The sequence below is a fragment of the Psittacula echo genome (genome assembly GCF_963264785.1).
Source record: "Psittacula echo genome assembly, chromosome: 4".
NCBI lineage: Eukaryota > Metazoa > Chordata > Aves > Psittaciformes > Psittacidae > Psittacula > Psittacula echo.
Window position 1 is genome coordinate 23,850,973 of NC_137738.1, and position 1,123,111 is coordinate 24,974,083.

The 1,123,111-nt window shown below is 39.9% G+C and overlaps 12 protein-coding genes across 33 annotated transcripts; 7 read left to right on the forward strand and 5 right to left on the reverse strand.

The window, feature by feature from the left end:
• Window positions 1-676: 676 nt before the first annotated feature.
• Window positions 677-17,525, reverse strand: SLC30A6 (solute carrier family 30 member 6). Of its 7 annotated transcripts, none has more exons than XM_080616499.1 (14): window positions 17,482-17,525; window positions 15,321-15,407; window positions 14,690-14,774; window positions 13,643-13,685; window positions 11,269-11,334; window positions 10,771-10,851; window positions 9,991-10,026; window positions 9,076-9,170; window positions 8,359-8,407; window positions 6,278-6,397; window positions 5,886-5,988; window positions 5,526-5,573; window positions 4,874-4,942; window positions 677-3,530 (listed from the first exon to the last, which is right to left on the reverse strand). In XM_080616499.1, exons 1-14 carry the CDS (start codon window positions 17,482-17,484, stop codon window positions 3,033-3,035), a joined length of 1,383 nt encoding a protein of 460 aa, XP_080472625.1. In that variant the 5' UTR covers window positions 17,485-17,525; the 3' UTR covers window positions 677-3,032. The 7 variants fall into 7 exon arrangements, with proteins under 7 accessions (XP_080472625.1, XP_080472629.1, XP_080472631.1 ...); XM_080616503.1 differs by lacking the exon at window positions 17,482-17,525 and adding an exon at window positions 16,864-17,046; XM_080616505.1 differs by lacking the exon at window positions 17,482-17,525 and adding an exon at window positions 16,735-16,760.
• Window positions 17,526-23,333: 5,808 nt separating this feature from the next.
• SPAST (spastin) lies at window positions 23,334-61,324 on the reverse strand. Of its 5 annotated transcripts, none has more exons than XM_080616742.1 (19): window positions 61,224-61,324; window positions 60,022-60,316; window positions 59,209-59,926; window positions 55,274-55,357; window positions 53,940-54,023; window positions 47,980-48,075; window positions 41,224-41,411; window positions 40,119-40,252; window positions 39,705-39,798; window positions 36,855-36,929; window positions 35,514-35,585; window positions 34,764-34,839; window positions 34,161-34,252; window positions 33,052-33,131; window positions 32,192-32,234; window positions 31,493-31,572; window positions 28,798-28,868; window positions 27,300-27,340; window positions 23,334-25,698 (listed from the first exon to the last, which is right to left on the reverse strand). In XM_080616742.1, the coding sequence occupies exons 3-19, from the start codon at window positions 59,615-59,617 to the stop codon at window positions 25,576-25,578; spliced, it is 1,842 nt and encodes a 613-aa protein (XP_080472868.1). In that variant the 5' UTR covers window positions 59,618-59,926; window positions 60,022-60,316; window positions 61,224-61,324; the 3' UTR covers window positions 23,334-25,575. The 5 variants fall into 5 exon arrangements, with proteins under 5 accessions (XP_080472868.1, XP_080472866.1, XP_080472870.1 ...); XM_080616740.1 differs by having other exon boundaries at window positions 55,274-55,360; XM_080616744.1 differs by lacking the exon at window positions 47,980-48,075.
• Window positions 61,325-61,443: 119 nt separating this feature from the next.
• On the forward strand, window positions 61,444-71,845 carry DPY30 (dpy-30 histone methyltransferase complex regulatory subunit). Of its 4 annotated transcripts, none has more exons than XM_080614668.1 (5): window positions 61,444-61,561; window positions 62,027-62,098; window positions 62,183-62,230; window positions 63,548-63,690; window positions 69,397-71,845. In XM_080614668.1, exons 2-5 carry the CDS (start codon window positions 62,063-62,065, stop codon window positions 69,434-69,436), a joined length of 267 nt encoding a protein of 88 aa, XP_080470794.1. In that variant the 5' UTR covers window positions 61,444-61,561; window positions 62,027-62,062; the 3' UTR covers window positions 69,437-71,845. The 4 variants fall into 4 exon arrangements, with proteins under 4 accessions (XP_080470794.1, XP_080470791.1, XP_080470793.1 ...); XM_080614665.1 differs by lacking the exon at window positions 69,397-71,845 and adding an exon at window positions 66,965-67,259; XM_080614667.1 differs by lacking the exons at window positions 61,444-61,561; window positions 69,397-71,845 and adding exons at window positions 61,581-61,829; window positions 66,965-67,259.
• A 1,127-nt stretch (window positions 71,846-72,972) lies between these two features.
• MEMO1 (mediator of cell motility 1) lies at window positions 72,973-102,588 on the forward strand. Of its 3 annotated transcripts, XM_080614970.1 has the most exons (9): window positions 72,973-73,409; window positions 87,103-87,184; window positions 89,548-89,616; window positions 91,566-91,678; window positions 93,067-93,178; window positions 94,141-94,283; window positions 95,424-95,500; window positions 100,469-100,573; window positions 101,889-102,588. In XM_080614970.1, the coding sequence occupies exons 1-9, from the start codon at window positions 73,349-73,351 to the stop codon at window positions 102,018-102,020; spliced, it is 894 nt and encodes a 297-aa protein (XP_080471096.1). In that variant the 5' UTR covers window positions 72,973-73,348; the 3' UTR covers window positions 102,021-102,588. The 3 variants fall into 3 exon arrangements, with proteins under 3 accessions (XP_080471096.1, XP_080471094.1, XP_080471095.1); XM_080614968.1 differs by lacking the exons at window positions 72,973-73,409; window positions 87,103-87,184 and adding an exon at window positions 90,900-91,016; XM_080614969.1 differs by lacking the exons at window positions 72,973-73,409; window positions 87,103-87,184 and adding an exon at window positions 90,878-91,016 and having other exon boundaries at window positions 89,571-89,616.
• A 41,430-nt stretch (window positions 102,589-144,018) lies between these two features.
• Window positions 144,019-170,537, forward strand: SRD5A2 (steroid 5 alpha-reductase 2; the record flags this gene model as incomplete). Its single annotated transcript, XM_080615296.1, is given in 6 exon segments — window positions 144,019-144,110; window positions 144,112-144,408; window positions 166,226-166,389; window positions 168,790-168,891; window positions 169,734-169,884; window positions 170,471-170,537. Coding segments are annotated over 6 exon segments (873 nt in total).
• A 21,156-nt stretch (window positions 170,538-191,693) lies between these two features.
• On the forward strand, window positions 191,694-243,292 carry LOC308219512 (protein ELYS-like). Of its 6 annotated transcripts, none has more exons than XM_080614601.1 (38): window positions 191,694-191,844; window positions 193,634-193,721; window positions 196,861-196,919; window positions 197,976-198,102; window positions 198,747-199,000; window positions 206,349-206,529; window positions 206,810-207,017; window positions 209,036-209,152; window positions 209,773-209,857; window positions 213,556-213,706; window positions 214,634-214,766; window positions 214,854-215,035; window positions 215,516-215,577; window positions 216,463-216,591; window positions 217,651-217,741; window positions 217,827-217,916; window positions 218,016-218,156; window positions 218,890-218,994; window positions 219,639-219,732; window positions 221,149-221,272; window positions 221,387-221,443; window positions 222,025-222,171; window positions 222,755-222,942; window positions 223,147-223,291; window positions 223,377-223,508; window positions 224,564-224,711; window positions 224,797-224,947; window positions 225,144-225,245; window positions 226,955-227,150; window positions 228,439-228,636; window positions 229,867-230,296; window positions 231,690-231,792; window positions 232,629-232,738; window positions 233,356-233,540; window positions 235,335-237,171; window positions 237,909-238,042; window positions 238,511-238,620; window positions 239,286-243,292. In XM_080614601.1, the coding sequence occupies exons 4-38, from the start codon at window positions 197,982-197,984 to the stop codon at window positions 239,476-239,478; spliced, it is 6,834 nt and encodes a 2,277-aa protein (XP_080470727.1). In that variant the 5' UTR covers window positions 191,694-191,844; window positions 193,634-193,721; window positions 196,861-196,919; window positions 197,976-197,981; the 3' UTR covers window positions 239,479-243,292. The 6 variants fall into 6 exon arrangements, with proteins under 6 accessions (XP_080470727.1, XP_080470729.1, XP_080470725.1 ...); XM_080614603.1 differs by lacking the exon at window positions 196,861-196,919 and having other exon boundaries at window positions 235,335-236,355; window positions 236,668-237,171; XM_080614599.1 differs by lacking the exon at window positions 196,861-196,919.
• Window positions 243,293-246,866: 3,574 nt separating this feature from the next.
• Window positions 246,867-267,121, forward strand: LOC308220074 (protein ELYS-like; the record flags this gene model as incomplete). The annotated part of the gene is given in 29 exon segments (XM_080615863.1): window positions 246,867-246,987; window positions 248,195-248,448; window positions 249,944-250,124; window positions 250,901-251,108; window positions 251,888-252,004; window positions 252,982-253,066; window positions 254,164-254,314; window positions 255,521-255,653; window positions 255,741-255,922; window positions 256,403-256,464; window positions 257,347-257,475; window positions 258,535-258,625; window positions 258,711-258,800; window positions 258,900-259,040; window positions 259,713-259,817; window positions 260,064-260,157; window positions 260,757-260,880; window positions 260,995-261,051; window positions 261,633-261,779; window positions 262,363-262,550; window positions 262,755-262,899; window positions 262,985-263,116; window positions 263,506-263,653; window positions 263,739-263,889; window positions 264,442-264,543; window positions 264,972-265,167; window positions 266,782-266,797; window positions 266,947-267,023; window positions 267,026-267,121. Coding segments are annotated over 29 exon segments (3,723 nt in total).
• A 691-nt stretch (window positions 267,122-267,812) lies between these two features.
• Window positions 267,813-277,227, reverse strand: SCCPDH (saccharopine dehydrogenase (putative)). Its single transcript, XM_080616248.1, has 12 exons — window positions 276,628-277,227; window positions 276,275-276,387; window positions 276,000-276,080; window positions 275,473-275,602; window positions 273,881-273,930; window positions 272,489-272,619; window positions 271,840-271,957; window positions 270,316-270,435; window positions 270,146-270,202; window positions 269,286-269,397; window positions 268,405-268,486; window positions 267,813-268,004 (listed from the first exon to the last, which is right to left on the reverse strand). The coding sequence occupies exons 1-12, from the start codon at window positions 276,845-276,847 to the stop codon at window positions 267,899-267,901; spliced, it is 1,320 nt and encodes a 439-aa protein (XP_080472374.1). The 5' UTR covers window positions 276,848-277,227; the 3' UTR covers window positions 267,813-267,898.
• A 22,194-nt stretch (window positions 277,228-299,421) lies between these two features.
• CNST (consortin, connexin sorting protein) lies at window positions 299,422-351,077 on the reverse strand. 2 transcript variants are annotated; one of them, XM_080614878.1, is made up of 12 exons: window positions 350,939-351,077; window positions 349,056-349,152; window positions 336,254-336,688; window positions 329,871-330,076; window positions 325,330-325,360; window positions 322,734-322,820; window positions 322,164-322,278; window positions 319,643-319,664; window positions 319,367-319,463; window positions 313,502-314,373; window positions 305,821-305,956; window positions 299,422-304,208 (listed from the first exon to the last, which is right to left on the reverse strand). In XM_080614878.1, exons 3-12 carry the CDS (start codon window positions 336,636-336,638, stop codon window positions 304,003-304,005), a joined length of 2,157 nt encoding a protein of 718 aa, XP_080471004.1. In that variant the 5' UTR covers window positions 336,639-336,688; window positions 349,056-349,152; window positions 350,939-351,077; the 3' UTR covers window positions 299,422-304,002. The 2 variants fall into 2 exon arrangements, with proteins under 2 accessions (XP_080471004.1, XP_080471005.1); XM_080614879.1 differs by lacking the exon at window positions 350,939-351,077 and adding an exon at window positions 350,155-350,206.
• A 50-nt stretch (window positions 351,078-351,127) lies between these two features.
• TFB2M (transcription factor B2, mitochondrial) lies at window positions 351,128-359,954 on the forward strand. Its single transcript, XM_080614880.1, has 8 exons — window positions 351,128-351,531; window positions 352,496-352,584; window positions 353,436-353,589; window positions 353,984-354,132; window positions 355,281-355,370; window positions 356,568-356,630; window positions 357,445-357,596; window positions 358,976-359,954. Exons 1-8 carry the CDS (start codon window positions 351,207-351,209, stop codon window positions 359,160-359,162), a joined length of 1,209 nt encoding a protein of 402 aa, XP_080471006.1. The 5' UTR covers window positions 351,128-351,206; the 3' UTR covers window positions 359,163-359,954.
• A 6,268-nt stretch (window positions 359,955-366,222) lies between these two features.
• SMYD3 (SET and MYND domain containing 3) lies at window positions 366,223-789,500 on the forward strand (the record flags this gene model as incomplete). The annotated part of the gene is made up of 12 exons (XM_080614921.1): window positions 366,223-366,386; window positions 417,274-417,337; window positions 424,337-424,444; window positions 425,551-425,608; window positions 428,977-429,113; window positions 697,214-697,281; window positions 699,725-699,827; window positions 709,358-709,468; window positions 731,806-731,893; window positions 734,967-735,141; window positions 782,663-782,771; window positions 789,399-789,500. The coding sequence occupies 12 exons, from the start codon at window positions 366,223-366,225 to the stop codon at window positions 789,498-789,500; spliced, it is 1,287 nt and encodes a 428-aa protein (XP_080471047.1).
• A 19,831-nt stretch (window positions 789,501-809,331) lies between these two features.
• On the reverse strand, window positions 809,332-1,102,161 carry KIF26B (kinesin family member 26B; the record flags this gene model as incomplete). The annotated part of the gene is made up of 15 exons (XM_080616449.1): window positions 809,332-809,480; window positions 811,064-811,214; window positions 812,424-812,626; window positions 825,529-828,961; window positions 830,076-830,238; window positions 860,772-860,931; window positions 866,490-866,673; window positions 869,526-869,788; window positions 872,653-872,746; window positions 874,166-874,372; window positions 921,272-921,455; window positions 984,571-984,737; window positions 1,011,474-1,012,007; window positions 1,101,450-1,101,851; window positions 1,102,099-1,102,161. 15 exons carry the CDS (start codon window positions 1,102,159-1,102,161, stop codon window positions 809,332-809,334), a joined length of 6,357 nt encoding a protein of 2,118 aa, XP_080472575.1.
• Window positions 1,102,162-1,123,111: the final 20,950 nt, after the last annotated feature.

Sequence of the window (1,123,111 nt, forward strand, 5' to 3'; positions counted from 1 at the left end):
AGCTCCTTTTGTATCAGGGCAGTGAGGTTTTTCACAAGAATCTTATGCCAGGTAATGGTACACGCCCCTCAGATTCTCTAAAGCTTGACGTGTTTACCTACAAGTGTAGTGATCCTGTGGAATCACAGTTGGAATAAGTTAAAGTAACAATGCCAAATCCTCTGGTAGACAGAAATGACAGCGAGTATCAGTCCTCTTTTATGCTCTAGCTGGGGCAGCATTTCTATCACTAGGAATGAAGATAATATAAATCAGCAATTCTTATTCACCACATTTCAGATAAACATTTAGATTGTGACCACCTAACAGCAAAATACAATTAGAAAAGACAAAATGCAGTAAAAATGCTTTCTGTAGCATTATTACAAGGACCCAAGTCTACCTTGGCAGCAGACCCAGAAAAACAGTTCTGAAGTTTCACACATGTGCTCATTGAGATTGAAGTATCACCCGAGAGCATCACTTAAACAATCATATATAAAAATATAACTATAAAATCTCGTACACAAATTGTCACTTTTTCCTTGTCATTTAAAGATGACACTGATTTTATTTTCCTCGTATAAAAGGAGACATTTTACTCTGTGTTAATTTAACAAATATTCTTAATATATTCATAACAATAAAGCAGCTAAAAAGCTGTTCTAATCTCTAAAAGAATCTTTATCATCTGCACATATGATATATACTGTAAACAATCACTCCAAAAAATAGTTTTGTTAAAGTGATTATATTGCACTCAGAATTCTGGAATTCTCATTCTCCCTTCTCATCTTAAATCAAGGATCAGCTTCATTTTTTCATAAAATGGAGCTTTAATTTTCTACTAAAAACAAGTAGGCATGCAATCAGTATAATACAATGTACTTAAAACGTCAGAAAAAGGGTGTTTGGTTATGAAACTGGAGTAAGGAACAATTCTCAAATAGGCCACATGAGAGTAGTATATTGTAAACATTCTGCTGGCTCTAAGGTGTCACAGATGCTGTATGTAGAATGCAGTCTAGTTCAGCACCCAAGAGGTACAGAGAATCTGTTCAAGTGTTCTGTACTTCAGCGGAAATTTCCATGCAGCAATGGCATGTGGAATAGGCTACACACACATAAAGACAGAGCAATGAAACAAAGGTGATTATTGAGCTAATATTGACCTTATAGAAACAGGACCAACTATTGTAAGTTCACTGTAATCTTTAAATGCAAGTTTTCCAGGTCATTACATTTTCTAACACAGTAATGAAACTGTTGCTCCTGCTGCAAATGAAGTACAGAACTAGATTCCCTACTCGTAGCTTACACGGACTGTATACCAGTGGCAGCCTGGACACTACCCTCAGCCTCAAACATCCCAGCAAGATACCATCATGCAGAATGTCACCTTGCTTTGCTTGCGAAAGTGACGCCCTCCTCTGTGCACTGGAGCGAGAAACACAGGTAGTGGAGGGGAAAAAAAAGAAAAAAGGGAAAAAAAGAAAGAGGAAAACAACGTCCTCATGCAGGAAAATAAAACCTCAGCCAGTGTGAAGAGGCCACAGATCTTTAAAATTCAAATGAAGGCTGTTTTCTCAACTCAGTTCTACGAGAGAAAGATTTCTGTACCAAACCCATTATCTTCAGGTAACGTAACTTCTTTGGAGTCCCTGAGATACTACAGCTCTCGGACAAATGGAGAGACTGACTTATTATACAGATTAACAAGGTGGAAGCCAATATATAGCACCCTGAGTTGCAGATGAAACAACAGGAATGGGTAAACCACTCCTCAACAGCCAAGAGATGCTGAAGAAAGTGCAGAAGAGGAATTGGCTAGGGAATTATATGATACTTACTGCACAAGAGAACAGGGGAAAAAAAAAATTGAAGTATTTCTAAAAGGCCTTTCCCTGTTATCAGAGCAGTGAAGAAAAAGACAGTAGTCAGAGGGAAGAGCTTCTGAGAGAGGCCCTGAAGAAATATGGCCTTCTAGATGTACAGCAAAACAATAATGTGAAAGCAGAGACAAGTTTGGCAGTCTTGTTCCAAGTGTGCCCCGAAGGTTAAGCACTCTAGCAATCACTCAGAACTGTCAGCAATCACTGACCAGTACTCTGGATATAAACCAGGAATAGAAATAGATACTTTTCCCCCTGAAACTACAGAAAAAATACAAAGAGGAAAAATACAAAGTCCTAATCAAATCAGAGAATACTTTCCATAGTCAGAAATGAAATACTGGCTTCAGAAACAATACAGCCATTTGCTCTGTATCTTAAATAGGGTTAATTGTAAAAAAGAAGTGCTTGTAAAATCTAAGTTTGACATATTTTATTTCCCAGGATATTGCTAAGTAATTTTGCAGCTAAACCAAAAAGGAAGAGATATCAGAGATGAATATGGAATACTTACAACTAGAAAATGGTTGCTGAACCATCTGAATTTCTATAAAAGCAACAATAAAAATGTAAAAACACAGTCCCAAAACCTAACTGGAATCTGAAATACCAGATTGTCTTCACAATGGCCACAATATGAATATTGATGGAGTTTTGCAACCAAAACTAATTGTGACTTTTCCAAAAGATGGCTTAATACAGCAATCAAAACATCTAAGAACTGGGACTTGTATTTCTGCAATTTCCTATTCTCTCAGCTTTTCAGCGTTCAGCGAATTTAATGCTGAATTGCATTAATAGTTTCTATTAAGCAATTCTGATTTGAAAAAAAATGCTGCCTGGTCACAATTTTACTCTCTATGGAGTTGTGCTGTATCTCAATCCATTCTTGGGAAAATAAAGAAAAGTGAATAAAAAGTTAACAGAAATTGCCACACTATAAAAGCTACCTGTAAAGTATCCTAAGTCTGGAAAATATTTGTGACATTACACAGGCTACTGCTGATGCAAAGAAAAAATTGCAGTTTAACCATTTCATGAATATGAACAATGCACTTGTTCCCAGCCATTTAGAATGATCTGACATTCCAAATGTTTATAAAAATTGGGTAATAAAAGAATTAAGTCAATACCCTTAAGTATAATAAATAATGGTGTTTATTATGGTCGGGGTTGACCACGAGCGTTGATTCCATATCTGCTTGGGACATTTGTAAAACCAGTTCTGAATCCTTGAGTTGCTCCCATTCCTGGTATTCCAAGTCCTTGGCTGAGTACACTGCTGTAGGGTGTGGATCCATGATTCAAGCCCAATCCATAGGGCTTTGTCTGAGTGTTCAAAAGGATGACTGGACTCACATTTTTGCCTGGTGTATTAAAAGCAAATTCTGGCGGTGGGCTGCCAGGCTTAGCTGGAGTGGATGTAACAGGGTTCAAATTATCAGCAGCTTTCAAAGATGGCATTGGAATAATATGATGATCCGAAATGTTCAGAATATTGTTTGCAATAGGCACAGATGATAAGGTAGGTCTGATCCAGTCATCTTTGAAAATCTGAACAGTCAAGGTAGAGACCAATGCGTATAATCTGTTAGTGACATGGGCAAGTACCATTTGTTCATTTGCATCTCTCCGAATTCGGACATGAACTGATCCAGCCTAGAAAGTGATAAAAACAAGCTGGCTGTTAACTGTTATTTCAGCAAAGATTCTTCACATAAATTCAAGATAAGTTATCCTGCAGAGAATGACACAAAAACCTTTCACAGTGGAGACTACTAAGCTGTGAAACATATTTACTAATTCCATAATTAGGATACATTTTGATCTTTCCTAATGTGTTGATCTTTTATGAACATATCAAGATCACCATTCAGGAAAAGTGAGTCTTAAAAGCAAATTATAAAATACAACATGTGATGTCAGGAAAAGAAAGGCAACAGATGGGAAAAACACATGTCCCAAGAGAAGAACAAAGTGCAGACAAACTCTGTATGCCAAATTTAGGAAAGAGTGTCATCCCTGTGCTGTTGGAGCAGGCAAGAGGACAACACACACACCTCAGATCAGGCCCATAAGCAAGAATAGAGGCAATGCCTGCTGTGGAACTCAGACTAAGAGTTTCTCTTGGACTGTACGCTGCCCCTGCCTTCTTCCCAGTTGATACTACCCCATTCACCCTGTACTACTGCTGCAGAAGAGAACAGGATGCAAACCAAAACCTCTCATGTGCTTTTTCAGTTCATATTTAATACAGAACATGGTTCCCGGCTTGTGCTATGTAAGCCATTTCTACTTCAGACAGTACAGCTGAAAACATATCCAGATCTCAGGAAGTTTCTACTGCAAGCTCGAAGATGTCAATAGGTAAATAAGCATACAAAGGTTTTATAATCATCTGATCAATCCAGCAATGCTGTGATCCAGTATTTTGGGTGACAGAACAGTAAACAAAGTTATTTTCACATCAGCCAGTCAGACCTGCTACCTTTTTTGTTTTCCTAAGTGTGACTATTCTGGACCACAAAAAAAAAAAGCCCCTTAATTTCTTTCAGCTTTCAGAATATCGGTATACAACTGTAGGTGCTTTTTTCGTCCCCTTCCCCCAAAAATGCTGAAAACATGATTCTACTGTAGAGCTCTGGTACCTGAAGGTTTACAGTTTTCCTCTTCTCCCCTCTGAGACAATTTACGCTAACATACCATTTGAAAAGTCACTATTGTTTAAGATTTTCTTTACTGCCAAAATACAAAAGAAATCCTACAGTTGCAAAATGCATGCTTTAATCCAGAGCTGCAATATACATAAATAATATTAAACAATAACAAAGCTTTAAAAAAACAGAAAGGACAAGGGAAGAGAAGTTTTGCAATAAATCACAGGGACTGAGTATTAACTTCATTTTCTTTCAGATTTCAGAAGAAATACTTCATTTAAATAACAAATTAATAACTCTCAACTTTTTTAAAAAGGCTAAAAAGACAATAAAGACATAACTTACCAATGTGCCAAAACCCAATGTCCAGAAATGCTCATTTCGAACTTCCAAGACGCCATCCAAAGTTGAAACCTGATTTTACATGAACATCCAGAAATATGAAAATAAATTAGAAAGAATGTTTCAAGTCCTTTTGGAAATGTACTTTTACACATCTCTGAATAACACAGCATTTTCAGTAGCGAAATAAAAGCTTCCATACACAGAACAGATGATGTCTGTTAATGATGCCGCTAATGCTTATCTACTGTATTTTTGCTACCCTTGAACATCCGAATCCATCCAAAAAGCGGTTTAAGTAACTCATTTCAAGTAACTCTTGCTGCCAAATTGCAGTATTTTCCCAACGTGACATGCTATAAGTCCTCTGCTGCCTCAACTCCTTTTCCTCCCTGCACTCACATCTGCAAACCATTCAATGGTAACTCAAGTTTAGTTTATAAAAAGAACAGCCTGTTCTACTTTAACAGATTTGTTACAGATACCTGAATGACACTATTCATCTTAGAGAGCAAGATCCATATTTGCTACATGCAGCTAAAACATAAAAAAAGAGTAATTCTTTTGCAATCTTCTCACAAAACCCCTTCATATTCCTAAATGCTTATTTAATGTTAGCTGTGCGCACTGTGTTATGTATTATACACTGACTTACCTCTCTAAGAAGTTTATCTAACTGGCCAATCACATGAGGTGGGGTTGTCTTTAAGAAAAAGAAGGGAAAAAAGGAGGAAAAAAAGTTAAAATAAAGATTAACTGGCCTTGTTTAAGTAAGAAAACCTTTAAGTCTGATCTACCCACACAGGAAACCAATGGCATTAAACAAATTCATGATGCATGCTTCTACTGCCCTTGAAATTCTTCCAGCATGTCACAAATTCCCCTGGGAACACTTCCCATTCAAATGCTTAAACATATTTCATGTTGGGTTGTTTTTTATTTGTTTTACTTTTTAAAATAAGACATTAAACAACATCGAAACCACAAAATCCCTTGTTTCGTGACACTGCCTTACCTGGAGTAGTACTTTCCCACTGTAGACACTCATGGGATACATGGTACCAAATGTCATCAAAGCAATTGCTATAGCAGAGGCCGTGTCTACAGCAAAATAGTTGCTAGAAAGAACGAACGATGTTAAAGGAAAAGAGCTATTTACATTTTTTAAAAGCATAAAAATTTTCTTTTGATTATTTTTCATTCTTTTCAATTATATACCCTTACAGAACATTACACATACTGATGTCACCTGAACTATACCTCTTTGAAAAAAGACAAACATATTCACGGAGTTGCAAAGCCATTCATACAAAATACACCTTTGATGAGATCATTCCTTCCATGTAAAAAATGCAATTTCTCATAGACTGGATACAAAAGTTTCTTTTTTTAAACAACTGTACGTACTTGATTTCAATGAGCATATATGTAATGCAAAGAGCTAGAGCTCCAGCAATATCAATCAAGACAAAAGGGTTCATTCGTGGCAGAAAGATGCTACTTAATCCTGGGATGATTCCACAAATACTGTAACAAAACAGAAAAAGCAGCTGTCAGCTAGCTGTTCAGCATTACTTCAAAACCCAAAAGTTACATACCCACTATTTCAGCATTTGACTTCAAATACACTTTGCAGTCATAGCAAATTGTGTCTATGAGAACTGTGAAGGCCCTTGTAATTCTGCTCAGTTTTGTAATAGCCTGATGTCAGCAAAAATTAATCAAGTTTAGAACCATTTCATATTCTCTCTCATATCTGAAACTAATACCTCTTGCATCTTAAATGTGCTTCAAGTCTATCTTCCCATCTGCAAAATGTTATGTTACACTAATCTTTACATGGGTTTTTTACGTGTTAAAATATGTATCTTGTGCTACTTTCTTTTTTCTAGTAACACAGCTAACTGTGTCGGCTGTATGAAACACAAGTGCTTTACAGGTTGAGATATTGCTACTACATATACATCAGTCTTGGGGCAGGGGAGAGTGTGTTTCCATATCACTAGTCCTCAATCCATCTGCCACCTTCTGTGTTTGAAAGCCAAAGCTAACTAACTGATGGGAGTCTGAAAAGAGGGAAAAGACCAGCTGCTTCAGTAAGAGACAAAAAAAACCCCGTGAGGGAACACTGGGAAAAAAATATTTATTTATAGTTATCTCCTGTCAGTGAGAGCATGAAGAGAGAAAAGGGTTTCTGTACTTCCCAGTGAATCTAAGTGCATGTCACGTACTGGAAAATTTAAAGGAAAAACAGCATTAAACATTTTGTTGCTTTGTTTAGAACCAACCTATGTTTAGACATCACATGCTGGTCTGTTCCTGTAAGAATTTTCATCAACATAATTATATACAGGTGCAGCTGACTTGTAATCAACAGTGCTTCACAGAACACATCCGAAATAGCTGTAAATATACTAACAAAATTTACATTTTCTTTACCTGTAGACAATTATGTCAACAATTTTTATCTCACAACCCAAAAGCCATTCTAGATTCTTGATCTGGGAGCCCTTCAAGTTACCTGTGTCCTTCCCTGAAACACAGTGTTAAAGAAAAACTCTGCTAGAGTCTATGATTGTTATCCACTTGTTTTTTTACACTGAAACTCCAGGTACATGGACAACCCTATTCTTAGTTTTACAGAGCTGTTTCACACAGTTTGGGTGTGATGATATAATACTTCATACCCATATAAAGTTAATTCTTCTGTTTAACAAGCTAGTGTTCTCTGTTTTCCTCAACTGTATACAAAAATCACAACATGCAGGAACAGACGGGCTTTGCAGCATACTTAACTTGTTATACAATATGGTTTAACATTTTGATACTGACAGCATAAATACTTGGAAGAACACGTATGGCTCAAAATAACTGTTTCTGACATCTGATAAAATTATTTGCAAACAATGTTATCTCACATTTAGATATTCAGTACTAGCAAGAGAGTTAATAGACAAGATGAATGAGCCACACTGCTTCAGCCCCTGGAAGACACATACATTCAAGTTTCCTGCTGGACAGGTGAGGAGTTTCCATAGCTATGTTTCAATGAGTAAGCTGTTTCATGTATCACATTTAAACTACAACCATCCTAGTCACTTGCCCACCTCACAGAATAAACAAACATAAATTAGTACAAATATATCACTCAGGTAATAAATGTTGAGAGGTATGGTCCAAGTCTGTGCAGGACAAAGCTAGTTTACCTCACTTCAGCCAAGCAGAATTACATACAATCTACTGAACGCATTCAGAGCAAAAGTTATGCAGAAAGATGTATTTTGATTAGATTGATGTATCCGGGAAATATGAGAGACAATGTTTGCTCTAGAGTTCCTACACTAGAGCTACAGAAGTTAAAGCGATTTTAAAAGCTCTAATGTACAACAGTTTACACCTCAATACCCATCCAAATCGTTATTATACACAAAACCCCCAACGCTACCTTCCAGAAAGTAACAATTTGGAAAAACATTTTAAAGCTTTACCTTCTACTAAGATCTGCAACATGTTCCTGAAGCCAACTTGTGCTGGCAGCTGCAAAAGGAAAAAAGGTAATGAGTAAAAGCATACATTTTAAAGTACACATAAAATTTTAAGAGAAGAAACCAATACATTGTGAATGAATAAATGTATCTTAACAGATTCACTGTCACTTAAAAAAGTTCTACTTTTCCAGGCAGTAAAATGTTTATCTCTCATTATCATCTGAGCTGATTAAGTACAAATATAATTCCAGATTATAACCATCAAAATTACCTTTTATATAACATGAATTATAATATACAACTGTAAACAATTTACAGTTAGTGGGAATGACTGCAAGCCTACTTCACACAGGAAAAGTCCCAGGTAAAAGAGCTATTATGAGGAATGATCACATTAATTTATTTTTAATCCATTAATATATCCATAAAACGTCTTTAAAGTTCTCATATCTGACAGATGATCTTCACTAGCTAAATCCAAAAGACTGAAACTAAAGGGTACTTCAGCATTAAAATGCTACTCAGTTTATCATATTAATGACTACATGCTAGTCTAATAACTAATGGCAACTCTAAATTGCATGAAGTTATATTTATGGAGGTAACAGTAATATATACCCACAGGTTAAGAAAGTTGCCAGGCAAGTTATACCTTGATAAAAATAAGAACATTAGTATCCTTTCCCAATTCTTGTTGTAGATTAATTTATCACATACCTTCAGAGACATAAGCAAAAGGCTTATTCCTAACGGAAAGCATTGTAAATAAGTTGAAAAAGAGAGCCACGAAAGTACCAACCAGCAGTCGCCCCCTAGGGAGGGGAAAAAAAAAGGTACCTTAATCTCACATCATCACAAAACGTGAAGTCAAGCTGTAATTACTAGTCAGAATCTTTCACGAAGGCTGAAAACAAGAGTAAGATAAACTAACGTAATACTTAATAACTGGCAGCGTATTATCATTTCAAAGGTTGTATGAGATCACTCAACTTCATATGCTAGTGTTATCACATTAGGCTGTGCGTAGTGTTCAGAACATTGAGTAACAGTTCTTAACTAACTGTACACATGCACACACATATGTTTTTCCTTTGAAGATATAAATGCATTGTCCCTTCAGCAGTAGAGCTAAAAAAGGCTGTTTCTATGCAATTATGCCCTGTGCCCCTACCCCTTCCTAGAACTACAACTTAACCATACAACACATGGCCCAGTCTTTTGCCCCATAACACCTTCTTTTATGTGTATTCACACAAAAGAAAACACACTCTCTGTGCTATCCACAGTCTTCATCATCTTCGCAACACCTCCAGTTCGCTAATCATCACAGCATTCTCCCCCCCATATACCAAGCCTCCTAAGATGCCTCCATAAGAACTGTGACTAAACTAGCAAACCCAGCAACATATAGTTAAATCATTATTTAGGAGAGCATGTGCATTACATTTCAACTGTACCTTGAAAAAACTGATTGCAATACACCTTGCACATAGTTTGAAACAAATGTCGAAGTACCAAAACCCAGTCTGGTGTTGAATATACTTGCATAATCAATACATGCTAGATTAAGTATTAGAAACACAAAGGGACACAGAAAAATACATCATTTTACATGCCAAAATAACTTCTTACGTGTGTATCTCCGGCTGTTCCAGGAACCGCTCTGCGCTACAAAAATAATTGAAAATCTGAGTCATATTCATACAGTAAAACATCTTTGTTTTGATACCTGAAGTATATTTTTTCAGTTCTGAAGAGTTAACTGCCATTCATAAACAAAACCTGACAGATACAGTATTGCAAAGAAAACAAATAAATTAATTGCTTAAACAAGCACAGCAGATTTCATAAGTTGATCAGTACAACAGATCAACCTGTAGTACAGAATCGCTAAGTTGTTAATACAGCTCTCCATGGAGAGAGCCTTTGAACAGAAAAATGAAAGGCATACTGCCCCAGTTTTAAGTACCAGATGTTGAAAAGATAAGAGGTTTTGTTAAAACTAAAATATTTTTTTAGGCTAAGCACCTGAAACACGAATGCTTCCAAGTGCAGCTGGTATGTCAAATTCATATTCGAACAAATTCTAAGGGACTGATGGAAGTCAATAAACATTCAGATCCTTAATAAACTATGAAATTGCTTTACAAAGTAACTGAAGTAAAAAAAAATTATTAATGAACTTAAAATTCAAGACGCACAGGGAAATTCATCAATTCCTATCACCACAGCTAAAGGCTATGTATAGGGCAATCAATGTCAGTAGCAAGGTTTAGCATTGTATTTTAAGATCTGAAGGTTCTTCTATAGTAGCTCTCTACACATTGCATCTATAGAATGCATACGCTTTTGCTCAACCTCGAATATCTCCGTACATCACAAGAAGTTGAAGAAAGTGGTACATATCCCTACCTTTCTTTCAGTATAAAAAGAGCACCAAGCTGTGCCAGAACCGTAGATGCAAATACTGCTAGAACTTCAAACCTTTCAAACCTGAAATTTGAGAAGGAAGTTTAGAAACACTGGACACTGAACAGTGCATCAAATGCATTATGGTCCTTGGAAGGAACCAGCAGGACAGACATACTATTTCTGATTCTTTCAAGAGCAGATAGGTGGGAACAAACTGAAAGTTTTATGGAACAGGCATTATTTTCAATGTCTTCTAAGCCAAAACTCCACATACCACAAACAGCTGAAAATCAGTATTTCCTCATTCTTTTTGCTGCCCCTCCCCTTCCTGCTCCTCCCCTGTTCTATACAGCATCAGTCTTGGTCCTCCTTATTTTTAGGCTCTTTCACACACAAATCATGCCACAAGTCATGACTGTTAGCGGATACAGGCAATGAAAGTCAGCAATGTATCACATGGTGTGTTATTAAACACTAGATCCTGTTATTAGTACTTACCCAAATGAATACACGGGGCTGGGTTTCTTCATCATTACCCAGTAGCTTATTAGACATGTTATCAAACTGAAAAAAAGTGGGAGAATTACACTATGATAAGTAACTGCAGCCTTTATAAACTGGATAATCTACAAATATACACTTCAGCCATCAGATCTGAACAAATGAATATTACCATGTCTTACCACAAACTCAACACCTCCATCACTGTCACTGTCAGTGATGGTTCCAGTGAATCCAGAAAGGTTGTGTTTGGGAATAAAACTGAGATTGCATGAGGATGTTTCAGCTGTTCCCATAAAAAGGGCAGCAAGTAATTTTAGCAAAATGATAGTTGCTCAAATTCCTTACATCAGGAGAAGTTGAACGCTGTACTTACAGCATGCTGTGCTTACAAAGGCTACTGCCAACCTTCTTCAATATAGAACATCCGTCAGCCTAAACGAGCCATAACTCCAAATGCAACGCACTTTAACAGAGGCCCTGACACAAATAAGCACAACCAGTGTTCAGACTATAGCTACTCCATGAGTTTTTCCGAAAAGGACCTGGAGAACATGACAGCAGGTACCCCAGAATCTGACTAACAGGCAGCAAGGGTGGTTTGAGAAAATCCTTGTAACACTGTCTGGTATCACACAGTAATGTCATACATAGTAATGGAAAGTATAAAGCAAAAGTCTATGAAAATAGCAAATTAGACACTAAGCAAATGCTCTTCTACATGTGCTTTATAAACTTGCTGTCTTGGTTTCAGCTGCGATGGAGTCAATCTTCTTCCTAGTAGCTGGTGCAGTGCTGTGTACACCGATATTTTAGTTGTTGCTAAGCAGCACCTACCCCAATCAAAGACTTTTCAGCCTCTCATGCTCTGCCACTGAGAAGGGGCACAGGAAGCCAGGAGGTAGCAGAGACAGGACACCTGACCCAAACTAGCCAAAGGAGTATTCCATACCACAGCATGTCATGCCCAGTATACCTAGGTAGGGTGAGTTGGCCAGGAACCACTGATAACTGGTTGGGAATGGGCTGGGCATCTGCCAGCAGGCGGTGAGCAAGTGTATTGACCATCACTACTGTTTGCTGGGGTTTTTGCTTTTATCTCTGTTACCCCTTTTTCCTTCTATCTTATTGTTACTATGTTGTACTTCATTTTAATTATTAAACAGTTCTCTCAACCCACAGGCTTTACTCGTTCTCCTATTCTCCTCCCCATGGTGCCTGGGGCTAGGCAGGGGGAGTGAGCAAGCGGCTACATAGTATCGAGGTGCTAACTGGGCCCTGATACTTGCCTAGAAATACTGCAACCGGAGAAAGGCTATTTAAATGAGAATGAACATGACAAGCAAGATGACAGGACTGACACATTTGTGTCACTTCCTTTGTATCCCAGTAAAAAGTGAAGAAAGCTCTCCATTAAACTCTTCTTTTAGAGATATACCATAAGCTAGATAAACAAATGCAAATTCAACATCAGAACTTTCCCAAGATGAAAAAGGCTGTGGAGCCAAGATGACAAAACTCAGTGGATATAGAATTCTAAGTTATATCACAATTCTAATGCAGCCACAGATCAAGTTAAGCATTTTTGTGCCTTTATCAACCATTCATTTTCCTTTCTGCATGTTTGCTGCTATTATTTATGAATGTTTTACTGTCAGTCAGATCAGCTATAGTATGTAGTGGACAAAACAGACTGATCAGCCATACCTTTTATAAGGTAGCAAGCCAGCAATGAAGATAATGTCAGTTAATAATTAAAAATTACATGTATTTTATGCAGTTTATTTCACAATCACTTCTGCCAACCTGCATCTCAGATAACTGAATTTATTTCATGTCTGCAATATCAGTATTAGCAAAAGTGCTCAGAACTTTCATACTTAAGGTAGTTTTAATACCATTTCATTAGAAAACAGGAAAATACTTAAAATATCTAATGACCTTATTGGAAGACTGCATGGGATACAGCTCTTCAAATATTTTGAAATAGAAACAGGATTACATACTCCTTGTTTCCTGATGCTAAAACTGAGGGATACTTCAGAACCAACAACTGTGGCATTAGGAAAACATTCCAAGTGATGAACCAGATGACAGTTTGATGATAGATTCTGTTTTATGTTGTTACACATCTGCACAGATGATAGAACTGATTTGTTACTAGTCATTCGCAATACAGCTGCGGTGTTTCTCATTATGTATTTATCGAGATGTACAATTTTACACTCATTTACACTATATTTAAAGCAGTTAGTGTTTCCATACTGATGACTAAATAATGTGTTTGTATCTGTAAATAAATTTTATATGTATAGAAATACACAAAGATAGGCATAAATGAACAGTTAAGACTAAACGGAAAAAACCTCACCTGAAAAGGTCAAAGATTGTCAAATACGTGTAAGCCGTTAAAGCTGTAAAAAAAGCAAATATTAAAACTTCATATAATTTTTCAGTGCAGACATACTTGTATTCTTCTAAGTCCCTCCTGTGTAGCTCTTTTACATTTATCATCTATATGAACTGTTGATGTTGATAGAGAAGTCCCTGTCTTTTGTATGCATACATAATACGAATGTCCTAAACACACCAATATATTGAACCTCATAAACAAGTTGATTATGGCAATCCTAATTCTGATAAAGCCTGTAATAATGCCCAGATATAAAAGGTATTAAGCTTGTGACTAAGTTGTGGCTATGAATTTAAATACAGAGAAGTCAGGAGATGTTCCAGTAACACATCATCTACCAAAGCAAGAGATCCCTAATACGCATTACTGCAGCAAAAAGTAGGTTCAACAGAACCTTTTACTTGTTTTGCTTCTCTGACCCATCTTGAAACAGCAAGAAAATTTATGTCACAAGCTAAAAAAAGGCATTCTATTTTTAGTAGAGGTGATGGGAAGCATCTTGGAGCCCCTGTACAAAATAATGAAAAGAGGCATTTAGAGGTGATGGGAAGTATCTTGGAGCCCCTGTACAAAATAATGAAAAGAGGCATTGCTGGAATCAGAGAAGCATTTTGTCACACTATAAACATCTTGATTCAACTGCAAGTCAGGGTCTCTATATCACTGGCACTAACTATTTATATAAGGAACAGGTTTGAGGACGAGCTTAAAAGTCTACTTTTTTGCAATCCTAAAGCTAAAATAGGTACTGCAGGAAGAAAATAACCAGCAGGTCTGGAAACCCTTGCAACCTTTGGATGACTTTCACGATCCACACTTGCCTTGAGAGATGACTCTTGAGAAATGACTCTGACTTTGGCAGATCAAAAAGCAGCACTTTCCAAACTTGGCTTTGTAGCCACCTAACTCCATTATGTGCTGAACTTTGCTTTTACAGTATGTTGGAACTTCATAACCTAAGAACACGATAGTTGGTTGCAGTTTCAGTACAAGAGAGCCACCTACCTATGCTGTTTGTAGAGCTGCACCACATTAGCAGGAAGCCAATACATACTAAATTTATAGCACCAAACAACAAGATCTTCCAGGACTGTTGATGAGAATAAAGATATATTTTACACCTTCCAAAATTCAGCAGAAATGGTTTCTCCTCCCTCCCAAATATTTACAACTCATTTCAGAACAAGCATACTTTATTTTAACTTTACAGATTGTCTCAAAACTCATTTATCAACAGCGCTTGTGCACTATGCTTTCTGGTCTAAAAAAAAAAATCACCCCTGTATAATATTTGCATTTTATTACAGCACACACCATCTGACTTTTGAAGACAGACTTACAGAACTTATATCAGAGGGTTCCCTGCTTTGTGCTGGAATTCAGGTACCAAAATCATCTGTGTACATTCACTTTACAGTTGTACTGAACACATCAAATGTAAGTACAACTCTGGAGAGCACTGACTGTCTGGGACAAAACTCAGCAAGGAATTCAGCCTCAGAGCTGGATTTTAGTTTTTAAGCACAGCTTGAAAATTTCAAAGAAAAAAATCTCAAAATACACTCATGTTAGTAAGGTAGTTTAACTTATCACAGCTAATACCTTTTTATTATCATTCGCTTTTTAAAAGACTTACCCTCCTATCTGCTGCAACCAGCCTAAACTCATGTGTTAACTTTCCAACCAATGATCTCTGTGATTTGCGGAACAGATGTATTGTCCCCTTAAAAAAAATAACAGTTTAATTAATAATGTTACTCAACCATAGTCTAAATTAGCAAAAAGGAAATCTTCACAATGAACAGCAAACTCTATTTTTTACACAATTATATCAAAGACTCGGAATAAGTTTTTTGTTCACTAGAGATAGCCATTAACATTAAATACAATGATATTTTTCAAACAGCTTTACATGGTTATTATATTAGAAAATGATGAATGCTTTAGAATTAAGCTTCATTCAGATATAATTCAAGTTTACTGGAAACATACCAAAATACCATTTCAAGAGTGGTTTATTTGCTTTTATTTAAATAAAGCTACTACAGATGTTCTGAAAACACAAATATTTTTCTTTATCAAAGCACACTTCCCACCCAAGGCCAGCTGGTTTATTAAACAGGAAAATATTGTTTATATACATATACATAAATGAAAACCCCTCAGAGAAATAAAAACAAGGCTGCTATCATCTGTAACATGATGGATACAAGGCCAGTAACATGATGATAGACACAAACAATCTCAGTTACGGCTTAAGCTAAATACACACAGTAGATGTGGCCACTGTAGGAGCTCCCTCTTCCAAATCCCAGTTCTGTGCACATAAGTTCTTCACTGAGGTGGAGAGAACATACACACATGTAGGAGATGGGAGTGAGGGGTGCTATGTGGTTCTCCTGCAAGTGTGACAGGGAGCAGACTACTAGAAAAACTCATCAACTGTACTGTTTGCTCCCCTTTCTCAGAGGACTCAGGCTTCTAGTTAGCTGTCCTCCACTCTACCCTCCTCACAAAGTAAGCTTTCCACATGAAAAGCCCCTTTGATTTGCAACAGAAATGTGTGGACTTGCCTGCCACCTTGCAACGATTTGGGGCTGGATAAAATAAGGTTTGACTGTGAGCTACCGCACCTGTGACTGCCAGCAAAGACAAAAAGAATGACAGAACACTATGGAAAGCTTTCCTAATAGGCAGGGGACTGCTGCTCTACCACCTCACCACCCACCGCTGTGTGCTGCTAACACCGCATCACAGCTCCCCGCTCACTGCAGGACGCAGCACACTGAAGTTGCGTATTCTGTACCACAGAGGAGAACCCCGTGCAACGCCAAGCTAGCCACAGCTCACCCCAGAGGCAAGCTCCAACTCGGCACATGTTGCACTTTGGTATTAAAGCTTCCCTAAATGCCAGTCAACACAACAGAGAGAAAACTCCACCGAGGGTCCCCGTGCGGTGCTGCATCAGCTGTATGGGAATTGTACAGTTGATGTACGGTCTACAGGACTGCGAGCGTCTGCTCCAACAACGCCAACAGGTGACACAGTACCTGGTACTGGCGTCGACTTATCCGTGCTCAGCATAACAAAGTAAAGTTTAAGCACCCGGCTCAACAAGCACACACAGCGGTCGTCCCCTGGGAGACAAGCCATAACGGCAAGCAGCAGCAGCCCCGTACTTTCACGGACACGCGGGAGCAGTGACAACAGCCGTTTGTCCCGATGTGAATTTCCCTTCTCTGACTGATGCAGCGTTCAGTGAAAACCCCGAGGCCGAGGCCGGGGCTCAACCCGCAGCCCAGCGCACACCACCCGTTCGGGGCACTCCTCCAGCGGTACCCCCCACCCCGGCGTCCGGCGCGGGGATCACGCTTCCACGGCGGCCGCGAGGACCACCGGGGAGCCGCACACGGGGGTGGGGGCGCGAGGACGCAGCGCTATACGGAAAGCCGCACCGCGCGCTCCCCGCTGCCCCGGAGCCGCCAACGGCCGCAGGTGCCCGCCCCGCGGCTGACGGTACCGGGTGACCCCGCCTGCGGCGGAGCCCCGGCCGGGAGGGGCGGGACCCCGCGCGCAGCCACGTCACCGCCGCCCCGGCGGGGCTCGCGCCAGGCGCAAGACGGCGACGCGGCACAGTCGAGGCCTAAACCGGCACCGAGCGCTCTGCCCTACCCAGCCCTGGCCACCTCACGTAGCGGCGGAACCCCCCCACCCGAGAGCGGCAGCCTCAGCAGCCTCCTCACCGTGCTCTCACATGCACCTTCCCTACTACCCCCTCCCCTAGCGGGGCCGCTCACCATATTATCCCCCGCACCGGAAAAGACGGCGCCATGCGAAGCCGGAAGAGGCGGAGAAAGCTCCCGTCGCTACGGCAACGAGAGGACCACCCCCCCCCCGTTGGGTCACGCGGGGTAGCGGACCTGACGTATGGCGGAAGCGGGCCGTACTCCAGGGCACCCGCCGCCGGGTCGGTGTGTGCCAGCGCGGGAGAGGGGGGCCGGGCAGGCAATGGGTACACGGCGGCTGTTTCCTGTGGGGGACGCTGCGTGTTGTCTGCCCGTTATCTGCAAGGAGTCAAGGAGGGAACGCTGGCGTGGGGGTCATGGTACGGTACTGTAGCTTCCCCCAGGACACTTTGGTTTGACTACGCTCTAGCATGATTAATCCTCCACACATAAGTACGCCTACAGTCACGTTCGCAGCGGTACAGCCAGCCCCCTCTCTGCTGCTGTATGCTGTAGTCGCTTCGTTGTGTGCTGAAATTCCGAGAACTGCGCCCGTTGCTCTGGGTGTATTACATCAGTAGGAGCATTACAGTTTACGGGAGCGATCTGCAGTCAAAGCATCCCAACGGCTGGTGCAGTGCAAAGCAGACTGAGGGAGGTAACAGTTGTATTTAGATCACTGCTGTGACTACTGCTGCTGAGGCCCTGGAACAGGGGAACATAACGCGCTGCAAGGTGACAACCCTCCCCTTATGTAGGCTGGCTAGCAGACCACTGAACTGTGCCCCGTAGTTTGTCGGAACACAGACACAGTGCTCACCAGGAACAAAATACAGGACTGAAGTCTTCTTCAAAGTTAGGATAGCTTTGTTAACGAAAATTGTGTTACAAAACACCTGCATGGAATTTAATGAATGGAAAGGTTTAGTTGCAAGACAGCAGGGAAGTAAATGGAAAAGAGCGAGGGACAGATATTGCTGCTAGGTATTTTATTAAGACTGATTATTGTGCCTAGGAAGATAGCCAAAACAGCATTTTATAACACTGTCCTGTCTTTCATCTTTTAATGGGCTTTTCAGTTGTCCAGCACCCAAGCTAAAGTTGTTACAAGTGTTGTTTGCATCTAGGCTGTTCTGTGAAGCACACCACAAGACCTGAGTGTGGCTGAGAGGGAGGCCTGTACATCAACTGAAACCAGAAACAAGCCAAGATCTTTTCAATTAATCCGCTTCCCAGCCACTCTGGGCTGTTGTGTCCAATTCTGGTGCATGTGCAGAGCATGCAACTTTGTTATTGACAACAAAGTTGTTCTTATTTTCCAGGTTTTGAGTATACCTGCTCTTTGCAGGACACAGTATCATTAATACAGAAGTAGTATGAGATTATTTCATGTCTTGGGACATTTCTTGCCAGAAGAGGCATACAGTTAGTTATAAGAAACTGCACTTCTACAACTCACAGAGGATAAATACTGCAGCTAATAGCACAGCTGATAACTGCATTCTGCATGTAACAAAGAACAGTCTTCAAGGATGTCTTAAAATGGAGGGGAGTTTGAGATCTTTCAGAAATTACAGATTTGAAAAATAATAGGAGTTGCAATATTAGAAAAAATACATGGCACTTACAGTGTCTATTTGCCAAAAAAAGTAGAATGTTCAAAGCATTTGGTAAAAACAACAGATTTTACTCATTAGGTGGCTTGTAGGCTTCCGATATTCCCACTTTTTTTTTCCCCTAGCTATCCCACAGCATGCGGAATAAATCACTCACATGCGTTGAGGGATGGATTTTAATTAAATTCTGTCTTTCTGCCTTCACCACCACATAGTATTTTCTGTATTATCATTACACATAATTAAAAAAATGACTTGGAGAAGATTGCATAACTCTTTTGTCTGCTCCAGAGCCATATGCGCCCTTGTAAGCAATGGGCTGGATTACACAAGTCCACAAACTATTTGGAAATCTGCAGAAAGAGGCTTCAGTGAAAAACAAAAGAGGAAAAAAAAACCCAAGTTTAAACTCACTTTTCTTTGTTAAAACATTAAAATACAGAAATAAACAGATTTTCATCTGACATAAGCCTGCATCTGACATAAGGCATGCAGCCTTGTCTCACACAGTCTTGGCTGGAATGAAAAAAGATTTATCTTTTAATGAGTCTAACATACCTCAGAGCATGCTGCCAAATCCATAAGCTCTGTAGATTTCAACATAGCAAGCTCTGGGATGTCATTTTCAGGCTTTTGCTGCTTCACTAAATTTATCTCAGCTTCTCTACAAAAACAGAAGTCTATTTGAATATCTGTAACCCATACACAGGATTGCTAATTGAAATCAGTTCAGTGGTTCACAATCTACCTCCAAGCAGTAGTATTTCAGCCAAAGAGAGGCCCTGGAGAGTTATATTGCACAGACAACAATAATACCTTTCTAACCTAAGGAATTAATGCTTGACAGAAGCAATAACAGCTCTTATGCTTCAGTCCAAAACATTATTTTGGGGTTGTTGGTTTATTTTTTTCCCCGATTTCTGGATTGGTTTTATTTGGTTTCCTTAGAATTTAGATTGTTACCTTGAAAATAATAGCAGCACTCTTCCCCCAGCAAAAGAAAAGCTGCCATTTTGAATCTAAGTAAACTGGCTTCAAATAGCTATTTTCAGATCTTCACTATGACTGCCAGAATGAAACCTCCTGGTTTTCACTGTCATTCAGTAGGACTAGGATAAGCAGACCTTCAGCACATTTATTTAGGAAGTAGCACTACCGTTTACATTAATTTTAAGAACTTGAGTTATGTCCATTAGAAACTAAATGAGGTATTTACATATTTATTGTTCCATCATCTGGTATACAACACCTGGGTTATTTTTATTATTTTCAGTATAGGCTTCAGGTTTAATGGAAAGGCTTTTAGTCTGGACATTTTATCTGATAGAGAAGAAAACAGTAAGAACAGGACAAATGAAATATTTTATTGTGAAGCTAAAGCTATGTGACTGCTCATCATGCTTTTTTACATTGCTTATTAAGAAAATGGTGTTTAACATTTCAGAAAACATTATTAAAAAAACATGAAACAAAAGTGCTTCAAAACAACAAAATACAAGAATTAACCCCATCCCAGACTGGAGTCATCCAACATATTTAATGGGGGTGGGGTTTAGTGGTTTGTCTCCACCTTTGGTCTTTGTCACTTTAATCCAGATTTCTGAAAGGGCTAGCCCTTCACATGAATAAAAATTAGAATCATGAGGCAAAAAACTGTTTCTGTATTTCCAGTCCCTTTGATAGGTGTGCAACTATTAGATAAAGTACTTACTTCCCCAATCCTAATGATAAAGAACCCGCAGAACTGGGAGTCTACACGCCTAGCCTCTAGAATACACCTCTATGAACCAACTACAAAGAATGCTGACCTTTTTCCTGAAATCCACTTCTCTGAAACAGGATTAAGAAGTGAATCTTATGAAGGAGAGTCTTACAGCAAAACAAGGTTGATCACTGTAGTTTACAGGCATCATGTCAAGAATCTGCAAATTGAAAGATCCAACTCTGCAGGATCTAGTGTTTAGCTGATATATTTAATCCACTGGAGTGTGTAACTTGCCAATTATTGCCAAACTCAGGAGGTAGTTCTTGACAAAGTAAACAATTTCCACTCTAAGACAGTTAACGATTTACATGAGAAGCAGGAAAAACACAATACATATTTCCCCATACTTCAGAAGATGATTTTGTATTTGCAGGAAGCAACAGTTCAACTTCCTCATCCTGTGGGATTATAGTTACAATATTTGAAAGAAAAAAATATTGGAAAGAATATGTAAAGAAAAAATTCTAAAAGAACGTAACTGATCCTTTGGTCATCTCTTGGGATGACCAGCAGATCATGAAAATTCACACAGGTGAGCAAAACTACATCCTTCAACACTAAAAAGCAGCTCCAGAGAACCTAACAATGAAACCAGCAACTGCCTCTAATTAGCACTACAACTGAGATAACTAGTTGCATTCACTACCTGCTTGATACTTTTAATTCTATTTTGTATTATCAGGTAGAAGTCCCCAAAAACACCACAAAAGATTGAGACCGCCATAGACAATGAATGAAAACCTGTAACCTACCATAGCGCCTGCCACCTCCCAAAGCTGCCACACACAGAAGCATCACTGAAGCAGTGGAGTAGTCAGATAAGCACATCTTAAGCACAACAATACACTATCCATCTCTTGGGTAGGAAAGCACTGTAAGAACCTAGGGCACAAAATTTCACATGGGTGGTTAAGGAAGCACCAAGTAGAATACTGCTTTCCATATTGGTTGTAGAACAGACATCACAGTTAAATTTGCCAGCATATCCCATGTGAGTATTCCCAGTGCAAAATACTTCAATTTCACAACATGAACATGGCAGCAGTGCCAAAACGTGCTAAAAAATGCTTGATTAGAAGAGAAAAGCTATTTATTCCACACCAGAAAGTAAGGTTAATTCTATAAGTATAAAATCTGTCATTTTAAAACATGTGAGAGCATCTTAACAGTGAAATCTGCAATAGCCTCTAATTAGCGCAGTGACAACAAATTCTTCCTCTGTTGAGACATCCCATTCTTCTCAATATTGAAGTGTTACTATCACATTTATTATCTACATAAAGTAAGTTGCAGGACCATATTAAACAAAACTGTATTAGCGACTGACTTTCTGAAGTAGTAAGACACCTCAGGACAGAATGCCTTATTCCTAATACACTGAACTCTCTAAAATCTAAGAAACTAACAGGACACAGACTTACATGTGCATAAATGTCCTAGTTTAAGGCTTATGTTCAATATTCAGTGTTGGTTTTAGTGTTTACTGACAAGTGTTTACTTCTCTTAGCTACAAGTAGGGAACCTGTACAGGTTTGGTGTATGCTACAGAAAAGTTAACATTAGGTAAGGGGAGCATCATAACACAACAACAAATTCTCATTTTAAGGAGAAAGAGGATCACACAGTGCTTAAGTTTTTCCTTCCTGTTATGCCACCAAAAGCAGTAACACAGCCCAAGAAGCATTCTGCATGTTCTTCCAACACACAAAAAGACAAAAGATATGTTTCCTGCTTAATAAAAAGGGGCCAAGATGTATGAAGAAGGTAGTTAAAAAAACCAGGAGGCTTGGGTTGGTTTTTATCCCTCCCTCCAGTAACCGCTACATTGCCAGTAAAACACAGTAGAGGACTGCCAGACAAGCTGCTTCCTGATCATTGCAAAGAAGTGGGTCAAGTCACTCATTAATAATGGGCAGACTCACAAAAAAACGAGGCAGTTTAGATAACAAATGCAATGCCATGCTTTACAAAGGTTAAAAGCATCCAAGCCGCTGTCCTGCTTATCCTAATTCAAGATACTGCATTTGAAACAATCTGATTTTATGGTAACTATAGTTGCAAACCTTTATATAAAATATAAAATACAGGTAAATTGGGGGTTTTCCAAGGAGGGGTGTGGTGGTGTGTATTTTTGGATTGGTTCCTTTTTTCAGATCTGCCTTTATACACAGTTAATCCAACACCTAGATAAAAATTACTGAGCTGGTAGTTAGTCAGTACATGTAAATCAAGAAACCAGATGACACGATGCAATGTATTCAGTGGAACAGAATTATTCTTCAAAGACACTATTCAGAAAATAGCATAAGACAGATATTTAAAGGTGATCTGTGAGCAAAACACCACTTGGTCATGGGCTAAAAATCCATTCATCCATTATGTAGCAAATAATCAGGGTAGAACAGAATCAAAAAGCCATTGATGGTACCAGCCACATAGATTCTTTTGATCAGAAGTAGATGTACAAACAAGTGCCAGGGCTAGTCCTTTTCTTTCTGAAGTAGCAGCTCAGACTTATGAGCCTTTGTGCTGCATACTGGTGGTCTTCTAGCAGATGGGAACTCTACCTCAACATTACAGGTACCTACTGAATGCTGACAGGTATGTATTTGAAATAAATACCAGTATATTCCTCAGAATTAGGTAAACAGAATTTGATAACAAATATGTAGGAACACTCAAACCCATAAGAGTTCAAATTTCAAAATTCTCATGCATACAGATCCTTTGCAAATAAGACCACCAAGGGCCTTTCCTAGCTGTTTATTTGGCAGATGCTAATAAAACAGTAATATTCATGTGCAGCACTATGAAATCTGTGACAAACATGGGTCAAGTCAACCATGAACCTCCAACAATGGAGCTGGTCTACTGGAGGCAGAACTAAGGTAAAGCAAGCAAGACGAAGATTTCAGTCTTAAATCTTCTAGCATTTTTCACTTCTCCAGGAAAAGCGTATCAGGGGAACAGAAGTCACATGTTTCATTTATGTAAGACATACATCTGAGGGAGTCATATGCTTGGAAGGCTAGACGGGGTTTGGTTAGACTATTTCAAAAGGCATACTAGAGTAACACCATCTTATTTAATAGCTTTTAATCTTAAGATCAGTCAAAAGCACCTCTGGTTCAAAAGAAGAGAATCCCAAACTTTGCATCTGTGGACCTCAAAAGTTCAACAGTTTCTGCTATTTAATACTCAATACTATGCAGTGAGCAAAGTCCTGTCTAGGTATTACTACACTTATACTGCATCTATCAGCTAGGGATTTGTTTTCACATATATATATATATTATTTATAGTCAACTTTCAGGTGAGTAGTCCCAGAAACATTTGACTTACTCTTACCAATAAAAAATAAGTTAAATGATGAATTAAGACAAAATTTTCTGTTAAAAACAAAAGCAAACAAAGCTTATAACTCAGATTAGGTAAAACTCCAAACGATATGCATTTCTGTAATATCACTACATTGGGAGAGTTGTCCTTTAAAAAAAGTTAATAAAGTAAACCCAAAAAAACCCCACAGACCTGTTCTAACAAGGAACTGGTGTTCTGCTTTGCCAACATCTGCGTTTAATCCATGTAGAATTTGTAAACAAGTTGTCAGGCCTTTAGAAGTAAAGGCAAAGATGTCTTCCTTTATTACAGTATTTAAAGGCTATTACTTGTGTTTTTTAATAGCTTGTCATTTATATAATAAAAACAAGTATTTGTACAAAGATTCAGTTTCTTTTTAAAAAAGCAGATCAGTTGAGTGTTTCATACTTTAATATATAAACCAAAACATAGGAAAGCTATAAAAACATTAATGTGTGCCATGTATTAAACATGTAGCCTCATATTTTAATGCTTACATGTGGAGATTAAAAAATTATCACAATGGAAATTTTACTTTCAATTATCATAAACAGACCAAAATACAGAGTAGACACACGTCATTTCTGACACTTGACAATTAGCATCACTTACTCTCAAACATCAGCTGGGCTTCAAGCTGTACACCGTAAGCATAAGCTAACATTCTACCAATGGAAGCATTACAAAATGCATTAAGAGAAAATATTGCCAGTAAATGAATGTCTTAGTCTTTTTTTTATTTAGTAATTATTTTTTAAAAGAGTCTGAATTGGTTTGATAGGGTTGGGTTTTTTGCTGTTCTGCTATCAAAGGTCTTCTTCAAAAGTGTTCTGTGAACAATACAGCCACATTTCAACTAAAAAAAAGACAAATAATAACAGACCAGCTGCTTTTTACATTTTAATAATCATAATTCCCCAATGCTATTCTTCCTTTCTGCAAAGGGAAATAGGTTTATTTGGCACATTAAGGAGAAAAAAAAAAAAAAAAAAGAAGTCAAAAAACGAACCGAAGTTTACAAACTTCCAATTGTAAGTTAGTAGTTAGAAGGAAGAAAGCCAGACAGATGTCATGGCAAAATTAAAAACAAACACACACAAACAACATAAGGAAAAGGTCTTCCACTGATCAATATCATCAGTGCCTTCTAGCTGAAACAAAATACATATTATTGTTCAAACCATAACTGGATTGCTAGGGACCTTATCTCACATCCTATTGTGCTCTTACTTACAGTGTGTAAATCCTCACTAAATGGCAAGGAGACTTTGATGAACACATTTCACATTGTATAATTTTTTCCTTAATCTCAAGTTTTAATGCAGATACTTAAAGATCTGTAAAGTCCTGTAAACTCTGGCTGCCTTCCAGTAGTCTGTAGCAATTGCTCCTTAGGCAGCACTTTGTTTCATTTCAAGTAGGGTTTCACACTGTGGTATCTCCAAAGTCCTTGTTCCAGCGAATATATGCTTCCAGGGTCTGAGGGCTCAAACTGCGCTTTATCTTCTTCAAAGACTCAGTGAAATCTGATAGCTTGATATTCCTCATCTAAACAAGAAGTGGAAAACATCAGGATCACAGGTGATTCCAGAAGTACTTCAGTATTCACTTCTAACAAAGCAGATTCTACAAGTGCTCTATCTTGATTTACGAAAGACATTTTTGCACAGCGAGAACACTCATTCACTGGAACAACCTCCCAGGGATGTGGTAGAGTCCCCATCACTACAGGTTTTCAAGATGCAATTGGGCAGGGTGATAAATCATTTCATCCATGTTCCCCTTCCCACAGAAGGTTGGACCAGGTGATCTTTCAATGTCCTTACCAGTCTGGGCTGATCTATGATTCTATGACCTGATGCAAGACTCTTGTAATTTATCAGTATTTACTGCTTTTAATAAACTGACTCTTGGTAATCATGTCTGCCTTGTTATTTAATAGCCCATGAGCCTGTGTTATTACTTCTTATCTCACTAGTGGTGCAAGCTGGTGCCTATGAGGGCACAGAAGCAAGTGATGAATAGGACATAGGATTTTTTTAACCACATTTATGCCATACCTCTGCAAATCAGGAGAAGGCACTGAAAGCTCCTACCCTTACCACAGCTGTTTTCATACCATAGTATGCTGTCAGCCAAGTAATGCTGATTATCTAACCTCTCTGCTTCAACACATGCCTTTCAGTTTGCTGAGGACATGATTATAAGCAGACATTTCCCATATAAATATGATGTGAGACAACTAAAGTGTATGGAACAAGTAGTCTCATTACTAAAACATGAAAATTGGAGAAAATTGCCCATGTTTCCTTGGGACTAGTGTTAATAGGCTACTGGAGGTAAACCCGCGTTCACAACAAATTATCCCAGATGTTCTCATCTTCCTGCAACAAATCCTTTCAGCTTATCACAGCTTCAGCCATGACCTTAGGCTAAACACAGAAATCAACAGGGGAATTAAGTTTTGCTTCATTTCCCCCTACATAACAGTGGTTTGTTATGTGTTTGTACTCATTTGAACAGAAACCTTTGTACACAGGTTCAATCTCTTACTTTTGTTTTGAGGTTTACAGACGCAGTTGGTGGTGGTGATGACCTTTTTTTTTTTGCTTTATGATGATCCATGTGAATGAATGTATTGCACATATACACAAACAAATCTCTGTTAAAACACTTCAGAGGTTCCCCCCCTAAGATGACTTGCTTTATGTAAAGACTGAGCTGGTGGCAGAAATAAACCTTTTGACATAATACTTCTGGGAATGTTTTTGGGGAGTAGCACTGTGAGAAAATAAAAGCCAGGCCTCTAACATCATCTGACAGGTAACAGAGCAAGTTGCAGTTCAGCATGAATAAAAACAGTCAGCTAAAACCAAGAACTTACTATCAGAAAAAGAGGTGGTGTTCTTACACCTGATTACCAACAAGCTACACAAAGAACCTCAGACATCTGAGAACATGTTCTCTTCTCAATGACTATTCGCAAAGAATTTTCTCCAGTGAATAAGAAATCAAAAAGGGTAATACCCCCCAAAAATTATGCCAGGTATTTTGTATGATGCTATGTATAAATAAAGGGACCTTTATAAAGTTTCTGGTGAGCATGCATTCTATTCAAAGGGGAAAATACAAATGCTAAAGGAGCATACCTCACTGGCAGACATGTTCTTCACCTGTTCTGGTTTTAGTTCTGGAAAAATAAAGGAAGATCAGTGAGTTCCATGAGGAATTTTTCATCACTTCTGACAACTAAAACATGTTAAAGTTGCTTTTATTCTGAAAAAAAAAAAACTCCACAGCTAAAAAGTGTACCTTTTTGCCTCAATATAACGTCCTGCACAGAAAGGTACATGGTATTTTTATCTCCTCCATCTCCATTTATCACTTCCCTAACAAGGCTCCTCCCACACATCACTGCAGATACAGTACAAAGTGGTAGTAGAACTACTTGCTTCTTCTTAAAAGTATGGGGAACAGCATGCAGTGCTGCCTTCCCCCATATTACTCCTGGTACAACCCCCCTTACTGCTCAAGCATGCACAATTTGCGGACAACAGAAAGGTTCTGGCAGCCAAGAACACAGAAATAAAATCGGGCAGGGCACACAGGAGCGCATCCTGCCCTACGTGGTAGTGGTGGGATCTAATAGACAGCACGACATTTCACACTTTGTCCTCAAAACAGACTTGCACATGAAGTGATCTGTCAGCAAAGTCAAGCCTGCATACCTATATGCACACGCTATTAATTCAACCACTCTAAATATATTCAAAATCTTTGGAGACATGATGTCTCTAGTAAGAGCTATTTAATGCAATTCTGTTTCCCAGTTATGATGCCGAAATTTGAAAGATACACCTTATAATCTCAGCAACTGAAAGTAAGCGAGTTAAAAAAAAAAAAAAGAACATTACTTTCCAGCAACTGCTTTTAAAGAGATACTGCACTGGCAATATTGCACGCTGTAGGACTTTAGACTCAAAAAAATAGTAAAAGAAGCATGCCCATAAAACATGCATAGGCCTCTCCACTCCACAAGCTATTTAAGAGAGTTGCAACAACTTTTGTTTACACATAATAGACTGGTATTACAGAACACGTCTGCTCTGGCTGCTTTTAGTACCTCTCTGTCAGGCAGGACAATATATCTACCTGCGAACAGAAAACTAACATCAAACCTTCACAAACTTTTCTTCTCAAAATCCCACTACTGAGTTCCACTAAACAAAATCAGCCCTTTCAGATGTGGCTACTGGACACATAATACCTAGCTAATAAAACAGAACAAGGAGATCTGCCCACCTTATATAAAGACAAGTAATGCAGTCAGAGACTACTATTCAAGTAATAATTTAGATACAACAGAACTGACACCAGCCTAGGAAAGATGCACTAGTTAAACCCCCACAAACCTGTGAATAACACTTCACCCTGCTTTCCTCTTAAGACACAAAAATTCTCTGTTTCACACAGTGAGGTACTAAAGGGTTTTGGGTAAGGTAAGTCTTATACTATTATGCGGAACAAAAATCCCATCTAAAAAGTTTAATTTCAGGTGCTTAAGAATTATAAAGATGCATTAAGAATACAGCATCTCTAACATCACTGAGTTTTTTCAAAACCTGAATAAAAAGCTGTGCAGCTTACCTCGAATAGGGCCCAGCGCTGCATCCTTTGCTAATGCAGTTAGATCACTTCCAGAGTATCCATCTGTCATTCTTTGTCAAAGGAAAAAGTGGGGGAAAGGAGGAAAGAAAAAAAAAAAACCAAAATAAAACCAAATCCCACTTAGATCATATCAATTTAATTGCAGATGATTAAAACATAGCTTAATCAGAAGTAGCTTTATTCTGGTGTTTCACAGGTTTCATAATCAAAGTGTAGTCAGCATAAGTGACCTATATTTCTTTCCCAGGTTAAATTTAAAGTACAGATATTCAAATTTCAAATTACATTCTAAGAAAAGCAAAAAGATAGCAACCAACTTGGATTTGTAGATGAAAACTAAATCTCAAGCACATTTACTATTCTCCGTTAAAAGGATGTTCTACCACTAGTTTGTCATAAATTACTATGAAACCAAAGCCTCCTCTGTACTCTTTCAACCCGCACAACGCAGTGAGAACCCAATACCACACACTCATTATGATGTGATCACACAACTGGTTTTCTGAATAAAATTATGTACATTTTTAGTTGACCTCCGAGGCAAACAAAGGGCAAAAGCACACCTTGCTAAAAAACTAACAACAGTGTTTGGTTTTGAAAGTAAGTGACAGTTTTGCAGCATGCCATTAGTGGAAAGCCCTGGTAACAGCTGACTAGTGAACTCCAGAGAGTGAAAAATTCTAATTCAGAAGAATGAATACAAGTCTGAAAAGCAGCACCACTTCACTTAGCAAGTTACAGCACAGACAGCGTTACTTCTGGTAGAAGACCTTTCAGTGTTAAGGTTTGGCAACAGATAAGACTATACTCTTGCAGTACTTGGCAAGCTCCTCAACAATCTGAATTTACAGTCTGCTTCGCATCTTAGCACAACACTGAAACAGCCCCCCATAGCTTATACATGGAAAATTATCTCTAGCACAGATAAGTCTGGCTCACCAACTGATTCCAATGTTAAAGCCTAAACCTGGAACTGCTAATGAACGAGAACCAACTGAGAGACTTGAGATGGCTGCAACAGCCTGAGCCACAGTCTTAGTGATTATCTGCAGAAGCCTGAACACTTCACACATTTAACTTCAATTAAGAACTGTAATTCAGCCTATAAGTGAAATACAGCAAACAGGTCCTTATTCAGAAAGAAACAGGTTCTACAAGTTTGATTTGCACACACTTCCCATTGATTTGGGAAATACAGTGTAAATGTGCAGGTATTCTGTGTGAGCTGAAAGGAACATAAATTGTGTTATCTACTGGGGTTTGTTTATTTGTTGTTGTAAGACTAGCAGACATACATATCATCCAGATGCTCAGAATCAGAAGTGGGGAGGGAAATCAAACCAAGGACCCAATCTCTGTGGGAGCTTTTCCAGAATTACTTAATTTCCAAGTTAAGCAATTAAATACTTTGCAGATTAAAGATCTCCACTGAACCAGAAAGCCAGTAATACATACTGAAACACAGGTGAAAAGAAGTAGTAAGGGTTACCCAAATTAAAACTTAAAACCAAAACACCCCCACTCAGCTTGTAGAGCTCTGGCCAGCTGCAGCAACAAGAACTCTATAGCCCAGTCTTCTGGAGAGCATTAATTCTGTTACAGTTTCTAGAAAACACTGCCAAGGAGTGAAAGAACATAAAGTTATGAAGTACGTTAAATACCCACCTCTTTTGAAACTAAGGACAGTGGCAGGCGAAGTAGGCAAAAAACTCAAATTTTGTTTTCTTTAAACCCTTTAAAAAAACCTGTACTTAGGTTCCATTTGTAATTTTGTTCATAAATTTGCAGTCAGAGTTCAAGACACACTCTTTTTCCTCCAGTTAGCTACTACTGCAGCCTAAATATGGCCTGAACTAGCCTCCTTCAAGAACTTACTCTGTTGGATTATACATCATATTTCTGTAACATTACTAAGAGACTGAAAAATGCTACATCTAAGACTCTACTCATCTCCCGTGTACTACTAACTGACAGCAACAGACTGAAGTACATCCACTTGCATATTTTTGACATCTAACAGAATTTTCATTCCTTTCTGCCCTAGATGCTTTACCTGCTTTTAGTCTAACTTCCTACACATCCTTTACATTTAATTTTTGAGGGTGACAAACAGGAGTACTGTGTCAATCTTAATGATGGAAAACAAACTAACTTGGTTTACAATAAGAAGGGCATTTAACCCACATATTCCCAATCAATTATGAAATTGAAAAGAACCCAGAATTATCCACTCCTTGCTCTGTGTTTTTTAATACCTTCAACAAACCTAGCAATGGGCCAGCAAAGAAAAGGTGCTTTTGATTTGAAATGCACACCAAGTGCAAAACTGGCACTGCCTTTTTTCATCAGGAAGGAGAGCTGAACTGCCTGGGGGATGGGTGGAGAGAAGCATTCCCCTCCCTCCTCGTCAGAGAGAAAAGCACTGATGAGCATGTTTTAACAACACAAACCCAGCAGGTGGAGTAGGATAAAAACAATGATGTGTATGTATATATAAAAAAACCCCACTTTCACAGAGCCTGACAGGAGACCATCTTCCCAAAATATGTCCAATTCATTCACAGCAAGTGTTGTCACTATCTGATGATTCACATTAGTTACATTTTGAATGTATAAAAGTTTGAATGATGCAGTAAATGAATATATTTATTTACTACAGTTACAAGTTGCTTACCTAGCTAGTTGTGCCAACTCTTTTTGGGTCAATGGACTTCCTTGCTTGCTTAGAAGATTTTTTAGCAAAATCAATCTTGTCTGAAAAGAAGATACATTTATCAGAGGGAAAACTAATTTTCACAATGCACTTAAAATTCTGTTGCAACAACAAAACTACACGTTTATCAGGTTAGCTTCCACGCTTCACCAGTTTAAACCTGCCTACAGTACTTTCCTGATTGTATTGTACACTGTAATCTCTTCAGGGGAAGGGATAGGGACTGGTTAATAAGGAGATCAAGGGTCAAGCTACTTCAAGAATAATACATTAGAATCCTCATCAAAAGCCCTAATCTGCTGTTGATGAAAATCTTCAAGAAAGCTCCTTTCATCTTTTGCAACGAGTAGTCTTCTCCAGCCAACCAAACGTACTTTTGCAAGCCCTGCTTCAGACTTGTCTGTGCCTGCCAGTATGTAAGCAGCATCTTGCTAGCCAAGAAATACTGAGTACCTACTACCAAATACGCTACTGGCACATGTAACAAAAGGCAAAAATTTAATATAGCCACCAAAATTAAAACACCATGTATATGGCCAAGTTGGACCAGAAGTTAATTCACAGAACTGTAATCAAGAATAGCCTATGAAATATATTTTATACTCTTTTTTAATTAAATTGATCTTAAAATTAAGAAAATGCATGGAAAATAATACTTACTTCCTCATTTGGTAAAGACACATATACCCGTTTGGTGAATCGTCTAGGAAAAAAACAACATATCCATGTATACACACACACTCATACAGATCTAATATTTGGTTTGATGTCAAAATTTCACTTACATCATCAAATTCTAGGGAGTAAAGCTACAAATTGAAAAAACCAGACAAACTAACCTAAACCAACACCAAACAAACAATATGCACTAGCCACTGGTGTCACTTTACTCTTACTTAAAGTTACAAGACCCGTCCCAGAGAGAAAACACTCTAAAAGGTAGAAATACCACTGACTACCAGCAACAAAATTCAGCATCTCTTCATTGTACACAAAAAGCCTTTGGAATCATTAAGGATATGTTTTGTTTGTTCAGACAATGCTGACATGTCTATTTTCCTCAATCAAGAATGAAGAGAAGAAAGCATGAGAACCTGTAGCAAGAAAGTCCTCAGGCAAATCTACAGCAAGATCTGTAATTGCATGGGACATCAGAAGTCCAATATTCACAGAGAAGAAATGCTGGATTTCACTGATCAAGTTTCTTTCTTCTTCCTGCCATTGAAATCCAAATAATAAAGCAGCAATATGTAAGATGGAAGAGGTTTATAAAATGCTGCCTTGGTATCAACGGGTACTGCTGGTCTGGACAACTCCAAAGCCATCGTGCTTCTGCAGATGTATCCCAGAAGAGGAGAGACAGGCACCTTTTTGGTAAGGTTAAATAATTCAACCATCCTGAACAGCTTTTGCTGCTTATTCCAAAACTTACAGTAACCAAGACACTAAGTAGTAAAACCTGTTCTTTGTAATGAACTTCATATTATTGTATTCCATTAAAGGAAGAGACATTTTGATACCTGAGAACAGCATCATCAAGCTCCTGTGGCCTGTTTGTTGCTCCCATCACAAGTATTCTGTCCTCTCCAGAAGACTGTACCTATATAACACAGGAAAGCAAGACAGCTTTCAGTTTACATCAAGCAGTAACACAACAAAACCAGTTAAGGACTTGCAGTGTAGTCAGCACACTTATGGGGTCTTACTGTATATGCACTTATTTTTCCCCCCATACAGTTAGCTTTAAAACATCCTTTAGATAAATGTATATTCAAACCAGAAATAAGCAAAAAGAAAAATAAAAAAGGAAGGAATATAAATTCTCCTGTACCTCACTACTATTGCCTCACCAAAGTAGCAATATTCCATATGCTAATCAAATACAAAGACTGATCAATAAAAACCACAGTGCTGCGTGACAAAAACATTCTGATATTCGTGTGTGTGCATCCCCACTATGAAATCCAGTTCCCTTTCCTATTACACATGTGCTATTAAATATATTCTTAACTGTATGCTGTCATGTCTAGGTCACGATGCCAAGAAAAAAATCTTACAGCTCAAGAAAAAGCATACTAACACAGAAATTAATCCTTCTGACATGTCAGAGCTATGTATACCCATGATCTGAACTAGTCTGAAATCCTTAGCTTTCAAGTCTCACCTTGACAGTGCATGCTTTTGTGACATGTATTGCTTAAAAACTAAAGAGACACTACTTGAAAGCTATTTAACTTCCTTTTACTTTGCCCAAATGAAGATATGTGCTTTACTAAAATATTCAATTGCAAACAAGGATTCAATTCTGCCTAACCCTCAAGTGTCCCTCTTGCCCTGTAAGAACGCTGGTTCTCACAACTCTTATTATTTGTTAACCTTTCAATCCATTATTTCAGCTTGCCTCCAGATTACTACCTTCCACCCCAGATTGAATCTTCCAGATTACTACAGTATGCAGATGAAAAATAAACAGATATAGGTAAAATCTGTTTGCCAGTCAAGGTGGGGAGGAGGGGTACGGAGCTAAGCCCCAGTAGCCAAATCCTCTTTGTGCTTCATCTGTAGCATGCACTGGCACTACATTAGCTGATTCAGATAAATCAAACCATACCTAAGACTTGATACTTACACCATCAAATTCTATTAGAAATTCTGTTTTTAGACGCCTACTAGCATCATGTTCACCTTCTCGTCTCTCACACAAAAGGCTATCAACTTCATCTACAAAACAAAAAAAAGCCATCTTAATTAAGCATACAACATCAGAACATCTTTATATTTGCCCGAGTTCTTTTGCTAATACAGGGCTCCAGTAAGAGAAATCAGATCTTTATTATGCAGGAGACAGACAGATTTTAGTAAAATTTAAAAGCTGGTATAACGTGTTGTCCTTTGAATATGTAACACCAAGCACAGACAAGAGGGGGGAAAAAACCATGCTGATAATAAAATGCAACTCAGGACAAGCAAAATCCATATTCACATTTGAAGTATAATCATAAAAGGCACAGCATTTGTATTTTTGAGGGCATTTCTTCTCCCTCTTAACACCGATTAAGTAACTTAACAGTAACCTAACATGCTTTATATGGAACTACTGATTAGACAGCTGGTCATAGGTGAGACACTCTCCACTGTAGAACTACACAAAGAAGTTTACACAATTATTCTAATTTAATAAACCAAACTATTTAAGAAAATACATAGAAGTCAACAATATTTAAGGTCTTACCAATAAATATTATAGAGGGCTGAAGTTCTCTGGCTACTGCAAATAGAGCACGCACCAGTTTCTCCCCTTCACCCACCTAGAACAACAATAAACTGTTTTTGCAGGAGGTTTAGAAAGTGTTTATTACAAGACAGCTAACATAAGGACCTACAGGAAATCTTGCTGATAACCAACCACAGTCAGTGCATTCATATACACTCAGATTATCAGTAGTTCAGTATTACATATGACAGTATTGTTTATGTCTTAAAAGAAAGATTACAACTTTACTTATGATCGTGAATGAGTTGTGAAGAGATTCTGGTGCCTAAGTTATCAGAGTGAAAGGGAGCTGGCACCCATTCATTTACTTTTACATTTACTTTTACATTACATTTATTTCATTTACTTTTTAAAGAATTAAAACCCCACCACCAATCACTGATACAGCAGCCGGGGTCATACTGAACTGCAAAAGCCTTTGACACTGAGTTATCACAAACACAAACCAAATATTTTTACTTCACAAGTCACTTTAAAGCTTTACTTTCACTATAGGCTAACAGTTCACCAAGGACTCATGAGAAGTCTCTGGCCTTCTTAAGCCTCAATTACAGCATGTGTGCTTCCAGATCACAGTATCACAGTATGTTAGAGATTGGAAGGGACCTCAAAAGATCATCTAGTCCAATCCTCCTGCCAGAGCAGGAACACCTAGATAAGGTTACAAATATCATTATCATATCAATATCATTTACAGCTGCTACTTACATATTTTGAAGTTAGGCTTGCTGCACTTATATTAAAGAAAGTAGCATTGGATTCTGCAGCAACTGCTTTGGCCTAGGAGACCGGGGGAAAGAAAGAAAAAAAAAAAAAAAGGTACTTTTAAAAACATCACACTGAAGATACCTCTCTGCTTCTGCAGCTAGGATTTATGTCCTGACTGATGATTTTGAAAACCTCTATTCCTTCAAAGGGAACACTTTGTAGATAATACAGAAAACTTCCATACAGGCCACTTACAAATAAGAACAGGTAAGCAGCCAAACCACTAAAGAAACTTCCAGACTCTCTTAGACTTCTCTAATCACATCATCTCCATAGCTAACTACAACTTGCTTACTGAAGAATACAAGTCTCCAGCTCCTTTCAATGTATCCTAAGTAGACATGAGAGGCAGTTTTAACTAATTTAGGGTGGTAGTATAGGGCAGCAGTTGGATCAAATCACATTAAAAATTATGGTGGTTATTTTTTTTCTCCTTACTCTATCTACACAAACACTGTTTTCAGAGAAGAGCTAGGAAAAAATTAGATCAGTCATAATGCTCACACACAGTACCCTCAGCAGTTTCACTATATTCAAGAAATTACAATTCCCTGGTTATTCAGTTTAATTTCAGTGATTAGCAATTATGTCCCAGTAAATAAACCACAACTGCTAAGCCCAAGCAAGCTGCTCAACATTCACACCCCTGTGCTTCAGAGCTGATCCAGCTTCCATATTAGCAAAGGCAGCGTGCAGCTGCACCACACCATGTGATGCAGGATGATGTGCCCAGCTCAGCTGCATCAGTACACACGATGCTCCCTGGTTGATGCACAGCCTTTTCCTTCCACTTCCCCGAATCTAGCATATCAGGCTGAGGGAACAAGCAGTAGCCAGACAGTTCCACAACACTTACGCTCTTTGTATGGTAGCATGGAAGTGAGAAAACCCCCTTTCTTGCTACTGTGCTTCCTCTCCATTTCCAAAATGCACTTCCAGTACATTTAGTGCAGAGCAAACCATTTGTGATTAATCACTGCTGTACACAAACAATTAACTGTGTTACTTTTACTATTTCTGAAAATTAAACTTGGACTTGCTGGTTTAAGTTTTAAGATATTACTTGTGATAGTGAACTATTAGTTAAACAGAGAACAGTTTACCAATTGCCTCTCATGTAAAATCCACAGTCAAGAACAATTTTGCATTTTTGTATTAAATTGACACTGTAACACTTATCCAGGAAGAATACACAGTTTATTACTACAACACCCAAACTGAGAGCCATCCTCATGGTTACATTATAAGCCCACCAACTCATGCATGAAGTAGTTTTCTCACCAACATTGTCTTCCCATTTCCTGGTGGGCCGAACAGCAATAAACCACGTGCAGGAGCTCTAAGTCCTGTAAATAACTGAAAAGTACATCCTCATAAGTTACCTCCAAACACTTAGAAAAAGCGTTAACTTACGTTTGTAAGGAAATGGTTTTACACTGAGGTACGGCTGACTGGCTACCTGTGGTAGCAACAGTAGCAGTGCTACAACAATACAGGGTTTTAAAGAACCACATACTGTTACTAACCTGACCTAATCCACATCACTATGGTTTCCCACACAACAGTTAAATTACATTACGATTGTTCTGTGCATAGACATACTATGAAAGCAGCATAAAAGGCTTGAATATTTCCCACAACACAGACCAGCCCAACAAGTTTAAAGCATCAATTTGATTTAAAAAGGAGGGGAACGCAGGTGTGCAGTTAAAGAGTAAAAGCAGTGTTCTTAGTAACTCCATATGGAAGAACTCTATCTTTTTCTTATGAAATGAAACTTGAGAAAAGAAGCTTTGACTGAAACTATTTAAAATATTACTTAACAACCACCTACTCTCTCTAAATGCTGATGATAATAATCACCTCCCTCTCATTTTATATTGGATTCATCTTTCCCACTCTGTAAAATTGCACCCATCACGTGTAGCATCACAGCAAGCAAGTCTACAAATTCACTCAGAGTACACATATTTTAATTATTCCTGTAGCCCGTTTTCCACAGCACTTTGTCTTTACTACTTTCTTCAAGAGTTCTGGAGTTCCTTCTTTGGTCTCACACTCTCCCTTCCATTCCAGCTTCCAACAATTCCCACAACCAACCAAAAGGAACAGTAGGGCATTTCAGATATGCACATCACTGTCAGCAGGCATTCTTTTCCACAATGTCCATGACAACAAGTGGCTCTGTTACCAGTGTAGTATTTCTGAGACAACCAACCAACATGCATGCTTTTATCATTTCATCATTCACAGCATTTTGTTTGTGCTTGACTCTGATTGCTAAAAATAGTTATCCAGCCTGATTGTATTCACTAATACATACCATCTATGTTCAAACATATTGCAGCATTTTAACTTGGATAACTACATTCTGCAGCATTTCTGCTTTCTGTGCTGCACACCACCACATGCATCTCCTGCCTGACCCCTTTTGTTTGGAATCATTCTTTGGGAGTTCCAGTATTTACAGATACTTCAGACTGAATCTATAACCCTCCCTCACCTTGATCATCACCTACATGGTTCAGTTGCAACTGCCATTTATCACTGAGACACACTGAGCTTCTAACATTTTTGTTAATAGACTAATCATACTAAATGTGGTCTGAATTAATTGCTACTGTTCCATGGCAGGGGGGTTGGAACTAGATGATCTTAAGGTCCTTTCCAACCCCAACTATTCTATGATTAGCATCCTACTGCTGAAATGGTTGCAGCCACTGTTTTCTGTTTATTCACCTCAACTCTTGCTCTCCTACAAAAATACCATTAATTGGCTTGTTTAAAAGTGAATTTGAGTTCAAAACTCATGAAGGCTAAAACTGAATTAGTATTTAATTTATTAAATATTCCCTTATAGTTGCCACATCTACTACACTCATTTACAAGGATTAAAACCAACCTCTTTTCTTCCAAAGAACATTTAAAAAATTCACAGAATTTTCTGTCCTTGTTATATATCAACACCAAGGTCAGGCCTATTGCTAACTACAGTAATACGAAGATGACCTTATTGAAAACATGGACTACTACTGGAAGAGAGTCATAACTATTCCAAGCATCACCCAAATTACTTCCCACCCAGCTCATTGTATTAGTGTTACTGAACAACAAACTTGACATACTAAAGTGCTGTAATAACAGACTGTACAATGACATTTTCCTTCTGCATTAGAATACCAGAGCTTGCATATTTAATATCAAAGCTTTGTTTTGCTCAGGCCTGGTATTCCTGTGATGCTATGCCAGGTTTAGGGTTTCTTCCTCATGACATTTCAAAACCAGAAACTGTATTAAAGAGGAAGAACACAGAGCAACTCTGGTCATCAGTCAACGTGACAAGTGAGACTCACAAACAAAGAGCAAACAACGACTTCGTTTGAATCATGAGCACTGCAGTAAATCATTGCATGCAGTATCTGCAAGAGCCCTGAAACTTTTCCTTTTTTTCCCTGAAGTGGCTCTGAAAACTCCAGTAGCCCATAGATGAGACCTGGGCCTAGGTAGGCACAGGAGTTGAGGCACCACCCACGACAAATAAAACTAAGCCTAAGTGACCAATTTCCACACAACCAAGTAAAGAGGCAATCTGCCCTCAGCGTATTTGCTTGTTCACTACATTTCTTTGCATCCTCCCCTGCTGTGAATAGACTTCTGGAACATCTAACCAACATCTACACAGAGAACATGACCACAGTATCAATTTAACACTTTTCAAATCAGATAGTGGCACGACTTAATTTACCTGTACAATCTCATCTGTTTCACTCTTCTGATTCTGTGCTTTGTCTTTTACATGTCCGTACAGGGTTGGACACACAGCTACACCTATCTGGAACAGTCAGCCATACAAGTTTTCAGGAACTTTTTGGTTTTGTTTGGTGTTTCAGGACTTTGTGGTTTGCTGGTTTGTTTTGGGCTTGTGTTTGGTTTTGACCATTGAATAATCAGAAGATGAGGAAATTCACAGTAGAATTTTAATACATGCATTCTTAACTCTCTTTTTCCAAGACAGTGATCAATAGCAATCACAACCAGTAAAGACAGGATTCAAGAATCACCATTTCACGTATGAAGCACAATGCATTTTTTCATTCTGTCACAAGCTGATAATGATACCCAGTTGCTTACCTCAGGTCTAAGAGAAGGAAGGATAACAATCTCTTGCAAAGCTTGTTTAGCCAGTTCCTGCCCTGCAATATCATCAAATTTGACAGCTGGCCCACTAACAAAGAAATGGAATACTAATTAGTCTAACAATGAGATAGTCTTTTTCAGCTGCAGCTGACTGATTTAATGCATTTGACTATTTATACAGAACCCTTCTGAGGAAATCTACAACTTACATTGCTAAGCTCTTAAGATAAGCATTTAAATTGTCATCCTTTTGCTAAAGTAACAGCAGAAAAATCCTACCCAAAACAATCCCCCCCCCAAAATCCACAACAAACTAGAAGTATTGATTTAATTCCACATGGATCAAAACTGTACTGAATAAAAGCCCGGTTTTCTGCATTGAAAAACCTACTTTTTCTTCAGACTTACCTATCAACAATTTCATTCAGGATAAGATTAGCAAGATTACTGTCCACATTTCTAAATATCTTCAAGTCTTTCTTTTTTCGAGGAGCAGTGGTAGGAGTAGAAGGCTTATTTGTTCTACTGTTTTTAGGAGCAACCTGGAGAGGGAGCAGAAAACACAAAACAAAAACAGCTTGATATTTTTAAAGCATACTGTTAACAAAATTACTTCTTCATTTCATTTGCTCCAGTAAAACCTAATAGGTTAACCAGTACTAGATATTCTGATGCCCTATTTTGCTACAAATCATACTATCATATTCAACCGCAGGTGAATCTTAGGCTCCAGAGGTGACAGAATTTTTGTTTTGGTGTTTTGTTTGGTTTGGTTGTTTGTAAGATAATTCTTGATATTTAACAACAATATCTTCCCCCAGCATATTCAAGAAATAGAGCATCACAGTTTCAGATTCTTAGTATCTATAAGCAAGAACTTCTACTGCTGTCCTACACTTTGATAACTGGCCACTTAAAAGCCTTCATATTATAGGAACAATAATGTTTAACCGCATTTATGTTCTGTCCATTCCAATTTTCTTATCACTTCCACTTTACTGTGGAGTAGCAGGGGGGACGTAAGGAGGGAACGGAAAAAGATAGGTCAAAAGAAATGCAGTGGTTTTCCGTCTTATTACTATAGTTTTGTATTTCAGTCACAACCTAACCATAACTTGCTTTTCAATGTGGTTGCAACACAACCTCTGCATGTATGCTTTGAAAGAGAAGGAACATGAGGAGAAAATCTGTAGTTCTGTTTCTTCATCTTTTATGTACTCAGAGCAACATTTATTTTTCTCCTAGATAAGCTTCCCTCAGTTTTCCATGCAAGTTTCAAAACAAGTATAATTTATTACTGCAATGCCACTTGGAAGTCCACTTGCCCATGCAGCCATCCTAAGCCCCGTGATTTCAAAAATCCACTCGGCAGCCCAGATCAAGAGGCTTTTAGATTTTCTTCTAAAAACTTTCTTCTATTACAATACTGCAATAAAGGCACTAAACCTAAAGTTTGTACTGGAATTTACATTGAGTTTCCAAGTGTATACTGCTATATTTATCTTCACCATACCTTGTGAGCTGAAGCTGTAGGGTTAGGTGCTGATCTAGAGACAGAAGATGATGATATCCCGCTGTAGCTAGGTGTTCTATGGTGACCTGAAAGGCCTGTGGATCCAGTTTTTGCAACAGTTTTTGAACGAGGAAGGGAATTACTCGTGTGTGTTAAGGGATCCTTCTTTTTTGGAACCGCTCCACTTTCTATAAAGAAAATCAATGCCATGAGACCATCTTCAGCAGTCATGCTTTTACCATCGATTCTAACTTGCAGATAGTATTGTTGACATGTATTATAGCAGAATAACACTAGTTTTTGAAGAGATTTAGTACTTTCAAGGGGATATTAACGGCAGCTTTCTCGTAAACTAAGTTTTTAATTTTTAGGGGCTCTTAAAACCAGCTCTAGTTAACCATCTTAGAAAAGCTGGAGATAGACAGGTCCTGTAACAAGGGAAGAACACCATCTACTCCTTAAGACAGAACATAAGCCCAAAGATTTTCCTTCCCAAGACCTCCTAAAAACACCATTATAATGATCACCAAATTTGAAGCCATTAGATTCAGAGCATTCATTCCTTAGTGATGATAGCAGGTTAGTTACTTTGGATGCTAGCTAACACTACCTAGCACCTTCCACATAGATGCTTCACCAAGGAACTTTGAATTGGGAATATTAAAATAGTTATACCTGCAAGCAACTGCCAGGAGGTTTTTCTTACACCTTTGTTTCACTTCAGGAATCTCAAGTGATAAGTAAATAAATTCTGAAGTAAGCTCTGAAGTGGCTTATCTTCCTACATTTAAAATTAAGTCTTAAAATATTGCATTATACCACTGAATTCAGCCACCACCACACATTCTGTTCACACTTACTCTAATTCACTTCTGTGACAGAGCAGGAAGTTCTGAAAATAGATGACAGATAAAAGCTAGTATATGCCGCAGGCAATTAAAGTACAAAAGGCTATTTTGGTCCAGAGTAAGTGAAATAGCACTTGATTTCTACAGTCTTCATATAGGATAAAGTTCCTTGGCACAGAAATAGCAAGTGTAAAACATTGACTAAGAGAGAAGAACATGCTACAGTGAGCAGGCAGGTTGGTCAAGCTGGTTAATGATTAGAGCATAGCATCAGACTGGGTTTTTTTTGTGGAGGGAACACAGTACTGGAAGCTGTCTAGTACAGTACCGTTATCTGCAATGGAAACTATAAATACTGCCTTATATCCTTTTAAAAGGATTAAGAAGCCTTTTGATTAGGTAAGGGAAATACGGCATAAGAGTTAAGGAAGATCAAGATGGATTTTGGCTACAAGTTTCTTTGCTAAGATTTTAGAAATCTGCTACTCAGTTTGACTTGTTAGTCTTAAGATACAGGCCAAAGAACCCTGCCTTTTTGAGGAAGTTAATGACTATGAAAAGTTTTTAACTTACAATATTGCAGCTCAGTGAAAAATACTTGAAGCAGGAAGCCTCAATTTTAAATGACATGCTTAAAATACTCAAATAAGAATTCTTCAGTGAGACAGTATCATGGGAGGATCAATTAATTACTACTATGTTCACAGCCTCTTGCATACTACCAGGAGCAAATCTTTATATAGCCTGCAGTTATCCATGTGTTGAACTACTTGGCTAACAAGCTTCTAAAGCCTTTCTTGAGTCACTAATCTATCCCTTTTAAGAGTTACAGAAGGTCTGCAGGTGTCATCATAATGCAGATGTATCAACATGCTAAAAAACAAGGGAACATGAAGAACATAATTAACTACATTCACCTGTAAGATATTTCTTGAAAAACAAAACCAAAACTGGCTAGTGACTAAATCACTCACAGAGCCAGAGCAAGTTAAATTTAGTCATTCCTGCACAGGAATTTCTAAGTCAAAAAACTCTTAAAAATTAGGCATACGTAGTAACTTTCAAGTTCCAAATGCAGTCTATGAATCTATTAATAAAGTTCTAGTTACTCAGGACTTTGACGGTCCAATCTAATCAAAGGTGGCACTCTGGTTTATTTGCAGGGTTTTTTTTTGTTTTATTTTCTTTCAGTCTCATTTGCACATCTGGCTTAAAGTCGAGACAGGAAGGCATCAAAAAGCTAAAGTAGCATTTCTCCATCTCCTTCACCCTAACACATTGCTCAAGTATCACACTTTCCCAGAACTACTCCCATCCATTGAGAACAACGCACACACACACACACACACACACAGAGCAATTCTGAGTATCATAAAATTGCACAGGTAAGGAGTATTTCAAGAAGCTGGAAATAAGGTGCCAGGGAGGAGAGGGGAAGCTTTAAATACAAATTAGAGTTGACTCTAACTGTACCTCCAGGAATCAAGACCACTAAGTTTACACATGTTCTGTGGTCAGTCTCACCAGGTAGCACAGAAAGAAGCACTGATTAACTACTCTTGAACATAGTCGTTCTGTGTCAACTCCAGAAGGAAACATAATTTTATATAAATATTTTCATTGAAGCGGCAAATAAAAATGCAACCAAACTTTTCCGAACTACAGTTTATCTAAAGTTTACCTATTTCTAAAGCGTTAAGTGCTTAAGTGCATATACATGGCACTTTTCAGAGTTACAGCCCATTTCACTACATAAGATATACATTTTGCTGCAACAAATGCAGAACCCCCCAAACACATTTCTTAACCATTTGTATCTGTTATCTACTAAAAGACTGAAAATAGGTTCTAAGTGACCTTAAAACCTCTGTAATATCTCCAGCAGCCTTTTTCCAAATGTTTCTCCACTATGGGGTTTTTTTAAAGTATATTCAAAACACTGAATTGTCTACTTTATATATACTTACAGAATAGCAATAGAGGCTTGATCACTTTGATTCTGCTCTCCAATTCTTGACTGGACAGAATCATGTACATTAAACTCCAAGCTGACACCACTGGATTATACAGACATAATAACTATCTGGCCTTGAAAGCATCCTTGCAGTTTTTAACTTAAACAAGCAGTAGCAATTCTAGTCTTTCAAAACTGTTTCCAGCCTTCAGCTGTGACACCTTAAAAACCCATCAGGGAACATTTCTCAGAAATTCCTTACGCATGCCTATTGAGATTTGATGTAAAGTGGCTAAGACAAGTTATTCTATGTGGTCTGTGGGCCCCAAGCTGGGAAAAATAATTCAGTGCTGTAGAATTATCTATAACTTTACATACATAATTTTATTAAAAAAAAAAAATCTTTAAACTTCTTCACTATAATTTTTTCTGCATTTCAGCATTCACAACAGCCCCCAAAATAGCAATTCCTTCAAAGATAATATTCATATAATTAAAAATTCCTTCAAATATTGCATTATATTTTCAGATAGGTAGATTCAAGTAATAAAATGTACCTAACACAAAGCTTCAGTAAATAATAAGGACATGTCCCATATTTCAAATGACAGCATAGCTATGTAGATCAGGGAGTTCTATGTAGTAGCTATGTAGTCACATAGCCAACAGACATGTCAAAGACCTACTGTTGCCAAATTATGGTGCTAAAAACCATCTTACTGCTACCTGTTCTTTTATTTTGGAAGCTCCTTAAAAAACTTGGGTATCAACAGAATTTTTGTGACTTGAAAAATATTGCCAACATATGCCTACCATTAAAGACATGTTAGCAACTCCTTCCAAGTGAAAACTGAGAATATTAGCTACTTCCACAGTGTTAATGCTGTGGTAAGAAAAAATGTAATGCTTTGTCTGATCATCTACCACACCAAGATTTACACGTTAAATGTAAAAGAGTACATTGGAATTACTTTATTACTGTCAGTATTGTATGCCCAGTAATTAAGTTCACAAAACTCAAACACTGCTTGGCAAGACTGGCATAATCTCCTTCCCAAGCTATTTTAAAAACAAAAAACCAACAACCCATAATGCAAAGAAAAACATGCATGTCTGGAAAAAAGCAAACATCTAAAATGTTTCACATCTAATTTCAGACTGCTATGACAACAAGAGTGATGGATATTAAACAATAAATATGTATTTAAAAGTAAAGTTTTGGGTCAAGGGTACTTGTTATTACTGTTAAGACAAGTTACTGCATAGCCTTCTGCAACTGAAAGTTAGGCGATACTGCTGTAATGATGTTTCATAAAACCTCATTATAAATCTATCAATCAGATAAATTCTCAAGGAAAATCACTAGCTATTCAGGTAAGTTAACTACGAATGAGGAAGACAGGGATACATAGTCATTTGTGCTAGAATCAAGTAAATTGGCCTGAAAAGCTGATAAAGAGTACCTTGAGAAAAGGGAAAAAAAAATAAATCTCAAATCAGTAACACTTAGTAAATACAAAAAACATGTGGTATAGCCATAAGAATTGAATATCCTACAGAATTAAGAAGCAAACACATCTGTAAAGGTTTTGGCTTTTAAAGGCATATGAAAAAGCAAAGCACTTTCTGACCAAAGAACACACTATAAAGCATTTTCTTCATGTTAAAACTGCACCACGTTTCATACTTCATAACATCTTGGACTTTAAAAATGCCAAACCTGACAGAAAAATGAAGCTTACACCAGAGCCCTGTGGCTCAGTACCTCTACAGTATACCTGTACTTTCCCAGTGACACCAGTATTCTTCTTATCTCAAATAGCTTCTCCCAGTAACAGCAGTTGTCTTATCTCAAACAGCCTCCAAGCTGATTTTGTAGTTTTCTAAGAATTTGTGGTCTACTTTGTATTTTTAAATGACTGCAGCTCTCCATGTGAAAATACCACCTTTATTACAACATGTATAAAGAAATAATACTAGCAAGATTGGCGGATTGAAGCAAAACTTATGCAGTACTTCTAAGAAGCGTAGAAGGAACATGTTCTTACAAACAAAACTCCCTCTTCCTACACCCTTCCACAAAAAAAAGAGATAGAGAGTCTAAGCATGGGAATGTGGGCACCAACCAGTTAGGAAATTCAGATGACTTAACAGGTTGACTTCCCTGGTACTATCAGGGATCCCATAACTGCAGAAGTTCAGTACTTAGGTTAAACTTCTGACTTTCATAAGTTGTGAATCTCAAGTTTACCTCTGGCAACGTAAATGCAAATAGAAATGGAACAAGCCTCTTGTGAAGTCTCATCCAAAGTAACTGGTGGACGCCTGGTACCTAAGCTCTTTTTTATGACCAACTCATTAGTCCTTCCTTCTCTCCTCAGATCCCCCTAAGTCTGGTAAATAAAAGCTCCCCTGTTAGCCTGCACTCCTTTTCAGAAAATGGGAAGACTCTCAGAAAAAAAAAAATCCCCATAAGACCATAGCCCTTCACTGTTGTTTCGCTACCCTTTCCTCCATGGTCTGGCAGAAGTGGTTCAGTGATTCCTCTTCTATAAACCACCAGAAGTATGACTCCAAATGGGTAAATTGACTAATACTACTTTCTATGTTTATCAACAGTGACCATCTCCTGCTACAGGAACTTTTGTGAAAAACAGCTGCCAAAGAACTGGCAGAAATGTCTCTTCATTTCCAGTAGATGCCAATGGATACTCTATGCTTTGTTACTAACAGATTTAATTAATAGTTTAATAAACAGAGTGAAAGTTCAGTCCAAGCTTCTGTAGCATCCAATTTTGAAATATGTTGAGAAAAATGTACAAAAAATATCAAGGAAAGAGTTTGAGGAAAAACTTATTCATATTTAATCAAACAGAGCATGTTATAAACTTTTGTGTGTACATGTGTGTATTTGTTCATTCAATCTCCAGCCAATCAGGTAAAAAGACAGGAGTTGTACTTGGTCATTTCAGGTAAAGGGTTCTCAAGGTCAATCTACATAGGAACTTGTCCTGAAAAGCCATTTTAACTACATCTTTTTGACAAATGCAGTTAAAAATACCACACATGCAGTAATATACAGGTGACTAACATTACATAGTTACTTTAACTTCTCATACATTATAAAGAATAAAACCAAGCAGTAGGATGAATTCAGAACTAGAAATGGAGCTACAAAAGGCATGTTGTTTAGCTGCTTTACAAACTGCATACTGCTCTTGACTCAGTAGACAAGATTTATAAATTCCATTGCCTGTTTGCTCCATTTTATTTCACATTATAGTCTACTGTACAAAATATCAGTTGAGATCTCAGTTGTGACAAAGCTTACTGCTGGCTTAAAACATTCCCTGAAGACAATTCACAAACCTCCCAGCAACTTCACTCCTTGTGTATGGATAAACAAGTTTACTTCTGTTATTTTAGCATCCCTGGTGCAGTCCTCTGGGAAAGGATAAAAACAACCTTCTTTTACAAAAAAAAAGAGCTGTTTCCCCCACCTTATTTTAATTGTGCATCTGTTTCTCAGAGTAAAAACCCCTGAAATTTAAAGCAGCACATTCACTCTCACAGTACCATAAAGAAGAACTACTTCTGTAGGCACAATATAACCTACATACAGTACACTGACTTTGACACTTTCTGAAACAGGTTTAATTTAATTCCTTTAAGAATATAACATGAAAAATATTTACTAAAATGTTTTCTTAGTAAGTAGTCTTGGATTCTAGGACAGTTATGGTAAGAAAACTGAATATTATAAAACAGTGTTGTCAAAGCCACAGAAAGGAATGTATTTTATATAAAGCCTCTAAAAATGGAAATATAAAACAAATACTTATTTATTTATTTTTAAGTTGGTGGGGCCAGAACATAGCATTACATATTTTTCCCTGCAATACATCAGAAACTGCGAGACATCCCCTTAATAGGCGCTGGTAAAACCAAACCCACCTGACTGGAGATGTCCATTTCGGCATGCCAGGTTAGTACTGTCATTATAGACCTCCATTTGCGGCTTGGAAATTTGCAAAACTGCCTGCAGCTTCTCTACATAGTAGACAGAGGGGAAGGGAGGAAAAAAGGACAAAATAAACAAAAAACCAAAAATGAACCAAGAAAATTTATGTATGTTGAACACACAAATGTCAAGTTTGGCTTTGTTACACTTGATACAGGGTTAAAGATAAAAGGAGTATTTCTAGCTATTCTACACGTTTAGCAAATTCGTAAGAAAATTCTGTTAGTATGAGCATGACTGAAAACAGCTTTACAACTAGCCATTTGTAGCTGAGTTATTTACAACAGTCTTTCCAGTCTAGTGACTGCGGTTACTTCCCAAAATTGTCAGGATCAATTCAACTTCAACTAAATATTAGTGTTGATAACCCATTTCTGAAAGTCCTCCCCAAGGCATTACTTTTGACCAACTGCAAGGAGCCATCCCTTTCCTGCGTATTAAGCAGTAACAGCCAGTCAGCATTATACAGAAACCTCAACTGTTCAAGTAAAACACCATAGATACATTAAGATAATGTCTTTCAAGATCTCTATTTAGAAATATAATTGCCTTGAAATTAAGTCAATAAAATTATCATGCAAGCTGTATTATTTAAGAGCTTAAGAAACATCTGAATATAAGATTTATAAGGTTAAAGATTAAGGAGAAAGAAATTAACTCTAGGAAGTCATGATAAACTAGCCAAAGCATATGTCAAGGTATGAGGCTGCAACTAACACACAGTAAGTCAGTCTCAGCCTTGTTTGTTCTCTATAGCTCACCTACCACTCCTGCTTTTTCTACTGCAGTTAAAAATCTCTAAGCCTTACTACTTTTGGAGGAAGAATTGCCATTCAGAGCTTCCGTATCATACATCCAACAAGCATAAACACCTCCTTGCTCCACTTCTTTGCCTATTACTGGTATTTTTCCTGCCTTTCTGCTTCATTCCTTTCTTTTGCCTGCTCCTGATCACTCAGCTGCTCAGCTTCCCTGAAAAGTATCTTTAGGCCCAATAGTTTAAGTGATGGTATAACAATATCCAGATTGAACAAGATGTGATTTAGAGTGAAAACTTAATAGCCACAGGCAAATACAAAAAGCTACAGTTCAGTTAGTATGTGCACCCAAAGTTTACTTTGCTTTACATTGAAAGCACTGGAGTCAGGTACAGTAAAACAAAAAAAAATGTTAAGTCACACAAGAACACTCTACAAACAACCACAAGCTTCGTAACTTATAAGAAGTTAACCTAAGAAACCTCCTTCTAAAGAAGCCTAAGAAAATTCCTTCTAGTATGACTGACTGACAGCATACTATTTCAGCAGGTGCAGCACTACTGAAAAAAACAGCAGAATAGTCTCCTCCCTGCCCAGTCCATGCAGTCTGAACAGAAAGTACAGAGAAAAAGCTTAGGAAACAAAATTATTATTAACAGACTTGGTAAAATATTGGACAATCAGTTAAGTTGTGGACAACATTTCTGAACTTAAAAAACCAAAACAAAACTTTCTAGTGAGTGACCATCAATTAGCTTGGGCAGGGATTCAGGAAATGCTATTTGCTTCAGCACTACAGTTTGAGACTGGGGTTTTACCACAATTATCAATGGCTTAGAATTAATCCAACTGTTGCCCAGTTTCAATTCACACACTGTCTTCCCATCACATTACATATTAACAAGTAACTTTAACACTGCACAGAAAATTACTTAAAGCAAACAGATAACTTTGCATAAGAGACAGTGTAGCTCTAGAATCCTCTGAAGCAACAAAATTAAATTGAGCTATTAAATATTATTCCATGGAATTCGGAGGACACTATCACCTTCCACTTACATGCTTTCTCTCTATGACTCCAGACATTGAAAAAAAAAAAAAATATATATATATATTTACAGAATCTTACTCATTATTTCTCCTTGATAGAATCACAGAATAGTTAGGGTTGGAAAGGACCTCAAGATGGGCAGGGACACCTCACACTAAATCATGTCACCCAAGGCTCCGTCCAACTTGGCACTGAACACCACCACGGATGGAGCATTCACAACTTCCCTGGGCAACCCATTCTCACCACCCTTACGCTAAAGAACTTCCTCCTTATATCCAGTCTGAACTTCCCCTGTTTAAGTTGTAACCTGTTACCCCTTGTCCTGTCACTACAGTCCCTGATGAATAGTCCCTCCCTAGCATCCTTATAAGGCCCCCTTCAAATACTGGAAGGCTGCTATGAGGTCTCCACGCAGTCTTCACTTCTCCAGGCTGAACAGCTCCTACTTTCTCAGAATATCTTCATATGGGAGGTGCCCTCATCAGTCCCCTAATCATCGTTGTGGCCCTCCTCTGGACTTGCTCTAACAGTTCCATGTTCTTTTTATGTTGAGAACACCAGAATTGTACACAATACTCCAAGTGAGGTCTCACGAGAGCAGAGTAGAGGGGCAGGATCACCTCCTTTGATCTGCTGGTTACGCTCCTTTTGATGCAGCCCAGGATACGGCTGGCTTTCTGGGCTGACAGCGCATGCTGCCATAAACCTACCAAATAAACACCATTGCAGCCATTGTCTTATTTAGGCAACACTAGACCTTGAATTCAAGGTAACATTCCTGATTTGAAAAAAGGAAAAAAAAAATTTAAAAAATCTAGCCTATAATACAAGTCTGAAGCAAAACCACCATCACATCTAAGAAAGCAAAGAAATCCAGAAAGATGTCCATGGAAGTCCATATCTATACATTAGCAGAACTATTACCAAAGAAGATACTGATGATACTTGTATGATGTGCCATGTGCATCCTTCAACCAAAATACTGAAGCTAACTGTAGCATACAGAAAGGTACTTGTGCTGTGGGAAATCTGTCCCCCTACAGAAAGGGCCTCAAAATGGGAGACCACGGACTGGTAAAGCACATGTATAGCATTCAAAGTGAACAGTGTTGCACTGGATATTATGTTTACCTATCTTTAGGAACAGCAAACTGCTGAGCTGCCCAGTTTTATGTATCAATTATAGAAAGCAAATATCCCTCTGTGATTCTAAATATATCAAATATAATGATTCTACTGTGGGTGATCAGTCATCCAGGAGAGATCAGGTCTACAAACACCAACAGAGCAAGACTTATCCATAATCTAAATAACTGCACAGCTATCATACCCTAAACCATGTCAAAAACACGGACCGCCACTAATTCAAATGTTAGAACTTTGAAGTCCCGACAGCCAGCACAACCCAATATTCTCACTGGACTGCCAAAGTGGTCAGGTCACCTTGAGGTGCCCTGAAACATACCTGGAGTAATTGCAACTGTCATAGTACAGCTTTAAAGAGACTATGATACAATAATTTAGGTTCAAGATGAAAACAGGCCTAAAAGTAGTAAAGCCATCATCCAAGATAAGTAGCTACATCTTCTTGGATAAACACCAGTGGTGTGATGACACATGGTGATAATACATGGGTGTGATCAGACATCATGCTCCCATCACTGGTGTCAAACAGCCCCATTAGCAGTGTCACACAACTTAAACTTACATTGATGATCCAACACACTTCAAAATAAATCAAAGCTCTGAGCACTTCTAAGGGACAGTTATAATCCGTATAATTTAATGTTCACTTTCTATGTATTACCAATGTAAATTGCTTGACTGGGTGGCATTTTAGTCTGCAATCACGTCTCTGCCTAGCAAGCAGGACGAAATATTTGATATTATTGTTTAGTCTAAATCTGTTCTATTCTGCAAGATAACACGATAAAGGAACCACTTATTCTCCCTTAATAAATTGAGAAATTCCACAGGGAAATTACTTGTTGATCTTAAGAGTTAGATTCATAGGAAAAATCACTTTATCGAATCTTTAGAACTTCAAGAGCTTCAGGTTTAGTTCAGCTACAAAATCATCTCTACACCACTTAAAAACTTCCAAGTATCTGTTACTCTAAGCAACAAGCTAAAAGATACGCTTAGAACTGCACATGCAATTCAACTTTACATTACATTTCTGCAAAATCCACATAACATCACACAATAAAAACAGATGCTGTCAATACCTGAAAGTTGGTTAGATGGTATAACAAATATTACTCAAACAGATCCATAATGATCAAGTTTGCAGAGATTTAAATCCATTGGAATCTCTCTCCAAACATCATCTTTTTCTTTCCTGAAGGGCAGATGGCTTCACATGCTCCTGTCTATACAAATTTTGCTCTCAGGTACATTGTTTGACACAAACCCTTAGTGCAAACTGAGCAAGAGCTTATGTAGAACAAAGTACTAAACTTTTGATAATTTCGAAGTAAAAATAAATAATATTTGACATTAACTTATGCAATAAACACTATTCTGTCCATTCACCTTTCAATCTCCACAAGCAATACAAAGAGCATGTCATGACACATTCAAGTAGTAGAGATTAATGTGCCAGCTTGACTTCAACTTCAGGTTTTTCTGTTACGCTAATCATTGTTATCTTGTCCAGCACAGCAAGTGAGCAACCTTGCAAGTGCTACTACAGTAACACCAACAAGAATGAAGCACTACCTACAAAACACAGACATTGCTATTTCAGGGTTCAAAGAACAGCAGATTTTTGTAAGAAATCCTAGTTATTTGCAATTAGAATGTCAGCACAAGACATACCTTAACAATATAGCATATAATCACTTTCACTCTTTTGTTCCCTAGTTTATATTTTCTCTAGAAATCAGCCTTTAACTTTAATGAGTAAAAATCTTTTCTGCATATACTAAAATTCTACTGACAAACACCTGTAATAAAGCATAGAAGCCAGAAGCCCATTTCACCCATTTTTTAAAACCCAAAGTTTTACCTTCACTTTTTTTCTAAAAGAACTAAGGACACCAGGAACTCAAAAGAAACAAAAGGAATTCACTTTCTTGTGGTTGTCACAACTTCCCTGTCAATTACCAGTTAGGACCACAGAATCACAAAGTATAAGTAAGAGGAGGAAAGGACAAAGGTTTTCCTGTCTGCTCTGTATGGTCCTAGAAGAGGCAGTTAGAAGAACTCAACACAATTCAAGATTAAGGCTGCAGATACACAAATTAAACTCAAGTATAATTGTTAGGTTTTCCTTAAAGAGCAATTAAAAAGCAATCTTTCTTTTCATTCTACTATCTAAACTGAAAGCATTTCCAAAGTTCTCAATTTAGAGGATGCACTATACAAAAGTGTGGGTTTGTTGCCTTATCGGGGGGGGGGGGGTGTCTTTATCATGCACAGTACAATGCTATTTCCAATCCTGCCTGGTTTACTCTGTCCATTAAGAGCTTATATATAATACAACTTTGATAAAGCCATACAACACTACACTTCTGAAGTGATCCTACCTATTAGTCTTAAAATAGACCAGTACGAGATAAAAACTAAAGCATTAGGATTTCATAACCCTGTGGACTACATGATGTTAAAGAATTAGTATTACTGCACATACCGATGATTAGGAAAAATGTTACATAAGTGACAGTAGCACTAACAGAACATGAGATAGTTACACGTACAGAAGGCACACTTAGTACTAATGATCAGCAGTATGTCCTAAGCTTTACTACAGTTCTAACACAGAAATCCAAAACTAGCTCCAACAAGTTAGTCAAGACTTCTGCAGTTTATGAGTCAAGCATGCTATGATATAAAGACTTCTCAGTTACTTTTACACCTATATATTAAGGCATAGGGAAGCGGGTCATGAGATTCCAATTTCAAAATCCATCAACAGCATTAAAAAAATATTACCCTCAACTAAAAACCAAACTTAAGAGAGCCTACAAAGATAATGACTCTTTCACTTTAAAATCAGAGTAATGTATTTGAAGAACGCATATGGGGAAGTCTGGAAATTTTGTCATTATTTGCACAAGTCATGAATTGTAAGTGGTACCTAAGAGCTGCAAGCGATCCTTGGCCATTGCCAAATTTGTCATCATTTTAGACTGCAGACGTCGAGCTCGTTCACACTGATCACCTTAAAAAGAAAAATCAAAGTTAAAACACAATTTGGCAAATTAATTTTTTAAAGTACTAAAATATTGATACCCCGGCTTCCCTCTTCTTTCTCCTACCCCTTACCTACCCTCTCCACTAAGAAACATCATTGCAAAACTAATGAAAAAAATCCTAAAGCTTTCTATTTATTCAAGAATTTGAAGTTAGTTGACACTACCTGCTTTACGATACTGCTCATAAAGCAGTGAGAACCCAAGCATTGCTTTGCATAATCTTTTAATATTTAACACTGACCTAATATGCACCCCCAGTTACTGCATTTTCCTCAACAGAAACTGAATAAAAACGATTTTTTAGAAAGCTTGAAAAGTGACCAAGGGGCAAGTACAATTTGAAGTAACTCAGCTCAAAATGAACAGATTTAAATTCAGTTGACTGTGTTCCTTTACATTTCAAAACACAGAATTACAGACATTAATATCACCACTTCCTAAAGAATAACATTTGTTCAAGTCAAACTTTTTCTTTTTTCCCCTTTTTTAATGTGCAATTTAGATGGGTTGTATCAAATGCTACCAGCATTGCTGCATAAGTAACATGTCACAATATACTGTTCACAAACATTTCTAAACATAGCTGAGGAACAAAACAGCAGTCTGCAAAAGCAGTTACAGGTTTTGGTGGGGGGGTGTGTTTATTATTACTGTTATATTTTCAGGAGATAAATACTTAGGATATCTGTCACTACACCTATTTCTCCATGGTACATATCTGCTTCTACACTACAGATTAAAATGTTTCCATACACACAGATGGCTTTCTTCCTTTGTTGGAAATGTTCAGCTATTTTGGCATAAGCTATTCAGAAGCACAACACCAGACCATACTGAATTGGGGTGGGTTTTTTTAGTCATACTGAAGGGAATATGAAATTCTGCATGAGAACATGAACTGTCAACTCTGACAAATCAAAACAGCACTCAATATTTTGACATTTCCATTATGTGTTTTGCTTTACAATTTTCATGAACGGCTTACAATTTTGGATAGCATGAAAATATTTGGAGCAAGATTTGCATGTATTAATAGACCAGAACATTAACGTAAAACAGAGAAATGGACCAGTGCTCCCCTAGAGCTAAAACACTCTAATGAACAAATTCATACAGCACACCATTCCTAGCATCTACTATATTTAGCAATATTGATTTCTTGCTCTGAAGAAGTCATAAACCAGAATCTTTTCCACAAAATTCAAAACTGGCTTACCTTGACCAATTACTAAGACAGCTATTCCTTTTTCCAGCTCTTCAATTCCTTTCTTATACCATTCAACAGCTTGTTCCTTTTGTCCTGCTTAAAAAGGAAGTGAACCCATTATTTTCTGTAATGAATTAAAGCTTAGTAACGGTTCCATATAATGCTATGTAAAACAAGTAAGAGGAAGGAGATATTTTAACAAAATTCTGTATTTTACAGAAAAACTTAAAAGGACACTGTGAACTTGATATCTACTTAAGCTTCAAATAAGCTTTTCTATTAAAAACAGGTACTACACCCGCTGGTGTATCACAGTACCAAATCACTTTTAGGAATATTTCTACATCCACCTTAACAGGATGAGTCACCCTCCGCCACCCACACCCCCAAGATCTCACACACACACACAAACCCCCAAACAAACAATACCCCAAATAAAAGGCAAAAAGGTTAGCCTACACATATTTGTTTACAACAGAAATGGTGAAATTAATTACTTTTCTTTCTGGAACATCAAACTGAGACAAGATACTACTCAAATGAGACAAGAGACATTTTTCCTCTGGTTAAATTTTGTATAGAGCAGCTTATTAGTCATGGAGGTATTTCTTTGTTCATCCTATCATGAAACTGCTTTATCACAGGTGTATATCAACCTTCACATGAAGTACAAAACATGTAGAATTGGAAGGGACCTTTGTACCAACAACATCCTACATGGATTCTACAGCAGATACAACAATGAATACGGCTATGCCTATCCTATACTGTCTAATGCCATGACAGCAAATGACCCACTGGGGAGATATCAATACCTACTTCATATTGCTCCCCTTCTATAAGCGCTCGGCATTAATAAGATACTTGCCTGCATATGGAAACATACTTTTACAAGGTAGCTATGTCATACTAAGCATGCCTTTTCACACAAGAATACAGCACATTAGGTATTTCAATTTAAACCTGATTAGCATTAGTTGCTGCTAGTGCCAGGGGGAAAAAACACCTAGAACAAAACCTTCAGATACCATTATCCTAGTTTCACAAGAGATGATGTTTCACCGAACTATTCCTAAGTGTCAGTTATCAGTGATATGTTGCTTCTGCAATCAAATCTTTTTGATAATTTCAGTCCCAAATCTATTTTCTAGTAAACTGCAGCACCAGTAAAAAATATTTCAACACACTTCTAGAACTCACTTAAGGGTGTTTCCTTGCTCCTCTCCAGATGCAAAATCTTTTAATAACATTTGGCAAGTTACCCTGCACAGGTAATTCCCACGCTTTGCTCTTCTTACCAATGCAAATCACAGGAGCAGCACCCTCCTGCACTTGTGTACATCACACACCTTGGGAATAATCTTATTACCACCCTTTCTCCACAAGTCTCATATATCCTGACTGTTAAGGACAAAGACAGATACATTAAATCAAAGCTGAGTGCCTTTCATCTTATGTGTGGCCTTTTTTCTTTAAGCTTCTCCCCATCACCTACAGAAACTGTTTCAACTGCAATGCAACTCTAATGCTGAATCTGGCTATTAGAAATCAAATTTGAGATGATTCCAGCCACCTCTGCTATTGCCTGAATTGCTTTGTTATTCTGCAGAGCACTTGCAAACATGCCAAGGTCATCATTAAAATCTCACTTCCACATTTTAACTTGAGAAGTCTTAAAAGCACTCTACCAAAGTGCACTGTTTGCAAAAGTACCATTCTGAGTCCATGCAGGATGGTTTACTAGTTCTCAGTGATTAATACATTCAATGTCACATTCCTTGGAAGCTGTTGATTTGCTGTACTGGGTCTGGCTGGAATGGAGTTAATTTTCTTCACAGCAGCCCCTATGGCACTGTGTTTCTTATTTGCAACTAAAAGTGTTGATAAGACACCAAAGGCTGGACTATTGCTGAACAGCACAGTTAAGATTTTGTTTTCCCCTACTCTATATCCCCAGTGAATAGGCTGGGGGTGCACAAGAAGTTGGGAGGTGGCACTGGCAGGCTGAGTGACCCAAACTGGCCAAAGGGGTATTTCATATCACAATACATAATTCTCAGCAATAAAAACTTGGGTAGAGGAATAACTGGGTAAGCAATGCCTTTATATCATGTGTTTCTGATTCACCTCTTCCCTTCACTTATTGTCTTTCTGCTAAAGCACAAGTTTTCTCACTTTTGCTCTTCCTATTCTCTCCCCTGCCTCACTGAGGGGCACAAACAAGCAGCTGTGTGGGTGCTGAGCTACTGGCTAAGGTCAACCCAACACATGTGCCTTCTCACTCCCAGGAAAAGATGTTAAGCCTGATTTTGAATATACCAAATCAAGAATATTCATTTCACAAATAATTCAGAGGCAGAAAACTTACCAGAAGTGCTACCATAATTACCGAAGTACACATAGCTTCCAGAATAGCAAAACCACCACATAATTAACAGGATATTAGATGATCCAGAAACTCCAAACATCTTGCATGCTATGCCTAATATACTGTCTTCTGTTGGAAGCTATCCAAAGCTTTCTTACATATCAAATATATTCAAAGCTATGCAAGTATTCTAGCAAAAACAAATAAGCAAATAACAAATCAAGGAATTAAAGCAAGGTGAGTTCTTTCTCAGTGCAATGAATACTGCAGTTGCAGGGTTGTAACAGCTTTGCAACTGCTTGTTCTAGCAGCAAAGATATTCTTAGTAAACATATGACCTGTGCAGCTAATTCATATATGATAATTCTAAGAGTATCTACAAAGGAAGTCCATGATTAAAATCAGTATTTGAAAGCTTACCCTTCAAACCACAAAAGTGGAATGGGCACCTAATAATTTAAGACTTTGGTACTCTTCAGAGAGCAATCAACACCACAGAAGTTTTAAGCTACCTCACCTTTGTTCATGCTTTGCTCCTGCAGCCCTCAATGCTCTCACACTTTATGTCAGTTCTGAACTAACCCTGCTGCACTTGGTGAGGTTTTTCCACCCAGAGCTTATCCCTGCTACTCTCCAACAGTGCACAGCAAGACACATCCCTCACTTTTATGATGCTCTCAGCATGTAGCCCCTATTGAAGGTCTATACCTACTTTTTTAACATCCTCTTCTATAACAGCAGTTGCACTACAGCTCAACTGAAATGGTATAAAGTATTCTGATTTTTCCAGAGAATTTTAAAACACAGCATAGCATGTGCCTAAGGACTATCTTTTGGAGGTTGACAGAGTTGTGCTGCTGCATTTAGAATAAATGGCCACATCAAATGCAGTAGCAATTGCCCTGTTTGTTTGGGGTTTTGTTTGTTTTCTTTTATCCTCTAGGAAAAAAATAAACCCCTTACTCTCGTGTTTCATTTAATCAAACCCTATGAATCCTTCTTAAGGTCTTCTACTCACATCGTGGTAGTTTTCTTAAGAGCAAGCATGTCAAGCAGTTTTAGAAAAATAATTTCTCAAAACTGCCAGAATACGAATATTCCTTAAAACTCAGACGACTTCAAATGAGCAGTTTGGGGGCCGAATTTCCTTCAGACTTACCTCAACACTTTCATCATTTGTAATGACAGTACACTAAAGATGCAGCCTTATTATTCTCCCTGATGCCTTTGTTGTCCGGCTGGCTCGGTTACACTGAGAGCTAGTTACAGTCACAGCCAGGCCTCCGCACTAAAAGCTTTAAAGCTATTACAGCGAGATAGAGACCTGCGTCGCATGCGGGACACCAGCCTGCACCCCCCGGATGCGGCCGGACCCGGCTCAGGCGGCAGGGAGTGAAGCACCGTACCGCGCACAGGCGGCCGCACGGCGTTCGCCTCCGGCACAGATCCTTCGTGACCCATATTTCTTACACAAGCAGGTTTTGTTGCTCTCAACTCAAAGCGGCAACTCTGGCCCTGCCCGCCCTCCCGACACCGGCCTATCCGGCCCGCCTCCCACCGCAGCCCGCTCCCCTACCTCTCTCGTCCTCGTCGATGCGCAGCGCCATGGAGATGCACTCAAAGGCCCGCTTGTGGCAGGCCCGCACCGTCTCGGGCGCCCCGCCGGGCTCCGGCGCGTCGCTGGCTCCGGCCCTGCTGCCCTTGGCGGCCATGAGGGCGCCGCAGGAGAAGCGCTCGCAGAGCCAGGCGAAGAGCAGCCCGAGCTGGAAGGCGACGAAGCGGAGCAGGGCGAAAGCAGCGAAGAGCGGGTACGAGAAATAGTACAGGTTCCGCTTGTGGGGGGACGCCGCTGCCGCCGCCGCCCCCGCCGGCGGCACGGGGGGGGCCGGCCCGGGCGGCGAGGAAGGCGAGGGCCCGGCGGCCGGAGGCGCGGAACTGGAGCCGGCTGAGCCCTTCTTTTTCCCTCGGCCGCCCGGAGAATTCATTCACCGCCGTCGCCATAACCCGCTGCCAGGGACTGACAACAACCGGCCATGGCGGCAGTGGCGGCGACGCCCCTTTAGTTCGGCCCCAGGGGGAGGAGTGCGCAGGACGCTTCTCAGACACCGCCTGCCGTCGCCCCCAGTGCTTTTGCCGGCTCGCCGCAGCCACAATAGGAGGCGGAGACGGCGCCGCGGGGCGCCTACAACTCCCGGCGTGCCCCGCGGGCCGGGGCGGGGACCCCGGCGGGACGTAGCACCGTGTCTGTCAGCGCTGTGCCTATGCTCACGCCAAGCCCGGGGGATATCAGCACACTGAAACACAGTGGGTGGGAAGAGGATGAGCCTAATTAATTTAATAACATCAATCATTCCGACTGGCTCTGTGAGCCGTCACGCACTGCGGGTACCTGGCGTCGCTGCGGGTGTGCAGCATTGTGGGAGGCAGGTGAGCAGCGCTGGGGGGGATTTCCTCCCTCCCAGAGTCGTTCGGGGTGCGCAGCAGCCGATGCCCATCCTGCCGCCCTGTCGGATCGCCCTCGGGACCATGGCAGTGGGTTCTCCGGTGCTTTGACCGCTCCACGTCTGCATAGCTGCAGTGACAGACTGCCCACGACCTGCGCCTGGGGCCGCACTGAACCCTCCCTCCGCACTGCGATCTTCCTCTCCTTTCATTTTCGGTTGTTTTGTCACACACCCGCCGCTCTGCAAATAAAATACTCAGAGCTACTGTTAACGTCATGACAGATCACTCTCTTCTACACCCCAGGAGGGCCAACAGAAGCCAGACTGACCCAGAGTATGAGTTCATAACTCGGTGCACCAGCGAGCTGCTTTCCCGTTTATAGCAGGAAATTGGGGCTGCTGGGGGTATTAAAAGGATAGACCAAATTGAAATCACTACCGTCCCCGATGTGTTACTGTTTTCCCCTAAGTTACTATAAAAACACTGTTCGATTACTTTTCTTGTTTGTGCCACACAGCTGCTTCTAGTTCAGAAAGTTCCTCCAGTAATGGGTATTATCTCTATTTAAACTGAGAGTTACTTTAACAGAACCAAGTATTAGTTTTCTTAGTCCTTATTGTATAAAATACATAATTTTATTAATACATAAAAACCATAAACATACAACTATTCATGACCTAGACTCAGTAAACTTACCAGTGGAAAAAAAAAAATTAAAAAGGCAAGAAGTTTCATTATTTTTCATCTGGAAATGACTGGAAAATAATGCAGCACCTAGTTTTTTTTTGTTTGGTTTTTTTTCTTTTTTTTTAGTTTGTTTTTAATATATCTAAGTGCCCTTTAAAAAAAAACAAAAGTTATCTCTCCTGATATAAAAATGCAGCAAATTTTGGAATAAAGAGAATTCTAGAAAGTTCAGTGTTAAAACAATGTAGCACTCAAAGATGTCTAGAAAAATAAGCTCCCTGTCAACAGACAACCTATAGCCACTATTAGCCATCTGCCAACTCTAACATCACCCCATTCCTGAGCAAAATAGAAAAGCTGGTGAAGGAGAAGGTAGTTAATAAATTAAAGGACAGACCGAATGACAACAAGAAAACAGTGACTTTCAAATAAGCCTGATTAGTTAGTCTATGCAGTTACCTTTAGATTCTAAAGGCAGAAAAATGGCTGTGTAAGCCGTGTGCCCGCAGCCGCTGCATACAATAGGAACAATACCATGACTACCTCACGCTCCCCTCAGCCCCGCTCCGGCGGCTTAAGAACCGCCGCCCGGCCGGCACCGCCCAGCTTCCCGCTTCCGCGTGCCCGCCCGCCAATGGGGAGAGCGGCTTGAGGGGCGCAGGCGCAGTGTGTAGGGGGTCTGCGCCAGCGGCGCGACTTCTTCGCTTACGTCAAAACACTTTACGACGCCGTGCGTGGTGGCGGTGGTTGCTGCGGGAAGGCTCTTGCTGCCCACCGAGCCCCGGGCCCACAAGCGGGTGAGAGCGGGGCGGTTGGGCATTTCTGAGGCCGCGCTGTCCTCGGTGGCGCTCGCGCTGCGGCGGGGGCCAGGCCCGGCCTTGTCGGCGGCGGGTCCCGGAGCACTGACGCTCTGTGCGGCGTGCGGAGCAGGGAGGGAAGGAAGAGGGAAGAAGGCTAGGAAGAGGGAGGAAGGGTGTTCACCTTCCTGCGGACGCCCCCGACTGGGAGCTGGTCATTTCGGGGGACTCCTGTTTTAAGTGAGGAATACCGTGTTTTGTAGTCCTGGTACCGTCTTCTTCAGCCCGTGTCGCGGTTCTGTGGGTGGGAAAAACGCGTACAAGTTTGGTGGGGGGAAGGAAGCACGGAGCCACTCCGTTTGCTGTCTAGTAATTGTGCCTTAATTGCCAGCAAGCGATGCGGTATTAGTCCGCTAACACTGATCTTCATCTCAGCCTGCTGACCGGTATTTTATGGCTTTCCAGATTTCTGTGTGTCCAGCAAACTCCACTTTTCAAATCATGGAGGCAGAGCAGATCATGGAGGGACAGCCTCAGGTACTGCAGGGAATGCTTTATGTGCATAATGCTACATGTGTGAAAGGAGCTTTTCCATTTTGCTGACCTTGTGTTATTTTTCAGGTTCCAGAAAATCCCCATTCTGAATATGGCCTCACTGAAAATGTAGAGGTAACAAAGATTTTGTTGTTGTGAAGTACAGGGGAAGTCATATTCCTGATCAAGGGGAAAAATGTTGAGTCTTGAGTCTAACTTCAGCAAATATAATGTTTCCAAGAAAGTCAGATGGAAATTGAGACTACAGAGCAACATTTCTTTGCTCAACTGGCTGTTAATATGTGTTCTGTTGTGTTGCTTCCATGATACTAAATGGTACTGGCGTAAATAATGAAACCTTTAATGAGGTGGGAGTTTTTGGAAGTATCCTAGGATCATTATCTATTCCATCACTATCTATTTTATATATATATATGATTTATTGTGCCACAAAAAGCCAGGCAGACAAATTACAGGGAAGCGAATAGGAGGAGCTGATGGAATTTCTATAGAAGTATCAAAGGGAGGGATTCTTTTCATATTCACAGATTAATCCAAGCTATCTTTAATTACTTATGCTGAGAAAGAGTAAACACAATCCATTCTCTCTGTTGTTGGTAACAGAGTGGATTACAGTAATAACCCTACAATACTTCCTTAATATTTCTTATTAAAGAAGAGCCTTCAGTCTCCCTCCATTATCAGCTTTTTGCTAAGCTTTTGCAGAAACCTTCTCTTAAACATCCTTTGTGACTCATCCCCCTGCTTGTTTGTTGGCTTCAACTTCTGCTACAGAACTTTAACACATTGGATATGTTGGTCCCATATTGGTAGATATGCTTATGCTCCCTTGAATACATTTGGTTTACTAGCAGTAGTAGGGTACCCTTTTTTAACTGCAGTTAATGGTGTAAGATGATTCGGCACTTTTTGACCAAAAGCATTTTCGAAGCATTTTGCATACGTTTTCTTCAAAGGGTCCATCTATACTTTTAATAAAGCACGGTCTTGAAACGCTTGACTTTAATAGAGTCCCCTTGGTCAGGCTCCACCTGAATTTCTCATGCTCTTAGTGTTTTGTGTTTGCAGTGCATGCACACAGGAGCCATGCAATTAAGACTGCTCTTGTTACCAGTCATTCCAGTCATTCTCGGGTGTAGAATTTAAATCTCTGAATGCAAAAACAGAAATAGAAATTATAGAGGTTGGGTATCTTCTGATTTAGAAAACTCATGACTTCCTAATGTTGTTTCATCAAAAAGTAAGAATTGAACAGAAGGCTCCTCTGGGTTAGGTTTTTACGCAAGGAAAAATATGCACTTAAATTTTCTTTAATCTTGCCAGTAACTTGCAGGAAGATGCGTACTTTGCACTCACACTTCAAAGCAGATGTGGCTGTGAACATTGCCAGTGTTCATTTCCCATCCAACTTTTTTTTTTTTTCCACTTCAGAGGATAGTAGAAAATGAGAAAATAAATGCAGAGAAAACATCGAAGCAGAAGGTGGATCTTCAGTCGTTGCCCACACGTGCCTACTTGGATCAGACAGTTGTACCTATCTTACTACAGGGACTCGCTGTGCTTGCAAAGGAGAGGTAAGATGCTTCAATGTCCCTTCTGTTGTTGGGGAAAAAAGTAGGTCTCAAACATGGGTGCTATGTCATGTTTTCAGATCTCGCACACCAGATGTGGCTTTGCTAGTTGTGAGAGTCGTTACAACAGGTTTGTGAACCTGTGAATTACTCTGACCATGCAGGATGTGTTCCTCACTTAGGTGCATATGGCATGAGAGGTTATTATTTGAATTTGTGATCTCCCAGTGAGCAATACTACTGCAAAGGTTTTGGGAGTGGGGAGGAATGTATTTTTTTAATTAATTTTATCACATAATTCACCTAATAGAAAGAAGGCAAGAAGTTGTTCTAGTTTGAGCAAGACTTTTGTAGTGTGGAATTATTAAGAGTTCTGCTTGCCTTTTAAGAGACAGACAAATTTGGCCTGATATGCATCTGTTGAAGATGAAAATGTTTTCTAAAGGATGAGGCTGGCTCTGTACTGTCAACACAGTAAGAAGCAAACTGATAATTTGTCCTCTGAGTAAAAGTTATGCTGCTGAGGTGCTCCAGATTTCTTGTCAGTAAATGTAGAAGGGTATATTTCCAAACAGCAAACAGTTTTTCATCTTACCCAAATTAATTTCAGCCTTTTGGTGTATCTAAACTACTGGCGAGTCGTACTATGTGTAGTTTCTCAGCGGTGCCGAAATAACACGATCGGAACCTGATACGGGTGACCCTAATAGCATCGTGATACCTACAGGCAGGACAACCACAGGGTCTTCACCTCAAAAAGAGTTGTGACTTTGAACTGTGTTGTACAGACAGCTAGTTAGGCAAAAGATCACCTCGGAAGGTACACCCATGTGTCCACCTGGACAGCGTGCAGATCTTCAGCTGACATCTACGGGAGCTCTGCTGCAGACTGAATGTAAAATAAAGCTTGAGGTAGATCCCACACACAGTGACAGTTTTGGATACTTGTGCTACAGGCAAACCTGGTTTTTATTTATCTTTACAGAAGGAGCTGTTCTTTATGGGGATCAATACAGGAGTGAAATTGGAATATTGATAGAAGAGTTTGGGCAGCATAGAGGAAAAAACCATAACAACATAAGTACCAAACTGTCACGGTCAAATTGGCTATTCAGTTGAGCATATGAAAAATTTCAGTGGTGAAAAAGCTAAACTACCAGCTCTGCTGTATAATCTTCTGCTTAAAATTTGACTGGAAAATAACTAATGAATGCTAAATATGTTTTCCTAAGAAATATAGATATGTTTAGGGAACAGCCCAGTACATCTGATGACTGTCTAGAATTCAGTAGAAATTACCATCCAGGATAATGAGCATATGGATAAATGACATATTTGGGAGAAGTCAAAAAAACTTCTGTCAAGTCTTGTAAGTCTCTTGAAGGAGTGAACGATCTCCTTCATTCACTCTTGCATTGAACTTCTTCATTCACTCCTTCATTGAACTCCTTCAATGAACTCCTCTATTGAAGGAGTCAGCGAGCACATGTAAACAGGAATCCAGGTGGTAAGACTGTTCAAGTTTCCAAAAGGTTTTTGACACAGTCATTCACTAAAAGCTTTTAAAGGGAATTAGTTGCTGTGGGATTAACGGAAAAACCTTTATATGGATGAGGAACTGATTGGAAGATATGAGAGAGAGTAGACAGAAATGGTGAATTTTCATGGTGGAATTGAGCTCAACACTAGAATCCTTGAAACAGTCATTTAAAGCAATTTGAAGAAGTGGCTGACAAAATTTGTTAGATACTAAGTTTTCCAGAACAGGTTTGGTTTCCTGTAGTTTTTGTTTCTTTGGGTGGTTTTGTTGTTATTTGTGGTGTTTGGAGTTTTGGTAGTTTGGTTTGGGTTTTGTTTCTTGAAGTCTGTTGATTGTAAATAATTGCAGAGGAACTTCATAAACTCAGTGTGAAACTATGGAAGACTGCTATGAAATTGAAACTATGAAATGACAAAAAGTGAAAGATTTAATACAAATAAACACAAAGTGATGCACCTAGGAGGGTAATGCTAGTGACAAAATTATTCTTCCTTCTTGTGAAAAAATAGCTTTAAACTGTCAAATATATGTATTGCTCAGTCAAAAATAAATACCAAATGGTAGGACTTAGAAATTGAATGGATAAGAACAAGCAGAATGTCACTATTTAAATTTATAATGTTCTCATATTTTTAATATTGTGTCTAAGTTACATTCCCTTGTATTCTGGTAGAATGTGAAAAAGTAAGAATGACACGGTTGTCAGAAGTATGGAATGCTGTCTGTACAGAGTGACTGAATAGATACCTAGAAAAGACACTTCTGAGAGAATATAATGGGGATCTGTTGAATCATGAATAGCACAGACATGAGTTGGGATGGATTGTTTATTATCTCTTCTGATAGAGCAATCCAATTAAGTGAAGCAGGTAGCAAATTCATAATGAACAAGGAGGTGATCCTTCACAGCTCACATAATTAAGCTATACAATTTTTTGCCTTAGGTTGAGGACATTAACATTTTATTTGGGGTCAGGGGCTAACTAGACAAAGTTGTAGAGGAATCCACCTGGACTATTACAGGTGCTAACCCAGAACTTGGTACATGGTTGGAGGCCAAAAGGATGATATGCAGAAATATCTTTGTGCAGTTCTGCATGCCCTCGCCCCCTTTTTTAATGCTCTTTACAGGCTATTTGCTCACTGCCAGGCCTTTGGCCTGACTCAGTGTGGAATAAGTAAATTTATTCTGTGGACAGGATCCAGATTATCAGGATTCATGCACTGTAGCTGGAAGAACTTTTTAAAAAAAACCTTGCAGGTGAAGGCCAGTGATCAAAACTGTTTGATATCCACCTCTTGCAAGTTACAGCACCGAGAAAACAGCTCTAATGCACAAAGCTATGCAATAACCATTTGATGAAAATGAAGCCAGAAATCACTGACATATTTTCACTTTATGCAGCACAAATTACAGAAATAGGCAAATGTGTGTAACTTCCAATGGTGTACATGCAGTATTTACACTTACAGATTGTACCGTAGTTCTAGGTATGTGGCTGTTCTAGCAAGTCAGTAACACTGAACCAGCAGTGATTAAGACTTCTGATTAAAATCTTCATCCTCAGACATAAACTGGAAGTTTACAGGGTAACTCTAGGGAGTTGGTCATCCCTACGTCAGTGTTTGTGTCTGGGAGGAGTTACGTTGCTTTTAAAGGGAAGGTAATTAGTTCTTCAGCTATTTAATTTAATCTAACAAAAAATAGTAACATTTTATTTATTTTCTTCTTTGCAGACCACCAAATCCCATTGAATTTCTAGCAGCATATCTTTTAAAAAACAAGTCACAATTTGAGGACCGAAATTAACTCCATAAAAATGAGGACAGTTTGGCTGCTAGACTGAAATGTTCATTTGCCACAGTTTGTTTTCTGCTGTAAAAATCCTTTGGAAGTTTGATGTTGTCTTTCTTAATCACACAGTTTGCTTTACCTTTTGAGTTATTTAATAAAGAACACTTTACTTTTAACTTGTTCACTTGTTTTAAACTAGTTATTAAGAGACTTTCAAAATAAAGTACAGAAACTGCACCACTGGATGAAAGTCTGAATAATTCCATAGGGCTACATCACCTGACGGTATGACACAAAGGGGAAAAATTCCTTATGGGAATCACATGGGTGGTAATGTATGTAACTTAATTTGATTTTATATAGCACTGTCTACATGCAACATGCCTAAACAGAAAGCAAACAAAAGCAGTTGAAATTTATTTTGAGGAAGTATTGATTAAGCAGAGGGGAGAGAAGTTGCTTCAGAAGACCACAAAATGGGTTTAGTTAAACTATTAGACTCAGCAGCTGAACAGCTCACCTGCAGTGTCCAATGCGGATGTGTACATTCATGAGGTGTGCTGTTCAGCATTTGTCATTGGTCTCCTGTGACTGCTGTGCTGAATTTAATTGGCAGAATAAAGTTTGAAGGGACTTACAAAGGTTCTGTAATTCAGTTCTCTCTATTGCTACCCTAGTTAGAATGTTATTTCTCTGTCCAAGATAGAATCATAGAATATCTCAAGTTGGAAGGGACATGTAAGGACATCAGGTCCTCAGGGACTACCGAAGACTAAACTGCATGACTGAGAGTGTCATAAAGACACTGCTTGAACCTTGACAGGCTTGGTGCTGTGACTAGCAAAGCTCTGAAATACGAAAGTTGTAGCTGAAGAACTGGCTAGCCCATGTTACTGGCAATGGAACAACCTAAACACAGCCCTCAGAAGCCCCATTTTTGTTTTCTGAAACTTGTAACAAGGAGCATGATTAATGTTGTTCTCTAGCGCTGAATACGGAAATCCAGATTAAGCACAGCCCAGTTTTTAACAGACTGGGAGAATAACAGTAATTTGTTTTGACGGTCACCGAAATGGTAAATTTGGCTTCTAAGAGTTGCTCAAATAATCAAAATCCTAAATTTTTATTCAGATAAACTTCAATATTGCCATTTTACCGTTCCCATCTCCATTCTGTGCTTCTTACCTAATTGCTTTAACAAAGCAGGCAGTTAAAACCTAGAAAATTAAATTCTTTGCTGCAAGGGCTGGAGATTTTTTCTCTGGGATGTTGAAGGCTGCTTGCTTTTTTTTTTTTTTTCTTTCCCAATTATGCATGAATTCACAGAGATATTAACTCTCTCATTCGACTTGTTCCTACAATGACTAAAAAATACATGCTATATTGGCTGTATATTACATGGCCCACTGCACAAGTAGTATTTTCCCTCTGTTCTCTGACATCTAGATGAATTTCCTATGGTAACATGAAGACTTTTTTGTTTTAACATGATTTTTCTCCTTTAAAAGCTTAGATATATGTATGTAAGAGTGGCCAGAAGATAGATCCTTCAGAGGAAAATATTTTTCAACTGTGCTAGGGGCTGGGATGAGATCTGGCTGTTACTCCTAGTAGGAAGGCTCTCAGTATATTAAGATGCTATGAGGGAAACATTGAATTAGTGCAGTCCAAGAACAGTAAGACTGCGGAACAAAAAAAATTTGAAGAGACCTGCAAACCCAAAACCAAGTCTAAAAAGTTCTATTTTGGAAAAGTTCCAGAAATTGCAGAATGCGATTACTAATTCTATTGCATTGTGGTGAACACATTCACCATCAAACACTGACACTTCAAAAAGACACTGAAATGATTTTAACAGTGTTTTGACTTTCTGGAATGAGTAACAACATTTCAGTGAAGACAAGGAGATACCATAAAGACTTGGTAGTGATGTTTTTATTGCTGAAGCAGCATTCCAAGGTTTCATCCATAGGTGGCAACATTGCAAGACTGTAAGAACTGTTAAATAGGTGAGGAAAAAAAGCCCAACTATCTCTGCTGCTCCTCAATTTTCATGTTGAAAATTCGTGCAAGACCATACAAAAATCCAGCAGTTCAACTATCACTCTTCTCCAGACAGAGCAGTTTCCTTACACTGCATCATCTTACCTGAATTCAGCATACAATCAGATTTCTCATCTTACAGTAACACCTGTTACAAGCTGCACAATGCTTGTAACTCCAGCTTTCTGGAGAGCTCTTGCACCAACCTAGAATCTCAAAGCATTGGTACCAGTCTTACGGTGAACTGTCCCTGCCAGCAGCAACCCACCTACTCAGCTGCTGGTGCCACTGTTTGGTACCTGGTGTCACCTGCTGTTGTCTTCCCATCTAGGCTAGTTGGAGAGAATGGAAAAGCCATGTTCACACAGTGATGACGTTAGATGTACTACAGCAGCTTTTCTGGACAGCTTCCTGCAAGAAAGTAAGTTGAAATATTACTAGCAGCAGTGAACTCACGAGCTCTAAGAAATTAATCTTTGTGATTCTTGCAAAGGCATGACAAGTCAACAAAAAAAGTGCAACCATACTCCTTTACCTGTTACATTGGCTTCACCAATTGGGATCTGCTACATAGAGAATACTCTGGAACAGGACGAAGATGGTAAGGTACTATCTGAATAATCAGATCATATCTGAATAATCCAGTTGTCCAAGTTAGGAAAGTAATGATAAAGTCCAAATTTTCAAAGTATTTAAACATTCTCCACTACAAAACAGTGAAAATTCCGTGAAAAGACTTGACAGATGCTTGCTATCCCCATTTAATCCAGAAAGAAGTACTTCTTTTCCTTAGCAAACACCAGTTCTGAGGGCTTCAAGAGAAATGTATTTCATTTTGAAGTACAAATTAAAACCCAAGTGATTTCACATTTATAAAAATGAGGAACTCATCAGTAAAATGAACAGATGGAAGGGGCTACAAATTATTAATAGATGTAGAATAAAAGCTTGAAGAAATAATTGAAAATGGCAATTCAGATGTATGACAGGCCACTGCTAAGTAGCTGAAAGCCATTATCTCTTGATTCTTTAACAATTAATTTTCAGTTTCCTCCACACTACCCTAGGTAACTGAGTCAGTATATGCTCTAAAGGGCAGTAAAATTAAGCAGAAAATAAAACAGAAAACCTGGTCAACACCACAGCACACCTTCCAAAACAAGCATTTTAGATCCAATAACCAGACACTACTATTCATTAACTGTGAAAGAATTACATATGACTCAGGCAGTATTTTGAAGTCTGCCTTTTTAAATGATTCCACAGAGAACATTATCCTTTACCTTGAAGGGGACAGTAAGAGAAGACAGTAAAAGCAATTCTGATCAAAGGGTCTTCTATCTTCATACTCTGAAGCCTGTTACCACCCAAAAAATACTGTTTGACTTGCCAAATTTATTTATTTACTTATTTTTTTTAATCTCTGATTTATCAAGGACATTCTCCAAAATCAGTACAGCTTTTGAGCTATCGATTTTCTTTTCTGAAGTGCTTTCAACTGTTGTAAACGTGGTCTGAGCTGAAGAACTTCACTCTCCTCATCAGACTTTCTAAAAATGAAGCAGCTGCTTTCTAACAAATGAAAAACGTGAAAAATTCTGACAGATATAAGCAGTTGAAACCAGTAGGCTGGAAAGGAAACACATGAGAAGAACCCCTATGCTTACCATGCTTCATAGAGTTCAGGTCTGATTTACTCTTACCACTGTACTAATTATGTAACACAATATTCTTAGCCAAGCCTTAGCTTGAGTTCCCTGCCTCCCTTGTACATCAGAGAAAAAAACAGACTGAAATAGGAGGTCTGAACAGGCAAGTGCTCCTCTTACTTCTTCTTCTACAGACAATGCAGGAGGATCTCCCAACATATCCCATGCTTCACAGCATTCAACTGAAAGCTCAGCCTAGTTTTTCAGCCTGTGGCTAGAATATTCCACATCCTGAGCACAAAGAAGCCCAGCACCAAGCACCACCATCTTCTATTTAACTAAGAGCAGCCTGCTATTCTGTTTCTGCTGCCTTGATTTTTATTATGTGAAAGCTCTTCCTCTAAATGGTAGAGAGGAATACCAGATAACTAAAAGCTATTTTAACCTCTAGTTCCCCTAAGATGTTTTCTCTAGCAGCCTCCTCTAACTCTTCCCGGTGGATTGTGGGACAATGGTGCATCAGAAACTTGAGCTGTATGTTGCGTGACCTTTCTGTAAGTATATAATCACAACGTTTATTTTTCTCCATGGAGTAAAATTTATCATCTGCTGCATTTAGTTAACTTTGTTGAGGGGTGAGCAGTAATTTTCGAAGTACCGAAGATTTTTACTGTAAAAGACTTGAGAGTTACAAATGGGTATCGCAACTGCCAATATAGTTTTATGTTAAAGCAGTAAGGCTTTATTGACAAATAGTTCTTCCAGTCAAGGCAGAGTTATAATCCATGTTAACCTTTTTCAACACACTATTTGTAAAAGAACAATGGAATAATATGAGGATAGATAGAACAGTGAAGGCTATGTTAGGCATTTTCTGGGATAGTCAGGCTCCATTTCCTCATGGCAACCCATTACAAACATTATTACTTGGAGATCCCAGTCCTTATTGCCCCTCAGCTGCACTGGGAGGCCAGTGTCATGGGTGCAGAGGAGGGGCCTCACTGATAAAAGTGACATCAGCCGCACCTCTACAGCACGAGCCTTTTTGATCTTCAAGACATACTGCAAACAATGCCTTTGTCCCTCGCATCTCCTTTGCTTAAAAAAACCCAACAAAACCACACAACTAAACTAAACCACTCTCACACACAAGCTCTGTATTTTGCGTGCATTTATAACTGGCTGAAGGGCTTTATGAAGAATTAAATCACTAAGGGGGATAAGCAGAATGTGTTTCCTGGCCTGGTCCTAATATCTTCCAGCTCACAAAGCATCATTCTGTCTTAATACTTCCATGGCTGCAACCTCCCATTGCTCCTGTTGAGGCCTCTCTCCTGGGTGGATCTCATACATGGGTGGCTAAAATTGCCCTTTCCCTTTGCCCGTTTTGTACTGGTTATGCTCTCCTTCCCAGTTCTGCTTTATTAGCTATTTTGAGCTGTGCTTGATTTCTCCATGGCAGCACCATGGAGAAATTCACCAAGCTGATTAAAAAAATAAAGAGGTGATAGGAATTAAGAGACTTCCACACAAAGGCAGCCCCCGCTGCTGGACACGGTACCGACGACATACATGAGGCACCGGAAAGGAATGTGCTAGCTGGAAAACAAGCACCTTCCACCCAGCGCGGTTCTCTCTGCCTTTGGGAAACGTACTCTGTCCCTCGAAATCCCGACCTGATCCTACAGCCCCCGCCGAGACTGGGGGAAGCCGAGGAGGCTGCACCGTACTCTCCTCACAGCAAGGGGGAAACCCCTGGCACCAGAGAGCGCCCTTTCCCTCTCGACAAAACCGACCTCCTCACCTCCTGCCACGGATGGAGAGCGGGGCAGCGACACTCCGCGCCCAGCCACGCCAGTGGGGGGCTCCCGCGGGCCTCGGGCGCTCCCTGAACCGCCACCGCCACCGCCCCCTTCACCATGCCGGGGCTGGGGTACACGGGGCCGGGGAGGAGCTTTCCCCCCCCGCCCTGCCTCCCCTTGTCTGACCTGCGCTCGTAATCTTCCCTTCCACCACGGAGACACAGCCCCGCCAATCAGCGCGGCCAGAAGCGATCGCCACGGCAACGCAGCCAGCCAATCGGAGCAGGATTCCCTCTCCGAACCCCGCCTTCTGCTCCCCCGTCCCCCACGAGGCGGTGCCGCTCCATTTCGGGCTTGTCAAAGAGGTGGGCGGGATCAGCGAGGAGGGTGGCCAATGGCGGAGAGGCTTTTCCTTTCGTGCCCAATGGGGGAGAGGCTCCTGTGCGGCCTCTAGTCCACGGGAGCCGAGCCGGGCCAAACCCAGCTGCTGCCGCGGCCTCGTCTCTTCGCGTCCCCCCCACCAGCCAGCGCGGAGTTGGCGGCGGCCTCAGGCTTTGTCCCCGCGCCCTCGGCCCGCGCCGCCCCCCGCGGGGCGACCGCCTGCGGACGAGCTCGGCACCGCGGTCCCGGCCAGCGCCGCTCCGCACGCCGCCTCTGCGCGCCCCCCTCCCGCTCGCCGTCAGCCCGCCCGCCCGGAGGCGCCGCCGGCAGCGCCGCCTCCGCCCGCGGGGCCCGGGCCGTGCCGGGGGAGGAGGGGGAGCAGCGCCGCCGCCGCGGCCGGGCCCGTCCCCCACCGCCTCCCCCGAACACCATAGGCGGCTCCGGCACCAAGATGTCCAACCGGGTGCTCTGCCGGGAGGCCAGCCACGCCGGCAGCTGGTACACAGCCTCAGGTACCGGCGCCGCGGCCCGCAGCGCCGCCGGGGGTGGGGGGCGGGGGCTGAATCAGCACTTTCCGCCGCCGGGGCCGCGGCCGGGGCCGCTACCGGGTGCGGGGAGGGGCCGCGGGCCCCGCCCCCGCCTGCGCAGCCGGTACATGGCGGGCGAGGGGGCGTCGTGGCTCTCCGAGACCCGGCGAGCGAGTAGGGGTCTGAGCGGCTGCCGGGTCCGGCTAGCGGCGGAGACTGGCCCGGGGAGGGGGAGCCGGCTTGCACGCGGTGGCTGTAGCGTGCGGTTCGGGCAGCCGAGCGCGCCTGCGTGCCGTCCTTGGTCCTCCGGTCCGGCCTGGCTGCCTGCACCGTGGCAGCGGCACCTCTCTCCGGCAAACTGGTGTTGTAAGCTTGGCTGGGGCTGGATCGGTCCCCCGGGTGTTCCCTTGTGTGACCGTCCCGCTTTAGAGACGCGCATCGCTGCGCGCAGCAGCGGCAGTAGAGCCAGCCTCTGTGCTTTGCCTCGCACCAGGCACTGCGCCTCGTCGACTTGAGAGCACATGAATAGATGCCGGTCTCTTGGAGTGCTCTTGTGGTGGTTTTTGTTCCGGAATTTTTAATTTCCCTGAGAGAACACAGGATGTCTGGGGCATTTTGCGGGCTTAGAAGGCAGGCAATGGGGTGTGGGTGTAGAAATAAAGAGGTTTGTTTCATTTCTTGTAGACCAAGGTGAGCTACTGTATTTTCTTCAAAAGCCCTTTCTCTAGTAGTAGTGAGAAGTCATAAGGCAGTAGTATGGGATGGGCTCTGTCTATTTAAAGCTGTAGTATTTGCAGAGAAAGAATAGAAGAAAGACACAGTGCATTGGAGGGAGGGCTAGTGCTCCCCTTACCCTCCCGAGAAAAGACAGACGCTTGTAATAATGGCTTGATAGCACATATATTTGGAAATAAGTTTTGTTGGGTTTTGGCAGAACTCTGCTGGTGTAGACAGGGTGCAGTTTGTATTTTCTGAGCTGTTAATAAGGAATGGTCTTTTACCAGCCTTGAGAGTAAAGATCATTAGAAAAGTGCAGGTGAACAAGGGGGTGTTGTAGAGGATAGTTCAGAGGGAAGGAAAGGATACTACTAAAACAAATAGCAAAGCATTCAGGTTCCTAAAATGATATTAAGAAGAAGTAGATTACATTTGGGTATAATAGGTGCAGTTTCCCTCTTCTCTACAAATTAATGAACAAGGTACGAGGCAAAAATTGAAAGGGAAGAGGGTAACACAGGAAGAGGCAGAGGCAGATTGTGAGATAAGTAGCTGGGCTTCAAATGGTGGATAGGCAGTTTCAAGACAACAATAGATGATGATTTGTTTTCTTTCCAAGTTTAATATTGCGAACATAACTGTTGTATCCATTACAAAAGTGGTCTCAAATCTTCATCCAGTGTCAATAGCTTGCAGTTTTAGTTTTTTTCCAATTGTCTGGAAAGGTAAGTAGTGCTATGTTTACAGAAAGCAGACAAAATCATATCAAAGGTATAGATGTAAACATGTGCAGAGACATCAAAATGCTGAAGCTTTGTGGTAACACTTCCCAACTTGCTTGAGCTGGAATTATTTTAACTTTTTTCATCGTTAAAGAGGCATAGATGCTGTGTTTGGCTGTGGGTTGTTTTTTTTGTTTGTTTGTTTTTTTCATATAAAAATTCAGTGCATAATTTTGTTAGACTACACCCTGGTAAGTCTGTGTGACTAGTTCAGCCAGTACTACTTGTCTGTCCAAAAGCATGTTGCTTCAGTTGCTTTTGGGCAGCCCTTTGGGTATTGCTTATTGAGGAGGTGTGGGATGGTTGCTCAGGCACTTATGCTGCATGAAAAAAACCAAACTGAATCATGTTGTAAGGAGTTATGTTGACGGTACTTCTGACAAGTTAAATTGCAACTGTTACCCCGTGTGTGTCATGGGGGGAAGTGGTTGTTGCTGCATAGGCTGGAGTTTTAGGAAGTGTGTTTTGTTTTCCTTAAACAAGAAAAGAATGTTACGTCTCTTCATATAGAACTATCTTGTGCTGTTTACTTAGGGCATTTGAGAGTGGGAATTCTCCCTGCTCAGCAAGACTTGCCATCGGGGAGCTGTTATTTGTTGCTTGGCAGCTAATTTTTCTGTGCCATGTAGAAGGTTCCACAAAAACTCAGGAGGAAACAAATGGGGACCAAGAGTGTATGTGTATAGACTTATGTGTATATAGGTATAGAATTAAAATCTTCCTGTATTTTAGGCCGAACTTGCATGTCAGCTGCTATTTCAAACTTGTAACATAGGCTTGTTTCCTCAATCATACTACTTGAACCAAGTCTGAATTTTACCATGTAGTTTTAACCTGCATAGCTTCAAGGATGGAGCTGGGCCAGGGATTAGAGTTTGAACTGCAATAGTTCTTTGTTGTGTTCCTGCGGTTCTCCAGGGATTGTGTTGTCAAGTCCTCCTACCTGCTTTCTTTGTGCTTACCTTCTTGGTCCAAAAAAGATTTGCTGGGTTATATATAAACTGTTTAGCATTTAAGCTTCCCATTTCCTGAAAACTGCTCTCTTTCTACAGAGCTGAGTTTGATTACACAGGACATGCAGATGCCCTGGAAATCCTCATCCTGCTCTGTAGTTAAGATGACCCTGTCTGAAAGGGTAACGAGAAATGTGATTTTTTGAAGGATGTGTTCAAAATCATTACATCTGAAAGCATTTGAAAGAGGCTGCATGAGGATGAGGTTATTAAGTGGGAGTTTATCCTGAAGTGCCTGGTACCTGGGGGCAGAACATCAACAAAACATCCAGTATGGTGCATGGTGTCCTGGATCGGGGTGGGGGGATTGACTGCAAAAGTAGAGCCCCCATTGCTATGATTAACGAATGTGTATCCATGAGATCTGGCTATGGAAGTCAGCCGTGGGAAAGAAAGGCTGAAGCCAGCTGAGGGGGATCCAGAATGCAAACCAGCTTTTGTGGTCAGAGGATATCCTTGAACAGGATTAGCTGGCTCCTCTGTGGGCAGGAGTGAAGGCAGTATCAGCTGCAGCCCCAACTGAGAAAGAGGGAGCTACTATTCTTTGTGTAGAGTTAATGTAATGTATATGAAGAGGGTGTAGAAGAAGTAATGCTTTCTTGGCTTTAGAGACTGCTCATTTCTATGAAGCAGCAATTGTTTCAGCTGAAATCAATCACTCCATTTTCTTCAGCTATGGGATACGTACTGCTTAGGTTCTGCTTTGGAAAATTTTCCTGATTTCAGCTGTAACAGGTTTGTTTTTTTGTGGGGATTTTTTGTTTGTTTTTTTGGGGGGTGGTTTTTTTTTTTGGGGGGGGGTGTTTGGGTTTTTTTGTTTTTTCTTCCTAGTACCTGGTGCAGAGCTGTGCTTTGCCTTTAGTCTGGGAACAACGCTAATAGCACACCAATGTTTTAGTTGTTCCTCAGTAGCACTTACCCTGATCAAGGACTTTTCAGTCTCATGCTCTCATGCCAGTGAGGAGGGGCATAAAAAGCTGGGAGGCAGCAGAGACAGGAGCACCTGACCCAAACTAGCCAAAAGGGTATTCTATACCACAACGTGTCATGCCCAGCGTATAAACTGGGGGAAGTCACCTGGAAGGGACTGATCACTGCTCTGGTTGGGTTGGGTATCATTCAGAGGGTGGTAAGCAATTGTACTGTGCATCACTTAGGGTTTATTGTTTTCTTTTTTTTCTTTCTCATTTAGTTTTATATTCTCTCCCCTTGTTATTTCCCTTGTCATTATTATTGGTGGTATTATATTGTACTTTATTAAACTGTTCTTATCTCAGCCTGTAAGGTTTTACTTTCTTCTGATTCTTCTCTCCCATCCCACCTGGGAGGAAAAGGGTAGGGGGGTGAGTGAGTGACTGTGTGGTACTGAGTTGCCATCTGGGTTTAAACCATGACAAAACTGCACTACAACAGGCAGTACATTCATGCATGTAGAATTTGCAAAATTCTATTGCAAATATATCACCTAATTATATGATGCTAATTAGCATTTTGGAGCAAGTGAGACTGGCTATGCAGTTCTGCATATCCACATGTGTTCATATCTTAGAATGCCACATCTAACTATAAGAAAACAACTTTGTTATGGGAGGGAAAGTGAGGTCCCAGCAGAAAGCTCACTGCTTCCTACTCACTTGACGAAGCTGAGAAAAGGGGTGAGAAGGAGAGGGTAAGATGAGCTTTACGGTGGTGGTAGTGTTTAACTTGCCATGTGTTCTTCATCCATAATGTGCAGTTCTAAATAAAAACTTAAAAAGCAAGTTCCTTAAGCAGTTTCTGCAGCTGAGTTCAGTATGAAAAACTTGCACAAAGTTATCATCATACCTTCTCCTCTAGAATTCTTGGTGTGGGGAAGTTCATGTTCATGCTGCATCAATCTGTGTAGCATCTTAATAGACTTTAGATGTGGACCTGTGGAGCATCTGTCTGACAGCAAACTAACAATGAAATCTGTTTGCTCACTTGTTTCTCCCCATACTTAGCAGCAGTGCTGAATATGGAAAGCTTTACGGCAGAGCTTCCAAACTGAAATAGTGCTATGATCATTGCTGGTAGTAGGCCACAGGTTTAAATAACCAAATTTTTTACTTGCTGACCTTGATCTATACGTATGCTTTCGAAAAAAGTTACAAATGGTATGTTGCATGCCATTGCTTCTGTGGACTAACAGCCTCGTGTGTGGTGGCTACTGAAAACAGTTACAAAAATGAGATGAATGCATACTGTGTAAATAAAAAGTATCACCCTCTTGCACTGCTGTTGTAGATTGGTTTGGGGTTTTTTTGTTTATTTTGTTTTGTTGGGTTTTCTTGGTTTTGTTTTTGTTTTGTTTTGTTTTTTCCTTAAAGTATATCTGTTGTATTGTGAAAAATACTACACTGATTTCTTTTTGGAAGAAAGTCTCCCTCCTGCTGGGTTAATTCAACCACGTAGCTTCCCGACCTCTTGAGAAATTGATTTTGGCCAGCAGGGGGAAGAGGAAGATTAAGGACAACTTGAAAGAAAAATGGCATAATTTTCCATGACTTTGAATGTAGGACAGATAGATTCCTAGATACAAAAGGAGCAGCTGAAATATAACGAGAATAACATGCTATTGTGAGCATGGACTATTTGCAGGTCAAGGTGTGGATCCGCTCTCTTATTTTACTCCTACTTGTGAGTGAATTCTGAAAGTGCTGGGCAGTTCTGTGGGGAATCAATCCATACGTTCCTGGAATGAAAATAAACAGAAGTGTATGTGTATCTTTCTTCTTGCATAGCATACCAAGTGAGATGTCACACATTAGGGTGCTTAACATTGGCTCATCATTGACAGCTGACCTGCATTTCCTGGCTCCTAGAAGTGCTAATTAGATACAGTCCCACTCTTTATTAAGGCATTTGATAAGTCAAATCTCTGGTCAGTGGCATGCTGATACAGACAAAACACAAAAATTTTCAGCAGGCTATTCCAAATCACAGAAGTAAAATCAAATTGAGAGTGTCTGTGTGAATAACAGTACTACATGACCTTAAACATGCCCTGCAAAACAAGTTTGTCATTATATTAGGTATGGCTTATTTCTCTATTTTCCTTGACCAGGCCATACTGGTTAGAAGTGTGCTTTCTGGTAGCCTATGCCAAACTAAACTAGGAAAACCTTAGTTTCCATGCACTTGCTGATGCAAACATGAATTGGCAGAGTAAGCACTGTGCTGACTTGAAAGGCCATTGTGCTTACTGTCTTCGAAGTTGTTTGCTGGGGTTTTTTTATGATGAGTCAAGTAAATGGTCTATTTCAACATAAATGTTTGAAGAGAGTTTAAACTTCATGGTACTTCTGCGTTCAGAGTTGGTTTTCTGTTGCCTTAGCTTGTAAGTAAAAGAACCCCAAAGGAGTTCAAGTCAGCAGGCACTGACATCTTGTTGCTAGCATTCATAAGGATTAAGTTTTTAGTTTGTTTGGACAAGTGTCTTGAGTTCATCTCTAACAGTTTCGGTTTTTTTCCTTTCTAGTAGCTGGTGCAATTCTGTGCTTTGACTTTAGTCGGAGAGCAACACTGATACTACACCGATGTTTTAGTTGTTGCTCAATAGCGCTTATCCTAATCAAGGACTTTTCAGTCTCTCGTGCTCTGCCAGTGAGGAGGGGCACAGAAAGTCAAGGCGGAACAGAGACAGGAGCACCTGACCTGAACTAGCCAAAGGGGTATTCCATACCACAGCACGTCATGCCTAGTATATAAACTGGGGGGAGTCACCTGGAAGGTCCAGATCACTGCTCAGGTTGGGTTGGGTATCTGCCAGCAGGTGGTGAGCAATTGTATTGGGCATCACTTAGGGTTTATTGTTCTGGGTTTTTTTTCCTTTTCCCCCTTTAGTTTTATATTTTCTCTCCTTGTTATTTCCCTTACTATTATTAGTTTTATATTATACTTCAGTTATTGGACTGTTCTTATCTCAACCCGTGGTGTTTACATTCTTTTGATTCTCCTCCCCATCTTGCCTGGAGGACGAGAGGAGAGGGATGAGTGAACAGCTGTGTGGTTCCGAGTTACTGGCTGAGCTTAAACCACAACAACAAGGAATGTCAGAACTTTGAATAACTGGCTGTCACGCAGACAGGGATGTTCAGACCTTGTCTTTTAGGTTAAGGTCTGCATGATGATGCCTAGGTCAGTTGGAAAGGATAATACTTTGAGGAACTTTTGCAGACCAGGAAATAGATAAAAAGGCAATTGTGTGATATGAGTTATGTGTTTAGAAATGATGTTTCCTTCAAAGTTGGCCACTGTTTTAGTGTGTTTACAGTCTCTTCTACTCTTGTGTAATCCCCAATAAGATCTACATAAATTTTTTTTTCTTACTGCCTTTTTACCCAGTACTGAATTTTTTGATTCCAAAGCACACTATCTGTTGATAGTTCTTTGAGGTAGCCAGCTTCAACATGCAATAGCAGTATGATTCTGAGATAGTACAGCTTTTCTAACTTGCATCTTCTGGGTGAAGTGTCCATTTTAATGAATAGTGATGTAATCCCAGGATTTGTATGCTTGTTAGCATGAGCTGGAACTTCTCATCAGCATCAGAAAAAGTGTGTACATTGGTCACAAAGCAGAGCAGTTTCTGCTCTGCTATAATGTTGCTGTATGTGTGTAATCTGTTGACCAGGCCTGCTGCCCATGATTTCTGAGGGCAGATGCTGCTGCTGTGATGTCTTTCACTGACCCTCAGAGTGGCTGAATCTAACCTTAATTTAGAGCAGTGACCCTTCTCTGTAGTGTGTTGGATCTAAGTCTCTGTAGCAGCTGAAGTGGCTAGAAGGAAATCATGTGCAATCTGGTCTGTTGTTAGACTATGAATGCAGACAAGGATTGAAGGAGGTGATCACTACTTCTAAGAGTCTTTTTCTGAAAGTGCTTAACTGTGGTGTGCCAAGAGCCCTGGCATGTCCCCCAAAATTGGAATAACTCATCACAGCTCATTCATAAATATAATGTACAAATAACAAATCACTGTGTTTGTAGAAGGGCAAATGGATCCAAGAAAAATGTAAAAAGCATGTGAGGGTCACTGGAAGGAGAGATGGGTTAGTGATGGACTAAACCACAGTTAGTGGTTTAGTGTTTACAGTTGGACTTTATGCTAATGGTCTTTTCCAACTTAAAAGATTCTGTGATGTCTGTTGTAGTGAAAGGAGCTTTCTGCAGTAACAGGATAATTAATGTACTGATCATGAAATCTTAATGTTGTGACATTAGCTGGGGCATTGCAAATACAGCTGTTAAATTAAGTTCTTACCTTGCAGTGTGTAAACAACTAATCATAGTGTCTTGCAAATGTATTTGCTTTGCAATGTTAGATATACTACATGTAATGTTTCTCTCCCTTTGGTTTTCTATCTTTTTTAGACATTTTATGGGGAAAGTAGATGTGTCATTGCTGATTCTTTTATGAATAAATCATGGAACAAAGTATTAATATGCAGACTGTATTATTTAACATTGTATACTGCAAAAGTATAGTGGAATAATTTAAAATACGGTTTCCAGGCTTTTGTTTCTACTGAAGCGCTGTCAGAATCAAGATATTCCAAATAAAGAATGTAGATTCAACTTCTACAGTACAACTGGAATTGAAAAAGTGCTCTGCATTTGGTGCAGTCCTGGTATTATTAAAATAGGCCTGCAAGTATCACTTTGTTGATTCACAAATTCAGGTTACATTTAGCATGTATGAGAGCTATAAAACAGAAGGTTACTTGTTTGGATCTCCGAATGACTTAACTGCTAAGGTATTTTGTGGAGCTAGGTAGGTGCATGTTTTTTGATATTCTTAATGAGTGGCATTACGGTTTGATTATTTATTTCTTAAAAACTTTCAATAAAGGAAATGAAAAAGCTACTGGAATACTGGAAAACAGCAACAAGCAAGTGAGAAAGCAGATTTCAACCTTTCTGTCGTGGCTTCAGTTTTATTTTCCCCAGTTCAAGCATTACCTGCTGTCTTATGTTTGTCTTGCAATGCATATAATTGGAGTTTATGTAGCATTGGTGTAATCTTTATTTGTATCTTACTTTCCCCCAGTCCAATAGATTATATAAGTAAATTTCTGCCTTGCTTATAGTCCAATTTCATCAGTCTTATTTCATCTGTATTCAGTATTGGAAGAGAGAATATGCAACATGAGTTGTTGGAAATCACCTTCTATTCCTGACAACTGCTAGTCTTTGCATAGATAAAACGTGTTCTTGATTTGAGGATTTAGCTTTTGTGCAGTGAGAAACAGATTTTTGTTAATTTTTTCTTTCTTTTTTTTTTTTTTCCCCCAAGTTGGTCTGTGTTCATTAAAACAATCCTTATGCTTTCTGCAGTTTTAACTGAGAAACCAGGTAGTTCACTGTCATGTTTCAGATTGGAATTTGCCTCACGACTGATTTAAATGTTTTGGATTCACCTTTGAAGAGGTGTGGAGAGAGGAGTTTCCTTAGTTCCAGTTATTGAACTAAGGCCACCAAGGTTTCACTGTTACTTACCTTGATTTTTTTTCTAACACCTTACAAGAATAAAGACTTATTTACTTCTTAATACATACACTGTAATATTTTCAGAAGTATTTTTCAGATGTAGACCCTTTCATCAATAGCTAAAGGTAGTTAAAAGGAGTAAGAGACTCGGGGGGAGGGAGGAATGTTGACTCCTGTAGGGTGGGAGGCACAATTAGACACATAAAAGCTGTCAAGTAGAAGTGTAAAATCTGGGGACTGCAGTGTTGCTGTCATTGTGCTCCAGCACTACTTGCATTACTGCAAGTGCTATACACATACAACCAAGGGTGACCTGAGCAGTTTTCCTTGGTGCTGCTCTGAATTTTGCTTGAGGCTTATGTTCTACCAGTAAAAAAAGGACTTGCCAAGACTGAGGATTCAGAGTAAGCACTGTCTTCCCTACCAGTCTGAAGAGGTAGGTTTTGCAGTAGTAATGATGGCTGTTGGAATGAGAGCAAGTTCCCATTATATTGTGTTGATATTTGTCATACATAGAACCACTTCAGCCTCATGTGACTAGGTGAGCTTGACTGTGGAAAGAATGTGCTGGTTTGGCTTAACCCACAAAGCCTGGACTATGAAAGCTATAAATTGAAGTGATGGACCTAAGCATGTGACTCCCAGATGGCTTTCTGTTATTATTCATTGGTAACACTGGCATGCATTTAATGTGGAAGGATTCCTTCTTACTTACTCCAGTGCTTTGTGAGAGGATAATGTTGATTGTAAAAATAATTTATCCTCTTAGGCAAGATATTTGAATAAATGCTGCTTGTAGCTATATCCATAAATTTTTCTGGTGGAGACTTGGTCTATGCTTGCAATTATTTTTAATTTGGCATAACTTCTGCCAATTTCTGAAACAAAACAGGATGTGAAATATCTACAGATAATGTCAGCATCTTTAGTTACATGACTATATTCATACTTTCATTGGCTTGAAATGCAGATCTTCATGTTATGTGCTTCAGGGAAGCTGATGTTTTCACAGTATCACAGTATGTTAGAGATTGGAAGGGACCTCAAAAGATCATCTAGTCCAATCCCCCTGCCGGAGCAGGAACACCTAGATAAGGTTACATAGGAATGTGTCCAGGCGGGTTTTGAATGTCTCCAGAGAAGGAGACTCCACAACCCCCCTGGGCAGCCTGTTCCAGTGTTCCATCACCCTCACTGAGAAGAAGTTTCTTCTCAAGTTTAAGTGGAACCTCTTGTGTGCCAGTTTGTACCCATTACCCCTTGTCCTATCATTGTTTGCCACTGAGAAGAGCCTGGCTCCATCCTCATGACACTCCCCCTTTATATATTTATATACACTAATAAGGTCACCCCTCAGTCTCCTCTTCTCCAAACTATAGAGACCCAGCTCCCTCAGCCTTTCCTCATAAGGGAGATGCTCCACTCCCTTAATCATCTTAGCTGCCCTGTTTTGCTGCCTAATCTTCATTTAATCAATAAGAGGCCTAATCTTACAGTATAAATGCTGAAGTGTGTTGCTTATTGCATCCGGAAGGCTTTCTGTCATTCTGTTTGGGTTAGCCTTAAAATCCCCATTGTGCTCATCCTGCCAGGTTTCTCAAGCAGGGCTTTCCATTTGCAGCTGGAGGAGCAGGGACCTCTCCTGCTTCCCACCACTGTGGCAGAGGGATACATAGGCAGCAGCGCTCTTCCTCACCCATGCTTGTCAGCTTAGGAGATGGATATTTACTGCAATTATCTCTGTGACTATTTGCAAAGACTTTTTTTCCAGTTTAACTTAATTTACATATGAACAAAACTCACTTATAGAGCTCTTCATGAAGAAGCCACTCATCTCCTATAATACAATTCCATATGGCAGAGCATATCTGCTGTAATAATGTTGGTTTATTTATATTTTGTATATCCAATTCAAATATTTTGACTTTAGCCTCAAGCATTGTCATATTTGAGAAATGGAAGAAAAACTTCTCAGAACACTTCAAAAAGTTGACGTTAATTTTGCAGAAAGAAAACTGCAGCTTTCAGAATATCCCTCAGAGTATTTGTAAGCATAGAAAGGTGCAGGTAGGCTACACATGCAGGTGCTGTCTTGATTTTAATTGTGTTTTCTTTAAGTAAAAAGTCAGGTGGTTATGTTGTACTCTCCATTCTCTCTTAGTCCTTTGCCGAGAGAGATTTGATTACATGTTTTACTAAAATAGGGTAAAAAAGTGTCAGTTGAAATGGAAACTTAACGTTAGGTCAGAGTTAATGATTTAGAAAGGCAGCTTGTAGTTTCATTAAAGGGAAAAAATGTGAAAGCAGATGTGTTACTTGGTTCTTGAGTAAACACTGTCAGAGTTTTCATCCCTTGGGTCAGACAGATCTGTTACTTTACTGCCTCTAGGAAGAAAATCTTCATTACTTTCTCAGAGATGTGTCTGTAATAAGAGATTAAGCAAACCTGGGTATTTTACTTTGCCACTACACTGTAAGATCAGAAGTTTTGGCCAGATTTAAACAATCGTATGGAATTTTAGGAAATTACCAGAGATTCTGAACTTTGTCTTTAAACTGTTCACCAGGTTACCTTATTTGTCTTAACTAAAGACAAATTGTCCTAACCAGAAATCCTTGCTAAAGAAGGGATGGTGGAAGGCCAAGCACTGTGCCTTGTTGTGAAAGACAGTATCAAGGCCATATTGCTTTACTTGGGAGGTTCTAGCCCTTCTGTTGTTGTGCAGCCTGTGGATCATCTTTGAGGACTGCTCAGTTGTTGAAGTCACTGGGTAGAAGGTGTTGAGGGGGAAAAAATAATTGTGTTCTCCTAAAGATCTTCATTCAGAAAGTACTTTGTCCTTTAGTAAGTGATTTATGTCTTCACTCTTAAAAAGTGGTAAGACTATAATAGTGCTGTTTTGTTAGTCTCCTAGTATCTTAGAAAGAGGGTGCAAATAGAAATACATTTATTTTTACTTAGTTTCCCCAACAGCCTCCATTTTCCAGGATGTCATTATCCTTATCTTTATTTGCATGTCTCTGCTGCTTGTTTCCCCAAGCAGCAGAAGCAGCAGAACAAAACTGGTGTTTGGTTTGTTTGTTTTTGACAATTTCATCATTTCACAAAGTTGCTGTATTACAGGAGCGATAGTAGCTAATAAATGTCACTCTTTTGCCTCCTTTGTTAGAGGTGTAGACAGCAACTAAGGCATTCAAGGTTATGGTAGCCTTAGGGAAATGGCATTGCCCTAGTTCACCTCCTTTATGTAAGGTTCTTTGCAACCACAGAAATTGTCAGGGTTTTTTTTTGTTTCATGAAGCAGTTCTGTGTAAAACCCAGTGGTTTTGACACCCCCTCTCCTCAGGCTTTCTAGAGAAAGCATTTTGACTGTCACTGGTGAGTGACTTCTCAGTCCTGATTGGATTCTGTAGAAGTTGACATCTTTGCTCTGGTTCTCTGTAGTTCTTGTCAGCTTTTTGGAGACCTGTCAGCTTGACATCTGGGCTGTTTGGAACATAGCTGTGAAATAGTTTTAGGTATTTAATTTGGTGGTTTTACACCTGCATCAGGAAGATACAAAAATCTACAGCATGCGTGGTGGAAGGAAAGTTGCTTACTGCACCGTACTTGACAGATAAACTCTGCTGACATACAGGTCTGTCAAAAGCATAGGGCCAACTGAAACAGTGCATCTGTTTTTCTTTTTGTTAAGGATATGTTACTTGTAACAATAGCAGCTGAATGAGTTTTACTTCAAAGTTTGTTTTGTGTTTTTAATATAAAGAATATAGCACTCTACTTGCCAGACTTGCTTCTTCAGGAATATATTTACATCAAAATGTTCTCTTTGTGATGGAAAATAATCAAAATATTGTGGGGGTTTGGGGTTTTTCTGGGTAGGATTTTTATTTTGTTATATTTCTAGAAGGTATTTTTATTACCTGTCAGCTGATTGAATTGGGAATATTTGCCACTTGCTGAGGTACAGAATTTAGGAAAAACCCAAGAAAAGCTAAATATTGGATTGACCAGTTACCAAACTTAATGTTGCCAAGAAGTTTATGTACTTATAGTATATGTTGATTCATGAGAAGTTGTAAGGCATTAGTATAAGCACGGTGTCTTCTCACTTTTAGTGTCTTCCCATGTATTTACAGATTTTTTTTCAGGTTAGAGTGTGCTTTGTGTTCTGCTCTTATTCTTGCTGGATTATAACAAAGGACTAAATACCATAGCCATTGTCTATCATGTCACTATGTAAGGGTTTTGTGTTGCATGACCTTCTTGTGTTGGGCTCTCCGGTATACGTTGTCTGAATTCTGCAAATACAGTTACCAGAGGAATGATCCGTTAGCCTCTTTTAAGACTGGCAGCCATTCTTTCTAATGATGAAATGGTATGTGCATCAGTCCACAGAGCAAGAACCAGTAAATGTATGTTTGGATGTGCAATAAATGGACTTCTGGGCTAGGAGGTTGAAACTTTCCTACTGCAACCCTTAGTGTTACAGACATGCTGGGTTTACTTGTGGGATTTTTTGAGATTTAAACACAGGCTTTGATATTTAAGATGATTTTACATCTGTTGGACTTTTGGATATTATTTGTTAATTCTTGAGGTATTTTAGGTGTTCATTTATTTTATGGCCTTAGTATTTTCTTGTCTGTTCATAGGACCCCAGCTGAATGCACAACTAGAAGGCTGGCTTTCTCAAGTACAGTCCACAAAAAGACCTGCTAGAGCCATTATTGCACCGTAAGTTTGAAATCTGCTTTTAGTCTATATAATACTTAATTTGTTAAATGCTACTTTATTTTGAGTGATTTTTTTGAAAACTGCTAAAAGCTAGTATTTAGCTGAAAGGAATGTTGAATGGTTTCTAAACAAGTATTTTGGATATGGCATAGAATGAAAGAAATCTGTGCGCATTTTGGTACAGGATTAGTTTCCTTTTGCTGATGGACTGCAGACAATAATGTTTATTTGTGATCCAGAAAGACAGATAAGAGGCGTATTAGTGGAGTGGTAGTCTAAGGGAACAGCTCTTTTAATGCACTTCTAGTGCAGAACAGCTACATTTATTAAAAAAACCCCAAACCTACACAAAAATAAAACTCCAGCATCCCATTCCCCTCACACCCCCCCATATCAAAACTTAACAGAGCTTAAACTGAAAAAGTAGTGAAACATTATTCAGTTATCTGGAATGGTTTACTTTTGTCATTTTAGTTTGGGATTTTTTGCTTTTGCTGGGTTTGTTTGGTTTTGGTTTGGTTTGGTTCGAGTGTTTTTTGTCCACAGCAGAAATAGGGATCATCTAAACTACTTAAGTAGAGTTCAATTTCCTGAAGATAGCTGAGGCATACAATAGGAAAAGTATGTTTGTTATTCCAGTTATTAAGAGTTGAAAGGAAACACTAGAAGCACCACCTTGAATATAATGTTTTTCCTGTACTAACATCATGTTTGAAGTATTCCATAATTGTGTTAAATGTGCAGAAGAAATTGCCCCAAATCTGCCTTACTCTTTCTTGCAGAAATGTCAGGAAAGAGCCCTTTTAGCTGCAGATCAGGTAACCTGGGTTCTTTTTCCAGAATTGCCGGAGGTCTTCCAGTGGTCTCACAAAATTATTCCATTAACCGTGCCTTTGTTTTCCCACCTGTAAAGTGGCATATGGCCAATATTTTTGTGAAAGACTGAAGAAACCTGAAGCAGAGGAAACCTTTCAGGGGCTCTTCTGACATTGTCGGATAACATACCTTGCCAGCTCACAAATCTCAGTGTCCTGTTTAACCTGTGTTAGTGCCTTTCTGAGTGCTTTAGAATGAGTGAGGAAAGTGACACTGATGTAGAAAAAAAAAAAAAAATACAAACCCAGGGTGATTTTGAGGATAATTTGTTCCAGGTATCACTCTGTGGATGAATATACATGCATGTGAGCATACATACATAAAAGTAAATATGAAATCCTCCAGTGGTGGGGAACTTGTATCTTCAACATCCTGTATGTCCCAGGACTTGCAGCATGTATAATTCTCAGTATTATTGTGTAAAATTATTGTGTAATTCTCAGCATTATTTGAGAGTAATATAAATACACTCTAATACAATAGAATAATAAGTATAAATATATAGTATAAATGTAATAATAATATTTTTTATTATTGTATAATATCTCAGTATTATTGTGCAAGTATTACTGTGAAAAACTGTAGTTGTGTTGTTGCACATACTTGACTCAAACGATAACTATTGAGCTAGAGGCACAAGTGCTCCAGAGGTGATGTGGCCCAAATGCTGTGCAATGTGGGCCTGGCATTCTGTTGGAACCATGCTGCTGACTGTGTGTTGTTCATCACTTGGCCTGGGACGCTGGGGAATCAACATTGTCTGGACTGAATGCTTTTAGCATTGTAAATGGAATCTTCACCTTCAAGTCTTGAAGGGAATGGGTCTTAAGATTTAGATGTGATATTTGAAACAAGCAGTCAGAATAATTATGAGTGTTTTCGTAGTGCACACAGGAACACAAGTTAAGAGAGGCTTCAGGCCAGAGTGATAGGAAATGATGCAGCATGTATTGCATTCTCTGTGGTAAAAGCTATCTTGCTGCATTCCACTCTTTTCCTTGTGTCCATTCATTCTATTGCTGAGAGCGTTTTTATTCTCTGTTTATCTGCTGTAATGTAGTTCTGTCTTTGCCACACCCCCGTACTGTCATTATACTCAGTTACTGGTGTGTGGCTAGAAGAGCTTTCTTCAGCAGCTTGCTATTCCCTCGTCCTCTGGCTGCACTCTTAGCGTTATCATGAGCTTTTGATAATACGCAGTTGTGTAGTCTGCCTAGCAGTATCTTTTACAAGGAACAAAAGGTGCTTTGATCTGGAGACTTACTAACTTTCAAGTAAATGTTCTTCAGTGCATACCTCTTGTACATTCAGTATTGAAACAGTGCTCTCCCATCTCTTTCAGGAGTTGATTTTTTGATCACTCTTGCTATTTCTAGTTCCTTGGGGACAAATACTATTTAAGATATTAAAATTTAATAGCAATATCAACATATTAAGATGTTAAACAGAATTCAACACATTAACATTTTGTACACCTTGATTTGCAGCCATGCAGGGTATACTTATTGTGGATCTTGTGCTGCCCATGCTTACAAACAAGTGGATCCTAATATTACGTAAGTATTGAAGTTTTTCTTTACAAAGTGTAAGCCAATGCCATTGCCATTCTCTGAGAAACTGAATGTGCTTTTTACATTCTTACACCACAAATTTTACAAATTTTAATTTTGTACCCTTTTTAGTCTTTTATGCATCCCTTTTGTTGTAACATCATAAATGTTCAAATTGTTTGGATGTTACAGTAGAAAAAAATAATGCATTGTTGTTGAAATTGAACACGTAAAGCACTATTTTCAAAAATTACTGAAGTTTTGGTTGCTAACTTTTTAGAAGGGAGGGGTTAACCCTGTTCTTTTTGCAGGTAATAACTGTCAATTTACTTTAGTGTTCGATGTTTACTGTTTTTATAAAAGCCTAAGATGTTTTGTTTTTTAACTTGTCACAGGGTGTCTTTGTTTCTTTTCCTTTTTTTCCGTGTTCTTTTTTTGTTTTGTTTTTTGTTGTGAGGTTTTGTTTAAGTATATTAAGAATCTTGATTATGAGTCTGCAATGGTTTTTCAGTGCAGGATTATAGGCTGAATGCTACCAGGATTCTGTTCTGCTGTGGAGAAAGTGACCAGTGTGTGTATATAATATTTGAAGACAGTGACAATTAGTTGTAATGATTTTAAGTGGACTTGTGTTTCTAACAGCACAACTGTTTAAAAGAGGAGAAAAACCCCAACACACTACTGTAGTCTGTGCCTGCCTCTGAAAATATGAATCCAGTTATTCTGTGTTAAAATAATATAATTTTTATGTGTTCTGCTGAGTGCAACAGTTTTTTAAAGGGCAAAAATTTCAAACATCTCCAGTATTTACTTAAAGTATGTATTTTGAACTGTTAATATAAGAACTGGCTATGTCTGTCAGTTGCTTATGTGATAACATAATGAAGAAAATGGTTTTGATTCTTGCTAAACTGTTGTAATCAAGGTGAAGGTAGCTTTATGGTGTAACAGATAACTAGCTTCTCTAAAATTTCTAGAACAAGTTGCATTCCCCAGGTTCACTGACGTGGAGTTGATTGAGCTTTCTGGATCATTTGCTGTTTCAGCACAAGGGATGTTTACAATTCATCTTTCAGCTGAACTATTCCATGTTTGGATATTTTGTTTTTATGAGCTCTGTAAAAAGTTTTAGTATTTTACTATACCTTGCTACAGCACTCCACATGTAAACTTGGGGGGAAAACCTTTACTTGTCTCCCACCCCTTTAGTTCAGTGCCAGGAACAGAATGATATGACCCTGAATCTGAAAAGCTGAATTTCCTATAGGTTGTTTTGTTTTTTCTTTAAGTCCTGTGGCAGGAGACCCTTAACATCTAATCAAGAGCCAGAAACTGAGGAGTTGATGAAATAACATCATGGTGACGTGTGAAAGCTTGCAGTGTCGGCTAAAGCTACGAATGTGCAGGTCCAAGTCCCTGTTGTTGATGCAACAGCTGGATAAAAATAGCATTTGGGAATTACTTAAATTTGAATGTAGTGAAATCTGAAGTAAAGTTAATCAAGTAAATAAGCAAAAAGCTCTGAATAGCTGATAAATCCGTAATCCTCATTTGAGGGTACGTACCTGTAATTGTTGAAGGTGTTCTGTAACTGAAGGTTGTGTTATTCCAAGGAGAGAATCCAAAAATCTTCTAAGGGACTATAACACATCATTTAGCCTTCAAATGAGTCCAATTGGACAGATTATCTAGCTGATGTGTGCCCTCTGATATACAACCTGCTTAAGAGGTTTAAGGCTATCAAAGCATTACTGAACAGATGCCATGATTAATTTCTGAGATATCGAACAAGACCATGGGCTGATTTGTGGTCTTTACAGACAGCAGAGTAAAACTCTACAGGTAACCATTAGAAAGTATCGCTTTGTACATTCTTATTGAACTTGTTACTCTAAACCAAGTGTCTGTACAATTGCAGTTGTCTGAACTGTGGGCTTTTGTGTTAACTGTTGTAGCCGAAAAATTTTCATTCTTGGGCCTTCCCACCACGTGCCCCTTTCCCGATGTGCACTTTCCAGCGTGGACATTTATAGAACACCTCTGTATGATCTCCGAATTGACCAAAAGAGTAAGTGCATGATAAAGCTTGCATCTTGAAGATTGCTGTAGCTTGAGTATTAACTGGTACTGCAGTGCTGAGTACTCTTGTTGCTGGGAACTTGATTGCTTTTATACGTATGCAAGTACAAACCTGTTTTACTGCAATGAAAGCTAACTTCTGACAGATTCTGATGGTTGCAGGGACTGCTGTATTATAACCTTAATGTGTCTCTTGCTCCTGCAAGTAAAGAACTCTCAATCTTTGCTTATCTTTTCCATTCTGAATGTGTGCCTCTTGACAAGTGGCCTTTAAAGGGGATCTTAAAATTAAAATGTGTTGCATTTGAATAATAGCCCGCTACACACCTACTTCATTATTCCATGAGGGATTCTGTCTGCAAAGAAAGATACTGCTATTGTTGGTTTGAGTTTATTTCTGATAGAGGAGTAACAGAGGAACAAAAAACTGCTTTTATTTGATGCATTATAGCATGTGACTTTTTTAACTGGCAGAGAACCTACAGAACTTAAAAACTGTTAGTTAGCCCATGAAATACCAGTCTTTTAAACTAAGCTTAAAGGTGCAAGGAAGAGAAATTTGATGTTTTGCCTTTCACGCGTTTTGAGGTATACCTAAATAATACAGTATCTTTTTCAGAAGGACTGAGTAGCATAGATGTGGTGTTATTTCATCATGACTTTGATGAAGCAAGCTAGTTCAGGCTTTCTACATAGCACTTGCAGAAATTTTCCTAGGTAACAAATGTTTTGGTTTCTGTAGAACTCCTTTATGGAGTGGAGAAGGAGGCACAGTTCCACATCAAATTCTTCATCTAGTGGAGGGTTTTCAGAATGTAGAGATGACTCTGCATACCACCAGGTGCACTTGAGAGTAGAAACGATAACTTATAAATGTGACTTACTTAATTTTTTGCTGTCTCTAGATTTCATGAGTCAATTAATAATGAATTGTATTAAATAGTAATACATCCAGGGCTTGCTCAGCTGATCAGCACTTTATTATTTTTTTTTTCTGTATGTATTTAAACATATGATGGTGTAGTTTGTGAAGATAAGGATTCAGTGACTGGAAAATGGCATGCATATTTTCAAATGTGGTTTTCTTGTGTTACTTAAATTTTGTACCATGACTGAAAATCTTTTCTCAACATAGTAACATTATTATTTTGTACATAATTATTTTGTAAAGTGAATCAATTATGTTTATCTTTGACTTGAACATAATTTTAATCCTAATCTTAAAAACAAGCGGTTTATGATGACAGCCCTTATAGGCAAGTAACTTTTTATATCAGGCTTGTTCAGGTGAAGATGCGCTGTTGCTTGCTTTACAGTGTTTTGTTGTTTGGCTGGGGTTTTTTTAAGTAGTAAAAATTAATCTTTAATTCATTTCAGTTTATGGAGAATTGTGGAAGACTGGAATGTTTGAGCGTATGTCCCTACAGACAGATGAAGATGAACACAGTATTGAAATGCATTTGCCTTACACTGCTAAAGCCATGGAAAGGTACTAGGGCTAAGTACTACTTCTACAAGAATGAGCATTATGTGCATCAAATATCTGAACTACATGTGAAGTATGAAGTAATAATACCCTTTATGTTATATAATACACTCCACACCCACCAATAAAACTTGTGGGGAGGATCAGGACAGAGACTAGGATTAGATGCCGTAATAGAAATTGAGAGGAGCAAACACCTGCATGATGAAATTTGGACACCCCTTATAAACAAGTTGGTATGTTTATATTGACTGAATATAGTTAAAATTAGACATGCCTTCATGAGTCTTTCTCAATAGTTGTGGTTTTTTGGTTTTATTTGGGGGGGTTGTTTTGTTGTTTAGTTTGGTTTTTTTCTTTTGCAATGCATCTCTGAAAGAAGTTCAGATACTAATAGGTGTTTTCTGTGGAGTTTTAAATTTGTTCGGAGCATTAATATTTAATACTGATTTTTAAATTAGGGTTCTGTCTACGTTTGCTATTTCAGATGAGTACTTTGAATAATTTTAAAGGCAGTAATATTTATCAATTTGTGGTGGTTATTTACCACACACATGCTTTTTTAATTCTATAGTACTTGTAATTTTTTGAATATCAATATACAGTCTGGGTGCTGTCTTGAGCATTTTCATATATGTTGAAAAAATTACCCAACATTTGTGCAGCATCTATACAGGAAGAATTTCATTCTTACTGTAATTGCTGGTTTCCTTGTGTCTTGTCTTTCTGTTTGCGTGGTGTTTTCACATTGCAGCAAAGATAAATACTGTTTGGGGGGTGGTGGGTGTTTTCTGAAACTGAAGTACTTTCAGGTTCTAAAGCAACTTTCTAGTATGACCTTATTAAATTAACTCCATTTTCAACTCAGTAGTGCCCTTGTAAAACATTCTGCAATTTCAGTTAGCAAGCCCTGTAAAAACTTCAGCTGTTACTTGAATTACAACCTCTTTTCTTTTGCTTATAAGCCATAAGGATGAGTTTACTATTATTCCTGTGTTGGTCGGAGCACTGAGTGAGTCAAAAGAGCAGGAATTTGGAAAACTCTTCAGTAAATACCTAGCTGATCCTAGTAACCTCTTTGTGGTTTCTTCTGACTTTTGCCATTGGGGTAAGTTTCACATCTCTTCATTATAAGATGAATATCCATAGTGATTTTCAGATAATGTGTTTTATTAAACATTGAACATTTTAACTTCTGGTAAATGCATCTTTGAAACTTAAGTGCCTTCTGTAAAGTAAAAAGGGTTTTTCTTTTAATCTAGAACAATAGATGAAAAATATTAATGTGGTAATGTGTTTTCAGTGTAGTGGAGGCAATAAATGGTGAAGGTGTATGGGTTTATATGCCTCTCTTTATCGTTTCAATAAAATAATTGTTTGAAGTTTCTTGCTCTTTTTACTCTTCTTCTAAGCACCTCAAAGCAACTTGCAAAACTAATTAGCTAAAAATTCACTGGACATGACAACATCCCTCTGATGGAAGTAAGCTTTGTATGTTTTACTGCTGGGTAAGGTAGCAGATGGAGTATTTATGCCAGTTGACCAGAGCTTCATCTTGGTGACAGAACTATAAAGATTCCAGAAGCTTTGACTTCTGTCCTGCTTTAACGCTTTATTTTTCTTTCAAGTGTAATAATAGCTGGAAAAGAGATTTCTTCAGAATGATACATTTTGTGTTACACAACAGACCTTCTTTCCTTTTTTCATTGTCATCTTTGGACAGCTTATATAATTAAGTGCATATTTTAATCATCTTTGAATTGTGAAATAGGTGGAGGTATATAAGAATGACATGGGTTCTGTTATAGATAATGAATCATTTAGAGCTGTTCATTAAATTATCACAAACTTCTTTTAGCATTAGTTTACTGTGGTTATTGTTGTCCAAGAGAAGTAGTCTGGCTCCAGGGTTGACTATCAAGAGGGATAGTGAAACAAATGTTGTTTTACTTTTTAATTTATAGATTTGGATTCCAAGGCAATAACAGGCAATTAATAAGTGATACTGCAGTGTCAGTTCTACGTAGGTTTTCCTTTAGGAATATAGCTGCCCATCATGTATTTTTTTTCTTCATTTTTGGGCTGCTACTTTGATGATTGCCCTAGAAGTTCTTCAGTGGGGCTAAAAAGTATAAAATAATGAAGATTACTACTTTAAAAATATTATTGAAATTATTTAGTAAGTACTAGGGAGTGTTTTAGCTACGATTTTTCCCTTTTTTATTTTATACATGGTTTTTGTTTCAAGGTCAGAGGTTCCGTTACAGTTACTATGATGAATCCCAAGGAGAAATTTATAGATCCATTGAGCACCTAGATAAAATGGTAAGTTTCCAGATTTGGTGGAACTAACTAACAAATTTCTCCTGTACCTTACATTTCTTTGAACACTTCAGAAATTTCTCTAACAAAATCTCATAGATTAGCTATTTTATTGAATGCTTTTCCTATGTTTACCATAGTAAGATTTTAGCTGTTGTTTTTAGCTAGTGTCCTCCATTTTACTGACTGAGCACAATATATTGTGGGTATAATCTAGTGAGCATAATTTATGAGAATAAATGCATGTTTGCCTACCTAAAGTGCCCTAGTGTAATGTAATTCCTGTCCAAATACCCTCCTATGTTTTTGGGAAGCAATAACAATTATGAATGGAGTATTGTGGTAGTTCAGGCTTAATAGCTGTGATACCTGCTTATCAAAACAGCATTGTGATTATGCTGATGGTTTCGGCAACATCCATTTTGAGGAGGAAATGCTGTACAGTATTGTGCTGCTGAGGAAAACAAAAGTCATCATTTCCTCAGGAGTATTCTTTCCCCCTGCCCCTTACTCTGTAGTAGGTGGTGGGGAAAAGCAGCAGACCATACTTCATTTTGGGTTTGGCAAACAGCTAAAGGAATGCTAGATATATAAAGACCGTGATGCCAGTTACGTGGCATTTTCTTTGCAGCCACAGCAGCCAAGGATTTCTTTGTAAATGGGAAAAAATTGTGTTAATGTTCAAGACTATACTTATGGCACAGAATAGAAGTAATTCTTCTGGAAATACGTAACCTTAAAATTTATTTTAAAACTGTTCGGATCATTCATGTAACTTCTGTAAAATCTGTTACAAGAAACAACTGTTGTTATTTAGGGCATGTTAACTTTTTCCTTGTCTTGAAAGAATAAATCTTGTCTGCTGGAGATCCCTGGAGTTTTTTGCTTTCTGTATTAACCTCTTTGTTTTTCCACTATTCATCACTGGAATGGAAACAGTACATTTAAACAGCAAATTTGCCTTCATTCTATTTATACCAGTTCTTGTTGTAGGTTGAGAGGTTTCTCTATAAAGACAAGTGTGTTTCTACAGAGTCCCAGAATTTGAAGCTCTGAGTGTTTTTGCAAGAGCAGATTAAGGTGCATTAGCATACATTAGTTTCCCCTTGTTAATTTCTGTGGTGAAAGCTTGTAGGAAGACTGGACTTTGACATTTAATTACTTTTAGTGAAAATGTTGAAAATCATGTCTACTGTTTAATACCTATGAAAATAATGCTTCAATCTTAACTGGAAAACTAAACATGCTACATGGCAATATACTGTTATTACTTTATTGTCTATTTTATGCCATATATGAACACATTTCTCTGTATTCAAACTCTACAGAGTGGGTTTTGCTATTCCTGGCTTGATAATTTTATTGGACTGAACTAGTGAAGCAGTCAGCTGAGTGCTTTGTGAGCAGGAAGGTATTCTGGGTTAAGATGAAATTACTTTTCCTTAGAAATGCCCTTGTGGGAGGACAGTGGTCTCTTCCTCATTTAGACTGGACCTTAAGTATGGATGCGTGGTGATTTTCCTGGCTAGTGCATAAACAACGCTAAATGCTTTGGGCATTGAAGATTTACTAACCTGGTAGCTGCTCTGAGAAATTTTATTTGCTGTAATGTTAAGTTAGCACCCTTAGACTCCAGCATAAAAAATAGAGAGTAGTAAATATCGCTGAGCTGATGCTGGTTTCTCCATGGTAACTCTTAATGTGACTGCTGTTACTCTGGGGGCACCACAGTGCACCTTGTAAAGTGATGACGATGAAAGGAGTAATAATAGGGGTGCATTAAGGAACAATCCTCAGATGAAGAATTATAATTGAGCAGCTGATGTGCAACAATTTGTTTGTATATCACAACCTGAGATATATATATATATTTTTTTATACAAAAGTGGGGAAGTATTCTGTAAGATGTCACAGAACCACAGAATGGTTTGGGTTGGAAGGGACCTTAAAGACATCTAATTCCAACCCCCTGTCATTGAAGTGTAATCATTTTTTTATTAAGGCTAGCCAGAAAATGCAGACTGCTCACTTCAATCTTCACTGCCAGGTTGCTCATTTTACATCTACTTGTGAAACCTTATGCCTCTCTTGAGTCAATAGGAGGATTCTGTTACCCTGGATGTTGAAGGGGGAGGATAATGCAGGTGCTGAAGAGAGCAGCCAGAAGTTGTTGTGCAGGAGCCATGCACAGCATGGGTGGCTTCTCAGGTGGCTCTAATGAACTGCTGAGTTCTCGGTGGTTTCTGTAGTGCTGCTGTGGTGTGCCAGCACCTTTCACAGTGCCCCAGCCTGGGAAGGCTTCTTAGCTTGAGCATAACGCATAAGTGTGAAGAAGCAACTGAAATAACTGTTTGTAAACTTCAGCTTGACCAGCCAAAGGATTACTGGAGCATAGTATAAAATAAGCCTGTGGGTTGGTTGAGTTTGTTTTGGTTCTGGGTTTTTCTGTAAACTTATAGAAACTTGATCCTATAGGGGGATGATATTTAAGAATGTAACTGCTTTTAATCATATTAAGGACACTTGCTGTAAGATATTGCAGATTCCATTTGCAGTGTCTGGTTAACTGCGATATGCAATTTCTATGTGGTGCCGTAATAACCATGTGATAAACTGCAGAACTGTGTGATGCATTTTTATCATGTGGATTTTGTTGTGTATTTTAACTCTGTTCTAAACCATGCCTGGCTGAGTTAATTTGAATACTGAAAATTATGAGCTTCATACTTCTGATTGTTAGAGAAATAAAACACAATCTGACAAAAAGGTCTCCGTTGTTCCTCAAAACCATTTATACTGAGAAACAAGCTTGGTAGCCTCTGCCACAATGATTTTTAAATCCAGAAGACTGAAAAGTTTAGTACAGCTGAATGCTTATAGGATATGTGTTAATACCCGTTTCCTATGGGTTTTCTCCAATCTGTGATGTACAGAGCTCTGTTAGCATTTTCTGGGATGAACTGCATAGCTCTAAACGTTTTGCAGTGCTGAACTGTTCATTGAAATAAGCTTACTAGGCATTCTGATAAATCCATGTCCATTTGAGACACATGCTCAAATGCCTCTGCCCAGTATGTTCCAGTGACTTATAGCTACAAAATGAGTCTCTCAATTGAGAAGCCATTTTCATTTTTTTTAAAGTCGTGGAAAGGTTTGCAATTGATAAAACATATTCTTACAAGCTTTTCAACGTTTAGTTTTGCTTGAGTGTTTTGTTAAGTTTGGCTCTGCTTTCTGCTGCTATGTATTGACATATACATTTTACAAGCAAATGGATGGTTCAAAGACATGCTGCTTAAACTTCAGAAATGCAACGGTAACTATGTAATCGCTGCTAGTTAGAGAACAGCTGCCTTTATGGTTTTTTTGGCACTCATTTAAATTCTGTAGATCTGGAGTAACAGCTGTAATTACTGGCCAGGGGTCCAAACACCCTCTCCATGACTGTGGAAGAACAGCTCTTAGCAGCAATTGATCAGCATAATTTGGTTTTAATTTCCATAGAATTTCTCTCTTTATGAATTAATTTTATGTCTCTTTTTAATTAAAAGTACACAAAGGTGCTGGTTATGGTTCCTGTTTGCTAATCCTCCCTGAGTCTCCTGGGAATCTCTAGCTGCTCAGTTGCAGGCTGTGATCCAGTCTGAATAATTGGTGTATCTGCCAGATCAGCCAGCCCCCTTGCAAAGTAGTCGAGATACCATATTCCACTCTTGAGGTGGAGACTTCAGACAGACGGACTGCTTCCTGCATCGTGATTTCTCCTTGCATCACCCACGCTTCCCAAAAGCAGGGGAAGGGGCTGGGAAAGTAGCAGAAACCTTAAGAGAAATTCCCTCCCTTTCTGATATCAACCTTGTTCCCATGCAAAGTATATGTTTTTTTCTAACCTCTAAGGAAAACCTTCCTGTTTCATCAGCTACATCTAAGCAGCACAGCTATATGTCTTACTGAATTAGTGAGTTTCTGGAGCTCATTTACCTGGTGAAGGGAATTAATCCATTTCACAGGAAGGAAATACACAACAGGATAGAGTCTACTAATACAGACAAAATAGCAAAACCGTGATAAAACCCAGACAATAATTGATTTAGACTTGTTTTAAATTACTTTCATTGTATTTGATCTGCTCTGTGGCATGGGGTAAGAGTAGGCTGCATCTGGAGTTGTAGGATTCTTTTTGCTTTTAGGAACGCAAATGTTTGTATATGGGGAAGGTTTTGTTTCCATGCATATGCTAGTTTGCATAGCATGACTCTGTGGGATCTTGGGTCTCATGGAGTGTGGATGGAGAAAAGGATGTATATATGTGACTGCCTTATGTAAAGTGGAAGTATCATCTTCTGGCTCTTAAGTTGTGCACCAACTTTATAGTGCTTCAGAGATGTTCTGGATTTGCTTTTTATGCACTGAGCAGATGGCCAGCCTGTGCCCAGATCAACTGCCTTGCATGTGTGATGTGTCCAGGATACATTACACTTGCTACATGCTTGAATTGCATGTTTGTGTATATTGATGATTTGTCTAGGGTTTTTGGGCATCCAGAAGTCCTAGGCAGATGTTCAGCTCTGACCTTTGTTATGGGGAGAGGAGACAGAAGCAAAAAATATTTGTTTTGCCCTTTTAGTCAATTTGTCTGGTTACTGCTATACAAAATCCTGTGGAAGTAGGGCACCATTGGAGGTGGGGATCAGCTAGTCTGCAAGAGGAGCTTTTTTAACATGAGCTTCACTGGTATCTGCCGAGATAGCTTCACAGATATGTAGATCATTGACAGCTTTGGAAGAGCTCCTGCACTTTCAGTTTGGCAAGGAATAGCAACAAGATGACTACAAGCTACTGCCTTGATATCCTCGATACAAAGTAGAGGTTTTTTTCCTCTTGAAGTATTCTGTGTTGTCATAAATAGGTGATGTATAAACACCTGCTTATGAATGTGTGAAGTAATCATTGCCATTGATTCTTTTTCAGGGTATGAGCATTATAGAGCAGCTAGATCCTGTATCTTTTAGCAATTACTTGAAGAAATACCATAATACAATATGTGGAAGACATCCTATTGGCGTATTATTAAATGTAAGTAATGTTTGATTTGTTGAAAAATGTAACTTTTAGCAAGATGCTTACATTAATTTTAAACACAACATTGCCGGAGTAATCCTTAGTTCTAAAATGGCAAGTTTTGAATTTATTTTTCCAAGTGTTCTCAGTTTCGTCTCCAATTTCCATGTCTTGCTTATAGACAACTGTAAGCTCTTCCAAGGGCTGAGGGTTTTCAGTTCCCTAAGGGAGATGAGAGACCAGATTCCTTTTGAATTTCAATGAAATGCAATTATTGCTTTCTCTTGGCCCTAAATAAATGAATAAATCCATCTCCCTGAAGAAGTACATACTTAATCTTTTGAATCAGTACTTACAAACCTGTATATATCTTTTCTGTATTGCTATTAGCTAGCTATTGTGAGTGCCTTATGATGTCTGGCAGCGTTTTTGGGTTTTGCAAACATGATGAGAGATTGCTTCTGTAAGTATTAGTGCAGTGCACTGTTAACTCATAAATTGACGGCAATTAGAATTCAGATTAACTGGTATTTTCTAGTTACTGTATTCTGCTTTGATGATCCAGTGCAGGCATAAACCTGGCTTACCTTAGTTATCTTTACAGCACTGCTGGAATGCTGCAGATTTGTCATATTGCTTGGGTGAATCTTGCTCTATTATTACTGTACTTCAAATCTGAAACAGGTAGCTTGTTAACCTTTTAAAAAGGGAAAATTTAGCTCACTGGAAATGTAATCTATATGAAGAACATATAGAGGGACCTTTTAAAGTGAAGTCTACAAAAGTTTGTATGAGCAATGTCAATATTGAGGATGCATGTAGCAAAATTCAGTACTACGACAACTCTGCAAAAATATCCAACTCTTAACCTCAGATAATGGTTAGTTTTGCAGTGAATCTGAGCTAAATTCTATTGATTCACTTTTGCCAATTGTCACACTTTAATAAATTATCTTGGTATGTTCTTTTTCCTTACTGGAAGAAATATTATTTTAAAAGTGTTAATAGTGTTGGGTTTTTTACTGTAACATCTGCCTCACTGTATGAATTCCCATGGAACTGAAAGCATTGTTTCTAAAGGATCTATTTTGAAAGTTTTTTTAGTATTGCTTTGTAGAACTGCATGGATGTCCATAGCGCAGCAGGGGCAGTGTTAGTGAATGAAATGGCACAGAAATTAGTTAGGTCCACAAACTACTCAGAGATGCTTATATTGTTATGAGAAGTGGTGCAAAGACCCATGGAGGGAGGGGTAAGGACATGACTGAGAGCTAGAAAATGTCCTAATTTCACTGATACCTTTTTTAAACACCTTTTTTTGTCTTTTCAGGCTATCAACGAGCTCCAGAAGAATGGGATGAATATGAGCTTTTCATTTTTGAATTATGCGCAGTCAAGCCAGTGTCGAAACTGGCAAGACAGCTCAGTGAGTTATGCAGCTGGAGCACTTATGGTCCACTGAACCACTGAATGCTCAGGGATGGCACCTGCACACACCCTGTATACAGGGTCTCAGCCTAGCCCTTACAAAGATACAGTCCCTGGTCTTTGGGTATACTGAAACCTCAAACTAATAGAACTCTTCTTTTCTAGTAGGTGTAGTCCTTCCTTAGTTTCAAGTCATTTTAAAATGCTTTCTTGTTTAGGACAGTGGAAGGAAGGCTGGTATCAAAACAACTTGTGATTTTTATTTTTTATTTTTTTGGGGGGGAAAAGATAACAGCTATAAAGGCATGGTGGCAGGCAGTCCTTACAAATACATGTAAAGCATTTACCATATCCTAAATTTGCACTCTTTGCAGACCTGTGCACATATACTCAGCTTTCAGAATAGTTTTGCAAGTTGTAAACAGAAAAAGGGTGGAAGCTCTTGAATGAAAGGAAAAGGAAAAAAAAAAAAAGAAAACAATGCATTTATAAATGATCCTGTATTAGAATATAATAAAACTCCAGTATAGTCAGTTACTACCCGTGATGTACAACAGATATCTTCTATTTTAGTTGCTAATAAAGGGCTACACAAACCAAAATAGTCTGATTTAAACTTATTGCTTTGTGTTCTGTATGTGGCTGCTTGTTATTAACATTCTTTATCCTCAGTTCATATGCTTGATAATTCAGCCATTCTGTAAAATACTTCAGAATGTATTTTATATTCAACATTTGTTATGACTACTTCATTTAGAGATTTTTTTATCTTGAACCTGCACTATGAGTTCAGCTGTGCAAGAGAACTTAAAAAACCTTTTGTATATCCTAATTCTTTTTGGTTTACAACTATCTATAAAATAGTATCTTTTAGTATGTGATACAAATTTGTATCAAAAATACACTTTTAATGATTTTATGCTGTTTGATTATTAAAGTGAAATAGATGCAGTATTTTTATTTGAAATGACAAACAGTAGCTTGAAAAAGATAATTCTTAAGAGTATCTATCAAGCATTCATAGGCCACAAAAGCCATACAGTGCTAAGCTCAAGCAGTTACTCTTCAGAGATTTAATTGGGAGGGGAAGGTAAGGCCTTTTATTTATTTTTTAGTCTTTATTCTTTGACTGTAGGTAGAATTGTTTCATGCTCTTCAAATATCATCACATCTTAAGAGTTCCTGAATTTTCTTCCAGCCAAAATAATGGTGTGATTATTTGAGTTATCATTCCTGAAGATTTCCTTTTGTTCTAATAAATGCAAAGTAGGAAGACAGTTCTGATTCATTGTCTAAATGGAGATTTCATTCCCTGGTATTTCACCTGCTGTCAAGCAAACCTCTTGGTATATTCAGCTTTTCTGAGTGGCAGAGGGGAATTTCGGAATTCAATTTAGATTATCTTTGAAGTTCTGAATTGCCGCATACAGACTCGTCACCTGAAAGCATACTAGACGTGTTGTAATCTTATCAAAATACCCTTTTTCAAAACAAGACACTTCAAACAAGACACCACTTCTATTTTCCTTATCATAGTTGGCCACCATTTTAGTAGTAACAGGTGAATGCTCCATTTACAAAATGAACTACTTTGCAGATGTTCAGAGTCCATTCCAAATGCCAAACTCCTTTACATGTTTGTTGTTTCAGTTGCCTTATTGCTCAGCCTTGTTCTTGGGAAGTCTCAGCAGCAGATAGGTAAAAGAACTTTCAAACTACTTTCGACGAACCAGCAGCAGGAAGGTTGTGCTGGCAGAACTGAATTGGAAGCCAGTCTTTATAAATACTTGTCTGACTGTGCCTTATTAAAAAAAGTAGTTTTATCATGAAGGTTTTTCTTTTTTTTTTTTAATCTTCAGTGAATACAAGTTTAATTAGGACTCAGGTTTCTTTTAGTCTTATGCCAAATGCTTAATGCTGTTCTTGAAACACATAGTTAATTGGAATAGTGAAGTATATACCTTCTCCCTAAGGTAAACATAGTAATTAGCTCCTGAATACAAACACCTGAGTTGCATCTCAGTTCTGTAAGATAGTTTTAATAAAAACAAAACTGGAAGAGCTTCTAGGATATTGGTCAGCCATTTTGCTCAGCACAATGTCACGAAATATCGTACAGTGGAAGCACTTCACATGTAAACTGTGTAATGTATTTCAGAATAAAGTTTCTAATTAAAATGGGAATTTCTGTGCCTACTAATAATAACCAGCAATGACAGTTCAGAAACCCATCCAGAGAGAAATTTAAAGCTTTGTGAAATTTGCTCTAACTTAGAAGGCTTTTTTGTAAAAACCCTGTTTTGATTGAAAGTACAAAATACCTTTTGGTGGGGGTGGAGGGAGCCGACTTTCAGTGCTCCGTTTCCTGGTGTGTCGTTTGAAATGTGCCGAAGGAAAAGCAAATCGTGTCCTGGAAAGATCTTCACTCCAGACTATAGTTTCATTATTTTAGCTTTATCACACACTTTATTCTCACTTAAATGTACACTTGAATATAGCATTTTGGAACAGGGGGTTTCTTGTTTAAGACACTATGGAATGTTCCCAGTCCTGTTCACTTTTGTGGAGGTTTCTTCTAAGCACAGGCTGAGCTCTAACCACTTTTATGGTGCAGTAAGTCCAGCCAGGGACATGATTCTCAGTCTGAAATAATTTTGGCATTTTAGAGAAATGTTCAATGCATAAAAATCTTGATTAAAATACTTCTTTGTTGTGTTTTTTTTTTTTTTTTTTTTGCGTTCTTGCATTGTTCACAAAAGGCCTTTATGATTTTTTTTTATTATTTTTTGTTAGTACTGTCTTTAAAAAGTGCTTTTAAAGTACTGTCTTCTTAATCCTTCAGCTTAAAGATTTTGACACCTAAATAGAGCAGTAGGTCATCCACTGCTCTGGGTTTAGACTGGCAGAAGCAGAAGGTGGTGAATGCCTCCGTGGGCATCAGCAGCTGCCTCTCGTTTTTAACCAAGTGTGCCAAGGCCTGCCCCTCTCAGCGTGGTGCAAGGGAGGGGTGTCTACCTCAGCTTTAAGCCTTTGTCAGTTTGTAATGGCTTTTGGGCTTTATTTACTCTAAAAATCATGGCTCAAGTGGCTTTGATCCAGTGTTACTGTTCTAACTGAACCCTTACTCCAGTGCAGTCTCCCTTCTGACAGCCTTTGGAAATGTGAAGTTCACTCAGGCATTTTCAGGCCTAGCTCTTGCTCTTGGTGTTTCCCAGTCAGGGGCTCTTTGTGTCTCAGGGTTCTGGATATTGCTGTAGGGTTTACTAAGGAATTTCAAATTGACATTGCAAACACTGAAATGGGAGGTTGCTGTTCGACGCCTGCACACAAGGTCTAACGGTACTTTGGCATGTTCTTTCAGTGGTTGATGTACAGTTTCACCATTTCATGTTTTTTCCCCTTATTCCCTCAGGAAACATTGCTCTCCTGTGCCTCAAAGGAAGCTTTGCTTTCAAATGACATGACTCACCATGATTTGCAGTTGTTGTCTCCTTGGGCTGAGTTCAGTGTGCTAACTACCACCTGATCCACTCTCAGAAATTACCCAAACTATTAGATCCGTAAGTCCCTCTGTAGGTGACCTTCTGCTTTCCTACTTTTGTTAGAAACTTCCTGAAATTTACCCTTGACGCCACCTATGAAAAATCTTCAGTATGAAGAAAATCTGGATTTCAGGATCCAGTTTAGTGCAGGGCTCACAGTGTAGCCAGATGGCCTTTTCAATAGATGGTTGCAAAACATGATCTGGAATTTGTGTGGGGATGAACTGACTGTTCTTTCAGTAATGCAAAATCTATTGCACCTATTCTAATTGTTTCTAGAGCTATTTTATTTTTTTAATTACTGTTTTGTTTAATTCTGAAAACAATTTGTCCATGCATACTGCAGACAACTTCCAGATGGCTGGTGTCATTTGGGGGTTCTCTTATCCTGCATTAGCTGAAAACTCAGCATTGGTTTCTTTCTGTCTTGTCTGATACCTGTTTAGTATTTACATTCCCTAATGCCAAGGTTTGAGACGTCTTTCCCAGTGCTTACACCCCAGAAATGAAAATGCCATGGTAGTGATATCTCTAAATTAAGAAAGAAATTGTCAAGTTTGTTTGCTTGCTTGTGTTTTGGGGTTTTGGGGGGAGGGGGCAACGGTGTTGATGGAGGCTTAGATCTTTTTGGAAAGGGCATAGAAATGAGGAGAATGGGCACAGATGTGTAAGAATATGGTTGCTTTTCCAATTTAATGTCAGCAACTGCTGTACTACCCTGTTTGGGAGCTGGCATGCTGCAAAATACTGCCCAGTGCAGCTGTGGGCTGGATGCCATTGTGGGCAGCCTGTTAGTGCTACTTCAAAGAGAAGAAATGTTGGAGGTATTTTGTCAGGTGTAGCTCAACTGGTTGAAGCTTAAGGGTGAGAATCCTGTGCTGATACCTTTACGTTACAGGTAAATAAGGTGTCTTGTCCTTTACGTAAAGGTGACGGACCCCCACACTCTCCAGTTTTCTAAGGTGATGTGTTTGGTTCTTCATGGGTTTAAGAGAAGTAAATAATTTTCTCAGCCCTGTGACCTCCATTGACACTTATGTAAATATGTATTCCCTACAAACAGTTTGTATACTATTTTCAAAGCTTGTGAAACCAAAGTTACATAATTACTGTTTTCTAACAGAATAGTTTTATTTAAATCCCATCAAGAAATTACCCGGGGCCTCAAATCTGCTGAGAGTGAAGCTGGTAATGAAACTTCAGATGTCAGTGCTCTAGTATCTGCTCTGTGTATGACAAAGCCCTAACTGGCAAGAAGAATAAAACATTGTATTAAGCATTAAACTAGGAACTATCTCAACCTAAACTTCTCAGATTTCTTTTTCTTTTTTCCTCTAGTGCATTTTAAACCAGCCTGTGGCTGCAGCTTCACAAGGCTGAGAACAGCGGTGCGCTTACTTCAACTCCCTTCCTCCTAAAATTTTATCTGTTGTATTTTTCTGCTGACCTCTTGCAGCACAAAGTACAGTATTAGCATCACTTAAAAGAAACCCCATACTCCAGTAAACCAAACAGTCCTCCCAGCCACAAAAATACTATAAGCATATCCCTACAAAAAGTAGGGGGTGCTTTAACCAGAAAGTAAACCTTATGAAGGCTGGGACAAACGTAGGTGGGGGAAGCTTCCTAATCCACATCTGCAGCAGGAGCCCTCGAAGAGGTGGGTGCTGTAGCTTTGCAGGCAGTTGTCGGTGTCGGCGCAGACTCCTGGCCCAGAGGGGAGGGCCTGTTCCGCTAAACACGGGTGAAGTCTTCTGATCATCAGGACTTTTGAAAAAGTGCCCCTGCTCGTGCTAGAGAATGAACTCTGACAAGGGTCTCTTCAACAGTCTGCTTTCCTGCAGGCAGTCTTGTACGATATGCCCCATCCCTGGCAGTGTTCAAGGCCAGGTTGGATGGGACTTTGAGCAATCTGGTCTAGCGGAAGGTGTCCCTGCCTGTGACAGGGGACCTTCAAACAGATGATTTTTAAGGTCCCTTCCAACACAAACCATTCTATGAGATTGAGTGAAAGTGTTAGGGTCAGGGATATGTTCCCATCATTGTACAACAGCTGGCTGGAAAATGGGAGTTTCCTGCTGCCACTACCTCTTCTTGCTCTATTGACTACAGGCTTTCCAGCTGGCAGTGCCCCTCAAATTGAGACAGGGCACTTCCACAGTCGCTGCTACCGTCATCCAGGTACGGCTGCAGCCACCGCCAGCAGCAACCAGCATAGTCCTACTGAGCGCGGGGCAGCCCGGCGCTGTACCGTCCCGCTTTAGCAATGCCCATCGCAGACTGTTCTGGAAGGAAGGCTTTTCCTCAGGGATAGCTCGTGAAGCGGGATATTTTGGGGAGGGGGAGGGCTGGCCGACACTAGGTGTCAGTGTCGTGCTTCCCTCCGCTCCTGCCTGCCTTTACTTTTAAAATACCCGTTAGCGCCTCTCTTTTTCCAGTTTGTCCTGAGCTGCGTGCCTGTATCCAACAGCCCCTTTTCCAACCAACAGTCTCTTTACACTAATGTGCTTAAAAAATTAAAAAATCCTTAAAAATAATTACACTGAATCATAGAATCATAGAATAGTTAGGGTTGGAAAGGACCTGAAGATCATCTAGTTCCAACCCCCCTGCCATGGGCAGTGTGAAGATCATCATTTACTGAGTTATCTGTAAAAAATGGCAACAGCATCTATTATATACAAACAGTTTTGTTGACAAAGCTCATAAGCAAACATTCAACCTAAAGTGATACTGTGTCTCCAGCTCTTGCTCTCAGTGTTTCCCGGGTCCTGGGTTCAGTTGTAACAGGTATTTTTCTCCTTTCTAGTAGCTGGTGCAATTCTGTGCTTTGACTTTAGTCGGAGAGCAACACTGATACTACACCGATGTTTTAGTTGTTGCTCAGTAGCGCTTTTCCTAATCAAGGACTTTTCAGTCTCTCGTGCTCTGCCAGTGAGGAGGGGCACAGAAAGCCAAGAGGGAACAGAGACAGGACGCCTGACCTGAACTAGCCAAAGGGGTATTCCATACCACAGCACGTCATGCCCAGTATATAAACTGGGGGGAGTCACCTGGAAGGTCCAGATCACTGCTCAGGTTGGGTTGGGTATCTGCCAGCAGGTGGTGAGCAATTGTATCGAGCATCGCTGCTGTTTGTTTTCTTTTTTTTCCCTTCCCTTTTTAGTTTTATATATTCTCCCCTTGCTCTTTCCCTTATCATTATTATTGTTGATGGTAGCAGTAGTAGTTTTGTATTATGCTTTAGTTATTGGAGTGTTCTTATCTCAACCCAAGATTCTTTTGATTCTCCTTCCCATCCTGCTGGGATGGGAAGAAGGGAAGAAGTGAGTGAGTGGCTGCGTGGTTCTCAGGTAGCGGCTGGGCTTAAACCATGACACCAACTCATGCAAAATCACTTTAGTTGGTTTGTTTGGTGTTTCAAGAAGGCTGTTCTTCAGTTAGGGACAAGGTGGGAGCTTGAGCTATGAATTGTGTAAGGAAAGGAAAAGCTTTCTGCAAAGCTCCACTGCAAGTGGCATTGCAGGTAAATTGTTCTCCTGTTTGTGTAAAAAGTGGTGGCAAGATGGGTTCATCAGGGTGGGCACAAGACAGCAGCTGGGGCAGCAGGATGGATGTGAGCATCCTCCATGTCATCTCCCACCTCTGCACTCTGAGGCAGGACTTTGGTCTGTGTGCTTTGGTTTGGCCTGGCAGGCGGAGGGCAACCCCCTGGGGGGCACCCATCGGGGTTGAAAAAATACCTCTGCATCTGACCAAGCTCTCACTGGAGTCAACAGGAGAGGGATTAAACTACACATTCATAAGGAGATACAGAGCCACTCAAGAAGGTGGGGAGGAGCCAGATCTCAGCACTTATAACCTGGGGAGAGGCTGTGGAAGGATGTGGCTGGCGGTTTGTGCAGTGAAACAAAACCAGAGATGAAGAAGATGCACTCACATTGTATCTGGAGATAAATCTCTCCAGATCCAATTCTAACCCCATGCTTTCTAACCTCAAGCAGAAGTTTCATTTATCTGATCTGCCAGTTGATTTTACAACATTTTGTTCATTAAAAAAAGGGAATAGGAGCCAAGCTGAGGCCTTTTTTAATTTTCTCCCCCCTCCCTCTTTCTTTAAAGTACTGCTAGGTTCCATTTTCTTGATGTATGAGCTTTTCCATAACCAGAATTTCCTTTAGCTGAACTCATCTTATCTGAGAAATCTCAGGCTTGCTCCAGCTTACTTTATAACTAAGCACTGTTCCAATATGAAGTCAGAAGGTGAGGGACCAAAAAGTTGGACTGGAAAAGACAAAAACCCCGAAAGACAACGTGCACTCCTTTTCAACTGACTCCAGCTGGAACAGAGTTGGGGCAGTGAGGCCATCTTGAAATTTATATTCTTCACTTTCCACTGCAGAGTTGCTTTTGCCACTGGTGAGCATCCAGCATCTAGGCCCTGGCACCTCATATGGCTGGAGTGTGCCACCAGTAGCTGTTTCTGAGAACACACCACCACAGACCTAGCACTGGTGTAGCTCTTCCTCCAATAGCAAGGAGATGGTAAAATGGGCAGTGTAGCTGCTGTATCTGTGTTTATCCGGTTACTCTGCATGGGTGTAGCTCATGAGATGCTAAAGATGACCTTTTCCTTCTTGCTGTTGCTTCTGTGGAGCTGTATCTCTGTGGGAGGAAAGATAAAGCAGGGGTAAGAGACAGTCTGGTGAAGATGCTGCCTCTTTGATTCTCCCACTGTTATCTGTACTCAGAGAGAGCAGCTGGGCCAATGCACCTTGGGCTGGGTGATCCAGAGCATTGCTAAGTCCTGCATGTTTCCATCTAGGGAAATTTTGCCATACCTCCAGGCAGCCTATCCCAGCCTTTAGCTGGTCTCACAGTGGAGAAGCTTTTCTGGTGTCTGGAGACAAAATTTGGCCTGAAATAACTTGCCTGTCCATCAGTCACGGGTGCTCTCAAGAAAAGAGTGCCTTCATGTTCTCTACATTTCCAGCACTGAAAGACTCGGATGAAATCCCTCTGGGCCCTTGCTTCTCTAGGCTGAATAAATGAAATCCCGTCAGCCTTTCTTTAAGTGCCAAGGTCTGCAACCCCATAACCATCTTGGTGTGCCTACCCCTGACCCTGCAGATAGCAGTGTGACATGGTATGACGCTTAGGAGGTCCATCATGCCATCTCTCATTCAGAGTGTGCACACTTTAATTGCTCTTGGCAGGTGTTTCTTCAGTGTGTCCATGAAAGCCTGTGGTGTGGTGACCCAGAGCCCCCCCAGCATGGTCCCATCAGGGCTTTGCTGCCTTTCGGAGCAGGGGGGGCGCTTGAGTTGTAATCTTCTCTGTGCAATTTAATCCCATCTGTTCTACCCCAGCAGATTTGTTAAACTCTGACTTCTCCTTTACAGCTACTGGTTTTGATTGTGAAAACCTTGTTGCATTTCTTTTCAGTTTTCTCTTCCCTGGCAAGAACAGCCCTAATTCTTTCCGTCCTTGCCTATACCACAACTAGTTGCTCTTGCTGCTTTCCTCCAGGCTGCTGGTCAATGCTTCCTTTCCTCAAAGTGTAGCATCCCAAATGACTCACGCCTGCTGAGGCCAGACTGGTGCCAAAGGGGGGAAGTATCACTTTCTGTTTTATCACATCTTACCCATGTGAGATGTGTCTGGGTCATGATGTCACCCAGTTTGATGCTTACTCTTCCCTGCAATAGGCAAGGCACTGTGACACATGCTAGCACCTAAATTCAGCAGAACAGCTGTGAGCCAGGTTTTGCCTAGTCATGCATCTGCTCATCCAGAAACCCATGCCAGGTTTGTACTTTCTCTTGTCCTTATCAAACTGAATTCTGGTTTTTAGACAGTTTCTCCACTTTGGCTAGATCATTTTTAGTTCCCAAGCTGTCTCCCATCTACTGGAAGTCCTTCCACCCTAGCTGTCATCTACAGATTTTAATAATTGTACTCCAGGTTCTCAGTATCCAAAACATTAACGAAGATACAGTGTAATACCATAGCCTGGCTTCAGTGAAGTCCATGCTTGGTGCACCCTTCCATGCTGACCAGGGATTTACTGACAATGACTCTGAAACAAGTTTTCTAACCAATTCTGAACTTCCCTTACAACAGTGTCGTGTTGACTGAAGTCACCTCCCCTATAAGCATGCCATGTGAGAAAATGCCAAAGCACATCTGTTGCTTACGTAGAATTGCAGTTTCCACTTTTATCCTCTCGCAAGAGGAACCTGAGATGGCTTTCATATTAGTTTCTCATTAATCTGCCTTTGCCATCACTCATGTGCTTGGCATCTTTCACGTATTTGCAAGTAGCCTGGTTTGTTCTTACAGTGTTTTTCTGAGCACTGACATTGAGCCGACTGTTCTCCAGTTGTCTTGCTCATCTGTCCCCACTTTATAAAGCTAGGTACTCTGTTTGCCCTTGGTCAGTCCTCTGAGACCTTGGGCACCTTCCCCAAATTCTCAGGTAACCTCAACCAGCTCTGAGATAGCTTCTGCCAGTGGTGGAAATACCTATGGGGAATTTCATTAGGCAAAACCAGTCTGAAAACATGTAATTTATCTAAATGGTCTTTTTAGATAAATTTAGATGCTTTTTCTTTTTTTAGTATTCTGAAATCTCAGTCTTTTGCTGGCACTTTTGCCCGCTGTCACAGTCTCACTTGACCCTTTCAGTGCAAACAGGAAAAAAACGCCAAACCAAAATAGTGTCGTTGTTGGCACTGATAGATTTAAGTGACAGAAATGTGGGAAGGGAAAGGACTACCTGGTAAAGTAAGTCCTGTCTCCAGTGGCCATAAAGTATAACACAGAGACTATGTAAATCTCTGCACCTAATAGGCCAGAACCGCTTTAAAAAGTGCCTGCCAGGAAGCTATTACCCTGCAATGCTAACTGCTAATGCTGAAAAGTCAGGCTGAGGTTTTGGAGACCGGGAGGTTTACCTTTTGACTTTCCTTACTGTGGTGGCAAGATGGTCTGTGGCTGGAAAGAAAATCCAGGGGAACGGTCCTCAAGGCAGGAGGTGGCTGTGGTGGCCTGAGGAGTGCGGTCCCAGCATGGACTGTCATGGCCAAAGGGCCTCCCCCTCAGCCCTTCGTGCAAAGTGGGAGAGGTGCAAGGCTTGGGCTTGGGCTCCCTTTGTGCAAGAGCTGGTGACGGGACAGTGAGGAGGGAAAATACAAATGAAATCTTCAGAGGGAGCCTGCAGGGTAAAAGCAGTGGTCATCAGCCTAACAGTGTTATTGCCAGCTTTTATACAGGTTCTTGTTCTCAGTTCAAAGGGAAAGACGCTTTATTCAGAGCTTCATCCTTTCCTGCAACAGTGCCCAATCTGCCTGTGACTTGCCCATGGCTGTGTGATGGCTGTGCTTTCCCTCACGCTCCAATCTTTTTTTGCAGCGTTTGCAGCATCATCCCAGATCAGAGACCCTCAGGAATGTCCCCGAGCTGTAAAGACGGGTTAATCATCCAGTGATCTCTTGTTTCTGATTCAGTAAAGTATTATACAAGAAGCCATAAATGCTGATCTTTGAAAAGAAGAGGAGTTTCACATGCAATTGTTCAGTTCAACCAACGTACAAAGCAAAAATTTTCTTGGAATGCTACATTATTGTTATTTTTTTAATACTAAGTGGTCCTTTAATGTGTGTTAATCTCTGACAGATGGCTCTCTCCATCTGGCACTAATGAAGAGTGTAAAAGTCTAATTTATGTGGAAAACTTATTTAAAATTGTATATTCATTAGAAACAACTAAAACAACTGATCTTTTCATCCTGGGAGCACATGATGCTGCCAAAGCACCACTAGTAAATTCCTCTGCCAAGAAGTGGGAGAGAGTTTGCAGACAGAACTTATGGTGTGAGCCATTTTTCTTCTTTCACAGTTATGAAATATTTCTAAGGAAAAAAGAGTCCCATGAACAAAGTGCAGTGTCCCTCACGGACAGATTCACACAGGCCCTGGCTCGTGCTGAGGCAATGAACCGTATCAGTGCCTGCCTCGGTCTCTGGTGAAATTCAGAGTTAGAGATCCTGGATCAGAATGTGCCTGGCTCAGTGCAACACCTAATGATGACAGACCACTACCATAGAATCACAGAATGGTTTGGGTTGGAAGGGACTTTAAAGATCATATAGCTCCAACTCCCCTGCCACGGGCAGGGACACCTTCCACTTAAGCAGGTTTCTCCAAGCCCCATCCAACCTGGCCTTGAACACTGTCAGGGATGGGGCATCCACAACTTCTCTGGGCAACCTGGGCCAGTGTCTCACCAACCTCACAGGGAGGAATTTTTTTCCTAATGTCTAATTTAATCCCCCCAAAGTTGGTTTAAAGCCATTCCCCCCTGTCTTGTCACTAGCTGCCCTTGAAGGAAGTCCCTGTCTAGATTTCTTTTAGGCCCCCTTCAGGTACTGGAAGGCTGCTATCACTGCTTCTCCCACTACACCAGTAACCTCACACACATCCAGCCCGCTGCAAAGGGCTGAAGGTCTCTTCAGCTGCCACAGTGGCTTTGGGTGCCCAAGGCATTGCCTGGAGAAGACAACTAGGAGGAAGAGATGGGGACCCTACAGAAAGTCTGCAGAAGGGCTCAAGTAGAGAGGGGAATCCACATGAAACCAGGCAATGTCATTCATCCAGGCATCAGCGTCACAAAAGCTGAGAAGGCAGTAGAGGCCCTGCATAAACCAGTTGCGTGGGATTTCTTTAATAAAACACTGAATTTGCCATTTTCAGAGCATGGTCCCACTCCTGTAGCAGCCTGGGTGGCGAATCCCCTTGGAGTTTTGCAGAGCTTGACTGGGTTGTTATGTTGCTCTGGGAATCTGAAATACTTGGGTGTGATGTCATGCTCAGGGAATAAAGCCACACTTTGCCTGTGACAAAGCAAACATTTAGCGGTTTATTTTTTCTTCTTTTAGCATCATCAAGTTCTCAAGCTGAGAAAGAATAGAATTTTTGTATTTGTCCTGTAATAAGCAAACCTTATTCTGTCAGTTCAGGAAGAGTTCTTTCCATCCACAGGATGCAAGATGATTGTCTTACCTTGAACCATGAAAGGGTTGAAGTGTGAGTACTGTTTCATGCTGAAGTAAAACCACTCTTTTGTCCTGAAGATCGGAGCACAGTACTCAGTATTTCTCCAGCAAGTGGATTGAGATTTAGAGTGACATTACGCGAGATTTTCTTAGAAATTATCCATTTTTTTTTCTACAAAAACTGTGTCCTCCCATTAAGTCCATAGACAAGATGCTTTACATTTAAAAAGTGCTTTCTCTTTTCTTAATAGGTTCAGGCTGCCCTGTTCAAAGCCAAGCCTCACTTGGTGGTGGGTGCTGAAGGAAAGTTGTCAGGGTGCTGGCCTGTGAACTGAAGGAGCTGAAAGTGGATCTGTGGTGCATTGCAGTCTGCCTGCGCGACTGTCTCGAAACTCCTCAGTGTGTTCTGGGACCACAAGGCTGCAGCTGATGCCGTGTCAGTCACGGCTACTGACATGAAAGGACCTCCACCGGCTCATACTTTTGATATAGGACACAGGGGAAGTTTGGTACCCTTTGAAAAGGGTTGGAAACCAGGCATACTATGGGGTCAGGGAGCCTCTACAGTTTGCCACCAGGTGATGTATTGGGAAAAGACCGGAGTTAGTGCACTTCCCCAGACCTTGGGCACCCAAACCTGGGCTCTGTCATGAGGGCTGGTAGTAACATCTTGCCATTTCAGAATGAAACAAGGCTCTTTGCATCCTTTAAAAGCACAAAAGAAAGGCATTGCTGGTAGTGCCTGAATTTTAAATTGGAAGTCTGGACACATGCTTAGGAAATGAGACACATGCATTTTAAGCCTTTCTCAGCTGGAGGAGGTTCAAACCCACATCAGAGAGAATCAGCAAGGAAGAGTCTGTAGCTGGGGAATGAGAGAGTGCACTGAGGGCACAGAAAGCAGGTCTGCTTATATACTGCATTCTGCTCTTTGGATGAAAAGTGAAAATAACTTTGGGAGCACAGATTGGAGCCTCGCTGGCCTTAGTCATATTTCCTCCTGCCTGGTCTCTTCTTCTGTGCTTTGGAGAGCTGCATTTGTACTGTCTCTGCCTAAGGGAGCTGGCTCCTGACCCTGTGGCAGATGCTTAAAATTATTACATTGGACTAAAATTGCCCCGATAGAAACTTCACACAGGCAAGGCACAGGTGCTTGATAACTGAGTATGAGTTACTGAGGTTGGCCATGTGCTCACAGCCTTCATTTTACCTTCATCTATCACCATTATGGTAAAAATTACTGTCATTTCGCCTCCACTGAAATCAATGTCCTGAGCTCAGTGTCTCACAATGTAAAAACACAAGTGGTGGTCACAACATCAGCAGGCTTTCATTCCCCACATACTGATTCAAAAGCTGACTTGCAGTTCTTCTCTCTGGAAATACCAGCTCAAAAGGGTTGCAGAACACTCAGATACTTTAAAAGTGAGTGTCCCCATTGGAAAAGGTCCTGCATGTCAGCTGTTTATGCCTCCCTGAGTGCAAAGACAGCAGAAATCTTGTGTTGTGGTAGGGACAAACATGGATAATAGTTTTCTGTGACCCTAGCTGGTCAGGCCGAAAGCAGGACTGTCTGCTGGTGTGGGAGACCTAAGCCCATTCCTGGAGAGGCACACAGTTTCCTAAACTTAAATAACTGAAGGAGAAGAGAATTTACTCCGGTACCTATTTAGATTGAAATTCATAAGCAGATATGCATGCCCTTTTGTTGGCAAAGGTGTGCTCTGTGGACCTGAAGCATTTAATTGCAACTTTCATGCTACCAGAAGGTCTCTTAGAGCCCTGACTTCTGCAGTCCAGGGAGCACAGGACAATCCCAGAATTGATTTAAAGTATTAGTTCAGTTTCTAGCTGTCATGAGCTATAGAGAAGATGGAAATTTTTGCTTGGTTCTGATTAAAAAGTTTAAACAAGCAGAAAGTCATGGGTATTTTCTTTCTCAGTACCGTTATTTTAAAATAGCCCCTTTATATAAAGGAAGAGACTGATTTGTTGGACATACATTTGTTTGGACATACATGGTCGGCAATTCTGTGACTAGGACTACCCTGCATGTGCTAGGTCAGTATGCTTCACCATATGCATGTTTTAGAAATTAGACCCCAATGTCCATTTGTCAGTTAAACCTTCCCATATCTGGCCGCATTGGATCTGTCCCAGAGATGTTACCAAGCATTAGTTAGTATTTGCATCGCAGCATCTGGTGCTACCTGTGGTGCCTCTAGCTGTAGAAAGAAACACTTTTCCAGGGGTAGCATTCACAGTCAGGCTTGTCAATAGAGGGGCTTGACATTCGTATCACCAGAGTATTTTTAAGCTCACTCATTCCTGTAGATGAAGCCTTCTGAAATCTTTGGAACAACTGCCCAGAACATAGTACAGGTAAAGGCTGCCCAAGTAACAGCTGAACTTCTGTCCTAATAGTTCCCTTATGACAGGAATTATTTCAGATAGGCTATGAGTTGCACTTCATAGAAATAACATTTTTTCCATGACAGTATGTTTTTGAACCTTCATTAAGTTTTGAAAGACTTCACATTCAGAAAGCAACAGGAAAGTAACAGAGCAACCAGAGCTCTCTGTACATAATCCACTCATTCTTCTTACTCTTAATTGTAAAAGGAATAGGCAAGACTTGTTTTCTCTTCCCTTCCCATTTCTTCCTTTGCGTAGAGAAAGTGAGTTGGCTGTGCCAGTCTGATCGTGGCATGACCAGTTGGGAAAAAAAGAGAAAGTTAATAAAAATGGAATGCATGCTTCCTTCACTTCAAGAAAATAAATGGCTTTGGAAAGTTTTTCATTTATGATCCTAAATCTGAGAAAACCAGTTTTCTGACATGGGAAGCTCATTCTCTCACCACCAACACTTAAGCCAGGCAGGCAGGTCTCAGACCTTGCTGTTGGCTGTTATGTGAATGTTTCTTAGCTGAAAGGCTTGTGACTTATGTTGTGACTATGAGAGAGTGCAAGCTTTCAGCCACAGAAACAAATTCTGAGGCTTGAACACAAGCTCAGCTATTGTCAGTACAAAGTAACATTTAATTAACCTAGAAACTGTTACTGAGGAGTTTGCCTGAGCAATAAATGATCAAAGAAGTCTCTCCTCCATCTCATGGTCTGGTTTAACTCCCTACAAAGGGATGTTTTGCACTCTGAGCATGGGGAGAGGGGGGTCCTTCTTTGAAGTTGTTTGCAAGCGCTTTTGGCAAAGCTGGTAAGAAGTGTGATGCTTTCTGTCTCCTTCTCTTTGCAATAAAATTACCAGCTACAGAGGCCAAAGCCTTTCCCTGGGAACTTTGGAAGCGTGCAGAAGGCTGCTCCTCCAGCAGGTGCTGAACCTCTTGCTGATAAACCTTCTCTTCTTTTATAATGGCCTTTGTAGAAGCCAGTTCCAGGCCCTCTTGCTCAAGCACTGCAAGTGGCAGAGGGAAGAACATGTTGCCCAAGGGTTTGCAGTAAGCTGGGACCAGGAACCTGGACCAGAGCTGAGCCCAAGCCATGTTTTTAAAGTTTTGCTGTTCACAGCACTTTCAGCTCCAGCCAAACCTGAAAGGGAGCTGAGCTGGAGCTTTTGACAGCTCAACACCCTGCTTTGCACGCCATTCCCAAAGTGAAAGACAGCGGGTTTTAAATGGTGCTGTTAAGTGTCACATAGTTTTACCGAGTTAGTTCTCTGTTTCCTGATCCAGAGGAAAAGAGCAGCAGCAGGGAGAAAAGGCAAGACTACCCTCTTCAGTGGTGGCACAAACTAAATAAAGTGACTAAAGTCATGCTGTAGCCATGACCTTAGAGGATCCGCAGGAAAGGCACAGCTCCTGATTCAGTCCTGAGCAGTGCACGTGGTTCAATAGGTAACTAAGTAGCACTCCATGCAAGGGATCATAATGCAATAAATCCAGGAACAAAAAAGATGAACACATACGCAAAGTCCACAATAGTGACTTACATTTTTTTAACAGAAAGGTATTAATGGAAAAAGGAAGAAGCTGTTTGTTAAGAAATTAAAAGAAAACTGAATATAATATGCTTATAGGCATTACAGAGATTGCTTTAGAACACCCGTTTGGAAGCTGAGAATAAATGTGCCTCTCTAATGAATCAAAACTCTGAAGACATCTGATAAGCCTAAGAAGTCAGTGTGGCTAAACAGCAGAAGCTAACCAAAGCTTGGGTGGAGGAGGGGAGGGAGAGATAGGTTATTTTAAACAAGGAATAGACGGGAAGCCTGATGTCTGTCAAGTTAAATGTGAAAATAATAAAAAAAAAAAGAGCTGGACCAGATAAAAGATTTTAAAGAGCAAGTCACTAAATGCAAAAGCTCATGTTAAATGTTTTTAAACACATCAAAAGCAGGAAATTGATAGTTTGCATAACAAAACTTATCTGCACGCTCATGAAGGAGCACAGAGGGACTGGGAGGCATAAACTACTCTGCTTGAGTTCTCCCAGGCCCATCAGCCACCAAAGGCCCATCCGCACATGCCAGGGGAGCACAGAGGCACAAGGAAAGGTGGGGAACCTAAATTAACTACTCCAAGGAAAGGAGACTCTGCCCAGGCCCCTCCTAGGGCTGTCCCAGGGGGACCTCAGCCCAAGGGTCCAGCCTGAAACCCATCACAAGGTGACATTGGGAGCATCTCTCCAGATCTCCTTTTTGACTGTGGGGGTCACTGCCTGGGGCTGAAGGACACATTGTGGTGTGCTAGGGAAGAACAGTTTGGGTTAGTATGAGATGTTTAGAGGAGGAACTAAAGGTGGGAAAAAGCAGGGATTTAGGTGACTTGGGGAGCTCTGTGTGCCTTTGCCTACCAGGAATATATTTTCAGCCTCGCTATTGGTTTGACCCTAGGCATGGAGCTGTGGCAGCCTCACCTCTCTTGAGCTGTCAGATCCAGCGCAATGTAGTTTTCTCTTTGAGAAACCAGCCAAAAGTCTGCTGCACTGATATGATATCAAGGAATAAAAGGAGCAAGACAGGTAACAGGTCATGGCAATAAGGTTAGCAGAAAAGCTTCGATGTTCGTTGTGTTGGACTTTAGCCTTTATGTCAAAGAAGCTTCCTAAAACTGAAGAATAAATAAATGACTTCAGAGATGGTAACACGAATAGCGACTGGTTGGCAGGGCCAGAAGGTATTCACACCAGAATTCTGAATATAGCTAGAACTCAGATATAGAGCCATGAAACTACTACTTGGATATATAATCCATCAAGATGTAAGACCTCAGGTGTGGTACCACAGGAATGGAAGACAGATGTGACGCTAATTTTTAATCCAAGAAACACATCAACAATCCTGACTTCCACTCAAGGGTATGGCAGAGTCTAAGACTAGAGGTAGTCATATAGATAAACGTGTGATGTTGAGAAAGGTCCCATACTGTGTAGAGAAAGGTCATGATGTGTGCTACATTGCTTTAAAGCTTTTAAAAAAGAATTAATTTGACAGGGGGTTAGAATTTATCTACTAATGACTGGTTGAATAATAGAAAACAGTGTCCTTTCTCAGTGGAGAAAGGACATCAGTCCACAATCTCTCAGGAGTCAGTGGTTGGGCCTGTGCTCTTCAGCATAAGCAAGCAGTCAGAAGCTTGTGAACAGTGAGGCAACAAAGTTTGTGGATTACAAAAGCTGTTCATATGCACTATGCCCATCTGAGTTCAGTCAAGGTTTTCAAGGCACGTAATGATTTACAAGCAGATCCTTAACAGTAAAAATGCACAAAGTCAGAAAAAGTTCAAGATGTAACCAAAACAACCCAAGTGCAAAACACATAGCAGCTACAATCTGGATTTATAAATAGTCTCATCTGTGCTATTTTCAAGTAAAATCATATACAAACCTGATTGTAGTACTATAAATCAGTATTATAAAGAACTGCCTATTGTAAATTATCCTGTCTCTTTATACTGGAGACTATTGCCATGTGGGCTGGCTGAAAACCACTATCAGATGTTATCTTAGCTTAAATTGGACAACTTCACAGGCTTCTAGAAATAAAGGCTGTAAAGGGACTTCTGAGACCAGTCAGTTCATTGCCTTAAGGCTGCATCATGTGTACTTGAACCTTTCCTGACAATCTTATGTTTCAAAGACCTGCAGCACTGGGTAACCCAAAGGCTCCACTTTGTAACCCTTAATATTGTAATGTTTTCCTTAAGGTCTATCTTGAATATCCTTTGCAGTAACTAAAGCCTATTATTTTTCATTGTGAATATGGGAAACAGATTATTCCTTTCCTTTATTCAAACTTATATGTATTTTCTTAAGAAACCTTGCATGTCTTTAAGTATATAATCAATCTTCCTGACTTCTTCCGTCTTCTTTTCCTTTTTCCTTTCAGAACCCAGTTCATTCAGTCGTTCTCCTTAGGTTGTATTTTCAAGATCAGTAGTCTTTCATGCTGCTCTTCTCTTGACTTTCTCCATCTGCAGGGATGTAAGCCAGACCAGCACAGGCAATATTCCAGCTGAGTTGTTACCAAAAACTAAGTATAGCAATATGGTCATTTCTTATGTCTTGCAGTCTATAGTCTTGCTTTTACAAGAACAGCATTTGCTTTATTGCCACCAGAACAACACTGTTGATACAAGTTCAGCTTCTTCAATTGCCTTATTAATCCTCTCAGACTGCTTTCTGAAGAATGCTTCCTAGTATTGCTAGCTATGATTTCTGACTCTAGAGACCTATGTACTTTTGGCTCATTACCTAGTGACAGAGCAAACCTGGAAGAGCTTCCAAAGAAACTGTCTCTGTACAATTTGCATTTTAATGTTTTGTACTGGCCTCATGGTGGTTTTGTGTAAACTACCATTTAGAAATTATCACCTTTAGGCTTTGATATGGGATACCTTTGAGGGATTTCTGAAATATAGCAAAGAGAAGTAGGTATTCTTTCAGTAATTAAAATTTACTGTGGAGGACTGTGAGCTTTCTCATGGATCTACATGGATCTATGTTAGAAAAGAATGAAAACCACTCATTTAAACCCTGCTTCCCTAAGCTATAAAGAGAATATCAAAAGGAACAGCACTAAGGAAGGCCTGGCTAGAATCGTGGAATGTGGAAACTCCTGCTTTTGCCTTTTTCACATGATGTTATCCTTATTGCAGAAGGAAAGTAAACTGGTTTAACATTATTTATACTTCACAAACCTATCTTAGCTGATACTCATCTTCTTTGTCACCCAGATACAGTTTGTTCAATGTTTTCCATCAAGATTTTTCCGGTGAAAATTTCCTTTGTTTATTGATATTTTCTCATCTCCATTTTACTCTTTTTAAAGTTATCCACTGCATTTTCACTTTTTCATCTTCAGGCCACCTTGATTGCCCACTGTGGGTTTGCAGAGGTTGCATCATTCTGAGGTTACTTCCAGCAGGTCTTCAGGCTGCAGTTTATCAGTCCTAGTCCACTTGAAAACGCCTACATTTTCTGAATAATTTCCAACTCATTCTTTGCCTATTTTAGATTGAAAACTTCTTCCTTTGCAGCTGGCACTGATCTTTCCATATACCTGCTTCAGATGCAGCCTAAACTGAGCAAAATGAAAAGGCCAGAAAGGCAATTTCACAATATTCCTAACCGAAACTCAGTTAAAACCAGACTGTGATAGTTCAGTGAGATCCAAGCTCTGTCTCATTTCCTAGACATTATACAATAACTGAACACGGCAGATACATGTAGGCTTTACTCCAGAAGCACCTGGAATACAGACCAAGAACACTCAATCTCTATAATCAAAACAGCCGCCATCAACGGAAGTGAACCTGGTAGAAGAAATGGATTTGTTTTAAGCAAAAGCTTCTCTCTTTCTCCGGAGAGAAAACCCAGCTAAGAACAAAGGAGGAATGATGAGTGTTCATAGCCAAGCCATGCACAGTTTGCAGTCTATTTGTCAAATTCTTTGCCTAAAGACGACAGCCAGAGAAGAAACAAAACCCTTCACTGCTTCATTCCCTAGAGGTTCCTCTATCTCTCCCTAAGCCCCAGGATAAAGGCCTGGTGATAACCAAGTGGCAAAACTTTTTCCCAAGCCGCTTTCAAATGGCCTGAAAAAAGAGACTAACAGATCTTGTGAAACTCAAGTGGCAAATCACTAGTGCTGGGTGCCATCCTGGGAACACAGCTGCTTGAGTCAAGGGTCAGTGTGGAGAGAATCAGCTGCTGTCCGATCCTCACAGGTCCAAAGCTGAGATAGTGTGAGGATCTTGATGAGACCTGGTGAATCACCAGCAGGCACACACTCTGCAAAATGCAGGCCCAAGAAGAGCTGATCCCCCCAGTGCCCTTGACACTGTCATTTGCCCTCTGTGTCCCACACTTTAGCCCATAGCAAGGCAGTGAGGGCTGATGTGGAAATCTGGGGGGCTCAGGAGCCAATCGCAGACCACTTAGCCCAAAATTCGTCATCCCACACCTCCTAAAGGATTGGTTTTTTGCTATTTTGTACTCTTGGTAGTGCCTAAGTTTGCATTAAAAGGGTTTTTTGTTAGCTCTGTGGATCCCAGAACAACTCCACGCGGTGGCAATGAGCCAGGGCTATCTAGTCCATGTGTTGCTTATAGAAAATTAATATGCACTTCCCTGCTTCCCAGCATTGCTTAAATAGAGGGAAAGCCATCCCTCGAAGCAAACCCATCTGTTCAGGAGAAATCCCAACAGCACCACAGTTACATGTTTTATATAAGGTGAGTCTTAGAAAGTCATGGGAGGAAAAGGTTTGAAAGAAAGCATGAGCTATGAAGTACCAGTTCAAACTCTAATCTACAACTCTGTTGTAGACCCTGTGACAATAAAGATAGAAAACAAGTTATCCATGATTGCATCAAAACCTGTCCAACGGGCCACAAAGAGTATGGCACTGAAATGCTGTGAGCTGTATTGTCTTTATTTGGGGTGGAAATGTCACCAAACATCAGCCAAGACTAAATCACTGGGCAGAGAGGATGCAGTTCCAATTGTTTCCTGTGTAATGGCTGTTAAGATTGTTTCAGATCACTCCCCCAGAATAAAAGGTCAGTCACTAAACAATTTGCCAAAAGAACAAATTATCCCTATGGAAGAAACATAAACATTGATTAAGGAAAAGATTATGTTGATCAAATGAGGAACTCAAAACACCAATAAATAACCTGGAATAACTTCCTGGACAGAAATCAAATCAAGCCAGAGCTGCAAGCTCTACATCATAACAGAGAAAAAAAATTCTTCCCTTCTTCAGTCAGTGTAATTGTCTTTGCCCAAGTGCACCTCTGGCACAAAACATAAATCTATCATCTCTTGGAGCATGCACTATGAAGAGTCTCTGTAAAGAGACACATCTGCGAAGACCCACACTTTGAATTGTTCACAGACATTTTTACAGAGACTAAAAATGTGTCAACTGCCAACCCTCAGACAAATTACTGAAACTAAAAGGGGTGATAGTCACTTATTCCCAGCTTCATCACTGGCCCAACACACACAGCAGCTATCATTCTGTTTAGCCTGTATCATTTTCAGTTGCCAGGATTTAGGGATAGAGACATGCCCCGCAATACATCGATTAGTCAAGTAAAAGAAGACAAAATCCAGAAACAAATACCACCCCTATCCCATCTTCAGATCCATCCAAAAAATTCAACTGAGCATATCCTCCTCAGGGCATGGTGAGACCAAAAGCACTGACAATTCCCTGCTCCCAAGCTCGGAGCTGTAACCCTCTGCCAAGATGGTTGTCACTCAGACCAACAACTCACAGCTCATACAGAAATTAGGCACTGAATGAACACATGTGGAGAATACTTCAATTAACATTAATCACAAGAGAAGTTTCTCAAGCAGCATTCTTGGGCCTTGCGATTGAAATCAGACCTCCTGCATCTCCCTGCGGAGTGGGAGGGAGGAGTGCCAGTTGCAGGGTTTCTGTGATGCACCCAACACCAGCTGCTGTTGAAAGCCAAGGAAGTCTGGACCTTCTTCCCTGTGGCAATTTCTTCACTCCTAAGTAAAGTACTGAAGATCTGCTGTGGAGATCTAGATAAGACATGGCACTAGTTGTTGGCTAAAACACAAAGCTGCCATGTTGGTACAAGGATTTGCTTGATCAAATTAATTCTATACACTGTCATTGCAGCAACAAGTAAATTAACAGCTCTTAAATCCATGCTCAGAGTAACTGTTTTTCTGAAATGGGTTTGAGAATGATCACGTGCTTCAAGGTAGTCACTCAGAAACACTGAAGTGAGCCAGAAAGGGGGAAGTGCAGGTGCTGTCACTAAATGCTATTCCTCCTGCCAGCCATGACCTGTTTGTTGTTTGGATTATGATACTTGGCAGATAAACCTGATGTGGAAAGGTAGTATCACATACACGCAGGGAGAGTATTGATGAGCTCCTGATCTGGCACCACGAGGCCATTATCACTGGTGGAGGACTCACACTATGAAAGCGTGAGGATTGGTATATGGCTAGAGTTTGGTGCATATGGATAAAAGCCAAATGGGACCGACAGGCACGCTAGAGAGGGAGGGAGACATTTAAAACCTATGTCTATTTGCTGTGCACAAGCCCATGAAGGTGCTATGTGTAAAATGGCAGGAGATGCCTATGTTTAAGGACCTGCATCCCAGCCTTCCTGGACTTCCCAGTTTCCTTTAACCTCAGGTGATATCCTGAGGTTATCCTGTTACCCCATTTCTGGGCATGGGTGTCCCTCTCAAAAACCCTCTCTCACTCTGGCTGCACACTGTTTACATTAGTATTTTGGCAGTGGATCAAGTCTCTTCTAAGGCTACAGCTGTCAGGGCAGCTATTGGGGTGCCTCTGACAGTATTGCTTTCAGAAAACTTCACAAGGTGCTGTTACGAGCAGTTTGCTGTCACAAAGCACAACATTTCAGCAAGACATGAACTCTTCTGTGGAAACCTGGGATGAATTATTGAGACACAGAGATGCCAATGCGAAAGACATGCAGGACACAGTCAAAACCTGAGGGTCTGAACAGTCCCTGCAGAACTGTGTTTACTTTTCAGTGAGCCTGTGTGTATCCACAGGGTATGTAAGTGGAGCTTTACAATACAGTGAGGTCTCCGTCACAGCTCTTGCTGTGTCTCCTGTCTCAGACTTACAGAGAGGGATGAGACCTGCTGTGGGGACATCACAGCTCAGGATAGTTTTGTGTATAATGTCCTAGGATATTACACTGGCTAAGGCATCCTTTGTTACACTTGCCTTGCATCCATTTTTACTCTGTTATAGAGGAAATAAGTCATGGGATAGGTTGCCATGTATAGATGGATCTCCAAGAAATGAAAGTAGGCAAGAAAGTCACTGTGCGACCTGTGCTGGTAGTTTCAGTACCTGGGAGAGCTTGAATATGGGGTTACAAATCCTAAGGAAAGGCTGGCAGAAGGTGCACTAGAACTGAAATTAGGGATGAGCTATAACTGCCTTCCTTCTGCCTAGGGGCACATGGGCCCTCACGAAAAGCTCCTCAGTGCAGCAGATGGGTATTAACCCAAGTTCAAGCAGCCAGAGATGAAGATAGTGCATCTGTCTGGAGATGGAGATGAACTGCAGTCAGTTCTTTGGAATCTGATGTGTGATACAAGACCTGCTACTGTGATGATTCAGCTGTGATCAAATTCTGAGCTTATGAAAGGAAGTAATTCAACCCCAAGACAAATTCTTGCATTTAGAATCTTGTTTTCACTCTAATTTAGGATGAAAAAATCAAAATCTGAATGAATAAACAAAAGCTAGAATAAACGTTCAGAGAGAAAGAGAAAAATGTACCCAAAGAAATAGAAACCACCTTATAACAGCATTTCTGACATAAAAAATGCCTGCAATGTAACAATGAAAGGGAAATGAGAAGGCTGAAAATAAATTGAGAGTTAGACTGCAATCTCCCTTTTTGATTTTAAGTCATTCCAATATCATTCTTCTGAAATTTTGCATCAGAATTGATACATTCCCATTAAAATATGAAACTTCAGGGAAATTAATTTGTCATCTGTTTTGAAAATAGTGGAGAAAATCACAGTCTTTAGTTGGTAATAAGTGATAACAAAGAGTTCTCACCAATCTAGTCTTCAAACTTGCATTTAAAAATACTGCATGGATGAAACAAACTCCTTGGGAGGAACTGATTTGCATTGAGCAAATTACTGCTCTTGCCAGCTGAAGCCATAATTTGGGTCAGATGTCTGGGCAATTCACAGCTGGGAATAGATGAAGAATTGTTGAGATTTGCTTTGAAACACATGATGGGGTGAATTTCAATTGTCAGATTCTTGTAAAGCTGAAGCAGGGTAGGTTCCTGCTGACTAGATATTCATGACAAATAGCTAGCAGCAGAAGAATGGAAAAAATGAGTGGCAAAATGCAAACCAAGGAATAAAGGAAAAGCTTGAACAGGAAGCTCAGTCCTTGAGAAACATTTTGATACCCAGAGTATGAGCCTATCTTCGGAAGGATCTGTTGTCCCTGCATTGTAGGCCCTGGGCACTTTTGGAGCAGCAAGGGTTTTACTTTGTAATGAGTGAGGAACATGCTGTTATTCCTTGAGGCAGCACTGTTCCCATGCTAAAAAGAGAGACACAAATTATTAGAGACAGTCTGGAGCCTGCAAATGAGAGATGGACAGCCTTTGCCGGAATGTGTGGTGACAGCTGAGTGTTTCTTGATTTTGTAATTGTCTGTGATTTTCCAAGGCACCTCAAGTGGTTAGGTAACCCGCTTCTCACTGGCATCCACTGGGACTATGACATGTTGCTTTCCTGTGCTCAACATTGTTAATAGTGATGATCAGGAAGAGGCAATTCATTTTCTGAGGAGGGGAGAACTGTTTTTCTTCAGACATGGGAAGGAACATTGACTCGAAAATATTCTCATCAAAGAGGGGTAAAAACACACGGGTCTAGACCAGCTCGGCTCCCAGCATGCCCCTGATCCAGGAGTCCTCAGTGTCCACTGGCCAGAACGGAAGGCTGTGGTCACTGCATTATCCCACATCTGTCCCTGCACCTCAGACCTGGGCAGCCCTGCGACCCCACAACTCCCTGGAAAGATCACCCACTGAGAGGTTCGCAGGGAAGGAGTCCACAGGGCTGCCACCAGAGCCAGCATGTTGGAGGTACATGTGAGTCAATGTGCCAAGTAACAGGAATATGAAGCTGAAGCACATCAACACCTCATCCCACACAGGTATCTCTGCTGGACTCAGGTCAGACAACCTCAGAGTTTGCTAAGAATCCAAAAGGAAATATTTTGGAAAGCACTGTGATTCCAGAAACAAACATAAGCTGTACAGTCATGCTGTGTTTAACATCTGCCAGAGCTAGGAAGTCTTGTCAAGCCTTACTTCAGCTTCCTACTGTACACATCACAGCAACTACTGCAATTAGAAAAATTAAGCTTCTGTGTGAGGAAGAGCTTGTTTAACATTTGACTTGTAACAGTGACTGTTAGGTGCCAGTTTCTCAAAAAAGGATAATTTCTTTGACACTTTTCAAATGAGCAAAGAGCATGGAAAAATACAAAAGGAAAGCCTATTCGGTCCATACTGGCAGTGCTATGGTAAGAAAAGAGTCTACACAAACCCAGAGTAAACCCAAGTTTATTTTCCAAAGACCCATTATTACTAGCCACTGTTACATAAAACAAAGAAATTCTTCCCTGAAATTGCAGTTAAATTTAGAACACATTTGAAACCTGAACTAAAAACAATTTAATTGCTTCTTTGGCACAACAGTCCTGGTTTTCATCCAGCTCTTATTATCTTGTGAACCTTTCTGCTGCACCAATCCTTTACTGCCAAATCTGCTTTTCTTTCTTCCACAAATTAAAATGCAGGAATGGGGTGATGTTTCAACTGCTTGCTTGTATTACTGACAGAAATGGAAATTCAGTGACACTACAGCTGAATGTATGTAGAATTTGGCCTTTAGGAAATGAAGAGAAAGCTTTGAACTTAACTGTGCTACAGCAGGTGCTTAGGCCTGCTATGGTTTGTTCTTACTAAGTTTTGCACCTAGAAAGAGAAAATGATTATTTGCCAACTGATCCACATTTTAAAATTAATATATCAATGGTAATGTATTTATCTTGAATGTTTTTGGTATACTTTTGTGCTGTCTCAAAAGCTAATAACATAAAATCAGCAGCCCACACTGGCTGAAGTTACTCAAAACAATAACATATTATAGAATTGGCTGCTGTGTTTTTAAAACCTTATTTTGGTAATGTAGAATTATTTTTCAATGCCAACATCTATGTTGCTTTTTTACACAGAATCCTGGTAAGGAGTTGTTGTTAAAGAACATAGCTGAGAATAGCTGCTGTCCAAGCAAACAAACACGTCTATATAAAATATCTTCTTCGCATCTTCCACCTTACATCTTTTCATCTAGATTCAAAACAAGTGAAAGTATCTCTTTTTTTATCTAAAAGGAGAGGTGCAGAACGAGATGAAGATGATAAGATGGAGTGTGTGAAAGTACAAAATAAGGTGTTAAAACTGAAACAAACTAAACAGGAAATGTCATACAGCAGCCAGAGACAGAGCTGTACAAATAATTCATTAGCGGCTTTTCTTCTTCAACAGAACAAAACCTGGGCAGAATAGGATTAATTTTTTTTAAGTTTGAGTGTTATATTATCTTATACTTTGTAGATTTCAGCAGGTTTAGTATTAATACTATTTTTTTCATATTTTAAATGAAAACGTTCTTTTGAAAAGCATGATTGGCTCATATTGACTGATTTTTTCACTTCATTCGCTTCTCTGATGTTGAAATGTTGAACTGAACCTGAAAACATGTTTGCAGATTCCTCTCCCTGAGTTGCTTTAAGCTACATGGTCTACGAAGTACTGGAACAGCCTTTGATGCCAAGATGTGTCGAAACTTGTTTGGTTGCATAAATTTTGCATCCCCCGCTAGCACACCTTTCCACAGCCCCATCTTGTAGACATTAAATGGTATGTTAATAGTACTGTTATTTTGAGAGCTCTGATTTTATGTGCTCTCAGGGTGATAGGCTTTTCAGTAAGTGGAAATCTGAGAAAAACATCTTCTGAGCTACAGTACCAACCCTGAAGAATGACCATGACTTCTGGAAATGGGAAAGAAAAATGGAAACGTGTTAGGGCATGGATTGAAGCATTCGAGAAACTTCTGCCTTGTGTTACCAACACATATTGTGGTTTAGAAGTTTCTAAAGGCAAATGCCTGCTCACTGGGTGGCAGAATAGCAGAAAGCAGTTCCTAGCAAAGTACAGGACAGGAGGAGATGGGACTGCTCAGTGCCTCCGTCAGCTGGGCAAGTGTGTGGAGACACTTTTATCTTCAAAATCAGGGTGCAGGGACATTAAATCTGGCCAATACCTCTCCATGCATCAATTAATAAAAAGCCTCCAACCCTTTTAATGAACTTTAATAGATTGTTGTGGCATATTATTGATTTTGAAGCTGCTGTACATGTGTTGTTAATATGCTACGGTATTTGGAATTGAATATGACTTCCTGTGACATTGAAAATTTGCCTGTCCATCCCAAAAGACATCCACATGTTTTATGAAGGACGAGTGCACTTCAATAAAACTTTTAACCAAGAACATATGCTCAATAAACAAAAAGCTTTTGTTGATTTCATAAATAGCAAGACAATGTCAACCCTGAGCCAAGCAAACTATTGCACAGCTTACTAAAGTACTATGGTACGTGTGTAATGGAGAACGGTAGTTATACGACAGGGAGACCATTACTGGTCTCCTTGTCTTGGGGCTGAACCAGTGTGACAGCTGTCTCTGCCCTCAGCTCTACAGGAATTGCAAAGGATTCCCTGCACAGGAGCAACAGCTATGGAGAAACGGGAACAAAAGGGTGCTGTGATCATGTTCTGCATCTTTCCTTCATGTCCTTTTCCTTGCATAGTCACTGCATAGATATTCTCTTGACAGCTTTTCAATCATCCTGCTGTTCTTATGGTTCTCATCCTTCAGCGTGTCTTGTCTTCCAGTCTTTTAGTCATGTTTGCCATCTCCTGGGAATGACTCATGAGATCAACAAGTATTTCTCTATAGGCCATGCCCAGGCAGGGGTTACCAGAACAGAGAAACCACATAGTTACATAGCAAAGCAATGTTAGCCAATTTCCAGCATAGAGAAAATGTTATTTTCCCTTAATTTTTCTCAGTTTGGGAATTTAATTTCTTTTTGCTTTTTGCCATTGTGGGGAGTGCCTGAAAATGGGAAGGCATTTTTCCAGTTAAATCTCCTGGCAAACTTCTTGTACCATTGTTATGTGTCCTAATTTACACTCCTTTGTCAGATGGGTTCTACCAGAGATGTTCTGATGATGATGATTTGGTGGCATTATCCTTATTTTTCTGTACAGACCTAATGCAGTTCACTGGTTTTGTCACAGCACTCGGTGCCTTTCAGGAGTGGGTATTTTCCCACATACAGTTTACTACTCTTGATATATTTTAGTGTTCTGTGATTGCTGTGAAAAGGATAATGCGGAGGCACGTTTCCATGGAAAGACCCTTCAAGAAATTGTTATGAAAGAGTCTTATCCTCCATAAGTTCCTTCATGAGCTCTTTGGCATATGTCAGTAACATTCAAAGAAAAGTGGGACATTCAGCCCAGGCTGTGCCAGAACAATGGGATTAGGCAGGCCAAGTCTAGTACAAGCTAAGGCCTTGTGAAATGGCAGAGGCAGGAATAATTGCAGTAGCAATTGCTCAAGCTTGGATATACATCAGCATGACATTTTTACGTATTTTGCTTTCATCTCCTAATAAAGGATCAAGGTTTTTTCCAACTATTTTGAGGAAAATAATGATTAAATTGGTAAAACAAAAGGGACAATATCGATGAAAATATTTTTTTTCTTACAGAAATAAACAATCCACCGTTACTACGGTGTTCCTTTTTCATCGCCTGTAACGCTTCAGCAGTATCTCTTCTCCATTCAAATATTTGTATTATAACACAGATGAAGAAAAACAGTTTGCCTAAGTAAAATAAAATAAGCATAGTGAAAAAGGGGATAAACAGACTCAGCTTGTTTCCACTATTCCAGAAGCCATTATAAGCAGTACTGATAATAGTGCCTCTGCTTAAAGCTGCTGACACTTCTGTATTTTCTTTCTTCCTGTATTTTCCCTGCTTAGTATCTGCCTAAGAGTGATTAAAAGAATAAATGAAATGTTCATCCCTTTTGGGGACATCACTCATATGGGAAAAACAATACGTTTTCATCCACTTTTAGGAAAACCAAAATATTTTACTTAAAATATAGTAACTTAAAGTAACTTAAAGTAAAATAATTTTAAAAATCGTTTAAAGAAAGATACGAGCCTTTCTGAAGGGAAAATTAATGTTGTCCCTCACAGAAAATTCTTAAAACTTGTTCATTAAGTAGAGAAAAAAAGCTCTATGTTTTAGAGTTGGAAGTTTTCACTTGGCAGTGATTTAACCGGGTACCAATCCCCACTGAAATATAGTGAAATGTGCCCCAATCTCACATTTTAGATGACCTAAAGTCATCTATAAGACAACTCAAAGACTTTAGATGACTAATAGTTTCTATGGTCTTTAGAAACTTCTTAAATTTGCTGGCTAATTCTCCAAACGCCTTTCTGTAATGAGTATGGCCTAGTCGCTCCCAACAGGCTGAATGCACTTGATCTCCATCCACCAAATAGCTGAACAGCCTCCATTCCATGCCTGAAATTAAGTAGGATCTCTTTCATGGAGTTTCCCAAACTTCTGTGGTTTGTGACAGCAGCGTGGGTGCCTCCATCCCTCCTCAGCAGGCAGCAGGTCAGCACTGAAAGCAACCTACTACTAGTAACACTAGTTCCACCAATTCAAGCAACAAAGGCATGTTCAGTTACTGCGACTCTTTAGATCCTAATTGTGCTGAATGCCTTTGCAGCAGCTCAGATAGCTACATATGGAAACATTTGTCTTTTTCAGTGTTCAAGATAGAATGTGAGGTTTAAATCACATTTTTTTACTGAAGGCTTCCAATCGTAGTCTTTTAATTCCAGAGTAATGAACTGATTACAGTTCATATTCTATACTGTGTGCAGATCAGTTCTCATTCAGTTCCTAATGTAACCAGAGCTATCTATTAGCTATGTGCATTAACTGAACTACAGCTGACATATTTAGTCAGACAGCTGACTAGTGACTTAAAAGCCCTGCTGTGCCTGTCCAAGAAAAGTAGGTGTTTCTGTATCCAGTTCTGTCTTATAGCAAGGAAAAGGCATGGTTTCACACCAAGTCAGTACAGCAAGTCCACTGGTCAGTCAGCCACTGATCTGATAACAGTAAACAGATAAATTCAACGGGACTAACGGGATTTATATTAAAAGCATCACATAGAAACACACATTTACAATTTCATGTATGTTGAATTACCTGTGTATTTGTAAAAATATGTGCTACTTTCATATATAATATGGAAATACAAGATGTTTTCCTACAAGAAACTAAAATTTGTCCCAAATTGTTCCTGGGTGTGTGCTAGTTTAAGTGTTTATTCTAGTTTCAGAAATACAATTTTAGTCCATTTGAATTCATATTCCACTTGTTATGGCAATTAGATATTTTGTAGAGTTTCTATTAAGCTGTAAGTAAACATTTGCTAAGTTTTCAAAGTGTAGGAGTTCTATATGCTTACTAATATATAGAACTAAATTATGGGACTTGGCATATAGCTTAATGCAGGCAAGGTTGCTTCTCTCCTGTCACTCACACCAAATGTTCTCAGTTTTTTCTTTTTCTTTATGTAGGTCAGCACTTCAGCTATAGCTGTCCTTTAATTCTGCAGGAATCATGTTGATCTTATTCTAATTCTCTTAATAAAAGCCATAGATTTTGATTTTAGCTCTAGCTAATTATAGCAATACTTCTAACTTGAACAAATACATGTGGATCTTCAAGAGAATGGCAAATGCCACATTTCTGAAACAGAGCCTAAATTCAAGTATTCCTAAATAGCAAGTCCCTGTCTCCATCCATGGAGGAGATACAACTTAAAGCAGATGTTGCCAGAATACTCCTAAGAAGAGGTCACAACCTCTTCTTTTTCCCCTGGCCCATGCCTAGTCTCAGAGTGCTGTTGAGCTGTGTTGGGTTTGGACCAACAGTAGCTCACAGATTTTAGTTTTCAAGAAACCCATTGTCCTTGAAGATAGAACACACCAGCCTTCTTATGAACCAGGGAATCATGACTTAATTAAGTCCTATAATTGCCATTTCACAAACCACAGACTGAGGGAAAAACTGACTGAAAAACTTGCTCAAAACTACCTGGGGAATTTCTGGCAGATCCAAGAAGTGAACGCAGATCCCCCAAGTGCTGAGTAAAATAATGAACCATTCTTTCTCTTGCTAAACTTCTATTGTCTGCTCAAGCATATACTTAGGGCAACAGCAAAATCTGAAGAAACAGTATGAGAAAACGCATGTGCCCAGGGTCTCCTTAGAATGGTACTGATTGAATCTCACACAAAATGGTAGCCAATGACTAGTGTAATATTCCCTTGATATCTAAGAACAGACTTATATATATCCAACTTTTCTGAAGTCAAGATGAGTCTTTCCAAATAATCTCAATGAATTTTCGATGAGTTTGTGGCCATCAGATACATCATGTCACCTGGTAACCCTGTACCAAGCACTTCATACCGGGTACTTCAAACGTTCTGCTTGAATCCATAAACGCATTTAATCCTGTGTTCAGCACACAGATGCTCTGGCCCCACACCACACACCTTTTCTTCCTCACATTTAACCTTCACAGATCTCACAGCCACTGCTGTCCGCTCAATCCATGATCAATACTCCTCATGTCTCCCTTCCAGTTCCTGTTGGCACTTCAGATGCTGGACTGTAGATCTTTAGTTGAAATGACAGAAATCTAATTGCATTTTCTGGATTTTTCTATAAAGGTAACACAAGGATCTGGGTGCCTTTTATCATCCAGATGGTGTGTTACCCAGATTCTTACTGTGACTGCCAGACACAATTGATTCTTATTCTGCACGATACTTTCCTAAGGGTCTATCCCCTGCCTATTATATTGACAGAAATGAAAGTGAGTAGAAATTGGCAAATAGTGATTCTCCAGTCAGGGTTTCAGAAGTCACAACACAGCAACATGTGGTGTTCTGTTACTAGATCAGTGCCAAATAGGAAATGAATGAAAATTAAAACAAACTGTGAGGATAAGAAATTACACCAAGAAACAATTAGAGGTACAATCAAGGTTATCAGCTTCTAGCAGACTAAATCAAACAAGGCTCTTCCCAGCTTCCACATGGCACAATCTTTATTGTCACCACTGCCCTATTTAAATTAAATACAAATTATTTACAAGTAGGTATATAAGTGTAAGCATGCAACAATCCACTTGGGTACTTGATCACAAAAACTTCCTTAAATAATCTAATATCGTATTATCTTTACTGTTGCTGCAAATCTAATTGAACCATTCAATGGAGTATATGAAAATGGGAGCTCTAGAGGCTGGGCTGGTATGTTTATGTTTTGGTCATTCCATTGGTGGCTCTGTGACTTTATTTGCTTTCTCTGGCTTCTGCTAGAGAATCTCATCCATGATCTGTATGGCAGGTGGAGGTGGCTGCATGTCATTAACGTGTCATACTGTTCTGGAGAGCACTTTATTTCTAGGCTGTATCCTGACTTCTGGAATAGCCAAGGAAGAGAACAATGCTTCTGGTATGAGCAGTACAGCTTCAGAAGCTCATGTTCCTAACCAGAACAGAAGTGGATTTAGTAGATCCAGCAATGGCTTCTTCTTGCTTCTCTTAGATTAATTCATTTCAATTCACCTAATTCACCTTATCTGAGTACCTAACAGAGGCTACTTCATTTTATCCAACTACTCATGTATTGAACACGGTAATTAAACTCACATGAAGTAAAATTCCTGGAAATAGAGCCAATTTTACCTGAAAAGCATTGAGCAATGGAGAAACAACTGCTTCTCTCTGAAAGTTTATTCTATGATAATTACCTTCAGCTTTAAAAATATATGACTTTTTAATTGAGGTTGGCTTGCTTTTAATTCCAGATACTGGATCTTGTCACACGTATTTCTCATAAGTTAAAAAGTCATTTAGCACCAAATATTTTACCCCTCTGAAGGTACTTTTACATGTATAAAGTCACTTCTCAATCTTAAAAACCAAGTAATCTTAAAATACAGCTATATTATTTTTTTCTTTTTCAGTCTTAGAGTAATTTTATAGCTCATTTCAGCACTTCTGGGAATATTCTTTATAATAATGTTAATGGCAAATTCGAAACAGAATTCCCCTGTAACTGGCACCATCACTTGTAAATGCCATATGGATTCAAAAGTACCCAGAATAACTCAGAGGAGGGTGGAAAGAGTTGAGAAGGTGAAAACAGAACTCTGCTCTGTTTTAAGTGAGGTCAGGAAACGAAGGTCCTCATCTTACAAGGCATCCCACTAGGTCTCACCAAGAGAAAGCAAATTCATTTGAAGCAGTTGTTTACATTTGCTGTAGAGAAACAAGTGAGGTGCTGATCTCACATAGTTTGTGAAGACCAAACTTGCAAAAGATGGTAAGAAGCCAAAAATCAGCAAGGAGCTATCTTGCCACGTAGGAGGGAGGATACCCAGGTTCCAAGAGTCAACTTAACTGATGGAGCCTCAGTGGCTCTGCAGAAGCTGCGGCTGGGATGACAGGCACCCATAGTTACTCTTCTTGCTCAGACACATGGCTCAAGGAGAAATTTCTCTTTCACTATTTGCACTCTGCTGATTTGACTTATGAACCTGTGGCTTGTCCTGCCTCTTTAAAAACATAACAAGCAATAGCATATTGATTTTGTGACTATCCAATTTGTTTTAGAAACTGTTAATGGCTTCAGACTGTTATGGAGAAGCCTACTCTTTTATTAAAAATAAATACATTCTGGCAACCTTTGGCTGCATGTACTCTGCGGAATTGGGCGATGCCATGAATGGCACTATCGGGCAACTGTTTAATTGCTAGAATGACCCTTGGCACAGTTTTGGCCTAAGCTAAATAGCTCTCAGCTGGGTTTATAATGCGTCCTTTGGCAGTTAGTGTTGGCAAGGTCTGTTCCCTATGGACAGTTTGCATGCAAAATAGGTGCAGGAAGCTGCAAACTGCCTGGAGTATCAACACTTAAAGATACAACCTGTTCCATTCCTCTCAGTGGGACAGGTTAGACTCCAAACTATACTTTGAGACTGCAATTCACAAGCCGATATTCTCAGCTGCTTTGCTGATGGTTGTTTGGTCCTGATTTAGATGACCAAATTGTACTTGCCCAAACTTACATCAGCGATACAGCATTTTCACCTCAGTTTTATTGCAACTTTTACTTTAATTGAGGTTTGTCATAATTCCCTAAATATCAGGATCAAGAGATTACACGAATATGCTAGCTTCATTCAAGTCTTGGAATTCTGGCAGAGTAAACAACTGAAAATCGAAACCAAAATAACGTGAAAAACAAGCAACTTTTATGTATAAATGTGATTAGATATACTGTGATTATAATCACAAAATGAAAATGCATTGAAAGCACAAGTAAACCTGTCCAGTTACTGAAATAAATGAAATAAAATACAACATTCAAATAGTAAATGGTTCTCTTGGTAACTTCCTCACCTCAGTTTAAAAGAAATTGCCACAGATTTTAACAGAATCACAAAAGAACTGAGGCTGGAATTGACTTCTGGGGATCATCTTGTTCAATCCCTTGCTTAAGTAGGGTCACCTAAAGCAAGCTGCCCACGAGTGTATCCAGACAGCTTTTGACTCTCTACCTCTAAGAAGAGATATCTCTACAACCTTTCTGGGCAACCTGAGCCAGTGCTCAGTCACCCTCGTAGTTCTTGATGTTCAGATGGAGCCTCCTGTGTTCCAGTGTGTGCCCATTTCTTCTGGTCCTGTCACTGGGCACCACTGGAAAGTGCCTGACTCTGTCTTCTTTGCATCCTCCCTTAGCTATTACACACATTGATGAGATTACCTTGAGACTTCTTGGGGCTGAAGAGTCCCATCTCTCTTGTCCCTTTCTCATAGGACAAGTGCTGCAGTCCCATCTTAGTGGCCCTTTGCTGGGCTCTGCCCAGTAACTTCATTTCCCTTTGACACTGGGGAGCTCAGAACACAGCCCCTGAATACAGCTCAGATATGGCCTCACCAGTGCTGAGCAGAGGGGAAAGACCACCTCCCTCCACCTGCTGGCAACACTCCTCCTAATGCAGCCTGGGATACACAACATCAGCTTGCTTTGTTGCAAGGGTCCGATTGAGGGTTGACTTGCCATAAAATACTGACAGGCAGAACACCAATATGGTTGAGCTATTATGGTTCTGAGAGTTCAGGATACTCTATAATAGAAACAGATGATCATATAGAGGTATTAATGACAATGGTCTTGTGCATCGCACTGAGTTACCACAAGCAGCCCATCCTGTCTTTCTGCGAGCAATGGCTCAGGTTTGTCTCAGGCTTTCTGTGCTCTCTATGGTTCTCTAGCATCTGAGGGTTGCTGCAGTTCAGACTCCATCTGTGGAGTGTCCTTAGATATGGGGAGCCTTCAGGAGGTAATTTGGACACTGAAGTGGCTCAGAGAAGCCCAAGTGGGACTGCTGCCTCAGTGCAGTGCAAACAGGCTGAATGAAACAACACAGCCAGCTAGGAAGGTGAATGCTTGTTGGTGAGAAAGGAAAACTTTCCATGCCTCCCAGTTATACAAAACAATTGTTAGACATTTAGCAATCCACAGACCTAAAGTATTCATCAGATTTCCTGTTTCTCAACTTGCCAACCATCCTAAGAGCTCAAAACTCAAAGTCTTCCTAATTTATGTGGTTGGAAACAAACGCTAAACAGACAAGTGAGGTATAAATATCTATCTACAGGACCTGGGTACTCAGAATTTACTACCCAGGCCACTCTATATGAGGATGACAGCCCTGTTATGCCGATGTCCTGTCCCCTTCCTGGACTATTCATTTCTGTGGAAGAGAAACCCAGTTCCATCAGCTGGAAGCTGCGGTACGCCCGAGGCAGGCCCTTGATTTTTACAGGAAAGGGCCTAAGAGCTCCAGGGAAGGAATCTGCCCTGCAAGCCGGCATAGCTGGAGTTCCTAGAGCTCAGACCACCCATGACACTGAGTCATGGGCTGGGCAGGCATCAACAGTGGTACAGCGGCAACCCCTGCTGTTCAGATACAGGCAGGGAAAGGCAGGAGCGCAGGGGCTGCTCTACCTCGTTTGTTACTTCCATACATGGCAGGTAGGGGGAAAAAGTACCAAAAATCATTAGCGATGCCTGGCATCTCCTATTGTTAGGCCCCATCTTACATTGTTTATGGCTTCGCCAGCTCTAACCATAGAGTCTGCAGCTCTCCAGTTTGGTGTCTGCTCAAATGTTTTTGCGAAAGGTCAGCCAACAATTCAACTGTTTCTGAAAAGAAAGTGACTAACTACGTTAAAATAATAGTGATATTTGCTTTAGCTGCTGTAGCATCCCCAAACTTTGGAGCATTCACACGAAATTTGTCAGGAGGTGGCCTTCCCATCTGCAACATGCTAAGCGAGAAGTCTTTGGAAATATGTGGTTTACAATGACTTTGAGAAACATGTTACATTTATAGCTAATTTCCCAGGAGAAACTGTCTGCAACGACTATGTCCCAGCTTCTGGTGAGCAGAGAAACTGCAGTTCTGTGCTGCGAGGACTCAGTGCTTTACACCAGGCACCAGATGAGGAAGATTCTCTTGTGCTCCTCAAGCTCCCCCTGCTTTTCATTCTGGGACTCTCTGGCTGAGCTTCAATGCGCCAGTTAACTTGAGTGCGGTTTCTCATCTTGTAACGTTCAGTGGCAAAGGTGTTTTAATGTTAACAAATGGAGTGGGAGCAGTGTGGGTGTAAAGGTATCTTCTCTGCTGAAAGAACTGTGTTCTCGGGGATCAGATATGGAAAACTGACAACACAGCAACAACGTCACTAGATAAAATAAGATTAATTAAAGGAGAGAATTGATTCCAATCTCGTGGCTGATTTATGTAAATGTTGTTCAAGGAAATCTGAAGTGAAAGGAAAGCCAGCCTTAAAACATTAAGTCTCTATTGTTCTGGGGCTTTTGTTTGTCATAATTTTATATTCATCCTAGTAATGATGAAACTCACTATTAAAAATAACTTGCTGCAAAACTCTGTGCGCGCTAGGTTAAAGTTAATCCTGCAAGAGATTTGTTCCTCCTTCTTTACACACGCTAGAGCACTCTGCCCTGCCTTCCTCAAAACCTACTCTCACACTTCCATCAGTGCTAGGAGTACAAGCAACAGCAGCAGCTTATTTGTTAATTAAATTTCACGAGTCAAATTAACGCACATTTCTGCAGTTCTAATTGCTTTTTACAGTTTCTTGCACACGGCACAGAACAAGCCTTTAAAATGCAGTTGTACCAACCACATGTTTGGTTCCTACCCTTTGTAATGCAACAGTATCTTTGACTGAAAGAAAATGAAATGATTTTTCTCCTTTTTTAAATGTTTTAAATTTCACCTGCTGGATCTAACATGTGATGCAAAGTGACAGTCATGCAGCTTCTTACGTCAGTAGATGACATTTCCTACTCAGTAGTAAAAGACTGCTGTGACTGAGAGGAAAATATCTATATCAGATTATTAACTCTGTGCCCTTGTGGCATTAAAAATTATATGAGGATAGATAGCACAATAGGAAATGAAACATGAGGAAATGAACTGATTTTTATTCAGCACTGGATACATATGATGTAAAACAAAGTGTCAACAGCAGCTGACGGCTCCATGACTAGAGATGGACTAGATGACTTCAGTCTAGCTACATTCATTGTGAGCACTGGAAAAAGATTTGCTCAAAATGGCAGCAGTGCACATATAACTTCTGGGAGATCTAAGGAGCTATCTTACACAACTGTTCATCTTCTTGAGTGTTCTCATTCCAAACTTACTCCTGCAGCCCTTCCTAAAGGTTATAGATGTGCAACTGCACGGACTGTACTTCTACTGATACTCTCGACACCCAAGATCCAGGTCCTCTTGGTAAGAGTGGCAAACCTCTTTTTCCACTGTGCTCTGATTCTGGTTTAGGGGAGCTCTCTCAGATAAGAAGTTTCTCTGGACAGCAGAAAGTCAACCAAACAGAGCCATGCTATTCTCACCCAGAGCAGAGACATACACTGTGGGGTCAGGGGAGGCACAGGCATGACAGATGGCAGCAGGCTGTGCTTTCGGAATGCTATGCTCCAGCCATTCTGGGGTTCTGCACTGGACCATGCTGATTCTTGGCTGCCTCCTGAACTCAGGGAAGAGACCTGCAGCAGTACAAAACCATGATTTCCACCTATAACTTTCTTCTGAAAAACCTCTTAAATCCACAGACCTCTAGACTTATAGATGACCCACAGTTTTTCTGCAGATGATTCCTATTTATAGATTTATGCCTCTGACATGCCTCATTTTGTACTTCCTGTGCATTTTGTACAATTCAATTTGTCAGAAGAGTTGGATTTTTCTCTTCAAAGATGAAAAAAAGCCACGAGTTCTGAAGTCTTATCAGATAAGCAAACAGGGCTTAGACTGTACATTTCCCCCCTCTCCCTTCAAACTCATCAGGCCTGCAAGCAAGGTATTTTTTTCCAACAAATACTCCCACTGAATTACTTACTTTTGAGACCTAAAAAAGCATTTGGAGTATCTGTAATTTACTGGAGCCTGATCTTGATGGCTCAAGATAATTTCAGGGCAAGATTTATTACTGTCTGGTGTTCCTTTGCTTATGAAACAAACATCCACATGGGCACCCATGGGAAAAAGTCAAGTTTGGTTTAAAATAAAGCTTTGGTGATCCTATACAACTGACACATTTTCAGCACTGCACCTTGCCACTTTCTCAAAACCCACTGAGGTATACTGCTTTCACCTTTCTCATCATGATCTCTGATGTGGTACTTAGGCAAGAAGAAAGAATCATCAGGGGAAGATTGGTCCGGTGGTTGAATGCAGTGAATAAACATGCAGTGTTTGTTTTCAGCATGAAATGAATAAATGAATATCTGTGCTGTAGTACTTAGAGGAGTGCCTGTCCACATAAATTACTTCAGAGCTCTAACGTACAGAGCTGACCAGACTCAGTTCTCCTTACACATTTGTCTAGATGTCTTTTGGAGTCAAAGGAGAGAAACAGCCTTTTCTGAGTAATTTATCCGTTTTATTATCTCTTTGGATGAGATGAATCTCACCTTAAAAGTGTCTCCTTCTCCCCATGGACTGGAAATGGTTTCTATGGGAGAAGCTCAGTGTTTAAACATTAGAATTCCCACCCCATTTGTCTTCCTCTGTAAATAAATAGAGCTAGCCCACTTTGGCTTGAATCCAACCAACCAGGATGATAAGGATGACGACTACTTCAAGCTACCAGTGCTGTGTTCTGGATCACAGCCCCCTGTAGTTCTCATGCTGTGCCTCCTTTAGAGTTTTGGTTTGAATCCAAAGCATACTCCTGAAGTGATACCCACAATTGTCCCCAGCTAGCTACCAAGCTTTGATTTGCTTCATGAAACAGTCTGAGTCCATCACTGATTTTCCTTCAGATCAAACTAAGTCAGGAGATGCACTCCATGAATGCCTCTAATGTGCTTCTAACTGCTAATGTGTGTTCAGTTCATTGTGTCACACTAGAGGTAGTTTGAAGTAATTCCCAACAAATTATTATGGATACTGGGTCCTCATATCCAGCTGTTTCACTACAGAGCTATTTCTTTTGGACTGCACTTCTTCCTAATCAGATACAGCCTTAGATTTCTAAATCTTTTCTGCAGGCACCTTCCTCCACTGATGGTTCACAGCCAGGAACTGTTGCTTGACTACAGGTGCCAATGCCACTATCCTGCTATCATCTCTACTGTTTCATGGCCAGCATACCTGGCACAGTTCTGGTGCAGCCCAGCTAGCCCTCTTTTACATGCAGCTGGGAAATGGTGTGCGTCAGAGACTGTCTCCAGCAGGCAGCTTGAAGGCAAACGGGCACCTTCTGTGGGGGAAGAGTGCTCCAGCACGTGTCTGATAGCCGTAATATGCCACACATCTCTGAGGCCATAACAGCCTTGACCTGTTTTATGTACTGCAACAAACACAACCTTAACAACTACAGCACTCTACAGAGGATAAAGGAGAAGCTGTCCATAGGTGAAAGAACTCAGCTCCTCTGTTTTAAGGAACTGCCCCATAGAATAGCCAATGTAAGAGAACAGGCACTCCTGGGCTATGGATAGTGTGTAGCCTAGTGGTTTGGTCAGCCTCTGCAGAAAGAGAATACCCTTAAACAGAGGACGAAGCTGAACCCAAGTCTCCCACATCCTAGATCAGCACATTCACCACTCAGACCTTCAATAAAAAACCCCAGCAATTCCCATCTCTGCTTCACAACAGCATCTTGCGTGGCATTCAGTCCTTTGCAGAGCTGAATCGACTGCTTTCTCAGTGATGCTGCAAAATGACACAGATGCAACAGTAATTCATGGCCTTGAAGTGGTATGCTGTAATGGCCCATAACAATACAGAGTGTATTCTGTGAATGAAGATCCCTGAGGAAACAGACAAGGAAAGCCTAATTCCTGGAATATAGCTGTAGGTATACTTTTGTTAAAACCACTTCATGTGGCTGAGACAGAAGCTTTTCTGAGCAAACCCCAAAGTCAGCACTCACATCAGGACCATCTTAACTGAAACGAGGCACTTGAAAAGATTAAGCATAGTCTGGCTATGCCAAATAGGAGCAGGAGTTGTCAGGCTTATAGATGTTGGACTGGGTTTCTCTAGTCCTACCGCGGCCATCTGCATTTGTTAATTCTCACCCGACCTTTAGCACCTCTCTGCCTTCACTCTCCACCTGCACGCAAGCAGCTCGGCGCTCCCTGCTAGCAGCGGGCAGCTCCGCCAGTGCTTCACACATCCCCGGGCAAGCTGCGGCGAGGCGTGTGCAGTGTCAGAAACACTGCGGGCTGTCACCGTTCCAGCCGCCGGGCCTGCCAGCGCCACACCTGCCGGGGCAGAGGGAAGGAAACGCCTCCGCTCCCACCTCACCGGCAGCAAGCGCCTCCTGCCGGGGACCACCCCCCCCGCACCGCCGGGATGCGCCCTCGCCCCCGAGCCGCTCCCTCGGTGGGTGCTGCCACCTCACCAACAGCCGCCGTCACCGCGGGCGCGGGCTGCGCGGCCGAACCGGGCCGGCAGAGGGAGGGCCCGGGTGCGGAGCGGGCGCTGTGGGGGCAGCTCCCCTCGGGGCGGGCTGGGGCGCCCCCGCCGCGCCGGCAAGAGGGGCTGCGCCCTCTGACGGACCCGGGCGATGGGAGGCAGCGCTGCGGGGCGGGGTGACCGCCGCGGCTCTAATAAGGCCGGGGCTGGCGCTGGCCAAGGGCTGTTCGCCTCGGTGCCCCCGCCAGCCCCCGAGCATGCAGTGCTTCCCCAGCCTGGTGCTGGCGCTCAGCTCGCTGCTGGGCGCCCTGGCGCTGCTGCAGCTCTCGCTGTACCTTCGGGTACCGTCCCGCTACGGGAAGCACGAGGAGCGGCTGTGCCGGCCGCGGGGCCGTGTACCGGCGCGCTGCGCCTGGTTCCTGCAGGAGCTGCCCTCCTTCCTGGTACCCGCGCTGCTGCTGGCGCTGCGCAGCCCGCCCCGCCTCGAGCCGCTCGGCTGCCGCCTCCTGTGCTGCCTCTTCTGCTGGCACTACTTCTACAGGTACCGCCGCCGGGCATCGCTTCCGATCCCCCCTCCCCGGCTCCCCCCGCCAGCGGCGCCGCCCGGAGCCGCCCCGCCACCGGCTCGCAGCGCTCCCGGGGCGGGCGAGCGGCGGACGCGAAGCGCTGCGGCCTCCCCTCAGGAAACAGGGGAAATAAAGATGCAAGGGGAGCTGCGGGAACGGGCGCAGCCGGGCCGGGTGGGCGGTGGGATCGGCGCAGGTCTTGGTTGCAGCATCGCTCGCTCCCTTCTCTGTGCCAGATGCGGGAGGTCGCCCGAGTGATCTCCAGAGGGAGGGCGCGGGAGCAGCTAATCAGCGCCCCCGGGCTTCGATCGAAACGTAGGGGCCGGCCGGATGGGCATCTCTTCCCGTCCTGGCCGCCGAGAGAAAGAGCAGGTGGTACTCGGATGCTGGAAGCAGGGGAAGGGATGTATGCTTTGGGGTTTTATCTTGCGACAAGCAAACAAACAAAGAAAACAAATAGAATGAGGTTTCGCTAAGCTGAAGCAAAGTTTTGGATGAAGCTAATTCAAGTGTTATGTAAAGGAACACGCAAAGTGCTTATTGCGGCAGGAGGAGCGCAGCGCAGGTAGCGCCGGGAGCAGCTCCGGCCGCCAAAGCAAGCCTTGGGAACACGCGTGAGGATGGCCCGAACGCGAAATCACGACAGCAGTGAGAAAGCAAGCATCGAGAGAGCCGTATTGCTGTGCACTGAGCACAGGAAAAAGCAAAGTCAATGCAGGCTGTCTGTTCCACAACACGAAAGTTGGTTCTTTATGCTCAATTCATCATTCTCACTTCACTCCAAAGTACCGATTTATCTTTTTTTTATTATTATTCTTTTTTAGAAACTTTGCCGTATCAGATATCCATGAACGCTGTAACTCTAATCAGTTCTGTGTTCACTAATCAGGACCTCAAAGAAAAAGTAATTTTGACCCACTGATGGTGATAGCTTTGAAGTGACATAGCTCTGCAATTTTTCACCTGGTTCTGCACTCAGTGGGACTTGGTTCTGGAGTACATCACCAGAGTGTACCTTCTGACATATTTAACTGAGTGTATTTTGTCTTCCGCTCCAATCCAATTTTCTATTGAGTTCTTTCATAAGGAATTTGACTTTTGGTTTCCTGTTCATGGGAAAAAATGGCTTTTCATAAATGGCAAGTGCATGTGACTACTTTATGCCACTATGTATTAAAGAGTTATGTAACTTTTGAGGCAAACCTTTTTCTAACTTAGTTGGCCAATTTTTATCCCTAATTCTATTTTTAAATAGAATCCCTAATTCTATTTTAATACTATTTTTCCTTTCTATAATTTTTTTATATAAATATAAATATAAATATTTTCGCTTCCTAGAAAACATTCATGTAATAATTAATCAGAAATTGTTATTTGCCACTCAACCAAAATCAATATGTGAAAATCCATCTGCAGGGTTTCTGCATAGAGCTTAGGGATAGAAACTGTAGGCTATTGTAGATAAATTTAAAACAGAGAGTGGATTGAAGTGCTAAACCACTGTGTTAGGGATATATTCGTTATCACTAACATTATCTTTTCTTCGCTGCACTAAGGTAGGTGGAGGATACCACCTACAACAAATTTGGCTCACAGAAAGCTGGAGGCATTGATTACATGTAGTTATACTAAACTGAATTTAATGCATTCTGCTGTTATCAAGAATTTCTGATCAGAACTCAATGAGCATCACTGAATGACTGAAATAAATGTTACCCTGTTGGTATGCATACATCTTTTGAGTCAGTGGCTTCTTTTTCAACATTACTACTCAACTTAGGCAGAAGCAGTGTGTTTTCATACACTTTGTTTCTCAGATAATTTGGGGGGTCTTCTCATCTGTGGCTGGAGTATACTCCTTCCCTTGCAAAAACAAAAGCCTTCGTTGTAACAAAGTCTGTATAGCAAACAAGTTTGTTTCTAATACTACATGTTGCTCCTGTATTATTATTGCAGCATGCAGCCTCACCTTTTGAAGCCATTCTGAGATTCTATTGAATCAGTTAATATTTGAAATGTTGTATTAATTATTAGTACTCTATTTTTACATGAAAGAGCAACAAAAACCACACATTAGGAGTTTTTCTGGGTGTCACCTGAGGCTGCAGGGACAGGGAGGTTCTTTGAGGGATCCTTGGTAGACTGACCAAAGGGTTGTGTTATAATTGGAGCTTTGTTATTACATAAAAATTTTAACAATTAGCACGGCTTATCGGTATCTACAATGTCTAGTGTTAACATAGCTCATTTTTACACAAAATATTTAGCAATTAGCATAGCTTGAAGTTTAACAGAATTTCTTATAATTTGCATGGCTTTCTTATTAACTAGAATTTTTATTTATCTGGAGTTTTCAGTTACCTAAACCCTCTGCGGAATAATAACAAGTGCACGACATAATAATTGTAATCTAAACTCAGACTTTACTTAAAAGAACATGAGTTCCTCACTTGGTCCTTGGAGGAAGAAGATGATGGTGGAGGCATTCCTGACCACCAGTGGATGACAGGGTTTGCTGTCCAGGAGCAGAAGTCCACTCGTAGCTGTTGGATTTTACAGGCAGTCTCTCATGTGCTGTTATGCTTCCCTTTTCCATAATGGGTGCCACCACATCCTGGCAACAATACTAGTGGGCAAATAGTCCTATTGCAGTTTGGAACGGTAGCAGAAAGAAGGGGGGTGTGATACATTATCATAACCTGCTTATGTATTATGGCTGTTTGCCTTATAAAATGGCATTGGTTATGCCAGGGGTTAGGAGCAGAGGTACTGGTCATGCTGATTTAGGATGTTTGGTCAGCATATCGTTTTTGAAAAGAGGTTTGGTACTTTCATAGAACAGCCAGACTTTATTTTGATATTTATTCAACCTATTGTCTGTACTAGAAATAATCCAACAACAGTTTAAAATGTGTTCATGATTAAACTTGACTGCAAGTATAATGAGTAAAACATACAATGATCAATAATAAAATTACATTTACTTGACGGATGTCGCCTACTGCAGTTTTTCTGACTTAAAAATTTTGAAGTGAATAAAGCCGTTCTGCTTTTCATTATAAATGTTGTGTTAATCTACTCCAACTTTTACTACTGATGATCTGCCATCTGTATTGCAGCATTCTTTTATGTTTGTGTGAAGCAGAGAAAAGTTTATTCATATATTGTTGCATAATTAGTGACTTCTTTCTCTCCACAGGGAAGATTTTATCATTCCTAATTTTGTCTCACCTATTATACCAACCATGCATGTGGAAGGGAAGTTTTGATTAGAGGTATGCTAAGAAGGACAAGGTAGTCCATAATGGAGAAACATAGATTTTTAAAGGACTGCTATGATAGCTGTTCTGCCTTCCTATGTGTTATGACCAGCTGTGCTGCCCCAGTAGCTTGTGCTTGACTGAAGCATGTATTTCAGAGTAATTTCGAGTCTTGATCTGAACACCCCAGAAGATGAAGAATCCATCATTTTCTATGGTGAATCCACTGTTTTATTTGGCAGTGTAGTCTTCAGAACTCCTTTACTATCACTTAAACAACGTGTTTGAAGCGTCTTACTTGAATTTGACTAGCCTTGATTTTTCTCACAGTGATGCTTGCTGTTTCTCATTCTGTGTTAACTTAAGCACTCCTTAGTATCCTTTAGTACTTTCTTACTATAATATCACTTATATAGTAATCAGATCATCTTTCAATTTGCTTATTACAGAAATGTCAGGCCCTCCATCTGCACTAGTGTGATCCAGATAATATAGGAGCAAGTGATCATATTTCTGATGCATTAGCTACTGCACGTGATACTGTGTTCATGCTGAATTTATAGTTTTTATGGTGGATTTACGCCAGCTACAGGGGAACAGACATTACCAGATCTGGCGTAGAGCTAGAGTGATGCAGACACATGATACTTCATCCAGGATGATGTTGGTCAGGATAAAATTACCTCTTCATCATTCTAGGAACAGGTTTAAACTAGTACAATTAATTTGTACTGCTTTTGGACATGTGTCAAGTAGCTGCAACACTTCTTATTTGATCTGACATATCTTAAACCAGATTTTAATGTCACTGAACCACAGCTGAAGGCCCTCAATGCAAGATATTTTTTTCTCTCAGCCCTCTAATTTATGTGGGGTTTTTTCTCTCCTCTTTTCCTATGTCAATTTTAAATTTAAGACATCAGTGCTGGATGTAGAATACAATACCAGAATTGTAGCATATCTAGAGACAACATCACCTTCCTGTTCCCATATGCTGCTCCCATGCTTATGCAGACTGGAAGAGTGCTTTTTGCTTTGGAGTCACTCTTGGAAGCCCTGTGTTTCCAGGCTACTTTGAGCACCTGGAGCTGGTGTAACCATGATTGTAACCAAGGTTACAATCTACCACTGCTTAGCAATGGTTTGTGTTTGTATGGCTGTATTTCTTAGATTTTAAAGTAATGCTTTCATATGTGCTTAGTAATACTGTCCTACCCACACTAATAGTCACCAGTTGTCTACAATTTGTGCCATGTGCCAGCTTTTAATAATAATAATTTATTGTGACATCACTGAGGAATACGATGGAGTGTTGTAAGAACCACTCTAATCCTCTTCTGGAAACTCCCTGCGTTAGTGCTGATGACTCCTCATTGACAAGGACTTTGTGGGACCTCTCTGCTTGCCAAATGGAGCCTCATGAGCCAGGTCTGGCAGGTGGTGCGCTCCCAGCCAGCCCACTGCTGAAAGACAAACCAGATGGTCATCTGGGTACCAACCCTCCCCTAGCGCAGTTCAGTACAGAGGTTTGCTGCCCGAGAGGAGGATGCAAGGCGAAGGCGAATGGAGCCAGGAGACCTTCCCCCCTCCCCGCCTTGGCCCAGGAGCAGAAAAGTCCAGCGGCCCATGGTGGTGCATGACAGCAGTTCGCTCTCCGTCTTTCATTGCCACCACTAGGCAGCAGCCTTTCTCTCTCGATTTGTGGCAGGCACAAGATGGTGCCTTCCCTGAGGCTTTCATGAAGGGCTGAAGGCAGGCTGCTGCTGAGGGGAGGAAAGGGAAGGGAAGGGTGGAATCGCCAGTTCCAACCCCTGCCTCTTTGCTATCCTTAGTTAGCCACTCTTCATATGTCAGTGTGCAGTGTATTATCGCAGCATGGTGCGAATTTAATCAAATCCAAATGCTCTATGGTGCTAAGGGAAACATCCTATATAATCTGCATTTATAACACCTGTTTTAAGTAAGCTCATAGCTGTATTGCTTTCATAAAGTAGGGTCTGTGATGTCAGGACCTCCAAAACTAATGGGGTGGGAAGGCAGGAAAAGGAGGAAGAAAGTAAGGAAAGCACTGAATTCCAAACCTGCCATCTGTATATGCAACCTCTGTGAAAAGCTGGGCATGAGCTGGAAATTATAAGTAACATAAGATGTAGGTACAGGAACACTTCTTGTGATAAATAACTTCAGTAGCATTTTGGTTTGAAATGTAGTTTGTAATATAGCCTTTCCTGCTAGAGGGGCTGTGCTGGTTAAGGAGTACAGTGAGAATGCCGGCTGAAGCTCTCAGGTGGTGAGGAGAAGCCTGTTTGCTGCATTTCCATTTTGCAGTCCAGCTTCGAAAACCGAAGGTGAGAAACAAAATATGAGGTGATGAGAGGAAGGTGTTGTAATCAAATTCCATATAAACCTTAATGCTGTATTCCCCTCAGAAGTGAGAAAGACAGAGTGGCAAGGGAGCAGAAGAGACACCACCATGCATAGGGGCAGGGGGGAAGGGCTTGTCTCCTTGAGCTACAGAGCTAATCCTGAAGATACTGGTCTAGAAGACAGGGTGCTGCATTCCACCCCCCATGCTGCTGTCGGTAATAACTAAGGCACCAGCAATTTAAAGAGGCATTTCAGTTCAAGATACCACCTACTGCCATTACATTTAGTTATTTATTTACTTCTCTTGCAACTTTGTTTCCAATCAAACCCCTAATCTTTTACTCTGTTAAGAGTATATTAAAAACCCCTGCTATCTTCATTCCTGACATGCACTCAGGTGAATCTGACAGACACTAAGTAGGCTGCTTTTTCAGACACAGCTGGATTCCCAAACCCCTTTGGTTGCAGGTGGCCCATTTGATGTACCTGTACTTGGTTTTCTACAAATTGGCATCTTTCCAAAAAGCAGACTTTTACTGCAAAAGAATGGGAAGCCAGGAACATTTTAAAACAAAATCCCTGTGTGAGTGTTTTACACTTCTTTTGGGCAGTTCCCCTCTCTGTGAAACTATGTCGGGGGAAGAAAGAAGACGACTCTGCATCTCCCCAGGCTCTGCAGAATGTGGTTCATGCAGTCCCTTTTTAAGCCTACCTGTGCTGCCTGGTTAGTCAGGCAGGTGCAGCATTTACCTGGACATGCTGGTCATGCTTTCGGGCAGGTAATGTAAGCCTACTTGTATGAAAATTAAGTAGGTTGGTTGGTTTGTTCGCTTTCTTACATCAGTGAGAAAAGGAGCTCAAGCCCTCAGGGAAATGCAGAGGATGCAGGCCCCAAATGAGTAATTTGTTCAAAAATTTTAGAGGTGCTTTGTATTAGTTCATAAGAATTGTTAGTTATGTTCTTAAAAAAAAAACATAGTTATGTTTTTTGAACCATAAAGTGAATAAACAGAGAGATCAGGTTAAGTTTGAAGTATATCTATGTATTTCTGAGTGGTACTCTCCTTGCTAATGATGAATATAATCAGATCCTATAATAACCACCAGATTCAACCTAGAGATGATTTTTTTCCCCTACAGAAATAGTTATTATATTCGTTTGTCATAGAAGGCCACCATCATTAAGTGTCAGTAACTGAAGACACTTGTATTACTGGCCTCATGAAACCTCTATTATTAATCTCCCAGTATATAACATGCAGGTACTTGACAAGCAACAAATCCTATTTTCTGTTTTAATTCACCTTAGTGCCTTGCAATAGACCCTAACCAGATTCCTCCATGTACCCTGTGCTGGTATGGAGTTTGCTTCTTTGAGGCCCCCTAGCATTATTAAATATCTTGCTAATTATGCTCTCAAAATAGAATACTACCTGTTTACCTTCCTATTAGCACAAATAATCCTGTCTATGCATTCTTTTCCCATTGGAAAGTGGGCGAAAATTACAGAAACCTATGGGTTTTGCCCAGCCCAAAGTGTACCCACAACATTTTTCCTTTTATCTGACAATACACGGTGGCTTGGTGAGTGCTCAGTCACAGCTGCTCTGTAGAAAGGGGTTCAAATGGCAGTCCAAGGGCAGAGATCTGAAGTCCCAGCCACAGGGCTGTCACAAGTAGGCCACTTTGATCTCACCTATGTGAGGTTTGGGCCCAAAGAGAAGTTACAATCCTTGATATCCTGGGAGTTTAAAGCCTTATTGGAAGATACATTCTAAGCACTGAGCTCTACAGACCTTTGATAAGAGTGATGAGGACATAAAGATCTAGAATTGCATTACTAGATTCCTGCTGTTGATATTGGAAATAAAGGGTTATAAAGGACTGTACTGAGAGAAGAATAAGATAAAATTATATACTGGAGTTTCAGTAAGTGTTTTTACTTAAAAATAGTAATGCTTTTACCAAACAAGGAAATTACTTATTTTAATTAGGGGATGTTCTTCCTTATTGGGGCTGCTCATTTAAGTGGGAAATAGAAAGCAAGGAAAAAGTGTTAAGGTTCATTCCATATGCACAATGTGAAATTTATTATGTACTCTTTTATTATGTGCTCTTTCAAGGTCCACAAATCTATTTCTTTTGATTTCTTTCCAAACAAGAGGCTGTCACTATGGGGGAGGCAGCACTATTTTAATGAGCCAATCAATACGGTTTGACAAAAGGATAAATCTCCACAAGCCCCTTTGTGTACTCAAAGCTTACACAATCAGGTAATTTCCCAGTTTTGGGGAGCTCAGTTAAGAGTGAAAATTTGTGAAATGACCTCCTAGTAGTATGATTATAAACAAATGCCCACCGCAGGCACTGTACCTATTTCCCTTGGTTTATTTTATATTCTTGCTATCTCCTTCAAAAAGTCATTTTGGTCAAGAAGAATTATGATAAGGAAGAATTATGCTAAAGTAATACTTTCGAACTATAACTGGAGAACACACCTTGAAATGTCCTTCTCTCTATCTAGATGTTGATTTAAATGTGCAGGTGAATTAATCAGTAGGGTGATTCTTGCTGAATTTGGTCAGGCAAATTAAGGTGCATCTAAACCCATTTCAACATAAGAACTGTGTTAATCTTTGCTGACCACTCAATGACATTGTAATTAGTTTTTGGACATCTCATAGACACAATAGCAATGAAATTATTTGGGAAAAAAAAAACAAACCAAATATTAAAAGTGGATTAAACCATTCCGTGCAGAAAGATGAGAAAAGTCAACTGATTAGTAGAAAAATATACATATTTTTCTGTAGAGCCAAATTAATTTTAAGACTCAGCTAAATCCTATCTAGCTATGAACTTTTGAAACATCAATTACTACTCTATTAATACTTACGGAGGCAGAAAGTTTCACCATTCCTAGAAAGGTGAGTCAAAATGCAAACTGCAATAGCAATGAAAAAAGGTCATATTTGAAGGAAATTGTTTTTGAAGCCCTCTTTCTTAATTACTCTTTATAAAAATGCGATTACTCTTTATGAACAGTTAACAGAGTAGCAACGCCCACAGTCAGCTCTTGCTGTATGTAATATAACATTTTGCTTATGACTGTGCTGGAGTTCACCAACTTAATCTGTCACTTCCCATTCTGGCAGACTGCCTTGCAGAACCATCTTGGGAAAATGTCACTGTATCGAGGATGTCTGCAAAAAGATTTGTTGTCTACTACAGAAAGAGGGTTTGCCTATCAGAGATGTTAAGGCACATATCAATTCCCAGGCACAACTATGGTGAAGCAGATCCCAGGGCAGAGTGATGACCTGTAGCACTTTGACATACTGGTAAAGATCGGCTGGGTGGCTTTCCCAGGATCCCCTTGATTTAGGCCTTCCTCTCATCATTTGGAATGGGGCAGGAAGGCTAAAGAGGAGTCTGAATAAGCTAGCTGGGCTACTCAAGCAGTCTAGTCACATTAGCGTGGTCTCGTGCTAGGGATGCACATGAAAATACCTCTGAACTGTATGGTCCTAAGCAAAACTTCCAGTCACTCCTGCCACATGTCTGGGCAGGACATGCATGTGCATCTGTAAAACTTTCACTGCTCCTGAGAACAATGAAGGTGAGGAAAAGCCCCTTGTATTTACAGCATGTTATTGAGTTCTTTGTGTTTCTTTGCTTCTCTTTTAAACCTTTTCTTAAGAAAAGAACCATTAAAGCGTTTATGTTTTCAAACTTGGCCTGTGTTAGGGTTACTAAAGTGTAGACACGAGTCTCTGGCTGTTCCCAGCAAAACCAATTTAAACTTGGCACAGTTGTTTCTAAGAAATGTGTCTGTATCTGTTCAAACATCAAGTTTGTCAATTAACATTTTTAGAGTCTGCCTGTGCAGAACAGATCTTTTGGTTCATCTGAGGGTATAAGAAGAACCACAATGTGTAAGCCTGCAACCCAGCCAAATATTGTCTAGGCCAGCATTATAGGAGCAGAGCAGGACTTTTCATGCATTTCTGGCTGGCAGGGTACTCAAGAGGGAAGAAGTGGTCTCCTAGTTGGAGTCCTGGCAGTGTGGATTAGGAAATATAAGTTGTCTCTAATGCACAGAAATGAAAGAAACCCTGTCAGGCTTACAGTTAGGGCTGGAAGGTGGGAAGACATAGAAAGATCAGGTGAAAATAGCACAGAACACAAGAGCACAAGTGGCACAAGAGAATTAGGCACTTGAGCACAATAGCACAGGAGAACTGTTAAAAAACAGCTAGGGCAGAATTGAAAAGAAATGGAAGGGAAAAGGAGATGATGTGAGATGGCAGTATCCGGGTATCAAGAGACACTTTAATACTGACACTTTTAATACTGACACAGCAAGAAGGACAACTCCTAATTGGAAAAAAAGCCACATGAAGAGGTGTTGAATGAGGAGCCGTGAAAGAGGTAAGAATCTGATGAAGGACAAAAAAAGGACAAAGTCAGGAAGGCTGTAAGAGCAAAATGGAGACAGAGCAAGAGTTTTGGCGTAAAAGAGGGAAAGAAGGACTCACTAGAGTGGAAAAAGCCAGTTAAGAGTATTTTAAAGACTTCTAGCAATGTATCTTGCAACACTAGTTGCAACTCTGGAGTCTAGTGCATGTGGTTGGATACAGACTGAGCAAGGTTTAGTTTTAGAGAGGTACAGCTTACCAAATGTCTGGCTTCCTTTGGTCATTTTCTCGGCTCCATGTGGACCACTTATGGAAAATAATTACTCTTTCTCTTGTAAGTGCAGTTGTAACAGCACAGATTTTCATCTGTAGATTTTGTACCATTTTTCATGTAGATGTGTCCTTTTGTTCTGCTCACACTCTCAGCCTCTGTGAACTCTTTGAACTCTCTGCTCCAGTGGAGCAATGAGCTTTTTGAAGTGCATAGCACAGTGTCTGTTTAAGTTACTCTGGCACACATTTCATGCTTTTGGCAGACACCCACAGTTTAGCAATAGGAACAAAGTGATCTGTCTTCATAAATATCAAGTAGTTATTTCTGGAGAAGAAAAGAGTGAGATACCTTGCTAAAATATATGCTTTGGCTGGATGAGCCTTTGACACGCCATTGCTTAGATTAAACAACAAGCATAATCTCTAAGTACTACTGACCTTTAGATGCTATCAAGTAGTAGAGGTAATCATGAAGTACTGTGAGATCTGCATGTTTGTCATCATCATAGTCCATCTACTCATGTTGACCTTTGTCCAGCCTTCTAATCCTCATACAAATATAAATCTGAACCAAGTTTAGTTAGGGTTTCGACTGCCATAGCTGGCCTGCCATTGAGTTCAGTCTGCAACCTGAGTGAAAGGTTTTGCTTGTGCTAGTTTTCTTGCTCAGCTAATTCTAGAACTCATTCCTGCACTCCAGCTTCTTTTCAGAGCCCCTCTTTCACCATGATTGCTCCAAGTTCCCATTCTCAGACAGTTCCTGGCCACATACAGTCCTCAAAGTTTCTTCTCATTCTTGATGGACGTTTGTCTGGCCTGTCCTTAATGACTGACATTGATGGAGAATCCTCCAGCCCTTCAGTTAGTATGTTCCTGTGCTTCTCTGTCCTTCCCTAATTTCTATACATCCTATATATATGCATTTTCTATACAGCTGTTTAGGCCTGTTACTTCTTATTGTGTTCCTGGTAGACAAGAAGAATGTTTTACTCCTTTCTTCTTTGCAGCAACAGTTGTACATTGTCATAATGTCTTCCTCTGGTTTCTTCTTATTTTAAACAACCCTGACTGTTTCTACATGTCACATTTCCTAGACAACAATTGTTTTTTTCTGGGCTGCTTCCACTTTTTCCTTGTCCTTTTGTAGAGTGCAGAGTTCAGCTGGACAAAGTATGATCCAGGTTCCTACTAACTCCATGCAAAGGGAAAGACTACTTCAGGTGTCTCTGCCAGCACTCCTGTTCTCACATTACATTTTAACATTTGCCTTTTCCATAACAGCCTGACATCATTAGCTCATGCTCAGTTTACCAGCTATCAGCACTCCCATCTGCTGTCCAGCCTGTTCTTCAGCTTGTCTTTCACATTTAGTCAGTCTTACCCAAGTGTAGTATTTTGCCATTGTCTTTATTGAATTAAATATACTGTTTTAAAACTATGAAACCACTACTTTGAGATTATTGTAAACTCTAGCCTTCATTCTTGGTGTGTTCAGCATCTTCCAGAGCTATGCCAGCCACAAACATTAAGAATATTTTTTTTTTCCCCAAGAGGTATAGAATTTATGAAATCCCCCCTGAGTAGTACCAGAGAAGTCTTTTGCAGAACCTCTCTCAAAGTATCCTTCTCATTTAATAGTGAAAAAATGTTAACTATCCCTTGATATAATTTATCAGTCGATTTTGCAGCCACTAAAAATAACATTCTCTAAACCAGGAAACCCCAAGTTACTTTGAAAATTGACACGTGAGACAGTGTAAAGAATCTACTAAGGTCAAGACATGGGACACCTGCTACTGCTACCATCCCTCTCCTATAATCTATCCAATTTATGTCAATTCCTTCAGTCAACAAAACTATTTTGAGATAATAGAATTATCTAAGTTAAATATAGAAATGAGTCCTGCCTCCTGCTATTGTACATACATAGGACACCCAGCCAACTGGGCATTACAATGCGTTACAACTGTTAGCATTTGGCTTTTTGGACAAAAAGTCCATCGTGCCATACACCCTGAACTCTGGTATTTGACTGCTGAGTGTCTGAGGACAAACTGTGGGTCTGTATGGGATGGTACTGATTTCAGCAGGAATTGGCACAGAGGACACATTTCCTTTGCTCTATTAGCTTCACTTTATCTTCTTCGGCTATCAAAGAGGAACACATTTTAAAAACAAAACCCCAACTTTCAAACAAATTTGCTCAGTTTGGCAGGTGATGATGAGAAAGATATTAACAGCTGGTTCTAGGCTTTTGTTTCACTTGCATTGGGCATTCAATCAATTTTTCCTAATGTTTATTTCATCTCTCATTCAGATCTTCTTTCTATATTGCAAACAAAAGGGAAGAAACAAGTGATTAGCTAATAGCAAATATAAATAAAATAACATTTCATAATTAAGGGTATCTAAAACCTATTTGGTATTTGTACACCAAAATGGAAATGTTTGAGAAACAAATTACCAATATAAATATATGCTGAGCATAACTTGCTGATGGATTGTGACTTGCTGATGCATCAAACCCACCAATTCTGGTCTTGCTTTCCCTTTAAAAAAACCATAATAATATAAGTATAGGGTTTTGTTCCTATACCTGATAAGCCGTAGAACAAAGAATTTCACAACTCAATGCTTTTTTACCAGTGATGAGGAAGAATTCTCCTTTGTTGTTTCTAACCAGATGCTGGTAATCACTGGGAGATACCAGATTTTTCCAGTGACATTTTCAGAAATAATGGAAGAAAACCAAGAGAATTAAGGAAATAATTTATAAACAAACTTGCAGAACACTTTTGAAAACTGGCTGCTGTTGTATTGAATTTAGAAGAGCAAAACTTTTTGTCCTGGAGTCAAGCCTACACAGTTCTTTACTAATTAAAACCAAATACCCATTCTTAGGTCCTGTTTCTTTTCTTCTCCTTCTCTTTTTTCAACCACTTGTATTTTAGTGAGCGGAGCATATCTAGTTTTAGTAAGCAGAGCATATCTAATAATTTCTGTATTCGATGTGAAAAGGATTTGGTTTCATCCCTAAACTGTATTTGCCTTTCTTAATTTGCTAACTGCATTGCACGCCTAAAATTTATAGCAATCAGTGAGGCACTACTGACTAGTGCTATGTGGTCGAATGACTGATTTTAGGTGTTTATAGAGTTGGAACTGAGCATTACATAGCTCAAATTCCTTAAATTTATCCAAGGTTAAATGCACCTTGATTTTTTTCAGCAATGATCAACAGTAATATAGAAGCAGCATTTTGTGTTTAGCCATTCACATCAGATATACATGCTTTTACAAATATTTGTAATTTTTTTCCTATAATGCCACTTAATTCAAATGTAGTTGTAAGCCACTGAGCTTTTCTGACCTGGCACCAAGGATTCAACCTGAAGTTTGTATTTAAGTGTGTGGCCAGAAGTCAAGTGCAATTGCTGATTCCCTTTGACTGTCAGTCTTTGATGAAGTTGGCTTCTTCAAGTGCTGTCATCCATGGTGTCAGCCTTCCTGGGATAGTGAGTATCACTCTGGAACTTCACTCGTAAATGCTGGTGTTAAGTAATTGCTTATCTACTCTAGAGAGTGTATCACTTTATCTCTAATATGTCTGTTCTTATTAACTTCCAGTCCAAATTCAGCAGCCCAAATGGTTCAGTATGGCAGTCTCTTCCATACTTCTTATTTTGCCACTGAATCTTACTGCATTTCTGCTATCTTTGCCTTAAATCAGTGCTGCCCAGACTTTCTGCTTTCTATTGCCCTTCTTCTCAAGAACTCCCCAAACCCAAGTGTGGTGCCATCTGTCTTATGGTTTTCTCACTCCTTCTCCCATCCCTTGATCTGATGTGTACCTGCATCTCTTGTCCACATAAGACGAGTCTGCTCTTGCCAAAAGTCTTCATCCAACCCCAGACCTGAGGAGCCATAAAGAAAGTGTGTCCCTGTGAACAGGCTTCAGGTTGGATGAGTTTCATAAGTGAGCCACAAACAGCCCAACCACAGTAGGCTGAGCAATCTGTAAATTGTAGATTGATTAGACAGAATACTCAGAAATGGACCTAACATGACAGGTTTACTATTGTTTTATACAGCGGAATTATAAGCTTTTAAGTAACATGAAGTAACATGTCTATCTTTCTTGCTCCTTAAATTGTAGTCATCAAAAGTTTGTCCAAAGATCCCTGGAGGAACATGGAGTAGGATGGTTTGCATGTGGCTTGGAAAGGAAAGCTATTTTCAACTCTGTGTTAGTCATAAATGAATACATAAATCTGCATGATTAACATCAAAAGGGAGTTCTTTTGTTCCCATCACAGCCACTGGACAACAATTTAAGATGAGTTTACAATCTGGGCTGTGGACCAGCAAGTGGTTACATTATCTTTTGGTTTCACACAGTCCCAGTGATGCAGGACTGAGGCACAGGGCAGCCCCTGCCCTGGCAAGGAAGACTTGCCCACTGCTGGCAGTCACCTGCTGGCACGCACAGCCGCTGCACACCCTCTGCACTCGTGGGCTCCACAGGCAGCTATGCATCAGCTCCAGAAAACAATCCCAGCTCCTAAACTTACAGCCCTCCTTACATCAAGAGATGGCGTATAACTGCAATACTGCAGTCAGGAGATCTGCCGTCTGTCCTGCAGCTGCAGTGGGCATTGCCAGGGGCATAACTGCCAGTCCAACAATCCTGCCTGCCAGCATTGCTGGAATGTGTGTGACCTGGGTTGTGGCTCAGATTTTGTTCATAAGTCTATGCCAGAGTATGTCTTTCTATGCACACCTTTTTAGCAAAAGGGACATGATCCATCCAGCTAATACAAATGGCTGCTAATAACCTACTTGCTTTCCATTAAATATTCCTAGCTTGTTGACCTTTTGGGATTACTGGAGAGTCCACAAGAGTAAGTGGGGAAGGGCAAAGCATCTCAGCATAGGATGTTTAAGGAAAGGAATATGAGGGTTAAGGAGGCCCTACCATGGTTTGTGATGCTGGGGCGTATATAGAAGTCATTACGAGGGAGGTTTTAAAATGCTTTGTTTCGCTTTTGAAAGTATTTTGGGGCATTTTGTATTACTTTCCCTTTGAAATGATAGCAGATTTGCCTGCTGCTTGGAACTGACATTTTAAATGTTATATTTGTTTAAACCCAATCTGGGATAACTGAAAAAAATTGAATTTGGCACAGGAAAATTAGGAGCCAGATTGTGCCCTGATGTTGACTATACGTGGAGAATGTACTTTGACAGTCCTCTTCTATAAGCATTCAATGAGAATCAGTGTAACACAACTCAAAAATAGTATAAGTTAAAAATTACCTCAGAGTGCAATCCACAAATAACTGACAGGATTTGGCTCAAAAAGAGAAAGTATGTGCAGGATTTAGTGTGGATTCTTCAGCAACAGATATTTTTGGGACACGTCATTTGACATTCATAAGTCTCCAGAATAATTAGGGGCTTGCTGCAGCAGATCACAGATACTGCAGGTAGAAGTCCATCTTGTCTGTGAACATCTTGAGCCTTCATCCAAGTGGTCAGGTATGCCAGCAGTGCCAGCAGCTCCCCAGCAATGTGATTTCAATAACCTATGGCAAAGACTCCTATGCTGTTAATTGTAGGTCCAATTAAAACTGGTGTGAGGTTGGTGCAGTATCCCCAGGTTTGGACACCAGCCTTCAACCTGTGCACAAGACAGACCGAAAGGAACTCCACTGTCCGTATCAGGGAAGTCCTTTCAGGTCTGACTGGTCTGTAGTCAGTGTAACACAAATCACATTGTTTTGCTTATTACCTGGGGTACAGATATTTGTACAAACCAAGAACACTGAAAGCATCCCCCTAAGAAGGGAGCTGCAGCAAAGAGTCTAGAGAGGTGTCCTCTGACTTAGAGAGGACCTTGGTTGCGAAAGTACTAATAAAGCAATGAGAATTGAAGACAGCACCTCAGCAAGGGGTTTTCAGGGAGGGATTAAAGGGATTGCAACATATGCTCTTGATGTAGCAGGGTATCTCTGCTGTTGGAGGGACACAGCCTCCTCCCCTGTGTGACCCTTGCAACAATTGTGCCCATACCCACCACTTAGGGCAGTGCTTTCCAATGCATGGCCCTAGCTGGCTGTGGAGAGACCTCACTGTATGTGTGAGCTGCGACAGCCCTGAGGGTATCACCCTCACGGTGACCTGGCTGGCTGGTCTCACTTGGACCATCAGCTTTTCTCACCTTTGGTATGTCTGGTGGGACAAGCAAGGAACTGGAACATGTGGAGTCCAGATCATGTGGAAATGGTTCTCGGGAACCACTCATCTTGCCCCCTGACTCCCATCCTCCAAGGAGAGCCAGAAAATCTCTGCAGGGACTCTGAGAAGTCCTGGTCAGGAGAAGTCCATAATTCTCTTCTGGGAGCTGACAAGGGTCCCGGGATGGGCCAGGGCATTCAGATAGTGCCCGGCATGGATAGGACAAGCTGGGTTATGGCCAGCACCTGCCTTCAAAGGGAAAGGCACCACATCAGCCTTGCCCACCTTTGCAATATATCTGATTTCTGGACCCTAGTTCATCCTAGTTGGACTCAGGAGAGGACCTGATGGCAGAGGGCTAGATGGGCAGATACAGCAGCAGATACAGGCTGTGAACGCACAGGGCAGAGGGAGTCAGGTGGCCCCCATTCCTAGCTGCCAGCCCTGAACCCTTGACCCAATTGCCCCAAGTGTAAATTGTGGGTAGCCAGGGTCTGATGGTCGGAAGATATCGCGCTGTACGGAAAGATAGGGCCCCTCTCCTAATAGCCAATAACACTTAGTTTATGAGGTAAGCAGACGGATGTGACGTTGTAAACCAAAGCTATATAACACCGTGCCATTAAGCAATAAATCGCCATTTGCCATCCACCACATTGGTGTCAGTGAGCTGATGGCCCGAGCGGCCTGGGGTTGGTCGCCGTGCCGTTCCTGAACCAGGTCGCTACGCCTACTCGAAGGCAACAAGTGGTGCCGAAACCCAGGATCGAACCAGGGACCTTTAGATCCCTTAGTAAATTACCTTAGTAAATCACCTCATGAGTACTGGAAACACCTTGAGTTTCCAGATGAGAAACCATGAGCTGCTACTGCATCTGGACCCAGGAGAGGAAAAGACATGGCAGCACATAAACAACTCCATTTAACAAGCTGTTGGAGGAGGACTGAGAGCCCACTCCTAGTGGATTATGGAAACATTCGTGGAAAGATTTCCACCTTCTGTGGAAAGAAGGGCAAACCTATCATTTCCCCCATTTCGGAGAGGGTCTCTGGAGTTTTCAAAGAGCTGGACTAATTCCTTTAAGATGAAGTTTAATGCAATGTCAAGGTGAAGCTCCTGACGACTGGGAAAATGGAAATATAACCCCCATTTTCAAGAAGGGGAAAATGGATGACCCGGGGAATTACAGACCAGTCAGTCTCACCTCTGTGCCTGCCAAAATCTTGGAGCAGATTCTCCTGGAAGGCATGCTAAGGCACATGAAAAACAAGGAGGTGGTTGGTGACAGCCAGCATGGCTTCACTAAGGGGAAAACCTGCCTGACCAATTTGGTGGCCTTCTATGATGGGGCTACGGAACTGATGGAGAGGGGTGGAGCAGCTGATGTCATCACCTGGACTTGTGCAAAGCATTTGACACTGTCCCACATGACATCCTTGTCTCTAAATTGGAGAGACATCAATTTGATGGGTGGACCACTCGGTGGATAAAGAACTGGCTGGATGGCCACACGCAAAGAGTTGTGGTCAATGGCTCAATGTCCAGCTGGAGACCGGTAACGAGTGGGGTCCCTCAGGGATGGGTGTTGGGACCGATCTTGTTCAACATCTTTGTCGGTGACATGGACAGTGGGATTGAGTGCGCCCTCAGCAAGTTTGCCGATGACACCAAGCTGTGTGCTGCGGTTGATACGCCAGAGGGAAGGGATGCCATCCAGAGGGACCTTGACACGCTTGTGAGGTGGGCTGATGCCAACCTTATGAAGTTTAACCATGCCAAGTGCAAGGTCCTACACCTGGGTCGGAGCAATCCCAGGCACAGCTACAGGTTGGGCAGAGAAGAGATTCAGAGCAGCCCTGCAGAGAACGACCTGGGGGTGTTGGTCGATGAGAAAATGAACATGAGCCGGCTTCAGTGTGCGCTCGCAGCCCAGAAAGCCAACCGTATCCTGGGCTGCATCAAAAGGAGCGTGACCAGCAGGTCGAAGGAGGTGATCCTGCCCCTCTGCTCTCGTGAGACCTCACTTGGAGTATTGTGTGCAGTTCTGGTGTCCTCAACATAAAAAGGACATGGAACTGTTGGAACAAGTCCAGAGGAGGGTCACGAGGATGATCAGGGGACTGGAGCACCTCCTGTATGAAGACAGGTTGAGGAAGTTGGGGCTGTTCAGCCTGGAGAAGAGAAGGCTGTGTGGAGACCTCATAGCAGCCTTCCAGTATCTGAAGGGGGCCTATAAAGATGCTGGGGATGGACTATTCATGAGGGACTGTAGTGACAGGACAAGGGGTAACAGGTTCAAACTTAAACAGGGGAAGTTTAGATTGGATTTAAGGAAGAAATTCTTTGCCGTTAGGGTGGTGAGGCACTGGAATGGGCTGCCCAGAGAAGTTGTGAATGCTCCATCGCTGGCGGTGTTCAAGGCCAGGCTGGATGAGGCCTTGGGTGGCATGGTTTAGTGTGGGGTGTCCCTGCCCATGGCAGGGGGGTTGGAACTAGATGATCTTAAGGTCCTTTCCAACCCTAACTATTCTATGACTCTGTGATTTTCTCTTCAAAACCTGTTCTTCTGGAAAATAAATGATGGAGAAGAAAATGAATAATTTATTATTCACCCATTTAAAAAGAAACTGTTGCCAATGTTTTAGTCAGATGCAGTGCCTTTGGCCAGTAAAGATAATAAAGGAATAAAGGATTAGTCATCAATAGTGCACTGAAAGAAAAAGGTCAAATTTTTCGTTGGTCTAAATCCAAAAGGCCAGGTTTTGTTCTGTTACTCTAAAATATCGGCTGTTAGCTCCCCTTTGATTTTCACACTGCAAAATAATTCCAGCAGAGATGCAGACTCTTCCATGGAACCTCTTATATGTCCCCACTCTACCTCTGCTGCTTTTTCAAGACCCATCAGGAATAGTTTGTGCACCCTCAAGTACCTACGCAGTACAAGCTGACAAGTGCTGTATTAAAGGCTTAGGGCATTGTTCAGATACAGAGAACTGAATCTGGCCTCTTGAATTACAGACCCAAGGAGATTTCCTTGGAGGAGCTGCTCCCCAACAAAGATTCTTGGATGAAATCCTGACTTGGATTTTCAAACTGCTGTGAGCGGGATTTCAGTGATACCAGGATTTCACTCCCTCCACAACAACAAAAAAGCTGATGTCTCCTGACTCCCGGCGACTGTACTTGCAATTTGCATGCAGGTTCTTTCTGTTCTGCATCCACTGCACCCACAGTAGATAGATAAGTCTATGGCTGATTTTTGCCCTCCTTTTACTGCAGGGTAAATCACCTTTCAAGGGCTTATAACCTTTCTCCTGCAACAACAGCATCGAGAAGCACCATGGCAACAATCAACTTTGCTGGGAGCTGAGAAATACCAGCTCATGCTAGAAGCTTCTGTTTGCATCAGCTGTAAAAACTAAGAGACTCTCAAATATGGCTGGTTTTGACAAAGGATAAAGCAGTGCAAGTCCCACTCTAATCTGTTGTATAAATTCCCCTACTAAACTCACTTTGTGTGGGTTGATATCATCCTCTCTTCTATACACTTTGCTTCCCCTGAGTTTCCATTTGCAAGTTTCCCACTTTTTCTCATCGCTGTTCAAGACCAATTTGTCAATATTACTTCAGCAGGCAGGTCAGATTGCTAAACATGCTACTTTTACCTCCAGCATCCCATTCCCAAAGGGCAAACCAACGATTAATGGTAACATTATTCCGAAGAGCATTGCTTTCCACACTGTCATAAATATGACAAACGTGATACCACTGCCTGAAAAATATTTTCCATACCACTTAGATTTCACAATATTTAGAAACATTCAGCACTTCTATACCACAACTGTCTTAATTGCAGGAAATCTGTTTTACCTTCCTTTGGAAGGCAGGGAATACAATACACCAACACGTTGGTGCTTGTACTCTGCATACTCACTTTTAGACATGCTTAGTATGATTTAATCTAAATTTATAGTGCTATGACATTTTATGCCTCAGCTTGCTTAAGTTGGTATTGGCAACCCGGGATGTGGATTACGTACCAACAATACCTACATACTGGTATCATGGGCACCATCCAAAGCCCAAGAGGGCAAAAGAAAGAGATTAAGAGTGTAGATTTTACCACATACAGAACCTAATTGGACAGGTAAGAAAATACCTAACACATATGAATATAACTCTCCATTTCACTCTCCTAAGGATGATATGGGTTGTCCAAAGTGTCCAAAGCATCCAAAGTATCAAGGGGGATACACCCCCTTGAACCAAAGATACATGGAAATTAAGACTATACAAGCACAAATTATTTGCTCCTACACACGTTAATGCCAGTGTTAGCACTGCTTTTGTGCAAGGAAGTCTTAGGTGCTGGAGCTGCATGGAAATCTCAGTGTTTTGTATATTAAACTTAGGGCTTTAGCTCTTCTTACTTTAAATAAAAGTTTGAAAGCATAGAGGAGAGGCAGGGACTGGAGGCAAAGCAGCTCCTCCAAGCTGCCAACAACATTGCTCTGCCTCTGCATCAAAATGTCTCAGCAAAGCTGCTATGTTTTGGAGACGTGCAGAAGTCTCTGAGAGGAGCAGAAGATGCTGGGAAAACGGATTACAGCTTAGGCACTATCCTTCAGGGAATGAGAGAACAAGAGGGGTCTCAACACTGCCTTCAACTCCATCTGCTATCATGGCTTAAAGCCCTAAGGAACTGGTCCTTGTAGTGGGATCAAGAATGTTTTCTCCATAACAAAGTTCCTCCACAGTGCTTGTGGCATAGTGACGCTCATTTGAGGAATCAATATTGCAACTGGTACTGCCTCTCACTACTTTAGTTTGAACATTAGTGTGCCTATGTGCCTCCACAACATCCTTTGCTCAGTCTGGCACATTACAGCAAGGTCTTCAAAAGAAAATGCTGCTTGTGGGCACAAGTTCCTCAATTTACCAATAAGAGAAAAGAAAAGCAGAGAGACATTCCTCAGGTGGTAGTGAATCTGGAGGAGACTTCTAGCCTACCACCTTGTGCGCAGTCCTGAAGGACCAGAAAAACATTGTATCTGCAGTATTTCTTGTTCCCACTAGTTGCTGATCTTACTTCGTTGCAGTTGCTCCATTTTTTTATCTTTATTAAGCTTTTTCATATTTTGTGTTTTGTTAATAGGTTTTTTACTTACAGCAGATAAATTGCAAATGCAATGTTATGATAAGTAACATGCTGACTTTGTTTTCTTATCTACCTTAGGACATTTATTTACCCCTTCTTCACTAGAGGCAGACCTTTCCCACTGCAATTGCTTTTCTTTGGCACGTTATTCTGTATCTATAATGGCTTCCTCCAGGGGTACTACCTGATTTACTGCGCTGAATATCCAAATGACTGGTGCACTGACATCAGATTTACATCAGGTAATTACAGCTGCAGGATTCCCAGTATCTAATCTCCAAGCAATTTGTAAACATTTTGAATTATGTCCTAATCTTCATTGCACATGTGAGTCAAATCAGTCGTGATGGAAATCAGCATAACACCAGCCTGCTGGCCCAGGCAGAACAAATAAATGTGCAATTCTTTCTTTTTCTGCTAGGCGGTCACCTCTGAATGGGTACAATGTTATGTGTTAGTCTCAAATCACCAGCCTTGTTTTACTGACACCAGAGCCTCCCATTGCTACAGGCTGTGGAGATGCAATCTCAGGCCTCAGCCGCATGGGGATGTGCACTTGCTCAGCCAGAAGTGTTCACCCAGCAGCGGCTGTGTGCAAGCACAAACTGCCTTTCTCTTCCCCAACAGCGAGAGAGCTTTGCACTTTATGCAGCAACTCTGACTAAGAGAGGAAAGAAGGGCAAAACCCCAGCATAAATGAGGCTTTAGAGACAAAGAGCTCTTTTTTCTCATGTAAGCCATATGGGAAGATTAGAGATCATGCACAGTCTCTGTGTTAATATGGTTCCTTTCCATTCTGTAACTTAATAGCCTAGCTGAATTTCACCCTGTAAAATCCCTGAAGGAATAACTGAGCAAAAGCAGCTAGGTGGTATTGTACCCTAGGTGCTACACAGAGGATGGTTTTTAAATCCACACATAGAAATGAAGGTTAGCATGGAGGTCTGAGGAAATGTTTTGGATATGAGAAGTACAAAATAACTAAGGTAATTTTTGCACCCTGTTTCAGACTGTCGATGCAAGTTCAGTCTTTTCAGACAGCATCACATATAAAAAATCGTGGACATTGATTAGTAACAGCTCTAACATCCACATCACATAATTTGCATGATAAATAAGACATTTATTTAATGAGAAAAAAAATCAACATTATCAGTACTTGAAATAAAAAATAAAAACCAAACTATGTTCTTCCTCTGCAGACTCTTACCAACTTTCTGTTGCTACCTGAAGTGTTGAGGTTTTATCAGCACTTAGTCTTTTTTCTATACTTTGTAGCTCACAATGCATCTATTTCTTTCCTTGTTTCCCAATCACCATCAGAGGGGTTTTCCCAGTGTCTAATGTGGCATGAAATGTAGGGCATGTCACCTGCAGAGTTTCTCAATCAAATACCTCTAGGTTCTCAGCTGAACTGGCCATACTGACAGCTTTCTGGCCAGAACCTGTCAGCATCCTTCAGTAACTGCTCCATGTGCATGTCCATCGCTCTGTCCAAGCAGCCTCACTGTCAGTGGATTGGGCTGCACTCAGATACAGGCTGCCTCCCTGGCTCTGGTGATGTGCTGCATAAGTTTGTGTTCTCTGTGCTCCTCTTTCCTCAGCTATAAAATGAGAGGTATGGTACTTGCCTACAGCTCAGTCATCACTCTGCAGTAACGGCCACAGCCCTGGCTGGCTGCCGTCAGCCATCAGTGACACTTGGGTACTTTGTGCCCTAGCTTGATGTTCAATAAAGGGTGGCAACGGCCAACTGGGAAGTTCAGCTTTTTCTCACACCACATGAAAGTGCTCTGGTCTGATACTGAGTTCAGCTCTGAGGCCCCCAACATAAGAAGGATGTGGACTTGTTGGAGCAAGTCCAGGGGGCCATGAAGGTGACCAGAGGGCTGGAGCACCTCTCCTATGAAGAAAGGCTGAGAGAGCTGGGGTTGTTCAGCCTGGAGAAGAGAAGGCTCAGGGTGATCTTATTGCAGCCTTCCAGTACCTGAAGGAGGCCTAAAAGAATGCTGGAGAGGGACTTTTTATAAGAGCAAGTAGTGACAGAACAAGGGGATATGGCTTTAAACTGAAAGAGGGTAGGTTTAGATTAGACGTTAGGAAAAAGTTCTTCATCATGAGGGTGGTGAGACACTGGCACAGATTGCCCAGAGAAGCTGTGGCTGCCCCATCCCTGGCAGTGTTCAAGGCCAGGTTGGATGGGGCTTTGAGCAACCTGGTCTAGTGGAAGCTGTTCCTGCCCATGGCATTGGGACTGGAGCCAGATAATCTTTAAGGTCTGTTCTAACCCAAACCATTCTGTGATTCTGTGGTCTCACCAACAGAACAGTGTGCTCAGGATGGTCATCGTTTTGCCCAGAGCTGCTCTCTACACTGAAGCTATCCAATGCAGGTGATTTCAGAGGACTGTGATCCCACAACTGACACAGTGATATAGGGTTATTTGTCACCAGTCACCTATGCTTCTCCTGTTCAGTAGCAGCCTTCTCAGTAGCAAAGCATCTTTAGATTTGAGAAAGTATCCACCCACCTCATATTAGGTCTCCTATCTGCCTTCTCCAAAGATAAACCTCATGTATATGCTTGAGTAGGAATAACTAGGCAGAGCTGTCTTTCTAATCCATTTCTTGTTTGTTTCTTAGGGCTCCTCTTATTTCTGCTGGGAATGGGAATCAACATTCACAGTGATCTCCTGCTGCGCCAGCTGAGGAAACCCGGGGAAGTCATTTACAAGATTCCTCAAGGTATATTCTCACCCACCACCCCCTTGGAGAAAGTAGAGCAGCAGGACAGATAATGTTTTCTGACTGAACTCACAGCAAAGTGACAATATCAGAGATGCCAGTATCGCATAAATACTTGCTTCAGGTGCCCCTCTGAGCTGCAGGGACTAGAATGAGCTGCCGGGACTAGCATGAGCTGCCTGCAGACAGTCCGCAAGAAGCAAACAAGAGTATGTGGAACACACAAGCTGTTTGGAGAGGTTTTAGAAAATGGGCTGAGTAATTTAAAGAAGATTTAAGTGGGACATAGAAAGAGGATTTTAGCCTTGTAAAAGGAGACTGCACAGAAGGAAATATTCTTCTCCGTGCCCAGGAAGAAGAAGCAGTGGACTTCTTACATTGCAAAAGAGAGATTCAAAGTGTAATCATTAGGGGAAAAAAACCAACACTGAGGGTGCAAGGGGCAGAATTTCCTTTCCATCTCCTTCAAAGTGGGGCTTGGTGAGGAAGAGTGGCTGTGGGCCAGGTCAGTGAACCAGGGCCTGAAGAGAGCTGACTAATGTTACTAATTTAAATTCAAATGTAATCATGGGCTTTCCTAAGTCCTTTCTTTCAAACGAAAATAGATGATTGTGAAAGTGCTGGAAGCCTTTGGGTTAGAATCACCTTTGATTCTGGTACGAGAGTCTTGTACAAGACCCTCCTTTGGCATGATTCCACTAATTTCAGAGCAGTGGGTTCAGGTTGCTGTTATGGGCTCTGCATATAGAAAGGCAGCATATTCTGCTGCTGGCTTTACGGGAAAGAGCTTTCCATGTGCATGAGATGACTGTAAAAATTGCATCTTTTGTCTGTTGATGCAGGGGGACTGTTCACCTACGTTTCTGGAGCCAACTACTTTGGAGAAATTGTGGAATGGTTTGGTTTTGCCATTGCAACCTGGTCCTTACCAGCCTTTGCCTTTGCTTTTTTTACTCTTTGTTGCATCGGGCCACGTGCTTATCACCATCACAGGTATCAAATTTTTCCTGCCATATACTGCTGCTTGCTCTTGGGGTTCAGATTGCAAAATTCCAGGGAGGAGAAGAGGAGCAGGGCCAGTGTTCAAGATAGATAAAAATGAAATTTAATAGTATGTACAAGAAGTATATTTGCTTGTTTGTGACTGAGTGAAAGTAAGGCAGTGGGCTGGAGCTTCTGTTGAGTCAAGCAGGCCTGATAGTCATTTAATCTGACATGTTACATCACCACTGAAGCCCCATGTTGAAGCCCCTTTTTATTGAGCCTTGTAAATGTGAACCTTTTCTGAGGGTTTCCTTGCAACCCTTGCAGTCTTTTGGAGTAGATATGGTTCTCTGCTTTGAATTCCTAAAGTTTCTACTTTAGGTCTGATAATAGAACATTAACAGTATTATCAGCTTCCACTCAGTTAAATAACCTGGTGTAAATACTTTTGGAACCCTCTTTTGCAGAGTAACACACAGAGATTTCAAAGCAAGGCAGTTTGGAGGAGTTTTAAGGTTCCTCAGCTGAGCTGTATTGAAACTGTGCAGTTTCCTTGTATGTATGCAGGTTCACTCTATTGCTTATTTTCTTTCAGGTACTATCTCAAGACGTTTACGGACTATCCAAAATCAAGGAAAGCCTTGATTCCATTTGTTTTTTAATGATGAAAATATGGACTCTGTGTTCTGTTTTTATAGGGCTTTTTTCAATTCCTAGTTTTGATGTTAGGTCTGATTATAATTAATTGTACAAATGATAACCTGGGTTTGTAACAGACAAGAAGGTAATTTGGAACTGAAGTGTATGTTTTTAGTGACAGGGGAAATTGCAAATAGTTGTGAGCAAAGGGACTCCCCAAACAACATGTTTGTTTTCAGTGGAGTTCTGCCTGCAGAAAATGGATATATAACTGCACTGACATCAGACAAAAAGCATTTGTTAGAAACTCATGCAGAAAAGTATAAAGCAAGCCCATGACTTCAGAGAAAGTCTTCAGCAGCCACTCCAATGTATAGCACTTCTGCAGCTGCTTCTTCCTGCCTCTATGCCACAGTACATGTGCTCTTCCCCTGTCAGCACTGCCCTAGGTGTTGCCACACTTTAAACCAGAGTAGGGGTCTCCTTTGCCAGGAAAATAACTCAGAAGTTAATTTTCATCCAAAAGCCAGCTTAGCTGTCGAAACTATAATGCAACAGGAGGATACCTGTGCCAGCACAACGCTGCAAGCAGTGTGCCATGGCAAAGAGGTGATGCAAAGTACACCTAGATGAAAGTATCTTAAGCTGGCACTCACAAGCACAATGTCTGTGTTCCTTCCTTAAGCAATACTCTCTTCACTGTCAGATGATTGATCTTCAGCCATCAGGTTTGGTTGTTTAAACGTACTTTGTTAAAGCAATTGCAGCTCCATTAGGATCTTTTTCTTTTACAAATCCAGAGCTCTTTTCAGAGTAAAAATCTGTCCACTCAAATCCACCTGATTGTTATTCATAAGAAGACTTGAGATGGTGTCATAGGACAAAAATTGCAACAAACGAAAAGCTCTGTGTTGAAGAAAATGTTCTCCAACACTGGCAGTACATTTTGTCTACGGAGAACATTTTCAGATACTCACATTAGGAAATGATACAGAGATAATACTGAATTTTCAGAAAAAAACCCGCAACAAAACCCAAACGGGTTGTTTCTTCTTAATTTCAGAATATAGTTGGGAGTTTTCCCGAAAATGTCATTAAGCCTAATGGGAAGAGATATTCCCACAGATGCTGATAGTTTTAGTTACCTTTTAGAGCATAAAATCCTGCTGAAAATTATGCTGAGTAGCTGGAAAGAAAAAGACCAGACCACACATACTAAACATACAACACATACTGCCTGCTGCTGGAGTAAGCTGACTGACTGTACACAGTTTTCTACAAAATACAATAAAATTTATGTAAATCATGAAGCTGTGCTAGCCTGTATCTTACTGTTTGCAGAAACAAATCTCTGTGATATTGCTTACCAAGGCCTGCCCATGCTGGCTTCTTCCTTCTGGGCAAACCCTCCCTTGCTCGTATTATTGATTGACTTCATTACCATAGAGCAGAGCAGCCAGCTGAGGCTGGGTCCCAATGCACTAATCCCTGTACAGTGCACACAAGAGCCGGCCCCTTTGCCACGTGTAGGCAAAGGTGAGGAAGGGATGAAATGAGATGCAACCAGAATTGTCATTGCACAGGTCATGAGTTTCACATCAGCACCACAAACATATTTTCCTTTTGCTTCCTTATCTAAACCACCCATGTGGAAACACACTGGGAAGGGGGCTGCTGGGTGTGAAGTCAGGGACAGAAAGGTTGGAGGTGCCAAGGATACTGGGTGGGAGGGTATGGCCTCTTCCCCAGGGAGCGGATGCTGAGTATGAGCAGCAGCCATGCTTCCCATAGCTCTCCAACTCAGCAGAAGTCCTTGACAATTCCTCCTTGTGGTTTTCTCCCCTCAAAGCCTAGCAAGTGATGAGAAAGCAAACAGCCCATGGGTGCCAGTGTTCCTAGCTGCTGTCTCCTCCATCTATTTCTGAGTCAGATGGAGAGCAGGGACCAAGCTCTGCCTTATCCTTTGGACCTGCACAAGGCTTGTGCAGACTTCTCTATCCCTCCTACCTACCTCTACCATCAGAACAGGATTATTCCCTGCATTTATTTTATCTTGCTTAATATTCACACCAGATGGATCACTACTGCCAGTGTCAGTCCCATGCCTGGATATCCACTGCAAGGAGCTGGTGGGAGCACTGATGCTGGCCTAAGGTAGGAGATAGACTGTCTGCAGGCTGGGGGCCCCACAGCCTGGCACCCCTGCAGTGGCTGAGCACAGGATGTCCAACGTGCTGGATGCCTTGCAGGAGCAGCTCCACTGTCCCTGTCATATGCCTTGGACATACCATGTGGAAAAGGGCTGCAGGCAGGAAAGGAGCACATCTTCCTTCTGCCCCCTCCTGTGGCATTTTTGGAGAGCAGGAGCAGCACACGTGCTCTTTAAACCCCTTACAAGCAAAAAATGCAGTTAATTGTGGTGGAGAAGAGACACAGACTCTCCCCATGTTGAGTTCTCCTGTGGGGCTGGTGGCTGCTGCCCTCCCAGCCTGCCCCACTGTGCACAGGAATGCTCAGGGCAGCACACCAGGGGCCACAATGCTCCTAAGAAATTCCTTTCACCATCCCTTAGTTTTGTAAGGAAAAATGCATTCCACTTGTCTCTGGAAGAAAAAACACAGAGGACATTTTCCACTCAAGCCTCTGGAGGCTATGTATCTGTGTGGTACCGGTACTGGCTCTAAAGTGATGCAAAAAGCAGCACTTTCCTGACTTTTTTTGCAGCGTCCTTTTGTTCTGCCAAAAGAGAAGTGTCCTCCTCTGGTAAGCTTTTAAAATAATAGCTCATTCCTTTTTTTCCCCCCTTTTGCAATATTGTTTTTCTGTTTGGTTTCCCCCCATCATTCACATTTTAGTCTTCATTTATCTCTGAGGAACATTAATGTCTAGGTGCTGTTCCCCTGGACAGAGCCTTCCTCAGGACAGCTCTGAGTGTTGCTGCTCTGCTAGAAAGACCTCTCTTACAAGGAGCTGATAACCCAGCCCTCATCCCCACTGGCAGCCTGCTGGGAAAATTAATCCTTTATATCCAGGATTCTTGTAATTTAATTATTTTTGTATTGTTCAAGCGCTTTCTCCGCAAGCTGACTTCCCGTAAACATGCACTATACCACTGTGGTAATACACAAATGGCTTAATCAAGCATCTGACAGTTTCTTCTGTGAAACACATTTTCTGAACCTAAATTGTCAGACAGGCCACTTACTGGCACCAGAATTTAGATATCTAATCTCTTCTGACAACCTAAACCAGAACTAAACGTTGTTCACTGGGAGGCGAACTGGAGAACAATGGCACTTGCCAGCCCTCATTCCCATCTTTGTGTGCCACACACACTTCAGCCTTTGCCTGGCTTTAGTCCATGCTTCAGATGAGAGGTCACTCAAGGCAATAGAAAACAGGCTCCAGGCAACATAGGACATTTGTTGCTATTGTTTTAAAGTGCATGTTTTACATAATGTATTTACAAAAAAGGCAAAAAGACCCCAATTTTGTCCCCTGAGCGGCTGTCTTTAGCAAAAGCACTCATCTGGCAGCTGCACTCCTGCTCCCATTAGACTCCCGGAACACAAAGCCTCTTCTGCTTGGCCAGAAGCTCTGACTGTTTCTGCAGAAATACCAAACCACAGTGTGTCCTGGAACCACAAATACCGAGGAACTCTCTCCAGGTAGGTAGAGCGCTTGGGCTCAAGAATATCTGGTTTGTACTCTTGATGGTGTCACTGACTGACTGATGAACTTCAGCAAGTTGCCATTCTTGAGGTTGTTTTCCTTTCTATTTCTTGTCTCTGGAAATGGTCCTGAAGGATAGGATTTGTTTTCATAGTACTTGGCAAAACTGTCCCCAAACCCAGCCTGTTGCATATTCTAGGGAGACAGAGTTATTCTAGTACTGCAGAATATTGTAAAGACATGTAAGATATCCAAATGCGCTGAAATGGATCTTATGAAGATACCACTCTGATATTTCATCACAGAAAAAGGCTAATACATGTCACCCATTGAACCTTAAGATCATTTGCTGACAGGAGAGGGATTGCCTGCTTGTATTGGATTCACTTGTCAAATTAACAAAATCCTTTTAAATGCAAATCACCAGAGGGTCTCATTTAAACCTAAGCACAGTTCATAAAGCCTCATATCCTCTCTTCTGCCACCTCTTGGGTCCACCTGAACTGGTCTAATTTCTCAGGGCATGCTTTTCTAGAGAATTCTCCTCTCAAACCGAACACTGCTGTCCCTGCATGAGTAATGTGATGTAGGAAGCACAAACATCTACTGCTTATTCAGGCCCAGGGCCTGGTGGTTCCTCATAAGTAGTACCATACTCTCTGAGTAAATGCATCAAGGACCTCTGAGCTGGTCAAGAGTACGCCATTATTCACTACAAACAGAGGTAGCAAGTTTGATCACTGTGGGAGCAAAATCAGTGGGCAGACATCAAGAAGTGCCTAGCGCTTACACCTGGAAAAGTAAAGGAAGACATTCAGGTCTGGTTCTGGTTACCACAAGTTATAAATCCCTTTCCAATGAACTTGGTTTTAAAGCTGTAAGTGCAAAATGTAAAAGAAAAAGACACAGTTTTAAGAAGTTCATTAAATTAGCTCCTTTGTATACTCAAGAAAGAACAGACTGAACTTAACTGATACAATGTTTGGAATATTCCCACCACCATGGCGTTCAGCTAGGTGCTGAGCCTCCCCCCCCAGCAGAGTCAGTGGAGACATGAGCTCCTCCAGTCAGTGATTCAGTGATTCACAGCACCCAAGCTGGAAGCCTACAATTCCACATAGGAGGTAGGAATGCTAGAAAGTACACCCTAGTAAGCCCACATCCATCCGTTAATGGCATATGCATTGTTTATGGCCAGGTGGGATACAGCTGGTTTTGTGCACTTTCACCTGCAGTATCATTCCCAGAACCTGAGTTATCCTCCTTGAGTACTTCTCCTATCAGCTTCAGCATCACAGGCACCTGCCAAGTTGCTTTCCAGTCTACTTGCCTATTTTTCCCAAATGACTCCCACTTCCCTGGCAAGAGACCAGCTTGCAAATGATTTGGAAATCTGCCTCTGGCAAAATAGTATCTCTGCTATTTGACCAGAAAATCTCTGTTTCAGATGTCTGCAGGAACAGAAAACCTGTCCTTTCACCAATTACAAACTTGAAAGGCGTTAAAGTAGAGGAAACCAAGAGTACGTTGTTCACAGTGGATTTCTAGAGATGTGGGAAGCTGGCTCTGGCAGGCCTCCAGACAATTTTAAAATACCAGCGGATACCACTCGTGGGATAAAAGCTGGTTTGGAGGCATTGAAATACATTTGCACCAATGGTCCTGCTGATCTAAATCCTCTCTTTTCTGTGCTGGGAACTTGTAACTGGCACTCTGGTAGTAAACAGGAAAATGTGTATTTCAGCACTGAACACACTAATCCTGCCTTTCGCGCGGAGGGTGAAACTTTAGCCTCGCATGCCCTGGCATCCTTGCACACTGAGCAATGTTTCTGGGGGTCTTAGCTGAGCTATGTTGAGCACCCCTCTTACATGTATAATAGAACTGCAGCTTCACAGCCAGTGAGCTGGAGTCCGAGCCGAAGTGGCTGTTAGCGTATCTGTAGAGAAAGTCATTAATAGCAAAATGTGGTGACTGTCCCAAAACTGAGATGGATGCCCTGGAGCTGAATCCAGGCTTGGCAGCTGGTGAATTGCAGCACATCAAGTGGGGAAATTCTCCCTGATCTCAGTAAGGCTCTGGTTTCAGCCACATTTTCTCTGTTCAGATATATTAGTGGCCTGTAGACAGTGATTTTCAGCACCGTTCCTAACCAGCATCCAACCATGTGCTAGCCATAGCAACTTAGGCAAGCTTCTTTTCATAAAGCAATATTCTGACTGAATATTCTGTCTAAGCCCATTTCTGACCAAGATGCTGTTTCGCGGGTATTTCAGAATTTCTCCTCTCCCTACTCTTGGGCTCTTAATGCATTACCTACAAGGGGGGGTAGAACAGACTGACTTTGTACCTTTATGTCTTTCTCTTTTTATTTGTTATCAGAGTAATGCTTTCGAGTTTGGTTTAGCTCAAGTAAGGACTTGACACTCCTGCAGTCCAGCTGATAGTATCTGCCCTTCTGGCAGGATGGAGGACAAACCACACAGCTCTTCTTCCCTCAGCATCCCAAGACAGCAAAACCTTGCACCATTTGGTCCCGTTTGATTAACTTACAGCTTGCATTGGTTTTCTCCTGTTCATGTGCCAAGAAAAACCTCTGAAGAGTTTCCTGATGCCTTGAAAATGGGTATCAGCATTTGCTCTCCACTTGAAGGATTTGAGCTTCAGGCTGTCCGGGATGCAGCAGTTGGTATTTTCCCACCCTGGGGGGTGCAAGCCTGTACCCTACTTACTTCTGTTATGCACCTACCCAGCATGCAGCTTACAATCTCAGGTGGCAAATATAAGACAGTGGAGGAAATAAAACTAACAGTTTCATGCTTTTTAAAGCAGGTGAAGTCAGAAGAAATCATAAGAGAGCTAATTTCCATGCTTCAGCAGGTCATGGAGGAGGCAAATACATGGGTGACTTCCTTGTACCCCCTAGAAGAGAAGAAATGGCCAGCTCCTGCACTAGGTCTGCAGCAGGATTGCCTTGCTGGAAGGTCAGCCCAGGTCAGATAAGGAGCTCCAATGAGAGTAGGTAACAGTGGACAACTCTGTATGTTCAAGGTATCATCCTTGCTGTGAGCATGGTGCTATATTCCATGAAGCAGGGTAATGATAGCGGTTGATGAGCTGTGAGTCCCCTGGGACTCTGTTGGCCAGGGATCTGTTTAGACCCAGTCTGTCCCTGACTTATCCCAGGCTGGATGAATGACTCCTGCCCAGAAAGGTTACCAAGAAAATATTTACTTACTTGGCTTCCTTTATGAGATAAGGTGGGTTCTGATGCTGCCCCAAACTTACCCAATTGTCTAAGTTTCTTCTGTTCTTGTAATCCAGACATTGTCTGGTTATATCCCACTAATCATTATCATTAATTTGTAACCAATGTTCAGTGAAACCAATCCACACCGCCAAGCCCTGGCTTTATGGCAGCTGGTGCCATAGTACCATGTTGCCACAGTTTCTCTAGCTGTGAGCACAGCTTGTCTGGGGTCTACCGACACTGTGTCTCTGCTGCTGCTCAGGGGACATGACAAGCTTTTTGCCAGTCCCAGCCACCCCCGCTCCCCTGAGTGAACCAGTGACTGGGAACTGTGTAAAATGGAATTTGAATAAATGAAAGGAATAGTCTTGATTATGCCAGGTGCCCTGGGCAATTAGTGGGTGACAGAGAGGGAAAGATCTTCACCACTGCAGCAGGACTGGCATCCCTCAGAAAGGCAGTGAGTGTGTGATGGTTCCTGATTAAAGCACCATGCTTCCTCTACTGAACACACTTTTGTCTGGGGTTTTCTGCTGTGCTTAGGCTTTGAGAGGAGGAACAGCCACAAGGGATGACTCAGACTGGGCAATGGCTCACAGTGGAGTTGGCTCACAGGCCAGCTGCAGCCTGACAGCACAGGGCTGGCGGGTGGATGCAGGCAGCGGCAAGGCTGGAGGGCTCTCAGCATGCTCTTCTCACTAGCAATCCCAACAAAGGATGCAGTGACTTCTTCTTGGCAGCTTTTAACACATTCTCTGCCAAAAAATGTCCGAAGTGTTTACCTGCTTCCATCTGACTTATTCTTCCCTCTACATGAGTGATCAGGCTTAGTCTTGGAATTGCAGGTAAGGGCTCAATCCCTGCCTTTATGTGATAGCATCAAAGCCTACTGCAAATGCCTGTCCTAACACATCTGACACTGTATTTACCTTGTTTCATGTATGTATCACACTGGGGATTCATCAGTCCTGAGGCTGATTAATGCACCAAGGTGACCACCCCATGACACCTGATCAAGGGATCTCTGTGGGACTTGGAAGGAACTCCTGTGGAGGCTTCCTTCAGCGTGGAGAACTGCTTTGCTTTAGCAGCTGATCCTTGCAAGAAGCAGTTCTTGGTACCACCCTCCAGCCAGAGCTATGGTAGGGAAGCTGTTGTGAGATCCATGCAACACTCACTCTACTGAAGTGGATGCAATGCCCTCCCTGTCCTGCTGGAGACAGTCCTTCTGTATGAAAACATGTTGCCCAGCTGCTACAATGGGAAATGGCAAGAAGAGCTAAGAAACATATTCAGAGGAGCTCAAAGAGTAAAGCAAACTCCTTCACCTGGGGAAAAAAAAAAAATGCACTCAAGATAGAACACAGATTTATTTCCCTCCCTCTTTCCTGAGTTGAGGAAGATAACAGAAGCAAAGATACATTATCCTGAGTGGAAATGTTGGAAGCAAAGTTATTTTGGACTTGTTCCTTTCTGAGGAGCAAGAAGGTGAGAGGGCAGGTGGCTGGAAGAACAGCTCATCAATAGCACACTGCCTGAGTCAGGCTAGCTCTTGATGCTGAGTCTGAAACCCTTTGGTATTGTCTTTTATTTCTCCTCATCGGAAAGATTTCTCAATTGCAGCAATGTGTGTTTGGTCATGTCTTTGTCTCTCACTCTGAGAAGATGCTGACAGTCTCATTTCCTACCAACTGCAATGCTGCAGTTGCTTAATGTAGAGTGTTGTTATGTCACGATTTTTCAGAAAGAGTATTACCTCCCATTCAAAAGACTTTATGAAAATATTATGTTTTATTGCTATAGCCATAAACATCAGGCGCTGCACAAGTCCAAACAGCCTAAAACTTATTTACTTCAATAAAATTGCAATGTCTAATTTGTATCTTTCCATTTGAGAATGTGTTCACACCTGAAGGAAATTACCTGTTTTCAGATAAAATTACTTATTACCAGTAAATGAGTATTATTTTGACTTACACTAACAGTTGCTAACAATGCAGGATGGGGAGGGAGAGGAACACGTGTCTGTACCAGCTGTTGTTTCACTCCTATCTAAACAGCATGAAGAAGTTACTGGCAGTCATTGCAAAAAGATTTCCTTTCTTCCTCTTTGAGTACAACAGCTGCTGCCTCCGGCAAGTATAACTTTTGCCCTATTGATGCTCATCCCATACAGAATTTTATAACAGACCAAACATACAACCTGCTAACAACAAAATGGTAAAAGCTGTGCAATGAATCAAACTAATTTCTCATGTTTGGCACCCAAGTGAGAAAAAGGAACAATCTGGCCACATGAAGATGTAATGGCCCTGAAACCAGACCTGTCCCTTTCACTAATGTAGGAAAAAGGGCAGCAGCAGAAGAAATTATCACCACTTGTCACTCAGCGGGGAGCTGCCTCAGATTTGCTACAAGTCCTTTACTGTTGCTCTATCAACAACTGTGCTCCTTCTACCTCTGGGCAGCAAATCACTTTCTTGATAGAAACTAATTTTTTGTCCTACATTGAGACACGAGAAAATGCCTTACCTTGGGACAGTTAAATGGCATGTTGGGGTTCCTGTGCTTGGGGCTGCTTGCCTGCTCTGCTCTCTGCAGACACTTCTGTCTGGTTCAGAAATACAACTTCTCCTTATCTGAGCTGATGAAGTAGATGGAAGCACATCATTTTGGTGGTGCACACAGCTTTTTCTCGTAATTATTCAGTGTCACGGCCACAAGGAGAGTTTACGTAGGTGAAGCTCTGTCAAGGCAGCCTGGATAGTGCGGCAAACAATAACCCACGTTGCACTACTCCTAGAGGGCAGCTAAACCTTTGCTGAGCAAACCCAATCCCTATTACTATGAATAACAGAAAAAAAACACCTTCTTAGTGCAAGCAACCCCTGAGTCTTGAGGTTTCTTCTTTTTTTCTCATCCAAGCTGCTCAGTTACTGTCTTAGCATCACTTCCGATTATCCCCAGTCTGTGGGGTAAAAACCTGTGGGGTTTAAGACCATATGTAACCTTCGCAGCATAATTCTTTGTTTCTCTCCTCTTCATTCTAAGGACCTTACCTTTGACCCTCTGTCTGTCTTACTGGCACATTGCACTATATCCTCGTACTGTCCAAAAAGGCTTCAGGCTGAGGTGAAACCATTTGGATCAGCTCGCTGCAAAATAGTCTTGAAAGAGATAGACTAGTATTAAGGACTTTGAATTCCCTCATTAAAAAATCCAGTGGGTTAACCACAACAGAACTCCCAAGTACATAATTCTAAGTGCTTGCCCAGAGATGCAGTATATCAGTCTCCAGGGTTAAGCTTCTTGAGTTACAGCAGCACTTTTTTTCTGGCAGACCTAACGGACAACACAGTCAAAGCAAATTCTAGACCTAATCCTCCTTCACAGGGAGCTGATTTTGATTAATAAAGTGGAAGGTGCAGAGCAGCCAGAATCTATCACATATGCAAGAAGCTAAAATAACTGTGATACTTTTGGACAAACCACATTCACTCAGAAGGGCAAGGGGCTGGAAAGGAGGATTCCCATGGTTTAACTCCAGCTGAAGTGAGAGGCAGTCAGCTAGCATGCATACTATAGCAGCATAATTCATCATTTGACCAAAAGTCAAGATCTTGATGTGGAAATGACTAGGTAAAATCCAGTGATATGTTCTCAGGCAGAAAAGAGGGATTAGGATATTGGATTAACCTCTTATAGTTTGAAAAATACACGCATCTTTAATCTCCAAAGCCAGAGTCAAATCACAGCGATTACTTTTAGGCATAATTCTCTGTTGAAATCAAGGGCAAATGTGGACTAGAAGTCAATGGTGCCATCTGACCCTTCAGTACGTCCTCACATGCTCTCAGCTTTACAGAATGTAAGGAAGATGATGTTAACATCAGCATGAGCAGCTGCTGCTGGAGCTGTTCCATGGCTGAAGTGCTGCTCAGCCAGGGGCCAGCAATTCCTCCAAAGTATATTTAATTTAGTAGTGTAATTTTGTGAGCATATGTCTTGAGAAGCAGCAGCCACTGGTATGAATAAATACACCTGCTACCCAGTTTGAAGCAGGTCTACTTGAACAAGTGATGGCAAGAACTGGGATACCTGCCTAGCATTCCTGGCTCAGTATTTGATCTGTTGCACGAATTTTAGCAAGACATTTCTCATTCCAGCCGTTTTCCTTTCAGTTTGTCAAGTTGGAAGCACTGTCTAAGACAGGCTGAATATAATCCTGTCTTTATGAAGCCTAAATGAAACAGGTCTCTGATCTCAGCCTGTGCATCCAGACCAAAACTGTTGAACTTACTTTTAAAAAAGAAGGGCTCAGCAGCATGTTTGCCAGAAGCAGCAGAGCTGAGGGCACACTGAAGTGACTTGGAGGCTGCAAAAAGTCTGAGTCCTCCCCTACGACTGCGAGGCAACTCACATAGCGAAACCAGGCAAAACTTGCTTTCAGTTAGATCCTTAACCACAACCCACTCACTGACTGGTGCTGGTTTAGACACTCCTGTAACACAAATGATCTTAAGTGAAATCATATAGCTTGCTCACAACCAGTTGTGGATCACACAACTGGTGATGTGTCTAACAGGACACAGGTACTGGCTTTTCTTCCTTGTTCTGGAAATCCCTTCCAGCCTTTAACTATTCAGTCCTTTTCCAAATCCTATGAAATTCTGCATGGCAATGACCCTCCACAAGAAGAAGCTAAATACCATATAGTTACCTGGCACAAAGGTGCCAGCCACAGTGCTGCAGTATGGCCAATTCCATGCAGATGTGCTGCATGTGGTGGCACCCAGGAGGAGGAATTGGCTTTGCTGGAGGTGCTGGTGGCAGGGTGACAGCATCCAGTCCTGTGTCCCTCTTGAGCTATTAAAATGATTCCTACATTCATCCACTGTTTGAAGCTTAGAGTGCAAGGAGAGGGCAAAGAAACAGGAAAATAAACTACTTTGTCAGCATTTTATTCAGGGAACCCTGTGTTTTTCCCATTGGATGATCCTAAAAGCTGTACAACCTCTGGAAGAAATGTTTGCTAAAAGAAGGAAAAAATTAGTAAATATACCTGTTTGTTTTCTCACTTAAAAGAAATATTTCCCTACAAACAGCAAAGGAACAGAAATATCCAGGGTTTTTTTTTTTTCCTGAAAGCTGCACTGACTTGTTTAATAAGCATGACACAAGCTGCTGGTATAGTTTCTAATGGAGATGGGGAGACAAACCAGTTGATTCCTGCCTCAGGTGATGTGTTTCAACAGACTCGGTGCCACATAGAAGCTGGGGCTCTCAGGCAGGGAAAAGACCCCTCCCCAGAAATCCCCTGGGAGCTCCAGGAAAAGAAGCAAAGTCTGATGCAGGTCAGGTAGTGCCAGCACTGGGAGCTGCCCCAGCTATGCCAGGGCCATGATCCCAGCACAAACCTATGCATGCAGGTAGGATCAGCCAGGCAGGAGGGCAAAGTGTGGAGGCTAACCTCCACAGCCTTGGAGCACAGGTGGCACTCAGTTCATTTCCGTTACACCACTTCCAGAAAAATATTTTCTAGCTTTGAAATGGTGGCGTAGGAGAAGCTAAAAAGCTAAAAGGACTATTTATTTACAGTGAATCTTTGCTCCGGCAGCTAATGAGCAGAGTCAGCAGACTGAGTGATGTCTCCCCTAGATTGTTCACACCAGAAGTCAAACAGTAGCTCTTTCAGGGGCTTTGTGTTAGCTGTCTCTGTATGCAAGAGGATGGATAACCTTTATTTTTCAGTACTCATGGGCTGACCCCCTCAAGGTGCTGATCACTTTCTGAATGGCATCAAGCATCCAGTGCCAGTGACAAATCAGATGTCTCAGCACCTCTTAAGAGGTGATCAGCATCTGGCAGAATAAAAGGCTGCAGGGCTGAACTGCCCAGACAGCCCATGCAGCAATAAATTAGACATTGCAGTTCCAGTCCTGGCAAATGTATTAGTCACACTCAGCAGTGCTTCGCACACAGCTGGGCACATTGACATTAAACCTTACTTGCATGGGGAAATGTCTCTTTCTTTCAAATATTTTCAAAAGCCAGTCTGATTAATTTTCCTTTTTCAGGTTGCATTTTCCATCATTCAGGTTTTTGTTAGAGAAGTTTGCATTTGTTTGCTTCCTAGTTTTCTAGTTCACACCTTTTGGTATTTTGACCTAAGGTCACACGCGGAGACTATGATCGTCAAAGAAAATGCCTAATATCAACAATCTCAAATTGACCCCTTCTCAGCTCGAGTTGTGTTAAATTAGGGCACTCCAGATTTGAACACGGTATAAACCACCTTACACATGCAGTATTTGAATTGCAGTCAGAAGGGTGATTTTGGTGCCAATGAAACAACCACCCTCAATTATCGGACTGCTTTTTGTTTTAGACCTCAGAAAGCATTTGCAGGCTAGTCTGCAGCACCTCAGCATGGCAAACCGCTGCTCAGTTCCAGTGTACTGCCTGTTGCTATTGTGCTGCCCATACTGAATTAAAAAATGCCTCTGCACCAGAAATCATGGGAAAACTGTATTTCAAAGTTGGATTTTAAGGCCTTACACTTTGGGATTAATTTCTTCTTTTTTCCAAACGTGCAAACTCATTATTTCATTGTTTAAATATGAAAGGTGATGGGGGTTTGTCAGAGCCATCAAAGGGACCAGAAACACAACCTCAGATCTGAATAAATTATCTTTTTTATTTCAGGGGAAAAACTTGATTTTGTGCTAATGACCATTGAGATTTATCAGCAAAATCGTAGGCATAAAACCCACTGCACTTGAACAGGACCATTAATTCAGCCACACTGCACACATGCTATGCAGGAACTTCTATCCCTTCCCTATGTAAGGAAGTATCTATTGCTTACACCATTCACTATAAACACCAATTTTCTCAAGATGTGCAATGCAGACCAAGTGCTACTGCCAGAATGTGAATATCCCACTTTGCTGACTTGTGGGTACTTTTGTTGTGACCTTCATGTTGCACAATAAGGGTCATCAGTTACCAAAAGGGCAAGTGAAATGCTGCTGAAGAACTTAGGCAATTCTTGTGCGCTTGGTTAATGAAAAAAAAGAAAAGAAACAAACTGCCTGCTCTGAATTAACTGGTGTAAGGTATATCCACCTTACCACAGCTTAGCCTTAGTTTGCTTTGATATGTTGGTCATTTTAGGCTCATTGAAGCAACCACCTACCTTTACCTGAAAGAACCTAAAAAGGGTAAACAAATGTGGGCCGTGAGCTTCCCTACAAAGAACTGTGATATATAATTATATGAGACTCCTGCATGTGGGATGAGTTATTTTGCCTTTCATTCCATGACCAGTATGGATAATTAGAAGGTCTTGGAGTAGTCTAACAAGTACAACTTATGAGCAAAGCTTGCTTTAAGGCGATTTAATTGTCTGTCCACTGAACGAGGTGTAGAAGCAGCAACTTCCCAACCCTTGATGAACAGAGCAATTCTTCCCAGCTATAAGTAGCTATCTAAAAGTGAAGCACCCTTCCCTGCAATTTGACTAGGTTCCCTCTAATGTTAGAGGGAGACCCAGGCACCCCAGAGGGATATTCATGCTGACCCACCTAAGTGCCTCTCCTGCAATGAAGGTCTTCTGAAGTGCATACTCTTTCCTCCAGTTACAGAGGGAGCACACTTGTCTTCTTTAATTTATTGGCAGTGGTGCTGTAGTTCGGAGAATGTAAGGTCCAGGGCACTGCAGGATTCTAAGTGAAGGAAATCTGACTTACGGATCAGTCAGCGTAGCTGAAAAAAAAAACCTCTTTTGGGCAAACTTAAACCAGATTCTCATCTTTCACACAGCTAAAGTTAGACGAAATAAATCTTGTCATTAATGACCAGTTAGTTTGTTAGAAGCAATCATCTCCCTTGAAAGTAAATCTGCATTCCTTCTCAGCCTTGCTATTGGCAGAATATTTATTTTGGGTTTACATGAAGGTTATTGCACTCTAAGGAAATGTGTATACTTGAGGAGAATAAACCTGTTTATGGGGCCAATGTAAAATATTTTAAATCCCTCCTTTCCTCACTTCTAAGTGACTGCTTTTGCAGATCTTAAGTAGATGACGTGGTACCCCTAAATTATGAAATTAAAAGATTGAATGGCATTCGTCAAGCTACTAATATTCTACAGAGGTTCCCACCTCCCTAAAGCCAGACTTTACAGTGTTTGTCTTCTTTCTCCTGCTCAGGAACACAGGTGTGCAAACTAAGTGTTAGAGCAAAGAGATCTTTTTGGCGCCACAGCTCACATCAAACCTGCTAATGACAGCACTTCCCCAACTGCCACCACAGAGGCAGAGGAGTGACAGATGATCATTCCCAGAAACCACCTTCCTATCCCAAGCTGATTTACAGGAAGAAAAGTCACATTTAAAATCAGTAAGAGAAAGATGTCTATGCTTCAAACGATTACCCCAATGAGGAAAACCATCACCACCGCAAAAAACTTCCAAAACTTTGTAATATATAACTTTGAAATGCATAAAATGCACCCAGCGTAGCTCTGAACTCAAGATGTAACATTTTCTATAGGTGAAGCTGAGATGTGACCAATACAGCCTGCTGCTAAAGAAAGCAGTTTTCAAGGTCTCTTACAGTCACTTTTTCTGCTGGAACTGAAATGCAGACACTTCTCTCCTTTTTTTTCCCTTTTATTTTTATGGTTGCATGACTCTTCAGCAGTTGCAGATCCAACCACTATTTAACCTTCTCTTTCTCTTGGAAATTCTAGAGTGCCCCTCTATATTAAATTATTGATGCTCTAGTGGAGAATGGAAGAGATCCCATTATACTATTTTTCGTTCATTAAGTTTCTAATTACTTCGGTTTTGATATTGAAAAGCACTAATTAATGCTTTTAATGTGTAGTGTTAGTAACACCCTTCAATAGAATTTATACAATTTAAAGGAAAAAATGAAATATATAGCAGAATTAAAGGCTGAGAAAATGTATTAATTATGTAAGTGTAAAAAATGCATAGAACTAATTGCTAGTATCTCATAACCAGGCATTCTGAATCCAGGAAACTAAATTTGAGTGTTTTTAAAAACACAAAACAGTCTAAATACAAAAAATCTCAGTTGAAACAACTCACAGTGAAACCTCTCAAAGAGCCCACGCTCCTGTCGGTTGTGTTTGAAGATTTCTAATATTTGGCTTTAAAGCTACGGGTTATGTTTTCCAAATAGATTCCTCCTATGTAATTACTGAAAGGCAGTATTTAATTCTTTTTTTTTAAACTTGTATACTTATAATTACATATTTAACTAAGTGTAACCACATCTCTGAGCATCCTGTGTTTATAAACAATCATGTGCTTGAATATAATTATTACACCACTGCAGTATTTTCTTTTTTGTGCCACCTTTATCTCGCTGATGTACGCTTACAGTCTGAACTTCATTTTAACACAGAGATTTCTTCACTTGAGGATTTGCTTAATTTTGGTACAGCTTACCAAAAATTTCAGGCTGTGAGCACCAACTGAGAAGTGCTTGTACAGGATGTTACTGTAAGCTCTTCACAATGATTTGGAAAAAATCTTAGCAAAAATGCATCACTTCCATTTTAGCTTGTTGAGGCAGATTCACACATACTCAAATGTAACACAAAGGCAAAAATGGATGCTGACTGGATATAAGGGAGCGACAGCCAGACCGCAGTGCCTGGTGTTGCACGAAGCAGCAGACCATGCTAGCAAGTCTCACCCATAATTAGATACTGACTTACTGACTTGGAAGGAAGCTTGTGATGACCAGGACATCACAGGAAAGCTTGAACCTCACCTCCAACTCCATGCAATTCACAAACTGGTTTTGGGCTCTTCCCGCAGCTCTCCCAAAGGAGAAGGTCAGCCTCAGTTCAGAAGGCAGGGGTGATGGAGCCCTTCCCCAAACCCAGCACTGTGCTCCAGATTTCCCCAGGGAGGGGGTATCACTGGGGCTGGGTACCCCCATAAGGTATTGATGCATAAGGTGCATCAGCACCCTGCGCCCAGGCACTGGCAGAGTTAGTGCCTAGGTCTCAGGGGCCCCATTTCAGAGCTGCTGTGCTGCTGCAGCAGTGACTTCACTTGCTCCTTACCCAGCCCTAACAATTACATTTGGCTATCATTAACTTGGCTAAATAAGAACATTAGCTTTCAAATATAGCTTGTCCACATCTTGTAGCAGGATGTTTTTTCCAGTTTAGCTGAACATTTTCAATTTGTATGCAATTTGCGTACAATTTCAGTTGCAGCATCTTCCTCCCTTCCTTCCTTCCTAATCTCAACCACAAACATAAACTCAGCTGCTGAGCAACTTAAAGACCCAGTGCCCTCTTCAGATTATTCTCTCAAGGTGAGATCAACCTGACCAAAAATAAAAGGGTACAGTGTAGGTGTGTCCATCTGCAACATCGTCTAGACTCCTTTTACAGCTAATCCTATAGGATGTATCTAAAGCAGGTCAGATGAATGGCACCCAGGAGAAACCTGTTTCCCTCCTCTACCTCACCAGGCTTTGATGCTGGTGACTGCACTGCAGACACTTAAAACTGGGTAAGATGAATAGCAGACCTTCTTTCCAAACACAGGCTTGCCCACCTCTCTGATGCCTGCTCAGATAAGCCTTGCTGTCAGTTCAAGCTCAAGCTCGGCTAAACCAGACCACTTCATCATGCAGCTCTTCAGTTTCTGTTTAGGCCAGTGTTCACTTATGCCTACAACTGGGGGCACATCTTTGGTCCAGACTTCTCTCTGTGTCCTTATTCAGGTTATGTCTGAGCCTTGCAAGGTTTGCTCTATAAATAATTCCTGACACAAAGCCTTTCTGCCTCTATCCGTACAGCTAAGGCTCTCTTCCAAGCTGTTGCTACTCTGAATCATGCTTATTGCTTGTCCTGCCCTTAATAAACGCAGCCCTGTCCTGCAGATAATCACTCAAAATGCCACAGCAAAGGATATGACTCTAGCTGGTCCTCTGGTGCTGTCATGCCTATTTTTGCATTTCTTCCCTAGCTTGCTACTCTGTCACATCAGATGAGACACTTGTCCTCACTTTCAAGTCCTTCCATAGCCTACCCCAGCTCTGCCTGTCTCGGGCACAGCCTCTTACACATGACAGAGCCAACCCTGCCATCACCCACCAGTGGGTGGTATCACCCACTTGGTATGTTCTCATACACAGTCCTGAGGGTGTCATGCTGCCCAGCTTGTCTGGGAGGAGCGGCTGCACACAGCTGCAAAAGTAATGCACCTTAAAAATTCCCCTTTTCCTTGCTAGAAACACTTGAGAAGTCAGGCTTCCTTTTGCGAAGCCAAATACTGTCTCACTGATGCCTTGTGACTGCGCGCACAACCTCCCCCATTAGGTCAGGAACCATCCCATGCAACTTCATTGCCTTGCATGTTGGGCTTCTTGTCCACAACCGGTGCTCTCATATGCTACAAATTAATAGATCTAAAGTGGCAACAGCAGTCACCAAGTCACAATCAACATTTGCATAATAATTTAAAGAATGGTTGACTTACTAAGAGGCACATCTGTAATTTAGAGGTAATGCATGCTGCTAGTAGTGCTGGGAGAAATTGAATGTGTTTGCCAGTCCTTTGATGATCCTTCCACTTAGAAGCATTGCAGGTTTGTTTATTGATATCTGAAAATGTCTACTATAAAGACAAAGACTTTAAAAATCCAGAGGGACTGGGGAGTGGGGGGGCAAGCAGGAGGTGAAGAAACAGGTGGGTGCTTGCTGGTCATCTTTGAATCACGTGCCTTAGACCATTTGTGTAGACTATATTCTAGAATGTTCAATGGAAATGTTTTATATTGATGGTTTTTTCTTCTGAATTTTGTGTTAAATACATTCGTGTCCTTAAAAAAACTCTGAGTCTTACATGGGAGTCCTCGCTGTGATGGGAAACAAATTAGTCCTTGCTTACAAGAAGCTATTGTTCTGAAAGAGTATATAGAAATCTCAAGTAGGATCATTTAGTGTTACTACCCAGGTTGGTTTTTTGTTTGGTTTTGGTTTTTTCTTTCCAGTAAAGCTTTTTGAGCATATATTACTGTGTTGCAGGTTTAAACATACATCTCAAAATTTAGCTGCTTTGCTCAAAAATCAATTAAATTCATTATGAATGTGCTGGACAGGTCTGGAATGCAAGAACTGGCTTGTTCTCTGATTTTCATGCTTATCATTTGTGGGGTATTTTAGGACATACATGTGGGAGTGTGAGAGAGAAGGTATATATTAAACTTCTGGAGTGACACTTAATAGCTCTGGTATTTTCTGGACAATTTGTAAATTCTAATGAAAACTATCTTGGATCTGATGTGCAATGAACCTCTTTGTGAAGGACACTATGTAGGTTGGAGAAAAAAACAGCAGGAAAGTGTAAATTCTGCTAAAATGTCAAAGACCAAATTTTATCCTTTTGCTTTTAAAGATAAAAGCAGAAGACAGTTCCTTAAACTGAAGGATGAGAAGAAATTATGCTGCAGGCATACTGTAAATTCAGTTGAGCTTTACTTAACTTGTGATAACAGCGAAACACATAAAAGAAAATATGTGGATGCCATTTAAGTATGTTAGTGACTGTGTTACGCTCTGTTGAAGCTGGGGTGGTTAATGGATTTCTTTTATTGAAGATAAGTATAAAAGAAATTAAGCTCTTTTGGTATCTGAAATAAAAGGGGTACCATATTCTAACAGGCACGGCCAGATGAACTAAAAACTGTCTTCTGCAATGTTGATGGAGATTTGATCACACAACAAAATGAAAATGAAAAAGAACAAAATGGCTAGTACTTGGATAACTGGAGAAAAAGATGGGCTCCTAGTGGCAACTGTTAGTTAGAAAGAGGGTGGAAAATATCTTTTGTCATCTAATTCTTGCTCGCTAAAAGAAAGTAGGATTTTGCTCATTCTTTGCACATAAACAACATTGCACATGAGATACATCAGTCTGTTATCACCATCACATCCTAACTGAAACAACATCCAGAACATCAAAAGTCACAAACTAGGATTCGGCGAAGAGTAATTCACAAGTACAGTGGTACTTCTCTCTCCTAACTTTGCTGATGTTCAAGAGGCAAAACCTGAAAGGATGCGTGCCTTGCCAAGGTGATGGTGACGTACTTTATGTTGTAAAGTAAATGGGAAGAAGATCATAAATCAGCTTAGCAAATCAATAAAAAGAACTATCATCATGCTGGTCGTAAATAATCATTTTGTATAGGTAAGTACTTCCAGCTGCCCAGTGGTGAATGCATACAATAATCATGATTTCTATTTGTAAAGAAATGCTTATTTATGCTGTCATATGGGTATTTTTTAGGCTATAATTTTTAAGTATTTTTAATTGCCAGTATAATTTTATTAAAGTCTAGCTACATTTCTGCTTCATTGCTATTCAGACCTTTGCAGTCAAGTAGGAAAAAATGCAATAAGCCAGGCACTGGGAACCAAGCATACCTGGAAACCTGTATATTTACAAAATGTACAAAGTCGTCTTCTCATTGGCACTTATTTCATGAGCAAATACTCCTGACATATACCCAATATGGACTGCTGACGGATGTTGACACAGAGCCACTGCCTTTTCAGACATTTCACATGCTGTTACCAGGCTCACTGAAATACGATTGCATCTCCTCATGATACTTCACTGACACCGCCAATATTGCAGTTGTTGCTGGAACAGCTGTGCTGGCAAGAATCTGTACTGAGGCGTAAGAAAAGACAAACAAAGCCGGCAACCTACTACTGAGGGGTTCCATTTCCAGGCTGAGCTTGCTGAGAGGGGACCCCAGTGGCGAGGGGCGCTTACTCTGCCAGCGGCGCCTCCTGCCTTGGGAGGGCTGAGCCCCTTTGAAACACATTTTCAGCATCCATCGAGAGCCCCAAGCAGGGCAGGCGGCCCCTGCGGCCAGAGGGGCACGCAGGCTGGGTGAACACACCATTTGCCTGCCATAGTGCGTTCCCCCTTCACGAGCCAGGAGGGCAGGCCCGGCCCCTCAGTATGAGGTGCTGTGGGCCAAGAGTGGGCTCTGCAGAGCGCGTGGTTTTGACGTGATGGGATGTGCTTCCTGAGGGCTCTAAGATCGCCTCCTTCTAGACTCCCGACGGCAAAACGGTGCTTCTCCTACACCTTGCCGAGAGCACGGCTGATGGGGTAGCCCACGAACTACAGTTCCCGGCATGCGCCGCGCGAAGCCGGCCCGCACCAGAAGCGGAAGCGGCAGGCGGCGCGGTACGCTGGGACACGCAGTCCGACGCAGGCCACCGCCCAAGGGCTCGTATGCCGCGACTTTGAAAACTCCCGCGGCGGCAGTCGCAGCTCTCGCGAGAACTCTGTCCCCAGCCGCGCCCCCCGCGCGGCGGGTGAGCGATCGAGGTGGGTGCCGCGCGCGGGGGGAGGGGCGCGGTGCGGCCCGGCACCGGACAGGGGCGCGCAGCCCACCGGGCGCGTTCGGTGACATAGGAAGCGACTGTGGTGCGGCCGGGCAGGCGTGCGACGGGCCGAGGCCTTTGTACCCGCCGCAGCCGCTGCGGGAGATGCCGCCGCCCTCTTCTGCACGTACGGGGGACAAGCGGCCTGGGGTGGGCGGCAAGGGGGGGAGCGGCGCGGGGAGCATAAGGCGGGGACGACCGAGGGGGCGGAGGCCACCCCCGGCTGCCCGCCTTGCTTCCTTCCCCCGTGCCGGTAGGTGCCGGGCGCTCCTGAGGCGGCTAGGCCGCCGCCGCCGCTGGCGCAGCGCGGGCCGGCGGTGCCCCTGGGCGGGCCCGGCTGCCGCCGCCCGTCCACTTACGTAAGTGACCCCAGGGGCCGCGTCGCTGTGCCCCGCCACACGTGGCCCCGCCGCGGAGGGAGAGGCCGGGGAGGCCAGCAGCACGGCCTGGGCAGCGCACATGGGAGGCGGCGGCGTGCGAGGCTCCGAAGGCGGGAGGCAGCCGGCAGAGGCTGGGGGGCGTGCGAGATGCAGCGATTGCCGGCGGGAGTGTTCCCTCCGCCCGGCCACCTCCTGCAGGGCCTTCGATCACTTTTTAGAGGGTTTTTCTTTCCTTTCTAATAATATTCTCCTTTTAGTCCCTCCTGTCGGTGTTCTTTGGAGGAGGAGGCGGGAAATTCACTGTCTGCGGCGATCGCGGGAAGAGGATTGGGTTTAATGGGGAGAGCATAGCTTTACAGTAATGCAGCGCAATTTGCTGGGGTCTCTTGATCTTTGCTTGCATTGTGCAGCAAAGTTGCCGACAGAAGCAAAAGCTATTTTTTCCTTGATAACCCGTGACTTAAGGTGTGGAACTTCTGCCAAAGGAAAGCAGTGTGATGTGAGTCTTTCAGGTCTAATAATTGCTTCCTGATTGTGTTTGGTAAAATGATGAGCAGTGTAGGAACTTAATTCGGTTGGGAATGCTGAACCCTGCTTGGGGTGTGTGGTCAGGTGTGGTAGTTCAGGTGCCTTGTTCAACCTGGATCAGTCTTGGCTGGCAGCTGTCACGTGTGTTCGGGCACACAGTACTGTCTCCGTTCTGCTGAGGACAGCTCCTACTTCACTTAGTGCAGTGTCTTCCTGCATTGACTTGATTGAAGTTTGCATTTTTAAGACATTGTAATGAACTTACTCAGACTTTTCTTAGGTTTATTTCTTCTCCCTAGTAAGCTGATGTATATAGTTTTAGAGAAATAATGGTGATAAGCCTTTTCTGGTGTAGAACTGTTTTACTTATGTGGTGGAGACAAATCCCGAAGGCAAGTATAGTAATGTTAGAGAATAACCATTCCAGGTAGCTGGGTGAACTGGCTCTTGTGTCAAATTCTAGTCTGTGTGGGATTTGACTGATTTTTCAGTTAAAGAAAAATCAAACCTATGATCTGCATCTTATATGGGATCTTAGCTGTTGGGTAGAGAGCTGAAATTCTCATCCTCTGCTGTAGATTAATGCTTCTTGGAGAGCTTGTGGAACTTCCGCACACACTCTGCAAGAGCTGCACTTGAGTGAAATAAGCCTGGTTTTAGAATTCCAATACAGTCTCTTCTCTGCAAGTGGCTTCTTAGACTAAAATCTAGGTTTTAGACTTAGGTTTTTGCTTAACACACTGGGGGGAAATTTTTTGCCTAAGGTGGAACAGTGGTACTCACTAAATCACCTGCTGACTTACTCACTAAATCCTCTTTCTGCAGGAGTGAAATAAGGCAAAGCACAAATTCACTGGCCCTGACTACTGATGTGCAGGAAGTGTCTTTTCCGTCTACTGCTCTTCCAATGCTTGTGAGTTGTTTCCTGCTTTCCTGGTGAAAATGTCATTGAACTGGTCATGAATGGGTATTCAGAAAATTCTGTGGTGCTTTTACCATCCTTTGGCTGTTTATTCAACACAGTGGATGCTGTTTTTCCCAGAACTTTGTTTTTCTTCTTCTTGTGCAAGAAGGAGTTAGAAATTGACTGTGTTTTGGGTGGTGTCCTTTCTTAAAAGTGAAGGGGTCCTTAGCTCTCCTTGTAAACTAAATATATAGTTTCCCATGTGTATCAGCTAGCACAGCAGCTTAACTGCCACAGAATGGTGCTAGACATTCCTCCTTCTTCTTCCCAATGCATTGTTCTGCCTCCTTCTTTGTGCCAACTGTTATGCTTGCTAGTTCTCTCTGCAAGCCAGTTTAACTCTTCAACCTGGTGGAAAACTGTCTGCTTCTCTGGATTAGTTTCCTCTCTGCTTTGTGGGTTAACTTTGCTTATAAAGAGCTCTAAAAAGTGTTCAAGTCAGTGCAAGGTTAGCCACAAGAGCACAATAGTAGAACAGAGGAGCAGATGGAGAAGAGAGGTAGGCAACAAGGCCTCTCGTAGTGACAGTGAAGTCAATATGTTTTGTGAAGTCTTGTCTTCAGCTGTGATTGACAGTGTTTTTAGCTTTTCCTTCAGTAAGCCCATAAAGTTGTTGGCCTTTGAAACTGGTTTTCATGCACTACTGTCAGTCAGAACTGACATCCCAGAACTCTTAACTTGGCTGTGTGTGGTTCTGCTTGAAAGTGTAGCTTCTCCCTTTATTTTGTTTTTTTTTTTTTTTTACCCTAGAGCTGTTTCACACAAAAATCTATCACCACTGTCATCAGTCTATGACTTGTGGCATATTCCTTTCTTTGAAAATAGTTCATGATGCTTGGAAGTCATACGTATCAAGGCTGAAGAATGGCCATTTTGGCAACTTTTGCACAGAGCAGTTTCATTTAGGACACAGGTGAGAGATTTAAAATGGGATTCTTGTTTACTCCTGGACGTGGAGTAAGCCTGTGCTGTATTTGCATTAATTGGTTTCTAACAGATAGAATTAGGGATGTGATTGTTGTCACTATTGCTGTTTTCAAAGAGGACAGTAATGCACTTAGTGTTGGATATATCTCTTAAAACAGAAACTTCATGCCTTTATACTCTAGCTCTGTTTTCCTGCTGTCAGATTTCTCAGTAGTCCTTGGTTTAACTTAGTAGAATGATGCAAGTAAAACATCCAAATAACTAAATCACTGTATGTTGTTCATAATTTATTATGAAGTTTATTGCCCTTGTTCCACACAGTCAAGCCAGGTGCCTAGAAAAAAATGCCCATTGACTTGCTAGAAGAAACCTGGGCATGCCTGATGATCTGTAGCATTTTCATATGCTTTCATATGCAGATAACAACTGTTGCATGAATGCTCCAGGTGTTGGAGTGTTATTTATTTGATGGTACTTACTCGTGGTACTGGATTGATAAGCACACTTGATGTGTGCTGTAGACAGGACTACACTGTGTCAAGGTGTGAGCTTTCCCCTAGAGAAGAAGAATCTGATTTGGTGGGGTGTTTGTGGTGGTGATTGATTTGTTTTCAGATTCAGATCTCCCTAGTAGAGTAGGTTAAAATTTTATTTCCAGTTTGGCGACACAAAGTTGTGTGTTCTTGGCTTGTGCAGGTATTTAGTGGCGAAGGCAGGGTGACTCATGGAGAGCATGCAGTTGAGAAGCTTTCTTGAATGCTATTTCCTGCTATACTGGAAGATACTTGTTCCCTCTTTAGTATACTCTGGGGACTACGCAGCTGGAAAGCATCTTGACAAAAAAGACCCTGGGTGTCCTGGTAGACCCTGAATTGACTGTGAGCCAGCAACGTGCCCCTGTAGCCAAAAGGCTTTGCGGTATCCTGGGCTGCATTAGGAGGAGTGTTGTCCGACATTTTAATTAGAGAGCTGGGTGATGGGGCAGTGCACCCTCAGTAAGAAATGTGACCCTGAAGCAAACAAGGCTTACAATACTCTGGGCTGCACGAGGAGGAGGCACAGCTGGTGAGGTCACACCAGCTGTGTCCAGGTCTGGGCCCCCCAGAGATAGGGAGAGATACATGAGAGATAGGGAGGCACTGGAGGCAGTGCAGCAAAGGGCCACGGTGGTGGTTGGAGGGATTGGAGCACTTCTTTTGTGAGGCAAGGCTGGGACAGCTGGCAGTGTTCAGCCTGCAGAAGAGAAGGCTCAAGGTGGATCTCACCAATGCATATCAATACCTGAAAGGAGAGGGTTTAGAAGGCGGTGCCAGAAACTTTGCAGTGGTGCCCAGTGGCAGGACCAGAGGCACTGGGCACAAACTTGTTCACCAGCTCAGTATACAATCGTATTTGGTATTACAGGTTACTCATAAAACATGTTCATTAAATCATTACAATTAAACTAAGATGGAACACTAGTCAAATTGTGGTTCTTTTTACTCACTGGAGCCCCTTTATGCTGTGCAAAAATTCACCCTGCTGTCACTTTGAAATGATGACAAGTATCAAAACAGCAATCCCAACAAAGCTAGTTGTGAGCCCTGACAGAGTGGTCAGGTGGGCTGGCCTGAGCAGCATCCTGCAGTGCTGGCTTTGCCATTGGCAACGTTCTTTTTCCAAATGTTGACTTGTGCTTAGTATGGGACCTCAACTTACGCTTCCCAAGCTTTACATGCTTGTTGTTTTCATGCTTGCAGAAGATGCTGGAATGTACTTTTAAATAGAGTGCTTGTGGCTTGAAACGTATAGTAGATTCCAATAACCAGACTTTAGAGCATAATCATAGAATGATTTGAGTTGGAAAGGACCTTAAGATCATCTAGTTTGAATCCCTCTGCTATGGGCAGGGATGCCTCACAACTGGACCATGTCACCCAAGGCTCTGTCCAGCTTGGCCTTGAACACCACCAAGGATGAAGCATTCACAACCTCCCTGGGCAACGTGTTCAGTGCCTCTCCACCCTCACAGTAAAGAGCTGCTGCCTAATATCTAAGCTAAACTTCACCTGTTTAAGTTTAAACTCATTACCCCTTGTCCTTGATAATATATGTCGTATATTGTCATATGATGTCATAACCCTTGTCCCTGATGAAGAGTCCTTCTCCACCACCCTTTTAGGCCCCTTCAGATACCGGAAGGCTCTTACGAGGTCTTCACGCAGCCTTCTCTTCTGCAGGGTAAGCAGCCCCAACTTCTTCTTCAGCTTGTCTTCATATGGAAGGTATAAGGCCCCCTTATTATCCTCATGGCCCTCCTCTGGACTTGCTCCAGCAGTTCCATGTCCTTCTTATGTTGAGGACATAATCTCATAACAATTAATATAAACAGTGTTTCTTTATAAACGGTTCTCTAAAGTAATTGTATGTTGCCCTCAGAGTCTAGTCTTCAAAATTAGCTATAAGGGAAACAGGTTATTAGTGTGTGCTGGAAGAAACAGTCATAAAACTTCATTTGCAGGAGAACAGGTATGGTACAGTTGATGCAGCAGGCTTTGTGTGTACGTTTAAGTGGTTGGTTGTACTGGCTAGTAGCGTTGGATAAGGGCTCTGTTTGATGCTTGAGTTGGTCAGCATGTGTGTAATGGATTTGTCTAGAAAAATATCAGTATTTTAAAGTACTTTACGATGTTCCCATCGTAAGTAATGGGAGCTTTTTAATTGATGAGCTGTGAATGCTTGTGTATTGCTTGTAATGTGAAAATACAAACGAGGCATTTTCCAGGGAATTTTGGGGAATGGAGGTAGTGAAGAACTTAGTATTCCTTAGTGGTCAAACTGAACATGAAAAAATAGCCAAGACATAAATGATAGATGAAATCTACTGGAAGACAATTGACAAGAAACAATAAAGCATAAAATCAAGGAAAAGGACAAATGGAAACTTACATCTCTTTCTGAGAAGCTTTTTAAAAGACAGTTCTTGTCAGGTTGCCCCTCACAAACCCATGTGAGCAGATTTGAACTTGAACTCCATGTATTGGGTTTTTTTCTGTTACCTGTCAAGACTTGCGCATCACTATTTGTTGGTGATCTCACAGGTGTCAGAAAAGCAAAGGATTCTGCTTGTGCTCTGTTGAGAGATCAAAAGCTGTCCTGATTGCTATTTTTCTAAGGAGAAGAGCTTCAGGCAACTCATAAAAGATTTTTCCCTGCATGCTGATGAAACTTTTGTTAATCTCAAAAATATTGATTGCTGACACGAGTGTGGTTTTGCATGTTTTTCTTTATTTACAGTGAAGAATGCGAGACCTAAGGGCTCGGGCAACGAGCAGTCTGCTGCGGTTTCCAGAGGTGACTATTCAGGCACTTGGGGAAGATGAGATAAGCCTGGACTCTGTGCTGTGTGGGAAGTTTTCTGGAGGTGAGCGTTTTCCTTTAGATTTGATCTTGTAGAAATTGATTCTTGTCTGGAGGTTGCCTGAAAGCATAGGGTCGTAGCATCAACTGTGTCTAGTTGGTGCTGTTATGATGCATCAGGTTCCAAGAGGACAAAAAGGATGTTTCAGGTGTTAGAAATGCTAATGTTAAATCATTAGTATAGTTAAACTTTAAAATGGCGACAGCCTGCAGTGCCTGTTTTAAGCTCCAGATCGCTGCCCAGAGCAGCATGTATCAATGAAATTAATAAAGTAGAAATGAATTTATTTAGATTTGTTATATTTGAAATAGGCATTAAGACTTGAATTCGTGTGTGTGTTTAGATGATTTCTAGCAAGGCCAAGATGAATATGGTACAAAGACTATAGATCAATATGTCACTATATCCCGAACAACCAGAATTCTTCATTGCAACAATGACAAATGCAAATAATAGGGTTGTTTATTCTAGAGATGTATTGCTTGAGGATTTCAGTGGGTGATTTTAAATACTTGATGAGAATTAGGTAAATTGGTTTTCCTTTGTTAGATCCATGTCTTGAAGGACAGGGGCAGTGACAGTGACTTATCAGCTGTTCCAGTCTTCTGTTGAAGATTTGCTTTCATCAGCTTTCTTTCCTCTTCCAGGCAGAAATGTCCTGGCCTGGTTGGCGTGTGGTCCTCAGCTTGAGGTAGTGAACTCTGTGACAGGAGAGCGCCTCTCTGCTTATCGTTTTGGTGGAGTAAATGAACAGCCCCCCACTGTTCGTGTGGTAAAGGAGTTTTCCTGGCAGAAGAGAACTGGACTGCTGGTCGGGTTGGAAGAAGCAGAGGGAAGTGTGCTCTGTCTGTACGACCTTGCGATATCAAGAGTGGTTAAAGCAGTTGTTCTTCCAGGAAGGGTGCGTACTTTTTAATCAGAAAACCAAAGCTTTTAAGTTGTTAGATACTGCATAACCATGTTTTAAGAAAAGATATGGAGTGTCTCTTTGTAGGTGGTGTTTTTACTGTATTGCATTAACATATTGTCACTTCAGAGTATCCAGTCAAACAGAGCCTTAATGTAAGATCTTAGTCTTAACAGTAGCATTATCTTTTGAGTTTAGTGTTACTAAGACAAGTTTTCTTGCTTTATTGTAGACCACACAGTTGCCTAATTCTCCACTTCCACAAAAGGGCATTTTCTTAAACAAAAATCAGCATAAGTTAAGATTAAGATTCACCATAGTTTCTGATCTTAGAATCTCAACAAAGAAATACTCTTACTCAGCTTTCTGTAACGTGATTTGAGTTAACTTGCTGGAATCCAGGTGGAGTTTTATTTGTAATGCTGCAGAGTGATTACTAGTAGGAAGCATGGTGTCCCTCAGGGATCGGTGTTGGGACCGGTCTTGTTCAACATCTTTGTTGGTGACATGGAATCATAGAATCATAGAATAGTTAGGGTTGGAAAGGACCTTAAGATCATCTAGTTCCAACCCCCCTGCCATGGGCAGGGACATCTCACACTAAACCATGCCACCCAAGGCCTCATCCAACCTGGCCTTGAACACCACCAAGGATGGAGCATTCACAGCCTCCCTGGGCAACCCATTCCAGTGCCTCACCACCCTAACGGCAAAGAATTTCTTCCTTATATCCAATCTAAACTTCCCCTGTTTAAGTTTGAACCTGTTACCCCTTGTCCTGTCACTACAGTCCCTCATGAATAGTCCATCTCCAGCATCCTTGTAGGCCCCCTTCAGATACTGGAAGACTGCTATGAGATCTCCACACAGCCTTCTCTTCTCCAGGCTGAACAGCCCCAACTTTCTCAGCCTGTCTCCATACGGGAGGTGCTCCAGTCCCCTGATCATCCTCGTGGCCCTCCTCTGGACTTGTTCCAACAGTTCCATGTCCTTTTTATGTTGAGGACACCAGAACTGCACACAGTACTCCCAAGTGAGGTCTCACGAGAGCAGAGTAGAGGGGCAGGATCACCTCCTTCGACCTGCTGGTCATGCTCCTTTTGATGCAGCCCAGGATACAGTTGGCTTTCTGGGCTGTGAGCGCACACTGAAGCTGGCTCATGTTCATTTTTTCATCGACCAATACCCCGAAGTCCTTCTCTGCAGGGCTGCTCTGAATCTCTTCTCTGCCCAATCTGTAGCTGTGCCTGGGATTGCTCCGACCCAGGTGTAGGACCTTGCACTTGGCATGGTTAAACTTCATCAGGTTGACATCAGCCCACCTCACAAGCGTGTCAAGGTCCTTCTGGACGGCATCCCTTCCTTCCAGCGTATCAACCAAACCACACAGCTTGGTGTCCTCGGCAAACTTGCTGAGGGCGTACTCAATCCCACTGTCCATGTCACCGACAAAGATGTTGAACAAGATCGGTCCCAACACCCATCCCTGGGGGACACCACTCATTACTGGTCTCCAGCTGGACATCGAGCCATTGACCACAACTCTTTGCATGCAGCCATGCAGCCAGTTCTTTATCCACCGAGTGGTCCACCCATCAAATTGATGTCTCTCCAATTTAGAGACAAGGATGTCATGTGGGACAGTGTCAAATGCTTTGCACAAGTCCAGGTAGATGACGTCAACTGCTCTGCCCCTGTCCATCAGTTTCGTAGCCCCATGCTAGAAGGCCACCAAATTGGTCAGGCAGGTTTTCCCCTTAGTGAAGCCATGCTGGCTGTCACCAAGCACCTCCTTGTTTTTCATGTGCCTTAGCATGCCTGCCAGGAGAATCTGCTCCAAGATTTTGCCAGGCACAGAGGTGAGACTGACTGGTCTGTAATTCCCCGGGTCATCCATTTTCCCCTTCTTGAAAATGGGAGTTATATTTCCAATTTTCCAGTTGTTGGGAACTTCACCTGACTGCCATGATTTTTCAAATATGATGGCCAGTGGCTTAGCTATTTCATTCGCCAGCTCCTTCAGGACCCGCGGATGGATTTCGTCAGGTCCCATGGACTTGTGTACATTCAGGTTTTTAAGATGGTCTTGAACAAGATCGTCTCCTGCACTAGTCCTAAGGTCTTCATTCTTACGGTCCCTGCATCTGCCTTCCAAGACTTCGGTGGTGTGTTCAGAGCATTTGCCAGTGAAGACTGAGGCAAAGAGCACTGTGAAGGAAATTGGTGAAAAATATTACTTTATCGAGTACACGTACATCAAATTATTTCACTTTCAGCTCAAACATTTTTCAGTCTCTCAAAATGTTTAAGAAGTGATTTAAGCAGGTTCACAAAATATTTGAGGAGTAAGTCAGTGTCTTTTATATGAATTAAAGTAATTTGAAAAATGTTTAACTTTTTCAATACCAAAATCAACCTTCTGATGGAGATTGGGATTGAGTGCACCCTCAGCAAGTTTGCCGATGATACCAAGCTGTGTGGTTCGGTTGATACGCTGGAGGGAAGGGATGCCATCCAGAGGGACCTTGACACGCTTGTGAGGTGGGCTGATGCCAATCTTATGAAGTTTAACCATGCCAAGTGCAAGGTCCTGCACCTGGATTGGAGTGGTCCCAGGCACAGCTACAGGTTGGGCAGAGAATAGATTCAGAGCAGCCCTGTGGAGAAGGACTTGAGGTTGTTGGTTGGTGAAGAACTTAACATGAGCCAGCTCCAGCATGTGCTCGCAGCCCAGAAAGCCAACTGCATCCTGGGCTGCATCAAACGGAGCATGACAGCAGGTCAAAGGAGGTGATCCTGCCCCTCTACTCTGCTCTTGGGAGACCTCACTTGGAGTATTGTGTGCAGTTCTGGTGTCCTCAACATAAAAAGGACATGGAACTGTTGGAACAAGTCCAGAGGAGGGCCATGAGGTTGATCAGGGAACTGTAGCACTTCCTGTATGAAGATAGGCTGAGAAAGTTGGGGCTGTTCAGCCTGGAGAAGAGAAGGCTGTGTGGAGACCTCATAGCAGCCTTCCAGTATCTGAAGGGGGCCTACAAGGATACTGGGGGAGGGACTGTAGTGACAGGACAAGGGGTAATGGGTTCAAACTTAAACAGGGGAAGTTTAGATTGGATTTAAGGAAGAAATTCTTTACCGTTAGGGTGGTGAGGCACTGGAATGGGTTGCCCAGGGAAGTTGTGAATGCTCCATCCCTGGCAGTGTTCAAGGCCAGGTTGGATGAGGCCTTGGGTGACATGGTTTAGTGTGAGGTGTCCCTGGCCTTGTCAGGGGGATTGGAACTAGATGATCTTAAGGTCCTTTCCAACCCTAACTATTCTGTTTTTCTAAGTTTTATTTCTGAAATCTAAGTAAGCTGGGAATTGGAAAAGGAAAGGTTTAGAAGGACCATGTCACATACCGAATCTTCTATGGAAGTGGTTCAAAACAGAATGTAGTGACTTCTATACCATAAGAAATGAGAATATATGAAACAGCCATGGGGGGAAATGTTGGCTGATGTCTGATGAAGGTTATGAGTTTTGAAATAAAGACAAAGCTTATTTGAAGTTTTGCTCTTATGCCCTGAATGCTCTTGACTACAAGTACATTTGGTGTGTTGCTTTCAATTTGATTCCTATCTTTTTCCTGTTAGATTAGTTAGATCAGCTTTGCCAGGACACAGGTGTTGCTAGTTGAACTGTTAACTTCCAAGTTGTGGATGCGAATAAGGGTAAGGGAAACCAAGGAGATAAAACTTGTGCTTGGCCATTGTCCGTGTGGTTTGAATTTATTCTGTAATTCATACTTCCAAATTATACATTATATAATATGTGTTTTTAATCTGCTTGAGCGTTTCTGTGATCTCCAGACATATTATTTGTAAAGATAAAATGCAAATTTGTTATTAACATCGCTTTCTACAGTTTATATCATTACTGGTTTAAGGCTTTAATGAGTACCTTAGTTTCTAGACTGTTTGCTGTGTTGGTTTATCTCGGTGGATATTAAGTTGTACAGGTCAATGCTAACTCTAGAGCAACTCTTGTCCAAGGTGTGAAGCCATTAGTGTGTTAATACAGCATTTTTATAGTGTCTGTATGACTGCCGTTTAATGTAACAGTATATGTGTAGTCATTCAGAGAGTAAGGGCATGGGTTAAGAAAACCAAACTCGCAAGCTTAGAATGAATTTTGGCATAATCTTTTTTTGGCGGGAGCAACTCTCATTGCCCCCTAGATATCCATGTGAAATGCATCAGAAAAGGGAAAGTATTAGTGGAGTATTCTTTGAATTAGATTCTAGTGAAGGCAAATATGGGTAAAAAACATGAGTTATATTAAGTAAGTTTATAGTGGTTGTATGCTTCACAACCATTGAATAGTATTTTCATGAGTTATCCTGGTTTGTGTGAGGCATAAGAGTAGCATTCAGATTCGGTGAGTTGAGAAAAGTTTTCTTTGTTAATGAGAACATGAGAATGAATTGGCAGTAGTGTAGGAGAATATGGAAAGGCAGTGCATAGCACAGTAGAAAAATATACAGTTTCAGGAGCTTCTGTGTAGAAACTGAAGTGTTAAAACCGGGAAACGTGCAAAAATGGAAAAGATTTATTTGGAGCCAGTTGTACAATGAAAAAATCAAAAAAGAAGTAACACTTGAACTTGGCTAATTCTGTAGCAAGGTGTAGGTATACCGTATTTCTGCTTTCCTCACAACTCACAGTATCACAGTATGTTAGAGATTGGAAGGGACCTCAAAAGATCATCTAGTCCAATCCCCCTGCCAGAGCAGGAACACCTAGATAAGGTTACACAGGAATGTGTCCAGGCGGGTTTTGAATGTCTCCAGAGAAGGAGACTCCACAACCTCCCTGGGCAGCCTGTTCCAGTGTTCTGTCACCCTCACTGAGAAGAAGTTTCTTCTCAAGTTTAAGTGGAACCTCTTGTGTTCCAGTTTATACCCATTACCCCTTGTCCTATCATTGTTTGCCACTGAGAAGAGCCTGGCTCCATCCTCGTGACACTCCCCCTTTATATATTTATATACACTAATAAGGTCCCCCTGCAGTCTCCTCTTCTCCAAACTATAGAGACCCAGCTCCCTCAGCCTTTCCTCATAAGGGAGATGCTCCACTCCCTTAATCATCTTAGTTGCCCTGCACTGGACTCTCTGCAGCAGGTCCCTGTCCTTCTTGAACTGAGGGGCCCAGAACTGGACACAATATTCCAGATGCGGTCTCACCAGGGCAGAGTAGAGGGGAAGGAGGACCTCTCTCGACCTGCTGACCACCCCCCTTCTAATACACCCTAGGATGCCATTGGCCTTCTTGGCCACAAGGGCACAGTGTTGGCTCATGGTCATCCTGCCATCCACTAGGACCCCCAGGTCCCTCTCCCCTACACTACTCTCTAACAGGTTGTTCCCCAACCTATATTGGAACCTGGGGTTGGTCCTGCCCAGATGCAGGACTCTACACTTTCCCTTGTTATATTTCATCAAGTTTCTCCCTGCCCAACTCTCCAGCCTGTCCAGGTCTCGCTGGATGGCAGCACAGCCTTCTGGCATGTCAGCCACTCCTCCCAGCTTAGTGTCATCAGCAAACTTGCTGACAGTACACTCAATTCCCTCATCTAAATCATTGATGAATATATTAAATAATACTGGTCCCAGTACTGACCCTTGAGGCACTCCACTAGGTACAGGCCTCCAACTAGACTCCGCCCCATAGACTACAACTCTCTGGCTTCTGTCCTTCAGCCAGTTCGCGGTCCACCTCACTACCTGATCATCCAGACCACACTTCCTCAATTTAGCTATGAGGATGCTGTGGGAGACTGTGTCAAATGCTTTGCTGAAGTCAAGGTAGACCACGTCCACCGCTCTGCCATCATCCATCCACCGTGTTATTTCCTCATAAAAGGCTATGAGGTTGGTCAAGCATGACTTCCCCTTGGTAAAGCCATGTTGACTGCCCCTCATAACCCTCTTATCCTTGACATGCCTTAAGATGGCATCAAGGATAAGGTGTTCCATCACTTTCCCAGGGATGGAGGTGAGGCTGACCGGTCTATAGTTACCCGGGTCCTCCTTCTTGCCCTTTTTGAAGACTGGAGTGACATTTGCTTTCCTGTCATCAAGACTTGGAGCAGCAAGAATTTCAATAATCGGAACACTTTTAGTAGCAGGGAAGATTGGAAATTGAGTTTGATTTATAGTAAATATGAAACTAAAAGTTGTTTAAATTTCTGTAGGTACTTCTAAGATAGAATTGTTGTAACCATGATGAAAGGCAAATTCTGTAGTAGATTGCAGGGCAGTGTAGTCATAACAAGTGCTTGATAAGGGAGAGGAGAAAACATTGGGGCTTAGGGGTTTAGTTATTTTTCCCCAGCTCTGCAAGTAAAAAAACTTGGACTCCCTTGTGCTGCTCAGTTCTTTGTTTTATTTTCATATGAAACTCTGTTGTTGTATAGCTTCTGGTTTTCATTATGCTGCATTTGTAAGCAGGCTAAATGATAGTCTGTGTTCTTTTGTTGTGTAGCTTTGACCACAGGAATCTTTATGTGCTTGTATCTCTGCTGTAGCAGTCCGTATTTTCCCTGGGGTGGGTTTCAAGCGTTGAAAGGTCTGTCTTCACCTTGTAATAAAGTTGCTCACAGACTGGTTCATATGTTCAAGAGAACTGTGCTGTTCTTCAGTTGGAGTTCTGTCTGTATCTATCAAGCTGCTGTTCTTTTTGCCACTGTTCTCAAATTTTGGTTAATATTCCTTAAAGTGCTGGTGTGGATTTAAAACTTCTTTTACTGTATCTGGATTATATTATAACTATATTACTTATTATATTATATTATATATATATACTTATTATATTATAACTATATTACTTGACTGCTGCCTGATCAGACTGACAGCTGTGATTTATCCTAGTAGCTATTGGCAGAGGTGGCATCAATTGTGTCGTAGTGCTGATGGGCCGTGAGCAATGGGAGAACTCAATTTAGCTTTAAGTCCCTTACATATGATAAAGTTTCTTGCACATAACTGTTTTTCTGTGTTTTCTTAATTATTTCTGAGTAGGAAATGGAAATTGGTAAGCTGTAGTAATAGAATGCACCAGTTAAGTGGAAATTGATTCAGTTAAATAAGTAGTCTAGTAAATGGAAGGCAGGAGCGCATTTTTGTACAGGGTTGGTTTTTTTTGTTTGTTTTTTTCTTTCTTCTTTTTTCATGATATAATTGGAAACAAAGCTTTGTCTTTAAGTTGTTGCTTCTGATGTGCTAATTCTGGCTTTACTTGGAAGTGATTTCTCTGTAGCTTGTCAAATGGCTTACATGTTCCCTTGTTGTTTTCCTGTAGGTAACGGCTATAGAACCCATAACTAATGACGGAGGAGCCAGTGTGAGCACTCGGCACCTGCATCAGAGTCTGCGATGGCTCTTTGGAGTGGCAGTGGTAGCTACAGATGTTGGACATCTGCTTCTGGTTGACCTTTGTCTGGATGATTTATCTTGCAGTCAGACTGAAATAGAAGCATCAGGTAAGCTTGCAGTTGTATAAATTGAAATAGCTTCTTCAAGAGGCCCAGACTCCTGATTTAGAGAGTCCAAGAAAAATCTGTCTGGGAGGGATACCCTTTTACTGGGTTTGAAATATGAGTAAGAATCCCTGTAGGGTCAGGGAGTTTTTATGTTATTTGAAGTTACCAACATGGAAATAGCAACAGTAAAATTAGATTACATGTGCTGTCACATCGGTGTTTAAAATGCTAATGCAGTGGCTTAACACACTCGTTTATTTTGTGGTTTTTGTGTGTGTAGATCTAGAAGTTGTCACCAGAATTCCTGCTGAAGTTCCACAAAGAAGAGAAACTGTGACCAGGGAAGGGAGACATCTCTGTTTTGAATTACAAAATCCATCAGGAACATCAATATCAACGCTGTGCTACATAAGCAGAAGCAATCAGCTCGCTGTGGGTTTTTCTGATGGCTACCTGTCGCTATGGAATATGAAAACTTTGAAGAGGGAGTAAGTAGGCCTTTACACTCTGCCATGCCTGGAGGTGCAGGAATCTCATTTTTTTGCTTCAGGAAGTATGTTAGTGTAAAGAGAACTTTTTGATGAACTAAAATGTTGAATATCATCTTGGAATGTTTAGAAATCCTCTTCTGAAACAACTACGAAGTCATATGTGGATTAAATGGACCACCTTCTCCCCAGTGGGCTAGGGTTGAAGTTTAACCATGCCAAGTGCGAGGTCCTACACCTGCGTTGGAGTAATCCCAGGCACAGCTACAGGTTAGGCAGAGAAGAGATTCAGAGCAGCCCTGCAGAGAAGGACTTGGGGGTATTGGTCGATGAAAAAATGAACATGAGCCGGCTTCAGTGTGCGCTCGCAGCCCAGAAAGCCAACTGTATCCTGGGCTGCATCAAAAGGAGCATGACAGCAGGTCGAAGGAGGTGATCCTGCCCCTCTACTCTGCTCTCGTGAGACCTCACTTGGAGTATTGTGTGCAGTTCTGGTGTCCTCAACATAAAAAGGACATGGAACTGTTGGAACAAGTCCAGAGGAGGGCCACGAGGATGATCAGGGGACTGGAGCACCTCCCGTATGGAGACAGGCTGAGAAAGTTGGGGCTGTTCAGCCTGGAGAAGAGAAGGCTGCGTGGAGACCTCATAGCAGCCTTCCAGTATCTGAAGGGGGCCTACAAGGATGCTGGGGATGGACTATTCATGAGGGACTGTAGTGACAGGACAAGGGGTAACGGGTTCAAACTTAAAACGGGACAAGTTTAGATTGGATATAAAGAAGAAATTCTTAGAGGGTGGTGAGGCACTGGAATGGGTTGCCCAGGGAAGTTGTGAATGCTCCATCGCTGGCGGTGTTCCAGGCCAGGTTGGATGAGGCCTTGGGTGGCATGGTTTAGTGTGAGGTGTCTCTGCCCATGGCGGGGGGGTTGGAACTAGATGATCTTAAGGTCCTTTCCAACCCTAACGATTCTATGATTCTACTTATTCTGCCTGTTGATGGAAGATTTGTGGGAAGCATATTCCTTTGGGTTATGTCAAGCAGTTTGGATGTGATAGCTGAGCTGATTTTTTTTAAGTCAATCTGTTCTATCAGTAATATTCAGTGAAACCAGGAAATGTGTGTATTTTGAAGAAACAGATTTTGGAAATTATTTTTGAGAACCAGTTTCTGAAATTGGAGCATATGTTGAAAGGCTTAAGTACACAATGTGATTTTGGAGACAGAATTCTTTAAAGGAGGAAACTAGTGAGACATGAAAAATCAGCAGCTGATCGGTGCATAACATTAAATTCTCTCCTACATTTCAACCTGGACTGAAACAGGGGATTGAGCCATTCCAGTGCAGCAATGCCTGTTCATGACAGTTTGCTTGGAACACTTGGAAATGAGAATAAGGGACATGTGAATTCATAAGCAATAGAAGAATTAAGAGATGATCTTAAATCTACCAATGAGCAGCCTCACTTGAAATCTCATTTATCCACTTTAGCAAATCTGCAGTGACTCACCGGAAACTCTTGGATGCATTAATAGACAGTGGAGGAATAAATAGGTGGCAAGCATAGATTGTGAAGGTGCAAACAAGGTTCAGAAGTCTGCATGAAAGGTGCTTTCCACAGTCCAAGTAAAGTAAAGAGAAACTATTTCTGTTTGGTGCTGTTCTAAATAGGTTTAGAAGCTGTGCTGCATTTTTAGTTCAATACTGAAGTAGGCTACACCAGCAGGAAGAGTCTTTTCCTGGCAGCTGAAGTAATCGTTTATGTTCCTGCTCCTCAGGTAGAGGAGGACATAAACCAAGGTTCTTGCATGGGATGGACAGCAATTTCCTCACCTCTTGACTGTTGCATACAAAGTAGTGCGCTTCCTTGTCTCACTAGATTGAGCTGGAGGTGTGCCCTTCTGTCCTTTGGGGATAAGGACGCAAGGTGCTCTGCTCAGAAAACCCTTCTACCCTTCTACAAAAACTAGGGCCAGTAGGCTCACCTTTTCTCTTTTTCTTTTTTGAAACCTGCAGGCACCACTCTCAGCTTGAAGGAGGAAGGATTCCTGTCTATGCTGTTACTTTTCAAGAGCCCGAGAATGACCCTCGCAATTGTTGCTACTTGTGGGCTGTCCAGTCTACACAAGAAAGGTGAATAAAACCTTACTATAAGCCACTGAATTATTACCGGTTTATATATTTGTTAACATACAGTTGCTACACGTAAATCTGTTAGAACTTCCTTAGCTGTGTGGGAGATACACTCAGGTATGAGAGGTGTTAAGCTTGCAATGCAGTTTTCACAGGGTTTAGCAGACGTGAACAGTTCCTAGTTCTTACCTTCAGAAAAGAAGGCAGAACAACAGTGGCTGTATTTTTGTGCTTGCATTCTTAAATGATTTCCTTTGTTTCTTGATGACAGCTTCGCAATTTGTTTGTATTTCCCCCCATGGTATCGAAACACCAATAAAAGTAGTTGAAGCTGCAGATCTGGAAGACTAAACATGCTGATATAGCAGCCTTCTGCCTCTGAAGGAGGAGGTGACAGTATTGCTGATTTCCTTGACCCTGCTTCAGCATTCTTTGGAGCCCTTGTGAGCTGGTTCAGCTCATGTGGCAGAAACCGATCCCTGTTCAGGAGTGAAGTCAGTGTTTTCCTGCTGGGCTGGTGAATCCAATCAGGGTGTGGAAGATGCAGCGTATGCAGGAGAGGGACTGGGGCTTTGGTGGGAAGGAAGAGGGAGAAAGCTCATCATTTATTTCTTTTTCAGTGAAGGTGATGTTGTGAGTTTACATCTGTTGCAGTTAGCATTTGGTGACAGAAAACGCTTGGCTTCAGGACAAGTCATGTATGAGGTAAGACATGTATGTGTGTGAAAAGCTGAAGATAGTAATTTTCTCTGAATGAGAATTAGTGAAGTTGGAGGGGCTGATGTTAAACCATTAGAACTCAGGGCAGACAAAAAAAGGAATCATTTTCTGAGTTTTCTCGGGCCTGGCCTTAGTGCTTTTTGACAAGTGACAGCAATTTTATACTACAGCGTCATGTGTTCCAACTAGAGTCATCTGCGAAGAGCCCAAAGGAATACAATTGTGCAGGAGGAAACAGCCTTTAGAAATAAAATTGTTCTTAATTTAAACAGCAAATTAATGACGTGTAGCTGAAGAAGACAGGGCTTTGAATACCTTTGTGTAAGCAAACTTTAGACCCAGAGAAGCTTCTTTCTGTCAGCCTTTCCTAAAATATGGTTTTGCCTTTCTCTCTCTCTCTGTCTCTCTGTGTCTTTATTCACTTCTGCTCCTCATCTTATATTGTTTTTCTTTTGAGCTCTGCCAGGCGGACTTCAAGTGAAATGTACCTCGAGTGTCTCTTAAGTGTTGATGCTGAAGCTTAGTAGCTGGAAAGAGAACTTCTATTTGTTGGCTGGGTTACTCTTAAAGCCAGCAAAATATGGAAATGCAGTAAAAAGAATGGCATGATTTTGTGAGAAGGGTATACCATACATTTTTTAGAACTGACTTCAGAGATTTTATGTTAAAAATATAGATGGGATATCATTATATCTGACATATCTTAACAGCTAATGTGTCTGTATACTGTGTAAGTCTATTCCATAGTATGCTTCAAATTCCGCGAAACTCTTTTTGAGGGGAAAGTAATCTTAATCCAGAGCAAATGTGTCCTCCTATTTTGATACTTTCTTTTGCATATTCTCTGTAGTTATGGAATCAAATAGGAATGATTCTTGTTTCATTGTACTCTGTTTTATAGGGATTGTGTGTTTTTTCTTTTTTTGCCTGAGTTTTGATTTTGATCTTTTATTTTTTCCTTAAAGATAGGAAAGCTTCTTCCTCATTTGTAATTATAGCTTTTGAATAGATGCAATCTTGGTGCTTGGAAATGGTGATGTTTCTTTAAAAGGCATTCTATATCATGGGGACAGAGTAGACAACTGATAGTATGTTCTAAATATGGATGTCATGTCTTTATCTTTGTTGTTGTGCAGCTTTTTAATGACATAAATAGATTTCTTTAGGGCAACAGAGCACCCTGATTAGGAATTTTAATTTTTAAACATTTTCATTACGGTTATCTGCTGCAAGTCTTTCTCATGCTCTAAGCACTTTGGCAGGTTGGTAGGAGAAACTGTCCTTAATCTTCCTCTCATTTTACTGTTGAACTCCTTTGTTCTATCTTTTAGAAGTTCTTTTTTAGCTACAGTCTTTGCAGTGGCTAAGACAATACCTTGTGCTATATGCTGCTTTGGAAAAAAAAGCAGTTGTCTATATCCATTCTTCTCATGGCTACTTTGTTTTGTCTCAACCCTTGAAAGTTTTAATGTGGGACCTTTAACTCTTTGGCAATTCTTTGTCTTGGTCTCCTTATTTTCCTGAAGCAGATAAAGTGAATGTCAGTTTTTATCTCTGTGGGTTATATGTTTCATCAGCCTTTGAAAACAAGTCTTCTAGAAATTCCAGCAGACAGGCTATAAAAAGCACCCAATGTGATTAAGTAATATTACGGTGTTTGTGGCTTGAGAAAACCATGGTGTAGTTAACGGAAGACTTTAATCCTCTACAGACTGTGCAACCAGTAACACGTTTACAGGCTTATCAGAGGTGTCAAAACACCGGAGTCTGGATTAGAGTTGTTTTTCTCCCCTGCTGCTTCTGCTTCCCTGTGATGGAATGTGGTGGAAGATTGAAACAGGAGCCAATCTGTCAAGGACCCAGGACATAGTCAAAGAACGAACTAAATAGCTGGACCATCTGGGGAGAAAAGACAGGTTCTTCAACTAGGTTTCAGATGAGCCACTTACACATATAGCTTCATACCAAGACCTGGTAACACCTACTGCCAAAGAAAGCCATCAAAACCAACCTCCGTGCCTTCCCCCCCACCAAAGATGCATTAAAGCAGGGTCTGTGTTTTACAGTGGTCACTGTTAGTCTCAGAATATTTCCTTGTAGTCGCAAATTGGTCAGTACTACATGACTGACTGTCTACATGGCAGTCTGAGTCAAGTTTCTTGTCCATCTTCAGTGGCAGAAAATTTGAGAGTAGTCCCTTTACCAGGCCAAGTTCGAGTACATGAGGAGTAAACTGTTGATCCTTGTCCATTGAATAGAATTCCTAAGAGCTTGAAAGACTTTTCTACTACGGCAGTGCTTTGTGTTCCAGGAATCAGAGTTGAGGCTATGCAACAGTGCATCTTGGACTTTGTATCATGGTAAAAAGACACTAAGAGGACTTTTGGAAAATGTGACACTGTGTTTTTGTAAATGTGTGTCGAGCTTGTGTCTCGATTGCCTTCAAGGCTGGTGCAAGTCTGCTCAAGTAATTAAACATAAAGGTATGCTTTCAAAGATCTTTTTTATACCGTCTCAGCAGTTGCTAAATCTGGTGCATCAAATCACCTTATTAGTGTATATAAATATATAAAGGGGGAGTGTCATGAGGATGGAGCCAGGCTCTTCTCAATGGCAAACAATGATAGGAGAAGGGGTAATGGGTATAAACTGGAACACAAGAGGTTCCACTTAAACTTGAGAAGAAACTTCTTCTCAGTGAGGGTGACAGAACACTGGAACAGGCTGCCCAGGGAGGTTGTGGAGTCTCCTTCTCTGGAGACATTCAAAACCTGCCTGGACACATTCCTATGTAACCTTATTTAGGTGTTCCTGCTCTGGCAGGGGGATTGGACTAGATGATCTTTTGAGGTCCCTTCCAATCTCTAACATACTGTGATACTGTGAAATCATGGAGCACATCTTTACCTTGGTCCTACACAATGCTTGTGGATTGGCAGAGCGTACCGTCTTTACTTTCATACCAGAGTATGACCAGTGCATCTCATTTGGAAACTGTCTTCATATTTTCCTGGTTGATAGTCATTCCCTTATATCTTCCATACAGTGGAGTTGCCATAACTTAGATAAGTTAAGATTAAACTTAATTTAGATTAAAAAATTAGATTTGTTTGCCATGGAGTGGATACTGGTTTGTTTCTGGAGTTGTCTTAGGCAGGATTGTGTGCTATTATTTTTCCCTTCTCCTCTGCACCAACTTTGTGGGGGACTGATTCTTCCTATATGAATCAAAGTTGAAATTTCTAGCTGTTAAAATGAATCTCTGATAGATTTATGGAGTTCTGTTACTTTATCTGATGAAACTGGTTTTAGTGATTATTCATTCCACAATAAAAAATGAGAATCTCTGCTTAGGCTTTACGGTAATTTTTCAAATAGGTGGTTTTGATTTTTGTTATCTACTCTGCACATGCTGTCTGCTTCCAAAGTTTGAATGGAATGTACATGCTTCAGAGCAAAGTGTAGTTTGGGAAATGCTAAATTATGAAAATGTAAAAAGCCTTTACAGCCAATCATGCCCATTACACTTAATTCTTGTGCGCTTCAGATGTAGTTTCTGTTATCAGAATTAAGCTCAATATAATATACATACTGTATTAGAAATACACATTTTTCCTACTTAAGTATAACATACGGATTTTTTTATCTCAAAACGACCATTTCTTTATTCTGCTTTTCCCCAGGGTTTGGAGTACTGTGATGAAAGGTACAGTTTAGAGCTCACGAGTGGAGTCTTTCCCTTGAGAGGGCAGACCAGCAATACTAAGTTACTCAGCTGTCAGACCGTGGAAAAATTTCGCAACCACGTTGACAGAGAGGATAGTGTTAATGAAGGTTTGTTCTGATGTCTGTGTTTGCTTACTGTAAAGGAAACGGTTTGGGAATCCAGGCAGTGAACGCTGTTCTGTACTCCTAGTGTGCAAGTCTTGAGTATCCATATTGACTAGCTTCTTAGGCTTTTTGAGAAAGAAAACTTGTCACATGAGACTTTGCTCAGGGAAAAAAAACGGGGTTTTTTTAATGCTTGCTCATATGCTATAACAGTGTGTGATGGGGTCATCTGTGTAATGCTGATTAGTTTTTTTATTCTTCCAGCTGTTGTCTTTGAACAGTAAGATGGTTCAACAAACAACACCCCTGTGAACCCTCCCCCCCCCCCCAAAAAAAAAAAAAAAAGAAACCCAAACCAACCTAAAATGCAACAAATGAAAACAACAATAAAAAGTGATGTGAGGCATGGAGAAATACCTGTAATTTTTCTGGTCGTTTCTAATTAGCTTTTATTTAGAGCCTGCACAATTTAAATTGTAGGTTCTGTTGTGTGTTGGTTGAAGCCAGCAGTGAAGCTGTCCTCTGAGTCAAGAAAAGAATTGATAACTTCAAAGGCAGTTTCAGCAGCTGACAAAACTGAAACAGCAAAGAAGTGCACAATGGAACACAGTAAAGTGTTTGAGGATCCCTGAACAGTAATGATGATGAATTTAATAGAGAGCAGAGAAATGTTTTCCCAAACAGTTGGGATCTTTTCTCTGTTAGTGTAAATAATATACACATGCTTTGCTTCCATCTGGAGAATGCATTGTCCCTTGAGAAGACAGACTATGCACTTGTTGGGAAAACTAGAGTGTAACACTGTCTATGTTTGAAATTAAAGTCTTTATTCCAATTTCCTTTTTCTTGAGTTTTGTTCTTTTATTTATTTCCTTGTTTGATAATTTTGTTCTTTGATTCTGAATATGCTCAATTTCTTGTCTTTTACAGTAGTGTCTCCTGACACCAGTGTATCAGTCTTCAGCTGGCAAGTGAATACCTATGGTCAGGCAAAACCATCTACCTATTTGGGTGTATTTGACATTAATCGCTGGTACCATGCTCAAATGCCAGATTCACTAAGGTAGATTTTTATGTAGTGCTTTCCAGAATCTCAACAAATAATTCATTGGAAAGTCAGTGTTTCACTTACACACTTGTTTTCTTTAAGACCAGAAGAATTCCTTCACGATTGCCCCTACTTTGCCTTGTGGTCACTGGATTCTGTAATAACCATGACTTCTCCAAACCTCATTTTGGATATTGTGGTACATGAGCGGAGTCTGAGTCGGGGAGTTCCTCCTTCTTATCCACCACCTGAGCAGTATTTTAATCCAAGCACCTATAATTTTGGTAGGTATTTCCTTGCTTTTGATAGTGATAAGCTAAAATAGAGGTCAGATGCCGCTTACTGGTTCTTTTGTTTGTTGTTGGTGGCTCAAAAAGCAAAACAAACCAGAGAACACCAAACCCCCACCAACCCAATAACTGGCAGTACTCGATACCTTGAGAGTTACGTTGTCCTAACAAGATATTGAATACTGTGAAACATTTCTGGCAGTCTGCTGAGTTTTGGGGTTTGTTGCTTTCGTAATGTAGTCTGGGAAGTGGTGATGGTCACCAAATGAAATGACTTTGAACTGAAGCTTGAAGCACAGCACCTTAATAGCACCAGAGATAAAATTACTACAGGCAGTAATTACATAGTAGAAAAAACTTGTAAGTGATCTGATGAAGAAAATGGGTGCTCAGTTGTGTCTTTCCAGGTACTGCTATTTAAAACATGTAAACTGCTCATAACAGCAGGCTATCAAACTTTCCTTGTTTCCGCAGATGGTACGTGCTTGCTGAAGTCTGGAGTTGTTCATATGACTTGCACCGGCTTCCAGAAGGAGGTGATCTTTTCCTATATCTTTATTGAGATGTACCTTTCCTAGGTTTTCCAGTGCACTGCTTTCAGTGCCAGAGACTACGCTCATCCTGCCCACCCACATGCATCACTGCAAGTGTATTGTGCCATGGCAATGTTTCTGGTCCCCTCTTGGGAATGTAAAACTGCAGTCGCCTCCTGTTGAGGCGCGAGCAGGGATTGAATGTCTGGAAAGGAGCACAGCATTGCTTCAGAAGCAGGAACGAAAATGTTGTGGAAGTCAGGGCACGTGGGTTACCTTTTTGTTACCCAGCTGCCAAAGTGCCTGTATAGTCTTGAGGTTGGGTTTTGATGCCTGAGTAGCTTGAAGAAGGAGGACAGAATGGAGAAAATGAAAAATGATTTAACTCCTTAAGAGGAAATCAATGTTCTGTCTCTCTGACTTGGCCAAATTATAGCTTCTGAGACACTGTACAGATTGTGACCAAGAATGGAATTAAAGGTCTGAATTAAGTTTGAGCTCACTACGTATTTCTAGCATAAATCAGTTTCTGCACAAATAAGCAAAGGGAGTGTGATTTCAAGTTGCGTGCTAGTTTTAGCTAGCAATGAACATTGTGTCAGTGTTTGGGGAAAAGGGAAGCCCTGTGTCTTGACAGGCAAGCTAGGAAATAATACAGCATTGCAAGGGCTGATGTTTTGTATTACAGGATTTCTTTGTATAAAACGGAACTCTTGGTTTCCTGCTGTCTTTTAAGACTAGAGAGGAATGCATGCTCTTTGAGACTGGCAACCTAAAGCATGTTAGTGGGACAGGCTTTCTGGCAGCTGCAGGGAACATTTGCATTGCTTCTCCTAGCGGTCATCCTTAGTGACTGAATAATAATGCTGTCTTAACCTGGCTTTCCAGACCTTGAATTTTTTGAAGAAATCTGGCCCTTCAGTAAGTGAAGCCATTCACGATAGCTACAATAGGTGTCTTGCTGCTGGCCTGCTGTCTCCAAGACTTGCGGATGTCCAGCCCTCCAGTTTGAGTCAGGTGAGTGCATACGAGGGAGTCAAGGGCGAAATACGTCTGTTTTGTCTGGTAGGGCTGTAGGGGCTGCAAGACATTATAATCTGATTTTTGTGTTATGTGCAAGTTGCATTGAAATGTGAGTGTTACCTTGGTTAGCCAGCTAGTATTCTTGGTTACGAGCTGGTATTAACTTAGTACTGGTATTCTCATATCTAGGTGACTGAGTTTGACTGAGAACAGCCCCCTTACACCTGTCTTTAGCGGCCCGTCTATTAATTCTGTGTGACAGAAATGCAGCAGGAAGTATGAAGCCGAAGTTGGTCATGTGCAACATGGAGCATCTTTCTCTTAGAAGAAGTTTTTAATGTGTTTATAAAACCCCAAACTAACAAAAAGTAAAATTTTATGAAGGATCATTTCACCATGAAGGAGTATCAAAACAGCAGCTGAAAAAAGCTACTGCTTAATCTTGCAAGTCTATGCATACCTGTGCATAGACGTCCTCGGAACGGATTCCTTCTCGAGGATCACCGCTACATGATTATACTGTGTTTCAACTGCCTAAAATTTAAACATGTTAGAATTTAAATGGTTCATTTCTGTCATTTTAGAAAGTTACAACTTAATGGTTTAGAACTGCTTCATGTCTTCGTAGTGTGGAAAGCTGCTTAACCATCGCTCGACTGTTTCTGCACAACCAACCTTTCCTGGTTGTATTTGTTCGGTCCCCTTTATGCTTTCCTGAAGGCAAACTTACTACGCAATACGTGTAAAGGGTATTAGCAGAGGATATTACTGAGAAGAGTTAATTGCATCTCAGTGCGTTAAGACTGGGATGCAGAGGCATGCAAAAATATTAGAATTAGCATCAGTTGGAATGTGAGGGAAACTGCGATGTGCTCCTCAGGTCAAGAAGCAGTCCTGCTTGTGGCTGGAATTAAGCAAAACAATGTGGCATTATTAACACGTGTACTGATAGACCTTGTGATGTGTAAATGAGTGTAGCGGTGGAAATGCTCTTGATGGTTCAGGTACTGAAAGCGCATAAGATTCTCATTTTGTGTTGTCTGTTACGTTTAGGAGGAGCAGTTACAAGCGGTATTGTCAGCTGCTGTCCACACAGGTTCTTTAGAGCTTCTGACTGGATGCATTAAACACTGGACATCTGAAGGTAATACTTCCTAGGTTGCCTTTATGATAGATTTTCTTTTTTGGCCTGAGATTGCGGATGAATTTCTGGTTTTCTTTTTTTACAGAGCAGCTAAATTCTGCTGCTAATTTACGGTTTGTTCTTGAGTGGACGTGGAACAAAGTGATCTATGCAAAACATGAATTTGACCAAATCGGTGAGTACCAGTGTAGTCATTGTGCACACAGAAAGTCATTGTTTCTACTTGAGCTTCTTCAGTCAATGTAATGGTTTGACATTTCTTCTTCTTGAAAAGGTGTTCCGCTGTTTGATGGCTCTTGCAACTTCATTGACCCGCAGACATTACAGTCTCTTCAGCACTGCCAGTTGCTTCTGAGCAACCTTAGCACAATCTTAAATTGTTTTCTAAGAGAGGCACAGGAGCTTACAGAAAAAGGTTTGTAAGAGTCTTACAAAATCTTTTGGTATGTTTTACTACGATTTGGAATTAGGCTTGCGTTGTAATTGTGGAAACATGAGCTTTTATTGCTTTTGATGATTAGAAGACTGTCCAAGTCAGCTGGCACGAGAGCCTTAAATCTGAGAAATGTGGACTACCTCTTACTATACATTAATGCAAGGGAAATAATTTGTTGTTGGACTTCAGGCAAGGGATGTAGGAGGCTGTATTCAGCAAGAAGCTTTGTAAGCAGCAGGCTTGAATTTACAGTAGTTGAATGCTGAAAATTTCCTTAATTCTTAGCTACCAATTGATAATTGCATGCAAATTACTAAAATCCATGATGGAAGCATAATTGAGTAACTTGTAATGTAGGTGACTTGAGTTTCTATTGCTTTTTATGTTACAAATTCTTGGCAGGGTGAGGAAAAATAAAACATCCCTTTGCTGTCATAGAAGTCTGTGCTACGTGAAAAACAGATGCCTCATTCATGAATGTATTTAATAGCTCAGGCTTTATTATTATCATTACTTTTTGTTTTATCTTTAGTGAATCTGCTTCTTTGTTGGAGTTGCTTTTTGCTTTAGTGTTTTTTGTGGGGTTTTCTTCAGTGTGAAACAGAGTGAAAAATGCCAACACATTTTTGTACTTTCTATTGGTCTGATGAAGGGGGTTTTGTCAAAATGAAAGGAATTCCATAGCAAAAATCATGTCATGCCTTTTTTTCAGGTTGTGCAGACTTGAGAAATAAGCAGGTGGTAACCAGCCTCATTTCTTTGTATGCACAAGTTGTTATCTGGTTCTGTCGATCCGGTCTCCTCCCAGAGGGTTTAGGTAAGTATCAAGTGTAGTAATGCGTGTAACAAAGAGAGTGTGTGCTAAGTAATTCTATCACCGTATTCTTAGCCGTGCTCGTGTGAATGTTTCACTATTCCCAAGTTGTGCTGGTTCAGGGTCTGTGTGTGCTGAGGTTTTGTGGGTGAAACGGAGGTTTTACTGGGTTTTCAAATGCGTAGTTTAGGATAATGCAAGCAGTTTTTTCCTGGATGTTTTTATGTAGAGAGCAGTAAGCCTCTGACTTCATGGAGCCGCTTGTGTCCACAGCTTAAAATACGTGGGGTTTTAATCCAATTACTATTAAACAGCAAATTCTGGAATGCGTTTTTTACTGTAATAGCATCACTTGAAAAAAATGGTTGGTTTTTATTTTTTTGGTATACTGAACTAGAGCTTACACTTCATGTTCTGACGTCCACGTTCACTGTAAGCCTGAAATGCACTTGAGACAAGAAGGAACTGAGTCTTGTGCCTTACATCTCTTAGCAAAGATAGAAGCAGGATTGGCTTCTTTCAGAGTTGGAAGCTTCCCTGTGCTTCTTGATGCTTAGTTTGTATCATCTTCTGTCTTTCGAGTCAAAAATTTTAGTTTAAAAATGTGATACTATTTCTTTAACTTGCTTTTACTTTTTTGCCTGTAGATGATGCTATGCATTTGTCTAGACCTTTCTACAATTATCCTCTGATTCAGAGATACTATACTGGCCATCGACAGAAACTTGAACGTTTATCAGGGTAAGGCTTATGGGAAATCTCTAGTACACTTCCACTGGAAATTCAGAAGTGGAAGTGAATGGCTTTTTGTAGCAACAGCTTTATTTGCTAAGCTCAGTGCATTGGCCAGCAATGCTCTGGACTTGAGTGATGTTTGTGTTTTGTTGGTCACAGAGGTTACTTTCTTGTGTTAAATGTTTATGTATAGTTCCGCTTAGTACCATTTGTTGGTATTGTCTGTTCTTGTAGTGTACTTATTGCATTGGCTAATCTGTACAACTTGTTACTGCTGAAAAGGGTCACGTGTTTAGGATAGGATCAGTCAGCTCCAGTTGAGAAAAGTGCAGCTTTTGCAGAGCAGCTGGACACAGAAGAAAGCATGGTTCTGGTTTTGGTTTTAAATAAATAAGAAGATCTTTTCTCTTGTTGACTAGTAATAGAAGGTAATAATTGTTCTGGCCTAAGCTCTCTACTCACAAGGGCATTTGCGTAATTTAGTAAGATTGTGTCAGTTACGCGTAGCTGGCACATCTATCACTCTACTGGCTGTTGAATAAAATTCACTTCCTCATGTAAACTCTCTTTTATGGACTGGCTTACTAGGCCACAGGTAATATCCTATAGATTAGGTCACAGGAGGTTCTTCTTTGGAAATTGTACTGAAAACTGACTAAAGACCCAAAGAAGCTTAGTCCACGGTGTGGTGAACAAAATGCTGCAAGATGAGTTAAGGTGGAAGCTGCAGGGTGTTAGGTATTGGAAGTTCATCTCACTTGGCTTACTTGTCAGGTAACTTACAGACAACACGTGTTCCTTACAAGAATACAACCTACAGTGTGCTCTTGCTGCTTTTTATCATCAGGAAATTACAGGGTAAGTCGCAGTCAGCAGAAGACTGGGATGGACTTTTGAGGAACGTTCAGCCATCCGTAATTGCAGTGGTGTGTGTAGAGAAACATAAAAGATGCTGTTTAGATGCTGCTAAAATTTTGTGTTTGCTCAGCTTTGTGACAGTCACTTTTATTTCAGTAACCAAAGTAAGATGCTGAGAAACAAATCTGAAACTTCCTTTATGTTGTCTCCCACCTGTGTGTTGGAACAGTTCAATTTAAAGCATTGGATTTGGCATAAGGAGCAGTCGTGGTACTTAGGTACTGTTATGTTTCCTCTGTTAGACAGGATGAGTGTGGTTATTTCTGGCACTTTAAAAACTTAGTTTTCCTTGGGTAATACAAGTAATACAACGAATGTTTTTCATCTGAGTTGGAAATATCTTTCCTGTGCCTCTCAAGCCATGCTCAGGCCTCTGTGTGTTTGTTACTTTCTTTGAGTTATGGGAGCTTTTGCTTTGTGTTGACAGAAGGAAATTCTTACTTACATTGAGTGGCTGGACTTAGTCTTTGGCTCTGTCCAAATCCTTGCTACCTTTTTTTTCAGAGGAAAATGGGATTCTGACTGCTTGATGATTGATGGAATGGTTTCCCAGTTAGGAGACCAAGTTGAGAAGCTGTGGCAGAGAGATGAAGGAGGAACTGGGAAATACCCACCCGCTAGTTTACACGTAGGTGTTATGTTCACTGAAAACAGCAGCAACAACAACAACCAACCCCCACCCAAAAGCCAGTGATTTCTGACAGACAGGAGCTTTTTGACAACTTGTAACTTCCCCTTTCAGGCCCTGCTGGATCTCTATTTGCTAGAAAGCATTGAAGAGAGCTACAAACACGCAATTGTATCCTTTCTAGTAATTCTCCTTGCACCTTCAGTATATGCACCTTCGTATCTTTTCCGCTGTGGGAAAGCAGGTTTACTAAGAAATGTTAAAGACAAAACCGTCCCTTAGTTTTTCTCAAAATGGAACCCAGTTTTTGATTTGCTGAAGCAGCTTTGTTGCTGGCAAATGGCTCCTTACTGGAATGATGCACAAACCTGTGCTGCTTCAGAGCAGAAGTTTTGCTACCAGTGGTTTACCAGTACCTGAATTTTGCCCAAACCGTCCCTTTTCCAGGCTGAGCTGACAACTGAAGTTTTAAATATCTGAAGTGATTCTTTTCGAATACCTTGTGGAAATCCAAGAGTGTTTCTTTTGGGCTGTTCATTTAGAATGTAATTTTGTGATTACAACCAGAGTATCTTCAGGTGATAGTGGCTTAAAAGTGGCGAAACTCCACCGTTTGTATTTTCTGCTTCCCACCACTTCCGAGGTCTTAATTTATTTTAGTTTGTTTGGTTTTTTTTGTTATTTTTTTTTTCCTAAATGCAGTGTGTTGGGTCTGACAAATTCATTTGCCTTAATTAGATACTTGATGTCAGGCAATTTACTTGCTGCTAGATATCATGCATTCCTTTCCGAATAAAACAGAGACTTCAATTGACTCCTTCCCAACGGCCTTTGGTATCCCTTGGGGTCTTGTGAAGCTTATTCAAGGTTACTGGCTTCTAGATCACAACGATTATGAAGTAAGTATGGTAGAGATTTGATCCTAAAACGTTAGAAGTCATTTTGTAATACTGCTGCGACATCTTCAGCAGTAAATTGTGACTTGAAATTCAGTTTTAACTACTTTATTGGGAAATGGATTAACACAAAGAAGACATCAGGTTTCATAATGCTTGATGATGGTATTTGAATTTTCAAAGCCGCTGTTTTGGTCATTCTCAGTAGACCAGTTGAGCACTTCCTCAGAAACAATGGTTTAGGTACTCTAGATAGGAGCACTGTGATTCTAGCAGCAAGCTTTGAGACATAAGGATGCAAAAGTGACTTTTCAGCCTAATTCATGTTCTTTCTGATGCTTAAGATTGTTCTTTATGATGTTAATCAAATCTGTTAGTCTAACAATAATATATTATTTAGTAATGTGTTTATAAGTAGTCCTGTTTGTATGCTGATGGGTGATTAACCTAGACAAGTGTGAATTACTTCTCTTACAGCACTCGCTTTGTTCTGTGTGACTTAATGATTTTGTCAGAAACTTTTGAATATCTTTGTTGCACGTGTGGCTGTATGTATCGTAATAAACCTGATCTCTACCATCTACAGAATTCCTTGTCCCTGCTGTTTCATCCAGCTACAATGAAAAGTGTGTCCTGGCAACATAGGAGGATTATTCAAGCCCTCATGTGCCAAGGAGAGCACAGACGAGCCCTCAGATACTTACAGATGATGAAGCCATCAATGTCAAGCAGTAGTGAAGTTCGGCTTTTCCTCACCGTGTTGTTGTCCAATAGGTAAAGGAACCTGTCCCTCCATTCTGGCACTCCAGTGTTGTGAAAGGTGCAGAACAAGCGGCACAAATCACCAACCCCTGCATTTCCTTTAAGCTTTGAATACAGTAGTTTGGGGCATTTTTTGGTTATGCTGCTAGTATTCCATTGCAACTCCGCAAAATGAATTACTGGTATTCCTTTATATCTCAACAAAATGAACTGCAGGTGCATGGTGGAGGCCTGGGGTCTGTTGCACCAACACACGACTAAGTTAAATACGGAAGAGCTGTTAAAGCACATGTATGAGCTCTGCCAGGAGATGGGACTAATGGAAGACTTGCTGAAGCTGCCTTTCACAGACTCTGAACAAGTAAGTGTGGACAAGAAAAAAATCTTAATTGGAAAGAGAAGAGGCAGAAGCACAGTAGATTTTTCCAATGTGTTCTTTCCCACAGGAGTGTCTGAAGAAGTTTCTGCAGACCAGTGCTGGTGTTCAGAATCATGAATTTCTTCTAGTCCACCATCTGCAGCGTTCCAATTATATTCCAGCACTGCAGTTGAATCAGTCAATGAAGGTTAATCTTACGGTAAGTGTAATATTTGTGTTGGATGTGCAAGTATCTGTTAGGAGTTACTCACTAGTTGTTTGTTTTTTCGTGTTTTTTTTTTACTTACAAAACAAAGCAGGATTTTTATTAAACCATTTTTTGAAATATTAGGAATACATGATATCTGAACAGAATATTTCTCCGAAGGTGCTCTGTGAATATCTGTGTTAAATAATGCGCACCATTGTTGCCTCTGCATAGATTAGTTTGTTTGCATCTGTGGACTAAACATCTCTGTCTTTTCTGTCAGTCAGCTGTATCACTTGATGGCAGATGTGCTCAGATGTGTATGTTTTGTATGGTTTAGATAATTGCAAGTTTGTTGTGTCACTCGTTTCTGTGGAATAAAGGGTATGTTGTATTTCACCTCATTTCTGGGCAATATATGTCATCTCTTGTGTCTTGCGCGCAACTTCATTTTTCTATCTGTGGACATTCTTGATGTTAGTCCGGATGTCAGTTCAGAGGTAAAATCAGTGTGGGTTTTTTTGGTTTTTGAATTCCACACACTTCACTTTCTTGACAGAAATTCTCATCTAACTTTTGTCTGTCAAAACTGCCAGTTTCAATTTTGTGAACTTCTGTTATGAATCCATGATACATTTGCTTTTCCCTGGAATGAGAGTTTTCCAGTGAATCCTAGTTATAAGGTAGTCTTGGAAGCTTTAGGTTCTCCAACTGAAGTTTTTCATCCAGCTAGAATATGTTGCCCTGTAGGGAAAGCCTGGTATTTTGTAAGCTGTTCGAAAATTGCAGGTTATAACAAATGTATCTGAAAAAGGTTCTATGGACTGCCAGAATTATTTTAACTTGGAGTTGTCATCTCTCTTGTGATTTAGTCCTCCTTCCTCTTTGCAACAAACACCAGATGAAATAGGTGTGTGCTGCTGGGTAAGAATTTGATGCTCTTCTGTGCTGTGGATGTATTTTACCCTATCTGTAGAGAAAATTTATTCAGGGATGAGAGTGCATGTGGTGCTGTGCAGTGAACTTGTAATTAGTTAATGTTCTGCTTTATGCTTTTCATTCGTCAGGGTGATCGTGATCCTCGCTTGAGAGAGAGAGCAGTTGCCAGAAATTCTATATTAGAACAGTATGGCAAGATCCTTCCTAGAGTTCAAAGGAAGCTGGCTGTAGAGAGAGCCAAGCCTTACCATCTGCCTTCATCAGTCTTAAGAGAAGGTAATTTTTAGGGGGCAGATATACTGGACAAGTAACCATCACTTTGATTCCACAAGGAGGATCTTCTTTCCCTCTTGCTTTACAGTTGCAAGACCAAAGCCGTTATCAACAGTAGCAAGACAACCTAATGCAGGACATGTGCATACAAGAGCAACTTTCATCAGTAACGTGTTGTCCAAAATTGGAGAAGTGTGGGTAGGAAATGAGCAGAAAACCAGTTTCTCACAATATGACAGGTAAGCAGCCTTTTAATAACATTTCATCTTGAGCTGCGTATTTGGAAAGAGAGAGAGGGAGAAAGCCATGTCAATTATGTCAGTGTTTTGGAGGGAAGGTGACCTGAAGAAAGCTTTGTCTGGGTTTTTTGCAAATACAGTATATAGCTTTTAAGAATTGATACCATCATCAGTTACATTTTCCTTTCAATTCTAGCCCTAGAGCTACAGAACCACCAGCACATCCTGTCCCTGCTGCAGAGCTGCCCGATGCATTTGTTGGGACACCAGTTACAAAATTCTCACAGAAACGTTCCAGGTATAGTAGATCTACAGAATGGATATTTCAAGAAGGGGTTCCTACTCGTAAATATACATGCGTGTGGGTGTATGTAAGCGTGTGTATTCTTTCTGTCTTTGCAAAGTGTTCTGTTTGCATTGAGTTTTGTACCTGTTAAAAGAAAAGGTCAGCTGAGGGGAACACATTGAGAAGCGGAGAATTTGAAGTGGTCCCAGCATTGACAGGCAGATGAATTTCCTTCTGACATGAGCATTACGTCACTTGTGCAACTTAAAATTGGGTTATTCTTGCCTCAGAGGCAGAGATTTAGGACATTAAGTACAAATGGTGAACAAGTGATTTCTCGTTCTGTGAGTGTTTTTGTTAGGTAGTATCTCAGAAAAACAAGGAGGTGGTTGGTGACAGCCAGCATGGCTTCACTAAGGGGAAAACCTGCCTGACCAATTTGGTGGCCTTCTAGCATGGGGCTACGAAACTGATGGACAGGGGCAGAGCAGTTGACGTCATCTACCTGGACTTGTGCAAAGCATTTGACACTGTCCCACATGACATCCTTGTCTCTAAATTGGAGAGACATCAATTTGATGGGTGGACCACTCGGTGGATAAAGAACTGGCTGGATGGCCGCACGCAAAGGGTTGTGGTCAATGGCTCAATGTCCGGCTGGAGACCGGTAACGAGTGGTGTCCCTCAGGGATGGGTGTTGGGACCGATCTTGTTCAACATCTTTGTCGGTGACATGGACAGTGGGATTGAGTGCGCCCTCAGCAAGTTTGCCGATGACACCAAGCTGTGTGGTTTGGTTGATACGCTGGAAGGAAGGGATGCCATCCAGAGGGACCTTGACACACTTGTGAGGTGGGCTGATGCCAACCTGATGAAGTTTAACCATGCCAAGTGCAAGGTCCTACACCTGGGTCGGAGCAATCCCAGGCACAGCTACAGGTTGGGCAGAGAAGAGATTCAGAGCAGCCCTGCAGAGAAGGACTTGGGGGTGTTGGTCGATGAAAAAATGAACATGAGCCGGCTTCAGTGTGCGCTCGCAGCCCAGAAAGCCAACTGTATCCTGGGCTGCGTCAAGAGGAGCATGACAGCAGGTCGAAGGAGGTGATCCTGCCCCTCTACTCTGCTCTCGTGAGACCTCACTTGGGAGTATTGTGTGCAGTTCTGGTGTCCTCAACTTAAAAAGGACATGGAACTGTTGGAACAAGTCCAGAGGAGGGCCACGAGGATGATCAGGGAACTGGAGCACCTCCCGTATGGAGACAGGCTGAGAAAGTTGGGGCTGTTCAGCCTGGAGAAGAGAAGGCTGCGTGGAGACCTCATAGCAGCCTTCCAGTATCTGAAGGGGGCCTACAAGGATGCTGGGGATGGACTATTCATGAGGGACTGTAGTGACAGGACAAGGGGTAACGGGTTAAAACTTAAACAGGGGAAGTTTAGATTGTATCTAAGGAAGAAATTCTTAGAGGGTGGTGAGGCACTGGAATGGGTTGCCCAGGGAGGTCGTGAATGCTCCATCGCTGGCGATGTTCAAGGCCAGGTTGGATGAGGCCTTGGGTGGCATGGTTTAGTGTGAGGTGTCCCTGGCCTTGTCAGGGGGGTTGGAACTAGATGATCTTAAGGTCCTTTCCAACCCTAACTATTCTATGATTCTGTGATTTGTTGAACGCTATCTTTTTCATGCATTTGTTTATGTTCCTGTTTGAAATTGTGCCTCTTAATAGATTGCTGGATTCGGTGGTTCGTCCTGTTCCTTCATGTTCTGCAGAGCAGGGTGGTGGCTGGCAGTCACCATGCAGAGATTCTACTTCATTCATGGCGCCCAGCCCAGTGAATTCAAATCTGCATGGTTCCGCCTCACAGAAGAAGTTTTTAAGAGCATCAGAGCTGAATTTGCTAGAGACTCCTCTGGTGGTTAAGGTTTGTGTTCTAAAAAAACAGTTACTACCAACCAAGACAAAAGCCTGTAAACTGTGTTCAAAATGAACCCACCAAAGTATTAACGCAAACACTGTTGGATTCAAATTATGGAATCTTTTCAGCATGCATGTGGTTATTGTACATACAGTCCTTTCGGATGCAGTATGTTTTGAACAGTCTTGAATGGGGAAAGCTTTAGTTCCAAGTTAGTTGCAGTATGCACGATGTCCCGTAGGTTTGTGAAATCCACGTGCTTTCATTGCACGCATCCAAGTTAAAATTGGACTTTTCAGTATACTTAGATCCTTAAAGGTGCCATTTCTGGCTTAACCATCTCATCATTTAAGTGTTTGATAGCTCTGTATAGTTTGACCTACAAGCAAGAAGCACACACTTCAGTTTCCTAATCCAGTTCAGTGAATGACAGCTGAGTGATTGTAGGTTAAGTGATGTTAGCCTATGTGAAATTCAGTGATGGCTTTTTGCTGTAATTTTATCCATTAGCTGTTTGAGTTAAACAGTGTTCCCGTTTACAGCCATCATGACGTTACAATAAAAGAAGTAACATTTGACCTGTCATCTTGGTGCTGATCTTTTTGCCTTTGCCTGCTTGAACAAAGCAGTTGTGATCTCTCAGAGTTCTGTTTTCTTCTCCTTATATATTGTCCGTACTATTAAACTAGTTTCATTATCCTCCTTTTAACCCCCTGTAAAACCTTTACTGAGCTAAGCTAAGAAGACGTGAATGCTTTTAAATGAAGAGGTGGAGGTATTTTTACAGCAGTGTCATTTGACTTAGTCTGGTGCACGGATTCATTAATAAGTATCAAAAATCAGCTGTTGCTTTGCTGATTGCCATTGTACATGGCAGTGTGCCCAGTCACTGTATCTGGGCTGAAGTTTGAAGTTATTGTATGCTTTGGGAAGAGCATTGTAGAAATTGCAAAAATCACTGGGGTGGGAGAGAAGATGCCAGACAACAAAATGCCATATCCCTGTTCTTCAGGAATTTTAAAAATAGCATTTTATGCTGGCATTTAAAAACAAAATTTAAAAAAAACCAAAAGTGGAAAGCCGAAAGAATCATAAAAAGCCTGTGTTTTTATCAGTAAGGGTTTTGTACCTTTGGAAAAAGAGCAGTGCAGGAGTAAGAATTTGTGTTCTCTGCTGGTACAAACTCAGGTTGTAATTTAAACGTGAACACTAGTTTAAATAAAACTGATTTGACAAGTGCAGTCCTCTGTTTTGAAATTGAACTGAGTTTAAATGTTTCTATTTCTTTTCATAGAGAGCTAAAGATTTGGCCATGTCTGCTTCTGGTTTTCCTGGGTTTACTCCTCAATCTATCCTCAGATCCAGCCTTCGCACCACACCCTTAGCAACTCCCTCTGCATCTCCGGGACGATCAGTTACTCCTCCTCTGCGAGCTAAGGAACCTAGAATATCCTTCAGGGAAGAGGGCTCGAGTGCAAAATGGACTGTTGGGGTAAGCTGGGCTGTAGTTAGTGATTTCTGCAGTTAAAGGCTTTCTAGACTCTGATTTACTTTAGCTGCTCTTGAAGCTTGCCAAAACTCCTTAGATTGAGAATTGAAATAGCAGATCAGAGCAGCAGACTTGAATTTGGTCAGAAAAAGTTATGTTAGATCGTCTATAGCATCACGTGCCTGCAGGAACACATTGATAGTAAATGTCAGTGACCTTGGTGGTTTTTATTCAAGACCTGTTAGGAGCTGTATTTTTTCTAGTTTTCCGCTGTACCTTCTCAGGTGGTGGTACAGCAGGAAGGTGAGGAACAGATTGAGCCAGTTTTTCGGGTTTGTCAAGCTTCGGCAGTTAAACATCTTGGAAAGCAGCGGAACTCATGAGCTGTGTTTACTTTCAGTCTCTCTTTTTGTCAGGCTGAGTTTACTTGAACTGTGATAAGAATAGACTCTTGATGAAGAGAGCTGTCCTGTTGGCTGTTCCCTAGCCTTAAAATTCTCAGATTTGCCTCTCGCCTTACACCATGGACAGCATTTGTAGTGTTGTCCTTCTGGGAGCTGTCCACTTCTCCTTTTTTTGTTCTGCCAGTTGGATTCACTGATCCAGCTCATCATGCAGTTCGTGAAGGAACTTAACCAAAACTGGGGCTGAACAGGGGCATGTTACTAGTATGAGCTTTCCATACATATAATAAGAAGTTGTCATCGTCTAGTTCTTTTATACTTTTTTTTGCCTGTTACTCAGTTGTAATAAGAGGCTGTCTTATATATGAAGTTCTTACTAATAATGCAGTGTGGCCAGGTTAGTTTACTTCTAATGTGCTATCAGCGTAGGGATTACTAAAAAGTTGTAGTGATGCATGCAAGCTGAAAAGGTGAGCAGACAAAAAGGAGAAATTATGAGTTATGATTTTACTATACAAAGGTTCCTCTTTTTGAAAACATAATAGTGAACCCAGTGAACAGGCTTGATATAACAGTAGAAGGAAGTACTTTAGAGACCACTTCATCTTAATTCTCCAAGGTTGTGGAAGGCAGTCAAAAGTGTGATTATTTTATACACTGTGCTTTAAAAGCTAAATTAGTGTTAGAATGAGATTTAGTTTTTTAGCTCCTTGCTTAAGGTGCCACTTTTAAAACTTGCAAGTATTAGTATATGCTTGGGTGGGTTTTTTTTTTCTTCATTGACAAAAGAATATGCATGTTATTTATCAATTTATTATTTATTTTTAAGGTAACTGTAGAAGATAAAATGCTGTCTGAAGCTTCATCTGAGCATCATCGTGGAGTGGTGGAGGATGCTTGGTCTGAAAGTAGAGTTAAAACAACTCTCTTTGCTCTGAGCAATCCTGAGAAAGATGGTGCTGGAATGGAAGAGTCTTTAGAAAGCATACCTGGAGATGGTTTGGAGAATATGGATGTCAGCAAAGAAAATAGTGACGTTTCTGCCAGGTCAGACCAAACTACTTTGGAGTATCATGATGCAAAATCACCTGGCGATTTTGAAGATGATGTAATCTTTATAGCTGCTAAGCCAGCTAGTTCTTCCTTTGAAGAGACTGCTGATTTTCAAGAGTCGGAGAAGGAAGAAGACAGTGAAATGGTTGAAGATAAACCTTTCCAGATGGAAGAACCAGGCTCATCAGAGCCAAGGGAAGAAGCTGGTGCGTTTTATACTGTGATAACCTAAGTTTCTGAATTAATTCAAATGTCTTCAAAAAATTAAATTTCTGATGAGTGCAGCAGGTAACAATGCGTGCTCACAGGTATCCTAGACACTTCCTTGTCCTGGGCTTTAAAATTGCCACTGTTTTGAGTCCTTTTTTTAGCTATCCTGGATATTATGAATAAACACTACTTTGGGTTGGCATCTCTTGTGTGTAGTTGTAGCTGAGAGGCAGCAGTGATTTGTGGAGAGTTTTGAGAGGGAAGCAAGCTGACAACTGAAGCTTTTGGTTATGTTTTAGGGATACTTCTGTAGGCTGCAGGGTTTTTTCAGCAAGTTGAGTGTATGGTGTGCTTTGACTGGATAGTTTTCTTTCTACTTTTATAAACCACCTTGTTAGTGCTCAGTTAAAAAGTTTTCTTCTAGAAGTAAGTCTGTTTTCTGTGTCTGCTGCTTAATACAGCTGTGCTTGCTCATTTTGCTAGCTCAAAAGCTTATGCAGCTTTTTCCAAATGTGTTTCACTTGTGTTTGGAAATTTAGCTCAATTGAACTCTTTCAAGGCACTTCGGTTGCTGAGGATGTGTTCATATGCTTAGTTCTGCTGGCGGATTAGAAGAATTATGGCTCACTAGCTGTTGAGGAATGATGAAGAGCTGGGAAGGAAAGTAGTGCAGGAAGAAGGAGATGTGGAAACACGGCTACAGTCAGTGACAAACAGAGCTGAGTCCGTTCAACTCCTTACAAAAAGAAGTTTGTTATTCCTGAGATTATGTCTGCAAGTGTCAAAGAGTTGTGTGTCTGAGGTTTTGAAGCAGTTTGTCTGCAAGGTAGTTGCTGGGTCTGGAGGAAGCAGACAGTAGAAACGAAGAAAAGGAGGATGTTTCTAAAATTGACCCTGTTGAAATAAGAACAGGTTAGAAGGCGGTTGGGTTTTGATGACACCAGTCAATCATCAGAAAAAAAGAACAACAAAAGACCTCAGATGCATTCTTGTAGAAGGGGAGAAATGGAGTCAGGAAAGGAAAGAAGCATTGCTGGAATGGGGTGAGTTATCCAAAGAGAAATAAAAAAAATTCCTGCCCAATTTTAAGAAGGAAGGAAGGAAGGATGTTTTCTGAAGTTCGTACTTATTAGGTCAGTAACGTACCAAGTTTAGTTCGTAAACAGTGTATCAAGTCGTTTTGTTTTCTGAACTGAAATGATGCATCATGCTGCTTCTTTTACTGGAAAGAATTCAAGTCTTCTGTACGGTTGAAGTGTGGGTAGCATTATTTTGTTAAATAACTCTCCTATGTGAAGTGCATAAAGGCTCACTTTACAATCATTTGTACTTTTAAAAACAATTATGTTAAATGTAATGGGGAAGTAATCCAACTGCCTGGTTTTGTAGGATTTGTGGAAGAATCAAATGCTGAATGTCTTACCCTTCCTGACAATGGTAAACTGGTGTTTAAAGCTGCTGAGGCTGCTGCTTTGGGGACTGCAAGTGAAGGGTAAGTTCATAAAATAGATACCTATTTGGGTTTGCACAACATGTAACTGCTGGCTTCCCTGGCTTTGAAAACTATGATTTTCAGCTGCTGTTGGTTCTTTCCTGTGTTCTTATAGATAACGGCTTTTCTGTTCCTGTCTGTGAACAGAACTAATTTGGCATGAATATAAGTCAGAGTGACCAGCTGTCAATTTGAGCCTTTTTTTCTCAAATGATTGCAGACCCCAAAGTATGGTGATAAAGACTTCATTCATCAGGCTAGATAAACCTTTTTACAGTTTGGGGGTTACTAAGTAGGTACTGTGAACAGAAGCCCGGCTTTTGTCTGAGAATTTTGTAGCTAAAAATTACATCTGAGATTACTTCAACTTTTGTAGGTTCATTTTGGGGTTTGAGTTTCTGGCAGTATCTTATAATTTCTATTTCCTGTGTGTGCTCAATTAGCAAATGCTTAGTGATGAAGACAGAATATTAACAATGAAAGAACCCTTAATTTCATGTGGTAACTTGCTGAACAAGAGTTTGTACCAATATTTGTTCTAAACCTCCGATACAGCAATTGCATTCTTTCTAGAGAAGGCAATATATTATTCTTTAGTACAACTCTGTTGTTATTCTCTAGTGTTAGATAGCTGGGAAGAATATTTAATACTTGGTTCATTGCATACAATGAGTCATGAATTGAATGGAGGTCTGTTGGTAAAAGAATATCTGGGTTGGGTTTTTTTTTTCCTTCTTCTCTTTTGCAACTTGAAGATTTTGCAGTGAGAAAGTAATATATAAAGCTCTTCAAGGTTTGTTTTGGAACTTTATGATTTTCTCTTTCTTTTCATGAAGTGAAACAAACCACCAGGAGTCCAAGATGCCTTCCTCTTCATCAGAAGAAAAAGTCATGCCAGTTGCAACAAACCCACAGCTTTCTGAATCCCCAGAAGCAGACAGTGAATGTATGTACAGTATATTGGAGATGTGATGTGAGTTGAGGTAGCTGAACTCCTGAAGTAAAATGTGTGCTTTGCAATACCATTATAGGTGTCTCAGACTGAAGCAGTACTAGCGTGTTACTGCTAACTTCCATTAAACTGTAGAGAGACCACCTTCCTCAAAGAAAGTGCTTCTAGAAAATGCATAGTGAATGTTCCTGTTCTTGATAAAGATACTGAGAAAATTGGTAGGATTAAGAATTTTAGAAGGGGAAGTCGTTTCTCTACTTTGCTGTTGTACACCATTGCTAATGTGCATACTAAGGGATCTGCTGCTTTAGTTATTATTTTAAAAGATGATGCATCCTGGCTGTGAAAAATAACTAGCCTTTCCAGCCACCATTTTTTCTGTTGTTCTTTTTCTCTATGGACTTACCAGTTGATTTTGCCCCTTCCTCTTTTAAATTAATTGTGAGGTTGCCTCCTTTACCAGATGGATAGTTCTGGCTTCTAGTTTGTGGAGGAAGGCCAATATACGTGGCAGGATGGAAAACTTGTTTGTTCCTGCTCCCTCTGTTACTTCCTGTTGCTTAAACCTGTGTCATTTATATAGCAGTTAAAATTATATAAATCTCTTCCAGCTGTGGTAAGTGTCCTTGACAGTGAGGATGTGGTCAGTGCTTATTCAGAGAGACACTGTGAGGAGAAGTATGTGGATTTGCCTAAAGAGCCTAACCTAGAAGCAGCTGAAGTTGAAGCTGAAGTTCCTTCTTCACAGGAAGAAATAACTGTTTCTAACATTCTTCCTAAAACTGAGGAAATTAACGTAAGTAAACTGTTTTCCCCTTTTCTTTAAAATAGAAAACTCTTTGCAAATGGAGGGCAGTTCTTTCTTCCTGACAATGAGAAGGCACACAAAACCATCTGTTTCTTTAGCTGGTTAATACAAGTTGAAACCTCATTATGTAAGTGCAGATACGTTTTTCTGTACCTGTAACACAGAATGGAATCTGTCAAGATTTGGGACTTTGAGAGCCGTAGTAGCAAACAATTCCTTATTGATACAAACAGTTCCCTGTAATGAGTTAATTTCAGTGTCGAGGTATTTCCAACTACTTTATCTTTTATTATTATTTTTTTTTACCACACCTTTTAACATCTAAACTTTTGTGAATTGTGAATTTTAAAAGGTTGTTCATATGGACTGAAAGTCAGAACTGGAGATTCTCCAGCTGTCTCAGGTTTTCCTCTGTTATTCTACTGGGGCTGATGAGTGATCTGAATTCATTGTGGATGTCCTCTAAGTACCATATTGAAAGAAATTGTCAATTTCGGATAGGATTATAATCACAGGAATTAGTAGTATTGATTGGTCTTAAGTAACAGAAGATGTTTTTCAGTGTCCTAGATTTAAGATAAAGTCAAATGGGTAGTCACTTACTTAACTTGTCATGGCTTTCCAATTCAGGACAGTGCTGTAGAGAAGATTATTATAGACTTTGGAATACATAAATCACTTATGGGGAGAAATGAAAAATTTGTGATGGGAAGAAGGGAGTAGGGACACGAGATGGTCACAAAGCTTCTGGGGTCATTCATGTAGCAGTTACAGTGAAGGTTTTTCTGCTTTCGTTGTAACTGGTGCTTACTGATTTATATATGCACATTGAGTTTTGGCTTGTCTGCCTTCACTGAATTTAGGACAAACTACTTGCAGCTTTCTTGTTTATAGATACGTAAGCATGAAAGGAAAGTTTTTAAAGACAGGTCTTTCCTGAATTGAGTTTTGAAGGATGGCGTGTTGCTGTTATGTGACACTTTAGCAACTTTTGGCAAGGCAGGAAGCAAGGAAAAAAAACAGATTCCATGGAGACTTCTGTGGAGTGGCTTCTTCCTTCTGCCACTGTGGGCAAGCACTATGACTTAGAGGCTTAGGCAAAGGTGTTTACACATTGACTCAATTCTCTTGACCATTTGAGTCACTTGAAATATGTAACAGGTATTTTTGTTTTCAATATACAAGCTCGAGTATCTCAGGTGGATCTGGAAGGAAATTGCTCAGTACAGGGAACTACAAAACATGAGATGGAGCTATTTAGAATATATGTGTTCCCTCTTGCAATTCAGGTGACTCCTTAAAATGCAGTGCTGAGTTGTCACGTGATACTTGGCCATCTTGGCTGAGTGTTGTGGTGACAACTATCATGACTGAAACTTGGGGAACATAATTCTACTTGAACATGGGTAGATGCAGAGATGGTCCCTCTGTCGATTTGTAGTCAGTCCAGAAAGTACTGCAATGTGACGATTACTGCCAGTTGTGTATGCAGTTTGTATTGTAAAACTGCTTGCTTTGTTTTGTTCACGGGTGGTGGCAAACTGTTAGTCAGGAGCAGAAATACCAGCAGTAGAGCATGTGGCTGCATACACTGAGTATTCTGTTCTTTGACCCTTAAATGCATAAACTTGTGTTTGTAGTGGAGAGTACTTGTATGTTGCTAACTTTACATTAGAGGGTGATCAGAAAGAAGTAGCAGCATTTCACTGTCCTCAGTTTTATCTAGCTCAGTTTGAAATTAGTCTGTTTGATAATGTAGTAACAGCCATTTTTTAATTTCAGGTTATTGAATATAGTGTGGTTAAGGCACAAACCTCAGAAGAAGCACCTGAAACATCACTGTACAGTGAACTACATCCATCAGGCAACCTTCAACACAGCTGTGATACTATAGAGCAACAGTTCGCTTGTGATTTGCCTGATAATGAAGGTGATGAATGTGATGCAGCTGAGGGAGATGGAGAGCTTTTTATACCTCAGAGTAATTTTACTTTAGTCTTAGAAGGAGATGAAGGTGAAGCAGAGATGGGAGACCCTACATTAGTAGATGATTCTAAAGTGACTGGAACAACAACAGAGGCAAAACCTGTGAGCTATTTAGGAAATACTGAAAACCAAGAACAGGTTACAAACTCAGTGTCTACTGTAACTAGTGATCAGGAATCTCAGAATACCACAGAGTCACTCCCATATGTGCCTGAACCCATTAAAGTAGCCATTGCTGAGAACTTACTTGATGTAATCAAAGACACAAGAAGTAAAGAATTTACATCTGAAGCTGTGGAACAGTCTATTCATGAGACGATAGGTAAAAAGGTAACTCGATTCCAGAAGGCAAAAGCTCCCTTAACAGCTGTGCCAGAAGGAGTGGAAGATGAAACCAGCAGGCATCAAGTAGATTATGTCATCACGCCGAGAACACGTGCCAGGGGACAGCTGAGAAGTCTGAATATTCCATCTGCAGGTGATGCTCAGCTACGGAACCCACAGAAACCAGTTCTGTTTGGACTATCTCCCAGGAGAAGTACCAGGCGAACAAAAGAAGCATCTGAGACTTCCAGCCTGCGAACAGAAGAAAATGCTCAAGAAGAGCAAATACCTGTGACGCCTGTTACTCCGAGGAGAGGTCGGAAGCCTAAACAAGCTAATATAGAAAAAGTAGAAAGTGGCCATTCTGATGATCAAACACTGTTCGTCAGTACGCAGGCCACAGCTGTTACTCCAAGAAGAGGTTTAAGGAGAGCAAAGGAAGCTGCATCTGCACTCTTGGAAGAGGCAAATGAGGAAACATCTCTTGCCAAAGGTAGTATTACTGCTTCTGCTACTCCCAAAAGGACTAGAGGAGGGAAAAGTTCAGTGGGAGATCCAGAAACTGGTCAGACTGACGCTGATAGTAAGATAAAAACAGCAGTCAGTCCCAGTAGAAGTGCAAGAAAACTGAAAAGCATTAGTTTACAGTTTCCTGAAAATACTGTCAAGGATCAGGAGGTGCAGCCCAGTCACCAACTCCTTTTACCTGTGCCAACTAAAAGAGGCAGAAGAAGAAAGATAAGTTCATCAGAAGTGTCAGAAAATTCTGACCTTAATCTGTCTAAATCATTGCTTCCTCAAACAGAATTTAAACTTCCTGTCACTCCTAGAAGAAGTGCTAGGAAAGGGGCACAGAATCTCCTGGCAGACACAGAATCTATCTCCACTCAGGAAGACACACCTTCAGGTGGGAAAGTGGAAGTCCTTGATACTCCTAGGAGGAGAGCAAGAAGAACTCCACAGGCTAAACCAGAAAAAACAGATACTCATGAGCAGGCACCTGCCCAGCCAAATGAGGAATCGGCCACACCCAGGACTCCCGTTAGGACAGGGCGACGGGGCAGAAAGAGACGATCAGTACAGGAGGAGAGCACAGGGGAGGAGGCCTTCCCCCAAGGGCCTGATGGCAGTCCTTTGCTGCCTGAAGACACAAACCCATCAGGATATAGTGAAATATCAAGAGCTTCAACAGATCGTATTACAAGAACCAGATCCCACAAAACTGCCATGCATCAGAAACTGTCAGTTGAGGAAAATGAGTCTTTCCTTTTCTCTCCTCCTCTCACAAAGCTGACAAAGAAATTTAAAGGTAGGTGCACTATGTTTATACATGAAATAGGGCATGTTGCTGTCTTGAGGATGGCTTTAAATACTGTAAAGAATGTAAGCATGCAGACTAAAAAAATTGAAAAGAGTTAATTAAATCTTTCTGAACTCTACATGACTGGATGGCTCCTTGTGGTAGAAGTAGACAAGGAAGCTGGTCTGAGTAGAGTGAAATGAAATTTAAGCTGAATTTTTGTCATGAGCTTAATTTCTATCAGTTTTGAAAACTGGAGGTTATATGTCAATATGTGATTGCTCTCCCTTCCCTCCAACAGTGAAATAAAGATGATGTGCTTCCAAATTCTGTTCAGTTTTTAACTTAAAATGAGCTGCATCTTGCAACAAACTCTGTAGCCATTTACTTATGTGATTTTTTTTTTTTTTCTTGAGCATAAACTTTGTTAGTGAAGTTACTGTGCAAAGGGTTCCTTTTATTAGAGTACCTAATAAGAATTTTATTTTGAAATATATAAGGACTATTGATATCTCTTGAGCATATATCTTTGATATTTACGTAGTATCTTTGATTATATAAGTGCAGGCAAAATCACTACACTGGCTTATTTTTGTTTATGAGTTACTGTGGACGAGTGAATTTATAAGCCTGATTAGACCTTTTATTTCAGAAAGCTGTTGTGCTCTTGATTGTCAGCTGTAATTTAATGTCACTCTCCTTTACATATAATGTACATACATGTTAACAATGCATTGTCATTTTAGCTGAGAAAGCAGATCATCCTGTGCAGCTGAAGGATTTAGACCCAGACTTGTCTTCCCAGTTTGTCTTTTCACCCCCTCTTTTGAGGTCAAGAAGCAAAAATGTATCTAGCATTTCCCGAATTGTGACAGAATCAGTAAGTAAAAACTCTGGTTGTCTCAGGTTCTTGATTTTTTGCTCTGTATCGCTTTTCCAAATCATGCTTTGCATTGCTTTGCCTTTTTCCTTCAAAGATTATCTAAAAAGAGAGCTTTAAATACATGAGGTAAACAGGGTTTTTTTGCTTTATGGAAACTAGCTTCAAAAATAAACATTGAATCTTTGTAAATCAAGAATTAATAAGTATTGCTTTGCGTTTAACAAAAGGCACAGTGGACTTCCTTAAAACTTACTTCATGTGATACTTGTTAATTTCAGAATTTTGACCTTTATTTATTGACCAAATTCAGTAACTTGAGATGGAATGTTTGTTTTTGCAGAGAGAAACTGTAATGCTTTTGGAAATAACTTTGGCGTGACTTCTTCATAAAAGGAAGCATTCATATATATTCTGCAAAAGTGAAAGAACTTGTGCGTGACTAATGTTTTTGTTGTCTTAACATAGGAACTTCCAACTAAAGAGGAAGAGGAGGATACCAAATCCGTAGAGTCTGTGGGAAAGCAAAAATTGAAGAGAGGTAGAACTTCAAAATCAAGAGTAAAGAAAACAAGCAAGTATGAAATTCTTCTTAAACACTTACTTTATTTATTCCCTTTTTTTATTTATTTTATTTATTTATTCCCTTATTGTGGTAGTGATTCAGCTGTTAGCCCCTAACAACTTGTTCCTCACTTGGCTGAGTAATTCTGCTCTGACTTTACCATCCTGCCCATCTTGCTGGTCTAATTGACCAGCTGGTCAATCTTGCTGGTCTTTTTCTCTGCTTAATGGTTTAGTTTATTAATGGAAACAGAAGAGGGAGGTGATAAAAAAGGGTGAGTGGATCTTTGCAATGATAGCATGCAATGATTCCTCATTGTCTTACTCCACTGTATGAAAACCAGGAAGGCAGGAAGAGGTCAAACAATGAGTAAAGGGAACTTCTTGTTTCTGGTTCTTTCTGGAAAACTGTTTGAGGGTATTCGCCTTTTAAAAGCTGTGATGAGGTGTTCTGAAGGCTGGTATGACTAGCTACTGAGAATGTTTGGGACAGTCTGGTAAGGAATGAAAGCAAAAGGAAGCTTATTTATGTAGCTTTTCTACCTTGATACCATCTCCGAAGAAACCCATAAAAAATTCCTTTTGCATTGATTTGTGTAAGTCCATTTTGTTTGTTTTTTCCTCTGCTAAATACTGTTGGTGATAAGAAATCAGTCTGATACCTCTCTCTTTTTTTCAGAACCACAAGAAAAGAAGGTTCTTGGTCACCTCCACCAGTGGAAATAAAATTCATCTCTCCATTTGGAAGTCCAGTGGATGGAACAAAAAGCAAACAGAAAGAAACCACAGACATGGCCGAGAAGACTCTACGAAAGAGCAAAAAAAGACTGTCTAATTTTCCAAAGCCAGTTGTGCGCCGGAGGATGCTGTAACTGTTTTTTAAGTTTATATTGTACACCACTGTTTGTAAAGTCATCAAAATTGTGTGGATTAGTAAAAAGAAAAAAAATCATCTAATTTGGAAGAGATAATTTATATAAATTATTGTAAAATTTCATAAACAAATGGTCTTCAATAGTAACTCCATATGGAGTGTTGATTTCCTCAGCCAATGCAGTTTTCTATTTTATATTAAGACTTCATACATTTATATAATATGTAAATACAGCTTATTTTAGGAATGTTAATAAAAATGTATACTTCAAATATGCTTACTGTCTTACAGCTTTTTGAGGGAATAGTGGTTGAGTGATCTGTATCGCTCAGAAGTTTTACTGCTGGTTTGCAAGAGTTGCTGACCCTCAAAAGTGAGGCCAGAAGCTTTTTAAGCCTTTCAAAAGTTTGCTTAGAATTCCTTTAACAAGTCAAGATTTGAAACATAGCAGTTTAAATTTTAAAAGTTTTGTTTGACCTTCTGGCACAAAGAATTGGGTTCACAATGCAGAGGGGTAATTGCTTACATTCGCGGTTGAGTTGTACTGTATTGAAGTCAGAATGTAAACAATTGTATTTTAAGCTGTGCAATATTTTTTTGTATTTGTCTTAAAACTTTGGGAAAGCTGCTCTTTAATTCATAAAACGAGATCACACCTCGGATGTTTCACTATTTTTTACGATTTGTTGTCAGCAAAAAATTAACTACAGAGGGTGTGATGCTTACAGTAGCATAGCACAATTAAGGGAGTATTACCCACATACTTTGACATTTCAGCCAAAATTATTTTCATAAAGCTAATAGAAATGCTACTGTCATTGAAATAATTGCTTTCTGTGAACACAGTTTGCAGTATTTGAAGCCTGAATATCACAGCACTGAAAACCTGAGGGTAAAGCTAAAATAATAGTCTTTCCAGACTAAAGGTACAAAAATGTACAGAAATCTTAGTTAGAAACCGTATTAATGAAACAACTATTCAAAAATAATCTTGGGTAATAGAGTAAATGTCCCTATAAAGGTTCAATTTGTAAAATTAAATTCAGAAAACCTATTCTTTTAAAAGCGGACATGGAAGTACTATTTTGGTGTGCAGTCTTTTAGACAACGGATTATTTTTATGTATGTTAATTTATATATGGATGCAACTTTGAAGACTACAGAATTGGTGGAACCTGACATTAAACTTTTCATTTAGTAAAAACTACTACAGTTACTCTAAGAAATAATTTATTGGATAACTAATACCTTGTATGTAGTGGATGAATGTATTAATAACAGACTAAGCTTGGAAAAAAACCTCCTCCTGGGGCTATGATTTTTGTATCTCAGAACAGGTCATTCTAGAGAAGTAGTTGCATGCACTTGGATTTTTTTTCTCCTTGGGATTATTCATAACTGAGAGAGATTTAAAAAAGCCAAATGTTGACTCTGAAAGTGGCACCTCAGGTGAGACCTTTCAGTCAGGTCAGTGATTATTTACTCTGAATATTTTGTACTTGAACTCTACAGTATAAATATGGTCAAAGAGGAAGGGTGGGGGGAGTTCTAGTTATACTTTTTTTAAATTCACATAGTACAGGAATGCAGTGAATAGCTCAGAAAATGGGATAAAAGATCAAACTTTCAAAACTAGAATAGAAAGTGGGTGTCAATCTGAATATGTTTTGTGTAGTTCACAAGATTATTTATTCAATACTCCAATTCTTGATCAGACAAAATTGACTGATGAAAGGCTAGTGAAGAGATTGCTTCACAGGGGTTTCATATGTTTCTCTCACAGTATATTTTTAATATGAAAATCAGTTGGAACCAAAGAAAATATTAGCTAATTTTATGATTAATTTTTAGCAATTTTTAGCCTTCTTATTTTATAACCAGCTCAGCTGAATTATCCTCATTTGGCAGTGCTTTGGAGGGAAAAAAGAAAGCAATAGTCATAACAAGAAGATTGGCATGAGGTTTAGTAACTTCCTATAAAGGTTTGTAGTAGTCTAGTCATGTTTTATCTTAAAGGAATTTTAGTACAATTATATGGCCTCTGGGGCTTGGGGGCGTGTGTGTGTGGATTGGTTTTGGGTTGGTTTTTGTTGTTTTTTTTTTTCCAGTTACTTAATGCACCTTTCTTGGGTGCTGACCAGTTTCCCCAGGGACCAGTTTAAAAAGACTGTAAGCATCATGTGTCACAAGGAATGGGATTTCAGAAAGCTGAAAGGACAGAAGGAAATGGAACTAAAATCAGGCACTTGGCATTCTTCAGAGCCCAGGTGAAGGAAAAGTAGCTAGTTAATAATGACAAGATGGCAACTCAAAGATGGGTTTGTAACGAAATGGAGAAAATTGATTTAACTTGGCTGGTTTTTGTGTAGGCTTGCGACAAATACATGAAGGGTAGAGTGGAACAAATCATTTCAACAAGGGTGAGAAAGCCTGAGTGCATGGGCAGTGCTTCTTAACAGGATGGGGAAGGAAATTGTCTTTTAAAAGATTAAAATGGCTTGGGGTTGAGTGACTGAGCAGGTTAGGAGTCTTCATAGAGAATTGCAGGTGTTTGCACTTGTACCTGAGAGGAAGATAATATTCAAGGTGCCAGAGAAGGGCATGAGGGGTCTGTGAAGGCAAGAGAGGTTGATGCATCCTTGTGGATACATGTGAAAGACTATAGGGGCAGAGAGCAGCAATTCTCTTGTGAGCAAAATGAGAATTTCCCATGAGCTACTCAGTGCAGTTAGTCACAAAATAGAGCAATTCTGAAGTTTTTCCATAGGAAATTAAATTACTTGAGGGGTGTGGGTTTTCTCCCTCTAAAGAAAAAGTGTGAATTTCTCACAGTGTTTTGATGAATCTGCTTTGATCTAATGTTAGTTGGTTGAAAGCTGAAGCTAAACTGTGCATCTGTACCTTTGGGGTTCTAACACCAGAGGAGATTCCACTGGAAGGTTGTCTGCCTTGGAGAGCAGACTCTCACCTTCTGGAAAGAATAGAAATAGGTGTAATGACCGACTTTATTTCCAGGAAACACATAGTAGGAGGTATTAGTGAAGGGATAATTAATATTAATAAGGTTAAGGGATGGTGTTAAAAGGGGATTTGTCAGGAAATGTGACATTAGAAATGGTTCTCTGGGTTACCGCAGAGAGTTAACACAAATATTCCCCAAGACCGTTTTCTTCAAATGTTTGGAAGCCAAGGCTGATGAAAATACTCATTCTAGGTTGTAACATGAAAGAGAATTAAACCAAATTTGGTTTACTTTTGATAGCCACTTAGTGCTTAAAGTGTTAACTGATTCACGTCGACTTAGTTTATTTGCCTTAATATTGTATATAGCCAGCATGCAAATAAGGCTGCAGATAACTGATTTAATCCCCCCAGCAAAACTTCCTCTCATGGAAGACTACTCTCAGGGTTGTCAGTGCAATATATTTCTTTACTGCAATTTCATCAGTTCCCACATAACTAATCAGGAAGTGCTTAGCTGATGCTTTCTGGTGGGGAGAAAAAAAAAGCTACAGGCAGAAGCCAATACATAGTTTCTCATGAGCTGTCAGGCAGTATTTGTAACCCGTTAGTTTAGGGCAATCTGAAAATATTATGAAACACTAGAATTTCAAGTAATAAGATAGCATTTGTTTCCTCTTTTGTTTGTACTTTTGCTTTCCATGCAAAAATTCCTTGTTTTCATTCCAGGAATGCTTTTTTTCAGGAGTCAAGATAATGAGTCTCTTTGATGTGCTTGCAGATCAATGTACTGTGGTTCCTTTTGAATTAAAGTAAAGCTGTTCCTAAAATAAAATGCATTTTGCAATGCACTCTGCTGTGTGGATGACCAATATGTGAGGTAGAGAATAAAAATGGAAGTTATGGTTACTGGTATGTCCATTTGTTCAGGTCACTTATTCCTTGGCTGTGTTTATCCCACAGCAGTCATTAGTGGGGTGTGCAGTGCTGCTGAACTTCAGTCCAAGCTAAAACGTGAGTTATTAGTGGATGACTGATTGCTTTTGTTTTGATACTACAATCGTAGTTTTAATACATGAAGACAGAAGGATGCAGGAAGAAGGTGTGTGATTTTTTGTGAACACCAACAGCACAAGCATGTATGACCCTGGGAATCCAGGACACAGGAAAACATTTACTTTTCATCTGGCCTATTGGTCTCATAGTGGCTTCTTAAAGGACAAGTAATTGTACACTTATCTTGGCAGGATCCAACACTTACACAGGCCAGGCAAGAAAGAACCAAGTAAAAGCAGTTTTAGCTAATACACAGTTGTAGAGTGGTCAGTTTGTTTATTTCCTGTTATTAACATTCATGTAAGCGTAATACAAGAGATTGGCATTTACAAGTTTACTGGTTTGAAGCATTATCTGGATTTTATCTGCATTTCTGTCATCTTGTAACTCAGTATTACTTTCAAGTGTGTTTGCAAATCTTGGTTCCCAATTAAACTCTTAGTGGGGGCAATCCTAGCAAACAGCAGTGCTTGTGTGGGCGTGTGCTTGCTCACCTATGAAGATGTGTTTGGTAGTTTTTTAGAGACAGGTCTTTAGTGGCTGGGGTCAAGGAGTGCTGGAGAGTGCCTGGCAAGGTTATAGCGCTGCTATGCTGGTGCGCAGTCAGACTGGCTCAGGGCAGAGCCATGTGATGATCGAGGCCTGATGCCCGTTGTGTGAATACAGAATTCCAAATGTTCGGCCCGTCGGTCTGGATGACTGGAGGTAAGAATTGCCTCTGTACAATGCCTCTAGATGCAGAGGTGTAAGGGTCAAGGCCCAGGTGAGTGTGGTGCGAGGCTGGACAATGCCCTGAGGGAAGGTGCCAGCAATCCAACAGGGGAGTCACAGGGAGGGGCCTGGTGTCGATCTCGGCTGACTGGTGTCTCAGCCACTCCTGGAACTGAGGGGAGAGAAGGTTCCAGAAGTCCAGGACCTGGAGCCACTACATAGGAGCACCTGTGCGCCTCTGTGAGAGTGTCCACACAGAGCACTGGCACTGGCAGGTCCAGCACTGTAACCAAGACGGGTGATTTCCCAACATGTCCCCTCCTCCCCCCTTCTCCCTCCTGTTCTTTTCTCTTAAAGCTGTTAAGCTACAAAAGCCCTACCTTGACTTCTCACAAAGCTGCATAGCTCAGGTGCAGGATAACTGTGAGAGGGTTGAGATTTACAGAATATTAGTTCCTTTAAAGTTGGTTACTATGTACAGAACATGAGTGTTATCTCACCTTCATCCACACTGAGGGGATTTGCAAATCGTGGTCATTTTCCTCTTCTCACAGGTGGGATGTGACAGGAGGCAGAGGTATTTTTACAGCAGTGTCACTTGATTTAGTCCAGTGCAGAGTGCTGTGAGTGGCTTTTTAGACTAAAACTTAGCTTTTGAACTAATTGTAGGGTTTTGCCTGACACACTGCGGGGAAGTCTTCTGCCTAAGGTGGAAAGAAATGACTCAATGGTACTCACTAAATCACCTGCTGACTTACTCACTAAATCCTCTTTCTGCAGGAGTGAAATAAGGCAAAGCACAAATTCACTGGCCCTGACTACTGATGTGCAGGAAGTGTCTTTTCCATCTACTGCTGTTCCAATGCTTGTGAGTTGTTTCCTGCTTTCCTGGTGAAAATGTCATTGAACTGGTCATGAATGGGAATTCAGAAAACTCTGTGGTGCTTTTACCATCCCTTGGCTGTTTATTCAACAAAGTGGATGCTGTTTTTCTCAGAAGAACTTCATTTTTCTTGTGCAAGAGGGAGTTAAAAATTGACTGTGTTTTGGGTAGTGTCTTTCCTAAAAGTGAAGGGTTTTTTAGCTCTCCTTGCAACAGTGTGTAGTTTCCCATGTGTATCAGCTAGCATAGCAGCTTAACTGCCACAAATTGGAGGTTGACATTCCTTCTCCTTCTTCCCAATGCATTGTTCTGTGTCCTTCCTTGTGCCAGCTTTTATGCTTGCTAGCTCTCTCTGTAAGCCAGTTTAACTCGCTAACCTAGCTACTGTGGGCAGGGGTGTGTGTGTTGTCTGTTTGACATTTTAATTAGAGAGCTGGGTGATGGGGCAGTGCACCCTCAGTAAGAAATGTGACCCTGAAGCAAACAAGGCTTACAATACCCTGGGCCGCATGAGGAGGAGGCACAGCTGGTGAGGCTGCACCTGAAGTGTTGTGTCCAGGTCTGGGCTCCCCAGTATCACATTAGACATAGGGAGGCACTGGAGGCAGTGCAGCAAAGGGCCACAGTGGTGGCTGGAGGGATTGGAACACCTCCTTTGTGAGGCAAGGCTGGGACAGCTGGCAGTGTTCAGCCTGCAGAAGAGAAGGCTCAGGGTGGATCTCACCAATGCATATCAATACCTGAAAGGAGAGGGTTTAGAAGATGGTGGCAGGCACTTTGCAATGGTGACCAGTGGCAGGCACTTTGCAATGGTGACCAATGGCAGGACCAGAGGTGCTGGGCACACACTAGAAGGTGGGAGGCTCTGTCTGAACATCAGAAAAAACTTGACAATGACTGAGCACTGACACAAGTTGCCCAGACAGGTTGTGTAGTCTCCATACTTGGAGATGGATGTTCAAAAGCCATTTAGATGTGGTCCTGAACAGCCTGCTCCAGGTGATCCTGCCTGAACAGGGTGTTATACCACATGACCTCTGGAGGTCTCTTCCAACCTCAGCCATCCTGTGCTGCTGGAAGGCCTCTCTCTTCTTTGAATGCGAATACAAGAGAAACTTGAAATTGTCTCTGGTACCTTCCACTGCTTATCTCTGCATGACCTCATTGTTCTGAAGTCTGTATAGCTTATGATGTGGAAATATCAACAGCACATTTTCCAGAAGAGTTTTGGGGAATGGAGGTAATGAAGAACTTAGTGTTCCTTAATGGTCAAACTGAACATGCCAAAGTGATTAAGACATAAATGATAACATGAAATCTACTACAAGACAAATGACAAGAAACAATAAAGCATAAAAGGACAATAAAGAAAAAAGACAATAAAGAAAAGGACAATAAAGAAAAGGACAAATGGAAACTTACATCTCTTTCTGAGAAGCTTTTTAAAAGACAGTTCTTGTCAGGTTGCCCCTCACAAACCCATGTGAGCAGATTTGAACTTGAACTCCATGTACTGGGTTCTTTTCTGTTACTTGTCAAGACTTGCGCATCACTATTTGTTGGTGATCTCACAGGTGTCAGAAAAGCAAAGGATTCTGCTTGTGCTCTGTTGAGAGATCAAAAGCTGTCCTGATTGCCATTTTTCTAAGGAGAAGAGCTTCAGGCGACTCATAAGAGATTTTTCCTGTGTGCTGATGAAACTTTTGTTAATCTCAAAAATACTGATTGCTGACACGAGTGTGGTTTTGCATGTTTTTCTTTACTTACAGTGAAGAATGCGAGACCTAAGGGCTCGGGCAACGAGCAGTCTGCTGCGGTTTCCAGAGGTGACTATTCAGGCACTTGGGGAAGATGAGATAAGCCTGGACTCTGTGCTGTGTGGGAAGTTTTCTGGAGGTGAGCGTTTTCCTTTAGATTTGATCTTGTAGAAATTGATTCTTGTCTGGAGGTTGCCTGAAAGCATAGGGTCGTAGCATCAACTGTGTCTAGTTGGTGCTGTTAAGATGCATCAGGTTCCAAGAGGACGAAAAGGGTATTTTAGCCATTAAAAATGCTAATGTTAAATCATTAGTATAGTTAAACTTTGAAATGACAACATCCTGCACCAATCTTGTGCTATTAAAATAATTACCTTCAACATACTGAGTCAGTTAGCCCTCCCCAGTTCTTAATTAAAGAAAAAGTGGTTTTCGAAAAAATGGTTTTCAAAAAAGTCAGAGTGATCTTCTGGGCCATATTGATTTGTACCAGCTCAAGCTTCAGGACCATCATAACATCACATGCAGCAATAGTTCCTCTACAGTGTTAGAGAGGCAAAAGCCCCTGCTTTCTGTTCAGAATAAAATCAGAAGGGAGAGGGTAGCACTGCGTATCGCTGCAGCCGTATTTCCAAAGTATTAATGGGACACAGATGGGTACCCAGTGAGAGTTGCTGAAAGTGCGTAAGAAGAGTAAGTAGATGACTTCCTAGGTGATCTGAAGGTAAAGTTGGGTGCCTATGCATATGTATAGGCTCCTTTTAGACCAGGTAGAATTTATCTAACTGAGTGTAGGAGCAGTAATTGGATTAATACTTCTTTGAGCTTGAAGTAGTTCAGTGAAACAACATACATTAAGTTCTTTCTGTGATCAGCACATGTAAAAGTTTCCATTTACTCATGCAGTGTTGTTTTAGGCTCATTTCTTGTTGAAGTCCAAGTTCCTGCCCAATGCAGTGAATTTAATAAAGTAGCAATGAAGTGGTTTAGGTTTGTTACATTTGAAGTAGGCTTTAAGACTTATAATCCTGTGTGTGTTCAGATGATTTCTAGCAAGGCCAAGATGAATATGGTACAAAGACTATAGATCAATATATCTCTATATCCCGAACAACCAGAATTCTTCTTTGCAGGAATGACAAATGCAAATAATAGGGTTGTTTATTCTAGAGATGTATTGCTTGAGGATTACAGTGGGTGATTTTAAATACTTGATGAGAATTAGGTAAATTGGTTTTCCTTTGTTAGGTCCATGTCTTGAAGGACAGGGGCAGTGACAGTGACTTATCAGCTGTTCCAGTCTTCTGTTGAAGATTTGCTTTCATCAGCTTTCTTTTCTCTTCCAGGGAGAAATGTCCTGGCCTGGTTGGCGTGTGGTCCTCAGCTTGAGGTAGTGAACTCTGTGACAGGAGAGCGGCTCTCTGCTTATCGTTTTGGTGGAGTAAATGAACAGCCCCCCACTGTTCGTGTGGTAAAGGAGTTTTCCTGGCAGAAGAGAACTGGACTGCTGGTCGGGTTGGAAGAAGCAGAGGGAAGTGTGCTCTGTCTGTACGACCTTGCAATATCAAGAGTGGTTAAAGCAGTTGTTCTTCCAGGAAGGGTACGTACTTTTTAATCAGAAAAACAAAGCTTTTAAGCTGTTAGGTGCTGCCTAGCCATGTTTCAAGAAAAGCTTTGGAGGTGTTTTTCCTACCTTGCATCAACCATTATCTTTTGAGTTTACTAAAAGTAAAAAAAGTTTTCTTGTTTTATTGTAGAGCACATACCTACCTCATTTTCCACTTCCACCAAAAAGGCATAGAAAACAATCTTCTTTTTTAATTTTTTGCTAGAGTGATAAATGAAAAACCACCACTCTTGAAAGTGTCTGCAACATACATTTCTTAATGGTTAATTTCTCTCAGAAATGCCGTCTTTAAAATATCTCAAACTTCCATAGTTGTGCTGTAAAGGACTTAGGCACATTCCCATGAATCTCGAACTAGCAAGCAGGTGACTTTAGAGCAGAATATATTTTTATGCTGACTTAGGATAGGAAAACAGAGCCTTTAGTGCATTACCTGACAGATTGTTGAGAGATTGTCTTTCAATCTGCAGTCCTTGAATCTCTGCTTATTGAATACTCTGTGTAGATAGGATACACTGCTGTAATGTTACTAATTTGATCTATTTGCTGTACCACATAAGCTCAAATATCATAATAAGCTCAAATATCATAATAATATCATAATAAGCTCAAATGATTTAATCTCCTCTGGTCTCATTGTCTAATGTAAACAAGGTCAGCATTAAGAGAATATGAAGGTTCACTATATTTTTATCATCTTAGAATCTGCAACAAAGAAAATACTCACTTCCTACTCAGCTTTCTGTAACATGATTTGGATTGACTTTCTAGAATCCAGGTGGAGTTTTGTTTGTAATGCTACAGAGTGATTACTGGTAGGAAGCATTTGTATTGTGGTAATTCCTACAGGTATGAGTTTGGTTAGTACTCCACTGTGTTAGTTTGCCTATCACCTTCATAAACCGTAGAGTTTAGAGGAAAAGGCAAGCTATGTGCTCACATAAGCAAATAATCAACTAGTAAATTTTGTGAAAGACGACATAGCTTTGCTAGGTTTCATTTCTTAAATCTAATTAGGCTGGGTATTGGGAAAGGATAGCAAGAACCATGTCACATACTGACCTATGAGCAGTGGGAGAACTAGATTTAGTTTTAAGTCCCTTACATATGATAAAGTTTTTTGTATATAACTGTTTTTCTGTGGGTTTTTTGAGTTAATTACTTCGAAGTAGGAAATGGAAATTGGTAAGCTGCAGTAATAGAATGCACCAGTTAAGTGGAAATTAATTCAGTTAAATAAGAAGTCTAGTAAATAGAAGGCAGGGGCATATTTTTGTACAGGATGTTTGGTTGTTTTGGTAGTGGTTTTTTTGGGTTTTTTTCTCTTCTTCTTTTTTCATGATATAATTGGAAAAAATGCTTTGTCTTTGAGACCTTGTGTCTGATGTGCTAATTCTGGCTTCACTTGGGAGTGATTTCTCTGCAGCTTGTCACACAGCTTAAATGTTCCCTTGTTGTTTTCCTGTAGGTAACGGCTATAGAACCCATAACTAACGACGGAGGAGCCAATGTGAGCACTTGGCACCTGCATCAGAGTCTGCGATGGCTCTTTGGAGTGGCAGTGGTAGCTACAGATGTTGGACATCTGCTTCTGGTTGACCTTTGTCTGGATGATTTGTCTTGCAGTCAGACTGAAATAGAAGCATCAGGTAAGCTTGAATTTTTTAAACTTGAATTTAAAAGTAAGGAAATTTTTATCTTTTAAATATCCCACTTGGAGGATTTTAGCGTGTGGACATTTATGGCTGGTGATTACAGGTGGTGGTTTAACATGGTATAGTCCTGAACCGATTAAAAGTGGTAGGGAGTGGCTTAATACTCCTTCTAATGTTATAAATACCCTCCATCTAGCCTGTATGTCCCTATGATTCTTGCCTGTGAGATGCAGGAATTTTGCCATGAGAGTCAGTTCTGACTGATAGGAATGCCTGATAGGAAGTTGTATCAGAGGTCCTCTCTTTCTAGGGAATGTTCTCCTGCTCCTGTTAAATGACTTGAGACAAATCTGGGGCTCATTTTTGAAAATAAGTCTGACTTAGAATAATCATGCATTTGGATGAATGAAATCTCCAGTTTGTGTACTCGGAGTGCATACATTGTTGTGACTGCTATAGGAGTGGCTTCAGGAGTTGACATCCCTTCAAATCACTCTTCAGGAGGCCGAGACTCCTGGTTTACAGAGTCAAGAAGAATCTGTCTGTGAGGGGCTTACTAGGTTTTGAAATGCATGTGAGAATTCCTGTCTGGTCAGGGAATTCTTCTGTTATTTGAAGATACCCACATAGAAATAGCAAAAGAAGTGTTGCATGAATGGGTAATAAGCAGGAAATAGTAGAGTTACATCACATGTGCAGTCATGTCAGTGTTTAAAATGCAATTGCAATAGCATACCACATCCATTTATTGTGTGGTTTTGTGTGTGTAGATCTAGAAGTTGTCACCAGAATTCCTGCTCAAATTTTACGAAGAAGAGAAATTGTGACTGGAGAAGGGAGACAGCTCTGTTTTGAATTACAAAATCCATCAGGAACATCAATATCAACATTGTGCTACATAAGCAGAAGCAATCAGCTTGCCGTGGGTTTTTCTGATGGCAGCCTATCGCTATGGAATATGAAAACTTTGAAGAGGGAGTAAGTAGGCCTTTACACTCTGCCATGCCTGGAGGTGCAAGAATCTCTAGTTTTTTGCTTCATGGAAGTATGTTAGTATAAAGAGAACTTTGTCAGAGACTGAAATGGCAAAGATGCCTGTTCATGACAGTTTGCTTGGAACACTTGGAAATGAGAATAAGGGACATGTGAATTCATAAGCAATAGAAGAATTAAGAGATGATCTTAAATCTACCAATGAGCAGCCTCACTTGAAATCTCATTTATCCACTTTAGCAAATCTGCAGTGACTCACCGGAAACTCTTGGATGCATTAATAGACAGTGGAGGAATAAATAGGTGGCAAGCATAGATTGTGAAGGTGCAAACAAGGTTCAGAAGTCTGCATGAAAGGTGCTTTCCACAGTCCAAGTAAAGTAAAGAGAAACTATTTCTGTTTGGTGCTGTTCTAAATAGGTTTAGAAGCTGTGCTGCATTTTTAGTTCAATACTGAAGTAGGCTACACCAGCAGGAAGAGTCTTTTCCTGGCAGCTGAAGTAATCGTTTATGTTCCTGCTCCTCAGGTAGAGGAGGACATAAACCAAGGTTCTTGCATGGGATGGACAGCAATTTCCTCACCTCTTGACTGTTGCATACAAAGTAGTGCGCTTCCTTGTCTCACTAGATTGAGCTGGAGGTGTGCCCTTCTGTCCTTTGGGGATAAGGACGCAAAGTGCTCTGCTCAGAAAATGCTTCTACCCTTTACAAAAACTAGGGCCAGTAGGCTCACCTTTTCTCTTTTTCTTTTTTGAAACCTGCAGGCACCACTCTCAGCTTGAAGGAGGAAGGATTCCTGTCTATGCTGTTACTTTTCAAGAGCCCGAGAATGACCCTCGCAATTGTTGCTACTTGTGGGCTGTCCAGTCTACACAAGAAAGGTGAATAAAACCTTACTATAAGCCACTGAATTATTACCGGTTTATATATTTGTTAACATACAGTTGCTACACGTAAATCTGTTAGAACTTCCTTAGCTGTGTGGGAGATACACTCAGGTATGAGAGGTGTTAAGCTTGCAATGCAGTTTTCACAGGGTTTAGCAGACGTGAACAGTTCCTAGTTCTTACCTTCAGAAAAGAAGGCAGAACAACAGTGGCTGTATTTTTGTGCTTGCATTCTTAAATGATTTCCTTTGTTTCTTGATGACAGCTTCGCAATTTGTTTGTATTTCCCCCCATGGTATCAAAACACCAATAAAAGTAGTTGAAGCTGCAGATCTGGAAGACTAAACATGCTGATATAGCAGCCTTCTGCCTCTGAAGGAGGAGGTGACAGTATTGCTGATTTCCTTGACCCTGCTTCAGCATTCTTTGGAGCCCTTGTGAGCTGGTTCAGCTCATGTGGCAGAAAACGATCCCTGTTCAGGAGTGAAGTCAGTGTTTTCCTGCTGGGCTGGTGAATCCAATCAGGGTGTGGAAGATGCAGCGTATGCAGGAGAGGGACTGGGGCTTTGGTGGGAAGGAAGAGGGAGAAAGCTCTTTCTCTCAGCATCACCAAGCTATGTGATCAGCTCAGCTGTTCACAGAGTTGCAGTCTTGTAAAGTTTGACTTTAAAGCAGTTCTGATCACAGACTCTTCACTGTGAAGAACTGTTTCCAAGACATTTTGATCCGTGCAACGTCTTAGAGCTTTCACATGGTATGGCTGGCATTTGCCACTGAAGCTGTTAGTGTCCGCATTTTCTCCTCTCTGTTTTAGTGGCTAAATGTGACCCATTGTCATGTTTTGGGAAGTGGTGTTTTTCTTTTTGACAAGAGCATGCTATTAAGATAACTTCAGTCTAGGTCTTATGAAATAATAATGAGAACTATAGAGCAGCTTTGTAATCAAATTTCATCATTTATTTCTTTTTCAGTGAAGGTGATGTTGTGAGTTTACATCTGTTGCAGTTAGCATTTGGTGACAGAAAACGCTTGGCTTCAGGACAAGTCATGTATGAGGTAAGACATGCATGTGTGTGAAAAGCTGAAGATAGTAATTTTCTCTGAATGACAATTAGTGAAGTTGGAGGGGCTGATGTTAAACCATTAGAACTCAGGGCAGACAAAAAAAGAAATCGTTTTCTGAGTCTTCTTGGGCCTGGCCTTTGTGCTTTTTGGCAAGCCACAACAATTTTATACTACAGCGTCATGTGTTCCAACTAGAGTCATCTGCGAAGAGCCCAAAGGAATACAATTGTGCAGGAGGAAACAGCCTTTAGAAATAAAATTGTTCTTAATTTAAACAGCAAATTAATGACGTGTAGCTGAAGAAGACAGGGCTTTGAATACCTTTGTGTAAGCAAACTTTAGACCCAGAGAAGCTTCTTTCTGTCAGCCTTTCTTAAATTAAGGTCTTGCCTCTCCCTTGCAGTCTCTTTATTAATTTCTGATCCTTGTTTAATATTCTTGTTTTTCTTTTGAGCTCTGCCAGGCGGACTTCAAGTGAAATGTACCTCGAGTGTCTCTTAAGTGTTGATGCTGAAGCTTAGTAGCTGGAAAGAGAACTTCTATTTGTTGGCTGGGTTACTCTTAAAGCCAGCAAAATATGGAAATGCAGTAAAAAGTGGCGTGATTTGGTCAGAAGTGTATACATACATTTTTTAGAACTGGTTCTGAAGATGATGTGTTAAAAATATGAGATATTATGTCTCAGATCTCTTAACAAATAACGTGTTTGTATACTGTATAAGTCTATTCTGTAGTATGTATAAAACTCTTCCAAACTCTTTGAGGAGAAAGTAATCTTAATCCAGAGCAAATCTTTCCTCTTATTTTGATACTTTCTCTTGCATATTCTCAATAGTTATGGAATGAAATAGAAATTATTTTTTTATCACAGTGCTCTTTTCTATAGGGACTATGTGTTAAAATTTGAGCCCCAATTCTCATGCATGTCAAATGTAGTTTCTATTTGCTATCAGAAATAAGATCATGGGAAATATACACTATAATATGCATATTATATTACATAGAGATAAATAGATAATATTTCCTATTAAGATATAATGTATGGTTTTATCTCAAAATTACTTTCTGTCTCTTCTATTTTACCCCAGTGTTTGGAATACTGTGATGAAAGGTACAGTTTAGAGCTCACGAGTGGAGTCTTTCCCTTGAGAGGGCAGACCAGCAATACTAAGTTACTCAGCTGTCAGACCATGGAAAAATTTCGCAACCACGTTGACAGAGAGGATAGAGTTAATGGAGGTTTGTTCTGATGCCTGTGTTTGCTTACTGTAAAGGAAATGGTTTGGGAATCTAAGCAGTGAATGATGTTCTGTACCCCTAGTGTGCAAGTCTTGAGTATCTGTATGGACTAGCTTCTTTGGCTCATTGAAAAGGAAAACTTGGGTGGTAAAGCCACATGAGACTTCGATCAGGGAAAAAATGTTTTATTTTATGCTTGCTGACATGCTATAGCAATGTGTGTTAGGACCATCAAACAACCAAAAATTATGTGAGATGTGCCTGTGATTTTTCTGATCGTTTCTAATTAGCTTTTATTCAGAACCTGCTCAATTTAAGTTGTAGCAAACATGAGCTTGTGTTGGGTGTGGGTTGAAGCCAGCAGTTAAGCTATCCTCTGAATCATGAAAAGAAGTCATAACTTGAAAGCCAGTTTCAGCAGCTGACAAAACTGAAACAGCAAAGAAGTGCACAATGGAACACAGTAAAGTGTGTGAGGATCCCTGAACAGTAATGATGATGAATTCAACAGAGAGCAGAGAAACATTTTGCCAGACAAACTGCCTTCTGGTTCCTTAGTCTGTGTGTGCATATCATATACACATTCTTTGTTTACATCTGGAGAATGCATTCTCCCCTGAGCAGACAGACCATGTTGCTTGTTGAGAGAAGTGGAGAGTAATATTGTGAATGTTTGAGGTTAAAATCTTTATTGCAATTTCCTCTTTATTGGGTTTTGTTCTTTTATTTATTTCTTTTGTGGCTAATTGTGTTCTTTGATTCTGAATATGCTGTAAAGAAGTGATTCTTAAAACTTGTAATTTAGTCAAATCTGAAAATTCAGAATGCCAAATGAGTTCTGCAAGTGCATAAATTAGTTATTTGTATGCTTTCTGAAAGTAGCAATGTACATGTTCCTAGCAAATTATTTTGCTAAACTATTCATCCAGCCTTGATCGTCTCTTAATCCATGGAAAATGGAATTATCTAAAAAGTGTTTATTTGGCTTAGAACTATACCACTTGAAGAAGAAAAAGGGATAGTATGACTGAAACCTATCACAGAGGTGTTTGCTATTCCATACTTCTTTTATTATTATTATTCTTACGAAGGATCATGTTTCATGAGTGATATAACAGAATTAAGCCCAAATAGAAAGTGGTGTGTTAAAAATATCAGCTATATCATCAATTCTACAAATAAGAAACAACGTCTTGTCTTTTACAGTAATATCTCCTGACACCAGTGTATCAATCTTCAGCTGGCAAGTGAATACCTATGGTCAGGCAAACCCATCTACCTATTTGGGTGTATTTGACATTAATCGCTGGTACCATGCTCAAATGCCAGATTCACTAAGGTAGATTTTTATGTAGTACTTTCCAGAATCTTAACAAATAATTCATTGGAAAGTCAGTGTTTCACTTACACACTTGTTTTCTTTAAGGCCAGAAGAATTCCTTCACGATTGCCCCTACTTTGCCTTGTGGTCACTGGATTCTGTAATAACCATGACTTCTTCAAATCTCATTTTGGATATTGTGGTACATGAGCGGAGTCTGAGTCGGGGAGTTCCTCCTTCTTATCCACCACCTGAGCAATTTTTTCATCCAGGCAACTATAATTTTGGTAGGTATTTCCCTGCTTTTGATAGTGATAAGCTAAAATAGAGGTCAGATGCCGCTTACTGGTTCTTTTGTTTGTTGTTGGTGGCTCAAAAAGCAAAACAAACCAGAGAACACCAAACCCCCACCAACCCAATAACTGGCAGTACTCGATACCTTGAGAGTTACGTTGTCCTAACAAGATATTGAATACTGTGAAACATTTCTGGCAGTCTGCTGAGTTTTGGGGTTTGTTGCTTTTGTAATGTAGTCTGGGAAGTGGTGATGGTCACCAAATGAAATGACTTTGAACTGAAGCTTGAAGCACAGCACCTTAATAGCACCAGAGATAAAATTACTACAGGCAGTAATTACATAGTAGAAAAAACTTGTAAGTGATCTGATGAAGAAAATGGGTGCTCAGTTGTGTCTTTCCAGGTACTGCTATTTAAAACATGTAAACTGCTCATAACAGCAGGCTATCAAACTTTCCTTGTTTCCGCAGATGGTACGTGCTTGCTGAAGTCTGGAGTTGTTCATATGACTTGCACCGGCTTCCAGAAGGAGGTGATCTTTTCCTGTATCTTTATTGAGATGTACCTTTCCTAGGTTTTCCAGTGCACTGCTTTCAGTGCCAGAGACTACGCTCATCCTGCCCACCCACATGCATCACTGCAAGTGTCTTGTGCCATGGCAATGTCCCTCTTGGGAATGTAAAACTGCGGTTGCCTCCTATTGAGGCACGAGCAGGGATTGAATGTCTGGAAAGGAGCACAGCATTGCTTGAGAAGCAGGAACGAAAATGTTGTGGAAATCAGGGCACGTGGTTACCTTTTTTGTTACCCAGCTGCCAAAGTGCCTGTATAGTCTTGAGGTTGGGTTTTGATGCCTGAGTAGCTTGAAGAAGGAGGACAGAATGGAGAAAATGAAAAATGATTTAACTCCTTAAGAAGAAATCAGTGTTTTGTCTCTCTGACTTGGCCAAATTATAGCTTCTGAGACACTGTACAGATTGTGACCAAGAATGGAATTGAAGTTCTGAATTAAGTTTCTGAAACTGAATTAAGTTTGAGCTCACTATGTATTTCCAACCTAAGGCAGATTTTCCTAGAGTGTGATTTCAAGTTGCGTGCTAGTTTTAGCTAGCAATGAACATTGTGTCAGTGTTTGGGGAATGGGAAGCCCTGTGTCTTGACAGGCAAGCTAGGAAATAATACAGCATTGCAAGGGCTGATGTTTTATATTACAGGATTTCTTTGTATAAAACGGAACTCTTGGTTTCCTGCTGTCTTTTAAGGCTAGATATGAATGCATGCTCTTTGAGACTGGCAACCTAAAGCATGTTAGTGGGACAGGCTTTCTGGCAGCTGCAGGGAACATTTGCATTGCTTCTCTTAGCGGTCATCCTTAGTGACTGAATAATAATGCTGTCTTAACCTGGCTTTCCAGACCTTGAATTTTTTGAAGAAATCTGGCCCTTCAGTAAGTGAAGCCATTCAGGATAGCTACAATAGGTGTCTTGCTGCTGGCCTGCTGTCTCCAAGACTTGCGGATGTCCAGCCCTCCAATTTGAGTCAGGTGAGTGCATACGAGGGAGTCAAGGGGGAAATACATCCATTTTGTCTGGTGGGGCTGTGGGGGCTGCAAGACATTATAATCTGATTTTTGTGTTATGTGCAAGTTGCATTGAAATGCGAGTGTTAACTTAGTCAGCCAGCTAGTATTCTTGGTTACGAGCTGGTATTAACTTAGTACTGGTATTCTCATATCTAGGTGACTGAGTTTGACTGAGAACAGCCCCCTTACACCTGTCTTTAGCGGCCCGTCTATTAATTCTGTGTGACAGAAATGCAGCAGGAAGTATGAAGCCGAAGTTGGTCATGTGCAACATGGAGCATCTTTCTCTTAGAAGAAGTTTTTAATGTGTTTATAAAACCCCAAACTAACAAAAAGTAAAATTTTATGAAGGATCATTTCACCATGAAGGAGTATCAAAACAGCAGCTGAAAAAAGCTGCTGTTTAATCTTGCAAGTCTATGCATACCTGTGCATAGACGTCCTCGGAACGGATTCCTTCTCGAGGATCACCGCTACATGATTATACTGTGTTTCAACTGCCTAAAATTTAAACATGTTAGAATTTAAATGGTTCATTTCTGTCATTTTAGAAAGTTACAACTTAATGGTTTAGAACTGCTTCATGTCTTCGTAGTGTGGAAAGCTGCTTAACCATCGCTCGACTGTTTCTGCACAACCAATCTTTCCTGGTTGTATTTGTTTGGTCCCCTTCATGCTTTCCTGAAGGCAAACTTACTACGCAATACGTGTAAAGGGTATTAGCAGAGGATATTACTGAGAAGAGTTAATTGCATCTCAGTGCGTTAAGACTGGGATGCAGAGGCATACAAAAATATTAGAATTAGCATCAATTGGAATGTGAGGGAAACTGCGATGTGCTCCTCAGGTCAAGAAGCAGTCCTGCTTGTGGCTGGAATTAAGCAAAACAATGTGGCATTATTAACACGTGTACTGATAGACCTTGTGATGTGTAAATGAGTGTAGCGGTGGAAATGCTCTTGATGGTTCAGGTACTGAAAGCGCATAAGATTCTCATTTTGTGTTGTCTGTTACGTTTAGGAGGAGCAGTTACAAGCGGTATTGTCAGCTGCTGTCCACACAGGTTCTTTAGAGCTTCTGACTGGATGCATTAAACACTGGACATCTGAAGGTAATACTTCCTAGGTTGCCTTTATGATAGATTTTCTTTTTTGGCCTGAGATTGCGGATGAATTTCTGGTTTTCTTTTTTTACAGAGCAGCCAAATTCTGCTGCTAATTTACGGTTTGTTCTTGAGTGGACGTGGAACAAAGTGATCTATGCAAAACATGAATTTGACCAAATCGGTGAGTACCAGTGTAGTCATTGTGCACACAGAAAGTCATTGTTTCTACTTGAGCTTCTTCAGTCAATGTAATGGTTTGACATTTCTTCTTCTTGAAAAGGTGTTCCGCTGTTTGATGGCTCTTGCAACTTCATTGACCCGCAGACATTACAGTCTCTTCAGCACTGCCAGTTGCTTCTGAGCAACCTTAGCACAATCTTAAATTGTTTTCTAAGAGAGGCACAGGAGCTTACAGAAAAAGGTTTGTAAGAGTCTTACAAAATCTTTTGGTATGTTTTACTACGATTTGGAATTAGGCTTGCGTTGTAATTGTGGAAACATGAGCTTTTATTGCTTTTGATGATTAGAAGACTGTCCAAGTCAGCTGGCACGAGAGCCTTAAATCTGAGAAATGTGGACTACCTCTTACTATGCATTAATGCAAGGGAAATAATTTGTTGTTGGACTTCAGGCAAGGGATGTAGGAGGCTGTACTCAGTAAGAAGCCGAATTGCATGCAAATTACTAAAAACCATGATGGAAGCATAAATAAGTAACTGGTAATGTAGGTGACTTGAGTTTCTATTGCTTTTTATATTAGGAATTCTTCTTGGGAGAGTGAGGAAAAATAAAACATCCCTTTGCTGTCATAGAAGTCTGTGCTACGTGAAAAACAGATGCCTCATTCATGAATGTATTTAATAGCTCAGGCTTTATTATTATCATTACTTTTTGTTTTATCTTTAGTGAATCTGCTTCTTCATTGGAGTTGCTTTTTGCTTTGGTGGTTTTTGTGGGGTTTTCTTCAAATATCAATGTGAAACAGATTGAAAAATGCCAACACATTTTTGTATTTTCTATTGGTCTGATGAAGGGGGTTTTGTCAGAATGAAAGGAATTCCATAGCAAAAATCATGTCATGCCTTTTTTTCAGGTTGTGCAGACTTGAGAAATAAGCAGGTGGTAACCAGCCTCATTTCTTTGTATGCACAAGTGGTTATCTGGTTCTGTCGATCCGATCTCCTCCCAGAGGGTTTAGGTAAGTATCAAGTGTAGTAATGCATGTAACAAAGAGAGTGTCCACTAAGTAATTCCTGTCGCAACATTCTTAGTCATGCTTGAGCTTTTATCTCTTAGCAAAGGCAGAAGAAGGATTGGCGACTTTCAGAGTTGTAGGCTGCTTCTTGATGCTTCGTTTATATCATCTTGTGTATTTCGAGTCAAAAATTTTACTTTAAAAATGTGATACTATTTCTTTAACTTGCTTTTACTTTATTGCCTGTAGATGATGCTATGCATTTGTCTAGACCTTCCTACAATTATCCTCTGATTCAGAGATACTATACTGGCCATCGACAGAAACTTGGACGTTTATCAGGGTAAGGCTAGTACTAGTAATCTCTAGTACACTGCAAATTCAGTGACAAGGTAAATCGCAGTCAGCAGAAGACTTTTGAAGAACGTTCAGCCATCCGTAATTGCAGTGGTGTGTGTAGAGAAACATAAAAGATGCTGTTAAGATGCTGCTAAAATTTTGTGTTTGCTCGGCTTTGTGACAGTCACTTTTATTTCAGTAACCAAAGTAAGATGCTGAGAAACAAATCTGAAACTTCCTTTATGTTGTCTCCCACCTGTGTGTTGGAACAGTTCAATTTAAAGCATTGGATTTGGCATAAGGAACAGTCGTGGTACTTAGGTACTGTTATGTTTCCTCTGTTAGACAGGATGAGCGTGGTTATTTCTGGCACTTTAAAAACTTAGTTTTCCTTGGGTAATACAAGTAATACAACAAATGTTTTTCATCTGAGTTGGAAATATCTTTCCTGTGCCTCTCAAGCCATGCTCAGGCCTCTGTGTGTTTGTTACTTTCTTTGAGTTATGGGAGCTTTTGCTTTGTGTTGACAGAAGGAAATTCTTACACTGAGTGGCTGGACTTAGTCTTTGGCTCTGTCCAAATCCTTGCTACCTTTTTTTTCAGAGGAAAATGGGATTCTGACTGCTTGATGATTGATGGAATGGTTTCCCAGTTAGGAGACCAAGTTGAGAAGCTGTGGCAGAGAGATGAAGGAGGAACTGGGAAATACCCACCCGCTAGTTTACACGTAGGTGTTATGTTCACTGAAAACAGCAGCAACAACAACAACCAACCCCCACCCAAAAGCCAGTGATTTCTGACAGACAGGAGCTTTTTGACAACTTGTAACTTCCCCTTTCAGGCCCTGCTGGATCTCTATTTGCTAGAAAGCATTGAAGAGAGCTACAAACACGCAATTGTATCCTTTCTAGTAATTCTCCTTGCACCTTCAGTATATGCACCTTCGTATCTTTTCCGCTGTGGGAAAGCAGGTTTACTAAGAAATGTTAAAGACAAAACCGTCCCTTAGTTTTTCTCAAAATGGAACCCAGTTTTTGATTTGCTGAAGCAGCTTTGTTGCTGGCAAATGGCTCCTTACTGGAATGATGCACAAACCTGTGCTGCTTCAGAGCAGAAGTTTTGCTACCAGTGGTTTACCAGTACCTGAATTTTGCCCAAACCGTCCCTTTTCCAGGCTGAGCTGACAACTGAAGTTTTAAATATCTGAAGTGATTCTTTTCGAATACCTTGTGGAAATCCAAGAGTGTTTCTTTTGGGCTGTTCATTTAGAATGTAATTTTGTGATTACAACCAGAGTATCTTCAGGTGATAGTGGCTTAAAAGTGGCGAAACTCCACCGTTTGTATTTTCTGCTTCCCACCACTTCCGAGGTCTTAATTTATTTTAGTTTGTTTGGTTTTTTTTGTTATTTTTTTTTTCCTAAATGCAGTGTGTTGGGTCTGACAAATTCATTTGCCTTAATTAGATACTTGATGTCAGGCAATTTACTTGCTGCTAGATATCATGCATTCCTTTCCGAATAAAACAGAGACTTCAATTGACTCCTTCCCAACGGCCTTTGGTATCCCTTGGGGTCTTGTGAAGCTTATTCAAGGTTACTGGCTTCTAGATCACAACGATTATGAAGTAAGTATGGTAGAGATTTGATCCTAAAACGTTAGAAGTCATTTTGTAATACTGCTGCGACATCTTCAGCAGTAAATTGTGACTTGAAATTCAGTTTTAACTACCTTATTGGGAAATGGATTAACACAAAGAAGACATCAGGTTTCATAATGCTTGATGATGGTATTTGAATTTTCAAAGCCGCTGTTTTGGTCATTCTCAGTAGACCAGTTGAGCACTTCCTCAGAAACAATGGTTTAGGTACTCTAGATAGGAGCACTGTGATTCTAGCAGCAAGCTTTGAGACATAAGGATGCAAAAGTGACTTTTCAGCCTAATTCATGTTCTTTCTGATGCTTAAGATTGTTCTTTATGATGTTAATCAAATCTGTTAGTCTAACAATAATATATTATTTAGTAATGTGTTTATAAGTAGTCCTGTTTGTATGCTGATGGGTGATTAACCTAGACAAGTGTGAATTACTTCTCTTACAGCACTCGCTTTGTTCTGTGTGACTTAATGATTTTGTCAGAAACTTTTGAATATCTTTGTTGCACGTGTGGCTGTATGTATCGTAATAAACCTGATCTCTACCATCTACAGAATTCCTTGTCCCTGCTGTTTCATCCAGCTACAATGAAAAGTGTGTCCTGGCAACATAGGAGGATTATTCAAGCCCTCATGTGCCAAGGAGAGCACAGACGAGCCCTCAGATACTTACAGATGATGAAGCCATCAATGTCAAGCAGTAGTGAAGTTCGGCTTTTCCTCACCGTGTTGTTGTCCAATAGGTAAAGGAACCTGTCCCTCCATTCTGGCACTCCAGTGTTGTGAAAGGTGCAGAACAAGCGGCACAAATCACCAACCCCTGCATTTCCTTTAAGCTTTGAATACAGTAGTTTGGGGCATTTTTTGGTTATGCTGCTAGTATTCCATTGCAACTCCGCAAAATGAATTACTGGTATTCCTTTATATCTCAACAAAATGAACTGCAGGTGCATGGTGGAGGCCTGGGGTCTGTTGCACCAACACACGACTAAGTTAAATACGGAAGAGCTGTTAAAGCACATGTATGAGCTCTGCCAGGAGATGGGACTAATGGAAGACTTGCTGAAGCTGCCTTTCACAGACTCTGAACAAGTAAGTGTGGACAAGAAAAAAATCTTAATTGGAAAGAGAAGAGGCAGAAGCACAGTAGATTTTTCCAATGTGTTCTTTCCCACAGGAGTGTCTGAAGAAGTTTCTGCAGACCAGTGCTGGTGTTCAGAATCATGAATTTCTTCTAGTCCACCATCTGCAGCGTTCCAATTATATTCCAGCACTGCAGTTGAATCAGTTGATGAAGGTAAGCGTAAGAGTTGTGTGGGGTGTGCACGTTTCTGTTAGGAGTTACTCACTGGTCCTGATTGTACTCAATAAAAATCCTGCTTTGTTTTTATCAATCAGTTGTGTAGGTACATGTATTTTGTATGGTTCAGATTATTGAAAGTTTGTTGTGACACTCATTTCTGTGGAATAAAGCACATGTTGTGTGTCATTTCTTGTACCTTTCATACAACTTTGATTTTCTAGCTGAAAGCAGTCTGGATGCCAATCTACAGGTAAAATTGGCGTGGTGTTTTTATTTCCTTAAGTTATACCGTATCTGTAGAGGAAATTTATTCAGTAATAAATATCACAGATAATGCTGTACAATGAACTGCTTCTAATTAGTTAACATTTTGCTTTATGCTTTTCATTTGTCAGGGTGATTGTGATCCTTGCTTGAGAAAGACAGCAGTTGCCAGAAATTCTATGTTAGACCAGTATGGCAAGATCCTTCCTAGAGTTCAAAGGAAGCTGGCTGTAGAGACAGCCAAGCCTCACCATGTGCCTTTATCAGTCTTAAGAGAAGGTAATTTTTGCAGGGCAAATATACTGGACAAGTAACCATCTCTTTGATTCCACAAGGGTGATCTTCTTTCCCTCTTGCTTTACAGTTGCAAGACCAAAGCCGTTATCAACAGTAGCAAGACAACCTAATGCAGGACGTGTGCATACAAGAGCAACTTTCATCAGTAACGTGTTGTCCAAAATTGGAGAAGTGTGGGTAGGAAATGAGCAGAAAACCAGTTTCTCACAATATGACAGGTAAGCAGCCTTTTAATAACATTTCATCTTGAGCTGCGTATTTGGAAAGAGAGAGAGGGAGAAAGCCATGTCAATTATGTCAGTGTTTTGGAGGGAAGGTGACCTGAAGAAAACTTTGTCTGGGTTTTTTGCACATATAGTATATAGCATTTAAGAAATCAGTACCATCATCAGTAATATTTGGAGGGAGAGACTTTCTGCTATAATCCAATATATGCAAATACATATATTTTATATATATTTTACATCTATTTTATATATCGATGTGTTTATAGAATTTAGGAGAGCTGAAACCGAAACTATGATTGCCCTTAAGCTGTTGGTGTACGGCTCTTGATAGAGTGGATTGTGTGATCAAATAGTAATCTTTGACCATTTCCAGCCCAGTTTTTGCCGTGCTTACTTAAAAATAGGCAGAATGCCAAAGAGCAGAAAGAGGCTGGTAGTTGCCTGTTCATGACCCTACAGAACGTATGTTCAAATAAACCTGAATTCTGGTATGTTTGCACTTCAGGGGAATGAAAGTCAGTTACATTTTCCTTTCAATTCTAGCCCTAGAGCTACAGAACCACCAGCACATCCTGTCCCTGCTGCAAAGCTGCCCGATGCATTTGTTGGGACACCAGTTACAAAATTCTCACAGAAACGTTCCAGGTATAGTAGATCTACAGAATGGGTATTTCAAGAAGGGGTTCCTACTCGTAAATATACATGCGTGTGGGTGTATGTAAGCGTGTGTATTCTTTCTGTCTTTGCAAAGTGTTCTGTTTGCATTGAGTTTTGTACCTGTTAAAAGAAAAGGTCAGCTGAGGGGAACACATTGAGAAGCGGAGAATTTGAAGTGGTCCCAGCATTGACAGGCAGATGAATTTCCTTCTGACATGAGCATTACGTCACTTGTGCAACTTAAAATTGGGTTATTCTTGCCTCAGAGGCAGAGATTTAGGACATTAAGTACAAATGGTGAAGAAGTGGTTTCTCGTTCTGTGAGTGTTTTTGTTAGGTAGTATCTCAGATTTCTTGAACGCAATCTTTTTCATGCATTTGTTTATGTTCCTGTTTGAAATTGTGCCTCTTAATAGATTGCTGGATTCGGTGGTTCGTCCTGTTCCTTCATGTTCTGCAGAGCAGGGTGGTGGCTGGCAGTCACCACGCAGAGATTCTACTTCATTCATGGCGTCCAGCCCAGTGAATTCAAATCTGCATGGTTCCGCCTCACAGAAGAAGTTTTTAAGAGCATCAGAGCTGAATTTGCTAGAGACTCCTCTGGTGGTTAAGGTTTGTGTTCTAAAAAACCAGTTACTACCAACCAGGACAAAAGCCTGTAAACTGTGTTCAAAATGAACCCACCAAAGTATTAACGCAAACACTGTTGGATTCAAATTATGGAATCTTTTCAGCATGCATGTGGTTATTGTACATACAGTCCTTTCGGATGCAGTATGTTTTGAACAGTCTTGAATGGGGAAAGCTTTAGTTCCAAGTTAGTTGCAGTATGCACGATGTTCCGTAGGTTTGTGAAATCCACGTGCTTTCATTGCACGCATCCAAGTTAAAATTGGACTTTTCAGTATACTTAGATCCTTAAAGGTGCCATTTCTGGCTTAACCATCTCATCATTTAAGTGTTTGATAGCTCTGTATAGTTTGACCTACCAGCAAGAAGCACACACTTCAGTTTCCTAATTCAGTTCAGTGAATGACAGCTGAGTGATGTAGGTTAAGTGATGTTAGCCTATGTGAAATTCAGTGATGGCTTTTTGCTGTAATTTTATCCATTAGCTGTTTGAGTTAAACAGTGTTCCCGTTCACAGCCATCATGGCGTTACAATAAAAGAAGTAACATTTGACCTGTCATCTTGGTGCTGATCTTTTTGCCTTTGCCTGCTTGAACAAAGCAGTTGTGATCTCTCAGAGTTCTATTTTCTTCTTCTTAAATATTGTCCGTTTCATGAAGCTAGTTTCATTATCCTCCTTTTAACCCCCTGTAAAGCCATTACTGAGCTAAGCTAAGAAGACCTGAATGCTTCTAAATGAAGAGGTGGAGGTATTTTTACAGCAGTGTCTTCTGCTGAAGAAGCTCTTGGATTAGCCTGTCACCTTGCACAATGGACAGCATTTGTAGAGTTCTCCCTCTGGAAGCTGTCCACATCTTACTCCTCCTTTTGTTCTGCCAGTTGGATTCCCTGATTCAGCTCATTATGCAGTTGTTGAAGGAACTTACCAAATCAGGGGCTGAAAAGGGGCATGTGGTAGTATGTACATATATAAGCTTTCCATACATGTACTAATAAATTGTCATGCTCTAGTTTTGTTAGACATTTTCTTGCCTGTTACAAAGAGCTATTCACTTCTAACAAGAGGCTCACTTATTTAGGTTGTCATAGCTTTGGGCTGTCGGACAATACTGTAGCGAAGATGATTACAGCCTGGGGAATAGATATATCACTTAGCGGAGTGCAGTCACAAAGCTTCTGGGGTCATTCAGGTAGCAGTACCGCGAAGGTTTTTCTGCTTTTGTTCTAACTGGTGCTTACTGATTTATACATGCACATTGGGTTTTCGCTTGTCCACCTTCACTGAATTTAGGACAAACTACTTGCAGCCTTCTTGTTCACAGACACATAAGCATGAAAGGAAGTTTTTTCCTAAACTGGGTTCTGAAGGATGGCATGTTGCTATTTTGTGATAGTTCAGCAACTTTTGGCAAGGCAGGAGGCAAGAAAAGCAGATTCTTGGGAGACTCCTGCGGAGTGGCTTCCTCCTTCCTGCCATCGATGGCTAGCACTGTGACTTAGAGGCTTGGGCAAAGGTCTTTACACACTGATTCAATTCTCTTGACCATATTTCTTTTCATAGCTAAAGTTTTTTAAAAACTTTTTCATATTCGCAGATTTATTTAAGTGTAGGTACAAAAGTTATAATCACCTGTTTTATATAAAACCCATGCTCTCTCCATAATACTGCCTGGTTTTAAAAAACAGCTCCTTGAGCCCTGTTTGAAGTTAGTCTGCTTGGTATTTAATAATGCATTAACAGATATTTTTTTAACTTTAAGTTATTGAAGACAGTGCGGTCAAGGCTCAAAGCTCAGAAGACATACCTGAAACATCACCATACAATGAACTACATCCACAGGGCAAGGTAATCTTCAGTACAGCTATCATACTAGAGAGCAACAATTTGCATGTGATTTGCCTGATAATAAAGATGCTGAATGTCATTCACCTTAGGAAGATGGACAGCTTTTTGTATCTCAAAATAAGTTTCAGAGCTTTCAGAAGCTTTACTGGTACAAAAAAACCCCAAGGGCCTCTGCACAGGAACAGAATTTAATGCAGTCATGGTCATACTGACATCCTCTACTCTTTCGGCTTTCTCTTCTCTCCTTTTTTAGCACAGCTCACTACAGGTAAGCTAGTAAGGATGAAAGTCAGCACACCTTAAGACAACAGCACAGAGGCAGCTCATCTTTATTATAACCCAGGAGAAGATGACAAAACTATTCCTCTAAACTCCAAGAAACCACCACTCCTCATTTCACCATGGCCATGAACACATTATAAGGAAGAACACCACGAAGTCATAGGAACCATCCCAAACAAGCAAGAGGACCAACTAGTGGTTTCATCTGCTAAGGCACTTGTTAGCTGGGGCCTGCCTGCTTTTAGTAGTGGTGGAATGGGGTGAAGGAAGAAGGCTGTGTTTAATGGTGAAGCAGATGCTACAGCAGTTCCATTATATAGTAACTTAAAACTCAGATGGGAAGAGATCAAACGAAATTTTAGAACTAGCACCCAGTAATAGGCTTGCAAATTAAAACTCAATAGCCTCTATGGGTTTGTTCACTATAGCAAATAGTATTATAACTTTACACTAATTTTTAATTCTGTTTCTGCTGTAAACAAAAGCACAGTGTAACTATTTAATGATTAGGCTTTTGCAGCCAAATGAGTTTTATTGGAGCTAGACTCAGGAAAGGTGTTAGTTCATACAGTTATGTTTTGAGTTCAGACTTCAGGCGTGCTAATAACAGAGAACTCAATACCACGTTTGTTAAGGCGATCAATCAGCTTTGTTTTGTAGAAAGCAGCTCCTGGAGAATACACACCACCCCTGTTAATGAAAATAAAAACATTAGTGGTAAAATGAAATTGAGTGACACTTTTTTTAGAAGTCAAATGTATGCTCCTTGCCAAAAAAAAGCCACTCTGTCCCACATGAAAGCCTGTGAAGAACTGGCCAAGCTGGTCATATTCATAAGTTCGTTTCTGGATCCAGCAATGGATATACATGATGCAAAAGCACTACTAAAAAACCTACGAATTACATCCTTTCAAATTGAAATAAGAAGTGGCTTTAAAGCAGCTCATGGTGAAATATCTCCCTTGCACAGCCATTTGAGCGAGGTAACACAGAAATCCACAGGGTTGTGAGATCTGTATTTTCAAAGAGAAACAAGTGCACACAGTAGCTTTAAGGGAGATCAAGCTGCTCTGCATGGGAAAGTACTTACTGTTTAGGCAGACAAGTTGCATCTTCTAGAAGAGACACAGCTGCTTGAACCATTGCAATTGGTGTAGCAATGTAGCCAGGCTCTGACAAAAACAAAACAAAACCCAACCACCAACTATGTACAGTGTGTTGAAATGTAAAATTTAATCTTGCTTTTACCTACAGCCTGCTGAAGAATAATCTCTTTGGCAAAGACACAGCCTTCTGCATTTAAGATCAGCTTTTCTACATGGTCATCTTCCCAAGTAGCTGGTGAAATCCTTAAGATCTAAGCTGGACAAATATGTTTCACCTACAGGCCTATAATGACAACCACAAGCCATCGCCTCACAGTGACAGAGGGCTCTCCATTACAGCTGGAATTCGGACCTTTGCTGCGGCTACATCACTAGTTATTTAAAGAAGCTATGCTTTATTAACTCCTTTCTGAGTGTTTTTCTTGCCATCTCCAAACTTTACTTCAGGTGTCATCTCCCCTCAAGGGAATGATCTGAGCACAAGTATGTTATAATTAGAAATGATACCACACTACCTCTAAGTTCACTTACAGGGGACTAGAAACAAACTAGTACTAAGTCCAGGTTGTAACAACTGGAAACTATCGTTAAAGCACTCTCCCTCTAACTGCTCTACTCTGCAAAAATGAAAATTTGATTGGGAAAGTCAGAAGAAAAGAGAATGAGAAGAACACAAATTAACTGGTTGTTTCAAAAAACAGGTCTCAGTGAGTGCTAGTATCCAAAGTAATCCTCTGTAAAGGCTGTTAACTTTGTCCACATTGCAAGTGCTCCTCAAGGGTGAAAAAAGAGCAGTGGAACCATCAACCTACTTTAAAGTAGGGAATATGAGGCAAAAGCAGTTAGTTTCTACTAACTTACATACCTGGTCCTTTCACTTCAGTGCAGATCTTTACATTTGGTTTGCCACTCTGGGGATCTTGCCCTTCACTGTAACCCTCACCAAAAAAAGTAATTGTAAAAGAGGTTCCATCCATCTGTAGTAGACAAGACAAGTGTGGTCACCAAAAGAGTAACTCACTCCCAGCAAACACAGGTAGAAAATACAAGGATCTATTACGCCAAATTCTGTGAACCATGTAGATATGAGAGTAGTTACTTTGAGACATTGCTTAAAAGGCATAATCTCATCTACGTTTTTAATCACTTCCACTGTGTTCGAACTGTTACTGTTCTAAAGTCCATTTATTCTCTCAGTGCTTTCAGTCCTCTGTTTTTGCTGCTCAGTCTCCCTCTGTCATCATCATTGACAGACTGGGTGCTGTAAGCCATCCATGTAAATCATCATAGAATAGTTTGGGTCGGAAAGGACCTTAAAGCTCATCCAGTTCCATCACTCCTGCCATGGGCAGGGCCACCCTCCACTAGAGCAGGTTGCTCAAAGCCCTGTCCAACCTGGCCTTGAACACTGCCAGGGACGGAGCACTCACAACTCTTCTGGGCAACCTGAGCCAGTGTCTCACCCCTCACAGTAAAGAATTTTTCCTAATACCTAAATCTACGCATCACATAAATACATCAGACCCATCCTAATACGAGTTCTACATACTTTGATGTTTAGTAACAGAAGATGCATTTAAATATTCAAAGCTATCTGAACAGATATTGCATGAATATACATAGTGTATATTCAGACACTATTTCTATGCAGTTGACTCTAAATTACTATTTCACCATTACCGTGACACATTTATTCAATAAATGTGATGGGAAACAGCCAGTTACCTGTTTCTGGGTTGGTCCTTTCTTTGTGAAGTGTCCAGCAGAGAAAAATTCTGGGTACTGCATAATAAAGCAGGGGAGAAAAACAAAACAAAAAGATGACCAACAGTAAACTAGATAGGAAAAAAAGAAAAACTCCAAACATTTTAATTTTTTGTGTTTTGAACACTTACTTTTGTCAGAAGTTTTCTTCCAAAGCTAAACTTCACAAGAAGAAGAAATAAAATGCCAGCAAACATCAGCTTCATAACAGAACCAAGACCACCTATGTTCACATAAGCACCATACTGCACCTGAGGCAGAAACGTGTTTTCAGAGGCAGAACTGACATTAAAATTTTTGCATCAATTCATTTGTAAAAATAAATCTACCCCCAGTTTAGGATGCAAGTGTTTGATACAACAGATAGCTGCTTAAATAGGGCCTTAAACGACTGCCTTAGTACCAAACAACTCTTCAAATAATGCTTCACTTCATAATGCGTTATGAGAACTGAATATAACTACAGAATGGTGAGGAAATGAGCACGGTAAACAAGAGTGGAAAACTCTAAAGAAAGCTGTGTTTTGGTATCTGATTTAAAGCTTCTTCTCCAAGATCTTTGTGCTTTAGCTTGAGAAACTGAGGCCTTGCCTTACTTTTCAAATCTGAAATAACAGTAGCAAGCCTTTCTCATTTGTGCTTTCCATGTGTATTTTTAGAGTGCTATTTCACCTTCATCTCTAGCTGCTGCCTGTGATTCTGCACAGCTGTTATACAGACTGTTGGTGCTAGTCGCCTCTCATGAAACCATGAGGAAAACAAAAAACCTAGCATCTTTTCCATCACCACTTCATCCTGCCTTTACTTTCCAGATACAAATGAGCAGCCTTATGAATTCTTTATCAGAATGTTTACTACACCAGACTGATCTAACTACAGCTACATTTTAGAACATCTCAAGTTGGAAGGGCCCCATACAGATTGAGTCCAACTCCCTGCTCCTTGCAGGACTACCCATAACTAAACCATATGACTAAAAGCATCGTCCAGAGATGCTCCTTGAACCCCGAAGGGCTTGGTGCTGTGACCACTTCCCTGGGAAGCCTGTTCCAGTGACAGACCACCTTTCACAGAAAAGCCTTCTCTATTGTCCAACCTGAACTTTCCCTGACATACTGCAATAAAAGAGGAGGCCATGAATAAAATCAAGATGCTTATTTTATTGTTTCACCCTTTCAGAAGCTTTACTGATACAACAAAAAAAAGCCTCTCTGCAAGAAGAGAATTTAATGCATTTATCACTCCTGAAAATCAGGAAGCCTGACTTTCAAATATTTCTGTGACTTAGGGCTCCTATTCCCTACAAATACATACCTAGAAATCAGACAGCTCAAGAACCCTAAAAGATAATCTTGTAACTATTATGCTAGCAGCAATAAGCAAACTCATCAAGCAGAGGATCAAGTAGAATGAAGTAAGCCAGTGCATCCAGAAGAGCCCAGACCACATCAAGTCAAGCAGCTTCCAAAGGTGATAAAGAGAACAAGCCTCCTTCTTCACAGAAGCAAAAGCACATTCCTGTTCATTACTGTTTACCTAACTACAGCAGCCCTACTATGCAGATCTGCACTACTACTACTAACTGAACAGTTATTACATAAAGGAAATTAATTGAAAACGGTAATAAAGACAGTATATTAATAACAGCAACTTACAGGTGTTTCCTTCAACTCTGTGTGCAAATAACGCTGAGACCGTCTCACAACAGAAGCATCAGATCCCATGAACGGAATGGAGTACTCTTTGAATTCCTGACTGTAGAACACAAGCCCTCTGTAAAAGGACAAAAAAAAAAAAAAACCAAACAAAACAAGGTCAGAAAAAATGTTCAAATGTTCACACAAACTGAAGAAACTTCTCAGTGTAACTGCCCTACCAATACTGGCCTTTCTCAAGCATTTTTATGACATTATCTCTTTTCACCAAAAGCAAACCGTCCATGGCTCAACTCAAGATGCCATGCACTGTAGCAAGGAAGAATTTGATAACCAAAATAATATTCTCCTCACATTTCTTTCTTCCATTTTATTGATCACTTCTGAAGTTCAAAACTATACCATGACACTAAAAGCCCCTTAGAACAATTTAACTTTGAGACCCAGTAAATGCTGGGTCAAGTTCTGTTTTCAGTAAATATAAGCAAATCTGTAAAACTGAACTTCAATTCTGCTAGACAAGCATCTCTGTTCCTATTATACTGAAGTCCTAAATGCATCTTTTTAGTATTTAATAGAATGTTAAAAATCTATACAGCAAATACTGGAACTGTTAGAAGACAGCATGTTTCCCATCTCAGACTTATACCTCCTTTTAAGCTTTGCACCAACTACTGGAACAGGGGCATATCCTATCTTTTTTCGAAGCTTCTTCAGGTTGTCTTGATCCGCAAGACCATAAACAGCTGACTTCCAGGTCCCATCATGTACACAAGTTCCCTAGTGATATACCACGAAACAGTAATTAACTCCATATCTAAAGGTTTCATGTATTATTTTAATAATGACCTTAGAATTATTACATGTTCTTAGTTATTACATATGTGTGTTATGATTACATGCACTGAACTACATTGAAATGTCATGGGTTGGCCTTGGCTGGACACCATGTGGCCACCAAGACTCTTCCTCTGCTGGACAGGGAGGGGAGCAAATAAGACAGGGGGAAAAAACCCCAAAACCCCTAAACAACCAACTCCTGGGTCAACTTGTGGGGGGAATGTTGGAGAGACAACCTTGATGCCATGCCAGCACTGCTCAGTACTCGCTGAAACACTGGTGTCTTACCAACACCTTTCTAGCTACCAATACAAAGCACAGCACTATGAGGGCTACTATGAAGAAAATTAACTCCAGCTCAGCCAGACCCACTGCAATCTCCACATCTTACTCCATATGATTTGTGTCCTCCTCAGGTCCCACATAATTGGATACAAGTTTATACACATACACACACGTATCTTCTAACCATCCTATTACATTTAATTCTCATTACTGAAATACCTCCTCACCAACACTTACAACTTATGCTACATACTTAAGCCATCTTTATGCCAAACATATTCTCATTAACAACTACTTCCTGTCCTTTAAAAGATAGATATTACTGTCCCATTCCATGGGCTGCTTCTACTCCAAGTGTTCGTAAAAACAAGCGATGATTTGGCCCCATCTCTCAAGATTAGTGATCAAGACAGGAGAAGCAGTATGTTTGATTGTTGGGCACCAATTCAGCCTAGTTTGGGCCAACCCTGCATTATTTTAATAATTATCTTAGAATTATTACATATATTAGAAATTATTGTTATGTACAATACATGTATTATGATTACATGAAGTATACTGAAATAACTCCTCCAAACAGACAAATACACACTAGAATTACTGGCAACACACCATGTATCCGTTATAGTTGACTTCTGTATGAATCCTCCCCACATCTCCACCAAAACTATTTCTTGAAACAGCTTAATGCAACAGATTTCTGGCCTTCGTTGTAAGGATGTCTGCCTAACTAACCTTACAAAAGGGTGTTTGCTCGGGATACTTTTATTAGCCCCTAAAAAATAAAGCTCTTGGACTCATCATCAAGGAAATACCAGCTTGTTCCTTGGTCTGAATTAATGTAATAAGTTAATTCTGATGGGCTGTGGGAATACAAATAACCTCTGATTTTCCAAGAAGGTATAAACTAACTAACCTCCGGCCCAGATTTCACCTTCAGGAAACTTTCGACAGCAGTTAAGGTACCTTTCGGGGAAGAGAAAACATTACTTGGCATATACAATTACTAGCTCACAAAGCCACAGTATACACTCTGGTAACCTCAAATAGCAGACCACTGACATTATTACTTGAAAAGGCAGAGACACATCTTTGTTTCAAATTGAAGTAAACTAAGATTAAGTTCCACAGCTATTTCAGTTAGCAAGTATCAAATTTCTTATGTGAAGTACTTCAGCAAAGGTCACCAATGCTAGCTTTACTCATTACCTTTTTCATGTCTTATTGACTTAATGACATAATGTAAACAATCAATAAAAAAAGGAAAATAATATTAAGAGCCATATTTAGCTTTCCTCCAAGCTTCAAAATAAAGGATGATGTAGGCTATGAAAACCAGGATGGAGTTAAGGATTTGGGGTGGACCTTAAGGGCAAACGCCCCACACCCCAACCCCCTGAACCCACAAAGCACCAACCACAAACCCACAGAGGACCCTAAATTCATAAGATATCCTAAACCATGCAATATTATCTTGTGTTTTGCAAAGAATGCTTAGTTGTGATGAACAGCAAAACAAAACAGTTCCTCAAAATTCTGATTTGTTTTGCTTTGCACAGTTCCTTCCCAGATTATAAAACTGTACTTGTATGAGCAAATTTCAATATAGCAAGCAACTGGATAGACAGGTGACAAAACCATAAAGTCAAAACAGGAAGAGGTAAGAGACATCTTTATTCAGACATCAAATTATAACCCCACGAAAAAACAAATGCTCATTTACAGGCCTCTCCTCTCCCTCCAATCACATTCAGATTGTTTTCTTAAACTGAAAGCAGATGATACACTTCAATGCAAAGCAAACCCACTTAAGAGCAATTTTAATAGTCCATAAAAGCAAAACATTTGGATACTCACTGTCCTTTTCAATTGAAAGTCAGTCCTGATGAACAAAGCATCCTCATTTGAGATTAGGATTAAATGCAAATTTGATCCTGATTTATGCATCCAGGATCCTAATTTGATCCAGAATTTATGCAAACATCTCACATCTTTTCTCAAATGTATTTATGCTCTTTCGGTTACTGTTTACCTGTTCCTAAAGTAAAAAGTATCGTATGGCACTGTCCACCTACACTCATACACCAGCTTCTCAGTGCTTGTGGTAGAAAAACAAAACTTAGGAAACCCAATTACCCACCAACCTGCAAACCCTTTCCCAATGCCTCTTCCCTACAAAGATTCTCACTGCACAAGAGAGGCTTGCCAAAGGACAACCACACACTGGCTCAACAGCCCACTCCTGACAACTGCAGGTTCTGTTGTCTTTGTAAGCAATGTTTCCTTGAATCCTTCTTCTACCTAGCAACCAATGTTCCTCAATGTAATAGGAATTATGATTTACTTTAAAATTTCTATCTACCAGATCTGGTTGAAACTGATCAGCTGCTAAAGGCAGGCAAAAAGAGAGACTGAAAGACTTCCCATGTAAGTAATGCTGCTTTAGGAAACCAAATGTAAACATAATCTGCATTTCTTTTTCAGCGTAAAGTCACACTTAAAAGTCACCTTTCAACTTGTCTCTGGTGTACAGTACTCCCATATCAGCTGGTATAGAGTCAAAGCCACAACTTCCAACGACATATACTCCCTTTTCTGCAGCTTTTTCATTGTATTTCAGGTACATTCCTTCCAGAAACTAAAACACAGAACAAATACTTTAAGCAGAACTGTCTATTTGGACATACCCAATAATTAGCCACCCATGCTTTACTGTGTCGTATCATAGCACCCCACATACTTCAACCCACTTACACACATCTTTGAGACAGACAAAGAAATGTGACCTGCACAAATTCCCTACATAGGATCACAACTGAGCTTTTAATCAGAACTCAAAAATTTGGGATTTCCGGAAAGAACCTTAGAGGCTCTCACCTAACAGCTAACACATTGTACTTTAAATTACTTAACACATCTTAAAATTGTAGATCACAAAGAAGAATTTGCCTTCCTGTTCATAAACATTAACAGGAACGTGAAACGTACTAAATAAACACATTGCCATAAGGTAGCATTTTTCTACTGTCACATACCTGTGGCTCTCCACTGATGTCAATGTGGCTTGCACCATTTTCAACACAAGCTTCTATCACAGGTTCTCCAAAGAATCTATACTATAGAAGGAAAGAATACCACACGTAACGAAAGCTCCACAGCACAACTCACCCAGCATGCTTTATCTTACATATGTTCACCGAAACTTCGCCACGCCAACCTACTGCACCGTCGCCTGCCCTGAGGAGCGAGGAGCCCAGAAGCAAGTAGCCGAGGGGCGGCCCCAGGCTCTGTCCCGCATCGCCGCACTCACCGGGCCCACGCAGTTGAGCACCAGCCGGGTCTGCCTCGCCATGGCGGCCAGCGAGGCCGCGTCGTCCACATCGCACAGCAGCACGCCGACCTCCGGCCCCACCGCCTCCTTCCCTGCGCACCGGAGATTGCCGTCACCGACGCGTCCCGCCGCCACCCGGCAGCATCTCTTCCTACCCTGAGACAAGCCACCGCCTCCCCAGCACCAAGGGGCTTGCCCCGGCTCTCCCCGCGGCCCTTCCTCTCACACCCGCTCGAGGGTGGCTCCTAAAGGACAGAGCCGCGACACTGGGGCCGCGCGGGCCCCTCCGGCCCCGGACGCCGCCGCTGCGCCACACGACCCGCGATCCGTACCCAACTTCTCGGCTGCACGCTCTAGCACAGCCTGCAGCTTCTGCCGGCTCCGTCCGGCCACGGCCCAGCGCAGGGCGCCCCGCAGTTCCCCGCTGGCGGCCGCCCGCGCCACCTCCTCCACTACGAACTGGCCGGTGAATCCCGAGGCACCGAACACCACCAGCTCGTAGGGCCGCTCGGGCGCCCCGGCGCCGCCGCCTCCACCGCCACCGGCCGCCATGGCTAGAGACACTGCCGCACTGCCGGACGCCGCCAGGAACCCCCGCTACCAAGCGACCCCGCCCCGCACTGGGCGGCCGTTACGGCAGTTGCAGCGGCTGAGGGGTGGTGGTGTCGTGCCTCGCTCCGCCCCGAGCGGAGAGCCTCAGCTGCTGCCGCGGACCCGCAGTGCCGGCCTTGGCCCGGCCCTCTGCTCCTGCCTGGGGAGAAGTAACCTTTGATCTCATTCCAGCAGGTAGGAGAGAGGGAGAGGTGCTATCTCTGGGCATGTTTGACACACACAGTGAACAAATAAAAACATACCAAGACACTGCCAGCGGGTCGTGAAGCCAGGGCGTTTAAGCAACAACGTTTGGGGAGGAACGCCATCGTGCCTGGTCCCACAGCAGACATTCTCCTGCTGAGCACGGCCCACTGCTGAGTTACTGCCTTAAGCGTTTCAGCACAGGTAATATAAGATTAATAGGGTACCATCAGTAACCCAAAAAGAAAATTGTAATCACTTAGAAGTCAAATGAAATGCTTTTGTTTGTCTCACAACTACAGCAGATGTTTATGTCAGGCTCAACAGGAAAGGAGAACAAATGCAAAATCTACAGTTGCTGTTGTGGTGGGGAGAGGCCATGGCCCTGCAGAGCCATGCTGGTATGGAGCATCCGTGACTGTATCACACGGTGAAACACGGTTATTTTCTGTGCTTTTCAAGGCCAGGTTGCTCACTTGGATTCCAGAGGCTCGCAGCAAGTCGTGTGAGAGGCAACCTCGTGCATCCCTTTCTGCCAGGGAGCTTCTGCCCTATCTTAACCATTCCAAAAAGACGCCTGTCTAATTTCCAGTGACTGATGCTTTCATACTGTTCTCCAAGCAATCTCGTTCTGCACAGTGTTATGCATATGGCTGAAGACAAGAAACTAGATCTGTACATCCTGAAGTTTTGCCCCCATGCCATTCTGTTTCTAGAGGACATTAGTAAAAGATTTAATCCCTGAGGAGTGTATAAAAAGATGCTGCAAAGCTGGAAACTTCCATGCATCTCCTTAATCATCCTTAGTTTTTAAATCAATAACTCTTTTGAGCTTTCCTCACAGGCTATTTCACACATACATTTTTACTATTCTTTCCAGCTGGTTTACATTTGTACTGAAGATTAATGTCCTTTCTGAACACACTCTAAACATCTTGTCTCCGAGGCAACAAGAGATCCTCACCTCTAAAAGCATCAGCATCAACTCCCTAAGTACTGCTGATGCAGCTGTTTGTAGGCCTACATGATCAGCTGTACCAGTGAAACAACACAGCCTAACAAAGAACAAAGAGTGGGGGAGGGAAGGACAAAGATGGCTCTTGTAGGTTTTTTTAATCCAGATCATTTTGCTGATCTGATTTACAGAGCAAACCTGCAAAACCAGTTTCTTGTGTTTGAGGTTGCTGAACATCTCGTTAGTCAAGCTTGTCTCTTACTATCTTCCTCCGATAATTTCCAGCTGTTTTCAAAGTAAAGGCTGTTTTCTCCGAGGCCACTATCTTTGGTATTCCACTCTCCTTTCTCCTTTGAAAAAGCTTTGGAAAAAAAAAAAAATTACAACTATAAGCAGTAGATATTTGCCTTCCCCCCCCCCAATTTGAAGTTAACGAAAGTTGTTTTTCCTTCAGACTTTGCATTAACATTTAAAATTAACATTTAAAAATGAGGCTGTAAGGAGCCTTCAAATTGCAGAGGGACTCTGACATAGCTCACAGGGCTGTCTGATTTCTTTATCCCTTTGCTCCAGAAGCTTGCTTCTCTTGCCTTCTCTCCCTCTTCCATATTATCACTTTATCACATCTAATCCCTTGTCCCTCTCAGAATACAAGGCAATTTATAAAGCTATGACTCTGACTCAACTATTTGTAAAGAACCAAGACTGCATAATCTTTCTTGAGCCATATGTGTTTGATAAGAGCTGCATCTTTGTGTTAGGCAGTGGCTTTGCAAGCACAAACTTGTATGCAGTGCTGAGTAACCTGCCTCCTCAGTGACTGAAATTTTACACCAAAAGGGGCAGACTTACCCTGCTTATCAATCCACAACTCTCAATATTCCATCTACTCATACAGTGTCAGCTGCATTTCTTTAAAACACACCAGTTGGAGCAAGATAATTCATGTAAATTGCAGCTTACACAGGCAAGAAATCAGGCTTTCAGAACTGCAGAGGGACACCTGAAAACCAACTAGGGGGGCATCAAAACAGGAGGTGTACCTGAGGATTTTTACCTACATAAAACATCATTATGGTAGCTCCAACTCATTTTTTCTTGAGAGAGACCTGTGGTTGGCAACTGGGAGAGTTCTGTTTGCAGGCATCTCCAGTTTCACGTCAGCTCACTGGGTAAGAAAAGAACAAAAATCAGTCTCTAAACCAGATTACATTCCTGCCCTTGAAACTAACAAGTTGATGGGTAGGTTTCAGAATAGCAAACATCAAGGCGATGATTTTAAATGGAGAGCTAACAGCAGTCTTGACTAAAGGCAAAGGTTAACCTCTCTCCCTAGTTAGTGTCCTCAGTGCAGGATTACAAAAATTACTCTGTGGGAAAGGAGTAGGACGATTTACAGTTTTCCCTTGTCCAATAGGAAGACGAGAAATGCCAGATCTGCTGCCAAGTGCAGTTCCACAAAGGAGGTTCCCACTTCAATCAGTTTTAGAAGCTCACAAAAAAGATACTGCTGTTTCTTTTAAAATCTTGCGTTCCAGATTTGAAGGTGCTTATTTTTTCACACGTGTATCAGCATGCAAAGCCTCTTAGCCAGACTGCCTCAGCCTAAAGCTCCTTGCCAATTTCTGTGGGACAGAGAAGTACAAAAGCGAGTGTGCAGACAAACACACACAAGCCATATCTTTTCAAAGTCATCCAATAAAAAGGGGCACGCCTCCCTGTGCTAGTTTCTCCTGTTCTACTTGGAGCCTCTGGCAGGATGTGAGGAATCTGTGTAATCGTTTGTAAGAGCACTTGTATGTCCCTTCCTTTCATACAGTAGGTGTCCTGATAAAATCATTCCTATAATATTACAGATTTCTTGGACACCAGTCTTTGTGGTAAAGTTTTTTGTACTCATTTATAATTTGAGGGTGCTTTTTATTAGGAGTGGAAACGAAGATGTTGTTCTATGACCACTTTTTAATTAAAATAATAATAAGGTAGCAGACAGAGTGCAATATGATTTCAATTGCATAATGCTGTATGAAGGCAACTTTTTTAAACCCAGCATGGTAATTGTCTTGAACCCCAAAGGATGAAATAAGATCAGTGGCTTGCATCATTTCAAAAGTTACAACAGAACACAAGAAAAATAGATCATACGAGCAGGCAGAGAACCTGCGAAACAAGGTTGATTAACAATGCATGGATAATTCACTGCAGGGTATGAAGAGTTATGTGGGTGAGTATATAAGTGATTTAAAAAGAAAAGGCATCTGTGTACCTGTTACAGTGACTCAGTACTGTAAGACTGTGAGAACAAATATTTCTGGAACAAAGCCTACAGTTCTTAGTGTCGTGGTGCATCTTATCCTGAATTTATGCAGAATATTACTTTATAATCAAGAGGCAATTGGCTTTAAAAAGCTACTCAATACATAACTTTAGAATTTGTAATAAACAAAACTATTTAGACTGGGATAAAAAAAGAAGATCTTGAAATTAAAACCTGCAGAGAATCCAACAAAGTTGCTTCTTTTCTCCAGGCTAAGCAACCTCAGTTGCCTCAGCTGTTCTTCACCAGGCTTGTGCTGTAGGCCCCTCACCAGCTTTTGCCTCCCTTTGGACCTGCTCCAGCACCTCAGTGTCTCTCTTGTAGTGAGGGGCCCAGAACTGAACACAGGATTCGAGGTGCAGCCTCACCAGTGCTGACCACAGGGGGATGATCACTGCCCTGGGCCTGCTGGCCACACTATTTCTGATACAGGCCAGGATGCCATTGTCCTACTTGGCTGTCTGGGCACACACACTGGCTCATGTTCAGCCGTCAATCAGCAAGCACCTCCAGGTCCTTTTCCTCCAGGCAGCTTTCCAGTCACTCTTCCCCAAGCCTGTAGCGTTGCATGGGGTTGTTGTGCCCCAAATGCAGGACCGTTTTAATATATATGTATACATACACATATGTAATATGTGTATTGTATACATATGTATATATATTCAACCTAATGTATATTCAGCCAAATAAAATAATAAATGAACAAGGTTGTTTTTACTTATTTTGCTTATTTCTAACTTGGGAGAATACAAAACAACAGATGGCAGTCCATGATACCTGCAGATCCCGCTCTTCTCGTTTTTAATAAGTTGCATACACATTCCCATTCATGCACAAATCTAAACAAGCTCTGAAAAGAAAAAATAAAGGCACTGTTAACCCATAGAAGGACAGCAGAAGTCAAAGCTTTTGACTGCCACTGGAGGCCAGGCTTCTCATTCAATATTAACTGCAGCCATGACTTCTCACACTGAACTTAAAACATTTAGAGGTATGAAAAGGCTGATAAATATACAGATTTTTCAGTAGATGGACACAGAGCAAGAAAGTGTAGGGGAAGAGCACCTTTTTATGATGACACTAAATAATAAGTAATGTTGCAGTAGAATGCTCTGTAACAAAAGTGGCTGCACAGTAAATTAAGACATAAAGAGTTACATGCCAGAGTGCTCTTGCTGGGTACTGCAGGGTTCTGCCCTACCTCACAGCTTAGTACTCATTTTGATGACAATAGTTAAAGATTTGAAACTTTCTCTCATAGTTGCAGAGAAATGATTTAATGGCAGCTAAAAAAATTAAAAGTGAAAGGATTCAGAAAACACACACTAATCCGTACTGGAGAAGTTAAAACCTGGAATACAGCTACCTAAAAGAAATGGGGATATATGTTTTGTCAGTGGATGGCAAATGGGAGATATTTGCAATGTAGAAGCATCAGATTGCATAGAACGAAATAAAAATCTGTCTCCATTTTAAAGTCTTATCTAAAGCATTGCATTCCATTTCAACCACTTCACTACTGTGGGCCCCTACTACAAGGAATAGATTGACAAATTGCAGACAATTCCAAGAAAATCTTCCAGGAAATAATGAATTATCCAGGAGTAGGAATGGAGACGCTTTACAGGGCAAATCCGAAGTTCAAGGTGTGTATTCACTACAGAGGCACAATAGTGCTTTGCAAATATCTGAAGGTGGAGGGTGAAGGACTTGGAATACAAAAAGAGGTGTACACCTGAGCAGACATGGCTGAGAGAGTGATCAGCACAGCCCCTGCCTCTCAGCAAGGGAGAGGTCAGTAAGAGAATGAGACCAATGATTTGGTGAGTGCCAATGGACAGGACATCTGAAACCAAGCACCAGACTGTTACCTGTGAGGAAGTTATGCAATGCCACAAGCATAAGTGGATGGCTAGATAGGTCATCTGTTCTTTACTGGCTGCAGTCATCAGTATTAGACTGAACTGTAAAATTCTCTAGCTATCTTTCCTTTAATTACGTTGTGAGTATAACAACAGTCTGATAGTTCTTAAAATATTCCTTGTATCTTATTTATCCAAGGTCATTAGAGGGGGAAAAAAAGGGGTAAACATCCCTATGCTCTAATTAGCATTGTGCTTGCAGGCAAAAACATACAGTTCCTGAGTGTTACTCTCTACCAACTTCAGTTGCCTGCAGAACTTCTTGGGGGCCAGTTAAGGCCTGGCGCTATGCCCAGGTGCCTCTGTTCAGTGCATTTGAATGCTCTGTGAGTGTTCATGCAGAATACCCACAAGAACTTTTCTTCTTTCAGGTTGTATACTGCTTGTTCACATGCAGAGAAACTTAGATTGTCCAGTTTTACACACTGGCAAAACCACAACCACTGATTTTTATCATATTTATAAACCACAGCTAAGCTACACAGGTATTACTGCCCTCAAAAGCCTTGTAGCTGTCTTCAAATTGGCAACATATTTCATCTTTTGACCTCCAAAGGCTTCTTTTTCCTAGTACTATCTTGTGCAACTCCTGTGTGAGGCCACCTCTGCGCTGCACCTGTTTTCTTTACATAAGGAGTTAGTAAAGATGGTTGTCATAGGAAGAAAATTAATGATATCCCAGACAAAACCAGGGCAATGGTTCCTTCACAAAACTCAAGATTTTCATCCCAGAAACCATAGCAGCTCAGTGCAAATCTGTGTATGTGTGTACAGGCAGAGCACATTGCTACACATAGCTATTCCTTCTAACCCTGTATCATTTTTAACACATTTGCACCATCAAACTTCCCTTGAAGCTATGCTTTCTCACTAATGTGACATCCTCATAAACTGTCAGAGACTGAAGGGAAGAGAATTCCTGATAAGGGGAGAAGAAATGGTGCAGTGGTAGAGCTTTTCCCCTCTTGCTCCTGCAAAAGAAAGTGGGAGAAGAAAGCACACCCTTTAGTTTTGTGCAGCTGCTTTTGCTCTGTGTGGATGTTTTGTGCAGGAGAATTGCTGCAGAGCTTTGGGAGTGAGAGCAGAATGTCAAATATCCTGTGCTGTCAGCCACCATACCCTGCAGAGGTATTTCTGTGCTGAAATATGGGTGACAAGCAACACTTCAAAGCTGCTTCTTCTGTGTCTCCGATGTAGCTATGTGCTGGTTTTGGCTGGGAAAGAGTTAATTTTATTCATAGTAGCTAGTATGAGTAGATGTTTTGTTACAACACTGAAAGCAGTGTTGATAATAAAACAATGTTTTAGTTATTGCTGAGCAGTGTTCACACAGAGTCAAGGCCTTTTCTGCTTCTCACACCACCCCACCAGTGAGTAGGCTGGGGGTGCAGAAGGAGTTGGGAGGGGAAACAGATGGGACAGATGACCCCAACTGACTAAAGGGATAATTCCATGCCATATGATGTCATGTTCAGCAATAAAAGCTGGGCAAAAGAAGAAGGGAGGGATGTTCAAAGTTATGTTTTTTCTTCCCCAGTACCTGTTATGTGTGATGGAGCCCTGCTTTCCTGGAAATGGCCCAACACTTGTCTGCTGCTAAGTAATGAATGAATTCCTTGGTTTGCTTTGCCTGTGTGCAAGGCTTCTGCTTTAACTGCAAACTGTGTTAACCAGGAAAAAAAAAAAAAAGATAAAACTGAAAAACCCCAGCAAACACAAGTAATGCACAATACAATTGCTCACCACCTGCTGACTGATACCCAGCCCGACCCAGCAGTCGTCAGCCCCTCGCGGCCAACTCCCCCTTATATATACTGAGCATGATGTTCTATGGTATGGAATATCCCTTTGGCTAGTTTGGGTCAGGTGTCCTGTCTCTGCTTCCTCCAAGCTTCCTCTGCCTGTCCACACTGGCAGGGCGTGAGAGACTGAAAGTCCTTGATCAGGGTAAGCGCTACAGAGCAACAACTAAAACATCAGTGTGTTGTCAGCACTGTTCCCAGACTAAAGCCAAAACACAGCTCTGCACCAGCTACTAGGAAGAAAACTGATTCTATTCCAACCAAAACCAGGACAAACTACTATTCAATAGCCCCTAACTGAACTTATCACAGTATTGTTTCATTTGAATTTAGATTTGTCTGTAACATGGACAAGGCACGATGTCTTCTATCTTCCTTCACATGAAAGATCCTAGCAGATCTCTAGCTTCTGTAATGTTGGAATGGGGCACATTTTCCATAAACTGCGGTTCATAACTACATCTCATCAAGAAGGTTTGTGGAGAATTGCCAAAAGGCTGATCAACTATATCCTTTTGTTCATTCTGTAGAAAGCAGAAGTTTAGCTTTCAAACCAGTGTCTTGCATCAGGACTGAGTTTAGAGCTGAGCAGTCGGCACAGGTAGCACTTACTGTGAGGATGGAAAGAGCAAAACCACAGAATGTAATGCAGAGATAGCAAATTCCCTTTATTTCATAGAGCTGGCTTGTTCGCCAGTGTGTGGGGCTAGTGACTGAACCTTGAGAAGTACTAAAGAATCAAATGGTATTACAATGTGGGAAGTATTTGCAGTACATTTTGCCATGTTCTTGATATAACTCCAACACCCCAGGTGACTCTTTGCAAGGCCTGTGTAGAGCCCTGCATTGGTTTGTGTCAGGACAGAGCCTCACTTACCAACTTGGAGACAATTCTCTCCCACTTTTCTGAATTTCTGGGATAGCATCAAGGTGTCTAACCTGGACTGAGAATCAGTTATTTAAGGCATTACTTTCGTAAAGCAGTCTTAGCTATCACATAACAAAGCTTAATCAATTGATACAAAATAATGAATTGACTTTATTAACCTTTTTCACTATGTCAGTAAACATGTGGTGGGTGATAAGGGTAAAGGGCCTCAACCGGTCTCCTTCTGTAGCAGCTTCTCTTTATCAGAGTGCCTGAACTGTCCTAAGTGGTTTGGATGATTTTTGTAACTCATACTACTATTTTAGCGTTCTCTAGCAAAAAGGCTCCAAGGTGTGGCATATAGATTTTTTTACAAGTATTTTTTAAAGAAAAAATGAGCTTACATGGCAACAACAGCAGATTCCAAATCTGCTTTGTGCCAGCTCTTGTCTGAACAACAACAAATACCTCCATGTGAACAGTGGCTGCCTGATGGCAGATAATTACCTGACCACGAGGCAAAGGTCTTTACTCCTTAAACTCTTCCTGAACATTAGATAAACACTTGGACAACAGCGATTACAGCTAGTCAATAGAACCTCACTGTTGTACATAGCGTGTTCAACTGGTCCTCTCAGAATGTCCTCAGCAGCAGCCCAGGTGGTGGTCAAACCTGCACTTGCAGCTCTGGATGTTAAGGCAAAGGAAGATCAGGAGAAAGAATGAGATAAAGCACAGGGTATTGTTGAAACCTAATGTGTTTTAGGTAGGTGAGTGGGTGAGGTTGGGGTCGTGCAGTAGGTGGGCAGAGGTGAAAGATTGGGATCTGAGTGAGGTACATTACTCAGACGGGAAAGTTGAGTGTGGTTTTTAGGAGTAGGACATGCAGTGGAAGCATGTCAGTGCATGGACCTGAGAATTTAATGAAGGGGAAGGAATGCACTAGGAGGGAAGAGGCAGGCAGGAGGAGAAACAAACCTCTTCTGACACATTCTTATGGTCTGGAAAAAAGTATTCAGGTACTATCTACAGTGCTGGCAAACAAAGTTTGAGAAGTGCCTGCCCCAGTTCAGTACTGATTTGCAAGTTATCTGCAATTGAAAGTGTACTTTTCATAATGCAGGCTATGTACCTGCCCGCACAGAAACAGTGAGTTAATCACGGGGAGAGAGTTACCGACCAAACAGGGCAAGTAAGAGAGTGAGGTATAGTAGCTCCTTGCTAGGCTCAGAAACTGTGTCTGAGCTCCCTCTAGTGAGTTGTGTGCGTTTTCTACGCTCAAAGATCACTGCTCAAAGCTCACATACCTCGACTGAATCGCTAAATTCAAACCCAAATACTTCTAAAACAAACAGGCAAACGATCTTTGTACCTGTCCTATAAGAGTTCACATCAATTCTGCTTCACAAAGCTAAGTTCTTATTTTCAGAAGTTTCCAGAAAAGTAAAGAGAGCAAATGTAGTTTTAATGGTGTTAGAGACAAATGGAAAACTAGACTGCAAAGCACTTGCAAAACAGAAGCAGCAGGCTTGTATAACTTCCTACTGCAGGTAACATAAGTATCTTCTAAAAAACAGAAGGGACTGTGGTAGAGGGTTTTTACCATCATGAATGCAAAACAATTGTTCAGAAGTAAGGCTGGAGTATAGATCAGTTCACTTGATACCTGATAGAATAAGCAAAGGGGTGAATCACTGTTTTAAAAAATCAGACTGCTCAATTTTCTACATGACAAATGAACTCTCTGACAGTTTATTTATTTCCTCCTGGAATGATGAATGGATGGGACCTTTTTTTGTGCAATGAGCTTAAGCTACAGAGGCCAAGAAGCACTACCCCACTTCCTGCAGGCACACACATCTACCTATGTTTTTCCCCACAGTGGGAGGAGAAAAGGAATACTTGTGTTAAAACAACACTCAGTTATCTTGTGGTGAGTGTGTGTCCTTCACTCTACTGGTGATTTGCTGTGAGTTTACTTCATGTGTCTGTAGCATACAGGTCCCCTTGTCTTGGTTGTTGCCTCTTGTCTGGGCACTACTGGTACTGCAAGCTGTGGACATCACCATTACTGTTTCCTGCTGCTGCTGTTTCCTGGCTTGCTGTCATTTTTGCTATGCTCACGGAACTGCATTTTATTGTATTATTCAGCCACAACCACAAATTAACTCCTGTTCATATATTCATCCTTTTTCAAGATGCCTGTGCCATCAAAAAATAAACTCTCTCTCCTAGATGTGTACCACTAACAACCTTTTACAGTCCTACCTCTTCTGGGTACAGCAGAGAAGTAGTTCCATTAAAGTCCCTGTCCTCACACTGCCCTACCTCACTGAGAACTCATTTCTGGAGTTCTCAGATCCAAGTACATGTTAAGGAGTGGGCATGACAGCAGCCATAAAGTTAATCGAAGCAGGGTGAAAAGTTGTTATGCCATCAGCCAAGGATGTAAGGGAAGTTAATTTACCCAAATAAGGAAGAAAATGAAGAACTGAAGCTTTGCATTTGACATTACTAAACAGCAATATTTCCCTGCCCACCATATCAGACTTGCCATAGGTTTACCCACAGGAGATTTGTAGGTTTGTCCACCTGATTGTACAAAAGATCTCAAAAGGAGAGGAAGCAACAAAAAGCTGTGGTAGTAGAAACCACTGCATTGTCTCTTCACCTCCCAGGCTAGTTCACGATTTGATCATGCGCTAAGCATTTCAATGGAATTTTCCAAAGCAGTTGCTCTATCCTGTCCTACAAATCCAGTGGTAATTGTAGACTTCCAAGGAAAGTAACAGCCCCACTGACATCTGTCCTCAGTCACCAGCTCTCCATGCTGCCTACAATATGCAAAAGTTTCTAGGTTTGATTTTAGCTAAAATGACTAATGCTGAATGAGCTGTGATGTATAACGACAAAAAAAGCATGTGGAATGAAAAGTACCTTAAAAATAATTTGGAGCAATGTGGTCAGATTCCGTATCAGAGAAAGCAATATAATGCTGGAACCACCTAGCCTGCGGCTGTGAAAACACAAAAGAGGCATAAACCCAAGTTAATGGCAGCATGCCAGAGCCTTGTTAAAAAAATGACACATCACTGAAATCAAGTGCTGATGTGGCACCACCAAGGGCTCCTTTATGGGCCTGGAGACAAGAGTGCCCTTACATTTCATTATATACCTAACAGCAAAACAGCAGAAGGAAGGGTATTTCTAATGATCACTCTGTTATATCTGATAATGGTTCCATACCCCAGTAAATATTAACAGCTTTGGTTGTCCTCACCCTTTTATTTTATTATAGAACACACTGGAATTTTACTTTTTATGAAAAATCACCTAACTTCCTTATAGGAATAAATAACAAGATTTAGTAGGTGAAGCTGAAACTGAAACTAGGACATCTGAGTGTAAAAGAAGGCCTTATTAGGATTTAAGCATGTAAGTGTCCTAAAAAAAGGCTCAACAGTTTAAACAAAAGTTTAAACAATTAAGAACAGATGCTAAATGTGCATGTCTGGTTCAGAGAACATTACAAATAACCTGAAATGTACTCCCAAGCATTGAGAGGTAAATGGAGAATCACATGGTTAAGCACTGAAATCAGCTGCAGCAGAGAAATCACCAAGCATTGCTTAGACCTGGGGAATAGACTCGTGCTCTTTAGCAGCTATTACGGTCATGCAATGTGGACTTATTTTCCTCTCATTAACACATTAACATGCAGCACCACTGAATACAAGGCATCTCTTCGACTTCTCTTCATGGCCCCTGTGTTGCAATCCTGGGGGACAGACAGGGTCTCCTGCTCCAGAACTGAGCCCAGCTGCCACAAAGCTGGCAGGTGGCACCGCTTGCTTGTGCTGCCTCTGGTTTTCAATGGTTTAACCTTTATATATCCCACTGATGTTGGTGCATGGACTGCACAGATGTGCTCTGTACTATCTAGGACTGTTTTTCCTCATTAAGGCCAGGACTGCAGAGCTGTTGTTATTTCTCTTGGTGTAAGTAGGGAGGGAATAGGAAAAATCCAAAGAAGGGTAAAGTGTGTAAAAGGTTCTATTTTTTAAGCTGCAGCCTGGAAAGTACTTGCTGCACAGAGGTCAACATTTGTTTTGAAATAAAAATCCGGATGCCTTTTGGGGTTTGAGGTGTGTGCATTCTCAGGGACTGTAGTTAAACATTTTGTAGGAGTTCTCAGTAACCTCTGCTCTCAAATATCAGCCCATGCACATGCCCTATTTTCTCCCTCTTGAAGGGACAGCAGAGAAGAGGGAAGGAAATAAAGTGAAAATGATAATTTCTGCTAAATACAAGACTGAGAATGTGCACAGAGCTAAACTAAACACACAAAGAAGATACTGTTATATCTGGCCTCTTGCTCAAACAAAATTGTCTCTAGCTTTTCCCTCTGTCTTCCTCCAGCTCCTGGAAGCCGTCAAGCTATGCCCTCTGTCTCCAAACTCCACTTGTGTCCTCTTCTAATTTGCTTCTGTTTTGCATTTTCTCTGGTGCACCTGGAATTGCCACATTTGCAGAAAGAACATGGACCACATGACTGCACACAGTTACCCATATTTTACTGCTGGGCAAGGGAAGAGAGGAAACCTCCTTGGTTTGATGTGGCAACGTAGTGCCAAGAATTCATTTTCATTCTTCACAAGTGTCTTTCAAAAATTGGAAGCACAAGTTTTTGCTTGCAAAGAGCTAAAAAGTCCTCCTGTGTGTATGTGTATGACATTTATCTTCCTCAGATAACACTTGGAGGATCTCCAAAGGACTTTGGTTAGGGTTTGATGCAAGACATGTTAATAACCTCTTAATCTTTGCAATACCTGTTTTGCTGGCTAAGTAATTGATTTAACACTATTTTATGGTTATAAACTATATCTGTGCACACTGTAATGGACAATAAATACTGATTCTGAAATATTCAAATACAGTAAGTAGGTAGTCAAAACAACCAAACAAAATCCAGTGAAGATGTGGCTTTTTATATTTAACCTGTAGTTTCTCAAGCTTCTTAAAATAGTTGTTTCTTCATAGCCACAAGGGACAGAAATTTTTATATTAAAACCATCAGAATCTAGTAAAACTATGCACCCATTAGTTGAGACTACAAAAATGGGGTAAACCATGAGAAGTTGGAAATAAAACACACAGAAGAGACCTTCAGCTCTGATTATCAGTCTTCTGGAAGCAACAGATTGCATAAAACGTCTGAAATCTCAACTAACATATTGTGTAATCACTTAGTGGCAGATAAGGATTCTGGACTGCAAGAAAGATATCCCTAAACGACCCTTACAAATAAGGCCAACAAGGAGTTTCTCTCTCATTCAATTCCAAAAGCCATAGCTGCAATGTTTTCAGTTTTATTCCCTCCCATTCCCCTGGGCCCTTTTGCTTTCTCCCAGGCTGAGCTAGCTTCATTATTAAATACAGCTGCCTCTCTCCTACACTCACATTGTTCCCTGTGGCAGCCAAACAAAATGGCAAAGGACTGTGGTGAATATGGATGGCACAAAGGTCTCATTGGAGTGTTTATAAATACACTCGTGGAAGGGAAAACAGCAGAAAAAATTATAGTGAACACGTTATGACAGACTAAGCAGCTTCAGGAATGTTGCTCTGTGGATCTTGCCACCCTAGAAACTTCCTGAGGCACTTTGGAAATTTTCCAAGATTCCAGCAGACTTCTGGCCAAGCAGCAATGCCTTGGGCCTACATCCAGACCTCAAGTGTAGTCAAGAAAAGCTGAACTTACCTTAAGTCCAGTGGAATTTACAACTAGTGGTAATTTTGTTTTCCTCACCTACATCAGACGTTTATGCCGGCTCAGATGTCCAGGAAATTAGTCACTCATTGATGGAAGCAGGGCAAATTCCCATTATGGGTGGAACCAGAAAAGTCACAGCCAACACCTTCCCAGCTGCAACCTTATGTCCAAGGTCAGTTGGATCCAGCTCCTCCCCAAAACCTGTTACAAGTCAGACAAATTGCCAAGAAGCTTTGAGAGACCTGATTGCTCCTCCCATGACTGCCAAAGTGAGAGTGAGCAAGCAAGAATCAGTCACCTAGAGGGGCTGGCAGAACAGGCAGGGAGCCGGCAAGGATCATTCAGATTACCTGCTTTACTCTCTTCTTCCACTTTTTAAAGGAGACGCTCATTCTGCGCAGTGTAGCAGAACCAATTACACAACACAGGTTTCAAACTGCTAATTACAGTGGATGCTTCTGACTCAATATTGCTGGAGGGAAACATTCATGCAATGCAGCCATGGTATCTGTGACAACAGCATCATGTGCCATGCTGATCAAAACTAGTTCATGGCTAAATTTTAGTGTCACCCTTCCTGGTGGCAATTACACCTTACAATTAAAAAGGAGTCATCATCCAGGCTGTGTGCAAACACCATGTTCCTATGAAACAAGGAACTCAATAAGCAAAATAGTGTAACATTTACTAATAATCTACACCATATGTTTTAAAAAAGTCTCATTAGTTTAAGGGCCAAAGGATGGAACTTCTGTGATAATGAATAGTCTCATCTTTCATAACTGGAACGAGGTCAACAACAAATTAAATTACCCAGCCAGCATAAAAAAGATGAATTGCAGGAAAAGGAAAACCTGCTATTAAAATAGATTTCCAGCCTCTCTTTCTAACCCACCTGGAAGGGAAAATGCGGTAATATCAGGATGCCAGTGTCATGAAAAGGAATTAGGCAAGGTCATGCTGATTTCAGGTTTCTGAATTGCAGTGTTATAAGAATCAAAGAGATAAAATCTACACTAGGACAGTAAGATACAGAAACAACAGGGAAGTTAGAGCAGCCAGTTGTGGGATTCTTTCAGTATGGCTTTCATTGAGAAAATATGAGATAGCTTGAACTCAATTCATGTTGGTGTCAAATCACAACAGTAAGATGTTTTCCTCTTCTTAGTACTTTTTTTAAGTCAAGAATGTCTCAAAGCATTTCACTATTTTCAGGTAGGTGTCAAAAGCAGTGGAAATTAAATTCCTGTACAGGGCTGCACTACAAATGTGGGAGGAAATTAAGCACCCTTAGACCCCAGCCATGTCCTGTCAAAGTATGGGTCAGGACTGCAGCACCTGGGGAGCAGGGCTGTTCTTACCCTGCTATTCCCTGTACAATGTACGTGGGAATTGGAAGAACGGGGAGCAAGGTCTGCCTGTGTACTCAGTGTCTCTGGTTTACAGAGATGCAGACAGATGCTAGGAATAAAGCATATACAGAAACCTCATGGTATCATGACCTTGCACCACAAGCAGTATGTGCTTTAAACACTAATTATAAACATCTGTTTTAAACATTAATTATAATAGTAATAAAATGCATATCTCCAAGATTAGAAGATCAAACATACCCATACAAGAATTTCTGTGCCAGAGTAGTTGTGAGAATATAAAAATCTGGCTTTGCAGTAGCTAGAGATGATGTCGCAAGACTATCAAAAGGCTTTTTCCCATTTTGCTGTGATTTTATTTTGGAAGAAAACAGACTAATACTTGACATGTTCTGATTTTGATGCAGCTGCATATTTTAAAGTAAGGTAGCTCTGTTGCTGCTTCTCTGAAGAGCACTATGCCTCAAACCCCAGCAATAAAGCTGCTCATACTTTGTGATTCGGGCTTTTGATACCTATGTATTATGATGTTGTCTTCAATTACATTAACATATCCTGTTGTCTCCAAGGATTCTGGATCATGAAGTCACTGGGAAGCTACTCAGTATTCTTTTTGCCCTCCTTACTCAACGAGTGGATTCAGGTCTTAGTTAAAATGCCTCCTCCACATCAGATTCTGCTTATGAAACTATTCACTTGAAGTTATGGATTAGCACTAATTTAACTACAGTGTTTGAAGTCTTTCCTGTAAATGTTGAGGTATTGCCTTAAAAAGATAGAAGACTTGATCTCTGCCAACAGGTTTGCACAGTTTGAGAGAAGGATGCTCTATTATGTACATGAAGCTTGTGCAGGTTGGGCCAAGTACATATATCATGCATGAGCCATTTCTTGTTTTGAAATGATTTTAAAATTCAGATGTAGTTAAACTGGAAATCTGCAGTAAATCTAAATAAAATTCCCTTCCTAAGGAGGAAAACTCAAAAGGAAACAAACAATGCCTCTTAATGATAATATGCATTCCTGGTGACATTTCAAGTCTAGTCTATCAGTAGTGTGCTTTAAGAAAGCAATGCTTCTCACAGTAACAGAAGCAGCAGCAGCAGGAGTCTGACTTTTTTTTAGAATGAGATATTTGAGGTCAAGAGGCAATAAGAAACAAGAAATAGCCTGAAGAAGGGACAACGCAGTCACATCCCTTCCTCCTCTCTCCCTCCTCAGTTAGAATAAACCTGCAGCAAAGAGTATTTCATCACAAGGAAAATCCCAGTCATATGACCTGTTTTCATCTAATTACATGACCTACCTTTCCCTTTCCCCTACTTAAGGGTTTTTTTTACCATTTACTCAACATGTGCCTTGGAAATCGTGACACGTGCTGAAAAGCAGGTACCTCAGTGAGATGTGCTGAGTACCTCAGCTCTTGAAGGTCTCACAGTGAACTTTAATAGGGCCTTATAGGGTTATTAATTTAATGTCCATTTCTGGTTTTCCTATGTGACATAGGGATAGGGACCATTAAATGGTGCCCCCTATGTACTTAGTACTCCCAGCATCAACTGGAAACAATACAACATGCATGGGTCCAAAAAATGGGTGCACAGAAGTGTAATGACAGCACCAAAAATGGGTGCTTCCTGCTGTGGCTGTATTCTTTTTTTCTATGCCAGTAAGAGATTATGATGACGTCACTGCTCTCTGCCACCACCTGGCTATGTATTTGGAAGGAAAAGGACAAAAGCTATAACCTCTACCTTCTATAAGCATTCACTTATAAAAAGGAAAAAGCCAGAACTAGCTGGCAAGATGCCTGAATCTTTCTGCAGATAAGGAGAATTTCCACAGCTTGTATCTATGACAGAAAGGTGCTTCTGGAGGTGGAGGCACTGGGGAATTTCTAGGTTTTGTTTGGTCCGGAAGCTGTACCTCAATTTGGCTCATTTTTTCCTTTATGTCATCCTCCAGACATTGTTTTCAAGATTTCCAGTGAATAGCTTGTGATGGGCAATTTCTCAGTGAGTCTAAGAATCTGAATCACTAAATATGTCTAAATCAGTAAATACATCTAAATCAATAAATCCCCACTAATCCTGTCACTACACCGAGTCACACAGTCGCAAAAAGCTTAATTGCTACAAATGCTAATAGTATGGGGAGAGACTTTCAGATTGTCTCTGAAAGCTTCTAGTAGAAACACTTTAGAAACCAATCTGGTCATATTTTCCACAGTCTATTCCTGTCCATCCATCCCTCCCTCTGCCTTAGGTAGCTACTGGTAATATTAGGACCACTAAAAGCTCTGCTTCACTGCAGATAGTATAAAGTGGGAAGGACTAACAACAAGCCTATGTACTGCAGATACCAGACACTGAAATCCATCAAGCAACTGGTTTTACACTTCATTCTCGTAAGGAAAAGCTCAGATGCAAAAGCAGTCTACAGCTCTACAGGTAGCTTAAAAGAGCTGTAAAACCTCGCAGTACAGTCATCATGATACTAAAAAAAACTCACAAAAAATAAAATCAGATGCAATTTCTTTACCTGATAGCACAGCACAAAACCTGACAGGAATACTAAAGTGTATCTTCCTATTTTTCAGTGCTTCTTTCCTGCAGCCCCCCTGAAACAGCTATCGTATTAATAGAAAACTCAAAAAAAGGTGAAGAACAAGGACGGTTTTCTTCCCTTCCTTTTTCAGATGCAAGGTTCATTGCAGTTAGTTGTGGCAATGCAGGTTAACCATTTCAAAGTGTGACTAGCAAGTTGCTGTTATTGCTTAAAATGTTCTACTTCTGTTATTCCCATGACCACACTCTAAGGAACATTAGAATGTGTACTGCTGCATCACCACAGGGATCATCAGGGGAGGATTGTTCCTGTTACACAGACGAGGTACTGAAACACAGGAGAATTAAGTGATGTGCTTAAGACCACACAGGAAATTTGTGGGGGAGCAGGCAATTAAATCAAACCCTCCTAAGTTCCAGTTTTGTGTTCTATCACTTAATCAACTCTCCCACCTACTTCAAACCAGAGCACAGCACAGCTGTTTTCAGCCATAGCCAGCCTTTTTTAATCTTGCCCCATCAAAAAAATCCTGAGCCAGTTGGTTAAAGGGGTTGTCATTGAGAGATAAGAATGGAGAGTTAGGAAAATAAAATAGAAAAGATCATAAGGACAGAACTGAAAAGCGAATGGTCTGCTATTTAACAGTGCAGTTGAGAATAACAGCTGGGAAAAAAGTGACATTAAACTTGCTTCTGTCCTAGCATAACCTGTTAAACCATATTTCAATTCATCATTGTCATACTAAGTGCTCTGTGACGGCAAGTGCCACAGAGCATAGCCTTTTTTTCCTCAAGAAACTATTTGAAGTCTGCCCTTCTTGTTCATATTTGAATAAACTTGAAATCCTGAGGCAGTCTCAGCAGCACTGCTTCCACTCAAAACTGTCCGCATTTTTATGGTTTCCACAGTGCCTTTGTTGTAAGATCCTAAAGCTTTCTGTTCCTTCTACATATTTCTACTTAAGAGGAATCAACAGGTTTAGATTCTTAAATTCATTTTTGGGTGTGCTCGGGATAGAAATTACTTTGAAATACTTCTGGAAGGATCACAGGACATACTGTGTAGTCTCTTCTGTGCTGGACTTCAGGCAATACAATCTCAGGCTCAGTCCTGAAGGACACTGCTTGATCTCCTGCCAGCACTACATTTGACTTGCTGTTCTGGAGTTTTATGACTGAAACTCTAGACTTCTTTAGACAGCTTATGGCTGTTCTGTTTGGTTTTAGAGACATACAGCTGCTAGCCATCTCTGTGGTCAAATGAGCAAAGGGAAGAGTACTTGCCTCCCTGTCTGCTCTGCACTGGGAAATTGTAGCTGTGAAAGGCCCCAGCACAAAGATGAGCAGATTGAGCTGGTGGTGAGGGTGGGCTCTGCAAGGCTTATGCTGCATTGCAAAATTCAGCCAGTTCACTGAAAATAACTGTTTTATCATCCTACTGCATGAGTCGATAGTGATGGCTCTTTCTAATGGGCCTGTTTTATAATACATGAGTCACTTATTGCTAATTGGCATCTATTTTGCTTTTGTAGGTAAACCATGGGCTATTACCCAGCAGTGAATTGGCTCACAAAAGCAATGCCTTATTTATAGAAAAACATGAGAGACAGTATGTGCCAAACAAAAGCAAACAAAACACACAAAAAATTACCATTGCTTAATCTTCCTCTTTGCCTTCAACTAAGGGAAAACTTTCAATAATACAAAAATTGAAAGGAAGAAAAGGTTATTAAAAGCATTTTGAGAGATGCCAAGAGCATTTGAAATTATTTTCATCTTTCATATTTGCAGACAGTGATGACAACATCCACTTTATGGGCAAAACACTTATGTGTCTCTCAAGAACTTGGTTTTTGCTGGGAGACAGAATCTGGTGACTGCTACTTCTTTCCACATCGCTTTGTTTCCTCACTCTTGGCACAGTGATGGGTATTGTGTGCAGCCCAGCAGAGCTGCAGGATTGTGGCTTGGCTTTTTTAATAGGATTCTCAATAGGGCCGACTCTGGTAAACGTTGTTACTTTCCTGGTAGTTAACAGAGCATGAGTAGTAAGGGTTAGATGGTGAAACACAGTGACTACAGACAGCTTGAGCCTCATTTTCTGATGATAGAAGCTGCCATTATACTGTGCGTTCCCATGCAGTCTGTTGATACAACTTGCCTTAGTACACATAAATAGCAACCAGCTACCATGGGTATGATGATATCAAGTACTAAAAATATGCTAAAATGGCATTTGGACTTAGTGTTGCATACTAGGAAGAAAATTAATCTCTTAAATCACTTTTATTCCATAAAGATCACTATAAAATTTATGAGAATACAAAAAATAAATACCTTTAAAGAAAGTCTTTAAAGCTGTGTGAAGTCAAAGATAATGTGAACAACTGGGTACTCATTTACCTTCTCTAATCTGTGTTGTCTTAGTGGGAACCAGGACCAGACAAAAGATCAGAAGATAGGATTTACAAGCTCTGGTCTTCTTTGCTTCTTCATCCTCTGTGACCTTGTGCAAACCACTTAAATTATTCCACAGGAGTCCTAACAAGGAATATTTTAACTGTCAGTCCCTCTCCTCCCTGAGGTCATTAAACTCGTGCATTTTTTTTCTGTTTCTAGAAAATCTGATTGGGAAAAAAACCCCAACATAACTGATAGATATAATTATCAGAAATATTTTTCATCCTTTACCAATAATATTTAATATTACATTATTATTTATAATAAATATTTATAATATTTTGTAATATTGTTTAATATTACCTTACTATTATTACATTTATTACATTCTTTCTGCAGCCCTTTTGCCCATAATAAACACAGTCTTCACCTTTGTACAACCTTGAGAAGATGTTTCCCCTTGTTCCATTTACTGACTTGCATATGAAACCTCAGATCTTTGAATAGGCACTAAGAAATCTCAGTATGTATTTTTTATCTTGTAGCTCTTTTCAAATATATCTTGTCTATTAATTATGGTGGGCCTTTGTGGAGCAACATTGCTAGTTTCTGTAGATACTGACATTTTGACTTGCTGAAACTAACTGTTATAGATCCTCAGTGATTCAAAACTTTCACTTACTTTCTGCGTGTTCTTTCTATAGTGCACTAAATTCGGGTAGCTCAGTCAATGTAATGTGCAAATATTCTTACTACTTTAATAGCCTTAGAGACTATCTGCCAATTTCATTAGAAATTCTGGCACAAAAGCTAGAAGTATTAAGCTGTACAAGCATGAAGATTCTCAGCATCACATACAAGTTGCGAGATTCATATTATCTGTGGCAAAACCCATCAGTTCCAGAGCCTAGAGAAGCAGCAGAAGAATTGGCTTAATGCTATCTTGTTCTTAATAAAAAGATGTCAAGGAAAACTGGTGAATGGTTCGTATATGAAAAGTGAAAAAAGTGTAAATTTTTAGGTGTAAGGTTTATGTGGAAGTAACAATATCTTCATGTTTCTCAACTTCTAGTTCATGTATGTTTCACCATCATGGAACCATCACCCCCTTGTGCCAGGCTGCCAATTCAGTTCAGGAGAACAGAACGAAAACCAACCAGCTGAAGGGGTACGCTATAGGAAACACTGGACTGGCACCAATTCCATGCACTGCAAGCAGCAACTGTGGAAAAATCTGGTTATGTACCGGTGAAGTTTTCTCATTGCAGTACTCAGCACATGGCACTTTCTGGGGAAAAAAGAAGCAAAAACCAACCTCCAAACATCTAACCCCAATGAACCAGCCAACAAAAAAGCAGACTGCAGCTCGCACTCTGAAAGCTGTTTTTTTGCAACAACTTTAAAGTTGATCAGTCTTTGAAAGCACAAAAGTGGGGCTTAAACTCATTTTCAATGCCAAGCAATGAAATGAAATGCAATCATTAACTGTCATTTGACAGAAGTGTTACTGGAAACTTCCCCAAAAGCCTAACAAATGAGTCCTACATCAGGGGCCCGTCTTGGCTAAAAGATGACATTTTGCCAGACAGTTTCTTGGCAAAAAGCAAAAGGAGAGAGCTGACAGATCTATTGTCATGTGAAGCTGGGTTCAAACTTGTTTTCAATAAAGGGCAGCTCAACAGTTTTAGGTTAACGGAGGACTTGTGTCTAATGGTAGACATGCCTTGGAAATTTTGGATGTGCTTCAGTGCTGTCTCTAATTTTATTTATTTAATTTTAGTCTGTTTGCCATTAAAAACAAGCTCAAGTGCAGAATCGACCTTTGGTTGAAATCTACTGATATAAATTCTGTAGCATCTTAGATGTCACAGAGCAAATCTGTAAAACACCATGCATCTACTCCCCATCATTGTTTTCTTCAAGAGATGACCACAAGTTTTGGACATTACTGAATGCAGTAAACCTTAGGCTCATTTTATGTGAACGAAGAATCACCACAACATTTAATTCAAAGTAATACAAATCACAAATGATATAAAGGAGCCTTAAAGAAGCAATGTCTAAAAAAAATCATTTTTCTACAAAAGGACTCTATAGTTAAATACTTTGGGCTTCCTTGGGTAACTGTTTTAGAGAATTAGATTATTTCATGAAGGCATGTGGAAGTCAGCACGTGATCCTTCAGACACCAGCTGCTAAAGAGTAGTACAAGAATCAGCATAAGTTTTGGAATCACTAAGGAATCAGTGAGTCATGGGTAGTTTTTAATGGAATAGTAGTTGTCACTGCTATTTCAGTTTTGTTGTGGCCTCATTACTGATTTTAAAATCTTGATTTTGAGAGTGTATGTTGGAAGAGGACACAGAGAAGCATACAGGATCCCTGTTCTAACAGGAGAATGTTGGATCCCTATCAGGAGGGAAGATGCTGTGGACAAGGAAGTAAGAAGGATGAGAAGGACACTGCTAGAAAACAGAGTATTTAGCCTGGAGAGGAGATGGCTTTGGGGGACCTAGTGGCAGCCTTCCAGTAACTATGAGAAAGTTAGTAAGCTCTTCAGAGCAGTGCACATCAGGAGGATGAGAGACAGCAAACTGAACCAGAGGTTCAGACTGGATATGAAGAATAACTTTTTCACCCTGAGGACAGCCAAGCAGTGGAATATGCCCAGTGAGGTTGTGCATTCTCCGTCCTTGGAGGGTTTCAAGAGCTGACTGGACAAATCCCTGAGCAATTAGGTCTGATCTCAGTTGACCCTGCCTTGAACAGAAGGTTCGGGACTTTCTGAGGTCCACTCCTAACTGAATGACCTCATTAAAAACCAAAGACACACTACACCCCTCCCTCAGAAAAACTGCATTATGCCAAAAACCAAACCAAACCTTACGCATTTTGTCTTCATTTTCCATTCTGGCTTGGGTTTGACCATGAAATTCTTATTGGCGGTACTGCTCATTTACTTGAATTTCACAGAAAATTTCTCAGTCTTTTTATACGTTTAGGAATCACAGTACCCAAAAAGGTTCATGTATTTTCTTTGGGACAGTTTTTATTATTTTTGCTACAGTATTTAAATTACAAGCTTGGGTGATAGTTTCAAACACAATTATTTACTCCTTTTGTTAAAGGAAGCTGAATTTGTTACAGTTAGTCCTTTCAGATGGTCTTGGTTTTTATATTACAGCAGGCAAACATGTTTTCTTAGGAGAGTAACATCCATTTAGGTTACTGAGTGGAACAGTCCCCTGTCACACAAGAATCTAGACTTCCAACCTACTCTGCTTGTTTGATAGTTCAAGCTTGTCCTCTACTCTTAAAAACCCTAAAAAGAGTTTCCCTTTTTGTCAGACTACTTCCTACTGCTTGTCACCAGGGCTATGCATTTTTCAGGTACGAAAGCACAGACATTGGGAAAATTTTAAAACATGGGCTGTCTAGATCACAAACTTCCGCTGGCATATTTGGGCTGTAGAATACCTGCTTCCTTACCGGCACTGTTCAGAAAACAAGCCTGTAGTATAGTATGACTATGCTACAGTACAGTGCTTTTCTTGGTGTAGTCCAGGCTATTTGGGGTAAGGGTGTTAATCATGTCATCAGGAAGCTCTTTTTGGCAGCATATGCTGAATCTCGGTTTTCATCAGAATCTCTTCAAAATAATTATGCTCAAGGAATAAACTGGAGGTTTCTAGTGGAGTGCGGCATGTGATTAAGTGGACACAACTTCTTTGAAGGTACAGTATGAGGCTGAAATCCAGTCATATTTTAAGACATGACTTTTAACTATTGTCAAGTACTGAAGCATTCCCTGAATTTGCCTACCAACTATAAACTGTTGTACGCCAGCATAGTGTATCTCCCCTACTGCTAAGCAGAACACTCCTAAAGACAGTGGCAGTGAAGGAAGAAGAATAAATACTTATATGCAAAAGGCTTTAAAATGGATGGGGTGCGTAGGAAGCCTTTTCCCTCTGTTTTCTTTCTCCTTATAACAATCTTAGCCGTTGCTCAGGATTATTTTACCTCAAAATACTCAGACAAGAGAAGTAGATTCAGCTATTTCTTTTAGCTTGAATTTACCTGACTGTAAGATCCTAACCCCTCAGGTAACTCGGGCAGAAGCAATGTCACCAGCAATCCAAGAGCACTGTCACACGAAGCAAGAGTTAGTACCATCAGCTTTTTATAAAGTAATGCCAACAGAAATTAGGTCCAGATTCAACCACTTGGTTGCAACTGAGGAGTGAGCAGCTCAGATCAGGAGACAGGCAGCCTGTGCATATGTGCCCCTTCTGCTCCCTCAAATCCTGAGAGACTTTGCATGTGTGGTACCTTGGCATAGTTGGGAAGGCTGGAAAGATGCTCCAAGCTACAACACAAGTGTAAGGTAGCTGAGTTACACAGACACCTGGCTGTTCATTCTTCGTCAGGTACATGTAAGTAATGTGGTGTCCAGCCTCATCGTGATCTTCTTGTAGGCAGTTCTGATGATACTAGTGAGTCTTTGCACTGGGAATATAGCACAAAGCGGACATACCAGGATTTGGGCCACTGATTTTAAACCGAACTGCTTATTAAAAATTACTTTTAACAGATTTACAATTTTAAATAAAATAATTATTTTTAAATAGTCTTAATGAAATGAACCTAGAAGTAGAGCATCTTTGACCTCCATATCTGATATACTTTTGAATAAATATTCTATATATACCTCTTGATCTTTTTGGTGATGAAGTGCACAAAAGCTTAAAATTTTTATGTAAGCTGATATCAACAGTTGTCTTTTTAGGAATAAACTTAATATCCCGAAACACTCAACGCAAAGTTACAGAAACCAAAATATATTCTAACGACACAGTCTCTATAAATACATATTTTAACTGAATGCATGCTTTAATTACTCTGTGAGTAAATAACCAAAAAAGAAAAATAAGATTCTCTATAAAAGAAAAACTAAATAAATAAACAAATACAGACTTCAAATAATAAACTGAACCAGCCAGTAACACTTTAAAATACAAAAGTGTCTTTCTCCTTTAGATCAGCCCAGCATTATAATACTCTGAGGACAACAAACAAAAAATATACCAAACTACTGTTCTTAAGTTTCATTCTGAAATCAAAAGTTTCATTCATTTGGGCATTTAAAATTTGCTAGTTTAATATAAAGCTGCACAGGAGGCTCCCTAAGGTACAGATAAACTAAGCCTCCGCAGCGAAAACAAGAAGACAAATCATACATGCAATTTATTCTAGAAAAAAAAGGTTATTTTTACTTTCACTTTAAAAACTCGTGAAGTATAACAGTGCGTTAGGAACAATGAAGCTCACTAGCGGGACAGTCTGCTTGCATATGCCAGAAAGCATGATCATTTAATGTCATAATTCTGAGCCATATCTTGAAAATTTCATTTCATAGTATTTTACAAAATAATATTCTAAACCTGAACACACTGCATCATACCATGTTAGTAAGCAGGGAATCGCAGAGTGGAGTGAAGTGGACCCCTCAAAAATGCTGTTTCCTGAGGTGTAAAGGAATCGTTTCACACTAACGCCCTCAGCAGGGCTGGGGCACTGTGCTCTGTACCAGAACAGTTGCCATATTTTGACCAGAGTGTGGGCCAAAACTCTGTGTATCTAATTCTCACCTTCACAGTCATGTCAGTGTTCCCCTCACATACCACACAAGAAGGACTAAGCACCAAGTGATAGTAATACCCATTTAAAATGACTCTTTGTACTCATTCAAATCTGTATAGGTGATAGAAAAAGAACAGATTTTACAACACAGGTCTCAGAACTGCAGGGCAAATAGATGTAAATGTGTTTTATCTGCTGGACTGAGTGCCCTGGACTACTACCATGCTGCGGATCTGCAGTGAGCCCCTGAATCTCTTCTGTTGGTTAAGTTCCACTTTACATCAGCATTCACCCACTGAGAGAGGCCGCAGCCACAGAGTTCGGTGATCCTGTGCACTCATCTGGGATGAATCAGATGTGAGCCCTAATTGCAATAAAAATTCACAAAGGCAAGGATCATTATTCTCCATTTACGGAGGAGAAACTGAGGCACAAAGTGATTACTCCAAGTCAGTGACATACCTGGACAGAAAACCCAGTTAGCCCCACACCTGCTACCAGGTGCTTTAAAATCGGCCAAAGCCACTTTAACATGAATAATTTAGTAAACATCTTACTTTTGTTTCTGTGTTTAGTGAGACCAATGATTTATTTTTAACCTTCCATTTCTCAAACAGCCCCCACAATACTGGGAGTATTTAGTGAAGTCTGCCAGCAGATTTGTCGCACTCATGATATTCACTATAACCTTTAATATACAGGGTCAGTCTGTTAATCACCAAATGAGGGCTCTGTGAATGCTGCTGCACTTTTCTCACTCCACCCAAATAATAACATGGCTCACCAGGAGAATTAAAATGGAGAAAAACAATGTAGAAGAATAGTAAGACTTAGAATAAAAACAATGTTTCCATAAAACACAGACTTATTGCATGATAGCTGGAGGCAACACCTTTGCACAAACAGCTGTAAATTAAAGCTGTCTTTTACTAAGCTTCCAGAGATTGCTTACACAATGCGTGGCAATGGGAGAGCAGAAGACAGTTGGTTTTCTTCTTTCTTCTTCACTTGCTCAAGTTGTTGAAAAGCTACTTGCCTACTCTCAAAAGGGTGATGACAATAACTTCTTATTCTCCCACACCACACTGCTACAGTTAAGAACAGATGTGAACATTTTGCCACCTGATTGCTAAACTAGAATTTTCTTGATTTCTAAGTAGAAGTGTAAGTAAATCATCAAATACACATCACCTGCAGGCAGCAAATGTTAGAGAACTTGAAATCATATTTTTTTTCTACCATCTCCAATAACCACTGGTGATCTCTTACTGTGCTGTCTCTGCTCATTTCAGCTATGAGAAGACTATCCAGTGTTTAAGTTCTTCCATACGCTGCAATATTTGGGTATAATAGAAGTCCATGTTGGTTGCAAAATCAGTACACACAGGGGATTCCATGTCACCAAAGGTGCAGTACAACGCAGTTCCTCCAATGCTAAGGAAAACAGTTGCTATGCACAGCAGGATCAGCAAAATACAGGAGCCACCAGCTACTTCTTCTGTAAATGTAAAAGAAGAAAAAGTGAAAAAGGATGATATACAAAGAATTCATGTGAGAAAATCTGAGATTGGTTTTACCATTAATGGGTCAGGAGGTAAACAAATTTAATAATGTTCACCGCGTCAAAGTGACCATAATACATACCAGGAACTGTATCTTTCTCTACCCGGTCTTTTCAGAAACCTAAATAATAATATAGCTGAATTTCTGCAACCTATGTACCTGTCCCTGCTGATATTGCTTGCGGGATCATACCACACTGACGCAAATACACTTAACTTTGAGAATGCTGTTCAACCAAAGCCTTCCTTCATGGAAATGCTTAGAATGAAATGAAAGCTTTGAAACTAAAATGGAAACAATCTTCATTCGTACTGACACTGACTGCACTACCATGAGCAATTTGTATTTGCTTTCAAATTTTGACTGTAATGATAGAGACAAAACCTTCAGGGTAGGCTAACATGAAGGGTTAGCTTACATCTCTGTAGTAACTCTTGGCACAAATGCTTATTCCAGAGTAAGAACAATAAAGAGGTTGCAGGGGTTCTGCTGCATCCTCACAACCTCACTTGTCCTTGGTAACTTGTATGCATGAATAATATCTGCATTTTCTGTCAGATTGGAGGCTCTAAGAAAATTTCTGAACTCTCTTCACTCTACAGCAGGAAGAAGAAACAGGGGAAAAGAAGAAAAAAAGGAGGAAACATTCAAGCATTTTTCTGTGGTTTTGAAATCAGATTTAAAATAATAATAACTTTCCTTTGAATCATTAAATTCCTGGGGCAAGTAAAAAAAAAAAATCAGAGAAGAAACTCTAATTGAAATTTCATTTAAAACCTAAACTGTTCAAAATAATTTCAAGAAAAATATGGGGTAAGCTCTCTTTTGGTCAGTGAATAGATTTTATTTTCCTCCATTTAGTGGCTGGCACACACAGTAGGATATAGAAAGTACTATCATTAGTAACCAAAAGTATTTTTCTTAACGTCTGTTTGGTTTGAATAATAGAGATGTTAAACTCCAAGAAAACCATAACAAACTAATATATTACATTTCTTATAAGGCAATTTAGCCCATTATAAAGGCAGTAAGGTGTTTAGCCAAAATTAGCGCCAGCTAGCAAATATATGTGGATGTTTAATTACAAAGCAAGGTTAAAATCTGATACCCTCTAATCCCACGGTCTACTAGAAAAGCTTGGGAAGCTACCTGTGGACAAAGCACAACAGACTTCTTTCTTCTACATTCCTCTTTACCTACATGGATTAGATTTAGGGAGAAAGCCTACACTTCCCACCTCTACACTCTGAACATCAATGAAAAAATGTCCATTAGATGTTGCTTGCAAATCATTCGGCTGGGTGAAAAAAACCTGTGGCACCAGTCTCAACCAAGCTTTAAAACAGAAGTGTACTTATTTTATCCTTCTGTAGTCTTGCACCTGGTATAGAATAATCTTTGATCGATCACCTGCATTTATTACTTGGTTAAGTTTAAAAAAACCAGGACAGTGTGTACAATGAACGCCCATTTTGCTCTTATGAACAAAAAGATCAACATCGTTTGCACCCTGAGAGTGCAACCGTGAATTAACAGCTTTAAATTACCTTGATCCAATGTGTCTTCCATTTCTTGAAATCTCACTCTTCTCTTTGTTTGCCTTTGGTGGACTTGAGCAATTGTTTTTCCATCCCTGTCATCTCTCTTCTTTAGTATAGACACCAATCCTTCTGCAGGAGCAATCTATCAGGAAAGACAGTGAGTGGCACAAGAGATGTGAGAAATCCAAGTGTGGGATCTATTAAATGATAACTTTAAGGAGGAGATGAGTTAAAACAATAAAAAGATCTTAAAAACTCTTCTTAAAATTGCAGCACTTGTGACACCTTCTTGAATACATCAATTCCTTAACATGCAGGACAGCCACATTATCAGTCTGCTGACTGCTGACACTGCTTGCCCTTAATTGGTATCAAAATTAAATACACATACATTTACTTTTGGATCAGACTTTGTATTCACTGCAACAGTAACCTTTGTAAGCTCACATTAAATCAAATGGGTTGGGGCAGGAGTGAGGAGGGTTCATGTCAAAAATGCTATCATTAGAGGGCAATAAGAAGCCCCATGACACACTGCTGTTGCCTCTCCAAAGATAAAATCCTGCAAAGGCTATCAAATACTTACTGCGAGATTAATTTTCCAGCACTGCAATTGGTTCCCCAGGGTGAACAAGCAGTTACAGTAGGGTCACAAAACCAAAAAGAGATAACACCAGGGAAAAAAAGAAAGCTTCACCACTTTGAATAGATTCCAGCTCCATGTTGTCATAAGCTTTCTGGATACAGCAGCAGTTCAAAAATCCTTCCCACAGGCTGCTCACCCAAACAGCTTGCACAAACAGCAATACAGTCAACAAGTCAATAACTCATAACTTCTCTTTCATTTGCTACAGCATTTGGCTTAGCTGCAAGGGTATATACTAAGCCATTCTAGGATGTTACACGAGACTGAGCAGTCTATAATTTCCCAGTTATTAGATAAATGAAAGTAGGGGAAGTATCAGGAGAAAAACACCTTCCTAGCAAGCAGTTCCCAGTGTGCTAGAAACAAACAAATTAAAATAGGAGGCATATTTACACATGTCCTCATTAATCTTGAGATCTTTACCTGAAGAAGGTATTATTCATCTCTTTGTAAATCCAAGTAGCACTTACTCTACAGATCACCAATGACATTGGTTAAACTGAAAAGTAATCTGTATATATTTGTGCTACAGCTAAGAAAACACATCACATTTGCAACAGAGTTTGCAACTCATCTATGTAGGAGATAACCCCAAACGCCTGTAATTTTCACATAAACTCAAAGTGGAAAATAAGCAGCTTTCCAGATAACACTGTAGTTGCAGAACACTGTTTAACATGCCCCATAACCGAATCAACTTAGAAGACCACGCATAAAAACTTGTTTGCTTGGCAATTGTAAGAGCTGTAGAAAAACAGAAAACAAGTCACTTTGTGACTTATTCCCCTAAACTTGCTTCATGCTACAAACTTATGCAATGCAGCAATTCATGCTGTAACCAGAGAGATGGTGCACTGAACACAGTGAAACGCAGAGCACAATCCAATAGGCATGGTACCAACTACAGCATTTGGTGTTTGCAACAGTTTAACTGGCAAATGTGGCAATTACACTTGCAGGTCTCTAGTCTGGCAGCATTTTATAGCCCTGAACGGGACAAATAATGTTGCCCTGAAAAACTCAAGAGTTGGTCATTGTGGGTATATGCCTACAGTCCAACAATTTTTCTCACAAGCACAACTGAGAGGATAAAATCAACCTCTGCCACACTTCCCCTTTTCATATGCACTTTCACTTCTGATCATCTGCTCAAGAGCTTGAATGGATCATCTAATGAAACAATTCAACGAAACAGTTAAAGTAGTGAAACTGTGGAAAGAAATTGTTTACGTCAGCATATGGAGGACCACTATTTGGCACAACTGAACCAAAAATAATAGCCTGCAAGTATCTCATCACAACAGACAAGTGCACTGGGGTGAGCTTTGACTAGTAATGTTAAGTTAGCCCTGCAGAACTACCATGAAAACTCATCAGACCAGCCAGAAAACTAACAGTTATGCCTTCCTTGCTGTGACAAGCAAGGGGGATCATGCAGGAGTGTATTAATTTGATTCATTTACTTGGGAGGGCAGAGATGAAATAATGTCCTTTAAAAGAGCAGATTATTTTAATCTTTTGCGTATGGCATTGCTTTCATAAAGAGGATCAATGCTCCTCCCATAATACCCCAGCAGCGGGCTTGCTGCTGCCTGGCACACGCGTCTGCAGGTGGCTTGGACTGCAACGGCAGCAATGTCACCTGGGGCAGCAGGGCGGTTGTACCACTCTGCCCTAACATTAGTATATGGTGATCTGTTCTGCCAGCAGTCATTTCAAACTGAGACTCTTCGTTTGTCTGTTGGCTCCTGGTAGTTTTTGAATGACTGTCACAAGCTCTGTCTTCTCCAAGCTTAAAACCAGAGGGCTGTCTTTGACAGGATTATGTGGAAACATGTGTTTCCCTGATTACAGTTACATAAGGAAAGTATTGCTATAAGGAGGTTCACTGACTTTCCCTGTCAGCCTACATGGCTCTGTTTCAGGATTTGCTTCTAAATGTATAAAGAACTAATTGACACAGCATCGGTTTCTCTATTCTGAACATCTTTTGCTTGAAAAGAGGGTAGCTTTTGATTTCACAATAGAATGAGTGTGCTGCTGTTACTCTCCTGTCCCGACAAAAGCTATAGACGATATTTTTAAGAATGTCCCTTTTACATGATATATAATTCACACTACAATATTTCATCTGCCTTTGAATTTCACAAGTCATATAATTAAGATTTTTGTTTTGTTCTGTAAAGGACCCACAATGCTATTGCCTCCTAATCACATTAGAGTTTATTGCTAAAAGTGCAAATACAAACATCTGGAATTTTGTATAAAGCAATGTTTACATCTTTTTTACCATATTCTCAACTGCAGCTCAAAAATATTTAATGCAAGCATCACCACATTTAATTGTTCTTATTTTCTGTCACAAAAATGTTATTGCTGTGAGGAAGACTGTCAGGTAAAGTAAAATCTCATGCAATTAAAACAACCATAAAATGTATTTTTCTACTATATCTTTTATTGAGAAAGACTTCAAAGCAATAAATGAACTGATTGTATTAGATCCATCTCCAATTAATTAAACATCCAAGGAGAGGGACTTAGCTGCCATGCAAGACTTGAAGTTTTCCATTCCAGTCTTTAGGAGGCAAGAGGAATTTAAAAAGGCAGATTACATTATTTAACTTGGAAGTTAACGAGGGAGCTGTGGTTAATACAGCTGACCACAAGCCTCTGCTTGACTTGAGCCACAGAAGCAAAAATGTAGGCTTGCATCAGGCCACACCTCACACAGCTCTGTTACAAAAGAGAGCTGCATAAAACACCCTGTAGAAACATTGAACATTTTCTTAAGTCCAAGTTACAAAGTTAACAAAGATGCTCTTGGAACATGAGTGTAACTGAGCTTACTCACCCGGCTCTGGTGGCCTTCACAGAAGTCCTTTAACCAGAGCTCTTACAAGTACTGTACAGGAACTGAAAATGGCATACAGATACGTGGTGGCATTTTGAGCAGTGAAAAAGGAAACCAGCAATGATTGTTGGTTAATTGAAACTCTGTTAATATCTTAGCTTGTCTCTTCTTACCACTATTAATACAAAGTGATTCTGCTACACAGAAAAGTTCTAAACTTCTTTAGATAAAGTTTAATATCCTGGCTGTAAATAAAGAAAAACATAAGCTCTAAATAAACCTCCTGTCTTTTCTCTGTTTCAAACAGAATCTGCCAATAGAAAAAAAACCCAAAACCTTCTTACATTATACACATTTTTGTCAAATATGGTGTGTGAATGTATGTATTTATAAACATATTAGACAAAACTATGAAAATAAGGTCCTGTACTTCAAACTCCTAGAGAGAACTGATCAGACTTGACTACTGGAATCATTTGTAGCATACAGAAATAAGTAAAAATCCCAAAAACTGGAGGCACTGCAAACTGGGATTCAGGAAGAGAAGTTCACTGTATGATGCATTTTGGCCTGAATGCAGAGAACCACTCAAGGAGTTTTGTTTGTGTATTCTTCTGTGGACAGTATTCCTTATTCAGATATTGGCAAAGGCCTACAGTTTCATTCCTAGCAATATCAGATTTTTTTTTTAAGTGGGAATCCATAACTGTACAACAAACTGACAAAAAGCAAGACTGCCCTGGGTTAAGCTATAAGCAACAGACAAACCACTAATAAAATATATTAGGCGCATAAGTACTTAACAGATTCAGTATTCATACCACAGCATCTGACTCTAACCATTTTTCTGCTCATATGCTTGCCATCCAAGTACCAGGACTCCTTTCTACAGCAATAAATAGCTCAGATACCATGCAAGCATTTCATACAGAAGCATAATTCTTGCAAACTCGAAAGTACAAGACCCCAGCCATACAAGAGAACAGGGAATCTCACCAAGGCATTGTCTCCAGACCTAGTACAGATAGGTGAAGACTTAATTTCTGCAATCAAATCTGCTGCTAGTCAGTACATACCCAGTACTTTTAAATAGTCTTTGTGTAAAAACAGTGCCAACCAAAAGCTACTACCTTATGTTGTGGAAGAGAGTCTCATTATCTTTGCTTTCTGAAATGATAATTTTTCAAATGATAATTTTTCAAGCAGGAAAAAACATTAAGATCTTACTTGTTGCCGTGATGTTCACTCAGACAAAAAGCTTGTGTTATGAACTTCCAATTTGTAGGGCAAAATACAACTTACATAATCTAGGTTACCATTTGTTTGACTTCTGGTGTATCATTTCATTCTCACAGAAACAACAGCAAAGATATCTAAGAAAAAGTTATACACTTCCGGTATCTGTTGCTGCCAACTGCTGACTGCTTCAAAGCTCTTTGTTAGCTGTAGGAATCTAGTTTCTATAAAATGACAGTGATCTTCCATCATGTGCACGTTGTGCTACACTGTTTCTATGAGAGAAGAAACACCCAATATAAAGGAGTGCACCGTATATAAAGTACCATTTTAGCTTTGCAATTATTTAAAGCTAGAGTCAGAATTTGTAGATTTTCAGTCTCATAATTAGTTACTGTAAATGGTAGACTAGAAGCAAATGACATAAAGGATCTAAATTAGAGAACTACGTAAGATAATTCTTTCATCTCAATATGGGGTCAAACAAAGCTTGTCCTAACTATAAATACATACACAAGTATTTACTCTTCCCCATTTTCAAGAAGTCAACATCACACCTCCATTGAAGAATATTAATGACATTTTGTCCTACCATATGATCTTTGTACCTAGGGTATTTCATAATAATCTTAACTTCTGCCTTCCTTCTAACTTATTTGTGGCAATATGCCCTCCATGACAAGTTTTATCATAGCCAAATTGATTCATGTTTCAAGTTGTTTCAGTATGGGTTTTTTTGGTGTGGTTTCTTTCACAACTACTGTATGAAATTAAAACATTGTTATCTTATAAGATGGCCACAGCCTGAACAATGAAAATACAAAGCCTTCAGGTGTACGAGAAAGGAAGAAGTGTTACTGCTGGGTGCAAAGATCTGTCTGCTTATCTAAACATCACTGGAATCTTATTTTAGCACTGAGCCCTCCCATCTGCCCAGACAACACAACAGTGAAAGCAAGTTAACAGTGCTGCTTCCTCAGGGGTGCCAAACTCTCTCAGTTCCTGGTGTCTTCCAGGAAAGCTGTAGGTGCTCATGCTCACCACTTCGGAAAAACAATGCCTAGGGTAATGAGAGGTGATAAGATAAACTGGGAAACCAAAATGTAAGTGTTTAATGAAACACCACAAGCTGCTGTGCTGCCCTTAACTCATTCTGCTGCACCCAGAAATTTCAAATATTGCAAAACAGCACCAGATGCTGCATATTACAAATGTTAATCGGTATTGAGATTAATCCTTCTCCCTCATGCACAACTCCCAGAGCGCCAGCCAAGATTGTGCCTTGTATGGCCAGAAAAAGTACTATGGAAGAACTCAAGGTACTTTTTCCTCTCCAGAGACTCAACTCTGCCATCAGAGTACTGGCAGTCCTTGTATCGGGACAGCAAATAAGAAATAAAACTAGATTCCCTGTAAAGTATCATCACTGGTTGCCAGGCCAATCAATACAAGCATATTTTTTCTAACAGTACTGACATGCTGCTTCCTATCACATCCTCTAAAATGCAAATAGTACAAACATAGCAATTTAAAAATACTTGTTATAGGATTAACTTAGGATTTTTCCTACATGAAGCACAACAGTCGTCTCCTGCTAAAATACGGAACTTCCAGAGGGCACAAAAGAAATCTAATCCTGAGGGATGATACTTAGATTATTCTTCTGTTATACATGTAAATAAGCTTAGCACAGATTGTCAAGAAAATGCTCTTTTTCAAGACCATTCTCTAAGCAAACAGAAGCCAATGGAGTTAGGGCAAAAGTCTGATAACATGTCTGAACATGTATGTGGTTTTCCACATCTGCACGTTGTCAAGAGCTCGTGTACAGTTTTGTGCACATGGCCCTGGTATGTGGCATGCTTCCTGACATCTCACAGAAAGACAAGGTGTTGTAGGGACAGGACAGGATGAATGATCTTGGAAAGGAGTTAAGAAGCTGTTTAGGTGGGGAGAAAAAGAAAATGCTCTGTTTACAGCTCTAGAGATTTTGCCAAATACGTAATAACATCAGTACGGATCCCTGGTATTTAGTTCCATGCTCGGCTACTGTCCCTGAGTGATCATGGTGGTTCTTGGTCTCTGTGTATTAGCTTCTGATCTATACAAAAGCAGTCACTTTATTGCCAAGGGATATTGTATTGTTAAATGCATTAAAAAAAAAATAGACATGAACCAGGAAGATACATTTTCACAAGTCTTCCCCCTCCAGCACCTGTAATCACATCATTGCACAGTAATCTCATTTTTTCATTTAAAGAAAAAGCTTTTAAGGTCCCATGGTTGCAAACGCACCAAAGCCAGAAGACAAATAAAGCACAGATGTCATCATACACTCTCCAAAAAAATCCCAAATAAATCTATATTTTCAGAGAGCGATTCAGCTTACGAAGCACTTATCTTTGTTGTGGCCATTAGCAGTGCTTCAGAAAGGTGGGTTCAGGCTGAGAAGTTTTTTCTTAGTTTGGTTGAGCAACAAACCTGTCTAAACTTGGCAAAATGAGAAGCCCACACACTACATAGAGTTTATTACATATGTAGCTTTCACCTATGTAGAACAGGCACAGGAAAGCAAATTTTGTTCTATGAATACAAATGAAGCACATGCTACATCATAAACATTATGTAGATCTCGGACATGAAGTTGTGATTTAACAGGAATTGCCAGCTCACCTTCTAACAGTCTCTGTCAGAATTAAAAAAAAAAAAAAAAAAAAAAGGTGTTCACACTCATATGTAGAAATGAATCTTATTTTTAGAAGCAGAGCTCTGCTGGTTAAGGAGGCAAACCAACTTTTTTTCTGAATTAGAACAGTTAAATAAGTATAGATTTCTTTTCAGATTAAAGAAAAATTGTATATAAAGGCATAGTTAACACATTTTGAAGTTGGCAATACCTAAAATACTTTAATTAAGATAAACATGGAAGATTTTATAGGATCCACAGTATTTACCTCAGCAATCTCTATCCTTCTTGCAAGTTCATCAAGAGAAGAAAAGCTGTCATCTAGTGATAAAGCTTCCAATGAGTTGTAAGATGCTCGTTCAGGTGAAATGTCTGGAACAGTATCAAAGTCCTCTTGGTTTTCTAAGTTTGCAAATGATTCTTCAGTGTCTATTATGTTACCATTTAAAAATCTGAGAAATAAGTCTTCTTGTTCTTCATTATTTACCTTCTCCTCCTCTCCTGCTGTTCTCTGTATTTCCTTGCATACTTGTGAATTGGCAGTACTCTCAGTCTCAGACACTTTACTGCACCCAGAGAGTACATTTGACGCAATTCTGTTCTGTGAAGATTTTTCATCATCAGGCTGTTGCTGTTGCTGCTTTAAATCACTATTTCCAAGCTGTCCACTAGTAATTTCTGAAGAGCCAGCAGCATGTTTTGATCCAAGCAGATTTCTATCAGCTTGCACATCTTTATCAGTAGCAACTAAATCAGTAGGCATATAATCAGCATCTGTTAAAACCAAAGCATCTACCATTGGCTCAAAAGGGAGTTTCACTCCAGGCTCCTCAGCTGTGCCTTCTATTTCTTCCACATCCTTAAAGAGCGGTCTTTCTCTCAGCTGCAAACTGTTATCTTTACTGGCATCCCCAGATGATAAACAGCCTGAAGAAAGCCTGCCCACTGTCCCTATGGACTGGGTGTGTGGCTCTGATGTTGATTCAGCACTGCAGTGCTGCTCCTCCATGTGGTCCTTTCCTGCAGCTACCCGAAGACTTGCTGCCTCCATCTGTCTCTCAGTTTCATTTTCACCTGGAGAACTAGTGCTCAGCTGTTGATCTTCTTTCTTTGGTACAATGCCAGGACAAGTTTCAGGACCTAAGTTCAACAGGAAAAACAATTCCAGTGTTTTAAAACGATTCAAAACATCAGCCCAGGGGAAAGAGTATACTGTGATTTGATAATGCTGCAACCTACTGCTTTAAAATGCATTCCCATAAAGGGCAAGTATTTTAAGCTCTAGACAGTATAAAAGTTTCGTTAGTAGTCCGAAAAGCTGACTCCCAATTCAGAAAAGTATTCACACACATTTTTGCAGGCAAAGCATGTGCTTTAGTGCCTTCCTGGAAAGAGTTACTCCCATATTTCAAGCACAATATGTATGTGTATTTCTGAATAGCCAGTTTTCTTCTAGGGCATATTTTATGTGAGCGCATCTCAGGGAGACCTGGAGACAAATTTACTTAACGGAAAATTGCATTTTGATGCTAGTGTATATATCACACAGGGAGATACCTGTACTTGCTTAAAGAAGCTGAACTCATACTAATATAATGAATTTTAAATTCAATTTCTTTGAAGTGGGTAACTAGCTCCTCTGGTTAATGCTATATTAAATAGCCACTATTTTACACAACAAGTTGCTTAAAAAGCTGTTACTTTTGGATACATATGTTAGTTTACATATTAAAAAATGCAACTGGATGCAGGTTATTTCCGTATTCACATTTACAATACAAATAAAAACTGACTTTTCTTATCTGAATTGTCAGTAAGAAACCAGGGGAATTCTACATAGCTTGTGAAATCACCTACTATTAGCATTATCAGCTCATGAAGTAGATGGTTAGCCCAAGTTGTTTAGGCTTATGAAGAGTAAAAGGGGACATTCAAAATTAGAACACTGAAGCAAGCTATGACATGAACTGTCTTTTATTCCATACTTTAACAAAAATGAAGCTAAGGCTATGTTATAATAGGACTACTGTTACAGTAAATGTAACAACCTCAAACAGCAAATGAACGTTTCTAGAAAACATTCATTTGCATTTTTTGGTCATAGCAAAAAGCAGAAAAGTCTTATGAATAGACTAATGACAAGATGAAGCAATGCCCTTAGTAACTGTATACATTCTCACAAGGATGACTAGAGATCTCTATGCCAATCTTGTCCTTCATCAGTTAAACCTCACTTAAAATCTGAGCAACTTCCTGAACTTGTTATTTGAAACAGCGTCATATTTGTTAGTCCTTAAAGAAATGTTTGCATTCATTCATTGTATTGAACAATGTTATTAAATTATAAACTATCCCCATTTTAAAGGATAATGAAATACAAGGTAGCACAGAAAAGACTGGCTTGAAAATTGAAAAAAGGAATATCCAGCCATCTCAAAATGCAGAAAAAAAACCAACCCAGAACAACATCAACAAATATAAAGAGTACAGGGAATCTAACTTCTGTAAAACACTGAAAGAGGAAATGGGTAGGAGACAGGGACATTTTGAAAATAAGACACAGATGAGTAGACAGCTCAAGGGATTTGTAATGGGATACCGAGTCCTTCACATACAGGTCATGAGTTCAAACACAGTGTGGATTACTGGTGCAAGATTTTGTTACCATCTGTCAATTTTTCCTTAGTGGATACATCCACATTACAACAGACATCGCTGTTGGCAGCTCCCACTGCAACAAAGATTAAATGGAATTTACCATGAAAGGTGACCCTTGAGCTCAGGACTCTGTTCCTAAGACAGTAATAAATGCTCCTAGCATCCTTATCTAACTACAGACATACAACAGCTTTCAGTATTTTCTTTACACCTACTTCAAAACACCTGCATTAGACAAGCCATGCCCGCTATAGACTCTAGGCAAGTTAAGACAAATACTTTTTTCCTACTAAGTTAATAAAGATGTACCCACCAACATGGCAGTAATTTTTATCTGACTGTCAGAGATACAGTTAAGTGCCTACTGGAAATCTTCTAGCACAAAAGCACTTAAGGTAATTTAATATATGTTCCCCTCCTTCCCCCAGGTTATTTCCACCTTGATACTTTGTTCATCACAGTAACCTGTAGCCACCACTTTTTTATCCTATTAGTCCAAGACAGCCTAGCAGAGAGAGCACTGACCTATGACATTCTATCACTGGAGAACTCACACTTCTCCATCTTTGTCCTTCTTTCCATTTAAAAACAAATATCATATGATCTAAAAGTAAACAGGGTATAAGCAGTTTCTCCCCATCTTGGACACGGGTCTATATGTACACACTGCAAAATTATGCTAAGGGTTTTATTAAATTAATAATTTCATTAGAAAGAGTTTCATGAAACACATGGATTTCATTATCTTTAGTTAACTCTATTAAGGCTTTCAGTGAGAACCTGAAGAAATTAATGGACATAAATGAGGCCTTGGGTGACATTGTTTAGTGTGGGGTGTCCCTGCCCATGGCAGGGGGGTTGGAACTAGATGATCTCAAGGTCCTTTCCAACCCTAACTATTCTATGATTCTATAAATCTCATCTTTTAATATACACACATAACTTTAAAGGCCCAGGTCTTTCTGTTGGTAGATTCAAAGAGAAAATTTGCCAGAAAGAAGTATATAACAGAACAGACCATTCACAACACTTGCTCAGAAGGGCAAAAAACTACTTCAGCTACTGTCCCAGGAATCTTGACTAGCCAGCTTCTTATCTTGATCACTTTATCCCCAGAAGAAATCGTAAAATCTTAGGATCAACTGCCTGCAGAGACTCCAACTATGTTCCCAAATGCCTGCAATAAGTCAATAATTTTTGTTTTAGATCAGTAAGGCAACTGTGATTTTACTTTGAAGGTGCTACCTTAGTACAGTGCAACAATCTCTACAACATAATATATCTCTCTCTCTGTATAAGCTAATACTTCTTATTCATAATTGCTATATAAATTCTTATTTTGGGCATACGAATTCATACGAAGGACAGTCCTCAAACCACTTGGGAATTTCCCTTTTCTGACTTAGTGTCAGACTAACTCTACCAGCAAAGTGAATTAAGTAGTTCTCCTGAAGATTGGCAGACACATTTCTGACAGAAGCTTACACATTTACTTCTCATTTTTCTTGATGTAGAGGAAAAAACACACCCAAAAGAGCAGAAGACAAGCATTCTAAGTTTTCAATTAGAAGGCTCATGCATTTAGGGTAATGCTGAACAGGTTTAAATATTAGGAACTGGACGGTTTTTCTAGTACAGGATTCTGCTGGGGTTCAGGCAAAATCAAGAACAAGCCCCAGGAGCCCCTATTCTTTCTAGTGCTGAGCTGGATCACTCAGCCACAGCTCAGATATTTTTTGTGCAGCCCATTGAGTGGTGTACACAAATTCAGACTGATGGATCAACTTGTCCTTCTAACTGCAACAAAAACATTCAGCCCCCTGCTGCCAACGCGCTGACTCAGTGAGGGGCAGCAGTAGTTAATCTACCACGCACTGACTTAACAGATGAAGAGACCTGTCAGGGTGACAACTCATTGTTTCCTCAAGAACATGCTGATCTTGTGAAAGGCATCTTTTGCAAATTTTAACCATTTAAATTTGAGTTAGGCTTGAATTATTCCTATCATTGTACTGAAAAATTGCTTAGTGCTGCTGCAAAATTCTCTGTGTCATTTTATTGGATGGCATAGTTTTATTAATTTACAGGCATCTCACAGGAAAGCAAAGATTTTGATGACATTTTGAGAAGAGTTACATTAAGAGAAAGGCACAAAAAAAATCCATTTATACCATTAATACCTTCCACATTAAGCCTGCACTACTGTATTTAAACATTGGCACAAAATGCTCTTTAATTCAGCAGTTTCAAATTTTCAGAGATTCTGCTCTCCAGAAAGCTCTTATTCCCACTTAGAATAAAATAAAAGTGTCTAATTTTTTTCCATGGGAATTTCCAACCATCCAAAAATAAAAAAGCATTGGGTTCTTTCTTTTTATCTGCTTTCTCAGCTACAGAACGTTTGTTTCGTATTTTCAGTGTTTTGTGTTTAGTTAGAACAAAGACAGGGAAAAGGCAGCATAGGGTTCAAGAGGATGAAGATGAGGAGGATCCACAGATGTAGAGAACTGTGACACTGTATCTTTGTTAGTTCCTGATTCTCTTGAATACCCCAGCTGACACCTGCTTGTAGGATTCTTTAGGTTGAAAGGGACCTCCTCAGGTCACTTAAGCCAACCTTGGGTTTTTTTTCTGGTGAGAAATTCTGCTGCTTTTGAGGAAAGGTACAGAGTTTAGGCCAATTTTGGAAAATGGAATGTGGCAAAAAAACCCCAGAAACCTCTTGCTTAAAAGAGAAAACAGGTAAAGCACAGCCTGGTAGCCTACCAATGCTCCCCCCGTCTCCATTTTAACAAAGAACTCTGTCTCTATTTTAACAATTGATTAATTTTTAAATGTTTCATAAGAACCCAATGACTTTTAACAGATTACTCAAACAAAGCAGCCAAGGCAGGAGGAAGAAAATGAAGCAGACATAAAAGTGTGTACTGACAAAAAATAACTGAAGAATATTTTTCTCTTCAAGACCTGCAAAAAGCTTCCTAATTTTCTGTGCTGCTACAATAAAAATGTGTTTCAAAATCAGTCTATTGAATATAATTTACACTAGTTACTAAAACAGTTACTACTGAATTTTTATCTGTACTATATTGCCACAACTCAGAATATTTGTCATCCGATTGTTTCCCTTATGTTTTATACATCCACATTATGTATCTTATCTCTAGTTCTACACAGTTTCGTAGTTTATGTAGGCTGCTATAAATGTATGCACATTTAAAAGACCTTTTTTTGATGGAGGCTAAAATTACTTAAATTACAATTCTGAATATCAACATCTGATTACAATTGCAGTATATATCCATCGTGCAGTTGTGAAAAAAAAAATATATATTAGCATAAATAGATGAATCTGTGGGAATCCAACAAATGCTTTAGCCTCAAATGAAATAGTTTCATAGTATTTATAGGAATATGTCAGTACAGTGTAGTATTTAAAGCAAACGTATGCACATGCACATACACACACAAATACCTGATTTAAAAGCAGCAGCTTCTCTTTCCTTTAAACGTTTTGATTCTGTTAACTGAAGCAAACAACTGCTCTCCCATGTATTTCCCGCAGCTAGTAGCTGTAAAATATGACAGCATTTCCCGTAAGTTTTGGAATTAAACAGGAACACTGTGACTTTTTGAAACATCCAAACTTCAAATAGTTTCTGTACTAAACTGGAAATATTTTATCTAATCATATTTAATATATATTTATAGCAGTCTTCGACTAAGCAGATTCAATTAAACAGCTGCTTACCTTAGTTTTGGATGCCTGTGGCCTGCAGCAACAAAGAAAAAAAGAATAAATTAAACAACTTAGTAGGAACATTCTTCATAGCAAATATAACTGAAATCTTATAAACCTTTGCTCTCTTCTATCATTAGCACAGAACTTTTCTTACACTGAAACAGCATCAGCATGCTAGCATACTTTCAAGCACAGATATGTACTACATGTGAATATCATCAGAAGACTAATTAGCCCAAACACTGCTCCACCTAATTAAGAAAACAGTCAAAAGAAAACTTACTGCAAAATATCACAGGATTTAACTTCCTGTAAAACATTATGGTCAAACAGAATTCCACCAACTTAAAAAAAAAAATCATGTAAGGACTCAGTATTCACTAGTATTACAACTAATGATCATTCTAACAGAAACTGAAGAATGGAAAAATCCCCACAAAACATATTTCCCTCTCCACAGACTGTTTACATGGGACACGTTTCTGGGTACTTAAGACACAGCAGCTTACACTGGGGTTGACTGGTGAGTCAGCACTGCTAACAATGTGTGGACTTTGCAAACTGTGTAGAGATTCATGCACAATGTGTTTTACCATGCAGTGTCTGCCTCGCAGCCTTTCATACAGCAATGAAGACAAAACGTTCAGCAATCTGTAAACTACTGAAAAAAGTAGGAAAGGCAAGAGGCAAAAGTACCGATGCTCACACTCTGTAAAAAGAACATTTAAAAGTTCCATTGACTTTTAAATTTTACCATTTAAACTTCAAATAAGGGACACTCAAAACTATCTTTAAAGAACAAACATGTTCAGTATGTAGCTGTAGACCTTGAGTATCAGAAAGAGCTACATTACTTTCAACTACAAAAGCAAAATGGTCAGATTTTCTGAGACCTGCATGCCATTCATTAAAAATTAAAGTATAATTTTAATTACAAAATAAATGGAGATTAAAGTTTGGGAAAAAAAATGAAAGAATAAATAAATCTTTTGCCTAGAGAGTTTGGAAGGGTAATACTACTAAATATACAGAACTAATCATGGCAAATGAACACAAGCCTTAGTTTTTATCAAACTGCAGTGTTTCTCAGAACCAGGAATGACGTTACATAACTGAAATTTTGTATTTTGAAGTGAGGCTGCACAGAAGAATTAGGAGAAAGCAGAGTTATTCTCAACATAGTGACAATCGAGGTGACAAGAGAGGTGCTGCTAGATGCAGTATATAAATTACAATAGATTTGGATCTCAAGCTTTTTGTGGGCTTGCAAGGTTGCGTGCAAGGAAATTTAGGCTGAGGAACCCTGCAGGCACTGGGAGGCAATCTCTCAGTAGCAGCGGGCTGTGGGTGTAAACACGCAGCCACAGGGCTAGGGCTGCTCTCTCCTCCTAAGGAAATGCAGTACACTTTCCAGGTATTCCCACCCAAACAAACAATCCCTGCTGGGTTCTGGCAATCAGCCTGGTTATTCTAAAACTTCTCTGTGGTCATCCTGAAGAAACAAAATAATCATATTCTCTATGAACAAAAGAAGCATCTTGGCTTTTATTACATCCAGACTAAGCCAATGCAAATGCATTTGAAAAAGTTATCTCTCCCCATCTGACTGGGAGCATCTCCCTCATCACAGGTTGGTCTTTTCACAGCATCTGAATGTGGTTAGTTTCCTTATTATTGTTACCTGATCATTTTCTATTGATTGGTACCTGGTATATCTATATTTATTTATTTATTCATTTTTCCCATCTGTCCCTTAAACTTAATGCCTAGTAGGAAGGTAGGTAGGACATTCAACCATGAAATAACAGACCTTCTTCTGATGGATAAAATCCCGTATGTGTTACTACCCAGAAGAGCACCCTAGGCACTGTCCAAAAGTTTGTGATAATGTGATATACTGATTCAGGAAGCTGACGGATCAGGCAAAGCATGTATGAACTAAGATTTCACATCTTTTCAGAGTACTGCCACACTATGGAACTACAGAATCATGACTTCATAATATTTATGTAATCTATATGAAATGAAAAGAAGATAACTAGAATGACTTAAAGCATTGGGAAATGTCCTAAAACATGGGAAATTTGTGAATTAAATCCTTTAGGGTAGATGCTGGAGTCTGAGATGCTGGACAACTGAATTTAAAAACAACAATTAAATCAATAGGTATTGGACACAAGCACCATCATCAGTTCCATAGCCTCTCTCTTCCTAAATTAACACTACTCAGTTTTTGACTGAAAATACAAAACCTCAAAACTCCATTCCTGCCAAACTAATGACTTGCTGATACCAGATCTAGTCCCTAGGCATTTCTTAAACCGTATTAAAACATTGTGAAAATTCATGGTAATGGACAAATTTTAGTTATATATCCAAAAGAACCATCACTTTATAACCAAATTCACTGCAGTCAATGGGTGTAACTTTTATTTTGACACTGACTATTTTAAAAGACTTGCACTGGCAAGGAGACAAAAGCTATGCTAAGGTAAGTACTGGAAAAGTAAAAATATTGTCTTATACGTACTGTTGATGTGAAGAGCAAACTCTGGTAAGCTTTTCCAGCTCTTCACCGCTCAGGTCTTTAGCTGAATTCCTCAGTGTTGTAACTGGACTAGGAACTGCTGTTTTCCATTTTCTTTCTAAATCAAACCAAAATCAATTTTAACCAAAGTACTTTATAAAAGTATTATTTCCTTAACATATACATGAAACTAATGGAGAAATACTGACAATTCTTCTGTGTGCTCTACAGTCTCATTTCAGACTGTGCAAAAAAGCACTATATTTTTTTCCCAACACACTTTATTTTCATTGCATCAGATTCACCAACCCTAAACCAAAAATAAGCTCACAACAACTGTATCAAAGTCTTAATTAATGAAGAATGACAAACTATTTGCATCTTTTTCATGAAATGTGTGAGAAGGAATCTAAAGCAGGAATACTTTTTTCATAACAAGCTCTGAGAAATTCTGATATAAATGCTGCTTTTGCTATGTAACATTTCTAAGCTGGCAAAAAGTATACTCCATTATTCAGAAATACGAACCAAATTAGCTTTTTCTTCTGCCATATCAGTTTAGCCTGTACTCACCCCACTGCTCCTGTATAGAAGAAAGATTAGCCAGCAGCTGTTCGTGATACAGTCGTTCAAGCTGAATAAACTTCATTGCCTTCTCATCTGAATGGAAGGTTAAAGAAAAATGCACACATATATGGACATGTTATGAGTTACTTATATTCAGCAGCATATTTGAAAGGGCAATCATTATGTACCTGAAATTTTAGATAACTGGACCAGAACGAAAAATGGCTAGCATCCAGATTTCTGTTCAAGGAAGAACATAATAGAGGCATGAAAGCAACAAGTAAAAAGTAAAGTTGAGAAAAGCTCCAAAAATGAAAATCCTGTTCTCTTCAGCAGTTACCTCTTCCCACCTGCCTTAAGCCCGACAAGTTTTTCTAGAAAAGAAACAAGCAGAATGTTCTTATGCCAACAACTCTGATCAGAAAATGAAAAGCAAAACAATCAAATACCAGCACGTATCTCTCAAGAAATACAATTATACACCAATAACCATAACTGCCTGAAAATATGGTTCCTTTCTACTGACCAGCTGGAGGCAATGTTTGAAAAAGTTCCTCCAACTCAAACTTTCAAGAAATACCCATCCTCCCCCTTTTCAACCATTGTATAGAACACTGTTGGACACCTGAGTTCATCTGGTCTTCTTTCTGAAGATTCTGCTTACTCCTATATGAAGAACTCTATCCCTTCCCTTAGGGTTATCAACATATTCACAAAGGTATACTGGTTACATATTTTCAAAATATTCAGTATAATTCCAGTTCCATCATACTGGAGTTTCTGGTTCTTCTGTTTAAAGCCATGTTTTGCCAGCTATTTAGAATTTAATTCTACAGTAGAATGAGAATAGAAGTACAGTGAATGATGTTCTCAGTAATCTAGAGAAAAATAATTTCCATTATTCATGCTCATTAAAACACTGGAGTAGTTATTATAAAAACACAACCAGTACTTGTTATTCTTGTTAGCCTCATACATACCATGGCTTATGAACAACAATATTAATGCAAAGAATATTCTTTGCCTTCAAGAAATCTGGTATTAGAAACAGAATTACAGATCAGAGAGATAGCCTTAAAGGATCAGAGCAACAAACCCAGAATTATTGTTAAGTTCTACACTAGATGAATGAAAATGTCTGTCATGGATAATTAATACAGTGCAACATGACCAAGTTCTTTGTTAACCTCAGGAAACTGATGGTTGCAAGTACAGAGGAGAGATCCTTCATAAATATGTATTATATAGTGGTGTTGAATTCCACACAGCAGGTGTACATTGCATTAAAAATATTCCCTTTGATCAGCTTTAAGTAGTGCCCTTCGATTAAAGCAATGTCTATGAAAGAGAAACTGTCTTTCTATCATACTGCTGAATGCATTTTAAATTTACTGTATTTCCACATGCAGAGCCATAATTTACTACAGATTTTTCCATGCCTTTAATTAGTGCTGTGTATTTTGCATTCTCTGTTGGACGCTTTTGAATTAGGATGACCATGACAGAAGTACAGTCTTTCAAGACGGTGAAGGGTATTTTACTTTACATATGCTTTTATACTACCACCAGAGTTATTTCTCTGGTTTTGCACTCCAGGCTAACAGAATTTGTCTATGTTTTGAGAATACCTTTCCAGGTTTCGTAAACTTTGTTATTTAACCTTTACAATTGCCTATTTGCTGTATTTTGCTTGTAACAAATTACATAATAATCTGTACGCACAAATTCTGTAATTTACGACGGATCTTAGTGAATCACATATACCTTAAGGGCTTACCACTCTCACCTCTTCTTTTCATAGTCCAGTCACCTTCCCTTCAAAGCAAACAGAGGTAAACTCACTCCACCTTTTCTAAAAATGTAATTTCACTTTATGGTTTAATATGATTAATCTCTCCCACAACTACTGAAAAAAATCCAGTGTTCAGCAGCAGTTCAGCTGTTATAACTTCTTGACCAAACTTGATTTTATTATCTGGGAACAAATCAAAATAAACTGGACCATTGAACTGGCTGTTCCCAGAAGCTATTACCCATATTTTCCTGCACCAGTTTCTCAAAATACCTTGATATGATTTTGACTAATTTTCTGCCAAATAACATGTTGCTATTTTTTCAGGTTGCTGATCTTCCTTAGCTCGGTGTGTTTGGTACTTTTATTCTAATTTAGATACTTGTAGTACATACTCTAGTAAACTGTTGTGATAATTTTGTTCTTACTATAACTATGCCCTATTTGATACAACAGAATACATACCCTATTTAGATTGGACATATTCCCAGTTACTAATGCTTAGAACAGAACGTCTATAAAAACAGAAGTTCTTTGAAAATATTCTCTTACTTCCTTGTTTGTGCACAACTACTAATGATTGTATCAGTACAGCTTTTGGAAGTGGATTTATTACTTAGTTCATATTCCAGTCTGATTAAGAAGGACTTGCTACCATATTGTATATTCACTCAGGGGTAAATTATGACTGTTCACTTCTTATTAACCCTGACCCACAACCTGTGAGTCAATGACAAAGCATTTGTCTTTTATGTTTTATCATGCCAGATTATTTTAATTAGGTAACAATTTCAACAAATAAAAGGATACATTCCTCCTCTTGAAAATAGGTCTCAGCTATCTGCAAAAGTAAAAAAAAAAAAATAACAAAAAAGTCAGAATTATCATTTTTGTGAGAGTGATAACGATGTAATATGAACTTTTCATTATAGTTTTAAACATCTGTTTTGCAGGTTCATATTTAGTTTGGATAAAATACTAACGTTCAGAGTAAATACATGTGTTCTTATTCTAGAAAGATGTTTAGAAAAAAGTATCAAACAACAAAGAAATACTAAGTGTTATCACACAAGTGGATTTGCTCATATGTTAGTTGGGTCTAATGTTACAACAACAAAAAAACTATTTCAGAAACTTTTTAAGTTACTGTATTAGAAAGTTTTAAAATTACCTAGAAGTACTGTGTTTACTGATATGATTTGAAGAATTTGAATTCTGTTACTGACCTTTCCTTATGTTTGACCAAATTGAGATCAATATCAAGTTCTCCTGAACATTGTGATAAAACAGAGAAATTGAGGTTTCCTGACTGATGAGGAAAAGAACAATCTTTGGATAAGAGACTCTAAAATACTGCCTATCACTGCATCAGAGACATACCAGTGACCTTCCTGCTTATATTTTATTTACTATAAATGATTACAACAGATATTTAAAGTACATAAAATTTGAAAAATTTACAGTATAAATATTTGAAATTCATGAGATAAACACAAACAGACTCAAGTTCTTTATTTCTTTCTGTACTGCTCCTGGACCACCCACAGAAGCCAGACAATAGCACTGCAGCAGCCTTCTGCCACTTCCTTTCCTGAAGCTCCTCTGCTGTGTTAAAAAGATTTAAAGATCCTCTACCTCATGTGTCAGTTCACTAAGCCTAACATTTTGATATCTGAAGCTCTTCAACAATACAGTAAGTCACGCAGTTAAGCCAGATGGCAGTTCTTTGATTTGCGCTGTAGCTGTTATGACATGGAACAAAACTGTGGCTCTTCCTCCTTTAGACTGACATTTCTATAACAGAACAATTAAAATTGGATTTGTAACAAGACAGCTCTGCCAAGGAGGACCACTGGATAAAAACCAAACAAACCTAAAAATCACAACAGCTCTTCAAGACTTGTTCTCTTAGATGGATGTTAATACAGATATGTCAAAACAAAGAAATACCAGAGAACTGACACAAGAAATAAGCAAACTTTTGCCACTGCATTTAAAGCTCAAAGTGCTAAGGAGGTTTAATATAGAGAAAAAAATTATTAGCTACTAAGGAGAGGGAAAATCAAACCTAAGACAGGCTACATAAAACTACTACCTTCTAGCTTTACAAAATGTGTAAGCTCACATTAAATACTGCTATAGCAGCTGCTATGTTAGCCAACGGCTAGGAATTGATCAAGGAATCTCTGCCCAAGCATTCAAGATGTCTAGCTGCAACATCTTAAAAACAACCTCACCCTGGCAGAGTAATTTTATTATACCTAACTTTAACAGATCACTGCAAAAAGGAACAGTAAATATATGATGACCAAGGGTTTATACAATGAAAGGCTGTGTATAGACCAAGAACAGAGTCATGGAAACGTAAGAGAAAATTATGTTCCAGTATACCAAGTTACGGCTATATCAGAGCTAGATATTTTAACTGCAGACTACAGAAATAGCTTTCCTATCCTCTTCCTAGTGATGACTTGGCTTTCAACCAGCTATGTCAAAGCCAAAATTAAAAGCATGGAAGTGGTAGAACTTTCAGAAGTATCAAGATGCCAGTTAGAAGAAGTACTTTTCCTCTTCATCAAGTAAAGGTCTCAGGATTCGGGGAGGGGGCGGGGGGCAGGTGTTTGTTTGGTTCGCTCCCCCGGCCCAACTCACATAAAGGATTATTTCTTGGACTAAAAGGCTAAAGACACCATTGTACTACAGTCCATAAAACCAACTCAGAGAAAGCAAGTATTCAAAGAGAGTCAGAAAATGAGTGTCTTTCTAATCAGAAAAAGAATTTCACTTTGACACCGAGTTGGTGGCGGTGAGTATAACAGAAAAGACAGAGCTGATGCCTGCAAAGGAGAAGGCGTAACTCTGTATAGAAAAGCTAACGTGGTAACCTAAACGTTTTCTTCCAATTCCTTCCTGTATACAAATAATCTTTGAGATTTGCAACAACGGCTTATTTGTGCTTGCTAAAAAACTGGGCAAGCTTTCCTAGAAAACTGAAGAATACAGATGGATTTGTTTGTAAATACAATAAAATATATAAACTTCAGAAGTAAAAATATTTTGCTTCACAGACCTCTACAACATCGGTGACCTTTACAAGCACTAACTAATCAATCTTGAGGGACAGCAAATGCTGGCAGTCTTCCTATTTGCCATGCATGGTGTGGCAAGGGCCATGCTTGCAAAATGTGACCAATAATTGTAGGTACCCTGATAAATGAACATTCAGGTTGAGACACCTCATAGCTGATATGCCAATGACTTCCATGACAGCACACAAACATTCAGTCTCAAAATCTTTGGGCCATATCAATTTAGGGCCTTGTAGCTTGAAGGGCTTGACAAGTGGGCACTTTTGTCAAAGTCTAAGCATGATTGCTCAAAAAAGACGGCAACTTGATAGGGGATTCTAGATTACAAGTTGTGAATTCCTGGCTCTCAGCCTTATCAGTAACCGCTAGAGCATTCTGAGTTCAGTACCTCCAAAACAGAATTTGTAAGTGACTTCTAGGGTTCTTTATTAAGAAGTTTTGCATTTCACTGTCTTTTATTGTCTTAAAACATTTCTGTGCCTTTTCTCCGCTACCCACAGTAGCCTTCTAAGTATTTCAGGATCTGCTAAAGCTCTGCATCTGTGTTTTAAATATAAGTACTTCTGTAACAAATGCTAAACAAATCACATGAATCCCATCCAAGACAGGAAATAGTACCTTATTTCAATTAAAAGTTAACCCTTAGAACAGCCTCTAATATCCCGCAGCCTTTAAATATTCCATACAGGCTTCTCACTAACAACATGGATTGTTAACACCCCAGAACATTTGACAAAGCTCTTTAAAATAATGTAGAAGAGTAGAAGAGTATTTGTTAGACTTGGCATAAAAGAAAGTTAATGCCAGGCTGTATTAACGATCTGAAAAAAAAGACTAAAGATGTCAGGTTAATTCGCTGGAAAAGGGAAAAACACATTTTTAATAGACTCACTTTACATGAAAACATGAATCCCATCTTTAAATCCTTTATATTTTTTCCCAGATTAAAAAGTGTGTTATGATCCTTCTAAGTTCTGTTTCTTTCAAACACTCCATTCAAATGCTTGATATCTCTTAGGAAAAAAGAGATGGTGATTCATTACATGTTTGAATCTGGAAATGTAGATTCTATTCTCAGTTCTGTCACAGTTCCTGTATGACTTTCAAGAGGTTATTACCCTTAGGGTTTGGCTTCCTCACCCAAAAAGCTGGACAGATTTCACCTCCATCATGTTTGATGGCGCTCACTCCTTAACGTCTGTAAAGCATTTTGAAGTTTTTGCCTTAATTGTCTTTTTTTCAAAACTGACCTTTGTACTAACTAATGAACAACCACCAAATTTGGTGTGGCTAAAGGTATAAATGATTAACCTTAATGATCAGTTTCAAATAAATGAAGGAACGGTATTAAACATCTTCACTCAAACACAGATTAAAAGAATAATTTAAAATTCTAGGTCAGATGTAAATTATCTGTAATTTGCAATACTAAAGAGAAACCTCTTTTGCAAATATAACCACTTACTTTTACCAAAGATAATAAAAATGTAGGAGTGTCATTGCAATTTAGGAGTTTAAAATATCACAATCATCTAATTTTCTACAATAAAGATAATGCAACTAAGTCAACTCAGACATTGTATAGTATCTATTTATATAGCCCACATTAGACAACAAAATGTCTTCTAGTCCCCTGTTAGTGTGACACAACTAAATACAAATTAATATTGCATCAAGTCCTATCAACATACTCATCTTGCATCATAATCTCCAGAAAGAAAACCATACTGACCAGTTAGTAAAAAAGATTGCTTTCCAAATCACACAGTATTTCCTTTGGTCTTGCTAAAGGAAAGTGAGTGGCAACTATGCTATGAAAAAAAAGGTATACACTAAGAAACCATGAATCTTAGCATTCATGAAAGAAATTCATGTGAGAAAAGTCTGTAACAGCAACAACAATTTGAGATTTAAAATGCTAGTTAGATATTAGCTGTCCATTGTCTTACAAACCATATTTAAGTTATAATGAAGAGTGATTTTCCTAATCTTTCAGCCAAACTAGAATTTCATCCTTATGGAATTGGAAAACCCATCTTTTAAGAGTTTCCTTTAACTGAAGAAGATACTTTCAAGACAATTTATAATTTACCATATATTAGAAGATCTTAGAGGAGATACTTGCTGTGATCACCTGTTATACAATCAAAATACACTGTCCAGATAAGAATATTGGCATATACTGAATTAATGCATTTCTTCCTAGTGAATAAAGGTCTCAAATAAAAACAGTGTGCAACACCTCAGAATCACAGGAAGTACCTGATGGAGACATAGAGGCAGTATCTTTGAATCCATCTGCTCAACCTCTTCACGGAGCAAAAAGAAAAGAGACTGCAACGTGTGTTTTTGTTCTTTCTGGTGAAAGTTTTCATTTGCTTCAACAGCACCTTCAGCATGCACGGAATCTGTATCTGTAATAACAGTATTTTCCTCCTTGATTGCTGTGGTTCCCACTGTAGGAACTCCTTGAAAAAGAACAAGTACTTCAGTTAGGATTCAGGATAGCAGGAAGCAGATGATGACAGAAGGATTCTACTGGGGAGCACAAATGTCCAAGGGGACTGTCCCAGACAAGGTGAAAAGGGAGATCCCATAGCTAATTGGATAGTTTATTTGAAAGTCCAGGGAACTGAGCCAGTAGCAGTGATCTACATTGGTAACAGCAACACAAGGATGTGTAAACTGAATTTAGCATCCAGAACTTCATGCTAGGCAAAAAACCTAGGCTCTCCATGGTACATTCCCTGGCAGTCCAACATTGCCAGTCTTCAATTTTACGGAAGTCAAAACAAAAGTCAGACATGCAGGGGGAGGGCTGGCAAGGTATTTGAAGGACAACATAAAGCATAACAGTATAAAAATGTTACAGGAAAAAATTCCTGGGGGCAAATCCCACTTTTTTTTTTGTTAGAAATGCAATATTTGTAGTATACTGCTGATCATCAATATGATAGTTATCAGGAAATATTAAATGAGATAAAGGAAGAAGTGTAGGGCAGGCAGTAGTAGCAAGAAATATCAACTACCCATACACAGACTGGATCAGTTTCTCACAGAGAATAAAAGCAATAAATGATGCCTTCCTACAACACAGTCTTAGGAGTAACCAGAAACCTACAGGTTATTCCTCCAATTAATGAACTTTGGTTTTTTCCATAAAAAATATTGAATTTGATACATTTACATAGGACTGAACTTTTTAAAAAGTTCTCATATTTAAAAAAAACAATTTAGAGAAATTTGACCACCAAAATGTGCACCATAAACTTGTTCATAAACCGAAGTTATGATGAGTATGTCATTCTCCCCCAGCTGTACCCATTTGCTGAATATCATGTTATCATTTAAAAGCAGGACAGGTGGGGGCACTTTCAAGTAACCATCATGCTTCGACTGTTTCTGCAGCTTGGGCACTCAGCATATTTCAGACCTCCTTGTGTTCATTGCAACTGAAACCCTATATGAAGATTTAGGGCTTAAGTAAGGTATTAGCTGGTCCACTGAAGGCTTCACCATTCTATTTTTGGTCATTTTAAACTCTTTATTAAGTAAACTATCCGGGTCAGGAGTACTAATAATCTCCATGGGTGGCTATTTCCACAAGGCTTACTGCCAAACAAAATATGGCTGTAACTTAACATTGATTTTTCAATATTAATGAATGTTTCTGCTTTTCCACTATTTATTTGGGCTTCCTGTGGGCCAAAAGCAACAACAGACATAACTGGATGCAAAACACAAACCAGGAAGTACTTTTAGAGATGAAATTAAGGTTGTTTTTAAAAATACAGCTTTCTGTTCAGCACAAACTAGAAAAGGAGACCACATGTCCTGGAAAACCTTTTCTCTTGGGGGAGGGGGACACATGACACATGGACACAAACAAATAAACAAAAGCCCTTCAAACTGCACTTTATTAAGCAGTTAATAATCACCCATCCTAATAAAGCACGAACCTTGACTGAAACATGCTCAATAGCAACTACCATGCAAAATCTTCATTGTAATGTTGTTATGGCTCTGTTGCTAACACATAAACTGCACATTATTCCTACATATAGTTGAGCTATCCCTCACTTGGAATCAAATTCTGCCCTCAAACTACTCCTGTGACTCTGAAGCAAGGCCTTTATAACCATTCGGGTTAATTTTACCTTCTTCTATTTTGAACACAAAACAGCATCTGTGCCTTAGCACTAACTAAAAACTTTCCTTGAGGCAGTAACACTTAGTAATGCTATTTCATCATAGAGGTGTTATGGGTTAAGATCCCTATATATTTTCCTCCGTGTTCTTGAAAGCAGCACACAACATGACTTTTTCCTGGAATTATTCAATCTTACTGTCTGAAGCAGATTACTTTTTTTGGTAAAGATGATACATTTTTCAGTAGAGACATATTTCTGATATCTTTAAGAGGCCAGGATTGACCTTTTTCACTTTGCAAACCATTGATATTTACTCTATACATTGATATTCGGTTCCATACTAGAATGGAACCAAAACCTTTATGAAAATAAATGTGAAAGAAACACAGAAGATATCAATTCTCCAAAGAGTGCTCAGTAGAAATGTGGCAGGATCAAGTTTCTGCCAGACTCACAGAAGTTTCAGCTGACATCTTCTATGCTCAGTTAGGTGAGCCAATGTTTTTCACAAGACAAGAAAAGATGCAAACTTCCTCAAAATTTACCTAAGAGTTCACAGAAGTGGCCTCATGTTTGCAAAAAAACCCCAATTTTGAAAGACCTTGTGAATAAAAATGACAAATACATTTTTTCAATATGTATTTTTTGTTCTGTCAGTACTGCAAGCACATGAAATTAAGATGCTTTTGCCACCTGCCTAAGAAGTCAGCGGTACATGTATGAGGCATTTGCTATCAAAATAAAATTATGGATATTGTCCTCTGGTTTTTAACTGAATTTTAATTTTCACATTCAGTAGCATTTGCTCAAGTCACCAGTAATGTTAGTTTCTAGTACAGAAAACATATGGCAATCTCTCTTTTTAAACATTCTTTGGTACTCAATACCAGAAAGTGGGCTCAGACTGATTCATTCAAGAACTGTTTAAAAAAAGGAAAAAAAAAAAAAAAAGACCAGGAAGTATTTTTTTTTTATATATATATATATATATATATATATAAATATTGCTTTTAAGAGAAGATATTTCAGACAGGAGTGTTGGTGGAAAAGATGCTCTAACTGAGCAAGCTCCAAATCTTTAGTGCAGCACATGAATAAATAATAAATAATACTGCCTGATTTTTAATAGAATTTGATTAATTTACATTCATATATTTCATTTGCTGCAACACCAAATTCATACCAACCATTCCACTTTCTTCCCCCACCTTCAAGCTGCTTCAAGAGATAAGTTGAATAATTTAGAGGAAAAGCCTATGTTGCCAAATTTAACTTGGGGAAAATCTATTAAATGTAAGTTACAGTGCTATGCTACCTTAAGCAATTACACACTGTGATTTTACAATATTAAGTTACTAGTTATGCTGGGACTGATCGTTTGGTAAAAGCTGAAATTATTTTCAGTGAACAGGGATAATTTGAAGTCCACATTTACAAAAATGCACTGAAGCAGCTGACACTTTATGAATCACTACATGAATCTATAGCACTAAAGTTAATACGACTCATTACAAGGAATCCAAGTATGAATAATCACCAAAGCTTAAATCTGTCAATTTAAATTTACACCACTTCTTTGATCACCAGTGTCCTCCTTAAACAGATATAATCAAGAGTCTTTTCAAACCTATAATTAGCATACAAAACGAATGTGAGAGAAATTTGGGATCTGGCATCTACAGACCTGTCATTTCACTCTGCTGCAGCATCAAGACAGCTAAAAGGAGGTGCTTCATCAAACAATGCTTGGGTGACACTCTGGTGCTACTTACTTCAGGATAAGGAAATGGGCTCAAAAACCCAACTGCCAGTCAGGTGACAAATTTACTGTAAGTTATTACAGTCTATCAATTTCCATCTGGGGAAACCTGAATGGATCATTGTTGATGGCAAGAAGAAGACATGAAAAAAATCACTACCTCTTTGCCTTGTCCTTATAATCTTACCTACCCATCCTTTATTGGCCAGTGTCTAGGGAAGGATATTGAACTAGGCGAATCTTCAACCAGACATAGTGATTCTTAATCTTGCATTCCAGTTTACTCATTGTAGGAGCTAGAATAATTATAGCTTCAACAGATTCTAAGCATCTACAAACACATAATAATCAGACTTACAACTGTTTATGCTTTATAAGGAAATACTTAAACAATGTCAAACCCATTGGAAGTGTGAGTACTTGCTCTTTCTTAAGTTAAAAGCATGTCCACAGCAGAAGACTGACTCCTCCAATGATCACCAATCTTCTGCTGAGCAAAGTCCCAAATAAAAACATGTAGAATGTAGTCTTACATATTCCAGTTTCATTGCTTTAGTCACTAGCAGAAGAAGGAATATGAACAACATGCCTCCTAAGTAAAATGTCATCTTTTCCAGAATGGCAACACTTAAACAGCAACCCTAACAGGTTTGCTTACAGGAAAACAGAAGACTCATAAAATTCTTCTTTAGCTATAAGTCAAAGTGACTCAGCCACGATTTCTCAATACTTAAAAATAATAATAATAAAAAAATCACCATTACATGCCACACAAGTATTTAGGTTGTAATTCCAGATTGCTTGTGTTGCACTCACCCACTCAGGGGTTTTCCACTCTGGTTTGATTATTCTCTCCTTTATCTCTGAGTTGGTATAAAGACTAGAAAGAGGGCTACTCAGGAATTGCTTAAAATAGCTAGTGTTAAAAATTAAACGGAAGATTCTCAGTAAAATAGATTTGTAACATCAAGAAATTGTGACACAGTCACTACATTGCATGAAAACAGGAGAACCATCATGCGAGAACACCTAAAAAGCTAAATTAGCCTGTAATCAATGGGAAATAAAATGTAATTTTGTATTTTGATCTTCCCTCTATAATAGTCAAGGGTCTTCATTAGCAAAGTAGTAACAGTTTGTTCATAGGAATTAAAACTCTTAAGACTTTTGCAGGCAGGATGTTCTCTGTGCTGGCATTTCACATTTCCAGATTTTCCCATGAAATTTTCTATTATTTCATGTTTCTGCTTTTTGCCTTAAAGCTGACATCTACTGTGTACAGCTCGTTCTGTGGTATTTATGCATCAGTAGATTGCATTTCTCAATAACACCACTAACAGAGAGAGCATGCAAACAGAAGTTTGTATTAACTTTCAGTGTTTGGGCAAATTTCTCCTTTTCCTCTGTTTCCTTCTGTTCCTCTTATCATGCTTCAGGTATCTCTCTCCACACATCTGTATCACATTTCCTCAACTTGTTTTATGTTATTCCTGTCATACAGATGACTGGTTCTCAATTACTTCTGCCAATCTCTTATTTTAAATAAGTATTTTCTTCTCTTTTTAAACATTAAATCTACAGTTTAAATATATACTGAATGACTTTCTGTATCATTTAATAAGAACTCATTCTCCTATAATGACAAATATCAGGATCCTCTTTACTAGAAGATACAATTCTTCTAGATTTTGCCTATATGTGCAAGATATGAAACACAAAGGCTCCTTCCTTTCTCTTCTTTGCTTATTTTACAATCCTTTAAGATCATCATCAGTTTTCAAATCAGGCCACGGCAGACTTGCCATTTATCAAGAAAATTGTATTTTAAAATTATCTATTTTAAGTAGCCAAATTCCCCATCTTCTCAATCTTTAGACGGAGGGGAAAAAAGAAAAAGACGGGAAAAAAAAACCACCCAGGCATGATTCAGTTGTTCCAAGTAACTTTCAAAAGATACCTATGCAATGAAACACACTCTGATTTTAATGAATATATTTGCAGCACTACAGACATAAGCTTTATGATGAAAAGCCAATATAATAATAGAGTTGATGCAGACAAATCCTACTTATTCAAAAAAGGGAAGGAGCATCTCACATAAGAGCATGTAATAAACATTTACGTTTTCCTTATCCAGTTCATATAGAAGAGATCTAACTGAGAAATAACATAAAAAATTGGTAGAAACACATTTCTGAACAGCTCATTTACCCAAAATGCACTTTCTGGGAGTATCTGTTAAGTTTTGAAAAATCAATGTAAACTTTGACAACAACAGGCCAAGATCAAACTATTTGGTAGTTTGAAATCTTGGTGACCAAGATTTCAAATCTTGACATTGGATCTTGATGTTCAAATTAACAGAACCATATTTCCTGAAATTCTGGCAATCCTGATTTAGAAGTCAGCCCAATTTCCATACTGGAACTCCACAGTTCCCTGCACTCATGCTTCCTTGATATGTTCCATTTGGTACATAACCAGTGTTTTAATACAGAAGGATCTAGAGTTGTATCTGATTTAGGACTATTAGCAATTCTGAGAAAAAAACCCAAATAAGCAACCAAACCAAATGAAACAACAACTACACACCCCAAAACTCCTAAACATTTAGTGACATTTTAAAAATAATTAGTATGACAACTAAAATACATCTTGTTTATTAGTTCACAGAATTAGAACTGCAGTATTGTTATTTTAAGCAAACAGAACAATTACACTTTTGTATCAAGTACCTTTAGATTTTTTACTGGAGCTTCTTTTGCTTCTTGGACTTCTTTTTCCACCTGGCTGTTTTTCTGCAATTGGCTTTTCCTCCAGCTGAGGGTCCATATGGACATTCACAGACCTCCTCTCAGTCTCCTCCTTACAGCTTGGGGTACAGTCTCGAGTGTCTACATTCTCATTATTATTGATGCTGTCCTGCTCACCTTTCTCCTGTTGTCCCATAGCAATGCTACTACTGGTCAGAACCTCATTGCCATCATTGTCAAGTTGATTTTCATTTTCATCAGCTGAACAAACCAAATGTGATGCCAAACTTTCCACCCTATACTCAGCAGGAAGACTGTTCTTTGAGTCTATTTGTAGATTATTTGGTGGAAATTTTCTTTCATCCATGAGAGCGTTACTTGTTGAACCACTTAATGTCTCTTCAGATAATTTTAGACCTAAAATATAAAACCAGAAGAAGCATTTATAATATATATATTATAATGGATACATAACCTTGTACTTAATGCCAGCCAATAAAGAATCAAATCAGCCAAGTGATACAGTTTAAAAGTATGGGGAAATTCTTTCAATCAGTAATCCTTTACCCCATTGTAAGTCTTAAAGCAAAACATAATTACATACCAAAAAATATCTACAAACTGACATTTTTATCCAATTATAATAGGTTCCAGCTACCTGCCCAATAGCACAGCTGATCTTTACAGCAGCGCTTACAGCGCTACAGCTGAAGTAATGAGAAAAACAAAAAGATAAACAGAAACCACCCCCACCACCCCCCTTAACCCATGGCTAAAACAAAAGCATTCTTAACACATAAGATCATAGCTAGACTAAAATAAAAATAAACCACAGAGGAATAAAAGCAGAACAACTTTTAATTCTGCCAGTGATGGTATCACATCAAACATGCAGACAAATTATCTCTGTTCCAAGAATCAGATGAAAGTAGAACCTGTTTATTGACTCAGATTGTCACTTTATCTTCAAGAAAACATTCAACGTGTCTTCAGGATACACAGAAGCAGATGGTTTGTTAGTAAAAAAACCCCTAATCTCCCACTTACTCTCAGCAGAGGTCAATTTTCCCTTTTTGTGAACATGCAACTCTAATCAATGCTGCAGTTAGATGCATATTCAGAGGAAAAAAGGGTAACTTAGCAGAGTTACATGGTACTTAGGCAGGACCGTTACTGTATCAGTTCCTATCTTTAGTTTAAGAAGCATGGCAATACTGATGGTTTAACTTAGCAACTATATAGATGAAATATGGCTCCATTACGCACATCTCATTAGATTTAACTCACATACTTTAAATAGTGAAGCCAAAAATCAGCAAGCACTCCTGTATTACAGAAGAGATTAGACAAGCCTCCTACAGCAGCTTCCAATCCTTTCCTTTTAATGAAAAGGCTTTTTAGGAATCCTGTCTTCACCAGGCTTTCTTCAGTCTTACCAACTGAAGTAACTGAAATGCACACTTACTAAACATGCAAGATAATGTCTCATTTTTTTCATGCATTGCTAGAGGAATTCAAGTTGCAGAAAAATGGAAAAAAAAATGCTTAGAAAGTAGATTTTCCTTTACCTAAAGAAACATATTTCTGTTAAAGATAAGTAGAAAGGTTTTTCCCAAAATTATTCCTCCACAGCCTCTGTAAAAGGCTGGAAAAAAGAAAACATCACTCCTATCTTAGAGAAGGACAAGGAGGAGGATTCAGGGAGCTACAGGCTGCTCAGCCTCGCCTCAATCCCTAGAAGGTGATGTAGTAAGTAATCCTGGAAACCATTTTCACACATGGAATTGACAAGAAGGTCACCAAGAGTAGACAGCGTGGATTTATGACGGGTAAATAGTGCTTAACCAACTTGATACGTTTCTACAAAGAGGTGACTAGCTCAGCAGAGGAGAGAACACCACATGCTGTTCACCCTGACTTTGGTAAGGTTTTTGACACTGTCTCAAATAACACTGTCACGACAAGCATACAAAGTACAGGCTAGATAAACAGGCAGTGAGGAGTTCCAGGGAAGCATGCAGAGAGCAACAAGCCACCATTGGCTGAGCAACACACAAGCAAAATTCACCACCAACCAGAGCAACTCTATCTTCACTTTCAGCCTGAAGAACTTGTGAACCATTTCCAGCCGTACCAGTCTTAACAAAAATTACTGCCTATCCTATAAAATACAACGTGCACCAGGAGAGGTTTAGACTGGACATTTAGAAGCATGTCTTACCAAGAGGGTGGTCAAGCACTGGAACAGGCTTCCTAGAGAGGCGATAGATGCCCCAAGCCTTACAGTGTTTAAGAGGCATTTGGACAATGCCCTTAACAACATGCTTTAACTTGTGGTCACCCCTGAGTTGCTCAGGCATTTGGACTAGATGATCATTGTAGATCCCTTCCAACTGAAATACTCTATTCTATAAGAATAATTAATTGTACACTAGAGACATAAGCCAGTTTCCTTTGGCAATCAAATAAGAAAATTGGCTTTCCTTGAGCACCAGGAAGACAAAGAAGGGAACTCAGGAGAAGACACGTATCTGGAGAATGCATCTGTTCATTAGAAGGATGCTCTTTAATCAAGCCCTTTTCTCTCAGAGTTAAACATGAAATTAAACGTTAAAAGGAGGACAGAACTTTAATTAGAACAGAAAGAATAAGAATTGGAAGATATCCTGTTCGGACACCCACATGTTATAGGTACATTGACTTATTGATGGTAACTATTCTAAAGCAGTAAAAAAAAAAAATCCCAAACACCATGTTAAACTTGAAAGGTTCACTTCTTATTCCTCCTAGTATATGAAATAGTAACTACGGCTGCCCTCCCCAGCTCACAGATTAAATTATACATTGAGCAAAAAAGGTTGAAGTAAAATGCTCAAAGCCAATGAGGAATTAGGTTTAACTGCAAGAATTAAAAATCATTATGTCCTACCGCCACTCTCTTGCTTCTATCTGTAGACAATAGTTTATCCTTTCAACATTTAACACAGGGAAACACAAGCATGAATGCATTTGAACAAGGTGTTTCCTATTAGATTGTGCAAAATGAGGAAAAGATGCTTTTGACAGGTGACATTTTCCATAGAGGAAGCTAACATTTTGACAGAAAATATTAACTCATTTCCTTTTAACATGTGGCGAAAATGATAGCCCCTCTGGAGAGTAGAGATCAACCTTTTGTGGTTCGCTGTTTGAAACTCAGTATTTCTCCAAATAAAAGTAGCCCTGAAAATCTATTCATTTCTGCAACCCTTATGACTCCTTACAGAAAGAAAATCCAGAAAGAATTTAGAATGGTTGTAGCCTTGATCTTTTAAAGGATTCCCTCTATCCCAACCCCCCCAGATGAGACTTTTTTTTTCCTTCCTGCTTTTCAGTGCTGCGACCTGCAATTCCTTTTGAGTTTACCGAGACACCAGGCAGGTACCAAAGTGAAGCTAATTCCTGTGAGAACGAACTTTAGCTGTTTAAAAACACAAGTAGAAACCCATATTTATGAACAAAAATGGAATTAGAATCACTAGTTATTTGAACTATATTTAACAGACCATTAATATGCAGTTACTGTATTTACTGTTTTGCCATTGAAATGAATTGTATACACAAACAACATGCTAAGAAGAAAACATTTGTTTCTTCCTAGGCACATCCTTTCTCCCTTCACTGGTTGCCCAAAATTGAAATAAAAGCTAAGACTGGGAAGAACTCTGCTGACCTCTGTTAAAAGATGGTGATGAATGGAAGTGCTCAGTTCAGCTGCCACACAGATTCACAAATCATAGTGATTATAGCACAAATCAAACATGAGATGGAAAGTATTTGCCAAGTGGCTGAAAGACAAAGTCTGTAGTAAAAAAATTAGTTGTAGGTTTGCTTGCTTTTGTACAAAGAGTATGTATATTATAGAAATGTCTTTCAGGTCAATTTCAACTTAAAAAAAGCCCATGCTCTTCAGTGGTCTCTTTCATGTATTTCATAGAACTTCGACAACTTTTGCAGTTGCTCATTTCTGTGTGTGTACAGAGCCTTTCTTCCATCTGTCCTTACTAAGGAAACACAACCTCAAATACAGTTGGTTGGATTGTATTCTTAAGAAAAGGTTAGAACTGCGATCCTTCCTAACCTGGCACAGCCAAAATTTGAAGAGAGCATTAAAAAAACCCAAACCAAAGCCACAAATAAACAACACCCCACCCCAAACCCTCATACTAACACAGCTCCTCTATCCTAGAAAGCTGGTGGGGTTTGTAAATGTTTACTGAGTATATAGCTTAGTATTTAACTTACTGATCTCAGAAGTATCTTACGGAATAGATCAAGATCATAACACCGTATCTGCTGGCAAAAGGCTAAAAAGGTTCTAACATTTGAAAAGTTTATGGCAAATAATTTTTCATTTGACTGTCTTCATATAGCTCCTCTTCCAAAGACACTGTTTTCCCTCTCTTAGTCTCATGCCACTTAATTATTCTATGTTAATTACGCAGATTTAAGTCTTAATTCTTCAAAAGTCAGTTTCCCCATTACATCACCTGTATTGCTCTATTCCAATTGAACGGACATTTCCGACGGGTTCCTGGTGTTACTTCTACTCAATCTTTTCATTAACTTCAGTGATAAAACACAACAGCTATATAAAATCTGCAGACACATTATTTTTGAAGATTTAATTCAAAATTAATTGTGGCAATAAGTGCTCCAAAAGGCATAACATAAAATTCACTAAGACAAACAGAACACATTGTATCTTTCAGAATAAATGAGGCACATCTATATGAAATACAAATGAACAAGTCATTCTGTTCTGATGAAAAGCATCTCAAAGAGATACCAAACATAAAACTAACTTTGAGTCCAAGGGTTTTTTTTCTCCTGAGATATAATACAGCAAGTGTTACAGGCACAAGAGAATTCATTATGTCCTAGCAGACACTAATCAATTACAGCCATCTATTTCTGTTTGTGCACAATATACACAAACCAAGATGTACACAAATAAGAAAACCTAGATCACAGTGAGGCAAGAGTTTTGGAAAGAAAAGGGACAGCACTACCTGTGGTAACAGTCATTCAGCTTAGAAAAGGCTGTCATATGAACAATCAAACAGATGTGTAGAGATATAGAATCCTCATCCCTTCAAAGGACAAATTAAGAAAGTTTCAGGTTTAAGAACAGGGAAAATAGACAGTATCTAGGATTAAGGAAGATTCATTTTATTCATTGTTGCAGGGCTTTGTTTGTTTGCTTAAATTACAAGCAGCTTCAGAAGTCCTAGTGTAAAGAGAAATTCAACCTCATTCTGTGAAAAGGAAACAGGACTTTTTTAAACCCGTATCTTTACAGAGCTGGTGCTTCTACCACTAGAACAAAAAAGGAAAACTGTAGAAACACTGAAATTTAAAGAATGGCTGAATGGCCATATATTTCTTAAACAGAATAAAACTGTTGATCTTTCTGATAGCTGGTGTAAAGATATATTCCAAGACTACATTTAAATGTTAGTATCTCATTTAATACTGATAAATAATCTTGCACAAATTAATACAATGTGACATCCATCATGGCCATACAAAATCAAAACATGTACTGCAAATTCTTATTATTGCACACTAATTTCTGCATACAAGGAAGAACGTTGATCTCACTGTATGAATAATTACATTTACTACTAAAATCATAGAATCATAGAATCATAGAATAGTTAGGGTTGGAAAGGACCTTGAGATCATCTAGTTCCAACCCCCCTGCCATGGGCAGGGACACCTCACACTAAACCATGTCACCCAAGGCCTCATCCAACCTGGCCTTGAACACCGCCAAGGATGGAGCATCCACAACCTCCCTGGGCAACCCATTCCAGTGCCTCACCACCCTCTCAGTAAAGAATTTCTTCCTTATATCCAATCTAAACTTCCCCTGTTTAAGTTTGAACCCGTTACCCCTTGTCCTGTCACTACAGTCCCTGATGAATAGTCCCTCCCCAGCATCCTAGATGATTGAGTAGCTATATCTAAAAACTACATACAACATACTATTACATTTCATTAGCTTGCAAGCAAAAGGGCAATGCCTACTATGCTGTTATAGGAGCTAATAAACAAAAAGCCTATATGTTCTTTTGAGAAAGTGCAAGTGCAATTTCTCTGCAACTGCTTGCTGCTTCTGCTGAGGTGGAAGCCAAGATGCACCTAAACCAACCTGGAATATTATCACCAGATTGCTTCAGAGCACCCTTGCCTCACCACAGCCAAGAAAAAAAACCAACATACTAGTTGTTGAAGACATACTTAACCATCACACAATTTGCTGCAGAAGGAACAAGACAGTAGGTAAAGAATGTAGGCAATTCATTTAGCTATAATAATCTTACAAAGTCAGACCACTTCCAGCTAGCAGAATTCTGCTCTGCATTGTGTTTTATGTGCAACACTTAATGGCTGGAATGCTGCTGTTTCTAAGTAGAAGGAAATACAAGTATTTATGTGTATATTTCCAACGTCACATCTCTGCAGAAAAAAATTACCATGCTGTTGTGCTATCTTAGAGCATGGACTCATTAGTATTTATCATTTCACAAGATAGTCTTACATACAATCCCCTTACTAGATGGCCTCGTGATGGAAGAATCTCATTAACATCCTCCTGACTGTTCCATTTGCCCTATGTTTGGCTTTGAAATAAGGTACCAGGGGTAAAAATAACTTTGTATGTCTTCTCTGCTTCTGTGACATATACATTGTTTAGGAGGTCTGTCTCTCCAAACATGTTCAGTCTGCTGTTCTCCAAGAAGTATTCAGATGCAGAAGCAGTTTATCTAATTTCATTGAATGTACAAAAATGTCTGAGCATGCATACTTTGGTGGTTTGGCACTTTCTGACATTGAAGTGACATTTCTCAAGTGGCAGTGGTATAACGATCTTTACATCTGTAAACAGCAGGAATAGTGAGGTTTTGAGAGGAAATGCCACACGCTATTTTCAACCTCTAAGCTTCCTAGTCATACTGCTTATTCTTACAGCCTTAACAAGCAATGATAAACATATACTGCCAGGCATAATCTACTCTTCCACATTTAACATTACTATAAAAATATGTTTCAGCCAGCAGACAAATACAAGAGGTTTGTCTGGGAACAAACAGAATCTTTCATTGGAACATATGACAGAATTCTGATGAAAATTTCACACAAGCTCTTTTGCAGCAGTTAAAATACACAATGATCAGTTGCTCAAGTGTCTGGAAAGTTTTGAGTTTCAAGTTTCACTAGTATACATTTCACTGAATAGTGTAAGAATTAAAGGGGACCTCACCATTTGGGGTATTCATTTTTTGTTCTTGTCTGCAGCAAAACACCAGATGATAGAGGTAGAAAGGCAGTAGAACAGACTGGTTTAGGAGGATGGATAACTCCCATCACTGCAGTACTTTTATAAACAGTCCTGAGAAACACTGGTCAGGAATAACCTATGAGTAAGTGGTCCTGTTTTGAGATGGTTCAATCTCCTTTTAAGTCTTACAAGAAGTAATTTGCCTTTTTTGATTTTTACATTTTCCTTTTAATTGAACAACTTCTAGATTGTTATTACAGTTCAGAACATGTGCACAAGTTTGATTACAAAAACATATATGTTAAAACTTCCTAATAGATAAATTTATGTTTCTTTTCTAGGATGGGTACTTTTTTCTTATGAACCCCACCCCCCAAAAAAAAAAAAACCCAAACCAAACAAAAAAACCTCAATAACCCCCAAACCAAAACCCCCAAGCCAATCAAACTAAAAAGCCCAGCAAATCAGTATAGACTATTTTTATGAGAACTGATCAGTTCAGCTCACTTTTATCCAAATCTTTACTTTTACTGGGACCTGAGAAAGCTGATACATCCTACTACCTCATGAGAAGTAACTAAAAAAAAAGGACAACAATCTGAAATTCCTCATGATCTCAGGTAGCAACTTGAAACACATATGAAAAGGCAGAAATTACAGAATACAGTCCCTTGAAACAAGATGTGAGGGACATCTTCAATTATCTAATGTCTAAAAAGGCAAAAGTCTAAAAATTGCCCACTTGAAGAAACAAGAGTGTTCAAGACTTTCTGACAGATGAATTTCACAGTGAGATTGAATTCCATAATTTACACCTGAGGGATAAGCAAGTTTTATAGCCCTCATCAATACAAATAAAATTAGCATCGCTGAACTATTCAGTTAGGTCCTAAATCATATCAAGGCCAGAAGCAACCACAAACAGAATGGAAAGCTATCCATAAAATTTATGGAATAATTATTGTATGCAAGTATTACATATTTGTGGTCCCTTTGTTATCAAACCTGCAGGTCCAACCAGAAGGTTAATTAAGAACACAGCTAATGGTTAGAGCTTCAATAATTGCCATCATTATAAAACCCAGCAGCTCTATGAAAATATTGCATAAGTTGGTTTTCCGTTTCACAAGGGAAGAACGGTCTAGTTTTGACATTATCCAGTGTCAGATACAAATATGACTGCAATTAAATCCTTTCTTTGCTCTGAATCTCCTGTGTGAAGTCTGTCAAACTGATACATCATCTTTAACACATTTCTCAACTACAAAATACTGCTTTGTTTCATGAGAATGTAATAAGAATACATTTAAAAGACTGTGAAATTGATATTTGGGCAAGATGGACCACACAAGAACTTTAAAGAGGTACAAAACAGACACTCAAATTTGATCAAGCTTTTTGCCCTTAAATGCATGACTGACAACTCAAGCATGTATAAACTGGAAGGGACCTATGTTAAATGAATCACAGTCCCTGCGAAATTTACCAATGCTATAACTTGACTTAAGTTAATGAAGCTGTGACTACTTAAACCCAGTGGTGTGTTTAGCCTTGAGTGCTGTTTCAACTCTCCTCTTTCCAACAGGAAGTGAAGGTAATTAATTTCTGCTCTAACTGTGTAAGTAGATGCTGGCTATATATTAGCCATCTCTAATAATTTACACATTTGATGAACAGACTTTGGAGAAGTTTTCTGAAGCACACAGTTACCAGGTTTTGTACTAGAATTTGAATGTATGTTTGTAATACCTGAGCCCATAAACTGAAAATTTATTATCAAGGCTACCTTAAGTTGCAGTTTCTATTAAAAAAGCACCTTCCCATTAGAAAATCTCAAATAATACAAACACTAATAACAGCTAGCATCAGTACTGCAAGAAGGTCAAAACTCATTTCACTTAGCACCCAAACTAAGATAGTTCAAATGATACCAAGACATGGGGAAATTTACAGCCTATAGAGACGCTGAATGATTACTCGTTCTCCTTTACTAATGGTGCCATATTTCAGTGCTAAAATAGTAGACTTTAATAGTCTTCCATGAGAAAAAGAGAAATCCAGATAAGAAACTAGGCAGCTATCAAACCAACATTGAATAAATGGTAATTTTATATGCCACCTGTCATAAAATCTCCCTGGGATCAAACGTGTAAGCTTTCCACTGTGAACGTCACTTTATTTTATAAAGACATGAAGACGACAAAGTATTACTGAACAACTTACAAACCTGTATGTTTCAGCACAGATGCTCCCCCATTTGTTTATTTTGCCATTACTCAACTGTAACACTGTAACAACAGAACCAACACCACTTGAACTGTGATGTGGGTTCAGCTGAAATATTGTTTCTTAAGGGGCAAGGTCATCATGCCCTCACTTTGAGGCTAAAACCACACAAAATTCCAAGTTCTAACCACTAGGAAAGAACCTCCAAATGTACACTGCAAATTTCTGTATTATTTCAATTACATATTCATCAAATGAACCTAAAAATCCTCCTAACATGCTCATATTACAAGATAAAACAAATACCAGGATTAAGGGTTTGTTTGGGTTTTTTTGGTTGGCTGGTTTTGTTTGTTTGTTTTTAATCCTGAAGTTATTTTGAAGTAATCTCAATTTGCCATGCAGTGTAATATTATTTTTTTTGCAAATAAAATAAACCAGGAAAAATAAGTGAATCCCATGGACAGAGAAGTGTTAAAGCTCACATTTATAAGGCCACATGTTAGCAATTCAGTTTGGACAGATGGAGTGGTGTATTGGAACAACAGCAGAAAAAAGTTCATGCTCCTAAGGAGCAAGCATGAAACACATCAAAATTTGCCTACAGAAATATTTGACACAAAGCAGTTCTTGCCCTATACTTTCCTTATGAGTTAGCAATACAGGTTTTGCCTCATACTTTCCTTATGAATTAGCAATACAGTTTCGAACACATCACAGTTTTACAGTAAGCAGATAAATAAGTAAAAAAGTAAGGAAAAAAAAAATAAACCGTTAGCATGACAAGCTCTTGAGCAAGGTAACATTGTCAAAATAAACTTATGACTTAATACAAACACGAGCTGAGTGAATTTGAGTCAGCTGAATGTAGTCATCAGAATTAAATGGAGAAGTTCTGAGAGAAGTAAACAGAAGACGCACCTATTTTAATGTTGTTTACTCCTGTCCACAAAGGTCTAATAGCACTTTTTTTTTTTTTTTTTTTTACATACACACAAATAATACCTGCAGTAAGGTTAGCGCTGATGTAAGACACCAGATTGATAGCCCTAGGGATTGAGTTTCTCTTTATACAGAGAACAGATATAGCACAGAGTGAGCAAGTTTGTACCCCTGCCAAAATGCCTCACAATACACAGCTTATGAAACAGTCTTCACACCATCGAACCCTTTGCCTCTCCACTGAAAATGTTAAAAATATTTTCCCTTATAATGAACACTAAGCAGCAATAAGACACGGACACTGTTATTAGCAGCAGTAGAGACAGGATTCAAGCCACCAGCTCATTTGAAAATGTGTATTTTTCTGCTGAAAGGCCCTTTTGTCACTTGTGAACTTTGCTGCGATGTTTGTAAGGCTGCAAAATCAACCCTTTTGTATTAAACAGCATGTTATTATATCAGAAAAACAGCAAAGGAGGAATGGTTTAACTTTTTTTTTTTTTTTAAATAAGCTCATATTAACAAACATGACCATACACCTGGTGCTCAGAAACTAGCTCAAAGGAGAACTTAATAGTTGTACTTAAATGGCATCTGAGCACCAACTCTCCAGTCATCTGCTCACTTCTACTGGACAGTAATTCTCTATTAATCAGGTTTTCAGCACTAGGCTGGAAGCTACACTATCACATGGCGCAGGCTGGATTCCAAGGAACCTTCCCTTACTACTAATAGCTTGGCAAAACAGCAAAAAAACCTCTCCCGCCACCATCCCCAAATCAAAGGTCCAGTCATTTTTCATCAACAGATCACACAGAGAAAAGCACTAAGTTAAGGTTTGCAGAGCATAGCGGCTCTAAATGCAAAATTGCTGACTTCATTATATTTCACTTTGAAGGGAGATGTCCAATAAAACCCACAGGTTACAAACTTACTGGATCTCAAACCAGATTGTGGCATAGCATTAAATGTTACTTCAGTCCTTGGGACATTTCTTTTGTGGATGTATGGCCTTGGAGTGGGGGGCAGTGATGACAAGGGATTAGGACAAAAGAATGAAGCAATTCTCAGACCGATTTTTAAAATACAGTTCTGCCTAGAGATGGTTTTCCTGACTGCACAGCACTTAGAGCACTTTTGAAGAAAACTCTTACAACTCCTACTATTTGCTTGTTCACCCTCCAAAGTATTACAAGATTATTGAAGTATGTTGAATAAAATTAGTGAAAACAACAATTCTGTGACATTCTGCATCTCCACAAAGAGATGCTTCTGTCAATTCAAGCACATAGTAGGTTGTTTTATTTTCACAGTGATGAAGCTAATACGCAGAAATGATACTTTCAGCTCTTTTTCTGAACATCAGTTCTGTTGTAAGCTTTTTAAACAATTCACATTAGAGGTAGTATTTAATAACAGGTACGGCTTTCGATATATGCATAACTAAAAAAAAAAGATCAATATTAAGAGCAAATCATAAATTTTACAATAGGTCAATGATAAAATGGGATATGGTGAATAAAATAGAAAGATAACGAGTTTCTGAAGCAATTATACACTAATGAACTTAATCTATATTCTGAGCCAAATAGGACACTCTAATGACAAATATCACTACCAGGACAAGAAAAATTACGGTCCTGCAAATTTCCATTTACATACCTCTTGGAGTTCTTTTATGCAAGATGGGAATTCTACTGAATTTGTACATAAAACAAAATGTGGGCATAAGAGTTTCAAAAACTGAGATCAAGATTAATGTACTATTGCAATTTTCCCCCTTAGAAATGCTTCTCAGCATTAACTAGGGATAAGTGCTTAATACATATCAAAATAATACTAATGCTTTCATATTAACCTGAAAAAAATGAACTTTCAATAGAGCCAAATAAAAGCACAAGACATTTAGAACCAGCGAGAAGAAAAATTTCTCTTTGCTGACCTTTTTGATCTATACAACTAATAAGCTGTTCTGGTTCAAGCATAGGCTGGAATCTAATCAAACAGGTAAACCTTTTGATTCTTTCTCTGATCTAGTTCAAAAATAATAATTAGGAGGAAACAATAATTTCAGAGCAATCAACAATGCACTTAAATTACAAGGACATAGGCTCTATGAGGTAAGACTGTAAATTCAAATATTTGCATGTGGCAATAGCTAAAGTAGAAAATATATGCTACAATCAGCCATTAACTTAAAAATAACTGTTCAGAAGTCCTTGGGATATGCTTTAATGTATTAAGTTGTCTGCATTGCAATTTCTGAACAAAAAAAAGTACAAAACTTACCATTTTCCTAAGGTTTCAACAGTTTCTCAACGATAATGACCAGGTCAGAAGGAGGTAGTCCTTTATGCATGCAGGATTCAGTATATATCTGGCAGTTCTAGAGGGAAGAAGGAAGGGAATAAAGGATCATAAATTTATCCTATAGAGACCTATGGTTCAATGCAGTCAAGTGCTAAGCTGAAGTAAATAAAAATACGAAGAAAACTGTATCACTTCTAAGTGTACAAAGAATTGTCAGGGCACTTTGTCTCTACTTAGCAAACACTCCTTTGAGCAACCTCAGTTAGGCTCAACAGCCCATTCACACAACACAACACTCCTAAGCTCTCTGACTGGCAACAAAAAGTTCCAAAATTCTTTAATTAACCTAAAAATACATTGAATGCTACATGGTAATACAGCAACTGTACCTAACCTTTCTGTGGCCATAGCTATCAACAAAACTTGACAAGGACTGCTGAACTGGGACATTACTAAACACTTGCTCTACGAAAATCAAGTTCTGCTCAATGTTCTAAAAGTCCTACGAATTACTGAATTACCAGACTACTTACTAAGAGAGGAGAAAAGCTATTAAAAACAACGTCCAGTTTAAAAATGGACTGAGGTGTATCGCATCACAACAGTCTGTCCATTTCCCTTAAGCCATAGGGTAGACTATTACAGCACTCAGTGTAAACGATCCAAGTATTTAAAAAAAAATTGCAGATATGAAGAACTGCTGCACTCAACATTTGCAATCTTTCTTAAATTCAGCCCAGCACCTCTTCATGCCACACTCAGATCTGCCAAACAGAGAATAGCAAAGACCCAGTTTTCTGATTAATAAAGATATGTCAAACGAAATGACTTTGTTTAGTATGTAGGCACATATCACTTTCTCACTTTACAAATAGAGAACAGAGATATAAGAAATTAAGCTATTTGCACAAAATCATACAGAAAGCCTATTTTTGAGCCGTTAATTTGAAGACCAGTATCCTCTGTGATTGTCAGGTCACTCCTGCCTCCTGCACAAGCTAGGCAGGAAGCAGAGAAACACCTTTGGGGAGTCTCTCTCCCCCCGTCCCCAGAACTCCATCACACCGCAGCCACTCACCTGCCACAGACAGGCTTTAGCACAGCATCCCTGAAGGACGAGCTGTAGCTCTGCAGAACATGAAAACGCTTTGAAGACAGTCCTGAACTTATTTCTCGTTAAGGCATTAGGGAGATTGTTGAAAGGACAACGTCGCTGCTATAGAATTACCGGGTTTACCTAAACCGCAACTGCAAGGCGGTATGGGGCAGAAGTAAGCCGATAAAGATGATGTCGGAGATGCGCCGCAGCAGGATTCTGTACCTGCTGAGGCGGCCGGGCGATACAAAGAACCGAGTCCCGAAGTGACTATTTAGCTGCTGACGGATCAAACACGCCCGTGAACACCCAGGCAAACCTCAAACTAAATACGTAGCTCCTGGGACTTCCACCAACCGGCCGAGCAGACATCGCTCCATCGCCGCCCAGCCGAAGCCTCCAGCTCCGGAGAGTCCAATCACGGTCACACGTCTGACCTCCCCGGCCTGCCCCAGGGCACCGCACCAGGTGGAGGAGCTGCAGCGCCAGCACCTGACATCCCGGCTGAGGCGGGCAGCGAGCTCGGCTCACCTCAGCCCGCCCGCGCCGGCCTCCCCCTGCCTCCCGCGCTTGCTCAACGTCGGAGCTTCGCCGCCGCCGGCGGGAAGGTGCCGACCTCGCTGTGTCTCCTGGCGACACGACGAGCTCGGCACCTTCCCACCGCCCGCCCAGCGGCCCTCACCCGCCGGTACTCTCCGGAAGGCGGTAGCGGGGTAAACATCTTTCCATCCCCTCCTCCAGCGCGGCTCAGACCCTGCCAGCTCACCTCAGCCCCGTCGCGGCTCGGAAGTCCGGGACCCGCCGCTCGGCATGGCGTGGAGATGAGGGAACGGTCCCGCCACGCCACGCCGCCGCCGCTGCCGCAAGCTCCTGGCTGTGCAGGGCTGGCACCATAGAGAGGGCGGCTGGACAAGAGACCTCCGACGATAGAGCGGAAGCGCGCTAGAGAGGCCGGGGAGAGGCGGAAGTGACGCTCCCGTTGCCGCGGCAATTGTGCTCCCGGTACTCGCTAGCGTGGGGTGGGCAGCGTGGCGATGCTGGCAGGCCCGGTGCCGCCGCGCGCCGCGGGCTGTTGCCGCCGCCTCCTGACAGCGGCTCTGGCGGCAGGGCTGCGGCCGCTGCTGCGCGGGTTGTCGCCGTGCTGGGTGACTGCGAGGCGGGCGGCAGGGCAGTGGCCGAGCCCGGGCCTGCGGGTGCCGGATGCGGCGGAGGCAGAACGGCTGGTGCAGCAGGTGCAGCATACCGGTGTTGCAGTCCGCCGCTTCATCGCCTGCCCGCGGCTGGCGCGCACGGTTCAGCGCTGCCTGCAGAGCGGAGCCAGCCCCGACTCCCAGCCTGTCCTGCTCGAGTGCGGGCCCGGTAAGCCGCCCCGAGGCTGCGGCCGCGCTCTTCCCGCCGCCCTCCGGTGGTGAGCCGCTCTGGGGCCGCCGGGACGAGGCGCTGCTCGGCGTGTCCCGGTGACCTTGCGGGGTCAGTGTGAGCTGCCGCTATTGCCACCGGCGGTAACGGGCCCCATGGCTGTTGTCCCGGGGTCGCGAGGAGCGAGGGTTCTGAGGGAACGGGGCTCTCCTGCTCCCGGGACTTCCGGAGGCTCCGTTGCGTAAGGGCGCTGCTCGGGCTCTCCAGGACTGGATCCGTGCTAGGGCTGCCCCCGCCGCCGGGTGTAGGCGACCGGCAGGACCGTCTGAGTGTCGCGAAACTGCTCTGTGCCTGGGGCGGGTGGTGTGGGTGTGCGTGCGTGTATGGCCATTTATACAGAGCTTTGGGGCAATGAGAGTGCGCTCAGTCTGGAGACCTGAATCACTGGTGTTAAAGCTTTGCTGTGGAGTAAGCGGAGATGTAAATTTCTGTCCGGGTACTGTTTTAGGGTTTGTAGGTGAACTTTGTCAGTAAAAGCACGCCCTAAGACTGGGGCCATCACGCACCTAGCCCTCTGCAGGTACTTAATATTGGGGTTTTTTTTACAGTTCTGCAGAGGGTATTTTACTTGTAGAATAAGTATGGGTACAGTTTGTATGGGTAAGGTTTCAAAGTGTATTTGTTGGCAGAAGAAATAATAGAAATCTTTGAAACATTGAATCTGATGTTCTTCAGCATCTAATTGTAGTGCTGTGCTTGATGTAATGCACTGGGTGATCTCTGGCACACTGTTTATAAATCTTTCTCTAACTCCTGTTTTGAAGTGTGTTTAAACAAACACAAGTTGTCACCTGCTGAAGGTGGTGTGGCCCAAGTGTTGTGTTGGGAAAATCACTAAAGGAAAGCTCTTAGAAAAAAATGCACTTCAAATGGGTTTATATATTTATTTTATTCCCCCACTTAGGTCCTGGAGTCTTGACCCGAACTCTGCTCAATGCAGGTGTTAGAGTGGTAGCTCTAGAAAGTAACCCAGCTTTTCTTCCAAACTTACAGGTACGCTTTTGATTTGGTAGCACGTTATTATTATTTAAAGGGAAATAAGAAATTAACTTACAGTTGTGTAATAACTGTTGGATCAAAAAAGACTTAGCTGTTGATTGTTACTTGTAACATCTGAAATAACTATTTTGTAATCGGTTTGACATTGGGTATGTGGGAATTCAAGTTCACAGTCGCTAGTCAAGTTCCTGTTGCTAGTTTCATGCATATATTTGAGGCTAATACTAGTTAGAGTCATTGTAGCTGTGTTTAAGCAAGTTTGTAGCTTTAAGAAATCTGTAAAAATACTCTTGGTTATTCTGACTATCACACAGTATTATTTAATCTGTTGTCTCACAGTTGACTGATAACATTAAGACACTTACGCGTGATGTCCTGTCCTGTTACTTTGGCTTTGCGTGGATTCACAGGTGGTCAGACACAGCTGCAGAAGTTGCACTTAGAAGGATTGTGTTACGGTGCTGTAATGTAAAAGTTTGGAACCAAAGACTCTCACCTGATTTAAAACGTGTATAGAAGGCAGAATTCCAGTTGTAAATCATGAAATACAATGGTTTGCGTAGCTGAGTGTAGCCTTTTTTTTGCAACACATTGCAGAACATATTACTAATTTAAGAATGTGCTTTAAAGCTGCAGTTGAAGAGCATGAAAATATAAAAATGCCCTGTGTAATGAAGGAAGCTAATTTTTTATCAGCTGTAAGAAGCAGCTTTGAGATTTAACTGTTGTTGACTGAGTAACAACTTTAGGTAGCGCTTGAACATTTTTTTTGGTGTTTGGGTTGTGTGTTTTGGAAGACATGTTACTGCATCCAGATTTCTTCAACTGAAGCTAATTTTATTCAGTCCCTAGAGAACAGCCTGGATGGACAATTAAAGGTAATTTATGCTGACTTCTGCAGACTGGATCCTTTGGTGACTGGAGCAGTGAAACCACCTGCAATATGTTCTGAGAAACTTTTTGAAACTGTGGGTGTAGCAGCAGTTCCTTGGAGGGCAGGTACATGTATATGATCACACAAGTTACAAATACATTTGAAGGGTGCCTAGGCAATTTGGCAAAATGTTTGGAATTTGCTCAAGGTATATGTTTGATATATATGCTGGATTATTGGATACTATTTCTTACATTTCAGCTTTATTTACGTTCTTGATAGCTTCAAAAAACCCTTATGGGAATATGAAATTGCCAGTATATGCTTCTCTTTATTATTTATTTTAGTCTAATGCAAACTGGCCTTAACTTTGACTACAGCTTGAATTGTATTTGTTCTTGGACAACATGAGCTGACAGACCTTTTTCATAATTGTTTGTGGCTTACGCATTAGAATTAATGACATTGTCTAGTCAATATTGCAAAATTTTAAAGATACTTTTACACATTATTATACAGACACACCTGTGAAAATTTTTGGAATCTTACCACAAAGCAAGGAAAGGCTCATACTTTGGAGGCATCTTTTCGCCCTGTATGAATGCAATTCCATATACAGATATGGAAGAGCAGAACTCAACATCTTTATAAGTGAAAAAGAGTACAAGGTATGTGTAAGATTTCACAGGTAGTAAAGAGTAAGTAGTGCTTCACGGAAGTTACTGGTTTTGCTAGAAAATTTCTTTTCCTGCAGAGCAGCTTTCTGTGTTATGTGTTCTTAATTTATGCTGTCCCAAACCATTAGAACTGTACTCACAGTTCTGTGAAATGGGAAGTTCATACAGCACCACAGACCTTTAATTACTTGAAATAAGCAAAGACTTCCCATCGTGCTTACACAACTTGTATTATATCTAACACCCTACTGAAAAAGTTTGAAAGTCCTAAGTATGTTCTTCTGCAAAATGACAGGTTGGACACCGCCAAAATATCCACTTACATGGTATGTTTTTAATGGCTAGATTCTTGAGCAAACTGGGCAGCCTATTCATTTAATTAATTCACTGTGGTTTTTATTAAGTTTTCTGGTTTTATTGTGTGCCTAAGTAAAAGCAATCAGAACCTTCTTTTAGTGGGGATTGTTCGTTCCTTTTTGTTTGAGGTTTGGTTTTGGTTGGTTGGTTGGTTTGGGGTTTTTTTAGTTGATCATATGATGAGACTGTCTAAATCTATTACAAGAAATAAAATCTTCCTGCTAATTACTGCTCTCTTTGCCCTGTTTGAGAATAACCACGAGTTTTTCTTTTTTTCTTGCGCTAAGAGTTATCTGATCTGTAATATTGATCAGGGTGGTGACTGTGCTGGCTGCTTATTCAGCGAGGTCACCTAATGTTTGGCTTACTTCACTTGTGTGTCTTACTGGGAATATTGCTTTATCAGTGCGAGCTGATAACTCTGCCCATGTTAGGGTTTTTATGCAAAACATAATCCCCGTTTCTTTTCCCTGTGAAACTTCTCTGCCTTAAAAGGGACCAGAAAGTATAAGCTGGAAATTCCTACACAGTTATCCAAATAATTGCTGTGGAAAAATACTTAGACTGCCATAATGTCTTCTAACCGTGTGTTCTGAAAGATGTACTAAAACAGCACAAAGATGTATTTGAGGCCTAATGGAACTTTACCTTGGAATTTTAGACTTAACTCTGAATTTTTAGCACTTGTTTTTTATATATGTTTATATATAAGGATTTTGCTTAGATAAAGAATCAGTCTTAGTTTATGCAACAAAAATGCTCTTTCTTTACCATTTTGTTAGGTATTAACAGGAAAGCCTGGAAATGCGGGGGCTTACCAAGCAATTAGTGTACTTTGTCAATTAGGATATGAAATTCAGCTACTGCACATGGTAAGTTTTTTGTACCAGCTGACACAGTCTAATGCTATGGACTTGTTTTTAGCAAACGGTTTATAGTGTTTTACTATAGTGAACTAATTGGAAGCTAATTTTACATTTAAATTAGTTGGAAAGCTGTCAAAAACATTTGGATGTAAAACCTGAAACAGTCATGTTTTGTGTAAGCAGCATCATTAACTATGATGTCAGTATTTTCATTAGAAGCCACTGTACTACAAAACATTTATTCTCAGGAGCTAGCAGGTAAGAGATGTTTGCAGAACAGATGAGTCTTTTCTGTCTTACTAAGGGTTGTGTGATACTGGAAGATTCCTATTCCAACCTGTCACAGCCTGCTCTTTATGTCCTCTGCATTTTACTGTCATGTATGCTTTCAACTTCCTGAGCTGCATTCAGCATACTTTTTTGAGTCTTGGTGCTTTATGTTCCAAGCAGGCCTGCTTCTCCTGCTAGCGAATAACTATCTTACCTTGTCAAACATGCTATGATTTAGTTTTAAAAAGTTTGTTGTCTTATGGTGAAGAACTGACTGAAGGGCAGAGCTCAGAGGGTTGTAGGGAATACATCTTCTGGCAGCCAGTCACCAGTGCTATTCCTCAGGGTTCAATCCTAGGGCTAGTCCAGTTCAATATCCTGTTCAGTATCAATGACCTGGATGCAGGATTTGAATGCACCATTAGCAGGTTTGCTGATGATAGCAAACTGGGAGGTGCTGTTGACTCTCTTGAGGAACAAGAGGCCTTGCAGAGGGATCTATATAGATTGAAGCATCAAGCTGTGATTAAGGTGATGAAATTAAACACGCTGGTGACCTCCTTGCTCTCCACAACTTCCTGAGGAGGGGAAGGGGAGAGGAAGGTGCTGATCTCCCTGGTATCCAGTGATAGCATGCATGGATATTGTTTGAAGCTGTGCCAGGGGAAGTTTAGGCTGGACGTTAGGAAGCATTTCCTTACCAAGAGGGTAGTCAGACACTGGAACAGGCTTCCTAGAGAGGCAATTGATCTCCAAGCCTGACAGTGTTTAAGAGGCATTTGGACAATGCCCGTAACAAAATGCTTTAACTTCTGTTTAGCACTGAATTGCTCAGGCAGTTCAACTAGATGATCATTGTAGGTCCCTTTGAATTGAAATAGTCTATTGTAACAAAGCACTTCAATTTTGTGACATACCTGCTCCTTCCCATAGGAACCTTGGTCATCATTCTTCACTAATTTGAAAAATGGGGGACTGGCAATACCGAAAAGTGTGGTAAGATCATTGTGTGTACGTCTCTCCTTTTGGAGATGCAGCTAAACCACTTTAATTGTTTATATTTAATATAAATATATTTAATAACTTTATAACAGCACTTACACATACGTTTTAAAGATGTGTTTTTCTAATTAAACCTTAAGGACAGCATGTAGATGCATCAGAAGTGAGGTGAAGAATTGCTATTGGCTTAGAAACTAAAATAAACCAGTATATTATATATATATTATATATATAAACAAAGGAAAAAATACAGTGAGTAAACAGCATAAAGGACGTGAACAGGTAAAATCTTTTTCAAAAGAAATGACTGACAGGGTCACATCTACCTGCTTGAACAAAACAAGAGTTACCACAAGTAATAGCACAATTAGTAAGCTGTTGGTTTTGATAAAAATGGTTATTTGAATGTCCAGTGTAGATCCCACACATTAGGTAATTGCTGAAAAGTATGAGTCTGAAAGCTAAATTTGAGGAGTGGAAAGTAAGCCACATCATATCTTCAAAATTCACATCAAGCCTATGTTATCTATTTCAACAAAGAAATGTAAATCTTTAAAACCCAAGTGATACTATGTCTGTTTTGTTTCCTGTTTCCTTTATTGTTTATGGGTTAGGGGAGTTAAAGCATCTTCATTCTAGAACAAAATTTGAAGGCCTGTTTCCAATGACATCATGTTGTTAAGACTTCTAAAACTAAGAAATGTTGCTGCTAGCACAGATGAAACTCTGAGCTAAAGACAAACTTGTCTTGAAGATGACTTTTCAGTGACTTATTTTGGTTTTTGTCTTTTTTTTTTTTTTTTCCCAGCGGCTGCCAAATGACCATTTATGTTTGGTACGACTGACTCCTCAGCAAAATCTGTTTACAGGAGGTTTGAACTCCAAAAATTCACCCATCTTTGTTTTCATGGTGAAACAGTGTCTTGCTAAACCTAAGTCTAGACTTATTGATAGGTTAAAGTAAGTAAGAAAGAATTACAGTTTTTATACTTTTTCTTCAGAGAAATATAGGAAAATATTAAAATAATGTTCTCAAAGCAGTAGTTATTTGCAGTTGAAATACACCTTTTTTTCTTTTTTTAAGTAACTGTCTACATGTAGAATAGAAGATTGTGGTTTTGCTATACCATATCTGGGGACTTTTCCTGGCCTCTATTCACAGATGATAAAAATTTGAGGTTTGACAGGAAGGTTGACAGGTATTTAGAATCTAAATGTGCAGTAATTGTACCTCCAATGGAAGTGAGGTCATGTATCTGCAAGAAGAAAGTCACAAAGAGTTTTGCATATGCAGAAATTAAAAGCTGAGAGTTTCAGTTTATAACAAACATCAAAGTAATACTAATGAAAACAGCTGAAGGTTATTGGAGGTGGAGTGTGGATGTTCTCAAATGGCTTTCTGTTATCTAATTAAAAAATTAGGCTTTAGACTTGTTTACCAATTATGCAACTCTTTAATTATTCTTTTTGCTATTATATTGGAGCTATTCACTTTGCTTCATGATGAGTAGATTTCTGTTTCCCATAAACAGGAAGTGTTTGCAGTCTGGAAAGCATTGATTTGAACTTGCTAATGAAAATAATGAATATATTTCTAATTTCTGGTAATAGTTTATGGAAGTTAATTTCCAGAAAGGGAAGGAAAAAAAAAAAAAAGCGCTAATAAATTCCAGTAACTCATTTAGCAAAGACAAGTGCAATGAGCCATAATGGATTTCTTTCTTAAAGCTCAGTGGTATACCTGATCGCCACTCAGATCCTTAAGCCGGGAAGGGGACCTAACCTTGAAGGCTTCTAATGTGCATCTTCTGTGTATTTATACACCCTTTTCTTGTCTGGGAAATAGCTTATGTATATTCACATTTATAAAAGGTCTAGTTTTCATAGCAATGATGTAGGTGATGGAGGTGGAGAGACAGTGCATGCATGTATTTATAGAAGAAAATACCTGGGAAGTGTAAGTCACACTAATTCATGCTATACTGAATCATCTTGAGGATGACCTTGGCTTTAACTTCCTAGGTATTGTAAAATATCCCTTTTTATTCTGTAATGCCTGTTACTTACTTAAGCTGTTGGGGCAGAGGAGGGAGAGCACCCACCCTCTAATAAGGAGCTTATGTAGTTTGGTACTGTCTGCTGAAGACTTTGGTATTGATATGTCTTATTAGCAGAGGTTTCTTCCTATTTGCAGTAGAGATTGAAAATAACTTGTGTTGTAGGAAGATGTTAACTTCTAGAAGCTGCAAAGAGTGAAATGGCCCTTCAGGTTCTGTTTCTTGTTCTTTAATTTTTCACAGAGAGAAATGCTCCATTATGATTTTGTTTGTTTGTTTCAGTTCATGGAGCTTGGACAATGGTAGCGAATTACTGAGAGAACTAGAAATTCCAGAAAATGCTCAAACACGTAACGTGTACCCAGAAGACTATAAGCGTCTTTTTGAGGCTTTGCAAAGCTCTAATATATTTACTGAAACCTGGTGGCATGATGAAGTGTTTGAAAATACAAGGAACATAAACTTCTAAATCTAAAGCTGCTGTCTTTTGGAAGATAATGTTTGCTTCTGGAAGATTACTTTGATAAGAAACAATTTAAATAAAATCAGAAATACTGTCACCTACACGATTTCCTGTCCAAACAGGAAAATAAACTTAGCAAGTAACTAGAGCCCTTCTACAAAGAATGAAAGTAATGCATTCACAGTTGCTTGATCACAATCCTACCTAGAACAGACAAACTCTGCATCTTTTCCAGGAGCATATTAATGACCTGCTGCTTTTGGATGTACCACTCAAACAGAACTTTTTGTTTCACTGCTGTATATTTACAACATTTGAAAAAAAACCAAAACAGACCAAATATTGTTATTTGTGCCGTTGTACTTTAGTGCTTCGTAATTGTTAATGCCCTTTCAGAGATTCTCCAAATACATAGGTCTTTACAATGACTGAATCTGTTATGTTGTCTCCTGATCTAAAAACTTTGCAGTCCAAAGTCAATATTAATAAATGAATAGCGGTGGGTTAATAGAAGACAAGGTAATGACAGCATGGTGAAACACCAACTGAGAGTTGTTTGGGGTTTGGTTGTTTTGTTTGTTAGTTTTTTTTAACTAAAAATTGTAAACTCTCTTGGAGAGAAAGTCGTAACAGTTCATTCTTTTGAAAATTTGAGAACGCTGGGTAGCCTGTTCTGCTTCACAGTACAATCTGCGAACACCTGTATGTGTTTAGGCTTTATCTTTGTTTTTAAACTTAAAATAAGTCACCAGAACATTCTGTTCTTTATAAACAGTTTGGAAAAATAAAATAAAATCATCTTACCTGCAACCTTTGTCAATGTGTTTGTTTAATGTGTAATACATATACAAAACCACTTCAAAACCATATGCTACTAAAATTCTCTCTTTAGCCATATTATTCCACAATGCAACTGTTCTATTGTTATCTGATAGTGCTAGCAGGCTGTCCTTATTCTGTGTTCTATACTGTCTCCTCTGGGAAGAGCTGTGGTGCCCACAATTCACTTTTTTTAGCAGAGCACTAGTTAACAAAATACCTTTTTGGTAAAGGCTGAGCTATTTTCAGGCTTTGGGAAACAGCAGTGGCCCAAACAATGCCCACACAGAATTGTATTTCTTAAGTGTAGTGTGAGCTATAGATGTGACATGCATTCATCTCTGTCTTCCTCTTGTGGTTCCTGCTGCAGGAGAAAAATAGACTTCAAGCAGCCTCAGTTCACCCTGCTAGGTAGGCTGCAGCTATTTGTTTAAGCCGCTGAAAAGCCCTTGTAATGTTGCTATGATGAAACTACTGGAAAGGCTGAGGTTTAATTTTCAGTCTGTCCCTGAGGGTTGCTGGTGTTCTGGTACAGAACATCGTGAAGATTTGGGGCTTGCTTTCTATTTACGTCTCTTCCTATTTCAGATAACGTGGGTTATAAATTGACTGTAACTTGCATTAACAGAAGCGATTCCACCTTTTTTCAATCTCAGTAGATGGTAACTGTTATCTACTGGTCTACAAGAATGCAGTGTCTCTTGGGCTAATTTCTCCCTCCACTGTGAATCAAATACCTTGCTCTTGTTGCAGCAAGATGTGTTACATTGATGTATCAGAAGTATTCAGTGCATAAAATACAGAACCACCGCTGTCTATAAACTTTAACTGTGGTTCTGATAACATTTCAAACATGAACTGAAAAAAAAAATAAATTAGCTGTTATTTTTTTTTTTACTGTTGGAAAACAGTATTTACAGAGCCAATGCAGAGACTCCAAAGGTAATAGCAGGAGTCTGTAAATGGAAGGCAGATTGTGTAACTGGGGACTTGAAATGAGAAGGTTTAATGCTAATGAGAACTGCCATTAAGGCTTAAATGTAAGCAATATATGTGGCCCTGATCACAAATGTGAAATGAGAACAATATCTGGCATTATAAAAATGGTTTTGGTATTGATGGAAGAGATGGGAAAAAAAGAAAACTAGTCATGTATGCAAACAAATACAGGGGAATGAAAATGAGGTAGGTCTATGGATTTGATTAATTGAGGTTATCTGCTCAGTACTTTCCACTGATGCAGGTTTACAGCTTCTGTAGGATAATGCGGAATGCAAATTTTCACTGAAATTTTAAATTCTATATAAAAGCTTCTCATATATTTTTGTTATGGTTTTTAAGCAACCTTGTACTACTTGTGTCCCTTTCGTTTTTACAGCTGCCTTTGCCATATTCTTCAATATGTTGTTGGAAAATTGAGCCAACATATTTTCACTTTGATTTATGTAAGTGCAAAGACACAACTTGCAACTAGGAAAACAGTATATAAATTCAGGTTAATATTAACAGTTTAGTAAACCTCAAAAATGCTACTCAAAGAGAAAACCCTCCAAATTCACTCAAAATTTAAAATGCTAGACCTCTCAGAAGAGAAAATGTTAATGCTAACTTTGAGACCAAAGGGTTTACAGAAACTACTTTTCTGTCATGGGGGTATAGCAGTTTCCCATTTCTGAAAGTGCATTAATTTGTGAGTGACTGTGTGAGATACAGTAATAAAAAGTATTTTGAAATTAGCACCAACATTTGAAATTGTTGCACAATTCAGTTGTTTTCACATAGTTTTCTGTTATGGCACTATTAATATATAAGGTATAAATTACATATAATTTATAAGATATAAAACAGCTGCAAGCTTTTGGACAGGTTTGTTTCTTCCTGTGTTTTCCTGTCTAATCTGTGCTCTTGGATGAAACGAAGATTACAGTGTTCATACAACAAACTTAACAGAAGGTCCACAGCATAGCATATTCCTTTTGATTATTTCCAGTCTGGGTTTTTTTTTCCTCAATTTTTACCTTTTTTTCCCTTTCACGAACGATTTGATTCATAAACCTCTAAAACATGAACACTTGTGCTACATCTATCAAGTAGAACTCAAGTATTGTTCCCACTCTTCAAACACTGTTTCTTAGAGGAGCTGTATGAAAATGGCTTTTGGTATGCATATTAAAGCACCCATATGTGACAGGCTGTGTATTGATTGTAACTTCAGAGGTGCTAAGTCTTTTTGAATGACCCTCATAATGTGCCATCCATCTGCCTGTAAAAGAAAATTATACGGCTGTGATGGCAATTGCCTAAGGTTTTGCTACTTGACTGTGTGAAATTATAGCAAACACAAATACAAACAGAAAAAAACCTTGGTCCTTATAATGCCCAATTAATGAGAAATTTTGCCACTTGGAATTAGAAGATCAGTCAAATTGGATTCCATACTTAGCAGTTCTCTTTTGATCCAGAAGAAGGGTTTGTGATCTTGTACTAATCAACACAGTAGATGATGTGACAAGGGGTTGTTAAGGTGGAATGTGTATATACTGGCTACTAGGCTTGTTCAGCATTGGACATTTCAATAATCACAGCTTAGCCTTGCAGATAATGATAATGTTGATAGAAATATCCACAGAAAACTTGAGAAACTGATTGTGTGGTGTAGTTTAAGATATGTAAGTGTGATAGGGAGAACCTGAGGCTTCCTCAGAAATGTGTTGAATTAATTGTTCTGGCAGGCTAAATGCAATCTATGGGGATGTAGACTGAAAACTTCAATCTAAGCTTTGAAAGCCTTTAATTAGCAAAGCTGTACCTTTCTTCTGCAAACACTGAGAAAATGGAAATAACATGTAACTTTTCCAGAAGGGACAACAAGTCAGTGGGAGATGTTTATTCACTCATGTTGTATGCTTGCTCAACAGGTATTGCATCTTTGGGTGTGCTGTTTAACATGTCACTGCTAGAAACAGACACACTGGCTGTCCCCAGCTGATAGAACACTACAGGAAGCAAGCATACAAAGCCCAAGGGAAATGAGAGGTACTTAAGATACACCAAATGTAACAGTCAGTTACTCATAATGTAAGCAAGACTTTATCACTTGATGTACTTGATACTATTAATAAGACATCAAATAGATAAATAGCTAAGAAATTACACTGATGAACTTCAGAAGCTTCTTTCTGCCATTTGAAAGGAAGTAATGTGTTTGAGGCAGGGAAGACTCAAAGTAGAAAGTTTTTGTAAAGTTTGTAGTAAAAAATCAGTGAGTAAAATCTATGTAACTTTGAGTGAAATTCATTGTGAATTTTTGCTTAAAATGCTTCTGCAGTGAGGTGTTTTTTTTTTTTTTATTTGGGAGTGGGGTTTTTTGTTAATTTCTGGTTTGGTTTTTTTTTTTTTTACATTCTAGATACAATTTTTAACTTTTTTTTTTTTTTAATTTTAATGCACACCAGCACTAAAAGTGAAGAAACAATATCAAGAACTTCCTATGTGTTCATAAAAGATCTGTATGTGCTTACAAGCTTTCAACTAGTTATTTGATCGCTCTTCTGTGCCATTAGCAATACAGATTTTGTACTAATCCAAAATTTAACATTTTGTGTTTTGAGCAACAATTTTCTTCCAGAAAAATTTGGTTTTATGCTGTGTTGGCTGGAATGGGTATTACATTTTTATGACTAAAAAGCAGAATTTTGATTATTTCATTTCTGCAATTCTTTCTATAAACTCATGTTGTAAAACACGCTGTTTTGAGATAGAAGAGCTAAACTTCCACTAAGGTGTCTCATCTACCGGCAGTAAGGAAGTATGACTAATTCAGCAGCATCAGTCACAATTAAGTGCTATTTCCCACTGTTACATGCCTTGACAGCTGTTTCTGTCCAGAATGTGTCATGCATTTCAAATAGCTGTTGGGGAGTCTAATCTGTCTAGGTCGGTGGATGACTTGGTCATATAAAAACCCCATACTGATAACAAGGATTATTAATTCAACTAAATAAAGTTAAGGGATAAATGATGACTTATTTGTATATATATAGCCATAACGTCATTATTCTTTTCAGAAAAATGAGACTGACATTTCCAAACATCTGAGTTGAGTGTTCTGTTGATTGCCACTGCTCGAAGACTGTGTTGAATGGTCCTTCTAGGCAGACCAGTCTATAAACTGCAGATATACAGAATTTGCTTTCTAGGCTCTTCTTACAGCTGTTGAAATGTCCAACACAGCACCAACGAAAATGTCTACGCTGCGTTTAAAAGCTTATCTGTACTTGAAAAGCCTCTACTATTACAATTATGTTGTCATATCAATTGTAATGCAATGTCAACCAAAACTTGTTCTTAGGCCTCCATGGCTTATTTATCTGTACAACTTATGCCAAGCTGATGAAAGCCCCTTTCTTCAGGTACTCATACTTGGGGTTTTGCTAGAGTAGCTGTGCTCTCTAAGGTTGTGGTTTTGTGTGTGTGTGAATTTGACTGTTGTTCCCTCAGAAAAGTCTTTGTGAGATTTTGTTGTGTTGTGGGAAATGTGAGTGAGAAAATCTGACCTGAATAACTGAGAAAAGAATGAAAGCATCAACTGATATTGTATATTGATATTAGCTCTTCCCTGAGTGCCCTTTTTGTAGTTCATGTGTAAGACTTCTAACTTCATGCCTTTTGTGTATGGTTTGACCATTCATCTCTTAAGCTTATTCACTCGAGACAGACATTAACTTCCATTATTACTGGGTTTCTTTCTGCTACAGGTTTTGGGCAATGCCTTTTTAGAAACTCAATAAAACAGCATAGACAGGGAAACAGAGAAAATTAAAAAAGGTGAAGGAGTAAAGCATACAAGCCAAATACAGAAGTTGTTTACTGTTTTAATAACAGTTAAGGATGATTCTTGAGTATCTCACAATATATCTGTAACTGAACGCCTTTTAAAAAATTGTTAGGAGAACTAAAGGTAAGCATATGTGTGTGCATGATTTAACTGCCAGTCAGATTGCTGCTAGTTCTTTTGAAAATTAATTACATCACTGCAGCTTTTAAGTGAATGTCAAAATACACGTTTCGGTGGGAATCCTGTGGCTTGATGTACCTTGGTTCTTCCCAACAGCAGTATTTTGGATATGCATATTGCCGTTTCTGGTTACCCTGTTGCAACTTGGATGGAAACAGTTGCAGACTGAAATAATCATTACTGAGGCAACAAAACCGAGTATGTTTTAGAAATGAAAAGCTGTTTTGCAGAACTGTTAAGCCTGTCTCTCAAGTCTTTGACAGGACTACTCAATGCTCATTTCCGAAAGACAAGCCCTAACTCCCTCTGTAGGCGTAATAAGGAAAACCGGGCTAAGTCTATCTACATTTCAGCGTATTTAGCCTGCACCATGCCTGTCATCTCATAAATGAATGAAAACTACACAGACCCATACTGCAAGCACTTTTCTCGTGGGCTTTGAGCATCACCATTTCAGAGGGGTTCTCTTAGTTAATCAGGGGCTCTCTGGTATCCTGAAGCCCCTTGGAGGACATGGCACTGGTCTAGGACTAAAGAGGGCCATCCATCTCTGCGAACTGCAGGCCCTAGGAAGTTCACTTCATTGCATAGAGCTGTGGGTATGCAACCTTCAGTTATTCTCATGCCACTTTATTTTCATATGTAGTTTTTATTTCTCACTTTGGCGTCAGTGTTGAGTCTGTATTGATAAGTAACTGAAGCAGTAATGGTGCTGGACAGGGCTGATATGGCACCTGCTTCAAGTGTCTCCTGAGGCTCAAGTGGGGTGGCTGTGCAGCCCAGGAGGTTGCCACAGTGAGGTGCCAGGAGGGTTCCAATCTCACCTTCAAGATTTCTGTTAGGTATTTCTCACTGCCTAATTTCCTCTAAAAACAAACAAATCAACACAAAAAGTTACAAAGTAACTGAAAAACTCCAACATACTCCCTATTTGTAACTTGCCTTAGAAACATTAATACTTTGCTTAGCATCACAGGCGGATGTGTTAACGAAGGGCATTATTAACCCGGCTTCAAGCAAAGCGCTGCTCTCTGCGCCGCGGCCTTCTCCGTGCATGCGGGAAACCAGGTCCCAGAGCACGGAAACCGCCGCCCGACCCCCAACAAGAAGGGCAGCCGCCACCAGCCCGCGCCCGCAGTTAAGATGGCGGCGGCTGCGTCACGTCACGGGGGAAGCGGCGGGCGGGGCGGCTGCACGCGTCTTTCTGCCTGTGGCCGCGCGGGCGGGAGGATGGAGCCGGCGGTGCTGGAGCGGTTCCCCAGCCCTGGCAAGGGCAGTGGCCTCCGCGCCCGGCGGCGGGTGCGCCCCGGCGAGCTGCTCTACCGCGCCGAGCCCTTCGCCTATGTCGTCACTAAGGAACAGCTGGGCAGCGTGTGTGAGCACTGCCTCCGCAGGTACCGGCGTGCGCGGGAACGCAGCAGCCGCCTCTCCCGACGGCCCCTCCTGGCCAGCACCTCCTCTTCCGCTGAGGCGGGGCAGCGCCGAGGCGCCTGCATGGGGTCGCACAGGGGCGGGGAGCAGCTTTGGAAGTGGCGCGGTGACGGGTTGGTGGGTGCCTCTCCCTGCCGCGCTTTCCAGCCAGGACTCTTTTACAGGGTTTTCCAACGGGGAGTTTTTCCCGGGCGCGGGAAGTTGGGCGGAAGTTGCCTGGAATAGCTGCGTCCTGTGGGCGGGAGGGCGGTCCGAGTCGTTAGGGCAGGAGGTGGCTCGGTGGCACTTTCTCGCGTCGCCAGCCTCCACTAGGAGCCCTTCCTCAGTCCGGCGGGGCTGGGAGCGGCAGAACGCTGCTATGAGCTTGTCGCTTCGGGAGGCCAAAGGCCGGCGGCGGGGTTCGCTGAGGAGCCGTGGTGAGCGCTGTGCGACAGTCGCCGCCCGGCTCAGAACCACCGATGGTGGTGAGGGTGACGTTCTCGTGCGCTGTAGCCCTGCAAGGAAGCCATCACAGTATGTTAGAGATTGGAAGAGACCTCAAAAGATCATCTAGTCCAATCCCCCTGCCGGAGCAGGAACACCTAAATAAGGTTACACAGGAATGTGTCCAGGTGGGTTTTGAATGTCTCCAGAGAAGGAGACTCCACAACCTCCCTGGGCAGCCTGTTCTAGTGTTCTGTCACCCTCACTGAGAAGAAGTTTCTTCTCAAGTTTAAGTCGAACCTCTTGTGTTCCAGTTTGTGCCCATTACCCCGTGTCCTATCACTGTTTGCCACTGAGAAGAGCCTGGCTCCATCCTCGTGACACTCCCCCTTTATATATTTATATACACTAATAAGGTCACCCCTGCAGTCTCCTCCAAACTATAGAGACCCAGCTCCCTCAGCCTTTCCTCATAAGGGAGATGCTCCACTCCCTTAATCATCTTAGATGCCCTGCGCTGGACTCTCCAGCAGGTCCCTGTCCTTCTTGAACTGAGGGGCCCAGAACTGGACACAATATTCCAGATGCGGTCTCACCAGGGCAGAGTAGAGGGGAAGGAGAACCTCTCTTGACCTACTGACCATCCCCCTTCTAATACACCCCAGGATGCCATTGGCCTTCTTGGCCACAAGGGCACAGTGTTGGCTCATGGTCATCCTGCCATCCACTAGGACCCCCAGGTCCCTCTCCCCTACACTACTCTCTAACAGGTCGTTCCCCAACCTATCCTGGAACCTGGGGTTGTTCCTACCCAGATGTAACACTCTACACTTTCCCTTGTTATATTTCATCAAGTTTCTCCCTGCCCAACTCTCCAGCCTGTCCAGGTCTCGCTGGATGGCAGCACAGCCTTCTGGCGTGTCAGCCATTCCTCCCAGCTTAGTGTCATCAGCAAACTTGCTGACAGTACACTCAATTCCCTCATCTAAATCATTGATGAATATATTAAATAATACTGGTCCCAGTACTGACCCTTGAGGCACCCCACTAGATACAGGCCTCCAACTAGACTCCGCCCCATAGACTACAACTCTCTGGCTTCTGTCCTTCAGCCAGTTCGCGGTCCACCTCACTACCTGATCATTCAGACCACACTTCCTCAGTTTAGCTATGAGGATGCTGTGGGAGACTGTGTCAAATGCTTTGCTGAAGTCAAGGTAGACCACATCCACCGCTCTGCCATCATCCATCCACAATGTTATTTCCTCATAAAAGGCTATGAGGTTGGTCAAGCATGACTTCCCCTTGGTAAAGCCATGTTGACTGCCCCTCATAACCCTCTTATCCTTGACATGCCTTGAGATGGCATCAAGGATAAGGTGTTCCATCACTTTCCCAGGGATGGAGGTGAGGCTGACCAGTCTATAGTTACCCGGGTCCTCCTTCTTGCCCTTTTTGAAGACTGGAGTGACATTTGCTTTCCTCCAGTCCTCAGGCACCTCTCCCGTTTCCCAAGACTTGGCAAAGATGATGGAGAGCGGTCTAGCAATGACTTCTGCCAGTTCCCTCAGCACCCGCGGGTGCATCCCATCTGGACCCATGGATTTATGGATGTCCAGATTGCTCAGCTGGTCCCTAACCCATTCCTCATCGACTAAGGCAAACTGCTCCAGTGACCTGACTTCATCTGAGGTCTCAGGAGTACAGGGCTCTTCAGGACTGCCTCCGGCAGAGTAGACTGAGACAAAGAAGGCATTCAATAACTCTGCCATCTCAATATCTTCTGTCACCAGGGCACCCATCCCGTTCACCAGTGGGCCTACCTTGCCTCTGGTGTTAGTTTTATCAGCTATGTATTTGAAAAAGCTCTTTCTGCTGTCCTTGACCCCTCTTGCCAGATTTAATTCTAAGGAGGCCTTAGCCATCCTAGCTGCCTTCCTACATCCTCTAGCAGCAGCCTTATATTCCTCCCAAGTGGCCAGCCCCTCCTTCCATGACCTGTAAACTCTCCTCTTCCACTTGAGCATACCCAGCAGTTCCTTATTTAGCCACCCAGGTCTCTCGGCCCTCTTCCTTGACTTCCTACGTGTCGGGATGCTCTGCTCTTGACCTCGGAATAAGCAATTCTTGAATGCCAACCAACTATCTTGGGCCCCTTTACCTTCAAGCAGCCTTGTCCATGGGATTTCCCCTAGCAATTGCTTGAAAAGGCCAAAGTTTGCCCTGCTGAAGTCCAGGGTTGCAATTCTACTTGCTATTCTACTGGTCCTACCATACAAGATCCTGAATTCCACCATCTCGTGGTCGCTGCAACCAAGGCAGCCCTCAACCTTTACTGCTTCAACTAGACCCTCCTTGTTAGTGAGGATGAGATCCAGCAGCGCTCCTCTCCTGGTTGGCTCATCCACCATTTGCATGAGGAAGTTATCATCCATACAGTGGAGGAACCTCCTGGACTGTGGCTGGGTTGCTGAGTAGTCCTTCCAGCAAACATCAGGGAAGTTAAAATCCCCCACGACGACCAGGGCCTGTGACTGTGAGGCCGCTCTCAGGTGCCTGTAGAAGGCCTCGTCAACTTCCTCACCCTGATCTGGTGGCCTGTAACAGACACCCACAACAGTATCACCCCCTGCCAGCCTGCCCCTTAATTCTCACCCATAGACTCTCAACTCGCTCGTCCCCTGTCCCTGGACAGAACTCAGTACATTGCAGCTGCTCTCGCACATAAAGAGCAACCCCACCACCCCGCCTGGCTGGCCTGTCTTTCCTGAAAAGGACATAGCCCTCCATGAGTATATTCCAGTCATGTGAGCTGTCCCACCACGTCTCTGTAATTGCCACCAGATCATAATCTCCTGATTTAACACAGGTCTCCAACTCCTCCTGCTTATTTCCCATGCTGCACGCATTGGTGTATAGGCATTTCAAGGAGGGAGCTGAGCTCACCGATTCCACCCTAGGATTACAGGAGGCCTCCTCGTCTTCATCAATCCTAGAGTGCTGCCCCACTGGGGCAAGCCCAGTTACAACCCCATCCCCCTTCAAATCTAGTTTAAAGCTCTCCAAATGAGCCCTGCTAATTCATGCCCCAGCATCCTTTTGCCTCTGTGAGATAAACCTTTCTCATGTGCCATTGTCCGGACTGGAGCCTTAAAAAAACAGCTATTATCAAAGAACCCAAAGCCCTGCCTGAAGCACCAGTCTCGTAGCCAATTGTTTATGGACTGAATTTTCCCATTCAGTCCCACATCATCACCGGAAGATGGAAGAACTGAGGAGAAGATCACTTGAGCCCCAGACTCTTTCACCATCCGCCCCAAGGCCCTGTAGTCTTTCTTCATCCCCCTCAGACTGCAGGAAGCAGCTTCCCCCCCACCTGTCTGGAAGACCAGCAGCAGGTAGTAGTCTGTCGGGCGCACCAGGCTGGGGAGCACCTTGGTGATATCCCTGATCCGGGCTCCAGGCAGACTATACACTTCCCTATGATGAGGGTGAACTCTGCATATCGGGCCCTCTGTTCCTCTCAGAAGGGAATCGCCTACAACAAGGACCTTTCTTTCTTTCTTATCAGAGGCAGTCTTGAGGTGCGAAGTCGACCGCCTTTTCCTATGTGACCTTGTAGTCTGGCCTTGCATCACATCCTCACCTACCTCTCCATCAAGATCCAGGGCCTCAAACCTATTACGGAGGGGCACCTGGGGAAGCAGGGCAGGAAGGGAGGAGGGTTGCCCACGACTCCAAACTGGAACTTGTTTCCAGCCCTCATCGTCTTTTTGGTCCCTTACCTCTGCGCGACAGCTACAGGGCAGGGGCTGTCTCAGGCCATCCCCCTCTGTCTGAGAGGGCAGGGGGTCCATCCCCTTTTGGGGGGTATCTCCCTGGAACCGTTCCTGCTGGCATGCCAGGGAGTTACTCCACCAGTCGATCTCCCCTTCACACTCCCTGATGGTCCTCAGCGTCTCGACCTCCTCCTTAAGTTCTGCCACCAAGCTAAGCAGATCTTCTACCTGCTCACACCTCACACAGGTGGAATGCTGGCCTCCCTCCCTCGGCAGCAGCAGGCTCTGGCACTCCCTGCAGCCAGAGACCTGGACAGCCACAGTTTGGGACGGGATCTCTGTCTGAGTTGCTACAGTCTCCTTACTGCAAGCTCTCCTTCTGGAGGCGACCATATTGGTCAGCAGTCTGGGACACCAGCAACAGGGTTCGCAACACGACCTGCTTGTTCCTCCCTGCGCCCGGTGGCCAGGGACCGCTGCCCTCCCAAAGGCTCTTTCAAGGCAAGGGGCAGGGGTGCGGTCGCCGTTACCGCGGGAACGCCCCCTGCCACGTCAGCCGCTCTCTCGCAAGGGCTGCTGGGGCTTCGGGGATCGGGAGACGTCGGGAATCGCGATGTCTCTGTGCTATCCCCTCTGATTTTCCTGATCTCTGCTGAACCTCGTGGTCGCTGAAGCGTGCCGGCTCCGGCTCTAGCTGTGCTAGCTCCGATCAGCTGACTGACTGCTGGGATCGAGTTTCAGCCGCTTTTAAATCCATCTGACTAGAGTGTGATGCCGTACCATGGGCAGCCACCGAGGCGACGACAGGACAGGCGTTCGGCACCAGTCGTCATGGAACAGTGTGAGGTGATTCAGTTTCCTGTCACCTGCGCCAGTTTATGCAGTGCAAGGAGGGCGTGGCTTGGAGACATGCGTGGAGTGTATGCGGCCGGCCTTGCCGCAGGTCTTGACAAGTGGAAACTGACTGACCCACAGTACCTGTCTGTGTTTGCTTAAACCGAAGCTGGTTTATACCAGTTTTTCATTGAGACAGATTATGATAAACCTGTAAGAGATCTATATATTAATACCTGAAACATATTGGTAGGTGATCCAAAACCATATATAATTACTAAGACACAGACCTAGAAAACAGAGACAATTCAATACAGCTAGCCTTTATTTACTGTTTTTGAAAGTATTTGATACTTTGTTTTATTAAAACTTTATTTTTTTCCCTTGATTTCCTCACTGGGCATCTCAGCTTCTGTTTAAATAAATGATAGTATGAGCCTCATTTTCCCAGAGAAAAGTATGACTGTTGCATATTACCTCAGCATACAAAAACCTCAAATAAAACCCAACAAACCCCACACAACACCACCCCCCCACCCCCAAAAACATAGGCAAAAAAAAAAAAGCCAAACCGACCGCAAAACAAAACCAAAAAAGATTTTTAGGTAATACATCTGAAGTGTTGCTTGTGACATAAGAGTCCTTCAGAGTGGTAACTGCCCGTAACTTTTTAACTTCAAGGTGTGAGATGCTGCAGGCTTCAGAAGGCAGCCTGTGTGCAACAGGTGGAATGAAAATGAATTGTGTCTGGATGTAGGAGTGTAACCAGGGCAGTGTTTGCTGGGAGAAATAGTGGTGTTACCAACTGATGTATCATGAAAGGCTGTGCCTGTGTGAAAGTGTCTTTGTTACTAAATAGTGATATATATTAAATAAAAAAAAGTTACATAAGGAAGTTAAAAATAATTTTCCACCAATCGGGCTTCCACTGCGAGATGTACTGTGGCTAGACAGAGTTTATAGATGAAAACTGTGCAAGCTGACTTTTCCCTTACTCAGTTAGTTAAAGGCAGTGGCCTCTTACTCAATGGACTTTGTTAAATTACCAAATGGTACATATATATTAGTAAATGATACATAGGTCACTCTTAATGCATGGAAATTAGAAAAATGGTGAAGTATGCTGAAATGGGATGTGGAATCAAACTGTTTCAGGAATCTGGTTTTCATTTAATACGCAGTGTGATCTTTGTTCAAAGCCAGGCATCAGCAAAACCATTAATTCTCATTTCCAGGACTACAGATAGCAGTCATGTTGTCTACTACTGTTCCTGTTTTTTACTCTGATCTTTAGGTGGCAGTACAGTAACACACAAAAAAAGGTCTTGTGCTTGACATTGATTTAGTGTTTTAACAATCTTCTTATATATAACATCAATGCTTGAGGCTTTGTACTGTGAAGTGTAATTTTATACTTACTTTTGTCTCCCAGTGTTGTTGGATGCAGCTTTTGGCTGGGTGAGAAGTGCTGGGTGAGCCAGAAGATGCGTAATGATGTGCAGAATATGAGATCATTTCTGGACTGCCTGCTGAGAGGCAGCATGGTATCACCAGGAGTTGGGTTCACAGATTTGCTAAAGTGCTGCCTTACTCTATGATCTTGGATGAGTCCTTGCAGTGAGGGTCTGAGGCACCCAAGCAGGGTAGGGATGGCTGTTGGGGGCAGAGTTTGCTGCTCTGATTCAGAGAGGAAAGCTCAGCTAGTGCAGTAGTTCTGCTTAGTCTTATCTCAGTTGAAGTGAATAGTATTGCAGTTTTCAAATACTGAAAAGTTTAGATATACATAATACATATATGTAATCCTGTATTTTCTAAAGAATATGTTCATATGATTTTTTTATAGAAGATGGGGCTAAAATATTCTGCTGTAACTGGTTTAATACAATGCCATAGCTGTTTTGAATTATATTCCATTAGCAATTAAAAAAACACCAAACAACTGGCCTGAGATAGGATACCTAGTAAAGATTTGCTTTGAAATAGAAATTTTGGTAAAGAAGAAAAGTGTTTGTGGACCGTGTTTGTTTCTATGGAAGCTGTGTCTTAAGAGAACGTGACATTGTGTTGCATGATGGTATGTTCTCTGCAACAAGGTACCCAGTCTGCTATAGAATAGGAGTCAAAATGAGGGTGAAAATCAGTCACACCTTTGGTGTTTGTTTGATTTTCACAAAACATTTATGTGATGAGTTGTATTTACAAGAATTCACTGCAAGAAAACTTAAGCCCTGGTTGATGCTTGGAAACAAGCAAAACAAACTTTATAGAGTCTGTGTCACAGAGAGAGAAGGAAGAAGAGGCAATGCTAGCCTATTTCCAAATGCCTTTAAAGAAGAGACACTTAAGAAAAGTAAATATTTGAAGGTAGGTAATTTTATAGAAATCTGTAACATTTCTATACAGACTATGAAATAGAAGACATGTTATTTGTTTCAGTTAGGTCAGAGGTTCAGACTTGGGTAATGGGATAACAGGAAGTATGAATGTGTTTTTCTGTGACTCCAAGTTTTGTGAACATACCTTAGAGAGAGGGAAAGCATCTAAGTTAGCACTCTTGGAAAGGTAGCCATGGCAGCAGACACTACTGCAGTATCACAGTATCACAGTATCACAGTATGTTAGAGATTGGAAGGGACCTCAAAAGATCATCTAGTCCAATCCCCCTGCCAGAGCAGGAACACCTAGATAAGGTTACACAGGAATGTGTCCAGGCGGGTTTTGAATGTCTCCAGAGAAGGAGACTCCACAACCCCCCTGGGCAGCCTGTTCCAGTGTTCTGTCACCCTCACTGAGAAGAAGTTTCTTCTCAAGTTTAAGTGGAACCTCTTGTGTTCCAGTTTATACCCATTACCCCGTGTCCTATCATTGTTTGCCATTGAGAAGAGCCTGGCTCCATCCTCATGACACTCCCCCTTTATATATTTATATACACTAATAAGGTCCCCCTGCAGTCTCCTCTTCTCCAAACTATAGAGACCCAGCTCCCTCAGCCTTTCCTCATAAGGGAGATGCTCCACTCCCTTAATCATCTTAGTTGCCCTGCGCTGGACTCTCTCCAGCAGGTCCCTGTCCTTCTTGAACTGAGGGGCCCAGAACTGGACACAATATTCCAGGTGCGGTCTCACCAGGGCAGAGTAGAGGGGAAGGAGAACCTCTCTTGACCTACTGACCACCCCCCTTCTAATACACCCCAGGATGCCATTGGCCTTCTTGGCCACAAGGGCACAGTGTTGGCTCATGGTCATCCTGCCATCCACTAGGACCCTCAGGTCCCTCTCCCCTACACTACTCTCTAACAGGTCGTTCCCCAACCTATCCTGGAACCTGGGGTTGTTCCTGCCCAGATGCAGGACTCTACACTTTCCCTTGTTATATTTCATCAAGTTTCTCCCTGCCCAACTCTCCAGCCTGTCCAGGTCCCGCTGGATGGCAGCACAGCCTTCTGGCGTGTCAGCCACTCCTCCCAGCTTAGTGTCATCAGCAAACTTGCTGACAGTACACTCAATTCCCTCATCTAAATCATTGATGAATATATTAAATAATACTGGTCCCAATACTGACCCTTGAGGCACTCCACTAGATACAGGCCTCCAACTGGACTCCGCCCCATAGACTACAACTCTCTGGCTTCTGTCCTTCAGCCAGTTCACAGTCCACCTCACTACCTGATCATCCAGACCACACTTCCTCAATTTAGCTATGAGGATGCTGTGGGAGACTGTGTCAAATGCTTTGCTGAAGTCAAGGTAGACCACGTCCACCGCTCTGCCATCATCCATCCACAATGTTATTTCCTCATAAAAGGCTATGAGGAAAAAATAAAAATGGTGCCCCGTGTGAGGAACGAACTCACGATCTTCAGATTATGAGACTGAAAATACTGGGAAATATAACCAAGAATTTGGTAGATAGTTGGGTAGTTACAGAGTGCTAAACACAGGCCAGCAAGAGTATGATCTTTGCTCTACCTCACTTGGCTTAATAATAGCCAAATGGACACACCTTTATGTTCAGTACTGTATCTTCAGCATAGACTCTTAAATTAGCTGCTGGTTTATATTGCTGTTATTAATAATAACAGTAATTTATTGTCATAATCATGAAGGTTGGCATATCATTGTTAGAGTATGGAGTGTCTAGGTTAATGGTATTCTGACGGTACAAAAATACCACTAAGTTAAAACCAGGGTGTGGAATATTTTGAGTAGAGAGAAGCACAGGGTGTGATTCAGAAAGCAAGTAATGAAGGGGGTGGTTGTGATTGCATGATCGTTTGTAGCACTGTGACCCTGGCTTGGACTAGTGCAGCTCTGCCTGACCACAGCTAGCTCTCAACCCTCCAAATGTACCTCTTTCACGCTGTAATTGGGAAGTCAAGAGACGAGAGGAGCTCATTATTTTGGCTCTGTAGCAGTGGGGATTTCTCCATGAAGGCTCGATTATTTGCCAACAAACCTATGATGCTTCCTTAAGGTCCAAAGAGTCTCTGCTAGCACAGTGCCTGAATTCAGCTGCTTCCAGCTGTGCTGGGTGATTAGGTGGTGGTTGCTAATGGATGCTCGCCCTTTATGTGGATAGAAGTTTAACATATATGAGACTTCCAGTAATGCATGGGGCTATAAAATCCACACTGTCTCCTCATTTCTCTCTGAAAAATACTTCTGTTGCTGATTAATATAGACAAAGCTTTAAAACTGTGCTAGTTCTTGAAAACATACTGTTTTTTTGCTCTAGGTGTTCCTGATATACTTGTATTTTAATATAATGGTTTGGGTTGGAAGGGGCCTTAAAGATCATCTGGTTCCAACCCCCCTGCCATGGGCAGGGATACCTTCCACTAGACCAGGTTGCTTGAGACCCATCCAGTCTGGCCTTGAACAGTTCCAGGGATGAAGCAGCCACAGCTTCTCTGGGCAACCTGTGCCAGTGCTTCACCAACCTCACAATAAAGAATTTCTTCCTAATGTCTATTCTAAATCTACCCTCTGTGGGCCTAAAGCCATTTTGTTCTACATTTATACTGAAATGTGGAAAACTATGATACCTTCTTTGATGGTTAACTTCCATCAGTTCTTATCAAATGAAGATTGAGATGGATTATAGTTATAATTTTTAGATATAAAATGATATGAACATTTTATAGTTTGTTTATATAAAAAGTGCTTGCTTTTTATTTGCTTGTTTGGTAGACTATTGTATTTTCATGCTTGTTAATAGACTGGAATAACAAGGTTTTTAAAACTCCTTAGACTTCTACAAAAAAATAATTCTGAAACTTTCCACATAAATAAAGTTGGTCCTTATGACATTGGAGACTGTGTCGATAAGGAACAGGTAAATTTCTGTGCTTCCCAGGAAGGATAATCCTGGAAATTATATGCTATAATTTGATGTAGCATTTCTGACTAATCAGCAGTGCTATTGCAGGTGCTGTGGTCTCTTGATGTATCTGATTTTGTGTGAGGTAAGGGCAAAGCATGTGAAAAAAACTGTACATGAGAATGAACTATACAAAGTATAAGACTTTCAGGTTCCAAGTAGATGTGTGAGAATGCTTCCTAACTGCACACCACCACCACCACCAGAAATGTTTCTGTACCTGAATGACTAATAGCCTAAAAAACCTAGCTTTATCCCAAGAAGATACTCTCCCTCCCCCCATCTTTTTGCTGTGATAGTGAAGGTTGAAGCAACCTTACAAAGAGCAGGATAGAAATACTTTTTTCTGTCTTTGTGCCAGCTGGAGTCCTAGTTGAAGTGACTTCCAGGCTGCTGTCCTATGCTGCCAGGGGAATCTTATGCAAGAAAGAGTGAAGAGAATAGTTCATTGGCTGTGCTTTCCTGCAATATCTCCTCAAGTGAAGGCCTTGAACATTCTTGTCTGGAGAAGTAAAGCCTGTATTAGAAGTTGGAGTCCATCTCCTTTTTGCTCAGGGTCAAATTGAAGGTGGGAAAGGAGGAAGCTCTGGTATTCAGAATGGCATTCATAAGTTGTTCTGGCCTGCCCATTGATCTGGTTTGCCTTCCTCACAGCACCCGTTAGATTGGTCATGAGTTTCCTGTGTTGCTGTTAGGAATATCTCTTGGTAGGTGTTTTCCTGCAATATTTCTTTCTCTTTGTTTTGTAATGTAATTCAGGTTCTATTTGCTGAAAACTTTCTCTCTTCTTTCCATTGCACAGTATTTTGGTCCTTGCTCCATGCCTTCTTACTGCCTTGGATGCTCTGGGCTTGCTTTAGGCAAGGTGTGGGTCCTTTCCCATCTCCTTCTTCCCTTCCTCCCCTGCCTTGCAGTCTCGAGGCTGCTGCTAATGCTTTGTGCTGCCAACTTGGATTTGCCCCTGTTAAAACCAGAAGAAATAGAAAAGGGAGAGGCATGTTAAAAATAGATTCTCCCAGGTGAAGTGTTTATTGCTGTGCTGTCATTTATGGAAAATGAAAATTTAAGTTTAGTCTCTACGGTCTCACCATGTTGTGATTTTTGTGTTTACAATTTTCATGCTTATACTGCTCTGTATCTTGAAAGGTATTAGATAAAAATTGTTGTCAAGCTGTGACTGACAATGTCAGTTGCAGGCATCTTGTAAATTCTTCTGAATTTAGGCTTTACTGTATCTGCAGTCCACACCTGATATTATATTTGTCTTCTGCATTGTGCGGTCCATAATATTAATGCTTTAAAATATTAATATGTTCTGCATGAATGTTCTTTGCTTGTGGTAAATGATACAGCCATGAAAATAAGTCTGTGAATTGGATTATCTTTAGTATGCATTTTCTTAGGGTGAATTGTAATTGTGTAAGCCCAAATTAAAATTAGCGCTAGAAGGGAAAACATAAGTTATTAAAATATGGGTAACTTCTAGCTAATGTAATATGTAACGGCATAATTAGTTTCAGATATTTCTAAAAAAAGTTTTTAATCTTGTGCAAGTTGCTGAAAGTTTTACACAGGGTTAGGGAATTTATTGTTTAAATTCTTTAAGAACTATTAATGGTACCTTGTCGATAGGCATTGGAATTCATTAATTGTTAGTGGTTGCTTCCAGCATGGCTGTACTTCAAAGGCACTATATGCTTTGGCTGTATCGCGTATAGGATGATGGTGTTTTCCTGTGGAGAATCTAGTTTTCTTCAGAACTAGTTACAACAGCTGTTTTGAATGATTCAAAATTATATAGATAAGGCTTATACAATTTTTAGCATGCCTCTTCACCTCACTTATTTGTGTTTTGAGGTGGGGGGTATGGATATGCATGACAACCTCCCTGATCTGCTGGCTAGGAGCTGCTGAAAGGGCAGGTATTCTTACTGCCCCTCAGAGTCCTTGCTCTCCTTCCTGCATGCTCCTTCTGCTTCTCATTTGCAGCTTTGCTGCTTATCTGACGTATGATATACTAAATCAGTTTGTATGATAAGTGTATCAGAGAGATAAACTGGCAAAACCCATCCTTTACCAGTATATAAAAATCTTTAAGTGCTCTTGAATCAAATTACTGCTGGGGTGAGAAAGGAGCTGAAGTTGCCATTGAAGGGCTGTCAAGGTCAGACAATCAGGGTTATGCCTTCTGCTAGTAGCTAGCTTTTAGTCTGCTGTAGCTAAAAATGCAACCTTAAAAAGAGCAGTTGTGGGGAACTGAAAAAGGGTAGATTTAGATTAGATGTTAGGAAGTAATGCATTACCTTATGGGTGATGAGACACTGAACAGGTTGCCCAAAGCTGTGGATGCCCCATCCCTGGAATTGTTTAAAACCAGGTTGGATGGGGCTATCAGCAGCCTGGTGTAGTGGAATACTGCTCCTTCATTGGGGAAGGCTTGCCCAGGCATTCATGTAGGGTTTGTGTGCTGCCTGCACAATCAGGTTTCTTCATTCGAAAGAAAAAAGCCAGCAAGTGTATTGAGGACTTGTTAGACAGCTGTGATTAGGAGTAGTTGTGATATAGAAGTGCAGAACAACAGATCATCATTGAGAAAGAAGAGGGGGTAAAACCACTCATCAACTATAAGCCCTTCCTTACAATTTAAATGAATATGGCTCATTATTACACTGTAATTCAAATGGCTCATTCAACCTCTAAGAGAGTGTGCTTGTGAGCTAAAAAGGCGATTTTTGTGGTGGTGGCAATTCTTGGTAGTGGGAAGGGTCATGGTAGAATAGGGGGAGAGAAATTGCCTTCAAAGAGGAGAGATTCATCTCAGGAAATATTGAGCATGAAATAAACTGTATGTTTCCTGTGTAAAATCTTGGTTCGGTATATTTCATGCTTTTCAAAGGCCAGAAACTTGGTTTTGTTTGTCAAGAAAAGCTTGGAGGGAGCTTCCCTTAAATAAGGGTTCAAGCTGGAGTGCTGTCCTGTTTGGTTTGGTTTTGTTTGTAGTACTACTTTTTCCCTGATTAGAAAAACTATAGCTCTTTGTCTTGCTATGGCCTGGCTGCTATTTTCCATCATAGAAATAGAGCTTGCATCTCCTTCTGAGGTAGGTGCTGTACTGAAGAACACTTGCACATGTATAAAAGTATATATCACAAATTTTACCTCTTCCATTTCTATGCAACTTTTCCATATGTAAAGAGTAAATTCAAGTACTACTTTGCAAATGATTGTGCTAGGAATCTTTACTGAATATTGTATGGGTTGAGAAAGGGTTGTGCAAGTGCTCTACAGTTCAATTTCCTCTGAAAAAAATGTTTTTTTTTGTTGGTTTTTTTTTTTTTTTTTGATCAGTCTTTGGATCCAGATATTCAGAGCATTATGGGAGTATTGATGTGGGTCTTTACTGTGTGTAGCTCACTTTGATTTCTATGATGCATTGACTGCAAGCCCTCTAGCTGTTGAAAGTATCTTGGTCCAGATTTCTGAGGAAGCAAAACTAGACTAAAGATTAAAAAGAAAAGTTGAAGTGGCACAGAAAGCCACTTCAGAGCTTTAGGTTCATAAGTGTCTATGTTTTAGCAAATGAGACTGGCTCCTCAGCTATTTACATATTTTATCCACTTGTCATATTAAAACTGTCTTACTAGTTGTACTGCGGTGCAGCAGATGGAGTAGCTGTGAAAACAATTTCTTAAAATACTATATGAAACTCAACATGTGATGATAGATTTATCTGAAGTTTTTGCCCCAGGACAAAGAGAAGCTATGCAGTAATCCACACAAGATATATATGGCATCAAGTGTAGAACAGTCATAGCAATTAAATGTATTTTATCTTTACTAAAATCTATTACAGAATTATGTAATTTTTTTGTAAAGACTGGTTGGTTGTTTTGGTGTGGGGTTTTTTGGGGGGGGGTTGGGTGAGTGTTTTTTTGTTTTTTTTTTTTTTCAAAATAAGCACAGAATAGTATCTCTTACTCTAAGAATGTCCCTTTCTGTGTCTGAGACAGGAAATGAATTATGTTGAGGAGCACTAAGAGTGACAGGTCAGGCATAATAATAGCAGGAGAGTTATAAAGGCTCTTGGTTAGCAATCCAGTTATTGAAACAAGTTCATCTTTACACTTCTAATAGATACCTTGTATTTTATTAGACACACATTCGGTCTGTATATTGCTCATATATGGGTTTTGCTGCAACTTTCTTGCTTTGGCAGTCTTTTTGATTGAATTATACTGTTTTATGTGGTTAGTGCCTTATTGTGTGTTCTGTTAAGGCAAAGCTACTTAAAATGGATTTTTAATGAAACTCTGTAAAGAGTGTAGACATGCTGAGCACTGTAAAACATTGCACAACGATCATACCCCTCTAAGGACTTGTGGAAATTTGGAGTGGCATTGTTTTGATGGACTCACCTGTCTGCTGAAAAGTGTGCTGACTGGAGAATCCTATTTTTATGGCCCATGCAATTTGCCAGATCAGAATATTATGGTGCTAAACCATTCAGTGGTTCCTTCTAGCTTCAAAAGTGGTGAAACTTGCTTGTCCTTAGGCCAAGAAAAATGGGTTTGTGTGTTAAAAAAGCAGCTTAACTATTATCATACAAGAACAGAAAATGGGCCAGTGGAATCTGAATTGCAACAGACTAAAGAAAACACTGGTGTGAAAAATTGTTTACCTGAGGTGGGCTGAGGAGACGTAACCTGGAGAGCTGCTCTAAGCAGAAGGGATATTAAATATATTCTGGCAAAAGGTGATTGTAAACAAAAGAATATCTCAGTTTTTTAATGTACTGGTCTTCTATGGGTGATACTGTGATATAATTCCTTACCAAATCAGAGAGAGGTTTTAGCAGATGGAAGCTAATATAATGACATATATATGGTATGAAGGGTTATGAGACATACTTTCTGATTTTTGCATGTATTTATAAAAAAAATCTCAGATTTTGAGAGGTGAGACCTACAGTCCTTATTTCACCACAAGGCTGTGGTCCCTCTGTGTGACTCACGTAAAGAGTTGAAAAGAAGGAAGAGCAAGTGGAAAATACAGGTCTGGGAAGAGATTTGTAATTTCTGCACAAGATTTGAATTTCCTGAGTTTAAAAAGCCTCTCAAGGAGAGGATAAAAGTGTTAAATGAACAGTATTTCTTAATAGAAAAGCTCTCTAAGAACTTGTATGCAAATGGACATGGAGGGAACTGCATTTTTGGCTGGGCAGTGGAGAGTTGTGTCTTTGTATTTGGCCATGAGAGCTGTGGGACAGAAACACCAAAACTAGACATGGAGCTGGGGAGCCTGTGGCTGTTTGCAAGGTGGCATCGGGGTGGTTACACTGCCTGATGGTGGAAGAGCACATAGGTATCATTGTCTGTTCCAATGTACATCAGTATTGCCTGCAACTCTTAATATCCTGTTTCAAAGCTGTTTCTAGCCTTTTACAGTGTTCTTGAGTCTCGGAAGGAAATGAATTATTAAAGGACACATTCTGCCTTTGAACAGGTAGCTCTCATCAATGTTGGTGTTTCGTGTACACAGCCTACAGTGGTGTTTGGCTTTCGGGCGTGGGGGACCTGATGTAGGACTCTGGTCTCTTTGGCTGCATTCTGTGTCTTATTAATCTGCTTTGAGGCAGATGAAATAATTTACAGAATTCCCAAGTGCTTCAGAAAGAGCTATGGACCCCAAATCCTTGTCCATAGAGATTGCCTTGGGAGTTGTGACTTTTGGAGTATGTCTGCTCAGAACAGCTGTAGTTTTGTAGTGTAGACTTACTAATTTTTAATTTTCGTATCTTCTTTTTAACGTCACCCGATGGAGTTTTATAAGCTGTAACTATCTGTGCATGTACTATTTTATGACCCTTCTAGTTAGGACTGCTTGTGAAGCACATATTTGGTACTTATTATCATATGTTCATACAGGCTTTAATTATAGAATTAATTTATACTAAAAAGGACTTTATTAATAGCTGTTTGTTATTAATGGAAAGATTATGCTTACTTTTCTGCTCGACAGCACCTAAGCATTCAGTATCAGTTTTTAAAACTGCCTTTGTTGGGACATCTCAATGTCGATCTATTTTATAGCTGGAAGGTAACAATATTTTTAAATATTCATTTTATTTTCCAGATACAAAGTCACCTGCACTGCATGTTTACCTCTCTCCTTTTTGCTGTAAATTCTTCGAGGCATGAGATAGCTTGCCAGTTGTCTCTTATGCTCAGAAGTTAATAAATGGTTATCAGTTTATCGCAGATAATAATTTAGCTGCATCTGTAAGGCATGCGTAAGCTCATTGTGTAGAATTTTTGCCTTAAGACAATGTTTAATCAGTGGTTGTAGTTTTAATAATGTCATACCAGGCTGTGCTTTACCGCAGCTGTCTGTAACAGAAACCTCCTCCTCCCCTGCCATCCTGCCCCTTTCTGCAAGCAGACGAGGTTAGAAATTTTTCTCAGGTTTGAAATGCTTCCAATTTTGCCACAAACTTTTAGTAGCTGTTAGTAGAGCAGGTGTTTTAGCTTTATCTTCTTATGAGTCATTTGTATTTATTCCGTCTGGAGGAAATAAATGACCTCTAGTTTTTCCCAAGCTTATACCTATGAAGTAAAGTATGTCCTTGACGTGTGTATGTCTGGTGTACTGCTGCTGGGGAGATGAGTTCACAACTGGGAACAGCAAAATCTCTGAGGACTCACTGCTGCAATTATCTCCTATCAGAGTTTCTAATAAAGAGAGAATAAGGTTTTATTTTTTTAACTCATATGTCTCCTAGAATTAGTAATTTCCAAAAATGCAAAAGAAATCTCACCACATGAAATATGTGTGTGCTGATTAGTTAGTACGTACGTTAGTACATGCTGGTATGAGGAGTCATGCTTTTACTTCAAGATTTGCTTTTCTGTATGATTGTTTTACGACACTTAAGTGTTTTATATGTAAGGAGAAGTTGTTTTGTGGGTTTTGTTGTTGTTTGATTGTTTTTTTGTTTTTAAACCTGGGAATATAGTTAACAAAAACATAATGTGACTAAAATAAGAAAAATGCAAAGAATGGGGAAAAATGTTTTTAAAACTGGAAATGAAATTTAAAAACAAAAAAGAAGAAAAAAGAGAAGCCTTAATAAAGGGCATTGTTGCATACTTATTGTGTTTGTTGCTTTTTTTTTTAAGTCTGGATACTTCAAAGTTTTTTTGTAAGACTTTTTTTTTTTTGTTTGTTTGGAAACTTAAAAAATATGGCTGGGGAAAGCCTGACTTAGAACAACTTTTTCTTGTTTCTGGAATTAGCACTTTGGTTTGTTTCTAGAATGAGCTTCACGCAAAAAATATCCAGGAAAAAAATGACTTATCTATGTCAGACATAAACACTATTCTGTTTGCCTTTTTTTTTTTTCCCCCCTTAAACAAAATTTTTAATTGCATTTGTCTTTTCCCCTAAACTTGCCTGAAATACTCAGCACTGAAAAAGTTAATAGGACTAAAAAGATTTAGTAGTGTGCTCAGGTTTTATAATTGCGTGCTCAGTTTCACCATAAAGATGCTCACTGGAAAGATTAATGCCAAGCACAGAAACAGTATTTAGGTAGCTGGTAACAACATGTTGTAAACGTACGTAATGAATTAGAAACTAACTTTAAAGGTTATGAATGGAAAATTCATCCAAAACACTCTTAAGCAGTTCTCAGTTTTTGGCTGTCTTATATGGAAGCCACCAGTTTAGTTTTGCTTAACTTGTAGTTTAAAAGTGTACGTGAGTCTGATCTGTAGGAATTAGTGATTGGGAAATCGCCCTTTTACTTTTGTGTGGGGAAGACTGAATATTTACGTATGGTACTCACACTTGTGGTTTTGAGCTATTGGAGTGTTTTTAATCACATCAGAAGTGTGGACTGCAAATGGACTGTGTTTGGGAAGAGAAAAGCATTCCACAAACATCAGTATGTTGTTACCACGTATTGGATATGATGAAGATATTGTGTGTATAGTAAAGGGACCTGTCCCATTAGCAGATAGATAATTTGTTTGGTGGTGGTTTTTTTTTTTTTTTAATTATTTAAAAAAAGGCAAAATATTAAATGAAGTCTATCTACCCACTTGTAAAATGGCCAGCAGCAAGAAAAGCAAGTGAAAACCACCAAAGTAAAATTAACAACAGCTTGATCATGTTTTAGTCTTATTTTCTAGGCAGCCAAACTGCAGTTGTGTATCTCTTTCCAAGACAATAGGAGCTGGTGCTCTGGAACAGTAATTTTGATTGATGCCTTCCACATGCCTCAGCGAACCTGAAATTTGAAGTTATCCTCTATTTTGGAGATATTTTTGCAGTTGCAAACAGATTTTTTAGTGGGTGCTAGGTTTGTAGCTCTCTCTTCTTTCCCTCCCTGTGAATGCAAGGTCTGACCTTAGGAGGTATGGAGGTGTATCCACTCCAGTTGAAGTGAACAGACATCGAATATAAGGTGCAGGATATGCATCATCATGTAGGAATAAGCTGTTTTACTTCATTTGTGACCTAATCAGGATTTGAACTCAAGTTTCAGGACATGAATGCTTACTCTTGCTGTTTCATTCCATAAAATGCTGCGGTGAATTAGAAAATTATACTTCAAGAGTACATGGGAACTCAGAACATCTGTTGTAGCACTAGTGAAATGTGCATTTCACATGCCTGGCACAAGCAGAATAAATCTTTAGATCTTCATATATTTTGGTACTGCATTTTTGTTTAGCTGCTTTAACTTTTTGCTTTTCCTTCTCATATTTTTCCTCAGTTATTTGCAGAAGACCTGAAAAAGTAAGCTTGCAGCACTTTTTAGGACCATAGGATTATTAAACAACTAATTTTCTGAAGTTACTTCTGGTTAAAACTTAGACTATGGATTTGGATTTTGATGCTTAGAAAATTGAGATTTAATTTTAAAACCTGACTTAAATATGATGCATATTCAAGGAAGGTCTGCTTGGTTTTTTTCCTGATCTTTTGAACTATTCTGTATAACATTGTGATGCAAGATGTTTGTCACCCTTGATATCCAAAGACATTAGTTTGTTTCTCTGAATGTTTTTATATTAAATAACTGAATACTAAGATGTTTTCATAATGGAAGAGCTTATCTGTTTATAGCTTAAGATCCCCCTCCTTTTTTTTTTTTTTGTTTTTGTTTTCTAACAGCAAGTGAAGGTTTTGATAAGTTGTATTTTTTAATGTTGATGCAGTTGTATTTAAATCTCTTTGTTCCTTCCTCATGGTCGATCCCATCCTATGACACTAGGTGGCTGACTTTTTCTGGAGATTAGCTCTGCAAGATTACGCAAAACCACCCAGCCCAGTTTGGGAAAGAACAGAAATTTCAAACCAGAAAGGTGAGGAGGGAGTCCAGTCATGTTCATTTTGTAAGCCAGGATTGGTTCCTTGTAGAATTACGGAATCAGCTAGGTTGGAAAGGACTTTTGATATCATCAAGGCCAACTGTTACCCCAGGACTGACAAGTCCACCACTAAATCATGTCACTAAGGGCCTCATCTACACAATTTTTGAACGTTTCCAGGGATGATGATTCCACCACTTCTCTCGGCAGCCTGTTCCAGTGCCTGACAAATCTTTTGGTGGAGAGATTTTTCCTAATATCCAGTCTAAACCTTCCCTGATGCAGCTTGAGGCTGTTTCCTCTTGTTCTATCACTTGTTACCTGGGAGAAGAGATCAGCCACCAGATGAGCCACAAGAGATCAGTGTATGATCTTGTGTTCAGACACTCATTGGCTTTAATCTTCAGGTTCTCCCCTAGATGTATGCACACCCTCAGTGCTTGTGGTTATCTTTCTGGCAGATGAGGAAGCATATTCAACACTGAAATGCAAAGTTATCTTCAAATGATAGATCTGTTTTATTGGAAATTATGTAGTTTAGTGTGAGCAATGAATATGGGCCACTATGAGGCTAGGAGAGGCTCAGTTTTAGAGGTCTAAAATTGGGAACCAGTCTTTTATTTCTAGTGCTGGCGTGTTTAAAACTACTTTTGTCGAGTAGTTGTACTAGCTGTAATCTAAAGCTGTGAACGTGTCTAAAATAATTACTTGCTTGGTCTGGCTATTGATGCTTGATGCATTTGATGTTACTCTGTCAGCCAAGAAATGAAATTGCTAATGAGAAACAAAATGACTGTGAAGAACTGAGAGCATGAAGGTTGAGTCAGGCTCTGAAAAAACTGTGCACATTCTGCTTAAAAAACCCACAGCAATACAGTACTCCATTTAAATATATGACATAGAATAGAAAATGTACCTATGCTGTTATTATATGGAAGGAATAACAGGTGTATCTGTGACCTGGAAAAAAATAATCCAGGTTGTGTATTTTATTAAGAAAATATTGTGTGGTATCTCCGCCTTCCACGTTCAGCTGTAACAGGCTGTGCACAGAACTATATATATCAGCTGCAGTTGCTATGAATAACTGAGTATGTTTTACATCATCCGTCTCTATGTGCTCATTTCTGCGATCATAGAATTTTCTGTGAAATGGTTTTGTTGGCTCAGAATTAATTTAAAGCATGCAGAGTGTAGTGGAACAGTTATCTGGTCATGTGACGCACACTTGCAGAAGGGAAGATTTGATGAAAAAAAGACTTCGCCAGCTGTTTTTCTTTCTGCTGTCAGCTTTCTTTCATATGTGTATGAATTTTAAGGGAGTTGAACTTTACAAAAGTTCTGTGCTCAACTTCTGCCATAGTCAGTTCAGTGTCATATCTGGTTAAAGATGTTCTTTCTTCATGGTTGTCTTACGTACCAGATGAAAAAAAAACATAATAAATTGCTAGTGTGCCATAGAGAAGGACAGAGCTTTTACTTGAGTTTAGTTTTGCAATTCAGGGCCATTTTCAGTCCTGCAGCAGTATTTTCCTCAGATTAGTTTGCATCATGAAACAAAAGATGACTTGACATCACGTATTCTTCAGCTGTTCTGTGGTAACAAGAAACATCCTATTCTGCTGAAAAAAGACGTGACAAAAACCCAGTAGCAATTTGGGTGAGGGACGCGTGTAGTAAGTTGCAAGCAGGAAGAGTACTGCTCAGCTGTTAATGCATTCTGTAAGTGTAGGAGAAACTAGATGAAAATAATGCAAAAGCAATCTTGTTTGTAAACAAAAAGAGATATTTTTAAAAGGGAATGTGCCTGGCTTCTTAAGGAAATTATTTTTTGTGAGCCAGGGGTCTGCAGAAGGGAGAGCTCAGGAACTGAAAGTTAAGGACACCTTGTGATGGGTATCGGTGTCGCCATTTGCCTCCACAGAGGGCAGGTGAGCTTGTCTGCTGATTAGCAGGAGAATGGACTGATTTTAGTAAGCAATGGGGCACTATCCCATGTAGAGCTATGAGAATGTCTCTTCTAACATGCTGCCTAATGGCACCCTGATCATATTCTGTTTAAAAATCCTCAACCAAACAATAAACCAAACCCCAAAAGGCGGTATATATTACTGACCTCCTTCTATACTATGCATCCTTCTGCTTCCTGTGTTCTGTAAAAGTGTGCCTTAAAGATACACAAACCTTTCTTCCCTATCCCACTCATGTCTTAATTGAAAATTACAGGACTGCAGTGTACACTTCACCTGTGTGCCATTTCACTGTGCTGTGCTATTTCAAGATTGGGTAACTTGACAGGGGAAGGCTAATTCTGCTACTTGTCTTTTAGAACAGTGTGAACGTTGGATCTGTCTTGGCTGACTGCATTGATTTCCAATTGCCTGTAATTGCATCTGGAAATGTTTGGGAACCAGGGCAGTCAATGAAGTGAAGGTAGGTTGTGCATACCAACCCATTCCCCTGAGCAGCCTGACTGCAGTATCCTGAAATAACAGGAAGTTTTGGCTGGCCTTCAGTAATAATGCTGTGAAAAAATACACTGCAATAGATTAATGCAGGAATGACACAAAGGGAATGGTTGCGAGAGTCTAAGATGACCTTTCTTGTTGTTTGGGCTGTAACCAGCTAGAACTAAAGAACGAGGGTATAGATCATGGCTGTGACTTTGCAGCCCTACAGCAGCAGCTAGTGACCCAAAGGCAAGATTGATGGCTTTGTTCTGCTCATTCAACTCCTGCTCCTATCAGTTGCAGTATGGTTAAAAGCCCAAAAGTTTCCCATTTTATCTCTAAACTGTGTGTACAGGTAATAGTAAAGAAGAAACAAGGCAAACCCTGCTTTGTTAATTAATCGGGGTGTAAACTTTGGAGTTTACTTCAGTCAGATGTTGGACGTGGGCTTTATGCTATGCAAACTGTCCTGGGTTTTTTTGTTAATTTGTGTTTATTTTACAAATCCGTAGCTGTAGCTGATGTTGCATGGATCCTTTTTTCCCCAAGAGTCAGTTACGAATTTTTATGGTATTTTTTTTATATGATTTTTTGCTAGTAGTTAATATGTCTCGTATTTTAAACCTAGTAGAATTATTATTCGGGATGCTGCTATGATTATCATGGCCTATAGAACAATCCAAGTAATTGAGATTATATGTAAATTTTCTCAAAGATTATTGAGAAATAATAATATTGAGATTAGAGCGAGCCCTCCCAGACATGTATATAGTTGCAGTTCATCTGCATTCATAGTCCATCACATGTGGTGATTTTACTGGTCTGAATGATGGGCACTGTCCCACTAGAGGAGACAATTTTGATTTCTTCAAAACCACATGAGGAGTGACCTCCTTTTTTTGTTCTTCTGTCCCTGTTACGAATAAATGTGCTTCATCAGAGGAAACCAGCGGGGTATTGTTTTGGTAAGGGCTCAATGATGGAGCTGCACTGTTCACTGTGTGCCTGTACCCACTGCACACACCAGTGAACACAGTGGTGTTCACTAGTGACAAATAGCTGGACTATGGTTTCCAATTACTCTTTTGTATTGTGTTTATGTAGCAAACACAATAAAAGATAAAGATTACGTTTATGTTTGTTAGCTTATAAATTTGAGTTATATATTTATAAGTCTACGCCTGAGCATAAACAATGACTTTTAAATGCATACCAATATGTGTGCATTTTAAAGTTTGCTCAAAATTCAGCATTTTTGGAAACTGAAGAGAAGAATAACTGGTAGAAATAAACTTAAGGCCTATTAGTATTACTTTAGGTATGCATCTTGACTCAGCAACTGGATTGGTTTCATAGAATCATTGAACAGAATCATAGAATAGTTAGGGTTGGAAAGGACCTTAACATCCTCTATTTCCAACCCACCTGCCATGGGCAGGGACACCTCACACTAAACCATGTCACCCAAGGCTCTGTCCAACCTGGACTTGAACACTGCCAGGGATGGAGCATTCACAGCTTCCCTGGGCAACCCATTCCAGTGCCTCACCACCCTTACAGTAAAGAATTTCTTCCTTATATCCAATCTAAACTTCCCCTGTTTAAGTTTTAACCCATTACCCCTTGTCCTGTCACTACAGTCCCTAATGAATAGTCTCTCCCCAGCATCCCTATAGCCCCCCTTCAGATACTGGAAGGCTGCTATGAGGGCTCCATGCAGCCTTCTCTTCTCCAGGCTGAACAGCCCCAATTTTCTCAGCCTATCTTCATACGGGAGGTGCTCCAGTCCCCTGATCATCCTCGTGGCCCTCCTCTGGACTTGTTCCAGCAGTTCCATGTCCTTTTTATGTTGAGGACACCAGAACTGCACACAATACTCTAAGTGAGGTCTCCCGAGATCAGAGTAGAGGGGCAGGATCACCTCCTTCGACCTGCTGGTCACACTCCTCTTGATGCAGCCCAGGATGCGGTTGGCTTTCTGGGCTGCGAGCGCACACTGAAGCCAGCTCATGTTCATTTTCTCATCGACCAACACCCCCAAGTCCTTCTCTGCAGGGCTGCTCTGAATCTCTTCTCTGCCCAACCTGTGGCTGTGCCTGGGATTGCTCTGACCCAGGAGCTGGTTCGAGGAGGAGCAGAAGACAAAGGTTAAAGTAGCTTTGGTAGAATTAGTTTAAATTTCAAATAGTGTAGACTGACCAAAATTGTGTACTATGATAAGAATAGCATTTCTTTTAAAGTTGCAGTTAATCTTTTGGTGCTGTTAGGAGATTCACTTCTAACTATTAAATTGTGGGGTTTTCATCACTCAGCTCCCAAGCTGTTTGTCAGGTATTCGCACAATGATACAGCCTTTATGGTGTTAGCACTGGCTTTGGTATGTGTAGCCCTCATACCATTGGGTGATGGCTGACGAGGTTTGGAGTCCCATGAGTATTTTTTGCTAGAGAAAGTATGGCTTTACTTTGCAAGAGCAAACTTTGCTATCCAAAGACAAGAATTTCTTTTGCTATGCAACTGTTATTTCAAATATAGCTCTGCATGAAAAAACAGACTTGAGACTGTTTGTGGTTTGTGATGAAAAGCCGTCTGTTACTACAAATGGAGACATTTTCAAGGCTGTACTTATAATAGTAGGAAAGAAAAGACAATTCTGCTCCAAGTTAAGTGCATTAATCCTGGGTAATTAGTGCTGGGCAATAAATTTATTCAGATTGATTATACCTTTAGTTTCTTTCACTTAAAAAACTGTGTTTGAGAACATAATGATTGACTTTCTAATGGAGGTGAAATATCTAGAGTTCTTACACTGAAGCAGGATTTTTTTCCCTGAAAGGGAGGTTTAAACTTGTGACCACTCTTTAGAGTATTTAAAACAGAGTAGTGACTATAAGAGAGAAATTTTGACAGACTCATTCTAGGCATCCAACAACTGCTACCATCATTGTGTTAAGGTCTCCCAAGTAAATGGATGCAATTCCAAGATTCATAGGCAGTCTAAAATATTTCCATATAATTTTAAAGATTGTAATGACATGTGTAATGTAATGGTGTAATGACAGTCATATGTAGACACTGGGTAGTTTTTCCTGCCATATGGTCTTAGCTTATTTTCAGGAGACTTATTTTTTATTTTGAGCAAAGTAAGTTTTGCATATGTATTAAATATTTTGTGTGCCACAAGCTTGGTAACAGTTCATTTTATAAGTGCAATTAATGAGCCCACATAAGTATTCTCTGCAAGGCAGATTTAAAATAAAAATCCAAGGTGGTGTTTTGTTTGTTTGTCTTCCGTGTATGGCAGATGTCTGTTGCAGGTATTCTTTGAGAATGGTCTATCCGTGATACTTAAAGCAATTTGAAAATTCCAAATATGCAAGTTTCGTCTTGTTTTCATGTTCTAATCTCACTCTCAGTTGGTCTCAATAACTGTATCTTACATGGTTTGAAATTCATGCCAGCATAGGGTTTTTCTTAAATCCTTCCCTACTTTAGGGCCATTATGCTTTTATTTAGATTTTGTAATGAGTTTTTTTTCTAGGTATTTTTCTTAGAATATGGCTTGCATTTTGGAACACATACATCTGCTTTGTTAACTAAGTTTGCAGAAGGAAATACAGTGCTACCATGTGAAGGCATATCCTGCCAGGCTCAGGGCGTGCTAAGCCCCTCTGTGTCCTGCAGAGCTGTTAGAATGCACAATTTAAAATTGCTGAGATGAAGCATTAGGTGGAGAAATTTGCCTGGAGGCATGTGTGTTGTTTACCTTGAGTGGGGTGGCACAGTATGCTGGCCAACTGTCTAATTGACCATGTGTGCTGCAGCTTTGCTGTGATGGATGGTGCATGTAGCTTGGACAGGTGAGCTGCTAGTGCCTGTACAGGTTGCTTATTGTTAGAGAGAGAGCAGGGGAAGAGAAGATTGTTGTCCAATAAAGTATTTCAAGACCAGCACTTTCTATGCAGGTAGCCAAAGAACGGTAACTAGCTGATCTGGTCAGAATTTCCAAGATCTTATTTGCAGTTAAGCATCTGTGCACTGAGGGAAGGCTAAATGTTGAATTCTTGGAGGGGGGGGGTGGGCTTATGTTCATATAGTTACTGCAAATTTTGGCTATAAACCCATAAGGTTTCTTCTTAAAGAAGAACTGGCAGTGAATACGTGCCTTTCTGGCAACCAGTGTGTGTTTTTAACTTTTGCTGTCTTCAGTCCAAGTTTTAGATTGATTTGGAGAGATGAATTTTGAATTCATAAAGCTACAGTGAGGCAAGCCGGATTGAGGGATGCATCCCGACTTCTAGTGGTCAGGATGATGGCAGTAAAGATTGTTAATGAACCGTATGGACTTTTCTATAACCTTCCTCTCTGGTTGCTCTCTGGTTACAATTATGTTTGAATTTAACATCATAAATTAGTAGATGCTAATGTATTTACTGGAAAGATTTATCCATTTAAAACAAACCAGCAGAGGGGTTTTGGTGTCAGGATCGTAAAGTCGGGAAGCCTCTGCTCTTAATGTCAATTCAGTTATGTCAGTTGTGCTGCAGTTTTTCTAACTTGTGCATTGCAGGTACATTGTTCCTGTGATTGGTACTATATTGGCTACTTAATGCCTCCAGAGCTTCTGGGTTTGCATCTAGTTCAAGTGTTTAAAGTATTTTACTGTTTGAAATCCGATTATCTTTGCATGGCTTCAAATAGTTTCCGAAGTGCACTTAAGCTCTCAAAGATTAAATGTTTTTATGTTTTGATGTAGTCTGCTTATCTCTTGCGCTTTGAGTTGTCTTGCCCTTCTGTTTTCCGTAAGTGTAAACATTCCTGAGAATGAGATGTAAGACTTCTTTTTATTTTTTATTTGTGGTATAGAATGGGATGCAGTTGACTTTTTTTTCTTTTAAACAGCCATCCCAACCTCATCTATTTTACATTCTGTTGAGTTAGACTAAAACAAAATGCTTATACTTAGATCAAACACTCTGCTCTTGATTATTGTGGGCAGTGATGCAGGGACCAATTCTAATAGAATTTGCAGGGAAGAAGTCAATTGAGTTTTGACGGGGTCATGTAGGATCCATAAACTCCCATGGGGCAGTTATCAAAGATGTAACTGTGTGCAATGGAGCATAACAGAGCTAATGCCTTTTACTTACTGATTCTTGATTGAACAATTAATTCAACAGTGGTCACCATGCACTTTGCCCTTATTAGATAGGTTTTATAGTACAAACAATCCTACATGACATTTATAAGCTTCAAGGTGATTTTAAGTTCACAGGTAATTCTTCCAAAAAGTGAATTAGGTGTTGATTACCAGAGACTTTATTTTTGCTTTCAAGGGTGTAGTTCATAGTCGATGTGTTTGTACTTAATATTATCACTATTTTATAAAACCCAAAAATCATGTGTTTGCCCAATGCCATTTTAAACCTTTAATTTGTTGGCTGGGCTGCTGCCACATGGCACCTAGAAAGAGGACAAAAAATCCCTGAGAAGAAATAGAACATACATATTCATGTCTATTCATGGCTAGAAAATTATTGTAGTAACAATCCTTATGGCAAAAATAGAAAAAAAAAACGTATAGCTTTTACTCTCTACACTATAACTCATGTTGAACCCATTCACTCTAAATTTACAAGTGTGATGATAATGTGTCTTATTTAGTGTTTGTGTTTTGAGCCAATGTTATTTCGTCGGTCTTGTGTTTAGATGGGTAGATAGGCAGGAAAACTAGGGATTGTGCGCGATTTTTAATGGAAACTTTAACAGATTGCCTTTTAAATTGTTTTTATAGCTTTTATATATATAGTATTTCTAGCCAAGAATGGTTGGATGGTAAATATTTGAGAGATTCTGGTATGTGTATACATTAAAATACTGAATATTAAAAAATACTCGAAGACATAAAGTAACTTCTGTCACTTTTGCATCTGGATGTATGTTCAAGCAATCATTTTCTGTGCTTTTTGGAGTAGGAATATAATTATTCTGAGACAGGTTTTATATAGCAGCTGGGTACTTAATTTAGTTGCATTCAGAGCTCAGTTTAGTTGCAAATCATTCCTGTCCTCTACAAGATAGTCATCAACATTTATTTTCCTGACAGAAGTTTGGGCTTTATCACCTGCAGTTGTTGTCTCTTCATCAGCTTCTGTGAAATCCAAATCTACACATACGTTTGAACGAAACTGGACAGGAAAAAACAACAACAAAACTAAAATAATCAAAGATGATCAAAGCAAAACCAAACCTCTGCAGATTAAAAATAGTATGCCAGGACAACCTGTTTCATAGTTAAAGCAGCTGAACCATCCCTGTCCCACCTGGGAGTAGTACTTCTGAATCCTGGCCCTGAGGAGGACCTTGCCAGCAAATGCTGAGGTGTGCGTGAGTACATAGACAGACAGATGGGAAAGTTGTCTGAATTGTGTGCACAATGAAAACCTGGGCACCCTTTCAAAACCACACTGGTGGTGTTCACTGCTTCTGCCTGAGACCAGTCTCTGCTTATTCATTGAGTGGACACAGAAGGGCTGGTGGTATTTTTGCTACACCAGAATGGTAGTTTCTCTTTTGTTTCTGCATGACTGTCCCCTTCTTTAGGGAGATGCCTGTAGCTCTGAGCCGTGATGCCTATGCAAGCTGATGCCCCTTCACATGGGTCTCTTTTGTGGCAACTTGCTGTGGCCTGAGGGCCAGGTCTGAGCCTTGCCTTAAAGCTTCTTGATACCCAGTACTACTTAAATGGTGTTGCCAGACATGGTAACACAGAGCATTGAAATGAGCAGTGCAGGAAACAATGAAAGTCGTATTTGTATTTACCAGGTTTGTTTGAAGACACTCTTTATTTCTTCACCTCCCCTCCAATTTTAAGACAAATGAGTGGCAGACCATCTGAGAAATTGATGAGGTGTAGTGTAACATTGTGTGACATTCACAGTATAATCTTTCTTGTTGCTCTTTGAAGCAAATTTGTATGGTTTAGAGGCTTAAAAATCTGTTCTTGACCTTGCATTAAGATTTGTAGCTCTTAAAGCACAATGACATGTGAGGTCCAGGCTTCCAGACCTGAGGGCACAGGACATGGGAGTTACTGCTAGCAGTAACTCCCAAGAATTGTCACCTATCAAGTGCAGTGACAGGGAACATGAGGAAGGGACTGAACCCATGGAGCCCTGCCTGTCCAAGCCCCTTCCCCATGGAGCAAAGCCAATGAATGCCCCTGGTATTGCTAGTGCTCAGGCTTTCCTGGCAAGTCAGTGTCCCTGGGGCAGCCAAGCTGTTGATAAAGCACATCACCCTGGGCTGGAGTACTTGTTGCAGCAATGCTCGTCCTGTTACTTGGGCAAATCCTGTTAAAACTGGTATTCAGCATATGGGATTAGACCTTTTTATTGACTTTCAGTAGCCGTTCTCATGTTGTAAGCTGTCCAGTCGCTGTAACATTGCATCTGCATTTGGCACTCACAGCTCACAGTCAACATTACAATTTAGTGGACGTATAGCATGGGCAGCTATGACCAGAATGACCAGAAGCAACTGAAATGCCATGTTATCCTTTGTACTGTTTTCTCCTTTTGCAGTGATTATACTCACCAAATTTTGCTTGTTCCAGGCTGAATGACCTAATAATTATTAAAGCATCAACAACATTTTTTTTGTTCTGCTGTTCATCATTAACTAAATGATGAAATATTCTGAAAAAGTTTCATTTTGGACAGATTTTTGTTTTCAGAAACTCCTGAGTGTATGAAGCTCTGAGAGTTATAATGAAGACTTCAAAAAAGCCAAGAAGCAAACCAGGAAAGACTATTCAATAATGTGAGTGTAGTCATAAGACTGAATTCTGCCACAATAAATACTGTTTCCCATCTTCACAATACACCATAAAACATCTCTAGCATTTTCCAGCAGTACTGTATTTTAAAAGAGCTTTTTAATTTTAAATTTTCCTTTTTCTTCCAGTAAAACTGTACCAAATTTTTCTCTGATGCTTCTGGCATATTTTTAACAGCTTTTATGATTTTCAGACTAAGCAAAAAGGTTCTTTAAAAACCAAAGTATTAAATACTTGCCTAGACATGGTCAGTACTATGGTTCGCTGTAACATTCTTCTGTATTGTTGCAGCTTTGTGTGTGTCAGGTGACATTTTTGGCTTCTGGATTATGGGAAAGCATTGTATGCAAAAGAAACAGCGTTGCAATATGGGCAACAATTCACTGCCCCAGTGACCTTAAATTTTAAATTGTCTTTTTATTGTTTATGATCATTAGTCATCTGGCCATGAGATCAAGGTTGTCTTCGACAACTCTTGCATTCAACCTTGTATGCATAAGGAGTAAATGTCCAGTTCTCTCTTCTATCTGACTAGAGAGAGCAAAGAAATTTTACTGTGGATTAATTCTTGCTATCTTTGATAGCAAATACTTGAATACAGGCCCAGAATCTATGAAAATAAGGTAATATGTTTCCATTTGCAGTAGGCTTTTATTATTCATTCTTTGTAAACCATTTAGCAAGGAATACGGGCTAACATTGATTACTCTGTAATTAGTGCTCATAGGCAGTATGCTTGGAGCCACGGTGGAAGGGAAAATTTATCAGTTGTTAAAAGCCACATGACTTGTGTAGAAGAACCAAAGTGCAAGCTCTAAAGTGCATTAAATTGCCATGTTTATCATCTACCTAAATGCTACTGTCAGTTCTCCAACTGCTTTATGTGCGACTGTTCCTCAACTTGAGGCAGGAGTATCATGCATTTTATTCATAACAGATTGAACATGAGGCAATTATCAGTAAGCCATTTGATGATGAAGCTTATTCCCAAGTCAGGAAACTAGAAACAGGTATTCTGTAACAGATTGGGAAAGGGCTTTTCAAAATGACCACATCATCACTGCAGATGCATAGCGGAGCATCTGTGAAACCTTCAGGCAGTCATTTATATACATTAGTAAGAGCATCGGTCTTTGTGTGACTCCTGCGGGGCATGGAAACACAGCTCAACTGTTATTTTGCTGGAAGATTTTCTTGCCAAATTTGATTAAAGTACATCATGGGATAACATGCAAATGAGATGAGATAAAATGCCTAAAAAGAGTGTGCCTGCTTTACTACTGTCACTTGGGAGTGTCTCTTTTAGAGTTTACCTTCCATTAAGTTTCAAACCTTCACTGGTTAGCTACGCTTGTCTTCCTTTAAAGCAATTCCCTGTGTAGCACTAGATACTTTCTGGCCCTCTCCTGTGTAATGCCAGTGCCACTGGCAGGGCTTGGTGGTACTGTTGGTGTTTGAGCTCACTGAAGCCTTGAGCCCATAAAAGGATTATGTGGCATCAGTGGTTGCAAGAGAAATACAGGAGGGCACTGAATTGCTCCTGTGGAGATGGGAGAGGCAGCATGGCCTCGGTGAGCAGGGTGCGTGCTTTCACGTGTGCTGCCGTGTGCATTTCTTCTGGTATTTTCACACTAAACAGTGGTGAAAGGCAGAGGGCTGCAGGTGCCCTTGCTCCGGGGCTGTTCTGGTCTGCTGCCAGGGTGGGCAATGGATGGCTGTGGCTTTTCCCCAAAATCACTGCCACCAGGCTTTTTTGAGCTTGGATTTTCAAAGGTTGCATGGCTTGCCTGTCCCCTTTGCCTCATTTCTTGCTGTCTGCTTAGCATTTTTACCTGGTTTCTTGTCTCATCCTCTGTTTTGTTGCTGTCCAAACAAGTAAAAGATGAACCCTTACTGTTAATGTGAGTTCAGAGTTGGTACCAATGCCACAGGACTTAAAAAATTTAAAGAATTCAAGACACTGATCCATTGCCTCTTCCAGTTTGTGGAAGATAACCAGTTGCAAAGAACTCAGAACAATGAAGTGAGTGAAATTCATTTATACCTGTTTGCTCTGTGCATGGAAACCCTGACCTATAGAAGAATCAAACCTGTAAGAGATCAGCTGCAGGAGGGAAAATAAAGAATTCCTCATACCTCTCTCCTCTAGGTTCTGTCCCCCCCACCAAAGTGAGGTGGGCAGGAGAGTCTGGGCAGAAAGCTGTCTTGCATAATTACAAATATTGTACCAGAAAATATTCCTTTTAATATGAGAATGTAAGTTTTGAGGTTACATCTTTTATTTGAGCTGTCACTGACATTTGAGCCTCCATAGTTAAGGCTATGCTTGCTCTCTGCTTGTTATAGTAAACAGATACTGTCATAGCATTATGTACTCTAGCAAGGATTTGTATAATTATAATTTGTCTTCATAGTTTTCAATCTTGAACGTGAAGGAAGTATTGATTCATACAAACTTTCCAACAGCTCGGTGATTATCTGAGGATACTCTGTGTGTAGTGAAATACAGAAGTCAATCATGGATATTTTGTATCTATTAACCTGTATAACCTTTCCTTTCCTCTGGGTATGATAGATGGAGGAGTCTCTGCCACAAGCTCACAAGGTTATAATATATAGATGTCCCATCCTCTTTCAGATGGACCTGCTAAATCATTTCAGCAGATAAAGAACTGCTTTATTTTTCAGCAGGGTTTTTGTAGTTATTGAATGCTGGGTAATGGATCTGTTGTTAACATTTATTAAGTTTTGTACCTCGTGGGTTATTGAATGCATTTTGGGTGTGTGTTCTAAATGTAGTAAGCTTCCTGTCTATAGAATAAAAAAATTTCATAGTCACTGCTATATATAAGTACCAGATTATTTTTTGAGTAAATATGTTCATTGATTTTTCTATTTTTATTTTTTATAACAAGGGCTGTATGTGCTGCCTGTTACCACTTTTTCTATCTGCTCCTCCCTGACAATAAAGTTCTTGAATATGTGGGTACATAAAGGGCTTTTTTCTTCTGCTGCCTTTTTTTTTTTTCCCCAAAAGATTTTTTCTTTTGTTGTGTGGAAGGAGACTGTGAAAATATCTGGTATATGCTTGATACAGTGTTCTTTTATTGAGTCTTCAGACAGATTGAGAGAACTGGACTTTCAGATAACATATATGATCTGTGCTTATGGGTGCTAAATAATGACCTCTTCCAGTAGCTGTAATGAGAGATCTGTTCCTCTATACTCACTCTTGATTCTCTATACTTGTTGCTGGATGATGTGATGGCAATTTGAATGTCAGCTTCTGGATGTCACCAAAAGGAATCAGTGGCCCTGCTCATGTTGGTAGCTGCTCACCGGTACAAATCACACAGAAGCACAGAATCACAGAACATCAGGAACTGGAAGGGACCTCAAAAGATCATCTAGTCCAATCCCCCTGCTGGAGCAGGAACACCTAGATGATGTTACACAGGAATGTGTCCAGGCGGGTTTTGAATGTCTCCAGAGAAGGAGACTCCACAACCCCCCTGGGCAGCCTGTTCCAGTGTTCCATCACCCTCACTGAGAAGAAGTTTCTTCTCAAGTTTAAGTGGAACCTCTTGTGTTCCAGTTTGAGCCCATTACCCTTCGTCTTACCATCGGTTGTCACCGAGAAGAGCCTGGCTCCATCCTCATGACACTCCCCCTTTATATATTTATAAACATTAATGAGGTCACCCCTCAGTCTCCTCTTTTCCAAACTAAAGAGACCCAGCTCCCTCAGCCTTTCCTCATAAGGGAGATGCTCCACTTCCTTAATCATCTTAATTGCCCTGCGCTGGACTCTCTCCAGCAGGTCCCTATCCTTCTTGAACTGAGGGGCCCAGAACTGGACACAATATTCCAGATGCGGTCTCACCAGGGCAGAGTAGAGGGGAAGGAGAGGCTCTCTTGACCTACTGACCACCCCCCTTCTAATACACCCCAGGATGCCATTGGCCTTCCTGGCCACAAGGGCGCAGTGTTGGCTCATGGTCATCCTCCTATCCACCAGGACCCCCAGGTCCCTCTCCCCTACACTGCTCTCTAATAGGTTATTCCCCGACCTGCACTGGAACCTGGGGTTATTCCTACCCAGATGTAACACTCTACACTTCTCCTTGTTATATTTCATCCCATTTTTCACAGCCCAACTCTCCAGCCTGTCCAGGTCCCGCTGGATGGCAGCACAGCCTTCTGGCGTGTCAGCCACTCCTCCCAGCTTAGTGTCATCAGCAAACTTGCTGATTGTACACTCAATTCCCTCATCCAGGTCATTGATGAAGATATTGAATAATACTGGCCCCAGCACTGACCCCTGAGGCACCCCACTAGATACAGGCCTCCAACTAGACTCCACCCCATTGACCACAACTCTCTGGCTTCTGTCCTTCAGCCAGTTCGCAGTCCACCTCACTACCTGATCATCCAGGCCACACTTCCTCAATTTAGCTATGAGGATGCTGTGGGAGACTGTGTCAAATGCTTTGCTGAAGTCAAGGTAGACCACATCCACTGCTCTGCCATCATCCAACCACCTTGTTATGTCTTCATAAAAGGCTATGAGGTTGGTCAAGCATGACTTCCCCTTGGTGAAGCCATACTGACTGCCCCTAATGACCCTCTTATCCTTGATATGCCTTGAGATGACACCAAGGATAAGGTGTTCCACCAGTTTTCCAGGGATGGAGGTGAGGCTGACCGGTCTATAGTTACCCGGGTCCTCCTTCTTGCCCTTTTTGAAGACTGGAGTGACATTTGCTTTCCTGCAGTCCTCAGGCACCTCTCCCGTTTCCCAAGACTTGGCAAAGATGATGGAGAGTGGTCCAGCAATGACTTCCGCCAGTTCCCTCAGCACCCGCGGGTGCATCCCATCTGGACCCATGGATTTATGGATGTCCAGATTGCTTAATTGCTCCCTAACCCAGTCCTCATCAAGTAAGGCAAACTCCTCCAATTTCCCGACTTCCTCTGGGTCCTCAGGGTTACGGGGCTCCTCAGGACAGCCTCCAGCAGAGTAGACAGAGACAAAGAAGGCATTCAGCAACTCTGCCTTCTCTGTATCTTCTGTCACCAGGGCACCCACCCCGTTCATCAGTGGGCCTACATTACCTCTGGTGTTGGTTTTATCTGCCATATATTTGAAAAAGCTCTTTCTGTTGTCCTTGACCCCTCTCGCCAGGTTTAATTCTAAGGAGGCCTTAGCTTTCCTAGTTGCCTCCCTACATCCTCTGGCAACAGCCTTATATTCCTCCCGAGTGGCCAGCCCCTCCTTCCATGACCTGTAAACTCTCCTCTTCCACTTGAGCATACCCAGCAGTTCCTTATTTAGCCACGCAGGTCTCCTGGCCCTCATCCTTGACTTCCTATATGTCGGGATGCTCTGCTCTTGAGCTTGGAATAAGCAATTCTTGAATGTCAACCAACTATCTTGGGCCCCTTTACCTTCAAGCAGCCTTGCCCATGGGATTTCCCCCAGCAATTGTTTGAAAAGGCCAAAGTTTGCCCTGCTGAAGTCCAGGGTTGCAATTCTACTTGCTATTCTGTTCCTGCCGCACGAGATCCTAAACTCCACCATTTCATGGTCACTACAACCGAGGCAGCCCTCAACCTTTACTGCTTCAACTAGACCCTCCTTGTTAGTGAGGATGAGATCCAGCAGCGCTCCTCTCCTGGTTGGCTCATCCACCATTTGCATGAGGAAGTTATCATCCATACACTGGAGGAACCTCCTGGACTGTGGCTGGGTTGCTGAGTAGTCCTTCCAGCAAACATCAGGGAAGTTAAAATCCCCCACGACGACCAGGGCCTGTGACTGTGAGGCTGCTTTCAGCTGCCTGTAGAAGGCCTCATCAACTTCCTCACCCTGATCTGGTGGCCTGTAACAGACACCCACAACAGTATCAGCCCTGCCAGCCTGCCCCTTAATTCTCACCCATAGACTCTCAACCTGCTCCTCATCTGTGCCAGGACAGTACTCAGTACATTGTAGATGCTCTCTATGATACATAGTTTGGATCATTGGAGAGGGATGGATGTATACATGTACAAGACCGGCAAGTTGATGATTGTAGGATTTGCAGTGGCGCTTACATTTCAGCAGAACATCTGACGTGTTACACCTGATCAGCCTCTGAAGTTAGCCCTGCTTTGGACAGGAGATGGGATGCAGTGGTTTCCAGGGGTTTACACACAAATGCTAGTGTGTAAATGTTTTTGATTTGTGTAGCCTAAGTATGCTCTCATCAATAGAATATTTGTCATCTTAGAAAAGGTGCTTGAACGGTTTTAATCTTAAATAAATATTTAGAAACTTAATTGGTTTCTTCAAGTCATAGCTATGAGAGTTGTTCTATTTCTTAATACCCAGAAAGAGCAAATTGTGAGCAGAAGAGATCCAGGAATGAGCAACTCCTTTTGAAAAACACACAAATCCAGTGCAAAAATGGACTTAAGCTGCTTTTCGGTTTATGTCTTTGTGAGAATTCCAGTTAAACATTATAAGATGTTTATGTTTATGATAAGATGTTTAAAACATTATGGGATGGTAGGAAGCTTTATCCTGCCAATTTGTCAGTTTGCAATTAGCTTAGGCTACACTGAATATGTTGTTTTAATACTTCAAAAATTAAATGTAATGACGTACTGCATTTAGGATTTCTCTTCCCAGCATTCTAAAATATTTGCACTTCCTCCTATTTTTTAAAAACCTCATTGTCTTTTCAAAGTCAGTGTCCCTGTGAATATAAAAGCACCTTCTAAAGCCCTGTAAAAGTGTGAATAAATTGGTAATCTTTATCTGTTTTTATTCTTAGCTAAGGCTCTGATTTTGAGAGTAATTTCTAAGTATTTCACAGAGTCCAAGTCTCAGTGGTTCTTCCTTTTCCCCAAGTGTATTATTTTTAATATGTGATGGTACTATTAAGTATATTGTATTTTTACTCTGAAAGAGAATTTTAACATATTTTTTTAGTGTCCTAAAACAATTGTCTTGGCATTGCCTAGCTTATTAATCTGTTTGGTATTTTCATAGGCTATATACTTTGTTTTGGGGCTATGTGTTTATATACATTTAGTTTTAGCAGATGACTGCATATTTATTTATTTTGGCAATATCATTAATCGTTCAGAAGACTTTTATCCTCAAATCCCTTCATTTTTCAGACAGACCTAGAACATCTGTTTGTAATTCTGTCTTGATCATTGCCAACACAAATTAGTCTTGGAAGCTCAGTCCATATTTTATCTTAAAATGTTCACAGACATTTTCAAGGTTCATAAGTTTTACAAGAAAGATTAATACCAAACATGCACTAATCTGGTTTTCCACTCAAGGCTTTTAAAAGTCTTTACAAATTCAAACTTTGCAGTTTCCCAGTCAGGTAGGTTAAGAAATTTCTGCTTTCTCTTACGGGGTGAAACACTGCTGCTGTTCACATAACCTATAGTTTAGAATGAGAAATGCAGAAAAATAATTTCCAAAGATTGTGTTTGTGTGTGTATATCCATCAGTTCTTGGCCTATCATGTCAAGGGTTTTTTGGTTTGTTTTCTTGGTTGGTTTTGGCCAATAAAACCCAAACAAAAGCCTGAACTTGTAGAGACTTTTTTTTTTTTCGTTCTTTTCTTTTTTTTTTTTTTTTTTTTTTTTTTTTAATCAAAGCAGTGGTCAGAGCCTTGGGTTTTTTGCTCCCTCAGAAGGGTTCATCTTCAGCAGCGCAATGACCTAGTATCATGCTGGGAACTTTTTATCAAATTGAATGAAAAAGCAGCTTTATATGAAGTGCAAACATATGGTCCTGAATCTGCAAATTATTCTGTGTCAGTGTTTTACGTATATTCTCCAATTTTAAATTGTCTTAGTTCAGAAACATCTGGTGCATACGCACACACACAGATACACACACATAACATAAATGCAGACTTTTCAGGTTTTGTGAAGTTTCTCTCTGTTGGGAAGAATTTCTATAAAATCCTGGGGTTACTGATGTGAAGATAACCAAATTTTGGTTAATTTACATGTAACCTGCATGTATGTAGCCTGAGTTCAGTAACATTCATGTACAGCAGAGGGGATGCTACTACTCAGCCCCCTGAGTGAGGTTGTTTTAGAACAACTGAAATGCCTAGGTAACAGATTGTAAATTCAATGTGCTTTTAAGAGGAGAACAAGAATAATTTCTAAGTAAGATCACAGCTTAACTGAAGAACATAATTTTTCTAATTGACAGCTCTGAACAAACGAATATTATATATGACCTGTTCAGTGTGGAAGCCATCATACCAGTACCAAATGCACTTCACATGCATTTACGTGAATACACGTTAATTACGTTTTAATAACCCCAGACAGTATGGATCATCTAGAGGTTAGGTTTTGAATTCAAAATCTGAGTGGTTCCTTGGCTGATAGGAATCTCTTCTCCTCCAAAATGGAATTTTGCACGATAAAAAGTTGCTGCGTGGTGGTGGGTTAAAGGTATTCTTCACATTTTTGTCATTATTTTTTGTCTTCCTATGTCAGAATGTTTTCATCACTTTTATTTTGTATTAGCAGAGGTGATTTCCGCAAACAGCAGCATAAATGCAAAAGAGTTGGTTTTCTTCAGACAGGTATTTTAGTAGTATGACTAGTTTTTGTAGATGACAGAGCATTGTTGCCTTAGCTGTGTTCACTGAGAAGTAGTGGATCTCTTCTTCAGATGGTGTATTCAGGTTTTGAGGAGTCCCACCAAAAGGAGATGGAATCTTTTTATGCTTAGTTCTTACATTCAGCTGAAATTGTAGGTGTGATTTGGATTCTTTTAGCAGTTTTAATGATTTATGTAAAATTAATCAGAGGCTGGAATCCACATGTGAGAATAACCCCAATTTAAGCAGAGGCGCCAGCCTCTTAGTTTACTGAAACTGAACAAAAATCCCCAAACCCAAAACTAAATATGCATCTTGTACTGTTTATACTGGCAATTCAACTTTGTTTTTTATGTTCAGACCTTAAAAAATACCTACTTCAGCAAGTATTTCCTGCAGAGCCTAAGCAACCAGAATGACAGAGGTCAGGTGTTTGCCTTGTGATCTTCAAGGTGCTTGTTCTTTCAGCTGGCAGAGGAATACTTTCTTTGCACCTCTCATTTATGGCTGATGCGTGTGTTGTTTTCATAAGAAATGCTCAGTTCAGCATTAAGTACCTACTGCAGTTGTGCAACAACAGTGGGGACTTAATGTGGGCTACTAAAAGTTTGTGTGCTGTAATGTTTTTCAGTGAAGCCTGCACAGCAGAATACTTTTCTCTCCCTCCATTTATAATGGCAGTCTCTGATTTGGATGTAAAGTTTGAATAGAAACCGTCATTCAGGCAGTAAAATAAATGTAGGATTTATGCAGATCATTCTGATACTGTACCAGCATTTCAACATGAATGAGCCGCTTGTGTGTGTGCCAGCAGAGCTGTCAAAGGGGGCAGGTGCCTGAGCTGTGAGGGACCTCTTCTGAGTTTCATTGTGTTACTGCAGGGGTGGTGGTAGATACACAGAAAAAGGGACGAATTAATAATGTTTTCATGAGACGTAGGAGGAAGTAGGAAATATGAGATGAAGAGTTCAGAACAAGAATAAGAAAACCAAAGAGGCTGTATGTATGGATAAAAATATATACATGTATATGCACACACTTGAAAAAACCTTTTTATTTTGCAGTCTTAATGAGTGTGAAGTTTCTACAAAATGGTAAATTGCTCACAGGCATTTTCAGTTCATTGATTTGGGGCATGGTTGACTTTAGAAATTACCAGAGGCTCATGTTTTTCAAACATGTACTGCTAGCATTTCTTTTATTCTGCAAAGCAGAGCATTGCCGTTGATTATTTAACTTCTACTGATACCTATAAGCCATATCAGGACTGGCATACATTAACAAAAGCTCATGCTTTCTCCCAGTGTTTGTCCATCACAATAAACCACTTTCTTCCTTTGCAAATAAAGAATAACGTATTTCTCATTTTCTTGTTCTGTGCTCCTCAAAGTCTCATTCCATGGTTGTTGAACTGAAACAAATAATCTGATTTCAGTTATGACCCATCACTGAAGCTACAGTATGATGATTAAAGGCCCATGTTTCTTGGCCATGGAGAAAATGAGATTTAACTGAAGACTTATAGTGATGTGAAAGTAGTATTTTCTGGAACATAAAAAACAATTTTAACTGGATAATTGTACAAAATCCATGGCCAATCCATATCAATTTGTGATTCTCCATATTATTTCAAACCTTCTTACAGTGTCTGTGCCTCTTTGAAGTTTCTTCAATATGGGGGGCAATTTTTGAAATGGAATTGTATGCACCGATGTGACTGGGACAAGTCAGCAGGAAGGTAGAGACAATCTCTCACCTTATGACAGATATTATGGCTTAGCAGCTCCTCCTTCTTTCAATATTTGCTATGGAACGTTGTTGGAAGAAAAAAATGAGAACCAGTAGCTAAGTGTAAGGAAGCACGTTGTATGTTGGAATTCCCATTACTTAAGAAATTGATTCCATGAATGAAAATAATAACTTCAGATTTTTAAAAAGCACTTGGTTGTTTCTCATGTTAATGCAACATTGTTATAGTAATATGTGATAAACTGAGGTAGGAATGGAGAAGGCTTCATTTAAAAATACATGAGATTTTTTATTAAAAATTTAAGATTGAACAGAATTAGTTCAAGAACTATTTGAATTCTGAAAGTTGCCCATGTTTTGTCTCCATTTTTAGATTTCCAAAAGAATTTTTTTTTTTTTTTTTTTTTTTTTTTTAACAAGTATTTTCTGATTATCTGTGTTCCATCTCTAAAATAAGAAGTAGTTTCTGGGAAACACTAAATTATTCAGAACCTTCCTATCTTTTGTGAAGGTATGGACTACAGTTAGAAATGTAGCAGTACTAACAGCAGAACCAGTTTGTGAGAGAGGACTGCCATTTGCAGGTACGTCTAAGCATGTGCATATCTTCAAGCATGTCAGTGATACTAAGATTTTCAGGGTTATTCCCAGGCTTAGATGCCTTCCTAGTCAAAATTCTTCAGGTGGCAAGCTTGCTCTGAAGGTAGTGATGACAGAGTTCTAAAATGCATTTCTGAATTAAGCCATTTTCTTTTTAAAGACCTTTCTGTTGGAAATCGACAAATTTGGAAACTGTGAAGGGCGTACAGGTTTTGCTTACTAATTGATACATAGAATTGGTGAGAAGTGAACTGAGGCAAATTAACACTCGTGTTCTCGGCTCTCAAATTACAGCCATTTTTTTGAAAAATACATAGGTGTCACTGTAGGTATAGAGACATTTCTTTTGACTTGTCTTGCTTCTTTACTTAATTGTAAACCGTCTATGAAATAGAAGAAACATGGATTACGCTTTTAGCCATCGGATGTCACCAGAGTACAGAGAGTAAGTATTAGGTGATGTGGAACTGATTTATGGCTTTCCTTAGCTATTTGGGAGTGGAAAGGCTCCAGTCCTTCAGAAGCTTTCAAAGATCAATAGTGGCAGCTTCTTGGCCAGCTTCACAGTGCCTGTAACTCTTAAATTTAGAATACTGAGCAAGAAATGGGTTCAGGACCTTGTCCTGTTTTAGTAGGGGCATTGACACCAAATGAAGGGGGTGCAGAAGCAAGCAAGAGGTGAGCACATACCACCACACAGCTCAGCCTTGGTGTTTTAGTGCTCATTACAGTGGAATACTTAGCAAAGCCCTTGAAAGCAATCTGTCTTCACTGCATGTGTACTATGGGAGTGCTTATTGTTTTTCATACCCTCATTACTTTCTGCAGTTTGGGTGGTGATCTGCAAGCCAAGCAGCAGCGTGGACCTTTGCTCTGTTAGATGCCCAGCTGCTTACTTCTTTCTTGGGCAGCAGTGTGCACTGCCCGTGCTTTCCCAATGGCACTCTGCCTGCAGTGGTTGAGGCTGAGTTTGGGGACATTTGAAGGAGTTTTTTACAAAGTTCTTTGAGAAGAAGATGGAGGCTCCAATAAATCTTTAAGCTCAAGGACTTCACGGTTTGAGATGTGAAAATTTTAGTGACTACATTTTTATTGTAAGATTTCTTTCAATTAATCTGGCATTATAAATGGACTTTAGGGCAGCTTTAAGGCTTAACTTTAACTTTGAGCTATTATATGTTAAGTCCTGCTTGAAGATCTTGCTTTCCGTCACTAATGGTGCAAAGCAGCTGTAATGAAAAAAACGATTTGGCTTTAACTGCCATATAGAGGTCAATAATAAATGTTTATATTCTGCATTTTTCTGAGTAATTTCTATGTAGCATTGCTGTCCCAGTGCTAATATGAAATACCTTCATTCTTATTGGTGAACATCTCCAAAATTAAGCTTTGGAGTGGGACCCACAAAATCCACCTTTCAGTGATGCATAACGGATGGAGACTGAAGGGAAGAAGTCATCCCTTCTGTATTGACTTCCAGAATTTGTTGGAGAGAGAAGTGAGAGAAGTGACATAACAGATTTTATTTAAACACTTGATAGAAAGAAAATTTGTAAAATGTTCTCAGATCAAGTTCCTTGAATGTGATCACGTTGATATGAAATGAAAATTGCTGCAAAGAGTGTAAGATGAAAAATCATCATTCAGTAAGGGTATTTGGCACTGTGCTTTATATATAAATATCTGCTATTTTTAGCTATTTCCAAACCATATTTTGTTTTGCTCTTGGCCAGGAATTACTGGGAGCTAAAAACCTTTTGGAGCTGATGGGGAACAAAGTGAGACTTTTTCTCTGCAAAAAACCAAGGCCTTTATAAACTAGAAAAGGGGAAAGAGAGTCTCAAACAGGAAAGGTGTTAAAACACAGAGAAAATTAGGGAAAAAATATGAACAGTGGCAAGAAACTAAAATGCCTGCAAGGCTGGAGATAAGAAAATGGCAGAAAAAGAACTGATGAAATATAGAAGATTTGAAGGAAAATATGTTTAAACTAAGGTTTGAAGGTATCTGTTAATGGTAATTTAAAAGGCTCTCCATCCAGCTAGACTGAGAGAGAACTGGTTAGGCAGGTATTTGTAAATTTATTACAGGTGTTTGTAGGTCTGCTAAAACAGATCTTCAGGTTTCCTCGGCGTTTCACAATTGTGTAGAATAATTTAGGAAAGTGAACAGTGGTATAGTCAGAAATAGCCTGCATTTCTAAGGGGTGAAGCTTAGACTTGGTATCAAAAATGCTGAGGGAAACTTCTATGAATTTAAAGTGTACCCCAAGAGGAGCAAGTACAGCAGAAAGCTGCCCACATCTGGATAGATGGCTGGAAGTGGGAAGTAGAGTTACTGATGTCAAGAATATTTTCACATTCTTCTAATGCAGAAGTCTTCAGTTGGATTTTATGAGCATCTAGTTAATGACAAGAATGCTTCGGATATCTTGCGAGACCTCTCAATATCAGATTACACCTGAGCAATGTGGAAACAAGCTGTTTCTCTGGGCTGTGTACCAGTGTATGTGTGAATCTGTTTCTCTGTGTCTTCAGCGCTCTCTGCTATTTGATATACACTTTTTCCTGCGTTTCTCTCCTGTTTTCTAGCTTTGTGGGTTCTTCAGCTTATATGTAAGCAGAATTGACTATGCTGTTCCAGTCATCTTAACTCAGGTGTGATCTGAACACAAGGCCTAAGCAGGTGAAATTGAAGGGTTAACTTGATTTACACCCTTACCCAATTCTAAATCTATGAGTCAAAATGCACCACGATATATTCTAAGCCCAGCTCTATTCTTATGTCTCTCCAGCTTTGTTGCCTGAAATATTTTAATCTTTGTTCACCACTTTCCAAATGTATTCCATAGGGAATGAAAGGACTTTTGGGTTTAACTCTTCGTGTTTGGAAGCATATAAGCAAGTAAACAAACATTGTAGGATCTCTAAAAACTGAGTATCCTAAAAAATGGTCAAGAAGGGAAAGGAGCTAAAAAGAAAAAAGCTGATGAAGATATTCCTCTCTGAGAGGGTCAGAGGGATTTATATTTCACTGAAAGTCATAGATCCATATGATCCAGGAAGTAATACTAGCAGGATGTAAATATTTACGGCAGCAGCATGATATTTTAGAATAATAACTTTCTTTTTGTGGAATGTTGACTTATGGGTTAAAGAAAAAAAAAAGGCTTGGACATACAGCAAATTAATGAACAATGCATTTATCATTTTTATAGGGAAAAATGAAGGATGGGATGCTTTGTTATACTTGGCTTCATTGGATTGTAACCACATGTTGTGGAAATGAATGTTTAGAAATATTGCATGTAGCTTTTTTACATGTTTCTAATTTACAGATATGACCTTTTCCTGTTGTGAAATATAATCTTAGTCTTCCTCAGTATTTGGCTTTCTTCTTTGATTAAAATCCCAAGGTGGAATGAATATAGTGGGACCAAAATTAATCTGTTTAAGCCTGAAATTGCTAAAGGCTTGTTGGCATACCCACTGTGAGCAAACACCGGAGATGACCTTGATTTGAGGGAAAGTGTGTCAAAGCAGCTTTGCAGGGCAAGTAGGTGTAGGAAAAAATTTGTAGTAGTTACCTTGTGCTCTGGGAGCCAACTTTTGCTGTGTTTCTGCTTCAGTGCTCTCAGTGGCAGATAGCTAGGACTTTTGCTAGGAGGATAATTACAGTACTTTCACACAACTGTTGGTTTCGGTTGTGGTGGCATTTGTTTTATTTGTTGTGCATGTTGATTGTGTGTGTGCCATGTATATACATTTTGTATGTGTACATATATATGCATACATAAATGTAAAAGGTATTTTATTCTAAAGCTAGTCTGTCTTCTAGAACAAAGGTACTGTTTTGGGAGATGCTCAGTGCTTCTTCTGGACAACATTTTCAGTTAAAGTACCTTGCACTACTGAAATTACTTCTGAAGTCTTTTTTGGTTTTCGGTAGGGAGATACTCTTGTATTTCCTTGCATAGGTTAAGGTCAGAAGTAACTGTTGTACAGAGAAGTACAATTCAAATGTAAGTTAAATTTCTTGCCTGTTTGAGAGCCATATTTTAGGTGTTTTTTCTTATTCATTCACTGATTTTTTTGGAAACTACTGCATCTGAAGCTTTGGATGAGTTGTCAGCTTAATAGAAAGATGTATAACCTTGTTCTTGGCTGTATCAGAATAAATGCTGCATATCTAGTGGGTTTAGTTTCAGAAAATTGATGTTGGGTTGGTTTTTTTACAGTTTAACCGAAGGAGAACTATCTCTTTGTGGCTCTAGATAGCTCTTCAGTTTCAGTGAAGAATATTGCACCATATGTGAGTGATGGAAATTTTTTGAAACCCAGTCTTTTTCTAAATAGTGCAAAGAATTTAGCAATGCTACTATATCTGCATGAACATGAAGACAAGTGTCTACATAGGAGTAAATAAAAATCTACCCGTTGTATGTCTTTTTATTGTTTTTCCAGCCTTGATTTTGGCTCATGTGACCTCCAATAGAAGAAAAAAGCTAAAAATCCAACATACATTGTTAGAATATGTTTTTCACAATTTTCAGACCAGGTATTCTTCAGATTCTCAATAAGTTTTTTTTCTGCATCTTTATTTTTCTTCTACTTCAGGGTGTTAAATACATGGTTGGGTGTTACAAGAACTACAGAGAACAGCAGCAAATGTGGTTATTCATTAGTGGCTAGCTGCAGTTAATGTCTTTTAACTCTCAATATTTGTCATTCTTGCTACCTCTCAGAAAGCTACTTCTCCCCAGTGCTGCTGTTTAAAAAAGATTAATTCGTATACTTAATACAATGAAGTGTGCAAGTGGAAAACATGGGAGATTTTGGCCTCACTTTTAGGGACATAGATGTCAAAGGCATCTTACCTGTTGTAGTCTCGTTTGTCCAGACCTAGGGGGTCCCAGTGGGATGCGAGAGCAGTGTACAGAATAACCTTAGGGCAGAAAAACCTGGAAGCTTTTATTCAGAGGATGTGGGTCATGGGATGCATGGAGGATGGTTTCTTCTCTGCCAGTTGATCCACAGTTGCAGAATGGGTCCAGGGCCCTGGCAGGGGAAAAGAGGGGAAGCCCTGGGCCTACAATTCTGCCCCAAGTCAGCATGCAGGGCACCAGAGGCATGGCTCGCTGGGTGCGGAGGCTTGTTGCTTTAGAAGGGATTTGGGATGTTGCATAGGCATACACCCTGGGGTTGTTGCTGCCTGACCCCAGCACCCTTCATCCTTGTCTCCCAAGCTTTGCTGTGACTTTTGGTATGCTGGAGATGCCCCTGCACCCACAGTGCCTGGTGCTCATTTGGGTCAGCATCAGGGTAACAGCTGAGACCAGCTGTGTCACTAGACTGTTATTCTGCTGGGAGAGAGGTGAGGAAAGAAAGTTGTAATTGCATTTAATGGATGCTCTCAAATCTACCAAATGCTAAATGGGTGTTTGTTATTCACATCTTTATTAATAGAAAACAGAAGCATATTATTAAAACAATGAATGACATGTTTGCTTATTGAAGGTATTGGTTGCTTTCAGTTTGTGACAGGTGTGAAATTCACACACTTGAGAAAATCCAAGCAGACTTTATGCACTTGACATGTTCACCTGAATTGCAAAGGTCTAAGAATTTGTTTAGGAAATTAGTTCAACATGACATGTGTGTGAAAGAGACACTCTTCTGTTACATGCGCTATAGGGCTGGGTTATTAACTGAAAATATCAACAACAAAAATGCATTAGGGGATTCATGTGAGATTGCCCTTTTTCCCTGCAAGCTGTGGCAGAAGCAGAAGTGTGAATAAACTGCATAGAAAGGAGTGTTGAGCACAGTCTGGTAATCAAATGTTCTAATCTTGTGAGTAAGGCAGAAGGTCAAGTGCCTGCAATCAGCAGAGAAGTGTAGATGCATTTTCATTATAAATTAAGTAATCTAATTGTATTGGTTGGATTTTGTTGTGGTTTTTCAAATTACATTAGGCACTTTCAAGGCAAACAGAAGTATTTTGTGTTTTTAAAAGGGTGTGTGTTTTCTATGTTGTCAGGGTGCAGGTGTGGCTCTGATAGGACCTGGCAGTACAGGCAAACCCTTATCAACCTCTTCACTCTGTGATTCAGACTTTGCATGTTCTTAGGATTTTAGCCAAGTGTTTTCAGGCTGTCTCCTGCGCTGCCAGTCATACTTGCAAGCAGCTTCCCCTAGACCTTTTTGCCTCACTGCTCATCATCAGCACCTCCATACGGTACTCTGGTCTCCTCATACCTTTAAGAAAAAGGAATTTAAACAAAACCAACAGAAAAAAAGCTGTCTTGCTGGGAGGGTGTGTGTGCTACTTCCAGTTGAACTGTCTTACTAGTTTTTTCGCTGACTCTTAGGTTTTCCTTTGTATTCCATCTATAACAAAACCTTGGGACATCCTCCACCCATCTGTATGTTCAGTTTTTTTCCTTCTTAGCGCACTTTGAGAGAGCTTAATCTATGAATGGTGTTTGTAAACAGTAATGATGAAAAGATGTAGTACGTAGATGAGGCTAAGATCCTCACTTGTGCTTGGTCTTTCATAAGAGATTTGGGTCGTTTGGAAAATCTTGCCGAAGCCATATTGGAAAATTAATAATTTATTTTCAATTGCTGCATATTTTGTTCCTTTTCTATTGCATCATTTTTTTTCCCCTCAGATGTAACTATTACCGAATGCATTAGTGGAATTCTGTGCAATTTCTCACTCATGAAATTAGTCATGTTAGGCGAGATGCAGTAAATTACTTGTGAGAAAGCTAATACCATGTCCAGGTGATGTTTGCAGGTAATGAGAAAGACATAGGAGTATTTGACAGTGACCCTAAAATTTTTCAATAATATCAATAACATTAATAAAATATTGAGAAGCAAAGGAATAAACTAAGCAACTGTCTCACTTTTTAAAATGTTCTAAAATACATGAATTCTGCATATATGAATAGATGAATTTTATTCTTAAATTCTTTATATTCATATGAAGTGTTTTAGATCATGCTCTTTTACATTTAAAATGTCATGTAGCAAGATTCATAGATGCTGTAAATCTAAAGGAATTTTTTAGCCTGAGAGGCAGGATAGGATTGAAAGAAAAAGTAACAATTTAATCAGTAGCTTTACTTTACTGTTTAGCTCTGTAACAAGCATTCTACATCTGCTTGTCATTCAAAGAAACCTCAAAAGATGAATGGATAGTTAATTCATTATACACTGCCAGCCGGGAGTCACCTTATTCAAGCAGTCTGACTGGTAGTGTCAGTTTGGCAAAAATCCAGGTTTTGTGTGATGGTTCTTAGATTTTTGTGTGTGTGTATGCCTTTGTTGCTGCAGCATCATTAACCCTTAGGGACAAAGGAGGCAAAAGCAATAATCCTGCAATTTATTGAGACTTTGGTATGTGCTGGAGGAGTGGTGCTTTGTGGCAACAGGTCCGCTAATTGTTTTACGAAGGGAAGAATGAATACATCTGGGTAACACCACTGATTTCAGTAAATCCTGGCATCTCTTTGAAAAATACTAAAAGGTAGACATGGCAAGGTATGTTTGCAGTATATTAAAATTATCAGATCTAGCCTTCTGATGAAAGAGTGTGAAATCTGTAGGAGAGACTTCTCTAATAGATATGGGTATTCATTTGTTTAAATTCTGGCTCCAGAAAGTTATAATTAGTCTGCTTTGGGAATTTGTGTTTTACTTGTTGCTGTTGAAACTTTTTGGTACTTTAATGTGAATGTGAATAAAGTTGGAAGGGCTCCATTATCAAAGTCATAACTCACTACTGTGTTTTGATGAATAGCATTTGGATCAAAAAAGATCTGCCTTCAAAATGGTTTTGCTCAGTGATTCTGCAGTAGGGTGAACAATTCAAGTGAGTGTTGTTGCTGAACCTTGGAAATGAAGCAGCTCTCCTCAGCTGAAGATTTCACACTTGTTTCCAACTCTGAATCATCCTCGGGCATTGCACCTTAAAATAAAAACCCTATTGTGCATGTACAAGATTTTAGATTCTGCTTACAGGAATCCAACAGTTGCTAGTTTCTTCAGTCCCCAGGGCTGGCTTTGCAAGTAAGAAGGGACAGAAGGCATGAGCAAAACATGTGCTTATATCTGAAATATTGCTAAGTTATTTTTCTCCTGGTAGTTAGTAGGAATGTCAAAAAAATATTGTGCAGCAAACCAGAGATTTTTATGCCGTAGAAGTGAAAAAACTGTTACTTGCTTGTAATGATCCGTAAATAGTGCTTCTCTTTAATGTTTGACCAATGCAGCTATCGAAATTCTCTGAATGCTTATAAGAATCCCAAGAGAGTGCATAAGCAGTTATTTTTAAAAAATCTAATTTTAATAATTACTAACAATTATTTTACTACTTAAAACCTATTTTTTAATTTTAATAATTCATATATTGAAGCAGTACTTTGATATATCAGCAAAATACCTTTTCCACTTGTGAGACTTTAGGGAAAGGAGAGTTTGGTTTGTAGTAGAGGATGCTTCATGGTATTTCTGGTGTTCTGCCCCTACTTCTGGTAGTTTTGGTGTCACGGCTGAAATCAGTGGGATAAATTCATCATCCAGAATTTGTAGATTGAAGTTTGTGGGCACATTGGTGCTGTCTTTTTTAGATCTGGCCTGTGGAGAATGTTCTACCATTTTGAAGTCATCCATAGAAATTAAAATTTGGGGGCAACTGGGTGGCGTAAGTGAAAGAAAAAAGAGAGGTCGTATCATAAAGCAGTTTTGCTGGGACTCGGAGTTTGCAGCCTCTACATTACTGATGGCAGAGGAGGAGTTTTCTTTTGGTGCCAGCAGAGATGGAGAGTTAAACCGTATTTTAGTTGTGTCAGTTGGGAGTGCGAGTGGAAAGAGTACACCTACTACTGATGTGCAGACACCAGGTATCTTGCAGAGAAAGGTCCTTCATCTGATCACTTAAACTTGCAGTTTCAGTTCCAAATGGGCTGTGTTAGACACTTATTTATCTCCCAATTAAACTTGTGTATTTGAGATGTAAAATTTGCTCTGTGTGTGCTTTCCATTTAATATTTTCTTGGTGTCTAAAAATTTACAGAACTTCAGTGCTATTTTCTTAGCTAGTCTAGTATAACTGTAAGCTATGACAGTGTCAGAAAATGGTGCTAGAGTCAGAAAGCACTTTTAACCTTTAGATTGTGATGTATATCTCTGGTAGTTATCCTTTTGGCTTTCACTGGAGTTTTATTCCTTCTCCCTCCTCCCCTTCCCCCCCAGTGAATTTTTATTTTGGTCTCACTTCCCACCAATCAGAAGTATTTTCTTAGAAGAGAAATTTCTGCTGACGTGCTCGGTGTCAGACTCTGTTATGAAGTTAGATCTTCTTGTCACAACTGGGGGTCTACAGCAAGGTCTTGCTTAAAGTGCTGCTTGCTTAAGACAAGACTCAAGGTAGGTAACAGATTAACTAGCTGTATTGCACATCTCTAATTATGATGTTGTCTACAAAATCAAACTCCTCAGGGTTATAGCTATGTGAAATACAAAAAAAAAGCACATTTGACACCTTGACTATTGATCAAACTGGCCCCAAAAGTGCTGAGTCACATGAATAAAGGATTGTGAATCTATCTTTGAACATAACCATGCACACTTTCTTCTTGTGTAACAGCATTGTAGACTACTCTTGTTTTTCAGGTATTTTTTTGCCTTGGAATATTTGAAAATTGCTAGCTATGAAAAAGCGAAAATTATGAATGTCTATTTGTACTTGTAACCAATTTTCTTTTCTTTTTTTTCTAAACAGGAATGAACATCTGCACAGATGCTCTCAGTGCAAAGTTGCTAAATACTGTGGTAAATCTTGTCAGGTAAGATGAAAAACAACAGCTTTAAAGGGTTGAGGAAAACAGGCATTTGAATATTTTATTTACAGGGTCTCCATGCATTGTCATACCTCCACACTGCAATTTCTCATTTTTTAGTTATGCACAGAGTGTGTAAATATGCTGCCTTGGTTTATTTGAGTATTTTATTACTTTTGGCTGTGCATGGTTAGAGGGGGAGGAATAATTCTTCAGCTTTGCTGGCTGTAGACTGAAGGCTCTAAGTCAATTTTGCAGTAAAAAAAAATAATTTGTATTTCAAGAGTTATTTTTGTCATAGCAAAGTATATATTCCATTCTTTTAAGGGGAAAAAGGGTCAAGAATGTGTAGAGAAGAGAAACCTTGGGCAAAACTGCATGGCTGAGGAGGTTTTCAAGAAGATGGGGTCAGGCCTTACACAGTGGTGTATGGCAGAAGGACAAAGGACAACAGGCTTGAGAAGAAAGAAAAGAGCTTTGCATGGTATATAAGGAGAAGTTATTTCACCCTGAGGACAACCAAGAGGTGGAACAGGGTGGACACAGTGTTGGGTGATCTACATGCTTTGAGAGTTTCAAGACCCTACTGAGTAAAGCTCTTAAGTTGGGTCTGACCCCAGAGCTGACCCTGCTTTGCAACTAGAGATCTCCGTAGATCACTTCCAACTTGAGTTATCTGATTCTATTGTACGAAACAGTTTTTAAAGCTAAAGGTGTTCAGACCTAAAATCTTAGCTTTTATATTTGGCTTGTATTGTCACTTAAACATGTATGCAGATGTTGACAGGACTTGGTACTGTGTGGACGCGCAACGCTAAATGACTGTTTAAGGCCTAACACAGCAGAGAATCAGGCACCTGAGATTTGAAACATGAGAGCCATGTTAGAGACTCTTGAGTTCTTCAGTTATTCCGCTTATCTTTGCATTGTGATTTCTCTATGTTTGTTTGGTTTTCTTCATCTAAATAGAGAAAAAGGAAGAAAACCAACTAATGGTCAAAACAGACTAGCAGCGATACTCTATTAAATGTATATGAATGTAGCTTTTTAAGTTAAGTCCTTGACATTCAAATGATCTTTTCACATATCATGTGCTTCGATAAACAATTATGCTTTATTATAATCTGCAGTGTTCTCAACGTGCCAGAAAGCTGTCCTTTTGGGGATTAAAACATATGGACAGCAAAGAAAGGAAGATAAATCATTTTGATTCATTGTACTGCAAATATGTGCAATGTACATTAGGTGCTTATTGTAGCATCAATAATAATGCCATAGATTTATTAAGGGAGGTCAGAAGAAAAATACAACTGTGAAGAATATAAAGGATCAGAGTATTTGCAAGGTAAGTTAAAAACAAACATCTACCAGGAAAGTAATTGCTAAAGCTTCTATTGGCAAGTTTCTAATGTGAGATGAGACTCTGTTGGCACTGAGCTGCACAAGCAAATCTGCAAAGGGTAATACAATACCATGTTTCAGCTTAAGTGTAGTTGCAATGAAGGTAGGTGTCGTGGTTTAAGCCCAGCCAGCAACACAGAACCACTCGCTCACTCCCTCCCTTCCCCTTCCTCCCCCCGCTCCCGGAGGTATGGGGAGGAGAATTGAAAGAATGTAACTCCCACGGATTGAGATAAGAACAGTCCAGTAACTCAGGTATAACACAAACCACTATGGCTACCGCTAATAACAATAATGATAAGGGAAATAACAAGGGAAGAGAATACAACCGCTCATAACCCGCTGACCGATACCCAGCCCGACCCGAGCAGGGCTCTAACCCTTCCGGGTAACTGCCCCCAGTTTACATCCTGGGCATGACGTGCTGTGGTATGGAATACCTCTTTGGCTAGTTTGGGTCAGGTGTCCTGTCTCTGCTTCCTCCCGGCTTCCCCTCCTCCCTGGCAGAGCATGAGACTCACAAAGTCCTTGGTCAGAGTAAACATTACTGAGCAACAACTAAAAACATCGGTGTTATCAGTGCTGTTCCCAGGCTGAAAGTCAAAACCACAGCACTGCACCAGCTACTAAGACGGAGAAAAATGACTGCTACTGCTGAACCCAGGACAGTAGGAAATGGGGCTTTGTCCTTGGGGAAAACAAATATGTGAAAGTGCTTCAAGGATTCACAGTGGCTTCAGGCTACCTACTTCATGCTTCCAGCCCTAGGGTTCGTATGGTTGAAGCCATCCACAGTTGTAGGCATTGACTTCAGTGAGATAGGCTACTGCTTTTAAATGTTATCTGAACTTGAGATGCTGTGTATTTACTGTTAAATAACATCTTGAACTGTTTGTAACAATAAATTAATTTTTAATTAATATTATGTAATACCCTGTGATATTAAGTAGCAGTTGAAGACAATAAAAAAAATTTAATTCTCTAGTTGAAACAGTGAACTTATTGGGATTGATGACTCAGGGCAGATGGTTCAGAAAAAACCGAGACCAGTCAGACCTGTTTGCTTTTGAGGACTGTCCTCTAATTGGTTTTTTGGCTAGATAAACTACCGTGCAGCTCTGGTTTTATAGCAGCTGTGAGCAAAGCTCTCCTTCAGCCAAAGGTTCTGTGCTCTATTTCGTCTCTGTAGCTTTAGTGTAATTCATTATCATGTGCACTTTTAATTGAAGTAGTTGCTCAACAAAATAAACAGCACAGTACTGAACAAAATTGCAGTTTGGACGTTTAAAAAAGTGAATATTGGCAGAACACGACTATTTTTGGTTTATAAATACAGATAACTTTTTGAAATGCTAATTGTGCAGTTGCATTTACGATTTACACATAGTTGCAGAACAATTTGATGTTTTTGATGTGTGTTAAAAGAATCATACAACTCAAACCACTTATTTTAGGCTTAAAAACTGTCAGTTTTCTGGAGTTTTATGGTCAGTACATTTTTTTCAGTTGGACCTCATTGACTTTTGCCCCTCTGACACTCCTCTGTTGTAGCCCCTTTTGCACTTGTTGCTTAATTTCTTGGAGCTGCCTTCTAGCAGTGTTGTGTTGGCTGGGTATCCCTGCAAACATAGAGTTACCACATCTGCTGCTCCTCATAATCTCTGCTGTGATCTGCCCTGGCAATGTTTATTAATTTGGTGCATAGATCGGAAACCAGTGATATAGGTGATAATCCCTGACAAATGAGAGAGTGATTTCAGACAGAATCAGAGAATGTGCCATTGTCAAACATTGAAATTATTTTTTTAAAAAAACCACACAACCAATCAAAAAGACATTCAATAAAAATCTGAACATTCCGTTGGAAATTGTAAATTGTATTTTTAACAAATCAAAACCTTCTGATGAAAAAATTATCCCACTTTGAAACTTTTTAATGAGTTCTAGCCTTTAACTGCTTTTTGTTAGCACGTTAGTCTGCAGGAAGCATTCATTTTTTTTGATCCTGCGTAGGATACCAGGGAAACCTTTGTTTCACAAACATTGGTTTAGGATCTGTCATAGGGCTAGGGACCATTGGGAGACAGGGATAGTAAATGTCTGCTCAAGAAAGGATGCACGTTGTCAAAACAGCTGAGCTAAAAATATGCAAGACCTTGCATACAGATGCGAGGGATCTTTTCCTGTGCCCTGAACCAGCAGGATGTGATCCTGGGCCTGAGTTGTCCAGTGAAACCCAGTGATGTGCTGTTGTTTATGTGGTGCTGGTTTTGGGGGGCATACTCAGAGTCTGCCGCCAGTAAACATCTGTATGCTGTACCGTATTTTAAGCCGTGTGGGCGCTGACCCTTTTCACATAGGTAAAACCTGAGGATTTGCACTTGGGATACATTGAGCTTGAATGAGAGACAATGATTTGGGAGGAGAAAAAAGGAAGGATATTCTTTGAGTTACTAAGCTTAGTGAAGCCTAGAGGATGAGGGCTGGGTACTGCCCTGCACTTGTTGACTTGTCTTTCTTTGTCTCCTCCTTATAGTGTTCATTTCTGATGGAGGAAAAAACCCCTGTCTGAAGTCAAATTGGAAGACGTTCTCTGGTGGGGAAGGAGAAGGGTTGTACCAGGTGGCTGCACCTCTGTGCTGTAGTATTTGTACTCATGCTGGATATAGGATATAAAAACCTTGACTGGAAGCCAGGGTACGCAGTTAAGAAAACCTCTCACTGAGAACTGTGAGACTAGTATAAGCCCACCACTAAGTATTGTTAGATTCCGACTTTAAAAGTAGGTTTCTCCAGGGTCACAATTCTTCATGGTTTCATATTGTCCTGTAATTTGTATCCTTGTTGTATTGGTAGTGAGATGAAATATTGCTGAATTTTGTTATCCTAAATGCATTTGGAGGCTTCCCCCCTTTCCTCAGCCAGCTAGGACGAAGTGAATGGCAGTCCCCATTCCAGTGCTCCTTCTGCAGACTAATTCCTTTTTGGCATTAGTTTCAGCAAAGCACTCTTTTGCAGAAGGCGTGTGTTTGAACTGTACTTCTCATGTGGGAATGCATCTCAAAGAAATGTGGCATATGATGCTGTGTAGTACTGCATATTCCATCTCATTAGGGCTTTATTGGCTGGGAAAGCTATTAATCATTTTGATGTCATCTCTACCATTTTTAAAATACTGTGCAACATATAAGTAGGGAAAAAATCTGACAGATTAAGGCTTACTCCAAAGAACAATTTTAGTTTAAGTGGGATAAAAATGCCATTATAATTATATTACACAGAATGATGCCTGGACATTTACAAGCATGACCTTGTTTCTTCTAGACAAGAATAATTCTATTCAGCACTAAATACTTAACTTTTATTTGTCAGGCTGCATGTGACACTAACTGTATTTGGATTAATGCCTTCTTGGTGTCATTTTTTCCCCTTGTAGAGTTACAGGTAAAGAAAATGAAATCACAAATCTCTTGTGTATCTGAAAGAAATAAAAGGTCCGATTTATTTATTATGTCTAAGTCAAGGGCGGGGATGGTGGTAAGGGGGAAACCCGAATGAAATAGAATAAATACTGCTGGTGCTAGTTACCTGAAACAATTCCCCCACTTAAATGCAGCTTAAGAAAAAATTGTATGATAGCCTCTGTAATCTTTATAGCTAGCATGTCAAAGTCTACAGGTGTGATGTGCACTTGCCCGTATCACTGTCATTCCCTCTTTCTTTCTTATTGCTGAACACGTAATTTCTTTATATTAGACAATTTATCATTTTGTGTGTGGCAGTTACCTAACAGAAGCTGGTTTTCTGATTTTATTTGTTTATTTTTTTCTTACTGCATATCTCTGAGAAAATGTCACCTTCAGAAGCCCTTGGTTATTCTGAGTTCTTGTCATTGTAGCAATTTGCTGTTGTGCCATGTTTTTTCAATTTGCTTTTTAAGTGTTTGAAACATCTGGGTGGCTTCAAACATGCGCGGTGAATATGGAAATAAAATGTGTAAATATGTGCTATGTTGATAAGATGGGCTTGGAGTTTTTGTAAATTGTGAACAGAATTTTCAGCTTGTAAAAACAGTAAACAAAAAATCATGTGATCAGAAATTGGCTGTCTCTTCCAACATGTTGGAAGCTGAAGACTCATTCTTGTTTCTCTTCCACACTGATTTGGGGAGACAAGGAAGAGGAAAAAAATAAGACCAGCATATTTCAATACAGAGCAGCTTTCCCTCACTTTGTTATCCTGTCTCTTCTCTGATATAGAAGTGTTAGTCTTTGCCTGCTACTCTAATAGAAGTGACCCATGAAACAGAAATTTCAGGTTCAGGTAGTACATGCACCTGAGGTATTTTTGGTTCCATCTTCTGTTTTGGCAAATTTTGATTACATTCCTGTTCTGAACTGTGAAGGTATCGTGACCAGTCCTCCCAGCCGTGGGCATTAATGCCTCATCAGCTCAGGGAGCTTTGGGGACAGTTTTTGCACTGTGGAAAAGTTGACCATTGCTTTGGAGCAGCTGTATTTTGATGAAGTGGATAGATTCTGAAGGCCTCTGTGGCATTGATTGAACACTTCCTTAGAGCATTGTGTATGTTGGTGGAATTAAGATAGTAGAAGAAATTTTAGCATCCTTTCTAGTTCTCTCCAATGTTGTGAAGTATGTTGCTCCATCTCTTGCCACAGGGAAATGAGAATCAGAGTGCATTTATTTATCTAATAAAAAATTCAGCTAGTTGAAACGGTGATATCAGTTTGAACTAAGCTGATGATGCTATATATATATAACGTTGCAGAAAAGTAAAGAAAATTATTTGTATAGCAGACACAGGGGACAAAAACCAAGGTATTTCTTCTAAGCTGCTGTGTAGTTTTCATTCTATCTTTATTCCTTTTTGCCTTAAAGGCATCAGATAGAATGTTTTGAAAAAATATGGTATGAACTGGCAAAGGAAAAATATGGCAAGGAACTGGACTGGGAATCTGACCATACAGTTTTTTGTTTGTGTTTATTTTAGGCTTTCTTAAAGGTAAAATTAAATTCTGAGGTATCATGCTGGTGATACTGTTGTGTCCTGAACCTGCACTCCTGTAGCTCTGTAGTAGTGTAGTGTCCATAGTATCAGTTACACAATTAATTACGTTAGAGGAGGGAATGGTGCAATGGGTTGGTTTGAGTAAATAATGCAGCCTGTGTCTTTCCACATCGCTCATGTTATAGCTGCAACTTTAGACTATGCTGGTAAAGCTGCTGTTTCTTTGGTAGTTGACATCCAAGGTTGTCTGTGTTGAGGGCTGCCAGAGTCGCCAGACATCAGTACCTGAGGAAGGGTCCCCCTTTCTGATCCTGTGGACCTGACTTGTGGCTGTGGAGCTGTTCCTCCCAGCCTGGCTCAATGGCTGTGGATGTGTTGTGGTTCTGGATCCCCAGGTCCAGCCCCTTGCAAGGCTTAGCATATTTGTTTGCGTGCATATATATATATATATAAAAAAAATAACTATATATATTAAAAATATATGTGTGTATATATATATATAAAAAATAGGATACATGCTATGTAAAATAACATGCATTTTTTTCTTTCTCTTCCTTTTCAAAAAATCTTAATAGAAAGAAGCTTGGCTGGACCACAAGCAGGAATGCAGGTGTCTTAAGAGCACTGAGCCTAATTTTCCTCCAGACTCTGTCAGACTTGCTGGAAGGATCGTTTTTAAACTAGTAAGTGACATTCTTTTAGATTTATTCAGTGTAGCAGATTCAGATAAATACGTTTTTCACTCTACATTTTTAATGTAATTAGGAGCTAGAAAGCTGAAGTTACTGGGATTGCTGAACAAAATTGGACTGCATATTGCATTATAAGATTACTGATTAATTTGCAAAAATACTGAAAAGATTAAGAAATATTAAAATGGTCATAATTAAGCTCAAGGGACCTATATATTGACTTTCTCTTCCTATGACTGTGTGGTAGCGTTCTAATATTATTTTTGCCTAGAAGGAAAGCACAGAGGGACACTTTTCTTTGATACTACTGAAGTTATAGATGCTTTTCCATTAACTTCACTGGGAACTTCATTCAGCCTTATTTGGCTGAGTGGTAAGGACAGAAGCACTGTAAGCTAGTCCTGCTGTGCTTTCTGTATTAGGTTCTGTTAATCTCAGTTGCTTTTTTTTTTTTTTCCTTTTAATAAACTTTCTTGGAAGTCCTGGGTGTTTGACATTCCCACGGTTTGGTTAGTTTATGTGAACTAAATGTTCTGTTAGGTTAAGCAGCTATGACTGTGTGAGATTGTAAATCAAAAAGGATTTGCCTGCTTTTTTAACTGACCCTGCCATGATGCTGTCAGTCTTGGATAAAAATGTTTGCCTGCATTTGTTGTAGTCTGGGGTGATAAAAATATCATTTCACATCTTAATTTATACATTGCTGAGAAGAGTGTGTGTATGATTGTTTTTAAAGTGCAAATATGCACCTAGTATCCTGTGCATTAGTTATAGTCACATGAAATCTGAGACTGCTCACTTTATAAAGGGCTTTTAATTACAGTATGAAGGGCCCAAGTAAATTGCTAAGGGTAAGGTGTCTCAGTAAAAAAAAAAAAAAAAAATTAGTAGAATGTGTTTTAACACCAAGAAAATTTTTTTTATTTTTTTTTTTTTTCCCTTTTGGATAGTTTACACAAAGTATAGAATGACCAGATTTATGTTGATGCTGTTAGCCTTACCTAATTATCTTACAGGCATAGCACATGGAATGATCAATCTTCTAGAGTTTTCAAGATAAAGTGTGCTATGTGTTAATTATCTGTTTTTCTTTATAGCTTAGGCAATCAGTATGCCATTCTGAGAGACTCTACTCTTTTTCCGATCTTCAGTCAAGTAAGTAATTGCCAGCCATATTGCAGGAAATGCTTCCAAGTTCTGCTTTACAGAACAGCCATCCGATTTTCTTGCAGCTTGTGTTATGAAGGTCTGCTCTGTAGAATAACAGAATCAAGGACAAAACCTACTAAAACCTCCATGGGGAAAAAATGTGTGTCTTTTTCAAGCAAAACTCCCAACTGACTTTTTGGCTTTAATATTTTTCCTTATTTTGCAGTGTACGTCTTACCTGTTTGGAGTTTAGTTTACCCAGTCTGTCTTACCAAAACAGTGCCAATATTTTTACTTGCGTATACAAAAATACATATATTTGTACACTGAGTTTTTACTTTTTTAGTAGCTATATCCTATTGCAGAAAGCTTCAAAATAACTTCCAGGGAAAGGAAAGAAATGCAAAATTTACGGGAGTTATGTGTATTTCTCCATTCAGTGGAGAAAAAAAGATAGAATTGCACAGATGTTATTTTTATGGTTTCACAAGTTTCAACTGCTTGGGTAGGAAAGGATGCTCATTATAATCTCTTAACAGAGCTAATGTTGAAATAGAAAACATTTTTTTTCCAGATTTTGCAGAAGCTTAAAGGTTAAAGACTTGTAAGGGAAGAAATACATACTCAGTTCATTCTTGCATCTTGCTTAAAGGGATTTTCTGGAGAGTAATGTGAATATTCTGATTACCTCAACATTTTTTAGTGTTATTAATGGCTTTGGCTATAAACCAGCTTGATCTATTGATACAGTTAGATAGAAATAAAAACCACATAAACCTTAAAAAACTGCAGTAACTAGTATTCTGTTTTACTTCTGTACATTCTGGCATTCTGCCACCTTGTCCCAAACTGAAAGGGCAAAAGACCTTAAAAAGGCAACAATTAAAAAGGATAAAAGGAATGCACTTCAATAATTTAAAACATCAGGATTTTCTGCCATGGATATTCTCGAATCGTGTAACAAAGGTTTGTGGGGAATTACATAAGTAGCTGAATTAAGAGCAGCATTTCCAGATGCTTCAAATGAAGTTAGAATTATGAAAAACTTTCATGCCTCATGGCACTGCTGGGATCCAGGGAAGAAAATTCTTTATGGTGCTTTATTGTACCAGTGGCTGGCTGAACAGTGGCACATGAGGAACTCTAGGGACAAGTTTCCCTTTAAGTACTGATTGCTTATACTGCAGTTTTCTTTAATGTAGGTAAAGATTTTTTGTGTAGCTGATAAATCCATATATACTGAGGTTTTTCAGCAAACTCTCCGTTGGTGAGCCTGAGGTCAAGCATGGCACCTCTCCTTGTCGGCTCCTCTATTACTTGCAGAAGGAAGTTGTCTTCCACACAATCAAGGAACCTCCTGGATTGCTTGTGCTGGGCTGTACCATCCCTCCAACAGATATCAGGGTGTTTGAAGTCCCCCGTGAGTACAAGGGCCTGCGAGCGTGAGGCTGTTCCTATCTGCCTATAGAGTGCTTCATCCCCAGGGTCCTCCTGATCAGGTGGCTTGTAGCAGACTCCCACAATAACATTCCTCATCACAGTTCTCCCTTTGACCCTAAGCCACAAGCTCTCAGTTGGCCCATCACCCCTCCCCAGGCAAAGTTCCAGACTCTCCAGCCTGTCGTTGACGTAGATAGCTACACCCCCTCCCCATCTACCTCGCCTGTCTTTCCTAAAGAGCCTTTTACAGCAGCAGTTTGTCTCCCAAACCAGGGTTCTTACACAAATCAAAAAGGTTTCTTAAAAACACAAAATGAAAACATTCACAAATTACATTCCATTTTACTTTTGGCCGTGTTGTCTTGATATGCTGTGAAACCCAGGTCTTGATCACTTGCCATTAAAGATCCCATGAGACTTTTTGCAGGGGTCATTAGCTCTCATGTCCTGGACAAATTCCAGTATGGATAATTGCATTCTGCTCCCAACTCTGCCAATTCTGTCTGAAGTTCCAGTTGGATTTGGTATTCTTGTTCAAATCTGTTCTAAGCTGCAGTGGCCCTTTATACCATGCTGCCTACATGATTCCCCTTCTCCATTCTTAGAGGTGTTTTATTTGCTAACAGTGAAGCAACTCATGTCTTCCTTTCTTTGTCATAATACGTTTTGCCATGTATGTCAGGTGGTTCAAGATGAATGACATGATGTGGAGGAAAAATACATTTGAAGGAAAAAGCATCTTTATTTTCAAAAGAATAATATATAAGAAGTACAAGTGTATGTTTATGGTGGCTTTTTTAAATCTTTTAAACTTGAGTTTTACAGTCATTTAAAAGTTTGCTGCTTTGCTTGAAGACAGTCCTTATAGATATGATACTTTATATAAAAGACAAAAAAACTCAGTAACATTTGCTTTAATTGCATCCTCTCTTTAAGTGAGTGACCAGGAATTAGCTTCAAAGAGGAACACAGATCTTGAATTGTCCTTCCAGGAGGCTAACAAGCTTGGATACAAAAGTAGAGGAAAAAAATCTTTCTTCGTAAAAGGTTATTTCCCTTCCCATTAAAGGTAGATGTTTAGAATAAAATAACAATTGACCATTATGCAGAGATGAAATTGATTCACAGTGTATGATAATATTCTTTCCCTTTTGTTATAGACTGATGCTTGAATCTTTTCACCTTCTCCATTTAGGCCTTATTCATTTTGTGCTAAGTGTCAGGAAAAAGAAATGTGGAGTAGGTAATCAGGCACTGAACTTACTAGGGCAGTCATGTTTTGATTTCCATTTTATCAGACCTGATGCATGAATGATCACTTCATTAGAAACTAAGGCACTATGCTTCTTTCTGCTTCAGAATTTCTATCCATAAAGCATGAATAATGGTGCTTTAGTATTTAATAAAGTGATATTTGCCTAATAGTCTTCTATATTCATTCAGTTTATCAGCTGCTGTGTATGAAACTACCTTTGTCTCCAAATTACTTTCCCTTTTCATCTGCTATCATAAAGTGTTTCTGACTCATCTATGGAGAATACAGTATAAAAATCTGCACTGCTGAAAGGACAAAGGTACTGCTGCAAAAAAATTCAAGCACATTTTAAATTTTACAAACTCAGATGACTAATTTTTGTGTGTAATGTCTTACATCTGCTTACACATCTGTTTTATCTGTTGGCTTTTGATCTTTAACACACCATTCTATTCTTACGATTTGGCAGTAGTAACTTGATAAATTCTTCTGTGTGTTGATAGGTAGCCGTCACAAAAAATGACAAATGTCCACCCTATGTCAAAATTGCCCTCTGTAAGGATTAATTCTGGGCCTGGAAATGTCTAGACTGTATGGCTGCCATTGGGCATTCTCAACATATTGGTGAAAGGTTCTGTTTATGATCTGGTATACTTTTTTTCCCGCCCTTCCCCTTAAGATATTGAACAGCTAAGTGAAGAAATGAAGGACGGCCTCAGGCACCTTGCACATACCTTGCAACTGTATTTGAAAGCAGAGATCCAGGATGCATCTCACTTGCCACCTGCAATTGACTTTTTCCAGATCTTCACAAAAGTAAGTGTTAAAATGTGATTGCTTGACAACTCATAAATTATCCTTTCCTTGCGTTCTTGATTTATTTTTGAGTGGGAGTTCAGTAGATAGATCCAGAATGTGATATATGACAAGGTGAAATCTAACTTTGTTTTCTGTTCAGTCAGTATTTAAGTGAAGTATAGCTTTTATATAATTGTAACACTTAAAGCAGCAGACAGAGGAATTTTTTTTTTCTTTTCCCTTTTAAAATTATCGTATTTAAGCTCGGGGGGTTGGGGGTGGGGGAGTTGCATTAAAACCCAAACAAATTCAAAACCAATTGAGTCAATCAAACCAAGTTTTCCACAGTGATAGAGCAAATAACATCACTTTGCAGCCTAGACTTTTTCTGCAGAGTGCAATCTTATATTTGCAGATATACTCCCATCCTGTTTTATATGCTGGTATTTGGTACAGTACTACATGTAAAGCACTTGAAATTAATTTCCACAATATAGAAAATGTTTGTTAAGTTACTAACGAAATATTGTTGGCTTTTGCTGTATGTATTTTATTGCTTTCAATTTAGAAAGCTTCATTTGAACAATGCTAGCAGAAATACTTCATATAGAAAATACTCATAGTTTTAACTTGATTTAATTTTTTTGATTTCTAACTGATGAATAAATTCTACTGTAAGTTTTATCTTAACTCATGCATGTTTTAGTTGTTTTAATAAGTATTTTTTTATGAGTAAGTAGAACTTTTAGATGTTTTTCTTCTGATATAAATGGAAGGAGATTCTCTTTAAAAGAAATGAAATAAAAATGCAATATATGATTTTTTTTTTTTTTTCCTTTAATCTGTTTGCACAATTGTGGAATCTTTTGCTATGGATGGAAATTAATAGGAATTAATATAATCAACTGTAGTATCTTTCTGGTTTTTTTAATTGGTGATGAGACTGCTGTGATGTTAACTTTTTCTCTGAAAAACCACACTGGCTGAAATATACTCAGTCAAAAGAACTCATAGATAAAAACCTTATTCACTACCTAGTCTCCACTAGTCTCCACTCAAACTGTTTTACTTTCTTGTGTTGGCCTGCTGATTTGGTCTGAACTTCGTCAAATACATTTCACATGAAATATGGATACTGTCTTACTTGGTTTAGAGAATTTGTACAGCTGAAGATAAAGCTGTAGTGTGAGAAGCTGAATTGCCGAACCAGTCTGAACTGAGTCACAGACTGTAAGAAATTCTTTACGAGTGCTGTTGCCTTCTGTATAGTAAGAAGCTTATGATGGCCATGGTGGCTTTACAGGAGCAGTGTGATGGTTCCTCAATATATTGGAGCACTGGTGAAGAAAACAAGGAAGCTTTTCACATTTTTTTATGTGCACACATGCACAAACTTCTGCACATTTTTGCGCCTCCTCTTCCGTCCAATATATTTTGCCTAGGTGATGCAAGTGTGCATCAGGAGAGAGTGAAAGGCAAGACTTCCCAGCTCCACATCCTGGTAGCTGGAGAACAAGGAATGCTCCTGTTAATGACATTTGTCGCACTACAGCTTTGCTAGCACAAAGATATTTTTAACTCAATATATTCCTTGTGATTCCTTGTGTTGACTATGAATTTGTTCCTGTGGAATGTATCACAAAGTACTGAGTTTTTAAGTTGTTGCCTTATTATTATTATTTTTTTTCTTCTGGAAATTCAGAGGCTCTCAGACCGTTAAAGTAGGTCTCATTTCCTTCTTTTGCTCATTTTGCTGAGCCTGTGTGATAGTCTGCCCTAGGCAGATGGAGAGTAAATGACATAGAGCTATCATGGGCACAGGTACTTCATATAGTTAGTAATAAAATGAATGGACAGAAGGCAGAAAAATCTGATTGAACAGGTGAGCTGGTTGGGAGAAAGGAGCTGTTGACTAAATATACCCATATGCTTTATTTGTGAGTAAAATTGGTTTGGAGTTCTGTCAAGCACAGTGCCTTTTGGAAAGCTTTATTGTTACTCCATATTTTTGCATGTGATAGCTAACAGCCTTCCCAGTTTGGTTGTTTGTGTGTTATGAAATATGGCATTATATTAAAATATGATTTTAATATGCCCCCATCCTTTGTGGGGTAATAACAGACATTTTCTGCCACTGCCATAAAATGTTTTTTTGGGAGATAAGAGAAATGTCAATGTGAAAAATACTGCGGGTTCTGCTTGTTTTACTGTTGTTTTTTGATTTTTGTTTTGGTTTTCTTTCACCTTCAGCTGTAGGGATGCTTATTCCCAGCAGGTAAATTTAAGGCTTTGGAACTGTAAAGTCCCTGATAAAAGACTTATGCAGTCTCTTCTCTAAAAAAGAACTCTAAAAAACAACAGCTGTGATGACTTCTCTGTGTGGTCATAGAATAAAGAAATACTACAGATACATGACTTCAAGATGTAATCTTGTTTTCCCAACCTCTTCCAACATTCCTTTCAAGTTCAGTAGGTGCTTATTTTAACATTGAACTTTTTTGGATCAGTTTTTTCATTGCATGCCACGAAAAGATCCAGTCAAAGGTCATTTTTTATTCTGTTTGATGCTGGATCCTCAAGAAGGAAAATAAGCAGGCAGAAAGACAGACAGAACAACAGTCCTGAAGTGAGCTAACCAGAGCCAGATAGTTGTTGGAAAATCTCCAACCTGATTTAGGTCAAAAGAGCTTCACAGAAGCTCTTTTAAACAGTCCTCCTTTTGTGCTGGCCACTGCTTTTGTCTTTATGAAAATTCATTATAGTTTCATTCACTGACTTGTGACACTTAATGAGCAGAGTCCCCTTGAATACAAACTTGTAGAAACTTCCCACTGGAATTCAAAGAAAGTTTTGACATTTCTTTCCATGGGAACAGAATTTCACTCCAATGTATCTTTGCATAAGACCTGTGGAAAATATCAGCTGTACTGAAAGGGATGTATCCTTTCAGAAGGGTAAAGTACCTACCTTCCCTTTTGACAATGTTGCTCTGTCCTTATTAGGCAGTTTGCTTTTGCATCAGCTGTTCTTTGAGCTGGAGTTGGATATTTTTCCTTCTTGCTATCTGATCACTCTTCAGAAGCTGCAGTTTATTTAACATCATTTACCGAGGTTGTGACTGTTTTTAAATTCTGATCCTCTGTGTTAAGCAGAATTATCTGCAGTTAATTATGTGTTAAGGATTTAACTCCACTGAGACATTTTCTAATGTCAAGATAAATTTTTGACAATATGGTTTTATGGTTTAATGATGTTTCCATAACCTTGAGATAAAATCAGTCCTTGCTTTTTATTCTTCAGCTTTTACTTACATGTGTGAGAAGGTGGCCTGGAATCCTGTGAGACAATGAGTGTGGGATACAAATTGAAATTTCTTGTACACATTTATGGTTCTTCTCATAATAGCAGACAGAGCTACAGAGACTACTTGAGGAATTGAATGAAATCTGTATCTACCATGTTGGCTCTAAAACTGTGAGTGACTCCACTGACTGTAAAGTCCAGGATAGGATGAAAAAGAAAGTCAGTATCCATATACATTAGAAACATATTCATCAGTCTGATTTTTGTTTTTCTGCCTCAATTTTCTTTGAGGTTTATGAAGTTGAAATTGAAGAAGAATGCAAGTTTGATGCTGTGTGCTAGTCTCTGTATACCCACAGACAGTTTTAACCAAAGGATGAGTTGTCCATTTAGGCTCTTGGTATAATTAATTTTATTCTTAAGAAGTAAGAAAGCTACCGTAAAGTGCAAAGGTACATCCCTTGAGACACCAAATGCCCTGGTCTCTTTAAAATCCTTTGTTTATTCCTCCTATCAAAGTTTAAATATATTTTACTTATTCTTCTGAGTTTTCAGTACTTGCTTTTTATTCTGCTCAATGCTTTGAAAGAGTTTCTTTTCAACATAAATGGCACTAGTATCAATAAAAAAAGAAATCTTCTTTTTAAAGGGGTTTTGGTATGTATCTGCATAGGCAGAAGAGAACTGGGAATTGGGCAGTGTCACCTGGACTTTGTAAAGTCTGAATGCTAAATTGTGGTAATCTATTTAGGTATCTTTTCAAGTACAAGTTGAAGGAAATAGTCTCACTTACTGATGTGACTGGAAAAAGTATGTTTGATCTTCACGTTGCTCTCTCTGATCTTACAGGCATCAGGTAGCTTATGTTTTCTGAGAAGATCTTTGAAGACATGTCTGCCTGGTCAACATATTCTTTAGCAGCACTTAGATTACTCTTACTAATTAATTTAGTAATCCATGTTAGCAGGGAAATTACAGTGATTTGTATCAAGAAAGTGAAAGGAAATATTAGGATAAAGTTGAGAGTATGTTAAAGTAATATCAAATTAAAGGCATACAGGTGAAGGCTGCTTTCTGATGCCAAGGTTGCTTTCTGATGCCAGGTTTGTTATTCTATTTAATGCTGGATGCCCTTATTTAGTTTCCGTATGATTAAGAGGCTGTGAAGTTCTTTTTCTGAAGATAATAAAAGCAATGTTCATCAATCATTGCTCTTTGTATAATTCAAACCTAATATACATTACTATCCTGTCTCATGCAAACTTCTGTGTCCATGGTAAATTGAAGACCAGACCGGTACTGACAAATTTGGTTTTAGTCATAGCTCAGGAAACTATTTTGCAAAAACCTTTTCATTTTTATATTTCTTTTTTCTTATAATACCCAAAGTCTTATAATTTCCAGAAATCATTATACCTGAAGCCAACTGTTGTTAAGCCTAGGTGCTCAACATACAGCTGTGTTTCTATCAATGTTCTTGACTCTTTTATTTTTATTTTAGAGCTGGAGGAGTATGTTCTTGCTCATCAAACTATGTCAGTACCTTTTTCTCTGACCGTTGCCGTCATTAAGTCTATTACATGAGATTTGTTGATTATCTTTTAATATAAAGTGCTACTGGTTTAGTAGTTCTGTTGAAAAAAGATTTGTTTGCTGGGCATGTGGACACGGTGTGTCTTCTCTCCTGTTCCCTCTGGGTGTAGTTTTAAAAAGCTTCACAGTGGCTTGTGATCATCAGAAATACTGTGTTCAGATACTGCCTAAACAATTTAGGGGAATTTTTCTGTACTCTCTTTTGAGTGTATTCCACAAAAGCATAACAGAACTAATTCTGGTAGACCTTCATGTTTGTCAGAGGACATGCATGATCACTTTGCTAGCATTTGTTGTTGATTCCGAGGAGCTGTCTTACTTAGGGGACTAAAATAAGCTCAGCCTCTGCTTTTGCAGTATATAAAACCAAAGGAAATAGGGAAAAATTAAATATATTAGGAGAAAACTAAGCACTGATTCTTGCAGCATAGCAAACCAAGTTTTATGTGAATATTGGATTTTGTTGTTTACATGCTTTCACTTCAGCATTTTACTTTTTCCTGATACAGTAGCTGAGACATTAGAAAGATTCAGCTTGGTACAGTGAAAGTAAAACTATAGGACTACAATACTTTAAACTTAACTTATGGTATAGTTCAGGTCTCTTCATTTAGTTGCTGTGTGCACCATCTGTTTACAAATTGCCTATACTGTAACAAGCACCAGGTATAGAAAACAAGGTAGAAGAATTTTAAAACAAGGAATGGTTGCGTAGAATTTGTAATAATTTGGTTGTGTGTAATAGGAAAGAAAGCTTTGTTCTTGGAGGGCAGGGGTTAGAGAAAAGACAGTTTTTAAAGGAGATTAATTCATAGAATCATAGAATCATAGAATAGTTAGGGTTGGATAGGACCTTGAGATCATCTAGTTCCAACCCCCCTGCCGTGGGCAGAGACATCTCACACTAAACCATGCCACCCAAGGCCTCATCCAACCTGGCCTTGAACACCGCCAAGGATGGAGCATTCACAGCCTCCCTGGGCAACCCATTCCAGTGCCTCACTATCCTCTCAGTAAAGAATTTCTTCCTTATATCCAATCTAAACTTCCCCTGTTTAAGTTTGAACCCGTTACCCCTTGTCCTGTCACTACAATCCCTGATGAATAGTCCATCCCCAGCATCCTTGTAGGCCCCCTTCAGATACTGGAAGGCTGCTATGAGGTCTCCACGCAGCCTTCTCTTCTCCGGGCTGAACAGCCCCAACTTTCTCAGCCTGTCTCCATACGGGAGGTGCTCCAGTCCCCTGATCATCCTCGTGGCCCTCCTCTGGACTTGTTCCAACAGTTCCATGTCCTTTTTATGTTGAGGACACCAGAAATAAGCTTTCTAGAAGAGTTATTTAAACCTTGGGTGTGCGCAGGTAGGGAAGGTGTGGTGGTGGTGGAGGAAAGTGTATATGCTTGTTCAGTTGACCCTTTTTCTGTCATGCTAAGTTGGAAGTTATAAGAAGGCAGAAGAGGGTCTGGGGAAATAAACGGCAGAGCAGTCCAGGCTATTTTGCAGCTCTCACTTTTTTTTTCTATTTAGTACAGAATTGAAAAGGATCCAGGTGGCCAGAGAGTTAATTGCCATTACATTGCTTAATGCTGCTCACAGCATATCCACAAAACACAGTGCTTAAAAAGCTAATGGTTTCTGACATGTGATATACATCAGTTGCTTTTCTGGCACCCTTATGGAAGTGAACTGGAAACAGTAATGATAAAAAGCTTTAGCATTTTGTGGCGACTGGAGTACATGCACAAAAATATGTGGGGTGAGGCGCCTTCTGTGTTTAGGAAAAGCCAGCATGAAACAAGGTCATGAAGATGTTTAGTAAAGGTCTGGGTAGTAAATGAGAAACACTTACATCTTCTATCGGCAATTTTAAAAGCCTCTAATTGAGGAGGGTAAGCCTGGTAACTGCTTGTAATGCTGTTAGCAGCAAACTGTTCTATCCTTGTCTTTAGCATGACCTGCAGTGAGGTTGCTTGAAGCGGTTTTGCTTGTTTGTTTTGGCTCTGAGCAGAGCTAGAATTCTGTGTGGCAAGATTATTAATCAGCTCTGAGACTTGTTTAACATGTTTAATAGATGAAAAGGCTAAAAATTGTTTTCCTTCCAGAATGGCATTGGAGTAGATTGATTGTTGAAAAATACCGTGCTCTTTGAATACAGGATGGGGAGCTGCGTATTTGTGGTGTTACTGTTGATTTGCTTTTATCTCAGTTTCTTCGGAGCCTCTCTGAAAATGAGGGTAACTTTCTCTGTCTAAGGTGTTCTATAGGATACCTCTGAGGATGTCATAGAATCATAGAATAGTTAGGGTTGGTAAGGACCTTAAGATCATCTAGTTCCAACCCCCTGCCATGGGCAGGGTCACCCCACACTAAACCATGCCACCCAAGGCCTCATCCAACCTGGCCTTGAACACTGCCAGAGACGGAGCATTCACAGCTTCCCTGGGCAACCCATTCCAGTTGCCTCACCACCCTCTCAGTAAAGAATTTCTTCCTTATATCCAATCTAAACTTCTCCTGTTTAAGTTTTAACCCGTTACCCCTTGTCCTGTCACTACAGTCCCTGATGAAGAGTCCATCCCCAGCATCCTTGTAGGCCCCCTTCAGATACTGGAAGGCTGCTATGAGGTCTCCATGCAGCCTTCTCTTCTCCAGGCTGAACAGCCCCAACTTTCTCAGCCTGTCTTCATACGGGAGGTGCTCCAGTCCCCTGATCATCCTCATGGCCCTCCTCTGGACATCAAATTGATGTCTCTCCAATTTAGAGACAAGGATGTCATGTGGGACAATGTCGAAGGCTTTGCACAAGTCCAGGTAGATGACATCAACTGCTCTGCCCCTGTCCATCAGTTCCGTAGCCCCATCATAGAAGGCCACCAAATCGGTCAGTCAGCATTTCCCCTTAGTGAAGCCATGCTGGCTGTCACCAACCACCTCCTTGTTTTTCATGTGCCTTAGCATGCCTGCCAGGAGAATCTGCTCCAAGATTTTGCCAGGCACAGAGGTGAGACTGACCAGTCTGTAATTCCCTGGGTCATCCATTTTCCCCTTCTTGAAAATGGGGGTTATATTTCCCTTTTTCCAGTCGTCGGGAACTTCACCTGACTGCCATGATTTTTCAAATATGATGGCCAGTGGCTTAGCAACTTCATTTGCCAGCTCCTTCAGGACCCGTGGATGGATTTCGTCAGGTCCCATGGACTTGTGTACGTTTAGGTTTTTAACTAGCTGTTGCAATTGAAGTATCAACAGAAGGTGAGACAATTTCTGTCACATGTAGGCATTTCAATGAGTATCAGATAAATGATATGTACCTACATGAAGTTTAGTCCTTAAAAGTGTGTTCTCTCCCTATTCCCCAGTATATGGGTGTATAGATATATTTGTTAACACTGTAGTTGTGATGTTAGAATTTTTTTGGCGTGTCCATTTCATTCAAACTACACCTGAGTTCGTTGTGGAAATAAGATGGATAAAGAAACAATAGTCATACTGGGTCAGGATTGCAGTTGAGTTGATCCGTTATCACCATTTAAAATAGGTGAGCAGCAGTCACAAAGTGTTTGTAGCACTAGTACACTATGAGCTGGCTTGAGATCGCTCAGCTTGTGCCACAGCAACCTGAAGGTGACAAAGTTTAAATTAGGTAGTTTCTTGGCACAGCAGTGGGTGTAGCTATTTTGTAGTAGTGGCTGGCAGCAGATACTGTGGAGCAGGGTGAAACAACTCTGTGACTGACAGTCACGACAATTTGCAATAGCTTCTTTGCTTGCATCTCCCTACACCCCTGCCCTGGAAGTTCCCATGCTCTCCTCAGGTAGTGTTGATTGTTGACTGACTGGCAGAGTCAGATCTAGGAATGTTTCTTTTAGGAGCTCATCCAAATTTTTCTTTCTTTTCTCCTCTGTACCCACTCCTTTCCTTGGTTGTGTAAATATTGACTAGATTTTCATACCTATAGCCGTCAATAATTGCATTTCTTCTTACAGATCCTTTGAAACTTCCTGTGCTGGCTGTGGGCTTTTTTTAACTTTTGAATGTGTGCTCTCAGATGTGTCCCTAATGTCACAGATCTGCAGATGATGGATTTGAACATGTCTCCCTTCAGAATTTAAAGTAATTGTGGATTGTTAAATCTTTTATAATCACTTTTGGAAATTTGGGTGTATTTTTCTAGTTTAAAATAGAAAACCTTAGGAATTAAAGCTTCCTTCCATCTCCCATTCCACAAGAACATTTTTCAATCTGTCAATGAACTTGTGCTTTGCCTATACAAAATTAATCTTCTTTCTTCTTCCATTACCATCAAGGCCAAGGTTTCACTCAGCTTTCAGAGGAAATTGGATTGGATGCCCACTCATTGATGGATATTTCTATGCATCACAAGATCACTGAAATCAGAGTTGTCTACACTTATCATGTAAATAGACAGGATGTGATTATGTGTTGCTACTGGTTTAGGTAGGAACAGTGAAGTGTCAGCCTACCGGTTTGTCAGCATTCATTCAGTATTGTGGGTGAAAAATACTTTACCTTTTTGGGCCTCTAGCCTGGGAAGATAGTAAGAAGAGAGGGAGGTGCACAAGTTTCTTGCTGTCTGTAACATCAATCTCCTCTGCTATGCAGAAATTATATAGACTAAGCAATGCTGATATGTTTCCCATTCTGTAGTCATTTCAGCCTTACTGAATCAGCTTGTACTCAAATTAATAAATAGGCATTTAAAACAGCAATTTACACTGTGTGTATTTGTGCTGTCTTATCTTTTGGAGAGTCACGTTTGTTTTTATGCTTTATAGAGTAAAAGGTAAAGTTCTCTAAACTGGCTGCTTAGTGAGAAATTATCAGCGTAGAATCACTTATTTTGTTTTTAAACTTCCAACTTTTAAAAATGTTTTTATGCGTTTGGTTTTTTTTGACTTGATGAATATCCATCATCCTGGTGATACTTTAAATGGCATGAACCTGAAATAAGCATCTCTTTAAATGAGAGATTTCACTTCCCTAGATTTCTTTTTTTTTTTTTTTTTTCATTAAACTAACATTTTAGACATTTCAGACAGTCAGGTAGTAATTTGTGATGCAAGTTCCAGTTCATTTGACTGAAAAGACACAATTCTGAAAACAAGCTCCAGGGGTAAAGCTTAGTTTGGCACTTCACCAGTTTGCCCCCATTCTGTCAGTTTTCCAGCAATGACACTCAGGACCAAAATTTGTACCATTACCTGGGTAATGTAACTGGGCTGACTCCACAGGTGACTGATGGCAGGAATGACCAAGACAAGAATTCAGCTTGTTGTCTAAATATCCTTGTACCTATAGTTAAAAGAGGAATAAGTGTATTTAACCATCTCCTGTAAAAAGAATGTACTTCAGATGATTTAACAGTGGCTGCTGAGAATTACAGCAAGATTTGAACCATCATCTTCAGTACATATGAAGTATGAGGTATAAAGGATAGAGGCAATTTGGGGCAATTGTGTTAACTGTAATTTTGAAAAATGTGTTTTCCTGGTTAACTCTAACTTTATACAGCTCTCTAAAAAGACTTCTTGACATAATGAAGATGTTAATGGATATGTTTCCTATCTTATTTATTTAACTGTTCTTGTAATATTTTGTCATGGCACAAAATTAAGGAATATAAGAACCTGGAAACAAAGAGTACTCTGTAACAGCAGGATCTTGTACTGTGTTCATGGCTCTTACTTGCAGTAAGTTGTGTCTTCTTGAAAGCAGCTGAATTTTGGTAGATTTCCTGATGTCTCACAATGGCCCTTACTGCTGCAGGTGGTAACAGTAGATAATGAATCATAATGCATGTTGTGTCAGAAAGACAAAAGCAAATATGTACGTGGCTATGAGATCAGAGAGATAATATATCTCTATAACCACACAAATTATATAAATATAGAGAAACCCTGCCAAGTAAAGAGAGATGTGTCTGCTAGCTTGTGTATTCCGGAAGAAACTGTAGTCCATTGTTACATCTCTGGTGGGAGAGAGCTGGGTGTCCAGAGCTGTGAACAGTGTATTTTCAATGAGAGATTTTTGACTGTGAAGTACACTACTGTTTGGGAGAAGAATAAGCATGTACACATCTGCTGTCCAAGCATGTTGCTGCCAGGTATCTTTCTTTGAAAGTTTGTATCTGCTAATCAGGAATTGCACCTCTAACAACAAAATTAGTATAAATTATACTGGCAAACCTGCCCGTGATATAAACAAACCAACCAACCCACGCAGTTCAGTAGGTCCATAGTTGTATGATTTCTAGCAACTATTTTTTACTTTTTACTACTATCTAAATGTTGTAGATTCACAAGAAATTAAATTTGCAAATTCAGTTTTCTGCTCTAGATGAAGGAAGTGTGGATTCTCATGAGAAAGGCACAGAAAGAGAAATACAGCACATAATAATATAATAATAAATATATTTTATTTATTTTTATATATTATTCAAAAATATATATTATATATTATGAATATATAAATATATATAAATATATATTATAAATATAAATTAAAAAAAAATAAAATAAAAGGCACAGAAAGAGAAAACCTGGTTAGCAGGGAACTTCGTGTTTTCCAGTTAACTTTGATACATTTGAGCACCATTGTTTGTTGCCCGAACATCTCTTGATTTTTTGGGGATGGGAATACAGATATTTGTAGAAGTTCAAGTGAATGTCTGTAAGCATAGGAAGCGGAACTGACAAGGGGAGAGTGGGCTCATGGGTTTCCTACTCATTTGTGTAGTTCATCATATTTTATAATAGTTATTCTATTAGTGTTAACATGTGTGCATAAGGGGAAGAGGGAGGTTGTGAATATATGTCACAATATGCTTTTAATCACTTTGTCATGCTCATACATGCTCGACTGGAGTTTTATCGTCAGTGTGTGGAGGAGGATTTCCTGGGACTGCATTTTTGCATTGCTGGGGTGGAAGGGAGAGCTGGTGCATAGGGAGAAATATGGTGAAGCTTGTTGCACCAAGCTTGTTGGATCAAGCAAACGTATAATAGTAATTTGCATTTATATGAAAACTGTATAACTCCACAGTTGTCTGTCAGCTTTCCAAAGTGTGAAGGAGTGTGTCACATTCTGTCTTTCTATGGCAATTGATATTTAGTTCAGCTAAGATTAAGTGGGTAATGCTCAATTGTCTGACGATAATTCTATAATTATTATTGTTAGTGATTAGGAATCTCCTTGGTTCTCATTTAATGTTTTATTTTCATGCAGTAATATGAAGAAAGGTATGCAGCTGCATTTTGGCAGGTTTTCTCCTGGTGTCTAGACTTTTCAGTGGGTATTTGTTGCACATCTGCCATTTCAGTGGAGAGATGTTAATTGTCTTAGTTCTTTACAGCAGAAAAGCGAAAAACTACTTTAGACCGCTAAAATTTTCTCCATCCACCTTAACCTGTCATTACAGTGCTACTAGCAAAAGTTCTCATCACTTAGCAGATGAGAAGCCCTGAGTATATGAATGATCTTGCCACTCTTCAGAATCAAAATTGCACAGAGAATTTGGAGGATATTTGAGAGGGAGGGCAGGTGGCTGTTCTATCTCATGCAAGCAAATGACATTGATTAAATTCATGTAATGGTAAATGGTGGAATTTAGAATAATGAGGCACAGTGGCTTTATTTATTGTTCCAAGTAAAGCTGAGTACTCAAAACAAAAAAGAAAAAAACCCAAGCCAAAACAGAAACAAAACAAAAAACACCACAGTAAAAGATCTGACCATGGGATTTTATAAAGTTCATCTGGTGTTTTTAAAAGCTGTAACTAGCTTTGTTTACATAGTCAACTTTGCTCTTCTCCCAGTAACACTGATTTTATTACTAATGGAAAGAAAACCAGTGTGTTTTTATATCCAGAATGCCTGAAAGATTTTTAAAACTGAAAGATAATTTTGCATAGTGATGTTCATCTACGATTTCTGGCCCAGGCTGCAGATTAGCTTGCTATTCCACTTGACTTACTCTCTGTGAATTTTGAGATGGAGGGGTAATTTCGGCAACTTCTGGTTTTGTCTGTGCATTCAACACTTCTGTTCTAGGAAGACTGGCCTTGCGAGACTGGATTATGCCTTTATAGGCTTTCTCCTCCTCAGGACCTTGTAGCCTTTTCTTGACAAAAGGCAAGCAACAGAGGCTACCACCAATGGTAACGCACTTTGTGAATCTTCAGGAGGTCTCCAGACCCCCTAAACTAGAGTTCAGAATCTGACCTCCCTGGGGTGGACTCACAGTCTCATGTTCCAGGGCATGCTGTTCTGCTCCATGCTTCACCACTGAGGCTTATTAATTTACTGCATTTATGGTGTAGTATTCATTTTCTCATACCCCTTGTCCTAGATACAGACATGGTTAGGGAGTCTACTGATGCCTCCTGCATGGGGTTCTGAAGGAGGTTGTGCTGTTGTGCAGCTGGAGGGCTATCCCATTGGAAGGCACAACTTCCAGCTGCGTGTGGGCTTCAGGGACCTTGCCCTGCTGTGTATTCCCATATGCCAAGGCACAATCCTGTCCTGTACCAGGCTTGTATGTTCGTGTGCTCAGGCATGTACATCTGTTTGACTTGAGTATCCATTCTCTCCATGTGGCCTTCTGTTGAACCTTGTGTGTTGAGATTCAATCAGTGGGAGTGCCATCATTGATTCCATGGGATCAGGGACAAGATCTGAATATACTCATTGCTGCTTAGGGACAAATGGGGAACGAAATTTGAATTTTTCCACACTGTTTTCTTGACAGAAGCTGCCTGCATCCTCTTACATGTCATTCTGTCTTGGTAAGTCAATCTACCTCCACCTCAGCTCTTCTGTGTTCTGGGAGATGTTCTATTTGGATTATGTTGAGCATAATGCGAGTATATTCAGTGAGAGATGTATACAGTGGAATAATTGTTAATGCTAGCAGTGTTGTGCATGCTGTTAGGCTACAGGTTGGGATGAATTAATTAGCACTGCTATTATTGTAGTGTTACTAGTTAATCTTACACTCTAGCCTTATGCTATAAAAAGCTTTCAGTGATGACTGTTTTACATATGTAACTGGAATGTGTTGTTATGCAAAAAAAAGGTAATTTAAATTGTGTTTGCTTAGGATTTTTACTTTATGTAGGATGAATTTTCTAGGTAGAATGAAACTGGTATCTTGAAGATCACACAAGACTTCTGTATGTGTGTGTTATACAGAAGAGAATATGTGAACCTGTGAACTTTGAATCCCTGAGAGATGTTTTTAATTGTCATGAAGCTTGCTTTCATGCTAGAGCACTCAAAAATCACTTTGAAAATATTATTGATGTGTTTGTTATAAGGCAGCCAGCATCTTCCAGAAGTGCTAGTGTACTTTGGAAGTTAGGATGAAAACTACTTCAAAAGTATCTCCCACAAAACCACTCGTGCTCTCTGATGCTTCCATATGGCTGAGAAAATTGCTTGTGCTCCTTTTTTTCCAAACTGTGAGGGAACCTGTAATTAAAATATAGAAGGATGCACAAACTGCACAAAAACAAATTGCATCTTTACTTTCAGAATGCAATGGATTTCCTAGCGATGGGGATATTTTTATCTGTAGAAAAGTAAGATGTACTTGAAAATGCAGAAGGCTGCTCTGGTATTCTCTTGAGACATCTGCCCTCAATTAGCTGTTTGAATCAGTGATGTTATTTGTTTGTGTCTTGTTGCCTCAGAACCTCTCATTGGTAGCTTCTTTTGAGAAAGAAGCAGCAGCAGAAGAAAATGTGCTCATTTACTGCTTCATTCTGATGTTGAATCATTGCCCAAATTAAATTACATATTTCATTTGTGTGCTTTGTGATTCTCTGATCGAGTAGTTGGGAAATAAGTTTAAAGACTTTTAAAGAAAAGCATAAAGGATAAAAAATACACTATTTAAAAAAGTTGAACTAGAGTACCCCCATTTATAACTATCATGTGGACTAAAAGACACCCTGTCAACTGAATTTGGTTATGCAATTATTTGTATTAATGGAATTTATCCACAAAAAATTAGTTCAGATGTATTTCTAGTGGTTGGTAAGTTTAAAGAAGCAATTATATTTCATATCTTCTAATGTGAGGCAAACACCTTGCCTGATATCTTGTGTTTTACGCTTCAACAGTTGTTGCCAACAGCTTACTTGTTCAAGCTAAATAGCTTTTGGGTATCATCAATATACTTCAAATAAATTTTTTTTTTTTTAAATAAATGAGTACTTTTGGGGATTTCTGGAACTCACATGAATGTAAGGCAGTGCCTAAGCACTGGCAGTGTCTAAGCTGAAAAGGTTGTTGGAATAAGATAGAAAAAGTATTTTTGTACTTATTTCTAGGCAAATGGAGAGTTGAAATTTTAATAGGTCAATGAGAATGAAATAATTTTTTTTTAAAGCAATTTTTATAATTTTGCAGTGGTTCTGGAAAATTATACACGTGTAGACTCAAAGCTAGGATAAAATGATGCTGATATTCTTTGAGCGGTGGGTTCATTACAGAAGAATTTCCAAGGACTTTAAATGGGTTGTTGGTTTTTTTTTACAGCTGAAATGCACCATCTTCTTCACAGAAGAGGGCCATTGTGATACCTAAAACATTGTAAACAACTTGAATATTGCTGCTTTGTAGGAAAGATAAGTCTCTTTAGATTGAAATGACTTTCTTGTGGGTCTGTCTGAATGAATAATCCTGGTAATACTATGCCTGCATCCAGTGAAGACAGTCTTAGCGGCTAACTCCAGACAGGACATGATTCAGCAAAATCCCTCATGAATTTTATGGGCACAGTGGAGTTATTCCTGCCCTTTAAAAAGTACATTGTCACAGAAGTGACATAAAACTTAATGAGTCTCTTTTTTTGTACCATTTAAAATGTATCATTGACTTTGAGTGGAAGCTGAGCTAGAAAATGGGAAATGTTGATCATGTGCGACGTGATAGAGGATTGTATTGTTTGTATTTTTATACCTTTTGGCATTCTGTATTTCTCTGAAATTTGCTTGTTTTAGGGTTAGAAAACAATTTTTATACAAAATTATTCTTGGTATTTCTGTGTAGGCTTGGCTTTGTCAAGGAAACGGGTTGTAACTACTGCATAAGTACAGGGCTGGGGTTGCTCTTGGAAATTTGAATGCAGGAGATTACTGTTCATGAGTTAAAAGCTGGTGGACTTTTTGGCATTCTTTAAAGGGACGTTGTTGTTGATAGCAGTTTTTTGTTACTTGATTAAGCACAATCCATTTTGATAATTAGTTTTGAAGCTCATTTGTCTTTATTAAAAAGGGACTGTATCAACTTCTTGCAGGCCAATTTTGGATTTGTTTGAATAACATGACTGGTGTATAAATGCTGCCTCCAGAAACTGATTTTTTAAGGGATGTTCTATTTGTTCTTTTACTGTTACTAAACAATTTGGAAGGGGTAAGACTAGTTCATATCAAAGCTCTGGAGTGTCTAATGGCCTGTATGTTCCAGAATATAATACAATTCTTTTAGTAAATGAGTCCTTTTGGGGATTCTAACACTTCTTTTCTGTTTCAATTAGAAAAATGCTAACTGTTCTTAAGGTGAGAGTAGAAACCCAAGAAACCATTTGACATGCTTGGGGAAAAGGAGCAAGAAAGGCAGAACTAAGGGGTAGGTGGCCTTTGCCTATTCTCCAATTAGCTTCAGGTGGAGAGGTACCAGATAAATGAGAAAAAGGCTGGAGTTCCAGTCGCAGTTGCATTTTATCTAGCATTTCACAGTAAACAAGCTTTGGGTCTTATGACAATGGTTTTAACAAAGTCCTTTGAAAAAGGAATAAAATTTTGCACTTTAGTGTTTTGAATGGGGAGATCTTCCCTGGCTGGGTTACTATACCAAACAGACCAAGACATTTAAGATTCTGAAATACTATAGAATATTTTAAATTATTTTTACTTATAATTTTTTTGGATGGCATGAAACAGAATAAATCTAGTAAAATCTGATTCTCTCCTTTCTGTGTTCCTGTAACAGTGGAACTGTTAGATCTGCGATAATTTGCATTGGTTAAACTATGGAAGAAAAACCCATTGATTATATAAAGGTACCACCTTTGGCTTGCAACATCCTTAAGAAGCAAATCAGCAAAGCCTTAGAGATCGTATAAATGAAGTTTTGCCAAAATAACACTTGCCTTATTCATGTATTCTTCCCTTGACTCCTGCTGCTGGCTACTTTTGGAGCTGAAAGGCTTGATGGACTTTGAGTCTGTACTGGTAACATGGGTTGTTCTGAAGGTATCTCAGGCTACTTAACAGCTCCTGTTGGGTGAAGGGTAGCCCTGCTGCCTGGCTCTGAGTTCAGGGTAAGAGTGCAGGCACCTAAGTTTTCAGGTGTGGGGCAGGTGGTGATGATGCACTGCAGCTTCTGCAAGTACTCCATGGAAGAGCATTAAGCAGCTCTGTTTCACCTGGCCTCTTGAGGGTGGGGTTGAACAGAGCTGTTGTGCTGAAGCATAGCAACTCCTTCTTATGTCCTGATCCTTGCTTTCTCTGCTGTAGGGTAAAAGAGACAGAAAATGGAGGGAGAGGGGCTATATGAGGATGAGTAAAGGTTTTAATTTTATAATTTTTCATTTATTTATTTTTGGTCTATATGCACAGCATCCAAGATACCAGCTAGATACAAACAAGGGCTGTCAGGTCTGCCCTTGGACTTTGGAATATTTTCCCTCATTGGAGGTACCATCTGGCTGGTCTGGTCTGGTATCTACTTCATCAGTCTTTGGTAAGTTGGATGGAGCTATGGGAGCCATTTAATCCTGTGTTTCTAATGCTGTGTTGTGTTGTACTGTTAGTAGTGTGTAAGAAGTTGGGATATAGAAAGGTAGGGTGTGAGAGAAGAAGATAACATCAGATTTGTCATGTCTTAGACTGGTGTGACTGCTGATTCGAAGAAGAAATTGCTGCCATTTTTAAGATGAATACAGCCTTTAGCTCAGGAAATTCCTATGGCAGATATTGGTGGGTAGTGGGATGTACATAGTAGTGTAGAGATCTCTTTATGTCTATGTTGTTGCTATGTCTTTTCACAAGGAGCCTGGTGTGGGCCAGTCAGAAACATGATACTGTGCTGCACATTGACCTTTGGATGTAGCCACCATTAAATGATGATTTGCTAATCCTGCTCTATAAAAATAAAACCCTGATGATCTGTCTGCCTACTTCTGGCATTCGTCATGTCTTTTCAAACACCCTTTAACATAAGTGTAGATGATTTTTCTCCATATTGTTGAGCAAAGCAATGTGATCTGATGTGAAATAGTTATTTTATTCCACCAATTCCTGATGTAAATCCTGCTTTACTTACTAGATATAACCTTAATGCTGTCTCTTGACTATGTTGGCATACCTATTTTGGGCTGCTCTCTTCTTTCTCCCTTTTATACCTCTTCCATCAGTGTCTTGTGGTGCAGAAAGTTAAATATAATATATATTTTTTAATCTTGATTTGAAATCAGAATTGATCGAAACCTACTGAGTCTCATTACAAAAATGCCTGCAAGTAAAGCAGCCAGTAGTTCTCCTTACTCTCAGTGTCAGGGCTTTTCACAAATCTTTTTTATTTTAAAAGATCATTTCTGTATAAGATTCCTAAAGCTATGTTTTATTATTGTGCTGGAAAAAGGTGAACCACGCTGCAATGGTTAACCTTTGGCACTGGATTTTTTTTGAAAATTAACTAAAGGTGAGAATTCTGATATCCCTACTTATATTGGAACTCACATTCATAGGAATAAGAATTAAATTTCCCTGACAGAGTGAAATTAAATTTTATGCATTTCAAATGCTTTAAAAAAATCTTTCAAATAGGTCACATTATTAAACAGGTTGGATATTTAACAGAGGGATAAAATTATAGTGATTACTGTAAATCTTTATCCTTATAACATGCACTGGTCATTTTTGTATTCTAATATGCTCTCTGCAGACCATGTGAAAAATATTTAACTTTGCTGATTTCAGTGGATAGCTGTAATAATTTGCGTCAGGAACTGCAGTTGTGCACTTTTTTTCACAAACAAAGTATAATGGTTTCTAGCAAGGGTGCAGCTGATAAATAACATGGATTTTATGGTCAGTGAGTGGAAATGGTCTGCATTTGATTTTTATGGAGGAAAGGGACCACATAAATTACTTTTGTTCTTTCGCAGGAATCACATACCTGCCTGCTACAGTTAGCTGGTATCTGGATGAGAATATAGAGCTGTTGGCTAAAATATTAGCAGTTATTGTTATATTTATAAACAAGGGAATATTACATAAAAACAGTCCTATTTTTTATTTTTTCATGTGTATGTGACCTTATAAAAAACCCCAACAAACCACATTTTCTGTATTTGCTTTATTTCAATGTCACACAATCTTTTTATCACCTTAACCTGACAACCTGGATTTAACAGGACAAAACAATGTCAGGAATATTAATGCTGGTTGCCAGGTCTTTGAGTGCTGAATTTTTTTGAAAACTGGGCAAAAAATGACATTCAGTCAATATTTAAAATGTTCAACATGCATCACTTTTTTTTTCCTATTTGTCCTGTTAATAATGTCACTGTGAAATACAAAATACTCTCAATAAAGACAACATACAGATAAAGTTGAAATCTTACCAAATCAGTCTTGACTGATCTAGTCTGGAGAAAAGGATGCGCAGGGGAGACTTTAATGCTTTCTATAACTACGTGAAAGGAGGTTATAGTGAGGTAGGTGTTGGTCCCTTTTCCCAAGTAACAAGTGATAGAATTGAGAGGAAAAGGCCTCAAGTTGCACCAGGAAACGTTTAGATTGGATATTAGGAAAAAATTTCTTCCCTGAAAGGGTTGTCAAGCATTGGATCAGGCTTCCTAGGGCTGTGGTGGAGTCACCATTCCTAGAGGAATTTAAAACGTATGTAGATGTGGCACTTCAGGGACATGATTTAGTGGTGGACTTGGCAGTGCTGGGTTAACAGTTGGACTCAATGATCTTAAGGGTCTTTTCCAATCTAAATCATTTTATGACCTTATGAAAAACAGATTCTTGTTAAACTAGTGATATGGGTTTTCTGATGACTTTACATGTTTGGTGGAGAAATAAAATATTGAGCAATTTTTTTTTTTTGGTCATCTAAATTAAAAAAAAAAAATTAATTGCATTCCAGCTCAAAAATAGCTGGTATGGCAGATAGTGTTTCCTCCCTTCAGCTAACAGATGCAATATTGCATCTTACTACAGCTGAGTGTTTTCATAATGCTTGGAAGACATTTCGTGCTACTGTCTTTATTTGAGTTTGACAATGTTACTTTTCCTTAACAAGGACATGGAGGTCAGAAGCTCTATGGTACTCGCTTTGAAGCTAAAATTTTAACTTTATAGTTTCTTGAGAAAGAATCATCTTTCAATGATTCTTCACCAAAATGTTATGTGTTGAAAAAATGTTATGTGTTGATGAATAGCAGAAGTAATGTGCGTGTACTTGTGTCCAGCTTTTTTCATGCCATGGTATGTGCACTTGGGGGCAGAGCAGGAAGATGAGGGTGTCTTACAGTGCAAACCAATGTTGCTGTGGGGATTGCAGTCACAGAAATACTACAGATGGTCTTGATCTAGATATTGTTCTTTAAAATTACATCAACATTTTAATAATAAGATTTTTCCAGGTAAATAATTTCTTGGTAACTCTTCAGATAAGACTAGCTTGCTATTTACTTACATAACTAGATATTGTCTACAATGTTTTATCTGGAACAAAGTCAACTGTTCGCTTCTGGTAAATGAAAACAGCTAAGACACTCCAAAATATTTAAGTAACTTCCTTTGCAGTTATTGTGATAGCAAATCATGGAGTTGTGCAAATGTAAGCCTTTTCTATTAGGAAGTCACAAACCTGTTTAATCATAGAATCATAGAATAGTTAAGGTTGGAAAGGGCCTTAAGATCATCTAGTTCCAACCCCCCTGCCATGGGCAGGGACACCCCACACTAAACCATGCCACTCAAGGCCTCATCCAACCTGGCCTTGAACACCGCCAAGGATGGAGCACTCACAACCTCCCTGGGCAACCCATTCCAGTGCCTCATCACCCTCTCAGTAAAGAATTTCTTCCTTATATCTAATCTAAACTTCCCCCGTTTAAGCTTGAACCCGTTACCCCTTGTCCTGTCACTACAGTCCCTCATGAAGAGTCCATCCCCAGCATCCTTGTAGGCCCCCTTCAGATACTGGAAGGCTGCTATGAGGTCTCCACGCAGCCTTCTCTTCTCCAGGCTGAACAGCCCCAACTTTCTCAGCCTGTCTTCATACGGGAGGTGCTCCAGTCCCCTGATCATCCTTGTGGCCCTCCTCTGGACTTGTTCCAGCAGTTCCATGTCCTTTTTATGTTGAGGACACCAGAACTGCACACAATACTCCAAGTGAGGTCTCCCGAGAGCAGAGTAGAGGGGAAGGATCACCTCCTTCGACCTGCTGGTCACGCTCCTTTTGATGCAGCCCAGGATGCGGTTGGCTTTCTGGGCTGCGAGCGCACACTGAAGCCAGCTCATGTTCATTTTCTTATCGACCAACACCCCCAAGTCCTTCTCTGCAGGGCTGCTCTGAATCTCTTCTCTGCCCAACCTGTAGCTGTGCCTGGGATTGCTCCGACCCAGGTGTAGGACCTTGCACTTGGCATGGTTAAACTTCATAAGGTTGGCATCAGCCCACCTCACAAGTGTGTCAAGGTCTCTCTGGATGGCATCCCTTCCCTCCGGCGTATCAACTGAACCACACAGCTTGGTGTCATTGGCAAACTTGCTGAGGGCGCACTCAATCCCACTGTCCATGTCACCGACAAAGATGTTGAACAAGACCGGTCCCAACACCAATCCCTGAGGGACACCACTTGTTACCGGTCTCCAGCTGGACATTGAGCCATTGACCACAACTCTTTGCGTGCGGCCATCCAGCCAGTTCTTTATCCACCGAGTGGTCCACCCATCAAATTGATGTCTCTCCAATTTAGAGACAAGGATTAATAAGAGGGTGTTTTATAATAATATGTTTAATAATTATATAAAGGCTTATTCTAAACTTGCACATTTTGGCTTCATAGAAGGGATTAAATATGAAGAAGTTGCGTAAGTTCTTGGTAGGCTCGAGACTCAGAAGGATATAGAACAAGTTCAAAATATACAGTATCCTCATTTCCTGTGGCTGACTAAATTTATGCTGAGGTCATATTTGGAGATAAGTAATCTTTTGATGTTCTGATAATCAAATTGTCTCAAAAAATTCTCTATGTTATAAATCTGTGTCTGTACAGTTATTTTATGCAGGAGATTTTTAAAAAATAGCTTTTTGACCTGATAGAAATGGCAATATTTTTTAGGAGTGAGAAAAGACCATCAGTGAGGAATATATGTTTGAGATTATTCCTCTTTAAAACCTAACAAGTAAAAATTGTAGATACTTTTTGAAAAATACACTACATCTTCGTATTGCATCCCAAGGAAAACCTTGACAGTCTCATGCTTAACTGATTTCCATAATAAGCCCTGTGTCCACCATTCCCTCCCATGTAGGGAGAAAAAAATGTGTATTTGCTGCTAGTAAAGTTAGCAAGTTCTGCCTTCTGCTGACATAGGAGCTGTAAGAGGCAAGGGTATTTCATGAAAACACCTGATCATTAATGCTTTTCCTTTAAAGCGGGGTGATTTTAGCTAGAGTGTTAGATGGATGTTTGCTGGTAAACAAATGGCAGCCTCCATAGAGTTTTAAACAGTAAATGCCATCTGAAAAGCAATATATAGCTAGAGGCCAATCTATAAAGAATTTCTGTTGTGTTGCCAGCATATAGCAAAATTAAGCAGCTGTTTTCTGCCCTGGCTTCAGCTTTTAGCTGGCCTCATATGGTCTGGCTGGATTATGTTACAGTAATCTGTTCCTCATGTGACAGTCTTGGGTAAATGTAGCAATGAATGTAGCTGGAATTGTGTTGTCTTACAGATTTCTTTGTAGGAATTGAAGAGACAAAAAATAGTTCTTGCAACTTATGGCTATCCACTTGAATATGGGTGTCTCAAGAATTAATGAAACCCTTAGGTGTGATTCTGTATGAAAAGAAATGGAATTTAGTTCTTCCCCAGAAGAGCCACATGCACGTGTTAGGGATTTTTCCTTAACGTTTACTTATGAGTTGTTTTAAAAGACCAGTTGTGTGCACTCCAGGTAGAGGAAGGTTTCCTTCTGTCGTGTTAGGAATCTGCTATACCAGCTCAGTAACAGGGACAATATTCTCTGCATTGTTTTCACCTGACCACTGCCTCTATTAGGTTTGCCTTGGTAGAAGCCATAGCACTGTGGCTTAATGGCTGTACCTCAGAGCAAGGCTCTGTACTCTTATTGCATTTTGTTAGTACTGACGAACAAAAGCACTGAAATGATCTCCCACTGTTCTGATTGATTTTCACAGTTTTCTGGTGGTATTTCAGTTTTGCCTCAGCAGCCTTAGCCAGCTGCATCTGGTCCAGCTTCTGGCTGTATTCATGCATGGGGTGAGTAGCTCCAGTAAAAGATGTAGGTCTGATTCATGTGCTTCAAGCCCAAAAAAATGATTGCAACCCTTTGTTTTTCCACAGGACAGTCTGACAGAACAAAGGATTGTATGATATCAGCATAGTAAAGCTGTGCCTGACTTTGATCCCTTTAAAACATACTGGTTATGTCTTTTTACTGAACTGAAGAGTGGCGTAAAATCCTCGCACTGTCCAGTTGAGGAGGAAGGGCTGCAATTTTTCTGTAGCTAGCTCATGGGAATTGCCAAAAGCGAATACATTCATCATATGCTGGGAACTGTTTATATGTGAACAATTCTTTTATGGTTGTCACTAATTAATGCTTCTTTTAAAGTGTTGGTGCATTATATGGGTGCATATAATTTGTCCTTCTGAGCAAGTGATTGCAAATGCCCCAGTACTGATATTCTGTCTTAAGTCCATCAGGTCCCTATAAGATGCAACCGGTTTAATGTGTGTTATGAATGTGTGTTTGGTGCATTTAATGGTGACATATTACAGTTTTGCTTTTTTTTTTTTTTTTGAACTACAGAGGTGAGCTACTCCCTGCCTCAGATTTTCTGGTGGAAAAAGTGCTCTAATAAATTATGTTTTAGGAAGTAGGGTGTGAAGACTGGTGGATGCTTAAAATAGGGTCAGAAGTCACAGAAAATTGGACAAAGCAGGGAGAACCAAAAGGCTTAGTGTGCCAGTTCATACTTTCTGTGGGGTTTGGCTAAGTATTTCAAGTTTTGAGTTCTGATGGGGTTCTACTGTGCTGATCACATGTTTACTAATGGATTTTCATGCACTGCTTGATTATAGATTATCAAGATGAGACTTGGTGCCTGAAAGTGGAAAATATTGGATTAGCCTTACTCATCAGTGGTACTATTCCTTTAGGCCAATGTAGAGTGCTGGCAGACATTGGGTGTAGTCCCAGGTATCTTGGACATTTTATGAAATAGTAATTCCAGCTGTTTCCTACGCTATATTATCAGTTTCAACACTAATTTGTAGCAAGTGAGGAAGTAAACAGTTTTCTACTTATAGTAACAGAAAGGGAACTTGTGAACTTCTTTAATGAAGTATGGATATATTTAATTAAAAAAAAGCCCTAACCAAATTATAATATTGTGGCTGTTGGAAGCGTATTCCTGCAGTTATGGATTTACAACTTGTCTAAACCATGACATTTCTGCTTACTCGATCTTGTCATGCAGGATTGCTAACTTTGAAAAATTATTTTGAATTTAAATTTTGAGGGAAATCCTATATAAACGCTTTATTATAAAGCATATGAGGTAATAGCTTTATAACCTTATTGTGACCCCTTTACATTTGTAAAGGTAGTGCTTGTTAAGAAGACAGATTTTTATCTTTTTTCCCCAAATACAGCATGTATATATAGTATATGTACCTCTCTTCACCAAACACTTGCAAACAGGGGAAACAAAATGCAAAATTAAATATTTAGTGTGAATACAATGATAAAATGACATTTCTTAACTTTTATGGAAAAGATTATTTACCTTTGGGAACTTGTACCATAGTATAAACAATTTTTCCCTTCCCTAGAAAATCTGAAAGTGGTACAAATGTGACCATGAAAAAAAATTTAAAAAACCCCCAAAGACACCTCTCCCCCCCAGATGTTTGTATTTCTCATTAAACTTTGCCTGATTAAATCCTTTCAACTTCATTCCTTTAATCCTTTGTGTATACTTGCTTATGAAGTATGGCAATATGTATTTAACCACAGATAACATCGTATCAAACGTTTTATCTGATGATTTTAGTCATAAATAAAATTGCAGGACTGTCTGTTAGGACTACTGTGTGTTATTAGTCAATGTCACTTAGTAAGATCTGAATGTTTTCCCCTTCTTAATGTATGGTACAATGTTAAATGCATTTTATGAGAAGGCACATAGGAAAAATGTGATATAGTTGAGAAGAATATGCAATTTCTGTAAAGCAAAAAGAATTGCATTTATATAACAGCTTGAATTTTGTATTACCTAAATGCTTTGAGTTTTCAGTAACATAAGTTAGTTCTGTAACTGTCTGAGTTGATTGGGTGGCATATCTGAATTAAATAACTGAAGCAGGAAAAGGAAATTTGAAAGTCAAGTACATGCCACTGTGTTTGAATTCCTTACTGATTTCTTATGGGAAATTGTATTTTTGGTCAGGATGGGTGAGGTTTTTTGGTTAAAAAAGCTAAAACTGGAAGTTTTGTGTAATTTCCAAAGCATTCAAAACTCGCTTAAAGAGCTGAAATAACTTCCGTATTTTTAGCACCTTATCCCTCTGGATATAGACCTCTTTCATCTCCATTTGACTTCATAAAGAGAGGGCAAGTCAAAATAAGACTCTTTCCCCCCAGTTGTTGCTTTAGTCTTCCTTTGTTGTCACCTTATCTTCTAGCTTTTTTATTCCATTCTCCTTAGGAAGCTCTGGAATTTGCCCATGCCAGCTTCTTCACAGATCTGACTATTTCATTTCCAGTTATTTATCTTCCCATACTCTAATTCCGTCTCTTGTTGGTGCTTCGGAAAATGTGTTGTTAAACTTGAATATTCTGAAGCATGCAATGCAGCCTGTCATACCAAATCACAAGATTTGTAAGAGGAAAATAGACTATTGAAATCAGTCCTTGGTAGACAATTGAAGGAGTGTGTTCCACCTGCCATTAGCATTCTTTCTAATAAACAAAAAAAAAGTAATTCTTGATCTACCTGAATTAGCTTTATTTCCTGTTATGGATAAAAGTATACTTCAATATTTCTAGTCCATTGCAATGTGTACATGTTGCATTGATTTGTGTTTCTAGCAAATGCAATCAATGATTTTGATAGAGAGAAAATTCTAGTCTGCATTCACAATCTTATTTCTAAATCTCAAAAACCAAAGTGAAACTGTTGAAAAGTACATCTTTCTGTTAGATTTCTTATGCATTCACTATAATGAAAGAATCTCAAGAGATTTCAGGTGAAGGCAGATGTTATAAAAAGTGCCAATCAGCTACCAAATGAATATTATGTTTGGGTACTGATCTAATGTTTTATTATGTCAGAGTGGAATTGACAATTTTCAATTATCTTGTTATAGGACTAAAACAACTTTTGCTCACAAGGGATTAATTTTCAGCATATGTTTCCAGATGAGCCTGTACTCAAATTACCATCGTTGTGGTATCATTTCAAGGCTTTGGTTTTAAGTCTGGTTTTTTTTCATAGGTGACTGTAAAATCGGGAAGTGCTGAAAGATTGATGAAGTCTGTAATGGAAAAACTACTTAATCTTTTTTCTGCTGGTAAACTTGAAACTGTGTTTCTATTGTCAGTCAGTGTAAATGTCTCATCCCACACTTACGGGACTGGGAGATCCTAGAGAGAGAGTAAAGGGGAGCCAGGAACACAGCCAAGACTGGGCTGGAGGACTGAGCAGGAGGCATTCACCTCTTCTGGTGATAAAGCTTGTATGTAGGGGCAAACCATACCTGTGAGCATGACTCCGTGACTAGGTCAAACCAAAGTGGGGAAACTTGTAGTTTCCCTTTCTTGCCATATTTAACCACATGGTTACATGTTCTTTGCTGCAATATTGAAGCATTGGTGCTCAGCTGACAGACAGCAGAAGTCTGGTTCAGGCTCTGGAACAGCTGAAACCAGTTGAGAGAAAGCAAGACTTGTCTGTGTGAGGTGCAAAAGCAGGTCCTAGAATTTAGCAGTCTCAAAGGCATGAAGGTGGCATCATAATTGTAAGTTCAGGTGTGGCTGTATCTTGATGATTCAGAATTACAGTTGCATCTGGTTGTAGCACATTTGGTTTTCAGTGCTTTCTGCTATAATCAGTTTGTGGGTGACCTTTCAGAAAGTTAACTGTTCTCATACTTTGAGAACAGGTCGTATAATAAAGCATTCTTCTTGTTTTTTAAATTATTCATCAGGAATCCTACATTATGAAAAAGAAACCGATTATGAAATGTTTCTTGGAAAAAGTCTATTTGACCATACTGATATGGTCAGCAATTGTGAAGTGGTATAAAAAACCTGATGCTTGCTATAGAGGGACTAGGATTTGCAATGGTGTTTGGCTAGAGAAAGCCAAGGGAGTTACTGAAAGTAAAGGGAAAAATGGTAAGTTTATAGTGGTTTATTGAGAGTAATATTCATGGAGCTATTTAAGGTGGGACTGATGAAGTAGAAGAGTTTTTAGGCAAGAATTTGGTCCTATCCTGAATTTGCTTTAGGGAGAATTTGAACTGCAGATACTTTGATTTAGAAAGAGAAATTAAATTGAGATTAGTCATGCTAAAATTAGTAGTACATATTCTTTAGATAAGATACTTTTGTGTTACCATTGGGCCAGTTCTTCTTTTGGAGCGGCAACAACTGTAGTTAAATTGCTTTTTCTGTTCCTCATCCTCTTCTTTGGCAGTAACCAAGAATTGCAAGAAAAAAGAAAAAAAAGGCTTGTAAGCAAAGTTCTGTGTAGAAAAGATTATAAACAATAATACATGTGGAGGCCTTATACTTTAATTTGTGTAATTTGTCTAAGGCCTTTATTGCTAGAGCACCTTCTCATGCTGGCTATAGTAATCAGTGCTGGCAAAATTTTGTATTGATAGTTTATTCTGATGTTTTATTTCAGTATTATATAGGCAAAAGAAATTGAGCACATTAGCTTTGCCTTCCTTTTTGAGTAGAGCAGTTTGTCAGCTGAACACATGTGGCCTTTGACAAGACGTACTTGTTTTTGATTACCTACTGAAGATGTAGTGCAGGCACATATAAGTTTGGTAAACATGCTGAGTGGGCAGTTCCCTTACCTCCCATGAAGAGTATGCTTCTTAACAACTTGTTTTATGTAGAATTAAACTGATGCAGTTTCTGTCAGTGAGGAACTTTTACCAAGTCATTAATTACTTCTGTGAACTTACATGCTGTGCTTTTGCCAAAATTGATTTTATGTTTAATATGCTGTGGTTATGAGTATATGCAATAAAGCAGTGGGTTTTAAGATGCTGGATCTTAAAGGAAATAGGAGGCTTATTCTTGTTTTGTGTTTTACCTGCAGATGATGCAATTACTCTGTGTAAGTCTGCTTAGAGAAGAGAGCTAGAGAGCATGAAGAGTTTAGTGAAAGATTCATCAGCCTTGATCCCCACACTGCTTACATGGGTAGTGTCTACAATGGGACACAAGAAAGCCTTTGCTTAACCAATATAGTTCAGCAAAATATATCAGTAATATTTTTTCTAACATTCTTCATTATGACAGTCATGAAAGCTTTATATTGCTGCATCAGCTGTTTTTTCTACTTATCTTTTAGTTGCTATGATTTGATTATTTTTTTTTAAGGGAAAGAAGATGCATAGCTAAAGCATAATGACAACCTGATGAATATTTTTAATGTAACAAAGACATTTAAATGAGACTTGACAATTTGAGTTATGATGTATGGCAGAGAGAAGGGAAAAATGCTTTAAAGGGCCTGTACTGCTCAGAGACATTCAGCGAGCTCTGCAAATCAATGCTGAGAATGACGGACTCATATATCAACCATGACTCTGCACCAGCTTGAATGTAATGAGAACTTTAGTAATTTGGCTCTGCTATGGTTGAATGCTGCTTCTGGGTGAAATTTCATGAGCATGTTAAAAATGAGACCAAGCTTCTTCTGTCTTAGCAGACAGAGGTAATTTTAAAAATAGTAATACTTACCCTAGAAATAAAACTTGGGCGAACAGCAAACTGTAGCTGTACAAGTATGTGAGAAAAAGTGTATGCATTACATTTCAGCCATTTCTATCATCTCTTTTCTGTAGTGTTTTTGAATTGTCATTTCCTTATCAGATAGATTTGAGGGAAAATCTCTAAACGAAGAGGCTAAGAAAAAATATTCACAGGCAAATTATGAGAAACTGTTGAGGTTTATATTGCAGGTTATTGGAGTAATTCAATCTTTGGCAGATGTTAAAAAGAAAGAAAGAAAAACAACCCTTTTTATGCTTACATTTTCTGATGCTTCTCTCTTTATGCCTCTTTTACCTTAAAAGGTGATGTGTTTATTTGCTCCTCTTGCAGCTATAATGTGAAGTTTTACTATAGCCTGAGATACTGTAAAAAAAAAAAAAGGACTTTCTTTTGGTACTAATGGAAAAAACCTCAGATTTGGGTTAAGTCTCCTTTTTGATGGTAGTTTTAGACCTTTGCTTTTAGAAATTCTCCTAGCGTTATAGTAGCTGACCACTGCATTCTGATCAGATTAGAATGACTTCCAAAAAAGTATTTTTATTGTTGTACCAAAATTGATCAGAATCAAATGACATTTACATGGTGATCATAGTCTAGCAGACAGCCTCTGGAAGCTTCATGGAATGGTTTGGGTTGGAAGGGACCTTGAAAGGTCATCTAGTCCAAGCTTCCCCTGCAATGAGCAGGGACTTGCCCAACTAGATCAGGTTGCCCAAAACCACATCCAACCTGGCCTTAAATGGTGCATCTATCCCTTCTCTGGGCAACCTGTTCCAGTATTTTACCACCCTCAGTGTAAAAAATTTCTTCCTCACTCATGAAGGAAGAGGATCGACTACTGTTGATACACAAACAAGAAAACTCCCAATTTCCTAGCTTTTAGATTGCTTTCTAAATTATGGCATTGTTTTCAGAAATCAGAGGTTTGTCCAAAGACAAGTTATATTTTTGATAATAGGCAGGAAGTGCCATTGGGATGGGAAATCACTTCTATGAATAATAGAAGGGTCTGTTCCCCTTGCCCTCCCCTCCATACTGTAAGCATCTTTGGTTGCCATGCTGTATCTTATGCTCTGTAGGTTCAGTAGCTGCTATAAGATATCGAGATGGCTGTAAAAAGTCAGATTTGTGGTTTGTTTGTTTGTTTTTTTTTTTTTTTTCCTTCTTGGGCCAAAAAGTAGTGTGCTTCCTTCCATCCCTCCATATATGTATTTATTTAAAGGTCTTCTGCAGTAATCCATGTCTGTCCCTTTCACAGTGTGCTGCTGCGATCTCAGATTAACTGAGGCATAACAGGAAGCTGAACTTTGCCCCTCAAGTTTAGAAATGGTAAAATTTTTGAATTTTCAGAAACTGAAATAAAAAGTTTTCAGTCCAATTTAAAAATAATTTACATTTTTCAATAAAGCAGCTCTTTAATTTTTTAATATATCTCAGCGTTTAAAAATTGTATTTTCAACAGGTTTTCATGTATTTGTTATTTTCCCCATAATGACATTAATTTTAAAATGTGCAGTTATAAAAATAAAAGTTTAATTACAGCATGAACAGATGGTGCTTCTGTACTGAAGTGACCTTTGAATTGAAACAGGATTTTTTATTCAAGGACTTTCTGACTTCCTCTTAGCTTTTAAAATGGAACTAATAAGGAAGTCTGTTACACCAGAGTTTGCACTGAGTACTGGTTCATGAAAAGATCTCATTTGAGGCAGTAATCCTGAACTAAAAAATGCGTAGCTGGGTGAAATCCCATTTCCTGAAGTCTTACCTTCCTTTCTGCCTATCTGGGTGATAAGCATGGTACCCAGGCAGTATCTAGCCTGAATACCTCCCAGTGCCAGGAGGGGTAGGTAGGAGGGTCCTTGGACATTGAGCTCAAGAATGAGTTGTCCAGTCGCAGTGTTTCTAGTATGCATCACAGTCTCATTTCTAACTGGTATGCTTTTCCAGTGAAAGTGTTGTAGAATAGTTAGTGTCATCCTACTGGAAAACTGCTCTTTCTCACAGAATAGACCAAATCAACTTGGAGGAGGAGGGAGATGTTTGGCCTTTTGGTGCTCAGTCAAGTTGATATTCAATAATGAGGTCACACCTGAATGCTGGAGTGATAGACATAGTAGAAAGAATGCAAATGGGATTTTGCCCTATTTCATTCTAAATGTAGAGGTAATTAATGGCATAAGGAGCAAATGCCACTCCATTAGACAACTGTTCAGCACATTATATTAAAACATGAGTTGCTTGGTAGGACAAGAATAGCCATTGTAGAGGAAGCTGTTAGGCTTTGACAGCTTTCTTGAGGAAGGTTGTTGAAAGTCCTGAGTAAGAATTTGAAATGAGAAATATTCAATATAGTGCCAAAAATCTTCTTTCCAGGAAGAGATACTTTACATCTCATCTTAAAATTAATTTTAAAAAGAAATCTTAGATACAAGAAACTAAGCTTATGTTTTGCATTTTAGAATCAATTATTTTAAACCAATTTATTATTGAGTTATTCTTTGTGTGTAAAGCATCATTTTGTTGTAACTGTTTGTTCCATTTATATCATTTGTTAGTTGTTCTTGAGGTGCACACAAGCTTGTTGGAACCCGGGACAGTACTTGTGGCTACCTGAATGGTGGGGCTTGTCTGGGTTTCATGTCTTGGGGTTTTCTGCCTTCCCCCCTGCATCTTCCTCTCTCCCCCTTAATATATGTTGCTCTGCAGAATTTTCTGCTGAGAAGTATGTGAAGAGCAGTCATTCTACAATGAGTAATTCTACAATGAGTTATTATTAATTCTACAATTAATAATAACTTGCTTGACCTTACTGCTACTCTGACACTCCTCGTACAAACAGAAATTGCCTGGATAGGTTAAAAACTGGTGAGGGATTTAATCTCTGTGTCTTTTACCAAACTTATTTTTAACCAATATGCACCTAATCTTGAAAATGAGAGTCATATCACATGTCTTTCTACTGCTGTCTATGGAAGAAGCTGCCCTGTCCAGCTCTCATTCACCCCATGTGGAAGCTTGCACTCGTGCTGCTGGTGGTGCTGAATGTGCATATTTGCTGTGGATTGGAGGCCCTTCCAAGCAAAGGGATGCAATGGCTGGCATGGAGGAGCACTCCTTGTCCTTGATACTATTAGTACATGTTCCAGCAGACAATTTCTCATGCGCCAGTGCCTCGCTGACCTCTACAGAGAATTAATACAGTGTTCTCTGTAGTTTCTAGTGAGAGATAGATGCCAGTTCCTGCCTTCCTGTTCAGTTGGCTATGATAAAATTAAGGGTGCCAAGCCAAAACTAAACATGGATCAAGCTGTGTTAAGAAAAGCTGGTGTGTGCGTGCGTGAGAGAGAGAGTTGACCTGTTCCCATTTGTTCTCTTCTAAGAAACACTGCTATAGTCTGAAAGATTGCTACTTGTCAGGAATCTATCTTCTGTTTCATCAGTGTGCAGTTGTTTGATTTCCAGTCCCTCATGTTTTGTGGCAGGTTCATAAGAAACTAATGCTGCTTCTGTGACTGCTCAGAAAGAAAAAGTGAGAGGGTTGTTATCTAGAATGGTATTGCAAACATGCTTTCACGTAGGCACCCCATTATGTTGTTTACAGCTTTTATCTTCCACTGTGTGCTTTGCGTTTTAATCAGACCACGTCTAATTCAGTTCTGGGGATTTGTTTATTTTATCCTGCCTCTACTGTAGATGATGATTAATGAACAATGTATGTGGATTGATTTGTTTGGAGGCTTGTTTTGGCTTTTTTTTTTTTTTTTTTGTTTTGTTTTTTTTTTTTTTTTCTTTTTAATTTTTTTAACCTGCTGTGTGTGCAATGCTGCATGCCACTGCAGTTTCTCTCTTCTTTTTGTATCCATTGAATAACTGCTTTCTTTCTCTCTTCTTTCTCATCTCCCAGTTTAAATCTAGGCTTGCTGATACCTCCCAGGAATATTTAGCTTCTCTAAAAAAGTTTGTCTGTGTGCATGTGTCTATACATACATAATATTCATAAGCAGATGTTTGTGTATATTTTAAATCAGGTGTGTACAGTGTTTAGTTTCAGGTGCAATAGTTGGTTTTGGGCATGTAAAAATTAACTGTATGGCAGATTGTACTTGTCTTTAAAGATGAGTACAAAACAAAAACCTACTGTGTTTCTTTTCTTTTCCTACAATAACCATTGCAATAAAAATTTAAATTCATAGAATATTTGTCACACCAACAACTGTTCCTGCAGCTATAATTCATAAATAAGGGCAGCAATTAAATTCCAAATAGCTTCTTGGCAGATGCCACAAAAGGGAAAACAGTCTAGCTCTGTAATAGGGAGTCTGTTGTTCTCTGAGACAAGGCAGAGAAGAGATAACATGCATATGGGACTGATATGGAGGTCATGTAAGGAGGAATCTTTTTAATTTAATTAAAAGCATAATTAATCCTAGAGAGATCCTGTAACCCTCTACAGTTGGATTTTATGGGCATGCACAGTTTGCAAGCCAAAAAGTAAATGAAATTTTGACATTTAAAGATGAGGAAGTATCACTTTTTTTGCCAAGAAACTTATCTGATGGAGAAAGAATTAGCAAAATATTAAATGTCAATTTGCCGGCAAATAAGAAGTAGGCAGTGCAAACCTTTGCCTCTTACAGTGGAAAGATAATGATACAAACAACTTTTCTTCCACACTGACTTGTTCTGATAAGTTCTGCTTCAAAGACTTTCCATAGTGGAAAATACAATATTTGTAAATGGTGGTATTTTCCAGTGTTCATAAAAGCTACTGCATTAAACATGCATTTTAAAACATGTGAACAATGATACATTAAGAATTTAACTAAATGTCTGCATTATGATACTGCCTTGCATTTATGGAGAACCAGCTGAACAATATAATAAACTCTATTTTAAAAGGAAGTTGTCTATGATAGTGAGAATTGTTTTGATTGATGAATCTTCATTTTATCAACTGTTAATAAGCTTCATCTGCACTTCTCCAGCTGAGAAGAGAGAAAGGGTTTGTTATTTCACATGACTGAAACACCTTATCTACTGTCATGCTACTAGTTCATCGTTGGTCTGACAGCCAGGGGTCATCCTTCTACAAAGCTGCTGTTCATCACCTCTGCCTTGGTAGAATGACATCAGTTTATATATCGTAAAGTTACTGGACCAGTAACTGATCTGAGCAGTCTTAGATTCTGATGGCTTATTTCAGTATATAGGCATCCTGATATGTAATGAATTTTACTTCTAGAATAGAGAGATGCAGGAATACTGAAATAAAGATTAGCAAAACTGGGCTGGTGCTCACTGGGTTTGTAGTCTGTAACTTTTTAGGGATGGCATTTACATAATTTGTTGTAATGAATGGTAAAAAGTTTGTGGTGGCTTTATTTTTTATTTTTCTTGCCCTTTTTTTTTTTTTTTCCCTTGTGATTTTTTTTTTTTTCTTCAAATTCTAGTGTTGCACCCCAATACACTCAGAAAAGCATCAATTATCTTGAAACTAGCTGCTAGTTACCAAGACTGTTTGGAATAAGTTACCAGGACTATATGAAAGGCTGGTGGATTCCTGGGTCTTTCTAGTACTGTATCTTTAACTTGGTAGTGTGACTCCACAGTAACATCAGCTCTTGTCAAGTAACAAAGATTAAGCCTGAGTTGCTGGCATTGAAGGTGAGTGTCTGTACTAAGAGAAAGGTGAAATTCCTCATAGGCCATGAACTGGTAGAACTGGGTAGCCTCTTCCCCTACATTGTACTGTGTGCTCTTTCAACTCAAGAAATGATTCTAAACTTCTCAGGTCAACAAAAAACCATATTTCTCTCCTGCATCACTCCATTTCAGGATTCTCTGTCTGATTGTTCTGCATTTTCTCATTTGTATCTTTTATTCTCTGTCCAAGAATAATTTTGTATTGAAAATCATAGATTCTTTCCATGTTACCTATATTAACTTAAACTATTGCAGACTCATCAATTGCTATTTACAGCATATAATCATTTACAAGAAATGAAGCGAGAGTGAGCACAGTGAATAAAGTAGACCATCATGAGATCTTACAAAAACTGATATGTTGGTACATCTGCATCCTTTTGCATAATCTTGTATATAAAACATATTGTGAAGACAAACATGGATGCAACACAGTGGAACAAGAAGCCTAGTGATTTCCTTCCAATTATGAGGAGGAATGTACCTAAAGAGGGGCTGTGTACGTGTGTTCACGTACCTGCGTGCAGGCTGCATTTGAATCTACAGAAGGGAATGTTGTTAGGCTCCCAGTATTTGAGGAATGGAGCATAATTCAATGCATGTCTTTATTCATGACCCATTTGTTGGGAAATGTTTGCAAGCTTCAAGTTTGATGCCAATGTTGCTTCTGTTTCTTCTGCCACTGTAGGTTCAGTTAACATTTCCTCTTGCGTGCCCACTTGTAACATTCCACTTGATCACCTCTTTCTTCACTAATTAAGCAGGAAGAGGAGGAGCTCCCTCAAGTATAGGAAAAAGAAAGCAATCAGGAGCTTGGCTTTTAGGGGAAGTAGTAGCATGGACTTTCTTGCTAGCTGTTGATTTCAGGGCTGTCATCATGCAAAATGAATGCAGATTAGTTACGTCAGCATAACTTCTCATTCAAAGGAGTCCACAGTGGCACAGAACTAGATGCTTCCCTGTATATTTTGCCAAACTTAAGTATTATAGCATAGGCTTTGAAGTGAACTAATTGAAATTTGGGGGATAACTGCAACAATAGGTTGGTAACTTCCCTTTTGCTCTTCAGGTATTTTATTTATTTATTTATTTATTTATTTAGGAATCAGCCCACAGTGGGCTTCAGCTGACCTTCCTCAGTCTCTCTTCCCACATCTCTTTTTTTTTCCCTTCTCACCCTTTATTTTTGGGGTTGAAAATGAGTCTATGTACTCAGCATGGCACAAGACTTGTGTCCATGCTTCTGTGTGAGGAGAGGGTTTGGAAGCAAAAAAGAAAAGGCTACTTTATGTTATAAGTGGAAACTGGAATTTTGCGCAGCAAAGCAATTTTAGTACTAAGGAAGATCACAAGTGTCACATTTGCCAGGGTGCTGCAGCCTGGATTGGTCTTTGAACAGACTGTATGAGCTACAATATTTGTAGTACATCTTGTGTTAAGCTGCAAGAAGTTTTTTTGAAGGTCAGGCAGCGAGGCAAGAGGAGATCACACTGAAGTGGGGGCCAGTAGCAGCAGAGCACCAGCCAAAGAATGTGGGATTTGAATACATATTTGAAGTTGCTTCTCAGGAAAAAAGAAACCAGTTGAAATATAGGTGTCTGTTGTAGAGGAAATGGGAAATATCAAGTGGGCTAAGGAAAGAAAAGAAAAAGCAGAGCACAGAGTGCAAGAAATGGGTAGCAAGAAGAGCTGTTCAGACTACAGGTTATGATTTAGGGTCAGACAAAAAAAAGGCATTAAAAGAAGAAAAGATGCAAGATGCAGTAATGAAACTGGGAAGGTAGTAAAAGCTGAGAAGAAATATGATGTAGCTTTAACAATAGAGGTGGTAAAATAGGAGCGATTCTCCTTGCTGGTTTTACGTGGAAGTGGTGGGGTTGCTCAATAGATTTCTGCGTTAGACATCCTTTTCCAAATCACTTACTCCATTTACATGCTATATAGTATGCATTCTGTCAGTGTGGTTTGAGCTACAAAAACTCAAATGCCTTGATGCATTTAGAAATGCCATTACAAATCTTTTAAAAAATCCATTTGGAAGCTGGGAAAAGCTTAAAGCTAAAAAACACATCTTTGAGTGCAAAAATGAACTTTGATTGTAAAATTTGTGAGGAGGGCTGTTTTTTAAATCTCTCTGCTTCCTTTGAGCCTCATCTTTGTTCTGCCTTAATGAAATCAGATCCCTCATGTCCTTTCCTCCTCCGCCTCTTTGGCGTGCCTCTCGATTGCTTCACAATTTATCTTTGCTGCCCAGGGAATCCAACCGTCTGGGGCTGGTGGCTTCATCCTGCCTCGGTGTCAAGGTCGAAATCTTTTAATTTTGCAGGTAGAGTGGGTACCGTGACCCTAGGGTCTACTGCTGTACATTTACATCCTGTCAGTGTTCTCAGAATGACAATATCTCAGATCTATGTCTGTCAGCTGCTTTATTGAGTTATTTGGTGATATTTTTGTCTAAATCTCTTAGCAAAAATATAACAGCGTGTTCTTGTTAACACTGAAAGTCTGTGGCATTAAAAACTTTCAAGTAAGTATAAAGAACTTCACTTAATAATTACAGTTGTTAAACTGAAGAGTATAATTACAGAAGGTAAAAACAATAGTTTTGACAATGTAATAGAGATCAGTTTGCTTTTCTACAGTTTCTGCATCACATCCTTAATCAACTTTGAAAACACTAATTATGCTTAGGATGTCTTGTATATATTTCCATTCTTGAAAAAGGGGAGAATTTTGTGTCTATAGGGTTTTGGAATTTAACAGAAGATTGAGTTTTCTATTAGTCAATTCCTTAGTCAAGACCCTAAGTACCTAGACCTTGTGGTTTGGGTCCTTGAGTAATGAGGTGTAGTATGAATGTAAACTGAAACACATGATCTCTTGTGCATTTTCAGTGTTTGTTGGATGTTAACAATCATCATGATCAGTATGAATTTACTGAAATGCAATGGATCTTTCGCACTAATTTGGTCAATATAGTGGTATGTTCTCAAAAACTACAAGGTAAGCAAATTAAGGAAGGCCACATTAAAAGCCAGTTACTCCAAAAGTGGCAAATACATCTTCAGTTGCACATAGGAGTTGAGAGGCTAATGCATATTTGGAGCAAAACTAGAAGATGGTTCAGTTCAAAGAAGTTAGTACTGAAATGTTTCATTTTGGTATTTTTTCCAAGTTCTGCAGATTTGGTTTCTGGTGAATTAGAAACTCTCGCTAACAGGTTTGGTCATTACTTTAAGGTGTAGAAGTGGTTTGAGATAATATTGCAAAAAAAAAAAAAAAAAAATGAAAGGAAAAAAAAAAAAAAAAAAAAAAAGGCCTGAATCAGTCTTTTCAGCCAAAACATGACTGATATGGAAGAATTATGAGCCTTTGAGAACAGCTTATAGCTTCAGCTGCCTCAAATCTTTAGTGCTGAGACATTTGTCCTTTATCCATTACCAAATCCATTCTTTCGGTGTCAAGGAAAAGAAAGACAGACTTACAGATTTCTTTAAAATTGTTTAGATACCCCATTGAAATGATGTTTTAGCTGCAAAAAAACCCAGTTATTTATCTATTACATTCAGTTTAAAAATCTACATTAGCTATTTGTGTGCCAGCTGTCCTCAAATTTGCATGTACTAATGTCTCTTCTGCATTCTTTCTGCTGATAGTCTTGTGAATAACAAACTGATGTACTTGTGGAAGCTAAACAAACCTCCACAGGTAGCAATTGTGAAGTCCCATGTCAGCCTTGTCCTATTAGAAAGGGAAGAAAATGAACCCCACTGAAACCTGATCCCCCGAGTAGATGTGGTTTGTTGGAGGCTTAGTCTTTGGTATTGAAAAGAGATGTGGCAATTACACCAGATTGCTCTGAGAACTATAAATCTGAGGAAGCTAAAGAAGACTTTTACTGTAAAACACAATCTGTAGGTTTCCATAAGAAACCCAAATCTTGCTGCCTTATTTGGTTGAGTAACTGTGTTTGACTTCTAACAAGTGTGGTGTATTTATGGGGGCAAGACAAATTATTTCTGGTCAAAAATGTTTTTGTATCCCCTCAGTTTGGAATAAGATAGATTACTCATGCTGTATGTGCAAATTGTGTTTGTACTCCGTGGTCTAGACATATGGGCATTTGTGTTGACTAAGCTATCTTATCAACTCTGTCAGCAAAAAGTTTACATATTTTTAATGTGGTAGTAGTCCAAGTTTCTCAGCATTCATCTACCTTTCTTATCTGTAAAGAAGATTGCTGCATTTTTTTTGAGGAACTGTTATTTATTTGTCTTAATTTACTAAATTACCTTATCTGAAATTGAGCTGAAGTCCACATTTAAATAAGGAGCAAGACCTAGATCATAAAGAGAACCAGATGCAGTGGGCCTCTTGCACTCCTAATGGCCTCTAAACATGTCATCCAGTACTTCTGACTAAATGCAAGTCACAAGTCAGGCTTTCACTACAAGTTCTGCTGTTATACACCGCTGCTATGAACATGGAAATACAATTTGCAGAACAAAAGATTTAATTTCAGTTACCAATTCTGTTTGATAACTATATTTTATATGTATTCAAAAGTAGAGACAAAGAAACATAGGTTATTAAGAAACTGTGGGTTAGGTATGCAGTTTGCAAATAGTGCTCTTCCAAATGTATAATGAAGACTGCTTTACTTGCTTAGGGCGCAAGGATGATAGGAAGCATTGGATGCATAATGAACAAAATTAGCCTTTCTGAAGAGAGATGACTTTGGACATTTTCGTACAGTGTTTTGCAGGCAGCTTTGAATGTACTTCTGTAAAGCTCTCAGGTAGCTAAATAGGAGGCTCTGTGACCAGCACCATTATCATGGAAGTGAACCTGAGCTGTTCCCTGAGTGTGGTTATTAGCTGGGACCCAGTGCTAAGAGAGCTCTGGTTTCTGAATTTTGGAGTATGGGCAACCTAAGCTTGCATTTGCTTTCAGACCAAGATTTATTTAGCCTTTTGAGGAATAAGGCTTACATATTCCAGTACGGTGCTTAAGCTCTAATGTGACTGAATGAGTAGGCAAGGAGACTTGCTTTTTCAGCTAACTAGCTGAAATAGCATCGAAAGTTGTAAGCAGAACTCTTTTGTTTTGGTAATTCAGGTCAGCACCCAGCCTATGTTCTTATGTATGTATTAGTCTTTAACTTTTTTTAATTACTGTGTTATCAATAGAAGATGCAATATGACAAAGCAGGGACAAATGATATTAATCTTCTGTTCTTACTGTGGAATTATTTGAAGTGTTATTTTTATCTTTAGAATGTTCCTGTTTAATTTGTTGCTATTATTGACTCCTTCAGTATTTTACTCATATTGTTCAGATGAAGAAACTGTGGCAGAAATGTATTTGCTGAGTATATTGAAAAATCAATAATGCAAGCTAGAATTCTTGCTGACCCCTCTCATGTGTTGGGTCTCTCTGTCTTTAACGCATTGCTTGTTCAAGATTTTGATATAGAATGAATTCTTCCCCTCTTCCCCTCCCCCTCCCCATATTTTGCACTATGTGTTCCCTCTGTTTTGGCTTTTTCCTTGAGCTATAGTAGTTTACTTTAGAGTGTTCTAAACTCATTTTCTTGTAACACACTACATACAGTTCCACTTGAATGCTTAGAAATATAAAATATTTTCCTTGTAGAAATGAAGTTTACACAGGACTGAAATAAGTTTACTACTGGTAACTGACTGGATCAAGCTTGTATTATACAATTTAAGGAGGTTCATAGTTTTTTTTACTATTCTCCATCAGTTTGGATTGGGGTATTGCAAAAACCTGGAGTATGCATGAAAGGCATTTGCTGCTTTATATAATCCCTGGAAGAACTCTTAGAAAGCCCAGGCTAGTAAAGAGCTGTTCGCAGGTAGTGTCAAACTTCATCAAAATGGAATCTAAAGCTGAACCTTTCTGATCTTTTCAGTACTTCTGCACACTTAGAAAACAAATAACAAATTTTGCATGTCGAATTACTTTAGCATTTGCCCAGGAAAAACAGAATCCTGCAGGACATTCTGATGTGCATGTCTGTCCTAATTGTATATGAGATTGGATATGCATATGTCTAGTTGTACCAATTTCAAAATGTGGAGTAGGAAATATGTCTTTGTCATGGTTTAAGCCCAGCCGTAAATCAGAACCACGCAGTCTCAATCTCACTCTCCCTTTTCCTTCTGCCCTCCCCGGTCCTGGAGGAATGGGGAGGAGAATCAAAAGAATGTAACTCCCATGGGTTGAGATAAGAACAGTCCAGTAACTAAGGTATAACACAAACCACTACTGCTATCACCAATAATAATAATAATAAGGGAAATAACAAGGGGAGAGAATACAACCACTCACCACCTGCAGACTGATAACCAGCCCGACCCGAGCAGTGATCTAGCCCTTCTGGGTAACTGGCCCCCGTTTACATCCTGGGCATGACGTGCTGTGGTATGGAATACCTCTTTGACTAGTTTGGGTCAGGTGTCCTGTCCCTGCTTCCTCCCAGCTTCCCCTCCTCCCTGGCAGAGCATGAGACTCAGAAAGTCCTTGGTCAGAGTAAACATTACTGAGCAGCAAGTAAAAACGTCGGTGTTATCAGCGCTGTTCCCAGGCTGAAAGTCAAAACCACAGCACTGCACCAGCTACTAAGAAGGAGAAAAATGACTGCTACTGCTGAACCCAGGACAATCTCTTTATAAAGAAGGATGTATATTTTATCACTGATTAGCTGATAATCTCAGTGAATAAAACTGAGTTAATCTCTTAATTATTAAACTGTGGATGTAAAACTGAGTAGTGTATCATTTGAGCAAATGACAGCTTGAAATCATGCTTTCATAAAGAAGTAGGATACAGTAAATTAATAAACTGTTCTTTTGTTTACTTTAAAGCTTTTTTGATCTGCAGGAGTGACTTTCGGTCTTCAAGAACCAGCAAAAATTTTGTTATCAATTGGAAAAGCCAATAAATAAGTGTGTTTAAGATTATATGCTGAAGCGGCTTGCAAAATGGTGGATGGGAATAGATGTTTAACCAGAAAACAGTTGTTTTTTTTTTCTTTAAATAGTTACATTTGAAGCTTTGTTTTGATTTCAGTACTGTAGGAAGGGAGGGAATAGAGGTACATAACCTGTGCCAACTATGGGGGGGCAAATGTGCCATGGGGATAGGGAGCACCTCAATTCCATATCCGAAGTAATATTTTTCTCCCTTTTTAAGGTATTTCTTCTCCAACTAAAAAGCACAGATGATTTTTCCTGTGTTATGCACTAATACACAGCCTTGATAGTATTTGTATCCATCTTAAAAAAATAAAAACAAAAACTAAATCCTCACTTAAGGTAAGATTTTTAGATCATCCTAATGATTTCATCGTAACAATTCCTATATTATTAATTCTCTGTTGTCAACCTTAAGATTCTTAAATGCTAAATTAAAGCGGGTAATATTTTAGACACACATGTCTAAAACAACTTAAAGATAGTAACAGCAGCAAATACAAGGCCTGGCTGAAGAGTCTTTTTAAACCTCATTGCGGGGTAATGTCTGGTATCTAGTATCTGGAAGTATTATAAATGTCTGGGCAATTGTTGGCTATCAGGACTTAGTACCTGCTTTGCATTATCTAAAATATGTTCATGTCCACAAATGACACTTCATCAATCCCAGCTACCCAAATGTTTCAGATATATTCTTGATGCTTTTTATAATTACGCTTTACACAGATGTACATGTTACACTTAAGCGTGTATACAACAGCTTTCCTGTAGGTTACTGGGGAGATGTGTGCACATTATGTCTAATAATGTACCTGGAGCCTGGTGGGATAAATCAGAACAAAGTAAATGCCTACTTCACAAAGTGGCTGCTTGTCTATTAAATTAAACTTCATCGCCCGTCTTGCTGTTCTCAATATTTTCTTTCCAAGCATGTATAGCTTTGCATGCTACAATCCTGATTGTTTGATAGGACTAAAGTATTGTATGAATAAAATGACTAAATGAGTTCTTTTTGACAGGATGCAGAAAAAACAGGTACTCTGAAAAAGTGGGGTATGGGATGGCTTTTGGCCCTATTTTCCCAGTGCTGTTATTTCACTGTTTTCAGTTGCTTTGTGCTGCCATGTCGCTATCTCTAATTATTCTGTCCTAAGGAAAAAAAACCCCGTAACATTACTTTCTAGCTCTTCTCTTCCATAACTTACTTCCTTTTCGCTGTCTTTATTTTCAATTCACACCCATTTTTTGCTTGGTTTCCTAAGGAAATATAGGACTTAGTTGATCCTGCTCTGACAATCATTTCTTCTTTCCCCAATAACTTTTAGAACTGCCAACTCATCACCATCACATTTAACATATTTAGTAGAGGGACAAAGGTTTCAAAGCTATTCCTACAAGTTTTATGAAGGTGCACATTTAATTGAGAAGGAAAGAGACCCCTTAGTGTTTTCACTATAAGGAAATGGCCACCACAATATACCTCTATTAAGAGGGAAGATAATTGAAGCAGAGAGATGTTGTGAATAAAAGCCAAGGAGACAAGGCTTTGTGAGTTCTGCTTTTTGTGGATTCAGTTTCTTTGTCCAAGTTTTCAGTGTCAAAATATGTGTGAAGTGCACTGTAAGTTGGATCACATTGACCGTGTTCATTATGGACTTATAGAAAGAAGTAAGTGCCATTTATTTAAAAAAAAGATGCACGAACCAACCTATTTACATGTGTACACGTGTGCATGAGAAGAGACCTTGTTATAGCTTGGATTGCCTTTTCTGTGTTTCCCAGAGGCTGCCATTTTACAGACGTGGAATAGCAACAAAGGAAACAGCAGAAAAAGAAATGTGGGAGAAATGCAATCAGACCTATTAAGAAGCACCTTCAAGACCCATAGGAAAATATGCCGGTGTTTTCTCAGCTTTCGCATGACCTTTTCCCTCATGATTAGTTTTATTTGCATGAGATGCTGAAGCTTGGCCCAGGCCCACAAAATCAATTTTCCCTTTGAGTTAATATTTCTGACAAAATTTTGTGACGTGATCCACGTGGGAGAGTTTTATTGTCTGCAGTATCCTTATGCAAACATTTTCTGAGAAAACTAGTCTAATGGAGGAATCAATCTCCAAGAGAAAATGCCAGTTTCCACTCCTGCTGTTAGCATTATATTAAACCCCTCAAAAGTCAAGTATCTTGAGCCTCCCATAATGCAATTTCAAAAATGTGTGACTATATGAATTTTATTTATTTTTTTTTAATGACCTTGTTTTATGAAGAGTTTATGTGGTTTTAAGGTTGGAGAGAAAGTGTTATCTGTTATACACAGACTTGCTGAAAAGCCAGATAATCTTCTATGTCTGCCTTCATTTTTCCTCTCTGTACTCTGATTGCTCCTTTCTGGGTCACTTCAGAAACTAATTTTGCGAGTTCCTCGGGTTACAAAGATTTGTACAAGGAGGTGGATTAGCACACTTTTGGGTGCCATTAAAAAGATTGTTTCCATCCTTATAAACCTTCTTTTTAAAAATCCATATGTTTTTAACAGCTACAAGTCATGCCAGCAGGGGTCAGTTTAGTACCAATGGAAATTGTAACTGTGGGACTGTACACTTGAAGAGCTAGAATGAATGTGAAGCTTTATAATTGGGCTACAAATAAACTGTGTATGTAACTTGGTAGACAGCCACTAAAACTATCTCTGCTATTCCTACTGGATTTTGGGTTTGAGTCCTTTTCTTAAAATCAATGAACAAATAACCATTTCTGGAGACTTTCTGTTTTCCCACAATATTCCCAGTATTTTGTCCTTAAAGAATATGTGAATGGTGTATATGGCACTTAGCAAAAAACCCCATGCATATTAATTACAAAAAGCATAGGAACAATAGAATCATGGAATAGTTAGGGTTGGAAAAGACCTTAAGATATAGGATAGCAAAAGACTAATTTCTGTAATGAATCACATATAAACTGAAAATTTTGAACCTAATGTAAAAGACACAAAAGTCTTTTACATCAAGTTCTTCAGAGGTAGAAGTACTGGTGTATGTATAGAGGCTACCCACTGACTGAAGTTTCATACCCCTACCACTTTCCTTCTCCCATAAAGAAATCTGCTGGTATGCTTTTGAATTTCTAGTGTTTGACTGAGGCCATGAGAGGCCATAGTAATTCATTAAGGTCAGCATTCATTAAGGTTAAGGTCTAACGTACAAAATCAGAAGGCAGGAGGAGGATAAAATGGGTAAAAAAACCCAAACAAAACCCAAACAGGTATGTGATAAGGCCAGTCCCTGTTAGCTTATGTTTTTCATGCAGTTTAGTTTTCTGCAGCTGTCTAGCTTAGTTTCTGTTTTCAGTCCTTGCCACTTTGATGCATGCCGCATGTACGGAATAGCTACCAAAGTGCATCCATCTTTAGATTCTTGCATTCCAGGGAAAAGTAAATGACAGCATATATCTTTTAGGATGGTTTAACATTCTTGTTTAGTTCAGTAGTGACACCTGTAGAAATTCTTGACTTACATTTGATCATTGTTTCACAAGTTGTATGTAGATGGTTCTTTCTGCCATTAATTCAGCAGAGTTACTAACCTTAACTTGTTCTGTAGTGGTTGATAGTGGTAGCTAATATTAACAGTAAGAATGTTAAAATTGTGATGTTTACAGAACAAGCAGGAATCAGCTTTTACCTTTTTCCCTACTTTTTTGTTCTGATTCTTAGTTGCCGTAGTCCAAATTAGGTCCAATATTACTTTTAATATCTTTGATGTGATGTAACTGTTCAGGGATACAATGGGCTGTGTTTTAATGAAAGCAGAGAAGGAAACATAATATTGACAATGTTCAAGTTTTTTATTTTTTATTTTTTTAATTCAAACTTGTTGCCCAGTCAAGACTGAAATAACATCATATATTGAAAGACTGGAATAACATCGTGTTATTGGATAGTTTAACTACTGTGTTTGCAGCAGCAGCAAATATAATAGCTTTGAGTTTGCCTTTGGTTTTTTTCTTCTTTTTGAAAATCTCCTTTTACTTGGAAGCTGTATCATCCTCCTGCTTTTCTCTGTACTTCTATTTCCACTCTATCACACTCTGCAGATTATGTAACTGAGGTGGATGTCACTTTATGCTTTACTAAAATATATCTAATTAGATTATGGAGAAATTCAGGGTGAGAACAGAACTTTGGTTTTTACTTATAATCATTTCTCAGTGATTTGCCATGATGATTTTGACTTTATCTGGTATCTAAGGCTAGTGCAAGATTCCCTAAACTTTGGGACTTCAGATATGAACATTACATACCTCTGTCTGTGCGTACGTTTCTGAAAGATATAGCAGGGCTTTAGGGACTTGGCCATGTTTCTCTGGAAAGAGTCGTGAGTCGGAATACAGCTTTATTCACTGCTACCTTTTACATAGTTTGAAGGGAAACATTTTCCCATTAGAATATAATATTCCTCAAAATAATTTTGTGTGAAGTTTTGTTTGATACAAAATGGAGCTAACTAATTTTGACCATTTTAAGACAGGCTGTATTGCTTTTAAAAGCTGTATTGTCAATTCTGCACCTCTTGACTGACTTTCCATTATAATGTTAGCTTTGGCAAGCTTATGAAAACATGCTGGTTGAATGATTGCTAATGTTTGCGGTATGTTACAGGTGTTGAGTCTCATTTTCCTTCCTGAATTTAGAGAGTAGGTGTTTTGATAAATTTAAGTTCAAAAAGCCTCTAGGAGCTGCTGCCTCTCTCACTTGTCCCTTTTGAACTGCCACAATTCAAAGCTCTTTGCCTCCTTCATGTCATTCTATGTGTTTGTGTGTCTGCATTGGCACCGGGACAGGCAGCAAAAGAATATTTTTCTTGCCAACCTAATTCTCCTGGGATAGATCTAAAAGTCTTGGACACAGGTCTTAAATCAGTGTTCTTGCTAGTGGAACCCTTGAACGAAAAATTACATTGACTTCCGCTTTTCTCCAGTATTTCATCAGTTCCTTCCTCTGTTATGCTTTTGCACTGTATTAAGTGTATCGGGAGCCAACCTTTCAAGGTCTGTCTTCACATGCTATGTCTTCATCTCTGCTTAACAACAGGGTTACTTGCTCAGAAATATTGTGGCTCTCCATTTTATCTTCTGCAAAGGGCAAACCCTTTCTTTTCTTGACTGCTAGTCTCCCTTTGAATAAGAGTAAGGTTTATCCCATTAAAAATTATTTACATTTCAGCTCTTTACTTAGAGAACATTGTGAATGTCTTAAACTACCATGGTTTTGATTTAAAAAATTCCAACAACATGACTTTTGGACAAATGTCTCTTGTGCTTCTATTCATAGACCCAAAATGGGCCACAGTCTGCCAGTGTTGTGTCATAGAATCATAGAATAGTTAGGGTTGGAAAGGACCTTAAGATCGTCTAGTTCCAAACCCCCTGCCATGGGGCAGGGACACCTCACACTAAACCATGTCACCCGAGGCCTCATCCAACCTGGCCTTGAACACCGCCAAGGATGGAGCATTCACAACCACCCTGGACAACCCATTCCAGTGCCTCACCACCCTCTCAGTAAAGAATATCTTCTTTATATCAATCTAGAGCGTTAGAGGAGGACTGCTATATTTGCTGCAGATGGGAAGTGGGAAGGAGCACCAAAGCTGCTTGAATTTCTGTTCCAACCCCTGCTATTACCTTCAGTTGCTCATCAGTTGATAAATAACCCAAGATGCCGCAAGCAGTGTACTGTTGCAGAGCTTTTTGCTTTACAGAGCATACCAGGCATATGCTGTGGTGCCCAAAAGTTGTGGGTAATGGTTCAAGGGGATAATACATTACAAAATTGGCAAAACTCTCAGTGATATGGGAGTAATTAGCTATAATCACCAGGTTTTCTGATGCAGTCACTTGAAAATTGCATACTTTGAGGCTAATAACATACAGTAACAAAGGGCGGGAAGCCACTACGTCTGTAAGTGGAAATGTTGCTTTAAAGTGTGGATAAGCCCCCAGTATGGGAGATGGTATATGGGAACTTCTTGTTTCTCTATTTGTTTTGAAATCACCTATATTAAGGTAGGTGGTCTGAGAAACAATTTGCAAAGGACTCTGGAGGGCAAAATTCTCTCAGGATTTTGTTTCGGTGTTTCGGTGCAAGCCTTGAAAAGGAATCATGTCTGTATGAAAGTACCGAGGATAGTGATAGCATGCCCAAATTTATGTTGCTGGGTAAAATAAGTGCTGCAGAAGAAAGAAGAAGATGCTACTATGCACATTAAAAGCACAAAAGCCCCGTATCTCCAACAACCACTACATAACCTTACACTTTTGCAACTGAAAGATGCCTTATTTCCTTATGGACTGACTTCCATATCTTCCAATGACTGAGGCAGGAGCTGGTCTGTGCTTGGGTAAGTCAGAGGACCTGTAAGGCAGCAGTGACAATATGTGGGCTTTGTGGCTATAAAAACTTCTTTTATCAATCTTCATGGGTTGTATTTGGGCAAATAGCCAGGGAATTCATCTTAATAGGGAGACACAAAGTAAACAATGATCTGAGGTGAGTAAGAAGATTCTTGGTACATAGAAAATGCTTCTCTTGGTTTTATACTGAAGTTACGCAGGGTGAGCTTCCCTCAGATGTGCAAAGAAGGTATATGCTCATGAAAATATGAAATCATATTTGAATGGGATAAAGGAAAACTGGTAGACCAGAATCCTAAAGGTATTTACCATCACATTGCTCGGTATTGCCAAATGGTCCTTAAGACTGGAATAAGATAATATACCTGAGAAATTGACCCCCTGTGGGAGGAGGAGAGCTATAGTGGTGGATACTGGCATTCAACTACATCCGTAGTCCCTCCCATCAGATAAACTTCAAACATACTTACTCGAGGAGGGGACAACAGAAAGACGATTAAGAGACACATTGGACAGGAGGGCATCTAGAAGAAATGAAGATAGGTGCTGACAAACAGCTGACTTCCGGTAGAATTTTGAGCAGCTGTTTTGCTCTGTGATTGACGGGTTTTGTTAAGAAAGCATGCTGACTTCTAAATTCATCTTTTCTAAAACAAAGCAACATTTGCTGACCTTCAGCATTTAGAAATAATCTTATTGTGTTGGTGCTTGACATAATTTCCAGTGAGCAGTTCACTCTTCATTTCAGAACAGGTATGGTCTCCAGAGGAGCCAGGAATTAAGCAAGGGAAGAGCAAAGTGTTCTCAGTTTTTCTATGCATGTAAAAGATGTGTGATGGTGAAAAAGGTACAGGCTTTATAGAGAAAGATGACATTTCTGTATGCTGGAGGAATATTCTAAATTGCATCAGAGGAGGTCTTCAGAAGAAAATCAATAGGGCACTGCTTTGTTACTAACAATAATTTGTATGACCTTGTGTTTTTCAGTGTTTGCCCGTATTTCCTACCAAACTAAAAGCAAAGCCAAATCTGGTTTTGGGCAGTGTCACTATGTTGATTGTATAAATTAGTTTATTCCAGTATTGGACTAAATTCACATGAGAAATCTACTGTGTTGGTACATAGTTTACCCAGCTATACGAACAAAGATGTAAGAAGAGATACAAACTAATAATGAATATAAGCATAATCTAGCATTTTCTGTGCAGCAGCATTTTCAGACCAGAGACAAATCAAAGCGATTGCTGGAAAGAATGACCTGTATTCTGGTTAATAAGAGAGCACACTAAAACATTACTGATAGAATAAACTTACTGCTTTTTAGTTCATTCTTATCTGTCTGCTTTATGCCTGTTTACAGGTTTTCCAAGTGTAAGCACTAGAAAATATTGAGGATTTTTTCTGTTTTGAATTCTATTAAAGCAGGAATAAGCTATCACGTTAAGATGGTCATTGTCATTCTGGCAAATCTGAAGGTGCTAACTTGTCCCCGTCTAGTAATTTTATAAGAAGAACAGCACAGAACTTGCTCAATTTAGATAAAAAACAGTGGTTCAGTTCAACTAGTGAAAAAATCTTACTTGAACACGTCTAGATTTGTTTATGGGTGACATGAGCTAAATCAGTATGAAATACATTGTACTGCTTTTATTCAGACCAAATTATTTTTTTCAGCTTGGCAAATAATTTTAAAACTAATTTCAAACTGGTGCATTTGGATGCTGATGAGGTACAATAGCCTGCATTCGGCTCTTCTATTGCAGTTAATTCAGTAGAGAGGTATGTCAAGTAAGGAAAAACCACCAATAACAAACCTCAAACCTCACTGAGCCATTTCAAGCTGTGAGAGTGTAAGGATTTAGACGCATGAACAAAGTATGTGGTGTTAGCTGCTCCATGGTAGCTGTCCATAACCATACTCTTTGACCCTTCAAGGTAAAACACTGTTAATGAGATCCTGTTCCTAAACTGTATAGTGAGGGTGGGCAGTCTGGTTTCTCCAATATGGACCGATGACCTTTCAGCTCTATCTGTGATTACTTATCTTTGTAATGACATGTCTAATAAACATTTTTTAAAGTATTTGTGCTTTGAAAGCATGAAACAGATAAAATACCTTGCTGTTTAGAAATTTATGAAGACAGTTGTAAGAAGCATTTTCTGTTACTTCTGCTGAAAGTAAGAAGTGAGATTTTTGGCATTTCTTCCTTTCATTTCTACCTCTGAGCTGTAGGAGATCGTGCAGGGAGCATGGAAATGGATGTCTATTTGAATCATAGTAAGAGCCAATTAATTTAGATCTGGTGGCCATCTACAGCAGTCACCAAATTCTAAAAATAATCAACTTTAGCTATATTGTTAGAAGAATGGATGAGGTTTTAGTAGATAGGTATTTGGACTTGTTTTCACAAGCAATTAATTTAATGCAGATTAACTTCTCTCCTATAATTTAATTTGATATCCTATGGATATTACTGATAAATGCCTGAATATCCACTGTGGCCTTGCAATCTGTGAAGTTCTTTTCACTTACTTTTGGTGGAGGTGAGTTTTAATCACATAATTTGGGAAGAGTATTTGTTTTATCTATTTTGAATTTACTCTTTTTGAGTGTTCTCTTCAACTGAGGATTCCTTTGTTCTTGCAGTATGAGAAGCTCATGACTGGTTTCTAGACCATTCACAGTGTCATGTGCTTTTAGGTTTTCCTTCCAAAAGTGAGAGTTACAATTTGTTTTTCATACATATGACTTAGTGATTTTCTTCACTCTCCACTTTCATCCACTAATTCAGTGGTATCCTTCAAATCTGAATCCGTGTGCTTTGCTGTAGTATTCCTTACACATCACTGTTGGTTTTTAACCACAACTGCTGATGAGCAGAGATTTTATTTTTATTTTTTTTTTTTATCTCTGCCATTGCTCTCTGTGTTGTCAACTTTCCGAGTTGATTATTTGGATGTTTGTTTTCCCCTCCCCTTATGTTGCATTCATCAACGTAGAGTATATTTTGCTGTTGCTTTACTAGTTCATTTAGTATGCTATGAAGTCCCTCATTGTATTCTCTGGTCCTGCGTGCTATAATAGCTTTCTCATCTGCAACTATTACTGCCATTTTTACTTTACTCATTTCCACTTTCTTTCCTCTTCTAGGTAAGTATGCTTACAACGGGTGATCTAAAGTGTGTGTCATCTGAGCTGAAAAGGTACTGCTGTGCCTCTTCCTCCAGCCAGCGTTTCCTTCATGTTGGCATAGTATTACCTAAGGCAAATCAAAATTTAAAACCTGACAGAATTCACCGTACACCAAATCTGTTGGCTTGTTTCAGTGGTGAAGTGTGTGGAAGGGCTAAAAATACAGAAGCGAATAAAGCTGCCAGCTTCCTCCTTCCTGCTTCCTAAGCATGAAGTAGGTAACTAAAACTGAAAATTTGAGCCTAAAGATTATAGTTCCTCATACATAATTACTGTGTTGCATAGTAAATTTATAATGCTTTGAAAACAGGAGAGAGAGTATTGCTTTAAACAATGTCAGTTAATGAATTTGGACTTGAGGAGTTGCTCTGTTTCCCATGCTTAATTTCGTGCATCAATTCAAAACCACCTCCTTCTTGACGTTTCATGGTCTCTGAAGCAATTAACGGTGATATCCCAAACTACAGTTGTGAATTTAGATGAAGAATAAGCTGCAGGGACAGAAGTGTGAAGCAGCAGTTAAGATCCTGCTTTGTGTTGATATTTCTGGTAGATTAAAAAAAAAAAAAGAAGAGAATAAGAAAAAGATTCTCAACATAACTTCCTGAAGTGGAATGTTTTTCTGATTTTTATGGGTGGCACCAGTTCTATAGTTTTGTTTGCATGTTTTACCTCCTTTTTCTATTATTTAGTGCACCCAGAAAATACTGTTTGCAAATCGTAGATGAGCCTGCATCCAAGGACACTGCATAATCCCTGCCCATGGCAGGGGGGTTGGAACTAGATGATCTTAAGGTCCTTTCCAACCCTAACTATTCTATGATTTTATGATTGCAGTGATTCAAAGCACAACTCTATGCTCTATGTGTGCATTGCCACTCTATGTGTGCGTTGCCCTGTTAACTTTCTAGATTGGAGGCAGGTATCCGCATCCAGTAAGTTCTCTTTTAAGTGACAGCTGTGGAAAAATATTGCTGCTGTTTGTGTTAATTAGATTCTTTTATAGATTTAATCTCTGCTGCGGTTTCCAGAGATGAAAACATGTATATAGCCTGTGAAGAGGAAAAGGGTTCACTTATTTACATTTCCTAAGGTCAACTCATACATTACTAACTCATTTTCTTTTAACTATTGCTTCTCTTCAGCTTTATTAATTTTTCCTGATTTTTTTCTACTTTTCATTGCTTCCTAGATTGTTTGATACACATTTATTGAAACTTGCAGATTGATGATCTGCCTCAGTTTAGTGAATGTCTTTCTTTGAAAATTATATAGCTTTGAAGGGAGAAAATAGAAACTCTTTCTGTAAGTAGATTTATTTGCCATATCAAGATAAAATGATGGATTACTAACAGTGTGTGGTTTAAAACATCTATTATATTAGAGTTACTGCTTAATCCATACATTTTAGAGCCAGTTATAAATTGAAGCATTAATGCTGCAATACACAGAAGATGAAAATATTATCAATTTTCTCCAAAGGTCTCAATGATATTCAGTGTTAAAAATTAATTGATTTAATGCTGCCTCTGTCAAATTGATCTAGTATTTTGAAATTATATTGGTTATAAATTTCACTTATTTCTAATGTGATATTGTTGACTGTATATTAGCTATTTCAAGGTAGTTATCAAATAATTGGTTTTTCATGTGGCTGGTTTAAGCTTCATTAGTATATCACTTAAGACCCTTTTTCTGAAGATCTTAAAGTATAGAAGTTCTCCAATTCCAGTTAGATTCACTGAGAGAGTTTCTACTGGAGCGATAAGGGAACTTTATCCTCATGTTAAGGTTTCTGTTTGTCTTACTGCTTTCTCTGGTACCCTATGAAACTACAAAATTATTTAAAAATTGTTCGGTTTTGTTCTTTGTGAGACTTCAGGTTTTGAAACATTATGTCAGTATAAGCGACAGTTTGGATATGTAATCCAAAGGATGTCTTAACAGGAGTTTATGCTTGGATTACAAATTTGAGTAATCAGGAAAATGACAGCATTGTCCAGTGTAGCAGGGAGAAACTGTTAGAAGGCAAAGAGCTTGGTCGTGCATGCGAGACAGAGCATGCCATAAGATATCAAAAAGAGCTTTTTTCACTGGCTCATCTGTTTATATCACTTTGCCTGCGGCTTGTACTTTGGTAGATGTTACTCTGAAGTATCTACTGTCCTCACACATACAAGCTCTAGAAAATGCAGGCAAATATGAGTGAAGTTTCTTCTTGTTTGTATTTTGTAGCCTTTCTTTTACATTTTTACTTTGTGTCTGTGTACCAGTTTTGCAATGGAAGTGCTCTCTATGTGTGTCATTGATAACAGGAAGGCTGGTGTAATTCTCAAATGTCCTCATTTACCTTTTTTCAAAGAGGGGTTGGTAAGCAATTATTTGACTGTTTGAAGTCATTTACACTGCACTGAATCATGAAAGTGAGATGAGATGGGTACTGTTTTTATTGGGAGACTCAATCCTCTGTTATTCTAAGTTGCTGACATGCATGTCTCCTTGTTCTGGGTCTTGATGTATGGGGAGAGATGAGCACAATTTTCTGAACTTGTTCATGGAGATTATCATTTGTAGTCATGAATTGTGGGGCCTGTCTACAAGTGTCAGCAAAGGTGGTAGTTAATGCCAGTAGTCATAGCAGTTGTATTACAAAGGAAACTGAGAGCAACGGTTTAACTGATGCATGAAACATGTCAGAGGATAGGGCGGGGGTTTATTGTTCTTCCTTAGGGTTCACCTGTGTGATTTACACAGGGATTTCCCTGGGCCCTTTTGGAAACCACTGGTGAGATGAAGGAGTAGAGGTCAGGCAGGACAAATAAGCTGATGAGCTTTGTCTTTCTGTGCCCTGAAGAAGGATGTCAGCAGGGTGGGATTCACTGGGGTGAGGGTCGGGCAATTGGAACAAGGAGCAACCTAGGTCAAGCTGAAATCCACCTAGCCCACTCACTTGCCTGACAGTGACCAGAAATAAATACTTCAAGACAAATACAAAATTATTTTGCTGCCAGTGTGGCTTTGCAGGATGCAGTATGCTGTAGTTTGAGTCTTTCCAAGCAGAGTTGAATCTGGGTTTGCTTTTTGTTTCTATCTTTGTTTTCTACAGCATCCTACAGCAGTACAGTATGTAATGTGATTATATGGAGTTTATTTGTTGTCAATATTTTGCAAGATATTTGTATTCTGGTCCGTATTTCTTGTATGTGAGAAAAATGAATATTTGTTCATCACCTTGCTTACATGCATAATTTTGCCTCATAATCTGTTTTTTCCAGGGTGAATTTGTTGAGCTTTCTTCTATTTAGACATCACTTCAGAACTTCCTTCCATGACATTACTCTTCTCTGTAATGTGTCCAATTCTGTTACATTCCCTGTGAAATAGGGTGACCAGTCGGACAACAGCTGAATGCTGTGCTAGAGAACTGTGTGCTTTATGCAGTTATTCATTGTCATATTGACCTTTTTCTGTTTTGCTCTCTGTTCTGTTCTTAATAGCACCTACCATTTAATTTGCTGTTTTCACTCATGCTTGGCTTTCAACTGATATTTTAGAGAATTTTAAACAAAACCATGAAAATCTCTGTTCCAGTTGGTGTCAGGATTTGGATTCTAAAGCCCACTGCAATGTATGCCTTGTCACGATTATTTTTATAAATGTTTTACTCTGTGTTTATCAAAGTTAAATTTCATCTGCTAGTTTATTTTCTAGTGGCTCATTCTAGAAATTTCATAGGTCTTCATGGTCAGTTTAGGACTTGGTTATCCTGAATAATTTCATGTCATCAGACTTTGCCAGCTCACCTCCTTTTCCACAGTCTTGGCACAGATGAATATGAGACTCCACAGACCCTACTCTCATTATGAAAACTGGCTATTTCTGTTGCAATTTTGTATCCTTTAACCACTTAATAATTTGTGAGAAGGTTTTTCCATCTACTTGATGAAATCTCAGCTTCTGAGAGGGAAAGATTTCAGTGAAGAACTTTGTAAAAACCTTTCTTGGAAATGCAGGTAGGCTGTCAGCTAAATCACAACCATCCAGTCGTAAGTTAGATGATTTCTTTGAAGAAGTCTGGTAGATTTGTGAGGTGTTATTTTGCATAGCATAGGAGTGTCAAATTTGGAGGTATTCATTTCATAGATGCTCTCTGAAACTGGTTTGAAAAAAGTTTCATATTTTTTGCCATTCGTTTGCCAATATTTTGATGTTAAAAATTGGATTTGTTGCTTTGACATCATTTGCTGTTTCACGTGCATATGTCATTTCAGTAAACAGAAGTGACTTGCAATGTGTTTCCTGTGCAGCATTTGTTGCCATGAGATGCACTGGCCCTAGATCAGTCTTTTCCCAGGATGCTGTGGTGGTTGTAGCTAATTGGTACAACAGCTTTGTCAGCACAAAACTTTCTGCTCCTTTGACTCTGTTTGTCCCTGCCGTACTGGGGCAGTCTTGGTCAAGCTGCTTATAACAACTGTACTATAAATTGTTCAAGAAAGTGTTCTGGTTCAAAAATTTTCCTCCCCTAAATTAGTTTTAGCCTGAGTCTCTCTCTTTCTGGTTCATAATGATTAACATTCTGTGCCATACACCCAAAGATTACTTCTGGGAACAGGGAGAAGAGTAAAAAGTCCCTAAAATGCTATTGCCTTCAAAGACCTTATATCCTCAAATGGCAGCTTGTATGAGCTCCAGTCACAAAGGAGTGCTTAGTTGGAAAAGTAAAAGTAAAGGTTATGATAGAGCATAGTGATAAACAATGTTTTTCACCCCTAGCCAAAATACGCTATTAAAAGCTACAGTGACTAATAAATGGTAGTTGCTGACAAGTTATATAGTTTAACATTTATTATCTGTTTTGTAGTAACAATAGCCTGAATATTCAGTGTCAGGGTTATAAAATGTTATGATCCTCTAAGAATGCTATGAAATACTCTGCTGAGCTCTAGTATCTGGCAAACCACAGAAAATCATATTGCTATAACATCTCTAGGTCAAATTCTAAGGGGATGGTGGGTGTGGTGACTGTCTGCCTTGTTGTCAATAAAACTGTCCTGATGGATGTTGCTCATTCAAGAGTTGACCACTAAGTTGGTTAAGGATCAATATTGCTTACTTTCAGATTCCCTGGGTGGCGATAGATTTCCCATAGATACAGTGTAGTATCTGTGCAAAGCCAGTTGCTGTAAAGCTAGTTGTTATTGTACTGCACCGGGCCTGAAGTTCAGGCTGCATACCAACACCCAGACATCTATAAAACACAGAGCAGTTTTTAGGAGTGTTGCCAAATGTGGCTGACAATTAAAAGGTAAACACCCCCCAGGTACATCATCTCCACCTATGATGGTAGTTGATTAGACTTAAGAGAACAGTTGTTACAAGAAACTACATCAGCTGACTAAAAAGTTTGGTTGTAGCACTTCCTAATAAAGCTCCTTAAAAGAGTTTCTAAGAGTACAGTGGGTTGTAAACTCCCTGTGTGTGTCTCCCTTTTCTCGTGTGTGGTACTTTTTCTGACTTCTGCTACTTATTCAGAGTAGAAAATGAGTTGAAGGAACATGGGTTTTGGGTTTAAACTCAGGCGAGATTACAGTTTGGCTTTGAAATGAAGGGAAAGCTTTGCTTTCAGGAATGGAAGGAGCACTTGGAGGCATCATGTGTCGCATCACCCTCTCTTTTAATTTATTCATTTATAATAAAATGTCACTATACTGTGTGGCTCCTGGGGGGAATCAGGTCCCTCTGAGAATGGCATTAGTAACTATGGCTACTACAGAGCTCTCCTGAGCACTGTGTGCCTGGCTGACTCAGAGGGCTGTGGCTGGGGGCTCACAGCCACCTTGGAGGTGGGAAATTGCACCTGCTATTAGGAGGCAGGAGTTGGGAAGGGCTGTGATTTTTGAAGCAAAGGCTCCATCCAAGTTTTGAAAACAGCTGCTTGCCCTGGTGGTGAGCTGGCTGCTGACTACTTGTATTCACTGTGTTCAAGAGCTTTTGTGCATGGTAATTCCTCTGCTTTTGGAAAATAGGTGGAGGAGACATGGGGGTCATGTTTAGCTTTAGAAGGTGCTAAGGAGACAATAGAAGCTGTCTTGTACCTGACAGGAGATTCTTCTTGAAGGAGAGGCTCCCAGCAGTGCAGCTCTGTGAGATTATTGCTCTGAACAGCAGCAAAAAACTACTGACCAGCTGGCCAGTGGTGTCATGTCTCTGCATAAAATGAGCAGTTAAGTTCGCAGCAGTATTTCATTTCCTTCCTTCCCTTTGATGTCCAGCTTTGTGTGCACTTATACCAGGGTGTCGAGATCTTGCATCACACACGTGAAAATTTGGGCTTAGGGTCTAGGGTTTGGAGGAGGCAAGTCATTCTAATGAGACTCCTGGTTCCTTTAGACCAAGTGTCTGAACAATATGCAAGAGAGAGACAATAAAAACCAGACTTTTTGGTTTTGCTTTCTGGCAGGGTATACTCACTAATCCCCTGTACTGATATGTTGTTAAGAGTCCTATTTCCTCTTTGCTGTGTTGTAACAAGATCTCCATCACTGACTCTTTGTTCAAGGATGGTGACAAAGTGGCATTGCTAATGTGTAAGGATGACACTTGAGATGTTTTGTCATCTACTCCGAGTTGACAGCATTTGTGATTACAGAGATTTGATTGCTACTTCAGTATGCTATATATCCTACTAAAAGTGGCAAGGTCCAAGTACAGTATATCTATAACATCTGAAAAGATTTATCTTTCTCAGTGTAGTGACATGGGCATAAGCATCATGATGGAGGAGTGTCATCTTAAATGGATTGGTGAGGAACCTCTTTTCTTGAAAAGAAAATGTGCCCATACCAGCACATTCCAATAATTCTTTGTAGATTATTTTATTTTTATTTGTTACTCATTTCTATTATTTTTGGGAAGATTTTTTTTTCCTTCCGGGCTGCTGTGCAATTACTGAAGTTCAGGGTCTGTTGTTCAGAAACATACAAGTCATCTTATTGAAGTCTCTTCATTTTGTGGTAGAAGTGTTGGCTTAGAGATATATGCTGCTTGTGTAATAGAAAATCTCATTTATTTATTGACAACTAACATTATACAGAAAAGCTGAAAAGTCTAAAGCTGTGGCAGTTTTTGTCACGTTTTGTTGTCGGTAGGGTTTGGAGTTTTTCTCTGTGGGGGGGTTGTTGGTGATGTTTTATTTGAGGCCATTACCTGTGGAAGACAAACATCAAAATCTGTGGAACCTTCATCTTAGATAAATTAGAAAAGATAAAATGGCATCACAAGGTATGCCCAACTTGGTGCTGAAAGCAGGGTCTGCTTTGAGGTCTGACCAGGATGCTCAGGCCCTCTAACGATGGTGGTATTGTGCAGCTTCACTGAGCAGCCTGCTCTATAATCTGTAATCTTAATGAGGCTGCCATTGCAAATGGTTCAGCAACTCTTTTACTTTCTCTTTTATTACAGGACTGCTGCTTATATTTAGTTGAGGTTATACTGCGCCAGCTGCTGTGCATTTGTGAGCTCCTATATGTTTTAATAAAGCTCTATTAACATCATTCTTAATTAATGCTGGCCAATACAAGTCAGAATTGGAGAAAGCGTAATGTTTTCAATGATGCCAAAAGACATTTATCAGCCTTTGTAAACTGTGAGTTGTATTTCTAGTGTTCCTATATTTATGGAAAAGTGATTCTATCTTGTATAGTTCTGCTGTGAGCCTGAGCTCTACCCTTTTGTAAAATTAAATTGAAATGAAGTTTAAGGATTGATCTTCTGTAGAGTAGCTGAACAAGATTAATGTTAATTGATGGCTTCAGACAAATATCTATGCTAAAAAATATAACTACATTTAATTTTTAATATGATTTAGACTTACAGATATGGATGGATCAAAAAAAGGATCATGAATACTTCCTTGCCTGTAAAAAAAAAAAAAAAAAATGACCAAAACTTTCTAGCATTTCTTCCTTTGTAAATTTAAAAGAAGATGCTTTATTTAAGTGGATTTGTTAAGTTATTGTTTAAGTTATTATTAAGCCCCCTAGGAAAAAAATCACTTTAGTATGTCATTGAAGCTGAGGGTAAAAACCAAGAACAAAAGATGGTCCTAGTGCAGTTGTTCTGTAAGTGAGATTATAATTGGAAAATAAGAATTTCGGTGTCAGTTACAGAAATTAATAAATTATAAAAGCTAGGTAAATATAGAGCCTCAGAATATTTTCATTAAATTTCCAGTGGATTTTATGCAATAAAAAAAATGACTGTAATAAGACAAATTTTAGTGTTTGAATGTAGGTTAGATTACAATGACTTTTTTGAACAATGCTATAAAATTATTTTAAATTCTATTTGTCTTCTTATAGCTTTAATTCCAGTCAGTCAGATCTGTTTCTTAAATAGTGCATCTGTATATATGTATTTAAAATATAATAAGTGTAAACCATAAGTTTGAATTTCGAGCAGTTGCAAATTCCCGGGCTTTTAATAATTAAAACTTCTTATATTTGCTATTACCACTAAGATTTAATTTTTAAGTTTTGCTTTTACTTGTAGCATAATTTGTTATTGAAATGCACATGGTAACACTAAGCCAGAAACTTTAAAGCATGCTGCTTTATTGTCTACTTAATGATGAGGAGTAAAGCCTGCAGCCCACCCTGAGTTTCCCTTCCCTGGTTTATACATGGCCATTCCTACAGATTCCTTTTTCCAATTTCACACACTGAGTGCCTTCATTCCTACCCAGCTGCCAGAATCATGGAATGAAAAGATTAATTTGTATTTTTCTGTATTATTTCTGTGAGAAAAAGCAGAGTGGAGGAGAAGAAACATTTTAAAAAATATTTAAAAATTATTGTAATAAAGATTAATTCCAAGGTAGTTACAGAAAACTACTTTTCTACAACACTGAACATGACTCTTCCCATTATCAAGGTTTTAGAGTGAAATACATGTTTTTTTCTTTAATAGTGACAATTTTTTGCTCATCACAAGTGTATGGTTCCCAAGGTGTTGGAGCACAAACATCCGCTGATGCCACAGTATGTTTCCCACATTATGAGCAGAGGAACTGGCAGGGATGGCAGAAATCAGCTACTGGGTGGTTTCTCTAGTTTGTATAATTGACCTGCTGGTTGTAGAGGTGCTAGGTCCATGCTCACAGAAACTTGTATTTCCTGGCTTCCAGGTGCTGACTGGAGCTTTGTGAGACCAGGCAGCTGCTGCAGGGTTTTAGAACCTGGAACAGTAAAGTTTTTTCCACTGGCTTCAGAAAGGAAGCTGCCAAATCCTGCTGTTGGTACCTTTTTCATGCTACCGGGCATGCCACAAACATTTGCGAGGCTTATCCAAGGCCGCTCCTAATAGCATGTTTGTCTTTAAGAATCATACTCAAGTGCAGAAAACTTTGTGTGATACCGCAGCATATTTTGTGAGTTGGTAGTTTAAAACTGTATTGGTGCCAAACTACTGTCGGCTTACAAAGCAAGGAGGTTTTGGTGCCTGAGTATTTTCTTTAAATGAAGAAATTTCTAAGCCTTGCTACCTGTGACCATTAGAAGCTGCTTATGTTTTCATTTTTGTTTCTGTTTTTTCCTTACTGCTATAGTGCTTTTCCCTCTCCTCTGCTTCTGTCTCTCCACATCTGCATCTCTCTTACATTTTATGCTCTCCCATTTGCCTTTTCACATGTAAATGCAACATTAAAATGTTGAAAGCTGTGTGTTCTTTCCCTTCTCATTCTCTGTTTTCAGGCTTCTGCAAAGTTTTTGATCCCTTAATTCTGTCTTTAGGATACTAGTAATATTTTTCTGTTTGTACAGTTCTGTTTCACCTTTTCCGTCATTCATGTCCTGTCAAAGCTCGTTCCACGACACTAGCCGTCCTTGTTATCCCAACTGTTCTTTTCCCTTCCCGCTGCTCCCATCCCACACAACTGCACTGTGCACTGTGCATTCTGGCTTGTGATCTCACTGTGCCACTCCTGTGCTGTGTTGGTGCAGTGTGCCTTCAGCCATGTGGCTTTGCCTTCAAGGGGTGGGGGACAGAGAATAAAGCCCTCAGCAGTGGCCACATCTAGTGAATTTGGACAAATTTAGCATATGGTAATTCAATCATGGTATGTGACAAGCATGCAAGGGAAAGGGATGGACATCTGCCCCTTAGTTTTAATGAGAGGATGTTACAGCAGTATATATAGTTTACTTCCTGGAGTACCAAAATCACATTGTTGGGGGGTGGGGTGGGGATGGGAGTTTTGTGGGGTTTGTTTGGTTTTGTTTTTGTTGTGGTTTAGCCTCAGCGGTTTTGTGTTTTGTTTTATTTGAAGCAATTTATGACTGGGAATTAGTTAGACAAAATGAGAAATGAATTTAGGTTTAAACTCCCTTACTATGCAAATGCTTGTCTCTTGATGATGGGAAGACTAAACCCTTAACTTACACTTGCATGCAAGCATTGTATTTTTATTTCATATCTCAAGTTTCTCTAGAGCTATCAAAATCAAATTGTAAATGAGAACGAAGAATAAGTAATTGTCATATGTTCAAGTGGCCAAATGCTTTCTCTGTGCCAGAATCAAAATGAAATAGAAATGGCTGGAAACATTTTTTTCTAATAGGGAAAAATTTTGCAAATATGTTTATGGTGCCTGATTTTCATAGTGTCTTGGACACAAAATACTTCTGGACTGCTGTGTATTGTGAGAGAGGTGAGGACTGAATGCTAAACTCCCTGAAGTCATATTAATAAACAAAAGCATAAATAATACTGTGATGATTAATGTTAATTTTGCACTTCTCTATGTAACCAGGAATAAGTACTTAGTAGTGTATGTATAAATCCTATCTAAGAATATTTATGAAGAAAAGGGGTGGAGGTAACAAAAGGAGTATGGCTGGAATGTGAGTGTTCAGCACAATGAACATAGGATAAAAGCACACCAGTTTGGTTTTGGGAGGATTTTGAGTTGATTTGCCCTGCAAGATGGAGTAGTGTGGTGAGCGTGTGGGTAGGGATGTGCCTGGAGTTGTGCCTCTCTATTTGGCCTCTCCCCTTGAAGGGGTTTTCAAACTCAAATGGTCTGAAGTAGAGCAGACAGAAAATTGCTGTTAATAGGAGTCATAATAAAAGTGATATACAGCAAGTAATGATTGGTTACAAGGGAAGAGTTGAGGGGATTAAGCTTACTTACCCTTCAGTGGCAGCTACAGGTAGCTTTTAGGCTGCTGGTCTATGGGATGGAGGCAGACTACAGAAGGGAGCACAGCAGCTGCACTCTTGGACTGGGTCTGTCTTGGAAAGGCACAGACTGTCATGTGCCTGTGGGTAGCTCTTTGGAGGGCTTTTCTTCAAAACCTCTTACTGCAGCCAGCTCCTGCGTCCCCTTTCCCTCTCATGCATCCCCCAAGGGAAGCCTGTCCTCGCTGCTGTGCCTCTCTGGTGTATATGGAAAAAAAAGGTACGAAACAGAATTTTAAAATTAAGCTGCTCATTAGATGTTAATTAGTTTTATTATTTTGCAAAGTAAGACAGCGAATCTGAATCAGTTACAAATGCTATCATGGAATCTAGAGACAGAGCAAGTTTGAGAGGCATGCAGGCTAAGCACCTATTATTTTTTCTCCCTCCCCTCCTATGCTCTCATTGCACCTTGAAATGCCATTACCTGCTGTAGCTGAGAACAAGGTAATTTGTAATGTGAAACAGCTAATTTTTCATTGTGGTTCCACTGGGGCATAGTGCAAAACAATCCAGTATAGCTACAGTGGTACTGCGATAACCCATATTCAGAGCAGTTTCCAAGTCAGTTGCAGTATTGCATCACCTTTGTGCGATAATGAAGCCTATTTGCAAAATTACTATAGGCCTTTAAATATACTTGTCACATGCTACTTTTTCCAACATATAGAAGACTATGCAGAAGGAAAAAATGGAGCTTGGGCCATCATAGAAAAATAAATAAATGGCAAATTATAGTTAGCTGATGTCTTCCCCAACTCTAGAAGCCATAATTATGTGAAAGAGCATATTTGGTCAACCAGGTAGAAAGAGAAATGCTTTCAGAGACTGCTCAGACAATTTTGTGAGGTTTTTTTGTTTGGTTGGGTTTTTTTTGTGGTTTTATTTTTTTTTTTATTATTTTTTATTTTTTCTTTTTAATCTAAATGATAGTGCATGTGAAAGAGCTGTGAAATACCAGCTCTTTTAGGCTGGCAGCACCCTGTGATGTATTGGCTTTGAGAAGAATCCAGCTTAGAACATCTTTCAGTAGTCACTGAGCTGCTGTATTTCAGAAACATCTGTGCAGAGCTGCAGAATTAAGCTGCCCCATGAATTTTGTTCTGTTGTCTGGAAACTCAGCTTTCACCTGCAAAAAAGCTTAAAAAATCTGTAATTCTTTTTTTTTTTTTTTTTTTAATTAGGTCCTAAACTGCTCTGTTTCATCTGTTGCATTTTGGGTCTCTTCCAGGTCACCTGCGTAAGAGGCAGCGTGCCCTGTGTCCAGCCAGAGCACTGATATGGTCATTCTGCTGATGTTCCCTCACAGGGACAGTTTTTTATGTTTATCTTGTTTTACCTAGCCTTTAATTTTCCCATAACGTGCTGAAATGTGATGTCTTCCATACTGCTGTTCTGTTGTCAAATTAAGCTAAAATTGGCTAGAAAACCTGGGCGTTACCTGGAGAATATCTGCTAGGCTCTGTGTTTGTACAAGTCTGCTTTTGTGTACCCTGTGACTGAAACAACTACCTCAACCCCTGAAGAAAAAGAACCTCTTCATTTTGCTACGGAGGCAGTATTCAGATGTCCCTGTGAGTTTGATATGCATGTTTGGATTCAGCAATTGAAGTATGACTGTACATAGCAGTATATCATTAATTTCATTAGTACTCTGCAGTGGATTTTCCTTTTCAGCAGAGCAAATTGAGTTACTGGAGAATCCCTGAAAGGTGACTGAAATTTTTAATCTTGAATTGCATCATAATTCCTTCCTTGTGAGACAGTCGAAAAAGCCATTCTGCAAAGCTAGATTCTATCTCTTTTCTGTAGATAACAGGAAAAGTAACTTTTCCTGTGTAATCACAATCTGCTTACAAGGCTGTCTGAATTAGCAATTCTGATAATCTTAAGTAGTATGCTTCCCCAACCCCTGTATTTACAAATGATCTACTTATTCAAGACTTGCCTACCTGACCCAAAACCAACTCATCTCTCCTCAAAGAGAAAAGGATTACAGAATCTGAAATCTCCTTTTATTATCAATTTTGCTGTTATATGGAACCAATTACTCTTTTCTGGCTGTATCAAGGTTGAATTATTTCTGATATAATGTGGTATGAGAAAGAAGCTGAAAGCTTTAAAAATTAATGCCAATAAAGGTAAATTCTTATTATAAGTTGCACTCAAAAATTTAATTGAAGTCATGTAAGTTAGCATGCCTTGAGTGAGAATCTGTCTCATTAATATTAATGTCCAGACTCTAATGAGAACACTAAGCTACTATGTAATACTAAAAGGGCGCAGGTGTGACAGTCTCAGAGAAGGTGGAAGCCCTAAATCCCATAGGCTGTTTATCTATGAAAAATAGATGCCCACAGAAGACAATTTATTATACCTGGAATGACATATCACTGAATTTCTCTGTAACAGTAAAATATGATGGAGAGGAGTCTGTGACCTCACTGCTTTATCAATATCCTAATTCATACCCTAGGCAGAAGAACTGCATGTAATGTTGTCTTTTCTTCTTTTTTCTTTCATGGATTCATGCTCTCCTGGGCTGCTGTTTGTGTCACAGTGATGCTGGGTTGGCAGTGTTAAAACTACTCCAAGTTGCAAGCCATTAAAATGAAATGCATCAATTACAAGCACATTGGTAGAGGACATCCATGCCAAGTAAATTGCAGGAGAAAGCAGATGCTTATATTTGAAAAAAAAAAATAGGATATATTTGCAGTTTACAAATAATAAATTGATTTTACCTATAATTTTATTTCCCAAGTAGCTTTTTTTTTGGGTTTTCTTTTTTTCTGTCACTGTGTATCAAGGTGTTAAGAAAATGGAAGGTTTGAGGCTCAGGTGTGTTCCCCACAACTCAAGTATCCATCAGTTGTTCTGTGATTGACATTTAGTGAATAGTGTAGTTTAGTCTCAGGAAGGAAAAGTCATTTAACAATTTCCCTGCTGTGCTCAAGTTTGAAAGGACGAAAGAGAAAATAAAATCTATAGATGCTTTCCTGGGCAATGTCAACAAGAGCGGCCTGGGTGCATGAAGGGAGCATATTTAATCTGTGCTAGACTTTGCAGTTATGGATTCTGTATAAATAAATAAAGACTCAGGAGATTTAGCAAGGTGCTGTAGGAAGGTGATCATGATTTGTCTTTACTAGAAGCCTTGTGGTAGAAACATCCATAAGCTGTATGCTAATATATAGTCCACTCCCCCCTGAAATTAAATAAAAATTACAGGAAGGAAAAAACCTTTTTAGGTCTAAATGTCCTTTCATTATTCTGCCTGCTAGTGTAGCTGTTGTGTTAATTGATAGTTCTTAATGAGTCCTCTGGTGGTGGAACAGAATGGAGGTGGGAATGTGCTGTGTATGTTAAACTCACAAGTAAAATATGATTCTGTTGTCTTGAACAGAGAATTGTTTACATGTTGAACTGTACAGATGGCTTGTAAAGGAAAATTACTCTTCCTTCCTGAAAAGCCACTTGATAAATCACAGTCTTCTCTTTATGTTTGCTTCTCTCTTAATATCTAGAAAATCCAAAAGTTATGCAAATGTGTAGTACTCCAATCACAGTAAACACCTGGAAAAACATAATCAGCACTCTTAACAGATTAATTTGCACTTTTTTCAGATTTCTTACATTTGTTGAAAAACTCATGAAGTCCTATGCAATGTTTTTTAATTGGAAATGAGAAGTTTTCTATGTATTATGCAGTTAATGAAAGTTGCATCTTTTGTAATTGACAGAACCGACCTTTATGAGTGGTTCCCTAAATGCAACATGTTAATCTATTTTTTTTCTGTAATAGGTGATGTAAAGACAGAAAAACCCGTCAATCAGTAGGGTTTATTCTACTTAAGACTCTCTTGAGATTAATTTATAGGTGGTGAACTGATTGCACTGTCAGGTGGAACAAAGATGGAGATCCTAGCTCCTGATGATTAGGGATCACCAGTAATGCTGTGGACTGCCTTGGAGTCTGGAGGTGTTGCTGTGTTGCTGTTGGGGACATACCGCACAACTGGTACCTGTGTTACTGTAGCAGGTTGACTGAGGCTGAATGCCAGGTGCCCACCAAATCCACTCCATCACTCCCCTCCTTAGCTGGACAGGGGAGACAAAATATTGTGAAAGGCTTGCGTGTTGAGATAAGTGCAGGGAGAGGTAACTTGACAACTGCCGTCATGGGGATAACAGGCTTCACTTGGGGAGAAAAAATAATTTATTACCTGTCAAATCAGTGCTGGATAATGAGACATAAAGCCAAATCTTAAAATCTTTTTCTCCCAACCCCTCTCTTCTTCCCAGGCTCAACTTCACTCCCGCCAGCAGCGCAGGGGGATGGGAAATGTGGGTTGTGCCCAGTTCATCACAGGTTGTCTCCTGCTTCAGGCATCCCCCTACTCCAGCATGGGGCCTCCACAGGCTGCAGATGGGTATGTGCTCCACTGTGAACCTCCATGGGCTGCAGGGTCACAGCCTGTCCCACCGTGGGCTGCACCACAGTCTCCAATTCCTGGAGCACCTCCTCCCATCCTTCTTCACTGGCCCTGATATCAGCAGGGCTGTTTCTCTCACACATTCTCTCCTGCTGCAATTGCTCCTGCACAGTTTTCTTTTTTTGCTTATGAACTATGTAATCCCAGAGATGCTACCACCATTGCTGGTGGACTTGGCCTTGGCTGGTGGTGGGTCCATTTTAGAGCCAGATGGCACTGGCTCTAATACAGGGGGAGTTTCTGTCAGCTTCTCACGGGAGCCACTTCTGTAGCACACACCCCCTTCCACGATGCTAAAACCTTGACACGCAAACCTGGTACAGTTACGAATCCGTGCTGTGATTCTCTGTGGGAATGCAGCAGGTTTGGCTGCCTGTCTTGAAAAATCCAGCGTAGCTCTGCCCTTGTGCTATGCCTTGGTTCAGGGTAGCCAAGCTTAAACATGCATTTGAAATGTGGCAGTTGGGGCACTGCTGTGTTTCTGCCCTGCAGTTCTTGGGTGTTTAAAGGGAAAAGTGATCCTTGCTTGGCCTGCTGTGCTGGATTTCAGTAGTACTGTGACACTGCCTTACTTCCATGAAAAGGCTTGCAGGATAAGGTCTTAAAATGAGGTGTGGGAGCAACTGAAGTGAAATATAATGGAATTGTCAGTTCATTGGGATTGCTTCTTAATGTATTTTGGATTTCTGTAGTCTCAAAGAGAATCTGTTATTAGCATGTCATCTATGGCTGCCTCCCCTCTCCTTATTTTGCCATAGTTGTTTGACTGATTTTAGCCAGATTTGTTAGAAAGACAAAGTTGGGTTTTTTTTTTTCTTTACTTTAATCTCCCCATGTTGCTGCCATCTTTTCCAGGAGTGTTACAAACCCATCAGTGAGTTCTGAATGGTTTGGAAGAAGGATGGAGATCTCACAGTTATCATATTTGCATGAACTCCCTCAGTAGTGATAACACGATTGAGGAGTGCCCAACAGAGGAAAAGGTTGTGGTGCGGACTGGCTGTAGTGCCAGAGATGCCACTGAAGAAACCGAGTGGTTTAACTGCATCAGATGTTTGTTTCATGATGTGATGATCTTTATTTCGTGATGTGAAACCACCAGTGGTTTAACTCTTGGTCTTGTCCTCTGCTATTCTGAAACAGGAATAAACTGTAGCAGGTGTAGCCATGATAGATCATATGGTGTCCATTCCCTGCCTCGCCCATCTCTGCTTGTCCCTTGCTCAGAGCGGCTGCATGACTTCGGTGATCCCTGTGGAAACAGAAAGTGTGGGCATATTCTACACCTTGCATTCCTGTCCGTCGCCACTTAAATCCAACAGTTTTAGCATGTAAAGGTACATGGTCTAAACCAGAAAACAGCACCAAATTTGGTTAATACCTATTGAAATTTATTTATATTTCTTCTGTAAATATTTAATCTCAATGACTTTGTAAACAGCTTGCTGTTCTCATTCGGGGAGAAAAAGAGAAGAAAGAATCCTCAAGAGAACAATATCAGATTGTTTGTTAGGGAGAAAAGCTTTAATGCTTGTTAATTGCATCTTTAGAGTCTTCTGTTATTTAGCATAACTGGGTAAAGGCAAGTCTTTCCCTTTAAGCACTGCAGGAAAACTGTCATATGGTTAACTTCTTTTCTGAAAAATAAAAACCAAACCAAGCAAACAAAAAGACCCTTCACTTGTACTGGTCACGAGGCAGTACATCAAAAGAAGATGGATAATAAGACAATGTTGGCAGTAATGCTAAAATTTGAAAATAACAATCCAAAATATGTTGTGCCTCTATTTCTCCTGCAGTACAACTGACTTGAGACAGTATGAAAAGTGAGGCAAAGTGTTAATAAAATCTCAGTAACTTTTATCTCATGTGGCAGATCTTGCGTATTTCAGATCAAGGCACTGCACATGCAAGCCTGAGGCACAGTGAGCTGTATGGTTTTGTGCAGAGGCATTAGCTCGCAGCTCAAGAGCTGGACAGCCAGTTGGTGCAGTGCTGTTTCTGAACAAGAAGGCCTTGTCCTGGAGCTGAGCAGGCACTGCTCACATGGAAATCTCTAGTACTTGTTTTACTGTACATGATGGAAGGAAAAGGTGGAGAGAGCAAGTTTGCAGGTAATACAGATAGTGGCTGATGTATCAGATGGTTGTGTTGTCATTCAGATGAACCTTGACAGGCTGGAGAAATGGGCCAACAGGAGTTGCATCACAGGAGGGGCAAATGCACAGTCCAGTCCTTGGGAATGAACAACCTCAAGCAGCGATATGTGCTGGGGACTGGCTCTACTTAATTTTGTCTAAGGTGGTTGGGTTTCTTAAGAATGAGAGGCTCAGGTGTTGCAGTAGTTGTACAGTTTGGTCTCAGCTTGGTCTTCTAGATAATATCAGACGCATGAAAATGAGCATCTGCACACAGCAAATGGTCAGAGAGTATATCTCTGTTGCCTTTGTAGTTTTTTGACCCGTGCCTATAGATTCCCCAAATGAATCTTTAGGAAGTTCAGGCTGAGACCTGGATCAACTCAAATCTTCCTTCAAATGTGGATGATATACTTATTTCTTACAGAGCTGGATAAGTAGTGGTTTTGGAGAAATTAGTAGTTCTGTACACGTAAGCTTGTTTGTCTGTTTTACCAAGGTGATCGGTGGTGGTATACTCTGCTGATTTGGCTGGGCAGGGATTAAACCACAACAGATACATGCTTTACTTGCCCAAACTAATTTACTTTATTTTTTTTTCTTTTTGCTGATGAATAGCTAACTATCAGCAGAACACCAGTCCCTATTAGAAGCTTATATCCACCTGAATTTTTGTCCTGTTTTGGCTTTTAGTCATCTTCTTAATGTTATCTTCTGCAGTTGTAATGAAAATATAGTGCCTCCTGTCCAGACTTAGAAAACATCCTCCCAGTGAAAGATTTGGTGCAGAATGCTCTTTGTGCAGATTTATATCTCTGAGCATACTTCTGAACAAACATTTACCTTACAGTGAGGTTCATTTTGAGATCTGCTAAACACATACTGTTTTGCAGGCTGTATGCAGCATTCAGTAATGGAGAGAAATATAATTTCTAAGTGCTGAAATGTGTACCAGCATATACAAACCAATAACCAGCACAGTATGATTTGAAGAAATGACTTCCCCCTATACAGTCCATGTTCTTTAAAGAGAGCAACCACTGCTTTCTAGCTCATTGTAATTCACACTGCGTCCAGCACTACTGGAAAACTAATGAAAATGCTGGGAGTATAAGGCTTTATTTTACTGTTGAGAATTCTTGGTGGTTACAATATTATGTTGTGCCTAATTCTCCTGGTATCACATTTTTTCAACAGTGATTTTTATTTTCAGCCCAGTGATCCATTTCATGCATTAACCCCCTAACTGCTGGATGTACCATGTAGCACAAAGGAACTTTCAAAGCAAATGCTTTTGCTAGATTAATTGTAAATAAGAAAAATCTCAGCCAGGTAGAAATCTTATATGCATAGTCTCACTGGCGTGGAAATCTGGGAAGCAGAGGCTTTTAAGTCCACCTTTAAGAAGATCAAAGTCCAGGGGTAAGAGGAGGAGGTGCTGGTTTTATTTTTATATTGAACGCTGCGTGATATGAAGCAATGCAACTGTTGCCATAGTAAACTTATACTGAATTGACTAAAAGCCAGTCAACAGCACTGTGCAGCCCCCACCCAACAAACAAACAGAAGGATAAATGCTGCTCAATTGATTTTTGTTTTCTCTCCTATAATAGGAAATTATAGGAACTGATTTTAGAACTCTCTTTAAAGAAATATAATTGCTGGCAGTGAAAAGTCAGTGAATAGGGATTTGTGATATATTGGGTTTCAGATATAATTCATGCTTTTTCTAAAAATTGTCATTCATGAATGCCCTCAGTTGTTGCCTGTGTGATAAAAGTATTCTCAGTTAACTGGAGGAGTATTAAAATGTGGAAGATGATATCACTACAAGATTATAAATGGTGGCTATACACATCTGTTTAGGTTTTGGAGGAATCTGCTTTCATCGTTGCTTTGTTACTCCAGAGTAATTTATAGTGCATCTGGAGAATTGCCTATGAATTCTCTACCGCACCCAATGTATGCATACCTGCAGGGACAGAGGGACCAGAAAACATCACGTGTCCTGGTCTCTGCTCCTCAGTGTCTAATTTTAGGGAGACATTTAGGAGGGTGTGGCAATGAAATAAAAGGAAAAATAACTTTTGGTTGTGTTAGTGTTCATATTTGCATGGTTCGGGAGTTCTCTTACAAGTGTGCAGTGGAGTTAGTATCTGAAATGTTGCTTACACTGCTAGAGAAATCCAGCAAACCTGAATTCTTGTGACCAGAGCAGCCAGACAGAGAGTTCAGAGACCCTTGTGTGTTAAGATCTCTTTCAGACGTTGCCCTCCTGCTGCATAGGAGGTGAGGGATGACAGCCTTTTCAGAGAGCCCTTCTTTTCCTTCAGAAATTCTTAATTTCCTCTTGCTGCAGCACTTGAAAGCTCTGAGTAACATTTAGGGTCCAGATACCGCAGTGTGAGCCTGAGTGTCCGCTGCCACATGAGATAGTCTTGAGTGTCCCACCTGGCCCACAGTTGCTGGCATCTGTCCATTCCTCTGTGTCACGTCTGTCAGCCTCTGAGGTTGTTTAGATGCGCAGAGCATCTCATGTGACTCTCAGTTTAGTTAACTAATCGTGCTTCAGGCAACTAACCCCTCACTAATGCGATTTGCTCTTTCAACTTTTCCAGAGAGGCAGGTGTACTTTGAGGGGCTTTATTTTATTTGAAGGGGCTTCGTGTGTTTATTTTGTGCTGTGGCTTTAGGAGGGAAGGCAAATTGGGTGTTTCTTGCCCACTGAAGGCAGGGATGCTGATGTTCTTTTGTCAAAGAACCACTTCCCTCATAGCTGTATTTCACAGACAGGCTGCTCTGTTAGTGCTGAGGGCTTGGCCATGCCAAGAGGTCCATGGTTTCTTTTTGGAGAGTAGATGATATCTTTCATGCCTAGAACCTGCACCCTTGATTGTCCCAAGTGTCCATGTTAAAAAGAAGTGACTAATTAATTTTTTTTAAACTGAGCACTCCAGCAAACCACTTCCTAACTTACTGGGTGTCTGAGAAGGTACAGGTATGCTGTGTTTTGGCAGGGAAGTTATACAGGTATTAAAACCTGCTGGTTTTGTGACAGAACAAAGTATCTTGAGTCATCAGCAGCAAGCCAAAATCGCTGCCTGCAACTGCCCCCAAGACCTTTAATTTGAATTGATACTTTAAAAGGAGCAGGCTTTAAAAGCTTAGAAGCTTAGAATACACCTAAAAGATGAGAAATGAGAAATATAGAAATAAAAATATTCATTGAAGCGGGCCTGAGAGAAAGGGAACAGCTGAAGACAATTGTGGCCCATCCTGTCCTTTGGAGAGTGCAGTGGGACACAGCACTGATGAGTGTGCTACATGGTGATAGCAAAGCCATAGGCAGCAAAATGCTACTTCTTGAAATACATAGGGAAGTGCAGATTTGAAAATTGAACAAATAGCAAAGGACCTCACTGTAATTGGCAAACCAGGAAGCAAAACATAGAGATTTAGAGAGAAATGAGAATAGGCCAGAGAGTGCCTTGGCAGTCAAGGAGCCTGTGTCTGATTGTTGAGGAAAGGGGAAACCAAGATGAGTCCAAAGAGATGGGTGGCATGAGCACAATGAAGATGCGAGGATCCTCTATAGCACTATGTGGGAATGGACAGGAGAAAGGAACAACTGCATTTGTCAAAGGCAAAGAGGGCGGCTCATTCCTGCGGCCTGAGTTTATACCTAAGAAAGAAGTTTGTTGCTGAAGTCTGCAAGCACAGATAAGGTTTCTGCTGTGAAGTATTTGAATATGCTTAAAAAATGATCAACCTGAGTGTGTTTCCATTTCAGTTCAATTTATTCAAAAAAAAAGTCTAGAAAATAACTTTTCCTTTCACAGTTTTTCTCTTCATCTTTGTTAGAGAAGTCAAAGTGGTGGTTACTCACATGCCCCCTTTCTCTAGGAGATGATGCTCTAAAAGCAAGTCAGCGGTCAGCTGATTTTGATGAGTGTCGGTTCTCCACATGTCCTCACCCATCATATGCAAGTAAGACTTTGGTAGTCACAACTGTCCCTAGGGAGTTCTTGTCCAGGTAACATGCTCATTATTTACACTAATTATTGAATAAAGCTTGAAGAATTCATGTCATGGCTAAATGTGGTATGTGTGTGTGTGTATATATACACATATATATTAAAAAAAATATATATATATTAGAAAGACAGACTGTTAGTTTTCCTGGTACTCCAGCTGATTGCCTGTAATCAATCTATTTTTGGACAGCATAATGATCTCTTGAGTTTATACATTTCATGTTTTGTCTTTACTAACCATAATTTTCAATTTTACACCTTTTTTTTTTCCCTTCTTTTTTTCTTTTCCTCCCTACAACTTGTTTCCCAGTTAGGGAAGGTTTGTTTCAATGAGCAGGTGCATTTCTTCTAAAAGAAGGTGATTTTTCTCAATATTGTATTTTATACCTTTTAGAAATAATTGTATGCTCCAATATTACAGCAGATCTTCTGCAAAACCTAGAACAGATTTTAACATGAGTGGTTAGGGGTAGTATGGTGCTGTCCCATTTATTCATCCTGCTGCTGTGTGATCAACAAAGCAGCTTTCTTATTTACAGCATTGGCCTGATATGTTTATACTAGTGAGTTAGGTATTATGAAAACAGTTGTTGAAGAAACATCTGTTAGCTAAATTGTACTGACTTACCACTATTGATTAGCAAGTGCTTATCATGATGTTTATTGACTACTTTTGTGGGCAGACTTTTTTAAGAGATTATTTTCTTTTGTAGCATCCTCTGGCTGTAACTGGGTAAGACAAAGCCTCCTGTACTTAAAATAAGGTCATCCATTATTCTTTGTTGTCTCTTCTATTATAGCCATTACCTTAGATCATGTAAATGTAGAAGAAACAATATTTATAGAAGACAGTTCTACCTCTTCTGTTAAAGGGAAGCTTTACTAGATTCTAATCCGTGAGAAGGAAAGATTGTTGTTCTTTTAATGGGATAAAAAGGGGAAAAAAGACATGCCCAAACAAATTTGTTACAGAAACAACATCATCATATCTAGTACCTCTTTAAGGCAAAATTTACACCCTTAATTTCCATATTACAATTGTAATCGGAGGAGCACCATTAAAATCAATGCTACGTCGGGCTGATCAGAACTGTACACAAAAGTTTAGCCTTCATATTACTAAGTGGTGATAACGATGTGGAATATGTGTATTATTAAAGGACTCTGTTCAGATTATATTTTAAAGATCATGGAGTGTCTTTGTTTAAAAAGCCCATTCCTCTCCTCCACCTTCAAGAATTTTCTTAGCTCTTTTTTCCTAGTACCTCACTAACTTTTACGAACAGGGATTAAATGGTGTTGTCTTCTTCACCATTAAACACCTTTACTGGATTCAATCCTCATATTCTGGCCTTGAGTTTAGAGAAAAACCCCAAGCATTAAAAAGTCAGATGTCTCTCCTGTGGTTATTGATGAGTGCTGTATTTTGGGTGATAAAAGGCAGAGGAGATGCAAAGGGGTTCCTTCATCAGAAGAGAACAGCAGGAACAAGTCTCTTGAGGATTGCTTCCATCTGTAGCTGTTGCAGAGAAAGCAGACCTTGCTAAACCCTGTGTGTAGCTCAGAGCTTTCTCCCAGCCTAAGAATTGTTAATGGGAATCCATTTTCCCCTCTAGAGATAGCCAAAGCAGGAGTGAGCTGACTGGCCATTAAATGAATGCAGTTCTAAATGTAGGCAGACATTTAAAGCTTTCTGCTGTATAAATTAGAATTGCTGCTTACAGGATCCTATTTTCATAGAATATTTTTCTTGCAAAAAATTAAAGGAGCCTAAAAGCCCCACTTTAAGACCGTATTTAGAAAGAAGTGTTATGCTTTTAGAAAGAAAAAGAAATGCTGTTTCTTTCACATATGCACTTTAGCTTTGCAGTGTCTTTCTGTATTTGCTTTGTCATTCACTGCAGGAGCCTATGATTTGAGCAACTTTCTCTTCTGATGTGTCTCATCAGAAGAGAAAAAGAGAAGAAAAATCAGGGCTTTTTGCATTTTATTTTATTTTTTTATTTACCTGCTATGGAGAAGGAGTATGCATTGGTGAGAATGTCAGACAATGATGGTAGAAGATGAGATATATGCATCACTGATCTGTCTGCACCTATGTGAAACTTAGCTAATGGCAATGTAGTCCCTGATCACTAAATGAAGGACTTAAAGAAGACAGCTTTTGTCAGGAAAGATGGAAGATGAAATGGGCTTTGTCTCCTTTATAAACTGATGTTATGTCATTAATTCAAAGCTTTTATGTGATAGATGAGCTTGCATATGTTGTACAGGAAAAAGTTGACAAAGCTTACTGGAAACTCTCTTTCTTCCATTCAGATCTTGGCACTATAGGCCAAAGGCTTCTCCCCCTCCAGGGAGGTGAGATAGAGGACAGGAAAATATTGGCAGGCCAGCATTTTTCTCTTTGTCTTTCAGGTTTCATTGTCCTGTGATTCTTTCTGAAATGTCTTTTATTTTGTTTGTTTTTATTTTCTTCTTATTTTGCTTTTTCTTTTTCTATTTTTCTATGAATATTTCTTTCCATCTACTTTTTTTTTTTTTTTTTTATTTCTGCCTTCAGTGCTAGTAAGCATGGTGATTCCTTGGCTATACTTTAGGCCTTATGAAATGAAATCTTGGTAGATTTCTGAGATTTGAAAAACACTGAAATGCCTCTAAGACCAGAAAGGTTTATAAAAAATTGGCTATGAAATAAGATGTTGTGGTTTAAGCCAGTCGGCAAGTCAGCCACGCAGTTTCTACTCCCCCCCCCCCCCCCCCAAGGAATGGGGGGGAGAATCGAAAGAATGTAACTCCCACGGGTTGAGATAAAAACGGTCCAGTAATTCAGGTATAACACAAATCACTACTGCTGCCACCAATAATAATAATGATAAGGGAAATAACAAGGGAAGAGAATATGATACCACCTGCCAAAAACGAGCCCAACAGAGCAGAGGATGTGCCCTTCCGGGTAGCTCCCAGTTACATCCCCGGGCATGATGTGCTGTGGTATGGAATACCTCTTTGGCTAGTTTGGGTCAGGTGTCCTGTCCCGGCTTCCTCCCGGCTTCCCCTCCTCGCTGGCAGAGCATGAGACTCAGAAAGTCCTTGGTCAGGGTAAACATTCTGACCAGCAACTGAAAACATCGGCTTTATCAGTGTTATTCCCAGGCCAAAAGTCAAAACCACAGCGCTGCACCAGCTACTAAGAAGGAGAAAAACTGACTGCTGCTGCTGAGCCCAGGACATATGATAATAGCTGTTTATACCAAACCTTATTCTTACCTCTCCAGCATTCTCTGAGAGGACTTTCATGGTTGAGTGGCATTAGTCATTTAGAGTACATGGTAGAATACTTTTGCTGCTGTGTTGGAGAAGCCCAAGTGGTGAGGACTGAAGTTACTTTCACACTTGTGTGTCTGTACATAGATGCAGAGAACACTTCTCTTATATAGGCCCTTGTCTTGAAAGAAAAAAACAGTTGCTGTGGTCCTGGTGCTTTGGTTTTCTGTAAGATAAGTGGATGGGATGAGCTGCTGAGAACATGGCGGTTCTGCTCTGATGAATGAGAGAAGCTGAAGCAGCGTAATAGGAGGAGAGGGAAAAGCCACTTTGCATCGATTTTGTATTTGCAAAAATGAAATATTTCCAAAACCTACTGCAAATTTGAAATAAGATTTAACTTAAGAAAACTTAACTTTTGCTTCAATACCAAATTAATTTTGACATTTTTAGATTATTAGTGTAATGGAAGTAGTAGCAGTTCGTGATATGCTTGATGCTGTCGTACAGTCTAAATATTTAGTTGAAATAACCAAGTGATTGTGGTATCTTGTCATTCTGGGCTATCAGTTGAAGCCTACTATCAGTGATGATATGAATGAATATTGGGAACACTTGTGAACAAAGTAAAATGTTTAAAAACTGATTGCTGTGGAATAAATTTTTTTTATTTAAGAAAACACTGAGTGTTATTTTAAATTCGCCAATATAATATTTAGCAAAACCACATTGCTTTTAAAGATGTACTGTAGTATAAAATTGTTTTAATGGAAATTTTTCAGTCAGCTGTAGTAGCAGTTTTCTTTTGCAGGAAAGCTGTCATGGCAATTTAGATACATATATTTATATATAGTGAGTTTCTCTGACGGAATTGTGGCAGTCAACAAGATAGGATAGGTTAACGTAAGAAAAGCAATTGCTAATGAATAATAACGTGCATTATGCCATTAACAATCATTTCTCCCTTACAGCATAGGAAAATAAGGGCGAGGTCACCGGAGAGAAAAGAGAACAGGCAAATGAACAACAAAAAATTAGTGAGCCCTCCTCTCTCCCTCCTCCTCAGGCATCCTACATCTGAAATTCTTTCTCTTGTTAGGAAACTAATTATATGGAGGTTACTAACCCAGTCTTCTTTCAAGTACTAAAATAATGGAGAATCTTTCTCAGTCCAGGTAGCAATTAGCAGTCACCTAGTTGTAAGGCCAGTGCTTTCCTGTTGGCAAGCTTAGGGAGCAGGGTTTGAATGAAAGCAGTACAAGAAGAGTTCCCGTTAATTCCTGATGTAATTTTTTTAGCAGTTCATCACATGTCTGATCTCCCCAGTAATACATTGCTTTGTCTTATGCCACCTACCTGTATGCTGGCTACTGTTCCTTTTGCTGTCTGTTGTATTAATTGTTTCACAGCTCATGGCTCTGCAGGGCTGAACTGACACCACTGTTAATGCCTTCACTCATGTCTGGGAACTGTGTTTGGGTGAAATAGCCATGATCAATGGGAACAGTTAGTTCGTCCTCTGTAAAGTGTCAAAAGTGCTTTTGTTACTTCATGTTATAAGTTCCTTTAATAAACCAGTTTTAGCATGTAGCCAAATCACCATAGTCTGGAAGCCCATTCCACATTCTTAATGTTTTTGGAAAGCCAGAGGTTAATTAACTCCACTCCCATTAGAAATAGGAAATCTCTGCAGCAGCTACCAAACATAGCTTTGAAATCAGAACCATGTGTGGATTATGAAGTCAGATATTCTGCAGCAGCATCTATTTTAATTAGTTTATATAAATGAAATTTTAAAAGTTAGCAGTAGAGCGTGTTGTTGCGGTTGGCCATGTTATTCATGAATGACTAACTGACACGCTCCAGTGTGTCTCTTCACTTTCTCATACCTTTATTCTTTACCATAACTGGTTAGTAGGATACTGTTAAGAAGGATCTTGCAGATGTCCAGGGCTGGTGATGTGTGAATGTATGAACACACAATTTCATGTCCCTGAAATCAATGTCAGTATTTCCTCAAAATTCTGCAGCAGACATTCTGCAAACATGACCTGCTTGATGATGAAGTAAAACATTAGATGGCTGTTTAGTCTTTCAACCCTTTTATTTATTTATTTTTAACCTGAATGACAGAAGCTTTTAAATGAATGAAAATTAAGTTTTTAATAGAATATTTCTCTTTGTTCTGAGCAGCCCATTTTGAGCACTTATTTATTACTGAGAAATATGTGACTGAATTTGGGTTTTGTAGGGAAACATGTAGCAGAGTGACTTTGGGTGAGGCCATGCATTCTCTAAATTCATAAGGAAGTGGAGAAAAGGAAAGAAAATGACGTGTAAAAAATAAACGTAAAATCAGGAAAATTATTTATTTCATGTGATTTAAATAATAGCAGGGTTTGTTCTGTTCAGAAATACTTAAAGTTTGCTTCAACTCTCTTTACCTTTTATTCTACTGGTACGTATTTTATCGAGATATGACTTGGTGGAGTTGACTACTAGAGTATACGTGGAAGTCCTGGTAATATGAACAGTCCTCCAGAAATTTGTGGCTCAGCACCCAGCCTTTTCTGGGTCTGCTGTGGAACATCACATGCTCCTTTTTTCACTGTTTAGCATCACTCCATTTGGAGAAGAAATACAAAAAGAGGAGGGAAGTCTGTACTGTGCTTAAGAAAGCCAATGTAATTGAAGAAGTGCTTGCAACGGTTTCTGAATTTTCTTTTCAGAAAGACTAGCTCGCATATTCAGTAATTAACTTCTTTAATTATTTATGGATTTGGAACCAAATGTTTGTGTCTCTCTGTAAATGATTCTTCAGGAAATCAAAGACTTCTCCCTGAGGACCTTGAAGCATGGACCATTTTATGGCAATGCTTTCTGTTGAAAGCCTGATTTAGATTGTAGTCTTGTTTTATCCTTATTATCACCTTGCTTTTTTCGCATCCTGTGCAAACCAGTAAGTCATAGTTCTTGATGTACATTTTTCAGGGCCACTGGTTGTTTGCTTAAGTATTTTTGAAAATGGATAAAAAATTTGTGAGGCTTTTAGAGGGACAGAGGTGAAGGCAGCAGCCAAGCTTGGCTGAATGCTGTATGACTTTATGTACTTAGGTAAGCCTCTTGTATGTATATTGCTATATTTGTCCAGGGTATGCATAGGTGTAAACTTGGTGATTTCTTTTGATCTCTGTTCCTCCCTGGGCTATTTGGTAGGTGGGACCATGTTGCACCCTTACAGCGACAGTAACATTGATGGGATACAGAGTCAATGTCCGCTAGGAAGAGGAGGTGGCCACAGCGCATGGACAGTTTTCTGGTATCTTTTGTGAAATGCTTGGTATTTCTTGTTGCAGTTTCAGTATGTGGATAGCAGTTAACAGAGGAATTATTAGTCACTGGCCTTTCTGCTGTCAACCTAGAGGACATGGCAAGTGACCCACTTCTCCAGGTGGCATTTTTTTTTTTTTTTTTTCAAGAGTAGTGCTTATATTTTGTTCATTTTTATAGATAAATACATGTAGGACTTTAAAGGATGGTTACCCTACTTCTCCCATGAGTAGTATCTTTATGTTAAAATACATAAATTAATAAAACTCCTTTATTCTTTAAGTTGGTTTAGTTCTCACTAGTTATTCTTTAGGGATTTAAAGTGTGCAATTTTATGTGTTCATATATACGGAAGTTTATACTTGATTGAAGGGTTTTTTTATTGGTGTGAAAAATTCTAACTCTGCCATCCATAAAAATTGGTATAATTTACATTCAGTGTTGTCTTCTGTTTTTGGTGTTCTCTGTGGTTGTGTGGGCTCTGGGGATCAGCTTTATGCCACTACAGTCATTGGCAGGTATTCAAGTCTTAAAATAATTGCCCATCTGTGTAACATTCAGTGAAAAATTAACCATTCAGAAGGAGTTGCTGTGACAAAATGTGAAGTCTGATTTGACAACATGTAAAATAACAGAGGGAAGTGAGAGGTAACATAATACACAGTCTATCAAGTAAGGTTGTTTATGCATCTCTGAATTCATGATTCACGGAAATGGCAAATTCAAGAATCATGAGCCCAGAAAGTCCAAGCAGAATTTGAAGAAAACTGAACATCTAAGAAAGATGTAATCAGATATTTCCTAGCAGAAAGAACCATGTAGGGAGGAATGGGGAGGGTGGAGTGGAGGAAGGGGAGCAGGGCTAGAGGGGAAAGAAAAAGTAGTGCTTGAGAGGAATAGTGAGAGAAAAAGTGTGCTTTCTATCTGTGGGGCCGCCCAAGTTGTGTGAGTCAGCTTTTTGATAAACAGCTGTTGTTTCTGATCAGTGATTAAGGGAAGGTAATAACAGAAAAATGCTCTTTTTCTGGTTTCTGAACTCTCTTAGCTCATTGATGGTTGTAAATATGCTGATACGGTTTCTTCTGCAACTGCATGTCACCTGTTTGCTCTGCTCCATTCATGATAAACTGAAAAAACCACCCACTAACTTGCCCCTGGTGGGGCATGGAATGCATGAGGAAAACCAAAAATCCCAAAGAATTCCACTTATTAACTAAAAAGTAGCTTTACCTGTTTAATGATTTGTAAATTTGCATGTTTTTACTAAATACCAAATCTCTGAATTCCAAACCTGTTGCATTAGGTAAAGAGAGTGAAATGTTAAAAAGAGTAAATGATGGAGAAATGCATGAAGTAAAAGAAAACACAGCTCCTCTTCAAAACATCATTGCATTCCAGGTGCTTTCATCAGTATGTCAATTCCAATGACAGCTTAAACACCTTGGCTCTGTGCATGATTTTGCAATGGCAGCACATAGTGTATAAGTAGTGTATTAATTTGGATGTTGCTACCTTATTTTCTTATTTCCATGGCCAGGAAGGTATGTTGTGGACAATAGAGATTACAGTGGAACAGTAATTATTGGTAACTGGTCACTTTTGTCAAGATTGTAGATTTCTAAAATATTTTTTCTTATTCTTTACTGTGTCGTGTGTACTAAACCATCTGAGGTGTTGCACAAGTTTGATAGTAAAAGCCAATCAAACTTGTAAGTATGAGTCATTCTGTCATTAACTAGGAATGATGTTTGACTGAGCAACTTAGGCATTCCCTTTGTGGCTAGAAGCAGTAAGCATTTTTACAGTGATTATAACCCCGAGAAACTGAGCTTAATACCAAATTTGCTTGCATTCATTTTGCAGAATTATTTTGAGAGTATCTGCTGTATTTGTGTCGTTACTTATCTCTCCAGAACAAGAGTGATGCTTCTCAGAAATTGTGGTTCATTTCACCATCTATGCTGGTTACAAAAATGGATTATTTTAAGAGGTCTACAGTAGCAAAGGTGTCATTGCAATACTGTAATTGCTGTGTTAATCATGTTAACTGGATCAGCTGTTATTTGAGATATATTGAACTTATGCTCGCAGTAAACAATGCCATTTTTTAACTTGATAAAGGTGCAAAAAGTATCAGGTTTTAAAAGAACAAGCCACATTCCAATTTGCCAGGAGATGATGACCTAATTAGAGGTGTGCCGTCCACCACTAAAAAGTGCCCATGAGCTTCCTTTTACTTGTACAAACAAAATCAATAAATCAGCGAGAAGTCTTTGTTTTAGAACAAAGGGAGAATAATGTAAATCCTTGGATGCTGGATTATATAATGCCACTGACAAGCCCTAACACCAAATAAAGCCTTCTTGTAACATGGTGTTATGCTTTGAGCAATGAACCTGCTAATTTAGCTATAAAACTGCTTTTTTATTTTCTGATGTATTTGTCTTCGGTACAGGTAAGGTGAGGAAACAAATGTTCCATTTTATCTCTAAAAGAGTACAAGTCAGCATATTTCTCTACCTCATGAACTTCAGATGGGGACTTTTGTGGGCGATCCCTCCAAGGAGAAATTTCTGTTCAGAAAGGTTAATGGGGTGCCCCCCTCGCTCATAGTTCATGAATCCAGTTGGTGCCAGGTTTCTCATGTGGTCGGGGTAAACGTGAGCCATCTCTGGCCTTGCACTGTTACTGCCTTGCAGAACTGTTGCGGGTGCTGTGGTAGGTCTGGCACTCAGGCACCATGTGGTTCAGTGGTGGGTGCTGCCCTGGCATGCCTACATGCCAGCCCTCCATTGGTGGGGCTCCTTTGTGCCCCAGGAAACTGCAAAACCATTTCTCCCTTGGCTTCCTCTGGAACATTGCCTAATCCAGGACTCTCCTCTAGCTTCAGAAATGGTGCTTCATTGTCCAGTGTCTGAGTCCTCAGCGTGGGGTGCTGCAGTCACCTATGCTCATTTTTGCACCTCTGCTGAGGAGCAGAGCTGGTGATGCACAAGCTTTGTATGGCTTCCCAAGCACCTTCCTGGTGCAGCTAAAAGGTAAACACAAGAGGTGATGGAATGGCTAGGGGAAAAAAAGCCCAGCGCCTTTCTAAGCACACTGCTCTTCCTCTAATTCACCAGTGTCCTGGGACTCCACCTGTGCAGGAAGGCGGGTTATCTTCCTCCTTCTAAGGTGCTGAGGAACACCTTGGGTGCCCTGCTGCCACATTCCAGTCATCGCTGTTGCGCTGCCTAACCTAGAGGTGGTGGTTGCAGGTTCCAGATCTGTGAGCAGGTCATGGCGTGACAAACTTCTTTCATGCCTCATTGCTCTCTAGATGAGTCAGTCTAAGGTGACAGTGTCTGCTCCAGGGGCAGCCTCCATCCGCTGGCATACTGTGGGCAGCATGTACCATGGTGAAAGCAAAGTGGTGCTGCCACTGTCTCCAATCTCTGCAGCAGGAGAGGCTGCAACTTGGGGCTGGTACTTAGCACCACCATCCAACAGGTTCAGGGCTGGCATCTGACCCTGTGCTTGTCTTTCTAGGCTTTGTGCAGCTCTCCTGCAGGGGAGGGTTTTGTCCCTTTCACAGCTGGTATATTTATAGGTGTTGAATAACTTAAGATATAGTATTTTGCTAATATTGGTTAAATCTTGGATCATCTAGGTGTCAGCATAGAAAATTTTTAACTTTTCATTGTCCATCAGAAAGGACCATGGGAAAACATTACAGTTCATAGTTGGGTTATTAGAGAAAAATGAGCAATATGAAAGGTATAGGATTAAGGAAAAGAAAAAAAAAAAGACTTGTAAAGAACTTAATATAAATATTGTAATGAAATAATAAAAACCCTATGGAAGTAGCTCAGTAGCATAATTCCTACATAAAATTGCTCCATGATAGTGAAATAAAGTAATACCAATAGAAAAGATATGGGAGACTCTATAGGGAGTAGGAACAGAGATTGTGGAATTACTGAGATGACTTTATAGGGAAATTGCAAGAACTGTTGAGAGAGTAAACTGTTTTTGTGAAATTATAATCCATCTGGGTATGTGCATGGTTCCAGCTGAGCAAGAAGTCATAGTGGTTTCGTGTGATAAATACCAACTCACTGTAAAATTCCATTTTCTTGATGGTGTTAATTTATTTCTTCTGTTGAGGGAAAAGATAGACATAAATGTATGTAGGTTTATTTCTGAAAAAGAGAGAGGTAAGGGTAGAGAATAAATAGAAATATTTTCAGTGACTTAAATTGCTGAAAATTCACCATTTGTCAGGAACAATGATTAGTGTCTTAACTACATAACAGTACATGAACTACATTAGTTTAAATGTTAGACACAAAATGCATATTTTCATTTATATATTTAACTGAAGTTGATGAAATTTTCTCTGCTGTAGCATGTCTATAAAATGCCTTTTGCAAGAGGTGTTATTTTCAATATATTTATAGTCCAGCATGTATCAGAGGACTGGATCAAGCCCTTAAATCCAAAGGAATTAGGTTTAAATTAATGTTAAGTGATAAATAAGGTGTTTTGCAGATCCTACCTTTTTGAATGCATTTCAATCCTAAGTTAGTTACCTTTACCAAGGCAATTTCTTTTTCTCATGGCTTAAGAAAATGGGAAAACATCTGACTTATTGGATAAAAAAACCCAAACCTTTAGCAACGAAATGTTGAGTATGTTAGTGTGAACTAATCGTTATGCAGTATACAGTTTAGTTTTTGTTAGTACAAGGTCTGTGATAAAGCAAAACGCTGCTGGTTACAGGTGCTTTGCTTGCAGAGCCTCTGAAGAATTTGTTGTTGATCTATATATTAATGTCTTTTAAAACTTGGTTCGTTACATCAGCAAGTGAATGTTGAGAAGAACAGCTTCTGGCTTGTCCCCCATCCATACCTGAAGCTGTCGCAAAGCTTTGTGTGTGGCTTGATCCGCTCCTGTTGAGGTGTACATGTAACTTGGCACTCCTGCTGCCCTCCTGTGCTGTCCACACTGCCCCAGGGCTACGAGCACCTGAGCAACACAGGGTGATCATGGGGGACCATTGCACTTGTCATCTCTGTAAAAAGAAATCCCGGTCACACCCAAATCCCATTCAGCAGGTGCTTTTACTTATCAACGTTATTTAAGCAAAACACTAAACAAAATAGATTTCTCAGTTCTGCCTGCTTTTCCTGTTCCCTATTGGGATCTGCTCCTCACACTCTGCATTTGTCACGCCCTACTGAGCTCTTTGTCACACCAGGGCACTGAGCTCTGGTGCCCTTCCTGACTGAGAAGTGTGGCCTGATCCTTGGCTTCTGAGATGGCAAAGGGACAGGCAGCCCCTGTCACCCACGTTGCTGTTTGGGGGAGCAGAGAAGGGAGATGGAGGTACTAACTTGGTCCATCTCATGTGGGAGATAATGTGAAATACAGAGCAAGGTGCAAAATGGTAAGCTGTCATAAAGTTGTCAAGCATGTGAGTGTGGCAAGTTAGGACTGCGGTCAAGGTGTTTTTACTGAGCAGCCCTGAAGCACACCAAGGTGAATTGTGAATACGTTTTTTTTAGTTGGCCAAATTCTCAGCTGGTACAAAGTCACAGTGAATTCTACATGACATGTAGAGGAGTAAGAAAACAACCTTAAGGTTTTGAAGGAATCATGCAATCAATTAGATTTGAATGTCTGAAATATGGAGTTCCTCTTTTGTTTGAACTTGGCTTTCCTTCTAATGCAGCAGGTCCTACTTATCTTTGAAGTTTGTTTGTATGAAAAACTGTAGCTTGCTTTTTTTTCTTTAAAGAAAGCAAACCATTAATAAAAATGTAAAATAACAAAATTATACCTGTTTGCTTTTTAATACTTTGGTTTGCTCTTTGGTAGTTTTATAGTGCTCAAATGAGATTAGTGATACATTTGGCTCATCATTCATTTTTCATCCCTCCTCCTGGACCGCTTAAGAGTCCTGATTGTGGACAAACACTTCAAGATGCTAGATAATGCACAAATATAAAAGAAAATAAATCAGTTCCTTGCAGGCAAGTGGTTCAGACCTGTGTCTCACTCGCATCAAATAAGCTCTTAGGATACTAATATTGTTAATGATAATTTCTAATTGCCTGCTAATATTTGGAGATGTGTAAATGCCAGGAGAGCTGCAGGTGAGGAAGAATAAATAATATGCCTTTGGAAAATGTTTAATTACAGTACAAAATTGAGATAGCAACCCTTTTTTTTCTGTGTGCAGGGAGGAGTGCAATTGGTAGCAGCCGATATAATTCATGATAGGTCAAGTCATGTGAAGAAAAAGCTTTCATTTGTAAACATTGTCAAGCCCAGGGGGAAGCAATTACTGATGAGAAACAGCTCTCTTACATGTCAGTCTCATCATGGATTGTTTTTTGGTTTTAAATAAGGACTGCTATTTTTCCCCTTTTTTTTTCCCTAGAAACCAACAAAAGTGACATGCAACATAATGTAGATTGAAGAGGAAATTCAGCTGTCATCTTCATGAACAAATTAGTGCTCATTAAATGGACTTAGGTCTCCAAACATATTTCTTGCAAAGGCAAGGGCTAGATTTTGTTTCTGATAGCAGCTCTGAGTCACTACAGCTTCTAAGTGTTACTAGACTGGTAAAAGCCTTTGAAAGCCTTGGCATCTCCAAGGTACGACTGTCTCATTTTCTTGTGCTGTGCACATGTGTAGTAGTTTGCCCTTTGCCTACACCAGTCTCATGTTGTGATCTCTCTCCAACCGTCTCAGCTGTGGTGGCTATTTTTGAGGAGTAAAACCCAGTATCTGTCTGTCCTTACCCATCTGCTTATGGGGTGAATGAAGCCTTGTTACCTGCTCACTCCTTCCTTGCTCCTCTGAGGTACTTGCTCCAAGTCACAATCCTGCTTCAGGGGAGGAGACAGAGTCTGGTAGGGCTGGCTACAGGGACAAGAAGATATTTGCTAACTTCTTTTGGGGATGAATAACTTGTAGAATTATGTTTCAGCTGGAGTGTGTGCAATAGAAATTTTTCTGCTTGCCTTTTATGTTAGATCAAGGAACAAAAAGCATCTTTCCAAGATACTAAGTATTACCATTTGTCCTTTTCATAATTAACTTGTTACTAGTTTTTATCTCAGTAGAAAACTCTCCCACTAGTTCTGAGTTTCTGTGATGAGAGTTTATGCATGTCTTTTACAAAGAGCGACATAAATAAGATACATGTAGCTGCTGTGGGGCTGTTCTGTGCAAGATTTTCTTTATCATATTTTAAAACATGCTAGAAGGCATTAGCTCCAACTCATATTCATTTACAGGAAAGTTCTGCTGCAATTTGAACAGCTGGTAGACAAAGGTGTAGTTCCAATTCCAATAGGCAAAATTAACATAACCTCATTACTAGGAACAAGAAGAAATAGCCAAACAATATAGTGTGCAACCTTTTGTTTAAAACCACTTTGTTGCCTTGCAACTTCAAGAGGCTGACAGCATGCTAGTTAAAAATATATATATATATATATATATATATAAAATTAGTTCCAAGGTAAATCACATGCCCATATTTCAGAGGAAGCAGATAGAAACTGTATTAAGGAGTGAAATTTATGGACAAGTGGCTCATAATTTATGGAATTTATAGGCTGTACAGAAGAAGAGCCAGCACAGTATTTGTAAAGAGAAGTAGTGCTTCAGAAATTAGTGGAATTCACTCATGGTCTCAGCAAGTATGTGGAGAAAGGGAAGTCTCTCAAAGAAATTAAATTCCCATTAAGTAAGAGAATAATGTATTGGTTGAAAGATAAAAAAGAAATGGTGGATTAGTCAGTTTGGTTAAAGGAGAGGACATCAGTAAAGTCCAGTATGGGTGCATGCTGCGCAACATATAAATGTCACAGGAAAGTTCATGCATACAGTGGTGATTACTTGTAGATGAAATTCAGTGTAGAGAAATCTTGAATGATGCACAAGGGTGAGGTGGAGGGAAAATCAAAATCTCAAAAATGAGACATGGAAGTTATTGGAAAATAAATGGAAAACAGCAATGAACATAAGTGCCAGTTTGTAGGTCAGTGGTGCTCCCATTTGGACCCTTCTTCCCTCTTTATTCATAATGATGTGGTAGATCTGAATAAGATACCTAGAAGAATGGTTGAAATTATGGAGCCATTTCCATTCTGGAGAATCTCCAGTTTCGAACTCTCTAGGCTGAAAGAGTCAACTGTAAAGAAATGTGTTTTCAAGCAAGTACCACAGATACTTTTTCTGAATTGAAAATATAGTTATTTAATGCATCCCTTTAAACAAACACACACAAGCCTCCATCTCTAAGTAGTTTAGATATCACTTCAAAGTATATTTTCTGGAGAGTTGTACAATTACTAAACAATTTATGTTAGACTTCTGTGATCTGTACTACTTAATTATGGCCACATCTAATAGCTGTTACTCTTCTAGAACATGGCCCAGTTGTGCGTATTTTAAGAGGATGAAAACCAGTATAAGCACAGACAGTACTAAGCTGAAGTCACTGCATAGCTCAAGCCTTCAGTAGTTCTTGGAAGAATCAAAAATCCATCGTGCTTCCTACATTGTTGCTGGTTTTCCATGAATTCCTGACTGGGGATAAAAAGCTGTTTACATTAAAGTAGACCCTAGCAGAAAAATCTAGGAGTGGCTTTTGCTAGACTTGCATGTGATCTTGGACTGCATGGAGCACAGGGCACCGGTATGTGGGGAGAAGGGGAGGTGTGGAGGGTTCTCCTAAGCAAAGCACTTCAAATTCCCAATCTTCTTATAGTTACGAGCAAAGCAAACTGCAATCTCCCATAATGGTCTAGGAAGAGTTAGGAAGTAGCAAAATGTGTAAGATTTTAAATAAGATTATATTCTTCTACCTGTTCCTCCTTCATTTGGTTGCTGCCTAAGGTAGTTGTTTTAGTGATGAGGAGAGAATGGGATCTGTAATGTTTACCAGTAAGTTCCAGCCTTTTTGGTTTGGGATCTTCAGTAAAAGTTTTTGAAATCAAACTTCTGCTCCTTTTTCAATATGGGCGGAAATGGAACTTGCTAAAACCTAGTGAATAGGCTGTACCAGCTTTCTTTACTCCACATTTGATTGATATTTTTTCCCCCCCCTCGCTTGCATAGCCTGTTCAGCATCTCAGATACTAATGCTGTTTTGTGTGTTGATATGCACTCTGCAGAACATCTTCTGGTATTCAGCTACTACACATATGATAAACGAACGTTGTAATGTCAGGCATACTGAAAAATCATTGCTGTTAATATGCAAACAAGTAATAGACCTGTAACCTCTCTGAAGGGAAAGCATCTCAGTAACTACAGGAATAAAAACCTTCACTGTTTGGTGTTACCTTGTGAAATTTGCATTCAGATTGATAATTCAGGCTAATGGCTTCAGGTTCCCATGGGGCAGCTGAAACAGATTTTGAAATGGCAGAAGAAAAGGATATAGTAAATAAATGCAATGAATTGTCAAAAAATATTTCTACATCAAACAAGTGTCCGAACCATTTTGTGCTTCATAATCTGACGTTTTCTGGCTGCTCTGTATTTTGACTGAGACAGATCATGAAATGAAACATGTTACCTATGAAATAATAATATTATTATTCTAATTAAGAAAACATATAGCAACTAAAACATAAGGTGTTCAAGCATTAGAGATTTCTATTAATTTACAGTAGATCGGTGAAGGTAAAACACGTTTTGATTGCAGTTGCTAGGCAACCTTTCTCGGGGCAGTTGTAGGTACCATTACTGTTTGTTTAACACCAGCCGTACCAGAGTCTGTCAACAAAACATGGTACAGCAGCAGCAGGGAATAGCAAAGAAGAACAGTTTTAGTATTGTGGTTCTAAAGTATCTTTCTCTTGCATCCTTTGGGCATGAGTAATGCAAATAAAGTTGCATGGAGAAAGCTTGACAAGTTGAAGAAAATAAGCTTGTATTAGTATGTTTTCACCTGTTGATCGCAGAGTGCACAGTAAAGAAAAATATGATTATTCCCACTCTGCAGATGTGGAAATGGGGCACAGAAAGGTTAGACTTTCCTATGAAAAGCTGCTATAGCTGCTTGTTAATTGGTGGCAGGTCTGAAAGCAGAGCCCAGGACTTAGTCACATGTTCAGTGGGCTGTGTAAGCATTTGTAAGACATATTGGTCCTCAGAGTACTACAGCTGAACCAGCTACACATGATGATTTTGTGGTATTTCTTTTACAGGAAACATCATTCCTACTCAAAGGATGTTTAGAAGGAAAATAACCAGAGTGTTTAGAGAAATGTGATCTATGCTTCTGTCTAAACACTGGTGTAACATATGTTTTTGTCATTTAAACTTAACTGCCAGAATGAAAGAATGCTTATGTTACTTACTTTTGCAATCAAAAATTAAGTGTATTTTATTCCAGACAAAGAGCAAGAGAGCAGTCTTTTTGGATAAGTCACTTGAAAATTCATGTTCAGTATGTTAAAATGTGGCTTTCTTCAGTCTTAGAAGGCCAAATGAATGCAAAAGCACATGTTTAGGATGCTCTTTACCCTTTGGAATGGTGAAAATAAAATGTTTTTGCTACTCTTTGCTGTACCATATGTTGTGATGGCTTCTGGCATGGGAATGTAAGTAAGGCAAAGAGGAAAAAGATGATGGGGGTTCATTATTCCACCCCCACCACATTCACAATTATGTGAATTATTAAATCTGTAATTCAGAGAATATGAGGTTAAGTCACTGGAGTTAATACTAAGTACAAGGTAATAAGATCTGTGATAGTCTTCAGTTTGCCTTAGTTTTTTCCCCATAGGTTTTAAGCAGTTTGGTTTTTTGTGTGGTGTTTTTTTTTTTTTTTTTTTTTTTTTTTCTTAACTTCTAGTGAAAAAAAGAAGAAGGGGAATCTGCATTTTCCTTTGGGGAGAGAATTTGGAGATAGGAGGTTCCCCTCTGCTGTTCTTCCCGCAGCTTAAAAGAAATAATGTTCTCTTCAAAGGAAATTAATCTGGATCTGCTGTTTTGAGTTTATGGTCTACACCACAGCGTGCATGCAGCTGTGGCTGCTGGTAAGAAAGCTGGGTGTCCCAGGAGTGAGATAGCTGCGGCATCCTTAGTTACATTGAGAAGTGCCTATTTCCACAGCAGGGGAGGGAATGGGAGGACTGAGTGCTTGGGGAGACCTGGAGGCATTAGAAGTCCTCAAATAGTTCTAGCCACAGATATGCTGGTTTTGTTTTCCCGATTAATCAGTGTATGGCAAACTTTATTCTCAACTTTGCTCTTATTTGAGTAATTCCATGTAATATAGCTAAGGGTACATGAAGTGACTGATATTCTCACTACCACATAGACAAGCAATACGATGAGAGCTCTAGGGCTGTGGACAGCCCCATAAACAGGTCTGATCTGCTGCGTTTAGTGGAGGTAGTGGGCAGTTTTCAGGACTGAAATCCAGTAGATGGAGAAAACACACATGCCCAGGTTTTGCAGCTTTGTGAAAAAGTGCATTTTCAAGATTTTTAATAAAGATGTAATCTCTAAACAAAATGGCTTTGCCAGGGAATTCAGATATTTCGAAGTAGAAATTCTGTCTGGTCATAGGTATTTTTAAAGCTTATACGGCTTCAGAGGAATGGATTTGACCTTTCAAATAAGTGTACACAGTAATACCATTTATAAACTCAGAAGAGAAATGTGTGTGCTAAGAAGGAATGAGGTTTCAGTACAGCTGCAGCTTTGCAAACAGCAAATGTAATTTACTATGAACCCACCTAAGGGCCAGTGCACAGTGATTAGTAACTTGCCCATCAAGTCGGTCCTACGCTTTCATCAGAACTAACACTGCAGTTGTTCTATCAACATAAATACACAAATCTTTATGAAGCAGGCCTTGCAATATGTTTCTGTTAATAGCTATCCTGAACTTGTTGTTTGTCCCATACAGGAGTTGTTTCAGTTTCTGCTGTGTAACATAATATCTTTCTTTTCTTTGTTTCCAATTAATCTGTTCAGCAGGTGGGGGCTAAGAGTTGTACTAATCAGGAGCAATGTTCTCTGTAATGAAGATAACTTACATTACTTTTATGTTGTACATTTCTTTCTTTTTCCTCCCTAGAAGAAAGGTAGGAAAGCTACGTCTGAAGTAGGACAGAGAAATTATTGTATGTATTTGTTTTAATTAACAAAAATGTGTGTGTGTGTATACACACATGAAATTGGTATTGAATATATTTCAGCCATGAAGCTTAAGGGAATTAAGTTCATTATGTCTAAGAGAACTTCTCAGAGCTCAGTTTCTATCATGCCAACTGTTAAAACCTCATGAAATTATTAGTGTAGCCCCCTCAAGAAAACCAGCAGATCTGAAGAATGCTTTAGTGTAGCATTGGTATAATGTAAACTAAATGTTCATACTTCAGTTGCTTAGTATGAGTGGCAATAGCTTCCTTTTCAGTTTCATGGAGCAGTGCAACACTCAAGGTGTATAGCCTCCCTTCCTTTATACACGTACTTTAATAATAATGAGTATTGCACATGTGGATTATGGTCAGGATATTTTGAAAAGAGAGTCAATAATTTCTAAGGTGAATTCTTTGGCGTTTCAAGTGTGTTGAAATGTGTAGGTGACTTCAGCCATGCGAAAAGGAAAGGAATTCTTCAGACCCTGGCTGTTTTCAGTACCTTGTTTCAGTTGAGAATCAGGTAATAAATTAGAAAGACAAAAGCTAATCTTTCCCAGTCCATAAAATTCATTACCATTTGACAGCTATTGGAGGACTTGCATGAAATACATTAGAGGTCTCATTTCAGTTTCTAGAGCATAGATGTCTTTAAAGCTCCACAAACAATAATAATAATAATAATAATAATAATAATAATGCTGTTGTAGCTCTTGTGTTTAAAAGATCTACTTGTTATGGATATGGGGAGGGAAGCTGAATAATTTTACTAAACCAGGAATGTCTTTTGTCTATTGAGCAGCATACATGTTATTCTGGGATTTGAAGGAGAAGTGAGAAAGTGCCAAGGCAGCAGTTGTAATCATCCAGTTCCAAATATAGCACAGGGAGTGGGGACTGCGGTTTAGGAATAATAATAGAAGATACTGCACTTAAGTTTTGGACATTTGCTGTGCTAATACATTATTTCATGTGACAGGAGTGAGTGCATATATTTCTGTCCCTGAAATTGCTCATTTTTTGCTTGGCTGAACTAACATTTTTGAAATCGCAAGTTTTGTCACTGTTAGCTTTGTTTCATTAGGCTTATTCTTAATGCAAAGTATTTTTGTCAGTCTGTGATATTTCATGTTGAAAAAATCTGTAGTCATCTCTAGATTGCTTTTATTCAGCTCCTCAGACATTAAAAAAAGCTGTTTTGGTAACATCCTGGTTTTTCTCTAGTTGCTGTAATTTTCATAAGCTTTGTTTAAAGTTCAGAAATACTGGCCAGATCCTTGCCTCATAAATTCATTACCATTGCACTACTGTGAAACAAGACATACCTAAAATTGCTTCCAACTGCAAGTAAAATTTTCTTGGATTTTGCTCTGTGTGTGCCAGAACTGATAACAGATGGGAATAATGCATCCATCTAGAACTGGGTGTTAGTCCTCAGCAGCGTGAGCCATCCTTGTGTTGTTCAAGGTCCTGAACAATAAATACTGTATTCTGCAATCAGAGTGCCTTAAGACAAAGGTCATGGCAAATTGGTTTTAGAGGTATCTGTGTGTCTTATAAATGCTGTACTAAACACCTTGTCATGTTGGTTTCCTGGCTCCTGAATTTGTGACTGCAAAGCATCTCCTGTATCTCTTCCTTCTGGTTTTAACTTTTCACTATTATGTTGCCAGGTCCTCCCTTTTGTTGTTTCTTCTCATTTGAAACTGTGTGTGAAAACACACTAGGCAGATACAACAGCACACCTGCTTGGTTTTGCTTTCTATTCAAGGCAGAAATGATCCTACTGACTTTCTAGTCATGTATTTCGACTTGCTATCTATTTTCAGAACCAGCCAATTTGTGTGCTTGCCCTTGCTTTTCAATTGGGATTCCTTCTCCTGGAGCTGTGACTTATTTTCTTTTTCATCGTGCTCCAATTTTATCTGTTTCTGAAACACTGACAGTAATACATGAATTTCATAAGTCTCCTACTGAATAATGAAAACAGAAGACAGGAATACATTCATGCAAGACAAGGATGATAAATCAAAGAGTCCACAATACAGGCGAAAGGCGAATGTCTGGTTATTTGGTTATAACATGCGCAATTGGTGTAGTTGACACTGTTGAACACAATTAAAAGCATTTAGAAAAAAAGTACCCTTAGGTGACCTAAGACCTGGCCAGATTATTTTCTTTGCAGTGACACACCTGTCTGAGAGGCTGCTAATCCTGTGCCAAACAGGTAATGTTACTAGAGAAGAGAAATGAAAATTATAGGAAGTAGTTACTAGCGAGTTGCTCCCTAACCAGGATCTGCTGCTGGCAGAGTGTATTTGCTGGCCACAGTGAGAAGGCTGAACATTTCACATCTAAGCTTGATATTACAATAGTCTTGCAGCAGATTGCTCTGTGCTTAGGCCTTGCTGCTAAATGCTTTCAGACTCTACCTGAAAGTGCAGACAGCTGGAAACTAAGGCTTGCTTTTATGACTTTTGGAAGTTAAAATGTGTTATATCACGCAAATTGATTTCTGTTTAAGCATGTAAGTATGAATAAGGGTGAACTGTCATAGTAGATGCAAATACCTTCAGCGTTAGTAGTGTAAGTTTGCTTGCTAGCTATTGAAAGTCACATCTTGAAATTTTTAAGTTAGATGGTATACTTGGCGGCAGCCAAATCTAAGCACTCAAATTGTCTTGCCTTGTGAGGTGACCAGAATCTTTTGATGAACTTTGTGGTTGAAATTAATTTTCATTTCTCTTCTCTAGACCAGCGTAAAACTCAGTATTTTTCTTGTTCTGACAGCTTTACTCTGCAAACTAGTCAGCATCACTGCCAGAGGAGCAGTGATGTTCTCCGTACAGAATCTATCTGGAACATGCAGTGATTGTATGGAGTTGTGGAACAGGCAGCTTATTGTGTCACCAGCCTCTTTCTCATTTTCTACCAACCATTTTTTAGAAAGCCCATGGACTCCTGCAATACAGGTGGGATTTGTCATGGTTGATAATTGCTGATGCTCTTTTTGACTCTTGCCCTTCTTAGCATCAGAGACTCAATATATTTTTTTTTTTTTCAAGAAAAGTCATCTGCTAACTTTGGGATTTGCTTACATTTTTAGAATGCACTAAACACATACTAAATATAAAACAATCTTGATTTGCCACCTGTGTTAACTCACGTTTGTTAGAGGGAATGACAAATATACTCATCTGAGAAATGCTGAACTAAGGATTCAATGCAGCCAGGACCTAAATTGCTTTTGTGTACTACAGTGGATAAAAATCTAGAAAAAGAATTGAGTATTGATTTTCCTAATCTGTTTTGTGTTTGTATCAACAGACAGTGCATAAACATGTGATATGCATACAACAAAAAGCTTCTTTTCCATATGAACTTTCTTACGTATTTATGTGCACAAAATAAAGATCTCACTTCTCTCACTTTTGAATATTTTGCATTAAATCCTCATTTAATTTGATGTAGAAAACCATGAAGCATTCCCCTGAAGTAATTTTAATTTTTGTTGCCTTCAACAAACTCTAAAATTACATCTTAGATTTTGCTGAGTCTGTTACTTAAATAGTATTCTTTTGGCTTAAAGCCTGAATCTCAACTTCTGCTTTTATTTATGTTTGATTTGCTTTTTTCATGCAGAGTCTGAAGTGGTCTATGCCTCTGCAGATGATCTGGGTTTGCTAATGCAGAGATTTATAGGTATTTTATTTTCCCTAAACAAAATATCAGAAATTATTGTAAAATATCTGGCTTACCTGCACTTACACGTATTTCCTAAATACCTGTGAAGCAACTAACCAGAAAACATCTGTTCTGGTCAGCAGTTAATATATTTCTATGTTCTCCAAATATATAGACTTCCTATAACCCATACTGTAGTCATGAGTAACCCTTCCTTTGGGGAAATTAATTTAGAAAGCACTTAATTTGTTTGGGTTTTTTTTTTTTTTTTTGTTATGATGGGACCTATCAGCTGCGGTCAGGCTCAGTGCACTGCAGTGCTTAACTGCAGTCAGTGGCTGATGGGGGCAACTTAGGCTTTAAACAGTTTTAAAGCCACTTGTGTTTGATCTGGAGCTTAATGAAAGCTGGTGGAAGGTCTATAAGATGAAACTAGCAGTGTATTGCAAACAGTAAGTGAGCAGGTCTTCACAGAGGTAAGCTGGTGTTGGGTCAGTGTGGGGAATGCTAGAGAGAAAGAGACTCCAGGGACTGCTCTGCCTGAAACCCTCTGAATAAAGGTCCCAAGCTGAGAACAGGGCTCAAATTTGAGGAAGTTTGGATTTGCCTTTAAATATTACAACAGAAGTTTATGGTCAATATTTTACAATGCCACATCATTGTACTAAACATGAGAAGAAGTGAGCTACTTGCAGCTGGGTATAATTAACATACATTTATGCTGCTAATTTAACACTATGCAAATTGTATTCTTTCTCAGCCAGCTCATTGAGCAGTGGATGTGAGGTGTCTCTCAGCAAAGTGTGAGTTGTCTTTCTGTAATTGTTTCATGCTTTTCACTTGAAGAAATTAAATTTCCTCTGTCTTGTCACACTTTTTATCATGTTTCTTTTAATGTAGTTACTTTGAAGGAGAACTTCTGAATGAGAAATGCAAACCAAACTGGTATTTATTTGAAGAAAAGTATTCTGTGAAGGGTTCAGATTTATTGCCTCCCCCCAAAGGCTCAGGGACTTTGATTTTGGGCCAGGCTTCAAGAGTGTTTTTGTTTACAAGATGTTGGGGGTTATTTTGATCTCTCATGGGTGTAAATCAAGAAAAACTTTGAAGTTTGGCTGGGGTTAAAACCAGTCCAACTCTGACACTCAAACTCCTGTTGTTTCTATAAGCAGTGTGTGAGGAGCATATGCTCCTGTTGGTGGCTGTATGGCCTGAGTAGCCATGGCCTTTGCTACCAAAATGCTATCTCCTTTTCGGAAATGTACATGTTCACTTACCAGATGTCTAACAGAAGCTGAAGCAGCTGCTGAAGCATTGCTGACATTCTTCCTTCCCTTCTATTTGAAATGGACAAAAAATGGCTTGTTACAAATTACTACTATTAGGACTCCCATTATAGCCCTGCTCACAACCTGATCAGCACAATGGACAAAATCACAGGTTTCCCTGAGGGATCGTACCACTCCAAACTCACAGAGAGGCTGGGAGGCTATGGGATGGCAGTGCTTTGTGAGGGTTAAAAAAAAAAAAGACAAGACATTTTGCGGTTGTTAGCACAAAACAAAATAACAATCCCTTTGGTTTAACAGCAAAAGGCTCTGGAGAAAATGGCCCCATGCTGAGCCCAGCTGTGATTTGTGTGCTGTTGGGATGCTGGGGGAGTGCAGGAGCAGGCACTGTTTTTTCTGATGAGATCTTGACTGTGGGAGTTGCTTTGTCTTACTGGCTTTTGTTGGTCAGAAATGAAGGCCCGCAGGGAACTGTGTGAGTTCTGTGTAATCATGCTGCGGGGGCTTTCTCAGCTAGAGATGTTTTATTTGGAATTCTTTTTACTTCAGTTCATGTAGTTGAACTTGCTTGTTACTGCTGCTGTCAACAGGTGGTACCCAGACATAGGCGATCCATGGTTTTCCTGGTTGGAACAGCGGGATTTTACCCTTGAAAGTCAGCATGGTGGTAGTGGTACGCTTCTTAGTGTGAACAGGTTGTGGAAAGAGGAGACCCTGCAACTATCAGAAGAATGGACATGTGGTCTTTGGTTTTGAGTGACACCTTAATGGTCAAACACAGCTGTAATAAACTATGCAGTGTGAGGATCTACACCTATGGCAAGGTTTTTAGTGCCATAACTGTGAACACTTGGAACACCACTGCTAAAAAGCAGGTTTGCTTTTGATTCTTTATTAGTGATGCACCAGCTTAAGTAACTTGGATGCTTTTGAAAATGCTGTTTAGGAGCTACGCCTGCAATTTAAACAATTAGCATGGTACTGCGTTTTTTCTCACCCTTTCTTGCTGTCAAGAGGATATTAGGAGATGTATACAGGGAAGAAATTCATTACTGTGAGAGTGGTGAGGCACTGGCACAGGTTGCCCAGAGAAGTTGTGAATGTCCCATCCTTGCAAGTGTTCAAAGCCAGGTTGGATGGGGCTTTGAGCAACCTGGTCTAGTTGAAGGTGTCCCTGCTCATGGCAGGGGGTTTGGAACTGGATGATCTTAAAGTCCTTTCCAGCCCAAACCATTCTATGATTCTATATCAGCTGCTTGTATTGTATACCTTTTAAGGGTCCGTATGTTTGCCTGGTGGAAATATTTTCCTGTTTTCAACCAGTTTTCATTGAATCAGGCAGTTTCCCTGATTTGAATTTATTACTCCTATGTTTTTTATGTTGATGAAATGAATTCAGTGTACCATCAACTGTGGCATTTTTGCTTGTCTGTATAAGGCAAACACCTGTGAAATCAGTCTTGCACATCCTGTGAGCAAACGTGATATGGCTGAGAGGCAGCAGTTGTGGACAGAGACCTCTGTTTAGTGAAGCACTCTGGGACCCAGGGAGATGAAAGCAGTGTAAAAATGCAAAATATTATAATTATTCGAGCAGGATCATTGCCAAAATCCTCTTATTGTTCTTGTATGCAGGAATGTGTGACGCTCTCTTAATTTAAAAAGTAATTCAGATAGCTTAATGAAGGTTTATTGGCTAATGAGGGAAAGCCTGAGCTAAGGGGAATGTGAGAAGCAACTTCTGTTGGTTCTTGTAAAAAAGCCTCCAAACCAAGGATTTGGAGATTTCTTGAGGGGGAAACACTCTCTAGTAACAGCCATGTGGCTTTGCAATATTTTTTCCTGTATTTACTGGGAACTTTGCTAAATACGGCTTTGTGGTGCAGTGTAGACTCATTGCAAAGAGCTCCCAACTAACTTGAAATTATCAAATATTTTTTTAAGATCATTGTTTTTGTGAGAGCTTGCAAACAATACAACTAGAGCCTGTGTAGCTAGCTGTTAATCTAAAATGGAAGTAGTTTAATCCGTGCAGAGACGCAGGAGTGAGCTGTGCATGCTGAAGTCAACCTGAAGAATGAAGAAGTCATGAGCTCTTTTAAGAAACACAGGTTGAAATAACTTTTCCCCAGATTTTGGGTTAATTTAACTTCTAGCTTTGGCTTATTGTTATTTTGTACTTTTCTTATCAGATGTTAATGCTGTGGTTTCTGACTTTTGTTTTACCTTCTAGGAGTTAAGATATTAGGAAAAAAGTATAGTTTTGGGACAAAGACAAAATCAGGACCCTAATATTGCTGCAGGAGACAGTATTTCTAACTCCCCTTTATTTGTGTATCAACATCTTCCATATGCTTTTGGCTGGAGAACCTGACTCAAGGGTTGTCTGTGCCTGGCCTCTCTTCTTTGCCAAGTGAGGGATGCTTACAGGTGCCAAAGTATGTATATTGCCCATCCTTATTCAGGGGCTACAGTTCTTTGATTTGCTTTAAAGGAGGTGAATATCCCTAAAGTCCTACCAGTCCGTAACCCATAGTTCAATTGAGGAAAAGCACTTGTGATAATTTATTGGTAGCTTCAGCTTATATAAGTATCTGTAGCCAAATTCTGGTCAGAATTAATGTGCTAAACAGAAATCTGGCCAGAGACAGAACAAGGATAATAAGGCTGTGGATACAGCACCTCTACAGGTTGCATTATTTTGCTATCTTTAAGTACTAAACCTTTAAGTACTAAATTAATAAATATATGTGGGTGAGGTGAAATGTGTGGAATGCTTCTTGCATTTATAGCATATTAGTCTGACTTCCTAGTTTTAGCTTCTCATTTGTAGAGGTGAGACCAAAGGAGAAAAAAAAAGGGAGTAAAATAACAAGCATTTATCAATATTGTCTAAACTCCACCAAAGTCAGCAGGCCAGAACATTTGGTTTTACTATACCTTGCCCGATGTGATCAAATGTTTTGCATACTGTTCATGTGCCATCTGTTTAGTTGCTTAGTGATGCAATGACCAAAATGAAAAGCAAAGAGATTTGAACCAGTATTGTGTAAAATAGACTGCTGGAAATCCAGAGCGCATCCTAGCTGCCTACCTTGAGTTAGATCCCTTGTTCATTTTGATAAATGACTGCTCTGGGTGGTTGCTATCAGCCTTTGAGAAGATTGCTTGCCCAATTTTTAGATGCTAAATGTCCACTGTACAGCTCATGTTGTATATCAGGCCCTGGCATGCACTTAGGGCCAGATTTGCGGAAGTCCTTGGCTTTCCCGCAAGTGTTATACTAAGGCCACATATTCCAAAAACTGAGTGTCAGCAAGAACTCATATTTTTGAAAACCTGGCTGCTTGGAATGAGTTATTTTGCTGCCTGAAATGAAATGAACCATGAATTTACTTCTTGACAGTGTCTGCAGAGCATGGGAAAATTCTGGCCAGGATGGGTAGTGACAGATAGCCATGTTTCTCTTGGTTGCTCCTTTAAAGTGTGAGCACTCAGAGAAAGCTAAAGTCTTTACAGGTGCAATGATCTCCTCAAGTGAAGTCTTACTCAGAGAGTGAAGAGAATCTGGCATATACAAGAAAAAAATTTGCAAACATCATGTTTTCAAGGATGTGGTGAACAGTACAATATTCTTTGTATCGTTTAGACAAATGCAGAGATTGTCTTCAAGTATATTCAGCAAAAAATGCTACCCCCTCTAAAACCAAGGAGGTTGTACACAAAACACTGTTAAGAGAATGCTGTCATTCAGATGTCCACTGAAGTGTCAGCAAATGCCAAAATTAATTTTACATGTTGGATCTTCATTCTGCCCCTCGTATAGTGTTTTTAAGAAGACCTGCCCCCAGGAATGAAGGATTTATCAGTCACAACCATGATGTTATCTCAATTTTGTTTAAGTCAAAACCAGGTGGCCTTTGGCACTGGATTTTTTGTTTTACCCTTTGAGTTCAGACACGTGTAACAGAGAGGCATCAGAGGTCATCAAACGCTAATGAAAGCACTCCCCAACTTTTCACAAATCTTCCCAGAAGTTTTCTGTGTATGGAGCTAAGGGATGGCAGCAGAAGGTCCTGGGAGCATGTGCAAGATGTTGTTTTAGGAGAAGGAAGAACTGCTCAGGAGTTTGAAAGTGCAGAGGGTGTTTGCTCCTAATTCTTACCCTTGCCCAGGTGCTTGCCTATGACTCCTTTTGGAGACTGAGTGCATAGATTTTCAGTTTGACCTAGGAGATCTGTCCTGTGCTTTTCACTACTGTTGTGCTAATGAAGCACTGTTGTGTGTCTAACAGGTCAGGGGAGGTGATTATCTCTTTCTGCTCTCCTCTGGTGAGACACCACCTGGAGTACAGCTCTGGGGCCCCCAGCATAAGAAGGATGTTGGAGCAAGTCCAGAGGAGAGCCTCAGAGATCAGGGGGATGGAGCAACTCTCCTATGAAGGCAGGCTGAGAGAGTTGGGTTTGTTCAAAATGGAGAAGCGAAGGCTCTGGGGAGACCTTATTGCAGCCTTTCAATTCTCAAAGGGGGCTTATGAGAAAGATGGGGTGTCCTGGGTTCAGCAGTGGCAGTCAGTTTTTTTTTTTTTTTTTTTTTTCTCCTTCTTAGTAGCTGTTGCAGCACTGTTTTTGATTTTTGGCTTGGGAACAAAAAACTGATAACACCGATGTTTAGACTGACCAAGGATTTTGTGAGTCTCATGCTCTGCCAGGGAGGAGGAGGGGCCGGGAGGAAGCGGGGACAGGACACCTGACCCAGACTGGCCAAGGAGGTGTTCCATACCACAGCACGTCATGCCAGGGGATGGAACTGGGAGCTACCCGGAAGGGCACGTTCCCTGGTCGGTCGGGCTGTCTTTTCCGGCGGGCGGTATCGTATTCTCTTCCCTTGTTATTTCTCTTGTCGTTGTTATTGTTGGTGGCAACAGTGGTGATTTGTGTTATACCTTAGTTATTAAACTGTTCTTATCTCAACCCGTGGGAGCTGCATTCTTTTGATTCTCCTCCCCGTCCCTCCAGAAGCGGAGGGAAGAAAGGGGGGGGGGGCAGTAGACTGCGTGGTTCTGATTTACAGCTTGGGCTTAAACCACGACATGGGGAGAGACTTTTCTAGCAGGGCCTGTAGAGATAGGACATGGAATAATGGTTTTAGCTAAAAAAGAGTAGATTCAGACTAGACATAAGGAAGAATTATTTTATGAGAGTGGTGAAATACTGGAACAGGTTGTCCAGAGAGGTGGTATATGCCACATCCCTAGAAATATTCAAAGTCAGGCTGGACGGGGCCTGATGAATTATAATTATATATATATATATTATAATATATAATATAATATATATAATTATATATAATTATTATTATAATAATATATAAATATATATAATAAATATATATAATTATTATTATAATATATATATAATTATAATTGAAGATGTCCCTGCTGATCACAGGGGTGGGGGTTGGACTAGATGACCTCTAAAGGTCTCTTCCAACCCAAACTGTCCTATGATTCTATGAAAGGTGGTCTGTGTCACAGAGTCTGCAGGCAGCCAGTCATCCCAAGTGGCAGTCCAAGAGCTTGCAGAAAGCTTGAGCAAAATTCAACCTGTTTTGGAAAATGAAAGATACAAGAAGGTCTTGGAGAGAATGCCTTTCCCCTTTCGCCAGGCTATTTTTCACCTTTTCAGATGATGTGTTGCTGTTGCAGTTCCTTGGTTTTGCACCTATCAGTGATATCTGAGGATGTCTCCAGTTTCTAGGTACCCAGCTGTACTTCAAGTAGGCCAGCTGCACTTTACAAGGATGTTTTCAAGGCTCATAGTTCCCAGGCTGGCAAGCATTTTCTTTGTCAGTATTTTTCATCAGACACTTTATTCTGTTCAGTGATTTTCGCCCTTCTTTATGGGTGCTCACATCAGGCAGACAAAACAGTATCCCTCCCTCCCTCCCCATGTCACCCACCCACCCACCTTGATACTCCAAATGTAGTAGGTGGGGAGTGGCAACACCTTTCAGTCTTAAGGCATGCTACCTTGTATGGTGATCGTGTAAGGACCCCCCCAGGGGAGATTGCTCTGTATCAAGAGACCTTTAGCCATTGATTCTCACTTTTCCCATATACAAGCTGGTGTTTGCTTGGCCTTTTGTACTGGGGGATTTCCACAAAGGGGAAGGTGACCTAGCCTTTACTTCATACAAGTTCTACAGTTCCTCACCTGATTTAAGAGCAAATGGTACTAATTCCAGAATTAGTAAGAATACCTGCTTTCTGATAAGGGCAATGTAATGAAATCTAGAAACAGAAACGATAATGTATTTGAAGTGGCTGTTTGTTTGGACCGGTCAAGAGTAACTTATTAGTGACTTCTAATAAAGCTAAGTGCATGCTGAAGATACTATAAAATCTTGATTTACTCATGAAAATGGTAAACTGTGATAATTGATGCCAGTAATTTATTTTTCTATTCTACACTGAGATTAGCCAGAGAGTTAAAGTTCATAATTTGCAAGTGCCGAAGACATGGGTGGGCTATGTTGACAAGCCTTTTAATGACTCCACTGGGCTTGATATTAAGCGAAGCCACTGGAAGTGCCATATGAATATTCATTTTACTGACATATATTGATAGGCAAAGAATTGCAACTTGCCCAATATAACTGTCTCTTAAAAATTAAATTAACTTATAGTAAATGGGAGGCATTTTAAAGAAGCTCCGCATAGTTTCATTACAGTTATCTGGTCATGATGGAATTTAATAATAATAATGAGAAAAAGAAAAGCTTTCCTTCTGCGCGCAGACTGAAACTGTGATTACATTGGTATCACGTGTATAGCGTAAGTGGGAAGGGACTGCCCATACCGTTTGAAATTGCTAACAGCTGTTAAGATCAGTCTTGTACCATGTGCAAAGGCATTAATCATGTTGCTGACTACATCTGTTCTTGGGAAAGGGGACACGTCTTGCCTTTGAGGACATTTACCTGGCTAGAAAAGGCTTGTTCGCAATCGTTATGCAGAACCGCATGTCATACCACTGCCACAGACTGCGAGCTCATGATAAGAACTAATTGACTAGCAATTACTCGTTTGTGTTGCAGTTTTGATTCCCAGAAATCAATGAGTAACCTGAAAGTCATGACATTGTAGAGGTCAGTGTGTGCACGCACATCCCACCAAGCCACAAAATTTGATTAGCTGAAATGGCAACAAGGGGTCTGTACATGTTTTTTTGCCTTTGATGTGCAATGCAGTCAGCCAAGGCTGAGAGGTGTTTACCTGCAATCTTATTTTCTTTCTCATAAAACCATTGGCAGTGTACTCGGGTATCATTAAAGCTTGTACTACTGACATCAGTTGGTGTTCTTGGAGTTTCTAATGAAGTGTCATGATGCTGAGGAAGCAAATGTAATTATTTCTGACACTGTTCCTACTCTGGCTAAAGGATACAGGATTTTCATGACAAGCCTAGGAAAACAAGATAGTTAATTTAGGAAGATGCTCTAGTAGCAGAGACGTGTGTTGACAGCCTGAAGAATACCTTTTTGTTCCTCCAGAGTAGCAACCCTTACTTCATATTAAGCAGGATGTCTAATACGGCAATTAATCAAGATTTTCAGGTTCTGCAATGCTGTGTGGGGTATTCTGTATGAATAACTAGCACTTTGAAAAAATAGCTGTTCTGCAGCAAACTTAAAATCTAGGAGTGTCAATTAAATATAATGCACTGTACATACATCATCATAAATGATCTTGATACCCCAGAAAAGGTTTCTCCACACAACTCGTTTTCATTAGCAAGTTGCATGAGAAAAAGAAGGTCAGTAATCATTGTTCATGCCGTGTCTCTAAATTGTCCATTAGAGTGCATGTTAACAGTGCCATGTTTTTTAAGAGGGAAAGGCTATTTGTTTATCTCCATTGCTGCTAGTATGTTGAATGAGTATTGAATGAAATGAGGTGCTGGCAGGAGACGATGAGAAAGGAAGAGAACCGACAGAAGAGAAACAGTAGGAACATAAGCAATACTGTCACAGCTCACTTGCTTTGTCTCATTGGTAATTTTTTAAATCTAGGACAGTTTGTAATTTGAATCAAAATCAGTGTTTGTTTTGTGTAATCTCACTCAACACATCTACTATGCTATATACTGTTGAGTTAAAGCATGTATACTAAACACTCACATGGGCACTGCATGTTTACCAAATATTTTAATGTGAACCAAGTATGTGGAATTTGCAGTTAGCTCACAGCAGTAGGTAGTCATAGGGACTTCTTTACAGGGTCTAATTTGGTGCATTTCTTCTAGTTTTGCAGATGTTTGGATTGTGTCATGCTGCTTGTTTACCAAAATTGAACAGGATTTAAAAAAAAGAAATGAAAAGGAGCTTCCAGAAGAGTTTGGATTAAACAAAAATCCAACAACCCCAAACTGCTAGCTGTTTCCTAAGGAGCAATATCTACATTGTGCAATATGCATTAAAAGAGAAGAATGAAATGCCTTACAGCTTTCAAACAAATAGCTAATGTGCACACTAGGATACATCTCCTTGCATCTTGGGTATTTTCGCGTACTACATTAATGACTAGGAGTTATAAATTTATTTGCTGCTTAAAATTTTCCACTTTAGGTAATGAAAGATTTCCATATTAGCATGGCAGAAATTTCCTCAAAAGTGTTATGATTTTACGTCCTGATTAAGAATATATTTTTAATCCTATGGTCTGAGAAGAGACCAGAAGGTTTTTCATCTAAATAGCTAGCTGTTATGCAACATGTATGTTTACAAAATATAAATAGCCTTTATTTCTCCCCAGTCATTTGTAGATTTCATACACAAATATAAGTGTTCTCACCTCTCATCTACCAGTATGTTACCCTACATGCATGTGACAAAGAATGTCATAATGCTGTGCCAACTCTGTGGGTTTTTTTTGTTCTCTTACCTGGTGGTTTTTTTTGGGGTTTTTTTGGCTTTTTTTTTTTTTTGTGGGTTTTTTTTGTTGGTTTTTTTTTTATATTATTATTATATGGAATACTGTTTTTATTTATTTTTTTAGTTTCCTTTTGAACAAGCAGGATTTTCCCCAGTTTGAGCAGTAAAAAAACAAAATCTGAGAATTCATTTAATAGGAGTCATTCTCACACTGGTACGAATACATTATAAACACTGTTTTAAAATAACTGGTAAGAAGTTGTAAAATGATATTTCTAAATACAGTATAATGGCAGCCAATAGTAACCATTTATTTTATAGCTTCTGCTGTGTTGAGACAGTGGTGTAAGTAATTTTTATTCATTGAAGAATGAAAAGCCTGCTCCCTAAGACAGAAATTCTTTTGAAGTTGCTATGTGTGTTAGAGAAAACATCTGGTACATGATGAACCTATGTAGAGCTGAGGCTGTTAGTGCTGCATGGCTCAGCCTGAGCAATCCCAGGGGGCTGCCCAGCTCTGGCAAGTAATCAGGGCTCCTGCTCCTGCATATGTTTAGCTCAAGAGCTTCATCATTAAAATAAGTTCTTCAGAGTCAGTGCTGGTTGCTTTCAAGGCACTTGGAAAATCCTTCAATCCTTATTCTAACCTGTGGCCCTGGGCAGGAAGAGAGGGAGGCCACTGTCTTGAGGCTGCTCTCTTGTGCTGCACTCTCCCCAGAACTCTGCCGAGAACTGTGACATGTTTCCTCAGAGGTTCTACTTACTGGTGAAGATAGTCAGTAGTGTTTTATTTGGTGTTACTGTGGTATTTGGGTTTTTTCAATGAGTAAATAACACACAGTATCACCACCTGCACTCTTCTAGCTTTTGCTGATCTCTGCAACCTGATCTTCATGAGACTGGGACATTGCATGCAGAGGCAGAGAAAGAGTGATTCTGTAGTAGTAAATGTAAAAGTGTGAGCATGCTCTGCAGCATGAAGCCATCTGTAGATTCTGTCTTGTGGAGGCATGTTATGGTTATATTAAGTGGGATTCTGGAGTACTAGGAAGCTGGAATGGATTTTATTTTGCTTATTTTCTTCCAACAGAGGTAGAATCATAGAATCGTAAAATAGTTCGGGCTGGAAGGGACCTTCAAAGGCTGTCTTAAACTATATCAGATTGCTCAGAACCACATCCAGTCTGGCCTTGAATGTCTCCAGGTACTTGGTGTCTGATGGTTTATGCAATAATGAACCAAATTTTAGTAGTATATTGAAGGTTCTTGTCTGACACTTTCCTAGGATAGATTTTATGTTGGGTCTTTTATAGCATTTAGGAATAGCAGTGTTTGAAAACAAAGACTTGTCTATTCCACTATCTTTAAAAAAGTATTCCTTGCTTGAAACAAGCATATCAAAGGGTGGTAATTAGCGCAACAGAAAAGAGAGTAAATGTTTCAGTGTTAGCTGTTCAAATACTATTGATTTGTGTTGGTCTCCTTTGAAAATGCTCAATTTGGTGAAATTTGGAGGATTAAATGCAGTGGGCAGTAGGCTGAGTGCCCCTTTGAAGGGCACATCCATCAGCAGAGGGAAGGAAGGACCTGTGCTGCCTCACAAAGCTGGAGGGGACAGGTGTTAACTTGACCTTTGGTATTTCCTTCTTGGTGTTCTTGGGTTGTTTGCCTGCTTTTCCTGGTGTGCTGCTAGGAGGAGTAGAGAAAGTACTTCGCATTGTCCTCATAATAGAAACCAAGCACCCCCTACTCCTTCAGTAATATTACATTTTCTTGCTTTTAGCAGCTTAATAAAGGATAGATTCTGCCTTATCCTCTGATGATCCCTTCTGCTCTGTGACTTCTTTAAGAGATAGAGTTGGTCAAAAATTTTGAGGAACTGAAGCAATGTTTTTGTGCTGCAACAACAAGGTGAATCAGATTCCGTGTGTAGAAACTGTAGTTCCTTTCTGCCCGCTGGAGATTTTATGTGGATTTGAGAGTGCCTGCTGAGAAGCCAACGTGATGGGTCCAAATGCCTTAAACCAGTAACAGTCTTTTCACAAAATATTTTTCATTTTGTGGTAATTTTTTTGTTACATATTTTGATAATAAGGTTCTGGAAACAAAAGAATTTGATGCTGCAAACCTTTACTCTTTTATTCAGTCCTGTTAATTTAAGTGGATTTTTCTCCTATTCCAACTATATTAAGGGTAAAATTTAGGAGCTGTTTTTGACTACTGCTCATTAATGTACCACAATCTATGGTGTTTCTTACTGAACAGAAATTGAATTTGGAATGTCCTATAGGATTAGTATTAAAGTCATGCAGTATCTTATCTCACATATCCCTTTCTTTAATACGGGAACTGATTTTAACTTTTGTAATATTTAAACCTTCTGCCTTGTAAATAATACATATGTGCTATGCCCCTATTCAGTATTCAATCTATTGTTTTCCATTATCTTCTTTATTTATACGGTCTTCCAGCTGTAAAATGAAGATTTTGGACATATTCCCCGAGGACAAGAAAACTGTTAGTAGAATTCAATCATTTCCCCTACAGAAATTTGAATATAATTTGCATTAAAATTAATGTTAAAAGGTAGCATTCTTTGTAGAAAGATATCAGTAGGCATTTTGCGACAAGTTTCAAAAGTATTTTTGTATGTCCTACTAGTTTGCTATTATCTTTCAACAGTCATAAAAAAACCTCATAAGAATGACTTTCAGAAGTCATTTTACAGTGTTTTAGAATATTACTATAACTGAAGTTTTACTTGTTGCAAATGTGATTCTTTATATCATTCTGCAAGTAAATGTTATCTCCAGTGCTACAGCATACATTCAGAAGTTACTTCCTGGGGACTGCAAGGAAGCAGCTTTAGTTTTTGCTGGTTTCAATGTATTGCTGAGTCTGAAAACTCACCACATTACCTCTGCCAGCTTCTGTGTTTTCCGAAGGGATGAACTGAGGGGCATTGTGCATCCCATGACTGTGTATGGTCTTCTACAGGCAGTTTTTCTGAAAGTGTAAAATTTTTGAAGTAAGGAAATCCTCCCCTGAGGCTCAGGCTGGCAAACCGTACTTGTCCGAGTAAATCTTGGGCAATCTTTTCAAATACAGCAACACAATATTGTGAGTAAAAATTACCTATCTGTGTGAGGATTGATAGAGTAGTTACTTAACTTTGAACTATAAAAACGGCAAGACTGGAAGTTGAGTCCAGCTGGTTTATAGACCAAAGAAAAAAAAAGTGAAATAGAACAGAACCTATACCTTTTCACTGGCCTCTAAACTACCCCAGATGTAGTAATACAAAATGGTAAAGCCATAGAAATGGAGCAATATGTTTGAGACAAGTGGTTTCCTGAATAAAATAGCAATAATGCCAGATTCTTATATTCCATTATTCACTATTCGAAGACAGCTTTCTAAATATTTTTCATTTATAGCATACAAATAAATCATAGAGTAGAATAATTTTATGTCAGACCATATGTTATCAAAGTATTATACTGTGTAAGGGGCCTTAAAAGATCCTATATCACTTAATCATTTTGTAAATATGGGGTTTCATTATGTACAAAATATATGCACAGTATAGGCAACTAATGTTGACGGTACCAAAGTGATACATACTACAGTAGCAAATAAACCAGATAGTTGAATTTATCTACTCAGGAATACTTAACTGTCAGACTTTGAGTTGCATCCAACAGTTATAGTTATGGCAGTATATTATGTCTCTTAGTAGAGGTGGACTTTGACTCAGTTTCCACCAGTTACGATTTATTATGTTGAAGTGTGACTAATTTTAAACTCAGATAATTAATTATTGTCTTAATACCTAGCAGTCTTGTTACTTTGCAGCAGGGTCTAAATCCCAGTTATTTATGATGGTAGTTCAGGCACTGGAAATGATCAGTTTACATGAGCTCTAAGTTATTCAGGTTTGTGGATCAGCACACACTCAGTCATATACATTAGAAGAAAGGAAAGCAGAGGAGTGACAAAGAAATATCTGCACAAAGAAGTGTAGCTCCCGCCAGCTGCAATTGTGCCAGAGACAAAAAAATATCAACATCTTGATTTTTTAGGGACAAAATTCTATTCTGGAACCGCAGTTATTTTCAGTTGGAGTGTGCATGTGTGTGCATCTGTGTGTCAGGCCAGGAGCCCCACACAGCATGTAATCTCAGGTTACAGTGTTAGCCTAGGTTCTTTAATTGAGACTTCCACAAAGAAATCAGACCATCTGTTAGATACCTGACTCTTTTCATTGACTTTATGGTATCAGGGAACCCAAGCATCTAATTTAGTGCCTTAATATTAGATACTAAACCCCTTCTTGTTTATATATATCTCTAAAATACAAACAGCTAGATCACCTACACTTATGGTGCCATGACTTGATTCTTACTTAATTTAATGGATGTAATCAGAATTAAGTTATGGCAGAGTTTGGCTCATCATTTATACAGTTTTTGTTATGAGTAATTTAAGGTGGGAATTAACAAAAGCCTGTCCTGAGAAGGCACACAGGTTGCTTCCAGTTCATGTGAGAGGGCGATCCATTGTGCATTGCTCCTTGGTTTTGTCATAAGCAGTGTCTTGTTCAGTTAGGTTTTCAAAGAAGACCAGTAGAGAGGTCTATGTAAAGCTCCAGTGTTTCTAACCTCTGAAATTCCCGTTTCTTTGTCATCATCTTCCTTCATAGGTGAGCCATAATTAAGCTAAAATATTAAAGCTACTTCCGGTTTTATGTTCTGCAGTGTCTAGAGATGTGAAAATATCTCTTTTATGAAAGAAAGCTAAATACAGAAAATTTGAGTTTTATTTTTCACATTGTTTTCAAGACCTTGAATGAACGTATTTTGTGAGTATTGTAAATTGCAGTCTACCTCCAATCATACATAATTGGTAGATTTCCCTGAGTTGCATGAATGTATAATGAATTTTTATTAGACATAATGGAAAAAATAAGGGAAATTTTATGTATAGATTGTGATTCAGAATTTTATAAAAAATGTAAATGCATTATGAAGTAGTAAAAGCCAATAATGCCTACCAAAAATATTGTGTTATTGTTAATTAGTGTCAAATTCAAACAAGTGGTAATTCTATCTTTGATTTTTCTTATTGAAGCTGATTTTGGGTAGGCTGAATTACTTCTGAGACATGAGTACCTTTCCAGGGAGAGCTCTGGGTCACATTTCTCTATTAAGTGCCTCAGTTGCATTCCTAAATCCAGGTGGAGGTGAAGCTGTCCTCTGTCTCATCTTTTCTTTTTATGCTTGTGCAAGTCTTGTTGCAAGTAAATATGTTAAAATACAGTGAGAGAGGAAGAATGAAACTGATATTTATCCACAGGCTGTAGGCACATGTCATAGATCAAGGTTATAAAACAAGTGTAGCCTGCAGTATCATAGTGAGTGTATGCTGCTGACCGCTGTGGCTTTTGTTGGTGCTATTCCTATGAGGGAAACTATAGACATGGTCCTTCATTCTGTCTGAAAGATGTCTTTCTAAGGCCCAGTTAGAATTAAACTTGGCTAGGGATGTTAAGGGTAACAGGAAGGGATTCTATAGGTACATTGTGAATAAAAGACAGGCTAGAGACAACATGGGCCCTCTCCGGAAGCTATCAGGAGAACTGGCTACCTTGGATTTGGAAGAGGCTGAGGTTCTTAATGACTTCTTTCCCTCGGTCTTCACTGGCAAAGGCTCTGACCGCACCACTCAAGTCTTGGAAGGCAGACGCAGGGACTGTGAGAATGAAGACCTTAGGCCCAGTGTAGGAAAGGATCTGGTTTGAGACCATCATAAGAACCTGAATGTACACAAGTCCATGGAACCTGATGAAATCCATCCACGGGTCCTGAAGGAGCTGGCAAATGAAGTTGCTAAGCCACTGGCCATCATATTTGAAAAATCATGGCAGTCAGGTGAGGTTCCCAACGACTGGAAAAAGGGAAATATAACTCCCATTTTCAAGAAGGGGAAAATGGATGACCCAGGGAATTACAGACCAGTCAGTCTCACCTCTGTGCCTGGCAAAATCTTGGAGCAGATTCTCCTGGCAGGCATGCTAAGGCACATGAAAAACAAGGAGGTGCTTGGTGACAGCCAGCATGGCTTCACTAAGGGGAAATCCTGCCTGACCAATTTGGTGGCCTTCTATGATGGTGTCCTCGGTTCAGCAGCAGCAGCCATTTTTCTCCTTCTTAGTAGCTGGTGCAGTGCTGTGTGTTTGACTTTCAGCCTGGGAACAGCGCTGATAACACCGATGTTTTTAGTTGCTGCTCAGTAATGTTTACTCTGACCAAGGACTTTGTGAGTCTCATGCTCTGCCAGGGAGGAGGGGAAGCCGGGAGGAAGCAGAGACAGGACACCTGACCCAAACTAGTCAGAGGTATTCCATACCACAGCATGTCGTGCCCCATATATAAACTAGGGGCAGTTACCTGGAAGGGTGAGATCACTGCTCTGGTCGGGCTGGGTATCAGTCTGCAGGTGGTGAGCAGTTGTATTCTCTTTCCTTGTTATTTCCCTTATCATTGTTATTATTGGTGGCAGGAGTAGTGGGTTTGTGTTATACCTTAGTTACTGGACTGTTTTTATCTCAACCCATGGGAGTTACATTCTTTCGATTCTCCTCCCCATCCCTCCTGGAGTTGAGGGGAGTAAGTGAGGGGAGTGAGCAAGTGGCTGCATGGTTCTGGGCTGCCAGCTGGGCTTAAACCAGAACAGGTGGGGCTACGGAACTGATGGACAGTTGATGTCATCTACCTGGACTTTTGCAAAGTGTTCAACACTGTCCCACATGACATCCTTGTCTCTAAATTGGAGAGACATCAATTTGATGGGTGGACCACTCGGTGGATAAAGAACTGGCTGGATGGCCGCACGCAAAGAGTTGTGGTCAATGGCTCAATGTCCAGTTGGAGACCAGTAACCAGTGGTGTCCCTCAGGGATCGGTGTTGGGACCGGTCTTGTTCAACGTCTTTGTCGGTGACATGGACAGTGGGATTGAGTGCGCCCTCAGCAAGTTTGCCGATGACACCAAGCTGTGTGGTTCGGTTGATACGCTGGAAGGAAGGGATGCCATCCAGAGGGACCTTGACACGCTTGTGAGGTGGGCTGATGCCAACCTGATGAAGTTTAACCATGCCAAGTGCAAGGTCCTACACCTGGGTCGGAGCAATCCCAGGCACAGCTACAGGTTGGGCAGAGAAGAGATTCAGAGCAGCCCTGCAGAGAAGGACTTGGGGGTGTTGGTCGATAAGAAAATGAACATGAGCTGGCTTCAGTGTGCGCTCGCAGCCCAGAAAGCCAACCGTATCCTGGGCTGCATCAAGAGGAGCGTGACCAGCAGGTCGAAGGAGGTGATCCTGCCCCTCTACTCTGCTGTCGTGAGACCTCACTTGGAGTATTGTGTGCAGTTCTGGTGTCCTCAACATAAAAAGGACATGGAACTGTTGGAACAAGTCCAGAGGAAGGCCATGAGGATGATCAGGGGACTGGAGCACCTCCTGTATGAAGACAGGCTGAGAAAGTTGGGGCTGTTCAGCCTGGAGAAGAGAAGGCTGCGTGGAGACCTCATAGCAGTCTTCCAGTGTGGGTAGCCAGGGTCTGGCGGTCGGAAGATATCGCGCTGTATGGAAAGATAGGGCCCCTCTCCTGATAGCCAATAACACTTAGTTTATGAGGTAAGCAGACGGAAGTGACGTTGTAAATCCAAGCTATATAACGCTGTGTCATTAAGCAATAAGACGCCATTTGCCGTCCACCACATTGGTGTCTGTGAGCTAATGGTCCAGTCGGCCAGGGGTGGGCCGTTGCACCGTTCCTGAACCAGGTCGCCACACCCTCTAGAGGCAACATTCCAGTGTCTGAAGGAGGTCTATAAGGGTGCTGAGGAGGGACTATTCATTAGGGACTGTAGTGATAGGACAAGGTTAAAACTTAAACAGGGGAAGTTTAGATTGGATATAAGGAAGAAACTCTTTACTGAGAGGGTGGTGAGGCACTGGAACGGGTTGCCCAGGGAAGCTGTGAATGCTCCATCCCTGGCAGTGTTCAAGGCCAGGTTGGACAGAGCCTTGGGTGACATGGTTTAGTGTGAGGTGTCCCTGCCCATGGCAGGGGTGTTGGAAGTATTTGATCTTGAGATCCTTTCCAACCCTGACTATTCTGTGATTCTATATTTTTGTGTGTCACTGCACTCACACATTATTCAGTGTCCCCTCCGTAGATCAAGCACATGATCCATACTTGGATCCTTACATTTCTTAAACAAGATTGAGTGGTGTGATCTATATTTACATAACCTAGGTTTTATTTTTCAAATAGTAAAATCTAAGATGAATGTGGCTGAAGAAAATATACTGATTTTATTTTTTTTTTTTTTTTGTCTTACCTGTAAAAGAAGAAAGGCCCCGCACACCAGTGTTTAGTGGTGCTTAACAGGACACAACAGTCTGGAGATGCTGCATGCATCTTTAGTGTCAGCACTTTTTATTGTTGCAAACAAAACCGGTCTAAAAATAAAATCCCACATTATTTTGCGGCATTAACAAAGCTTTTTACTCTGCTCTTTTTAAATAAAGCATAAAATAAAAGGAAAATTCAAACCAAAATGCCCTGTTGCTTTTAGAGAATTCATAGCAAGATCCTGTGACTGTGCTGAGTTAGTACAGCATGGAGTTTTCATTATAGAAATTATTCATTTTGAAAGTTTCAACTTGAGGTGTAGATACAGATGCATTACATCACAGAATCTAAAAACAGAGCAGACTTTACAATATTTAAACTTCTGCACTGTAAAATTATGCCATTGTTGCTAGTAAATATGCTAAAAGCCTCCTGTAGCGTCTTGTAAATATGCTAAGCATCCCCTATAGTTAGCTCCCCCACCACCATTTTAAATTAGACAAAAGAAAACGTATTTCTTACATTATACCTTCTTTTCCCTGGTGTAAATCTGCTGTTTTGTTTGGTATTAGCAGCTCCTTTACTTGACTGACAGATTTCAGAGTTTGCCATAATTGTGAGCTGTGATCACAGTCACTATGCTTTAATCCAGCAGGGAATGGTACTGTGTGCTACTTTTTCAAAGAAAGGGCATTACAGTGCCAACATCCACTAAATGGAATCATAAAATTGTTCAGGTTGGAAAAGGCCTTTAAGATCATTGAGTCCAAATGGAAAATGAAGAAATCCTGAAAGCTATCCCCCTCATTCCCGTCCTCTTTCCTCTCTTGGTATCTTTCAAATTACTGTAGTGACAGTTACTTTTATGTTACAGCATCATAGTCAGAGCTGCTGTAGTTACAGTTGTCTTGGCACCCCCATTATAAACCTGAGTTTATATGTGTTATTGAAAGAAGTGGTGTAAATTGCCCTGGCAGACTGTCTATCAAATACTGTTCTGTGCTTGCTTTTGAATATTAATTCCAGGAGCAAAATATTATATATGAAAAACCAGAAAAACGTTTCCAGGAAATCCTGGTTAATAGCAGCAGAAGAGGAGCTGACATACAAATGCTGCATCGGTGAAGAGGTGCCAGAGCTATCCATGGCCGGCCAAAGCATCAATTATACACAAAAGTCAGATAAGGAGTTTGCATGGTGTTAAGTCCAAGGAGTTCTGTGAGAGGGTACCTTTCTGCAGGGTGCACTGAACCCGCTGCCTGCAGCCTCGCTGTGCCCAGGTCTGCTCTGCTCTGTGGTCCAGCTAAAAGAATATTCTCCTGTGCAGCCTTGGAGACCCGGGCAGGCCCTGCTTGGGATATGTTGATTTTACACAGACGCTTCTGTTGGTGGGTCAGGACAAACATTGCCTCAGTTTGCAAAGCAAGGTTGTGATTCAGTAGAGCAGACCACAGACCGTTTTGGTCTCTTTCCCAGCAGAGGCCATTTCACAGAGGTACAGGCCATAGTGATGAAATTGGTTTTGCTCTTCATATGTCACCGACATCTGGGAGGAGGGCAGCCCAAGAAATATTTAGGGGCAGTTTGGGGATCAGGAAGAAGAAAACAGTATATACTCATTGTGCAAGTCTGATTTTCCTATTGTTTGCAGAGGCCAGCTGTAAGTTACGTGGTTAAAATACTAATTCAGAAATCATTTATGATGTACTAAAACTGGAATAGTAAAGCACTGTAGTCAGTAGAGTTTAACTGGAATGATGCCAGCTTAATGAAGACAGACATTGTTTAGTCACAGCTTTGTGTTTAGTCTTTATCATCTTCCTTTTCTTTAAAGAACTGCTGTGGCTGTTGAGATGCAGTTTCTAAGATCTTGACTGCCATCTCTTTGTTTCACTGTATTGTTGAGAATTTATTATTTTGGGCAAAATTATTTTGTTGTTTTGCAAATGTAAGTTTCTAAGTCTCTGGACAGACCACACTACTGCAGTCCTAGCGTCCTGCAGGTTCTGCTAAAATGGGATCATGTTTCTCTTACTTAGTATGTATAGCATACATTTCATGCCTATTTAAATACCCTCTGTCTGCTATTTATCATTTTATGTGCTGTTTTTCTGCCTTTAGCACAAGCCAGCATAATTGTCTTTATGTACTTTCAGGTGAGGAACTATTTACTTACAAGACCAAAAAAAAGGTATTGGGCATAAATAACTTCTAGGTCTATCTTTACATTGTCATATTTATTGCATGGTCGGGAGAAGAGTGATGCCTAGTTTAAGAGAAACATTTTGCATAAAAGAGATTGCAAAAAGTATAGCATGTGTCTAGAGAATTTTCAAAAACACAGCCCTGCTTGTGGTGAGAGAAACAAAGAACTGTGAAATACGTGGTAAAACAATGCAGAGTGATTTTTACATACCAAAGGTGCTGACACATACTAAAAAACATATGTGCCAACAAAGACCTGGATGTTAAAGGTCTATTTAAAAGCTGAATAAAATTCTGAATAGACTGGAAATATGCAGAAATATAGTTTAAAGACTTAAGAAATTTGAGGTATTATGTATCCTTTTTTGTGTGTTGGTTTTTTACATTTTTTGTACGCTGTGTACCACCAGTTTTTTGATGTACTTCTGAAAGTAATTTTATAATGAGGAGTCAGTAGAAATGAGCTAGATTTGCTACACTTCGGTGACTAATTACCGGTAACTTGTTGCAGTACATTATTTCACCATGGTTAAGCTGGTTATTGTCTAACTACTCATACTTCTTCCTGCTTCTATTTAACATTTCTATTTAATGTTCTGGTTAATGTTTAGTGCAGTTTGTTGAGTGGCGTTTGTAAGGTCAGAGACTGTCTTATCTCTTGAGCCTTAAACTTAGCACTAAAGAAGTGTCAGTGTTGCAGAACTGAAATTTTGAATAGTTCATCTCATTTGGTCTGGATTTTTGTTATAGCTTTAATTCAGTTTGTCTTCTGAACTCAGCCTGGTGTGCACTGTGCATTGTTCCCAACTCATTTTCTTGGTATTGTTACATTTATCAAGAGAGAAAGCAACAAGAAAGAAAATTTGCAGAAATTACAGATTTTTTTTTTATTATTATTATTATTTTTAATTGAAGAATGGCTGCTTTTCAGGTTCTTTTTTTCAGGAGTAATTAGAGCAGGTCTTTGAACTCTACAAACTTTATTCACATATCACTTTACTAATTTCTGAACAGATCCTTCAACATCTCCTCCTGTTGTTTTCTTGTCCTACTGGAAGTTGCTTGAATAAAAAAAGCATAGATAACCCTTTGTTTTGTTCGAACTCCAGCGGGCAACTGAATACCAGACAGCTGTTCATCCACTTCCCCCACCCCAACGGGATAGGGATGGTAACTGGAAAAAGGTGGAGTTGTTGCTGCTGAACACTACTAGTTTGTTAAAATGTTGCTAGGTTTAGAATCCAAACTCTTTGAAATCTAAGATAATTCAGTTTAGGTGCTTTTCAATAAATAAATAAATAGGGATTCTTAATACATGTTTGAGTGATATGCTAGTCAAAAGCAAATGATGAAGTTAAGAAAATGAATGAAGAATGTTCCTTCCTTTTACTGTATCATTTCTATCCATCCTACTGTGACTTTCAAGTTTATCACGGATGCTGCCTCAAAACTTTGCCATTGCATAACTGTCTAAAAGATGTGAAGTATAAGATAAAAATTTGAAAGACTTCAGGGTCTCTTGGCCCCTTCAGTGTATGAAGATAGTTTCGGGTATCCTCAAAGAGTAATGTTGCTATTAATTGTTTACAGTAAGTGTTACATTTCAATGAATCTGATTTTTTCTGTTGGGTTATTTTTACTGTTTGTTACTCTAAATGCTGGATATTTTGTTTGAGTATGATCTAACTTGCTAATCTGTCCAGTTGTCTACTGTAAAACTCTTTCCTCCTGAACTTTGCCTTTTCACTTGGTCCTCTGAATCCACCTACATGACTTTCTTTCCTTTCTGCTGAGTTTCTCCATATTAATGTCAGTCCCTGTTGCAATACCTTCCATTATCCCTCTGAAATGCATAAACATGCTATTATACTAATAGCTTTTCCTGGTGTTTTGGCACAGGCCTGTTCAACTGATAGTGTGGGTGAAAAGTAATTTAAAACAACTTGTCAGCCCTACACAATGAGTGCTAGCAGTCACTCTGCCATTTCTTTCCTCCAGTTATTAAATGTAAATGTTCAAAGCCATCCATTTTCTAGCTTCAGAAAGCTTGTAACTTCTGTGACCCTGCATTACTGCTTTGTATACCGGCAGGGGTAAGGAGACAGGAGAGACTTTTTGGCAATGGTTTAGTTTTTAATACCTCCATCCTCCTCTCTTTCCTTCCTCACAAGGATTGTAACCAGTGTTCATACCCTTCTTGAGTCCTATGAGGACAAAATGCCTTGTTCAACTCACATTCAATTATGTAAAGCTGATTTTGAAAGTTCTCTTTCATCCCTGGGGGGAAAACATATTTTTCTGTTGCCTTTGCCTGTTCGGGGTCAGTCCTGCCCAAATAATTTGGGACCAGGAGTGGAGCTCCTCATTGCTTCAGCCTTAGGAGACTTATCTGTGACTGCTGAGCCCGATCTTGCTGATATTGCTGCTTTTGGGAGACATCCTCTTCAGCGTAGTCTGGCTTTTCAGGAACTACTTTTTCCCAGGCACCGGGCCTTGGACGGATATCCCTTGTACTTCTGTACCCAGGGAGCTGGGCAGCAGTCTTTGAGGTCTGAGGGGGAAAGACGAGTAAAGAGTTCAAAGTCTCCTGGTGCGTTCAGTGTGTGAGGGTACTTTCTGGTATCTTCAAAGAGATATATTACTACCAATTATTTACACTAAATTGTTCCCAAAGTGTTACATGTAGTATCTGCTTACAAGAACAGCTCACTAAAAAGTTTTCACATATTATATTATATGGTAAATATTTCCAAAACTGAAAAAGGTAGTGGGCATGTTAATTGAATAGCATCTTTTCACTCCCTTTTCCTCCCCCTTTAAACATTTCTGTTTAAAGTCTTTTCCTAAATCTTCTATAAACAGTACCTCTCAGTTAATTTCGAATAAATTTTTATTTTATTTTTTGTCTTAGCTGTTGGATAGCAGTTCTGGCCTGCTGATGTGATGATAGAAAATCTGATATAACGATTGTAATTGACAGCCTGTGCTTAATCACTATGCCTGCTTGCTAGCGGGGGCAACCTGTCCTGGTGATTTTCCTGCTGGTTTGTCAGGTCCCTTAGCGTTCCTGAGGAAACCATGGTAGCTTTGTCTGCAAAGTTTTTTCTATGTGTATCAATGTATAAGCTGGCAGGATACTGAAGTCTGATTCTGTTCCTCCCCTCCTCTCACAGATCATTTAGCCTTATTTGTAATGCAGGTTGCTTTGCTTTGTGTGTCTCTGCATCCTCAGAGGAAAAAGAGCAGTAAATAATTTCTCCTTCACTGCATTATTTGATTTTTGAATTTGTAGTACTGTGCCCAGGCCCCGAACCTTTTAAAAGGTGTTAGATGTACTACTTCAGGTCTTGCTCATGCTGGCGTTTCGGGCTCTTAACACATCTCCACAGTTTCCTTGTAGTTTCTCCCTTCTCTGGGATGTCGACCAAAAGAGATTTTAGATGTGAAATGGATCATTTCCTTACCCTCTGTTAATTCCCTTTTGCTACTTTCTTGTGTGGTGAAACAGATGCTTCTATTTTTTAACCGTAGGTCATAGGTTGCAGCATCCACATGAGCCAGCCTTTCCCTTACCATTCAAAGCAGGGCTGCTGTTGTCCCATGGTCCCTGAGCTGGCCAGGCACAGGCAGAGCCCAGAGCTTGCGCAGCTGTGGGTGCACAGTGCGAGCTTTGGCCTCTGGAGACATAGGATCATGTGTAATCTTATTTCCTCAATATTCTCATTTGTACAATTGGAATAATACACTTTCTTACATGGTTAATATTTGAGAAACTTTGATGTGAGAACGATAGAAATTGTTCATGTAATACAATAAAATTAAATAATTAAAAAGTAGGTGTTGTGCTTCATTTTTTAAGTGGAGCTAATACAGGCAGACCATTAGAATGAGAAATGGTGTTATTTGAAGCCCTCTTTTAGTTCTTTAATTTTGGAAATACCTTGTCAGTTGTTCTAGGCAAAGCCTAGAATTTCTGTCCCACGTGACAAATGAGACATCGCTGCCAGTCCCCCAGATGTTTGAAGTCATATGATGTCTCAGTAACCCAATTCTGTTTTGCAAAGCAATAGTCAGAAAGTGCAGTGTTTGGCTATTAGGGTAAAATTCTGGAATCTGTTCCTGCTTGTAGATTTATAGGAGCAGGTTTTATTGTTGTGTTACAATCAGTCACAGAGATTAGGATTGTATGAGGTTTGCCAAGTTAATGTCCAGCAAAAGTCAGACCAAATTTTCAGCTGATGGATTCAAGCGTATCTTTACTAAAATCAATTATTTTTTTCTTGTTACATCAGCATCAATAAATTCTTCAATATCACTGTGTGATAATTAATAATGTAGGATTATGATCTCTCTGTGGCAAAGTATATAAAGAAAGCATCCAGAAATAGAAAATGAAAATTTGATGATAGCATTAAAGATAAAACAACAAATGGCTGAAAGAACTATTAAACAGGTATCATGTAAATAGAAATGTGATAGAAGTGTATAAGGAACTGATAATTTAGAGTAAGGAAATGCAACATACATCATGCAAATATGTCTCATATTTCAAGGAAATATTTCAGAATATTCCTGGAGATCAAAAGGAAACAGTCTTCAAAAGTCACAAGCACTATTTTGTAGAACACACAATTTTTCTTGTAGTATGCACTGCTTCTAGGGAAGTGGAGTTTCTTTAAGTTCAATTAAACTAAGTGCATATATATTTATAAATCTGTATTAGAGAACATATGCCTATGTGCTCCTTAGACATTAAGCTTTATATAAACACTCTGAGATCAGTGATATCTGGTGGGAGGGCTGAGAACAAGTACTGTTAGTGCACATAAAAGTAGCAAAAAGGAGGTGCCTTTGTAGCACATAATAAAGGAACTTTTGAATTAGGGAATGAATTCTGTCTTTTGACTTCAGGGGTGTTGGACATCTGTACTGTGGATCTGATTCTAGCCTGAAAGTCAGGATTTTTCGGTGTCTATGAGGCAGATTTGATGGGGTTTGATGGGCTGGACTCATGCCAGGCCTCCATGCGTTGCCTGATCATTTCTTGTGAAATGCATTAAAGTATTCTTTTTTTCAACTTAGGAGAAATATTTTGGTTGCAAACCACGTAGCTACATATTCGCTTACACTTCCCAAGCATGTGAAGCATGGGGTGAGATGGATGACAGTAATTTTTGCAGCTTAAGTTGCCACTTTATCATGGGGAAGCAAATAGGATCCATACGAGGTACATGTTATTGCAGAGTATGTTCCTTTTGTAACATTCAGCTACAGTTAAAGCCCATCAAATCTCCTTTATGGCTCCTTATATCTTGAGACTCTATTTGTGTCAGATTTAGGGTGTGTGATTCACTAGTGACTGCATTCAAAGCCCACATACTCCAGACAGGAGACCAGCTGCTGCCTGCTGCCCTGCTAGGATGGAAATTGAGGCAAAGGACATCTGCATAAGCAGGGAAAACTTGAATTCCTAATGCTAAAGGGAAGTCTGAGTCAACAAAGAGTTTTTCTTCAAGAATTCTTACTTAGTAAGAATTATTGGAATTTGCTGTTCATTCATGAGGTCAGACAAAATGCTTTGTTTTAATGTGATCCATACTAGAAAAAAATTATGTTTAGACATAAAAGGCTAAGCAAAATGCATACAGCTGATTAAAGAATGTTGTTATTTATTGGTTGAAGGAGGACGTATTGCATCCCAGTGCCCTTTATATCCTATTTCTCATAATAAAACAGATAACGGCACTAATGTATTAAATACACTGAAAATTTTTGAAGATTGCCTGAAATACTTGAAATTTCTGTACTGAAATGTTTTGAAGTGGCTGCCATTTCCATGCATTAAGAAAACAGGGATATTTATTCTTGGGAAAATAGATTGTAATATCTGTAGATTCTCTGGGTTTTGGAAGTATTTTGTCCATTTCATAGCCTGTACTGTTCAATTGAGGGTTCTGCTGGAAAGATCTATCTTTTAAAGAAACAGTAATTTTCTAATGAGCTTTCTTGGGTCTCTACAGTTTTGCTTTGGTTCTCACACTCCCTGCATCTGTGCCACAGTTTGACTGATGAAGCTGTTGAATATGTAGCTGAGTAGACTCTGTTTGGTGTGTTCTGCATCACCTCTGGGCACGAGGCTATGAGTTTACTACAGCTCCCCTCTCAGAACTGTTGCCCAGGGCTCTGTAAGTAATTAAGTGGAATTATTGTATATTACAGTATGCTGATACAATGGAAAAGAGGTTACAAAAACAATGAGATTTTTAGAAATGAAAGTTATCTGCTGTTTTTCAAGCCTGCCACAGCCAAGAGCTAGCCTAGTATGGTACACAGTCAGCAATTATAGGCTTTTTTTGAGGAATTAGTAACCTGAATTTCTGCTACAGAAAGATTTTATGTCTGTCATATATCTTGGTGAGGATAATCTATAGACAATTTATCTCTGTAATCTAATTTGGCAGATTATTTGCTGAGCTGGTTTTTATGGATTTTATCCTTGCATGCACAGTCTGTACAGTAATCCCAATTTATAATTAATTTTTTTTTCATCAATACAGAAATTGAACCTGTGCTTTTGAATGCCATGTTAACCCCTGGCTTGGGTGGCAAAATGGCATGGTCACTTCAGATGAAACATTGCCTGCTGCTTGCCTTCTGTAGTGCCTGAGAACAGCAGCCCCAGTTTTGCAGTCATAGCACCAGCACAGTACCAGAAATGCACTTTGGGAGGCATTGTATGTGTGGCACTGCAACATGCTCTACTTACTACTTTGGACTGCCGTATCTTAACCTTTATGGTTATGTAGGAAAATGTAACAGTATCATTTGTTGGAGGCACAGTTGCAGCGTACATTATTTTCTCCCTAGCAGAGGTCTTCTACTAACACTGGGGAACATTTTAGGTGGTTAATAGAAAATCCAGTCTCTTTTCTGTGAGCTAGTTATATAGGGCTTGTTTGCTCACATTATCACATCATCTTTCAGAATAGGATCATTCATTTTTGAAGTATGTGAAAAAGGCAATAAGCTACCATAATTCCTCTTCTCCCCCTTCCACACACACACGCACACCATGCAGCCTTGCAGCTGCACATTGTTGGCGCCGTGTGATTTTGGGCTGCCTGTACAGTGCAGACAGGTCATGAATGTGAGACGGAACATTGGCACCAGTTTCTGAGAAATGGTGAAACAGTTAGTGATTTTTAGCTGAAAAGAGAGTGGAGGCGAGGTGTTGTGGTAGTCTCCATTTGAAAGATGAACGCTCAGGAAATGCAGGGGGAGGAAAATGGAAGGGGTAGGAGGGGGTGAGGGGAGCCTTTGGGTATGCTTAGACTATTACAGGCAACTTTGCGAAAAATGAGTGATGAACTACTCTAGGAAGCAGTAATGTGATAGAAAAAATGTAATAAAACACTTCATTTGAAGAAAGCATCTTTGCTGCTCACCTGAATGTGAGCTTAATTTTGTTTTGAATATTGAAGGAAATTATGCATTATGTGACAACAGGGTTTTTTAGATGCCTTTGCCAGTTTACATGTTAATCACAACTTAGTGTTAATCCATTTGGAAAGTATTGTAGGCATGGGTGACCTGTAATAAGAACACATACTCTTTTGGGGAACATAGTCCTAGTCTAGAAAAACATGGCATTGAGCTAATTTTGAATCATTCTCATTTGGCATTTCAGTGGAAGTTGCATGGTAGCTGTCAATGGCAGGCAGGTAAGGGTGTCTGCCAGAACACCTGGGTCAGAGTGTGGAAACAGATGTCAAGCTGTTCTGCACATGAGAAACTTTCAGTGTTGAAATTTTAATTCTCATGGAAAACAAGAAAAGCTGTAGCTGGGAGCTTGCTCCCACATCCACATGAAGAAAATGTGGATTTAGAGTTCAGGTTGGACTCCTCTCTGCCGTTCTTACAGCACAGAAATGACCAAGGTGGATGCTCTTGGAGATGTGAATCATTAAATTTGCAGGAGTACTCAGCTCTTCCTTTTGTGCATGCATATTCTTGGCAGCAGAAAAAGTGCTGCTCTCTTAAATGAATATATTTCTAACAAGCAATATCTGATCGTAAGGTGAACAGTTGTAGTATTTTGTATTTCACTGTCAATCTCTTAGTTGCTGTTTTCTTTCTTTTTTTTTTTTTTTTTTTTTTTTTTAAAAGGCTACAATAGCAAGGTCAGTTTGAACTCAGTTTATCTTATTTTATTTTTTTCTTAACACAGTTGAGTGTACTGAAATTTCAGTCCACGGAATGTACTCTGGGTAATTAAGAAATTTTTTAATTTAGACTACAGGTACTCCTACTTGGATCCAGTAATTTTGTGGCAGATGCACCTAATACAGTCTTGTAATTTTTAGGAATTATTTAAACCAGCAGAGAGCCTTCTGCCTTTTAGATTCCCTATTAAGCTAATATGTGAAGTACCTCAGAACAAAAGGTTTCTGTAACTAATTTTTAGAATGTAGAAGTGCTTTAAAATGTGTATCAAGTCACAAATAGGCACTTATGGTATTCTAACCTGCTTGTTGCTTTGAGGGCCAGCCAAAATTTCAGTATAAAGTCTTGATATCCATGCTTGCCAGAGAGTTAATTTGTGACCTATCCAGAACAAAATTGGATGTGTGAATAGGAATGCTTGTTACTGCTGAAACCCTGCCCAGATTAGAGCACATCACTGCTGCAACACACACAGCAAGCTCAGCCAGGTGTGTATCCAGCAGGAGAAGGGAGGTGGTATGTGGACATGGCTGTGGCACGGCCCTTCCACGCTGCCAGGACAAAGCAAGCAGAATGGCTCTTCTGGGGCGACTGCAGCAAGTGGCCTCAGCCAGCACTTAGTTGGAAAGTTGTTTTAACAAAGGGACAGAAAAACTGCAGTCATGGATTAAGAAAGCTGTTTCAGCTTTGCTGATAGAAGTAAAAGCTTTGGTTTGTTCCTCAATCAGCACAACTGACTGTGTACAGGCAGGGAGCGGATTGGCTGCAAGATTTTGTTTTATGATTTTATTCCATTTTCTTTTAAGTATTTTCGCAATTGGTTTTTACTCTGGCACTATATTTAAATAGGGCACTGGTTCTAATGCACATGGAGTGAACATAACCCAGGGAAACCTGTGTTTCTTCCATGGGAAGCATCATAGTACCATAGTGAATCTTTTGTTGCAGGAGCTGAAATCTTCTATTTTGAAGAGGAAAAGGGCAGCATCTCTTCAGTTCTGTGAAATATCTCTGGGGATCATTACTATGTTCGCCTATGGAGTTTTTAGGTCACGTAGAGCATTAATGAATATTATGAATGAAGAAAACTTGCTCTCATCCCATTTTAAGCACTTTACCAAGACAATAAGCAAACCTTTGTCAACCCTTCTGATACGTTTTCTGTGATTATGCAATAAAGGTAGACTAGCCTGTGGACTGGCTTAGGGCCAGAATGTAACTTATAACTTAGCCTTTATTATTCAGAGGACAGCTTGAAAATATCCAAGTGAGCTGTTATGAATCCATAGCCAAATAACAGGAATCTCAGCTTTGTTACTCATAGAAAAATCCTTCCAATTTTTAATAGCTGTCTTCACTCATTTTCTTTTCAAGGAAAGTTGTAGAAATCTGTGATTTTTTTTTTTTTTTTTTTTTTGGTTGCTTAAGCATGGTGTTACCGTAACTGCTGTTTCTCAACAACACTGTTGGGAAGTCAGCAGATTAGATTCTCGCCTGACGTCAAAAGTGCAGGCATACACATATAACAGCCGAGAAGTCCTGCTCTAGGACAGTCCTACTATGTGCTGTCTGCCCTTTGAAATGAACCCAGGATGTTTCCTGGAGCCTTTTGGGAATTTGTCAAAAAATTCCATTGGCAAGATTGCTGCTGGTACAGCTTCCAGCCAGGGCAGGTTAAGGTGAAGCTGTGCAATGCCCCAGTCTCCTTTTGGGTTTTGAGCCAAGCGGTGTGTTGAAGGCTGGGAAGTTAGACAGGTGATAAACATTAAGAGTTTAAATAAAAATTGGATGCAGAGGATTTTGGGACTGTGTTCTGCACCTTGACTATTTTGCCATGTTAGCAATTAATGAGTGCATTACCATTCTCCAGTGAGGCCCAGGCTAGTAACTCTGTAAGCTTAATTACTTTCAAGGTCTTTTTTTTGTTTGTTTTGTATCAGGCCAATTTTGTAAATGTCAAACAGTCTGCAGCTAAAGAATGACTCATTTTATGTCATTTTATATCTTTTGGTAACTCTGATTATGTCTTTCCTCAGTGTGATCAGTTGGAAAACTCAAAAAACAGTGTCTTTTCTATTTAGGCGAGGTACTATCACAGTAGCATTTAGTAATCCTTTAAGATGTCTGGAGCCTGGAACCAGAATGGTGTTAGGATCCCCTAAAGTGTAAAGATACACAGTATAGTGAAAATAATGTAAAAACTCAAAAATAAGCAGGATACTTCAGTTGCATATTAGATGCAACTAGTTAGAGAAGTTAGAGATGCATCTGGCCTATTTCACTTGCTACGTGTGATGCAGTTTTGATTTGGGCATCCTGTATGTACTACCTGTGATCGCCTTTGCAGGATGCATGTGCAAACTACAACTGAAATTGCAGAGCCACTTGTGAAGTGCTGCAAGGGCATTATGTTGTGAAAAAGCAAGACCGGGAAACAACTAGAGCAGCTAAAACATTGCCTATGGCAGAGAGAACACATACAATTTAAATATCAGTAGTCATTAATGTAAAAAAAAAAAGGTAATACCTACAATCCATCTTAGACTCCTGTCTGTGGCTTGGATGAGGATGTAGAAGAAATGATTCCAGAAGTTCTGTGGGGCACAGTGGATAGTCTGGCTTCAGTGCTACAAATGGCTTAAAAGTTCATTTGCCAAAATTAGTTCTCATAGTGCAGTTTGAACTTTTTGTTGGGTGAAAGGGGAGGAGATGCAGAAGAAGGGAAAGGCCAGGTGGGTGTGCAGCACTGTTTGGGACTGGTGGGCAAAGGGAGATTTATGGAATAGCTCTCTGTGGTCAGGAGAAATGCTGCCTGGCCATGGTCTCAGAAAATGGGCATCACCACAGGAAGGATTTCAAGAATTGTGTTTGAAATGTGCTGGCTGAAAAGATCTTTGAGAAGTGTTAAAATTTACTATTACTACTTGTAGCAAAGGAGATACTATCTGCAGATTAAAGCTGACGGCGTAGTAGTGAAATACCTACAGAAGCAAATTGAGGTGGTTTTCCACACCAATTCTGCCACTCTGAGTTACAGCTGATGCTTTCAGAATCCAGAATTATTTATTCTGCAGCATCAACAAAGTGGGGACAGAGCAGTGTCCCTATCTCGCCCCAATCTTATGGTGAAGAGAAAGGATCAGTAAAAAAGATAAGTGGAGTCCACTCAAAACCAGTTAATAAACCATGTCAACTAACATTTTAGAGCAGTTATTAGGTACTAAAGACCTTTGGCTTTGAGATTCTGCCTCCAGTTCTAAGCATTTTCTCAAATGAGCGATAGTGTCTTTGTCATGTTTCTGCCCTGTACTCTCATTCTTTGACTAAGTACAGATTCGGGGATTTTTAGACTTACTAAATAGCTAATGAGCCATACTCATGTTTGGAGTCTGACATTGCTGATGAGGTTTGCACTAAAGAAGGGACTCTTCACCAGCTTCAGAGCATGTGACACCTGCTGCCATCCCTTAAGCAATAGACAAAAGAAAGGGTTTATAACAGATGCTTCATAAAGCATTTTCATAATGTGTTCTTTTATGTTTCCTTTTTCTCTTTCTGTTAAATCAAAGTTTTTAAGCTGTTTTCTTTTGAGACAGGTGACAAGTGAATCAGTAGGTAAAGGTACAGATGCAGACAGTTTGACAGCCCATGAAAACAACTATCCAGAGTACCAATAACAAATCTGATTTGTAATTCTTATTCGTACATTGCAAAATAGTGAAAGTGGATAGGAACGGTAGCATAGTCTTGGAAGTTTCTTGTTTAAAAATAACCTTCTCATGTCTTGCAAGTGAGTGTCAGCATCTGCTGCTCGAAACATGACCAAATATGAGGATTGGAACTTGAGGAGTTTTTTTGCTTGGAGTTCTCTCTTCATGTATCTGTCAGGACTGCAGTTCTCATGGCTCTCTGCTCTCTGTTCCCTGTGATTTCTGAATGACTTCTGTCTCTTTGATGGTTGTATCATTCCTACCTCTGCCTTGATAATACCATTTTGGTGAAGGCCTGCTCAAATTGTGGCTTTGCCACCAATGCATAAAGGGGTTATTAAATCCATGATGCTCTAGTGCAGCGTTTCTTTCCCTGTTCCTACTGAATGTTTCTGTGCACACACTGGTGCATCCAGTGGTGAAGACCCACTATACATTTCTCTACAGAGCCTGAAGTCTTTGGTTTGGTTTGGTGGTGGTAAGGGAGGTTCTGCCTTGTGCACCAAAGTCCCTCCCTTGGTCGCATGGAGGTGCCAGGACTCACTTTGAACTCACTGCTCTCTGGGCATGCTCTCTGGAGTGCATAACTTACATTTTCATCACCCCAAATCTTGCCAAATAGGCTGATTAATCAATATGCGTATAGTAATTTCTGCATCTCCCTATGCTGTTTTAACACAGTAAAAGCTAATTAGGATTCAGCAGAGAATAAGATTAGTTGAAGTTGTCACCTCGAAAGTGCATTACTTAAAAATTATTTTTGCTCATTCAGAATGCTGTGCAGTTTTGAGTATCCTGAAGAAGTTACTAGTTAAAAGTAATCTATCTAGATTCAAGTAACAGCTCAAAGACCTGCTATAAATTCTCTTGATATGTAACCAGGAGGATGGGATTAGACAGCTTTCCCAGCTGCAGGCTGGTAACGCTTGCACTAAAAGGACAGATGATCCCAAACCAAATTACATTCTGAAATCCAGAGGTAGGAAAAGGACCGCTTGAAAAGGCTTTAATTCTGAGCACCTTAATTTTATTATCTTTTTTTACATGTCACAGGCCAGTTTCTTCTTTTTTTGATTTTGTTTGTTTGTTTGTGGTGGTTTTTTTTTTTTCCTGTGAAAATCTGTTGCTTCATCAGAATCTTTTATAGTTTGCCATAATGGCTGTGGCTTGATGCCAGCCGGGTACGCAACCTGACTTGCTGTGAGACAAGGCTGGGGACTGTTCCAAAGAGCTGGGAACTACAAATATCTGCAGAACAGAGACAGGCAACCTTGCTGCCAGCTGTCTCTGTCTGACAGAACATCATCTTAGGATATACGTACAAAAGAGGATGAATTAAAAAAAATGTGGCTTTTTGGTTGGTTGGTTTAGGTTTTTCTTTAAGCAAACTAATCTAAAGAATCAGAGTTTTGAGAGCTTATAAAGCATTTAAGAGGGTTACGGACTGTGGCTTATGCTTCACTGTACAACAAATTCAGGATATTTGTAGATCTTTACAAAACCAAGGTGATTATTCTTATTTATGTTTTGAGAACAAAATAATTTATGTGTAGGTGCTCCATAATATAGATGTCCATATAATTACAAAGAAAATTTACTTACTGGAAGGGTAGGAGGAGATAAATGCATTACATTTAAATGTAAATGTACACTAATAATAAAATGTACACATTACTCTGTGATGGTGTGTCTCTTAACACACAGCATAAAAGAAATGTTTCTAAGTGCTGGAATGAATGGGGAATTTGGTTGCACTTAAAAGATAAGTAAATAATTTTAAAAACTGAAGAGCAAGTTTCTTTATCATTAAACTATGTTTAAAAATCAGTTAAAACATTGCAAGCAGTCTGCCCATAGTGGGAGATGCTGTCTCATCATCTGATTGTCTACTTCCTGTCACTCTGAAATCTAATCAAAGGGGCATCTCCCATCATCTGGGAGAAATGAACCAAGCCCATTACCTAAGCTGTTTGTATTGACAGAATTTATTTTTACTTCTAATTCTGCCTCTTTTTTTGTTTTGTTTTATCTATGAGGATTATTTACCAGGAAGTACAGAAAAGTTCCTACGTTTACAATAGGAGCCAAGAGATATATAAAGGCAAGTAGATAGCCATATAGTGTAATATGGGAATTGTCAGGAAATTCAAGGTAATAATAAGCAAACTTGGTGGGCAGAAGTCTTTAGTGTGGTTAGTGTACAATATGGATGCAGTTCTGAAACAGTAGCCTCACTTTATATATATGGGCAGAAAAATTTTAAAGAAATACTGACTGAAATGCAGATGGGAAAAGCTTCAGTTGCTGTAGGATTGTGTCTAATGAAGAGATCAGAGTTTCTGAAGATTGTCTGTCAGTGCCAATGCCACAACTAGGATGTTTTAGGATGTTTTGAACACTAAAATCCAAGGACCTTGGAGTTTTTTTACTACCTTTACTCTGGGCTTGGACTTGGTTCAGACTTTGGGTTAAGGTCTAATTCTCTTGAACTGACCAGCCCAAACCTTTCTGAAGTCTGAAATGCAGAACCAGAGTGGAATTAGGAGTGTTCAACTTCAGCTATTCTCCAGTGGTCACTGTGGGTCTCCCACTAAAGGGACTGTGAAAGCTATTTTTCCCTGTAGGTATCAGTATAGGCATTGACAACATAAGGCTGCACCATTCGTCTCAAAGCAGTCAGGTGAAGTGACTATCTATTTAAAAATCTTCTCTTTCACCCTGAAGGATTATGGTTGTGCCTATCCAGCAACTCACCATTATTGCTTGAACTAGCAGAAGTATAATCCTCTGAGATGTTGGTATCTGGGAGCCAGAAAGGTAATGAAAACTCCCATCTGTATAGTATGAAAGCTCCCAGGTAGAGCTGCCTGGTGACTTAGAAGGAGGATGAGCAGCACTGATTTTATTGCACCACAGATGAAGGGTTTGAGCTAGATTGCTCCTGCCTGTAAACTTCAAGGTGTCATTAATACAGATGTCAAAATTTTCATGCATCCAAATCTGAACTTGCAGAAGTACAAATGGGTTTTCAACATGAAACTCCAAATCCAATTCTGAAATTTCTCAGCCCATTTTTATGTTACAAGCTAGCTAACCATGGCATGTATGTTAATATCATTAAGAAATAAAGCATGACTCTTGCAAAATGATACACATTTGCAATAATGCAAAAGGGTACAACTATTAGCTACAATAGAGGACATGAAAATCTAGCCCACAGGTCCCTTGATAAATAATTATGCATATTTATTGCATTATAGCACAATCCTGACACAATGGATGCAACATGAAAATTCCTAGAGAATTCAATGGACCCTGATTTTCATACATTGTTCTTTGAGAACTAGGTAAGAAACAGTCTAAGACACTGTAGCTGTTGCAAAATTAGATAATTAGATTTGCTTTTGTTTTCCTGACTAAGTTTTCACAATGTAATTGGCATTTTTAGGTTTTCTAAGTTGTCAAGAATATTTTGATAACTCTTTCTGATAAGACATGAGCAGAGGCAAAAGTATCACAGTATCACAGTATGTTAGAGATTGGAAGGGACCTCAAAAGATCATCTAGTCCAATCCCCCTGCCAGAGCAGGAAGACCTAGATGAGGTTACACAGGAATGTGTCCAGGCGGGTTTTGAATGTCTCCAGAGAAGGAGACTCCACAACCTCCCTGGGCAGCCTGTTCCAGTGTTCTGTCACCCTCACTGAGAAGAAGTTTCTTCTCAAGTTTAAGTTAAGTCTAGATTTGCTTCACCAAATATCTGCTCATTTCGTAGAATCATAGGTTCATTTGTGGTTCTGGACTTGAATAATCTAAGGCAAACTCTTGGTATTGTCCCCTTTGTCATCTTCAGTACAGCAAATGTAAAAGAGCTAGGCTTAGGAAGCTTATTAAGATAAGAACTCCAGCGATTATTATTGGGTTTTCAGTCTTAATGATCCCTTCTATTTCCTGTGAAAATTAACTTTTGCTTTAATTTAAATCTAACAATTTGCTTCCTATTGAAAGTCTAGTTAGTATTTGATAGTTTTCTATCAAAAAAGGAGACTTTCTTCTTCTGCAATATGCAGTTTCTCTTCCTATACTAGGATCTTTAAAATACTCAGTTGGCAATCCATATTATAGTTGCTTATTGCCAAATAAAAGGTTTGTAAATTATCTGCTTTATATTTGCGCTGTTCTCAAAGGACTGAAATTTGCTTTGGAGTAAAGCAATGGACTAAGTAATAACATTTTCTTTTCTAAAGCACTGCCAGAAACTTAATTTCAGAGAGCTTTTTATTATTAAATTTCCCAGCCTTCCTTTCAAGCACTTTATTAGGAACACAGCTTATTTATTTGGGAGGGGATGGGGAAGTGTTGAGGAAGGGGGAGATGAAGGTGAAAAGAAAGCTTATTAATTCATATTGTGATCTAAATGTAGTGTTCATATTGGCAACAATCTCAGTTTTGTAATGTGCAGTCATTGTGGAAGACTGATTTTAACATGGAAACCTTAAAGAAGTGGGGAAATTGTTTCTCTTGAACTTTTTTTGAGCTCATGTTGAAATTTAAGGTCTTTGGAATTTTTAAGTGGTTCTCATAAAAAAGGCAGGTGAAAAAGACATTTGCTGTTTTATCAGAGGGAACAAGAGAAATCAAACCTTTGCTTGTTTTAATTGCAATCAATACAGCTTTGAGTACTGGGCTTAAGTCTGATGGTGTTAGAAAAGGGAATTCTAGTTAATAGCTGTCGTATCAGGAGGACTTGATCCTGCTTGTGGGTTGCATTCTGCAGATGTCTTTTTGTTCATTTACATTCAAGGCTTAGCAGGTGGCAGCTAACGTTTAAGGGACCATTTGTCTCCAGCCTGCAAAATAAAGCTGGTCCGGGAAGCTGGAACAGAAAAGGTCAGTGACTGCTGTTAGTTACATAATAAATGTGTACATTTTCTTAGTGAAAGACAGAAATGCTGTGAGCCCACCTAAATAAAATGTAGGTGTGGGGACAATCCAAAGTGTGATTTTGTCACTGACATCTGAGAAAGCTGACTGGAAACTGGAATTTCCATTCCCCAGGAGAGCTGGACATTCTGACATTTTCTGTCATTCTAGTTTGAAGCAAAGTCTGACAAAATTAGCATTTTATGATATCCTAGTTTAGGGGGTATAGAAACATTTTGGGTTTAGCGTTGTCCAAAGAAGTGAGAATGCTTTTGTTTTTTGTTTAAATGTTTATCAAACCTAATCTGATTGATTTAAAATTTTCAACAGCAAACAGCTCTCTCTCAAAATGCCTTTGCTATTCGATTATCTGGGGACTGAGGACATGTCTCTCAGAGGAAAGGCATTCATTTTCTGCCTATTTAATTTAACTGTTTTTCTGCTCTTTCTACGAGTCACCCCAAGCTGGAGCTCTGAGCTCTTGTCTGTCCTTTTCCAGCTTCTGTTTCTGTAGCGCGTGGGTCTTGTCAAGGAAAACACCGAATGAATTTCCACTTTTGTTAGCACCCCTGAATAGATGTTTCTAGCTTCTGAAATCACTTTCAAGGATGGGTAGAGCTCTGAGGAGCTGTGTCTGTGCGTCTGGTGCTTTTAGAACTTGAGATCAGTAATGCTCTACTCTAGTTTTATTTTACTTACTCTAATTCTTTCCTCAAAAAACTTGCTGCTGCCTTATTTATACAATTTGTCAAGTCTCCTTTACCAGTTGCCAATTCTGCCTTTCACAGGGTTGATTTTTTTTTTTTTTTAACTGCCTGATTTGTATTTTGCATACTTTTTCTCTCTGACTGTGAGGCATGATCCTTTGGCAATTATTGTGGTGTAAGGCTAAGGACAGTGCTGCTCTACAGCAAATGGTCTTGTTTAATAGGAAGGGATGTGTCTGCAACAGCATCTAGGTGGAAGGAGCAGTGCAAATGATGTGTTTCTTCCAGGTAGCACCTTGTAGTATTTGTAGGCCAGGGAAGTGTGACAGAGCACAGATTTGAAGGAATGCACCATACTGTTTTAGAAATTACAAAAATAAGAAGTCAGCTGGGAGGAGGCAGCTGGAGCAAGGCAGAATGGGTGCATCCTCCTTCTCTGTGTTGCTGAGAGCTGCTCTGAAGCACAGCAGGAAGCAAGCTGTCAGTTGTACCTTAGGTGCTTGAGAGATGCACCATTACAGGGTTAGTATGAAAAGCAAAACCACTTTTGCAAGAAATAGAGGGGAAAAAGTTGCCACTGCTATTCAGAAATGCTGAAAAAAATAATTTTTGTGGATGTTTCCTGCAGAGAAACACAAAGGATAGTGTTGGATAACAATCTGATGCTAATATGTAGCAGTATAGGTAATAGTTTTCCTACTGTAAATCTGATCCTGTTTCATCAAGTTTACTCTTCTGACCTTCATTTTATTATGAACTTTTCAAACCCTACCCAAGATGAGACTCTGATGGGGGGCACTTCCAGAACTTTGTTCCTAGACATGTTTTTTCTTATTTTCTTCTGAAATTTATACCTGTGTGTCCTTTAGCTTAAAGGTCTCTTTGGACTGTTTATTTTGCCTGGTAAATGACCAGACAGGAATACTACTCTTCCTCTCCTGGTCTTGCTAGAGTAAAAGGTGAGGTGGTTTATTCTTGTTTCAGCAGAACATCATCTTGATAATCTTGAAGCCTATTTCCTGGCTTGTTCTGGTTGAAAGGACTCCTTCTGGAACATGGCTGGCATTATACATAGTATTTCAAAGGAGGAGCTCTCATAGGGGTCTTTAACATGGGACATAATCTTCCTTGGCTCTTCTGAGGATACATCACCTGATGGATTTACTCTTTTCATGGCTGATGATTTGTACAAATCCCATATTCTACAAGTATGCTTCTCCCTACGTAGCTCCTCAAGCTGACAACCTCATAGTTTATAGCAGAAAGTCTTATTAGTTCCAAAGCTTCTGACCTTGCACACTGCTATTAAATTCCATCCCACTTCTATTACCCCTTCAGATAATCCAACTCCTGCTGTGTGAGCCCACAATTCTTTTGACAAGGCTTCTAGACATTTGGGTCTCAGGAAATTTGTTTGCTCTTATATTTTTGTGCCAATGTCATTAATACTAGCATTAAGTGAGATTGGTCCCAACACCAACCTTCCAGGGTTTTCATTATTAACCTGCTTGAAGTTTAACAGTTTCCCTCCTGCTTTAGGCGATATGTGCCTTTAACAGGCTGTAGCTAAGAAGCAGAAGGATTGTGTGCCCCAGCCCCAACCCCCTTTCAGTGGATGTCTTTGGGGCACAGGACAGTCTGCCTTTTCCCTGAGCAGCACTGGGGAAGCTGGTAGAGGAGAAGCTGGTGGAGCAGAACTGACATGTGCACGTGGTGAGCATTACCTTTGCAGCCAGGCTGCTGCCGGGAGAAGCGGAGAGACAGAGCCAACCTTTCGGGATGGCAGACAGAGATACATCAAAGCGCCTCAAGAAAGACTTTGTAGAATTTGCTTTGATCAGGAAATGAGTAGATACTGGAGAAAAGGACCTGTCCTGCAAGGGCCCGGAGGTTCACATAGAAACTTCTTTGCAGCCTCCCTTGCTTTCAGTCTTTCATCCAGCAGAGCTGAGTCTATATTTGTTCTGTTTTATAGCATTTACTGCTCTAGCTGGTGTTCAAACAAAACTGACTTTCTGAGATGTTGGTGTACTTGCTTTAGCAATAGATCTTGGTACTTCCTCCTAAAACCCCATGTTGGTTTCAGGTCTGCTACAGTTAGGAAAGAATTAAAAACTTAAAAGAGAAAGTAGAAGGCTGAGCAATAGCCTCCCTTTCACCAGTCAGTACAATGTAGGCCTTGAACCAGATCAGACTAAAGGTATTTTAACAACACAGTATCTACATGGCCTTGCAGTGCCAAATGTGCTAGTTTAGTGGGTTGAATTTGTTAATTTACAGATGATTGCACACATTTTGTCTTTTGGAAGAAATAAATTGCTCAGGATAGCAATACCCACTGGTGACATTACTTTCTGACTTAGTTTCAGTGGTCAGAAATGATGCAGAGAGACAGTATGTTAAACACCACCTTTTGTGGGCAATAATTATTGCAAGTAAAGTGTATTTTCTGTTGCTACAACACTCCTGAACATGTCAAAGTTGAGGCCCCATACTGATGCCTATGCTGATACTTACCACTTTGCATGTTCACAGCCTTGTACAAACATTAATGAACCAATGTAAACAGTCATTTTTATAATATGGCTTAATATAATAAGGCATTGTGAACCTTACTTTGCCTCTGTGTGCTCAAGGGATTGTAATTTGTACCCTTTTGCATGCACAATGAAGGCTATACCTGTCTCCCATTACTTTTTCCCCCCTATTTCTCTACCCTCTCCTGTTTCTGTTTCCACCACAGGGGAGAACAGCTTTGATTTCAAATAGGGTTCCAAATCATCTTGGTGATAGTTTAGCTTCCTCTGTGCTATATCATTGCAAGTCTCTTTTTTGGGGGTCGTTTTCCCCACATCTGGAACTACTGCTCTCATTGCACTATCAGGAATAAAAGCCCACCTGCATTTCAAAACTGAATGTCTGCTGCATTGTCTGACACAGTTGTCAGCAAGAAAACACTGCCTACCTTGTGTTTGTTCTACTTTTAAAATGCTAGTTGTCCTTTTGCTTCAAGTTAGATGTGTGTACCTCTGTTTTGCTGCATGGCTTCAAATAGCTGTATTTCAGGTATTAAGAAGTGTGTGCTCTCAGGACTTGCAAGAGCCAGGAGCAAGTGGAATTATCAAACTAGAATGAAGTCAAATAAGATACTGAAGGGCTCTAGGCATTTTAGGATTACACAGCAGAGAGCATAATATGAGGGCCAGCTCTCCCAGTTGTTGAAAGTGTACTTGGAGAGAGCTGAGAATAGAAGATGCCAGCAGATGTTTTGCCTCCTACCACCAGTGCTAACTGGGACTTCCACAGCATCAGTTACAGGCTGAAGTAATCTTTATTCGGAGTATCTTTGTATGACACCCACCTGCACTCAGGGAATAGCTTTTTTAGCCAAACTGGCCTCGTCCTGGGAAACCAGAGGGTTTATTGACTCCATAGCAAGATCTTTGTCTTCAGGGATGGTTAGCTTCTTGGCCTGAAAGGTTAAGGTGAAAAGTGTGTGTAGGTGTTAATTTTATTATAGTGTTGGTGGACTGCAGAATTCCACACTAGCTGAGATGTAGTGAATTGAGAAGAAATAATTCAAGCCTCTATCCTTCAGTTTATTGAGGGGAGATGTGCACCTGACAGCTGAATAGAGCTAAGCATTACCAGCTTAAAGGTGTAGATCCTCAGTGCTTCTGAAGAGCAATTATTTACACTATTCAGTGCAGGTGTCTGGCTTTTAAACTCATCATTCCTTATTACTCAGCAAGCACCTGTGTTCATACATTGCATTTGCAAGACTGCAAAATGAAAATGTAATTTTATATTCTTTGAATATGACTCTGTGATTCACAGCCACACAATGACATCCATAGCAGCCATGCCGAAGAATGATGGTTGAACACAATTATTACTGTATATAAGAGGTTTCTTTACTTAATAGCCCCTGTGCCAACAGAGGATTCTTCTCTTTTAGACTGGACTTAGGCATGCCAGAATTGATGTCTGGGAAGAGCCTCTCTATAATGCTACATAAATTAAATGAGATCTGTAATATGTTTTGTCTTCCAACTTTGAAAGTATAAACTTTAAGGAATTTCATTCGTGCTATATAGCTACAGTGATGATATCAAGAGCTGAATAGAAGGACAGATTAGAATTCCGTAGGTCAGATGTGCAAAACCTGTAGAAAAAAAATTAATTCTTGTCTTCCTTGGGAATAAAGGTGAAAACCTCTAGATCTACATGGATGAATAATCACCTCCGAAACAGACCTTAGGAAGTAGACAGAAAGCCTACAGCAGATGAAAACCACAGCTTTGATGTCACAGTCAGAAAAGACAAGGATAAAATGAAATTGCTATACTGGTTTAAATCTTGCAAATAAGTGTAAAGAGTACCTTATTGTCGTGGTTTAAGCCCAAGCTGTAAATCAGAACCACGCAGTCTACTGCCCCCCCCCCCCCCCCCACCTTTCTTCCCTCCGCTTCTGGAGGGACGGGGAGGAGAATCAAAAGAATGCAGCTCCCACGGGTTGAGATAAGAACAGTTTAATAACTAAGGTATAACACAAATCACCACTGCCGCCACCAACAATAACAACGACAAGAGAAATAACAAGGGAAGAGAATACGATACCGCCCGCCGGAAAAGACAGCCCGCCCGACCAGGGGACGTGCCCTTCCGGGTAGCTCCCAGTTCCATCCCCTGGCATGACGTGCTGTGGTATGGAACACCTCCTTGGCCAGTCTGGGTCAGGTGTCCTGTCCCCGCTTCCTCCCGGCCCCTCCTCCTCCCTGGCAGAGCATGAGACTCACAAAATCCTTGGTCAGTCTAAACATCGGTGTTATCAGTTTTTTTTGTTCCCAAGCCAAAAGTCAAAAACACAGTGCTGCAACAGCTACTAAGAAGGAAAAAAAACCAAAAAACTGACTGCCACTGCTGAACCCAGGACACTTATGTATAATGATAACATCAGTTCATCAGTCAGAAGAAACTGGCTGATTAAGTCACTAGAATAAAAAAACCCCTTTAGTAACTTGGGGACTTCTGGAGGGATTTTCTCGTACAACTCCCTGTTCCAAGCAGGTCAATTAATTAGATCAGGTTGCTCAGGGCTGCGTCCAGTCAAGTCTTGAATATCTCCAAGGTGGGAGATCTACAACTGCTCTGGGCAAACCTTTTCAGCATTTGGGCTCCTTGTAACAACAACAACAAAAATCCTTAGATCTAATTTGAATTTCTCACTTTCCAACTTGTGTCTGTTGCATCTTATCATACTGCTGTACAACTCCAAGAAGAGTCTGGCTCTGGCTTCTCTGTATCCTCTAGTCAGGTAGCTCAGTAAAGGAAATGAGAGGAATCCATATTGCAGTGGCTGGGGACAGATAACAAGAACCGTTTATGGAGTGGGAGTGACCAGTCCTAGTGATTTTCACCAGTCTGGAATTGTGACTGATCAGTATGTGCCATACCATAAACCACCAACACCAACCACTAGTGAGATGCTGCCAAAACCAAAACAAAACCCAAAAAACCCCAAAAGTACTCTTGAAATTTATCAGCTCAGGAACTTCCAGAGATGGTTAATAATGCAGCTCAAGTCCTGATTGAGATGGATGAAATCAAAATGAAGCAGGTACAACGAAAATAATTGATTGTGGGCAATAGGGAGGAGTAAGAGGTTTTGATTTGTTCAGACGAGTCAAATGAAGACTTTGAAAAGCATCTTACTGCTCTCTGCAAGTTCATTAGCACTAATAAGTATAAATGGGAAGGGAAAGATGAAGACTGTTAATTAGAAAAGGCTTTAAACATGAAAGCAATGAGGCCTTGGGTCAGCCTTCAGAAAGAGCGGTTCTAAAAAAATATATAAGACAGAAACAAAACTAAACTGACTTTGACATGGGAGTCTGTGGGAGTAGCCTTTTGCTGAATATGCCATTTCTTTTCTTAGGGTAGACATTGTGTTTGGGAGAAAGTTGCCTGGCTTTTCAGTATACATGGTATCATTTTGGTTGCTCCTGGCATGCCCTTTTGTTTCTCAAGCATATGGACAGGATGATCAGCGTGTGTGTAGTTCACTTGGCAAGCCTCCAGTGCCTGCATTTTGTGTGCATGTGGCAAGACTTGACACATACAGAAAGGTCAGATTTACTCTGTGTGTATGTAAACCCTCAGTGCACTGAGCCTGTCCAAGGGCTTTGCTGATTTGTGAGCTGACTGGGCATGAGCTTTGCATGTGTGTTTCTGCTGAGGAAGTCCAAGATAAAAATATGTCAGCCCATAGGAAAAAACATTGGTGAAAGAGATTGGATTTTGTGTAGCTTTTATTAGTGTGCATTAAACTTGGATGTAGTCAAGTAGTCAGTTACAACATACATGGGGGTGTTTGTGGAGCAGCAATACAACGTGCTATCACAGAAATAACATATACACATTACAGAAATATATACTACAACAGAATTTGACCTTAAAGTATTTATATTTGTTGCCCAAAGGAATACATTCTTTTGCCTGGACATGAGTGGGAAAAACCAGCTTATGGGATATCTTCTGGGCTCAAAGGAGAGGGTGCTGGTTTTAATAAGAGATTTGTGGTAAAGTCCAAATGTTGCAGATTTCTATTGGGATTACTGTAGAAGACAGGGGGAATTTTGAACTTGCTGTCAGATGTTTATATTACGAGCTGGCCATTCAATGAATTAATCAATGAATTAAGCTTCAAAAAGCACACCAAGAAGAAAACCTGTTGTTTTCCCCTCTTTCTAAACCCAATAAAAATATAACTTTTGCTGATTTCCTGAGGTTGGCAAAGACTTTTCAACAGCTCTCTATAAATCATTAAGAGTATTATATTTCTGCTTCCTGGAGGGAAATGTGCATGATAGGATTCAAGCAAGTCATTTAAGTGATCCTCATAGGCATGGCATCAGATTGCACTGTTGGTGCCTTTTCTTTTGTCATTGTATGAAGGCAGCAACTGTTGCGTAAACAAAATTTTTGGATTAAGAGATCCATGAGGACAAATTCTGGCCATGTTTGTGTGGCCAGCTTGAAGCAGAACTTGTCCAGTATGCAGGAGGGAAGAGCAGGACACGAGGTTCTATGAAAAAGCAGGTCTGGGAAGGTTGTGATGCCAAATCAAGCCTATTTTATTGCTTATGTTCAATAGGGAAAGATGCAGAACTGCCAGTCAGTTTCTGTGGGAAAAGAAATAAAGACAAAAAGACAAGCAAGATTTGAAGCATCTTGGTTCTTCTTTAGAACAGCGCAACATGGGGCAGAGTTACTTCCAAACAGTTTGTAAGGAATGGCCCTGTGCAAACACTGGAGCTGGGTCTTCTGGGAAATTACAGTTGTTTCCAGATTTCACTTTAATAGAAGAAACTTTTCTGAGCAGCTTTTCCTTCCAACTGGTTTGTGAGTTCAAATTTTTCCAGTTTCCTGAATACTCAGCAGCGTGCTTATCACTCCCTGTGGCAAGGACTGCAGCCCTGTGAATCTGTGCCACCCAGAGCCACCACCATCACTTGCTGGCACCTTTCTTTGGCTTCCCCAGTAATGTAGTCATTCAGGAGAGGGACCTGGCGTAGTGTTGTGCCCCTGGAGCCACGGCAGTGCAAGGCCTCAGGAAGCTGTTTGCCCAAGGCTGGTGTTGGGAGCAAAGTTTGTCCCAGAGCAACAGGGCTGAGCTCCTCAGGGCACTTTCTGTTTCTCATGGTAAAACGTGTTCCTGAATACTAATTAACATTTACAACGATTTTAATGTCTGCTGAGGGACATAGCTTGAGGGGAGAAAAATTGATGATGGTAACAGTCTCAAATGAGTACAAAGGCCACATGTTTAGCATGTATTAATTTCAAAAGAGTACAAAGGCTGCATTTTTTAGCAAAGCATTTGGTTTGCTTTACATTAAATGTGCCCTCAAGTTCCATATTTATTTTTAATATATTACTTCTACCGCTTCTTTTACTCTACAGTGATTTTTCCCTTGGTGAATAGCATCCGCTCATCTTTCCTTGTCCCAAACAGAGCTGTCAATCTTAAAGATTAAATTGGCATCACCGTTTCCCCAGCCCCAGCTGTTCTTGGCTGCCTTTAGCTTCCTATCAGTTCGTTCAAAATATAGTACACGTGTACCCATATCTTTTAAAATCTATGCTGGTTTTGTTTATTTTGGATAGTACCCAGTCTATTACAGTGGTCAAAATCGTTTCTGGCATCCATGGAGATAATTATAGTGTGTCATAATATTGTGAATAGTATACTACATTAATCTCCTTACATCACCAGGGGAATTCTAGATATGAAAAAATAACTGGCTTATAGACAGAAATCTAAAGATTGCTGTTCTATACTTTTTTAGCATGATTGATTAACAAACTTGGCTTAAAATGGGAACAAGCCTATGAGCCTTTTCTGGATTTATTTAGACTGCATGAGACCTGTTTCGAATTTTGAGCTGAAATGAAATGCAATTAACAAGAATTCTGCCGTGATAAATGGCAAGGCTATCAGGGGGAACACCTTCCCATTTTTAAGGCTGTACTGCTGCTTCTGTCTTCATCCAAGTGATTTTATTTTTCCCCCTAAATACACCTTTTGGCTTTGACAAGTTTTATTGTTCAAACTTTTATTCTATTTTAAATCTTCAAAACAAAAACATCATTGCCATGGTGGAACATAAGACATGATATTTCTAAATGATCTTCTGGTCTACTTGTCAGCCTCTGTTATGGAAGCTGACAGGACCACAATAGGAATGCTAAGTGGGTTATGAATTTAGGATTTGGACATTGTTTATATGTTGTAAAAATGTGAACTTGGTATGTATGTGGACTGTAGCTATATTAACATTTTTTTGGCATCTTTCTATGCGCTTTTATATTTAAGGGATAAGTAGCATTGTATTTGGTATATCAGTGCCAAAGATGCTGCGTGCTGAAGAACATTAAGAAGAACAATTATCTGCAAATTTTGAGTTTAAATAAAAGGCTTGTTAACTCCATTAACCTCAATCCTTTCTATCTCTAAGTACCACAATAATAGAGTGTCCACTGTAAAAAGATGTGGTATCTAACTGTAGTGCATATTTAGAATTGTATAATTATAATATTGCACCAAGGGAACGTTGGTTGTTCCTTTATTTAAGTCCTTTTTTTTGGTTTCTATTTCAAAGAAGACTAAAATCAAAAATTTATCTAATTTTATGAGAATGCACTCCTAATAGAGGATGTTGAACAAGATGATGTCCAGAGGTTCCTTCCAACTGATATTTCTGTTATTGTTTGATTAAAGACACTGCTGTTAATGACTTATGACCTTACAAATTTGTCACCTTTGATAAAAACAAATATAGTGATGGATGCTACATTTGTAGTTTTCAGAAAGAAAGAGGTTTTGAAAGAAAAATGAGGCAAAGACATACACTTACTGAGCTCTTAGTGGGCGTGTACAATGCCTTAATGGAGTTTGCTTATGAATTATTTAAGTTGTGAAATTGTGTGTAATATGAACAATATTGGTTCGTGGTTCCTGTGAAGTTAGTCTGGAAAAGGAACGTGCTGGAGATTCTACCTCATAAGAAATATGTCCTGTGTTAAAGAGACTTATCTTAGGTGAGACAGAAGCAATTCTGAGTTTCAAAGCAAACAGGTCGTTGTTCAAGACCTTTGTCTCAGCAGTCTCACCATCATCTTGGAACAGTGAAGTTCAGATGTTTTTTGCTGACACTGAACTTTGAGCAGCGCATTGCACGGTTCAACCTGGAGTTTGTAATTTATATCTCTTTTTGACTAAATCCTTGGTTCACTCCATTCTTCCATCTAACTCTGGTGTTAAAAAAAGGAACTATCAACCACCAAGCCACCTAAATAGTATCTACTGTCCTTATGCAGTTCATAGTGCCCTTAAGTAACTCCCTGTTTGTTTTATTTGTTTTGCAGGTAAGTAGCACTTAGCACCTGTTTTCAACAATTTATGGTAAGTGTATTTTGTCCTAAGCAAAAGCAAACTTAAACTAATGTTTTGCTATTTAAAGGAAATATATGAACTAGGAAGTTAGCCATAGAACAAAATTTGTTTCAGATGGTAGCCTGTGCCCAGAATCTTTGCAGATGTTATGGGTTTACAAGGTTTTTCTCCTCAAAGTATTATTCATCTGTTGCAGGAAGAAAAACATAAATACTCAAGGCAATATTTCAAGGAAGTTGAGCAAACAAAGTTTACTTTAAACAAAATGAGCAAATAAGGGTTTCTTTTTTACTCTCAACTCTTTTTAGCTATAGTAATCTTGGAAATTATTTGTAATTAAATGAAAATCTTGCCCAAAAGCAGTATGTAAACCTTAGTGTCCCTTTAACTTTTTTTGCTACAGGATATTTCTTAGACTCTTCTGCTTATCCTGTCTTTGGCTTTATGAGAATACTATTAACACTTAGTTCTTATCCATTTAGTCTAATAGATAGATCTCAATATGCTTCCTAAAAGATTCCAGTGTCGTCATCCTTGTTGTTCAGCTGGGGAGGGACTATGGTGAAAAAATATGTCCTGGGTCCCTGTCAGGGCTCTGACAGGGCTTAGAACACCTTTGTGGGTACACAGGTGTTCTAAAATAAATCCGATTTTTCTAGTGTACATCAGTCATCTCATTAGTTTAAAATATTAATAGAGTGCTTAGTTGCTGTCAATGCAAACTTCAGATTTTCATTGTTCATTTTTAGCCTTTCTTTTTTTTACTTCCTGGCCTCTTCAGAGGCAGTTGTTATATATTTGATATACTGTGACAGGTGTTACAGATTTCCATGGCACTGTTTGGAATTCACTAAGTGTGCATGGTACATTTTTTCTTGTGGTAAGACTGACTCTCAGCACTTTACACAGATGCTGTTTGAGCCTTTGATCTTCTTGGAAAGTCACTGCGAGAAGATTTTTTGTTATTGCTAGACTACATGCAAATTTACTTTGGGTTGTTTTTTTGTGTTTTGTGGGTTTTGGGTTTTTTTCCCCCCTAACATTTTCTCCTCTTTTTTTCTCTTCATAGGTTCTATTTTTTGTCCTGGAGCATTTTTGTTTTGCATTCGTATTGTTCTCTGATCATACAATTCAGTCATCCTTAGTCACAGAGGCTTTTTCTTTCATCCTTACTGCACCTTTACAACACCTGTAAGTTTGTGATCTGGTATATGTTTATTTTGAAGTCTAGTCATTCAAATGTGTTTATTATACCAGTGACTTAATTAGCTGGGTTTTTTTGACTGTATTTTCTCATTTTCCTATGGTATCTTCTCCAGAGGCTTGCTTGGGCTGCGAGCTTTCTGTCATCTTTTGTAAAATGCCTTGCCAGAGGATTGTTGCTGTATGTCAACTGTCGTTTTCTCCCCAGAGATTTTTCCAATACGTATTTGTGTATGCATATGCAAAAGTGAGGTAGGTGTGATGTCACGTTTAAACAAAGACTGACAGAGGAATAAGATGTAACTGCTAAAACTGTCTAGACCCAAATCTGGACATAGAGTTCTGTGCAGAGATCAACTCTGAGTACCTTCTGCCCTTTGAGATGCCATTATCACCTTGCATCCCCATTTTATCTGTTGTGTTAGTTAGTACTAAGTTGGTTACATTGCCATGTTTCCATAATTTTATTTTTTGAAGGCAGGTTACAGGACTGGTATGGTCAAGTAAGAAGGGTGAAATGCTTTTTGTTCATGTTTTCATTTTTTCTGTTTGCTGAGGGGTGGGGACTTACAGATTTTCTGGGCAGAAATTCAGCTCATGGTCCAGCTGCAGGGAAGTGTTTCAAGGGGTGATTTCCTTGCTCTAGTGCCTCCTGTTATGCCTGGAATTAAGTAAATCTAGATGGACCAGCTGACCACGCTTTGACTATCCCAGTAGAAAACACTAGTAGTCTTATTGGTTGAAAAGATTACCTCTGAATAGTAGAGGTAAAAAAAATAACCTAACCCTGGTACTCATTGATTCAGACATATTTTGTAATACTTTTTACGTAACTTATTTTCAATATGTTTTCCGAAGATTAAACATATTTCCTAACATATTTTCCACCTTCCAGCAGAAACAGTGTATCATAAATGCAAATCATACTGCAAAAAAGCATCTTGGTATGTTCTGGTCTCGGAAATTTGTGGTGTGCAGCTCTGCATATTGTTTCTGAGGCAATGTTTTCGAAAAGGTTGTAGAAATATGGAGACTTAACAATGGTTCAGTTAAAATTCTGTTCCATGAATACTTTGGAAATAGTAGCATGGGAGACTTCTGAATATAATAAGCAGAAAAAAATACAGGGTGAAAGAATTATCCTTATAAAGAGATGCCCATTGTGCTTCTATAATTACAATGAATTTTATAGTTACAGGACTAAAATATATCACATGATAATGTATGAAAAGTTTGATGCATCTTTTCGAAAGAGTATCCCTTATTCTTGAAGTACTGAATACATTTTGTGCAATCTTTCCAACAGACTGGTCATTTAGACTGAGATAGCATTAATGTATTAATGTTTTAAGATTTCCTTGTATGTAAGAAAATTATTGTATACTAAACTATGTTTATTGTTATTGTTGCAAATTATCTAAGCCAAGGCAATGCCTTGCATGTGTGAAGGTTCCTAGGAAAGTGACTAGTGAGTACACCTGTAGTTTATAAAAGTATTTCTAGAGGTAATTTTTTTGCCCCCCCCCCCTTTTTTTTTTCTCTGAGAGTTTCAGTGCTGAACCTGTTGAAAATAAATTAATTCTTCTAAGAAACTAATGAAATTTTTTCCTCTCTAAAAGTGATTTTTATCTCCTGATCTGGATGAGCCTATTAATTAAAGATTGCCTTAACAGGAAGGTCACCCTCTATTAATCTGTTGGCTGTGGTTTGGAATGGGCACTGATATGCATCTTCCCCAGACAGGCATCTTGCCTCCATGACTGTGTGGCAAAGGAGTCTGTCCTTGTTCCTACTGGCAGCAAGAAGAAGCCACAATCCTTGTCCTTTCACCATAAAATTTCATGCACTGTTTGTCTTTGCTGTTTTTCCTTTGGTATCTGTTTTTCTGTTGTACTCTTTATTCTGAAACAATACAAATTCTCGGCAGAAATTAGACTTTACATTTTTCCAAGAGCAAGATACGTAAAATACTGAACATCAATGGAAATAATGGTCCTGTTTCCTTTGTCTCAGCAGTTGTATAGTACCTTTCTTTTACAGGCAGTCAAGATTAGATCTCCTGTTGGCTTTAGATGGCAGGGATTTACTCTCATATAACACCAAAAACCAGAAGCAGGTTGTTTCAATAGAAGTAATTACACTGGATCCAGTGCATCCCATTTCATGGCTTATCTAAGTAAAGCAGCCAGATTACGTATTTATTAAAATAATAATAAAATATCAGTTCATCTTTGTGTAACTCCATTCTAACATGCAACTGTCACATTCACTGTTTTATAACTCTTTCATTCCTGTAGTTTTATCAGTGAAGGAAAGAATAGAAACAGTGGCCGAGAGATGTATCTGCACCTTTCTGTTCTCAGTGTATTACCCTGGTACATTTATGCCTTGTATTTCTTCCCAAAATTTTTTGCTAGCTGCCTTGTTGGAATATGTGAGGTGAAAGTTCAGGTGCTATCTTGGAAGTATGAAAGGTGTGCTCTCACTTTCACTAAGCTGTCCAAAAAGTTTAAGAAAAGGAATGAGAGCAAAAGGGATATTTAATATAGTAAAAGGACAAGGCACTGATTTCTTCCATCCAAAAATTTAAAATTCTACTTTAATACCAGAGGATAACTATTTGGGAGTTTGTTCTTGTAAAAAATGGAAGGAATTGATTGTACATTTTGTAGTTCAGTAGTTACTGAAGTGTAACAATTGTTTTAGTTGTTTCTTACTATTTCCTTTAGCATTCTTTAAAGCAAAACCTGTTTTGACTTGATTAAATGTTAAAACTTGCGTCAGGCAGAGGTATATTGATCGATTTTGCGAGAGTGGAAGGATCTCAATCTGATATTGTTTAAGTGCCCATTTATCAGGTTTGAGGAGTGTACACCATTTATAGAACAGCTCAAGTAGCAATTTCTCTGCACTTTTTGTCAGTGTGCCTCAGGAGGGAGATCTTAGAGACTCTGAGTGTATGAGAAGATGTCCCTCTTTTTGTGACTTTCACATTTTTTTCCTGTCTGCAGGCCCTTTTTACAATGGTGCAAATTAATGCTAACTGCAGTCATGACTTTGATGTTGGGTACTTTTCTACAGGCTAGGTTGATACTGCCAGGATAATGTCACTGAGCAATCAGGTGCTGCTAAATTATTGTGGTAATCAAAATGGTTTGTTAGGCCAAATTCATATTAATAGGTTATGGAGGAATTTCTGTGCCCTTTTGTAAATTTTTTCAAGTTTTAATTTTTTCTGTGTGCTTTGTAATGCTTTCAAAGCAATAGGCATTTTCTAATTTGACTCTGAAGCTGAAAATGTCAAGTTGCAAACTAGAACCAACTTATGTGATGTCTATGCCCCAGTTTCAGCATGGGGCCTTCCTGAGCCCTCCCACTGCTACTGCTCGGGTCCTCCCCTCTACATCCAGAGGGTCTTGTATCTCATCATTCAGCCAAGAGGCACAGGTTGTTGTGAGTAGGGATGCTGGCCATGCCTGGGATCCCATGCCCTGTGCTCCAGGCCTGTGAGTAACTAACATGTGCAGTTTGGCATACTTTTTGACAATAAAAATCACAGGGTCTTGGAAAGAGGAGTAAGCCAGTTGGAGAGGAGTTGCACCTGCTGAGATGGTAAACTGTTACACTGAGACTGAAAATCATTTAGATTTGTGTGAAAGGAAATAATTCGGCATATAAATATATATATACACATAAAGTGTATCCCCTGGAGAAGGGGGAGAAAGGGAGGTGGGACATGGAAAGAGGTAGTTGCTGTCTTTTGTAGCTACAACTGAAAAACAAGTCCTATTCCTGGGATGAGCTTCCATGTGGTTAATATTGAGAAATGCTCATTTGTCAAAACTCAATGGACCACAAGAAATTAGTGTCTCAACAAATGCCCCTATATTCATGTTTTAATTCAGACCAGGAGAGGTCTTCTGAAATTAATTTCCCCATCAAACCACTTTGATTGGTTTTAGTTGAGCAGCAGTCCTGGCGTGCATGGACTTTGTGCTATTTTGATGAAAATAAACTGGAGGATGTCCTGAGGGAATCTTGAATGCAGTCCAGGTGCAAGGGAGCTTCAGGATGAGGCACCAAAGCAGAGCTAGTCTGAAGTTTAAACAAAGAAACAGAAAAGTCTGAAATAGGTACAGTAGGGATGACAGACCCTCCGTACTAGATTTTGCTATATAGACAAGTATCTATTTGTCTCGGTAACATCTGCTAACATATACCTAGCCAGCACTACCATATGACTTTTGAGTGCTTACTGCTGCATGGAGTTAGAACAGCTCTGTTTTGGACAAAGATGCTGTGTCTGCTTTTGTGATGCATACTAATACAGGTCCTGCATAAAATCTTACTCTTCGTAGTGCTTAGTACTGACAAAATACCACAGAAATCTGTCATTCTGCAGTTTGGGAAGATCAGTAGTAGTGCTACTCTCATCCATCTAGTGAGGAGTGACAAAGCCGAGAATAATGAAATGAGTGTTACTGTCCAGTTTTTAAGTGTATTCATGCATATTTAGCATTTTTTCCTTTGAAAAAGCCAATTCTTGATTGTATCTAAAAAGAAGAGTCAGGATCCTTGCTTTAGAGATGCATGAACCTCTTCCTTCAGTTGCAGTGAGTTCTAACACTCTGGAGAGCTGAGTACTGATGTGTTGCACCTTTTCCACAGACCCTGCAGAATGAGTCCAAAGCAAAAATGACTCTTTGGGGTCAATGGCTGATAAATAAACCTCTGCCTCCCTTTTCCTACAGGTGGTCATCAATCTTCAGAGAAATCAGAGCAGCTAGTTCTGTTGAGTCATTGTGTCTTAGTCTTCTGAATACTTTGGAGAATGACATAAGGTTGCTGTGGGTCTTGATGTTATCCTGTTCTAGGCACTGTGCAAAGCTTCAGTACCTTTCTGTATACCAGCTGAGCATGTCTGAGTAACAACATAATGATTCAGTTCATGGAACTGCTGAATGAAGCTCAGTGTTACCAAAGGCTGAGGGAAGATGTCATGAAGTTGATAGTGTGACATGTATAAGAGAGTGGGGCAATGTTAGGGAGGCTGCTGGTGAAAAAGAGAGAAAAACTTACTGGAAAAGACAAGGGTAAAGAAGCAGAGGAGTTGAGTGACCTGTAAAAAACATTCATAGTTCTCAGCAAAATGCAACAAGGTTTTTTCAATTAGTAATGCTGACAATGGGTTAAAAAATTGTTCCTGGGCCATTATTACTCACATATGTGATGAAGTTTATAAGGATTTAACTGTAGCAGTAATAATTTCCTCTTATAAATCACAATCTCAAACTGCTACACAGAGGAGGGTGCTGTTAATATCCAATTTCTATGTGGGGAAATGAGATGGTGGAAGGGTGAAATTACTTGTTTGAAGTCACTCAGCAGATCCAAGCAGATTGAGCAGCAGTTCCCAGCTCTCCCTGAAGTCTCAGATCAGTGCTCAGTCTGCACAGTATCTATAAATCTACAAACATCAATTTGTGGCTCTGTGGCATAGGATGGGCTTTGCATGGTGGTGCTTAGCAAGCCACTTGGGAGCTGCCACTCTTCAGCCTGCATAGTTCCTGATCTGGGATGGAAAGGAGGAAGACTGAGGGTGGACTCCTCTTCCTCCTTCTCCCAGTGATGGCCAGTATCATCCATTTGCTACTGGAACTTATGTGCAGTCATGCAGATTTCATATGTAATGTAATTTTCTAGTTTGAACAATTGGTATCAGCTACAGTAATGTCCAGATTTTGCTGAGTGGAAATACTGTCAGTAAGTTGTCCCTCATAATTTTGTAGGTATTATTAAGTTCATTTTGTGTTCTTTGACAGTGCTTATTATCTAATTTATTTTAAACGGTTTGTGTCAGCTCAGTAAATACTGGTTCTAATTTAAAAAGCCTTTTTACCGGTGCTTTACTACATTTGTATTCAAGAGGCATATGCTCCTCTTAAATCTGTTGGATCTAGTCAAATGCATACATCTAACAGATATGCAGTTACTTTCAGAAGCAGATGTTTCCACCCACATATGGACGGCTTTCTGTAAGATGAAGAGACTTCTCTATCAGAGAAAACCATTGTCACTGTCAAATTCTTTGGTCTTACCGCTTTCCTGCATCTTCCCTAAACATTAAATTTGGTTCCAAAGTGTGAAAATGACTTCCAGGCGGAGGGAGAGGTGATAAAATATCTCCAGAAAGGCTTTGTCACTTTGCATCAGGAACACGTTCCAACGGTTTCCTTCTGTCAGATCTGCTGGAAACAAGGTAGCATGTTTGTTGTTTGCCAGAGAAGCCTCAGGCTCTCATTCACTGTATTCCTGGTAGACTGCAGATTCAGACTGTATTCCTGGCAGGGTCCTGGGTTATACATTAGTTACCAGATCCACTTTCACACCTTTGGACTGGTTATCTTCTGAACTTCAGAGGAAAGACAGTCTTAGGATGAGTGTGTGGAGGGGGAAAGTGGGGATGTAGGTCCTGATAGACCTGGCAGCCCTTTGTGCTATCTGGATGTCCATTTTCTTGGTCTCATTTCTGAGCTGCATTCTCCCTTGTGTCCAGTAGATGGTAATAATGTATTAAAAATGCTTCTTCATCCCTATTTTGATCGGAGGAAACACTGGTGCCACAGGCATGATGGATGTGCCAGGTTCCCAAGGATTATATACCAGTGATTCATTTTTACTTCTTTTAAAAATACTATTTTTTTTTAATTTCTTTTAAATTAATCAAGCTGCTGTGAAAGCAAGGTCTTGGTCTCTATTGCTCACTCATAATATTTTGGCTTAGATATTGTTAATCGCTTTCATAGATATCACTGATTCTGTATTATCTCTAAACCTATTATATTAGGGTAAAGGAGGATGGGGGCTATATGATTTAATGGTGCCTTCCAGACCTGAAATTTTATGAATCTCCCTTCTGTGGTATATTGAACAAGTAACTTTCTACACTACAAAGGAAGAATGGGAGGGTTTTGTTTTGTTTTATTTTTTAAACTTAGACTTCCAAATACATTTCTCCTGCTTCTACAACCTCAGGATCAACTGCTTTAGGTAACAGGAATAAGCATTTTCATTTCATTTAATAACTTGGTAGGGACAAACGCTATCTATTTAAGTGACACATCTACTGCCTTAGTGAGACCATAAACAACCTGTTGTTGGGAATAGCTTATAATATCTTGTTTCTATATCAAAACACATGATTTTTGGAAATGCTGGGGTTTTCTAGCTACTACTTGACTATGTGGAAATTGGGCTACCTTTGGCAAGGCTTGTCTATAAACCAAAGTTTCCATGTTTTAAACAGACTAACAAGGAAAAAACCCCAACACAATAAAAGTAGACCTAATAAATAGGTCTGTCATTGAATACAGTAAGAACAATTTTTAAAGATGAAAGTATTGCTGCTTGGTGCTTCTGTCTATCTGTTTATTTAGGATTTTCTATACATTCTATCAGTATAATGCCTAGGCAAGTAACTTGCTATGAAATCAGCACTGTATGTTTGCTGGATTCTGATACCTGATTTAATAGTTATGTGCTTATCCTGTAAAAGATATTTATGAAATGTGCTTATCCTGTAAAAGATATTTATGAAGACACCTATATGTATGCACTGTAGTAAAGATAAGTATTTTTTACTCCATTGACTGTTAGGATTTTTTTTCAAAGCTGTTGACGTTGGTTTTGTAATGCAGCTATTTTAAAGCTGAAAGGAGATCCAGTCACCATTAATTCCTGTGTAAATTAAGCATAATCATTTGGAGAAGAGACCCTTTATTTAGTGAGTTTAAAGCTCATTATACAATTTTGTAAGGGGAAAATTACCATGCCTGTAAATTAGCTGCATTTTCTAATGAAATAACTTGGCAATTTTTCCAGCCTCTTTTGATCAGGATAAGAGTTATAGTGACACTGGAAAGTAAAATCATGCTATTCTGGCATGTTTTTCCAGTTCTACAAGAAATTATAACTGCGAACACATTTTGATTCAGATTCATCTCAACAAGGAACAAAAGCATCTTTTGTCATGGTGGTTTTTTCAGCTTCTCTTTTCCACCTCTTTTATTAGAGCCTAAAGCCGGCTCCACCAGCCTTACTCATGGCATATGATGATACAAATTCTCTGGGGGCATGTGGCTTTCTCAAGCAATAAAGCATCATTAAACTCCTCATTCTTGAGGACACACTCTTTCGCATGTGAATTGTGTTTCAAGGGGTGAACCAGCAAAACTCATCATGTTCATTCTCCTCCAGATGAGGCTTATGTCTTCCCACCAGGCTTGCAAAGGCAAGTGTATTTACCATTGGTGTCTGTGCTTATCTAGTTTTATCCTGACATACAGTCTTAGATGGCAGCAAATAGATGGCATTTCAAGTGGTTTGGCTGCAGCTACCAGCAACAGGAGTGGTAAAAGACAAAATAATTGTTTTTGAGCAGACTGTCCTCTTCCGACCAGCAGCACCCTCGTGTGCGAATTAACAAGACAAGCTGGTGCCTATAGCTCTGCAATGCATACACTACCGTCTGCTAAGCCAGGTGTCATGACTGTGCTTCAGCAGCTAAAAGCAGAAATCCATGGGTCTGCTCTAGAATTGAAAATAATTTAAAGAATGCCTGAAATAATTGCCTTTTCCTGAATAGGTTGCATTTTATCATGTGGATATGAATCTTATGTATTCATAGAGTGTGGTTGTTTTCCTCTCATTTGCAAACGGTATAAATACATTTAGAGACATACGGATTAGTATCCTCAAATTTATTTTTGTTTTTCTGTTCCTGCTTTCATCAGTTTTCATCTCTATAAAATAAGGGTTTGAGAATAGTCAGCTTTGGAAAATAGCATTAAGGCAGACCATAAAGGAGTATTCAGAAATGTCATCTCAGTGTGGGGATGATTTCTTCATTTCTTCACACAATAACTCTGTTCTGTGGTAATGACCAGTTGCAGTGCTCCTTGAAGTCTTTTGCAGCGTGTTAAAGTAAGTGAAAGATGAAATTGGGTTTTGTTACAGTTGATCAGTATGAAACTTTACATCAATATGAATAATATTCCTTCAGCAGCTAGGAGCTGGTATTGAAGTTTTGCTGCTGACCAGTGTTTTTGGGTCAGGCTAATGCAGAAGGTCAGTTACTCTGGTTTCAGACTTGCTCACAGTCTAGCACAGAAAAGCAAAAGTGTTTCTCAAATAGCAATTCTATTGATTTCTGTGTAGAGTTCCATTTAAAACATAGGGCTGTCTGTGTTTGTCAAACAGGTTGATAGGGCAAAAAAATAATATTTCTATTTGGATGGTCTCAGAATGTAGCCTTCTGAAGTTAGTGTACATAAGTCTGAATTTTCAGTACTTTTTGGGTGTGGATTATCACTGATTTTCAGTCCTCAATGGTGGTTACTCAAGCACATCTCAAAGGTCATGTATTTCTGCTCTGTGTTTTTAACATCTGAAGGTGGACCCTTGAGATAGTCAATATAGTAAAATTCATTGGAAATGTGGTGAAAATAAAATAACTTTTATTTCCTAAGGCCTCCATTTCGGGGGAGTGGGAAGAGGCGAAGATAGAAATATTTATTTCTGATGAAATTGAAGAGCTTTTTTAATGTATTTTATCTTTTATAAATTAAACAGATGAGTAAGGTTGGCTGTTGCACATAACCAACAATGAGCATTAACAACGCTAACAAAGGTGGAGGGAAGAGAAAAAAAAAAAAGGCAAATTTGAGGTGAAGGATGCACTACTCTGATTATTAGAGAGAAAAAATTGATAGTTGCCATAAAGTATTTTAAATATGAGTTTCTTATTAGGTTGTTTGAGAGTATAATTAATCACTTGCAACCACATATGTTCTTTGTGTAGTGGTGTACAGTACTAGCATTTCATTAAAAAACAGTTCAATAATAATGGGCCACTCAAGCTGTCATTTTCTCTGGAGAAGGTTGGGAAGATGAACGTGTGCTTCTTTATCTCTCATCTTCTGTGCCAGTGTGCTGAGTCAGTAGGAGGAGAGCGGTGCAAGACAAGTGTCAGGGGGTCACGTTTCAGAAACCCCTTGGTCTGGGTGCAAATGCCATTGTGAACACCAGGACTGGCAGGATGATGGACATGGAGCAGTGGCAGATGGACATGGGCAAGGGCTAGGCTGGCCCAGGCTCCCTTCTCCCTCCTGCCAGGACCCCAATGTTTCCCTTGGACAGCTTGAGGAACAGGATCTCTGTCAGGCACTGGATGATATGCCTGTGGCTGGTGCATGCCAACACCAGCCTAATCCTCATGTGTCACGACATGATCTGTTCGTACTTTTCATCTGGTAGTGGCTGTAGTCATGCAGAGGTGGAAGTGCCACTGCCTGAGCTGTTTGTTGTTGTTTATTTGGACTTACTGTGTAACTAGATGCCAAATTAGAGGAAGTCTTTAGGCCAGAGCATTGTTAGTTCACTGAATTTGCATACTGCTGGTGTTGGCTGCCCACAAAATTATTGTGGTCTTGTCTGTTAGAGACTTCTGATAAACGGACAGGTCACAGTTAAACTCCTACAAAAAGGAAGTTCCACAGTTGCATAGAAATATTTCATTAATAATATAAAATAAATGCAAGTAATGTATTTCCCTAATGACAGAGTTTTTGCCTGTAACAATTTAATCTTCTTTAGCAACAGTGGGTTAGATACTCATAGCTCCTGTGATGCCCTAGTGCCATAGCTAGCTTGCACTGACAGTGAAATTAAGATAAAGAGAGGTAGATAAGGTATTGGAGATGCTCTGATTGTTGCTTTATTTTATTAATCTCTCAAGGAATGAGATCAACTCAGGGCCAGATTTTGCATAATACATTCCACATGATTTCTGAGAGTTAGGATGAAATGTAAGCAAGGGTAAGAAGGTGGTCTTTGTGCTCATCAGGATTTGGACACTGAGAAACATTTTGGCAACACACAGGAGTTCTCGGAGGCCCAAGTATTACTGTTTTCCTGAGTGAGTCCTAACAGAAGGTTGGAACCACTTCACAAGCTAATCATTGCATCTTCACAGGATTTAAGGTGGCCTTTCCTGAAGTATGCAGTAAATGAAAGATATTTTTCCATGCAGCTGAAGGAACCAGAAGCTCAGTCTTGCACCGTCTTATACTTGTGACTCACCTTCCTTCTGAAACACATCTCACTGGCATTACAAGAAAACACATTAGCCTCCTGGAGTTGTTCTTGGAATAAATGGTGAACAAGATATGTTGTATAGTTGCACCTTAGTATTTTATTTTGAGAAGAACCTTTTGCAATTAGCTTGTTGTTGAAGTCTACTAAGTATGACCATAGGAAGCGGAGTGGTTTTGATAAGGAGGAGACCTGTCAGTAGCTGATCAAGGATTTTTTGTAATCTTAAATATGATTTAATGCTCTGTGAAAAGAATTAAGAATCCCATTTTACACAGAAACATGCTGTTAATGTGCATATAAAAACCTCAGCAATTTTATTGACAGTTATAAATTCACAGCTGCTCTTGGCAGTTTTTTTTAAGGCTGCTTCCCTTTCCCCAGTTCATTGCAGACCATTGTCATAGTTCACTATTAGCTGAAGCAGAACTTTATTTAACAGAAATGCATAGAACTTCAAATTTCACTTTATACGTCAGGAAAAAGGAAAATCAATGTGAAGCCCAGACTCAGTCTGCTGATGCCAGAGATGACTATCTATAGAATACAGAAAGAAAACCAGGCTCAGATTAGGTTTTTTTCTCCCACTTTGGATGTTAAAAATGACAGAAAGAGGCTACTGCTTGTGAGAGTTGTTACAACTATTATCTTCTGTTCAAATTTGGGGTTAATCCTGGAGACTGTCAGTGTGTATATCAAATGTTTTAAGTACTTAATATTAATTTCTCTTTATTGATGCAAGTATTAAGAAAAAATTTGTGCATTTGCAGTTTCACATTTGCATTGCATATCCAATGTTTGTGTGCAGATGATTGCCACATATCCAGGGATATACGTATATAAATAAATATGCATATATGTTTCTATATGTATGTATGCATATACTTGGTCTTCTAGTCTATGTTCAAGAATGTGAGTCTGAATGACTCTTGAAATTGTGAATGGATGTTCAGAGTTCTTCTTGTGATGTTTATACAATATCTATAATCACTGGGAATAAAAAGGGGTAAAGATAATTTTCATTTTCAAACAAGAAGTTTGAAATAAACCCTAATGCCCAGCTTGCATCACTGAGGCTCATTAGAGCTTCACAGGTGGGGTCTCTGTGTGGTTCACTGCAAGCACAACTATAGCTATGGCAGCAGTGACTTATGGCTGCAAAGAGTGCTATCTGGCCAGAGAAAACCAGTGAGAGACAATGGAACTATCAAGTGAAGGTTTGTGTGATGCTGTTAATTTTTGGTATAGGTGCATTTTCTATTAAATTGACTATCACTGAGAAGTATACTTAGAAATGATGTTCCTTAGGCTGGTTAAAAAACAGGGAATGGATTTTGTGAATTTTTCAGAAACTTGAAAGTTGTTTCATTTGATTTAAAATAGACTTGTTTTCTTTTTGCGTAACACTTTCCAAGATGTTTTTAACAGAAATGTCTTTGAAATAATGCCTCAGATGTGCGTGTTAGCCAAAAATACACTTCTTGGTGAGAAATCAGACATGATAATGAATGAGAATCTTTAGTGAAATATTAAGTAAATATATGGAAATTTTGAGAAAAATTAAAAGGTATGACTGTAGCAATTCTGCTTTTGAAAATGTAAAAGCTTCTGTAATTGGTTGTTTTTCTAACCCCACTGAAGCTGCTATTCTGGCTTAGGGAAAAGGGCATTGTCTGGGCTTTCCATGGCAGTATGGAGGTATTTTTTATAGAGTCTACATCAAGAAGTTGGAGCTTCAAATTAGTTCTACCAACTCTTGCATTTAAAAAAATAATCTCATAGAGATGAGATTAGGTTTGATACTGTGTTTGTGGGATCAGGGTTTGCAGGTCTCATTATACTAACTTTTCTGAATAAATTTATTTGTACTTGTTGCTTTTTAATTCTGAAATATTACCTAGAGCTGCTGGTAGACTCTGAATTAAATAATTAATCCCAGGGGAATTACCTGAAGCTGTTCTTTGCCCAAACTCATTCTGTGGTTAAAAAAAAGGTCTTGTGTTTTCAGAGGCATGAACTTAAGCTTACTTGGGCAGTAAATTTGGCTGAATTTCCAAATATGCATAAATGTGCATAACAGCTTGAGAACCCAACTCTGACTTGGAGCTCGGTAGATGCTGGTTCTAAACTCTGTCCTGACAGTCTTGCCAGCTGCCCCTGGTTTGTTCATCTGCTCTCTTGGAAGTACTGCAGGAACAATATATATTGTTGTTTGTTTCCTATGTAAAATTATCCCCTCAAGACGCTGTAGTTTGCAATTATTTGCTTCAAATCTTAATGTAAACCTGAGATATTACATACTTCTGATCACTGCAGTGTGAGATCTTTTTAAAAACTAAAAACTATTCCCCGTTTCAGCTCCTTCCATTACTCATGTTTCTTTTGAAAAATGAGATATTTGATTTCTGAGGCGATTGATTTTTAAACTTATTTTAGAAAGATTTTTTCTTCTTTTTTTTTTTTTTTTTAATTTATTCATAACGTGCTTTTATCTAAGGACTGTCCTAGAGGAGCTAAGACATTTTGTCATTATTTCAAAAATATATCACCTGTGTGAAATGAATGCCATGAAAAGCCAGGCTATTACTTCATTATGAAATATACAGGATACGTGTGATGGAGAAAAGAAATGCAAAGACCTGTGTTACACTCTGGATAAGGTATTTTTCTGTACCTAATAATCTATGGTTCTTTCACAAGGATGACTGTTAAATTCTAAATAAGCTATATTTAATTTGAATATAGTGATTTATATTTAAACAGCAAACATTTTTTATAATTTTAAGGATAATTCAGCCTTAGAATTGGAAGTGAACTGATTAGATCTAATCTTGCACTGCACCTCCATTGTCTTTAGTCGTGTTTCTCTGGTCAGATATTATTCTTAATTCAGTTCTTTAACTTCCAAACTGTAGTTGTGTTTATGTATTGTAGGCATTTATGGTAATGTTTGGGTTTGCTTCTTCGTATGAGCCTCAAAGCCTCAACATTTCCCTGTGACCCTCTAAATGGATTTTGATTCCCATGGTGATCATAAGACAGTGGGGGAAACTGCTGCAATAATGTGTACAGTGATTTCATAGTATTGCACATGAGAACAAAACATATGTTCTTCACAAGCTGCTGTTTGGGATTTGATCTATGTAGGAAGCACTTGTTTCATGCATCTCTTTCATTCTCTATTTCTGAGCATCTCTAGGATTTCTGTCTTGCCACTCTACCTGTTCAGTAAAAATGACTCCATCCCTGCAGAATGAATTATGAGCACATCCGCATCAGGTAGGGAATGAATCAGGCCTCAGTTTAGTCTGCTCTCTCTGCACTCCTAACAAGTCTTCCCTCTCTAGTTTGATGAATGAAGAAATGGATATTTTGGGAAACTGATGCCTTAATGTGTTTCTGCCCACTGACTGGGTCACTGGGGCTCTCTGGGGTGCTGCAGGGAGCCCCATATTTTCCTCTGCTCTTCACTACCTACATTTTCATAGAATCATAGCATGGTTTGGGTTGGAAGGGACCTTAAAGATCATCTAGTTCCAACCCCTCAGTGCTGCTTTTAATCCATTTTGTCTCAGAGTATTTAAGTTTCTGTTTCTGAGGGGGTCCTGGTTGGCACAACTACCAGGGAGCCAGCACTTTCTCTATAATGCATCTGAACACAAGCGTTGGAGTCCTGGGGGTTACTATCTTGCTGGGTATTTTAAAGTAGCATGATTCATGCTGAGCATCTGATGCCCCTGAAGCCTTGTCTTTTGACATGCTTAATTACTTAAATAGAGATATTTTTATTAATACTGTAAATGAACCGTGTTTAGAAAACAGCCGTCAAATGGGATCATTGCTGTGAGGCTCAATGATTTCAAAGTCTTTCAAGGGGCTAAAGAGCAAAACCACTTCTTTCCTCCTGTTTTATATTTCCTTCATTCACATTGTTATCTGCTTCGAAAGTTCCCAGAGCTTTTAAACCCAGTGAATCAGCAGTTCATTTTAATTTTTTTTCTCTCAGAAACTTTTATTGTTACCACAGGGAATGGATTTGAGCTGAACTGGAGTTGTAGAGCTCAGTCAACTTCTATTGTAACATATTTAAATATGAAACACCTCAAAACTTCTCTATCATCACATGAACATTTCCTTCCATTGCTCTTTTGCTGTCTCCAAGAACGTAAAGGCGAACTCTGAAGCAGTATTTCAGTTGTTTCGATAGTCAAATGTTAAACCATTTTTAAGTAATTTTCCAGTAGCAATTTTAGCTGGACAGTAGCAATTTAATTTAATTTAACCATTGTGTTTAAATTCTAGCAAAAAAAGGAAGATTTTATGATGTGTGTTGCATGTAAAGTCAGATGTTTATTTTGATCTCAAGGCAGGACTGGTTTTGTGCCTACTAATGTTTGTTTGGGTTAGATCAAGTACTAGAAATTCAAAATGGCAAAGAAGTATTGAAAGTTTGTAGAGGATAAACGTGTGTATATTGCATAAGACACAAAGCTGTGATCTGCTGCAGAGATTTTCTTTGCTGCCGTAAGATGCTTTTTGCTTTCACTAATTAAGGATCTGAGTAAAGCATTTGCATCAAAGCGTATTATTCAAACTTTGGTTTATTGATGGCAACACACTTGCTGAATTTGTAAGTAAGCACTTTTATGTAGTTACAGCAGATTGAAGTGTGCCTGCTTGTTGGAAAGAATCCAGGACATCCTCAGCCTTTCAGCTTTTCTCCATGGGGTGAGGTTTTGTTGCTGTTGTTGCTTTTTTCCATTTCCTGTGCTGCAACAATTTCTAAATAAGTGCTAGTTGATTTCTCCTTTTGTAATTTCTCACCTCAAAGTTAGGGTGTTTGCTGAGCCTTTCAATAGATATAAAGTTTTTTCCTGAACACCTTAAATTGCAATTCTAACTGTAGTACCCAACAGCAGGCTTGCTGGCCACATTGGGTGGCCCTCTGGAAGAACTCCAATAGCCCACGTAGTACACGATGTCCAAGGTACCAAAGATTGCATCTTGAAACAATACCTTATGCTTCTTTGCAAACTATACCATGTTGTTTATCAGAAGCAGTCTAATGAGGCAGTGGTGACTCCCGCCTCTAGAGAAATGCATTAGGGGAGGAAAGGGCAAGGCTGGGCAGCAGGCACCTTTGGGGCTGGGGAGTGGGCACCAGCAGTGGGTGCTAGTTGCCAGTGGCTCAGCAGTGCCAGAATGAGTACTCATTCCCCAGCCTCCTCCCAGCTCTGAGTCAGTGAGGATTTCAATAAGTCATTATATCTTAAGGTAACTCAGTGACGGGCTTTCTGCTTCTTTTCCCCAAGCTTCTCCCTTTCATCTTTACAAAGCCTGTATAAAAATAGCTTAAACTGGCACATATGCTCTGTTTTAGAGATGGAGGCTGCCATTTGTGTCTTTTGAATACTGACACACATCATTACCTGGCTAGAGATTTAAGGAAGATATTTCTATCTTTTAAGAAAGAAACTTTGTAAGTAGTGAGGACATCTGAATTTCATAGAACAAAGTAGTGTTTAGTGTCCTGTATTTACCAGATGATATGCCCATTTTTTTGTATGTGACATTTTGGTACAAATTCAGCAGCATTTTCAGCGCTCCTGCAAATTTCACTCAGTTGTGCTTTTAATGTTCAGTTTGCAGTGCCACTAAATGTATGACAACATATCTCTTCTAGAAAACCAAAATGGTTTCTAGCCCAGGCAGATGTACACATGGTCGTGTTTAAGAACAGCTTCCTTTCAAAGAAGTACTGAAATGTTGGGTTCCGTGCATACATGTATTGCGCTGACGTATCTAGTAGAAACGAAAAAAAAACCCCAGCATTTACTGTATGTGATTGGTCAAATAATAGATTAAGAATGAATGGAGGGATAATTTTGAACTTTACCATTCTGAGGATTCATAAAAATGCTGTTTTGAAGGCCCTCCAGCAGTCACCTAGTTCAAGGTTCTGCTTGGAAGAGGGCTGGTGCAACACAGGACCTGATCAGGCGTTGTTTTGCTGGGTAAGCCTTTCTAAAGACAGAAACTCACTGTCTATTTGGCAACTTATTCCAGTGCTGCTAGGGCAAATATTTTTCCAGCTGTCCAACTTTAACCTCTGAAGCAGCTACGTGTGATTGTATTCCTTGTTATGCTGTCTGGCGCTACCAAGAGGAGTTTGGTGGTAGTGTCCAAATAACTGCCCTTCACATAGTTGTAAGTTAATTAAATCACCCTGTTGTTTCCTCTTCGCCAAACTTACCATGCCCAGCTTCTTCAGCCTCTCTACATAGAGTATGTGTGTTAGACACCTTGGTGGCCCTTTGTTGGAGCTTTTCCACTTTTTCTGCATCCCTCTTGAACAGAGGATCTCTCAGGGCTGCCACACCATTATCTTCCCTTTGATCTGCTGCCGTGGTCCTCCTAATGTAGTTCAGTGCACAATTTTGTTTGTAGTGAGGGCTCACTTTTGCAGCCTGCTGTATAATGTAACACCACAGGCATGTTTTTAAGGGATACCGCTTGGTGAGGTATTTCCCAGACTGTATCAGCGATGGGGTTATTCTGCTTTGGTTGCAGAATTCTGCATTTTTCCCTGTTGAAAATCATGGAATTTCTGTTGGTCAGTCCTCAAATTTATTGCAGTCCTTCTGGACTGAGGCCCTCACATTCCCATGTCAACTACTCTCCCTAGCTCAGTGTGGCCTAGAAGTTTGCTGAGTTATCTTCCTATCTGATTGGAGGTCTGTCTATAGAAGTCCATTCTGTTATTTTATTTTGATAGCTTCCTAAGGTCTTCAGCAATGCTTTCAGGAAGAAAAACCTTCATTATACATAACATTATATTCCTACTTTTCTAAAGAGAAGGAAGGACTCAGTAGTAAAGCCAAAGTTGACATTTTATTTCTTATGCGGATATGAGGTAGATATATTTAAGTTAATTTATGTGATTTTATAATCCTTTTTTTTCTTCTGAGCACAACATTTTCTGTTCTCTTTATTTCACTGGGTAATACAAGTACTTTACTGCCTGGATTTACATATAATTCATTTTGGTCTTGAACGAGAAGTACATGCTTTGTGACAAAGCAATGTGATGTTTGTTAAGAAAGTATTTTCAGGTTAGGTTCTAAGTCTCTTCTAGGGGAAAAATGGCAGCATCACATTTGGTCTTCTAAAATCCTTATGAGACATTTTAACTAGTTTCCACATATCTGTAGGATTTTGTGTTACTCCAATTTTGTTATTACTCAAAAATTTTGTATTTGAAAATTGCTTATTTTAGTCCAGGTAAAGGATACTGGCTGAATTTCTGTACCATGTTAAAAAGTAGTGTAGTAGGATTTTGTACTGGGGCAAAGGAGGCTGAGAAAGTTGGGGCTGTTCAGCCTGGAGAAGAGAAGGCTGCGTGGAGACCTCATAGCAGCCTTCCAGTATCTGAAGGAGGCCTACAAGGATGCTGGGGATGGACTGTTCATCAAGGACTGTAGTGAGAGGACAAGGGGTAACGGGTTAAAACTTAAACAGGGGAAGTTTAGATTGGATATAAGGAAGAAATTCTTTACTGAGAGGGTGGTGAGGCACTGGAATGGGTTGCCCAGGGAGGTTGTGAATGCTCCATCCTTGGCGGTGTTAAAGGCCAGGTTGGATGAGGCCTTGGGTGGCATGGTTTAGTGTGGGGTGTTCCTGGCCATGGCAGGGGGGTTGGAACTAGATGATCTCAAGGTCCTTTCCAACCCTAACTATTCTGTGATTCTATGATTCTATGATCTTTGATTTATTTATTTATTTTTTTGAGATATTGTTTATCTTATATGCTAGCCCCAAGCCAGACATACATTTATTAAACTCTTTATATTTGCAAATTTTGATTTAAGCCAGGGAACAAAACCTTGGCAAATCATGAAAAGCTGCTTTAATGTATTTGTTGTTTTGGTGTGGTTTTTCGTTTTTAGCTCTCATTATTTGAACCCATTAACTAGGAACCCATTAACTAGATGACCAACTGGTTCTAGCTCTCAGTTTGAGCTGGATGATGGATGTTGCAGAATTATAGCCATTATTCTGAAATAAAGGGTTACTTTTCACAAATTAAGAGCTGGTTCTTTGTAACCGAAAAAACGATTATTGTACATTACATTAATGGAACTGAAGGGAAGAGGAAGGTTTACAGGAATTCGGAGGAGGACTTTCAAGGCTTTATGGAGGAGCTCATGCAACGGAGACCAGAGACAGCCCCATAATCACTTGGACTACCTGGACATCTAAGTAGGCTTTTGGTCTTGTGTGAAAGACATGTATTTGAATCAAGTTACTGCCTGAGTCCAATCAACCTAGCTCAAAAAAACCTTCTGTGCAGGGATGGATTGTGCAATGTGAGTCTACTTTTATTTCAGTTAAAGATTATGGTCTTTCCTTAACCTCTTCAGAAGAATGAACAAATCTGGTTCACTTCACTCTTAAATTCATCTAGATTTCCTCATGTTTTCAACATGCAAATTACCATGAATACAAGACTAAGCATAAATAAACCCATAGCATAAGTGAGTTTAGTTTTATCCTCAGTTACACCTGTATAGTCTCACAGGCAACACTAGAAAAACATATACCATTGTATTGAGGGGAAAAAAAAAAAAAAAGGCTTTTTTTTATATTGGGCAATTCTCAGCATTCCCCCCAAAATGGAAAAGTCTTGCTTTACCCTGTCAAAAATCTCTTATTTGAGGATGGGCTGCCAATAGTGTTCTCAAGTATATGTGAAGAAGGACATAAGTTTGAATAGCATACTATATACATTGCATATTTTTGGTCTCTTCAAGTAGCAGCTTCAGCTTGGAGATTGTAGATTACTCTTTTCCATTGTCTCTTGTTATGAAACAAGGCTGCAGATGTAGTGCTGAGCAGGAGCTGATATTCACCATGTTGTAGAAACCTGTGCAGATTTACCTGACATTTATACAGAGGAATTAGTCGAACCTTTGCAGTGAATTTTTGTGTCCAGGGGCTGGTTTAGTCTCCACGGGTCAAGTGGGGTGATCGGCAGCAGATGTCATCCTTTACAGTGCTGGTCAGGACCAAGTCATCCACTTCCCTTGGAGTGATTCCTTCTCTCAGGATGGCATCTGTTTTACCAGCCTCTGTCTGTGTGTGTCATACAGTTCTCACTGTGACTGAGAAGTACCTGCCTCTGCACTGCTTTTTTAGGACATGGAAATTGTTTGAAGTTTAAATGCTACAAGAAGCACTGGAAAATTTGTCTGCTGTGAGCTTGATCACTGGCAATAGCCCTAGAGCCATCTTGAGTTGATGGAAGCAAGTCCTCCTAAAATTAAAGAACCAAATCCTGCAGCCCTTGTTTTCTTCCTCCAGCATAACTCTGACTTCATTAATATTTTTGAAGTGTTGCTGTGCATTTACCTTGGCAGTCCAAGTATGATGGGGCTGTAACCCAACTTACTGATGTTAGCTGCAAGACCTCAAGAGGACATACCTGATCCTCTGAGATTTATAGATTTGCTAGAAAAACTTTTGGGTAAATGTGTCTGTCTTAGGGATTACATGTGTTGCTGAGCTCCGCTGTGGATTCTGCCAGCATCCCTGCAGCCGGACACGGCAGTGATCTTTGTCACAGCCTCAAGGTTCCTTGTTGCAGCCACAGTAGTGATCCCTGTCGCAGCCAGCACTGCTGTCACAGTGCAGTGAAATCACCGTGTGCAGCTGCAGCCTCTGCCAGCTCCATCTGGGCCAAGCCTGTATGCAGATAGGGAGCACAAGCTCTGCATGCTGCTGATGACCCAGCAGTAGTGTCTGGTCTAAAAGTTACCAGTGCTGCCTCAAAGAAGCTGCGCTCACCAGAAAGCGTTAGAGCTGGCCACTTACCACCTGCTGCATCACTGCGTTGGTTTGAACATAACACTGGGCACCAAGATCCAAACCAACCCCTTGGCAGGACAGAAGAGGCTTTCCTTAGGGTAGCTCTGCCTCCGTGGGTACTGGCAAGTCTGACTTGTGAGGAAAGGTTTAAGGACCTAAGGATTCAGAGCTTGTTTCAGTGATTACTTAAGGGGCACGTCTGCAGCATAATGGATCTGAAGCATGGAAAATATTGCTCTGCTCTTCTGCTCCCACATGTTTATACAACTTTCAGATCTGAAGCTTGTGTTAGCTTACATGTGGCATTACTGAAGCACCTTTGTACTTCTTTGTGATACTTCTTCCACAACCTGCTTTGCTTCATACACTTCCAATCTCCTTGTGGCTCAGGCAAGGTACAGGGATATTAAGGGACAGCTATTAAAATTCCTAATATTATGCAGGTTCTCTTCTTTCAATTCTGAATCCAGCTATTGAGTTTTTTGAATCTTGAGAAACTAAAGAAGACGAAATATAGCACAGTAAAATACATTTCTAAATGCACATGCGCTGTGCACTGCATGCCCTTTACAATTTGAGTCATTCCTGCTGGCACTGGACTGATTATAAAGACTATTAAAAGACATTTCAAGGTATATTAAAATCTTAGGACTTTATCATGCATCACTGTTCCTAGGCAAAGCTGTAAAAAGTGTTAACTAAGTACAAAAGGCTGTCTGTTTCTAATGTCATTGGTAGTGATTTGCTTTACTGACTGTAGTGTCCTACAAGTTTTATTAACCTCAGAAGTAAATGTCCTTAATGTGTGCCTGCACTGGATAGTTTATATGGGTTTTGCAGCTAAGTGTGTTTGCCGGGTGGCATTCTGCTTTAACCATGTATTCTTCAGTATTCTTCAGTATTGTGATGCAGCACTGCAGATCAGAATAGCAAAAAGTGTCTCTCGAGTATTAGCAGCTGTTGCATAGCAGCCACATTAGCCACAGATCTCTGTTTGGAAAAGAACAATATAAAACAATCTTAATGATAACGGTTGTTCACAATGGCATCTTTATACATTGTAGAAAGAAGAAAAGATCTTCCTGTTTGATTCTAAGGTAGCATTTATGTATCTCTTTATCAAGAGAGACTAAGGGTACTTCTATTTCTCTCTTGGAAATGGAAATTAGTTTTTTGTTTGGTTGGGGTTTTTTTTATTATATAGAATGCGAGCTAGGGGCATTTATATGTTACTGTAATTATTCTAGGGAAATGAATCCATGTTTGTTTTCCATGCATATGTTAAGGTCTTATTTATAGGGGCATTGTTCTGATTCCTCTTCCAAAGGGTATTTTCAGTTTGAACCTAATCTTTTTCCTTATGTGAGAACTAATGTAACCAGCACTGCTGTATAAGTGTATGTCTGAGCTGCTCTGAATTAATCCTGTGTTTCCTGGCAACAACTTCCCTTTTATTTCCTTATCTTTCTGAGGTGCTATGAGGCACTGTTAATAGAATAGACATACAAATCGCATCAGTTGATTAGAGGCATCTAACATATTTGCTGGACATAATTTATTGCTCAGTATTAGAAATAGTTCAAGGGAATACATCATGATTCTTCAAAAGAAAAGTATTACAATTGATCAACAGCTAGAAACCTCACATTTTGCTTAGAGGCACGTAGGCAAGTTTCCTGTGTCCTCACTGCAGTGTGAAGTGTCCCTGGTGGCAAGGTAACTTGTCTTCTGATTTAGGTTTACCCATGTGTTTGGTGTAATTTACACAACTTGCAAGGTATAGTTGCCCTTCAGATCCTCTGCAGGCAATTACATTGCCCCAGGCTCAAACTGGGAATCTCTTTGCTCGGGTTACATTTGTCTTATTGCCAGAGAGGTGAGCTTGTGGCTGCTGCTATCTATAACACTTAAGAACAATGTAGTACATAAGTATAGTAACTGGATCTGTGTGTCAGTGAAGGAAGTTCAGTATATGTGGTTTCAAACCCCTTCACAACTATGCTAATGGGGTTTTTTTTTCAACTATTATTTACCTTTTATTTAGTGCAGCTATATTAATTATTAAATTAAGTTTCTTTATTATTTTTGATTTCTTACTGTTACTTTATTTTCTTGCATCTATTTGGCTCTTGCCAGAACCATTTCCAAATAACAATAACATAATTTAGTGGAAGGAATCAGCTCAGCTGGTCTATGAAAGCTTTATTAAAAGGGCTTCTGTCTGCATGCAGTGAAAGTTTAATCATTGCCTTTATTTTCTGCTCTCATTTTCAATTTGGTGTATTCTATAGGTTTTAATGATATTAAAACATAGGACAAAGATATGCTCTTTTCTCTTTCTCTTTAGTTTTCCAAAAGTCTAATTTGGATTAATCACTGAAAACTGTCTTTTACTGTTTTCAAGTTGTCCAGAGTCTCAGAATTTATATTATGTTCAGCATTTCTAGATCTAGAAAAACACTGGCTCAAACCTTGATGCTTTTAAATTCAGTACACATTTTGCCACTGACAATGCTAGGATTTAGACATTTGGTTTGAGGTAGGTTAATAAGTTCGTGGTAATGCAAGAGTTTTATTGAAAATTCTGTAATGTTTAGGAATTTTCATTTGTACCTACTTGCAATTACTCAAAGCAGAGGTTTTTTAGCCACAGTTAATTTGTGGATTACTAGCAAGTAAAATGACTTGATTGAATAACTTAGGAATTTCAAATTCTTTTAGACATGATGTAGTCTTAAAATGTATTTTTAATACCTGTCCTCACCTACAAGTAGTTCGTGTAATGTATACACAACATTAGCAGAAAAAAGATATTTCAGGAATTTTCTGTTAACTATTTTAAGAGCTGTCTTTTCCCTCTTTTGTTTTACCTGAAGTTCAAATTGTATTTCCAATTATGATTTTACTGATAACCCCGTAGTTATTAAACAAATAATATAGGTGGGTTTTTTATTTATTTCAGAAGTTAGAAGATAAAACTAATTTCCTCTAGAAGGCAATAAGATATATAAATTCAAACCATCTTCTGCAGTATGCTAGATCTTAACATCAGCATGCACAGTGGCCTTCATCCATAACCTAGCAAACTGTATAAATAAGAAATCAATATATTGAGCTACAAATGGCAATTAAATGATCAGATCCCCAGAATGTTTACTGTTTAATTCCTACTATTGAGATTATCGTAATTGAGTGACTCCAAACATTACATTCGTCAGACTTTGCAGGAACTTAAGTGATGATGTTCTTAAATTGGTGAACTGATGCCCTCTTGCAGGCATGGTTGGTTGGTCATATCTGGGAACAACATTGCATGTGTTGGTGAGAGCAGGAGCCAGAGGAATTCCACAGTTTCTGTTTCTGGATGGTTCATTCTGCTTGACATAAAAGTACTAGTTTGTTGCTGCTATTTGTGAATCATTTGCAAGAGGAAAATTTTAGGACATAGATGAAGGAGGGAGTTATGTTATCGGCAAATGTCAATGTATATGGACCTTGAACTGTTTTGTCTGCCTCCAACTAAATCACAGAAATGGTCTATCAGCATTCAGCGCTTGCTTTATAAAGTTAGCCAAGTTTGGCACTCACTAGAAATACTGGATTTGTATTTCCAGTTATCTCTTTGAGATGAAAACTGATTAGATTTAAGATTTGACTTTATGCATTTTAAGATAAATGATTGCAAATTAACAATAGCTGAAACAAACTTTCAACCCTTTCTTCTGTGAGTAATCTGCACCCATAGAACTGTCCTTATCAATTTCAGTCAGGTGAGGGTCACAGGGTTATTCCATATTTAGTAGAAGACTTCGTGTATGAAGTATTTGTTGTTCCCAAAGACTTTGAAGGGCAGCTGTGAGGTTGGGAGGGTTATGATGGTTGTAATCCTCCCTGTGCAAGTTCATGTTTTACATTGTCTCAGTGAGGGCCAAGAGATTAAGAGAGATTGCAGACTTAATGTATTTTTGCTATTCAGATGCTCATTCTGCAGGTTCTGATTGTTGCTGTTGGAACTCTTGAGATAGCAAAGCTTTACTCATCCAGCAGTGGTTGCATCTGCGTACCAAGACATCCTTTACATCAGAGCAGTAGCAAAAAATTACATGCCTTCACTGGTTTGTCAGGTCCAGGACTTGTACTGTGAATACTAGGTGGCTGCTAAAAATAATAATTAAAAACAGTCTATGTGGGCAGTGGAATGGGTTTTTAGGGTGCTGAGCTAAATTGCACATAACATATTGTGCAAATGCATAGCTACCTCCACAGCAAAAAATTTGCAACGTCAGAGGAAAAGGCAAGATTTGCTAGGTTATCGGGAGGCTGATTATTAATTCTATTATGTGCATTTATACTTATATCTCTGGGTCACTGGAATCTCTGGCAAGTTCTGGAACTGAATTAATAATCTCTTATTTGCCCCTTATAATTAATTCAAATTCACATAGCAAAGGATATTTTTTTTTTCCATGCATCAGTTTGTTTTTTAATTTGACACTTTACAGAATTAGAATGGCTCCTGCTATGAAAAGATGCGGGTATTAGCAGCCACTGATGGTACTAAAAAGCAAAAGTTTTTAATTTTGCTTGTACTTTTTATCTGGGTCTTATTGGAGAATGTAACATCCTCCTCTTGCAAAATTCAACCTTGGTATTCTTTATTCGTGTTGAAGTTGAAATGTTATGGAAAAGACATTTTAAAATTTGTAAGTTCAAGGACATTTATGAAAATGTCATTTACATAAGGTCTACACCATGTTAAACCTCATAACAAAAACTATTCAAGTGAACATTTTTCTGTTTAGTCCTGCTATTATCATAATGCAAGCATTGTGTGTTTAATTTTGTGTAGAGAAATATTGTATATGCCAGAGTGTGTTATACTGGTATTCCTGTGAAAAGCATTCAATTTGTACATACATTAGACAGAATTAAACAGAGAATTGTAGAGTACTTCCGTATTGAAGGGGGCCTCTGGATCAGAGAAGCAGGCCAGGTCATCTGGTCCTATTCCCTCTCAAAGCAGGACCAGAGAGATCAGGTTACCTGGGGGAGATATCTTCAACGGTAGAGATTCCACATTTGTGTTAATTATGTGTTGGAATTATCATTCAGCTATGTTTATTTTAAACCATTTAATGTGCTGGGGCGAAGTCAGGTTTCCTTCAATAGCACTGTTGCAGAACATTGATTATTCCAACATCATTTTTTTTTCTTTTTTTGCTTTTTAATTTTATTTATTTATTTAAATTAAAGAAAAAATGAGAGTTGCTTGAAACTGGTGTAATTATACAGGTTGTAACTGTAAAACAGGCTGCCTTGGTTTCTTAGTTGTTGTTAACTTCTTCTGTTGTCTGATGGAAGCAGATTAGTTTCTCTCACACAGCTGCCACTAGCCCTTACTTTCAAGAAAATTTTCTCCTGGACTTTTTTGTCATGCAGAAACCCAGGAGAGGAGCTGGGGCATCCTTTCTGGGACTCTGAAGTGAACGTGTGTGTGCTCATATGGGTGTGTCAGCCTTGAGTGCATAAGGTCCCAAAGAATTTGGACATTATCTCTACAGTCCAATCAGTTATCTCTTCAAGATAGGTTTAACTGAATATTCCAGTTCGTGACTGTGTTATGTGAAAAATAACATTCCCATCTTTTTGGCTACAGCCTGAACTCTGGGACATGGACAGTGGTCCCATCACATGTGGGCTTTACTGTTTTCTTTTTTAATGAACCCTACTGTGATGTTTTGCCTGGCCCTTTGAGTTAACAATTAGTACTGTACTTAACCTCTTCCTGATATCTAAGTGTTGAGCCATGACTTCGTACTACCTTCACATTCAAAGGACTAATGAAGTGCTGCTTCGTAAGCACTGCTTACTATTTTTCTGGCAGAAAGAGAAAACTAAAGATGAGCAGAAATCATTACTGAACTTGTGTTAGGTTCCTACATGCATTTTTCATCACCTGAAAAAAATTGTCTTGGCAAACTAACTTTTTAATGAGAAAGCTTCTAGTGTTGCTGTTAGCAATGAGTAAGTGTCTAACTACCTATAGCACTTCTTGTTAATTCATTAAAAGTCTAGCCTACCTAATTACATTTGCATGTCTTTCCATAAGCTGTACCGCAATAATTAAATAGGTGATAATCTGTCAGCAGAATTGCCGAAGACGTTGATCCTTAAATATGCAATCTCTCTCACAGTATTTACAGTTATATAATAGTGTATTGCCTTTCTTACTTGATTTTTAACTGAATATTAGATGCTGTTGATCATATTATCTTCACAAACAGTGTATTTTGGAGTGGATGAAGGCACTTGGTAGTAGATATAAGCAACCTGTCCTCTTGCTTCCTGGTCCTCCCAGAGACAGATTTCAATTCTGGTTTAGTTATTTGAAATTGTCAGTGTGTTTATTTAACTTATAAGTTGTTTTAAACTTGGAAATGAATGTTGGTTTTCACTATTTGAAGGCTAGTTCTCTTTGTGATGCTTAGATGGCCAAAAGGTAGTGAATAAAACATGTATTAGCTGCCTGCATCATAATTTCTGAAGGTACAGGCATGAAGCTAGGAAATTGGTGCTCACCCTCTGAAGGTCAAAGAACAGATTGAGTTGTATGACTGAAATTGCTCATGGCTTACAATGCTACTCTAGGTACATTTGCCTGTTTTATTTGTTCTTTCCTTCAGACAGATAGGAAAACAAGCCATGCTAATTTATTTTCTTTCATCCTTTTTTACTTCATCAGTTCTAGTGTAATTTTACCTCTTTTTTAATACTTACGTGAGTGAAATATTTTATGTCTGTATTTCATGTGGGAAATGCCTCCAAAGGCATTCATTTAAATGTAACAATTTCAGTGCATTGCTCTCTGAATAAAGAAAAATATCCATTATTAGATGAAATTTGTGTGTGCTTATCAAGGCAATGGATCACCTTCTGATCATTTGAAAAGCCTTCATTCTCTCACCCAGAATTATGCTGTCATCAGTGTTCAGTTTATAGCACCATCCCTAGACCTGCATGTGCTGCCTGCTCTTGGCTTACCAGCTCCCCTCTTAGTCTTCCCTCAGAGCAGTTCAGGATGATTATCTTTTTAACTCATTTGGCTTATCACAATTAAGACTGTACTTGGAGAGCAAAGTCCTGACTTTAAATCCGTGTGATTGTCTTCTGACATATTTTTTAAATGTGACATTTTATCAGTATAGTGTGCATTCTGTCCTCAGAACAAGGGAGCTAAACTGTAACAGAGAAAAAGGAAAATGACTGCTGTGTTTTGAGTTACCTGCTGCGACATGTCTTTGACACAGGGCCATGTGAAGGTGGTGCAAATGGTGCAGGAAGGCACTTTGCTGAGTTTGGAAGGAGAGATCACAAGCTGAAAGAGTGCTTTCTGACCACCTACCTGCACAAAATGATTTCATCTGGGTTTGTTGCTGTTGGAATTGCCCCTGTGTGGTTTGGCAGCTGTTTGAAGCATCCTCTTTAAGTTATTTCAGTTTGTGCACATGTTGTGAATAAAAATAAGCTAAGAGAAAATAAGAAGGGATATCATCTTTTCCAGAAAAGCTTGTAACCCACAGCCAGTTCCTCCAAATCACTACTCTCTTGCATACAGGCAAGCATATGTTGTAAATAACAAACAGTAATGATAAAACAGTTGAGAAAACTTGGATTAGAACCAGTATATTGAAAACATACAATTATTAAGGTTGAGAGTTTTCACAGTCTGCAAAACCATGCACTTTATATTTTCTACTATTCATTTTTTTGATCACATTTAATTAAAAGCTAATGTATTCTGATGAAGGGCTCTGTCTGCTGTCTATTACACGTATCTCCCCATTTTGTGAGTTTTACTGTTGCCTTGAGTTTCATGTTAGATTGTTATTTAGTGCCACCATTATATTTAAAAAATCAGTCTCCATTTCAAAAACCCCACAAATATTATTGGCAGTTTATTGTGCTTAGCACAGGTCATTTGCATCTCTGACAGACTTTATGAATTCTTAGACCTGCACTCTTTCTTGCTTTTATGTGTATTGAACTCACCATATCATTTATGTCTATATGCATTTATGTGGTTTGGAGCTCATTTCTTCTAGCATCCTTAGAGCTTGCCAGTATCACTACTAGAAGAGCAGAAAGAAATTTAGCCTTTATCTCCTAACTGTGTTGATAAATGAACAGCAGAACTTGCCATCCAGCTAATATAACATGGTATACAGACCGTGATGTTAGGTGTAAAGAGATGGTTTGGCAGGATTTATGAGTATAAATAAAGTGACTTGTAAGCAAATGATACACAAAATTCATGGCCTGCCTCAGTATTTTCCTTGGTACTCACATGGAAGTGACAACAGAGCTCCAGCACTTCAGTTCAGGTGGTTTATAATCTTGCTCCCCCCTTGATATCAAAATATTGGCACAAGGAATTAAGATTGGGTGCCTGTGTCATGAGAGAGTGAAAAGGATTGCTCTTCAGATGATACTGAGATGGTATGCAGTGAAACATAACTTTGTTAAACGGTTGGATCAAAACTAAAAACAAGATCAAAATCATTAGCTTTTAAAAACATGGTTTGCTGCTTGCATGAAGGTTGCTTGTTTGTTTCTCTTTTAACCTTGTAACTCCTCATTGTGCTTCAGATATAATTAATACCAAGGTTTTAGGTATTATTGTTACACAGGCTCTCCTGGCCTCTATCAGTGCCATATCTACAGTACCGACAGTCTTTGTACAAAATGTCCAGGGCCAAAGTTATGTTTCTAAAAATGTCAGTAATATTAAATAGATAATATTAAAGGTAAAAATTTCCTAACATTTCCCCCATGAGTATCAAGAGGAATAATTTTTTTATTTCAGCTTCTTTAGTGCAATAAGTGTTGGATTTAGCAACTTGACTGCATCATGATAGACAAAGATTAGAACTGTATAAACTAAATACTAGTCACATGATTAACATTTTTCCAGGAAACAGCAAGGCTGTTTATACTAACTAGAAGGAAGAGCTAAGAAGTTGGAGCTTGTACATCAAATTCACTTAAATAATACCGTATTTTGAAACTTAACCCACTTTCATTTATCTTTTTCTTGTGCTTTTTGCATTGTTAGGCGAGGCTTACTTTATTTTACCAGGGGTAAGAGAAATATTGGTGCAGTATTCCACACGGAAGTTCCATCACTGGTATCTATTGTTCAGTGACATTTTGTACCGTGTGGTCAGTTCCACCAACGATGTTTTGTACCAGGTGCCTAAGTTTATATAGATTTCCCCCCCCCCCCTCCTAAAATTAATCTGAGGCATTTCAAATACCTGGTCTCGAGGGCATAGCGGATTCATCAAATAATAGAATCATAGAATGGTTTGGGTTGGAAAACACCTTAAAGCTCATCCAGTTCCACACCCTGCCATGGGCAGAGACACCTTCCACTAAATCCGGTTGCTCAAAGCCCCATCCAACCTGGCCTTGAACACTGCCAGCGATGGGGCAATGACAGCTTCTCTGGGCAACCTGTGCCAGGGCCTCACCATCCTCGTAGTGAAGAATTTCTTCCTAATGCGTAATCTAAATCCCTCCTCTTTCAGTTTGAAGCAATTCCCCCTTGGTTTGTCCCTACCTGCACTTGTAGAAAGTCCCGAACTGGCTGAAGGACAGAAGCCAGAGAGTTGTAGTCTATGGGGCGGAGTCCAGTTGGAGGCCTGTATCTAGTGGAGTGCCTCAAGGGTCAGTATTGGGACCAGTATTATTTAATCTATTCATCAATGATTTAGATGAGGGAATTGAGTGTACTGTCAGCAAGTTTGCTGATGACACTAAGCTGGGAGGAGTGGCTGACACACCAGAAGGCTGTGCTGCCATCCAGCGGGACCTGGACAGGCTGGAGAGTTGGGCAGGGAGAAACTTGATGAAATATAACAAGGGAAAGTGTAGAGTCCTGCATCTGGGCAGGAACAACCCCAGGTTCCAATATAGGTTGGGGAACGACCTGTTAGAGAGCAGTGTAGGGGAGAGGGACCTGGGGGTCCTAGTGGACAGCAGGATGACCATGAGCCAACACTGTGCCCTTGTGGCCAAGGCGGCCAATGGCATCCTGGGGTGTATTAGAAGGGGGGTGGTCAGTAGGTCGAGAGAGGTCCTCCTTCCCCTCTACTCGGCCCTGGTGAGACCGCATCTGGAATATTGTGTCCAGTTCTGGGCCCCTCAGTTCAAGAAGGACAGGGACCTGCTGGAGAGAGTCCAGCGCAGGGTGACAAAGATGATTAAGGGAGTGGAGCATCTCCCTTATGAGGAAAGGCTGAGGGAGCTGGGTCTCTATAGTTTGGAGAAGAGGAGACTGCGGGGGGACCTTATTAGTGTATATAAATACATAAAGGGGGAGTGTCATGAGGATGGAGCCAGGCTCTTCTCAATGGCAAACAATGATAGGACAAGGGGTAATGGGTATAAACTGGAACACAAGAGGTTCCACTTAAACTTGAGAAGAAACTTCTTCTCAGTGAGGGTGACAGAACACTGGAACAGGCTGCCCAGGGAGGTTGTGGAGTCTCCTTCTCTGGAGACATTCAAAACCCGCCTGGACACATTCCTGTGTAATCTTATCTAGGTGTTCCTGCTCTGGCAGGGGGATTGGACTAGATGATCTTTTGAGGTCCCTTCCAATCTCTAACATACTGTGATACTGTGATACTGTGATACTTGTAGCCTGCTTTAGGTACTAGAAGGCTGCTGTAAGGTTTCCCTGGAGCCTCTTCTTTTCCAGGCTGAGCAAGCCCAACTCTCAGTGCCTTTCTTCATAGGACAGGTGCTCCAGCCCTCTGATCATCTTTGTGGCCCTCCTCTGGACTCACTCGAGCAGGTCCACATCCCTCTTGTGTTGGCACCTCCAGAGCTGAACGCGTTACTTCAAGTAGGGTCTCTCAAGAGAACCGTAGGGGGGGCAGGATCACCTCCCTTGACCTGCTGGACATGCTCCTTTTGGTGCAACCCAGCATACACTTGGCTTTCTGGGCTGCCAGGGCACACTGAAGCCGGCTCATGTTGATTTTCTCATCAGTCAACACCCCCAAGTCTTTCTTCTCAGGGATGCTCTGAATCCAGTCTTTGCCCAGCCTGTAGTTGTGCTTGGGATTGCCCCAACCCAGGTGCAGGACCTTGCACTTGGCCTTATTGAACTTCATAAGGTTTGTAGTGGCCCACCTTTCAAGTCTATCCACACAGAAGCACCACACCGCTTGGTGTTGTTGGCAAACTTGCTGAGTGTGTTTAATCCCACTGTCCACGTCACCAGCAAAGATGTTGAACAGGATCAGTCTCAATACTAACCCCTGAGGAACACCAATTGTCACTGGTCTCTAGTTGGACATTGGGCTGCTGACTGCAACTCTTTGAGTATGACCAGCCAGCCACTTCCTTATGCATTGGCTGGTCCATCCATCAAATCCCTGTCTCTCCAGTTTAGACACAAGGATGTTGTGCAGGTCAGTGTCAAATGCATTGCACAAGTCCAGGTAGATTATGTCAGTTGCCCTTCCCTTACCCACCAGTGCTGTAACTCTGTTGTAGAAGGCAGAGCTTTTCAAAGCAAAAATGGGTAGTTATGTGCCCAAATTCTGCTTTCCTGCTTTGGGAATAGGGCCCTGAAAGGACTCTGTGCCTTTGAAAATGTTTTTCCTTTAGATCCTGAATTTATTTTGGTTTTGATTGTTTAATTATTGCCTATGAAATCTCTGACATTTATAGTCTTTGACTGAATTATGAATAAGATGAGCTAAAAAGACACTGTTCTTTTATGTTTCTTTATGTCATTCAATAGCTCTGATCTGATTTTTGAAATATATTTAAAAATCCGTCTTGGATTTCATGACATCATCACATCTGTAGATTTAGAGGTCTGATGGAAAATGATCATGATTCTGTTAAAATGTTTAGTCTGCCAAAACATTAACAATGATTTGTATTCTCTCCATCTACTATATGCCTGAAATCATTCCCGTATTTTATTTATCTTCTGGACTTCATTTTGACTTAGGTTCTTTTGCTGCATGCGTGGTTTTATGAAACTTTCTTCTGGTATATCACTATAGGAAACAGCTCATCCTCCCTTCATTAGGCACCTGATACTTTAAAAAACCTTTTTTTTTCTTTTAAAAGAGTAGTATTTCTGGGTTTTGACATCATTTTAACATCATGTCATTTGTAGTTAATTACCCACACAAATAGAAATGAAAGGAAGCTTGGGGTGAGATAAAGTTATTTGGATTAATTAATCTGTGTTAGAACTTCATTGATCTATATATATGTATATTATAGGACAATATAGTCCTTCATTTTTCTTTATGCCTGCACATAATGAATAATTTTTTTACAGCCTGGATATTTACTTCCACGTGCTTCTCCTGTGAGCTCTGATAAGAACAACTTGGAAACGTCACTTGGATTTGATTTTAAGAGTACTGCCTAAAGGCTGTTGTAGAGATAGTTCCTAAAAATTATTGCTTAACAGTTGTTTTCAAAATACTAAACTGATGAAAGGTACAAGAAAACTCGTTTACCATGCAGTCAAGTATTTCATGAAATGTTTATATTTTGTACTCCCATGTTGGCACAGAATGTAAGAAATCATCTTTAGATTGCTACCAGTCTGATGTGTCTCAGAGTAGTGCTTCCTGCTCTAACCAGAAATATTAGCAAGAATGGTGAGGATCAGGGGTTTCATGGATTAGTATATGTGCAGAAGGGATTTTTTTGCTCTTTATTATAAAAGAAGTCATCCAGGGATTCTGTTGAAAAGACTTAGTTTGAACACTGACATGGACATATTGCACCCTAACATAAACAGATGACTTCATAGTGACTACAGTAAACACAATTATGCTTCAACCCACAATAATCTTGAATAAGATATTTTATTAAATGTTAATAACTCAGGGGACTACATTGGTTTCTACTTAGGTCTTTCAAGTAAGAGTTACTCTGTGCTTGCATGATGTCTGCAGTGTAAGGAAGGTGGATGTGTACCAAGAGATGTTACTGAAGGCTTAAAACCATTTGAGATTGATTAATTTTCTGGACTTGGGTTAACATGATTCCATGAATAGGCACACGGCCTAGAGAATGGGATTAGGAAGGTTTCCAGAGGCTCTGAACTCATGTCAAGCAAAACTGTCATGCCAAGCAGCTAAGTCATCTGAATAGGGAAAAGCTTTGAAAGTGCTTTATCTGTGCATAATGTTTGTAAATTTTATTCAATTAATTTATGGCTGCAGGGCTCCTGAGGCTGAAATTAAAGTTTTGTAAAGTTTTCATAAAGAAGCAGCCAAAAACAAACAAAAAAGTTTGATCAGCTCTGGATGTTTTTAAACAAGCTGGCAGGGGATCAAAATTACAAGCAAGTGTTGCAGAAGATGCATCCATTCTTAGGAGTTATTGTACTCAAGTGGACCAGTAGCAGAATGTCTGCCGGCATCCTGCATGTAATGCCTGCAGGTGTGCTTGCCATTTGCTTCTGCCAACAAGTGCCTTAAAGAAAAGTCACGTCCCAAAAGAAAAGCCTCTGGAAGCCAGTGCTATCAAAAAAACCCTTTAACAAATAAACATTTTGCATAAAATACCTTTAATCTTAATTAGTTTAATCTTGTTATTTCTATGACAAGATTAAACAGGATTTACGGCAGACAGTAAACAAGAAGGAAAAAGAGGATGTGCCAGGGGACAGCCAGGGTACTAAAATATGAGCTTTACACAAAATATCAATGCCTCTGTTGCAGGCTTGAAGATGACTAACTCTTGAATAGATGCTAGTCATGCCACTGCTCATTTGTTTGGGTTTGTTTGGTTTTGTTTTATTTTTTTTCTTGGGAAGAGCAGGGAAACACTTAACTTCCCCAAGAGCCCTTTGGATATATCTCGGGAAGTTGGGTATGCTGCCCCACTTCTCTGCTACTTGCAGGTGAGTTAAGAGAATTTATATCTTTTGCTCCTCATGTGGGGTCAGTATAGACCAGACTTTTGGAACCAAGGTGGAGCTGAGCCCTCCGTATTATATGCAACATGTGTTGCTGAGGTAGCAGTTTCTATTCCTCTTAGTCATGTATATTCTTTATTACATGTTTGCATTAACGTTTTTGTTAATTTTTGTTAAGCAGCATTTTTGTTGTTTTCTCACATGCATTGTTAATTTTTATAATTGAGTTCCCATTTCTCAGTATTGGTGTCTTAGATTAACAAAGTGGATTATCCAGACAGCTTTTTCACTTCCAGTCATTGTGAAGTTTTTATTTTATAGGGAACCTTCTGCCAGTGTATTTACAATGAAAAGGGAAATTCCATTAAAATTGAACTTTCACATGGGAACCCATCCACTTTTTCTGAAATATTTTGGTTTACTTTGGGAAAATCTAAACGAATTGCTTTAGTTTCAGGCAGGTCACTTTAAAAGCGAACATCTCAGTTTGTTAACAGCATCTTTTAAGAGGTGAGTGGTATAGGTTTGGTGCATCCCAGTCACGTCAAAGTTGTGGTAGACAGACTTTGAGAATGCTGATCTGTCTGGAAACAGGAGCTTTAAACTGGGTCAGAAGCTCAGCCTGCATCTGGACAAAATGTAAACTGCATTTTCTGGGAACAGAGAAGAGTGTTGAGGAGAGAAAAGCAGCAGCATCCTTGTTTGAGTCTCTGCTGTGTCTATCATTGGAGTCCTGCGATTTTAGGAGAGAGCTAAGAAGAGCAGGCAATTATAACTGGTGGTGTTTGCTAGTACCTTTTCTGCAGAGGGCACAGCTACCTGTGTGCCCTGGGGAAACGGCTGTCCCACCATCAGTCCTTTTGTCAGGGGTTTCACTGGGGTGGTAGAAGTTTAAACCAAAGTAACTCAGCTCATATTCAAACATCAGTGAATTGCTTTCAGAACTTGGATAAGTTTCTGAAATTACAGTAACTGTATCAGATTAGGATATTTCCTGCAGTGCTGTTAGTCTGGAAGAACTTAAAGGCTTTGTAAGTGTTAATCGTGCCATGCACTATTGTTTTTGACTTTGAACTCATTGTTCATGGCTCAATACTAAAGATGTTTCGCAGTCTCATTTCTGTAAGTATTTGAAAAGAAGCAAGTCTTCCTTTATTAAGTAATGTTTCATTCAGAAGCTCTGCTGACATTTTTAGGATTGGAAAAAAAAAAAAAAAAGAAGAAAACCAGCTTTCAGCGAGACTTCCCTCTGATCTTAGAAGCACACTGAGATGGAGTGCCCACAGTGGTGAGGTTTGCATGCCTTCCAGTCAGTCTTTTACACTGGGACAGCTGATGGCAGGCCTCCGTGTTTGAACTGGGAAGGTTTATATGAAATCTTGAAGGACATTTTCTAAGGTTCTACTGAAACGTCTAAAATTTTTTCCATGTCCTGTACCCAAGCTCATGACTGTGAAAGATGGTATATGGATGTCCATTCATTTGTGCTCAGCTGTAATGTTCATTTAGATTTCAGGGTTTGTGAGTAGTCCTTAGAATTTAAGAAGTACAGAAAGAAAGTTTGTTACCCCAAGACTGCTTCTGTGGTTTTGTTATTTTCTTTGGTTTGGTTTTGGTTAGGTGGGTTTTTTTTTTTATTTTTGTTGTTGGGTTGTTTGGGGTTTTTTTTGTGGGTTTTTTTTGAGGGGAGGAGGGTTTGTTGGTTTGTTGTTGGTTTGTTTTTGTTATGTACTAGTACCTCCGGAAGGAAATACATATAGAATTTATGATCTTCACTGTAGATTGGGTTTTGGCTACATTTTAAGAAACATACTCTCAGCTTTTTGGAAGTTGATAATGTTTTTTGATTCCAGTCACTTCTGCAGTACAGAAGAGATACCAGAAGTTAATTATTTTAATGGTTTGTCACAACAATTTCTTTGGTTTTATGCGCAGTTCACCCAGTTTAATTCTGGTTTTCCTTATTTACTTCTTCAAATTCCTTTGTGGGCTGTTCCAAAATAACTTGGAAGTTGGCAGACCACTGTCTTGAAACTGAAACCAGAAAGTCTGGGTACAGTGTGACAGCTTATCCATTGCTTTCCACTGTCGCCACTAAGAGCAAAATAATCTTGCAATGCTGTAAAATTGCGCACTTAAAATCAAGTGCTGTTTTTGTGTGGAGCTGTACCTGAATTGAAGCTAAACACATACAGTATCAAACTTTGGACAAGATTCAGATTTTCTTATCTTAATTTTGTATGAAAAAATAAAGTAGAAGCTTTCTCTGAAGTCTCTGAATATGCTTCATTTGGTATTCATGAATGTATGTGTGGGTATATAGACAGTTTCTGCATTTTAACAACAGGCTCCAAAAGCCATATTTCTTTTGGGTGTTTAGAACGGTCATGGTTTGTGTCTCACTGAAGTGACAGTAAGTTTCTTAAAAGGTAGTTGTGACAAGTCAACACCTTAATCACGGTACTAATTGCAGAAGATTTTTCAATGTATTTTGGCCAGCCTGTTTATTTCTGTGTCAGAAAAATAAATTATGTTTCTCTATCAGATTCTTTAATGATGGTAGAAGAAATAAAACAAAAATCTGCTCTAACTTGTGTCTATTATTAAGAATCTCAGAGTATTAAAAGCATTAGAATAATAATCTGTTGCAATATACCTAAGGTCACTATGCCTATGATTGATCTAAGCCCTCTCTTCTCAAAGGGGATAAAGTCTTACTCAGGAGTAAATATATGCCACAGAAGTTAGCTATTTGATAATATATGATACACATTGATTCTGTGAAATGAATAAAACCAAATACATTTAGAGAAGCAAATGGTGACCTGTTTGAAATACCAGGAGTCATGGGAAAGAGGGACTTGTTCTCATAAATACTGATTTGGTCAGGACTTAAATGAGACTTTTTTATAGCAGAACTATTGGAATATTTTATACATTCTACTGAAATTTCTATGAGATGAAAGATTTTCTGTGTCCTCAAAACATACCTGCTTTCTGACAGGAGCTGTAATTTGTTTGTGTGTGATCTATACAGTGAAACCATTTTTAAGTCTGTTGCATTATTCCCTACATTACAATATGCCCATATACTGGTAGTTTCTATTTTGGGGAAAAAGTGAAAACTGCTTTTGTAAAGTATAATCTAGAGACTTGGAAGGCATTTCTGGACTTTAAATTTGATTGTGTTTGTTTATAGCATTCTGTGTGGCTTAAAAAATAAAAGTTGGGAGGAGAGTGAGCACTGTTCTTTATAACTTATCTCAAGCTGTGTGTCCTAGTGAACATTGGAAGAGACTGACCATATGGCTGAACATTCCCAAGCTCTCTGGTATGCAATTCCTCTTGGTATTAGGATTTGCAAATCTTTGAGACTTTCTTTTCCTTTAAAGTGTAAAAGATGCAGATATGCTCAAACAGGTACTGTCTTCCTATGGTTGCATTTGCTCTGCCTTTATCCTTTTCTGTTGTACAGGTACTCCAGTTCCCTGTAGTCTCTGTGCTGCTCTTGGGACTGTTTTTTTTTTTTGGCTGGCTCTGACCTTTACACCATCCAAATACCTGCAGGGGTGGGGTGTGTAAAAAAAGCCACCACTTGTTCCAGACCACTGTTTCTGTCCCAGGTGTGCCGCTTGTCGGTGCTGGCCAGTACCACTTTCACTGACAGCCATGCTTGGAAGCATTAGCAACTGTCAGAGATGTGGCCTGAAAATGGTTTACTTATGAAAGGATAATGGAAGTGGGCACTGGACACAGACACTGCTGACATTTTCATTTAGGTGTGAGCGCTGCAAGAACAGTTTTTGATGGAGGCTGACTTTCAAAACACACTTGCTCAATGAGGAGATGCTCAGTGAGGCTTCCCATTTAGGAAGTGTCCATCTTGGGAGAGAACAAGAATAAAACAAAACAAGCAGCCAGGCTGATGTTGTTTCAGGAAACTGGCTTATTGATTTAATCGTGTCAGTAAATGCAATGAAACTGTGCTGGGCCAAAAGCAATATTTGAGAAAGCTGTTCTTCCCAGGCACAACTGACATATGGGGTTGAGGTGTGATGCTTATACCTTGTTGACTTGCAGCTAAGATTTCACCCTATTTGTATCTTCTGTTTAAAGCATATTGAGTTTTTAATGAAATTTCAGAAAGTTACTGTGTTTTGCAGCCATCCTTTTTACTTTGTTTTTGTAATTTACTACTATGCTTTTAGAAAAAATAGCTGTTCACAAATGGTAGATAATGCAAGGGCGATAGTTGTCTGCTAAATTTCTTCTAGAGAAATTTAACTCTGATTTCAAGGAACTCCAAATGAAAACAGGGTAAGTCATGGCCAGGAGTGTATTTATGAGTCCAGAGATCTTCCTGCTGCAGGGGCACTTGACAAGAACCAGAGAAGGCATGTGAAGAACCAAACATAGGGCAAGATTATGTATATCTTCATGACTACTTGCCTCCTCTGCCTATGCAGAAATCTCTGAATTTTCAGCCTTTATTCTTCTTGATTTTATGTAGCTTAAACTAGGATTGCTTATAGCAATCTCTTAATAGTGCAAATGTTTTAGCGTCTGTTTGCTATTAGACAAGTTTCCCCTACAGAATTATTTTCTTACCTTTATGCTATCTTTGCCCTGCCTCAGTTAGGAACTGAAGGAACAGATATACTGTGTGCCTGCAATATTTTTCTGTTGCGTTGCATAGAAACTGTGTCTTGGAGTAGTAGTTTAATCTTGCAGTAGTTTATCTTGGTAAGAGGAAAGCAAAGATTAACAAAAGTTTTATTCTTAATATTATTCTGTAAGCAATCTAGATTTGCTGGCATTTATTTCAACATTACTAGTTGCATTCTAAGTCAAATAAAGTCTTTGGCTTCTTTTCAAAATACATTTTGTCTCCCCGCTGCGGAATCACTTACCCTACTTTCTCAGAAATATTAGCCAAAATCTTGTTCCTGAAAAGCAGCTTGGAATAAGAATTGTCTTAGTAGCACAATAGTGCAAGATGTTGCAGAAGTCAGTAAGAGAGGACTTTCAGTTCTTTGTGGCAAAAAGTGCACAGTCTCCATGGTGGATCTTCCTATTACTAGGCAATCTGTGAAATATACTAATTAAAAGGATGAATTGGACCACTTTCCATTTAATAATTTGATTAAAGAAAAAAAAAGGTCCACTGAGACTAGTTCTTCATGAAGCAGCATGTGCGTGTGATTGCTCATCAGGCACCAGGCTGTACCGTGAAGGTGGCTGTGACATGCCGTTTACGATATGTACCTTGGAGGGATCATATGTGGTGTGGAGGATGTGTGTTGTATGCTGTGCTATTATTCTGGGGAACAGGATCATACTTAAAAGGCATAGTAATGGGCAGGCCAGAAAGACTGGCATTCAAGAGGTTAATTAGAATGGGAAAGAGCAATTAAAGGGACATGAGAGAGTGTTCATAACACTGTAATTGAGTGCTCTTCATTAAACAATCTCATTAATTGAGGCAGAGGATTTTTTGTTGTTGTCGTTGAAATTCTGAACCTCCCACCAAGATTGTCTAATTGGTTTTCTGAAAGAAGAGTTATTACAATACTGTATTTTTTGAAACCTTTTGTTGTTCTCAAGATACTGCTAGGTATGTGTTATGTGGTTGTATTTTCATTGGCTTCAAATGGGAAAATAGCGGTTTTAATATTGCTTGGGTATGAATGTCATGAGTCTTTTATTTGCCCGACCTATGAAACAAATGAAGATTTAGCTCTTAGTTTCAGTAATTGCAATGTTGTATTATGTGTATTGTGTGGTAATGTAGCTACGTGTGCAGAATACTAATCAATACCTCAACAGCAAGTAACAGATGGATGGCTTCTGCAAGAGAACTTTGTTGTCCATTTATTGATCGCAGTTACTAGTTTATGTTAGCAGAGGCATACCATAACTACTGGTGCCAAAATAAACATCAGTTTCAATAGTAGTCCAGTGAGAACAGTTCTTGCTGGTTTACTTGGTAAATGCAGTCGTTTCAAGTGCTAGCCTCATTCTTCAGTTGAACTTAAACAGAGTGCAGGCATTCAGAGAGAAAAAGGAAAGGAAAATGATTAAGAGTACATTTGTGTTGGTAGAAAATACCTTAAATATGGTGAAGTAGTAGATTATTTAAATCACAACAAATAAGGCCCGTCAGAGGAAAAATTAATTTTAAAAGTGACAATTTGCTGCTTTAAAAGCAACCAAACAAGAAATAATAGCTTTGCCTGATGTGATGCCATTCATGTTCCTGCTGCATATCATCGTGTCAATGATTTCTGTTGGTTTTCTTTTCTGTTTTTGAGTGAAAGACCCACAGAAGTGCAGGAGCACATGTGGAGAGAGGACAACAAAACTCAGTGAGCACAAAATACCATTGGCATAGAAAGTAAGCAAAATGAAGACAAAAGAAAGAGACTCATATCTCTCTTCTTTCCTTACCGTGACCTTGGGTACTATGTCAGTACATGCCCACACAGCAGCAGTAAATGCCCACCCAGTGATCAGATTGCAAGTGTTTTTTGAAGTTACTGCTGTCCTTCCAAAACCTTTTAAAGTGATTTACATGTGTTGAGTGTGTGACACACATTTCACAGATATGCTTACATTATCATTTTGGCTCACTGTCTGTTTTGAGCTGTGGCCCCAGCTCTCTGATTGTTCAGTGTCAGTTGCGTTCTGGCCTCCTCTTGGCACAAAACCAGCCTCTTCTCTCTTAGAGGAAACCCTGGCTGCTGAACACAGATATGTTGACATATTTTCCACATATCCACTGGGGCCTGCTTTCTAGAGAGCAGTGTAAATATACCCAACCTGGAACAGCATGGATTCAAGCCAATGCATGCCATTTGTTGCCAATTATAGTTCTGTATTGCAAAAGCAGTCTAGAGGCATCCACAGTATACCCTTACTGTAAACAGCATTGCTCTGGTTAGTCATAGTGATAAAAGTCTATTTTTCTTAAATGGCCCTTCAGTGAAGTACTAATTAACTCAAAGGATTTGGGAATCCACAATGTGTAGCCTGTGTTTTCTATTACCAGCATATATAATTTATTGAAAAAAACACATGAGTGGGAGGGGAGATACAGTACATTTTAAAAGTGACAGGGGAGATTTTTAGTCTCCTAGGCATAAATAAGGAAGGACACTGTAGGGAATGTGGCTTTTCCCCTCCTGTCAGTAGGAGATTTTGAGAGTGCCTTGCCTGTATTTGCTCTTCCTTTTTGCTCTTGCAAAAAGATACCATTACCCCTCAGTTGTGTTCTGGCAGCTGCACTGGCTGCATTTGTATCCTCAGAGTTTTGGGAATAAGGGAAATTATGAAGGAAAAGAGGTGGCCCAGTATGGCAAATGTCTTCTTTCCACTTTTAGCATTTATGCCCATTATCTATTTTATTTAAGTAAATTACAGAAGAAATAATATGCATGCAGACTTGCCCAGATCAACCGTATTTACTGGAAAGCAGCTGTGGCAAATTCAAATAAAAGGCACAGCACATCAGTTCTTATTCATTTGCACTGGCTTGGCTGCTATTTTCGGGGTTGATTGCTGCAGTTTCTGTGAGGGTTGGGAAAGTTCCAAAGATCACTGGATGGTGCTCTGCTTTTGCTCTTTTTCTAGTAGTGAGAGCACAGGGCATCCACCTGCCACTTGGGGTGCTGTGCCATACATAAGTCATGCTTAAAAATAATGAGAACCACTGCTCCTGACAGCCTGCCTTTTTGGGGAAGAGCTTTTTTTTTCTGTAGAGGTGTGTCAGGAAGCTCAAAGAAAACACAACACTTTGCATAATTTAGCATATGGAGAAGATACCCAAAATTCAGCCTGATGTATAGGTCACGTCTGCAAAAAACCAAAGCCCGGGCTCTATGGTTTGCATCTTCACTACTTTATGCTGTGAATTGTGCTCATAGCTGGGTGAATTTGACTTAAAAATGTAATTGGCACTTCATGTACCCTTTGGCCCTTCTTTATCCTCAGCTGAGGAGGAAAAAAACAGCCTGTCCATCCTTAAACAGAGATCTTGAATAGGGTAGCCAGAGGCATGCAGCACCTAAAAACTGTATGGTTGTAATAAATAAAACTTGGTCCTCTTTTATTGAATGCCCTTGCCAGACACTTTTTCCTGATAGTTTGCTAGCTAATTAGCATCTTGTGATAGTAATTTCATTTCAGGGTGATAGCAAAGCCTAATTTGTACTGCTAATTACTTTCCATCAATTTTCCCATCTTTGAATGGACCGTATACGTATCTATATTATTACTGAACCGAAAAAAAAAAAGTCTTCTAGATGAAATGAAAAAAAAAAATATTTTCTTCTTTCAGTATTTTTAATGTTTTTTTAAGAGAATAAGACTGGATTATGACACATTTCATTTTAAGTGTAAATGATAATTCAAATTGTTTGTAAATTCAAGCAAAATCTTAAAGGCAGTATGCAGCATAGAGAACTGTTTCCAAATTGATTTCTGGAATCTTTATAGATGCAATTAAAATGTTTTAAAACCTTAAAATGTTGGCTCAGATGAATAATTTTTGTTTTGTCATTAGCCAGAAAAACAATAAGATCTTTATAATGTGACCTATTAATGATATCTAATGGAAATAATTGAGGAGAGAGCATAACGTAGCAGCACAATGAATTCTCTGAAATATATGAAGATCTGAAAACTGATGAGATGACAAACTGAGTAAAATTGCTGTATAAACACAACTTGATTATGTAGTGCAGATGACAGCTTCTTTAATTGTAGGTTTTGATTTAGTGGGTCTCATAGCTTATTTGTGCTTTTGCTTTCTGATGGATGCAAATGGAGCACTTTGTGAGTTTCCCTTTTTTGTTAAGGTCCATCTCACTTTGTTGGTTGGAAATGAGGAGTTGGGTACAACTGGAGAATGGAGGAAGGCTGCTAAAGTGATTTTTGTTACTGGGATCATTACAAATATTACAGAGGCTTCTGCTATAGAGTTATGAGGGTAGTTACTGAAGCCTGTTTACTTTGGGCTGTGTAGCTGTGGAAGTTTGTCAGTAGCACTCAGAGGTGGGGAGCAAATTCTTGTGCTTTCTTCTCACTGTAATTACGAAATTGTCATCCAGCTCCAAACCTGAGGCAATGCTGATTTCTCTGAAGGGTGAGGAGTCCTGCTTATAGTTTGCACTTGCTCAACTCACCCTCAAGTTCCTCCTGAGGGACTAGGGCACTTCAGATGTCAGAGGTGCAGGTATGGAAGTATCCCTTCTTTCTCCACCTCCCATTAGTACCAATTGCCCACATTGCATCAAGCAGGAACATCCTTGCTGTGTGTGCTCTGGCGAGGACCAGGCCATTAATACATAGCTTACCACTTTGAACACTATCACCAAGAGCTCACAGCATGGTGCAGTACTTGTTGAGACCAGTGAAAGCTCCTCTCTTGATTTCAGATAGGTCTGAACCAAACCCTTAGAACAGAGGGCGCTTTTTTTTTACAGTTGTATTGAGTATTGTTATCATCTGCTTCTAATCTTTTCTAACCCAGTAAAAGGTGTATGTAACCAGAATTATCTGTGTACATTGCAAGTACCAAATTTAAATAAGCACAGTGTTCAAACTTGGCGAAAGCCAAAGCAGCGGCTGTCAATGGAAGAAGATTTTGCCTTCCGAATCAATGTGAGAATGGAGTAAAGTGGGCACCGCCCTTTATGTATTTATGGTACAGCTGTTGTATTAGAGCAAGGCAAATTATTCCTAACACTCATTCTCTAAATTTGGCTCTGAGAAAGAGACAGTGATTGTGACAGGAATTTGACTTGAAGATTATGCTTGTGACAGGAAGGGTGCCACTGCCTTGACAGTTGCTAGAAGTGTTTCTGAAAGAGCCTGCTGGGCTGCAGGCCTATGGCTGGTGGAGCTCATGGTATCTCTTCTGGGGGAAGGAGATAAACCCTGGGCAAGGGGATGGTGCCTCAGAGATCCTGCAGGAAGCAAACTTGGGGTGAGTGGTTGATTTGGATTGTTTTGTTGTTAGTTGTCTAATTCAGCCAAAATTAGTTGAAGAAAGAGGATGAAGTCAGATTTCAGCAGTATCTGTACTTCTTATGAGTATTATAGCTATTGAATTTTGGTAAAGGATACATGATGACATTTACAGGTGGTAAATTCAAAGCATATCAAAGAAGCCAGTTCTCTGCATGATATATTGTTAATCAGTGGAAATCCTTGCCATAGGACATTGTGGATAATGAAAAGTTACATAAATTCTTGAGAGTATTCTCTTGAGAATTAATAAATGCATGAAAGTGTGCTAGGCTAAGAAAAGCTCTGGCTATAAATGTTTGGAGAATAGGAGAGTACTTGGATAAAGTGCAGTTTGTCCTCGTCATATGCTCATTCTCAGGGCTTTCACTTAGCCACATTTCTCATGGTTCTGTCATGGTTTTGTTGAATACCTTGTCTCCTGAATTGCTCACAAACTTTCTTCTACAGTTACTTGCTTAGTGCCATGTATCTGTGTATCCAGGGGTTTCTAGCCCTGAAGAGGTGGCAATTTTTTGTTTAAGTAGCATAATCTCAGAAAGTAATTTCCAGATAAACTGATATAGAAACTAAAGAGTTTAGGAGAGCTGCTATCAGCAAATGTTCTAGAAGTGAGAAGTAATATTAGGAGACATGAAAGCACAGATTTCTTTTTCAGGAACTGATTGGAAGAGGAAAGCTGTGAAAAAGTGGGATCAAGGGCTCTCGGTACTCCTTTCCTTGTACAAATGCTGTTATACAATTATTGATTTTACACTTGCCACAGTCTTACTCTCAATGTAAAACCAAAGAGAAATTGCAAATTATAATCAGACTAGAAAGTGTTTTTGAAGTATTCTAAGCATTTTCAAAGGTATTTTGGCCTATCACTTAAAAATAAGCCTTAATTTCAGTCTCCATTATCATACAATTATGTCAGAAATAGTTGTAAAAAACCAAACAAAAAATTACCACTTCTGGCCAGTTAGTTATTAATTTCACATTCCCCAGTGCTATGGAGAGTTTATTGTAATGATATTTTATTGAATGTATTGATCAGTTCCATCAATGTCACTTATGCTTGATAGTTTATTTTAAATGTTTTTGAGGAGCAAGTTCCCTTTGGTTTCTGTTTGCATCATGTGAACTGAGCTATTCAAAAGGACACACTCTTTGTGACTTAGCTGGAATAATTTAAAAAGTATTTCGATAGTTACTTCCCACCCTTCTTTCCCAAACATGCCACATTTTTCCCAGCTTGTGGAAAATAGGCAAAATAACCATTCTCTTGTAATGATTATCCCTCCAGTCACTTGTTTTATTTGAATTATTAGCTTATTAATAATATAATCGGATTACAACAAGTGAGTCATTCTCTTCTTAAAAAAATAGCAATCAAAACAAAAACAAAGAAAACCCCAAACAAACCGAACAAAACCAAAAGAACCCCCAAAAACACTCACATTGTAAAACTAGATGTAAATCTATCCTAGTAAAAAATGTCTTAAAATTAAGAGAGTTTGTATCTTTTTAGTCCTCGTTGTATGTTTAGGCTGGTGAATTAAGTTGTCATGCAGGCTGTTTGATTTTATGTTTTCTTCCAACTTAATGAATCATAGAATCATAGAATAGTTAGGGTTGGAAAGGACCTTAAGATCATGAAGTTCCAACCCCCCTGCCATGGGCAGGGACACCTCACACTAAACCATGCCACCCAAGGCTCTGTCCAACCTGGCCTTGAACACCACCAGGGATGGAGCATTCACAACTTGTTATTCTTCTTGTTATTCATGAAGAGGAAGTTAGAGAATTGTTGAGGCACCTGAACATTTACAAATCAATAGGACCAGATGGGATCCATCCCAGGGTGATGAAGGAGATGGCAGATGAGCTTGCAAAGCCGCTCTCCATCATTTACCAACAGTCGTGGCTCACAGGTGAGGTTCCAGATGATTGGAAGCTGGCCAATGTGACGCCCATTTATAAAAAGGGTAGGAGGGAGGATCCTGGTAATTACAGGCCAGTTAGTCCAGTGCCAGGAAAGTTAATGGAAAAGTTCATACTGAGTGCTATTAAGCAGCACTTAAGAAATGGCCAGAGTATTAGACCCAGCCAGCATGGGTTTATGAAGGGCAGGTCATGCTTGACCAACCTGATTTCCTTTTATGATCAGGTGACCCGCCTGGTGGATGTGGGAAGGGCTGTGGATGTTGTCTATTTGGATTTTAGCAAGGCTTTTGATACTGTCCCCCATTACATACTCCTGGAAAAGCTAGCAGCTCACGGCTTGGACAGGAGCACTCTTTGCTGGGTCAGTAACTGGCTGGATGGCTGGGCCCAGGGGGTGATGGTGAACGGTGTTGCGTCCAGCTGGCAACCAGTCACCAGTGGTGTCCCTCAGGGGTCTGTGCTGGGATCAGTGTTGTTCAATATTTTTATTGATGACATGGATGAGGGTATTGAGTCTTTCATCAGTAAGTTTGCAGATGACACTAAGCTGGGAGCTTGTGTCGATCTTCTGGAAGGAAGGAGGGCTCTGCAGAGAGACCTGGATAGGTTGGATAGATGGGCAGAATCCAGTAAGATGAAATTTAGTAAGTCTAAGTGCCGAGTCCTACATTTTGGCCATAAAAACCCTTTGCAATGTTACAAGTTGGGGACTGGATAGTGTCCAGGCAGAAAGGGATCTGGGGGTATTGGTGGATGGCCAGCTGAATATGAGCCGGCAGTGTGCCCTGGTGGCCAAGAAGGCCAATGGCATCCTAGCCTGCATTAGGAATGGTGTGGCCAGCAGAAACAGGGAGGTTATTCTTCCCCTGTACTCAGCACTGGTGAGGCCGCACCTTGAGTACTGTGTCCAGTTCTGGGCTCCTCAGTTTAAGAAGGACGTGGAAATGATTGAGCGTGTCCAAAGGAGGGCAACGAGGCTGGTGAGGGGCTTGGACCACAAGCCCTACGAGGAGCGATTGAGAGAGTTGGAGTTGTTTGGCCTGGAGAAAAGGAGACTCAGAGGTGACTTTATCACTCTCTATAACTTCCTGAAAGGAGGTTGTAGACAGGTGGGGGTTGGTCTCTTTCACCAGGCAGCAACTGACAGAACAAGAGGACACAGTCTCAAACTGCGCCAAGGAAGGTACAGGTTGGATATTAGGAAGAAATTTTTCACAGAAAGAATAATAAAATATTGGAACGGTCTGCCCAGGGTGGTGATGGAGTCACCATCCCTGGATGTGTTTAAAAAGAGATTGGATGTGGCACTTGGTGACATGGTTTAGTCGAGGTGTAGGGCATGGGTTGGACTCGATGATCTTGAAGGTCCCTTCCAACCTGGTAATTCTGGTTCTGATTCTGGACAACACATTCCAATGCCTCACCACCCTTACAGTAAAGAACTTCCTCCTTATATCCAATTTAAGCTTCCCCTGTTTAAGTTTTAACCCATTACCCCTTGTCCTGTCTCTGCAGTTCCTAATAAAGAGTCTCTCCCCAGCATCCCTATAGCCCCCTTCAGATACTGAAAGGCTGCAATGAGGTCTCCACACAGCCTTCTCTTCTCCAGGCTGAACAGCCCCAACTTTCTCAGCCTGTCTTCATATGGGAGGTGCTCCAGTCCCCTGATCATCCTTGTGGCCCTCCTCTGGACTTGTTCCAACAGTTCCATGTCCTTTTTATGTTGAGGACACCGGAACTGCACACAATACTCCAAGTGAGGTCTCCCAAGAGCAGAGTAGAGGGGCAGGATCACCTCCTTTGACCTGCTGGTCATGCTCCTCTTGATGCAGCCCAGGATACGATTGGCTTTCTGGGCTGCGAGCGCACACTGAAGCCGGCTCATGGTCATTTTCTCATCGACCAACACCCCCAAGACCTTCTTTGCAGGGCTGCTCTGAATCTCTTCTCTGCCCAACCTGTATTCAAAATTCATAGAAAAAAAAAAAAGTTAAAAGTCTACTAAATACTGAGAATAAAACATCCAGCTCAGTTAGTCGATAAGCTGTGGATTTGTCAGAAGGTAGGAGGAAATATAGTGGGGTCAGAAGGAGGACATAATGATGGAAGTATTATTGTACTCCTTTTCATGCACTGCACTGAAGAATGAACTACTTATCTTGTCTAAAACTTTGCATTTTAGATGGATGAAAGCGTTCCCTTAGCAGTCACTGTATATATCTGAAACAGTTTTACCATGGAATGCATTATTTGGCAATTTCAGATGATGTGCAAGCTCAACTGATCTTATCAAGAAAAATATTAAAATATCCATGTTATAAAAAAATAATATCAAATAGCATTCTAACTGAAGATGGTTGTGCACATCCTAACAACTGTAGGATAAAAACATTATGAAACCATCCCTTATAAGAATGAGAGAATTTTATGCATATATGTCGTAGGTTTTTTTTAGATGAAAGAAGATTTTTCTTGTAAAACAGAAGTGGTATTTATACCAAAAAATATCGGTTGATTCACCTATTTAATGATTATATTAGCTGCTGTAATAGTCTTGTTTAAAAGAAAAATATTTTGCTGCAAAGTCAAAACCATGTTAAAAACATAGAGGAAGATGGGAGTTAAGGCTGATGGTTGTTAAACAGCTATTTCTTTTTCCTGAATAAGAGAAATGCAGTTATTTATTATATGGGTTATGTGAGATGTATGATATCTTTAATATTTATTTTCTTCCTTTTCTTTTTTTCAAAATGGTTGAGTAGGAAGCATACGTGGGCTTGAAAAGTTCACTAACTGGTAAACCTTTTTCTAAACCTTTTTCAGTGTTGAGAGTTATAGAGGGAATTATAAACACTGAAACACAACAAAGACCTTAAAATATCTTTATATGTCTTTCACAATATTCTCTGGGTTTTATATTCCCAAGATGTAATGTACTTTGCTAAATGAGAACCATCAGTGCATACAGTCTTTAATCAAAATTCCCACAGAAGTGTATTCAAGTTTTGTCTCACTAATGTTTACATGAAGCTATTGTTTGTGAACGCTGTAAAACATCCCAAGGAATTAAGACTCAAATATTGAGTTTAATTCAGTCCTTTTTAAAATGCATTGAGCCATATCCTATTACCTGTAATTTCAGTATAATCCAAGGTCCATTGAGCTAATGGACCTGGGAGCTAATCCTGAGAGAAGGGTTTGTCCCAGACTTTAGGAAGACAAAGTACAGTAAGTTTTGGAAAATCTCAGTGCAAAACTTTCACTATCACAAAGTTTACATGTGTAAGAGCAATAATCAGTGTTTATGAAAATCATACTGTCTGTAAAGAGGGAGTTGTAGCTGTGTCTTCTTATATGTGGACTCCAAAATTTACTGCACAATTTACATGTACATCCACTGTTTCTCTAATGAACCTTCGTTGTTTAGCAACTAGGAACAACAAAGCTAGCAAAAACCAATCTAAATATTCTATCTTGTTAAATCTTCCCAATGAATACTGTAAACTGAAACATAATTGCAATAAGACGCAAATCTTAAAGTTAATTAGTATTTTAGTGCAGTTGTTTATCATTTGGACATAACATCTAAAGAGTTTACGTGATATTTTTTTCCCAGCTATGGGTGCAAAATGCAGCTTGATATTGATTGTATAATAAATGAAGGCAAAATTAATAGCACCATGGGTGAAAATGAATACCTCTATGGCCAGAAGTAGAACCAAGATCTTTAGTCATATGCTTTATAGAACTGGACAACAAACCACAACAATAATTGCTATGTTAGGCCCATGAACATGTGTCTGAGGTATAACACATCTTTGAAAAGAGAACTAGCTTTTATTCAAAGGCATCAGGCAATGCTAAGGCTTCTGCATTTCAGTGTGGTGGTGTTGCAATTAAGCTTCTAATAACTAATTTCGGTTACCTTTAGCTTCCACTGATGTGAATTGTTATGAATTTGAGGAAAAAGCAAAGAATGTCTTCTTCATGGAGACTATCCACTAATTGCCTCCTTATCATATCTTAAATTAGCTAAATAGACTGAAGCAGATGCTTCCAATGTGATTAGTCAGATTAAGATCGTTAAATCTTGCTGTGGGGAAAAGATACACTCCTTGATGGTGTCAGTGCTTGCCTGATGGTGACTGGAAAATATTTATAACTTTAGACCCATTTTGTTAGACATTTTCATTGATAAAGAATGTCCTCAAGATGTGAATTAATAGTACCCAAGACGTGTAAAGAGGAAAGGAGCTTCACAAAACAACAATTTTCCTCTAGATTTTCTGGTGCTGGAGCTATCAGCAGCTGTTTTCAGCAAAGTAGGGGATGGTCATACTGCAGGAGTCAGTCTTTTGCCACTATGAAAGTGTGAGACTGAAAGATGAAAACTTTCTCCCTGGATGTTGACTAAAGTCTATACTGCTCTCTGTGGACCACCTGTGTGATCTGCTTATTTTTCAGTTTCCTAGCTGATCTAATTCCTTTTACATTGCTCATCCAGACCTTGTTTACTGTATTTATAGTCTGTGCTGTGACAGCACAGCTGAAAAGGTAAAAACATGGCTTTTGCCATCTATATGCTTAGTCCTCATATCCATCTTGTCCTAGGAACAAACTGGAGAAGTTGCCTATTAGGCTTATTCCAAGTCAGGTGTGACAACAGCTATGCTCTTTCTGCAGCAGCTGTGATTTACCTTTATGCAAGCTGAATCTTACTGCTTTACTGCTTTCTATTTCTAAAGCACAATGGACAATGCACCCTCTGCTCTCCTAGCTCACATCCTAGTGGTGAGTTGCAATTGCTTTCATAAGTTCATCTACTGATGTCAGTGGCAACATGCTGCAAAAAGGAAATGGCTATTTAGCTATTGTTATTTACCTGTTTATAGTTATCATCTAATGTAGCTAACTTTGACAGATGGCCTTTGACATCACCTTCAGGGGTATTAGATTTGATATGTGACTGGGGAGCAGTTCAGGCAGTTTTGGTTTGGCCTTGGTCTTGGTATAAAGAGATTTTTAGATTTCCATTCATTGTTTGAAAGAAATAGTGCCAATTCGTCAGTAAATACTAGTGAGATTTTTGGATCTGTGAAAGTATATTCTGCTTTTGAACTTTTGGAGTATAACTGATTTGAGTGCTAGTGATTCGATCTCAATCATCTTTTGTGTGTATCATGAAATCACTGGTAAGTTTGCTTAAGTTTGTACTGGCATGAGAAAACCATGGCATGAAGGGTACAAATGTTGGGAATGAATGATGTTCCCTCTCACTAACCAAATAGCATGAGGGAGGATGAGTATCTGTCCCTTTTCCTTGCAGGTCGTTTTAGTGGTCCAAGTGCCTCTCTTTAGATGGGTTAACGTACTGGTGCTTTAGGGCCATATCACTTCCCTGCTGCAAGGTGCGTGGAAGGGAAGAAGTGGCCCTTCAGTTTAAGTTCACCTGGGTAGACTGTCACTGCAAACTGCTTCAGCAAAAGTAAGCATCAACGTGTGCCTTCATCTATATTTTCATTCAATTAAGTTTACTGAGCAGTATCCTGATTTTCCTGTATAACGTGTGGAATAATGTATGTGGCTTGAAGGCTGGGTCACATCTGGTGAAATCAGGTGTCTGCAGTATCAACAAATTTTGTAACTTCAGAAGATTGTATTCTGCTTGATTTGCACTTACTCAAATCACCTCCAAGTTTGTTAAACATTTTCCTTATTGTATTTCCAAATGATATATTTAATTTATATTACTCAGTGGAGTCTTGATTTGTATGAATGTTTATCCCACAGGCAGTTAAGTATCTTGCAAGCAGATGTACTCTTCATGGTGTTTGTTTCTCTACATAACCCACTCAAGGCTGCGTCTCAACAAAAGAAATGCTGAAATGCACAGTGCTTCAATATTTTTAGAGCTATTTATCTTCAGATTTGCATTTCTGTGTCTGGCTTGTGTGGCACACTGAAGAAAACAGATCAAAGTAGCAGATCCTGTAATTTCATTACCTTTGTGTTCCACAAATTCTGTTTGTGCCTGTTCTCAATAGAATAGCACTGGGACCAAAACAGAGATTTGAAAAATCTTTGAAGTTTGGAACATATGGGAGGAAGAACAGTCTTGTGACAGTAAACTTTTCTTGAAAGCTGAACTGGTATTTTAATACACAGACTGTATTATGGAAACCACTGGTGTTTAAAAGCATTGACAAAGCATCAGTTCTTAAACAAAAAAACCCCTCTGTCTTAGATTTTCACAATCTTCCTGTTCTTGTGTTGACAGTGAATGAACATGGATTCTCTATTCAAGACCATGTTGTTTCCCAAGCCTAATTGAATTGTTTTGTTTATTTTGGGGGGAGGAGACCCTGTTCCTTTTAAATGAAGAATCAGTTCTTCGTTTGGAAAAAAAGAAAAAAAGCAGCTCTTCTCCCCAGATTAATGGAAAGGAACACTTACTGCTGATGGAGCTATTTTTCTCAGAGGAAGAAAACAAGGAATAGTGTTGAAAGCTGTGAGGGGCCCACTCCCATCCAAATGTCCAACAAGATTTTATTATAACCCTTTTCATCCTAGAACCATCTTTTGATGTTCCTTAGTGCTTGGCATTCTGTCTGGTTATTAGCAGCAAGCTTTATATAAATCAGCTGAGAAATGCTGCCAGGCCTGAATCTAAACTGGGTTACGTCCTTTTGAATGTGTTTAAATGAAGAAGATGGCTTCAACTTCAGACATGTAATATCATGTCTTTCTAAGCTGAAAGTTTTTAAGTTTACTGAGTTCTCACAAAGTACATCAGAGTACACAATGTGATGAAGAATCCTGTAAAAGTCTGGTGTGCTTTTAATTCTCCTTGAAATCAGGAATGGGCATTAAAGATCATGCTTTCAGCTGAGTCTGGATTTTCTAGGAAGCCATATCCTTAAATTTGTGGTGGGATTGTTATTCCCAAGTTTTTGAATTTTTTTCTTTGGTTTCTCTGACAAACAAGTTGAATATATTTCATGAAATAGTATATTGTTTTTTCTGTAAGAATTAACGTATGTATTTGTACTCTAAAAATTCAGGTTTATATTTTACATTTCCTAAATGCATGGTAATTTTTGTGTGTGTCTTCTGAATCATTTTCCAGATGAAGTATAAACCAAATTATAAAAAACATAAATGGAACTTTAGTTTATATAGGAATAGGTGAATGAGCTACAAAAAAGAATGCATGACAGTTTGCTGTATCTAATAACCTTCAAAAATAACTCTTCATGGATCAATTTTTGGTCTGATGCAAAATGTGTGATGCAGTTGATTTATCCAGCCAGTTTCACTGAAATTGAGTAGCCTACATTCATTCTTAAAGCTCAGAGAAAATGTGACCGAAATGAGAAATGAGTTAAAAGAAGAATTTGAAAGTAATCCTTCACTAGTAAGTATTTAGTTCTCACTTTGATTCAGGGTAAAATTTTATATTCAGCTCTGAGTTATTGCAGTGAGAGCTCTCTGTGTCCAGGGAAACCCTGAAATGTTTGATTGATGAGCAGTGTTGGCCAGAATGTAATTTTCCATGCAGGCTGCTTTTAAATTTAAAAAGTCAGTGTTTTAGTTTTGAAAATTTTAAAGCTGAAAATAGATGCAACATGGTAAATGTGATCCTCATTCTCATCCTATTTCAGATTATGTTAAAGTTAACTTTAATAGCAGCTAAAGCTTTGGCTAAAGGTATGTTTTGAAAAGAACAGTTTATGGCCAGTATGTTTTCCTATTTTGGTGTTTCTGAACATAGTTGTATCATATACTGTAATAAGGAAATTAGATGTTATATATTTTCAAATAAGGAAGCTAAAGTTTATGTATTCTTCCTAATTGTGGAGAATTCCTTCTCCATGTGCCATAGGAAAATCTCTGTGAAAATAAATATTCATGACATAGGGTTTTCTTTCACTTAGGATTTAGAGTGATCTACAGTCCTTTCCCTTTGTGCTTTCAGGTCTTAACTTCTTTCCACCTAAATGATATTAACACATTTAGAGGAGGCAGGTCACCTCTCTACCATCTCCATGGCTCTGTTATCACCTCAGAGGATATAGAAGTAATGTAGGGATTGCCATGAAGTATCCAAAACACTCATGAAAGTATCTGTGCTTTTAACCGGAGACTTCATCTAGAAATTGAGAGAAAGACTCTTGCACCTTTGTCTGTGGAAAAGCAAAGTCCAACTCTAATGCCTGTGCGATAACCAGGCAATTGCCCTTTTGTAGAGGGGTCAGCCCGGTGCAGGCAGTACTTTCATCCTGTTTTGAAGATCTAAGTGGGATTAAAGTTGTCTTGTATTTCCAGTATCTTGTGTTCTGCCTTCACAAGGCAAGTGAAAGTTTGGGCCTTGCTCCCTGTCTTACTTGAGAGAGTCCCTTATTCTCTCTTCAGGGTCTGAATGCCCTGGCTCTTTGGTTCTCCTCTCAGTCAGCTGGCCAAGATTCTCAGTGCCATCTCCAGTCATAAATACATATCCAGTGGCACTGTTGTCATGTCATCAGACATGAGCTCACTTCTATGTGTGGATTTGTGTCAACAAATTCAGACATATCTTAATTCTTGCCAGCGTATATACACATAAATGTCCAACGGCACAGACCTCTCTTCATATCCCATAAAGTTCTGTGCTTGCCACCTGCATAGCAAAAAATGTGTATATGAAGATTTTTTCCAGAGGCTCAGATTTTAGTTTACTTTGTAAATTCTGTGTTTATATCTGAGCTATAATTAAGCTAATTTCCTCAAGTGGAATCTGTTCTCCCCATGACAGTAATTGGTGAGTCATCACTCCCCACCCTTATCTTGACACACAAGCCTTTCATTATATTTTCTCTCCCTAGTCCAGCTGAGGAGGGGAGTGATAGAGCAGCTATCGTATTGGCAAACATGAGAGCTTGAGAAAGGTAGACATGTTGAAAGATTACTGCCAGTATTCCCTGGGAGTGCTGTTCCAGGCTGTCTCCTACAACAGGCAAAAGTGTATGTGCCTCATAAGCGTCATATTTCTTTCCTATCCTCTCAAAGGCAGGATAACAGAGAACATTAAAACTGACTTGAGATAAAATATTTCAGACTGGTTAAAGAAATAAATATTAACTGCAACTTTGGGAGTGGCAATTACGTGGTTTTAATTAGGAGTGCTCACATTAAAGACATGTAATTTCAAAGCACTTTGGAGATTGTAGAATACAAAAATAACAAATATGTTTAACCAAAAGAGGGAAATATCTCATCTTCTCTTTCTGTGTGTCTGTCTGTCTGTATGTATAGGAAGATGTTTGCAATTCACTGGCCTTAAGACTTGATCAGGCAAATTCAGAGCACTTTAATGCCATTTCAGCTGAGCCCTGAACAACGTGCTTGAGTTTTTGCTGAAATTTTTTTTTTTTTAGATGTCTAAGAGTATTATATAAATCTGATTTTTTATATAATAGGACAGGCAGAGCATACTTCTGGGAATGTATAGGGGGCTACATGTGGTTCATGGTCTTTATGTGAGATTGCATGAATATCACTTGAATCCGATCAATTGATTCTGATAAGGAATGAGATCAGATCAGTGGGATTCAACGTTTGACATGCCTCTCTTCTACTGCTAAACATCTATATTCTCCCAGTTCCACAATATTCACGTGACTGAATACCCTCTTTAAGCAATGACTTCATACGCTTTGATTAAAAACCAGAAAGACAGGAAGTGAGATGAGAGACACAGATCTCAGCTCTCACTTTGAGGGGAATGCTTCTTGTTTAAGAAAAGCCTGCTTTCTTGCTTAAAAATATTATACCAAGACAAGTGTTTCCTCAAAAAAGTCACTGATGCTGACTATTTTTTTTTTAAAAAGTTTAAAGAAGAAATGTCTTAAAAAAATTTTATTATCAGTTCATAAAATCATACTAGAGTAATCAAGCAAATATTAAGAGATATTAAAATTAATTTCCATGTAGATGTCATGTTAATAAGTTGAAAAAATATTTTGATTAAATATTTTGGTTGACAGTCTTTAGTCTTTGTAACAGTGATGTATTGGATAGCAGTAGTCCAAGTCCTGGACACTTCATGATTTAAATGTGACACTCAGAAAACATTTTAAGCTTTTATTTCTACATTCTGATTAGTTCTGCAGTAACATCTAAAGGTCTTGAATTTGCAGTAGTGCCACTCTGTGCTAGAACTGCCCAAACACATTAGGTGAGATGGTCTCTGCCTGTAAGGTACAATGGAAATAGTCAAGGCAAATGAGAGGTAGGGAGGGAGAGAGGTGCAGGAAGGTGAAAAACTTGCTGAAGATAATCCAAGGACAGGAGTAATGCTGTGAATTGAATCCAGATTTTATAGCTGTGATTCAATGCTCAGTCCACTATTATACTGCATCCGCCCTCATTCCTGCTATTTCTTCTGAGACTTCAGTGTTTATTATAAGAATTTTGATTTCAGCTCAAACTAAAATGAAGAACTTAGAACCTAAGTGTAGAAAAGCTTTAAAATAAGTTGATGCTTCACTGTGGGAAATTCAGAACTTAATACAGGCCCAGCAGTTCAGCTGAACTGCTAACATTTCAGTTTAGCCCATGATCATTTGCTCAAATATGTATTACCTCAACATATATTTAGATCTGACGAAGACAGCTGCATATAAAAACCATCATTATAGTCAGTGGAATAAATTTTGTTTAACTTCCCAGAAATTCTGCAGCTACATAAGTGTTTGACGCCAATGGATACTGTTTGTATCTTTTTGGTGAGTATATGTAAGTTCTTACCAATCAGACATTGACTTTTTTCAACCACATCAGTGCATCACAAAAGAAATAAGTGCACTTATTCCTTTTATTTTCTGCATGAACTTTATCTGCAAAGTTTCTAGTTTTAATTTATCTCACTTTGGTTTGATATAATTGATTAATTGTCACAGTTCTCCAATAGTTTTCATTCAAAATCAGATGTGCTTTTCTTTCTATTAGCACCCATTACATTGAGATATGCAGGTTCTTTGGAATCTGAATATTAATAGAAATGTGCATTTTTTAAAAAAATTGTTGAAAGTATTTCTTTTTTACTTTTACATTGTAATTTACATAATGTAAAAATGAAATTATTCTGGTTTTGAGCATTAAGGATGGACAAAATCAAAAATTGAAACGAAAATGTTGATATTACTAAAAATTAATCTAAGAAAAACAATGTTTAGATCTCCAATCTTTCCTTAATTGCTTAAGGAAGAACAAAATGGACAGATTGAAAAAGAAATATTTTAGAATATTTTACAAGAGTTTAAAATAGCTCAGTTTTCACGTGCAATGATGAATTCAGAATTTGTCTACAGTGAATAACAGCTTAAAAGGTATAGATACATAATATTTGCACTTAGGATATATGAATAAAGCTTCAAAATTTAACTGCATATTTATGACCTATTTAGTTCTTTATTTACTCTTCTCAATTTTTGGAAAGAAAGATTTCTAGTCTTTTAAGAGCTTTTTTTAATAAGGGTCATATAAAGGAGGCCAGAATGTGAATAATTAGGCTATTTTCCATAGTTTGGTACTTCTGGTGTTTGACTTTTTTAATACTGGCTAAAATAATCCCTTAAATCTGTATTTCTTATGGATTTAGATAGTTCTGATAATTATTAGAGGTCACTGAAACCCAGGGCTATGGCCCCTACTGTCGCTGTTAGAAATCAGATTACAGAGTGGCTACTGACAATCATGAGGCTTGTAAGCTGTTTATCACTTCCATAAAACATGTGCAGGAAAAGGTTAAAAAATTAATCATGACCTGAATGATGATCTGTGCCCACTTTGCCAAACCAAGGTAACTATACGCTCTGTGTCACACTACATCTTGTTGCAGCCAGTGTGAATCTCTTTGGGATGCAAGGTGACTTGGACATTGCAAAAGTTTTCCAGGACACAGCAGCAAGGAGGTAGGTCATAGAGGGCAGTAGACTCACACAGAGTGGGTCTGATTCCTGGAAAAGTAGCACCATAGCAAGGCTCATTTTCACTTCTGTACTCCATCACCTGATCAAAGCCTATTCCTGGCTGCTCACAGGTCTTCATCAATTTTGGACACTCAAAGCTGTGCATAAGTAATGTTCCAGTACACATCTATAATACCAATATACCTAAATGATCTTTGTTTAATACCTTATTTTAAAATGATTGTGTTTCGCTCCTTGCTGTTACAAATATTTGAAATGTTTGTCTTCCAATATCTTTGTAGTACATGGCTTGTTATGAAGAGGATCAAAATTGCCTGCATTCTTAATTATCTTTTGAAATAATGATCTACAACCCTGTCTGACCTTATTTTCCCAAACCTAAATGATAGAATTCTTAAAAAGTCCCCAAACTATGTATGCAGTATTTCAGAATCAGCTTAAAGAATGACTTCTGTCTCTGTACTATTATAGTTGCTAGCATATTACTCTTGAAAATGCAGCATAAAATTACGTGTTAAGTACTGATTTAAAATCTTTTTTGATATTCATGAATATGTGAGCCTGTATGTGAAAGATGTTATGGTTAATCTCTGAACTTAAGCCTTTGAAGGAATGAAAAGTAGAAGGGACTCAGCATTATTCAGCTTGCTGATGCCAGATGACAAGTACTTGAGTGTTCCTGCACAGAAATAAGCAGCAAGATATGCTTTTAGATCTTCTTTTTCTAAAAAATTGAGTGGACAGTGAATAAATTATTTGAAGTAGTTCCTCTCTTTGCTTATGAAAACATTCCACAGAATAAAAGCATATTACTGGAAAATATTTAGCCTCTTTAAATTCTAGATCAAATGCAACATCAGTGAAACTTTTTATTTAAACAAATAAAACCATCTGCTATATTATCTGGCAAGCAAAGTTGTATAGGGCCTTCTCTTATAGTATTTTTTCACAATAAAGTATGGGTGTGGAATTCCCCCGCTGGTCCCTCCCTTCTTCCTCATCTCTCCTTCCACCTCCCAGAATAATTCCATAGCATGTACTACTAAAGTTAGATAACAGCTTCTAAATCCTGACCTTCAGTACTGGAAAAGAGGGGCTTACAATGGATCTAGTGCCAGGCTGTCTTCAGGTACCTGGCACTGTATTTACCTGAGCTAAGTTGAGATGTTATTCATATTTATTCGAAATACTTGTCTAATCTCTCTGAATTTGGAATCCTATGCTTTTCTCTGGCAAGTTAGAATTTGGAAGAAATCTTTTGCTTCCAGTGTGTTATGCTATTTGTAATTACACTTGTTCTTTCACCTAGGATCTCAATTTTTTTTCTCATACTGTCATGATATTTTGGCATATAAATTATTGCTCTTTAAAATGGATTAGCTGGATTTGATCCAAATCAATCTTCTCTTCTCTTAGCTTCAACTCAGAGAAGGGAGCATGCTGGATAGATCAGGAATTAGCAGTTTCAGAACTGAGCTCCTTGAGCTATTCCAAAAGTAGAGCTAGACAGTCTTGAACAGCATCTAGTCAAAAGGTGTTGTCCTCTTCCAGGTACAGTAAATCTTTGTTACATACAGGAGGAAGTATGTAATCAATACTCTTTGAGCAGTGTTTCATGATGTATCTTCCTCCAATTTTTCCTTTCTGAAACCTTGTCTAAATTATTGTACATGGTCTGACACTGCAGAATTGCAGTCACATATTCACACTGAAGTCACAGAAGATCTATGCTTCTGTCAGTTGGAAATGAGCACTATTTGTCCACCCGAAGTGCTCTAAAAGTACAGATTCAGAGATAGATTTTGAGAATGCTGGGAGTACCATATATGTAGCAAGTATGCAGTTGCCTGCACTAATGTGACTTTTGCAGGGAGGATGGGGAACATTTGGTGTAAAATTTGGATAGGACTTTTTTTCGCCTTCTGAAGTTGAGCCTTCTTATTATTGGCACTGCAAATTATATCTGTAGGCATACTACAGACATACTAGTTCAAAATTCTTCACTTTAGTTTAGAACTGTTAATTTAATAAGCCTTCGGGTCCAAATATGTTGTTTAGATATGTAGTCAAATGTTTCTTCACAGGAGGAAACATTTTAGATATTTCAGTCAGATCTTTCTGGCAATTATGCATAACGGAAAGTGTACAACTGCAGTTTTTGAAAAGGTAAGCTTCCAAAGTTAGGACATACTGGGATACTCATCTCTGCTACAAGAAAATAAGCAACAAGAAATTAGAAGGGAAAGTGTTTACCCATGATGCATATCATAAATTCTATCACCTCAAATCATTGGGTATGCACAATGGGTTTGTCATAAGGTGTGGTGGGTCTGCCAGTGTAAGTCTAAGCTGTGCCACAGTGCCCAAAACCTATTAAAGACAAAAAAGACCAAGAAAAGAACATCACAAGTTTATTACTGTCATTGGCCTAATTTTTCAAGGGGTAAAGTCAGAGGAACTGTTGCATAACTGTTACAGAGCTTGTTTTCCAGAACTGAGCTTCTTTAGATTAAAAGAAATTCATAAAAGTCTACCAGAAACTAGGATGAGCTTATGAGCTTTCATGAGGCACCACTGCTGTTAGGAACAATTGTAGGGAAATGGCAAAAGAGCTGTCAAATGTGTTGATGGCACTGCTCAACATTTAGAATAGACATCTCCTTCTCACCATAAGGGATCTTGCCTTAGGAGTAGAATCTATCCTGTGTCATTTTACACATTTAAAAGACAGATGTTTATTTCAAAGCAAATGTTGCTTGGACTTTCTTTGCAATCAGAAGTTCAAAGATAAGTTGGGATGAAATTCATCAAATCTAAACCAGACAGCAATTTTAAAATGAGGTAACTCATGATCTAGAAAAGGCTATTTATCTGTAGTAATTCTAAAGGGAGGTTGAACAGCTCTCTGGGATATGTGTCTAGAATTGTCTTGACTAATCCTGGCCTGGATTGTTAATTACTCATGCTAATTATGTGTGAATGTGTGACTTTCTGATGAAAAAAGCTCCTCCAGTTAGAGGTTTTCTTGTGTCTTTGATCTGTAACTCTAGCTTTGATCTCCTTGTGTCTCATAGCCAGGCAGTAAATACTCTAAAACCACCTTGTCATCTATGAAACTTCTGATGTTACATTTTTCGGCAGTTCCATGGTGTGTAGCTAGCAAACAGGCAATAAGAAGTAAGAATAGAACAGTATTACCATACCAAGTGTTCAGAAGTCATGGTTTTCATTCCAATGAATGAATCACTGCTCCAGCTGGTTCATGTGTGCTCTTCTGTTCACACCTTGGGTGCATACATTCAAGGGCTGCTGTTCATATGTATATATATATATGTATAGATATTTTTTTTGCTTCTGTACTATGTGTAGCACATAATCTGGTTCACATGGAACAAGCACTGGAGCTCATTCCTACTTCAATTACCTCCTGTTTATTGTTTGCGTTACAGTGGTTTTTTTCCCACCACTGTTTAAATGCATCACAACCCTTTAATTTTTTAATTTTCATTTGCTTTAGGTTCTTTCTAATGCTTTTGAGGACTTGTACTATTTTATTCTGTTACTTTATAACTTTGGTCCTGGGTTTCCACATCTACTTTTTTTAATCTCCTAGTGTAGCTTCTGGCTTTGGTCCAGAAAGTGTGTGGTTATAATCTCCCCTGGCATCAAGGGCTATGGTAAAGAATTTTTGGTTTCTAATGGACCTACCCAGTTGTCTTTCTTACCTGGAAGAAAACATCACAATTAAATATTTTGCATTGGACTTAAACCTAGAGGCAAAAAGCAATGAAGGGGGGTATCTCCAGCTGCTTGATAGGTTTGTGTAAAAAGGGTTGCATGTTTCCTGTCTCTGGTGCTCTAAATCAGCTATAAAGAAAAATAAACGTAATTAAAAACACCCTTGGTTCCAGGGTTGCTGTCTGGCACAGGTTCCTTGGGATGCAGAAAGCTGTGCTCTTACCAGATAGGCTCAAAAAGTTGACAAAATGCGTCTTCAAGAGAAACTTGTCAGCATCAGAACTGCCAGTGTGTGTTTCTGTGTTGGTAGGTAGGACACAACCCTTTGGAGGACCATTTGCCTCCAGGTGTCTGTAACAGCAATGTCAGGCAGGCCCTATTCTCCTCAAAAAAAGTCCACTACGCTGAATTTCTTGCAATGTAAATTGGAGATTGGGATCCCCCACTTTCCTGAAGGCTAGCAAGCAAGACTTGGGTTTTTTTCATTGCTCAGTGTCGGAGTAGCTGTCAGGGCAGCTGCCTGGAGCACCAGTCACACTTTTGTGTGTGTGTCACTTTCGGTGCCTTAGGAGCAATGCTGTATTTGGCAGAGTCCATGCTTCAGTTTTTGTTCACATCATGGCTTTGTGAATCATCATGGCCCCTCTGGTAGTAATCACTGTGGTCCTGGGTGGGGCCATTCACAGAAGGACTGTACATACCAGTATTCAAAGGATATGACAGAATACTTGCTTGTACCTCAACTTCTAAATATGCCGTTAGTTTGTAATTCTGCAACCTTTTCGCCTGTTATCACAGTATCACAGTATGTTAGAGATTGGAAGGGACCTCAAAAGATCATCTAGCCCAATCCCCCTGCTGGAACAGGAACACCTAGGTAAGGTTACACAGGAAGTGTTCCACTGTTGAAGAGTTTGATATCACCTCTGAATTCTCTGGCTGAAAGGACCCCTCTCTGCCCCTTTTCTCACTGCATGAAGGGAGGGTGGCTCACAGTGTACCCTCTGCGTCTACTGTTAGGTTAGACATTCTCCACGTATGAGAACATACTGTGCCTGTGAATTACATATAGCATCACATCTCAGAGGGACAGTTAAAGATCAGCAGCATCTCTCTCTACTTTGGCACTAATCTTTACTTTTATAGTCCTATCCTGATGCTTTCTGGGCAGGAGCCTTTGTGGGTATGGACTTGGCAGCCTGAGTTGTCAGTTCCCTTGTAAAATTTCATAATTAGAGGAGGTGTTGAGGAGTGGGTATGTGAAGTTTAGGGAAGAAATTGGCCATTTGTGGATGATAGTAATCCAAACAGTTACCTATGGTTCATTTTACTTAATTTCAGAAAATAAAATCTCCATCTTGTGTGTCACCAGATATTTCACAGAAATGGGTAAAGAATAATTTAACTAACAAGCACTGTCAGCCCAGCTAAATTGTGGAACACTGAACCTGTGAGAAGTAGTGCTTCAGAACATTGTGCTACTGCACATTGTGTCCGTGCCTGTGCATGCACACACACACTTGTAAGCATGTATTTTAAATTGCCTAACACAGTACATATATACAGCAAATATTGGCTTGCAGGACTAATATGGTAGTATTCGCTCCCCTATCTGAGAGTGAACTGTTTGCAACCTTTGCTAAACATAACATCATTGTAGGGAAGGAATGTGCAGGACATTTGGGTTTCCATCTCATGGTATAGTTTGACCCTTTCATGGAACATGTTTTGTATGTAGCACAATTCCTAAAATCCCTGTTGTTTCCTATTTACTCTGTTGCAGAAGTTTGTTATGTACATCTGTTTTTTGATTCAGATGGAATGATAAGGCCAGTTTAAATAGTTCTTGTTTTTTTTTTTTTTTTTTTTTTTTGTAATTTCCTTGTTAATGGAAATTATGTCATGTAAGGGGTTTTGTGGCCAACAGCAATGTCACCTTTGTTTAGTATGTTTGGAGGCTTGCTCCTTGTTCGGATGCCTAGAAGGCCTCGGCGCAGAAAAAATGTTGCCTAATCTTTAACAGAACTCAGAAGTCTTGCTGAGAAGTTGAAACAGGATTAGAAATCTCAGTATCTGATCCTTTGAGGACAGCTGCTTCAAAGCGACTATGCAAAGCTGGGAAAAGAGAGTGAATGAGCAAGCTTCAACCCTTTGAAATATTCACTGTTCAGTGAATTTGGAGAGGAAGGGAGAACATGACCAGGCCTTCCCTCTCCTGAAAGTTGGTAGCAACCTCTTGTTTTATTAATAGGAAAAAGATTATATCATTACTTTGACTTTTCTTTGTTTGACAGAAGCTGGAGACACTGATCTAAATATTATACCTTATACACGCACATATGAAAGTGGTAGAAAAAAGCTGTAAAAGTTCCATTTATTCTTAAATATTGACAGTTGCTTTTCAGAAATACTTCTATTTCCTGTAAAATACATTCAATACTTGGATCAATAGCCATCATGTATTGAACATGAAGCATTAAAAATCATTCTTGTACAAGGTTGCAGTATCTCCCAGTAACCTGGCAGTAGTTAGTCACAATTTCAAAGTAGTTGTAGAGCCTGAGCTTTTGTTTGGCTCTCTGCATCAGATACAGATCTGCATGCCCTGATGAAAATCCAGACTTGGGAGGAAACTAGTTCCCTTGTCACACAGTGAATTTCTTTACACAGCCCCAGTTTCTCCTTCTGTCCTGGTAATGATGTTTTTTTTTTTAATGCAGGCATCAGGTTTTACTTTGTAAACTTGATTATTTTCATGTTAGATTTCATTATGCTCCTCTTCTGAAAATGCCTTATAGGTTCACTGGTTCGATTTCTCATTTTGCTTTTACAGTAAATGATAGTTACATAAAAATAGGTGGGCTTGACTGCCTTCAGGTGACCATTTTCTCATCAAGACATCTTTTCAAAGGGATCCAGTCAGTGTTAACCACGTAAACCTGTGTTTCTATGAGCTCTCAAAATGCAAAGGAAACTTTTTCAAACGTATAAACCAAATATAATTTTGAACTTTTTTATTTGGGGACTTCATTAAATTGCTGTGTGGAGCCAGTAAAGCTCAGTGTGGAGGAACAGCTCTTGCCAGCTCAGCCTGAGAATGAGAATCCCAGTAACCAGGCATATGGCCTTCCTGTGTGCATCGTATTGGGTTTTTAATTGCATTTAGTGTAAAGGTAATCAGCGCTTGGTAATAGATTTAGGAAAAATAATTGTTGAAAAGAAAACCCAGTCTTGAGTCAAAAGTTCATTGGTTTTGAGAGGATTGTAAAAATATTTCAGGGGAGGCCTTGAATTCTTGAGTGGATTGCTATTTATCTATGGTCATGCACATGCTAAATAATGATATTAAATAAATTACTCTCCTGTGGTGTTTTATAATAAAGAAAAGCCTTCCAGCTAGATAAACAATGCTTTATTTTTCCAGCATTAGGGAATAAAACAGGGAGAGGTGGCCTTGTGGGTTGACTATTTGAGGTTCATGACTGAACTGCAATTTCTGAATCTGAACCTAACTGTAATAAATTATGACTTTTGCTATGCTCACTCATGCAAATTAAGACAACTTTGAACAACCTGTGCACATTAAATTTCATATTTGGTAAATCTTATGTTTTGCCCTCATTTTGGATGTAACTACCAATGTTTAAAAAAAGCAAGTTATTTTGCCGTCTTTGAAGTACCTGATACATTAATAACTCTGCTACTTTGAAATTAAACAGGGTTTTGTCTGCTGTTTAAGCACTCTGAAGTGTTTTCTATTTTTAAATTTCATATGAGTATTGGAAATGCCGTCACCTTTCCTGAAATGAGTTTTGTTTAATGATTGCTGTTGTCTCTAAATAGGTCTTGACATTTTTGGTCAGTTTATGGTGAACCAATTATGTTTGCTAGTTGAATTTATAGGGGAATAACTTAGGACATGGAGCAAACAACATCACATATCCATGGGCCCTTTAGGGTTGAGAAGATCATCCAAAATATGGGATAGCAACCTTTGTATTTCTGCTTAGACGTATCTCAATATATGAGTAGTTTTAATATCTGTGATCCAAAGGCTTCATTACTTCCTCAAAGTAAAAGGGAAATATTCATTTTACATGTGTAAAGCTTGCAACAGAAATGTCTTAAGTGATGTTTGCCACACAAAACATTGGTTTTGGTAGACTGGTCGTTATCACTGACTGCTTAAGTACTACATTGGTGAGTGCAAGCAGTACAATGATAGATATGCTGTCAGATCCTTGGGATTACTTGAGCTTTTTCACCACAGAATCAGAGAAATGGAAGGAAAGATGGCTTTGAGCCAGACCTGCAGGTCTCAGATGTTTGAAACAACAGTAGATGTTCGCAACAACAGTAGATGTTCATGCATGCTAGGAAGATAGAAGCGTCCCAGTCTTTTCCCTCCCAGTCTCTAACTGACTACAGCTCAGAGCAGTGTAAAAAGTAATTTACTGTAACTCCTTTGGTGTGGATCATCACCAGACATAGTATTAAATAAGTTTCGGGCCAAATCAACCGTTTAATTTCATCAAAGGGTCTTCAAAACATACTAATTTCTGCTGAATTGTATTGATAGAAAAAACTAAGGAAAGAAGGGAGCCTACTAATTGCATAGCAGTTGGGCAGTGAGATGGCAAAGCTCTGGGAGAAGATGAAGTTAACAAGAGAAAATTGAGCAATGTTTTAGAGCTCTTGCTCACAAAGTTTAGATAGTCCTGTTCAATGCACATTTGTTACCAGGAAAGGAAACCAAACTAGATTGTATTGAGACTGGCAAAAAAAAGTAATATTTGAAAATACCATACTGATAACATTAGTCATGTGGTATTGATATTGCAAATCACAAAGCAATGTGATCAGCCCTATTGGGGATTTTTTAAGTGTCACTGGTTGTAAAGTACTGATTCTTAGAAACTGCCAGAAAAGAACATGAAAAAGAAAGCAAAATAGTATCCCTGTAAAATATGTCAAACAAATCAAGAAAGGACAAAAATCAGGTGGCAGAAATTGCATTTACTTTAGTGAACAGGCAAAAATGAAATTTTGCCATAAGCAAAATGATGCTTTGCCGTCACTTAGCATCATTATTGCTGCACTAACCTTCCCTGAACAAACTCTCTATCAATGTATTTCTCTTAATTTGACAGTCTCCAGTAGCATTCAGATCTCTCTTGGGAAATTAATATGTCCTGTGTTGAAATGAATAGAGTGTGTAAGCATGGTTTATATCTCATTTTAAAATAATTTTCTTCATCAGAAGATTAAAAAAAAACCCAAAACACCAAACCAACCCTATGAGAGTTTGAGTTCTCCATCTCCACTATAGGTGATGGGGAATGGAATAAACACAAACAAAAATTCACTGGCATCCTTGTAGCATGCTGTGGCGCAATGTCCTGTCCTGGGAGGACCATATTAATTTGACTGTAGTGCCCTGTGAGAGGAACAGCATTGCACCAGGGTTTTACTTACCAGATTGCCTCCATGGAGAATCACATGAAGTGTGCCTTGCAACTGTGGCACAGTGTATCTGTCACCTACCTGTGGATGTTGGTGAACCCCCAAATACTTGGGAGTGAATGTGTGTCTAACAGATGCTTTGAAAATATCAGCCCTTTGAAAATATCAGGGCTATGGAACTGGACAAGTCATTGTGCTCCTAAGTAAGACATTACAATCAGTGTTTTCTTGTTTTCCATCTTATAATCATGGTCTTGCTCTTTCATTAGATTTCCACATTCCCATGAAAATGAAGTTAGGATGTGCACAGAATTGCTGCCATTCATTTTGTATTCTTTCAGGTGTACTTTTCATCTACACATCATGGAGCAGGAAATGAGAGGCTTGCACTATCCCAATTCTCACAGGGATTCCCCACTGTTGTCTACTCATGTGCTGTTCTATTGATGTGTAGTCAATTGATAGGGTAATTGTGTTTTGTGCTGTAGATCTCGCTTGAGTACAGTACTGTCTAGGTTTTAGTTATGAAAAACTGGTATGGATTTTAAGCTCTTAAACAAATAACAGATCTTTCTCTGCTTCACAAACTATAAGCACAAATCATGGAAGGATTAAATAATGGAAAAAGGAACATTTAAAATATGTATTTGCAGGTGGTCTTTTGTATGGAAGTATATCAGATGTATGCCAAATCACCAGCACAGTATCACAGTATCACAGTATGTTAGAGATTGGAAGGGACCTCAAAAGATCATCTAGTCCAATCCCCCTGCCAGAGCAGGAACACCTAGATAAGGTTACATAGGAATGTGTCCAGGTGGGTTTTGAATGTCTCCAGAGAAGGAGACTCCACAACCCCCCTGGGCAGCCTGTTCTAGTGTTCCATCACCCTCACTGAGAAGAAGTTTCTTCTCAAGTTTAAGTGGAACCTCTTGTGTTCCAGTTTGTACCCATTACCCCTTGTCCTATCATTGTTTGCCACTGAGAAGAGCCTGGCTCCATCCTCGTGACACTCCCCCTTTATATATTTATATACACTAATAAGGTCACCCCTCAGTCTCCTCCAAACTATAGAGACCCAGCTCCCTCAGTCTTTCCTCATAAGGGAGATGCTCCACTCCCTTAATCATCTTTGTCGCCCTGCGCTGGACTCTCTCCAGCAGGTCCCTGTCCTTCTTGAACTGAGGAGCCCAGAACTGGACACAATATTCCAGATGCGGTCTCACCAGGGCCGAGTAGAGGGGAAGGAGGACCTCTCTCGACCTACTGACCACCCCCCTTCTAATACACCCCAGGATGCCATTGGCCGCCTTGGCCACAAGGGCACAGTGTTGGCTCATGGTCATCCTGCCATCCACTAGGACCCCCAGGTCCCTCTCCCCTACACTACTCTCTAACAGGTCGTTCCCCAACCTATATTGGAACCTGGGGTTGTTCCTGCCCAGATGCAGGACTCTACACTTTCCCTTGTTATATTTCATCAAGTTACTCCCTGCCCAACTCTCCAGCCAGTCCAGGTCCCGCTGGATGGCAGCACAGCCTTCTGGTGTGTCAGCCACTCCTCCCAGCTTAGTGTCATCAGCAAACTTGCTGACAGTACACTCAATTCCCTCATCTAAATCATTGATGAATATATTAAATAATACTGGTCCCAGTACTGACCCTTGAGGCACTCCACTAGATACAGGCCTCCAACTGGACTCCGCCCCATAGACTACAACTCTCTGGCTTCTGTCCTTCAGCCAGTTCACAGTCCACCTCACTACCTGATCATCCAGACCACACTTCCTCAATTTAGCTATGAGGATGCTGTGGGAGACTGTGTCAAATGCTTTGCTGAAGTCAAGGTAGACCACATCCACCGCTCTGCCATCATCCATCCACAATGTTATTTCCTCATAAAAGGCTAGGAGGTTGGTCAAGCATGACTTCCCCTTGGTAAAGCCATGTTGACTGCCCCTCATAACCCTCTTATCCTTGACATGCCTTAAGATGGCATCAAGGATAAGGTGTTCCATCACTTTCCCAGGGATGGAGGTGAGGCTGACCTGTCTATAGTTACCCAGGTCCTCCTTCTTGCCCTTTTTGAAGACTGGAGTGACATTTGCTTTCCTCCAGTCCTCAGGCACCTCTCCTGTTTCCCAAGACTTGGTAAAGATGATGGAGAGTCGTCTAGCAATGACTTCTGCCAGTTCCCTTAGTACCCGCGGGTGCATCCCATCTGGACCCATGGATTTATGGATGTCCAGATTGCTCCACTGGTCTCTAACCCATTCCTCATCGACTAAGGCAAACTGCTCCAGTGACCTGACTTCATCTGAGGTCTCAGGGGTACAGGGCTCTTCAGGACTGCCTCCGGCAGAGTAGACTGAGACAAAGAAGGCATTCAATAACTCTGCCATCTCTGTATCTTCTGTCACCAGGGCACCCATCCCATTCACCAGTGGGCCAGCCTTGCCTCTGGTGTTAGTTTTATCAGCTATGCATTTGAAAAAGCTCTTTCTGCTGTCCTTGACCCCTCTCACCAGGTTTAATTCTAAGGAGGCCTTAGCCATCCTAGCTGCCTTCCTACATCCTCTAGCAGCAGCCTTATATTCCTCCCAAGTGGCCAGCCTCTCCTTCCATGACCTGTAAACTCTCCTCTTCCACTTGAGCATACCCAGCAGTTCCTTATTTAGCCACGCAGGTCTCCTGGTCCTCTTCCTTGACTTCCTACGTGTCGGGATGCTCTGATCTTGAGCTTGGAATAAGCAATCCTTGAATGCCAACCAACTATCTTGGGCCCCTTTACCTTCAAGCAGCCTTGCCCATGGGACTTCCCCTAGCAATTGCTTGAAAAGGCCAAAGTTTGCCCTGCTAAAGTCCAGGGTTGCAATTCTACTTGCTATTGTGCTGGTCCTACCACACAAGATCCTGAATTCCACCATCTCGTGGTCGCTGCAACCAAGGCAGCCCTCAACCTTTACTGCTTCGACCAGACCCTCCTTGTTAGTGAGGATGAGATCCAGCAGCATAGTTTTTGTTTTTTATAATGCTGGAAGGAGTTTACAAATAAGATTGCCAGTCCATTAGAGGGGTTGTCTTAGCAGCTGCAGTGTGTCTGTCAAAACTCTAGGGAGCTGCAAGGCCTAGGCGTCATCAGAGAGAGCTAATGAGCGGCATGGAAGGAAGACAGTTTTCTTGGAGCTCATTCTCTATTGAGTCTACTTTATACTCTGAGCTGCAGTCATTAGCTCTTTAGGGGTGTAGGGAATAAGACTGCAGCTGAAGCTGTGCTGGTTACTCAAGCCTCTTTGGTCTTGATAATAATGTGGCGGTTTTTCTGCAGTCTGAGGGAGTGCAGGATGCTGTAGTCTGATATCTAGGTATATGTTAGGAAAAGAATCCCTCAGCACCATGGTAGTTACTGTGAGCCCAACAGTGCCTCATGGGCATAGGCTAAGCCTTATTTATGGAATAAAACCTTTCCCCCAAAAAATCTATAGACAGGCTGGGTTGAGGGAAGATGCACTTATTTTATGGAAGTAGCAATTTCACTTATTCTGTCAACTTCATTTCCTGTGGTCTAGCTCGCTGGACCTGAAAGTGCTTATATCTTTGAGGGTTTCTGCAGGAGGGGGCTGTGCTCTGTCCCAGACAGCTAGTGGGGTGACCTACTCTGGGACACACTGGGGTGTCTAGACAGGTTTGGCTTTTGCTGTCTTGCCACCTCTGTGCAGTATGCAGATCTATTTTGACAATAGTGATATTATTATGCTGAATTAAATAAAGCAGGTTTCTTCCTGAGGATGTGGGAATGTCTCTCCAGTGCTCCAGGTCAATATTGATTAGCCTCAGCGTGAATCTAGCAGTGGCAGCACAAGAAAGGTTACTTACTATTATTTTGTGGCAGCACATATGTTCTGCAAACTGCTGTTTTGAAGGTCAACCATTTGCACGTACCACTTTTGCCGGTTTTCCTGTCTGCCTTCAGCTCACAGTCAGGCTGGCCATAGTTATTTCCTTATAGTAAATTTTGAGGTTGCGTTTGAGATGAAGGCAAGAAATAAGGCAGTGATAGCTGACGAGGTTGTTATGATAAGGCATTAGCTAGGGATAGGAGAAAAGTGAGAAGATAATGCATTTGCTTGCCCGTCTGATAATGATGTGGCAGTTTCTGCGCACATACATTGCAAGTAAGTCAGCATGTTAAGAACCACTGATAGGAAGGTTATAAAGCCTGCAGAGTTGTTCCAGCTCCTGTTTTGTACAGATATATCACAGTATAAATTATGAAATTTGCTTTTAGCAAGTTTTGCTTCCTTTTATTTTAATGTAATTGGTATATGTATAAATATATATATAAATGTGTTCTATTATAAAACTCCATTTTCGGTGATCCATACATTTTCTTTTACTGTGCAGCAGCTTTTGCAAGCACACTTTTTTTTTTTCCAATTGTTTCAACAAAAGCGGGGAAAAAGAGTATATGATGATGGATTTTGTATACAAAGGTGCATCAGAAACTTATCAGAAATAAGACAATCCTTTATAATTTTTCCTACTTTTTTTTTCTTGTAAAACTTTAATTTCCCTTTTCCTTAAGCCTTTTTTGAAGATTGTGAAATCCATATTAAAAGATGTATGCCAGCACAGTCTGATCTTTACCGCCCAGGCAAAATCATCGTTATGTCCAAATGCAGAATTCTTTCAGTCTACTGACTCTACTGAGCAAAAAAGTGTTTTAGTAAAGATTTGGAGGAATGATAAAGTCCAGTAAGAATAAGAGATTTTGGTTATTTGGGGTTTTTTGTTTGTTGTTTGTTTGTTTTACTATAATGACTGACTAAAGAGGTCCCAAAAAAAGTTTGTTTGAAACTGAAACCAAATCTTCAATTTGGCCATTATAGTTGACTTTATAATTCCTTAGTGAAGTTTTTTTTATTGCTATACTACCTCTTAACAGGTAGCTAAACCAACCTGTTAACAGAGATCGATGTGTATTTGAGGTAGCCAGCATGCTAATTACTGCTTCCTCAGTTTGGGAATTCCAGCATGTTCATCAAACATGAAATACCAAAATCAACAACAGTCTGGCATTTAACATTTTCATATTATCATGTTCACTGTTACTGATATGTTTTTTTTAAGTTGTATTTTACATGACTAGTTGCAAACATGACTTGGTTCTCGGTCTAAGAACAGCTGGTAACAGCAGATTGGGAATGCAGGAAAGCAGAGATGAATTGCCAAGGCCTATCACTTGCACACCAGATGGATATAGGAATTAAAATGTCACTGTTTTGGACGGGGGTGATCAATGTGATTTTGAAGCCTGTCTCCACCTCGCTTCAGGTGACAAAACATTCCTGACAACAGTGTTAGGAAAGTCACTTGTGTTATGTCACCTATAAATTGCTTGGAGACTTCCTTGTCTGAGGAACCTTTTGATAGATCACCAGTTGAAATTTTCACCAGGCTTATAGGAGAATTGCGGTATTGTTGATACAAACTCACCAAGACTTGACATTTCATAGTATGGACAAGAAAATGGAAATCTCAGTGGTAGACTTGTACTGCAGGAAAGAAACTAAAGGATGCCAAGCCCACCTCACTCCAGAGGTAAAGGTTTTAAAGCCAGCTGTTATATACTCCAGTGTAGAAGCTTGAGTTTGCACCCAGTAAGTGGCTATCTGCTGACTAGAAAAATATAAATGAAAGTGTGAAGTGCTGAGCTTGGCATAATGTTATGTCAGATACCCATATCTGTAATTTAAGGCCTTACTACACTGGGAATTAAATAAAACAAAAATACCGTGGAAAAATCTCCAGCCTTTTCAAACTAACTGTTGCCTAAATCAATCGTATATTATATATATAGTGTTAAGTATTTAAAATATAATTTTAAACCAGCTATTCTTTCATTTCCCTGCTAAATGTTATAGTCAAGATTCATTCCTGCTGTAAGTAAAATTACAAATGCACAAACTTTTGCCAGGATGTGTGTCCTGTTGGATCTGTATATTCACTAGAAGCACAAAGATCAGCTAAGGTAGGGATCAACAACCTATTCCGTGCGTATCATTGAATATTCCTTGTACATGATAGCTGTCTTTTAAGAGTCACAACACCCACAACCAACTCCTCCAGGATAGTGGTCAGCCTGAAGGGTTCTCCTGAAACACGTTACGCACAACTGTGGATAAACAACCTGATGTAATAAATTTGCACATCTGCACAAATAAATTTGCAAATATGAAAATCGAAGCAGGACAATAAACCAGCCATGTATAAATACTTAATTGTATCAGTATCCTGGTAAGCAGAGTCCAAAAAAAGGAAGTGGCCTTTGTTCAGTATATTGCCAGCTTCTCTGTTACATCCTAAAATATTGGTACCTGTAAAATTTCTCCAGATATCAGTACTTATCTTTGCATGAGCAAGAACTGCAAGATATGGTTCTACTAATGACTATACCTTTTGAGGTATAGAAATACTTTATACTGTGGGGATTTGTACCGATGGTAGCTCTCTATAAGCCAGCTGAATTATGTACCCTTAAGAATTTATGTTGGCTGTGAAATTTCTTGACTGAAATGCAGTATTTCCTGTGAATTATAAGCCTTCCTAAGTCTCTTGTCTTACATTGTTTTTCCTAAATTCATGGCAAAAATGCTGTACTTTTTAGGCATCCTTTTCAAAGTTTAGCATGGAGTTCTGTCTCAATTCACGTAACAGAAATCAACATAATAATTCAAGAAAGGGTTGCTTTCCAATGGCTTTTCCATGTGTCTACTTCCTGTTATTATTTCATTTATAGTATAAGATTTTAGAACATGCAGCCAAAGTGGATCTTTGCATTAGCTAGTCTCACTTGTATATAGCAATTCCTTAATTATCACTTGGCTTATCCTTTATTGTGCTTCTTAGTTTATAAGGCTTGCTTTCAGTAAGACAGCTAAACTGAATATGAATGTGCTTGGAGATCAAAAACCTGAATGTTAATTTGCTCTCCGCTCCTCATCCTTACTGTTAAAAACATCATGGAGGAATCTGAATGCACCTTGTGTTGGCTTCTAGCTGCTGGTTCTTGCTGCCTACCAAGAGTCTGAAGCCATACAAGAATTTTGGCTGTAGAGGAAAAAACTGTAAATATTATTTGGCTTGTAATTGTGCTTTAGTATTTTTCAAACATCTTTCTATAGGCTTTAAAAGGCTTTTATGTTGTTGCATTTCTGTGCTGGTATGACCTGAACAGAGAGAACAAAATCATAATTTCCCTTCTGCTGGGGGCAAATATAATTCATTTTTCTTATTATTATTGAAGTCTCTTAACAGGAATTAAGACTCATTGCTTTAAAGGCACATGCATTTAATAATGGGGATTTGATGTGTTCTGATCTCAGTGCCATATGTAATCTCCCACAGATCAGAAGCAGTGCACAGCTGCAGATATTTGTGTACGTGAAGTGTCATACAAGACCACTGCCTAACTGCATACATTTTACATGCTTTCCTTCTGATATGGATCTAAAGCTGCCAACAACGGCGTGGGAGCAGCAAAAATTAAAAGGAAAGGAGGGAATGTTTCAAATAAGTCTGCCTCCCTTGCATAGTCTAAGTGACAGTAAGCATTCCAGCTTTGAGGCTTTCAGTTGGCATTGTATGCAAAAATATTTCAAAGTAGAGAGAAAAAGACAAATATTAAGAGGGGAAGCAAAGAGCTGCGGCACCACTGGGCTTCATTCAGATTTGCAGCCAAGACTCTGAAGAGGGATGTGATGACAGCTGCAGAGTTATATGTGCGTAAGAGCAAAGTTTCCCACACGTGTTCTTATCCATATCACAGTTTGGGGTGCTTGGTAATGGAGGCTTGGGCTCTAGCCAGCAGGGAGGCAAGGCCAACCACAAAGCTGAGATCTGGATCCAAACTTCTGCATGTTTGGGAATAGTTAGCCCTCTGGTTTGAGATTTTACTCAACTATGCACAGAAATAAGTAAGAAACGTTTACAAAGATGATTTTCAAGTTGCAGCTGTAATACTTCATGCCCTTAAGCAGTTTTGATTAATCAGGGGATTACACAGGATTTTATTGTGGGGTTTGTTTTATTTTAGCAAATTTATATATGGCAAATACTTAGTCATTTGAATTCAGTCTCAAATGATCTTAAAAGCTTTGGAGTAAACACTACTTGTGTCTCCACATTAGATCTTGTGCTTTAAGGAAGCACTTGGTTATTTGCAGGAGAGAGTGAGCTCCTGCCATACTCTAAAACCAGTTTTTCAGCTGAACTAAGGAAGACGACACTGGCTGGGAGCCACTGGCCATTGTCACCAAACCATGGATTCTCCTGTGGGCTGAAATGGCTGTACTGAGGTGCACCATGTTACAGCGAACCACTGCTTTTTGCTAACCAGCTCTCCTTTCTGTCTGCAAGATCTGATTTCTGCCCCATTTCTGGGGACTCCACTGCTATAAGCATAAACATAGACATCCTGTACTCATCTTCCTAACATAATTGCATGAGGTAGAGTATACAGAAGATTCTGGAGACTGCTTAATGTATTTGATCTTGAGGGCATGGCTGTTGTTGCTGGAACTAGCATGGCAGCTGCCTATATCCTTCCCCCTTTTGCATTTGTGTTGTCACAGAAGCTGCTTAGTTCTTTGAGGTGCTAGAAAGATTGTGCTTCTTGTAAGAGACCCGCTTTCACTAAGAGCTTCAGTGCCTGAAACCCTAAAAGGCAGCTCCTCTGCACAGTGGAGTCTGCCTGATTTGGAGCCCAAAGCATGCCTAGCAGTTCCTTTGGAATGAGAGAGATTGGAATTGTGTCTATCACTTTTCATTTCATTCCACTTGAACCACAGGTAAAATCACCACTGGCCTATTTGAACAATATTGCATGTGTCGATTGGACTCTGAAATTTGCATTTAGTACTATAGCTGCAGTGATTCATGACATAATTTATGGAATTGACAGATTTTGAAGGTATGTTTTGCTGTAGTTGGTTTTGTAACAAAGAAAGCTAGTGGCACTTTGTAAAAACTCAGTAACTAACTCAGGGAGACTGCTAAATGGCAGATGTCTGTATTGAAAATAAGACTGTCCCATGGTCCCTTATGATGGCTTGGCTTCGCGAACGAAGATTTGGGAAGGGCATTACCCACACTCACTACAAGCACGATGACTAAGGGCAAGTGGAATAGGCAAAACTGATTGGAGAAAAGCTGCATAGGCAATCAGGAAGATTCCACACGAGACTGTCATCTCCCGGATCAAGCTCAAGCGACCAAAGGCCTGAACCGCCCGCAGACAAGGTTGGACCTGCAGCTTCCAGTTCACCTTGTCACCTGCCGTTTTGACCCTCGCCTGTTGCTAGAGGGCTTTGCAAATGTGAGTAAACCCTTCCAGCCTGCGCAATGGATTTTTTAGGTGAGGCGCAGCGTATGCAGAACTGGCCCCATCCTTTACACCTGAGGTTTATCTGCCACGGCCTAGATAGCTGGGATGGTGACAGCAAAGTCCTCAGGTCGTAGGTTTTGTAAGAGTGTCCTTCTCTTAGATGGAAGACCTAACAAGGCCAGACGAGCTCCATCAGCCCCGGTTTGAAGATAGGAGTTTTCCTTCTCCTATGAGGATGGCATGTCTTCGCTAAGAAAGATTTGGAAAGGGTTTGGCGCGAGGCTACCATCTGCGGGCTTATGACTGAACGCCTCTAAGTCAGAATCCTGCCTAGACGCTTGGTGTTGTGCTATTGCATCATTGGTCGCTTGAGATTGACCCAGGAGATGACAGTCATGGGCCCTTATATCCTGGTGGTTAGACCACATTACTTAAGTAGACTATTGAGCAAGTGCACTGCAGAAGTCTGACATTAGATACATACTTGGGAAGGGTCGTTTGTGGTTTAACATTTTTAATGTGAATCAAAGGGTTTTTTTCCTGGTCATTCAAAATACCACATCTAAGTAGTCCTCATGCTTCTCCTAATTACACTAACTACTGATTTTGGATTAATGTGCTTCATTCCTTATGTGGTTCATTCCAATACAGACTGTTCACGTTAAGATGCAGCTGGCATCAAAATGATTCTATCTTATGACTACTACTGTATATGATATAATTTAATTAAGGAGTAATCCTTTTCAAAATTGGTCATTAGCATTAGCTAGCAATTTGCTAAGTTTGCTTTGAAAGCTTAATGCTATAGCTATGGTAATCAATAACTAATTTCATGGGGATTTATTGCTATTAAAAAGTATAATCAATTTATAATAGCAATACTGCAGTTTGGTTGAGTGCACTCAGATTACTTTACAATGGATATTTTTCTGGCAGATTAATAATTCTCTTCTAATCAATTTGGTTTTGAGTTCTCAGATTTAGCGCTTCAATTATGCATTCTTCATTTGTTTTATTAATTGTTTGGTTATATTTGACTATGCTGAACTATACATGCATGCATAATATATGACATATTATTCATGAAATTTTCCACTGTGACAGGCCCTGGTTACTCATGAGTAATACAGTATCTGTCACATAATAAATAGAGTAAAGCAACTTTATATAAGCTTGTTCTAAATTCTTAAACATAATTATCTGAATTGTTGAAAGGAAATAAGTGTTGAAATTACTCTGATGTGCGATGTAGTAATTTAAGGAAAGAAATTCATATGCATCAGGTAGAACTCTCCTAAATATGTTTATGACAGGAACAAATGAGATAAATGGAGATATTCTGTACTTAATACCAAGGTTGAAGCAGGCTAAGATTGTCATGCCAACCCTTGCTCCTACTAATTAGCAGTTCATTCTTTCTGGGCTGAATTATCTGCTGCTATAAATTTCTGCAGCTTTATTAACTTCAATAGAACTGGATCAAATTACATAGACATAGAATTTAGTTCTGAAGAAGGATTTATTGCTGCTAAGTGGAGCTGAAGTTCTTGCAAAAATGGCCCTGCATGGTAGGAAACACATCTGATGAATTTCCATACTCTGCAAAGCTTGGTCTTATGTATTCTCTGGACATCAAATGCAGTAAGTTCAGCTCCTTCTTAGTACCTTCAGATGTAAACATTCTGCTATGGAAAACAAAAGGGAACCTGTTGTCCTGGGTTCAGCAGCAGCAGTCAGTTTTTCTTCTTCTTAGTAGCTGGTGCAGCGCTGTGGTTTTGACTTTCGGCCTGGGAATAATACTGATAAAGCTGATGTTTTCAGTTGCTGGTCAGAATGTTTACCCTGACCAAGGACTTTGTGAGTCTCATGCTCTGCCAGGGAGGAGGAGAAGCTGGGAGGAAGCAGGGACAGGACACCTGACCCAAACTAGCCAAAGAGGTATTCCATACCACAGCACGTCATGCCCAGGATGTAGAATTGAGAGGGCCCGGAAGGGCTGGATCACTGCAGGGTGGGGGTGAGGTACCGGTTGGTGAGCGGTTGTATTCTCTTGCTTGTTATTTCCTTTATCATTATTACTATTGGTGGTAGCAGTAGTGATTTGTGTTATACCTTAGTTATTAAACTGTTCTTATCTCAACCCGTGGGAGTTGCATTCTTTTGATTCTCCTCCCCGTCCCTTCAGGAGCGGAGGGAAGAAAGGTGGGGGGGGAAGTAGACTGTGTGGTTCTGATTTACGGCCTGGGCTTAAACCACGACACCTGTCTTGGTGTGAATCAAACAAAACAAAACCATTTCAGTTTGTTGAATTGCATGGTCTCATTTCAGGTAAGTTTGAGGTTTGTGAGGCTGGTGTGTGCCTTCATGCCTCATGGGAGCTGTGTGTGGGTGTTTTGTTCCCTCATCCTCCACTCCTACTGTGCTGCCTGATCCCCAGTTCTGGTGCACAGGGATTTTTCTGAATTTGTCAAGACAGTGGGGGTCTGACCACAGACTTTGCAGGTGATGGGGAAGGTGAGGTGGCAGTCACTGGAACCACAGCTCCCATCAGGCTCCAATGCTGGAGGATGGCAGGATTTACAGTGAATTGGAGTTCTTCTTGAAAAGTAGTATTGCATAGGGACTCAAGGAAATATATTCCAGCACTGATATTAAATGTTTTGAGGCTTTAATGTCATAGTACTTTGAATTTTGATTTTTTTTTTAATTGAATTAAAAGTACCAGAAAAAAAAAACACTGATATTTTCAAATAAAATTCAGATAATTTAATTCTGTAAAGCATTTTCATATAAAAACACCCCATTTTTTCATAGGGTGTGTGACACTACATTGGCCTTGTTTTTACACAGTAAAACATTTTTCAGTGATTTCGCACATGGAATGGGGCTTCTGTATGCACAGAAGTAGAAATAATGTTAGAGGATAAACTTTGCCACTTACTGAATTCCATGAAATGCATGCCCACCTTCTCTGAATTTGCAAAGTAGCTTAAAGTTCTTTTCTAAATTTCCAAATAGTTCACTAAATCTTCCTGCCTGTTGCATTTTTACCTTCTAAAGACTGTATTAGCATTACTGCTTTAGAACTTTTACCAATTGTTTAAATTCCAATAAAATTTCGAGATAGTTTGGCCTATGAATAGATAGCAGAAATCAGTCAGAAAGGATGATTTAATGTGAAATCACAGATATAATTGGTAATCAGTTACACTTTGTTATCTGTTTCTGGTTGACTGTTGCAATCAGTAACTTCATAGTAGAAAACCAGACCTCAGTGGAAAGAACGTCAGTCAACCTGTTAAGGAAAACAGTTCTCCAAATTCACAATTTTTAAGGCTCATATGCTCCGGACAGTTACTTCAGCTTCATTAAGACAGAGCAAACACAAGAGAACAGTTCTTTACTGGGTTTCTGGAAGACAACTTGAAAATTGTATTGGTTTTTTTCCTTGCAAATCTTAAAATTTAATTGAGAGAGGAATGCACTACTGAAAAAAAAAAAGTTTATTTGTGGAGCAGATTCTGCAGCAAAGAAAGTTTTAAATAGGTGTTCATTATGTGATGTTAATGTTGGTTCCTCCTTTGGATTGTTGTGTCCAAAGCCAGTCTGACAACCTTGAAAACTAAATATAAACTGTCTCACGGCTGAAATTCATGTGCGTTTATTAACATTGGAAGTTAGTTTTAAAAACTTCACCCATACTATGATGCCTCGAAATGCTACTATTGTGTACTATTACTATTACTGTAGTCTTTTCTGATAGTAGGAATTAGACTCTGCTTTAATTTATTACAAATACAAGCTACTGTCTGTGTGATTCAATTCCTAGTGTGTATAAAACTGCAGTTAAGTTGCATCATCTAGTTTTGCCTTCCTGGTGCAGTACAAAAAGAAATCTGACTTCCCCAAAAATTTCTCTTATGCAAAGGAAATTTTGGGATACTCTAAGAGTGAATTCATAGCTTTTTATAACCTTATTACCCACTCCATTACAAAATCACACTTTCTTTTTTTTTTCTTTTAGGCAGAAGTGGGCTAAGCTTGTTGATCAGTAAGCCATAACTCAGAAAAAATTGCATGAAAATTAATTGCAAACATAAATAGGAATATTTCCGTTGATTTTACCGGCCCTGTGCATTTCAGGAGACAGGACAGTCTAAGAAGTCAGTACCTCACACAGCAAAAATCAACATATACATCCCTTTTCGTCTTATTATATCACATACATGGTTCAGCTGGCATCTGTGCTTTGTTTTTCATGCTACAGATTCTAGTGATACATTAGTACCAGTTCATCCAGTATCCTGACTTTTCTGACGCAGTTATGTGTTTGGTCATGGAAGGTTTTATTTGATCAACACATTGTTACATTAGCTGTGAAGTTACACAACAGCACTGCATCTGTTATTATTATGGAGATGTATGTATGAATGAAATGTGCTGTTAGTATTGAATAAGTAAGGGGAGTATGAGAGATCTGTCTTTTTGTAATGTTTGAATAATAAGCATGAAATACACCAAATGCCTAGTAAAAATATGGTTCCTGTACACTGAATGCTAAATACAGTATTCTGTGAGGGAATAATAAAATCAGCATTCAAAACATATTTGTGTCAGAGCTGTTAAAAGATGTACTTTTCATTCACTACCAGCATTTTTGCTCTTACGTTTCTCATCTGTTTACCTACAAACTCACCAAAGGGCTTCGCTGTGTGCCCTCTTCTGTCAAGCAAACGTGCTGGCTAGCAGAAAAACAAGAAGAACATTAATGCATTGATTTTCTTTCATGCCTGCAAGCCATGAAGTTTTCATGATTAATAAAAATCAATATTGTGGTAGAACAGAAGGTGATCTGCATAACTGCTGATCAAAGAGAGAACACTGAAACTTTTCATTCAGCACTCTAAGTTATTTGTAAATACATATCTTCAGAGGATTCCCACTGCACCAGGCTTCATATTGTAAAGCCTGAAGTTTTTAGTGTTATAAAGGCAGAATTTCCTCAGCTGTGACCCCCTCAAAAGATTTTAGCACAAGTAAATAAAAACAAACAAGCAAACAAACAAATGAAAAACAAAACAAAATGAACTAGAACCTTAGCTAGCTCCCTGCTTTCTTACTGCTTGCTAGAGGGGAGATGTGACAAAATGGAATAGAATCAAAATTAGGATAGAATAGAATAAGCTATTTCTGTTGGAAGGGACATACAATGACCATCTAGTCCAACTGCCTGAACAATTCAGGGCTGACCAAAAGATAAAGAATTAGCATTGTCCAAATCCCTCAAACACTTTGAAGCTTGGGGCATCGGCCATCTCTTTAGGAAGCCTATTCCAGTGTTTGACCACTTTCTCAGTAAGGAAATGTTTCTGAATGTCCAGTCTAAACTTCCCAGTGAAGGTCATAAAATTGTTCCTTGAAGACTGAAAGAGTTGCATTCATAGTGATGATGCTGCAAAATTGCAATCCCAGCTATCATCCAGCTTATCTGGTCTCCTCCGTAATAACAGGAGGCCTGTTCACTGATATTTCCTTTTTGCTTTCCTCATGTAGGATTTTTTTCAGCTTCTTTTACCAACCCTCTATTAAGGGATTGAAAAACAACTGTGAACTTTGAAATTGCAACTAATAAGTTAATCTGTTAAAGATATGTGTTTGTATATTACACGTGTACAAGTAAACACAGTGTAAAAGTGTTATGCAGGTGATGGGGGAATGAATTTCAGGTTAACTCATAGATAACTATAGACATGATTAGTTTCAGCTAAGAACCAATGAAAGTTTTATTCTTCATGTACTGCCATTTTTCAAAAACAAAAAAGTTATTGCTGTGAACTTGGTGTGTAATAATTTTAAAGCTTAAAAGGATGTGTATGGATTTTGAAAACTTGCTGGGTTTCAAAGCAGAAGAACTCAGAGTGTGGTTCTCTCATGGTTTTTCGGCTGCCAGTATAAATTCTGCATAGAAAACTGTTCTGCCACACATGTGGCATAACATGCACTAGAAAATGGCTTTGCGCTACTTCACTTTGCTCAGTTAGTGACTGACTTTCTATCAAGAAATTCACCTTTTAAAAGCTTTGCATTTTAAGCATAAGTAGCTCAGTGAAAAAAGTTCTCTTTATGGGCTAGTAACTGAATGTACTGGAAGTAAATAGTGGGTCTGTATCTCTTTAAAGTTTTACATTACTTGAAGGAAAAATATTACAGCTAAGCTAGCTAGATTTTTAGGGATACATATGTTTCTTATATGTGTAAAGAACACAGCATATCTAATGGTCTGTCTGACTTTCACAACCTGTCTTTGGTCCTGGTTAAGTATTTGAAATGTCAGTGATCGTACTGATAATTTTTAGCAATTTCTTGCCAATGAAAAATGTCCACTCTTAAACAAACATCAGTATTGTGGTACTTTATATAGATTCCTCATTTCAGTATTTGATATATAGTTTTAAATGTAAGCAAATGAAAAAGAGGGAAATGGTTGCATCCAGCCTGTCTGCAGCATGAACTGAGACAGGAAAGAAATAAGGGATTTTATCTTCATCAACTTTATGCAGACGTCTGTATAAAAGAGCTATTTTGGTACTTTGTTTCTTGGTGTTCAGAATGGATGTTTGGTGTCAGTAGGATGCATTATTAGTAAAGTTAGACTGGTTGTCTTTTTTGAATGGAATTAAGACTGAGAAATGTAGTTGAATCCTTGCAAGCCTACACTGCATCCAGTGGTGTGAATTGTAAAATATGCAAATTATATGTTAATCTAGTTAATGATTTCCTTAATACTAAAGATTTTTTTCTGGTAGCTCTTGTACTTGGGTAATCTGTGTGAGAGTTGCAACAACTGCTGCAGCAACAATTTTACTACTGTAGGTTTACTGCACCACTCCGTGTCCCAGAAACAACCGATTTGCCTAAGACAGACACAAGTCACATGATCTGATGCAGAAATGAGGTTTGCATAAGTTGCCGGTGAGAAGGGAGGCTGCAGCGCAGAGCTCGGAGCGTAGAGAGTGCCTGCACTGGTCTTGTGAGGGAACGGTGCCCAATGGGCAGGGTGCTCCCTGGTGGAGGTCCCCCTGCAGCAGGGGTTGAGCTGCTGGACACTGTCAATAGGCTGAAAGATGTCAGGGAAACTGAGAGGAAGCAGGACCGCTTGCTCCAGGCCCAAACTGTGCAGGGGCCTCAAGCACCCACTGTACCTCATGGAGGAGAGAAGGAGGCCGTTAACCCAGGAAGCTGGGAAATAGTAACAACAAAAACCAAAAAACAAAAAAAAAAAAAAAGGAGAAAGAGGACAATTAAAAGCAAGGGGCTTCCTCCTAAAGCTGTTGAACCCAACTCAGAACCGCTTTGCTGTCCTCCAGGGGGCTAAGGAGAAAGTGCGCTCTCACCAGAAACAACCGGCTGGTGGGCCGGTAAAGAAGATATCTACTGGTGCTGCCAGGAAAAAGAAGCGAGTCATAGTGGTAGGGGACTCTACTTTGAAAGGAACAGAGGCACTCATCTGTCGGCCTGACCCAGCCTCAAGGGAAGTGTGTTGCCTACCTGGGGCACAGATCAGGGATGTTGCAGAGAGGCTGCCTGCTCTAGTAAGTCCCACTGACTATTACCCACTTCTAATGATCTGTGTGGGTGCTAGTAATATAGACAGCAGTAGCCTAAAGAACATGAAGAAGGACTACAGAGCCCTGGGAGAGGTGGTTAGGGGCTCTGGAGCTCAGATTGTCTTTTCATCAATTCTCCAGGATACAGGGGAGGACCTTAAAAAAGCTAGAAGGATTGGCCAGGTTAATAAATGGTTAAAAGGATGGTGCCATAGTCAGGGGTTTGGGTATCTTGAACATGGGACTCAATTTGGGAGGCCAGGTCTACTGGGGGCTGGTGGAGCTGGTCTGACAAAGAAGGGGAAGAGTGGTTTTGGTAGGAGGCTTGCCAGGCTGCTCAAGGATGCTTTAAACTAGATGTGTTGGGGGAGGGGGGCATCGTTCCATCCCAACACACCCGGTCAGTTGCCAGCACCTACAATAAATGCTCGGAGCAATGTAGAGATATTCCAGCTGCTCCAGCCAATGAGCTGGCTTCATTTGGAGCTCGGCTCAGATGGCTCCATACAAGCACCCATAGCATGGGGAACAAACAAGAGGAATTAGAGATGTGTGCACGACTATGGGCGTATGATATAATAGGCATCACAGAAACGTGGTGGCATGGCTCCTACGACTGGAGTGTTGGAATGGAAGGTTACAGGCTCTTTAGAAAAGGCCCAGCAGATTGGGAGGGGGAGTTGCTATTTATGTTAGGGATAGGCTGGAGAGTATGGAACTCTGTCTGGGGACAGGTGAGCAGTCGACAGAGAGTTTGTGGGTCAGGATGAAAGGGAGAACAGCGATGGGAGACATTACTGTGGGGATCTGTTACAGACCACCTGATCAAGAGGACTCTGTGGATGAAGCCCTCTACAGACAGATAGGAACAGCCTCATGTTCTCAGGCCCTTGTTCTCATTAGGAACTTCAACCACCCTGACATCTGTTGGAGCGATGGTATGGCCTGGCACAAGCAATCCAGGAAGTTCCTTGACTGTGTGGAAGACAACTTCCTTCTGCAAGTAATAGAGGAGCTGACAAGGAGAGGTGCCATGCTTGACCTTGTGCTCACCAGCAGGGAAGGGCTCGTTGGAAATGTGGCACTCCAGGGCAGCCTTGGTTGCAGCGATCATGAGATGATCGAATTCGAGATCCTCAGGACAGTGAGAAGAGCGTGCAGCAAGCTCACTGCCCTGGACTTCAAGAGAGCAGACTTTGGCCTCTTCAGGAACCTGCTTAGTAAGGTTCCATGGGATATAGCCCTAGAGGGCAGGGGGACCCAAAACTGTTGGTTGTTATTCAAGGATCACCTTCTACAAGCTCAGGAATGTTGCATCCCAATTAGAAGGAAGTGCAGCAGGAGGGCCAGGAGACCTCCTTGGATGGATAAGGAGCTGCTGAGGAAATTTTGAGGGAAAAAAGAGGCTTGTAAAAGGTGGAAGCAAGGACAGGCAGCCTGGGAAGAATACAGGGATGTTGTCCAGGAAGCTGAAGACCAGGTTAGGAAAGCTAAGGCCCAGTTAGAATTGAACTTGGCTGGGGATGTTAAGGATAACAGGAAGGGATTCTATAGTTACACTGCAAATAAAAGACAAACTAGGGACAACTTAGGCCCCTTCCGAAAGCTATCAGGAGAACCGGCTATCCTGGATTTGGAGAAGGCTGAGGTTCTTAATGACTTCTTTGCCTCAATCTTCACTGGCAAATGCTCTGACCACACCACCCAAGTCTTGGAATGCAGGTGCAGGGACTGTGAGAATGAAGACCTTAGGCCCAGTGTAGGAGAGGATCTGGTTCGGGACCATCTTAAGAACCTGAACGTGCACAAGTCCATGGGACCTGATGAAATCCATCCTCAGGTCCTGAAGGAGCTGGCAAATGAAGTTGCTAAGCCACTGGCCATCATATTTGAAAAATCATGGCAGTCAGGTGAAGTTCCCGACGACTGGAAAAAGGGAAATATAACCCCCATTTTCAAGAAGAGGAAAATGGATGACCCAGGGAATTACAGACCAGTCAGTCTCACCTCTGTGCCTGGCAAAATCTTGGAGCAGATTCTCCTGGAAGGCATGCTAAGGCACATGAAAAACAAGGAGGTGCTTGGTGCAAGCCAGCATGGCTTCACTAAGGGCAAATTCTGCCTGACCAATCTGGTGGCCTTCTATGATGGGGCTATGAAACTGATGGACAGGGGCAGAGCAGTTGACGTCATCTACCTGGACTTGTGCAAAGCCTCCGACACTGTCCCACACGACATCCTTGTCTCTAAATTGGAGAGACATCAATTTGATGGGTGGACCACTCGGAGGATAAAGAACTGGCTGGATGGTCGCACGTGAAGAGTTGTGGTCAATGGCTCCATGTCTGGCTGGAGACCAGTAACGAGTGGTGTCCCTCAGGGATCGGTGTTGGGACCGGTCTTGTTCAACATCTTGTCACTGACATGGACAGTGGGATTGAGTGCGCCCTCAGCAAATTTGCCGATGACACCAAGCTGTGTGGTTCGGTTGATACACTGGAGGGAAGGGATGCCATCCAGAGGGACCTCGACACACTTGTGAGGTGGGCTGATGCCAACCTGATGAAGTTTAACCATGCCAAGTGCAAGGTCCTACACCTGGGTCGGAGCAATCCCAGGCACAGCTACAGGTTGGGCAGAGAAGAGATTCAGAGCAGCCCTGCAGAGAAGGACTTGGGGGTGTTGGTTGATGAGAAAATGACCATGAGCCGGCCTCAGTGTGCGCTCGCAGCCCAGAAAGCCAACCGTATCCTGGGCTGCATCAAGAGGAGCGTGACCAGCAGGTCCAAGGAGGTGATCCTGCCCCTCTACTCTGCTCTTGTGAGACCTCACTTGGAGTATTGTGTACAGTTCTGGTGTCTTCAACAGAAAAAGGACATGGAATTGTTGGAACAAGTCCAGAGGAGGGCCACGAGGATGATCAGTGGACTGGAGCACCTCCCGTATGAAGATAGGCTGAGGAAGTTGGGGCTGTTCAGCCTGGAGAAGAGAAGGCTGCGTGGAGACCTCATAGCAGCCTTCCAGCATCTGAAGGCGGGCTATAGGAATGCTGGGGAGGGACTCTTCTTTAGGGACTGTAGTGACAGGACAAGGGGTAACGGGTTAAAACTTAAACAGGGGAAGTTTAGATTGGGTATAAGGAAGAATTTCTTTACTGTAAGGGTGGTGAGGCACTGGAATGGGTTGCCCAAGGAAGTTGTGAATTCTTCGTCCCTGGCAGTGTTCACGGCCTGGTTGGACAGAGCCTTGGGTGACATGTTTAGTGTGAGGTGTCCCTGGCCTTGGCAGGGAGGTTGGAACTGGATGATCTTAAGGTTTTTTCCAACCGTAACTACTCTATGGTTTTGTGATTCTAAGTCTCAGATATTCAAATCAGTAGTTTGGCCACAAAACCGTCTGTAGTTTCATTGCTTTTGTTCTGTACTTCACCGCTACCAAATGCTTGTCAGTCCAGTACTTTTTTAATGACTACCTTGTTTTCTTTTCTTGCATAACAGAAAGGACAGGTGGCTGCATAGTTCCTAATCAAGAAAGAATGCTAATGAATTATACAGAACTTTTGACTTGCATTTAATTAGCACCGTGGCGTGTTATAACAGCCTGGCAAACCCAGCATTTCTCATAAATCACATTTCAAGGGGCAAAACTATCCAACTGTCATAGCTGAGGCCTGTGCAAGAGAGAGGGTTTGAAGATGACACAGTTTGCTTCATCTTGTAAGAGTACCTTTTTATGATAAATGTTTCCTTTTTTAATGGACAGAATAAGAAAAATTAATATTTTCTTCTTGCTGCCCAACCAAGGCAGCCCTGTGCACTTTGCTTTATTTCTGGAAACATTTGATTTTTCTTTTGCAAGAAGACAATCCATTTCAAGAATGATGTTTGAATAGTAGTTGGCAACATGCCTGAGGTATTTACATTTTCTCATCAGGACTCTGTACACCTGCATATCCCTACAGTGTCTAATCTTACTTAGCAAGAAATTGATTTTGTATAAGTTTGTTAAATACTGACTGGTTTTATATGTTTATTTTTGTTTTATATATTTATATTTATCCAGGTACCTGTGTCATACAGATGACCTGGACCCTAGACCATAGGCAGAAATACTATAAAGACTGATGATTTATATCCTAATAAATGGTGGCACAATATGTAGATGTAACATAAGGAACCATATACTAGTTCTTCACTAGACAGTAATGTGTGTCCAGCAGCATTGAATCAATTGGGTAAAGTGATTTTCTGATGTAAACCAGGGAGTATTTGTTTCAGAATTTGTCCTCAGGCCTCTGGGTAAGGAATTATTAATACTTTTCATTTTTCAGAGGATCATAACAATAAATTTGCTCCTGTAATTTGACCTGATTAGCAGATCTCAGTATGGGAAAGTTTTTCTTTTTGAAGAGGTCAAGATATCAGAGAGTTATTTCTGTCTTACAAGTGAAATGAGCAGGAAGGAAGTGTCAGCACTCTAAGAAAATGTCCAACCATCTGAGAGCTTTCTACATTTTCTGTTATGTATCATTTAAGAGATCTGTAAAGCTCTATGAGATGCCGTTTGACTTTATGGAAACAAGAAAGGCTAAATCCCCAGTTGATATAAATCAGCCTTGTTTTACTGAATCAGTAGAGCTATGCACTTGCTTCACACCAACAGACAAGCTGGGTAGAAGTGGACATTAGGAAAAGGAAGCTTATGTGAATGCAGGTATTATTTACTATATGTATTGAAGGTAATTATCAATAATATAATTTCAGTTACTCAGGAGAATATATTAATAAAAATAAATAAATAAAATAGAATTAATTGAAAAAGTAAAATAAATTTGAAAATAGAAAGAGAATTAAAATACAAAAGCAAGGCCTTTTTTGAGCACAGCTGCCGCTGGAAGCACTAACCTGCTATTTTATTTTATATGACTCATTCTCTAATTTAATTCAGACTTTGGTGTATGTTAGTTTGGGGGTTAATTTATTTATAGGTATCTATTTATTTTTCTTTATTAAATCATACTGCTGCTTTATGTGATCAGAAATCCTCTCTGGTCATATTGCCTAGGTTCTGTCATATTGCCTAGTATTGTTTCTGCAATGCATAAATTCAGTACTAGGATGCTCCTGCATTTGCACGAAAAAGACTTAGAGAAAGCATTAAGGCCAAAAGAATGGGGAAAGGAACTGTTGTCATTTTCACTTGTTTTCCAATGTTCCCTTTAGGGTTAGTCTCAATTCAGCCGTATACATTCGTCCCAGGAACAGGTGGGAAATTTTGAGGGTTTATTCAGGGAATATTGTGTGCAGGCAAAACGTGGTCATGCCTGTCCTCTTTCCAATGGCTCATTCCTCAGACCACACCCAAGGAACATCTCTTGGCAGTGGACCCAATGAATTGTCTAAACAAAGAATGTTGTCCAGCAGAGAAAGATATCATTAGCTGTATGAAAGCCAGTGACATCTAGCAAAAAGTGTTTCCTGAGGTCCTCATCATTGCCTTACATTTTGGACTGATGCACATGTTGATTAACTAGAGAGTTGATGTGAGGTGGAGTTCCCTGGAAAAAGGAGGAGGTTGGCACAGATGCAATAATAAGGAACAGGAGAAAAAAAAAAAAAAGTGTGAGTGCATACATCATGAATTAATAGTAATAAATCGATGCAATGAACTCCATGTGTTCAGAGATTATGAAAAAATACCTTAAATTGTTTTCAGTTTCCCTATAGAGTTATGCTTTTCTTATTTCAAACCTTGATCTACAGTTCTGTGTAGGTTAGAAGCATTTGCAAAGTTAAACCAACCTTTTTTACTTTAGGTTTAAAACAGGATGACAGAAATATAAACATTGTATTAAGCAATATTGATTTTTATTTTGGAGGGAGAGGAATGAAAGTAATGAAAATCCTGAATTTAGTTTCAAAGCCAGTCCCTTCACCTTTATATCTGAAAGTTTAGTCTTTTGTGTGAAAGAAATGCCTGATGACATTTTTGAGTACATAAGTGTTGTGGTTTAAGCCCAGCCAGTAACTCAGTACCACGCAGCCATTTTCTCACACCCCCCCCTCTTCCTCTCCCCCCTCCCGGAGGGATGGGGAGGAGGATAGAAAGAATGTAACTCCCATGGGTGGAGATAAGAACAGTCCAGTAACTAAGGTATAACACAAACCACTACTGCTACCACCAATAATAATAATGATAAGGGAAATAACAAGGGAAGAGAATACAACTGCTCACCACCTGCCGACCGATACCCAGCCCTATCCAAGCAGTGATCTTGCCCTTCCGGGTAACTACCCCCAGTTTATATACTGGGCATGACGTGCTGTGGTATGGAATACCTCTTTGGCTAGTTTGGGTCAGGTGTCCTGTCTCTGCTTCCTCCCAGCTTCCCCTCCTCCCTGGCAGAGCATGAGACTCAGAAAGTCCTTGGTCAGGGTAAACATTACTGAGCAGCAACTAAATCATCGATGTTATCAGCGCTGTTCCCAGGCTGAAAGTCAAAACCTCAGCACTGCACCAGCTACTAAGAAGGAGAAAAATGACTGCTGCTGCTGAACCCAGGACAATAAGTCAATGACAAATCTTCCACTGAATTAAATGGATCCACAATTTCATCTTGAGATACTAAAACAGTTTTTTATTTATATGTTAATTTTATTCCTATTTTAATGTAAATTGAAAGGTTAAAAACTGGATAGTATGCTCTAAATTTTCTAGATTATGCTGAGGAGCAGATTAGCAATTATTATTTGGAAATTATTTAATAGGAAGAAACTAAGGTGTTTAGCCCTTTCCTGGAATACTTTGGATCACTTGCTTGATCTTCTCTGAAATTCATTTCCTCTACTAAAGTTCATCTACTTCAGATTTTGAGCTATGTCTATTCTGCATCATTTCTCAGTAAACTTACAGATAACATATTTATTAGTGAAACCACCACATATGATACAAACGGATCTGAGTTCAACGTGATGGCTGTTGTTTGTAGCATTCTTAGCAGAGGACTGTGTTGCTGGAAAGTCAAAGCAATGCAATTCATTCACACCCAGTCTGACAAAAAGCAAGCATAATATGTCATTTGGGAACTAGTATGCAAGCAAAAGAATGTTGCTGTGTGATGAACAGGCCTGCACAGATGTTTATATTTAGCTGACAGCTACAATATATGCTAGGCAGGTACTTCTTTTCAGGAAAGAGAAACATAAATGTTTTACCAGATCACATTTATATTCTGTCTGGGAGTTGTTCTGGCTTAAGACATGCCTCTCCTGTCATGTGAGGTTGTTGAGTAAGCATCCTTGACCCACCATGTGCATGTATAACATAAAGTTTTCTTTATAACATATTTACACTTAGCTGAGACATGCGTGTTGCACCTGTAAACCAAGTGGACTCGAGCGTAACTGTCATAGCATATACCCCAGGATAGGCTGTACAAGCTCACCTACACATAGCCAGCTGAGCAGTTTCACAGTTTTGGCTGCTATTGGGATTGCATTGAATATTAATTGTTGACATTAATCTGACTTGCTTCGGTGAAGCTGTGGGAGTTGCAATCCAATTGCTTTGTAGATATACCATGAAAGAACCCAAAGTGGGCTGTGTCAGGCAGCTAATAGAAAGTGTGCCTCCTTGCTTGCTTAGAGGAATTATTTAAATCAAAATCTTATTCCAGAAACACTGTGATATAGTCAAATACCCAGATGAAATGCTGAAGGTCATTAAAGAATGTCCTTAGTGTTGCCACAATGATGCATCTTGTTTACTGAAATTAGGATTCTGGTCAAGTTTTCTATTTTAGGCACAAACTTTACAACTCACTGTTGGTAATAATACAGTCATTATTATTGCTAATCTGGCTATATATTTAGAGGATGATAACTGTTAGTAGAGGTATTATAATAAAATAATGAGCAAATTTACAAATTTGGTATTATGGAGATTGTATTATTGCTGTAAATGCAGAAATAGCTATTATGAAAGCTTAGAAAGATTCTCTTAATCTAATCAAAACATTTCCATGTGAAAAAGTAACAAAAGCAATGAAGTGATAAAAGCAACATTAAGCTATACAAAGACATGATATGCCGACAAAGAACCACTTTAGAAGGAAGGTTTCCAGTTATGAAAGACAATTATGGCTGTTAGGTCCCCTCAGAGTTCATTAATAAACACTTGGGAGCACTGATTAGGGCCTGTATCTTTGTTTTTCCATTGGCATAATAGAAATAATTAATAACAAAAATGTGAAAAGATTGGTTAAGAAATTAATATTAGTTTATGGGGCATAGTCTTAGCTATCAGCCAATTAATATAAAACTCTCAAAAACTCTTCTGATCTCAACACTTGAAAATTTTCTCTTTTATGTCATTTGGAGATCATTTAACAATACAGATACCACAAGGGTATTGAAGAATGGTTATTTAATTTGTTTACTCCCTTTGCTGAAGAACTGGCTTTTAAGACCTTCACTAATTTAGACCTTTATAGATCTGTAAAAAGCTAAAGGCATTATTTATTTACATTTTTTCTGGCTGTTATTCGTTTAGAGTTTGGAAAAAGTAAGAAAACCCCCTGATTTAGGTTTTCTAAAGTAAAACAAAACCAAAAAACAGCCTTAAGATTCTGTAGTTTTAAAATACTCTTTCTGTTGTCTGTTCCTTCTATTGTTGATGTCTTTTTTCCCATGGTTCATAAATTTCCAGTAAACCTCAGGGAAATATTTCAAGATCACAGATAATGTTGAAGACCCTGTTAAATTAAACCCAGCCCATCACAATTATTAATTACTTTAAGTGCTTCCCCTTTAGGCTTCATTTCCACTATTGGCAGACTGGGTTTGGGAAAAGCCAGTTTGCTGAATACCGAGTAAACTTGCAACTTAAACCCAGGGAAATTAGCAGAGCTATTTTGGATCTAAACTCCAAGTAGCGTCAGTCTGTTTTGCTTCATGGATTTGTCTGTGTCTTCCCATGTGGGATCTGATTTAAGGAACTGTCTCAAAGTACTGAAGTGGGTTCACCAAGGACTTTGGGGGACTTTTCACTATGCCACCAAACTCTAGACCTCCTCTCCCATCTATGGATATTAGTATTGGTAGAAGCCATATTCCCATAACCTATTGCTTGTGGAAGACACATGAATTTTTGGTAAATCTCTCTTCCATATCCACATGTCCCTGTCATTCCTTGTGGTGCCTTTGACAGCTTGAGGGAAAGACACACTTCACAGCCTCAAAATAGGTGTTGGAAATAAGAGTGTACTTGCAGTTAGGCTAAGCGGGATGGATATTTCCCCAGGAACAGAGAGTTCCTAATCTGCAAGGTTATTTGGAAGTTACTCAAATTGCTAGGAAAAGTCAAAGAAAATAAAGAGAGAAGTTTAGGTTAGGTATTGAATTACAGAAAGACAAAAAATGTTACACGAAGTAGAAAAAAAGAAAGCATGTGGTCAGGTATACCTGTGATTTAATTCTGGGGGTTTTTTTGGGACATCAAATCAGTTGTTCTGATGAAAGGCATTAGCTTTGCCTTGCATAAGCAATTAACCTATAGGGAATACAGTGATGCCACTACTTGGCCTCTGAACTTACCCTCTTCCTTAGTCACTGTGTCTTAGTTTTGGCTGGAATGACTTTGGCTGTCCTTGGATTGTATCTGCAGAGTGAGCTGCTGAGAAACTGCCCTTCCCTTGGAGCAGCTTCTGCTCTGAGCTCCACTCCCTCCCTCTCTCTTTTGTTCCTTTTGTCATCCTTCTTTTCAACTTCCTTCCTAGATCTTTTTCAATAGGAAAGCTGCCTGGGGACCTGCACTAAATAGAGATGTGAAGGATGAGTGTTTCCCTCCCCTGCTAGATGTGGCTGGGCCCTGGGATGTGATATGCAAATCTAGCAAGGGGGGTGCTCCCTCCTTCCTTCCTGTTTGGGGCCAGGTTTTCCCTTCTCCTTATCTGGCTGCTTTTAACTTGCATTTCACTTGTATTCTTTAATTAGCATATTCCTTCTAGCTTGGTGGCTTTTTCCTGTTTACAGCATCTCCACAATTGCTACTCAACTCTATAAATCACATACTTCATGAGAAGTGCTCATTGTAAATATGCACGTTACTAGACTCATCAATTCTAGTTCACTGGGAGCTTTGAGTACAAATTCTGTATTACCTATTAATAATGCAAATAGTAACTTAATACTGAAAGTGGCTTCCTAAATGGCCTTCCTTTTCACTGTCTTTGGGGGTGTTGTTATACCTGAGTGGATATTTCCAAGAAAGAGAGTAATGCCCAAATATATCACGTGAAAAGACATACAAATTAACTGTATTGAAATTGATAATTTTGTGAAGAGGAGTAAGTGGCAGTGTGGAGTCACTGCTTCTTAAAGGCAGATTTAGGCTCATGTTACTCCTCCTGAGGAAGAAGAGAAGGGTTATGATGTAACCCATTAAAAGTCTGCAAATAATAGTATAATGGAGAGATGGAAGGAATAGGGTAACACTGTCCCCTCAAGGGCAGTTTGTCCACTTGGCCAGGCCAGACATGCAGCGTGACAGTTCTTTGTGATAAGGGAGCCTGTGCAGCATTAGTTGATGCGCTGCTCCAATAAGTCTCATTTAACAAATTTCAGGGTCAAGCAATGCATATATGAAATACCTTCTGTAATGAATTTTAAAATACTTTCGGATGGAAGATTATGTACAAATGGTAAATGGTTTTATACTTCTTAAATGATATATCAAGATCATGGAGATGTCCTAATGAAGTCTATAAAGTCTTTATGTATAAGCTAGCAAATCAGAAAACTAAATTATGTTTCAGAATGCTGGAATAATTTTGAAAGTAAATTTGGTCTGTGATTACATAAGTTGGTAAATACATTTCTTACATAAAATGTTCAGAAATGCATTCAAAATGTGAAGCTCCTTTCCACGCTGTAATAGTATCACACAAATCATAATGAAGTGATTAAAAGCTGGGGGTGTGCCCTAAGCAAGAGCAGAATTTTTTTCATGTTACTTCTGCAACTCGGTATAAATTGTGTGTATATATATGCATCAATATCAGAGGAAGAATAAGAGACTATCATCGCAGTCTTGAGCTGTGATTACAATACAGTGCTATGAGAGATTCTGGGTTTAGGAACTGCATGTAGCCATGAATGTCAAACAAAAGAATGGAGGCTTGTAGGCTGAAGTAGTCTTTTGTTAGACCATCTGATAAAATTGCAAAAATGATTGAAAGGTTATTCTGTTTTTTCCTCTAATATCAATCACTTATGAAAGATACTATCTTTTCCTGCCTACCTGTGCTGTTATATTTATCTTTTTAAGTGTATAGGGCATATATATTATGTCAAATGTACACTTTTTAATATCAAGTACTTGAGACATTGCATATGACAAAGGTAAAGGAAATAAAGAAGGGAGCTCTGTTGAATGTATAGCAGGCTTTAACCCAGACAGACTTTTCAGGCTGTGTTTATCATAAAGCACAGATCTCTGATGTGCAGAGATTGCAATGAGGTGGCTAGAGTTGTACTATACAGTGGCATGAAGCTACATACTGAAAGGCTTAAACTGAAGTATACAGTTTTAATTTTAAGGCAATTACCAAAACTGGAAAAGAGGTTAAGGGTTTTTTTTTTGATTTTTTTTTTCTTATTCAGAAAATCAGAATACTTAGTGTAATACTCCAGTCTTTCTTTTTGTGAAATACAGACCACAACATTTCAGTCCCAATTCCTTCAATAAGACCAATGATTTAAGGGTGAATTAAAACATTATCTTTTGGAAAGATACACGCTCTGGATCTAAGACTGCAAATGCAGGAGAATTTATCCATGTCCCTCAAAACTTTTCCAAAAGGTCCTCTGCTAATTTGACCATCCAGTCAGCAGATCTTTCTACATCTTTTCCCTGATGGTTGAGAGGTACCCAAAGCAGCAAGATTTTTGATAAAATATATTGTGACCAATTCCTTCAAACTTTCTGGTTTTTGAGTGGCTAGAAGTTTTAGCACAGTGATTTTTAATAGCTTCAACCTGCATTTGCAATTTGAGCTCTGAACTCTAACTGATACACTTGTATACTCCAGATGTTAGTCTTGCTGTGCTACACATGGCTTGAACCACCTAGATCTTCATGCATTGCCAACTAAATGGGAGACAGAAATATCTGAAGATATTGGAATTTGAGCATGCTGTGCATACTGTAGCTTGACACAGATTGCTGACTGGACTCCTGTTAATTTTGGTGCTTTCTTATGTGTGAAATGTTAAGGGAAAAATGTTATCATGAGAGATTTTGGCGTTTTATGGGTAGAATGAAGATGAAATCCGAAGCTTTCAGAGCTCAGCTCCATGTTATATTTGCTTGCTGAATGGATGAGAATGAGACAGATTCACCTCCTGTTTCCTACCCAGATTAATTTGAGACCTTAAACTTAACCATAGCAAACAGATTAAAAGTTCTAAGAAGTAAGAATAAGCAGTTAATCATTGAAAGCTTTGAGGAAGAAAGGAAGAAATGCGTCAATGAGGCAACTGAAGTAGGAAGTGATCATGTGGCACCTGACAGTTGGGAAAAGTGGCTGAAAAAATATAACAAAACCAGAAAAATCTGCAAGGAAAATTTCCTCTGGATTTTGAAAGTTGTATATATTTTTCTATCCTAAAAAAAGCTAGGAAACAGCAAAGGTTTTGTGTGGGATAAGAGGTAGACACAGTGAGGGGAAAAGAGAAAGTCTTTCATATTCTACAGAAGAGATAGGTAATAACAGAAGAAAATAGCTAATGCTGTGCAATGAATACAGAAGAAAGTAGTAATAATCTATTGCCTTGATTTAACCCTTGATATAATATACTGAGCCAAACTTGCCTTCTATAACTCTTCTGATTTCAGTGAAATTATATCCAGGATTGATTTTGTCAATATATCCCTCTGCTAAATCTCATCTTATACAAGCAAAAATTAAATAAAATTATTTTAATTTTAAGTATCTGTGTCTGTATGTGCAAACCCAAGTATTTAATACATGTGTGTAGTTAGATATAACCAGTTAGAAACAAATTATTTAATGACTTCAATATGAGTCTGTCAAAGTCGTTGAAACAACTGGTTTGCTTGTGTGAGGTGGTGAATGATTGCCATTGCATCACTTGCTTTTTTCTCTTTCCTCCAATTATTAAACTGTCTTTATCTCAACCCACAAGTTTTCTTGCTTTTACTCTTCCCATTCTCTTCCTCATTGCTCTGAGGTGGTGCTAGGGAGTGATTGCTTGGTGGATGCTTCATTGCTGGCCAGGCTCAACCCACCACATGGTCTGTACTGTGTACATTAGAAGACTGTACATCTCTGTGCTCTCTGATGCCTGCAATCTGATTTCCTTAATAAATATATAGCCATTTGGCAGTTATGTATCCTTAAATTTTCAGGCACTGAGGGCCATTTTCAGTCAACCAAAACACCAGGAAAAATAGCAGGCAGTTAAATATCAGTGCCTAATGTTTCAGAATATACATTTGCATGGGTGAGTCATCCAATTAACATCCTGTATTTTTCCTATGGAGTTGAATGAAGCACATACAGAGGCTTTTTCCAGAACAGGTGATTTTATCAGATAGACTGATTTCATAACTATTCAGTAAATATGTACATACTTCCATTTTAACTGCCTGCAGCACTTAGAATTTCCAGTCAGGTTGATGCCCACAATGAATGCTCATCCCTCACATTATCTCTCTCAATGTACCTATACCACCATCAAGTTCGATTTAGTCTTTGAGGAACTATTATTCACAGAAGGAAGTGCTCATAAAAGTGTGCCCTGAGGCAGAGCACTTTGTGCCACATCGAGTTGGCGAAGGTGACTGGAGAAGGACAGTCTGCAAGCTGGGGGAGGTTATTCCTAGTGTAGGGATGAGGCTGGGGAGTCCTAGTGCAGTAGCTGATCAGCTTAAAGTCAAATGGAAGGCAAATAAAGCAAGACTGAGAAAACATTGCAGCATCATTCAGAAGATCAGCATGATTTCACAGAATCACAGAATCCCAAGGGTTGGAAGGGACCTCAAAAGATCATCTAGTCCAACCCCCCTGCAAGAGCAGGGTAACCTAGAGTACATCACACAGGAACTTGTCCAGCCGGGCCTTGAATATCTCCAATGTAGGAGACTCCACAACCCGCCTGGGCAACCTGTTCCAGTGCTCTGTCACTCTCACAGTAAAGAAGTTTTTCCTGATGTTCACATGGAACCTCTTCATCTCCATTTTGTAAACTTCCCTTTATTGATTGTGTTTCTTTTCCTGGTGACTGTCTTGCCATGTCTTGCTATACTCAGTCAATTAAAAAGAGTAAAATGTGAACGTAATGAAGAAAGGTAGGTGGGAACTTCATCTGTCATGAACATTTCTAAAACTAACATTTTCCTGTGATGCTGAACAGGTGGCACCACCGGGCACCACTCTGCTTGCAACATTATGGCAGGCAACTGTATGATGTGTGGTTGTCCTTGTCTCGGCAGTTGACAATGTAGTGAGTAGAAAGTGATGGCAGAGATGAGCCTTATGTCTCACCTGTTAAAGCATAGGCCACTGTCTTGGAAACACCAATGATCATCCTTGTGCTGCTTTTTTGTAGTGATAAATGCCTTTGAATGACTTTCTGAACTAGCATAAAGTGATCTACAATAAGGGTGCTAATGATGAATATGTAGCAACTGAATATTTCTTTCGCGTATATAGTAGGCAATTTTAATACTGCTATAGAGTACAGCTGATTATTTTAACCCAGAAAATTTTATTTATCCAGTGATTTTTTTGGAGCATATATGACTGTTAAGAAAAGTCTTCCACCAGCAGTAGTGGAAATGCTGTTTAATAACAGCAAATATTTTGTAGATTATAATCTGGTTTTTTACAAAGGTGATTGCTATTAAAATATAATGATTATGAACAAAGGCAAAAAAGAAAAGTCCTTAGGAATGGGAAAGAGAAAATACCTGTTTTGGAAAGCAGATGTTATTCTTCCAAAGAACTGACCAAATAATGTTATGAAAATGTATTCTCTTTCTTCATTTTCTGCGAATCATCATCTCTGAAATCATACAAGCTCTCAGGCTTGTATGTGAAAACACTGGATCAAAACATTTTGAAGTCAGTGGGAGTTTTTCCATTGAGTGTCATGAACTCTGTGCCAGATGCTTGTGGCTTATGACTTGTCATAGCATGCTGGACATGGGGACCATGTTTCTCCACTTTCCTAATGCTGAAAATGGGGAAGTAATGTTTTCTGCATTACAGGTTGCAGAACAGACAATAGGTTTTTACCTAATTCTTTGCTGATGAGCAAAAAACAGGTTTTTGTGACTCCTTTCAGCCTGTGCAGCTACCAAGCATAATTTTTGTCCTTGTAATGCCAGCACATGGTGGTTTTGAATATTATAGCTCAGATGCTAAAGACAGAAGGTCCTTAGTCATGGCAGTAGTGGGCATCTGCTTATGATAGCAAATGTTACTATCCTCTTCCCAACTTCTGGTGGCATTAAAGACCGAGGAGAAAATGATCCTTAAAGACAGAATTTACTTCTCAATACATGAGCTAGTTTTGTTGGGGGATGTTTGAGACATGCTAGTAAGCAATTTCTTGCAGGACTACAGATTCCTTCCTTCTTACCCACACATTATCACACACAGTAAAAAAACCCAAACAAAACAAGATCTGTTTTCTCAGTGATGGCAGTGCTTCATGATTACATTTCTGTGATCTTATTAAGGGCAAGGGAACTCCTCATTTTAGTTGGTTTCAAGGAAGAAAGTTGCAGCAAGTGTTCGGTTTCTTTTTTGAGAGAACATTCTCTAGTGCCATTCTTCCCATAAACCAATGAGATTTCCTTTAAGCACTTAATATTTGATGTTTATTTTTTTTTATTTTTTTTCTTTTTCCTTTGAATGGAAAGTATAATTGAGTTAAAACAATATTTCACTGATGAATACTTCATTTACAATAAGTGGTAGTAATTTTATCTGTCACTCAGGGTGATGCTCCCTTGTAAATCTACATTTAAGAAAACCTGCTGGTTTCTTCCCTAGACTAATTGGAAATCACAGTCGATTAAGCAACATTTCAGAAAGTGATTGTTTTTACAAATAAAAAATAGAAGTCAGAATTATCCAAAATAATCAAAGGAAAATCTCTGTATATCTTTTTCTCACAGAAGTACACTTTTATGATACAGTGAGATATTGGCATCTGTCTGTCAACCATATGAGATAGCCTTATCAAAGTCAGTTAATTCTAGTTAACAGTTCAGGTATGTTTGAAACACGGATATTTAGCTTGCTTGGGTTTATGTCAGATGAACAGATTTTACATTCCAAGAGGTTTGGCGGTAGTTAGGCTCTGGGCTTATTTAGTGCAGAAAACAGGGTGTGACATTAGGACAAGTTGTAGGAAACACAAACAGTCAATTTTTGTTGTTGCATTGCATTCTGATGAAATCGTATTGTAATGCCCACAGTACAAGGAGAAAACAAAGAAAACAGGGATACAGAGCTGTAGCATTAGATCAGACTATTTCTATGAGATGCAGAGCTCTGGGTCACAGAGAGGGTAAGTGATTTGCCCAAAGCCGCAGAGGAAGTATGTTGCAAGTCAGAGGTTTGAAACTTGGAGTTCAGATTTCCTATTACTCTTCCTTTACTGCAATAGTTAGTGAGCATTTTAGCCAAACCCCACCATATCTTTTCTCTCACTCATAGTATTTATCACTGTCTTTCTATATTTGCTAACTTTTCGTTTTATTATGTAACACAGAAAAAAAAAATAATTCAGGAAGGCAGTAGCTGGTATATTGTTACTAATGTGCGACAGTTTCTGGTAGCCCTCTTTATATGTTGTGTATTCTACCTCCTGAACCACTAGAATAATGATTTGTGACTGAGTGTATAGCCAAGGGCCTGTCCTAATTTGCACTGTTAATATTTTAACTGATACAGTAATATCCCTGCAGGTCATTTGAAAGCTGTGTAGTCTATTTGCTGAAGCAATGTCACATAGATTAGAATTGTGAGTAGATGATTGTAAATGATTAAGTTAGCATGTCTTAAGAAGTTACCACCCTTGAGCTGAGTTGCAGTGACTGATTGTTGCATGCTTCTATTTCATGGCAGGTAAACTCTGGCCAGTTTAATGCTAACTGAAGTCACTGTGCAGTACAATGAAGCTTGAAGTTGCTTACAAGCTACCTAAACTCTGATTCATCTGTCAGTGTCAATACAAGTTCACACACTTGACTGTTAGATGTTTCAGAAAATGGATTTTGTTTAGGGATGTGTGTATGGCACTGGAGACTGCTGCTGGCTTCAGATTATGTTTCCAGTGCAGGTGCATGGCAGCACACCAGCCAGCGTGGTTGCTCTGGCACGGGCATTGAACACTCTGTTCTTGGGACAGTGTGGCCTCTGTATGCTCTCGACTGCCTTTGAGTTTTCTGTGTTTACTGAAGTAAACAGTGTCGGATGTTGACATCTTTATTTTCAGTAATTAGCATAATAAAATAAATGGGGAAGCAACAAAAGGGCAGGCAAAGTTTCTTGGAAGTCTCAGAAGTGTTGCTGTTCCCTGCTAAATGGCTCTATATACATATAATTTTGGCATGTTATACAGGGAAGGGCAAGGCATGAGCCAGAATACTAATTTAAGATTCTTTTATCCAATGGAAGACATAGATTGACACAGACACGGTGTTTTGGGTATCACTGACGCTCTGTATAGCCACAGAGTTGCCCTCAGAAGAAACAGATTTTCAGAATAGGACCATAAATGGACGTGGGCTGTTGGGGGAGCTTTTGGGACGAGATAGGCTTCCAGACTACAGAGTGCAGGCTGATAGTTTGGGAGTGCTCAGGCACTACAGTGAGTGCTGCCGATGTAGGGCTCCAGCTAGGCAATTTAGAAACCTAGACAGAGATTGTATCTGGCATATTTTTAGAAAACAATTATGCACATTCTTTTGACTATTTAAAATGATTTTGAAAACTCTATGATTCATCAGGCATGTTGGTTTTAAAAACCAAGAGATGCTGTTAGAGCCTGAGAACAGAGATGTATCTTTCTGAAAGATTCACAGGGGCTTGATTTCATTCATCCACCCACACAGTCTGAGATAAGCATAAGAAAATTGTTCTACTTCAAGACAGAAAGTTAACTGGTTTGAAAAGCTGTCTTGGAGGTCAAGGGTTTCTGTGGTAGATCTTCCACATTTTTATTTGATCAATTTGATGATGTTTCTTAAAGTCCACATATGAGTTGTTTGGTTTTCTGTTTTAGTGTTCTCAGAGCAGAGAATTCACATTTTGACAAGTGTCCTTCTGTACATTAAAAAAGGATGCTATCATACTGTCATTGCCAATTAATGTTCTTATTGCTATTTTCTTTCTTGTGATAATGTTTAATTCATTCTAACCTTAACAGAGATTGCTCTCAAAAAGAAATGAGTCTCAGACAAAAATAATTCAGCAAATGAGTTGGACCTAGGTAGAATATTTAACATTACAAAGAAAGCAAACAATTTCCTCCCTACTTGCACTTTCGTCATTACCTGATGGATCCTTCACTGTTATGAATTGTAACAGTACCATGTGAAACCTGCTTGAATTGTCCTGAGATGCATGGCTGAGGAACTGATCCAGTACTGCCAGCACCTACCGGGTCTCAAGTTGGGTCTGACCATTATAAGCGTGTTTACATTGCAAGCATGTTTACTGCAGGGGTTCTTCTGGTTATTTGAGCAATTGAGAAATCAAATTAGTCCAATCATATGGTATGGAGTCTGTTTAGCAACACTGTTAGAAATATATTGTAGTTTTATGATAATGTCTTTATTTGTGATGTTGTATGTACTTTGTAGTGATGTAGCTGGTTGAGCCCCAAGTGCCTGACTTATGACAGTTTAGAATGAGACTTCATTCTAAAAATTTTACCAGAAATAGGAAAATCCTGGAAAAAAAATCAGAAAACTCCCCAAACCTCATGTAGGTTATCGCTCACTCAAGTTAAATCTGCTCTCCAGTATCACAGCAACAATTGTAGGAAACAGGCATTTCTGTAAAATAGTTAATTCTGCAATATGGCATTTTCTGAGAAAGCAGCAGTTGAAGCTAGTTTACAGATTATCCTTAAAGTCTTCAATGTCAAACCCATATTCTCCTCTGATTAGTCTAAGCCACAGATGCTTTTGGTTATAATCTATAGAAGAGAGATTGTCTGGATAAAACTTATCATCAGGTGCTCGGTGCCATCTAAGTCAAACTTCTAGACTTTTGTTAAAACCTTGGTTGCTCGAGAAGGAACCTTGTAGTCTGCTAATGTAGATGCTCTTGCACTCTTTTAAATTCATGGCTTCTACAGAGTTGTTTTGAATTATGTCTTGTATGAAGATGGAGGGAGAGTTCCTGAACAGCATGAATTATGCAAGTATTTGTGGTTTTCTTTTACTTGGTGGTGTTATTGAGGCTTATGGAAAACACCTAGAAGGGAAAACTTACATCTCCAGTGAGACTGTGATTTGTGTGAAGCACAATGCAATGTGACTGTATGAGAATTGTCTTATTTTCTTGAAAAAGCCTTGTACTTTGGGCATTATTCACAGGCGGCTATAGAGCATGCGTTGACAGCAGTATGGATGCCTGTAAAAGCATCAGTGAAGGTTTCAGAGCACCAGAAATGTGTTGAAATTATTTTTGAGACATGATGTATAATTCAGAAAATAAGTGCATGGTCTAAAACTGAAGTAGATCATGTATTTTTCTTGTGGTTTTTAAGAAGTTGCATATGGGTTTGAATTAAGACTCTCTAGTTGGGGGCTACTGTGAAAACAAGCCATGGAAATAAGTTACCATTTATTCCAACCTGCTCCTCCTAAAGTGGCAAATAACATAGATTTCATTGTGCACTTTGGGTGACTCCAAGAAAAGCAACTCATATTGTCTGTCCACTGAAAATGAATAGTAGTGAATGTTTTCCTACACACGCAATTTTCCTACATGCATTGTTTCCCTATATATATTCATATATGTCCTACATGTATTAGTTCTTTCACTTTCCAGACAAAAAAAATACTTTTTTTCCCCCTAAAATTCACTATAGATAACTTGTATAGGGGCCAGAAACTGCACATGCTTTCAATATACAAAGAGTATAATTTTGGAAAATACGCAGTTAGTGATGAGTTGTTTTTCTTCTGTCACATCAGAAGTTTGACTATTGAGGGCTATTTCCTCAGAAGGGGAAGGAGGAAGGCAGCTTTTAGATATTGTCACATTTTCTTGAGTGAAAAAAATTAAATTAAATTGTTCCAGAATTGCTGTGGTTTTGTTGAGACCTCTTTTGCAGACGTCTGTTTATGCACTAGTTTTCTGTTAAACCTGTTTTCTGCAGTATTTTGTTAGGAGTATTCCTCAGTCATGGAGGGTGAGGAGGAGGAACAGAGAGTATTTGCTGTCAGGCTGGCATAATTATGTTTCCATTGTGATTATGTCTTAAGTACTGTAATCTTCTCATAGCCATGACCTGATTCACACAGGAGAAAGCAAGTAATGCAAAGTGGCACTGTGTGGGCTGGGCTCTGGGTCCCCCAGGACCTTGGGGCAGCCAGGACCTATCCCACCTTCCTCCTGGTCTGACAGAGCCACCTGCATTTGAGGGTGTAGACATGGCAGCCCCCCACTGCCACTGCTCTTCCCCCCGCCCCCAACGTGGCCCAGGTGACCATTCCCCAGAGCGGGCACCCCTTCAGGTGCACAGCAGGTGCCGAGAGGCAAAATCTCCACTGCAAAGGCAGGCTGCAGTGTTCGGGATGGCGAATGCCCTGCAGCAAGTGGATGAGGTGGGCTGCGTGGCCTCCCTGTGCTAGTTTGGCTGCTCCTGTCCACAGTTCTTCAGGGATTTTCCTTTCTGATTCATGGTTGAGCTTTTGAAAGTGCTCTGGTGCTTTGGTTGATGAGGGGATTTCTTTCCCTCCTCTTTGTGTTGCTCACTTTTTTGTTTTCTGTGATGAGTTTGGTCTGTAATGGCAGTTAACAGGCATACAGTAATCTGCATAAATGGGGAAACGCAAATGCGGACTGAAAATGAGCCAGAGAAGTATATTGGAACTACCAGCTGATTTCACAGCATCATGCAGACAAGACGGAAGACATGAAATAATACATGGCCTCTTAACTGGCATAACATGACCAACACTGTGCTTGCAGATGTACTGCAGCATGGAACCATCAACATGTGCCACAGGGAAGTGTAAAGCTAGGAATCCCATTTCTACTGCAGATTTTATGCTTCTGTTATTTTCTTAAGAACATTAAGGTGTTTTCTTTTTAACTTTAAACCTTTTTGGCTGTTGGACTTGATGATGTTAAAGGTCTTTTCCAACCTAAACGATACTATAATTTTGTGATACAAAGACTAAAATAATTTCTTTGTTATGCCAAACTGCTGCTGATGTGCTCCATGGCCTTAGTGTTACATTCAACTTCTTTATGATTCAGTCCCTCATTTCTATTCTTCACTGGGTTGTTGTAACGCTGAACTAATTAATATTATACATTGTTTGATGTCCCGAAGCAAATATATACACAAAGCTACAGATATACAGATAAATAACAGTATTTCAGGCCTGATGAACTCTGGTTTCAAACTGTAATTTATAATAACAAAACTGAATTGCCAAAGTGAGAAGCAGAAACGAAGCTTTGTGAGAAGCTGCAATGAGGAAATAATCTCCCAAAATATTACCTTTTATTCGTTCCTTCTGATGAAGTGCTCCATTATTTTACTTCCTGATTTTGAAACATTATTTTTTTTTGATCTCAGTTATTTTCAGAAAGCATTTAAGTAGTTTTTATCCCAATAATGAGCTGATAATGAGAGAAGGAAAGTTTCTCCCCAAAATAATAATTCCCAGGATGGACTGGGTGACAATTTCTGTGTGGGCTAAAAAATGATATTTTCCAAGACTTATTGTTCCATTAATTGCTGCTATTCTAGTGTAGGGCTTCTTCCAGCTTGTCTTTGGGATTGTTATTTACATTTAGCATCTATGCTGCAATGCAGTCACAATAAGCTACAATATTTTCAGTTTTTAAGTCAGCCAATTTGTCTGCAGAGTCTGTGACTGTCACATTTGCAGTATTTGAATATGAATTTTTACTGCCTAGTTCATGATTGGCTCATTGAATTCAAAACCAGCAACAACAAGAAAGAAAGATTTGAGCTGATTTTGAATAAATTATGACAGATTTATAATTACTTTCATGGGTTCCAAAAGTAAAGACAGAAACTGCTTTTGGAGGGTTAATGATTTGTTGAAAATTATTTGCTCAGCTCTAATTAGGATAAACATTTTTACTCATGGAAATGAAGGGGATGTACAGGCTTAGATGTTTATTAATACAAGTGTGTAGCTTTTTTTTTTTTTTGTTTGTGAATAATTTTGAAACAAATAATATCCCAATTCAATTACTGCGCCGTCAGTTACTATGGATACTTGGTTTGTGAAATGTGTGGCTTTATGGCTAAATTTCTGCCAAAGACTGTATTGTGAAATAACAAGTCTTTTTTTAGACAAACACATGAAGTGGCATGAGAGTACATTCATAGTCATGCACACAGATCTGGCAGAGTGAAGTCTGTGTAAATATCAGTGAGATATATTTTGCAATCATCTCTTTATATGTCTTGGAACAGATTCGTCAGATCTGTATAGATAGGGCTTTTTAAATAATGGCTTTTATGTAGCCGTTCGATCACTATTTTTGTTTTAACAAAAACATCTCTGCTTTGATCTCCCCACATGCCAGTACTAATGCATCTCTCCTAAAGCCTGGTCAGCTTACCTGCCCTTTGCTGTTGTTGCCCAGTCTCATGGAAGTATTGTCACACAAACAGATCATTATTTAGTTATCAAGGCTGAGCATGGTTCACTTGGTTTCTTGCTTTAACATGTTTCCTCTGGTAAAAAAACTTCTGCATTCATTTCATTAAATATTCTCAAGTGTTATTCAATGACTCATTTACCAATAAGCAACATCTGAAAAAGCCACCCCACACAATTGTTACTGTTATGTTCCCATCTCATGCACAGGTCCTGGGGTTGTCTGTGACTCTTCTGCTTTGGGAATCCTCCCAGTGGCCAGATTCTGCATGAAAATCACATGTCTATTTAATAAAAGATAAGTTTAAAGTTAAAATTACTCTTTTTTACAGTAGTTACATTTCAGAGACTTTGGATGCAATAAGACACAACTAGTTATAATTAGAATGGCAATACTTAAGTAAATGGATGAACCATTTATTGGGTGTGGGTTGTAGGGTGACTTACTAAAGCAGGTAAGGCATGGTAGCAGTAAACTGTGAGGTACCCTTTTGAGGTAATTGAGAAAGCTCAGCTGATAACCAAACTTCTCTGTTTGCACTTGCATAAGCAGGGCCTCTTTCTCACACAAGAGCAAAGCATGAAGATTTCTCCATCTTTGAATGTCTGACTAGTGTGTGCAAAGTTAGGTGACAAACTCTCTACTTGTAGAGCAGCATCAGACAACCATTCAGTCAAGGTATCAAGGAAGTATTCATTCTTTCAATCATTCTTACAATAGGACAGCTGAAAGTGCAATCTCTAGGTGCTGACTGGGTGAGAAGGGATTGGTGGATGGACCCCAGTGTTTATGCAGCCACCTTTGCAAGGTAAGGTGTATGATTTGTGTAGCCTCAGTTGTCCCACAGATAACGGTTTCCTTAGTTAATAAGAGGCAGTTTTTGTGAATTGGTGAGAATGAGAGTCAGGGACCTTGGGATCCACAGGCAGGTGGAGTTTTGGCTTCAAGGGGCTGAATTCAGCCCTGCATTTACATGAAGACACAAAAACTGCTGCACCGGCATCTATGAGAGTACACTGCCAGGCACTTACAGGCACATTCCGTGTCAAAGCTGGATTGCTGCTTAGAACTGCTGAGTGAATTAAGATATGTAACATCCCTAATTTTTAAAACAGAACTTTACTTATATTCTAGTGGAGCCTGCGTGTTGTAACACCTTTGAGTAACAGGTGGTGGAAATTAAACACTGTTGGCCTTGACTAGTATTTTGCCAGGTCCTCTCCTCTATAGTCTTTCTGCAATCACACTGTTAATAAATGCTCATGAAGAAGTTGTCTGTTTTAGCTTGTGTTTTGAATACATTATCTCCTGCAATTTTGGCTTCTATTTTATTTCTCTTCACTTAATTCAGTTATTTTATAGTTTTTGTTACTTTTCCTTCTTCTGCTTCCTATCTTTATTAAAAATCATGGATGTGTAACTGGATGGTTTTCAATGTGGTTTGGAGGAACAGATTTAGAATTTTATATTTTGTCCAAGGGGATAATTTTCACATATTTGTTTTTAATACAAATTGAACAATTGATTTAAATGTTCCATCAAGACTGTTGGATGCATTGCTATCAAAGCAAGTATAAAATGTCAAAAAAGTAATAGCAATGATGTGTAAGAGAAGTAGGAACTTGGTTCATAGTTAGGAAGAGCTTTGCCAATGAAAAGAGATACCTGTTTCAGCTTCACTGAGGAGGTGATGTGACTTACTGCCTATGGGAAAACACTTAGACTCAGTCTGGAAAGACTGGTCACACAGAACAGATCATGCCTTGAGTTAAACTTTCAAAATGTTGTGCATTTTCATTAAGATGAATTTTCATTACTCTTTTCTGTCATAACATATAAAAAAAGAGAATTGTTTCCACATTTGTTTGTGAAAAAAAGCATGAAGTTTACTTTGTTCTCATATGGCTCTCATAACAACAGATAACAATGAAACTTCACCTAGTGTGATATTGCAATTTTTGTTTTAAATTCTTATTGTATCATGAATGGATCCTCAGGGTGAAATGTCTAGAGTTTAGGAATTATTTTATATTTTTACCTCATCCTATTCATGAAAATACAGCAATTTAAAGATAAAGTTTTCATAGGCAGTTGGGAGACAAGTCCCAGAGGGAAGAAAAATGTGCTCTTAAATAATCATGGCCAGAATATTGGATTTTAAAGGTCTTAGTTCATCAAGGAAGAATGCATTTTGGCATGTACATTTTTGGCATTATGCTTGGATAAAACCAGTATGAACATAAGGAGGAGAGTCAGTGTCAAAATGCAAACTGTGAGGAGAAATGCAACAGTAGATTTGAAAAACCTCGTGCCTTGTGGTTCATATTTCTGATCCAGTTTTGCTCTTTCTTTGTTTCTGTGATGTTTTTGAGATTGCTTCAAGGTATAAACATAGAGTTTTCATTTGAGTCGGAGGTGAGAAATTGGGTAGGATCCAACTTGCATTGTTGTGACCAAAAATTAGTATGTTCTTTCCTATCATGCTGGGTTTTGTCAGGTGTAATAGAAATGCCAGCTGTTCCTTGTAACTCGCTGAAGTCACTGTTTATCTAACTGGTTTGCTTGTCTTGGGTATATGTAAAGATCTGGTTTGCACAAAGCAAAAATAAAACCAAAAATGAAAGCTCAAGGTAAGGAGTATGAAACGGTAAAGATCTGTTGAGAGCTAATCCGCATATCTGAAGAAAATAACATGAAGCACTAGGAGAATGTTGTGAATCAAAGGAGTATTTTGTAAATCTGTAGCTGCCTTTGTAAAGCCAGCACAGCCATCTTGGTTTTCTTGCTTGAAATATGTAACACAGCACCATGATAATTTTCTCAAACTGTAATGAATGTTGGGACCTTGAAATGCAGAGATTGTGTCTGTTCTTGAGGTTTCTGAAATCTTGAATCTGCGTTATGAAAACAATTGAATTGGCTTAAAACTTGTGAGATGAAGAAAATAAAATCAAAGCATATTGGTATGTATCAGCTTTCCGGGGTATACTAGTGATGTTTATTTTCCTGGTCTTGCATATGTGGTTAAAGATGATACAGCTTTTCCTATAAAGAAATATTGATACTTGTTGGAAGGCAAAAGTGTCACGTTCACATGAAACAATACATGGTTATGACAGTCAATTTGTAAATATCATTTGAATGCCGGGAAAACAGACATTTTTTATAATGGCAAAGTTTCAGTGCCTTTCAAGCTAGAGGGAAAAAAAGAGTGAAACAAAATTGCATTTTATTTTTGAAATGTTTGGCCAGCTTCCCAGTTTGACTAGGCAAGCTACTTAATGCTATCACATCTACTGTCTGGTTTGTTGTTTGGGGTTTTTTTAAACGTCTTTTTATTTTGGTATTTAATAGGAAGTTGAGGCTTTTGTGATGAATAGCTTAGGTCAAGAATTAAGCAACACAAAGTTTGCAGATGTTTAATAGCAAGGATTTGTTTTGTCTGAAATGGACAGAATTTTAACCACATGGAGTTAGATCACCCAATTTCAATGCTCACAGAAATTTTAATTCTAGTTCAACTTGTGAATCTTCTTCCTACCTAACTGTTGTTCTGTGTAACTCATCTGATGCCAGTGAAGTAACTGCCAATTTACATTAATATAAGCGCAAATTTTGTGCTCTGATTTACAAGCTTAAAAAAAATAATTACAGACTTTAAAAAAAAATCATAATTCAGCGTGGATTCTAAACAAGAACAAATGAACAGGCAGTGGAAATTTTTTTTTTTTTTTTTCCAAGCTTATTTGTATGAAAGTGTATCATTTATCATTTAATACTTGCTAAAATCATCTTTCTGAGAAGTTGTCAGATTCTGTTCCTTTCTCTTAAATCTAGTTCATCTCATAGAGCTGGGGAAAGTTCTGTTCACAGGAAGGTTTCTTTGCTATTTGAGTTTGTGGAAGGGCAAAGGTGAATGAGTGAGGAGAAAATTCCTTTGCTAATGCAACTATTTCCTGTAGACAGCAATTATATGCAGGTCTGTGAACTTTAGTTAGCTACCCACAAGCATTTGAACTGTGAGCTCAGCGCACTGTTTGTCTAACCTTTCTTTATTTCTGTATTTCCAAGATATCTGATACAGACTTTTTAATTTTGTTGTTTTATTTTTTTTAATGAGTGAAAGATCAAATAATGCAATTATTTGAGCATTTTCTCACCAATTTACAGTCTGTATACCTTAAGAGAGTTTACTAAATAGGAAGCATATATCGGAGTTTGGCTTTTTCCTGACTTTTTCTGCAAGCTATGATTCTAGCTGTGCTAATAAAAGCTACTCTCTACATAGTTATTTTACAGTTCTTTTGTTAGCTTATTATCTGTTGTCACGTTGACGAGGAATTCTTTGCTGAGCTTAATTTATAAGCTTATTTTCAAGTAAATAATTATTTTTCTTTTCTCTACTAGTACTTAACAAAATTAAAAAGAAATAAACCCAAAATGTAAAAGGGGGGTTCTTCATATTCAGTACCAACTAACCAGGCATTTCTGAATGGAGCAGGTCACAGCTTCCAGAGCCTTTTCAAGCAAAATCCCCCACTCTGTCCTACCAATGGGAAATGCAGCTCTGAGATGCTTTGGTTTATATTCTGGGTGCCAAATGCACCCTGTGGATCCAAAGGAGTAGAGCAGGATTGTTTTGTTTTGTTTTCTGTCTTAACTCCCTGTCATTTCCCAATATGGTCAAATATAGTGCACACTGCTAGCAAATTGTCTTTGGTATTGTTAAAATCATTGACTTACTGTGGCTCATTGTCAAATCAGATTGTCCAAGACTGTCAGACTAGCACTGTGGGAATGAGAAAATGAGTGGCATCAGCATGAAGACTGTGCCTCACAGTAACTAGAAGTGTATGTACTGTGTTGAGACTAAACATGTCTAATGTTACGGAATTCCAAAAATTAAATTATTTCAACTGTTTCCTGATCAGAGCAATATTTGAAATAGCAAAAAAAAAAAGAGATGTAGGAAAAAAAATATGCTGCCTGCAAATCCTTGGGCAGTTGATTTTCCAGAGTTACTAAGAATGCACACATCTTATAGAAATACAAAAACTCCTTGAATACTGACTACTTGAATTATACAGGCCTTAAAATTGCTCCTTTAGCTTTGATTTGTTCTGCGTATCACATCACAGCTTTACCTTAAATGTATACTGTTCTATTTTGTCCAGAGAAGGAAATGGAGTTTGACTTGTATTTTCTGCTATGTCATATCCTGCCATTTTCTGATATGATCATATTTACCCTTCTGTGCCAGTGCACATGCTCACAGTGCAATCGGATTTTCCTTTCAGTCAGAAGGGGGTCTAGAACTGTGATCTGGATTTAACCATCTCTTCAGTGCCTTTAATAGACAGTTACTCTTTTTTCCTCCCGAAGACCTCTCATTAAGGCAATCAGCTGTGTGTTTCAGGGTTAAATACATAGTGGGCTTTTTGTTTCACAGTTTTACTGTTTGTCCTGTTAAACTTCAAATTGCCACCTGGACTTAATATATTTGATGAATATCATCTGGTGCCCTACTCCTTTTCACTGGCTTCAGGCAGTTATAACCTGTTTCATGCAGAACACCTTCTGTGGTACAGTATCATCAGTCATATATTTGACAATGCTATTCTTATGCTGTCTGTGGAAGTAAGGCATGAGGGTGAGTTCAAAACCATTTTACAGGCATGTGTTAAGCAAATGCCAAAAGGCTGAAAAGGGCTTTATTTATAAAATTCTACATTGGCATTTTGTGAACAGCTCATATAATTTTCAAATTATACTTTTGCATGTAATTTAAATTACCTGCTCTCAGCAGATGTTTGGTCTGCAAGCAATCTGGAAGAACCCAGTGCATGTTTCCTTTTGCCTTACCAGTTTCCAATGGTCTTCAGTTAGGAGAAAGGTGGTTTAGACCACTGATGGTGATGGATTTACAAAAAGGTATGTCTGGCCCACTGGTTTTTAGAAGTAGTAATGTCACCCAGTTTGTATAATAAGAATAAGTTGAAAAATAAATTGTGTCTAAATAACTTAAGTACATTTTTGGGTTTTTTTTTCTTTAATGATTTGTGAAAAAGAACAATACTTATTTCTTTTTATAAACTGTCAAAAGAAAACTAGTAGTAGTTTATCTATAGGGAAAGGACATAAGAAAAATGGAAGGAACTGGCAGCGATATCAGTATTCTTTTGGGCCTTGGCGTGGAGACATTTTGACAACCTGAACTTTTGTCTGGTTAATACAAACCAAAGCAGATTGTAGTTGACATTGCTTTGCAGTGGTCATGGACACATACAGGTTTACAGTGTCATATGCTGGCATGAGTGGCTTTTGTGTACTTTTTTTCACTGGTCTTAGTTTCAATTCTAAAACTCCCCAGTCACCTCTGGTTTAGGCTGTAACTTAAGTTGCAAAGTGAGACTAGAGCTGGTTCAAAAAAACTCATGCTGTTTATGAAAAGAAAAAAAAAAGTGAGAAAAAATGTTGGGGTTTTTTTTCCTCAAAACAATGTCAAAAAAGCTTTCCACATTTCTAAACTAAACTTTTTTTTTCTTTTTTTTTCCCTGCCCTTTTCAGAAGATTTTTCGAAATCAAGCTTTTTATTAGTTTAAGTTTTTAAGATTTAAAAATACGCCATCACATTTTGGAAGTTACTTTTCTTTTTTTTTTTTCCCTACTCTTTTTGAAATTTCCTCCTTTATAAACGTTCTGAACTTTTGTGCTTTCAGAAATTTCCTAGTGGGAACAATTTTAAATACATTGTATGAAAAACATTTTCCCATATTTTTATCTCCCTCTGCCCCAGTATAAAATATATTCCCTTATGAGGAAAGGCTGAGGGAGCTGGGTCTCTTTAGTTTGGAAAAGAGGAGACTGAGGGGTGACCTCATTAACATTTATAAATATATAAAGGGTGAGTGTCACGAGGATGGAGCCAGGCTCTTCTCGGTGACAACCAATGGTAGAACAAGGGGTAGTGGGCTCAAACTGGAACACAAGAGGTTCCACTTAAATTTGAGAAGAAACTTCTTCTCAGTGAGGGTGATGGAACACTGGAACAGGCTGCCCAGGGGGGTTGTGGAGTCTCCTTCTCTGGAGACATTCAAAACCCGCCTGGACGCCTTCCTGTGTAACCTCATCTAGGTGTTCCTGCTCCGGCAGGGGGATTGGACTGGATGATCTTTTGAGGTCCCTTCCAATTCCTAATATTCTGTGATTCTGTGATTCTGTGATATTGTTGGGCAGTATTTAAAGAGTGAAAAAGGAAAGAGGAAAGAGAGGAAAAAATCCACTAAGCCAAATACACCAGAGCCAAAGTCTTATGATGAACTTCAAGAGGTAAATATGCTAGAAGTTCTAGCTCAACAAGCACCTCCAGAAAGAATAACAATTATATTTCTTCTGTGAGAATAAAGTCGGCAAACCCTCAAACACTTAGGCTAGGTTTCATCTCACCTAACTTAGGCTGCCTAGCCTAAGGAAATAATCTGGGTAATGAGAGCTGGCAGACAGCAATTTATTCCACCTGTATTATTAGCTGAAGTTATAAAAGACTAATTCATTAATGTTTTGCTTTTTTTTTTTTTTTTTTTCCTATGTAATTTTCATACCAGCAACCATAACTGAATCTCAATCTAATTTTCCAATGTTTATTTTTTTAGTATACTGTTACAAAGCAGATAAACAGCTATCTAACAAAGTAGGCAAGACAAATACAAAGTTAGTCAACCACTCCTGGATGGCCATGAAGTTTGATCTCATTTGATAAACAGCAGTTTGTTTTCAACAGGGTGACATGCAGTGGCTTTTGACATCAAGTTAATAACTATGCCCCATTTCACAGGAGTGGAGTTACCGGTAGGAAAATGAGGATGAAAAGAAGGATGTCATGCCTCTACTCCACTCCAATTAATAATGCCAAATGCTGCAAGCATACTGTAATGTGAGCCATTAGTGGCTTTGCAGCTCTCTCTCTTCAGTTCTGCTCCAGAAATAGATCCATTTCAGTTCTGTTCCAAAAAGCAGGAATAATGACATTTGCAGAGCTGGGTAAAAGCTAGAATTTCACCAAAGGGAACATGAGACTTGCTGACTGTTGTCAGAGGAGAAATTTGTGGAAAGGTTAGGACAGGTTGCACAAAATTTTTAATGGGAGCCCTACAAAACTTCAAGTTATTTCATGTTACCCAAAGAGTGCAATATTTTTGCACGTTTCAGGCTTTACGTTTTCAAGTTTCATGTTCATGACTACACCTTGCATACTCTTAAAAAAAAAAAGTGTGCCTATAGCAAGCATAACATTTGTCCTGATGATGATGGCTTTGAAATTCTTGGTAATCAAATATATTTACCTGCATGGCTAAATATTTTTATTTGAAAGATAGGAGAAGTATGTTTGGGGTTAAGACAAGACGAGGTAATTTGCCGTGACCTATTTTCATTCCATTCCAATCAAAATTGCACCACTTGACTGACTACTAAAAAGGGGTGCCTCAAGCACACTTAACTTTAAATCATCTGTTAATGTCAGGCCAAATTTCTGGTCTGCTACCTTGTAGGTGGTGACAGCCCTTTGCAATGGATACCTACCTGTGTTCTGCACACTTGACAGAAACTTATGTGCTAGGATACAAAAAAAGGCCTGAAATATTGATAGTTGATGTGAAGAAAGATCTCCAAAAACATAATATGAAGATCTAACAGTTGGAAACCCACATCTTTGCTGTAACTAGCTCTGAAGTAATGGTAGTCTCTAATTCAGCAAAAACACAGATATTTTGTCACAGAAGATTAATAGGACAAATTGTTCTTGAAGTAAAATAAAATGTTTGTGACTTCAGTCATGGTGTGAAAGAAATATAGCTTCTCCAAATTTTGTGATATTGCAGCAAAATTTGGCTTCTGACCAATTGTCACAAACAGTTAAGTACTATTCACCATCCCTTAGTCTGAAAATCTAAATAAGACAAAGCTTTCCCAAAGCCATACTAAGATGTTTTGATTTTTGTCTGGAAGAAAACACCAAAGAATCATTCTTCTCCTTAGTTTATTTTGATCCTTCTGATGTCTCTCATCTGGTTTTGTTTCTGTGGTCCTTGTGGAAGCCAGTAGATAAGTACAATGCAATGCAGAACTGGATTGATAATTCCTGATTTAGTAAAACATGCAAGCATGTATATGCAAGACTCAAAGGTCTTGTTTGCAAGTGTGCCTTGTAACAGGGCTCCTTTCAGCATGCCATTCTGGTAGCAGATGCCTTCCCACCTTGTCCTGTCTCCTCTCTCCTTCTGTAATACCCTGTCCAGTGGACAGAGCTGTAGTTTCAGACCAAGAAGCTCTGACTGCATGGGAAGCCTGGGTGTCATGGGCTGTTGGCTACAAGCAGCTGAGTGAAATGCACTCAAAACAGGGGCTTCACAGGTCTGTCACTCTCATGGCATACTGTGCATTTACAGTTTAGCGCTGTTGCTGTGTTTAGCACTGTTGCTCTAGCGCTCCATGTGCCAAATGAAACCATTAGCAGATTTAAGATCTATCAACCATCTGTGCCTGCTATCTGTTCATACTTGAGTGGGAAAGAGCTGTCAGTGCAAAGTTATAGCGGGATGTAGTGGTGCTAGAAGGTCTCTGGGGTATGCCTTGGTCATTTGAATTAACGTGCCCCTTGCATAGTGTTTTCTGCCCATCCCTTCCTCCTGGATAATATTTGAGTCTCTTGAGAAGCCCATTGACATGAGAACTGATTACTGCATCTTTTATTAAATATTTGCAAGTGACCAGGAGTACCCAGCCAGCTTTGGTGTGAATGAGAAACTTAATAATCCATGAAGGCTTTTTAATATCTTTAATTTACATTATATTGGGTTCATAAATTAGGGAAAAAAAGTGTTAGTTACAGCTTTCTTCCTGGTGGTTGGTTAGAATACACCAGCTGTGACACGCCATTTGCAGAGATGGCTGGAGACATTGTATGTAAAAGCTAAAAATGATATTGAACCCATCAGTGCAAGATAACTTTTGGTAGTGATTATTGTAAAGGGCTTCTTGCATATTTTGTAAGAGCTGCCTCACTGTGTTGCAGGAATGTACAGGAACACATTGAGGATAGAATGATTGATTGTTAGTCCTGGTGTTTGTGATTTGATCTGTTCAGCAAGTGTTAGGCAATAATGATTCAGTTTGTTGTTTTTTTCCCTCATACTCCCTTATTGACATTTTTCATTGTCTTAGTGTCTGAAATTCCAAATCTAGAATGTCCTGCTATCATGTCTGAGTCTGTTTTATTTAATTCAAGTGCAAATCCATAGTATAAAGCAATATGAACTGAAAGCAGATTCAACTCATTCTGTTGCCAAACTGAAGCCTTCATATCCTGTAAAATGCAAACACCGAAATAAATCTTCATGGCTGTCCACTAGACTGTGCATCTGGGAGAGAGAGATATTGCTCAGACACTAGCTCCAGACATCTTGAGAACAGAGACCTCCTTATGAGCTAAATTTACAGAGTTTTCATGTGTCACTCAGAGAGGAAATAAATTTTAACAGATTGCAGTATTTTTTGTTTGCTGATAAGGTATGCCTGAGAATAATGGCCAGTCAATAAAATTGGTGTACTCTCTGTGTGTTTACCAGTCTGCGAAAAATTATGTCTTCTACTTAGGTTACCTTAATGAGTACAGGATACTCCTCTAAAACGTGCAGTCTCTCAAACAGAGCAACTCTTTTTACTTAATTCAATCAGTTTATATAATATTATTTGTTGTTTGAAATAGCTGCTGCTTTTAAATAAACATGCAGGATTGATTGCCACGGAGCCAACTCAAACACTGAAAATTGACTCGCTAAATTGTTAGTGAGCTGTATGGCCAGTCAGGCTATGATGATAAGCCTGGAAGAGCTCTAGGATATTCATAAGTTTTGCATTGCAAAGGTCTGAAAAGTCTGTGGCTCTCCCCTGAGAGTTTTCCCTCGGTTCTCATGGTGGGAGATGTGTTATTTCAGAAATGTTAGAAATGGCAAGGCATTCATCTTTGCAGCTTTGAAGTTTTGAAATATGTGGGTATTTTCCCTTATCTGTGAGTGTAACAACCTTTGTGAGTACTCTGTTCTGTCTCTGTATGTGGATATGCAGGTTTAGTGCTGTGTAGCTGGATAGAGAGGAGTTTTTAGAAGAATCAGAACGGACAAGCTGAACAGCACCACAAATTAAATAACTGAGATTAATGATCCTGCAGGAGCTAAGATGACAAGGGCATGCCTTTGTAAGATAGAGCCTATTTTTTTAAGTGCCAGATTGCTGAGGATTATTTATTCTTTATTATTTTAAAATTGGGATCACACAGAATTAGAACCTGATTATAGTTTAAGAGCCCAGAAAGCCAACCGTATCCTGGGCTGCATCAAAAGGAGCGTGACCAGCAGGTCCAAGGAGGTGATCCTGCCCCTCTGCTCTGCTCTCGTGAGACCTCACTTGGAGTATTGTGTGCAGTTCTGGGGTCCTCAACATAAAGAGGACATGGAACTGTTGGAACAAGTCCAGAGGAGGGCCATGAGGATGATCAGGGGACTGGAGCACCTCCCGTATGAAGACAGGCTGAGAAAGTTGGGGCTGTTCAGCCTGGAGAAGAGAAGGCTGCATGGAGACCTCATAGCAGCCTTCCAGCATCTGAAGGGGGCCTACAAGGATGCTGGGGAGGGACTCTTCTTTAGGGACTGTAGTGATAGGACAAGGGGTAACGGGTTAAAACTTAAACAGGGGAAGTTTAGATTGGATATAAGAAAGAAATTCTTTACTGAGAGGGTGGTGAGGCACTGGAATGGGTTGCCCAGGGAGGTTGTGAATGTTCCATCCTTGGCGGTGTTCAAAGCCAGGTTGGATGAGGCCTTGGGTGATATGGTTTAGTGTGGGGTGTCCCTGCCCATGGCAGGGGGGTTGGAACTAGATGATCTTAAGGTCCTTTCCAACCCTAACTATTCTATGATTCTATGATTCTATGAAAAAGGTGGGTCAGTTAAGCAGAAAAAAGACAACACAGGGTGACTGCAAAACCTAAGGGAAATACTGTGATGCATGACAATGACATTGTTTGTTTTCTCTTGTCGGTTTTTTGGGTTTTTTTCCCCTAGAAATGGAATTAGTTAACTTCTAGATCCAGTCGGTTTTGATCATAAACGAGTACCTCAGGAGCAAGCAGCTTATCTGTGCTCTCCTACGGCAGTGTTAGATACTCCAGATTTATTTCAGCTACATCTGTGAATCCTGGGAAGCTAGGAGAATGGATTTTTTTCAGGTATGGTCTGCATCATCAGCTCCTGTGGTGGACTTTTGAACTGAAATCTCAGAACTCGCCATGGTAGGACTACTCTTTAGCTGAGATTTAAAAGCTCCTATAAGTTTATGTAAATAGAAATGAAGATTCAGTAGATTTTTAGACTTTTTAAAAATCTTAAAGAAAACAAAAACCAACCCTTCCTCAGTTGATACACTACGAAGATTTTGTATTTGATACCTGTCACCGGCTGCTGACTGTCCATGAAGGGTTGTCATTAAATCAGAATTTCTTATACCTTAAATGACAAGATCTTCCTCCCACTACCATCATCTCAATTCCTCCCTCTCCATTTCTCCATTTGCTGAGGACAGAAAGTATCCATAACAGAGGTTACTACTATCTGTAGTGCACTTTATGTGTGTATCACCCTTTTTTTTTTTTTTCATACCTGAGTTTAAAAGGGGGGAAAGATTGTCTCCAAAGAGGTTAATCACACCTCAGAGCACCTGAAAATCTGGTGTCTGAATCTCAGAGCATGCTTTCGTCTCATGTTTTTCTTCACATATATCCTGGTATAAAAAGCTAATGCATGTCTAAGAAAAAGGAAAAGTAAAACTATTGTGACTTCTGTGTGTAAAACTTTTCACATAATAGAATACATGCCTTCAATAGAAAATGGTGAAACAGTCTGTAACTACAGAAGTCAAAATTAAATATTGTTAATATAAACATTTTACGGTAATAATAGGACATTTGCAAGGAAGAGGGATTCATATTGTTCTAAGAGATGTTTGACCTCTGCTACTTCATAATCCATTGGAGAGCACTAAGGTTCACATAAGCTTACTTTCTTTCTCTTTTACCTGGAAGGCATTATTTTTTCAATAAATACCAAAATCAAGTCAATATTTTTAGAACCAGGATAATTGCCACTTTAAATGGACTAATCTTTGCTCTGAGGTTGTCTGACATTTTATATCCAATGCCAGCAGGAAAGAAATAATAAAGATATATGATTTTGGTAATTGATAAGGAACATTTGAATGGGTCACATAAATAACAAGACTAATCAAAGTATTGTCTAACTGTTTAAAAAAACACATGCTCGTCTGCATGTACATTTATTTAAATTAACATTGCTGTCAGAATTTGTGAGAAATTTTGAACGAGGATTTCATTTTCACCTTAAGGTTAATGATCTCATAAATAATAATTTGTCAACGTAGAGGATTAGATATACTATTGAATTGCTTAGTGTACCTCTTTAAAATAGAGGTGTGCATTTACTGCTCTGGACTATTATTACTCTACGGATAAAATTGCAACTTTCATATCTGCCAAATCCTACTCCAAGTCATTTTTTGTTCTAACAGGAATTAATGATATTAACAATCTAATGTTATGCAGAAGAGACTTGGGACTTTTCTGGTATATGAAATATCATGCAGTGTTTTTCTACATAAAATATATTATTATCATGTTACTGATAACTGACCAACAGGTTATCGAAAAAATAAAGTAAAAATAATCTGTAAAAAAGAAATCAGATATGTAAAAAATACGTAAGGAACTGAGTCCTGGTTCTTGTTTATGCTGGTGAAAATGATACTTGCAATCATTTACAAAGTGCTGATCTGTCTTGGAGGCAAATACCAAGAAACTTAAGTTTGGGGTAGGGTTATATCAACTTGCAAGGAACTTCCATTCTTCTCCACTCTTTTCTAAAACCACTTTAGCTTTGTATGAAGAATACTATCAAACTGAATATTTGAGATTTAAATGAAAGGTTGCATTTCTCTTGAATAGCAATTTCAATATGCATTTCTGTGGGATCTTGTGAACCAAAATACCCACAATGTGAAAGATACACTATTGCACAGTCTTTGTGTTTATTTAAATCCATATCAGGTTGCCACAGTCAAGGCTGCTATTTACTTCGAACCTTCCCATATTCTTTGGGCTCCACTGGTACTTATTAAAAGGTGCTGAGACAGCCTGACATCAGTGGAGTCCCTGCATGGAAACAGATGCTCTTTTTATCAGCAGTCACTGTCATCTGCTAGGTTGTCTCTGAGCTGAGCTCCTCAGGCTCTGTGTAGTGTGCCTTTTTTCCCCCCACTCTGGACAGGAAGGTAGGGCCTCTGCATGTGTTTAACCCCACATTTTTGCAGGATACTGATATTTCTGATTTTAGTTCACTGCAGTTTTACAGGAGAGTGTGTCCCACATGTGGTTGCTCTAAAATGAAAGAGCACCAGTGTTGGGTTTGAATGTTTCCCATCCAATTACCAATTGCCCCTTCAATTTATTTTGAAAGTTTTTTTCACTTGAGTATGGGGTTTTCAAATGATTCTGGTAATCCTGGATTTTTTTTCTTGTTTTTACAGGTGACCTGTAACTGTTTCACCATCAGTAATGGAGAGATGCAGGATGTTGGTGTTGGCTTGTATCCCAGGTACTGTGGACACTGCTTCATTCACAGGCAAAATCTATGTTAGGGGCTTTTTTTGTCTTTTTTTCTAGGTAGCTGTAAGGGCCATCAAAGCAGCAGGTAACATTTCTAAATGAGAAACTGGGAAATGTGAATGAATAAATTAAAGGAGGATAAAAAATTCTATCAAGTTGAAAATAGTCTTAATAGTCCCAATTACAGAGTTAAAACAGTTTAAGTAAGATCCTCCTTTTATGTTATTTTCATGGAGGTGAAAGTCTTTTCTAAGTAAGAATAAACGCTGACATAAAAAATGCGTGACTGGGACTAGTAAATGGAAACGCATTCAGCATTGCTTTATAATGCAGATATTTTGCAGCTGAGAGCCTTCTGAACTGGCAATTAAAATAAAGATTGAACGCATTTATTAGTAAATTACCATAGCTAAGACACCAGTAAGGTGAAAAGCTAAGCCTCTTGAGAGATGTATGTTAATATTTGAATTTCATATTATTATTTTTGTTTGTATTGTATAAGAAGTACATCTTTTGGAAGGCTTTTCCTTCATGGGATTCGTTACCTCTAATTGTTAATGTGAAAAATTACCGTGTATAATTTAAAATTGTGTTTTACCATCTCAATTTTTTCATAATGCACAGTTGAACTGTATTGTCAATATCTCAGTGGGCCTGTCAGTGTTGTTTCTTTTTCTACTAATGTCACACAGATAAGATGTGACTAAAGACACTTAGTATCTTGAGGCCTACCTTATGGTAAAGATAAGGGAAAGGTGGTTAGGAGGACATGGGAATTAGTGCTATGAAAAGTACAGAAAAGTTATTTGATTTTGTAGTGGAATGGAAACAAAGCCTTTCACATACTTGGGAAAAATTGGAATATTACTTTGGGGAAATATTATTAGTGGAATGTTTTCTTTTGCTTAAAAAAAAAACCCCTGACTGCAAAGAAAGTGACTATCTGTGTTCTGTGATAATGCATTGCCAAGGCATGCCATAGACTCTTTCCCAAGTCAGTTCAGAGCAGTTCAAGTTTTGCTGTAGAAAATCACTCTGAGCTGGGAAAATTGTGAACTTAAACCTGTAGTTCCCCAATCCTAGGCAAATGGCCTTCCAGATGAATTCATATGCTTCCAGATGAAGTTGTCATCAAACCCACTAGTGTTTTCTGGAGGTTAAATTTGATTGAAAGTGTTTTGTTTAGTCTCTTCAAGAGGTTGTACGTTGTTGCATCGCTTGATAGCTTCAGTATCCCAGCCTATTTTAAAATAGATAAAACCCTGTGGTCCTCCTCTGCATCACCTTGCCACCACCTTTGGGAGTACGCTCACTGATCTCGCAATAAGTTAAATAGACACTCTCTCCCAGTGTACATTACTGGCTTCATGTGGACATTAACCACAGATATTTTATTAAGCCAGAAAGATATCAGAAGAGTCATGCCTCTGTTAATACCTCCTTTAAGAGTCCAAAACTGAATAAACATGGTCTGGTGCGGGGCTGTGCCCCTTGGCAACATCCTCTGTTTGCCAACAATAGTTGGGATTTTGAGTTGCTGAGTTAGGCAGACAAGGAAAGCAAATAAAGGCAGCCAGGAGCTGGATAAGCCAAGTGTTCTTTCAGCCTGATGGTGCCAGAAATTTTCTTTCAATGGGCCATTCCCTGTGGGACTGATGTTGGCCGAGCAAAGTCAGTTCTTTCTCAGCTAATGAAACATGGGACTCAAAAGCATATAGTGGATGTTGTCTTAACAGTCTGCTTGAAAAAAGAGGCAAGGGCATATCTGTGTCAGGAGATCCAGCAGTGTGTGTGTCTCTTGGGAGTGGCAGCAGCTGTGCAATGAGCTGTGCTGCTTCAGCTGTTACACACCACAAGAACAGAGACTGAACCAAAATATGCGTAAAACAGCAGCAATGGCTGTATCTCTTCTTTCAACTCTGTACACCAAGTACTTTGGGTTTGGGACACAGTATACTCCATTTTCTACCTGATAGGAAATATTGGTTGATTGCTGGCCCCTTTGAGCTGCAGTTCCACTGACAATCAGGGTAACCAATAAGGTTAGTATGAAACTGAGCAGAAGCAGCAGAAATAAAGCATGGTCCCAGGTTATTAACCTTTTGCTCTGAACTGTCCAGGTTGCCTTGTTCCCTGCTTGCCTGCTCTGCTCTCTCCCCTGAATCAGGCCATCGTACCATCCCACCCTGGCAGAAACACATGAAGACACCCAGGCATGACTCCTATTAGCAATGAATATAAATCTTCTAAGTATGATTTTTGCCTGCTAACTGTGAGCAGCTCATTTACCAAGGATTTTGTTTCGTAACTTAATTGCTAGATACTTCAGATGTAATCATGTTGGCTACTTGGAAATTATTAAAGGGGAAAGGCAGTGGAGGCTCCTCTGTAAAGTTTTTTCTCTCTCTCTTCCCCTGTACTACCCCTCACAGCATGTCTTTACTGAACCACAGCTGTGACCCAAACTGCGTGATCGTTTTTGAAGGATACCAGCTTTTACTTCGCTCTGTCCAAGAGATCCAGATTGGTGAAGAGGTAATTAACTTGTCCTCCCTTCCATCACAGACACCTGCAACAATGACATCTCTCTAAATAAAATCCAGACTGCAGGGCCACCAGCTTAATATTTTGATGATATATTGATGCCACTTTCTAGCACATAGCTATCAGGGGGAAAATGATAAATAGAATCATCTCTTCACACTGCCTGGGGCCCATAATCATTACTTCTCATAAATCACTAGCAGTCTTGATAAATTCTTATTCTTCCTTTCCTCCTCTAGGCACTTCATTTTGTTTGTATTTGAATGTCTTTACCCTGATGGAAACACTTAATGATATTTCTGGGTGGAATGCAGTGTTCGCTAAGTCATTGCAACAATAAGCATTTGTCAGGCTGCAACCATACTGTTGTAGTAAACCTTTCATTGACAGCGAAAGTAGCAAGACAAGTTTTGTTTTCTTGCCGATTTCATTAGAAAAGACTTCAAAATATCCCTTTCAAAAGATTTCTGATTTGGTCTAAGGTATTCTCAGCTTCATTGTTAAGACAGCATTTGTACTACTTTGAAAATAATTATTTCTGGCTGGGTAAGCATTTCAAAGTAAATGTCTTTTGCAGCAACGCAATAATGAATTTGATTAGTAACGCCTGCAAAGACATGTTTATATATGTAACTTTACATGCACTAGTGACCTTTTCAGTCCTAGCTGTTGGTCAGTTCAAAGTCATGATCTAATGTAAATATGGTTCACACCTCTGCTTCAAACTTTGGGAAGATCAAGGGCATACATGTTCAAATTTATAAGTTGCAATCTTTTTTCCTCCCTATTATTTTCTTTTTCAATGTATCCTTTCTCTAAGAGAGTAGGCATCAAAATAAGTAAATGGGAAAATACTTTTTTAGGCAAAACATTGTGGTAAAACAGCAGAAATGCTTTTGCATACTTACCTTTTTGCCAAGAGAAATCTTTTAGGATGTAATATACTTGTGGAGCTCTTGAGTGTAGACATCTTTTGGTCTGGCATTCTTGTTCAAGCCAAATTTTAGATACCTTTCTTCCATTTTATCCATACACCATAACTTTCCTCTTGGCTTCCCAATTCACCCAGATGGGTTTTTTATTTAAAAATGCAGTAAAATTTAATGTCTTCCCATTAAATTTCCCATTTAATCTGGGTTAGTTATTAGAGTTCTAAATTCTGAAACTATCCTATTTTTCTGTATGTGGATATGTTTTTCTAGATAAGTATCATAAAGCAATTCTTTTTAACAAGCAGCTTTTACAGAGAGGGAAGGACCCTCAGGTGGCCCTTGGTGGTTCTGGAGTGAGCAGTGAAGTAGAATTCCCTTCAGGCATGACCACCATGTAGACTCTGCTCTGGCTGTGAAGCTGTGACCTAATTTTAGACTTAGTGTTAGTGGTCTGTAACCCATAGAAGTCTCTAGTTTAAAATCAGTGGTAAAACAGATACAGTGTAAGTTACAAGTCATTTGCAAGGCAATCAGGAAATAAATATAAGTTATAAAACAGGGCAGCTAGGACCAGTTGTGTATGAATACAAGCTTTAAAATGACTGCATGTTATGTGGGCATATTATATTTCCTAAAAATCTTTATCTCCAATGAGGCAGTAAAGTCAGAATTTTCTAATGAGCTCATGTTCTGGTGTCTTTGTTGTGAATATTGGTTCTGATTTTGGTACTGAAAGGAAAACTTGCCTTAAGAAACATGTTAAGATTTTATATATAAACACATATATATACACTGTGTTAGAACAGGTGCCCTTTTGACTTACCTGGAAATAAAAGTATCAGTCTGAAGGACATGCTTCTTTGAATAAGGATGTGTCTAAGAAAAAATGGGCATAAGTGAGAAAGTAAAGATACCAAGTGATATTAATTTAGATCTGTTAAGGGGAGGAGGAAGGAAATGAAAATTATTACGAGGTTATGTACAAGTCAGCAGTTAATATTCTTTTCAACACCTAATTACTTTTTTTCTTACATAACTGCTACTACTTTTCATTTTGTTTTCTTCATGGTAGCTTTGGTACAACTTCTTTCCACATTGCCTTACTGCTTGCCTTCAGCAGGGTGAACTCGGTTTTCTTTATAGCCATGTGCTGAATTTACACACCTATATACAAGAAACTACATTACCCGTTACAATGTGAGTTTTTATTTATGTTACTGAGGTCATGATCTGAGCTAATGGGAGAGAAAATACATGTTAGGGAGGAATCTGATTGGGTTTTCTGAATAAATCAAGTGCTCTGAGGTGGTAAGATGAACATTGTTTCAAGTCATGAGGCAACAAGAACAGGGAAATAATTTCTACTGCTTATGCAGTAAAAAATTTGCCTTATCCTGTTCAGACTTACACTAGATTGAGATACAATGAGATGCCTTATGTAATAATTAAAAAGAAGTAAATAAGCACTAAGATTTATGAGAAATGAGAAGCTAAGTAGCAAGTCAAGCTTGGATTAGTAGAAGAGGGATATGGCTTTACTATCCATACAGGAACAAACTTGGCAGGGCTTCTGGACCCTTTCCAGGAAAGTATCAGCCACTGCAATATGATGTGTTCACTAGGCCAGTGAGAAATAAAAATATTTTTGCATATTTGTAGTGCTTTCTGTCAGAAACAACAATTTACTCATGTTAAGGAGCTGTTGACCATCTGTAATCACAGGGAAAACAGAGACACAGGGCATTGAGTTAACTGGCCATTGTGGTCACTTCGCAATTATATAAAGAGGGAGGCACCAGTATGATTTTGGTTGTAAACCAGAAAAAGAGATATTATTACATGGGACATAACTGCTGCAGTGCGATGCAGATGTATTCAGGAATAACATTTATGCCCAACCACACTTTAGAGTGCACAAGCTATACACAAGAATTAGAATCATAGAATAGTTAGGGTTGGAAAGGACCTTAAGATCATCTAGTTCCAACCCCCCTGCCATGGGCAGGGACATCTCACACTAAATCATGCCACCCAAGGCTCTGTCCAACCTGGCCTTGAACACCGCCAGGGATGGAGCATTCACAGCTTCCCTGGACAACCCATTCCAGTGCCTCACCACCCTCTCAGTAAAGAACTTCTTTCTTATATCCAATCTAAACTTCCCCTGTTTAAGTTTGAACTCGTTACCCCTTGTCCTGTCACTACAGTCCCTAAAGAAGAGTCCCTCCCCAGCATCCTTGTAGGCCCCCTTCAGATGCTGGAAGGCTGCTGTGAGGTCTCCACGCAGCCTTCTCTTCTCCAGGCTGAACAGCCCCAACTTTCTCAGCCTGTCTTCATACGGGAGGTGCTCCAGTCCCCTGATCATCCTCGTGGCCCTCCTCTGGGCTTGTTCCAACAGTTCCATGTCCTTTTTATGTTGAGGACCCCAGAACTGCACACAATACTCCAAGTGAGGTCTCCCGAGATCAGAGTAGAGGGGCAGGATCACCTCCTTCGACCTGCTGGTCACACTTCTCTTGATGCAGTCCAGGATACAGTTGGCTTTCTGGGCTGCGAGCGCACACTGAAGCCAGCTCATGGTCATTTTCTCATCGACCAACACCCCCAAGTCCTTCTCTGCAGGGCTGCTCTGAATCTCTTCTCTGCCCAACCTGTAGCTGTGCCGGGGATTGCTCTGACCCAGGTGTAGGACCTTGCACTTGGCATGGTTACACTAAATTATAGTTATCAAGTCAGTGGTAAAAAACATGAAAGATTGAGAACTTCAAAGTTTTTATGTCTAGAATGCAAGTTTTTTCCATTCAATTTTAGTCTCATGTCTAGGCAGATATTGTTGGCTTTGCATGTTTTTGACAGGAAGGCATGTGGCATTCAGTGGTTTTTAATTGACTTTTGGTTTGGGCTTTGAAATTCGCTCCAATCGTAAGGCCAAAATGTATCTCAGGCTGTGGAAAATCAAGACTCCCACGACAGAAAATGTTTGCCTGAAACCTTACAGAATGAAAGTGCTAAATTTGATGGTGCTTTGCATTTGGAAAACTAATCACTCCTAAAGTCATATGCAGAAGTTTTAGCCATCTAGGCCTTTGTGGCAGAAAATGTTGCCAGTCCTGAAGCACTAAGAAATCATGAGACATTAACGTCAGGTTTTTTGTAGGCATTGAAAAAAGGGATTCGTACATAGTTGCATGCTTTTCCAAGTTGAAGCTTTAAGAAAACAAAGTGAATTGCAGGAATCATAAGAAAATACTGAGAGTTGGCAAGATGGAGAAGTGGCTGATCTTAAGCTTTGCTTTGAAAGCCAAAAATGCAGATTTATCTTTAGGTATATTATTTGAGTTTTATATTAATGTGGTTCTATGGAATTGCAAGCTGTCTGAGGGCAGAAAGTTACCATTTTAAACAAAAATACACTGCATTCCCATTGGGTTTTGCCAATGAATGCTTTAGTTGATGTTCAAAACATCAGCTTTCACTTCTACCATTATAAGACTTATTTGTCTGTTTAAATGACGTTTCTAATTGTCATTACATGTAGAATTTTTAATGTGCAAGTTTAGCTCTAATAGGTAATTTCCAGGCATGGTAACCTTTCTGTTTTTCCTTATCCATCCTTGCTTGGCTCTAATTCATATAAGGTCCCATGGGTCTATGCTAATACCCCAAATTCTAGTGCTTGACCAGTTGGTAAAGATCACCACTGAATTTAAGAGTTTTCTGTCCAGCAACTGGCATAATGGGAATGAAACAGGAAGCAGTAGAGAGGACAGAAGACATAAAAGGAGGACAGGCTTGAGAACAACTGTTGATCCACATGCATAGAATGGAGGTTGAGGTGGCTAGAAAGGGTCTCCTAACACTCTAGTCTCTGTACTGGGTTTTTTAGTATAAATTGAATTTAATAGCAGGAAGAAAGAAATAATAGATTTTTGTGGGGATTTTATTCTGTTTCTCTCCACTTAAAAGACTGCAGTATTTTCTGAAGCTTACTTCTAGCAGTAATTATAACACCTGTTATCTCCTCAAGATAATGTTAATTGTAGTGCTGACTATTGCAGCTTTTCTAACTTTTGGTGATTTTACTTTGACAATATATAAAGATTTCCTCTTTTTGCACTTTATTCTTTACAATAATCATAGAATCATAGAATGGTTAGGGTTGGAAAGGACCTTAAGATCATCTAGTTCCAGCCCCCCTAATGAAATATAAGTATTGCAAAGAAAGGTAAGATATGGGGAAGAATTATAAGAAGGCAAATATTATTCATCTAGAGATCATCAAGACACCTTCAGTGATAAGGTAGTCTATCAGCTAATTTACTTCCTCAAAAAGACAAGCAGCCTGCTCTGAAGAGGTCTTCATTATTTCCCCACCCTTAAGTAACCACTTTAAACAGCATTAAAATGTGTGCTATAATTTCTGTTGACTTTTCATTAGTTACTGTCTCTACCTGGTGTTTTGCAGGCTCTTTTTGCCTCTTCTCAAACCAGAAGTTGCATGGCTGTGGTTAGCTCACTGCATAGTTAAAATCAGTGTTCAAGGCCAGGCTGGACAGAGCCTTGGGTGGCATGGTTTAGTGTGAGGTGTCCCTGCCCATGGTAGGGGAGTTGGAACTAGATGATCATAAGGTCCTTTCCAACCCTAACTATTCTATGATTAGTCCTGCTGAGAGAGAGGATGTGTATTAGCTGATAACTAGTTCTGCTCCAAAATGGGTGCATGGATTCCCATCAGCTTCAGAGTTCAGTTATGAATCTTTCTGCAGAAAGTCAGATAAAGTCATATAATCGACTGTACTCTTATACAGCACATGATTTTAAAATTTAATACTTAATAAAAATAATAGTTTCAAATTGCCAGAATTTAAGTCTGTCTTCATGATAGATTTCAACCAAGGTATGTAATATTTCAGTTGTTATAATTCTATGAGAAGTTTTATATCTCTGTATGTTTGACACATTACATTTTGTCACATCACATTTTTTAAAACCAATTTTTTCCTTGAGTTAGAAGGCATTTTGATCATATATGCTAAAACAGAAAGAGCACAGATTGTTCACTTACATAACCCTGTCGCAGGAACAGATATTTGTACACAGCTCTCCCTAAAAACCTGAGACCCATGATGGTAAAACCAAGAGGACTCACTTTTTTACCCTGCCTTTTGCATTAAAATAATTGACTTCAAATTTCTACAGAATCCTTTGCCTATAAATTTTGTAGTTTATAGTCTGTTACAAAAAAATATAATTTAAGTCCATCACAGCATGGCAGTACTGAAAAACTATGCCCACCTCATTTGGCAGATGAGGAACATGAGAAACTACCACCATAACAATGGTTAAAGAATTTCTATGTCAGAGCGAGAAGCAGGGCTCAGACAATGCTTCATTTCTAAGGAGGAAATCTTGAGAGTCAGTAAGTCTCACAGCTTACACAATAATTCCTTGCCTTCATAAATGTTATTTAATGTACACTCTCCAGTTTGAGGGAAAAGATTTACTGCATTCTTTATAAGCAATGCAATAAAGAGGCAAGCTCTGGTCAGCTGAAATAATGTTTTAATTAATACCATACATCCCGCATGCAAACTGTTAAGACAACCTTTGATAAATGGGCATATTTCCTAAATACGTACAAGTTAAATGAGCCTTGCATCAAATGGAGGGATCCAAAATTAAAATAAGGGTAGGAGAGAAACTTACAGAATTTTTATGTTTAAACGATTAAATGATTAGTACAGACTTAGTCACTGTTAAGTTGGTCATGTTTCTAAATATTCTAATTACATTTACCCACTCAGTCTGCCAGCTACAAACACTTTTTCGCTTACGGATTTCTGCTGGCAGGATTGGGAATTCGGACTTGGGCCTCTGACAGCAAATGAAACCCTGTGTTGTTAGAACAGTAAAAAGGAGGTATCATGGTAATGAAGTCTCTTCTCCGCCTTCTGCCCAGTCATATGCTGTAATCCAGGGCAGGTTATTACATGACTATTTGTGCCTACAACTGATCGGTAACCTCTGAAAAAGAAATTTCTGTTTTCAGACTTGTTCCTACTTCCAAGGTTTCTGCAATATGGGAGAAAAAAAAAAAAAAAGGCCAAAAATGAAAAAAAAAAAAAAAATTATAAAGAATATAAAGGGATATTTATCTTCACCTTATAGGGTGAAGATAAATAAAGCATGTTCAATGCTGGCTATGTGTTTGTTTTTGCAGTGTTAGAACTGAACCCTATTTAATGATGGTTTCAACAGTAATGATAGGGTTTAAACCATTGTCTTAAGTATTTTGGCAAAGACCAGACTAATCTCACATGAATGATTTTTCCCAGAAAATTCCTACTGTCTTCCTGTGTGCCTGAATTTGGTTAAACCCCTTTTATTTTTGGATGACACCTGAACCTAAATCCCAGTGGTACATGGATCAGAACCAATAGGAACCACTAGTGTTTATGCAGAGGATGAGAGACAGGGGAAAAAGCCTGTGTGTGGAATGTTTTTGACAGCAAACACTTGCAAATTGCAAGGAGACATGAATATTAGAGGCTTGTGACAAGTGAAAGAAATTTGTCTAGGAATGGCTAAAGGATGAGGTTAGGACTACAGCTTGACTGGGAACTGCTCTGTGGGTAGGAAGGGAGACAGATAGCATACCGGGGAGGATGCAGAGTAGGACCAGCTGGGAAAAGAAACAAGGACAAAGTTAGTGGGGCCACTGAAGATGATTTAGAAACCAGGGTAGGGTAACAAGGACTGTTCACTTGGGGGAGTAAGTGCTGGTGGTCAAATGTGATGAAAAAGTGTAAGAAGAGGAACAGAGGGGAGGAAGAAGGGCCAGTCTGAGATTGGTAGAATGATGACATCAGCCCATTGTACCAAGAACAGCTATCTAAATTGCTAGACCTGAGGACTGGAAACCAGTTTTAGACAGCCAAGTGTGGAGAGTAAGACTGGAAAATGATGCTCACATCCAGGGGTGGAGAAGAGAGATATTGGAGAGAATGGGGCAAAAGAGACCAAGCTTGGGAGAAAGGAGTGTCAACTATTTCTATCCATTCACTGCAGAAAGCTCAGAGAGAAGCCTACAGCTCCTATGTAAGTGATTAGTATGGACTGTTCTGCTGTAAACCAGCAATGGTGAAACTAATTCACTCTAGGGTAAGACACGAACAAGCTGGAGCAGAACAAAATTATATAGAATGCAAAACATAACAAAGTTCTCACACTTTCTAATTTTTGAGTATCTGTGGAACTCTAATTTGTCTCTGGCATTAATTATACTATTAATCTTCCATTATGAGACCATATTTATGTTTTTCCACAGGCTTTCTGCTTATGATCATTTTCAATGCTTGACCTTGCCATCTCAGTAGTATTCTTTTAATGCAGTTGTCCTTCAATATGTAATCAAATTACGCTGTAGTAATAAGTGAAAAAAATTCAGGCATTGTTTTAGTTGCTTGTTAATTACTTATTTAATTAGAATGCTCAGTAATTTGCAGAAGGCGGGTTCTGACAATGGATTTCAGAGCCATTATTACAAATTGGTTAGGTTTTCCTATAATTTCTTTGAGTGGACTCTCATGATTTAACTGAGAACCATGTGAAAATTCTCCCAGTTAGTTGAAGTGCCTAGGCTCAGGATGAAATAATGTGACCTGATTTTTTTTTTAGCTTTGACCTCTCTGGAGTGTTTCAAAGTGTGTTGAGTGTAATCACTCAGTAGCATGTAATACTGAATGCTGATCTGAGTTGGACTGTTATTTTGTTATATTCTTTCCCTTATCATTAGTTTATGCCTGTGCGGCACTTCAAACATTTGAAGAACTCTACAAACAGTTAGCCCTGTAAAATTCCTTCTGGCAGGCGTCAAAGTGAATAAGCTACAGACTTCTCTCTAGTTAATTGGAATTCACTCTGTACAGCATGGGGAGTTGAAAATGGCACAGATGTAACCATTTTCTTTTATCATTTTAATGTTTTTTCTTGTCAACAGTTTCAACAACTTTGACTGCAGTGCTTTTGTGCTTCTTTGGTCACAAAGGAGACATCACAAACAAACTACAATGGGTATGACATAAGAGGAGCTTTCCTCAAGCTCAAACATATATTTGTAAGAAAGTAGAGTCTTCCCTGAAATTTCCCTGAAATTTTTGGAGATAGCTGAACAGTCTGTAACACCAGTGCTAAATACATATTGAGCGTTGGAGCTAGACAGAAAAAGATTTCATGCACAGGGAATTCAGATACTGAGCTGATTCTCTCTCCCATCTCTCTCTTTTTTTCTTTTTATTCCAAATTAAGATGAAAAAATGAAATAGTGATAATTTGGGGCATTCATATTGCAAAAAATATTTATGTGGAAATGCTAAAAAGTATTTCTTAATGGAAATTATTTTTGGCTTTTTTTTTTTTTTTCCCTTTTGTAAAGTAGTCAATTTCTTCTGGGAAATCATCTGTTCCGATAAAATTTTATTTTGTGCTGGAAAGATGTTGTATCCAGAAATGTTACCTTAGCTATACATGCACTGAATATGGAATTTTTGTAAAATATGCCAACTCTGGTTTTGTATGTACTGCACACAGCTCACCATCAGTTATATTGAATCGCTGATGCCCACCAGTGAACGCCAAAAGCAACTGATGCGCCAGTATTGCTTTGAATGTGACTGTCTTTTCTGCCAGAATCAAGAAAAGGTAGGTTGAGTGAAGATATTACTTGACAACGAAACAGAATTTTCCAAGGCCTGTCAGCAGCTTCCTCTGCTTTACACATTTATCTTTTGCTACTAATTGAATGGCCGGAATAGAGACGAAAATTACCTCTGCCTTCAATGTTGTTCATGTTGCTATGAAGACAGCTGTGAAGGAAACAAAAGCAGGAAATGTTGACAACATGATAAGAAGAATTTCTTGCTAAAATGTGCATTGTTTATAAAGCTAGGAACCACTTTGAGTTCCAAGTTGTGATTTGGATAATTTTGAGATTCTAGAACTCTGAACATGAGTGTTAATATGACTTTAAGCTGAAAGGAAGGCTTTTTTTTTTTTTTTTTCTGTTCAAAAGAATAATCTTGGAACTTTTACTGAAACCACTTGTCTGATGCTACAGGAAGGCTATGCTTATTCTCATAATAATGTTAAATTAATTATGACAAACACCTGCACCAATAATATCAAAGAACTACCAGACATTTTCAGCAGTTAAGAGTCCCCTTGGATGACTATTGTAGGTTTTATGCTCTCTTCCACAAATTCTTGGAGTAGTAGGTCAGTTGTAGTAGATAAAATTTTGTTTGGTGTGACTTTTTACTAGGATTCAGAATAATTTTGGCTCCCAAGCTGGATGAGAGATCAAATGGAATACGCAAAACAAGGCTGTCTTCAAAGCAGTTTGTGCACTTTGTCTCTAGTTATATGTACACTTTTTCTTATTTGCAGAAATACCTGGTTTGTGTGAGTTATATGCCATAGCTAAATGTGTTCCCAGGAGATTAGGAATGGTAAAATTGGTGTTGATGAAAATGGACCATGATATGATTCCTGAAATAATTGCTGTACAGCTCAAAATTTTTAAAAAAGGAAAAAATGTTTAAATTCTGTGTTGGGTAGGACAGTTGTGTGTGTAGTTTTGTTTAAGCCAATGCACACCCATTGAATACATAATGTATACTTTGGTTTATCAGTAAACTGTTCAAAAAAAAAAGAACACAGAAAAGTTTCAGGCTTATGACATAATGCTAAATTACTTCCTGTCCATGTGCAAAACTTGGTGGCATTCTGTGCCTGATAAAGATTGCTGAAGTGCTGCTCAGAGGCAATGAAGGGAAGTGAAGAAAGACCTACTTTTGTCTTTCTTTTAAAGATGCTCGCTGAAGTGCTGTGAAGTCTTAGATTAGTTTTGGGGAAGGGCAACCCTGCGGATGCAGAGACAATTAAGAAAACTAAGCAGGCTAAAGATTCTTTAAAGATTGCTTAACAGTTTGTGACAGGGTAGACAAGTAGTGTAAAGACCATTCAGCATGTGGAATATTTTAAGAAACAAGATCCACAGTCTGAAGTACACTTCACTGTTAACAGTCAACATACAACATCAAAAAATATTGTGGTGAAATTATATGTGCATATATTGATGAAAACAATAATCTAATATGTAGGTTAAAATTAATTATTTTTTCTCTTTGAAATTTGTAATTGTGGTTAAAGTTCATATTATATAGATCTTTTTTGTCCATTGGCAAAATTCCCCGTGGGGATGATATTGTTTGGAAAGCTCTTTGTGACTGTGCTCTGAGATTCTGTATTTTCCTCTTCTCTACAATGAGGAAACATAGAGAGGTCTATTGATGTATATGAAGAAGACATCTTTACCCTCAGCTTCAGTCTAGGATGATTAGATATAGTCTGCAGTAGTGCTTATAGTACTGTGTTTCAGTTCTCTGTGACAGAGATTTTATAAATGCAACTGTTTACATGACTAACTTGGAAACAGTGTGGGGTTTTTTCCACTGATCTCTGTCACTGTAAGCTGCAAGTCATATAACATTGCAGCTCAGCTACAGTGGGAAATAATATTTTCAGAAATACTGTTTTTAAAATTACAGAATGGCTGGATTTAGATGCTTGAAAGTCATCAGTTGGCAAAATTATCCAATAATATCCCTGCTGAAATACCTCAGATACCGAGACAAATTTCCAAGGCATCTTGGAAAAATTCTAAAAGGCAAAGTCTTTGGCAACACTTTGGCAACAGCAGCAGTTTTGGGTCATCAAGGGTAGCAGAGTCAACACTGTGATTCAGTAAATATGGGAGTTTACTGTTAGCTGATTATATTACAACATCGGTTTGCAAATATGATGGCTTAGTCAACAGCAGTCCATCTCATAAATCTTTGTTACAGGTAAAAATGCACATTCCAGCTTGGCTAAGAGAAGCTTTATGCCTTCAAGTAAGTTCTTAGGTGTTGAGGATTTTTTCAGTTGTAGTCATCTCAGCAAAAAATCTGGAATTCTTTTTCTAACAAACACTTATAGAGGTTGTAGATTCTTCTTACTCTCAAATTCCAGTCTTGCTAAGTGTGCCTGCCAGCTGCTGAACACAAACTACATACTACTGAAAGCAGAGGAATCACTCCTGAGGTGCACACTTCAATTTATGGTAAAAGTGTAGGGCAAGTAATTTCCATTGTAGCTTTGATACTACACATTTTGTAATCCTTTAAAAGTAATGTGTGGGAAGTACACATTTAAGTTGCCATGAAGGGTGTATAAACTTTACATGTATTAGTACTTAGCTACATATATACTTATTTATTCATATTCACAAAAATACTTTGCAAGTTTCTTATCGATGAAATTTATGTCTCTTGCTGTATTTTCTAAATCCTTGTTCATTTAGTCTTACATGCCCAAGTGAAGAAGGAAGATGGCATCAAGTTTCAGTTCTCAAGTCAGTGACTGACTTTGTAAGTGACCTTGGGTAATTAATTTTATTCAAAATCAACCTTCGTGTTTTCCAAGACCCTGCCCTTATTTTTCAAAATTAGTGAGAAGATACCATTTCAATTGGAGCTGAACAGACTTTTGAGTAGCAACTAGATCAGTCTTTATATCGGGACCATTTTTGTAAGTGTTTGGTGAAGCTCTGTTTTGCTCAGTTTCCCCAAATACAGCAGTTTGTACTTCTGCTGTGTATTCTGACGTCCAAAGGATAATAAAGATGGTAAATTTTCTAAGGTCCTTTAGCATTAAGTGCTGGATTTGTTTTATTGAGAATAATTCCTTGAAATGAAATGGTTTGAGGTTTAGTTGTGTGCTTTATCCAGTTCCCATTGTCACAGGATTAGATACCACACAACACCAAAACAAAACAAAAAGAAAGAAAGAAACAAACAAAAAGTCAAACCACCCAAACAAAAAAGAGGGTAATGTTTTACTTCAGAGTCATTATATACATGATCAAATAAAAGATTTAGCCTACAAAATGCTATAATTTCTCCTAACTTTAGTTAGATATCTAATCTAAGCCAGTTTTTAGCCGTTCTCTGTACCCAAAGAAAAGACAATGAGCTCATTCATACTGTCATGTAGTAGAAATCTAAGAAAACTGGATTGGTTATAAGAGGTTTAAGGAGTGCCTTCAAGTAAATATCCACTCTTTAGACAGATAAGTTTGGGTGAGATGAATTGTGCTGCTCCATGAAGTCTATATAAACACAAAATCAAGAATCACATTATTATGTTTTTGTGCTGACGTGGATAGCAGAATGCAGTTGCAATTACGTTGGTTTCAACATGCTAACATCCAGACTGTGAGTAAAATCTGTTTATTTGATACTCCAAGCATTTGTCTCTGGCTGCTGCTGTAGACAGATGTATCTTACAGCCAGTATCACTGCTTCTTCGCTGTTATTTGCGCTAAAAATGATTAAACTCTGATAGTATTTTGTCGTGGTTTAAACCCAGCCAGCAACCCAGAACCACGCAGCTGCTTGCTCACTCCCCCCATTTCCTTCCCCTGCTGCCAGAGGGATGGGGAGGAGAATCGAAAGAATGTAACTCCCACGGGTTGAGATAAGAACAGTCCAGTAACTAAGGCATAACACAAATCACTGCTGCTAACTCCAGTAATGATAATGATAAGGGAAATAACAAGGGAAGAGATTACAACCGCTCACCACCCGCCAACCGATACCCAGCCTGACCCAAGCAGTGATCTTGCCTTTCTGGGTAACTGCCCCCAGTTTATATACTGGACATGACGTGCTGTGGTATGGAATACCTCTTTGGCTAGTTTGGGTCAGGTGTCCTGTGTCTGCTTCCTCACAAAGTATAGAGGTGATGACCACACTGGGAATGCACCCAATGTGTCAAGACTGTGTCAAAACCACTGTGTCAAAACCACATCACTGCATCAGCTACTAAAAGGAGAAAAATGACTGTTACTGCTGAACCCAGGACATATTTACATCATAATACAATCACAGTTTATTTTGCATAAAAACAAGTAATGTGGCAAAGTGCTCTTTTGCCATTCTAGGTTACAATTCTGCTAGGGCTTTTTTTGTAGTATTTCAGGTCTCTGATGAACTATGGTTTAAAAGGCAACTTATCTATGAAGAAATATTCTTTATTTCTCATTTAATGTAATATTTCATGTCACAGCTATATAAAACAGCAAAATACACTCTTATGCCAGCAATGACTTCAAAATTCATAGTCACTTGGTCTTTCTGGCTAGGTACAGCAACTCCACACAGCATAAGAATCTTCTCTAACCACTGCCTTGTGCAAGAGTTCACTTGCACAATTATCTAGATCTGGGACTATATTATGGCAAAGGCTGCATTTCAAGCATACTGAAAGAGGCTGCAGCCCAACCACAGGGACCTTTCTGAAGTTCTTGAAGTTGAGCATTGACTTCAACTGATGCACACTCGGTGTGTGCAGACCAGATGGAGAGGTCCATGGCTGTGCAGTCACAATTGTATTGTATATCGTGACAAAAAATGTTCCTCACTGGTCACTGTTGAAAAGACTTCAAAGTGAATCTCTGTTTGCTATACAGTAGTAGTTTTCTATCTGCCTCTCCAACTGTGAGCACAGCCATGGAATAATCCAGGTGCGTAGCTGTCATCAAGGATGAGAAAATATGGAGGCAAACAGTGGCAACTAGTTGGACCTGAGGATCTCAAATAATTCTTGTTGCCTGGGCCTCAATGTCAGCTGCCTTTTGATTCTAAGAGGTCATAGTATAATGGTGGCCCACCTCTTTTAGCAACTGATCAAGCAGCCTGGCTGCTGATTTGAGAAGGGAGGAGTAGCAAGTGCTAACACAGCAGTGCAAACGGGGTGAGATAAGATTAAGGTGAACCTTTTGGTAGTACAGTTACTGCCAAATTAAATTGCACCAGCTACAAATCTAAACAATACTTTTAATTGATCTTGGGAAAATTTGGGGGAAAAAAATCAAATCAGTAACTAGAAGAGGGAAAAAAACCATGTCTTTCTAAAAGTCACTCATGGAATATTTCCTGGCTGTAGCAGTTTGTTATTGCTACTGTAATGTCTTCAGTTCACTGTACCTCTGACCGCTTTATATGTTATTATTTGTTCCATTTGAAGATCAATCTCCACTGTAATTCAGAAATGTGTGCCTTCCTAAAAGCTGAACTCTTGGCAATGTTTTATCATTCCAGCACATAAAAGTCCCTTGTATTAATTATAATTAAAGATAGGATTACATTGATGACAAACATTTTAAATGGAGAACAGTTTTTTCCACAGTCATGAGCCAGAATATTGTTCATGTTCTACGTTTTCAGCCAAGGATTTCGGGGACATTTGTGCTTATAGAATCACTTTGTTAAGAGTCGTCTTTCTCCTTTGGAACCAGGATTTACTATTTTAGTCTAGCTTGGTTTTTGGAAGGTTTTTATTTATTACAAGGTCAAAAGCAATGGGTTTAAATCTGAATTGTTTTTATATTTGGCCACTATTTGATAGTTGCCAAAGTTAATAATAATGTAGTGCCAGTAAGTATGTTATTCATTTAATCAGTTTGTTGCTTTGCCTAATACTTATATTGCATTCTGAGTTTTGGTAGAGAATATCACAAGTCCAGTTTCCAACTCAAGGGCTCTCAAAATTAGGTCACATGAACAGCAGCCAGGCCATCTATAGCCACATAAAAATGTCACCTGCAACTCTGCAGCTCGTATTGCACCTCCACACAGCCACCAGCTCTTCTATAAAAAAAACACTGATTAAGTTCCCAAACCTGCTAGAAGATTCAGCAATCTTTTCCTATCCTAGGAAACACCACAACTGTAGTTTGGGAATTTCATCAAATATAAATGGTATTTTACATAAGTTTAATAAAATTTGTTCCTAGAGCTTATGTTGATGGTTGACTTGCCTTACTAACATTTTTGAGAGATTCTTGAATATGGCCAAGGAGAGAATTCACACATTTTCACATTTGCTGACACCAAACGTGAATATCCATACCACTGAAGAACATGTGCTTAAATAACAGAGACCTTTTTATATTAAAACTATTATTATTGACTGTTTTGAATTAGCATGTAAATGCTTCATGTAAGATCACTGTACTGATGTTATTACAAAAATATCACCCTCCTTCAGGGAGCATATATTTAGGACACAGGAAATACAAATCTATATGATACGAAATGCCTTTGTAAATTGCTGAATTGTCTAATTCCAGAAGTTTGTGTCCCAGTTTCCCCAATATTGATTTATTTTCAGGCGTTTAGGTTCTCACTTGATCTTCCACATACAATATTAAAGATGAGATCTCCAAATTAATTCAAAAGATGAAGTCTGGTAAGCAAAGATTGAATACTGTTGTTGAAAACAAATCTGTTCATACAGCTAACAGAAAATAACCCACTTGATCAAAGCAAAGAATAAAGTAGGAGCATCTGTATCTCTAGTCATGATTATAAGGCACTTGTTAAGTACTAAGGTTCTAAAGGCGTGTTAAAAAAAAGTATATATCAGGATGTTGTTGTAACAAAATGCTGGTTTAATCTGTTTTCTAGCAGAATAGAGTTTGCAATCATTTATTTAGAAGTCATCTGTTAATTCCTCATCTTTTTTACTGTTTTGCCACTAGAACTGCCTTTGAAGCAAACTAGAGAAGGAAGCCAAGCCAGAGCTCAGTCATATTTCAGCCACCTACCCTTTCAGCCCAATGTTCACAAAATCTGTACTTACAAAAGACAGTGGTAGTAATTAGCAGCCCACTGGGACACAGTGCTGATTCTTTCCATAGATTCCCATAGGCTGATTAACAGTTCCTTCCTTCTGGCAAGATATTTGGTAGTGACATAAATCCTGGATTGGTTCCTGAAATCCAACAGTCAGTCTAACACTCTTCTGTTCCCTTTCAGAGGATTTCAGTCTCTTGGGATGTATTTCCAAGGACAGAGGGCTTTTCTTTTTCAGTAGTGCCAAAAATGACACTAATCCCCAAGGCAACAACTTCTGATTTCTGGGCTGTCTTGTTCACTAACAAAGGCATCATCTCTTCAGCTTCTTAGTATTTCTTATGTGACTTCAGAGGTTTCTTTCACCTTTCAACATTGTACTTTTTTTTTCTATCAAAGGGAAGTCCCACAGGCAGTGGCAAACAGACTATGGTCATTTTTTCCATGACAACTTGCCACCCAGTTGCTTCAGGACCACCTCAATGTGCTTTGGTCATGATTTGGCAGCAGTTAGCTGAAGCTCTCTTGGGTTGTCAAAGGTCACAGAAAAGATACTGCTGGTCTTATAAACAGACATGAGTTCAAGACTTTATGCAGACTTCTTGCTTGTTCAGGAGATCCTTGACAGGGAAATGTATCAATTTAGTCCAACAAGTTCATATTTGGAGGCAATGTTGAAGTGTGGCACCCTCATAGGATTCTGTCTTTCTGCTCATCTAAGTGGACCAGAATCTCATACCTTTCAGACACAGCAATCTGAAAGGGAATATGAATCTTCTAGCAGATATTTTAAGCAGAAATACTCTTTTGCCAAGAGGAGAGAGCCTGCTCTCATTACTGTTTCAGGCTGTAGTGGCTAGAAGTGTTGCCCATTTCCAGACATCTAGCTTCTTTGGGGCGTTGTTAGAACTAGTTATTACTGTTCTTTCCTTTTTTTCAGATGGTGTCATTCTTATAGCAGTCACTATTTGGTCTCTGCTGAATGATAAGCAGAAAAGTCTTATTCTGTGTTAGCAATCTAAAATAAGCAAATAGAAGATACAATATACTGAGAGAAACAATAGTAATGTAAAGCATAGGACTAGATCAGACAAATAATTTTTCAAACACTTTTTCCTGCAGTGATTTTGGGGAGACTAGTTCACAGTTTTTTCCCAAATATATCTTGAAGCCAGTTGTTGCTTTATCTGATCTTGAGTCTCTGAATTCTCTTTCACTGAGATTGCCATAAGGCCTTGTGTGCTTCAGCCTGAGAAGGTGGTTTCTAATATCAGTAGTACTTAAGGGGAGAATCTTGAATTTGGGTTCTTTTTCCTGATTTGTTTATCAGTCACTTTCTTTTACTCTGCAGGATGTTTGGTCTTTTTAAATCCCATGAATTTGGTAATTTACTTGAAATTTGATAGGTTTTAATTCAGATCCCATCTCAGGGGAAAAAAAAAAAAAAGAAATCACAACTTTAAACTGCAGAGTTTCCTGGATTGAGTAGGATTCACTTTACTGGGTTCAAAAATCGCTCCTGTTGAAGATCTTCTACTTTGGACAAAATGATCAGAGCAAGAATGATATTTTATTGTAGGTGTTGGAGCACTCCCTATGGGGAAAGGGAACCCCACAATTCTGTTAGTGCTTCAGGCAATGGGTGAAGTTCCATTGAGTCCAGGATACAGACAGTTCACCATATTTATTTATTTCTAGATTCCTGCTCCAAATCAAAAAGAAATAGGAGCATGGATCTTTTTCTTCCCATGTATATATTTTAACTAATGGGCTATGAATTTTAAAGAAAAAGGAAATGAAAATGAGTGGAAATACCTTTTCTCATTAGTTCTGTGGATGTAAACTAAATGCTTTTCTGACAAGGAATGAATTTTACCATTTACCTTTAAAGGCCCAAACCAGGACATCAACAGTATGTGGGCTGATTACAGCTTCAGCCTTTGCTGTCATGCTGTATGTTTTGATCCTTCTATTTCACTGTTTTCTTTCCCAGTAGAGTCTCAGCTCTTTGACGTGAGTACTCTTTTTACTCTGTATGGTCTAAAAGCCTGCAGAACAGTGTAGCTGTGATTCCGATACTGCCAGGTTTAAATAATAGCAACAATAAAGTCTACAAACATTCTGAGTCACACCAATATGGAGGAAGAAAACATGAAGGAAAAGGACTCTTTATCAGCAAATTTGTGCGTAACTTGAAATAGCACACAATTTTATTGCTTCACTGAAATTTTTTTTTGCAATCTTCAAGTAATTTCAGTGAAAACTTTTGTCATTTCCAAACGCGTTCTCTCTTGAAGATACCAACCAAAACTAGTCTAGAGGAATCTTTTTTGTTCTGGAAAGACATCTTTTTTCAATTGTAGTTCCTATGATGCCCCTTCTTCGTATCAGTGCATCTCATGTCTTTCTCTTCACATTCTGAATATACTTTATTCATACTCCAAATTTCTGGTTCCTTATGCCAGCCTGATTGTATACTATAAACTTTCTTTACAATGTTAGGTGGTTTGTCTTTTTGTTTTATTTTCCTTAGCTGAAAGTTGTGCTAATAAATCTCACCTTTCTTACGGTATATTTTTTGTGAGATCAGTTGTTGCCTATACAATGCCTGGAAATCACTGGAATTAAGTACTACATATGCAGTAGGTGTAAATACATGGTAAAACAAAAGATTAGCTTTATTGTTATACCTATTGCTGTAGCTCTCTGATAATTCCGGAGAAGAGGAATAATGAGTGGTTTTGTAAGGCAGACTTGTGCACAGTGGGCTCTGAAGTAAGATCATGTTTTTACAGTGTGTGGATCAAGAATGGGTTAAAAGAAGTCTGGAAAAAAAATTTAATCTAGTAGTCCAGGTTTTCATCTGGTAATTTGCCCCATTGTTAATTCTATAAACTAAACAATCTCCTTAGCCTGTCCACTTGCTAGGAGGAACAGTGTGTTCTGTGATCCATTTCACTGTGATTACTTTTTTGTGGTGAAGTGGCCATGTATCTACACTAGGTAAAAACAAGTCTTAATGGGGAAAGCAATATTGTGTGCGTATATGTATATGCATACATACATGCATTGATCACATGGGAACAATTTTAAAGATATTGTACCTTTTAGTGAGCAACGTATTATACATACAGTACATGGTGGTGGTACTTGTCTTTTGCTGCTATTTATTTTGTGATCTTTGGTAAGTTATATACAGCTTTGTTTCATATCTCCTTCCATAAAATAGATGTGGGGCTTTGGCTGAATTCATACTAAGCACCATAGATTGAGAAAAACAAAATAAGGCTCTTCAGTGCCTATACCAATTCCAGTCCTTAACGAATATCCTCTGAGGTCTATTAAAGCAAGAATTAGCTCACCTGAATAGCAAGGAAGTAAATAATTTTTGAGACTGTAAAACTACAGACTGAATGCTTTGGATTTAAAAATCACTATTATGGCACACCAGTCTCTTGCCATGAATTTAATTAATATCACAACAGTGCAGTAACTAAAGCTGTAGTTGTAAGTTTTGCATTTGTGAGCTTTATTTTTAGACACACATAGGAACTTTTTGTTGTGTAGAAGGCAGAAGGCTTGAAAAGGCTGAATTTACTCCAGCCATGTGAGTTACAGCAGAGCACTGTGTGATTTGTTGACCCATTGCAGGGTATCCTGTCATTTTCCACAAGGTTGCTCAGTAAATTGTATGAAAGCTGTCGATTACACTGCAAATGGTGATTTGAATTGGGCAGTGTGGTAAAACAGTATATCACAACTCTTCCCAAAATTTAGCTGACCACAATCATTAAGAAAAAGATGTTGCTACATCATATTGCTTTAGAACTCATAAGGTATGAATCTTTGTCTTAGTTCTGACAAGTGCTGGATATAAATGAAAGTTTCTTCACTTCCTTTGATAATATCTAGACAACTGGATTTTTACTTTCAAAATATTTCTAGTGTAAACTTTATGTGAAATTTGCATCATTCACATACACAGAAGTCATCTTTCTAATCTTTGAAAGCTTTTGATGTTACTGCCTAATAATACAGTAGCTTGAATTCATAGGCATTTAGTTGAGAGAAAGATAGTGTGAAGTTCAGTTCCTAGTACCTTGCATTTGGTTAATGAAAGTGGGGATCCGTGCAAAGTGAGCTTCTTCTCTCCTACCCTAAATCTTCACCCTCCAAAGAAATTTAAAAAGGAGCGGATAAGATAGTATGCTTTTCAAGAGGTGACACTCATCCATCTGACTGAGAAAAATATTTTAGGAGAACATTATCTCTGTTTTTAAGTGATGAGTGTTTTTAAGTGATTAGTGAAGAGTACTTCTCAGGAGACAGAGAAATATATCAGTAGCACCATGAACTGTTTTGAAAAATTGGAAATCCAATATAGAGAATGTATCACCAAATGATGTTGTTCCAGCAGGTCCCATAAGCAGTTGCTTGCATGTGAGTCAAGATATCAAACTTTAAGTACATGTTTTGTGATCTGTGCTACTGGTCCTTGCTTTGAATCGCCTTGGCTGGTCACCACTGGTTGCTGAGGCACATAAAAACTTGTAATAGTGGCAGTCAGCAGGAACCAGCTGCATGACAGTTATTCAAACAGAAAATTAAGGCCTGAGAATATTCAGGCATCTTATAATAGTTTCTGTGACATTATGACATTTTAGAGAATGTCTTTTTCATTCTCTGGGATGTGGCCATTTTCCTTTTTTTTTTGTGACAATGACTAAAATGTCTGTATTATTGAATCAGAATAATAGAGTACTAGAAAGGTTCTGGAACCAGTTTGTTTTGTTTGTTTGTTTCAATTGTCTTATGAAGTGTTTCTAGCTGCTTGTCTTAAAGACTGGAAGCACCTCTACTGGTTGAAATTGCTGCTAGTTAGAAGATAGACAATAAAAATTCTCCAAAGTAGAAGGTCTTGAAATGACTGAAACTCTATACAACATCTTTTAAAGATGAAACTAGTATTCATCTAGGAGATGATCAAATTTGTTGGCAAAATTGTAGAGGAGGAAAATCAAGATACTCTCTTAAGAGCTGCAGTTGTACAAAATTAATTAATCCTTTTTTTATTTATGACTTTAAAATTCCTACAGACTTGTAAGTGTGGATTTGAGCATTGACACTGAATATTCAACCAACATGCTAGTGAGTTAGGGCAGTCCATTTTTACCAGAAGTTTAGGAGTTGCCACTTTCACTTTTGAGATCTGTCAAATATTTTAAGGTATAGAGTAGGCTGATCAGCTGTGTATGATCTTAACCATGTTATATGTGCTTTTCTAAACCCTAAATTCCCTGTATTTTATGCCCATTCATTCAGAAAACATATGCTGCAGTAAATATGTTATTTTTAAATTGCAGTATGCACTAAAAAATGTAATTTTTATAGCTACCATTTTATCATGCGGTATACCATGCATTAAGATAATAAATTGTTTTGATATTAGTGTTCAAACTAATGTGTAACTTCATGACAATATATCTTAAGTTAGAACCAATAATTCAGTGGGAACAAATTCTTCAAATCACTGAAACGTAAATTGAACTTTGACACACAAATAGTTACGCCTCTACTTAGTGAAGTCTTTAGCCATTTGCATAAATATTAAGTTTAAATGTGCATGCATTTAAACTTAAGTACATAATGCAGTGATGAATGTGGATTGGATTATGCATTGTGAATATCTAAATATCCTTGATTTTGGACCTACATATGTCTTTTGAGCCACTAAATGTCCTCAGTGGCATTCTGTGTCTCAACAGGTTGCAGAATTCAGGAATAAAATAGATTTGCCTTATAGCTGTCAGTTTGTTTGGTAAGGTAGACCAAGAGATTGCTTTAGCAAGCATGTAATATTTAAGACAGTCTAAAATACCAGCCTCATGGTTAATAGGGATTAGGCTGAACAGTATCCTTCCTCAGGTAACTGAATTACCCACAGGGTGTTTTTGGACTGGTGCTGGAAACTACAGTGGAATTACAAATGTGCCAAGAACTTCCAGGTGGTCTGGCATAAGGCCCTATTTTCTCTGATGCTAAACTGTAAGCACTTTGCTTTTCCCGTCTTCCTCTCATCCTCTGGCTTTTTTGAGTTGATAAATAGTGATATTTATTGCTCTTCCAATGGTCCAATAATTTTTTATTTCAGCTTGTAAGCTATGTAGTTTAGATGGGAATTTTGCAGTCAGATCTGAACTCCTGAAATTAGGAGATTTATAAAGGCAGTACTGTCACAGACACAAAACTCAGTCCTATTGCTCATGGAATAAACCACAACTTCCATTGTTGGAGTGGAAGTACACATTGGGATCATGGGTCTACAAAGTGCTAATCATCACCAGGGGCCTGAGCTGTGTTTTATAAGTATCCTGTAAAACAGAATGGAGGAAAGGCAATGAAAGGAACTAGGATAGACCTTGTGTAATTATGACTCCTTTTCACCAAAGGTAATAGTAATATTTAGGGGACTTAGTTTAAGAATCAATATGGGAGATGTTTTGGTCAGGACCTGATTGACCAATGCGTAACTGAAACGACTTCATGGTGTGTTAAATGCATGTGCCTTTCATCTGAAGAGTCTCCAGGTCCAGGCAAAATGGTATGGTGAGGTTTAGCTGCTTAGTCCTGTATATTGTTTATATTTTGACAGATCTCTTTAGCTACTATCTTGCTTTCTTACTAAGTATCCTAGCGTCCTTGTATGCTGCTTTTTGAGAAAAGAAATACTGTATGTAATGTTATTTGCTTAGGTTTTTGTCACAAAGAGTGCAAGTAAAACAGAAAAGCTTTAATAATACCACTTGATCTGTGAGCATTATTGGTCTTTAAAAAGTACATTGGGCTGTGATATTCGAGACTAATGAAAGCTTTGAGCTTTTTTTGGTGTCTTTTACTACAGAAATTCAAACATATATATACACACTCTAAATATATATGCACTCTAAAGATTGTTCTGACAACACATTTAAACATTAAATCACCATAATCATCGGTCGTATGTATAATGCTTACCACATAGTTTCAGAGTGTGTCTATAATAACCCTGTTTCTACAGTACCCAGTATTTTCATGAATGAATTGGAAGTAATTGCAAAATCATTGCCAGTAAAACTTGTGGATGACAAAGACTCAGAGAATAGGTAAATAATGCAGAGTAACTGGAATTGCTTGATAAATGAGACCTATTGAAATAAAATGCACCATCACTGTAAGGGTAGAACACATGTTCCACACCTGAAAATGGGATCTGCAGCTTTGATTTGTTTCACGAAAATCACAGACAGCTACAATGTAAATGTCAGCATCTGAGCTAGTTACTTCAGACTTCCTTTATGGATAAACTGAAGAAAAATGGACACACTTCGACTGTTATTCATCTAACGTATTTTAGAAGCCTGCTTTAGGATAATACAAATTATACCCTAAGAATACTTCTTTTTCTCTGTCAAATAGAAAGGTAGCCCAAATGTCTACGTTTGGTTAGATGAATCTGAGCATGGCTGTCTGAACAGAAATGGAAAACATCTGGCAAAGAAGGCTAATGTGACCCTTGAATCTATAAGCAGGGGAGTCAGTAGGAAGTGGGATGTCAGTTTGCTTCACTACAAAATATTTATGAGATTGCCTCTTTAATATACAATATACAGATGCAGTGGTCTTTGAAAAGACTGTTTAAAAATGTGTGTACCTAAAAAAAATCACAGAAATTAATAGCTGAAGTGGAATTGAAGTGGATAAGAGTGGAGTATGAGTCCAACAGAAATGCAATTACTGCTTTTGGTATGCAGAATTATGAGCCTAACAGATACTGGAATTGCAACTGGATAGGCTGAGAACTTTTAGTCTGTTTGCTCCCTTGTTACCTTATACTTTTAGACTTAGTTATATCTAAGATGTTTTGGGGATAAACATATCTTAGTCCCATATAATTTTGTTAAACTGACTTCTTAAAATGGACTTGCTGATCTTAAGTTTATCTTTCTTAAAAGCATCTAATTTTAATAAATTTCCCACAGTTGTTTTTGATGCCTCTTTTTAAATTTTCCAAGTTAATATTGTAACATAACTAAGTTGTGTAGTGCTAAGGGAAGATTATTCATACTACCATGTTAAGGTGCTTGGGTTTTTTGCACTAATTGTATGCAGGGTGTGCAAAAACCTTCATCTTGATTAGAATGCCTAAGCAGAGCACTTAAACATGAAAGGTGTGGACAACTTAATTCTTCCAATACCTATACAATTTAAAATATGACTAGCCTCTGTAGTTCTTTTGCACTCACAGACACCGGAGTCAGTAATCCATGAAGAGCTGATATCAATTATGCGAGGTAATGCAGCCTGCCTAATGCTGAGCAACGTACTGCACAGCTGCAGTATGGCATCCAACTGCAATGTGTCTTATTTTACTTCCAGAATTAAAAAAAATAAAAAGTAAATAAGTTCACCCATTCCTAATAGCCTCACAGGGAACACGACATTGTTTTTATTCACAGACAGAATAGTTTTGGAATTGCCATGTGTCCCATCCACCGTATTCAGAGCCATATGACAGAAAACACAAGGCCTTCTCCTGTGACAGCTCAGCTGCTGGTGAGGACAAACTTATGTGGGTTGGAAAGGATAGTTGAACTGGCATTTATAGAGCTGGCATTGTTTTTCACGGGCCAGAGAAGGGGAGTTTTTGAAACTTCAGAAGTTACGTGTAAATCTTGAATCATGACAGAGCTCTTCACCGATCATTTCACATACTTGTAATTCTTAACAAAGTGCACTGTCAAAAGTGAAATCCTCAGCTGAATCTGCAGGCTTCTGTAAACCACGATCCTCATAATAAGAGATGGTGGGTCTTTGATTCTGATTTTAAACTTCATCCAATATACAAATATGTATACAAATACATCCAGTATACAAAAATGTATCACAATAATCTGTGCTTCCCAGTGAGTATACGTTTTTCTTCAAGACAGGCAGTCCTCTACCACAAACTGCTGTTCCATCACAAAGCTGTGACTTCAAAGTTGAGCACAATCTATAGAATTGAGAAAGACTGAAAATATTTTATAAGAGGTGACCTCAGATATTTCAGGACACTGCTCAAGTGTGCTTTCTCTTGCTGTGCCTGTAGCTGCATGCACCTGTGATTGCCTAGCAGACCCTCATACCCTGTTTGTTCTGAAGCACTTGAGTCACAAGTTTAGTTTAGCCACAATATATAACCACTTCCATATCACATTTTCTCAACATTTTTCTTAATCTTACTGAAAGTGAAGCTTCAGAAGATACGCAATATGTTCTACTCATTTAATGCTTTCCTTTTGCTGCAAAGTATGAAACAATGAGTTACTGAGTTTACTAGAAACATGCATTCAGTAGTTGCTGCACTTTTAAATAGAATCAGAAATAAAACATTATTTATACTTTCAGAGCATAATGTGTCAGAGATCTGTTTTAAATGGTCATGCCCTAATTTAAATGTCTGAGCTCTTCTGACACCTTCTTCAAAAAAAACTAAGAAAACCTCTTTTGATCTGAACCCGTCAAGTTGGTAGAATTGTTTTGTCAGATGCACATCTGTTGTTGCCACTTAAATTAGACAAATTAAGCAAATCTTAAGCCATAGTCAGCAATGTATATGAAATGTTCAGCTATTTGAGGTATCCGCAGCTTTTAAAGTATTAAAATACTACAATCCAGAAAACTTCCTTTGTAAAGATATTTTTAAAGCTTCCACAGAAAGAGAAAATGTACAGAATTATATACTGCTGTCTTACAGGATTATCATTATATAGTCATATATTTTGTGTCCAGAAGGAACTAATATGATTCTTCAGCATGGTTTTTCTGTCTTGCAAAAATACCATGCCCAATAATATTTCATATTAAACCCCTAATTTCTGTTTGAACTATGATTTATAGGCTTTTACCATTGTAAAACTGACAGTTGCTCATGCTTACGTTACACTTTTGTATTCTATTTATGTATTTAGAAGAGAAGCTAATAAATGCTGGAAAATGTTCCCCTGTTTTTTACTCTCTCCAATACTCCCTACAAGGCTTTGCTCCTTTCTGCCTATGTGGGACTGACTGGATACCATAACACTGGTAATAGACACATAATGAAGTTTCTTTTTGACTTTCTTGTAGGAGGAAGGCTGGAAAGGAGAAAAAGGGATGTAGGAGTTTCTTATTGTTCAGAATTTACTGTCCCAACTTCTCCCTTCTGTGGAAGGAGGTGGGGAGTGCCTCACAGCTCTTCTCCTTGGCAAATACCTGGCTTGTTTTTCTACCTTCATTTGTGAGAAGGAGAAAGATAAACTTTGTAGAGAAGACAGAAAATCCATGTCCTATTTTTGTTCTGTAGCCTAAGTATGAAAGGAGGACTAGCCCTTAATCAACCTTTTCAGTGTTCAGGAGATTTTTGGAGGTGCAGTGTATTACAGATGAGCAATGTTGAGGCTGTGGCAGTGCATTTGGGCAGAGGAGGCAATGACACTGACTGGTTGGCATGTGCTTGTTCTGATAAGAGAGTTATCTTCTTTCAGAGAACATGCTGTCCGTGTAAGAACGTTTTAACACTTAGAATTTTAAATGTTGGGATAGCAAAGAACAGTGAATGCTAACATTGCGTGTAAAAGCAGTGGCACTTGAAATGAGTAGGTAGGGATCACTTTTAGGAAGTATAAGAAACAGAATATTAGCCAGAGAAAGAGAAGAGGTGTAAAGCAACAGGAAAGAAAGAGAAACGTGTATCTGTACTTTGAGGATTTTACTCCTTTCTAAGGAGAGTTCAGTTAAGGACAAGATATGTTCAGGGCACTAGAATAGCAGAAGAGATAGGGAGATAATTAACTCCTACAAACAGTGTAGGAGCAAAGGCATAGGAGAAAATGGAATAGGTGAGCATTTTCAAATGCTTATTTCTATGAGGGCTGATGTCTGTTTCAGGAAATAATGCTTTTATAATAAACCTTCCTTTCACTTAAAGCCCAAACCACAGAATATTTTACATTTGATCACTGTGCAGGCAGATTATAATCTTCATCAGATACCCCCTCTTTTTCTCATTTCTCTCTTTTGTTATAGCTTCGTTATAGGTGGTTATAACTTCATTTTTACAAGTGTCATTTATGGAACCTAAACTGTAGAAAATTGTGTAATATTTAAAGCAAATATTGACATTTAGTGAAGTGTTGTGTACCTCAGTCTATTTTTATGAGCATTTACAGGATACATTGGGCAGAGCTGATCATGTCTGTTCCCAGGCTTCTGAAACATAGATTGCAACGAGGATCTGAAAATTTAGGAGTTTGGAGAATGAATCATTGGATGTAAAAGCTTGAGGTATTCTAAAAGAAGGAAACTAATTTTTTTCTGATCTACAAGCTATAGAAATGATGTTCAAGCAAATACTTTTAAAAATTAATCTTGTTCTTGAATAATTTTACAGCAAAATTACTGTTAAATTTTGGGGAGGAAAGATGGTTCTTTATGGCAGGAAAATTTTGCTTTACAGAATATTTTGCATTTGCCCATTTTGAAGAGCCAGATGGATCTCAGGGGTAGAATTTTGTCTGGTTGAATTATGGAGATGAGCCTCCATGTTTTATGTATCCTAAGTAAATTCTAGAAGATGGGTAGGTACACAGTGCCCTTAGTTTGAGAGATGTCAGGTGTGAAGAGTTTAGCTTATAGCTTGTTTTACTAGAAGAGCCAAATATAACTGGAAATTGTTCCCTCTAAAGGATTAGAAGCAAAGGTCTAAGCAATCAGGGGTAGGTAGTCCATGGAGAATTACAGAAAGCTTCAGTATTAAGATGACAAATCCACAGGTATTTTTAATCAAGAAAACTGTAGCAGCACCTGCCGTGGTATTGGAAGTATGGAGAGGTGGGATTGAAATGTTGCTGTTGCATCTTAACTCACATTTTGATGAATAAGTTTCCCCTGCACATGCTTGGAATAAGAGGAAATCAGGTGTTGGAACCATCTTCCATATGAAATAATTGCTCAAAATAAGTCACAGGATCCATTTTGTTTATCCTTGTGCTCTAGATTGTGGGTTCAGCTACCACATCCAGTGATGCTTCTGCCTCCAATGGATTTTACCTGTGTTATTAGAAGTATTACAAGGTTGTGTTCTTACTATGGAAAAGTGTGTGTTGCAGCTGTCTTTTCTGCTTTCCCCGTGAGCCTTCGACACTTCTACTGTCAGTTTTCTCCAGCACGCCTCTATGTGTGAAAGCTGAATTGTAAAGCATGCCAGTTTCAGCCATCACAAGGTTGTCATACGTTTTTGTGACTATATTATCTAGTCTAATTATTTTTTTACACCAAGACAGAAATGTTTTGTTGTTCTAAACAAACTTTATATTTAGTGTCAATGTTAGAAATAAGGAAAATAATTAGGCACAAGTTACCATTCCTTAATTTTAAAAAGCCTCTTCCCTTTCTTCAGCGAGGGTTTTCCTTTTCTACAGATGAAAAAAGCCTGTTTTCCTTTATTTTTGGCAGCTCTGCACACCTGGAGTTTGACTGGGAACATGTTCTGAAAAGAGCTGCTTTGAATGGGGCTTGCTCTGCGGAAAGCTTAATCTCCCATGGTTGTTACTGCTATGCTATTAGGTTGAATTAAACAGTTTGGCACAAGTATTAATCACTTCAATTATTTCCATAATTCCAACTCCAAGGTATCTTTGTATTCTCAGCTGACATAGTTATATCACATGGCCATGACTTTCAAGGCATTGTCCAAGGGAGAGGAACAACTTTCGTGGAAAAAGCTTATTAGGCTGGAAGGCAGAAGTTTCTCTGTGACAAGCCCTCCTGGTTGGCTGCCTGTTTGGAAGCAGCCTCCATGCTTTGAACTAGAATGGTTAGAAAGAACAGGATTTCCTTGGTGTATGAAAATCTGATGAACAGTAGAAGTCTAAAAGGCCCAGCTAGCCAGGTCTTTGCTTGTTCTTATATCAGCCAATCCCCCAAATACCTCATCTTGAGAACACAGAAAACATCTCACTGAAACCTGTGACTTAAATCCTGCCAGAGCTGGGCATCCTGCCCAGCTCCATCCATCCTAAAGTATCTTATTAAAGGGATAAAGACCATGAATCCAGAGAGGGCTGGGAGGTTATTGGTCCAACAGACACTCCCCATTCTCTACCTGGGTATGAATCCAGTGTTGACTTAACCCTATGCACTAGTGTAAAGGTTAGAGAAGACCCCAACCTTGCACTTTGTGTTCTTAATGACATGCTAGAAAACAATGGAAAGCAACTGAAAAAATGGCACAAGAAAGATTAGTCCAATGTCAATGAACTCTTTAACTTGATTCATCCATCAGTCACACTGTACTCAGAGTGAGCCCTAATGATGCATTGACCTAAGTCATTGGTCTGTAACTTGGTGTATAGTTGTGGGTTTTGTTTTTCTTTCATTTATAAATCTATCCTAGTTCCCATGTTTCTGAGGTTTTAGTTGCAAGGCTTACAACGTGTTACAAAAAAACTGAGCATTATACTTGGGCCAGTGGGGAAAGATAGCTTAAAAGAATTTTTCTTTTTCAGTAGCTCATTAAACCTGAAGTTTTACAGACATCACTATTAATGTCTTACAGGTCAGACCTATTTTTTAGATCAATCAGTGAGTAGTGCTTGATCTACAAAGATGTTTTAGAGACAGATTTTTACAGGTCAGCAGCTGAGTTCAGAAATTGATGTAGTCCCCTAAAACCTGGTAGTGGTTACATTGAAGCTAAGATTCATTATAAGTCTATCACAAAGCTGTAAGAGGGCTGGATATGTACATTAACTGTGCTGATAAAATTTCTACAGTATGAGCTTGTTTGCCCTAACGTTTACCTCATGCTTCTGGTGGCAAATTCAGCTATGTACAAAATTATTTCCACATAATCTTTTTGATCAGAGAACTGATTGTAGGGGAAGACCATGAGAAAAATGCAGTGGGGTCAGGCTGCCCCACTTGTAAGGTCCTTGTAGAATGGTGGGGCTGCTGAGACCAATCTTGATTTAGTCTTTAATCGTTCCAGGAATACACAGAGGTCTGCTTTCATGGAGCAGATGGAAAGACAAAACTGCAAATTAGATGTGAAAGTGAGTGCTGATTCTCACTGTAAATATTTTCTGTTCTGAATTTATGGTAAACAAGGAGGAGTAGAATAAGAAAACTACGCAGTTCTAGACAGATACAGATTACAGGGTTTTTAATAGAGGTACTTCTGTGATGCCCAGTGAGCATCTATTAATTATGAAGTGCTTGGTTAGATTTTCACACACCTTCTGTTCATCTCCAGGCTTCCAACGCTGCCGAAGGCTAATTTTTTAGAACTCTGTTTAAAATATTTCTGCAAGAATTGGCACTTACAAAACTCTTTTGTGAATAGCAGGGCATTTTGTAAGGAGAGATAATGAACTGCACTGTTCAATGCAGGCCAGATCCATAGGCCAGATTTTTAAAGATATTTCAGGGCTTATAGTGATGGAAAATGAATATCTAAGATGCTTTTGGAAAACCCTCAAGATACTTAACCATGTCTACAGATGCTTCAAGAAGTTTGTTCCAAGTGGTTGACTAAGATATGGTTAGTCACTGCTAGAGAGTTGAAAAGGGAAACTTCTTACTGTTTTAGCCATTAATAATTTTTGCCTTTTTTATGACAAAGCAATGGGAAAATATAGCTGTTCATAGAATCTGATGGAATAGGAAAAAATAGCAGTAAGTTATAAAAGAAAGCCGAAATTCAGCTTTTTTTTTTTTTTTGAGTGGTATACTTGTCCTATAAGCTCGTGCTTATAACTGTAATGGATGAAGGCAGCCCCACACTGTTTGTAAAGTCTCTATACTCAGCACAAAGTTAATCAAAATAATTTGCTAAACCCTTTCTATGATGAGGCTGAGGATTTGTGAGGTATCAGCTAGTAGGTCTTTGAGAAAATTTGATCTGCTAAATATATTTTGATAGCAAAAAATCACATGCTATTATTACTTTTTTTCTGATTCATCTTAATTCTTGTTGCAAACTGGTTAGTACAGTCAGTGTTTCCAAATTTGCATTAATTTTTCTTGATATCATCTCATTTACTTACAAACACTGGGTAAGTATGAAAGCCAGGTGAAATTTTTTTAGGTTTTTTGTGTGTGTGTGTGTATTTGCAAAAAAACAGTGATACAATCCCCACAAGTAGCTTTTGTCAGCCAACCTTTTTACCCTGTTTTTTATCATTAATGTATATTCTCAGTTTACTGTTTTTCTCATCAAATGCTTTTGTTTCAATTAACCAGGATGCTGAGAAATTGGCCGGTGAAGAACATGCATGGAAAGAAGTCAAAGATGCTGTAAATGAAGTGAGATATCCGAAATCGAAAGAAGGTATCCTTTCGGTGACAGGTTACAGTCTGCCATTCAGTTCTGAAAACAATCTGGAGAGTCCCTTAGCATGCAGTTCCCCTCTTGAAATCTATTTCCTAAAGGTTTATGTTTTTATGTTGTTTTAAAATCTATTTTTAATTCATCTAAGATTTCAACTGTGTAATATTTATAATTGTATTAATAATAATAGAGTTTCTGATTACTAGGACAGGAATTGCTTCATGGCAGGAATAGTAGGTATCTAGGATGAGAAGGGATATTTTGGCTCAGATTTAGACTTCTGCTATCATAGCCATCACTTTATATAAATCCGCTTCTGAATGAAATAAAGCTTAATCTGAAATGTTGTTAAATTCTTTGTCCCATTACTCCCATTGTGAACATTTCCAGGTTCTCATTCTTTGCACAGCAATGAAAATAACAAGAATATAATCACAGTCAGGTTCACTGCAAATATTACAGCATCATTATAATAATTCATAATAATAACATATAATAATAATAATTTATAATTAAGAAAATTGAATGAGATGATCTTGCACTAATAAACAGAACTGGAGCCTAATGGCCATCATGTAGATATTAAATCCAATTAAAAAATTAGCAAACAGCAACAGCCAAAAAAAGATGAACAGAAGAGAGGTGGAGATTTTTACTACAAGACTATGAGTATATTGATCCCTCTCTCATATTAGTCTATTCACTGAAATTTCACTGACTGTAAATTTGGCCTATTGTAGCAAGATTCCTTACCATTTTCAGAAACATGGGCTTTCTCTGGAGCTGGAGAGAATTAAATCTTCCAATACTCCCTTTCAGCAGCATAAAAACCAAGTTTGGATGATGATATTCCAGGCTGGACAAGTGGTCACAATTTTTATTGTAAGAAAAATAAAACCAATAAAAAATAATAATTATTAAAAAAGTACAAAACCTGAGGTTTTTTTCTTTCCAATCCAGAGAGATTTGTTTGTCAGCAAAGGGGAAACACTCGTCTCACCTAACTTTAATTTACATATAGTTTCTAGTATGTCTTAAGTTCCTCTGTAGTCACTGGATTGAGACAGACAGTACTGAAACAGATCTTCAGGTATTCAGCTGTACTTTAGAGCCCATGTTTTAACCTGATAGTTAAATTATAGATCTGCAACATGCAGTTGCAATCGTTGTTATATTGAAAGTATGGAGTGAGAATACTGGTGCTATATAATGTTCTTATGTTTAATTGCAGGAGAAATTGCACCTACTGAATTTTGCTAGTGTCTTTAATTAAGATTATTAATGTAACATTTTAATCAAAAACATTGTAGTGAAATGAATCAGATACAGTTGACAAATATGACCTTGTTGTCTGTTCAGCTTCTGTTTCAGACATGGGTTGTTTGAACTGTGTCATCTTTCCTTCCATTGCACCAAAACACTAATTGGCATGCAGTAGTGAGCACTACCTGAAAAGGAAGCTTGATGTTTGTCCACTTGCCAAGAACAGATAGAGAACTTTCCTTGCTGTCTGAGGCATGTAGGCTTTAGTTTCTGCAAAAGTAATTTTTTTTAACAAATTAAACCCAAGTTTCTCACAGTTGAGAAAGCTAGTGACTTCCAAAATCTGAGCTACCAATAGCATGCTAGAGTGTTTTAATTCTAAATCTGCAGTTAGAGAACTTGAAACTATATGTGTGAATAAACTGTCTTGGACCCAAATTCCAGTTTAAGCATACAAATTGAGATGCTAAAACCAAATGCAAGGGTATTTCTCTGCATCTCAGGCCACACAACAGTAGCATAGCTGGTTGAGGGCTGCTCCTCTAGATACAGGACAGACAGCTTCTCTTTTGTCCTGTTGCAGCTGATAGTAGGTTTTCTAGTTTGCAACTTAGGTACCTGAAAATTTGATCCCAATAGGTTCTGCAATATAGCCCAACAGCCGTTAAAATGCTAGTGAGTGAACAAAGCAGTCTAATGAGAAGTAAAAGCAGACAGACTAATACAGTGCATCAGCTAAAATGGTAATCTTTCAAGAATGTCAGTGCTTTGTACTTTCTTCAAAAATTGTATGAAGTTGAAGTAATATCCCTCATTCTTCTGTTGTCTGTCCTTAATCAGTTGTAAAGAATACATGGATGTTTGCCAGAGATATAAAGGTTAAGGTGCAATTTTCTAATAACACATTCCTTCCCTTATATGGTTCTTTCCATCCAAGGGCATGAGAGCAATTCACAAATAATTAGTTTAGCCTTGTAACAGCCATGCTATAAATCCTGGCCCAGCCACACAGTGGTCACATTCTTAAATTTAAGTATGTAAATATTCCCATGTTCAGGAAGGACTAATTACTTCATCAGAGGGTTATTATTGTACGTTTAAATCCATTGCTGGATTGGGGGTGAATAGTATTTTCAGCAATGTTGTGAAGATAACTGCTGAACTTCCCTGGGCTGATTGTATAGAAAAGACTGTGATACAAACCATGTTACTACTTCTCTTACTGTTATGTCGGAGGGGTGGGGGGATGGGGTGTTTATTTGATTTGTTCTTACTGATTGGTGTGTATGGTATCTTTTTGGTATTTAGAGTGCTTGCATTCTGGGACTCCCATAAAAACTCAGATACCAGTGCTCATTTAAAATCTGGGAGTATTGGTATTCAGCTCAGGTGTGGTCAGAGGGAAGAATCTGGTCTGCAGAGAAGTCAAAGCAGTGTAGAATTTAATGAAAATGAGTGATTTGTGGTAAGGAATATCCAGCTAAAGTGAATGTAAACCCCAGCTTACTTTTCCTCTCTTAGAAGCACAAAAAGTCTTCTTGTAGCACTGGAAGTAAAAATTTCTTTATGGTCAAGATCCTTAATCATGAACTACAGTCAGACTTCAGAACTGCAATTATTTTCTTTCTCATGCATGAAACTGCATGTGGAAAAAAAACCAAACAAACAGAAACCCAGTCCTTTTTACAACTGTTTCAAAGAGAAAGAAAATTTATCTTAGTGCCCTGTAGCTCTTACTCCTTGCTAACAACATTTAGAACTTGTATTTTTGTTTGATTAAAGATATTTCTTTAACTATGGCTAATTACAGAGTGGGAACAGGTTCTGGCAAGATTCCAGAAGCTCTTGAGCAGCAATACAGGTCGTCTTCCAGACACAAATATCTATCAGCTGAAAATGCTTGACTGTGCCATGGATGCCTGTATTAACCTTGAATCCTGGGAAGAAGCTTTGTCTTACAGCAGCAGGACTCTGGGACCATACAAGTAAGAAATGTAATGGGTTTCCAAAGATGGGGCAGAGGAGGGTCTCTCATTAAAAGCAAAGACTGTGTTTCATCTAGATGCTTCTTACTGGTTTTATTTCTTGCTGTACAACTTGTCTTGTTTTCCAGGTTAATGAATGAGGCAGAACTCCCATTCTGCTTCCACAGTCAGGTTGAGAGCAGTAAAATGATAATAGGAACTATAGTAATAACTGGTTATTAGCTCCTCACTGTTGCATGTGTTCAGATCCTGCCCCATCCATCAGATGATTTCTGGTTCAGACTCCATTGCCATGAGGGTATCAGTGTTTTATGCAGAGCTTGAGGGATAGGTAGCTGGCTGTAATGCATATTCTCTGTATACTCTAGACACAGAGTTTACAGAAAGAATAATAATTAAAAAAAAAAAAAAAGTTACAAAATGCAGTTTTACCTGGAAGTGAAAAATCCTGTGGTCCATATTTTGGACCATGAAGTGAGGGAAGAACTTGCTGTTCTCTCCTGGTCAGTACTTGTTCCTACGCTATGTGCTGGGAGAGTTTCTGAGTCTGATGGCCTTTTATCGATAAGGAAGGATGCTCTAGTTGATCCTGCTTCATGTGGTAGGTCCTGAAATTGTTTGGAGCCTGGAGTTGTAATGAAGCTTTAGTCATCTAGTGGAGAAAGGGTAGGTACTGTCTGCTCTGTATTTGCATTGTTTGTAATTAAATATAAACCTGTGCTGAATGTCCAGATACAATGTCATTCATGCATGAATGTTCATTCTTGGTGAGGTATTTTTTAGAGCATCTATTTCTTCTCTGTGGTTCTACATGATGTGATGTTCCAGTACATAGTGAGATATTGAGAGGTGTGAGAAGTATGCTAGCGCTACTGTGAATATGAACATCTCATATTTTACATGTCTTCCCTAATCAAACCAGGATGCCATCAGCATTCAACATTTTGCCTGACGAAATTTCATCTGTTTCTGATGCCCATTTCTGAATAAAACTCTGGGCTTTACTTAAGAAACAAAACAGCATTTCAGACCTTTCACTATGAAGTAATTAGTGAGAAATATGCATAGGCTGTGATATATCAGAGCTGTAGGGAGGCTCACTATTCATAATGACTATCAATTCTCATAGAGAAGGGCATGAGTGCCTACAGATTCTCACATTTCTTCAGGGTGAAATTCACGTCATGCATGTTCCACTTAACCTTTCAAACAGGGCTTATGTAGTACTGCAGCAGCAGGTGCTTCCTGCCAGCCTTCTACAGTGTGGCACACTCCAGATGAACAGAGTAGTCTCCCTGTTTAAACATGCCCTTACTAAACTAAAAAAAAAAAAAAAAAAAAAATAGCACCACAAACCCCACAAAAACCCTCTTTTTTTTTTTTTTTTTTTTTTTATTTTATAACTTAACTCAGCACTTCACGATCAAAACCTGAGGATTTTTCTACAGGTATTTCTGAAAGCAGAGATCACATTGAGACCAAGTGCAATTTTACCAGATAATTTAATAAAGCTTTCTCTGTTTTCCTTACTGAAGTGTACTGTAGTTTTCAAGCTGTTTAATGCAGGAGCCTGGAGATGAAGGAAAGGGCTCAACTGTGTATTCAATTAGTATCTCTTAAGGAATGCAATTTACATGAGATATTTTACCTTTTTTTTTGCACCTGGAAGAGCTTGTCCTTGTTCTCTGTTAACCCAAAAGGATTATTTAAGATTTTCAATTGTTGCTTTTTCTTTATACCTTCAAGTCATCACTACAAGCTTTGAGACACCTGAAACAAAATCCTCAGTTCCTCATTACAACAAATTGTGCCCTAAGCAGCAGGAGAGCAAATCCTAGGAAATCTTTTGGGATGCACTGAATTTCTCCTGTTGAATCAATCTACTGCTTGGCTGCTCCTGCAGTTCCATTATAGCTATCTATTTTCCTTTCCTGAGCTCTGGAAAAAGTATTCATACAGCTCTCCACAGGGAATCACCTGAGAATTCGAGCAGTCCATATAAATAGGAAATTATTGTTACAACTTTAAAGGCTCTGGAGATTTGGTCAAAAATAACTTTAATTTCAGGTAATGTGTTTATTGTGCATTTTCCATTCCTTTAGCAGCAGGGTTAATTTTCAGTGCTGTGTGACACATTGTATCATAATGTATGTTTTCATTCTGATGGTTGCTGACTTTTTCAGAATCATCCACTTCATGTAACTGGCAGAGACAGATGGTTAAACTACATAAAACTGACTTATGCTGAATACCAACCTCTATGTTTTAGGTAGTGATGGTAACCTATGAGGAACGTAGTTTAGGACCTGTCACATATTTTTAGAACTTCCAAAAGAAAAGGATAGATGGTGGCTGTCAAAATGAAAAGCTGTCTTCTCCTATTGTGCTGAACCATAACTGTCCATTATTTGTTAAAAACCTACAACATGCACTTTCTCAGAATAGCCTAAGCCAAATGCATCTATGCAGCTTTTCTTGTAAGTGCCACAGTAAGTTTGTCTGTCCAAGAGCCTTAACAAAAGTTAAGACATTTGCCTAAGTGAAAGCTGCCCCACATCATAGTCAGCACACATCAGCTTGCAAAAATAAACTTCCTCTCAAAACCTCATGAACCTTAACTGCAGAATAACAGAGTATCAGCAAGAGGTGTTCCATGGGTTTGCCTAGTCTCAGCACATTCACAGTCTGGGCTAACTGTTGCTCTTGAAGGATTGGATTCAGAGACACCGATTAAGGCAGACTTCTTTTAGGTTACCTCTGAGGAAGAGGACCCTAGCATTTAGCCCTTAAATTGCAGAGAAGGCACATATGTTCTGGGGATTGGGTTTGGTTTTTTGGGTTTTTTTGTTGGTTTTTTTTTTTTCCCTGTCTCAAGTGTTCAGTGCTTACATTGCAGACAAAGCATGGAAGTATGCTACAGAACTCTGCTAGGTGTCCTCAGCTTTGCAACTGAGTAATAGGAGGAAAAGAAGTAGCTAGGCGACACCATGAGCCTTCTGGATTTGGGAAGCAGAAGGGGCTGAGTAAAGCTGTGTCACCTCTCTGGGTGCCTGTTACATCAAGTCTGGTGAGATTCTGATATAGAGAGGATGAACATATTTGGTTTTGTTCTGCACTGCTCATAATCTCCTGCTGAAATTACAGCTAATGTGTAAGTCCCACTGATTTTCAGATCTCACTGATTTTCAATACTGCAGCAGTAGTTGTTACTGGAGGGCTCCAACATTAAAGAAAGGAAATTCCTTCTTTTCATTCCGTACAGAAGTGTTGTGCAGAAGTGATGTTCTGTTTCTTCACCTAGCAGGCTTGTACATCCTTCCTCCTCTGTTCTCCTTCTGCTAAGTCAGCACTGATACAGGGCTTTGCTGATGTGGCTGTTCTGCTTCTGGAGTGGGAGGGAGCTGGGTAGGTGTAAGCATTCCATATTTGTGTTAGACATGCATCATTTGTCTGCTCTTCTTACTCCTATTCTCTATCCCTTCCATTGATTGTTTGCAATATCCTATTACTTCACCTTTCCCCAGTGACAAAGGTCTTCTAGAGAACAGGGAAAACAATCCCAGTCAGCACAATTTCAGATTGTTTTGCAAAGGGCTGGGTTGAAGAACAGTGACTGGGATGTGCTTCTTGTTGAGTGTTTTGTGAGAACATGGCCGAATTTTCATTGTGTGAATGAAATGTCAGCCAGGGATTTTTGATTTAGATTTCTAATTCAATAGATATGATGGACTGTAGTTTCTAAGTATGTGAAGTTCAATCAAAAGGCAGCTTAAAAAAAAATCATAGTTGCTATAGCATCTTTTCGATAAGTCATGATCTTATTAAAAGAGTCAAAACCAGCTGTAGAACCTAATATTCTTGGAAGAGACTCTGAACCTATTTTTCCTTCCTCAAAAAAGTGCCCCAATAAAGGGTCTGATTTTCTTTTGGTGATATTTACCCCCCTTTTCAAATGTGTTTTACAAGAAAATCCTGCTCTTACAAGTAAGTGTTTTGAAATATATACATGATATATACAATGACTGAAAATAAAGTACCTCATCTTTACCTATGATAAAATATATATATAGTTCTCTGCTGAATTCAGAAGACTCCTGAGTACTGGGTAGTTGTGAGGCACTTGACTTGAAATCACTTTAAGTTGAAAGTCTGAGTACGTAGAAAACTCAAAGAAAATAAAAAAGTGAGCTGCAGTGATAAATAGGACCACTGGGGGATGCTAGTGCTTAAGGGTTAAAGCCTCGCTTTAGCGCCAGTCGGCACTCTGGTTGAGAGAGGTCCCCTGGTGACTTCTGCGAGGCTGGCACATTTCTGAACCTACAGATAGTAGTAATTCAGAGGCCAAAGTTCAATGTCTTAATCATAAAAACATCAGTAGTAAACATAAATCTTACCTCTGGGATCACCTGAGAGGGAGAGAAAAATGTGAAGGTGGAGAAAGCAATTCAAAGGAAGAATGAAACACAGAACAGAAAGAATAAAATCTACCTTGCTCACTTTTCTGGGGTTTTAGGAAATGGCCATGGGCATTTATCTCTAATGTTTAGAGCAAAATATGTGGGAAGAAAAGAGAAAAGAAAAATCTTACTAAAGAGTTGTAAGAGATTTTAAAAAATACAGTTTACGGGAACATCTGCATAGTTGGGTTATCCTTTCCATTGTCTGAACAAAGAGGTGTGAATTAAAATTTAGGAATTGTTTTTTTGGTTCATAAATGGTTATACTGATGTGTTATCTAGAGGTGGTAGGATAGTAGTGCCAAGTAAACATCAGAGCTTTATGAAACGAAAGGAATAGGTACATTTGCTAAGAGTAGGTTGTGTTTATACAAAGGTGCAAGGCTGGGGGCATCACAGCTCACTGGAACCTCAGGGAAATTCCAAGCAGCCTTGGTGCACCTTACACATAAGTAAATCAACAGAAGGACGAGAGCTTGATAGTGACAAACTGCTAAAGCAGGTATAAACAGTGGATAGCACCAAGATCATCTCTCCATTTTTCTCCCAAGTTATTGATAGCATATCACTCTTCACTGCTTGTGTTTACTTAGTTATATGAACTTAGATGTCACTATTAGTAAAAATCAGTGGAGGCCAGCCTATCTTTGTAAACCACAGCAACACATGGAGCAGTTAGAAATCCTCATGAAACTGTTGATGTTATGTTGTAAACTACAAAAAATAATCTTCACTTAAGTACGTGTTTCCTAGTGTAAGTCAGACCTTTTCATGCACTCTACTCTGTATATTGTCAAATATCGTGGTTTAAGCATGTTGCACAGATTTCAAAAAATTAGTATATATATGAATATTCATATCATTTGTACAATATTTGTCTTTGTTCCTACTTTATCCCCAGTTTATCTCACATATCCTTTATGTGAGATAACACAGGCCTCATGGTAAAATTTTTTGTTACGTATTTGTTATTTTAATCAGAAAATTAAAGAAGGTTTATTCTCCTGTGTTGTTCTGAGAGGACAAAAATATACATCACAAAAACATGCAAACTGTAAACTTTAGTTGGTTTTGGTTTTTTTTTTGGTCCTCTGGCTAGGAAAACCCAGAATAAATTGGAGAGTGCATTGTCTCTGGGTAATTCTTCCAAAACACAGATGCTTGTATCAATATTTGCATAATTTCTGGCTTCAGTGTACCTTTTTTATAGATAAACAGGGAGCACGCTTGTCCCTGGCCTTATATCTTTAGGAATTCCTTAAAGCACTTCAGCAGCTCACTCCTATCTTCTATTCCTCCTTACTTCCTTCCCTCCAGATCTCTCCAGTCCTAACAGCCTTTTCCAAAAAAGAAAAGGAAATGTTTTATGTCTGAAGTCTGGTGCCTAAGTTGTCTGTGTCTTTCGCACATAGGAAACAGATTTTCTGTTTTGCTGCTTGCTTGCTACATACATCTGCATAGTACCAGTGCCTTCCATTCTTCGGTTCTTTTCTAGTAGTTTTTCTTGTCTTCTTCCATCACAACTAGTGTTGTCCTCAAAAGTGACACTGAGGCGCATAATCCTCAATGACTTCTGTAATCTCACACTTTCCTAAGTGCTGCTCTTGTTCCTCATTTTCACCCATCATGCATATAGGGAAGAAGTTCTTTACTGTGAGGGTGGTGAGGCACTAGAACAGGTTGCCCAAAGAAGTGGTAAATGCTCCATCGCTGGCAGTGTTCAAGGCCAGGTTGAACAGAGCCTTGGGTAACATGGTCTAGTGTGAGGAATCCCTGCCCATGGCAGGGGAGCTGGAGCTAGATGATCTTAAGGTCCTTTCCAACCCAAACCATTCAATGATTCTATGGGTAAAATTTCTTACTGTTCTCTCCAGGTTATGCCAGCTGTTTTTCAGGCATAGTTTTGATGTCTCTAAGTTGTCCAATATACTTTATCACATGAGTAGATGTTCAGCAACATCAGTGTTAATTTGCAGTACCTCTTTCAGTACATACCACATTTCTTAGGTGGGCTAAAACTTTGTTAAATAGCTTCATTGCTGCAAGATTTTTTTGACAGTGTTCATTTAGTAGCTCTATTATTTGTATACTGGTGCTTACTAGCTTCAATTTTAGCTTCTATTTTCAGTTTTAGTTTCACTTTCACTTATGTCCAGAGCTATTTGAATCTGAGTTTTACAGATAGTGATCTCTGAGTGATGTTAGTGAACTAAATCACCAAGTTTCCCAGAGTTTCATTTTTCTCTGACATGACTACAAGTGTTGGTTTGTCCATCTCTCACACTTCTAAGGTGTTTTAAGACACGTCTTGAAAGAGCTGTGTTCTCTGTCAATGATAGCTTCATCTGTAGACTCCCCCCCCCCCCTTTCAGTTAAGATGTTAGACCATTCAGGGCTTTTGTACTTTGTCTAAAATAAGGATTTCAGTCTTAGTCTACCTGCTTATAGGAGCTGAAAGCTTCGGTTTGGTTGGTTTTTTTTTACTTAAACAGTAATAGTTGGTATCTTTGTCTTGTAATCAGGGATCCTTCTTTTTTTTTCTTTGGTATGTGCATACTTGCACTTTACAAAGTGATGACTTATGCAGCTCTTGCCTGAGCTCTTTTCATCAGTCTGCTTGCTATTACGCTCCGATTAAAGGACAAACATGAATAAAATAGAAGTGAGTATTAAAAGTGTACCAAGTAAATACAAAGCTCTCATACACTAACCTAAAAATGCATGAGTAGATATTACAAAGACCTGTGTGCTGTGGGAAAAATGCAACATAGTTATTCAGCTGGAATGATTTTGAGAATGATTTTTGGGAATTCATAATGTCTGTGTGAATTCTGCTAAGAAGAAAAGGGGACAGTTGATGGCTACAGATTCTAAACAAAGGTTTGGTTAGAACCTGAGCTAAAATGTGATTGGGAAGTGATATCAAGGGAACAATTAACAGTTAAAAATAGACATGTATGAAGCATACATGGAGTTTGGATTCCTTTAACAGTAACTGAGTGTTGCTTTGAAAAAGCTATTTTAGAGGCAGAAGTCGTGGTGAAGAGAGAGGCAAAGGGGAGGATGATCATTAAGAAAGAAAGATAAATTTACAATACTATCTCTGATGAAAGAGACAAAGAGAGGGTGTGCAGAAAATAGCAGCAGAGATGTTGTAAGGAACAATGTTGTAAGGAACATTGTTGTAAGATGTTGTAAGATGTTGTAAGGAACATCCTCTGGGGGGAGAATTAGGAAGAATTATTTTAGTCAGAAAATATCTACTTCTTTGTTTGAATAAATTGTCAATTTGAGTTGAGGAGGCAGAGAGTGGAAACTTGGTAGTACTTGTAATGAGGAAATCAGTTAAGAGTTCCTAATGGTGGAGACGTGAACAGTGGTGTAAAGGGAAACTTGTGGTATTTAAACAAGAAAACAATCTAAGCAACCTTAGAGATAAAGCCTGAAAAAGATGAAAAGAAATATTTTTTTCCATTGAAAAAGTGGAAAAGGGTCTTAAAGGAAAAACACAGTTGCAAGGGAGGGAAGAGGAAAGGAGCAGCAGATAAGGAGAACAGAGAAATTGAAGACCAGAGTTTGTTTAAAGGGTAAATCAATGAGGCTGGCCAGGGAGAGTGAGTGATGGAAAGATGGTGCTTTGAAGAGGGACATGCAGAACCAGAGGTATTGTCAAACAAGAACTGTGCCAATGAATGACCAGATTTATAGTGAGATGATCCATCCAGCAGAGAAAGTAGAGAATGAAGGTCAGAGAGGTTCTACATCAAAATAGGTGATGCTGAAGTAAGGCTGAAATTTCCCAGACTGATGTTGACAGGAAATGAACAGAAATAAATGAACATGCAGGTGAGAGGAAAAGGTAGATTACTGCAGTGAGTAAATCCTAGAGACCACTCAGTTACTGGTGTGATGATAAACTACAAGCTCACCAGCACTTGAATTTACTAGTTATTGAGTATAAAGGCTAAAATGCAATGGAAGATCTTATTAGGAATACACTACTCAGATGTGCCTGAGAACCAGAAATATCCATATTTTAAGGTCCTGTGTTTACTAAGCTTGTTCATAATGCTACCTCAGTTAATAGATTCATATATGTGTCCACCATATCAAATCTCTGAGCTATATTTCTCTTGACCTGTTCAAGGTCTGTTAGCCAGTTTTCCTTAATGCCATAAAACAAAAAATCCAGTCCTTCCATATACAGGGAACATTTGGAAGTATCATAACTAGATAATATCAGAACTGGATAATATCAGAATTATCCAATTCTGATATAAGAAACAACACAGCTACGTCATGATAGCACTCTGCCTTGTATAATTAGCAGCAGAATTGAGCCATAAGGGACTACTCAAGGAAGTGCTGAAAATTTTGACTGCTACACAAAGACTATTTGAGCTACCTTATAAATGCAACAGTTCCTGGCCTTCAGAAAGTTTAGTCAGCAGTTAATCACCTCCTTACTTCTCTGTTAGAACATCTAGATTTTGGACTATGCAATTTATAGTGAAAGGGTTGATAGTGTGAAGTGACACTATGCTGACCTGCAAAATCCTCCTGCATGTATTCCCTTGACTGCCACCAAAGGTGCTGCTTCTTTCATGTCCACTCTGGTTTTCTACTACAAAAATCTATCTGCTTTAGTCCAGAACACCAGACACTTTCTGCTGGGCCCCAGGTAATCTAGTTCCATGGATAAGCAGGTGATGCAGTGCTGCTTCTCTCCCACACCCTTACCTCTCCTAGATGCCCTTCTCTTCCCTTGAGTGTACTGGATCCTTTTTTTCCAGATTCAGTTTTTCATTTCATCATCAGGCAAGACACAAGAGCCTGAATTGCCTTTAGTTATGTGGCTGTGAAGATGGAAGTAAGAGGAAGAATCAGAAAGCAAATGACTGTGGGTAGAGCTCTGAACAAAGATGGTAACTGATTACTAATGCCGTAAGGCTAGCAAAAGGCAGACTATAGCACTGCTAAGGAAAAAAGCTCTGAGAAACACAAAGTAGGCTACCCAAAGGGCCATGTAAGCTGGCAAAAGTGAGCACAAGATAAATGTATCAGAGAGGAAAAAAAATTGCCTTTCAAAAATTATGCAATTCTACTAATGAATATTAAAAAAAACCATGTATATTGAAAACAAAATAAAATAATCATGGAGTAAAACTGGGGAATGCAATGCACACATGGCCAATAAAGGAAGAGAGGAAAGAGTATAGGCAACCAAAGAATGATCGCAAGAAGCCCAGAAATACCAAAATCAGTGAGGAAAAGCCTTCCTTTCTCTTAACTTCTTGCCATCATCACAAAAGATAAAAGCGAGAAAGGCAAAAAAAAAATGATACTGTTAAAGTTGCAAGCAGTTTACTAAGAGGAAAATCAGCTTTCTCTAGCCATGAAGTGTGCTCTTGGAAGATATAGTTGATGGGCTGCCAGAAGTAAGATACAGGTCTTGAATCAAAGTGTGTTTCTTAAAGCCACATCATGAATACGTTTCCATATTAACTCAGGTATGTTAAATGGTGTGCACCAAGGACTTAATGTACTTTTAAGGCTGGCCAGCATTTCAGAAGTCTTCTGAAAACTGGCAAAAGTGACAGCCACAAGTAGAAGCATCCTAAACCCAGTCTTTCTACTTGATTCATTATTGATGAAATAGAAAAGAGAAGAAAAGAAGATCTTTTCATGCAATAGTGTGCTTGGCAGACTTTGAAAAATGGAATTAGATCCTGTATTGCTTCAGAACAAAAGCCTTGGTATATACAGTCATAAAAAGGAAAAACATTTAGGAGATTAATTTTCTTGTCAAAGGGGAATTTTTGCAAGACTTACCACAGCATTTTGTGAAGAACTTTGCTTTAGACAGTGCCACAAAATACATGTTTTGCAAGTGTTTATGTGAATATGAGTGGAGATCTTGCTTGGGAAGAATAGGAAATTGATGCATGTTGTACTGTTTGAGATGTTCTGAATCACAAATATTGTATCCTATGAAATATAGTGTAACTTCTCTAATATTAGAAAAAAAAAATCACACAGAGTAACTTATGACTAGGGGAATATCCTACTAGCTTGCTTTCATGACAATAGCTAGAGATAAGTTATCTTAGATATTTGTCTCAGTACTGCACCAGTGTGAGGCCTTATATTTTTCAAGGGATTTCAAAACATGTAACTCAGTTGGGTAATATTACCTCTGCCAATTCAACATCTCAGAATTGTGAGATGAAAAGCAGGTTTACATGCTTGCAGTAAGATAATATCCTGAATACATCTTCAAGCTTTATCTGTTGCTATCTGTCTGGATTCAGTTCGTCTGTGTACTGTCTTGCTGGCGTATTTGCAGTGCAGGTGAGCTCTACCAATACTGGGTATTTATCAAGAGATGCTATCAAATTGTGCAAGGTTTCTTGTGCCAGTAGAGAGAAAGAAAGAGTGGGAGGAGGGAAAAAAGGTCTTTTTCATGTAACAGAGCATGGACATTAAGCTCTGACACAAACAAAAGTATGTTGATTTAAGTACTCCATCTCTTCAACTCCCTGCCTTGCTCTGAGAGCAGCATTGTCGTAGAAAAGTACTACTGTCTTCCAATACCTTGAGGAGAACAAGAAAGTACGGTGGTTATACACATCTAATGTGTTAAACTGCGTCCACTGATGAAGAACCAGTTCCAGATATGGTAGTGGGACATGACTTTTCCCCTCCCGTTTGCAGTGGTGAGGACTGTCACTGTGCCTGATCTTTGCATTTGAAAAACCTCAGGGATAGAGCATTTACCACATCCAGTGACACTAATAAAAACTCACAGAGAGTTTTACTCAGACCCTGCTAAGTTCAGCAAGGGAAGACTGACAACAAATTTGCTGATAACTGAAAAGAATATAGCTCCATAGAAATCAGTGGTGGTTTCTGGATCCTGGTCTTGGCAACATGCAATTCGGTGGCAAAAGGCCTTCACAGTTGGTGATACTGGTGTACTGTGTATAACTCAGGGGTCAGTCTGCTTAGGGAGTCAAGCACTACATTTTCCTTATAAAATCTATTTCAAAGATTAGAACCAGACAAATTTTTATGAGATCAAATGTGGAAGAAAATGTACTTCCAATTTCTGTGATATTCACCCTAAAATACTATCCTTTCCTTTTTCTGTCCAGTATTTAAATGGAAGTGAGGTTCTTTGCTACTCTTAACTAATCAAACTTCTTTTATATCAGGTAAGGATGTAAAGGATTCTCCATGAAACTCTACCGTTCTCTCAGGCACAAATACAGATGTTTATGGTGTATATTCACATTTTGCATATATTTACACCAGTTTCTCTTGCTGTTACTGCTTCCTCATTAGGTAAATTCACAGTTAAGTGGATTGCTGATGTCTTTAGCAAGTTGGACTGTATTTTACTTCAGTTCTGTTGCTATTATTTTTTAGACCTGCCTATTATTCCCTGTCTTTGCAGTCATTTTATCAAGATCCATTTTTAATGGGTTCAAGCAAATGCATGCATGCTTAAGCCATACAAGTTCCATTCCAGTAAAAAGCACAATCCTTTGCCCAATTCTGCACACTCCTCATGTGGCTCATCCCAGGGCTACCCTTCCGCAAATTTCTGCTTACTTTTGTTTAACTGAGATTGACAAAACTGATTTGATTTCCAGGGTCTTCTGATTTGATTTCCAGGGTCTTTGGCAGTGCTAGTGACAGCAATGGCTTATATAGAGATACCTTAGCCTGTTTCTGAAACAAAGTTAGCGTGTTGTATTCAATGAAATAACACTACCCCAACTTGTGATTAAGTGCTTAGTGAGTTCCATTTCCTTATAAGAACATGTGTAAGAACCTAAGAATGTATGCCACAAGTGAACTAAGCATTAATCTGTCAGCAGTTTAAGTGTGTTTGGGATAGTGCAATGGAAATATGTGGTTGTGACACAGTGTTTGTTCTTTGGGAAGCACTCAAGAGCAGATGGAATCTGTAAAATAGACTGATTCATGAAAGTGTGCAACTTCTATCAGATTTCTTGGGTGCTTCCTTGTTTTAACCTAAATAAACACATGCCACATATGTTTGAATTTTCAGTAATTATAGATACTGGTAGGGAACACAATAGGTGCATAGAAATTCATAAAGAAGTGACTTCTACTTAAAAGGTGTGTGCTTCTAAAATAATGAGATGGGTAAAAAGTACAGTGTCATTGTGGATATATCCTAAGGAGGTGAAAAAAAAATAAAAATTAAAGATTCTACAACAATAAATAATAAGGTGCTGGAGTCTCATTACAATTCAGTGAAAATTAAGTCCATAGCAGGCGTGCCTTAAAATTCTACTATAAATCAGTAGCATCTATAAAAATGAAGTAGTGTTGTATGGAAATGACCTACAAATCTGTAACATTTAATAGAAAATGTTACGCATCCTACAGATCTGTTGAAGCATAATGTAAAACTCTACAGACAATGGATATAGTTGCAAGTTGAATGCCACTAGGGTATGTACGTAAGGGAGACATTGCATTTGTATCCTTAATGGTGACTTCCTGAGCTCCACCACTTGCTAATCTGAAGAAATAATAACCTCCATGTCAAGATCTGGAAGACCCTTATAATTGTGCAAAGCTTCACCACAGTCACTACTTTATGGATTTTGAGTTGTGTGCCATTGTAGTGGTGACAAATTAATTTTTGTGTTCCAAAATTCGCAGAAAGTTGAACCTTGGGATGGAATTTGCAGACAGCCTATACTGACATTTATGATATTGTTTTATAGTGAACTAAATCAGCTTAATAACTGAATCAAAAGAAAGCCTAGATTTTCAGAAGCTTGAGGTTTTTTCATGTTTTTAAAGCAATCAAATCAATATGTCTCCCAAAGTTAAAAAGAGGATGTGGATTTCTAATGTGTTGCTTTCTGTGACCGCAGAATTTCTGTACCTGTAGCAGAGATCTTGTTTCAGCTGATTGTGAGAAATTTGCCTGGGGTGAGTGGAGTAAGAAATAATATTAAAAATGTGTCTCTGGAAATTCTCCTATTGTGAATTATGTGTGCTGCAGTCTCCAGTTAACTTTAAAACTGCATTTTCTATGTTCTTAAGGGTATAGTATATAATATTCTATTGAACTAGTTTGCATGTGCTGTTGCTAAGATGCTTTTGAAGGGCTCAATAAACATCATACCTCTTCAAACCTAAGTGAATCTTGACTATGCAAAGTATGGCAAAACTGTATAGCTGAAAAAAACCACCCACCATACCATTTTTCCTAGCTATAGTGCATCATGCACATTCTTTCTGCCCAGAGCACAGGAGAACACAACAGCAAGAGCCAGGGACATGCTGAAAGAATGCCATACATTGCTCCAGTAAATGCTTGGTCTTGCAGCAACCACTAAGAAATTAAAGACACTTTGGCGTCAGTGAGGCTTCTATGATTGTGTTGTCTGTGCCTTTGCTTGTTAGTACTATCTGGCAACTTGCATAGACAGAGGTGTCAAGCATATGAAGTTCCTACAGGTTTGTAGAAACTAAGAGGCCCCATATAGAGTGCCTATAAAGAAAGAAGTTTAAGCTCATGTTCAAATGTATTAATAGACACCAAAATGTCTGCATAGCAAAAAGCAGTTTTTGGTGTGTGGGTGGTGGGGAAAAAGCTTCACACCTATCTTCCTATGATAGTGTAAAACAACCATGAGCCACAACGAGTTTTGTAAATCTTGGTGCTCCCAGAACTAGTTGAACTCTGTCATTCTGCTGCTCACCTCAGTGGCATACCTGTGGGCAGAAGCTAAGCACTTTCTCACCCCCACCGGGGAAAGTGAGAAGGTACAAAGAAGGTGAAAGGGAATTGTAAATAGCAGCCAATTGCTTATTCTGAGGCCCCTTTTTCTCTTAGAAATTATGTCATCAAAGTTCAACATCTGCATCTTACAGGCATCATACTTCATCGTATTCCAGCTCATTCTGCTTTAGATTAGCATAATTTGTGCAGTATCAGTGGAAACATTAGCCTTCCTGCCTACTTTTAGTGCTACAGAATCACTGATTTGGTTTGGTTTTAATTATTTTGTTTTATTTTTAATGTATGGAGCAAAAAATTACCACAGTAAAAATGGGGCAAAAAAAATTAAAACCAAGGAAAATCTAGAATCCTGTCTACAACTTCAGTGTTACTTGAACATTATGTGGCGAAAAAAGGTCATTGCATGCACAGCAGTTTTTACTACACTGCCTAGGCAAAACTGAAAGGGTTTGATAAGTCTGCATTCTTTTATATATCAAAGTAAATACCATCTTTGGTTAATATTTTGGAAGACATTCAAAGCCTTCAGGTATAATACTTGGCACTGTTGTAGTAATTGGCAAAATTATCTTGCCTTCATTAGGGCTAGTGTTTCATCTGTTGTGCTGGTTGTAGATCAGTCAGCTGTAGATGGCTTCTGGATGAGTCATATGGAAGTGTCCCCAGTATCTTCAGAACTGTCAAGTCTTACACGCTGGGTAGGAAACTTGCTCTTCTGACCTCTCCCTTGTACTCCCCGCTCTCACTGCAGTGGCTGTTTCTTGTCTCCATCTCCGTGTCTGTCACATCTAAAAATGAGGATCCCTGGGAAAAGTCATCTGGAATAATTTACTGCTAGATGATTCATTATCCAGAAGCAATTCAGTGACAGGTCCTCCTCTCTCACGTGCATGGAAGTGCAGTGACAGACACATGCTCATACACACTTGTCATCCAATGCCTGAATTCTGTGTGTGTGGATCCCGTAGCGTGTTTCTCTTCCTCGGTTAGTTATGCGCAAGTGCACTTTCATGAATTCAAGACCAGATTCACTTTTATGTACATAATTTTTAAATTAGCAAAATTCTCTGAAAGTAAAAGAACTGCACTTATGACTTCTGTTCACTGTAGGAGTTTTTGTTATGATATGTTGACAGATGTTTCTAATTCTCCCTGAGTTCAATGAAGCATTGGCTGCTCTTTAATTTTAGTGTAGCCACATTTTGCAATTTTACTTTATTCTCAATAGCTGAAGATACCTGCTTTTCACAGTCTGATGGAGATTACAGATTATTTTATCATGTAATTGAGACAAAACAGTGATTTAGAAAGCAAAGATTTTGTGAGGCATCAATAGAATGCTTTTCACTGTGTAATGCACCCTCTTCTGCTGCACAAAAGGGTTTTGGATAATGATAATGTTTTTCTGGGATTGTTGATTTTTTTTTAAAGTCTTTTTTAATTATCACTCTTAACATCAGTGAAGAAAACTACTGAGTGAGAGTTCAGGGAAATTAAAAGAGAACTTTTGAAATTAAAAGGGAAATTTTGAAACTGACTGTATTACTTTCCTCATCTTGAAGAGCACACTTTGCAGTGTAGGAGTTTAATAAATTATGGTCCTTTTTTGAATGGCACTCCTTAATAAGCTTATAGGTACTTAGCATTTCTCAAATTTCTTTTCCATGGAGGTCATGTGAGGCCAAAACAATCATAAGATTGTGTATCCAGTTTTGTGAAGATTGATACTTGCACAACTCTTGACCTCTTCTGTACTCTTTCACAGCTTTTGATTTTCAGTGATTTCAGTATAGCGACTTGATTTCAAAATATTTTTTAAAAAGAAAACAAAGAGAGGTTGGTGGATCAGGGGAACCAGAGGTAAAGATACTATCTAACTTGAAGTGACAGAAGAATGAAGTCTGTGTAGTGTAAGTCTAAATAGTGAGAATAAATTCTGCCTCTATATTGGCAATATATTTAGTAGTAGAACTTTTGGGGATGGCTCATCACAGTCTGAAGGAGCAAGCCTGATTTATGTGCTGCCTTGTTTGTAATAGCTGCCACCATTTCACTAGTGTGAAAAATTCTCCGATTTGGTACGTGATCTGCCTTCTGTGTCATTGCACATTGCCCTGTTTCATCCCTGACACCAGCCTGTGTGTTCCCTTTGACCAGTCTATCACTGACCTTTGATTCTGCTGATACAACTCATGCCAGTGGCCAGAGTCAGGTTATATTTATGTAAGATATATTCATCTCTCTGTGTCTAACAATAATACTACATTATTTCAGAAAAAAAAAAAAAAAAAAAAAAAAGAAAAAATAAATAGACATACTTCATAAAATGTTGTCTGGTTTATTCTCCTCCTGAAGACAGCTTGCTAACAACAGTCACTCAGGAGATATGTTTTCCTTCTTTACATTTAACTGTTTGCCTTTTGTAAGCCACAGATTTCCCTGAAGTGCTATCCATAAATGTACAAGCATGCAGAAAAGTTGGCTGCAGACGTGTAATGAGCATACTGGAAACTTGCAGTCTGTGGACTCCTCAAATCACAGGATTTCTGAACCTTACTCAGTATGTTTCTTGTAACCTTTCACTGCTTGTTAATGCGCAAATCCGTCATGATAGCTGTGGCAACACGAGGACAACTTATAGCTGTATGAAGCTCTGGGCAGTGACATGTCAGCTCTAGAGGAAAAACACCACCATGCCAACTCTCAACAAGCAAGTTGTTCACTGGTCTCCAGAACTAAGACAGCTATTTTTCCATTAGATTTTGTCTCTGATTGACTGACTTTTTATGCTGATTGACTGAATCACAGCTATGCTGCACTGTTCATGCACTACTTATTACATATCAGACAATTGACCAGAGATACAGCATAATGGGGCTTAGAGTGCACAAAACAGAGTTCCCCACGAGTAAAGAATTTATAACATTTTTCCAGCATGCATTCTGTCATATCTGTCTTGAGGCAAGCTCACACTGTGTTCTTTACCTTGGGGAAAGTAGTATTGGTATCTTTATCTTGTTATCTTGGGGTTTTTTTACAGTATGAAAACATCTTTGAGATTTCTACTTCACTGCCAAATTTAGCTAAAATTGGCCAGTGGATTCAGAAATTACTAGACAGATGATGGCTCCATAAATCTTGTTATCAGGCTAAAAAAGGGATTCTTTACCCAAGCTGTCATATCAGAAGATAAAGCCAGCAGGTCAGGGAAGGACAGGCTAACAATAATATAGAGTATGAACAGGACATCAGTGCTTTCCAGCCTTAGACGGGCTGATTTAAAGCGGGCCATTGTTGCTCAAATGCTGAGGCTGAGGTGAGTAGCTCGAGAGAGGACGCCTTCAGCACCGGAGCTGGGGGGAGATCAGCGTCCAAGAGCCACTACTCAGACTGGCCAGAGCCACCGAGGGAGCCTCAGGTCCTCGACAGGACTTGCGCAGGAGCCGGCAGCTCAGCTGACGCGAGCAGGGACTCGCAGGGGGCGGAGACAGGAGGAGCGGCACCAGCCCTGACTGGGTAAAAACCTGCCCAGGGAGCGCGGCGAGGCAGGTTGCGCGGGATGGTGAGTACTCGCCGTATGACCAGGGTCCAGCCTGGGAGCTCTGCTCTGGCTGCCCCGGCGGTGGCCAGCGTAGGCACCCAGGCAGAGCCGATGAGAGGGGAGGCTGCAGTGCAGAGCTCGGAGTGTAGAGAGTGCCTGCACTGGTCTCATGAGGGAACGGTGCACAATGGGCAGGGCTACACTCGGTGCTCCCTGGTGGAGGTCCTCTTGCAGCAGGTCCCTGAGCTGCGGGATGCTATTAAAAGACTGCAAGATGTCAGGGAAGCTGAGAGGAAGCAGGACTGCTTGTGCCAGGCCCAAACTGTGCAGGGGCCTCAAGCATCCCCTGCAGCTCATGAAGGAGAGGAGGAGGCTGTCAACCCAGGAAGCTGGTAAATAGTAACAAAGAAAACCAACAAAAAAAGGAGGAAGAAGACAATTAAAAACAAGGGGCTTCCTCCTAAAGCTGTTGTCCCAACCCAGAACCACTTTGCTGTCCTGCAGGAGGCTAAGGAGAAAGTGCACTCGCGCCAGAAACAACAGGCTGATGCAGTGGTAAAGAAGATATCTACTGGTGCTGCGAGGAAAAAGAAGCGAGTCATAGTGGTAGGGGACTCTCCTTTCAAAGGAACAGAAGCACTCATCTGTCAGCCTGACCCAGCCTCAAGGGAAGTGTGTTGCCTACCTGGGGCACAGATCAGGGATGTTGCAGAGAGGCTGCCTGCTCTAGTAAGTCCCATGGACTATTACCCACTTCTGGTGATCCATGTGGGTGCTGGTGATGTTGCTGGCAGTAGCCTGGAGAACATAAAGAAGGACTACAGAGCCCTGGGAGAGGTGGTTAGGGGCTCTGGAGCTCAGATTGTCTTTTCATCAATTCTCCAGGATACAGGGGAGGACCTTAAAAAAGCTAGGAGGATTGGCCAGGTTAATAAATGGTTAAAAGGATGGTGCCATAGTCAGGGGTTTGGGTATCTTGAACATGGGACTCAATTTGGGAGGCCAGGTCTACTGGGGGCTGGTGGAGCTGGTCTGACAAAGAAGGGGAAGAGTGGTTTTGGTAGGAGGCTTGCCAGGCTGCTCAAGGTTGCTTTAAACTAGATGTGTTGGGGGAGGGGGGGAATCGTTCCATCCCAACACACCCAGTCAGTTGCCAGCACCTACAATAAATGCTCGGAGCAATGTAGAGATATTCCAGCCGCTCCAGCCAATGAGCCGGCTTCATTTGGAGCTCGGCTCAGATGCCTCCATACAAACGCCCATAGCATGGGGAACAAACAAGAGGAATTAGAGATGTGTGCACGACTACGGGGGTATGATATAATAGGCATCACAGAAACGTGGTGGGATGGCTCCTACGACTGGAGTGTTGGAATGGAAGGTTACAGGCTCTTTAGAAAAGGCCCAGCAGATTGGGAGGGGGAGTTGCTATTTATGTTAGGGATAGGCTGGAGAGTATGGAACTCTGTCTGGGGACAGGTGAGCAGTCGACAGAGAGTTTGTGGGTCAGGGTGAAAGGGAGAACAGCGATAGGAGACATTACTGTGGGGATCTGTTACAGACCGCCTGATCAAGAGGAATCTGTGGATGAAGCCCCCTACAGACAGATAGGAACAGCCTCACGCTCACAGGCCCTTGTTCTCATGGGGGACTTCAACCACCCTGACATCTGTTGGAGCGATGGTATGGCCTGGCACAAGCAATCCAGGAGGTTCCTTGATTGTGTGGAAGACAACTTCCTTCTGTAAGTAACAGAGGAGCCGACAAGGAGAGGTGCCGTGTTTGACCTCGTGCTCACCAACAGGGAAGGGCTGATTGGAAATGTGGCACTCCAGGGCAGCCTCGGTTGCAGTGATCACGAGATAGTTGAATTCAAGATCCTCAGGACAGTGAGAAGAGCGTGCAGCAAGCTCACTGCCCTGGACTTCAAGAGAGCAGACTTTGGCCTCTTCAGGAACCTGCTTAGTAAGGTTCCATGGGATATAGCCCTAGAGGGCAGGGGACCCAAGACTGTTGGTTGTTATTCAAGGATCACCTTCTACAAGCTCAGGAATGTTGCGTCCCAACTAGAAGGAAATGCAGCAGGAGGACCAGGAGACCTCCTTGGATGGATAAGGAGCTGCTCAGGAAAATTCAAAGGAAAAAAGAGGCTTATAGAAGGTGGAAGCAGGGACAGGCGGCCTGGGAAGAATATAGGGATGTTGTCCAGGAAGCTGAAGACCAGGTTAGGAAAGCTAAGGCCCAGTTAGAATTGAACTTGGCTAGGGATGTTAAGGATAACAGGAAGGGATTCTATAGTTACACTGCAAATAAAAGACAGACTAGGGACAACGTAGGCCCCCCTCCGGAAGATATCGGGAGAACTGGCTACCCTGCATTTGGAGAAGGCTGAGATTCTTAATGACTTCTTTGCCTCGGTCTTCACTGGCAAATGCTCTGACCACACCACCCAAGTCTTGGAATGCAGGTGCAGGGACTGTGAGAATGAAGACCTTAGGCCCAGTGTAGGAGAGGATCTGGTTTGGGACCATCTTAAGAACCTGAATGTACACAAGTCCATGGGACCTGACGAAATCCATCCACAGGTCCTGAAGGAGCTGGCGAATGAAGTTGCTAAGCCACTGGCCATCATATTTGAAAAATCATGGCAGTCAGGTGAAGATCCTGACGACTGGAAAAAGGGAAATATAACCCCCATTTTCAAGAAGGGGAAAATGGATGACCCAGGGAATTACAGACCAGTCAGTCTCACCTCTGTGCCTGGCAAAATCTTGGAGCAGATTCTCCTGGAAGGCATGCTAAAGCACATGAAAAACAACAAGGTGCTTGGTGACAGCCAGCATGGCTTCACTAAGGGCAAATTCTGCCTGACCAATTTGTTGGCCTTCTATGGTGGGGCTACAGAACTGATGGACAGGGGTAGAGCAGTTGATGTCATCTACCTGGACTTGTGCAAAGCCTTCGACACTGTCTCACATGACATCCTTGTCTCTAAATTGGAGAGACATCAATTTGATGGGTGGACCACTCGGTGGATAAAGGACTGCCTGGATGGCCGCATGCGAAGAGTTGTGGTCAATGGCTCGATGTCCGGCTGGAGACCGGTAACGAGTGGTGTCCCTCAGGGATCGGTGTTGGGACCGGTCTTGTTCAACATCTTTGTCGGTGACATGGACAGTGGGATTGAGTGCGCCCTCAGCAAGTTTGCCGATGACACCAAGCTGTGTGGTTCGGTTGATACTCATATCTATATGACATATCATATATATATGACATATCAGTCATCCTCATAGCTAAATTGAGGAAGTGTGGCCTGGATGATCAGGTAGTGAGGTGGACTGTGAACTGGCTGAAGGACAGAAGCCAGAGAGTTGTAGTCTATGGGGCGGAGTCTAGTTGGAGGCCTGTATCTAGTGGAGTGCCTCAAGGGTCAGTACTGGGACCAGTATTATTTAATCTATTCATCAATGATTTAGATGAGGGAATTGAGTGTACTGTCAGCAAGTTTGCTGATGACACTAAGCTGGGAGGAGTGGCTGACACGCCAGAAGGCTGTGCTGCCATCCAGCGGGACCTGGACTGGCTGGAGAGTTGGGCAGGGAGAAACTTGATGAAATATAACAAGGGAAAGTGTAGAGTCCTGCATCTGGGCAGGAACAACCCCAGGTTCCAATATAGGTTGGGGAACGACCTGTTAGAGAGTAGTGTAGGGGAGAGGGACCTGGGAGTCCTAGTGGACGGCAGGATGACCATGAGCCAACACTGTGCCCTTGTGGCCAAGAAGGCCAATGGCATCCTGGGGTGTATTAGAAGGGGGGTGGTCAGTAGGTCGAGAGAGGTTCTCCTGCCCCTCTACTGTGCCCTGGTGAGACTGCATCTGGAATATTGTGTCCAGTTCTGGGCCCCTCAGTTCAAGAAGGACAGGGACCTGCTGGAGAGAGTCCAGCGCAGGGCAACTAAGATGATTAAGGGAGTGGAGCATCTCCCTTATGAGGAAAGGCTGAGGGAGCTGGGTCTCTATAGTTTGGAGAAGAGGAGACTGCGAGGGGACCTTATTAGTGTATATAAATATATAAAGGGGGAGTGTCATGAGGATGGAGCCAGGCTCTTCTCAATGGCAAACAATGATAGGACAAGGGGTAATGGGCACAAACTGGAACACAAGAGGTTCCACTTAAACTTGAGAAGAAACTTCTTCTCAGTGAGGGTGACGGAACACTGGAACAGGCTGCCCAGGGAGGTTGTGGAGTCTCCTTCTCTGGAGACATTCAAAACCCGCCTGGACACATTCCTATGTAACCTTATCTAGGTGTTCCTGCTCTGGCAGGGGGATTGGACTAGATGATCTTTTGAGGTCCCTTCCAATCTCTAACATACTGTGATACTGTGATACACTGGAGGGAAGGGATGGCATCCAGAGGGACCTCGACATGCTTGTGAGGTGGGCTGATACCAACCTTATGAAGTTTAACCATGCCAAGTGCAAGGTCCTACACCTGGGTCGGAGCAATCCCAGGCACAGCTACAGGTTGGGCAGAGAAGAGATTCAGCGCAGCCCTGCAGAGAAGGTCTTGGGGGTGTTGGTCAATGAGAAAATGACCATGAGCTGGCTTCAGTGTGCACTCGCAGCCCAGAAAGCCAACCGTATCCTGGGCTGCATCAAGAGGAGCGTGACCAGCAGGTTGAAGGAGGTGAGCTTCCCCCTCTACTCTGCTCTCGTGAGACCTCACTTGGAGTATTGTGTGCAGTTCTGGTGTCCCCAACATAAAAATGACATGGAACTGTTGGAACAAGTCCAGAGGAGGGCCACAAGGATGATCAGGGGAGTGGAGCACCTCCCGTATGAAGATAGGCTGAGAGAGCTGGGGCTGTTCAGCCTGGAGAAGAGAAGGCTGCGTGGAGACCTCATAGCAGCCTTCCAGTATCTGAAGGGGGCCTACAAGGATGCTGAGGATGGCCTATTCATCAGGGACTGTAGTGACAGGACAAGGGGTAACGGGTTAAAACTTAAACAGGAGAAGTTTAGATTGGATATAAGAAAGAAATTCTTTACTGAGAGGGTGGTGAGGCACTGGAATGGGTTTCCCAGGGAGGTTGTGAACGCTCTGTCTTTGGCGGTATTCAAGGCCAGGTTGGATGAGGCCTTGGGTGGCATGGTTTAGTGTGAGGTGTCCCTGCCCATGGCAGGGGGGTTGGAACTAGATGATCTTAAGGTCCTTTCCAACCCTAACTATTCTATGATTCTATGACTACTGACGGGCATAAGTGACATATTACCATTTCCCACATAATCTAGACATTATCCTGGAACTATGACAAGGAGGAGTTTTAATGAGAGATTTGCTGAAAACTAATAAGTAGTTTTATGGATGCTTATGGGAAGCTTCTTCCAGGTGTGGAAGGCAGCTTAAGAGAAAGTATAGCAGGGCAAAATGGGAAGTTTAAACTATGGTGAGGATGTTTCTCCGATTAGAGTCACTGAGCAATGAAAATTGAACATCTCAGTTTGTTAGGTACCCTAGCACTGATTATATAGTTTCAGCTAATCAATTTCCTGACTGCAGAGGAGCATCAACTTGGGGTTTTTTGCAAAGGCAGTTTGACAGCTGCCAAATCTCCAGGAGTTACTCTCTTTCCTACCTGTTGTTGAACTCTTATTTCCCTATGTCATATAACACCAACCAGCATCTTCCCATTTCCCAGCATTCATACCTATCTCATGATACCTTCCCACCCCTGCCCACTCAGCTATAAGCACGCATTTTCTTTTCCAAATGCTGACCTTTTTCTTTTTGAAGACAAGCTACAAATGACAAACAGCAGCACAGGAATTTCCTTTCTGCCTCTTTGCTCTCTCACAAATACTATCTCCACTTCCACTACCTGGATGGTGTCCTTGCTACAGATAATATTCACCTTTGTATGCTTTCCCAACATTTAAAATTGAGATTTGATTCGAAGGGAGACCCTTGTATTATTTAAGGCAATCCTCAAGGAACCACATCCTGGGAACTGCTACATTAGGATATATCACCGTCTTGCATTTTGTAGTTCCCAGCAATGATTTTCCAACAGTTGAACATGTGCCAATTCTACGCAACACAACTCAATTCAGCCAGAGGTCACAGGCTTCTGTCACTGATATTAGAATTAGGTCTGAACAGAACAAATTAAATTATGACTACAGCTGAGAAAGCAATGAGTAACAACTAATTTGTTTCCCAAAAATAATTTTTCCTTTGCCTTCAGAACAGCTATGAGCATATTTGCAGTGTTCTCATATTTATTTTTTGTGAAATTCTTCAAATAATTATATTTTGGAATATTTGGAATATTTTCCTTTGTGGCTGTATTGTGAACATTTAAAACCCAAATCTCAGTTTTTCATTCCTCAGCTAAAAATGCTTGTTTCCATGCTAGCTGAGCATTAAGGCACTTCCAGACAAGTGCTGGCATTAAAAAATGGAGATAATTCTTGTGCAAGTTTCTGCACAAGCACAAAGCCATTTGGAACCCTTACTAATGGCTTTAATTACAGGAACCAAGCTTTAACTTTACAAATCCACACATATGACTAGAATATGCATGCTACGAATAGTTACTTCAGTAGAATTCAAGTTGTCATTAACTGTAAAACAAAATCAGGGACCTGATAATTTCAGTTAGAATGTAGGGACTTCCCACTTTATAGCAAAGAACAGAATATCTTGTGCTTCTTCTAGCACACTTCTGAATCAGAAGGAAAAGAAGCAGTGTGTATGTTTAGATGCTGTTTAGATGGGCAAATATTTTAAATGTTTGTAAATTATTTGGGTTTTTTGTGACAACAAATGAGTTATAGTATCTTCTGTAGAAGGTTTTGGGGTTTTTTTTAACCTGTATTATCTAGCTTACTGTGTGGTTTCATTTACAGATCTTGTTTACCTTCCTTCTGTATTTTCAGCCCTGGTATTTCACACTTTCTGAGTGGTTCCTGACTTCTCTGAGCTACCTAAAATACTCCATCTAAGCAGTTCACTCTGAAACAAAGGCAAGAAGACGGTAATGTGATGTGTTTGTGCTGGATCCAGTGGTGTCACCAGCAAGAGTGATTAAAGTAAAGATTCTGCTGTTCAAAATTTCTTGTTTAACTTGTGGGTGAGGTCAGGGCAGTAAACAAGCCTCTTTTCGAGGCTGCAAAACCTGGTATTAGACCTGAGTTATGTTGATTTAGTGAGCAAGAGCAAGGGGAGCTACCTCCACTGCTGGGGTAGTGCAGGAATGAGAAAAATAATCAGCTCTCTAGAGCTTGGCTGCACTATTCCAAATGGAAAGATGATAACCTTGACACCTGGTTAGATGGAAGTGAAACTATGAGGACCTTGTCCAAACCCCACTAATTCCAGCGGCCTTTGGATATGATTATTAGAAGGTAGACTGTGACTATGGCCCAAGCATTTCCCACCCAAAGCATCTGCAGAGTGTCATATGCTGGAAGAGCAGTTTCAAGAAAGACATTATTTTGGAGAGTAGCTTTACCTTCCTCACCGCTTTGCAGCACTGTCTTCCCCAGGTTCATCTGCTGTCTTGACAAAAAAGAAAAGAGAAAAAAAAAAAAAAGACATGAAAAAAGCAAAACTGAGTGTAGAAAGGGATTTTATGTACTATAGCAGCTTAGTCTGATAAATCAAATTTTGACCTATACTGAAATCCCTATAGTTTATATATAATTTTCTTCTTATATTTAAATGGACCATCGGCTCCCATGGAACTACACTCCCTGGTTATTATTTACATTACTGTGCAAACTTACTATGTGGATGATGCAACAAATACTCGCACAGTGTTGCTGTTGGGTTGCAGCAATTGAGTGTGCATGTGCTTCAGTGGACAGTGGAGGGTTAAATGAGTTCCCTTGCAGTACGTGCTTTCTTACGAGTTTTCAGGTTTTTATAAAGCTATTTTCTTTTCACCCCTTTCATCTATTTGTTGTGTATGCCCACATGACCTCCTGAAAATACAAACACACTCTTTTATTTGCAGAGCCCATTATCAGCCTTGTCTTTAGCGTCACGATAAAGGTCAAGTAGATTAGTTAGGGAGGCTCTTGCCTCTCTAAATCCATGTTGGTTATCTCCTTTTAGATAATTACCATCCATGTACTTCTCTAATGTGCCCCAGGGTATAGTTTCCATTCTTTGAATACTGCAAGGTTAAATTCATCTACTTTTGACACTTTCTGCTGGATTTCAGCTCTGCTAACTGATTTAATACCAGTGCTTTTGTGATTAGTCATCCCAGACAGGCGAAATGGAGCAAGCGCTCAGGAAGAATGTTATTCTCCAATGCAAATACTCTAAGAAACACTTGTGCTACACCAGCTCGTGTTTCTGACTTTTCATGTAACAGTTCTTCAGCTATCCATGCTCTAATCTCTTCGTCCAATACTGTAATACCTATGCAAATTTATGCTGCTTATGGAAAACCTGTGGGAATAAAGGAGCACAACAGTAAGAAAGCGATGACTAATATTAACCTCCCTATAACCTCTAGTTTGACTTTAAAATGCCACTGAAACATCAAGGCTTTCCAGGTTCTTATTTTAAAAAACAATATTCTGATATTAGGAATACCACATTTCACACCTGTCAGAAAAAAAAATAATAATAGATTTATTTTGTACTCTGTCTATATGTTTATAATTGCAGGAGAAACTTGAGGGCTTTAAAAAATATATGAGCATGCAAAATGCAGCTCAGAAGTACTTGCTTCCACTGAATGTTCCTTATCTACTGAATTGTCAAGTCAGGTAATTGTGATTTAATAGATACTTTATACACAGTTAAGCATGTACTTTTTTCCTGGGTTTCATTATTACTTTTCATCATAGCAGGACATTTACAATGCTACAGAGAGTAATATGGCATAAGGAATATAGAGAAAATACAGTGTTCATTTAAAGATCTTTACTTTCCTTTGTAATTTGCTAATGAAAATACCTGGTTCTGCCTCATTTACACTTTCAGTATAATATTGTTTCCTGATGTAATAATGAAGTGTGAGCATTTTGATATTTCAGTTTTGACATTTCTGTATCTTTAAGGCCAAGTGTTTTCTTGTATGATGTATCTTTCCAGGAAAAAAGCAGTGAGGATTTATCAGAGTGTGCTTCAGTGGTTCTCCATATATATCCTATCACTATTTATCTCCTCCCTTAAAAACAGAAAACAATAACAATAACAACAACAATAATAATAAGAATTTCCATGTTACTGTGCCTGATACAGATTTCCCAAAGATAAAATTTTCTCATCCGTAGGTGAATATTTACACTTGGAACTAAAGTTTGTTTGTAGCTAATGCATGTGTCCTATGGTCAAACGAATCTATTATGGTAAGGAGCACAAAGCTTCACAAATGCATTTTCCTTCCATCCTTTTTCTATAAGCATGCATAGACAAGTAATTTCTCCCTGTTACATGTTTCCTGTTCTTGCTAAGTCATGAAAGGTGTGTATTGAATACAATAAAATGTATTTAATTAAATAGTTCAGCCATATTTTTATACTTAGGAAGATCTCCTGTGCTTGAGGTCAGCATGAGCAAAAAGACATTGAGGCCAAGATGGAGACATACTGGTTTGCCTGTTTCCCTGTAACTCTAAACAGGAACACTTTTTTAACATAAATTTGTTTTCAGTTGTGAGACTTAAGTATTGCAGGGGATTTGTCAACTTATTGTCATTTTGTATGCTGTTCAGATGCCACTGCATGTGGGGTGTGGTATAAAAGCCAGGCTAGATACTACACTTTATCCAGCCTAACATTTTTCATTGGCTACACACCCAGCCAAAATGATGCTATGATTTTATTCGTAAGGCATTTTCTATATATGCAATATTCTGTGTTATTCCTGAATGATTACAACATCTCTGTAGAAGGAAATGTTGTAAATATTGCAATATATAAAATATTTTTTAAAAGGTAAAGCTCTGATCGTATAAAACAAAGAAGCAATGTTGAGTCAGTCAGCCAAGACCTTTTTATCAGTTTAACCATAGAATCAGCTAGGTTGGAGAAGACCTGTAAGATCATCAAGTCCGACCGTTACCTCAGGACTGCCAGACCACCACTAAACAATATCATTGAGGGCCTCATCTACACAGCTTTTGAACATGTCCAAGGACAGTGATTACACTATTTCTGGGCAGCCTGTTCCAATACCTGATCACCCTCTCTGTGAAGAAATTTTTCTTAATATCCAATCTAAACCTCCACTGGCGCACCTTGAGGCCGTTTCCTCTTGTCCTATCACTTGTTACCTGGGAGAAAAGACTGACCCTCACCTCACTACATCCTCCTTTCAGGTAGTTGCAAAGAGTGATAATGTCTCCTCTGAGTCTTCTCCAGACTAAATAAACCCAGTTCCCTCAGCCGTTCCTCATAAGACTTATTCTCCAGGCACTTCACCACCTTTGTTGCCCTTCTCTGAACCCACTCCAGCACCTCAATGCCTTTCTTGTAGTGTGAGGTCCAGAACTGAACACAAGATTCTAGGTGTGGCTTCACCAGTGTAGAGTTCAGCTGATCAACACTCCCAGCCAAATTGGTATCATCTGCAAATTTACTGAGGGTGCAGTCAGTCCTCTCATCCCCACTGTCAATGAAGATATTAAACAACACCGTCTCTAACACTGAGTCCTCAGGGACACCATTAGTGACCGGTTGCCAACTAGATGCGATACCATTTACCACCACTCTTTGGGCTCAGCCGTCCAGCCAGTCTCCAATCCAGCAAAGAATACGCTTATCCAGGCCATGAGCAACCAATTTCTTCAGGAGAAAAATGTGAGAGACAGTGTCAAATGCTTTACTTAAATCCAAATACGCAACATCCACAGCCTTTCCCTCATCAACCAGGTGGGTGACCTTATCATAAGAGGAGATCAGGTTGGTCAAGCAGGATCTGCCCATATGTAGCAGGATCTGCCCATATGTAGCAGAACTCCACCAAAGGGGTAAATTTTTGCACTATGTTGCCACTGATGTGAACGCCACAGCTGCGTTCATGCATTCATGTTCATTATTGCTGTCCATATTCCTAGTTTCTCCTGGATTATGACTGATCCAAAAGAATTTGAAACTTCATTTTGAATTTTTTACATTTTTTTTTATTTTATTGCAGTAGAAGCACACAATTTGCTGGAAGTGGCAGAAGCTATTAAAAAATGAAGGCATGCATATCTCATGCTATTCAGCTGACTGATAATTAAAGTGCAATTAAATTTTTCATGGTGTAGATTGTGTCTGTTTTCCAAAGACCTCAGAGCATAGACTGAAAGATAGACAGAATACAATGTTTCCTGAAAAATCCAGTGGCAAGGCTTACTAGAGGATCCTAGAGTGGGAAAAGGTTCAAATTCTGCACTGCAGAATATGTTACTTCTTAAGAGGAATTTAAATGAGGCAGTGGTGATATTTTGCCGGTTTGGCAGAAAACGCAAGGAGATACAGAGAAAAATGCCCAGAAATTAAATTGTGGACAAAAAAACCCACAAACCTTTTCTCAAATCTGATATCATTAAGAGATCAGCTAGGATCTAATAGGGGAAAAGTCCAATGGAATGCAAAGCCTGAATTCTGTAGTGTTTTCAGTGCAAATTCACCACCCGATGTGTCTATGCCTTTTCCCCAGGAATTAGGAGGAAAATTAATCCAGTAGGTTTTCATTTATTTCATAATTTAGTATGGATCCAAGTAAGTGAATGTAAGTGAATAATTGTCAAAATGTTTCATGTCTCAAATATTATTTTTTTTTCTGTTGAATTCCGAAGATAAGTATTGGTTCCAGATTTCATGATTCTACCTTCCTTAGAAATGATGACTGATGCAGAAATGTAAAGAAATGGAGAAGCCTGTAATTACTAAGAATCCGTGAATCCTAAATAATTGTTCATTAGGGATAAAATTCCAAGTTCTTATATAATGCAATTTGATCATACATTTAAATTCTTATATTTATGTGAACAAAACTGGTAATTGAAGGCTTGTGTATCTTGGGAGCTTAGTACAGTATTTGTCCTTCCCTGCATTTCCTGACATAGAAATGAATTTTATTGGGTGCCACTAAAACCTCTTTCTTTAAAGAGAGTGAGAGAAACAATCTTTTTTTCCAGAAAGTACCATTCATCTTCCTTTTTAGGGCAGCTTAAATGAGAAAATTTAGTACTGTGGCAAGCAGTTGCTTGCACTTGCTTTGTGAACGTAATCACTTTGTTTTGCTGTGAGAAAGGGAAGAGTGACAAATAAAACTGAGGTGACAATGTCTGTGAATTTTGATTTTGGTTTTCCAACAACCTTCTTAATGTTCAGATTTCAGCTATCTTGACAGGTGTATTCATAAAAGATGAAATTCACATGCAGACTAATAGCCCCAGGCTCCTGTCTGAGCCTTTAAAATATGCTTTAAGTGGGTCTAATTGATGTACAGGACCTGTACTGGCCTTTGTACACATGGGGAAATTGCTCCCAGTTTTTTGGCTTGCAACAATTAACTGTTGGACTTTGCTTTAGAAATCTTTTATCCTTTTTTATCTGCTTCTGGTTTTGCTAGTGAACTGCTTTCATGCTGCCTTCTGTTTAAACACAAGCAGAGAGGAATGTTAGAGATCATGATATATACATTAGATACAAATGCAAATTAAATGTATATCGAAAAGGTCAGCATTCAATAAAAATTCAAATCAGATATTTGGATCTGATTAGACACTGTGTGATCTGTGCAGTATACACATGGGCATTGTGCAGAAAATCCACTAAATATGATTATGGGAAAGCACACATTTTGTAAAGGACAAAATTCATCATATCCCTTAACAATTGTGAAGACATAGGTGGAGACTAGAATTACTATAGCAACTGAACATCGGTGGTGTTTGCTAGTACATTAAGTACAATATGCCATTTCTGATTAATACTTCATAATTTCTATTTATTGTGCCATCAGTTTTGGATCAAAATGTAGCACAGCCAGCTTATTGACCTAATAATGCAAAACATATTCTTGTATTTAGTCTGCATTTTGTCCCATATCGTCGAGTATCCGAAAATGCAAATTTTATTTTTTTTTTGCATATTAGGCAATTTTCTGAGTACTTTCTGCCCACTTCAAACAAGTCTTATAGAAAATATCAAGTTTTATTCTGAAAAGAGAGTAGTTACATGATATTCATCATAGGGTATTATTTTTGCATGTGTTTTGGACCAATGTTCTGAAGAAATGTTGAAGCATAACATTTTGTTTGACCAATGCTTGTGCCTCAAGAGTAAATAACCCAAATAGATTTTAAAGTGCTTTAATTAATCTTTTCAAATACCTGTATTTTTCTCAACTTAATGCAGTATGGCCCAATTGACTTTGGAAATGAATCAAGCTAAATATGAAATAACTCTACATTAGTTTTCAATGACAGCATCTACAACATAGCTGAATTGTTAACTTACGTTCACACTATTAACGAATTCAAATTAACCTTGAAAGTCTGTAGGTAGAGAAACTGCCTGACACTGATATTATGAAGAGGACTTATGTGTACCCAAGGATTTCAGTTATTTGCAAACTCCTCCTGAAAATCAGTGTGCTTGCCCTCATATTGTAAATGCTGAAAATTTGAATTTGTAATCCAAAACAATGTGTTTCATACTGCTGTCATGATTTCTAATCAAGTCAACTTGGGTCTCATTGAGGTAGTCCCAAGTACACTGGGAAGCATACAGCTGAGGTTTGACCAAACACCCGTTCTTTAAAATATGTGTAAATTGTCTTTATGTTGAGTTGTTGACCTTGTCTGTAAGGTAAACAGATATGCTGGAGTTCAGAGAGTTTTAAATGAAGTGTCAAAATTAAATGTGATACAGTAATACACATACAGTGAGGTAATCAATAGCAATGTTGTGGGATGGTTACTGAGTGAAAAAAACACGCTGGCTAAGCTGTTCTACAGATATTAGATGCCCAAATTGGCATCAGTTTATCCCCTACTCTGATTTATGAAATCTACTCTTCATGTAAATCATAGAATCATAGACTTGTTTAGGTTGGAAAAGACCTTTAAGATCATTGAATCCAACCATTAACCTAGCACTGCCAAGTCCGCCAGTAAACCCTGTCCCTAAATGCCACATCTACATGTCTTTTAAATAGCTCCAGGAATATTTCAGTAGTTGTAGAGAGCGATAAGGTCTTCCCTGAGCCTCCTTTTCTCTGGACTAAACAACACCAGTTCTCTCAGCCACTCACCATAAAACTTGTGGTCCAGAACCTTCACCATTTTCATTGCTCTTCTTTGGACCCGCTCCAGCACCTCAGTATCTCTCTTGTAGTGAGGGGCCCATAACTGAACATAGTATTATAGGTATGGCCTCACTGCACCACTCATCAGCATCAATACAGGGGGATGATCACTTCCCTAGACCTGCTGGCCGCACTATTTCTGATACAAATGGTCATTCACTGCTTTAAAAAAAAAAAACCTCTGCTTGTAGAGTCACACTACAGAAGCATTAACAAAGAAAGTATGTGTTGGAAGTAGTTCTGTACAGTGTACCAAGGTTATGTCTTGGGTTTGATAACTTATTGTATACATGAGGCTTGTGATGCAATTAACAAGTCTGATGACTATGCAGGTTAGTGATCTTGTCAGTCTTTGCAGACAAAGACACAGGAAAGATGTTTAGTGAAGGAGCCCTGGGCATGGGCAAGCCATATTAAAAGCTAAAGGAGACTTGGTGGTGGAGTGTTCAGAAGAGGCTTGGCTGTTCCTGAAGCAAGACAAGGCTGACAAAAGAAGAGAGAAAAAAAAGAGGTAAGTGCTCTGAAGTTGGAGACAAAGCAAGGTATTCCTGTATACTCTCTAACCCAGTAATCTCTCCATTTATTGCTTCTCTGTTGAGGGGAAGATAGCCTTTTTCAATGTTTGTTTTCTGATATAAGTATTTCTCCACATGAAACTGCCTTAAAATGTTATGTCTTGCGTGTTGTATAACATTGTATGACATGCTATGTAAAATGATTTTATCTATATTCTATCATGTGGGAATTGAAAAAATTACGGTATGGTTATATTTAATCTGTCTGGGCTCATATTTTTAAATGCTAAGGCAATCTGCATATCTGCATGCACTCATTTAAATCTGCTTATGTCATGATATAAATACTTTTACTGCACGATAGTGTTCATGCTGTCACTGTACCTCCATGCACAGCAAAATTTCCCTCTTCACTCATCTCTATTCATAAACAAACCTCATGGAGAAGTTAATACTCTGCAGTTTTAAAGAATCTACTGTATCATGCTTCAAACCAGCAATGAAAAAGTTACACATTTTGCGAAATTTACTTGCATAGGTAGCAATATTTGTACTTAATAGCAACATACAAGAATCATCAAGCATGGGGAAACTATCTAGGACTTCTGTGTTGTAGCTAAATAGCTCTGTGTTTGGAAGTTGGCTTCGTTCTCACCTCTGTTCTGGAAGCGTACTGTTAAAAAGTCTGATATCCTTTAGAAATGTGTAACTTTGGGTTTCCTTTTCATGTAATTATTATCTTTGAACTTAAAATTTAAATTATGCCAAAAAATTGGAACAGTACTCTTGATGCTTTTTGAAGGGGAAGCCGTGGCCTAAACACCAAAGTAGTGGTCATTCAGCTTTAGGATGCAATCTAGAACATGCCTAGGGGAGGTTAAATGTATACATGGTAAAGCTGCTTGGAAAAGTCAAAGCAGGAACTTGTCCTTGGCTAAAGACAGCAGTTGATATAAGGGCTAGAACTGAGCCATATACCTTCTTATATGAAAATACAACTCTCATCAGCTGTTTATCTGATAATGGGCAATGTAAATAACTGTCCTAAATACCACAGACTGTGTTAAGGTATGTCATAGTTTTTGCCCACAAAAGTCTGCAGAAAGCCGGTAATCAATTAGCAGAACTGGTCTTTCATGTGAGTCAAAGTTCCTGGTCCTTTGACAGAGTCTTACAAAAAAGGAGAGGATATGGGACAAGAAAGTTATTTGATTAACCACCATAAGCAAAGAAAGAAAGAAGATACAGCTCCAAGGAAGAGCATGAAGTCCTTTTTATTACTGTCGTGGTTTAAGCCAGTCGGCAAGTCAGCCATGCAGTTTCTACTCCCCACCCCCCACACACCCCCAAGAGGGATGGGGAGGAGAATCGAAAGAATGTAACTCCCACGGGTTGAGATAAGAACAGTCCAGTAACTAAGGTATAACACAAATCACTGCTGCTAACTCCAGTAATGATAATGATAAGGGAAATAACAAGGGAAGAGAATACGATACCGCCCGCCGGAAATGAGCCCGACAGGGAGGAGGACGTGTCCTTCCGGGAAACTCCCAGTTACATCCCCGGGCATGACGTGCTGTGGTATGGAATACCTCTTTGGCTAGTTTGGGTCAGGTGTCCTGTCCCTGCTTCCTCCCGGCTTCTCTTCCTCCCTGGCAGAGCATGAGACTCAGAAAGTCCTTGGTCAGTGTAAACATTACCGAGCAGCAACTGAAAACATCCGTGTTATCAGCACTGTTCCCAGACTGAAAGTCAAAAACACAGCACTGCACCAGCTACTAAGAAGGAGAAAAACTGACTGCTACTGCTGAACCCAGGACATTACAAAAAAATTGCGGTGCCATGGTGCGCATCTGCAAAGTGACTCCAGGAAAGATCTCAATTTTTCTGGGAAGGGAGGTGCCAGCTAGCAGAGGCCTTTTTTTATGATCTATTGAGATACATATGGTCCAGCATGAAATACGAACTAGAAGTGAGACGAAAATCCTCAAAATGGATGCCATGAAAGCCAAGAGATAGCTAAGCCATATTTCAGAGAAATCACAAATAGATAATCAAATGGTGAGGTCCCATTGTGCTACTTTGCAAAGTAAGATGGAACATGACATTTTGTTTTTGCTTGAGGCAAGTAAATGCTGTTTTAGATTTTGATGCCTGACTCATGCCATGGATTCATATTTAATAGCAAAGACTCAGTACATGGTTTTCCTTGCAAAAGAGTATTGACAGATTCCTTTTCATGGCTGCCTCCTGTACCAATTTAGAAAGATGCCCTTTAGGCTGCAGAGATTAATGGACAGATCATAGATCAATGGGTAGTTTCCTGAGGCTTTATGCACAGTACACTACTGCATGTCTTCACATGTAATTTTCAATGTGTATAGGGAATGTACTTTGAAACAGCTGTTAGTGGTCTAACAGTTGCTTCAAAGATGTGTATCTTGCATGTAGGCTATTCAAATGAGCAATCAGCCTCCACAGAACATACCATTTTGATTATTGTAGGTAGACAGGGCCCTGGAGTGTAAAAAATATAAATGACGAATAAAAAGATAGCAAAAGGAGGTTAGAGAGAAAAAAGGCAACTTTGTGGGGTAAAGAATAGTGAAAGAAGAAAATGTAAAGGGAAGGATAGATAAACTAGGAAAGAAAGATACAAAAACTAGAAGAGGAAAATGGAGAAGAAAACAGGAAACAAGTATCTGGGAAGAGGGAGAAATTGGAATATCTTTTAACTGTTTGAAATAATGACTTGTGAGATAGATTGGAGATTCTGCCACAGACACAGCTGGTATGTGTAATGGGAAACCAATAGTGAATATTATACTAAAGTGCTTTAGCCAACAAAGGGGTACAACCTGGGACACAGGATGATATAGTAGTCCAGGACCTATAGATACGTTACCCTGGCAGTTTTGCTGCACTTGCAAAGCACCTTGCTGGAGCTGGCTATTATTTCTGAGCTAGAACTGTGAACCTTGTCTCACTGCACAGAAACTGCCTACTGGGAACTTTAGGCCAAGTTTTACAGAGTCTTTCTGAAGCTCAGTGGGGCAAAACTAACATTTGATAGAAAAAACAGTATTTCAAAGAGTCCACATGTGTTTCTTTTGCTCATTTTCTCCCCTCCACTCATCCATAAATCAATGTGCTAATTGCCTTCACACAATTGGCTGAGAGGGAAATGTGGTTGCTCACTGTTTCATAATTTTAGACTGCTACAAGCTATTTATTCATATGCTTTAGGCACGATAGTGCAGTTGGAGCCCTTCTTTTGTGCCTGCTGCCCTCAGTGAACAGGGTGCAAGGTAAATATTTATCAGATAATTTTGGAGGATTCCTATCAGAACTGTACTCTGCTCATGGAATGTCTGCCTGCAGCCTCCAGGGAAAAGAAGTTGGCTACAAAATGTCTGTGCCTCCACTGGTGCCTGAGCAAGTTCCATTGTAAGGGCTGGACTGATCAGGTCCCTGACAAGTAACTCCACAGGATTTGCTGTGCAGCTTCCAGGGAGGGTTAATTTGTTTGGTTTTCTGGTGGGCTCATGGCCAAATTCTTCAGTGTCGTATTCAGCCACTGTACTTGTGGTCTGGCCTGGAGAGGTGGCCACCATCCCATGGATTTCCTCACAAGGGCTGGAGTTTCCATGACTGGAGAAAACATTATCTTTCCAACAGACCCACTATGTATTTTTTTATCTAGCTGCTAAGTGAAAGGAAAACCAGTTAATTCTTTGAGAATATGTGTATCATGCCCTGTATTTTCAGCCTGTGAACTCTTTGTTTCTGTGAACTCCTTGTTTCTGCTTTTGCTTGAGATTTTTTCAGTAGGTCACCGAATGCATTGCACTTTGGCTTGAATGAATTGTTCATCCCTTGTCTTGCCTTGTCATGTCAAGACAAAAACCTCTAATGACCCAATCTAGGAACGCAATCCAAAACCTCATATGAGGAAATGCAATGCAAAATTCCTATTGGAGATTATCTTTTATCCTTCTGTATCACACATCTCTAAACAAGCTCCCAGTGGCTGGGACACATAACTGCAGCTAAGTCTAATTTTGCAAAACCTCAGAATCTTTAGGACAACAACATATGATTACAAAATGGTGGCTTGAGATTACAAATAATTTTGAGCCAAAATATAGGCATAAAATTTTGCTCTCTGTCCCAGACAGCACTGTAGGAAGAAAACAGTATTTGGATAAAAAATGAAACAAAAATCTTTTAATCCAAAGTACTATGCATTCTAAGTGATGTTTCGGAAACTTGGTTTTGTTTCTGTGGTGCTGATAATAATATTGTTTTATAGCTCTTAGAAACATGGTGTTTCATGATTTTCTTTTGCTAGCAAAAGGCAAAATAACCATGGAAGTCTATGCATCAAGTGTTAAAATCAATGGCATTGTACTGATTTATATCAGGGGAAAGTGTCTTGAGATATTCTGCTGTCTATAACATACATGTTGGATTTATCCATTGGAGACAATAGCTCACAGGCTAAACTAACTACTGTTACGAGGTACCGCATAAAGCTTGAAAGTATCTCATAAATCTTGAGAATTATTTTACTTTATATGAACTGAAATGTTCATTTCATGGCTCTATTTCCTCCTCAAGCAATCTTTTCTTAAAAAATTTTTACCCCTTACCCATTCTGTCAAGGTACATATGTACTCATCAAACAAGGTGTACAGCAAACATGGCTTTGCTTGAAAAATGCTTGCTCAATGAACATGCTACTTCCAATTACAAACAGAGAGTTCAAGCATGCCTTGGTCTTTTGAAGTGTTGCACACTGTTTTCCGTGCCATGAAGAGGCATAGTGGTGTAACATGAAAAAAAAATTACCTCCTTTATATTCAGCCAGCATTTCAGGCAGCACTTTAGAGCCTGGGAGAGATTATTGCTCATGATTGCTGTTCATAAAGTTCATAGCAGGTCTCCTTTCTTCTCCAAAGAATGCTATTTTACCCTTCCCTTTTCTTCCAGATTGTTTTATTTTCTAGGAAACTCTGGAGCAATTTGCATGCCTTTTGGGTCATGCAAGAAATTTCCTAGCCAGCTGAGCAACTGGATGGAAGTTAAGTGTACTCCAGCTCAGGCAGATGGTCTTGTTTAGCCGTCACATTTTAACTGTGTAGCTTACCAAGGATTTGTAGTTCTCTTTAGAATTAGTGCTAATAACTTGAACGTCTACAGAATATTCCTGTTGAACTCCTAAAACTCATCACAAACGTGATTAAATTTAGCCCACATATGAACTCCAATGAATAGATCAGTATTCTTATCTTAAAGATGGAAAAGCTGGGACACGAGGAGTAAGGCTAGATGAGATATCTGACATCAGGCAATGGAGTTCCTGTTCAGACATGCTGGTAACACCTTATGCATAAGAATCTCATGAAATTTTGTAAATGCTAATTCAGCTGTTATTGTTGCTGTTGTTATTGACAGTATGTACCCACGAAGCAAGAAAACCTGAAATGGTAGCTGGTAAAGCACAGGCTTGACAAATTTTGAAATGAATTGGGTGTGGGTGAAAACATAAAAAGGTTGTAAGAGAGGTGAGTCTGGAAGGCACCTGTGTGCTCAAAAATTAGGAGATGAGCCATCCAGATCCTGGCAGACAGCGAGATTAGTATCACTAGGTTCAACAGCTACCCAATGAAATCAAAAGCCTGTACAAGCCTGTACAATCAGAGCTGCATCAACTCTCTGGTATTGGGATGACAGTGAATGAGCATCTTGCTGGTGTGAAGACTGGGGTAGAGATCCCTGTTCTTGCTTTTTTCCATAACCCCTGTATTGCTATTAACGTGAAACTCTGTTGGTAAGTACAATGCTACTGTGGTAGTTAGTGCAAACAGGAATGTATTTACTCAGGGAACAAGAATAGCACTGGATATCATCTTGCTAATCAGATGCAGAGTAAATTCCTTTCTGTATTCACTTAGCTTCACTATTAGCTATGGATATGATACATTGCACTTTCAAAGTAAAAGTGGTGCTCAAAGAGCATCCTCACATCAGAAGAAACACTAAACAATTGACAAATAAGAACCATAGTATTTTAGAAGGGGGCTTCACCTCGAAGATTTAGGGCAAATTGTGATGGGAGAAAAAAGTAAAAGGAATGGAAAATGCTGTAAAAAGACAGTGTAGATTTGCTAAAAACAGATTGTGCAAGAGCACATTTTAGATAAGACAATATGATCTAGATGATACCATAGAACTAAGCTTCAATGAAGAATGTAATGGAGTCTTACAGAATTGTTGTCATTCTTGTTGATCATTTGCTCAAAAATTATAAGAAACGGTAAGAAAGTTGTGGGTTTGGGGAAATATCAAAAAAAGAGGGAGATTCATCTAAGTCCTTTCATAGTCTTCCACTGCTCTAAACTACAATCTTATAATTTGGAAATAGCAGACAAGGAAGAAGTTTGGTGATCGCTGACTTTTAACATGCCAAATGATGCAGTCATGGAAGAGGAAAATAAGAACCTGGACTTAGTTATTCATTTGCTTTTTGATCATAAATCAGCTGCACCCTTAGGTACTGGGTGGATGGTTCAATCAGTGTCTGAGTGACACAAACACCTTTTTATTTATTCTGAACATGCCAGTTAGTTGTTGGTTTCATCTGATAACTTCTGGGTATTATACAACAGTGATCATTCCTCATTTGCCTTTTCCATACTACCTGTGATTTAGTAAATCCATCAACAAGTCCTTCCACAGTTATATCTCATGTTATCAGTCTTTTGTATTACAACAGACTTCTGAGGTGATCTGAGATACTGGTGAGTGGAGAAAAGACATTTGCCACTGGAGATGTCAATATACATCCTTCCTTGTGCAGCTTGTGCTTGCACCTGCACCCACACATGCTTTCACAATCTCTCTGAAGTTTATTGACAATAGTATCAATTAGACGTGTGTGGATCTGATATGGGGGGGACTCATATTGTAGCAAAGGGAATCAGTTAGAAGAAAGTTATATGCAACTTGAATAAGGGATCCAGCAGTATATATATTTGCTTTTCACTATCTGGTTGATGAAGAGAGACCATACAAACCTATAGATCTGTGATCTGCTCTAAGAAAACTGGAGTAAAAACTTACATTGTTTGTATCTGCAGCCAGGCTTGTAGTTGTGTTCTCAACTATATGAGATATGGAAGGTGGGGCATTTTTCTTAACAGCTAGTTGTAACAGTCCACTGCTGGAGGAGAAGGTAACACCAAGGTCTGTCACAAATTACCGTGCTTCTAGTGTACATTTTCCTTTTGTATTTTCTTCTCTTCCCATGTGTATTCTCTTTAACTAGATTTCCCATTCCTTCTTTGCTGTCTTTTCTAAACTACTTCCATTTTCTGGCATTTTCCCAATATACTGTATATGGCTTTTAAAATCTTTTTATAAATCCTTTGATCTAAATTGTTGACTTTATTCTCTTCTGGTTATGAAAGGACTGAGACAGTATTTTCTTATCTGCAGAGACATTCTATCCTACCATCTTTAGCTGTAAAGATGGCAAGCTCATGACAAAAAAAAACCAAGATCCACAAGATGTTTTGAAGATCTGCCAGGCCACAGCAACAATCTATGCAAAATTTTTTCCTACTTCCATTGCAGAGTGAACACTCTTCCTTTCCTTAATACTTCTTAATACCAGAAGAAGACAGAACATTTGGACAGTTCAAACAGACAATGTAAGCATTTTAAGAGGATGAGTTAGACAGATCAAGAGCCAACATGAAAATTGCAGTTTATACCACCTCGTCATTTTATTGAAGTTATCATTCAAATCTTGGCAGAGCCAACATCTGGAACAATATCCATTTTAATGTGACATAAATTATCACCGTAAGGAATATGGCAGGATGATCAGCAGCTAGAGAGAAATCATTTCTGAGATGGATAGCTGAAATTTCTTGAGAATTCAGTCGGTTAAGAAGTGTGATTGCTTATTTGGTCACATCAGTTAGATTACTAAAACAAATAGCAATTGAACAGCATGAGATGCAAATGTGATGAAAAATATTTTGAGCCATAATTTCATCTGTCTAAATCCTGAATTGTTTCCAGTGGCATTTTTTTCACTGAAATAACAGGACATTTCTTGAGTGAGGACAGAATAAATAAACCCAGAAAAATAAATTGACAATCTGGCACAAAAGTTCCGAAACTGAGGTTACTGTCTCTACATTTCATTTGCAAAATGCAGGAAGGCTGTAAAACATATAAAACTACACTTGCTTTCATTTGGATTGGCAGAGCCGGACAGATAGGCAAGACAGCATAGATACAAGAACTGGGCTCTGCATCCTAAAGTTACTGTGGGATCTAGGTTCCACTCTTGGCTTTCCCAGACATTTTCTCTTGTAACATTGGACAAACCACTTCATTTCCCTGGGCGTCCGTGTTTTATCTGTGAAGAACAAAGGCTGTTCATGCCATGCTTTTTAGTGCTTGATGTGCATGATAAGGCTCGTACATGAATTGTGGTCACTGGTGAGAATTTCAGTGCTGGGGATACTGAGAATTTTTCCAATACAGCAATAATACAGATAGAGAGCACATATAAATTAGACTGCAAAAATGTACATCAGGATATTTTATAAGAGTATGGAGACTTTCAAGTGAACTCTGATCTGTTAGGTCTACACATCTCTACTGATATCAGGCCCCGGCTGGCTCAGAATATGATGCTTTCTGCTGTTATTTGGTTAAAACAGAAGAAAAGGGAGCCTCTTAGTGGTAATTAATAGTTTCAGGTAATAGTAACAGAAAGTAACTTTTCCTGCTTTAGTTTGTAAGAGATTTTCCATCATAAATCTTCTAGTAATAATAATGTCTTACCATCACTGGCAAACCTTTTTTAGAATGCTTAAGGGATGTGCATTAGCAGTTACCTACAGCAGAACTTCCATGCTAGTGCTGAGAAGCTGATCCCCAAATCCAACTGAGAGAGGTCAAATATGGGAAAAAAAATAGAAAAGAATGATGCCAACATTAAACTCTTCACTAAGGCTTTGATTGCCTCCATGAGACACTGTGATGGAGAGATAAAATGGACAATAAACATTTTAGGGCAGCTGGAGTGTATCAGGCCTACCACAGGTGAAGGATTTAGTCTGCTACTCCAAAAATTACATGGCTGCTGCAGAAGGTATAAGGGTAGTTGTAAGATATTGAACTTATTTAAACCTAGCTTACTTTATTTGCTAAGAGAAGAAAAGAGAGAGAGAGAAAGAGAAGCCAGAAAGAATAAGAGGTCAACACCATTATTATTCCAAGAAAAAGCACATTATTAACATGAAAGCCAGGCCAGTATTCTTTTGGAAGGCTTTCACAGGGACCCTTAAAGATTGTTCACAAGTTAATATAGATATATTGCCCTTAAAAAGTCTACAGTTCCAACTAGACTTCAAATACTTAGCATGCAAAATAGTCACTTCATAGTTCAATGTCAATAACACATTCCCACTTCCTCCAAAAATAATCCTGTAACCTTGTTCCATTTCAGGCAAAACTCTTGCATAGAGCTCGTGCTTATTAAAAAATACTAATATTGAGCAAATTATGTATAAAGCTGCTTAAGATCATTTTCTATAAATAGAACATTGCTTGTTAAGCAGTATTTCAGCCTGAAATTGTTGGTTTTAGAGCAGGAATTGGTAGATGAATTTCTGTGTAGATCGGACTGAACAGCTGCAGCACCTTTGTCATTAAGACGTGTAAAACTTCTAAATGAGCACAGTTTATTTACCTGCCTTATGTTCCTGATGCATAAGATTTCTTTGACTATTCATAAAATTACTGGTTCCTCCCTGGAAATGCTGGTAGATACCAAATGTTTCATACTTTTAGCACGAATACTCATTTGTCCTTAAATTTGTCCTAAAAATGTTTCTAATAATTCACATATTTAGACGCCATCAATCATCCCAGCCAAGGAGTAGAAATAATATCATGTGAATTGGGTGACCAGTCTCACATCACTGAATAATGAAAACAAACACAAATAACTGGACAACATAAAAAGATTCCTAGGCTGCAGTTAGATGAAAAACTTTGCTGAATGCTGAGCAGGTCAGAAATCAACAATGAGCTAAAGAGAGAAGGTTGAGCTTAGAAGGCTGAACTTACTGGGTATTATATTTGTGCTGAACATTTCCACCAGCTGTAGCAAGTACATTTCTGTAATGAGGCTGATGCTGTCCTCTTTGCATTCTGTTCCCCACATTTGCTGAAGCCCAGGAGCCTCTCTCCTCTTAATTCCTTCTCTGTTGCTGGGGCTTCTAAACTGCTTTATATTTTTTATGCTGTCATATTTACTTGCACTAAAAGGTACTGCAAACCAATTTACAGTTTTTTATCACAACACTTTTTACATGCCACCATTTTAAAAAGCCTTATAATATTTCCATTTTAAACCCTTATTTCAGGCTTTATAAATTCTGCCCGCTTCTAATTACATTGGGCTGAAGACAGCAGTGTAAATGTTAACCCCACAGACTGATTTACAAGAAATGGTAGGTGTCTATTTATTTTAAAATATGAGGCATCAGAAAAGGCAGTGATTTTGCATAGTCTCTTTTATTACTACTAGGCTTTAATACACAAGAGAACACAAAAGCTCTGATTATTTACCTATCCTGTAATGGGAGATAAGTGTAATTAATGGAACCACAGTATTAAGAAATAGAAAGAACTGGCTAAAATTTGTCTAGAGTTGTTTTTCTACATTGTCCTTTACATGAGAACACAAGGGATTGCTTGGAGATGGTCAGAGCTAATATACAGAATGAAGAAAAATATTTTTTTCTTTATAATGTATATGATCAGTGACTGTTCTGGGATTAATCAAGGCAAAACTTGTGGCTGAATTACATATATGAGTTATTTATTTCATGGTGTATTAGAAGCAGCTATTGAATTACAGAGTATGAGCCATATCTTTGCCTAGTGAAAATTGGTACCCTTGTGTTTTGTGAATGAAAAGCAGGAACTGCTGGTGCCTGAACAGTGGAACATTGGTACAAGCTACCTGGAGACTAGGAAATAGCTGTCATTTGAGATTTTGAATAGTAAGCTTAACAGTGCCTTCTTTGCCTCACTGTTCACCTACTAAGTCACACCTCAGAATAAAGGTTGAGCCAGGGATTACCTGAGAGTGTGACCCCTACAAACCCATCAGACCCAATTCATCTCCAGCAAAGGCATTGAGAGAGCTGGCCAGCTTGCTCACTAGTATCTTTTCAAGGCCGAGAACACCAGAGAATTAACAACCAAGTTAGGAAATTACAGTCCACGTGGGTAGAGAGATAAAAAATTGGTTGGGTGGTGGGAGTGAGAGAGCATGGCTGCTGGATCATATCCTGTTTGGATGTCAGTAAAAGTGGGGTACTGCAGGGAGGTGGACCTGGGACTTGTCCTGTTTAACACCTTTATGACCTGGAGGAGGCAACAGAAGGCCTTCTGTGAGGTTTGCAGAGGACATCAAACTGTGGAGACCCATCCATAGGCAGGAGGGCAGGCTGGAGGGACAGGCCAGCATGGCTGCTGTTTGTCATAAATGGGAACAAAACTGTGCTGCCTTATAAAAGCAGAAGACAGGATGCAAAATGTACAAATTTTTCTCAGCTTCCTCCAGTCCTCTTGTTTACAGTGCAGCTTTACTTGCTAGCTGTTGTATTCTGTTTAATCCCTCTTTGCAAGTGAACTGCTGGGCACTGACCAGTCCCAAGGGCCAGAAAACATCACACAACTATCTTTATTTGAGCTTTCAGTATGTTACTGTTCTCCTTCCTGTCCCTCAGGCCCTGGTAAATCTCGTAAAATCCTTTTCAGATAGAAATCCTGCTCTTCCCAAGCTGTAACATGTTTTACAGCATGTATTTCTCTATAGCTGTCATAGTCTTTTGTTGACAGTCTTAAGGTACCAGTTCCTTGGCTGGTAAATGTCTTCCTTATTCTTAAATTTATCCACTTTGTTTTGTTCAGAGCAATGTGTGGGGATAATAAATTGGCTCACAAGTACATGCCACTGCTTCTTAGTTCTTTCTGCCATGCCAGTCCTTCATAATACTGAATCCTAGGGATGCCTGGAAGAAGCCAGCAGCATTTTTCCCACTTACACATTTCCCAGAAGATGTGCAAAGCTGTCTGTATTTCTCTGGTAAACTCACTCAATGGATGTGCTTCCACAAAAGGTGTTCCAATGCTTTAATAGATTTATTCCAGAATATGATAATAATCAGTTGTCTCAAATGTCAGTTTTAAGGCTTACAAAATGTAACTATGTACATGCATAAGATCAGAACATAAATCAGCTCAGTAAAACAGCTTTGTAAATATTTATGAGCACAAGGTTCTTTGTTTCACACTTATTCCTTCTGTGTCCTCATCTTAAATTTTCACTTGCTTAAGTTTATAGCTGGTAATCTGGGCCGAGTACCTGACACTGCTAAATCACAACCTGTTTTCTCTGGTCTTGCATATATTACATTCCTAAATCTTCATCTATTGCATGTGAATGTATGATCTATAGAAAGAAACCTGTTTGCATGGGAGGCCAGATTCTGAATTCTGATGGTCATGTGTGAAGTTTCACAGGCACCACATTGCTAAACTAAAGCAATAGCCTGGATTTGTCTATGTGAGCTGCCTTCCCTGAGGTGACTGCAGGTGAGGCAGGACCCAAGTTCTCTGTTTAAGTTGGTATTTTGAAAGGAACTGGTTATTCAGGAGGAAGAGCAAAAGGAGAGACATTAAAGAGGTGCTTGAAAGGATGAAGGGTAAAGGTATGAAACAAAGGAGATGTGAAAAGACTGCGAAGGAGCAGTGGGAAAAGAATTATGGCTATCAGGATACAGCACAGACAGTCTAGTGGGGGCTGCAAATATGAGTTATCATTTCATGCAAAACTCTGCTTTCCTGGCTCCTTCTCCCGTGGCTGTGATCCTTGCCCCAGGCACTCTGGCATTTCAGTGGCATAGAGGAGAGGGAATGACTTTTTTACTCCTTTATTTTCGGTAGCCAGAAGTGAGGGCAGAAGTACACAATTGTAGGGGCATCGGGTTTTTTGCAATTTTTACAACGTTGTTCATGTGCTCACTACTCCCATTTGTGCCATGTTAGTGCTGCAATTTCTATTACTGCTCACTGATTCACACCAAAATGTCTGATTTAGTTGCATGTTCTCCCTATTTCACTAGTAGCAGATACCATCATGTTAATTGATAATAACCAGAAACAAAAACTAAAAATAAACCTGATAATTTTCTAGTGTTTGTTTAACCACATCCTTGAAGTTCCTCAGTTTGGACTGAGATAAGTGCTACCAGTTTTGTCTTCTGGTTTCTCCAGCCTTTTTGAACTGCAACCCACGATGGGTGTGAACAGGTGGTACTTGTGGCAATTCAGCGTGGATTATTCTCATTGAGGAGCTGGTTTCTTGCTTCATGAGAGGCTTTGGCAGATTAAGAGCTGTTGCTCATGAGATCCTGCCAGACATGCTTCCCATGTGTTTCTGTATGTCCTCACTGAAGCTGCATGGGATCAGCAGAGAAGGGGGGTTTGGGTGTGAAAACAATTTCCAGGATGTTTACACATCTTCGTTTGAGATTTGTAAGGGCAGCCAGATACACTGCCATTTAGACAATTACTTGTATTTAATTGTGCTTGCATTTTCATTAGTGAAAAATAATGGAGAAAGAGGACTAACTAATTTTCATGCAGACTTATCAGAAGATTCCTGTACAGTGTACAAATTTACATGGTTTAATGTCTTAGCGTGCATTTAACCATACTCATGTGCAGTTAAGTGTTTTTCTGACTGCAGTGGTACCATTCATTTGCAATTCCTCTGAAGTCCTATGATCACAGGTTTGGTGCAAACATAAAATACATTCTCCAAAGAGTAGATTTTGGGAAGCTTATTGGCTCTTCTTCTTGAAATTTTGACAAATTTTGTGGTTTTTTTAGACACTCCTTAAGCATATTGCTAGTGTACTTGAGGAAATAAAATGCTCCTTCACCTCACATTTCCTACTGGCCAGTTCCAAGCAAGTCACATCCACAGCTTTCTGCAGCCCCCAGATTGCTCTCCCGAGATACTGTGCTCTCCATGTCCAGGGATATGGTGAGATCCAAGTGTTGTGGCCACCATGAAAGCATAATTTCAAGAGATATTGAGAGGAATTAATGATGGCATTGCTCTCTGTCTACTTCCTAGAAGAAAAAAGGAAAGCATAGTTCTGTTTTTATTAACTCCAATGAGACTGATGGAAAACCTCTGCTTCTGTGAAATTAAGAACGGGAGTATATCCTCACACTAGCAGATACCTTGTCTAGATGCACAAGCCAAGTCTGAGATATTTCCTTGGGCATGCAGCACCATCTTTTTCTGCAACAGGGAGCAGCAAGCAAACCTTCAGAAACAGTGGCCTCTATCCTACATACCTGCTTCCCCTGCAGTCCCTCTCTTTCATCTTGGAGGATCCATGACTGGATTCCATGCTGAAGCTTCTTCTTAAAATTGTACCTCTCCAGAGACCTGAGATTGTGAACGACCTCTGTTTGCAGCATTAAGTACAGTAAATGCTATTGTATTATCCAACAGTAGCAAATTAAATAATCCCACTCCTGTCAGTTTCTAACAGGATAATGCTAAAGGCATTCCTCTGAGATGGAGAGTAATAGTTTGCTAATTCCCCTCAGTATTTCATGCTTCTCAGTAGTGCAGCTAATTTTCTCTGAGTACCTTATTAACATTCACAATAACTTTGCAGTCCCACCCTAATAGCTCTCTGCAGAGGCAGTGACTGTGAAGGTGAGAGCTGACAGTGACATATTTTTCATCCTTTTCTCTGCAGTCTGTATTATCCCGGTTTCCATCCGCTAAGGGCTGTCCAGCTGATGAGAGTGGGTAAACTGCAGTACAGTCAAGACATGTTTCCTCAAGCGCTGGAGACCTTGAAGCAGGTCAGTATTACAAACTGTTTTTTCTCTGTCCCCCTTCCTCACTTCCCCCAAACCTGCCATGTGTCCCCCCCTGCCTTCTGCTCTGACTGTATCTCACTGCTTTTTCCATCCTATGTTTCCCCAGGCTGCAGCTGAGTGTGGTGATGGGTCAGTGTTGCTCAGCGTTTCAGGCACTGACTTCCTCTGGTATCAGTCACTGCTAATTACAGTTTAATAGCTCAGAGGTGCCTGGATGACAAATTACTATAGATCTGAAGAGATAAAAGTATCTTAGTGCCTCAAACTCTCCTTCTTACCATAGCAAAGTGAATCTGGGAGCACTGAAATTACAATAGGAGCAGAGCTGCAGATTCTACCCTCCTTATTCCCTATCGAGGATCTGTGATTTCAGATTGGAGAACTTTGTCTTTAATGCCTGTATTTTATTGTGAGCTGCACTCAAATCAGCAGGCATGCTTCTTGATCCCTCCTATTCCTGTATCATTCATCATCTTTCTCCTCTTTGATCTGTTTTTGCAGCTGGTGCTTTGGTAGTTACATTTCAGCTTTAAGCCATCCCTCTTGTAACTGAGCCGACTTTTATATTGATTTCCTCCTACCTCAGGCTCTTATTTGTCCTGCCATTTTATTGCTGTTAGTATCATCTTAAATATATTGAAAACTGTCCTTCCATATGCAACACATCCTCAGGAAGTAGGCTCTCACTCGCTGCCCGTCTTCAGTCCTTATTCACTGCTAGGGTGTTTTTCTCCCTCCTGGAAGATGTGCTGCCTCCAGTTTCCCCCAGAGAGGTCTTACACTTATTCCCTTATATTATTATTGATTGGCCTATGGTCAGCTTGGCCTGAAGACAGTACATACTCTGTGTGGTTCCCCTCTCATCTTTCAGCCCACCTCCAATGCCTGATGCAGCCTTTGTTGACATTGCTTTTGCTGGGTGCTGCAGAAAGCCACCTGGCCCAGCTACTTGCCTGTTGCTGCTGGGCAGGAGAAGGTCCCAGTCAGTATTTCAAAGAGGTGCAGAAGCTGGCTGTATGTCCCATTTGTCTAATGTCCATACAATATGAAGAGCTAATCTTTTTGGTAAAGAGTTAGAGCAGCCACTTGGAATAGAGGGGACTGGGTGTCTGCACTGAAGACAGGGTGAGAAGTGGGTTTTACTCCTGCCTGGATCGCCTATAAAGTTAGTATCAGTCATGACTGTCTAAGTAACTTAGTATTTTTTACTTACTTTTTCAACCCCTCTATCTATTCGGTTTTAACTTCTGATTAATTATTCAAGCTGAATAGCTTATAATTTCCACCTGCTGAAATAATAAACTAGTATTTAATATGATGCCAGTCTTACTAAGTCTTGGTGACTTAAACTTTCACTTCATATATTTAACTTAAATTATGTCCAATTCTGATCATTAAAAAGCAGATGGAAGAATAATCAATTCTATTTTCCATTATTATTTGGAAGTAAGTCATATATCTGTCATGTGCAAGGTAATCTGGTCTGCTATTTCCCACATAATGTTTATAAACCTTCAGACTTTCCTTTTTAGCAGGTGGAATGAGACCCCAGTTAGAGGAGCTTCTAGTTTCATCGATACTGCTGCAATATATCAACAAGTTTTCTTCTAATTGCATTTTAATAGGATACTGCATTAAATTAAAGTGGAGTGAATTCCTCTAGAGACATCTGAATACTTTTTATCATTGATGGTGGAAGTTGTGACTGGGTTTTTTATGTTTTTAGTGAAGAAGTTTCCCATTACAAGCCAGATTGCTGCTGTATTATCCTTTGAGTACTGAGCAATGCCTAACACAGAAAACTTTTTTCAAGCTGTGATCTCCTCTTTCCCTGAAAAGGAAGAATAATGTGCTGCTCACTATTCTATGCTGTACCTCAGTGCATCTCTAACTGTGGTTGAAAGCCATTAGTGGTCCACAAGGACTCTAATGTAAGTGCTCTACAACTAAGATGCAGAACCATTTATAATTTAATCCTGTTGTGGTTTTGCCTATTTCAGCCTCCCCCTTTCACCCGCATTCATGAGACAGGGAAAGACTGAACTCCCAGTCTCTGGAAGCACAGCTGAGTGGAGGAAAAACTTCCTGTTTCTCCATACATCTTGTAAGCACAGGACACATTTCTTTGGATGAGATAGGAAACTGATTCCCTTCATTGCTGTCTACACTGGAACAAATTAGAGCAAGATATAATTTCCAGTTTGTTGTGAGTAAAGGATGTGATTCCTAATATAATTCCCATAATGTCTTAGAGTTATATGAGAACAGAGTTTGGCCCTTTGTGATTAGATGTGTCAACAGAGCATGCCACATGCTCAGAGCAGAAACTCCATTACCTTCTCTGCTTCATTACTCTTCTTAATACACTCTGACACTGAATAGCACCCTGTTGGAACCCTCATCAGACTAATTTCATTGTGGCATTAAGGAGAAGGATGTGGAAGGTGCAGAGGAATTGAGATCTGAGTGAAATTCACCTCACATATAAATCTCGTTTAATCAGGCACAGACGCAGAGCTGCTGGGGATTGACTGTCAAGCCTAGCAGATCTTCATACACAGCTCTGCAGCTGTAATCCTGTTCTCTGTTCCACCCATTGTATACTATCACTGTCATATCACTGTCATATCATCCTTACTTCTAGTGCCCTGTGGGTTTAGCTCTCTGCTCTGCATCCCCAAAGAAGGCTTAAATAATGTGGAGGGCTTTATATTACCCATTAAAAAGAAATCGTACCCTAAAGTATATTAGGCCCTGCAGAATCTAATGTGACAGGTTTTGAAAATAGAAGTGCTGGAGAGAGGCAACACTCTACTTCTGGAATAAAACCTGAAGGTAGCCCCTGGTTTATTGTACAACCAATTTCCAAAGTTATATACATCTGTTTATGAAAGATGTAATGGTGGGAGGAAAAACAGGATTATAGATCAGGAAAACCTTTGTCAGCAAAGACCGGAGCTGTCTGAGAAACCTAATTTAAATAACCTGGAATAACTGTAAAAAGTGGCAATAACAAAAATTGCAATAGGCTGCCTTGTGAAGAGGAAAGCTTCTCAACTGGGAAGCAGCAGTCCTGTGGAGCTCAGGACAGATCTGTGTCTCTGGAGCTCATGGGAGCCCCCAGCAAGCATCTGGATTTGTCCTGAGGTGCACTCACATAGCATAAACATTTGCTAGGTGTCACATGTTACCTTCAGTGCACCTTCAGTTGCTGTAAGCTCACCTGTTTGGTTGCCAGTAACCTGTGTGGAGCTGGACTCAGTTTAGAAGGACAGGCAGGATGCAGTGGGGAAGGCTTGAATTCAAGGAGAAAACTTAATTTCTGAGTGTTGCTTCCTCAGGGCGAGCTGGTGAGTGCTGCAGTGTGTCTTGCTGCTGTTCTGTCCTCTGGGCTGTGGTGGTGGTGGCTGCCTGAACCCACCGCTGCCCTTCCCTGAGCAGGGCAGTGGTGCCCAGCCATTGAGCAATGGCTGTTGGGGACAGGGGATGGCAGGCAGGAGGATGTGCACACGTGTGACACTGGCCAGTTTCCCCTGCAGACCCTGTACTTGCTGGCACAGTCTCAGGAGCACCTTTGCCCTCCCACAAGCTGATGGGCATGGCCCTGCCTCATGAAGGCCTGCAACAAGTACAATATCATCTCTCTTTTTGCTGTAATCTCTGGTGTGGAGGCAAAAGGCACAGAAATTGGGGTAAAATCCCTCCCAGGTTTCAGAGCAACACTGAAGAATGTTTCTCTGGGTGTTTGCTTTAAATGCCGAATTGTTTACCAAGCTGTGGTTGATAGTAACTGTGATATTTCTTGTTTTCTTATGCCTGCTTTAACAAGTGTCCCCTTCAGTCAAGAGAGATGGAAAACCACAGATACTCCCTCTGAAATGCGAGCCTTCATTTCATGCTGTTTTGGTGTGTGGCCATTGGCTTTCTGCTTTCCTTGTGATGGAGCGGAGCAGTCCTGCATCTGCTCATGGTTCCCTGCAGCTGTGGTGATGGGCATTCCCACCCATCCGCATGCAAATCAGGCATAAACGACTGTGCTGCATTTCATTTGCATTCATAGAACAACAGCCATACCACTAATCTAATGGGTTTTACATTCTTCAGGGAGACAGTATGTGGTTTATGATATTGTGGCCTGTGTTGCTGTCTTGAGATTACTATAGTTTTTCATAATTAGTTTTGCTCTTTTTGCGGGAGGAAGACCACACAGAGCACAAGACTCTGCTCAGCCCTGACTCTGCTGGTTAGCTGTGCAATTTAGGAGAGCAGGGGAATGTTTAGAGGGCCTGCATGTTCCTACTTCTGCCCAGTAAAACACTCCCTTGTTTTGGAGGTGAATTATGCCCAGTTTTGCACCAAACTTTGCAAAACCAGCTTCATAACTTGATGCCAGTTTAAATTGGGAATTACAGAAGTCATTGTTATTATAACTTCTGTGCAGCTGGTTTTGACTCCTACTGCAGTGTGTGAGACATGATTTTCTCCCTGACGAAACAAAAGGATAAAGACTGGGTGCATTGATCTACCATCCTGAGAAAAGAAAGGAAATGGAAAGGAAATGTTGCAGGTGACAGATAAGTCAGCAGTAGTAGCATTATCCCAAAATTAGGTGTGATATTAAGGATTTTTTTTTCCTTTTACCAGAAGCACATCCGTATGGACATCTCTGGCTGTGCATCAGGGTGGTGCAGGTCCAGGTTCATCACTAAATGCCTGACCCCTGTCCTATAGGTAGGCTGAAGATCAAGGTCAGCTGCCCCGGGACTCTGATTCACATGTAGCCAGACGCATAGCTCTTAACATATGTCATTCACAATAAATCCATCAGCCTTCTTGGCCAGGGCATGAAAAAGGCTGTGCACCAAGTGTGCCTGGATCCATGGCCAGTTCACCTTGCCACTTTGCTCTAGGGTGAGTGATCCTCCTCCTTCCTAGTTAGCATGGGTGCAGCTAAGTATTGCTGCACTGCAAAGCTGCACCGCAACATGCACAGGATTCCTCCTGCAACTATCCTGGTCTGCACCATCCAGGGATTCCTACACCACGCAAGTGTTATTCAGCTACTTATTAAAAAAACCCAAACCCTCTTGTACTGCTTAATACCTCACACTCCACTATGTTGAAATGCTCCTATGATCTATTCTCTACAACATTTCCCCAGTACGTTAAATTAGGAAAAGCAGAACACTAAGAACAATTTAGGTAATCTTTTCAGGAAGTGTAATTATGACAGTTGTAAATGTTTTGCAAAAAAAAAAAAACATGACCAGCTTTGTATTTCTGCTAAAATAGAATTAGACAAAAATTAAGGTTTCCTAATTTTTTTGGCATTTCTAATGGTGATGAAAGCATTTACATTGTTCTGTTAGTTTAACTGAGTATTTTATCCTTTAGTAGTAGTGCATTGTGGGAGCTCAGAACGTATTTGACTCTTTTTACAGTGCCATGCACACTCTGATTTGTTTTGACTGCCATTTCAACTTGTTCTTTCAGTCTTTTGCTGCCTCCCTCTTTTTTTTCTAAGAATTAGGTAATTTGAAGCAAAATAAACTGTGTTAGATTTTCCATATGCTTGCCAGTCTCTAGAATGTGGAAGCTTTCATTTCTTTGACCAAAGAATATATTTATTTTTATTTTTGTCTTTCCAACTTAAATAAGGCCCCTGCCTCAACTTTTGTTTCCAAAAAGATCCTTTTTCTGCAGTCCAAAGCTGATTTAGCTGAATTTTGTCAGCTGACTGGACCAGGAACTCCTTGAAACCCAGGCTGCATTTTGTTATTGACAGTTACTCAGTTTGGAATAAGAAAAATCTCTGATGTCTTTTCTCCTACCAGTACACTTCCAGCTCCCTTGGGTTTTTTTTTCAGAAGTGCCAAATCCATTTCCATCTGGTACTTCTCTTTTTGCAGGAGGAATTTAATAGAAGGAAGAAGCAGAAATGTCATATGAAAAGTGATGATCTAAACACAAACTAGGCAAAGAGCATTTCAGACATATCTGTGGCAGGGAATCAGCAAGCATAAATTGGCCTAGCAATAGAAAATGACAAACACACAGAGAAAATAATCTCTGGGAAAAGTAGCAAAGACCCATTCCCCTGCATGCCTTTTATAGTGTAACTATTAATGTACTCATTTGTTTGATGCTATGCATCGTTTCTCCTGATACAGTTAAGGCACTTTATTCCATTGGTTAAGCATTAACACATTTCTATTTACAGGACTTCAAGGCTATTAACATGATGGGCTTCACAGTTATCTTTTAAATAATGTATCAAATCCTTGGGTGCTGTAGTTGACCGATCTTAAAATGGCCTTTGTGCCTCAGTGCAAAATATCTTCTTTTACTATTCCAGACATCCATCTGTGCAACATACTAGTGGGCTTTAACACCTAAGAATAATGTACCAGTACTACCTCCTTCTTTGTCAGGGACAAATCATTATGCACTTTGGGATGCTTCACTCCTATTCCTACTATGCCATGCATTCAAGCCTCCACTGCCAACCACTTGAGGACCAGTACCTATATCCCTACTCTACTGCAAGGACCAACCCCTTTGTATGGTCAGCACAATAACTAATGTGTCCCTTTCTGTTCTCTTCTCAAGGCCTATAATATTATGAAGGTGACCCATGGGACAGATCACAGCCTGGTGCAAGCCTTGATGGAGATAAAGGAACAGTGTGAGGCCATCATGAGAATACAGTGAAGATAGCATCTAGTCTGGAAAACAAAATATTCAAGGATGAAGGAAATCAAATGCTTTTTATTGCATTAGGAAGCTTCTTGATGATTTTGCCTTTTTTTCATTATGTCCTACTTGCTTTACAAAAATGTTTAGTATTTGTTAGTTTTGCTGTGTGATTGAATTATGTTTGGAGGAATATCAGGAATTTTCAGAGGATTTTTTTTCCTACTAAACAATCTAATTGACAGTGCCTAATTATCAATTTACAACAGCTAATTTAATTGATAATAACTATTGGGAAATGCATAGAGTCATCATCAGAGTTATGAAGTAATGCAATTCCATTGATATCAGCAGTCACTTTTTTATACCAGTTTATGCCTGCAATAAAGGATCTCATGTCGGACATATTATAAGCAGAGAGAATGTTTTTTTCTCTTTCCCTTGCCTTTCGGTTTGGTTTCCAAAAGCCTGATCCAGTGCTCTTTGACATTAAATAAGTTTCTCAATGTTCTAAATGAGATTTTCTTCTCTCCAAATATGCCAGGGTTCTGCTGCTCTTCTTGCATTTCAGATGTTATGATATTGTTATAATATATAAATATGACATGTTATATATTAATTATATATAATATTGTTATAATATATAAAATGGACTCAACAAAAAATTTAATCGAAAGTGTATCTATGTGGAGTCGAAATGGCTTACTCTGTTTTGTTCCTGTTTTGACTGCTACAGGAGTTTCTTACTTCATACCAGTTTTAAAGAGAGATTTGGACCTGTTAGTTCAGTGTTATGCTCTCTAGACCTTTCTGAGCCTGTGGGGTTTGGATTTCACTTCTCCAGATAGTGAAGTTCTAAGACCTACAGATGACCGCTGAATTCGGAGGTCATCCTTGGGGGAGAGAAAGATGTCTTGAAAAGCATGAGTGCCCCATTTTCCCATGCTCATCTGTGAGAGAGTTATTCTTGCCAGAGCTGCTGGCTTCCATTTTTAACAGAGAAACAAATGTTAACAAAAGCCAAATATTTATGAGGAACATTGAAACCTAAATAATTTAAGGCCTTTGAAAGTATCACTTCAGGTGTGTTACTCCTCTCTAACAATTTATTGCTACTACTCCAGCCGTGACTGTTATTTCATTAATCCATCGTTGTTGTAAAGTCAGGCTTTTTTCACACCAGTAACTTGACACCATTAATTATTACAAGATGAGAACACATTTAAAAAGAAAATGAACACTCTGGGCATAATTTATAGCCGTTAGCATGAATGCCAATGCTCAGGAAGATATCTCCTTTCAAGGAGCTTAAATTTGTTCCAGCATATGGAGCGTTCACTTGCCCGGCAGTAACATGCAAGCAATAACCTATGAAATGCAGTACATTTCTAGAGTACATAGAATGGCTTGATGCCAGAGGCCAAGTCATATCAGCCACCCAAGAAGTGCAGTAATCCTCGCAGAAATTCACTGCTTGGTTGGGTCTTCTTGCTATTATGAAAAGGAAATTATCTGGGGGTAAAGGTCAGGTTTTTGCATTTATTGGGATTTCTGACAAAGTAATGGCATCACTGATGTGCAATCAGAAAATGTGAGGGGTGCACAGTCTTCAAGAGCTATTTTCTGGTTTTAAAGGGGCACATGTATATTAGATTTTATGTGCTTTTGCTTAAAGAGTTTGCTTATGTTATCTCATGATTACATACCTGATACTAAGATCTGCAAATGGGAGGAGCTTCAGAATAAAAGGTGATACATTAGTTTATGCAGGACGTACAGCTCACAGCTCTTGTGCATACAGATGAGTTCATACATCCGTGAATGTATGTATGAACTGCAACACTGTTTACTGGGGCTTCTGGTACAAGGACACCTCAACTCTCCAACTGCAATAGCAGGGAAAAGTGGGCAGAGTTACCAGATGTCAGATGAGAAAGACCAAATTACACCAAGCTGAAGGATCTACCTGTGTTGGTATTTTCTCTCCAGCAGTGGTCTATAGCAGATATTTAAAGAAAATATGCAAGTAAGACAGTTCAACAACTGTCTGAAATGGAGAAAGAGCATGCTATGTTGGCTGCAGTGTGTCAGGACAGCAAGTGTCCTGCCATGCACATAGGGCTGTAGGAAACTGATTCGCAGCCCACTGAGCAATGCAAGAAACCAAATTGGGCCCAGATTGATCTGTGGCTCAGGTTTCTGGCTCAGGGTCCTGAGCGTACAGCTGCATTGCCCTACCCTGGCTGGACTTCTCCTCTGGGCTGGTCTGTGGAGACTCGTTAGTACGGGGGCATAATTCCTGTTTTATATTCATTACTGCTTATGCAAAACTTGCATTTCTTTCAGCTTGGTCAAGGAAAGAAACAAGTTTTCTGATTGGTTTCAGTCGTTTACTGAGCAGTTTCCCTTGGAGGTTCACATGTACAAACACCACCGGCAGGGATGCTGATGCTGCAGGGGAGGGGGCAGGTTGTTGTAGACAGATTTTTCTTGCCCAGTGCTCCTACTCCGGCCTATTTTCTGAAAAAAAAAGCTGGCAAGCTGGCTGGTAACTGCAAAAAGATTTAGCTAAATGTGTCATTTGGAAGTGTGATATCAAGCAAGTGTGCCAGCGAGGAAGGAACGTAAGATAAGCACTCATTTCAAATCAAGTAATCTTACGTTTTCTGTTCAGACTGAAAGTAGCTGGAACTGTCTTTGCACAGACTTCATGTTTTGGTCTTCACAAATAATATCTGTCAAATTTTTCAGGAGGTATCAGCTTCCTAAGATAAAGATGCTAGAGCCAGAAAGAGGCAGACTGCAACGTTATCTGTAATGCTGGCAGGCTTGCTGCTTGCTTCCAGCAGGCCAGAGACTAATTTGGGTTCACCTCAAGTTTTAGGAATACATTTTGAGTTACTTTTGATTTGTCACTACCCCTTAAGTTAGCCCAGGATCAACAATGTTAGATTGCATTTGGAACAACTTGAACTGTGTTACAGTATGTGTTTGGAAGAAAAAGCAGTACCAACACACAAGAAAAAAAACATGAGGGATTATACAGTTTTGCTCAGAATAATTGTTTTGAGTGGAAAAAAACATCTGCATAAAAATAATAAATAAATAAAAATAATTTAGTTCCCTAAACTGTGGTGTTTCTTTAAGCATGGTTTACTTCTCTGTATCCATATCCCCCAAGGCATGCTGATCAGATGTTGGAAGAAAGAACTCTCTGGGCAGTGCACTGCATAACAGAGGTGGTAAAAAGTAAAAGAAATACAGTGAGAGAAAAGTGCAGTGAACAAATTTTTAGAGCTTTGACATCCTTGAGTCCATCAGCCTGTGTGTGGCATCTCTCACACATGGGTTTATGCCAACAAAACTTACCAGCTACTCAAGTATTTTGTCACAGTTGAGGAAAAAGAGGCTATAGATAAGTGACTCAACACGTTCATGCAATGGCAGATCTGCAGACAGCCCTGGAGCAATGCCTGGTATCAGTGGGGTGTGGGTCAGTGCCTTCTCTCACAGAAAAAAAGTGTTATTGTGAGCAGCAAACTCAGTGATGGTGTTGCAGAGAGACCCCTCACCAAACAAAATAGAAGCTATAGAAGCTACTAATTACAGAAGTACTTGGCCAGCTTAGTTTTTGGGGAAGAGCAACAAGCAGCTGGTTGACATGTTAATTTACCAACATTAATCATGTCCCACATGAGCACGTCCAGACTGGTGTCAGAGCTGTAGCTATGTGCAATGTCTCTGTTTCAGTCCTGCCATCTCTAATTGTGGGTTGCATGTGGTGGAATGGCATCATTATGTTTTCGTGTTGTAATTGCACGTATTGCCTGAGAGTTCCTTCACAACTGAGTTGCCACACATGGGCAGAGTGCTTTGAGCTGCTGCTGCCTAAGCTGCGTCTCCTCCACATAGACAAAACTCTGGTCTCCATCCACGGCACTTCAGCAAAATCTAAGAACAGTCAAAAACTCCCAAGCTTTTGGATATTTCAGACCAAAGCCACATTAGAGTTAATATTTTTTCTTCTTCTTTTTCTCTTTCCTTTTAATGTACATTTTCCATACAAAAGTCCTTTTCTTTAAAATTTCTGATATACAAAGTTAATCAGCCTGAAAATACGTTTGAGATGGCTATTTTGTAAAATGCTCCCTAGAAGAACATCTAAGCGTGCATCTTGTCTGAAAGTCTACAGTTCTTGCCATTTGACATGGTGGTTTCTGTTTGTCCCCACAATAGTGATATGTAAACTATGCCTATATGAACCCCCATTAGTATCTCATGGGGAAAGTTCAACATTTTTATTTGCACTGCACATGGAGAAATCAATTCTAATTCCATCATTCTTTAGACTTTCTGTAGGTTTTAATAAGGACCTTAGAGATTCCTTCCTGCCCCCCAAAAAGAGTAACCCAGGCTTAGTAATTAGGCTCCATGCAGTCACTGCTCATGCAGAGGAACCTAACAAGTTCTTTATAGTACCCAGGAGACCAATTAACCTTCTTTTAAATATATCTCTATGTAGCTACAGAGACAGGCATACACAGAAACACACAAACACACAAGCTTTTCTGTAGTCTCAGATGCTCCAGTTGCTTGTTAACCAAATTCTGATGGGGCTCACAGCAAGACAGAAGGGCTGAAGCATCCTTCCCGAGTCCTTTTTAACTCCAAAGATGCCTAAATCAGCACAAAGCCCAAACTCTTCTTATTTCCTTGCCTCCAGGACAGGAGGAAGGGAATAAGCACACAGCCTCTTTGCTTCAAGTTCCCCTCCATTTCCTGGACTTGGGCAGGTAGTGCTTGCTGGTCTCCTTACCTGGAACTAATGACCCTGCTCCTCCATGTCTGTTTCAGCTCAGGGCTAGTATAATACAGCTGATGAGCCTGGAGAAAAGAACTGTTTTCTTCCTTTGCCTGTCAAATTCAGCAGCTCTGGTTTCTAGTCCCCAGAAGCTCCAAATAGGAAGGTGGCATTTTTACATAGCTCTTGGAGGAGAACTGCACTTTAAATCACAGGTGATTCCTCTTGAAAATTCCACTTGACTTTCAGAGCAGGAGCCAGGAGACAGTAATAGAGAAGGTGTCTGATGAGAAAATTAGCAAAGCTGTACTTTTCCCCTCCCCCAGGCCCTGTGCTCTGCTCTGTGTTGTACTTGCCTCTTTACTTCTAATGAAGTTCCTTTTAATGAAGCCTTTTTAGTGTTGCCTTCCTGTTGTAATAGGTGCCAGGTGTGGTGCTGAGCATCCCGTGATGAAACAGGTAGAGAAGAGGTCTGATGCTCCTTGTGCTATTCCTTGCCAAGCTGGGAACACCAAAGTGATGTGTTGTGAAATCACAGAGCTGCCATCCCTCCCGCTGGCAGCAGCATGTGCAGGAGCCCACCGTGAAGGATGGAAAGGTTCTTGCAGTCTTTGGAGAGTCACAGGCATCACATTGCTGCAGGGAGGAATTGGTCTCCATACCTAGCATTATGGAGACCTATACAGGTGAGGGATAGCCAGTGGTCTGTACTGGAGTAGCAGAGATGATGAGGACTGCACGAAAGGGAGCAGTCACTGCTGGGGGTTTGCTTATGCTTCTCCTGGGCAGCCCTGCTTTCCTATTTGGATGCAAGGGCCCCTGTTGTATCTCAGTCTCCTTTTCAAAGTCACATCAGATTCTGGAGAGAACAGCTTCAATGAGGTACTGGCAGTGTCTGCATTTTTATTCTCTTCAGTGCCATCTTCTTGTACCCAGCTTATACCCTGTATAGGACTGTGATCAAAATACCATTACTGCAGAGTGATGTTCCCCCATCATGCTAACAGGAGTACTGAATAAGGGCAATGCTCTACCACAAGCTGGGAAAGGTAATTTCTGAAACATCTGTGGCTGAACACACCAGTACATAATGGTATGTCAGTATAATGAGGGAATTCAAAGACCTCTTTTTTTTTCACCCTCACCAAATGTTTCCTCTGGGGAGTTGGAATTGTTACATAATTTGTGAAAAACAGACAGAAATCTGATTTTGTATTTTCTGCAAAGGTCAGAGGAAAGCTGACCCCAACTCAGGATGCTCTATGGCTGGCAGACAGGAAGATAACTAAAAATCCTGGAGATGGGCACTGTCTAAGTTGATTTCATCACAGCCCCAAAGTTCTTCATGCAGTCCATGAATATGACTGTGATACACCCAAGCCACAAAGTTATTCATTTTACTATTCATATCTAAAGCCTTGGCAAAACGTGTCCTTCCAGGATCATGGTGAAGCTCGTCAATAGACCAACATCATCTCTGCTATAGAACAGCCCTTCAAAATCTGACATGCCTTCTGCGGCACCAGTGTCCCTGGAGCTGTAGGCTCTGTGGCTTTCTGATCCCTAACCCTAATATGAATCATAGAATGGTTTGGGTTGGAAGGGACCTTAAATATCATCTATTTCCAACCCCCCTGCTATGGGCAGGGACACCTTCCACTAGACCAAATTGCTCAAAGTCCCGTACAAACTGGCCTCGAACATTGCCAGGAATGGGGCATCGACATCCGCTGCACAACCTGTTCCAGTGTCTCACCACTCTCATAGTAAAGAATTCCTTCCTAATGTCTAATTGAAATCTCCCCTCTTTCAGTTTAAAGCCATTCCTCCTTGTCCTGTCACTACCTGCCCTTGTAAAAAGTCCCTCTCCACATTTCTTGTAGGTCCCCTTTAGTATTGAAAAACTGTTTCAAGGTCTCCCCAGAGCCTTCTCTTCCTCAGACTGAACAAGCCCAACTCTCTCAGTCTGTCTTCATAGGAGAGGTGCTCCAGCCCTCTGATAATCTTTGTGGCCCTTCTCTGGACTCACTCCAAAAAGTCCATGTCCCTCTTGTGTTGGGGACCCCAGGGCTGAACACAGGACTGCAGGTGGTGTCTCACAAAGGCAGAGTAGAGGGGGAGAATTGCCTCCCTTGACCTGCTGGTCATGCTCATTTTGGTGCAGCCCAGGATATGCTTGGCTTTCTGGGCTGTGAACACACTCTGAGTGATGTTGAGTTTCTCATCAATCAATATCCCCAAGTCCTTCTTGTCAGGGCTGCTCTTAACCCAGTCTCCACCTAGCCTGTTGTTGTGGTTGGGAATGCCCTGACTTGCAAGACTTTGTACTTGGTCTTGTTGAACTTCATGAGGCTGGCCTCATGAGAGGTTCATGTCTCACCTCTCAAGTGTGTCAAAGACCCTCTGGATGGCATCCCTTCCCTCCAGCATATCAACTGAACCACACAGCTGGATGTCGTTGGCAAACTTGCTAAGGGTGCACTCAATCCCACCGTCCATGCCACCTACAAAGATGTTGAGCAGGATAGGTTCCAGTATCAACCCTTGAGGAACACTACTCATCACTTGGACATTGAGCCTCTGACTACACCTCTCTGAGTGTGAAGTCTCCACTAACGTCTCCACATGGGCACATCTTCTGCAGGCAGATTTGCTGCCTGTCCCTGCCCCAGGAGGAAGGTCTAGACTCTTCCTGCAGCCCAAGGTCTACACTGCAGCCTCTCCCTGGTGCTGTCCCATCTGAGCGAAAGCATCAGCCACCGCTGGGGTGGAAGGTGCAGTCCCCCCAGCTGGAGCTGCAGCCTTTGCTCTAAGACGAGTGCCCGTTATTCTGCTGGAGGGTCAGGTCGGAGATTGCCCTTGGCCTGTGCAGATGGTTGGTGCAAGCCTCCACCTAACAGGAGATGCCTCCATGCCCTTTCGCAAGAACTGATGTGCCACCACCTACCCAGCTTGCCATACTCCCAAGGTATACTCCTGAGTGGGCCCAGGGCGGAAGCGCCATCGCTGCTGGTCCCAACCATATCATGTCAATAACATGTGTCAATCTCATTCAGTCTGCTGGCACACAGCAAAGCTCAGCACGCTCCTGGGATTCCCTGCCTCTGGAAAACACCTTGTACACAGCAGTATCCCAAGAGACACTGCTGTGCTCAGGATCCTGCATTCCTCTGCAGGTGTTCCCTTACAAAAGTTGAATGACATCATGGATATGAAGATGAAAATGACGGCAACAACACTGTAAGTGGCCAAGGTGAATAAGGCATGGGAGCAGTAATGTTGGTGCTGTGCCAAGCCCCCCTTGGCATGCCTTCTGCAGCCCCAGTGTCCCTGGAGATGCAGGCTTTGTGGATCTCTAAACCCTAACCATAATTTAAGTGGCATCATAGAGGTGAGGCATACATCCCCAGCACCATGGCTGACCCAGATGAGAAAGGTGTGGAAAGACTAATGTTGGTGCTATGCCATGTTCTCCTTGACATACCTTTTACAGCTCTGGTGTCTCTGGAGCTGTAGGCTTTGTAGATCTCTGAAACCTAACTCTAACCCTAACCCTAATGTAAGCAGCATCATTGAGATGAGGCCTTAGTCACCAGCACCATTGGCTGGCCCAGATGAGAAAGGTATGGAAAGAGTAATATTGGTGCAGTGCTGTGTTCTCCTTGACAAGTCTCTTGCATCTCCAGTGACCCTGGAGCTGAAGGCTCTGCAGATCTCTGAACCCTACACCTAATCTGAAAGAGGTCATGGAGATGACACTTACATTCCCACATTCATGGCTGGCCCAGATGCGAAAGGTGTGGAAGCAGTAATGTGTGTCCAGTGCTGTGTTCTCCTTGTCATGCCTTTTGCAGCCCCAGTGTCTCTGAAATGGTAAAGTGTGTGGATCTCTGAACCACAACCCTAACCCTAAACCTAAAGTAAGCAGCACCATGGAGATGAGGCCTGTGTCCCCACACCATTGGCTGCCCCAGATGAGAAACGGTATGGAAAGAGTAAGACAGGTGCAGCACCATGTTTTCCTTGATATGTTTTTTGAATCCATATTGTCCATGAAGCTGAAGGCTCTGTGGATCTCTGAACCCTAACCCTACCCCTAATCTGAACGGGGTTATGTAGATGAGGCCTATGGCCCCACGTCCATGGCTGGCCCAGATGAAAATGGTGTGGAAGGAGCAATGTTGGTGCTGTGCCAAGCATCCGCTGGCATGCCTGTTACAGCCCCAGTGTTCTTTGGAGTTTGCCTCTTGGGCCTGTTTTTTTTTGTGCAAGCATATGGAAAGTGATCAATTAACGGCACATACAAGCAGGACAGTAATTATTTAGAGGGGTTGTAAATAAATTTTTGATAGAATGAGTCACCAGTGCCAAAGTGATATTGCTGGGTGGAAAAATCAGTCCCAAACAAATTTTTTCACTGAGGAAGTATTTCAGTGTTCCAGTACTTTCACACTAATTGCATCCCCAACAGAGATTTCAGGTGTAAAGCCCTCTTGCTAGGCTTATTTATTTAGGGGCTTATTTACTATGCACATGCTGTTTGTTCCTGTGGTTGACCCACTCTGCAGACCATTTCGTGTCACTGCAATGCTAATTGTCAAGCCAAGATTGGTGGTCCCAATGTTTTGGCCTTGGCAGCAGAAAGAAGTGAGTCTGGTGAATGTAAAATCTGCAACACTGAGGCTTAGAGGCTGTTCAGAAGCTTTTCAGAGCATCTTAATGGCTTTACAAATAACCTTCAGAAATTATCTTTGAATCTCTGGAAACTCAGAGCAGGCGTGAGACCCGCTACGCCAGCCCCTAGAAGCAGCATGAGCAGCGGAGTCACCAGCTGCAGGGTGAGAAGCTGGACTGTTATCTTTCTCATTAGTCACATAATTTCCATGCCTTCCATTGTTCTTCCATTAGAAATTAAGGGAAAATTATGTTTACAAGTTGGCCCCTGTGGTGCTGCTTGCTGGGTATCTCGAGGTTTCCATCAAATATGGTTTAGGAGCAGGCAGCTCACCCTGTGAATCTTCCCACATCTGTCATGACTGTCTTCATAGTTGTGTCCCTGGGCATCCAGCTAAAACACAAAGATGGGAGCAAGCTGGGCCACTATGCACGGACAAGTACTCAAATACAAGGCAGGTAAAAGCGCTGCTACTCCTTCAGCACTGCTGGGCACTCGTTTCAAGCAAGCTCCAAGGGGCAGTTTGCTGAATGGCACAGAGAATCCAACAGCACCAGCATGGAAGAGTCTGCAGAGCACAGGCAGCAAGTGGGGTGGCTTGTGTTCTCCCCCACCTCCTGCTTTATTTATACAATGAGCAATTAATCTTTTGGCAAACTAGACATAGAAAGATGTCAAGTTTTCTCCCATCTCCCTGGTTTCCTGCCATTCAGAGAATGAATGAAGTTGAGGACAGATGAGACAGGAACAGGGACAGTTTCTGCACCTTCAAAGTCAGTAACAAAGTTCTGCTGGAAGTGTGAGGCTTCCTTCCGCAGCAAGCCCTGAGTCCTGCATACCATACCCATGTGTCTGGCTGCACTTGGCTCTCTAGGAGATAGAAATGGAAAAAGGGATGTGCGCCACACACAGCTGCATACATTTGGCTGCCAGTTGACTGGCATGAAACCTGCAATATGATGCAAAGAACGGGTGCCAAACATGCGCAATAAGTGTCCACAGAAGAGGCACGTGTAAACATAAACGAAAATTAATGCAGGGCTTTCCCCTAGACAAGCATCCTTTAGGGATGGACCACTTTTGCCCATCTTAGAGCTTTTCCTGGGTCAGCATTTGGCATGGTTATTCCTGAAGGGAAAGTACATAGGACCTCCAAGCTACCCACTTGTTTATGGAGGTTCTGAAGTGCTCTTTGAGAAATGTGGGGCATTTGTGTGGTCACAGCCAGTGTAGAATTGTTCAGAGTTTAAATAGCAGATGTCAGCCTCCAAAACTGCCAGATTGGAACTGTCAAGAATACTAAGAGACATCATAAAATGTAAAATCCACTCAAAGATGGGCTTTTTCTAGAGGAACTAAACATTAACTTTGTTTTCATTGGGGAGACTGGGAGCTGAATTTTCTTGCTCCCAGCCCTCTGCTGTGGCTTCCAGGCAGCTAGTGATGCCAGCCAAAGGGAGGCTGAGGTCGCTGAAGCCCAAATGGTTTGCAGGCAGATGTGGGATAAGAACCAGCTTTAGCAACTGCTTCTGCTCCTCCGGATTTTCCAGTAGTTGAGGAGCTTGTTCAGGACCCCATAAGGATATTGGGCTTGTCATTTTTCCACACTAAGCCTTCTCCTGACTTTTAGTCTGGAAAGTTATTGGTTTTACAGAGAAGTTAAGACTTGGTGATGGCTAGGGCATTAGTTCACAAGAGGTGCCAACAATATCAAGCATAATTCATAAGGACAGCAGCCTTTTTGCCAGGTGTGAGCTCCTGCTCTCATTCCATGCTCAAAACCTTTCCTGGCAGTCTTTCCCCAAAGTGGAGGTGCGTAGCACTGAGATCTGTAAGGCTTCAGAACTAACCAAGAGTGAACTGATTTTCCTTTTTGTTTTTTTAGCTCACAGAGAGCTCCTCACCATCAGTTCTGCCTTAGACAGTCTGACTTGTGCTAACCCATTTTTTTCTGGTTTGTAAGGCAAAGTGTAAGGCACTTTGGGTTCTTTAATACTGATGTGGCTGCATGATAACAGCAATGAAGACAAATTACCTCAGAAATAGGCAATGAGCCTTTCAGCTCTTCAGAGCAAATCAGAGCTATTCTGAACAGCCCAAAGACAAAAGGAATGGCTGTTCATCTTCATTTACAATTACTGTGGAGAAGCACCAGCATGCAATTTCAGTAGCCCAGGAGCAAGAGCTAAGGTAGTACTGGAGTCATAGGGTTTGCTGCTAAGAGAGGAGAAATGAGGAGAAGCTTCCTCTTCCCCTCCACCACATTTAGTGCCAGCCTTAGCCTCTGCAGCCACTTTGATATTTTTCATTTGGAAGAGCTGGTCACCATAGATGACTGCATCACCTGCACTGTGACTGCTAGCTCTGCCACTGAACTGGTGTAATAACAAGATAGATAGAAGAAATGGTTTTAAATGCTCCCCAAACTGTCAACCAAATATTTAGATGCCTAGCATGTTAATATGTCCCTCCTAAAGCTGGGAATGTGAGGGAATCACCTGCCAGCATATGATGTGTCTTAAAGGAGGTTTTAAGTAGCTTCCTTTTTTCTCTTCCCACAAGAAATAGGATTTCTTGTTTTCTTCCAATGGGAAGAGCACAGAGTCCTTATCAGGGCATACCCAAGTATCAATGGGCATTTGAGATTTTCCCAGAGAGCTAATTCATGTCTTTCTCTCCATGTGAGATGTTCTCTTACTTATCAACGGGAAACACCACAAATGTGAGCAAAAGGCAAGCAAATATTGCACACATCTTAGCAGAAGCTCAGAGGTCAGCTGAACATGCCAGCATATCCTCTCAGAGAGAAACATGTCTTCAGTAACGGCCACGAACTTGTTTTACCACTCTTACATTGTGGTATATACTCATGGTGACATAATTGCTAGAGATGACAAAAAATATACCTATATATACACATTTTTATCATTTAGTCTGAGATTTTTCCCTTGCTCATAGATGCAGATAGAGAAATCCCTGCTAATTTTGGGAGGCACATATGCATAACCAGCTTATGTAAAAGCCTAACCAGTTCTGGCCCTGAGATTGTTTTCTTTTTGTTTCTGGACAGCAGCAGGGGAGAAATTAATGGTGCCATGCTTGGGTTAATATTTCTGTCATTGCTATCAAACCCTGCAATCGTTACTCTTTTCTGGTGAATCTGCTTCTCAGCAATACTTGCTTGGTAGAATCCTTCGGTTGTTTTTATTTTCAGGTTTCATCTTGCTCACTCGCACTATTATAATAGCACATCCTCTTGTGGGTCAAAAGCGCCTTCTTCTCTGCCACTTCATAAATGTTTTCATTCAAAGTAAAATAGTCAGGAGGAAGAGGCAGATATATTGGTAAGATAAAAGTAAACATTTAATGCCACTATAGTTTGATTTTTTTTCCAGACATCATATTTTTGACAATGTTTCACACCTCAGATACCACAAAAAGGATATTTTTTAGCCAGCAAACAATAAACTTTACAATTTTAATGGCAAAAGGCTCAATGCATTTGTTGACCAACTTGGACATGGCTGTGACTTTCCACTTTTTGAACTTGTCCTCATGCTGTTCTTTTTCTCCCCCAGCCCCCCACCCCCCATAAAATTTAGTTGATAAAATATATATATATCTACTACTGATACATCCTCTTCTGGAATTTCTGGTGGGACCAGGATAAGTTCTATATCCATCAATTTGTCTCGTCCTTAGCCCTATTTTATACCACTGTCATAATGAGAAAGAACGTAGCCACAAACAGAATGAAATGGATTTAGCAAACATACACTTCAATGCATAGCACTTAGATAAGCATTTCCAACCATGATGTGTAAATAAATTATAAAATACAAGCAACTCTATAAAACAAGAACATCCTGAGTTTACAAATAAATTATATCCTTCATACATAGAATATGATGTGGATGTTTATTAGTAACCAGCAGTTTCAGCTATGGGAGGGAAAGAAGTAAAACTTAGAAAAGTTAGTATCATCTATGCATACATAAAACATATATGTATGTGTGCTATATGTAAACACTCACACACATACATATACAATATAGAGGGTGAATACATCCATATCTATAGTATATAGAGAATATGTAATATAGCTGAAACTGCCTCAAGCACCAATTTATTACCATTATTATAAAGTTTGCTCAATACTTAAGTAGGACCACTCAAAGTAAGATGGTTTGGGTTGTGTTTTATTTCATATCCAGGAAGGTTTTGAAGGTGGTTTGAAATATAGATGACTGTTATTATTTCACTTTCAGCACTTCCAGTCTTTGCAGAATCGCCACGTTCTTTGTGAGCTTCAGAATGCTGCATAAGTAAGCATGAGCTTGCTGTCTATGAAGCTAGTGACAAAATCCATATTGATTTCAATGGGGTTAGGATAAGGGTGCTACATTTTCAAGGGAAACTGGTTTTTTTGTTGTTGTTTTTGAAAGCTTGCTGGAAGAGGAGAAAGAAGAAAAGATAAGACAATAATAAAATGGTTTATTATTTCCAAGAGCAGGTATGGAAACCTAGATAACCCTGGGATGAGCACACAATAAATGCAAGAGATAGAGATGATTAACTTTGCACTGACAAATCATTCACAGTTTTGTTTGCCATAGTTATTTGGAAACCGTTTCAAATCTTGCGGTAGCTTGCAACAGCCAGCCTTGTGTCTCCAAAAACTGCTGGCTGTCCCTGATACAAAAGCCTATAGAGGAACAAAACAAAGACCATGAGGATGTCAGGATTAAGCAAGGTATGTCACCCATCAGTGGATTTAGGAAATGGTGCCTCTCTGTGTGGTCATTTATCAGTATTTTGTGATATGAATTCTTTGATCTCTGGAGTGAGCTGGTGCACTCATGATGCTGCACAACCATCCCTCCCATATGAACTGGCTTCAGAGGGTTACTCAGCTTCTGGTTTATGAGAATCATATTTGCTTCTGCAAGGCAGAATTTTTACAATTTTAAAGCTGTTAGGACTAGACAGAAAGCTGTATCTCATAGACAGCTAAGAGTACAGGCTTTCAACTGATGTAACTATGCTGTACGCCTCATGTATAAATTGTAGAAATTGTTGTATTTAAAAAATACATGTATTAAATAAAATGTAGAAATTGTTTTATTTAACAGCTGGGGTTGTAAAATATCTTGCCTTAAATTCCTGACACCCTGAAATATAGAGCAGTTCATTTGATTTACTTTTACAGGCTTTAATGTTTCAATGACAGCCTCTACATGGGAACTGCAGCCAGTTGGCTTTGTAGGCTGAAGAACATGGGCTTAAAAAGGACATGTAGAAGAAGCCTTTGAAAGTGTTTCAAAGGTATGTTTTTCCCTGTAGTGTGGTATGGGCCACCTTGGTGTGTGCAAAGAGAAAGGTTCTATAGGTTCTCCTTGGAGAAGGAAGGGAGAGTGATGTTGTTGCCATTTGTGAACAGCTATGCCATCTCCCAACAATAATGTGTGAGCGGACTGTTTCCCTCAGGCTGTGTACATACACATTTGTCTGCATGTACATACACTTTATTTTTATGATTGATTGTTTTCAGCTCAGAAAAAAGACGCAACAAAATCATAAACATTTGTTAAAGATGATGTTTGTAAAAAGTCTACATCCTTCAGCTGTCATAAAACTTGAATTCCATGCCACAGGTAGAAGTTGCTATTTTAAGACAAACTGTATTACCAAGATAAACAAAAAAAAAAAGTAACAAAAAAATACTTCAAGACGAACTGAGTCTATCCTGTGAGCAAGCTTGAGACTTGATGTGCCTTACTCCCAGCACCAGCCCTAGCTTTCTGCCTCTATAACTAACTGCCATGTTCGGAGATGAAAGAACAAAAATACCAGTGTGTATCTTTCTTTCATCCTTTTCTGTATATTATCTGCAGCTCTCACTTAGCTTGCTTCATGTCAGAGGATCACGCCACTGCTTTTTACCAGTTACTATTTCATGCAGCTGCAAGTTTCAGAAGTTAGGTTATATGGCAGTGGGAGTCTTCCAAGACTGGATCAAGGCCAGCAGAGGTTCAGTGATAGCCCTGTGCATAGCCCTTGATGAAAAGTGAGAGAGCATAGGAGGGGTTACGTATATAACTCAAATAGTTAAGAGGTGCATAATTTTCAACTGCATAACTAGCACCACAGTAAATAGACAGCGAATTGGCAGGGGGAAGAATTTTTCCATTTTCCTCACTGGGTTTACTCTGCTGTAACTCTCCTGAAAACGCAATTGTGCTTCAGTTATACCAGCACAGGTGAGATGAGAACAGGCCCAATAAAGATTTATTTAATAAAGGAGAGCCTGAATATGGTTTTGCTCCCTTGCCTTTCTATGAAATAGTACTTTGGATTGCTTAGACCTGAACGAGTTGACAACGAATTGTTCTGAAACAAATACCGGCATGATTAGCAGGAGAAAATATGTGTGTTGTTGCGACAGATATACCAGGAATTAGGGCTCTCTCGCACTCTCTAGGATATGAAGTGACCCAGCACCCAGAGTCAGCGGGTGTGTGAACAGTGGCTTTCTGCCTGCTGCAAGAGCTCACATAGACCAGTAAGATGTCTGAACCCAGATCACAGCCAAACTCTCCAACCTAAGGTCTCCCTTGAATTGAAGAGCTATAAAGCAACTTCTGTCCCTTGTATAAATACGGTTCATGTATGCCAAGACAAGCAGTTCTCCAAATGAGGCCCAAACTGCCTCACTGCACAGCAGTGGAGATGCAGAGCAGAGCAGTAGTGGTATTCATTACACAGCCTGACAATAAAGAACTGTGATCTCCTGCTACATGAGCAAGCAAAAAATTAACCTTCAAACCTAATTATGTTAACATTGCTGTTTGCTACTAAAGCTGTCCAAGGGAAACAAGATTGATTTCTGAATATGCAAATGATTAAGCATTACATTCACATTGCTCTTGTGGATTTTGGGCAACTTGATGACCTTTTAAAAAACTGGCAGTTGCTTAAAGAATGAGGCTTCATGGATGACTTGCAGAAGTGTGTGGGTCTCCTGTAAATGCTGACTACTGTAGGCTAAGATAAATTTCATAATAAGGTCCTGATGCTTTTAATTATCTTTTTGATATTTGAAGTAAAATAATATAAATTCTGAAGTTAAAATCTACTTTCAACAAGAAAATATTTCATAAATGTCAAATCTCCACATATTTTTATTCCCTTTTATGCATTAAGCCACCACAATTTCTAAAAACATTGTGGCAAATTCTCAAATGCATCGACAGAAAGTCAAAAAGAGAAGATAAGCATGGATTTTAGGATACGAATACTAGTATATGATGGGAATGTTAACGGGTACTCCAATTAAGACCTCAGAAATAAAATATTTGTAAGGATTGTGATTCTGCTCAGTACTTCATAATTTTCTTGGCATAATCCACTTGTTTTCAGGAATCAATTTTGGTCCATCACAACGAACAGGACAAACATATGCTCTTACTGTTTAAAATAACGGCTAGTTAGAGGCATTTTTTGCTATACTTTCTAATCTACAGAGGTACCAAATCTAGAGACAATGAATAATTGAGTTAATGATGCTGAGGAATATTACATGTAATAGATAATTTACAATAGCTCTGAAATATGTCCAGTTGATTTATAGAAATATCACCACTTCTGCATAAATTCCAGACTATGTGAGAGGGCATCTCTTGTTAACAGTGCATTCTGTGCATGCACCATTTGCTAGGATTTTACTTTCTATCAAGTGTATGTTTACTTTTACTGTACTGCTTGCCATTCACCATCTCACTGCAGGTCCCCAGGGAGCCCACCATGTCCATTTTGGGCTGCTTGTTTTCAGCAGAGGGAAGACGACTTGTCCCAATTACCAAATGACCACCTTCCAGCAAATATTTTCAGAAACGGTTAAGTTTAAAGAAGGCAACATTTAATTTCATGTGCACAACTTCGGGGTAGGTGGCGGTATTCTTCCTTGAATGTTGGGAAATGGCCTTGGAGATAGGCTTTGCACAGTGTCAGTGTCATAGGTGAGAGTGGTACAGGCCTATCTGGGGACACAGGTGAGTGATATGGGAGCTGGCTTTGAAAGTCTCTCTTCTGTGTGTATGTGACCTGACAGCGTGTACCTGGGGGTCTGCAGGATTAAGCCCGCAGAGACGCACTCCATATCCCAAAGGCACTAAGTCTTCATTCAGCACAAACCTGTAGGGGTAATTCCTACGGCTCTGCGGAGCTGTACTGAATTCATGGTGCTCTGTGGAGAAGAGATGGCCTCAACAGAACCATCACATAATAAGTGCTGTGAAATCATTACAAAGAGAAACAAAGCTAGATAAATTGTGGTGTTTGGTGTTTTTCTTCAGAAGTTTTTTTGCCTTGAGAGAGAAGGGGAGAGAGATCAGACCTATATCTTTAATTCTTACTTGGAATATAAGTTTCATGATAGGAATATGCTGTGGAATGGACTAGAAAGCAATTGTCATACAGGATCTTTTTTCCTTCCAAATAATCCTATAGAAGGTAAGAAAGATCTTCTTCAAAATCCAGTGAAAAAACTAATAGAATGAGAAAGACTAGTTATTACAAGTTGTGGAGTATTAAAAGAAAAATAAAATTATATAAATGTTATGTCTTATATATTTTTTTTTTTAAATATGGGCGGGTTGTGTTTCAGCTAGACACTAGAAAGTCTATGGGTATTCTCGTTGGGTGATTTTCCCACTGGGACTTGCTGCTTAGGATAGTGTTAAGAAAGATGGCATTAATATGATGATCACATAAAAGAAGAGTTGCATTCAAGTACAGCAGTAAACTGGTGCATGTTGAGTATATGTTAAATGATGCTCTTATTTTCTCATAAGCAACAAAAAGGTAGCACAACTGTATGTGAGAGAGGAATTTTTGTGAAAAAGCTTATTTCAATATGGAAGAAGAAACCTAATTCAACAAAATAATTTCTTATGTTCATACATAATTAAAATGCAGATTTAACACATTCCTTTAAGAAATACAAAGGAAGTTCCTTCCCACATACTGTTTCATAAATAAAGAGGCAAACAAGTAGAATATTTGGATATGCATTGAGGTGCAGACCCTTGTCCTTTTGACGTCAATGTGAATTTTGCCATAGCCTCAGTACTGGAGGGCTGGTAAAGAACATGCCATAGCCAACATGACTGAAGTGCTATATCCCCTCATTCATGAATCCCACTTAGTTCCAGATGTGCTGAGCTGAGCAGAGCCTGCACTTCTTAGGTACATCTGTGACTATGGACAGACTGGCTAGGGACCAAAAGCTGCCAAAACATGTTTTGCAGTGGTGTATGTCAAAAAGAGGCAAAGCTAAATTTTATCAGTCATGGTCTCAAGAAAGAAAGATAGGATAAATCACTCATTTTCGGACTGATAAGCATGGGATCCCTCAGCCTAAAGTGTAATTTTCCAGCAAGTTTTAGCACCAGAAATAGATTAGGATAAAAGTGCCTCCTCATTCATAACTCTAGCCAGTATGCAGCTAAAAATACATGAAAACAAAAACGAACCAAACAATTGATGGGAGTTGGATCAAATGGAAAAGATATTTACTTCACAGTAATGTCACCTCTCCTCTCTCATACACTGCAGAATTTACAGGTTGGGAAAATTACTGTGTCCTCCAGCATGTAAGATAACAGAAGAACATATAAGCAAACTTCACTCACTGCTAGAAATATTTTTTGTGTCATCTAGGAAAGTTGCATTTCTCTTTGAGTGGCCTTACTCTGGTAACAAGAAAAGACAGTTAACATTTATTCATATGTTGTACTGATTAGGAAATACCTCTACAAACACAAGTTACTTAGAAACAGCAAGTCTGAAATAGGAGAAAACACCAAGAGAAAAACAAGCTGTAAATACGTTTCAAAAGTGTGTTTGTTTTTTTTCCTTTTTCTTTTCTTGACTAGCACCATCTGTACACAATAAAGTATGAACATAAATGTTTGGATAATAAAGATTTGCAAGGCACTTGAACAGTTTTTCTGGATAGGTTTTCTTTTAATGAACCTCTCAGTGAAGTCCTACAACCACCTTTCCTCCTCCCTCAGCTAGCGCAGGGAAAGAAGCGTCTTCTGCCAGCAGTTCTTATTTACAGACATGTCCTTAAAGGTTCCTCAAAGTGCTCTTTTAGGCTAAGAGAATCAACAACCTTTTATCGCCATTTTTCCATGCTCATCCTGGGTTTTTTTAATATTACTCTTCTGTATAGTATAGCAAATCTCTCATACACACAGTTTAGACTTCACTCCAACCTTCATCCTCATTCTGTTGTCTTTGGGATGCTATTCGGATGGGAAAAGGAGGATGGCAGAGATGCACACTGAAATTCTCTTGAGGTTCATACTTCATCGGCGTCTAGAGGTGATGTCAAAACAGGTGATCATCATGAGATGGGCCTTGCAGAAGTTGACACGGTTTTCCAAACGCTCAGTCACACATTCCAGGGCCTCCAGGTATTCCAGAGAATCCAGCTCAAATACCTGATCCACATCAACTGTGGGAAAGAAAAACATAGGGATAGGAAAAGAAGACGAACCCCAGAGCTGGTTGGTGGGAGAGACAGAGCTAATTCAAGTCTTTAAACCCATCAGTACTGTCTGCTCACAATATTACCTCTGCCTTGCCATTGTGATTAAAATTTGTCTTTTATGTTTAATGGCTATTAAAATGGCACTGTGGCTTGCTGATAGTGAAAAATACTTTAAAGATTGCACTGGATGCTTTCTTGAGTGATACGCTCTGCCATCCTCTCCTGAACTGCAGATGCCTTTTGCCACACTCCTGCATCCTTAAGCAAATGTTGATTGCTGAGCACATACAGACTCTCATATTCTGCTGACCAGAAAGAGATTTAAGTAGGTGTTCTGTCATGGGAGGACAGGTCTTTTGCTGAATTCAGAATTCAGAAACCAACCTCACACCTCCTTGCTCCTCACACCTCTTCCTATTCCCTGTGATTCTCATTAGACCATTTGAGTAGCAAGGAAAGGCATACATATCAGTCACTCCAATACAGATGCCCATATGCTGCCAGACGGCAGCTGGCCATGGCTTCCATGGAAGCTGAATGCAAGATACATTGCCTGAATCAGCACTTCCCATCTTATCTGGTCCCTGAGGTCTACGACATCAGTAAGGCTTTCTACACTTATCACACTGGAATCAGAAGCAAAGGCATTACATAGTAAGTGGATAGAAATGTATGGCAAATTCTCTGCTCTATTTAAACCTGTCCTTTTTACTTCTCTTCCTTAGTAGCATCCTGAAACATATGTAGTTGTTTTGCAGGATGTACCAGTCTAGTGTTAACTTAGAGCAGCTGTCAAAAGAAGAGTTAGTATGCTTTAAAGAGAACACACCAGCCAACCTCCTTCTGTCACCTGCAATTATCCTAAATAAATTTTAAATCATAGTTTTTCCTGTAACTCTCTGATATGAACTCATCTGCCTGCTAATACTAAAAACTATTGTACAGTTACTTCAGTACTCCTTATGTTTTCTGCTTTGAGCTAATGAGGCCCTTCTTCATTTGAACATGAATGCCCTTTAAGCTCTCCGAACTTTACACATCTATAGCTATAAAATAAGGGCCAAATTCATTTTTCATGTAAGGCCACTGGTGCCAAGAGACAAGTTTGCTCCACAGTGTTATTTTGTGGTAGAAGAGCAGATTTATAATATTGTTTATATGCCTGAGTGATCTGAAGCCAAAAAAAAAAAAATTTAAAAAAAAATCCTATTTTCAGGAGCCACGGACTGAAATGTGTAAATGTTAATCTACCAGTGGCAATATTCACCACCTCAAGGCTATACCATTTCAACATTCAGCTCTCAGGCAAAAAGGATTGTTCAGTTCTACTGTCAACATTTAGTAAGAATTATAGGGACTAGTTCTAGAAATACAGTCAATCTAAAACTTGCCCTTAGGTCACATGTTGGTCCATTTTAGTTTACAAACATTAAACACATTGCTCACATCTCATGCTTAGCAAACATATCTGCTCCCTTCTGTCTTCCCCCCCTCCCCTGAACCTTAAATAAGCCAAATAACTCCAAGCAATAAAACAACACCCTTACATTCACTGAGCCATTTATTAGGATCCAGCATCAGGTACTGTTTGGTCACCTCCAGTTCTCTCATTAGCCACTCATACTTGGCCTTGACCTCAGCAATTCTCTGTTGGCGATGTTCCAGGATTTTCAACTTGGCATTGAAACATACCAGCTCCTGCCAACCGGGAAAAAGGAGCAGGGAAGGAATAGGTGAAGAGGAAAAGAAATACCCAGACCCCTTCAGTTAAATGATCTTCCTATCAGTAATACTAACAATGAGCCATTTACTCTGGAAGCATATCAATCATTGCATGACATCATTAATCATCTGCTTTATTTTTATTGCTTTTGTTTGGTTTGATGTTTTCCTTCAGTGAGCTTTGGAGACTTTGCAATGATAGTTAATAATAAACCATAATAATTAATAACAGGCAGCATCCTGAAAACAGATTAACTGTAGCAAAACATTTCTGGTTTTGATACCAGAAGTTTGGCCAAGAAAATCTAAGCTCTGGGGAGTAGGAAATCCATTGCCTGCTGTATTGCTGTCTGGAGACACACATCCTGGCCTTGCATGACTTTTGAGGGGTGGCAACCGTCAAGCTGTAGTAATTGAGCCCACAGTTAGCACTGTGCTACCTTCACTGGTGTGGGAGCATTCCCAATATCAAAACAAACCTCCTCCAAGTCTGTGTGAAGATCTCAACACTATTCTGCCTTCTGCGCTGTAGACAAATCCACTGTGTGGGTGAAGTCCAATAGAAACCCCACCCAAACAAATGATGTTTTTCTCCATACAAAATCATATCAGAGAACAACATCACAAACAGCCTAACCTACAGGTTAAGGGCTAGGAAGCAACAGGGGCTAGGAAGAAAAACTGCCTTAAACTAATAATAAAGTCTGTATCCACAGTAGTCTAAAATTGGTGCTATTCCACCAACTTCAGATACTCTTCCCAATCATCCCTCCCAAGAGCAGACCTTTACAGTTCCCTGATCTTTTTGTAAATTTGGAGGCCTGAGGCTGGCAGGAACAACTTAGAAGGAAGACATTAGCTATCCTGAAAAAAATACCATCACAGCACTTGAGGCACCACTGCAGCCTTGAAAGACAGATGTGACAATATGCTAGAGCATGGGAACCACCAAGACCATATTTTGCAAGGGGCAAAAACGCAAGGTACCAATGTCCATTAGCTGCTATGAAAGAAGGTATAACTTGAGTCATAACTGCTTTAAATGAGATAATAGGTTTTGCTGCCTGTTGAATTAACCATACTACACATTTCTGACTGCATAATCTCAATTCCTCCTCTTACACCCTCCAGGAGGAGGAATACAGGTTACATGGATTGCACTCAGGTTACATGGATTGCACTCACCTTGCTGTCTGCACCTCGTCGTCGCTGCAGTCTTTCCACATCATCTATCTCATAGACTTTGATCTCAAAGGGCTCCCCCAGCCCCCTCTGCCCACTTCGCAGGGGCCCGTCAACCCAGCGAACCCCAGGGCTGTTGGCAGGCTTCCTTGCTGGGGAAGTGGTATCAAGTGATAAAGCTGGAATAAGCCTCCGTCTCTGTGAAACTGTAAATGCAGAAAGTGCCATTTCATACCACCACAGTTATTGCCTCTCCTTTCTGCTCCATCTGCAGTGATGTCTAGAAACAATATGCATTCGCCCTTCTTACACACAGAAGAAAATAAAGCAAAACCCCTGTTAGTCCATGGGAGCTGTACCTGCCATGTGCTGTACGTACTCATCATGAGTCAGATCGTCACACATTCTTTGGTGTCTGACTCCAGGATTTGATCCTCTGAGGGCATACGTACCTTCAAGTAAGTTTCCAGAGCTTGTGCCTACTTCCCTTTGCTCAGGTCTCAGTGCGTACAGGTATGCCAATGAAGGACCAGAGCAGCAGGTGGGAACTGGTCTTCCTATGCTTTCCTAGTACTGGCTCTTACAGCCTAAGGACAAGCATCAGCCAGCCTCTGCATGGACCGTCTACAGGGTAGATATAATTTTGGGGTTTTTTTCAATCACAGCATAGAAAGCACCTTGACACCCAAGTTCTTTTACTATGCTGGAGTTGAGTGTCAATATACCAACACTTAGTCCTTTGTATAACACCACTGTAGGCTGGCTAGGGGACAAAATGCCTGCAGTAAGTAAAGCTTGGTGGTTGCTGCCAGAGATGCATTAGCCTTGCCTCTGTTCAGTAGAATATTCTTCTGAAACACTTCCCACTTAAGCACTTACTGTAGCACTGGTGATGGGCAAGACAGAAGCAAGAATGACTGGCTAGCAGAAGGGTTACTCACTGTGTCAGCTTCAGTACCAGTACTAATGGTACCCACCCTGCTTTATAACACCAGTGGATGGGAGCACTGCAATAGCTGAAAATGTACCATGGTTGATAAAGCCTACACTATACTGAAAGATCTGTCATGTGAGTTGCCAACTAAAGGCCTAAAGGTAAAGCAAGGGAGAAAAAGTATGTCAGTGGCCTGATGGCAGCAGTAAGGAAGTTGCACATCTGGTTTGCTGGGAGAAAGAACAGACACAAGACAGAAAAACAGCAGCTTCCATGCCCTTCCTTGATGTAGTACAGTCAGAGCAATGGCTGGTTGTTGTTTTGTTGTGTTTTCTTTACAAAAAGCTGTGTAGCTGACAACTCCTGCAGGGTTTCCCCTAGGAGACAGCAGGAATAGAAGGGACGGGAGAACCACCATCACCCCCACACCCCACCCCAAAAAAAAAAAGCCTGAGCCACTAAGTTTCAATGAAACTATTAAATGACTCTCTTGCAAGAACAAAACTCACGTCAGCAGGGAAGGGATGCAGAATGATCATGCAAATTTTATTTTAAACCAAAGATAAAATCATTTAGAGGAATCTCTAGCACTACATTTATTGAAAGTTGAATGTCAATAGCTTCAACGTGACTGCCAACTTGGTACTTCAATAAAAGCTAAAAACAAAAAAAACAAACCAAAAGTATCTATTGACTGCGTAGTTTTTTGATTTGCAAGTAACAAAACATCATCTAGTTTCATCCATGGAAGTCTGTTTCTCTGCTGACTTTGTGAACAATTACATCTTATCCCATTGAATTGAGTGCAGAAACCAGTAGCTAGTACGCAGTAAACAACTTATAAATGCTAGCTCTAAAATGGATGAGAATGGTCTCTTGCTGATTGTCTGGAAAGCCTAGTCTAAGGAACTTTTATTTGAATGCACCTGAGATAACTCTATGCAGGAAAAGAAGAGCACAGACAAGATGGATAGACAGGGTACTCTACAAGGCCCTTTTTTACTAAAAGGCCTGAGATCTGGACTGCCCATCCTGTGACAACTATCAATCACAGTTGTATTTACTGCTCAAACTGCAGACCAGCAAAAAAGTCCGTGCCAGAACAAATGCAGCCTTACAAATACAAGCAAGTAGGAGTTATTTTAGACCTGTGATACCAGTCACTGGAAGTCAATGTCAGCATTTGCTTACCTTGAATGCATTTCAGTTGATCTCTAGATCTGCCTGATCAAGACAAGAATCAGATCTTGATAAAAAGAAAAGCAAGACCTGATCCAATGCCATAGCTAAGTGGTAACAACAAGAGAGACACAGCTTGGGAAGACCCCAACAAACTGCAATGCTCAGGGTAACTTGTCAGTGATTCTAAAGAAAGGGAACTAAATGGTGAGAGCAGCTGCATACTTGAAAGGAAGTTGACACAGTGTGGTGGGCTATTAAATGTTAGTTGTAGGGAGAGATCCTGTAATGGGCTCAGCCCCTCCTGCGAAAAAAGCCCTTCACTTGCTTGGATGTGAAGGGCACTGAGTACATCCCTAGTGTCACTCAAAACGATTTAGGCATTAAATACTTCTTAGGCTTTTGGCCATGGTGTCTCACAGCAGCAGTCTTTCAGATTTTGCCTGAGTGTAAAAGCAATCTCTTTCCTATCTTTGCTGCTCATCAACTTTTAGAGCTAGCAACACAAGCAGCAGATCTGACCTCCTATGTAATGCAGCCAAATGCCTCTAATACTTTTTACTTTGTGTCCTCATCGATGGTCACATCTCCTTCCATTCCATACCTATGATCTAGCTCTAGCATTTTAAGGAAGCAGCTGAGCAGACGGGAAATTGCTTCTGTCCAGCTCTCCCATGCATGGCTGATCTATGACTAAAGTAGTGCTTTTTTCTGTGGTGCTTGATTCTCTTCCTTTTTTCTTCCCTTTTTATTTTTTCCCCACTCTGTATGTTAGCATTGCCTTCTTGTGTAATGGGGCACTTTCAAACCATCCCCACTGGAAAAAATGCATCGCCAACCAGAGCCAAATGCAGGCCTTAGACACTCTGGGAATACAGGTGAATGGCTCCAATTCACCATGAGAACAATGTCAGGCTCTTATCTGGAGCAAAGCAAAACAGATGTCACTATGGTATGAAGTACAGGAATGTGGTGGCAAATATTTTCATTTAGTTCCCATTCATATCCATTTGGCTCAATGAGAAATAGAAGCCTGTGATCTGTAAAGAGGGGTCCAACCTGAGGCTCCAGCTAATAGTGCTTACCCCTTGGTGGAGAGGCAGCAGATACTACAGTAGCAGCAGGAGACACGCTAACATGAGCTCATTATGTTTTTCTAGCCAAAGCTCACACCTGGGCAGCCTATGGGTTATCACAAGAAAGTGAGGCTGTGGCTCTTGGCACACCAAAGCAATGTGGCAGGGCAGAGCAGCTTGAGGCAGACGACTCACCGCATCTGCCCCTTCGGCACACAAGGGGCCACCCGTGCACTTCTCCCAGTGGCTACGTCAGTGTGCAAGGCAGAGAAGAAAGAGAAAGAGGGACATCTTTTTATCTGAGCCTTAAATGCTGTCTCAGGATGATTTACCTGAGGTTTAGAGTGCTATGGAGAGACACGAAACAAAAGATCTCCTGCACCTTTGCAGTGAGGCAAAATTGGCTCTAGTTTATGATAAACATGCACTAATTAATAGTCTGTCTATTAGGCCAGGTACAAAATATAACGGTGTCTTTCGACACGAGACTCCTGCCACTGACCTCTCCTTTATAGCCTCTGTTTTTTTCTGATTTCACCTTTGCTGGGATCAGTAAGGAGATACAGCCAAAGCAGAACTTCAGGGTGAGTGTCACAAAGCAGCTGACAGTTCACTCATCCATATCAACAGACACAATAATTAAACTGTTAAAATTAATAGCAGTTTCCTATTTACATAGGAAATACCCATTTGAAGTCCCAAATTTATTGGGAGCACTTGATGGGGTTAGGATCTCATACATTTTGACTGTATAGTAAATAAAATGCTTTGTAGGAATCACAGCACACCACTCCCCCACACATCTTACGAAGACAGTGGGCAGCTGGGAGCTCAGCAGGAGCAGCTCTCAGGAGGTCCCTTCCTGTCTCTGCCCCACTGACTGGGACTGGGGGAACATTCTCCCTGCCCAGCACCCTGGCAAAACCAGTTGACCCTCCCGCCACAGAGATGAGATTCATTTCTCCACTAAAAGAAGAAATTTATACCTACCAAAAATCAATCTGAAAGAAATCCTGTAAGCTCAACCCAGGACAGAAGAATGACACTTCCACTTATGACCATACAGCATGCAAACCAACATGCCATTTCCTAAATGTCTTGAAGGAAAAGTTTTTCACTTAGTTTGAATTTACTCACACTCAGAATAACCTCTCTTGAGCCTAGCTTTAGTTTGAATAACCGGGCTGTGAAATAGCCTTGAAAATGCACAGCACACAAGATTTGCTTTTGCCACAGAACTGTTGCTGTACCCTGAGCTATAGGATAAGGTTTGGCCAGGTTATAATTGAGATAAAAGGAGTAACACAGCAGTGAAGGTGTGCAGTGTGAAAGCAGATCTGACTGAAGAGTGGCTTTGAAGCTACAACATACTTCAGCAAAGATAAGCCCAGAGAAGCCTTAAGGTATTAGAAACAGACCAAGCCATCTAGGTATGTAAAGGTAACTTTGGGGATGAGAAGACTCACTGACCTCAGAAAAATCACCCAACTGCATAGGGATGTGTGCTCATAAAAGTATGTGTTGACCAGGGCAGAAAGTCTGTTTTTCTTAAGTACTGTATATTTTGGAGTGCTCCCCTTAGACTGCTTTCCAAGCACACATTCCTGACTGAGCAACTTTTCTATGAAAAAGGTAAAGGCAAAGAGTGTAAATGCAAAATCTGAATGAAAAGGAGAATGATACATATCCCTTCAAAGCAGGATACATCTCAGTGGGATGTAAAACAACTGCTGTCCTAGAAATCTCAAGGTGTTTCAAACAGAAAATGGAACTGTATCTTGATACATCATAATTTTGGAAGTTTATAATGTGTGCTCAAAGGCAGGATGTGGAGCTAAAGCTATTCCCCACTGCACTTAACATTATGGGAAGTAAATTGCCTTTCTGTACAGAACCTGTTATTCAGCATCTTGTTTTTTCTCACTAGGCAGTCCATCCAAAGTCAAGAAGATTACAAAAACCAATCCTAGCTAAGCAGAGCAATACCCTTAAGCTCCCATGAGTCCTTTTGCGGCTTCATTTCCAAGAACTATTGTACTTCTAGCAGCAACAGCATCAACCTCAACTGTAGTGTCAAACTGTTTGCTTACTAGCAAAGATTAGTTGTTCTCTTTCTCCTGCTGCTCCTCTCTGTCTGACAACAGAGCTCTTGCTCTGTTTGAGTTGAAAACACAATGCTGACTTTTCCTCTCATTCCCATTTCCTAATGGGATCTGACCTCACAGGCAATTATCCATGACTGAACCAACTCCTCCCCATTATTTTTACCTTTCTCCTAGTTTATTTTGGGGTATTTGGAGTGCCCATCTTGAGGTCAGTAGTCCAAACAAGAAAGAATCCAAGCCAGAAAACCTAAACACCACTTGCTCATCCTGGCAACACAGATTACATAGCAAGGACCCTGTTGCACTGGAACATATGGAATAGGAAACACTGACAGGCACCATTGAGAAGAAAATCTTCTAAGTCTACCTCACTGTAAAGTAATTCAGGCCACATTCTGTGTTAACTTATATACAATCCAGCTGTTGTTAATCAATAGAAGGTACAAGGACACTTGAGGCTAGAAATCACTGCTTATTGTACACAGGAATAAAGCAACCCTTGTTTATAATCTCCTGTCCATACCTAGATTAGATAAATTGTTTCTGTACTAAGGAACATGCTGAAATACAGCCTACTTCTAATTTTTTTCTCCCCACCCAGTTAATTTCTTAACCTTGTTTCCTGAATTACTGTCTCACTTTAAAAGGAGCTTTTCAGGGCAGTTTAGAGATGGTGAATGAGCATTGCTGAAACCAGATCAGGAAGTGGCCCTCCTGCAGTATGGCAGGTTGACAAATAATCTGAGAGATACTCCAGGAAAGATGCACACATCACAGGGGGACGAGGTTTCAGCACCCATGATCCCTAGCAAAAAGTGACCACAGTCTCATCTAAATATTTTTCTCACTTTGGGCTGGATTTTGGTTTAACAGGTATTTTTCAGCATTATGCCATTATTTAAGGAGCTGGTTATTGCTACTACAGTACTGCACTAAATAGCTACACCAGTCACTTGTCCAGCAAAGGCAGAGGCTAGAGAAGGAAGTGGAGGGGGAAGGAAGGGACACTGCAGCCAAAGCATTAGCTCCCCACAGGACAGTGGTGGAGGCATTCCAGTGAGCTAATTCTGTGGCAGTGTCAGGAGCAGGTTTTATTTACACCCAGCCTAATGGTGTGCGATTCAGTCATGCATGTTACATGGAGCCTTCACAGCACACAATAGCCTGCTGCCATTTCCTTTATTAAATCATTCCTATGTTCATGTGGCTGAAAGCTCAGTGCTGGCATGCAGTAGTCAAGCGTGTAAAAAATGATTACTCTGATCCCTTTCAACACAGATTTGCTGCATGAAATGGCCTGGCTTTGACCTGGGAAAATCAATGCTGTTGTTTTAATGAACAACAAAAAAACTGGAGCTGAAGCCCACACTTCCCCTCCCTCTGCTCCCCCCAGGGTTGTCCAGCCAGCAGTCACATGCATAAAGTGGTCACCTGCATGCACACAGCTTTTTCCTGTATAATTCTAAACATCCTTTGTCATGGTAAAGCTATAATGCAGGGTTATCAATTAGCTACCATAACTTGTAAGCAAGTTAAAGTAGAAATGCTGGAGATGCCCTATGGCTTTGTGATATGAAGAGCAATTTTAAGTTCCCCACACTGCGCCTTAGGCAGCCTAAACATAAACCAAATTCCTTTTCACTTGGATTCAACAACAAAGCTCAGACTCTTTTATTGTTGTTTTGTTTCATCATTATGATTTTGGCCACGTTTCAAAACGTGATGCTTTGCAATATTGGCTGGAGATGGACTTTCATAATTTACAGCCCACAGAATCAGCCTCTGGGTTTTTCTGCTGCTTTCATAGGCAGGACTAAGTGCTTCCAGAGAGTGAATATGTTTGAATATAGATTTTTCAGGGCTTTCCAGGAAACTCTACTTCTCCATTTTTAAAACCATCTCATCAGTGAAACTCAGAGCACACAAGGAAGAGAGAAAAATGTACTCTAATTGTGGATAATTATTGTCATGTCTTAATAGTCTGTCTTTTTATTAAAGTGTTTAAAATCATGTAGCAATTTGCTCTGCTTTGGTGGTGAAAATCAGTACTGAGAAAGAGCTGCAAGGTGTCATGAAACTTTACTGCAAAGGCCATAAAATGCTGCAGCAGGAATCTTCAATTATCTATAGACAGACAGGTTCCCCATACAAAAAAGATTAAAGCATGTGCCCAAACACACACATGTGTACACCAGTACTACCCTGGACTGAAAAAAGCAGGCTCCTGCTCAGGGCACGAATTTAAACTTCAGGAAATCGGTATTTAGAAACCTTAATTGTTTCTACTTGGCCTTACTTTCAGTAGCAACCCTTAGATTTTTTTTCTGATGCTCACTGATAATGTTCAGGAAGGCTGAACAGGCCCAGACTGAGACAACTTCAAAGCACTTTACAGGTAAGGACTTTCTCCCCTAAACCTCACCTCTTGGACTGTCTTCTTCCTTCCCACATCTTCCTCTCCTGCCCGAGTCCTGGGTCTCTGCTCCAGTGAGTGGGTCTGTGCACACAGTCAACAGACAGTGGTCCTCACTGGTCGGTGCATTACAACTGCTGCACACTGGCTTCTTCCCTGGGCCTCCTTAGGCCACAGAGCACTACCCTGAGTATTTCACCTACTGGCACTGGCCCCAGCATCAACAAAAGCTCCAGTCTCAGACTCAGCTCTGAAAAAACTCAACTAGAGAAATCAAAGGAGGCACACTGCTCAGCAGAGGTCTGTCTGTCTTGGCAGACCACTGCAAGCAGTGATAGATTGCAGCCCTTAGGTCTAACTCTGCCATATGGCACAGGGACTCTCTTTGGCACCCATCCCTAGTCCCACAGGGAACAGGAAAGGAAACAGACTCAGGAAGATCTCTGTAGTCTCCAAGAAAAGCCTCGTCTATGATTAATGCTCTCAAGAGCCCCTCCTGTTCTACTGTCCCCAGAGAAGGTCTCCTTAACAGGCAGCTCTGAAACACTGTAAGGGACAGGAACCAATGAATAACATCTATAAGAGAGGGCAGTAAAAGGCAGTAACAAGTCATAAGTAATTGCACATTCCATGAGAATGCTAACAGGACCTGGCTTTACTGGGTAAACCTCATTAGAGCCTCGGCTCTTGATCTGCTGTTAGCTCACAGGAGGCAGAACCTGGAGGTAGCATCAAAGCTGCATCTCTTGAAATCATCTAGTCATATTTTGCATTGAGAAATATTTTAAAGTAATGTCCAAAAACATTCAAGCTAAACTAGGGAAAAGATGCTAAAAACCAAAGCAGAAACGGAAAAAGCAGGTGGGTATCACTTCTGACCTAAGGACCCTGTTGCTACTTTTTTTCCACAACACCATTATCTAATTTTATGAGCCGGCAACCAGAGGACATAGAAATTACACGAGTTGCCCAAGGTGATACAGAGAACCAGCAGCACACCAGAGAATATAATGTAGATCTTGCAAGTCCTAATCTTCCATCCTGACTGGCTCCCTCTCATACCTCTTGTGCTCCCAGGATACAAATATGGCTTGGGTAAAATGAAGCTTAACCAGAATGCATTTCCTTATCATATACAGGAGTATGCATTGTAAAAGCACCCTTATCATTGCCTTTCCACGGAGCAGCAATGGGCCACTGCACTTGAAATTGCTGAGGAATTAAAAAATAAGATAAAACTGTGCTAGTGATGACTGTACAAACTATGCCCTAACACTTCAGTGACTTGCTCAAAACAGCACTGCCTATCCAGGAGAGAGGAGACTAGAGCCAGAGTCAGAAATAAGGCTGAGATGCTGTTTCTTACAGAGGAAAGGCTGATGGAGTGAGCAAAGAAATCAGAGAAAACACAGTTGCACAAATGCTTGTGGGCAGAGAGGGAGGAAGGGCCTGTTTCAAAAACAAAATAACAAATGAAACTCTCTTCTTGGCTGCTCAGGAAGGGCAGGGGAGGATGCACAGCCAAGTCAGTTGGGGTTGAGATTAAGAATCAAGGGTACCTGTAAAATTGGAATGTTTATTAAATGGATAGCTTAAATTCAGGGGAAAGGCTTATGTGCTTCATGATGTAAACACATGATTTTTCAATAGGTACCAGAATGCAAGAGGCAACTTTTTTCTTTTTGCCTTTTTTGTTTGGGTTTTGGGGTTTTTTTGGTTTATTTTAATTTTGTACACGCAGTACTGGGCTGTCTGTGAACCGTACAGGTACCCAGGCAGAACCCAAAATTTAACCTAAAGCTAATGCTCACTGAAGGCTATATACTAGCTTTATCTTTCAAAAGCTGTCACTGTGGGTCTGATTCTTCATGTATGACATGCAGGGCAGAAGCACCTACACATACAAATAACACGCTTAAGAGCATTGAAAGACAAGATCTTAATCTCAAGAAAAAAATGATGTCTCTCCAATGTGTCAGAACTTCAAAAGTAATTGTGAGATCTGCTGGTGATTCTCTTAAAGACTCTTTATAACTTCTCTTAGAGGGGCCTTCGGCTGATTCATTTTGATCGTGTCTGACAGCTAGCATTTCTGCTAATAATAATCATAAATAAAGTGGACAAGGTTGCCTGACCTGAAATGAGCATATCTACAGTGCCATATCCATTACAGCACAGTGGATCTGTGACCGCAAATCAGGAAAGGTCCAATGCTCTTGACACTATGTATTAAAATAATATCTGTCTTTTAGGAGCTCAGAACCTTTGTCTGCTTTTTCATTAAAAAGTGTTCTTTAAGAGAGAACAGTCACACTAGAACAGACCTACAGAAAGGAGATGTTACAGAGGATAAAAGACTGCAAAACTCTGCAATTCTTTTTGTTTATTATGCAATAAAAATACATTTGAGAACAGCCCTATTCTCCCTTACATCTCAGCTCCTCCTTCATGTCCTGCATTGAAGCCATAATCATGGGTTTATGCCATCATAAATCTGCTGACATGTGAAAAATTATACTATTATCAAACACATCAAAACAGAATTATGATTTCACTGCTGCAGGACCAAATGCAAACAGGAGCTGGGTTCTAAGAAAGTGAAGCCTTATTAATTTCTGGGCAGTGGTTTCCTGCTAGAAATATGGAAGGTAGTAAAGATTTCTTTTTGGGTTTTTTTTTTTTTTCAGTTGCATAAACCCCCTGGTTGTACTTATACACAAATACAAGTCATTCAAAACAATACAGGAATTATCTGCTGATTCAGGGAATCATTCTCAAAAGTAAAGTATCAGAGATTATATATTCAGAATGTCCCCACATGACGTGACTGGCTGAATTAAGAGAGAAGCTTTGTAAATTACGTGGTGGGAGGTCAACATGCCAGGCTATGATGAGCCCACTGAGGCATCATAGCCTGGCCCATGGACATGGACTTGGCATGTCCATGTCATGGACATGGACTTGGCATGGACACAGGCCCTCCACTGAAACCCCTACACCCTAGAGATTACAGTCCCTCAACAGGTAGATATCTGCAACATTGATGACCAAGGAGAGAGGAAGTAACTCACACAAGAAATTAGAATAAAGACAGTATACTATTGGCCAGCCAGAAAAACTGTATTTGGTGAAAAAGACAGGTCAGATATTACACAGCAGCAAAAAAGCAGCAAGGTTAGACTCCCCATGTTTTCCACTATGGAAAGGTTCCTGCTTGCCTCCTAGTTCACTGTCTTTGCATACCTGCACAGCACGACAAACCAATGTCACTCTTCTGCCAGGTAGGCTCAAGGCTGGCTAGACCATGGAAAAGCCTCTTCTTTACAGGTGTGTCTTCCAGACTGCTACAAAAGCAACCTGAAATCTGAGCCTCAAACAGTCCTCTCTTCATAAATCTCTATTCATGGCCATTGACACAATGTTCAGTCCTGCACAGGGGCTATCAAAAGCCAAAATTCTGAGCCAAAATATAATCCTGGTATAAAGTACAACACAGATCTGAAGCTCTCCTGTCATTAGAACACAGGGACAATGCTTTTCTTCTTCATATCTCCAGCCTTGTCCAGCCTCCAATGTGTTATCAAAGCAGAGAAAAGTGAAATGAAACAACTAGTTTTATGAGCATCAGAGTAAACAAATCCTCTTCTACTGTTTGGGATGAAATCTGGAGTTTAAAGAATCTCTGCCTGAAGCTTTTCTCAGAGTATTTTTTTAAAGTATCTTCCCTAGAGAAGAGGGGATATTCTCTAGTGTCTAATGAGGATAAGTCTAGATTGCCATTTGCTCTAGATTGCCTCTGCTGCTCATCTGCACAGCTGCCTGTTTTCACAGAACTTGATAATTTTTTGCATCAAAATTTCCCATGGAAAAAGTCTGTATTACATGGGCAGCTTCTTCATAAGTCACAATCCATTTGTCAGCACACACACACAAATGTCATCTCTGTGGACAGCTTCGTCTTCCTTTTCCACAACATAAAAATCATCTATCTATTTTCTTGCAAGTTACCATTTAACAGTTTATATTTGAAAGGAGCTATTAGAGGAATAGGTCCTTAGAAAGAGGAAAATCAATTACCATGTAAACTGAAGGGATAGGATGCAAAGTTAACTTAAGAAAGATTATGTCATCACTTGGTCTGTGCTTGCACCATGTAGAGTGATCACTTTCAGATGCATCCTCTGAACAGGTACAATCAGCCATGCACTTATGGATATGGTTTTAATAGCACTATCTATTGTATTCACAGCACATGTTCTTCCTGCTACAACAGTCAAGAGCATAAAGAAAGGGACAGTTACTCATTACTCAGTTCATTCACTGCAACTGAATTCCAGAGTTGAGTATCCCAGCAAGTGGAATGGCTGGTGGGTTAGGAGCTCTATGAGAATAACACATTTCAGACAGACAGCACTACTGTAGGACAAGCAGTCACTGATATTTCACATACCTGTGCACACCAGTTTCAATGCCAACATGCTTTTTTTTATTTCTCAAGTGTGGGTTAGGCAAGACTTACACTTCAGGTTGGAAAAACAGCACCCAGGAAAGAGGTGCAGTCATCACCTGGTAACTGCTCCCCATCCCTGTCCTACAATTTTCTGAAACTTGTTCAGGTGGGAAGATGTAATAGTTGCAACTGCACAGACTCTTGATATGACCCATGAGGCTCTTGCAATTTAATTAAAGTCCTGATGTAGTGTGAAAGCTACTGGGGATTATATCTGAACAATGATGAAGTCTTCTTGATCCTGTCTATGATAACTAAAAATGTTTCCGATTTGCAAGTGCTGCAGTGCAGTAGTTCCCAGATATTATTATTATTAATGTAATTATTTGTTATCAATAAATTACTAGGAAAAGAAGGAGTCTCAACTCAAAAGTTAAAAACCAAGAGACTCAGAGGCAGGATGACATTTATCAAGGGCATGGGCACAACTTTATTCCATCTTCTAGGCAGAAGAAGGAATTCTGTGGTGGTGTCAGCTGTGGGGCATCTTGTACTTTTGGCCATTCAAAACACACAAGGAGCAGAAGTGGACCACAACAGATACTGCTATTCAGCAAGACTCTGATCCTGTGTTGGTGAAACACATTAGAATGTGGTTGCCATTGGCAATACTAACCAGTTTTAGGGATAAATGTTATTCTGTTAATGTGAAGTAAACCTAAGTGAAATGGGTGAGGGAGAGACTCCACTGCAAAGGCAATGCAACCACATAGGATTTGTGCATGTTGCAAAATGAAGAGACTTGAAGCCTAGGACACTTACCCTGGCCTCACTTCTTTGCTAAGTGATATAGCTGGTACTGCATTAGCTCACCTTTGGAGCTAACCTCCCCGCCATGTACTACTTATCTGCTTTGGTCCGCATCCCTCTTTCACACCACTACAAGCTTACCTGCATTTGATCGTTTCTTTGGATTTTTGAGACTTCGGCACCTGCCACTCATGGAGCTGCTGTTCTCACTCATGGAGTCTTGTGCTGAAGAGCCACTCCCCGTCGCCTCACTGTCCCTCATCATGCTCTCATAGCCACTGCTCCCTCCGCTGTGATAGAAGAGGGCTGTTTTCCCCATGGCAGGGGGCAGCTCCCCACTCAGGACACTGCTGTTGTCACTCCCGTGGCCACTGCTGCAGCGGTGAGGCTTCCGAGGAGGGGTGATCTTGCTGTAAGGTGAAGGCAGAATGTGAACAGCTGGCTTCTCATCTCCAGGAAGGCCCCCACGCTCATCTGCCTCTGGGCTTCCCCGCAGCTGTAAGCCTCTGGCACTGGCACTCCCTTGCAGCAGCTCCGAAATCCGTCCGTTGACAGCCCGAAGGGGCAACTTAGAAGCGAGGCTGGAGCCCCGGTTTCTGCTGAGGGACTGCATTGACCAGGACATATTCTTCCCACTTGGAGGCAAACTGGAGCTCTGCCCTACGGACTGAGGCAGTGACTTGGTTGAGAAGCTGAGAGTTTTGGTGGCAGAGGCGGATAGGCTGCGGGCCTTAGGACTTGCCAGCAGGAGCTTGCTGACGGCAGAGATCTTTGACTGGCTGGCCTTTGGAGAGGCACCTGCCGACTGGGAGAGGCCCGAGTTGGTGGGTGAGGACATGACGCTACGGCTGAGGCTCCTCCCGGTGCGAGGCATGGTGGTATCTTTGCCAGGGCTCATTTTAGAGCTCACAGAGGACAGGCTTTCTGCTCTTTCCAGTGACAAACACTCGTAGTGGCTTCCCGTGGACCTCCCAAGAGAGTTGGTCCTGCTGGCAAGCTGCTCCAATTTGGCACTGAAGAGCTTGCTGCTGCTGTTGCCACAGTTGCTGTCAACACCAGGGCCTTTCTGTTTGGCATTCAGCTCCTCAGGGAAACTAGCCAGGAAGGACCCAGGCTGGCTGGAGGGACTGCTTGTGGTGCTGCTGGCTGCGCTGTGCTGGGGGCTGGCTCTGTTCTTCTGATCCAAGCTTGACTTTCTGACTGGTGGCAGAGGAGGGGTCCCTTTGGGACGAGTGAGAACACAGTGCTTGGGAGAGACCATTTTCCTGTCAAGGCTAGCCTTAGAAAATTGGGGAAGGGCAGGAGAGACACCTCCACTGCTGTCAGTGGCAGTAGGATGGAGGTGACTGTCAGGCTCCTCCAGCTTGCCTGCCTTCAGGAGCCCTCGAGGAAGGCTACCATTCTTCAAGCTGTCACTGGAATGAACAGGGCTTTGGGTTGCTGAGCCAGATGCTGCCACCTCACACCCATCCACAATCCTCTTTAGACTGTCAGATCCTGGGGAGATAGAGGTGTCCCCACTGCTGCTGCTAAACCTGTCCACTGAGGACTGCTTTGTGCTGTGCTCAGCCTTGACTGAAACTGTGGTTGTGTCAGGCCTTGGCCCATCACTGCTCCCAGAGCAGTCCTTCTTTACATCTTCTTCTCTCTTCAACCAAGGATCTTCAAATTTGATATCCTTCTTAGCACTGGATTCTCTCCTGTCATGGGGATGAGCAACCTTTGAGTCTGCAGTTACTGCTGGAACAGCGTCATCAGTCTCTTGTGCTTTGAAGGGATTAACAGCAATACATGGATACACAGTAATGTTTGTCTTCATAGGGATGTAGCCTTCACAGCTGCTGAGGCTTGCAGTATTTTTGATTGTGACAGTAGTTTTCCCTAGAGCTGATATTTTACAGCCTTTGATGGGTGGCACTTTGCTGAAAGCTTCCTGCCCCATTTCTGACAGTATAAGCATGTTGTCAGTCACAGGCTTCTGTTTGTCACTTAAACAAATCATGCTGGCACTTTGTATGGTGCTCGCAAACTCAGAGACAGGGGGTTCTGCCATTGCTTCCCCGTGTCCATAGCATGCATGGGCTATGAAGCTGTGGCATGACTGTTCACCATCACTCCCTGTGCTCATTTCACTCAACCATGAGCTGATGGATGAACGCCTGCTGCCATCATCCTGGGGTTTATCATCCAGGCCCAACTTTGGAAGTGGAAGGAACTGTGTGATACTGACTTCAGATACAGGAGCTGCACTGGAGTAACATTCAAGATCTTCAGATATGCTGCTGATAATACTGACTGGCCTAGATCCAGAGGCCAAAGCTTGCACAGAGCAGTCACTATTAAAACTGATGATACTGGTTGGGCGTCCATTGTCAAGGACCCCACTAATGGTTAGCTCTTCTACAAGGGTGAACACCAGCTCATCCTCTCCATTCAGCTCTAATGGCTGCTGCACAGTCACCATGGTGGTGCTCAGAATCTCCTTCTTGGATTCTGTAGAAATGCTTTGATGCTGATCTTCATCAAGAATGGTCTCTTCAAAATCCCCATTGCTGGAAGACACTGACTTCTTCATGATCTGAGGGCTCATGCCTACAGGTGGGGTCCGGATTTCTGACTGCAATAAAGATTCATTAGACGTCATCCCAGTATGCTTACTCAGAGGAGCTGGTGGGGGAGTGGAGCTCGGCAAAACTCCTTTCTGTGTATAGACCTTGCACCTCTGGGAAGGAGAAGTTGGTGGCTTGTACTCAGATGTCTTTGAGAGGCTCGCAATGCCAAGCCGGGGCGAACCCATTGGCCGAGGTTTGCCTTCCACAAATCCACAGGTGTTGAGACCTTCTCTGCTGCTCTGCAAGCTGGTGCTGTGTGCTAACTGACAAGAGCTAAGCTCTTTACTAGAGCTGCCTGTTACGCTCCTGGGAGAAGAAGGAGTTGAAACATTAGTAAGAGCACCAGAAGGAACAGGGGAGTGATTTCTCTTAGTTCTGCTGGGTGTTGCATTTATATTTTCCTTGGCTACTCTATCAGGATACTGACATTCTGGCATCGAATCTTCCTTATCTGGTTCTGGTATGTGGCTAAGCTCTGCCAGCTGGCTTGAGACAGAGCACTTTGACTTCTGGTCTGAACTAAATTGAGCAGGCATCTCTTCAAAGGGAAATTTGTCAGTCTCTTCACTGCCATCTATGCAATCCAGCCTCTCCTGGAGTTCTGCAAAGGTGTTGCACTTCAGGCAGTCTCTTTCAGATGTGCTGGGCCCTGATTCACTAACTTCTTCCAACCTGCCCTCGTTTTTTGTCTTTTGCAGAGCAGGAACTATGGGAACAAAGTCAGGGGGACCCTCATTATCCGTCAGTTCCTTATCAGAAAGGGCAGTGCCATTGGGGCCAACGTAAATCACTGTGTCGCATGACTGCTCACTGCTGGAAGAATAATCAGGATCACTTGATAAATGCAAAATAGGGAAGTCTGGATCAACAGTGTTTCTAGAATGGAAAGGCCTAAGCTGGGTTGGCCTCCGCATCCTGCCCTCCTCACAGGAGCTCTCTCCTCCAGAAGAACTCGAAGTGTACTGCAATATGAGAGAGAGAGAGATAGCACGACATTTCAGCACTGCAAACAGCTCTTTGCGCAAAGCATATACACAAAAAGGTCACAGTCACATCTAAACTGGGAAATTAAACTAAGGCACAGAACTCTGAAGCTTCTTATCTATAGCCCTACAGCAAACACACAGCAGTGTTCAGTGGAGAACCCAATGCCCCAGCTCTGTGTCCCACTCAAAATCATGAGACTTCAAAAAAAAATATACTGAACAAATGGATTTGGATCTCTCCCTTAATTGAGCCCAGCCAAAGAAATCAAATATTTGGCAAAGGCTTTGCTGATTTTGTGTGTGTGAGTGTGCTATGTGAAGAGGAATGAGAAAACTCATTACACAAGGCACAGAAAATAAAGGAAATCCCCATTTGATTATGCTACCAGTGCATGGAATTGTATAATGCGCACTCAGAGGTCTCTGGAGACTGCTGTGATGGTGTGTGGACTGAATCCCTTCACTCGTCTCTCTTCAAAACAGTGACGAAAAAGATTTTGTCAATCAATAGACATTCGTTGTGCCCAATTCACACCATAAACTGTCCAGAAGGAACCAGAACTCTTAAAACATGAAAGTGGATACAGCCCATCCTCACTCTAATTCTTGGAAAATCTATCATCCATATTTAGAAGCAGTGGGAATAACAGGATCATCAGTACTGTCAATGGACACACTACTTTGCATTTATTTTGCAGGAGCTCTCTCTGAGAAGCACAGAGAATCTAATTCTTAATTAATCCCAATTTTATTTAACTTTACAGCAGTCTCACTCCTTATTATTTCATTAGCACTAAAAGAAAAACTGAAAACAAATGCTCTCTGACAGCTATACCATTAAATAAGGCCAGCTTACAAACCTGCTATCGCGGATGTCTGAACACATTCCTCTGTATCTAAAGCTGAAGCACTTACCCCTCCTAGTCTCTGCTATGTGCTCTAAACCACTTGCCTAGGACAAGTGGCTTGGAACCCACACGCTTTGGAATTGATTACTGATTTTGTTACACACTACTCTGTTAAGGATCATTCAGGGTCCTTCTTCCTCCCTCCTCCACCATTACAAGAAGGGAGTTATACACTGTCTTACCTTAGTTTTCTTTTTCTTCATCCTGAGGACCCTTGATGCAATCTGGATGGTGGACAGTGTCTCAGCATAGTTCCCCGCGGTGGCTGAAATGTGAGCTATCATTGTGGTTCGGCAGTTCATGTTCCCCAAGGACTCCCGAAGCAACATGGTGAGCTTGCTGTCTCTGTAAAATAAAATGAATTAAGGCTACATTAGTGAGCAAGATTTCACTTTGACCACTGTGATGCTGATTTTTTTCTCTTTTCAATGGAATCCTAATTAGTATCCTTCCTTAGGTTTGCATTCTGTTATTTCTGCAGCTGAGCATGAAAGACAGACCCTGGACTACAACTTAAACACCTTTCCTCTTCCCAGTTCCCCCTTTCTGTCTTCTTCTGGCCTCAGTTATTCTGTACTGTTACCAATGCCAATACAGAAATGCAGACCAGTGTTGGAGACTAACTGTGAAGGAGCCACTGTGGCACACATCTGCTGCCCTTTTCCAGTGCATAGTGTACAAGGAAACTTTGGCCCAGCTTTGAAGGACAAGAGGTAATGAATTAGATTAGAGAACTCAGATTTTTTCTTGCCTTCTAGGGCACTGGGTAACTCAATAATAACAATAGTTAAATCACTGAAATTAATTTTGCCGGTCATACCAGTGAAATACAAAACAATCAAGCCTTAAAACTTTGCACAGTTGTTCTTTCATATTAGATCTTTTCTTCCACTGAGGCAGAAATCAAATTTTCTGTTCTTGCCATTTACTCTATTGTTCAGCATAGGATAGCTTTTGAAATGCTGATGCTTTTCTGTCGGGTTGTCTGTGACTGGACTAAGAACATGAATTTTAACAGCACAATGATGCATATATAACACCTCTGTGGTGATCATCTAATCCTGTAGTCAGAAATGCACCATATAATTTTTAAAGATAGCTTTAGCTACAAGGTATACAGGCCAACTAGAGAGCTAGTTGGGAAATGGCATCCTTTTTGAAGAGAGCCTCTCCTACATTAAGGATTGTGGATGATAGTTACATACGGCTGAAAGCAAAAACAGCAACAGCCTGGCATTTACCTATTGCTGAAGAAATTTGTTTCACTGTTGTAATGACAGCAATACCTTCAGTGGCTGGGGATCAGATTTTTGCTACTCTCCCATCAATATCTAATAAAGACCAATGGTACTTGTTTGCCCTTAGTCATCCACTTATCCTTTCCAGCCCCTGGGAGCTCTGCATAAAGCTGCAAGTGCTGGGAACTGAAGTTATGCCCACTGGATGGGACTGACAGATAAGCATAAAATTTCTTGAGCCTCTCTTTTTAATTGAGTAAACAATAGCATTTGGGATTCATATTTTGATGCAACTAGCAATAAACCTGAGAAGCTCACAAATTGTGCCTCTCTTGACATTTCCAGTACTTGCAATTTCAGCTAGGCTAGCAACACTGGAAATAAAACATTTTTTGTTTCAGGATTTCTTCTTCCATCTGCTCCAGTCACATTGAAGGCAACCTGGTGTCTTTGAGATGCAAACAAACATCCAGAGACAGTCTCACTCATTTCACTTGTGACCTAAGGCTGCTTTGAATCCACAGATCCAGAGTTAATAAGCTGCTGTATTTCAGGTTAGTGGTCCTCCTTTCCATCAAGGAATAATCAAGATATCAAATTTTGTATGTCAGTTATTGCCACCCAATGCAGAGTTACACAGAAATTATGAACATCTGCACAGAAATCAATAACAAGCCTTTCATTTGCTAGTGCTTCTATCATTGCAAAACATGAGACGACAGGGGAAAGGGCAAAAGAATACATTCTGAACATGCTGGTCTCCTGAGAATACATAACCCATGCAGCCAGCATCAGCACACTGCAGCATGGTTCTCTTAGAGGTATATGCATTATGAATATAAAATAATCTCTGCCATCTGCCTTGTACTGAAATACACACTTGCAAGAAGAATGACGATACAGAGGAAATACCTATCTATAATTCAAATGATCCTCTGACATATATCGATAGGAACTAAAGGGCAGATTTGTTTAGGATTAAAGCCTGAAACCAAGCTGCAAATAAGCCCAGCCAATGCTAATTTCTAATTTCAGTTTGCTCATTCAGCACAGTCTGCACCCTGACTACCAACTTCACTTTGCACCCAGACAAAATAACTAGCCTTGGTGTCACTATTTTACACTGAAAAATAAAATAAAGTTGAAGAAATTTGCTAAACAGATTTTTGTCAATTCTGGACATGGCCACAAGACAAGGTCACCTGTTCAAGGTTCACTAATCTCTCACAATAGCACCTACTAACTTATAAAGGAAAGAAAGAAAATCAAGGAGAACATAATAACACAAAAATGTGTGGCTTAATTTTTAACTCACCCTATCTTCATCAAGTAAAATATTAGTAAAATATTCTGGATGTCTCAATGAAATTTGCTTGACAGAGACTGTGAGACACAAAGTAGATGCTTTGTTCTTCTGAATGCTGAGATGGCATTTCTGCCTGAAAAAAAGAAAGGCTCTGAACTGTTTCATTAGGTGATTCATGAACTGGTATTTGCAAAAGCAAAATTTCTTGTGAAAGCAGATTTTACAAAGAGAAGGTCTGCACTGGAAGAGCTTTGAGAAGAAAGGTCTTTGTTGATCTCCTTGCTGTGCAAACTACACTAAAACACAGGAAGTTTTGAAGAAACTCACAGAAGGACTGCTGCTCCAAGGTGCATGTTGCTCATTGTGTTAAGCAAATGCTGGCTTGCAGAAGGTCACAGATTTCTCATAGCAGCATACTGAAATGCACCAGTGTCCTTATGGAAGGTAGGAGATCTTCAGGAATGCTATGGCCCATTTCTATTCTGCTCCAAGAGCAATATAATTATATGCCAGAGCAGCACAATGGCCCCATTTTATATACCTGTCTTCATTTTAAATGTATCTCTATCCCATCAACAAATGTTTTTATAGTTTCAGAAATTTACTATAACTCATCATGAATATACACAGAGAGCAATGAAGATGGGGTCAGAATGTGACACTTCAGACTCCGATGCCTGTATATCAGTCAATTCTGTAGCTTTTTCAGTACTTAAAAGTTTCCTCATTTTTCTAACTGCATCATGTGGTCTAATAAAATACATTACCCTTACTTGTAAAAAATTTCTTGCCTAACTCCTTAGATCATCATGGCTACAACAACAGGTAAAATCCTAAAATAAGGTATGCAAAGCTCTATCTTTGGAAAAGTCCAGAGCCAGGAGGCAGGGGGACAGGAATATGGCTGAATAAGGAACTGCTGGGTATGCTCAAGTGGAAGAGCAGAGTTTATAGGTCATGGAAGGAGGGGCTGGCCACTCGGGAGGAATATAAGGCTGCTGCTAGAGGATGTAGGAAGGCAGCTAGGATGGCTAAGGCCTCCTTAGAATTAAATCTGGCCAGAGGGGTCAAGGACAACAGAAAGAGCTTTTTCAAATACATAGCTGATAAAACTAACACCAGAGGCAAGGTTGGCCCACTGGTGAATGGGATGGGTGCCCTGGTGACAGAAGATATTGAGATGGCAGAGTTATTGAATGCCTTCTTTGTGTCAGTCTACTCTGCCGGAGGCAGTCCTGAAGAACCCTGTACTCCTGAGACCTCAGATGAAGTCAGGTCACTGGAGCAGTTTGCCTTAGTCCATGAGGAATGGGTTAGGGACCAGTTGAGCAATCTGGACATCCATAAATCCATGGGTCCAGATGGGATGCACCCGTGGGTGCTGAGGGAACTGGCGGAAGTCATTGCTAGACCACTCTCCATCATCTTTACCAAGTCTTGGGAAACGGGAGAGGTGCCTGAGGACTGGAGGAAAGCAAATGTCACTCCAGTCTTCAAAAAAGGCAAGAAGGAGGACCCAGGTAACTATAGACCGGTCAGCCTCACCTCCATCCCTGGGAAAGTGATGGAACACCTTATCCTTGATGCCATCTTAAGGCATGTCAAGGATAAGAGGGTTATGAGGGGCAGTCAACATGGCTTTACCAAGGGGAAGTCATGCTTGACCAACCTCATAGCCTTTTATGAGGAAATAACATTGTGGATGGATGATGGCAGAGCGGTGGATGTGGTCTACCTTGACTTCAGCAAAGCATTTGACACAGTCTCCCACAGCATCCTCATAGCTAAATTGAGGAAGTGTGGCCTGGATGATCAGGTAGTGAGATGGACTGCGAACTGGCTGAAGGACAGAAGCCAGAGAGTTGTAGTCTATGGGGCGGAGTCTAGTTGGAGGCCTGTATCTAGTGGAGTGCCTCAAGGGTCAGTATTGGGACCAGTATTATTTAATATATTCATCAATGATTTAGATGAGGGAATTGAGTGTACTGTCAGCAAGTTTGCTGATGACACTAAGCTGGGAGGAGTGGCTGACACGCCAGAAGGCTGTGCTGCCATCCAGCGAGACCTGGACAGGCTGGAGAGTTGGGCAGGGAGAAACTTGATGAAATATAACAAGGGAAAGTGTAGAGTCCTGCATCTGGGCAGGAACAACCCCAGGTTCCAATATAGGTTGGGGAACGACCTGTTAGAGAGTAGTGTAGGGGAGAGGGACCTGGGGTCCTAGTGGATGGCAGGATGACCATGAGCCAACACTGTGCCCTTGTGGCCAAGAAGGCCAATGGCATCCTGGGGTGTATTAGAAGGGGGGTGGTCAGTAGGTCGAGAGAGGTCCTCCTTCCCCTCTACTGCGCCCTGGTGAGACCGCATCTGGAATATTGTGTCCAGTTCTGGGCCCCTCAGTTCAAGAAGGACAGGGACCTGCTGCAGAGAGTCCAGCGCAGGGCGACAAAGATGATTAAGGGAGTGGAGCATCTCCCTTATGAGGAAAGGCTGAGGGAGCTGGGTCTCTATAGTTTGGAGAAGAGGAGACTGCGGGGGGACCTTATTAGTGTATATAAATATATAAAGGGGGAGTGTCATGAGGATGGAGCCAGGCTCTTCTCAATGGCAAACTATGATAAGACAAGGGGTAATGGGTATAAACTGGAACACAAGAGGTTCCACTTAAACTTGAGAAGAAACTTCTTCTCAGTGAGGGTGACAGAACACTGGAACAGGCTGCCCAGGGAGGTTGTGGAGTCTCCTTCTCTGGAGACATTCAAAACCCACCTGGACACATTCCTGTGTAATCTTATCTAGGTGTTCCTGCTCTGGCAGGGGGATTGGACTAGATGATCTTTTGAGGTCCCTTCCAATCTCTAACATACTGTGATACTGTGATACTGTGACACTAAACTCAGATGTCTTTAGGAAGTATGTCAGCAGGTACGGTAAAGAGGATCCAGAAAGGAAAATCTGTGCAGATATCTAGGCAGAAAGTTCCAGTTCATTTCATGGAGTAGCAGCCCTCCACATGGAGAGGAGCTCTCTCTTCTTCATGCCGCTCCCTTACCTTCTCCTTATTTCAACCTTCTCAAATTACAGCAGCTACTGAAGGACTTGTAGTGCTATTTTCCGAATGTCTCAATAGCTACCTTAAAGAACGCTAGCAGGTATTAAACCTCCACAAAACTGAGATGTGGTTGTGCTGCAGTGAGCAATGCTCTTTGTGTTTACTCTTCGGAGACTTCACCATGCAAACCTGAATCTGTTTAAGTTAGTCCTTTCATTTGCTCAGTAAGAAGGAAAAATGTACAACTTCATGCTCCTCATATATATCTGTATTTTCCTTCCTCACGAATCATTAATCATACCCAGATTCAAATAATACAGAATCTTACATTGAAGAATGAAATATTCAAGATCATAGAATCATAGAATGGTTTGGGTTGGAAGAGACCTTAAAGATCATCTAGCTCCAACCCCCCTTGACATGAGCAGGGGCACCTCTCACTAAACAGTTGCTCAAAGCCCCGTCCAACCTGGCCTTGGACACTGCCAGGGATGAGGAGGCCACAGCTTCTCTGGACAACCTGTCCCAGTGTCTCACAACCCTCATAGTGAAGATCATGATACCTTTCCTTGGAAATTGCATAAATCCCACTTGCATTAAGTCAAATTCTTTGATTTCATGACTGGATACTACTTTACCACTAGACCCCTGTCTCAATCACTGAACAGGATAAACAGTGCTCACTGAACAAGACATTATCCAGTCTGTAATTTAATCCTTGCCTTTTAATTTGCATCCTTGTGCTTTATCTACTGTTAGGTCTATAGAAACTCAGCTCAATTCAGAATGACTGATTTTTTCAGAGGTTCATGGGTTGTTTTTTTTTCCTGTGGTACTCATCAATGCAGTATCTGATGAATGCCTCTGAGGCAAGGTACGTAAACCCCTGATAATACCTGCAGCACTGAAGACTTCACTAAGCACAGGTGTTTGGTGTGAAGCACTCTTTAAGAGCACTGAGCATTACACAGTCTTTTATATTCAAAGTACAGCTAACTTTGACTTCTCTTGCAGAGAAAATGGAGCAGCTGGTTCTCAATCTGAGTACCCGGAAAACCAGGAACATACAATTAATAGCCATCTGAAAACTTTAGGAACGCATTGGAAGAAACAATTCTGAAGGCAGTATGAGCACCCCTCAGAATACCTCCGTTCTCTTCCACAGCTCTCGATCCCATTGTACATATGTCTTCAAACTTCTGCTATAAATTAGGGAAGAAATTTATGGACAATCTCATTGCTGTATACAGACCTGATTCATCTCTAAAGCAGGAAGCAGGTACTTCAGCTACCCTGAAAAGATAATAACTGGGGAGGGGAAAGAGGGGCAAATCCTGCAAAGACAATACAATATATAGCCCATGCGGCCAAAGTAAGTTTGCTAGGAGAGCCCTGATTTTGACATTTCCTGCCCCTATAGTGATAGATTTCACGATCTGAATGCTGTTATATGTATTTCATGTAAATACATGTGGATTTGTGTTTACACTTCAATGAGACATCAGCAAGCCTGGAACCTTCTTAAGTACTAAAAAGCCTCAGCTGCTGAACTAGCTGACTAGCTGGCACCAACAGCTGGCTGCCACCTTTAGTATGGACTAGTAGAGAAAAAGGACATGACTCTCAATTTACCATGAGGTTTTGCTAGTATTTGCTGCTTGCAGAAAACCAGTAAGACTCAGGAGCATCACAATCTTTTGCCATGCCATAGGAAAGCTGTGCTCACATGTGCTCGCATCCTTTTTTGCCATGTTCATCTCTCATCAGACAATCCTGTTGTCTTCTACCAGTGCCTATCCTGGGCTTTCCTCATCCAACCTTCTTACTCATTCTCACAATATGATTCTCACACCTAACATCCTAAACACCTAGCTCCTTTCCTAAACAGCCCAGCAGAGCTCCATTTCATCCTGCTGTGGTCTAACCAGCTACACCAGACTTTGCCAGTCTCCAGTATCACTGCTAGACATTCTCCTAGCACTAATCTCCTCTTTTCTCATCTCTTGCTCCCACTAATGTCCTTCACTGTCACTGCCTGACCTCCAACGTCCCTCTCTCCACTCGAGTCCCCCCAGCTGCTCACTGATACCCAGCAGAGAAACTCCATAACCCTGCCGTAATTTGGCATGGCTGACTGTATCATGCTGCCCAGATGAGGTGCAGACCAGGGTGAGGGGACATAGCATGGGCAGTGCCTTCCTCTATCCGGTCCTTCAGCTTTGTGAGAATCTGTGGGAGCCATGTGTTTGAAGTGAACTACATATAAAGAGATAAATGGCAATTGCTTTTGTTTAGGGCTGTAAAATAGAATTCATGAATAGAAAATGAAGCGATAAGAATATGTATTATGCTCAGAAATTTGCAGGAGTTTTCATTGCCCAGCATCTCATTCTCTATATGGGAGAGGCAAACACATGACTGTTCCACAAAAGAAGGGAATACTAGACGGGAAGATCCAGCTAAAGTCTTGGAATAATGATTTTTCTGTGCAATTATTCAGGTAATTCTATTATATGCTTTGTTTTGAGGTCCCTCCACCTTAATAACAAATATTTTCTTTATCTTCCCTTTCTTCTCACTCCCCTGCTATGAGGATTTTGGCTGTTTTGTGGTAACAGCAGCACCATCAGGAATAGAAATAATGACATTCCACAAGGGATACAATACAATATTATAACTAAGCTTTAGGACATGCAAGGGTGTGTGTTTCTGCTCTCTATTAATCATATACCTTAGTGTCTTCCTAGGCACTTGGCCAAAAGAAGAAAGTTGTCAACTCCCTCAAGGTGTTATTGTTACAGGATCAGATGATGTATGCCCTCAGGTGTCTTGTAATCTAATTATTTATCAAGTTATGTCAAAGGAAAAATCTCAGTAACTACGGCAGTTATTTTGATTGTGAAGTCTTGACTCTTATCCCTTGTGCTGATGCACTGCTTTATTCATAGTTATAAATGCTTGCATAACAAGGGAACCATATAAATACTCCATTTGGTTTTGGCTCTTATTGCATGGAAATAGTCTCTACAGAGGCAGTAATTAAAGCTTAAAAGGCACAAACCCAGCAGCGGATGTTACAGGTGTGTAACAGCTGAGTTCATGATGAACCAGTATAACTTGCTTAGCTATTTCTCTCCTTTCTGTTAAGAATTTCAATAGAGGGAGAGAGGAAATGGGAGCAATGTGTGTAGACACAGTTAAAATGAGGCCAGGTGGAGTGATAAAGCCCTCAGTGGTTCAGCCATGTAAGCCTGGCTTTGTTTGCAGAATGAAGCGAGGCAGTTGAAGAAAGATGGGTAACGTGTTGGACCTTTAACCCAGGGAATCCTTCACCTGGTGAAATGAGGCATTGGGGAAATAATGAACTCATTCCAGGTGGAAGCTGACTGGCCTTACAGGGAAAATTAAACAAAGTGTAAATCTCCACCACCACTACAGTTAGTTATCTTGTATGAAGCATACCAACACAACCCAGAAAGCTGTGCTCACTGCACAGACGAAGGAGAAGCCAGCTGAAAGGACTGCACTGGGGGGATACTGTGCTCCGGTTCATGTACTGGCAAAATCACATCCACATCTGGAAGGGATGTGACACTGCAACAGTCAAGAGCGGGACAAAAGTGTTGCTGCAGCCAACCATGGGATAATAGGAACTTACACTTAAAATCTAGTATAATGAAATGCATATAAAATGTAGGGGGGGTTCCCTAAAATTCTTATCTTTTAAGAGCCTGTGTGCAAATCCCACACTGCAGAACAAGCCTTGTGCTTGTGACAACACATGAGCATGTGGCAGATGCACAAAATAGCATCTTTTGTTTCTTTTCAGCAAAGACAGAAAAAACAAATTAATGACAGGAGGAGTCTCAATAGCTGCAGCTACTCTGATTCCTTGAAACAGACTGAACCATAAAAGGGCTCATTCAAGAGTTATAGCTTTTGCATAAAAGTTGCTCCCAAAGCTGATGAAACTTAAACAGTCTACAAAACAGTCAAGGAGGACCCTGTTATCCAAAAATGACATAGAAGTGCCCCTCCCTTTGGAGGTCCCACTGAATGATGTCAGCAACTCAAGCTTATCCATAGTAGACCTTACAATAATACCCTCCAGTATCTTACATAATATCTTCCAATAAAGCAGTCACATAACAGCTGCACTTTTACCTATGTATTAAAGAGTACATGGCAATATCAAGCTAAAGACATAAACTGTTATTTACAGGCCAGTGTGTTACCTCAGTGAGAGCTCAGAAATCCAGATGTACATAGAAGTCACAGAAAGTACAAGTGTTTGGGTGGGAGGGAGGAGGTGGTTGGGAGCACAGCTCTGCCGGAGACCAGCGATGGTTTCAGAGAGAGGACAGCACTAAAAATGGACAAAATGATCTCTCTCCCATCTGTACTCCAACTCTCAGCACAGAGCCAAACATCATTCACAAGCAAGAATTAAAGCCACACAAACAAAGCCGATCAAAGATAATAAAAAAGGAAAAGGATCCTAGTGGTCTGTTTCATTAAAGTGCCAGCTCCTAATAAATTCTAGCTGAAAAACAGAAGCTCAATTAATCCAGGGAGCTAATTAGGCTCAGCAACTTTATGTTGGATTTAGAGCCAGATTCCCCAAACCAGCAGTGCCACTGGTTAAGAAAATGTGTGCAGTAAATATTGTGATTTATAAGACAAAAAAAAAAATCCCATAGTTGAAACCAGTTAAAAATTCCCACTAATGATCCGGATTTTAAATAATTTAAGGACTCTGCACGTGGCCAGGCTCTGTGCTAACTTCTACCAAGGTACACTCACAGACGGAAGTAAAAAGCCTTCCCTCCTCGCCCTGCCCCTCCTTTTTTGGCTCCCTTACTTGGAAGCATTACAGCAACCACAAGTTTGGCTCAACTTATCTCTACAAAGCCATTTGGTTGCTTTATATGAGTAGGCAACAGTCATAGCTGCTATGGAAGAGCAACTGGAGCAGCTTAGGAGCTTGCTCATCATTTTCTTCAGCCTGCCTGCACCCTGAGAGCACAGCGGGAGGACTGGGAAGGGAAAGGGTGGAGTGTGGCTAGCCAGTGCCTATGCCCATAGAGCAGCGATAGGAGAAAACACACAAGAAAGAAGCATGAGGAAACATCCCCTGCCAATCTGCTGAGGGCATATTCTCGAAACTGCCTTCACACCAGGTAAGAGCACAGCAAAGAGACATCCAGCAAGGGCATTTCCAATACCCCTCCATCAGCAGGAAAAGCAGGATCCACTGCCTTTGTTCAGTGTCTTTGCTTGTGGCGCTGCTGCCCCAAGCTCCCTCTGCCTTCACAGGGTCAAGCAGTAGGTTGATAAAGCAAGGCTGTCCACTCTGCATTCAAGAGGCTAAGCAATGGGGCAGGTTTTTAGAAGGCCTCAGCTCTCTGCAGCTCAGCTGCTGCCAGTGTCACTGGCTAAAAAGCCACCACCAGTGACAGCACATACAGAGAAGAAGGGAAGCGGCCACCTTAACTCCTCTTCCAGTGCAAGCAAGCACATACCTACCAGACCGCAGACCGGCACGACTCTTGCATTACCCACACAGCTAGGTGACCCTTTCAGCAGCCATGTCGAATACACCACGGCAATTTGGAGTGGGACAGAAAGGCTTCTCACTGCTGCACCAAGCATTCCCATACTGCTCAGACAGAGGCAGCCTGCCTGGTGCACACAGTGGCATCTGTGAGCCCAAGTAGCGAGCAACAGCACTTTGCCCTTTGCTTGCAAGCCATGTTCAATTCACAGGTACTGAGAGTGAAATACCAGGATTCTTTTCTCAAATGAAAATTAACTTCAAATGTTTGCAATTGATCCATGAATATTCATGATCTTTTGGGAGGATTTCATAATTACTTCATTCTGGTTAGGCTCATATGATCTGCAGTAGCGACAGCAGTAGTTTACAGTCCTTCATCAAGATGCCAACAATTTGTCAGCATGACCTTCCCAGTTTCCTGTGCTGGAGAGCAGCTCTAGTTATCCTAATTGCAATCCCAAATGGAGTGGTACCTGAAAATAAATTGACTGCTGTTCAGTTTTAGAAACCACTCCACTTGGCACTGCTACCAGCGTAAATAGATGACATCTCCAGAAAACTGGAAAGGTCACTCAGGAAAATACTTCTCATTTTGATAAGTAAGACTTTATGTGCCAAACTCCTAAAGCCTTCAGTCCACAGCATTATAGCAGAGGGTAGTGAAAGTACATACACTCCTATGTGGAAAGGAAAAAAAGGGAAAGAGAAGGCAGATTTTGGCTGTCATTAATATTATGAAAATGATACAATTCATCTATGCTACTCACTAGATGTATTCCTGAAGAAAGTTAGGTTTAAGAGTTCGTACTGCCTATGCACCTGTGCACAAGCTTGCCTCCTCGCATCCAGCATTAAACTTCTAGACTGCTGGCTAATTTGAAGAAATTTTGCAAAAATAATAGGAAAGCTTCAAAGATAGTAAGTCTCTATAAATGCTGTGAGAATTGATAGCTGGGTGGATGGAGAGAAAACCAATCTGTGCTCCCACAGGTAAAAGACTGTAACTCCTTAAACTCCACTCTTGACCACACCAGAAAAAGCACACAGATGAGAAATTCCCAACTACAGAGGAGCTTTCATCCAGTATTTATACCCTTTTGGATGTCAAGAGACAAATTGTTAGAAATGTATTTTCTTGATGCTGATGCTCTCAGAACTCTTCATTTAGATCAACATATCAAAAAATATGCACTCATATAAAAGTGGGTCTTGACTGTAAGCTGTCAAAACACAAAGTAAACCAGTGAAAATATTAAACTAGCAGCATTAAAGCAAAATAAACAGTCAGAAGCCTCAAGGCATGCTTCCATCTCTGGTAATCAATTTATTACCTCTTAAAGCTCTTCTTCACATAGAGCTCCAAACTCTGCTTCACAGAGAAGAATGAAACTGCTAAAAGCTGCTAAAAGAAGCAATCCCTATCCACTGGCAAGGAAGATGGACTTCGCAGGAACCAAGGGGTCAGCTAACCTAAGGTGGGAATCAAGCAGGTGAAGTAAGGTCCAAAACGGGGAATTTTTTATGTCATCTGCCTTTGAACAGCTAGCTTCAGCTGCTCAGCTCCCAACCATCTAGGAATTAAAAACCATATTATATAAGAACACTGTATTGGCATGTACAGGTAATATGCACAGATCCTAGCAAATGTGCATGCCTCTCCTTCAGAAAATCTGGGTCAGTAATAAGCAGGCTAAGTATGGATTGAAACCAAGGGGGGCATAAAATCATAAAATGGAATAAAATGTAATAAAATAAAAATCATAAAAATCAATTAAAATCATAAAATGTAATCCATATGTAACCTCATGAATATGTATGTATGCCCAGCATCTATATAAGGCAGTGTATGGAGCAATAGGGGGAGACACACGTTAGGAGGAGCTATCCCCCGGGTCTCCCGGCGCCGCAATAAAGAATACCTGCTTGTCAACTTGAAAACTTTGTTGGCAAGTTTGTTCCTGGAGTTTTCTACAAATCAGGACTTAGCTGTCTAAATTTACACATACTTTCTCTTTTGAGAATCACAGAATCATAGAATGGTTAAAGTTGGAAGGCACCTTAAACATCATCCAGTTTCAACCTCCTTGCCATGGGCAGGGACATCTTCCACTAGACCAGGCTGCTCAAAGCCCTGTCCAACCTGGCCTTGAACACTGCCAGGGATGGGGCAGCCACACCTTCTCTGGATGACCTGTTCCAGAGTCTTACTACTCTCACAGTAAAGAATCTCCTAATATCTAATCTCAATCACCCCTCTGTCCGTTTAAAGCCATTCCCCCTTGTCCTGTCACTACATGCCCTTGTCCCTCTGCAGATTTCTTGTAGGCCCCTTTAGGGACCAGGAAGCTTCTGTAAGGTTTCACCTGAATCTTCTCTTCTTCAGGTTGAACAAGGCCAACTCTCAGCCTGTCTTCATAGGAGAGATGCTTCAGAGATACGAATAAAATAGTATCTTCTGAAGTCAAACAAATGGCATTAAAGTTAAACTGTGGAAGCAAAGGCAGTTTTATGATGACATTTTTGGCAGCTTAGGGCCAAATCTACCAGCTGCTGCAAGGCAGTGAGAGTTTTGTCATCTATAAACACAAGCATAAGAAAACTAAATGTTTGGTTGTTTTATCCCTCTCACACTCCATACTTTATTCACAGAGACTCCAAAAAAAACTCGAGGGACCCCAGTCTCCATAAAAGTACAATGTACTGTAAGTAAAACTGGCCAAATCGATATATAAAGATTTTTAATGGGTTTTTTTTAATGTACATTTGCTATTTAAACCATTTGGAGACAGGCTGTATCAAATACATTTATCTTCATCTATGCAGCGATTTAAAATATTAATGACACACATGCATTTTTCATGTTATCTGAAGTTTCGCTTCTCCTTTTAATGGATTTGTCTATTTATTTTGCCCACTATAATACCATTAATTAGACAAGTTCCTCAATAGGTTCTTATATCTCCAGTACTTCAGAGATCTTGTAATAGCCTGTAACAGTAAAGGAAAGGAACTCTTTTAAACATGCTGTTTAGGAGCTATTACATAGCTTGCAGTTTTACCTGAGGTAACCAGAGCATGCTTTCGAGTTTGATAGGTGTCTATTATGCCCAGAAAATCAGCTGTAAATTCAAATATTTCCATGCTAATAGCTGTCTCTCCACAAGACTGGTAGTCAGAATAGATTTGTGAGTGCCAGAAAGCAATATACAGCTACTAATGTTTGTGTATATTTATTTTTAAATTATAAAAGGGTATCTATTAAAGAGTTAGCTGTTTAAAATCCAAGAAGCACTCAAATAAAATTTTAAAGAGAAGTTGAGCCAGTTTTTCATAAAAGGCTCCTTCAACCGTCTTCAAAAAGCCTCAAACTGGACTCATTTACAATGTGCCTGGAAGGTCCCCCTTCTGTTTACAAAGCTACTGTTGAAGCTCAGGAATTCCTGCAGCTGAAAATAGTTGAGGCTGCAAGAATATTTTGGCAAAGTACTCAATCTAGTCTTGCACTCTCTCCTTGGCATCTGCACTCCTTTTCAGAGTGGCAAGCTGGAAGCCACCTACTCATCTATTTGCCCATGCCCTTTGGTTTCCATTGCTCTCACTCCCTGCGGTTGGGAATGCTCCTGCCACATGTACAGACACCACTTACGCTCTTTTTCATGCTCTCCCTATTGCCTAACTCTATTTGGGTATGCAAGCCAAACTCATTTCATCTTCTCTCACATGACAAGCTATCCTGCTCCCCTTGTCAGTCCTTCTTGTACTTGTTTCAGTCTGAATTCATCCTTCATCTATATGGGTGACCAGAGCTGTATCCAGGAGAGGAATCACTAACCCCTGGTGTAAGAGCATTACTATTTTTTCTGCTGTCACTCCCAATGCCTCCTCAGATTTCATTGCCTTCTTACTGTTACATCAGCTGTGGACACCTGTGATCATTAACCAATATGCCTAAATCAGCACACACACCCCACCCTCCTTCTAGTTGATGAGCTGATGAGAATTCAGCAGAAATTGTTAGCAGTCCATCAGGTCAGGCCCTTGCATTAGTGCCATTTCCATTACCGTAGTCCTCGAGGTGCCACAGCTGCTCCTATACGATGTCCTGATCATCCTTTGTACAGATGATGGCTCTCAGCTTTGTGTACTATGATTAGCGTGCTCCTGCTTTGTCTGCCAAGGCTGTTGATAATACACTAAATAAAATCTCTCCTGACCCTGGTCCTTGAAGAACTTCCCTGATGGCCTTCCCTCTATTCTCATAGCTCCCACTTCAATGCTAGCTACTTCTGTCTCATCAGTCTTCACCACCTGATGTACATCTTACAGCTCCTCGTCTTCTTCAGCTTAACTAATCATTTCTCAGGGGGCAACAATTCAGATATTTACTCAGGTCCACACAGATTAAATTTACCACTGTTCTTTCACCCAGAAGTAGAGACATTAGATGTCATGTCTGCATAAAACAGAGGGTAAGGGTTCCATCCAGAAGGTTGTATCCAAATATATCACCATTTTGGAAGGCATGTTGAATTTAAATGCATAGCCAGCTGTTCCAGATTTCCATGTCTTAGGAACAGTCAAGATATTTCAAGGCTCACCCTCTGAGAGGGCAATTCCTGTTATCTGGATTTACTTTAAAGTGAGTTTTAACTCAGGATTTGAAAATCCTTCAGGATTTGTTGCGGTTACATCTGAACGTTAATACTGGATTTTTGTTGTAGCAGGACTTTCTTAACATCTCAGTGTTAACTTCTGCAGCTACTGCAGTAAGAAAAATTGATCACTTAATTCAGACAATCTAGCAGTGAACACATTTAAGCTCCTCTCTTCTCTCTATCCCTCCTCCTCTATACACACTGATGAGCAAATCATTTAAAGAGGAGTTTGTCTGCTGACTCTATGAATTTTACTCAGCAGGAAAATACATTTATCTAATTGCATTTCAAATGGTGAGGATCTGAATAAATAAACAAGTTGTTCTATGAATAGAGGAATTAACAAATACTAGTTTCCTGTGGGTTCACGTCCTGTGTTCCTGCATTTCCTACACTTCTGCTTGTCCCCTATTCTGCATAGTTCCTGTGACCTCACTTTGCCATATCCCACCTAAACCATCTCCTCCAGCTGCAGCTCCTTTCTCTGTCCTTGCTGGCTTGTGTGTGCTGGCTGGCCAACATTAGGCTCAGATGGCTGGTGAGCCAGCAGGCAATGGAGCAGGTAAATGCTTCAAACCTTCATGGCCCAGATTGCTTCTGCCATTCCTCTCCCAGAACTAGGAGTCTTGCACAGACCTCAGACACTGGAAGGCCTATCCCTGTGTTAAATCTGATTGGAAATGGTTAATTAAGTGGCCAGTTAAAATATGTATTCAGATGACTAGCAATGAGATTGTGTGATCAGGTATGCTTCCGCCCCTCAGGAGGTGCCTGAAAATCTTTTAAAGCCCGTATGTCAGAGCCAGTCCTGCTTGCGGAGCTTGTCAGGCTTCACAGTTTTAAAGTACAGCATTGTGCATAGCAGTTATTCTCACCACCAGCTACTGAGAACACCAGCTACTGAGGACACACAAGATATTTCCCATATTAGCATAATGAGAGTGATTAGACCCACCTAATTATAGCTGTGCAACAACAAAAAATCTCAGCTCAAGTTAGCCAGGCTAAGTTTTTCATATCCTGTGACTTAGATTACTACTGCTTTATAATTTTTCAGATCCATGTCATGATTTTATGTCCAGTTAATTCTGCAGGAGGACAGCAGTTCTCAAATGAACATGGAGTAAATACAATCAATAACAAATAGGCTATTACATGAGTTCAGGTCACTATTGCATTGTTAATATTCACCAGCAGTTCGGGTTTCATTTTTTTTCATGTGTGATGTATGACATATTGAATACATAGCGAATGGCTTAAAGGCCTTGTTTTGTTTTCAAGGCCACTATGGTACCAGTTAAAAAAAAAAAGTAATAATGACCCAGAAGGGACCAAACAAGTTTTGGCAATACATGAATCTTCCCTCAGCACAGCTGAGTTGCATATAGTTATAGCTAAGAGGTGTATTTGACCCCAACATTTATAATTAACCCTTAACTCATCATATATAAAAAAAGGTTCAGTTCAGTGTTTTTGTTGCAGTGTAATTCCAAGAAACATCAATTAGCTATCAAGTGCTGACAGCTTGCACTTATCACTGATAAGGGCTAGATATGAACTATAAACCTAGTACATTACCATAGTGCAACAGCTCATTACCAGTCTAGCTTTGCTAGCTAATCTTTCCTACTAAGTTTTATTTAGGGACCTTCTGGCTAGCTCATCTGAAAATTACACGCTAATGATCTGAGCAAAATTGAGAGTTTTAAATGGTAACACGGGAGAAAAAATAATTCTGTTTGATCTCTTTGTGTTATGATAGATGACATTTAATCAATTAGCACAGCAGAACATACGATTCAATTTCAGGCCTGGCAAATACAAAAGAAAACAGAAAAGGGCTTCACTCATCTCTTGACCTTCTCCACCACATAAAAGGGCATTAACATATAATATCATGGAATGTTTAGGAGCAGAGTTACAGAGACAGCAGTCAAGATGCTTTCCTGTGGGTTTCCTACAACTCTGCCATAGGGGATTGCCAAGGATGTGACTGCTGCTAGCAGAGGGCACATGTCAGAGACAGGGTCACAGCATGATGCACAGTGTCCTATGGAGATGTCGGACAGCAGAATGGCCCAACAGGCATACTGAGGTGCTTGTTGACAGTTAAGCCTCCAGAAGGTTTAACACTGGGCACTTCAGAATGCCTCAGAATCAGAAACGTGGCTTCTAGTTATGCCTGGCTCCTTCTCCCCATCTGCTTGAGATTATAAGAAAGTGTTTGACAGACTGCAGCCAGAATTCAGATTCTGAATAACCATGGACTAAAGATACTGCAGCAATGACAATGAGTGCTTCACAGTTATTTGCCAGAACTCCATGATAAATAAAAATTGCTTCCTAAATATACTGGAGATAAGAGGAAAAGAACAGGATGTTTCATAATGTTACCACTTGTTAATGACTGCAAAGGATTAAAGAGGTAACATGTAGGTAGGAACAGGTGGGAAAATGCACCTGATCCACTTTCTGTAAAGCTTGTGTAAATTAAGGACATCATGGGACATAAAAGTTGTATATTTAATAATTAATAGAAACAGATTGAGAGCGATGACAGAAATATTTGAGAAGAAGCACAAGACCATATTTAGGGGGCATGGTTTTTCCTGCAATCTAACTGCACTGGAGTTTCTTTCCCGAAGGCTACAAGATTCACCCAGCAATACCAGTGTTGTGCCCTGTGTCTACTCGTCCCCACTCTGAATGAGTCAAAACCAGAGATGGTCAAAATGCACAGTAATAGCTTGAAAAAAACAGTTACATCTCTAAATCAGCCACTCAAACACATCCATTGCTGGTCTACACTTGTGCAATTCAAAACTTGGACAATGGCAGAGCACAGTATGTTGAGTGAGTTCTTAACACTCATCTAGCCTTGATCTTAAGACATTAAGTGCATAGCCTTTGATCCGCCAGAAGTTGGACCTTTTTCCTAAATACAGTAGTAGAGAGGTTTGTTTTTTTTTTTTTCTATTATGGGCAAAAGGAGCAAGAATCCCTCAGGTCTCCCTTTCCTGGAACCTGCACAGCAAGAGAAGTGAAGATTTGCCGCTCTCTGCCCATCTTTCTAGATCCCCCAAAAGAACGTGCGCTACTTAAATATGCAAAGGTTTGCAGATTTGACTGCCAGAAATGTTTAAATGCCAGACCATGGGGCTCAGAGATGTCATTTTACTATGATAAAGGAGCCTGAAGGAAAAAGCACCATACATATTCCTATTGCATATCACGAGATTAACCAATAAAAATTTATTCTTGCACTCAGGTATTGAGAAATGCAGTGAAAGGTCATATGGGCAGCATATAATTTATAATGTCAGCATAGAATACTTAACTCTGTCCCTTTGTGTTTAAGATAAATTTTATTAGTTGGCTTCTGGCACAACAATTCTGTTGTGCCAGAACTTACAAAATGTGCAGTCTTATAAAGGAACTTATATTAAGCTTCAGCTACTGGCACAATTAATGTGTAATACACAGAGAATACAGAATTCATTAGTCTTAATATGGATTATAAATTAGATATTAGTAGGAAACATTTGGATTTTTGTAATTCTGGGAGATGAATTAACATGAAACAACACACTGGTAATACTTACCATGAGGCATACGATTATTGCTTTTATATCTATCTGGATATGAACATAAAATTATTAAGAAAGTTATTTGTGTTCTGAACTCAAGGTTAGTTTCAACAGAGATAACACAGCTGTTTAGTGAATAAAATAGATATGTAATTGCTAATCAAAATGGTTCTCACATACCAACATATTACTGCTAGAGTTGAATATTACCTTACTATAATTTCATACGGAGCCTGCAACATCCTTTATTCATGGCCCACTACCAAATGTCCCTTGTTGAAAAGACATGGTACCACATTCAGATTTACAGCAGCTAGAGCTCTGTCCCAAACAAGACCCTCATCACCATGGGGCTTACTGTGCTAAGATGAGCACGAGGGGAATGGACATGGTACCTGCAAATGGACACAAAGGACTCCACCAGTTGTGCAAACTACTTGATGTTTATGTCTGATACACGCATAAATGACTCCAGGCAAAGGAGTCCACTTAGAACTGCAATCAAGAGTAGCTCAAAACCAACAAAAGCCACTGATTTTAATGCCACAGAGCATACAGCCATCCAAAATGCAGTAGTCATCTAATAAGAGAAAATAAAATCTGTTACTGGCTTAACAGGCTTATTTTATTTTCTGTGTGTTGCAAAGATCCTAAAGGTTACCAAAGCACACCCTCACTTTTTCTGTAAAACACACTTCTGTAAAAAAACACTTCACTGTAAGCAGCCTCAACCCTCGGCTGAAAAGAATATGTGTGTTTCACAAATCTCACTGGAGCACAAAGTGGTAGGGTACCAACTGGTTCTTTTTCACACATGTGCATTTTCAGGTCAAATCATATTCAGCTTTGGCCCTCCATCAGTCCCTCTTTCACATCAGTGTAAACTATTGCAACAAGAGCAGTTACTCCCAGTTCCTTCTGACATGAGAAGAATTATCCCCCATCACTCCATCAATGTCTGCAGATGGGAGAGATGAGCAGGATTCAGGAGGCTGGTATAGTCTGACCGAGTACACAGAGCTCCTAGAATACTCTCTCATCCTCTCTGAAAAAGTGCAGCTACTTCTTCAACACCATGCCTTTGGAAACTTGTTTGTTTGTTTGTTTGTTTTTGTTATGCAGTACATGCCAACCGGTTAGCAGATTTGGATATTTCATCTAATTCACTCTAGGTACACAAAAGGTTCTGCTTCTCTGTTTATAGCTGGAGGCAGACATGAAAATTGTGTTCAATCTTTAAACGACTGCTCCAAGGAGATGCAGGTCCCCCCTACACAAAGATGATGAGGTGCTTTTAACAGCTCACCTTGTAAGTGGCTCCCCTTGTTTGTTCTCTGGTGGTCTCTGAGTTGAGTGGCACAGCTGCCTAGTGCAACCTGAGCTACCCAAAGGGACTGGCACAAGCGACATGGGAACTATATGATACCCCTGCCCTTTGGAGCTCCTGCTGAAGGCAGGCAGGACACCCGGGAAAGCTGCAGGCTCTGCCTACAGTGAGTGCAGCAGGAGACAGACTTCAATCAGTGACAGTACCTACTCATGCAAAGTGTAATATACAGTGCATCCTTTCCCGAGCCCCAAAATCCCTTTGTATCTATGACAGCTCCCAACTCTGTCCTTTTGTTCTGTTTATAGAGGCTGAAGACAGTACTTCCATAGCTCCTAGGTTTGTAATAGCACCCATCGCCATCACTCTGCTACCCAGCTCTCTTGCTCTTCAGAACGAGCTGCACCAAAGGGACCAGAGGCAGAAGGGTTGATATTTCTGACAGCATGACATATGTTTTTCCACCAATTTCAAAATGAGTGAAGCTTTATTTCTGCCCAAGAGTACAAACTAATAATTTAGTCAGCCCTGCTACCCCTCAAAAATAACTTCTTGGAAAATAATTTTAAATACAGCAGGTAGAACAGTTTTGCTGAGGGGGGGATGAGACAAAATACAGCTAAAACAGTTAGACCTGCTTTCTAAAATTAAGTTTAGTGAGTCTTGTCACATATTGCTAGAAAGCACGTTACCTGATGGCATTCATAAACAAACCAAATTTGAAAGATCAAAATCACCTTCCAATCTCACTCTGCAGCAGGGGAGCGTGCAGATTTTAATATTTCAGAAGACAGCTCTCACCAGCCTGCTTAGTTCTAAAAAGTCAATGCATATTTCTAAAAATTCACTTCACATCTGTTCATTGTGTACCAGCCTGGAGGCAACCACCAGCCAGAAAACTTTGATCATCCAGCAGAAGCTAGCTGGTGGCTGAAAAGCACAAGAGGATTGTCTCCATTGCCTTCCTCTCAAACATGTTATGAAAATAAGAACTTCAGTAAAAAAGTTTGTATGGAGAAAAACATCTTGCAGTTGCAATGCCATTTGAATGCTATTAGAATCATAGAACAGTTAGGGTTGGAAAGGACCTTAAAATCATCTAGTTCCAACCCCCCTGCCATAGGCAGGGACACCTCACACTAAACCATGTCACCCAAGGCTCTGTCTAACCTGGCCTTGAACACCGCCAGGAATAGAGGATTCACAGCTTCCCTGGGCAACCCATTCCAGGGCCTCACCAACCTCACAGTAAAGAACTTCCTTCTTATAGCCAATCTAAACTTCCCCTGTTTAAGTTTGAACCCATTACCCCTTGTCCTATCACTACAGTCCTTACTTAAAAGTCCCTCTCCAGCATCCTTGAAGGCCCTGTGCTGCTATGTGGTTGAAGCAATAAGACAAACTGGCTGAAGTATTCTCCATTTACAACCGCACAGTTCTCTTCAAAGATTCTAGAGCCTGTCTCTCCACTGGAGGCGGGGGGATTGATATTAAACAGAGTCCAAGAAAAGAAAGGGTATGAAGAAAAATTCAATGTACATTGAAGTGGAAAATCAAATAGTCCTGCTTGTGCCACTTTAGTAGTCACAAATCCCCATTTATGTGGCAAATTCCTGTATAACATTTTTAAGCTCCAAATTCATGGTCACAGACCCATTTGCAACAGTCAATAGATGATTGTACATTTCCACTTTTCACATTCACCAATTCCATCAATTACGTCTCTTCCAATTCCAAATAAACGCAACACTAGGTAACACTTAGCCACATGTTTTCCACAAATAAGCTGTTAATCATCAAATACTGAACATGAAATAGAGTATACAATATCCCTTAGCAAGGATTTGAGGATTATCTCATCTAATTAGATATAAGCATGTTTCCTAATCTGTGGGCTTAAGCCAAAGCCCAATAAAAAGATTTCCACTGACTTACACTGAGGGTTGAATCAAGCACTGGAAAAATTTGATTTTGCAATTCAAAGAGAAAGAGGTTAAAAAAAGAAAAGATGAAGGAATAAAAGTGGTCAACTGAGTTAAATCATCTGGCATAGAAATAATGGACTGGACATCCCATATCCCTGCTAGGGTAATCTTGAGAGAGACACTGCTGAGGCTTCCTGGATTCCTTGATGCCATCCAAGTATAACAATTCGGGCAACTGCTGGTTTTCAAACTCCTAAAAGCAGAGGAGATTCTAATAGACACACTAGAACATGGTTTATTATTTGCATGACTGCATGGTGTGTGCAAACACCTGCCAAACATGGATGAAGACGTTATCAAAATGCAAATCCTGCTACTCAAAGATTCAAACCCAGAACTCACCTAAATTGCATAAACCTAGCCCCTAACCAATCTGTAACTGTTTATTATATAACTGTTAAATTATATTTGTTAGCTACTGTTTACTTTGCTTTTAAATCATTCTAAAAATGAAACATTCACGTCAGCTGTTGGGAAGTTATTCTGCTAATAGGGATCTCTCATCATGCTTTAAAGTTTGTATTCCGCTTTCTCATTACTTAAGGATAAGAAATTATTCTGCCACTTCATCTCATTATAGAATAAAAATAAGCTATTTTCTTTGGTTGTCTGCAGTAGGATGTCTCTGCTCCCTTGCCCTGAGTTGCACTGGATTCGTGCAGGAAAAGAAGGATCAGTAGGAAAATGAAAGTTAATTTCACAGATCATATCCATATGCAACTATTCAAGAAATTTGAGATAAGAAAAACCATGAAGCAAGGTTAATAAATATTACTACATGCTTTTTGATTATCTGCCGCATTGCACAAGAGCTAATTATTCCAAGAATATGACTGTTTAAAAATTGTTCAATTTAACATGAAACGAATTATCATCACATTTCCATGAGAGAATATGTATTAATGTTCAATTGAGCTTGAACCAGTTGTGGAACAGGTGAGAATAAACTGCTGCATATCCTGACTGAAGGTTCAAAATGGTATTTTAATGAATTAAGTACAGATTCATTTGTATATGAAATCACCACAACGGCCTATTTGGGTCCCACTCAAGTTATATTTCAGCAATTACTGTACGCTACTTGATTGCTTGCTCATTACCAGTCACGTCTGTGCTGGCCAGGGACCAAAGCAGTGTCCTTCCACAATGCAGCTATCTGCTGCTGATAGGAATGACTATCTAAATGCAATTAGTAATTGCTATTAAATCTGAGTATAAGCCACAAGCACTTCCCTTCTCATTTTACTTTGCAGTACATCATCATTTGCTTGTTACAGTGTCTGTAAAGCAGTAACTTGTGGAGTGGTTCAAAGAGCATTAAAAGAGCTAGCTCATGAGGCCTGATTCTTTCCACTTGAACACTTGTGCAGAATGGAGTTGTGTCAACTGAGGTCTATGTAACAGTGGATCAGGCTCAGTGAATGCAACACTTCCATCCACTACACATGCTCACAGACACCTCTGCTCTAATTATTATCACGCTGCCAATCTGGCAGGACTGAGAAAGCTGGGGAATGGCACCTCTACCAAAGCTTTCCTTGAGGATTTTGTCTACTATCTCTCATTAACTTGATGATGAAACATAACACTGTAAGACATGTGCAGATAAAGCTCAAATCTGCACTATCAGCTGTATAAACCATCCTACAATAAAGTGCATTGTTGATAAACACTACAACAGCAATTGCTGGAGCATGCAAAATCTGTTTTGCTCCTGAGTTGCAGATTAAATTACTCTACATTCACAGACTGTGCATCCCTGAGTCCATCTATTTTATGTAGTTCCCTGGAATAAAGAAGAAAATTGTCAGAAATTCAACCCAATAAATCTGTCAGCTACAGAAGGTGAAAGTCACCCCAAAGGTGAAAGTAATTGCCAGATGCTCCAAGTCTTCATTATATCCACAACGACAGTGTTTCAGCACTCTTGCTGGCACCTGTGTTGCTCTTCCACATTGCCAAAGTGCTCTGGCTAGTGTCAAAGAGCATGCACGTAAGGCCAGGTCCTCAGCTGGTATATAACATGGCATTGCTCAAATGGCTTCAGTGTCTGTTAGCCAAGGCTCTGGTCTATGCAATCCAGCTGCCAAGATCATGAAAAAATTCTTTTATTTCTGAGCAGATCCTGGTTTTGATAGCTAATTAGGAACTATTTCACATTCAAAAAATCTCTATTGACCGCTCTGCTACAATTGGATCATTCAGGAATATTTCTTAGGCTTATTCATTTTTTTTTTTAATTGGCTCATTTCTTTTTCTCGTTTGCTTCCCAGTTCTTCTCTGTGGATTGCTGTCTCTACACATCTCAGTGCCTCTCAGAGGGAGTTATCCCATTCATTTTGGGCTACTTCCCAGTCATGGGATTCTGTTTCAGCTGTCACTCATGTCCTCATTTTCACTCTTTTATTTCCCCTTCTGCTCTCACATTTCCACAAGTAAACCAGCAAAATTCCACTTCATCCACTTCTAATACATTCAATACTAAATTAAGACAGAAAGAGAGGAGATTCCAAAGGTGGCACCAAATATTTATGAGGCTTTCCGTGGCCTTTTTACCATGTTCTCATTAAGGAGAAGCAAAAGCAAGAAACAGAAGATTAGTGGATGCAGGAGTGGAAAGCAAAAGTGATTGAAATCTCTCAACCAAAAAAATAAATTATTTTAGGCAACGGTTGAACAGATTGCTTACTGGGCATATAGTTCAGTTCTGGCATTAAATTCTCAGGCCTAATAAGCAAACATGGCTGTGTGAATCCCACAAAACTAAGACAGTATGAGTTGCAAGTAAGGATAAAATGTCCAGTACTGATAGTAGTTGTTGTACAAGAATTATATTGTGAGCTGGTTCTGAGCTTTCCTTGTCTCTTTCTGAAAAGTTTTCACTGATGTTTCTTCTGAGAAAAATAACCTAACTCATGCAATAAATGCAAAGGTAAAATGTATACACAAAAGACAGCTGGGACCCCGGTTCTCTTCACACACATTTGTATACACAGATGAAACAACTGCAGATAGATAACACCCATTTAATCATGAGAAGAATCTGAATTTTTGGATACATCCAAATCTAGTTTTCATTTTTACTCCAATAATTAACTAACAATTTAAAGAAAATATCCAATATAGAGCATATTCTCTAGGTTTATCTTTTATACCACAATATTATAATAAAACACTTTCTCTTTTCTCCTTTTCACTTAAAAACAATAATAATCTACCCTTAAAAAATATTCAGATTTTGCATCCCATTAGGACCACTTATGTGAGTCCTTAACTCTAAAAAAAAGTGGGGGGGGGAAGCTAACGGAATCCTCAGAATCCTAGCAATAGTTAAAGTGTTATTACTGCTTTTTGCCAGGTCTGAATGCCCTTTACAAAGTCCTACTTCAATTTTTTTCTAGCTCAGTTTTATAAATGGGAATAAATAAATAAATATAGAAATAAATTCTTTTCCAAAGGTCATGAAGAAAGAAAGAATGGATTAGCCCATGGTTTAAGCATCAGATTAGATCTTAAAACATGGTGGCTCTGCCACTAAGCTCTTGTGCAACCTTGCACCAGTCACTTAATACCATTTTATTTTCTACGCATAGGATTAAAAAAAAAACAATACCAGCATGTAAGATTTGGGAGCAACTGCAACCATATGACAGAGAAGCAGAAGTGCCAAGAATAAAATTCATGCTTTTGACTCACACACATCTATTTTATGGACTAGATTCCTCCCTTGGATGAGCTTAAGCATATAGTTCAAAATACAGGATCCTTCCAGAATCACTAACACATTGGGATAGCAATTAAGAGAAAAGCCTATTAAATAAAACAAGCAACATTTTCTAAAAGAGAAATTCATACAGCCTTGCACTTTCCTAAGCAGTTTCTTACATTCTCATAGTCATTAAAATGTATAAAAATTATTATTTCCAAAACAGCATTACTAAGAATTATCACCACCCCTGTTGCCTAGCAACTGGAGTAATTTTTGAATAGTGAGCTATACAAACCAGTATCTGGAGTTTGTGTAAATGGGTATTCATTTGAAGATTTAAAACACATTTATCTTGGAAATCAGAGGCAGATAACGCAGCACTAATGTAAAGCCTAAATGGTCTTCAAAAGGAAAAAAAAAAGGCACTAACAATTACTGCCACTCAGCAAAACTCTCCTTCCGGAGCAGATCTGAGCCTCATCAAACTTGATCAGGGAAGGAGCTGACTCCCCTTCTCTTCTTTGGGCTTGCAAGGGCCCCTTCCCAATTTTTATGAAGATAGTTGATGTTCTTTTGGAGAAAATAATTCTTGCCTAGTCTTTCGAGGGATTTTCTCATAACTCAAGAGCAAAAGAAACTGGTAAAATTAACTGGCACTATATTTACATCAAACTAAAAATTCTATTTTTATATAATATGGTGAGCTGGAGGAACTCACTGGTTCATACTATGACAGGATGATGTGCTTAGTAAGGTTCAAAATATGTCTGGATATTAATAGTGACAAAGAGAGAATCCACTAAGAGAGATAATAGAAAGATTATAAGTACATACATGAAAGACACAAACTCAGAGAACTCATAGCCTGGTCACTCATTAGCTGCATGTGGTTGCCCATTATAAAGATTGCCCATTCTTCTGAATTTAACTTAATGCAGGACAAGACCCCAAACTGTATCATCCTGCACCATTTGATGTCTGAGAATGTCTACTTTACTTTCTTACAACTTTTAGTAAAAAAGTTCCTGCTAAAGCTAGTGTCAATTTGTGTTACCATTCCCAAAATAGGGGTGGGTGGTGGTGTTCCCAAGGGAGAAAGATTCCAAATTAATGGCTTCCAAGGCTTAGCCTTATGGGTAAGAAAAAACAAACAAACAAACAAAATAGAACAGCACTATGAGCAGAAAAGCAGCATGTGTTTTTCATAGACTGCAAGCAGAGAGGGAAATTCATCTCTGGTATAAACACACAGCCCACTAAAGGCAAGGCAGTAGCATCTGCTTGTACCAGCTATGAAACCGAACAATCTTTTCCCTACAGCTACTACCTGCAGAGATAAAGCTGGATACAGTGCTGAAGGGATCTTAGGAGCCTGCAGCCTCTCAGAGTTTAGAGAACTAAATTTCTACAGTATGAGAAAACCTGATGCCTATGAAATTGTAAGTATCTGGGCTCCCAGGAAGCCATGCAGTGCCTACTGACAGGCTGCTATAAAATACTTAATGGCTGTTTGATAGCTCAGATAAGGAAAAGATGCTCCATTTTGTCTGCTGCTCTATGGAAATCCCCTGAGACCACACATACAATGTGCAGTGCTGTCACACAAGCAAACACCTCTGTTCTTTTGGTTCTTTTGGTCCCACTCAAAAGAGGCAGTTAACAAAATTTTAATTCTATTTTTAAGAGTGAAAGAGAACACCCCTAAAGAAAGGGAAATTATCTCTGCTACGAAATTATCTCAGCTAGCCGCTGCACTAAACAAGAGGTGCTGCTGAACATACATCACATCAGACCATAGGATGCTCAGTCTCTTCTACAGTGAAGCACACCCACCCACCCCTCACAGAATCACACAGAATCCCGAGGGTTGGAAGGGATCTCAAAAGATCATCTAGTCCAACCCCCCTGCAAGAGCAGGGTAACCTAGAGTACCCTTCCTCTCTTCTCCACCAAGGAGTCATATACAACTGTACTGATGGATCACTGAGCAAAAAATGTTTGTATGCACCGAGCCACCAAGACTCTTATTTACATTGCTCATGAGTAGATCACATTTGGAAAAAAAGGCTTTCTGGACTTTTCCTGGCAAGAAGCGGACAGATTTTGCTCCAAAATATGCCAGTATGTTTTTCAAATTACATTTTTAAAGTTGTCCTTAGAAAGAATTACATTGCCTCTGATTTATAGATGACCAATCACTTTTCTGTATTTATAATACCTGCTCTTACAGGAGTGAATTCAAGAGGAGATGCTGGTCTGAGGTACACTTTTGAAGTACTCAGTTTAAGCTATCTTGACATTATGAGTAAGTGCATGATCTACAAAACATTTAATGAATGTTTATACGTACAAATTTGGTTGGCCCTTCACTGAATTACAGTCTGACTGAGCTGCAGGAGTATTTCCAGAGATCACGTTTTAAGCCCAGAGTGCCAAATAATTTTGGAAAATAAATGTTAGAAGAAAAATAAAATTATAACCCACCTCAATTCATCGTTATTTTCCAAAATGAAGACAAAACCAAAGAAGTAAAACTTGTCAATACCTTACAATCTTGAATGAACATGAGAAAACTATGATGCTTACAGCCTTTAAAATGACAACCAAGCTGTGTGGTTCGGTTGATACGCTGGAGGGAAGGGATGCCATCCAGAGGGACCTTGACACGCTTGTGAGGTGGGCTGATGCCAACCTTATGAAGTTTAACCATGCCAAGTGCAAGGTCCTACACCTGGGTCAGAGCAATCCCAGGCACAGCTACAGGTTGGGCAGAGAAGAGATTCAGAGCAGCCCTGCAGAGAAGGACTTGGGGGTGTTGGTCATTGAGAAAGTGAACATGAGCCAGCTTCAGTGTGCGCTCACAGCCCAGAAAGCCAACCGTATCCTGGGCTGCATCAAAAGGAGCGTGACCAGCAGGTCGAAGGAGGTGATCCTGCCCCTCTACTCTGCTCTCCTGAGACCTCACTTGGAGTATTGTGTGCAGTTCTGGTGTCCTCAACATAAAAAGGACATGGAACTGTTGGAACAAGTCCAGAGGAGGGCCACGAGGATGATCAGGGGAGTGGAGCACCTCCTGTATGGAGACAGGCTGAGAAAGTTGGGGCTGTTCAGCCTGGAGAAGAGAAGGCTGCGTGGAGACCTCATAGCAGCCTTCCAGTATCTGAAGGGGGCCTACAAGGATGCTGGGGATGGACTATTCATTAGGGACTGTAGTGACAGGACAAGGGGTAACGGGTTCAAACTTAAACAGGGGAAGTTTAGATTGGATATAAGGAAGAAATTCCTTGCCGTTAGGGTGGTGAGTCACTGGAATGGGTTGCCCAGGGAGGCTGTGAATGCTCCATCCTTGGCGGTGTTCAAGGCCAGGTTGGATGAGGCCTTGGGTGGCATGGTTTAGTGTGAGGTGTCCCTGGCCATGGCAGGGGGGTTGGAACTTGATGGTCTTAAGGTCCTTTCCAACCCTAACTATTCTATGATTCTATGACTAAAAGAGTAAAATGTATGGACTGAAATATGCTATGTAAATGACTTGGTTTGGTTTTTATGTAATCCTGTTGTTCCTAACTCCAGATCTCCTACACATGCCCTTCATGACTGGTGACACTCATTAGCAGTTCGATTACAAGATACCACTGTAAGCCATTCCTGTGGTGCTAGTTGCCACTCCCTAGGCTTTAGGCTAGAGAAAAGCAATACCGTTCACAAAATCAGAAACTTCTCAACAGGAAGGCTGCATGACTGCCTGGGCTGGGTAATGAATCCAAACTTGCTTTCAGACCAGCACACATGACAAATGGGGCAAGACAACGATGAAGAGAAATGAGTAGAAAACATACCCACTAGGTGAGTAATTCCTCTAATTTCCCAGAAGCTACCTGCAGTAGCAAAGGACACTTGTCTCATGTGACAAATAGGGCATACTTCTTTTTCACAAATGAAAGGCTGACACTGAGATTCAAACCATACAAGAATAAAATCCAAAGTAACCTTGAATCACATAAAGAATCTCATGACATACATGCATGCTTATTGTGACAGACTTTTTCAAGAAACTAAACACTGCACAATGAACAGCAAAGTATTTTTCTCTATAGCGCTGCCTTATGGCAGCAACATTTGTCTCTGTGGAGCAAACATAAAACTGGTTATCAAATGTTTTGAAATATTAAAAAAATCTTAGAACACTCCCAGAAAACAAAATCCTACTGTGCTGAACTTTGACTCTTAAGATCTTTAAGACATGAAAAGTCCTACTTCAGCAAGCTTCTTCCTTTGAAACCTGAATGCCAAATACAGTGTAACTACCAGATGTAAGGTTAGATCAGGTGTCACTGAACCCTTAGCCAGGTTTTGTTGTACCTGAAGAAAGTTGCACCGGCCCCAGCAAACTGTCTCCCTTATTACCTCAAGTCTGCCTCAGGCCCAGAGGTTCTCATTAGGTGCAACACAGCATACCACTTACTTGTATGGGATGTGTTTGCTTCCATTGACAAGGGCGAGGATGACATTGCCCAGTGCTGACAATGAGAGACAGAGGCCAGAGCTTCCTTCCCGGTTTTTGCTGAGCACTTTCACACAGCTGCCCAGGTCAATAAGGTGCAAGCGGCTGCGACCTCCAGACACTGCCATGGATAAAGAAAGCAAACAGTTAGTGTGTGCCTCCAAAAGCAGCTTCCCAGGAAAGCAAAAGACTCACCACAACTTCCAAAGAGGAAACAATCCAGAAACCTTTCTTAATTCACAAACTGCAGTTTGTTAACTCAGTGTCAGCCTTTATTGCGGCCGAGGGTTTCAGTATTCACCCACTCCTGAAGGTTTAACTCTGTGACAGCCACCACTGTGCCTTTTTTTCCTAAATATAGCTCCATTAGCCTGTACCCAAGTTAGTTCCATTTCTGTCATTACTGTTCCTCTGTACAGAAAACTACAGGCTGGGAATTCCTGCTAGTTGTGTAGTGATCCTGTGGAAGCTTCTCCTATCTTTTCCATCTTGAATACTGGATCTTCAGAAGAACCTGTGGCATCTGTAGGACATTCAACTTTGCTTCAAGTTTATATACATTTACATTATCATTTGGGCTAAGAAAAGGTTTGCCATGCCATGGGTAACGGATTGCGAACAAGCTGCTCTGTTCTAAAAATAGTTTCTCTAAAACTGACAGTGGATCCCTATGTTTTTTTTTTCTGGTTTACTCTGTATCAACACATTACCTTTAAAGTGAAAAAATGCTAGCACTGAAACACCAAAATTAACAGACACTTGCTCTATTTAAATGCTTATGGTTCCTTACAAACACAGGATGGGGACTACATAGACTTCACTGAAGTGCTTCTAAATCTCTCTTTTTTCATGACAATTTCCTAGCTGGGTTGTTTTTTTTTTTGCACTTGACCTTTGACCTCTCCTCCCTATTCTCAAAAGTTAGTTTAGAAGCAATCTGTGGGAAAAGGCAGTTTTATTTCTAGGATCTTAACTCAAAAGTTAAGAGCACTATTTGAGAACACAAACATAACTTTAACAGGAATAAAGATACTGTCACATCTCAGTTTACCTCTGTGCAAGTAAATTCATGGCCATTTCGACACAACACTTCAACTTATGTATCTGGTAAAAAAAAAGGATTAGCGGTGGTGGGACACCAGTTCACAAGCAAAGATAGCGATGGCAGCAACTACACGATGGGGCTCTAAGACAAGAATTCTTTAGGTACATTTAATTGCTCTGGAAATGTCTTATCGACCACAAGCATGTTTTTTCAGTGACCCTGCATTCAGTAGCTGTGGTACCATGTGGTATACAGGCCTGTAAGTGCCATAGGAGGTAGAAGGAAATAAATTTACATACAGAGGTGAGGAAGACACTTGTAAAACTTCTACATATTGACAAAAAAGTGATATGTACCCATATCATTTTGTAGATTTGCTGATAGAAAGCAAATGCATATAAATGTATAAAAACATACAGCTACTAAAGGTATATATAACTATTAGCTGTAACTTAAAACACATTAACCTACATTGAAAAAATAAGGAGAAAGATATTTTGCTTTGTAAGCACTGCAATAGACAGGACTCAGTGCTTAGTCTTTCTACCTGGTGCCTTGCATGTCACAATACTTTCCTTAGAAAGTGTTATCTATAATTCTATAATTCTGTTTCTGTTGTAGGTGATACCTAATTAAAATGAACAACAATAAAATTCCAAGATTTTCATTACATCATAAAAGAAAAAAGAAACAAGAATAAAGAGAAAAAAGATGAAAAAAAGCAAACCAGAGAGAGAAAAAAAAAAAAAAAAGAAGGAAAAAATAAGAAAAAGGAGAAGAAGAAAGAAATGAGAAGACTTTTCCTGTGAAAGTGATTTATGCTATGGGGTTTGAGAATAATGTTCAAAAATGTAGCCAGTATCTCTGTCAACATTTGTTAAAATACAGGAACTTCTGCATTTTTTAAATCCTGTGAGTTTTTCAGCTATATAAAGTATTGGACAACACAGGACTTCCGGGTATTAAATTATACTGCGATATCAGTTAAATCCAAATGGTCAGTACTGGGACCAGTATTATTTAATATATTCATCAATGATTTAGATGAGGGAATTGAGTGTACTGTCAGCAAGTTTGCTGATGACACTAAGCTGGGAGGAGTGGCTGACACGCCAGAAGGCTGTGCTGCCATCCAGCGAGACCTGGACAGGCTGGAGAGTTGGGCAGGGAGAAACTTGATGAAATATAACAAGGGAAAGTGTAGAGTCCTGTACCTGGGCAGGAACAACCCCAGGTTCCAGTATAGGTTGGGGAACGACCTGTTAGAGAGTAGTGTAGGGGAGAGGGACCTGGGGGTCCTAGTGGATGGCAGGATGACCATGAGCCAACACTGTGCCCTTGTGGCCAAGAAGGCCAATGGCATCCTGGGGTGTATTAGAAGGGGGGTGGTCAGTAGGTCGAGAGAGGTCCTCCTTCCCCTCTACTGCGCCCTGGTGAGACCGCATCTGGAATATTGTGTCCAGTTCTGGGCCCCTCAGTTCAAGAAGGACAGGGACCTGCTGCAGAGAGTCCAGCGCAGGGCGACAAAGATGATTAAGGGAGTGGAGCATCTCCCTTATGAGGAAAGGCTGAGGGAGCTGGGTCTCTATAGTTTGGAGAAGAGGAGACTGCGGGGGGACCTTATTAGTGTATATAAATATATAAAGGGGGAGTGTCATGAGGATGGAGCCAGGCTCTTCTCAGTGGCAAACAATGATAGGACAAGGGGTAATGGGTATAAACTGGAACACAAGAGGTTCCACTTAAACTTGAGAAGAAACTTCTTCTCAGTGAGGGTGACGGAACACTGGAACAGGCTGCCCAGGGAGGTTGTGGAGTCTCCTTCTCTGGAGACATTCAAAACCCGCCTGGACACATTCCTATGTAACCTTATCTAGGTGTTTCTGCTCTGGCAGGGGGATTGGACTAGATGATCTTTTGAGGTCCCTTCCAATCTCTAACATACTGTGATACTGTGATACTGTGAAATCATACTGAGTATCAAGGAACAGAAGTGAAGAATGAATGTCTGATTAATGTTGGTGGCTAGACATGCAAGACACTGGAACAGTCCAAATATTATATGACAACCCATTAAACATCTCCATGGAAGTTTCACCACTGTGCCCTCAGTGGTGCAAAGTGGTGGGATACTTCTCACATTTCACTTGCTGCAGAAAGTCAGGCTTCCCTGGGGAACCATCCAGGCAGGTGCACCTTCACCTCCTCTGAACTGCTCACGGAGGGGTTTTGCCTCCCCTCTACAAGTCCTTAAAACTCTCAGACTTCAGAATCCCTGAGTCCTCTAAGACTCCTACCCTCAGAAGGAACCTTCTTTTGAGTATCCCCCAATGATTTCCTTAGAAAAACAAAGAAATATGTTGAGTTGATACTGAAAATGACTGCAGATGACTTTACTGAATTATATTAAATAAATATTTCTGTTACTAAGATTACCAGACATTGGGGAAACAAAAGAAAATGAAAGAACTCATTACCCTTCAAAATCTCAATCATACTGTTTCCTCACATAGTCCTATTACACAGGCTGAGGAAATCCAGAATAAGAGAAATTACTGGATCTTTCCTTCTTATTTAATTTACAAGTAATAGATTTCTAGGATGGCAGATCGACTTGCTTAAGCTGAAAATGAAGTTAGTTGTTAGGCAAGTTCTCTACTAATATGCCTGGCAACTATAAGAGAAAAGAAGTGGAACATCCTCACACTTGTTTTTGTGTATGGCCACAGAGACTTTGCAGAGCTGACAGCTGAAAAATGACTGTGACAGTTCTGCCACAATGCCATTTATTTCAATGGTATGAGGCCTGCTTCATGACATTCCTGGTAATGACTCTAACAAGGAGGTAAGTACAGTACCAATGTGTTATTCTCAGTCATTTTTCATCAAAATCATACATTACCCAGGCCTTTAATCTCTTCTCCTTTAGAAGCTGGGTTTCTTTGTGCTTTTTTTTAATCCTGTTACTGGAACCTATACATCCCTACTATTTTCATGTGGGTTTTTTCAGAAAAGTACTTCTTTACAGCAGGAGACAGTGATAACCACTAGATGCCCTTTCTGAGCAGCTGGAATTCCCCTCTCATTCAGTTATCATGGAGATCTGACCCTGTCTGGCTTGTGAGACCACTCAGATATGGGAACTTGAAGACAGGAGGTGGCATGGCCATAAGACAAAGGTATAACTAAAGGCAGTGGGCAAAGCATGCCATATTATAATCCAACAGGGTCATGTCTTCCTTTATTGAAAATGTGTCATTATAGCCACATGAAAACATTACTGGTTTTCCTTTTACTAACTGCATTTGAAAATAGTAGAAAAGAACTGTGTGTACATGTACCTGCATGCAGTAAAAAAATTTAATAATAATTCCCTCAAATTCAGCCATCTTAATTCATATGAACAAGTCTGCTTAGCATTCAGTCTTCCTTTCCACCTCAGGGTGGTTAATTAATAAACCTTTAGTTAATTGAGATTTCTGCTTGCCAGTTCCACTGGGGTTATTACTTAAACACATGCAAACTGCATTTCTATTTGGAGCAACTTTCTGTTTTTTCAAGAACAGCCAACGTAAGTTTTCTGCAATCAAACATTAGCCATTAATACTGTGGTGGTGTTCACCCACTACACATCACAGCTTGCAATATATTCCTTATTACAAATAACCTATGAAGAGCCAGGAGCTGAAATATATGCTACTTTTGCAGAATTGCTTAAGCCCACAAATGTAAAGAAGCAGAGGTCTCTGGTGTCTCTCAAACAAACATTTTTTTTCTCTGTAAAAAATTATTATTTAAAGAAAAGAATACTAATGTGAAAATTTTCTTTTTCGGTGAGGGTGCTTCATATGGGATACAAATCTTTTATCACTGGAACTTACTAAAAAAAAAAGCCTCTGTATATCTCCAGTTATAAACAATTTGGGAGACTTGAAACAGTAGATAAATATAACAAAAAATATAAATGGTGCAAGACAAACAAAGCCTTTGAAAAGAACAGAAATATGTAATTGGACATGGAAGCATCTTTTCCTCATTTACAAGTGGGAGATGGAAGTAAAGACAAAAGCTAGTGAAAGCATCCATGGCCAAGAGAAGGAGCAAGCCAATCTGAAAAGTCCAGAGCCACGAGAGTCCTTTGGGCACATGTAGTCAGGCCAGCAACTAAAATATTATGAATCTCCCAGAAAAGGTACAGATTATGGATTACCAAAATCAGCTTCCACACACACTGCCTTATTTAGGTGCACAAGAGGAACAGCTAACGTAAGGGTGGCAAGGAATTCCCACTACCACAATGTTTTAATCCATGACCTCAACCCTATCAGTAAAGATAATACTAACAGCCAATTTGAAAAGCACTTTTTTTTCCAGATACAGAGAGCCAGAGAGTGCTGAGGACTGTTAGTATCTCCACAACAGCAACTAAATTGACAAGTGACAGTAATAATCCTCAATGGCCTTTGGTGGGTCTTTAACGGGCAGATGGATATGCCGGTATGATTGGCCCCACTCCATGCTGAATGGAGAACTCTGCTAATTTTCACCACCAAGGAATATTGGTTAATGGGCTGTTTAAAGCCAGTTTCCAGGAAGGCTTGGAGGAGACAGAAGGGAGCAAAGGAACAGCTTACTTCCGCCTTTGCCGCTCTTCTCCATGCGGTACTGGTAGATGTGCAGAGTGAAGAGCATGTGAGAGTTGCGGTGATCCTCCTCATCACAGTCCCGCTGGCTGCTGCGACGTGAAGCGATGGCGGCATCGAGGAAGAAGGCAGCTTTCTCTGCCGTAGGGGCACGGAGCTCGCTCTGATTCTGAAGCTGCAGTCAATACAAGGGAGAAACGACCTAGAAACCCCCTCACAAGTCAACACTTCCAGAGAACTTCCCAAAGTCAATACACACTTTGGATGGACTAGATGGGACCAAAAAGGAGGAGCTGTCTGATGGAATGAGACCCTTCTGACAGTAGCAGTGGCAATACCATGTCCTCCAGAAGCACCACAATTTAATTCAGGCTTTTGAGGTTTCTCACTTGGGGTACCTCTGGTGGCAGTTGTTACACATAAACCCCAGCAACCAGAAACCATCCTATGGGCAGGACACATGCATAAACTTATTCCTTCACTTTTCCAGAATTTTAAGTTATTTTTGCTTATTCATTATTTTATTTTTACCACCTTTTATTTTTTTTCCTACATTGCTGGCTCTGGCAATCACCATATCTTTCTGATGGTTAGAAGTGGAAAAAAAAAAGTGTGGAAAACATGTTGATTCCAAACTCAACAGCTGGTGAAGAGTGGCAGGGACAGGACTATGTGTTACCCTTCAGAAAGTATTTGAAGAGAGCAGCCCACAGCTAAATCTGGGAAAAAAACAAGACAGAATTTTGTGTTCAGCCCCACAGCATGTGGAGAGCAGCAGAGAAGCCTTTCTCTTGTCCCTTCATACATAAAATTATGCACCTCCTCAGGAGCCAGGGTAATCCATAAAATGGAACAAGGCAGGTAATGTACATATATTCACATTTGCGACCTCAATCCCAGTTACCCGTCTGCTCTTATCTCTCCAAAGTGATAGACAGCATAGGAGGGCAGATATTATTAACCCCCCGTAACAGGAGGAATGCATGCATGTTTCCCGTCACCTAGGATTAGTTTGTCTGCGGAAGGGACATGTGACTGTGCAATCTGATGGCATCAGTTTTGGCAGTATGCAGAGCTGACCCACAGCCCATAGGATACGTGTCTGGCACAAAAACAAGGAACTCCCATTCATAGGGTTTGTTACCCTGCTATGTAGTACTGTTAGAAGTTCTATTGAAGAAGACAGTTCTGCCTTCTCCTTGTGACCATTAATTAGCCTGAGGAGCGATAAAGCCAGGGCTGTGGGTGTGATGGGGTGACACATGAAGGCTAAGGTCTCTCTAGAAAGAGGAAGTGGGGCAGGAAGGAGTTAACAAGGGAAGCAGAAGGCAGGCCAGTCTGTGGGCTGATCTCACTAATGTAAGCAACAAGAAAATATGCAGACTTGGAAAGGCCCAATGACAGACAGTATGACATATGGTGATTTGTTATACACTGCTGATTTTGCATATCTGTATGGCTATAAAGTAATATCCTCCCGTCATCTGAGGATTTTGAGGATTCAGCTATAGGACACATTACTCCAGAATGTCGCTGTCTTGTAAATACACATAAAAAGGCTTTTTTTCTTGTAATTTAATTCAGTATTTTACATTGCAGAGGTACACAGATGTCTCATGAAGCTACCTTGTCCCCACTGATCTAAAATAATTCATTTTTTATATAGCTGTTCTAGGTTTATCTATATGAAAATAAGCAACAATAGTGGGATTTTTATTATTACTATTGTGCTTAAATACCTCAGTAAAGAATTAAGCTCTATGGAGAGGCTAGCTGTTGCACAGTTACATAACATAGGTAACATATGTATGCTACTTCAGATCTTAACTGGTCTATCACTGCAATAGGAGCTGTAAAGACTCAAGCCTCCCATCTTATATTCACTAGACTGCATCCGTTACTGGACACCAGATGATCAGACCTCTTGTGATAATGTAAGTATTCCATTAAGCCCTAAAGCCAGGAATTAAGTGAGAATGAGAATCCTGACTGTTATGTAACATCAAGTCACAACTTTGTAGTCCTTGGGTAGAATGGAGAAGAATGGAAAATATGTTCTAAGTATGACTAAAAGGCTTGAACCACGAAGAGCTAAAACACAAAACTTATTATTTGCTATTAAAAATCTCACAATTCATTACTTTTGTGGATGTGAATCATGATTTCTAGATTCTTGGAGATGGAAATAGGGTACATGACCAGGTAGATCTATTCCTGTCTCCCTCCATTTCCTATCCTTAAGACAGGCAGTGCTCTGCAGGTTCTCGACAGACGCAGCCTTTGCCTTTAAGGTTGAAAGAATGTATTCAAGCTCCATCATGCTGGTTTGCTCCCTCTTCGTCTACTCATACAAAAATCAGATTTACTCCCTCAAAACCAGCAAAATTAAAGAATAGGCCTTTCTTCCCCTCAAAGCAAGGGAGAAGGGGAAATAGGGCTTCTAGTGGTTACCTAGGAAATACAGGAGCCAGTTACTCATTCCTGCAAACCTGAGGAGAGTTTGAGTTGTTCTTGGCTTGCCCAGCTCAGGAATTTATTTCTTGGCAGCAATTAATAAGTAGTGATTAATGCTTCCTACAACGTTGCTAATGCAAATGCTATAAATAATGTAGTTCATAAAGAGATAAGCAGCCACATTAATGGCCTGCAGCTATTCATGCAGTACTGTAAATATTTTATCTTGTTGTTTTAGAAAAGAGAGATCACACTTTTATTTTTCATATTTTTTTAAGAATGAGGTGATTTTTTTGTTTGCATTTAATGTTTTCACATTTTATTGCAAACACAAGCACCTATTCAGGATCAGTTATACTAGAAGCACAAATATTTAGGCCAGGAGAGCAGACGGCCCTGCAGCTGCAGGTCATAAAGTTCTTGCATGTTTTAAGGTAAACACTTTCAAGCCTATAAACTCAGTGCTCTGGGTAGTTCTTGACTGTGAACCTTCTCAATAGCTGGGAAAAAAAAAAAAAAAAGGAAAAAAATATCATATTGCTGGTTTCAGTGTAAAATGAACCTTGGATTCACCTGCATGCCACAAATGGGGTCTTCACAGAGGTAGACACCAGGGGACTGGCCATCTTGCAGGCTGCCTGTAGCCACTTCTGACAACAGGTCTCTCAGATTTTCTTCTTTCCCCCACACTTCAACTGCAGAAATTCGGACTGAGAAGCGGGCTCCTGTCTTCTCTTTGCGTTCATTAATCAGCTTGAAGAGCCAGGAGATGGCACAAGGGATTATGCCAAGGTTTTGCATGGAGTCATCCTTCCCAATCATGGTGTATGACTTCCCTGTCAGAAATAAGGGGATGGAGAAAAGAGAACATCACTCCCAGGATCTTCACAGCTTTCTGCCAAGAGGCTTTTTTATCCTGCACGGCCTCATGAGAAGAACTTATTCACTACAATAAGGACAGTCAGCAAAGAAGAAATATAGGCAGGCACACAATAGCACATGGAAAATGCAGATGAAATCTTGAACTGCTTTTAAAAATCATTACCTCATGCATCTCCCATTCCCCAGACAGGGTGCTGCAGGTCCCTACCACAGAACCCTGCAGCCTCAGACGTGGGTGAATAGTGGGGGAATTGAGCAGAGCAGGAGAGCCACAGTTTCTAAAAATCCCTGTTTAGATGCTGTGAGCATGGTATTCTTTGAATGCTATTTACTTCAAAGCACTATATTACGCCCCATACCCTGGGGTTCAGACTGACAGAAACCTGGTCCCAAGATCACACAGACATCACTTTATCCAGGAAAAAGGGAAAAAAAAAAACCCAAAACAAAACAACCCAGGTACATGCGGTCACGTGGTGCAGAAATGGGTCCACAAGAGGAAATATTTTATCTGGGTCAAAACCTTCCACTGGTTTGCTACTATTTGACTCTGCAATTATAGCTCAGGCTTGTCTCTGTTGTAAAAGTTTGTTGTGAACAGACACAGAGTACTATGTTATACTGCTCCACATGTCTCTACATACAATGCTCTTAGACAAGTTTTGTGAAGCTCCTAAATTTATAAGCCAAATGATAAAGGTGTACTTCCTTTCAGGCAAGTACTAGTTGCTTCATTACCTTGTTTCATTTCTTACATTGAATCTACGTGGAAAAAGATCAGTGAATAAAATAATTCTGTGCACTGTGGCAAGGTCCAGGTATATCCATGGTTGATGGAATGGTGGTAGTACAGTTGGTGAAGAAACTGCAGAGACTCAACTCATTCTCCAGCAAAGCCCTAGCTAGGCCTCCTCTATAAAGGACATGTAGCATGTATGAGACACTGTTATCTGGTGGCTTTCTTCTCCATCTCATTTGCCATCTCATATTTGGCAGGTCACAGAGGGTTAAATATCCAAGAGCCCATCCTAGTGTTACTGCTGCCTGGCCCAGAGGAGCTGTGTGATTAGATGGACCAGTGCCCCTGCTCAATTCATTGTGCCAAAGCCAGTGGCATCGCAGCATTCAGTACTCTCCAGTTGTTGTCACCTATAATTTAGGATAATCATAATCTGATAGAGCTTGATCTTCTTTATCACTTGAAAACTGACTTATCCTTTTAAGTCTTATGTGTATGTCAGTAACGTTACGCGTTAAGACAGTAAAGAATGGAGATCATTGCACACAAAGGATACAACCCTCTTCACTAAAGAGACAGTATTTTCAAAATAGTATTAGATAAAAAAGAACAAAATATATGATTACTCTTGAAATCCTGCTATTTCAAAAAACAGTGTGCTAATGATAATTCACCTTTTTATTGTCTTTCCATGAATACTTGAAATGACATTAACACATTTGCAAAGTGCAAGTTTTGATCCATTGGTAACATTCAGCTAACCATTAGAATAGGATTTGTTGGAGACAGAAGATAAATAGGTTAGTAACAAGTGAATTGTCTAATCAGGGAATAGCATATAAATCAAACTACTTGAGTGCCCAGTTACAGCACTTGAACAGTGCCATCACAAACATCAAGTACTTGAGTGGACACTCACAGATTCTAGCCAGCTTAATAAAAGTGGTATTTTTGCAAACAGTTTCCAATATCAAGCACATTTGTAAAATTGTAGATCAGTTGGATCATTTAGTAACAATTCACAGTTGCACCATCCATTAACAACTGAATAGAGTGCTAAAAATTCCTATTGCACTCAATGAAGCAACAACTCGAAGATAACTTAGAATCATAGAATAGTTAGGGTTGGAAAGAACCTTAAGATCATCTAGTTCCAACCCCCCTGCCATGGGCAAGGACACCTCACACTAAACCATGTCACCCAAGGCTCTGTCGAACTGGCCTTGAACACTGCTAGGGATGGAGCATTCACAACTTCCTTGGGCATCCCATTCCAGTGCCTCAGCACCCTCTCAGTAAAGAACTTCTTCCTTAGATTTAACCTAAACTTCCCCTGTTTAAGTTTAAACCCATTACCCCTTGTCCTATCACTACAGTCCCTGATGAATAGTCCATCCCCAGCATCCCTGTAGGCCCCCTTCAGATACTGGAAGGCTGCTATGAGGTCTCCACGCAGCCTTCTCTTCTCCAGGCTGAACAGCCCCAACTTTCTCAGCCTGTCTTCATACGGGAGGTGCTCCACTCCCCTGATCATCCTCGTGGCCCTCCTCTGGACTTGTTCCAACAGTTCCATGTCCTTTTCATGTTGAGGACACCAGAACTGCACACAATACTCCAAGTGAGGTCTCACGAGAGCAGAGTAGAGAGGCAGGATCACCTCCTTTGACCTGCTGGTCACGCTCCTTTTGATGCAGCCCAGGATACAGTTGGCTTTCTGGGCTGCGAGCGCACACTGAAGCCGGCTCATGTTCATTTTCTCATTGACCAACACCCCCAAGTCCTTCTCTGCAGGGCTGCTCTGAATCTCTTCTTTGCCCAACCTGTGGCTGTGCTCGGGATTGCCCTGACCCAGGTGTAGGACTTCTGTTGCAAAGACCATGCTGCCCAACATTTAGAGAATATGCAAAGTGAATAGATGTGTGAGAGGTGATGGTGTCATACAAGGTCATGCGCAGTGCACTACTTTCAAATACAGTTACTAAGCACAGAGAAATGAAAGTTTGTTTTCCCTAATCTAATATGTCAGCAATCTTGAGTTAAAAATTTTGCTGATGAGTAGGGAAATTTAACAATACCAACCAAGCTTGGCATGGCCAAAACAGAACACGCAGCCGTCTGCCCCATTGACCACAGACTGGATCACCTCAGCCACAGTCCCAGCACATACTTCAGCCTATCACAGGTATTAAAAAAAAAAAAAAAAAAAAGGACAAGAAAAAAATTAACAATAATAAGGAAAATCATTTAATTTCATTTCATACTAATAAGGAAATACTTTAATTTGATAAAGCATTAACATCCTTTGTGGGGTTAAACAGAATACTGTTAAGGGATGTAGTTGGTTTGTCAGAACTACCTATTAAGATAACTTTAAAAATACATTTTTTATTAAAAAACAATTAAATACTGAGGAATTTTACAGGCTCTGTTATTTACCCAGTTGCGGTCTGAGTTCAATTCCACTAGCAGGTGGGTAAAGAATGTAAGGGGAATAAACAGCCTCTTTGGCATTAGCTAGGTGACATTCTTCATTTTTCTCTACATTATTATGAGTATTCTTAGCTTTTTGCAGCAGTACACTCCATCCTGAAGACTGTAGCAGTATTTTAAGAAGTACAACACACAAATTTACCCTGGGCATTCTTAGATTTAAGGTTCAAGCAGGGTGAATGTTTAACAGTGCTTCTGCATCAATTGCCTATCAAGAGTGAGTGAAAGTAAATCAGAATTTGCAGTTTAGACTTTCATGTGAAGCACTTTCACGTTTGATAATAAATCATGTAAATTCACCTTGTTCATGGGTATTTCTAGACTATAGTAATTTACTATAGTAAATATAATGGGCCAAGAAAGGGACTTGTTCACAGGCCAGCCCTTGAACTGCATTAGTCTGGGAGGTACTAGATGCCTGGATCAGAGCTAGGTCAGGAACTGACCTATTCATATGACCATATGACAGTGCTGGCCCTGTGTCCTAGCTCTGTTTAGATTATGAGCACAGAAACAGCCTTACAGTACTGCTTTCTAATTACACTTAGCCACATTACTGTCCTCTTCTATTGTCTTCCTTGTGACATTTGGGTAACACAGTTCATCAAACCAAAAAAGTCTAACACAAATAAGAAATCTGATTATATATACATGAATAAAGATTTGTGGACTAAAATCCCCATCCTCTTATTGTGAAATGTACAACAGAACACTGCATAAATAATCCTTGATTTCTTAATGAATAGAGGACTGCATTAGAGAATTGCAGTTCTGATCAGATTGTTGTATACACCAAATAATAAAATTTTGCAATATACAGTAATTGTTAATAATGAAGATTTACTTATTAGGCACGATTTAGCACATTTATTGCACACATAATTTTAGAAGCAATTATTTACAGTAAAGAATAAAGAAAGTACACAATTATCAAGATACAATTAAATAAACTGATTTCATTACTGATAACATTGGTGAACTAAATTCAGTCCTGGTCTGACTCCACTGAAAGTACTCCTGTTGTAGCTGAAACTAATTTGGCTCTGGCAAATGGTATTCTGATGACAGGAGTAGATAACTATTCTGTTCATATATTGCTTACCTGTGATGCATCTTGGGGGAAAACTGCATCAAAAGCAAACATCTTGGGTGGAACCTGGTTGCCCCTTTTCTGAAAAGCATTCTGACCTCCACAGGCCAATGGGTCATACAGTGTGATTTGCTTCTTGCGGGGGTCAACTTTTAAGAAAGAGCTGGACTCAGATGTGTCTCTGGCAAGCGCGGAAGAAATGCGCACCATGACTTTGACCTGTTAGCAAACACACGAAAAGATGATCGCATTTGGTTAGTCTGTTGGGTGCTCTAGGCTTGTAAGCTTTCCAATTACACTCAACTAAATCATACTTGCTCGCTGTAGCTACTGTCTCAGTTTAAGTCATTAAAGACACAGGAATTATTGCAGGCAGAATTTGGCCTCAGATACACAGTGAATAAAGCCAGAACTCACCTCCATCTAATTCAACAAGCAACTCGTGTATTTAGAATTACAAAGTACATCATGGTGTTTTAATGTCAGTAATACTCAAGTAAAATGATGAGGTATTACATCACCTTGTCTTACTCTCAATATAAATTGAAAATTAACTTTACCCCAGGGGCCCAATTAAGGAAGCTGAAAGGTAATCTAGACTGCTAAAATATCAGAACTGCTGTAGTTTGTACAAAGCATTCCGATCAATAAAAGCACATAAAAGCCAGATCTGTAATTTACACCTTTCCAATTCTAATCCAAATGCAGAAAGACGAAGTGCTCTGTTCCAAGTGTCATCATAAAAGAGTGGTGAAAAGAGCCCTATTTTAATGGTCAGATTTTGAAATTATTGTCAAGGGAGTGGAATGTAATAAGCGATAAAAGATTTGTTAAAACATGTTAACTCACAACTCATTAAATGGCTACATAACAGGATGTTATTCCTAAGACAAAAATACATCTTCACAGATTTAATGAGGTAATACCGCATCATTAGCCCAGTCGGTAAGCAATTTAGATATAAGTAATACTGATGACAATCAGTCTGGCTTTGGTTCTTCCCATAAATTCACCACCTGCAGACGCAAGAGTTCCTGAGCTGTACAGGGCAATCACCTATCAGCCAGCTCTAGCCGTATCTGCACACACTTTCTCCTAGAGCACACCAGCTTTCACGGCAGTCTTACAAAACTTTCATCTTAATGTCACCTGCATCAAAACCACCTATGGCTTGCATGAAGGTAACCACTAAGAGTCATCTCAGAACAGGGTGGGAGCATGCCTGCTGCTGTAATGGTAGATGCACCCTGAGAAGAGATTGCAGCCCTAAAAGGTAGACAAGGTTGCAATTCCTGTCAGTCTTATTGAGACAGGGGCTCTTTGTATGTAGATGGTATTTCATCCTGGCCTAAGCTTATCCCACATGGAAAAAGTCAGCTTTTTTGAGAGGTAAAATCTGAGCAAATTAATTTTTGACACAACATTTTGAAGACCAGAGATTAATGGGGATTATTCAGTATTTTTGTGATGCCTTCTCTATACTGCTACTTCTAGTCAAAGTATCAATTTGACTCCATGTATTTTAACCTGGGAAACCAAGCTGTCATTAGACAGTGACATGGCCACAAATCTGTACATGCATGTCATTTCAGTTTTACACAATTAGTTGAGTGAAAGAGGAAAAATACAGCTTGGGTGTGAATAGGTTCTCTTCTCGATGGCTTAGCTGAGCTTCTTATGAAACCCAATCTGTGACTAAAAAAAAAGCTACTTCCAGTATTTTTGCCAAAGACATTCTTGTAAGCCCAACCCTACACAGAGCTGATTTCTACAGAGGACAAAGGCAGCCAACACCTCTGGTCAGTCCACATAAACTGGGCAAGGCTTGCATGTTATTCCAGCTCTAGGTTTCCTGGAAGCTCAGAAGGGAGGCACTAGTCAAACCAGCAGTGAAGGGAGGGCATACAACACTGCGTATCCCGAGAAGCAAAACAACAAAGGGCAGTATCAGTCTTGATCTGTTTTCCTATTTTCAACTTTGGACACCTCTGGGGTTTTCTACTATGTCCCACATTTTTAAATGGATGCCAATATCAAGAGCATTAAACTGATCTGCTGGAAACCAAAATACATGCTATTCTTCAATTACTTTAAATAAAATACTTGCTCTGCTTTAGAAAACTATTTCCCTACAAGTTTATGTATATTTTTGGCTGCTATGAATACATGTCCTCCAGATCTCTGATCCTTGTGTGCAAAGGAGATTTAACTGAGTAACCTGGGGCTAAGTTTCTTTGGATTTTAGAGAATGGATAGTGCATGAAATTTAACAACCCTTCACATGCAGCCAGCCTAAGAGCTCTTTCTGGCCTCCAACTATATGGGCATTCAGTTTTAACTTCAGCTACAGCAGTTTTGTTACAGTATAATTTCACTGGCTTGGGTCCTAATCTAAACCTGTTCACACAAAATCAGATTAATACCTGTCACTTCTTACTGAAGAAATATAGCAAATCCTCCTAACTTCCAACAGCTATACTGATAGAAGCTGAGGCATCAGGTGTAGGGATTGGTGTATGGACGGGAGGTTGCCAGGAGGGACAGGAACCAGCTGACCCTGGGGAGGTGCTTAGGCAGCAGATATAAGGAATTCTAACTGCGCAATAAATCGTTGATGACCCGCATTCCGTGAATGCTCTGTGTCTCAGCCCTAGTTCGGAGGGAACTAGTGCTTCCGTCCCTCACCACACGAGTAGCGAGAAACTACAGTCAGGTTTCTCTTTCCCTTAAGTAACAGACCAATTTAACTGAAATCTTAAAAATTTACTAGCATCAGATAAACTGAATGAACCAAGAAAGAGCTCAACTCAGAATTCCCAGGAGTTGTCCAACAGTATACATTTTCTGACCGTTTGGCTCCTCAACTCTGGCAAATACAGACATACCTCAAGAAAAATACTGCTACTGCTGTGAACCTTTGTATTTCCTGTGCATTGGGGATTTTTGTTTGAAGAGTTAATGGATCACAGAATTATAGAATCACTTAGGTTGGAAAAGACCTGTAAAATCATTGAGTCTAACCCTTAACCTAACACCAAGTCTACCATCAAACTGTGTCCCTAAGCATCACATTAATACAAAATCATTTAGGTTGGAAAATAACATGTTCATGTGTGTTAGGGCAGAGGAGTATCACATTGATTACATGTGGGTATCCTGAAAACTGGACCACTTTTCATCCTGAAGCTGGTTTGCAGCTGGCATGAAGACGTCTGTGCACATTGGCCCAGCTTATGGGTAATCCCTCTCACCTCCATTTAGAACAGACTGCAGGAGATGTCTCCATTCAAACCAGTTGTCTGATCCCTTTGTAGACAGTAGACAGAAACAGGCATTTCTAGACTTAAATAATGTGGTCTCTTTTACAGACTTGCCTTGCAGATAAGATGAATTTCACTCCCCAAATGTTTCTTGCTATCTCTATACCACCACAGACATATTAAATGATTACCTGAGATGTAGGTGTCTACATTGTAGGTTGTCTAAAGTAATTCTTTTTGCTGTAAGCATCATAAAGATACTTTTCCTGGGTCAGTCTCTGGCCCAAATTCTGGAGCACATGCAAATCTGTGTGACAGTCTTTAATAAAAACCATATGCTAGCAAAAATAAGGATGGGCTTATGAGGGTAATGGACAGCGAACACAAGCAGTTGCAACAGATTATTTGAACTCATCTGGTAATTTGTAGACCCTAGAGTATCCTTCCAAGCCAGTTTCACACCAATGTAACTCTTTCAAATTACTCCTGATTTACATCACATTAATTGAAAAGACAATTAGATCCTGACTGTGCAAAATATATGCCTATTATATGCCATGGGACCTGTGACTACAGCAAAATTCGACAAGCAGTCAAGATGCAGGCAAATATAGGCAAACTTCAGCCCTGAGAAAAACATCCTGGGATTCAGAACTGCATACATAACTGTGGCACAATAAGCTAAGCAGACCAAAACAGATTTTAACATGTCTGAACTAGATGTATCTTCTGAGGAGGGAGGCAGGCTTGTGGCCTGGAAATCAGGCTAAGACTGGGGAGCTAGGACGCCTCCTAACGGCTGTGCCTCAGATGCAGCACAATTGTGAACTAGCGATGCAATCAATCTGTTTCACACTCCCCACCTGTACAATGGACTGAGTCCTAGCTTACTTCACTGCAAGGCATACTGATACATTCAGTCATTACCAGGCCCCAAAGGACCAGCAGTTCCATTAGGTAGGCACTCCATTATTAAACATTATTATGTGTGTAACTGAAACCCAAGAATTCATGCAAAGCATTTCCCAACAGTGGTTATGACAAGAGTAAATCAGCTAAGATACAACAGTAGAAACGACGGGAGACCACAGCCTCCCACTCTGCTGTTTCACAGTCCTTCACACAATTTATAGCTTATAGGGGGTAGTGGGGGGAGACTCAGTTGCACTGGCCCCTGCAAATCCATGGCATGGGGGAGGCAGCATAAGGATGGGGGAAAGTAACTCAGCCAGCTATGGGGATAGCACAGGAACTTAACGGACTTCAAAGACTTCAGTTCAATTTAAGGAACAGACAGGCTAAAAATCACAGTGCTGCTCTGGGGAAGGCATAAATAGAGTACAGTTAATTTGAAACTAAGTGAACAGTAAAGTTTAAGAACTGTAATACTTTATGCTCGCAATTTATATTTAAATAAACTGGAAATTGAACTTCTCCTTAAAAAGAAGAAAGCAGGTTTTCTGCTTCACTTCCTATGTGTCATTTTTCCTTTACTCCAAGGCTACACTTTCCCACTAATCTCTTGTAATTGAAGCATTTAAGAGATACCACTTGCGATTAATGGGACCACTCAGTCTGCCAGAAATTCTTATTTGGATTCCAGTGACCAGGTCTTGGCAGTGCTCAGCCTTAGCCACACCTCTGACTGTTTCTATGGAAAACACGAAAGCAGTCTCTCAAGACATGCACTGTTGGTAAAACAAACAACCTGGGACTAATTTTGATCTAATTTTACACTCATGCAAATCTGACTGAACTCAGCAAGAAGTACCCTACCTTAAGGGGCGAGAGAGGGAATAAAAGGAAAAGTCACTTGCTCTGCATCATTATTGTGCCTTTTCTATGATATAACTTCACCACTTCATTCTGCTCATGCTGGAAGCATTTTTAATGTGTTTTCTGCCATGAGTTCACAGGATTTCATTTGTAACTATTCAATCAAAAAGGAGCCCCATTTATTTCTCTGGATTTCAGTTCCTGCTTACAAAGATTTGTTCTGGTTTTGAATGCATTCTACAGCCACTGAATTCCACAACATTACTCTGATATGCACTGCCACAAATGAAAGCAGAATCAAAACTGTACTGTTTCGATGTCCTCAACAGAGTTTCTTTGTATTTTTGCATATGAATTAATTTTATATGTGTGTGTATTTAAGTTATATATACTGTTTTTTTAAAAAGCATGTACATTTTCTATATATATATGCATTTTTCATAAATTTCTCTCTAAATGGTAATTATTGACATTGAAGAGTTCCTTCATGGACACCATTCAGTATCATCAAGGGAAGATACAGAGGAATTGCTGGACTATGACTATGCTTCCATACTGTAAAAGTAAGCACAGACCTTTTAATCAGCTCTGTCACAATTTCAGCTGCCTGAATCATGTTCCTTTGCCTTTTCCTTTTTTATCTAGTGCATCCCTATATATACATCAACTACTTCTTGAAAAGGGAATTTGCTAATTGCAGGATTATCCCCAGCTAAAGTCAATTTGTGACCTACCATGGACCTTTTGTTATGTTCCTGCTCTGTGGAGAAGGGCAAAGGTTTAGTGCACTCTGCAAAGTAAAAGTGGTGCCATAGGAAAAAAAAAGAAAGAGGATTCCAGCCCCAGCCACTGACACTCCCACGTCTCCTGTGCCACAGGGGTCTGTCTGGAGGACCTGCAGTGAAATGAGCATGGAAGGTGGGAGAGGTAAGCTGTGTCAAACACATATCAAGCATGAATAACCACCGGGTCTGGAATGAGGCAACACAAGCAATCTGAGATTGACACCGGGGATATTATTGCTTCCTTCTATTCTTGCCCTCAAGATTTCATTTGGGGTTCATTTATCTAATTACTGAAGGGACAGGGCTAGACAGCTGTTGCTTTAGGCGCTGTGCTTGCCTTTATGAGCTGCTTTTCTCATCAATCATTTGAGCAGCTTCTGCTGGATGTTTGCTGGGTAGTGGTGGGAGGCAGAACCTGCAGTCACAGGCAAGACAGGCCAGCCGGGGCCATTGAGCTGTATTAGCACTCCATCAATGTAATGGCAATCACTGGCTCTAGGAACAGCCTTATCGGAGGTTAATGAAGAGTGGGGTTTGTAATTTCTCACTGTTACAGGTGTAAATAATGGTGGCAGGCATGCATGTTTGCTGTAGCCAGCCACAAAAACTACAGCACAAGAAAATCCACAACACCCCAAACACTTACGCACATGCATGCTTTTGCATGATGGATGTAAAGCCAGAGGCATTTCTATAGTGCCCTTCTATGGAAACAGTCTGTTAAACCTTTTAAGGGATTTATCTTACAGATCGTGAGACAATTAACTGATCATGCTAACATGAAATCTAAAAGGTCAAGATAAACAGACTGAGCCAGAATGAGGCAAATACAGAATTGTATGGGTGACACTGTTTTAATGAAGTCTCCTGGTCACATTTGGGGAAAAACAAAACAAAATGAAAAACACAAACAAGCAAACAAACAGAAAACCCAGAAACAAAAATCAAAAACAAATTCAGGCGAATTCCGCCAGTACAAACTGCTAAGGAAGTGTCGTGGTTTAAGCCCAGGCCGTAAATCAGAACCACGCAGTCTACTTCCCCCCCCCCACACTCCCCAGAGGGATGGGGAGGAGAATCGAAAGAATGTAACTCCCACGGGTTGAGATAAGAACAGTCCAGTAACTAAGGTATAACACAAATCACTGCTGCTAACTCCAGTAATGATAATGATAAGGGAAATAACAAGGGAAGAGAATATGATACCGCTCGCCGGAAAAGAGCCCGACCGAAAAGAGGACGTGCCCTTCCGGGTAGCTCCCAGTTACATCCCCGGGCATGACGTGCTGTGGTATGGAATACCTCTTTGGCTAGTTTGGGTCAGGCGTCCTGTCCCTGCTTCCTCCCGGCCCCTCCTCCTCCCTGGCAGAGCATGAGACTCACAAAGTCCTTGGTCAGTCTAAACATCTGTGTTATCAGCTCTGTTCCCAGGCTGAAAGTCAAAACCACAGTGCTGCAACAGCTACTAAGAAGGAGAAAAACTGACTGCTACTGCTGAACCCAGGACAGGAAGCATGTGCAAACAGGCCTCATAGTCATCTCTATTTCCATAAGGGTAGCTCTTGCAGGCTTCAATGCTTCCCTTTAGTACAAATGAGAAAACACTTAGACCTGACCATTTCTTTGTGGAAATGGCTGTTACTGCTACTGCTGCTTTGGAAAAGCAGTGAAAACAACTGAAAAAGCAACCCCGTTAGGGCTTGCAAGTCTCCTCTTCTTTAGGACTGTCCATCTGTTTCTTTCTTGTGTAATTGCTAAAACTTTACTGGCTCATCAACCCCATCCTGTAGAGCAGTCAAACTAATTTGCACTTGCAGCAGCAATGGGAAATAATGCAAGTGTACTGTTCCCAAACACCAATCATATTATTAAAATAACTTGTCCTTCTCAGAATTGTACAACTTTCAATTGGATGATGTAACTTTATTAATAAATTCAGTTAAATCTGGTGTGAAACATGCTCAGGTCACAGGGCATGGCTCAGTGACCTATTGTCTTGTTTGTGTCAGCAGTAACTGAGTTTTGTCACTGTAGTTTGATACGGTCAAAAGACAGTGCTGAGCACAGACACTGTCTGAAACTAGCAAGTACGTCAGCCCAGTCACTCAGCTGTGGCATTGCTACTTCAGCATTTACTAGATTAACATACAGGATTGCAACTTTCTTCTGCTCTTTAAAAAATAAAATTAAACAAACAGACATGAGGATCATCCCAGCATAAGAAACAGTATTTCCCTAAGCTTCCCCACATGCAACAGACACCCTGTGTGTTCATGGTTTTCTTTTTGCTTTCGTCTTATCTCTTTGATGGAAGTCTGCATTTCAGACCTCCATAGCTGGGGAAGATTGTGTGTGGCCTCAGTCAGGAGGAGGATTTTTCCCAGCTTCTGACACTTTCCATATACCTACACACGGATCCACAAAAGCATACCTGCATCTATGATGGGGCCAACAACCTAACTCAGTTCATGTATGTGGAAGAAATTCCAGATTTTTGTTGGGTTTTTTTTAGAATGTCTTTTAACATCACTGTTAAGTGGCATTTTCATAAGGACTAAACAAACCAAAACAGCCTTCAGCAATCCCAGAATGACCAACATGGCATCAACTGGCAAATCTTGTCTTCCCTGCAGTGGATCAGCAGGTATGTAAGCATGTACCTACTAGTACAGTCAGCAGATGCCTTACTTAAGGCTCTAAAACACTGCTGCAAAATTTGCTCTGCTTCTCTCACTTTGGTAAGAATTTGTTTTTCTGTGTCCTTGTGAGTAGCAAGTGTAGTTGGCTGCCATGAATTTCAAAATCTTCTCATTTCCATGGTGTCACATCTCTTTACCTTTCAAAATCAAACAGATAAATTGCTTTGCTTCAATGACCTTTTACAGTATTTCCTCCCTTCCTTTTTTCTACAGAATACAACTTCTTCAAAAGGGTCTTTAGATAGAAAGCATCTATCTAGTCAATTAAAAAATGCAAAAACTGTTCCCTGGCACAAAATGGCCAGTATTCTTCCCTGTAATTCTCATCCTCTGCTATGGTGTGGCCATATTCAATGGTCTGCCAAGATGTTCCCCTGCCCATGATAATTTAAAAACCATGCCTTTAATTGTTTAAGAGAGCAGGCTACTGGTCCAACACCACGTCAGGGACCTTGTTAACAAAGCAGGAATATGGATGATTGAGTGCCAGTGCCCAGGGACATTCCCTGCTCCTCTTTAATTTACTTTATAGTCTGAACTGGTTTTAGCTGGGATAGTTAATTTTCTTCATAGCAGCTTCTATGGTGCTATGGGTTTGGATTTGTGATGAAAACAGTGTTGATGACACAGGGATGTTTTAGTTACTGCTGAGCAGTGCTCACACAGAGTCAAGGCCTTTCCTGCTCCTCACCCCCAACCCACCAGCGAGTAGGCTGGGGGTGCACAAGAAGCTGGGAAGGGACATAGCCAGGACAGCTCACCCCAACTGACCACAGGGATATCCCATACCAGATGACATCATGCTCAGCAATAAAAGCTGGAGAAAGAAGGAGAAAGCAGGAAATGTTTGGAGTTACAGCATTTGTCTACCCAAGTAACTATTACACATGATGGAGCCTGGCTTTCCTAGGGCAAGTGATGGGAAGTGGTAAATGAATTCCTTATTTTGCTTTGCTTGTGCATACAGCTTTTGCTCTTTCTAGTAAAATGTCTTTATCTCAGCCCATGAGTTTTCACTTTTACTTTTTTGATTCTCTCACAAATTCCACTGCTCCCAGTGAGTGAGCAAGTGACTCTGTGGGGCTGAGCTGCCTGCCAGGATTAAAGCATGGCATAGTCCCAGTCACAGAATATTGCACAGTTTAGGCATGTTTTCCAATTTGTAAGTTAAATACAAGGAACTCAGGTGGTGCAGTAATGGTCTCCCAATCATGTGATGTACCATATGTTGCTCTGTTCTAGTCCAACCTGGCTTGACATCTACAGCTCCTACAGACAGACCAGCCAAACCCATCAAACACATTTGCAGCACCAGCAGGGCAAGCCTCTCTACAGGAATTTCTCTGCTCTTGTGATTGATGACAAGGCTGCCGACATTCTTGCTGCCTACACAGGATTGCCATCAGCCATGGGGAAGGAGAGAGGCAGCAGTGGTGAGTCACTTGGCTTGTTCTCTTAGGCCATGCTCATATTCTGCTCCAGTGCAGAAAGACTGAGGACTTTGCTTCACTTAAAGTTTCCTCTTAAAAACCTGCCCTTCCAGCAAAACATGACTGAACAGCCTTGGCTCCCACAGGGACTGGTGTTGATAGAAAGCAACAGCAATATCAAGAGTAGCAATATCTCAAGCACATGCGTTGATAATTATGTCTGCTATATTACCTCTAAGAGCCCCAGTTTCCCTTCTCGTGAAGCTGTGAAAAACGTGCATAGGATGCAGCTTGGTAAGTCTAAGCAGGTGGGTCATCTCATCCCTAATTAGAGAAACGGTGGCACCAAGGGCGCATTATACATGCTCAGGAGAACAGGAATTCCCAGGTGAACAAGGCTCTCTTTTTGTCTATGGAAACAAGGATTTCTATGGAAAGAATGCAGATAGAAGACAAACTTTCCCTTACTTATGTCTTTGAGATGTCTTTTTAGTGCTAGAGAAACAAAGGATATACAGGTATTGCACAGAAGACGTAAAATCACAATTGTAAGTTTTTTCCATTATTTATGAAGATGATCTCCATGACTGCATACAAAAAATTCCCCAGTCTGCACATAACAGTGTATGGCACAGCACCATAAATAACAAGTAGCGATTCAATCAGATAAGAAGGATTTACATTATTTAAGCTAAGCCAGAAGTGACAAATTGCAGTTTAATGCAGATAAGTGTGTAAAAAGATGTGAAGAGCTTTGGCGTGGCAGTTGGTAATGACAGCCAGTAAATACAAGGGAAGGTTCATGCTACTGACTGGGAAAAAGATTTGGAAATTTATGGGGAGAAAAAGAATCCCAAAGAAAGCAAGGGGCTACATTGTTAGAGTCTATATAAATGGAAGGAGGTACAATTAGCATATTAGGCAATATAAGTGAGATATCTAATAAGTGCTTGGGTATTCAGGGGAGAAATTCAGTCTCCAGAAGGAAGTATAACCAGCCTCTGGTGCCATATGATGCATGAAACAATCAGCAGAAGCCTCAAGGATTAGAGCTAGATGCTTTAGTGAGATTTAATATATAATAAGGTCACTGAATTCAGCAATAATTCCTTATTTACCTGAAAGTATATGAGATGAGAATTTGACCGCAGTTAGGAACAACCACTAACAAAATTAAACTTAAAAAAAGAGGAAATTATAAAACCTGGATCCACCAATTATATGATTAATATTGTTAGTGAGCCTTTCACCTGAAGATTCTACAGGGCTTTGCAAAGGTTTCTGACAGAATGAAGACATATATTTACAATTATGCTCATCTTTCAACTGCAGAAATAAAGCATAAGAATAAATTAATCATCTAAGATCCCAGGAAAGGCTTGCTTTACCTAAACAGACTGCCTGAACTCTAGTTCTTCCCTTTCTTATCCCATAACTGTAGGCTATAATGTTTACAAGGACATAAACCTGGTATTAAATTTACTTTTTCTTTCATGTTGTATCTTATTTAATAGGATGCTGCATGCTTCTATCTTTGGCAGTCATACAAGGAGGCCTGGTAACTACAGAGACCAAGCAGCCAGTCACTTAGAATTAATAAGATTCATTTGTAACGCTATATATTATCTCTAACTAAAAATGCATTTGTTGAGCCTTAACAAGTCCGTGGAACAGAATTTTATGGTGGGCTTGATTCTGCATGCCTGTGAAACAAACAGGATTATTTATTGTGCCTGGGACAAGACAAGAGAAGACAAGGCCGTACAAGATGCATAGAATCACAGAATCATAGACTGGCTAGAGTTGAAAGGGACCTTAAAGATCATCTAGCTCCAAACCCCCTACCATAGGCAGGGACACCTTCTACTAGACCAGGTTGCTCAAAGTCCATCCAACCTGGCCTTCCCCTAGACCCACTCCAGGTTCACCGAACTCCATTAATATCCCATCTACAACAGTGACCCAGCAGTCTGCCCTATGAGCCTCCCACTGTGGTGGGCTACACTGTCATCCCACTGATCGCCTCCGAGCTGTGGTTTGTCAATATCTTCATAGCTCACGTGCCACTTGAATCCTACCAAGTCACAAACTGGGGGGAACTTATACTATCAGAAGAGAGCCACAAACTCAGATGAGCCACCCTGTAGTCTGAAGCAAATGTACAGTGCACTGGGGACATTATTGGGCTTGGACATGTTTATGGTGCCATTTGTGGGATGTTGTCACTGCTTTCAGGGGTAGGAAGAGGAGTACTGCAGAAAGGTCTCCACTGGGTATACACAATTCTGTGAAGCTGCCTCTCCCTGCTCTTCCAGAACCTCTTACTGAATCTCTGGTTGCTTGTTCTGCCACAGATTTTCAGGGGAAATTGCTTTCCGACCAGTAGTGAACATCATGTTGGGATTTTCAGTAGCTTGAAGGTGCTACAACCTGAATCTTACCCCTGAAGGAAAGTAAATCCAAGGAAGTCATGTGTCTCAGCAGATTGTTCCTAAAACCTGGCGATCAGCAAACACAGCCTCTGGTGGTAGAAGGATGGCCATACTTGGAAAAATACAATGACATATTAGCCATGTCTGTGCTCCTGCTGCAAATGATCTCTGTGTGGTACTTGGTGGCATTGGTCCCTAGGCATGCATCTGATTACAGGTGCAGTGCAGCTCATCTGCACTGCATCCTGTGTTCCCACAGGAAAAAATCCAGGCATGTAAGCAAGGAGGACGGTATGGTATGCTTAGCAGTGCCCCTGGTCTGTTTGATCACAGAACCAAGATATCAGGACTGTCATGCTTTCTTGTGTTTTCTGTACTGAGCATAACTAGCTAAATGACAGAAGAAAATGATACCAAATCAGAGAGACAGACAAACAAAAAAGACAGAAAAAACCTAAACAGGAGCCCCCAGGTGAGAACTACATGGAAACAGTACTCTGAAAAATGAAACTTGCCTTGTATAACAGGGAGCCACTAACTTCTTTTACCCTCAGCTGTAGTATACAGGATAACATTGCTACTGACACCCTTCCTTGACAAATGCAACTCTGTGGCAACGAGAAACAACCAGCAAAGTGTCCATATGCCTAGTGACCCCTACCACTAATGATTTTATCCACTGCTTGCTGCCTTGTTAAACGCTGCAATAAATAACAGCAGTGTTTGTGAGTAGACCATGTAACTAATGGCTTGCCCTAGAATAAATATCCAGCAGTTGTTAGTAGCCTTTGTACATATCCTCAGCTGTAATTCTGCAATCTTAATTCAGGCAAAATTTTCATCGTTTTCAACCTCAACTGCCATTTCCTGATTTTTGAGAGCTTAACCATGCAACCTAACATTCCTTTAACATTGCTGTTCATCAACAGAATAATTCATTATGTTGTGTGTAGCTTAGGGACTGTGTAATTCTTCTAGAAAGTAGCAGCCTTTAATAAATGGCACCTGATCAATAATGCAGAATACAACATTTGAGAATAAATAAAAAGCCTTTTTTCGTGAGGGGTGTCTGGAGGAAATGTCAAAACCATTTATCAAGGATCCAGGCTGATAGCCTGCAGCTGCTGTCCGCAAGAACTATAAAAACGAACTTTGCTGAGTCCTGCAAATACGTTTTATGTATTGAGTATAGTTAGCTTTTTCCATGGCCAAAACACAAAATAAGAACTTAGTGAGTATGAATGAAATGCTTATTACCAGAGGTTTTTTTTAAGTAAAACTTTGCCATAATAGTACTTTGTCCCTAAACTTCTAGTTATACAGGATTATTTTATCTTGTTTTCCAGGTGCACCTTTAAAACAATCCTCACTGTAACTCTAGACATGCTGAGCTGGTTAATGCAAATGCATTTGCATTGGGTTTCAAAGCCTCAGATTAACAATGCAATTGGACAAACATTACAAACCAAGACAATGGTAAGTACTTTACCTCTTCCTGATCTAGGTAAAGCACGTATCAAAGGAGCAAATAGTTCTGACTGTTTTGGAAAGCTTTTTACATTTCCTACTAAGTGATATAACAGAAGAGCACAGGGTAACTCTATCTCCTTTGCTGATAATTCACATCCAGTGATAAACAGAGTAGCAATAGTTAAGAGCCATAACGACCCATTATGAAATATGAGCAAGATGACAAAAAAAGAGCTTTAATGAGGTTTGCTTTAGTCCAGCATGGCTTAAAAAACTTCATTTTAAGTGCCAAGGTGATCCTTTCATGTAAAATCCTAAATCTAGTGTAATCAGCTTTCTAGGCATATTATTTATACAGCTAAGAATAATCTTATTCTGGACTCCAAGCAAGGTTTCTCCCATTGCACCTGTCACCAAGATGGGAACTGAAGCAGCCATGTAAGCTTATTTTCTAAAGATCAAGTTATTGGTCACTTAGGAGCCACTCAAGAAGGTTTCACCTCTTTAGCCTGAACTACACTGACAATTTGATTTCTTTCTTTCCTGATGCAAGCAGAAAAAGTTGATCTGCTGGTGGCTAAGAACAAGCGGAGGACCTTGAAAGGCTGGGCAGGCAACAGTTCTCCGGCTCCATCCTCTCTCTCTGAGAGGTGGGTGACACAGCTGATTGCTTTATCTCCTCTAAAATCTTACGATTTCCATTTTGGTCACAATGATGTCACCATGTGTCAACAATGAGATCCAGCATTCTCAAACCTGAGATCTCTCAGCAAAGACCTTTGTGCCTTTTGTGGGTAACAATTCCTGCAGAGATGCTGCATTTCTGTTATCACTACTAGAGATATCCTAGCTATTACACAAATTAATCTGTTTCTAAATCCATATCTCTTTAAAAGTGCTTTTTCACATGCTATGAAAATTTCTATGGTAACACTGCTGTCATTGGTGGCACTGCGTGCCCAACAATGGTCATGAAAGTAGCAGTCGTCTGTGCACAGGTTTCACAAATGATTGAAGCAACTAGCCTTAGCTTGAGCAATAAAGGGATCTTTCATTTTAAGATAATTCATCCTCCATGCTTGTCACTACGGTAGCTTAGTGTCAGGGAAAAAATTATCTTTGATGCCTTGTAACATTTCGTCACTCATCACAAAATAGAGAGATTAATGAAGGAAAAAAAGGGGGACAGGTTTGAGGTTGGTTTTTTTTTTCAAGATGCATCTTCCCACAGTAGATTAGAGCATAGGCAGAACAAATAAGCAAGGTAAAATACATCAGAATGATAAAAGAGAGAAGATAACACAACAAATAACACTTACAGAGTGATTTTTAATGTACAGCACAGAATGAAGCTTGATGAAATATTCAAACTTCAAACCTAAACGTGATTCTAAATTAGCACTGTGTGGTAGGGAAGGAGACCGCTCTACTGCCTGTCTGCCTGGTGAAGGATGGGTTTATACCACAAGAACTGAAAAAGGCATATCTTGAAGTAAGTAGGACTGCTTGAGTACAGACTGATTATATACATCAGTATGACATATGAGAAGCACATAAAGCGTGTAGCCGAGGTGGACCAGAATCCAAATGAGAGTCATGCCAACCACAACAATATTCAGATTTTCACTGGTGAAGCCAAAGCCCTAACGTGGATCAACTTAGTTTTTCCTCACTTTTTTCAGTACATAAAATCTTTCCAAACAATTCCTGGAATTGACAGTACCACATTTAGACAGAATAGGCCATAAATCTGTCTGGCTGGGAAGCCTCACGTACAGTCACATGCATTATGCCAACTATTATGGTATTTAATAATTATATATTACCAATATATATATATTACCATAATATATATACCAATATACCAATAAATAATTATATATTACCAATGCGGGGTCTTAATTACACTTCTAAAGCTGCCTTTATTGCTTGTTGTCCAGTACCGCAGCTGTATATTAACCCTCCATTTTTTAAGGGCTGTCCTCACAGCAACACTCATTGTGAGTGCTGCAAACCATGCACCTCTGTGCTTACCCCTTTAACAGCCAAGTATCTTTCATTCTTACATAGTATTTTTGCTATACAGGAAAAAAATTGGGATAGAGATCTTACTCTGGACAGTGCGCATCTCAACGTTGGGTATATTTACATCTGGCTTTTGATTCAGATTATTCAGTAACAGAAAGTCTAATAAATGGTAATACATCATAGTTCACACACAACTTTTTCTATACCACTGCTCTTACTGTACTTGTGTTAAATGCTGCACATCTTACTTTCTGAATGTGAATGTGCATTAGGCTAATATTCAGTACAAGTTTTGGTGAGGTGAATATTGTATATGAACTCACCAAACTAAAGGAAATTCATTCTGTCATGAATTTGTGCCAAATCTCTTGATAATATTTTAATTAAGCTATTATAGTCCGTCATGTCAAAATATAAAACACAGATTATATAAAACTGCATTATGGAACTTATAAAGCCCTGATTCATGGCCTGGTAGGCTGCTGTCCTGGTTTCTGCTGGGATAGAGCTCAGTTTCTTCCTAGTAGCTGATGTGTGCTGCATTTTGGCCTTAGTCTGAGAACAATGCTGATAAAACATGGTTTAGTAGTTGCTAAGTAGCACTTACCCTGATCAAGCAGTTTTCAGTCTTTCATGACTTTTCAGTTATGCTCTGCCAGTGAGGAGGGGCATGGGAACCCAGGAAGAAGCAGAGACAGACCCAAAATAGCCAAAGGGGTATTCCACACCACAGTACGTCATGTCCATGATATAAACTGGGGAGAGTCAGCCAGGAGCCATGGATTGCAGCTTGGGCATGAGCTAGGCATCCGTCAGCAGGTGGCGAGCAATTGTATTCTGCATCCCTTGTGTTTCTTGGGTTTTCTTCTTCTCTATCCCTCTTCATCACTATTATTATTATTGTTATTATTATAGCTTTTTTCAACTATTAAACTGTTCTTATCTCAAACCATGGGTTTTACCTTTTTCCGATTCTCTTCTCTACCCCGATGTGGGGGAACTGAGCAAGCAACTGCATAGTACTTAGGTGCCAGCTGGGGCTAAACCATGACAGTTGTAAAATGAATCCAACCTATAAATTCACACCAAGGGCTTTCCTAAAAGGTGAATTATTGACTTGACAGATCATAATAACTCTTTCCAAACTATTCTGGTCTATGATTCAAATCTTTTCTGTATACCTCACTGACACGCACAGTAAATCTAATTTACTACGTCTCTTACTGCATGAACATCCACAGACTGCAACATCCTCTGAAATGTATTCTGAAACATTGCAAGTGACCACAGATGGTCAAAAGCATGAGGAATAAAATGTCATTAATCTATAATAATTTCCAGCTAAGAGTAACACAGAATCCCTCCTACTATCTCACCTGGCATAAAAGTTTCAAGATACACCTTTACAAGGTACACTGATGCCTGAATATGTTACCTAGAATATGCCTTATGCATCAGCTACCTTGGTTCTTTAGCAATTTCCATAAGAAAAAGGTGGTTTATTTGCTGTTTCAGAATGCCATTATTTTCTAGAGCCCTAACACAGGAGAGAAATTTCTAATACCTAGCAGATTATATCTAGACTACTACATTAACATGAGCCTCAAAAACCCACTTTAACCCAAAACTTCTTATCTGGATATATTTTAATCACCTTTAAATACCTCTGAAGACTGAAGCAAACCTCAGTTCATCAGCTGAGGATATCTTAGACACTGTAGGCAAAGAAGGCATTATGGATCCTCAGACTCTATAGACTACACAGATTCAACCAGATCAATCTACTCAGTTCTAGCAACTGACACTCACTGTTGCAAATATCTACAAAAGGCATTAAAATGTATTTTTGTTGCCCCCAAAGGCCAGGAATGAACTAAAACCCTGTCTTGCCGAACCTCTGCAGTGTGGCATTTATTTCCCTGAAGTTAAAATTCCAGACTCATTGCCAGTACAATTTTTCAAAATGCCTTCTTTTTTCCCTTGGTAAGAGAAGGACTCTCACTTACTTTCTATTACATCTTTAAAGATCCAGAACTCAGAATTTCTATTTTGTCAGGACAGAAACTTGGATATTTCAAAACATTATTTTGTTTTGAATAGAAATAAAATTATGCAAAGCAAATTTTCTGAGAAATACTGAAATTATTTTGAATTAATTTTAAAAGTCTGTGTTGGTAAACCAATGAGCTTTCCTCTCACTGATTTTAAAAATACTTTGAAATGTAGTTTATATGATGCATTATATAAACAATAAATAATTTTGTAATTAAACACTCTGTACCTTATGAGTATTGTCAACCCGCATTTGTCTGGGGAGGTGAGGATGGGAGGACCACAAACTGACAAAACCCAAACCAAACAAAAAACCAGTAAAAACATATTTGCTATCTTTAACTCAATTGCTAGTACAACTTTTAATCAATTCCATCAGTGTTTGAATAATTCAATTAAAGGAATACTGGGAGGGAGAATAACCTGACAGGAAGCAGCTGTCCTGAAATATAGGTATTAATACAAAAAATTACATTAGATAATAAAGTTGTTGCTTTAGTGGAACTAGACCTACTAACCAGGCATGAATTAAACACTTAAATACTGAAAGAGTTAAGAAAATCCAAGTAGAAAAAAATAATTCTTTTTTTAAAACCTTTACATTAGACTCCAGAAAATTGAGGAAAATCAGACTGAGCAGATTGATATCTAGAAAGAGGTCTGATCACATAATTGTATTATCTTTCTGAAGTAGTGCAACATATATTTTGTAGCGCTAATCTACACTTCGTTACTGTCTCTAGAGATGCACACTCAAAGTCTAAACACATTCACCATATTTCCCCATTAACAAAACCAATTCATTGTCTTAAGAGCGGGGGCAGGGAAAGGTTACAAAAAAAAAAAAAAGGTACCCCAAAATCCAGCCTAAAAGCCAACGCTTTTTTCTGTAGGAAACTCTGAAGTTTCTGTAGGCATACATCACATACTGTCCTGACTCTACATCTTCCAGACACTCTGCAATGGAAAAGCAGGAATGTTTTTCAGGTATAAACCTAGAAAAGTATGTAGAAATCTGTGTCATAAATTCTTTGCAAATAGTTCCTGCATAACAATAAAAATGTAGAGGAGAAGTACATAGAACTGCTCTAAAGAAAAAATGATGGGTAGATACTTAAAATGGTTTAAAATATTTGTCAATATTTGTGCACAGACAAACCAAAATATACAAGACAAAATTCTGGCCCGCAAACTATCCTACAGAGAGATTAGCTAATCATAGGACCTCGACTTGTTTAAGTCAGTTCATCTCCTGAAGATTAACAGGATCTTTTCAGGCTGGAGGAAAAGATTTCAGTAGAAGCAACGAAGTAAAGTTAGAAAAGGCGATCATGGTCAGAGTAATCCCAAAAACTGGGTCTCTCACAACAGAGGAAACTATAAAGAACAATAGTCAAACTCTGGAGAGGAGCACATCTGAGGCTGGGGACCGTGGGCCGGACTTAGCCTTTGAGTCTCCTCCACCTCACATAATATGATTTTGTTTAGAAGGGACCTTAAAGATCATCTAGTTCCAACCCCTCTGCTCATCCACCACCTTTTTGCTCACAAAGAAAAGTGGAGCAGGAGACAACCACTTCCCAAGGGCTGAATTTTCCCCCACAAGGCTTGAACATTAGGTTAACTCTGCTGACACTCTTGGTGAAGAGAAGGAAGAAAGCCTGCGCATGACCAAACACTTAAAACACTTTCTGCATCAGCATGGCCAGTAATGTCATTCCCCCAAATGAGATATCATCCTTATGTTGAGGTTCAGCTACCCTCCATATACTGGGAACTTTACTGTTGAGATACTGGGGACTACAGTAAGGAAAAGGTTTATAAATGACAGGAAGATGAAGCTGGCTTTTCTAGCTCTAACATCCTATGATAAATGCTTTAAAAAAAAAAAAATTACTTTGAATTCTCAAGCAGGGAAATAACTTTAATAGTGATAACACCAAGCATTTCCCTTCAATCTGCAGTACTTACTTACATAAAGCTATTAAGATAAACACTGTAACTGGATTATTTTATTGTTTCTTAGTGTCTGGCTGACAGTGTAACCTTAGCAGGATTCTTTTTCTCCAGTTATAGTCCCAGGGGGATGCTTCGAATAATCAAATCCTACCACACTGTGACACCTAATTGTCCACAGAGGTGAGGAAAGAATCCTTCTCGTTTTCTGCAGTCAGTGTTGCTGCACAGTTTGCAAATTTTTAAGATGTCCTTTAACTTACTAGGCACTGGCCTTTGGTACAGGCATCAGGAGACTGGACTCTATAGATCGCTGACCTAATCTTTGCCAAATGCATGCAGGTGTGTGCATGAGTTTGTATGGATCTATTTGATGTCTTTGTATCTCCCCACCTCTGTTCAATGCCTCAAGAGCAGGATTCCCCTCTATTTTACTACACATGCCTATACAACTCAGTTCTCTGGACCTTACTATTGTGACTCATTAGGTATATATTAATTACTTTGCAAGATACTCTAGTATCTTGAGAAGAAAAGTCTCTTTGCCCTCAGCATCTGACAATCAATGAATCCAGTATCACAGTATCACAGTATCACAGTATGTTAGAGATTGGAAGGGACCTCAAAAGATCATCTAGTCCAATCCCCCTGCCAGAGCAGGAACACCTAGATAAGGTTACACAGGAATGTGTCCAGGCGGGTTTTGAATGTCTCCAGAGAAGGAGACTCCACAACCTCCCTGGGCAGCCTGTTCCAGTGTTCTGTCACCCTCACTGAGAAGAAGTTTCTTCTCAAGTTTAAGTGGAACCTCTTGTGTTCCAGTTTATACCCATTACCCCTTGTCCTATCATTGTTTGCCACTGAGAAGAGCCTGGCTCCATCCTCATGACACTCCCCCTTTATATATTTATATACACTAATAAGGTCCCCCCGCAGTCTCCTCTTCTCCAAACTATAGAGACCCAGCTCCCTCAGCCTTTCCTCATAAGGGAGATGCTCCACTCCCTTAATCATCTTTGTCGCCCTGCGCTGGACTCTCTCCAGCAGGTCCCTGTCCTTCTTGAACTGAGGGGCCCAGAACTGGACACAATATTCCAGATGCGGTCTCACCAGGGCAGAGTAGAGGGGAAGGAGGACCTCTCTCGACCTACTGACCACCCCCCTTCTAATACACCCCAGGATGCCATTGGCCTTCTTGGCCACAAGGGCACAGTGTTGGCTCATGGTCATCCTGCCATCTACTAGGACCCCCAGGTCCCTCTCCCCTACACTGCTCTCTAACAGGTCGTTCCCCAACCTATACTGGAACCTGGGGTTGTTCCTGCCCAGATGCAGGACTCTGCACTTTCCCTTGTTATATTTCATCAAGTTTCTCCCTGCCCAACTCTCCAGCCTGTCCAGGTCCCGCTGGATGGCAGCACAGCCTTCTGGCGTGTCAGCCACTCCTCCCAGCTTAGTGTCATCAGCAAACTTGCTGACAGTACACTCAATTCCCTCATCTAAATCATTGATGAATATATTAAATAATACTGGTCCCAGTACTGACCCTTGAGGCACTCCACTAGATACAGGCCTCCAACTAGACTCCGCCCCATAGACTACAACTCTCTGGCTTCTCTCCTTCAGCCAGTTTGCAGTCCACCTCACTACCTGATCATCCAGGCCACACTTCCTCAATTTAGCTATGAGGATGCTGTGGGAGACTGTGTCAAATGCTTTGCAGAAGTCAAGGTAGACCACATCCACCGCTCTGCCATCATCCATCCACAATGTTATTTCCTCATAAAAGGCTAGGAGGTTGGTCAAGCATGACTTCCCCTTGGTAAAGCCATGTTGACTGCCCCTCATAACCCTCTTATCCTTGACATGCCTTAAGATGGCATCAAGGATAAGGTGTTCCATCACTTTCCCAGGGATGGAGGTGAGGCTGACCGGTCTATAGTTACCCGGGTCCTCCTTCTTGCCCTTTTTGAAGACTGGAGTGACATTTGCTTTCCTCCAGTCCTCAGGCACCTCTCCCGTTTCCCAAGACTTGGTAAAGATGATGGAGAGTGGCCTAGCAATGACTTCCGCCAGTTCCCTCAGCACCCGCGGGTGCATCCCATCTGGACCCATGGATTTATGGATGTCCAGATTGCTCAACTGGTCCCTAACCCATTCCTCATGGACTAAGGCAAACTGCTCCAGTGACCTGACTTCATCTGAGGTCTCAGGAGTACAGTGCTCTTCAGGACTGCCTCCGGCAGAGTAGACTGAGACAAAGGCGGCATTCAATAACTCTGCCATCTCAGTATCTTCTGTCACCAGGGCACCCATCCCATTCACCAGTGGGCCAACCTTGCCTCTGGTGTTAGTTTTATCAGCTATGTATTTGAAAAAGCTCTTTCTGTTGTCCTTGACCCCTCTGGCCAGATTTAATTCTAAGGAGGCCTTAGCCATCCTAGCTGCCTTCCTACATCCTCTAGCAGCAGCCTTATATTCCTCCTGAGTGGCCAGCCCCTCCTTCCATGACCTATAAACTCTGCTCTTCCACTTGAGCATACCCAGCAGTTCCTTATTCAGCCACGCAGGTCTCCTGGCCCTCTTCCTTGACTTCCTACGTGTCGGGATGCTCAGCTCTTGAGCTTGGAATAAGCAATCCTTGAATGCCAACCAACTATCTTGGGCCCCTTTACCTTCAAGCAGCCTTGCCCATGGGATTTCCCCTAGCAATTGCTTGAAAAGGCCAAAGTTTGCCCTGCTAAAGTCCAAGGTTGCAATTCTACTTGCTATTGTACTGGTCCTACCACACAAGATCCTGAATTCCACCATCTCGTGGTCGCTGCAACCAAGGCAGCCCTCAACCTTTACTGCTTCGACCAGCCCCTCCTTGTTAGTGAGGATGAGATCCAGCAGCGCTCCTCTCCTGGTTGGCTCATCCACCATTTGGATGAGGAAGTTATCATCCATACACTGGAGGAACCTCCTGGACTGTGGCTGGGTTGCTGAGTAGTCCTTCCAGCAAACATCAGGGAAGTTAAAATCCCCCACGACGACCACGGCCTGTGACTGTGAGGCCGCTCTCAGCTGCCTGTAGAAGGCCTCGTCAACTTCCTCACCCTGATCTGGTGGCCTGTAACAGACACCCACAACAGTATCACCCCCTGCCAGCCTGCCCCTTAATTCTCACCCACAGACTCTCAACTCGCTCGTCCCCTGTCCCTGGACAGAGCTCAGTACATTGCAGCTGCTCTCGCACATAAAGAGCAACCCCACCACCCCGCCTGGCTGGCCTGTCTTTCCTGAAAAGGACATAGCCCTCCATGACTATATTCCAGTCATGCGAGCTGTCCCACCACGTCTCTGTAATTGCCACCAGATCATAATCTCCTGACTTAACACAGGTCTCCAACTCCTCCTGCTTATTTCCCATGCTGCACGCATTGGTGTACAGGCATTTCAAGGAGGGAGCTGAGCTCACCAATTTCACCCTAGGATTATAGGAGGCCTCCCAGTCTTCATCAATCCTAGAGTGCTGCCCCACTGGGGCAAGCCCAGTTACAACCCCATCCCCCTTCGAATCTAGTTTAAAGCTCTCCAAATGAGCCCTGCTAATTCATGCCCCAGCATCCTTTTGCCTCTGTGAGTTAAACCTTTCCCACGTGCCATCATCCGGACTGGATCCTTATAAAACCAGCTGTTATCAAAGAACCCAAAGCCCTGCCTAAAGCACCAGTCTCGTAGCCAATCATTTACGGACTGAATTTTCCCATTCAGTCCCACATCATCAGTGCTTAATCAGGCTAAATACTACTCTCTCCTGATAAAATCTATGGAAATATTTTTTATAAAGTGAGGCACTGCTCAACATAGCCTTCAAAATTATTCCTTAAATTAATGAGAGAGTAAGTGTTAAGTAGTCCTAGAACTTGAAGGATCTCACCTTCCTTACAGTACCATTCAGGCACACAGGGGAAGCATAAAGGTGCAGAACTGTAACTGCTTGCAAGTGTCCAAACAAGCACCAAAACTGATGCACAGGATTGGTGGTATTTCTATTCATCTGCCATAGACAATCTGAACAATTTTCTTGCAGTTCTCTGTCAGCACTCTTCATTTCTCACCTGGAAAAGCTCTACTGCTATTCCAATCCTAAGCTTCTTCTGGCCAGAGATGGAAACCTGCCAAAACATGCAGAAGTACTGTGAATGAAGTGTGCTAAAGAGTCTTTTGGGACTACAAACCCATTTTTACACAAGGTCTGAGCAAGGGTGTGAACCCAGATGTCTGGAGATAGACTATTGCATTAACCTACTGTCCCATTTGTCTGCATTCGTAGCAAACTCATGCTGTATTTCATGGACATGGCTGCATTTTCTTCAGCTAGATGGTGATAAAAGAAGTGCTAAAATATTAACTTGCAGTGGAAAAAAAGAAAATAAGTTCCACGTGGAGCCACCTTTTGCACTGACAGAAGATGCATGCTTTTCCACTGACACTGCAGGGAACAATCATCAGATGTCAAGGGGGATTTTTAAAAAGCCTTCAGAGACCTAATTAGACTGCCACTGAAGCCAGTGATAAAATTCCTGTTGCCTTTAGAGGAATAGAAACAGAGGCAAGCCCTTGTTGTGCTCTGCCAACGCTTCAGCTCTGTCACCCATGAGTTATGCCACAGCTCAGACTGTTTTCTCCCAGTCTTTTGGATCTGGTCCATAACCTCGTCCTCTATGTCATCTGTTTTTCCAGTCTGATCTAGAAGAGAAGGCTGAAAGAACACTGAACAAACCGAGAGCAAAGATGAAAACCAACAACAACTGCCACTAAAGATGATTTTTTCAGTGCCTGAGGGGAAGAAAATCATCTGAGAGCTGTGAAGATTTTTAAAATACTGCTCTAAAAAATATGGAGGTTGTTGACTGAGCACTCCGAGTTTAACACCCGTATTGTGACCAACTGATAAATATATTTATCCAGTGGATTCATTGCCATGAAATTAAAAAAGAACAGGGTGGGTTTTTGGTTAGTGGGCTTTTTTTCCCTCAATCTCAGCCTATGATAAATTCCTTTTTATTTTATTAGCTCCCTCACATTGCATTAACAGAACTTTATGAAGTGTTTGCCAGGCCAAAGGCTAATCTAATTACAAAGACTTTTCTGGATCAGATCCATTTGTTACAGACTGTTTCAGTGGCTTGGCTTCTGTCTGTACATATGTGTGTGTCTACACAAAATGATAAAATCAATGTTCTCTCCTCCTAGCTGTGAATTTCAACACTTTTTAACACAGTTTTCTCAAAAGGTTCCAAATGTATTTTAAAAGGGGGGGGGGGGGAGGGGACAAAAAGGAAGAATTTGAGAGATTATTTTTTAGCATGAGTTCATCTGAGATGACTACTTACACTGCAAAATTACTGTATATAAATAAATACTTTTCTCCCCAGTAAAGTCTTTTAAAATGTCTGTGTTAAGACAGAGATGCAACTTCCTTTTCTCTCCTCACTCTCCCTCCATTCTTTGATTTCCAGCTGCTCAAATCATTACTGTTTTGCAACAGAGCCAAATTCACAACTGATGTAGAAGACTGGTTTATACAGAGAAGGACTGTAAGTGCATGCTTAGGTAGTCAAGAGAAAACCCACATGGGTGTAATGTAGCTCTTCAAGGTGTAAAATGTCTGCTGAGGGAGTCAAAAACAGATGTGTGGTTAGGTTCATCATTCTTCTCTTCCAGTGTACGAAACTACATGTGCCGAGTCACATACCAGCATGCTGTACACACGGGGCAGCTGCATGTCCACTCACGTGGTGCAAGAGCCCCAGAGCTAGTCCATGAAACATGTACTGCTCCAGCTGCGCCTCTCCGCCTCCTTGGCGCAGCACTCCTGGCACAGATAGTCAGCATATCAGTCAGCAGGTCAGAAGGAAGGAAGAAGGCCTCATCAGGCTTTAAAACTAGGAGATGCAGTCTTGGCCATAGGGGAGCTTGAGATGATGTTCAGCTGCAGTCTTACATGCATCACACGAGACTCGACAGCACTGCTTAAATCTTAAATCCCATTAAAACTGTTTGGCACATCTTTGGCACCGCAACCATGTTAAGGTGCTCCCAGACCAGTTCTTGATTCCCCTGAAGTGGGGAAAGTCGACAGAATTGCTAAATAGGGGCAAGCCTGGTTTTCTGGGAAGAACACCAACCTTTGAAGGGTTCAGCTATTCACGCACACTGAAAATCCTAACAAACTCAAACACAAGCTACAAAAGAGTCATCTTCTGAGGTTCTTGAGAATATATTAGCTATTAGCCACTAAACATTTCCCCATCCTCAGCAAGAACTCAGAGCTATTTCACACAACCATGTTGATGGGCCGTTTTCTTCTTTGGTATGAGAAAATTTCAGTGAAGCTGTTCAGCCACCAGCCTGCCTGTGTTCCAGTAAAGTAACTTACTACTGCTTTTCCTGTTCAGCCTCTCCTTCTTTCTCTTCCCATCTTTTCCCCCTAGCCCTAATCATTTTGCTGTAAATTTGATGACCAAAAGGGGCAGAAGATAGCAAATGTGACATTACCAGAAAGTAAAGTGGTTACTGGTTGAAGAACATACTGACACTTAGGGAACGGCAAGCGCAGAGACTGACAAAGAACCTGCCTTCTACTACATCACCTTTAATAACTTTCATCTTGGTTTTTTGTTAAAACATGAAAATGAAACCATTCAGCTCAGATAGGTGCTGCTGGCCTGTCTGCCTGTCAGCCTTAGAGAGCAATCTGATTTCTGTATTTCTTTGCAGCAGCATGACAAAGTCATTGAGCTGCTGAATCCAATATTCATGCAATACCCATAATGGAAGGGCCTCCCAAAGTAGTGCAGGGTATCTTGAAAATTTCTATTCCCACTGAACAGCCCCAGATGGGATCACTGTGAAAAAGAACGTCATGCACAAAGATAAGGCTGTAGGAGTACACACCACTCCAAAAACCTTCAGGCAAAAGCAATGGCTGCTGGCAGGGCCACTGGAAGCACAGAAGAGCAGCCCTGCAGCTGTTCAGCTCTTGCAACTGAGAGCAAAAGATGATGGAAACACATAAGGAAGGTCAGGAGCTGGCTGTAGCCCCTCACATCATTCCTTTATGAAATGAAGCACAAAGGAGACTGAGAATGTGACACAGCACCATCCATCTGCAGATTGTCCAGTGTAAAGAAGGGGAAAGAGCAAACTGTCCATCTTGTTTCTGGTAATGTTCAAACTACTACTCATCCAAGCCACAAGGCACATGCATACAGCCCCAGTGCTCCAGCAAAAAGCCCTGCACAGATGTCCCCAGGCATCATTCAGGTAATAGAATTTTAAGGTTTAATTGACTTTGAACTCCATAAAGCTAAAAGAGTTTTCTGAGAAGCCACAGCATGCACAGAAGAGAAACCAAAATGTTCTAATTAAAGGCCTTCTCCTGTTATCAGAGGATACTGGATTAGTGTAAACCACATCAGAGGAAACTAGCTAATCCATGTTTGGTTGATTTGTACACTAGGGAGGCTAAAAAATTTTAGCAATCACTATTATTTACAGCAGCTATAACATCCTGTCAATTTAATGACAGAAAATGCAGCGTTACTTTTTTGGCTGAATGATGAGGGTTTTCTTTATTTAATATGTACACATTTCTAACTATCTGACTTCTAAACCAATATTATAAATATACTTTGATTTGTGATGTTAACTTCAAGAACATCCATGACACATGAATTAATTGTGCTGATAATCTCCAGAGACTTGCAAATAGGAACATGATGTACCAGCCATGGTAAGTCATTTCAGGAGTACTTTAATTCCACATGACAACAGTTCTCTTGATGGAGGGGTGGGCTCAGAAAGGCCAGGATTTGCCTGGATTATTCTCTAGGATTACTAGTGTACATCCTGACACAACAGCTACAGTTAATGTTTAACAGAAAAGCATGAGAACTCTGTCATGTCCCACTGTGTGCGTAAGCCAGAACAGCCTATTCAGCTTTTCATTGCTTTCTGGGTGAACATACTAATGAATAACGAGCATACCTTTAAACATACTTGTTGTTAAAGTGAAAATAGGGTTCTTCATTTATGGTCCCACAGTTTCCACATTCCAGGTGGGCTGTTTCTGGTCTTTTTCTCCTTGGCACACTGTTTAGACAAAGAAGTGTCTTTATGCTTCACTAACCTTCACGCTGTACTAAATCCAGGCTTTAACTTTCAGAATAGGTGATATTTTCCCCCCTTTCTAAATGAACGCCTTGTTCAACACATTGTTGATACAGGCTGAAGAGAGGTATATTATACCATGAGGGACCAGTTTACATACAGCAGTACACTTTTTTCTATTAATGCAATTCATCATTTACCTTATCCTCTCTGTGAACAAAACGAGAGGATCAAATTTATATGTAACTGCCTAATGCAGAGATTTTTGTAAGGCTTGTTTATGAAAACAGAAATCAGTGTAGAAGCAAAATATAATTCATAACATATAAATACTTCCTAAAGGTACAATAAAGCTCACAGCATCAGGAGAAATAAAAAGCATTATGGGAGAAATAGTAGCTGATCCACACATGGGAAGGCTGCAGAGAGAGGTCAGGAAGGGAGGGTAAGGGAGAGCATGTAGCCCCACCCTGGCCCACACAGTGAGCAGCAGTATTAGCTGGGGGGCAAGAAGAGAATGTGAAGCTTCTGTCTCTGGTAAGTCTGTTAAAATGCTGTTTCTAGCAAGCAATATCTCAAAAATCAGCTAATACAGACATCTGATACTGCCGTAATGGCATCTGGACTAATTACAGTTCTTCTGCATGCCTCTTTTCATATAACCAGAGTGAAACCAAGTACTTGTCTACTTCTTCTATGTATAAAGGAAATAAGATATGACGAATTAGGTGCAAGTTCCTCAGATTTTAGGTACTAGATCTTTAGCAGATGTAAATAAGTACCGATGGGCAGGGCTGTTCTCACAGAGCTCTGCCCTGATCTACTTGATGTGGCTCAGGGATCTTCCTCCCCTTTTATAACACAGTAAGGTCAGCAAGATGGCGGGATGGAAGTGAAGACATGGACTGGTGTAAGAAGAAAATACAGATTCCAAAAAAACGGAAACAGCATGGAAGGCAGCCCCGAATGAATGTGGGAGGATGAAAAAGTGGCACTAGGGAATACGACATGCATGGACCATATTCCTGGTAGCAAAGATACAAGGCAATAAAGAATATGCTGTAGTCAGGAGCTGTATTCTGCACAGTAAGAGTGGTACTGCAGTCCAGAAAACTAGACACTGCTAATAAAAGGGCAGGCTGGAAGAGTTAAATATCAGAGTCATTAATAAACTGAAATTAGATTATAAATCCTTTCGGATCTGTCACCCATTGTGGTAATAATGTCCTGCCTCTTTATTTCACCACAGAGACCATTTCTGCTTATGAGACTGTAAGCAATTAGAATGTGAGCCCTTGTCATCATGAAATACATCAGAAGACACACAGATCATAAGACCAGAACATCACAAACTATATACCTGTGGTGCAGCTACTATGAAGTATTTAAGAAATTGAATGGGATATAATGTTTTTGGCAGCTACTGTCAGTTAACAAGAGAAATAGAAAAGATAAAAGGCAAGAAAACTAGAGGGCAAGAGAATGCAGTTGCCACAGACAAGATTTCTATATCAGAAATGGGAAGGAAAGAAGATAGTGCCCCATATCACTTCATCAGGAGGTGATTGCTTCTCTTGTTATTGGTGTAACAACAAGCAGTCCTCACAGTGAACATTTGGTTCTGTTCTGTTTTCATGTACTCTGGGCCTCCCAGACCTGTTGATCCTGTGAAAACAAGCCTTCTGAGAAAATAAGCAAGGAGTTTAAGAAAAAAATGACACTTTTTACAGCAGCAGAAACAGATACTGAATTCCAGCTGTGTAGCAGTGCTGCGGTGTGAGCTGGCAGCCTTCAGAAAGGGAAGCCTCTAGGTCTGGGGTTTGTAAGCAATTTGCCACACTTGTCATCCTGGCTGCATAAAAGCCTTTCCCAGAGGACACTGTTCTAACAAAATTATCCACTGCAAAGGCCAGCAGTATGCTCATCGTGTCTCAATCAAGGCTGCATAAAGAGGAAAGTCAACCATGCATGTCTATCATTTGGATGATTAGCTTTTCTGACTGCAGACACTATTCTAAAAGGCTAATCCTCAGAAGCACCTACTTGCTCAGTTAGAAATTGTTTCTCTTTGTTTATCAGAAGCATATAGCAATGAATGTCCTCTGAGAACAATATTCAGTAGCTTAAAGCAGAATCAATGCAAATATATCACAAGCATCCTTTTAACCTCTCTACAAACAAATAATAAAGAAAGAATTGAGTATTTATGATATGGAGTAGCTGAAAACAACAACAAAAGAAAGAAGGTGAGCACAGCACACTGGTCCTCATGCACCTCCATTTACATTTTTGATACCACTCCTGTCAGTCTCTATTGCTTACTTAGCCTGTATTCCCTCTGCAACTCAGCAGCTGTATTAACTACAATTTTCAAAGAGGAAAAAGCCCGATATGGTCAAAAGAAAAGGAAGAATTATTTTCAAGAACTCTACATAATCACAATACACTGCTTTTTTTTTTTTATTTTTTTTTTTTTATCTCTGAACTCTTATTCTGTATCTGATTTATATTAACTTATACAACCTTCTATTATTAGTTAAGGTTTTTAGTGTTTTATCATCTGCTCGAACTCCCTGGTAATTCAAAGGAAAGAAAACCTGTTAGTTGTAAATGAAATCCTTACAGATCCACAAGTACACAACAACATAAAAAATATTGCTTAATCTGCAAGAACGATTTATCTACCACCTTGTGTACTTTCTGCGAAGGCAAATTTCAGAGCCAGGCAAGGTCTAAGAATTTCCAGTTCATTCTTACTTTCTCCTTCCTTCATTCTTTTGTGACATTTTTAACATCTACTCTAAAGAAATTCTTCAAAGGGACCAGATCTGAACCATAATGACAAAGGAATGTCTAGATGAAGCTAGGAGTAACACTGGGGTTTTTTTGAGACTGAATTGAAAGGAAGATTCACTTCTTTCCTTACCTGTCTTATCTTTAAGATCAGTAAAGCACAGACAAATTGGCATCTTAATGGGGGAAAAAAAGCACAAGCAAAAGCATTTTTGTACTGTGGGGCTGCAACAGTCTTTACTTCAAGATCAACTAAATATCAGCAAATGCAAATTAATGTCTCCCTTAATATGAAGCTCTTCTTACCAGTCTATAATCCTCCTCCTCCCCTGTACTCTTGAACTTGATGTGGTCTCTGGCAGCTATTTGATTTGTGTAAATTAAAAGGCACACCGCATGACAGAGGTGGTTTTGTTTGACTTCTGCATGCACAGGCTGGGATGTGAGCCGAACGCATGATTGCTAGGACAGCCTGCCCAATGTGCATAAATCAAAATATATTTTATTTTATTTTATTTTTTATTTTAAAATGAAGTTAATTAAAAACTACAGAAGATGTCACACTGACAATTCTGTTCTCTAAACAGACCAGGTATGGCATAAAGTGTATCTAGATCAGTTTACCTATTAACATACCTCAGCTCTATTTCATTAGATGCATTTCAAAAGGGCAAGAGGATTTTTTAGTGTTTGTGCCTGTTTAATCTTGGGCTCTCAGTCAAGACTGCTAACTCACATACTCATTTTCCTGATATATTTGTCTATTCACTGAGAGACCACCAACAGCCATCCCTCCACTGCTCTTAATCTTCACTGTCTGGATTTCGAAAATATCAAGTCCAAAACCTCTCCTTTTAAGAAAGTATCTCTCTATTCTGCTTCCATTTTGGGATACAATACAAACTATCAAACAGGCTCCTGCTGTCTCTTTGAAAAGTTGACTTCTCCGGCTAACATCTCCCTGAGAATCCAAGGAACAGAATTCCTGCACATCTCCACATAGGAAAAGGCAGCTGCCAGAGGGCCCCCTGCCCCTTGTGGGGGAACCACTGTCCTCAATAATCCTTGAACTCCAGTTACCGCACATGTTGCTGTTCTGCGTGGTGTTACTGAGTGGGTACGAGGACAGATCTGCAAACATCCCCCTAGGCTTACACAGCCAGGCTAAAGTAAGGTACAATTTATCTTTCCATTCTTCAAATCCCAGCAGCAAGAATGCAGTGTTCATGAAACAACCATTTTAATTCAGTATTTGTCTGCTGCTTGTGAAAGTCATAGCTGAATTTGGTTCAAATTGTCTCAGAAAGCAGTCATTCTGACAGAGCCTTAGATCCTTTTGCCTTCCATTCAGAAGCCTGTTTTGATATCTAGTTCTAAAGAAATTCATTTCAGATGGTAACATTTACATGAAAAATACTCAGTTCAGCTTCTGATTCAGATTTTAGTTATTTGTTGTGTTTCCACAATTTGCTAAAATGTAGCTCGTTATGAGGTATGAAAGGCCAGCCTCTAGAAAGTTATCAAAATCAATTACCAACCTTTAACTATTCACAGTTTGATCTTCTTTATCAGCTAAACTTTGAACAACCATTACAGATTTGGACTTGAATCATTCACTTCAAAACAAGTAAGCATGTTGCAACATAAGGCTGTGTGCATCTTGTCTCTGTCAGTTGGGAGGAAACTGCTAACAGTGCTCCAAGGGGTTGATTGAGGGGTACGGGTGGGCAGCAGTATTGTAGGATTAAGGTGTTGGGAACAAGGGAGGGAGAAAGCATGTTAACACAGGTTTGCTGTATCTGTCTTGTCAGGTCATTTGATTCTGCACTAAACAATGGACATGTTTACTTAGTAGTGTAAAAGATTACCAAGGGGCCAGAGAATTTAGTGAATATTCTTCTATCTCACAGTAGTAGAAGAACCTATAGGAAAAGAAGAATTTGACTATCAGGAAGCAATTTAAACAGAAGAAAGATAAAAGGAGCTTTGTCCAGAGACTGGTATTTTAGACTCACTTGCTAGCTAGAACATATTTTTGCTATCCATATTTCCATATGCTCTAGGACTACCTAGTAGGAGAGACAGATTGATATAAATAGTTGTATAACACACACCAGTACAAAAAACCCACATCACCCACTGAGATGCAAAAGGCTTCCTATGAAAACTCTTAGACCCTAGGAGGTGTTTTCAGCTCTTACAAACCTTTCTTCTTGGGGGAGAGGGGGGAAAGTAAACTCAGGGCAGGCAACCACCTTGTGTATCTTCTGTCCAGGCAGTAACTGGGAACTCTGTAAGAAAATATTAACAGCCAGCTTCTGTAGTACTGTTTGCAGATCTGCTTGGTCCCCATACCAAATCTCCATGGTTTAGCCCCGAAAGACAATGGATGCCAATAATGTCTTAAAACAAGAATTGTCTCATTAATGTTATTTTGTGATTATTGCCTGAGAATTTAGTGAAGGGAGACCCGGACATATCCTAAGAGCTGTTTCAATTTTTATACTCTAACTCTAGTTTTTGATGAATTTCCTTTTTCCCCTTTGTCTCCCTTTAGATGCAACAAAAAAAAGCAAATTGATGCATATGTAAATCACATCAGGAAAACAAAAAACAAAACAAAACAAAACAAACCCTCACTAAATGAGAAGAAATGTTGATATTTAAGATCCTGTGCTCAGACTGGAACAGCACAGGCAGAAGGATCATGGGTTCAAGAGAGAGGCCACCTGAGGGTGCAGTGATGGCAAGAGAAGCATCTCACTAATGGAGGTGCAGCCCCAAAACTGGGATAAACAAGAGACGTTGGTGGCAGTTAGAGACAGTAAGATACTATCATGGTTTAAGCCCAGCCAGCAACCCAGAACCACACAGCCGCTTGCTCACTCCCCCCCCTTCCTCCCCCCTCTCCCAGAGGGATGGGGAGGAGAATCAAAAGAATGTAACTCCCACGGGTTGAGATAAGAACAGTCCAGTAACTAAGGTATAACACAAACCCACTACTGCTACCACCAATAACAATAATGATAAGGGAAATAACAAGGGAAGAGAATACAACCACTCACCACCCGCTGACCGATACCCAGCCCAACCCAAGCAGTGATCTTGCCCTTCCGGGTAACTGCCCCCAGTTTGTATACCGGGCATGACGTGCTGTGGTATGGAATACCTCTTTGGCTAGTTTGGGTCAGGTGTCCTGTCTCTGCTTCCTCCCGGCTTCCCCTCCTCCCTGGCAGAGCATGAGACTCAGAAAGTCCTTGGTCAGAGTAAACATTACTGAGCAACAACTAAAAACATCCGTGTTATCAGCACTGTTCCCAGACTGAAAGTCAAAAACACAGCACTGCACCAGCTACTAAGAAGGAGAAAAATGACTGCTACTGTTGAACCTAGGACAGATACACATCAGAGTCATGGATAGGTAGATAGAAAACATTTGTGAATAATTTCTGGGGAGGAAACAAGAGTAAAATAACTGGATTTGGATTGATAGGCATAGTAGCATGACAGTAGTTAACAGTTATTATGGGTAATGAGTACCATGGATATGAGAATCAAAGATACTCAGTTTGTTGGCAAGTTCTGTAACAATGCCTATGAACACTGAAAGTTTAATCTTGGGCTCATCCACATGAATTCATGTGCTCAGAGTGCTTCAGTCATGCAGTTCACAAAATAAAAATGTTCCACGCACTGCTTTTGCCAAGAACAAGCACAGGTAAATGGAGTCTGCCCACTTCTCAGTGTAGTTCACCTACTTTCACTGCTTTGCTGAAGCAGTGAAAAGCCGGTGAATTCACCTACTGCTGTGTTCATCCCTGATGCTCTAATTTACAAGATTTACATTAGTGGAGGTGCAACCTGAATGATTAAGAGTGACCAGCCAACAGTGTACCACTCTATTTCAAAAGTTAACCATCAAACTGTGCTGAACACTTACAATACTGATGGCATACACAGAAAGTTCAGGATCAGTGTGCAGCCAATATATTCTTCCGTCTTTGTGTTTCATACCCCTGCCAGGTTCTCTCGCATCCCCTCCCTTCTTTTATTACTGAAGAAAGCACTGTTTAAGCAACAGCTTTTTCCACCCTTTTAACCTGACAAATTAAGGAGAATTTTCCTGTGGCAACAGATTGTGATGAACTATTCTGTATGCTATATTGAATTCCTTAGTAATAAATATATTACATGGAGAAGCTTTTTGGACTACTAAAACCATGTTAAAAGCAGGATGACATATGATTTACCATCTTCGACACTGAGATCCCATATTGCTAGTTTCACAAATGATATTGCTTTCCAGAAAAACAGTGGAGTAATAGTTGTGCTGCAGTTCTTTGCTAACCTTCTGCTCCATCAGTGTATGGGCATTCAATCAAATGGGCTTCCTTTGATAGCCTTATCTCTCAGTGGGCCAGTGTTGCTTGGATGGAGCTGTGTGAAATGGCTGCACATTGCACTAGCTCCAATACCTATTTCACTGAGAGCAGAATTTGAGTGTCTTGAAAATTACTTAGCAAGTAAGACTTGAAATCAAAGTGACAGCAGTCTCATGCCCTAAGTAAGGCACATTTTGGTACCCAGCAGGGGACCAAAGAGTAGTTCTGAGTCATTATTTTAATTCTTTTGAAAAGAACCATGCAGAGGCCCCAAGTCAGGTAAAGCCCTGCCAGGTCAGTGACTGAAAGACATAGGCTGTGCAAGAAAGGACGGGGGGGGGGGGAGCAGAGTCATCCAGTGCCACAGAACTCAATACTCGCATTTCTTTTTGCCCAGCCTGTCTATTACATCTCAAGAGACTCAAGGATGCTGGTGATTTCATGCCACTGCGATCCGGAAAGAGCTTACAAACCTCCAGGGAACGGTTTGCATCAATTTGTCCTGAAGCGTGAATATTTGACACTTGTAATGCCTTGTCTGCCTTTATACTGTGGGCTGGGAGTGGGAGGAGAAAACGGTAAGAGGTTTATGTAGAGGAAGGCTAATAATCAGAATACTCTTCTAATTCAGCATTATTAATCCCTACTGAATTAGATGGATCAGCAAAGATACTTCATTTCTTTGGAGATAAAAAAGAACGTTCTGAAATCCTGAAGAAATATAGTGCCTATTAGTGTCTATGTAAAAGCCCTAGAAATAATGCTTACAGAGATAAGATGAAGAATAAGAAAATAAAAGCAAAACAGCAACGGCAAATTTCCCGCTATGTGCTGCTCTGCAATTAACTGTTTGAAGCAATTCCCGATCCCCTTAATCTCAAGAACTTTGCTTATCTGCCCATCCAGTTATTTTTAATTTGTACTTCTATTATTACTGCTGCATTATTAATACACCCTGATAAGATAGGAAATAGCTTGGTGATGTTCTGTTTCAGCAATGCCTTGCACAGCATAATAGTCTTTATGATGGATAACTCCTTCCCATCTGAGGAGATTCATGATTCCCACCACTCACAGAATACGAGGCCCTGGAGGAATTCTCTGCATTGCTATTCCATTTCCCAAAAGCAGCGTGGGCCTCCTTGTGTTTATCACATCTGCACACGCTGTTATCAATCAGGGTGCATGCTGCCTCCTGTGTGGCCGGCCAATAGGCATCCCGGGTGCCTCTGTCAGATCTCGTGCCAGCACATACCTTAGCACTGCTCCTCATAGCTGACGAAAACTCAGTGGTTAAGGTATTTTCATGGGGGCAGATGGGGAACAGAGGGCAGCTTTTCTAGCCACACTGCTTACAGAATCTGGGCCAGGAGCTGCAGTCAAGCTAGTCAAGAACGAATTTCTATTAAAAATCAAGATTTGTATTTGAATAAACCTCCAGCAATACTGAATGGTGGGAAGAAGGGGGGAAAACATTAAAGCAAAGATAATTACATTCACACTATACAGTTTGAAATACATATGTCATATTTTCTGTGGGAAAAGGGGGAAGGGAAGAAAGGGAAGAAAGGATCAACAGTTTTTAAGTTTTCCCACATCTATGCTTCTGTAATGGAGTATGTGTGTTGTAAATGTTATTGTATAACTTTCCTGCTGGCATTTTAAGAAACACCACATTTTGACACCGTATCTTTTTCTAACTAAGCATCTCCCCTTTAGTACAAACACAGTAAATTGAGCAGAATTCTGGAAAAATCCAGCAGCAACTGATATGGATGAGAGCAACTGGGATCTACAGAAGTGCAACAGAGCCTCACAAATACCCAGAGAATTTAATGTCAAATATTGCTGTTTGTATCAGCATTTTCAATCACCTCATCAGATAGAAAAGATCCTGCAATGTATAGGAAGACTGAGCTATGCAAGAAGAGTAATATTATTCTTGATAAAAATCCATGAGAGGTTACTGGGAATGTCTTACGGGAATGTTGAGTTCTCTCTCTGAAAAAAAAAAAAGAAGTTAAAAAATCTGCTATTTTATAAATAAAAGTAAGTCTATAGCTAGTTTGCCTCCCAGTTTTTTCAGATAACTTGCTCAGGAACTCCATATATAGCTTTTTTCTATGTATTTCCACTGTACTTGTGGAGAAGGGGAGATAAATACATCTATACACATATATATGCACCTATATGTGTTTCTAGATACAAATGTACACACCGTACGTATTGCATGCATTACACATATACCTACACATATGTGTACTGTCGCAGTTACTTCCACTCCACTTCTCACTTCTAAGTGCCACAGGAGAGGTTTTGAGGGTCACAGGCCTTAAAAATGTATTAATTTAACTCCTGGTTTTTTAAGATCAAACAGGTCTATGATTTAAAACTTTGGTTTTACCTTTACTATATAGAAACATTCTTTTATAAAGAAAAAAAATGAATATTTGAGTATTGCTTTTCATACCTAGCATTTCATGTCTCACTATCCAATGAAAGTTTTTTTAACTGCTAATCTCTTTTGCAACACTATAGAAGAAAAAGTTTTTATATACCTGGAAAACTAAATGGTATTTGAAATCTTTCCAAAAACCAAGCCACACTGCTACCTTTCTGGGAAGGAGTCCTCTCTCGAAGCGATTCACAGGTCATGTTACAGAGCAATGACCATCTCAGCATCTGAAGGACAGAGGTTCTAATCTAATAGATATGCACATTGTGATCAGTTTTACAGATTCATCCTAGCAGAAGTACAGCCGAACATCTCCGCTCTTTAAATCAGTACAAGGGACCTCGACACGCTTGTGAGGTGGGCTGATACCAACCTGATGAAGTTTAACCATGCCAAGTGCAAGGTCCTACACCTGGGTCGGAGCAATCCCAGGCACAGATACAGGTTGGGCAGAGAAGAGATTCAGAGCAGCCCTGCAGAGAAGGACTTGGGGGTGTTGGTCATTGAGAAAGTGAACATGAGCCGGCTTCAGTGTGCGCTCACAGCCCAGAAAGCCAACTGTATCCTGGGCTGCATCAAAAGGAGCATGACAGCAGGTCGAAGGAGGTGATCCTGCCCCTCTACTCTGATCTCGGGAGACCTCACTTGGAGTATTGTGTGCAGTTCTGGTGTCCTCAACATAAAAAGGACATGGAACTGTGGGAACAAGTCCAGAGGAGGGCCATGAAGATGATCAGGGGACTGGAGCACCTCCCGTATGAAGAGAGGCTGAGAAAGTTGGGGCTGTTCAGCCTGGAGAAGAGAAGGCTGCGTGGAGACCTCATAGCAGCCTTCCAGTATCTGAAGGGGGCCTACAGGGATGCTGGGGATGGACTCTTCATGAGGGACTGTAGTGATAGGACAAGGGGTAACAGGTTAAAACTTAAACAGGGGAAGTTTAGATTGGATTTAAGGAAGAAATTCTTTACTGAGAGGGTGGTGAGGCACTGGAATGGGTTGCCCAGGGAAGTTGTGAATGCTCCATCCTTGGCAGTGTTCAAGGCCAGGTTGGATGAGGCCTTGGGTGACATGGTTTAGTGTGAGGTGTCCCTCGCCATGGCAGGGGGGTTGGAACTAGATGATCTTAAGGTCCTTTCCAACCCTAACTATTCTATGATTCTATTCTATGATTCTATAAAAATCAGCTCAACTTTTCTTTGTTTTGTATAAGGCCAAATGTGCAAAATCCTACCTGGTCCTTTCCTTGAAGGTCGGGCTGCTTTATGCAACCTGCTCAGTTGCATGCAGGTCTGCTCAACCAGACCTACCTGCCATGTAGTGAACCTCCAATGTTTCTTAGACTGGAAAGCAGAGGATGGAGACCTCCATCTGAAGGAGAGATGCAAGTACCTAGAACTTTCTGCAAGCATGTTATTAATATATCTTCCAGTAGCTGGTTTTCTATTAAAGTTAAAGGTTCAGAGCAGAACACAGGAAGAGACTGTGCTCCTATTCAGGAAGAGATTAATTTCACCTTACTTGAGTGAAATATTTTATTCTAAGACAGCTGTCTAGGTTGCCCCTGTAATCAACTGAAAAAGAAAGGAACATCTGGTAGGCAAGTCATCCCATCCTAATTTAGGTAACACTTTTCTCTCATTCCTCCATGGGAGGAATTCATATGATCAGCCTAGATCAGAAGGATAGTAACCAGTTCACTTAAGCTAGCCTAACATGAATCACAGCCTAAGGGAACGCAATAATGGTGGCACTGAAAAGTGAAGAAAAAGACAGGGAGATAATGGCTTGAGCATGGGGATACAAGCTTTTGTGCTTCATAAAAGCACAAAAATGGATAAATGTCTACAGAGAGATATTCCCGAAAATGGGTTTGATTCCTAGAGGAAAAGGCAAAAAAAGGAGAGACAGTGAATAAGAAGAGGTATTATCTAATGGTACTCTCAGTATTAAAATACATTTCACCTTAGGCTCTTCCTCAGCTGAGCTCGTTATCTATTTAAGTCAATGTTATACCAGAGAAATGAGGTAAAGCCCAGACCTTTAGGATAATGGAAAGCAGAATAACCTTGCAGCTGAATCAAGAGGCTCAGCCAAATCATTAGTCCATGATGTTACCGCAGTGCTATAGTGGAGCCTCCTGCAGTGTCACCATCCTGCCTGCACCACTGAGCACTACTCTCAGACACATGCTGAGAGGAGTCAAACACAAAAGGAAGAGGCTGGGAGGAGAAAAGCTTGAGGAAGTTTTAAAGAAAAAAATATATATAGCAAGGCCTAAAGAGAGTGCTTAAAGTACAGTGCGTGCAACTTGCATGAGATATCAGAAAATTTACCATGTCCCAGGTTTTGCAAACTATTCAGCATTTAAATTCCTTCCTCGGCATTGTCTGAGAAACAGCTTTATAATTTTCAGTTTCTTTCATCTTGACTTTCCTGATTTATATTAACCTCATCTTCATGGATTTAAAAATGAATTAATGGGGTGAGAGGTGTGAAAGAGAGGGCAGGGAAGAAGGATGTTTCGAAAAGTACTAGAGTCTTAGAAATGAAGTGGAAGCGATTAACTAGAACTATCATGATGCCCCAAAATATCAACCAGCAGCATCCGCTTGCCATGAGTTCCTCGCCAACTGAACTTAGGAATCCCATTACCAGGAACTGTGAAACAACTTTCTATGCTTTGAATAGCTTGCAGGTGGGCCAAAATGGACCCACTGCCCTTAAACTGGCTCATTAACAGGTAAGGGCAAGACCTAATTTTCCCCTCCTAAAGAGACTGGCTAGATTATATGACAGAAATGCTATTAATTTCACCTTTTTTTTTAAGCAGCTTGAGGTACTAAAACTCCTCCCAGAAAAGCCCTCCTAGCAGGAACCAAGCCAAAGAGCATGAAAGCTTCTCTGCCACATCCGAACAGTATATTTGGTGAGGAAAATCACAATTCTGAGCAACTTTATCTGGAGGGCAAAAGGCCACCTGGATTTCATTCCAAGTGGAACCAACTATCTAATTTGGATAACAATCATGTTGACAACAAAGATGAATACATATGTCTCCTTTAAATGCCTCAAGGGATCATCTTTTTTTTCTTTTACTCCCCCCATTTCAGTAACCATGATAACTTTGGGCAAAACCAGCTTTCACCTTAGAAATTATTTTCTGTTATAAAGGGTTTAAAATCGCATTTTTCATCTAACTGTGAACATTTTCCCCTATACACCTGAGTAATGGAGAGAGAGCCTCTGCTTTACAAAGGAAACAGAACCTCTTCTGATTCTTCCTGTAAAGCCTTCAAGATGGATGGCACCAAAGTGAAATACAGAACACATTTTGCAAGTTGTGCTTGGTTTTTTGCTGACCTTACCACAGGCTTTCATAAACACCTGCTTGATGTACACCATAGTGTTGCCAAAAAATCCTCACATCCACCAATCACCTAGACAGAATGCAAACTCTGATAGTAGAAGAGGAGGTTTCCTTTATCTTTTGGACTTAATCAAGATGTTATTCCCTTCAAATCATGTTTACAAATCACATAAGTCTAAGAATGTCTCTTTACTTTCCACCGATACAAAGAGTTGACACTGATAGTGAAAACATCTATTGACAGACTATCCAAATCATGATCTGTACAGACTATAGCCAAACAGAATGTTTATTAACACACGCATTGTGGTATTATAGCTTGGATTAAAGCATGTCAAGATTAGTGCTAAAATTGTTGCCCTACTTAGTGAAAAGTCCAACAAACTATTTTAAGGCAGCAGATAGCTGAAATACTAGCCATTTGTGAACCCAAAGCATTGGTACACACCTCTGTCTCTGCCACAGGACAGTTCTGAACCTGCTCAGAAACCTTAACTTCATGGGCAGTGGGGTTTTCTTCACTGTTACTTTTGGCAGGGGTACATAGAAACAAGAAATAGCACAAGTAGAGAAGCAGGGACAGAAAGAACAACCAGGGTGAAGACAAACTTTGACAAACTTTGGTACTGTAGAACTAAGAAATATCCTTAAACTAAGGAAGAAATGAGACACTAAAGTCCTAGATGAAAAGACCTGGTTAAGTAAGAAGGAAAATTGTCTTTGGTTGCTTCTCTCCATTGGCATTCAGGATTTTGTGTTTCCTTGTAAAAGAACTAAATTGCACTAACAATATCTGGTTATAATACATGCTTTAGTGGTGGACTTGGCAGTTAACAGTTGGACTAGGCGATCTTTTCCAACCTAAACAATTTTATGGTCCATTCCTTTCATAATCTCTTTCCCTGTCTGGAAAAAGTCTGCAAAGCACTGCATCTTGACTAGCCACATGGATCAAAAGGGCATTAGCATGTTACATGATCAATATACAAAGTGGGATGGTATGACATAAAACTATCTTTTAAAATTTAACAATGATACTACCACTGCCTTTTTTAGGCCAAAGACATCAGACACTGCCCATTAATCATCAGTGATATTCTGCCTCTGTGGTCCTCCTGCCTCCAAAGAGGCAAGAAGTGTCATACTTCTCCCCACACAAATGTGTTCTCCTTCATTAAGCAATATACTCACCAGCTATCCTTTTTGGTGCAAACCTTCAGTGGGGCTCAGGGAAGTGGCTGACAATCCCAGTGATATTCACAAGGGTCAAAGGAATGACACAGTTGAGTGCCTCTAAAAATCCTCCATTATTTTGGTGGTGGCACTTCCAAGTCAAAATATTTCTGATGATTCCAGATAGAGTTTTATGCAAATCAATGTGAGGAAAAGGTAAGCTGCAGACTAATGTAAAGTGAATAGTAGATTTTAGGCTTATTTCAATCAAATATTACTCTTTAATGGAAGATTAAATTCTTACAGCCAGGCACTGAAAAATTATTTTTAACTGAACCTTCTTTAATAGGCGACACAAATCCTTAGAAGAAAGGTGGAGGGCTCAGGAATGTCTATCACACTGCTAATCTCCTACTAGCATTTTGCTGGCACTCCTAGCATTTGGCCGTGGCTTGGCTCCCATTCGCACCCCTGACCAGGCAGGTTCCATGCTGAGCCCTTGCTGGTCCTGCATCTCTCACTCATTTACTACTCTCAAAAACCCCTTTCTTGTGCTGCTTCCTACCCTGACCTACACACTTGGAAAGGGCTTCTCAGAAGCATCTGCAGCGTGACCTATTACTCCCCCTTCAAAGATTTTAATAATCTCCTCTTCTACAACACCTACCAAAGCTTGACAAGGGGTATCTAATTAGACTGCTGATGGGTTGAGGACACTGCTATCAAGATGACCGATAATACCTCATTGTTTCTTCTTGCTTCCCATCTGTCTGGTCTTCCTCCCTACCCGGAGATCGTAGAGTGTCCTAGTACAGAAACAGGGTCTTTTTTATCTGAATCTATATATAATTTAGTAAAATGGGGCTAGGCTTTGGAAACGGGAGTCCTAGTGCTACAGAAAAATAAAAAGTAAACACAGTGTAACAAATTATAGTCCATATTGCTAACAGGTTGAAATAACCACCCAAAGAAGGTTCAGTGATGACTTGTTTCTCCCCACTAGAAACTTTTTGTGTAGGGCTGATTCTAAAGCACAAATGCTGCTATTTTATTTTGAGCTGAACAAGTACCAACAAACAACAATTCACACACAAAAAAATAAACAAGGAAAAGTAAACAAATCTCTTCCAAACATAACAAATACCTTTCAGTGACAGTTTGCAAGACTACACCCAAAGAAATAATAAATGAAGGAAAGCACAGAGACAAAATCCATTCATCCTAAACTCTGTGCCACCTGAAAGCAACGTATTTATAAAGGCTGTCAGAAATTTTTTCATTCAAGCTGTTTTTCATCTGTCACGTGGGATTTAACAAAACAACATCTTTCACAGAAAGAACATTTCTGATTTTCATCAGAAGTATTGGTTTAGTTTTGGTTTTGTTTGACAGAAAACGGAAGGAGAGGGGCAGGAAGAAGGAGGGAAGCAGACTGGGGGGGGAAATCTAAGCACACCTTACTAGAATGCCTTTACAGTAGTTAATCTGAGTGCAAGCATGGACTGATTATTTTTTTCTGCATGGAAAGCCTTTTGCTTTGTTTTTTGGTTCATTATCAGAAAGGACAAAACAGTTTCAAGAAATACCTTTCAGAAAATAACAGGACTTGGGGAAACTGCATGTACAGTCATTCGGGACAGTGGCAGTCTCTCCATGTGTAACTCCAGCAAAAGCGATCTACCACTCAGAATATGATGATTCAAAGACAGCAGAGAGAGCAGGAAAAGTGATGGTCAAGATGTGGCATTTTATGGGGCACAACTGTCGCTCGAACCAAAAGAAAACTCTGCACTCAAGAAGCAACTGTGGGCATACCACACTATCACCTGGGATCAGTTCCCTCTGCCAGCAAATGCAAACCCAAAACACATGTGGATGTTATGACCCTTCTATGAAGCTGAACTTTAACTTCCAAATAACACTTCTGCCAGATTCCAGGCTGGTACATTTGACTTGCAAGGCTTTTTGTACGAAAAGGTCTGCAGCATGCAACCTGAATAATACTCTTCGTCAGTTTAGACTCTTCAGTTGTACCATATACATGCTAACTGAGCTGCTAATTAACTTTTAAATATGTTGCTGGTAGGCAATTCTTCCTAGTTTGACTCACAAAAATTATATGCCTGTACATGACAGCTGAGAAACTCTACAATTTTAAATAAATCAGTCATCAATTCTGCAATGAGAAGTAGAATCTTTGAAATTTCTAGAAGTGAAAATGTAAAATGGCAACTGTTTGGTGGCAAGTTCATTCTAGGAAACTGAAATGAAATTTAACCTCAAAGTCTAAGCTTTGAAGTACCTGACTTCTTATCCTGCAGCATCTCAGATGCCCACCTACCTTGGCAAACTGACAGCTCTCAAGCTGACACCAAGGCAGCAACACACACCATCTGTGCCAGGGCTCCCAGCCCTATAGCAAAGAGCCTGTCTTCCTGGAAGCTCGTCTATGTGCAGCTATCCCCAGGAGTCTCAGAAATCCAGAACCCTTGGCAACAGTCAGTCTTCCAGGTCTGATGAAGCAGACTTTCCAGTAACAAACTGTCATGTTTGAAATTGCTCAGCCCACTCAAGCCCGAAGTGTTTTAAACAGTTTTATCACACTGGAGTTGCTGGTAAAATGCTATTTAAAAACAAATCAGAAAAAACTCTCAGTGTCTGAAATTAACGTTTAGCTTCCCTGAACCCGATTTCTCCACACAGGTCCACATGTTATAAATTTATACCCTTACAGAAAACACCATATGAGACAAAATGTTGAGAAAAGTAACAGTTTTAAGCATGCTCCTATCAAAACATATGCCAACCAAATGGAATAGAACATGTACAAATAACAACAATAAAAATTAAAAGCAAACAAGCTGGAAATTCCATTACCTCATCTGAAGTTTTCCAAGTTTGATAGATTAATTACATTGTTATCCCACAGTTATTTATTTATTATGCCTCACACCTATTTCTGACATATTAAAATGAAAATTGCACTACAGAGGTAAACTGATGGGAAACTTTGATGAAAAAAGTACACAAGCTTCAGGTCATAATTATAGGGTGACTGCTAGAAGAAACCAAAGACAAGAAAAATTAAACTGAATTCCAGAAACTGCAGGTTAGACGTATTTTTGCTAATGGAAATGGGGGTAGGAGGGGAAGAAAAAAAAAATTAACCTAATTTGGTTTACTACTTTAGAGAATCATGTGTGAAACCATTTCTTAAAACATCTTAGCTATTTCTCATATACTCCGATAGCTACAGGATGGTATGTCTAAACTGAAAAGAAATACCTTCCTTCACTGGCTGAACTGCAGAACTGCAACAGTTCCACTGGAAAGTCTGGAGCCTGTTCTGGTACATGATGCATGAAGAAGCAAATCACAGGTCTGTTTGGGCATGCTGTAAAACTGTCTCCCAAACCCTATCCACTGGAAACCACTTATTAGAGGAGTAAGAAAGGTTCAGATAAAGCTTGCAGTGTTTTGACAGAGCTGTTTGTGTCTCTGTGTGTGTAGATGCTTTTTATGGGAAGGGTGAAAACCAATAGTCAGGAAAAGTGCTCACACAGTTCAACAAGGGTGGTTGATCCCTTGTTTTCATGAACACAACCTTCATTATTTCTCAATGGAATTTTTATTTTTATTCAGAGACAACCTGTCCCAAGCACAGAAAAGTAAGGATCCTGAGAGGATGGCTTCTATTGTAAATGTTTTCCATAGCAGCTTCTTACAAAAAACAGGTTGAAGTTTACTCCTCCTCCCATTAAAGTCAGAGCATGTATCACTACTAAATTCTGTAAGATCATGACATATTTGTACATTTCTTCCCACCTACCAGGCCAAAGGAATGGAAGAAAGCCCTGTATTGAGGGAATCCCTTTCCAAACAGGCATTAAACCATCCATGAAAGTAGCACCATTGTTCTTTGAAAAAAATATCTGGAACTGCACAATATAAGAAAATGAGTATCCAAAATCAGCAATGAAAACTCTGAAGCCCATCCTATGCTCAGCATCCTAGATCATACATTACAATTTTTCTTCTAAATACAAAGATTTTCACCAAATTCATTGTCAGTGCTTAGTATTCAATGAATATGGAAATGCCATGTACACAGATGCTTGCATAAGAAACTACCTTGATTAAAGCAAACTGCTATCCTCAGCAACAATGAGTATGTATTCCCAGATGTAATATGCCAGGCTCTCCATTTGTGACAGGGAAAAGGAAGGGCCACTTAAACAACAAAGCAACAGCAAACTATATAGCCACTTCCTTTATCAGGTCAACCACTTTCCATTGTAACTATGAACATAACCAGCATCTTAAGAGGATATGACTACGGAAATGGGAGGAAATAACATGACAGAAGGAAAAAGGCACAATTCATCATTATCACCATAGGCTTTGTTCAGGTACATGGCCCAGACTTGTCCTAACTACTGGAAGAAAGCCAAGAAACATGAGCTAGAAGCAAATTACAGCAAGTCCATCCAAGACACCATTCTGGACAGCAAGGGGATCAGGAACCCAGAATATACCATAGCAAGCAACTGCTATGCAGTTTAAAAAAGCCACAAAGACCAACCGCTCTAGAAACCCTAGCAGAATGGACATTATCACTGTCTAGTAGTGCTGTGCAGGTGCATTTAGTACCGTTGGGCTCTGAAGTGTATTACTCCTGCACAATTAGGTCTGGCTTTGCTCAAGTCAACCTCAACTTTATTAAAAGTTCACTTCCATTAAGTGACTTATGTTGTTAAACCTTTGTACGCATGTTCAGGGACCAGTTGCAATAAAGCCAACTGAGAAATGACATGGTATTCCAATTCCCTTACTGTTTTTCACAAGGATAAAATCTTCTCCTATATAAAACAAGTGTTCTGGTGATACTCGCAGGGCCTACCTTGCCCAAACCAGGGGTGTCTTTCACTTTGCCGACTGCCCTCAATAAACATGGTGGTGCAGGGGGTGGGGAAGTCTGAAGTATACTGCTGAAGCTGGTAGGGAAGAGAGGAGATTCAGGAACAGATGATGCAGAAGGCCTGTGCTTCTTCTTTTTGGAAGACAGGTTCAATTTCTGAGCAGCTCTGTGGGAAAAATGACAAGTGTAAGCTAAAACAAACCCAAACTTATCAACACAAGCAGTCAAGAATAAACAAAGGTACTTATCAGGTCACTATTTTATGTAGGATCTCAGTTTTGACTTTATTGATCCCAACAGTTTTTCAGTTCTTGTTCTTCACTCATTATTACTAGTATAATGCACTGATTTCACAAAATTGCTCCAAGTTTACAGTCTGCATTAAGTAGGTTCTCAATTAGGCCTCTGTCACTATCTCATCTGTTGAAACAATTCAGCCTTCAAGAAAGCTCTAAAACTTCCAATTAAATCAATGAGCTATATGGCAATTTCTATTCTAAAATTAAGTTCCGTCACCACCAAATGGTTCACACAGAGTTGTGTCTGATTACAAAAATGAACAGTTCTGCATTGCTTAGATCTAAGCAGCCACTGTTAAGTTAATTAGTATTAAAAGCTCCAGTGAATTTGCTGAGGTGTAAGAAACCTTGCATTTGCTATTTTAAATTTTTATAATTTCTTAAAGCATAAGCCACTCTAGAAACAGAAAAGTGACCAATGGAAATACTGCTGTTTGCAATGAGATGGAGATAACCATACCTACCTACAGCTGCATTAATCACTAAGCAGGGAAAGCAATGAAGATGGGTTTTGATACTATGCCATTCCTAGATAAGAATGAAGTTTGTATAGACTTTGGCTAAAAATCCCCTAAGCTTTTCCAGAACAGAAACACTCAGTACTGTTTTTTGCAAAATGCCGTATTTTGAGAGACAATTCCACATCCAGCCTTTGTTGCTGCTCTTTTGTTCCAACACTTGTGCATTATGCACTGCCCAGGGATAATGTTAATATTAATGTCATTGTCCCAATGTTTCTCTTTGGTAAAAAAGAACACTTTAAACAGAGCAGGTCAACTGGAGTACCGTCTCAAAGAAGAGATGGATATAACAATTCATAAGCTACATTCATGTTATTTGCTTTGGCAAATTGTGACTTAAGATAGGTATAAAATAGTCTATGCTGATAGTAGCTCTCCTTACTTTGTGGTGTTCAAGGCCAGGTTGGATGAGGCCTTGGGTGGCATGGTTTAGTGTGAGGTGTCCCTGCCCATGGCAGGGGGGTTGGAACTAGATGATCTTAAGGTCCTTTCCAACCCTAACTATTCTATGATTCTAAGTACAACAGTCAAGACCAATAATTCTAAATCCTCCTAAGCTGTAAGAAGCTTTAGCTCCATTACACTAGTATCAGGATACATAATCCAAAACTCAACTTACAAAAAGTAATTACATGATTTTATTCCAAGAAGTCAGGGGGAAAAAACTGAACATATATATATAAAAACACATACATACTCATGTCAGTATGCAAGTACCTTGTGTTTGTATCAGATGTGTTAGACACATGAGCAAATTACTGCTCGGCATGAAGATGCCATGTGTCAGCTGGTCATGTGCACACTGCATGCACCACCGTATGTACTCTTTTGGCCTATGGCAAGTGCAAAGCAGTTCCAGATAGATTAGTTTTTAATAAAATAAAAACACCAGGAGATTTTAATTGACCCAACACAGAATTACAACTTGGAAGTTTCTGTACCACCTCCTTGTCCGTGTCCTTCCCTTCCCTCTGGCCTAAAGAATGTAGTTCATAATCTGAGCCCTCTCTGTTGAGATTCTCCTTTCTTTTTCATAGAAAACATAATCAAAATGTTTGGCCAAAACCAAAGCAAAAAGCATTTTTCATTTTCCTAACAACATTTCAATGGTTTGAGAAGATTTAGTGATTTTAGCTTCCACATGAAGTTTTCCATGCTGAATTAAGATTTTCTTATGCCTTAGCTTCACTATAAAATTATTTTAAGCAAAATCCTGTGTACTCTGTGCAACAACTGAAAATACAATTTTAGCCAAATACACTGAAAAATGTATTCCTGTTGTCAAGCTCAGCAGTCCAGACTTAAATATAAGCAGTGGCTCCACCCACTCTGGTCATATATCTGGTCTCATTGACTCACCCTGGGTGAAAATACATTTTCTAAAAGCCATTTTCTAAGTTGACTGACAGAACCATTATCCCTCTTGCCACTAAAGACTTCCCCAGCATTTGCTGTTCCTTTACAAAGCTGATAGTGTAACCACTTTGTGACCCCACCAAAGCTGGCATTTTCTTGAAGAAAAAAGACATAGTTGGAGGTACCTGGCCTTTTTGAAACCTGGGAACTATATTCTAGTTTGACAGTTACAACCTTTGAAATTGCATTCAAATGGCAGAACATGCATTTTCCTTCATATTCTTGGCCTGCAACTGGCAAAATGTATGAAAAAGCACTGAACCATTTCTCACAACTTCATGGGGTTTTCTGTTTTTCTCCAAGGAGAGAAAAATCAATGCATGGCAGGCTAGAAAATCATTTACAAGCCCTATCAGACTTGTCTGAGTTTTGAACGGGATCAAAAAGGCAATAAGCCTCAGGTAATTCCCAGAGCATTTAAGTGGGAAGAGAAGGATATTTTAACCAGATGTAGGCTGTACATGCATGACACAAACATGCATGACACAAACATGCACAGCATGGCTTTCTTGTGAGCACATTTGCGTGAGTAAAATTATTCAGCTTGGGTGGCTAGCATTGCTCTGAACACAGCCGGTCATGCCAGCTGATGCTGATTTGGCCCTACAATCTAGCACAGTAGTTTAGAAATTCTCATACTCCTCAAGTCAAGCCAGAGGCCTGGCTCTCCCATGCAGCCTCTATGAACCACCAGACCTCTCAGGCAAAGCACCAGGCTGGATCTTGGGAGACCTGATGCCACTTGCAGCTCACAGCCTCCCCAGCCCAGCCATCAACTGTTTAGACCCTGCTCTTCATGCAGGAGGCAACTAATTTGTTTAATATCTAGTATAATAGGATTCTGATTTCCACTTGAGAGTACTGCAGTAATGGTAATGGCAATGATGGCAGCACAGCTTTATGTATTGACAATAAGCTGATTATACTCCAAGTTATGTCACATCCCACTTGAGCCAAGTGATATCAGCTGTGAACTATGCAGGAGTACAATGGAAACCATTTCCCCACCGTGTGCGGTAAGCCTGTGGTAGGGATTGTGTCCACAGAGGCACACAAGGAACTTGATCCAAACTGAATTTTTGAAGTGCATAATTTAAACTGTATTAGACCGCTGTGTGGACTCATTTGCAATAGAACTGTCTATGGTAATTTTACTGAAGTATCTTCCAAAATAATGCAGATTTAATCTAGGTTAGCTAATACACTTTGCATTCATACCTTCAGTGATTTGAATTATTTTTCCCCAAGAGTCCCTATGTAAACAAGCAGCTGGAGACATTTTGAAAACTTGCAAGATTTGTGGTAGAGGAAATAATCGCAAGATCAAGATTTGAAATTGCAGGAGAGGTATTCCAAAGCTGATTAAAGTTCAATCCAAATAAAACTGATGCATTGCTGGCAGGAAAGGAAAACTGCTTCGAATGTCCACCTGACCCATAGCAAAGACTTAGGTCATTTCTTGAAAGGACATTCTCTGATTTTTGTTTTTTAACATACAAGTTTAACAAGGTATATCTTTGGCAGTCAAAACATTTTTCACCTCCCACCTACGCAGAAATCATGATATATTTTTTCTCCATGGGCAGACTAGGATTCATTGTAGAGCTAACGCTCCTACACTGGAAGCCAATTGGTGGCTGATACAAACTTTATGAAAGCTAAAGATCCTCTGTGGGATTCGTTGAAGAAATTGAAATAAACTAGCTTTGAGGTAATTCTGAGATGTGAGGGGGCAAAGTATGCTCTTTGGAAACTTGTCTAGAGAGATGAATGAACAGAAATGGATTAATAAATCAAATTTTAACACAGAACAAAGGCACTGCTAGGGGTAAAACAAAGATATCTGCTAAGAAGGTTATTCATACTCCTTATAAGCAGTACAGAAATGAAGTTGATGAAACTCTTTAGATAAAGCGTACCATGGAAAGCTCTGTAAATGCCTTGCTTAGAGAAGTCACTGGGAAATGGTTACATAAGGAAACACTGGGGAAGGAACAGCTTGAAATTCATGGTTTCTAAATTAATTTGGGCAGCTCACAAAAAGCATCTTCAAAAAATGAGGAAAATTTCATACATCCACTTGTTACTAAGCAGCAGTCAGGGAAGGAAAAAAAAACACCCCAAAACAAACCAAAACAAAAAAACACACAACAAAACAAATGATGTGAGACAGCACTTAAAGGAAAGAATAGTAAGCAAAGTCTCCCTGCGACACATAACGTTTTTATGCCTCCAGCTCAAACAGAGCATACTAGAACCTCATCTGGCCTAAATTCATCCAAGATCATGAACTTCAACAAGGCTGGCTATGCCAATTTATTACATATTTGCTGCTTCTCACTTAAGAGAAGTAACACTGCTAATAAAATTCAAGGGATGCCTATTTAGGTTGATAAAAGAAATTATTTTTTCACCAATACATTATCTAAGACAAAATTAACACTTTAGGACTTGCTGTCAAAGCAGAGATCAGTAAGGCCAGCAGGTTCATTAGATTCAGAAGGAAATCAGACATTTAATTGTTAAAATATTATTCACACTTGTGTCAGCAAAGATCATCATTGATAAGTAACATTGATTCTCATGCTTCAGTACCTGACTCTCCTCTTCACCACTGACATCTAAAAAAAATTCTTTAGATGCTTATCTCTGTATAATTATTCATTACTGCTGTTTCACAATACACTATGATGCATCCAGTACTTACGACCCTTGGAAACAGAATTCCAGATCATAAGAGCCAGTGAGATGGCATATTAGCTTCTATGTCAAAATAAAATCTGAAAATATGCTCCCTTTCATGTCATATTTGCCACAGAGAAAATGGCTTTCAAGCTGTGGAGGCTAAACAGTCATGTACTAGCTAACTTTATTATAAATACTTGCAATTTTCATTAAAACAAAAATCCATTTTTCTTTTTTATTTGGAGGCATAAATTGAATTCTGTAAGACAAATACTCTTCACTAGGTGCCCCACTCAAGGAGTAAGGTATGAACTTTATATAAGTGCAAGGGATGGCTTACCAGAGGATGTGCTGGTTTGACAAGCCCAAAGGAGATTAATGATATTCCCTAGTAATTAAAACATCGTTAGTTTTCCAAAACTGCTTTGCATGCTGTTAGTGCTGGGTTGGAAAATAGATGGAAATTTAGTCCGGAAATCAGTCTCCTGAACAAACTCTCTAAGCATATTTGTGCAAATATATTACTGCTTATAGAATGCATCTACATTTGTGACCAACAGTGTTTGTTATCCAGCAAGAAACTTATACCCTATGGTCTCAGGTTGGGTACCTAAAGGTGAAGAACACCATTACCTATCTTCACCCTCAAAACAAAAGCCCTACTGATAATTTTGGGAATTTTTATAAACCCCAGCCATAATTCTTCCTATAGAAAAAGTAGAAATTCTTGACTGCCACCTAACTAAGTAAAATGTAGTCTGCATAGTATTTTAGCTGACTGATGGAATGTCAAACAAAAATATACTGGAAGCCTGCCATTAGTTTTGATTATTTCCAACTCAAATGTTTGCAAATATGGGTTCATGGTGTATTTTCTGATTTGGGTAAATATGTTTATATAAAATGAGTCATCATATCGTATAGGCCCTCATATGTAGCTGTAAAGTAAAAAAATCAGGGGATACAGCAAAATTACAATCATAGAGGCTTTTTTAATATGAGAAAATACAGGCTTGTTTTCTGACTACACAGGGTCACTCAATAGTTGCTTCTTCTCGAGGATCTTTAATTATTGAATTACATCAGTTATACATTGCCTGTGCAAACTGGACACAGGGCACTAAATAAGATATTCATTTTTTCTAATTAACCTAGCTTCTCTGAATCATCACCAAAAAGTGATTCTATTTCTCCCAATCACCTGCATAGGTGACACAGACTCACTAAGGTGGTATTACAGCCAAGTTGATCTGAGCATGACCACCAAAAGGGGAGGCCCCATACCTGCCACTACCCTATCTGCGTACTTCCTTTCCCTCCCTTGCTTCCTTTCTCACATTTACTTTGGCTTGGTTGCCCTAACTGCTTTAACCTCCTGAATTGGCTTGTGCCAAAGTGTTCTCTAAATCATACTCATTTGACATGGCTAATATGCCTGAATTACTATGCAAGCCCCAACATTACAATCTGAGGAGTGTGGTACTAAATGTGGCTTCATGCAAAGTCTCATCTTTCTGTTTGGAGGGCAACGATCTGGCCAGGAGCCATGGTTTCATTTGTGCCATTCCTTTCTTTGCATCTTCTAAAACAAAGACAGCAGAGGTGCTTTACAGGATGCTTAACCAACAAGCTAACAACCGTGCTCTGCTGCAAGGGGTCAGGTTGCCTCTCCACCATCTGTTGCAAACTGGGGGTACCACCTCAGAAGCATGCCCCATGGCAGAGTGAGGACAACCTTCTTGGGTTTCTTCTACTTCTACATGGAACCATTTTTCTCATCAAGACTGAAAGCAAAAAGACAGAGCAACAAATCTTACAGATGCTTTGCCGCGTCCTTTCCCACCCTACACTCCCCTACTTCCTTCACACAAACTATAAACAAGAATCAGGACAACTTTTCTCCACTTTAATTCTCTGTGTGGCCAAACCCAGGGCTGTGATGTTTCAGCCTAGTAAGCCATGTAAGGAATGAAATAACAATCCTCAGAGGAACATTTTCTGGATTTGCAGTTCCAGTAAGATTCTCAGTATTTGTGTTTAATTATTTTACAATGCCTTTAAAATCTGGAGATAATTTGAGCTTTCTGCTTATGTGTAGAAGGTATAATAAACATCTCTCTAATGCCCACTAAACACTTGCCCCTTATTGTTCTTTTTATTTCTATGCATGCATTCAATTTCATAGCAACAATAAAGCTGTCCCAGGCTGCAATCTTTCACTTCTTGGGTGGTTAATTGGGATGTTTTGGCCACAGCATCTTGGTGACTGTGCTCTCCTCTGGAACTGTACTGTAATTGTCCAAGAACTCAGTATCTACTTATTTAATTGTAACAGAATCAGAATAGGGCTTCAAACTTTACTGAGGGCAGGTCTTATAACATTTGAGGCTTGCTGCACACAGGCAGTCTTAGTGAAATTAACAGCTGAGACCTGCTCTTACATTAAGTTCAAATTTGTGTAAATTCGCTGGCCACGGAGCTGCTCCTAGGCTGCACCAAAAATAAGATGATGAATATGCTTGAAGACTAATAGCTTATTGAGAAGTTCAAAGTCCTACACAAGTACATACTGAACGACAGAGGACTCATATTCTACACAGCCGTTGTTTGGGTGAAACCCCCAGTTTTAGAGAAGGATATGACAAGATAGGAAACAAACCACTTCTACATGTCATTACTGTTTGATTCCACCAGGTATCACTGTATTTCAATAAAGACCTTTTTATCTAACCTAAAAGTTCCTTAAAAATTCCAGTTCAGTGACAGATGTCCTTCTGTCTTTGACAACAGGATCAATAGTTAGTTCTCATTTGTAGGGGTCATGTTGGCCAAAAAAGTAACAAATCAGATTAGCTATCACATTTGTGATTTCTACAAGAAATCAGACCTTTGCCCTTCAACATTATCAAGAAAACTATGTCTTGATTCAATCTTTACTTAATATATTTAGCTAGAGAAAGGCAATTTCTGCTTTCTTTCTTTCAGTTTCTTTTTCTCCTCATCCTCTTCTCCTCTTCGTACTATTCCTAAATTTCAGGCATTACTGGTCCAGGTCATCACATGCACTATAAAAATTACCAGATCCATATTTCCTGCTGTGTTATTAGCTATGGACACACATAATCAGCCTGACTTTTTAGAGAAAAAAGTGATTATGGTGACCGGCAGAAGGACCCAACTCTAAGAAAATGTTCAGCATTCAAACTCAGCAGACAAATCACTATTCAATTTTTTCAAAAGCAGGTAGAGATTGGTTTTATTATTAACATAGCTTATAATTCTCTCTGAAATGCTTTTATGAAAAATGGTGGTCATGGGAGACAGATGATGGTGCTCACAGCATTATCCCATTCTTGGAAAGTTCCAAGGATAAATTGGGTATGTGTCACTGCATGCTTAATGCATGAAGCAAGCTGAACAATTACACTTGGCTAAAATAAAATCAGATGTTTAGCACCAGCTTAATATAGGAAGAAAAACAGCTACATTTACTATAAGTCAAATTAATTCAAACGTAAGCATTTACCAATTAGTGCCAATGTTACTTGGCAATGCATCTTCCTGTACCATGGGAAAAACTGTACAGCCAGGAGACTGATAATCACAGACCAGAGTAGCCTTAATTTCTGTCACAAAGAGCTGTGGGTGAGAGCACTAGCATCTTTCAATTAAAGGTCAGAAACAAGCTCCGTCCAGCTCAAGCTTTAGTGTTAAGAAGTATTTCCTGCATATAAGATTTAGATCGTTAGACCATGGCATTGCCACTAAGTAATAAGAATGGAGATGTTCACTGGTTTATATTTGTACTGTTACGGAGTAAAACAAGAAACACATGCAGATCTGTCAGTCTTCAAGTCTGGAAAGTATTAGGGGTATAGATGTACAGTTACATTGTCTTCTCCTAAAAGTACCACCAGGGATGGCTGGCAGACAGACTTTCCCCATATCTGAGACAACTAAGCAAATGTCAAACCATGGAACAGAACTCTTGGTTAGCCAGGCTGGCTAGCTGGCTTTCCTCATGAGTAAGAAGTAATGACAGTTATGACAACTCAAAAATGTGACTAACAAAAGCTTTGCAATGAGAGGCCCACAAACCACTGCCCATTTAATGACAGTCCTTAAAATCACATGAAGCAATTTCTTTAACTGTAAGCTTTATGGAGCTTAAATGATTACAGTTATTCTATTACCTTGGATGCTAAAGCCTGACCACACACTGTGTGGAAAGCTACTGTCCTTCATCTCTGTCCCGTTCAGCAAAAGCCTCTCATAACACCAGGAGGAAAAACAGCCGGCACACAGATTCATAGTCCATTTTGTCATTGTTTAACTTTCTGGTTGGCAGAACAATTAAACAGATACATAGAGGCCAAAAGGCAGGTAAGTTTTACAGGGTTTTTTGCCTCAACAATATTCTGCCAGCCAGCATATTTAAAATAACACCAGCATACAAATGGTAAACTATTCTGACAACGCAAATGCACTGAAATTCAGTGCACTTAAGCCCAGCTCTGACAAGCAATCTCCTGTCATAGTAAAAAATATTTCCTCTAAGAGCTCCTGTTAGTCTTCTCTTGTGCTTATTTAAGTCACCACATGAGACAGTGAAAATTCTTTGAGACATGTTGTTTTCAACTAGTGGAGACTATCACCATTATTACATATAACATATGAAGGTTCAGAACAGAGGTCCTTCTCTTAACAGACTGCACCCTGCTAGGATTGGTCCAGCCCAATAGCTTATAAGCAAAACAGATAAAAGAAAGACATTTTATGATCCCACCTTCACGGATGTATGCTGAAGCACAAAGAAATTCACAAACAGTGGCACACGGTACTTTAATCTAGGTCTCAGCAGATTCATACAAACAGTTACAGTGCTTTGGGAGGTGCCTACTAGCATCCTCCCAGTACCCATGAGAAGGGTACCAAGATGACAAAGTCAGCCCCTTCAAACCAAGGCATGGAAGTGCTAATGGGCATATGTTGCAATAAGAGAAGTTTGGTCAGGGCAGAAGGAAAAGTTTTTTCACCCTGAGGACAGCCAAGCAAGGTTTTGCAGTCTATGTGCTCCATTTATTCAAACGGATGAAGTCCTGGGCAACCTGCCTGACCTCAAAGCTGAGCCTGCTTTGAGCAGAGGGTTGGATTAGGAACATCTTGAGGTCCTTTCCAACCTCTCTGATTCAATGATGCTACACAAAATGTGTTACTACAATTCTGAAAGCAACAAAATATTTATTTTTTCTTTCAAAATATCTTTTTTCCCAAAGAATTCCAGTAAAATCACTTAGCATCAGCCTCAGCAATTTATTCAATCCAAAATTCAAGCTTTCATTTTTAGAATATTAATTTACATATAATTGAAGCAAATGTCAAACTACAATTTAAAACTGAAGACGTTAATAACCACTTCTTTTTGCAAGGGTGTAACCAAAACCATTAAAAAATTTCTTGATTCTTGTTTACTTGCTGGGAGAACACAATCTAAATCAGCAGAAGCTGATGAAGTAATTTAATTTGAATTAAATCCACATTTCTTGCTAAGGAAAAAAGTTGACAAACTACTGAAGATTCAGGAAGCAATTCTACACAACACTAAATCTCCTCATATCCTGCCATTTGCAGGGCAAGTCCTATGCACCCAGCCTCTTGCAGGAATGCTCAGCATTCTGCTGGCTCAGACCTCACCTCCCTTGACAGCTGACCTTAATCTGCTTTAATCATGCTGCAGAACGAATTGTTATGAAAAATTATGAAACCAGAAAACACTAATACTGTTGGCAATTACTGTTATTTTTTAAACAAACCTTTTGCTCTTGTTTTTCTATTTCCAGTAAAGTGAAATAAAAATCAACATGAAATTAAATACACCACGCAATGTAGTAAGACATTGACAGAAAGAAATTAATTGTACAGATATGTACCAAAAGCAGAATTTATAAGAGATGTGAAGCTTTTAATCTGCAGGTTTTTGCTTATTACCTTTACAAATTTCAGTGAAAGCAAATTGATTTTCAGTTCTGAGTGCACTTCTCAGTTGGGCACACTGCTAAACTGAACAAATATTTCACATGTATTTTTATTTCTTCACGAAAGTAAATTTTTTAAAATACCTTTAGAAATTGAAAAAATAAGTTACCTAAAATGGCTCCAAATTTTATGCCAAAAGTGTTTCTCTGAATGCATCCTGACACATATAAAGAAGACAGAGAAATTTATTTTGTGAATTGTTAATAATATCTATATTTGTACCTCTGTTCCATCTGAATAAAGTGCCAGTAACTCATGTTCAATATTGATAAAATACAACTAAGACTGTATTTTAGGGAGTGAGAAATCAGATGAATTCACAAGAGTCTTGCCTGTACTTCAGAATCACCAAAGGGACCCAGTCTCTGAGTCTCATGGGTCCATGGTAGATATGACAAATAGAACCAGCAATATTAGCCAGAAAAATCTTTTCCCTCTTAAAATGCACCGAAAACTAATCTGCTGCTTTCTTTTTGGACCTTGTTGTGATATATTTTTATCATCTGCAGGCCAGAATATTGCTGTTTGCCCTAACAAGAGCTAGACATGAATGTTTTACTTGGTGCAGTCAGAATGAAAGCTCATTTCCCAAGCTAAAACTCTGAGCTCTCCTATTGTCTTTCTCCACCATTCTCTAGTCAAGGGCTATGAGGATGATAAATTTTCTTTTGCTTGTATTTCATAAGACAAATCATGTTCAATAAATACCTTAAGATTTCCCAGACATGTCTGCACCTGAAGCTTTTCTTCCTGGACAGCTGGCCGACTGAAAGCCAGGTCACCTCTCTCAGAACTTTGGTCTTCTGGTTCCTCCCTCTCCAACAAGCCATAGGTTCCTGACCCATAGCACCTCTGTTTGGTGCAATCCTATCAAAAGGTACATCCCCTATGTTACAGCATCTTGCTACAAAGCATATTCTTTTAAAAATCCTGGTCCTCATCAGCAGAGCATTCAGTGGCTAAAAACACTCAGAGAATATGGGAGAAAAACAAAATTACTCTTCCAAGAGACCTCTCACTTAGTAATGCAGCTCCCTGACACAAGAGATTAGGCCACACTGAATTGCCTTCATCAGAGCAGAATCACTTTTCTGGGAAGTTCTTTGATGAGAAGTTCTGGGAAACTGGTTCATCTACCTCCTTCATAATAAATATCCCATAGTCAGGAAACCAGAATGTCAAGCTAGGAATCTTAGGGACAGAGTTTTCCGTTGGACTAGGAAAACATTTCCAGTACTTCTTTACCTGCACACCTACCTCAGAAATTCTTAGTTGCCAAAGTACACCTATATGATTCTAAAATACATTTTATCCTAATGATATCAGAAAAACCTTATGGACACAGGAAGGAAGATGAAGGACAGCCTGCAGCCAGATCCTACCATCTCTCTTCTACGTAACAAACAGCTGCAATTTGGCCCGTCATACAGCACTCTAAGAATAAGACAAAAAAAAAGTATTTCTTACTATAATAAATATATGAATAAAGAAGCTGTTTACTGATCAGAGACTTCTTTAGCATCTCATTATAGGGTAGATGATGTTGCAACATATTCTTGAGAAACCCACCAAAGAAGTTACAATTAAAGTATCTTAAATGGTTTTATGCAGCTACTTCCAAAAAATCAATCCAATTCTGCACAATTTATGAGACTGTTGATCTTTGAAACAGAAACATTCTCTTCCTGCTTACTTACAAGAGGCAGATGGATGCCATCTTCTTCCAGAATTGAGCTTAGACTCAGGTTGCCTCAAATTTCCATGCATAAAGCTTTCGAGTCAAACTTTTTTCGTTGTGGTTCCTCTCAGTAATGTTGGTTCATCTTTTGAGGAATTTTTTTCAGAATAAGGGCTTTATGGAAGAAGGCCCGGAGTCTATAATGCCTAGAGTTCTAGAGCACTACAAGGAATCCGTATTTGGCCTTAGGGAAGGACCCCAAAACCCATAAGCTGATATTAGAATTACAGCAGTGTAGTTTTTGAAAATCCATTGCGTATGTTGATGCCCTGCAGTCAGGGTTGTTCATCTGGAAGAGGACATCCTGCATACAGAAAAATTTGAGTATACTTTGCTTGCCAGACTAGAAGATAACAAACAGGAGAATTTGTTCCTTTTGCCCTGCTACAGCTACCTGCAGCAAGGCACAGTCAGTCCAAATGCTTCCTTACCCTGTGTTTGCAGCAAGAGAAGCCCGTTTTCCATTCTGCAGTTTGATCCCCCTGACACATCCAGGATATTGGTTATTTCAAATAACCATAAACCCCTTAGCACAATGGCTAGCCAGAAAATAAATCTTGGAATTTAATTTCCAATGTCACAAGACTCTGCTCTCACTTGAAATGCTTTTATCTGATTTAAACAAGAGAGGATGGAAACCTTATTGAGTGGGTAGTATAGTTAAAATGAAGTTGCCCGATGGACCTGGCGCATCTGGGGCCACCTCCTTGTATTAAAGAATTCTCCAGCTCCTTCAGAGTAAAACATTATCCTGTTGAAGCTTCAGATCAAAATGAAAACTTCATTCTATTTGTAAGGTATTGATCCATTTGGGACTTATTTAAGCTGCTAGCTTTATCAGTTCAGGCCTCCTGGGCTCAAAACAAAACAGTGCTGTGCTCTCTGAGGAGCCTCAGGCAGACTCTCCCTTCACCATCCCACCCTGATTCTTCTGTGTCTTAATACTCAGCAAACATGGATTGCAACCAGCCCTCTCTAAAAGGCTGCTTCAAGATACCAGCATACCACAGCACTTTCCTTTATCATAACAAAACCCCCCCAACAAAACACCTTACATTCTTTCACAGAGCTGCAGAGTTTAAAACCAGTCCTTTTGCTTTAACAGGACCCACTGGACTCGCAGTGAAGAGTGAGGCTGATGGAGCAGCCAGGGGACTCCTCTGCACCGCTGTCACACAGCTGCACAGCCTCTCATGCTCTCAGAAGCAGAGTTATTTTTAGTAAATCTTGTGCTTTGCAACATCACCATAAACTGTGGGCATCACTGAAGTAGCCTCACACAAGCAGTCATTCAAAAATGAATGTTACAACTCAGAAGGCTATAAATATTGGGAGGCAGAAGAGGGAAGTACTGTAGCTTAAAGTAGCTGATAACAACCTCTTTACACCACATGAAATATTTCATTAACTTTCTAAATATAAATTTTATTCTTCTCCCTGGTATGGTGCTTGGGTGGGAAAGCAATAGATATACCCTGTGTGTCTACAATGCAAAAAGCACTGTACAGCTGATACAGACAGGCCTTAATGTATGCCACATAAATACATATTTCTTTGTCTCTGTCTAAACATAGGCTATCCCACTGTAATTTCAGTATGGTTATAGCAAATAACCTTCTTAGTGTGAAGGTATTTATTCTGATACGGTTTATTCCCAAACAGCATGCGGAATGAGGGAATATAATGTAAAGTACCACCTAATGATAAAACTGCAATTACACAAGAGCAGCCTGTACTGATACAATTGTTTTGGTAAGAAGAAATAAGCTCCACATAAAATGACCGCTTTATATACATGCGAACACACATCACAGTACAGCCAATTGACTTTCACCTGTACAGATCAACACCCACACCAGTCCTGCATGCATAAACTAAAGAAAAGAAGTGCTGTGGAACACATGACATGGAGTCAATTCAGGGCCTTGTTAGCCTGAGTAAACATCATTCCACTGCTTCACACCTGAGCTAGGACAGCCCAACACTGTGCAGGCAAAGCTACCAGCCCACAGATCTCTGTCCTTCAGTCATCAGTATCACTGACTTCCTTTTTTCTTCCATTTCATTATGTGCTCTTGTAGCTATATTACATACATGTCATGTTACCTGTTTTTTACTTTGTTTGGTTTCTGCCTCATCGATTCATTTAATCAAGTGAGACTGGAAACACAGCAGGCAGATGAAATGCACTCAGCTCACCACTAACACACTGATGCCCATTTGGGGGTTATGTTACAGTCCTTATTCTATGATTAGCTCCTGCCCACTACCCTAAGTTAGACTTTCACTGGGCATTCTGTTCCGCAGGCTAGAGTGCATTTATAGTCCCCCTTGGATTTATTTTCTGTTCTAGATACCTGCCTCTGAAAATTAAGATATGGAAATAAGACCCATCGACTACATGACATTTAGTTAGACAGCATTTTGTACCAGAAGAAACAGTGTATCTGCAGAGCCTTTTGGCAATGTTATATTTCACATCTCTAACACTGCATGGAGACTCAGATCACATTAAATACACACCAATAATGTTAGGGGAGGATTCAATGAATCTCAGGAGGTAAGATCATGCTCTGAAGCTCACTGAGGCCAATCTTAGATCACTTGTTTCTGAAAGTACGATAAATTTGCTGTGCAAGTTTAGTTTTGCAAGGACCTAAGCACCTCCTGTGATGTGTGCTGCACGCCTTTAGCTCCTACTGAGACTAATGGGACCTTAAGGGGCTGGACAAATTTCAGTATCAGGCATTTCCCCAGTTATTAAACGGATTCCTGTCTGTGGGCCTGATCCTATACCATGATGAATGCCCTGTAATGCTGCTGAAGAAAGCACGAGCACAATATACTCATTCTCTTGAAGGAGGAGATTACAGGAAGCCCTGATGTTAGAGGAGAAGACAACCAGCTCATGAATGCAGCTTGTCAATACGACTGTTAGAAGGCTCTCAGGAAAGTTGGCTGGTGAGGCTGCCAGCCAAACTGGGGTTACCACAGCGTGTGTCAAGAGGGCAAGACACGGCTACACTATCATTATTTACTAAGCAAGATGCACATTTTTTTCGAGCATGACTGAATTGCACCAGCCCTTAAACACACCTGGCGGGGAGTAAAACTGGCTCATAAGCACAGACAGGCTGGCTGCCATCGCTGCAGGTAAATTCACTATCATAAGAACTTCAAGAACAACACATATGGTAGTTAAAGGAATATAAATATAGAGAAATGAAAAAACTGAAAGTTATTTTCATGTGCTTTTCCACCAAGATTAAATGAATTTACAGCAGAAGCAGAAGGGCAGCCACACTGGCTTATACAAGGACAGTGCTGTGATATTTTGGAGCTGGTTCGGGGGAAGAAAAAAAAAGCATCTGCGAAAAAAAATAATCTCAGTCTTCTATTTTAAGGAGTCATCTTATATAACAGGAAGCAAACACAGTTATTCTAGATGCTTGAACACCGTCTGTCACATCCCCACAAGCAAAGGAAGTATAAAGAAGTATGTGTGACCATTTAAAGACTGTTAGTTTTAATTAGTCTGTAATAATGTTGGTTACATAAATCCTTGCAAGTTGAGTTAGAGGAAGAAAGCACCATGGAGATTAGACCTACATAATATCTAAATCATTCCAAAGCTAGGGAAAATAGGTCTTTCATTGCAAATGGCAAGCTCAGAGATGAGGGGGACAGTCAGTGTGTGGTATGTACAGGCACTAGCCACTAACACTAGTCTAAATTCTGCAGCACAGGAACATACACTTTCAGGGAAGCAAGGGACATGCAGCTGCTTCTTTTCAAACGGGCACTTTTCTGTCCAAAAGCTAATGAGTGAAGCATCAGCTATCTTTGTATGATTTAGCAGAGCCCCCAAGGGTCCCTCAAGGTTGTGGTATACCAGCTGGCTCATTAGCCCCTATCCCTGCTTAGCCTGCGAGTGCTACAGACTGCTCAGAGTTGCTGGTACTCAGAGAGCTAACACGGTCCCTCCACCATTTCTCTCTACTAGCATGGACATGCAACACAGGGCAGCATGTGGTCCTCCGTTTCTTAGGTTTCTAGGCTAGGGTTTAGAATTTGGCTAATAGCTTTGATCATAATGAGTGTTTAGGATTAAAGGATGTAGCAGAATTTCAAAAAGACCAGTGAAACATTTCTGTGCTTTAAAAGCCCACATGCATATTTTTTTTTTTTAAGCTTTAGCATACAGGGAAAGAGAAATAATATTGTCTGTATCAGACTGAAAAGAATGTTGTGACTCAAACCAGAACTTTGTTGCTTTCATTTCCAATGCCAAAACAAAAAACAGTTGTTCATATAGCTTTATTTATTAACTTGATGGGAATTACAGCAGGAATTGTGTGGGCATTACCCAGGTTTGTGGAGCTTTACTCCAACCAACCATGGCCTGCTTCTCCTGAGGCTGCTCAGGTGTATAGATTACAAGTAGTACAAATCCAAAAATGCAATGCCACAGAGAAATTTTGCAAACCTCAATGAAATTAAGCACTAACATATAACTGAACTTAACACATCTGGGGCAAATTTTCAGGAAATGTGAAAGTTAGTGTCGCTTTGCATACTTCTATATGACTTCATAAAGGCTGGTTCATGGAGAGCTTGAAATTTGTCCCACTCTTTATCCCAATTACATACAAAACTAAAAGCCTTCTAATCTCCTTAAAACAGGAGAAAGAAGATTAAATTATGCAAGTTAGGTCAGCTAATAAAAATATAAATAAATACATCAAATTACAATAACTGACTACTACTAAAGGTTAAGTTAATGCTTTACTGGTTTTTATTCATTTAGTTCTTGGTATGCTGATTCAAAAAGAGAGATCCATTTAGGCACATCTCTCATACGTGATATTAAGCTTTCCCTTCAAGAAAAAAACATCTGCATGTCTCAACGCTAGGAACGTTTCATAGTTAGTCACAATGTGTAAACCAAGGAAACATTGTTTTGATTATACTTTTTTAAATGGGCATATTGAAAGTTATAAAAGAAGCAAGAAGGTAATAAAGCTCCTCCAATTAGCCATCCAAATAACTATAATCACATTACTTACATTGCCTTCCATTCCATCATTACCATTACTACATTATGGCTAGATAATCAAATGCAAGAAACTTTTTTTCATGTCTGATAATAAAATGTTTTGCTCAGATGTTCCTGGTTAGAGCTGCAGCTTCTCTCATGGAATTGCAACAGTATGGAGGTGCAGACAGACAGCCATAAAGATCCCCAAATCCACAGAGATGGTGCAAAGCCAGAAGGAATGGAAGAGTCACGATTCCCTGGGCACATGCTACCACTGCCAAACAGACTATCTGAGAAGGCATCTTGATTCAATTTCACGGTAACTTCCCACCACTCACAGTACCTGCTCTAGCAGTACATTTCTCATTTATAGGAAATTTTGAATAGCATGTTACAAACTTCTTCCTGCATCTTTCTGAAAGAAACTGCATCCATTTCTCTCTTCTGTGCTATCCAGTGCGTGAGTGTGGCTGCAAAAGAGCAAGATGCATAGCATGTGTATAACTAAGAGAGGCAGAAAGAGATGCAAACACCCACTGGGACTCTATTTAACCTGTAACTCAAGAATTGCCTTACAGAGAGCTGAAGAGGTTAAGCCTTTAAAATGTACATTGTTTTTCTATACACACATGGACAGAATGTAATTTTTACCTCTGTAATTAAATAAGCTAAATATAATTTATATAGCAAAGCACACAGACATTAATAGTTGTAGCACTGATTTCTCTTGTATACATGCTAACCTGCGCTGTTGGAATGGCTGATGGAAAGGGCAAATCTAATTACTTCAGTGCAAAAGGCAAGGTTCACATGTAACAGCCAAGATCAACTGAATTTACCTCTGCTGCCCTGCTGGTCATGGCTTTTCATATTGGGAGAGCAAGCACTTCCCTGAAGAGGTGCCTTTATAGCCTACCTGTGATCCAATTTACAACACAGACCCATAAAAAGTTATGTTGGCACAAGAAGGAGAAGGAAAGGGGAGAAGGGTCAGTAAACTGTGGCATGAAATCAAGGTGTAGCCAGAAGTGTGACAAGGAGTGATTCCCCGTGTCCCCTTCTCTCTTTTTCTGTGCCACCACAGTCCTTTCATTTATCTTTACCCCATCACCCCAGCTCATTACTCTTCTCCCAGTTGTTGCCACAACGAGACTTTTAATTTCTCTAACTACAGTTTGATTTAAGTGTGTTCGCAAAATCTCCTGAGATTTCCCAGTCACTGTTGCATGTCTCTTTATTCAAATAACAATGAAGCCTCCTCAGGGTTGATGATACACCATACAGACCTGCATTGTATATCATCGCTTTTCACTAGCTTGCAAACTCATTAATTGTTCACACCTGCATAAAATTCAGATGTTGAAACATTTTAAACTCCATTGACCTCCATAGGTATGTATGCATAAGAGGCAGAATGTCAGAGCAAGCAAAGCACGCCTTCCTAGCAGCAAAGAGACACTCTGAGCAACACTACACAATCTCCCCTACAGCTGCAGGAACCTTGAGTGATGGCATTTGATGATGCTCCCGGAAGCATCACACTGCATACCGCATGCACAGCAAGCACACTTCAGTCCACTCACAACAAAGGCATTGCCAGTAGGATCACCAGCACACAGAGGATGCAACTGAGAGCAGTGTCAGGAATATGTCACTACAGGAGAAGCAGGGCAGTGGGGAAGCCACACACTCCTCAGACAACTGTGGCTTAGACAGGCAGAACTGTCTCAAGGATATGATGCTATTTACAATTTCTCTCAGGCTCCCTTCTTTATAAAGAATAAAAATGTATCAGTGAAACACAATACCACAGGTTCTGTTCAAAATAAAAACATGAAGACATAATCAACAGAAACAAAAGATATTATTTCTCTATGCATTATTAGGTGTGCAAGATGCTGGTGACACTGTTGGGTATTTTTGGGGGAAAAGAAAGAAAGAAAGAAACAAACAAAAAACCACAAACCATCCAAACCCAATAGTATTCATCTTTTTCCTGAGCTTGTACATCATCTCATACTTTTCTGTAAGACAAAGCAGAATAAACTGTTCCTACAAAAACTTCTAAAGGTTGTCTGATGTACATCACTGTCTCTAACAAAACCAGACTCATGCTGCATAGGATCATAGGATAATTCAGGTTGGAAGGGTGGTCTCTAGTCCAAACCCCTGCTCAAACCAGGGCCATGGCAGCCTCTACTGAGGTCCCCTCCAGCTTGTTCATCTCTCTTACACTGGGAGGCCCCAAGCTGGGCACAGAGCTTAGGCACAGTCTAATGAGTGGTGAGAGAGAGGGGGAAATCACTTCCCTTGACCTGTAACTCTCTCCTGTCAGTGCAGCTGCCCTCTCTTGCTGCCAGGGCAGACTGAGGGCCATGCCACCTTGCTGCTCAGAAGTACCCCAGGTCCTCTTCTGCAGAGCTACTCCCCAAGCAGCCAGGGCCCGGTCTGCCATGATACAAGGGCTACATCCTGCCCAGGGCAGCTGCAGTTATACAGTTATATCTGCTGATGTACTCTGAAATTTGAACTGATTTCTCATAGAAATACAATTAAATTAAAAAGAAAAACCAACAACAACCAAACATCAGAGAATTAAAACAAGTCCAGGAACATGTTATTCCTTCAGAGAGCCTAGGGGTGATGGACTCCTAGACCTCCTCTCTTCTTTCATGCCAAGACTAAGATTGCTCCAGTTGTGTGTGTGGTATTTTTCCAGCCAAGCATTTAACACAGGAAAAAGTCAGGCTCCCACACTTCTTTGGAATGATTATTCCAGGGGGTAATAACTGAACTCTCTCATTCAGGAAATTGTTCCCAATATTCAGATTAAGTTTTTCTTTATTTCCTCCATTTATTTATAGCTACAACTCATCCTTTATGCTAAATAATTATTCTTCTCTCCCTCTTTGGGGGAGCTACATCCCTCAAATATTCCAGGGCTGTTTTATCCCTCAGGCCACATTAGTCACCATTTAGCCAAACTATACATATTTAGTCCTTTTTATTAGGACTCATTAATTATTCTTAATCCTCTCCTCTGAACTCCCCAATTTCTCAATCTCTCTCACAACACTGCAGCCAATATTCCCCATGTTACTGCACCACAACACTGGAGGGAGGAACTCTCCTTTCTGCATCCCAGTGTTTCTGGAAATACAGAATATAGTTTAGCTGTTGCATACTGCATCTCTCTGCCCCTATGTCTTCTTTGGCATTATTGCTTCCCGATGCCAAATCCGGCTTCCCTTACCCACATGGCTAGCCCAACTGGAGCAAAGCCCACAAATAGGATTAAGAGTTGGCTTTCTCCTCCATCTGGAACTGTGTCCACTTCTCCTAGTCTTTTTTTTTTTTAAATTCATTGTTCTCTCTTTCAAGGTTTAGTACAACGTTCACTTTTGCAGCAATAAAAAGTCCCAATTTTTAATGGTTTCTACATGGTTTCAGTAGTATCTAAAGATACTGCATGTTAAGCATCTAAATACCTAAAATCTGGCTTAAATACTTTTACAATGTACTGTACTCAAGGCAACACATTCGAGACAATTCATAGACTGATATTTAGGTATCAATTTTCTTTCCACGTACAGTATTTTCAGTTCTGTATATTTTAGTTCCAATAACAAGGTAGGCATAATTATGTTTCACTATTGCCCTGCTTTACTTTTAGAAAAGCACCATGCACACTTTCTGTAAGTGTTGGCTGTAAAAAACCAAAAACCTGACTTTTACAAAGTAACAGCAGTGCCCTGCTGCAACTAATGCTCTTAACAATCAGCTAGTATTTAATACAAATACTTCTTCTGAGTATTCAGTAAAGCACTGCTTCACTGAAACAATAGGGATCCACTCCTAGTATCAGTGGCCTTGGTTTATACCACTAAAAGCTCTGAAATACTAAAGAGATTGCATTACACTGACTGAAAATTGGGTACAGAGGCAAGGACTGTGGAGCACATATTTTTGGGAAACATCTTACCTCCCACAGAATAAAACCTTCTCAGTGGTTACAGCATATGTTGAGAGAGTGAACATATTCCTCTCCCATTGCTCCCACAGCCCCAGCACGCACCTACATAAGTGAAGCTTAGGCAGAGACCTCTGCAATGTAATTAACAAGAGAGGGCAAATCATAAGGCTGGCAAGACAGGAGATGGAGACATAAATACTCATCTTCTGAGCAGCCCTGGTGGTTAATGTTTATCAGAAAAACAACCATTATTCTTACAGAGCACCGCTGGCCAAGAATATGGGAGCTTATCTCTTCTACAGGTGTCCATAGCTACTAAAATAACAGGCTCTGACAAGGATGAAATGATGAAGCACTAGTTAAGGATAAATTTACTAGATCCAAATTTGACTGTAAACAGATCCTTTTCCAGGTGCTCTGATGTCAGAGAGTGCCAGAAAGATGATAAAGTTCAGAGGAGCCTTGACTACTTCATCAGTGAAGGACCTTGTTTTCCACTGACACGCAACATTTTCATTATTATCTAACAGTGGATCAAAAGATCAACCAGATATTCTTCTCTGCTAGCATATCATTTCATTCCCTAGTAGAGAACTGACTGTTCTGGATGTTTATATTACAAAGTCCAAATCTTAGCAACATACCCTGTGTGCTCGCTGTCACTAACCTCCGAGTTACCTTCGGATACATGCCACATTTTATCTTTCACAGAATCACAGAATGGTTCGGGTTGGAAGGGACCTTAAAGTTCATCTAGATCCAAACACCCTGCTACAGGCAGGGACACCTTCCACTAGAGCAGGTTGCTCAAAGCCCCGTCCAACCTGGCCTTGAACACTGCCAGGGATGGGGCAATGTGCTAGTCTATGTGAAAAAAAAAATAAAAATCCTAAGGTGTTTTTTCAGATCCTACCTTCCAGGTCTAACAAAGTTTTTCTCCAATTTGACTAGAGGTGTCTACAACTATGAGGTGGCAAACTATAATAACACTGATATATTCCAGCAACTGTTCTGTTACAGTTGGCTAAGTTGCAGAAGTCTTTTTGACAAAGGGATCTGGGCTTTGTTGTTCATTTTTTGTTCAGTTGTTTTGTTCATTTTTTTAAAAAAAGGCTTTTTCCAAAATGAAGACTTTTCTTCTGTTTAATGTTTACAGCTTTTTTCAACACTTCTATGAAAATTCTTGACAGCTTGTTTGCTGGAAATCTATTGTGAACTACAGTATCAAATAATGAAGGTTAAACCTTAAGAAACAAGAAGAAAGGCAGTTAAATGCTGTTCACAGCTTATCACGTTCTCTACAGCTGATTTACTAAAATGGCAAACCTTGGTACTAAATCCAGACTATTGAAGAAATGCCATTTCAACTTAGCTGAGGACTTATGCATAATATTTCCTTCATTTCTGCAGGGCGTTTCTTCCCTTGGGAAGAATTCCCTTCCATTAGCGAACAGGCACTGTGTGCAGCTACTGATCTCAGCCAGGAAGACACTGTTCACCACTTGACTGGCCAAGCTCATGATGCACGAACTGCTGTTTATTCAGGAGTCCTAGATCTAATGAAGCACATAGTGCTGTCAGATGTGTTCATGCCTGGCCTCCACAGAAATTTTTGCATTTTCTCAGAAGCTGCTTGTTATAAAGAGGACAGTGAACTAAACAAGTGTGAACTTGATCCAGAACTTATTTCAGTTCTGCAACAACTGCTGCTTAACACACCAACTCACCACCACTTGGTGATATGCCTGCATACACCCTGTGCTCCGGGAACTCTTGCCACTTGACATGACTTCGGCTCTGCCTGCGGCAGTGATGCAGCCTTTGCTTCATTAACTGATGCAGTTTTTGCTTCATAAGAGCATACCTCTGATTTGGCAGGCATGAGCACAGCAATACCTAGTAAGTCATGACAGAGCAATAACAGTGTGACCACCATCTGGCTGCTCAGACATGCTGTTCTAAGGCACAGTCCATAGCAGACCTATGACATTTTGTATTGCATAGGGATAGAGGCAGCATTTCATGTTCATCAGCCAAGTCACATAACAGCTGGCGTGTACAGATCTTGAAGGTCTTCCAGTGAAAGAGGTTGTTTTACACTTTCTCCTCAATAACCAGGACATGGATAGCAAAAATCCAGGACTAGGAAGATGTCAGACAGAAATACCACATGCAATCTATCAAAGGGCTTTGTGGCAAGAAAGGCATTCCATGGCAAGAACATGATCCACCAATAATTAGCTTAGAATTTTCTGCTGACAATCCCCCTGAAAGATAAAAGAAGTGAAAAGAAAGAGAAATGTGAAACTCCGTTCAAAGGAAATTAGGAAAACAAGCAAAAATGTAACCTAAGGCAGTGCAACATATCTAATTGTCACTTGCAAAACAATAATCCTATCCCATCTTTCTTCTTTTTTTAATTGGCAGAATCTGAGGGAAATTATTATAATAATCTAAACTAATTTACATTCTGGAAAGAAATGGAAAGGAAAAGATGGCAATTTTACAATGAGTAAGGTAGCAGCAATCAGTGGAGACACTGTTTAGAAGTAACTATTCTAACTAACCTGTGGAGAACATTACTTAAGATTTTTCATTAAAACTGATAACACTTTCATTTGGGAATGCATAGGTTTAAAACAACATGACTAGACTGGGTCTAGCTTGCATGTTGGTTGGCCTACTAGTGAATTCACCAGATGCACATGATTCACTCTACTGTCTGAGTTTAAAAGGGTGAAAGTGCTGTTTGGGCAAGGGCTTTATAGAGGATCCCTCAGGCAGCACACACATGCTCTAACCCAGAAAGAAGCCCAAGACGAAAAGTCTTAGTTAGGCTCCTTTTAGAAGGGTAGTTTGACAGCAGCAACGAATAATTAGAGTGCCAAATACTGAATCAGTAACTTTCTTTTCTCTTCCCAGATCTGCATGTAGATTCAGATGTATGTCACCTCCAGTGAGAGGAAGTAGGAAGTGCATAGAAAATAATTAGGTGCATATATATATGCTGAACCACATGAACCTGATTTAGCTGTCCAAACAAGTAGTATCTCTAGCTTCTATACAGTCTGTGGAGAGAGGTAAACTCCTCTAAAAGACGTTGACAGCATCTATATTCAGTTCTTACTCTGACCTGATGCCTGTAGGAGTTCAGCTTCTCCTCAGACTGAGAATTTCAGCAGCTGGTTTAGCAACAACATCCTTCATTACATACAAATTAGTTTAATACTACAGCATACAACTGTTACGGCCTCATCCAGAGACTTGCAGAAAATCACAAGGCTGTCACTTCTGTTCTTAGTAGCACATGCAGGTTTTCTCCATGTCTTCAACTTCAGAAGCACTTCTAAGTATCTGCTGCCCTTTATAATAATCTTTCAAGAAATCGGTTTTCTTTTTCTGACTCAAAATTAATCTTTTTCTTTCATATTGGCTTCTTAATCAAATATATGCCCACATCACATGAAGTAAAATATTTAGTTTCATAATTAGACAATAATATTTATTCATAATATTTAGACAACAATATTTATTCATAAGTGCACCCAGCAGGAACAGGAACATGCATACTAATTAATAATTCAATTCCTGAGCCACTGACAACTAACCAATGAACTCTGAAGTGAGCCCTCTATAACTTCAAAACATCAGAAGTAACTATGGAGGTCTTCTTCACCTAGTACATGTATTTCCATACCCTGGTCCAGTCCCATTGAGGTTTGGACTACAGGCACTAGCACTGAAATCAAGCAGTATATTCAGAGGTAATACAGGGAGAGTGGGACATTATGGCATCTGGTACACCAGTGACACAGAATCTACTACACTGGGGACATGGAAAAGGAACAAAAGCAAGTAGGCAACACCACATGAAGAGAGAAAGTGTAAGAAGTGTAGTTATGTGAATTATAAATCACAGTAGAGGCAAATAGAGCCAACTGAGTGAAAAAGAAATCATGAAAGAGCACTGAAAATGTGTTTAAATGCAATTCGTTGAGCACCCTGCTCTCTACTGGAGCTGACATTATCTGCCTGATCTAGAATGATTTATCTGCTGCAATTCTAATGCATATTGCATCCACAGTCAGAAGACACTTTCTGTGCAGAGCTTTCCCAAAACAGCAAAACACAGCAGTCCCTCTGGAGAAACTTCTTCACACAGAAATCTTTTATCATAAACTCCCTTTGCGCATAGAAAAACCTTTCAGTAAAAATCCATTCACAGTGAATGAACAGTTTTACCAAAAGTTTTCAGAAAATTCCATTTGTAATTATCTGCATCATCTAAATCATTCCTTGTAGACAGCCGCGGTGTAAATCCACTCAAAGCCAAATAAAAACTGCAGTAATGTTAGTCTTAAGAACAACTTTCCTTCAGCCATATCTTCACATGCTAGTCATTTCTTTACATGAAAAACAGTTTCAGCAGATAGAGCCTATTTCTTTTGTATTGTGAAAACCTGGCTCAAAAAGTTTTAATCTTCTCCATACTGACAGATCCAAGTTTTCCAGCCACAGCTGACTGTACCTATGCCATTTCTGACATATGCTTCCCTACTCTACTCTCCCTATGATGGCAACTCCATAACTTTCCTAGGCCATTTACCCTAGTGCTCTCTTTACTATATAATAAGTTTTCCAAATGTCCAATCTGAAACATCCCTGCTGTAATTTGTCCCATTCATCACAAACATGGAAATACTCTCTCCTGCTTTTTTAGATCATTATCGAATCCCTCAGTCTCATTTTAAATAGCCGCCTTTCTTTTGGTGTATCCTTGGAAATTCTATATTCTAGATATGGTCCTTCTCACCAGTCTCCTCTGTCCTCTTCTCAGTTTGTCCACTTCTTGCTGGAAAGAAGGAGCCCAGAGACATGATCTCTCTCACCACAGCCAAAGATTTGGCTGTAACTAGTGATTTTTTTTCTATTGCCCTAATATGCACCCCACTGTACCCCGATAAACACACAGAAAGAAAACACAACCCTCAGTTTCAGATTCACAAGAGGTAAGAAGTGGATGGCACTAAATACTGAAGTAGTGAGATTTTTTTCAAAAATGCTTAAGACATACTTGTATGCCCTTTTAATCTGCTACTTTAAGTGCTTCTTAAAACCAAACCTTACAAAATCCAGTCCTGAACTTTTAAATTAAGCTTTTTTCAGGCTGATATTCAGCATCAACATTCACCACCACTTGGTGTGCTTATCCCACGTATGAAGAACACCCTGACAATCCTTTGAGACTGAAATAAATAACTAAATCAATAAATCTAGTAACAAACATGGTAGACAAGGGTGCTATTTTCTTTTAAGCTTTGGTTGTGATTCAACTTTGCTTCCACAACAAAGATAAAGGGAATTTCACCAGAGACTTCAGCCAGAGCCAAATCAGGCCAGGATTAGAACAAAAGTCCTCTCCCACAGCACATGAAGAAAGTGCATCAGGACAAGTCTCACAGCGTCACCTGCCACTTAGATAACCGAAACCCACCACTGTACCTATATGTGCGCATAAAATGAGCAAGGAATTATATTTTGGCCTCAAGACCAGCTGGTATGGCATTCAGCTAAATGCTCTCAGCCCTTAAAACAGGGTGCCTGTACCCGATCAGAGCCACTGGATATGAACTCTGTTCTACGCTAAACTGTGAGAGCCTGGGCCTTCTCTGACAGAATGCCAAACAACCACGCTGACTCTTGAACAGCACAGGCAATTGCCTGTCACTGCTCAGCCTGTGCCTCTCCATGCTACAGTCAGAAGGTCCATAAGGAAACAGCAGTCTGTGGGAGATAGGAATGACAGAAGGTTTGAAGGATTTGGTAATATATGCCTGAAAATAGAAAGGACAAAGTTTGTAAGCATGTGAAAATCACATTTTTCTGTTCAAATCAATTTGGTGTGACCCCAGCTTGTCACCCAGGGAGAGAATTCAACCTGATGGACATGGAACCTCAGCACTGAATGCTGTGTCTTTGCCCAAAAAGTAGGAAGAAAGCAGGTCCTGCTAAAAGGGGTAGGAAAGGACAGGGAGGAAGGGACAGCTGCTCTGAAAAGTCACTCACCCCCACCACCAGTTACCTGTCCCCGCAGCAGCACACAAGGCTCAGCATTAGACACTGACTGCCAGGGGAGCTTTAATGAAGGGAAGAGGGAGTCTTAAAACCTATAATCAAACCTTATACTTCATGTGAAAGAGAGAAAAATGATGCCTTGTTTTTAAATCAGTAATTCTTTTTCTTTGTTTTTCTTCTTAATCCCACTTCAGCAGTGTTATCTTATTCTTTCAAGCCAGCTGTTTTAACTCCAGAAATACTACCTGCACTGCTCAGGGCTTCAAGACAGTAAATCTTAGAAGGAGAAAACCGTTGCTACTCTTAAGATTAAAACCAACTTCTGCATCTTTTCCCTTGATAATAATGCCTATGAAGCAAGCATAGTTAGTTTAGACTGCAGCATAACTTCTTGCGGTAAAATCTCAGTGTTGCCTTCACGGATTACATACTGTTCAATGTTTCAATTTTTATTTTCATGTTTTTTTCAGATGGGCAGTCTCAGCCAAGCCAAAGGCACTGTTTGTAAATAGAAAGCTCATTTCTACTTATGGTCTGCAAGTAGACACTCAACAGCCCTGGAGTAAGCTGTGAGCCAAGTTAGAAAGCCTTTATATTCAATTAGTAGCTTTACTTTTCCTCTTGGATTTGTAACTGCAGAAACCAATTTAGCATGAGAATGAGCAGAAACCTGGGAGCTGTCAGAAGCACAGCTACACGCTAAGCAGAACTCTGTTTGACAGAAACCAGACAAAGAAAATACTGAATTCACTTCCCTGCCCTTGGCTCTCCCAGTCACCTTCGCATGCAGTGCTCCCAGGTCCCCTCTTCTCTCATTTCCAATTATTCCTCTTCACATATCGCTCTTGATGGACAGTACAATCAAATGTGCTGTAGAAAGGGAACTAGGGAAACTAATCAGAGGAATGTACATCATTATCTACTTGTTCACGTCTCATATATTTCTCTTTAAATAATTACCTGTTTCGTTAAAATGAGTTGGAATCCGAAGCAGGATTGACAGGTTCTATTTCTAATGTTAACTATATGGGGATCTATTCCAATGCACACTGAGAGCTCACAGACTACATGCCATGATAAGACAAGAAAGAGTAGAAAAAAACCACAAAACAAATAAACATTTGTTTAAGCTGTTTGTATTACTATTAACTTTTCAAATTTTAAAATGCTATTTGATTTGTGCTTATATTATTGGTAAAGCAGTAATACCAGTATTTCGGGGAATCTTCAGACAAGTCTGAGAGGATTTTTCCTGCCTCAGACCAAAATAATAATAATTGGCTGCCTCAATAGCTTTATCAAGTTCCCAATCAAGCCACTTAGAGAAGCTATCATATTAGGCTTCAATGTTATAATTCTACAAGTATCTGAAATTACATTACATCTAAATGGAATAACCAATAAAACATGTCATTTCGCTCTGGTTCTTTTTGAGGATGACACTGATTTATGTTTCCAGAATTCCAATTACATCGCTAGACCACAATTAACTAATACAGTAGAATGAACCATAACATGCATATGGACAAACGATCTGAAATTTCAAATTGTGGCTTTGTTCCACTGAACAATACTGGTAGGATCCTCAGCAGTTATCACTGAGTGGATGCTCTTCAGAGCAGCCTGTGTATGCCAGGAATATTTAAAGTGTCGAGGACTGCCAATGACATAACGTCTACAAGCCTCTGAAGTGTTCAGGAGCGCCTAAATATAGGGCTCTTCACCCCTTTCCTGCAGTTGTGCACTATTTAGTACAATGCCTTCAGCTTTCTTTGCAGTCAGGGAATACCCTAGAAATTCTTCCTGGGAGGACCTAAATATTTTTTAACGTCTTTTGGAAGCACAGCTGGTCAAAAACAATTGTTCTGGAAGAGATCTAATAGAAAATCCTATTTTAGGGAAATGTAAATGGTTGGGGTCTTTTACTGGGCATCTTTCCTTCACAGGAAGTACACACAGCATTGTATTATCAGTAATACTAGTCCAAGTAGGTAACTTTGCCTATGTAAAAGATTATGGAAGAAATCACAGTTCTGATGAGGAACTAAAGTTCCAATTAGTTTCCAGCATTAATTTTTTGACCCAAATATTTTTTTTTCCTTTTTTTCTAAGGAAGAGAGAGTAAGGGTTACTTAAAAAGAAAACCCAAACAAACAAACAAACAAAAAACCCAAACACCCTTACATTTTCATCAAAAACATCTACACACCTTGTATTTCAGACAAGCCCTATTCTAGCTGCTTTGGAAATAAAGGCATGCAACAAAAAGTCCAAAGTGCAATCCTTTATGTACTATATTTCTTTAATGTACAAGATAACATCTCTTCAGTGGCTGAATTTAAAAAGTATTAAAACCTTCTTCTTACAACCAATTAATGGACTAATTCTTTAGCTCAAGTAACAAAATGGGCTTTCTTGGACTCAGAAAGTTACCGCTTGTAAATTCAGGACAATTTAACCATCTGAGATTGACAGTAGCACAGAAGCAGAGACTCCCAGAGTAACTTTTTGCCCTGCTATCCCAGGCTCACCAGAGCTACAAGCCATGGTGCTTCACTAAACATGACACCAACCATGAGTGCCATTGGAGCAAAGCACAAGATATTAACTCCTACTGGACCCAGTCACAGAAGGACACCTGGAGCTAACAAACCAAGCCAGACCCAAGCTGACATTACTCTACAAGAGCTGCCAAGGCAATGCTTCCCGGATCTGTAGGTTCTTGAAAATCATTATATCCTCAATGAAGAGCAGCACAGATGGATACTCTGCCTGAGTAAGAAACTCTGGCCTCCTGTCTGCTCCACAGAAGTCCATACTGGATTAGTAGCTCCAGCATAAAGCTATCCAAACTGTGAATGAGTTGGATGTGCATAACAGTCAGTCAGCTGTCTCCCCTTAGCCCTGCATCATCTGAGTTTTCAGAGTGTTTCGGTTCCCCTCTTGTGTAATGGAAAATCAACTATAACACAGAATTACGTTAAATGCTGGTAGAAGCATTCATGAGCCACATAAAATGCTTCTTGCTGTACAACAGGGACAGTTTCCCAATGCAGTTATTCCTCTCAAAATACGTATGCATAAAGTAACAGGCTGGTTCACTGAACTTATCATTAAAACTGGATGTTTGGAACAGAAGCGTGTAAGGGTGTAAATGGCTATACGGCGGCATATGCTAGTGCATGTGCGTGCGCACAAGCTCATGTGAACCTACCCATGCTCTGCAGCAAATGATTTTTTTCAAAAAATAGCTCATTATATTGTAAACTGCGTTATGCTGACAATAACTAACCATGGCAACTGCCAAATGTATAAAAAGGATACAAACACTCCTTTCAAAGCACAGTCTGTGCTTGAATCTGCCTTTTCAAAGCTTGTATGAAAACAGTGGGATGCAATAATACAAGTCCAATTTGTGAAGTTCTGCAAAACAGAAGGGAAGAGTTGAGTAAGTTTCTGAAGAAGCTGAATTACAGATTTTTCAGAATTAAAGTCAAAAGTATCATTCTGCAATCCTGCATAACACAGGCCACAGAAACTCACTCTGCAAGTACTGCTATGAGCCCACGCCTTCTGTTGAAATACCATGTACTGATCAAATACACTAGACAAAAAAAATTTCATTCACTGCAGGTCTCTTCCACTCTTTAAAGGCTGACAGCTCTAAGGTGTTTAGACCCTTTGCAGCTTCTCAGAACACTGATGGGATATGTATGTTACCAGGTAGCTTATTAATACGTATGAAAACCAAATCAGTCACAATATGACACTATCAACAAGCACAAGTAGCATCTACTGCAATGCATAAAACGATTGTAAACCCCAATTTTACTGAGCATGAACTATAAAATGCACTATATGGCTATTTTAAGCATGCTCAAATATTTGCCTAAGATACTCTATCTGATTGAAAAAAATCATAATATTAACACCAAATTATCTATGTCCAAAAAAAATTTTGAGCCATCTATATATGGTCCATAACAAAACACAGTGAACACATTTTCATGGACAATGATTTCCTCTCCATATATCAGACCTTTTTTCATTACACGGAAAAATTTGCCAAGACAAAAGGAAGAATTTAATGTAAAGTTTCATTAAAGAGTTTGCTTTCCTGCCTAAGACTAAGAAAAATGGCTAGCAGTTCCAGCTGCGTACACATTATGCAGCATGTAGTAACAAAGAAGAAAATTAAATTAATAACCAAATAAAGGAAGGGGCATGCCACCAAAGCTGATATCTTTGGCATGCACTCAACATACTTATAAAGCATGAAGCAACTACCTACTCTCTCGGGGCTTGAGCATCTTTATATATCTTCATGAGCTCACAGATGCTTGAGAATGTAAACAACTAGCTTTTCTAATTCAGCACTATCCCTGAGATGGGCAGGAGCCTGTCTCTGCTGAGACGGAGTTTGACGATCACATAAGCCACAAGGTACTCCTTGATATTTTTCTGAGGGTTCTAAAAGAAAACAAGCCAGTTTTGACAAGCTGCTGGCATTAATACCAAAAGCACTGCCAATGTGCTCAAGGCATTCAAAATGTTAACAGGTAGTAGACCAGATGCTATTCACATTACTTCTATTGAACTTACCTTTGATACTATTAGGAGTTCAGCAAAAAAAATTCTTCCCCTCACCAGCATCATCAGCACTATCATCATCACAGCATTGCCACCAAACCATAATGTTCAAAAAGCCTGTGGAAGGAATGATCCCCAGGGTGTCAGCACAGATCACACCTACAGACTGCAGCTAAGTTGTGAAGACCATTCATCCATCTACAGATTATTTCCTGCCATCCTTGTTTCCTTGCAGGCCCTTCAGCCAAGAGCAGGAAGACTGTAGGAAGCCAAGACTGTAGGAAGCTGAATTGTTCTGGCATCCTCAGCTAACTCCTGGCCACATTCTTCCCCAAGGCTCTGCTGCCTCTCTTCATGTGGCCTGATGCACATCTATAATTACATGAACAAGACATAGGTACCTACCAAAAAGAATGGGCATCACTGCTATTCAGGCACCAGCAATAAATGGTACAGCTTCTGGATACAGGCTTTTGCCTGCTTGGCAAAAATTGTCTGCTTTCCTCAAAAAGCATTGTCTGGATCAAAAAGGATTGTCTGCTTTCCTCAGACTTCCTCATGCTGGTACAAGCAAAGAGAACAAACAAATCTCTCTTCAAGGCAAAAGGTTTCAGCTAATCTTCTTGATACATTTGTAGGAAAAGCCTTCTCTGGGAACAGAAGCATAGAGTGAAGGAACTTCATGAATCTTGTAAGTTCGCTTACGTAAATTAATTTGTGGGGAAAAAATAGTAAGTACAGATCTCCACAATTCCAAGCATAATTCACTTTACATTGGGCATAACTAGAGGCAATCTCTGAACAGTGCTGGATAACACATACTTGTTTATTTGGGGCAACATTTCTTAACAGCAAGAATAGAAAGTACTACTCAGTAGTACTCAGGTGAAAGGCTGAGAACAAGTAACAATAAGAATGAGTAAGGCCATTACTTCTCACATTGCCTACCATAATTTTGCAATATCTGCTCACAGAACATTGCCATGAGACTTTTGTCCACCTGCAGTGCTCCATTCAGAAGATGAAACATCTTTCCTCTTCTATTTTGGTCTATATTAAAATGTTCTCATTAAAGTTAGTAGCGGTTAGCAGTTAGCACTGGGAGCAGAATTGAAATCCAAATCATGTACCCAATTCTTGCTACTCACTATTTTGAAAAAGCATTTCCTATTGTTCAGAATTGCTTCACTGTATAAGTCTGTGCTAAAGGAAAATGGGAATCTCCTGCTGTTGCTAACATACACCAGAGAACTACCATATAGAAAAGACATAAAAACCACAATGAAAACTGTCTGGCAGTACACCTTTTTTGCATCCAGTGGTTAATGCTTTTAACTAAAATCTGCTTTCCTTAAATATCTCTACCACAAATCTCCTTCTGCTCACCTAAGCCATTACAGCTTTCTTAATGACTGCTCCTCACCTTTCTGTTTGCAATATTTAAGTAAGTTATCTGATGTAAAGCACTGGAGTAAGCCATCAGTTGAGCGTGAAAATGCAAATGCTGTAGTTATTGGAGCTAACAGAGCCAGCCTGGCTGCAGTTCTTTGCATGCACATTGGGATGACTTGCTCACCGAGGCTTGGGAAGGCTCTGTTGTGTCAGGCCCAAACACACTGTACTCCCTCATTCTCAGAATTAAAGTTCCGGATGTTGTTTTTTGGGGGGATAATATGCTGCCAGCAACAAATATGGTACCAGGGGGCCTGGAGAGCTGGGGTTTGAAACAAGGGCTCCAGTAACATAGCATCCCTGTAGTGAGGAAAATCACCCAATCCCATCCATAGTACACATACAGAACACTATTCACCTTGATCCCACTGTCTGTATTTGGGCACTGGCTCTACACTGGGCTCCAGTCTTTAAATTCTTTGTTTTAAGGAAAAAAGAAATGGCAGCAACTGAAAAGCATACCGTCTTCAAAACCATACCCAACCCCCAACCCTCTAAAGACTCATTTCAAGAGCTTTACAGAAGTACCAACTTAAATTAATTATTTCATTCACACAGTGAAATGCCAGGACCAGCATCTCTCTTCTCTCATTCTGTCCAATGGTTGCCCCAGATAAACAGGCCTTAGTTACAGTTCACAGACTCTGCCACACGCTCCTCTCCATCACAGTTTCATTTCTAATGAAGGCTTTGACACCGGTACAGTAAATGATAATCTGCTACTGAACTTCTAATTAAGCATACAGAGCTGATAGTGATAACCTTAGCATCTCTGCCTGACTTCTCATTTTAGAGGCCCTTGAGATTTCCATTTCAATTTCTAGCTTCTCCAATCACACACGAATAATGAGATTGAAAATGCAAGTAATGCAATATGGCACACATCCTCAGTGGTACCACAGTACTGAGGGTAAGCCGTAGGTGTCAGAAACAAGCTCCTGTCAAAGGAGAAAGCTCGAGACAAAAGAACTTCAATCAGCAGAAAAACAGGCACATTTTTTGGTTTTGACCCACATTAAAGTATCAGCAGCCTTGCAATCATTGTATTCCTCTTTGAACAAAAGCCTTCTTTTCCATTAGAGAAGGTGAGTAAATTGAACCATTAATCTTTCTGTGCTCAGTTGTTCCATATCAGATCTATACAAAACTGTGTTCTATGTTTTTACTGGATTAGTTACTGAATTTTTACTGAATTAGACGTTCACAAATCTAATGTTGTCCTACACCAGTATATTTTGTGAAGTCTTATCATGTTAAATGTTCTGCAAATTTCTTCATTTCCCTCCTAGAGCAATTGGCCATAAGTGCAACCTTATTACTTGAAGGGATTGTATATTGTTAAAGCAACACCCATGTGTCGTATTAAAAGTATATTGAGAATCACAGGGTTTGGAGTCTCAACATATACAGAAAACAGGGTAGACGAGTAAAGTTTATGTGTTTTCCCCTACTAGATATGTTTCCATAAGTTCAAAACTGTTGAGTGCCCTGACAGCTCTAAAGAATCTTGAATCATCGGACCTCACTACTTAGGTTTGCCTTAGAAATTCTAAATCTTATATGGGAAAGTACTGTACTTACAAAGTTAGTTTGAGCTTAAAAGTCCAAACCAGTCAGTATGTGCACACTGACCTCTATTTCAGCCCACGTGCATGGCTGAATGGCTGGCTTTGCATAGTGTCCGACATGCAAAGAAAGTTACAGCAACCCTAGACTAGCTCTCTTAGAAAGCAAAGCAAAAAAGAATAAATATATATATACTTTTATATTAATGGTATCTAAAATGTGATTATCACATCCTCGATCAAAAAAAAGCACTAACTATTGCATCACAGATATCACTGTCTGGAATGCATAAATATGCATGAAATATTTCAACAGAAAACACTGCACATCCAGCTCCAGAGATGTAAATTGGTCATATGTTACTTGGATGTGCACCAAAGGCACAATATAAACAATCTGTACAGGGAAAGAGCATATTTGTATCAAGGGATGGAGGAGGCTTGATAATGGGATGGTTAAGTCTTGATAATAGGACGAGTAAGTCTTTCATTTGTGCTCTCATCCACAATCCAAAGCTATCACTAAATTCTGAAAGTCAGTAATAGCTTCAAACTGGATATGACACTGCATGCCATGCTTTCAGAATTTCAGAGGAAAATGCAACAGACAACAAAATCCACCACTTTCAGACAAGGTACTCTCTATATTTACATTTATATGAAACGTACAGGGAACAATAAGTGATACTAATGATACAGTGCTACAGTCTGTATTGTTATCCTGTCTTTCATTTACTCTGATATAAAGTTTTCTTATAAAGTACATACGTTTATACTGGGCCATATTTAATATCATGACATAAATCTCAAGCTCAGTAAACAGTGCATACAGTATTACTTTCTTTTTTTAAGAAAAGTTTTTGCACAATCTTTTAGTATGCTTTTAATAATTTGAAAAACATTTGCAATTTTTCATTTTTTCCAAAATACAGAATAAGCCTAAGATAATGCAGGCAGATACATCAATTTATTATGTTACCAATTAAGGACAGAGTTCTACATTTCTTCTGCAAAGAATGTATACAACTAGAGGGTTTTTTTTTCAAGTCATACTTCATTGGCTTTTTTACTGTCTTTTCATGGGAAATTCCCATCAAATATAATAAGGATGAAACCAATAGAAGTTTGAAAGAAATTAAACAAACTCTATAGAAATTACTCTAAACAACATAGGGGTCATAGGAGAGTTCAAAAAAATATTTATGCAATTAACTGAATACTATAGCAGAGGCATTACCCTATTAAATCCCATGAGCTGTTTTAAGAAGTCTATGAATACAAGATAGCCCTCCACCAAATCCTACAGGACTTTTTAATCAATGAAACAAATACCCCAGCTCTCCTCAGGAGCATTCTAACAGGAAAATGTACATAAGAGCAGTGAAAAGTTTGCAGAAAAATAACTCATTTTAGCTTTATTTTTTAGTAGGATTTCATGAGAAGCAGTGCAAGTGAAGGCAGGAGAGAACCAGGGAGAAAAGACAATCAACAAAGCTCACTTTTTACACCTTCGTAGCTGATGGGAAATGATGAAGAACAAAGTAAATTAATGAATAATTAAAATATTCTTATTATAATGGACCACAGGATGGAAAACTACCAGTGAAAAGGAGGACACAATGAGATACGAGGTATATTGGGATTAAAAAATACTGAGCAAGAAAAAAAAAAAAAACAAACAGAGGCATTGATGCTGACCCTCATTCTATGGGTCTCAAACGGACAGAATTCTGAAGGAAGAATCAACATTTTTGGTCAGCAATTTTTATTTGGTGGAGAGCAGAAGGGAATGGGGAAGGGAATTTTTAGTTTCCTTTTTTAGGTTGAAAAATATGATTCACCAGCAGTGAGTCAATGCAACTAAAAGGATATTTTAAAAGCCAGGAATTCAAATATACTATGAAATAACAAATGCAGAAGTGAAGCTGTTTGAAAGAACATTTCTGAAGCTTTCTTGCTTCATTTAAAATGCAAGGCGCTTGTCTTGGAAATGATAAATTGAGACAATACTTTCAGGCTCCCTCAATGCCATTATACCCAATCATACAGGGTGACATTTCTTTGATTTCCACTCCAAGACTTCATTACATCTTGTATAATTTCCCACCAAAAAGAACTCAGAAGGGAATAATTCAGTTAGTGTACAAGTATATTTTTCTATGCCTACATCTCTGTTTCATGTATATTAATAATTGACGTGTTCATGTAAATTGACAAAATGATCAAGCATTCTCATTTTAGTCTCTGACTTTGGAAATCAAACTGCTGTCTTTAAGTTATGTTTTAAATAAACTGTGAATAAAATTACTATTCCCTTGCAATAGGAAAAATTGCATCTGATAGTTTTGGTTCTGGTGCTTGAAACTGCTAACCCAACCTTCAACCTCTGTGAGGTTCTGGCCTAGCCCACACAACCTGTCTATGCTGGACTCACACAGCTGGGTAGCAGAAAATCTATGAGGCAGTACGGCATTTTCTCATAGTCTTATTGAAAATTAATTTGGCCTATTTTAGGGTTGCTGAGTCAAACAGAGGACCCTGTAGGATAGAGTCTGACAGCAATAAAAGTCTCAGTACTATGGCATTATCATCCTCCTTCTTCTGGACAACTTTAGAAATATATTTGAACAGATCTCTTGCCCATTTATCCACTGAACACGTTTCCTGCTTGAATACTTCTTTGCCTTTTGCATCCACAATGAAGGCTTGTGGTGCTGTGAAAAAGGAATCTTCAAAGCTTCTGCTGCATTTTTCAAAATCCAGTGAAGCATAGATTACAAACGAAAAAATGTAAAGCAAGAGTTCTGGGCTAACCAATAACCCGGTAGGACTGCAATTCAGAGAGGATTACCAATTCCTTAGCACTGCCTTCACAGCCACAGTGTCTTACAGTGTATTAGAGAGATTATTCTGAAATCGTCACTGTCAAAAGTAGACATCCTGGAAGTAAAATGCAAGTCATTTAACAGCTGAGCTGAGCTCCCCAATACAAAGATTCACTCTGCATCAAAGAGAAAAAATATATTTATCTTCACTTTGTTCTTGCCTAACAGTATGTCTCAGCGTATTGATTGTTCTGCCTTTCCATCCTAACATCCTATCAAATCTGCACAGCAGCTTCCACAAACACAGTTCTATTTCACTAGGACTTGTTGAACACACCTACTGTGATAGCAACAGACCATGACCCAAGCCAAAGAAAAAACAAAATGGTGTGTCAAAGTTCTCAATGTCAGCAAATATCCATGACGGTATTGGTTTTCTCACCTTTTCTTCTTTTCTTTCTTTTCCTTTTTTCTTTTCTTTTCTTTTTTCTTTTTTATTTTCTTTTTTCTTTTCTCTTTTCTTTTCTTTTCTTTTCTTTTCTTTTCTTTTCTCTTTTCTTTTCTCTTTTCTTTTCTTTTCTTTTCTTTTCTTTTCTTCCAGAAAAGCCTCACAGATATTTTCTCAACCCACAAGGTCATGTTGCTGATTCATCAGCATCCTTCTACCCCTGCATCCCCCCTGCTGCCTCTGTTGTGCCACTGTAGAGCCCATGCTAATAAGCCCAGCAGACTTACTAGCCTGGGCTTTGCTACATATTCAGCTTCTGGTGTGGGTGTGTACCACAGGGACAGCATGGAGTCACAGCTGGGAACGGGAGAACAACATGGAAGTTTGAGTCAGCTCATCAAGGTTATTTTACATGATGTACATCATAATTGAGCCTCCATATTTTCTTACTCTAATCCACAAAGATTACAGTCCTGGCTCTGCAATCATTAATACCATGTTTGCTTATTCCTGGTCAACCCAGCAGTTCAATTTGCTCTTAAGTGGGAGAAAAGCATACAATTGTATTGCTCTTGACCTAGCTAGAGAGTTCATGCTGGCATTTCTGTGAATGCTGGGAGGACAGATTATACTCAATACAGTTGAACAAGCTTACGAGGGCAAATTAGCTCTTCATGTCCTTAGACATGAAATAGCAGAATGGCTTGACGTCATTTCACTAATTTACACCATTTACCTTGTGTTTCTCATCTGGTTCTGGAGATGGCCTGAAAATAAATTTACCAATTTGTGAAAGTGTTGCCTGATGCACTTTTTCACTTGGTGCTTCCCCTCTGAAAGAAACACTTTTTTGATATTGAAAGATCCCAGTTCAGAAATCACTGAGGTACATGCTCAACATTTTAAAGTCCAACTACAAACTACAAGTGCTTAATGTAAGTCCATGCCTTAGTAGCTTGAGGTATAAAAAATAAGTAGTGCCTTACTGAGTCATGCAGAATCTGCTTCATTAGGAAAATACCATAAAAGCAACTTGCTTTTATTCCTTTACATCTCATACATGCTTCTGCTAAGTAGAGAATGGGAACACCAGGAACACAGATACACCTGTGAAACTGTTACAGAGCCACAAGATAAGACAACTAAAGAGGCACTGCATACATATCCCTAGTTTCAACTGTTCAACGCTAAGACAGCAGCTGTTACAGAGAGAGAAATTAACACAGTACTTTGTACTTCCACCCAACTATTCTGTGATTTCTTTCTGTCTTTAAAAGACTCATTTCCCTGAAACAAATAGAGCTTTTATTATTTACGGCTTGGCCCTTCATAAATTTGTGGGTTTTCCGTTGGCATCTAAAACTAATCCTTGAACACCCTCTGGACACAGAGAAGATTCTTTCCAAGCCGTTGCTTGACACTGAACCAAAATGTTTATTTTGATTATTTGAATGGTGGCTGAAATAGGGTAGTATATGCTGCTGTGCCAAAAATGGTACATTGTGGAAGTATTCCATTACCATCTAAGGATGGGAACAGCACAAAGTAGCAGCATGCTTCATTTATTTATTTTTTCCATTTTATGCCTATTCTTTAAAAACTCAGACCACTACTTCAAACATTTCATTCCAGACACTGTTCATCCTCACAAATATGACATGTATTTCACAGTCTTCTTTTTTTTTTTTTTTTTTGGGGGGGGCGGAAGTTGCAGAGTAGGGAAACAGACATTATATACACACTGAAACTTGTCCCTTTCTTTGTCAAGAGGCGTAGCAACTTTACTGCAAAGTGCTGCACGAACCAGCTATGTTTCACCATCCTGCACTTGGTGATTTTAGTTCTAAAGATCAAAGATCACTGACTAAAAACTACGATGACTGCACAGGGCATACAAACCACCACAGGACATGCAAAGATGCATGAATCAGTTTCTCCTGTTAATTTAAAGTGAAAATAGTACTACATTTACTATACATAGGCAGACAGACAGCAAAAAAATCCACTGCATTTTTCAGCTCTTATCTGCAGAGCTAGAATGTATACAAGGAGGCCCCAGACATGTAGTGCAGAGCCATGAATTGGTAAAATTTCATATTTCAACAAAAAAAGATGAATAAATAGTAAACTGATGCGATGACATCAGCAAAATGCTAAACAAAATACTGCTTATGCTGAAATACATACATACTCAAGGTTTTTTCCACAGAAAACAAAACAAAACAAAACGAAAAACACAACACCCTGGGGATGTTGGGGCTGAGATTCTTCAATGCTGAGCTGGTACTAAAACCAAAAGGAAATTAAGAATGACCTTGTACAAGTGAACCAGCAAATGATGCTCATTAACAACCAGCCCAAGTAAGGCAGCGTTGGAGGTAACCTAATGTACAGTGAATGAGGGTTACCATGGCCACTGCTTCAGGGACATTTAGAAGGAGCATAAGAATAGTAAAGAGAATTGTGTCAAGAGCATTACATATACATGATTAAAAACACGTATCAAGAAAACACTGAGTTAACATTTATTTAACAGAGAAAGGTGCTCCACTAATGTTATTCAGAACTGCTTTATGCATAAAAGTATTGATTTGATACTACTGATTAGGTAACTCCTTCCCCTCGGTTGTCAATAAAGATCATAATGCAAAGGCTCTGAATACAAATGATGCCAGAAAACTGTAGCAGATTGATTTTCTGTCTTTCTGACTGACAGATTATGTCATCTGAAATACCTCTTAATAATTTTAATTAGGTTCTTCCTTTTTTTTTTTTAGGTCAAATTAAATTTAATTAAAATTTAAAATTATCTCTGTAAAGGAACGAAGCTTGCCTTATTCAGCACCATTTATTCAGAGCAAGCTGCACTCAGATGACTGTCCAGTGGCCCATGACACTGTGCACAATTTATAATCCAAATGACAAAAAGAAAAAGAGAGAAAATAAATTTGATTTTAAGAGGAACATGGAGTTAATGAGTAAGAATTCTTCTTATTTTATTACCTAAACTACTGTGTCTGGCATCCAGTTAATTATCAGCTATAGCCTCAACAGAGAGTGTTCTTTTACAAAGTATCTGAAAAGTTAAAGCCTTCTTTTTCTGAAAATAAAGGCTTATTCCATGTAGGTTAATACAGAAAAAAGGTGAAGCCTAGAGTTTAGAGGTTGCCTTATTCAAAGCAGAACAATATCTGTTGTTGTTACCTTAAAAGTAATAAATGTCACATAACATCTATCAGACACCTTACAAAGAACGTGACCCAGCTTTCATCATATTAAAGATTGTATTGGTTTCAGTGGGAACTAGATCACTGTCTAATACCTGTCCATATACTGCCAAAAATAAGATATCTGGGTAACGCAGGCAGGGACCAGAGGGAGGGAAAGTCAGGGACCACATCTGGAAATATGAGAGGAGCACGACAGCTTTGCTAAAGATAGGCTTGATACTTCTGAGGTGCTTCAGTCCATTAGATTTATTAAAAATGAAATGTACCATTTCTAGGTTCAAAACTGACTTAAACTGTTTGACAGGCAAATATTTTCTTTATCTCTGAACCTTTGATTGAGGTTGCTCATATTACAGATAAGAAGAAGCCATATTTATTATCACAGTGGGGGAAAGCAACACAAACAAGAAATATCCTCCCACCATCCCAAGAGGTGTGCCACTGAGGTAGTAAGCTTGTTAAAAGATGGAGTGCATAGTAGGGAGTGCACCCAGCTCACTCCCTTTTAGTAAAAGGCAATCACACCAAGCAAAACAACACAGCAAGTCTATTAATTTGCAGTTTTTGTTTTTCAGATTTCTCTTGCCACCCTAGAACAGTCCCCAATTTGTGTAGCTCCCAGTCGCTGCAGACTGGCTTATTTTCATCAAAACTGACCCTTTTGCACCAGAACAGGTAGGCAAGGACTAAATAGGAAGGTGAAAGAAAGGGATTATTTCCATGGCTACTTATGCTGTTTGTGTTAGTTGGTGCAACTGAAATGCTTAAGGGACATTAAAACATCATGTTGGAAGTTAGTCAGAAGTAAATAACAAGCTCCTAAAATTGGCCAAGAATAAGGGCGTAGAAAGGAAGGAATTATGTCCTAAAGGAATCTCCTTAGCTCTTCCAAGCTCAATTTCACTCAAGTTTATCCTAAGGCAAAACACTTGCTGTTCTCAAAGTGATGAAGCCTGAATACAATGTCTTACTCAAACCAACGTCTTGCACAAATTTAAACACTGCATTAGAAGTAGAAAGTACTATTTAAAGTAAATAACAAGTGGCAGTAACCAAATGTTTAGATAATTATTTTTCCATTTTTTAGTGCAACTGCTATGTCCCTTCTTTATGTTCAACATCTTTCTATACAAATAGCATCACTCAAAAAGAAAAAAAAAACAAGTCAAATGGTCAAATATCAAGCACTGTGCATCATGAAAATAAGTGGGAGCAAGATCGATAATTTTACAACTGAGAATTTGTGCAATTAAGAGACATTTAGGAAAATATTTTTGCAAACCGAATATTTCATAAATTTTAACATAAATGCTTATTCACCAAAAAACAAATATATCACTCCATCGTTCCTCAGAGCACACAGCTTCTCAGACTAGCTCTTTCTCCTGGCCTCATCCCTGACTTGCAGTTACAACTTCCTTGCTGCTTTTCCAAGATGCACCCACCATCCTCTCACTCTCCCCCAGTCTACATTCAGGCCTTCCCATTTTGAGATTATACACCCTGAAAAGAGCATCATGATCACTCTGATCTTACATAATAGGCACAGATCTGCATTGCACATTCATAGAGATCATCATTAATGAGCTTCTACCAGTCTTCAATCTGCAACAGTTAATAGTCCTTATAGTAAAGATCTTATGTCAACTTTGAGCCTTCCTTTATTTCCTATCCATTGGTTCTTTTTACACGTCCAGTAGACTTGAGAGTCCTCAACTACCAAATTTCACATTGATGCAATTATGTTTAATCAGCTCTACTTGATATTTCTTTTTGATGAGATTACAAGTTATTTTGACAAGAGCTATTTTCCATAAATTCATGTTGATTGGCATTAATTATATTGCCTTCTTTTAATTCTTTATTAATTAATCTTCATTAATTTCAATATGCTGCACTGTTTTACACGGCACATAACTGGATCTCCATGAGCAACAACGTGCTTTCAAAAGGATACAGAAGTCTAAAAAAAAAAAGCTGCAGGTCAAAAATCAAACACCATCTCCAATTAAGGTCACTGATCAGTCCTGACAAAGCAATTCAAACCCACCTGGGAGAGCAAAATGCTTCTTGCAGAAATAGCTACTGAGTGCACAGAGCTGGGGAAAGATTCAAAACAGTAGTGAGAAACCCCAAGCATACGAGGAATAGGCAAGCATCCCTCACCAAGGCAAGAGGCAGGGCGGGAATCCCTGCCAGCCTGCAGAATGCCTGAAGTGCACTGATGCTCCCAAAGACTTGGGGCCACAACCTGCATTGCTGTTCCCTGGCCATGTCCCTGCAGGAAAAACTCCATGAGAATATTGAGCACATGCCCAATTTGACCTGAAGAACTCCACTGCCATATACATGGCCATATCCACCCTTTTAGCAGGCTTTGCTATCTCTGTGTAGAACCCTACTGAATTTGGGGAAGAAGAGGGGTAAGAGAGGGTAAGGAAACAAATCAGAAAGAAGGAAGAGACTAATTTCTGGTTTTAAATGATAAGAAAATTGATCCTAAGGAGCACTTGGTGGCTATCTAGGCATATCACGGGAATCATTTAAAATACTGCTTTTTTAGCAACAATCAGGGTAACACTGTCTTCACTGATTAATTTAAAAAATCAACATTTGACATGTATACAACTTACAATTACTAATTCAATAAGCTCCATGAACGTTTATATAAGCGTACCAGCTCCGTCTTCTCTCTCACTAGCCATCATTTAGAGATTTGTTTGCTAATCATAATTTACACATATTTAGAAACCATACATTTTAACAAGTTCATGAGAATTTACATGTGACCAAAAGCACCAGTTCTCAAACTTTTATTGTTTACAGTGGTTTACAAATTCTTTTTGCAAACAAACAGAGCCAGGGCAGCCTTTCTGTGCAGATACACAAATTATCAGCTATTGTGGATTCACATCTCTGCTACTTCATGAAACCTTACGCTGGAGGTTGGTAATTGACTAACATCCTTTCTGGTGCAGCTTGAATCAATGATTTAACAACCAAGTGGGTTTTTTTATTACATTTCTTTACTTAACTAAGTAGTATTTATGTTTTGAGATGCACAAATACTTCCCCAGTGTTTGTCTATTTATTAAATAATATGTTTTGGCATCTCCACTTTCATGCCTTAGTATGAGCAATAGTGTAACTCAGGATGAAGTCAGAGATAACACCCCTTCTTCTCTTCTACAAGATTCTTATTTTAGCCCCCACTACAACCTCTTGCCCCTCTCAGGTGTGCTGAAATAACCAGTTGTATTGCAGAGCTGTAAAAAAAAATCACTGGATGATTCAGGTTACAAAACACTTCATGTTGCTTGGAGGGCTATTTTTAACATTGGCCATTCAGTAGTGTAGGAGTTGGGAGGAGCTGGAGACCAAAGAGCTCTTTTGCCCTTGAATCCCCAAGATCTAGCTTATATAGGGGAACACTAAATACTAAAGCCTGTGTTTGCTTCTACAGATTTTTAAAGCTCTCCTTTATTTGACCATGCTTTATTCTTCTATCAGATTTTTGGTAAAATACAGGGAATATAATGGCCAGAAGAACACAATTTCTCAGGAGCTGTACCCTTCCTGGTGGGAAGAGGAGATGGTGCCAGCCAGGTCTCATAAGCACAACTTACCGAGTGCTACAACATAAACTTTGAAGTAACAGACCGAAGAAAGAGAAGAAGAATTTTTCCCTTCATGGAGAAATTCTAAATGACAACAGCATCCCCACTATTGTGCAGAATAACATTACAGCTCAATGTGGGGCACTGCAGAAAAATATCTTCATGTGCTTACAGGTTTTTTTATTTTCCTGTGCTTGTCAGGTCAGAAAGCATTGGGTAAAATTAGGCAGATCCAGCTAGTCAAGAGAGACTCACTGAGCAAGTTATACAATCTCCTCCTCCTGATATTCATACTAAAGAGGAAAGTCTGAAGTCAATTTATAGACAAGTATCTATTTGCATGCTCCAGTATCATCTCTATGTCTCCAACTATGTGGGTGTGGAGGGTATTTGCTGTTTGCAAACAGACACATAAAGGGGAAATGCTCAACTTAAAAACCATAATTAGCACTTGCTGCTGTTTTTCCGTGGCTTGTGCACAAAATGAATTGTGCCTGAGCTGAATTTCCTGACTCTTTTCTATCACCCTTTTCACCAGTTGCTGAGGCAATAAAAAAACTAGAGCTGTGCTAGTTAGTTGCCATTGCAGTAAGGTTCATGGAGATGAATGTCAGTCTTGTTTTCATCTCTGCTGACCCTCCACAGTGGGAGTCAAAGAAGCTAAAGAAATTACTCTAGTTCCAGTGTGACAATAAAGAGTCCTGAACAAACTGGTGTCAGGCTCTTTTTCACTGGTGCCCAGCAACCGGACAAAAAGCAATGGCCATAAACTAAACCACAAGTTTTACCTCAAAATGAGGAAGAACTTTATGTTGAGGGTGGCAGAGCACTGGAACAGGCTGCCTAGGGAGGTTGTGGAGTCTCTCTCTTTGGAGACGTTCAAAACCCACCTGGATGCATTCCTGTGTCTAGATAGCCCTGCCTTGGCAGTGAGGTTGGACCGGATGATCTCCAGAGGTCCCTTCCAACCCTAACGATTCTGTGATTCCGTGAAACTGAATTATATAACAACTCCAACAAAAATTACAGTTCAGACAAGTCCAATTATTGGCCTGTTTCTCATGTGCTACAGATGCAGGGCTGGGACATGCTCTGAGAATCTGACAGGCGCTTACAGCATGGTGATTTTTGCGGGCAATGCAGCAATTACTCCCCTGCATTAATAAGATCCTCAGCCAAATTTCTCTGCAAATCACTGAGTAAGAAATCTGTTTGCAGACTGCTCTGTGATTATGCAGCCCCTTTTCAGCCCCATACCAGAGCTCTGGGCTTTTGCCTTCTAACCCTAATCCTAGGCCTTGGCTAAGCTTCAGCTCCCCCAGCCATAGCCCACATGAACAAACTCACAGGGGAGAAACCTTTCCACAGCTTGCACTGTTGTTTCACAACCTCTTTCCAGCCCCACACCCACTGCAGGCCAGAGTCCTCCCCCTAACCCAGCCACAACTGTAGGTCTGTCAGGGCCCTGAGGGCACCCATGGGCTTTACATGTCCTGCTCAGCTCCCTTGGATTTCACCCTACCTGCCCACAGCCCAGGACCCCATGTCAGCCACCAAGGCCATAAGTCCCTGCTCCAGCAGTGCCACAGCAGGGCCAGTCTCCAGCAGCTACCCACAGCCCTGTCGGCACAGACTACGATTATGTCTTTTTCCATGAAACATCAATATTTAATAGTTCCTGAGTATGTGAAACAGAGGCTCGGGCTGTCAGTGCTATTTGACTCCCAGCCAAAGACTTTGCAAAGCAAATAAGAATGAGTGTAGAACTCATGGGTGTTCTACAGTATTGCCATATTTGCTACAAGAGCAGCAGAGAAAACATTAGCTATAAAAATTACTAGATCTAAAATCTGAAATCACACATCTTCTTACTGAATGTATAATCAGTCTCTCCTAACTATGTATTGCTCAGGTAAAAGCAATAGGAAATACAGTCAGCATCACAGACTAAAACCTCAATCTTAAAGTTCAGACTTTGAGCATGATTTCTAAGACTAGTTCCAGCAAAAGCTGAATGGAACAATAATAAGATTTCCTATGAAAGCAGTTCGTACCTCTAGAACAGTAGCTCACTGAAGGCATAGCTCCATGATCTTTTCTCCAATAATACAATGGTCTCTTTGACCACTGAGATGAACAACCAGGATGGTCAGGGCTGGAGCATTTAACATATGAAGAGATGCTGAGACAACTGCATTTACTTAGCCTTCTCCTTAGGTGAAGGAGAGCTCTTAGGGCTGCCTACAGCTGATGAGAGCATTTAGAGAAGATAGGGCCAGATTCACTCTTGGAGATGCACAGGGACAGAAGGAGAGGCAAAAGACACAAATTGCAACATGGGAAAATCAAATTATACATAAAGAAATGTTTTTCCACCATGAGCATGGCCAGCTATTGGAACCAGGACTCGGACATTGTAGAAGCTCCATCCAGAGATATTCAAAGCTCCATGAGACACAACCCTGAACAGCCTGATGTAACTGGACCTGCTTTGAGCAGGGAGTTGGACTTAGCAATTATTCTGTGATTTTACAAACATTAGCCTTTAAGAGACATGCAAAACACTGTTGTAGTATATTTCAATACAAGGCTTTAAATATTTGTGTGCTTGACAAATACAAAGCCAGCAAGGGATAAAACCAGATTCTGCTGTAAATTAAAGAGGAATTTTCTTTCCATGAACATCTGGGATATTTGTGTGCAATTGCCATACTGCTAAACAAATTGCTGGCATGAAATAAAATAAAAGGATCTGTTTTCATTTAGGATATTGTCCCTTAGAGCTACATATTGTATAATGTGTTTGAGGTTTGAGTGTACTTATTTGTTAGGAATTAAATATAAACATAATTTTCAAAATTCAAGAATAGTGCTTCATGGCCAAACCAGAGATAAATCTGGATCAGAACACAGCTCTAAAGTCTGTTTTCTGAAAGTACCAAAAAAGTTGTAGTCACTTCACAGGTACAATTTCAGAAGTTACCTAGACGTGCAGGAACCTAGATTCCAATGAGAGTCACTGCTACTTAAGCTCATAAGGACTTCAATGATTTTCGGAAATCAGTTCTAGGCTCTTGAATCATTCCCATCTCAATGCTCTTGGAAACCTGGTCTGCTCAGCATTTTCAGAATTTTTTTTACTGCAGGAATATATGGTTCTTGTATCCACAATGCACTTGTTATTTTTAATACAAATTAAACCTGAAACTTTTAGTCTGGACTTACTCTTCAGATTTCGGTTTAAACTTCAGCCTAGATCCATACCATTCTTCAGGATGGCAGTTTCATAGCAACTGCATTAATGGGAAAGTCAAAACCTCAGTTTACGTACCTAATTGCTATACACAGAGTATAGGAAGATTGAGGCACTTGGCTCAACACCACCCCAGCCTGGCGCACTGCAAACAAATACGCTAACTCATAGGAAGTGCTGAAGACAGATATATCTGAAATAATGCCTTTCCTAGACCCACTTCTGTAGCACAGGCCTAGGCTGTGGAAAAGGGAGTCACAACCCCAATTTTCTTTCTGAGTGTAGTCACAAAGTAACACATAATGGCTGGCATCTCTCTTTTCTTTTAGATGTTGCTGCTGGAGGAAGAGAACAGCGGCTACAGCACCTGCCCCGTCCTGCTCTCCAGGTCTAGAGAAAGGCTCACCTCTTCTCACTCACTGCCAGTGGCCCCGTGGCTCCCACACTCCTCCCTACACAGTGGAGCATCCTCAGCTGGCTTTACTGAAGTGAGGACCTATTCCACCCTCACATATTATTTAGAGACAATCCTTTGGGTTGTATGCAGTATCATTTTTGACTTTTCAGGTTCAAGGATGTCTAGAATCCAGTCCTCCAGTTTTCTCAAGAAATGCACTGACCTCTAGGTTACTATACAAAAGTCAGGTATATTCGCAGAGTACGATGGTGGCTCCCTGAGGCATAAAGAATATCTGCTATCACCTCTTCTGTATAAATATTTGTGCATAATTAAGTGCCCTGGCATGAAGGTATGCTTCATTCAAGAGCTGAGTAATACTTAAATGCATTTCAGTTTTGAATCTCACTGAGATTGAGTCCATCTCCAGCCATAAAAGAAGCAAAATTTTTACAAGTCCTCTCTATTTGCTCTATCATACTACTCATTAAGCAAAAATAATGTGCAGACCACAATGGAAGCCAAAAAATCAGTGCTACATCTGCACCCATGTTTAAGGCATTCTGAAGATTTTTCTTCTGTGATACCAGATGGCAATAACATGTAACAAACTCTTGCCATGATGTAATATAGTTTCACACAAGATAACAATGCAACTGCTTCTTACACACAAATCCTGGTTATAGAAAGGATAAAGCATTAGAATGACAAATGTGATGAGCCAGATATAATCAAAATAAATTCTGCGTTCCTTTGTCATTCAACAGTTACTAAATCTAATGTGATTATTCAGAAAAGGCCCTTTATACTTCCTGCTCAAATTTGTTGACACTTAGTTTACTGATCCTACTGTTTGAATCCTCTGTGAAGGATACAGCCTCTGTGAAAACCCACTAACTCCTCTCCCCTTAGGTACGCCTTACTTACCTTCTCTGATTAATCCTATTGACTCAGGTGTTACTATCTTATCAGTCCATTCTTCACAGATGAACAAAGGAAATTTTATACAAGGGCTGCTCCTATTGCTTATGTTAGTCAAACTTTACTGATTCAGATTTTGCCTCTTCCCAGCAAACCCCTACATCTTTCCAGCTTGCAGACAATTACATTACATACTGCGCAGTTGTCTGAAGCGTTTATCTGTGTTGTTCAGCTTCTCCGCAGCAGACAGCATGTCGGTGCCTGTGGATTCTCTGAATTCCCAGAGATGGGAACCAGATGCTACCACAACTACGCGTACAAAAAATAGTCTCTCCCTATGAAAAAAGCCCTTGAAGGATTTTATTCAGATTTTATGAGCCATCAAGTGGAACAGCTGGGATTTTCTGGAGGGGGTGGGGGGTTCATTAGTTTCATCAAATCAGTGATTTTAAAGCATAGACATTTGCCCCAAAGCCTTTGCCTGCAGACACGATATGGTTTTTATTTCAGCTTTGGCTGCTAAATTCTTCTCTTAATTTATATGTCAAAATATTAGGATGTTCTTCTCCCACTCATGACTTTTCTGATCTGATTGTGTCAGCAATGAACACCCATCACCTTTGCTGACTGACATCCACAATCTGAGAGACAAAGGAAAAAGTAAAGCACTTATAACTCTATGAAGCCACCTTTTTTTTTTTTTCAAAAGATATATACCGATGTTCTTCGTGAAACAGACAAGAAATTGATGGAATCTCAAAAGAACAGGAAAACTGCACCACTGAAGCAGATGTGTGCCCAGAGAAACTACATATCTTGTTGCCTAAAAAGGCAAAAATTAAAATTGCAGATACTGGCAGTTAAAAAAAAAACAACTCACATACGAACAACACTGATGTACACCTACAAAAAAACACAGCAACTGAAAGACTAAAAGACGGTTGTTAATCACTCCTAGCTAAATTAAGAAAGTGAATAGTTTACTGCATTCTTCATGGCATTTTTTTCTTGAGGTTTGTAACAGCATTGTTGTCTGAAAGAGGAACAGAAATGCTATTCCTTGTTGCTGCACCTTCACACACAAGTGAGTATGTCTTACAAGACTGTTAAGTGATACTATTATGACTCTCTAATTTAACCTTTTGCATAGCAAAAGCAACAGATCTTCCCTACATTAAATCTCTTAAAGTCCCCAAAACTGTGGTTAACTATTACCTTTTTTGTTCGAATATCAATTTTAATTGAAAAAGCAGACACTAAAAGAGAACTCTCTGGTACCCTTCTTCATTTCAGCAGGTCATTGCCCTTTTCCAAGCATGCTTCCTAAACATGCACATTTCATTATGATTCTGAGTTTGTCTAGATCAGCTTCCTGCCACTACATCTTGACATGCTTTTGTCTGCTAGACTGGAGTCCTCTAGTATCACGTTTCTGTTCCCTGCAGAGGTTCCCTGCACATTGTCAACACATCGCTCTCTAAATCTGTTTGATAAACTAAAGTCAAGCTGTTGGAAGGCAGTTTTCCAAACTTTTAACCATCTGAGTGTCTCTTCTTTAAGGCTTCTCCATTTTTTCAGCATCTTTCTTGACTGTGCACATCAGAACTAGACAGAGTATTCCAGCAGTGGCCATATCTATTCCTACTGCAGAGTTACACTAACTTCCCAGTCTCTCTTCATATGTTCTTACTTGTAAAGGTATTCAAGAGTTTCATTAGTCCTTGACCAGGGTATCCCACTGTGTACTCATATGCAGTTAATTAAACATGACACACAGATCCTCTCCAGTAAGCACTTCTCAGTACATAAGACCCTAATCTGTAAGCATGGTTTACATTCTTTACTACTGGATTTATGATAGTACATTTGACACTGATGTGACACCTATTGTTGGCCCAGATGACTAAGCAATCTGTTACTAACAACCTTCCCAACACCATCTGAAAGGTTTAACAATATTTTTCTAGTTAGTGCCCTATGGAATTATGTATCTCTACAGAATCCCAACAGGAGCAGAGCCATTTAGCATAATACATAATTCATCTAGTTTAGTCTATTTAATGCATTCCCAATTTGTTTTGCATTGCTGTAAAGTATTAATCAAGAATTCACAGGGTGTTAACCCAGATAGCTCAGTGAAATTCACATAGATTGTATTGTATCAGTTGTACTTTATTAACTAAACATGTAATCACCTCAGGGAAAACATTCCAAATCAGTATGACCAACACTTGTTTTCCATAATTCTAAACTCATTGGCAGTATTTTAATTTACTTTTTTTAATTGTATCCTATGGCAGGTATTTTCCTCTTTGCCCTGGGTCATGTCATGTCCAGAATTGTTCCTGGAGACCTGGATCATTCCAAATACTACCATATTAGCTCAAAAGCACAAACAGGCTTTGAATCTTCATACAGTGTTCATATGCTCCATCCTGGACAGGTTAGTAACTTAGCTTGCTTACAAATAGCTTGAACAGGAGACACAATGCTGTCCAATTACTCTCTATGTACTACTTCCTTTCTAATGAAAGGCTGACTGATTTCTCCCTGCATTTGCATACAAAGAATTATTCAGAAAAGAAACAGAAATAATTTCTGTTAATGATGTCTCTTCTGTCTTTGCCTAGATTTCCACAGTTTTCATTTATTTGTCATTCTTAGATTCAAAGATATTATTGCTGGAATTCTCACTACAGAGTAACTAGCTTGGTTCCTTTCTGTCATGACTGTTGAGATAATAAAACCAAAGTTTGCCTCACTAGTTATCAGTAGTAATTTTTAGCCTGGTTACTCAAAGAAATGAGGATGACTAATACACAATCTATGTGAATCTCTCAGACTATATCCTAAAAGGATTTGAATCCATTGACCAATTTTAACCAATAGAATACAGAACTTAAAGAAATTAAGTCTCTACTGATTTCTTGAAAATAGACAGCTGAATAGAAGAGGCAGACCCTGTCAACACTTTACTGAAGAAATCACTGGCAATTCTTTATTAAACAACAGAAAATACACTTGGGTAAAAAGCCTTTAGAATTCTGCAATCACAAGAAAACCTCTAAAGCTACACCAAAAAGTCATGAAATCTCAAGAAATGCATTCACAGGGAAAATTGTTTCTGTTAGCTGCAATGTTCCTGTAATGACTTATTTCCTAAATGTGTACACTCATTTCTACTTTTATCCTTCAAAAGGTCTGTCTCCTGAAAGGCAACTAGTAGCGTCAAATCCAGATGCATGGTAGAAATCTCAGGAGCCCCTGTCCTGCAGGCAATTCATGCATATAATCCTGAACTTGAGTTATTTAGAAGAGACCAAAACAATAGTTTGATTGAAACATGCCAACAGACAGGAGATGTAAGATGGACATCATGTTCAATCCACTGGTCAGCAAAGAGGTAAGGTTCTAATCCTCTATTTGCTACAACCCACCTATGTGGATTGTATATAGAGGTACTGTGGTCTTATCATAGTTAATAATGACATCACAGGGATGCATATATACAAGCCTAACTGGCAGTTGTCTACCTAATGTTAAATTACCTGGCAATAAACAAATACATCAATATGTAAATCCATTTTTTTGTTGTAGTTTTTATTCTGTGTGCAGGAAAACTAAAACAGTCTGTATTCTTTGGTAATTGTAAGAAACAGCTATTCAGTGGTTGAATAGATTGCTCTCAAGGTTAAGAAAACACTGACTCTTCAAGCAGACGGTGGAGAACTCTACAGGCAGGGTAAATCACAGCTGGAATTTCGAGGCTGCTGGGACAGCACCGTAACAGTACTTCTTGTAACAGGAAAGTAGTAATCAGAATAAAAAGTTTGCCACTCTGAGCTTCCAGGTGTTTAGGAAAAAGTCTCGTTACTATGGATTTATGATCTGTTTGAGTGAAGGTAAGTTTGATGGTGTTAAAAACAGAGGGAAAAAACAACTGGTGGAGCATACAATTTTCTGCTATAGACAGTGCAACTACATCAATTCATCTTTCTCTCTCTGCAAGCCAAGATAAAGACACTGTAAATCAGAACTCTTATGTCAAGATTTAAGGGAAGCAAGAAATATGCAAAACAGTAAATCAACATGAGGTTGCCTATACTATAGTTGGCAGTCACAACTATACTACAAGTCAGAAGATTAATGCTGACCATTTTTACTTCTACTGCCCTGAGAGTAAAAGGCAAGATTAAGCACCAGGAGTCTTTGGTAACAGGTGCTGAGGGATTACTGCATATGCTGCTAGCAATTTTTTTTCTCAATGTACATGTCAGGTGCAGGGAAAGGAAGTGCTGAGGGAATGAAATAGCCTCAGTTCTTTTCAATTTTTCCTAAATCAGCAGGGAGCAAGGTGTTCATGTAGCAAGTACTCTAGCACCCCAAAAGCCCTCTTGGAAATTATAAGGCCAAATCTATCTTTAGTTAGCCTCCCCCTTTGCTATCTATTGAAACCAGCAGGAAATCACAAAATGTGGCAAAAAGTAGAATAGAAGTTGCCTCTGTTTTAACATGGTGTATGGAGAGCAGCAGGAGTTCAGCTTCCATATACCTAGGTACTTGTGTATTGAATGCTTGAAATCACTTAGGAGAATTAGGAATACAGCTCCATCAAAAATTGCCTACTTCCTTAGCAAACCACTAAAATAATCAGTGCTTCAGTGCCATACCATCAGCATCCAATATTCTTCCCTGCAATGCAAAGCTTTTGTTGGTACACAACATCTAACACATGAGAATCACAACATGAACAAGGCCAGCAAACTCATTTACAGGTCTAAATCTTATCTGTAATAGCAGCAATCAGTGAGGTATAAACAGAGAAAGCAAAATTTAAGCTATTATCTCAGAAACATCTGACAAATGCCATTGCTAACAACTGAAGAGAGAAGTCTCTTGGTTACCTGCTTCTGCCTCCACAGAGGCTGCATAACATTTAGAACTTCTACAGAGCACGCAAATTGCATGCTTTGTAGATTAAGTAGGTGTTTGCATTTCTGGCCCTTTTCATTGTCATATAATCAGTTTTTGATTCTAGGATCTGAGAGAGATGGAAAGTTTTTGCTTAGAAGCTAATGGAGTTACCATATAATTTCATGGAGTTGTACTTGAGAAAATAAGCAGACAAGGGGAAAAAAAAAAAAGAGGGGAAAGCACATATAAGCATATTGTATTCCTAGATGAATTTTTTAAATCTAAAAATTTGGCGTAGTTGATCACATAAAAATTAATAGGGCAAATAAATTCTAGACACAAGTTCACAAACTTGTATACTTAAAGTAAGAAAGAAAATGATGCAGAGCACTCAAACATTTACAGAAACAAATTGTAACTAAACACAGGAAACAGAAAAACGCTAAGATTCTGGTTTTCAGGGAATATATATTAGAAACAATTAATATAATGAACTATACTTGAGAAAAGATACCCATTTAAAAATCATCTTTTAAGCAGAAAAACCTTCATGGTATGTGTCCTTTGCTTTTTAGAACCAGATATTCGTAAGACGGAATTGGGGACTGCATCACAGAGGAACAACATAATGTCTCAAAACTTTTCAAAGAACCAAAGAAAATGGGAGGAAAGTGGAGCTTTACTTAGAAAATTACCAAGATTTCACAAGGCTGGTTACACAGGAAACTCCAAATCTTGATGACCATTTTGATAATGACCTTATTCAGTGATTGCCATTGCCACCAATACAAAACCTACCATGCGAGGCAAGTGCAGATCAGAAAACACCTGCTGTGTGCAGTGCACAGAAGCAGGTGTGGCATACTTCAATACAGATATAACATCAAAGTAACATACCTTCTGTAGATTGGAATTTTAATTTCTCTGTTCAATGGTCAATATACTACTGCATAGTAATGTTTTACTTTAAATTGCTCTAAATAATTATTTTTAAAATATGCCTAGTCCAGAAAACAGTATTTGTTAACTTACTGTAAATGCCACTGTACATCTGAAGTGGATTACTTTGATACTAGGAACATGAGGAGGATTCACATCCTTTTTATCAGTTACGTGCTTTGAGGCTAAGCAGATGGCATGCCCCTGCAAGTATAGAATTCTACAATAATCTAAGGGTAATTTTAGCTTATTTCTTTTTGTAGCACCATGGATCACTTTCTAATCCCTGTTTAAAAATCAGGGTCCATTATCTGTATTTTAAAGTGTGAATAAAAGCTATTAATCTTCAGCCAACATACAGTGGATCTAATTGGCACAAAGGCTCAAATTATTTCTGTTTCCAGAACAACACCAAAATAAACATCACAACTAGATTTCCAACCCAGGTCTAAAAGTACATACATTTTCTCAAGTTTTTGTTTAAATAATGGCAGTGTGCAGGTATCCAAAGATTCCGAGACCATGGTTTTGGACATATGCCCTACACGCTTTGTGTTAAAAATGGACCAAGTCTGGAATCTTGTTGCTAAACTTTTTTGTAATCAAAAGACATGAACCTATCCAAACAAAAGTGACACAGGTAATAATAAGGGTGGTGAGGTACTGGAATGGGTTGCCCAGGGAATTTGTGAATGTTCCGTTCCTGGCGGTGTTCAAGGCCAGGTTGGACAGAGCCTTGGGTGACATGGCTTAGTGTGAGGTGTCCCTGCCCATGGCAGGGGGGTTGGAACTAGATGATCTTAAAGTCCTTTCCAACCCTAACTATCCTGTGATTCTACAATACTCTGTCAGTTTTGGGAAAAAAAAAAAAAAAAAAAAAAGAATCACTGGAAATTGTTTGGGAGCCAAGGTAGAACTACCATACAAAAACAGAGATCATTCACTCACCACTGCTTTCCCTTGTCCAGGTGCAGCACTTAAGTCTTAATGATTTTATTGCGTATCAGATCATTGCCTCCACTACTAGACACTGGCTATTCTTGCATGTAGCTTGCACAGTCTTTCCTGTCAGGATATTTTTTGTTTGTTGTCATTGAATCACAGAAATGGAGTATCCTTTATGTTCCAACTGCCAGCCTTCTTTCACTTCAGAACAGTCAAGATTCCCTTTTAATTGGCATTTACTTTATACATATGAAATAACACCAATAACATGAAGTAGAAATGGCCTGTTAGGGGTTTCACAGCAATGGGGAGCACAGAAAAGCAGTGACTACAAACACAGGTCTCCTACATTTCTGATGAAATTGGAGCAAGTATGAAAGAACAGCCCCTGAAGTTGTGCACTCAAACCTAGGTGGCAATTTTAAGTATTTGTTTCATGGTCTTTCAAGTGGACTGAGATCATTGTGATTGAAATTTACCCTACTAGTCAGTCCCAAGACAGGCTTTGAAGGTAGAAATATTTGTGAAAATGATTTACAGATGTTTTAGAACTTACCACCAGCATTCCTACTGAAAGTCAGCGTATGGATCTTTTATCGTAACATAGTTCTTTTTACGTATTTCTTATGCAGTATATAAGAAGGATGAAAGAAAAGAGTAGAAATTCTAATCAGAGTTGTTAATATATAGTTCTTCAAAATGTCTGAGAGACTGACCACAATTTAACCGTTACATTTAGTTTGCTCAGCTAATGAAAGAAAATCCTGTTAGGTTCTGCATACTTTGGACAGCAAGAAACCAAAATATGTTTTCACCTAAGTCTCAGACAATAATTTTCTCTTAGGGATGTTGAGGTCACCACTATTTGACATCAAGGACTTCTCAAGCAGTGTCTAAATCAGGGAACCACTGCATGGCTTGAAAGAGCAGTTAGGTTCACCACTCTTCAGCATGAAGAAACACTGTCATCAGAGTAACTTGTTTAAAACCATTCAAAACTTCAACAGAACTTTCTTCAGAAAAGCACAGAGCACAGGACAAGCAGGTTTCGCTCTCTGGCAATGTTCACAGGCTCTTTCCTGACAGCATCTCAGGCCTCAGCAGCACCAACGCCCTGGGTGTGCCAGAACAGCCTGCTGTGCACCTGCACAAGTTACCAGAGTATCAGGAACAGATTCATGACCTGGCTCCACATCTGCTAGTGTAATGCTTCAGCCTCACCAGTTACAGCTGGACTACTGACTCAAAGCAAGTTTTTCTCCCATGGAGCTTCCCAAGACAAACCTGGGCTCTGTGGTACAGGAATGCCCACTCCAACCCTTCTCTTCTAACTGCTGCCTCTCTTCCTTATCTTGGTCTGCTGCACAAGTTCCAACAAACCCTCTGTTACAATGCTAAGAAAAGTTATTTGTGAATTTGTTCCAGACCTCTGAAAAATTCAAGCCAGGACCTTAAAATGGTATGATTAGTACACAGTCTATAAGGAAAAGCCCTGGTGTTCAGGGATTCTAAGTCTTCAACAATTTTTCCCCATAAGCAGAAAGATGATGCAGATTAACTACTTCCTTTAAGTTTCACCAAAAATCACATAATATTGCACCTCTAAGGAAGAACAGCAAACATCAAAAGTTAATATGATATGATGATAGTTTACCATGTGTGTGCAAAAAACAGCAACGCATGAGATTCTGGGGTCTCTAGAGTACTAAGTCATCAAAACAGCACATTGGCTTTAACACAAGGGTCCCACAAATAGTGTCCTCACATAAGCTTTGTAGTTCATGCAATATGTTCCATATTTTTAAAAAAGATTTGAAAAGGATTCTCGGAACTGGATGGGATATCTGTGGACATTCAGCAGTGTTTTGAACACAACATTTACAATATTCCTTGGCAGTAAGGCACTACCTCACCTCCTCCTCTCCCAGCTGCCAAACCACACAGGGATGGGGAATGAGTATAGAAAGGGCTATCAGCGGTTTTTCCAAGAACGGAAGCAACTGTAACTAGAGCTCAACCCATGTCGAGAAGCTACATGCCAGTTACACATGAAGCTAAGGTTTTCTATTTGCCTGGTTTTCTTCCAGCTCCAGGAAACAGAATTGCATGTCAAATTCTGTGTAACCAGTTGAGTTTTGCAGCTTATTCAAACATGAGCTGTTAAGCTGGTTTGTGGCTTCATACAGTTTAAATACAACAACCAAACTCCCAATACAAAGTCTAGGGCCCTCATATTGAAAGAATCCTTCAATCCTCTTAAGTCACTATTAGACCTTCCTACTTCAGTGGTCCACAATATCAAAATCATATTGTGTCTATATTTCACACCTTCCAGTACCTAAAGGGAGCCTACAAGAAATCTGGAGAGGGGCTTTTTACAAGGGCAGGTAGTGATGGGACAAGAGGGAATGGTTTTAAGCTGAAAGAGCATAGATTTAAATTAGATATTAGAAGTTCTTTACTGTGAGGGTGGGCAACTGGAACCAGTTGCCCAGAGAAGCTGTGGCTGCCCCATCCCTGGCAATGTTCAAGGCCAGGTTGGATGGGCTATAAGCAATCTGGTCTCGTGGAAGGTGTCCCTGCCCATGGCAGGAGGTTGGAACTTGATGATCTTTAAGGTCCTTTCCAACCCAAGCCTTTCTGTAATTCTATTATTTTGTCTCAAAATAAGTTTTAAAATGTCTGGACATTTCTGTGTTTCATTTGAAAAACATGCCTTGCTACATCTTACAACAGTAGCATTGTGTGGCCCTGCTTAGCATTTAAGCTGTTTAAAGACATGGAAAATGATCCCTAGAACAGATTTTTCAGTCTACTTTCAAGATTATCTATATTCCCTTTAGGCTCAATTCATCCAAATATGACTATATCTGATTTCAGACTGAGGTGGGCTTTTGTTCAAGATACACTGTTACACTTCCTGATCAACAACAGGAAACAACTTTGAAAACTGCCATTAAAAAATATCTCCTTCTCAAAAACTTTTACCTTTTTGAAGTCAAAAGTGAAAGGAGCTTTTACAGTCCTCCTTTCTCCTGACACAGTAAAAGCTTTTCCTCTTCAAGAAAGCAACCTTACTGTGACATGGCAAACAAGGAACGGTACCAAGATCCTCAAAACCTTTAGGTATTGTAAGGACAACGGAAAGGTCCTGATCAAGTTTTGTCTTTTAGTTCCTACACCATGCTGCCACCCTTTGAGAGACTACTGAAACTCTACAGCCCAGTCACAACAGAGTTTTATTCAGAAGGGCACAGATGGGAACAAAGTTGGTTCAATGTCCCTTGGGCTGCTACAGCTTTACAGAGGCTTCAGAGAGATAAGCAAAAGAAGGACACAAGGCAAGAGGCTAGTACACTTGAGACCCTGATGGCCAAAAAAATGCAATGCTTCTTATGACATACACAAACTGCAGCCAAATGCTAACTAAGCTAAAAAACCTAAAATGCTCTGCAAATGATTATTTTTGTGCAAAGAATCTAACCATTATGTCACATTCACTACATGCATTCATTTTATCACAAATGTGTACCAGTAACAAGCAAGATGATGCCAAATTAGCATGGACTGGCAGATATGAGAGACAAAAATGATTGATAGCGCTGAACAGAAAGGCAAATTTGGTACTTGTCATTGAAAGTACAATCAATTGAATTCAGTTTTTGTGTCAGAATCAGCATTAGGAATACATTATTCATACCTGTATCATCTAATATTCATAAGCCTACCAGCAAAGCACTTTGGACAGTTTTCAATGTTTGATCCTTTAAAACATTCACATACTGTCCATCCCATGGGACCCTGACATATCATAAGTTCTCTTGCAGCGATATCCTAACAAATGACAATTCACAAAAGCTGTGTCCCTTTTAGCTGACTTGGAAGTCTGCCAGCTATAGATCATGAAACATAACAGTCAAGTATTGAGACAACTGGGAAGTCTCCTGGCTTTTCAAAAGATTAAGTGTCAGTGTGGCCTTCAGACACTTCTCCATGGCTCAGTGCCAGCTGTAGGCTAGTCAAGTAAGTGTCACTGTTGGACTAGCAGTGCCCAAGAACAGAAAAATTATGGGCTCCCAGTATTCCACTACTGATGTTTCTCAAGTAATTACAACCACAAGTTCCCGTGGATGTCTTGACATTTCCTCCATACTATAGAATTTTAGTTAATTGGGGTTTTTTCCTGGTGATGGATGACTTTTATATCTGAGCTTCATCTGAGGTTTGCTTTGCTTGTTAGGGAACATAGAATACTGACTGTAGCATATTATTAAGATTTCAAAAGAATATTTTCTACTTCCAACTTCAGCTTCACATTAGCAAATTGCACTGGCTGTGTAATAATTTCTTACATGCTGACCATTAAAACATTGTTATGTGTCACACATTCAGAAAAAACAGGCGTAGCTGGTAGTCACCACTCCATGTGCCACATACAATCAGATAAAACAAAAGTTCAGAATTCATATGCCTGGTATGAATGACTGTACAAATGCTGTAAACAGCATACCATGTTAATGAGTTGACAACCACTACCTTCTACTTTGTATTTTATAGTACACACACGTGGGTTTTTACACTTCATACGCCAACTTTACAAAAACACAAATAGACACATAACAGGCAAAACAAAAATTAATGAGAAATCCACATTTTTGAAAACCAGTTGCGGATTTTCTTGTTAAAAGGTCAAGCAGTGCACAACTGACTTGGATTCGCTGCTTGAACTGTCAGCACATGATGTAACTTGAAGTCCAACACAGAACTGACTTATGTAAGTGATGTTATTCTAATTATGCAATACCCCAAACTAAATCAGGCATTTTTGTCTTGCTGTATACAGTTTAAAAATAAACAGCCTAAACATGAGAACTCTGCTGGGCCAAGCATACCTAACAATTCACACCATCAGCTAGAAACTGACAGAGTTCTACTTAAAATGCTGTGATTTACACTAGGGATTTTTAATAAATTTAATTAGTTTCTTACATTTCAGCAGAGCGTACTAGGAGCAAATGATCTCCCTCAGCATAAAACATGGAAACAATGAAAAATAAATGAGTTAAGCCATCTTTTTAAATCAATTCATGCTAAAATATATGCTAATCCCAATCTGCACTCCAGTTAGATATTACCATATGAGTACATTCAGCAAATTTAATTTGAACTGCCTGCAGCAAATCAAGACCACAATCATCATTCACATTTGCTATTGCAACATCACACTGGTAAAGAAAAAACGGCAGAGCTGCCCCAAGCCATATTCACTGGGTCTTTTAAAATCCTACTCTTCATACTTTTACAAGATTCGCTTGTGTGACACTCATTGAACATATGCAGTCCTTATGTTTGTGAGGGAAAAACAGGAGAGGAAAATCTTTCCAGATTTACAGAGTCCAGGACCTTCACAAGTTTTCCAGTTACCTTTAAAATAAAATAGAATCATGTGGAATTACTAATAGTTGGCTTTCTCAAGGGTAGGAACTTAATCTGAATATGCTTGAGGCATTCAGTCAAAAGGTCATTCCATGTTTTGAAATTCAGATCTCTCACTAAATTGGACTGGAAGTGCTGTAAAAATAGCTTATTCTCTTGTTATTTCATTACTTCCACAACTGTTCCCAAGTCAATCTCCTAATTACTGAAAAGCATTAGAAGATAAGGATAATTTCAACTTTGTCAGTTATGTAAGGATTCAACTGGGCTATATGTCCTGCAAAGAGCATAATTCTGTGGAGAAAAATATTTCTTTGTTGATAATATTTGACTTATTAGCTGCTACACCCATTTCACAAACCACTTTTGCTGACAAACTAATATAGACAGCCATAAGATTTTTTAATGAAGCTTTTATCTCATCGAACATTTTTGAAACATTGGCTGAATATTCAACAGAAAGTTTGAGTTGTTAACTCAAGTTGTTAAACTTGTTGAGTTTATAATCTCAGCCTCTCTCTGTTTACCATTCAACAGCAGGACAGGGACAGAAACTGACATCAGAAACCTTAGCTTTTCAGTCTGAAAGTGGAAATCTTGAAAATTTCCCTAGATGGAAGTTAAATTCAGTAAAGAAACCGGAAGGTTGCCCACGAAACAGAACTATGCACTTCTAGTTAGCTCTGCAATGAATTGCTTCTCTGAGGAAATTACTTGGATAGGCCCTTGTCATTCAGGGATGCATTCCCCTAAAAATATCACTAAATCAGGTATTATTCTGTGAGTGCAATCACATTTGAAACCAAATCAAGAATTTAAGTGTGATCTTACAGAAGAGGATAGAAGCATCATCCCCGTCTTACAGACAAATACATACAGGTTGATTAAACAACATTTTTACAGCAATTCTAGTAATTCCTGCAAGTCTGTGACATGTTTTAACACGTGTGCTGATAAATCTCTCTTACCTGGCAAAAAATGACGCTGCCACCGAGGTGCCTGTGGATACTTCACTGGCAACATATGTGCTCTGGGAAGCAGGGAAGCTGTACAAGGAAGGTTTATCTGCATTGTAGCGGTTCAATGCGGCTTCAGTCAGGCCCTCTCGACTAGTCTCTGTGATAAGCTGAGATATCTGAAGACAGAAAAAAACAAAAATGTCATCATCTAGAGCTACTAGCTGACCTCTCTTCATCCCAAGATGCCTCTGCGTTGCATATGGAGTAAGAGAGGCACTTCATTCACTACATCTTTGCTGCTCTGTGAACAAGTTTATTGCTTCTGTCATGCTAATCTACAGTACTTTGTCTCAGCTCTAACCTTGCCTGCATTAAAACTAATGGGAAAAATTCATCCCATTACTAATGTCTATGGCTTTTCACTCATATGGAAAAGAAAGAGTGAACCATGATACTTGCTCGGGTTTACCTCAGGTTACAAGAGAGACAGCTTAGAAATGTGTAGGATATTTATATTTTACTTCAGGGGGAAAAAATATATCTGTTTGCCTTTGTAAAATAGCGAAGCTTTTTTGTTGACCTTTCTTCAGAAAAGCCAGCATGCAGCATAGGAAGGAACCCTTTGTGATCCCAAACTATTTATCATCTCTCTGGAAATTGGGATCATTACCTCTCACCTTCATTGGCTTTCTGATAAGGTTTTAAGCACCCCGTGATTTCATTCTTCTGATGGTCCATTTAACATTTTTCCCCATGCTAGGAAGGCTCATATCAGCCTTTCATTTTCTGGGAGAAGTGAAGTTTAACCAGATTCGACACAGTTCTCCTCAAATTAACTGAAATATCTTTATTGACTCTTCAGAAAGTTGGGTTGGCCCTGTTGAAACACCTCCTCAAAATTATGCTTTCAGTTTCTTGACTATTGCATCCGCATAAACTTACAGTGGTGTAATGTCACCTACTGTACTTCATGCAATTCCTAACAACTTCCCTTTCCTCCTTCCCTCATTTCAACCACAAATAGCTTTTCTTCACCTTTGCATGTCGCAGAACTGCAACATATGCCTAAAAAGAAGCCTCCCAAATAATGGCTAGCAAGTGTCAAAAGCATAGCTTCCTTTCTGCTGCAAAAAGTTCGCAAGAACCACTCTCTCACCTGTTCAATTTCAGTTCTCCTGCCTACCCTTGTTACCACATTAACAACAGAATTATCTTTGTGAGGCATTCCAAGAAAGTACTCAAGATCATCCTGTAGTTATTTTTCCACTTAGGCTTGCTTGCTTTATTTCAGCTGTTAAACATTTTAGTTATTAAGGCAAAGTTGAGGACCTGTGATTTGTATGTAGGAGGGGAAAAGACATGTGATATGGCAGCATTTTTTAGACTAACTATCAAGCCATCTATGTTTATTTTATAGAGAACCGTTACCCATTCTACTATGGCTAAGAAGATAATCTAAGAGTTTATTCTAATTTTACATATTTTTTTTTAGGCCAATCAGCTATAATACTTCAAGAAAAGGAATGCTAAACTAGCCAATCTATTTCATGAGGAACCAGTAAAACTGCTGAAAGTGCCCCTACCATGTTAGTCACACACTGAGCCCTCCTAATTTACTGACTGAAAGAGCAGTGCTTTCAGAACACTGTAGTTGAAATTCTGGACTTAAATCATCTCATACTACCGTTAAACAGGAATTTAAGCTAGCTGCCAGGACACCACCTAAATTTCCAGCATGCAGACAAACAGACATTTGCTCTTCAGTATTCTGTTAACCTACGTATGTCCACTTGGGGCATCCAATACACTTGAATTCACTAAACAGTAATTCCTCCAATTTTCTGTAACTTTTACTAACTCATCTATTTAGATTTGCAATGAACTGGCACAAGATTCTGCCCTATCCCCTCAAATTAGCCTGAGATGAATTTTATCATCTACCATGTTGGGAACCGCTAAGCAGACAGTTAAAAAGTTCTCCCTTCAGAGCAGAGTACACATACAAACCTAACCTTGTCTTAGTCCATCCAATTCACATAGCTGAAATCAGGGATGGATCATCATTAATTGTTATTGCTGACAATGTAACCAGGAAGTGCTACTCACATCCATGGCAACGTGACAGCAGTTTAAAAGTTGATGAGTTGACTTATCTCAACTGCAATCTCAGCTGCAATTATAACCTCCCTGTCTCCTGCCAAACAAAAATTTGCAGCTCCAAATACAAATTTCCACAGCCAGTGCAGCACACTTCTATTGGTGTCAGCAGATCCCCTAAAGCTGCAAGATGGGGGGGCTTGAGGCATTTCAGCTGACTACAAAACAGGAAAGGATATGCATATCTTGGTTTTTGGGACATCCAGAAAACATCCACCATAACATGGGCACAAAAGCAGTAACTGAACAGTTTGTGTGATTATAGAGACTTTCAGGTCACTCACACCCATATCCACAAGTCCTACTAATGTGAACAGCACAGAGCAAACAGAGCAATAAAAAGCCTCAAACTGATCGTGGGCATTGCGTGAAAAGTATAACTCTCAAGCTTCCCCAAAAGCTGATTAGATGCTTTGTTCAATGAGGTTTTGCATAACCAATTCTTAAATGAAAGCACTCCAAAACAATCAAATATTTACCAACAAAGAGACGTTCTTTTAGATTTAGATTCTTTTAGAAAGATATAAACCATTTCTTCCTCACCTACGCACTCAGAGAGAAATAGATTTTAGTCAGCAAATGGAATGTTAATGCTTTTTAATAAATGGGGATGAAGATCTTAAGAAGCCTGTATTTAGGTCAAATTTTCTTATAATAAAATGTAAAGGAACTGAAGAAGAAACTGGAAATAACCAAACATATTTACAGATTCTGTATTTGTGGAATACCACGCTATCCATAGGATAGAGAGAAAAGAGAAATAAATAATTCTCACTTTAGGAATTGCATATACCATGAACAGATGCAGAATGGATTGTTTCTATAGAAATGTAGGCTTTTCAGTAGTACTGCTATTTTGTCATGTGTCCTGCACAACAGTCCAAGTATTACAGGGATGGTCCAGCTGCTCAAATTGAAAGCTGCAAAACATCCATATGGTACTGACCACCAGAGCCTGCTGGAGAGGCGGCAGCTCTCCCTCCTGCTCATTCACACAGCTTGCTTTGTTGCACAAAACAGGAAGCTACTGTTGACATTGATATTGACGTATTATCTGTGAAATGCAATGTTCCAGTGTAAACAGCCATGTCAGAGGGTCCTCCAGGCTGCCCTGGATGGACATTCATAATGGGGTATGTTGGGCTTGTTAAGCACCCTCTTGATCCTGGGGGTCCAGGAAAACACTATGTCTGCTTTCCTTACCCATGCTGGAACACCTCCTGGGCAAAAATCCGTTTCTCAGTGTGAACTCTCTCATAACAAGATTTCCAAATGCATATACTGTCTGTTCTAAGGCTCCACTGATTTACTGTTTGCCTCAGCAGGGACACTTCCTAGCTGACAGCATATCACAAGGATACCAAAATGGGAACATACTTTATTTTACCTAACACAAGATGTAGACAAATTAAGACAAAATAAGAACTCGCTTAAGCCACAGTCCAGGACGAACTAATCCAGGAATGGTTTCCAGTTTTAGCACTTGCTTACTTTGTCTGGTAATGTGGGATTTTTGTCTCCAGAAGCAATGAAAGCTGAAATACTCCCCTAAATTTCAAACATTCTACTATCACTTATCTGGGACGCCTGCAACATCGCTTGATGGTAAAAGCACACAGAAGTTGTGATACTGCAGCACTCACAACATCAAACAAAACATCAGGCTTTGCTTGAACGAGTTCCTCAAGTCACTTTGTTGCTATCTTATATATAAGCAGAAATAGGACAACAAACTAGAACTTGATATTTAATTATAGAATTGTTCTTTGGTCATGCAGCCAGAGGAGATGAAGGGCAAAGACAGTGCTATGCCGAATTCTGGGCCAGGCTGAGAACCTTTTTTGCATCCAGTACTTATCAGAGTATTGTTTATATCGTACAAATTTGTCCACCTGGGTCAATCCACAGGCTGAGTACCTCACTAGACACAGCCCGTGACATTTGACTATTAAATGCTCATTTATTCCCAGAGTTCAATACATATACATAAAGTAGGGGGCAGAAAGAAGTCCAGATTATTCATATATCCAGAGATTACTGAATTCAAGTCAGTTCTGTTACACTTATTTCTTTTGCCTCATGGACTGGAGAGCATAGAAATCATTTAAACTATTATACCAAACTGAAGAGTGGGCTTTGGAGGCAATCTTACCATCTCATTTACTCTGTCCTCCAATCACAGCACTAAATTATCCCTTCCTCCTCTGACATCGGTTGCTGAAATTTACACATACACAAACTTGAGTAATGGCACCAGGATGTATCAAGCATAAAAATACTCACAACAAGGGTTTCCGTAGCTCTTAGAGAATTTCTCTCTTTCCCCATCCCAGTTCAAGGGACACAGTTGAAAATTACACTTTGAAGGCTAACAAATTTGGGCTTTTTTTTTTTTTTTTTCCCCTCCAAAAACATATGCCTGGCAAATACAGTTCATGCAGATCTGCCTCTTCAATGTCACTGTCTCTCTCACTACTACTAGGAGAGTAGTAACTCTCCTGGATTTAAGGGGAAAAGAAAAATCAGTTCCTCAACTCATTTTCCCTTCTCTTCTGTGAGTACCCACATAGTATATACACGAGGCTTAAGGTCAGTTAATAGGATATACTTCGAGAAATTCCTTTATTGAATTGTTGGCAGCTCATCACTGCCTGAAAAAGCAACACAAAAACAAAGCATGGAACAATGCAACCTTTCATGCCTCAATAAAAACCCTTTAAGTGCACACTGAACAAGACAGATGTCCCTTCCAAGGCCCTTTTTTTATCCTGTCTCATAAAAGCAAGGCATCTATTAAGCTCCTCTTTCACTGCTTTCTGACAGTATATAGCAAGAGCTGGTGATAAGTCATGATTTAAATTCTTTACTTCATAGGAAAAAGATGGCTCTGCAATTAAACCACGGGTGTGAATCAGGCAAAATTCTCTTCCTATTCCAGTTAAAGAGTCACTCTACATATAAGATTTGCCATCATGCAGTATGAGATTAATTATATTTACATAAGGGTATTTTACAGCCAAGTTCAATAATGTTTCTAAAGCTCCTAACTGAGGACCCCAATTGAAATTACTGTACAAATGGAAGTTAGCATTTCTGAAACATGTGAAACATCCTTTGCTCTGTATGTAGTGAAGCATTCAAGAGCAGTCCCAAAATCTGGCCAATGACTGATGAATGAACTGGATACACAGAAATATATGAAATGTAACTATGTTTGAAGCCAAATTCAAGATACAAATCTGTGTTCAAATTTGCTATAAAGCAATCCTCAGTGTCCGGAGATCCTCAGAGATCTCAGGGGAGAAGCTCACTAGCAAGAAGCTGCTTAAGGCAGAAAGCTCTCTTTCATAAACGCATTCATGAATGACTTCTTTGGCAATCTACTTTTGATTCAGAACAGCACTGGATTTTCCTAACAGTAAATACTGATGAAATTACTTCCTGGTTTATTTTAGACAGCAAATGTCTACATTAACAGAGAAAAAGGTTCTTCTTGAAGACCCCCCTTTAAAAGGTAAGCTGAGGGAAGCTGTAAAGGATATTTTTCTCAAAGCTTTAGCCACCAAAAACATCATAAATACGTATAAAACTGCTTATAACACAACCCTAACAGCTTAATTTCAAGTTTTCCATTATGCATAATAAGGTGTTCTGGCTCTTCTAAAATAATAATCTTTTACCTTCTGTCCAACTCTTTTTGACTCATCACAGTTTGCTCTCAGTCATAACAAGATAAAGTTATTCTTCCTGTTTGGCTCAAGGAGCCTGGTTTCAGGTTTACGGGAGTGATAAAACAAGCACTAGGAGAGGCATCTCACTGTACATCATTCACGTGTCCTTCTGACACATGTATAGAATATCAACTCTTGTCCAAGCACTAAGAGACCCTGGTTTCCCTGGGCTTGACCTACTTGTAGCAATTCTTACAGGTTGAGACAAGAACTCCAATTTACAAACTAGTTTTGAAAACTGAAATTAAAAAATCTTCCACTTCCTTTAATGTATAGGAGTTCACATCTGATGTGACAGCATGGTGGAACACAGAACAAGACAAAAATCTTAAGTGTTCAGTAAGCTGTAGTGCTTCCCAACCACTACAAATTTCAGCAGAATTACAGTAACTTGCCTATGGGAAGCAGCATCAGAAAACAGATCAGGAGCTGAGCGGTCTCTGCTAAAGAGACTTCTTAGATTAATGAAGGAAGTATTGGAGCTCTACTTCAGCTAGAGAAAGCATTTCTTAGCATGTCAATGTATCAGTAAGTTGTAGATCCTCTTCCCACAATTTGGCTATTTTATCTGAGCCCTTCTGGAAATACTGACTTCATCCCTTTTGCATAACATGGAAGTTCTGCACTCAGTTTGGTGCAGCATAAATTTATGTATCATAGCATTCAAAGGACAAGGTGACAGCTGGGATCCACTGTGTTCAGTGCCAAAAAAAAAAAAAAAAAAAATGGAAATGTGGATAATTTGACATTTACTATATTTCATTTTCCTGATTTGAGAGTGTTGTTGGGAGAGCTCAGAATGTGAAAATAGGAAAGGGAAATACGTAAGAGTCAGTTTCAGATATTGTTGCTAAACACAGCTTTAAATGTTTTGAGGTAAATCTGGTAGAAATTTACTTAGCCACCATTAAACTGACCTTTGAAGGTCCATTCCAACTCAAACTATTCTGATTCTATGATTCTGTGAAATGGGGGATTGGGAGTGAAGGGGTAGAGGGAAAGAGGAACTTTGTGCTGTCCACACAACTATCAAATTAATTTTAACACATCGTTTCCACAGCAAAAAGGAACAATTACACCATTTAATGAGAGCAACTTGAAAGTGGTAGGGATTTGATAAGTCCATCATCTTTAATATACCACAGAGTACCAAGGACATACTCTGCATCTGTCACTAATCCCTCACTACAACAGAGGTGACATTTAAGGAATTGTTCAGGAAAAAATCCACCTTTAGAAAAAATAATTTTGAACAGTAGCAAGTTCCTGTAGCTAAGGGCACTGGCATAGTCTCATAGCATCTTGCCATTTGATTGTGACCTTTTTCTCTCATAGCAAAATACTAAGCTGCTATAGCTCAAGATCAGTGCAACTGCTGATAGAGACATGGTGCGAACAAGAGCAAGACAGCAATTCCTGATAGTCCTTTCGTGTCAAAAGAATATGTTCTATGAGGAATAGGCTGAAAAAGGACATGCATAATGTCTGCTGCATTCAGGCTCTTTCTTGGATGTAGACATACCTAATACTGCCTAGCAAAGGCCACTCACTATTTACTGCAAGGGTTGAAACTCTGGGGGGGTCCTCGGGCATGCTTAGCTCCTGCTTTATTCAAATTTGCACACAAAATCTGAAATACTGATCTAGCAGAAAGGGCTATCATAACAGCACATCATTTGTGTCTAAACACAAAACAGCACACCTTAGAAAGAGCGAGGGTTTTTAAGAGGCAAATCGTTGGGATGGCAAGAATGCTGATTATGCTTTGTATTTGACAAAGAAAAGTCAGATTGTATTTAGCATAAACTACTTTTACTTAAACATTACTTAGTTACCATGAGAGCACCTAGAGCCTAATTGCAACCTCCAGCTTCCTGCTGTCCAAAAGAAATATGACCTTTGACTGTTGCAGGCACCTCCCATGTCCCTCTAAAAACAAGATGCTATTTAGCACAGATTCAGCGCACTCCTCAGCACAGATGAAACGCCAGTTGCCCAGGTGTGGGCACATCCTCCCATCAAAGCTGCTATGAAACAATTCATTCCATCCCACACTCAAGAGATAATGCCATTAAATGGAATATTTTAAAACAACTCACTGAATCTCTTAAGGTCAGCTACTTAAAGGCTGACCCAACAGCTGATCAGACATCCAAATAATGGTGGATTTCTTTACTGTAAGACTCTGATTCTTCCTCCTAAGATTTCTGCCTTACAAAAGAGTAATTCTGATTTTTTTTTATGCTATATTTTCCATTGTAAATAACAACACAATTCTTTCAGCCATCCAGTATTCTCCCTCTTACTTTCACGCATTCACTCAGTGCACATTCTTGCCCTAGCTTTTGAACTGAAAAGCAAAGAGAAACAGACAAAACCAAAACCATACAGCACAACAGTACCGCCTGACAACCTGAGTTACTTCTTGAGCGCACTCTCCTCAAAACCAACAGCAAATGAGAACAGCACTGGCCACAATAAAAGCTTTATCATAAAACAGGAACTCTGCACTATGAAGCCTATGACAATGGTTCATTTGCTTGATCAACAAATTCCCATACAGACCATAACTTGAAAAATAAAAGTTGATCCACATTCCCAAGCAACCTCCACCACTCAGATGTGAGGTACCCAGGCTCATTTTGATTTGGCTTAGCAATTAAGTCATTCCTCTTAGTTTGCCAGTGCCCTCCTGAACTAAATAATCCATGAGCAATCCCGTCTAGTGGCAGGGGGGTTGTAACTGTATGATCTTTAAGGTCCCTTCCAACCCAAACCATTCTATGATTCCCAGTTGGCATATTCCATTATTAATTCTCCAAACGAAAAATAGGAACAGCAGCTAGCAAAGAGAGGTTCTGGTCTCAATTTTGTGTGTCTAGGCATTTCAACAATGCAAAGAGATACGGTGCAGCAACACAATAAAACTGCCTGCTTTCCCATCAAGAAGACAACAACATGGCAATCTGTGGGAAAGCTGAGGCTGCCTCTAGCTTTCAGGGGTTTTTTAAACCTACTTTTATAAAGTTGTGAATTCTCTAAATTGCCTGTATATCTTGCTGCTGCATTATAAAGCTGTGCAGCTGGAAATTAATTGGATCTTTTTCTACTGTGACTTTTAATTGCTATCAGATTAGTACCATTTTACAAGAGAAAAGGCCTCACTTTTGTGTGACTCAGTTAAAGTTGATTTCATACATCCAGATTCAACAACCACACTGTAATCCTTTGTTGTATCAGCTACATTTTAAGACCTCAGCAGCTGGGCTAATTGTGCCAAACTAACTGGCGCAGCAATGACGAGTGTGTGCAGACTATGAAAGATGGGCACGTCTGATTTCTGTCTGTACACATGAGGCAGCAGCTAAATGAAGTGCCTGCATTTTGAAACTGTGGCACAAGTCTCTCTAGTTCACTGTGTGCAGGAGTAATATATTTGTTACAAAAACAAACTTTCATTTCTCTGGTCAGTTACTAACCTGCCAGCAACAAGCCATCATAAGAAGTTCAAATCTTGCTGTAGCTGTTTCCCTATCACAAACAGCAATCTGTAAGCCACTGACCTTTCACTTGCCAGTTGACAAGAACAGCTCTAGAAGCTACCAGAGTGTGTCAGCAAGCGGGCTTAACTTAAATGGCATTACTGACCCAGAAAGCAACCTCTTTCTGTAGCTACCAAGAGAGTAAGCAATAAAAAACACCATTAGTTTTTCCACATGTAGGTGTATGAACCGGATCGTTAGTCTTTATTTAAAAGACATATGGTCAAGTTCAACCATGAAAAGATGAGGAAAGAAAACTACCTTCATTTCCAGTATGAAAAAAAATCTGACAGGCTTACAGATTCCTGCAATGATTCTTGTATAAAAATGCGGCAGAATGCAAATTCAGCCCCTACACAAAATCGTCTCAAGATCTGACCTTTTTGGGGGGTAAGATCAGTACACATCTGATAGGTCTGTCATCCAGCTGCGCATGGAAAGGTGCATGGGTTTGACCCCCAGGGATCTAGCAAATGCCTTGAATCTATTTAGAAACAAGTACCATTTCAGTGGCTTCTCCATTAGAAAGAAATTATGAATGTTAACTTTCCTATAAACTGCTGCCAAAGCTTTAATTGTATTAGTGCTGGCAGATACCACAATAAAACAAATTGTTTTCTCTGGGTGTTAGGTCATAAAACTATCAGTCTTCAGACTAAAGACTACTCTATAAAGGGAGGAATCTTGCAACAGACATGAACTTCTGCACAAATAAAAAAAACCTGCTTGGAGGTAAGTGTCAGCTCATTTGGAAGCCAAGCATGTTTTGGACCAAAAAATATAGAAGGCTGGGAAATTTGAGAGAGAAAGTAAGAAATCTTTCTCAACATCTTTCTCAACATCAAAGATTCTAAGTTTGAAGATTTGTTCTGTAGTATACTTTTTCATAGGCCTTCCTAAACCATCTCCACATAGAAGTACATTTTTAAATATTTATCAAATAAAAGTTAACCTCTGACACCAATGATTATTAATATCACTTACACAGCTTTCTCTTTTGCTGTTTCAATGAAATATTAACAACTCGTCATCTGAAAGGACTCTGAGGAGAGTCTTGTATATCCTGATCCATTCTTAGTGGAATAAAACTTAAGGTGCACATCTGAATGCTTTGTTAAATTTGCATCTCGTAAGACAGGTCTGAGGCTGCAAGTAATCTTTTGAAAACCCACTGAAACCTGCAGGCAGCAGGTTGAAGAAAGCTTTAAAAAAGAAACAGTGTTTGGATTTTAGTGTCTAGTCATTCAGCTGTGCATCCCTTCCCTTTCAGTTCAGCTTAACAAATGCTACCACACATCTTTCAGTGTATTACCTGCATTCCAGTAAGATCTCTCATCTCAAAAAGAGCAAATTTTCTCATTCCTGAAGAAGAAATCATCAAACAGCTTCCTTTGTTTGGGTTCAATTCCACAGGAGGTATTCAGAACTACAAAGTACCCAGTCTTCTGATGAAATTTAGTTCTTAGAATGTTATCAGCTTAAATGCTCACAATGAAATTAAAAGTCACTGAAGTCACACATATTCAGGTGAACCATTCAACTCATCATTTGAAATACTGTCTAGGAGCCAATTTGCTTACCAAATGCTGACTAACTGGCATCGTAAGAGGTTACAAGAGCTCAGGCACAGAAAAAAAGTTGCTGTGCTGAGTCATAACAGCTGTCCACATGCACACACAGCCCGTAGCAAAGGCAAGGTAATAATGATTTATTTTACAATTGCTTTTCTAGAGCTAAGTCAGAGAATCCAAGTCAAATTATCTTGAATTTGCTGTAAACTATGAACACGCATTCACAGTTACCATGTATTAGTAAGCTTGCTAAAAAGTTATCAAGCTGATCATGTCTCCGAGGCCTACAACTTAGATTAGGCTAGAACAGCCAGAATAGGAGCCATTACACAAAGTTTAACGCAGAGCTGCTCAAAAGTTACCCTATGTGTTTAGAAGGGTTCAGTGGGGCTGAACGTACATTGGCTATTACTCGGTCAAAAAATGTGTTGAAGATGTGTAGAAATGAAAACAAGAGAAGTATCAACAAAGTGATGTTGCAAGAAAAGTGCTTTTAGGAGGCTTAATTGCAGCTGGAAAAGGCTCAGAACTCAGACTTGCATTTGCCTAGGAAACACTTATTTTATTTCCACAGGCAGAGATGTTGATACATTCACTTCAGAAGTCAACAGCATAAACTATCAATCCAAATACCTTGCAAGATCTTGACACCAGTCAACATGTCAAGTCAAAAAGCATAACGATATCATGTTCCCCTTCTCCCACAGGGAAACATCATTTAGCCTCAAATTCCATGCTGAAAACTTCTACCCTTGCAGTGAATTGCACAAACCATAGCCTAATCCACCACCTTATAATGTAACAGTCATGCTGAATTGCATTGCCCTTTGGCTTTGTGTAGCTGCCTTCCACCTTTCTTTTGCTACTATTAATAGTCCCTTGCAGGTGTTCCTTCTTTCATGGCACCAACATGGAGACATGGCAATAGCTAATTTCACAGTTATCAGTGTTAATGTGAGCTGCCATGAAATTGCCTCATTTCCAGAGGAGTCAGTACGCAGTTGCCAAAGAAAAAAGGAAAAAAAAAACCCAGGCAGCTCTGCAGAAGCTATACATCAGCAGGAGTGACCTCTCTATAAATTTAACAAGGTTGGTCTTTCTAATCTCTGTCACAATACATGAACATCTGTCTTACCTTCATGTTAATAATAAAAATGTCCTGCTGAGGTTTTAAAATTATTTTATGACAGCAACAACCGTCATTTCTAACAGGAATACATGAAAAGAATTCAAAAGGTGCCAGAAGAGCCTTCAAATGAGACCAGTAGCTAGACAGAAACAGTTCCTTCCCGGCCTTGAAGGTGAATGCCTCAAGGCATAAATTTGGTTGCTTTATTACTGTAGTTTGCACAGCTACAGCTGTTATTAGCAGTCGTAAAAATCACTCAGCTATAAGCATTTGACTTGGAGGACTGTGGCAAATTCTACAAGCTGACTAGGTGCCAAGATATGCTATGCTGTCTTCTGTTAGCTCTAGATTTACTGCCCTCTCAGCTAATGAAAGCAAAAAAGAGGAGGAGCACATCCTCAACTGAATATCAAATTAAGCTCTGTTGGTGCATACTGTAAACCTTAGGAAGTAGGCATCTGTCTATTCTGGGCTCCTTTCAGTGGCACGGAGGTCAACTATTGAGCGTCAGGCTACGGACTTGTTATGGCACTCTCCTGCATGGGGTGGATCTTCCTTTTACAGCACCACACATTCTTGGTTTTTACACATACTCCTAGTCTACATTATTTCCCAAACTAATCATGTTCAGCCCCCTCTCATTTGCTGCAACTTCTATCATGTTTTCAATCAAAACTGTGTGTTTCAGTTGGCATTTTTGACTTGCAAGTCTTGAAGAGATCCAAGCTAAGCATGGTTTTCCAGGCTGTAGCTCAGCATTACATTAGCTGAAGCTGACTTAGAATTTAATTCAGGTGCACACAATGATCTTTGCCTAGTATTCGTAACTTGCATTTTGGTCTACAGTAACTATCATTATCTTTGCTGTAACAGCTTTACAGTATGAAGATCACATTTCCCCTTTAAGAACGTTAAGCATGCTGACTGCCTATTCTCAGCTGGAATTTAGTGCACATGCACTTACAGACTAGTTAATACCAATCCCCATCTCCACTGACCAGCTAAATAAGGTCAGATCAAGAACAGTATTTCCTCATCACCTTAGACAATGCTGATACACATAACTCCTTTACTTTTCTCTGATTTAAAATAAAAATTAAAAATAATTCAGTGATCAATTTGGAAGATATGAACTACAGACATGCACATATTCAAAATTTCACAGTTCTGAAAAGTGAAAATTAGAGAGGAAGGGACATTGGTTCTAGTCTGGCTGTGCTCTACAGCTCCTTCTGAAAAGGCAGGAGAGGGAACAAGTGAACATCCATAACGTGCAGCACTAACAAACAGCAACCATTCCTCAAAAGACAATATTCTTTCAGATTTCATCAGTATAACCTACCATGAGAATTTTGGGTGAACAAATAATAACCACTTGATACATCAAGGATTATTCTCCAGTAAAACAAAACTCTGATCAAACCAAGGCTAGACTCCATACAGTTTTAATGACTTGGTATCAGCCATTTCCTGTCTAGGAGAAAGGCTATGAAAGATAGTCAAATGCAAAGTCTTACATGTCTTACTACCTAATGCGTTTAATTTCAGAACGCACTGCACACAGTAAATACTGCCAATTATTTATTCTTTACTCATAGGTACACTTTGTGTATACGTTCACAGCAAAATTTGTTCACAGTACACATGCAGAGTGTTCTTCCACTTCCATTAAATTACTGCCTCTCTCTGTATTACATTTATCTCAGATTTGTAATTTATATATCATCTAAGGACCTTGTTGTTTTCCTAACTTCTGACTCCCTGTTGGCTTATTGTTTCCTGGTTTTTGCCACTAAAATTTGCTAATTTTTAATTCTTGAATTTTATACATCCTGATCACTTTTCCTGTTTGCAGCCTAAGAGACAGGAGAGAAAAACAAAACAAATTGCTTGTAAAACTTAAAAGATCTTGAAACTCAAAAGTCAGAAGGTTAAGACAGAATATCAGCACAAGAAAATTGCATGCAATTATACAGTCAAGTCTTATAGCTAAATTTATTTCTTTATAAAGGTCACCCTAAGTAACCTTCAAAAGGTATTTCTTCTTTTTTTTTTTTTTTTAACACAGCAACAATGAATATACAGTTTCTTCTACATAGGACGCAAAGACAAAAAGTGATTGCCCCAAGGAGCAGTGCACAATAAACTAAACTGACAAAACGCACTTCACTAGGGTCTGTAAATAAACAGTGATTAAAATTAGTGCAGGAACTATTGGTTGATATTTTTTATAAGTAAACAGCAAGATTACATTAACTGCCCCTTGGGAATAAAACAGATTTACAATAGATTTAATTAAATGCATTTAATGAAGTCCAAATATAACAACTGCAAACAGACTCATCATCTAAAATGGTGCCTAAAGTCTAGTAAACCATTCTGAACTGCAATAAATGCCTCATGGTTATCTTCATTTCAGCACTCCACAGAAAAATTTTATTTGCACATGAATTGTGCAAATGATGTTTTGGATTTTTTTTTGATGTTTTGGATTTTTCCCCTTCGACTTGTTTACCGGTCTACAGTGTAAAAGTTTCAGAAGTTACTTTTAAATCAATTTTAGAATGGAAGTCTTTATTCTGTTTAATAGACCATATGGACTGGTTTTCTGCTCCATACTGACATGTCAAAAGAAGAATCACTGACAACAGGTCAGTAAAAGTGCAGTGTTGTAATCTGCATAACTGAAGAAAAAGGTCTCATGTCTCTTCACCAGGTACAATATAGGCATTTACTAAGTCAACCTGCACAGTCATTTACACTAGGAATACAAGATGAGCATGAACTAGCTCCAAAATGCAGAGCACTATTTTATAAACAGAATAATAAAGAACCAAGCCTGAAACCCTTCTAGAACTGCTGCTTAGTGTTTAGTCTGAAGAGGGACTAAAACACTCCCTCTTTCTGCAACGTTAGCTTTCAGAACTTGGTGTACTCTCATTCTTTGATTTTCTTAGTATCAGCAGAATGGAGTTAAGTCACTAAAAGGAAAAAGCTTGATGATGCTCTGTCACCAGTGAAGTGAATTTGATTTCAGATCAGAATCTATCCTGACTTTATCAGCAATTTCTTTTGGAAAACCAGCATAAGACTCTTTCCTAGAGAAAAAAAAGTGGAAGAAAAAAACCTATTTGTGTGTATATATACATAAATACATGCATGCACAAATAAAGAAACCAGATCAAGTATGAGGGGAGAGGGGGGGAAGGATTCAGAAATAGAGTACTACTATTATGCATTAAAGGAAAAAAAAAATCAGGATAATTCTCAAAATTCTTCCCACCACCAAGTTGCTCTGCTCACAATGGCCACAGTGACATAAGCCATGTAAACCAGGTGCAGATTAGCCATTATCCCTGTGACCAACCCAGAGGACTGAAACTCCAAAATACCCATTCCTGCACAGTGTCCCCTACAGACAGTGGGTTTCATGCACCCGGAGTGCAGCCCTAACCAACAAGATTGGATGATTATGAAAGTTCAAGGGAAAAAATTTACAGTTTTAAAGCTCAATCTTCCAGCAGAATAGCATTATGGAAGGTTACCTATGTGGAAACAGAGTATTGTACAAGGATGACAGGATTTTAGTCTTTGCTGGGACTACTTTTATTAAGATTTAAAGCAGAGTAAATAATAAGGAGGATACATCCTGAACTCAGCAGCTTTTTGAAAGAACACATTTCAATGATGTTAAACTCTAAAAAACTTGAGAGGTCAGTCTAAATCTTCTGTAGTCTTGCTCTTTCCCAAAGGCATGCTTTCAAGTGAATCCCTCTAAAGCAAAGCCCTTGTTTTCAAGTTTTTTCTTTTCAGAAAGCACAGTAGCAGCTTGTTGTAAATGGTGAAGTGTGTGAACTTTGTGCAGTTGACAAAAATTCCAGCTCAAGCCATATCTGAAGATAAAAAAAAATCAACCAGCAAGATACTTTTAGTCAGTCTCTTCTGTTTCCAAAGTTCTTCCAAACACTTACAACTTCTCTGTTTCATAATCCACAGATACTGAATCTTCCAAGCAGTCACAGAAAAAACTAACTTCCACAAATGAAATTACGAGATAGCCCTTTTTGTCCTCAGTGCAACAGAAGATTTTCTCAACTCTTCGCAAACTGCATAGCACCCATCTCTGGAATATCCTTCCACTTTCCTGTGCATCTCCTTCTTAACACATAAAGCATGGGACAATAAAGTGGGTTTCCTTCAAATGTATTGCCAAGGTTTAGTTTTGATGCTCAAAGTAATTAGGGTCCTTTTAGAGGACTGGACTTTAAAGTAGGCAAAATATACAGTTACTGCTCCAGCCCTTTTTCGGCTGAGTTTATATTTTTCCCATTCCATGTCTGTACAATATTTAAAAAATCTTGGGAACAAATTCTCTAGTCACGTAAGCACAAATCTTTTTTTTGCTTTAGTAGAAGTTGTGGCTACTGACAGGTCCTTTGGCTTTTTGTGAAACCATCTATGGATATTACAAAAAGGTATTTCTATTTAATGAATTCAAATAGCAGCAATAGTTAAGTATCTTTTTTTTTTTCTCATGAATGATATAAAATTGTCCAGCAGATAAAATTGGAAACTGAAGAACAATCAGTTGTTTTCCAGTAGTTTTGTCAAGCATTTTTATCTAAGAGATGCCTTCCTGCTCTCTCACTTTCAAAAGGAAACCAAGCCATAATAAGCTTCCACTGCCACACTTGGAACCATCTTTACTGGAGAACATATGAGGAATATGGTGCTCTATTATTCATATTTATTATATCATGAAATGCCTAGAGGCCCTAGAACTAACAGCCCCTTGCATCAGTGCCTACTGTCCCTGCTTCAAAGACAAAGCAATGAGTGAGGAAGGAGAAGAGGCAAATGCTCACAATATAGTATTAAAGTAATTAAGCAGTGAATAAAAAAGGAAGCAGAGAAACCTACATCATTAAGCCTGGAAAAAATCTCGTAACCTACATGACCCCTTTATCAAGCAGCTTTCCAGAAACCTTGATCTACAACCCTAGCTATCATCAGGCCAGGTGTCCTCATTTCACCTACTTCTATACGAGTAGGAATAAATCTCGATAAGGTGGTCTCTGGCAATGTATAAAAGCATCTTTAACAAAGGCCCTGAAATGCAAGACAACCCTCAGAGAATGATCAGCATCACTACTAAATTCTGCCTGCAAATGGCATTTCCAGGCATTTAGGGTTACAGAGGCAAAGACCTTTCTAATGACTGACTAGAGCAGAGAACAATGAAAAGCTGATGACATAAGAACTAGGTTTTTCCCTCCAAAGCACTTGAAAACAACTCAATTGTTTATTTAGCGTCTGCACCTAAAAATAAAATAAAGTATTAAATAAAATATAAAATAAAATAAAAATACTCTTCACTTTCATAGAAGCTGGTCCAAATGCAGACAAAACTTTCTGAGCACATTTTCCCTGTCAGTCCTGTCTGTGATCACTACCATGATATGCCTGTGTGCTACAATTGAGAATCGTGTCACATCCATTTTTACCTCCTGCACATTGGCAAAGAACTTCACACAAAGTGTTCAGGGATCAGAAAGACTGATCAATTAAGAACTGATGATATCTCATTACTACACATTTTCTTCTGATGTGTTCTGTATAATTTCTTTAATTACGATTGAGTTAATTTTTCATCTTGTGTTGCACTGCAGTAACTGAGAAAATATACAAGAATAAAACAGAGAGATTACTGTGCTTATGATTTGTGTTTGAATCCAGTAATACTGCCTAGCTCCAGGAGCCTAAAACCTGTCTAGAAGAAAAGCAGTAATAACCTCTATCTATTAGATATTTGTCTCTTGCAGGAAAGAAAATATCAATCTACATGCTTTAAAATACAAATATTTTTCAAATCTAGGCCTAACCTCTACTTTTAGTAATAGCCTTGAGTTCTTGCAAAATAATAGATAATGCAGTAAAAGGTGTAAAGAAATTGCAGAATTTACATCACAAGTGTGTTTTATAATTATCCAGTGGCACAAAGCTGCACTCATTTTAGATGAGCACAGCCACAATGAAGTTAGGGAAGCAGAAGTCATTTCATCAAGCGTAGTTCAAACCTTTAACTCTTTTTCTGTCTTTACCATTAGCCAAAAGCCTGTGCATGAATTTAGCCAGCCATTTAATAAATACATATATATATGCCACTTTCACAAATGCAAAAAAATATCAATTTGAAGTAAAGCATGACAGATACATGTATTTGATTCAAAGAGCTGTCACAACAGAAACACTTGCACTTCCATCCATACAACTTTTAATTTGTACTGGTTGCAGTTTAGTCACTTGACATTCACATCTACCAGTCAAACCTGAGACTTTCTTAATTTGTTAAAAACTAAGTCCTCAGATACCTTAATCACATAAGTGATGGTGACTCTTTTGCTCCCATAGAAGGAAATGCTACAGGTGTTCCTGCTATTTGCTAGTGACACTAAGCACAACGAGCACCAACCAAACCCTTGAAAGATGAGACCTCATTACCTTGCTTTCCCCTTCAGCCTTTGGAGCAGTTCTGAGTTCAGCTAGAGAGGTTAGGTGAAAAGTGAAGTACAATTTAATTTCTCCTCAGAGCAGTTTGTAGATGTAAAAGATGATTTTATTAGATGGAGGGGCTTTTTCTCACCCCTGTACATATGTAATCCTTCCTTATTCTGCATAAAACATAGCTGAGCACAGTTCAAAAGCTGCTGGACAATCAGCCTAGGGACACTGACAGAGGTGAGCCAGTGCAAACCTCATGAAGTTCAATAAGGCCAAATGCAAGGTCTTGCGGATGGATCAGTACCAGCCCAAGCACAAATGCAGGCTGGGTAGAGACTGGACTGAAAGCAGCCCTGAGAGAAAGAGTTCAGGTTGCTGGTTGACAAAAACTCGACATGAGCCAGCAGTATGTGCTTGCAGCCAACTGCTGTAACTCAAATCCACTGAATTCAAGAGAGCTGTCCCAACAGAGAATTTGATGCTCCCTTTCTGAAGCCATTTCAGAAACACTTTAGAGAAATTAAAAGACTGGTTTTACATAATAGCTGTGTGGAATCACATTTCAAAGTTACTTCAGCCTCTAGCTATGTATTTTTTACTTCCCTGAAGCATAGCATAGCATCAAGGAAAAAGGCTTTCTCAATTTATTTTTTGCACAGTTATACAATTCGTCATATTTAAATGTTCAAATATTTTCAAAACAAAAACAAAGTTTAGAACAGGATTTTACAAGAAGAAGAAAAAATATTTATTTATGACAGTGTTCCTAAATCTAATCTTGATTCTATGCCCCATTTTTGTAAAACATTGTGAGAAACAGATGCCTCAGTTACGGTGACAATACATTGACTTGTGTCTTGACTGGTACCCCTTGGGAATCAAAAAGGAAATACCTAAAGTTTGTTTTCTGCTTCTTTTGTCATCCCCTCCCTCTCATTTAGTTTAGAATTAATATACTCTTGGTTCTGTACATTTCTATTTTCACTCTTCTTGCAACAGATGTTGAACAATAGCAAGATACAGGAGGAAATATAAGCCGCAAGACTGAATCTTTATGCAGTGTTAAAGACCAATATGTTGCTCATATGAATGATTCAGCCCAAGAAAGTTTTTCAAAGCCATGAATCTTCACATATTGGAGTAAGGAATTGAAAACAAAAAAAATCTGAAATGTGCATCACTTTTCAATGAACTCTGACAATGTTGTTGAAACTGTTGGAAGAGAACTCTTCACTAATCTGTTCATCACAGGCCTCCATCCAAAACACAGCACCAGTCATCTGGTGTTTATCCTTCACCAGTTTCACGCTCTAATCTAGGCTCTCTCTCCAGCTGCCACTCAAGGGTCATTTTCAGAACAGAGGGACAAAAAGTCTAAGAGCTGACTAAGTACATCAGTATCATTCTTCCAGTCAGCCCAGTTACACTTGTGCTGGAAAGCTTTAGTGATAGTTTCAGGAATTCAAATACTTAGCCATATATTGGATGCATTTAAAGGAAGCCTGCTCCATAAGATATAAGACACCAATTGCCTTATGCTATATGAAAGTTTATCTCTTCCTTTTTTTTTTATCCTAATATCAGAAAGAATTATTTTTATTGCCCACATAATTCTTCTACGAATATTCTTAAAATCTTGGCCTCAATATTGTTTCACAGCAATAAGTTCCACAGAACTGTACGTTGCATAAAAAGTGTATTTCCTCTTCTCACTTCCAAATTGGCTGTCTTTTAACTTAACTGTCTATGTTCTTGAACTATGAAATAAAGCAGAAGCTGACCATTTACCTCTCTAATTCTGTGCCATCTTATTTACAGAGTGGGAAACAAAGGGACAATTTCTTGCTGATACATCCATTTGTCTTCTACCTCTCTTCGTCGCATCTACATCATTTTCCTGCTGTTAAAATACCTTCCCTCATCTCAGTTTATACTTTTGTTCAGTGATGCAAGCAATCAGCTCAGCTATTATTTCAGAAAATAAACTAGTCTCACATGTGGACAAAATCCTTAAGCTACAGAACCGGGGAGGAAACCAAGACTCCAAATCCTCACTAATTGTGATCTTCTGGCTTTTGCTAATATACAGGATTAACTCACTCCTTTAATAGTCTACAGATTTCTTCCTCACATCACAATTGAGTCATGGGGTTTTCATACTCGTAGGATAAGCCTACTTAGCTCTTTTCAGTCCATGGGATACTCTTTACCTCTTTCTTCCCTTGGTCACCCCAGTATCATGAAGGGGGAAAGTAATGATTCTAAGGGCATTAAGTCATGCATAACAATGCCATAAGAGATCAAATCACACCAGAGTAATGCAAAAAAGAAACCCCTCCTACAGTTCACATAGACCTCAGTTTCTCCTCTTGACAATATTAGAGAATCAGTATACAACTGGGCTGTTAACTGAGGGGGTGGACAGGAGGAATGAAACACAAATAGCCAACTTCTGTAATATACAAATTGAATGATCAAACAATCATGGCAAAATGTCTGCTGATCACATACACTGGGTCATATCTAATTATTAGTGATGTGGTTTAAAAAGGCTTTTAGTCAGAGGAAATCCACTTCAGAGATAACTAATGCATGGGGGAAGAGAGCAACAGAGGTAATTAAGCAGGGACATAATTTCACTGCCAATGAATTGTTTGACAATCTGTTTCTTGGCCCAGTCAAACAATCTTTGGCTATAAAATTTCTGCACTTTCAGTCTCTCTATGGAATTATTTTGTTGTTAGAAACCACGATGCAGAATGAAAAAAAACAGTACAAGAATTTACACACATTTGTTCAACATCATCATTTATGACCTTGCAGTAATAGGAACAAAAAGTTTTCTACTATGTTCAGGGAGCCATTACACTCCAATGTGGATCTCATACATTCAGTGACTGAACTGCTATTGAATCATAAGCCACCAAAAATATTCTGGACCAAAAGCTAACTGCACAAAGGCAAAATACCTCCTGCATTAGGTATCTCATACTGAATCGTGTGTGGTCATGTAAGAACATGGCACTGGAAGAGACAGTGTATAAATCCCTTTTCCTCTTGTTGCTAAGATGCTTTGGCAAAATAAGTCTCCTTCTAGGAAGCGTGGAATAAATATAGAAGGCACCTGTTAGTTTACAGATGGAGCAAGTAACTTGATTTCTGTACCTTGCATTATATGCTTTAGAAGGTACTTAAATAACCCTTGCCACTGCTGTAGCAATCATTAACATTTTATATTTATCTTGCTGAATACTTTAAGAAATGAAAGAAGCAGCAACAAGTGGAAGAGAAAAAAATTAGACAGCAGTCTTCAAAAAAAAAATTGGAATCAAAATCCTGAATGGAAATACCTCACACAGAGAAACTGGCTCTGTATCTGAACTCTCCATCTTGTGCCCAACTCTCATCACTACCAGTTTCTTTTTAAAAGCCTGTGCCTGAAAGAACTGATGTGTTATGAGACAGTTATGACCTAAGTAAACTCCAAACAAATCATTCATCACTGCAATACTCCAGAACAAGCTGGAACTTTCCCAGGGAACACTTTTCTTCTAAACACACATTATACATAAAGAGGAAACAGAACATACTGTAGGCTTTCATCAATTGTGCAGAAACAAAGCCTTTGATTACTCTCTGAATAGGCTCAATATCATTACGCTTGGGGCCAAGAGGCTCTCAGTAGTTTAAGATCTCATTTTCCAAACTTTTGGTCAAAAGGGTCTTTTTAAGTGCAAGGGAGAACGGAACACTTTTCCCTTAAATATCATTATGTTCACAATACCCCTACTCAAACCCTTACATGTACTATCTTTTTCCTTATCAAATTCAAACTTCACAACTTCAAGGTCTGGAACAGGATTTGCTCACCCACATCAACAGCCATGATTTCTGTTACCCATCCTTCCCTTTCATGGCCCACATTGTTCCTGAAACAGTTGGCATTTTCCAGTGCTCTGGTTCTTTCTTACCTTCCTGTCACTCAAATCTACCAAACACACTCTGCTAAAGGGTTTGGGGGTTTTTGCCTTTTTAAATAATCTACTTGAAGATTCTTACACAGATCCAGGAAGGTAACTACAGGACTGAGGAAACAGCAACATTTTATGTTCTGCAGCTCGCACCACAATGCACACAATGCCATGCTTTTGGTTTAGAGGCACACCAACAGGCAAGAGCCATGCAGTTAATTTAGGCTAAAAGAGAGTGCCCATTCTAAAGAGGAACATCTACTTCTAAATAATGGAGCATTTTTAGTCCAGAAAAAGTGTTTTAGTGTAATCACCTTAATCTAGTCACTATTTTCAACTCCTTTCCCTTTGAAAGCAAACTCTGAATCACTCTGAACTACTATGGACATAAATCTAACTTATTCTTTAATGTAGTGGCTTTGGTTTAGCTACTCTAGCAGCTTTGGATAATAAAGTAATAAAAGCACTGTGCATTCAATTTAGTATCACATTCTCTATAAAAACTATGAAAAGCAATCATTTCATCAGAGTATTTGGATTTTTGGCTCCTACATTAGTACCCCAGGCAAAAAGTTTCTTTTTTGATAGGGGTGCTATGCGATAACCATTAAGCAACAGAAGCGTACTTAACACCTTGATATCCTGTAATTCACATCGACAGCTGCACAAATAATTACAGCCCTTCTCAGGTAAAGCCTTACCAATTTAAATGAGTTTTCTCTGAGCAGGGAAGGACTGAAATCCCTTTGAGTGACAGAGAGCTAAGCAGAAGCCCTGACAAGTATTAAGACACAGTCTGATTCCCAGGATATACAAATGCTACCTGCTAGTGATGGAAAGAGCACAAATCCAGACTCTGGATGTATTTCTGCTGCATTTTGGCTGGTATTTTCCTACATGCATTCAATAGACAGGAGTCATTCCTATCCTGACCAAGTGACCATTTCAGCATTCAAGTGTTAGTAGAAGAATTTTAACATGTTTTTTGTTTAAGATCAATCAATTCCCTTTCCCTGCCTCCGATTCTGTTTTGTAAGAGAAACACTTACCAGCAAAATTTGACTCAGCCCCTTGCAGAAAACAGCATTGGCTGTTCATTTGTCAGCCAGCCCTACGGGACATCACAGGTTTTTGGAACTAGTTTTTCCTTCTGTCCGGTCAAGGGGTGGCTAAATATGGAATCACACAAAAGAGGGCTGTTGGGGACTGACGTGGTCATCTGCACCATCTCCTAATCTCCAGGTAGGACCAATTTTGCCTAACAAATTCTTAGCAGCTATTTCTCTTACTTACTCTTAGGATACTCCGTTGATGAGTTCCTATAATGCCTCCATGAAATTATTAGACAATAACTGACATGTATCTCCAGTTGAAGACAGTATTTCTTTTTCTATTTTTCAGACTTTCAAAACTGTACTAAATCTGGTAATGTATAAATTCACATTTGTTTTACTTACTCCTGATAGCAACTACTCTTTTTGCAAAAGTAGTTGCATAGTGGCATGTCAGCTGAGACTTGCCCTACACTACTGCAGCAGCTGAGCCTTACAATATCACAACACTCACTTTGGTTTATGTTCGGGGTTTTTTTCTACCAGAACTGAAACTTAAGTTGTAATTAATTCCTCCTAACAAGGTTCTAATTTTAGGCAGTCTGGAGGGGAAGATCCTAACAAGGAAGTAACATCCTAGAACTTCCAATAGTAGGAATACTTTTTGGTGCCTAAAATTGCCATGAGTCAATTCTGAGCCACAGAATGTCACTTTCAAACTAATGTTTTCTCTTTTTTGGTGATGCTTCAAGGAAGAAAACACAGTCAGTTTTCAAGGTACTCAACCATTTCTGTCAAGTTTTCTAGACTGTCTAACAGCAGCTAATTTACAATGGGAGGTGTCTACAACAGGCGCCATTAAGTCTAAAGACATGAGACTGACTTCTCCCTGGACATCAATTTAACAAGATTATGATGTAGAAGGGTACTGTACCTCTCTGTGTGAAGTGCAAGGTCTTTTATCCCAAGAAATTATTTTCTATTCCTCTTAGCCAATATACAGTGAGGTTTTTCTAATCACTGTTCTTAAGGGAAGGGGAGAAAGTTAAGTTAATGTATATACACTTGCAAGTAAGTAGCTGGTGCCTCTTTTCTTTATTCACCTTCAAATAAAGGGTTTTAATTAAGATAACAAATTCATCTTCCTACAGCTCTTCCCCAACAGAGGTATGTAACTGTAAGTGTATAACAGAAAATATATTTCTATAGGAGATTAAAATGTTCCTGAAAATGTGTATCAAACAAGACTGGTTTCTGCAGACAAAAGCAGAAAAAGCAAAGTTTGCATCTTCCTACTACTTCAAATTACAAGTAAATTACTTTGTTTTTCTTCTCACTTGACTAATTCCCAGTCTGATACGGATACTACATAACCAAACACTAAAATCCTTTCAACGTGTTTAAAGACAAAAGCTACTTATTATTGTTCCTTGACTGGATAATTAAATGTGACACTTGAGTAAAGTGAGAATTTTAACATTTGAAGGTGGAATCTTGAAGGGAATGTAAAACTACCATCAACACAGTCCATCACAGACCAACACTGCTAGGTTTGTTTGGGGCTTTTTCAGTTTGTCTGGGGTTCTTGGTTTGTTTCTTGTTGGGTTTGTTTGGGGGTTTTGTTGGGGTTTTTTTGGCTGGTTGGTTGGGGTTTGGTTTGTTGTTGGGTTTTGATATTTTTTTTTTTTTTTTTTTGCGAGGGGGGTGGTCATCTTTTCTATTTCAAGGTTTATCGAAGAGGAGGAAAGGGTAGGCAACAGTCTTTAATCAGACTATAGCCAAATTACAGGATCAGTCTGGAAAGTTCTGAATACCAGATTCTCCTTAGTGAGTATTTTTAAGACAAAATGAACAATTTAGGAACCATGAACATCATCCAAAAGTAAACAAAACCCACATTTTCATAGAACATTAACCTAAAAGATTGTGTGTGCAATAAAACTGAACTCATTTTTACCAAGACAAATAATAATCATTCCATTTTCTTAATGTGCATTCTTTGTTTAGGTGTTGGGTTTTTTTTTCCTTAGATCAAACTATGATCACATACTGACCTGCCCAAATGTGATTCAGGTTCATTAGAGCATAAATCCACAGAACTATAAAGTCACATATTTCCCAGATAAAATAACTGTAGTTCACTTCTGGTTTTACCAAGTCTTCTTTGGTGCATGACAACAGCTTAATGCTTATGAACTTTTTTTCTGGCTGTAGTATCAGTTATTCATACTCATAAATGTTAAATATTAATTTAGGGATCTATCTTGCAATCTGTTAATAACTTACTAGAAAGATGTTTATGTGCCTAAGGAAGTCAACAGGGATGGATGGGAGAACTCAGATATAATAGGCTTATGTTGCAATCTACAAGTGCTTGGGCACTCTGAAAATCCCATCACCTGCAGCTAAGTGTGTCAGAAAGCCTACTTCCTATCAAAAAAGCCTCTTCTGCACCAGTTGCTGTGGATGGGTTCTATAGGTATTTATGACTGTGGTATACCAGAAAACAGCAAGCCAAAGAGGAAGAAAAGAACATGCTGAGAAGTACTTGAAAATCCCCTTAGAATTGCTAAGCTCTGGAGACTTGTGGACCTGATACAAATCAAAACAACTGCAGATTCAACTGATTCTTGAAGGCCACCAGCACAGACTAGCATCAGTAAGAATGTATGTAACTTAGAACACATCAGTGAAGGTAGTGCCTGCTATATGCAGACAGAGACCATAGGATCATATGCACACATGATGAACAAAAAGGCCTTCTGGGTAATTCCTGAATACTAACCCAGAATTCACTGGTCCACTAGTGCCACTTTACACTTGTGAGTAAACAAGTGTGGTTGGTTCCCAGCTGTTCCTCCAACCAAGTACTAGGATCAAGAGTGAGAATAGTGTGACGGAATAATTGCATATACTCTATAATTGGTTATCTCCTATTAGAATCATAGAATAGTTAGGGTTGGAAAGGACCTTGAGATCATCTAGTTCCAACCCCCCTGCCATGGGGGGGTTGTTTTAATAACATCTGTTACTAATAGCTAAATTATTGAAAGGTGTTCCAATTAATGCTGGCTGTGATCTGTGTCTCCCCAACACAATCCCTTATCAGGGAAACAAGAATTTATAGCACTCCTTGTTCTAGTGCTAACCATATGAATGACTCTCCTCCTACCAAACATGGGCAAGCAGTGTTAGGTATGCCCATACAAACTTCAGTGGAAAGAAAAAGAATACACTTTGTTGTTTTAAAATACTTACTTGGTAAGGATATAGAGTGACGCCATTTGTTCTTGACAAAGACCAGGTGCCATCAAGGTACTGATGAGCCTGGATAGCCACAGAGTTGAGAACATTACCATTGCTGGGGCTAGTGGCCATCTGAAAGCTGACCTTGGCTTGGTGTCCAGGAGAGCCATTTTTCTTCTCCACCCCATTGACAATTCCTAGAGTGTTGGGTTTTCCACTGTGTTTATTGGCAATAAAGCCTGTATAATTAGATGTAGCATAAGGAGCAGGCACATATGCCCAGTCCCTGGGCTGCAGGCTGCCCATGTGCCGGGGACTCACTAATGTTGGCATGTTGGACAGAGGTGGGGGAGAGCCTGGTGAGGCATCGTAATGTTCTGAGTTGGCAGCTTGCTCTAAGGTCAGCACCATCTGAATGGCCTCTTGCTTCAGCTGGTTCAAGTGTGTGGCACAAACATCACATCTGTTGTCCTTCTCATTCCATGCCTTGCGAATGGTATTAGGAACTTGGAGCTTGTCATGAATCACTGAAGAGAAACCTGGGTCCTAAAAATCAAACAGAAAATGGGAAGGGAGGACAGGAGAGAAATGTTTAACTATGGTTACCACAGTGAAACATTATTATTGCTGATTATGCATTTCAAAAGCCAATTTATGAGATAAGCTTAGAATGCAAACAAAGGCCATTAGACACAGTCAACATGTCAGCAGCAGAGCTGAACAAAAATGAGAAACGAGATTGTCTTGGAAAGAAAAATTTCTTTTACCGATAAGTGGCAAATATTATAATTCCACTGCAAGCTTCAATACATGGCAGAGAGAAGAAATTAACCTGCTTCACACCACTGCACCTAATTTCTGGCTTGAATGAAAAATACTCTCAGTTACAGAAGCGAGATCAAGAGCAACTGCACTAAAACCAGTGGGCTTGTAGCAAGGTTTACAAATCCATCTACTCATCAGTGCCAGCTTTTGGAAATCAGAAAATCCAGGAAATACTCTGCAACAAAAATGTAACATTTCAATATCTGCTTACAGAGAAAAAAATGAAAAAATCAGAAGAACCATCACTCTCCCCAAATCTTTTTCAGAATTCAAAACAGATGGGCATTCGATAAAGTTTTCAAGAGCTTTTCACTATTTCCTTTACCAAGAATACACTGTTCAAACAGGGAAAAACAAAAACAAAACAAAACAAACAAACAAACAAAAAAAAAACAAGGGGCAGGGGGGAGAAAAAAACCAACAACTTCCCTGCTAATAAAATGTTCTATGACTATTTTAGGTATCTGCTGATAATAGAAAATAAAACATTAATTTTACTTAGAATATAGTTCTGTATAGTGTAAATAATTTGTAAAGAATAATTTTCTTGGAAAGCACAGTTGTGGGGCAAAACTGTGTGATCACATTTAAAACCTCTGGGCTCATATGCTTACCTCATGGGCTGATGGTTGAATGTCAGTGGTGCTCTCCACAAAGCAATATGCCACCATGACCTGACTACAGTCATTGAGCACTGGACTGAATTGCAAAGTGCTTCAGCAAGCTCTGAACATGAACAGCAGTCATAGCAGGGGCTTACCACCAAACTTGCCTAGTTCTTACAGTATCATGCAGTTTTAGAAACACACGACAATGATGTGTTTGTTACACAGAGCAAACAATGACAGTTATGTCATGGAAATATTTCTTGGAAATTTCACACCACATTTTTGGGGGTTTACAGGCCAGGCAGGGCAGACTTGACCTTCCCCCTTCAAGTTTTGGAGACTTATTGGTGGGTCTTCTTACAACTGCTCATAAAGATTTACAGACAGCATCAGAATCTTTCTTTATATTTTTCTTCTTCATCTTTGTGGCTTTATCAGTTTGGCTGTGCCAGGAAAGAATGGATAGGGCACGTAATACAGGGAGGAAGAGAATTCATTGGTAGAGGGTCATATTCATTATGCTCCATCTTTATTATATACTCAAGCATTTTATTTTCACTGTTTAACTACCGTGAACAGCTCCTCAGCATGCAGTGATTAATTGATTCATAAATCATGGTGCCTCTTTATGCACAGCAGCAAAAGAGTGGTTCTAGCCCCACAAGCCCAAGAGAGTCATATAAGCTGATGGGAAACAACAGGAGGCTAAGATCTGATCAAGCCGCAAGCTGGTCATTTCTATTCTATGCAACAAAGGGGTTCAGAGAATCAAATTGTGTCAGGAAGGCAGGAACTGGATTGTGCACCAACCCTCCCCCCCTTACCCTTCAGGAAAAGGACTGGTGGAAATCAGGGGAAAAAAACAGGATGCAAAAGATGTCAAATCTTATTTTCCATACCAGGCCATAAGTAGGTCAAAAGATCACATCAGATATGTGGTAACCTATCCATGATGCCAGGTATACAGGGAAAAAACTCTCTTCTCTTCCCATAATGAGCTAGACAAGGATACCTATATAGCTGAAAAGAAGCGTGAGTCTTCTTTCCAGTCTGCTCCACATCAGTCCAGGAAAAATCCTTGCCAGTTCTTCCTTCAGCTAGCTAGTGCCACAGAGCTAGCTGATGTTCTTTGAAAGTTTACTTCCCTTAGGCAACTGCTCTTGAACCCAGGTAATTATATACAACATTCAGATCCAGCAGCAGTTCAACATGGAAATTCCTGGATACTATGATAAATATTCCAAGGAAATAAAGCCATCTCTAAAGTAAGCAAATGTCAACATGATATAAATATTCAAGTAGCACACCAACTTTAACGAGTGCTGGACAGCAGTGAATTCAGCTTCATCTCAGTATTAAAACAAACATCAGATCATTCTCTGATACAACAATAAACAGACAGAGGGAAAGAGGGAAAGAGGGAAGACTGTTCCTCCTCAGCAGCAGAAAGAACACAGGCACAACTTGAACTGATTACTCCCAAGATTGGCCCTACTAATCTATCGGACTCTACTAGATGGATCCAAGTCTGGAATATGAAAGAGAAAAGCCAACAGGACAGCAAATACATTCGGAGAAACTCAGGTTCCAGAAACACATTACTCATATTTTGCTCTCGAAACAAAACTGATAGAGCCTAAAAGAGAGTTTAGTTTCTTACTCTGAGCTGGGAAGCTCCACTATAATTTCACAGAAGAATCAGCTGACAAATTTGCAACACATTTAGCAGGAAGGAGGTCAAAGCTGGACAGCCACTACACACTTGCTTGAATAGCAAGGAAACGCAGCTACAAGGCACTTTCTGTTTCAGTATTTCATCTGTAAGCAATCATCTGCACACATTTCCCTAGGAATGCTTATTAGTTCAGTAAACAGTATCTTGTCACATATGAAATAGCAATGGACAAGTTTCACTGGATAAGCACACTGAACTAGCTGCACTAAGCAGCACAGTTGGAAAGGTTATACTCACTACTTGTGAAACTTGTGAGGTCTAAGAAACTCCATACTCCCTGGCATGACAGTAGATCTGCTTGTGAAATCTGAGGTTGACACTGGAAATATCATTTATATTTTGGCACTCATTTCCAGTCCTGACAGAACAAAGTGCAGTGACATGGAAAACTGAAACAGAACTTTAAAAATCACAAAAGAGTCTGGTTTGAGTTCAGGGCAAAGGTTCATGATGGTTTCTCTGCTTGCTGTAATGACTGAGCCATCTTTAGTATAAACAGCATTACTATAAACACCTGTTCTTATAACAAACAAATGAAGGTGTGTAAGAGGTCGGAAAGCTTCAGATCAGTCGCAACACAGACCAAAGCACAAGGCAGCAGTGAACTAAAAAGAGTGCATACTGAGCTTTGTTGCAAGGAGCCTTTTCACGTTACACCAATTCCAGCTATGTTTAGTTGTGCACCTTCTCCACTGTAACCAGTTAGCAATTAACCCCTCATCTCTGGTCCCGAGCTAGAAACCTACACAGGAAAATCAGAAAAGTAAGGAAGTTCTGCCTTTTAGAGACCACCATAGACAGGTATGCTATGGAATTCTTGCTTTACCTAGTGAAAATGTACCCAGCAAACAAGCGCTAGTTAAGAAACACTGACGTACACAGCTGTACCAGGGTGAATGCAGTTCTGATCTCACAGAGGAGGAGGAACAGCACTACTATATGATTGCATATGGTAATGTAGAAGCATCCTCCTCTCTTTTGTCTCCCTTTGTAAATCTGTACCTTGCTGTAGTTTTCATGACATTTTAACTCCATCTGTAGGAAAGGAGACTACAAAGAGAATAATCCTTTCCTTCGTGCTACCCAGCTTGTTGCCCATCTTCCTTAAGGGAGAAAGCAAACAATCACTTTCAGCATGAAGCATAGCCTGTTTCACACATACATTCACACAAACCTCACAAGGAGACGTGGTGAAAACAGGCAGTGCTCAACTGGTGGACAGAGCAGCAGGCAAGAAATAGGACAAGCAATGTGCACTTTTACATGTTACAGGGAACCCAGCTGATCACAGATTCATATACAAATTACTCATACGTATACTATGTTTTTGCAAACATATAGCAGGGAGACACCACTATAGGCCACACTCTAAGATTTTATGTATAACTGTATTTGATTTGGTCAGCTATAGCCTAGACAAGTTAAGATGTTGCAACCCTATGTCATTACTGTACCTCAGAGAAAATTCAACTATACAACGGATCTCAAGACTTTCTTATCAAATTGTGTCCTTCAACATCAATAATATTCATTGCTCTTCAGGGAGAAACAAAGCAGACAATACTAACTAAATCACAGAGGTCAGCTTCCACTTGAAGATGCTCACAGAAGACTCATGAAGTTCTTTTGTTTCTGAAAGGGTCAGCCAGCAATGACTGCTGGTATGCAATCCATCATATATAGGGAGGAGAGAAGTAGGGCAGAGGAACAATCAAAGTTCTGCCCAGGAAGAAGTGTGTTTTCCAGACTCTCACTCTCCACAGGCAGGGAGTAAAAGAACTAATTAAGAAACATTAGTAGGAGGGAAGCCTTAATCCTTATAAAAAACACATGTTTTTCCATGGCTGTACAAACATCTCTGCTCTAAACATAATCCTGTTAGTCCATGGTTAGTCTCTATTTAGGAAATAAATAAATAAATCTCCTCTGTTCTCCTTTCCTTCTTGAGGGTGCAGTTTCCAGCCCAACAAAGAGATTATACTAGCGAATTTACTTTCCAGAGGCACTTGGGCTATTTTCCAGGTGACTGTGCACCCTAATTTAAACATGTCCTACCACCTCATAGGCTACATTTCAGAGATTTGCTGTTTTCAGCATTCCAGAGCCTCATCAGTTGAAAAACAGCCCCTCACTGTTACAATGGTACCATTTCTGTTAAAGCAAAAGTATGTTCAAATAAAACTAAGTCAACAGGAGTTTTTCCTCAAATAAGCATGACAGAATACACACCACAACTATAAATTAGTAGCACTGTACCATAAAACTGAGCTGGGAACCCTTGGATAAAAATCAGTTAACTTTGCTAAGAATGAATTATCTAAGGTGGTAGTATCTCCACTAGCACAAGCAGTGCTTTGGTAAGCAGAAGCCAAAGTTGCACATGAACAAGACCAAGGGGGCAGAGGGGTGGTCCCTTTTTTCTATTACTCTGTACATAGCAACTGACACCTGCTCTGGACAAGACCACACTGCCTTACCCTCTCTGCTACAGACTTCCCTCACACCCAGCATGCCTTCCTCACTTAAGGCATCTATTACCACCCCCAGCTGAGCAAATGGAACTCCCTCATCACCTTTGCTAGAAAAGAAGGTCCTATTTCCCTTGTCCTTCTGAACTTACTCCTTTCTCCAGCAGGAATGTCCCGTGTAAGCCCTGTTATCACATGCTGGGGAGAGGAGAAAAGAGGTAATCCTGAAATGGGGAGCCGGGCAAAAGGAGCAACAGAAATCATAGTGGAATAAGAAAGAGGCTTTTTACATTAGTCTGTTTCCAGCAAGCCCTTGCAAGGAGACTGTCTTACCAACTGCAGTAAAAATCTCTGCGGTGTTATCATATCCCACCTCTTTAACTATTACCATTTTTGTCCCTCAAACTTAAAGAACTGCTTTCTGCTGCTGACTTGAGCCTTCACTTTCAAAGAGCCCATGAGAGCGCTTCCTGTCCTAGTCAGTATCTCCAGAAGACATCTGGGGGACCAATTCTTTTCAGGGACAGGGAGAAAGGAAAAATCCAATCTTAATCCTGTCTGGTGCAGCCCTCACAAGGTTACTAATTTCAAGGTGTTTTTCTTGAGCTGGCACATACTACTGGCATTTGGTCTTCTGTAATTTAACATTTGTCAGTATAAACCACACTGATAGCCACACTGCAGCCAGAAAAAATGTGCTCCTTCAGTTTAGGCTCTCTGTTTTCTTATCTGAAAGAGACAGAAAGTCTCACCTTGCAAGCCTGCAGCAGCAGGTAGCAGAAGAGAGAAAACCCTGTGAAAAATAGGAGGATTAAAAATGTAGAGGAGGGACAACAGAAGGGGAAAACAAGAAGTGTTTTCTACTTGCTCCATGGATTGGCTTCTGGCTCTGATGATGGATCAGCACTGATGGACTTACAGATGTACACATCTGGCACACAGGTGTTTGTGTTAGCATTTGATAGCCAGACATCAGCCAGATTTTTAATTGGGTTGGGAAGAAGAGATGAAATAGCAGCAGGCAAATCTAAATATACATTCAGTGGTGCAAATCGAAGCCTTGCCCAATGAGCTCTGCTATGCAGCTGTCTAGAGCTCTGCAGCCCAGACTGAATCCATGGCCACAGCACGCATACGGTGACCTGGAGGGAAGCTTCTGCAGGTACGTGGTATACAAACTCAGCTGTGCCAAAGAGGCAGAATTTGCCAGTAGCCTTTTTATAGTGCAAAGAATAGAAACAAATTTAGAACCACAGAAGCCTTGTCACTTCTGCTAGAAAAAGTGGCAGCTCCATTCTCTCCTCCTTGCTTTGTGTTTTCCTGCCTGTGTTGGAAGGATTGCATTTGCTTTCTCAGCCACCAGAGCACACTATCAGCTTGTGTTCAACTGATTATTCACTTTGGCCCCTTAGTACTTTTGTGTGTCATTGCTATAAGCAGTCTTGTTTCATGCATGCAGTACAAATGTATCACAGATGCATTTTTGCTCAGGTTTCCAGTCACCCCACAAAACTCGACTGCTGTTGCTGCCTCTTCACTCCACTGGGGGCAGGCTACAAGTTTGACCTAACTGTTGCAAGGATTAAGATGCTTTCAAGAGCTTACAAACTGTTAGCTTTATTAAACAAATGTTTAGTCTCACTCCTCGTCATAGTGGCAAATGTGATGATACCTTTCTTTCATAAAATGCTACTGATTGCCATTCACAAAGACATTGTTCTTTATTGTTCATATCCTGTTACCCGCCCTTTCAAACCCATCTGGGATAAGCATGAAGGGTGACGGACCTACAATTACATGTTGCCAGACCTGTTAAAATACTGAAATAACATTAGGTTTTCTTTGATCCTTTCAGATTTCCCCATTCTTCCAAGCTTTGATAAATATCAAATCAACAGATCACCCGGACCTCTTTGAGTAACCAGGCTACAGTAGCAATTACTGTTCTGACACACCTCCACATTTTCATAGTTTAGCTTCCTTTTCCTGCTAGAAGAGCATTACGGTTCCCCGATGAATGCCAGCACTGAGCTACTATTGACACTGTAACTACTGATTTCTAAAAAGGCTGTCATACCTGAAGAACGGAACTCAAGTGTGATGAAGGTCAGGACAGAATTTGTGACACCTATATGCTTACTGTTCTCCTGGTTTATAAAGAGGTTTGTAGCAAGCTGAAACCTCTTCTAAATGCTTTTCAAACTTGAGATTCATATCTCTTTTATTTTAGTCAAACAATCATTAGAGATTATTGTGGGGTTTATTTCATAACTTAGAATTCTCAAAAGAGCTGTTCAGTATGTAATATTTGTTATCAAATTTGTTTGGCTTCAGCACACCCACAACTGACAACATTTTATCCTATTCAGCTCATTTCTGTATCCTATTTTTCAAAACCATTTCTGCATGCTTACTGTTATGCCTTTCTCTCCACTCTAAGAAACATCAGTATCTTTAAATTGCATACAAGATCACTGTTTTTCTGGGGGGAAGGGATCAGTAGATTGATATAGGTTATTGGTGGCTTTTACAATGGGTAAAGAGCTTTGTCTTTGCATGTCTGATTTTCCCTTTGTTTTTGTTTTGGGTTTGGAGGTTTGTTTTTTTTTGGGGGGGGAGGGTAGTTCTCTGGGTTTGTTTTGTTGTTGGATTTTTGTTTGGTTTTGGTTTGGGGTTTGGTTTTGTTTTTTTTTTTGGTGGTTTTTTTTTTTTTTTTAGTTTTTAATTTTAATTTCCGTCCTTCTTAACTTCCTGACTGGAGAAGAGTTGGGAAGGTCAAGGATATGGATTGACTAGAATTCAAGCATCCCAAGCCTCAGTACAGCACTAATTACGTTCAGTTAAAACCTGAATAGTCTTACTGCAGTTTAACAAAGCCATTTGAAATTCACACTTTAAATTGACTTTCTTTCATGTCCTTGAATAGGAAAACACAGGTAACCCAAGGAATCTTCATCTTATCAAAACTGCAAGTAGATGTAAAATCCTGCCCACTTTATTCAAATCAGATGGAGCTTATCTGTGTGCTGTCTAGGAAACAGAGAATTAGTTTTGCTCCTAACCACTGGGAAGTTGTATCACAAAGACAAGAGTCGCTTCACAGTAATAATGAAGTCTCTCCCATGTACATTCACAGTCAGAGGCACATGAAAATATCAAAATGTATTTGCCTTTTCTCTATGTTTCCATTCTGCATTAGGTAACACTGTTAAAAACGTGTTTTGGAAATACGAGCAAGTCTCTCCTCTGCACTGATTCTCAATCCTTTGTGCATGCAGAGCATTCCAACCTGCATAAGCACTTACACTTATCACTAAGTGGCAGTTACATCTCACACTAGTTTTGACCAGGGATTTCCACCATCTTTTTATCCCAACTGAACTAAAGAACATGCATCTCAACATCTGCAGAGCTGTTACATGTCTTCTCTAGGAGCCATTTCCTTCATGTGAATGCACCCAGGATCAAGCAAGTGGGCAGTGAGAGAGCTGGAGTTAGTTAAGACCACGGAGAAGAGTCCCAGATCAACCCTGTGCAACCCGTGAGGCTGCAGAGGGAGAGGGCAAGATACCTACTAGAAGCTGATGTTGCTCATTTGGGGATTGGAGGTGAAGGAGGGGGAGAGGAGAAATCAAGGCAATGATCTATGAAAGGATTGTGGGTTCTTTTTTTTAATGAATAAAGATATCTACTGATGGGGTGAGCAAAGATGGAATTGCTGGCATAGAAGGAAAATCAAAACATCAGTATCAGTAAGTTAAATGCCACCCTGCTTTCCCAAAAGACTTATGCTGTGTTTCATGTGGTCAGAAGTTGCATAAAAGCTCTGAGGTTTGACCTGTCTGAAACATCCTCCCTGACACATATCAGGCCTGCAGCCGGCTGCTGCTTTAAGTAATAGACACATACCAGGTGCTAACAGCCACTTGCTCACAGACAGCTAATGTCCCCTGCTGTCTAGCCATGCAGTCTCTCACAGTCTCACCCCGATGTGCTACATCTTTCCCCCCACAGTAACATTTGGCCTGTTATCATTTACTACCTCCTTCTTACCCCAAGTCATTCACCACAAAAGGGCTGCTCTGCCTGCTCCTGCCTCAGGATTCTTCAAACTTCCACCTGCTCCAAGACCATAGAATCACAGAATGGTCTGGGTCAGAAGGGACCTTAAAGATCATCTACTCCCAACCCCCTGCCATGGGCAGGGACAGGGACACCTTTCACTAGATGAGGTTGCTCCAAGCCCCATCCAACCTGGCCTTGAACACTGCCAGGGATGGGGCAGCCACAGCTTCTCTGGGCAATCTATGCCAGCGTCTCACCACCCACATAGTGAAGAATTCTTTCCTGATGTCTAATCTAAATCTACCCGGTTTCAGTTAAAGCCATAACCCCTTGTTCTGTCCCTATCTGCTCTTGTAAAAGATCAAATCACATTTCAGTGACTGAGTCTCTTGGAAACCCCCTTTTTCCCCTCAGAAAGGGAAAAGCACCACCATCCTGTTCCTTTCCTGCCAGCAATACAATGTCCATGCTCCCTCCCCTGGTTTGCATAGCCTTTTGGAGTCCTGCCTCAGGCTCACCAGGCTTATCAGGTGCACAGCTCCCAAACCCAGCAGATACCCTTTGACCCTTCTGCTCCTCAGCTGTGGCAAGCCCACCCCACTAATCCAAGCTTCAGGTTACTTGATACCATGCTTACCATTTTGGATGTCACGACACTTTTTATTGTCACTTGGTTTTGATTTTATTAACAATGTGAATGAAGGAAAAAAAGAACCCTAACACAACCCATGGAAATTTTATCCTAACAGTTTTACATTATCTCAGGGTGGGTTACGTTTGCGTGTGAAAGCTCCTCAGCTTTGATGTAACAGTAACCCGATACAGTTTTGTATTTATAGCTGTCTCCATTAACACTGCTATATTAGAGCTTGTTAATGATCTAATTATCAAATTGTCTAATCATGGTTTTGCTTAATGTCTTTTGTGTGCATGAAATTACTTGTATTTATTGCCAGTGATCCCTGGAACCCCTAAAACGAGATGTAACGTATCAAAGACTTTTCTTTGGAAATGAAATTTGTATCTGTAAATACACTTCTCTCTGTAGAACCTTACCACATCTACTGCCCCCATATACTACGTTTCTCATGTATGATAGTTTATTGATATAATTCTAATGCTTGCACAAAAATACTACAGACATACGAAAACAAACAAAAATGCACCACAAAAGTTAAAATCTTTACCCTTTGAGTGTGCTGAGTGCTCCCAACCTCCACGTGAAAAGAAATCTAAGAGCATTAGAGCAGCCATGAAAGAACATTTATTCCACCTAGTATACAGGGCAGGAAGCAGAAGCACACCTCGGCTTTCCAGCTGGGAACAATCTCAGGAGCAAAGTTGTTTTCAGGTCTCCACTGCAGTTGCAAGATCAGTTTATGTTTGGTTAGCACGGTATAAATATTTGGGGTATGCAAAAGGGAGGAAGAAGAAATAACAAGATCCCAAACAAACTGATATAAGTAACAAGAATCTGCCAAGTCTCAGTGGGAAGAGAATTACATTGTCATGACTGTCTCGCATACAGTATGAGGATAAACTGCAGCGCATGGGACTCTTTCTTGCCAGGCAAAGCTCTTCTCCAGCCTTGGGGCAGTTGCACTGTTTAACTGTGCCAACATAGCTCAAGTGGTAGAATGTGTGTTATGACAAGCCTGTTACACACAACCTTTTTCTCTTCAGTCTGCTGCAAACATACCTGCTAAATTTCGTTAAGCTCTGTCTGTGCATGACTTTCTACACAAACTATAAACTAATCTGTGTACTTCAGCATTTGCTTCAGCTCAAATCCAGCAGATTCTGTCTGCATCTGCTGAGGCAGGGATTGCACAGAGTATTTTGTGCCAAGGGTAGGTGACAAAGCCAGGGTTTGAGGGACTGGTGAGTGCAGGAAGACATGCGGGGAAGATACAAAGTTGTGGTCAGGATGGAAGCTGTCAGGCTGCTGAGTGTGGCTTTACGTGAGAAGAAGAGAGCTCCAACTTCACTCACTGTAGTTTTTGCAGATGCCAAAGGACCTGCTTTTGGCTACTGCCTTGCAAGGTGATCCAGAAGGCACCTACGACACCAGCACTGACTCAGGCTGACACGAGTGCATGATGCAAGGCTTCTCTGAGGGAAGGTACTGGCTTAGCCCCAGAGGCTGATGGGTCACTTGGCTGCCAGGCATCTGATGATGTGGGTATAGCAGAAACCTTCATGGATCTGAAGCCAACTAAAGTTAATATAAGGTACGATATGATTCTGTGGGCCTTGGTCAGCCCCCTGAGCACACTGCTACTTCTGAAGACATACAGCCAGGAGCAAGCAACATGGTCTAACATTTACCACTGCACTTCTCCACCTGGTAAATGCTGTTTCAATACATACTTTTACAGACAGATTTATGACATTAAGGGAGCTTGGGAGTTCAGCTACTAAATCTCTTTTGTTGTGGCTGCTTATTGAAAAAACCATCCCAAACTCAAAAAGTAGGCATCCTTTCAGTTTAGGACTACTAGGTTTATTCAAAAGTACTCACACTATGCAACACCAGACTGTCACAGCCTCCACAGCTTGTATCCCACCTTTTGCACTCTCACAATATCCCAAGCAATTCAAATGGTGGAGGATGCCACGGAGCTCAGTTGGAAAGCATTCCCACCAAGGTCTCAATGAAAGCATTTAGAGCTGAAGGAAGCCAAGCAGTCCCCTCCCCACATCCATTCACTGCGAACAGAAGCCTCAGACCCTTGCTGTGGGCCCACAGAGGATAGGCACATAATGAGCCCTCACTGCCAAACAGCACGGTGTTGCTGGCCCTCCATGACACCAATCTACAAGTGTGGGCTAAAAACATTCCTCCCCCACTCTCACCACAGCTCATGTTCTGTCCTGAATAAGCTGACTGCTGACAAGCCCAAGAAGGGATCAGCTTCTTGACTTGTGTGGTCTGATGAAGGCTAAGGTTACAAATCTTTTCCCAGATAGTCCCCAAGTGAGCCACGCACGGAGGAAAAAAAGGAAAAAGAAAGGGAGGAGGTGGAAGGAAAAGCTTCCAGTAGAGCCTGGTAACATTAGCCAGCCCCAAACCAAAACACAGCGTTCCTCAGGTTACCGTGTCAGCTGAAAAGCTCTCTAACCAGCAAGTAGGAGAATGGATTTCCAACCTTTGTAAAGATTAAAGACACTGCTCATGACTTCAGACTAATACAGGGCTCCTTGTGTACCCAGTCACAGCATAATCAATAGGCAAATGGGAATGGCATCTGAAAGGATTAAGCTATTAGTTCTAGAGGTAGCCACTGCCATATGGCACTGCTTTTGAAATACACTGAATAAGGCTACTACCCTCTCGCTCTACCCAAAGGCACTTCCTGAAATTAATCTACAGAGCAACCTCCTGTAAACTCAGGTTCCAGGTTCTCCACTACCAAGTCAGCTCTACAGATTCAGGAATCAAACCCAATTTAAGAAAACTTAGACATACATCATTAAACAAAAATCAATTATGATCAGTCGAGTAACCCAGCGGCCTCTTAGAACACCTTGTAAGAATTTCAGCAACCACTGATTAAGTAAGCGTGTTACAAAATCTACATACCTGCATAATTCATGCAAACTGAAAAAAACTAATCTACTTTTTGTTATTTATTGACAGACAAGCTGACATCTGGATGTAGATTTAAAACAAATTAAAACAAACAAACAAGAATAGCGTTAACAACATCATGCTTCAAGGGAAACAGAGCAGAGAACAGGTAAAAAGCAGTTGTTACAGTACTAGCTTAAATTTGTTTTTGTCAGGATAGCTGAAAGCTACATATCCAAGAGGAAAAAAAAAAAAAAAAAAAAAAAGTAAAGAAATCCAGCTTCAATTGTGAGATAGAAAGCTCTCCTACCACTGTGTTAGCTTATATTCCTTAGTTTCATTTACAGAGTCTGGGTCTCATTAATTTAAATATAACATAGTCTCTATTTACCTCTTGTACATATCTCTACTCCTTCTGATTCACGCAGACCTGGACAGTTCCTTCAGAGTTAACTTTGTCTGAAGCAGATGGGGCACATGCTAAGGAGCACTGTGTCTTGAAATTAGCACCAAACCTCATTATTTCTAATGCTGTAGCAGAAGAACCCACTGAGATGGAGACAGAGTGAGAGTGGGAGGGCAGAAAGATTCTGAGCAGATCAGCAGTGATTAAAGGTGTCACTGCAGCTTTAGGCTGGATTCACAAAGCATAGCAATACGAAGCATTGTGCTTGTCCTTTGCAGCCAGCTCCCATCATAGCAGTATGTGGAACCTGGACCTTGGTGCCATGGCAGTAGATAAGCCATGAGGAGCAACCTGGCAGGCAAACCACAAAACCTTGCAAAGAAAAGCTGCCAAACATGAGGTTTTATCTTGTGGTTGTAAACTGTCCTGGGTTCAGCAGTAGCAGTCAGTTTTTCTCCTTCTTAGTAGCTGTTGCAGCACTGTGTTTTTGACTTTCAGCCTGGGAACAGAGCTGATAACACCGATGTTTAGACTGACCAAGGACTTTGTGAGTCTCATGCTCTGCCAGGGAGGAGGAGGGGCCAGGAGGAAGCAGGGACAGGACACCTGACCCAAACTAGCCAAAGAGGTATTCCATACCACAGCACGTCATGCCCGGGGATGTAACTGGGAGCTACCCGGAAGGGCACGTTCTCTTTTCGGTCGGGCTCTCTTTTCCGGCAAGCGGTATCATATTCTCTTCCCTTGTTATTTCCTTTATCATTATTATTATTGGTGGCAGCAGTAGTGATTTGTGTTATACCTTAGTTATTAAACTGTTCTTATCTCAACCCGTGGGAGTTGCATTCTTTCGATTCTCCTCCCCGTCCCTCCAGGAGCGGAGGGAAGAAAGGTGTTGGGGGGGGGGGGGAAGTAGACTGCGTGGTTCTGATTTACGGCACGACATAAACCCCCAGAGCTATGTTCTATCAGAATTCACTCATTAGATCCTCCCTAACTGCTAAGGCAGTTGTACCATTCTCTCTACACAGCAGCAAGGCTACATTCCTTTAGACCAACAGCACTTGGCAGAGCAGCCTTCTGGGGTGTTAAAATCTCTACCTCCTCAGAAGCTGCACTGTCTACGTTCAGGCATGGCAAGGTAAGACATACTATCTGTTCTGGCAGAAGGTGTGCTGATGAGCAGCCACACTGTGTTACTGTGGGCCCAAAGTCCAACTCAGCACAAGCAGATGTAAGCATGGAGGAGTTGTGGGTGATGTGAAGTCAGTGCTGTCACCACCCCTTTCCAGTGCAGGTGAGGTTAGGGAGCTCCTGAAGAGCAAGGGAAGTATGAAGGCAGCAACAGGAAAGGTGAGGGAAGGTTGCAGAGCTGGGAACTTGTGAGTGAAATCACCTTCTGCAATTGCCTTCATGTTGTGGCCTTAATCCACTTCTCTGGCAGAAACCCATCTTAACTGTTGAGGTCAATGACCTGCACAGAGAACCTGAGTTTCTCCTTGCCTTGCTGAACACCATCAGGTATAGGCTGTTTTATGCCAAGGCCACTTACTACAGCAGCACCACCAGCCAGAAGGACAAGTCCCCCTTCTGGCACAGAAATGTCATTTACTGGTCTCTTGCCATGCACCTCTGAATATGACTAATCTTGAGTGGGAAATGATCAATTGTCATGGGGCATGAAGACAACCAAAGACAAGTCCCCAGTTCAACTGACCTAATTTAATACATCCAAGACCAGACTTCCAAAACAGAAATTGCCACCTTACACGGCTTCTTGAAAATCACTGCCACTCGGTCTAGATTTAGATATTTCATGTGTTAAGTTAGAATAGACAAATTCTCCTCAAAAATCATATTGGCTTTGTTAGAGGTGCAAGAAAGAAAGAATAAAGAATAAAGAAAAGAAAGAGGAAAAAAAGACAAAGAAAAAAAGAGGGAAAAAAATAAAAAGCAGCAGCCACTAAGACATTAAAATACTAATAAAATGGAACAGAATCTCCAGGTATGAGCAGAGTAACACAGACACAAGAGCCGTAGGATACTGCACTATTCAAGTTAGCAAGAATACTAGACATGTAAGCAAAACTGCACTTGCAAATTGGGAGCTCTACGTAAGAACACAATTCCTATGTGCCAACAGACTATTCTGGAAGCATACAGTGGCCCCATGTAGTATGTTTAAAGTGGAGAGGGGTTTTTGTTACCCATAATTTAAGTTTACAGGTAGAAATACAGTTGCACTGCACAATAGAATTGCCTGGCATATTTTTAGTTACAAGCATTTTAGCTATTTTTCCAACCATTTTTACAATTAGATATTAATAACCAAAACTGTGGCTCCAGTTCATAGTCTTTGCCCAAGATTATTTCGTATTTTATCAACACTACACAAGCTACACATAAGGTCTTCAAGGCTTTTCCAGAAATGACACTAGAACACTGGGATCTTTTGGGTTTTTAATATGTACAGAGTCTGCATTGAGGACTCCACTGATTACCATACAGACTGGCAGTCTGAACTTACTGGGAAGTCCAACTGCCCCTCCTTCCTCTTCTCCCCCAGTTTTAAATGCTTTTGGTGTTCTTAACTAAACCCAGCAGTTAGTATTGTAATTTAACTCCCTCTCCCATGTTACTCTCCATAGAATGCTTTCTGGCATGCTCACAGAATTCTACCAGAGACCTTTTTTGGCATCCACTTCTATGGCATTTCGTGAATTTATTATGCAAAACTTAAGGGACATGGAAAAAGACGGATTACGAAGACATCACTTGGTATCCAGTGCATATATAACTGCAACGAAGTCTAATGTGTGTGTATGCATTCAGAATTCTCATGTCTTTTTTTTTTTCTTCTTAATTAAACAGTAGAATACACTAGTGCATATCAGGGCCATTTTTTTTTTTCCTAGGGGGACTTACACCTGCACAGCTAGAACATTTTACATCATCTTTCATAACAGTTGTGAATCTTTGATTCCTCTTGCCCCTGCTCCCAGCCAGGCTTTGTACACAATTGTTTCCACATTTACTCTTGGCAGCAATATTAGCCATGCCACATGTGTAAGGTGTTCTCAGCACTCTTACACACAAATAAGCACTAACATGTCTGTGTCCTGAACTCTGTTATGCCTAGTTTCCTCATGTTCATATTAGCATTTAAAAAATTTATGTAGAACTTCTCCTTTTATACTCTATAATGTACAAAGTTGTCTTTCAGAGGACAATACAAAACTAAATCTCAAAGGTTTGAAGCCAATACAAAGTATTCCTCTGAATCACATTTAGAAAGGTTTTGACTTCAAGAAGGGAATTCGCAATTCAATGAATAAATAATTTTGACTCCTTCCTGACAACATCAGCCCCAAACACAAAACACAAAATAGGCACTTCCTATACTCTCCATGCCCTAGTCCCCAGTTCAGGCTGCACCAAAAGTGCTTGGTAGAATCTGAGGGAAGCAAAGCAACAGAATCACAAAATGTCTGAGGTTGGAACAGACCTCTGGAGATCATCTTGTCCAACCCCCCTGCTCGAGCAGGCCCACCGACAGCTGTTTTTCCCAGGACCATGTCCAGACAGCTTTTAAGTATCTCCAAGGTGGAAGACTCCATAGCTTCTCTGGCAACCTGTGCCAGTGCAGAAGCCACCCACACGGTGAAAGTGTTTTCTGATGTTCAGATGGAAGTTCCTAATGCTACTTCTCATTTCTTTGGAGCAACCCATATCTCTGTGCAGGTGACGGTCTTTGGTAAAACAAATGCAGCAAACTGAGCAAGGTGCAAAACCCATCCAGAGTTCAAAACACCATTTGGAACATGATTCCTGAAGACTTCTTGTCTCTAAGTATACTCACTGCTGGCACCTGGGAGTCAAATGTGAAGGCTCATCACAGCAACCATGACTACTGAAAGTCATTCTCCCTTATTCCTGCAAAAGCAGTAATCCTCAGGCTTGCTTTACAGTGACAGAACAGAGATTCCATGTACAAATTGGACTCAGAACACATGATCATGTCTACTGTCAAATGCATTGCAGCATACTCCAAAACAGGAGCAAATGTGCAAACTGGTGCAGTGCAGCCCTATGAAAAATACTCTGCCTGGGTGGGAAGCAGCCATTGTCCTGCTGACAGATTTGGGAGACTGCCTATAGTCTTAAGCCTATTCTTGATTTAGTGCATTTAAATGCCTTTCAGGTCTTATCCCTAGAAAGTAATTCTGATGTCATGCTTCATTTGCAGCTTTTAGCACATCATTCAAGACAAATCCAAGAAGCAGGTTGCCTAGGCCACTATGTGCGATGTTTGAAAGCATTTTTTAGAGTAAAGCAAGTAGTCTGCAATTTGGTGACTCCTCATGTAGCTATACAAGGCTGTGAAGCACTTCCATGGGGAGGGACCTATTTTAGCTGTAATGGTTCATAATGTGCAGTAACCAACAAGAATCCTGTCCTTTTGTCTTCTGCAAAAGCCTATTCATTTCCTATTAAAACAAGTCTGTGAAAACAGAAGTAAATAGTATAAGAAACTGCCAAGATGATAATGTGAAGTGGTGTCACAGCAGTCTGATGTATGGAAAATAGGAAGAAAATGGGTGTCATAGCTCCTAGTGAGCTGTAGAAAAGCTTGGTGAACAAACATGGTTCCCAAGTACTCACACTGCAGTCCCATGGCACCCTGTTCACAGCTTGGAGCTCCCCAGCTTGGACCACTGAGCCTTGACACCAGTACAAAGTTTAGTTTTCGAAATATATTTGCTATACCATTCTCTTAATTCTGCTCTCAGTGAAGCAGAGGCACCATGCAGATAAACAGCTGTGGGTGCCAAGCTCTCCTCAACACATTCCTGCCCTCTGAGCTCCCCACGGTTTCCAGCTACTAGAAACTTCCCAGAAGTCAGGATATCACTGCAATATGTAAGTGGGGCTACAAAGATTAAAATAAAATAAAAATCCTATCAAGCTAAAAATAACTGTACTCTGGTCTTGTATTGGTTGGGTAGGGGAGACACGAAAGAAAAGCACAGTAACAAATCCAGATGTTACGCGACTTATTCCACGGAACATCTTTTCTTGATTAAGTTTATTAGAGATTGCATCCAAAACCTCAAATTACCCTAATTTAAAACACATTAGGCATTTCTAATGTAAAATACTAACTGAAAGAAACTAAATCTTGCAAGAGCAAGAAAGAATCCCATTTTTTGCCTCTAACTATAAACAATTTGCATTGCAGTAAGACAACAAGAGCAGGTCTTTAAAGTGCTCTATATCCTTTTAAACACTGAGGGCCTGGTCTTGCTCACACTAATTCCATTAGGACCAAATTCCAGGACTGCATCTCTTCCCATTTTTCCCCTGAAAAAGTCCTCACGTTCTTCTTTCCTTCTCCATTCTTTTGTAAGTACTACACAAATATGGAACAACTTTACTTTTTTTTCCCAGCCTTTTGTAAATAAAAATAACAAACTCCCATAAAACATAGGATTGCTTGTATATGGCACTTCAAACCATTATCAGTGAATGTAGCACACAACAGTTACTAAGGAAATGCTAGAAGATCATTGCATGCTAAGAATTAACTCCCTTTTCCACTTCCTCTGCAAAATGAAGAAAATAATGTTCTCACTTAAAATTAGAGAAGTTTAAATTAGGAAAATTTAGGTCATTAGATCATTTTATTTTCTCTTTCCAAGAGGAACAAATAGAAAATCAAATTCTTGGGGCCCTCTCTTTTACAAGGCTCCCCTTACATAAGCAAACTTTGATCAAATATCTGAGCAAATTCATACCATCCAGTTAGTTTGTTGTTTCCTCAGCGTCCACTTCTTCAAAACAGCTCATGAATATCAACCTCTCAATCAGGGTGTAGTTTGAAAAGCTCCACAACTTGAAAATCTGGAGCAGGGACACTTCCAGTTTTTACTAACAGAGTTTCTATCCGACATCCTGCCAGCTCAGCTGTGCGGGTAACAAAGATTTTAACAGATAATTAATTATTTTAGCTATGATGCAAAACCAACACTATTAGCAGATGAAGGGTGTTAAGTGAAACACAAACACTAGTGAGCAGACACGATGAAGGAGGATATTTGGATATTTTATTTTACATTCTACTACGCTCATCACAGCAGTATGCAAGCATCTTTGAGTTGTAAATTAAACTGTGATTTCATCTTCTGCCCAGATGAAGCACATGAAATAGAGTATGAACGCTTCTTTTGACATAACAAGTATTTATCAAGTATTTATCAGACATCAACCACAAAAAATCACAATATACTCAGAGAAAATTAAGTCAAAGAAATCCCTTTGTATGTGGAACAGGCTGCAGGGAGATTTACAATGAATTTTTCATCCTCAGGTTGGGTGCACAAGGACTATGTCTTCATTAAAAATAACCACTTCCTGTAGTTTCACTCTGAAAGAGTAGTCCTGGATCATAAGTATTTATTCAAGGGTTTTATTCTTTGAGTTATGCTAAGCCCACAACTGGGCACTCCAGGTTTGACACTGTAGATCATCAGAAGTAAGTGCAAAGAGAGGAGGACAGGTTGCATTGCCAAGAAGCTATGCTTCAGCAGTAGCAGAAATGCTTCTGCAATAGTAAAAATACATCAGACTGAAGACTTTGTATACTGTGCACTTCTCTACGCATATCCATTTCACTTTTGAATCTGAAGAAAATTAAGCCTAACTTAAATCTTTAAGGTACCTATAAAAGCTGAAAGATACAGATCTATGCCTCCCAAGCTACGTTCCATGCAGTACATACTAGCTAACAGACACTCCTCATATTCTGGTATTTCCCCTACTGCATTAGCACTCAGAATTAAAAATAAATAAATAAATAAATAAGTTTTAAATCTCTGCCTTGATCTAGAAGTGTCTCAGAAACCCACAGACTAGCAAGGGTACACTGCAAGTTCTTCCTTCTCACATTACCATACAGATCACCACTGCATTTGACAAGTGATCAAAGCCCAGACACCAGGAAACAGAGGGAAACCACACTAAACACGAAACTAGAAGCAATTATACCTCACTTGAAAGCCAGATCTTGCCCAGCTGGCAAATCAAGCAGCACTTACATGTGTGGAGGGAGTACCCTCCCCCTCGCCCCACCCAAACTCCCTCAATGAACTGATGAGATGTCCACTTTGTCTGGAGTAAGATTCATAGTGTCCTACGAAGCAGGCTGTTAATATAAGACCAGAAACTCAACATGCCAAGGGGAAAACAGCAAGTGAGCTGGAATGGAACTGATGCAGAAAGTTGAAATAAATGGAAAAGAAAATCAAAACAGTCAGCAAGGTGGAACTTCATTGAAAGGCTCGTTCATTACATCAAAAGTTCAGCATAGAAAGCATTAACTTTCTTCACCTGGAATCTGTGATAAGCTCCTTCATTTAGGGATCCCTTAATGACAAGTCCATCTACTTTGGAGATATGATTTTATTAGTGCTACTGAAAGACAAATACCTAGGACTCGTTTCTGCTGGTGCAAGCACATCTTTCATCTAAGGAATCAGCGATGAGTCTGGGAGACACACCTTTAAATCAGAGCAGTCCACACACTCGGCGGACTTAGGGGCACAGTCACAAGTCAAGTTGAACGATGCTGTGACATTCATAGTTCTGATACCACAGTTTTCACCTCCACTGAAAGGCTGACAACTACATATATCCTCAAAAAGACACAGCTAATAGTATTAGCAGTTCCTCAGTTACACAGCAATATAACAAAGTGTTTGCATAGGTAACAAATATTAGGCATTGAAAGAGTCAATATGACTCAAACACTTTCAATTCAGTTCATATCTGAACAGCATTTGGACAGCATCATAAATCCATAAACAGAGGGAATATACAAAGAGGGGATACTCTAACATCACTTCAACCTAAGCCCAGTTAGAGGAGAAAGACAGTTAACTTTTAAGAGTGCCTGAGTTTGTAAAGTCACCTTTAGAGGACTGTGCCTCTCTCCAGTGACTATAAAAACACCTTAAATCCAAATGAACATAATACTGCATTTCCTTTTTGCCTTACATGGCTAAAACACTGAAACATATTCTAAGTAATTTTCTCCACAGAAAGGGAAAAATTGTTATGGGTGGTTTATTTGCATGAATTTCTAATTCAAACCCCAGCCCAAAATCCCTTAAACATGAAGAGAAAAAAGCATAAAGACCTTGCCTTAACCAGCTCTGCTTACACTCTCTCAGAAGTAGGGGCACTCCCTATCATTTTAAATAGCCTCTATGCAGAGGCAAGCTCAAAATGTACTTAATTTTAGAGGAGAAAACTTAAAAAAACAATAGAGTGTAAAAGAAATAATATACCTTTTCCTTCTTTTAAAAGGAGCATGGATAAAACTTCAGGAATCAGCCTACTACAAGATAAAGTCCATAGCCTATGCCAATTTATTTCAGTTCAGACTCTTACCTTACAATTCTCAGACCAGTTTTTCACTTTGAAAAACATCACCAAGATAAAGGGGCTCCTTGAAATCACTGCACTAAGCACATGTTTATGTTCTGAAGAATCATACAGTACTATGAAATACAAATTACAGAGAGGAAACATACTCTTATGTGCAAAAGAAACGTGATTTCTATCTGTTAGCTCTCATACTTTAAATCAGCTTAAGCACTAAAGTATAACTCCACCTACTACTCAAAAGATCAAAGAGTAACAGGATGGTTTATGTCTAGCATCACTTACCTGGCTCCTAAATAACCAGAAGGCTAGTCAATAAAAAGAAACATATACCCATTGAAGTGTTCAGAAAAACCCAAATGAATAACAGAAGTGGCGCAGCACCCCGGAGATGATGAATACTGACCGTGAAACCCTATCCGTAAAAGACTAGAAAATAAAGCACAGTCAGGTACCCCCACTCCTCTGGTCCAAGTAAGTAGTGACAGGAGGTACAGGAGAAGTACAGGCTCTGTCATGACAGTATGAACCCACCACTGCTGTGGCAGCTTTATTTATATTTGAGAAACATCTAGATAGCACACCCAGATTAAACTGAGAGCTTGTGCAGGAACCAAATCCACATCCTACACAAGACCATCAATCATCTTCAGCTAAACTAGAAGGATGCCTTCAAAATTGTTCTGTTAATACTAAACAACCAGGAAATTGAATGTTTCTGTTCTTTGTCCTGTCTTAATTTGCTGTTCATTAACATTAAAGCCATTTAATTTACTAAAATGAAATAATTGCTGTGAAAATAGTGAATACCTTAAAATTAAATGTAGATTTCTGAATTCCACGATAAACAGTAATCTCGGCAAATCTGATGAATGAAATGTTGATGATTCCCTAGGATGTGGAAGCATGATACCAAGTAATACAGATGTTACACAGGAGCATAGAAGAAGAAAAAAAACCCAAAAAACAAAACACCACCCCACACATACCCCTCACGCATACATAGAACACAAATCCTCACAGTAATCCAAAATGGGAATGCAAACAACACTAAGGTATAGAAAACATCACTGTAAAATTCAAAGTTTACAGCAATTTATAGACCAGTGTGGATAAAACTTCTGGGATAAATGCAGTTCCAACCAACATGGAAGTGGTCTTTTCTGCTGGCTGTGGATTGATTTTCTCTAGGCTTATCCTTGAAAGCAATATATCTTACTGAATGCCTCTCTCTTTCACTACTGCCCTCAAGAGCACTGGATTAACAATTTATCATGGGGTTTCAGCACAACAAAACTGCTTCAGCTTTAGCATCATTCACAGGATGGGCCCTTGCAAATGTCAGGACTTCGGCCTCTGCCTACAGAAAGAAAAGAGAAATACTAGTGTTTTGAACTGCCTACGAGAAAGCAGTACAGGGACTTTTACAAGGGCAGGTAGGGATAGGATAAGGTGAAATAGCTTTAAATTGAAAGAGGGTAGATTTCAACTGGACATTAGGAAAAGATACTTCACTGTGAGGGTGGTGAACGAGTTGCCCAGAGAAGCTGTGGCTGCCCCATCCCTGACAGTGTTCAAGGCCAGGCTGGATGGGGCTTTGAGCAACCTGCTGTAGTGGAAGGTGTTCCTGCCCATGTCAGGACAGTCAGAATTAGTTAACTTTTAAGGTCCCTTCCAACACTAACCATCCTGTAATTCCATGATTCTGTTTCAGATTCTGAATACACAAAACATTTTTTGGATGACATTAGGCTTTTTACTCTGTCTCCCTGCACCTTTGTATTGACTGACAAGGCAGATTTTCCATGTTCCCACACTGATCAAGAAACACTGTCACCCCCTGGTGCAAATCTGATATAGATATTGGTATCTGCATGTGACATAAAACAGTCAAGTGCCATTTTTATTCTAAGTATGGGGCAGCAGGTAGAGGTCCTGCCTGGGTAAGCTAATACAGCTTCAATTAAAACTCAGTTTTAATTGACCCGCCACACAGAGATGAAAAGCAAACTAGCCTTCCCATATCCCAAAGAAATTCTGAGGACCCACTCAGACCTCCATTATGAAAACATGCATGTGCATTTTGCAGGACTAAGATTCTTTAAATCAACACATGGAGCTCCCAGCTGCTATATTTCTGTTGTACACCTTCCGAAAAACAGACAGCACTAAACTGGTAACAATCCCCTAATATTAACCAATATATAGGCCAATATTAACTGAAAGTAATTGTCACTTAAACTTTTTACAGTGACACAACACCTCTCATTAAAAAAGCTGTTCTACCTAAGTGTGGCCTACATCTTTTACATATTTTGTTTTTACAGTTTGGGTGTCATTTCTCAGACTATATGCAGCTCTTCAATAATTCAACTTCACAGTGGAATACTTTTGGAAATGGGAAAAAATGGCATTTAATAAGCACCCTTATATAGAGCCTACAATCCAGTGCTGCCTACAGCTGGGCAAATTACACTAACTTAACTATCTTAGAAACAGAGCAGGCCTAGCTGATACTCGGATGGGAAATAACCTGGGAATCAATGTACTGGAAAAAAAAACAACTATACACACTACTGAATATTGGGCCACCACTGAACAACTGATGAACAGAAATTAAACTGAAATTGGCTGTGTGCAATGGCATATTTAGCTATAGGGAGATGAGCATTGCACTCATTACAACCTAAGCCTATCATCTTTGTCACACTAGAGCAGGAACAGCAGCATTAAGGAGCAGGAAGGTGACCCATATTAACATTCAGAATTAAGATTCTACTCATCTTCAGGTCTTTATGGACAGATGGCATGGTCAGAAAAGGCAGGAAGTTAAAATTGTTATGCCCCAAGTTTCTTCAAATGTCACACCAGGGCAACCTGAATGGTGCTGAGAAGGATAAAGAAGAGGTACTACAAGTCAGAAAGAAGCAAAGTTTTACTGCCAGATCAGCACTCCAAGGTCTCATATCCCCTCTGCTTACTTGCAGAGCTCCCTTCTATTACGGATCAGCATGATCCCTGCAACCCTGGGCCCTTCCCCAGCAGTGGGCTCAGCTACCCCAAAAAAACCAGAGGACAGAGGTCAGAAGGCACACCACTTCTGCAGCTGAATACAATGAACCTTCTAAGACATGGAAGCCTGTTTTATGGGATTTGCAGGGTTAGGTTGCAGTCTAAATAAAACACGGCAAAGTGAAATGAAGATAAACTGGCTCTGGTATAGAAAAGGACGAGGAAAAGTGCTGCCAAATAGACCACTAGCTCTATATACCCAGCTGCAGCTCAACTGAAATTCTGAAATGGAAATTGAAAATTAATTGAGGAGGTTTATATACAGAATTGTAAAAAGCACTATGAAGACGGTTTTGATGAACTGCTACTTAAGTAGAGTGGCTGTCCGTGTTTGCATGCAGCTTTAGAGGCACAGGTCTCTAAGTGCCAAAAATGAACTATGGAAGGGGGCACAAGGAAGAAGCAGGGGACAAATAGTTCCCATTGCAAAAATAGCACTACACAGATCAGCCTCTCCTCTTATTGCACCTCCTCTCAAGTAAGTCCTCTTGGCTCCACCAGTACCTAACACAATGAGCTGAACATCAGCCAAATTGTTCAGAAATGCCAATTTGATGTAGCAATAATGACAGCAAAAATGTGGTGAAAGGGTGGGAGGGAAGTGGGGACAAAAATGGAAATCCATCAGCCTGGTCTTTATCATGCATCACTAAAATCTTGTTTCTAAGTTGTCTTCCGCAGTGGTGGAGACTTAGCACCTGACTTTAGAAGTAATTTCTGCAGAGCAATCAGGCTCCCCCCTCAGAGGAGATCACAAGACAGGTCTCAGGAATTAGATCTGGGAAAGGTGCATGGAACCTGTAGACTTTCTTTAGTTTGTCCTCCCTGAGTGGGCAGAGAAGCAGGCTAAACAGTGGTTTCAGGCATGAAAAGAAAGTGTTTGCGCTCTGCAATCCTGTTAAAAGGAGTCACTGGTTAATTTTCCTTTTTTGCTTTGTTGCTCTTTTAAAAAAGTTAGCACACTAATCATCTTACCGAGTACAAAAGACATTATAGTAAAGAAACCTCAAAATGTTCAGGTTGGGGTCAGACTGAAGACCCTCAGTCCCTGGTGCCAAGCTGCTTCCATGCCTGGTTGTTATGCCTGGCCCATGGCCAAAACCAGGAGCTTCTTGGTGGTGGGTTTGGTGGGTTTGAGGGTTTTTTCATTTTTCTATGAAAACTGAGCAAGCAACACGCTGTCTCCTGCAGTTCAATAGGCTACTATTTACATTGAACATCATATACCCAGAAGACAAATACAGAGCTGTAAATCCTACCTGAAGTCTAAGTGCATTATTTATGGCAGGTCACATCTCTGATGTTGCCCATCCTATATCCCAATTGCAGTGCTACAATGCCCACAATTCCCGTGTTGGCCCTCAGGTGGGGTTTATTCTCCCCCTTCCTCTCCCAGCTACACTAAACCATCTGTGCTAGAGTGAAATGGCTCTCTGCTTCTTATAGATAGCATTTATGGCTGCCCCTGCAACACACTAGTTGTACCAAAGGGATGCCATTTCAGCATCTGCATCCCTTACAATTTTATTAGCATCTGGCAGTTACTGACTGTCTCTCAAATAGAAAAAAGAATGGGTACAGAATGGTGCCTCTGAAACAGAAAGATTAACTGTAAAAAGATGTATGCTGGGAGGGGATTTAGCTGAAAGACAGTCTCCAAGGTTTCTTCTCATAAACTTTACTGGCAAAAGACTTCCACTTTAATAAACAGCACTGAATTACCATCAACTTCATGGCAAGTAGGTACTTCTTTTTCAAATGGCACCAAATTTGATTTCTACCGCATGCAGAACACAGCCCAGCCACCTGCAGGCATGCCTTAGCCTCAGGAAGCAGGGGTTCTCACCCCAGCTCTGGGACAACAGGCAGCTGTCAAATCATTGGAAAAAGTCCACCAGATTCCCCAAGTTACAGTATGGTTTCATCCCCATCACCACCACTTTGCATACATCCCACTTTTTTCGCCGTAGCTCCTTTAAAATTGTGCCTACATTTCTATTTTACATGTTCTGGTCCAGCCCTTTGACTTCTCTCAAAACCATAAATATCTGGCAATTACTTTTGTCCCAGTGCAGAACAGCTGTAACAGCCAGCTTATGATGTGCAGGTCAGGACTCAACTGGGTATCAGACTGGTTCTTCTAGGATGCATTCACCAGATTAAAATTTAAAGAGAAAATCTTAGTAATGATAAACAAAATTATAACTCACAAAGAAATGTCTTCTTTCTGTTACACAAAAATGGTATGGTGATCAGAGGCAAGGGGGAAAAAGGAGGAGCTTTGAAGGAAACAGGTCCAATACTACTTTGTCATGTACCCTCCAGTTCTTCACCTAGTATGTCTCAAACATTGATTCTGAACAGGCTGTAGAAGAAAAGGAACAAGTTTGACATTATTTTAGGTGCTCTTGGTAGCACATTATCTACTCAACAACACAGTTAAGCAGTAAAACTCAGTTTTACCGGTCAGTTAAAACTGGGTTCATGGCTGCATCACAAGAACAGTACAAAAGTGATTTAGGCTGCTGTGCTTCTCTTAAGAACAGGACTTCCAAAAGGACACAGCGAATCCAAGGTACTGATAAAATTTATGTTGATGCCAATGATCAAAGAGTTCAGTGAACAGTGAAATTCTTACCTTACTTGTCTTCTGATGCAATACACACCCTTGCTACTGACAGCTTCTGCAGTGAGTATCTATGAGGTACCCAGCAAAAAAAGCCTATTCAACAGTTTTCCACGCAAGACAGGCATCTGGAGGACAAATGCAGAAGAGCAGAGCAGCAGGTTCCACAGCGAATGCCATTTCCAACACTACAAAGTTCTCTGTCTTCTGTGCCCACCTGCCCCCCCTAAAAAAGTCTGCACATTTGTATAAGGCTTAGGTAAGAGAGATGCTGTTTCCTATCCTCATACTCTTATGCAGAATAAGTACCACTGCAACACCAAGAAATACACTCTTGCTCATTTGCTCAGGGAGAAGAATAGACTTATCTCCTCACACAAAATGGCTCTAAAAATGCAAACTTTCTACAAAGTCTGGTAGTGGGCACTCCTCCTCACTCAGGCGAGGTGACTTGAGCCTATGTTTGTTATGAACATACTTACCCCAATATTCTGACATCACTTTTCGTTCTCTAGGATCTCTTCTCATTTTTGTCAGATGTTGCACCTCAGATTCCAGGAAAACATCTTCCCTGTGAAAGTTGTGCGAACGCTTCCCACAGCAAGTTTGCTCTGACAATGGCACTATCCCACAAAAAGTTTGATTAAAAACCAAACAGTTGGCATGTCTGACTGTATGGGTGTACGGGGAAGGGGGGAAGGAAAACAGCAGACCCCAGGTAGTCAGGGGCCACATGGATTTTGCGTGAGCAGTTTGCCCTCTGATGGCTACAGAAACAGTAGAGTTTCTTCTGTAATGGACAATTTAAGGGCTAGAGTGAGGACCTACCAGCACCGGCAAGGTTATTCGCTTCAGCCTACTAATGGCAATGTTCACATGGAGCATGTTTACATACACATAACATTTGTGGAATGGTTTTCATACCTAATCTTCTCTTTCTCTTCTTATTTCATCTTATCAAAATGCAATTTTATTTTGCATACTGAAGATGTAAATAATTGCTGATTCTTTTTACCATCCCCCTTCAAGTTTTTTCTAAAATGAGAAAACTCAGCTAACCTGATAGAAAAGAACACCATAACAGGATTTGATCTCACTTCCTTTGATATGTGAAACAAAAACAATTACTCCAGGAGACTTTGAGAAACACTTATGGAAAATTACAGGTGATGAATAACCCACAGGAAGACTCATTTTGTTCTCTGAATGCAATCCTGAGAATTAAAATAACAGAAAAGAAAGGCTACTAGATCAAATCATATTTTGGTTCCTACCAAAGCTTTATTCATTCAAAGCTTTATTCATTCCAGTTCCCATGATACTTTCCGTCTGTTTGCTCCAAGCCTTGCTTCATCAAGTAAGAAAAGAATCTGACGCATCTGTAAGCAGATCAGATACTTTAATTGGTTTTGCTCAAGCTATAAGTATTTCTGTTACAAATTCAAAGAACAGATCTCATTTGCCTGGCTCACAAACACTGTCCCGCTGTTTTCCTTGGACTAGCCACACAAAGAAAACTACACTTTTCTAAGAGGAATACAAAATTGGTATTTTGTCATATTTTTTAAACATAACAAAGAGCCAAAGCAGAGCCCTCTCCAACACCCCACACTGTCTTCAGTGAGAAAACTGCAAGACAGCCACCACTGAGAAACAGAGAGCAAGGGGCCCAGGCTCATTACATGTCATATTCTCTGGAAGAAGTGGATCAATCAGCCCAACAGGACAGCAGGGCTTTACTAAAAGCAGTATCAGCTGCATTACAAGTCTTTCTGTCTCTCAGTCAAACACTCCTGTGTCAATACATTCAAATGAAAAAATCTACATTTATATTAGAAAAATATAAGCCTTTGATGTTTGCTGCACAATACTGGATGTGTTGCACATCCTTCCAGTGTATCTGTCCTTATTAAATAATCAAGTGAGGGACTGTGCAACATTTCCACTACAAGAAAACAAAAATCCAAGACAAACCTGATCTGATCAAGTCATAGATCACTTGCTTGTAACATAGCCAATATACTCTCCTGAAAAAGTCATCTGTTACCAAGTTTGTGCGGAAGACTTCAGGGATCACTTTCATCACAGCAGTTAACAGCTCAAATAAATCTTGTGGTGAAACAGGAATACCTTTTTTTCTTCAAACTTCGTATCATAAGAAACATAAAATGCAGCAATTCAAGCCTTCCAAAAGGCTTACTGGAAGGATCCTGAAGACAGCCCCTAACGGTTCCTACTGCACAAAGCCTATATCTCTCCAATCCATAATTTTGTAGCATCCCAGAGATGATGGGAACCACATATTGACATTAGGCAAGCACATGATGTGTGTGGCTGTTAATGTCAATGGCAGCTGGAGACAGTGCCACAGAACCGCACCACTCCTCTCTAATCACTAGCAAGCATGCTGCGAGCCACAGCTCAAGAACCACTGTCAAAATGAAACCTAACAAAAGCCAAAGAAAAGAACTTTTTAACACTACCCTGTCATACTAAGCATGCTCCATACGTTTAAGATCTCCTGCGATCTTAAGACAATGAACTAATACATTACATAGACCTGCATAAAAAAAAAGATAAACTCAGCTTAGCAGAACCACTTTGCGTATGTATATATTTGACACAATTCTAAGCCACAGATATCTAACATAAAAGTCAGGCAAGCAGCTCAATATTTTTCTGGCTACCTTAGATTTTGTTGTGCACACATCTCCTGACACTACTGATGCCTCCATTCCCATTATCTCCAGTGCAAATCTCAACTGGCATTGTGCAAAGCTATCACAAGAAACCCGAAGCTAGAAGGAGCTGTAAGATGCAGAGACAAGGTTAAACTATGGAACGTTAAACCAGTTTTGCTCAATCCATTGCAGTTCCACTAAGATTCCAAAGTAAAAGCCACCCTCTTTAAGGAAACTACTTTTAGGATATTTGTGTCATTTTAGTTTCATCACAAACTCAAGCAAACTGTGGTTGTAGACACCAGACAGACGGAAGTTTTACCAGTCCTCCAACTCTCTTTGCTTGAAGTTCTGGCCACAGTAAACAGACCACACCACAGTTTTTTCTTCAAGCAAAACAAAAGCCGAACGCTATTAAAAGAAGAGTAGGAGCCCTCAATCTACTCTCTCTTCAGAGTTTTATTTCCCAGTTTCACAGGCTCTCCTGCCTGACACCCTGCTGCCAAGTTACAGAAGTAGAGCATACGCTTCCACGTCCAGTTTCCATTTCAGAGGAAACCACAAAACCTCACAGACACACATACAGGAACAGAAGGGCTATCTAGGTTTACAGGAGTCTCGGTTTTGTCCTGTGGGTTTATACGCAGTAAGTAAAAACCCACAAAAGATAAACTTACGTAGTTTAAAGTGAAAGGAAACAGCTTGAGGAAAATAAGAAACATCTCCCTTTAAGGAAAGTTTTACAAGGTTTGCCTTAAAAATAATTTTTGCAACAAGCTATTTTAATTTTTTGAAATTAAAACCACAGGAAACTAATTTTCAAACTGGAGTGGGCAAATTCTCCAACAACACATAAAATGGCAAACCTCCAGACTGGCATTCTTTAACAAAGCACAGTTGATCTCATTCTTCTTCTTAATGATTAAAGATCTAAACTAGTTGCATGCATCTTCTTTCCTAGCCCTAATTTAAGTCAGAGCTAACGTGGGTGTCAGTACAGCAAAGATCTCCACTTATCGCTATAATTCAAGGATATTCTGACAGTGTATCTTACATTACGACTTCATTCTGTCAAAAGAGGAGTACTGAAGTAAGAGATGTAACTCCTAAATTGCAGTGCTAATCATCATTTGCTGTCTGTGATTAATGTTCAGTCCCCTTGGAGAACTCATGGGTTATACAATATATCCACAGAAAGATGGTATGAGCCAGAAACCAGGATACAGGCAGTTGCATGCTTCGCTGTATGCCAACTCTTCAACTTTTTTACACCATCTCCCACCAACTTCTTGGTTTTTTGCTTCTCACTCAGACTGGCTGTTAGGGAACTGAGTACCAGCCATCCATCTCCAACCAGCTCAGCAGAGACTTACTCTGAGAAAGATGAGCTACCTCAGCTGCCTAACAACTTCACATGAAATATAAGAAATCTTACAGATGGGGCACGGAAACAGCAGTTAAATCAATACTAGTCCAAAATGCTGCAAGATACACTGGATGGCATCTTTTTCTCTGACTTGCACATAGGCAAAGCCAGGGCAAACTGAAGTGAGTCGTGACTAAGGCTACGGTGCCTTGGTTTCATGACAAGTAAAAGCAGTTAATATAAACAAATATTTAAGGGAATTTCAGAACATCTTTAAAGGAAGGACTTGCTCACAGCCCTGTTCAATTTGCTGCAGAATACAGCTATCGTGACCTGTCCATTCAGACACACAAACACTCCCCTCTCTCAGTGCTGTGTCAGGATTCACCACTCAGCAACATCTTTACAAACACTAGTGCTCTTATTCTGATGCAGCCTCCAGTTAAGCAAAAATCGGATAGCCCACCACAAAGGTATGCATAGGCAGTAGATTTACACTCTCATTTATGAAATATTTATTACAATAAGAAGCAATTTTTTTTTTTAAGGCTAGAAAAATAAGAAACATCTAGCTAGTGCTGACTAGCAAAAGCTGCAGTATTAGGGAAAAAGTATTTAATAGATCAAATATGACACTGCATCAACAAGTTTCATCTCAATAACAGCCTCTACGTAATCTTCTTTTATTAATTCAAGCCAAGACACTAAACAGCAGATATCATTTGACAAGTCTAGTTCACATTTTTCTAGGGTATATTAACTATGATTTTCTTTTAGAATTTATTTCGTAGTGCTTTGTCAAGATTCTTACTCCACAGAATAATTGCAGTGTGTTGACTATATTTGATGTGCAGAGACTAATTCTGACCCATGCTGGGTAACAAAGATTGGCTAGAAAAGTCACTTGTAATAGCTTCTGCTGTCTGACCAGAATGATTTTTAAAGCATTTCCAGCATGAGCAATCATGCTTATTAATTTCAAATAGGATTTCTGAGAACTGCTATGGATGTGATTTTCAAATTCAAGTTGCACTTAAGCAGAGAGCACATTTACTGAATTATTTCAGTGTCCAGAGACAATTCAACATCAATATCATGACAATAGTTAAGGGCAAGGTCATTTCAAGTTTTGGCTGCACATGGAAAAAAATACAATTAAGGAAGAGGGGAGATTTCTGTATATTGATCTGCCTTTATTTTTAACTGATAGCTGCTTTCCAGAGCTTTAGGGGAAAAGAGACATTTCCCAAAGATAGAGAGAATCCAAATTTTTTTCAGTTTTCTTTCAAATTGTTTACATAAAGAAATATCCAGTGAAGCTACAAACTCCTAGCACTGTACTGAAGTAAGACTGTTAAAGAAGCTGGACAGTGCCTGCTGAAACATCAGGTTTCAGCGCTGAACATTCAGGTGAGTTGAAATGACAGACTACTGCCTTCATGTAGGAATAGGTCAGAAGCTTGGTTAGCTGTCATGCTTTCTGTTGTTTTCCCCTTGAGTAAAAATCCTCCAACGTTTTCCCAGTAGTACTCCAGTTTTTGCTTAGATTTCCCTCTCAAACCGTGATGATTACTAGCAAAGGTAATAGAGGGGACCAGTACTGTAAAATCCGTTAACTGCTTAGTTATAATTTTCGGTCTAAAGGTATTTGAGTTGACTGATTTTATTACTTTGCATGGCTGCACACTTAGTTGTAAGCATGCACCTAAAAGGAATGAAGAAATAAGTCCTCAAAAGGGTCATCTTTACCTAACAAAGCTGCTTTGCTCACCAAAATAGGTACAACTGGAGACAGCAGCAGGAAGAAATGTATTCCAGCAGAAAAGAACAGGAACGCCATTAAATGCTTAACATCAAAATATATCACAGCAAAGATACACATGATAACTGCAGACTACAGTCTTAATTCTAGAGAGAATAGTTCATGGAAGCCGTATCCCCATTGAAAACTCCCCCATGGAGACCTGAATTTATCAAATGAGCAGAAACTGCCGTTGCTCAGATTTGGATTACAGTAAATAGAACAGCAGATAACATGGCGAGGAGGTACCCAAAAGAGGGAGAAATAATTAAATAAAAATTAATTATTTAAAGTAGTGTAAACATTTGTCAATAAAGTAAACGAACGAAGAATAATTCTGGCAGCTGAGTCAGAATATTAATCCAAGTTGCTGAGGTAATAAAGGAATAATCCCCTCATCAAGGATAGCTTCCAGCTGTATTTGTAGGAGTGGAGAAACACTGTTAACATCTAAAACCACAGAGCTAGGATTTGCCATTGCCACTTGCATTAAACTGTTCTTGAGAAATCCAGTCACACCTGGGAATCTCTCACAAAAGACTGGTTGAAATGACTGGGCCACATTGCCCTTCCCAAGATAAAGAAGTCTGCTTGCTATTTACCTCCTCCTTACTCTTCCACCTTCTAAAGCTGACACTATGTTGCTCCTTCCTAGTGGGACAGTCAGGCACACTAGTGTGTCAGTACTGAAAAATGAAGCCAAGGTAAAAGGTACAAAGCCAGTAACAGCAGCTACACACCCTGACCCTCGCCTCCCAGTGAAGTCACCCCAAAAAATATCCATTTGCTTCCCTGGGGACATATCTGAACAGAAAAACCTTTCTTAATTTTTGAAGTTTCCAGTATCTCCATTTGGGCACCATTCACGCCTAAGTCAAAAGTACAGCATAGTCCCATTTTCTGCAATTCAAATTGTAAGTTTTTCAGCAGGAGCATCACAATCACAATCCAACACAACAGTTGCTCTCTGTACTGCAGCAGCCCCTAGCACAGCAGCTGTACTACAACTGAAAGTATTCTTGCGTGTTTCTATAGAAATAGCTGAATGCAGCAGACCCACACTGAGAACTATCCCAGGCAGATGATGCATTACTCTGCAAGAAGCCCCAAAAGGCACAAACAAAGTAGAAGGAATAAAATAAACAAGATTTGCTGTGACCCTAAGGATGGGATTATAACTTTTTTTTTTCTTTAAGCTTGAGCAGGAAGCTTTTCTAAATTACATTTCCTGGATTTTATTGTATTATCTTCATGGCGCAGTTATTACACATTAGAGGTAATGACTGTCTTCTGCAAGTAACCTAATATTGAACATGATTGATAACCCCTATCTGGGCTTTAGGAAACACTGAATTTCCTAAATGGAAGGAGGGAACAGAGTCTGATGAGGTGAACAGGGAATAACTTGAGTGGATTATGTATATGCATATGAAAAATAAACTGTTAGGTTTTCACTAGAACACACTATTTTCTTGGAAAAAAACACTAATGGCAAACAAATAGGAAAAAAAGTCCCAGCTCTTCCATTTTATGTAATTCTGCTCTGACTACAAATATATATATTGTTGTTTGATAATCTTATAAACACGCAAAGACACACAGAATATATGCAGATACATCAACACTTAGGAGTTGATGCGAAATTCAGGTTCAGAGTTTGAAGCCCAAGGGAAATGCAGCTATTTTGATTTCTTTTGTTCCTTTCAATTATCTGTGTGGGCTGGACTCACTGAACAGACTACTTATGCCCAATTGTCTTGAGACACTCTAGAGACTGAACAACCTGAGACACTTGAGACTGCCTGGAGACAATTCCCTTCAGCACACACATTTTCCAGAGGAGGAATCACCAGTAGCTGCTCACCCATCCAGAGGTCTCAACAAGCGGGGAGGCTGCAGGGCAGAAATGCATCTGCTAAAGGGCTTGCATGGCACAGAGGTGGTGACAAGACCAGAAGGTGGTAACAGCTATTTCAGAGTCACTGTACCAAACCTCCAGAACAGCTAAACACTATCCCCACCCCTCCTCCTCACGCGCACACACACACTGATGAACAGCAAGATTTAAGGAGATTCCTAAAAATTAAAATGTGGTATTATGGAAGTACGTATTCATGGCATCAGCCACTTGATTTTTGAAGAGTTGGCAACTTTTGTACTTATCATGATGTCAAGCTATGGAAAAATTTTGTCTACTTTAAAACTCTTCCAGTATCAATTTCCTGAGATAGGCCTCCATCAATAATAGCCCTAAATATTTTTCTTATTGTAAACCTGAAGGAATTATTTTTCCTTTATTCATAAATGTCTGTCAACTACAAGTTAGGGCCTCTGAAATATGACATAGGATATTTTCCAAATTCAAGAGTTTATAAACAGAAAAAGCTCATGTATTCAAATACTAAAGAAGGGAAACAATGAAAAATAGAAACGAACCCAAAAGCAATGGAGCTATGGAGAAGGAAGTAAGTCATTGGTGCAGCAGCTCTTGACATTATTTGTTCTCTCATTCATGTTACAAGATAGGGACAAAGTAGTTAAACAACAACCTATGAACTTCACTAACAGAGTTGGGGAAGAAGTTTTGTCCTATGCAAGCTCTGCCAATTGCCCATTTTCACAGACATGGTCTCCTGTCTATCTCCTAACACAGGAGTTCGAGCTTTGCATCTACTGTGCCAGTAGTCTCTTAAAACACCTCACATGCTCTAAAATAGAGTAGTTCAGATTTTTTTCTAAAATATTCTCAAACTTAAAAGCAGGAGTCCTCACTTTTTTCTTTTTTTTTCCTTTTTTTATTTTTTTTTAATCACATCCAGAATATTTATTGACTTCATATTCACATTCAAATAAGAACACCAGAGGAAGTCTGAAAGTCAAACGTTCTGGGCTTACCTACAGCAGCTCCTAAACAGACAAGTACTTATCTGTGCAAGCAGATCCAATGAAATCAGTACAGCATGAAGTGTGAAAGAGATATGAAACAGTTTGCTGTTTATCCGTAAGGCTAAGACGAACTTTACAAAGGAGTATTTGGGAGTGAGTGGAACAAACTAAGAATGTTATCCCACGATAATGAAATCAACTCAGGTGACTGAAAAGCTGTTTGCAGAAATTATATGAAGAGTGCTACACTAAAATTTATGCACAAGGACTGAAATAAAACCTGTGGCAGTAGGTTAAAAAATTACAGCATTACAATTCAGTAATTTTTTTATTCTTTAGTATTTTCTTTCCTTGAACTGCTCTTAGAATCATTTTTCCTGACACCACCTTTCTTTTCAAACTTGAATAATCTCACTTTTCTTCTAAACCGTCTTTCTGAGCTTATGTTCTAGTGCAACCCAAGAGCAATGCATGACCACAGCAAGTAATTTGCCCAAACCACACTCTTGCCACTCGAGTTAGAAACAAATATACTCACGTGCTGTTTCTGAGACTTCATTTTCTTCTTACACTGGTTTTAATGTGGTACAGCTCTCCAGTTACTTAAACTTCGTTGCTTCCAGCAACCCTGTCTATTAGCTCAGAAATAGCTAGAGACTACAGTGAAGAATAAAGCAACTCTCAGCTTGTCTCCTTACCAGAGAAGCAATGAAGCAGATCTGTACTTTCATATACACTATTAAAATGTAAAGAAGACTAAGAAGCAGCCCACAGGAACAGGGAGATCTAAACTAGCAAAATGCTCTGCTAGAAATTAATTTGAAAATGTAAATTTATGCAGTACTAAAAATGTCTTACTGTTACAAAATAAACAAACAAACAAATCAAAACAACAAACCAGCTTCTGCTCCACGAGAAACCTAAGCAGCACTCAGCCCCTAAACACGAACTGCTCCTGAATGCAGCTTATTCCAATAAGCGAGAAACAGAGGAAGTGGGAAAAGTTACATACAATGGAATTATTTTTCCCCATTTCAGACACAAACAACTAACCAACAAGAGCCTGTAGTGACCAGTGCTGGACACTCAACCAGCTATAGAACTTCACAAGTTATTTCTACTCCTAGATCTGTTACTAGACTTAGGCTCTTATTGTCAAATATAGGCTTGTCAATATCAAAGAGCAAATCTAATTTAGTTTGACATATATTTCATTCACATTAAAAACTACAATATCTTTTTAAGTAAACTGGTGTATTGTGACTTGTAATATTGGGAATAAAAAAAGACACTTGATTGTAAAACTAACCAACAGGTTACCAAAATTAACTTCTCTCTCTAGCTTTAATTTCCCAAAATGATTTAGCAAATGTTTCCTTATCATACACAGGCAAAGTGTTTTAGGCAACTGAGAGTAGCTGTTCTCAGACTAAAACAGAAGTGATGAATGATAAGAAAGATTTTGGAAAGGGGTTAATTTATCTTTTTGACAGCTGAATTAAGGTAGGGGTCATTGAAGCCTCTCTCAATCCTACAAATTAGCCTTACATTCTCAGACAGAAAATTTCAAGGTTAAATTTACTAAAGCCAGTATAAAACAACTCAGTAGAATCCTTTGCTGAGGTTCCAGTAATTTTTCTACCATGCACACAGAGCACATCAACAGGTACCTTCTGCCAAGAATAATTTTGACTGGATTTACATGGTAGTGTCCTCTCCCCCAGGCTTGCCATCCCAACCAGGGGACTTAACACACATCCTCGTGAGCCCAATCCTATGGAACTCTGCTCACAAAAATCAGTTTGGAAACTGGGAAGACACAGGCCAGGGGACACTATGAGTCCCTGAAATAAACAGCCACTTGTGGACCACCATGTCTAGGATAACACTTGAAACACCAAGTGTTCCAGCCACACTATCCAACTCACAGAAGGGAAAAGTAGGGACTGGGAACTTGAACAGGCCACTGTAGAAGATCATGTTCAAGACCATCTTATGAACCTGAAGGTGCACGAGTCCATGAGACCTGAAGAGATGCATCCACGGATCCTGAAGGAACTGTAAGATGAAGTTGCCAAGCTATTATCTATCATATTTGAGAAGCGTGGTGGAGTTCCTGCTGACCGGAAAAGGGGGAAACATCACACTGATTTTTAAAAAGGGAAAAAAGGAAGATCCAGGGAACTACAGGCCAGTCAGCCTCACCTCAATGACTGGCAAGATCACAGAATCAACTACACTGGAAAAGACCTTAAAGATCATCAAGTCCAACCATGAAGAAGATCCTCCTGGAAGCTAGCTATGACACATGTACAATAAGGGGGTGATTGGTGACACCCAACATGGCTTCACCAAGGGTAAATTGTGCCTGGCAAATTTGGTGGCCTTGTATGATGGGGTTATAATGTTAGTGGATAAGGGAAGAGTGACATCATCTACCTGAGTTCTTCAAACGTCTGACACTGTCCTGCATTGGCATCCTTGTCTCTAAACTGGAGAGGCATAGATTTGACTCGGTGGATAAAGAGTTAGATGGATGGTCACACTCAAAAGAGTTGTGGTCAAAGCTCGATGTCCAAGTGCAGATCAGTGACGAGTGGTGTTCCTGAGAGGTCAGTATAGGGACCGATCCTGTTCAACATCTTTGTCAGTGACATGGAAAGTGGCATTGAGTGTGCACTCAGCAAGTTTACCAATGACACCATGGTATGTGGTGCAGTCAACATGCTTGAGGGAAGGAATGCCATCCAGAGGGACCTGGACAGGTTCAAGGGGCAAGCCAGTGCAAACCTCATGAAGTTCAACAAGTGCAAGGTCCTGCACATGGGTCGGGGCAATCCCAAGCACAAATGCAGGCTGGGCAGAGTCTGGACTGAGAGCAGCCCTGAGAAGGACCTGCAGGTGTTAGCTGACAAGAAGTTCAACATGAGCCATCAGTTTTCACTCGCAGCCCCAGAAAGCCAACCCCGTGGCTGGGCTGCATCAAAAGAAACATCAAGGGAAGTGATGTTTAGCTCCGCTCTTGTGACAGCCCAGAGAAGGCTCAGGGGAGACCTTATAGGAGCCTTCCAGTACCTAAATGGGGCCTACAAGAAAGCTCAGAGGGACTTTATACAAGGGCAGGTAGGGATAAGACAAGGAGGAATGGCTTTAAAACTGAAAGAGGGCAGATTTATATTAGATATTAGGAAGAAGTTCTTTACTATAAGATTGCCCAGAGAACCTCTGATTGCCCCATCCCTGGCAGTGTTCAAGGCTGGGTTGGACAGGACTTTGAACAACCTGGTCTAGTGGAAGGTGTCCATGCCCATGGCAGGGGGGTTGAAACCAGATGATCTTTAAGGTCCCTTCCAATGCAAAGCATTCTATGAATCTATAATAAATTTCCTTTGAATAGTCAGATGTTGTTTTCCATGCTACTTTCTATCTCTTCCTCTGCTCCAGCTTGTTACTTACAATAACTGGTACAGCGTTAGAACAGCACATTTATGTACAACATATCTTACTTTTACTAACTTTACCACACTCAAGAATGCTCTGAACTCTCGAATCTTATGGAAAGAAATAGAATGTAGTTTCAAATCTTACTTGAAAACAACTTTTTATTATCTTGTTTCTCACATCCTAGCAGTTATGTTGAGAAGCATCAGTACTGACAAGCACAAAACTGTACCTGATTATTAAGCAGATCTAACAGAAAGCTCAATGCAAGTGGGCATTTGTCTTGTCTGTAAACATACCTTCAGTGTGCTCTCTGATTTTAAGGTACAACTTAGATGAACCATCAGACTTTAAACATATTTTCTTTTACTTCCTTCCCGTGATCCCTTCTTTGAAAGGTTATGAACAGCAACTCTTCTAAACAAATATGAATATCTTATGGATTGCCATGAGTCACATTTTTAATTTGCCAGTTGCCACCACCTGGCAGATACCTCTGAGCAACTGTGAGTACACTTAACACTCCACAAGCTCAAATATTTTATGGCTGCTCTGTGAATTTGCCCTCAGATCTCTTATACTTCCCTTCAGGAAGCCAAATTTATTTTCAGGATTTGTTTCAAGTATAGAATATGTGTGTAAGGAAGAAGATCTTTCAGTGCCATTTCCCACTGAATTACAACCTTGTAGTTACAGCTGACTTACAGCATTCCTCTTCTCTCCTTTTTAAAAACTCATATAGAACTGTATCAGTGAAAGAAAATCCATTAAAAAACATCCCTTTATCACTCAGATTTTGACCTTTCCCTGTATCTGCTAATGAAAGCCAAAACCATCTTATTTACTTTAGAAAAAGGGGATCTAGATGTATGATAACTGTCGGAAAGTGGTTTGCTTTTTCAAATGCCAGCAGGCAAGTCTTTGGGATACTAATTAGTTCCTGATACTCACCAGTGCTATATCCAGTGGTTTAAGGATAGAGACTGTTCTGGTTCAGGTTGTTGTTTTTTTTTTTTACAAAATCATCACATGAAAATAGTATTTCTGCTTCCTAACATAGGAGGGACTAAATCTTTGTCTATATAATCTACGACCAACTGATCATTAGGTTCTATATTTAGCACAAACAGGTTACAAAACCACAGTAAATCTTCCCGATTAAAAAAAAAAAAAATAAAATAAAATTATAAAACTCCAGAACCTAGATTTCTGCAGGACATGTACACTGTAGATTTCTAAATGGTAGAAGGCATGCCAGGTTTCCTTCAGAAAAAGGGCCAACAAACCTAGCTGAGGTTTGCTTTTATTTGTCGGTTTTTGGCACAGTTTGGTTTTCTCCTATAACTTTAAAAAAAGGAAGCGGGGGGGGGGGGGGAAATAAATAAAAAAAACCAAAACCAAAACTCACAACAAATACCACCACAACCACCAAAACAAAACAGATCCCGATCTGTGAGTTGGTGCTGTGGTGGTTCTGGAGTTTACTGAAGGAGTCCAATCACTCTCTGAAGGGGAAGCCAATGTCAGAACACTTTAGAAAGTAGAAACCCCAGGTAATGCCAATATTTAGTCTAAGCCCAGGTAAAACCTAGTCTAGAAGGAACTCTACAATGGAGTTACTGTGTGCAGTTTACCCTATCACATACCCTATTTCCATTCCTTACTAATAGGGAAAAAATTCAGTGCACAAACCTTTACCTTTGGGACCACTGTTTCACATATTACTCTAGGTCCTAGCCCCGTTTTGATCCTTTGTGTGGCATTATCCATAGGTGTGCCACAGTTGACTATGTGACTTTTATAGCTTCCATTCTACCAACAGGCTCATCCTAAGCCTCAGCAACAGGAGGCTGCATTGCACATATGCCCTACACAAATAGCTCAGATAAGGCAGATAAACATGGGAGTACCTTCTGCTAGCAGCATCAGATGTGAACGTCTGCATTCACATTGGAAAACAATTCTTGCTAGTTTGCTGGACCCAAGTGTATGCCATTACTATTTATTCTGTAGCAGGAGGAAGACTATAGGAAAAGCCACAGAACATAAAATGTTAGTCAACTCAGACCATGTAAGGCCTACTACTACCATCTACTGAAGTTCCTCAGCATATAAATAGTGAATGAATTGCAAGAAATTTCTCATTTATTTCTATTTCTAAAAACAGTCAGGAAAGGTTTTAAGTAAAAGTTGTTAAAGAAAGCAAATCAGAGTGAGTAGTAAAATATCTTGGATCAGCAAAATGCCAAGAGACAAAAGGAGGCAAGAAAGAAAGAGACAGTTCTTCAGTACAGCAAAAGATCAGCTGTAACTTTTGAAGAAGTATGTTGGCTTATCTTAAAGTGTATTTTCTTGCAAGTGAATCCACAGAGTCATATTCTTTGAAAGCCGTCTTTTGCTCCCCTGAAAACTCAGTTGCAAAACCTGCAAGCCCTGCAGTTTGGTAACCCCACATGAAACAGGTGAAGCCTGGAAAGAGGCCCTGCTAATCAAGCACACCTGAAATGACTGAAATGAATGTTCATCTCTAGTCACCAACCTGTTCATTCTTTAGCCATTTAAAACAGAGGAAAAGAGAACTTTCATGCAGGTACAACACAAATACTGCTGAATACATAGTGTTCAAAATGTTCAGCCTTGATCTGGAATTATTGCAGAGGTGGCTGGATATTTCACAACTTTTGCTATATTAACACCCAAGACTCTTCTGGCTCAGAAATGCTGGACTGATTTTCTTGCACGTAAGCATTCATTTACCTATAAGAAAAACATACTTTATTTAACAGCTGCCACCATGTCTACTGAAAAGATGTTTAATAATAACCTCTCCAGAGGTTAAAGAGTGCAAAGACATGACTGGCACCAATGACTTGTAGAAGGTATTTCAGGTTTACAGATAAAAGAAGGAGGAGTGGGCTTGGTACCTACTGTTTGGAAAGCTGTATTGAATCAGCTTTTTCTTTTATTTTCTCTTCTTTTTTTTTTTTTTAATTCTATGAAACATTCAATTCAGCGTGAAGGAAACACAGGCTCCGAGGGAAAATGTAGATACCTCTTAAAAAAACACAGCTGGAAGGAGGTAAATATTTTACTGTATGGTTGGTGCTTCGGTGTGGCAGCCTTGAACATACCCTCACATTGTACAGGAGCCAGTGGAAGTCTTGATACCTGTCTATTATTAACAGTAGTTAGCATTTAGTAGAAACACAACATTCACCACATGGAGAATGAAATGAAGGACTGCAAAAGAAAGCCATTTCCCTGGTGTATCTGATCTAAACCAAAACAGATTCCACACAGTATTCACTAAAGCAGATGTAGTACTTTCCAAAGATTTGGGTCCAATGTAATTCTTACCCACACCAGGTGGGAGAGGCTCTGCTGCAGCACAGTCCCAGAAATGACGGTCCCTCTCTGGACAGAGACTTTAGCTTTTTCAGGACCTGCCAGCCAGTTTCCACAGCAAAACAGAAGCCTGCATCTTGAATCAGATCAGCCACTCTTTTCTCCCTCACAATGCGTGCAAGTCCTGCCAGCTGTCCAGCTTGCACTGGAGCAACTCCTCTGCAGAAACAGATCTTTCCTTTTCTCAGAAACTCAGCCCCTTTCCCCTACTCAGTCCTTAAACAGTGGTTTTATAGCCAAAAAACCTGCTTTATACCTGCAGCCAACTGAAGGGAAGTCTAGAAAAACAGTTTGAAACTCCCCATCTGAGCACAGGAGACGTATGGAGGGCTGATCAATATTCTATGCTTTGTATAGCTTACTTATAGCAGGAAGAAGACCACAATATGTAGCAGGACAAAACAAACACCAGCAGAGATCTAATCACTATTTTCCACCTCTCTAATCACATCTAGTGCTGTACCTGTTAGCTCTCAGAGAACTCTTTCTGTTACTCTGTCTCAGCTTATATGTCAACCATCTTTGGGGACATAGGATTACATAGCACTTCACCTATTCACCACTGAAGTACTTCATAAAGCTCACTGCATCTCTCATGTATCGCAAATACACATCTTGCCACTACCTATCCTGACAGCTGTAGACCTCTGTCAAGAAACGAAGATGTTGCAGGTCAGACTACTTTAGAAGACATTGTATTTTATTTACGTTCATCTAACATAACTATACAACTAAAATTTTAGATAAAGCACCTTTGGCTAAGATCCAATACCTTCAGTTAACGCGTCCTGTTGCCACCCCAGATCATACTTTCCAAAGTCTGGCTTTAATAAGACAGCCCGTAAGCTAGATATTCCTGACACAACCTAAAAATACGGACACAGAAGAGGTCAAACTTAAAAGTTTGTACTTGAAAACATCAATAAATAAATAATAATGAAAAGGCACAACTCCCAATTACTTAAAGGGCACTTATCTATTCTATGTTTAGAAGCTTGTTCAAATAAAAAGCTATGCACACTGGCTAGCATTCAGGCATGGTAAGGAGGTACCAATGCCCTCTTTCTCAATGCCTGTGTGAGTGAACCACTTAGGGTTTTAAGAAAAGCTGCTGAATTTGTGGATTTGACTTTTCAGTTATTTCATAAGAGGATGGAGGTGAACAAGAATTTAAACATTATTTAAAAAAAAAAAGAAACAAAACAAAACAAAAATAGCCAACAAGCTGACCTCTTATACTTCTTTAACCAAACACAGGATGTCTGTTAGATTAGCTAAGAGGCATGCTGCTTGTTAAATACAGTGTTTTAACACAACATGTTAACGTGCTTTCATTCTATTATAAACACTTAATAGCAAGCGCGCATCACGACACAGTGGAAGAGCTCCCCTACTGGGCTGTTTGCTCACCATTCAAAAGCTTACAAACCATTTGAATTAACTGCTAAATAAATCTGTATGCCTATCCCGTTTCTCCTCCCACAGCACTGTAATTCCCAGCGGCTGGCAGTAATCCAAGCCAGACCTTGAATTACTGCAGAGCCCAAGAACCTTTTCAGGTTCATACTCACTCACCTTCTCCCCTCCCCTTCCTTCCCTCATCCCAACTTGCATCTGGTCTTTTTACTGGGAATGTGAACTTCTGTTAATAAATGGGTTACTTTCTGCTTCGAGAAGGAGGAAGAGGGGAAGTATCTGGAAGTGGAAAGCAATAAGCATGAAGTTTATTTGTAAAGCCACAGTTAGCGAGAAACGCTCTCCTTCTTTGTTTCCTCAACTTCCAGGTCCTTTTTAAATTTTGGTTTTAATACAGAGGGATCAGCACAGTGTCATGCAGGACGGTGGAGAACATTTTTGCAAAGTAGATGCCATTTAACATATCAAAATCATGCTGCCGATTAAAGCTATGTAATGTTTCGCCCTTGCACTGCATTGGGGTTTCTGAAGTCCCACTGCTTTCTTACAGTGAGTCATGGTGTATAAAATAAATCACATGCTTAAGTACCTCCATGGTTGGAAGTTAAAATTCCTAATGATATTTTCATTATCTGATACCTACTCAGATCTTTCTCTAGCTTTCTTTCTGCTTTTACACTAACATTCAGTACCTTTACCTAAGCCATGCCTGGCAGAAACTGAGGCCAAGTCATTGTACAACTTGCAGAGGAATTCAGAGGAAAGAAACCCTGTTGTTGAGTTTCCAAGTGCCTCTGCTGGAAAACTGCAGTATGTAAAAAAGACAGAAAAAGCATCAAGGAGCATTCTTAACGTTAGCCTCAACTCTCCAAAGGCAGGAGTTACCTGAAGTTATCAGTGATACTTTAAAGAATAACATGGCAGCGAGGCAGACAAGATACGGGAATTCAAGACTAAAAAGATATCACTTTCCAAGCAGAATCCACAGACAGATTCCTCAATGAGCATGTTCCTTGGGTAAGGCTTATTATGAAAAATATATATTTGAAATATATTTCTTTTAAATCCTTCCCACACCCTACTCCGAGCATGCATATATTTTAAATATTCCAGTGGACATTCCTTTGCTTACATGTTCTACATGCATTCAGCAACCAAAGAGTTAAAACACAGCATTAGATACACCATGTAAGAAAAGATACACCAGAAACATGGCCCAGCTAGAACTTCTGCTCTAATCAACTGACTCTTCTTGATGAAAATGCAAAACCCTTAACACGGAGCCTAATGTGCAACATATCAGAAGTCACTTTTTCCCCTCCTCTAATGACCAGCCTGTCCTGAAAAATGACTCATAGCTGACTCAAGAGCATTTCTATCCTTACTACTGTAACTGCAGTAATAGTTTCTTGTATATGAAATATTAAAAGAAACAAAATAAAAAATAAAAAAAGAAGGTGTATCTTCAGAGATTGATTCCATATTGTATCTTTATAAAATATTCCATAAATCACTTGCTGCAGGCTCACTGTAGGTTATCCCTCATTTTTGTCACTTTCATGGTTCAATGATTTTGGAGAGATTGGCCCAAAAGGTAGCTTTTGGTGCTGGGAAACATTCAGAATGGTCACAATTCAGAACTGGGGACCCAGCGCAAGGCAAGGACTAGGAATGCAAATACGATTCAACTGCTGGGTACAGTTCTGCTGTGTTGTTTCTTTTTTCCCCACAAGCACACAAATACTCCAAGAACCTCTGTTTCTGGAAGGGTCCCTCACCAAATTTTCAACCCACTATAACACATTGCTGAAATTTTAGCTGTACCCAAACTGCAGTAGAAACCAGTTCGGTAGGTCCAGAAACCAGTATAGGCAAGGTTTAACTTCCTTAAAAATTAAATCCCCTCTTACTGCCTGTATTCCCCAGAAATTGAGAACATTCTGAATCAAAACACTGACCAGTTTCCATTTTTTGCAGTCAGCAGTAATTAAGAGATTAATTTGACATAATTAATAAAGCTGTAACAGGAACACATACAATTCTTGCCTGCGAATCCTGGTTTAGAACATGAACAGTAATTCTAGTAGCACAAAAATAATTGTTTTATCAAAAGTTAGACCACATTTTGCCTCTCTTTACCTATAACACAGGCCAAATCCTATTAATGTCCTCAACTGATTTGGATTTAGCCACATATTATGATCATGCTGGCATGCAGCCAGAAGAGATCATCAGCAGATGGCAGAATTGACTACAATCTATTATGCAGTTAGACTACACGGCTGTGTCTGCATCTAATGGGCAAGTAAGACTTCTGAAGGGGGTGGAGAGAAATATTTGGATTCAGAGGGCTGTGTGAATTATTGCTTCCCTTCCCCCCTGCCCAAATGAAGAAATGAGAAAGATAAAATACATGTGGGCTATAGAGAAATGTCTTGAACGGGAAGCTAAGATGTAGTCTACTAGTATTCACTAACAAGCGTGTTCCTGAATTCTATGCAATTGCTGTGGAATATTCCTGGTCAGCCAGATGATTTGGGCTTTATCTCTGCTCAGGTGTCTGGAGGAATTACACAGGAAGTTACCTAGCACACACAGGTTGGAATTAACAGGCTCAAACCCAGAGCACACAGCACAGCTTAGGGTGTCAACTTTGGTCCAAGTTTTAGAAAGGTCTTACAACAATGTTTGAGGCGGCTGTGTTAGCTGCTTGAAAACAGAGACTTCTAAATCTCATCCCTCCCTTGTTACTTTACTAGTACAAAAGGATACAAACTATCCTCATCAGCTGCATCATGGTTTAAAGAAATAAGCTAAAGTGAGAGCGAGGTGTGCTGCATACCATTCAAGTCCTCCGCCGAAGACCACCCCTTGCTTGGGCAACTTGTAATCCCTGTAAAACAAGACAGGTAATACTTCATTCCACCTTTTTTTCCCAGCTTTTCACAGATGGAGGAAATGAGACTGAGCATCACTGAGGCTTCCCTCAGCTTCACAGCCTGTCCAAGAGGTTTTACTGCTGAATCTCAGTGGCACGGCTCAGTCACAAAGCTGTGCCCAAACCAAACCCGAGGAGTCCATAGGACAGATGGAATGAAAACTCATCATCAGTTCCAGTGTGCCAAGAACTACAGTACAGTAAAAGTGAGTAACAGAGGAGAATGAAGGGAAAGAGAGAAAGGGGAAGATTTGGGGGGGTCTGGGAATGGGGAGCAGAAATCATTAGCAATGTTACTGCTGGCTTTACTTAAACCCTTTCCCAAAAGCTTTAGACATGATTGCCCGAGTCGATGTTTTTCAGATGAGGTAACAAAACCTTGCAAAGCTAGGGATCATAAGCAGTCTACTACTAGCCAGCTAATTTATATCATTTGCAGTTTTAAGCTTAATCAGCACCATGTGTCCCCACGAGATGACTGAGTAGCACTGCACAAGGTTAGACCATCTGGTGCTGGGTTTTTACTTTCTTTTGATATTTAACTGTTACTGCTAATTCTGCCCACTGTCTCCCTGAGCACAAGCCCCTTCTTCTGCCAGATCAAGATCCCACATATAGATGCAAATGCAGACACAGGATATTTTTGCCTCCCACCTCCACAATCACTCACGAGCACATAATTCCTCAAACACTTCCATGCCTTATGCAGAATTCCTTTCTTTGCCTTCTTCAGTTCACTCTTTCCCCCATCTCTTCCGACCTCTCAGAAAAACAGCTAATATCACTCCAAGAAAAGTAACATCATATCTTCTAATGACAGTGCATGTTGAGCAGATGACCCCTACTTAGAGGACACAAGCAGAGTTCAGCATGCCCGCATCCATCTTCATTACCCGAAAGATCCAGTGTCTGTCAAAGAACACCAAGTTTTCTCCTTACTCTGTATAAGAGCTCTGATGAAAACAGGCATGCACATGCTGCTCATGTGCCTTGCGCACTCGTGCAAGAATCCATCATCAGAATCTCTCATCGGTCACTACCACAACTTCTTCAGTGAAATAGCTTAAAAACAACACATTGCATATTGTAGAACATGACGTAGTACTTCATCCAACTGCTCCTATCAAAATATTCTCCTTAATCTAAAATTAAAGATAGTTCCACTAAATCTAAAACATCCATTACCAATGAGCTGCGATAAATCAATTTTCCTTGCCTGCAGTACGATCTGGATTTAGCCACTTAGTACATCTTAATAAACAAGTTACTCATTCAAAGGAAAATAAATTAAATGCTTTGCCTTGAGGGACAGTTTTACTTAATAGTTTGGTGTTACAATGAAAGAACATATGATCTGTCAGTATGAACATCTTTTGTTCTCTGGAACATTTTGAAAATGGGTGGTCTGTCTGCCTCAAAGAAGACAATGCTTATGAAGCATAACACCCCTTCATCCACTGCAGTGCCCTTAAAAACATAGGAAAACCATTTTGTTAATTGGGAAGGAAATCAAACAGAAATCCCAAAACAATCTAGGTCTGTGATATACTATGTATCAAGTGTTATAGGAACAGAATTTAAACAGCTGTTTGGGTTTTGGGGTGGGGTTTTTATTTAAAAAAAAAAAAAAAAAAAAAAAAAAAAAAAAAACACAACAAAAACAAGGCAGCTGAAGCACTGTTGGTACTTCTTTTAAGCAGAAGAGTTTGTCAAAATAATAAGCGTCACAGCAATATTATGGCTGAGGCTGTCATCCTTATTTGCCATAAGCCTGACAAACACAGATATAGGATCAACTGAGGAGCCTCAGCTTCTCTGTGCTCCAAGTACTCATGCACCACAGGTATTTATGAATACCCTAGAATGAACAAGCATGAAGCCAATCCCGCTTGCGAACAGAAACCAACTGTAATATGAAAATTTCTGCATCTTTAGTTATCTGTCCCCACACATATGTATTTTCTAAATAGAGTTACATACATTTCATTTATAAGTCAAGCAAACTGTTACAAGGGCAGATTTAAAATAACTCCACCATTCTTGAAATAAATTCCTCTCTAAAGACAACACCACTATTAGAGATACTGGCATCTGATCCCATATGCAGCTCGCACATACCTAAACGACATAATTCCCTGTCACAGCCACTAGTAACACTGATACTTATTATGATTACTTAATCCTTATCCCAAAAATACACACATATTGACAGACAATGGAAAAAGCAAGTCTTTTCTCCCCTCTTTTTGACAGACCATACACCAATCTGCCACCCCTCAGATTATCAGCAAAGCACAGAAATAGCTGTATCTGATCACAGTAACAGTCCATATACCTCTTCTATACCAATTCATTTAGGGGCTCTTTTGTGCCCTGATGCATGACAGTTTCTCCCCTTCTAGATATTTAATCTGATTTTAAGTAACGTAAGTCCCTTCAGGCTCAAGTTCCCCTCAGCCTTTAGTCTGCCTAGTTTGTCAATTATATCAAAATTAGTGATCACATTTGTAACCCCCTTTGCAACAAATGCCTCTAGTTGCCAGACTCTAAGCATAAAAGACATTTTAGATTGAAGTGATCCTGCAACAGTGAGTATGAAAAGGGGGGAAAAAAGAGGCAAGGGAGTTTGTGATCCCATAGGAAGCAATTCAGAAGGGAAAATGAAAAGCCACTCTTTCTATAGGAGGGCAACATTAAAAGGCTCAACAGCAAAATGTTCTTCTGAGAATGAAAGTCAAGATAAAACAGGAGCTCAATAAGACTTCATCAACAGCTCCTTCAGGATCTTAAAAGTCAAAAAAGGAGTGGTACAAAAATGCAAACAAAGATACATTGATATCAGTGAGTATAAAGAGACTTGTAGAAGTAGAAATAGACAAGTCAGAAAGGCTAAGGCACAGGCACACTATGAATCACAACTACCAAGGGAAATAAAAATGACAATAAGAAAGTTAAATTAATAATGAGAAGTGAAAAGATGCAGTAGAGACAGATCCATTACTGTAGGAAAGACTTTTGTTAACCAACAGAGAATGTGGAAACATAGCACAGACCGAATTACTTTTACCTTAGTTTCACATTATTTCTAATCAGAGTTAAGAACTAGGAATTGTACAATAGGAAACAAATACAAAAGATAAAATATATAGGTAGGTCTACAGAATGTAATGAGGCTGGCATGGTTTAATGAGATGTACTGAGAACACTTAAAGAATAAAGTAGTTTTTAAAAATTCATGCAGGATAGGTAGAATCCTGGAAGGACAAACCAAATTACTATTTGTAGAAAGGGAGTGATGAGAAGGCATGGTCAGTATAGCTTTGATACCCATAAAAATGCTGACATAAAAGAAACTTGGCTTAGAATCATGTAAGGAATAACAACATTCAACAGAAAGCAAATAATGTCAAATCAATATATGACTTAAAGATGGCAGAAAAGTCGTAGATGTGCAACTTAACTGCCTGAATACAATTCAGCTATATCACATGATACTTCATTAATAGACTAAGGAAGTATGGTTTCTATCAAATTACAGCTAAAAAGGCACCCAGCTAGCTGAAAATATATTCTTGATCATAAAACCACAGAATGGTTTGGGTTGGAAGGGACCTTAAACATCATCTAGTTCCAAGTCTCCTGCCATGGGCAGGAACACCTTCCACTATAGCAGGTTGCTCAAAGCCCCATCTAACCTGATCGATAGTTCTTAGTGATTCACTGTCAAGCTAGGAAAATATGCAGCATGGTCCTACATGAGCTTACTCAGGGTCCAGTATTATGCAATATTTTTGACAGTGACTTGATGAAAGCTGAGCACACATGCAGGTGGAATATATCAGTCCAGGAGAAGCATTACAGGCACCATAAGGGACAGGGCTAGTATACAACACCATTTCTTCATTTCCAGATAAAGCCCTTTAATTATATCTCCAACTAAAAGTGATTGATGCAGGAAATGGAAAAAGAAAGCCCTCAGATTCAAGAAGGGGTACAAGTGCTTGAGCAGTAGCCTTGCAGTATATAGAGAAGAGCAAGCCTAACACTTTCTTGCACTATCATCCTGCGGGTTTGATGTTGTTCTTCAAGCTGTCATCTCTGAAAAGCACAGTGTTTGACAGGCTCAAGTTTGGAAATCATTCTGTCAGACACTGGTAACAATAACCTAAGTATGAGTCATGGCTCATTACAAAAGCTTGCATATGTAAGTTTCAGAAAGTTAATAACAACTTATCCTTGATTAATAAATAAACTGCCTGAGCCCAAACACATGTTAAGAGGGCTGCTATCAGGCTGAACAGAAATATCAGGCATAAATAGTTCTGTCACACTTTTGAAAGCATAAGGGTTTCAAGTCTCCAAAGATGCCTAGAGATCAAATATCATAAAGTGGTTGAACCTGGCATCAAAACAACTCTGAAGGGCACATATGAGTATGCTTGCAAAACCATCTTTTATGTGCTCATGTTCACATAAACAGTGGTGACCTGGGGCCAAGAGGATTACCTCAGAGACAAACAACCACTTGGAGTTGGTGTCCCAAATCTTCATTTCAGGCACCAACTATGTCTAGATAACACCTAGCACCCCGGAAATGTCTCACTTCTCAGCCATTAGCAGCAACTGTAAGCACTCCTGTACCTCAAGAAACGTATCACCTTGTAAAGGAGCTGAGGCAGAATAAAACAATGGGTTCTGGAAAAAAGGTGGTTGCTGCAACACAAGGAGCTCAAGACTGGAAGCTGGCAAACCAGTTGCTACCAGACAAAAAAGCCTAGAATGAAACATCAGCTTCTGGAAAGCTTTTCAAGGATTTCTTTCCTATTACTCTGTCTGCTATATCAGCTCTTGAAATGAAACAGCAGGGACAAAACTGTCAAATTTCTTTCAGGTAAAATGGTAACTGAGCACAAAGGGTTTGCCTCCATAAGAAAGATCTGCACATCTCTCTTCCATCAAATATATGCTTAAATCATTGTCTCCCCTCCCCCAGTTACAGAGGGTGCAACATCTGAAGGTCAGGTTCTCCTCTGCTCATGTAATCAAATCTTCTTTTTCAAGGTCTTGTGTCTCCCTAGGGGCATCAAATAAAGCAGAGAAAGAAAGGAGGAAAACATGCTCTGTATGCAACCTCATGGCTATAAGACAAACAGGGACACTGTTTCAATAAGTAAAGGGATAACCAATTTACAGACGGTCAATTCCACTGCAGACTTAGGTTCTTGAAGATTTTTTTTTTTTTAGGGAAGGGACACATTATTTCATGATAGTAATCCCAAGCATTCACAGAACCTGCAGTTCGAGGAAAACCACACGTGAAACCTCAATAGTTTAATCTATAAAATAAAGAAAATCATGGACTATATAGGAAAGTAAAAAAAAAAATAAATAAAAAAGAAAATCATGACTAAAGCTTTTGAAATTAAACTCTATTAATTGATACTACTCAGATACAGTAACCTGCAGCAACAGGCAACAGATGGCATAGTAGATGTCTTATTGCTCATCCTACAACATCTCCAGTTTTTCGGACCAGTCTATTTTTTGAAGAGCGGATTTTGTTGGGCCTTCTATCTAGGACTGTTCCTTTGTTTTCAGATGCTGTATTCCTACTCAGTGGCAACCTTTCTAAAGTTTATAAAGTATGTAGTTATTGAAAAGTTAAAAGAAATACCAGCACACTAATAAACAAGCCATCGGTTGTTCTCCCAAACAGTACAGCAGGATTACCTGAGAGAAAATCTTGTTTTTCCACAAGTGTATGTGTGAGACAGTACAAAGACTAAGGAGAATATATTCCTCTGAAACCCAGCTCCCCTATTCACTTCCCTACTTCACTCAAAATGTATACTGTCACCAATAATGGATTAACTTACAAATCTGAGCATCAATAGAACTGTTTTAAACACTACACGCACAGACACAAAAAAGTAAGGTATGTACCATAGGATGAATACTGCGTAACTGCCCAAAAGGAATTAAATTCCTTCGTATTTCTGATCTGTCTCACATTCATATCCCACCACAAGTACAGCTGAAATGATCTGGCAAATAAGAAGACGTTTCCATCTTTCATAGTGAAATACAAGAAGACATTGTACCAGATGACCAAGAATGTTATTCTTGGAAACAGAAAAAATAAGATTTTCTATGAAAAGGCAGAGGCTCGTGTTTTACACACCAGTCCCTTGTGCACAAGGCTACTGTTTCCCCCGTAAGTACCAATAATCATGTGCTTACTAAGCATAGCCTTTAATGTCTATGAATAAAAATAATCCAAGGCCTGTTTGATAAACAGGCATTTATGCTGGAAATGTTAGCATTTGGGTCCAGTCCTCTCAAAAATTTGAGATAGACATTCACAGACAGACCTTTATAAAAAAAAAAAAAAAAAAAATTAATCAGAATTCTATAAAAAACTTTGAGAAAAAAGAAATACTATGGTTTGTATTTTGTGTAGAGGGGGTTTTGTTTGGATTTGGCGGGGTTTGGGTTGGGTTGGGTTTTTTTTTAAATAGAGGATTAATCCCCCTGATCTCCTGCCTTTTATACCTAAGGTGTCATCTTCCAGACATCACAGGAGGTGTGTTCAAGCCCACTCATAGCTGCAGGGATTAATTAGATATCCCCTGTGCCTGAAAGACTGTAATTTCTTACCTAGTGATTACTATTTGCAGGTCTGTTTGATTACAGGCCTGTTTAATAGCATTGTTTCTTCAAAGCTGACCTAGTGTTTCTAGTGTTGCTACCTGCAAAAGTTGAAAGAAATCCTTCATTTTTATGATTACTGCAGCCTTCTGGAAAAGCTGAAGGAAACTATGATTAAACTAATAAATTCAAAGTTAGATCAACTGATCCTTATCGTCAGACTTGCAAGCTTTTTGTGCTGCAGTTCAGTTTATTCCCCTACAAGAGCTACATTTTTGCTCATCGAAGATCTACTTGCTCTTGAGGTCCTGTTTAAAGAAAAGGTGAAGGGCCAAGTGACTGTTAAAGTCACTGCTGGGAGGTATCACCTACAAGAAATTCACATACATTCACAAGCTAAAGAAGTCCAAACAATTCTTTTATCATCAGCTTCAAAGATGTAACAACTACATGGAACACTTTATTTTTGAGCAATACATTTCTGAATCCCATATTTCTGTTCCTCCAGAGCAAGTCAGCATGAAGGCAAACCTAGCAGCCGCAAATGAAGAGTGGAAAGAAAGGGGAGATACGTACATTGCTTATTTAATTGCAGCAGGTAGCATCTGTGGAATCATTCCTGTAATGCATCAGGTAAGCAAGAAATTCAACTGACTACATAGCTGTTCAGCAGAACTGCACAGTGACACATCCTATTTGCACCTCATTGAAGAAAGTAAGAAAGACACTCTTCATTTCTTTTTCCTCAGCCTATGCTACCCAGCTTATGAATGCCACAGCAACTGAAGTATTGCCTCTTCCTGCAGAGGTTGGGGAATCAGAAGATTACAGCATTTCCTCTGCGGAAAAAGAATAATAATAAAAAAAAAATCTTTGAATATCATAACTTATTTGATTAAGCAAATAGTTGGATTATTCCATAAATCACTCCTTATGGTACTATTTAGCTATGATTTGAAGTATACACAACTTCAGTTACCAAGAGACACAGAAATCTGAAGAAGGCTCAGTAATTGAGACAGATCTGTGTCAGAAGTTTACTGCCGACAGTGCAGAGGGTTCCCTGTAGAGGGTAAAAGCAAGGCTGTGGATAGAGTTCTTCGAGCACTGGATAGATGATATTTGTTATCATTAGGATTTCACAACAGAAAAATTAATTGCTCTGTTGAAATTTCTCTTCAACCTCCCCTGCAGTCAAATAAATCATTATACAACACTTAACACCACCTACAGGAAACTGGCAGTAATACCTCCCCAAGTAGATAGTAATTTGATGGCAAGGGGAACAATACCGAATCAGAAATCTCTCAACCATATGCATTCCTATTAAATCTGTAACAACTGGGCAGGGGGTTAGCCCAAAACAGTGCATTTACGTTAATGTTCCCTCTATCCTGGAGCAAAGAGTCTTGAACAAAGCCAAAGAGTGGAAATATCCATCTTCCTTCCATTTTACTGCAGTAGACTGTATTTCTTCACACCTATAATATTTTGAAATATTTATGGGAGAAATGATGCACACAAAAGCCTCCTCTATTGATCTGCTGGAGAAGAACCCAGTTTCCTAGTGTTTTGATCCCAGATGATAGTAGGACTTCAACCTAAAATAAACTTCCTAAAGCAACACTACAAAAGAAAGGGAAGCATTACATACAAGCTGATAGTGTAATTCCCATTCCTCAGATTGGATTTAGCATCACTAAAGCATGCTGGGTAAACTGTGCGTTAATCACAGAATAGCATCACAGAACCTCTCAGACTGATAGGGACCTCAGGAAGCATTGGATCCAACCTCCTTCCCAAAGCATGGCCCACACCAGTTTGGACCAAGCCATCCGGAGGATAGCACATCCATACCTTCATTGCAGGGAAAATAGAAGGAAACAAAAAAAAAAGAGGTGAGGGTGTTGATGAGCCCTGTTACCTGAAATGAGGACATGTGTAGAACCAGCAGCAGCTGTCCCTCTGCCCCACCCTGAAAGTAAACAGTAAGGTCGTTACAAGTTTGGGGAGAAACTGTCCATTATATGCAGGACATACAACTAAATTTGTTATAACTTGACAAACCTGTGAGAGTGAGATGTTCTTGACTTTCCCTTGTATGCAAAGCAACCAGACTAAGACTCTCACAACAACCTCTTTGTAACTGCCACTCACACGTGCTTGTCCCTCCCATGAGTAGAGCCAAACCACACCCTGAATCAAGATGACAATTTAGAATTTTCCTCTCCGCCAAGATCTGTTCCCTTCATTTTCTTTACCGCACATTCTTTCATCGTTTTTCCTTATAGTCCCAATGACAGCACAATATAGAAAGCTGAATATATAAATCTTCGCTGGATCAGGGCCAGAGAGCTCCCTACCTCCATTTCATGCTACTCAAAAACACACTTCCATGTGATCAGGAGTACAACTTAGCACTTTTTAAATCTTTATTAGAATTATTCTCAGTGCCTGCAGCTAGTCTTCTCAAAATGTAGGGAAACAGATGCATAGTAAAAACTCTATTTATATGTTGGATGAGACTAATCAATACAACTCTAAATTGTGTGTTTATTTCCATTTCTTCTAAGGGAAAGCGCAACTAAAAAGCAACAACTTGTATCTGGAGGATGGCTAATTATGGACAGCAAGTGTCGTTTCAATATAAATAGGGTAAATAAATGTAAATTACACAACACTTAACTCTTACAAATAGGCTGTTAACTGAGACAATAGTCTACAAGATGTTGTTTGGAGTATCTCATTAATAAAATTCAAAATTGTTTTCAGCAATTATGTGCAATCATTGTCATTTTATCACTGGCCAAAAATAGTCCCTTACTGCATGCTTCAACATCATTGCCAAGGAAATCATCCTGCCTATGGGAGAAAATTGGAACTGTACCACACTAACACAGAACTCTCACACACTAGGAAAAGGAAATGTTGATTGGTAGATGAACTTGCTGGTACAGAAGACTAGTAAATGTTCTTGAAAGACCAAAGACAGCGCTTACTGAGTTACGGGCCACTTTCATAAACTGATTTTAGCAAGTCTAGAAAAGCACCTTCCAGGCCTTGTTTTCACTTGAGAAGTTTACTGTAGCTGGGCTTTACTCTCAAGAACACCTGTGGCTAAACTTTAATCTTCTAGTTTGGTTCATAAAATTGAGCACAGCACACCATTTGTGAATTACCTCAACAAGCTGCTCTGCAACAGGCAAGTAAAACACTAGTACTGCAGTAGCACGAACTCCTCAGTTCCTGTAATGGCATGTTTGGAAGGACATAAGTAATAATCAGCTCTCCTGCAACCTAGCACACTGAGTTACCCAACAAGATCACTATTTCTTTGATTACTATGGAGACTGTGCCACAAGCAATGCTTGTCTATTTTTACCTATACCAAACAGACAGAGCTTAGTCTGGGACACATCAATCTGCGCAGAGTCCAGCACATTAAACCTGCAGCTGAAAATTCCCTGTAGCACTTCGATGTTATCATCTCCTCTCCCCATAGCCAGCATCCAAAGCCACCGGTTTCCGCACTCATCTCCTAGCTCTATGCTTCACTCTTCCAGACAACCTGCAGCATAACCCCATCGGTCACTTCATCCTCCCTGAAGACTCCCATCATTCCCCCGACTTTACGCACACCCTCATTTCCTACCTCCCCATTGCCTGTTGCTGGCACACATCTGTCTTACAGGCACAGTGTTAGCGACAGCCCAATTATTTCTGTGAATTTAATACTCTGCAACGTCAGAATCTCTCAGCTGAAACAAAGTTCCAATCCTTTTTTTGCAGGGAGTTATGCCTACCTAGGGAGAAACAGCAACAGCAGAAATAAGCATAAACTCGAGTAAGAGCAGCTGGCTACTTCTTCCCCTCCTGCACACACGTGGGCACACACACAGAGGCTTGCCCACATCACTGGAAGGAGCTATCCTTGGAGTGCCTGAGACATTGTAGGCCACCTGAAACCCACCAGAGTGGAGAGATGGAGGTAACTAGGCCTGGCAAATTTGATGAGCATTTACCTGGGACCTATTTTTGCCTACAATTTTTTGTGTGCCTTGCTGTGTCTTATTATTTTCAATGCAATCTGCCCATCTCTAATTCAAAACTGCAGCTTCAGGCCACCCTGAATAAAACAGCTGCATTTTACTGCCAGAAGAAAGTACAAATATTTTGCTTTTTAGATGACAGGCATAATTTATAGAAGAATTGAAGCATGAAATATATTTGCAACTGAATGCCCCCAAGTTTTTAAGTGAGGTCCTAGAACACTGAGTAAACATTACCTGAAAACTGATGTTCTGCATCTAACATTCTTATCTGCATTAAAATCCCGCAGTCTTTGCCATCCATTCCCACCACACAGATACGTCAACCTGACATATGGAAGAATCTGGGGAGTTTTCCTCAACTGTCACTTGCTAATTTTGCAAGGTAAAAATCTGTTCTTATAAATTTTAACAGTAATGAAAATTTGTCTTTCCAAGCGTAAGTCTAAATACTTAAAAAAAACCCCAAAACTCACAAACACATTCAACAGGATTGCCTAACAGGATGACCAAAAGCTTAAAATGTACATTTTTTTGAAACAAAAATGTAAAGTACTTCTGTAAGAGAACTGAAACAAAATAAAGCTATAAAAATAAACAACAAAATTAAAAGGGACATTCAAAGCCAAGGGAGGGATTCATCTCTCCTGTCAGCACTCAATTAACTCAATGAAATTAATAGATTCATTCAAGTGAAGAAAACATGACTAGCGTTCTCTCACTGTTCTAAATGCATCTAAGTCTTGGCTTATCAATAGATTTATCTCCAGCTCTACAAATGATGTTCCCACCACAAGTCAATCGATGCTTTTTGGAGGAGACAATTTTAGGCAGCATTTGAAACTGAAATCCAAGTCAGCTGTGCTGTATCTCTTTGGGGATGGGAACAGACCAAAGCAGGAGCAGACAGAATAACTGCCTTAGAAGGAGAATAATGACAGGTAGTTTGACAAGCACCATACTGACTTTATAAAATGTTTCACACACAAATTATGCAATGCAGCTAATAACGCAACGGGGGTGGAAGGAGGCTGGAAAAGCAAAACACTGTTCATTCATTCTGATGCCATGTTGTTCTTAGAGTAGAGAAGCATCTGTCTGTGTTTTGACAACCTGCCAGTCCATCGCAACCTAAAGCACAAGACTTGCTGTAGGCAACTTGACCCTCTTCTTCCTTTCCTATGCCCTCTTGCTTATTCTAAAGAATATAAGCTCTCCAGGAATAGCATTTGATATTTGTAATGGGAGACTACATTTTAGGATTATTTTGCATATTGAGAAAGCCCACAGGCACAGTCACTATTTTTCTGGGGAACTGTAGCTAGTTCATGTTATCGGTAAGGATGGCAATTAGTTTTGTTATTCAGACATTTTTCGAACTTAAGACTCAAGGGAGAGTGGCTCTAGAACTTCACCCAAAATAGATGCTTTAAGCGGCTTGGGATAAGTAGTTTAACTGAATATGGACTTTGGCCTTGTTTTTTACTTGTTCATGTAGTTTTGGTGATAAAGATAAGACTGTGCCTCCAAATGTAAGTGTTCATATGCCTTATTTTTTCCACAAGTGGTGGTGCCTGAGCAGAGGGACAGATCAAGATATTCACCTGTACTACCAAGTTCTTCAATTGCCATTCAACAGTGAGGGTCAGAAATGTGACGGGAACTACTTGAATTACAAGGAAGATGTAAAGGGTAAGCCACAAACTAAGATTTGAAAGAGATGGGAAATGTGCCTTCTGCCTCAACTTTCTGTACAAAAGAGGTGTCTACAGTCTATACACAGTCTATATGCATACACAACCTCAAATAAAAACCAAACGACAAACCCCAGAACATATACAGCCTTGTATCCTTTCCTCTCCATCTTCTACATCTGCTTAGACATTTGGTACATAATTTCATCAATGTTTTACTAGTCATACAGAAAGAACTGGATTCTTAACAGTGCATTGCTTTGGACAGGCTGGTAATCTTGACTGTTGAAGTTCTTTTCCTTCTCAAGATAGGTTTCAGCTGAACCATCAGATTACTGCCCTCTGAAATCCAGTGTTCAATCTGTTAACTAGAAGGGTGTACGGGATTTAGCTGGGGTGGAGATAATTTTCTCCACAGCAGCCTATATGTGTTTTACAAGGCACCCTAAACAGTGTTGGTAACATCATTTTAGCTATTGCTGTGCAGCCCCAAGGCTTTCTCTGTTTCTCACTCTGCCATCCCAGTGAGCAGGCTGGGGGATGAACAAGAGGTTGGGAAGGGACACAGCCTCAGGCAGCTGACCCCAGCATACCAAACGGGTGTTCCAGACCATCATGCTCAGCACTAAAACTGAGGAAGGGGGGTTTCTAAAGTAGTTGTTGCTTAGAGACTGGCTGAGCATTGGTCTGCTGGTGGTGAGTGATTGCTTTTGCATCACTTGTTTTTAAGGGTGGAGGTGAGGGGAGTCCTTTTAATCTTCACTTAAACTGTCTTTATCTCAACCCACGAGGGTTTTCCCCTGGCTTTTGCCCTTCAATTCTCATTACCACCCTGCTGGAGGGGTCGAGCAAGTGGTTGGGGGTTTACCTTCTAGCTGGGGTCAGCCAATCACTAATGGTCATACTATGTAGCTGTTCTACTGATCAGAGAAGATGGCAAGTGGGATGCATGTATGATTTGACTGCATACTCCTTTCAAACATCCAGAAAACTGCATTTGTTCACTATTACTGACATTGCATTTGAACCTGAAATTTAGTTCACTGTTGAGCCTGATTAGGAATTTCGTCTCAAATCAACAAACCCTTTTCAAATGCATGCCTACCCTGATAACAAATTGCTTCTGCCTTCTTCATGCCAAGTACCTTTACAGGGATGCAAGGCACAATTTATAAGTGCTTAGTGTCCTGAAAGGTTCTACACTCAACACCTGATTAGTGATTCACAGCAAGTCAAGTCAAAGCTCACTTCTACCAGTCTGTGTAATTCCTTTCTTCTACTGCCCACACCATAACAGCAATAAAACACTTATGGCTGTTTTCAACACAGATAACATATTGCATCTGAAATAGTCTTTTAAACAGCACAGGCAAAGGCATCCCTCTCATCCTATGCTCAAGTGTTCTTTTCTCCAGAGTATTTCTTTCATAGCTATAGCCAGCAGACTAAATGCCGACATCCTTATCCAAGCAAAACTTATTTTGAAGGCCTGAGAATTTCTTCAGACATTATTTGAACAGCAGACTAGGTGTTGAGCTCAGCTCAATGCTGTTTCAGGATCTGCCCTGTTTTGTAGGCATTTTGAAGAAAATAACACAAAAAATACAGCAGGTCTGAATATTAAAATCTGACATAATTACATGACACCAGTGATGACAGAATCAGCTCAAGTTGAGAGCATCCTGTGCTCCCTGCTGCCTTGCACATTACACATTTTACTAGGACCAAGCTGTGTCAAACAAAACATAGAATGATTTACACTCTTTTGCACTCATTTTGCTCTATCCCAAGTGACAATAGAGAATTAAGAACCAAGCTGAACCTGAGTCTACACAAATTGACTCACAAATCAAGAGTTTCCTCATGCAGTCATCCTACCACGGATTTTAGAAGACTGAAGACAGTCATGCTCCTATGACCATAGACTAAAGAATTTAGTTGAAATGTCATGCACTGGTTCACACAAAAGTAAGAAGCAGGAGATCGGGCTTATGCATTAGCATCATGTGAGTATCACATACACTATGTATCTTGTTGACATACCAAACAACAAAACAGATGCCACAACATTATGCTGCTTCATACACAGGGTACCAAGTTGGCATACATGTGTGGATACAGACCAGCACCGCAGTGCTTCATGGGGAAGCCCATACATTACAGTTAGCCCAGAGCCAGCAGGAACAGGGGACCTGCTACAAGAGAAGTGTACTGCACTAGTTGTGTAAGCTTCAGGCACTGGAGCAAGGGAAGTAGAAGGCCCCATAAAGCGCTTGCTGGCATGTCAAGCATGCAGTTGCACTTACAGCATGAGAATTACCTACCTACACCCCGGAACCATTACTGGCTTTGCAGACTGGCACAGAATCAGCCTGCCCATTCAGTCACTTGGTGAATCAGAGCTCTCTCCATATACACTATTTACGGAAGAAGAACCCCCAGAAAAAGGCTGTCACAATATAAACACAAAGGTTTGATTGTGTTGACACTTTTAACTAATCTGAAAGCAAGGTACCAACCTGTGAGAGTATTTCACCACTTTGGATTCCTCAGACCAACAGCTTCTTTCCACCTGTGCCTACAGAGGAGAGCACTAAGCACAGGGCAGGGTGAAAGACGCAAAGGCCTAGAATTATAGACCAAAGTTATCTCCTTTTGCCTTTGGGTAGAAACATCCTAAAAGTTACAGTGTTATAATGATCCAGGTGGTAAATAACCCTTGCAGGGTAAAATTTCCATATGGTCTTAAAAACAGCTGCCTAGAGGAAGACAAAAAGGAGTGGAGATGTTTGAGGAAACATTTTCTTTCCCTCCAATACCTTACACATTTAAAGTTCAGGAACTTGGGGAAATATAACAGCGTTCTCTCTCTCATTTGCTTTTACAATGGAAGCAGAATAAGCAGCTTGCAGCTTTGAAATTATTCTTTTATTACTGTGTCAAATTATTCATGCTGACTTGAATCATCAAATCCACTTATGCTATTGCAGCTGTGGTGATAGAGTGACAATGCTGTTTAACCACAGCACACTGGAGTTTTACAACACATTTCCCATGATGATATCTGTAGAAAACATAAAACTGCTTAAGTTTTCTATGGCCCTTGTGTAATAGGTCCTTTGCTTGTACTTCAAGGCAGCGAAACACAGGCACTGGAATTTGCAGAGAGTTACAATGCAAGTCTGTGAAACTTGCACCTCCATCTCATGGCCTCAGTCTTAAAATCGTTCTACAGGTCTTACATGCTCTGGAAACACAGGGAGACACCACATCCTGATTTGATAACCTCTTTTCTGGGGCCACACAGCATTCAGAAGTATTAGAAACACTATCTTTCAAACCAGAAAGCTGTCTAGGTGTATGACAGCTGATATAACATGATTAATCAGTATTCCCATGTCACAAGCAAGAGAATAAAAACTCAGAGCACCTTCAGACTTTCTGATCAATTTAAATGTTGTTGCTATTGTTTAAGAGCAGAGAATGGTCCTTTCTTTTGTGTGTATGGTGCACACCATAATAGGACCCTGCTTTCCACAGATACTTGACATTTAGTGTGAGATGCAAATAATGAAATACAACAGCCAACATGATGAAGTCTGTCTGAGAGGCACGAAAAGGTAAAACAAAGCAAGAGGCAACTCAACCGGTACTAATGAAGCAAGAAAGAACATGACATTGTGTTCAAACTTTCATAATCAATTTCAATAAGCTGTATTTTTTCTACTCCTAACCTGTGCTATTATGAACATGACAATTTTATGTAACACACCAGGTAACATTAAGCTTGGCCTTGAAAACAGAACAACATTGTTAAGGAGTCTGTCATTTCCCTTTAATTAATGCCCTGCTGTGTTTGACAGACAGCAAGCATCCATAGCTCACACCAGTGAACTTCAGCTTTGAATGTTGAGTAGGTGTCAACAAATACCAATTTCTAATGGCAAACACAAACGAAAGGAGAAGTATATTATTCAAATCAGATGAGCTTGAAAGTTCAGCAATGGCTATAGTTTAGGAGGCATGTAGTGGAATTCTGAATACACATGAGAAAGAAGATACCAATTTTGTCCATTACGCTGGTTCAAAAAGAAGATTTCAGAAGAAGGAGGCATAAGTTAATAACCCTGTATGAATGTCATTCTAACATGTAACTCCAGCATGAGGTCAAGTGCTGGCATGCAAAGGCCTCCGTCCTGTGCTGCGTTTTCACCTGACACATTCTGCCACAGAAAGCTTTTCACTTGCTGTCTCCCACTCAGGGCCAGAAAGGAGGTAAACAGCCACTATCTCATGGAAAATACAGTTACAATCCAAACCCTTCAGGTAAACAGTCAAAGTGCAATTCAAAGTGCAAGTGGTGACTCTCTGCAATAGTAGAAAGCGATACGGTCACTTTGCAGCAGCAGGTCTTCCTAAGGCCACAAAACAATAGCAGCCATCAAACAAATATTGTGCATGACTCTCAGTGCAGACTGCTGATGACAAATCACCATTCCATCAGAAGGTCTTCTGATTTAATTCACATGTAAAGATTAGAATTTATAATAAGCACTAACCATAATACAGATGCCTTTGAACTACTGCATTGGAGAAACTCAGTTGCTATTGAGGAAGTACTCTGTCCATCCAAAAGCCAGAGAAAATTCTCCATCTGCAACTGACAAACCCTCTAAAGTCTATCCAAAAAATTACTCATCCTGTTTTCCTCCAGTCAGCATTATCCTCTGCACCAAGTTTAGGAGAATTTAAACAGACATCTGTATTGAGCTGCATTCTACACAGTAAGTCAGCCAGCTTTCTGATTCAAATCCATTTGCTCCATGCTGCACTGAAGAAAAACACAATGAGGCTGGGAAAACTTATCATGCCAGATAGAAGTAGAGCTGTATTATTGACCTGCCAGCTAGAAAGAGTCCTTAATTTAGCTAGTTCTTCTGCTCAAACTTGATACTCGGCTAGATCTGTAGCTAAATGTCTTGCTGGCAGCACAAATACGCTATTAAGTCCCAGTACGTGGCAACCTACTAGAGCACACAAAAAGATACTAATAAACCCGTCAGCCTAAGAAGATAAACAATGATGCACCAGCTTCTGACAGCCTGGGATACAACATTATGATTTCACAACCTTTTGGGGTTCATTTCCCCCTCAAAATTCTTTATTCTTCTTTAGTGGAAAGGATCTGACCAAGAACTTAGTGCATCAGAATGCCCTGTAGACGCAAAAAAAATGCCATATCCCATCTCTTAAGAACTGGCTGGTTGGGGTCAATCTGTTTATTCAAGTTTTACTTGTGAAAAATTCCAAACCTCCTATACCACCAGACAGAGTTAAACTTTAGAGGTTCAACAGGAAGCAGTTGCTGTTCTTTTTTCAAAGTACTTATCACATGAAATGTGGGTCCACACTCCCCCTCTGCATGCCTCTGATCCTTCTTGTTAGGAGTGTAGGCAATATCAGGGTGCTGAAAGATTATAAACAGATTTGAACTGTGCCACAGGCCAGTCCTCTGGAATTAATAATGCTTCCCTGCAAGGTACATAATTTGCAGGAGCCTGGGCGACCTAGGAGACAGGCAAGTCTGTAGAGAGTTTTCCACACCTCTTGTAACAGGCAATTGAGACATTTCCAAGTTTCTTAAGTAACATACAAAGAAACACTGTTTCTAATATGTACAGAAAACCCACTCATTAGTCCTGATTATTAGTTATTCTTAAATAGTTTCAAACTTGGATTAACTTGCATTATTGTGATTAGATACTAGAGAACAACTCTGCTCAAACTTGTTGGTATAGGTAAGAATCGCTCTGTTGCTTTAAGATTTGCATAATTTTAAGTGTTCAGACCTGTATCAACACCAGATGTTACCAAGAAAAAAAAAAGAAAAAAAAAAGATTATTCAGTGCTTCCTTCAGTACCCTTTCATCTACAGAGCTCTTTGTGCAGTCAGGTGTGGTGGACACAACAAAAACACTAGAGACCAGGCTTCATTTGTGTCCACAGACTGTCTGGTTCCCTCAGATCTATTTCACCTACATACAAAATTAAGTTCTTGAAACATTTATATGGCTCTGGGATGAAAAAGTGCTATTAACACAAATAGTGTAGCTTGCATTTCTCTGTGTTTTAAAAACTGTAATGGCCTTTCCACTTCACAACGAAGAACCTCTTTACTTAGTGACATCTGATCCTCAGTTAAAAAAATATCTGGGAATAAGAGTCATAGAGGTAGCTCACTTAACTACACCAGTGAGTAACTAGATAGATGTGGTTATATTCCTGCAATTTCTCTGAAAACAAAAATATCTCAACTCATGTTTACAGGAAAACATCTCTTTCTCCATATACACGGCATTCACATTACTAAGCAAATTGAATGGGCATGTTTTTCACTGCTGCTGGGGCAGCTGGCACATGGCTAGGCTTCTGTCTGACCACCCTGCTACCAGGCTCACACTGATGCCACAGCCTAGCCTACAGCCCAGCCTTTCAGAAAAGGTAGGCGTATGTTATATGGGCGACATTCAGTTGAAGTCCATGAAATTACTTACAGTTGACTACCTTGTACTATGACATCTTGTTATATAGCTGAGGAGGAAAAGACGAAAGTGATAGTTACAAAACTTCAGCACCACAAGGGATTTAATTCTATCACCTATATATCAACTCTTCATCATGCTGTGACTTAGCATCCACAAACTTATCTCCTTCCTGTCGTCCCCCCCCCCCGTAGATCTGCATGTAAAAGAAAAAAAAAAAAGAAAAGAAAAAAAGCTAGATCTTGACATTCTTTTTCAAGAAATTCATTCTTGACCCACCACTCACGCTGACAGAGGTTGCATTTTCCGCTGCTACAATTAGAAGACAAAGTTCTGAGCATCAGCAAGCAATACACAGACAACCAGGCTGCTTAAAACTACAGAGCCTTCAGAGAAAAGATGTGTTTTAAACATTAACACACTTCTTTCTTTAAAGAATACACCAGGAGCGAGTCAGTCCTAGTCCCACAATAAATTACAGTTGCGGTTAACTTCAATTTGCCAGTGTATTTAAATGCAGTATATTTTAAATAAATAAATAAGAGAGCAAGCAAAAAAGATAAAGAAACAAACACAAAGCAGGACTAGCAAAAGAGAATCTACCTGGTTCTTCTGTAATCCAAAATAGGAGGAGGGTAACTGACAGAGGGTGGAGAAGACTGCTGTTTGAGCATTTAATTTGTAAAATAGCAGCAACTACACTGGAGAACATAATTTTGTATACACGTATGTAGAATTTAAAGCTTTATGGCAATTTAGAGCATTATGGACATCCACAGTAAAGAAAGTAAAACCTGAAAGAATTTAACACGGAAAATATGTTTCCATATTTATTGATTTATGTTTCATATTTTGGTAGCACTTACAGGCAACGGCTAAAAAAATTGCAAAAACTAGATGTATCAAGATCCCTTATGCTATGCACTGCACAAAGAAAGGCAGATTCCTCCCAATAAGAATTTACAGTCTTAGTAGAAAGAGAAAGGAGTCATAGCAAAGAAACAAAGGTAAAAACAATTTGTAGGTAACACAGTCTGTTCAAGGCCATCTGATTCGTCTATGCTACAGCAAGAAAGTGAATTCCAGCTTCCATATGGCAGGTTAGCAACTGTTCACTGTAGCACATTGCTTTTTGTCATTAAAGCACAGGTCCTCGGGAATCAAACTATCAGGCTCCCTGTGACTGTGACAAGCAATTTTACTCATCCATACCTTTGATCTCCAGTCATACATCTCCCAGGGCAAATGAAAGACTGGAGGATAATTCATCAATTCTTGGGAATTATTTGAGTGCATTTTCAAAACTGAATTAATGTATTTAATACTAGAACTAAGTCCAGACACTAAAAAAGTCTTAATCCATTTTGAACAATTAAACTGAAACTGTGTGAATATGGGAAGGTTCCCTTTAAGTATGATTCTCCTTGGTACAAGTAGGCAGCTCAGAGAATATTAGAAACCAACAGCAATTAAGAAAAAGAATGGGCTGGGGTTTTTTTATCTCCCCTCTTCCCTGGCCTTTTCCCTTCCTATCACTCATGCTTCACAAGCTACCACAGCTTCTGCCAGGAAAAACACAGGTAACCAGCCTGGTTAGAGGAATTGCCCAAGCAGAAAATGGATACTTAGCACCCATAAACCTCAGCCACATCATGCTCCTACCATTGCAGGCACATCCATCTCCACTCATAGAGGGAAAGCCATTGTCTGGCTCATTTCTACCTTGCCAACCTATAGTAACTATTTTGACCCAAGAGAAGCTGCAATAAGTGAATGGACAGGGGTAGAGCAAGCTGAGAATCACATATATTCAAAAGGATGCTTGTTTGGTGTCTGGTACCCAGGTCTGAAATTAGTCTCACTATCTCTTTAAAATTTGACAGTCAAAGAGGTATGGATTCATTTTTAAAAAGAAGCTTCTGCAAAGGAACTTCAGGGCAGTTTATATGTGTGTTAAAATACCTATAATTGCAAAAATTACTGAAACAGAGTTACTGAGTATGTGGGGCAGAAGGTGTTAACAAAATGGCAATAGATGATGCAAGAGAAATACAGGAATGTTTACTCTACTCCTAGGATTCCTTGAACTTATTGAAATACTTGTAACAGGTAGAAACAGTCCTGTATTTGTATTAAACCCCAGAGCATGATCAGCAGTCACAGCCAGGGGACTTGCAATTAGTTCTCTTTATTAATACCACAGATAAATTAAGAGAAAGTGAATTAACAGCACAATAGCTGCAAAAAGATGCAAATCCAATTTTCTTCCTATCTACTCCCTACATCAGTAGAACACCATGAGTTTCAGTAGAGAAAACTTAACCTACAAGACCACAAGATCAGTTTTAATGTCTGCGGCTACTGGAGAGCTATAACAAAACTAGGTTTCGAAACACAGTAAAGTGCACAGGATATAATTTTGAGAAGGGCAGTGGTATCCCACAATAAACTCACAACTCAGGGAGAGACTGGTATTACTAGGATGTGTTACTTTGTGGCTAATAAGTTGGGTTTTTTTCAGTAACCCCCTTATAATTAAAAGGCAGATGAGTTAAATCTCATGGTGCTTCAGCAAAAATCCTTGTCTTTCACAATACATGTCCATCCATACTTTGAACATATATCACAGAGACAATGATACTTTCCAGTTAGCAACCCAGACCTTGCAGATTTCATCATTGCTGAACATCAAAGGGATAAGGCAGAAACTTTCAGTGACTGCAGACTAAGAAGTGATGCTGAATTTGTTACACTTGCAAGCACTCAGTCAAATATGAATTTGTTCTTTTGCAATACAGATTCAGTGTTTGATTAAGTAGATATTACTTTAACACTCCTAGGCACAGCCAGGCAGGCATGAAGGAGAATACTGAACACCTAAGTCATGTCTCAGAGAAGCTTAACAGCTCACTGCCTGTGCTGACCAGAAATACAGAACCAAGAAGAGCCCCATGCACTTAATGGCATGGGGCTCTCTCCCAAAGGCAGAGAGCCCTGCAGTAGGCTGTTCTGCCACTTAGAAAAAGCAGCTCAAGATAGAAGGTCTCCATGTTGCACAGCTGAAGAAACCTTCTGCATTGGACTGACTGTTAAGGAGCCAGCCACCAGGACAGCCCTGCACAAACACCTCATCTCAGCAGGATTAAATCACATCTTTTCACAGACATGTCTGTAAGATGCCTTTATGGTTTTCAAGTACCTTCCCTCTTCTTACAGAACTTCAATTAGATGGTGTTTAATCCAGCTTTTGTTACTGCAAGTGGTCACTCTGGGCCACACATAAATAGAACGTGAAGCACTATTCAGATTGTTATTACTGTCAGTTCTGTACTTGTCCATCTACTCGCACTGCCATACTAAATTCACTGCCTTCAGACCAATTCTAAGGGTAAGTAAGCACTCTCCAGATCAAATTGGCACCTCTGCCCATTTTTCCATTACCCACCAAGAAAAAAAAAAAACAAACCAAGAGGAATGCTAACAGGAGTGTAAGACTGCAGTATATGAAAAGGCTGGATTTTTTCCCCTCTAGTTACAAGTGAATTTTTCATCATACAGTCATAAAGCACGGGAAAGGAATCATCTGCCTTTGGCTATATAAAGTCATAGTGTTTACAAATATTCTGATGTCAGATGAGCAGTTCATGTCTTAATCATTTAGCTGGGTGCGCAGATACTTGGCTCTAGAAAACCTAAATATCTCCAGACTGAAGGAGAACATAGGTGAAAACAAGGTCTGATTTACTGAGTAACATTTCATGCACTGAGTCCCCTTTTTGCTAGTACCAGGGGTTTGGGGAAGAGGTTGGTTTTACCAGGTTAGCTCCCTAACAATCTCACCACAAGGTCAGAAAAGTAAGTGCTGGCACAAAAGACAGGCAAGAATGTGCACGGAAGAGTACAGGACTGCATAAGCAAGGCAACAGGGGCCCAAGAGAGGCTGTACGATCTCCAAGCTTGCAGATACTCTTAACTTCACTGCACAAGCCCCAGAGCAATCTAACACTGAAGTCCACCCTGCTTTGAAGAGGAAGCTGTAATAGGCAACTTCCGGAAGTTCCTTTCAATCTAAAACATCTACCATCAAGCCTAGCAACACTCCAGCACTGGCATACTATGCACCTTTCCAATTCCACAAAATTGGATCAGTGAGCTTGGTCTGAATTTTCCATCTGTGCTGCCATTAAGTAAAGGAATGATTAAAAAGGGTGATGGGGGGGTACAAAAACAAATTGTAGCTTTATTAGCCCTATGTTTGTTTATAGGTCGATCTACCTTTCCTCTCAGGCAGCCAATTCAGCAGGCTGTAGTTAGCCCTATAAAGATTTAATTGTGCCATGTTGTCCCAATGCAGACAGCTTGTTCACGTTATCGCCTGTGATGTTAGTTGAGAGGTGCTCTTTGGTAACACCTGGTACGCAGAGTGAGGCATTCTTTGAGATACCTATGCATGCACTGCTCATTCCCATTTTGTTCGATGTTCAGAACTTCTGCTTACACATCTGCTTTTAGTTAGTGTGTGAGCAAGCTTGCTAAAGAGAATAATGTATTCCCAAGGTCCTAACTTCATGTAAAGCTGTATCTCTACCACGAAATGAATGACAAGACTTTGCTAAACACCACTATAAAATCAAGTCTAACATGCAGAAGAAAAAATTTGTTATGACAGTCATTAGAGTTGTAGTTCTCAATGTCTTTAAGCCAGGCTTAAGAAGCCCTGTTTACAAAACCACCAAAGCCTTTGTGGTTTGCTAGAAGTTGTAAAGAATTCACAGCAACACTGAGAAAACAAGTCAACAGATCTTGGAGTAACTTAGGCAGCCTGAAAATGTGCAAGATCCGGCACAGTAAGTTGCTTCCCTTGCTAATCAATAGCAAGATTAAAATGAAGGAAAAGTAAAGTCAGAACCATTCTGGTTTACCAGCTCCTGTAGAGCCTGGCTGCCAGGCAACACAGCAAGCCATTTCCTTAGGGTTAGAGTTAATTGCTATAATCACAGAGCCAGCAGCAACGCCATCCAGGTGAGTCATTACTTAGGGGAAATAAAATTGTCAAAACGGCAGAAAACAGGCCAGAGAGGTTAAAACAGCATAGATTTTTTTTAAAGGAGAGAGATGTACTGTGTGTTTGCTGGTTACAAGAGAAACAGCAGTATATAAAGACAGCACAGGGCTGTAGCCAACTAGCAACTCCATGTTTTGGGTGCTCTAAGAAGCCTCAGGCTGCCTGACAGGATCCTTCAACAGACAATGACGAAGGGAAGCACAAACTCCAGTACTGCTTCACCCAGCACAGGGGAGGCCTCTAACAAATGCTGGAACACCTACAGATACATTTCACCATCTTTTTACACCCTGTGATTTCATTGGAGGGACTACAGTTGCTAGAATAAAAACAGAGATGGAGTCTGGTGCCGGATGTACAGTTTACAATTAATGTAATTATTTTCCAGTTAATTGTACATGCACTGCAATATGTTTCCCATGGATTTTCTACCTTAATTCCCATGCTGGTCTCCAGCTCACAGCATGCTTCTGGAGGTCTGATATAAAAACAGTATTTTAACAGAGCATGCAGGTTGCCACAGATGGTTCAAATTAAAGGCAGCCTAACAAACCATTCCAGAGACAAAGAGGCAGCACATCCAGTGAGAACAGTGCCTCCAAACATGCCTGCCTCAAGAGACATTGCAGTGCTGATGCCCAGCCTCAGAACCCACAGCCACTTGGCTTACATCCAGAAAGAAACAAGACCTACAGGACAGGACTCTCCAGGCACTGGCCAAGCAAAGCAAGTACATACCTGCAATCCAGCTGTCCAAGAACAGGACGGTCAGCTTTATAGAACGTTATGCCTCTGTATTAGGTGCAGCCAGCATCAGAAGCACTTCAGAAGACCTTCTGCTGCCTATGGGTCTATGCAATATTTTTATATGAAGCCTAGTGACATATAGTGGACTCTGGTAGGCAACATTAAAAAACACAAGATAAACAGCCTTGAGGAACTTGGCCAAAATATCTACAGAAATGGAGGCTTTTAGAGCAGCAGTGTACACTGAAACACTCAATTTCAACCTTACCTTAAAAAGATACTATTAATGTAATAGCCAGCAGGAAAGCAAGCATTAAGTGAATAGCAAATGTTGTTATTTCTTGCTCTTAACTTGGTTTTTTTTTTTCTGAAAGATGAAGCTTTCTCGTAAGGGATATTCATTCCTGGGATCACTCTATAGAACTGTAGTAAAGCATTGTCCTGGTTTCCCATTCACTGTCAAAACTGCAGACAGCAGTGAGCTTTCTGCCTACTGTTTTCAGGGTCTCAACCTGAAGCACATGAGGATTACAGACAGGATCTAAATAAGTGTTTGGAATACTAACAATGAGGCTTATGTTTGGATCAAAAAGAATGCAAACAGAAAAAAAGAGGTTTTTCTTTGCTTGACAAGCATCATGACAAGTACAGTTAAAGCAACACATTCCTCAATGAGAGGGTGAGAATTAAAATCTGAAATCTGGTATTTCCACAGTTTAGACCTTGTGAATAATGATGGTAACAAAGAATGCCTAGGTGTCCTCAACACAAAAAGGACATGGAACTGTTGGAACAAGTCCAGAGGAGGGCCACGAGGATGATCAGGGGACTGGAGCACCTCCCGTATGGAGACAGGCTGAGAAAGTTGGGACTGTTCAGCCTGGAGAAGAGAAGGCTGCGTGGAGACCTCAGAGCAGCCTTCCAGTATCTGAAGGGGGCCTACAAGGATGCTGGGGAGGGACTCTTCATCAGGGACTGTAGTGACAGGACAAGGGGTAACGGGTTCGAACTGAAACAGGGGAAGTTTAGACTGGATATAAGGAGGAAGTTCTTTACTGTGAGGTTGGATAGCCACTGGAACAGGTTGCCCAAGGAAGTCGTGAATGCTCCATCCCTGGCAGCGTTCAAGGCCAGGCTGGACAGAGCTTTTGGTGACATGGCTTTGTGTGAGGTGTCCCTGCCCATGGCAGGGGGGTTGGAATTAAATGATCTTAAGGTCCTTTCCAACCCTAACTATTCTATGATTCTATGATAGGAAACGGATAGGGAACAATTCAAGAATATTATGTAAGTCAGTACAGATCATTACTTTTAAATTCCAGACATTCTTCAGACAAACTTTTCAAAAAGTAGGAAACATGCTTTCACATAAACATTCACTTCTCCACTGGCAAGAAAAACACTAAACAATCTATTCCAATTAATGTTCTAACTAATGAAATTACAAAGCCCCCCTTTCTGTTCTCTCAGATACAGTTTCATAGCATTTATATGTTGTCAAGGCTTGTATCATTCATTTGATCTCAGGAAAGGCAGAGAGGCAGATAGAATACAAAACAAACATTAACAAATACCACATGAATACAGAATGCCTAGCAGCATGCCACTCACAACTGCAGACAGCCAAGGACAATTAAATTATTCACAGATATGAACTGTCCAAGGTAGGAGGAAAAAAGAAACAGAATTAATAAACACTCTCAAAAAATCACCAAAAAACACCCAACTCCATTAGCAATTTTTTTTCTTCTTAAACTAACAGCCAGCTTCTGGTACCAATCAGAGAATCAGAAGTCAAGGTCTTTCTAGAAGACTTTTTGTCACAACTGGGTAACTAGTTAACATATATTCAACTGCCCTGTTCCAATCCCTTCAAGGCTGGCAGCTTTGAAATGTAAACCACAACTCTCTTCTTCCTCTCTGTGCAGAGTTGTAAGAGCCAATGCTGAGCCAGCATACAAGAGCTGCTACAGAATGGATGGATGACATTAGCAAGAAAGGAAAAAGCCCATTAGTCAAGAGCACAGGCATGTAGGAAATCTGGACTCCCTTTCATGCAACTAATTATTTCACCAAGTTGTTCTGTATTTCCTCTTCTCAGCTGTAAAAACAGAAGAAGCAGACTTTTACTGAGATGAGATCTACACATGTACTCTAATTATGGGCACACTGATGTTAATATTTGCAACTATGTGAAATCCTGAGACTTCCATGAGCATCTTAGTGTCATAAACCACTTGACTCTACTTCTGAGAGCATCTGTCCTCTCCCTCTGAGTGACTAAAAGAGGTCTTTTCCGATGGAAACTTCTGTCAGGAAAGTCCCGTTCTACATCACGAGCAAATAAGAAAGCTTTTTACAAAAATCCAACCAGACAGACAGAAATAGCCTAAGGGCAAAGGCTAAAATAGCAAGAAGCTGAGGGCTCCAATAGTCAAGCAGCAATTTAAGAGAGCGGTAGCAGCAGGGTAGAGCAGACAGCTGCAGACAGCCATCAACACCACAGCAGGGTGGTGGGACAGGACACATATATATTGTCACCTCAGCTGCACCCAAACTTCTCGAAAACTTTATTTACATTTCCACGGAAAGCAAACTTTGGCTAAGGTGCCTGTTAAATGTAATCAGGTCGCTGTTATGTGTACATGATAAGCACTTCTGCCCTGGCACACAGTGTTACCTTTCTGCTGCTCTGTCAGATGCTACCATTTTATATCCTTGCAGCTAAACCCACAGAAATTCAGTTCTCAGAGCCCTGAGGTTTGACATATTGGCTGGAATTAAGAAAAGCAGGGAACTTAACTTGATCTTTATGTACTGGGAGTATACGCTAACTATGAAAAAATTGCTTTCTTTTCTAGACTGGCCAGAAATTCTACCCTGCTGTCAAGAGACCTTTCCGTTAAAGTTTAAATTACCAGAGTTTCAGTTTCAATTACAAGTTATTCTAGCAAATCACCTCAAAGAAGTCAAAGAAATACATATTGAAGAAAGGCAAAGAGCAAGTCCAACTCTTTTCATATATCAGTGATGTCCAGTGGTAACAAGAGAAAGATGAGAGGCTCTACTTCAGAGCAAAATAGATTTGCAGACTGTCTCACTGCCTTGCGAAGACAGTGATCATGATCCTTAAAAAAGGGAAACAAAGAATCCAGGACCTTTCCCTTTTCTTTCCCAGCTACCACAACCTCACTAAAACAACAAAAAACAAACCAAGCTTATTGCTTACCTTGATTATACATGCGTCTGGCCAAAGAACAGAATACAGAGAACACATTTCATTTTAGATTTCCAGAAGTAAAAGACCTGTCCTTTACCCTGAAAGCCATTTTGTCCCATTTCATAAAGCTGTATGGCTAAATCAGCTAGAGGACACTAGGAGGTCTGCAGCCATTGCTGCAGAAAGCAGTGCAGAAGAAAGGCACATACATACACATGTACATATATATACATAAAGAGAGGAACCACATAAAAGCTGCACTGAAGCAATGAATCCTATCCTCTCGTTTCATATGGAGGTGGGTAAATAATGGCACAACAGAGATTTCATTCATGCAGAGGTCTAGGGTATGCTAGGAAGTCTCAGTCTGACAATTTGCTGCAGACGCTTGCTTAGAGGAGCCATTTATCAGTGTCACCCATGCGCATTACTACACAGTTTCCTCAGCAGCATGATTCCACACCAGCTTCCCACATAGCACACTCCGGTCCTTGGCATTTCAGGCACAGAAATATTCCTTATCTGGGCCTTAGCAGTGTGTGCTTATTGAAAGAATTTCTATTATCCAAAGTGCATGCTTTTGGAGTAGGAAAGTGACAATTTATTTCCTTTGCTGATAAAAAGAACAGCAAATTAAGAGAAGTCACAACAGTTTTCCTTCCCTTTCTTGCCCTCCTCTTTATAACCCTGTTTAGCTCATTGCTTATAAACAGCAAACACAAGTATTCACATCAGTAAAGCTGACTCCTAGAGGATGCAGGCATCTTGGATGTTTCATCTCTGGTTAGACTTAAGTGGAATACTGAACAGGCAAGACAGCAGCAGACCAAGCTAGAAAGAACTAAGTAACTAAGACTGACAAAGGAGGCTGGCAGTTTAAAGTACTTCAGTCTCTAAAGTGCTGTATTTAGAACCATCAGTGCCAGTGCATTCAGCCTTCTTGCCACCTTTAGCTCACCTCTCACACCTTGTCTTTTCTACTCTGCTTTTAAAATATTTGGAACAAGTACTACGACATAATAGTGTGCCCTCAGTGTCCAGTATAATAATACCTCAGGATTACTAAACTCAACACTATAAGAATTCAAATTAATCTGGAAACCAATTTTTTTTTTCCTTCTGAGAGGCACAGGGAAAGGAGAAGCCAGGCTGAATTCATAACTATTGCTGATGCACCTAAACGTAGGTGGATCACTTGCTACATTGCACCAAACTCAGTGCAATGGGTTGAGTCCCTGTTTTATACCAAGTCTCAAATTGACAGAATGGAACGTATACATCTTAGTGACTGGTAAACAAAACAGAAACAAATTAATGAGATGTAAGAAAGAAAATCTAGTTACATCCTTAGATCACAGGATGCACCAGTACCTTAGTCTTTGGAAAACTTAATTTTAGAATGAAAAATATTGAAGTGCATTAAAGCAAAGTAAACTTTGGTTTAATTGCCTTTTACTCTTCCGGCTGTTTGCTGGTTTCTGTTTTGAGAGAGAGAAACTGAGAGACGAAAAATTATAAGGATACCTTCTTAAAAATAATAATAACAAACACAAAACACAACCTTCATCTGAATCATTTTTGTAAAGCTTTAAAGACATGGGCAGTGAGGTCAGCCTTTAAAGAACTCAGGTTTATCATCCGTTTCTCCTTGCTTCCCCAGTGAGCCATCTTTCCCATAGAAGCGTTGTTCCTTTGCTGCCTGGACCAACCAAAGCACCCTTCATTCCCCATCTGTCTCTGTATCCTGTCTTCTTTTTCCCAAAGCCCTGCACTTCTTGCAGTGGGCCTTTCATTTTTTCACAGCTTATGTCTTTTTGGACATCAAAACACCTTTGCCAATCTGCTGTAAGAATCTTGCAGAGCCTTGTTTTTGTGGTGGGGAGAGAGCGTACCCAAAAGCTCCTTTAAGCCAGTTTCTGCTTTTACCGACCCCACCCACTACAACTTCTTTCTCCCACCTCTAAATCTAAACCAAAATCCACAGAATTTTTTGTCAAAGCCATTATTCAGAAATGGATTTGACACACAGGAAAAAAAAGGAAGTCTTATTAGACATGCTAAAACAGCGGCTCCAGATTTAGGCTTACCACCCTTGCTGCAGAACTGCTTACAAAGCCATCACTAATGGCCTTCCAGCTACCCATCATTTCCCCACATTCAGTCTGTCCAGACAGCTAGCTATTCCTTTCTAACAAATACCATTTTAATTGCATCTCCCACTTTGTTAGCCTTCTCGACCTCCAGTAAAAGCCATCTATGCTCTAACAATCTCTTAAATCTGACACTCACACTGACTAGCACACTTGTATGCCTTCCTGCTAGGTACACACGTATACAGGCTTATTGTCAGGAATCTCTATTAGAAAGCTAACAGGTATGAGCTGAAATGACAGCTTTAGGACCAGTGGGGAGAAAAAAGGCGGTGGGGAGAGCTAAGAAAGGAAAAAGGAGAGATGAATAGGAAAGAACAGAAAAGAGTGTATATTGCAAATGCCCCCTGCTACCAAAGACTTCATTGTGCATTCCCGGTGCCAGGGCTTCTCCAGTCCCAACACCTCCCCCCGAGCAACAAACGCCAGCCACACAACCCCAGCCACAGTTAACTCTTCCTGTGGGAACGCTGCCAGCAATTTCAGCAATATTAACACTGGGAATAATAACATGATTTAGAGGACTTGTTAAATTTTAATGATGCCATTAGAAAAGAGGAAAACACACGAATCACAACTCCCAATTTTGTGCATTTGGCTGCTGAATAGGATATCAATGTTTTTCTTTGTCCAGCACTATTAAACAAGCAGTGAAACTAATAGACAAATGAAGAGTAATGACATATTCTTGCCGTTCAGTGCCTGCTTACAACCACACTGCCTTATTGCCCACTACGCTTTCTGCTGGAGTCCATCAGGTGGATGGAGTAAACAAGCAATTCTTTCAGCATTTGGCACTTAGCAGGTCAGAGGTTCATTTAGCTAAGAGGTAGAGAAAAATAAAACTGTCCAATTGAAAAAGTAGCATGCAATCATTCAGGTTATTGGTTAGAAGGCAGAAGCCCACTCTCCTGAATAACTTCACCATAATCAAGTCCAAGTTTGCCATTGGTAAGACAGGATTTTGCCTGACTCTTACAGGAGCCAGGACAGGACCATGCAAAGGCCAAGTCTGCACAGGACTCCAGAGCAACCATCTTCTTCAGCACTGCAGGCATTTCTTTCATATCTTCAAGCATGCCCGTGACAAAAGAAATGTGTAATTCCCAACAGAAACACAGCAGTCCACAGAAATTGAGGAGTTGTGGTCCTGAATCCTCATTTATCTTCAGTTAATTATGAGGGTGGGAAAGAAAGTGGGAACGAAACACACACAACTTGGGGAAAATTAATTCTACTGCTGAGGTAGACTGCTCAGACAGTTCCAAAGTTGAAACCCCCCAAACTACTGAATTTTCACCTTTCCTTCAGAAAAAGAAAACATTTACTGTGGTGGAAGTCAAAGTCTCCTTTCATTTGCTTTTTCCCAAACATTCTTGTGAGTAGAATTTTGTTCCTGTGCAAGCCCATGGCATAGAGAAGCTGTTGTAAATACTCAGGTGCAAATAAATGATCATGTCAAAGTATTTATAATTGAGGTGCATGGTGAAATACATGTTAGAATGGAGGTTTGTTATTACTAGATCACAGAAAATCTGCAGATTGAAACACATTTGTAAGAAACATACACATATAAAACAAGTTCCACTTGAAGATTGTTTGGAAGCTACAACACTTAGACTGCATTCCAAATTTAAGATTCCTACAGACACTAGAGCTGGATGGACGCTTTACATCAGTCATATGGCACTGGATACAGATACCTTCAGCACACACAGTTCCTCTGACACATACCACCAGCAAGAAATTCTAAACGTTTTCCAGAGCCATACTACAAGGCAATGTGAGTGGGTTTTTTACTAGAATAAAATAACTCTTGACAGGCTTTTGACACTCTTTTTACTGAATTCCTGAATTCATTGAACAACAACATTGCCCAGCCACTAACAAAGCAGATACCTTAGGGCCTGTAACTTTAGTTCTCCTACTTGCAAGGCAAAGCAACCTACGTGGTTGATGAGGAAAAGGCTGTAGATGTTGTCTATTTGGACCTTAGTAAATCATTCAACACTGTCTCCCATAGCATTCTCCTGAAAAAAAATGGTTGCTCATGGCCTGGATAGGTGTATTCTTTACTAGGTTAAAAACTGACTGGATGGCAGAGCCCAAAGAGTGGTGGTAAATGGTATCGCATCTAGTTGGCAACCGGTCACTAATGGTGTCCCTGAGGACTCAGTGTTAGAGACAGTGTTGTTTAGTATCTTCATTGACAATGGGGATGAAAGGATTAACTGCACCCTCAGTAAATTTGCAGATGATACCACGTTGGCTGGGAGTGTTGATCAGCTGAAGGATAGGAAGGCTCTGCAGAGGGATCAGGCTAGATTGATGGGCTGTGGCCAACGGTATGATATTCAATAGGGCAAAGTGCTGGGTCCTGCACTTGGGCCACAACAACCCCACGCAACCCATAGGGAATAGTGACTGGAAAGCTGCTTGGCAGAAAAGGAGCCAGGGGTGCCGACTGACAGCCAGCTGAACATGAGCCTGCAGTGTGCCCAAGAAGGCCAACAGCATCCTGGCCTATATGGGAAATAGTGTGGCCAGCAGGACTAGGGAAGTTATCATCCTCTTATACTCAGCACTGGTGAGGCTGCACCTGTGTTCAGTTCTGGGCCCTCCCTATAAGAGAGATTATGAGTCACTGGAGTAGGTCCAGAGAAGGGCAATGAAGCTGGTGAAGGGTCTGGAGCACAAGTCTTTGAGAAATGGCAGAAGTAGGACTTGCTTAGTCTGAACAGAAGGCTCAGGGTGAACCTTATCGCTCTCTACACCTACCTGAAATGAGGATGAAGTGAGGAGGTGACTAGTCTCTCTTCCCAAGTAAGAAGCAACAGGACAAGAAGAAACAGTCTCAAGCTGCACCAGGTTTAGATTCATAGAATAGTTAGGGTTGGAAAGGACCTTAAGATCATCTAGTTCCAAACCCCTTGCCATGGGCAGGGACACCTCACACTAAACCATGCCACCCAAGGCCTCATCCAACCTGGCCTTGAACACCGCCAGGAATGGAGCATTCACAACTTCCCTGGGCAACCCATTCCAGTGCCTCACCACCCTCTCAGTAAAGAATTTCTTCCTTAAATCCAATCTAAACTTCCCCTGTTTAAGTTTTAACCCATTACCCCTTGTCCTGTCACTACAGTCCTCATGAAGAGTCCCTTCCCAGGGCTTATATTATCCTTATAGGCCCCCTTCAGATACTGGAAGGCTGCTATGAGGTCTCCACGCAGCCTTCTCTTCTCCAGGCTGAACAGCCCCAACTTTCTCAGCCTGTCTCCATACGGGAGGTGCTCCAGTCCCCTGATCATCCTCGTGGCCCTCCTCTGGACTTGTTCCAACAGTTCCATGTCCTTTTTATGTTGAGGACACCAGAACTGCACACAATACTCCAAGTAAGGTCTCCCGAGAGCAGAGTAGAGGGGCAGGATCACCTCCTTCGACCTGCAATGATACCATTATCCAATAGATATCTAATATCCAATAGATTGGATATTAGGAAAAATTTCTTCACGAAAAAGGTAGTCAAGCATTGGAACAGGCTTCCCACAGCAGTGGTGGAATGATCATCCCTGGAAACATTAGAAAACCATATAGACGATGCCCTTTGTGACATGTCTTAGTGGTGCTCTTGGCAGTCTTGGGGTAATGGTTGGACTTGATGATCTTAAAGTTCTTTTCCAACTTAGTTGATTCTATGATTCAGACCCACTTTGTTTAATAAGAAGGCACAATAAGTTTAAATACACAATACAAAAATCTTTTACCAACACAGGATTTACTCATGTGAATCCAGAAGGGTCCAGTTTTCTTCTGAGGAGAAGGAAGTCTTTTTTTCATCATGAACTGAAAACCAAGTCTGGATTAATACGCCATAAGTTTCCCTCATTTCTCTGGAACAGAACTTCCTTGGCAATCTTTTTTTATTATTATTATTTTTAACACAAAGACTACTAATGAATACAGGTTTAGAGGAGCACTAAGAGGAAGCCAGTCAAGGGCTTCTTCAGGCTGACTTTTTTTTTCCCCCCGCAGGGAAAACACAGAATGTTTTGTAAGACATAAGAAATGCAAGATCAACCATGGACCATATGATTTAATAAAACAGATTGAGCAGACTAGCATGTCCTAGTGACAATTAAAAGTAAACACAGTTGAAGATGAAGGTAAAATTTAAGTAAACCAATGCAAGAACGGAAAGAAGCTTTTAACAGCCTTAATACACTGTATTATTTCAAATAAAGTAAATTGAATTCTGATAACCTAAATATAAATTCAAGCCAAAATTAAACATATGGAAACATATGGAATTAAACATATGGAAACATATGGAATTAAACATACGGAATGAGTTGCCCAGGGAAGCTGTGAATGCTCCATCCCTGGCGGTGTTCAAGGCCAGGTTGGACAAAGCCTTGGGTGACATGGCTTAGTGGAAGGTGTCCCTGCCCATGGCAGAGGGGATGGAACTAGATGATCTAAAGGTCCTTTCCAACCCTAACTATTCTATGATTCTATGAGTCTATATCAGTTTCTTAAAACTGATTATTTTATATAGCTGGCATCATATTTTCCTTTACTTTCTCTTTCATAAAGTACTTAAAGAGTAATCCCTATATTCTGTACTAGTTACAGCCAAGGTTAAAGTTGGATGCATTGTGCTGCTCTCATCAGAACCTTTCTCAGAGATGGCTTCTCACATCTGCTGTTGTAATAGCACATCTAATTTTGATCACTCCCTGATCAAAAGGTTCTGAGTTTAGAAAGCAGTGCTATTGAAAGGGTTTGAACTATCTATCATTTTGATAAAAACTAAGGCAGGGAGCTATCACCATGTATTCACACCAGAGACCTGCAGGGAAGCTATCTTACGACATCAGATGTAGAGGAGAAAGAAAGGCAGCTGTGAAGCCCCTAAGGGGCCAGCATATCTTAGCCCTGCTCAGCCTGAGCAGCATGTCTGACTGCTGCCTTAAATGCATGCATGTATTGCCTTGTTAAAGGGTTATGATAGGTAGGGCTGCAGCCTAAATGAAATCCTGCTGATTTCACTGAAGTCAGAATCCCCTCTCTAGGGCCAGTTTCATGTAGGTCAATAAACTAACAAGGTTCAGATCGCAGCATCTCTGCCTCCCCCATTCTTTGCTGGTTTTATAAGTAACCAGCAATAGTTCAGAAGGAAAGAAGGAAAAGTTTCATAATTTCTCGCAGGATCTTTTGAACAGCCTCTATTCCAAGCTCAGAACAGTCCAGTCAACATTTCCCTGCCCCATTAAGTGTCTTGCGTTGGTCTGCGCTTTTTCTTGGAGAAACCTCAAAAACACTCGCATCAAAACATTACTAAGCTATACTGTAATATTGTCTAAAGGAGGGAGTGGAGGGAAAAGATGCATAAGCAAATGCATATCCTGGTTGGTGATGCTACAAAATATTACAACTGTACCAAGAAGCTGACTGTATATTTCAGGTTTCAAAGACAGAAACCTAAACACAGCAGCTTCATTATGCTCATAGTTATTTTTTTTAAACCCTGTTTTAATGTAGGAAGGTTGCATAGAAGGTAATTGAAAACAAACTGGGCAACACAAGTCCCTCATGATTTGAGTTCCATAAACCTACAAATAAGGATGCAGCCACAGCATGATCATCTAAAGCAGCCTTACTCCGATGACTACCCTGTGTTAACAGAAACTGCTCAATGAAACATTGCCATGTCTTTCAAACACAGAAGCTGAAGCTTCCAAAGAAAGGCAGCATTTCAATGTGTGACTGCAGCAGACTACTTCCAGTTATTACTTCACCACTACTTTCTAGAAGAACAATACCTTAATTGTTGTGACTTCCATCAGTGTCACAGTGCAATCTAAATTTGGTCCAATAATGGGAAAGACTGTGGAAGACACTTTAGATCTTCCCACTCTTGGGATACTACTTTGTTTTTTCAGGCTGTTGTTACCTACCATAGCTTGCTCAATTCAAAGTAAATGTGCCATCTGCTTTTCTGCAGTCAGGGACAGTTCTTTAATTGCAGCTTCAGCAACAGATAAAGTGGACTAGGAATTATTTATCCAGTGGCAGGGGGGAAGGCATATGCTTGCATTCCTCACATTTTATTAACATACACGCCTCTGAAGTTACAGCACGATACTTTGCTAAGATCCAAGCTAGCAATTTAACTTAAAACATCTCTCATGCTTTAGACACGCATACCACATGTCGCAAAATGCTGCAGCTCCTACTACATCATTATGTAGAGCATGACAGTCAAATTTATTGCGGTCGCAGGCTGCAAGTTCAATGCTTGGAAGCACCCCAATTATATGATGTCAAAGGCTGTGTGCTGCTGATGTGGCAAAACTGCAGTATCTTTCAACCCTACATTCACAGCACTACAATATTCTAATAATCTGCTGACTCAGGCATGAACACCATTGCATGCTGATGGCCCATACTGGTAACATGACTTTTTAACACTGTCTGGGGAATTCAGCATGGATTCAGCCAGGTTGGACGGGGCTTTGAGCAACCTGGTCTGGTGAAAGGTGTCCCTGCCCATGGCAGGGGAGTTAGAACTGGATGAGCTTTAAGGACCCTTCCAACCCAAACCATTTTATGATTCTATGACTACCTTTCTTCCTCCTCCCCTTCTAAAATTACACAACAAAATCCTACCCTTGTTATACGAGACTGCTACAAATGTTGCAATGTTTACTTCTAGGAAAATAACAATTCTATCTAAAGATACAAGGTGATTTTGGAGATCAGAGCAGTATTCATGGCATGTTCAGAGCACCTTGAGGGCACTTTGTCACTTAACAGCTCTGCACAAAGAGCACAGCTACAGACTAAGCATTGACTATGTAAAGTTTCTGTAAAAGAACAAAATTCGATCTAAATTTTTCTCCGCCCTAGAGATTTACTTCAGATAAAATGTCAATACTTCCCTACCTCCCCCTCCTTCCTCCCCCCACCCCCCAAACAGCTCTCTCTATGGCCTGAAAGTATATATATTTTCTTTTTTTCTGATAGGAAAAACACCATAGTCTCAATTCACTAAATATAATCTCAGGCCTATTCCTGGTTTCCAGGGTACTCAGTAACGGTAAGCCTTTTTGATCCCATGGAGAAAGCTGCAGAGGTAACAGTTTTGACAGCTTCCTAAAAGCTGTCTTTAATACACAGTATCTTCACCCTTACCTCAAAGACATTTGCAAGCTTGAAAGAAATATTTATATCATTTCCCATGTTGACACTGTGGATTATAACAGCAAGGCAGCAAGACTTCCAGCTGCTCCTAGAAAAGGCTTTACATTAATTCAGAGGTGAAGGCATATACATTCCTCTCCTCTGGACCTCTCTAAGCAGCTCTAATTCCTGGCCAAGTGAAGCAGCTTGTGGTTTCCTGGAAACATACAATTGTAAGAAGATTCACAGACAGAGTTAGGCTAAATGTTTGCTATTGTGACCTGAGATGCAACACAAAAGAATGGTTGTTGTTGCCTAAACTTTAATGGAGTTAATCCTTCCAAATGCTGACAAGTTACTGCCTCAGGCCATTTAAAATCACATTTCTAATGCAATAATCCTATCTGCATTACAATGAGTTGGGATGAAATGATTAGGTGCCTGAGTTTTTGCACAGTGAATTAAGTCACCATACAGACTGGCTGTGCTTGTTCACAAATTAAAGGCCTGGATGGAAATGAAATTCCGTTATTCTGCCACTTGCTAAGCTTTGAGGAAGGGTTCATTACTGTCCTGTCTCTACTGGGAATGTCTAAAGTAGCCACAAGCCAACAGGAACCTGTTTTTCACTAGATCAGCATCGGGGCTTTCATCATTATTAATAATTATTAGTCAAGTCTTTGATTATTGAACACCTCTGAAATAGAAAAGCTAAATCAACAATATGCAAGCAAAAAGGAGATAGAGCATTTATGAAAAAGGACAACAAAACTGTACCCTTTTCTTCCTCTTCACAGATACACTGTTCTAAACCAGAATTTACCCAGCTCTTACACTAAGCAGCACAGGCTTTTTACTTACTGTATAGTCCAGAATATAAACCACCTAGCAACATCAGTGCTATCCATCTCTAGGATTTATAATCGTACCCTTACCTCCTGACACAACAACGTGCCCAAGCAGCTATCCATGTCTATACATTCAAACTACCTCTTGGTTTAAAGGCTATATTCAAGATTTTTGGAACCCCATACTAACAAGTCTGTAATTGCCAGCTTGAGACTATTCTTAGTAGCATTCAATTTATTATTTACACACAATATAATTTGATACACATAATTATAGCAACTCTTCAATTAACCTTAATGATGTTTTTTTGTCAGATGCCTGCAAGTTTAGTGTTCCAATGAAGCCAGAGGACATCACAGGTTTGAACTCGAGGCAACCAGATTTCACACAAATTCTGATGAACAGGAGTGTGATGCCATTAACTTCTACACTAGAAATTTGTCTGATGCCCTTCTGAAAATATAGCCTAAGAAAAAGCTAATTTTTTTAAATTTGAGGCAATCCTTATCACCATGCAACTGTCGGACACTGTAACAAAAACCCCATAAACAAGGGTCAGCAAATGCTCTATGATAATCTGTTACAAACTGCAATGTGCAACTACAACAATCACCTGTGCTAGTCATTTCCTGTAAGCGTGCTTCACATGGGGGTTACATGTGAAGATTTAATTCTCACAAGACATAACCTCTTGTATGCACATAAATGCTGTGCATCATTAAGTCACCTCTATCACAAGAGGGTAAAAAGAAACAAGCTTTTAGCATTTTTTCTTTTTGTAATTGGCAGGGAACCTGGCATTTGAAATGGGTAAAATAAAGCAACACAACTATCTTTTCTGAGGCACAAGGTGAGGCATACATAAAAAATAATCCCAAGTTTCAATCCTGTTGACATGCAGGAGAGAATGCTTGTATTTAAAACTGAAATATCAACACTAACAATGAGCCAGTCAGAAGCAGTTCGCTCTAGGTTAAGTGTGGCTTTTTCTGTACCAAATGAAAAGCTTCAGTACATTGCTTTGCGCATAAAGCCTGGTCTGTTTATGCAGCAATTAAGTATACTACTACACTGCTGGTATACACAAACCTTTACATGATTACACACTGGAGGAAATGTCAATGTAGGTTCACATTTGGGTAGGTTACCACAGACTCCAATATTTGCTACTAGATACATGTCAAAACACAGATACCCCCATATTCTCCTTGTTCTGCAACACACAGGACCCCAGGTTATATGCATTTCTAAAAACAGTGCATATGTGAAACAGGTGCCACAGACTATATTTATAATGCTAATGAAATTTCTAGGCTTCAACAGCATCAACAAAAATCATGTAATTATCTGTATCTGGCTGACTAGAAGATGACAAATGTGCTTTAAATGCTCCATTTAATTGTTCTAATAAAGGCATATATCACCGATTAGCTGTGTCCTACTGGGCACCACAGCTTTGAATTGCAAGATGCTTGGCAAGTTCTGAGGAAATACCTAGAACTACAAATGTGACCCGCTCCTTCTTCCACTGAGCTCACAGTGGCAGAATCAACCCTGTTCCTGTAGCAGCAATCAAGAGCAGACCTCACAGGACCCTTAAAACTCCAGTTACGTTAACACAGCGTGGTAGCCTCCAGCCTCAACCCAAACCAAGGTAAGTTTTCCCAACACATGACAGCGTTCCACATTCTTGCAAGAAACCCTGTACACCTCTCCCGAAAGGGTGACCCCATAGCATTATTGTGTCACACCTGCAAAAGGCAGCTCACAGGGCCTGGCTGAGCTGGCAAAGCTCACACCAACATCCTGCTTCCCCCTCAGCAGACACTGATAACACTACCCCATGGATGCCTGCAAAATCAAACTTGCAAGACTGGCATAACATACTTGGTCCAAAGGATTCAATGGCACTAGCCACGATATTTGTATCCCATATCACCTAGACAGAAGCCTCTCTGTTCTGGGCAGTATCTGCTGAAGCCAGAAATCACAAGCCCAGGAAGTTTTAACAGTTGTAAATAAGCCAGAAAGGATGAGAGAAAGAGATGCTCCTGCAAATAATCACAGCCAGGTAGCGCCTACCCACAGAAGGGAACTTCGTGCAGGAACCTGGGGTACCTCAGCAGGACTGAGCCTGCAAATACTATTAAGAATAGCAAATAAGGCAGAAAGTCACCATTGCCCATAAAGGCCACTTCATGTGTACCTCCTTCCTTCCCCCTAAATACAAAAGCATTGCTATCCAATGTGTGCAAGTGGCTGTCCTGGAGAACTGGAAGGTTTGGAAAGGAGGTGCAAGAAGAAAAAAGGAACATAGGAAAAGTGGCTAAAAGCAGAGAAGTAAGGCTTACTACTGACATGGGTAAGGATTGACCTGTACACCATTGCCTAAATTATGCAAACAGAACAAATTCCAATAGTAGCACAAGGGTAGCACCTTAGGAAGGGTAACTATCACTATTACAATAAAACAAGCCTGTACAAATCTTTACATGACTGCAAAATCTGTCAATTTGTACTTAAAACAAAGCCTTCATGGTTGTTTCATCCTCCATCCACACCCAGTCTCAGTTATTCCAGTGGCATATCTGTACCAGTAATTTCCCACCTATAACTTCAGCTGGTAATCACTGCCAAATCACACTGCCTGCGAATTGTGAAGAATTTGGTACAGGACCATTTTCCAGGGAACCAACCATGTATTAGTATGGTTAAACTGACTATTAATAATGATGTTTCCACCTTTCCCTTTCCATGAAAATTCAGTTTTAAACCTGCTCTTGAGACAAGGTAACAACCAGCCCGTGAGTCTTTTGTTTAAGAGAGTATCAACTCCCTCTCAAACAGCTCAAATAAACAGTGGAGAATACAACACAACAGCAATACCAGGGACCCTTTTTCAGTCGGCTCTTTTCCAAGACGCCTCTTTATCGTAACCACTAATGAAAACTCTTTGAAGTGGAAGAGTAAATATTATCATTTGATAGTACCTGGACCCAACAGGGCAAACAAAATTGCATTGTATTACATTCTGGGAGCTGCAGATCCATTCACAATTCAGTGCTCACAGGGTTGCTATGGAGGAACCCAATGCTTACTATTTTCATAGCACAGGGTCAGCCAAGGGCTGCTGGTCACTCTTTTAGGGCTGTTACCCTTAATCTTTATATGCTCAATAAACAGTGAAGACAAAAACCTAAGGAATTTCAAAGTATGACTTTGGAGGTACCAGATTTGTCAACAGAGGTAGAAAGCAGACTTACAACACTATTCATGATCAGTCAGCTTTAAAACCTAGACCAGATTTCAGAAATGCTTACATGCTCTCTGGGCATGGGATTATTCAATCCAATATTTGAGGTCCAGCAGCTTCAAGTATCAAGTCTCTTATTTAAAAATAACTAAATAAATAATAAAATTTAGCTCTTCTCTAAGAGAGAAACATCATCAAGTTGTTCCTGTGTTAAAGACACCCTGGAGATCTCGGTTTAATGACATGGTACAACAAAGCCTCCCTGGGTGACCTCTGGGCTCACACGGCATTTCAATGCCTTGTCTGAACCCGGGGCTACAGGAGGGTGTCTTCTGCACCTAGCCCTGCCCAATGGAAGTACAAGCCGCAGGCATCTGACTATAGACACCTTACCACTAAGTTGGATGGCAAATCTCAGGGCATTTTGTAAATCCATCCTGTAGGGATCAAAGACAACAAGAGGGGGAGAGACTAATGATTCCCATGTGGCATTTCCACCCTTGCTTGCCCCTTACTGGGAGCAAGAAATACACAGCAAATAACAACATAAAACCACCGTCAATGCAACGAAAGAGGGAGGCGGGACAGAGCAAGCTTGAGAGACTGTCGCAAATGCCCCCCAAAGGCTGGGAGCCCTCTGGAGACAGTGGCACCCTGCTCCACACGAAGCAGTAGGAAGGAACAGAAAAAGAGACCAAGACCAAGAAGGCGACAACTCAAGTAAACCCGACAACCCAGCTGGCCGGCAGCCCCACCAGCTGCGGGGGACCCCTCCCACCGCTTCCGGGCGGCACCGGGATCCATCCGCGCACTCCGCTCAGGCCCCTCGCTCACCTTGCTGCTGACGGGCCCGGGGATGAGGAGCTTCAGTGCCTGCCTCTTCAGCTCCGCCAGGCGGGCGTTGCAGTGCTCGCACCAGACGCCGCGGTCCGAGCCCGGCGAGGAGCCGCCGCCGCTGCCGGAGCCCGGCGAGCCGGTGCCGAAGCCCGGCGAGCCGCCCAGGGAGCCAGGGGAGCTGGTGCCGATGCCGGGCGAGGCGGGTCCCGGCGAGCCGGTGAAGGAGCCCGGCGAGGAAGTGCCGGAGCCGGGGGACGGCGTGCCGGAGGACCCCAGGGCAGAGCCGGCTCCCTCCGGCGCCGGGCGACTCCCAGACCGGGACTCCTCGTACGCCTTCCGGTACCAGCTCTCGGGGGAGAAGGGGGCAGCGGACTTGGTGGGGGAGCACGCGTCGGTCACCTGGAGCGGGAGAAGGAGCAGCGGGTCAGGCAGAAAGGCTTGGCGGCCACGGCAAGTTTCGCTCGGACGCTCCGCGTCCGCGGCGGCCCCGCGCCTCGCCCTTTCCCCGCCGCCCCGCACCGCGGAAGTTGAGCAGGGCCGGGGGGTAGCCGATAGCCAGCGGCACCGGTAACCGCAGGGCGAGGGGCGCGGGAGCCCTGGCACGGCGGCGGCCACAGCTAGAGCCGCCCCTCCGCCCATAACTTACCCCGTATTTTCTGCTCCGCGCCGTGACCGCGATCCTCTCTTTATTTCCAGCCACTGAATTCATGGTGGCTTCGCAGCGCGGCGGGAGAATTTCCCACAGGTTTGCCAATCCGTATCCGAAGGGAATAGCCGGTCCCGGGCAGTCCCCTGCGGAGCGGGAAGGCAGCTCCCTCCGCCGCCTCCGACGGGATCGCTCGGCCGCGAAACACTGTCAGTTCTCGGGAAAATGCTCGTGGCTGAGGTTTTCTCCCCGTCGGTTTTTCCTCATTGTCTTCCCTCTCATTCCCTCACAACCCTTGTTTTCGCAGAAGCAGCAGCATCCCGAGCAGTAGCGGTCCTCCCAGAGGCAGCACAGGTCTCCTCCGTAAGCCAGGCGGAGCATCCAAGGTAGCTCTGGGAAGGTGAAAGCGGGAGCCGCGCTTTCCCTAGCAGAGGCGCTTGTCTGCCTCCGCTACAGCGGCAACTTCACCAAGGTTTGTAACTGAGTTAAAAGAAATCCTCCAAAAATATCGGGATCCAGACTCTGGGAGGAGCCTCCGCGTCCCTTGCAGCCAATATCCTCCTGCCCATTTGTGCCTGACAGTTTTGTAAGGGAGGGAAGAGAAGAGAGGGAAGGGAAGACCCGGACGGAGGAGCCCCGTGCGCTGCTCGGTCAGCAGCGGAGCTGCAAGGCCGGCAGCGAGCAGAGTGCCAGAGCCCCTCCGCAGGTCTGCGCGATGCCGCGCCTGCCGGGAGGGTCCATCTTATTTTGCAGTGTTTCTTGATTGACATCTGTGATTTCTCCCCTCTTCTTGCAAAGGGTGGGGGAACCTTGTTGCTTCCACCGCAGTTATTGGTTAGTTGCCTCTATTCAGGGCTTTAATGAACGTGATTTCACAAGCGTTCCCAGTCCTCCCTAAATAACTAGGAAAGAAAAGCAAGCTGTATTTATGACAGTCACTGGCATCTCTTTTCCATGTTGTATTTTTACGTGTATTAATTTAACTTGCAGTCAACGGCATAATAAATTGATCTCTTAACAATGAAATTCTACAGACTTGTGTCCCTATTAATCTTCCCCTTCTAATTACTATTTCTTTTTGCGGGTCATGTGTATCTGGTTCCATATCCTTTTTTATGTCAAATCCTGCACAATCATCCCTAATAAATCTTCCTCCTCAAAACAAGTTGCCCATTTTCTCAGAAATGGATGCAATAAAGAGCTAAATGCCAGATCCTCGATAGGGTCATAACATGAATGGGTTGATGCAATTGCAAGGGCAGAACACACAGGGGACTTGCTTCCACCTTTCCAACCTCCTATTGTTACTTCCATATAAATGCATCCTTCCAGCATTCCTAATGTACCTGGGCTGTAACAGCAGCTAGGAAATAAAACCAGCCCACTGCATCACTGAGCAAGGAATCCCCCAGTGCTTCTCTGTTTTCACAGATACCCTGCCGGTGGTAAAGATGTGTAAGATACTCTGCTGCGTTTCAACTTCACCAGGTTATCACCCTTAGAGTGGAACAGACATTCCTTACCTGGTTAAGAAAGCTTTCACCTAGAGCCAACACAAGCGATGCCACCCACCCAAGGTAGCCAGGCTGCACCAGCAGTGCCTTATTATAGAGGTGCCTCCAAAAAGCTGACCCAACAGGCAAACAAAGGAGATGCACCCCGGCTCCTACTGCACGTGAATGGGCTTCAGGGGAGCCCGCACGCAGAGCTCCTGTGGTTTGCTGTTAGACAGACGTGATGGGGATGGCAAGATAGTGCAGGAGCACGCCGTGCAAGCGCTCAGCAGTGCAGAGCAGGTATGCTCCGGAGGCAGCCACGCACCGCTTACACCACGGTGTGTAACTGCTCCGTTTTCCGGGCTCAGCGATTCCGGTGGCGAACTGGCAGATTTGCTTTGTTTTCCAGCAGACCTTTAATTACCAAGCTGCTGGCTATGCCCGCCTAACCACATTTGCTCCGCCAGCGATCATCGCCCTGCGTGCGACGGCATGCCTCAGCAGAGGATGGATAGCCTTCCTACGGGCAAGGGGCAGCGGCTCCCGCAGCGTGCCGGAAACTCCCAGCCCGCACACGGGAACGGGCCGGCCGAGCCCCCCGAGCACCGCGGCGTCCGCCTCCCCACAGCCCCCCGGGCCCGGGACGGGCGAGCGGCGCCGCTGGCTCTGAGGGGCGGGGCGAGACGGGACGCGCGGCCGCGCAGCGTTGGCGGGCAGCGGGCGCCCTCTGCCGGCAGCGCGCGGTGCCTGCCGCGGGGACGGTTGGGCGGTGGCGGCGGCTGGTGCCCGTTGGTTGGGCGTGCGGCGAGGTGCGGGGAAGGGGGTGGCCGCAGCTCCCCCGGCCCCGCTCGGGTGCAGCGTGAGAGCAGCCAGCCCCGCCGGGGCACGGGGTCCCTAACAGGGTGCCGAGGCAGTCCCTCCTTCAGAGACATGCCCGCCGACCCTGGAGCGGGAATCGGGCTTCTCCAGGCACGGCTGCAGAGGGCTGTCAAAGTGTGCCTTCTTCCAGGGTTGAAGTCCTCCTGAGGTTTTTAGGGCTGGAGGTGTTGCCTCCTGGCAGGGCATAATAACACGGTTCCTCTGCCCCACTGCTCCCATGGACATCAGATCCTGCAGTTGTGCTGATGTATGCCATGCTCCCCCGGGGAGCTGGGCCTGTGGTGCTCTCAGCCAGCTCCTGCCCACCTGGCATCGCTTCCCTTCATTCCTGCCTCCTGCCCGGCTGGGTGAGGGCTGCAGCAGCAGCCTCCACGGGCTGGGTTTATACCCAGGGCTTCGGGAGGCACTGGCTGCCTGGGTGTCTGCCAGCAGCATGGCAGGGAGAGGTTGTCTCTGGCAAAGGGGCACTGGAGCAGATGGAGTAGCCCTGTGGGGAGCAAAAATGAATCCCATCCACATGGCAGGATCCTGAGGAGGATATCCATGGCTTTCTCTGTCCTTACATGATGGAGAAGTAGGGTCGTGTGTGGTGAAAAGGAAGAACACCTCTAGTCAGGAAATCAGCACCTTAGGACATGGTGAAATTGTCATGTGAGCCTGAAGAATCTCAGTAGCAAGTACCCATTTTCTCACCCCTCAAGGTTTGAGGGAACTGTTAAGAAAGTGGCACTGAAAGAGCTCCTCTTGCAACCTGCAGTCTAGGACTTCACTGGCCAAGCCTGGGCTATGGCTCTGTTGCTGTTGGATCAGCTCTCCCTCCTGCCATGTGTCAGTATTTACTGATGGTTTAGATCATTTAAGAAAGGATTTATTGAATTTTGAAATTTTTTGGAAGCTAAGATATTCCGAATTCTCCAGTGTGAAGATTTTGGTGCTAAAATCTTTCTAGTTCTTGCTATTTTATTGTGGCCAAAGTAAAGGGCAATATAATATCACTCCAGCAAGAAGCTCTGCTAAGAACCCTTCCTCTTCGAGAAACATGGAGGAACAGCTTTCTCCTTCCCTTTAGGTACGCTTATGTGGAAGTTGATAAGGTTTCCTTTCACAGCCCCTCCTGCCCCAGGTGTCACTTAAGGAAAGGTGATTAGTTAGCAGAATCACCCACACACCAATGACAGGCAGTTCCACAGCTGCCTCTTCATTTCAAGTTTATACATTTCTTCTGTTATTGTAACTGTTAGTAACAGGAATCTGCCTTAACCTTAGCACTGAAAAATTCCTTATGTCAGCAGTTCAGAAATCATACTAATTGTTCTTCTTAATTCCAGACAGAACTGAAAAAATAGGGGCTGTTCAGACATTTATAAGTGAGTGGAGAGGAGCCAAAGCCTTAGATGCAGGCTTAAATATTGCAGGTTCAAGCAAAAGCTGGTCTAAAAGCTTTTGAGGATGGAATTTGCTCTTGACCTAGGTATTGCACCTCTGTGGACTGTTGTGACCTGTCTTTCAGCTAGTATGCAAACTTCTAGTCTCTCCATCACACCGCAGTATGTTTGTGGTGGTGCACTATCACTCTGCTGCTTCCAGTGGACTTCTGAGTTTATTTCAGCATGGGTGCAATTAAATCTGACCCAGAAGTTCAGCTTCATCACTCAAACCTGAGTTGCTGGCACAAGCCCAGTTCTACCCATAAACTACATTCCGAGAGCTGGAAATGTTGGTTGCATCAAAGAAGTCCTTTGAGGTATTCACATTTATAATAATCTCAGGATAAAAAAGGTGACAGCAACTGTAACTTGAAGAGTCATCACTGCCTGCACAGAAGCTTTGTTTCCAAGTTTGGAGCTAATAAGTCTCAGTATCGGGTCTTACTTACAATTTTAAAAAGCTTCCTTGGGGAGATTTGAAATGCATGACAGCTCCAATGCTAGCTTAAAGCTGCATATTAATGAGCTGGAGTCCATTGGGAGACAGGGAGGAAATTGAAAGCGTTTGTAGTAATAGTGACAAAGAATTAATTGTAAAGATAGAAACAGCTAATTATTAAGAGCTACAAACAGAATCACCAGAACTTTCCCAGTTTGATGTATTTCTTCTCTAAAACCACTCTAACCCCCTTGGCTAAGTATAGGATCATTTCAGCACAAAGCTCTAACACATGCACCTCAAGTCGCTTGTCCTTTTGTACAGCCCTCACAACAGCAGAAGTACACATGCCCACAGCCCAAGTATTCTGCAGGATTTAGGAATCCATGCAGTATGGGAGGAAATCAGCTGTACAAACCACTTTTGCATTTCTGATGTTGTAGGTAACGCTCCTTCTGTAGTATTGGGATATAGTGTGCTTCTGCAGTCTGGAGCATCTTTTTCTACTCGCTCTTGACAATTGCCGAGTATGATATCACAGAGAATTAAGACTGGGCATTTCCTCCACGTGAGCTGGCTTCTGAGGTGTTTGCTGTAGAACAATTTCTAAATCATTCCCCAGATTTGCCTTGTGTGTGAGCATAAAAAAAGACTGACACTGGAAATGTGTACTTATCACGCACTGCTGTAATCCCAGGTCCTGGGTGGTATAACACAGACATGGAACTCTCTGGTGATCCATACTACAGCTTTTACTTCTTGCTGTTACCAGCAGATCTGCATCATTACACTCTAAATACACTTTTTCCTACTCCAAGCAACAGCAGAGTTTTACTGTCATCCTGGCAGGGGTATGTCTCCTGTTTGCTAAGTGTAGCCCTTCCACCCTAGGGCCATTGCGCAGGTGTTTAGCCTGTACTTCCCTTGCTCCACGGAGAGCCTCCTTGAGCCTCACTGTAACAAAAAAGGAAGCCATTTGTGTTCAGATTTTGACAAAGAGTCTCATTCTGTAGCAAACCAGTTGCCTTTGAATCTTGCCCTTGCCCAATACCAAAAGCAATCTACCTTCCATGAAGGGCTGTCTGTTTGGATTTATTTTGGATGAGAGATTTTTCCGTATCTCAAATGTAAAATATTTCATAGATTTTCTAGAAACTGCTTTCATAGTTTCTGACCCACAGCACTGCCTACTTTCATAAATCTTTATGTTCTTTGGGAAAATCAATGCCTACTTATTAATACAATATTGATATGCCTTTTGTAAGTAATAAAGGATGCGGTGTCACGCACATACATATACTTACAGAGCAGGGTTGCATGGAGAAGTTTACAGTCATTTTATACAGTGGGATATGTTGCAATGACAAGTCTGCATGCAGCCGATTTCAGTTAAGTTTGGACATTCAAATACTGAAATTTTACAGAATCCCATTTTCTGTAACTCGGGCACAATAAGCATTCACTGCAATTCCAGACAACCCTGAAAATGGAAAAAAGGCGGAGCACCTGTAAGTCCCAAAGCGCCAAGCCCCAGCAATGCAGATTTTATGCAGAAAAGCAAGAGAGCAAGGAAACACTGGAGTAACAACAGCTGATCATAGGCTTGAAAGGAGAAAGATGTGAGCTGCTGCTGGTCTAGAAAGCTTGTGTGCCTCTCTGGGCACCTGAAAAAGCCACTAACTGCTTACTGTGCTGGGCTTTGTGGAGCCACATCCCAGGTGATGCTACAGCAGCATGCGACACCTGTGGGGTCATGACAGAAGACCCCACTGACAGTGTGTGCTGGCTGCCATGGCCAGCACAGCCATGCTGAGGGAGCCTGTGGCAGCCAGAACTCCTAGGGCCTGGCTCTGGCGAGCTGCTGGCCATTCTCCCCAAGTGCAGTGACACTGGCTAGAGATATTAGAGAGCAAAGGAGCCCTTATAAACGTTCTTCAAAGACTCTCGTAGCTACCTCAGGGACTGAGGAAAAACGTGTCTTCCAAAAGAATTATTCTCGTAATCTTTGGGTAGAAGAAGGGAGAAGATGGTATTAACGGTATTAACAAATAACAGCATTAACGAGAGGAATATAGGCCAGCATGTGCCCAAGTTAGAAAACAAGCAAAGTGGCACCTGGAGGGCAGCAAGCGCAAAACCCGTGTGCATGCCTGATTCACCCTAGGAGCCAGGGACACAGGCAAGCAGCGCAGATGGCATGGAGGGGGGTAAGCGGAGGTAACATAGCAAAGTGAACAGGCAGTCTTGAGAAACAAACAGTGAAGCATTTATATCATCACATTTTTATGCTGCAGTCTGTCTTGTTGCAGGAGTAATTTATAGCAGTACAGATCAACAGCAGAGCTGGCATCACAGGCACTAGTCTGTCAAAGTCTTGAATGTGTAAATGCCTTAGATGAAACACTGTCTAAAAGGCAGAAGGCATTTCTTTTCTGCCCCTCAGCTCACCTGAGGTGAACTAATTCAACTCAGTGCTCAAACAATGGAGAATTATGTTCATGATAATCTATGTCAGGCATCTCACCCCAGTGTGTTCCTGAGATTTTTGTAATCGTAGGCATTGCAGATATGTGGGTATCTGTTTCATCTGAAACCCTTTTTCAACTCCTTTTCAAACCTTTCATACATTTACCACCAAGTGTAGGGTTAAAAGTGAACCTTACAGCATGCAGATTTCCAAAAATTTTAGTTGCATTGTTCCCTTTGCTGTACATCATTCCATGCTGGTTATATTCTTTATGAAGCAACTGCAGAGGGATGATGACTGGCTTATCTGCATGCCATTTCCCTCACACCTTTGTTACGTGCCTCTAGTTTGCCATTGCCTTGAAAGACACAGCTTGCTCCCCATATCCCTCCCTTCATCAGCTCACTGGCAGCTGGGGAGGCAGAGCCATGGCTAGACCTCACACCTCCTATGGATGCAGGTCAGTGGCCAAGAAAAGTATAGAGATGCTCTCTTTGCCCTTCCCTGTCGATCACAATGAGTTTTCCCCTGGCTTATTCTTGCTCTCCCGCTATGGCTACATAAGTAACCCACTGGGGGAGTCCAGGAGGATTCATGCCTGGGCCCAGATGACGGCAGGTTTTGTGTCTGCCTATCGGGGGGCCTTCAGACTAGGCAGCATAGCTCTGGAGTGCTCACAGAGCAGGGCATGGGTAAGGCATACGTGTTCCTCAGAAGGGACACCACAATGCCAGTGCCATGGGTGAGCATGGCTAGCTATGCACGGGTACTTCTTTCAGGTTTAAACAGATGAGCAGTCTTATCGCTGAGCACAGAAGTCAGTGTGTGGGAGATGACTCCAACAGCCTGCCTGTGTGTTCAGGCAGGCTTGGGTAAAGATTGGCTGCACAGTTTCAGGGCAGGCATGCTCTAAGCTTTAGGAAAGTCTCCGTCTGTCCCCTCAAGCTGTACTCTGCCACTGGAAGCAACACAAGTGTGGGGCAGCTGTGCTCAGCAGCATGTCCCCGCCTGCTGCCTTAATGATGTGGCTCATTTCTGAACCATAACTATTCTGTCAAACACTATGACAGAGGGAAAACAATCCCAAACCTTGGCAGCTAGCAACACAAACACAGTTTCAGAGGTGGGCTTGCAGCAATTGATGGGCATTTCTTCCTACTGCTGAAAAACTTTGGCAGAGTGGAATGCATTACCTGTGTTACCAAGTTCAGCAGAACTGGGTCTTCTATTCTTTAGAGAGAGCTTGCCTGCTTGTGAAAGTTTTACAAATCTAATAAATGGAAGTTTGGATGCTTATTTGTTCGGATTTAAAGCTCATTTTACTGGTTACACCCACTGAGCTTGTACCCATGTGAGCAGGTGCAAGTTGAACTGGAGAGAGCCAGCTTTAAGCTGGTAGCAATGTTCAGACATAAAGCTGCATCAGTTTGACAAAGCCAACTTAACGTAACAGCCTGCCATGGTTTAACCCCAGCCAGCAAGTAAGCACTTACTACACTCACTCACTCTCCCTGCTCCCAGCTGGATGTGGGAAGAGAATTGGAAGGGTAAAAGTGAGAAAACTTGTGGGTTGAGATAACAGTTTAATAATTTAAATATAACAATAATAACAGTAATAATAATTTGTAATGAAAAGGAAAATAGCAGAGAAAATAAAACACTAGACAGAGACAAGTGATGCAAATTAAAGCAATTGCTTACCACCAACCGACCGATGACCAGCCAGTCCCTGAGGAGCAGCTCCCCCCATCAACCTTCCCTCAGCTTCTACTGCTGAGCATGGCGTTGTCTGGTATGGGATATCCCTGTGGTCAGTTGGGGTGAGCTGTCCTGGCTATGTCCCTTTGCCAACTCCTTGTGCACCCACAGCCTACTCGCTGGTGGGATGGGGGTGAGGAGCAGAAAAGGCCTTGACTCTGTGTAAGCACTGCTCACACTAACTGTATCAGCCCTGTATTATCAACGCTGCTTTCAGCACAAATCCAAAACACAACCCCATACCAGCTGCTATGAAAGATATTAACTTTGCCTCAGCCAAAACCAGCACATAGCCATAACTGCACTGCAGCAAGATGAATACACTGCGCTGGTGGTGGAGGTTAGCTCTCTTAGTTTGCCGCACTGCTCTTCACTGCCTCTTTCACAGGGGTTTCCCTCTCTTCAGACCCACCAGGAGGTCTCTCTATGCATAGACAGGGCTTCAGAGTGTTTATAATTGCCTACACTTTAATTAGGTTGCTTATCCTTGTTCATACTAAAGAAATGTTCACTCATGCAATTAGCCTTATTGAGCATTTTAACCAGCACTAGCCTCACCAGTGTGTTCACTGCATGGTATCTGATCTGCAATGATGCAATGACATCAATTTACAATAATGAATTTGGTCCAAATCTCCTAGAACAGGCAAGTTAGGAGTCTGGAAAGTAGCTGATGCTGTAGGAGAGTTGCACTGCCATTCCGTGACCAAGGAGTTCTGGACAGCAGTCAGGTATTCAATATGAAAATGCTATGTGCTGCAGTGACAGCTGAGGCTGGTCCCATCTGAAAGTAAGGACCAATATTCTGTGATGAACATTGCTAGGTGAGGGCACTTGTTAATACTTTTCATGTTTACTGAGAAGCCTTGGGTGCCAGTATGTTCACACAGTTACTTCTCCAATGAGACTGCAAACTGAAACAGAACTTTGGTCCAAAAGAGCTGGAATATGTGCTCTGGAGCTCCCCATCTCTGTATTTGTGAATGTGTATGAGATGCCATGCTGCACTGCTGGGAGCAGCTGGAGCTTCATTATTCACTAACAGGAACAGAGTGGGATAGGGCAGCAGCCTGAGGACAGGATGCCTTTTGTAGCCCAACGGCTCCAGTGATTTTTATTGATCTGTGCTCTTGTCGGCAGTGGGAGTCTGGTGCTTGCTCCAGTACTGTTTACACTTTAGTCTATGACAACAGTGTCTTTGCTAGGTGGAGGAGATACTGCAAGCCTGGGAGGCGTGTTCTTTGAAGGTTGTTTATATACAAATAAATAAACAAACCAGTAGCAGTGAGTGGAAGATCTCAGGAGAAATGGAGTGTTTCTATAGCATGCTGGGCCAGCTTAAAACAGAAAAGGAAGATTGTAGCAATTCTGACTTTTTTTCTAGGAAAAGCTGCACTCTGCCTCAGGGTGTTGATGGGACTTGATGTAAGGATGACCCTCTAGAGAGGAATGTATATAAGGTTGTATCCTTCAGAGTATCTTTGTCTTATTTGGGCTTTAATCTGATGTATTTATCACAGAGAAAACATTTTCTTTTCTAAAAAGTGTGGAGAAAGTTCCAGAGGGACCAGAAAGAGTATTGCCAACATTTCTACGTTCAAACTGTCTTATAGTTGTGAAGTTGCATTCAGAAAGCCTGTATGGAGATACAGCCTCTCCTGTCAGACAGCCACCCTGTTCCCACTTGTGAAGGCCAATGTCTCATGGAAGTGGTTCTCAGGATGACCTGGAAAGCAAACATCTTTGGTTCACAAATAAATATAGCTGACTGACTTATCTTTTTTTCTGTGTCTGTCAGGTTTGTCCAGTCATTCACATTCTTTCACATGCTTGACTGGAACAAATTTTCTTAGACTTTAAAGGAAGGTTGTAACCTTTCAAGGAAGTGTTTTCAGAATCTACTCAGACGCTAACCAATCAGTAGGGGGTCCCTGTGAGTTGACAAGGCTTTGTTGAATGAGTCTGACAAACTAGGAAGGAAGAATTGCTACGTATAGTTCAAGTCAATCTGAAAAAGAATGGGCAGCTAAGGCCATATGGCAACTTCAGAATTACTAATTGTAATTACTAATTGTAGGTGTGTTTCTTTGTGTGACTCTGTGTTTACCATCTTCTATGTTGAAAGAAAAACATGTATCTCCTCAGATGAACTATTTACTGTAAAGGCTACCTACCTGCCTAGACACCTGTTGCTCTTTTTGTTTATAGCATACTAATGAAAAGAAACTGGTGTTAATTAGGCATTAGAGTTGTTTTCAGACTTACTAAGGAGATATTAAAACTTTTAAAAGTGAAACAAGAAACCCTTCTAGATAATTATCTACAGATAGTTATTTTACACATCTCATCAGCATTACCAGTAATGGTTCTGTAGGCCAGTCTGGAATAATGGCCAATTCACATTCCTTTGAGCAAACAGGCCAAGGAGGCATTTTTTAATGGATTACGTAAATAAAGTCAGTTTGCTAACTGCACTCAGCGTCTTGTATATTCAAGATTCCTCTCCAAGCTTTAGACACATGGAATACTGATAACAGCAGTTCTTAAATCTCAGGCTCTTGTCTTCATAAATAAGGATAACTTGCTTACAGACTAATCCTGAAATTCTTCTGCATGCTTTCTTCAAGCAGGCTTTTAGACAGGGTCTGCATCTTCTTATTCATGGTATGTGCCAAAAGGTTGGTGCCAGGATGTGGCATCTTAATGAGGCTTGTTCGCTGGTACACTTTGACATCACATCTGCTGCAAGAAAGGGCCCAGGCTACCTTCTCAGGCCCAACTTCTTTTTAGAGTCTTGAAAATGTCAGTAAGGGGAATAAATACTAAGAATCTGTCTTAACAAATTCTGCTTACAAGGAAATAACTTCATTTGACCCATGAGCTAGATTGGCAAGCAAAAACCATGCAGGAAAGTGAACATGTAGCCCAAATTAATCAGTAATTGTAGGGCTGTTCTACAAAAATGGAAACCATTTCTAATCTGTGAGTGCAGCAGTGCGTGACTGACCTACAGATTTCTGTAACTAGCAGGCATCCAAAATATACTGTTGACGCAACCAGCACCCCTGCAGAATGAGGAATTCTGTCCAGGAGGAGGAAGACGGTAGTCAGAGTATGCTCTTGCATATGAACTTTTGATCCATCCAAGTATCACTTAAGAAGGCACAGCTTGCACCCTGAACTTTCAGTGTAGGAAATAATGATCTCGTTTGGATGCATCAGTATGAGGACAGGTAGGAGAAGATGAGAGAGCAGCTTGGTGCTCTTGGCTCCCTAATGGCATGTGTCTGGCATATTCCAGGAACCAAGACAGGCACAGAGAACTTGAAGGAAGTATTAAGGGTTGCGGGTTTTAGAGGAATATGAGAGAGAGAGAGAGAGAGATCTACACAATACCATGAAATTGGGTAGGTTAACCATGTTCCTCTATTTTCCCTTTGGTACAGCTTTTGTCTCCAGTAAACTGCTCTAGCAAGGCACAGACTTTACAACAACCCATTAGATTAGGCTCAAGCTAAACAACTTGTGGTTCCTGTAATTTGCAATTTGGGCACATTGATGATGTTGGTTAGAGATACAACAACTGAATAGGTACGCTTCCTCTATTCCATAATACACATATCCCTTCAGCAACAGCTTTATTCTGCATTTGACGGTACAGATATTAATGGGCTTAATATTAATGAGTACTTACTTGTAGAAATTGTAGTCTGCACTTGTAGTTTATACGAGTTTTCAAAGAGACCAATTTCTTCTCAACACAGTTGTCAAGTAAGCAACTATATGGGGACGTAAGCAGCCGACTTTAGATTTGTATGAAAACAGAGTCTATGATGAGAACATAAAAATCTGTACACTTATATAAGGTACATCCCCTCAATGCAAGGGTCAAGGATGATGAAAAACACCGTACTGTCTCTGAGAGCGGGACACTTCATGGACAGTGAAGCTGGTCCCTTCTGGAGTGTTGTATTAGACTAATGATGTTATTAGTACCATGAAGGTAGTAATGAATGTGGAGAGTTTATCTGATTTTTACAATCCTTAGTGAGAGAAGTGTGACTTTCCACAACCTGGCCTATCATTAATGTCATTGCTTTGATACAGTTCATGTTTCTATTGCCAGTGCAGGGGCAGTATGAAAGCTGGGGACTGCTGAGAGACCATGGGAGTCTGCTGGGGCAGCTGTAGTGGGGCTGAAAGGGGGACAGAGCAGGGCTTTCTCCCCAGATGGGGAACAGCAATGGTCTGTTAAGTGCTGCTGTTCAGAGGAACACTCATGAATCAGCAGGGACTGAAAGATGGCCATTTCTGAACAAATTTATTTAATCCACCAACCAGCTGAAAAATGTCTTGTAAACAGAATCTTATCTGTTGTTCTTAAACAAATATTGTAACACTTAAAGATTTCATCAGCAGAGCGAAAGTTTAATGCAAGAGTTTTACCTTACGGTTTATATCTGGTTCAGATAATAACAAAAGGTAAGTGAACTTGCTGGTCTCAGCTGGGTGCACATGAGTGCTGGACAAACAGCAGCTAATTCCAACAGAGAAAGGGGAAGAATGTTTCCCTGTTGCCATTTTTATTATCCTTGTTATGAATTTTCATTGCCGAAAGGTAAGTTACAAAGTTAAATTTTAGCAGTGATGAATGCATTATTTCTTCTCTTGCTCCTTGAGATACATTCATTAGCTGATGCCAAGATCTGGTTCTCAGCCAGCTGTTTGAAAGGCCAGGCAAGCTTTCTGTGTGTGTGAGAGAAAGCCCTTGTCTTCTTCCCACCATTATTTACCTGTAGTTTCTGACGGTGTACCTCATAGAACACACTGATTATAGAATCAAGAAACGTATTTAAGCAGCGTTAATCAGAATTTGTCTTCCAACAGAGGACAGTACAGCACACATTAAATACAGGTTAGAAAGACATGCTGTAGTCTTCCAAAGCTACTTACTTTCGGATGGATTTTATTATTTTTGAAGCTATTGCCAGAAGTGAGGAAGGCAGATTATTTCCTATTTGTTGTTTAAATGAAATCAGAGGGTGAGTTTGATCAAAAGCTTCTAAAACCAAAACCTTTACAAATGCAGAAATGTGACAACTCTATAAAAGAGAGATCACAAAACCTTTGCACCAGTTTCTCCTAGATGGCAGTGAGAACATACTTTTGTTTAAAAATAAAACTGTTTGTACCATAAGCATCTCTGGAGATGCGAATAGATGTACTTTTGCCTCTGAAGGGTTCTCCACTTATTATTTCTTCTTCTCTCTTCTGAATTTCCTTGAAGATACATTCCTTTTACTGAGGTTTCCATTGTTATTGATCTCTTGAAGTTGTCATATTAGCCCAGGCAACTACTGTTTCTCTGTGTGTCTCAGTCTTTGAATGCAGGTGTTGGTTCTTTCCATTTTGTAGAGACCCTATTCGACAAGTTCTGGTCACTGAACTGGATCTTGATTTGTGCATAGAGAATTTGTTCTCTGAGTTTAAATGTTTTTCCTGAGCTTGCCTTTTTGGAAGCATAGAATAGTACCGAGCATGATTGACATTAGCTATCCTGGGTGTGGACTTTGTGTGTAAAAGGTGTATGGGTCCAACACATCTACTTATAGGTCATTTTTTCTAATTCTGTTTTTGTACCAGACATCTGAAATTTATCATTCATCATTTCCCCTTGTGGCTGCGTGTCACTATAAAGCCTTTGCTTCCCCACTGAGAATGAGCAAGGAGTGAGCAATGACGTTTGACTTCTGTGTTACCTTGACAAAACAGAACAGTCTTTCTCTGCATTGTATAGCTGTAGGCTTCCAGCTGGCATTGCCTCCTATGGGAGCAGTGATTTCCGTCTATGTAGGGCTAGGTAGCATGGCTTACAAAGTGGCTATGTTCTTCCACAATGAGGGACTAATGTCTGTGGGTATAGACCTTTCTTAGAACACTGAAATGGTCCTTACCCCCCAACATCAAGCAGTCAGGTTCTGAAATACAGATGTGACAGAGGGAGCTTATGGAGCTTGTGGGAATCCCGAGTTAAAATTCTGCTATCCCACCCAAAAGAAGAGTTATCATTATTCCTCTCTGCCTGCCCAAGCTCACCCTCTCAGTGGGTATTGCTAAACCATCCCTGCCAGACGGAACGTGCCCCTGGCAATTAGAAAAGTCCATATGAAGAGCTTTATCTCTTACTTTTTTTACTTTTTTTTTTAAGCTTTGCAGTGTCTGCTACTGTCCCTGGTGTTCATTTACCTGTTTTAAAGAGTAAGTTCCTGGAAAAGAGCCTCTAACCCAGCTACTCCACTGCGTTATGCTGGGCAGGTGGTACATTCTTAAAGAGAGATCTCACCAACAAGCACATCCTGTATTATTGCCAAAAGACATTGCATCCCTTTGTGATTCGGAAGATGGAAAAAATAAAAAGTTTCAGTCCTGTATGTGAGAAAATCCAAAGGACACATTTCCAGATGCCCCCTTTCTTCATGGCCACTCAGTTCTACACCATGGAGCAACAAGACTTCAATGAGAACATCTTCTCAAAAGCCTAACAGCACATTGCCATAGAAAATTTACAGGAATAATTTCACATCAGTATAAAAACAGTGTTTACATGCTTTCACCAGTTCCTTTTACCTCTGTTTCCAGTGCAGTTTTACAGATGTTTTCAGGATATGTACTTTGGCGTGACATCATTCCTTCCTTCCTTCCTTTTGCTTGCTTGCTTGCTTGTTTGCATGGAATTGGTTGAGGACCCTCTACTTAAGAGCTGGTTTCCCATTCCTAGTTATACAACTTCTTCAGAAAGTTCTCCCCTACTGATCTCAATGGTTAATGGTAAAAAATATTTAACGTAACAAACTATCTCTGCAACTTTGATGAAGCCCGAAGAACTAGAGACAGGTTCTCAGTTTTCCATCAAATTTGAGTTGAATTCGAATGCATCTCTGTGCTTGGGGGAGCTCTGAAGAATGGCATTGCTTCTCAAGGCAACAGCATAGCACCATATGAAAACTGGCTGGGGTTTTTTAGCTGTGTTTCTGCAATATTAAGTACAACTTCACCATGCAAATATGTATTTCAACAAAGTTGTCCTTAAAGATGAACTACTGAGTTTTTCTTGGTTGTGTTACTATAAATTAAAATGAAGCTAAATTTTGGTCTTGCTACTAGTTTCCACCTAGACCATACCACATTCTTAGTATTCCATCATAAAACCTAAACTAGTGTAATGCATGAAACTTGCATAACATGCACATGTGGAAGACCTCAAATATCTTCAAATTCTTGCATTAAATTATCCACTCCAAAATCACACCCATAGAAAACCTGAGAACTCCATTCTGCTTACTCACTAGGCTGGTGTCTAGGGGAAGACGTAGCTGCATACTGTAAAGCAAAGCTTAGGACCTGTTCTGCACTGAAGGATGCTGTCACCTTGGCAGGAAAGACACTGCTGTTGACAGCAAATATTCAAAGGCTTTCCTCTACATGAAACATCTTATTCCAAACTCTTTCCTTTTATGCTATCATTTAGGCAGGTGTTTGCAACAGGCAAGCCTGTTCTAAAAGAGTTTCTAAAAGGAATAGTTAGAGTCTAGGATAAAAGTTGTTGGTTTAGTATACAAAATCACAGAAGCAACATGTGTGTGCTTTTAAGGCTGTAGTGTTTCCAGGATAACACGGGAAAAGTAAATTCAAGCCTCAATGCAGTAGCATCCCTAGATTTTACCTTTCGTACTCTGAACAATATGGAAAAGTTCTGTCTGCTGAATCTTGCTGAATCTTGTATTCTTGTGGAACTGTAGACAAGACTTAACCACCTACCCCCATGGTTTTACAGTTTTGGTCATTTCAATGACAAAACTTGCATGTTGGTTATACACCTTTGTTAGATCTTCCACAGATGAGGCTTCATGTAATGAGACTAAAAGGTTTTTACAGTGCCTTGTGAGCCAGTACATCACTATTTCTGAAGCTCTCCTGCAGACAGAACTCCCTTTGAAGTCAATGGGAGTTCTGTCTGAATAAGGACTTCAGGATTTGGGCCTCAGGATATAAATGCTGTGATCAATCTTTTGTGTATAATGACTAACATTTTCTTGGCTTTCAGAACTATACTAAGCCAAATAGTACCTCCAGGGATTCCAAATGGGTTAAACAGGAGAATCTGTTTTGTTTCAACCTACATCTTTATTTAGCTTTTAAATCAGCATAGTTCCCATGCCTAGTACTGACCTGCCCAAAAAAAACCCTCCAACAATAAGACCAGATGTTTTAATAGCTAGTTTTACAATCAAAAGCACCATGGCATGAAACAGTATGAAACAGAATTGTGTTCAATGAAAGACAAACGTAGACTGACCTGTTTAGAAGTTGCAACCTCAATGTACAGTGTGGAACAAAAGACTTTAAGGCTGAGGTCTGTAGGCAATGATTTTGATCAGAACATCACAGTACCAGGCACTGTGCAAACATCAGAATTAGCGATACAAAAAGTCGACAGTCTGGGTAGGCAAGACAGATATTCCCTGTCTCCTATTCCTTACAATTACTCTGACTTTACAGATGGAAAGTTCAGCTAGGAAGAGATTATGTGACTTACCCATTACCTCTCACAAAGTCTAGAATGAAACCTGCCTCCCAACCTGGTGCCTTACTATCAAGGCTATGCTCCCCCTTTTACATAGTGATAACAGGACATTACATGACTTAAAAAATCATAGCTTCCCATCCCAGCCTTGGCTGAACTCCAGCATCCCCAACCACTTTCCCCCCTGTATTTTCATTTCTTTGGAAGACAATGGGATCTTTGACATTTCAAATCACCCAATTTCTACTCCAGAAACTTTGGAGTCACACAATACTTTTCATGTGAAATTTTGTTTGGTAAAAACTGAATGCAGGGGGTTTTAACCAATGGAATGATTTACTTTTGTCTGTCCTGTTCAAGTTCAGATAAAGCTACTTTATTACAACTGCAAATTTTCATATTTTGGCAGTTGCCTGATAAATTTAATCGAATTTTACTACCATGTGCAGTGATCAAATGCTTCTTTGGGCTTGCACGTAACTGGTTAGAAATTACAATGTAAATGAGCTGTTAACTGATGTAAAGAACTGCTATGAATTTGACCAGAGCTGCACTCACCTGTTTCTCTTTCTGCTACCTTTTGCTGTTTTTTACTTTGTGTTGGTTTTGACTGTTCCTGGCATATTTTTCCAGTCTAAAGTAAAACAAGAATCTCACTTAATATTGTATATGTTTAAGATAACAGACTGTTTTTCACTTAGAAAGTTGAAATTCTTTATCACAAGTCCTTTTAAAAAGAGTAAAATTATCTTGTCAGAGGTATACTCGATATTTTTGAGCTTAAGCACCCATCAGTAGAACTTAATCTGATCAGTTTCTCCATAACACTTTTGATGTCCTACACTGACCTCTCAGGGTCTCCAGCAAGCACAGCTGTTGTGGCTTTCTAACAGTGGCTATTATATGGCCTTGGTTCTCCCTGTTACCTGTGATGAGCATTTTGTCAGTGTTGGTTTCAGTGGCAGCAAGTCTAAATCCAGTCATAAACGGCACCCTGATATGGGCAGCTGTCAGAACAAGCAGCTCAGCTCAGGGCATCGACAGTGTGGGGCAGAGCAAAACCCTCTTGTGTTTTCAACAGGTTACGATACAACTGGATTAATGAAACAAGCTATAAAAGAACCAAGAGAAAAGATAGACTGAACAAACATTGCAAATTCTTGTTGCCTGAACAGAGGTAACATGCTGAATGTTTTGCAGGCTCTTCCCTCTGTGAAACGTGGGTGGAGGGGCATAGGTGAAAAGCACTGTTCCTTTCCTGGAGTCACAGGTCTGATGCTGGCCCTTTAGCATTTTGGTGGAGGATGTTCTGCAACTTCTGTTTCTACCCTCAATCACTGGAGAGTCTAAAAGAACTGTAAATGCCATGTTGGTATGCACTGCAATGTGAAAACATTGATGCCTTCAGGTGTGAATATATACGAGACTGTCACTAGCAGACAGCAAAGTGTTTTGAAGTAACAACTCCAAAGCTGGTGAGGGAAACATAAAAAGCAATGCATGATCTGGAATATGAGCAATGGGACTCCCAAACACAAGTTCAGCAACTAGAAGAACTTCTCCACTGGATCAGTAAGACTGAGAAGGTCTCCACTATTTGCCAGATATGCCCTGACACAGCTGAACTTAAAGTTCTAAACAAGTAAAGTCTTGTCCAGCCTCCAACTTGCAGCAGTGATGTAAACAGCCTGCTGATTCAGTTGTATTCGTAGATGGTTTCCAGCATTTGCTTCTTTGATTTCTTCTTTTTTTTTTTTTTTTTCCTTTTTTACGTCTGGGTAATGAGTTCCCTTCCCTCTCCCTCCTTCAACTAGGTCAAAAACCCTCTGACTTCCATAGTTTCTTCAAAGTCTTGGCTCTGCTCCCCTGTGTGGATTTAGTCCAGGTGCTAGGCTGGTTCCTCCCTAGAGGCTTCTCCATGCAATCCACTCCGTTATCTTGGTTCCTGATCTTGAGGGAAGAAGCAAAACAGCCAGCAAGGAGAGGCACGTAGCAAGAGACATCACAAGACCACTCAGCAGTTCAATTTGTCCACCTCAAAGATGAGGACATAGTAATGTGTTTTTCCTTTCAAATTTAGAAAAAAGAGGAGCATTTGGTTATAGCAAACTGTTCCAAGTTTGGTTCCCCAAAGGTTCCCCAAATCTCTTTTCTTCCCCTTTCCACTAAGGTATGGGCCCAGGGAGCACAGAGACAAGGCACTTACAGAGCCAGTGCCAGGGAGCTTCGAAAAGTCCCCCTTAAGCAGCCAACCACAGTCATGGGGAGATATGGGTGGGCACAGAATAGGCTGGCAAGTCATGGAGGACAAGGGGACAGCTGTGTGTGGCACTGCTCACTGCTTCTGGGGTGACCCATGGGGCAGCTCCTTCACAAGCCCACCAGATCACTGCAACATGATCCTAGCTGCCAGGGAGCACTCAGCTTTTAAGATCCTACAGAGTTTGAGATTGGTTCCTCACGCTTCCTTCACTCCAAATTTGGAAACTTTCTAGGCAATGGAATTTGGTTGCTTATGCCCAAAGTGGAGACTGCAATTTGCTTTTATCTGTCCTATTTATATGTATTTTTCTTGGGGACAGGTATAAGAAAATGGGTCTGGAGGAGGTGCTGTGTGATAAATACAGACACAATCACACTTTTTACTTGCCAGAATACCCTCTTCCCTTGCATTTGAGGACTGCAGAATACAAAATTATGTATAGATCATTAAAAGATATATGTTAAGATGGTATCTGCACTATGAATTGTAACTGTGTTGTAAATGGCCATCCTGATTTGGTACACCAACAGCTGAGGTGGTCTCTGGGAGTAGCACCACTAGAAACAAATTTTGGTCTCTCTGGAGCACTGTGAGCTATGAAATGATTTCCTGAAATAAGCATCTTCCTGCTGACATCCAACATGAGGCTGACAGTGGCTCTGAGACTGCAGAATATGAATTAAAGTTGTATACATGCCAGCTGTGTTAGAAATCCAGTACAACACACTGCATATCAAACGGGAGAAAGATTCATCTAGGGAAAATAATTTCAGCTTCCAAAGAGAGACTAAAGAAGGCTAATAAAAAATATGTTTTCTTAATGGCCCTTTGTTGCTCTTGTTTTAATCTTCAAAAACCTGTATCTCCACACATTATAACACTAATGATTACCTTTGTTTTTCATTCTTACTGACAAAGAAATGAAATACACACTAAATGTGTTAGCTAGAGTGCACTGCAGAGTCTTAGGATCAGTGCAACAGTGATTCCCAGATGGAAATACAGCTTACAAATAGGCAAATGTTGTTTACCTGCATCAACCCTTTGTTGCCTTATTGTTTCAGGAAAATAGCAGTGAAAGGCAGCTTGGGTTTAGAGAAGTAAAACGAGAATTAAAAAATGATCTCTTTCAGAATACTTCCATCATCACATTTAGACAGTGATAATCTCTTCTTTGTGAGGCATACCAGCTCCCTTGCAGTTCTGTATGGAAACAGCTCCTCTAAGCTTCCAAGTGAAACAAATGGGTAGAGCAAGAGACCTGATGTGATGAGCCCTGTGCTCTGTTCTCAGCTCTACCACTAGAAGAGTATGACAGGTGGTAAGGTATTTAATGCCTCTGTGTATCAATCTTCCCCAGATTTGCTCAGATGATGAAGTCTGTTGATGACACAGAGTTGGGATATGCAATTGAGGCAGAGGACTGGTAGGACACTGTACAGGAGGAAACCAAACTTGATTAGAGAGTAGAAAAACAGAAAAGAGATGGAAGGTGTGGAGCACAAAGTGCTTCTCCTACTAAATGAGACCTCATCAGTTGAGGGCAACCATTAGTTACTTCTTAGAAGACCATGTACAAGGCAAGAACTTGAGAGGAAAGAACTTGAAGTCATATTAAAGGACAACAGCTAGAATTGAGAAGAGCAGTGAGGTCTGTGGTGGTCTTCTAGCAGGATAGTTGAGACATATTCTACACTAAC

Coding starts and splice junctions, on each gene's coding strand:
- SLC30A6 (XM_080616499.1), bottom strand. Junction 6,398..8,358: donor GTTGCAGATCTTAGTAGAAG/GTAAAGCTTTAA, acceptor GTTTTGTTACAG/TATTTGTGGAATCATCCCAG. Junction 4,943..5,525: donor TAGATAAACTTCTTAGAGAG/GTAAGTCAGTGT, acceptor ATGTAAAATCAG/GTTTCAACTTTGGATGGCGT.
- SPAST (XM_080616740.1), bottom strand. CDS start 59,617: ATGAATTCTCCGGGCGGCCGAGGGAAAAAGAAGGGCTCAGCCGGCTCC. Junction 27,341..28,797: donor AGCGCTGGGCCCTATTCGAG/GTAAGCTGCACA, acceptor TTATTTTTCCAG/AACTAAAACCAGAACAGGTG. Junction 25,699..27,299: donor AGAACATGTCTGCCAGTGAG/GTATGCTCCTTT, acceptor CTTCTTGTTTAG/ATGAGGAATATCAAGCTATC.
- DPY30 (XM_080614665.1), top strand. CDS start 62,063: ATGGAGGCAGAGCAGATCATGGAGGGACAGCCTCAG. Junction 62,099..62,182: donor TCATGGAGGGACAGCCTCAG/GTACTGCAGGGA, acceptor GTTATTTTTCAG/GTTCCAGAAAATCCCCATTC. Junction 63,691..66,964: donor GCTGTGCTTGCAAAGGAGAG/GTAAGATGCTTC, acceptor TCTTCTTTGCAG/ACCACCAAATCCCATTGAAT.
- MEMO1 (XM_080614970.1), top strand. CDS start 73,349: ATGTCCAACCGGGTGCTCTGCCGGGAGGCCAGCCACGCCGGCAGCTGG. Junction 87,185..89,547: donor GCTAGAGCCATTATTGCACC/GTAAGTTTGAAA, acceptor CTTGATTTGCAG/CCATGCAGGGTATACTTATT. Junction 89,617..91,565: donor CAAGTGGATCCTAATATTAC/GTAAGTATTGAA, acceptor TAACTGTTGTAG/CCGAAAAATTTTCATTCTTG.
- LOC308219512 (XM_080614601.1), top strand. CDS start 197,982: ATGCGAGACCTAAGGGCTCGGGCAACGAGCAGTCTGCTGCGGTTTCCA. Junction 198,103..198,746: donor GTGTGGGAAGTTTTCTGGAG/GTGAGCGTTTTC, acceptor TTCCTCTTCCAG/GCAGAAATGTCCTGGCCTGG. Junction 238,621..239,285: donor AGAGTAAAGAAAACAAGCAA/GTATGAAATTCT, acceptor TCTTTTTTTCAG/AACCACAAGAAAAGAAGGTT.
- SCCPDH (XM_080616248.1), bottom strand. CDS start 276,847: ATGGCGGCCGGTGGCGGTGGAGGCGGCGGCGCCGGGGCGCCCGAGCGG. Junction 272,620..273,880: donor AGGTGAAATCTGGGCCGGAG/GTTAGTTAGTTT, acceptor GTATATCACTAG/GGAACTTGTGTACATGATGG. Junction 270,436..271,839: donor CAGAGTTGAAGGAAACACCT/GTAAGTTGCTGT, acceptor TTTCTGCCTCAG/GTGCAGTATGGTGCTTATGT.
- CNST (XM_080614878.1), bottom strand. CDS start 336,638: ATGGATGAAAGAAAATTTCCACCAAATAATCTACAAATAGACTCAAAG. Junction 322,821..325,329: donor CTATTTTCAAGAGGAGGAAT/GTATCCTTTTAT, acceptor CCTTCCATTCAG/ATGAGAAGGCAATGAAGTTT. Junction 305,957..313,501: donor GAAGGATAGAGATTGCTGAG/GTAAATACTGTG, acceptor CTTTCCTGATAG/ATTGCTCCTGCAGAAGGATT.
- TFB2M (XM_080614880.1), top strand. CDS start 351,207: ATGCTGGCAGGCCCGGTGCCGCCGCGCGCCGCGGGCTGTTGCCGCCGC. Junction 351,532..352,495: donor CCTGCTCGAGTGCGGGCCCG/GTAAGCCGCCCC, acceptor TCCCCCACTTAG/GTCCTGGAGTCTTGACCCGA. Junction 355,371..356,567: donor AAATTCAGCTACTGCACATG/GTAAGTTTTTTG, acceptor TCCTTCCCATAG/GAACCTTGGTCATCATTCTT.